Source organism: Schistocerca americana, chromosome 3 (genome assembly GCF_021461395.2).
Source record: "Schistocerca americana isolate TAMUIC-IGC-003095 chromosome 3, iqSchAmer2.1, whole genome shotgun sequence".
Lineage (NCBI taxonomy): Eukaryota > Metazoa > Arthropoda > Insecta > Orthoptera > Acrididae > Schistocerca > Schistocerca americana.
The window spans coordinates 225,397,020-226,550,452 of record NC_060121.1 but is presented as its reverse complement, the minus strand read 5'-3'; the positions used below and the strand labels follow the sequence as shown (position 1 = coordinate 226,550,452).

The following is a 1,153,433-nucleotide window of genomic DNA, read 5'->3' as shown; positions in this document are numbered from 1 at the left end:
TTCGCAGGTTCGAATCCTGCCTTGGGCATGGATGTGTGTGATGTCCTTAGGTTGGTTAGGTTTAAGTAGTTCTAAGTTCTAGGGTACTGATGACCTCAGATGTTAAGTCCCATAGTGCTCAGAGCCATTTGAACCATTTAACACATTTCGTCAATGGAGGATTTGCCATGGCGGGCTCATCAACTGGCCTACCAGAACACCCAACCTGACCCCATTAGACTTCTGTTTACGGGGTGGTTAAAATGGGATGTTTACGTTACGAAAGTGGACAGAAGTGAAGAACTTTCACTCGCAGCACTTACCTTGTTGCCCACATTAAATCCCACCGTGATGATGTTCGATTCGCAACACAACACACCGTCCAACGCATTGACGCGTGCATTAAAATGAGTGGAGGACATTTTTAGCACCTGTTGTAGGATGATCAGTCATCCGTATCACCATGATTCTGTCCACCAGAGCGCCTACAAAGCATTTCGGCAAGTTATATTCACAATCGCCTTCATAATCCTTCATGGATATGTGTACTCTTCAACCTGCTCCAGTTTTTTTACGATCTAAAATCTGACGAATGTTCATAAGACTTTATCGGTTTATTTTTAAATGTAGAGTGTAGTAACCACAACCAACAGCGGGAACGCCTTTGACTGCGGATCGGAGCTGCCAGGCGGGGATGCAGCCGGCGGTGGAGCACGCACCACCGGGTAAACACAGGACGAGTCGGACGACAGACCAACGACAACTGACAACAACCGACCACGACCGACTATGAGCGACGCAACGAGGAGGAGATAAACAACGGAGGCTTGTGGAAACCACAACACTAAACACCAAACGTAAATCCACTCGAAACCAGAGCCAGGCAAATGTGAACAACGAGCAACGACAAGAACGCAGTACCGCCGAGATAGAAACGAAACCCAGAGCGAGTACAGACTGGCTGGACTAGAGTTTTTTTTTTTTTTTACTTTATTGTTATTTTAAAACCTGTACAATTCAGGTAGGCTGGCAGCGGCACACTACGCCGCTCTTCAGCCATAGCGGTTTACAAGAGTATAAAACATGGTGAATGACAATGAACAGAGTGACGGGCAAAAGAGAGAGGTCACAGAGACATAAAAAACACGGAGTCGTTCACATGTGACGATAACAACACTGAAAACACGTTGGCACGGCGCACAAAACACTGGTGAGTCCGACGGCACAAGTGAACGTAGGAGTGGGACGGCGGACACCAAAAACACTATATGACGTCACACACACGAAGCACAAAAGGCGACGATCTCCGGCGCGCGAATGTTCACTATACGTGTGCGAGTCCGGGGACCTGCCAAGAGAGGAGGAGGAGGAGGAAGGGGAGTGGGAGAGCGAGAGGGGAGAGCAGAGATGCCACGGGCAGGGGAGATAGGGGGGAGGGAGGAAGGGGGAGAGGAAGCCCAGGGGAAGAGGGGGAAGGGAGGGGACAGGGAGATGGAAAAAGAAGGGAAGAGAAGAGAAGGGAGGGAGGGTGCCGAAAGGAAAGGACACGGGAAGTGGGGGGTGGGGCAGGGTCAAAGTTGATAGGAGGGGTAGATGGAGGGGACGAGGACATCATCAGGGAGAGGGAGCTGGCGGAAGCCACCTTGGGAGAGGGTATGGAGGGTGGAGAGATGGAGACCGGGTGGGACGTGCGAATACAGGCGCGGCAGCGGGCGGGGGTGGGAGAGGAGCGGGGAAACGAGCGGGTGAGGGGGATCAAGTTTACGTGAGGTGTACAGGATGCGTATCCTTTCAAGGAAAAGGAGGAGGTGGGGGAAGGGGATGAGATCATACAGGATCCGCGTGGGGGAGGGGAGACGGATGCGATAGGCAAGGCGGAGAGCATGGCGTTCAAGGATTTGGAGGGATTTATAGAAGGTAGGGGGGGCGGAGATCCAGGCTGGATGGGCGTAACAAAGGATAGGGCGGATGAGGGATTTATAGGTGTGGAGGATTGTGGAGGGGTCCAGACCCCACGTGCGGCCGGAAAGGAGCTTGAGGAGACGGAGTCGGGAACGTGCCTTGGCTTGGATTGTCTGGAGATGGGGAGTCCAGGAGAGGCGACGGTCGAGGGTGACGCCAAGGTACTTAAGGGTGGGAGTGAGGGCGATAGGACGGCCATAGACGGTGAGATAGAAATCAAGGAGGCGGAAGGAAGGGGTGGTTTTGCCTACAATGATCGCCTGGGTTTTGGAGGGATTGACCTTGAGCAACCACTGGTTGCACCAAGCGGTGAACCGGTCAAGATGGGATTGGAGAAGGCGTTGGGAGCGTTGCAGGGTGGGGGCAAGGGCAAGGAAGGCGGTGTCATCGGCAAACTGGAGGAGGTGGACAGGGGGCGACGGCGGCGGCATGTCCGCTGTGTACAAAAGGTACAGAAGGGGGGAGAGGACGGAGCCTTGGGGCACACCGGCGGAGGGGAAAAAGGTGTAGGAATCGGTGTTATGGATGGTGACATAGGAAGGACGGCGGGAGAGAAAGGAACCGATCAGACGGACGTAGTTAATGGGAAGGGCGAAGGTTTGGAGCTTGAAGAGGAGACCGGAATGCCAGACGCGGTCATAAGCGCGTTCGAGGTCAAGTGAGAGGAAGATGGCGGAGCGACGGGAATTAAGCTGTTCGGAAAGGAGATGAGTGAGGTGAAGGAGAAGATCGTCGGAAGAGAAGGATGGCCGAAAGCCACACTGGGTGACGGGAAGGAGGCGGTGCTGGCGGAGATGCTGGTGGATGCGGCGGGTGAGGATAGATTCTAGGACCTTGCTGAAGACCGAGGTAAGGCTGATGGGACGGTAGGAGGAGACGGCGGACGGCGGTTTGCCAGGTTTAAGGAACATGAGGATACGGGAGGTTTTCCACAGGTCGGGGTAGTAACCGGTGGACAGGACTACATTGTAGAGCCTGGCCAGGGTGGAGAGGAAAGAGACAGGAGCTTCACGAAGGTGACGGGAGGTGGCACGATCGTGACCAGGAGCGGTGTTGCGTTTTGTGCGGAGTGTATCAATGAGATCCTGTGTAGTGATAGGGGCATTGAGTTCCGTGTGTGTAATGTTGTCCAAGTACTGGAAGCCAGGAGCGAGGGGAGGGGAAGAGGTGTCAGTTCGATCGCGGATATCTGGGAAGAGGGAGCTGGACTAGAGCAGAGCGGGTCCCTGTATACGAAACCGGAGGGAGCGGCTATTGGCCGCTGTCTGCACGTGGCTTAGCGGTGGCGCCCTCGCTGCGCGAGAGCCGCTGCGCGGAATAGCCGCCGCGGAGGCGGAGCCCTCTATGGGTTGACCACGTTCATTTGTTCTGCCGCGTGTTCGACTTCCGCGGCCGAAGGTACTAGATACAGCACATCATAAATTATATTACATTCCTCCTGAATCACCGTGTTTAAGGGTTTAGTTTCCTTTCAACTGTCACTGATTCTGTATTTATGACGTAACAGGAAGTGGTAGCGCTGGGTTGAGACGTGGGTGATCATAACTTTAAAACTTCTATTTAACGACATGTCAAGGATTTTATATTACAACCACTCTCAAAAAAGCTTTAAGATTAGTACATTAAATCCAACAACAAGTGCCTGAATAACAACAGATATTCAGTAACAGACTAATGCCCTCTCAGTTAAGACAAAATTGTAGCACCATTACAATTAATTAAAATCCTCAGTCAGGCAACAGGCCCCAAAAATATCAACCATAATAGGAAAAACAAATACTATAATGAAATTACACTGGAGCAATCCTCGAAATGACGACAATTTAAAAACACGTACCAGATACAAAGATTAATTGACTGCACGCAGCTCAGAGCTCCAAATACAATTTTGCTGTATCAGTGACAACTTTCCAAAACACTTTGACACCTTTTACTCAAAACGACTGTTATGGTCAACAACATTTACAAGAATATGCAATGCTCATAACCCACTCAATGCAAAGGTATCTGCTCGAAATGTGCCAATGGTTTGATTCACATAGACATGCCTTCATCACCCAGCAGTTCATTGAGTACTGACCAGCTGCCCAAAATGATTACAAGTACTCAAAATTAGGGATAATCTATTACAAAAACGCTTAACAGTCACGCAATAATAAATAGTTAACCTTACACAGACTAAGAACCTACCGCGCGACTGCTACGGTCGCAGGTTCGAATCCTGCCTTGGGCATTGATGTATGTGATGTCCTTAGGTTAGTTAGGTTTAAGTAGTTCTAAGTTCTAGGGGACTGATGACCGCAGATGTTAAGTCCCATAGTGCTCAGAGCCATTTGAACTAAGAACCTATGTACACACCATTAACATTGTCTGATTTCTCCCATAAGCACGATACCCGTCATGTAATGCAGACAGTTAACAACAACTTGTACCAGAAATGAGGCAAATGCTGTATGTTAACACACTCGCACGGTTCAAGACGTTGACCCAGTTAATGCTTTCCAGGAACCGCAAAGAAGAGACTGCTCTATAGTAACAGCAACGGGCGTGTCTTTCTTCCATGGGTTGGACAGCTCACTCTTCTTTTTGGCCATTGACTAGACAACGGTTTGACCAGTTTCCTATCACATCTGTCCAGTTTGGCTGATCGATGGTAGTTTATTCTGCCCAATGTGTCCAGCTTGCCTCACATGTCGACTCCCACCGGCACTGCTGATGCGGCGATCTCACTAACAGCACCCTCATGCAATACGCTATTACTGCCGCAACTCTGTTCATGCGACATTTGAAACTCCCAAAGCTGAGTGGTGTCCTGTGACTCCACAGTATTCATCACGTTTTTCGATCGTTTACTGGACGCAATTTAGTTTTCGTCTTAGTCAGTACAGTGAACGTATCTACAGAGTGGAAGTATGGTCATAAATTACAGCCTTGTCCGGGATTCACAAATTTTGACAAAGTTTCATACTTAATTTCAACACATATTGTATCATCTGCTCTTAAGAAATATCCCACTGATTCAGTCTTTGATAATTTACAAAAAAAAAAGGTGTATGTTTATACTGCAGTCCCCACTACATTTTACCAGGATAGTGGGAAATTCAGAACTGAAATAGGAGAAAAATTTGTGCACTCCACATCAAGACATCTATCCTTGGTAGTCCTATAGAAAGTATTCAGATTAATAAACTAGATAAAAGACGTAATACGTATTAACTGGACGTGAGTCACCTTCATTCTGCTGTTGACTTTGTTCTGGTTCACTGTAGCGCAAATAAACTTTAACAATGAATGGCAAAAAGTAATAGGGCAGATTTGAAAGTAAACCTGAAATTGACATACAATAAGACTAAAACGTGTCACCATTACATCTAAAACAATTGGTACACATTGCCTATGAAGGCACAGAACCAATTGTTGGGCGTCTGTATTTACGGGAAGAAAAACAAATAGACAGCAGAGTAAAAGTAGCCTCAAACATATTTGGTAATCTAATTATGGTTTTAAAAAGTATGCCTCTGAGTTGCCAATACACAACGCATATAATCCGTACACAATACCAGCTTTTGCTTATGTACTAATACAAGAGCTATTCATGACCTTAGTTGTGGCCAGTGAGCAGTGTAGAGATGAATAATGGGCATTAATAGTTGGGTGTTTACTTAACTGATACAAGGGAAACAATGTAAAATCTAAATCTTGATAGCAGGATGGATATTTGAATAACCATATTTCAGAATGCAGGTCCAATGTGTTACCATCACACCATCTCGACTGACATATTATGAATGACCCATCCAATAACATGAATACTACCCACTGACATTTCAGCAAACTTAAGCAAATTCTGTATTATCTTCATCTGTTCTAGACTGTTGTCTTCACCGAGTCCAAGATATTGTACTATTGCTCGAATTTCACTTTCCGAAAACCATCAGCCACTGCAAAAGGTTTTAGAATACAGGCACAAACTTGAAGATTTTCCAAATCAGCACAATTATTGCTATTGAAGTTTATCATACAGTTGATGAGTGATGGCTACTCCAAGACAGCAGATGGTATAAATACAAGGGTAAAAATACTCTGAGGTGCTCTCAGTAAATAAATTTTCGAAGCAAAGTTTCGAATTTCTCCGAAACTAGAAGTTTACAGTCATTGTGTATTACCAGTTTTGGATTATGGCAATGAGTAATTGTTCTGTAAAATGAAAAACATAAAAATATTGAAGACTCTGAGCGACCAATGTTGTAAATTACTAAGAGAACCAGGAAACCGAACAAATTGGTTAGGAAACGGACCAGAATGGAATGTGTAGTTATGGGTAACACAGGCACCATTAACTATCTACAGCCCGACTACGGCGTAACGGTAATTTTGTTTAATTTTGTTTGTGGATCAGTGCATAGTCATGATTAAAATTCAGAGAACAACATTACGTAATTGAAAACCACTCAGTTTTATATAACTTAAGTGATCTAAGCAGTGCACATCAGGAAAATTCTCAGTAGCACTAAAGTTATCTGTTCCATATTTAATAGGTGTTTGGAATGACCCACCCCAGCTTCGCACAGGTGGCTGACTGTAGGAAGTTGGAATGAGGAAGTTCTTTGCTAGATTCCAAGAACTAAGACGATAATGCAATCTAAAGAAAGTAGGTGACATCATAAAATAATCATGAACAGCATGGACGCGTATCGCTGTAGACCACAATGTATGTAAAATGCTGGAGAACGCCTTTGTCGGCACTGAATGTTAAATGGCTGGATGTGATAGTGATCTAATAAATATTAGGTCCATAGACTATCGAAACAGTATGAGTAGAGCTTTGTTGGGTGTGGTGTATCCTTCCAGATATAATCTTAAAAAACAAAAAACAAAATACGCTAGCTACTAACCCATTCTTGACCCCTTTCCCTTTTCACCCCTCAGGAAGCTTCATTTTAGAACATGTTAGTAACCATTGTTCTAGAAAATGAAATTCCAATCACGTTCGGTAATAACTCTGTCGCGCAGACAAGCAGCTTTTTGGTACAGTGTAACAAATGAACAAATGAAGCTATCAAGCCAGACCTTCAATAGAGACAGCGGCCTGCAGCTGAGCCCAGCGTGGGATCCAGCCACCACAGAATTGAATGGAGCCCGGCGGACGAGGGGAAAGAACAATGCCTTGTACGACAATGGGTGAGGCACCAGCGACGTCACACTGGTAGTGCTGCCGCAAAATGACAGTGCTGCCACCAGCTGCAATCCACTGCACAGAATCTCAATTGAAAATTACCAACGAATATTCGGACAAAGACTCATGGAATTAGCTTCGCCTAACACTCTAGAGACACAGAGACATTTTATAAACGCGTTTCACTACAAGACATTCGCTCATAAAAGTAATATTAGAGTTGGGTGTCCTGCCGATGTCGAGCTTAGTCTCTCATGACAGAGTAAAATTTCAGGTTGGGCAAAGGCCTACAGAAGATCAATGATTGGTACAAGCATTGTCAGTTGACCATCCACTTAAACAACAGTAACGTAACATAAGTGCGTAGGCTTCCACGCCTAGAGTCAGTTGATATAAAAGTTTTCTATCATACCGCGTCATAATATAAAAAAACTGTTACTGGAAAAACCAACGTTCCATCCATGATTACAGTGGCCTTCTGGAGTCGCTTATGGCTGATCATTGCTGATCATTGAGATAGTCGTTTGGTCATAATTCTGAAAGAAACTGTTCGCATCCTAGAAAAGCTTGCCCCTGCAGATATATGCGACCTCGTTGAGCTATATTTGTCTCCAACATACTTCAAATGGCACGGGAAACACTACGAGCAGACAGGTGGCGTAGTAATGGGGTGTTCCTTATTCCCATTAGGAGCAGATATATTCATGAAGGTCTTTCAAGCGACAGCACTTTTTTTCATTCCACTGCCACACTATGCTAGTTCAGATCTGTGGACGATACGTTCGCTATATTCCCTCTTGGTGGAATGGAACTACATAGGTTTTATGAATATTTGAACAAAATGACCGAGAAGATACAGTTCATGCTTGAGATAGAGGAGAATAGCACTGTTCCATTCCTGGACGCAAAAAAATGCAGGACAATGGACAGCACACTAGAAAGCAGAGTACATCGAAAGCCTACACATATGGATATGTACCAAATCTAGCCACCATCCAGCGCAGAAGAACTCATTTATCCGTTCTTTGGCCATGCATGCATAGTTCCTAAGCGACATTCAAATCATAACACATGAGCTCAAAATGCTGCGCGCAACGTTTGTAGCTAATGCTACAAATATAAGTCGACCCAAAAAGCCATAGCATCAAACAAAAGGAAACCAGACAAGCAAGAAATCTTCAAACTGCAGCCAGAGCGCGTTTACCTTATGTGAAAAGTGTCACTGACCAGATTGGTAAACGCCTTTGGTCATTTGGTGTAGACACCACAGCAGCCGCCAAGATCAAGGTGTGCTAGGCCCCATGAAGGACAAGACAGATGTATTACACACTGCAGGCGTGTACAATGTGGAATGTTAGCGTGGAGAGTTATGCTGGCAGGCCAATAGCAACGCAACCAGTATAGTTTTTTACGCTATGACGCAATATGATACTCAGAAAACTTTAACATCAACAGTAGTAACTTATTTCACATACACTGATCAGCCTTCATTATGACCACCAGACCCGCTATCGATATAAACCCGTCCAGGAGATAGCAGCATAAATTGTCGAACAATGACTGTTAGTCACACAAATGCATTATGCATGTAGTATCAGTAAGCATGTTGTACATGTGTAGAATAGGGAATGCGAGTGATCTATCTGAGTTTGGCCAAGAGCAGATTGTGATGGCCCGGAGGATCACCACGAGCATTTCGGAAACTGCACGACTTGTCAGCTGTTCGAGGAGTGCTGTGGTCAGTTTCTCCACTATCGGGACTCAACGACTCTTCAACTAATTTCTAGCTGAATGTCACCCAAAGTGAACACAGTGTTCACACAAAATTCCTCTTTTGTCGTCGTACAGAGCATGATGCGCCCTGTTCTACACTTGCTGCTGGTTCAGAGGAGAGTCCAATACGTTTTCGCTCTTGTGTCTTTCGTAGCGAACTGTCCTCCCACCTGTGTCATCTTTTACTTCACGTCACGGCGTTCTTGGACCAATCGGAGCGTTCCTTTCATCTTGTGGAAACTACCTCTGCCAACCCCATAGGGCCTACCTTTAAACTGCATCGAAATATCGTCACTTTTACTCTTTCCCAGTTTATAACAGCCAAATGGACGTTTTGTGCCCACCACTAAAGCCTAAAAGTTACACATCACGAGTGAACCACGAGCATTTCATATGATCAACTGCGCTGCTGGTCTGTTTGTATCCATCTGGAAATTCTCCAATGCAGTTTTCTAAAGAATTTCTCCATTGCAAGCAGCGCTGCCCCCTCTAACTGCTCTCCTCAATGTATCACCCAGTGCATTCATTGTCCCTCTTGCCGCAGGTCACCAGCCCCTTTTGGAAGCATCCCGCTGTACTCGGGCCGTGACGGTGCAACTCGCATCTGCCCCCAAACTAAAACGTTTCCTCCAGCAGCTTTTTTCACCTTTTGCTCATTGACGTGCAGGATTTGGGTTCGGTGTATTAATACCATCGGCCGGCAGATGTGGCCGAGCGGTTCTAGGCGCTTCAGTATGGAACTGCGCGACCGCTACGGTCGCAGGTTCGAATCCTTCCTCGGGCATGGATGTGTGTGATGTCCTTAGGTTAGTTAGGTTTAAGTAGTTCTAAGTTCTAGGGGACTGATGACCTCAGATGTTGAGTCCCATAGTGCTCAGAGCCATTTGAACCATTTTGTTAATACCATCGAATCAAATGTCATCCCTTTGCATTACATACTGTACATTTTGATAGGCAAATCTGCTAATTTCTGCCGAAGTACGTCAGGTGACATTTTCATCTACTTGTTATGATGTATAATCTCTCATGTAAGGTGCGAAATTGATATTCATTCAAGCTGCCACCTTACACATTAATTTTAAAAATATCACTTGAAAATTTCTTTTGTCCATTTGGCTGAATTCCTTTGTCACTGGAATCTGGTACAGTGAAAACATTTCAGCAGGATTTTTATTCTGGGTCGGCTGGGGTGGCCGAGCGGTTCTAGGCGCTACAGTCTGGAACTGCGCGACCGCTACGGTCGCAGGTTCTAATCCTGCCTCGGGCATGGATGTGTGTAATGTCCTTAGGTTCGTTAGGTTTAAGTAGTTCTAAGTTCTAGGGGACTGATGACCTCAGAAGTTAAGTCCCATAGTGCTCAGAGCCATTTCAACCATTTGTATTCTGTGCTGAGCCTCCAGGCAGACATAGTGAGAATAGTAGCGGAAGAATATTTAATCTGGCTCAATATTTTGTATATTAATACTATGACAGATTGTTAGTAAAGACTTTGTGCACTATTAGCTTACCGTGACACATTAGTAGTTAAGATTTGTATAGCAACATTGTAACAGACTGTAAGCTGAATTTCTCGTAGAATGACTCCAACTTAAGGGAATGCTAATTTAAAGTATATAGTTAGAGCAAGTCATGTTGAGTAATTATTACAAAACAAAGCTGAAGAAATATACACTCCTGGAAATTGAAATAAGAACACCGTGAATTCATTGTCCCAGGAAGGGGAAACTTTATTGACACATTCCTGAGGTCAGATACATCACATGATCACACTGACAGAACCACAGGCACATAGACACAGGCAACAGAGCATGCACAATGTCGGCACTAGTACAGTGTATATCCACCTTTCGCAGCAATGCAGACTGCTATTCTCCCATGGAGACGATCGTAGAGATGCTGGATGTAGTCCTGTGGAACGGCTTGCCATGCCATTTCCACCTGGCGCCTCAGTTGGACCAGCGTTCGTGCTGGACGTGCAGACCGCGTGAGACGACGCTTCATCCAGTCCCAAACATGCTCAATGGGGGACAGATCCGGAGATCTTGCTGGCCAGGGTAGTTGACTTACACCTTCTAGAGCACGTTGGGTGGCACGGGATACATGCGGACGTGCATTGTCCTGTTGGAACAGCAAGTTCCCTTGCCGGTCTAGGAATGGTAGAACGATGGGTTCGATGACGGTTTGGATGTACCGTGCACTATTCAGTGTCCCCTCGACGATCACCAGTGGTGTACGGCCAGTGTAGGAGATCGCTCCCCACACCATGATGCCGGGAGTTGGCCCTGTGTGCCTCGGTCGTATGCAGTCCTGATTGTGCCGCTCACCTGCACGGCGCCAAACACGCATACGACCATCATTGGCACCAAGGCAGAAGCGACTCTCATCGCTGAAGACGACACGTCTCCATTCGTCCCTCCATTCACGCCTGTCGCGACACCACTGGAGGCGGGCTGCACGATGTTGGGGCGTGAGCGGAAGACGGCCTAACGGTGTGCGGGACCGTAGCCCAGCTTCATGAAGACGGTTGCGAATGGTCCTCGCCGATACCCCAGGAGCAACAGTGTCCCAAATTTGCTGGGAAGTGGAGGTGCGGTCCCCTACGGCACTGCGTAGGATCCTACGGTCTTGGCGTGCATCCGTGTGTCGCTGCGGTCCGGTCCCAGGTCGACGGGCACGTGCACCTTCCGCCGACCACTGGCGACAACATCGATGTACTGTGGAGACCTCACGCCCCACGTGTTGAGCAATTCGGCGGTACGTCCACCTGGCCTCCCGCATGCCCACTATACGCCCTCGCTCAAAGTCCGTCAACTGCACATACGGTTCACGTCCACGCTGTCGCGGCATGCTACCAGTGTTAAAGACTGCGATGGAGCTCCGTATGCCACGGCAAACTGGCTGACACTGACGGCGGCGGTGCACAAATGCTGCGCAGCTAGCGCCATTCGACGGCCAACACCGCGGTTCCTGGTGTGTCCGCTGTGCCGTGCGTGTGATCATTGCTTGTACAGCCCTCTCGCAGTGTCCGGAGCAAGTATGGTGGGTCTGACACACCGGTGTCAATATGTTCTTTTTTCCATTTCCAGGAGTGTATGTATGCTAATCGCTTTGTGATAAAATAGTGGCAGTTCCACACTTCTGTACTTCCAGCGTTAGTGATTATAGTTGAGAATACATAGTAGTAGAGTTATATAGTGTGACCCTCCTACGAGTCATTAGGCGCTTGTTCTTTCGTGTTTCATGAGGTATTGGAATTTCGTTTTTGCGTTGTGTAGCTACCCTCCGTCAAAGCAATTTTTGCTCCTCACTCTTTTATGTGACACCCAATGTTAACTATAATTGTCGGTTTGTTTCCCTTTACAAACCAAATTATTTTTAAAGCGAAATTTTACATGTTCATTCTATAAAAAAGTCGCAGTTCAGTCTAGCGCGACATTTATTTTATCCATATGAATTAACAGGGACAGTATGTAAGCGAATGTGGGAGGGTGGGGTTACTGTTCCGTCTGAGTTTGCTTCTTGGCTCTGAGCACTATAGGACTTAACATCTATGGTCATCAGTCCCCTAGAACTTAGAACTACTTAAACCTAACTAACCTAAGGACATCACACACCACCTAGTCATCACGAGGCAGAGAAAATCCCTGACCCCGCCGGGAATCGAACCCGGAAACCCGGGCGCGGGAAGCGAGAACGCTACCGCACGACCACGAGCGACGGACATTCGCTTCTTCCCTTGGAGTCTAAGAACAGCAGCTTGAGTATTGCTGTAATAAACGATAACTAACAAGGGAACAAAGGAGTGCCAACACCAACATTTAAGTTTTAGTCTGGTATAATCCACTGATGTATTCTTTAACACTTGCGCTACACAGAGCTGCACTGTTACACTCTTCACAAAATAACAAATATGTTGATACACTGATACATACAGTAACACTACACCACAGTACATTATCCAACACTACAATCCAGATGCGGCGTTCGTGGCAATGTAGGTAATCCAAGTTTCATTTACCGGCGCGGGTGAGATGCTCGCGGGCAGCTAATCATGTTCTCGCGATTGTTCTCGTGGGTTACGACTTCGCGAACCGCGGATTACGTCTCGTGAGGTACACGAATGATTACACAGCATCACACACTTTTATAGTCACAAAATTTACTTGTTCTCTTAGCTTGATTCCTTAACATCTTCACACCACTGTGGCGTTCGCTATTTTATTCAGTGGTTTGGTATTTAACTGATTTGTAGATGAAAATGATAATCTTATTTTATTAAATTGAGTAATTACTAAATAATTTTTCTCCCGGCTAAAGATTTGGTCAAGTTGCTAAAGAACTCCAAGTTAACGTCGTGTCAAAGTGTTGTCTGTAAGTTGTGTAAGTGTCACTAAATCACAGTTCATACAACAAATTCTATACAACTATTGATTATGATGGAAATAGTTATCTTCAGCAAAATGATCATTAAAACCACCGAATATCAGCTGCGCACAACACTGACGTATGTTACCTGAAACAATATTCTTCGCAACTCGTGCGTAATTAATTTCGGCTCCATACATCAGCTAGAAAAGTTTCTTATAAGGATCGTGCTGTGAGCACTGTTTTTAAAGAACCAATCTGATTCGAATCATTTTCATTAAAATGAGTTCGGGACCACCGGTGCACATTTATTTTTACACATTTGTATTACGTTCGGAATTTATGTCTGCGGAGTTACGTAATTTGAATTTGCCTCTGAGATAATTGTTAAGATGGCGGCCGACAATTGATAGAGACTTTCTGTTGTTAGACCAAATAAGTAAGTATTTGAAATGCTTACTAAACTCTATAAACTCTACTTTCGTATTGTGCAATATTTAGACTTCATCAAGCAAACATTTGATTTGTTTCTAAGGAAAACACAGACAAAAACGCGATACAAATCGCTATCAACAATGGCTGCGCTCGTTGCAGCGGAAAGAAATAATTAACACAGATAATGCTTACTGAGAGAGGAATTAAAGTTACAAATAATTATTCACTCATATATATAATAATAATGAACTCTATTTTCAAGTAATAATTAACAAATAATTAAATTTCTTAACAGACCTCAGTTTGATATGCGTCCGCAACATACAAAGCCAACCAACAAAAGGTAAAAAGAAAGGAAGACAAACGCAGATCATAAAAGGAATTTACAATTATCATTGTCTCTGTATGATACACATCGATATGTCCAATTACATCATAGAATATTATATAAATAATTAATATTTATCATCGTTTTCACTGTTTTTTCATACGTAGAAGACATAATGTTTGCTACGGTCGCAGGTTCGAATCCTGCCTCGGGCGTGGATGTGTGTGATGTTCTTAGGTTAGTTAGGTTTAAGCAGTTCTAAGTCCGAGGGGACTGATGACCATAGATGTTAAGTCCCATAGTGCTCAGAGCCTTTTGAACATAATGTTTATAACTGTTAGAGGCATAATTTCCTCTCGTCGCACTGTAGCCAAAAATTTATCACGTGGATGTTACACCACGCACACGGTCAAACACCACCACGTGACTCTCTCCCTCGTTCTGGCGCGAAAAACAAAAACAAAACAAGGGACCATAGCGATGTTATCACAATCGATATCAGTGCTACTCGATACATGCTTACAAGTACAACTCTAAGAAAAACCAATATTCCAGCAGCGACAGAAGTGTCCTGTCCCACACACAGCCCTACTGAGTCACCGCTGGATTGTTATTTATTCTTGGTGTTTTACTGTTCCTGTTAATACATACCGGTAACACGAATGTCAGACTAGACTAATTTGGGAACGCTGTATCGAATCAGCACGTAAAATTCCGATTTTAAAAATAACTTTGTTTGGAATGAAAAACAAACCGATGCTTTCTGTCAACCCTTGGCGTCTCATGAAAGACGTGGCAAGCAGTAATTATCTAGGCTGATTCCAGCTACACAGAGTAAAAACTACACTACTGGCCATTAAAATTGCTACACCACGACGATGACGTGCTACAGATGCGAAATTTAACCGACAGGAAGAAGATGCTGTGATATGGAATTGATTAACTTTTCAGAGCATTCACACAATGTGGCGCCGGTGGCGACACCTACAACGGGCTGACATGAGGAAAGTTTCCTACCGATTTCTCATACACAAATAGCAGTTGACCGGCGTTGCCTGGCGAAAAGTTGTTGTGATGCCTCGTGTAAGGAGGAGAAATGCGTACCATCACGTTTCCGACTTTGGTAAAGGTCGGATTGTAGGTTATCGCAATTGTGATTTATCGTATCGCGACATTGCTACTCGCGTTGGTCGAGATCCAATTAATGATAGCAGAATATGGAATCAGTGGGTGCAGGAGGGTAATACGGAACGCCGTGCTGGATCCCAACGGCCTCGTATCACTAGCAGTCGTGATGACAAGCATCTTATCCGCATGGCTGTAACGGATCGTGCAGCCACGTCTCGACCCCTGGGTCAACAGATGGGGACGTTTGCAAGACAACAACCATCTGCACGAACAGTTCGAGGACGTTTGCAGCAACAGGGACTATCGGCTCTGAGACCATGGCTGCGGTTACCCTTGACGCTGCATTACAGACAGGAGCGCCTGCGATGGTGTAGTCAACGACGAACCTGGGAGCACGAATGGCAAAACGCATTTTTTCGGATGAATCCAGGTTCTGTTCACTGCATCATGATGGTCTCATCCTTGTTTGGCGACATCACGATGAATGCACATTGGAAGCGTGTATTCGTCATCGCCATACTGGTGTATCACCCGGCGTGATGGTATGGGATGCCATTGGTTACACGTCTCGGTCACCTCTTGTTCGCATTGACGGCACTTTGAACAGTGGACGTTACATTTCAGATGTGTTACGACCCGTCGCTCTACCCTTCATTCGATCCCTGCGAAACCCTACATTTCAGTAGGATAATGCACGACCGCATGTTGCAGGTCCTGTACGGGCCTTTCTGTATACAGAAAATGTTCGACTGCTGCCCTGACCAGCACATTCTCCAGATCTCTCACCAACTGAAAACGTCTGGTCAATGGTGGCCGAGCAACTGGCTCGTCACAATACGCCTGTCACTACTCTTGATGAACTGTGGTATCATGTTGAAGCTGCATGGACAGCTGTACCTGTACACGCCATCCAAGATCTGTTTGACTCAATGCTCAGCCGCATCAAGACCGTTATTATGGCCAGAGGTGGTTGTCCTGGGTACTGATTTCTCAGGATCTAGCGTGAAAATGTAATCACATGTCAGTTCTAGTATAATATATTTGTCCAATGAATCCCCATTTATCATCTGCATTTTTTCTTGGTGTAGGAATTTTTCGGCCAGTTGTGTAAATTGCAAATATCTGCCTGAAACACCAGAGAAAATGCGCCTAAGGATTCTTCAGAGAGGCACCTGGCACATGTTAATTGTATTTGTATCTCAATGATTTTGTTTGTTTATTACTATGTTATAGGCAAAATACTTCATTAATGTCTTTGTTATTCTTTTCCTTGTGAAGAGACGCCCCATTCTGACATCAGAACCTTCGCTACAGTTGCCATAGTCACTGACACAGCCACCGCTACAGCTTACGCGACAGCAAGAAGATCCCGCCGTCCAATGTTGCAAACTCAGATATGAATTAAAAAATACATTACAAAAATTAAGTGATTTAATGACTTACGCATCATGTAGTACATCTTGTTCAAATGGTCACTTCTTGTTTAATTGTTATGAAGACACTACCGTTGCAGTAGTCTCCAAGACGACTGCGAAATGTAGCCGTTTAGCGTTTCATAGTAACAACATGTACACACTGAAGTACTGAGCCCTCATAAAAAGACTGAATCAGTTCTAGTGAGTGGCTAACACAACTAGTTAGTGACGCTTCAGAGTAAAAGTTCACATCTTTTATAACTTAATAGTGTGTAACATCACAATAGGTGTCTTTACATGACTAAAAATGAGTGCAAAAACAAATCTCCATACTACCTGACATATAATATTGAAAATTAAATCAATCTTTACGCAACTAATTAATCTCTGCTCTGACAACTGCATGCCTGTAAAAACAATATGGGTCGACACATAGCTTTTCAGTCTTACGAGCACGTCCTGTGTCCTGATTTCCATTTCTCACCCTTCCTGAAAGTGTGTAGTCAAGTGTGAATTAATTAAATGAATCGGTGAAAGGCAGAGAGCAGGAACAGGAGGGCTTGGCCAAAGATGAGTAAAGCAAAAACGTTTTTCGTAGGAGAGGTTGGTCAGGGGTCTCCCCCATCACCTCGGGTGGTTCGGACAGGGCTCCGCGAGACGGTTACAGAGAGTTGTTCGGAAGACAGGTAAGCGACCAGACGTTCCTTCCGAACATCTGCGTCGAACGAAGAACAAAACGGTATTTGAATGTGATAATTTTTTACCACAACAATTGAGTCTCCTAACTATTTTTAATTACTATTTAGGTTCTGGTTACAATTTTGGTTCAGTTAATCAGTGGCGTAATCAGATGATTTCCTTTAGTCGCGACCACGCGGTCCCTAGATTCAAATCGTAGGCCAAGCCTTAACAATTTCGGCTTGCCATATTATTTTGTTAGTGGTGGACTTTTAAATTATTAGTAAAATTGTATCGAGCGTACATTTGGCAAAGAATGAATCGATTTGATTCGAAGCGCTTCACGCAAAGGTATGCATACACCCAAAGTCCTGCTCGATGCCAACCACGAGGTACATACAACACTTCTTACAAAACTGCTATCAACATTTTGTTCGGCATGTGGGTTTAGTGCTTGTGAGTGTTTGTGTTTCGAAACTGAGCAGTGACCACGTGCTCTCCAGATTTCCCCACCCCACGGGACTCGCCAAATCAAGGTGAACGTGAGGATATAGGTTCTTTCATATAAATGTATCATGAATGTTTTGTCTATCTATTACATACAAAAGATTACTGTTATCATGGGAAATCTTAGAAAAAATAAGTATTTCATCATTTGAAGCTATTTACGTGCTCGTTTAATTCATCCCTTTTCAATACGTCTGAAAATAGTCACGTTTTTTCATTGATGATTATGCTACTAAAATACATAGTTCTTGGCACAAGTGTAGCTAACGGGACGTAGTTTTTTCTGACTGCCCCATAATAATTCATTGCGTTACCAGTTGCGACCATTATAAGCTTAATCTACAACTACATCTACATCTACATGATTACTCTACAATTCACATTTAAGTGCTTGGCAGAGGGTTCATCGAACCACAATCATACTATCTCCCTACCATTCCACTCCCGAACAGCGCGCGGGAAAAACCTTTCTGTTCGAGCTCTGATTTCTGTTATTTTATTTTGATGATTATTTCTACCTATGTAGGTTGGGCTCAAAAAAATATTTTCGCATTCGGAAGAGAAAGTTGGTGACTGAAATTTCGTAAATAGATCTCGCAGCGACGAAAAACGTCTTTGCATTAATGACTTCCATCCCAACTCGCGTATCATATCTGCCACACTCTCTCCCCTATTACGTGATAATACGAGTACAAAACGAGCTGCCCTTTTTTGCACCCTTTCGATGTCCTCCGTCAATCCCACCTGCTAAGGATCCCGCACCGCGCAACAATATTCTAACAGAGGACGAACGAGTGTAGTGTAAGCTGTCTCTTTAGTGGACTTGTCGTATCTTCTAAGTGTCCTGCCAATGAAACGCAACATTTGGCTCGCCTTTTCCACAATATTATCTATGTGATCTTTCCAACTGAAGTTGTTCGTAATTTTTACACCCAGGTACTTAGTTGAATTGACAGCCTTGCGAATTGTACTATTTATCGAGTAATCGAATTCCAACGGATTTCTTTTGGAACTCATGTGGATCACCTCACGCTTTCCTTTTTTTGGCGTCAACTGCCACCTGCCATACTATACAGCAATCTTTTCTAAATCGCTTTGCAACTGATACTGGTCTTCGGATGACCTTACTAGACGGTAAATTACAGTATCATCTGCGAACAACCTAAGAGAACTGCTCAGATTGTCAGCCAAGTCATCTATATTGATCAGGAACAGCAGAGGTCCAAGGACGCTTCCCTGGGGAACACCTGATATCATTTCAGTTTTACTCGATGATTTGCCGTCTATTACTACGAACTGCGACCTTCCTGACAGGAAATCACGAATCCAGTCGCACAACTGAGACGATAACCTGTAGGCCCGCAGCTTGATTAGAAGTCGCTTGTGAGGAACGGTGTCAAAAGCTTCCCGGAAATCTAGAAATACGGAATCAACTTGAGATCCCCTGTCGATAGCGGCCATTACTTCGTGCGAATAAAGAGCTAGCTGCGTTGCACAAGAACGATGTTTTCTGAAACCATGCTGATTACGTATCAATAGATCGTTCCCTTCGAGGTGATTCATAATGTTTGAATACAGTATATGCTCCAAAACCCTACTGCAGACCGACGTCAATGATATAGGTCTGTGGTTCGATGGATTACTTTTACTACCCTTCTTAAACTCTGGTGCGACCTGCGCAATTTTCCAATCTGTAGGTACAGATCTATCGGTGAGCGAGTGGTTGTATATGATTGCTAAGTAGGGAGCTATTGTATCAGCGTAGTCTGAAATGAACCTAATCGGTATACAATCTGGACCTGAAGACTCGCCCGTATCAAGCTCTTTGAGTTGCTTCGCAACCTCTAAGGTGTCTACTTCTAAGAAACTCATACTAGCAGCTATTCGTGTTTCAAATTCTGGAATATTCCATTCGTCTTCCCTGGTGAAGGAATTTCGGAAAACTGCGTTCAATAACTCCGCTTTAGCGCACAGTCTGTGAAGGGATTGTTCCCTAAAATTTAGATGGGCCTAAACCTCTTTTCAAACAACAGTGAACCTTTCGTTACGTTACAAGTGTATGTACAGTACTTAACTCTCATTTGTGAGCACAATCTGACTATGTATCAAAATCGTAATGAGGTTAGTTTAACTTCCCAGAAGTTCTAAGTACATTCACAACGCGATGAACTGCTGTGCGAGAGGCTGCCGTCGAACAAGCGTGGTGATTTGTCACCTGCTGGCGCTCCTCGTACTAGGTGGCAGGTCGTCGGCCCCGGAAGTAGGCCCACTGACTCTCCAGTTCAACTCCAGCTGACTTCTTTTTTAGGGATCCGCACATCAGCCGGTAAAAACGGAACCCTTATAGGATCACTTTACTGTCCGTCTGTCTACCTCTCTGTATTCCCGACTTTTCAAAACACATTTTCTTAAGAACAGCGAGACGTATCAAGTTGAAATCTGTATATCATGTTGAGGACTACGGTCCCATGGCGCTGAAAAACAGCAAAGCTTCTATGTCAATGCAATCAAAAGATATGGACATTTACGGCACACACTTTGATACTCCCAGACTCACTCATCAAAACCTATAGGGTATTTCCCGTTGACCTAGAGTCATCAACTTTGCCGCGAAGTAAGTTTTCACACTACAACCGAACAAAACGCTCTGAAAGTTTTTAATTTGTAACTAAAATAAAATAAATGTCGTCTGACTAGGGCCTCCCGTCGAGTAGACCGTTCGCCGGCTGCAAGTCTTTCGATTTGACGCCACTTCGGCGACTTGCGCGTCGGTGAGGTTGAAATGATGATGATTAGGACAACACAACATCCAGTCCCTGAGCGGAGAAAATCTCCGATCCAGCTGGGAATCCAATCCGGACTCTTAGGATTGGCTTTCTGTCAAAAAAAAAAAAAAAAAAAAAAATGGTTCAAATGGCTCTGATCACCATGGGACTTAACATCTATGGTCATCAGTCCCCTAGAACTTAGAACTACTTAAACCTAACTAACCTAAAGACATCACACAACACCCAGTCATCACGAGGCAGAGAAAATCCCTGACCCCGCCGGGATTCGAACCCGGGAACCCGGGCGTGGGAAGCGAGAACGCTACCGCGCGACCACGAGCTGCGGACGGCTTTCTATCACGCTGACCACTTTTTTATTCTAATGTATGTATATTAGTGGACCGGTGGGGGCTCGGAGGGCAAAGTGGGCAGGGTTCGAAACCCGAGGCCTGGACAAAGTGCCCCCCTCACCACCACCGAGCCTGTGGGGCATAGGGAAATGGGAGACACAGGACTCAACAGAAGTGGAGGGCGTTGTTGTTGTTTATTTACTTGCATTGTGTCTTTGTAATATTCTTAATTATCATGAAATTATGTGGAACACATGGGCGCCAGAGAAAAAAAAATACACTACTGGCCATTAAAATTGCTACACCATTAAGATGACGTGCTACAGACGCGAAATTTAACCGACAGGAAGAAGATGCTGTGATATGCAAATGATTAGCTTTTCAGAGCATTCACACAAGGTTGGCGCCGGTGGCGACACGTACAACGTGCTGACATGAGGAAACTTTCCAACCGATTTCTCATACATAAACAGCAGTTAACCGGCGTTACCTGCTGAAACGTTGTTGTGATGCCTCGTGTAAGGAGGAGAAAAGCGTACCTTCACATTTCCGACCTTGATATAGGTCGGATTGTAGCCTATCGCGATTGCGGTTTATCGTATCGCGACAGTGCTGCTGGTCAGCAGAATATGGAATCGGTGGGTTCAGGAGGGTAATACGGAACGCCGTGCTGGATCCCAACTGCCTCGTATCACTAGCAGTCGATATGATAGGCATCTTATCCGCATGGCTGTGACGGATCGTGCAGCCACGTCTCGATCCCTGAGTCAACATATGGGGACGTTTGCAAGACTACAACCATCTGCACGAACAGTTCGGCGACGTTTGCAGCAGCATAGACTATCAGCTCGGAGACCGTGGCTGCAGTTACCCTTGACACTGCATCACAGACAGGAGCGCCTGCAACGACGAACGTGGGTGCACGAGTGGCAAAACGTCATTTTTTCGGATGAATTCAGGTTCTGTTTACAGCATCATGATGGTCGCATCTGTGTTTGGCGACGTGGCGGTGAACGCACATTGGAAGCGTGTATTCGTCATCGCCATACTGGCGTATCACCCGGCGTGACGGTATGGGGTGCCATTGGTTACACGTCTCGGTCACCTCTTGTTCACATTGACACTTTGAACAGTGGAAGTTACATTTCAGATGAAAGTTACATTTCAGATGTGTTACGACCCGTGGCTCTATCCTTCATTCGATCCCTGCGAAACCCTACATTTCAGCAGGATAATGCACGACCGCATGTTTCAGGTCCTGTACGGGCCTTTCTGTACACAGAAAATGTTCGACTGCTGCCCTGGCCAGCACATTCTCCAGATCTCTCACCAATTGAAAACGTCTGGTCAACGGTGGCCGAGCAACTGTCTCGTCACAATACGCCAGTCACTACTCTTGATGAAATGTGGTATCGTGTTGAAGCTGCATGGGCAGCTGTACCTGTACACGCCATACAAGCTCTGTTTGACTTGACAGGCGTATCAAGGCCCTTATTACGGCCAGAGTTGGTTGTTCTGGATACTTATTTCTCAGGATCCATGAACCCAAATTGCGTGAAAATATAATCACATGTCAGTTATAGTATAATATATTTGTCCAATGAATACCCGTTTATACTCTGCATTTCTTCTTGGTGTAGTAATATTAATGGCCAGCAGTGTATACATTTTGGGTAAAGGAAAAGAAAAAAAGAAATAATTTCCGCGCAATCTGCGATGCGGTCTCCCATCCGGGGAGGTCAGAGGTAGAATCGATCATAGGTGGCCAAAACTCAGACACCATCAGGTGGGTGAGTGGAAGGGTGCAAGAGTGCCCTCTGGGACAAGCACCCCGCGACTTAGTGGACGTCTAAGAAAGACCCCTCGAAGATAGTTAGCAAATAATTTTCGGTAACGTGGCGTGTTTTCGAGAGCTGCATGAGCTGTACGTAAACAGGTCCAGAAGTCGAGGCGGGATTTAGAGCCACTCAGCTACCGGGGACGGACAATCTGTAACTATATCACACGATCTGTTTTTCATTTGTTATCTGACTGTTTGTCCGTCCGTCTGTTAAGAACCCATTTTCTCAGGAAGGGATAGACGATTCAAGTTGAAATTTATGACACATACTAACTTGGCGGTATAATAAACCGTAGCTTCTAAATTAATGCGATTAATAGATACGGCCATTTAGATCACATATTTTGATACTCCCAAACTCAGTCATCGAAATTTCATATGCGTCCCCTTAGAAAAATTATAAATGACTGTGCTTAAACTGACACAATATTTTTAGCGCAACGCAATCTGACTTTCAAAAATCCCTACAAAAGAATGGCCCTGACTAACAATAAGCTATATCTTTCATGAATCACTTACCTCACAAAAATCTTCGTTACTCAAACTACTGCAATATAGAGTGCGCCAATACTGCCAGCTGAATAAAAGATTCTAACTACTGAAGGCACTAACTACTGATAGGCATAGTTAGCAAATGAAAGATTTTGATGAAGAAAAAACAATGTATTTACCTTAATAGTGTTCAAAAGTCATAATATATATATCAGTTCATGACATCCAGTCTTACAAACTTTCTGTCTCTGATGGACACACGTCCAGATCATCCGGTCTCAAAACTCCGCCATCTCTCTCCCCACATCCACCACTGCTGGCGGCTCACCTCCAACTGCGCAACGCTACACGCTGTTAACAGCCAACTGCCCAACACTACAAGAGCAAATTCCAACAATGCAAACCAGCCACAGACTGCACACAGCACAGTCAGTGATTTTCATATAGAGCGCTACGTGGCGTTACCAACATAAAAACCTAAAACAGCCTACTTACACTACCCTTTGCTTCAGGAACATCGAATTTGACAATAAGCAACGATTTAGTGTACAAACAAAGGGAAACAATTCGAAAGTTATGAAATTGTAATTATATCAAGTGAAAAAAAATTTGTCATGAGTTATCTGATTCTCTGTCTCGCTTTCCATCTGTTAAGCCCCCTTTTCTCGGGAACTTTTACAAGTATCATGTTAAAATTTATGTCACATACTGAGGTCTATAGTCACTTGGGGAATGCTCTCAAAAGATAAAGACATTTATGTCGCATATTTTGATACTCCCAAACTTACCCATTAAAAGCTATAGGGTTCTTCCCCTTGGACTAGAATCACGAAATTTAACGAGAAGAAAGGTTTTACATCATAAGTAAATAAAAAAATCCGAAAATTGTTAATTTGTAATTAAATAACACGAAAAAAATATTTCTATTGTTATTTGTTATCCGACTTAAGACGTGAAATTAAAACATGCTCGACAGTCTTGTATTCCCTGGGACCGACATCTTGCTGATATCAGTGTCGACAACAGGCAAAAATCGTCGAGATACTAGTTTTACAGAATGGATGAACTGTCTATATACACAATTAAGTTTGTGCGGAACCCTTAGTGGGCGAGTCCTATTCGCACCTGGTCAATTATTTCAGTTATTATCTGCGAAGCCAAAACAGGCCATTCAGTTCACATTTTCATGGATAATAATACATGTATATGTTAATTATTTATTCCTGTTACTGAATAAAAAAAGCTAATACACTCCTGGAAATTGAAATAAGAACACCGTGAATTCATTGTCCCAGGAAGGGGAAACTTTATTGACACATTCCTGGGGTCAGATACATCACATGATCACACTGACAGAACCACAGGCACATAGACACAGGCAACAGAGCATGCACAATGTCGGCACTAGTACAGTGTATATCCACCTTTCGCAGCAATGCAGGCTGCTATTCTCCCATGGAGACGATCGTAGAGATGCTGGATGTAGTCCTGTGGAACGGCTTGCCATGCCATTTCCACCTGGCGCCTCAGTTGGACCAGCGTTCGTGCTGGACGTGCAGACCGCGTGAGACGACGCTTCATCCAGTCCCAAACATGCTCAATGGGGGACAGATCCGGAGATCTTGCTGGCCAGGGTAGTTGACTTACACCTTCTAGAGCACGTTAGGTGGCACGGGATACATGCGGACGTGCATTGTCCTGTTGGAACAGCAAGTTCCCTTGCCGGTCTAGGAATGGTAGAACGATGGGTTCGATGACGGTTTGGATGTACCGTGCACTATTCAGTGTCCCCTCGACGATCACCAGTGGTGTACGGCCAGTGTAGGAGATCGCTCCCCACACCATGATGCCGGGTGTTGGCTCTGTGTGCCTCGGTCGTATGCAGTCCTGATTGTGGCGCTCACCTGCACGGCGCCAAACACGCATACGACCATCATTGGCACCAAGGCAGAAGCGACTCTCATCGCTGAAGACGACACGTCTCCATTCGTCCCTCCATTCACGCCTGTCGCGACACCACTGAAGGCGGGCTGCACGATGTTGGGGCGTGAGCGGAAGACGGCCTAACGGTGTGCGGGACCGTAGCCCAGCTTCATGGAGACGGTTGCGAATGGTCCTCGCCGATACCCCAGGAGCAACAGTGTCCCTAATTTGCTGGGAAGTGGCGGTGCGGTCCCCTACGGCACTGCGTAGGATCCTACGGTCTTGGCGTGCATCCGTGCGTCGCTGCGGTCCGGTCCCAGGTCGACGGGCACGTGCACCTTCCGCCGACCACTGGCGACAACATCGATGTACTGTGGAGACCTCACGCCCCACGTGTTGAGCAATTCGGCGGTACGTCCACCCGGCCTCCCGCATGCCCACTATACGCCCTCGCTCAAAGTCGGTCAACTGCACATACGGTTCACGTCCACGCTGTCGCGGCATGCTACCAGTGTTAAAGACTGCGATGGAGCTCCGTATGCCACGGCAAACTGGCTGACACTGACGGCGGCGGTGCACAAATGCTGCGCAGCTAGCGCCATTCGACGGCCAACACCGCGGTTCCTGGTGTGTCCGCTGTGCCGTGCGTGTGATCATTGCTTGTACAGCCCTCTCGCAGTGTCCAGAGCAAGTATGGTGGGTCTGACACACCGGTGTAAATGTGTTCTTTTTTCCATTTCCAGGAGTGTACATAAAAATGCTAATATTACAACTACCTCTACCACTACAAACTCGCGATGTCTTTCTTGGCCTTCCTGATCACTGCGGCTGCAGTATCTTCCAAGATGCGCCAGGTTGACTCGCTTCTCAGTGATGCTTTGGGAGCCGACATCCTTAATGCCGGGCAGACATTAGCGGCCGCGTCTTCGTAGAGGGCACTGTCTCAGAGTGTGTGTTCTGGAGTTCTCATACTGCAGCAGGCTGAACAATCATTAATCTGTCTTGATTGTATATACATACGTAACATATGGGCCATTTTTAATCTGTCTAAGGTGTTAGACAGAAATTCGTATGTTCTCCTGCCTGTGGCCGAAGTGTCCCATTGATTTTGCCGCCATTGCAATATTCGATCTATATAAACTATTTCGTACTGGCCTCTGTTCCAAGCAGCCTTCGTACTTCCATCCGTTTGTCTTTCTTTAACGAATAAATGGCACCCCTTTTCCTAATTTCCAAGTCCAGTAGACATATTCCTAAGATTACTAACAATGCATCATTCAGTGTAGTGGAGTAGTAACATTCCTCGTTGAACCCTTCTCATTAAAGAGACTGGTTTCGCAAGCTGCAAACCATGTACGTAAACACTCGCATCATATCCTACAACTGAGCGCGCCGCGGTGGCCGATCGGCATTTTCAGTCCGGAACCGAGCGACTGCTACGGTCGCAGGTTCGAATCCTGCCTCGGACATGGTTGTGTGTGATGTCCTTAGGTTAGTTAGGTTTACGTAGTTCTAAGTTCTAGGGGACTGATGACCACAGATGTTAAGTCCCGTAGTGCTCAGAGCCATTTGAACCTACAACTGACGCTTATAAATGGGTGGTATAAAACCCCGTCCGAACAGACCTTGAAAGGTCCAACGGTTCCGATAGGCCGCCGTGTTATCCTCAGCCCACAGGCGTCACTGGATGCGGATATGGAAGGGCATATGGTCAGCACACCGCTCTCCCGGCCGTATGTCAGTTTACGAGACCGATATGGGTTGTATGCTCCGACTGTTTTCTAGAAAAGACGAAATTGCCTATTTGCACTGGTTATGTTTTGTTCATCACGTTTGCACCTCCTTTTCTCTCTGCATTCTCTACATGATTTGCAAATATACGACGTTGGCTCAGGAATACCGCTGGACATCTCGTTACTGCCCTTGTTTTAATCGTTAAATCATTTAATTTCATTTTAGGGTTTCTTGCTAGGTTACCTTTCACCAGGAGGTACGTAGTTTTCTGAGGTGCTCGTGGCAATTTGACACATCGACGCCATCCTTCAGGTTCATGAAGCACCACGTTACATTTGTCCTGCACAATTCTTCTGAAGTCATTGCTTACGAGCAGCACGTCATCTGCTACCTGCTCGCTTACGATACCCCTGGCATGTAACTCCTCTAGTATAGGCTCCAATACTACGTCCTCAAATTCTAAACCACACGCTGATCCCTGCGGACACCCTTTTATTATTCCCTTCGATATTTCCTGTCCTGGGCTTATCAAAAGGTCATCTCTCCGGGGGCAATAATCTCGTAGACAGTTGTCCAGTGCCTCTGGACACTCCAATTTCCTAAGACGACCAAAGAAAGACAGCGACCGCAGGTTATCGAAAGGGCCAGCAATATCGGTCATCATCGCTAGACCATACGTAGAATGAGTGTTTGTCGCTAGTGAAATCCCCTTATTAACTGCGTTCTCACTTGTCTCTTCTAAATTCGTACCGGTAAGGGCTCATTCCGTGCAGCAGTCTTTGGTCTTGTAATCTCTTGCATAATAGATTTTTAAATATCTTGCCAAGAACGTTCAAGAAACAAGTTTGTCTGTAGGGTTTGGGTAATACCAGATCCTTGTATTGTCTTTCAGCATTCTTCCACAGTGTAAAGACCCTTCCTTGGAAAAGGCGCTCGTTGTGCAGTTCACGCAAGTAAATATCTAATTGGCTACATAAGGCATGAATTATTTCGGCATAGATCCCATCAGCTCCTGGAAATTTTTACTTTTTTGGCCTTAAAATTGCTTGCCTAATTTCTTCTTTACGAAGGGATACACAATTTTATTATTTCTATAGTCTTCTCTTAACACTTATCGTAACCTACGCTGAACTTTTGTCTCACCTTCTTCTCTGTCATCAGGAACCTGCGTTTCCATTAGGACAGCTGATTGATCCCAACTTTCTTTTACCATCCCATCATTCCCTTCGGGCGTGTATGAGACTGTTGGTGATCGTATTTTGTATGGTGTACCATAGGGACGAATTCTAAGTTAATCTCCACGAATCGTTTCCATCGTTCCATTTTTGGTTTCTATAACTCTTCCATAAAATGTTGTTTATCACATTTGTATCTAATGTAGCCTTCGGACTCTTTCTTCTTGAGCCATGCTGTTGGTATAGCTTACGGGCTCTTCTGGATTCACATCTAAACTTCTGCAGCGCCTCTGTCCAGATGCAAGGTGCTTCTGTAGAAGAATCTCTCCTGACAGGTATCGACGCCTCCTTGCTCTGTCAGTTCTTCCGCTTTAATACCTACATCATCACCCAGAGATGGACTTCCTGGACACTGAAACATCCTTGTCAATTCTTTGCAATTAGCTTCCTTGATGTTATATTTCGGCCTTATGCGTACGTTTTCTGCAGTGTCTTAAATTTCCCTCCCAGCGATGATATAGTGCATGCTATTGTGACCACTCGAAGCCATCCAGCATCTCACATGGCGCGCCGCTGCCGTATTTGCTAGAGTCACGTTTCTACTTAACGTTCCTCCGACCCGCCTTTCGTGTTGGCGGATTGCGAGGTTTATTCAATACCTGTAGATTGACTTCAATAATAGTTGCCTTCCACTGTCATCAGTCAAGCGGCTATGCCACAACACTGCGTTCGCATTTGCATCATTGGAGTACACTGGAGGTTTAATTAGTTCCTACGTAACTAGTATACATTAGCTTTAGCCTATACTCGTCGGTCTCATCGCTTAATTGAAAATACATGGAAACCAGGATTCAACATTTCCACACACTTTATGAATTCTCAACAATACTGTGATACACTCCTGGAAATTGAAATAAGAACACCGTGAATTCATTGTCCCAGGAAGGGGAAACTTTATGGAGACGGTTGCGAATGGTCCTCGCCGATACCCCAGGAGCAACAGTGTCCCTAATTTGCTGGGAAGTGGCGGTGCGGTCCCCTACGGCACTGCGTAGGATCCTACGGTCTTGGCGTGCATCCGTGCGTCGCTGCGGTCCGGTCCCAGGTCGACGGGCACGTGCACCTTCCGCCGACCACTGGCGACAACATCGATGTACTGTGGAGACCTCAAGCCCCACGTGTTGAGCAATTCGGCGGTACGTCCACCCGGCCTCCCGCATGCTCACTATACGCCCTCGCTCAAAGTCCGTCAACTGCACATACGGTTCACGTCCACGCTGTCGCGGCATGCTACCAGTGTTAAAGACTGCGATGGAGCTCCGTATGCCACGGCAAACTGGCTGACACTGACGGCGGCGGTGCACAAATGCTGCGCAGCTAGCGCCATTCGACGGCCAACACCGCGGTTCCTGGTGTGTCCGCTGTGCCGTGCGTGTGATCATTGCTTGTACAGCCCTCTCGCAGTGTCCGGAGCAAGTATGGTGGGTCTGACACACCGGTGTCAATGTGTTCTTTTTTCCATTTCCAGGAGTGTATCTTTCTCATTCTGATAGCCTTCTTTAATACTGTTATTGCTGCCATAGCTCGTTGCCCGCAGGTGAGTATCTGGGTCGTTATTGGGATACTAGGAACCTTTCCTGTCTTAGTACACGGTTCTTGCAGAGCAAATTCACTTAACTTCTAACACTCCTCTAACCTCATGCAATACGATAGCACTTCTCCTGGCATTAAGCTGTGCTATTTTTTTTCTCCATTAGGGATGATGGGTATATTGTAAATAATCTGGCCCTTCCCGTCTGTCATTCCGCGTTATATTACCAAGGGTCATCAGAAAGCGCTTGTTTAACGTAACTTTGGTAAGTAATTCATTCCTTTTGGCAGAAAGCTGTTTCAAAAAGGACTCCAATTTTTCCACCGCAGTTGACTCTCCACTTCATTCTGCTCTCATCGAGTCGTGCAGTTCCCTAAATACCCGACAGGCGGAAGGATATTGAGCAACGCTCTAATTCAGCCCTCGCGACAGGTGCTGCGAAACAGTACGGCAAAGGGGAAGTCCTCTGTACACCCTAGTGGAACTACGGTGTCGTGCCGCTGCTTGACGCCTACTGCTCAGGCAACCCCTCTCGCTTTGCCGTGCCGCGTGGAGCCTCTGTTCCCCGTGGATACAGCACACACGTTGACCTGTTATCCACGTCACTTTTAACCAGCATAAAGAGTTTATACTCGACGAACACGTCGTTTGATGGAGCCGTGCTAATTATATGTCACTGATGGTGGGCTATATGCCCGAATACCGACCTGGCAAATATGTTGTTGTTGATGTTGTTGTTGTTGTTGTGGTCCTCAGTCCAGAGACTGGTTTGATGCAGCTCTCTATGTTATTCTATCCTGTGCAACATTCTTCATCTCCCAGTACCTACTGCAGCCTACATTCTTCTGAATCTGTTTAGTGTATTCATCTCTTGGCTTCTCTCTGCGATTTTTACCCTCCACAGGGCCCTCCAATACTAACTTGGTCATTCCTTGATGCAGAATATGCCCTACCAACCGATACCTTCTTCTAGTCAAGTTGTGCAACAAATTTCTCTTCTCTCCAATTCTATTCAATAAATCCTCATTAGTTATGTGATCTACCCATCTAATCTTCAGCATTCTTCTGTAGCACCACATTTCGAAAGCTTCTATTCTCTTCTTGTCTAAACTATTTATCGTCCATGTTTCACTTCCATACATGGCTACACTCCATACAAATACTTTCAGAAACGACTTCCTGACACTTAAATTTATACTCGATGTTAACAAATTTCTCTTCTTCAGAAATGTTTTCCTTGCCATTGCCAGTCTACATTTTATATCCTCTCTACTTCGACCATCATCACTTATTTTGCTCCCCAAATAGCAAAACTCCTTTACTACTTTAAGTGTCTCATTTCCTAATCTAATTCCCGCAGCATCACCCGATTTAATTCGACTACGTTCCATTATTCTCGTTTTGCTTTTGTTGGTATTCATCTTATATCCTCCTTTCAAGACCATGTCCATTACGTTCAACTGCTCTTCTAGGTCCTTTGCTGTCTCTCACAGAATTACAATGCCATCGGCGAACCTCAAAGTTTTTATTTCTTCTCCTTGGATTTTAATTCCTACTCCAAATTTTTCTTTTGTTTCCTTGTTTGCTTGCTCAATATACAGATTGAATAACATCGGGAAGAGGCTACAACCCTGTCTCAGTCCCTTCTCAACCACTGCTTCCCTTTCATGTCCCTCGACTCTTATAACTGCCCTCTGGTTTCTGGCAAATATATATTTTTGAAATGCAGCTCATGGTGTACGTCGAGATATCATTTACCAAATACACTGGTGTCCAAAATAAATACAACAAAAGAAAATTTTGCAAGGCTGCGTCTGTTTTGCAGCAAAACCATGTAAACAGGTGATAATAAAGTAGGAACAATGTGGAGAATACAGAATACAAACAACTGCAAGATGCTTAACGGTAGACAAAAATGTTCTTCGTTTCTTCCAACTTAACGGGTTTGCACACACATTCTGAGAACTGGATAATGTTCTCAGTATGGGGTGTGGCTATCTGTGGCAGCAATACAGGCCTGCCAATGACGGGGCATGCTGTAAATGATGTCATATGAAGCAGTAACGCCCATTCTTCCTGCACAGCCGCTCGCAATTTTGGAGAGTGGATGCTGACGTGATGCAACCCGTCTTCCTAATGCATCCCAAATATGCTCTATAGGATTCAAATCGGGCGAGCGAGCGGGCCACGCCATGCGCACGATATCTTCAGTTTCCAAGGAAGCATCAACCACCTGTGCTCTATGAGGTAGAGTATTATCGTCCATCCATACGAAGTCTTGGCCCACAGCACCTCGCGACAACCGCAAATGAGCTCCCAAGATCTCGCCACGATACCTGACAGCAATTAAACCTCGCCGATTCACCCGTACAATTTCATGAAGACGGGTTCGAGTGGTAAACATAATCTCTGCCCACATCATTAGGGATCCTCCCCGATCTCGGTCTCGTTGCCCAATGTTTTTATGCCGAAATCGTGTTCCACGTTCTCTCCAGATGCGAATCCATCGAGAATCACTCTTCATACTAAATCGGGACTCATCTGTGAAAAGAACATTGGCCCACTGTTCGACTGTCCAGGTGGCTTGTTGACGGCTCCACTCTAGACGTTCCCTTCTGTCAAGACGCGTCAGAGGTAGACATACAGCAGGTCTCCTACAATAAAGGCCACTCTGCTGAAGCCTTCCGCACACCGTTTGCCTCGATACAACACGTCCGGTTGATGCTGCGAGCTCACATGTCAGTTGCCCTGCAGTGCTAAGGCGGTACTGTCGTGCCCTTACAGCCAAGTAACGGTACTCTCTCCTGGAGTCACTCTTGGTCGGACATGCCTTGGTCTTCGGAACAAGGTTTCGGTCGCCATATCCGAGAAACAACAGAACGATTCCCATTAAGCCATTGGGCCTCATCAGTTTGCGCCTGTCCTGCTTCCTTTCTTGCTGTGGCCCTCTACCGCATATTGCACCGTCTGTGACAGTGTACACAGCGATTGTGGATGTGGGGCTACCCTACAACCACTATCTCGTTTCATAGGTACCCTGACGTCATCGCTGGTATGTTTGTCCATTGACCAGAATGCCATCTTCCGTGCGGAACGCGACCGTACGGATGTCTGGTTGACAGTTTATACGATTATTTCGTGAATTAGGACGGGGAAATAGCGGTTTGTTGATTTAATTTTGGACACCAGTGTACATTCAAAACGTTCAGGTATTAACATTTTTCTTAATGCGCATCGGAACATGGACTCCTGAAATTTTGACAGCGAGTCTCCAGCCGCTGCACGACATCTTCTTGTAGCGTACTTAAAATTCTATTGAATTAAAGCTACGGGGCACAGTTTGCAGACCGACAAACCATTCTCGATAACTAGTCGAACAAAGGTTTCATAATCGTCCTTCTTCCTTAGGATTCTCGCTATAAATCTGCCACTTGGCTTCCCTATTGCTAGATTTGTGTGAACGTTCCCCGTAAAATCGCAGCTCTGTGTCAACACCGAGTAATGTCGTAAATTAGATATATTCTTGCCTTTTAATAATTTACTGTTCCTGAATGTAATGTTCCAGTCGAAGTTAGACTTCACTGCACATTATTAATCGACGTCGCAATGATGTACAATTTCCCAGTTCCGTGTGAGCATTACAAACATCACTGTACTCAAAATTATGACCACTTTTCATCTTACTTTCACCTGAATACATTTCCACACTATAATGAGTATTCGTACTCTCAGCAGCCTATGCGATCGCTCCGTAACGTCACTGGCTTTCATAGGCTGACACAATGTATGTATTGGAAATTTCCGAGTGAACTACACATTGATAATATTTTTTATAGTTTCCGGTATATCTTGTTATTGCGTATTAAGCATTCGATATGTTGTTATTGCTCGATCAAGGTTTGTTGCCAGTTGATTAGCGCGATGAGAGGGCGGGGGGACGGGTGAGTGATTGTAAGTACACTCCACTTCAGGAGAGTGGCGAAAAAAATCAATGTATATGTCGCCGAACGCCACAGACTTCGCCACGATTTCTGTATCCAACCATGGTCTCCTTCCCCCATCCTGTAGCACCTCATAAAATTTCCGCATGTCATCGAACACGTGGAACACCATTGCTTCTCCAACTCTTCATTGTATAATCATTCTTGTGAACCCTGGCGTGCTGTCTTTCATATGACAGCACGTTTCATCTTCTATCCGCTTTCAAATTTTCCACTTGCTTTTATAGGCCAACTTTAGCCACTAATTCCTTCGAGAGTGAAAATTATCGCTGAAATTTAACCACCCTATCGATTGGAACTATCTTATTAGTCCTTCCAAAGCTGAGACGTCCAACCCACCAGACTAGAGTCCTAATTAGCTGACGCTCATACCACAATTATTTGACCTGTGCTTCATATACACCCCTCATTCCTTTTGTATCACATTCATACCCCCAACCCTCACATAAAGCTCCACAAGTTCCCCCATTCTTCTTGTCTGTACTGTTTCCCACCCACACAAGGATACGCTCCTGTCACATATTAAGAGAGAAGACTTCCAACCACTTGCAGCTTTATATCATTTCACTGAATTATAATTTAATTTCAAATTCTTTACTGCTTGCTCTATCGACAGGATGTCTAGCTAGTCCGAGCATATTACAGGATTCTTTTTATAAAACTTTATTGCGAATGTATCAATCGCATCTTTCAAACACTCTCCCAGCATAAGTTCCTATAGTGCCTATGTGCTGATACCCTACTGGCCGTTAAAATTGCTACACCAAGACGAAATGCAGATGATAAACGGTTATTCATTGGACAAATATATTATACTAGAACTGACATTTGACTACATTTGCACGCAATTTGGCTGCGTAGATCCCGAGAAATCAGTACCCACAACAACCACTTCTGCCGTAATAACGGCCTTGATACGCCTGGGCATTGAGTCAAACAGAGCTTGCATGGCGTGTAAAGGTACAGCTGCCTATGCAGCTTCAACACATACCACAGTTCATCAAGAGTAGTGATTGGCGTATTGTGACGAGCCAGTTGCTTGGCCACCATTGACCAGACGTTTTCAGTTGGTAAGATATCTGGAGAATGTGCTGGCCAGGGCAGCAGCCGAACATTTTCTGTATCCAGAAAGGCCCGTACAGGACCTGCAACATGCGGTCGTGCATTATCCTACTGAAATGTAGGGTTTCGCAGAGATCGAATGAAGGATAGAGGCACGGGTCGTAATACATCTGAAATGTAACGTCCACTGTTCAAAGTGCCGTCAATGCGAACAAGAGGTGACCGAGACGTGTAACCAATGGCACCCCATACCATCACACCGGGTGATACGCCAGTATGGCGATGACGAATACACGCTTCCAGTGTGCATTCACCGCGATGTCGCCAAACACGGATGCGACCATCATGATGCTGTAAACAGAACCTGGATTCATCCAAAAAAAATGACGTTTTGCCATTCGTGCACCCAGGTTCGTCGTTCAGTACACCATCGGTGTAGGGACAGAGCATCGAGTGACATTATACTGAATGCACTATCCTAATATTACCTCGAACAATTAAACAGAGAACCGACTCGTGGAGATAACATCTTGGACCTACTGATAACAAACAGACTGGAACTTTTCGACTCTGTAAGCGCAGAACAGGGAATCAGTGATCATAAGGCCGTTGCAACATCCCTGAATATGGAAGTTAATAGGAATATAAAAAAAGGGAGGAAGGTTTATCTGTTTAGAAAGAGTAATAAAAGGCAGATTTCAGACTACCTAACAGATCAAAACGAAAATTTCTGTTCCGACACTGACAATGTTGAGCGTTTATGAAAAAAGTTCAAGGCAATCGTAAAATGCGTTTTAGACAGGTACGTGCCGAGTAAAACTGTGAGGGACGGGAAAAACCCAGCGTGGCTCAACAACAAAGTTAGGAAACTACTGCGAGAGCAAAGAGAGCTTCACTCCAAGTTGAAACGCAGCCAAAACCTCTCAGACAAACAGAAGCTAAACGATGTCAAAGTTAGCGTAAGGAGGGCTATGCGTGAAGCGTTCAGTGAATTCGAAAGTAAAATTCTATGTACCGACTTGACAGAAAATCCTAGGAAGTTCTGGTCTTATGTTAAATCAGTAAGTGGCTCGAAACAGCATATCCAGACACTCCGGGATGATGATGGCATTGAAACAGAGGATGACACGCGTAAAGCTGAAATACTAAACACCTTTTTCCAAAGCTGTTTCACAGAGGAAGACCGCACTGCAGTTCCTTCTCTAAATCCTCGCACAAACGAAAAAATGGTTGACATCGAAATAAGTGTCCAAGGAATAGAAAAGAAACTGGAATCACTCAACAGAGAAAAGTCCACTGGACCTGACGGGATACCAATTCGATTCTACACAGAGTACGCGAAAGAACTTGCCCCCCTTTTAACAGCCGTGTACCGCAAGTCTCTAGAGGAACGGAAGGTTCCAAATGATTGGAAAAGAGCACAGGTAGTCCCAGTCTTCAAGAAGGGTCGTCGAGCAGATGCGCAAAACTATAGACCTATATCTCTGACGTCGATCTGTTGTAGAATTTTAGAACCTGTTTTTTGCTCGAGTATCATGTCGTTCTTGGGAACCGAGAATCTACTCTGTAGGAATCAACATGGATTCTGGAAACAGCGAGCGTGTGAGACCCAACTCGCTTTATTTGTTCATGAGACCCAGAAAATATTAGATACAGGCTCCCAGGTAGATGCTATTTTCCTTGACTTCCTGAAGGCGTTCGATACAGTTCCGCACTGTCGCCTGATAAACAAAGTAAGAGCCTACGGAATATCAGACCAGCTGTGTGGCTGAATTGAAGAGTTTTTAGCAAACAGAACACAGCATGTTGTTATCAATGGAGAGCCGTCTACAGACGTTAAAGTAACCTCTGGCGTGCTACAGGGGAGTGTTATGGGACCATTGCTTTTCACAATATATATAAATGACCTAGTAGATAGTGTCGGAAGTTCCATGCGGCTTTTCGCGGATGATGCTGTAATACACAATGAAGTTGCAGCATTAGAAAATTGTAGCGAAATGCAGGAAGATCTGCAGCGGATAGGTACTTGGTGCAGGGAGTGGCAACTGACCCTTAACATAGACAAATGTAATGTATTGCGAATACATAGAAAGAAGGATCCTTTATTGTATGATTATATGATAGTGGAACAAACACTGGTAGCAGTTACTTCTGTAAAATATCTGGGAGTATGCGTGCGGAACGATTTGGTAACGCGGGTACCGGGTTGAGATGCATTTGGAGAGTCCTTAGAAAATGTAGTCCATCAACATAGGAGGTGGCTCACAAACCAATCGTTCGACCTGTACTTGGGTATTGCTCATCAGTGTGGGATCCGTACCAGATCGGGTTGACGGAAGAGATAGAGAAGATTCAAAGAAGAGCGGCGCGTTTCGTCACAGGGTTATTTGGTAACCGTGATAGCGTCACGGAGATGTTTAGCAAACTCAAGTGGCAGAGTGCAAGAGAGGCGTTCTGCATCGCGGTGTAGCTTGCTCGCCAGGTTTCGAGAGGGTGCGTTTCTGGATGAGGTATCGAATATATTGCTCCCCCTACTTATACCTCCCGAGGAGATCATGAATGTAAAGTTAGAGAGATTCGAGCGCGCACGGAGGCTTTCAGACAGTCGTTCTTCCCGCGAACCATACGCGACTGGAACAGAAAAGGGAGGTAATGACAGTGGCACGTAAAGTGCCCTCCGCTTGCGGAGTATAAATGTAGATGTAGATCGCAGGCGGTCCTGTCTGTGATGCAGCGTTGATGGTAACCGCAGCCATGGTCTCCGAGCTGATCGTCCATGTCGCTGGAAACGTCGTCGAACTGTTCGTGAAGATGGTTGTTGTCTTGCAAACGCCCCCATCTGTTGACTCAGGGATCGAGACGTGGCTGCACGATCCGCTACAGCCATGCGGATAATTTGCCTGTCATCTCGACTGCTAGTGATACGAAGCCGTTGGGATCCTGCACGGCGTTCCGCATTATCCTCCTGAACCCACGGATTCCATATTCTGCTAACAGTCATTGGATCTCGACCAACTCAAGCAGCAATGTCGCGATACGATAAACCACCATCGCGATAGGCTACAATCCGACCTTTATCAAAGTCGGAAACATGATGGTACGCATTTCTCCTCCTTACACGAGGCATCACAACAACGTTCACCAGGCAACGCCGTCAACTGCCGTTTGTGTATGAGAAATCGGTTGGAAACTTTCCTCATGTCAGCACGTTGTAGGTGTCGCCACCGGCGCCAACCTTGTGTGAAGGCTCTGAAAAGCTGACCATTTACATATCACAGCATCTTCTTCCTGTCGGTTAAATTTCGCGTCTGTAGCACGTCATCTTCGTGGTGTAGCAATTTTAATGGCCATTAGTGTAGAACATATGTCATCAGCATCACACTACCCTTTCCTCCTTTGCTGAAAAAACCAGCTATATGCGCCACCCAGGCGGCCAATAGGAAACGTGAGAAATGAGGCCCTTGTGTAGATGCCGGCCACGTCTTGGAGGCCAAAGCACACTCTACACGCTCTGTTGTGTTCGAGCATCCTTACAAAGCAGTCGGGTTTGTGCTGTCTGCCTACGTCGCTCTTGGCATTTAGTTTTCTGCATAGCAGATGCCGTAGCTCACCCGTCTCTGACTCTTTTCATCAGGACCAATCACCAGATAAATCGAACGTGAAATGCCTCCTCTCATGTTTCATATCTCCTTCATTTCATTCGACTGCCTGTACATGGAGCTATACCCTGCTCCCATCCCACGCAAGCCCGTCTGTACCCTGTGTAGCATAATACACCAAGATTTAGCTCATTTCACTCTTTCATTTCAAAACTCCCTTCCGACACCCACACTCTCCCGTCACGACCAGTCTACACTTCTTACCCCTGGGCGTCTATAAACAGATTGAATAACATGGGAGACAACGCCGTCTCATTCCTTTCTCAACTATTCCCTCTTTCACGCTCTTCGAATCTAATAAATACAGTCGGGTTTGTGTACAATAATAGATAACATACCGCCATCCGTATTTTATCCTTGATAACTTCATAACTTCAAAATATGTACTGCAGTCAACATTTGAAGGGATAAAACTCAGCAAGTGAACAGCTATCTTGAACTTGTATATAAACCAGATTGCAGGAACAAGTGCCGATGCAGGGAGCAGAAGTTGAGAAGGGGTTGAGGCATATCTCATCACCTACATTGTTCAAGCTTTTCTTCGAGAAACCAGTAACGGAAAAATTTTAAATGGAATTTGTGTTCAAGGACAAGAATTGAAATATTTAACAGTTTAGGGGCGACATTTTAACTCTGTGAGAGAGCAAGGAACATGGAAGATCAGTTGAACGGAATGAATAGTGTCTTGAAAAGGGGTTAAAAGGTGATTACCAACAGAATTATCAACGAGGGAATGCTTCTTAATTTCAGGATCATACTGATAAACTCATGTTTCGTTACAAGCGACAACCTTTTGAAACAAAGTTTGGTTTGTCCTAAAGCAGAGTTCCATGTGATGTTGCATCTGAACATCTTGAAACAGCAGTGACGAAAACTTCGCCGCAATCCTTATGTTTCGTTCTTTTGACCTGTACCATAATTCATTCCTCTTATCCCCAAGGTGTTTCAGTGGTCTTTGACGGTATGCCTACGATTTTGTAGAATCCACCTCCCGTCTCCCTTTCAGATCATTTTCTGATATGATGCCAGTCGACGACAGCCCGCAACAGTCGTCAGACGTTCGCCCGTTTCCTAGCTCCTCATACCAGTCGCACTTCTGTATGTGACCTAAGTGTAGTTTCCATTAGCTTGCTTCAACATTTAGTGCGTTTCTAGAGAGTCTTTCCCAAGTTTAAAACAAAACTTCACACAGACGTTCTGTTCTTTCAGGTAAACCATCACAAAAACGCAAACACATGTCTACGTTTACCGAGCTGCCAATTACGTCTTCGGCATCCTTCATTCCCCAAAATACATTCGCCCATTAGAAGGATCTTTCAGCTACCTTTAACATAATCCTTTACTATATCAACGGAGTAGATTTTTAAGTTTATGATTCTACATTATCATTGTCTATCACGATGCTATTCAGCAGTATATCAACTATCATATATGGCATCAGTTAACTCACATACAAAAGACAATAATAGTTTACCCACACACTACTATAACTCGCCAACGACTGACTTTAAACAATTGATAGTAGTGACTGCCATATAGCCTTATGCGCTGAATACTCAGAAACGACTACCTTTCACAATACTGATAATAGGGTCTTGGTTATTCATCCGACCATAACTATGATAAACGTTGAATAAGATTTTGGAACCAGGTTGGAAGACAACAAGCATCTGCACGAACAGTTCGACGACGTTTGTAGCAGCATGGACTATCAGCTCGGAGACCATGGCTGCGTTTACCCTTGACGCTGCATCACAGACAGGAGCACCTGCGATGGTGTACTCAACAACGAACCTGGGTGCACGAATGGCAAAACGTCATTTTTTCGGATGACTCCAGGTTCTGTTTACAGCGTCATGATGGTCGCATCCGTGTTTGGCGACATCGCGGTGAACGCACATTGGAAGCGTGTATTCGTCATCGCCATACTGGCGTATCACCCGGCGGGATGGTATGGGGTGCCATTGGTTGCACGTCTCGGTCACCTCTTGTTCGCATTGACGGCACTTTGAACAGTGAATGTTACATTTCAAATACGTTACGACCCGTGCCTCTACCCTTCATTCTATCCCTGCGAAACCCTACATTTCAGCAAGATAATGCACGACTGTATATTGCAGGTCCTGTACGGGCCTTTCTGGATACAGAAAATGTTCGGCTGCTGCACTGGCCAGCACATTCTCCAGATATCTTACCAATTGAAAACGTCTGGTCAATGGTGGTCTAGCAACTGGCTCGTCACAATACGCCAGTCACTATTCTTGATGAACTGTGGTATCGTGTTGAAGCTGCATGGGCAGCTGTACTTGTACACGCCATGCAAGCTCTGTTTGACTCAATGCCCAGGCGTATCAAGACCGTTATTACGGCCAGAGGTGGTTGTTCTGGGTATTGATTTCTCAGGATCTACGCTCCCATATTGCGTGAAAATGTAATCACATGTCAGTTCTAGTATAATATATTTGTCCAATGAATACCCGTTTATCATCTGCATTTCTTATTGGTGTAGCAATTTTAATGGCCGTTAGTGTACTGCTATCAAACATAGGCCTTAATTTGAGGAATAAATTTCTGAGAATGTGCGTTTGGAGCTTTGTGGTAGTGAGTCGTGGACTATAGGAAAATCAGAAAGGAAGAGACTCCAAGTGTTTGGTATGTGCTGCTATAGAAATACATTGAAAATTAGGTAGACTGATAAAATATTGAATGAGGAAGTTCTCAGCGGAATCGGCGAAGAAACCAATGTAGGAAATACACTGACAAGAAAATGGGACAGGATACTAGGACATGTATGAAAACATTAGGGACTAACTTCCAAGCAACTATTTACGGTAAAAGCTGCAGGGAAGGAGATTGGAATACATCCAACAAATGATTGAGGAGAGATTGAGAAGTTGGCACAAGAGATTCCGTGCCGGGCCTCATCAACGAGTCAATAAATAAATAAATAATACTGAGTGACATTAATATCTGTGTTTGATGATTGCTAATCGCGGACTGACTGTAGCTTTGTACGCTACGCCTATTTTAAGAGACACGTGGACAGTTATCATAAAATGTTTCAAAAAAAGCTATTACAGTTTAGAGGACAATACAAAAGATAGGAAAAATATAGAATATATATATACACTAGGCAAAGACCCTGTCTTATTTAACAAATGGTTAAGTGCCCTCAAAAATGTCTAAATGGTAGTTCTATTTTATGTTGTGGAAGTACTGGCGCATACAGAGATTTAAAAGAGTGCCCCAGGAATGTTCAGGAAGGTCATATTTTCTAAGTGAAGTATTTCGTAAACTAATGTGTTATTGTAGGAAAATGAAACATGTTCTGAAACAGAACATTTGGTTTACAAGACTGTGACACAGGATATTCGAAAAAAGAACAGAAAAACATGAAATATTTAGGATGGCAACTATTTTGATTAGGTATGTGGTTTTTAAATACGCAGTTTTCAGAAAAGGTAAGATGTTCTTCAGAAAGACCGTAATGAAGGGTTTCACTTTAGATGTGTCAGTCTGAAGAGAAGCAATTACTAGAGGTGTCGAATTTTGGCAGTGCATGTGGTTTGATTTTGAGTATTTCTTTAACTGAAATATTTCCATCTGAGCTATTTACACAGTTGTTACCGACGGACTTTAATGTATACACTGAATAACGGTTTCAAAAACACATATTGGATAAAAGTTCGTAGATTTCACATGTGTAACATTAACTGCAACTGCCCCACTGAAAGCTGGGATGGATACCGGTTAATTGAAGAACTACCGCCCACTAGCGCTCCTCTGCTGCTTGTATTTGGTGAACGAATGATTTTAAACCGCATAGCAATTATCGGAGATCATCAGCTCTTTGCCTGACAGACGGGATTCAAATCCGGACAACAGTGCACCAATCAAATCCTGTAACATTCAGAACGAACACAGGACGGATTTGAAAAGAGACCAAAAAAAAAAAACAGAAGTAGCTGTAATAGACTTAAGATCTACAAATGACATCATCAACAGCAGAATGCTCATGAAAAACGTCTACAAAACATTTAAGGATCATTAGCCCAAAATATTATTGAACCTCTATTACGAAACAGCTAGTTTTATGTCGATGGCGTCGACGGAAGAACGGTCCCGACCTAGGCTGTGTCCTGCTCCCGCTTTTGTTTAATCTATACACAGATGAACAGCCAACATCAGATCATACCGCTCATTTCTTGCATGCCGATGGACTGTCTATGGGCGCACTAGGAAAGAGCTTTGAGGAAGTAGAGGGAAATGTGTGCTCCTCAAACCAAACCCCTCGAAGATACACTCCTGGAAATGGAAAAAAGAACACATTGACACCGGTGTGACAGACCCACCATACTTGCTCCGGACACTGCGAGAGGGCTGTACAAGCAATGATCACACGCACGGCACAGCGGACACACCAGGAACCGCGGTGTTGGCCGTCGAATGGCGCTAGCTGCGCAGCATTTCTGCACCGCCGCCGTCAGTGTCAGCCAGTTTGCCGTGGCATACGGAGCTCCATCGCAGTCTTTAGCACTGGTAGCATGCCGCGACAGCGTGGACGTGAACCGTATGTGCAGTTGACGGACTTTGAGCGAGGGCGTATAGTGGGCATGCGGGAGGCCGGGTGGACGTACCGCCGAATTGCTCAACACGTGGGGCGTGAGGTCTCCACAGTACATTGATGTTGTCGCCAGTGGTCGGCGGAAGGCGGAAGGTGCACGTGGGACCGGACCGCAGCGACGCACGGATGCACGCCAAGACCGTAGGATCCTACGCAGTGCCGTAGGGGACCGCACCGCCACTTCCCAGCAAATTAGGGACACTGTTGCTCCTGGGGTATCAGCGAGGACCATTCGCAACCGTCTCCATGAAGCTGGGCTACGGTCCCGCACACCGTTAGCCCGTCTTCCGCTCACGCCCCAACATCGTGCAGCCCGCCTCCAGTGGTGTCGCGACAGGCGTGAATGGAGGGACGAATGGAGACGTGTCGTCTTCAGCGATGAGAGTCGCTTCTGCCTTGGTGCCAATGATGGTCGTATGCGTGTTTGGCGCCGTGCAGGTGAGCGCCACAATCAGGACTGCATCCGACCGAGGCACATAGGGCCAACACCCGGCATCATGGTGTGGGGAGCGATCTCCTACACTGGCCGTACACCACTGGTGATCGTCGAGGGGACACTGAATAGTGCACGGTACATCCAAACCATCATCGAACCCATCGTTCTACCATTCCTAGACCGGCAAGGGAACTTGCTGTTCCAACAGGACAATGCACGTCCGCATGTATCCCGTGCCACCCAACGTGCTCTGGAAGGTGTAAGTCAACTACCCTGGCCAGCAAGATCTCCGGATCTGTCCCCCATTGAGCATGTTTGGGACTGGATGAAGCGTCGTCTCACGCGGTCTGCACGTCCAGCACGAACGCTGGTCCAACTGAGGCGCCAGGTGGAAATGGCATGGCAAGCCGTTCCACAGGACTACATCCAGCATCTCTACGATCGTCTTCATGGGAGAACAGCAGCCTGCATTGCTGCGAAAGGTGGATATACACTGTACTAGTGCCGACATTGTGCATGCTCTGTTGCCTGTGTCTATGTGCCTGTGGTTCTGTCAGTGTGATCATGTGATGTATCTGACCCCAGGAATGTGTCAATAAAGTTTCCCCTTCCTGGGACAATGAATTCACGGTGTTCTTATTTCAATTTCCAGGAGTGTATAAGTTAGCGCTTCGCACCTTCACTAAAAACAGGCAAACAGAAAGCTGAGCTTCACGTCGAATGGCAGCAACCTGGAACAAACAGGCAAACCAGTATACCTGGGTGTCGTGCTAGACACATCACTGACACGCAGGGTTTGGACAAAAACATGGACAAACAGCGAGAAATGCAGGCTTGAACGTAAAAGCAGATGCTAGCCAAACCTGCAGTTGGGGCTGTTTTATTTCACCACAAACGGCAGCTGTGCAATGGCCCCGATACGTTCCAAGTGTTACTCGTGATCAGGTCAGTGTACTGTGTAGTTGTGAGTGCATCATGTCGGAACTAACTGAATTCGAACGTGGGCAAATTGTTGGCTGGTGCTTACGTAACCAAGATAGCGAGCGTGTTTGGTGTTTCAAGCATACAGGGAAAGCGAGGAACGATGGCCGCTACGTACAATGAGGACGAAAATGTGTATTCAGACATCGTGGCTGACGGCCTTTGAAAAGTATTGTGTCGAAAAAATGTGGACAGCCACATCGTAGTATTCCAGTGTGCTCCATGGTCGGATTCCTGCCAAAGATTATGTGATTATTTTGCTGACCAGATTTATCGCATGGTACAATGTTTGTTCCCCATCCATTATGCTGTGTTTCAAGGCGACAGTGCCGCTGTTCACGTAGCTCTTATCGCCCAGGATTGGTTTTGTGAGCTCGGGGACGAACTGTCGGATCTCTACTATCCACCACATTCACCAAATCTCAATATCATTGAATGGTGTGAGATTCTCTTGAAAATCATACAATACGTGTATTTATCCATTCCGAGACGACAGGAATCAGTTTTGAATGCCAACAGATTTCCTAAACCTTATGGTGTATGGTAACGTATTTTTGTCCATCAGCTGCACGAATATCATTGCGAGAAGACATGCCAAAATGTTGACGACAGATCAGTAAATGAGAAGCCAGACCCAACTTTATTAAGAACGACTGCACAATCCCTTTTCTATGGCGGGAGATGCGTGCCCCATATAGTTCAGATTCGCACAAGCTTAAAAAACCCATACAAATCTAAATGTCAGAAGCAGGCTAACAACAGAATGTGTGAAAACATAACACCTGGGAAGTTAGAGAAAGGTGCACGATTCTCAGATCTTGAATGTTCAGAACAAAGACTTTCGATGAGCACCACCCGCTATACGGTGCTTCGTGTGGACCTATCAGACTTAAATTCAACAAGAGATTCCTCACTACTCAGCTAAATTAGCCGTGCCATACAAGAAGTGACCAGTGGCTGTACTTAAAGCTGAAAGATTTGGGGAACACTGAACGACATCAGAACTGGTGCAGCAGCAGTCAAAACAATTCTAATTAAATGGGGCCCCAAAAACGAAGCAGACAACAAATGCGACTGTGGTGAAACAAGCACATGGAACATCAACGAGGGCCGTTCAATAAGCAATGCCCCTCATTTTTTTAAAGCCGTTAGTATACACAGACAAACGTCCTTGTTGGTGCTTCACATTTGATGTTTGTTCTGTGCGTCGGTGTAGTTTCGAACCGTTCTGGCAGACGGCAGAGCCGTAGTACAGCTTCAAAATGGTGTCTACCTACGACTCACGTTACAAGCAGCGTGCTGTTATTGAATTATTGTGTGCACGAAAAGAAACCACGATGAACATCCATAAACGTTTGAGTGCTGTGTATCGCGATGCTGCAGTCGATAGGAGTACAGTCGAGCAGTGGGTAAAGAAAGTTACAGCCTCAGGAAATGCAGAAACATAGCTCCATGATCAGTCACACTCGGGACATCCTGTCACAGTCACTGCTCCAGACATGCTGAATCGTGCGGATGCCATTATTCGTGCCGACCGGCGCATCATAACCCGACAGTTGGCTCTGCAGTTGTCAGTCAGCATTGGAAGAGGTGCTCACGATGGGTTCCACGAATGCTCACAGCGGACAACAAGATCCAAAGAAAGGCCATTTCAGCTGAATTGTTGGAGGGTTTTGAGACCGACTGAGAGGCATTTCTGTCACGGATCGTCACGGGGGGGACGAAAGCTGGGTGCACCACTTTGCGCCGGAAACAAAGAGGCAGGCCAAGGAGTGGCATCGTTCTCATTCGCCACAAAAGAAGAAATTCAAGACAACCCCCTCTGCCGGAAAAGTCAAGGCGACAGTCTTCTGGGATTGTGATGGCGTCATTCTCATGGATGTGATGCCAAGAGGGTCAACCATCAATTCAGAGGCCTACGTAAAGACTCTGAATAAACACAAGAACCGTCTCTGACGTGTCCGATCGGACACGAATCCAGCAGAAATCTTGCTCCAACACGATAATGTACGCCCACACACAAGTCTGAGAACCCGGGAACAAGTCGCTAAATTTGTTTGAACATCACTGCCTCATCCACCCTACAGTCCAGACCTCTCACCCTCGGACTTCCATCTCTGTGGGCCACTTACAGATTCTCTACGGGGAACACACTTTGAAGATGACGAGAGTGTCAGTCATGCAGTTCAAACATGGCTACGCCTACAGGGCAAGAGCTTTTACCAGCAGGGGATACATGCTCTTCCACAACGTTGAGGTACAGCTGTAGAACGTGATGGAGACTACATAGAAAACTAGAACATGGACAAGACTTGTTGATGTATATTGTCATCAGATTCTGACTTAACAATAAATATGTGCTGATAAAAAAGATATGGTGCACTACTTATTGAACAACCCCCGTCCAACGTCCCAACTGGCCCACAAGACGTACGCTTCATCACGTTAGGCTTGACTCGTATGAAACATTGGACATGGCCAAATATTAGGTTGAAAAACGTTAAAAGAAATTTTCCGGCTACTAAAAGGTGGAGTAAATACATACAGAGCAGAAAACAGAAAAGAAAGAAATTATAGGGTAAAATAGGGATAGACAGCTATACGGAGGAGATGGCCAACAGCAGTGGTTCTCCAATTGCACGCTTTACAGCGCTGCCAGTCAGCTGACAATGAGTCTTTGTCGCGAGTGACACGTTGATGCCTCCCTTGATTCTTTATTTAAACAACAAAAAAGCATTTTTGTTTTTAATACACCTTAATATTATATATCATGTTAACATTTTTCCATTTTTCCGTGCGTTACACTGCGAGTAGCAACGGAATCTTACATTTCAGGTCTGTATAGGTCTAGCTGCATTCTGTCGTGTTGTTTGACTTTGCGTTCTCTGCCAATTTGGAGAGAGAGCTGTACCATCTCTCGGATAGTTAGCCACTCTGTAAAACTTTCTTTATTTTTTTAGCTTCGACGGGAATTCATTGTTCTTACAGATGCTAACTAAATACGTTGCCATAATTCGTTCTACTGAAGGCAGATGGAGAGAAGAAGACTTCACACAGCATTTAATAAGGTAAAAATGACAGTTATTCATTCAGAAAAGCTTCTGTAGAGTTTGATATTCGAACAAAAACCCTATACTGAAAAATAAAAACCTATTATGATTCGAAAACTGCAATGGGTCTAGGTTCCTATTTGGGTTTAGCCAATGAGAAGCGACTTGAATGATTTTCTATAATTTGCTCTATAAAACCTACTTGTAACAAGTATTTCAATTAAAACATGTTAAGGCTATTAGATACTCTTGTAATACGATTACCTGTTTGTTTTTAGGGTATTTTCCCAGCTGGATCCCTTGCTTGTCTGGCCATCTAACCTTGATACACGAGTAAATAAAATGTAAATGTCGTGTGACTAGGGCCTCCCGTCGGGTAGACCGTTTGCCGGGTGCAAGTCTTTCGATTTGACGCCACTTCGGCGACTTGTGCGTCGATGGAGGTGAAATGATGATGATTAGAACAACACAACATCCATTCCGTGAGCGGAGAAAATCTCTGACCCAGCGGGGGATCGAACGCGGCCCCTTAGGATTGACATTCTGTCGCTTTGACCACTCTTTTTTTTCGTTAATCTCATTTTGATCGTTTTAGTTCGTTGCATCTGCTCGGGGCGGACGTCGCAAGACAGCCGTTTCAGTTCGGAGTTGATCCATTAACTCATTTTTTAAAATTACAGAGGGCATCTAGCCCTCTGACCGAACACGCTGAGCTACCGTGCCGGCTCAGCTACCGGGGACGGACGATACACTGGTGAGAAGGCCAAGAGTTACATAATTCAAAAAAATCGTAATTAGTTTGAAATTTGGTCTAAATTTGTGAAGGACCTTATTTTGTGTTTCATGAAAATACACTGGCAGAAAAAGAATCGCAACACCAAGAACGAATTGTGCTACAGAAACGAAAGTTGTTAGGCGTGTTTTGACATCTGAAAGATGAAGTCTATTCAAATTACGCGCCAGTCCCAAAGGGCGCTAGTGGAGCCACTATGAGGAAGCAAATCAGGTTTGATTGAAATACACGCTGCATCCGTCGTGAGCGTTAGTCATCTTTCAGATCTACATCTACATCTACATGATTACTCTGCAATTCACATTTAAGTGCTTGGCAGAGGGTTCATCGAACCACAATCATACTATCTCCCTACCATTCCACTCCCGAACAGCGCGCGGGAAAAATGAACACCTAAAGCTTTCTTGTCGAGCTCTGATTTCTCTTATTTTATTTTGATGATCATTCCTACCTATGTAGGTTGGGCTCAATAAAATATTTTCGCATTCGGCAGAGAAAGTTGGTGACTGAAATTTCGTAAATAGATCTCGCCGCGACGAAAAACGTCTTTGCTTTAATGACTTCCATCCCAACTCGCGTATCATATCTGCGACACTCTCTCCCCTATTACGTGATAATGCGAGTACAAAACGGGCTGCCCTTTTTTGCACCCTTTCGATGTCCTCCGTCAATCCCACCTGCTAAGGATCCCGCACCGCGCAACAATATTCTAACAGAGGACGAACGAGTGTAGTGTAAGCTGTCTCTTTAGTGGACTTGTTGCATCTTCTAAGTGTCCTGCCAATGAAACGCAACCTTTGGCTCGTCTTCCCCACAATATTATCTATTTGGTCTTTCCAACTGAAGTTGTTCGTAATTTTTACACCCAGGTACTTAGTTGAATTGACAGCCTTGAGAATTGTACTATTTATCGAGTAATCGAATTCCATCGGATTTCTTTTGGAACTCATGTGGATCACCTCACACTTATCGTTATTTAGCGTCAACTGCCACCTGCCACACCATACAGCAATCTTTTCTAAATCGCTTTGCAACTGATATTGGTCTTCGGATGACCTTACTAGACGGTAAATTACAGCATCGTCTGCGGACAACCTAAGAGAACTGCTCAGATTGTCACCCAGGTCATTTATATAGATCAGGAACAGCAGAGGCCCCAGGACGCTTCCCTGGGGAACACCTGATATCACTTCAGTTTTACTCGATGATTTGCCGTCTATTACTACGAGCTGCGACCTTCCTGACAGAAAATCACGAATCCAGTCGCACAACTGAGACGATACCCCATAGGCCCGCAGCTTGATTAGGAGTCGCTTGTGAGGAACGGTGTCAAAAGCTTTCCGGAAATCTAGAAATACGGACTGGAAGTGGTGAGTTGACGTTAGTCGAGAATGCCTTTAAGAAGCCAGTATCAACATCTCACTGAGTTTGAACGAGGTCGTGTAATAGAGCCAGGTGAAGCTGGACGTTCCTTCTTCAGTGTTGCAGAAAGACTTGGCAGGAATGTAACCAATGAAAATGACTGTTGGCAGCGGTGGCCATGAGAATGTACGGTCACAAGAACACCGGGTTCCAGAGGGCCACGTAGCACTACGGAGAGGGAAGACCATCGTGTTCGGTGTATCTGTCGCATCGTACTGGATTTGCAGCAGCAATATGAGCAGCAGTCGGCACCACAGTGACATGACGACCTGTTACATATCTGTTATTTCGAGGACAGCTCCGAGTCAGACGCCTTGTAGCATGCATTCCACTGCCTCAAAGACACCTCCAGTGGTGTTAAGCGAGAGCGCGATGGAGGGCAGGGTGGAGGTCTGTCGTGTTTTCTGCTGAAAGCTGGTTCTGTCTCGGCGCCAGTGATGGCCGTGTGGTAGTCAGAAGGAGGGCAGTTGAGGGCGTGCAATCAACCTGTCTGTGCGCTAGACACACTGGATTGGGTTGGGCTGTTTTAGGGGAGGAGACCTAACAGGAAGGTCATCGGTCTCTTGGATTAGGGGAGGATGGGGAAGGAAGTCGGCCGTGCCCTTTCAAAGGAACCATCCCGGCATTTGCCTGGAGGGATTTAGGGAAATCACGGGAAACCTAAATCAGGATGGCTGGACACGGGACTGAACCGTCGTCCTCTCGAATGCTAGTCCAGTGTGCTAACCGCTGCGCCACCTCGCTCGGTAAAACACTGACCTACTCCTCGAGTTATGGTCTGGAATGCTATTTCGTATGACAGCAACAGCACTCTGGTGATTGTCCCACGCACCCTCACTACACATTTATACGTTATTCTGGCGAGTCATCCTGTTGTGCTGCCATTCATGAATAGCATTCCATGACCTGTTTTCCAACCCGATAACGCTCGCCCAGATATTGCTTTTGTAACCCAACAAGTGGTACAGAGTACTCGATCACCAGATCTGCCTCCAGTGGAGCACATATTGGCCATCATCAGACGTCCTCCAGCAGCATCCAGAACCAGCATTAACCGTTCCTGTATTTTGCGATCAAGTTCAACATGCGTATAGGCTAACTCTATCGCACAAACTGACATCCGGCACCTGTAAACACAATACATGCGCGTTTGCGTGCTTGCATTGAACATTCTGGGAGTTACACTGGTTATTAATGTAGCAACATTTTACATCTGCAATGGCTTATCTCGCGTTTACATTAATCTGTGATCTGGCAATGTTTATCATTTAAATATGTTACCTTGACAAAAGTATTCCCGAAACTTCATTAGCCTGCCTTATTTATTTTTTGTGTTGCAATTTTTTTCTGTCAGTGTGTGAAGCAGTACATGTAAAATTCACAGTATTTACTGTGTATGAGAGTTTGATATTGGCATCTCATAAAATCATGCTCACCTAATGCTGTTTTACCCTATGATATTCTCCTTAAGATTGGTGTTATTGCAGGTGCAGTCATTCTAATGGTTCAAATGGCTCTTAGCACTGTTGGACTTAACTTCTGAGGTCATCAGTCCCCTAGAACTTAGAACTACTTAAACCTAACTAACCTAAGGACATCACACAAGCCCATGCCCGGGGCAGGATTCTAACCTGCAACCGTAGTGGTCGCGCAGTTCCAAACTGTAGCGTCTAGAACCGCTCGGCCACACCGGCCGGCGCAGGTATTCTACCATGCCGTGTTTCACATGGAGATACGACGATGGAAACATCCACAGCAGCAGCTAATCAAACCATTCAAGTCGCAACCACTTGATACATTGCTTGAAGGTGGACGTATGGGGAGACAACTAGCGGTATTTCAGCATTTTCGAACCAATTTCAGCGAAGACTTCAATTTTCTCGAAGCTTTACACAAGGGTACTGGGATAACGATATCCACACAATCCACACACGCCCACAAACACACACACACACACACACACACACACACACACATATATATATATATATATATATACACTCCTGGAAATTGAAATAAGAACACCGTGAATTCATTGTCCCAGGAAGGGGAAACTTTATTGACACATTCCTGGGGTCAGATACATCACATGATCACACTGACAGAACCACAGGCACATAGACACAGGCAACAGAGCATGCACAATGTCGGCACTAGTACAGTGTATATCCACCTTTCGCAGCAATGCAGGCTGCTGTTCTCCCATGGAGACGATCGTAGAGATGCTGGATGTAGTCCTGTGGAACGGCTTGCCATGCCATTTCCACCTGGCGCCTCAGTTGGACCAGCGTTCGTGCTGGACGTGCAGACCGCGTGAGACGACGCTTCATCCAGTCCCAAACATGCTCAATGGGGGACAGATCCGGAGATCTTGCTGGCCAGGGTAGTTGACTTACACCTTCTAGAGCACGTTGGGTGGCACGGGATACATGCGGACGTGCATTGTCCTGTTGGAACAGCAAGTTCCCTTGCCGGTCTAGGAATGGTAGAACGATGGGTTCGATGACGGTTTGGATGTACCGTGCACTATTCAGTGTCCCCTCGACGATCACCAGTGGTGTACGGCCAGTGTAGGAGATCGCTCCCCACACCATGATGCCGGGTGTTGGCCCTATGTGCCTCGGTCGGATGCAGTCCTGATTGTGGCGCTCACCTGCACGGCGCCAAACACGCATACGACCATCATTGGCACCAAGGCAGAAGCGACTCTCATCGCTGAAGACGACACGTCTCCATTCGTCCCTCCATTCACGCCTGTCGCGACACCACTGGAGGCGGGCTGCACGATGTTGGGGCGTGAGCGGAAGACGGCCTAACGGTGTGCGGGACCGTAGCCCAGCTTCATGGAGACGGTTGCGAATGGTCCTCGCCGATACCCCGGGAGCAACAGTGTCCCTAATTTGCTGGGAAGTGGCGGTGCGGTCCCCTACGACACTGCGTAGGATCCTACGGTCTTGGCGTGCATCCGTGCGTCGCTGCGGTCCGGTCCCAGGTCGACGGGCACGTGCACCTTCCGCCGACCACTGGCGACAACATCGATGTACTGTGGAGACCTCACGCCCCACGTGTTGAGCAATTCGGCGGTACGTCCACCCGGCCTCCCGCATGCCCACTATACGCCCTCGCTCAAAGTCCGTCAACTGCACATACGGTTCACGTCCACGCTGTCGCGGCATGCTACCAGTGTTAAAGACTGCGATGGAGCTCCGTATGCCACGGCAAACTGGCTGACACTGACGGCGGCGGTGCACAAATGCTGCGCAGCTAGCGCCATTCGACGGCCAACACCGCGGTTCCTGGTGTGTCCGCTGTGCCGTGCGTGTGATCATTGCTTGTACAGCCCTCTCGCAGTGTCCGGAGCAAGTGTGGTGGGTCTGACACACCGGTGTCAATGTGTTCTTTTTTCCATTTCCAGGAGTGGAACTGTCTTGGAAACTCCATTGCACGACGAGAAAGTCACGGTATGGGTTGGATTTACCACATCTACCGTTATCGAGCCTTTTTTCTTCGACAAATGCGTGATTCTGGTTTTGTAACTGCTATCGCGACGGGTGAGAGGTATGCCGATATGTTACTGAATCGCATCATCCTCAGCCTGGCTGATAAAGACCTGCTGGAACGTACGATGTTTATGCAGGATGGCGCTCCAACCCATATTGCTAGACTCGTGAAAGATCTCTTGCGCGCGTCGTTTGGTGATGATCATGTGCTCAGCCGCCACTTTCGTCATGCTTGGCCTCCCAGGTCCCCAGACCTCAGTCCGTGCGATTGTTGTCTTTGGGGTTACCTGAAGTCGCAAGTGTATCGCGACCGACCGACATCTCTAGGGATGCTGAAAGACAACATCCGACGCCAGCGCCTCACCATAACTCCGGACATGCTTTACAGTGCTGTTCACAACATTATTCCTCGCCTACAGCTATTGTTGAGTAATGATGGTGGTCATATTCAGCATTTCCTTTGCTTTGTCTTACTTTGTTCTGCTAATTATTGCTATTCTCATCAGATGAAGCGCCATCTGTCGGACATTTTTTGAACTTTTGTATTTTTTTGGTTCTAATAAAACCCAATGTCATTCCAAGCATGTGTGTCAATTTGTACCTCTCTATCTACATTATTCCGTGATTTATTCAGTTTTCAAATTTATACTGACTTTTTGATCACCCGGTATATATATATATATATATATATATATATATATATATATATATATATATATATATATATATATATAATTACCATGCTTTGAACGCGGAATGGTAGTTGGAGCTAGAAGCATCACACATTCGATTTCGAAAATCGTTAGGGAGTTCAATATTCCGAGATCTGCAGTGTCAGGAGTACACCGAGAACACCAAATTTCACATTACCTCTCAGCACGGACAATGCAGTGGCAGACGGCCTTCAAATAACGGCCGAGAACAGCGGCGTTTGCGTTGAGTTCTCAGTGTTAACTGAGAAACAACAATGTGTGAAGTAATCGCAAGCTGAGGAGCAGACAGAGGTTCAGGACACTCTCTTGTCCTTGGGGTGGAAAACTGGCCCTGAGATGTGGCCTGTAACTGAAAAAGCGTCATTATGATCACTCCATTGGCAAAAGATTCCGGAATAGTCCCCCATTCGGATCTCCGGGAGTAGATTACCAAGGGAGAGCTGACCATGAGAAAAAGATTGAATAACCAACGTTCTAAGAGTCGGGGCGTGGAATGTCAGAAGCTTGAATGTGGTAGAGAAGCTAGAAATGCAAAGGCTCACTGTAGATATAGTACGGGTCAGTGAAGTGAAATGTAAAGAAGACATGGATTGTTGGTCCTTTGATGATGATGATTTTTGGTTTGTGGGGCGCTCAACTCCACGGTTATTAGCCCCCATACAAATTCCCAACCTTTGCTCAGTCCAATCTCGCCACTTTCATGAATGATGATGAAATGATGAGGACAACACAAACACCAAGTCGTCTCGATGCAGGTGAAAATCCCTGACCCCGCCGGGAATCGGGCCCGGGACCCCGTGCTCGGGAAGCGAGAACGCGACCGTGAGACCACGAGCTGCGGACTTTTTTTTTTTCGTAGTTGATCGTTGTGTTTGGTCGTTGCGGACGTCACATGACATCCGTTAAAGTTCGTTTGTTGATCCTTCCACTAAGTTTTTTTTTATTACAGAGGCCAACCAGCTCTCTGACCTAACACGCTGAGTTACCGAGCCGGCGCTGGTCATATGAGTATAAGGTAATAAATACCAACAGCAGCAGAAATTGGTATAACGGGAGTAGGATTCATTATAAATAGCAAGGTGCGCAGAGAGCAAGTTACTGTGAATAGTTCAGTGATAGGGTTGTTCTGATCAGAATCGACAGCAATCCAGCACCGACAACGATAGTTCAGATACACATGCCGACGTCGCAAGCTGAAGTATATGAGGATATTGAACAGGTAATACAGCACGTAAAAGCAGATGAAAATCGAATAATCATGGGGAACTGGAATGCAGTTGTAGGGAGAGCAGTAGAAGAAAAGAGAATGGAATAAGAGAGGAGAAAGATTAATTGAGTTCTGTAATAAATTTCAGCTAGCAATAGCGAATACTCTAGTAAAGAATCATAAGCGTAGGAGGTATCCTTGGAGAAGGCAGGGTCATACGGGAAGATTTCAGTTAGATTACATCATATACAGGCAGAGATTCCGAAATCAGATAGTGGATTGTAAGGCGTACCCAGGAGCAGATAGGCTCAGATCACAATGCAGTAGTGATGAAGAGTAGTCTGAAGTTTAAGAGATTAGACAGGAAGAAACAGTATGCAAAGAAGTGGGATACGGAAGTACTGAGGAATGACGAGACGCTCTTGAAGCTCTCTAAGGCTATAATTACAGCAATAAGGAATAGGTCATTAGGTAGTACAGTTGAAAAAGAGTGGACATCTCTAAAAAGAGCAGTCACAGAAGTTGGAAAGAAAAACAGAGGTACAAAGAAGTTAACTGCGAAGAAACCATGGGTAACAGAAGAAATACTTCAGTTGATCGATGAAAGAAGGAAGTAAAAAAATGTTCGGGGAAATTCAGGAATACAGAAATACAAATCGCTGAATAATCAAATAAACTGGAAGAGCAGGGAAGCTAAGATGAAATGGCTGCCTGAAAAATGTGAAGACACTGAAAAAGAAATGGTTGTCGGAAGGACCGATTCAGCATGTAGAAAAGTCAAAACGACCTTCGATGAAATTAAAAACAAGGGTGGAAACATTAAGAGTGTAACTGGAATTTCACTGTTAAACGCAGAAGAAAGAGCGGATAAGTGGAGGAACAAATGTCTGATGTGATAGAGGAAGAAACAGGAGTTGATTTAGAAGAGAAAGGGGATCCAGTATTAGAATCGGAATCTAAGAGAGCTATCAAATAAGGCAGAAAGAATAGATAATATTCCATCAGAGTTTCTAAAATCATTGGGGGAAGTGGCAAAAAAAAAGAAAAGTCTATTAAAGTTGGTGTGTAGGATGTATGAGTCTGGCGACATATCATCTGACTTTCAGAAAAATATCATCCACACAATTGCGAATACTACAAGAGCTGACAAGGGCGAGAGTTATCGCACAATCTGCTTAACAGCTCATGCATCCAAATTGCTGACAAGAATAATATACAGAAAGATGGAAAAGATAATTGAGGATGTGTTAGGTGACGATCAGTTTGGCTTCAGGGAAGGTGACGGCACCAGAGAGGCAATTCTGACGTTGCGGCTGATAATGGAAGCAAGACTTAAGAAAAATCAGGAAACGGTCATAGGATTTGTCGACCTGAAAAAAGTATTCGACAAAAAAAAGGTGCAAAATATTAGAAATCCTGAGAAAAATAGGCGTAAGCTATAGGGAGAGATGGGTAATATACAATAGGTACAAGAACCAAGAGGGAATAATACGAGTAGACGGCCAAGAACGAAGTGCTCGGATTAAAGAGTGTAAGACAAGGATACAATCTTTCGCCCCCACTGTTCAATCTGTATATCGAAGAAGCAATGATGGAAATAAAAGAAAGGTTCAGGAGTGGAATTAAAATTCAAGGTGAAAGGATACCTGTGATAAGATTCCCTCATTACATTGCTATCCTGAGCGTAAGTGAAAAAGAATTGAGTGATCTGCTGAATGAAATGAACAGTCTAATGAGCAATGAATATTGGGTGAGATTAAATCGAAGAAAGGCTGAAGTAATGAAAAGTATAAGAAATGAGAACAGTGAGAAACTTAATATCGGGGTTGATAGTCACGAAGTAGATGAAGTAAGGAATTCTGCCACCTAGGCAGCAAAATACCATATGACGGACGGAGCAAAGAGGACGTCAAAAGCAGACAAGCACTTGTAGTATTACTTTTTAATTAGTAGTATTTATTTTGCTTTTAAAATTATTTCCGACATTTACGGAGTCTGAGATTCCATATTACATCCTGTCTTATAGTTTCGTCTGTGTGTACTTATCGATGTATCTGTCTGTGTGTACTTATCGATGTATCTGCTGACGTACAACCTCTGTTTAATTTCGTTAGTCATTTTTATGTCTAATTCTTTTGTCTAGCGTCTGCTGGTTTTTGTTCTGTTCTGTTCCCGCTCTGATTAGGTACGGACGCATTGTCATGACTCTCTGTATGAATCTGTTAAAATGTGCCCTAAGTGCTTATAATATAGCCAAAGTTAGCTTTGCTATGATTTTTCTTTATAAGTTTCAACCCTCCATGTCACTTTGTTATTAATATTTTATGATTTATGTTTTTCAGATGATCACGGCTGGAAAAGAGGCGCCGACGACCCATTGTTAGTGGACGTATATGGCCGAACACTTCTCGTGTTCAGTCATTAATTACAAACCGCGTATACCGCTCCACGTCCCTGAGATCGACGTTCCGATCGTTTCATTTGCATCTTGCAGCAGTTTTCACGCGAGTGACGCAAAGAATGATTCGGCCCGTTTTCCACTAACAGTGACGTCGTTGTGCGACCTACACCAGTCGGACACAGTCCCCGCTTCGTTCAAATTATTGATGGTGGTCCATGTTTTATTTTCTTATTTTATACTAGCCGCTTCACGCCGAACTCGGCACGGAGCGTTGCAGTTTCATCGCGCTGCGCCGTCCGTATTGCGAACGACAATACGTGTGTGACCACCATCTAATGGCATTTTCCTCCTTCTTTATTAATTTGGAATACTTATTTCCATTTTTAGTCCCTTTAAGGACAGGAAACCTGTCATTCTGGCAAAAAGTGCATTCCTGGCAAACAGAAGTCTACTAGTATCTAACATAGGCCTTAATTTGAGGAACAAATGAGAATGTACCTTTGGAGTACAGCATTGTATGGTAGCGAAACATGGACTGTAGGGAAACCGGAACAGAAGAGAATCAAAGCATTTGAGATGTGGTATTAGAGACGAATGTTGAAAATTAGGTGGATTGATGACGTAAAGAGTGAGGACTTTCCACATCCCAGAGACTCCTCTCCAAGGGATCCATGGAATATGATAAATGTAATGTAATATATGGAAAACACTGATAGGAAGGAGGAATGGATGATACGTCATCTGTTAATACATCAGAGAATGACTTCCATGGTTCTAGAGGGAGCTGTAGAGGGCAAAAATTGTAGAGGAAGACAGAGATGGGAATACATCCAGAAATAATTGAGGACGTAGGTTGCAAGTGCTACTCTGAGATGAAGAGGTTGGCACAGGAATTCGTGGCGGGTCGCATCAAATCAGTCAGAAGAATACTGACACAACAAAAAATCGCTCAAATCAATGTAGGACTTACGATGAACGTATCCGTTACGATAGTGTGGGAAAATCTGGCGTTAATGGGCTGTGGCAGTACACAATCGAAGCGAGTGCCTATGCTAACAGAAGGTGTCGACTGCAGCACCTCTCTTGGGCGCGTGACCATATCGGTTGGACTTTAGGAGACTGGAAAACCGTGGCCTGGTCAGATAAGTCCCGATTTCATTCGGTAAGAGCTGATGTTAGTGTTCGAGAGTGAGCCAGTCCCCATGAAGCCATTGTCCCAAGTTGTCAACAAGGCACTGTACAAGCTCAGTGGCCCCATAATCATATGGGCTGTGTTTACATGAAATTGACTGGAGCGTCTGGGTCTTAAGCTACTAGGGGACGATTTTGCAGACATTCCAGGACTTAATTTTCCGAAACAACGATGGTATTTTTATGGATGACAATGCGCCATATCACTGGGCCACAGTTGTTCACAATTGGTCTGAAAAACGTTCTGGATAATTCGAGGGAGAGATCTGGCCACCGAGATCGCCCGATATGAATCCCATCGGACATTCGTGTGACATAACTGAGAGGTCAGTTCGTGGACAAAATACCGCACCGGCACCTTCCCAACACCGGCACCTTCCCAATTGTGGGCGGCTGTAGAGGCAACATTGCTCAATATTCTAGAATGAAATTTTCACCCTACAGCGGAGTGTGCGCTGATATGAAACTTCCTGGCAGATTAAAACTGTGTGCCGGACCGAGACTCGAACTCGGTACCTTTGCCTTTCGCGGGCAAGTGCTCTACCAACTGAGCTAAGCAAGCACGACTCACGCCCCGTCCTCACAGCTTTAATTCCGCCAGTACCTCGTCTCCTAGCTTCCAAACTTCACAGAAGCTCTCCTGTGAACCTGCAGAACTAGCACTCCTGGAAGAAAGCAAAGTAGGAGACGAGGTACTGGCGGAATTAAAGCTGTGAGGACGGGGCGTGAGTCGTTCTTGGATATCTCAGTTGGTAGAGCACTTGCCCGCGATAGGCAAAGGAACCGAGTTCGAGTCTCGGTCCGGCACACAGTTTTAATCTGCCAGGAAGTTTCGTTGTTCAATACTTCTGCCGGGCACTTCCAACGACTTGTTGAGTCTATGGCACGTCGAGCTGCTGCACTACACTAGTCAATAGGAGGTCCAACACGATATTAGGAGGTACTCCAAGACTTTGGTCACCTCGGTGTGGATACCACCTCGGACATTCGTAGCTGAGAGAGGCCAGCCGGCGCCGCTCGCTGGGCAGTTGTCGGCACCTGCTAGCGACCACCTGTGGGCGGCACTTGTGGCGCGGCCTCAGCGCCGGCGACCGCAGCAGCGCGCCGGCGGTTGGCAGCCGTCCAGCACCTCCGCCTCTGGCCTGGCCGCACTTGTTGAGCTTCCGCTGGCTGTATTAAGCGGGCGGACCTCGACGCCCGTCTCCATTATGACATGGCTCGCCGCGCCTGGCCCGCACTTGTTGCATCGCCTGCCAGTGCTTCCTCTCCGGTATTGGAAACACCTCTGGGTCGTCGAGCAGATGCGCAAAACTATAGACCTATGACGTCGATCTGTTGTAGAATTTTAGAACATGTTTTTTGCTCGCGTATCATGTCGTTCTTGGAAACCTAGAATCTACTCTGTAGGAATCAACATGGGTTCCGGAAACAGCGATCGTGTGAGACCCAACTCGCTTTATTTGTTCATGAGACCCAAAAAATATTAGATACGGGCTCCCAGGTAGATGCTGTTTACCTTGACTTCCGGAAGGCGTTCGATACAGTTCCGCACTGTCGCCTGATAAACAAAGTAATAGCCTACGGAATATCAGACCAGCTGTGTGGCTGGATTGAAGAGTTTTTAGCAAACAGAACACAGCATGTTGTTATCAATGGAGAGACGTCTACAGACGTTAAAGTAACCTCTGGCGTACCACAGGGGAGTGTTATGGGACCATTGCTTTTCACAATATATATAAATGACCTAGTAGATAGTGTCGGAAGTTCCATGCGGCTTTTCGCGGATGATGCTGTAGTATACAGAGAAGTTGCAGCATTAGAAAATTGTAGCGAAATGCAGGAAGATCTGCAGTGGATAGGCACTTGGTGCAGGGGTTGGCAACTGACCCTTAACATAGACAAATGAATGTATTGCGAATACATAGAAAGAAGGATCCTTTATTGTATGATTATATGATAGCGCAACAAACGCTGGTGGCAGTTACTTCTGTAAAATATCAGGGAGTATGCGTGCGGAACGATTTGAAGTGGAATGATCATATAAAATTAATTGTTGGTAAGGAGGGTACCAGGTTGAGATTCATTGGGAGAGTCCTTAGAAAATGTAGTACATCAACAAAGGAGGTGGCTTACAAAACACTCGTTCGACCTATACTTGAGTATTTCTCGTCAGTGTGGGATCCATACGAGATCGGGTTGACGGAGGAGATAGAGAAGATCCAAAGAAGAGCGGCGCGTTTCGTCACAGGGTTATTTGGTAACCGTGATAGCGTTACGGAGATGTTTAGCAAACTCAAGTGGCAGACTCTGCAAGAGAGGCGCTCTGCATCGCGGTGTAGCTTGCTCGCCAGGTTTCGAGAGGGTGCGTTTCTGGATGAGGTATCGAATATATTGCTCCCCCTACTTATACCTCCCGAGGAGATCACGAATGTAAAATTAGAGAGATTCGAGCGCGCACGGAGGCTTTCAGACAGTCGTTCTTCCCGCGAACCATACGCGACTGGAAGAGAAAAGGGAGGTAATGACAGTGGCACGTAAACTACCCTCCGCCACACACCGTTGGGTGGCTTGCGGAGTATAAATGTAGATGTAGATGCAGATGTAGATGTACTCCACACTGGCTCGTGTCTTACTGAAACACATATTCTCCTCTTTGGCTTGGTCGAGGACTTGAGTAAAACCGTGAGGCGTTGTGTCTCGTTGGAGCTGCAGTCAATGCAGAGTATCACCATCTAACATTCCGCGTGGTGTCTGTTTGTTCTAAGTCGTGTCTCCCTACCACTTTCGCGCAACGACGCTCTGAGCGTGTTTTTTAGGTAATTGACTAGTTTGAACCTGGGACCTGTTGCTGGTAAGGAGACGCCAGACCACACATGACATGTAGAGTTCAGAAGAGTTCAGTGAGACTAGCGATGATACAGGGTGTTACAAAAAGGTACTGCCAAACTTTCAGGAAACATTCCTCACACACAAATAAAGAAAAGATGTTATGTGGACATGTATCCGGAAACACTTAATTTCCATGTTAGAGCTCATTTTAGTTTCGTTCCTCCACCTACGCTCAATGGAGCACGTTACCATGATTTCATACGGGATACTCTACCTGTGCTGCAAGAACATGTGCCTTTACAAGTACGACACAACACGTGGTTCATGCACGATGGAGCTCCTGCACATTTCAGTCGAAGTGTTCGTACGCTTCTCAACAACAGATTCGGTGACCGATGGATTGGTAGAGGCGGACCAATTCTATGGCCTCCACGCTCTCCTGACCTCAACCATCTTGACTTTCATTTATGGGGGCATTTGAAAGCTCTTGTCTACACAACCCCGGTACCAAATGTAGAGACTCCTCGTGCTCGTATTGTGGACGGCTGTGATACAATACGCCATTCTCCAGGGCTGCATCAGCGCATCAGGGATTCCATGCGACGGAGGGTGGATGCATGTATCCTCGCTAACGGAGGACATTTTGAACATTTCCTGTAACAAAGTGTTTGTAGTCACGCTGGTACGTTCTGTTGCTGTGTGTTTCCATTCCATGATTAATGTGATTTGAAGAGAAGTAATAAAATGAGCTCTAACATGGAAAGTAAGCGTTTCCGGACACATGTCCACATAACATATTTTCTATCTTTGTGTGTGAGGAATTTTTCCTGAAAGTTTGGCCGTACCTTTTTGTAACACCCTGTATAATCAAATACTTAATGATTTCAGCGTAAGCTCCACTGCACTCCCTGTAAAAGAATCTTAATACTAATTAAATTTAGCGGAAGGAGTTCAAGGCTTTCTTATTTTTAGTTAGCTGGTAAAATAACGTCGAAAAAGTAGTTAAGTTTACCATTGGAATTTTTATTCTACTCACAAAACATTGTTTATAAATTGTACTATTGATAAAAGGAAATATTTTAATACAGGATGATAAAAACCAACTGTGTTCAACAAAAATGTGAACGAATATTCCCTGAATGGGTTTCCAAGTACTACGATGGATCTAAGGATGACCTATGCCATATCACATCTATAATCTAGATTTAAATTAAGTTTCATAAAAGAGAAAACTATCAAAAATGGTCTACAGTGACCCTCAGTTATCTTTAATTACTTATTTAACTTGTCGTAAATTACAGTGGCTGATGTGGGTTCTCAATAATTGTATAACAGAAAAATTATCGCGTTTTAGATTTTAACTTCTAGTAGCAAATGCGAACACCACGAAGTTTAATTGACGATCGACACTAGTATTACATAAAAAGGGGATGTAAGAGATGAGACTTCTGCAGTTCTGAGTGAAGCCTTATGGCGGCACCGCGTACGTTCATTCCTTGTCGGTGTTTAGGCAGCGTCAGGGGGCAGCGGGGGGAGCAGCTCCACGCACCTCGCCGTCTCGGAAGCAACTCTTTCTAACCTCTCCTTACTACAATTTACCGAAGTTGGTTTTTAAAAAAAAGGTATCTGGCTGTGTTTTCAACTGACCATGTTAACCTTAAGCTCCGCCTACAAAAATTCTGTCTATCCAATGAGAAACGTTGTACTTTTCGTGGTGGGGCAATGTCTTTAACGTTTGCAACGTAACAGAGACGCGTATAGTCTCACGCCAAAACTTTCAGCTGGTGTGGTCCTTTTAGTGTTATCGTAAGATCTATACTGTTCTTGTGGAGCACTCTATCTTTTAAGATGGGCTGGGGGGTGGTCCTGGCGGTCGGCTGGCCACGTGGGTGTCTGTCCCTTATCGTAGGGCCTCCTAGCCTACACGACTCTGCTCTCGGTTTCTGTTCTCGTTTCTTCCCTCGGAACTGCGTCTGTGGGAAGGTATGACATGCATTTAGGCGTTCTTGTGTTAGTCTGTGGTATTCCATTTGCTCACTCGTTGATCATATTACTTTGGTTAATTTAATGTCAGGATTTATTCGGAGCTATGTGACATACTGCCGGATTTGCTATCATATCAGGGTTTTCATGGAAGGTGTTGGATTTGCCTGACACCTTACAACCAGCCTTCGTTAAAAGCAGGGTGCCCCAAATATGCCACACAGGCGCGGTTTTTGAAAAGCAAAAGTATTAGTTAATGATAAATGTCGTGCAAACAGTGCTCCATAGATCTCAAGAGCACGATTTGGTTGCGAAGGAAGTCACAAAGCTGATGTATCCTCTCCTGAAGCAAGCTGGTCCATAAATGTTGTAAGTCGTCCTTGATACCATGCATACTGCCACTGCACCAGAGTTTCTAACAACCCTACCACAACAAAAGTCAAAAATTAATTGTGATTGTAGTGTTGCTCACGCTGCTAAATATTGCATTTTCGGGTAACAACAAAGTTATATTATGTGGCCGGTGTCAATAGAGCACAATTAATAAAGTCATTTCTTGAAATAATGGATAAACTAGGCACTCATCTTTTCGTGTTCGCCACGCTGATCTCGTTGTGAACTCATGGCTCAGCCGTCGAAAATCTAGGTAGTGATGATTCCAAGCTCGGATGTAAAGAGGCCTAGGTGTTATTCTGCGATATTCAAAAGTTTTATAGATGTGTGTCATAAACCATTCTTGAAGATTAAACTTTTGCAAGTTAGGACAATGGTGATGTAAAAAAGGAATCAGCACTCCGAATTTAAGTTACACTTCTTTTTTATTACTTTTGTCGCAATATCACGTAACTCGTTCCAAAACATCACTTCACAATATAAAACATACTTGAAAATATCTTCCTCACTGTTAAAGTTCACATTTCATAAACTGACTACAATTTGCGTCTTTTTAACATGACGACCAAAGCTTGGCTCTCTAATAACTGCTTACGCGCCCAAAAATCAGAGTTACAAGTACGTCAAAGATCATAGTGACAAAAGAAAGAATACACATAAGAATAATATCATTGCAATAGAAACATATCGATGTATCACAAATGAAATCAAATCTGAATGTTGCCACAGAAATATGTTAACTATTTTACAGAAGCACAGTAGAATATTGCTGGTATCGAGAGGTTGAGGTGAGGTGCCGTAATGGTTACGTAATTCAAGTACCATTACAAGTTGAAATCCAGTGATGTTCCCTTGGGGACTAATGTAAGTACCTCGCTGGTCATGGCAGTACCTCAGTCTCACACAGAGAGTCGATAGCGATGTGAACAATGTGTGGAGGAGCATTGTCCTGTTGAAAAATGGCACCGCAATATTGTCGCATAATATACTGGCAATGGAACGGAGTTGATGTTCAGACATGTTCTTTTGGGGACAAATCTAAGGAGCTTGAAGGCATCATACAGACAATTCATAGAGAAGTGTACCATGTATGGATGAGCATTGTCCAGTTGAAAAATGGCACCACGATACTGTCACTTGAGATACTGGCAAATGGAATGGAGTTGACGTCCGATCATATTCTTCTGGGGACAAACCTGTGGATCCTGACGGTCATGGGAGTACCTCAGCATCACACCAACAGTTCATGACAATTCATAAAGACGTGTACCCTGTGCGGACCAGCTATATCCTGTTGAAAAAAGAAACCTCGACGTTGTTGCATGACGTCTTATCATGTTCTTTTGATGACAAATCTCAATATCTCGCTCGTCTTGAGAGTGCATCAGCATCACACAGACAGTTCATAGATACCTGTACCATGTAAGGACGAGCATTGTTCTGTTGAAAAATGGCAGCAAAATTCTGTCTCCTAAGGTCGCCACCATACTCGCCGATGACGGCCCACCAGGATACTACAGAGCTGTGATTCATCGCTGAACACAATGTAGCGCCACTCATCAGCAGTCCACACTTCCCATTCACAGCAACTCTCCAGCCGTTTGTGTTGTTGTGTTGACAGCATCCTACACATTGGACAGTAAATCCTTAGTCTGACCACTGTCAGTCCCCAACCGGTGGAGTTTTATTACATATAATATTACTTCTTCTCGGATGATGAAGGTGTGAATAGGTTACGATGTGCTTTGTGCACAATATGGTGATCCCCCATTGTGGTTGTCAGACGTGCTCGACTGGAACGTTGACTACGAGTATGCCAATCGTTACGTCCCAACATCAGGCCACAATCGGATCCAAATGCCCCACAAATTTGGATACTGCACAATTGGACCAGCCGGCAGTATGGACACCTGAAATGAGGTTCCTTCAGACTCTTTCAGGTGCTGATAACGCTGTCTCTTATGAGTAAGCAGATCTCCGTGTCCTTCACAGTGATCACTCGCCATATGAAACTGTTCGCGCCCCTACTTGGCCTGGTAACAACACTAAACAAGAACAGCACTAGTGCGCCCTGATGGCCATTCTATGTGTCACAGAGAACTGATCATTTACATACGCACTTCTGGTGTGTACTTGTATGATGTTACACTGACAACCCATCACTTCTTCTTGGTCCTTCTTTTTTTTTGTCTTGCAGTCTAGTTTCTTTCAAAACGACATGATCATGCATGTGTGCTGAATCAAGCCACTGACATCATATACCACAAAGCACTCAGAAGAGTACAAAAATTCATATACATTGATGGTGCTATGAAATGAGTAAACCGTACATTAAGCATATGCATCATTATAATATTCCCAAAAAATTCATCCAATTTCACAAGAATATATACTCTGCACAAATAAACATAAAAACTTACACATAGCACTACAAAAACATACATGCACATACGACCTGGGGGGTACTTTTTTGCAATTACTTTAAGATAAACATACATCCAGGCGATTAGCACACTCATGCCATACTTCTACTACCATATTATCATGCGAAGCATGCAGCATCGAATTTCACCAAAGTTGTTGGAAGGTGAGACACATAGAGTCTTTTACACATTCACAGACAAAAAGTCACATACAAAATGTTGTGTTGTTGTAACCAAACTTTAATCAAACGCACATCCATAGTAGCAGGAAACGAATCCAGTGCCATAGGTTAATTCAGTACACAGTGGCAGTATATTCACCCTTGCAAAAAGATACACTGATGTTCAAAACTTAAAGACCAAAGTAACTTTTCCAAGACGTGTCGCTGCCAAGTAACATACCTCGATGAAACTTCGACCATAAGTACAGGGTGTTTACAAATGAATATCGGGGTTTTAACGCTTCATAACATTTATTGTATTAAACTTACAGTTATAAATAGTATGTCTCCGCAATATCCTTTCATTCAGGAGTGCTAGTTCTGCAAGGTTCGCAGGAGAGCTTCTGTGAAGTTTGGAAGGTAGGGGATGAGGTACTGGCATAAGTAAAGCTGTGAGGACAGGGCGTGAGTCGTGGTTGGGTACCTCAGATGGTAGAGCACATGTCCGTGATAGGCAAGGGTCCCGAGTTTCAAAATGGTTCAAATGGCTCTGAGCACTATGGGACTCAACTGCTGAGGTCATTAGTCCCCTAGAACTTAGAACTAGGTAAACCTAACTAATCTAAGGACATCACAAACACCCATGCCCGAGGCAGGATTCGAACCTGCGACCGTAGCGGTCTTGCGGTTCCAGACTGCAGCGCCTTTAACCGCACGGCCACATCGGCCGGCGGTCCCGAGTTTGGGTCTCGGTCTGGTACACAGTTTTAATCTGCCAGGAAGTTTCATGTGTTGCATAGCTTTCGTGATCGCGTGGAAATTTGAGAAGATTCAATATTGACGTGTGTTTGTGCTGTGCCATGTAAATTGTCCGGTGGACTGCTTCTGCGCATTTCGCGCCTTTATTTAGTTGAGAGAACATCGATTGTGGTGTGTGCAGGTGGAACACACGTTTGATGGTTGTCTCAAGATATAAGAATCACCTTAGTTGACTTTGTAAATTATAGGGATGATTTGGAATCTGTTACATCACCGACATCGGTATTCGCGAGTGGAAATATCAGTTTCATCTATTTTTTTCGAGTTTTCACATAAAGGTCTTCACAGAGGGATAAGTTTCTAGTTACTCAGTGGTATACAGTATGCCCCATCTCACAAAAGTTTAGGGTTTGTAGAGAAATAATTTGAGGTCTATATCTTTGGAATTCTGTTGTGTGAGTGATCGGTAAGGTACTGCTGTGTGCTTGACATCGAGAAGTACAGCGAAAATGGTATAATGTGATGGCAATCCATGCGAAAATAAATGTGTTCTTGTAATCCTAGTCTGGAGATGGGTGTAGAAAAGCAAGCATGCAAGCAGGTCCGGACCAGAAACAGTAACGCGTTTGTGCCGAGGGGGAACGAGCCTGAACTTGTAGAACAGTTCTGAGAGTGAGTTCGGTCGGCTAAAGGTGCTCTGGTCACCCATCGGGGGTGGATGACTGCCAACCTTGCAGGGAAATATCTAGTGCTGCCAGGAGTGTATATGGTGCTGACCGTCTTCGCGGTGTATGTACAAATGATGTAAAAGGACTGATTTTGTGTGGTGCAGGATACGAATTCTATGTTTCCTACATCAACACAGTATGTGGTGATATATTGCTGCATTGAAGATCTATTTCGCGCTCTAATATTCAACTCCTGTCCTCAGTGGGAGAGCAGTGTAATTGAGTAAGAGTATTTCTGTATTTGACGATCTGTAGGCCACTTTGCAGGGTTTAATTGTCGGTGCAATTTGGTGATCTGTACAAAATACTATCATAATGCTCTAAGTCATTCACAATACATCCTTTGTGATGACATGATGTAGGAGCGTCTACAAACTGATTCGAACAACATGGAGGCAAGGTATGTACGGAAAGTTCTGAGAAAGCAAGTGTTCAGAAACAAGTTGAAGTAGACAATCCATCTCTGGTGGGGGTACCGTCACTCATCCACCACTGTGGCATTAGGACATCTCCAGACCTGTAGCTGTAGGATACCGAAAATTCTGACCATTTTTTTCTTCTGTAAGTGCTTCGAATTCTGTTTGCGTAATTGTTCTGATTTCCCCCCGTCTGTGCTTAGAGAGTTCCAAACAACAAGAATGCTTTTATGATTAATGGTGTTTTCGCAAGTGCGCACAGGCTTTTAGCGTTGAGAACGTTTATAACGTTTCTGTGAGGTATATTGATAGCAGGACAAACATTTAGTGTGATGCGTCAGCCACGCTGAGTACGTGTGCATGGCTAGATGCAGCTCACATGTCCCGTTATGATTGCTAGGAACAATGCACCCTGTGCTATTCTGGAATGGATTTCTGCAGCGTCTGCGAGGGTGAGTTGCTTGGCAATTAGGTCTTTGCTGGACCGCAGGTAGAGAAAGGGATCACACCAGCAATGGTAAACACATGTGCTGCTAAGAGGCGTCTCGCGTATGGGACCGGCGTGAGCGCGCCTTGGAGTTCTGTGACATCCGTATAACACTCGAGGAACTCTAACTGTATTCCCGAAAATAGACCCAACTTTCACCTGCTTGCTGTAGGCAACAGCAGCGTGACAGCAATGGCTTGCACTGGCATGCGGGAGGCCGGTTGGACGTACCGCCGAATTGCTCAACACGTGGGGCGTGAGGTCTCCACAGTACATCGATGTTGTCGCCAGTGGTCGGCGGAAGGTGCACGTGCCCGTCGACCTGGGACCGGACCGCAGCGACGCACGGATGCACGCCAAGACCGTAGGATCCTACGCAGTGCCGTAGGCGACCGCACCGCCACTTCCCAGCAAATTAGGGACACTGTTGCTCCTGGGGTATCGGCGAGAACCATTCGCAACCGTCTCCATGAAGCTGGGCTACGGTCCCGCACACCGTTAGGCCGTCTTCCGCTCACGCCCCAACATCGTGCAGCCCGCCTCCAGTGGTGTCGCGACAGGCGTGAATGGAGGGACGAATGGAAACGTGTCGTCTTCAGCGATGAGAGTCGCTTCTGTCTTGGTGCCAATGATGGTCGTATGCGTGTTTGGCGCCGTGCAGGTGAGCGCCACAATCAGGACTGCATACGACCGAGGCACACAGGGCCAACACCCGGCATCATGGTGTGGGGAGCGATCTCCTACACTGGCCGTACACCACTGGTGATCGTCGAGGGGACACTGAATTGTGCACGGTACATCCAAACCGTCATCGAACCCATCGTTCTACCATTCCTAGACCGGCAAGGGAACTTGCTGTTCCAACAGGACAATGCACGTCCGCATGTATCCCGTGCCACCAAACGTGCTCTAGAAGATGTAAGTCAACTACCCTGGCCAGCAAGATCTCCGGATCTGTCCCCCATTGAGCATGTTTGGGACTGGATGAAGCGTCGTCTCACGCGGTCTGCACGTCCAGCACGAACGCTGGTCCAACTGAGGCGCCAGGTGGAAATGGCATGGCAAGCCGTTCCACAGGACTACATCCAGCATCTCTACGATCGTCTCCATGGGAGAATAGCAGCCTGCATTGCTGCAAAAGGTGGATATACACTGTACTAGTGCCGACATTGTGCATGCTCTGTTGCCTGTGTCTATGTGCCTGTGGTTCTGTCAGTGTGATCATGTGATGTATCTGACCCCAGGAATGTGTCAATAAAGTTTCCCCTTCCTGGGACAATGAATTCACGGTGTTCTTATTTCAATTTCCAGGAGTGTAGGTCTTCACTCCAATCCGGTCACATCAGCAACGGTGCCTAGTTGATCATGTATTTCGAGAGGAATTTCTCAGGTGTCAAGTATGAAAGGGATGCCGCTGCCTCATGCTTGAAGGACCCGAACGGGCACCTGTGCGTGGCTTGGCAGGTGACGGCCATGTCACTTCACGGAGACTGAAGGTGCATCCTGACTTCTGGAAGTGTGTGCAGTAGCCTCCTGTGTGGTTCAGTGGACAAGGGACAGCAGCGGTGTCTGTGCACATTGTTTGTGAGTCTGTTGCATTATTTTGCGAGCAGGTCTGTAGGCTGTGTTATATGTTATTTGGGTACGTTTGAAATGAAACTGATGACGTTTGCCATGTACATGCGCTAAACGGAGGATTGGGGGATATCAATGGTGTGGGATACACCTCTTGTACTTGTTGAAGGCGAGTGTCCTCTTCACCGATGAGGCTGCGTTTTCACTCGAGGGTGTGATGAACATTCATAACCTGCATAGATGAGCTGATGTGAACCCTCATACTACACGTACACATGCCTCACAACACAAATTTACCCATAACGTTTGGGCTGGCATCGTCGGAGGCTGTTTAATTGATGATCGCACGTATCTCGTGTTCCTGCGAGACATTCTTCCGGACATGCTGAATGATGTTCCCGTGTGCATCTGACGCCGCTTTCGATTTCAGCTCGTGAAGCCCCTGCACATTTCAGCAGACGAGTTTGGGCATATCTTTAGGCAACCTTTCCCGGCCACTGTAATGGTCGCAGTGGGCCCGTTGCATGGAATCCGATCTGTCCCCAACAGATTTTTTTTTCCTGTGGGGATATCTGAAGGGCTTGTGTGTGAAACATATATTACATCGCCGGAGGACCTAGTGTGCAGGATTTTTGCGGCAGCAGGATGTCTTCAAGATACACCAGGTATCTTTGTAAGAGGATGCACCGTTCAATGCAGCGTCAATGTCAGGCGTCTGGACAAAATTTTGAGCATCTCCTGTAGTGGGTGTCCGTTTGTAACACGTGATTAAAAAACTGAAACACCACTTAGGAGCTCCGGATGCCATTCGCGATCCCCGGTCTCTATGTGATTACTAATCCTTGTTCTATGCGCGATATGTCACAGCAGTTGGTAAACGTTTCTTTGAATCATCCTGTATATGAATACCATGGTTTCAAATGGCAAACCAACATTAAGCAAAGGGGGGGAAAGCTGTAAGTAGAAAGAATTTATAGAAGGGCAATACAATGCAAGCTTGCTTAAAGACAGTACTATGGAGCAGCAAGAGCAAGTAGATGAAGATGAGATGGGGCATAAGACTCTGCTAGAAGAAGAGCACTAAATGAGCTAAATCGGAAGAGGCAACTGGTGAAGACGACATTCCTCTTAAATATGGAGATGTATGGGAGAACATGCCATGTCAAAGCTCTTACACCTCGTATGATAGATATACGAAGCAGAAGAAATAAAAAATGGTTCAAATGGCTCTGAGTACTATGGGACTTAACTTCTGTGGTCATCAGTCCCCTAGAACTTAGAACTACTTAAACCTAACTAACCTAAGGACATCACACACATCCATGCCCGAAGCAGGATTCGAACCTGCGACCGTAGCGGTCACGCGGTTCCAGACTGAAGTGCCTTTAACCGCACGGCCACACGGGCCGGCTCAGAAGAAATACCTCAGACTTCAAGAAAAATGTAATAAATTCCGTTAAAAAGAAAGCAAATGCATTCAGGTGCCAGTATTACAGAACAATCAACTTAATAAGCCATGACTGCAGAATATTTACACGAATTGTTTACAGAACAACGGATAAGCTGGTATAAGCGAACCTCAGAGCAGGTCAGTTTGTGTTCCAGAGAAACTTTTAAACACACGAAGCAATATTTATCCTACGATTTATCTTAGAAGATATGCTGAAGAAAGGCAAACCAATGTTAATATCATTTATAGAGTCACAGATCGTTATTGATAATTTGACTGGATTACACAGTTTGGAAACTGGTAAGAACCAGGAAGAAAAATCAGGGAGAGAAAGATTATATGCAATTTCTGTAGAAACCATATGGAATTTATAAGAGTGGAAAGACATTAATTGGGGATAAGTAGTTGAGACGAGATGGACACGGAATTGTAGCTACTCCCACTGTCATTCATTGTGTATTGGACAAGCGGTAAGAGAAACCATGGAGAATTTAGGAAATAGAATTCTGTCAAAGAGTTAAGGGACGTGGAACATCAGTTGAACGTAGTGAATAGTGTCTTTTGAAGAGACTGAAAGTTCTTGTCCCTTTGTTAATGAAACCAACTTGTAGTAATACAAGACGAGCTAGTGCAATGGTCGCCGCTTTGACAAAATAATGATCAAATCCTACTTGTAGTTGGCCACTTTGTACGAGACACAATGAAGTGAAGGTTATATATATATTTTTTTATGCATCGCCTAACTAGTGCAAGCTGCAGGACAAGCTCAAGTATCTTGAAATTTAAATCAAGATTGAGATTAATAGTTACCTATTTTCTCTAATCACTGGTATAAATCGCAATGAAGATACCAACTCAAATCAAATTAACAAAATGTGTGGAAGACTGTACGAAGCAAGCACAACATGATCTGCTAATCTGAGCAGCTCTCGAAGTCAAAGTTCACGTTACAACACGAAGCCACAATACACTAATCAATACAAGTTGCGATACAAAGTAAGCAAGTAGTGAGCTCCACAGTATATCGATCGCGCTGCCTCAATTGTGACACTTACATTCTTCTAAACAGTTAGTGTGTCCCGATCAGCACCACACAGCAGCTGGAGATGGCTACCCTCTCTGCAACGCCCCAGAGCAGAATCTCCTGAATTTCACTTCACACCCCTAAGCTCTTTACTTTCAAAAAAACTCTACATCGAGGGAACGTCTCCATGCTACTGCCAATGTGACAGGCGACAGTTGTTATATTCGTGAAAAAACAGGAGAAAGCCCCTGTACCTTCCCTCCTTTTGTATACAAGACGTACATTTTTAAACACTAAGTTCGTACTGCGCCAAAGCAGTGTCTTTATGATTGGTCAACCTTACTTGCCAAGATCACTGAGCAGGTTGACGCAATATTGCTGGCTGAACCAAATTTTTAGAGTGAACTCACTCTTCCAAGCTGGACAGATTTTACCGTGGCATGGCTCTTTGAAGCACAATCAGAAAGCCAAAAATGTCACTGTCAATAATTCTCTGGGGGCTGCGGGTCAGTAACAGTATCCACTGCCTGTAGCGGCGTGCAGGCGCCTGCCTGCATTCAATAGCCGTGGAGCATGTCGCACCTGACTCCCAAAAAACCGCCTAGCAAAAAAAAAATTGATCTAATTCACAGATTGCCCTCTGCTGACAAAAAAGTGAGTGATTTGGTGTGGCGCTAACAGATGATACTTGTAATCGATGTTATTGGAAGTGGTCAAGATGAGTAGCAGGAAACTGTCCAGGAGGGGTAGTTTCGCTCCACGACAACGGCCCGGCTCATTCCGCACAGTACGCTGTCACAGGCGCTGCTTTTGGGGGATATTGAATTCAGCATCACCCATTGTAATGCCCTGGATGAAGAACCCGCTGCCTGGCGGGCATTTCCAGAACACCTGAGAGTTGATTTTCGGTGTGAAAAATTTCATGAACAGCCAAATTGCGTACTTCTACAACCAACATGCTGAAATCAGACACCAACAGCCGTAAATTTATAGAATAATTTTATTATGCTACCAGTTTCGGTCATCATTGGCACCATCTTCAAGCCCTATATGCGAAATGAGATAAGCTATCCAGTCGTTTGTGCTTACTAAAGAAACCACGATATTATCCGTTGGTTTCCGTAAATATTTTGTTGTTGTCGTTGGATGTCTGAAGTGTTTGCGTCTGCTGTGAAGATATCTACGGAGACCAGTTTCATATACTAGTTCCTTTAATAAGCACAAACTACTGAATGGATTACCTCGTTTCATGTATAGGGGCCATTGAGGCACCGAAACTGATAGCATAATAAAATTATTCCATAAATTTACGGCTGTTGAATATCTGATTTCCGTAAGTCATCGACCACCCGCAGTCCAAGTCTTCCATTACACAGGTATAACACGGAATCGCAGAAACTTCTACAACCAAGGCCTTCACTAAAACATCCATTACTGCCAAAAATGTGTTGCATCGAACAGTGGATATGCAGAATGGACCAAAAACATCACCAACTATCGTAGTCGCAGCTTGACTTTTTTCTATCTGATAATTAAAACTTTATTACACCTTGTAACATACTCTTTTGCTGAGCCTTATTAGTACACCAACTGCCTCCCGCTGTACGCCGTGCAGTGGTGTGCAGAACACGACGAAACCGTACGTTGATGAAATATTTGTGTGTTGTTAGTAGAGTTCTCTAGCCTCTAGTTGCGTATGCATTGCTATGTTCCGTATATTCCCCTGGCGCAATTTTCCTCGACCAGCTATTAAGTTTCGCATTCATCAATAAAAAAAATTCATTACAACCTCTGTTAGAATGTTTCGTGCTGAAATTCTTTAATCAAATGTTTTAGCGTCTGAGAATATAAACTGTAAGGACGGAAAAGTTTTCGTAACAACACTGGTACAAAGAACTGATGTGGAACGATAAAACCACAGATATCATATACCATCATGAAAGGATATTTCTATATGGATTTCTTTATTAAATATGCAGAGGTCCATCTGTGAGTCTGATGAACTCTTGTAATCATCTCCGCCGGCCAGTGTGGCCGAGTGTTTCTAGGCGCTTCAGTCTGGAACCGCACGACCGCTACGGTCGCAGGTTCGAATCCTGCCTCGGGCATGGATGTGTGTGATGTCCTTAGGATAGTTAGGTTTAAGTAGTTCTAAGTTCTAGGGGACTGATGACCTCGGATGTTAAGTCCCATAGCGCTCAGAGCCATTTGAACCATTTTTTTTGTAATCATCTCAAAGCTGGGCCATTTCAAACCTAAACATTCTCATGTGGCAGTTCGAGGAATTGCACACGAAATAAACGCCCTAGGTCTTTCAAATGTGAATACAGAAGAAATCTTCTTCTATTCGCTAATATTAACTACACAGTAATGACAATATTTCAACGAGGTGAGTTAATTATGATTCATGCCGAAATGCGTCTGCTGCAAGTAACGACTGAGTAACCGCTTATGTTATGCATTGTCATTGTGGAAGATTATGTCTTTGTGACGGGAAACGGCCTTACCGCAGTGGATACACCGGTTTCCGTGACATCACCAAAGTTAAGCGCTGTCGGGCGTGGTCGGCACTTGGATGGGTGACCATACAGGTCGCCATGCGCTGTTGCCACTTTTCGGGGTTCACTCAGCCTCGTGATGCCAATTGAGGAGCTATTCGACCGAATAGTAGCGGCTTCGGTCAAGAATACCATCATAACGACCGGGAGAGCGGTGTGCTGACCCCACGCCCCTCCTAACCGCATCCTCAGCTGAGGATGACACGGCGGTCGGATGGCCGCGGTAGGCCACTCGTGGCCTGACGACGGAGTGTTTTATATCTTTGTGACACGATTATTCTCCGGTTTGCTGAGTGTCTTCCATGTTACCGATATGGTACAAGCGATTATTTTTAATGATAAGGAAGTAATGGAAATGACACAGTAAAAGTAGAAAATGAGTTCTTTCATCATCTTTTGTTAGTATATTTTGGTGTGCTACCGAGTCAAACGCTTTTCAGAAGTCAAGAAATATTGCTTCTACTTGATTTCCTTGATCAACGGTTTTGAAGATGTCAAGTGAGAAAAGCGCAACTTGAATAACGCATAACCGACGTTTTCGGAAGACTCCATGCTGATTTGCAAGCAGGAGATCATTTTCTTCATGGTACCTCATCACGTTTTATCTTTGCACTGATGCAAGAGGTAAACTGAGGCTGTACACCTGTATGTTCCTTAATAAAGCAACATTTGAAAACGGAGTACAATATTTTTGCTTTTGTTTTGATGCCCTCAGTGTCAGTATCGTTTCATCAACGAGTGTCTGGGCGCTAAAATTACTATCACTGGCAGCATTACATATGACAAGAATTCCTTTGGGCTCTGTGGGAAATTCTACTATAGCTTCACGCATTGCCTTCTTGACAATAGAATGTGTTTCATCCTGTATCTCTCTACCTATGACCCTATGCTTTGTTATACACCTATTATACGAAAGACGTTGTTTCTTTAGAAGCTGCGTTACCTATTTTAACCCACCATTAATGAGTACCGTGTATCAGAGTCGTGATGGTCATGAGCGCAGTGAACCGTAGCAAACCCCTAAATGCTTGCTGTTCAACTTCTAGAGCTATATCTGCATCAACATACGTACTCCAGAAACGATCGTACAGTGCATGGCGAAGGGTGTCACGTACCACTACTAGTAATTTTCCTTCCTGTTCCACTCCCATAATAGCAAGGAAAAAACGACTGTTTATAAGCCTCCGTACGATTCCTAATTTCTTTCACCTTATCTCAGTGGTCGTTGTGCGATATGTACGTTGGTAGCAGTAGAATGGTTCTGCAGTCGGCCACAAATGCCGGTACTCTAAATTTCCGCGATAGTACATTGTGAAAAGAGCGTCGTCCTCCTCCAGCGATTCTCATTTGAGTTCAAGAACCATCTCCGTAATACTGAAACTACCTCTTTAATTACTTTTTTTATTAAACACGGACCTACAGAATTTTCCCTGACAATGACAACTCAGACTTGACCTATTCATTTATTATCCACAGTATACAAGCCCAACACAACTGACTGCTATACATTGACAACATGACTTCCAATAATTAACAAAAAGAATGGCCCTGAATTGCCAGAAATCCTAACAATAACACAAACACAAAAAATGTGAAATTAAAGAAATATGGAACTATCTCCAACTCTGTTAATAGCCTAAACTCATTTCAGTCACGAATCCCGATAGTGGAAACCCCATTCTTTTCCATAAGTCACATCATAGAAAATATTCATAACACAAACTATAGCAATTACAGCGAGTAGAAAAAACGACCAGCTAAATAATAACATTCTAACTACTATAACTAACTAGTAGGAGGCATATGGTTAGCAAAAAGAAACATTTTGTTGAAGAGCAAACAATGTATTTAGAATATTTTACCCTATGGATGTGACATCCAAAAATTATATAGTTAATAATTCCACTGCCCAAACACTATCAACAACAAGTTTGTTTGTGTGGCCATCCTCCGCAGCAAGCATAAAGATACTTGTTTTGTAAATAAAACTGCCTTTTCCTGCTGCTAGTTACTTTATTTATCCCATATGCATTTCGCCTTCTCCTGTTCTAACGCATCATCAGTGGGATCTTTAACGATACAGGTTTGTTAGTTTTAGATTATTAAACAGTTCACTTCGCAAGTTTTTTGTAAAAAAAAGTAATTACTTACGATTTGCTGATTTGCGTTTCCTCACATCTGGTCTGTTGGTCGCACTACCACTTTTATCACTGCCATATAATCACATCTTTGTGTTCTCGCCTTCCACACACTGTTCACCATGTTTCTCACAATGGTATATCGAGTGACAAAAGAACAATAGTCCACCACAAAAAAGAGTGAGAAACAAGGTGAACAGTGTGTGGAAGGAGAGAACACAAAGATGTGATTATATTGCAGTGATAAAAGTGGTAGTGCGACCTCCAGACCAGATGTGAGGAAACGCAAATCAGCAAATCGTAAGCAATTACTTTTTTTACAAAAAAAATTGCGAAGTGAACTGTTTAATAATCTAAAACTAACAAAACTGCATCGTTATTGATCCCACTGATGATGCCTTAGAACAGGAGAAGGCGAAACGTGTATGGGATAAATAAAGTAACTAGCAGCAGGAAAAGGCAGTTTTATTTACAAAACAAGTATTATCAACAACATTCATCATCATTCATTTCCTTACATATTTTCTAATAAACACATCATTTCATCTCACTTTACATCACGTGTCCTACCACCACAGAGTCTCCTCTAAGAAAATCATGTCCATACACTTCTCTATCCACTCGCTAACTGCGAGTCTGTCCAGCAACAGAATCTCTTGCCGAGGGCGCAGAGCGCTGTCAGCAACATTAACATAGTCTATAGCGCAGCCAACATCCAAACCGGCTACGTACATAGCCCCCCTGCTCCCCTCAAAAAATTTCACAAAGTGTTATGGGCAGTGGCCCAGACTAAGTTGCTAAAATTTTTATATTAACAATATCAAATAGAGCAGATCCACACGAAGGTTAAGTAATAAGCTGTTTTTCTCCTCACAGACCCTAAAGACAGTCCTAATAATTCATCAAAAGAGAAGTCTACGCCGGTTTTACGCACAAAGGCTGAGCAGAATATGAAAATGCACAAGTAAGTAGTGCAAAACTATGCAGTCTTGAAGAGGTAGTGTTGTTCTCCCCAGGAAAACATAGTGCTGACTCGACACGAAGTTTTGAAATGATATCGTAAGATTGCTACTGGGCCACAACAGAGCAACCCCGCAGCAGTATCAGTCGAAGTCTTGAAGAATATTGGTAGAATTGGTGGGTCACCACAGAGCAGACTCACTGTAGTATCAATAGAAGTCTTAAAGAATATTGGTAGTATTGGTGGGTCGCAACAGAGCAGACCCACTGTAGTCTTAGTAGAGATTATAATAGTAGCGGGCCAACAAAGGTGCAGACCCGCTGTAGTCCTTGTAGAGATGGCCAGCCGACTCTGTGGGTGCACTTTTTTTTTCAATGTCCTTACAACCAGCAATGCTGTTAACCAGTCCCTTGCAATTATGACATAAGCAAATAAATGAAAATATCAGTAGTAACATTAGCCAGACACATAAATATTATAAGAAAACATAACAGAACAAATAATGTCTGAACATCTTCCTAAAGTAAGGAACATGGTACGTAAACAGAGATTAAGTTTGCCGATTACAGTATTCCTCATAATAATGAATGCAACCTAGTATTGGAAGGAAAAAAATTCTATCAAATTTATCTTATCAGTTAAACACAAAGACACACAAGGGTACATATAAACACATTGGAATAACACAAAAGGAAAGGACAGGATCAGTTTTCAAGTGAAAATGTGTCAAAGTGTAAGTGTAAGTGTGACATTTGATACTGCAGTACTTGTGGTGTGCAATTTATACCTCTGTTTCATTTTTCTCTTTTCAATAATATACTTCATGCTCACACCTCCTTTACTTTCAACCAAAACTACTTCATTTCCAAACAAAACTTCATTTAATTCTCGCAGATCTTTCTTACTTCAACATTTGTTTCCACAAAAATCCTACCTAAGCATGCTATCTGCATTTACACTTTCAACCAGTGCTTATACTTCCATATTTTTCATACATCATCATTCGTTTCCGAGAAACTCCTACCTCCTACCTAAACCTGTTGTCACAATACCCTACTTATATTTTTTCATTTCCTCTTATGATTGTAAATTGTTCCTTATTATACAATACTCTTTGACCAGACCTTTTCCTTATAGCTGCTCAATGTATTTCTTACCAGCTCATCACAACTCTTTTTTTTATATAGCATATCCCCTCTTCAGCTAATTTAAATTTACTGAGCTTAGATACATAAACTAGAGAACGAAGCAATGCAGCAGCACAAAAAATTAACACAAACAACAACGACACATATGCAAATTGGCAAAGCAAGCAGCAGCATATGTAAATTAGCAAAGAAAATGCAACATTATAACTAATATAAGGCAATATGCAGCAAACAAGAAAAATAAATAGATGGTAAAACTAACTAAGCACAGTAATACAAAGTAAAATTCAGTAGGACAATGCCTGACAAATAGCAGCAGCAAATGCAATAACTTATACCTAAACATGACAAAGCACAAGCAGAAAAAAATAATACAGGAAAGACAGCAATGTAGGTAAGGGAAATGTGTGTAAGCTTACAATAGCACGTATGTATCTGTGACCATTAAAAGTATGCAAAGCGCCAGCTCAAGGAACAAGTTCTATATTATCTCCCATGTGAAATGCAATGGTTCTATGTCAAATCTTAACATTAAAGTGGTGCACCATAACAACTTAATCTACCAAAAAAATTACCTAATTCTCGAAAAGAAAATTACGTATACAGTTCCTGTTACGAGGCCCTTCTCCTTCTTATTGTTCTTTTTTAAGAATGTGGATCATAAAATTCTTATTTAATGTATCTGTTGACAGAATGTGTTCACATTAGCACATGTATTAAATTTTATTTTATAAAACCAATGCTGCAGCGCACCTAGAAACCAGGTATCAAATAAAATAAAAAAATATGTACAAATCACAGCATAAAAACGTCATTCAATAGCTATGTGGCATTTCATAAATCAGTAGAAATTCTGCCAACTCTTGTAGAGAGACACTTGTCATAATCAGGTGTGTAAATGTAAGAATATTTCCTATCAATTCATAAGCATTTCAGTAACTAGCACGAAGTTCAAACTCCAAAGTGTAATCATATATTTACAAGTAGTAGTTTAGGTCGTGTTTGTGGTGTTCTGCAAAGAAATGTCAATAGCGAGGTCAACGGCCTCTCTTTTCTACAGCTACGCCAGCACTAGCAGGAGTGCGGCGAGCTTCAGAGTGGTTGAAGCAGCACCAGTAAAGTTGAAAGGCAGGGGTATATTTCAAGGCGGCCAGTGCGCAGCCCTGCATATTTTCTTATGAACACATCATTTCATCTCACTTTGCATTGTGTGACCTACCAACACAGAGTCTCCACTAAGAAAATCATGTCCACACACTTCCCTATCCACTCGCTAACTGCTAGTCTGTCCAACCAGACAATCACTTGCCAAGTGCGCAGAGCGCTGTCAGCGATATTAACACAGCCTATAGCGCTGCCAATATACAAAGAGGCTACTTTCAATACTTGCGTGCTGATGAAACCTACCGGTGATAAAGCTACCAGCACACCTCTGAATTCCTTGAACCCGACCTGATGGGGATCCCAAACACTCGAGCAATACTCAAGACTGGGTAACACTACCGTTCTATGTACCGTCCCTTTATAGATGAACTACACTCTCTCAAAAGTCTGCCAAATAAAGCGATATCGAACGTTTGCCTTCCTTACTACCCTCCTGACGCTCATTCCATTTCATATCGTTTTGCAACGTTACGCCTACATATTTAATGGATGTGGCTGTGTCGAGTAGCACACTACAAATGCTGTATTCGATAGTTACAAGATTGTTTTTCCTATTCATCTGCATTTAAATTACATTTTTCTACATTTAGAGTAAGCTGCCATTCATCACACCAACTAGAAATTTTGTCTAAACCATCCAGAATCCTCCTACAGTCACTCAACGGCGACACATTCCGTACACCACAGCCACAGATTGCTGTTCACCCTGTACGTCAGATACTTCCTGTATGTAGAGGGTAAGAGCGGTCCTATCACACTTTTCTGGGCTACTCCTGACGATACTCCTGTCTCTGATGAACACTCGCACTCCAGGACAACGTACTGAGTTCTGTTTCTTAAAAACCCTTCGAGCCACTCACGTATCTGGGAACCTAATCCGTATGCTGGGACCTTCGTCAACAGTCTGCAGTGGGGCGCCATATCAAATGCTTGCCGGAAATCTATGCATATGGAATCTGCCTGTTGTCCTTCATCCAAGGTTTGTAGGATATCATGTGAAAAAGGAGCAAGCTCAGTTTCGTACGCGCGATGTTTTCTAAACCTGTGCTCATCTGTGGGCAGTAGCTTTTCTATCGCGAAGAAATTTATTGTATTCAAGCTCAGAATGTGATCAAGAAATCCACATTAAGTCGATGTTAAGGATACTGGTCCGCAAATCTGCGGGTCCGTTCTTTTACCTTTTTGATATGCAAGAGTCACCTCGTAATATTTCTGGCCTTACAGTCATCATGCTCAGCGACTAGAAAATCTTTTTAGAGCAGCTGAGAAGGTAGTAGTGGCAAGATGACGTAATGTGGTGCGAGGTACTGATGACAGATGGTTTGTTCGCTATGGGTATCGTGAGAAAGACCGCCTGAATTGTGGTTCTTCTTCGCGACAGGCTGCTGCATTAGGAAGTTGCGTGCCAAAATGATAATCTTCCGTTATTGATATTAGAAAAATTGAACAACGTATTTACTTGTATTTCAAATTAAAATATCTCTCAATAGCGTGCAATCGTTCCATTATTTCACAATTATTAATAACCAGCAGAACAATAAAAAATTGCTAAACGAAAAGGCATACGAAGCACGTTGATGATCTTCGGATAGCGCCTAATCTGGATGGCGGGCGAAGTGGTTCGGCTGTAAGATTCTCCAACCTGTGATTGTGGGGCCCACGAACAAACTGTTAAACATATTGTTAGAGACTGTCCTCAGAGGAAGTATCCTGGACCATATAGTTACTTTATTAATGATACTCCCTCTGCTGTTAGTTGGCTTCAATCATTAGATATGAACTATGATTAAATGTATCTGCCTTTATTAACTTGCAATTATATCAAAGTAGTCAGTAATATTAAGTTAGTCATTTTCACAATTTAAAAATGTGTATACAGTTTGTGCCAAAAATAAAAACTAAAGTTTATATAACTACTTAACTAGATATACATGTAAAATTAAACTTTATGTACTTGTCAATGTTTGCTGTTGTTGTCAAACGATAAATAAATAAAGACTTGGGACTGTCGATTGATTATTTTGTATATCGCCCTTTGCTTGTGACACATTTGTGTAATTGCCCAAATTGAGTATTGCATCTTTTCTTATGTCAATAAAACTCAATAATACAACTTATCTGATTGTTTGCCTAGCGAACCGAGTATGCAGGCTTCCTAGACACTACATCTTGATATAGGCATTTTTTTTTTCATTTTTGCGTTTTTAACGCGTTCCGGTTCTTTCGTATTCATTTACAGAAATACTTTTGTTGTGGTCTTCAGTCTGAAGACTGGTTTGATTCAGCCTCTTCATCCCTGAACAACTATTGCAACATAAAGCTTTCTGAATCTACTTTCTGTATTAAACTCTTGGCCTCCCAAAATGTTTTCACCCCCCCCCCCCCCCCCCACTTCCTCCAGTACTAAATTGATACAGACTCAGCCACAAACATAAAAACTGAAATTAAATTTATAATATTCTTACCACTCCTATCCCTAGGGGGTTTACCACCATTTCTTGCGTTCCTAACAAAATGGATTGTTATACAATCGCTTATAGGAAGCAACATAACAATCATTATAACAATTACATTTTTACAAACCACAATTATCTTTACGTCTCAATAGTGTGTCCTATCAACCGATCCCTTCTTTTGGTCAAGTTGTGCCACAAATTTCTTGTCTCCCCAATTCTTTTCAGTACTTCATCGTTGGTTGCGTGATCGATCTATCTAATCTTCAGCGTTCTTCTGTAGCACCACATTCCGAAAGCTTCTGTTCTCTATTTATCTAAATTCTTTATCGTTCATGTTTCACTTGTTACGGTGTAAAGCCAGCGCCGGCACGCCAGTCGGGAACGATAGAGAAGAGACGGCTGTGAGAAGAGGTCAACCAATCGCACACTGACCGACCTCCCTCCAGGACGACAGCTCGACAGCAGCGGCCCCTAGGAGAAGGCGACATAAGGTCGGGACACACATGTCCGGACCGTGTCCGTGCCGAGACACGTCCGAGTATCGGCCGTCACCCGGACAACGAAATCTATATATATAAAAGAAAGTCGGGTTTGTTACAACACTTATAACTCGAGATCTGCTGGACCAATTTTCATGGTTTTTGATTTGTTGGATTTGTCTCCGCCCCGAATAGCAGAATACATCTTAAAAATAATGAAAAATTGACGAATAAAAATTTTCATGGTTTTTGATTTGTTGGATTTGTCTCCGCCCCGAATAGCAGAATACATCTCAAAAATAATGAAAAATTGACGAATACTTGAAAAATGCGTTATTTTCCCTAAAAGTTCTTTAGTTTCGGAGCTGTCAAATTTTTTTGTCAAAATCTGTAAGTAATGATTGACATTTATGCATGCGTTCATAAACTATTTAAAATGGATGAATAAACTATTATGTGTATTTTTTAAAAAAAAAAAGATTGAAAAATATTACGCGTGCGTTCAGAAATGTGTAATGAATACTTAATCATTTCAATAAATGCTCATTTGTTTATTACATGTCAAACATTTGTTGTCCAATCCTGTCAAATACTGTAACAACTATTTATGTGTGCGTTCAGAAATTTATTTTGTGTAAAATGTCTCGAAAGTTCAGGTAGGTACTGTTATATTTGTTTGTTTTAGACATTAATTTGTGTAAATTATTTATTAAATTAATTAAAGATTTATTCTACAGGTTAACAAAAGTGTAAATGTATTTTCATAGGTTGTCTATGATTTTTCTTGATAAGCTATTGTCTATGTCTCGATTGTGGTTTTGTGCGAGTGCATATTCAGTATCTATATATATCTATAAAAGAATATAAAAGAAAGTCGTGTTAGTTACACTATTTATAACTCAAGAACGTGTGGACCGATTTGGCTGAAAATTGGTGGAGAGGTATCTTAGAACCAGGAGACGGACATAGGATACTTTTTATCCCGTTCGACCGCTATAAAACGTGGTATAACAAAAACGCATCTTTCATGGAATAACAAAAAGCAAATGCGGGCTAAACGTCACCATAAAACGTGGTATAACAAAAACACATCTGACATGGAATAGCAAAACGGAAATGGCAGCTAAACGTCTGTGGTTAAGTATCAGTATAGATCATCTATATATATAAAAGAAAGTCGTGTTAGTTACACTATTTATAACCCAAGAACGTCTGGACCGATTTGGCTGAAAATTGGTGGAGAGGTATCTTAGAACCAGGAGACGGACATAGGATACTTTTTATCCCGTTCGACCGCTATAAAACGTGGTATAACAAAAACGCATCTTTCATGGAATAACAAAAAGCAAATGCCGGCTAAACGTCACCATAAAACCTGGTATAACAAAAACACATCTGACATGGAATAGCAAAACGGAAATGACAGCTAAACGTCTGTGGTTAAGTATCAATATAGATCATTAATTAAAAATTTAAAGAAATAATTTGTATTTTCTTTGAATCACCATTAACAATGCCGCGAGCAAGACGATCGAATATTTCTCGACAAAGCCGTAATGCAAGAAGGATACAAAAAATTGCGAATGAAAGGACTGAAGAAGAACAACAAATTGGCCGTGAAGAGCGCCGCGTTAGTACGGCTCGACATCGTGCTTCTCAATCACAAGAGCAAAGTGAGGCAGCCCGTGAGACGGCTTGGTTGGCAATGCGAAATCGTCGAGCGAACAACAGAGATCAACATGTAGATAATTTTCGACGCACAAGAAGAGATTTATCACGTGATGATTTGAATCGATTTGCGTTATGCGTTTTGATAAGATTGCAGCACTGATTACTGCTTGCATCCTTGCGTTTGCATTGGGCCGATGGACGTTATTTGCGAGTATTGTGGCGCATTGAAGTTTCCGGGGAAACGCACGGATTGTGCTGCCTTAGTGGGAAAGTGAAACTGCCATTATTGACTCCGCCACCTGAGCCATTGCGTTCATTGCTTTGTGGCGAAACACCCGAATCACGTCTTTTTTTTTTTTTTTTTTTTTTTGCAAACACCCAAAAATACAATGGTTGTTTCCAAATGACCTCATTTGGGGCAGACAGTATCGAAGAACGAGGATTTAATCCGACATTCAAGGTATTTATTTATTTATTTTTGTACTTGCACAAAATGAAGTAGAAGAATAACTTACTATACTTATTCGTAAGTATTTGCTAACTCTAAAAAAAGTGTTTATAAATAAGTAATATTTTACTTTGTAGATACAAGGAGAGATTCACCATCGAATTCGATCATTGCTACCTCTCGAAGATGCACAGCATAAATTTTTACACATATACTTCATGGGCAACTTGGAAGAACAACTTGATCGACGTCAAGAGATCAATGCAGCAATGAAAAGAGCAACTCTTCAAGATTTGCAGCAACTACTTCATGAACATCATGCGTTGGTCAGGCAGTTCAGGGGTGCTTTAGAGCGCATGCCAAATAATGACTACAAAGTCGTGATCAGACCAGAGATTAAGGCGGAACAGAGTTCGCCGGGTCAGCTAGTACATCATTAAAACAAATGTAGCGGGCCCCACTTGACCGGGCCGTGCACGGGGAACGTCAACGGGCCGGGGCCGGACCGGGCGGGCTTCGCCGTGTTTAATTTTTCACGTGACGGGCACTGCCTGACGGTAGAATTGTCTTGTGAGCTGTGCAACTGCGCAAGACTGTTCTGTATACAAAACATGTATGTGGAACGACTAATAGAAGAAGTTCGTAAGTTTCCTGTTCTTTACCATCAGGGAACTGAAAACTACAGGAATATCGATTACAAAGACAGAGTTTGGAAGACAATTGCAACAGATCTACAAGCCAAACGTAAGATAAAAACTATACAAGTTTTAATATCCGAAAGATATTTATTTACTTTTTATTTTACAAACAGATGTTTGGTTTATGTCATCGTTCTATCACCAAAACTTCTTACTTATTTGTGTCCTGTGTACTTTTCTTCAACCTACCTTATAAAAAAAAAGAAAGAAAAAAAAAAAAGAGAGAAAAGAACAGCCAGCCGTTCTTTGGGTGAAACTGATACTCTGCAGAAAGTGTCGTTTTTTCTCAGTCTTGGTTCTAGTTTCTTTAAAAGTTCACAGAAGGCGTACTGCGTCATCCTAAAATATTCGTAAAACTTAGTCTCATCATCTATGGGATGAGAAAATGATGTTCGAAACTCTCCCTGTACTGGTCTTGTTTTCCAGGCACTCTGGATCCATAATTTTCTTCTTCTTGTTTGCCTTCGTTCTTTTTCCTCTTCGCCCAAAGCAAGTGCTATAAATCCTAATTCACTATTACGAAAATTAGTGAACATGTTTTACAGATTTCACAAACAGAAACACGGATCAAGGGGTCCGAGTCACTACAAGGAACAACAAAGACACGGACGTGCCCCGGACATGTGCGGCCCCTGCAGGAACGGACCGGAGCACAGCCGTCACTCGTCCGACGCTCGGCCCTGACAGCCCGGACGTGTGTGTCCCCATCTACAAGCGCCGTGCCCACTTCCATAGCAGCTTCAAAGTTAGCCACTTCGTTAGTCTATGCATCGTAGCCGCTATCCTCAGCAAACTCCATGTAGCACAGACTTCTGTTTGTCTGTTCTGAAGAAGACTGACTATTTTGTATGTCATCCCTTGCTTTCGACACATCTATCAAAGTTAAGTATTGTAATTCTCTTGTTGCAATCAAACTCATTAATACGAGTTGTTTAATGGTTTTTCTAGCGAATCGAGTATCAGAATTCCTAGACACAACATCACTTCCATACATGGCTAAACTCCAAACAAATACCTTCAGAAAATACTTTCTAACACCTAAATATATATTTGATGTTAACAAATTTCACTTCTTCAGAATACTTTTCTTGCCATTGCCAGTCTACATTTTATATCCTCGCTACTTCTAACATCATCATTGACTTTGTTGCACAAATAGCAAAACTCATCTACTACTTTGCCACATTTCCTGATATGATCCCCTTAGCACAACCTGACTTAATTCGACTACATCCTATTATCCTCCTTTTGCTTTTGTTGATGTTGAAGGGTCTGTGCATGAGCCTCTTCATGATGTTGCCACACCACACAGCTTAATTTGTTTGCCTCTGGCACCTCAATTGTTGGTGCAAATGGTCTATTGCCCTAGATGTAAAGAAGAAATGGGAAAAGACTGAGCAGCTGAGTGTGTCTGTGGTGGCCACAGTATACTACCCATATCTCGTTTTAACATTTCATTAGGTTATTGGTACTTGCCGGAGCCCCACACGCATTTTTGATACATTTAAGTACCATATTTCAATGTATCTATTCTTTCCTCCTCTTGTCCGATCAGTTGGATGTACGAATGAGAGTGTGCATGGATTTCAGAGTGTAGATCCGTGGGAGTTTAGTAGTCTGCCACTGTATCAGAACAGCCAACTCTAGGAAACACGTACCAGGTAGCAAAGAGGTTTCCGTTTGCGCTGGACGAACCACAATAGCGGTTCCTCTAGCCACTCTCTGGTCTGTTAAAGCAGGGACATGAGCGCGCTCCGTCTGTAAGTCAAAGTGGAGTTTCTTACTGGTCATGTTATGTAATACCAGTAAACATCAAATGCTTTAAAGAATCGAGCTCCCATCTATAAAACAGATTCAGAATTCTGATTATTCTAAAAATCAGTTAAGGGGTTAAATATTTGACGTCCGGCAAACAACCGAAGTAAAGTATAGAAAGGGTTTGAAATTATGTAGGAAGTCGCGAAGTGCTCTAGTCCTCAAATACTGGATGAATAAAGTCTAGGTATTTGCGCGCCAGTAATACATATACACAGTCTGCCGACCAGGGTGGACGAGCTGTTCTAAGCGCTACAGTCTGGAACCGCGCGACCGCTACGGTCGCAGGTTCCAATCCTGCCTCGGGCATGGATGTGTGTGATGTCCTCAGGTTAGTTAGGTTTAAGTAGTTCTAAGTTCTAGGGGACTGATGACCTCAGATGTTAAGTCCCGTAGTGCTCAGTGCCGTTTGAACCATTTGAGCCATCATTAAACTACGGTCTGTACAAAATTCTATTAGGCGGCTCCTTCCTTCATTGCTTTCAACCAGTGCATAGTCATCTGCAATATATCATTCTCTTCTTTTTCCTATTATCGAATTCCAGTTCCCCATCGCAATTAAATTTTCGTCTCCTTTAAGTACCCGAATAAATTCTTTTAACTCATCATACATATCTTGAATCTCTTCATCATCTGCGGGGCTAGATGGCATGTTAACTTGTACTACTGTAGTAGGAGTGGGCTTCGTGCCTATCTTCGCTATGATAATGAGTTCACTATGCTGTACATAGTAGCTTATTCACATTCCTATTTTCTTATTCATTATTAAGCCTACTCGTGCATTACCCCCATATGACCTTGTATTTACAACCCTTTATTCACCTTACATCTACATCTACATCTGCATCTACATGGTTACTCTGCCATTCACACTTAAGGGCCTAGCAGAGGGTTCATCGAACTATTTTGATACTAATTCTCTGACATTCCACTCTCGAATGGCGCGTGGGAAGAAGGAAGAACACCTAAATCTTTCCGTTCGAGCTCTGATTTCTCTTACTTTCTTATGATGATCATTTCTCCCTACGTAGGTGGGTGTCAACAAAATATTTTCGCATTCGGAAGAGAAAGTTGGTGATTGAAATTTCGTAAATAGATCTCGTCGCAAAGAAGACAGCCTTTCTTTCCGTGACTGCCACCCCAACTCGCGTATCAAATCAGTTACACTCTCACCCCTAATGCGCGATAACACAAAACGAGCTGCCCTTCTTTGCACTTTTTCGATGTCCTCCGTCAATCCTACCTTGTAAGGATCCCATACCGCGCAGCAATATTCCAGTAGAGGACGGACAAGTGTAATGTAGGCTGCCTCTTTAGTGGGTTTGTCGCGTCTTCTAAGTGTTCTGCCAACAAAGTGCAGCCTTCCCCACAATATTATCTATGCGGTCTTTCCAATTTAAGTTGCTCGTAATTGTAATTCTTAGGTATTTAGTCCAATTGACAGCCTTTAGATTTGTGCGATTTATCGTATACCAAAAGTTATCTGATTTCTTTTAGTACGCGTGTGGATGACCTCGCGCTTTTCTTTGTTTAATACCAATTGCCACTTTCGCACCATACAGAAATTCTCTCTAGATCATTTTGTAATTGGAATTGATCGTCTGATGATTTTACTAGACGGTAAATTACAGCGTCATTGCAAACAATCTAAGAGGTCTGCTCAGATTATCATCTCGATCATTTACGTAAATCAGGAACAGAGGGCCCATGACACTACCTTGCGGAACGCCAGATATCACTTCTGTTCTACTCAATGATTTACCATTTACCATCTATCACCACGAACTGTGACCTCTCTGAGAGGAATCACGAATCCAGTGACACAACTGAGACGATACTCCATATGCACGCAATTTGATTAATAGTCGCTTGTGAGGAACGGTATCAAAAGCTGGCTCTGAGCACTATGGGACTTAACATCTATGGTCATCAGTCCCCTAGAACTTAGAACTACTTAAACCTAACTAACCTAAGGACAGCACACAACACCCAGCCATCACGAGGCAGAGAAAATCCCTGACCCCGCCGGGAATCGAACCCGGGAACCCGGGCGTGGTACCAAAAGCCTTCTCGAAATCTAGGAATATGGAATCGATCTGAGATCCTCCTGCCACTGAACTTCACTAATTCCCACTATATCTAACTTCAACTTATCTATTTACCTTTTTAAATTTTGTAACCTACCTGTCCAATTAAGGGATCTAACATTCCACGCCCCGATCCACAAAATGCCAGTCTTATTTCTCCTGATGACGACATACTCCCGAGTAGTTGACGCCCGAAGAATCGAATGGGGTACTTTTTACCTCCGGAATATTTTACCCAAGAGAACGTCGTCATCATTTAACCACACAGTAGAGCTACATGTCCTCAGGAAAATCTGCGGCTGCAGTTTCTCCTTGTTTTCAGCCGTTCGCAGTACCAGCACATAGAGGCCGTATCGATTGATGTCACAAGGCCAGATCAGTCAAACATCCGAACTGTTGCCCCGGCAACTACTGAAAAGGCTGCTGCCCCTCTTCAGGAACCACATGTTTGTCTGGCCTGTCAACAGATACCCCTCCGTTGTGGTTGCACCTACGGTACGCCTACTGTACCGCTGAGGCACGCAAGCCACCCTGCCCAAGACATGGTGAATGGTTCAAGGACCTGAAATAGAAATATAGAAATATGTTCTACATAATTCGATGTTATTTAACATATTAGAGCGTGTTCTCTCACAAGGGAACCTCCCCATCGCACCCCCCTCAGATTTAGTTATAAGTTGGCACAGTGGATAGGCCTTGATAAACTGAACACAGATCAATTGAGAAAACAGGAAGAAGTTGTGTGGAACTGTGAAAAAATAAGCAAAATATACAAACTGAGTAGTCCATGGGTGACATAAGCAACATCATGGACGAAATGTGCTTAGAAGCGCCGTGGTCCCGTGGTAGTGTGAGCAGCTGCTGAACGAGAGATCCTTGGTTCAAGTCTTCCCTCGACTGAAAATTTTACTTTTTTATTTTTCCATAGTTATTATCTGTCCGTTCGTTCATTGACATCTCTGTTCACTGTAATAAGTTTAGTGTCTGTGTTTTGCGACCGCACTGCAAAACCGTGCGATTAGTAGACGAAAGGACGTGCCTCTCCAATGGGAACGGAAAACATTTGATCGTAAGGTCATAGGTCAACCGATTCCTCCACAGGAAAACACATCTGATATATTCTATACGACACTGGTGACGGCATGTGCGTCACATGACAGGAATATGTTGTCGACCCACCTAACTTGTACACTTGGCGAATGGGTAAAAAGATTCTTCTACCTTGCCCGATTTAGGTTTTCTTGTGGATGTGATAATCACTCCCAAAAAAGTGATGAAAACATAAGAATTTGTCACATAAACTGAAAATAAAAAATTAAAATCTACACTTGATGGAAGATTTGAACCTAGGACCTTTCGTTCCGCAGCTGCTCACGTTACGACGAGACCACGGCGCTCCTACATTACTATTGTCTTATTGTTGCTTATCATCCGTTGAACTACTCAGTTTGTATATTTCGTTTATTTTTTCACAGTTCTACACAACTTCTTCCTGTTTTCTCAATTGATCTGTGTTCAGTTTTTCAAGGCCTATCCACTGTGCCAACTTATAACTAAATCTGAGGGGGGTGCGATGGAGAGGTTCCCTTGTCAGAAACGAGTTTCTACTGTTTTGTGACTTCAGTCTGATTAAAAAACCAAAGATGAAACCTCTGCAAGTGAAACGACCATTAATGATATTTGTTTTCGAGCTTTTTACGAGTGCTTTGCTGTTTATTCCGAATATGTCGCAATTTCCGAGGGTGTGGCTAGGCAGGAGACAGATGAGAGTTTAAACTGTTGCGAGTGAAACAAGAAAAAACCATATGTTTAGTCTTGATTGTCAGAAATACTTCGCTGTTTATTCCGAATTTGTTGTGATTTTCGACGTTGTGGTTAGGCAGGGACCTAAAAGCACTGCTCAAACTTCTACATGTGACACGAGCAGCAGTGACATTTATATTCTTGCTGGTCGCTAATATTTAGCTGCGATCAAATATTTAACATTTTCGTAAATTCAGCGGTCGAAACAAAGATCGCAGCACATGGCGCTTGTAAACTTTGTGCAAACTAGGTAGTGGAGGTTAAGGTGTCCACTGGTGATACATCATGTCCTGTGTCTCGCTAAATGATCATTTAAAAACAAAATATACACTTAATTGTAGCAAGCAACACTATTCGCCAAAACAACTATTGGTACACTGACTGCAGCAAATTACAAAAAGGTTTTCAGTGAATCTTTAAAATACGTAAATGTTCCAGAACCAGATGCCAGCAACACCAGCACTCAATGATTGAAAATATAGACCAAGAGGTCGTGGATGTGTGCGATGTCTTTATGTTAGTTAGGTTTAAGTAGTTCTGAGTTCTAGGGGACTGATGACCTCAGAAGTTAAGTCCCATAGTGCTCAGAGCCATTTGAACCATTTTATGGACCAAGATTTATTTCTCTCCCGCTTCTTTTACAAAAATAACTGCAGTGACAAAATACACAGTTTCATTAATCATTCACTGACAGATTGTTCCCGTAATGTTTGACATGTCAACATTCTCCTTGCCTTCTGTCTGCTGCAGCGGCCGCAGAACACCAAAGATAAAAATGTTTCCGCCGGACCACACACAGCATCATCTGTAACGAAGTAATCCTATTGGCTCTCGCTACCCAGAACTGCTATTGGTTATTCAAGTTTCGCGCGGTGCTATTCCTAACGATAAGCGGGTCGGCCAGGAGAGCTCAGTGAGTTCGAACATGAACTAGTCGATGGAAGTCACATGAGTGACAAATCCATCAGGGACATTTCAACGCTTCCAAAACAGCACGAGTCGGTTGTTGACGATGTGAATGAAGTGGAAATGCGAAGTACGAACCGCAACTAAATCAGGAGCAGGTAGACCTCATGTAGTAGCGGACACGGACCGCCGAGCATCGTGGAGAGTGGTTGTGAAAGATCACATGAAATCAGCTGAAGGAATCACTCGTGAGTTACAAAGTGCCACCAGCAGTCCAGCTAGCACAATGACTGTGCGTAGGGAGCTAAGGGGAGTCGGAGGTGCCTATGCTGCCCATGTTAAAAATCACTAAGTTTGAGGAACATTTATGAATAAACTACCAAATAGAAAAATTTGAATTGTTTTTTACATATAGAGTGGTTTAGTATTGCAGTTATGACAGAGGGATTTTGGAGTATATTTTCTAGTTTCCTTCCAATTATTTTTTTTATTAATGACCCAATTTTTTTTACAAATAATTGCTTTATAATTAAACTGAAATGAAACTACTGAACATATTGCCAAATGGCTGCGTTACAATGTAAGTTTGACCACTAGGAGTGCTGTATAAAAATTTCATCTCTCTAGCTTGAGTGGATTTTGAGAAAATGTTCCTTATATTCGAAAAATTCTAATTTACGGGAAATGGCTATCAAAGTTTCTCAATACATTACTGCACTATAGGATGGATTATCAGGGTCATCTTCTTCATCCTCCAAAAGCTTCCTCTTCTGTCTTCTTTTCTGGCCTGTTGTTCCATCATACTTCATATGCCTTTCTCTTCTTTCTGCTCCTCTTATCCTTTCTCTGTCAATATTTCTTAGTGCTCGTACAGTGTTCACCCCAGCTGTAAATCCTAATGCCTTCAGAACTTCACACTTCACACTGTTCCCTTGGTTGTAGGTTGCTATTGCATCATAAATGCCAAAGTGCAGTGTTTTTATGCTTACAAACACCATTTTAGGAATCACTTTCCAAATCAAATTGTTTATGCTCTCATTAGGATTCTGCGTCTTTCTGGATAGACATTTGTGTAACAATTCTGGCTGTGCTAAGTCATGAAAAATTGGTTTTATTGCATTTATCACAGCTGCTGGCAAACCATGTTTGTGATCATAGTCCTTTTTTGCATTATATTTGCACCAGGAATCTTTTGGGCACAGGCTGTGTTGAGGGTATTCATTGGAAGAGGCAGTATGAAGGAACAATGCCCACACTGCTTTTCGCATGTCACTAACATTACTAGTACTTCGTTAATATCATCACTGCCACTAACATATTCACGAAATCTGTCACTTCCACCAGTCAGCTTCTTGCTAGAAGATGTCACAGGGCTATGGCTGGCCATGTGTTGCTTAGCAGAAGAACGCACTGTTTCAGTAATTGTAGTATCGCAACTTGGTATTAGTGTTAATTTTCTTTTCCCTACGTTCTTCCTCTTCTTATATACACGGTTACTAAAACGTGGCATCGTAACCAGAACAACGCTTTACACAAGAAGTATAATACTACCAACAACAGGCGCAACACTGAACTAATTCGAAACGGTAAACAGCAAAGAGACGATGTTCCGCGCTCTTAGCGCTTCATTTGTCACAGAAAACAATGTAGCCAATCCTTACACACTCGCTGTATGCGTAACATAAGGCGCTGTATGCGTAACAGGCCGAGAAAGTCCCAAGCAGTTCGCCAGGAAGTCACGAGAGGGTGTTAAATGCATTCAGCGGCCGCCCATTTCCTCTGCAGCCGTGGGGGGAAATGGTAATAACTCCACTTCTAGGGCGAGGAGAACAATAATTCAAAGTTTACATTAAAGAGGAATGTTCCAATTAATTTTCGGTAGCAAAAAAAAAAATCGTAACTTTTTGGATTTGACCACCTCCGGCTCCCCTTTAAAAAAATGGAGCACAAAGGTCAGCTCCTCATAAGCCACACATTTGGGGGTGCAGTCAATGCGGAGTGATGCTTGGGGTAGTGCAAAGTGCGACGCCACAGGATAATGGTTGACTGGATACGAGTGATTTAGAGAGATGAATTGCGCTAATCCTCCTGGCAATCTCGTGGTCGTGCGGTAGCGTTCTCGCTTCCCACGCCCGGGTTCCCGGGTTCGATTCCCGGCGGGGTCAGGGATTTTCTCTGCCTCGTGATGGCTAGGTGTTGTGTGCTGTCCTTAGGTTAGTTAGGTTTAAGTAGTTCTAAGTTCTAGGGGACTTATGACCACAGCAGTTGAGTCCCATAGTGCTCAGAGCCATTTGAACCATTTTGAACCCCTGGCAACCTGATGGAAGGGTTTGGGTTTGTCGAATGCTCGGAGAACCGTATCTGCCATCAAGTTTAGTGCCAACACAGAAGTACGGAGGAAGTGTTGTTACGGTGTGGGGACGTTTCTTGTGGTTAGGCTGTGGTGTCGTCATCGCGCTTGAGAAAACGTTAAATGCGGAACACATTTTACAGTGAAGGAACATTTCGCAAACGATGATCGTTTGTGTTAGTATGACAATGGACTTTGTCACAAACCGACATCCATGGAGCAGTGGCCTGTGTACAGTAACATTCCTGAAATGAACTGGCCTGCGCGCAGTCTCGACTTGAAAGCAATGGAACGGGAAGTATGTAGATTTTAGGCGGTCCCCTTGCTTGTTAATTAAGTTTTTCTGTGTACTAAGCTCACAAACCTTAAATTGCTGTAAAACCATCACTGGGCGAATAAATTTAAGTACCACTACTGCAGTCTGCTTCCTGTACAAACTGTTACCTGTATTACAAAATGGCTGACCCAGTTCATGACACCTCGGTCTTTGCAGGTTGCCTGTCTAGCAGCTTCCAGGGGCAACAAAAATAAGATTTTCGGTATTTCATACAATTATTGACCAAACCTAAAAACTGAAGGCACACCCATTATCTAGTCATTAAGAGGTATAATCTTGTGTTAACGGTTTAACACAGCTTAATCAGTATTACAGTTAGAGACTGTGTATATGGTTCAAATGGCTCTGAGCACTATGGGACTTAACTTTTGAGGTCATCAGTCGCCTAGAACTTAGAACTACTTAAACCTAACTGACCTTAGGACATCACACACATCCATGCCTTGGCAGGATTCGAACCTGCGACCGTAGCGGTCGCGCGGTTCCAGACTGTAGCGCCTAGAACAGCTCGTCCACCCTGGCCGGCAGACTGGCGCGCAAATACCTAGACTTTATTCATCCAGTATTTGAGGACTAGAGCACTTCGCGACTTCCTACATAATTTCAAACCCTTTCTATACTTTACTTCGGTTGTTTGCCGGACGTCAAATATTTAACCCCTTAACTGATTTTTAGAATAATCAGAATTCTGAATCTGTTTTATAGATGGGAGCTCGATTCTTTAAAGCATTTGATGTTTACTGGTATTACATAACATGACCAGTATGAAACTCCACTTTGACTTACAGACGGAGCGCGCTCATGCCCCTGCTTTAACAGACCAGAGAAGAGTAGCCGGCAGTCAGCTGAATTGCTGTGAATTACGGATGGGAAAAACCGATCGGCTAAAGCCGATATTGGTATTTTAGTTCTGAATAACCGTTAGTTTTCGGTATTAGTTTAATCTCGGTTGTAAGATGTGTTTTTATTTTTATTTTTTACTAATAACCGAGTTAAATAACCGACATATCAATTAGCCACAGAAGCAGTGCTAAAATTTTTCTTTTTAAATGAACCTTTCTTAAATAAGGAATAGTTTTTGTTCATATTATTGAGTTACTATAGAAAATGGAAAAAGCGATCACTTCTATCTTATTAACAATGCTGACAGAACTGAGCAACAAACACATGGCATAAGAACTAGTACAGCACTGCTGGGACAAGAATGTCCCTGTTGCCTTGTGTCATGGCTTAAGGCATATGTGTATGACTTGCCCCCAGGTGATCTAGAGCAGGGCTTCCCAACGTGTGGTCCGCGGACTCCCTAGGGGTCCGTCGGCTCTTTCTAGGGGGTGCGCGGCCACCTTTCACCAAATCGTGTAAAATAATGAATAAAATTATTGAATAAAAATGTGAAAATCAAATTCATCATTATTTTTTTCGTGTAAAAAACATGTGTACTTTTACTTCAGGTCGTATCCCCAAGCAGCCTTTGCGGTTCCTAAGAGAGAACGTATACACAGTTTAGTGCCGGAAAATGCGGCTTCTCTGATCGACTGTTTGACAAAAATACGGGGGTCGTTAGTGCGCTGGCTCACGGCGCTAGATGCGCTGAAACCTTTTACGCATGCGCGGAGCGAGCTTTGTCAACCAATCACAGTTCTCGCTGGCACGTATGCGGCCCCAGGCATCATTAAATGTTAAACTTGCCTTGTCAGTGCACTACCTGTTCCATAAGTCGATTTTTGACCAGTTTATTACTTCTAACATGGATCGGTGGCTGATGTCAGGATCACTGAAGAAGGCTGCAGTTTCTCAATCGCCTTCACAACAAGGGAAGTTTCCAGTTGAAATGAATGAGGAGGGAGGACGACCAAAGGAAGACTTTACATACATTTGAACATTTTTCTTCGGATTTCACGAAAAACCACACACACACACACACACACACACATACAACACACACACACACACACGACTGTTACGAAATATGCATGCTCCCTACACAACAGTAGCCAAATAGTGGAAGTGAAAAGACCATAAGCGACAGCTTGTCAACAGTGAACAGTTTGGACGTGACGTCGACTGCTCTTGGAGGAAGAAAGTTCCATCGTGTGAAATTTCAATTACCAAGTAATTTTAATCAGGCTATAGTGTGTTCAACAAAGGGAGTAAATCCACTAGTAAGTGTCTGGATACAGTGGGAATTCAAATTGGATCGTTAATTTCAAGTTGTTTTCATTAATCTCTGAACCAAAGACTATTGATACTTCGGGGGAGAGGGTGGGGGGGTCAGTGGGAACATGGCACCTGCATTAAGAAGCTTTCAGTTCCCATGGGCTTCGCTCTGAAATTTGAAGTTACTGTGCTCTTGACTGACTAGGGGTCCGCCATGGATTTTCGACTGAAAAAGGGGTCCGCCAGCTGAAAAGGTTGGGAAGCCCTGATCTAGAGGGTAGTTTCTCGCTGACGTTACACCGCACAATGGCACCAACCCTACTTTGGAAGTATTTTTAGGAAGTGGCGTAGCAGTGAAGTGCAGTGCTTCATTTGCTTTACAATATTGAGGATTTGTCTGCCACTTCTATGAAATAATAAGAGGAAGGAAATTATGGTAACAGTAATAAATTAAAAACTTATCAACAATTCATTCATAGTACACGATAAAAGTAGAAAGTAGCTGATCAGTTGCTTGTGTCTACATAACATGCCTTTATCTTTTTGCATCCCTTGAAAACGATCAAATTAACACGAAAAAGAGAGTTCTTCAATATCAGTTTTCAGTTTTTAGCACTGGCTATTTGTAATGACCAAATAGTGGTATGATCCCCCAACATGGTTGTTGAGGAGAGTTTCAAAAAATTTGGAATGAACAGGAAAATAATGGTGATTTTTTTCTATAGTATTCAAACGACTTCATCACCTTTTGAGAAAAGCAGCAAATGGTAGTCAGACTAAATTTCCTTTTGTTTGCCTATTTAATTCAATATTTTGATTCTATGTACCTTGAAAATGAGACAATCAAAATTTTCAATCTTTGTTCAGTTTTTTACCAGAAATAATAGGAATAAAAAGCCGAAAATCGGTTGTTTCAGAAATCAGTCATTTTGAGCACTTTTAACAGTCAGGTGGAATAAAACGATATAACCTAAAGCCGGTTCTTTCAGCGATAACCACTATTCCTGCTGTGAGTGCCTGCGCGGTCGCCCTAGCCGCAACCTGCCCTGCAAACTCTGGCGCTGAATCATCTGCGAGTAATGGCTGCGCCCAACTTGATCCTCGCCGGCGTCCCCACCGCCATTATCCGGCTGCTGCCGCCTTCCGGCCGATTTATTTTCTCAACTTGGCCTCCTAAACGCAGACTTATCGGCTCCCCGCGCGCGCTCTGCAGCAACAGCACCTTCGGCCCCAGACGCGTAGCGATCGCCTATGGCCGTAGGACAACAGCCTACTCTATTTGGCGATGGAAGATGTTTTTTTGACAGCTGGCAGAGCTGTTGCCAGCTTTCAGCCGCAAAGTGCAAAAGGCTGGTAACAAAAGAGCTTGTGCAACATCACTTGAGCCCTGCGTAGAATCACGTTCCCCTCCTGAGCGCTGGGCGAGTCCATCTCTTTTTTCCGATTGGGCGGCTGCCCCAGTTGACTGTCGACTGCCGACTTGCACACTTCGGGCGTTCTCGTTGCCATCTGTTTAGTATGAGGGGGTATCTAAAAGAAACAGAACTAATTTTTGGGTGGACAGAGCGTTTTTAGTTCCGCGTTTTGCCACAAGGACTACACGAGGCGAGCATTCCAGAACCATGTATCATCACAGAAGAAGTTCATGACTGCTTTCAGCACAGTTTATAGTGACAACTGTTTTGTGCGGTTGTCGTTTTTGTAATGGCTGATTTTCGTAAACAGTGTGCGCCGATGAAGTTCTGCTTTTTGCTCGGAAAAAGTAGAACAAAAACTCTTGAAATGTTAAAAAAATAGCGTACAAGCATGACACTAAGGGTAAAAACTCAAGTGTTTGAGTGGTTATCCAGTTACAAAAACGGTGGAATGTCAGCTGATGACAAACCTCGTACAGGTCGTCCTTCCACAGCCGAAACACATGAAAATATAGAAAACATTTGTGCAATCATCAACGAAGATCGACGACAGACCACTGAGCTGCCAGAAGTGACTTGGAGTTCAGTGCAGTGAATTGTGACAGAAGATTGGGGAATGAAAAGGGTAGCTGCCAGTTTGTGCCATGACTGAACAAAAGTAAGGTTGTACGGAAGCGTGCTATGCTTTGAAAAAGAGTCCCAAAATGATCCAAACTTTTTTCAAAAATTATAGCAGATGATTAAAACTTGGTGCTGTGCTTACGATCCTGAATCAAAGCAACAATCAAGCCAGTGGAAGACTAGTTTGCCTCACTCCAATAAAGCTCGTCACTTTTTTTTTTTTTTTTCGATGTAAGAGGAGTGTGTTCCACAGGGTCGGACTATCAACCAGGATTTCTGTTTCGAAGTTTTGAAAGCATTGTGCAACAGTGTGTGGAGCGGAAGCAGCTTGATTTTTAGCAATTGGGCGACTGATTTTTCCATCACGACAATGCCCCTGCTCACACAGCCCCTGCTCTTCACCTCCCATACTCACCTAACCTTGCCCTGGGCTACTTGTTGCTTGTTTCCTAGGATGAAAACAGGCATAAAAGGAAAGTTGATGCTGGTGAGGTGAAGAAAAGAATGAAAAGATATTGCTAAGCATCAGAAAAGATGAATTTCAACAATCCTTTAAAAAAATTAAATAAAATATTGGCTAGATTAGTGCAGATGTACAGTACTTTGAAGGGGATTGAAGTTTTGTGCTTGAAATGTGAATAAATAAGTCAGCAATACCATTGGACCACAGTCTCTGAGAACCATAGGTGGAGGGAAAGTTCTTCATAATCAGGCACATGTGATTATATGCAGTGCCATTATGTCAGAACAGACAAATGTGGCAGCAAAATTCTCATTAAGAAGTGTTCTTGACACCTTTACAGGGACCGCTGAGTATTCTCTAGTCTTCATTAATACATGGAAGTCACAGAAGAATGAGAAGAAAATGTTATATTCTACTCATATTGATGAGCAGGTTGTAAGGGGACTGACACATGATTTCCACGAAATATCTAATATTTTACATTGTCAGTATCTCAGTGAGCTGTGGTGTTTATCCCACATTGTGGGCCCTGATTTATTATATCATACCAAACTGAAACATTAAAAAGACCAAGAATAAAGTGCTTGAATTAAAAAGGGTGTAAAACATGGATGACAGTCTTTCACCCCTGCTGTTCAGTCCATATGCTGAAGAAGCAGATACGGAAAGAAAAGGAAGGTTCACGGGTCGGATTAAAATTCAAGATGAATGGATATCAACAATAAGATCTGCTGATGACATTTCTATCTTCGGTGAAAGTAAAGAAGAATTACAGGATCTGTTGAATGGAATGAACAGTCTAATGAGTACAAAATCTGGATTGAGAGTAAATTGGAGAAAGATGAAAGTAATAAGCAGTAGCAGAAATGAGAACAGCAAGAAACTTAGCATCATAATTGATGACCACGAACTAGATGAAGTTAAGGAGTTCTGCTACATAGGCTGCAAAGTAACACATGATGGACACAGAAAGGAGGACATAATAGCTCCGACATAAAGGGCATTCCTGGCCAAAAGGTGTCTATTAATGTTTAACATGGGTCTTAATCTGGGCAAGAAATTACTGAGAATGTACATTTGGCAACATTATGTGGCAATGAGACATGGACTGTGGGAAAATTGGAACAGAAGAGAACAGAAGCGTTTTGAGATATGGTGCTATGAAGAATGTTGAAAATTAGGTGGACTGATAAGGTAAGGAATGAGGAAGCTCTCCAGAGAAACAGCAGGGAAAGGAATAAACGGAATATACTTACAATAAGAAGGGACAGGATAGGACATCAGGGAACAACTTCGTGATACTACAGGGAGCTTTAGAGAATAAAAACCGTAGAGGAAGGCAGAGATTGGGATACATGTAGCAGATAATTGAGGATATAGGTTGCAAGTCCTACTCTGAGGTGAAAACGTTGGCACACGAGAGGGACTGGTGGCAATCCACATCAAACTGCATATGCTGATGTAGTTATGTGAGCCATTAGGAAAGATAGGTTACTCATTCCACAAATACCAGATGGTCATTCGATATGACATTGGATTGGGGGGAAAAGATAATACGCTGAACTGTCTTTGAATGACAACAGAGGCCAGGGAATACCATATCATATTTCGTGCCAAGATGGGTAACTTCTAATATTAATATTTAACGCTTAAATGATTAAGAAACGAATCTGACAATGCTGAAGACTTTACCCACACTGAAGTACACATAATCACAATTTCTGTTATTAAAAACCGACCTGCAAAGATCAACAATAGAATTAATTCCATATTATGATTTGTTGGCGGACTTAACTGACCAATCACAAAAGTGCACGCCGTGCGGGCAGGCGGTAAAGTTAGGTTAGCGCAACAAAGGCTAGTAGTAATGATGTCCAAATCATCAATACATATATCACGAGTGCACGTTTGTCTTAAGAAAATAACTTGAAGTTTTATTCTGAATAGTGCAGCGATTTGAACTGAAGAAACAAACAAACAGATACAGTGCATTGTTTTGTGAATGTTGCGGTAGTTGAAGAGTTATAATCAGATTTTTAGGCTCATTAATGAGTTCAGGTTGGCTCTCGCTTAGCGATGGTGGTGGAGATGCGTTTTCCTCACTTTGGTCAGAATTAATAAACGATATGGAATTCCAAGTAATGAGACTTCGTTGTACAGTTGTAGTAAACCCGAAAGCCACTATAAAATTCACTGTCTTTAATTTATATGCCAGGAGCCATGACCTATGGAGATGAAATTCAATGGGGACATCTTGTCAGCTTTAGAAAATATAGAAGGCAACCCTGCACCTGATTGTTAAGAGAAGACTCAAGCGCAGTTTGATAGAAATTACCTTTGTGGTTCATTTAACGTAGTCCTGCACATACAATCTACAAACTACAACTTTTATGGTTGGTGTGTCCAAAAAAAAGCAATGAATCACATCAGGAACCTACACTCATGCTCATAAATGAAGGATAATGCTGATAAATGGTGAAACAACGCTCTGGTGGGCGGTTTGCGGGTTTAAATCACCTCGGGGTGTGACCATGCGGTGCATTTGACCTGCGATCGTCGCACGATGTCGCTGGCAGCAGTCCACATACGCAGAGGTGTGTTGGTGCATGTCAGAGTACGGTGCAGCAGTGTGCAGACGTTTTCAGACGTACTAATGGTGACTGTGTGTTGAAAATGGCTCAAAGAACACATATTGATGACGTTATGAGGGGTAGAATACTAGAGAGACTGGAGGCTGGTCAAACACGGCAGGTCGTAGCATGGGCCCTCCGCGTGCCACAAAGTGTGATCTCAAGATTATGGCAACGATTCCAGCAGACAGGAAACGAGCCCAGGTGCTACAGTACGGGACGTCCACAGTGTACAACACCACAAGAACACCGATATCTCACCATCAGTGCCCGCAGACGGCCACGGAGTACTGCAGGTAGCCTTGCTGGGGACCTTATTGCAGTCACTAGAACAGTTGTCTCCAGATACGCAGTCTACAGACGACTGAGCAGACATGGTTTATTCGTCTGGAGACCTGCAAGGTGCATTCCACTGACCCCTGGTCACAGGAGAGCCTGTAAAGCCGGGTGTCAAGAACACAGTACATGGTCATTGGAACAGTGGTCCCAGGTTATGTTCACGGATGAGTCCAGGTATAATCTGAAGAGTGATTCTCGCCGGGTTTTCATCTGGCGTGAGCCAGGAACCAGATATTAACCCATTAATGTCCTTGAAAGGAACCTGTATGGAGGTCGTGGTTTGATGGTGTGGGGTGAGATTATGATTGTTGCACGTACACCCCTGCATGTCTTTTACAGAGGAACTGTAACAGGTCAGGTGTATCTGGACGTCATTTTGCATCAGTATGTCACCTTTTCATGAGTGCTGTGGGTCCAACCTTCCTACTGCTGATGATAACGCACCGCCCCACCGAGCTGCCATTGTGGAGCAGTACCTTGAAACAGAAGATACCAGGCAAACAGAGGCCTGCCTGCTCCCCCATCGAGCACGTCTGCGATGCTCTCGGTCGACGTATCGCTGCACGTCTTCAAACCCCAAGGACGCTTCAGGAGCTCCGACAGGCACTAGTGCAAGAATGGGACGCTACACCCCAGCAGCTGCTTGACCACCTGATCCAGAGTATGCTAACCCATTCTGCGGCCTGTGTACGTGTGCATGGTGATCATATCCCATATTGATGTAGGGGTACATGCGCAGGAAACAGTGGCGTTTTGTAGTACATGTGTTTCGGGACGGTTTTCTCAACTTCTCACCAATACCGTGGACTTACAGATCTGTGTCGTGTCTATTCCCTATGTGCCTGTGCTACTAGCGCCTGTTTTGTGTAGTGCCACGTTGTGTGGCACCACATTCTGCAATTATCCTTAATTTATGAGCATGAGTGTACTTTTATTTCTAAAGGGGAAATGCTACAAAGTGACGTCGTCCATTACAAAACATTTTTATGTCTTATACATTTTTTGAAATTTCCTGCTATCAGCACATGGCTCGACTTGCTTTGCGTTGGTTAATCCTTTATTTACATGACTGTATCTCTTTCAGTAGTCTAGTGAGAAACTATGGACTTTGAACGTCAACAGATGTAGATTACATGTCATAAAGATACACTCTTGGAAATGGAAAAAAGAACACATTGACACCGGTGTGTCAGACCCACCATACTTGCTCCGGACACTGCGAGAGGGCTGTACAAGCAATGATCACACGCACGGCACAGCGGACACACCAGGAACCGCGGTGTTGGCCGTCGAATGGCGCTAGCTGTGCAGCATTTGTGCACCGCCGCCGTCAGTGTCAGCCAGTTTGCCGTGGCATACGGAGCTCCATCGCAGTCTTTAACACTGGTAGCATGCCGCGACAGCGTGGACGTGAACCGTATGTGCAGTTGACGGACTTAGAGCGAGGGCGTATAGTGGGCATGCGGGAGGCCGGGTGGACGTACCGCCGAATTGCTCAACACGTGGGGCGTGAGGTCTCCACAGTACATCGATGTTGTCGCCAGTGGTCGGCGGAAGGTGCACGTGCCCGTCGACCTGGGACCGGAACGCAGCGACGCACGGATGCACGCCAAGACCGTAGGATCCTACGCAGTGCCGTAGGGGACCGCACCGCCACTTCCCAGCAAATTAGGGACACTGTTGCTCCTGGGGTATCGGCGAGGACCATTCGCAACCGTCTCCATGAAGCTGGGCTACAGTCCCGCACACCGTTAGGCCGTCTTCCGCTCACGCCCCAACATCGTGCAGCCCGCCTCCAGTGGTGTCGCGACAGGCGTGAATGGAGGGACGAATGGAGACGTGTCGTCTTCAGCGATGAGAGTCGCTTCTGCCTTGGTGCCAATGATGGTCGTATGCGTGTTTGGCGCCGTGCAGGTGAGCGCCACAATCAGGACTGCATACGACCGAGGCACACAGGGCCAACACCCGGCATCATGGTGTGGGGAGCGATCTCCTACACTGGCCTTACACCACTGGTGATCGTCGAGGGGACACTGAATAGTGCACGGTACATCCAAACCGTCATCGAACCCATCGTTCTACCATTCCTAGACCGGCAAGGGAACTTGCTGTTCCAACAGGACAATGCACGTCCGCATGTATCCCGTGCCACCCAACGTGCTCTAGAAGGTGTAAGTCAACTACCCTGGCCAGCAAGATCTCCGGATCTGTCCCCCAATGAGCATGTTTGGGACTGGATGAAGCGTCGTCTCACGCGGTCTGCACGTCCAGCACGAACGCTGGTCCAACTGAGGCGCCAGGTGGAAATGGCATGGCAAGCCGTTCCACAGGACTACATCCAGCATCTCTACGATCGTCTCCATGGGAGAATAGCAACCTGCATTGCTGCGGAAGGTGGATATACACTGTACTAGTGCCGACATTGTGCATGCTCTGTTGCCTGTGTCTATGTGCCTGTGGTTCTGTCAGTGTGATCATGTGATGTATCTGACCCCAGGAATGTGTCAATAAAGTTTCCCCTTTCTGGGACAATGAATTCACGGTGTTCTTATTTCAATTTCCAGGAGTGTATAATCTGTTAATATGATCGTTCGCAGGCTGGCAGTCTGCAGCTTACAAATTATGCAGGACGCTTGGGTATAGAATCCAGTTATCAAACTGCACCTTCCAAACTGCGCAGTGGCCGTTCACAGCAGACTGCCATCACTACAATGCCCTTACCCTACTGCGCCATCTGTGCAGGTACGGGCTAAGTTACTTTGTCCGCATTCTGCTTACTGACAGTCATAGTTGCCTGAATCTTTGTCAATACCAAAGCGTTGACATAGATCTGTAAACAGAATCGCATTACGTGATTAGTTGTGGTAGATGCACGAAGCCTATTTTCACTGTCATGAAACTTCTACGGCGAAAGCAGTGCAACCTGCTTAATGTGAACATCGAACTGAAGCTGTCTGAACTTGCCAGCCAACATTCCTGACATTTCGAGTCAATTACAATACGCCGTCTACAAAGTGTCACTAAAATGCGAAGAAAGTACTTTCCCATTCTGCACCCACATATGATTATTACATCAGACGTTAATTATTTGTGGAGAAAAGCACAATTAGCTGTTTCAAGAACTAGTGAAAAAAATTGTGACATTTAAATCGTATCATTTCAAAACTATGATGAGTTCCAGACATTCTCACTATATTAGAAAACTGATACCACTTTAATTTTACTTATGCTGTGCTCATTCATTACAATGCCACGAAAAACAGTGCCATGAGGTGCAGTAGAAATCGATAAATTACGTATTACATTAGCCACATATTTAATTACATTTCATTCATAAAATTACAGAGCAAAAGCTGCAGATAATGTAACGAAGTTGTCATCGTTCGATCGGATATGTTATTACTAATGATATTAATTTGCAGATGAACTACGCTACGAATCCTTAAGGAGAGACTGACATTACTATGTGCAAGAAGAAAGAAAGGAAGGAAGATTATGGTTCAACGCCCCGTCGACATCGAGATCATCAAAGACAGAGCACAAGCTCGAATTATTTCAAGAATGGGGAAGGAAACAGGTCGTGCCCTTTCGAAGGAACAATCCCGTCATTTGTCTGGAGTGATTTAGGGAAATCACGAAAACCTAAATCTGGATGGTCAGACGAGGATCTGAACCGTCGTCCTCCCGAATTTGAGTCGAGTGTGCTAACCACAGCGCATAATATATTTTGTTTCATGTTTGGTGTCTGAGATGATGTAATGCTTACTAGCGTACATGTTGCCACTCAGTGCATTGAGTACTTGCTGGAAACGTAACAACGTATTTCTCTCAACAGCCCGTAAAATATCGAATTTTAAAGAAGACATTCTACGTTCCTGGGTACTATACGAGGTGTGATTAAAAAAAAACTGTAATTCTTTTAAATTTCACGATCCTCATACATCTGGTTTTCAGATTGTTTTTTATCTTGTTTGTACACATGGTCCTGGCGTGTTTTTGCATTTTCAATTGTTTTGAATGTTTAGTTTATTTTTGACAGTAGAAAAAGTTACACTTGTCTTGGAGTGCTCGGAGAATTTTTACCTCCGAAAAACCTTATGCTATGGGACACGTTCACTTGAGCTTCCTCTGGGTGTGTGGTAGATAGCAAAGGCACCACAACATGTGTGGACTATGTGAGCGTTACTGCAGACCACCTGCATTCCTCCGCGTTCGACGACTTCCCTCATGGTGTTACCATCTTCCAGGACCATAACTACTGTGGCTTGATAACATCCTGCTGATGTCTTGACCTCCTGTTCGCCTTATCTGAACCCTACGTAACACATCTCAGACGCTATAGGACGGCAGCTCTGTGTCCACAAACTTCCAGACCATAATCTATGGAAATCGTGTGACTCTGCTGCCACATATCAAAAACCGATCAAGGACTTAGCGAATCCATGCATTGTAGAACCGCTGTTGTATTTCGTTCCATATGTGGACCAACACACTATAAGCAGGTGGTCAAACTGTTTTGGCCCTTAATCATATTTCCTGAAAATTAGGCAAGCAAGTGGTTTGTGTTTTGGTAGTTAGTTAGCTAGTTATTTAGTTAGTTAGTCATTAGTTGCGTGTTCCATGGATCATTTACACGATAAATCGCAAAGGTGGAACGAGTCATTTTACATTCACGTCGCAAATTAATTTGTAAATATGGTTACATGCTGAACATTTATAAGTATTTTAATATTATTATTATTATTAAATATGCAGATATGAGTTAGTAATCCCTACCCACCACCTTTTACACATTATAATAATAGCAATTCATCTACGGTGAAGAAGGAGTTCTCAAGGAGAAACTTTTTCAGTTCGTTTTCAAATTTTACTTTGCTGTCGGTCAGATATTTTATATCACTGGGGTAAAAGATCAAAAATTTTGATTGCAGCATTCTGCGCATATTTTTGCGCTGAAGACAGCCTTAAATGTAATTTTTTGCTTCTGGTGTTGTAATTACGTGATCATTATTCCTACTGAGCTGCCATGGACTATTTACAACAAACTTATGAAGGAATAAATACGCTCTAAGACAAAAAAGAAACGACGCAACACTTAGGAATTATCCAAATGGGACGGAAATACATAGATGTGATGTACATGTACAGACAAACAAATTGTTACAATATCAGGAAAATTTGGTGATTTATTCAACAGAAAGAGCTTCACATACTGAGCAAGTCAATAACGCGTTGGTCCACGTTTGGACCTAAAGTCTAGTTTACACGACGACACTAGGTTGCAGGCAACTGATCTAAGGGCCACTGCGCATGCGCGCCGCGCGTTTGCGCAACTCGTCGCTGAAACTAAGCAGTTTCGGCGTGTTCCAACTTTGGCGACACTAGTTGCATGAGTTTTGAGGTTTGAGGTTATGTGTGTTCTTTGAGTGTAGACAAACCAAAATATCAAGTGGGAAACGGAGAATAATGTTCACTTTTTGGATATCTATGCTTTGCATAGATGTTTGAGGGATTTCAGTGATGCTGATTACAAAAATAAGCAACATATTGCTGTTCCTGAGCCCATCACGTATGATCAGAACATACATAGTTTGACAATATCTGCGCTGCAGGGCAAAATTTATTAAATTAGGAGCACATATACAACTGAATTAAGAAAAATACAAGCAAATGTAATTCTAGCTGTGGAAATGCTCTTGTCTACAAGACTAAAATCCCATCATTCGAGTTGGCCAACTCTTTTTTTTTTTCAGGCAGTATTGTTGACAGGAGGTAAGGCTGCACAAATCAAGAAGCTACAGTTTTTATTCAATATTCATGTATTTAGAACGCTGCAGCAGTGCTCCCCATTCACATATGTTTGAATTTTGAAATATTGCCACTGTTGAGAGAGTAGTTTGCAAATCATTCTCTTCTTAATACAGCTTGCTTCGAATAATTACTTCTGTTAATGTTAATAATTATTACTGTTAATAATTATTGGTCATAATGAAAAAGGTTGGTCATCACCAACTAAATCCGCATCTTATAGCATTCCAAGTGTTCTCGATTGTAATGCATGCAATGTGGTATGTAATTTCAGTTCTGGTGACAGTATTTCACGCATTACAATACTTTTATTCCTTATCGCATAACTAACTCTATTTAGAAGAAATAGTAACACTTCTGGTGACATTCTAAGATAATTAAAAGAACTTCTTGGGTCTTCCATTACAAATTATTTCAACAAGGATGCTGAGCAACCGAGCTGATATCATTTCTTCATCTAGTCACGAAACGAAACACCTTTCCTATTGTTTCATTATGCAGCGATTCCAAGCAAGCTGCAGAAACTTTCATTTCAGACATGACTTAGGAACCCGCAAAACGACGAAACTGAAGTGTATACTGGTTTCGCCATGTCTACAGTCAAATACGAGGGTCACTCCAAAAGAAATGCACACTATTTTTTTAAATCCATCTGTTATTCTACATGTTTGAAAGTTTTACAGTGTGTAGATACATCCTTTAGGAACAATATTTTCATTTCTCCATATAATTTCCATCCCTCTCAACTGCCTTACACCATCTTGGAACCAGCGCCTGTATACCCGCACGGTAAAATTCTGGACCAACCTGTTGGAGCCACTGTTTGGCAGCGTGCACAAGGGAGTCATTATCTTCAAACCTTGTTCCACGAAGAGAGTCTTTCAGTTTCCCAAAGAGTTGATAGTCACATGGAGCCAGGTCAGGACTGTAAGGTGGGTGTTTCATTGTTGTCCATCCGAGTTTTGTGATCGCTTCCATGGTTTTTTGACTGACGTGTGGCCGTGCATTGTCGTGCAACAGCAAAACATCCTGCTTTTGCCGATGTGGTCGAACACAACTCAGTCGAGCTTCAAGTTTCTTCAGTGTCGTCACATATGCATCAGAATTTATGGTGGTTCCACTTGGCGTGATGTCCACAAGAAACAGTCCTTCAGGATCGAAAAACACCGTAGCCATAACTTTTCCGGCAGAAGGTGTGGTTTTGAATTTTTTTTCCTTGGATGAATTTGCATGATGCCACTCCATTGATTGCCTCTTCGTCTCTGGTGAAAAATGATGGAGCCATGTTTCATCACCTGTCACAATTCTTCCAAGAAATTCATCTCCACCATTCTTGTACTGTTCCAAAAGTTCGCTGCATACCGGTTTCCTTGTTTCTTTGTGAGCCACTGTCAATATCCTAGGAACCCACCTGGCACAAATCTTTTTTAACGCCAACGCTTTCAGTATTCTTTACAATTCGTTCACTGTGATGCGTCTGTCAGCAGTCACCAATTAGTTAACTCTCTGCACATTGTCTGGAGTGTGTGCAGTACGAGGCCTGCCACTGCGAGGACAATCTTCAATATTGCCGTGCCCACTTTCATCACGTAACCTACTTGCCCACCGACTAACTTTACTGCAATCGACAACAAAATCTCCATGCACCCTTTTCAACCTCTTGTGGATGTTTCCCACTGTCTCGTTTTCACAGCACAGGAATTCTATGACAGAACGTTTCTTCTGATGAACGTCAAGTGTAGCAGCCATCTTGAAGACATGTTGTGACGGCGCCACTCGCGGGAACAGGTTGAACTAAGATTTAAAACAAGCGGGAAGGATGTATCTACCCACTGCCACACATGCAGAATGAAAACTGTATTTTTACAAAAATAGTGTGCATTTCTTTTGGAGTGATCCACGTATGAAACAATTCAGGTGCAACTCATTCCACGCAACGAGTGGCGCAACCCAATATCATCATGTAAACTAGGCTTAATGCAAGCAGTTATTCGGCTTGGCGTTAATTTATAGAGATGTTGGATGTTCTCCTGTTGAACAGCGCGCCATATTCTGTCCTATTAGCTTCTTAGATCGTAAAAATCCTGAGCTGGTTGGAGGGCTCTATCCATAGTGCTCCAAACGATCTCAATTGAGGAGAGATCCAGCGACCTAGCTGGCCATGGTAGGTTTTGTCAAGCATGAAGACCATCAGTAGAAACTCTCGCCATGTGCCGGCGGCCATTATCTTGCTGAAATTAAAGCCCAGGATGGCTTGCGATGAAGGGCAACATAGCTGGGAGTGGAATATCGTCGACGTACCGCTGTGTTGTAAGTGTGCCACAGATGACAACCAAAGGTTCCCTGCGATGAAAAGAAATGACGCCCAAGGCTATCACTCCTCGTTGTCAGTCAGTATGGCGGGCGATGGTAAGATCGTTATCCCACCACCGTCCGGGGCGTCTCCAGACACGTCTTCAATGATCGTCGGGGATCACCTCGATACGGGTCTCATCACTGAAGACAGTTCTACTCCAGTCAATGAGATTCCGCTCCGAATGTGCCCGACTTTACGGAAGACAGGCTTGTTGTGATGATGATGACGGTGATGTTTGGTTTGTGGGGCACTCAACTGCGTGGTTATCAGCACCCGTTCAAATTCCCAACCTTTGCTCAGTCCAATCTCGACACTTTTATGAATGATGATGAAATGATGAGGACAACACAAACACCCTGTCATCTCGAGGTAGGTGAAAATCCCTGACCCCACTGGGAATCGAACCCGGGACCCCGTGCTCGGGAAGCGAGAACGTTACCGCGTGACCACGAGCTGCGGACCACGGGCTTGTTAGTATACAGAGGTCAATGATAGCTGGCCCAAGAGGCGCCGTGTGTTCGGCCCCCTTTCTGCGAGTCGCCTATTGATGGATGTTGTGGTCACCAAAGCACCAGTCGCTCGTCGGGTCGATGAGAACGATGAATCTGGGGCTCTCTGACGATTGCTCAGTCCTCACGTTCTGTCGTATGTCAGGGTGTACCGCTTCCTTCTTGCGCTTTGTTCGGCCATGGTAACGCCTTCCTGCCAACACCGTCGAAAAATGGCATCGTTCCTATTCAAATGTCGAGTGATTCGCTGATTACTCCAACCGGATTCTTTAACCCCAACAACGTATCCTCTCTCAAATGCTGCTATCTGCGTATATTGTTCATGCACCTGTCTGCGAGACGTACATACTGTCCAATTGAGTATGCGGAACGAAATTCGCAATGACTTTATGCTCTGATATCGACGTGGCCCCTGTCTACTATCCTTGCCAGCTACACAGTGAAACTGCTCTGCAGCGTCATACATTCGTCCTCGGCCGCCAAAGTTAAGAATTTTGCCATTTCCGTCGATACGTATATGAACCTGTAAGAAAAACAATTTGTGACCGATTTGCATAACACCTTCGTGGTGCGTCCTTTTTTTTTCATCAAAATGCCCAACTCCTCAAACAGTTGTCTACAAAATGATCGTGGGTGAACACCAAATATTATTGTTACAGTACATTTTTGAGCAAATAAGACTTTCTTTCTCAAAGATGAGTATCAAGAATCAAGAATTTTATTCACCATGGATCATTTTACAATGATATTGGCTTCGTCATACAGGATGTACTAGTACATAGAGAATAATAAAATAAACAAGTGTCAGTACAGTATAGAATACATTTCAAGCATGGCAGTGTACAAGTTTACACCAGGATAGCTTCTACAAGTTAATACAATAAGCTATACTGTAATCTAATATAATATACTATTGTACTGTTTATTGTATACACTATATAATTAAACACGATTAACCACAGAACACAATAATATGTTTAACTACACACAACTTTTAAATGCTAATATCCTCTTCAGGTATCTCAAAGAATTCTTTAATGCCATGCAATGGCTGATCTGACAGCCAGCTTTACCACTTAATTTTTAAAAAAATTATATCCATAGACTGAACATGAACTGGCAATTTATTGAACATTTTGAGTGGTTTTACTTTGTGGCAGTTTCCTGTTCTTGCTAATCTGTGGCGCGGTATGTCTAAATTACCCTTAGCCCTGGAGTTGTGTTCATGTACTTCCCCTCTGGCAATAAATTCTGAAATATTATTTTTAATATAGATTATAGACATATAGATGTATAAATTTGTAATTGTGAGTGTTCTGAGTCTGGAAAAAAGAAGTGACAGTGCTCCCTATGACCTCTTTTACATATTATGCATAAGACTTTTTTTTGTAATTTCAAGATGTTCTTGATGTGATGGGAGTGCCCCCATATAATCAGACCATATGAAACATGTGACTGGAATAGCCCAAAGTATGTCACCCTAAGGTACTCCAAGCTCACTACCTCCCTTAGTTTCAAGATAAGGTATGCCACCCGAGATATTTATGTGACTGGAGTAGCCCAAAGTATGTCACCCTAAGGTACTCCAAGCTCACTACCTCCCTTAGTTTCAAGATAACGTATGCTACCCGAGATATTTTTTCACATACGTGATTGACATGTTCCTCCCATTAGAGTTTAGAGTAACCTCAATTACCCCGAAACACCAATCCATATTCCAATACTGACTGAAGATAGACAAAGTACATCAACTTACTGATTTGTCAGTTGCCCCCCCCCCCCCCCCTCCCCCAAGATTTACAATGATTCTGAGTGCAAATGTGGATGAATTATGTTGTTCTAGAGTTTCAAAGTGTGCTTTTTGCACACTCCATTTATTAATTCCACACTGTGTGTTACACTTGTCATTGGTGTAGAAGCCCTAGATGTGCAGAACTGAATATGTTGTGTGATTTTTAAAATTGAGTGTGAGACCATTTGCCGAAAATTAGTCACCGATACTTGTTTATCATTTCTTCTATTGTTGTATGTATACCTGGACTGATTACAGTTTTCGTGCCCTCTGCAAAAAGAACTAATTCTGCTTGTGGTATATTACATATATCAGGAACATCTGATTCACAGGAATTTACGCCATACTGTAATTTCCTTCGAGTTGACTTCACACAAAATACCTGCGGCAGAAACAATGACCAAGAGTGTAAAGAGGAGTTGTTTATGAAACAGGGAGGCGTTGACAAAGCGAAACGCAAATTCGGGGATGGCAAAGGGAACACAGACCAAAATTTCGCCTCTTTCCAATGCACCTCTAACCTGTGACCACCAGATTAGTACCCTATTCATCCTAGTGAGCACAGCTAATTAGGCAGCTAATTCCAGTAGCTCCTGCTCAATATTTTGAGGCGTAATTAACAGCACTGCTACAGACCGTATCGGATGCATCAATATTACAAACTCCTAGGCGCTAATTAGTCGTCCCTGCGTGTATTCCCACAGTAATTTCAGCGCAGAGTTCCAAGTCCTTCTTTTGTCACCGCGTCACGAAAATTTTGTTTCGAAAATTTCAGACGGAGCCCCGTCGCCGAGTTGGTATTCGTATGTTCGAAGTTATTGCAGGAAAATGTTTCACGAGGCATATCTCCACTTCCGTAGTGCACAGTAACTCATGTAACGTTAGGAACACAGCTTCGTAATGTGTAGCCCCACTTCCACAGTGCGCCGTAATTCACGTAATGTTAAAGTCAAAAGACAAAACAAACATATTCCAATAAAGATGTATCCAGTGCCAGGAAGAATATAATATATGACTGATCTTCCCAGTTTCGGAAAACAGAATAACACAGATACATTCCTTCTGTCGTATATCATCAGTGATTTATTTAAACTCCAAATCTGACAATTTCCGGAATTTCTGGAATCTCACATTAAATTTGTCTAGGATAATGCGCAAGCGGGATTTGCGTTAGCGTATAGCGAGTCTTCGGTTTTAGTCTGTCACACTTAAGTCGATGACAAGTTTTCGTATGGTTTAAACATCTATAATCTGTTTTAATTACAATATGTAATGGATATTCGTCGGAAGCTGCATGTAAAAATGCTAAAAATTTCCTGCCAGGCAGCAATGCCTCGCTTTCTTAATAAGATAAGTTTTTCAGTTTGGTGAAGCTACAAAGAAAACATCTACAACGGATGAATTACTGTAATCTTCAGTAATTTTCAGCACTGTATTGTTTCTGCCGTATGTTGAACACTCAACTGAGTTTGTTCTTTTAACTCTTATTTGTTACACACATACCTGATTGCAGATTTTTGGAACACAAAGAGAGAGAAAGAGAAAAACAAGGAATGGAGGTTAGAGTTTCATATTCCGTCAATATTGAGCTTTTAGAGCCAGAGAGGACGCTCAGACCGGACCAAGATGGAAACGAAGATCCACTGCGTTATTCATTTCATATGATTAAAGAAAACTGCGAAAAATGTGAATGAGAATACCAAATAGGGATTTAGAATTAGATTTTTCCTACAGGAATTGACAAAAAAGATGTGACTAAAGAAAAGTAGAGTGAAAGGCTAGAAGTAGTGAGGCCTGACGTGTTATGGAAGCAGGATTGTACAAATAGAGGGGTGGGACTGTGGAAGAGACGAAACAATAGGGGATATGAGTAAAAGTTGGAGGGAGAAAAGAAAAAAGAGAAATGTGGGTGGATACAAAGAAGACTTGAGTGAAAGAGGAAAAGAGAGAGGTAGAACGATATGAAGACTTAGAAGATGGAAGAAATGAATAAAAGAGAGAAGGAAGGTACAATGGTATGAAAAGTGAAGAATTTAAGAACTGTGGCAATATTGGATGATGCAAAAGGCATTGGGGGAAGGACGGAAATAAAATACAGGGTACACAGCATGGCTTGCAAATGAATGTTTCTGGTTATAAGCTACCTGAATAGCTAATTGTCAGAAGCCTCCTGACTGCAAAAGCAGAATTCATCCTATCCCAGTGACTTCCATTGCGCCCTCTAGGCGTTTTAGAGTATATCTTTCAAAAGACAGAGCTGTATAATAAACAGTTACAGCTGAACCGACAGCTAGCAAAACAAAACACTGCAGCATGGACAATGGATTGAAAATTTTTGACAATAGAGCAAGTAGTGGTGTTTCTTTGCAAATTTGCATGACAATTAGTAATGTACTGTAAACAGGCCTACTTTCTCGGAAAGATACCAGTGTAATCAAGCAGATTTTAATATATCAATAGGAGAAAAACTGCTACTATTCCGTAAAACTAAGAAGGCAGCAGGCTTATTTATAAAGTAGCATCTTTCTAATTTAGTAAATTTATGTGGCACAAGCACGTATTGTATTAAGCAGTGTAACGTAAGTTTATTGTTAATGCAGCATACATAGCGATTTTCTTTCATTTGCTTGTCTTTTGGTAACATAAACCTTGTCTCATTCCACATCACTGAAAGTTTTGCTTCTTGATGGGATCTGCAGACATGATGAGTGAGTGAAAAATGGAGAAAAAAGTCTTGAGGGATGGATGGCTGAAGGGAAGCATAAAAGCATGGAAGGAGGGACAGAAGGAGGAAGAAAGAAACAGACAGGGCAGGGGAGTGATAGACAGAAGGAAAAGACGGGGAGACAGATGTAGGGGAAGAGGCAGGGCACGATGAGAATAGTTGAGAGGAAGGAAAAGTCAGAGTGAGAGGTTATAGAAGCAGACCAAGGGAAAGAAAGATGGCAGAGCGGTAGTGATAGAAGGAGGGAGATGACAGAGAGACAGGATTGCAGAGAACAGACAGGACAGAGAGGGAATAGTCAAAATAAGATGAAAGTCAGTCAATGGGACGGGGGGTAGTCAAAAGGAAGAGGGCACTATTTTGTGAGCGGTAGGAGGGAAATGAGAAGGAGAGAGAGGGGAAGAGGGAGGGATCAGAAAATGAAGAGAGCAGTTAAAGAAGGAGAAAGATGGATTAAGAGGCTAGAGGTAGGTAAGGGAGGAGTTGAGGAAGACTTGGGGGAGGGGGGGGGGTGATGGAGAAAGGTATGGCGGGGAACAGAATAGGCCACGTCATTTTCAAACATACCATTTGCCTTTAAACATAATCTTGATAACTAGATGAGGAATTGAATCTCACTCCACCTTGGTGTGAGTCCAGTGTACTAACCATTGCGCAACTGCTCTCATTGTAGAGACAGAGGCTGGACTATGGAAGAAGCAAAGCAGGTACATGAGAGACCAAATATAACAAGGGAAGAGTAGACAAGGGACTAAGGCAACAAGAGACATGTAAGTTGAAGAAACTGTTGTCATCAATGACACGAGTTATTCTAGGCAGGTGAACTATTAAAACATATGTTACTGGGATATATGGTTCATCAACATTATTCCCATGACACAGCTCGAGGCGTAGATATTGTGTGCTCTTCACCTGCCGGCTATGTGGCCGAGAGGTTCTAGGCGCTACAGTCTGGAACCGCGCAACTGCTACGGTCGCAGGTTCGAATCCTGCCTCGGGTATGGATCTGTGTGATGTCCTTATATTAGTTAGGTTTAAGTAGTTCTAAGTTCTAGGGGACTGATGACTATAGAAGTCCCATAGTGCTCGGAGCCATTTGAGTTCTTCACCTTTTACCTATTTAAAAAGACATTTTCACAGATTATTTCCTATCATTTCAGTTCTTTTCCTTCCATGTTTTACTTGATCTGGTCAATAAACCTTTTCTTCGCCCAGCACCTTGATCTTCCAGCTCTTTCTAGGTGCGTTATTTCAGAATGACCAAAGCACCTTATTCTATCTTCCCCAGAGATCTGTGTGAACGTTCTAATTGAACTTGGAATTCCTCATGACTCCATACCCTATAACTGCTTGCTTCATAGATCAGCTTGTAGTTTATCGACATCTTCGTTGGTTTATGAACATTTCTATAAGTTATATATGGCAAATGCTACAAAAATCTCTTATAGAAAGGTTCCAGCTTCTGACAATATTATGGTCATTAGAGGAGATCACTGGACAAAGGTAGGGAATGAACATGACATGGTTATTCAAAAGAACCGACCCAGCATTTGCCTTACGAAATTTAGGAAAACTACTGAAAACCAGACAGGGCTTTTAAATATTGTTCCTACTTAATATGAATCCAGTGTGCCACCACCACACCGACCTGTATGGTGCCTCTCTAAAGTGCTTGTTTGGATTTTAGAGGAATCTGTGAAGAAAATAGCCCTTCTTAATCATGGACCTTGCCGTTGGTGGGGTGGCTTGCGTGCCTCAGCCGTACAGACGGCAGTACCGCAGGAGCAACCACAACGGAGGGGTATCTGTTTAAAGACAGACAAATGTGTGATTCATGAAGAGGGGCAGCAGCCTTTTCAGCAGCAGCAGGTGTAACAGTCTGGGTGATTGACTCATCTGGCCTTGTAATATCAATCAAAACGCCCCTGACGTGCTGGTACAGCGAATGGCTCAATGGAAGGAAAACTACAGCCGTAATTTTTACCGAGGGCATGCAACTCCACTGTATGGTTAAATACGGGCAAAATATTCCGGAGATAAAACAGTTCCCGTTTCGGATCTCGGAATGGAGGAGACTACTCATGAGGATGTCGTCATCAGGAGAAACAAAACTGACTTTCTGCGGATCGTAGGGTGTAATATTAGAATCCTTAATCATGCAGGTAGGTTGGAAAATTTAAAAAGGAAAATGGACATGTCGAAGTTAGATATAGTGGGAATTAGTGAACCAAGAGGGACAGGACTTCTGTTCAAGTGAATACAGGGTTATAGATAGAAAATCAAATAGGGGTAACGCAAGAGTAGGTTTAATAATGAATAAGAGAATTGGAATGTGGGTAAACTATTAAGAACAGCATAGTCAACGCATTATTGTAGCCAATTTAGACACAAAGCTACACGCTCCACGATAGTATAAGTTTATACGTCAACTAGCTCTACGGATGACGAAAGGATTGAAGAAATATAGTATGAAATTAAAAAAATTATTCAGACGTTAAAGGGAGATGAAAATTTAATTGCGATGGGGGACTGGAATTCAATAGTAGGAAAATGAAGAGAAGGAAAAATAGTAGGTGAATGTAGACTAGGAGAGAAGAACGAAAGACGAAGCAGCCTGTAGAATTCTGCACAGAGCATAATTTAATCATGGCCAAGATTTGCTTTAAGAATCGTGATAGAAGGTTGTCTACGTGGAAGGTACCTGGACACACCGAGAGGCTTTAGGTTGATTATATAATGGTAAGACAGCGATTTCGGGTCAAGATTTTAAACTGTACGACATTTCCAGAGGCAGATGTTGGTTCTGACCACAACCTATTGGTTACGAACTGTGAATGGAAACTAAAGAAATTGCGGAAGTAGGAAATTAAGGAGATGAGATATGGATAAGTTGAAAGGACCAGAGGTTGTTGAGAGTTTTCAAAGGTAGCATTAAGCAACGATTGACTAGAACAGGGGAAAGGAGTACAGTAGAAGTCGAATGGGTAGTTTTGGGAGATGTAATAGTAATGGCAGCAGAGAATCAAGCAGGTAAAAAGATAAGGCCCAGTAGAAATTCTTGGATATCACAAATGAAATTAAATTTAATTGATGAAAGGAGAAAAATATAAAAATGTAGCAAATGAAGCAGGCGAGCGGGAATACAAACATTTAAAAAATGAGACTGACAGGAAGTGCAAAATAGCTAAGCAGGTATGGATAGGAGATAACAATAAGGATGTTGAAGCATATTTCACTCGGGGGAACGTAGATATCGCCTGCAGGAAAATTCATGGGGCCGTTGGAGAAGAGAGAAGCTGGGCTGGGCTGTTTTGAGGGAATAGACCAAACTGCGAGGTCATCGGTCTCATCGGTTTAGGGAAGGACGGGGAAGGAAGTCGGCCGTGCCCTTTCAAAGGAACCATCCCGGCATTTGCCTGGAGCGATTTAGGGAAATCAAGGAAAACCTAAATCAGGATAGAGAAGCACCTGTATGCATATCGAGAGCGCAGATGGAAAACCAGCTCTAAGCAAAGAAGGGAAAGCTAAAAGGAATATATAGAGGGTCTATACAAGGGAGATGAACTTGAAAGCAATGTTACAGAAATGGAAGAGGACGTATATGAATATGAGATGGGACATATGATGCTACGAGAAGAATTTGACAGAGCACTGAAAGACCTAAGTCGAAACAAGCCCTCGAGAGTAGACGACATTCCGTCAGAACAACTAATATCCTTGGGAGGGCCAGCCATAAGAAAACTCTTCCATCTGGTGCGCAAGATTTTGAGACAGGCGAAATACCATCAGACTTCAAGGAGAATATAATCATTGCAATTCCAAATGAAGCTGGTGCTGACAGATGTGAATATTACCGAACTATGAATTTAATAAGTCATGGTTGCAAAATACTAACACGAATTCATTAGAGAAGAATGGAAGAACTTGTAGAAGCCGACCTCGGGGAAGATCAGTTTGGATTCTGGAAAAATGCAGGTACATGCGAGGTAATATTGAGCCTACGTCCTCTCTTAGGTGATAGGTTAAGAAAAGGCAAATCTACTTTATAGCGTTTGTAGACTTGTAGAAAGCTTTTAATAATATTGACTGGAATACTCTCTTTGAAATTCTGAAGGAAGCAGGGGTAAAAAATAGGAAGCGAAAAGCCATTTGCAACTTGCACAGGAACCAAAGGATAGTCATAAGAATCTAGGGACATGAAAAGGAAGCGGTGGTTGAGAAGGGAGTGAGACAGGTTTGTAGCCTATCCCTGGTGTTATTCAATCCGTACATTGATCAAGCAGTACAGGAAACCAAAGAAAAAGTTTGGAGTCTGAGTTAATGTTTCCCAATGACATTGTCATTCTGTCAGAAAATTAAAGTACTTAGGAACAGTTGAACGGAATGGACACTGTCATGAAAGAAAGATACACGTTGAACATCAACAAAAGCTAAATAAGGATAATAGAATGTAGTCGAATTAAATCAGGTGATGATGAGGGAATCAGATTTAGAAACGAGACATTTGAAGTAGTAGAGGAATTTTATCATTGGGCCGAAATGGAGAGGCAGGAAAAGCGTTTCTCAAGAAAAGAAATTTTTTAACATGGAATATAGATTTAAGTTCTAGGAAACAGGGATCACCAGTTTAGTGTTAGATGGAAGTGGGCATTTGTGGGCATTCAGAAGATTGTAAGTTGCAGCTGTTATTCGGAGATGAAGCGGCTTGCACAGGATACAGCAACATGGAGAGCAGCATCAAACCTGTCTACGAACTGAAGGTCACAACAACAACAGCATGGTTACCCATGAGAATGTTTCGTGTGAGATTCAAAACCTGTGTCACTTACTTGTATTCTGCTAGATATTTCTGTTCGTGATTGGCTACCTCTTGTTATTACACTACAAAGGCAGTGATGTTAGCATACGTACTTCTTTCAATGAACTTGGGTCAACAGTATTTACACTTAGCTTGTCTTGAAATCAAAACATATAAATAAATCATTCCACGCACTCAGTTTTTGTTAAACTTCAGTTTCATTATTGCCTCGATATGACAATGACATCTGGTACGATAACATTTTTAACTTTAGTGAAGCTGAAATTTAGATCCCTTCATCGTAGCGACATCACCGTTTAGGATATGAAAAGTTAGTTTTGTACAACATTCTGAGCACAAGTTACAGGCAGGTACAGGCCAGATTGGAGTGAGGTACGCATACCAACAGTTGCAAAGTAGAATAGAGGCCACAGGGCTATCAAATTGCTGAAAGAGTATATGTAGCGGTTTTGCATGTGGCAAATCAGACAGAAGGGGCCCTCTGGACAACTTAGCGTGTTATGAGTACCTGAGGCGAAGCTGTGTGTATTGCAAAACCGAGGCGCACAGCGCGGGCTTCTAACGAGATTCATTCAAGTGTGGCAGCTCTCCTGGACGGCACCATCAGCTACATGCAGCAGCAGATGGGGCGCCAGCGCTCCAGTCCACAGTGGGTCGCTGGTTCGACCCTCTGAGGCCGACATGGGGTCTGTAGCCAGCCAGTGGTGGGCCACTCCACAGCTCACTACTGCGGGCAGTCGTTCTGGCTTCCAACACAAGCCTGAGGCATCCCGAGGCGAGGGCCGCAGATTCGGACGCTGGATCACGGGCGCTTGTTGTCACTACAATCTCAGCCACGCCGGCGAGAAGCACGCAGCTGGCTGCCTGCAGCTCACACCGAGTGGCGCTGAGTTGGCAGGGACGCAGATCACTGAGTCAACTGCCGGCATCCTGATGACGACGCAACTCCACTGCCATACAAGGTCGACACACAGCAGCGCGTGCACAGGTCGCTGAGGCAGCCATTCTGGGCCAAGCTGTTTTACAGACAGTGAAGTGGTGTCCTCAACATTGTGGGACCCGGTGATGCAGCTCGAGAGGAACGGGGGCACTATAGTTGGAAACAATAAATCACTTGGAAACCTCGGACGAGTCTTAATATGGTGCCTTCTACCTCTTCCCGCTACTTTTGGTGTTGCTGTTACATTTGGTGGCAGAAAAAATGGCTCTGAGCACTATGGGACTCAACATCTTAGGTCATCAGTCCCCTAGAACTTAGAACTACTTAAACTTAACTAACCGAAGGACATCACACAACACCCAGCCATCGCGAGGCAGAGAAAATCCCTGACCCCGCCGGGAATCGAACCCGGGAACCCGGGCGTGGGAAGCGAGAACGCTACCGCACGACCACGAGATGCGGGCTTTGGTGGCAGAAGTTGCCACTACATCATTATTTAATTTATCACAGTGACTACTGCAAAGTATTTTGTTGTGTGTTTTGTTGTGTTGTTATCATTCTTGTTTTTATTTGGGTTTTAGATGCTCACGTTTACTTTATTAGCACCCACAAATATTTTTTGTGGGTGAGTAAGCTTGAGTGCTAATAAAACTAAAGTAGTTGATGCTACCTCTTTCACTGCATCAAATGCACAAAACAGACACAGTCAGGTAAGACACAGAACGAGGAGTTACTACTGAGTGTCCAACGATTCAGGTACATAGAAGAACAAATTTATCAGGTCCAAGTCCGCGAAAGACAGGTACCATGTCAGCACACTACGAATGAGAAAGGGTGGTGGATGGTGTGTCAAGTACTCTTCAAAAGCCAAGCCACATTTCATGATGTGGACAGGGTCGTTGCTGTAGTCATAAGCACTCCAGTCATCCAGAGAAATGGTTATCCATTGCACCCTCTGGCCGCCAGGACTGCTGATGAACTAGAGCAGCGTCCAACCGCCACTCAGTCGACTACAGCACTGGATGAAGGTGAGCTGCATTTAAACTTATCACACAGTCGGACACAGTATCCTCCCCCATTTGGCCGGTTACTGGAGCATGCACCAGCCTGGACAGCACATGCTGCTTGAGGCGGCTGATCCGCTGCTGCTACCTGCTTCAATGTCACCTTCAGCAAGTTGCTAGGAATGGTCTTAACTCCATGGTGACAATGGACAGCCCCATTGCAGGCATTAGCACTGATTTCATGACCCATGTACCTGTTCACAGTCTGCAGAGTTGCTCCCAACTAGGATTGCATAGGCTTCAATCTCTGGCTGGCACTCAACATCAAGGGGATGGCAATGTATCGACAAGAGCTACAGAGGCTCCACCAAATGCTAGAGGGAAATAACATCATACATATCAAATCGGGAAGGCAGTGTCACTGTCATCCTGGCCCCTGATGATGGTGATGAGGTCTGGATGGCTGTGGCACATGCAAACCATCTCTAGGGAAAATCTTGTTCCGCTGTGACGTGATGTCTGCTGCTTCCAGAATGACAATATAAACTGAGCCGCCCTTATGGCTGCAGACAGCAGGCACCCAGCCAGGATGGCGACCTTAAGACCGAGCCCAGATGGGAGATGAGAGTGCTGCTGACAGGATGGCTAAGTTGGGCATCAGATGTTGCATAACTGTGGGCCGGAGAGGTGGATGATCATGAGTGGTTGGGGCCATGGAGGACATCCGTGGGACTCTGCTCCTCTGTGGAAGCAGATCTGTAGGTACTCAAAAGAAGAGTAAATTTGGCTTCTGTTGAGAGTCACCCATGGATTTGGACAATTATGGGTCAGATACCATCACAAATCGCTCAACAGTGGAGTCGTTATATGTAATAACTAAGTAGCAACACCTAACATAAAGTTACAGCAGATCTGCAGTCCTCTTGGTAATTTTGTCACTGCCTCTGTGGTGGCTGACGACAGGTTAACAACATGGAAAGTGCATCCACGCATATTAACTGCATTGTGCGGAGAAAAGGACCCACGAACTCCACGTGGATCACTTCCCACAGTTCGATGGACGCAGACCAAGGGACGATCTTCCAGGGCTGTTCCAAGCACGCAGTGTATTTGTGAACCATAGCTACAATATCGGTGGCCAGTAGACGTGTCGATCACGTGTCGGATCACACCCCAGCGGCCATGGTTATGCAAACCCATGACATGCTCGGTAAGGCTCTGAGAAATGACGACACAGTACTCATCATCATCAGTCACAAGCAAGATGACACTGTCGTTGGGGCAAAGGCATGACTCAGCTGGAAGTAACAATAAGCATAATCTTTTGTAGCTGTGTGATGAGGAAGAGAGTTTATGTGTAAAAGTATAATCACACTAAAAAGAAAAAAAAAGACCGCAACATAAAGGATTGGAGAAAAAAAATGTTCGTATTTTGTAGCAGATAGCTTTGCGATCGTACAGTTCGGGAAATATTATTCAAATGTCAAGAAAAATTTGTCAAAGAAACCCCTACCCGAAGAATAAACTCTTTTGCGAGTTCCCATAGGTTCAATTCCATGTGGAAGACGAAAACGTGTTTAGATCGGGGATAAATTTTGTTGTCATGTGACTGTGGAGGTCATGAAGAGGTCATGAACAAATCTTATATTTCCTGCCATGAGAACTGGGCGGGCCGTTATAGATGTTAATCGTGCAACAGAGGTTCTCTCGCTGCGCTATAATCGACAATGTAAGCGAGGCTGATTGTTGACACTGAAACACAATGACCGCGTTGGAACTACCAGGCCGTATTTGTAACTGGTTCTTTCGAAATGTATTTTCTTGTACGTTAAAAGCTATGAAAACTTCTTCTAGTTTTCTTCTGTGTTTCATGACCAAAGCAAAAATGGCTCTCCGGGCCCCACGGAACAGTCTCTCGGGCCGCGTTTGCTGATCACTGTTACGCACAATTTTCTCAAGTTTCATTGGAATAAAATACCATGCAGTCTACAAAATTCCTTGTAAATCGATAAAGGGCGTGCTTTACAATGTCTGTGTGGTATTCCGGCATTTAGAAAATTGTAGTAGACTAGGATATTCCCAAGGGTAGTAGGGATGGGCAGATGCTGACTGTATATACTAAAAAATGAAAAAGATATTATGTTCGGCAGCTGAACCCGCATCTCGCAACGTTACGCAGACAAACTTATTGTTTAAAGAAAGCCAGAAGATGTAATGGACATTTTACCAGTAGCAGCTGTACCTCAGAATCTTTCGTAGTGAGATCTGTAAGCTATTACGCTCTACGCCGCCATTCTCCTAGGAACTGAAAATGTCACGTTGTTCTGGGTTTTATAGGCTTAAATTAGCGCTACACCTTGAGTTCGCCGTTATTTTCCTACTTTTACCAGCCAGCGTCAGAAACCACTAAAAATGTGAATACAGAAAGTATTTTTCAGCATCTGAACCTTACCAACATGACAATAAAGTAATATGTACGGCTCTCAAACGAACTACACACTCTCAGTTGCGAATGTCATAGTCGCTTATAGTGCTACCTGTTAAAAATCGTAGCACTAATAGACTAATGCTGGTGATCAGTAAACAGTTTTTCTATGGTTCCAAGTTCCATTTTGTAAATAATAATTCCACTTCGTTTCTTACATCGGTTGCAGACCAACGCTGAATTAAAAAAATATGTGCGGTATCTCTGGAAAATTCTAGACTTTCCCTTCTTGAAAGATCTTAACAACACAATGCCTGATCTCTCTAAAAAAGTAAACAAATAAATCATAAAAGAACTAAAAGTTTTAATTCCAAGAAAAGAACAATATTGTATCCTTGTACGATAGTACTATCTATGTGTAAAGTTGTAAAGTAATACTCAAAAGAGAACAAGAATAGTCACTTTACGGCATGCATTACACGTTTTGATGCAAATGTTAATGCCCAAGATACGTTTAGTATCAAAGTAAAGAACCTGCAGATCAAAGTAATAGTCGTTTAGGTCCTTCAAATGACACAGAAAATGCATCGTACCTAAACTCTGCGTCGCTGATTAACTGCGTGAATTACACATGTGGACACAAATGGTTACTGTCAGAGATATGTCCAGTATCAAAGGGAAGAACCTGCAGATCTGCTTTATAGTCAGCTGGATTCCTGGACGTGCTAAAAACAAGAGAGGAAATGCTTCATAGCCAAACTCTGCATCGTAGTTTAAATACGTGCATTACGTTGTTTGGTTCAAGGCCGGCTCTGGAATGGAGCGAACCGTGCCACCGCCCAGGGAAGCAAATTTTTGAGTGAGATTCTGGCTCCGTCAACAAAGTCAAACATTCTACAGCGACGGTATCGTTGGGAGAAATGTGTTCGGCGCCAGGTTGATTATGTTCAGAAATAAATATGCTGACACGAAGAAAAAGATGAATAGTATATTAATCAAGTTGGTTTTATTTAAAAAGCTTTAAGAGTGTTCACATAAAAAATAGTGGCATTACCGGTATTTTTTCAGGATACCTTCGTAATAAATAAATAAAATTAAATGTCAGCATATGATGACCTAACAGTTCCTACTCAGCAATAAACACCTATAATAGTATCGCTGAGACAAACACTTTGTAATAAATAAATTAACAATAAGTAAAATATGTACTGTGTACGTTTGACTTCTGTTTCACCGACAGTGCCCGATACCTGCGTCGTATCCTAAGACGTATTCGCGTTAGAAAGTCGTACGAGTAAATGTGATACTGAAAATAAGACGTCATGGATGAATGTCTTACGTCTTTCTTCTGGAAAAGGTTGGCTTTGTCTGAGAACGCTTGTAGAGGAGAACGGGCGGGGGACGTTTGAAATTTTTGCACGAGGCGGAAAAATCCTTGGGACAGGCTCTGGGTTTGGACCAGAGGCGCCGACTTGAAAATATTTTTTTTAGGGGGGGGGGGGCAAGAATAATTTTATTAGGTACTACATTTGACAGATAACTTTGCGTTTCCATCTCCATGTTCGACACTCCAAACCAGTCCTATTTGCAGATGACACCAGCGTATTGATTGAAGGTGGAAATAGAAAGGCTCTTAAGCTGTATACTGAAGTCACAAATGAAAAGATTTCACAGTGGTTTGTGAGGAATCAGCTACTGATTAACCCTTTAAAAAAACGGAAAAACGCCACTGTACAAGTCCACACACAGCAAAACTAAAAATCCATTAAAACCAAATATTTCTTTGGAAAACCAAAAGATTAAGTGTCACTGAAACAAATTTTTTTGAAATGGAATTCCCATATCACATTCTTAAATTCTAAGCTATCTAAAATGACCTGTGCTATGAGAATTATATGGAACAACACAAGTGCTGAAGGAGAGAGGTGTATTGTGCACGCATACTTTCCCTTTTGAGTTATGACATCATATTCTTGGGAAATTCCCCTCACAGCGTAACAACTTTCAAGAAACAAAAAAAGATTGTAAGGATAATGAAAAATTCTAACAGCTGAAAATCATGCAAACTACGATTGGTTGGCGACTAGCCTCTACCCCTCGACTCGCTGAAACCTCAATCACAATGTCATTTCAGTCGGAGTATAGGTCAGTAGTGGTACAAAACAAATACATAAATAAAGTTGAACAAACATACCTTAATTTTTGATGGCAAATGTACTCCTCCTCAGATCATTCCTGCATATGAACTCGTCACAGATGGCATCAAGGTCGAGTTTCATCGATTCATCTCTATGGGCGTTGAGAAGGGTGATGGCATTAAGACGATCTTGCCTCATTATAGAGTGAAGATACGTTTTCACCTTCCACAGACAAGAAAACGATCGCTCAGCGGTGCAGGACGTTACCGGAATCGTCAGCACTACACGTATGAATTTCACTAGTTCAAGTACTAGGTCAAACAGGTGGTTTTCCTGTATTAGGTATTTCACTATATCATCCAACGAACTAATATTTGCAGAATCACTACTTTGGATAATCTCATGAAACATGCTTCGGTGGAGAAACAATCGTTCTTTGTCTATATCTGATTTGTAGAAAGATAAAATATCAAATGAATGTTTGTTATCACCAAGAAGAAATTGTTTTGATTTACAGACATGAATGATTGAGTTTTGAACCGTGATTCCAAGAAGGTGATGGATATATCCATTGTTTCATAATACAATCTTCTATATTTGTCACATACTTCAGTGAATGTTTCTACAGATGAATTGATGAAGTCATCGTATTTCTTAGGGACTTTTCTTCTACGGGGTAATTTTGGGGAATTAACATCCATATCTTGACATCCTGAAGTTACTTCACCCCAGAATGATTCTGTGGTGTCACCGCCAGACACCACACTTGCTAGGTGGTAGCCTTTAAATCGGCCGCGGTCCATTAGTATACGTCGGACCCGCGTGTCGCCACTATCAGTGATTGCAGACCGAGCGCCACCACACGGCAGGTCTAGAGAGACTTACTAGCACTCGCCCCAGTTGTACAGCCGACTTTGCTAGGAAAGGTTCACTGAGAATTACGCTCTCATTTGCCGAGACGATAGTTAGCATAGCCTTCAGCTAAGTCAATTGCTACGACCTAGCAAGGCGCCATTTATCCTTTGCTATGTATCTAATGAAGCATGTACAGTAACAAGACCAATGTTTACCAATTGTGGATTAAAGTTAAGTATTCCAGCAGCTACGTACTTTTCTTTATAGCATTCATTACGTATCCTGTTTCAGACCTCACGCCAGTCTGCGTGAGTTTAAGCGCGTGCCTTTCGGCTTCCTCTCATTGTGTCTAGGCTGTCTTGTCTAGACACAACAGATTCAAAATTGTTTCTCATAAATTTAATAGAAGTTACAAGAGTGGAAATCATCTTATTGGCCTCCTCTAAGTGTAGGGATTTCCACTGTAGTGCTATGTTTACGGTATCAATGTGACCAAACAGTTTTACCAAAACTGAAAAAGAAATCATATGTCTGTATATTAATCAAAAAGCCGTTTGCTTTGGCCCCAGTGTCTGAACTGTTATTTCTTGAATCATTTAGAAAAAATTCCTGAAGTTCTGTATAGTTGGACAATACTGAAGACATTGCCAAGTAACTTACGGCCCACCTTGTAGGACAGAGTGGTTTCAAATTTGTAGAGGCATCTGCCTTCAGGTGAGCAAAAAGATCTAACCTTTTAGGTGAATCTTTCACAAAATGTATTAAGTCCTTCATAACATTCAATGCATTTCGACATTCTGGAACTGCTTTCACAGTGTCTTGTAGTGTTAGACTTAAACACTGTGCAAGGCAGTGCACAAACATAGCTCTCTTATCCATTTCCATAAACTTGGCCTGGACACCATTATATAATCCGGCCATGTTAGCTGAACCGTCAAAGCACTGGCCCCTACAATTAGATGTAGGCGAGTCAAATCGTCTGAAAAATGTCGATAATGATATCAAACAGACCCTTAGCTGTGGTACTTTGTATTGTGTATAGCCCTCAAAAATATTCTTCTATCTCTAGCGAAGCATCAACGAATCTTATACAGATACTAAATTGCTCTTTGGTGGCTATGTCTGTTGTTTCGTCTGCTATTATTGCAAAATACTCTGCACTCTTGATATCCTCCAATAATTTTCTAAGAAGTGTATGACTTAAAATGGCCAAAATTTCGTTTTGCACATCATGGGATGTCCATTTGTAAGTTTCGCGCTGTAGCCATATTAAAAGTAGTTGGTTATCTTCACATCGAAAGCGTAATAAATCGTCGAAGTTACTTGTTTCATCAGTATGCTCACGTATTGCAAGCCCCTGCAATGCTAAATAACGGAGGGAAGATATGATTTTTAGTAAACAAGCTCGGTTTTTTTTCATTTGTGTCAGTTTTTCCGTGGAAATCTGACTACGTACATTGACATTCGATTTTAAGGATTCGAATTTCAGTACAGCTTGTCTGTGGCGGCCTGATGCTTCATGCGCTTTCAACTTTTCTACCCCTTTCTTCCAGGTCTAAAAATCAGTTTCCATGAAAGTTTTTTTCCATTTTGTGAGAAAACTGAAAACAATTTTCTTCAAACATTTGTCTGCAAATTTTGCAAAAAGTAACATCTTTCAGCTTGCTGTAATCGATCCATGCAAATTTCTGTTTCCAACAGGGCTGATAACAGCGTAGTTTTTTTTTGTGGGAACAGTGTTTTTTGTCACCGCCACAGTTCCGTCACTATCTGTGTCTTTGTTGTCACACACAGCACCACCATCGCTAACACTTGACACATTGTCAGATGTCTTCCTAATTATAAACTTGTCCATTTTAAACTGGACAGTAAGGGACGAAAGATTAACAACTGAACCGAGTCACAGTAAGACTAACTGACCACTGGCGATGTCCAGCTCCGGAATATTTACGTTCGCTGCCAACATTAGCTGCGGCCTGCGTAACAGTGCTGTTCGCCTAACAAGAAGTAGCCGTGTAACAATAGTGTTGATTATTGTCAAGGTCGGATCCGCGGGGGGAGGAACCATGCCATTGCCCAGGGCGGCAGATTTTTGGGGGCGGCAAATAAAAATGAATGAAGTGTTTATTCGGTGTCACTATTGCTCATTCGTTTATTTTACGAGCTGCCAGCAGGCTGCTGTGGGAGGAAGTGGATGGAGCTCGTCCTAGCAGCCAAAGCGCTGCGAGCTCATGGTGAGCTTTCGTTTCCCGCATACCTCCGTACAGTAAAAGTGTTCGAATAGTACAGATGCAGTGGACAAACCCTGTCACGACAGTTCGTCATATGCAGAGGTTGGAGGAGTAGCAGAAACGAATACGCAGTATCTCACAAAATCGGTATTTTTTTCCTACATAATCATTACATACTATTACGCAAAAATGCACGTGCATGTTTTAACAAATTTCCCAGTAAAGGATGAGGAAGGGGGAGAGAGCGATGAGAAATGCATGTTTCAATATTGGGAGGGAGGGGGGGGGGGGGGGAGGAGAACGATGGCCCTACATTTAACTATTGGGGTGGGGGGGGGGGGCACCTTGCCCACCCCCACCGCGTAAGTCGGGGCCACTGGTTTGGACATAAGTGTTTTTGTCAAAGATAAGTTCGTTATTAAAGGAAGGAATTTGTAGATCAACGTAATAGTCGGTCTAATATTTCAGCGAGCACAGAATTACACAGAAAATGCATCGTAGCTAACCTCAGCAGCGTAGTTTCGTTGCTTGTACCACGCGTTTGGATGCAGTGTTACTGTCAACGATACTTTCAGTATCAAAAGAAAGTACCTGCAGATCAATGTAAAAGTCAGTTTGATGCTTCAACGTGCTCAGAATGACGCAGAAACCAGCTAAACTCTGCTGGAGAGTGTTTCATTGTGGTTGCTTCAGTTATCGCTTTAACATCAGCTGTAAATTATGACACTCTTGACATCTACAGTTCAATTTTCAGGGTTACTTTAAGAGTTGTCAACTTTTTGGTGTGTTTGGTGTTAACCGTGCCCTCCGCTGGAGAATAACGACGACTAACAATGAGCCCGTTGCCGAGCAGCAGACACCACGAACCAGAAAGCATGCTCCTGAGTCCTCCTCACATCTACAGCGTCCGTGTTGTGGCCTTGCAGTACAGGTGAGATTTGCGGGAGCTTCGTTTCCTCACATACTGGGTGCGAACTCCCGGTAACTCTATCGCAATTATTTAGTTTCTCGTACTAATATTAAGCATCAACACTGAACGATAATGTGCTGATACTAAAAACATGAGTCGCTTCTCAACCCTTTCCGTTTCGCCAGTCTTTGCATGTATGTAAATCCGTACATTCTACAGACACAAAATGCTCGTATGTCCAGACATTCAGTTCGAATTGACGAATTTACGCCAGGGCCCAAATAGACCATAGTCAGAATTTATGTCAACATAAAAATATTTTTTATACAGGTGGAAGGATTTTAATGCTTGAGTCTGATCACTGATCGTCGAAATGTTGCCCTCTTGGCGAAAACTATGCCGTTACATTATGATAACGTGCAACTGCAGCTCCTCTTAAAACGGCAGAAACCATTCATAATGAGATAACGCTTCCAAGATTTTCGCTGGTCTATATTAAGTACTATATGTTCACCAAGCTACAGAATTTCAAGGACGCACTTAGGTTAGGTTAGGTAGACAGAAGTGGAGTGGAGGAAACGAAATAATTCCTGGAAACGAAATAATTCCTTACAGAATAACATGCAGACTATTGTACAACCTTCTTATATATCAGTAACATTTTAATGCTACCTTTTTATAATAAGTGGCCCTACCTGCTGGGTCCTTAACTGAGACAGTACTATTTGTATCGGATTTGTACAAATTATTCTTCTGTCATGTGGATAAATGTAAATAAACGCCACCCTGGTGGTTTTTGACATATAACCCAGAGCCATTTTCAATCACAATTCTGCTGTCCTGTGGATCCACTATAGATAGTAAATGTGGTTACTACCTACATACACATTTTACATAACAGTGGTTTTAAACATTAGCTGATAACATGAGGAAAGGAGAACGCCAATTAGTCATAATTTTACTTTCGCCTGAATAACCCAAAGCCATCAGGCATTTCCAGTCACAAGGAGAAAAGCAGTGAATGGTAAATGAGACTTTTTATTTCATGACGAATGGTTTTAAGATACACTTACTACTGGTAAACATCCATGACATGTGACTTTCTTTGAACTAATGCTGTATACATACGTCTCTGTGTGGTAGGATAGAATTCCAGTCTAGTTGTAAAGATTTTTTTTTCTTTTTAGCAAGGTAGTCCCCCTCCACCCTGGATGGTGACACCCCTGTCTGGTGGTTAAATAATTAGAGATTTTTATGGCCCATAGTACACTCCTGGAAATTGAAATAAGAACACCGTGAATTCATTGTCCCAGGAAGGGGAAACTTTATTGACACATTCCTGGGGTCAGATACATCACATGACCACACTGACAGAACCACAGGCACATAGACACAGGCAACAGAGCATGCACAATGTCGGCACTAGTACAGTGTATATCCACCTTTCGCAGCAATGCAGGCTGCTATTCTCCCATGGAGACGATCGTAGAGATGCTGGATGTAGTCCTGTGGAACGGCTTGCCATGCCATTTCCACCTGGCGCCTCAGTTGGACCAGCGTTCGTGCTGGACGTGCAGACCGCGTGAGACGACGCTTCATCCAGTCCCAAACATGCTCAATGGGGGACAGATCCGGAGATCTTGCTGGCCAGGGTAGTTGACTTACACCTTCTAGAGCACGTTGGGTGGCACGGGATACATGCGGACGTGCATTGTCCTGTTGGAACAGCAAGTTCCCTTGCCGGTCTAGGAATGGTAGAACGATGGGTTCGATGACGGTTTGGATGTACCGTGCACTATTCAGTGTCCCCTCGACGATCACCAGTGGTGTACGGCCAGTGTAGGAGATCGCTCCCCACACCATGATGCCGGGTGTTGGCCCTGTGTACCTCGGTCGTATGCAGTCCTGATTATGGCGCTCACTTGCACGGCGCCAAACACGCATACGACCATCATTGGCACCAAGGCAGAAGCGACTCTCATCGCTGAAGACGACACGTCTTCATTCGTCCCTCCATTCACGCCTGTCGCGACACCACTGGAGGCGGGCTGCACGATGTTGGGGCGTGAGCGGAAGACGGCCTAACGGTGTGCGGGACCGTAGCCCAGCTTCATGGAGACGGTTGCGAATGGTCCTCGCCGATACCCCAGGAGCAACAGTGTCCCTAATTTGCTGGGAAGTGGCGGTACGGTCCCCTACGGCACTGCGTAGGATCCTACGGTCTTGGCGTGCATCCGTGCGTCGCTGCGGTCCGGTCCCAGGTCGACGGGCACATGCACCTTCCGCCGACCACTGGCGACAACATCGATGTACTGTGGAGACCTCACGCCCCACGTGTTGAGCAATTCGGCGGTACGTCCACCCAGCCTCCCGCATGCCCACTATACGCCCTCGCTCAAAGTCCGTCAACTGCACATACGGTTCACGTCCACGCTGTCGCGGCATGCTACCAGTGTTAAAGACTGCGATGGAGCTCCGTATGCCACGGCAAACTGGCTGACACTGACGGCGGCGGTGCACAAATGCTGCGCAGCTAGCGCCATTCGACGGCCAACACCGCGGTTCCTGGTGTGTCCGCTGTGCCGTGCGTGTGATCATTGCTTGTACAGCCCTCTCGCAGTGTCCGGAGCAAGTATGGTGGGTCTGACACACCGGTGTCAATGTGTTCTTTTTTCCATTTCCAGGAGTGTATCTGAGCGCATGAAGCGTGTGTCAAACAGTCTTTTCTTGAACTCTGAGACCAATGGATCTTCTCCTTTGGAAACTTTAGTGTCCAAATGCTGAACTCATCATCCTCAGTTGAATGATTTGTACCTGCTCTATACGGTATTGGGTGATAAATAAGAAATCTGCCCTGCAGTGGAATGAGATGGTGCACAGCTCATCATAGATTCTTCAATGTTCTATTTCACCTAATTTCCAGTTCTTTTGTCATGTGTCACAGTCCTCATTAAGTATTCTTGTCACCAAATGGACCATATTAACATCCTAGGTAGGTGGCCGGGAGAGGAGCGAACCGTGCCTTCGCCCAGGGCGGCAGATTTTTGGGGGGCGGCAAATCCATCTTGCGTAAATGAAGGAATGTGAGAATAAATTGGAAATACAAATTATTCATAAAATCAAGGGTCTTATTGAAAATCATCTATGGTACAGAAACAGTGTGCTCCGATTTACGAAAGAAACGTTACCTCCAACAAAAATGGCTTAAAATGTATTGCACTGTAAACGTACCACTGACTGATGCTTTGATCTTGAAGACATATTCACAACAAAGAGACGAATGGGTGTGATATGTGAAAATAAGGCGTCATGTAAGAAATATATTGTGGGAAAAGTTGACTATGTCGAAAAGGGGGGGGGGGGGGCGCTTGGAATGTTCACGCAGGGCGGCAAAATCCCAGGAGCCGGTGCTGGTTTGTGTGGTGTTGTACCTGGTGATTGTCAATAGAATTTACAAAAATAAATGAAGAGTGTTTACGTTATCTAGTCCTTCTAGCGATCGCCATCAAATTCGGTGTCACTATTGCTCGTTAGTTTCTTTTACAAGCTGCCAGCAGGCTGCTCTGGGAGGAAGTGGAGCTCGTCCTAGCAGCTAAAGCACTGCGAGCTCATGGTGAGCTTTCGTTTCCCGCATACCTCCGTACAGTAAAAGTGTGCGAATAGTACAGATGCAGGGGACAAACCCTGTCACGACAGCTCGTCATATGCAGAGGTTCGAGGAGTAGCAGAAAGGAATACGAAACCGCTTGTAAAATCGGTATTTTTTTCCTACATAATCATTACATACCATTATACAAAAATGCACGTGCATGTTTTCACAAATTTCCCAGTAAAGGATGAGGAAGGGGGAGAGAGCGGTACCTTGCCCCCCACCCCCCTAAGTCGGCGCCACTGGTTTGGACATAAGTGTTATTGTCAAAGATAAGTTCGTTGTCAAAGGAAAGAATTTGTAATTCAACGTAATAATCGGTCTAATATTTCAGCGTGCTCAGAATTACACAGAAAATGCATCGTAGCTAACCTCAGCAGCGTAGTTTAGTTGCTTGTGCCACGCGTTTGGATGTAGTGTTACTGTCAACGACACTTTCAGTATCAAAAGAGAGTTCCTGCAGATCAATGTAAAAGTCAGTTGGATGCTTCAACGTGCTCAGAATGACGCAGAAACCAGCTAAACTCTGCTGGAGAGTGTTTCATTCTGGTTGCTTCAGTTATCGCTTTAACATCAGCTGTAAATGATGACACTCTTGACATCTGCAGTTCAATTTTCTGGGTAACTTTAAAAGAGTTGTCAACTTTTTGGGGTGTTTGGTGTTAACCGTGTCTGCCGCTGGAGAATAAAGACGACTAAACAATGAGTCCGTTGCCGAGTAGCAGACAACGCGAGACAAGGAAGCGTGCGCCTTTGTCCTCCGCACATCTACAGCGTCCGTGTCGTGGCTCTGTGGCGACTTGCAATACAGGTGAGATATTGCGGGAGCTTCGTTTCCTCACATACTGGGAGCAAACTCCCGGTAACTCCACAGCAGTTATTTAGTTTTTCGTACTAATATTAAGCATTAACACTGAACGATAATGAGCTGATACTGAAATCGTGAGTCGCTTCTCAATCCTTTCCGTTTCGCCAGTCTTTGCATATATGTAACTCCGTACATTCTACAGATACAAAATGGTCGTATGTCCAGACATTCAGTTCGAATTGACAAAATTACGGCACAGCCCAAATAGGCCGTAGTCATAATTTACGTCAACGTAAATTTTTTTTTTTTAAATTGAAGGATTTTAATGCTTGCCTCAGGTCACTGATCGTCGAAATGTTGTCCTTACGTTATGACAATGTGCAGCTGCAGCTCCTCTTAAAACGGCAGAAACCATTCATAATGAGATAACGCTTCCAAGATTTTCGCTGGTCAATATTAAGTACTATATGTTCGCCAAGCTACAGAATTTCAAAAACGCACTCACTCCGGGAGTGGAGTGGAGGAAACGAAATAATTCCGGTAATTTCCAAGAATGATTGCCTATCGAAGTCGAGGGGTCCAAACGATACATATCGAGCGTGCGATCGTAAATCGATCATGCGACTCTGGAGGTGGGCGTTATGAGCAAGGAGGTATATAAACTACGTAGAGTGGCTATCCGTGAGGTAACAGCGCTCCCAGCGGCAGCAAAAAGCAACACCGGCCTCCATTTTTTGAAACGTGTACATGTCAGTACATTTACATTTGGTGTATAGTACTGGCGTTGGAAAATCACTGTTTTCCGGTTGTAATTTGTTTTATATGTCTTATTGACCGATCGCGAATCATGCCCAGCGTATGTGCAGCGTACAATTGCGCTAATAGAAGTGGTAAAACAACTGGAATATCATATTTTAGGTAAGTATCTAAATGCGTGTTGTCTTGTGCATCATTTTCGTGTTTAAGCTGTATACAAAACGTAAATAAGCTACTGTATACACGTCTCTTTATTTTTAGATTTCCTCTGAAAAAGAAAGAGCTGTTAAGTCGGTGGGTAGCCAATATGAGGCGAGATAAGTGGCAGGCAACTCAATATAGCTACATATGCTCGTTTCACTTTGAAGATAAATACATGTATAGTACAAACGAGAAAAGCCGACTTCTGGCAAACGCAGTACCGACAATATTTACGTTTCCTGACCATCTGCAGAAAACAACTATAGTATAGAGACAACCAAGGAAACGGCTTGTCAGTGAAGAATCAGCTTCCTTATCAAATGAACCAGGTAAAATAGTTTTCCTGTTATTCATTTGCTATATGGGTAATGTGTGAATTTTACTATTAATCAATGTATGTTTAAAGAAAAATAAAGCTTAATGATAATACTTCATTTTTGTAGGTGAAAGAGTGAATCAGAATTATCATACAGATCATGAGGCACTACAGAAAAGGACCGAGAAGCTGAGGAAGCAAGCGAAACATGCGAGGCAAAATGTTTCAAGAAAGAAGAAACAAATTGTGACATATAAAACAGTGGTTGTAGGTCTAAATAAGAGACTTAAAGACTGTTCTTCTGAAGTGATAGGATGTGAAAAAAATAGTGATATTCTGAAGCACTTTTTGCAATGCAAAACAAATGTTAAATTCCTGAATATCCTAAAGAAATAAAACAGTTTGCCCTTACACTCAATTTTTACTTCTCCAAAGCTTATAATCATTTGAGGAAGTTTGTTAAATTACCCCATCCTCGAACACTCCGCAGGTGGTTAACTACAGTAATTGGAAGTCCTGGATTTACAGAAGAAAGCTTAAAAAATTAGCAGATGAGGTTCAACGTAGTTTAGGACCTATTTTAGCTGCACTTATGTTCAATGAGGTGGCTCTTAAAAAAAAAGTTAATATGGGATGGTAATAAGGTCTGAAGTTATGTTGACTTAGGGCAAGGATGTGAGGCAAGTGATGATAGCCAAATAGCGAAAGAGGCACTAGTGTTTATGGTCACTGGGATTAATAAGAGTTGGAAAATTCCTGTTGCCCATTGTTTTCTTAAGGATTTAACAGCAAATGTGAAACTTAATTTACTGCAGCAGTAACTCCGTAAATTGGAGGAAACTGATGGAAAACAGGTTTCATTGCAATAAAATGCATCAAAAATTGATTTTATACTGCTCCAAAAGGTGTATTCAAATTGTTAACAGTGGCAGAAAAGGGTTTCAGGGACTGTCAAACCTTAGTATGGAAGAAGAACTTCCTTCTGTAGTTGTGTGTGGAATTGTTCAGAATGTTGGGTGACAGACCGAATTTATTTACTCGATTTTGACCATCTAATGGTGCCAGCTGAACTTGGAGAAGAGTCACATTACTCTTTTCTAGTCAGGGTGCTGTTAAAATAGTATCTTAATTGTAGGTTACACCATTTGTGCAAAAACCAGGCCAATGGAAGAAAGAGGAAAACATATTCGGCAAATATATACAAACTTATATTGTTCAAGGGACAATGAAAGGTCCTGCCCTGTCAATTGATCGTTTTTCGACCTACTGAACTATTTAAAATTGTTTTTGACCTAATCTATATGGCACTGCAGCGAAATGAACTGCAACATTTCGAAATAAACTTTTCAATTAATCGATGTCAGAAGTGTGTTTCATTTCTTTTAGCCTTCATCACTATATGTTTTACAGTAGAGAAATCAGATTGTCAGTGCAGATTGGCTTTTTTTTATACCATGCGTAGTAAACAATAACAACATTCAGTATTAGCAGACGATGTGTAGGCTGCACCTTGACGTTACTAAGACATGGCGGCTCAGTTTTCAAGTTGCTTCAAAGATGGCGGTGCCATAGCCAGTCTATGTTGTTTATATAGGTCGTTGGTTATGAGTATACTTACGTGGGTCACTACTGTAACGACAAAAGAAAAGCGTTACAAAGATACTTGTCACTGCAAAGGAGAAGGAGCCGACTCGTCGTAGGCGTTGTCGTCATGTGAAAGTCCATTACGGTGGTCTGGATGGATAATTTGGATGAGTCGAACCATGTATTCTTCCTGAAACTCGTTCGTTTTCCGCAATGAAAGTGTAACGGTATTTCAGCATTGAAACTGTTCTTACGAAGTTTTACACACTTCGCACCAACACAGTCTACACAGTCCCTTCTTTCCTCGTCTGGTAGTACCCCATATTTGCGACAAACGTCGAACAATTTTCTTCGCTGGAGAAACATGGGATTAGACTCTTTCACATGAAAGAATCCGCCGAAGAAAGGTCAAGTACACCAGACATCCAACTCACTAACGACATAAATCGTCTGGGTTTCCCTAGCAACTCACGAATAATTCGCGCAGGCATGTAATTTAGAGCAACTAAGGGAACGATGCAAAACAGATAAAAATCACGATCACAGATAATTGATCAGAACGCCCACCAGCTGAGTCGCATGATCGATTTACGATAGTACGCTCGATATCTATCGTCTCGACTTTCGATAGGCAATCATTCTTGGAAATTACCATAATTCCTTACAGAATAACATGCAGACCACTGTACAACTTTTTTATTAATCAGTAATATTTTAATGCTACCTCTTTATAATAAGTGGCCCTGCCTGCTAAGTCCTTAACTGAGACAGTACAATTTGTATTGGAGTTGTACAAATTATTCTGCTGTCATGTGGGTACAATGTAAATAAACGCCACCCTGGTGGTTTTTGGCATTGGCTGGTAACACGAGGAAAAGAAAACACCAATTAATGTACAATTTTACTTTAAGCCTGAATAACCCTGAGCCACTTTCAATCAAAAGGAGAATTTTTGCATATTATTCTGCTGACCTGTGGATCCAATACAGAAAAATGTGATTACTACCTACATACACATCTTTCATTCCAGTGGTTTTTAACATTGGCTGATAACATGAGGAAAGGAGAACGCCAATTAAAGTTATAATTCTACTTTCAGCCTGAATAACCCAGAGTCATCAGGCGTTTCCACTCACAAGGAGAAACTCAGCGAATGGTAAATGAGATTTTTGATTGAATGACGAATGGCTCTAAGATATACTTACTACTGGTAAATATCCATGACATGTGACATTCCTTAAACTAATGCTGTATACATACGTCTCCATACCAGACAAAAGAAAGACTAACACTATCCTTTGCTCAACCTATCTTTGGCACAGAAAGGGATAAAATATGCTGCTATAAAAATTTTCGACAGATGAAATTAGGTGTCTGACAGACAGCAGGAATAACTTCAAAAATAAATTTAAATCATATCTCCTTGACAACTTCTTCTATACCGGTACCATAGATGAATTCTTGAATAGGAATAAATAAATCTATAAATATAGTATATGCATTTTGTGTCATTTAAGGGAATGGGGTAAATAATTGAAATATTAATCTTTAACTCTGTACTGTAATATATATATATATATATATATATATATATATATATATATATATATATATATATATATATATACAAAGATGATGTAACTTACCAAATGAAAGCGCTGGCATGTTAATAGACACACAAACATACACACAAAATTCAAGCTTTCGCAACCAACAGTTGCTTCATCAGGAAAGAGGGAAGGAGAGGGAAAGACGAAAGGATGTGGGTTTTAAGGGAGAGGGTAATATATCGCTTTCGTTTGGTAAGTTACATCATCTTTGTTTTTAGATATATTTTTCCCACGTGGAATGTTTATTAAAAAAATTTGTTTCATATGTGCATTTCTGGTGTACTTGACACGTTCCACATCATAACGGCTACCATACTGTGGGATTGATCAATGGAACATGCAACCAACTAACTAACATGTGGTAGGGTAGAATGCAAGTCTAGTTGAGAAGTTGTTTTTTTAGCAAGGTAGTCACCCTCCACCCTGGATGGGAACATCCCTGTCTGTTGATTAAACAATTAGCCATTTTTATGACCTTAGACAGTATCTGACTGCACGAAGCTTGTGTCAGACTGTCTTTTCTTGAACTCTGAGAACAATGGATCTTCTCCTTTTGAAACTTTAATGTCCAAATGCTTCAGTAAATAGAATCCATCATCCTCATTTGAATGATTTGTACCTGCTCTACACTGTATTGGGTGATAAGGAAGGAATCTGCCCTGCAGTGGAATGAGATGGTACACAGCTCATCATAGATTCTTCAATGTTCTATTTCACCTACTTTCCAGTTCTTTTGTCATGTGATACAACAATCCTCATTAAGCATTCTTGTTACCAAATAGGCCACGCTGACACCATCAATTTGTCTGATTTATAGCTCATTCCCAATATACTCCATCCCTCTGTATCATGGGATTATTTCTGCACCCTGGTCTTTCTTCTAAAATGAGTTAATATGTCACAGTAGTTCAATTCTATTTCCATTAAATTGCAGTTCAGTATACTGACACAGATGATAGTGTATGCAAATCTTTATAAATGAGTTTTTGCAAGGACTAGTTTAATTGTTGGTGAAAACAAACAATACAGATTTCAACAAAAGTATAAAACATGGAAAAATTTGCTAACTGCCATGCAGTTTGAAGTTGGGGGTCAGGCTGTGAACCATTTCTGGAAATTTGGAATTACTTGGTTTTCGATGCATCAGACAACTTCTGTTCTATTATGACCATAAATTTCCACAAAGTATGCTTACACACTTTAATTCATCACATCACCGTTGGTAGATGTTACTTATTTCAAAATGTAATAGACATGTTGGGAAGCTATTCAGCCACAAGCTATCAGGAAAGTATTGTAATCTAGCAATCATAGTTTCAACAGTCCTTAATAGAGATAATGGAGATGACAGGAAAGCAAGACCACTTGTGACATAGACCCCTGCTTGGAAAAAATACCTGTCAGTACCTGTTACTGAGTTGAAAGCCCACATGGATAATGGATTTCACATACATCTGAATTGTTATTTTATTAAGTTTATGCAACATAACTAAAGTTTCAGTTATAACTAATATTGGCAAATTTTACATGTTCAGCACTGAATTTTCAGTTTGCCACTTTTTACTTTGTTTCAACACCTGTGTAAAATAGTATGTCAGAAATTACTCCAGACCATCATAAACCATTAGTCATGGTCTCCAGTTTCACAATTAGTGGGAACATCACAAATTGTGACAGAAAAATTACCTTAAAAACAGGGAAGCTTTGCAAATTGTGTTAAAACAAATGGAAAACACTACAGACCATGAGAAACAAGATTACCAATTTAAACTATGAAAACTTTCCGTTAAAAATATATGTACATATAAATCTTCAAAATATTAAAATGGCCAACTTTAAATTCACACTTCACTCTTCAATGAAAATCCTGAAATTTACACATAAAAGAGAAATGTTCTCAAAACTTCATTGTAGAGGTGGGCAATTATGTACATCATGTCTACCACACTGAGTAAAGCTTTATGAGACATGTTTAGAAAAACTGAATTCTGCCCAAACAGGCCATGAAGGCCCAACAGAACCAACCTCAGCCCACAGGCATCACTACATGCAGATATGGAGCAGCATGTGGCCAGCACACCACTCTCCTGGCCATATGTCAGTTTACAAGACCAGGCCCACTACTTCTCAATCAAGTAGCTCCTCAGTTTGCCAGATTGCACCCCACTTGCCAACAGTGCTCGGCAGACCGGATGGTCACCCATCCAAGTGCTAGTCCAGTCCAACAGCGCTTAACTTCAGTGATCTGACAGGTACCATTGTTACCACTGCAGCAAGGCCATTGGCCATCAGACGTCTTTGGGAAATAAAAATTATTACCTTCCAGCTGTTTCATAATATGAATTCACAAAGATCTGTTTGACGCTCTTGTCTTCCTTGTCATTGCTTTGTGAAGTCTGGTGCCCAGGTCCCAGGTGAGTTTGAATGGAGGCAATTTTCAATGGTTTGGTTGAATTTCCACAGCTTACTTCCCTACTAACTACTGCAGAAGCAACGAGTTGTGGCGTAACATTGTCACACTTTAAGTTTGATACATGCAGCCCCTCAGTTTGGTCCTTGTGTATCTCAGCATGTGATAAAATTGCAATTGCTAGAACACAATTTACCAAAGTAACTGATGTATACTGTGGCAAATGTAAAAAAAAAAATCATGTTACAAATAGGAAGTAATGAATGGAATGACTGATAGATTAAACTCAAGCAGACTTGTTAACAAAGTCATTCAGTCTGAATATTCATGTGCATCATTTTAATGAAATGTTGCATTCAGAATGATATACATGGTTCCTTTCAAATATTTTGAGGAGGGGAAGGAGGGTGGAAGAGTTAATTTTTCTCTGCTTTAATGGAATATGCAGTTATTTCCTGCCCATATATAGTAATGTGTGTGATATGACTATTTTATTCTGCCCCAACAGATACACAGCAAATCTGCCAACAAGATAGTCATACAAAAATTCATTCATAAAAGTAAATATACTATCTGTTTCTGCTCAGTGCACAATGGTAATCATGTAGTTTGAATTACCACCTTGAAAAAGATCAAGCTGCAAATGTGAAGCCTTGTGATTGTGTTAGTTGTTTTCTGCATATTCAGCCTTGAATATAACACATTTTTCCCAACAATGGGTGGCTTGATAGAGCTCTTTGTTACAGAAGTCTATATTTTGGCTGTTCAAGAAACATTTCCCATGAATATCAGCTCTTCATCACTCTGGCAACGTCTTCCATGCAACAGATTCTTCATCTGAGGAAAAAGGAAGCAGGCAGTGGATACCCTATCAGGAGACAGTAGGGAGTGACGCAGATTTGATAGCCCAAAGAAGCAGCTTGTGTGACTGCTTCTGGTGCAGAATCTGTTGGGACACTGCAGTGGAGCAAAAACATCCCATTGGACAGTTTTTGCTTCATAGTGGTAGCCACCCATAATCTCATCAGGAGAATTTTGGTTGTTCATTTTTAAGTGGAAGAGGCATTCAGTTTCATTGCTGGGTTTGGACACTGATATAAAAATGAACACACCAAAAGTGGTCGTTCAAAATTGTGTGGTTTCATGACCACACTGTGGGTCACCAGCATTACTATTCGCAAACTGTGACAGCTTGTTCTAGGTTATTCTCTTGGGTGTTGCTATTCAGGTTTTGTTTCCTATTGATGTTCTTTTGTCTTCATGTTTCACTTCCACTCTGTTTGCCCTCTTGGATTTGCGCATGGCCAGCCATTATCCACTCACTACTTTTTCATTTCTTAGCGTATTGCTGAGAAACCATGTTGTGTCGCTCCCCCACTAGGATAGCACATTGTACAGTTAGCTGAACAACAAACACTGAAGATGCACTTGAGACCATTGTTTTACAGTGTGGAAAATAAACTAAATATACAAACTTTTCCAGATGGTTTTCTTGGATTGAACTGTTGTGATGAAATCATCAAGTTAGTTTACCCCCTGGGGAACGTTGGTCATTAGTTCCTCTGTATGGTATAATGTTCCTTGCCTCATATCCTTTCCAGTTTATTAGCTCTTATATCTTCTTATTGGATTTATTTCATCTTCTTGAAGATGGTGCTGCACATAATGGACACTATAAAATCTACATTAAAAGATTTATTACTGAAATAAAAAATTTTGAATTTATAGTTGTATAATTTCTTTAGTTGTGCATATAGCAATGTGTAGTATTAACATCTCATCAGAACATTTTGCTAATTGTCTTAAGATGTGTGTGAAATAAAATGAGGGTCCTTTCAATTTCTTATGTTTGATCTCATTGATGACAGCTGATGAAGATGAGAGCAGCAGCAAATTTGCCTGCTGAGAGAGAACATCCTCGACTGGAAAAATATTGTAACATGTCAATATAAATATTAACTTTGCTGTTCCTGGATCTTCAGATAATATAAATATAACAAAAATAGCCATTATTTCACACTGGATGACATAAGAACAGTTGTTTATTCTTAACTGTGACTTGACATTTTTGACAGTGACATAATTTTAAGACAGTTAAAATGCATACCAGAGATCAAGCACAAATGAGATTAACTGTCTTGTCATTATACCTCATCTTATGCAAAATGGCATACATCAAATACATGTAAACAAGTGGAGTGCTATACTGTGCTGTCTTCTGTGCAGAAGAAAGTGCAAGCTGCAATCCACTGCCTGATATGTGGCTTTGTTTATGACAGTGAGCAACATCAATATCTAGTTGAAACTGCACTTCCATATTTTGCATTGTTAATAAAGATATTAGTTCAATAATGGACATGAACTATGGTACATATTTCAGACTGCTAGTGTGACAAGAGACATGCCTTTTTCCTGGGATCAGTGTTAAACACAATGGGGCTTTTTAACTGGGTTTGTGGCAGCAAAAAAATGCTCCATTACTACCAGTATGCAGACAGCTGTTTCATGAATATGGACACAATCTACACATGAGTTAGCTGGCCTACAAAAAAAAAATTATGAATAATTGTAATTATAAGTATATCTTTCAATGAAGATTTTTTCATTTTTAATCATCAAGCCTGAACCTCTGTTTCTGGAGGCCTTGGCAGTTTGACAATAGCTGCAAGCTCTTCTGTATCCCTGTCTGCCAAATAAATAAAATACACCACAACAATCTCAGTTTCAGCAACACAAGTGAACAAGTAGACACTGACAGGAACGTTACATTAAGGATGTGTGATAGTCACTGAGACCTGCAAGGTCGTTGGCAGTAATCAGAAACCAACTGATTACTCATGGAGACACCAATCAGGAAATTAATATATCCCCCATGTGCACAAACATGCTTACTGCTTTGAACATGTTAAAATTCAGGCCAATTCCAATATCTGACATGGATTATGAATAAAAAAATAAAATAAAAAAAATAAAAAAAATATTAATAAACACCTAAAATAAAGGAAACATTTATTGGAAACTTAATTCATAGACTAATGATGTAATGTGTGCTGACATTTTGTAATAGAATGAATGCAAGAGATAGCAGCTACCCACTGTGAGGACAAGTTGATCGTTGTTTCCCTCATCCTCACATGATATGGCTCCCCCTCACTCTGTGGGCTGAGTGACAATGTGCTTTCTATCTTCCCCAATCTACCCCTGTCTTCTCCGTTGAGAATGGAACTGACCGTTCTGATAGCTAGAAATAGGTTTCAGAATTTTGTCTCCTGAAGATAGGTATTAGCCAGTCAGTTCATTCCTTTGAAGCTTGAATAGTTGCTATTTTTCAGTGCATATATTTAAAAGAATGAAGGGTTTATTTATAAATAAAATCTGGTATGAAGGTCTCTCACACTCTTTCAAAATCAAAACCAGCCAAGGCCTCACAAGAGAGGTTGTTTTGGTGTTTTTGTTGTGTTAAAACATTCTATTCTGTCACACCAAGATTAGCTACTATTTATTTTGCAATGAACTTGAATTAACTTCCTATACTTTGGTAATTTAGAAATACGTGTTATACTCACAGTTGCTAAATGAGGCCAAAGTAATTTTATAACAGGAAAGAAAAGTCTGCCCACAGATTACTACTGTTCAGGCACTTTCAGACATTTACAGCCTTTAGAGCCCTTGCCTTAATATCCTAGATGTGTGGAACCCAGGAAATAGTCTCAATGAGGATGGAGTTCATGTAATTTAATGATTTCTTCAAACCACAGACTGTGCCTCCCATTCTTAATTCATACTGATTAAAAATCTGACACATACATTTAAAACTGACATGTACAAAAGTGTTTGGGAAAAGTTTGAAATCCATGGCATTTCCACCATAGTTTAGGCTTTCTTAAAGTCATATGTAGTTGAAAAGTAGTTTAGCAGATTATAAGGTGAGCAAAAAACTGAAAAATCACTCATAAGTTGGGAACACTGGACAGTTCTCCTGGCTGTAGACACTACAGTGTTAAAAGAAACTGCAAAAAGTGTTAACACTTAAATACACCCTTGAGGGACGCCACTTTCCTGAATATGTTGCTGTGCAGGAGAATTGCTAAATGTAAACCTATGAGATTGTTTTGAAACCTAGTACCAAATTATAATGGAAAGCTCACCTCAGACACAATATTCACACTATAATGTAATTGGATAGATAAAAAAAAAATTACTTACCACGTGGCGGCACACACACACACACACACACACACACACACACACACACACACACACACAAAGGTTACCTTATGGAAGAGCCAGTGGCTCCTTCCAGCAGAAAAGTTGCACTTGCCACTGATTGGTGAGTAGATTTTTTTTATCTATCAAAATTTCATTATATTGACAAAAATTGATTATTTTCCTTACAATATTCACACTGTTGGATGGTATTATATTATCAAGTGTTATGATAGACCTTTTCAGTGTCAAAATTTTCCAACTCCTGAAGAATTACAGTATTGAGTGTACATTACAGTATTGAGTGTAGAGTGATACCACCTGAAAGGATGCTGGTGGTTATTGAAAAGCTTTCTGGATCTATGGTACGCACTGCATGAATGTGTCTCATTCACTTTCATGTCTTTCTTGTACAGCTGTTAACTACAATAACTACTTGGGTTACTGTTTGTTGTTGAAATCTTTGTACCAATGCCTCATGCTCAACAGTTCAGTTTATTTGTGTACGAAATATTGAAACCGGTTCTGTGAACACTACAGTGAATGTGCAGTCAGCCCAAGTCCTTTTAGGTGAGAGTCCAGTACACATTTGGGCCAGCCACAATCAGATACCTCTCCACTAGGTGTCAATTCACTGTGTCCATCAAATAAAATCTGGCATGAATCACTTCCTGAAGTTGTACTAAACTTAGAGCCTAGCCTTCCTGTTCGCAGGTTATACCTAATTGACCTCTTGTCCATGGATGTGTCCATCTCTAACTATCCTACACTTGTTGGTAGCTTGCAAATACTCTTGGTGCACCTCTGTTCTGAGGCTGCATTGTAACAGACAGATTCACTTATCATAGTACACGATATGTTGATCTAGTATACAACACAGTATAGTTCAATTCCATTATGTGCATATGTGTATGGTCATACATTTATTTTCAACTTTCATTGCTTACTATTAATGATTTAATGCATTACATAGAAATCACTTTAGCAGAATCTTTGTCTAATGTTTATAAAATGGTTTGTATAATTGTTTGTAACATAAACAGCTGTCTTTAGTACAAATTACAATGGAGGAATTTGTATAAAACAATATGAATTACAATAAGGAATTATCACAATTGGAGGCAAGTGAAATTACAATTCAATTGTGTATAAAATTATAATTTTATAATATTAATTGCTGAAAATACTCATGTTGTGATTGTTAGAACAAAAAGTGTTTGCATTTGATAAAACTAACCATAATATCTAAGTTTATGTTTTACCCTGTGCATAATATTATGCTTAAATACTTTTATACATGTCTTTTCTCTTTTTCAATTGCAAATTAATTAAAATTTTATACCTAATAATGCCTAAGACTGCTGACATTGTTATAATGATATATATGTAATGGCAGCTGTGATAGCAGTGAACCAGTGGTTACTTTATGGGAATGTGTGGTTGACAAATATTGTAGTGAATTTTTTCATGGAATTTTACAGAAGTATTGTATACGAAGAAGTAATATTTTGTTAAGATGCAGTTCAGAAAGTTTTTCATGAAGAAATTGTACAAGTGGTCTACATATGGAGTTGGATTTTGACTTCTTATTGGGAGAAAAATTTGTTACCCAGAATTATAAGTTTAGATGCCAGCACATTCCAACAGCAAAAACTCAAGAATTAATCAGCAGTCAGAAATGGGGTACAATTTTCAATGAATAGCTACACCAGCTAAATACAACTACGGTAATGAATATAGCACTATCAGCCCTAACAATCAGTAATAAGAATTGCAAATATGCTTCATTCACAATCTGAAGCACACAAAATCATCAAGCTGGAAAGCCTAGCTGAAAACAGAGGAAGGGCAGTAGTAACATATCTTTAAAAGAACCTGGGATCTACCTGGTCCAGGTGACAGTGCCTTGTAAGGGTCCCTTGCTGAGGTTATTGTGAGGACTGCAATGATCATCAAGGCAGTGTGGGACCAAGAGCTCCCTACATGTCATAATGAGTGGAAGTAGCAGCCCTCTCTGTTGGGTTCAATTAACAGCTGGAGTGGAAGCTTTGAGATGGCAACCCCATCATAACCCTTATACTGTGCAGCTCTCATGGAACACCAGAATTATTCATAAGAGAATCTAGCAAAGTGGCTGTATCAAAACATTTGTGAGCAGACAAAGGAAAATGACATCAAAATGGAATAAGAGATACCACTGAAATAATAACATGGAACATAAGAGGTGCACTAAGTTTTAAGGAGGCAGAATTCATTCAAATACTGTCAAAGACACTGGCCAACATCAGCATCATAACAGATACAGAGAGGTTCTAAGAATACAGGTCCTTCCACCATGATATAAAGCAGAGTTGAGTAAGAAAATGAAGCAACTGCAGGGGTAGCTTTAATAATTCATCCAAAACTGGAGAATAAAATAGATACATTTATATTAATGAAAGGATAATAATAGCTCATTTTAAGAGTGATTGGTGTTTACACTCTGAAAGAGGGTAGAGTTGGGAAAATGGATGTCTTCAACGAACAATTACAACAATTAACCAATGAGCACAATAAAAGAGACCATCTTTTTATAGTCAAAGATCTGAATGCTAGAACTAGCAAAACACCCGTCCAACATGTACAGGGACTACATGGAGAGACACACATAAAAATGTCAAAAAGCATAGTGACTTCCCTGCTTTTAACTACTTGTAGTTGAAAGGGGGAGGAGCAGAGAAGGTGAAAGACAGGCAGGTGCATTGACAGAGACATTATGCAATGAGGGTGAGAATAGGGAGGAGGTGGTAGGAATGAGGATGTAGAAACCACTGGGTGGAGGATGTGGGGACAGTAGGTTACCATATGTCTGGGATGGGATAATTGTGGGAGCAGAGAATGTGTCATAAGGATAACTCCCTTCTGCACAGCTCAGAAAAGCTGGTGGTGGATGGAAGAATCCAGATGACACAGGTTGTGAAGCAGCCATTGAAATCAAGCATGTTACATTCAGTTGCATGTTGTTCCACAGGGTGTCAACCATGCTCTTGGTCATAGTTTGGAGGTGGTCATTCATCCTGGTGGATAGTTGGTTAGTTCTCATACCGGTATATGAGGTACTTTTTTTTTTTTTTTTTTGTTGCTTACATGTTTTTTTTTATTCAGTATCTCCTTACAGTCCTTCAGTATAGTCTCCTCACTTTTCTATGATTGAATCCCCGTGTCCCAGAAGCTCTATTATTCCATCCAGGACACCACTTCTGTTCATCTATCAGGCAACAGTGGTAGAAAGCTCTTCCAGTGAAAGATAACTACATCCACACACAGATTTTATTTCCACTTTGGGAGCAAATCAAAGTCTGATGGACTCATGTCTGGACTGAGGGAGGATGCAACAACACTTCTCATCTGTATTCTTGCAGTTTTTAGGCTATAACACTGCCAATTTGCAGACAAGCATTGTCATGGAGAATGAGTGGTCTAGTTTGCACATTTTTGTGTGCTGGTTTTGCATGAAGTTATTATAACACACTGCTGTGAAACTTCTTCAACATAGAACTCTATCTCTTATGATGATTCCTTGATTCATCAGCAGAAATTGTCACTTGCTTAAGCTTTGATTGAGCGCATCTGAATATTTTTGGACATGGAGAATCTGAAGCTCCCCACTCATTGGACTGTGATTTCAACTATGGTTCAAAGTCATGTTTCATCAATAGCAACAATTCAACACAATAATCCTTGACCTTCATGATCAAGTCATTGTCTGAACAAGGTTGTAATGTCCAGGCATTTCTGCTCCTTTTCAGTAATAAAACAGTGTGGGACCCATCTTGTAGAAATTTTTCTCTTCTTGAAATCAATTGTCATAATATGGAATATCGATGTTTTGGGCATTCCCATGGCTTCAGAGAGTTTCTTACATGCCTCATTGCAATCTTCTTCAAGAGCATCTACCACAAGTTGCACACTTCATTCATCTATTGGCATTTTTGGCCTTCCTGGTCTTGAATTATCATCTATGCTCATACGACTACCACAAAAATGATTAACCCAACTTGAAACTGTGCTATGGTCCACTGTGAGCTCTCCATGAACTTCACTTAATGCACTGTAGATTTCTATCAGGTTTTTGCTATGTAAAGTTTCAATCTTGATGTACAATTTCTGGTCTTCAATAGTCACAATACTCAAGACCTCTGAAGGGTCCATTTTCACCTCTCATCAATTTTATGTTGCAGTACACAGCAAAAAAATAAAAACAAGTGCTTCTTCCCCAAACTCCAAACTACATCTGACATAATTTCCATTGTTATTGCATCAAATGATCCATAGTAATACTAATCAGTGCATTATTTATGAAATGTCCCTCTTAAAAATCTATGCAGTGATTACAGCAGAGCTGATATTTGAAATGGCTGCTGTCACAGGTTATCTGGCCTCTGCTGGGTAGGATAAGTCTTTGACTTATAGGAAGTGCTGGGTGGGTGGATTGGGCAGGTCTTGCACCTGGGTCTTCCGCAAGCATATGACCCCTGTGGCAAGGGGTTGAGATTGTAAGTGGCACAGGCATGGACTAGGATGTTGTATAGTTTAGATCGATGACAGAACACCACTTTAAGAGGGGTGGGAAGGATCTTGGGTAGGATGTCCCTCATTTCAGGTCATGATGACGGGAATCAAATCCCTGACGAAGGATGTGGTTCAGTTGGTTCTGTCTTGGATGGTATTGAGTGATGAAGGTGACACTGCTTTTTAGCTTGTTCCTGGACTTAGTGGGAGGATTGGTGGCATGTGGGGAAATGGTATGAGTGATCTGTTTGCGAACTAGTTCTGGGAGGGTAGTGCCTATCTGTGAACCCTTTGGCGACAACCTCAGCATACTGCACATGGGAGATCTTGTCACCGCAGACACGCCGACCCCAGGTGACCAGGCTGTGTGGGAGAGATTTTAGAATGGATGAGATAGAAACAGTCAAACTGCACGTAGTGTTGGTGGTTGATTGGTTTAATGTGGACACAGGTGTGGATGGAGCCATCAGAGAGGAGGAGGTCAACTGGGTTGAGGAGGGCCGGATGGAGCAGGCAGGAGAGAAGGTGTTGAGATTGTGAAGCAATGAGAATAGGGTGTCTTAGCTCTGAATCCAGATCATGAAAATGTCATCAATGAACCTGAACCCGACCAGGAGTTTGGGATTTTGTGAGGCTAGGGAGGTTTCCTCTAGATAGCCAATAAACAGATTGGCATAGCAGGCCGCCATGCAGGTCGCCAATGGCTTTCAAAGGAGTAGAAGTTGTGTGTTAGGATAAAATAAGTAAGGCATATGAGAAATGAGGTTGTAGGCTTGGAGTCTGAACGACGCTGGGAAAGCAAGAGACAAGACCTTGGGCATGAGGGATGTTGGTGTATAGGGAAGTGATGTCAACAGTGGCATGTAGGGTTTTAGGAGGTAAAGGAGAGTGGATGTTGGAGAATTGGTGAAGGAATTGGTTGTATGTTTCATGTGGGAGGCTAGATTTTGGGCAATTAATTGGAGGTGTTGGTTAATGAGGATCAAAATTCTTTCAGTTGGGGCAAAATAACCTGCTACAATGGAACATCCAGGGTTGTTGTGTTTCTGGATTTTAGGTAGCATGTAGAAATTGGATGTGTGAGGTGTCATAAAGGTGAGGAGGGAAATAAATTCAGGGGAGAGGTCCTAGGAATGGGCTAAAGCTTTAAACTGATATTGGTTCAGCGTGACTGTTTCATTCTGGTCCAAGCTGCCAGAGATGGCAGTCATGCGGCCTGAGGTGTGCTTGCTTGTGTGAATGTATATGTGTTTTCATTTCTGAAGAAGGCTTTGGCCAAATTCTGTATGTTTGATATTCTTTTCGTTGTGCCTGTCTGTAACTCAACATGTCCTCTTTATGATGAATAGCAATCTATCCTTTCCTAATATTGTTGACATTCCAACCTGGAATTCCCATTGTTTGATTTTGACAACACAGGGTGTTAGATAGGTATTATACATGTCTCCACCTCTATTCAACAGCTACATAGATAACCTATTCAGGGCTTGGAAACAAAATACCACCTATGCCTTAAAGACCAAGAGTGAGAATTCTTTTAATACTGTATTCTGCACAGATGATCAAATAATAATTCAAGAAAATGAAGATAATTTTCAAAGGGTCATTTATCACCTTAATTTACTGGCTTCTAAATATAACATTAAGTTGAGGTTGTGGTACTGATGGAAAATTGCCTATAAGACCTAAAGTTATAATAACATATAAACAAGCACCCCCTTTTAAATATCTCAATTGTGACACAGGATGAAATTTCAACAATGAAACTGATAACAAGGTTTTAAAATTTAACAGAATCTGTTGAACAGTTAGATATGTGTTACAAAATAAAGCCACAAAAGAGACACAGATCAAGTTTTACAAAGTCATGGCAGCACCTATAATGCTCTGTGGATCTGAAACCTGCAGTCTCTGCATTGATATTTATACACATAAGATTTCCTTTAAACCATATTTCAACAGACTCTGACTCATTTACTTTATGATGATTCAGAGTCCAAACTGCCATAGGCATAGTTGACAAAAAATATAAAGTACCATTGTCTCTGTTGAATACCTCATTAAGTTGAAATATGTGGTAAGCAATCACATCTCTACTATTAAAACTCTCCAGACCCAGTTTATTTTTACAATCACCACAATATACCACAGCTGCAGTAATCCAGCCATTACCAAGTTGAGCCACATCATACTTAGTAACTGTAAAATTCAGTACACATCCCACAAACAAAGATGAACTTTGCAAAACACCTTAGAAAGTTACAGTGGATGCTGTTTTCTCTGAAATATTATTAACATCTTTGTAATTTCTCCTAAAACATGGCATGCTCTGTGGGTCATTCAGCGCTGTTGCACACATAGCTGCTTGACGACTGATGCCATCCTTACAGAACATTACTTATATATCCTCCCACTTATTGCTTATCTTTAACCGCAACTTCCTGCCCCTGAAATGTATTAGGCTGGGGCTGTGCAACCAGAACTGCAGCAAATCTCTGACAGTAGACGAGTAAAACTATTGGATTACCACAGCTGTAGTATATTGCGGTGATTATAAATATAAGCTGGGTCTGGAGAGTTTTCATAGTAGAGATGTGATTGCTTATCACATGTTTAAAATTAATGAGGTGTTCATCAGAGGCAATGGCACTTTGTAAATTAATTTTTTATTTATTTATTTATTATTTTTTTCTATGTGTTGGGTCAATAGGAAAGTATGATAGTAGCAGAAAAGTTTGTGGGATAAATGTTGCATGTTGGTTTCTTGTTGCTAGGTGGGGTCACATCAAAGATGTGAAGGTCAACTTTGCTTTTTTAAATGGGATGCTATAGTTTGGGACTTATTTTCTGATAGTGGCTATTGAGACAAACCCAATGATGTTTACCAATTAGGTCTTTGAAGGTAAAAAGGTGGCATGAACGTCCATTTACAAAAGGTGTTAGAAGTGATGACCATAGGTATCAATGCAGTGCTGCAATCTTCTTATCATGGATTGAGTGGTATTCCTTATCACTTCGACACTTATTGACGCGTATGCTCTGACAGTTCTCTCTCATATATCATGCAAATAGTAAATATTCATCGAATACGGTGCATCCATCTAATGTGCCATTGACATGTAAACACCATTCAACGGTTTCGCAATACAACACTAATAGGAACAGTGGGGCTATTATTGTCAAATCAAGCAAATGTGAATGATGTATTCCTTCGAAGAACAAGTTGATATGCTACTCATTTACAGTGAATGCCAACGAAATTCAGTGAGAGCTAAAGACTTATATGCTGAAAGATATCCTCAACATACTCACACTACATGCCATACATTTAAATATGTGTATGATAAATTGAGAACAACTGTGTCTTTAAAACATTGGAAACATATCCAGCAAAGGAAAGTTACTTACAAGGAAATGGAAATTGGTACTCTTGCCACTGTGGTTTGAGATCCTTGTGTTAGTTCACATCAAATCACAAGGTAATATGGCATGAGGTAGAGTAGTGTTGTTCATGTTCTGCATCACCATAAATATCATCCTTACCGTATCAGTCTCCACCAAGAATTAACTGGTACGGATTGTATGCGTCACATTGAATTCTGACGATGGGCTCAACTTTAGATTCAGAGGGATGACACAATTATTAATTTTATTTTATTTACTGATGAGGCTACATTCACAAACCATGGAAATGATAATTTGCATAACATGCATTATTGGGCAACTGAAAATCCATGTTGGCTATGGCAAGCTGCACACCAAAAACTGTGGTTGGTGAATGTATGGTGTCAGATTCTGGAGGACAGAATTATAGGCTCCTATTTCACTGAAGCAAACATTAATGGTAACAAGTACACCATATTCATCCAAGGAACATTAGATCTGTTACTAGAAGAAATACCTTTAGGAACAAGGAACAGAATGTGATATCAACATGATGGGTGTCGCACATTTTCTGTTGATGGCTAGAAATGAGTTGCAGAGACAATTCCCAAATCGTTGGATTGGACATGGAGATGCGTCGTGGCCAGCTCGTTTGCCAGACTTGATCCCTCTGGATTTTTTCTTGTGGGAATTCGTGAAAGACATTGTGTATAAAGACTTTCCAACTGCAACTGAAGATATGCGAGAGAGAATTGTCAGAGTGTGTGCTTAGATGTGATAAGGAATACCACTCCATCCATGATAAGAAGATTGCAGCACTGCATTGATACCCAATGGTCATCACTTTGAACACCTTCTGTAAATGGACGTTCATGCCACCTTTTTGACCTTTGTTGACCTTCAAAGACCTTCCTGTTACACATCATTGAATTCATCTCAAAAGCCACTATCAGAAAATAAGTACTGGACTATAGAATCCCATTTAAAAAAACAAAGTTGTCCTACATATCTCTGTCGCCACCCGACCTTGCGACAGAAAACCAACATCATGTTATGGCCCCCACTGTTTTCCATGCAACACTTGTTCCACAAACTTTTCAGCTCCAATCATACTTTTGAAGTTATTCTTGGTGGCAATAGTTTTTATATCTACCAGGGTAAGTCAATTATTATCCACAAAGTAGTTATAAATTTTATTTAAATCAAATTGGAAACTTACAAGAACATCATTTTTTGTTATAGTCTCCTTGCATTTCAACACACTTGGTTCATCATTGTACAAGCTTCCTGATGCCCTCATAAAAGAAGGTTCTCGGTTGAGCTGCGAGTCAGGAATGCACCGCTTCTTTCACAGCTTCATCCGAGGCAAATCGACGGCCTCTAAATGCCTGTTTGGGTAGACCAAACAAGTGATAGTCAGAAGGGGCAAGATCAGGACTATACAGAGGATGATCCAGTACTTCAAATTTGAGTTTCTGTAGTGTTTCAGCAGTGCGGGCAGCAGTATGTGGACTGGCATTGTCGTGCAACAACACAACACCTTTTGACAGAAATCCTCAGCATTTATTTCAAATTGCAGGCTTCAGCCAGGCAGTAAGCATCTCACTGTAGTTTACAGTGTTTATTGTTGGGCATCTTTCCCCATAATGTTCCAGTACTGGACCTTGTGCATCCCAAAAAACTGTAAGCATCAGTTTTCCTGCGGACGGTTGGGTCTGGTATTTTTTCTTGCACAGCGAATTTGGATGCTTCCATTCCATACTCTGCCATTTACTCACCAGCTTGTAATGATGGATCCATGTTTCATCACCAACATAAAATGAAGAAGAAATTTTTCTTGGTGTTGTAGCTCTCTGTGTGAGGCACCCCTGCGCTGCTCTGTGAGGCGAATTATGCTTGGAAAATTAGCTCTGCAGTCAGCAGCAGACCCTAGTTTTACCTGTCCACTGCCAGAGATTTGCTGTATTTCCTGTTTTGCAACCACAGCTGAGTATATCTTGCAGGCAGGAAGTTGAAGTCATAGGTAAGCTGTAAAGGGCAGGCTATATAAGTAATGTATGTCTAGAGATGGCATCAGTTGTCAAGCAGTTGCACATGCAACAACATTCAGTGACTCATAGACCATGCTGTATTTTAGGAGGAGTAGATGCTCACATCTTACAGTTTAGCTGTGGGACAGGTTCTTTATTTCAATTGTGATAATACATAGCCAAATCACTGTTGTTATCGTTGTGGTCTTCAGTCCAGAGACTGGTTTGATACAGCTCTCCATGCTACTCTATCCTGTGCAAGCTGCTTCATCTCCCAGTACCTACTGCAACCCACATCCTTCTGAATCTGCTTAGTGTATTCATCTCTTGGTCTCCCTCTATGATTTTTACCCTCCACGCTGCCCTCCAATACTAAACTGGTGATCCCTTGATGCCTCAGAACATGTCCTACAAAACTGATCCCTTCTTCTAGTCAAGTTGTGCCACAAACTTCTCTTCTCCCCAATCCTATTCAATACCTCCTCATTAGTTATATGATCTACCCATCTAATCTTCAGCATTCTTCTGTAGCACCACATTTCGAAAGCTTCTATTCTCTTCTTGTCCAAACTAGTTATCGCCCATGTTTCATTTCCATACATGGCTACACTCCATACAAATACTTTCAGAAACGACTTCCTGACACTTAAATCTATACTTGATGTTAACAAATTTCTCTTCTTCAGAAACATTGTCCTTGCCATTGCCAGTCTACATTTGATATCCTCTCTACTTCGAGCATCATCAGTTATTTTGCTCCCTAAATAGCAAAACTCCTTTACTACTTTCAGTGTCTCATTTCCTAATCTAATTCCCTCAGCATCACCCAACTTAATTTGGCTACATTCCATTATCCTCGTTTTGCTTTTGTTGATATTCATCTTATACTCTCCTTTCATGACATTGTCCATTCTGTTCAACTGCTCTTCCAAGTCCTTTGCTGTCTCTGACAGAATTACAATGTCATCGGCGAACCTCAAAGTTTTTATTTCTTCTCCCTGGATATTAATACCTACTCCAAATTTTTCTTTTGTTTCCTTCACTGCTTGCTCAATATACAGATTGAATAACATCGGGGATAGGCTACAACCCTGTCTCACTCCCTTCCCAACCACTGTTTCCCTTTCATGCCCCTCGACTCTTATAACTGCCATCTGGTTTCTGTACAAATTGTAAATAGCCTTTCACTCCCTGTATTTTACCCCTGCCAACTTCAGAATTTGAAAGAGAGTATTCCAGTCAACATTGTCAAAAGCTTTCTCTAAGTCTACGAATGCTAGAAACGTAGGTTTCCCTTTCCTTAATCTAGCTTCTAAGATAAGTCGTAGGGTCAGTATTGCCTCACGTGTTCCAATATTTCTACGGAATCCAAACTGATCTTCCCCGAGGTCGGCTTCTACCAGTTTTTCCATTCGTCTGTAAAGAATTTTGCGTTAGTATTTTGTAGCTGTGACTTATTAAACTGATTGTTCGGTAATTTTCACATCTGTCAACACCTGCTTTCTTTGGGATTGGAATTATTACATTCTTCTTGAAGTCTGAGGGTATTTTGCCTGTCTCATATATCTTGCTCACCAGATGGTAGAGATTTGTCAGGACTGGCTCTCCCAATGCCGTCAGTGGTTCTAATGGAATGTTGTCTACTCCCGGGGCCTTGTTTCGATTCAGATCTTTCAGTGCTCTATCAAACTCTTCACGCAGTATCATATCTCCCATTTCATCTTCATCTACATCCTCTTCCATTTCCATAATATTGTCCTCAAGTACATCGCCTTTGTATAGACCCTCTATATACTCCTTCCACCTTTCTGCTTTCCCTTCTTTGCTTAGAACTGGGTTTCCATCTGAGCTCTTGATATTCATACAAGTGGTTCTCTAATCTCCAAAGGTCTCTTTAATTTTCCTGTAGGCAGTATCTATCTTACCCCTAGTGAGATAAGCCTCTACATCCTTACATTTGTCCTCTAGCCATGCCTGCTTAGCCATTTTGCACTTCCTGCCGATCTCATTTTTGAGACGTTTGTATTCCTTTTTGCCTGCTTCATTTACTGCATTTTTATATTTTCTGCTTTCATAATGCAAGACCATATAAACAGGTTCCAGGCTGTGGAAACAGGATTTTTCTGCGGTATTAAAGGCTGCATCAGAGAAGACTACTTCAGAAATGAACACATTACAAATGACTACAAGCTGATTCAGTGAACAAGAAAATAGATCTAAACAGAAGCAGATAATGGGACTAATAGACAGAATGCATGGAAGTAGACTCCCAAAACAAATTCTTGACTACATACCTATGGAAAATCCAGGATGGAATGTAACAATACCAGAGAAGGAAAGTTGCTACTCACCATATAGCGGAGATGCTGAGTCGCGATAGGCACAATAAAAAGATTCACACAATTAAAGCTTTTGGCCATTAAGGCCTTTGTCAGCAGTAGACACACATAAACATATGCACACAAACTCACATAAGCACAACTTGCACACACATCTGCAGTCTCAGAGAACTGAGACCACACTGCAGATGTGTGTGCAAGTTGCGTTTATCTGAGTGTGTGGGTGTGTGTATGTGTGTCTACTGCTGACAAAGGCCACAATGGCTGAAAGCTTTAATTGGGTGAATCTTTTTATTGTCCCTATCGCGACTCAGCATCTCTGCTATGTGGTGAGTAGCAACTTTCCTTGTCTGGTATTGTGACTACATACCTAGATGGACGAGGCAAAGGGGAAGATCATGGAAGAGATAGCTACACCTTGTTGACTAGAACAGGTGAATCACATAATCCATAAAGGCTGAATAAGAAGAAGATTAATTTATTCTCATGCCATGCATAAGAATGTTAAAAAGGTTGATACGAGTTTTTAATGTAGGGACAAACCTGATTCTGCCAGGGGAAAGAGGTGAAGCAGTGACAAAAATAGCCTTGGACTGCAGCAATGTAAATCTGTCACATTTGCACAGCAGTAACTGTAGCCAGAATCCAACCTGGCTCTTGACCTAATATCAGTGTCCACATGTAGGTGGTTGTGGTGGTATGGTTTCAATTGCTGGCATGGTTGTGATGTCAAGAGGTAGAGGAACATGCTTAATTGGCAGCAGTGGAAACATTTTGTCAGACTGCAGCTGGCCAGTGGGCAGTGAGTATTACACACCTATAAATCAAGTTAACACAGCTACAGGGTTAGTTAATGCAGCTGTGTTCTTCAGTTGGGCGTTCAAAGCATGAATCATTCATCTGCTACACCATTTGCCTGAGGGTGAAACAACTAGTAAATACCACAATACTCACAAAATACAGCGAATTCAACTGATATAGGTTGTGCAGGTCACAGTGGCCCATGCACAGTGACCAATTTCTATTCAAAGTGCTGGGCAAGTCCATTCACTTGTTCAGAAGCAGAAGGGGAGAGCGACAAGCGTTTGCCACCTTTCAGCTGGTCGGCAATGACAGAATCAATGCACATGCCCTGCAGTCTTTCTTGAACAATTTTACAGAACTATGTGGCAAAAAAAAAAAAAAAAAAAAAAAAAAAAAAAAAAAAAAAAACATTTTTGCTTTACTTGTAGCTGTATATTTCAGGTTCATTATGATGTGACCATCATTTTGTTAATGATCATAGTTAGTGTAAAATTTATGTGGAAGTAAGACACAGTGCAAAATTCAAAGAAGTTTACAATGAAAAATAGAGGTTGCTATGATTTTGCATTTGGTGTGTATTCCATAATATGCTGCTGCATATCAAATTTAGCTAACATATTCTTTTTTTTTTTTTTCAGGCTTGGGTGAAGGTCTGTATCTGTCACTGGTCTCAAGAAAATTAATATCCACAACATTCCTCATTTTTCATAAATGGTTTCGAATATCAAAATGGGATTTTTGCAAATGATAGCAGGCAAAGAGCAGAGTATTTTGCCATATTATTATTATGCAAAACTTTATTATCTATCATGTTATTCCACAGGCCATGGCTAAGCCATGTCTCCGCAATATCCTTTCTTTCAGGAGTGCTAGTTCTGCAAGGTTTGCAGAAGAGCTTCTGTTAAGTTTGGAAGGTAGGAGACAAGGTACTGGCAGAAGTAAAGCTTTGAGGACAGGGCGTGAGTCGTGCTTTGGTAGCTCAGTTGGTAGAGCACTTGCCTGCGAGAGGTAAAGGTCCCGAGTTCGAGTCTCGGTCCGGCACACAGTTTTAATCTGCCAGGAAGTTTCATATCAGCCCACACTCCGCTGCAGAGTGAAAATCTCATTCTGAACTATTGAGCAGCTGACTGCCAGATAAACCAAGGGGTTACCAACAGTGTCTCCTCAATGACTGTCCAGCAAACTTTGCTACATATGGGCCTCCACAGCAGGCACCTGGTTCATTCACCCATGCTGATTGCTGTTCATTGGTGATGAAGGCTGGAATTTGCAAACCAGAACTGCAACTGGACATACACTGAGTGATGACAGGTGGCCATTTCAAAAGAATCATGTTTTATGCTCCACCGGACAGATGGCCATTGGCATGTAAAGCGTGAAAAGTCTGAAAGCAAAGACCCTGCAATCAGGAGGTAGCATTATGGTCTGGGGAACATTTTTTTGGAATTCCCATTGGTGATCTTGTCATTAAGGGAGACACAATGGATCAAAACAAGTATACATCTATCCTTGGGGACCATGTCCTCCCGTACATTCAGTTTGTTTTTCCTCAGTACAATGGCATCCACCAACAGAACAATGCAATGTGTCACACAGCTATGCACTGTATGTGCGTGAGCTGTTTGCAGCATGCATCCTCAGCCTAGAAACCTAGTGCACTGGTCACAGCAGTAGAGTTGGCATGGCTCCACATCACCATTGATACCTAACAGAAGCTCATTGACTCTCTGCCTGCATGTTTCGCTGCAGTCCTCATTGTGAAAGGTGGTTATGCAGGTGGTCTCATTACTATGACTGGACAGTGTATGTGCCGGTGATCCATTTCAGTTTATTCTCATTTGGAGCAGCTTTTGACAAGGGTATAAAATGTAAATCTGGTAAGACAACAGACTCTTCAAAGGAGAAAATGTTGTTGCAGTGGGAGTTCATGAAGAAAAGATGTGTAGGATGAAGTTTAAGATTTAACTGACTGAAAATGATATTATCCAGATAAATATGGCTACTAAAACAGATCTTAAAATCTTGCATAAAAGATGTGTGCACCATAAGAGTTTGGACGGCAGGCAAACTAAATTTAAGAAAGAAGATACAAACTTATTTGAGGATTGCATTGTGGCCAAAATTCATCAGTTGCCTCTTGGCAAAAAGGACTCAAAGTCATCAAAGATAGATGACCTGATTCACAGTGATCTGTGTGGCTGAAGGTAATTCAGATGGGAATACATGGCACTTTCTTTTGTTAAAAGATGACTACTCCCATTGGCAAACTGTGTATTAAAATTTGCTGGCAGAGTGCTGGACCACGACTCAAACCTGGGATCTTTGCCTTTTGTGGGCAAGTGCTCTACCAACAAGCTACCGAAGCACAACTCACAACCTGTCCTCACAGAGTGACCTCAGCCAGTACCTCATCTCCTACATTCCAAACTTCACAGAAGCTCTCCTGCCTAATTTGCAGGAATAGCACTCCTGGAAAAAAGGATATAGCAGAGACATGGCTTAGTCACAGCCTGGAAATTATGTATTTCTTAAAACACAGTCTGAAGTGGACAAATACTTGGAATGGTTCATAAAAACCAGTGATAAATAAACTGAACATGGAATTAAAGTTATCAGAACTGACACTGGATTAGAATTCATTAATCAAGTAGTACTTGAAATAGTGCAGCATCAAGGGGTAATCCATCAGAAGCCAGCAGCCTACAGTTCCCAACAGAATGGTACAGCTGATCCTGAGAATAGAACTTTGGTGGAGGCTACAAGGACAATGCTCCATGTAACTAGAGGGCCACTGCTGGTTCTGGGTAGAAATTCTCTGACATCAGCTTTCCTGTAATTCTGAAATCATCATATGTGGACGGTTATATCAAGGCCATGACATCGTATCACTAATCACTACTCTGTAAAGGCCTCCAACAACCTATGCCACCTGCACACCTGCAGATCTGCCCACGAACCCCCTCCCCCCCCCCCCCCTCCCTCGCTCCGCAACCTCACACTGCCAAGCGTCATGGGATCACTCTAATTAATTTTCATGCAATGTTGTTTAAACAATTTACAGTGAATTTTGGTTCTTAAAATAAACAGTTTTCCACCATCACCTATCTTGGGTCTGCATTATGTAGACAAGCTGTGAGCTGGTGAGACCTGTGACTGTGGCATCATGAGAATAAAATGGTTCAAATGGCTCTGAGCACTATGGGACTTAACATCTGTGATCATCAGTCCCCTAGAACTTAGAACTACTTAAACCTAACTAACCTAAGGACATCACACACATCCATTCCCGAGGCAGGATTCGAACTTGCGACCGTAGCGGTCACACGGTTCCAGACTGTAGCGCCTAGAACCACACGGCCACACCGGCCAGCCATCATGAGAATAATTTACTTGTGTTTTACACACTAGTTTGACAATGAAGTATTACTGGCTACATTGACAAGAGCAGCATTGCACATTATTATAACTAACATGTATGATATCTGCTAACCACATCAAATACACTCATGCTCATAAATTAAGGATAATGCTGACACATGGTGAAACAACACTCTGGTGGGTGGTTTGCAGGTTTAAATCACCTCAGGGTATGACCATGCAGTGCATTTGACCTGCGGTTGTCACATGGTGGTGCTGGCAGCAGTCCACATACACAGAGGTGTGTTGGGGCATGGCAGAGTACGGTGCTGCGAGTAAGTGTGCAGACGTTTTTAGACACGCTAATGGTGACTGTGTGTTGAAAATGACTCAAAGAACACATATTTATGACGTTATGAGGCGTAGAATACTAGGGCATCTGGAGGCTGGTCAAACACAGGAGGTTGTAGCACGGGCTCTCCGTGTGCCACAAAGAATGATCTCAAGGTTATGGTAACAATTCCAGCACACAGGAAACGTGTCCAGGCACTACAGTACAGGATGTCCAGAGTGTACAACACCACGAGAAGACCGATATCTCACCATCAGTGCCCGCATATGGCCATGGAGTACTGAAGGTAGCCTTGCTCGGAACCTTACCGCTGGAATAGTTGTCTCCAGACACGCAGTCTACAGACAACTGAACAGAGATGGTTTATTCACCCGAAGACCTGCAAAGTGCACTCCACTGACTCCTGGTCACAGGAGAGCCCGTAAAGCCTGGTGTCAAGAACACAGTACATGGTCATTGGAACAGTGGTCCCAGGTTATGTTTACAGACGAGTCCAGGTATAGTCTGAACAGTGATTCTCACTGGGTTTTCATCTGGCATGAACCAGGAAGCAGATACCAACCCCTTAATGTCCTTGAAAGGAACCTGTATGGAGGTGGTGGTTTGATGGTGTGGGGTGGGATTATAATTGGTGCACGTACACCCCTGCATGTCTTTGATAGAGGAACTGTAACAGGTCAGGTGTATTGGGATGTCATTTTGCACCAGTATGTCCGCCTTTTCAGGGGTGCAGTGGGTCCCACCTTTCTCCTGATGGATGGTAATGCACAGCCCCACCGAGCTGCCATCATGGAGGAGTACCTTGAAACAGAAGATATCAGACGAATGGAGTGGCCTGCCTGTTCTCCAGACCTAAACCCCACCGAGCACATCTGGAATGCTCTCTGTCAATGTATTGCTGCATGTCTTCAAACCCCTACAACACTTCAGGAGCTCCAATAGGCACTGGTGTAAGAATGGGAGGCTATACCCCAGCAGCTGCTCCAGAGTATGCCAAACCATTGTGCGGCCTATGTTCGTGTGCATGGTGATCGTATCCTATATTGATGTCAGGGTACATGCACAGGAAACAGTGGTGTTTTGTAGCACATGTGTTTTGGGACGGTTTTCTCAATTTATCACCAATACCATGGATTTACAGATCTGTGTCATGTGTGTTCACAATGTGCCTATGCTATTAGTGCCAGTTTTGTGTAGTGCCACATAGTGTGGCACCACATTCTGCAACTATCCTTACTTTATGAGTATGAGTGTATATATGATCAGCCATCAAACCTTGAGCAGGTATGCTGTAATCTAGAGTACCCATCAGTTAGTCATTTGCTGGTGGCAACACTGCTGTTTGTGAGAGATTACTGGCACACTGGGTGTTCCTCTTTTGTTATCTCAGCTACTAGCTGCTGTATTTAGTTTTATTGTGTCACTTTCTATGTGCCTGTGTTTCCAAGAAACTCTTGTCAGAACACTACTGCTGTATAAAGCACCCTGTGTGTCTGGTCCTGTAAGTAAATACATATTTGATATGTACAACAAAACTGCATAGTTATTTATACCGGATCAGCAGTTTGAAAAAACTGATAAAACGCAATGAAATGACACCAGAAGAAATAGTCACAATTCTGCAGTAGTTGTTGATATGTTGGATAGGTCAGATCATGAACTGTGCATCAATGGCACTGGTGAATCAGATGAGGAGGAGGAGGAGGAAGTCATTCAGGAAAGAGAGCATAACAGTGATTCCAAAAGAGATGTCCTTTCTGAAGGTGAGAGTAGAGATTTGAGTGAAAGTGGAAATGTGGAGTTCTTTTATTGGCAGAGATAATGTCACAAAGTGGAATCAAACTGAAAACTTCAACTGGAGTAAAGTTTTAAATAATAATATAGTTAGTGTGTTTCCTGGTCCTAGAAGCAGTGCAGATTACCTCAGTAACAAAATTTCTGCTTTTCATTACAATAATAGACAACAATATGATAGATAATGTTGTCAATCAGACAAATTTATATGTACAAAAGAAAAGTGAATCACCACAGTATTCCCATGATAGAGATGTAAAGAAGACATCACAAGTTGAAATATAAACTTTAATGTGATGTTTGTATCTGATTGGAATAAAGAAAGACTCTACTGTACGTGAACTGTGGAACTAAGGAACAGGAATGCATGTTCTAAGAGCATGTATAAGTTGCAATAGATTTTTGTTTTTACTCCCAAGTATACAATTTGATGATCAGGACACAAAAGGTGAAAGAAGAAAAATAGACAAACTAGCTTCCATTCATCCTTCCTTGCAGCCATATGTTCTCAATTGCCTGAATTCTTACAAAGTGCGAACCAATGTGACTATTAATGAGAAACTGAAGGCTTTCTGAGAGTGCTACAGTTTTGTTAAGGACATTCCCAGTAGGCCTGCAAAATATGGAAACAATATCTTTGCCGTGTGTGACTCAAAAACATTTTCTACAAGCAACTTGAAACTATGCTCTGGAATACAAGAGGATGGCCCATGTCAGACCTCAAACAAGCCAAGCAATATGCTGCCACAGCTGATTCCTGACATTGAAGATAGCAATAGGAACATCACATTTGACAATTGGTATGCCATTTACCCTTTTGTGCCATCCCTTCTAAAAAAGGCAGCTCACTTGCATTGGTGCACTGAAGACAGACAAAATAGAAATTACCTGTTGAATTTCAGGCAAGTAAAAATTGAAAAGTTGGGCCTGAATGTTTTGGATTTCAAAAAGATGTCACTCTGACATCATACATACCAAAGAAAAGCAAATCTGTGATATTTTTATCCATGATGCGTGAACTACCAAAACTTGATAACATGAACAAGCCTGAAACAATAATGGATTACAACATGACAAAAGGGGGTTCTGACACAGTGGATCTATTATGTAATGCATACAACGTCTCGCGTGTAAAAAGACAATGGCAAGTGAGAGTCTTTTACTCTTTAAATGAATGAATCAGGAATAAAAGCACATATTTTGTATTCCTACAAAAAATGCAGGAATTATTTCCCCCCGGTGGCCAATGGTGTTACATTTGTGCACTGACATTCTCACCCTCTCAATAAATTGTGCTGGGCACCACCCGTAATTAATTTAGTGCTCACAACTGTCTGAATTATTTATCAATTACATGCTCTATTAATGAGCAGACTTAAACACCCCACAGCAGCTGTTCTGCAAGTTATTCATTAATTGAAGCCACAGGGAAGCAACTGGCTTGTCAGTAGAGTGGAGCACATTCTGAATACTTCTTTTTGTTATTTAATACAATTAAACAGTCTTGCACAGGGTCAAACACATGATCCATTCTGTGGCTGTATATCATAGCCTCCAGCCTGGTAACACATTGTTCTCTAGCCCAGAGAGATGTAAAAGTTTTTCATAGTCACATGCCTGGAAACCTTATAAAATGTATAAGGTGGTTAGCAATAACATTTTTCACTCCTGAGCTTGTGATTTGATGTATAAATTTGTTACAAAAATTTACTCTCCAATTGGACCTCATTATGTTAAACACTCAATTCCAACTGTCTTGTCACTGCCCAGTCACATTGCTATTTCCCTAGCAGTCTCCTTCATGCAGAAGCCATGGTTTGTTATTAAATAGTCACACATCTCTGTTTTACTAAAAAGTCCCAGAAAAACGTTCTGTTAATTGTGTGTGACTAGGGGATAGTCTACTTTAAAATAAAATGGTCAGCAACATTACTATAATTAGCCCTTTCACTACAGGTGGCTTCTGCAGAAGTCCACTATAATGGGGCCCTGCAGACAGTGGACTGCTGTACAAGTTAGATGGGAAACAGATGGACAGCTGTTGCAGTACAATCTACTAGGAACGTTTACTGTTTTGCTATGCTAAGCTGTTGTTGAAGCAATGTTCTTGGTGCTATGTAATGGGCTTCCTGTATATTTTTGTGCCACAGTGTATTGCCACTAGAAATTATGGGCATTCACTTAGCATTATGATACATACAAAGGATTCTGGGCATTCAGATAGCAGTGTGCTGTGAGTGGTGTACATTTGCTGTCTTTTCTTGGCCATAGATGTATTATTTTTGTGTAGATTTTTTTTATGAAAAGTGTTCTACTCTGCCAAAGAAGTTTTGAGGCTACTATCAAACAGTAATTTCGAGGTCATCAGAGAAAAGGAATCTGAGAATGATTCATTACCATGAACAAGTGCTTTGCCACAACAATTAATTGGGCAGTGTATGGCCGAGATGGTCAAGAACCACACACCAATCAGTTCAACAGTGTATGGCCGAGGTGTTCAAGAACCATCCCTTCGGGGATCCTGAATGGCCAGCCGAACCTCCCATTGTTAATTGGTTAATGACTGCATTCAAGTTCTGTATCTACCAGAAAAGTACTGGACATTTTTTTTTCTGTAAGCATATCACAAGAAATTATTCAGGTAGTGAAGGGAGACGAAAATTTAATAGCCATGGGTGACTGGAATTCGAGAGTAGGAAAAGGGAGAGAAGGAAATATAGTAGGTGAATATGGATTGGGTGTAAGAAATGAAAGAGGAATCCGTCTGGTAGAATGTTGCACAGAGCATAACTTAATCATAGCTACCACTTGGTTCAAGAATCATAAAAGAAGGTTGTATACATGGAAGAATCCTGGAGATACTAGAAGGTATCAGGTAAATTATATAATGGTAAGACAGAGATTTAGGAACCAGGTTTTAAATTGTAAGACATTTCCAGGGGCAGCTGTGGACTCTGACCACAATCTATTGGTTATGAACTGTAGATTAAATCTGAAGAAACTGCAAAAAGGTGGGAATTTAAGCAGATGGGATCTGGATAAACTGACTAAACCAGAGGTTGCACAGAGTTTCAGGGGAGAGCATAAGGGAACAATTGACAGGAATGCGTGAAAGAAAGTATAGTAGAAGAAGAATGGGTGGCTCTGAGGGATGAAGTAGTGAAGGCAGCAGAGGATCAAGTAACAGAAGAAATATTGAATTTAATTGATGAAAGGAGAAAATATAAAAATGCAGTAAATGAAGCAGGCAAAAAGGAATACAAATGTCTCACAAATGAGATTGACAGGAAGTGCAAAATGCCTAAGCAGGGATGGCTAGAGGACAAATGTAAGGATGTAGAGGCTTATCTCACTAGGGGTAAGATAGATACTGCCTACAGGAAAATTAAAGAGACCTTCGAGAGAAGAGAACCACTTGTATGAATATCAAGAGCTCAGATGAAAACCCAGTTCTAAGCAAAGCAGGGAAAGCAGAAAGGTGGAAGGAGTATATAGAGGGTCTATACAAGGGCAATTTACTTGAGGACGGTATTATGGAAATGGAAGAGGATGTAGATGAAGATGAAATGGGAGATATGATACTGCGTGAAGAGTTTGACAGAGCACTGAAAGCCCTGAGTCGAAACAAGGTCCCGGGAGTAGACAATGTTCCATTAGAACTACTGACATCCTTGGGAGAGCCAGTCCTGACAAAACTCTACCATCTGGTGAGCAAGATGTATGAGACAGGTGAAATACCCTCAGACTTCAAGAAGAATATAATAATTCCAATCCCAAAGAAAGCAGGTGTTGACAGATGTGAAAATTACCGAACTATCAGTTTAATAAGTCACAGATGCAAAATACTAACACAAATTCTTTACAGATGAATGGAAAAACTGGTAGAGCCGACCTCGGGGAAGATCAGTTTGGATTCCGTAGAAATATTGGAACACGTGAGGCAATACTGAACTTACAACTTATCTTAGAAGAAAGATTTAAGGAAAGGCAAACCTACGTTTCTAGCATTTGCAGACTCAGAGAAAGCTTTTGACAATGTTGACTGGAATACTCTCTTTCAAATTCTGAAGTTGGCAGGGGTAAAATACAGGGAGAGAAAGGCTATTTACAATTTGTACAGAAACCAGATATCGGTTATAAGAGTTGAGGGGCATGAAAGGGAAACAGTGGTTGGGAAGGGAGTGAGACAGGATTGTAGCCTCTCCCCGATGTTATTCAATCTGTATATTGAGCAAGCAGTGAAGGAAACAAAAGAAAAAATTTGGCGTAGTTATCAAAATCCATGGAGAAGAAATAAAAACTTTGAGGTTTGCCGATGACATTGTAATTCTGTCAGAGACAGCAAAGGACTTGGAAGAGCAGCTGAACGGAATGGACAGTGTCTTTAAAGGAGGATGTAAGATGAACATCAACAAAAGGAAAAGGAGGATAATGGAATGCAGTCGAACTAAGTCAGGTGATGCTGAGGGAATTAGATTAGGAAATGAGACACTTAAAGTAGTAAAGGAATTTTGCTATTTGGGGAGCAAAATAACTGATGATGGTTGAAGTAGAGAGGATACAAAATGTAGACTGGCAATGGCAAGGAAAGCATTTCTCAAGAAGAGAAATTTGTTAACATCAAATATAGATTTAAGTGCCAGGAAGTCGTTTCTGAAATTATTTGCCTGGAGTGTAGCCATGTATGGTTGGTTGGTTGGTTTGGGGAAGACCAGACAGCGTGGTCATCGGTCTCATCGGATTAGGGAAGGATGGGGAAGGAAGTCGGCCGTGCCCTTTCAGAGGAACCATCCCGGCATTTGCCTGGAGTGATTTAGGGAAATCACGGAAAACCTAAACCAGGATGGCCGGACGCGGGATTGAACCGTCGTCCTTCCGAATGCGAGTCCAGTGTCTAACCACTGCCATGTATGGAAGTAAAACATGGATGATAAATAGTTTGGACAAGAAGAGAATAGAAGCTTTCAAAATGTGGTGCTACAGAAGAATGCTGAAGATTAGATGGGTAGATCACATAACTAATGAGAAGGTATTGAATAGAATTGGGGAGAAGAGGAGTTTGTGGCACAACTTGACAAGAAGAAGGGACCAGTTGGTAGGACATGTTCTGAGGCATCAAGGGATCACAAATTTAGCATTGGAGGGTAGTGTGGAGGGTAAAAATCGTAGAGGGAGACCAAGAGATGAATACCTAAGCAGATTCACATGGATGTAGGATGCAGTAAGTATTGGGAGATGAAGAAGCTTGCACAGGATAGGGTAGCATGGAGAGTAGCATCAAACCAGTCTCAGGACTGAAGACCACAACAACTACAACATATCACAAGTATCGAGAGTGTGCAGCAAACATGTAATCATTGCCTTGGGTGTAAAATTCGCAGTTTGGTAGAATGCCAGATCTGGAAATTAGATGCAAAATTGGGAGTTTAATAGGATGCCAAATCCAGAAATTGGTAAACTAGCTGTATAATTGGTAAATTGATAGGATGCCAAGTCTGGAAATTAGTTGTAAAATTGGCAGTTTGGTAGGACGCCAAGTCTGGAAATTGGTAAACTAGATGTATAATCAGTAAATTGGTATGATACCAAATCCATAAATTGGTAAATGTGACAGTTTGGTGGGATGTCAAATTGGAAATTTGTAAGATTGACTGTAAAATAGACAATGGAGTAGGATGGCAAATCAGAAACTGCTAAAATTGGTGGGATATGTACTATAGTGAGAGGCAGAACTGAAAAAATGGTGAACTGTGATACTTCCACACTGCAGTGTGTGTGATGTCATACCATGTTTTACTAAAAATTGTGGTAAGCATTAAATTATGATACTTTGACATTATGGCATCTCCATTAATTCTACAAAAATGGCTGCTGAAACTGAAAATGGTAATCAATATTACCATAATGAATGGGTTTTATATCCAGCAGCAAAGTATTTGACACACAATCCACAAATGCTGAGGCTGTATAACGCATTTACATTAAATATTTGGGTGATTTGAATATGCATTAGCTATTGCATATCTCAGAGTGTTTGTTTGGCACAAGTATCATTTAGGCAGCTCAGATCCTTGCTGTCCCTACACACATGCATTTCTACTGAACTGGTGATTGCTAAAAGTATTGATTAGCTAGTTTTGCAAGCCCCAGCTTGTCAGGATGAACATTCTGTCTACTTCTATGAGTAAAACAGCGCCTAAGCCACTAAACAAATTGTGTTATATTAGTTCAGCAGAAAAAAACATATTTTTGCGCCACAATACTACCAATCAATGTTATTTTGTGGGTCTTAATAGTAGTATACAGAAAGTACAGTATTTTTTACCTGCTGTAATTGGATAACCTCTTTTGATGCTAGTCAATTGTCAGGATGAGCATTACTGCAAAGGGCATTTGATTCTAAAGCATTATGTCAGGGTGAAAAACACTAAATAAATTCTTCCTTGGCTCGGGTATGAGGTAGAATGAAACAGCATTTTTACATAAGATAACTTTTATTGAAAGATTTGTACAATGGTTTCCTTACTGGATTGTTCTTGCTGGGAGAGCGGCAGCTGTGTCTTTTGCGAAACCTTCTGCTGCATGAGTGGCGGCATCTGATTACGCCTGGCGGTGTGTAGCTCATGTTACTGTTTTGCCCAGTTGACTGGAGACGTGCATCGTGAGGTGGCCAGTTTAATTATTGAGAACGAAGTCGTGAATCGGATGGTGATACCTTGGATGTGGTGTCCCAGTGTTTCTCTTCTCTATGCGGCCACATGTGTCAGTGTTGTGTGTTGGCCAGCGGAGTGGCACAGCGGGGGAAGGCCAGTGTCCCGGACTCAAACAGCGGACTCCAGCTTGCCAGTCTCCAGCTGTCAGATCTTCATCACCAGCTCACAGGTGACTGCTGATGTGAGGCCGTCTCCTTCCCGTCCTCACGAGTCACCCAGGTACGTAAAAATCAGTCTTCATATACCTTCTAACTTCTGTCTTCTGGCGGCGAGGCTGCTGCTTGCTATTCCATTACACCAGTGGACTTGGTGCTCCTGTGTACGATGTAGTCTCTTCCTGCATGACAGTCTTCAGCACCGACTGAACTGTACTGGAACTGAACTCGAACCGAAACTGAACTGAAAACTACTGTTGGGCCCACTTCGTCTCGTGTATTTGCTTACTTCAGTTCACTGGAGGTGAACGACATCACGGTCATTGCCTCTTCTGTCACGTTGAAAAGCTTCTCGAAGAATCTTCTTAACGTCGATTATTGGCTCTTGGAATGTAGGTGAGGGCCTTTGCTCACATGTGACAACTGAGAAACACGTGAGCCGGTCGGGCAATGCCCTGATGGCTGAATCGACAGCTTCCGCTTACATGGGGAGGGCGATGGCTTCTCCTGAATGTGCTGACTTGCAAGTGCCAGCCGTTGCCACTGCTGCTCTGCCTGCTGTTTGACAGTGTGTAACTCTTCTAAACTAAACTAAGTTTTTCATTTATTTTCTAATTTCTACTTCACTTCACATTGATTTCACTAATTTATTTACCTATCTTAAGTACCACTCAACACTGCCTATAGTTTTAATTCCTTAACAAAGAAATTGAGACACTGTTGTATAAGAGGTACTATCACATCTTGCAGCATGTGGTTTATCTAGTTTCGTGTACTAAGCTTCAATTTGTGTCTACCATATTTACTCAACACATACAAAGAAAAAGATATTGTACTACAGCAGCACATGTGCACCAAAAGTGACATTAGCATGTCCACTCATCATGTGCTCTAGAAAGAAAGACAAACTTTTTCTATCCACCAAACAGTCAATGTATTGTCTTTAAGGACTAAAAAGCATAACTACTGCCTGTCTTTTACATCACTGCGTAGTTAAGTGGTACCTATAGTAAAAACGTTCCAATTGTCTGCAGAATGATTCACTGTATCATGTGACACTCCATACAAACACATAAGACGCACATTGTCCGTGTCATGATCACTTTGCCCATCAAAACTGCCAGCTAGGCTACCCATTCTAAATGGTCTTCAGAAGGCTAAGGAAAATGTCATTTTATAATTCTTTTTTTTCCATATGTTATATGAGTGTAGAATGCACATGTGTGGCTTAGTTACTTTTAGTGTGATCTACAAAAAAAAAAAGAAAATCAGAATGTTATGCTGGCTATGAATGCCATAAAGTGGCAGCATGGTAAATTAATATTGTCCTGTGGTTTCAGAATACTGGAGTAATGCACGTCCTGCTTCCATATATGTGTCAGCACCACATCTCAGCACATGCCTATAAATTAATGTAGAGAGTCTGTATGGCACCAGGGCATCATACAGATGGTCATATGTATAATGAAAGCATTTCTTGTGATACTGAATTCCTCCTGCCTGTCTCAACTCAATAGCTATGTAACAATCAGAGATGTCATAGCCTTGATTATGAACATCAGATACCATGTGTGGCTGGGCTGGAACATGTCCTGATGTTGTGTGCTATCATTACAATTTACCAACATGCAAGTTGTATAAACTATAAGTATCAGGATATTTATATGAAAACTAAATTTATTTTTTAAATCAGAAAGCCTTCAATTGGTGCCTTCTGAAACATAGTGCACTCCAATATCACTTGAGGTCAATGCATAGGTGCTGTTCATGGTTACACAACCTGCCGGCTTGGCTAGCACGAAGTTCCCACAGTACCCTACACATGGTTAGTATTCACTAAACAGCATATGTTTTTCAACCATATGTCTCTGTAAACAGCAAACTGACAGTGGTCGCTCACTCAAATCAAAAGCTGTGGCATCACAGCTCTGCGCACAGAGACATCGCATGCACACTGGCAGTTCAACTGTGTGATGCGAAGTACAGAATAGTAGTTTGTAGTATGATGTTGTGATGACACTGCACCCCTCTAACATCACAGTCCACATAAAACCTGAAGAATCTGTGACATGTGTGCAGAATTAGCTAATGTTTCAGTTTGATAGTTGTTTGAACATATGTACGTGTAAACACTGGAGTGGTTTACTGTCTTTGCTTATACCCCACATCTATTAGTCCTTCCAGATAAATGTCCCAGGCTGATAAATAAATCTCATATCTTATGTAAAGCTGACAATGAAAATCCAAAACATGGTATGCATTTGATAAATAATTGTAAATGTGATGTATAATCGTGGGTATTTCATGACTGCATACTCATGTTACCATAAAATGGTGAAATTGTAGCATATTTACAAGTGTAATTTATCTGATGTTGCATTAGAGTACCAAGCTAACACATCGAAAAGTGAGATGATGGTCATGTGACCAGCTTATAAGCTCCTACTAGGCAATGCATTAAGCCTGCTTGACGCATTGACACTTTTAGGTATGTACTATATGTCTTTGCCAGTAAGACAGCCACACCTCTCCTTTGCTAGCAGAGATGTACAGCTATTTTTTCCATTCTTATAGTTACTCTCCTGGAGACAATGACCCTAGATTTTATCCTTATTCTTAACACTAGTAAAGAAAACCATGGGGAAGGTGGTGCTTTTGTCAGCCTTAGTAACCAAAAATTATAAACATGTTTCCCAGTATCATCATATTACCTGGTCTTGACTCTAAAGCAAATATCCAAACCCAGTAACATAGCTGGTGAATAGATTTCCATATAGAAGAACTTAAAGGTCTACATAGAATTTCCACAACAAATAGTGAGTCATCAATTCACTCCAGCCATTAACAAGTGTTGCTTTAGAAACTGACAGTCCTGTGCAGCATGTACATCTCGTAATGAATTTGAAATGTAATTTGTTTGTAGAAAATAGACAATCATCCAGCAGAACAACATAGAATTTCGTTAAGAGATTTTCTACAGCACAGCTGTCTTCATCAATGTTTTGGTAGTTTGTGTAAACAATTACTGCATTAAATTAATTACAACTATAGGCATGCAGAGCACAGTTTTGTAACAATTATCAGCCCTGATTACCCAGAAAGTATGTACTTCTACACAAGTCAACCCTGAACTAGTATATATTTAATTCTCTTGAATGTGTTGCTTCAGATCCCTTATCAGTCCGTCGTAGAATTTATGTATGTGTGTGACAAACACAAAAAGCAAAATAATCAGAATGGTCGCTCTTTTTTGCTGAAGACAGTTATTTGAACTGGTAGGAAAATCCTCTTGGTGTAGACTAAGATGGTAACATTTATGGTCAGATATTTTTCCAGTTTTCTCTTTTAAATTTGGTTGTTCTTGCCATCTAATTTCACTGTTTTGTTTGTGTATGTGTGCTGTGAAGTGAATAGCCCCACAGAGCAGCTTTTCATTTTATGGAACATTCCACATTAGACTGTATTTAAATTTTTTACTCCAAATACACATTACTTGCAGGTCATATGTATTGGGAGAGAATATCACAGCATTCAGAATCCAAATACAGAGTATCTTAGAAATCACACTACACTAAAACATGTCAAGGTATGAGGATACAGCACATGCCACTGAGTTATTTTCTGCCTATATGTATATTCCAATGCATGTAAGCAGCAGTTTAGCAGATGAATGGATGCCCACCAGCTTATACCAAAATAGAATCTTATGGCTGGGAAGAGAATCCTATATAATGGCCAACAAGCAGTATTTACAATGAGCTCAACTGTACTCTGTGCCAGTCACTTCCATGTCATATCAATTAAAAAATAACTTACAGAACAGCTGCTGTGTGGTGTTTAGCAGTTTTATACAGTTTGTCTACTGGGCAATAGCCTCTAAGCATGATTAATGTGTTATATATATAAGATGATAAATAAAATGAGAAATGGAGGACATCATAGTTAAGAAATGAAAAACTGGAGTATATGGTCAAGACAACTGCCATAAAGGAAGAATATAAACTACAACTGAAAAAATGAGAAGCTAAAGTTTACACATTACTTTACACACAGGATAAGGAGAAATCTAGCTACAACTGGGCAATATAAGATATTAGTATTCACTGTAAATAGCAGCCATACATTGGAGTACTGGTTGAAAATATAGGAATGGGACAGCTCAAGAGATTAAAAAAAATCTGTTCACCTCTGCATCTGCTTAGAAAGGGTGGTTACATAGTATCTAAATGTGGCAGGCTGGATAATGTATGCCTAGTGTTTAATACCAATTCTTTGTGGAGTTTAATACCAATAGAATAACAGCTTTTAATGGTAATTTTTTTTGCAAAAATTCCCAAACTTAGAGTTCTACATGACTATACAATGTTGGAAGCAAAATTGCCCATGGCAACCTGCTGTCACATTCCAATGCAGGCCTCTCTGTATACCATAAAATCCCAATCATTCAATATGTAAATTGCTGTAAACATCTCATCTGAAAAATGTACTCTTTTCATACCCTCCATGCTCTGTGCTGCCAGACTGGAGTGTATGTAATGTGTTTAGTACAGATGCCGATGGTGTACCATGCCCAGGTCCACTTCCATGCCACAATGCATATGCTGTGGGAACAAAAATGTGACCACTCAATAAATGTGAATGCTGTGGTGTGATTCAGGTTCCTAGCTACATCTGTACCACGAAATACCATCGCATATTAATACTTTTTGCATGACTCAGCCTGTCAGGAAATGTCAATCTCAATATGGAAGCAGTCAGCCAGCTGTGTAAATGTGTTACACAGTCTCAATATTTGTGGACAGCTTATAGAAAATGCCCAGTACTTTGCTACTAGAAACAAAAGCCGTTAATTATGGTAATATTGGTTACCATTTTTAGGTCCAGTCACACACAATTTGCATAGATGCCTGACATCTTTGTAAAATTCACAGACTCACTGTAATGTCAGTATATCATACATTAATATTTGCCACCATTTTTGTGAAATATGCTACATAGTCACACTCACTGCAGTGTTTAAGTAGGCATTTTTTTCAGCTTTGTTTCTCACTACAACACATATGGAGGCTAGCAGTTCAGCAATCATTAATGCACAGCACTCAGATATCTTAATGTAAATGCACATATGCAGGAATGGGTGTATTGACATATCTGCCAACTCTCTCTTGGCTGTTACGTCTGCATTTTGGTGTATCCTGTCAATTTTACCAATTTCCAATTTGGCTTCCTATCAGTTTACCAATTATAAAGCCAGTTTACCAATTTCTGGATTTGGCATCCTATCAAACTGCCAATTTTACAGCTGAGGTGATGGACAAAGAAAAAAATTCTGGGGACATGTTTGCTGTAGAATCTCAATATTTGTGATGTCCTTGCAGAAAAAAATGCCCAGTACTTTGCTCCTAGATACAAAACTTGAATGCAGTCATTAATTATATTAATATTGCTGACCATTCTTTAAAAGGAGAATAGCACGAGGTCAGAAATACAATTAACACAAGATTTTTATTAAAATGGAGATTTTTGACTGTCTAATAACAAATCATGGCTTTTGCATGGAAGGAGACTGTGAGAGAATTAGCCATGTCATTGTGGTCAATGATAAGACAGTTGCAACCAACTGTTTAACAATGTTGAAGTCCAACTGCAGAGTAAAGACATAAAAGAAATTTATATGTCAAATCACAAGCTCAGGAGGGAATAAAGTTATTGGTAACCGCCTGTAATGAGAGAAAACTATAGGAGAACATAGAGCAAAGTCAGAGTCCAGCACTGCAACGAGGCTGCAGCAAGACAGCAGACACTGGTCATTGAACTGCACAATCAGCTCCTATGTTGTTGGACCACAAGTGCTGAAATCAGGTCACAAGCCACAGACATTGACCCCAGCTGCTGGCTGTTGTCCGTGCTTGATCAACACCCCTCAGCAGCAGCAAGACTTCCATGACACCATCCCAGGTGTCATGCCCTGAGCCAGTCTTTGAGAAGCCGCTCTGGCTCGAGTGACTCCTGCACCATCGACGATTATGCCAGACTGGTTCACTGTGGCTCGCAAATGCAGCCCTTCCACAAATTCAGTGCCAGGAACAAGCACTTAAACACTTTCCCAGTCAAGTATGTCACATTCGAGCACAGCGGGGCCACACATGACACCTACTGTGTGTCAGCCAGGAACCCTCGCTGTGAACTCTGTCACCACCAGTCCATGGAGGAGGGTCTTTGCCTGTCTGCCCTGCTCCTCACTGTCAGCCCAGACTTTGACTCTGGGTCCCGCTATCACCATGCTACTGGAGCAACATAATGTTCCACATTAGAGAAGACCTGGTGGCAGCCTGTGACTGCAGCGGAGCAGACATTGCATTGAACTGTATGAGTTGTTGCACCTTTACCAGGACCTGCCTCTACTGCTGTCCATATCCCCCATCTTCAACAGAGAACCCAGCCTGCACCCAGGCAGCATACCTCTATCACCATTGCACACTTATAGATTTCATAAAGTGTCCAGTCACACATCTATGGGGAAATTTTACATCTTTCTTAGGTAAATCCATGATATAACCAGTCTGGAGGCTACAAGTACAGTATATCTACAGAATGGATCATGTGTTTCACCCTGTGCAAGACTAAATGTTTTAAACACCAGCAAGCAGTATTTACAAAGTGCTTCACTCTACTCCATGCCAAATGCTTCCATGTTGTGCCAGTTAACAAATAACTTACAGAACAGCTGTCATGTGGCATTAAACTCTGCTTCTCACTACAGTATCCGATGGATAATTATATATTTGTGGCTGTTGTTACTGTATTTTCCTGTAGAGATACAATAACATTCAATGAGGCTCCTAGCAATGTAGCCAGTAACACTTAGCATTTAAACTTGTACATAAAATATGTGCAAGTTACTCTCGTGACATAACTATCATAGGCTTCACAAGCTATTCTCTACAATACAGCTGGCCCATGATTGTTGTTTTTATTAAGCACCACAATTCATGGTAAATTCCTTAAACAGAACCAGATGCAAATTAATTACAGTTTTCTTGTGACACATGATGGTGTGTAGTGGGGGGAGGGGAGGAGGAGGGAGGGGAGCATGGGGTGCGAGTGACTGGGTGGGGGTGGCCTTAACACGATAGTGACATGATGGTGTCATGGTCTTGGTGTAATTTTTTGGATGCAATGATGTCAGAACTCTAGGAATGGTGATGTTAACATCTGTGAATTTCTGCTCTAATACAGCAATGACCCTCTACTGTTAATGTTATCGGAATTGCTAATGGACCATAATTCATTAATCAATAGGTACATAAAATAATGCAGCATCATGGGGTAATACATCAAACATCAGTAGCTCAGAGTCCACATTAGAATGGTGCATGTGAACCTAGGAATAGAACTTTGGTGAAGACTGCAAGAACATGCTTCTCATAAGCAGGCTGCCAGAACGATTATGAGTTGTAGCCATAAACATGGCAACTTGTATTCTGTACAGAACAGGCACAAGCAGTGTTGAGAGAAAATCATCTCACAGATTATGGACTGGATTGAACTGTGATGAGACCAAACTCAGGATATTTGAAGAGATGTTTTACACAACATCCCGTAGGAGAGGCGGCAGAAATAGGATTACAGAACTGAAAAAGGTTTTCTGTTTGGATGTGATACAGAGGCGAAAGGATGCCATGTTTGGTTTCCTCATACAGATCAAGCTAGAACATATTGTGATGTTGTATACATGGTCAAATTATGCAAGGATTGACAAGCTGAGAAAATTGTCAAGAAAGAAGGTGAACCATTCCTAATGTCTGAAACTGCTGAGAGTGAACAGCCTATACAAGAAGAAAGCCTCAATCAGGCAGAAGAAGAGGAAATTAAATCACCTGAAGGGAAGTATCTAAGGACTCAAACAAGCATCTACATTGTCGAACAAAAGTTTACCAGCCTCATAGGTACAGTTCCAAATCCCTGCATTTTTGTAAATGACAAGGGTGAACTCTTCCAACAGTTCCCTAGCAGTTCCCATGGATGATGGGATGGTTGTATTGGAGTCTAGGGAAGTCATAAACTGTTTTGAACCATTTGGAGCAGGAATTTGATGTAACTATGAGCACTGCTACTGCTAGCAATTACCTTGGTTTGTAAATACAGCAGTGTCAAGATGGCTCTCTCTTCTTAAATCAAAAGGTGCATGTAAGGGCACTGCTGGAATGGTACAACATGGAGAATGCCAGTGCTGTGGAAATACCCGCTGATCATGGCTAAGAGTGCTCTGATTTCAGACACACTTTGAAAATTATCTGTGCTCAATATCATCAAGCTGTGAGAGCTTGCTTTATCTACCAGTGGCAGCCAGGTAACACATCACTTTTGCAGTGCACAATGCTAGTCATCGCCCTGAAAAACCAGAACAGACACACTGGAATGCAGTGAAGAGAATCTTAAAGCACCTAAGGAGAACTGTCTCTTACAGCTTATATTATCCAGGGAGTGGGAATATTTGTTTGTCTGTTTTTGTGACTCAGACAATGCAAGAGATATTTTTACTCAAAAATCAACCACTGGTTTTGTTGTTGAATTTGATGAAGCCACCAAAGCTTAGAACTCTCAGAGGCAGAAGACTTGTCAACAACAGAAGCAGAATATCTAGCTTCCCATCAAGCTGTAAAAGAAATCATGTGGAGCCAATTAATTTTGCAAAATATTATGAGACTAAAAGAAATAACTACCACCTTGTATGTTGACTGTCAAAGTGCCACCTGGCTGATCAATAGACCATAGCATCTTAAGTGAACAAAACACATAGATGTGAAGTATCATTTTGTATGGGAAAAATTCAACTCGGCAGCTTCAACCTGGAACCAGTCAACTCTGCAGATCAGCAAGCAGATAATCTCACTGACCCACTCACTAGAAGCAACTTCAATAAAGTATAAGATGATTACTTTCTGTTCTCAACACTGAAAATCTTAGAGACAAAAGACAGTGAATGTGTCAAACATTTATTAATTGAAGTGGGAGAGTTGTGATAATCATTTAAAATGTTTTGATTTGTTTACTTTCCTGATATTCATAAACAGTACCATACTTTCCATTTGTATTTAGTGCACTTTCCAGCTGCTTATACTGTGTTGCCATGTGGGACTGATGCACTAAACTCAGGAGTACAGAGACCACTTTCTCCCTGTAATGTGTGTGTGTACATGATGTATCACATTTTGGCATCTGTTTAGTGATCAAAACATTGTCATTTTCCTAAAGTGAGAATCAATGTTGTTTTAGTGTGTCTCTTTTATCGCCAGTTTACTATCTTTGATCTTCTCCTCTCTCTGATCCCTCCCTCTTCATTTTTGATCCTACTAATCCTCTAAGGGATGGGTCCCTGTCAATCTTGGGTCTGACTTACCTGCTGTCATTTCCAGTCTCCCCCAACCTAACACCTTTTCCTCCCTGAAAAAAGAACTAACAATTACAAAACCTAGGTGTAGTTTTTTCTACTTTTAAATTATCTACATACTACACTTCAAATCTACCTCCTTACGGTAAGTACTGTCTAAGCATTCTGTTTCCTCATAATTAATCCTCTCTACTAATCTAATTAAGATCCTGATTGAAAATCACATAGAGGCTGTGGGGCTGAATTTTATTTTAATACGTTGTCACATAGAGACTGTGAAGGCAGTTTTATTTTAATAGATTGTCACTCTCATGTCCAAGTCTGAGAACATAGTTGTCAATAAAGCATGTTTATTATGAATACCAACATAAAGGCAGAGCAGGACTGAAATAGTGAACAGAGAGTGCCACTATTTATACAAGCAACAAATATTCCTCAATATACAAACATAAGAAATTTCAAGAATCTTCCAGAAATGATAAATACTAAATGACAAATAATTGTTGATGGGTAGGTCTGAATTGGTGACCCATATCACACAAGCCAGTGATGCTAAAGCTGTCATTACACGGGGCATAAAAGCTGATGTGAACATGGACCTTTATAAGCTTTGTGGAGTCAGTTCCTTTTATTTCACATTGAGGAGCCATTGATGCACATGAAACATGAAATGATGTCATGATTCGTCAGTTTCTCCCAGTGTATTTCTTGCTCCAACAGCCCATGGGTGTACTGTCGGTCCATAGTGTCCAACAGGCACAATATTTAGGCGATCAGAGATGTCGTCATTGTCAGGTGCACTGACGAACTGAGTCCCTGAAAGACTCAGATATCCTGGTGAGTTTCGACATTGTTTCATTATTCACCAGGGTGCCTCTTCAAGAGTCAGTTGAGCTTGTTGCACAGAAATTTGACAAGAAGACGGCCGACATTTTCAGGGACGTTCTGACCTCCACATATTTTCTCTTTAATGGAAAATACTATGAACAAACAGAAGGAGCCAGAATGGGGAGCCCACTCTTGTCTGTGGTCGTGAATTACTATATGGAGTACTTTGAGGAGGAAGCTTTGGTGTCATCCAAATGGAAACCTACTTGTTTTCTCTGTTACGTGGATGACACATTCGTGACCTGGCCCCATGGAAAGGACAAGCTCCTCGACTTCCTTACAAACCTGAACTCCATACATCTGAACATCAAATCCACTATGGAGACTGAAGAAGAAGGAAGATTAACATTCCTGGATGTCATGGTCAAAAGAAGAGTGGATGGCACCCTGGGCCACAAAGTATACAGGAAGAAAATGCACACCGACCTGTATTTGCATGCGGAAATTTTTCACATGATATCTTGCAAACCATGGATGAAGGGTATCAGACAGACGCCTTATTCCTTGACTTCCGGAAAGCGTTTGACTCGGTGCCCCACTGCAGACTTCTAACTAAGGTATGAGCATATGGGATTGGTTCCCAAGTATGGAGTGGCTCGAAGACTTCTTAAGTACTAGAACCCAGTACGTTGTCCTCGATGGTGAGTGTTCATCAGAGGTAAGGGTATCATCTGGAGTGCCCCAGGGAAGTGTGGTAGGTCCGCTGTTGTATTCTATCTACATAAATGATCTTTTGGATAGGGTGGATAGCAATGTGCGTCTGTTTGCTGATGATGCTGTGGTGTACGGGAAGGTGTCATCGTTGAGTGACTGTAGGAGGATACAAGATGACTTGGACAGGATTTGTGATTGGTGTAAAGAATGGCAGCTAACTCTGAATATAGATAAGTGTAAATTAATGCACATGAATAGGGAAAAGAATCCTGTAATGTTTGAACACTCCATTAGTAGTGTAGCGCTTGACACAGTCACGTCGATTAAATATTTGGGCGTAACATTACAGAGCAATATGAGGTGGGACAAGCATGTAATGGCAGTTGTGGGGAAGGCGGATTGTCGTCTTCGGTTCATTGGTAGAATTTTGGGAAGATGTGGTTCATCTGTAAAGGAGACCGCTTATAAAACACTAATACGACCTATTCTTGAGTACTGCTCGAGCATTTGGGATCCCTATCAGGTCGGATTGAGGGAGGACGTACAAGCAATTCAGAAGCAGGCTCCTAGATTTGTTACTGGTAGGTTTGATCATCACGCGAGTGTTACGGAAATGCTTCAGGAACTGGGGTGGGAGTCTCTAGAGAAAAGGAGGCATCCTTTTCGTGAATAGCTACTGAGGAAATTTAGAGAACCAGCATTTGAGGCTGACTGCAGTACAATTTTACTGCCGCCAACTTACATTTCGCGGAAAGACCACAAAGATAACATAAGAGAGATTAGGGCTCGTACAGAGGCATATATGCAGTCATTTTTCCCTCGTTCTGTTTGGGAGTGGAACAGGGAGAGAAGATGCTAGTTGTGGTACGAGGTACCCTCCGCCATGCACCGTATAGTGGATTGCGGAGTTTGTATGTAGATGTAGTATGAAACTTTCCTGTTATCAAAAATTACAAGTTGAGTTTTATGGTACATTCAGGGTGATCCAGCTTTAATTGCAATTCTGTGTGACCTACAGCTACAATCATTACTGGCCATTAAAACTTACACCAGCAATGACAGCAAACAATGAAATTTTACTTAGTATGCACATACAGTTGTTACAGAACAGAATAGTAAGGGGTAGAAAGTAGTAAAAATAAATAAATTCATTAACATTGCCTCAGACAAATTTTAGCACAGACAGAGGCGGAAGCAGAAAGTGAACTATTATGTCGCAAGTGGGTCTGCCCAATAATGAATAAGCATTCAGCAGAAAAGAGGATGGAAAATGAAAGGAAGTGAAAGAAGCATATTTGTTAGCTCTTAAGGCATGTTGTAAGAAATTATATTTATTTCATAAGAGCACATAGCAAGGGGCTGACACAGGAGCTATAGTTGGAGTCACAAACTATGGCTGTCAAGTTTAGGCTTGTACTGCACACCTACATCATGCAATGAGCTTTCAGTAGTGTTCTGAGTGCTCTGCTCTGAATGCCGTAGCTAATGTCAGCATTAAGCATGATGATAGTGAATTGTTTAGGGAATTTCTGTTTCATTTGTTGCGAGCTGTCATCACTGATGGTGGTGGTAAGTGATAAATTCTGCATAAGCAAGCAAGAGGCATAATTTACAGGATGTATGTTTCCTTCAAGCGGGAAGTGTGCGCATGTGTGTATGGCAATAGTCACATGGAATTGTCAACAATGCATTCCCATCAGTACCTCGACACGCACGAACTGCCATCGTCCATGGAACAGGCTATAACAGCCAGTTGTGTGAATGTAGCAGAATAAGGAGAAAAAATTCAGCCATTACAAACTGATCTTTGCATTATAGCCTCACACTAGCTACCTTTAAATACTCCATCTCTTGTCATGAGTAAATCATTGCGATCAACGGCATTCACATTAACAGCACTTGATTCTGTGATTACAATACTGTAGTGAAACTATGTTATAGATGCTCTGGCAAAATCTATGAACTAGCTGCAGATGTACTCAAGATGACGGCCTTCATTTGATTAACTACATTGGAGAAACTGTCTTCCGATGACACCACATCACAGAGTGCTGTCAATACTGGGCTTCAATGCAGAAGCCAACAACAGGGCCACTCAGGGTCCACGTTTCCGTTCAACACTCAGATGTCTTTGGGTGCTGAAACCTACCAGACATAGGGAGATCAAATGACCACACAACTATCAACATCAGGTACAATGCCGATGGGTCATCAAGGATCATCACAGAATTCCAAGTGGGGCTGAATATACTCTGAATCTGACACGAGAACCACTTTGCACTGGCCAGCTGCCGCCCCTCTTGCCAGAGGGCTGCTGCGCCACCAGGATTGTTAATATCACCTCCTTGGTGTGCAACCATTGAGCTGGCTCAACGAGTGTCAGCTACAGTCTCCAGTACACAGCTGAATTAGCAACAGCCAAGGCTGCTGCAGAAGAAGGGCAACTTGTAAACATCGTGAATAAACATGACTCTAATAATGTTTGGAAGGAGTCTACTGGGGCACACTTGTATGTGGCACCAGAATATGATAATAATATTAGTGTAAACTAAAATGAAACTATTATAAACTATGTTCGTCTCTGATAGGCTTCATAATGCGGTTCGCTGATTGTGCACGACTGCACGACCACAGAGCCAAAGATAACACTTCTCGCCTGAGATTGTAGTGTTGGAGTAAGAGAGCGCTTGATGCACAGTAGTGGGTAGAGTTATGTGAGTGAGTAGTTTTTGTGGTGTACTTCGTGAAGCCTCCAAGTGTTAGATTAAAGTAGGAATTGCGAGAACTTGTAAGCAGAGGTCTACTCGCAAGTGTAGTAAAGATGTTAAATGTTTATGACTTTCGTTTTGCCAGGGCATTAGTAGTCTATACATGCGTTAGCTGATGATTTTTAAATGTTGAGTAACCCCAGGATGAATGTTGACTGATTTGATGAAAAGGCTATGTACCATGTGCTCCTGGGAATTTGAATTAATAAAAGGCTCATGGTTTAAATAAAGATTAATAATTACCAATAATAATAAAAATGTAAAACGACATTCTGTAGTCGCGTTGTTGATAAAATGTGGCAGAGAACCTGTATATAAAAACGTATATTCTTTGAAGCAAAGGACATTATTTAACACTTTACAGCACAATGTAATTGACCGATAATAATTGCGACTCTCTCCCTCTTGTGCTCTTGTCTGAATACAACGCTCGGTCGGCCATTGCCTACGTAAATGTAAACTATTGCAATAACTTTATGCTAAGTACACGTTATCTAGAGCAAAATTATTTTTACTTCAGTATTATAGTCTACCTCTCCTCCCAAAGCAAAACATTTTTATAAGTTTTCAGGAAGCTGAGCTGAGATCAGAAGCATTTTTGGCAGCCATTAAATGCCACAGCTAATAAAAAATTCCTTTACAGCTTTCTGCACAAGATACGGCTCCGAGTACGACATATACGTTCTCTGCAAATAAATTTCAAATATGGCATTAACAATTGCTTTAAATCATCAAGAAATTCAATCAGGACTACTGTTCAGTGCTTTCTTGAAGCAGCTTCTCGGCTGATGTTTTATTAATAGCTTTTGAAGAATTACAGAGAAAGAACACTAAGCAAAGAATTTTACTTATGGTGTCTCATTGCTAAGGCACGAACAGATTCATGTGATTGTGTAGCATTTGCTTCAAGTAAGACAGTTAAAATTAATTTAATACAGTCAGTGATTAGGCACTAGTATTTTATATTTGTGGTGCATATATGTGTATGTTTGTCTATATTTGCTGTATTGTGTATTTTTGGTGGGAATTTGTAAAGTATAGAACATGGGTAGACCACGTAAGAAAGACAAAGCTGAAGGTGAAGCATCATCCAAAGCCAAGATGATAGAGGATATGCAAGAAGGGAATCTCATCGAAGTAACTGAGGAAAATGACTTGGGGATCCAAAATTTGGAAACCTGCGTCATGTCAAGACAAAATGTTGTGGCTGGACCTAGTGCAGAAGTGCTGGAACAGCGGGACAGGCACTGATCGGCTGGCGCTTTAAACTAAGTCGAATTGGCCACGGCACCAGCTGATGTAATGTCACTGCCACGACAGACTAATGACTTCTTGACGTTATTGTTAGGCAGCATGACGTAAGGGAAAAAGCAAAGGAACGTGAGAAAGAGAGACAGAAGAAACGTGAGAGATAGACAAAAGGAACTTGAGTGGGAACGGAAAGAAAAGGATAGAAATGTCAAACTTCTCGAAAGATTCAATAAACTTTTAGATGACTGAGATCAAGCCATTATATTCATTTCAAGAGGGAAATGGATTATCTCAAAGAACAAATGGCGAACTTGATTATTCAATCAAAAGATCTGCCGAAAAAGGTCGGAGAATTGGACACGAAAGTAAACAGTCTCGACAACGCTCAGCAAAAGCTAGAGGCGAAGGTTAACACACTCACCACTATCGTGGATGAACTGACACAAAATATTGAGCAGAAAGTAGAGGGAGGGGTAAATGCCGCTATTCAAAGACTGAATACAGGTATTCAGCGCGGAAATCTTGAACTGAGCACGCAAATTCCTCCAGAGATGAACGAAATATCACAACGTATTGCAGCTCTGGAGAAAGAGATAAAAGGAAATAAGACAGTCTGTGAAACACGAGTTACGTGCACGGTAACGCACATATAGATGCTAGGCGGAACGAATCGTTGTACCGTGAGAATGCGAATATTGTCCTCGCGCTTATACAGGCCTTCTTGGTGAAGCAGAGGCAGGCGTCATGCCAACTGTTGTGCAAGTTAAGCACGAGGAGTGTCTAACAGATCGAAACATTCACAGAGGAGAGGAAATCCGCCCATCCTGTTATTTTCACAGAGAATCAAAAGATACAGTTTGTGGATTCATTTATAACCAGAGACGCTGCTCTCTGGGCTATTGAAGTTTCAGATACTTGTGAAACATATCCGGACTTTCAAAAACTTTTTTTTTCAAGGTTTTGGTCAGCCAGTATTCAAGAAAGCAAGTGTACAACCTCGAGCCTTACCAGGCACATCAGGGGAATTTGAGAAAATATTTTCAGAGATATGTCAACAAAACGAGGTAGTGGGATGAGCCGATGCCAGCACGAGATGTGCTACGCATACTAAAGAGCTGGCTTCCCATAGCTATCTGTGAAAAGCTTGTGCACGTGCAGACACAGACCTCAATCTCTTTATGGCAGCGATTGACTCGCTCGACAGGAAGACGCAAGGCAGAGTGAGTTCGGTAATGGAAGCCACAATAATGTTGTTGTTGTGGTCTTCAGTCCAGAGACTGGTTTGATGCAGCCACCCATGCTACTCATTTTGCACACACCTCTTCATGCCCAAGGAACTACTGCAACATACATCCTTCTGAATCTGCATAGTGTATTCATCTCTTGGTCTCCATCGACAATTCTTACCTGCCACACTGTCCTCCAATACTAAATTGGTGATCCCTTGATGCCTCAGAACATGCCCTAACAACCGATCCCTTCTTCTAGTCAAGCTGACCACAAATTCCTCTTATCCCCAATTATGTTCAGTACATCCTCATTAGTTATGTGATCTACCCATTTAATCTTCAGCATTCTTCTGTAGCACCATATTTCGAAAGCTTCTATTCTCTTCTTGTCTAAACTAGTTATCGTCCATGTTTCACTTCCATACTACACGCTATAGAAATACTTTCAGAAAAGACTTTCTGAGCCGTGTTGGGCTCATGTATGCTTTGGTTTAAACCTTGGTTCCTATTCTGTGTTATTGTGATTATGCTGTTGTTCACTCTCTACGTGAGAGGCAGCATCGGTGTGTATCGATATTCGCACCTTGTACTATCTTTGGTCTGGTGCTTAAAGCTTCCGGCTGTGCTGTGTGCGAGCAGTCGGTCGGTTGGCGTGAAGCAGCGAGGAAATCTACACGGGGCGTAGTTTGGCTGGGCCGGCCGGTGGTCTCTATGCAGTGTCAGAGTGTGTGGGGCTGTTCCCATTGCGCCGGTTGGGTGGCCGAGCAGTTCTAGGCGCTACAGTTTGGAACCGCGTGACCGCTATGGTCGCAGGTTCGAATCCTGCCTCGGGCATGGATGTGTGTGAGGTCCTTAGGTTAGTTAGGTCCTTAGGTTAGTTAGGTTTAAGTAGTTCTAAGTTCTAGGGGACTCATGACCTTAGAAGTTAAGTCCCATAGTGCTCAGAGCCATTTGAACCATTTTGCTCCCATTGCTACAAGGTCCGTTCCTCACCGATCCTGGACACGAAATTTGAGTTTGGATTTAATTTACCAGCAAGTCAAGACTTCACATTGTGCTGTTTGGTTCTCGTTGTTGGCTGTTGGGACATTCCCACAAGCAACAATGTGTGCGTTCAAATTGGCGAACGGTTAGGTCCGGTGGAGTCCAACTGTATTTGGTTATTTGCAATTGAAATGCACCAGCGGAATTTTCTGCCTTGTGGCCGTTAACGTTCCAGTTATCTGCTCTGGCTGTTGATGTAACTTTAGGCAGTGTCCTTTCCTCACCGTGTTATCGCTGTCCAGCATGGTGTGTAGTTTAACAGCTTAATGCATGCTTGGTTGTGGGCATCCATGCCTTTTACGTTTACATTTAACTCCCGGTTGTGTGCTGGTCGAGTGGAGCTCAAGTTTCCTTGTCGGTGGGTCCACTGACTGCCTGTTGGTGGGGTGGTCTTCGGATCGAGAATGGTTGGGGCAACTGCCTGACTCACCTAAGTGAATGTTAGTATTTCAAGTGCTGGCTGACCCCTGAAATTTCTGAGCGCCGTTAGCTGCACTGCCTTTTTTTATTTCCTGTTGTGTGTATTTGTATGGCTCATAGCTGATGGTTTTGATTTAAAGTTGAATTGTTTTTAGTGATGTTTTAAGTCATGAGCCTTCAGCCCCATTAAAATTAAAGTTCCTTGGTTTTCAAGTGTTAGATTGTTTGGGCCTTTAGCCTGATTAAAATATTGTTTAAGGATAAAGCCTTGGGTCTTCTGCCTACTAAAAATTATTTTAATTGTGTTTTAAGTCATGGGCTTTCAGCCATTTTAAAATTAAAGTTCCTTACTTGTCAGGTGTTAGATCGTTTGGAGCCTTCAGCCTAATTTAAGATAAGGCTTTGCTGTTTAAATTTATTTTACCTTGAGTTTTAAGTCATGGGGCCTTCAGCCGTTATTAAATTAAGGACCTTTGTCTTTCGAGCATCAGACTGTTTGGGGGCTTCAGCCTAATTGAAGATAAGGCCTCCTGCCTTGGATTTCTTTATTTAATTTTAACTTGAGTCTTAAATCATCGGCCTTCAGCCATCTTTAAATTAACCTTGTTGGTTTTCAAGTGTTAGATTTTTGGGCCTTCAGCCATATTATAGAACTTACTTAATGTGTGACCTTCTGCCTTCTAAATATTCTTTTTGGTGTCTGAATTTTTAGTTAATGGCTTTTAGCCGTTTTTTTAAATTAAAGTGATTGTGCCCTTAAGGCATAAGATAGTGTGGCGTCAGCCGATAACTAAGTTCAAGAATTTGTACTGCAATGTTTGGTCAAATAAATAAAGTTATATGTGTTCAAGTGTAACTGACAGCCGCTCATTTTGGCCCCTTTCCACAATTCCAACTACCTGTCCTGTACTGCAGGTTTAGCAGGGCGTCTAACTTTCTGATACTTAAATCTATACTCGATGTTAACAAATTTCTCTTCTTCATAAAAGCTTTTCTTGCCATTGCAGTCTACATCCTCTCTACTTCGACCATCATTAGTTATTTTGCTCCTCAAAAAGCAAAACTCATGTACAGTACTACTTTAAGTATCTCATTTCCTATTCTCATTCCCTTTGCATCACCTTATTTACTTCGACTATATTCCATTATCGTTATTTTGCTTTTGTTGATGTTCATCTTATATCCTCCTTTCAAGACACTGTCCATTCCGTTCAACCGCTCTTCTAGGTCCTTTGCTGTCTCTGACAGAATTACAATGTCATTGGGAAACCTAGAAGTTTTTATTTCTTCTCCATGGATTTTAATTCCTGCTCCAAATTTTCTTTTGTGCTCTTTACTTCTTGCTCAATATACAGTTTGAATAACATCAGGGATAGATTGCAACCCTGTCTCACTCCCTTTCCAACCTCTGCTTCCCCTTCATGTCCCTCGACTATTATAACTGCCATCTGGTTTCAGTACAAATTGTAAATAGCCTTTTGCTCCCTGTATTTGACCCTTGCCACCTTCAGAATTTGAAAGAGGTACTCCAGTTTACCTTCTCAAGAGCCTTCTCTAAGTCTACAAATGTTAGAAACATAGGTTTGCCTTTCCTTAATCTATCTTCTAAGATATGTCAGAGGGTCAATATTGCCTCACATGTTCCATCATTTCTACGGAATCCAAACTGTTCCTCCACGAGGTCGGCTTCTACCACATTTTTCATTTGTCTGTATTGAATTCGTGTTAGTATTTTGCAGTTCTGACTTATTGAACTGATCGTTCGGTAATTTTCACATCTATCAACATCTGATTTCTTTGGGATTGGAATTATTATATTCTTCTTGAAGTCTGAGGGTAATTCGCCTGTCTCATACATCTTGCTGACAAGATGGTAGACTTTTGTCAGGGCTGGCTCTCCCAAGGCTATCAGTACTTCTAATGGAATGCTGTCTACTCCTGGGGCCTTGTTTTGATTTAGGTCTAAATTTCGAATACCGCAATAACAACTGTTTTAAAAATATTAAGAAATTCATTCAGGACTACAGTTCAGTTATTTCTTGATGTTGCGTCTCCACCTATGTTTTATTAATAGCTTTTGTAGAATTAAAGAGAAAGAACACTAAGCAAAGAATTTGTTAACAGTTGGATACAATATTCACAATGTGACTACATGATAATTAATTTCTCATGCTTTTCATCTGTGAGAAGTCTCTGAGATAAAAATTCTGTTTGTAATATTCTTATGTATGTAGTTACATAGCATACATTTATACGCTTCACTCTGAATCACAAATAATAAAATAAAACCAATTAATAAAGCTAGATAGATATTTCCCTTTTGTAACGTTTCTAACATTTGTTAACACAATTTTATGTAATTTGATGATTCGTATTTATGCTTTTTTAGTGAGGTTACATGATACTTGCTCTATAAATCTTATTTTTTGTTAATCAGTTAGTGAAAAGGTTGTAATTTTTCTGAATAGTGTTATTTCAATTGTCAGAAGTTTTGAAAAGCCAAACTTATCTTGGAATATAATTCACTAAGAAAATCAGTGTTAGTAATTCACCACAATCAGTACCACCTCCCTGTCCAGGTCATATGTTTTGCAAAGATGTTGGATTTTTCTTAAATGTTTTCATTTATCAGTCAAAAAATTGTATTACAGTCAGCATTGCACACTGTTTAGCCTGTAGGTAGCATATTTATATTTTTTCATGAGAGGCCTGAGTATATCGTATTACACTGTTGGTGCTTTAGAGGTAAGACAATTTAACTTATTTTTTATGTGCCCAGGGACCAAAGTTATCGTTTTTGAAGAGGCCCAGGCGATTCAGTGCCTAAGGGGCTGAATGTATTTTGCAATGACTGTATTTCTTTATTGGTATTGGGAGTTGCATTGACCAATCAATTTGTATAAAGTTTTGCTAACAATGACACTGAGTAAGTACACCACTTGCAGTTACAGCACGCTACACAATAATTCCAAAATAGTCAGGTTCTGTTCTCTCAACCACTCTGTAGCGGTAATAGCAGTTAGATTTTTTTTTTTTTTTTGAGAAACGCACTTTACTAGTTCGTACAAAAATTTTTCACAGTTCATCGGCATTCTTATGTTCCACCTTGTTTCCCATTGATTTGATTGTTCAATATTTTTTGTCTTTGGCTTTGTACCCTGTATGTGATTTACGATGCCACGCAAAGGGGTTAAGGTTCTGGCACATAATCTGACAATTAAAGATTCAATTTATTATCATCAATTTTATCATATAGATGATATAGGAATTGTCATATAGAAAGAAAGAGAGAGAGAGAGAGAGAGCATGATTTATATTTTAAGCAATTACAGGAAATAGCGTTTTGTTAGTTACACTTTACATATTTTGTCTTCTTTTTACATGAAAGATGGGGAAAAAATTATAAAGTTTATCCAAAGAAAATCCATTAAGGGGAATAACATTTTCTTAATTACACTTTTATATTTTTCTTAATTGAACTTCACATATTTTGTATTCTATTTACATGCAAGTTGGAAAAAAACGAAGGATTATGCAGAAAGATCAAAAGATGAGCACTATCTGTTTAGATAGCAAAGAAATTCATCAATGTTATAGAAACTCTGACCTAATAGTAGCCTCTTTAATTCTTTTTTAAATATACATAAGTTTTGTATGCTTTTTATTTCTTTTGGTAAGGCACTGAACATAATTTTGGGTAGATGCATCACACTATTTTGATACAGGGATTTTGAATGTATGCTTCTATGGAAATCGTGCCTGTTTCTGGTCTGATAGTCGTGTACTTCACTGTTTAGAGAAGAGAATTCTTGATTTGACTTTAGGAAACATACTGATTCATAGATGAATAAACTAGGGTGGGTCAAAATTTTCAACTCCTTAAAGAGTTCTCTACATGGATCTCTGTAGGCAACACCCTGCAGAATACGAATAGCTCTCTTTTGGAGCTTAAAACAACTTTTTGCGAAACCTGTATTCCCCCAAAATATAATACCATATCTTACATTACTATGAATGTAAGAGTAGTAGGCACATAGTACTGTTTCAAAATTGCAGTTTTCTTTAAGTTTTGTTAATATATAACAGTATTTACTAAGTTTTTTATTCAATAGTTCAACATGTTTTTCCCATCTCAAGTTACTGTCCAGTACACCTAAAAATTTTGTAAAAGAAGTTTGGTCTATCTGACATTTCCTAATCTCTACTCTTTTGTTATTTTTTACTTTGTTCCTCATGTGCCCAAAGTTCATCCAATCGGTTTTTTGTCATTTATAATTAATTGTCCTTGAACCATTCAGCTGCCTCATTCATTGTTGAAGCTATTTTTTCTTGTAGGTCAGCTTCACTAACTCCTTTAAGGAAAAAAGGCTCGCATCATCTGCAAAAAGTACTGATTCTACTCTTGTTAGAAGAGCATATGACCTAGAACAGAACCCTGGGGTTCACCACAGTTGACTTTCATATATGTTGAGTAGTATTATGTGCCATTACGTATTATTACAATACTTTGATATCTGTTGCACAGGTACGATTGAAATCAGCTGTATGCTTTTCCACGTACTCCATAGCAATACAGTTTCTCTAGCAAAATGTAATGGCTGATGAGGTCAAATGCCTTGGATAGATCTAAAAATATTCCACAGTTTAAGTCCTCACTATCCATTGCAGTAGAAACCTGGTCCAAGAAGTGATATACAGCTGTTTCTGTTGACCTATTTTTCCTGAATCCATTCTGTGCATCGGTTAGAATTTTGCATTTGTTTAGGAAACTCAACAGTCTCTCACACATAATCCTCTCAATTACTTTAGCAAAACCTGAAAGTTGTGACAATGGTCTATAATTTTGTATGGTATATGGACAGTCTTTTTTATAATACAGTGGCTTTACTATTGATTTTTTAAGTGCAGAAGGGAATTCACCAGTTTTAAATGATGTATTAATAATATCAACTAGCTCAATTATTATTTTGTTTGCACTATATTTCGTGACTTATCAGGAATACCATCACATCCACAGGACATTTTATTTTTCAGCTTATTAATAGCATTTCTTACTTCTGAATGCATAACTGGGTACAAAAACATTGTTTTTTCATTTGCTGGAACTTTTGATTTACTACCTTTTGAGTTCCCAGGTTCTTGATAAGATTTTGAGCACTGTTAATGTAGTAGTCATTGAACGTATTGGCAACACATCGAGGGTCTTCAATAACTTTTCCTCCCTTTTTTGTGATAAGATTATCGTTTGTCACTTTGGATTTACTGATGTTATGGTTTATAATCTTCCAAACTGATTTGGTAATTAAATCATTGTTCAGTTTTTTGCTGCAATAATAAACTTTTTGTAGACTTTTCTGTAGTATCTAAGATATGGTTTTAAAGCTGCATTACACTTTGAATGCCAACCCAGATTTCTAAGAGTACCTGCAGATTTCTTAATTCCTGCAGTTAACCATGAATTAGATTTGAGAGCGATTTTTATTTTTTTGAGGGGGAAAGCGACATCAAAACAGTATTTATAATCAGAGAAACATGACTCATATTTAGAGTCTACCGTTTTGTTTGGGTCTCTGTCCCATTCAACATTATGCAACATGCTATGAAAATTCCAAAGGCTATTTTCATTAATATATCTTGTTTCTATATAGTTTCCACTGCCATGTTATTTTCCTAACCATATTTCTTCAATAAGAGCTTGATTGCCATGTGGTCAGAGAAACCAGTATCTGTAACTTCAACCTCATAACTACAGGTCTCTTTGTTAATAAACACCTAATCAATTGTTGTCTCACACCCATCTCCATACCTGGTAATATCAGTTACTGTAGCTTCTAAATTATATGAAGTGAAGAGATTTAGCAATTGATCCTTGTGTGCATTACTATTATTTCTAAAATTGACGTTGAAATCACCCAGTACAACTGTTGATTTTGACCTAAGTCTCTCAATTCATTCATTAGATCCTCAAGATTTTTAAAAAATAAACGAATATTCCCAGAAGGTGACCTATATGTACAGACAATTACCAAACCACAGTCAGTCAGTTCATATACACAGTATTCAAACTCTTTTTCTATACACTTTGCTTTGTTTAATCTTACTTCTTTAAAATTAAGATTGTCTCTAACATAAATACAAACACCTCTGCATCTATACTTTTTTCTGCAAAAACTGCTTATGATCTTAAATTTGGGAATGGGTGCTGCACATATTTGAGAGTTTTGTAACCATTGTTCACTGACACATACAACAGCTACTTGATTAAAACTGTCACTTAACAAAACTTCAAGTTCACCCAACTTATTACATAAACCTTGTACATTCTGATATAGGACTGAAAACTGATTATTAGACACACAGTTGAATAAATTATTACTTATCTTAACACTGCTTTCTTGTGTCTCTTTGACACTAAAAATCCTTGAGGTGATTTGGCTGCCTCACACTTCTTCTAATTGGTAACCCAAAAATTATTGCTGCTGTTGGTTCTGATGAAGTGGTTACAGAAGCTGGTTGTGGTGTTGGTTGGGCTTCTGGTGTTGTTGCTAAGACTGTTGTAGTAGCCCCTGGAGTACTCATTACTGATGCTGTAGATGAAGCTGATAGTGTTGTTTGTTGGGTACCTGCTGTTACTGGACTAATTGGTAGCCCATAAATTATTGCTGTTGCTGTCATTGTTACTGATTCTGCTGTTATGTTAAGACTGTTGGTGTGGTTCGTGGATTACTCATTGCTGGTTCTGTAGATGAATCTGGTTGCAGTGTTGGTTGAGCTTTTGCTGTTTGTGCTGTTATTGGGCTAGGTACTGCTGCTGATGTTGGATTGCCCACTATAGCAATGGTCTCTTTATTCTTTTTTTGTCTAGCAATTGTACAATTTTATGTCCAAGGAGTGACTTTCCTCTTGCTTGCAAATGCAAACCATGTTTAGTAAAGTCTTCTCGCTACAAGAAATCAACAGATAAGAAATGTGCGTTGAGGAATGCTTTACATTTTTTTTTTTTTTTTTTTTTGAACAGTCTGTTTGCCTTAGCAGTTTCTGCATTCACACAAGAACTTTCTATCAGGTCTATCAGGAATTCCAACGACAATTACTGATGCATTCCTGTTGCAACTCAGGGTTTCTTTCAAGTTATTTGTAGCTTTAATTAATTCATTTTTATATATGTCTTTGGCACCCCCAATTATTACAGTACATTGATTACAATCAGACGTTTTTGCATCTTTTATGTTTTTTGTTAGCTCAGCCATCGGTGCACCTGGCTTTATAGAAGAAGTAGCATTTATTCCGTATTCTGTACGTAAAGTTTCCTCTAGGCCACGTCCGCGACTGTCTGAATGTATATTAACTGTAAGTTTGGCACTTTGCGATTTTAGGCCTGTTGTTTTGTCTTTCTGCGCATGTTTGTTTATATTGTTTACACTTATTTCTGTACGTATTTCGTCGTCTAGAACACTGAATCGATTATATGTCTCTGTAGGCACTAACGTTTTTTCACATTGTTTATGATGCACAACCTTCATTGGCTTCTCGAACTCATGACCGATTTTGTTATTAAACGTGTTTGAAATACTTTTGACACTTTTCATGGCTTTTTTAAGTACATGTAAATACGGCTCACATATCTCCACATCACGTTGAAGAGAATGCAACACATTTTCGTTCATTTCAACGGCGTACATTTCTACTGCAGATTGACGGCGGCTACACGTACGTACTCCACATTCACAAAACGAGTTACGAAAATTTGTAACACCGAAGCACTCTGTGTGATATCACTTTTGAAAAGTGGAACATATCCTTTTTCCATTTTCAACTATTTCACTACACAATACACACTTTACCGACGCTGCAAAACTAATTTCCACAGAGCGATTCTTCAACACTTCTATACTCGCCGCCATTTTTGCTACACAGATACCGATACCGAAATGAACGATTTTTCCGATTATTGACAACAGTGTTGAAAATGATAGTAACCACTCTGCGGTGGAACAGTTGCAAAGCACCACAGAAAACGTGAATTCCGTTTCCTACAGTAATGTACAGTTTACTGGCAGCATGATTTCTCCTAATTTACCATCTGTCCAGACTGTCTATTTCAGTAGCTTAAATCATACACAACTACACAGAAACGGCTGATAACCGTTTTAAACAGGTACATACGGATATTAAGTCCAATGACAAACGTCTTTGCGATATAATTCAAGCTATAGCCAGGCAATATGCAGATAGCACCAAACCTTTGAGAGAAGACATTAATCCTTTAAGACATCAATGTAGTGAAATCTATAAAAAGCTTACAGATGAAATCCAATCAGCCGTCAGTAGTTCTAATGGAATGTTGTCTACTCCCGGGGCCTTGTTTCGACTCAGGTCTTTCAGTGCTCTGTCAAACTCTTCACGCAGTATCATAACTGCCATTGCATCTTCATCTACATCCTCTTCCATTTCCATAATATTGTCCTCAAGTACATCGCCCTTGTATAGACCCTCTATATACTCCTTTCACCTTTCTGCTTTCCCTTCTTTGCTTAGAACTGGGTTTTCATCTGAGCTCTTGATATTCATTCAAGTGGCTCTCTTTTCACCAAAGGTCTCTTTAATTATCCTGTGGGCTGTATCTATCTTACTCCTAGTGAGATAAGGCTCTACATCCTTACATTTGTCCTCTAGCCATGCTTGCTTAGCCATTTTGCACTTTTGCCGATCTCATTTTTGAGACATTTGTATTCCTTTTTGCCTGCTTCATTTACCGCGTTTAGTCAATGTATTAACCCTTTTCACACTGTTCACAAGCGAGATGGCTCACTTCGTCTTGTGTTGGATGCACGTCAGATCAACGAAATCATCATTACTGAAACCGATCGTCCACAAACGCTGGAAGAACTCTTGCAAAAATTTCACGGAACCTCAATCTATTCTACTTTGGACCTAAAATATGGATTTTGGCAAATTCAACTGCATCCTAATTGCAGAAAATGCACTGCTTTCTATGTTTCGGTAACTGTTACCAATTTTGTAAATTGCCTTCTGGTTTAACAATTAGCTCCACTGTATTCATACGTGCAATGAATACTATTCTTCCGAATGAATTAAAAGACAGAATCACCACATACATGGCCGACATTCTACTTGCAGATCCTTCTGGGTCGGAACATAATTCTGTTCTTCGCATGCTATAGCAAACTTTTCTTACAGAAGGTGTTACCGTGAACCTCAGTAAGTCTCATTTTGGCAAGACTTCCATTAAATTTTTAGATCACGTAGTTTCGGCAGACGGCATTACGCCCGATCCCGACAAACTACAAGCCATACGTGAAATTTTAATTCCGTTTACCAAAAAACAACTTTGTGGCTTCCTCGGTTTGATCAATTTTTTTCGCCAGTTCATACACCACTCAGCACTAGATACCCCTAGATTGTCTCATTTTAATGGTAAAACACTCTGGTCGTGGGATGACCAAGCACAGCCCGAGTTTCTCAATCGAAAAAATGCTTTAGGGCCTACATAACGCTCCACTTCTATCACATCCTCACCCGACAAAGAACTTCTTGATACCAACAGACAGCTCCAATACTGCTCTTGGTGTCCATGTACTTCAGGAAAAAGAGGAAAATGGTAACAACTGTTAAGAAAAACATCGCCTTTGCTACCCGAATCGTCACATCGGCTGAAAGAAATTATTCTATCACCAAACTCGAAACGTTATGTGTTGTTTGGGCTTTCACTAAGTTTCGTCACTTTACGTACGGCAGACACACAACAGTTTACACAGATCACAGAACTATTCAGTTTCTTTTATCAGCTAAATTCACACATGACAGACTTAGCCGTTTGAAACTTTATTTGCAGGAATTTGACTTTATGGTTGTCCACATCCCAGGAACCCAGAATACGATATCAGATGCACTTTCACTCGTACTGCGAGTAATCAGTATGAAATAGCCGCTAATTTCTGTCAAACTAATTCCTGCCTGCATGTAAACAGGTAGCTTTTGAAAATTTTATTTCAGCATCATCAAAAGACATTGCCAGAGAGCAGAGCAAAGACGACTTCTGGAAACCGACCAACCTTCTGTGGCGTGACACGAGCCGGACAACAATCGGAACTTGCTACACCGTGCACAATACTATTTTGTTTCGCCGCGCTCGCACTGACAGCGATAATTGGACTCTGCATACCTGAAGAACTTGCCAATAAATTAATCTAGTACACACACTTGAGTTACGCCCATTATAGTGCTCTCAAACGCTTTTTGGTCCTACGACAAAACTGTTCTTTCACAAGTATGGAAAATTGTATTCGATGAGTTGGGGTGACTTCCAAAATTTGCCATAAAGGTAAATCTTCTACAGTATCTCACATTGCCCCTCTGTACCCCATTGTATTCATGAAACTAAGTCATAAGGTAGCTGTTGAACTATTTAGATCCATTCCAAGAACAACTAAATGTTTCTGTTACATGTTTGTTGTTGTAGAGCTAACTTCGAAATTTGCATCTTTCACTTCACTACGAAAAGCCACTGCTAGAACTGTTTCTAATCCTTTTACTAAACTTTTTTGCCACATGTTGGATATGTTTAGGAGGTAATCTCCGACAACTGACCGAAATTTCCCGAGTGCGAGTCCAGTGTGGTAACCAGACTATTACTGTAAAACTGATTTTTTTTTTTTTTAGATGAGTGTTTCTGCATGACAAAAGAAAATATTGACGGTATTGCTATTTATGAACAGCATATACTATACACATAAACAGTACAAATATGTCCATCAGTAGGCCACCAACATCATGTACGCGATATTTTAGATTCGCAAGTCATTTCATAAAAAAGTAAACAAAATATGGTTCCGTCTTTGGAGCGTGTGTTTTGATACACAGATCACTAAGAGAATCAAGCTCTCTTTAATTTCTCTGCTTTCTTACCACCACAGCGTATTCGGTTCAGGTTTCAAACGTTTAGTGGTATCGCTGACAGGGATTCGGAGGGCATAGCATCTGGCGCGTTGGAGGCAGAAACGGGTATCAGGGATGTTTCAGCTCTTCCTTTTGCTATACGTTCGATCGACGAAGCACCAACGGGAACTCAGTCTTTTCCTTCAGGTTCGCTTTCAGCCGTTACCTCTGCTCCTTATTTCTGTATACCTTACGCAAAAATTTCAGCAAGTCACGCTGGTGTCCACGACTGCGAATGCTGATAGTCGCTCTCAATAGCGCCGTACTGCGCAACTGTATCGATATCCGAGTTTGATTTAGCTTTTCTCTGCAGCTTACATTCTGGAAAACCTCTTAAATCCGTTTCATCCGTTATCTTCTTTGGTGTAACATTCTCACAAATGCTTTCTATACTTGACAGCTGAGAGACACCTTTTTCACCATACAACCCCGATTCACTCCCTGATTGTAGTGAGTCTCTGTCTTCTCCTGTTTTTAAAGTATAAAGCTACAGGTGAGACACAAGAAAACGTTCAGTTGTTGCATGGGTAACACATTCTCATTCCTGGGATCATCTACCAAATGATTGTGACATTCTGAAACACAGATACTTTTTCACACTAAATTACGCTGAACGTACTCGCTCTAACGTAAGTAGTGGAAGATAATCTTATTTCTGACATGCCGTCATTATCAGTCACGCCATGAACTTTAAAAACAACTGATTGTGATGCAAGAGTTTCAGAATTTGACTTCATCTCTTTGGGTTCATTTGATTCCCCCGTTTAGTTTATGTGCCATTTCCCTGATCCAAACTCTTTTATTGGGGGATCTCGCTTCCTGAGCTTTCTGAAAACTAATGGTCAATTACCGGATCCTCTGCACATGAAATCGTACTGTGCCATCTTCTGAAAAAATTTCATCTACCCTACCTCACAGTCACTAATTTTGTCATCTAAGTCTTTCCCTCTTGTACTTTTTTAATTCTGAAGTTACCCTACAGGAGATGGTTCAGAGTCTTCTTTAATCCTTCTTTCTGTCATATATTTAATGTCGATGCTGTTCACCTTTTTATTCAGTACATCGTCTGGAACTTGTCTTAGTACACTATTTTCATAAATCCAAATGGCTTCAAAATTTTCTCATTCCATTATGGTTCCTCCATTTTTTCTCCACTTTCGCCGAAGGTCTCCAGAAACTGAAACACACAAAGCCCACCAGTACTTACTTTTTAAAAAATCGACGTGGGTCTCTACTGTCTCACTGATGGCGCTCACTAGAACCGCGCGGCCGCTACGGTCGCAGGTTCGAATCCTGCCTCGGGCATAGCTGTGTGTGATGTCCTTAGGTTAGTTAGGTTGAAGTACTATAAGTTCTAGGGGACTGATAACCTCAGATGTTAAGTCCCATAGTGCTCAGAGCCATTTGAACCAAGCCATTTGACGGCGCTCATTTCCGATTTCATAAGAGCCGTAATCACAACAGTCGATAAAATGACAGTACGTGTGGCTAGGTCGGGAGCCCAAGCCCATCTGTGGCATCTGGATCAAATCTTTATAGTTGACGCCACATCGCGATTTGCGTATCGATGAGGATGAAATGCTGTTGAAGACAAGACAACACTTAGTCCTCAAGCAGAGAAAATGTCTGACCCAGTCTGGAATCGAACCCGAACCTCTCGCATAGCTTTCCTCCGCGCTTATCGCCCAGCCATGGAAGCGAACGCGACAGTAGCTGAAGATAAGAAAGAAGAGTGGAACATAGCATGTATGGGTCCTTTCTTTTATTTTGAAGTTTGGTTTGTGGAAACCGAACTGTGATCCGATCTTTGCATCAAGAGAAAGTTAAAGTTTAATTAAACGTTGGTATCACGTGTAGGTACTTGATTAAAGGCCCCCAGGATGCTGTAAAATTAAGATTTATTAAAAAAACAAAAAATGAAACACCGAGCGACCAGAGAGTTGGCAAAGACGTTAATTATGAATGCGCGGCAGGTTCCGACAAATGAAAAAAAAAATTCAATTTTTGTAATGTTTTTTTTTCCACTCTCCCGTATGTGGAAGGATGATGAAGATGTGCGATTTTAGATATGAAGTATTACGAGCTCTATGTACCATATCTGTGCGTGAATAATATTTTATTGAGCAACTGTTTCAAGTTTTTTTTATTTATTGAAGTGAAGAGAAGAACGTATAAAGAGGATTTCCTTTATTACGACAAGCGTCGGTGTTCTCTGAGTCTGTCACCTGTAGCTCCAATTAAAATGTAACCGAAGCCCGATGGCCAAAAGATACAAATAAGTACAGAACATTTCAATAGCGCAATTGTGTTATATTCTACAAAAATGTGTCTTCATACCCATAGTCAATATTATTTAGTAATATTTAATTATTTATTCTTTTTTTTATAGAACTATAGACCTGTGTGCCAGGACTTTAGGGCACTGGTTGTGAGTAGTGTTTGTTAACTATTCTTATAGTAAGAAATTTTATGACATTGTTATGAATCATAAAAACTAATTGCCTGTATTTTCTGTTTGCATGAATCACGATTGGGAGCAAATAAAGAAAAAAGGCAAAAATTGAGGAGAAATTTTGGAAAGAAATAAGAATTAGACGTAGGTCACGTTAAATTTTCCATAGTAAGCTGTTTTGTGCGCCGCAGTAAAGGTAGGACGGCTACGCAAGTTGCTTACATGGTTACGCTTGGTAGCGCCTCTTTTGATGTAGATAGAGAAATTTTTCAGTGTGATGCATATTGTCAGTAAAACATAAAGAATTATGACACAATAGTTTGCACATCACAAAAGTCGTAAAGCAGGCTTTGACAACACGTGAATTGCATTTCTCATGAGTAATGGTTAGCATATGAAATTTTTAATATTTCTGTGAGAATTTTATTTTTTCCATATTCATACAACATGGCCGAAAAATATATTCCCATTGTTGATAACAATAGCGAAAATGAAAGCAGCCAAGATGGCGTAGAATTGCAAGATCGAACAATTTAAGTTCAGGCGCCATGCATCCCTACTGCAGAAAGTTTAAGTAGATCAGTGATGAGTGTCGCAGGAGTGACAAATGATAACGATGCTACACAGCAGAACAACCTTGACGACACAGTGTTTACAATTGATCAGACAATGTCATGCATCTCCCAGTGCGACATATCACTCATGAACAAAACATTGGAGAGTGATTAGAATATGAATTTTGATAACACGTTACAAACACTGCATGATCACAACACAAACATTAACTTGGAAAGTACAGCTGACAGCAACTACAGTGGTACAACTGAAGCACAAATATGGCAGTTACTAACATGACACACAATCTGAACACCATCACACAAGATGTGAATACAATGATACAAGAGCATTAATAAGTATTCAAGGATTTGCAAGACACGGTCTCACAAAAATTCGATGACTTAGCCAATGACTTTCGAACTGGAATCGACGAAAAATTAAATGATATCAAAACACAGGTAAAGCATGAATTGCTTTCTGAACTTAACGGCACCATTGCGGAGTTAAAATAGAAGGTAGATTCTTGTAACAACCATAATCATCTAGTAGAACAACAGATAAAGAAAATCACAGCCGCAAAAACAAACATTGAAGCCACACAAAACCAGTTGTGTTCGACAGTAAAAAAGGCAACCACTGTCGTTAACAAACTAAATAAAGACTACGAAGGTGTACCTCTAGCTGTAGAAGAGCTTACTTAAGGGTAAAACCATTAGTAGCTGACTCAGCATGTGCTAAGAAGGAGAGAGAGAATATTAATGAAAATATATCATTAGTCAAGCTGAAGCAGGTACATTACATAAGGGTAATACAATTGCAGAGAAGTTAGTAACAGTTTGTAAGTTGTACACAGATGTAGTAGAAAAGGCTATTCAGAGAAAAAAGAAAATGAAATAGTGAAAGAGGTAAACATTAAACTACAGGCCACAGAAAATAGGATCCGCAATCTTTTAGCAGAAAATATTACCAGATCTCGAAATATGCATATAAATAATACATAGGCTGTAAGTAGGCTGTTTAGGTTATTTTATTGGTAACGCCACCTCTAGGCTGTTTAGGTTATTTTATTGGTAACGCCACCTCTGTATGAAAATCACTGGCTGTGCTGTGTGCAGTCTGTGTCTGCTTTGCATTGTTGTAATACTCGCCGTTGTAGTGTTAGGCAGCTGGATGTGAACAGCGCAGAGCGTTGCGCAGTTGGAGGTGAGCCGCCAGCAGTGGTGGATGTGGGGAGAGAGATGGCGGAGTTTTGAAATTTGTCATGAACTGCTATATTTATATATGATGATATCAAGGTAAATACATTGTTTGTTCTCTATTAATATCTTTCATTTGCTAACTATCCCTATCAGTAGTTAGTGCCTTCCATAGTTTGAATCTTTTATTTAGCTGGCAGTAGTGGCGCTCGCTGTATTGCAGTAGCTTGAGCAGCGAAGATTTTTGTGAGGTAAGTGATTTGTGAAAGGTATAGTTTAATGTTAGTCAGGGCCATTCTTTTGTAGGGAATTTTGAAAGTCAGATTGCGTTGCGCTAAAAATATTGTGTGTCAGTTTAAGCACAGTCATGTATAATTGTTCAAAGGGGACGTTTCATATGTCGACCCTTAGCCGAGGATACCTCACTGGAATCTTCTGATTTTTTCTTGTAGTTTGTGTAATTGGTGTAGCTATTGTTTATTGATAGCGCGTAATCATAGAGAGAATTTCCTTTGTAGTTGTAGTTTTTCATTGTTGTACAGTAAAACAGTTGTGGCATGCATGTAGATTTGCACCAAGTATTTCGCAGCTGCGCTGGCAATTAAGTAGACATTATTTCCATTGCTATGTTATTTTATTTTGCTCTTCAAATTATGCTTTTCTGTGTTATCGTGTGAAATATTGTGACAATTATGGCGTGTGAAAAACGTAATACTAGGCTCCAAAGTAAACTGAGAAATGACAGTGAAGACGAAGGCAGTGTGTTAGCGCCGCCGAGTAATGAATTTACTAATGTTCAAAGTAGTAATTTGGTAACTGTGCATAGGGAAATGGAGCGGGCGTCAAATAATGGTGTAGACAGTGAAACAGATAGTGAACAGGGAAGCATTATCGATCGATCGGTCGGCAACAGCTCGCCTCAGGAATCCGAAATGACAGGACACAATTTTACAAATACTGTAGATTCAGGTTTTGGGTCCTCACCGTTTTCTCAAATAAGTCAAGACACATTTTCTGCTTGTCAAAATGTCAATGTTGCCGGTGCAAATTCACTGCCGAAAAGCACTGAGGAACATGTTTCAGACACCAGTGCATTGTTATTACAGTTAATGCAACAAATGGGACAAAAGCTACAAAAGTTAGACACAACACTCGAACAAAATCAGAAACTAATGGGACAAAATCTTAAAAAGTTAGACACAGTGGAACAAAATCTTAAAAAGTTAGACACAATGGAACAACACCAGAGACAAACACAGCAACAGTTAGACGCAATGGAACAAAATCTTCAAAAGTTAGACACCACACTTGAACAAACACGTGAAGATTTAACTACTGAGTTACATAACATTGAATCGAAATGTCAAAAAGTCTGTAATGACGTAAAAACACAAATTTGTGAGCATTTCCAACCTATTTTTTCGCGTCATGAAAATGCACTACAGAATCACGAAGCAGCCATAAAAGAACTGCAAACTATTGTTCATGAAAATCATGAGACCTTGCAAGCAAAATTTGACTCAGTTGCATCTACCGATACGGTTATGCAACTTGCAAAAACTCAGGAAAACTTAAAGGACACAGTAGATTCGATTTCAACACAAATGGACACTCTGAAACTTGGTTCAGAAAAACACACTGAGGAAATGTGTTCACTATCGGAGAAAGTAGCCGAACTTTCGGATCAGGTCACTAACTTATCTACAAAGGTAGATGATGAACTGAATGACACAAGACCTGTAGCCATCACTGACACAGAAGAGTATGAACAAATTAAGAAATTCAAACAAAATCAGAATCAAATTAATACGCAACACCAAAGAGAAATCCGGGAAGTACAAGATCAGCTGACTCAGGTAATACAAGAATTACGTATTTCAGAGGCCACTCGCGCTCCAATACGGGAAGAGGGACTTAGAAATACGGAACAACCACAAAATAATAACACAGGACACTTCGGAAATCATGAAAGAAATTGGCAATGTGCACCGAATTTTGAGATTGAACCGCCGACACGACGTAACAATGACCGATATGTGACTCGCCAACATGATGATTTTTACTATAAGCTGTTCATTACTACACGTAAATTCAAAACATTTAAGAATTCTGGCAACGACATTCATCCACAAGCATGGCTCCATCAATTCTCGCATTGTTTTCCTCCCAACTGGTCGTTAGAACACAGATTAGAATTTATGTGTGGCTACTTGGAGAATGAACCAGCTGTAAGAATGCGATTGGTAATTCACGATTGTCACAGTGAAGGAGAATTTTACCATACCTTCCTCTCAGCATATTGGTCTCAAGCCACACAAGACCGAGTAAAACATAGCATCATAATGATGAAACGTTTCGAACAATCTGAATTTTCCAGTCTTATGAAATATTTTGAAGACATGTTGCATAAGAATCAGTATCTTTCAAACCCATACAGCCCCTCAGAACTCATCCGCATTTGCTTAATCAAACTGCCTGAACATTTACGACATATTATTTTGGCAGGACGTTGCAAAGACGACATTGAAGCATTTCAGGGATTTTTACAAGAATTAGAAATTGACACTGACAATCGCGGAATGCGAAACCAGGAACATAACAATTACAGGTCACATCCGTCGCAATTCCGCGATGAAAGAAGTAATAACTTGACACGACAAGGCTATTCTCACAACACAAATCGTGACCAAAACAGACACCACCCGTATGACAACCGTTGGCAGAGTAGTAATAACTACAGGGAAAGATCACCTCTCCGTGGTAATGACTATCACAGAGACAATAAGAGAAACAGACAATATGGGAACCAAAATAAATACTATCAAGGGAGACAGAATAACTTTAGACGCAACGGACCAGCGCGCAGTTACGATTCAGGGAGAAATTCTCCACCATGTGCCCGACAAGAAAGAAACTATGGAATCTACCGACAAAACGACAGACCTGAATTCCATCAGAACTGGCGAGCTTCAAACAGAGCAGGGCCCTCTCGTCACGGTGAATTTGTAGAAGTTAGGTCTCCTAATCCCAATAACGGCGCGCGCCAACAAAGAGACAGACAATGACTCGGACAGCAGGCAGCCGCGTGCGCCCGCTGGCTCCGAGAAAAATAACATAAGACGCTAGCCTTGAGAAAAATTTTAGCATTCTTTACCGATGTATACAACATGATAATTGCTTTGAAGCTGAAACTCTGAGTACTTTGAAGAGTAAAAGATTGTACCACATTTCACATGTAAAACTGTTTATTGAAAGATAATCTGCTTTTTAACTTTGTCTTTGCCATAAAACTTTTCACTTCACATTTCTAGTATGCTTTGTCAGACTTAAGAAACTGTTAACATGCAACAATGTTTGAAGTTAAATATCCAGTCTAGAACCTAGGGAACATTTTTAAACAGAAATTACCACTGCATTGTTATTGTGAACAGACGACACAGAGTTATTGTGTGTGTGCATTCTTGCTTGTTAGTTGCACAATTATGTAACGACTATCAGGCTTACATACTTAGAACATATACTGGCACTGCTAATGAGATTTTAATGCAACATGTTGGTTTACTTGAAAAGACATTCTGAGTTTAAAGTACTTTCTGTGGAATTAATGATGACTTAGCATTTGGTTTCTTTGACAGCTACACGATTATATCATGACGCTACTAATGAGTGACAATCTACAATGTTGTTTTTGCGGTGTATCTGTTTTATATCCGCACAGTTTTTCTGAATTATTCTGGAAAGTAAAACATGTTTTAGTAGCAACTTTTGTGGTATAGCTACAATGAGACTGCCTTTTCCGTAGCACGATAATACGTTACAGCACAGTACTTTCCTCATCACGGCAATAAGCGTAATAACTAAGACATTTATACGCAAAGCATTTCACTTTTGTGTATTATGAGGTAAGTACATTGACTTCTGCAGAACTTAGCTTTCGGAGGACGATAACTACGACACTTCCACACAGATTATGTTGCAACAAGACGCACATTTAGCGCTACAGTACACGTATTTGAGTGATTAATTTTGTACTTAAAACATTTATTTTTAAAGATTTTTGAATTACAAAGAAAGTTTTCCGTGATACATTTCATTCCATTGCTGTAATCTGTAACACCTGAGGGTATAATTACATTAATCCTCAGGGGGGTACATGCTTACTTTGTGTACCATGTGTGTGGCAACCACAAGGAACCCTAGCTAATATGGTATTTGCTTATACAACTTTACACATCGGTACCATATTTCTCTAACACACAAATTACACAGCTATCTGATTATTTGACAGAGAAACAAACATTCTTTTTTACTACGTCAGTGACAGGTGTTTACGTAATTACACAGTTGGGTAACTTCACACTTACAAAATTGTATTTTGTCTGTACTTTGTAAACTGTTCATATTTTTACGGAACCATTGTGATATTATGAGAGCTTTGAATGATGTATTTGGTATGAGATCATGATTTTTAAAGTACATTTGAGGTAGATGACACTGTTATATTGATAAGATTTTGTTTCTACACATTTGCAACGCTAATTCTTGACCTGTGAAATATTTTTATGTGAGACTGTCACTGTAGCGGAAACTGCTGTCGTAAATATTTCCGTAAGAAAGTTAAGTGACCACCTGCACGTAATGTGTCGCGGGCACCCACCTGGGCGACAGCCGCCCAAAAAAAAGCCATTAGCTTTTCAGCGGCACAGGTAAAAAAAAAAGGGGAGGCCATTATCCTCGCTATTGATATTTCCTTGTTGAAAGCATACTGTGGAGCTCGTAATTTATGATATTTACTGAAATGCCTAATGAAATGACGAGAAATATTCTTACATCTGCAAACCTGATAATGACAAGTGTCTTTCTACGAGAGTTGAGAGCTACTGACTTACGAAATGCCACATACCTATTGAATGATGTTTTTATGCTTTGGTTTGCGTAATTGCTTATTTCATTTGACGTCTGTTTTCCAGCTGTGTTGCAGCATTGGTTTCATAAAATAAAATTAAATGCATTTGCTAATGTGAACACTTTCTGTCAACAGATTTATTAAATAATTATTTTCTGATCCACATTCTTCGAAAAAGGAGCTCTTGGAATGGAGAGAACAATAAGAAGGGACTAATACCAGTAACTGCATCTATAATTTTCTTTTCAAGTACTTGGTAATTTCTTTTTAGAATAATTTGTGGTGCACCACTTTAATTACATAGATATTAAGATGTGAATATACATTTCCCTTATCTGCATTGTTGTTTTTACTGTAATATTTTTTCTGCTTGAGCTATGTCATGTTTAGGTATAAGTTACTGCTGTTTGCCAGGCATAGTGTTACTGAATTTGACTTTGTGTTACTCTGCTAAGCCAGTTTACTACTGATTTATTTTCTTGTTGCTGCACATTGGCTCATATTAGTTGTAATGTTGCATTGCTTGGCAATTTAGATTTACTGTAGCTTGCTTTGCAATTTTCCATTTTTTTGGTCATTGCTGTTTGTGTTACTTATTTTGTGCTGCTGCATTGCCTCGTCCCTTAGTTTAGCATCTGAGCTCAGTAGATTTAAGTTAGCTTAAGAGGGGGTAGACTACATAAGAGAATGAGTTGCGATGAAATGCATTGAGAAGTCATACGAAGAAAGTACAGAAAGCAGGTATAGATAGGACTTTTTGGAAATAATGAAGAACGAAGGGAGATCTCCAAGAAGTAAAGAAAGTTTTGTTTGCAAAATACTGCAGTAAAAGAAACCCTGTCCTTTCCTTTTGTGTTATCCCACTATGTGTTTGTATACCCTTGTGTATTTGTTTTCTTCCTGTCTCTGTGTAGTTTCATAGAATTTTTTTCTCTTTTAATACTAAGTTACATTCACTATGTTGAGGAATACTGTTATCCTCAAATACAATTGGCATTAATAATGTGTTATTTACTTTGTAAAGATGTTTAGACATTATTTATTCTGTTTTGTGTTAATGCTCATGTGTGAAGTTGATGTTTCGAAAGTTATTCTGATCTTTTATGTATGTACTCATGTCATAATTCCTGTAACACTGACGTATATGTCTATTTCTATTCTTTTGTAATGCCTGTTTTACTACAAATGGTATCTGTATTATTATGTTCTTTAATGATGTATTTTGTACCTTTGTAATTGTATTTTCATGTTGTAAATTTATAAAATTGTAATTGACACCAGTTCATCTTATTATTAACTTGTAAGTTACATTTAACTGCACACGTTTCTGTTGGTCATAGTATATGGACAATATGTGAGAAGTAGGGACTGATAGTGTTTGCACGTGTGTTAATAATTCAGCAAGGGACTGGATAACAGCATTGCTGGTTCGAAGGACATTTCAAAAAAAAAATTTGTGAGTGCACAAGTGGTGGTTCATGGACTTGCTATATTCTCCGCAAGACTCTTCGATGGTGATTGTGCACCTGCACAGTCACAACAGATGGTTGCTGGCCGTCTCTACAAAGACTACAGTGCGTCTGCATCTTTGATGACTCACCAATACCATTATTTCTACAAGGACTGCAGTGGGTCTGCACTTCTGGTGGCCCACCAATACCACAATCTCTACCAGGACTCCAGTGGGTCTGCTCTGTGATGACCTACCCACCAATATTCTTCAAAACTTCGACTGACTCCGCTGTGGGTTTGCTCTGTTGTGGCCCATTACCTGTCTGCATGTCAAGAGTCAGCACTGTCTTTCCGTTGGAAGGACAACACTACTTCTTCAAGACGGCATGGAAATCCACTACTTCCATGTGCATTGTCTTTTACTGCTCAGACTTTGAGAAAAGAAACGGCAGTTTCACTGTGATGAATGATCAGGACTGTCTTTATAGACTGTGAGAAAATTTGGGCTTTTGACCAACATAATATCAATAAGTGTGTGCATTTGATTTCTTTGTTATTGTATCTATGAAAAATTTTTTCAAATCTGTATTGGCCACTGCCCAATCCTATTTGTAAAATTTTTTGTGGGGAGCATGGGGGCTATGTAAGTAGGCTGTTTAGGTTATTTTATTGGTAACGCCACCTCTAGGCTATTTAGGTTATTTTATTGGTAACGCCACCTCTGTATGAAAATCACTGGCTGTGCTGTGTGCAGTCTGTGTCTGCTTTGCATTGTTGTAATACTCGCTATTGTAGTGTTAGGCAGCTGGATGTGAACAGCGCGGAGCGTTGCGCAGTTGGAGGTGAGCCGCCAGCAGTGGTGGATGTGGGGAGAGAGATGGCGGAGTTTTGAAATTTGTCATGAACTGCTATATTTGTATATGATGATATCAAGGTAAATACATTGTTTGTTCTCTATTAATATCTTTCATTTGCTAACTATCCCTATCAGTAGTTAGTGCCTTCCATAGTTTGAATCTTTTATTTAGCTGGCAGTAGTGGCGCTCGCTGTATTGCAGTAGCTTGAGCAGCGAAGATTTTTGTGAGGTAAGTGATTTGTGAAAGGTATAGTTTAATGTTAGTCAGGGCCATTCTTTTGTAGGGAATTTTGAAAGTCAGATTGCGTTGCGCTAAAAATATTGTGTGTCAGTTTAAGCACAGTCATGTTCAAAGGGGACGTTTCAAGGCTACAGTGAACTGAGATGTAATAGTCCATTGAACCCCATTTAAAACACTTATTTTTCGATCCAATTTGAAGTAAACAGAAATCACTGATGTAAACAAAAAGTAGTGGTATAGGTAAACCTATACTTATAAAATTGTCACAATGAAACTGGTTACTGAATTACAATTGTATTGAAGTATATAGGTCCAGTAATTGGTAGGAATATTTAGGATTAATGTAATTAGGTGAAATCTGGAACAAATGATCGAGTGCAATAGTCAAAGTCATTTATTTGAAACTGAGATGGACTTGTGTTAAAACAATATCTAAATTAAAGTCTGTGGTATTTAAAGGAAAAACCAACTGAGAGAATCAAAATTAACTAGAAAATTAAATGTAATTAGCGAGAATGTTATAAGTGGTGTGTAAACATAGGCGTTTCTTTAGGTGTTTTGTCAATAATAAATAAAAGACTTCTTTTGCCACATTCAATGGGAAACTTGGAAACATATACATTGGTAGGAACATTTTCCGAACCTGTATCTTTTGAATTTAATGAAAATAGTAAAAATAATTTTAATACTTCATATTTTGAGCATTTGTACTCTCTTAAAATGTTATACATTTGAAAATTATGTGCTCTATAAGCACTAGTGCAACTGTTGAAATGAGTCATTAATTTTGAGGTAACAGTTTTAATTATAATGTTATTACAAACCCTTTATAACAATACTGAGGATTGTTCAGAATTGTATATAAAAGGGGCAGCCATGTTGCCACAGGACGTCAGTACCTTATGATCATTCGATGGAGTAAGGTGTACGTCAGTGTCTTATGAGATTCAGTGCAATAAGCACGTAATTACTTACGTGAGTACTTTATGTAAAGTCGTGCAGTAAGCATGTCAGACTTGGTAAATTGTATGGAATATGTAAGAAGACTGATCTATCATTACACCAGTGTACATAAAAAGGTTAAAAAACTAGGTGATATAATAAAAAGAAGTTCTGAAACATAATGTTCGATTTAGTCATTCCTGGAAAAAAAACACCATGTTACAGTGGACATACAGTATCTCAGTGACTGTTGCAGCAGCAGATCGCCAAAAATTGACGGATGAGTACACCCCATAATTATTATATGAATTTTCATATTTAATTTTTCAGTATTTGGTTTGACAATTCTTTTTGAGATGTACTGAAGTTGCATTATTAGCAAATAGTAGTAGAAATGAAAGAACCCAACAGCCGGGAAATTTCACAGAACGAACGACAGCCTGTTGGTATTTATCCACAAACTGTCACGAATCCCACAGCAGATACCAGTGACAGATGTAGAGGGCAAAATGTAAATATTCCCACAACTCCAATACCTGAACAAATACCAGCCGGAATTACAGGTAACTACAATAACCACCGAAATACGACCGAAAATGCCATGTGTCTATCTACCTTGCAGACGAAGGTTTGCTGAGACATCGACAGTTTCCTACTTTCACTACTGAAGGTAAAGGAATGAACCCAGTAGTATTTATCACTGCTTTTCATCATGTATTTCAACACAACGGGACAGAAGGACAGAAAATCAGATTTGTCATGGGATATGCACAAGTTGATGTGCTCTTATGGGCAAATGAAGTGGCCGAACGGTGCAGCGCTCATATCCAATTAGAACTAGCTTTCCTTGACAAATACTGGTCTGAGGCAGTGCAAGAAAGACTCAGATGCGAGATTTTCAACCCTGCACCATTCAATGGAAAATACGGTAATGTGCATGGATACTTTGAAAAATACTTGAACAAGACACACTACTGGACGAACCCAATATCACAGGTAGACGGATTAAAAATTTTGAAAAGTCGACCACCATCGCACAGTAGAGAACAAATAGTCACAACGCCGGAGCATGACACTGAATATTTTCTGTCAGTGCTTCATTCTATCGACTTAAGCTATGAGGAAAGACCTGTACCCAAAGGAGCGACAGAAAATCAGACACAATAACAACATAGTTATGTAAATCAGTCAGTAAAACATGATCTAAACACACAGCAAGGATGGTACACACACCAGCAAAATTACATACGAGAGGTAATAAGTACAGTAGCAGGAACGGAAAAAACAAGCGATTTAAAAGAAATTTTCAAAACATCAAGGGTAATTTCAACGCACTAGCAAATTACAATTCACCATCACAAGGCCATATGCCGAACATGAGCAGAAACAGTCAGCCACAGCAGTGGCCAACGTGTGGCAACAATGCCATCCATACCTTACACTGCACTGCAGCCGACCTTTGCGAACCAAAATAGCTGCACAGCAGCTAAGGACACAAACTGGCGAAGTACCCACACAGTGCAACTAACTATATTTCTCCAAGTAACGCCAGGATATTGACCTCTCAGGGAGTGGGGGCAAGGCAGAACTACAAACATGTTTTATAAGGTATGACAAACAAGGTGACATCAAGGATGATTTGTATCAGTTAGATATAACAGATAAAGTCAAGGAAGAACAAATACAAGCAATCATTAAGGTGAAAATATTTAACATTGACACACAGTTAATTTCACATACAGGTTAATTTTAGATACAGGTTCAACCTTGAAACTTCCCCTTTGAAAATTACGTTATTTGATTTTCAAACAGCTGAGCAAAACTGAACGTACTCAGACATTTCTCTCTCTACTCAGTCTGATCATCACTAAATTGACATACAATATTTTTTAGCACAACGCAATCTGACTTTCAATAATCCCTATAAAAGAATGGCCCTGACTAACAATAACCTATACCTTTCATGAATCACTTACCTCAAAAAAATCTTCGTTACTCGACTACTGCAATACAGTGACCGCCAATACTGCCAGCTAAATAAAAAATGCTAACTACTAAAGGCAGTAACTACTGATAGGCATAGTTAGCAAATGAAAGATTTTGATAGAGAACAAACAATGTATTTACTTTATTAGTGGTCAAAAGTCATAATATATATATGAGTTCATGACATCCAGTCTTACAAATTTCCTTTTTCTGACGGACACACGTTCAGATCTCTCAAAACTCTGGCATCTCTCTCCCCACATCCACCACCGCTGGCGGCTCACCTCCAATTGCCCAACGCTATGGGCTGTTCACATCTAACGGCCCAATACTACACAAGCAAATATTCCAGCAATGAGTCCAACCGGCTACAGACTGCACACAGTGCAGTCAGCAATTTTCATACAGAGCACTGCGTGGCATTACCAACATAAAAACCTAAACAGCCTACTTACAACGTAATATTAAATGCATTTTTTGTGAATTGAAGAAGAGACGCAAGTTCCAAACATTTCCTGTCGGAAATCGTAAGGTGGAAACTGCTACAGGCAGTAAGACTAGCCTTGTTAAACATCAGGCACTTAGTCCATTACAAACTGAACATTTTACAGTGAAGTGCAACTTTCTTATAATCGACAAACTTGGAGTTATTTGTCTTATTGGCATGGACATATTTAGAACATACAAAACGCAGATTGACATAGGTAATGGAAAATGCCACTTTTTTGTAAACGACCAGATCTTTCCTATTGATTTAGTCAGAACACCTGATGAAAGTAACAAAAACAAACCAGAATCAAATATATTGGTACAATATTCCTTTCCAGCTGTATATTTCACAAACAAATTTGATACTAAACAAGAAGCAAACACTGAGGTTAGTTACGAAATGGTAGAGTAGAAACTAAGTGAATCACGGATACTAAATGAGATGCAACAACAAGAACTTTCTAACTTGTTATTTAAGTATGCCAGTGTTTTCAGTGAGGAGGCAGGAGTAATCAAAGACTATGAATATAAATTTGAAGTCTGCCCACATGAAACATTTTGTGTAATGTCATATCCTATTCCATAGGCAAAACGAGAGCCAATATGGGAAGAGATCAATCATATGATTAAATGGGGAATTACACAACCTTCATTTTCACCCTATTGTAATCCAATATTACCAGTAAGCAAACCAGATGGTTCTTTAAGATTAGTTCTCGATGCTAGAAGTATCAATAAGATTATAGTACCAGTACACATAAGACCAGACAGCTTGGCTGAACAGCTTCTAAAGTTTTACAATAGAAAATATTTCAGTATATTCGATCTCAAGTTGTCCTACTGGCAAATAAAGCTCCACGAAGAAAATCGAAAATATACAGCATTTTTTGTGGTGGCACAAGTTACGAATTCCATGTTCTACCTTTCGGAATGAACATTAGTGCAGGAGTGGTTATGTTTGTATTGGACAAGGTTTTTAGGACCAGAATTGCTTAGCAAAGTCACTGTTTATGAAGACCACATGCTAATAGCCACACCCACTCGGTTAGGAAATATCAGGCTCATTGAACAGTTGCTTCAACGATTTGCAGATTTGATTAACAGTCAATTTAAAAAAGTCTAGATTTGGTGAGGAGCATCTCAAATTTTATGACATTTTGCGTCAGAAGAAGGTATACGACCTGATCCAAAGAAACTTGATGCCATACACAATTGTCCAGCTCCATGGAATAAAAAATAATTAAAGGCCATTTTAGGACTAGTTTCGTTTTTCCGTAAGTTCATGCCACAACAACTGATGAACAGTGATCCATTGCTCAATTTGTCACGAAAAAATAGGCTTTGGCTATGGGGTGATAAGTGTCAGGACTTTAATAACATTAAGTAGGCATTAGTCAATGCAAACATTCTTAGCCACCCTGACGTGTCCAAGGATTTTTGTCTATGCACAGATGCCTCATCTCAAGAGCTGCGGGCATGCTTATACCAGATGCAAGAGGAAGAAGGCAAGGAAATACTCAAGGTCATCAGTTTTGCTAGTCGCACATTATCAGAAGGTGAAAGAGCTTACTCTGAGTCAGAATTAGAAAGTTTAGCTGTAATATGGGCATTTAATAAGTTTGAATATTTTTTGTGGGGCAATGATACCAAATTTTATTGTGACCTTCAGTCACTGTCATTTCTACTAACATGTGAACTATTACACCGTCGATTAGATAGGTGGTGTCTATATTTACAAGAATTCAATTTCGAAATCATTTATACTGAAGGAAGTCAGACTGTCACTGAGGATGCCTTATCCAAGTTACCACAAGGTTTAGAGGAATTTGGTGAATTAACGGAGCAGGATGCAGAAATCAGAAAGTTATTAATGCAGGGTACAGCACAACAGTCTGATTACCATAAGTTTTGTAAGAAAATGAAAATTATACAACAGCAAGGTCGCAGATGGAGTAAAGTCATGCAAAACCTTAAGCCAGATGAAGGCGCAAAGGTAAATAAAGTGTATCAGGAGAGCAAGGGCGTTTGTTTCATAGGATACATGAAAAATCTGATCAATGGTGTGTGTGTATTGCCGGCCGCTGGTGGCCGAGCGGTTCTAGGCGCTTCAGTCTGGAACCGCGCGACCGCTACGATCGCAGGTTCGAATCCTGCCTCGGGCATGGATGTGTGTGATGTGCTTAGGTTAGTTAGGTTTAAGTAGTTCCAAGTTCTAGGGGACTGATGACCTCAGAAGTTAAGTCCCATAGTGCTCAGAGCCATTTGAACCATTTTGTGTGTGTATTCATGAAGATTATAGCGACGAATTTATAAGGCACACACATGAAGTATGGGGACAATATAGAGTAGGCAAATGTACTGAAAAATTGCAACACTTTGTTATTTTCCAAATTTGAGAAGGCGACTCCTACAGGTATTAAGAAAGTGTGCAATATGTCAAAAATCAAAACAGTCCAATGTGTCAAAATATACTGAGCTACACCCAATACCCACACAAAACCCTCTAGATATAGTAGCCCTGGACATAGCAGATCCATATCCAAGACGTAAAGGAGGAGTAAGATACATTGTAGCACTATATGATAATTTCTCGAAACAAATCAAAATGTATGCCATTAAAAATGCAACAGCCACAAATATCAGAAAAAAAATTGAAGGAGACTATTTGAGAAGAGGTGGTAAACCACAGGTACTACTAAATGACAATGCTTCATATTTCGTTGGACAAAAGTGGAAACAATTTATGATCTCATAGGGCTAAAACACTTATCAGTCAGCCTTTTTCACCCAGAACAAGCCCAGTAGAACGAGTCTTTAATGAATTTAAGTGCTTTGTTAGGACACACACACCTCACAAACGCACCCGATGGGTAGAATATGTAACACCTTTCATGCAATTGGTCAATAACCTTCCACATTCTTCAACAGGTTTCATACCTAATGAATTGATGTTCCAGACAAAACAACCTAATGAGTGGGAGTCACCCATATCAAAGGTACCCACTACAGAAATTACACTACAAGACAAAATCAAACAAGCCATAGTTATACTAGAAAACAAGGCCGAGTATAGAAGGAACAGTAATAACAAGAAACGAGTGCTGTTACAGAAACACCCTAAATCGACAATATTTGGCAAAGTGGATAAGAAGTGGCAATTACTTTATTCAGAACCATATGTAATTTACAAAATACCATATCCTGGGACATACAGGTTAGTTTATGAGAAAACAGGAAGAGACAAGGGTCTCCGCCCTTCACGAAGATATAAAACCCTTTATAGAATGACGAAGCGTGGTAACATTTTTTTATCACAAGATAATTGTTCATAGTGTACATAATTCTAAGTATAATTTTCTTAGGGAGTGTATTTCAAGATAAAGTAATGTGTATAGGCATAAGTAATTCTTTTGATTTGTACACGTAGGCATAAAAATTAAGAACAATGTGAAGTAACACACCACTTCATGTGAAGCGAAAGTATAGACTAAATTAGCTTATGGCTTAGCTGTTGCACGCTCAACAATATGCACTGACGTCAGTAACAGGAGAGGAGACATTCACATGTGCACATGTATGACAGACTGGCAGAAGGTGCAACCAAAATAGGAATGCAATATGTACCTAACTTAAGTACAAAGTAAACAGAAATACTACACAAATACATCTACCATATAAGAACTAAGGAACCTATTGTTATATGTACTCAGAGATTAATTAAATACTAAGCTATATACAACATATTTAGAACAAAAAGGAAACATTATGAAAAACTATAGGAGACGTGCAAGCTAAGAGCTAACAACAAAATACCCAAGAGATGTCAAATAATTTTCTTTGCAGAATAAATGATCATAAGGGGTAAGAGAATAAACGAATGTCTATGAATTTAAACAAAGTATGGAAATATCTACAGACATATGTAGTGACCAAATGTTTCAGTGGCCACCGAGCTATGAAATGCAATTAGTTTCAAGTTAAATTTAAGTTTTTTTTCTTTCAGCAACCACTGCATTTTCACAGCGTAGAATGAAGAGAATTATGTCGAGAGTAGCATGTACCAAATGAAGAAATGGGGCGCATCTTGAGTAAACAGTTTAGCTGTAAGGATATTTATACAAAGGTCATAAGGCAAATGAAAAATGAAATATGCATCATTGCAGTGTGTCTCCGTGAGAATTATCAGTACCTATTCGCTGCAAAGTATAAATAAACATTTAAGCATGAGATTTTACAAAAACCAGAGCCGTCCTCTGTGGCCGAATGGTTCTAGGCACTTCAGTCCGGAACTGCGCTGCTACTATGGTCGCAAGTTCGAATCCTGCCTCGGGCATGGATGTGTGTGATGTCCTTAGTTTAGTTAGGTTTAAGTAGTTCTAAGTCTAGGGGTCTGATGACCTCAGATGTTAAGTCCCATAGTGCTTAGAGATATTTTTTGAACAAAATAAAGCTGTGAGGACGGGGCTTGAGTCGTGCTTGGGTAGCTCAGTTGGTAGAGCACTTGCCCACGAAAGGCAAAGGTCCCAAGTTCGAGTCTCGGTCCGGCACACAGTTTTAATCTGCCAGGAAGTTTCATATCAGCGCACACTTCGTTGCAGAGTGAAACTCTCATTCTAAAAACCAGTTACTTTTTATCATGTCACATGAAAGTTTGAATAATGACATTTCCAGGTATCTTAGAAGGATAAGTCTATGATGGTTACAACTTCACATTTCACACTAAGCTTCATGTGAATTGAAGTACACAGCGCTAACACATGAAGAAACAACATGATACTACATGGGTGATTAGTCAGTACACTTCATTTCAATGAAACAAAAGTTCCTTTGCTGCTAGTCCATCATTGTATGAGTACCATTTCCTCATAAATCCTTAAACCAGTAGTTGAGTATTTCCCTTCTTCCCTCCCAAACAAATGAAGTGACGCCAATGGTAGTTAGGCCAGCAATGCGCAATGTTTCAGTCCTATTTTCAATGTTTTTCTCCTACCTAAGGAAGAAAAGAGCTCCCATAAGTGATACAAACCTATCTATAAATGAAACCTAAATTTATAATATGCTTGTATTCTGTCACAATAATGTGATATGTAATTAATTTGTACATGTGAAGTGAACGAATGGAAGTTGAAACTAACAAACAAACTGTAGTAACAGAACCCAGTTAATTAAAATTTTATGACGTTTTAAAACTTGAGAAATTTATGTTTCTAATATAAATGATGGGTTGAATGTCAGCCATATTTATAAGCTATCATGTTATGTACATTGTTGTAACACAATACTTGCATAAATTTTCATGGGAAACCAAGCTCTATATGAAGTAATGAACTTTAAAGGCAAGCAATTTATATAATGTTTTGGACAGCTAGGTGTGTCTTTCAACAAGTGGACAGTCAAGAGTGGTGACATGAACATGCACGTGCAACAAAATAACTCCTGAGTATCAAAGCTCACAATGCTTAACACATTGACACATGTACTATACTTACTCGAGCTGGTACTTACCTCATCGACGGATGCTGTTGGTCAGGGTTCTCTCTGTTGAAAATGCGAGTACGATGGGCAATAATGACTGCTGGGCCGTAAAAACGAAGATCTTCTGCCACAGCGTCGGATTTTAAATAATAAGCACACACCCACTTCACAGAGAATGAAGACAAACGCCACAGCAATTCTTCGATATGTAACACTCAGTTGAAAGTGTGATACTCAGTATGAAATCAATACTAAGAAAGCGAGTGCATGCACGTGTCATGGTAGCTTCTAGCATGTTGACTAGTGTCTAGCTCTTAGCCACCAAATCGTCCAGTGTGCCAGCGTGAAGCCCAGCAGCGAGAATGAAGCAAACTGAACATTATTGTTAGCGCCCTAAATTCAGATATGTAATGGACTGTCATATTATGTATATAGTTTTTTAATTTCTTGTAGAATTCTAACATATGTAGGATAAGCTGACATATCCATTCCATTAAATAAAAAAGGAAGCTGACAATAAAGGGCATCCACCCCTATTGGCAAATTTAAATACAAGCAAAAAAATTCAATTATGTCTCCATACCATGTCAATGTACAGTGTGGGGGCAACTGTGTAGGTACATGATGAAAGGCCTCCAGGATGGCGTAAAATTAAGATTTATTAAAAAACAAAAAATGAAACACTCAGTGACCAGAGAGATGACAAAGACGTTAATTATGAATGAATGGGAAGACGTGGACAAATGAAAGAAAAAAACCTTCAGTTTTTGTACAGTTTTTTTTAACTCTCTCGTATGTGGCAGGACGATGAAGATGTGCGCTGGCCGGAGTGGCCGAGCGGTTCTAGGCGCTACAGTCTGGAACCTCGCGACTGCTACGGTCGCAGTTTCGAATCCTGCCTCGGGCATGGATGTGTGTGATGTCCTTAGGTTAGTTAGGTTTAAGTAGTTCTAAGTTCTAGGGGACTGATGACCTCAGAAGTTAAGTCCCATAGTGCTCAGAGCCATCTGAACCATTTTTTTTATGAAGATGTGCGATTTTTGATATGAAGTATTGCAAGCTCTATGTATCATATGTGTGCATGAACAATATTATATTGAACAACAGTATCAAGCATTTTTTTTATTGAATGAAGAGAAGAACATATGGGGGGGGTTTCTTGATTACGACAAGCGCCAGTGTTGTCAGAGTCTGCCACCTGCAGCTACAATTAAAATGTAAGCGTAGTCTGATGGCCAAAAGATACAAATAAGCAAAGAACATTTTAATAATGCAATTGTATTATATTCTACAAAAATGTGTTTTCATAGCATAGTCAATAATATTTAGTAATATTTATTAATTAATTTATTCTTTTTTTTATTAGAATCAGCATTCACTGTAGCACACGACAGCCGTGGGCAGCTGAGTGCCCACTAACTTGTAGTTCACCATGGTAGGGACCCGGAGCGCAGTGTCTGAAAGTTTCTGTAGGCTTGGCACAAGGAAACGACAGGGAAGAACTAAATGTTAGATGCAGTATGGGGAGGCATATACCACTTAGTAACAAACAGGTGGACTCTTCTCAAGCCCTGAAACCAGGGAAAGAAATGGAGCACACCCAAAAAACACTTTTTCAATGAGTTAGCATTATTTACAAAAGTCCTCCAACAGAGTCTTCACAGGAGGAAATAGAGTATGACAAAATAATATCAAAAGTGTAAATATTAGTAAAGTAGCTAGTCTGAAGTCACAGGAGGCCAAAACGTTATAAATAGGAGTGACAGACCATCGTGTAGGGTCATGATAGATGTTGGCTGAGGCAGGACATGTGTCAAATGACAGGTCCATCTCAGTTGCGCAATAAGCTTTGAAAATATTTATTTCATGTTGACAAAATCTGAACACATAAAATCGTGCAGGCAGTGATTTCATTTGATGTTTGAAGTTATATTCTGATGATGACAATTCTACAAATATAGACACTGGTAATGTAACTAAACAAAGCTTATTTATTACATCGTCATTCACAGTAATGTTGCTTATTATACAGTTGTGTAGTTTCTCAGTCTTTGAAGTAGAAGGTGTTATTAATATGGACAGAATTAAGAGGGAAAAAGAGTAGTACCGAGTTTTCATTGCTGATATGTTCCCAATGCGTATACAGTATGGAGATGAAACAGTGTAGTTTCAGTACAGAGGTCAAAATTAAACCAATTGTAATCAATCTGAGTGGTTCAGTACCTCACGGTCCTAATGACACTCATGTAACTTAGAGGAGCAGTTGTCTTCAGATGTCAAGTCTGACAGACCAAAAGTTTTGATATTGCTAGGAATTGAGATGTTGAGTTCCTTGAAGTCCAAATTACAAAACGACAAGGCTATTCTCAGTTCTAGTTAGAAACGGAAATTACTAAGGTAAATTATTGTGTACAATAGAGATTAATAAGGTAATGTTCAATTTAGAAATGGAAATTAAGGAGGTACAGACTCATCTTTTACCAAATTTTCTAAACTGAAATTGGAGGTAGAGCAAGACATTGAAAAACTGTTTGCTGTATACGGAGTACAATTGGGTAATCATGTTCAGGTGCAACTGAAAACAATTGTTTTGGAGGTAGACTTGAAACTCAGTGTTGTGGGCAAAAGCTGTAAAACATGTGCAAGGGGCTCTGAGCTACAGATCATGAAAAGACTGGAAGGATATAAAGCCATCTATCACACTATTGTGGAGCAAGCTGAGCTAAAGCAAGGAATACATGACAAGTCTGTGCATAAAAAATTGACCAATATTAGTGACACTATCATGCACTATTAATGTACTAATTTTGATAATCGAGTGTCAAAGACAAATCAGGTACTTGACACTGACCGGAAAGGGTGCGAGTCATTTCAAAAGGAGCAGCTTGCTCCTAATCCTTTTGTTGGTGAGCAAGTTTCAAACTGAGTTACTTCAGTGGAAGCCGTCTCTCTTTGATGTTTCAAATTTAATTGTATTCTGCATCCAAAACTATTCATACAGAAAATTATGGGTGTGTTGCCAGTATTATGATTGGAACAGGACCAGATCTCTTTTGTAGTAGAACATTTAAATGGTGATGCAGATCGCTGGCAAATGACACTGCACATAGTTGTGAGAAATTGAAAGAGTTTTGTGACTTATTTGTCAAAAGATATTGGTCGTGAGTGGTAGTTGTTGGTAGATTTTTGGAGTGGTAATAAATATCAAACAGATCGTGGAATTTTGGAAGGTTTCTATGAACATTGGTGGTAGAGTATTACATATGTAGATACAGTGATGTCTACCAAATTATTGTTCTATATTGTTAGCGAATTGGTTGCAGCAACTAGAAAAATATGAGAATTACATTAGAATGTTGGAAAGGATGAAACAGTCACTTGGCAGCATAGTGGGAATAAGAATGTGCATCCAAGACAAGATGGCAATAGGCAGGTGCTTGGTCACAGTGCTAGGCAAAACTCATGCAATTGACGATGAAATGGGAACTGTTATGAGGGGTCAGAATATGGCAATCAACATGTTCCACACAACCCATGAAACTAAACAGTACCTAATTGTGGGATCAGCCAGGGACAGCTAGGTCTGAGGTACCAAAATTTAAAGAAAATTTTGCATGCAGAATCACCTGAGTGAGGACAGGAAGAGCAGAATGTGGTCTCCACCCAACTGACCTTGAGGGCATGCAGCAGGACCGCCTGGGCACAACCAGTCGACTGGTTGGCCAAGTAACACATCTGATAGTGAGTTCTAGCGACCTTGGTCAGGGTGGGGACACTGTTGTCCTTGGAGAGTGAAGGTAGTACAAATGAGCATTTCATAGCCATGTAATGAACAGGAACCTAAGACATTTGAAACAGAAGATAATAAATAACAAACCATTTAGTAGACAGTTATGGGAACTGTCGACTTCAAAACAAAATAAGAAGAGACCAATGTTGGGAAGTCTTCCAAAGTACAGATTAGGGTACTTGAATAAGGAAAGAAATTGTGCAAAAGTGTATCTCTAGGAAAGAAACAACATTATGTACAGGTTTGTATTTGATGAGGATTCTGAATATGACAATCCCTACAGGCTAAGTAATGAAAATGCATTGCTTTTAGACTCACAGGCCGAGTGGTGCAAAGCACAGTGCACTTATGAACTTCTGAACTTCATTCTAGGATGCTTCAAGGGTATCAGTGTTTGCTTTAAGAAAGAGTGAAACCCGAAAATTCACTGGTCAAGCCACATTTCGACCAAGAAGCTGTGATTAAAGATTTGTTATGGGAACTATAATTGATATTATTCCTGTTTCAATGATGATAGTAGGAGGTTTAGGGTGTGAGCTAGTGCATCTGAGGTTTCTGTAAATTCTTAAGAATATTGAAGTCTTTCACAGCAAAACAGACATGGTAGTTACGTCGGTATTGAGTGTTAAGATCTTTGGAGCAACCAGAAAATTTCTCAAAAGCTATAGGAAAAAATTAATCTCGCCTGTGCAGTTTAAGAATGTCATACTAGAGCATATATTTTAATTATTCCGCTGCTAAGTGTAAGTATGATTCTCCATGTTGACTTTATTAAATATTTACTGTTGTAAAATGACTTTTGATCATTGCTCTTTGAAAATCAATATAAAGGAGAAGTCTTTGGGGGTGCCTTTGGTAAAACAAAAGAGCAAAGTTATGGGAAGCTTAGAAGTTCAGTATTTATAAGAATTGGAGGGGGAGCAAGAGATTTCACTAATTAATGTACAGAGAGTTAGAATAGAGAGAAAGGAAGTTTCTGAAACCGATTAGGGATTAAGTAATCGAGAGAGTCAAAAATAAGATGATGTTGTCAGAAACACATAAGAAAACATTAAAAGAGTTCTTGTTATGGAATAGTGTTGTGTTTTCCAATTCTCCAGGAACTATAAAAGATTTTGAGTCTAGATTGACTATGATACCTCACAAGAAGTGTGCTACAAAGACTTACTCAAAGCTATGTGCTCAAACCGAAGCTGTACAGAAAGAGCTCAACTGAATAATACATTAGGGTGTTATCGAGTGGACCACCAGTGGATATATTAATCTGTTATTTGTGATCCCAAAAAACGATTGTAACCTACAACTTGTTTTAGATTGTCGAAAGTGAGGTAAGATAGTAGTGAGAGGAAAAGATGGATCATTTTCAGTCGATGAGTTGCTATAATGATTATTGGACACTGCTCTTATTGTCACTGGACATTACCTGTGGATATTGGAAACTCAGGCTGGTCTCTGAATCGAGAAGGAAGACCACACTTTTGCATGATGGATTGTTCTATCAATTCTGTGTAGTGCCTTTCAGTTTAAACATACATGTTTGTGCATTTACTAAACAATACACAAGCTACTGGGCCCTGAACTTACGGTTTCATTACCCGTTCAATGATGTTCTGTGTGAGTAGGTGACAAAGGAAGCTGATAACCCAATGACAGTACTGATTCCATAAAATCCTTCTGTTCACATTTGACACAAGAAAAGAGGATGTGATTTAAAACAGTGCTTGTCTTGGGGTTACACTCACATGCAGGTGAACTGTAAATGTTAATTCTCTATTAACGAAATGGGAAGGAAGTATGGCTGATCCAAAGACAAGTTATGGTTATGTCATGAAAAGGTTTAATTGAGCCGTCTTGTACCATGGTATGGAGATAACCTGCGATTGTAGCATTGGTTAATAATGACCTTTCTGTTGTTTAAATTCATTCCATTTCTCTTTCCATTAGAGTAGAGCATCTTTACATCAAGCATATAATCTGTATGTGATATTTTGTAGTCAAGAATATTACCTGTCCATATTGCTTGTTTAGCTAAGATGTTCACTTTCTGATTGTACTTTATACTCACATGAGAATGTACACATGGAAGATAAATAATCTGGTCTTTCTTATGACAGTGATAAATTTCCTTAATCACATCCAGAATATATAAGTTAGTTGGTTTATTCCAATTCCAATGCTCAATGTTTTTGAGGATGCTCTGGGAGTCCACTACAATTAAAAATCCTTGAGAGTTAAATTGAAAATATAAATTCAAGAGTCTATAAAACTGCCACTGCTAACAAACTTACCAGTGGTTACACTAGTTCCATCAAATCACTGAAGTTAAACACCGTCAGGACTGGCTGGCACCTAGATTGGTCACCTTCAGCGTCTGCCAAGCGTTTTTGCCAAGCTGGATGCACTCAGCCCATGTGAGAGCAACTGAGGAGCTACTTGATTGTGTAGTGGCTCCCCCGGTCATGGAAACTGACACCAGCTGGGAGAGTGGTGTGCTGAACAAATGCCTCTTGCTATCTGCATCCAAATGCGCCTATCAGTCGAGGATGGCATGGTGGTCAGTCAGTACCCTTAGACTGTCCAAGGACTGTGCAGACAGAGAAAAAATTGCCACCGCCTCCATGGTAAGTATAGAATCTGTTCTAGGTAATTACCAATTTTCCAGACTTGAAGCTGGGAACAAATATAAGCACATCCAGTATATTCCTCTTGCACAGTTTTAAATTCATCAAGATAAGGATAAGAAAAATCTGGCCACTTTTCTGGAATGTAGGAGTGAAAATGTGTACTACTAGTGGCTGATGCAGCGAAAGAGACTCTTTAGGGCAGAATCAGTAACACTGATTCAGCTGCACAGGGAGTGGGTTAAAGACGAATACAAGATTGAGGCATTTCATATGAAAGCAGAACAAACCTAACAAGAACATTCGGTAGTCAAATGTAATTCCATACCTTATTAGCAATGGAATGAAAAACTTTTCTAAGTGTGAGCACACAAGCGTCATTGAATATAATGCCTCTGGCAGCTGGTGTGAAGCACATTAAAAGCATTTGACATGTGAAAATCACCTAAGTTGCACTGCAGTGTAGTGTCACCTCTGTCTGCTACAAGTTCATCGAATGTATTTTCCTAAGTGATAGTAATAATGTACTAGTACTTGAAAGCTGACTGCATCTTGATCATGCTAAACCACTGGTAGTAAACTGGAAAATTTAATGTCTGAAGTGATAGGATACCGTGTGTTGAAACTAGAGCAGTTGGCTAGATTTTTAATTCGCCTGTCAGAAGCTTTCATAATACAGTGACCACTACCTTTACTTTTATGGAAATGGCTGTCCTTAATGCAGTGCCTTGAATGTAAATTTTATTGCAAGCATTTGTCGCTGAATGTTAATGGGCATTTCCTCTGTCTCCACTAATAGGTGTTGATTGCATAGTTCCAAGGGAGGTATAAAAGGTTCTGAACTGTTGAGTGTCTCAGGCTGTTGTGCATTCTTTAGCAGCATGCGGTGCCCATCCAGATAGCTGAATACCATAATTATAACATTAATTATACTGTTATTATTAATTATAATTGTATTAATTAATTAATCCCATAAATCTTCTAATTTTAAATAAACAACAGTAAATCAAGGGACAGGCTCATCTCAATAACTCTTACGATTGGTTATATTTGAAATTAATAGATTAAATACTGAAATCACAAATGGTAACAGTTTAAACTGAAAGAAAAAATACTGAGATCGTTAGACCTAATATCAGTTGATATTAATATGAATAAACTTCTATAGAAAATAACTAGTTTCTGGCTTTTATCTCTGACTTGACACATTACAATATCTGCAAGATCAACAGAATCGAAATTCATTTCTTCTCATCTGAGAAGAAGTGCTAACCACCTCCTCAAAGATAGGTTTCTTCTTTCTGAGTTCTTCTAATGGGGGAAACTTCGATTGAAAGATGAGACACTAGAATTTGAGAGTAGCTTTTGATAATCTTCACAGCTGAGAACGACCTTTTTACTAAAGACATACTCGCAGAAATTGTGTACAGTAATGTGTGAAATTATTATTAACAAGGCTTATAATTTTGTAGGGTGTACTCATCCATTTACTGCTGCTGCCACAAGCTCATGTTGTCGACTGCAACTTGGTTTTTACATCATGCATGATCAATACAAATATTATGTTTCAGAACCTTTATTCTAAATAAAGTCATAATTATACTGACATGCTAACAACACTGACATACATCTTACTTAAGCAATTACGTGCTTCTTGCAGAATATCTTCTAAGACACTGTTCTCGCGTGTCAACATGGCTGCCCATTTATATATAAATCTGAACAATCCTCGGTATTGTTATAAAGGTTTTTTAATAAAATTACAGTTAAAACTATTGCCTTAAAATTAATGACATATTTCAACAGCTGCTCTGGCTCTAATAGAGCAAATATATTTATCGATTTTTAAGTATTTAACATTTTAGGAGTGTGTCAATACTCAAATATGAAATATTAAAAATACTTTTACTATTTTTATAAAATTCAAGAGATACATGGTTCTGAAAATGTTCCTACCAATGTATATGTTTCCAAGTCTCCCACTGAATGTGCCAAAATAGGTCTTTTATTTATTATTGACAAAATACCTATGTTGACACACCACTTATCACATTTTCACTAATTACATATTAATTTTCTAGACAAATTTGATTCTCACAGTTCGTTTTTTCATTTAAATACCACAGACTTTAATTTACATACTGTTTTAACACAAATCCCTCTCAGTTTTAAAGAAATGACTTTGACCAATGTACTCTATCATTCGTTCCAGATCTAACCTAATTACATTAATCCTAAATACTCCGGCCAATTACAGGACTTATGTACTTCAATACAATTATAACTAATAAACAGTTCTATGGTATCAATTTTATAAGTAAAGGTTTATCGATACCAATGCCTTTTGTTTACATCAGTGATTCCTGTTTATTTCAAATTGGATCGAAAAATACGTGTTTTAATTGGGTTTCAATGGACTGTTACATCTCAAATGGCACTAGCATATTAAACTGTGCTCAGTAGTTTTTCAGTTCCACTCATGGTTTTATTTCTAAATTCTTCATTCTACAGTCAGCTCATATTTCAATTAAATGATGTCGAAGAAGTTTCCATACACATCTACGGGGCTTTTGAACCTACTATCAGAGAAATGGTTAGAGTTTTCTGCATAATTTTCATATGACAATAATTTTAAAAATTTCAACTGAGAATAATCTTTAAATAATGAATCGAAATGGGGATCAAACACTTTGCAGGAGATTCATTTATAGTTGATATTTTTTCTCTTCGAATGTCCTCCTAACTGAGACATGGTTTCTTGGAAAATTCGTTCACTGTCATTCTGTAGTGCGGCTGAGGAGTGGTAAGTTTCTTTTGATTTTTTGTTCATAGTAAAAAATCAAAATATCACATGCTTGGCTCTGCAGGACGTCGTACACCACATCATAGAAGGTAAATATTTCGTCGAATGTGTTCAAGAAAAAAAGAAATTCGAAAGCCCTTAACTTGTGCTAAAATAACTGAATCAGTTTCCTGTGGATGTTCTAGCATGGCACTAAACACATTACAAAGTTTAGTTCTGTTCCTGCACACAGCGTTGTTCAATCTTGAAGAGTAATTCCATTGTGTTGGACAGAAATGTGAAAGACAATGTTGAAAAATGTATCCAAAAATCATTATGTTTAGAAGACCTTGAAAAATCAGAGCTGAAAGTGTATCAAGCAGAGTAAAAAATATTTTAGAGTCTGGTATTTGGTTGGTGCTTTGAGACAAAACGAAGTTTAGAACATAGACATAACTGTAAAAAATATGGCTTAAGGATATGTGACTGGTGAATGCTTGAGCCCCATTCAGTCTCCCACCGTAGTCACCGCACTGTCAAACTTTTGTGACATAAACTTTTCATTACATCCCAGTTTTGATGAGAAGTCCCGGATGAGTTCTCCAATAGCCTGTGCGTGTGTGTCACTATTTATATTACATAACACCAAGAAGCTTTCCTCTATTTCTCATTCATATGCATAACACAGGACGATAGAAGACTGTGTTATATTTGCCACATTTAAGGTTTTGTCAACCATGAAAGCTACAAAAGGAGCATCCACAATGTCCCACTTTACAGTTGATAAAACAGTTGAATCTATAGCTTGTATTAGATCATTTTGAATTCGACTAGAAATTTCTTTAAACTCAGAGAAATGTTTCTACATGCGCCATCAAACGAGGATCATACTCTGCAGTTTACTTCAACAATTCCACATAATTTCACTGATTAACAGAACTTGACGTTTCAATGTGTCATCGATAAGGCAACTCTTGTTTTCACAGAAAACGCACTGCATTAATAAGCGATTTAAGGACGTCCATGATCTGCTTGTCTTTTGACTGTGTAGAGATATTTTCCCCCAACGCAGTTATAGCTATGGACGTTGTAGATGGTTAACAGGTAGTGTGTGCTTGGTTATCGCTAAATGTGTCAACCCAGTTTTGGTCCAACCAGCATTTCTATCCTTTCCAAGCAACAGTCAACATCAGCAAAACACCACGTTTAAGTCAGCGTTACTTGGTGCAAATACTAGATCAAAAACCTCTAGTGATTTATTGGTCTTTTGGACCAAATTCAATAGTTCTGGTGTTGGTCGTCTATTTTTAACTATCTCCTCTTCTGAGAAAGCATGTACACAAAACGGGTTAGACAAAAGCTCTTCTAAAATACATGTAGACATAGATCTGTATTATATTACTACATACTATCTGGCACCCTGGTACCTCAACATACTTTCACACGGATTCGGCAAACTCGCAAACCGAGCAGTGTGTTACTATTATTGGTACATTCCATTACTCTCTATTATGTGCCCATGTTGCTTGTGATCAAAAATCAAGCACGCGGACCGTTGGCCATGGAGCAATGGAGGTATGCACTCGACTCTCTCGCCACTGTACTCTAGACACATGGCTCGCCTCACAATACTCTGCCAGGAATGTAATGTAAAGACAGTGTTAGTTCTGTTTCTTTCGAAGACATGTAAGGGTTTTTTATTTAGATACCGTTGAATGAATGTGTGCTTATAATTAGGTAATACATTGTATTATTAAAGTTATTGTCACCGTTGCCGCCTGTGAATGCACGCTATGGGTGTCCTTCCTTGTACATTATGTGATTAAATGTTGCCAGTAAAGAGAACATATTTAGCCCTTTCGAACCTAACGGGATATATATTTCCCACAAGAAGTTCCAAGTAGACTGTTGGGATAAATGCGTCCCAATTTAACAATGAATTTGCACATTACAGTCTTTTAAACTTCCCTCCTTGTGCCTGGAGTGTTGGCAGCACTTGTGAAACTGTCATGGCGGCATAGTTGTGAATAAATCACATGTTCATGGTGACATTTGCATCGTTTCTTGAAGAAAATAATTGCAATAGAGCTACGAAAACGTGAGTGTCATATATAAGTATTATCTACAGATTTTGAAAGTTTATCATGTGAAAAAAAAAAAACAGAAATAGTGTGTTTGCGACTTGGGATGTATATGTCCCAGTAGTTCTTTTTCTTGGGACATCATTGTCTCACCAGTTCTCTATATAACACACTCTAATAGTTTCTATATTCTTTACCGTTTCAGAAACACTGACACAGGACTGAATCGCCGGCCGGAGTGGCCAAGTGGTTCTAGGCGCTTCAGTCTGGAACCGCGCGACTGTTACAGTCGCAGGTTCGAATCCTGCCTTGGGCATGGCTGTGTGTGATATCCTTAGGTTTCAGTAGTTCTAAGTTCTAGGGGATTGATGACCTCAGAAGTTAAGTCCCATAGTGCTCAGAGCCATTTGAACAGGATTGAATCAAGGGTGGCTTCCAATATGGATAAACGTATCTTGCAGTTGCTTGATGAAGACAATGATGACTGTGTTGATGATCCTGACTTCTCTTGCAGTTCTAAATCAGATGATAGCAGTGCTTCTAACACGAGTGATTCTGATGACAGTGACCAAGACAACAATGAGGTTTCGTACGTCGGAGATTCAACTGACAATGTAGTGTTGTGGTCAAAGGTAGATGCAATGTTCAGACCTCTAAAGACTATGCCAAACATGGTAATTCCAGCTGTATTAGCAAAATTGGATAGGAGTGCTTCAGAACTAGACGTCTTTGAGAAAATATTTTCCCCCAGTCTTTTTATATTTATCTCTCAGTGTACGAATCAGAGACTAAAATTGATAAAGAAAACCACAGTCCGGAGCACAGATCCTGGAGAAATTAGGTTGGTTCTTGGTGTTATGCTCGTAATGTGTTACAGTAGAGTGCCCTCATTTTCGGACTATTGGTCACACATTACTTCAATGGGAAATGTTGCTATAAAAAGAGCAATTTACAGAGATAGGTGCAAAGTGTTACTTTCTACACTGTACTTCAATTTCCCTGATAAACCAGACACAGCTGATAAGCTTTACTACCTAGAGCCAATAGACGCTTGTCTGAAAAACACTTTTCAGAAAGCGAGGTCGGAAAATACAGCACAAAGCATTGACGAGTCTATGATAAAGTTCAAAGGAAGGTCAGCCTTGAAACAATACCTTCCTATGAAGCCAGTGAAGCGTGGAATAAAGATATGGATGAGGAGCGATTCTGTAACAGGCTACACATATGGCTTCAACATATATTTTGGAAAGGATGCAAATAATATGGATGGCACATTGGGTGAACGTGTAGTTCTGCAGCTCTCAAAAACAATTAGAGACACTAATGTAATGTTGTCATTTGATATATTTTTTACATCAATTTGTTTGATGGATACCTTGCTGTTTGCAGCTGTTGATACATGTATGGCTAACAGGAAAAATGTGCCAAAGTCAACAAAAAAACTTGCTCGGGGGGAATGTGAGTTCCTTTGCAATTCTTCTGGTACGTTGTGGTGTAAATGGCAGGACACTGAAGAAGTAATGTTGGTCAGTAACTGTCGTTCTAATGATGTGTGTACAGTGAACAAAAAAGCAAAAGATGAATCTAAATTGGTTGCAGAGTGTCCAGTGGCACTGAAAACTTATAACGACCTTATGGGTGGCGTGGACTTGGCTGATCAGATGAGTAAACTGTATGATTTGGACAGAAAATCTGATAAAGGGTGGAAGAAAGCGTTCTACAAACTGTTGCTAACTAGTGCTGTAAATGCCTGGATTTTAAAAAAGAAAATTCAACACAAAACAGTGCAACTAAAACATTTTCTAGTCAACCTAACAGAGCAGATGATTGCCAAGGGACAAAAGACTGCCAAGGTACAGTGGAAATCCTCAACTGGGCGCCCTTCTAAGAGAGCAAGAGGTATGCAGAATGTAGGGCTGCTACACCTCCCTGAAGAAGGACCTACAAGAAGAAGGTGTGTTTTGTGTTGCAGCAACAACAAGGAAACGCTAACAAAAACTATCTGCAGAATGTGCCAGCATCCATCATGCAAAAAGTGCTTTGCAACGTATCATATGTAATTATAATAAATCAGACATGTGTCATTCTTTGATAGTGAATGTGTTCTAAAAGTTGTTACTAACTAGTGTAATAAAAAACTGCTTGTATACATCTTGTTTTCTATACATATTTTAGTAACCGCTATTGCTGTTGGGTACTGGTGGGGCGACGTTTGTCCCACTCGGTAAGCCTAGTGGGACACCGGTGTCCCACTCAATACGACTACTGGGACATCAGTGTCCCAGGGCCTTATCGCAGGAAGTGAATTCAGAATTGACAAAAATGTATTCGTAATATTATCAATACTAATAAAACACTATATGGTCAAAAGAAGAAGTTTCTATATAAAATTTAAAAAATCCGTCTTGAAAGGGTTAAACTGCAACATATAAAAATATATTTTTCAAACTAGTTGTGTATGCGAAACGTTACTTACGTTTAATGTTTTATTTGTTCTAACAAAAAGTTAACAGGAATAAGTTGAAACTATCAACGGTCTTAAGACATAAAGTATATCGAACATATATCAGTGGTCGCAATACATCTGTTTTTCGGCTGAATATCGAAGTTCTTTCATATACATGGGCAAAATAATGCAAATAAATACATACTTGAAGTCCAATGTTAGGTCATCATGTATCGATCATTGGTCGAATGTAAATCGATTTAGAAAAGGAAAAAGGCAACTTAGCGAGAACATTTTGAAAGCTGTTGTGGTGCCATCGTGTTTGTGACAAGTGCTTGTGTGTTGTTTTCTGCGCTGTGTTTACATTTCGGTGGTGATAGCGGAATTTGAAACTTCCTATCTCAGTCATTAGGTTTCACTGACAAGGGAAGAGGTGATATACTCAACTGTAATTTATGTCTGATACGCAGTTTGTGTGTCTCATTAAATTATTTCTTGAATAGCTTATATTACTATTGTTGCGGACGTATGAAAAGATATTTCTATAAACCCCCAAATATCATTTGTCTGTTTTCTTCAAGTATTCACGTACTTCTCAGTACGTCAATACAACACCCTTGTCGGCATCGTATGACAAATTGTGAGCGTCCACTGAAAGTGCGTTCAAACTGCAAGTTTGCAGTTGAATTCCGGTTTGATTTAGCATTGAGTTCAGACAGTTTTGAGGTGTATTGAGCCCACTAATATTTCGTGGCTTTTATTTTATGCCTAATAATGAGCACACTGGTTTTGTCAACAATTGACTTATACTGATGACAGAATATTGTACTCTGCCTTACGGAAGAAAAGAAGAGTACGCCGTAGGCAGAAAGAACGTACGAGGAGGCAATTGATTCAGATCAGTTATACGTTTACTCAGTTTGTGGCGAGGTGAACAAAAATGTAAATACGTTGGGCGCGGGATATATCAACTCCGCTGCAGCACATAGTGCATTTTGCACAAGGAAAAGAAAACTATGCAAGTTAGAGGTATCATGAAGTGTAGCTACTGAAAAATATAGACTTATACTTTTAGGGACATATATTCATATGTGAAATAGTGGTTTATGGTGAACTGTTCTTTGAAAAGGTGTGTTGCTGATAAATTACGAATGAATGATACAGTATGAAAATTTTCTCTGGTGAAAGGGAAACTACAAATGTGTGTTAGCAGGAGAGGGCTAGAAGTAGGAGTAGCTTTATTCATCCGTGGATATCTTTTTACAAGGATATCGGACGTGTCAAAGTATTTACAAGTTTAAACAAATTTAAGATGAGCTAATTCGTATACACACGTTTACGGACTTCTAGTTAGACATAATCATTAGATTTACTCCTGGTAGACAATAGTTTTTTTTACAAACTACTTATTATATAATGTAATGCCACACCATTCACTCATATCTCGCTACACACACACACACACACACACACACACACACACACACACACAGAGGTGATCTCTGGGCCATTTTCTGTACCGCAACTTCCCAGTTGCTATCCTGAAAAATTGACTCAGCATCCCTCCATAATGAGTGAGATGTTGCACTCAGAAAGGGGAAGAGGTGTTAGTATTGTGCTATGCATAGCTTGGGAATGAGTATTTCTAGAAAGGAAAAAAACAAAGTGAAGGTGTTATGTTGGATGTTTTATGATCATTATTATTATTTATTTGTGCAACAATTTTTATTAATCCCTACTCTGTTTTATCTAAGTAATCCTTCAATGTAGATTTTAAGAAAGGAGAAGACACAGAACAGGCAAACTGTTAAAATACATATAAAACTTACTTGACACTTCAAACTTGCTGGTGAAGGTCAGATGGAAGGTCAGCTGTCTACTAAACTTACAAATGAAATACAGCTGGGTGAGCAAAGGAGCTCATATGACATGAGGAAGATGCAAATTAATGACGATATTATTTATAAACTGGAGGTTACAGTATGAAACTTCCATTTCAGGAAGTGGAAACTATTTCTAAAAGTATTAACGTACGAAGTTTAGAAGACGGTTATATTTTAAGATTACATCAGTTTTAAGTTACTAGTGAAATTCTGGATAATAGAGATTAGCACTCCACCACCAGGGTCGCTACTGAAATTTTGAGAGTGAGTATTTAGAGAACTGTTGACCATTGTATCCGCATGTATATCATGAAATCTCATTCTGACAAAATCAGAGAAATTACAGCTTATATGGAGTCTTACCAACAGTCATCATTCTAATAGTGATACCAGAGGTACACTGTGCTACTTGTGAAGAAACGTTGTAAATATGTGACACAGGTATTGTTGGCCATGGCATGTAGAGCAGGTAATGTAAGTTCTAATCTTAAAATGTTTGCATATGACACTGTCACATTGAGTAGCCTAATTATTGTCTGAGGAAAGTCTGCGCAAATTTTAGTTGGGTGCAGAGACTGACAAATAAAGATATGTTATAAGTTACAAACTCCATGAAGCCTAACCATCTAGTGGATTTGAGAAACAAGGTTAATGAGGCACATATAGAGTAGGATAGATCATTTGTGGTCGTGTGAAGTGGAATATTGATGTAGAACGTATTGTAATGAAGATATTTCTTGCATAAGACTTGTTCATCAATTGTATACAAGGAATGTTAATATGTTTCCCTTGTGGGAGAGTGTGACTGTAAAGTGCTGGAATATCTCAGCCAACACATATTCAAAGTAAGACATCTAACATCTCATGGAAATTTAGTTAGAAAGTTCTGAGAACAGGTCTTCTGAATTGGTTGTCTGAATTATATATCGGACAGGACTGTAGATACTGCAAAGATTAAATTTAAACATATAATGCCTGGAACTAGAATAAGCCCTAATGTTGTTGTTGCTGTTGTGGTATTCAGTCCAGAGACTGATTTGATTCGGCTCTCCATACTACCCCACCCCGTGCACACTTCTTCATCTCCAAGTAACTTCTGCAACCTACATCCTTCTGAATCTGCTTAGTGTATTCATCTCTTGGTCTCTCTCAGCAATTTTTACCCTCCACGCTTCCCTCCAATACTAGTTTGGTGATCCCTTGATGCCTCAGAATGTGTCCTACTAACTGATCCCTTCTTCTAGTCAAGTTGTGCCACAAATTCCTCTTCTCCCCAGTTCTCTTCAGTATCTCCTCATTAGTTATGTGATCTACCCATCTAATCTTCAGCATTCTTCTGCAGCACCACATTTCGAAAACTTACACTCTCTTCTTGTCCAAACTATTTATCATCCATGTTTCACTTCCACACATGGCTACACTGCATACAAATATTTTAGGAAAGGACTTCCTGATACGTAAATCTACACTCGATGTTAACAAATTTCTCTTTTACAGAAATGCTTTCCTTGCTATAGCCAGTCTACATTTTATATCTTCTCTACTACGACTGTCATCAGTTATTTTGCTGCCCAAATAACAAAACTCATCTACTACTTCAAGTGTCTCAGTTCCTAATATAATTCCCTCGGCATCACATAACTTAATTAGACGTTTCATTATCCTTGTTTTGCTTTTGTTGATGTTCGTCTTATATTCTCCTTTCAAGACAGTGTCCATTCCGTTCAACTGCTCTCCCAGATCCTTTGGTGTCTCTGACAGAATTCCAATGCCATCGGCAAACCTCAGAGTTTTTATTTCTTCTCCGTGGATTTTTATTCCTGCTTGAAATTTTTCCTTTTTTTTTTTTTCCTTGCTGAATGTACAGATTGAATAACATCGGGGATAGGCTACAACCCTGTCTTACTCCCTTCTCAATCACTGCTTCTCTTTCATACCCCTTGACTCGTATAACAGCCATCTTGCTTCAGTAGAAATTGTAAATAGCCTTTTGCTCCCTGTATTTTATCCCTGCCACCTTCAGAATTTGAATGAGAGTATTCCAATCAACATTGTCAAAACCTTGTTTTAAGTTTACAAATGCTAGGAATGTAGGTTTGCCTTTCCTTAATCTTTCTTCTAAGATAAGTCTTAGGGTCAGTATTGCCTCATGTCTTCCTACATTTCTGCGGAATCCAAACTGATCTTCCCCATGTTTGGCTTCTAGCAGTTTTACATTCGTCTGTAAAGATTTCATGGTACTATTTTACAACCATGACTTATTAAACTGATAGTTCGGTAATTTTCACATCTGTCAACACCTGCTTTCTTTGGGATTGGAATTATTATATTCTTCTTGAAGTCTGAGGGTATTTCACCTGTCTCATACATCTTGCTCACCAGATGGTAGAATTTTGCCATGGCTGGCTTTCCCAGGATTACCAGTAGTTCTAATGGAATGTTGTCTACTCCCGGGAACTTTTTCTTACTTAGGTCTGTTAGTGCTCTGTCAAATTCTTCTCACAGTACCGTACCTCCCATTTCATCGTCATCTACATCCTCTTCCGTTTCCATAAAATTGCCCTCAAGTACATTGCCCATGTATAGACCCTCTATACACTCCTCCCACCTTTCTGATTTCCCTTCTTTGCTTACGACCGGTTTTCCATCTGAGCTCTTGATATTCATACAGGTGATTCTTTCTTCTCCAAAGGTCTCTTTAGTTTTCTTGTAGGCAGTATCTATTTTACCCTTAATGATACATGCCTCTACATCTTTACATTTGTCCTCTAGCCGTCCCTACTTAGCCATTTTGCACTTCCTGTTGATCTCATTTTGGAGACGTTTGTATTCCTTTTTACCTGCTTCATTTACTTCCATTTTATATTTTCTCCTTTCATCAATTAAATCCAGTATCTCCTCTGTTATCCAAGGATTTCTACTAGCCCCAATATATTGTACAAAATGTACCTACTGTCAAATGACTTCTAGTGACTTACAGAATATAGTTAGGCCTATGGATGTCTTTATGTTCTCCTTCAAAAGTAACCAACAATCCACTCCTTTAAAGGAAGAGAAAAGTAATTCTTATTTGCCATCTACTAAACCACAGTTCTTGGTCATTTTGGCTCCTCATTTTCTGTCCCTCGTTTTGTAGTTAACATTTCTATATTCAGAGGATGTATATGAGCTCAAATTTCTTCATTTAATTTGTTATTGCCATTTAAGCTCAAGTTTTGTTTGCGTGCCAGTAATAATGTTCTATTATTGACCAGGCAATAACTCCCTCTCTTGGAATGTTTTATCCTCATTGCTTGGAGTTCACAAACATGCCTTGTGAATATGTTGCTGACATTTTAGAAGAAAACATTGCTTGCTTACTTGCTCACTCTACAGTGCCCAGTGGCACATGTATTATAAATGTCAGTTGGTTATAGCTGAGTACAGATTAGTGAATCTGGATTAAGAAGCTAGATCTGGTTAGTGCAGGCTTTTCTATGGTAGCTGCAAGCTCTGTACAATACTTCAGCTATGAGTATTGTGTGCAGTGGTAAACATTTTATACTAAAGGTTGTGGAGTCCTGTTATTGTTGGCAGGATTGCAAAGACCCTAGTAATATTTATTTAATTTTATGTCATTGTTGACATCTTTAGTCCAATGTTGGTTTGATGCAGCTCACCATACTAGTCTATTCTGTGCAAACCTGTTCATCTCTGCGTAATTGCTCGACTCTATATCTGATTGAACCTTATTACAACTGAATGAAATGGCACAGTGGTTAGCACACTTGACTTGCATTTAGAAGAATGACAGTTCAAACCCTCATTCATCCAACCTGATTTAGGTTTTCCATGATTTCCCTAACTCGCTTTGGGCAAATGCTGGGATGGTTCCTTTGGAAGGGCACAGGTGACTTCCTTCCCCCTTCTTCCCTAATATGATGGGACCGGTGACCTTGCTTTTTGGTCCCCTCTCCCAAATCAGCCAGCCAACCGACCTGATTTCTGTATGCAAGCCTTGGTCTCCCTCTACAATTTTAACTGCCTCTCACCCTCACATTAGCTTACATTGCCAAAATGACAATTTCTTGAAGCCTCAGGGTGCGTCTTACACAATCAATCCCTTCTTTTAATTAAGTTGTGTCATAAAATTTCTTGGACTCTCATTCGGGAGGACGACGGTTCAATCCCGAGTCCGGCCATCCTGATTTAGGTTTTCCGTGATTTCCCTAAATCACTCCAGGCAAACGCCGGGATGGTTCCTCTGAAAGGGCACGGCCGACTTCCTTCCGCATCCTTCGCTAATCCGATGAGACCGATGACCACGCTGTCTGGTCTCTTTCCCCAACCAACCAACCAACCATAAATTTCTTTTCTTCTCAGCTTGCTCCAGTACCTCCTTATTTGTAATTTCAAGTGCCCATCTAATATTTCGCATTCTTGTATACTCCATCTTTCAAAATCTCATTTTGTCTGAATTGCCAGTTGACCGTATTTTGCTTCCGTACAGGGCTACCATCCTGTCAGAAAAGACTTCCTAACTCATAAATTTATATTATATGTTAACAAATTTCTCATTTTCAGAAATGATTTTCTTGCTGTTGCCAGCCTGAATTTTATATTTCCCTACTTCGGGCATAATCAGCCAATTTGCTGCCCAAATAATAAAACTCAACTACTTTTAAGGTCTAACTTCCTAGTCTAATCCCTCATCTCTGCCCTAATTAGTTAGAGTGCATTCCATTACACTTATTTCACTTTTGTTGATGTTTTTCTTATAACCTCTTTTCAAGACACTATCCATTCCATTCAACTGCTCTTCCAATTCCATTGCAATCTCTGACAGAATTACTATCCATCAGCAAACTTCAGAGTTTTTATTTCTTCTGCCTGAGCTTAAAATCATTTTCCAAATTTGTCATTGGTTTCCTTCATAGCTTGCCCAGTGCACATACAGAATAACATTGTGAATAGGCTACAACCTTGTCTCACTCCATTCCTGACTATGGCTTCCCTTTCATGTACATCAACTGTTAAAACTGCAGTCTGGTTTCTGTATAAGTTGTAAATAACTATTTTGGTCCCGCATTTTATCCTTGTCAGCTTCAAAATTTCAGAGTGTAATCCAGTCAAAATAGTCAAAATCTTTCTCTAAGTCTGCAAATATTATAAACATAGGTGTAACGTTCTTCAATCTACCTTCTAAGTTGTTGGATCAGTTTTGCACTGCGTGTTCATACATTTCTCCATAAACCAAACTGATCTTCCTGTACCAGTTTTTATGTTCTTTAGTAAATAATTCATGCCAACATTTTGCAAAGCCATGGCGTATTAAACTGTTGGCTCAGAAGTATTGACACATCAGCACTTGTTATTAATTAAATTATTAATTAATTAATTAAATTTATTAAATTATTCCTCATTATTAATTAAAATTATTACATTCTTTTTGAAGCCTGAGGGTACTTCACATGTCTCATTTATCTTGTCATTGCTGGCACTCAACAGGATCTCAGTAATTGTGAGGGAAAGCTGTCTACTGCAGGGGCATTGTTTCCTTGTAGCTCATTCAGTGCTCTCCTACCTCATCTTTACTTACTTCATCTCTTTCTGTAATATTGTTCACAAGTTGGTTCCCCTTAAATAGATCCTCTATGTATTCCTTCCCCGTTTGACCTTTCCCTTCTGTACGTGGTACTGGCTTGCAATGTGAGATATTCATATCCATACAGTTGCTTCTCTTTTTCTCCAAAGGATCTTTTTATACTCCTGTGGGCAGCATGTATTACCCCTAGTCATGGATGCTTCTACAGCCTTGCATTTGTCCTCTACCCATTGCTGCTTAGCCACTCATGTTTTAGACATTTATATTCACTTTTGCCTATTTCTTTGCTTTATTTTTATACTTTATTCTTTCATTAATTAAATCCAGTAGCCTATCTCCTGAGTTATACAGGGATTAATAATAGACCTTGTTTTTTTACCTGTGTGATCCTCTGCTGCCCTCTCTACTTTGTCTCCCAGTGATAGCCATTTGTTTTCTATTGTTTACCCCTGTTCCAATCCAAAGTTGCCTCCCAATAACCTCTGCTTACTTCAATTTACCCAAGCCCCTTCTCCTTAATTACCTATATTTTTGCAGTTTCTTCAGTTTTTAGTGTGCATTCTTAACCAATATCAGAGTCCACATCATACCCTGGAAATGCCTTACAGTTTAAAATCTGGTTTTGAAATCTCTGGCTTGCTACTACGTAACCAGTCTGAAACCTTTAGTGTCCCTAGGTTCCTTCTACATATACAGTCTTCTAACGTGATTCTTAAAACAAGTGTTAGTGATGATTAATTTATGCTATGTGTGAAACTGTACCAGACGGCTTAGTCTTTCAGTCCTTTCCCCTAGTCCATGTTTTTCTACTATTTTTCCTTTCATTCCTTTTCCAGCTAACGAGTTTCTGTCACCCATAACAATTAAATTTTTACCTTATTCCCACTCCATGGTGTATCTGGCACAGTGACCATGGGTAGTATTATGATAAACGCAAAATGATACTTTTCGTGAAATGTTCTGCCATTCTGGGGCATCATAAGAAAATTTTCAGTCATTCATATCTTTGGGAGCTGTTGTGTACACATTAAATCCTGATGTGCCTAAGGTACATACAACTTTCTTCACAGATGTGACAGATGAAAATGTTGCAGCATTTTAAAATTTTCTGATAGTGCTCCAGATGGGCGAAACACATTAATAAAAGTATTGTTTTCCCCTCCTACCATGACTTTTCTTTTGAAATAATCTCTTTGTCATCTGCAGAACTAATTGGAATTTGAATTTCTATTACTGTGATAGGTGTTGGTTTCAAGGCTATCTTGGCTATGATAATACGGTCATAGTAGTTTACCCACATTTCTATTTTCTTATTTATTATTAGGCCTACTCATGCGCTACCCTCTCTAATTTTCTGTTGATAACCCAGTATTGGATCCACTCTGTCTTCCATATAAACTCACATTTCTCTGTCATGTCATCAGACCGTTCCTCTCCCTTGTAGAGGCCTTCAGTGTACTTTTCCACATGTCCACTCTCTCCCCTTTACTTAACAGTGGAATTTATCTTGCACCCTTATCTTGACATTGTTACTTTTAATTTCACTCCCCCCAGGGGGCCCACAACTCTCTTGTGGATACGTGCATGGCGAGCACGGAACCCTGAGCTAGTGCGGCTCTTTTTCCTTTCCCGGCTGCATACCTTCCTTTCCCACATCCTTCCCCATCCTCCCCCCCCCCCCCCATCCCCCCACCTCCACCTCTTCCCTACCCCTTCTCCCTCCTTGGGAGTATGTTTCGTGCCTACTTCCAGAGATGGATGCTTGTAACTGTAATACATAGTCTCTCTTCTTTGCTCTGTATGCTGGAAAGTCTCTGTCCTCCCTTTGTCCTTCTCTTTTCCCTGCCTCTTCTCTTTACCCTCTTCTCTGCTGCGGTATTTGAGACCTCTTTTCTTTTCTTTGTTCCTCCCTTTCTCCTTCTTTCCTCCCTGTGAGAGTCTGAAGGTCGACCCACGCGTAGCCGGTGATGGGGTAACGCGTAATTCCCCGCCCCATGTAGACAGGTATGACATGTACATACCCCCTGTAATGGCCAGGCTCAGGGAGGGGTGATTAACCAAGCTGGTACCTTCTGAATGTGTCGATTTGTTCTTCCATCCGTTTCTCAGAAGGTGTGATCTGATGTGTGAGGCCCCCACGAGGAAGGAGCATGCCACCGGAGATGCCGGTAATCATGGGGGGATACTTTTGCTATGGTTTCCTCTACGTCTACAATTTCTGCTCACGAGCGAAAGTTAGATAAGTGTTGACCATGGGAAGTTCTTCTATCAGTGCCACAGTTCCTTGTTGTTTCTCGGTTGGACGGAGTTCAAGACTTCTCCACAGTCAACCCTTTCATTATTCAGAAAGGTGTCGACGCAATTACAAGTCCTGTAAAGCCTTGTTCCCGATTACAAAATGGAACCTTGTTGTTAGAAACAGTCAGTGCCCTCAGAGCACAAAAATTTCTGCGAACTCCACTGCTACACACCTTCTCTGTCTGGGTGGAAGCGCACCTCAATTTAAATTCATCACGTGGGCTGGTTTATAAACGCTCACTTGATGGATCGTCCAACGAGGAAATTCAAAACTACCTGTCTGACCAGGCCGTTATGGCTGTACATCGAGTCATGAAAAGGGTTGACAAGGACTTCGTACCAACGTGTAAGGGCGACCATTCTGCTTCCTCTAGAGATTGCCCCATTTTCAAAGATGAACAACTTATTCAGGAAATCAGAGTGAAGGAAAAGGTGTCTACATTTGCTGCTCATAAGTTATTCGCCAGTCGAAAGCCCACTGTGCCCCCAGCAGGTAAATATAGCACTGTCCTTGTGTCTTCTCGGTCTACTAAGGAGACAGCCATGAAGACTTGTGATCTCACCTTTAGTGCCACGGTCGTCAGATCGGCCAGTGCATAGGTCACCCATTCAGCCTCCCCACTATCATCTGCTCACTCTACAGCTCACGCTTCATCGGCTCCTGCTAAATCATGAGCCCCAAAATCAGACACCCGGACTTCCAAAAAAGAGCCTACTCGCGAAATTTTTTACGGATCCCGACTTCACAACCATTGATTCCTCCCTCATCTCAATGTCCTATTTCCAGGAATGCTCTTAAGAAACAAAGTTCCTCTCCTCCGCCACAGCGTGTCTCATCTAACTGCCCTCGGCCATCTTCTGTGTCGCCAAGGCGCCTTGCTGGCAGCTGATCAACCGCCGATTGCTGGTAGCAGGAGCTGCCCCCGAACAACCTATGGATCAGGATCTTCTGCCCTTGGCTGAATGCCGTTCCACGCCGTCGGCCGCCAGCTCTCAGCAGTCGTTGAGTTGAGAGCAACCGTGGTAAGATTCATCCCTTTTCTGTCCACCCTATGTCAATTATCCACTGGAATATCCATGACATTAGAGCCAATAGGGATGAATTGTCAATCCTCGTATGATCCTACACCCTGGTCATCTTCTCTCTTCAAGAAACAAAGCTGCGACCCCACAATCGCTTTGTTTTCCCTCATTTCCAGTCAGTCCGGTTTGATCTCCCCTCTGTTGATGGCACTCCGGCACACGGGGGTCTTAAGATTCTTCTCCATGATACTGTCCATTATCACCCAATCCCCTTAAACAGTTCCTTCCAAGCTGTCGCTGTCCGTCTTTCCCTTTCTGGGTACACCTTCACTCTTTGTACCGTATACATTCCATCGTCCACACTGATGGCAAGAGCTGATCTCCTTCATCTCCTTGGTCAGCTCCTGCCCCCTTCTTTGCTGGTTGTGGACTTCAATGCCCACTACCTGCTTTGGGGATCTCCGCATCCTTGTCCGCAAGGCTCTCTATTGATTGACCTCTTCCACCAAGTGGATCTCGTTTGGCTCAACACTGGGGAACCTACATTTTTGTCTGCCTCCACGACAAATTTCTCTCATTTGGACCTTTTGGTTGGAACTGTTCAGTCAGCTCGGCGCTTTGAATGGTTTGCTCTTGCTGATACACACTTGAGTGACTATTTTCCATGTGTCCTTCGACTGCAGCCACAACTGCCATCTATGTGCCCGAGAAGCTGGAAGTTTGCCCAAGCCGATTGGACACTTTTCTCCTCTCTAGCGACATTCGATGACCATCACTTTCTTAGTGTCAATGATCAGGTCACTTATGTTACAGAAGTTTTTCTTACAGCCGCGGAACGTTCAATACCTCGCACCTCTGATTTGCCCCGACGCCCCCCAATTCCTTAGTGGAACGAGGCGTGCCGTGACGCAGTACGCGAGCGGAGACATGTTCTTCACTTTTTCCGCCACCATCCTACTTTGACCAACTGTATCTGCTATAAGCAGTTATGTGCACGATGCTGTCGCGTCATCTATGATAGCAAGAAGGCAAGTGGGGACTTCTTTACTAGCTCTTTTAACACCTTCACTCCCTCCTCAGAAGTTTGGAGTAAAATTCAACGGTTATCTGGTACGTCTAGTTTCTCCCCGATCTCTGGGCTCACTGTCATGCATGATACCTTAGTGGACCCAGCAGCAATTTCTAACTCATTGGGTCAACACTTTGCTGAGCTTTTGAGCTCTTCAAATTATCCGCCAGCCTTTCTTCTGAATAAACGTGCAGCGGAAGTGCGACCTCTTGCTTTCTCCTCTCAAAATAGTGAAAGCTATAATACTGTTTTCTCCATGCGGGAACTCCAACGTGCACTCTCTTCTTCTCACTCTTCTGCCCCAGGACCAGATGGTGTCCACGTCCAAATGTTGCTGTATTTATCATACAATAGTCTGCGTTACCTCCTTCGCCTTTGTAATCGAATTTGGACCGAAAGAACATTTCCCAGAAGATGAAGGGGAGCTATTGTCGTTGCTGTTCCGAAACCTGGAAATGACAAACATCTCCCCTCTAGCTATTGCCTCATATCTCTCACGAGTTGTGTATGTAAGGTTTTGGATTGTGTGGTGAATTGCCGTTTAGCCTGGTGGTTGGAGTCCCGAAGCCTTTTAACACCTGCCCAATGCGGTTTCTGAAAGCATCGTAGTGCAGTTGACCATCTTGTTGCTCTCTCCACTTATATGAACAATTTTCTCAGGAAATGCCAAGTGGTAGCAATATTTTTTGATCTGGAGAGAGCATACGATACCTGTTGGAGTACAGGCTCCCTCTGCACACTGTTCTCTTGGGGCTTTCGAGGTCGGCTACCCCTTTTTATTTGTCAATTTATGACAGAGTGTACATTTAAAGTTCGGGTGAACACTACCCTCTCCCGTAGTGTCTCCCAAGAAAATGGGGTGCTCCAGGGCTCCATGCTAAGTGTTGTACCTGTTTGCCATCGCCATAAATACAATTTTGGAGTGTCTCCTTCCCGATGTCTTGGGCTCCCTCTTTGTCGACGATTTTGCGATCTGCTACAGCTCTCAAAGGATCGGCCTTCTTGACAGACGTCTTCAAAGATGTCTCCATCGCCTCCACTCTTGGAGCATCGAAACCGACTTCTGCTTTTCTCCCAGTAAGACCATCTGTGTAAATTTTTGCCATCGTATGGAGTTTCTTCTGCCTTCCCTACATCTAGGCCCTGTTGACCTCCCGTATGCGGACGTCGGTAAATTCTTGGGACTTACGTTTGACAGAAAACTATGCTGGTCCTCCCATGTTTCCTATCTTTTGGCTCGCTGTCTGCGGTCTGTCAACACCCTCCATGTTCTGAATGGTACCTTCTGGGGAGCGGACCGAGTGGTCCTTCTCCGCCTATATCGTGCCTTAGTGTGCTCGAAATTGGACTATGGAAGCATAGTTTACTCCTCTGCTCGGCCGTCTATTCTTCAGTGTCTCAACCCTGTTCACCACCGTGGATTGCGTTTAGTGCCCGGAGCTTTTTACACCAGCCCCGTGGAAAGCCTTTATGCTGACTGCTAAACCTCCGCTGCCCAATCGGTGAGCTGTTCTGAGTCGTTATGCTAGCCAGCTGTCTTCCATGCCTGCTAATTCGGCCCATGACCTCTTTTTCGACGCCAACTTGGATTTAGGGTATTTAGGCCACCCTTACTCTCTACTACCACCGGGAGTCCGCTTCCGTCAACTGATATGTTCTCTTTCCTTCCACTTTCCTAAAATTTCCTTCACAACTGGGGTACAGCACCACCTTGGCTTCGCTCCCAGACCTGCCTGCTCTGTGATCTTTTGTCAGCTTCCCAAGGATGGTACTCCTTCTCTCGTTTATCATCGGCCATTTGCTGCTCTATGTGCACAAATGATGGATGCCACATTTATTTACACTGACGGCTCAAAAACATCATTTTGTGTTGGGAGTGCCCATATTGTTGGCGACACCCCTAATAGGTGTCAGCTTCCCGACCAGTGTTCGCTTTGTACTGCGGAGCCTTACACTGTTCTCCAGGCTGTCCAATACATCCATCACTATTTGCGGATACAGTATATGGTTGGATTCGCTCAGCTTTCTCCTCAGCCTTCAAGCTCTTTACCCTGTCCACCCTCTACTCCACCGGATTCAGGACTGCTTCCACTTGCTCCCCTTGGGGGGTGTGTCTGTGGTATTCCACTGGATCCCAGGACACGTTGGTATCTGTGGAAACCAGGCAGCTGATATAGCAGCCAAGGCTGCAGTCTCTCTTCCTCAGCCTGCTGTTCACATGGTTCCCTTCGCCGATCTACAGAGAGTTTTATGTCGTCATGTTGCTCTTTGTGTCACGTACATTGGCCTACCCTTCCCGATAATAAATTGTGGGATGTGAAAACTGTTCCCTGTGCTTGGACCTCTTCCTCTCGAACTCATCATCGGGACGAGGTAATTTTATCTAGACTCCGGATAGCGCACTGTCTTTTTAGCCATTGACATAAGAAGTGGCCATTCTCCCCTGCTTTGTCCCCACTGCTCTCAACTGTGGATGGTGAGACACGTTTTACTTCAGTGCCCCTATTTTACTCTGCTACGCTCTTGTTTACCGCTGTCGCCTGATATGTCTTCCATTTTAGCAGATGACAAGCACTCAGCCGATCGCATCCTCGAGTTTATCGGTGTCAGTGAGATGACGTCGGTCATTTGAAGTTCTTTTTGGGGAAAACAACCCCTCCTTCTATAGTGGTTTTCTAAGCTTTCCTGCTGTTTTTTATTTTCCCCACTTTTTGAGTTTCGCTCCCATTGCTGCTGGTTTCCAATTCGTCTTTTTTTTTTTTTTTTTTTTTTTTTTTAAAAAAAGACCTCCCTTAAGCCACAGAAAGGGCACTAATGACCATAACAGTTTTGCGCCCTAAAAACCATAACAAAAAAAAATATTAATTTCACTGAAAAGTGTTTTGAATTTTCTGTGTGCTAAATCAGCTATGGTGCCCATTAGTTTAGGCCTAATTAAAGTTATTAGGTGCTTTATGCATAACTGTCAACAGTAGATATGGGTAGGGATTATGAATGTTCAAGGAACTTGATGACAAAGCTAGCTGCCCTCCTTACCAGCTGAAAACTGTGTAGACTATTCAGTTGACTTCATACAATGTAGAAAATTTCACTCAGTTGGCTTTATGTGATGTAGAACATTGCACTGATGATGGAGTGGCAGGGTAGTTCCGTATTGTACGAGGGTCACTCCAAAAGATGTGCACACTATTATTTTTAAAATCCATCTTTTATTCTACATGTTTGAAAGTTTTACAGTGTGTAGATACATCCTTTAGGAACAATATTTTCATTTCTCCACATAATTTCCATCCCTCTCAACTGCCATACGCCATCTTGGAAACAGTGCCTGTATACCCGCACGGTAAAATTCTGGACTAACCTGTTGTAGCCACTGTTTGGCAGAGTGCACAAGGGAATCATCATCTTCAAACCTTGTTCCACGAAGAGAGTCTTTCAGTTTCCCAAAGAGTTGATAGTCACATGGAGCCAGGTTAGGACTGTACGGTGGGTGTTTCAGTGTTGTCCATCCGAGTTTTGTGATCGCTTCCATGGTTTTTTGACTTGACATGTGGCCTTACATTGTTTTGCAACAGCAAAACATCCTGCCCACCGACTAACTGTACTGCGATCGACAACAGCATCTCCATACACCTTTTTCAGCCTCTTGTGGATGTTTCCCACCGTCTTGTTTTCACAGCACAGGAATTCTATGACAGCACATTGCTTCTGACGAACGTCAAGTGTTGCAGCCATCTTGAAGACATGCTGTGACAGCGCCACTCACGGGAACAGGTTGAGCTAAGTTTGAAAACAAGCAGGAAGGCTTTATCTACACACTGTAAAACTTTCACACATACAGAATGAAAACTGTATTGTTACTAAAATAGTGTGCATTTCTTTTGGAGTGACCCTCGTAGCAGATGTGTTGCTGAGCTTGTCATGTTCCTCTGTTGCTCTTGTTGACATTGGAGTAGTCACTCTGACTGCTTGATGGTGCTTGTGCATTCAGAAGTGAAACTCCTTGAAAAGAAAAGAGAATTATTAACAGTGCTTTCTGTTGATGTGGGGGTTGAATTCCTTTTACACATGAACAAATAATAAATGGAACAAGTCACAAAACCTTCAGAGCAAGCAAGCATATGTTGTTTGCTTTTCTGTTCACAAGAGAAATGAGTACAAACATATGTCACATGATACTCAAACATGAGGTTCTTTTTTAGTAAAACTGTGAACTCTTCTGTTCCTTCCATAGTCTTTTCAATTGACCAGTCCTCTGGAATTGAGGTGAAAATGTGAATTTTTTTTTCTTGCCACTTGGACTTACTCAACTTGCCCTTCATTTCTTTGAGCAGCTGGATGGTTTCTACAAACAGTTACGACATTATTTAAGTGATGGGAAATCCAGGATGGAATAATGACAAAATTATGAAAAGGACAGATTGCTACTCACTATATAATGTAGATGTTGAGTCACTGACAAGCACAACAAAAAAAGACTGCCAAACAAGTAAGCTTTTGGCCAAAACACTGTCTTCTGGTGTAGACAACACACACACACACACACACACACACACACGCACACACACACACACACACACACACACACAGAGAGAGAGAGAGAGAGAGAGAGAGAGAGAGAGAGAGAGAGAGAACTTGAACACTTATGGCCACTCTGTGGCTACCGGAGCCTGACTAGTCTTTTTGTTGTGACTGTGTATTGCTTGCATTATGTCACTTCATTTCCTTAGGATCAAGTACAAAAACTGTTGCAACTTTCTTAAAAATTGTGTCATTGACCAGACGCATTTTTTGCTTTTGTAGCCATTTTTATATCTCAAACCAATTTTTTGAAATTTCATATTCCAACAACTGATAAACTTGGTATTGAAATCTTCAGAAATATTGCTCCCGTCAGCTTCATGTGGTTGATAAGGAATTAACAACTGTGGATAAATCTTTCCTGCATGATCATCAAGTTTTTGGTCTGATTTTTATATCAGACCTCTTCATACATTTTAGCTGAGCAGCCATTTCGAAGGCATTTTATCAGGCATTTTCACATTGTTATGATTCCTTTTGTCAAATGGGTAATAACTTGGTATTTGTAAAAATTCATGCTAGTATAAGGGTAGTGCTTCAAGATGAAATAAAATCTTAGTCCAACCATAAACCATTATGCTGATCAAGCAACTGTTCTTCTAAAGAACATTCTTTTACATTTTTAGGCTTCTACAAACTTTATTACAGTTAGCATACAGAATAGTTTAACGTTTTTAAAGCTGCACAAATTTTATTACTCTTCTTTCGCCTCCAAAATACAGATTCTGTGTTGATGCCACTATGACAAGTTTAAAATTACAGCTTTGCATGGCATTAACTTTTCTTCCATACAGAACTCATTTTTCAACGTAATTCAGTACAACAGCGAATCCATGAGGCAACAATGTTTTATACAAATTTAGTAAAAGGAACAGGGAACAGAAATTTTGTTTGTCATTAAATTAACAATCAGAGTTTTAATATATGGATAAAATCCCAAATTTAATCCAAATTTTTATTCCATAACCAAAGTGCTCTTTTCAGTAGTGTAAAGGATTGTGAAGCCCATAGTGTCAGCTTCAAGGCACTTCCTTTCAAATGCAGACCAAAAATTGCATTCTACATATTTTTAGTGACTTTAGAGGTTGATAATGTAATGATTACATACACAGGATCTATCTATAAATTTTTACACATGCAGGCAGACAATGCACTTGATCGTGTGATCAGTGCCTTTTACTCGCTCCCTCTTCCTTGTTAAAATTTGGAGAAAATTTGTCGTACATAGTTTTTCAGAAAGGTTGAAGAGGGGCATTGCTTTCCTTCACTTAATTTACTTCCATATTCTGTACAGTTTGGCAAGTTGTTTCTTGCTTCTCTGTGTGGTTTTCTTTTCCTGTTTTGTCCATAGTAGTGTTGGTTGGCCTGTTGTTCTTCTGGTTCTTTCTTTCTCCTGTTATTGTGCTGCATGTCTCCTTTCATTTCTTCTTTCCCTTGTGTAATTATTTTAGTGGGAACAAGGGACCGATGGCCTCGCAGTTTGGTCCCCCCTCCCTCTTTTTAAACCAACCAGTGCTTAATAGTACCTAAAACTGAAAAACTAGATGGCTTGGTAACATGAAATTTCATGCTCTATAACTTTGATAACTTGACATTTTTCATTTGAAGTAGTTATTTTTGAGATACAGGTGTTGGAGCCAACTTTTTAGCTAAATTGATAAAAATGAACGAATTTTGACAACTGATTGTGGACAAACGGGTGCACCAATTTTTAGATTTAAATAAGTCTTTCGACACAAAATTTAATGGTTTTTCATTTTGGTAACAGTAACATTTTCAGTAGAATGTATAATTTGAGTAATAGGTGAAACCTGAAAAAAGAGCCAAAACGTCTTGGATTTTTGGCCACAAAAAGTTGCCTCGAGGGTTTTGGTGGTGAAACACTTGGATTCAACATACTGTCAATTATACATAAATAAAAAAACAAAATCTTCTACCCCATTTTTTGCAAGCAGAGGGCTTTTTTTGTGACACCACTACTGGACTGTAGTGCCTGTCTGTGAAGGCTCTCATGAGACCTAGAGCATACTGGACAGTAGAGTTCTTCTCACTGCAGATAAGCTGTCCACATATGACTAGGCTGTATGGGAGGGGTTTCGTGTTGTGAAAGGGATGGTGGCAGTCGAAGTGCAGGTACATTATACATAAATAAAAAAACAAAATCTTCTACCCCATTTTTTGCAAGCAGAGGGCTTTTTTTGTGACACCACTACTGGACTGTAGTGCCTGTCTGTGAAGGCTCTCATGAGACCTTGAGCATACTGGACAGTAGAGTTCTTCTCACTGCAGATAAGCTGTCCACATATGACTAGGCTGTATGGGAGGGGTTTCGTGTTGTGAAAGGGATGGTAGCAGTCGAAGTGCAGGTACTGTTGGTGGTTAGTGGGTTTAATGTGGACTGAAGTTTGAACACAGCCATCAGAGGTGGAGGTCTTATGTTCAAGATGGTGGTACATTGGGTTGAAGAATTCTAAATTATTTACATTTTGCCAAAACTTTCCTATTATTATTTTATCATTATCTAGCTTGGCACCCACTACTTCGCTCGCGTAGACTGTATGGTCGGCATAGGTTTTGTTTGTTTTCTTTAATCACATTTGTATGTTGTTACAACTGTTACTTGTGTGTACATCTACATGGTGTGTAGACAGTGTATAGTCAACACACAAAGCTCCAGACAGGGTCTTAAAATTTAATAAAGCAATTCTTCCCATGAGATTTGTACATTTTTTAAATATAGTTCAATTTATGTATTCTTACGCACATTGTTCATGTACAAATTGATAGTATACACTCCTGGAAATTGAAATAAGAACACCGTGAATTCATTGTCCCAGGAAGGGGAAACTTTATTGACACATTCCTGGGGTCAGATACACCACATGATCACACTGACAGAACCACAGGCACATAGACACAGGCAACAGAGCATGCACAATGTCGGCACTAGTACAGTGTAGATCCACCTTTCGCAGCAATGCAGGCTGCTATTCTCCCATGGAGACGATCGTAGAGATGCTGGATGTAGTCCTGTGGAACGGCTTGCCATGCCATTTCCACCTGGCGCCTCAGTTGGACCAGCATTCGTGCTGGACGTGCAGACTGCGTGAGACGACACTTCATCCAGTCCCAAACATGCTCAATGGGGGACAGATCTGGAGATCTTGCTGGCCAGGGTAGTTGACTTACACCTTCTAGAGCACGTTGGGTGGCACGGGATACATGCGGACGTGCATTGTCCTGTTGGAACAGCAAGTTCCCTTGCCGGTCTATGAATGGTAGAACGATGGGTTCGATGACGGTTTGGATGTACCGTGCACTATTCAGTGTCCCCTCGACGATCACCAGTGGTGTACTGCCAGTGTAGGAGATCGCTCCCCACACCATGATGCCGGGTGTTGGCCCTGTGTGCCTCGGTCGTATGCAGTCCTGATTGTGGCGCTCACCTGCACGGCGCCAAACACGCATACGACCATCATTGGCACCAAGGCAGAAGCGACTCTCATCGCTGAAGACGACACGTCTCCATTCGTCCCTCCATTCACGCCTGTCGCGACAGCACTGGAGGCGGGCTGCACGATGTTGGGGCGTGAGCGGAAGACGGCCTAACGGTGTGCGGGACCGTAGCCCAGCTTCATGGAGACGGTTGCGAATGGTCCTCGCCGATACCCCAGGAGCAACAGTGTCCCTAATTTGCTGGGAAGTGGCGGTGCGGTCCCCTACGGCACTGCGTAGGATCCTACGGTCTTGGCGTGCATCCGTGCGTCGCTGCGGTCCGGTCCCAGGTCGACGGGCATGTGCACCTTCCGCCGACCACTGGCGACAACATCGATGTACTGTGGAGACCTCACGCCCCACGTGTTGAGCAATTCGGCGGTACGTCCACCCGGCCTCCCGCATGCCCACTATACGCCCTCGTTCAAAGTCCGTCAACTGCACATACGGTTCACGTCCACGCTGTCGCGGCATGCTACCAGTGTTAAAGACTGCGATGGAGCTCCGTATGCCATGGCAAACTGGCTGACACTGACGGCGGCGGTGCACAAATGCTGCGCAGCTAGCGCCATTTGACGGCCAACACCGCGGTTCCTGGTGTGTCCGCTGTGCCGTGCATGTGATCATTGCTTGTACAGCCCTCTCGCAGTGTCCGGAGCGAGTATGGTGGGTCTGACACACCGGTGTCAATGTGTTCTTTTTTCCATTTCCAGGAGTGTAGAAACAGTGTCTCCTTTCATTTCCAATAGGTATTCCTATACATGGATTCACATTTTAACATGGTATCTATTTTGTCATCAGTAATGATTAGTTTGTGAAGTAATTATAACTAAAATAATCAGACAATTGAAGCTCCATGTTGAAATATCAATAATGTAGACTGAAAAGGTAGATTGCTACTTACTGTAAAGAAGACATGTAAGTCACAGACAGGCACAATTAAAAGACATATAAGCAAAGCTTTTGGCCACAGCTTTCATCAGCGAAACAGAAACAGAGAAACACATACCATTCATACACACAAGCAAGCACACTTCACAGACACATGACTCCGGCATGGCATTCTGGCCAGAGTTGGTGGGCGTGTGTGCACATGTGTGTGTGTGTGTGTGTGTGTGTGTGTGTGTGTGTGTGTGTGAGAGAGAGAGAGAGAGAGAGAGAGAGAGAGAGAGAGAGAGAGAGAGAGAGAGTTGTGCTTGCTTGTTTGTATGAATGGTGTGTGTTTTTCTTTGACTGATGAAGGCTGTGGCTGAAAGCTTTGTGTAAGTGTCTTTTAATAGCACCCGTTTGCAACTCAATGTGTCTTCTTTACGGTAAGTAGTAATCTGTATTTTCCGACATTGTTGTTAACAAAAATAATTTTAGAAAAGTACATTAGGCCTACTGAAAAATTAACGTATTGAAGTTCTGTTTCTTTTTCTGTGGAATTCTGACAAAATTGATTTCTCAAGGTGACTGTTAAATAGCTTTCTTTGATTTAGGTCACAAATTTCTACACCTTCTAAACTTTTCACACTAATTAGGGCCGTAGAAGCATGGTATTTTCCAAATTTGCTTGTGACCAAACAGCATTTTTGGCAGCCGGCGTTAGAAGTTTTTGTTAGTCCTGCCTTTTGAGTTCTTGTGATGGTATTTTTGTATATACTTTTAATTCTGTAACACATATTTCTCTGTTTATAACTATGAAATCAAATACCAGTCATCATATATGAGCTTTAAAAATGCTTTAGTAGTTGTTTAATATTGATTTATTTGGAAAAAAAGAAAACTTACTTCCACGTGGGAAAAATATATCTAAAAACAAAGATGATGTAACTTACCAAACGAAAGCGTTGGTACGTTGATAGAGACAATAACAAACACAAACACACACACAAAATTCAAGCTTTCGCAACCCACGGTTGCTTCATCAGGAAAGAGGGAAGGAGAGGGAAAGACGAAAGGATGTGGGTTTTAAGAGAGAGGGTAAGGAGTCATTCCAATCCTGGGAGCGGAAAGACTTAACTTAGGGGGGAAAAAAGGGACAGGTATACACTCGTGTGCACCTTCCGGGTTACAGGACTGGAGTAGGTGGTGATAGGAGGGTGCATGGGACAGGTTTTACACCGGGGGCGGTTACAAGGGTAGGAGCCAGAGGGTAGGGAAGGTGGTTTGGGGGTTTCATAGGGATGAACCAAGAGGTTACAAAGGTTAGGTGGACGGCAGAAAGACACTCTTGGTGGAGTGGGGAGGATTTCATGAAGGATGGATCTCATTTCAGGGCAGGATTTGAGGAAATCGTATCCCTGCTGGAGAGCCACATTCAGAGTCTGATCCAGTCCCGGAAAGTATCCTGTCACAAGTGGAGCACTTTTGGAGTTCTTCTGTGGGAGGTTCTGGGTTTGAGGGGATGAAGAAGTGGCTCTGGTTATTTGCTTCTGTACCAGGTCGGGAGGGTAGTTGCGGGATGCGTAAGCTGTTTTCAGGTTGTTGGTATAATGGTTCAGGGATTCAGGACTGGAGCAGATTCGTTTGCCATGAAGACCTAAGCTGTAGGGAAGGGACCGTTTGATATGGAATGGGTGGCAGCTGTCATAATGGAGGTACTGTTGCTTGTTGGTGGGTTTGATGTGGACGGATGTGTGAAGCTGGCCATTGAACAGATAGAGGTCAACATCGAGGAAAGTGTCATGGGATTTGGAGACTTTGCCTTTACAAATGTCTGCTTGTGTCTGTACATGTGCGGATGGGTATGTGTGTGTGTGTGTGTGTGTGTGTGTGTGTGTGTGTGTGTGTGTGTGTGTGTGTATACCTGTCCTTTTTCCCCCCCCCCCAAGGTAAGTCTTTCCGCTCCCGGGATTGGAATGACTCCTTACCCTCTGGGTTGGGTTGGGTTGGGTTGCGAAAGCTTGAAATTTTGTGTGTATGTTTGTGTGTTTTTTTTATTGTGCCTATCTACCAGCGCTTGCCATGTGGTGGCCACAGTTTGGCGGTGCCCATTCATTCTGGTGGACAGGTGATTGATAGTCATACCAATACAAAAAGCTGAGCAGTGATTACAGCAGAGCTGATATTCGATATACTGCTTTCACAGGTGGCCCGACATTTGATGGTGTAGGATAATCCTGTGACAGGACTGGAATAGGAAGTGCTGGATGGGTGGATTGGGCAGGTCTGGCACCTGTGTCTTCCACAGGGATGTGATCCCTGTGACAAGGGATTGGGATTAGGAGCCACACAGGGATGGAGTAGGATGTTGTGCAAGTTAGATGGGCAATGGAACACTGTTTTAGGAGGTGCCAGTAGAAGCTTGGGTAGGATGTCCCTAATTTCGGGGCATGATGCTAGAGAATCAAAGCAGTTGTAAAGGAAGCGGTTCAGTTGTTCCAGTTCATGGTGGTTTTGGGTGATGAAGGGAGCACTCCTTTGTAATTGGTTTTTAGAAGTGGTGGGAAGATTGCAGGCGTGTGGGGATATGACAGGGGAAATCTGTTCGCTGACTAGGTCTGTGGGACAGTGCTTATCTGTGAAGACCTTTGTGATACCTTCAACGTACTGGAGAGGGTCTGTGGGACAGTGCCTATCTGTGAAGACCTTTGTGATACCTTCAACGTACTGGAGAGGGGAAACCATGTCACTGCAGATATGCCATTCTGAGGTGGCCAGGCTGTACGGGATGGATGGCAGCTGTCGAAATGCAGGTATGCTTTGTGGCTAGTGGGTTTAATGTGGACAGAGGTGATGCTGGAGCTATTAGAAAGGAGGAGCTCAATGTCCAAGAAGGTGGCACACCGGATTGAGGAGGTCCAAGTGAAGTGGATGGGAGAGTAGGTATTGAGATTGAGAAACGATTTTCCAATCTATACTTTCCATTGTTTAAGTTTCTATCCTTAGTGGTTGGACTGGGCAATGATGAGTCAATGAATCAGTCAGGACATTTCGGTTTATATATAGAGGCTATTATTGTGATCATCATTTGACTGTCTTGTTGATTACCAATGTCTCCCTAACTGAAGAAATTCCCCTTGCAACAGTGTTAATTTCAGAAATATTAATTTTGAATTATCAAAAGCTCTTTAGTTAGCTTCAAGTCAGTGACATTTTGCACTTCTGCCATTGTATGTGATTGTTATTTTATGTCAATGAACGTATTGTATTTCTGATTGGCTGCTGTTGGTATTGTAAGTGTTTCAAACTAATGCATATGTAAAACTGAAACCATACGTTTTATCCTCAAAGACTGTGTCTGTATTATATTTTCATAGATAGTCTCTAAATATTATTCTTAAGTATTTATTTTCTATCTTTTAACTGGGTGGAATTGAATCATGTTGCAGGTGTATATACAGATATGCCTAAGATATCTTCAGGAAGCAGTTCTGATGAAGACACAGAAAATGATTCTGACACAGAAAATTCAGGAGACGGAAATGGATCAAAGAGGGGTCAGTTCTTATTGATTTAAAGTATATACTTGAGAGCATTGATAACTTTCCTAATTTGTTACTGCTGATGGCAGAATGTGGTGTTACATGGTAAAAAATTGTATTTAGTGTTCATCTTATTGGAAATGATGCAATATCCTCCACTTGAAAGTGGAGAGGCAGTTGCTGTATCAGAATTTTATAAAGTCTTTGCAATGCTACTCAGTATAGTACCTAAGAACCTTGACAACATTCTGCTGGAAAAGCCACAAAGAGCATGCTTTCCCAATTGCTGAGATGTTTTGTCCTATTTGATACAATTAGCTAGTGCTGTGTGCCAAGCAGAAGCTTAGTGACATTTATGTCAGTGATACAAATGTTTTCACTCAGTCTCTGGGCTTGAGTAATTCCATGTATTTACTTTTTCAGCCTTTTCGGTTATTCATGAACCATGAATAGGATTACCAACATTTCTAGAGAAAAATAATGTATCTTATTTCAAGGAGAGGTGAATAAAAAGTTTATTTCTAAAAATGAAGTGTTTTCAAAATGTATGTGTTTATTTACTTAACGAGTTTTTCATACTTCTGGCATTAAATATGGATTTTTTGGCTGGTTATAAAAAGTTTAATAAATGGTGCTACTTTATAAATTTATTTTTAATTAAATGAAAATTGCATTTTTATTTAAATTTATTGAAGTTCTGTCTCCCTCTTACCATTGGATTGCACCCATTGTCAATAATTTCCATTCAGTAAATGTTGAGGTGACACAAAGAGAACGCATATAAGATAACAACTTTTTATATTGTTTGGGTACTTAATCAATAAGATAAAGTTTTGTAAATTCTTTAGCAATTTAATCAGTTGCTTTTTAAGCATATACTGCCAGATGTTGAAAGTATTCTTTCATGAGAAATATTTGTCATTTTTCATCAATTTCTTTGAATTTCTTCAATTAAATATAGTGTTACAATATGAATCATCATTACAGAGTGGATGTCACATTGACTTTATCTTGAGAACACTTTTTATTCGGTCATATGATTTCTTTCATTCCCACACCTCTGTGCTTTCAGCAGTTTGATTGTGACACAAAGTTCAATATTAAGCGAATGTCAGCTCATAAACATGAATGAAAAAGTGAGCTAATAGCACTTACAAGAATTCAAAAAAAGCGATTATTGGGATGACAATAACAGTGATGACTGGTGATAACACAATGCAGCTGACAGTAATGATTTATCACTACCAAAACAATTTAATGTTTTGCTTGGAACTGAAAGTGCCAGAGATCGGGAAGCTCCAGTTATCATTTTTAGCTGTCCAAAGAGGTGCAAACATGGTTACAGACAGTTTACATTGATAGCTAGAGATAGACTTCACTGTCAAACTTCAGCATGAATGTGTGAATGTAACTAGTACTTCTTCATGCTCATGAAATATTGTATGTGTTTCTTTCAAAAGGCTATAAAATATGAACAGATACGTGTGCATATGTATGCTTTCTATGTATGTAGGTGGTAAAATAATTTTTTGTTCAGTGTATTTACCATCCACACAAATTATTGTCTGAGTAAACGTTAATGTTAAGATTCTAATGATTTTTCAGTAAAAGGAAATGTAGATAGCCACTAAAATTTGGCAGTGTTCTTTTCTTCATGTACCCCTAAGGGAACTTTTATTCTCAACTTCATACAACCAATGATACCATTTTAAATGACGAAAAGGAGAGTTAATCTATCTGATACATAATTAAATGAACATATATAATGCTTATTTTAACAGTACATGTAAAAACAAAAATAACATTAAATATACATTTTGAATAATAAAACACCCACCCCATCAGTTCTGTGTCCAAAACCATGAATCTGATAGAAAGTACACAAATTGTCTGAAAGACCCAGAATGATCTTTCTATTCAAAATGAAGGTAAAAAATTGTGTGTGTGTGTGTGTGTGTGTGTGTGTTCCCAAATAAGTATATAATATAAAGTCTTATCTTTGTCATTAAACTGTGAGTGTTCAAGCAGGACATGGATAGAGAAATACTCGAGGGGGGGGGGGGGGGGGAGGAGGTTGCAGAAAAAGTTCATCGTACAGTGTGCATGCCCCAGGTAGGATGGGCTTGTGTCCGTGGCGCACAACTTGATTATCACTCTACGCTGGCATGAAAATTTTAACAGTGAATGGGAATTCTGTTCACTTTAGCACCAAATGGTTTTACTTTGAGGACCCTCACGACTTTTTGAGTGGAAAGCTTAAACAAATCTGGCAATAATGCATGTCTTACAACTTTTCTAATTTTACCTTTATTTTGTTTTCACTAATCTTAGAGTTGGTGTATGTTTAACACGTAGACTGTCACAAGGCCACCACTGGCCACAGCAGAGCCTTCTTTCTGATACCATGGCCTAGTGTGGCCTGGAAGTGAGATATCCATTACTATCTTTTCTATTTTTTTCATATAAGTGTGTAGATTTCAAGATTTTAATAGTTTCTTCCAGCAAATGCTGTCAAATGCCTTGTCTAGATAAATTAAGGCTGTGTAAGTATACCTAGTTAAGCCCAACCTCCTTTCCTTGTCATCAAGCTACGATGGTATGTCTTGACACTGTTTTTGGTCTAAAACCACACTGATACTCTACAATTTTAGTCCTATTTCACATTTTATTTTATTTATTACAGATGGGACCTGTTCTAGTTGTTCCATAATTTGAGCAGTCTACCCTGTCCTCTTTTCCTGATGAGTATTATCTTACTTTTTTACTGAATCATGTTGAAGAGACTCAGATCATAACTGTTTACGATTTTGAAAAGTTCATCTTTCATTTTTTGTCTTTCCAGTTTTGTCAGAAGTCAGCTGGCAACTCGCCTTGGGCTTGGAGCTCTTTGGTCTCATTTCTTACATTGGTGCTTCAGATTCTGTCGTCGTAATTGGAAGACCTGATTGATATACTTTAATTTCTCTTTCTTCTATTTATTCTGTCTCTAGAGGAGTGTCTTTTCTTGGATATTCTTCAAAATGTTCCTGTCATCTGTTGGCTATTTCATCTATATTCAGAAATAGGTTTTCCTTTTTATCTCTTGCCACAGATAATTTTTCCTTGTTGTGAATTGTAATTTATCTTTCTCTGTGTTTTACCTGTCATTCCATTTCCATTTTCATATTTGTTGCTGTGTCTTAACATGTATCATTCATCCACAGTTCCCTAGCCCTTCTGCATTTTTGTTTAATGGTGTTCATGACACTGTATCTTTCTTGACCTTCTACTGTGATTCTTTTTCTGAATTTCTCTTTGTCATTGTTGAGATTCAAATTTTACCACTATGTAATTGGTGTCTATCAATGTCGTTATGCACGTATTCTTCAAGTCAGTTGTTTGTAGTTTTGTTATCCTCCAAGCATTGAGTTATGAAAAAGTTGTTCTGTAATTACATTTGTGTATATTGTCAAAATGAATTCCAACAGGTTATGGTCCCAAGCTATGGAATCAGGAAAAGCAACATTTTCCAATTAGATGAAAACTTAAATTCATAAGCTTAAAAGTGCAGAAATTATAAAGTTCGTTAACACGATGAATATGGTGCATATGACTGCTGCGTGTGGAGTTCAAGTAGAAACACTGCCATGTGATAATTTCAATGCATGGAGAATATAAATTGAAGCTTTATCACCAAAAATGACACTTGGGGGATACATGTCTAGAGACATACTGCAACCTGCAGTGTCAGATGAAGGCAAAGTGCTCGCTGTTGCAAGGTGTACACAAAGCATAGCTAGTGGCTGACAGAAAAGCAAAAACAGACTTGATTTTATCCATTAGTCCTACTGAACTGAAGCAAATGAAGATGTGCTACGTCATGTCAGGTATGGCTTAAACTTGAATTAATCGTTGCATCCAAAGGACTTGCTCACAAAGCCATGCTGCTCAAATGCCTTGTGCTTTACAAAATGCATGATGTGATACATCACCATAACAAATTCTTTGATGCTGTAAATATGTAACAGGCAACGGATGTCAGCATAAGTGGTGATCTGCTGTCAATAATGCTGCTCATCAGTCTTCCAGATGTCTGCGACAATTTTAGATGTGCTATTGAATCGCAGGGTAACCTACCAGATGTTGTAATGCTAAAGGTAAAAATGTTGGAAGAGCACAACATAAGGATTCAGAAAGACATTGAAAGTGTTAGTACTTCTGTGTTTGTTAAACCGGGTAAATGTTTCATGAACAAGCAGAAAAGTACTGTGACTCCAATGTTTTCTGGTGCATAGACAATAAAAGAACACTTTCTCCATGCCAAAACTTGGAATCAATTTCATTTCAGTGGCAGAAGTTGTGGATAACTACCACACAGTGATATTTGAGAAACCTCATAGAAGGGAACTCAAATTTCTGGAGTTAATCCACTCTGATGAGTGTGGGCCAGTGAGAGAAACTGCTCAAGGTTGTGTGAAATTTTGTGCACTTTATGGATGACTGCAGCAGATGGTGTCAGGTTTATTTCCTTTGACATAAGGGAGTTGTTGTTGACAAATTTGCTAAACTGAAAAACCTAGCTGGCGTTCTGACTGCTCATAAAATTAAATTCTTTCAGTCAGACAACAGTAAGGATTACTGCAATGAAAGAATGGACTCAATCCTCAGAATGGCAGGAATTCAGTGATGTCTAACAGCACCATACACACAACAGCAGAAAGGTGTTGCTGAATGAAAGAACATTTGTTGGTTACAGTGTCTCGTTGCATGTTACCCGAATCAGGAGTGCCATCATCATTTTAGCCAAAGCCATCAACACGGCTACTTACATCTAAAATCATTGCTTAACTAAAGCACTGTCTGATGGAATGCCATATAGAAGTGGCTGAAGAGAAAATGTGCCATATCTGATCTTCGTACGTTTGGTCAAAAGGTTGTCATCCTATATAAATTTCCAAACAAAGGAAAGTTTGATCCTAAAGGCAAAGAAAGAATTTTTCTAGTCCATCCCAACTGTTCAAAATCCCATCATGTGTGTATACCAAGAGATCGCAGGATTCTCATGTCAGGAGATGTGAAGTTCATTGAACCTGACAGTTTTGAGCCACGGATCATCACCAAGTAGGAGACATCAGCATGAATTCTGTGGTAGGAGATTTCAGTGGTGATTCAAACAATGAGCCAAAGCCATTGTAAGATGATGAAACATTGTACAGCTTTGAAGAAGACAGGCTTCCAGTCACTACAAGCCAATGATTCAATCCTGATGGTGACTTATCATGTAATGAAATCAATAATTCTTGAACATATGATGAATCTACATCTGTGCCAGGTGTGGGTTCATCAGATGTTTCAATTCATGATACTAACTTCATTTCAAATTTAACAGAGGTCAGTGTCAATGATGCATTACATACTCCACATCGGCAAGAATGGTTTGAGGCTATATATGATGAGATCAGGTCAGTAGTGAAAAAATGATAGCTGGAAATGAAACATACCAACAATTGAAATAGTAATTGAGTGTAGGAATAAATACAGTTATGGCTCTTTTCAGAGAAGAAAAGCAAGAATAGTTACACGATGATTCAACCAGCAGCACGGAGTAGTAGACTTTGTGGAAACATTCTCTCCAGTTTTAAGATTCGAATCTCTCATGGCTGTGCCCAACAAATTTGATTTGCATGTGTCACAGCTGGACTGCTGGACTCACAGGTTGAATTTGTATAGAAAATGAAAGACATGGAGAAAGATAATCATCTACTCAAGAAGGCAAGTGACATGCCACAGACTTTGAAATCTGATGATAAAGTGTGTGAACTTAGAAAAGCCTTTTATGGATTGTGCCATGCTGGTCAACAGTGGCATGCCAAGTTGAATGCGGCCCTAAAGTTATGTCCACATGATACCTCTTTTGTCACGCCCAATCACAGACACACGGGAATAAAATGGCATGCAAGAAAATTTGTGAAAAGAATGCATGTACGCGTGGACGTTCTCATGTCCACGTGTTGCCTCATTGTGCAAACAGTCTGCTATGAATTCCCTTCTTTGCTTGGGAGTTTTTGTTGCATTTATTATGATGAAAAGGTGACAGAAAAAGAAAACACAAAAACAGCTGTGGGTAAAGAAGTAACAAAATAACAGAGCTACAAGAAATATGAAGTGATGACAAAGTTTTGTCTGCAAATTTCAAAGGAGATCACAGTGAGATTTTAGATTTTCTGCTTGGGAAACTGCAGTGATTAGGCTGGCATTAAAATTTCATTAGCTAGTAAATGGTGACTTACATACCAGTGTGAACTATGTATTCCTCATTTCAAAACAAAAGGTGTAAGTGATTATTCCTGAAACTGGGAAATATTGCATGGAGGTTCTTGGTTGTTATATGAAGGTTAATTAACTCTCAATGCATCATTTGTATTTTATTTGGTTACATAACTTTAACTGTGAGAAATGAAATGTAGATTAACATCCTTGCACTTGAGAGATTTGGGAATTTCATAGATGCCAGAATCAACTAGATTGAAGGTTGTATTTTCTATTCTGTATTTTTTGCTTCATCGGCGTACTTAATTTCAAGTTTTAGTAGTTTCTTGAGAAGCTAAACACACCCCGTCACTCCTGTGGTCAGCTGTCAGGCTCCTCAGTTATTGTGCCATAGCATGAATATTCGTCCACAGTTTTCATATAGGCCCACACTTTACACAAATTTTTGGCTTATTCTTCTCAGTTTTTCTATTTCTGAACTTACTGTGTCTTATTCTTTGCAAAAATATCTTTGGGGACCTTTTATACAATACTTGATGCTCAGGGTAACATATCGCAAATTTTTATTCAAATAATTTTCAGAAGGAGCACTGCATACAACTTTCTTCTTTGTCTGTAAACATATATAAACTTAAGCGTTCTTCAGGGCAACAGATCTCAAATTTTTGTTCAGATAATCTTCAGAAGGGACACTGCATACAACTTTCTTCTTTGTCTGTAATTATCTATAAACTTAATCGTTCTTTCTTTGGAGTCAACAGACATTATTGAACGTAATTCGCTTCACAGCATAACCTTAACTCATTACACAATCAAACGTTCATGGGCCTGAGCTACCTGTCGTCTACTAAAAAGTGCAAAGACGAGTAGCAATGCACCTTATACACATTTCTAGGAAATTTGCTTGTACAGATACACATGCTTAGTTGCACTGTTGGAAATTTACATGCGTGTGCAAAGTTGAACGCAAAAAAGGCATCGTGTGGACGCACCTTAACATTGATTGTATTGCAACACACCAATGCAGATCCATGCAGCTTTATAGACAGTGTAGGAAAAGCAACAATCTTCCTACTCATTTATGTAGATAACATTATAATCACTTCAGCAGATCCAGAAGTACAAAACAAATCAAGGACGAGTTGTCTACCAGATTTGATATCAAGGATCTTCGTGCCATAAGTAGCTATCCATGTATCAAAGTAAATCAGTCTGTTGACCAATGTAAATCAGTCTGTTGACCAATGTAAATTAGTCTGTTGACCAATGTAAATCAGTCTGTTGACCAATGTAAATCAGTCTGTTGACCAATGTAAATCAGTCTGTTGACCAATGTAAATCAGTCTGTTGACCAATGTAAATCAGTCTGTTGACCAATGTAAATCAGTCTGTTGACCAATGTAAATCAGTCTGTTGACAAAATTACATATAAAGTGGCTATATCAAAGAAGCTTTACACCAGAATGGATGACTGAAAGCCTGTGAGGACACCATTCACAAGTGGCAGCAAGTTGAATGGTACAGCTCAGAGTACAGAAGACGGTACTTGATATCAATTCAGTGAACCGGTTGGAGCATGGATGTACATCGCCGTTAGTACTCGACCTGTCATACGCTATGCAGTCAGTAAGCTAAACCTGTATAACAACAGCCATACTTTTATTCAATGGCAGGTGGCTATAATTGAATCCTTAGATACCACTAAGATACCATAAACAAGAAACTGACCTACATCTTCAGTTTCGCAAATGCTAATTTGAGTGAGTACACGGGCCTCTCTGAAACAGATGAAGCAATTCACCTGTCAGCATTCATGAAGGAGCTGGGTACTGGAAAATTGTCAGATATTGTCCTGTTCAATGACAGTCTGTCAGCTGGAGAGTTAGCACAAACCCATTTTTTCTCTCAAAGACGTAGCACATTCATGTGAATGGTACATCATACGTCAGGCTCTACAAGAATATCCTGTGCAAATGGAATATCAGTTTACAGAAGATTATGACAGCAGATGCGATGATTAAGGCTCTTCTTGCATCAAAACATGAGAAATGTGTTGGATGTGAAATTGAGTCCTAGAACCACGAACTTAAGACCCAATCCTTAATTTATAACTGTTTGTAAAAATTCTGGGGGCATGTTGAGATTCAGATTTTACTGACATCTGATATCTTTGGTGACAATATGTGTTGCTGCACACATGTTCTTGAAGTCAATTGTTAGTTGTTCTGTGTTGTTCTCCATACAGTGAGTTACAGAGTAAGCTGTTCTGTAATTATGTGTCATACCTGTACTGTCAGACAACATCCCAACAATTATTATCCATGTTTTTTTGTGTCCATTTTTCTCAGTATTTTGTCTGCTGTTTTTGTTATAACATTTTCCATTTTATTCCACAATGTTTAAGTACCGTAATACTACTAATGATTAGGTATTCACTGTCGGTACATACATTGTGAGATCAATGAGTAATGTGAATTTTTTAATTTTGTGGGCTTTATACATCCCATTTTCAAAACTTTTTTAATCTTTTTGATACACGTGTTCCTCATGTGTGTTTTGATTTTCAGCTGCTTTGAGTATTTAGTTTATTGTTGATAGTAGGAAACTTTGCACTTGTTTTCGAGTGCTTGGCGAATTTTTACTTATGAAAAAGATGGGTCAAAGAATTTGCATTAAATTTTGCTTGAAAATGGGATAAAGTGCAGCATTGCATTCAAAATGTTGACTGTGGCTTCTGGTGAATCTACTACAAGTAAGGTAAGAGTTTACGAGTAGTATAAACATTTCAAAGAGGGTCAAGAAGATGTTGAAGATAATGACCTTCCTGGACACCCTAGTTCATAAATTACTGACGGTAGTGTGGAAGAACTAAAGAAAATGCTTCTGTAAAATCACTAAAATGCCATCAGAGAGGTTGCTGATGATGTCGCACATCCTTTTGCTTGTGCCAAGCAATTTTTTCAGGTGTTTAGCTATGAAACGTGGAGCAACAAAGTTTGTTCAAAAATTGTTGAATTTTGACCTAAAACATCATCACGTAGACATCGATCAGGAATTTCTGAATGAAATCAACAGCAGTCTGGAACTTCTAAACAAGTTTATGATATGTGACGAAACATGGGTTGACAGATATTACATAAAATTCAGGTTCCCCTCATCCCAATGAAAACTGCCTGAAGATCCAAGACAGAAAAAAAATCAACAAGTTTGATCACATGTAAGGTTTTTGTCACTGTTTTCTCCAATTACATTGGTATAGTGCTGCATTAGTTCCTGCCTTGTGGTCCTAATGTCAGTAAGAAATACTACCTGGAAGTTACATGCTGTTCGCGTGAAGCAGTCTTAAGGAAACAACCAGAATTGTGCAAAACCACTCATGGAAATTGCATCACGATAATGCTCCCGCTCACACCTCAGTGCTTGTTTATGATTTTTTTGCAAAAAACAAAACTTATGTTGCCTCAGCCACCACATTCACTGGACATGGCCCCCTGTGACATCTTTTTATTTCTGAGGCTGAAGAGAATGATGAAAAGGATGTTTTTTGCCACCATTGATGATGAGATAAAAACAGAATCACTGACAATGGCTTCTGTCTGTTCTTGGATTGCTCTTCACTCAGTTTTCCTTCTGTACCTCCTTCCTTTATGGATTATGAAGGTTGTGGTTGTTATTCCCACGTTTGTTCCTCACAAAGCTCAAGTAGATGCAGTCTTCTTTTATTAGTGTTTCCTATTCCATCCCGTCAAGATCACCCCTCACTATGACACTGCAATCTCCTGTTGTGATTATATTACACTTGTCACTTTTTGCTCTTCTCGTCTGTGTTGTTGTTCATTTTTTAAATCTCGTCTTCACGATATTGGTAGACACAACGAAGATTCATCTTTCTAGAAAGAAAGACATTTACTTACTTCCAAAAGCTTTCACTCACATTTTTTATCAATATCTGTGTTCAGTAAATGTACCTTTTGTGTACAGTATCACAATCATTCTTGTTTGACACCTGTTTTTCATTTTGATGCCATAATAGGTCAGCCTCCAGGCTCCAAAACACAGTTACTCTCTGGCTGATGGGCTTTGCATTTATCTCAACATAATTACACTTATTTATATTAGCTCTGTACACTTCAACTTGTTTACTGCATGTGTTGATTAATTAAATAGGTAATACTAAAGTTACCGTATTTACTCGAATCTAAGCCGCACCTGAAAAATGAGACTCAAAATCAAGGAAAAAAAATTTCCCGAATCTAAGCCGCACCTGAAATTTGAGACTCGAAATTCAAGGGGAGAGAAAAGTTTTAGGCCGCATCTCCAAATCGAAACAAAGTTGGTCCATTGTAATATGAGACACAATTTAGGTTGAATGAATGACTATACAGTTACAGTAGTTTGGTTCGAGTTGTAACCTTAGCAGTTAAGCTTTACCAGGTAGCCATTGCTATGAATCAGGCGCTCCGTCCGTATTTATATGGGTAATGTTCCTTTTTCACATGCTTCGTCTAGTTTGAATTGATTGCTTATTTTTCTTTGATCTGATAAGCACCGTTTTCTTTGTTATAGGTGTTTACGCCACTCTAAGCTGAAAATGCATTACTGTACTGCGTCACGCATTGTTTATCGCATTCTGATTGTGCATGTTTACCGCCTGTCGCCGCTCGCGGCGTGGCTTGCTTTTGTGCGCGCTACCGCGGCTTAAAAAAAAAAGAGAGAGGCATCGTCTCATTAGCGAAACAATGGCAAGAGACTGCTATTTGTTGTTACTTACACTGCTGCTTTCTTTGATGATGATCAACAAGAACCAAATAATATACTGCGTATGATAGAAGATGCTCTGAACGAGAGTTTAGCGAAAATTTTTCTCCGTTTGAAAATCTTTGCAGGCGTCTCTTTAGTGCATTACATTATGCACAGAAATTAGAGTCATCTTAGATTTAAAAATCTAGTCAATTGCTGTGCTTCATTTATGACTGTATCACTATTAGGCATAAGAATAATACGAATATAAACATAACATGATATGTATATTCTTCCTCGTTTGCTGTTGTCTCACTCTAGTTTCGTAGTTTATTGGGCAGACACGATTTAAATGAGATAGCAGCAAACATGAAACAATACATGGCAAAATGTTTATATTCGTATTATTCTTATGGTGAAGAGAATACTGCATGTGATTCACAATTCATAGAAGTTCCTATTTATTTATTTTATTTCAGAACGTAGAGTTGGCCATATTGACAAACATCCCAAACAGTCTTGCCAATCAGATTTTCGTAGTACATTGAAATGCTGCTACATTCGAAGATGAACAATACGGAATTTGTATTTACTTCGTTGGATAATGTATGAAAATGAAAATGCAGTGGTCGAAACTCGGGGTGGAGAACAAGAACTCGTCTTCCACCCTTTTTTTAAATTTATTTACTGACGCAGAGGATTTGGTGCCAATATTTATCTTTGTGCCTACAAAGCATGCCTGTGTAGCGCTACATATATTTGACGGCAGAAGTTAGTTGTGGCGGCACCCACCAACATCTTTCAGAACTTCCGCTTGCTTTGCACTCGGTTCTAAGCCGCAGGCGGTTTTTTGGATTACAAAAACCGGAAAAAAAGTGCGGCCTAGATTCGAGTAAATAGGGTAACTAGCTCTGTATTTGAGCATTCCACAGATAACTCATACAAACACATCATCAAAGTTTATGTGCATGCTTTTAGGCTGTGGTATCCAGTTCCCCTGAATACTTTTAATGCTAAGAATATGATGTTGACTAGATTATGATCCAATTTGAGCAGCATCATTTTCTCAGCCACACAAGTAAACATTTTATATTCTAGCTGAAATGCACATATCCATTCAACAGATCACACCCAGAAGATATAAGGAGGCATGGAGGATGTTCTACAGCAATCAGTGTCCCTTGGACTTGTCACGGTGTGAAATGACACAGTGGTTAACGTAACTTACATTTGAGAAGAGTGGAGCTGAAACCCTCATCTAGCCAACCATATTTGCTGCTGTTTTCCTAAATCCTCATGGTGAATGCCAAAGTAATTCCAATGAAAATACCATTGCTAGTTTCCTTTCTTGTCTTGGCCTTTGTATTCTTTTTCTAAAGATATCGTCATCGATGGGATATCAAAATCTAATCTTCCTCCACTGGTTACTATCCAGTGGTAAGACACTGGATGATGTTTGGGGGGGACGATGATTCAAATCCCCGTCGAATGATTCAGATTTAAGTTTTCTGCGTTTTCTCTGCAACACTTAAGGCGGATGGTGCGGTAGTTCCTTTGGATGGGCACAGCCAATTTTTTCCCCCATCCTTGCCCTATTCGAGCTTGTGTTCTGTCTATTGATCTTGTTATCAGAGGGATATTAAACCTTTTCTTCCTTTGTCATATGGTTTCTTCCTTCTCTGAACTTTATGCTAATTGTACACTTTTGGGGTGTACCATGACAATATCCATTCCTATTTTGCTAAACACATTTGTCTGCTTTTTGAGTTTTTCAAAATCAGAAACCAGTGGCCCCCTCCTGCCCATAATAGATCCTAAAGTTCTGCATTTGTCAATGTAGTCTGTGAAACAGACAGTTGATGTTGACAATTCAAGAAAGCAGATGGCAGTGTTACTTTACATGGCTTACAGCAACATGCAACTACACACATTCTGTAGCAGCAAAAATGAAAGCCTTGACAACATACAGCTCACATTTGTACATGTGAATGTATTTACAGTTATTTATTGTAATATACAAACTTAATAAATTGAAAATAGGTGTTTAATATCTAATATGCTAAAATATTGTGAAGTTATTTGTTATACATCATAATAGAAATGGAAACTATTTTCACAAATCATTGAACATTTGCAGTTTTTGGTTTCATTGTGACATATTTGCATTGTTAATTCATTCCACAATGAGTGGCAGAATAATTTATCACTATATTAACCCTTTTGCGGTCAGCTGATTTGGAGTGGTGTTTGCTAAAAAGTCATGCATATTTATACCGTTATGCTACATTCTATTTAAATTGTCATATATCACACAGTATTCACTTTAAAAATATGAAAAAATTACCACTTATCCATAAAAGTATGTAGAATATTATGTCTTACACAGATTATCATAATGTTTCAAAGGAATTTGATTGACAGTCCAAATTTTTTTTTTAATATTATAAACTTGATTTTGATTCCATATATCCAACACTGTGCTTCAATTTAAGAAGGCTAACTACGTAGAATGCAATAACAGAATGTAAATGTGTACTGCAAAACACGAAGTCAATAAACAAACGATGAAAAAGCGGAATATTCGAACACTATTTCACCAAAACGATGCTCAGTTGTTGATAGCTATAGACCTACACATAGCTTGAGGCAAAGAGCATCCGTAATCAGCACACCAACACCATCTAGTGCCCGATTCTGTAAGCTAAACAAGACGAAGCAGAGTACCGACGAAACGGCACCCTGACAGTGATAGCGTCAGTAGGGGGTGACGATAAATCAGTACATTGACATTCATAGGGTTAACAATTATAATCTGAAGAAAGTGTTCACAATGTGGTGATAGACTGATGGCAAGCTCCTCCCTCCCAAATTTCCGAGCGTGAGAAAACACTACTCACATTACTGTCAGAATCTGTTTTAGAATAGTCTTCTTCAGCACTTCTTGAATTGTCACTGCTGCCTTCCAACTGTATCATTAAATTTTTTTCGTATTAACAATCTTCCACAATGCTGAGTGTAAATGAATTTTGTGACAAGTAATCAGTGAGATTTCTAAATTGTGTATGAAAGTCGGTGATGGTCAGTGACCAGGAGTTGCTTTACCAGTGACCACAACAGTACCCGAGGAATGGGCCCACTACCAATATTGCTGTTGTGGCAGCAGCAGCTGCTGCTGTTATCTGCTGTTATCTGCTGTCTTTCTACTGCCAGAGCCCTGTTACTCTGAGCTGTTGACTTCACAAATTTCCACTGTTTTCTTGATTACAGATTCCAGTACTTGAACAAACATCATTGTGTTGTCAGACAATATTTTTTGTCCATATGTGAGGCATATGGCAATGAATTGTGTAGGAAAAAATGCCAATAGTCACCATGGCTCGAGTACATGTTGTAGTATAAGACCCACTATAACTATCTGGGAAAGTCAGTTCAGAGGTCTGAGGAACACAAGGATACATCATCATCTTTATGGTCTTGCATAATAAAGGACTGGAAATAATGGTAGAAAAGTTTTAGCAGAATATAAATAATTAAGGAATAAAGGTAACAACTCTCCTAGTTATAATAGAGGTCTTGAAACACACACACACACACACACACACACACCTCTATATGGCCACATTGTTAGGGATGAAAGGAGGGAGGGAGTGAGAGGAAGGATCGGGGACATGCTGCTGATGGCTGGGATGGAGAGGCTCCAGGTGCGCAGAACAGGGATGTGGCCCCAGTGAGCCAGTTCCAGCAGCAGGCAAGGGGGAGTTGTGCGCATAGTTTGACGATGAGGTGGTGTGGATTAGGAGCAGTGATAGAACAGATGAAGGAAGGCAGTGGGTAGAGGGTGTTGGTGAAAAATGAGTGAGGTTAGGCCCTTCTCCCCAGGGGCTCACGGTTCTTTCAGGAGTTAGTGCATGGCACACACAGGGCCGTGAACTATTGCAGCCAGTGCTTCCTTCCCTGGCTGCGTTTCCTTCACTCTGTCCTCCCTCCCTCTCCTCGCTCCTTCCCTGTTGCCCCCTCCTTGGCATTCTGATTCATGTCGACATGGCTATCCACCTGGTTTCCTGTATTGGTTGCAGTTTTGTTCCTTTTGCCTGGTCTTTCATCCTTTTTTGGCGTTCAGATCCCTGCTTGAGGTTTGACCTCCACTTCAAAATTTCCTGTTTTTAGTGTGAGCCATTTGGGGGAAAACTCCCTCGCTAGCATCTACGGAGTAGGTTCCTCCCCCCCCCCCCCCCCCCCTCCTCCTTCCTTTTCGTCTCCCTTCCCCACTGTACCCCCCTTCCACCTTGCTAGGTCTCCAGCACGTGTAGCTAGTCCGTGTGGTGGGGCTGTAATGTACCCATATGGCTGAGCCCCCTGACAACACAGGGGTCACACTACTGATACCTGTGCTGTTCCCTCACCATGTATGACAATGAGTAGTTTCTTATCTTCTTGGAGCATCGGAACTCCCAGCAACAGCTGCTGCACCAGACTGCCCTTGCTATGGTGCCAGCTGGGTGGCGCTCATGGGAAGAGCTCCTGCTGAGATTGGGTGGTATCAGGGCAGGTGCTTGGCTCATGAAGCATATCAAGCTGCAAAAATCTGCCCAATCTCAAATGGCTGTCTCTTTGAATGGTGAAGGACCAATGAATGCTGCTTCCCATGACCTGGCAACTTTCGCTTCCCTGGCTACACCATGGGAGGAGGGCCAGGCTCACCATCCTGGGATAAACACTTTCCCCATTACCTCATCTGTACTAAGACAGATGGGGACACATTCAGCACCAGAAAGCCATTGTTTTTTGTGGAGAATATCAAGGACAAGTTTTGTGAAGTGGAGTCTTAGTAAGATGCGGTCGGCCTCCCTGTTGATCAGAGCTTCTTCTGCTACCCAGTCCACAGCTCTTCATGTCTGTGATTGTCTTGGCAATGTCCCAGTGTCTATTACATCTCACCAATCTTGAATATGGTCCAGGGAGTGATTTTTCGTAGGGACCTCGTCCTGCAAACAGATGAGGAACTCTGGGCTAACCTTGAGCAGCGTGGCGTTTGTTTTGTTTGATGTGTGCAGAAGGATCGCAGAGAGAACCACACCGATGCTGGCACCTTCATTCTATCTTTTGAGGGGGGTACCCTCCCGAAGAATATCAAGGTTGTGAGTTACAGATGCGATGTGAAGCCCTATGTCCCTCCACCTATGTGGTGCTTTTGGTGCTTGCGTTTTGGACATATGTCTCTCCGCTGTACAGCGGACCTTTTGTGTGGTGACTGTGGCCACCCACTCCATGAGGGAAGCCCCTGTGTTCTGCCACCTGTGTGTGTCAACTGTGCTGACCGCCACCCCCCTAATGCTAGAGTGCCCGGCTTACAAGAGAGAAAAGAAAGTCCAAGAATACAAGTCCCTGGATCGCTTGTCTTATGCTGAGTCTCACCAAAAATACGAGAGACTCCATCCAGTGTCACTATCTTCAACTTTGGCCTTTGTTACTTCATTTCCTCCTCGTACCTTTTCCTTACTGTAGTCCCTTTCCCCTTGCCCCCCCCCCTCCTCCTCCCTCTTCCTTACCCTAGTCCCTTTCCCCTCCCCCTCCCCCTCCCCTGCCCCTGCAGTCCCACGACCTCCTGTCAGGGAGCTGCTCTCCCTCTCCAGCCAATGAAGTGCCCCCCTTCTTCGGCACCTGTCAATGGTAGGGGTCCTTCCAGGACCTCTCTCCCTGGCATCTCTAAGGCTAGAAGACTCTTACCACTACTCAGTCACGAGATGAACCATCTGTGCACCCCAAGGTCACCCACTCTCTTTTGGTTCCAGATCTTGCAGATGCCTGTACTCCCCCTATGCCCTACCCCCCTCCACCTCTGAAAGAGAAGAAGAAAAAAACAACATAAATCCCCCAGAGGTGCCATCTCCCCCCTCACAACCTGACATATTACTTATGGATGTCACCCCATCCTTGTCAGTGATGGCTACTGACCAAGTGACCTGACCTCCTCCTCAGCTTTTTTATGTCTAACCTGGACTCTCACCACACATTCTCCAATGGAATTGCTACAGATACTATTGTCACCTACTGGAAATCCAATGTCTTGTTTCCTCCTTTTTTGCATTCTGTTTTGTTCTTCAAGAAATGCATTTCCGTGATGACCACTCTGAGATGGTGAGTGAGAAAACGCTTTTTTTCTGGTCAAACTGATGTGGAATGACCCTCCTGTGAGTCACATTTGATATGGATCTGACACTCTAGAGCAATATTATAAGATGGGATGCACAAGTGTTTTTGTAAGCAGTCTGCAAAGGAGACACTGCTGTTTGTCAGTATCCTACTATTGAACTGAAGTCAGCCTCTAACTTTATCTGTGAATGAGCTATATAATCATTCCAGTTTATACCTTTCCCATTTATTATCCCTAGGTATCTGTGAATTGGCTGATTCCAATTTTGACTTATTTTGTAGTCATAACATACCGCTTTTCTTCATTGTACAAGTGCACAATTGTACATTTCTGTCTGTTTAAAACAAGGTTCCAATTACAAGTTTTATCATGATCTGACTGGACATTTGGGCTGATTTTTACAGTTTGTACTTCATTATAGAGAACTGAAATGTATCATCTGTAAAATATATGAGGTTGCTGTTAATATCTTCTGCAAGGTTATTAATATACAACATGAACAGCAAGGTCCCAATACACTTCCCTGGGATACACCTGAAGTTACTATTACTTCTGTCATTGACTCTGTACAAGATAACATGCTGCATCCTCTGTACTAAAAAATTCAGAATACACTCACAAATTTTGTTTGATACCCAAGATGATACTACTTTTGTTAACAACAATGTAATGAAAAGGGTATATTGCTACTCACCATATAGAAGAGATGTTGAATCACAGACAGGCACAACAATAGCAGTCTTTTTGTTGTCTGTCTGTGACTCAACATCTCCTCTACATGATGAGTGGCAATCTGTCCTTTTCATAATATTGTTTTATTCCTTCCTGGATTTTCCGTACTTTTGTTAATAACCTTTGATGTCGAGTCTGGTAAAATGATTTCTGAAAGCCAAGAGATACTCCCTCCACCTCATTGCTTTGATCTATGGATTTCATGATATAGTGAAACCTCCTTTTTACACTTTTCAGAGTGCTGACCCAAAAAAGTGTAAAATGCAGGAAAGTATAGGAAACACAAAAACTGTATATTTTAAAACTGTAGATTTTACACCTATTGTTCTCTGTCTATGAAGACTGCCAACATTAGTTTTTTAACTAATATTTTGTTAACAAGTTTTATTTACTGTAAAGGCTCACATTAGAACAAAAATATTTTTTTAATGTAGTTCCGTGAAAAACTTCTGTGTCCGTTTTTTATTTGCACCATTGGACATGATCAGAATGAAGAAGGAAACGTGCATTTGTGTGTGTTAGAACTCAGCTTCTGCCTTTGTTATGATCACAAAGGCAGTGTCTGAGTGATAACACATACAGATGCTTGCACAGATTGATAAAATTAGTAGAAATAGCTAACCTTAAACACGGCTCCAGGGATTGATGGAATCCCTGTCAGATTCTATACAGAATTTTCAACTGGGTAAGTTTGGATTTTAACCGTAATATACTATAGATCCCTCAAACAGTGGTTGGAAGAAAATGCAAATCATTTCCATCTACAAGAAACAGAAGTGATCCACAAAGTAACCACACACTCTCATTCATGAGTGTCGGTTGTAGAGTCTGAGTATCGCTCATCTTTGCAGTGTTGTGGGAAATAAACCGAGGCAATACATCTGTATCTTCTTTAGTGAAGGAACATTATCAAACACATTTAAGCATTTCTGCTTTTGCTTACTACTCTGTTTTGTTTCCTGTGTCATCCATGAGTGCCTGGATACTAACTTTGATGCCACTGACAGTATTTACATATAATCAGAATTGCTTCAGTTTTTGTATAAGAGCTTTCAATAAGATTCTGACATGGGATTCATTGATTGAAGGCTTCACATATTGCCCGTTTGACATTTTTCTTTCAATATCACTTCATCAATTGCCCAACGTTTTGTTTCACACAGAGGATTCAATAATAATTGTTTCTTTAGCAGCCCCCCCCCCCCCCCCCAAAAAAAATCATGAACTGTTCTATTAGATACATATCTATGTATGGAGTGCTGGGTCAGTTATCTTCTTAAATTTGTGCCACAGTTTTCCTACATGCTCCTGGTGCAAAAATAAATGTTTTGTGTTCCTTTTCAAGATATGATGTGACTGCCTCTTTATCTAACTTAATGGCCGTGTAAATCTTGGTTTGGTTTGATACCCATTGTATATTAGTAATCATCATTGCTACAACTGTGACATAGCCATGGATACCAGTTTTAATGTGGACTCCTCACAGAGGTGGAGTGTCTTTGTCGTAATTATTTTAATAGATTATCAAGATGCTTGGGCTAAACTATTATTCAAGCTAGTTTTCAGAGATATTTAGTTGCAGACAAGCACACCAAAAAGACTGCTAAACAAGTAAGCTTTCAACCAAAAAGCCTTCTGAATTGCGTGCGCGCGCGCACACGCGCGTGCACTCACACACACTCACACACACTCACACACACACACACACACACACACACACACACACACACACACACACACACGAATGCAACTCTCACACATGTCATTCTTGTCATTATTCCATCTTGGATTTGTTTGATTTACTTTTCAGGGAAATCATTTAGTGTTATTTCACAGGGTGGCTTCTCACACCGGCCATTTACAAAACTAATTATCCCAATCAGTTGTTCTATGTCTCCTCCAATAACCAGCAGTAATTGAGGAACACGTGTATTAGTCAGTTGAAGGTTCTTTAAAGTTTTTTGTTACATTTGGGAATGAGCTTGGTTGTTGATAGAAAGATTAGCTATAAGTTTCTGCCCACCGTTGCTACTGAGTCTTGCACAAACATTCTTGCTTGCAGTTTCACTTTGTCTCTTGGTGAATTTGAGTTTCTAGCTTACAATACACCATCTCTGTTTTTCTCATTAACCTGTTCTTTAGATATACAGTTTAGATTCACCCAAAAAATCTCACTGCTGTCAACTTCTGGTTTTATTCAGCTTTCTGAAACGAGTTATAAGGGCTCCACTCTGTTTTAAAGAGGGCTTCAGACTCTGGGACATTATTGCATTTGCTTCGGCAGTTGATCATTGGGATTTTAATTAATCATTGGGGAGAAGGGATCATTTATTTAGGTCTGCTAAAGCTATCCATTTCCATATTGGATGGAGAGTTGCCTAAGTTAAGAAAACCTTGCGTGCACTCTGCACATAGTCAGCCACCTGCATAACAACATCTGATGTGTACAGCAGCTCTGCAGACATATTTAGGGGCCCTGCATTTCTTTGTGAGTCATGTCGAGACAGTCACATCCTAGCTTGTCACAGAACCTTCAGAGTGTCTGGTTCAAGCCTTTTACTTGCCTCAGAAAAGAGGGTTCTGATCAGTTGTGGAATGCTTCTGATTTTGAACTTGAGCAAGGCTGATCTTTCTACCTTCTTAGCCAGTCACTAAAAGTGTGACCTTGGACATCCCGATGGAAAGTATTATTTGCTCTAATGTGCACCAGAATCTGTAGTTGGTTTCTTCCAGTTATTTCAAAAACTGCCTCAACAAGCTGAACGAGGGATACACTGGGAGTACACTAGGTGATCCTTCCAATCCCTTGCTCCCATTTGTGTAAGAGGTACTATTATTTGCCATACATTTTGTTATAACTGCGACAGGAACGGTCGCGGGGTTGCTGCTATTGAAAATGCGGGTGGGACCAAATGGGAGCGGCGTGCGAACAAACAAGACGGATGAACAGAAATGGAAGGACAAGCACAACGACAGACAACCAAGAATGACACAAAGATCAACAACAAAGTATTAAGCCAACAGGGTCACACGAGATAACCTCACAAAATCAAAACAACATCTACTCGTAAATGGAAAGTAAGCGCACACAACGTAAACACAATGTATGTTAGTGAGATATCAATCGACTCAACGTGAATACCAGACTGCCTCGCTGAGTGAGAGGCAGCCACCTAAATACACGACAGGGTGTGTCGCTATTGGCTGCTGGGACTACGTGCTCCACAGTGGCGCCCTCACATTAGGCTCGGGGTCAGGAGGCGCGCACAGCCACGGCTTACGGCGCGACTGCTGCAGAGACCTCTAGTGGTCATCAAGTTCCATGCTGTCTGGTGCGGATTCGAAACCCATGACGCTCAGTACCAGACATTTGAACTGAATAATGGTAACAAATCACCACCCTTTCCTCTGCAAGTGTTCAGTGAAGTAATACAGTAACAGTCTCAGTGCTTTCTGTAACTTGTGTTTGTAATCATAGTGCAATTCCATGTCTAAAAGGCAACAGAGTTCGTCTTTATTTACTATTTTCTTCCAAATTTTGGCATTATAATGGGTAGGGAGTGTGCTTGCTATATGCAGGTGTAGGAAGAACTGGCAGCAGTTTACAAACAGCTAGAGACTCTCTTGGACACAGTCAACTGTCTGTATGCTGTTGACTCGCAGCATAGTAGTGGTGAAGAAACTGGTGCATTGTATGGGACACCTTAAATGTCTCTTAAGTTTCTGATGAGCTCTGCTACCAAGGCACCTTTCATTCTACCTGAGTAGGGAAGCCAGACTCATCTCAGGGTGAGTGGCACTTTGTAACTTCTTTGTGTTGCTCGTGGTGGAGGTTGGATGTGAGGAATGGCCACCTGCCCTTGCCCTTTCACCTACAAGTAGTTGCCCCTTCAGCATGGTCAGGCAGGTTACATGGGAGGTGGGGGTTTGGCAGTTACTGTGAGCCTAAATATTAGGTGTATTACAGGGTATGCCTGCCGGGAGCCTCATCTGAGATGTAGTGGAAGCCCTGCCTGTGACTATTGAGGGTGCACGTTGTAGCAGTCTTCTAGTTCCGACTCATGTCAGCCCCCGTGACTCCTGTTGCTTGGATTCTAAGACTGTCCTCAGTTCTTACAGGTGCTTGGGAGAATTGATGAAAACTGCTGGCCTTGCTCACTGGCTGCAAGCAGAGATTACAATTTACAGTACTGTAGATAGAGCTGATTGGCGCCCTGTGGTTTGGAGTGATATGAAAGGTGTCAACCAGAGGCTCCATTGATTCTGTGACAGTGTTGGCTGCAGGTTTGCGGACTTGTGTTGTGTGGGTGGTGAATTATAGGATTATCTGGGATGGATCAGGGGTGCAGTACGTAGTGGAAGCAGCTACTCAGGTAGCAGAGTAGATATGGAGTGTACAAGATTTTTTTTTAGGGTAGGCAATAGTCTGAGGTCCTGTGATGAATATTCACCACTCAGTACACAGAGAGCAAAATCTGATTGCTAACAAAATAGAGGCTATATATGGTTTGAGTCTTTCCTGGCATATATATGCTGCTTCCATAGTTTTCGGGTACACTGCCAGTTTGAATCGTCAGAGGTTCAATGCTTGGCTCCAGCAGTACACCTGCGAGCCTTGGAAGTAAAATAAAGGTACTTGGTTTTAATAGGAAATTATTGAAGTATTGATAACAAAGTCTCCGAATTTACTGCCTTCCAGAAAGCTGTCATGCTCAATTTATACTCTGAGAAATGACTGAAACCTGAAGTATGAAGCTCTGAAACATTCGATGAAGTGTGGAATGTATATTGAAAAGACATGTTAGACATAACGGGAAGAGGAGAATTAATTGCAGTCAACAGAAATGTGTTTGCCAAGGTCGAAATTGAATCTGAGTGCCAAGTTACCTGGACAGGAATAACTGGCCTAGGTGAATTCAGTTTATTCATTGGATGTTTTACCATCCATCTGAGTCCGCTGTAGCAGTTGTACAATCATTCAAAGAAAGTCTACACCCAGTAGCATGGAAATACCCTCGCCATACAATATTAGTTGGAGGAAACTTTAATCTACCGAATATAGATTGGAACATCTATGGATTTGTTGCAGGTTGTACAGACAGATAGTCATGCAAAAAAGTTCTGAAAGCTTTCTCTGAAAGCTGTCTTGAACAACTGTTGCCTTAACCCAGACGTTTGCTGGAAGTCAACATCTTAAACTTCGTGGTACGGTGGATGGCAGTAATACTCTTGAGTTCTCATTGATTTCTTTCTCCCCTGCACTAGGTTACAAGACTTACCACTGACACACCACTTGAATCAAGCGGATGGGCTGTACTTGAGATACCTTTGGTATATCTGATATATGATGTTTGGTAGTTCGCTCGGCACACCCATTTGAAGCAGCTTCCACTAAATTGACAGCATTCAGAGCAATTTACAGCTGCTTACAAACAGCCGCTAACTTATCCCATGCCAGAGAACAACATTCATAGTGCTGCTGGAATCTGATGGGTTCAGTGTTCAAGTGAACACTAAACAAATAAGTCTAAATTAGCCATGCTGATTCTGGTTTACTTTCAGGATCTTCTTCTTCTTCTTCTTCTGTTGCTTCAGGGTTAGGCCTAGAGCCTGTTCCAATCTCACCATCTGTTCCTCTGTCTTCCCACACTTTTTTTTTTTTTTTTTTTTTTTTTTTTTTCCTCATGGCTAGATTACAAAGCCTTTGTGGTGGCATATGAAATACACGTTCCCTCCATTTTTCTTTGTTTTAGAGTGCCTTTCGGGTTATTGGTTGCATCCCTAATACGTAGCTTGGTAGTTCATTTCTAATTTGCTCTTTCCTGTTGCACCCTTTCACAGATCTTAGAAATTTCATTTATGATGCCTCTTAGTTTCCATAAATCATTGTTTCTCAGCATCCAACATTCTGCCCTATGTAATAGAGTGGGAACTGCCATGACTTTATTAAATTTCAGTTGTGTGTCTGTTTCCTTGTTTTACCCTTAAGTGCTCTCCTTATTGTGCTACATGTCCACTGGTAAGGTTTTTTTTCCCCATATCTTGAACATACATGTCACATCATCTATGAGTATATAAAAAATGATATGTCCTGACTGACTCATCATCGTGTAGCCCAAACTACAAAGGATAGAAATTTGAAGAGGGTGCTGATCTTGTATTGTGGGCGTTGTTTAAGAAGAGATTTTTCAAAATTCCACTTCTTAAGAGGGTGAAAAAGAGAATGACTCTCTTTGAAAAATGTTGCTATTGGAGCAATTTTGAAGCTAGAACTATGAAAATTGGTTCTCAGTTTGTCGGCCAGAAATAAAGAATTATGTCAGTGTTTTTAGAAATGTAATCCCCATAGGGTCAAACAGTTGATTTTTAAAAAATAAATCAATATTAAATAACTACCAAAGCAGTTTTAAAGCGACATCTATCAAAATTTGTTTTTGGATTCTTGCTTAGAAATAAAAAATACGTATGTCAGTGTTTTTGGAAATTTAACCCCGAAGGGGGTGAAATAGAACCTGACTGATTCATTGACTCATTGTAACTGCTAAGGATAGGACTAAGGATAGGAACTTGAAATTTGGAAAGGGCAGTGTTCTCATACTGTAGGGACAATTTAAGAAGGGATTTATTGAAATTCCACATCTAAGGGGTGAAATGAGGAATGAAAGTTTTTTTTAAAAAAATATTTCACTGTTAAAGCAGTTAAGAAGCTCAAAAATTGGTATTTGGTTTTACACTTTTTGCACAGTGTGTTGATTTACACATGAGCAATAGACATAGCAACATCAAAATTTGATTAAATAAAAACAAAATTGTGCAGACCATACAGTCAATGTGAGCCAGCAGTGGGTACCAAGCTAGTTCTGAATATTTGAATTGGCTACCTGTCCTATCAGTTTATTATCAAGAACTATTTTTGTTCAATCTGTGTGAATGTCTATAAAGGCCATGGTACATTGTGCAAGTAGTTTTCGTTGTGTTGTCAATGTTGCTTATGTATTATTGACAATGTAATGGAAACCACTTGCAGCATGTGCCTTTAGTCAGATGATGACCACCGCCTGATCAAAATGAGTTACGACATTATGAAATTGTCATGTGATTGTGCTATGAAAAATACAAGAACATAGTTAGTTGATGACTTAGTCCCCAAACCAGCATATATTTTCCTCGAAAGATTAACTATGTAACATCAGTTGATTCCACGCAGAATAGTGAAAATCGTGGTGCACCAACAAAACACATCTTACCTAAATGGCAAAGTAATCTGTTTATTGTATGACAGGATGCTCTCTCTTCAACACAGCTGTTATTTCTCATTCAATTGCACAAGTATAAAGGAATCTGAATCACTTGTGTAGTTGATACTTGTCCAAGAGGAGGTGGTTGTAGGAATCAGTATTTAGGCCTACCAACCAACACTCAGAATATTTTTGATGTGATAGTATGTAATCAGTCAGTAGGTCACTAACTTGCTTGGTGATCTTTGCTTTATCTTTCTCCTATTTGTTGGCCTACTTTAAGGAATGAATCAGAGATGGCAGAAATTCATTTAGTAGATGTCGCTTCAGAAACACATTCTTATTCTTGTGCCACAGTTATGTGCAATTTTCATAAAATTTGGATGAATGTAATTTCATTGCAGCTGCCTATGCAGTTTTTCAACAAGACATTTGTAGTTGTCTATAGGCACATTTGTTTTGCTGTCTTTTTCTTTTCTGAAATTTTTGAGGCTGTAATAACTGATCTTAAATTTTATGTGCTTCACAGGGAAAAGCGCAATCAAACTTCGGCTATCTCTAACAGAAGAGGAAGTAAAATACCGCAAAAAGAATTTTGACAGTAAGTACCATTGTGGATGGTGGTGGTGGTGGTGGTGGTGGTAGCAGTAGTAGTAGTAGTAGTAGTAGTAGTAGTAGTATGTGGTTATTGTTGTCCTATTCTAAATGCATATCATTACTTTGTAAATGCTACCAGTGATATGAAATTCTGTGCAAGTGAAAAACATCACCCAAAGTGATTGAAAGCAAATAATGGGCATATGTAGCCAGAATTAAAATTTTAGGTGTGCGTGATGATTAGGTATGACTCAAAGGCTAAGTGGATAAGTATCATTCTACAAATCCAAATAACTTGGTTTCAAATCTGAGCCATTCTTTGGATTTTTTTTTCCGACAGTTATCACTTTTCTCACCTCCGTCAATGATTCGTTAATATAAAAAATGCCAAGTTACTGTGCAGTGTGGAGCCCACATTACACTGCAGGTCTCGATAGAGGTGACTCGGTAAAACAGTCAGAGGTTGGAGGAAGGCAAGGGCATATCACTTGCCATAGTACAACTGGTTCAAATCAATCTTTGGCTTGAGGACAACTTTACATTTTACTTAATTGCAACTAACATGAGATGAATGTTGTCCCTAGCAAATAGTTGCATCTTGTCTTCACTACCACAGTTAGTAAGGCCTCCACAGTTGTCAAATTGAATGTTTTTAAGACACTGTTATTGGTATTGGAAAAAAAAGGAACCCTTACAGCCTTTATCTATGAATGCAATGGGACAGTTTCTTTCTAAGAAGTGGTTCAATGTAAGCAACAACAGTCAGTCACAGTTTATATGCACTTTTTCCCCAATATGATTCATGAAATTTATGCTATGCTGGGACATGGATCCTGATTTCTTGACTTAACAATAATAGCAGCCGCCTTAACCTTTAGGCTGTCTGAGCTCACCTCCAGACCTGACACAAACTTTCATTGTCACTGGTATTTCTACCTCTGATTTCCAAACAACTAGAATTTCCCCCACTGAGTACATGGAAAAAGCACTGCTGAGGGAACAGGTTTTGTGAAGAACGATTGATTACCTTGCCACAAGGGATATATAGCAACTGAACTTTATAATGTAAAAATCTAATGCCACACACCTAATTCATGTATCTACACCTGTGTATCTACACTATCTGCTGACATAAGGACGATTACAATGATCTGCAGGTGCCATCTTGTGTATCCCAACTTCCCATTTGCTTGCCTGATAAATTGAATGAGCATCTCTCTATAATGGGTGAGATGTCGAGCTCAAAAATAGAAGTGATGATAGTATTATCCAGTGCAAAGCTTTGGCGTAAGGTCTTCCACAAAAAAAGGAAATATGAAAATGTGTTGTGAATAGACAGAGGAGTCTTACTATTACAGAGTTGTGATTTGCTCAGAAAACTTGGAAAATTTGGAATTCTCAGGGAAAATTAATTTACAGGGTAAGTTGGGGAAGTCTGAATGACTTGAGGAATTTGGAGAGAAACTGGGAGGAGTTGACCTGACTGTTAGCAGAAAGAAATGTGCTGAGTCATTTTGTTGCAAATCAACGTGAGATTCTGCTTCAAAAACATTCATTTATGGAGTTGTACAAAGTGCTTTGATTTGTTGTGTTGTTTTGTTGCTCAATCATGGCTACCTCTGGTGTGCCCAGGGATTCAACGTCATTGCCTGTTGGTTCTCGGGTTCCAAGTCCATTTCCTGTGGCATGATTGAGAGTGTGGTAGAATTCAAACATATGCGAGAATGTACCGCTCTTATGTGGGAAATGGGTCTGGAATCTGAGAGACCATGAGCCATATTTGAACATACATCTTTTCAAGCTACAGCTCTTTTTTACTAATTTTTGTGCAAAATTAAGTTGTTGACTTTTTTGCAGTGTCATGCTTTAAATAAAAAATGACTATAGTGAGGAGACAATCTTGGTTGAAACATGTCATTGCTGTCATAGTTTATTAAAATTATCTTCCAGTAACAACAGTCTGAAGCCCATGAAGTTTATTGAATTTATCTTCCAAGTAACAACAGTGTGAAGCCCATCCTTGTGATGATTTCGCATGTAACTGAGGTTATTGCACAGTGGCACTGAATGGAGATGAATAATGGTAAAGATGTGGAGTTTGCAGGGGTGGCAATAGCTGTTTATAAATTAAAAATTTTATAAAATAATTGAAAAGCCACGATCTCTTCAATATCGTTTACTAGATGACCGGTTTCAGCATGCTGAAGGTGCCATCATCAGATCTGTGAAGGTATAACATAACAGGTTTGAGGGAGGGCTTACACAAGCTAACTATATACATTACAATTATTACAGAACCACATACCTGAAATGTGGATTAACATTTATAAAACTATATGGACATCATGGCACATGAGGCAGACCATCTGATAAAAATCATTGACACAACCAATAAAAAATAATAAAAAAACTGCACTCCTGGTTGTTCTTTCCATAAAATATAAAACTGAAGTCACCAGATGAAACTACCACTGCTCGCCTAACACCGGTCGGCATCATCACCGCCCTATTCCATGCAGGCTTACCTGCTGTGATTCTAGCGGTTCACAACTGGCCACCAGATAGCGGTGTCTAAGCAGTACACACACACAGTCTCACGGTATAACCACTCATTACTATTAAAACACAACTTTACTATAACTGCTTGTCACATACCCATGAAAAGCCCACATTTGCACATTCATTTCCTGTACGTACTGTAATCACTATAAAGTATGTCAATTACAGAGTAAAACATCTGAGGCACAGACATTATCCATTAGCACCTTACAAAACTACATATTATAATTTACATTTATTCATATAAGGATATCAGGAATATGCACGCAGGAAGCTGTTCATAACATGACTTAGGTACAATGTGACGAGCGATTAAAACCTGTGTGCTGGGCTTTACCTATCTTGGCACTATGGTCTTAGGTATTGTAAGCGCTAAAAAAGAACGTATTAACTTGCTATAAAGTCTCTCACCATCTATACATTCATTATGAGCAAGGTACGAATCAACTACGAAAACCTGCATAGGCACATGGAATTAAGGAATGCCAGGTCAGAAGCAAACCAAAGGGCACAGGAACAGGGGGGAAAGTGACATGCGGACCAAGATGCACGGTGATTCTACGTACGCTCCCATCGGCATGGCACTTGTTTCGTCCATGGGCCTCACCGAATGGGGAATAATGAAAAACCATAATACTACTATACCGAAAACCCAAGCGTTCTGGCTTCATACACAAATATGTCTGTAAAATATAAAAATAAATAAAATAAGAATGTAACGAAGGAACGCTTGGCGGGCAATGGCAATTATCGAGTAAAGTTTTACTGGCTGAGCTGGCCAACTACACTTCAAACCTTATAACAAGTATTTACTTTACCAAGGTAGACCCTAGGTGGAGTCACTGTGCATCTTGGTCTGCATGTCATTTTCCCCCCTGTTCCTGAGCCCTTCGGTTTGCTCCTGACCTGGCATTCCTTAATTCCATGTGCCTATGCAAGTTTTCGTAGTTGATTCATACCTTGCTCATAACGATTGTATAGGTGGTGAGAGACTTTATAGCAAGTTAATATGTTCTTTTTTAGCGCTTACAATACCTAAGACCACAGTGCCTAGACAGGTAAAGCCCAGCATACAGGTTATAATCGCTCGTCACATTTTGCCGAAGTTGTGTTATGAACAGCTTTTTGTGTGCATATGCCTGACGTACTTATATGAATAAAGGTAAACTATAATATGTAGTTTTGTAAGGTGCTAATGGGTAATGTCTGTGCCTCAGATGCTTTTACTTTGTAATTGATGTAGTGTATAGTGATTATAGTATGTACAGGAAATGTATGTGCAAATGTGGGCTTTGCGTGGGTATGTGACAAGCAGATATAGTAAAGTTGTGTTTTAGTAGTAATGAGTGGTTATACTGTAGGGCTGTGTGTGCGCTGCTTGGACACCGCTATCTGGTGGCCAGTTGTGAACTGCTAGAATCACAGCAGGTAAGCCTGTGTGGAATAGGGCATTGGTGATGCTGACCAGTGTTAGGCAAGCAATGGTAGTTCTGGTGACTTCAGTTTTATATTTTATGGAAAGAACGACCATGGGAGCAGTTTTTTATTATTTTTTATTGGTTGTGACAGTGATTTTTATCACATGGTTTGCCTCATGTGCCATGATGTCAATATGGTTTTATAAATGTTAATCCACATTTTAGGTATGTGGTTCTGTAATAATTGTAATGTATATAGTTAACTCATGTAAGCCCTCCCTCAAACCTGCTATGTTATACCTTCAGAGTGCTGAAAACGGTCATCTAGTAAATGATATTGAAGTGATTGTGGCTTTTCAATTATTTTAAAAACAGAGTGATCGCCCCACGACACACCATGTATTCGCTGTAAAAATTTTATGAAGTTGTAAATAATCCCCCCCCCCCCCCCCCCTTATGAAGTTGTAAATAATCCCCCCCCCCCCCCCCCCCCCACACACACACACACACACTTTTTCTGCGATGTCATTAGTTTTGTCAGTCAGACTGAGAAAGCCCTACAGAAGAATTAGGAGCAGTCTCCAAATTATTTGGACAAATATAGCCCACGTGCCTCTATTTGCCATTGTGGCTGCATGTTTTCAATTGCTTACTCTATAATTTTGGTACTAGGATGTATTTCAGTTTGAAAATTGTGTATGGCATTTTATTTGCCACTGTTCAGAAAGATATGAGTGTGTTGTTGGCATGAATATTCTGTTTTCTTCTACTGTAGAACTACCAGACTTATTCACCAGGAAATTTGTAGTTGGCAGCTTTACCTTCACTTCATTTGATAGTGTAGCAAGAAACAAATTATGTCTTTTCAGAATTGGTTAGTTTCTAATATGAACTGCGCAGATATTTTGAAACAATTACTACTAGTCCAGAATGCCAGCAGCTGAATGATTGAATAATGTAGAGTGTTTTTATAGCATGAGTTTTCATGGTATAATTAAAACCTATAATGAAACATTTTGAATTATCTGCAGTAACAGTTTTACAACATATTCAGATTGAAAATTATTTCTTGAACAGCAAAATATGTCTTGAATAACATTAAAATTTCCAGTTGCATACCTATTCTTTTCAATCATAGCTGAACTGGGAATAATCACTAGTAAATCATGGGACCAGGCAAAAAAATTGCTTGAAAATGTTTTGGGCATGCAAGCAGATTGATTGATCATTATAGAAGTATTTTTGACAGCATAACATGCTGTCATCATGATGTTATGCCTGCTGACTGACATCCTGGATCAGTGAGTGTGATATACAGTGATGAAAACAAAAATTGCAACACCAAGAAGCAGTTGTGCAATATAAACAAAGTTGATAGGTGTGTTTCTACATCTGAAAGATGCTGTGTATTCAGATTTAGCACCAGTTGCATAATAGTGATGCTAATAAGGCCACTATGAGGATACAAATCAGGTTTGATTTAAATACGTGCTACATATAATGGGTGTGAGACTGGACTTAGTGCAGCTATTAATCAAGAATGCCTGTGAGGCGACAGACGTCATTGTCAGCACCTTACTGAGTTTGATCGAGGTCATGTAATGAGGCTACGAGAAGCTGGATGTTGCTTCTGTGATGCTGCAGAAAGATTTGCCGGGAAGTAGCCACTACATAATTGCTGGCAGTGTGGTCACGAGAATGTACGGTTGCAAGAAGACCGATCTCCAGATGGCCATATGGCGCTACCAAAAGGGAAGGCAATCTTGTTTGCCGTATGGCTCTGTTGCACTGTACTGTATCTGCAGCAGCAATTCGAGCAACAGTTGGCACCACAGTGACACAACAAACTGTTACAAATTAGATACTTCCAACAGCAGGTCCCAGCTAGATGCCATGTAGTGTGCATTCCACTGAACCCAAACCACCACCATTTGCACCTTCAGTCATGTCATGTGAGGTATCATTGGAAGGTACGATCGAGGTCTTTTGTGTTTTCTGATGAAAGCTGGTTCTGCCTCGGTGCCAGTGATGGGCGTGTGTTGACTGGAAGCAAGTCAGTTGTGGACCTGCACCCAACTTGTCCAGATGCTATACACACTGGACTGAAAACTGGAGTTATGGTCTGGGATGCGATTTTGTTATGACCTCAGTATCTTTGCTATATGGTGAGTAGCAAATTTTCTTTTCGTAATATGATTTGACCTATTGTGCTGCCATTTGTGAACAGTATTCCAGGGGTGTTTCCAAACAGGATAACGCTCACCAACATACCATTGTTGTAACCCAAAGTTAGATCAGTTATTAGCAGTAATGTATCAGCATTTCAAATCTGCAATACTTATCTCGCACTTGCATTGACATGTGATCTTGCAATGTTAATCACTTAAATATGCTACCTAGACAAATGTATTTCTGAAATTTTATTACTCTAAATTAATTAATTGTTGTTGTTGCAAATTTTTTCCCTTCAGTAAATGTACCAGGCATCTCCCCTCCTCCAATGCTTTTATGGAATGTGCACTATGCCAGCGTGGTGGGGTCTCGTGCTTGGGAATTGAGTGGCGGACCTCAATCTGCGCTTCACTCAGTGTTCAGTTTCTGCTGCATTTGGAGCATTTTCAGTGCTGTAGCCTGCACTTGACTAAGTTGAAATCCATCGTCCTTGTTGATGAATCTCTCATATAGCTGGATTTAGACAGCCTCCTTGTGTACAGTCCCAATAGCGGGATGTGTTTTGAAGAATTTTTGTATCTTCGTATTTCATTTTGTGGTTGCTTTCAAGGCAGTGTTTAGAAACTGCTGATTTTGTTGACTGTTGGAGGTCATTGTGTCGTTTATGTTCTGTGCACCTTTCTTCAATTTGTGAATGGTTTGTCCAGCATATGCATTCTCACACTCACATTGTACGTAATTCACTCCAGATTTCTGGTGTCCCAGGTCGTCTTTTACTGTCTCTAAAAAGGAATTTTGTCTTTGCTGGTGAGCGGTACATGCATTTGATATTTTTTATGGTAAAACACTATCAGTTTTTTGAGATGTCTTGTCCAAATTTGGAATGTAGGCTATCTTTTTCGGTTGGTGTAGTCTTTTGCCTGAAGGTGCACTGATTTTGTCAGTTGCTATAGCCGTTTTTCTGGAACATGTCCTTCAGGTGGTCCAGTTTAGGTTTCAAGCTTTGTTCATCAGAGATCACACAATCTCTGTGGACCTGCGTGTTTAGCGCTCCTTCCCTTTATGATGGGTGGTGTCAACTAGAGGCGTGAAGATTCTGGTCCATGTAGGTTTTCTTCTGATAGACGCTGTGTCCCGTTGTTCCATTTCGTTTTCTCCATACCAGAACATCCTGATATGGCAGCTGACAATTTTGCTCTTCCTCCATTGTGAACTGAATTTAGTTGTGGATAGAGATTAAGTGTTGCAAAAAAAAATGTAGTTCGTCTTTCCTGTGAGACTGAATGGCGAACATATCATCAACATAACTGTAAAAGACTATCAGTTTTAGTGGTGCTGTGTCTTGTCCTCAAAATCTTACATGTACATATTGACCGCCACAGGTGACAGAGGACTACTGTAGGCATGCCGTCAGTCTGTTTACAGTAATGTCCATGAAAAAGAAAATACATAGACATAAGCACAAAATTGAAAAGTTTGATGAATGGGGGCCAAATTTTTTTTTTCAGTGAGTTCCAGTGACTCCTTGAGCAGGACACAGCATCTGTCAGAAGAAAACCCAGTACCTTCACAGCTCCAGCTGCCATCACTTGTCACATACGGAAGGAGTCCTGAACCATCTCAGGAAACTGTTCCAGAAAAACAGTTAGTGACTCCCAGATTGATTTGACACATCTTCACCCAATCCACGATGAAGACCATCTATTGCAGTTCTCCATGGACCTATCTCGCTGAGCGGCATCTTCAGCAATGTCTTGATCGTCTTTACTCCTGGAGCTTTCACTTTTCCACTGACAAAACCATCTGTATGAATTTCTGGTGATGCAAGTGGTTTCCTCCACCATTTTTACATCTCGGGCCTGTTGCCCTTTCATTAGTTGAAACTACAAAATTCCTGTGGCTCATGCTCGATAGGGAACTCTCTTGGTCCTTCCACGTGTCTTACCTGGCAGTTTCTGTATGCGGCTCCTCAATGTCCTACGTATCCTCAATGGTATTTCCTGGGGTGCTAATCGACCCACCCTCCTCCGTTTGTACCGATCTCTTGTCCATTCGAAACTCGACTACAGGTGCTTTGTGTATGCATCTGCACGCCCGTCCTTCTTAAGCTGTGTCAACACTATCCACCATCATGGCATCTATTTGGCCATGGGCGCCTTTTACACTAGCCCTGTTGAGAGTCTGTATGCTGAAGCTGCTGAACTGCCGCTCTCCTACTGCTGTGACTTTCTCCTCAGCAGGTATGCCTGCTGTTTGTCTGCCATGGGTGGCCACCCATCCTATGCCTCCTCCTTTGATGATTCCTTTGATCGTCGGTATAGGGTGTGTCCCTCTTCTCTGTTACCTCCTGGAGTCCGCTTTCGGCACTTACTACGGCAGCTTAACTTCACCTGCAACTTTCCCGATGGGTATGAACCCTTCACCACTTTGGCTTCATGAAGCGGCCCATGTTAACCTTGGCCTTATTTGCTTCCTAAGGACACTACTCCAGCCTCAGTCTATTGCCTTCAGTTTCATGACCTTTGCATGGAACTTCGTGATAGTACCTTTGTTTACACCGATGGCTCTCGGACTGACCATGGGATTGGGTGTGCAATCGTCATTGGCACCCGTGTCTCTTTTATATCGGCTCCCGGCACACTGATCAGCATTTACAGCTGAGCTCTTCACTTTGTATCAGGCCAAGGAGTACATCCAATGACACAGCATTTTTAATTGTGTCCTCTGTTCAGACTCACTCAGTGCCCTTCAGAGTTTGTGTGTGTTGTACACTGTCCATCCCTTAGTGCACTGGGTCCAGGAAAACTGTCACTTGCTCACTCTTGGTTGAGCCAGGGGGCGGGGGTTCCTGGTCATGTCGGACTGCCAGGAAACGAGGCTGCTGACACTGCTGCCAAGGCTGCAGACCTCATACCTCAACCTGCGAATTCCTACATTCCCTCCGATGATCTCTGTGTTGACATCTGTTAGCAGGTGGTGTCCCTTTTGCATCGCCAATTGTCCTTGTTTCACGGGTATAAGCTCCGGCTTATTAAGCCTCCCCAGTGTCTTAGATGACCTCCTCTTGACCATCCCACCGGGAGGAGGTCATTTTTACTAGGCTGCATATTGAGCACTGCCTTTTTAGCCATCGTCATTTGATAAGTGGTGCTACCCCACCACTTTGTACACATTGCACCCAAGTTTTAACTGTCCACCACTTCCTGACAGACTGTCCAGTTTTTAACTGTTTACGTTCCTGCTTGGGTTTGCTGTCTGAGTTACGGCTGTTTTAGCAAATGACGCGCAGGCTGTTGACAGTGTTTTACTTTCTGTTCGCCTAAGCAGTATGGCGAAGGCCATTTAATTTTTAGGTTTGGACCTCCGTTTCTGTCTCTTTTTAACCCTTTTTCACATGCCTGTTTTTTAGCTGTTTTCTATTATGTCAATTGTCTTCGTGTTCTATAGTTTTTACTTGGGTGCATATGACCCCAGTTGGTTTTTTGCGCCCCAAAGCAAAGCAAAACAAAACAAACAAACTTGATGAAGACTGAAATAGATAGCCTACATTCCATACGGAGGCAACATATCTGGAAAAACTGATAGACTTTTATGACAACAAATTATCAAATGTGTGTACCACCTGCCAGAAAAGGCCAAATCCCTTTTAGGGGCAGTAAAAGATATTCTGGGACTTCTGAAATCTTAAGTGTATTACATACCAAGTGAGTGTGGGAATGTGTATTTCGGATAAACCAGTCACACAATTAAAGACAGACACATGGGGTACAAGTGGCACACCGGCCCCCAGTAGCCGACAAACTAGTAATTGCTGAACGTTGTCTTGAAAATGAAATATGAAGATACAAAAATTCTGCAAAACATGTCCCACTATTGGGGCTGTGTCTGCAAGGGGGGTATCGAAATCCAGCTACATGAGTACCTCATCAACAAGGACAATAGATTTCAACCTAGTGAAGCAAGGGTTCTGGCGATATAAATTCTCCAAATACAGAGGAAACGGATCACCGAGCACTACAAAGATGGAGTGCAAACTGAGAACTGCCGCTAGATTCTTGAGTGTGAGCTTCCCCCACTATCACAGCCAGCACATCCCATGATCCTCAACAGAGTCAGTGGAGGAGGGAGATGATCAGTATGTGTATCGCACCCACTTGTCCAGGATGTCAGCCGGCTGGAGTAACCTGACGATGACGGCACATTATGCCGTTGAAAATTCCTTCTCCGACAATCAATCAATATGGCTGCATGTCTGAGAGACTTTCAAACAGCATGTTTTCCAGAAAACTTATGAACACACAACTCAAAAATATTATTTGCAGCTATGAAAGCTAGTAAAATAAAACTTATCCTCATGTACAATAAAAATTGATACAGGGAAATTTGGAATTTCACACTGGAAAAACTTGGAAATTGCAGGGAAATCTGTAAATAATGCAGTCATCACTGTTTATTGTTTACTAATGTTATATATATATTACCGAACCCCTGTTCTGTGTTATCTAAATAACTCTTCACAGTATGGAATGCATTGCTTAACAGATACTTGTTAACTGCCTCTCTAGAACAGTTTACTTTAGAAATATCTTTGATCTCCTTTAGCAGTTTATATTAAAACTTCATCTCTAAGCAGAAACCATTAAACCCTGATTCTTTAAAGATTCGAACTCTCATGTGTAAAAGAGCTTCAAATATTTTATTGCTTTACGAATGAGTTAATGTGTTAAATAGTTGTCTTTACCCACGTAAGCGAGAAAAACTTAATAAAAGATTTGAAATTATGATTCTGTGTTGGAAGCCACCAAGTACTCTCATTATGAAACCTGAGTGTATACAAGCAGGGTAATTTGTTGGCGTCAACTAAAAAGGACTTGCAATATGGCTCCCAGCCACCAGTGCCATACGATTACACACTGTTCATCATTTTAAGCAAAACTAGTTTTCCACTCATCTCAATGTTTATGACATCAGGTATCCAGAACTATATGTTGCACAGTGATACAACTTTGCAGTTACATTCAGTGATATATGTAGATACTGTCTGCTAAGTGGTTGTAAATAGAGGTAGTAGTAAAGATGTAATAAATTAGAAAGTCATGCCTGGTGTTGAAGTTTGGCTGAATGGACAGTGGAATATAGTAAGCGATGAACTTTTTCCTTTCATAATTTTTTTGTGTGTGTGTGTGTGTGTGTGTGTGTGTGTGTGTGTGTGTGTGTGTGTGTGTGTAAGGGGGGGGGGGGGGGTTGTGTCAGTGGGTAGTAGCTCCATAAACATTTGAAATTGTCTATAGAATTTTGATTACTAAGTGCTCTCATTCTCAATGTCTTATAGTGTTGAAAATTTAATGTTAAGATTACACCTCTTAATGAGTAGATTAGGACAGCATTTTAAATTTTTAAATTTCGTTCATAATTACTCAAAATATTGAAAATTGAATTTTTGTACCCTCTATACTGCAACTGGAACTGGACTCCGAGATAGCATTTTATAATAATATAGATGCTGTATTAAATTTTATGGTTATTCTTTGTTGATAAATGTATGTTCATCTAGATCTTGTGCAATGGTCATGGATGGACCTGTTTTTACAGTAATTATCAAGGTTGGTTTTGGTGTCTGTAACTTATAGGGTGAAGGGATTCACATAGTATAGTTAAAATCTTCAATTCTTGGAACAGAACTATACAGTGATCCTGTTTACTAACTTTTGTTGTTGTTATTAGAGTCCTTTTGCACAGTTTATGAACTGTGTTCTTATGTTTTGCATTTGTTCCCCAAAAAGAATTCCATAGCTATGGCCTGAATGTACCATATTGATGCGGATCTAATAATCACATTTTGTTACCATATATAGTATTCAAAATTGGGATGCGCATAAGATTCGTTGGTGCATTACATTCAAGTGCAAACTTGAATCTGTCATTCACAGGCAACATAATAGAAATTTACATATTGTTCCTTATTTACATATTGTACACGCGATGAAGCGTAGTCCATCATCTGTTACTGGTAGTGAAACACCAGCAGTCTCTAAACGTTCACGAGCTCAATTCGATGCACAGAACTACAACCCCAAATCGTTCCCCTCCATGGCCACACCATGTGAGGAATGTCAAGCTAAGGATGACAGCGGATCTTATTTGCCCCGGTACCATGTATGTTCAAGAGCTGATGGGGAATCTTTCATGGCGATGAAGCCTCAGTTTTTTTGTTGAGCATTTAGAGGACACGTTTGGGGAGATGGAGGTATTGTCCAAAATGAGATCTGTGTCAGGCTTGATCATAATGGCATCCTCTGCCCAGTCACAGACTTACTCACTTGTGACAAGCTAGGGGATGTTTCTGTAACCATCACACCCCATAAGCGCTTAAACATGGTCCAGGGTATCATATTTCACAGTGACCTTCTTTTGCAGTCTGTTGATGAGCTGTGCACCAAATTAGAGTGGCGAGGCTTACATTTTGTCCGGCATGTCCACCTGGGTCCGAGGGTGATATATTGCCCGAGAAGGACAAGGTGGTGGTCTACTGCTGTGATGTAAAGCCCTATATCCCTCCCCCGATGCAGTGCTTTAAGTGCTGGAAGTTCGGCCATATGTCTTCCCCCTGTACTTCCAGCACCACATGTTGAGATTGCGGACGCCCATCACATCCCAATACTCCATGTGCGCTGCCTCCCTTCTGTGTCAACTGCGGAGAGCACCATTCGCCTTGCTCGCCAGACTGCAGGATTCTCAGAAAAAAAGGAATATCATAGAGTACAAGACCCTGGACCAACTGACCTACATTGAGGCTAAGAGAAAATTCGAAGGCTTGTATCCTGTACATATGACATTGTCTTAAGCCTCTGCTACAACATTTCTGGCACCATCAGCTCCGCCAAACCCAGTCACCTCTCAGAGCCGGAAGACTACACCTGCCCCTTGATGGTGGGGTTCATTTTCCTTGCTGGTGCTCCCGCACCACCGACTTCAGGAGCAGCCCCCCCCCCCCCCCCCTCCCCCCCCGCCCAACCACCAAGGATGTCTGTCCCCACTTTTAAGCTGGAGAAGCATAAGTCTTCTTCGGGTTCTCTCACTAGGAAGGGGTCCCTTGGGTCACTCCCTTCACAGTTTTCTGATTATGGAAAAGATGACACCCACCAGTGGCTGAAGAGCTCAAAAGCAGCTGGTCATAGGGCTTCACTCTCATCCTGAGTCCCGGAGACTGAGCTAGTGAAGTCCTCCCAGCCAGGGAAACCCAAGGAGCAGCGAGAGAAATTAAAAAAGAAGACCCCTAAGACCAAGGAAATTGCAGTGGCACCCACATCACCACTTCCTACAAGCTCTGTGTCTGAGGATGGGGTGGAGATTCTGGCATCCACTGAGGCCCTAGATCTCGTGAGACCCTCAGCCACAATGGATATAGGCTGCTCAGGCAAAAATTTGGTGGTAGCAGGTGACTCTAAGGTGTAAACTATCTCATTGAATGTTCCATGCCTTCGTAGTCTCATGATGATGTCATCCTCCAGTGGAATTGCGGCAGTTTTTTCCACTGCCTGGCTGAGCTACAACAACTGTTAAGCTTTACACCTGCTATCTGCACTGCCCTCCAGGAATCCTGGTTCCTGGCAATGCAGACCCCTGCCCTCCGCACTTATGAGGGATATTACAGGAACCGTAGCGCCCATAATCAAGTGTCAGGTGGAGTTTGTGTTTATGTCCTAAACCCAGTCTGTAGTGACACTGTGCCCCCCTTCAAACCCTTCTTGAAGCTGTGGCTGTCGGAATAAGGATGGCACAGGAAATAACTGTCTGTAATGTATATCTTCCTCCAGATGGTGCAGTACCCCTGAATGTATTAGCTGCACTGATTGATCAACTCCCTAAACCTTTCCTACTTTTGAGAGATTTTAATGCCCATAACCTCTTGTGGGGTAGCACCATGCTTACTGGCCGAGGCAGAGATGTCAAAACTTTACTGTTTCCGTTCGACCTCTGCCTCTTAAATACTTGGACCACCACACATTTCAGTGTAGCTCATAGTAGTTACTCGGCCATTGATTTATCAATTTGCAGTCCAGGACTTCTCCCACCTATCCACTGGAGAGTGCATGACAACCTGTGTGGTAGTGACCATTTCCCCATCTTCCTGTCACTGCCCCGGCATCAGGCCCACCGACGCCTGCCCAGATTGGCTTTAAACAAGGCAGACAAGGAAACTTTGACCTCTGCTGTTACTGTTGAATCTGCCCCACATGCTAACATTGATGTCATGGTTGAGCAGGTGACTACAACAATTGTTTCTGCAGCAGAAAACACTATCCCTCGCTCTTTAGGGTGCCCTCGGTGTAAGGCACTCCCTTGGTGGTCGCCAGAAGTCGCTGAAGCAATTAAGGAGCATCGGTGACCTCTACAGCGGCATAAGCAGCACCCTTCCCTGGAGCACCTCATAGCCTTTAAACGGCTCCCTACCCGCGTTGGCCAACTTATCAAACGACAGAAGCAGGAGTGTTGGGAGAGATACGTCTCGACCATTGGGTGCCATACGTCATCTTCCCAAGTCTGGGCAAAAATCAAATGTGTTTTTGGGTACCCAACCCCAACAGGTGTGCCCAGTGTTACCAAAAATGGCATGTTATCTATCGATGCAAATGCGATTGCCGAGCACTTTGCCGAGGACTTTTGCTTGAGCCTCTGCATCGGAGAATTACCCCTGAGCCTTTCGCCCTCTCAAACGGTGTCTGGAAGGAAAAGTCCCTGCTCATTCACTACACATCACAGTGAATCCTATAACGCCACATTTACAGAGTGGGAGCTCCTCAGTGCCCTTCCACATTCCCCCGACACAGCTCCTGGTACTGATTGGATCAGCCAGATGATGAAACATCTATCTGACTACGAGCGACATATCCTCATCATCTTCAACCGGATCTGGTGTGATGACGTCTTTCCATCGCAATGGTGGGAGAGCACCACCATTCCGGTGCTCAAACTCAGTAAAAATCCGCTTGATGTGGATAGCTATCGGCCCATCAGCCTCACCAACGTTCTTTGTAAGTTGCTGGAACATATGGTGTGTCGGCAGTTGGGTTGAGTCCTGGAGTCACATGGCCTACTGGCTCCATGTCAGGGCAACTTCCTCCAGGGTCGCTCTACCACTGATAATCTTGTGTCCCTCAAGTCTGCCATCCAAACAGCCTTTTCCAGATGCCGACACGTGGTTGCCGTCTTTTTTGACTTATGTAAAGCATACAACATGACCTGGAGACATCATATCTTTGCCACTTTCTATGAGTGGGGTCTCCGGGACCTACTCCCGATTTTTATCCAAAACTTTCTGTCACTCTGTACTTCCCGTGTCCAAGTTGGTGCCTCCCATGGTTCCATCCATATCCAGGAGAATGGAGTCCCACAGGGCTCTGTATTGAGTGTGTCTCTATTTTAGTGGCCATTGATGGTCTAGCAGCAACTGTCGGGCCCTACGTCTCATTTTCTCTGTATGCAGATGACTTCTGCATTTTTTACTGCTGCTCCAGTACAGGTGTTGCTGAGCGGTGCCTACAGGGAGCCATCCACAAGGCGCAGTCATGGACTCTAGCCCACAGCTTCCAGTTTTCAGCTGCAAAGTCGTGTGTCATGCACTTGTGTTGGTGCCGTACCATTCATCTGGACCCACAACTTTACCTTCATGACGATCCACTCACTGTAGTGGAGACATATTGATTCGTAGGACTGGTTTTTGATGCTTGATTGACGTAGCTTCCTCATCTTCGTCAGCTTAAGCGGAATTGCTGACAGCACCTCAATGCCCTCCGTTGCCTGAGCAACACCAATCGGGGTGCAGATCGTGCTACGCTGCTGCAGCTCTACAGAGCCCTTGTCCAATCCCGAATTGACTGTGGGAGTGTGGTTTATAGTTCGGCAGCACCTTCAGCATTGCATTTACTCGACCCTGTGCACCACTGCAGGGTTCGACTAGCGACAGGAGCTTTTATGATAATTCCGGTGACCAGTGTACTGGTGGAGGCTGGGGTCATTCCATTGCAGATCAGACGTGCACTACTGCTCGGCAGTTATGCTGCACACATTCGTAGTTCTCCCGAGCATCCAAATTACTATCTCCTTTACCCACCCATGGCAGCCCATCTCCTGCATTGGCGGCCAAGGTCGGGGCTAACGATTGTGGTTCACGCGCAGTCCCTTCTCTCCGAACTGGTGTCCTTCCCTTTACCACCTCTACTTGCGGTCCATTCACGTATGCCTCCATGATGTACACGTAAGCCACAGCTTCGTCTTGACCTTTTGCATGGCCCTAAGGACTCTGTTAACCCCGCCGCTCTCCGCTGTCACTTCCTCTCGATTCTTGACATGTTCCGGGGCTCTGAAGTGGTTTACACCGACGGCTCGATGACTGATGGTCACGTAGGCTTTGCGTTTGTTCATGGAGGACATATTGAACAGCACTCCTTGCCAGATGGCTGCAGTGTTTTCACCGCAGAGCTGGCAGCCATATCTCGCGCTCTTGAGCACATCCGCTCATGACCTGATGCGTCATTTCTCCTTTGTACTAACTCGTTGTGCAGGGTTTTCAGGCTTTGGGAGATGGAATGGCATAACGGTATGCACAACAAGCTGCATGTCATTAAATAGACGACGAATGTGTGAAAGTCTTCCATACGGTCCTCTTGCATGGGATCTGTTGTCCTCTGACGGCTCCGCTTTGGCCATACATGGCTAGCGCATGGTTACCTTCTTCATTGTGATGACCCACCTCTGTGTCACTGTGGCATCCACCTCTTGCTGGACTGCCCACTTCAGCCACTCTTCAGCGGACTCTTAACTTTCCCAGCTCCCTAGCTTCGATGTTGGGTGACGATGCCTCAGCAGCAGCTTTAGTTTTACGTTTTATTCATGAGAATGGGTTTTATACTTCGATGTAGGTTTTAGCACATGTCTTTTGTCCCCGTGTCCACCACGCTAGTGCTTTTAGGGTGAAGTTCTAATGTGTTTAGGAGTGGCTGGCTTTTTCTTTTTATTCTTGTTGTCGGCCAGCCACTGTAATCTGCTTTCATGTTTTACTCTCTTCTGTTTCTAGGGTCTCTCTGTTGTTCTCTTGTCCTCTTTGTGATAATCTCCGATCATGGAAAACTTTTTCAGCCGAGACTAGTATCAGACGTAATTTCATACTGCAGAATTACCCACAGAATGACAATGGCCAACAACCATTAGATGAACAGTCTCACAGAATGCTTTAACAAGATTTTGTCAGATTTTCTTCATCATCAGGATCAAAGAAGCACAACAGCTGACTTGCGTACAGTCCATAGACACTCAGGAGGAGGAGGGGGAGGAGGAGGAGGAGTAGTGCTGTAACACCCACCAGCAGCCAATGAGATACAGCTTGGGAAACATGATATTGATTCTTACACCTGTGCAGAAAGTAGGATTATCAGAAAATATAAACACTACCTTGGGGAATATTGTATCCTTCATCGTGTATTGGATGTCACATATAGAGTCAAGGATTATCTCCATTCATAAAGGAGACAAAAGCTCAGAGACATTGTCCATGCACTCCATATGAAGCCCTATTACACTCCTGAGGCACAGATGATGAGGACTTCTCAATCAAGGAAATTGAGAGCCCACTTGATAATCACAAAGATTTGATTGGAGGTCTGCCTTAGATGCACATCATACTAAAGAGAATGTGACAACATGATCTGAACGTGAGAGCCCTCCGTCACTGCCACGAACAGGACCAATGATCAAATATAGATTACGATGGTGTAGTCGACTCTAGTGAGAAGTTATGAAACAACGGATCACTATTTCTCCCAGGAGAGACAGTAATGCCACAAGCTGTGCTGCATGCAATGTGGAGTATCGGTTAGTGTTGTTGCCTGGCATGCTGCGGATCACTAGACTAAAGCTGATTGACAGAAAATATTTGCTGTATTTACCATTTGTAGAAGGCTCTCGAAATTTCTCATGTTTGTGAAATTGTGATGTTCAAGAAATCCAAGAATAGTAGGCTGGAGAACACCAGGCATCTTATTGCTACGAATAATGTAAACCTTGTCAGTTTACATCCAGGTTTCTCTGTATCTGTGAAAAGTGTTATGTTTTGAGCAGAAATTGCACAACCAGTATGTCAAAACAGCTCCTCACAACTGACTCAAAAATATGATGATGGCAGTTGAAGCACAACCAGCTGTTATTTAATAATTATTCTAGATTTTTATACGAATCATTTAGTTGACAAGTATTGCTGGCTGCTGTATCACAACAAAGTACTTGAATTTATCAATTATATACCCCACTTCTCCGCTATTTGGTAAACACAATGGTTTGCTCCTCTGGAGATGCTGGTACTCCAGAGATTTCTTATTGCCTTGAAAAGTTACTGTTGTTGTCAGTCTATCAATCTTTTCAACACCTGTGAGTGCAGGGAATAACTTTCCATCCTAGTCAAACATCAATTCTTTGCAGTTTTTAAGGTTAAATTTATGCCTTTTTTGTATACCTAACTTCTCTTAAAATTTTTGTAAGGTCTTAAATATAAGTATGATGTATTTCCAATTTTCAGTTGTGCCCAAAAACTTCTGCAGCAGTTATTAATAAGTAAACTCCGTTTCCATCACTGGTCTTGCATAAACAACAATTTCAGATAGACTGGAATTAAAGTAGTGCAAGATACCTCTGCTCGCTGGAATTCTTGACACTGCTGTGGTTATTGCTGTTTCTGATTTTTGCAGAAAAACGACAGACATTGTTTCACAGTTACCAGCATAACTGATTATGCGCTGGTTGTTGTTGACTCATCTATTTTGATGCACCATGGTGATGAATGGCAAACCGTTGTTCCATTTCTTCATAAGTCCATTTTCTGTTTAAGTTTGCATTGGAGTGGACTTCAGCGATCTTTCTTCCATGTGTTTTAGCCATGAAGGCCAGTCATCCTTTTTGGTGTTGAAACATCATAAAATTCACATTATCTATTTTCTTCAGCTGTTCCAAAGCATCTTAATGACATATTACAGAAATTGTTCATTATTTCTGTAGAAAAACATTTTTCCTTGTCTGCAGATCCAGTGTAATGTTTCCCTAACCCTTTTAATTCATAAGAGAGTTTGAATTGTGTACCACCATCTTGGTAAATTCCTGAAATAGAAATATCTGCTTTTTGCCAACAAATGTAAATGTTTTGAATCACCACTGCTCCATTTTACTTCTTTGTAAGCTATATCACTTTTAGATTGTTAAAGAAAAGTGTAAAATTTGCTGGTTGAGGGATAGTTTGTCTCAGATGTTTGATTAGAAACTTGCCTGACAAAAAAGTTTCCTTAATGTGTGCAATGAGCTGGAAAAAAGGAAAAAAACTAATGCCATTTTTATCATCCTTGAGAAAGCGAGTTACAAAAGTCCCTTCGCACCATTAGCACACATTGTTGGAAAAAAAGAGTTAAAAAATCATATGCGAAAGAAAACTTCGTATTTGCTTACAAATTAAGTAAACCAAGCACATAATGTCATAAAAATATGGATATTATAAAAGAAATCAGTGTGGTGATGGTGGTGGTGGTGGTGGTGGTGATTTCTAAGTTTACCTAATAATACACACACCAAAAAAGTTTTGCATCACCCCGGTTCCCAGAACTCCTGGACATAGACGTTGACTGTGGGTATTATATCACAGACACAATCCCTTTGACTGTTCAGAGATGTCACTAAACCTGCCCAAAGATGTAAAAAACTATGAATGAACAGCACCTATTAGATGGACGTGGTCCAACAGCCGATCAGTTCCAGTCATTCCACCAGGAAAGAGGTACATGGCTCTTGTTGTCTGTAGTTCAACCATGCCTAGACAGTCAATACCGCGGTTCGATCGCATCCACATTGTTACTTTGTGACAGGAAGGGCTCTCACCAAGGGAAATGTCTAGGCATCTCGAAGTGAATCAAAGCGGTGTTGTTCGGACATGGAGGAGTTACAGAGAGACATGCCTTGCTCAGGCCGCTTAAGGGCTACTACTGCAGTGGATGACTGATACCTGCAGATTATGGCTCAGAGGAACCCCGAAAGCAATGCCACCATGTTGAACAATGCTTTTCGTGCAGCCATAGGACGTCGTGTTATGACTCAAACTGTGCGCAATAGGCTGCATGATGCGCAAATTCATTCCCGACGTTAGTGGCGAGGTCTGTCTTTGGAACCACGACATCATGCAGCACGGTACAGATGGGCCCAACAACATGTTGAATGGACCACTCAGGATTGGCATCACATCTTCTTCGCCGATGAGTGTCACATATGCCTTCAACCAGACAACCTACATACGCCATTGGTGATCTTGGAAGGCACCATAATGGCTGTGCGATACGTGAATGCCATCCTCCGACCGATAGTGCAACCATATCGACAGCATATTGGTGCGGCATGCGTTGTCATGGATGACAGTTCACACCTCTATCGTGCACATCTTGTGAATGACTTCCTTCAGGATAATATGACATCGCTCGACTAGAGTGACCAGCATGTTCTCCAGACATGAACCCTATCAAATACGCCGGGGATAGATTGAAAAGGTCTGTTTATGGATGACATGACCCATGATCTACACCAAATCGCCGTTGAGGAGTGGGACAATCTGGACCAATAGTGCCTTGATGATAATATGCCACACCAAATACAGGCATGCATCAGTGCAAGAGAATGTGGTACTGGGTATTAGAAGTACCAGTGTGTACAGCAATCTGGATCACCACCTCTGAAGGTCTCGCTGTATGGTGGTACAACATGCAGTGTGTGGTTTTTGTAAGCAATAAAAAGGGCAGCAATGACATTTATGTTGATCTCTTGTTCCAATTTTCTGTACAGGTTCCGTAGTTCTTGGAACCGAGGTTATGCAAAACTTTTTTGATGTTTTTATTTACTAAACTTAATTGTAATGTAAACCATTCAGTGTTTTTTCATATTTATTTAACAGTAGCAAATCACAAGCTACATGTGACAATTAAAGTAATGAAAACTTGTTATAATTTATATTGCTAGTGTATACAAGTGATTGAAGCGAAAATTTCAGAATTTCATGGACATTGAGGGACCCTTTACAGTTGTTTTGTTGTGCTAAACAATTTCACAGACTAGACTTTTTGTTGATGAGGGAGCGGGAGCCAAACTTGTGGAAAGTTGAAAAATAAGCACCATGGAATATTGTTGATTGAAGTTGCGCAGTGACCAATAAGCAATTGTGGTAGAGGTCACAAATATTGTATCACTGCCATAATTAAGAGCTTGTAATGCACACTGATTGTAAATTTCCCCTTTCAGAAACATGGGAAACTTAATGTTTAAAAACTCCCTTTTGTTCATCAAAGCCACCCAAAGCCTCACTCCAGTTTGTTTGTTTTGTTGTCTGCCAGGTCATTGTCCTCAACTGCACTAATTACAAGAACTCAGTGGGTTCTACGTTTTCTTCATTAATTGTTTTACAATTGTTCTACCATCTGTTTTTAAAGTTTTCCTCCCTTCATGCCAGTACCTATTTATTTAAATAACATCATTAGTCTTAAAGTAAATCCGAACCACAAAACTGCAAAGGTGGAGAATGACAATGTATGTTGTTTTGTATCTTTCTATTATGTTTACTAATAGAGATAATTTACTAACAGTCAGTTTATTTGTTATTGTTTTATAGGTATAGAAGAACTTTTGAGCAAACAAGTAAGATGTACCTCTTGTGCAAAGGAACTGCGTAGCCGCATTGTGAATGGCAGTGAAGTTCTGTCACATCCAGTGTTGGACGTTCTCTTGTGCAAAGTAATGAACTGACTCCTGAAACTATAGCTTACATTATGTTTCACAGTTTTGCAAAATCAAAATATTGCCTTAGTTTTTGTGGATTAATGACGTGTGTTTTCTTAGTTATTGTCAGCTATGTTATGTTAGATGCAATGGAAAGGAGATAAGATTTGGTATCTGAACCATGGTTTTATTATAGTTGTGTGCTGCTCGACCATCCAGAATATATTTGCATTTATTTATGTTATTAGTGATATCTGTAGCACCCTTTATGTTTATGGACCAATTAGTCTTATGTACTGTAAGCAGCACATACTGATCCAGATGTAAACATGGTGTCATAACATTAAAATACGTTACATATTTTATTGAATGAAATGTGACTTGCAGTGATTTTCGTATCAAAGCTTGCTTTGCTTGGTGTGAGAGAACTGATTGAAGCAGCAACTCGGATGGTCTGCTGAACAAGATAACTGATACATTTCCAGAATGAGATTTTTCACTCTGCAGCGGAGTGTGAGCTGATATGAAACTTCCTGGCAGATTAAAACTGTGTGCCGGACTGAGACTCAAACATGGGACCATTGCCGCTTGCGGGCAAGTGCTCTACCATCTGAGCTATCCAAGTACGACTCATGACCCACCCTCACAGCTTCAATTTTGCCAGTACCTCATCTCCTACTTTCCAAACCTCAGAGAAGCTCTTCTGCGAATCTTGCAGAACTAGCACTCCTGGAAGAAAGGGTATTGCGGAGACGTGGCTTAGGCCGGTATTACACTATCAAATTTCTTTGTTCAATATCTTTGTTCACTATCTTTGTCAAAGATATTTGATGGTGCAATAGGGACTTTGTCAAATGTCGTCCAATATTTGATCAAATCTAGGGCCTCGCTGTAGATTTGATCAAAGAAATCGCTTGTCTTCTGTTCACTGCAATGTGACATGTTACCACATGGAGCGCTAGCATCGCTGCAGCGTTCTGTCGTCTGTAGTGTTTTTATAAACATTGATGGTAAATAGAATTGGTGTATGCCGACAACTATAAAATTAATAGAGATGTATGAAGCGGATGAGGCGCTTTACAACGTGAGGCACTATGAATACAAAAACAGATTAAAAAGATTGGAGACCTGACCTGACCTGACCTAACCTAACATAACCCTCTCCTGTAGCAAGGAATCGGAGTGTTACAGTGAGCCTGTCTTCTGAAGATGTAGCAGTTCTTAAGTGAATATTATGCTTTGTGATATGAGGATACACTCCACTGAGCACATACAGAAATGTATGCTCATCCATTCTTAAGTAATTGATGTATGACGTCTTCCACTGTAAGCTCACATAACAAGTTATGCTGAATGCTTTTATCGTGTCATCGTAAAACCCACGGCTTCACCCAGATTAGATTAGTTTTTCGTTCCATAGATCTGTGCTGAGGAGATCCTCGTGGATGTGGAACATGTAAATTTTTTAAAATCTGAAATAACAATACTAATAGTATGAATAAATACATCATTTGTTTCTTTTAAAAATTTCGTCAATGAAGTAGAAGGAGTTGGCCACTAGTAAGTCTTTCAGGCTCCTTTAAAAATGATCTTTATTTGTAACTAAATTTTTTATGTTTGCCAAATTATTGAAGGTGAGTGTTCCTCAGTCGTGGACCCCTTTTTGAACTGAAGTAAGTGCTTTTAAGTCCTTGTGCAGATCATTTTTGTTCCTGGTATTGTATGTATGAACTGAGTTGTTTGTTGGAAAAAGAGATATATTATTTACGACAAATTTCATTAAGGAGTAAATATACTGAGAGGCAGTAGTTAGTATACCCAGTTCTTTGAAGAGGTTTCTGCAGGACGTCCGTGAATTTACTCCACAAATAATACGTATTGCACGCTTTTGGACTCTGAAAACTTTTGTTTGACTTGATGATTTACCCCAAAATATTATCCCATATGACACTATGGAATGAAAGTAGGCAAAGTATGCAAGCTTTTTCATTTTTATGTTGCCTGTGTCTGCGAACACTCGAATTGCAAATACAGATTTGTTAAGGCGTTTCTGCAGTTTTGTGGTGTGCTCCTCCCAACTGAATTTATTATCAAGTTGTAATCCCAGGAATTTAAGACTGTCAACCTCGTATGTATAGTTCCTTTTTTCCCCCCCACTTCTTTTCCATATTTGCACACAATGCAATTGCGGTACGGGCAACTGCTGCCGTTAATAACAAGTTGTTGTCAGCCATCTTGAACTTTGACGAAAAATTTGATGACAGTGTAATACCCCTTCTAGCGCTACATCAAAGATCTTTGTCAAATATATTTGACGGAATATTTGATCACATCTCTGATCAAATCTTTGACAAAGAAATTGGATAGTGTAATACCGGCCTTAGCCACAACATGGAGGATGTTTCCAGAATGAGATTTTCATTCTGCAGCGGTGTGTGCACTGATATGAAACTTCCTGCCAGATTTAACTGATAACATTGCATATTTGTATTTTTCAGTCTTTTAAGTTAGCATTTATTGCTCAAGGGTGAAATGTTCATCACATACTGTGCATTTTTGCTCTGGTAGATGCTATTATGACTGTATCTACAATGTCGCCCATAGTGAGCTAATGAATTGTGTATAAATTATGGACACATCTCACTTATGGATGAATGTATCTACAGGCACTGTAGATAGGTAATACGTGTCATTTGCCAAAAAGTGTCCTCCTCTTCCAATTTGTCAGCAGAAATCAGGATAAGTTGAGGCCAAGAGACTGGTGAGAACCAGTCATATTTTCTACGACAAAGTTGTGGCTTCAGTATTTGGAAGATCTGATGATTAGAAGAAGGAACCACATCATTCACAATCAATGTTATACAGTGAGGAAAGGTACACACTGTGACTTTGAGATGAGTCGGTAGTATAAAGGTGGATGTGTCAGCATAGGAAATTTGTTTGTAACTACAGTTAATGGAATTATGTATGTGACAGGTGTGTTGCAGAGCATTCAATGAACTACCACTGATTTGAAAGCAGTGCTATGATGTCCTTCCTCATTGTCTTAACCAATTTCATACTCCCCACTTATTGTGTCATCCTTGAGAGGGAGCCATACATATTGGTGTGGCAGATGAGTGTGGGAAATGGGATGACTGAATCTTATACCATCGTCTTTATGAGTCGCTTAGATGTTGGAGATGTGTAGCCTAGAGTGTATGAGTTCATTGATTCCATAATTTTGATGATATCTTTACCATATAGACACATGGTGCTACTGATAAGCTTGATTTAGTGGAATATCATTTTTACTGCCCAGGCTCACCTGGTCCTTTTCTAATTCACATGTTATGTTGGTTAATGTTGATATTTGTGCTGATGAAAGTAGTCTTTCCATTTGTTAAAATTCGCTAGCAAAAGAACAGTACTTGCACTTTGACTTGTCTCCATGTTCAGGTGAAACACCTGTTCCTTGCAGCTCCTGTGCACCTCCTCGGCCTATTTCCTTACCATGTGATCCTTGTCAAAGTAAACTGCTAAACTGGTTCTGTGTACTCTCCTACCACAACCTACATCACTTGCATCAAGTGTAGGATCTACTTTATTTCAAAGACATACTTCTTGTGAGACAACCCATGTTAAAAATATCAGTAGCTAGGCAACAGTTAGTCTGCTTTGTAAGTTGGTGCAATAACCCTTTGTTGTCAACATGGATGAACTGACACACAGAGGGTTTACTTGGGTAATGTGTAAGAACCTGTCAGTAGACTAATTCTGTGTTACATTATAATGATTATTTCAGTGCCTGTTTCACCATATGAGCAATTGGAGCTCTGGCTCACAGGTATAACATTCTCAGCTAAAAAACTGTAGACTCATTTTGATGGATGGTCTTCTTTACAACCTGTGCCAAGGCCACTACTTAAACTGATTTTCTTGTTCTATTGTCTTCCTTGGATCCCCTCAGTGATTTTTCCAATTGTTTTAACCCCTTATTCACTTATGAATTTAGCTTTTTTTTCTACTTTTCACTTACTTTTTTCCCTAATTGTCTCATTCTTATGTTTTCTCATCTCTGTTGCAGCCCACTCCTTTCCTTTCTTTGATTTGTGTTTCTTCCAGTGTTTACCTTGTATTACCAGTCTTTCTTTTGCTTATGTGTAGCATTTTGTCTGTCAACTTGGCCCTCCTGGTTTGTCAGATTTTCGAATATCTCCTACTACTGATATCTCAAACTTATTTTTATTTTTCATTATCCTACTGTGGTGCATACTTTCTGATTTCCTACCTTTTTTTTTCAGAGCCTTTTGTCTCTCTTTTTGGATTAAGATCTATTGAGAATACAGGGTGTCCCAGGAGGAATGGTTGGTATTGAGGGTTATGACAGGAACGATCATCCGAAGCAAGAAAGTGTAGAAACATGGGCTCTAAAATGCTTACCTTAAGAGGTATGAACACTCCTTCATCTTTGATGCTGTGAAACAAGTCTCTTCTTCTGCATTTTTTTGCTTTCCATGTTTTGGGAAAAAGTGGTATGGAGCAAAATGAGAGAAAAATATCCACTGAATATGGGGTCTAAAGTGCATACCTGTAGAGCTGTGAGCACGTGTTTCGTGTTCGCTACTGTGAAACACATCTCTTCTACTGAACAAGTGCTCATAGCTCTTAAGCTATGCACTTTAGAGCCCATGTTAACTGGACATTTTTTCCTTGTTTTATATAGTTCACATTACCTCCTCCCACAATATGGAAAACGAAGAGATTGCAGTATAATAGATGTGTTTCACAGTATTGAAGATGAAGAAGTGCTCATAGCTCTTAGGTATGCATTTTAGAGATCATGTTTACTAGACTTTTTTGCTTTGAATGGTCATTCCTGACATATCCGTGAAAACGGATCATCCCTCTAGGACACTCTGTACATAGCTTCTTCCGAAAATGTTTGTTGCTATCAGTTAGTGAGCTATGTATAAGATCTTTTTTTGCCTTTCTGTGGTTATAGTTTTGCATTTTATGTATTTCTACTCATGGATATAAAAAATGTACCTTCTGTTGCCAGAACATATATAGATTTGTTTTAAAAGTTAAGAACTGAATTGTGTAATCTAGTGACACATAAGTAGCCATTTATCACTAATATGTATCACATTAGATTTTATTTGTGATTTAATTCAGAAAACAAAAAACTATGTTTAACATTTACATTAGCCAGTGTTACTTCCGTTACTGCAATGAGCTATTTATTGTAATAAACTCATACATTCTGATAATCAGCTTTATCAACATATCAGTTTTAGATGTTTTAAAGACATTGATCTCACAATATTTTACTCACAATATGTTAATATATATATATATATTTTTTTTGTAGGACTGTTACAGATTTTATGGAAATGGTGATTTTTCCGTTGATGATGATGGTACTGACAAATACTGTCGTTGGTGTGGCCAAGGTGGTACTCTCTATTGTTGTGCTGAATGCACTTGTGCCTTTTGCAAGGTAAAAGGATTTAGCAATCAAGCTTGTAGTAATGTGGTCTTTGACTGTAGTGGAACTACAGTAGTTGTTAAGCTTGTAAGAATATTTTAATGATTACAGAAAAACTGCTTTTTTTAGAATGAAAGATAGCTAATTAGCAAAAAGTAAAAAGCAAGGAGAAGTGTCCTTTTCTGCCATGGTATCATTGTATACATGAATGAACGTGAAAATGAAGGGTAGTATATACCAAGTTGTTAGAGCAGTGCTTTTCTTCACTGTTTTTCACCTCTCCCGCCTCTCAATTTATATTTCTTTGTGAGTATAAGATTTTAATCGAGCCTCGTAAAATTGTGGAATTTTAAAAATGACATTCATGGAAATATGTTCTTCAAAACAGATAGGTGAATGGAAAAGACATGGTGTAAAAACAGGTAAAATTTTGAAAGTGAATGACAAATCAGTGAAATACTTGTCTCTTAGATACATGAATGCACCCAGAGCACATTTAGGCTGGATTCCTTACCTCAGAGACAGATCTTATTTAATGTGTACACTGTTGAACCCTATTGCATCACCTTATAACTGGCTACAGAAAAGTAAATCCTCAGTCAGTTGACATTCATTTGTGCTATTCAGTGATAAACATCCAAGTTATTGATGATGCATATATATTTGGCGAGTGATGCCACATAGCTGATACAAATTAGAAAAAAATCATTTTTCAAACTCACCAAAAACAGCCGATGAAATAAATCTTTGTTAACTATATTGATAATTAATAAAGATTTATTTCATCAGCAGCTCTTTGCAATTTTGGAATATAACTTTTTTCTAATTTTTTGCTAATGTCGTCGTCCAATCTTCTATTAGGTTGGTTCTGTGACCTTTTTGTGTTTGTTGGAATGCAACCTACCTCGCCCCTTTTATCGTCCATTCACTTAGTTCCTTCTGTTTTCTGTTCAATTTCATTACCATGACAGTTAAGTCTTCGCTCCAGTTTGTTGCATAATTCATTTGCTGTGTATACGTCCACTAATAATTTCTGACTTGCACTTATTCATAGCTCACTGAGCAAACATCAGTTTTTAAATAATTTTCACATTAAAGGTCCCTGTACCACTATCGTAAGAGAAAACTTGATACATATATTGGTTGTAAACTTCTTGTTTGATGTTTGAGGTGCATTGTACTCTTTATTTTGGAAAATCTGTATAGCTCACCAGAAACACTTCATGTCATTTTTACTTTTCTGTTTATTTCTTTACCTACCTGCCTGCCTAGTCATTGTCTTTAATTGCCCAAATCACAAAAACTCTGTTAACTAATCAAAATATCCACGGGTATGCTGCCGGTCTATAGTGTCCAACGGGCACAATATTTCGGCGATCATACATGTCGCCATCATCAGGTGAACTGACGGACTGAGCTCCTGTGAACGTGCCGGCACGGAGATCCGTACGCTATGGCTGCTCAGAGGGAACTGTGTTCAGTCGTGGCGGCGGCCGATTTAAATACCCTCCGCCCGTGGCGCGCTCCCTCCGCCGTCCGCGCCCCGCGCCACGGTCGCGCAGTGGAACAGATTGGGACGGCATCTGAGATGACGTCGGTGTGATGGCTCTGTCCGCCATGGCCATCACAACTATACATTTGCTCGATTTACTCTTGATTAACCCAATCGCTGGTTCCCAAGCCTTGCTAAGATTATAGCCACAGTCACGGTTTATGAGGTCGTCATTGGTGCGAATTTCGATGGCCTCTCTAACAACGCTGCCCCAGTATTTCGACGCCTGTACCAGAATCCTCGTGCGGTCATACTCCATGGCGTGATTTTCCGACAAACAATGTTCAGCGACCGCCGACTTGCTCGGATACATAAGTCGAGTGTGCCTCTGGTGTTCACGGCATCGATCCTCGACGGTACGCATCGTCTGACCAATATACGACTTGCCACATTGACACGGAATCTGGTACACGCCGGCCTTCCTCAAACCCACTCTCGGGGAAAATCGCCCGCATTCTGAAGAAACACCGGGTCGGATCTGTGTTTTATCCTCCAAATAAAACTCGTGCACTGGTGGGGAGTGCCAAAGATGACCTGGGTTTGGTCAGACGATGCGTACCGTCGAGGATCGATGCCGTGAACACCAGAGGCACACCCGACTGATGTATCCGAGCAAGTCGGCGGTCACTGAACATTGTTTGTTGGAAAATCACGCCATGGAGTATGACCGCACGAGGATTCTGGTACAGGCGTCGAAATACTGGGGCAGCGTTGTTAGAGAGGCCATCGAAATTCGCACCAATGACGACCTCATAAACCGTGACTGTGGCTATAATCTTAGCAAGGCTTGGGAACCAGCGATCGGGTTAATCAAGAGTAAATCGAGCAAATGTATAGTTGTGACGGCCATGGCGGACAGAGCCATCACACCGACGTCATCTCAGACGCCGTCGCAATCTGTTCCACTGCGCGACCGTGGCGCGGGGCGCGGACGGCGGAGGGAGCGCGCCGCGGGCGGAGGGTATTTAAATCGGCCGCCGCCACGACTGAACCCAGTTCCCTCTGAGCAGCCATAGCGTACGGATCTCCGTGCCGGCACGTTCACAGGAGCTCAGTCCGTCAGTTCACCTGATGATGGCGACATGTATGATCGCCGAAATATTGTGCCCGTTGGACACTATAGACCGGCAGCATACCCGTGGATATTTTGATTATCAAATACGCCGGGAGAAACTCAAGAATCACACTCTGTTAACTAGTTATACGACTTCACTGTTAATTGGTAGAAGTTTCTTCTCCATTGTATTTATTATTTATGACTTTAGTCTTATTAAAATAGATTTTCAGGCCCTCTTTCAAATGCAGACTATAAACTTCTTTCATTTGTTGTTGACATTCACCTGCCCTAGAGAAGAATTTTACAGCCTTATCAGAAAAACAGATGTGGTTCAGGTGTGTTCCATTAACATGCATTCCTTCTTCATTTTTTCTATTTCAAGGATATAAAAAGTCTCCTAGAACTGCTGAAAAAATGTTTGAGTGATTTCCATTGAAAGTACAAATTATTGTAACCAATCACAACGTATTATTACAGGGCGTGGGAGGGAACATCCTTATTTGAAATGCACACCACACAGTGATCATTACTCATTGTTGTATGGGATTGAGTGCATTTGGAAGGGGGCAACTTGCTTTTTCCAAAGGCCATTCGGTCATTGCAACCGTGCATGCATTCATGTAACAGTTCAATATTGTGCCTGCAGGTCATCTCCCTGATAAAAAATTGATTGTTATGTGGGTGGACATGTTTATGTATACTGATAGTGTGGGGGAAAAGAAACCAGAACATTCAAGAATCACCAGGTTGCTAAAAATGTCAAGAAAGTAAGGCTGGCCAGTTTAAACTCCCCCAAGCGATCATCAGGCAAATGTGCAGCTGCTCTTGCAATTTATGATTGTGCAGTGAGACAATTTCTTCATGAAGACTTGAAATTTCATCTATAAAAACTGGCAATGGTGCACACACTTAATCCATGCAATTTTGTTCCATGTAAAAAATGCATGTGAAGCCTTAATCAAAAGCCTGCTTCGTGATGCCCTTGTGTTCTTCACTGACGAGGCTTATTTTCATTTGGTAGGATGTGTGAGTAAACAAAACATCAGATTTTGCTCCCTGCAACTTTTTCTTACGGGGCTGTTATAAATCCTTGGTGTATACCAATTGTCCACAGACTGCAGGTGAGCTGTGGAACAATATTTGTACTGCTATATAGACAGAGAAATGCTGGACAAAGTGGACTGAAACTTCTGATTTGAACTCTCCAAATGTATTAAGCAGAAAGAACACCTTCAAGATATCATTATCAAAACCTAATGAAATATAGCTTTAAACCAACCTCTTTGTAAAGAAAAGAAGATTAAATTGATATCTCTAATATTGTCACTTTTATGACATTTTTCTTTAAAATAAAGAAGTTCCTGCACCGTACGCCATATTTTGACTACGTATTTTGGAGGGTTACATCTTTCATTAGGTGGGTTTATGTCAATTAACAAGTCTTAGATATATTGTATGTAAAACTTTTGGGTGACCTGTGACACTGTCTTACAGTAGTCACAGGATCCTTTACCGATCATGTTTATATTACATATATTACGTATCAGTCTTTTCAGAGTGTATGTGATATAGATTCAATACATGTGTGAATCAATGTGCTGTTCATATGTATGTAAGTATAAGGCTATAAGAACAATTAATTCAGTGCATATGCTGTACGTTACAAACATTCTATGTTCCAGGCATGTATCAAGCGCAATTTGAAGCGATCGATTCTTAAGGATATAGAATCAGAGGACTGGAAGTGTTTTGTTTGTTATGGAAAGCCTTTGTGGGATCTCAGAGCAATTTGTTGGGCATCAAAGAAATATTCAGAACAAGCACGTAGGTAAGTGCCCCGATTTTGTCCTGAAGCTTATTAGGCAAGAAATGTTTTATCATATAGTCATATCAATCGTAAGTGTGACTTCAATATTATTTTAAAAGTAGATTGAACCTCCTTTGAAAAGCAGTTTTTGTGGCGCAGTGGTAAGACACTGGACTCATTAAAAAGGACAGTGGTTCAAATACAATCTTTCTGTCCAGATTTATGTTTTCTGTGCTTACTCTAAACTTTTTAAGGTGAATTTTCAGATGTTCTTTTTTTTTCCAAGGGGTAAGACCACTTTCCATACCTATTTTTTCACCTTCCATCTTGTGTTCTATCTATGATGAGCTCACTGTCATTGATAGGCATTTGAACCTTCATCACCTTGTTTCATATTATTAGATAATGGACGACATTTTACCTTGAGAGACACTGTACATACTAAGAAACATTTCTTCATACGTATGTACCAATAGAAATGGTTATCGAGGACTTGATGCTGGTGTGTTTACAAAGCTGACATACATAGTGGACATCATAAAGATAAAGATCCTGCAATAGAATAAATATTTCTGGTAACAGTTTGCTGACTGGTTTATCATTAAACTTGTGTTAAATGTTATCTCATTGCAGAATTCAGATAGTGTGTTCTTGTGCCTTAACATGTCAACAATATGATTCTTTGAACAGGAGTATTTTATTTAAAATAATGTTTGCAAATAAACTTTTATAATTTACCTTTGTTTATCATGATGCATGAAAAAACTACAAAATACGCTTTATCATAAAGTATTGATGTGTTGTGTTAACATGTGTGTATTCTTGTGTGTGGTCTTTTCAAAAGTTAGGTATGGCTTTATTTAATTCAGTTTTCTTCTTTATTCAACTAGGGAGCAGAGACTGAAAAATCAGAGAGCTTTAGAGAAATTGAAGGAAAGGCGGATGAATCATGTACCAAGAAGGGTGGGTATAGCAGCTAAACTTCTAACAATTTTCTTTTCTCACGACACAGTCAAATATATATGCAAGTACTGTGAACTGTTGAAAGCAAGGGGAAATGACACCTGTTACTTTTCCCGAGGGCATTGCAGCTCTACCCTGTGTTTAAATGATGATGATGGCACTTTCTTGGGAAAATAGTCCACCATTTGGATCTCCAGGCAGGAACTGCAAGAACTATTTAGGAGAATTTCTTCATCAGGAAAATCAAAACTGACTTTGCAAAGTAGACATGTGGAATGTTAAATTTCTTAATTATGTTGGTGGGCTAGAGAATTTGAAAAAAGAAATGGATAGGTTGAAGTTAGATATAGTGGGAATTATTGAAGTGTTTTGGCAGACAGAACGGGACTTTATCAGGTGAGTACATGGTTATAATTAGAAGAGCAAATAGGGGTAATGCAGGAGTAGGTCCAGTAAAGAATAAGAAAATAGCAGTGAAGGTGAGGTTGTATGAACAGCGCATTATTGTAGCTAAGATAGACATGAAGCCAACACTCGTGACGGTACTAAAAGCTTAGCTTACTGTTTTTACCAAAGTATAAGATGACCCTTAATAGAAGATGAAAAAAAAGAGGCTCCTTCAGAAAAATACATTTTTAACATATTCTGACTATAGACTGTTTTATTGCCATTAAGTATCTGCCTAAAACATTAGCATTATACCTGTTTTAAACTTAGTCATTTATTGATTGTCTACATTTTGATAATACAACAAGAAATAATATAGACAAAAAGAAATGGTTTACATTAATTTTTATCTTCACCACCTTTTCTGCATACTAACTCTGTTGTCTGTTGTATAACTATTTTTAATTGGCAACATCATCCTAATAGCACTGCTGTTCAAGTTATATCTTTGTTGTGTGTGTGTGTGTGTGTGTGTGTGTGTGTGTGTGTGTGTGTGTGTTTTTGTGTGTGTTGTGTGTGTTTCCCCATCTTGAATACGTATCGGATTTCACTTCTATACTGACATGAGAATATTAGAGTATTTTTTGCTTCCAAGTATATCATCTGTGTGCTGCTCTCTCATTTGCTGCATAGAACCCACAGGTGACACATTCCCTTTCGCTCCTCATGGTGAGTGTTGACAACATTGTTGCAGGATTTCTTCCATCTCATGCAGAAATGTATACCATTGTTGTGTATTTATCTAATTTTAATGTCGATTCAAAGGGATTCAGTTACACTGCAGTTTACATGTGGTAGATGGTCATAAAAATCCAAAGTACATGGTATAGATTTCCGTGGTTGGCAGCACAATGTAATGTGCTGCCCACTTACTACTCTCCTCCCCACAGTCATCCTAGTTCTCAGACAAGCTGGTAACACTGTTCCCTCTCCAACTCTTCTGTAATGCTGTGCTTGAGCAACCATGAAACACAGACTGTGGTATCTTCTAGTTCGCATGTCATATGTAACAACAACAACAACAACAACCACCAATACATAAGTGAAAGCTTCCAATTGCGATTTAGTGAAATTCTCGAACTTTCGCTCATCCTGCTATCTAGTGACATCTGTTGGTACTATTTCCATGATGTGTCTTGCTGCTTTAATTTACCTTCATGATAACAATTATGGTCAGTTTAATATGATTTACCTATTTTGTTTTGTAGACATTTGAGTCAGGATTAATTTTTGTTTTTTGTTTTTTGTTTTTTTGTTTCATCTGAATGTAACCATCTTATTCCAAAGCTGATAAAAAGGTGGCAACATTTCTACCCAGTATTCTAATACGTGAACAGCAACAGAATTTCACAGTTGCAACCCACTTGGTAAATCATTACATTTCTCTTTATAAAATAAAATATTGACGTGCATTCAGAATAAACTAATGTTTTCTGAAGGACAACATGTTTGTCTTTCAGTGTTAACTTTCCTTAAACAACGCCAAAAGTGTTTGTATACAATATCCATACATATATGAGAATTTTTACTGTAAACCTGTTCAAATACAACAAGAGTTTCTAAGGTGATAGCGTTAAATTCTTTGTCTTTCTGTGTTTCACAAAATTGTCCAGTTTTAAGCAGAGCAGTAGATTGATAGGATGGCTAGTTCATAGTTTCTCACATATCCCTTGCGCTAGCACCACGCGAGACAAATGTCACGTGATTGTTTCAGCACTTTGGTTTATCGTGAAATATCATATCTGTTCAAGTGCAAGTATTGTTTGCCCTACCCACCCTTCCAAATTCTTCTAAATAAATGTGCACATGACCTCAATAACTCAAGCTTCATCTCCAAATATAAGACAACACCTACATCAATATTTTAAACAATGTAAAACCATCAACCTGAGCTGCAGTAGTTTAATACGCAAATATAAGGTGGCTACATAGTTTTCGAATGATGAATTAGGGATAAAACGTCATCTTCTAGTTGAGTAAATTCAATATATGCCAACAAGCTTCACAGGTGAATTATTCACATAATTAAGGGAGAAGAAAATGTAATTTTGATGGGGAATGGAATTCGATAGTAGGAGAAAGAAAAATAGTAGAATATTGACTGGGAAAAAGGAATGAAAGAGGAAGATAGCTGGTGGAATTTTCCACAAAGCATAATGTAATAATGCTAATACTTGATTTAAGAAGTGTGAAAGAAGCTTGTATACATGGAAGAGACCTGATTTCAGACCGATTATATAATGATATGATAAGACAGAGATTTCAGAATCAGATTGTAAACTGTAAGGCATTCAAGGGGCAGATGTGGACTTTGATCATGACATATTGTTTATGAACTGCAGACTAAAAGTGACAAAACTGCAGATATGTTGGAAATAAAGTTGGTGCGACATGTATAAATTGAAGGAAGCAGAGGCTGTTGAGACTGTCAGAGGGAGCATTAGGCACTGTTGAACTAAAACAAGGGTAAGGAACACAATAGGAAAGAAGTGGGTAACTTTGGTAGATGAAATAGGAAAGGCAACAGAGGATCACATAGCTAAAAAGACAAGGCCAAGTACAAATCCATGAATAACTCTGGAGATGCTGAATTTAATTGACAAAAGGAGGTATAAAATTCCAGCAAATGAAGCAAACGGAAGGGAATACAGAAGTCTAAAAATTGAGTTTTACAGGAGGTGCAAACTGGCATAGCAAGAATGGCAAGATGAGAAATGCAAGGCTATATAATCAGGTTTGACTGTGAGAAAGACAGATGCAGCGTATTGGAAAATTAGAAGCGTTTGAAGAAATGAGAAGCAGCAATGTAAATGATAAAGGCTTAGATGGCAAGCCAGTACCAAGGGGAAAAGGGAAGGAATATGTAGAAATTGTATATAAGCAAAACAAACTTGAAGGTAATATTGTTGAGAAAGAAGTGGAAGTAAAAGCTCACAAGATGAGAGATATGATATTGCGAGAATTCAACACAGTTCTGAAAGACATAAGCTGAAGCAAGTTCCATGACGTACATGACGAGCGCTTGTATGTAGCACACCGCGCCTTGTACACATCCACCACAACACTCGTGGGCTACAGCTCTAAGTTACGACACCTAAAGATGGGCTTATAAGAGTCTGAAACCGGCCATGTGATAATAAAAGAACTTTACAACTGTAGCGGTATTTTCAACCTCTGGCACTCATTCTTAGTTGCTGGGCTATGACTGTGGCAGCTGTGGGTAGCTGTTCGGCGACTGATGATATGCTACAGCTGTGACATCTGGCTGAGTGAAGCTGTGCGGCCACTTTTATGTGCGTACAGCAGAAGAATATTGCATCTGTGAACTATTTGGCGGATGCAGCAAGTAGTCCTTGGTGTCATCATCCTTTGTGGCGGCAGATATAACTGTCACCATATGTAGTGGACTGCAACTGTTGCCATATGTAGTGGACCATTTTTAAGTCTTGTGGCGGAAGCATAATAAGGTACCTGTTACGTGCTCTATCTGTGTGACGACTGATCAGAACTTTGTGGTGTCACAATAGAGACTGGTGTGACATGTAGCACCCTGTGAAGGCCTAGCTGTGTACTATAAATAACAGTGGACACAGCAGACAACAACAACATTACTTCATCATTACTCTTTAGTTAATCACCATTCATCCATAATTCCACTTTTAATTATTATGAAGTTGCCTGTTTAATCCACGCATTAGTACTGATTCTCATTCACAAACCCTACAAATCTACAGATACCACATTATATTTCGTCTTGTCAGTGACCAAACTTGCAGTTATCATGTAAATTACTTATATTTCTGTGTAAGTACATTCCCACGTGACTCAGTCAATACAAACCATTACGCACATGATTTTACAAGTCTCAACTGCATGGACCACCGTTCACAATCAATCTAACTTTCCATTGACACACAAATGAACAAGCTTCCGATTACCGTATTTACTCGAATCTAAGCCGCACCTGAAATTTGAGACTCGAAATTCAAGGGGAGAGAAAAAAAGTGCATCTTAGATTCGAGTAAATACGGTATGCTTCAAAGATGAACCAAACCCTGATGAACAAACTGCACTGCACACAGAAGTTAAACACAGTAAAACAAATAACTGTGCAGAATCTTCATGAGATGTTTGTAATAAAGAAACTAGACTAAAAATTACGTAAAATGACAAGGCAATAACATGCCATATGCATACAAGACCTTGCACAAGAACACACAAGAACTGAACAATAGACGATGACTGCACAAAGGACACAACAGAGCAAGAAGCCACACATAAAACAAAACACTTATACTCGCTTTACAATAATGAAACGGTTAAAAAAAACAGGTCTTCAAATAGGACACAGAAAAAACTTCAAACACAGGAAGTAATCACTTATTGATTCAACAAATCACGCATATACAAACTTCCATGCAACTCTTTTCAGTTAGTCTACATAGGGAAAACATGTGGAAACTTTAAAATGAGATATTCAGAGCACCCCAGACCTCTAAAAGGTAACAGCTCCCATAGTACATTTGCTGACCAATTAATAGCCCAGAACCACCATCCTACTAAAGTAGAAACAGATTTATAAATACTAAAATCCAGCCACACCCTATACCACAAATTTAAACAGAAAGATGATTCCACATACAGAAACAAGCAGAGAGAAACTAAACAAAGTTCAAATTTGGTGTGAAACTGATATGAAAACATCAGCGAGCACTAGACAAACAGCAACAACATAAATGTTGAAAAAGTATAACTTACAAATGGAGTTCCTCAGAAATAGGTGTTGGAAATCTATATGTATTTCCATGACAGAGCAGCATGCAGATGAAGACTGATGCTTCGAAAATAACTGTAAGTAACTACAAGCTATAGCTGCAAAATATATTCTTGCAACAAATTTATGTTCATAGATAGATTCATTAGGTCAGTAACCAACCTCACACCTCACGATAACATCATTTAGTTGCATGTGGTAAGCTACCGGTATACAGTAATGTAAAAAGGCTCCTATAGAACCCAGTGATGTAGAAAAATAAGGTAATAACTTGAACAGACATAAACTGTTTGTAAGCCTAATTTTGTTAGAATAATTATTACCTAAAAATGTTTGCATTTTACATAACTCAATAAAAATACCCACTGATGAGCCCACAAAGATGCTGAAATGTTTGGGCATTTATAAACAGTTGTTTGCATAATAGGCAGACCTGACTTCCCATAGTTCAACCTGAAAACATGGCTACTGCTAGTGCTTCAAAGCATGACATCATCATAATCCTCAACACTTCAACTCAATTACATAAGTGCACCATCATGAACATAATAAATATCTGTATTTCAATTTTATCACTAGTGAATTTTTATCATTACTACTTCATCGAGATTGTGGCAAGAGCGTACCTCACTGCTTCCCCCTCAATATATTCAAAACATTATGTGATCTGACTTTACACAAAACATTCTTCTTCTTCTTCCAGTGGTTAACAATTAAAGGCTGCATGAGATAATTAGTGAAAACTCTTCTACATGACATACGTTATCTCGTGTAGCTCATTATCTCCAACACAAAGATCAACAACACTTCTGTTCTTCAGTATGGCTGATCTTTAACCACTGACTGTAGAAACGAGAAATCTGACTTCACATTTTCCCAATAACTAATTTGACATACATACCATTTTTTCCAGCACAGCATTATTGTTAGCATGATTTAGTGCCAATCTACTCCAAAACAGAATGATAGTACAAATATTATGTCAACTGAACTAGAAACATAATGGTTAAGAAAACATAATGTATTTTCAGTTCCAGAAACTGAAAAAAAAGTTTAATGCGATAATCAAAAATGTATTCAGGTCTCAATAATATGAGGTCACCTCCAAATGATAAAAATTTATTTCCTTACCATAACTACCAATCAGACAAAGGATGAAAGGAATGGATAGAAATAACAAGCTGCGACATTGTCGCGAATAAAGCAGTGACCCATGTATACAACCCGTCTATGGTCACAAACTTTTTGTTAACAGATAACCGCTTTCGGTCTATAATGACCATCATCAGATCTGCAGCAAAAATGGGAAAACATAAATACACTCACAGATTGTCTACAGCTTAAAAACAATACATTGACCACAATGAAAAGTACTACTGACAAATATATGCAGTTGTGCGCTTTAAGGATGAAGAGGCATACCTGTTTTATAAAAAACAAAGTCTCAATGTACTGCAGCCATAGTGGCATAGTCAAATGTGCTATGGCTATGGCTGCAGTACATTGAGACTTTGTTTTTTATAAAACAGGTATGCCTCTTCATCCTTAAAGCGCACAACTGCATATATTTGTCAGTAGTACTTTTCATTGTGGTCAATGTATTGTTTTTAAGCTGTAGACAATCTGTGAGTGTATTTATGTTTTCCCATTTTTGCTGCAGATCTGATGACGGTCGTTATAGACCGAAACCAGTAATCTGTTAACAAAAAGTTTGTGACCATAGACATAAATTAAAGGAAACTTATTAGATAGAAATAACTTTGACAGATGAACAGGAAAGATGATGAAAAAAAGATAACAGTTCAGACAATGAAAATGAGGAACAGTGCTACTTGGTTTGAGGCCCAGTCTCGCACTTAAATCAACTGTCAGATTAAATCTGTGCAACTTTTTGATAGTAGCAAACATATTATAGTTTCACGTACTTCATTAACTCTTTTCTTAAATTTATTTGATAGGTCAAATTTGCGAATTTTCTCACCAGGCCCAAGCACTCCAAATGAATCACTACCATCCAATTACCACAGTACCATTAGGTTATTTTCAATTAATTTTAAACAGTTTACAGAATTTAAACAGTCTTCATCAAACTGGTTCCTTACATGCAATAGATATAGAATAACTTTCTGCTTTTATTGTTGAGATTCCATTTACTTTTGACAACTCAAAATACATCTCCATCACTTTCCTCTGACAAAAAAGTATCTTTTTGATTTCGTGTGAACTGATAGACCATGCACCCCCAAACAAGGAGTCCAAACGATGTTCAGTCAATATGTCTGATCAAATTTCCAATATTTGACACTCTAAAAATATTTCTGTGGGTAGGTAATTTATGCATTCAACTGAAAACTTAAAAATTCCACATGCATATGGAAAATTTATATACGAACGTTGGTCAACTTTTCTTTTTGTAATGCTTTCGGCCTCTTTGTAGTCTACTACTGAATTTATACAGATTTTTAGTGAGATAGCAATTTTCTCGAAATAACAAGTTTGTTGCAGTATATGCAAATGAAATATATATTGTACTTACATTATTGGATGGTGTTTTCTATGATTGTCGATTATAGGCATTCGTTAATTACCTGGATTTTTTGCTATTCTGCATAAATCAGTTTCAACATCTGATTAAGCAATTCTTCTATTTATTCACAATTTAATCTACACACAACATTTGAAGACGGCATTAATGTGTACTATGTCTTGCAGCTCTGCTTACTCTGCCACATTTTGTACTGCTAGCCTCACTACAAATGTAGTACAACAATCTCTCCCACCAAAAACTCTTGATGCAGCAGCAGTGCCAATAATTTTCATTTTTAGTTTCTGTTGTATAATTGGTATTATAACATGCATTTATAGAAATTCATTTTGTAACATTTTATTGTACATTGCAATTAGGGAGTTAATTAAAAAGTTTCCAACAGCTGGTTTTTGTAATATGAGAGTATCACATGCTTAATCATCATTTATGCAATCTTTACTACCAAAGTAAATCTGTAATGATTTATCTGTATTTTGCCTACAAAAGTGCTAACTTGAGCTTATCAGTACTGTGCTGAAACTTAAACTGAAGAGACCAGTACCCACTAAAATGAACTCTCACATCTTAAACATATTACTACGAAAATGAGGAAAGTGCCAGATTTTGTAACATTTTGTGAAACTCACCAGTTCTGCATTATTTGTTGTGTTACCGTTTACTCAAAATTTTCCTATCCCTAGTAATACCAAGCAACAGTCCTTTAATTTTGGGAATGGCTGGACTAACATTGCTATCTGAAAAGCCGGCCGTTGTGGCCAAGCGGTTCTAGGTGCTTCAGTCCGGAATCATGCTGCTGATACGGTTGCAGGTTCGAATCCTGCCTTGGGCATGGATGTGTGTGATGTCCTTAGGTTAGTTAGGTTTAAGTAGTTCTAAGTTCTAGGGAACTGATGACCTCAGATGTTAAGTCCCATAGTGCTCAGAGCCATTTGAATTACTTTGAGCTATCTGAAAATATAAATTTCATCCATGTACAGCAAAAATTAATTTGAAACAACAAGCTATAGGTTTAGACGCAATGCAAAGTAATGTGATTGCTGTGATGCATAACCTCATGATTGTATTCACCCTAGCTGCAGCAACAGGGGATAGAAGATAGAACAGTGTTGCTGCCCATGAGGGAGTTCTGCTGTGCTGGAGTCTCTCATAGTCATCATCTTATGTGGGCTCAAAAACAGAATACTGGCAGCTCTTAAAGTTGGTCCTTATGCTATCTTACCACCTTAAATATGTGAGTCATGAAGTTTTGCAGCCTTGTCTTTCTTATATTTTGATAAAAATATGGTTTGCTGTGTGTGGGTCATAGACACACTTCTTGCCATGTTAGGACATTCCTTGATGATTTCAGCTGTAATCCCCAGCCAGTGTGTAATGCCTAGCAAGAGCCTTCAACATGGACATCGCACGATGGCTGTGGAAAAGCAGTGTTAGCACCCTGATATTAAAAATTCATTTGCCCTTTCATACCATGACATCAGCTCATTACGATGACTGTAATTTGATCTGTACTTGAGACGACATACCCTAACTTAATCCAGGTGAAAAAAGCTCAGAAAATTGATCACACAAACCATTCAAGGCCAGAGTTGTGTAAGATACCACATAGGTTTGTTCGGTGATTGAGAATTCGAAAGCATTTTATGAGTCTAAACCAAAGATATTTTTTGAAATGGGATTACTAAGAATTATAATGTACAGACTATAGTTTTATATGAAACCCTGTTTGGAAATTGTTCCTCAGCAGAAATATGTTGGCTGCTTCAATTAAGTAAACAGGTGCATTCAAAGGCAAACTTACATGAACACACAGGATGTGATTAAAAAGTTTCAAGACTTAACTGAGAACTAGAAATTTATTGGACATTTAAGTGCAGCGGACTAAAAATTCTTCAAAATAGGATCCTTCAGCATCAACACAGCACTGCCAGCGTGTATTCCACTGTTCGTAGCCCTTCTGGGAAGGCCTCAGGCGTCATGCTGTCAAGGGCTTTTGTCGAAGACTGCTGGATGGCACCAATGGAGTCAAATTGCTTCCCTTTTAGGCCTGTCTTGATTCGGGGAAAGAGGAAAAAGTCACTTGGAGCCAAGTTGGGGCTGTAGGGTGGCTGCGGCAGTGTTGTCACGTTGAATTTGACCAAAACTTCGGCGGCGGTGCACGACGTGTAAGCGGGCGCGTTGCCATGGTGGAGAATCCAATCGTCCTTGACCGCTGAGCAGACGTGGTTAACTCGGTCTCTCAAGCAGCAGAGCACTCCAGCGTGAAAGTCACCTGTGACACTCTTGTACATGAGCAACAAACTCCTTGTGAATCACTCCATTACCATGCTGTGAGGAAGCAGTGTGCCATTCTGAGCTTTTGGCCAACAGGGCCTTCGTCGGAGATAGATAGCGCGTGCGCTCGCACACACACACACACACACACACACACACACACACACACACACACACACGTATATAACTGCGCACTCTCTGGCTGCTGAGGCCACACTGCGAGCAGCTGCACGTGATGGGACACGCAACCAGGTGGTGGGGGTGGGAGGAGGCTGGGATGGGGAGGGGAAAGGATAGCAAGTTAGGAGTAAGGGATGGTAAAGTGCAGCTTGTGGGAACATACAGAGATGGGATGGAGAGAGGGTAGGGCAGCTAGGTGCAGATGGGAGGTTAGATTGGGGTGGGGGTGGGGGGAGCAGCTAGTAGAAAAGAGAGAAGTAAAAAGATTGTGGGTGTGTTGATGGAATGGAAGACTGCGGAGTGCTGGTATGGGAAGAGGGAAGGGACTAGAGGGTAAGAATAAAGACTAACAAAGATTAAGGCTGGGAGTGTTCTGGAATGTAGAATATATTGCAGGGACAGTTCCCATCTGCGCAACTCAGAAAAGCTGGTGTTGGTGGGAAGGATCCAGATAGTATAGGCTGTGAAGCAGTCATTGAAATGAAGACTGTCGCGTTGGGCAGTGTGCTCAGCAATGGGGTGGTCCAGCTGTTTTTTGGCCACAGTTTGTTGGTGGCCATTCATCCGGACAGACAGCTAGTTAGTTGTCATGCCCACATAGAATGCACCACAATGGTTTTAGCTTAGCTTGTAGATCATATGACTGATTTCACAGGTTGTTCTGCCTTTTTTGGGATAGGTTATGCTTGTGACCAGATTGGAGTAGGTGGTGCCTTTGATGGGATAGGTGACGCTTGTGACTGGACTGGAGTAGGTGGTGGTGGGAGGATGTATGGGACAGGTCTTGCATCTAGATTTATTACAGGGATATGGGCCATGAGGCAAGAGGTTGGGAGCAGGAGCTGTGTAGGGATGGCCAAGGATATTGTGTAGGTTCGAAGGGCCGCGGAATACTACTGTGGGAGGTGTGGGAGGGACGTTCCTCATTTCAGTGCACAACGAAAGGTAGTCTAAATCCTGGCAGAGAATGTGATTCACTTGCTACAGACCTGGGTGATACTAAGTCACGAGGGGAAAGCTGAAGGTGGACTTTGTGAGGTTGTGGGTAACTGGAGACAAAGGCATGGGAGATCTGTTTTCATGCAAGGTTGGTAGGGTAATTAAGGTCTGTGAAGGCCTCAGTGAGACCCTCGGTGTATCTCGAGAGGGACTGCTCATCACTGCAGATGCAACGGCCATGGGTGGCTAGGCTGTATGATGATTTCACTTCTTGGCATGGAATGGGTGACAGCTGTCGAAGTTGGCATGAAATGGGTGGCAACTGACAAAGTAGAGATATTTCTGCTGGTTGTAGATTTGATGTGGACTGAGTTACTGATGTAGTCATCTTTGAGGTGAAGGTCAACACTGAGGAAGGTGCCTTGTTGGGTTGAGTAGGACCAGGTCAAGCGAATGGGGGAGAAGGTGTTCATGTTCTGGAGGAATGTGGGTAGGTTGTGCTCACCCTCGATCCAGATCATGAAGATGTCATCAGTGAATCTGAAGCAGGTGAGGGGTTTGGAATTCTAGATGTTTAGGAAGGATTCCTCTAGAAGGCACAGGATGGTGCCATGCTAGTGCCCTTAGCCGTAATCCGGATTCGTTTGTAGGTAATTCTTCCCACCACCATCTACTCCAGTCTGGTCACAAGTATCACCTATCCCATCAAAGGCAGGACTACCTGTGAAACCAGCCATGTGAACTACAAGCTAAGCTGCAACCACTGTGCTGCATTCTACGTGGGCATGGTAAGCAACAAGCTGTCTGCGTGCATGAATGGCCACTGACAAACTATAGCCAGGAAACAACTGGACCACCCCATTACTGATCATGCTGCCCAACATGACAGTCTTCATTTCAGTGACTGCTTCACAGCCTGTGCCATCTGGATCCGTCCCACCAACACCAGCTTTTTTGAATTGTGCAGGTGGGAAATCTCCGTGCAATATATATCCTATGTTCCCATACCCCTCGTGTCCTCAACCTTCATTATTCTTTGTCCTTTCCCTCTAGCGCTTCAGTTTCCATTCTAGCACTACACAGTCCTCTACTCCAACACCACACCCACAGTCTTTTTACTTACCTCTTTTCCCAATAATTACCCCCACCTCCATCTAACCTCCTAACTGCACCTAGCTGCCCTACTCTCTCCCCACCTCATCCCTGTATGCTCCCACAAGCAGCACTTTACCATCCCCCAGCATTAGCCTGCTAACCCTCTCCCTCCCCTCCCCACCCCAGCCTCCATGTTACCCCCACCATACGGTTGCGTCTCCCATCATGCGCAGCTGCTCGCATTGTGGCCTCAGCAGCTAGAGACTACAGTCGTGTGTGTCTGTTTCGTTAGCATGAGTGTGTGTGTGTGTGTGTGTGTGTGTGTGTGTGTGTGTGTGTGTGTGTGTGTTATATCTCTGACGAAGGCCTTAATGGCCGAAAGCACAATTTTTTACCAGTCTTTTTGTTGTATCTGTCTGTGATTAATCATCTCCACTATATGCTGAGTAGCAACTATCCTTTTCATAATATTGTTACATTCCATCCTGGATTGTCCATTGTTGACTCACCATGGTACACAAAACAGGTCAGAACACTGTTGCAGAAGTAATAAAACCAGTATGCCAAATTTAAGAGAACACAAAATCCCAGAGATTAACAAACAAAATTTAACTCTGTCTTGAAATCCTGAGAATGTCTCGTCATAAGTGAAGTACACCAGTGTCAAGTCACAATCAATACCTTCATGTGCGATGGCGAAGGTAATGTTACCAGTGACAGTGCCACTACAGCAGAGTGACTAAATACAGTTTCCGTAATTCCATCACCAAATAAGACAAAGTAAGTATTCCAGAATTTGAATCAGGAACTGCTGCCAACGTGAGTAACTTAGAAGTAGATATCCTTGATGTAGCAAAGCAGCTTAAATCACTTAAAGAAGGTGCATCCTCCAGTCCAGACAGCACACCACTTTGATTTCTTTCAGAGTATGCTGATGTAATAGCTCTGTACTTAACAGTCATGAACAATTGCTTGCTCAGTGAAAAATCCATACCGAAACACTGGAGAGTTGCACAGTACCCAAGAAAGGAAGTAGGTGTAATCCAATGAATTATAGATCCATGTCACTCATGTCATTTTGTGGTCCAGTTGTGGAACATTTCCTGTGTTGAGACATGATGATTTACATCAAGGAAAACAATCCGGTAACACACAGTCAGCGCAGATTCAGAAAATATCGTTATTGTGAACCACAACCAGCTCTTTATTTTTACAGATCAATGAGTGCTATTGAAGGTGGATTTCAAATTGGTTCAATATTTCTAGATTTCCAAAAGACTTATGATACCATTCCTTACAAATGGCTTATAATAATCAAGTTGCATACCTCAAGTATCATCCCAGCTGTGTGACTGAATTCATGATTTCCTCTGAGAAGTACCACAGTTCATAGTAATTGACAGAAAGTCATGAAACAGAAGTGATATCTGGGGTATTCAAGGAAGTGTTACAGGTCATTTGTTGTTTATAATGTATATAAACAATTTAGGAGACAGTCTGAGCAGCCATCTTAAATTATTTTCAACTGTTGCTGTCATTTACCATTTAGTGCAGCCATCAGAAGATCAAAACCAATTGCTAAATGATTTATACAATATACCTGTAGGGTGCAAAAAGTGGCAATAGACCCTAAATAATGAAATATGTGAGGTCGTCCACATGAGTATTAAAAGGGATCCCTTAAATTTCAGTTACATGATCAGTCACACAAATCTAAAAGTTGTCTGTTCAACTAAATACTTAGGGACTACAATTGTGGATAGTTGAATTGGAACGATTATGTAGATAATGTTATGGACAAGGCAAACCAAAGAATGTGTTTTATTGGCAGAACACTTGGAAGATTCAACAGGTCTACTAAAGAGACTGTGCTTGTCCACCCTCTGCTAGAGGAGTGGGTTGACGGAGGACATCAAAATTTTTTTAAGAAAGGCAGCTGTTTATGTATTATCGCAAAATAGGTGAGAAAATGTCACAGATATGATGTGTGAGTTGCTGTGTCAATTATTAAAGAAAAGACATTTTTCATTGCTGCAAGGTCTTTTCATGAAATTTCAATCTCTAACGTTCTGCTCAGAATGTGAAAATACACTCCTGGAAATTGAAATAAGAACACCGTGAATTCATTGTCCCAGGAAGGGGAAACTTTATTGACACATTCCTGGGATCAGATACATCACATGATCACACTGACAGAACCACAGGCACATAGACACAGGCAACAGAGCATGCACAATGTCGGCACTAGTACAGTGTATATCCACCTTTCGCAGCAATGCAGGCTGCTATTCTCCCATGGAGACGATCGTAGAGATGCTGGATGTAGTCCTGTGGAACGGCTTGCCATGCCATTTCCACCTGGCGCCTCAGTTGGACCAGCGTTCGTGCTGGACGTGCAGACCGTGTGAGACGACGCTTCATCCAGTCCCAAACATGCTCAATGGGGGACAGATCCGGAGATCTTGCTGGCCAGGGTAGTTGACTTACACCTTCTAGAGCACGTTGGGTGGCACGGGATACATGCGGACGTGCATTGTCCTGTTGGAACAGCAAGTTCCCTTGCCGGTCTAGGAATGGTAGAACGATGGGTTCGATGACGGTTTGGATGTACCGTGCACTATTCAGTGTCCCCTCGACGATCACCAGTGGTGTACGGCCAGTGTAGGAGATCGCTCCCCACACCATGATGCCGGGTGTTGGCCCTGTGTGCCTCGGTCGTATGCAGTCCTGATTGTGGCGCTCACCTGCACGGCGCCAAACACGCATACGACCATCATTGGCACCAAGGCAGAAGCGACTCTCATCGCTGAAGACGACACGTCTCCATTCGTCCCTCCATTCACGCCTGTCGCGACACCACTGGAGGCGGGCTGCACGATGTTGGGGCGTGAGCGGAAGACGGCCTAACGGTGTGCGGGACCGTAGCCCAGCTTCATGGAGACGGTTGCGAATGGTCCTCGCCGATACCCCAGGAGCAACAGTGTCCCTAATTTGCTGGGAAGTGGCGGTGCGGTCCCCTACGGCACTGCGTAGGATCCTACGGTCTTGGCGTGCATCCGTGCGTTGCTGCGGTCCGGTCCCAGGTCGACGGGCACGTGCACCTTCCGCCGACCACTGGCGACAACATCGATGTACTGTGGAGACCTCACGCCCCACGTGTTGAGCAATTTGGCGGTACGTCCACCCGGCCTCCCGCATGCCCACTATACGCCCTCGCTCAAAGTCCGTCAACTGCACATACGGTTCACGTCCACGCTGTCGCGGCATGCTACCAGTGTTAAAGACTGCGATGGAGCTCCGTATGCCACGGCAAACTGGCTGACACTGACGGCGGCGGTGCACAAATGCTGCGCAGCTAGCGCCATTCGACGGCCAACACCGCGGTTCCTGGTGTGTCCGCTGTGCCGTGTGTGTGATCATTGCTTGTACAGCCCTCTAGCAGTGTCCGGAGCAAGTATGGTGGGTCTGACACACCGGTGTCAATGTGTTCTTTTTTCCATTTCCAGGAGTGTACTTTGTTGATACCCACCTACATAGGAAGAAATGATCATTTTAATACCATTTTTCCTGCACACTACTAGAGAATGGAACGGTAGAAAAGTAGTGTCATATTGATTTGATGAACTCTCTGCCAGGTACGTAAGTGTGAATTGCAGAGTAGTCATGTAGATATACACAGACTTCGAGAAGGTGGCCTCCTTGATCTTTATTTAGGTGGAGCAAGTTGAAAATCCCAACCAGCCATCCAGATTTAGGCTGTCTGTTGTTTCCCTAAATCAATCAAAATAATGAAATGGTTCCTAATGGTAATGATGGAATGGATCTTTAGGAAACAACACAGCTGAATTCCTTCCCTATCCTTCCTCAGTTTGACCTTTTTCTCTGTTTATAAAGTCTTCATCATTAAACCTTAACTTTCTTCATGTGTGTATGTTTGCTTGCGTGCATGCACAGCATCCAGTTGAAGCAGTTTCAGTCAGAGCTGTGAAGTAATACACCACAGCTGCCACCTGCTACCATATGCTTTCCAGACAGAATCATCATCATCATCATCATCATCATTTAAGACTGATTATGCCTTTCAGCGTTCAGTCTGGAGCATAGCCCCCCTTATAAAATTCCTCCATGATCCCCTATTCAGTGCTAACATTGGTGCCTCTTCTGATGTAAACCTATTACTTCAAAATCATTCTTAACCGAATCCAGGTACCTTCTCCTTGGTCTGCCCCGACTCCTCCTACCCTCTACTGCTGAACCCATGAGTCTCTTGGGTAACCTTGCTTCTCCCATGCGTGTAACATGACCCCACCATCTAAGCCTGTTTGCCCTGACTGCTACATCTATAGAGTTCATTCCCAGTTTTTCTTTGATTTCCTCGTTGTGGACACCCTCGTGCCATTGTTCCCATCTACTAGTACCTGCAATCATCCTAGCTACTTTCATATCCGTAACCTCAACCTTATTGATAAGGTAACCTGAATCCACCCAGCTTTCGCTCCCATACAACAAAGTTGGTCGAAAGATTGAACGGTGCACAGGTAACTTAGTCTTGGTACTGACTTCCTTCTTGCAGAAGAGAGTAGATCGTAGCTGAGCGCTCACTGCATTAGCCTTGCTACACCTCGCTTCCAGTTCTTTCACTATGTTGCCATCCTGTGAGAATATGCATCCTAAGTACTTGAAACCGTCCACCTGTTCTAACTTTGTTCCTCCTATTTGGCACTCAATCCGTTTATATTTCTTTCCCACTGACATTACTTTCGTTTTGGAGATGCTAATCTTCATACCATAGTCCTTACATTTCTGATCTAGCTCTGAAATATTACTCTGCAAACTTTCAATCGAATCTGCCATCACAACTAAGTCATCCGCATATGCAAGACTGCTTATTTTGTGTTCACATATCTTAATCTCACCCAGCCAGTCTATTGTTTTCAACATATGATCCATAAATAATATGAACAACAGTGGAGACAGGTTGCAGCCTTGTCTTACCCCTGAAACTTCTCTGAACCATGAACTCAGTTTACCGTCAACTCTAACTGCTGCCTGACTATCCATGTAAAGACCTTTAATTGCTTGCAAAAGTTTGCCTCCTATTCCATAATCTCGTAGAACAGACAATAACTTCCTCCTAGGAACCCGGTCATATGCCTTTTCTAGATCTATAAAGCATAGATACAATTCCCTGTTCCACTCATAACACTTCTCCATTATTTGTCGTAAGCTAAAGATCTGGTCCTGACAACCTCTAAGAGGCCTAAACCCACACTGATTTTCATCCAATTGCTCCTCAACTAATACTCGCACTTTCCTTTCAACAATACCTGAGAAGATTTTACCCACAACGCTGATTAAAGAGATACCTCTGTAGTTGTTACAATCTTTTCTGTTTCCATGTTTAAAGATTGGTGTGATTACTGCTTTTGTCCAGTCTGATGGAACCTGCCCCGACTCCCAGGCCATTTCAATTATCCTGTGTAGCCATTTAAGACCTGACATTCCACTGTACTTGATGAGTTCCGACTTAATTTCATCCACCCCAGCTGCTTTATTGCACTGCAATCTATTGACCATTTTCTCCACTTCCTCAAACGTGATCCTATTTCCATCATCATTCCTATCCCATTCTACCTCGAAATCTGAAACATTACTGATCGTATTTTCACCTACATTGAGCAACTCTTCAAAATATTCCCTCCATCTGCCCAAGGCATCCACAGGATTCACCAGCAGTTTTCCTGACCTGTCCAAAATACTTGTCATTTCCTTCTTATCTCCCTTTCGAAGACTGCTAATTACACTCCAGAATGGTTTTCCAGCAGCTTGACCCAATGTCTCCAACCTGTTTCCAAAGTCTTCCCAAGATTTCTTCTTGGATGCTGCAATTATCTGTTTGGCTTTGTTTCTTTCTTCAACATAACTTTCTCTGTCTACCTGAGTTCTAGTATGTAGCCATTTTTTATACGCCTTCTTTTTCCTTTTACAGGCTGCCTTGACTGTGTCATTCCACCAAGCTGTTTGCTTCCTCCTACTTTTACACACTACTGTTCCAAGACATTCTTTAGCCACTTCTAGTACTGTGTCCCTGTACCTTGTCCATTCCTTTTCCAATGACTGTAATTGACTACATTCAGCTAACTGGTACCTTTCTGAGATCGCTGTTATGTACTTGTGCCTGATTTCCTTATCCTGAAGTTTCTCCACTCTTATCCTCCTACGTATGGACCTGACCTCCTGCACTTTCGGCCTCGCAATCCCAATTTCACTGCAGATTAAATAATGATCAGTGTCATCAAAGAATCCCCTGAATACACGTGTGTCCCTCACAGCCTTCCTGAATTCCTGATCTGTTATTATATAGTCAATGACAGATCTGGTTCCCCTGCTTTCCCAAGTATACCGGTGAATGTTCTTATGTTTAAAAAAGGAGTTTGTGATTACTAAGCCCATACTGGCACAGAAATCCAAGAGTTGCTGCCCGTTCCTGTTGGCCTCCATATCCTCTCCAAATTTACCCATAACCTTTTCATACCCTTCTGTTCGATTTCCAATCCTGGCGTTAAAATCACCCATGAGCAGAACACTGTCCTTGTCCTTTACTCTAACAACTACATCACTGAGTGCCTCATAAAAACTATCCATCTTATCTTGATCAGTCCCTTCACAATGCGAATATACTGATACAATCCTAATTTTCTTGCTAGACACTGTCAAATCTATCCACATCAGTTGTTCGTTTACATACCTTATTGCAACTACGCTGGGTTCCATTTCTTTCCTGATGTAAAGCCCTACACCCCATTGTGCTATTCCTGCTTTGACTCCTGAAAAGTAGACCTTGTATTCTCCCACTTCTTCTTCTTTCTCACCCCTTACCCAAATGTCACTAACAGCTAAAACGTCCAGCCCCATCTTACTTGCAGCCTCTGCCAGCTCTACCTTCTTCCAAGAGTAGCCCCCATGAAAATAAAAAAATTGTGTAATCAATATTCATTTAAAACAAAAAATGACACTTGCTACACACTATTGCATTCTTAAACAGTCTAAAATCCGGGATGATACATAACAATGTTATGAAAAGGATAATTGCTACTTACCATATAGCGGAGGTTATACAGTCGAATATAGTGTTACATCAATTATATCTTTAATGTTTAAAGGAATTTGGTTCGTTTACAGCAGGCATAACTCTGTAAAACTGTTATAGTTTTTGTTGTGCAGATGAAGAATTGGACCCACCAGGTTAGCTGAGAGCACTAATGGACTGCTTCCTGGACTCTGGTAGGCGCGCTGGTCCCAGATCGAATCTGCCTGGCAGATTAACAACGCAGGCTGATGTGCCGGCCAGCCTGGATGTGATTTTTAGGCGGTTTCCCACATCCCCCTAAGTGAATACTGGGCTGGTCCCCACATCCCGCCTCAGTTACAGACTTGCAGACATCTTACCACATTTGCACTATTCCATTTATTACACTAGACACAGACAGCTGGGGTACACTAACTCTGTCCCGTGGAGGGGGGGGGGGGGGGGGGGGGGTTTACGGGGTGGTGGCAGCAAGGGCATCTGGCCACCCCTTAACATTAACATTGCCAAATCTGTACCTAACCACACCGCCCCTACGCAACCACGGTATAAAGGTGCAAGCGATAGATAGATAGCAATAGAGTTGTGCAAATGAAGACTTGGATGACACCTTCTGTATAGAGAATTTTATATTAAAATGGTTCCAGATCTGACAAATAATATTTGTAAATGATAAAATATGATTATGAAAAGAGCAACTATAACAGAATTTTCCAAAAAATTCAAACACAGGTATTGAAATTAGATATGAATTCACACACACACACACACACACACACACACACATACACACGCACACACAAAGACTGTGATGAACATTGGAAAAATGAGAATTTTTTAATAAAATTCATTGAGTAAAAGTTGCAATAAAAATTATTGTTAAACATTTATTGGGTAACAATATTCCACTTTTAAGATGATCAGTTGTTGAAGTGTTCTCTCTCTCTCTCTCTCTCTCTCTCTCTCTCTCTCTCTCTCTCTCTCTCTCTCTCTCTTTATTCCGTGTGAATTGGTTCCACCTGAAATCATCCTCAAGAGTCTGTAGTTGCCTATGCATCTTACATGTAATTCTACACATCCTTAGCTTTCAATGTGCAATACTTGGCCCTTATGGGTTCCTTAAGTTGAGACTTTCAAAATTTTGCAATGAGACACAAAAGGATTTCTCAGTTTGATTGATTAATGTTGGGCTTCCAGTTATTCAAATAAGTCATCGTCTACATTTTATGTATAAAATGAACGTAGCCAAGAAGCACACCATTAAGGATATAAAAGCTTTTGGCTGCTTCACTAAATAGTTAAACTATGTCTTTGATAGTTTGTGCACTATTTAAGTAGTTCAAATGGCACAAGATTTTATGAATTTTGATACAATACTCATTGCACTAGGTGCTCTCATTTCTCCAAGAAATTTCATAACTACAAGAAATGTTTAGATTCAGGCATAATTATTTGGCATTGGATGATCCTTTCCCTCTAGCATACATATAATTGTGCTCTTCTGCTATCTAGAATTTTGAGGTAGTAAATGGCTACTCTATGAATATTTGGGCTCTGTAGTCCCTGCCTCCCCTCCTCAGTCAAAGATGTTTCATGTGATTTCATGTTAAGTGTTTTGAACTGACTGAAGCATGTTGATCTTTTGTTTGATTTATTGTTCTTTTTACAGAAAACTTCAATACGTCCTCATAATATGAGAACTAAAACAGATGCAACAGAAGTTATAGACATTGATTCAGGATCAGATGACAGTACCACAGCATCCAGGAAGTTACTGTGTTCTTCTGAAAATAAAAAAAGAACATTATTTCCCGAAAATGACAAAAAAACTGGTACCAAATCTGACAATGAAGGTGAGGATATATGTGAAACAGACAACCATGAATACAAAGGAAAACGTAAGACACCTGACAAATCGGATTGCGAAAATAACATAAAAGTGGGAAGAGGGAGAAGATCTTCGGATGAGGACAATGACATTTCCCAAGAATCTTATGCCTTAGATAGAGAAAACACTAGAGAAATCTGTAGATTGCTTGCTGAACAGCTGAAAGACTTTGTAAGCACTGGGGAAATAATATCGGATCAGGCAAAGAAAATACTCAAGAGAAAAGTAAATAAGAAAAATTTTAAAGAACTGTTAGATGTAGATAAAACTGTAGAAAAAATACAACTGCTTGCAGAACTTTCAGTCAAAAATCTTGAGAAAGCTAAAACTAATACAAGAACTTTATACAGTCAGTGGAGGAAGGACTTGGCGATTAAAAACAGAAACAAGCATGCTCAGGATAAGACAAGAAAATTTCATGTAAATGCTGACTGCCAGATATTGGTCGATAAACCTTCAGCTTGCTCTAAAACTACACTTTCAGAAAAGGAAATTGGCAGTCCAAAACCTGTCCACAGTGACCACGAAGGATCTGATAGAGAACAGTGCTCTCCGTTGATGCCAAACATGTTGCTGGGTACAAGCACACCTTGCAAAGAAGGTAAAATGGAAGCAGAAGAAGACCAAAACAACACTGTAGTATGTCAGTCAGATGAAACAGCATTAAAAACTGTAAATGATTCTGTCTTGCAATCAAATGACAACAAAATATCACCACAGAAATCAGACTGTGATGAACAGAAAAGTAAATATGAGGATGAGAGTGCTATTACAGTTGAAAATGAACGTGGAAACCTTTTTGAGAAAAATTTAAGTGCCATTTCACAAATGGCTACTGAAATACTCGATTTAGAGGCCGTCACAAATCCTCATCAGAAAGACAATATGGATTGCTGTGTGAATTCCGATGAGTCAACTGAAATGCTTGATTTAGAGGCTGACACGAAACTCCATGAAGACAGTACTATAGATAATTGCCAGCCTGATTTGTTTGATGTAGAATTGCAAACTACGGAGAAGACCAGTAGTGATAAAATTGACACTATGGGTTATGACGTCCAGGAACAGTTAAGCACTGAGTTGATTGACACAATGGAAAGGATCCTTGTTAAGGTAGAGGAAAACATCAGTCGCCCTGATATGTTTGTGAACACTGATGGCAAGCTGCAGAGTAGTCCTCTGCGTGATTCTCATGTAGATGCTGTAGAATCAGACAAAGAAAATAAATTTTCAAGTATTGCATTAAAATCAAAAGAAAAGTTACTAGAGGTTAGTTCTGAAGACAACTCAGAAAGTGATAGCACAAACCATTCTGATGAAGAAGCACAAAGGAAAAAAAGAAAGAAGCGCAAAAGATTATCATTGAGGAATCATCCTAGTAATTCAAAAGTGCCTGCAGATAAAAATACATTGAAGAAAAAGAAACATGGTCTTCGAGGTCTTCCATCTTGTAGTGATAGTGACTCAGAGAGTTCTTTGGATAGTGCAAAGATAGATAAATATGGTCAACAAGAAAAGTTTGATATGAAATATTTAGCTCAGTTTAATGATGAAAAACTGAGAAGTGGCTGTTACGTAAAACTTGAAAGGCTGGCCTCTTTTTCAAATGTTGAGAACAACTGTGATATGGACAATGGGCCAGATATAGAAAAAAGTAATAAAAGCAGGAACATTATTAGGTAACTAGTTCTGTTTTTTTTTTCTTTTTTAGAAATTTGTCAGTTGCTCTTCAACATTTCTAATATATTATTTTTCTTCTCATAATGCAATTAGCGGAAGTGATGCAGAATCTATGGATGATAATGAAGAGGAACGTGAAATACGAAGGTATGTACAAATCTGCACTAACATATACTGCATGAAGAATAACATATTAAATCAATCAGAAATGTGATACAGTGATCTTTCAATCCTGAATTCCTCAAACGTCACCATTAAAATCTTGTGACATATCATTTATGACTGTTGATGTCACTTTTTAAACTGTTTATGTTCACCACGTATAGATTGAATTCTACCAAAGCATCAGCATGTAACTATCTGATGCAGTAGTCGTTTGTCTACTGTTTTTGTTTTGAACGGCCAGTGTCGGTTGGTCACAGTCAGTGTGCTCCCTGCCGCCGTTGGATAAGCAGCTGAGCAGCAAGTCGTATACTCCTAGCTCACTCGTTTGTTACATAGTTTAATTCTTAATTTCTTTGCGTGTTTTTGGTACTTGCATTGTTTAATTCATAAATTTCGGGCGTATTATAGTATTTGAGAGTTGTAGCATCGCGTTTTAGTACCTGAATAGTGTAAATTCGCGTAGTCATTTGTCTACTGTTTTTGTTTTGAACGGCCAGTGTCGGTTGGTCACAGTCAGTGTGCTCCCTGCCGCCGTTGGATAAGCAGCTGAGCAGCAAGTCGTATACTCCTAGCTCATTCATTTGTTACATAGTTTAATTCTTAATTTCTTTGCATGTTTTTGGTACTTGCATTGTTTAATTCATAAATTTCGGGCGTATTATAGTATTTGAGAGTGTAGCATCGCATTTTAGTGCCTGAATAGTGTAATTGCGCTTAGTCTCCTTCCGCCGCCGAGCAGTGTCAGCAGTGCGCAAGTAGCAGCATTACTGCATTTACTAGGCAGTCTTGTATTTTAATAACCGTTTAAATTTTGTCGATTTGTTTGCGCTCTCTGTAGATTAGTTCAGACGTTCTTTGCAAAACAGTTTTTAGCATGGATAGGGACTGCAACTGCTGTGTTCGGATGCAGGCTGAGTTGGCATCCCTTCGCTCCCAGCTTCAGGCAGTGTTGGCTTCGGTCACACAGCTTGAGGCTGCTGCCAATGGGCATCACTGTGGGGGTCCGGATGGGGGTTTGTCGGGGACGGCCAGCTCGTCCCACGCATCCCCTGATCGGACTACGACTGTGGTTGCCCGGGATACTGTCCGCATTGAGGCTGATCCCTCACCTGTGGTAGAGTGGGAGGTCGTTTCAAGGTGTGGCAGGGGGCGAAAGACATTCCGGAGGGCTGAACGGAAAGCCTCTCCAGTTTGTCTGACGAACCGGTTTCAGGCTCTGTCTCAGGCTGATACTGATCTTCGGCCTGACATGGCTGCTTGTCCTGTTCCAGAGGTTGCCCCTCAGTCTGCAAGATCCGGGCAGTTGCAGAGGGTGGGCTTACTGGTAGTTGGGAGCTCCAACGTCAGGCGCGTAATGGGGCCCCTTAGGGAAATGGCAGCAAGAGAGGGGAAGAAAACCAATGTGCACTCTGTGTGCATACCGGGGGGAGTCATTCCAGATGTGGAAAGGGTCCTTCCGGATGCCATGAAGGGTACAGGGTGCACCCATCTGCGGGTGGTCGTTCATGTCGGCACCAATGTTGTGTGTCGCTATGGATCGGAGGAAATCCTCTCTGGCTTCCGGCGGCTATCTGATTTGGTGAAGACTGCCAGTCTCGCTAGCGGGATGAAAGCAGAGCTCACCATCTGCAGCATCGTCGACAGGACTGACTGCGGACCCTTGGTACAGAGCCGAGTGGAGTGTCTGAATCAGAGGCTGAGACGGTTCTGCGACCGTGTGGGCTGCAGATTCCTCGACTTGCGCCATAGGGTGGTGGGGTTTCGGGTTCCACTGGATAGGTCAGGAGTCCACTACACGCAACAAGCGGCTACACGGGTAGCAGGGGTTGTGTGGCGTGGGCTGGGCGGTTATTTAGGTTAGAATTGCCTTGGGCAAGTACAGAAAGGGCAACAGCCTCAACGGGTGCGGGGCAAAGTCAGGACATACGGGGACCAAGCAGCAATCGGTATTGTAATTGTCAACTGTCGAAGCTGCGTTGGTAAAGTACCGGAACTTCAAGCGCTGATAGAAAGCACCGAAGCTGAAATCGTTATAGGTACAGAAAGCTGGCTTAAGCCAGAGATAAATTCTGCCGAAATTTTTACAAAGGTACAGACGGTGTTTAGAAAGGATAGATTGCATGCAACCGGTGGTGGAGTGTTCGTCGCTGTTAGTAGTAGTTTATCCTGTAGTGAAGTAGAAGTGGATAGTTCCTGTGAATTATTATGGGTGGAGGTTACACTAAACAACCGAACTAGGTTAATAATTGGCTCCTTTTACCGACCTCCCGACTCAGCAGCATTAGTGGCAGAACAACTGAGAGAAAATTTGGAATACATTTCACATAAATTTTCTCAGCATGTTATAGTCTTAGGTGGAGATTTCAATTTACCAGATATAGACTGGGACACTCAGATGTTTAGGACGGGTGGTAGGGACAGAGCATCGAGTGACATTATACTGAGTGCACTATCCGAAAATTACTTCGAGCAATTAAACAGAGAACCGACTCGTGGAGATAACATCTTGGACCTACTGATAACAAACAGACCCGAACTTTTCGACTCTGTATGTACAGAACAGGGAATCAGTGATCATAAGGCCGTTGCAGCATCCCTGAATATGGAAGTTAATAGGAATATAAAAAAAGGGAGGAAGGTTTATCTGTTTAGCAAGAGTAATAGAAGGCAGATTTCAGACTACCTAACAGATCAAAACGAAAATTTCTGTTCCGACACTGACAATGTTGAGTGTTTATGGAAAAAGTTCAAGGCAATCGTAAAATGCGTTTTAGACAGGTACGTGCCGAGTAAAACTGTGAGGGACGGGAAAAACCCACCGTGGTACCACAACAAAGTTAGGAAACTACTGCGAAAGCAAAGAGAGCTGCACTGCAAGTTTAAACGCAGCCAAAACCTCTCAGACAAACAGAAGCTAAACGATGTCAAAGTTAGCACAAGGAGGGCTATGCGTGAAGCGTTCATTGAATTCAAAAGTAAAATTCTATGTACCGACTTGACAGAAAATCCTAGGAAGTTCTGGTCTTACGTTAAATCAGTAAGTGGCTCGAAACAGCATATCCAGACACTACGGGATGATGATGGCATTGAAACAGAGGATGACACGCGTAAAGCTGAAATACTAAACACCTTTTTCCAAAGCTGTTTCACAGAGGAAGGCCGCACTGCAGTTCCTTCTCTAAATCCTCGCACAAACGAAAAAATGGCTGACATCGAAATAAGTGTCCAAGGAATAAAAAAGCAACTGGAATCACTCAATAGAGGAAAGTCCACTGGACCTGACGGAATACCAATTCGATTCTACACAGAGTACGCGAAAGAACTTGCCCCCCTTCTAACAGCCGTGTACCGCAAGTCTCTAGAGGAACGGAGGGTTCCAAATGATTGGAAAAGAGCACAGATAGTCCCAGTCTTCAAGAAGGGTCATCGAGCAGATGCGCAAAACTATAGACCTATATCTCTTACGTCGATCTCTTGTAGAATTTTAGAACATGTTTTTTGCTCGCGTATCATGTCATTTCTGGAAACCCAGAATCTACTATGTAGGAATCAACATGGATTCCGGAAACAGCGATCGTGTGAGACCCAACTCGCCTTATTTGTTCATGAGACCCAGAAAATATTAGATACAGGCTCCCAGGTAGATGCTATTTTTCTTGACTTCCGGAAGGCGTTCGATACAGTTCCGCACTGTCGCCTGATAAACAAAGTAAGAGCCTACGGAATATCAGACCAGCTGTGTGGCTGGATTGAAGAGTTTTTAGCAAACAGAACACAGCATGTTGTTATCAATGGAGAGACGTCTACAGACGTTAAAGTAACCTCTGGCGTGCCACAGGGGAGTGTTATGGGACCATTGCTTTTCACAATATATATAAATGACGTAGTAGATAGCGTCGGAAGTTCCATGCGGCTTTTCGCGGATGATGCTGTAGTATACAGAGAAGTTGCAGCATTAGAAAATTGTAGCGAAATGCAGGAAGATCTGCAGCGGATAGGCACTTGGTGCAGGGTGTGGCAACTGACCCTTAACATAGACAAATGTAATGTATTGCGAATACATAGAAAGAAGGATCCTTTATTGTATGATTATATGATAGCGGAACAAACACTGGTAGCAGTTACGTCTGTAAAATATCTGGGAGTATGCGTGCGGAACGATTTGAAGTGGAATGATCATATAAAATTAATTGTTGGTAAGGCGGGTACCAGGTTGAGATTCATTGGGAGAGTGCTTAGAAAATGTAGTCCATCAACAAAGGAGGTGGCTTACAAAACACTCGTTCGACCTATACTTGAGTATTGCTCATCAGTGTGGGATCCGTACCACGTCGGGTTGACGGAGGAGATAGAGAAGATCCAAAGAAGAGCAGCGCGTTTCGTCGCCGGGTTATTTGGTAACCGTGATAGCGTTACGGAGATGTTTAATAAACTCAAGTGGCAGACTCTGCAAGAGAGGCGCTCTGCATCGCGGTGTAGCTTGCTCGCCAGGTTTCGAGAGGGTGCGTTTCTGGATGAGGTATCGAATGTATTGCTTCCCCCTACTTATACCTCCCGAAGAGATCACGAATGTAAAATTAGAGAGATTAGAGCGCGCATGGAGGCTTTCAGACAGTCGTTCTTCCCGCGAACCATACGCGACTGGAACAGGAAAGGGAGGTAATGACAGTGGCACGTAAAGTGCCCTCCGCCACACACCGTTGGGTGGCTTGCGGAGTATCAATGTAGATGTAGATGTAGATGTAGATGACACTTGATTGAAAGACACAGAATGCAACCTTAAAGGTAAAACATCAGTCTTATAATAGGCTACTTTCCTATGTTTACAATACAGTTTGGACTGTCATTATTCTGATTGATTATAGCATTTACAGTCAACATTCTCACAAAATGTCTGTTGTTTTTATGTAATTAAAACTTAAAAATCATTAAATATCAAGATCTGGTCACATGTTCGACAACGCTCTGTTACTGGCTGATTCTCCGGTGACATCAAAGGCTAGGAGTAAGACGAAGCTATACGTGTGTTATAAGAGCGTTATCCAAAATTATGAAGTTTTTACATACTTTTACTACAAACAATTTATCTATTTAGTGATGGAAAATGCAACTACAACTTTTAAGTAACAATATAAAGGATTTTTGTGAATGCAGATAGTGGAAGCCTTGCGGAAGTTTATGCGCCACCCATTTAGAGTGGCAATATGTGCAGTGACAGACATTCTTTTCTCTGCTCCCTGCATCATTAAACTCATTCAAAACTAAGGAATTGTAGAACTTTTGCAAATGGGTGCATATATTACATCTAGATTGTCGACTGTCAGGCATGAGCTATGGTCCAAAGCACAACAAAATTATTCTTGGCAAAACTTAATGCTGATATCCTATGTAGAAGGCACTCACCAGAGATACTGCACACGTCCTTTCTTCTGTGGCGCAGTGGATAACGCATTCAAATGCGTTGAAAGAGATCACATGTTTGAATCCTGGAAGGGTCATAAATTTTAAAAAGTTTTACATGAAATATGAAAATAGTATTAGCAAGAACTGTTTGTAACAGTTTTTTGACTGTGGGATGTATTATATATAGCTTCACATTAGTCTTAGTCTGAGAAACAGACAACAGAGGATAAATGCGTTTACCTTGCAAACAAACAAGTCACTTTTTTGGATAGCATTGCTACTGAAGATATCATCATACCTCCACAGTACAATGATATGTGGGACAGTGGAGTTGTACAGAAAGTTATAAAGCATGTACAACACGCAGGTAACACAAACATATAGGCTGTGATATTTTTGAGTGTAAACCAACATTAGCGTCTGAAGCAGACCTACTTCATCTTTATGTACCGATAAGATGATGAAACAGTGAAAATTAAACAGTAAGGATAATACGCAGACATTGTGAAGATAAAAACATTGTTTCTAATAAAGTAAAAAGTGTGTGGTCACATTAACAAGAAAATATCTTTTTGAAAGTGACATGTGTGAACAATGTTGCAAATGTAAGCAGCAAGGAAGACATGATATTATTCTATTTCTGATCAGTGTGGTGAAGTTTTGTAAATGTGATTTGATTTTCGTATGGGAGGACTGTCGAGTCATTTTACAGATAAGTTAAAATGTTCATTCTGTTTAGATTTGAAGCAGCGTTCTATGGACATCCTCTTATAAATCTCGACAGTTTACCGCTGTAACAGTGGAGCTGCCAAATACTTGAGGTGTAGTTAGGTAAAATGACACTTCGAGTTTAATTTTGTTGAATGACACTATCCTTTGTTGTAACAGTGGGAGAGCATATCTTGGAGATAAATTAATGTTAATATCACAGTGAAACACATTTTTAATTAAGCTAGTGAACTTGTGCCTCGATGTGGAGGCAATTTGCCGATACAGTGCAACTACATTTTACGCATCTTCTCAGTCTCTGGAACAATTGAAAACAACTTTTCAGGAGTTTTTGTACAATATGGTAAGACACACCTTTTGTAACCCATTTTCCAAACCATAAATTCCAAAACAAGCAATCACTGTGAATTAGCAATATGACGGTAGGAGATAGCACTATGATGGCAGGAGCAGTGAGCTAGCCAGTGATGTCACAGGCATCACATGACTCAAATGGAGCGTTTCAGCGGACATTTAATTATTTGAATTTCATTTCCATTTTTATAAAAGAATACTGAAATTCAAGAGGGGAAAAGCATGTTAGATCATAAAATGACATAATTAATCATTTACGACAGTTTCCAGAAAACAGTCAAATACCTCATTCTGTTTGCAGTTTACTATTAACATAGCTTAATGAAATTTTTACCCTCATGACAAATTTTATAGTGGCTGATCAGTTGATGAAAAATCTAGGGTGGAATACTATTATGTATGTTAGGAGATACAATTTCTCACCAATTAGGAGAGGTCTTAACACCAGAGAAGTGTGAAAGAGAAGGATGGTAATGAAGAAAAGGGTTGGTGCATAAATATAACAGATGGAGTGTGAGAGTAGCAGGGTATCAAGGAGAGCGAAATGCAGTGAGACGAAGAGAGGAGCTACAGACAGTTAGTGGTAGAGAGACTGATAAATATTGAACCCAGAGGAATGTGAGAATGTAAGATATATTGAGTGATTTGTCACCTGCACAATTCAGAGTACCTAATGGGGTTGAGAAACATGTTTTCTAATTGGATGGTCCAATGGGGCAAACTCATTCACTGACAGTAGGCAGTTTATTCATGGTCAGCTGGAAGTAGACTGTTATGCAGTGTTTGTAGCATAGCTGGTAGATTATGTGGTTGCTTAGATTCGTGCAGATGGGGAAAATAATACTAGTGATAGGTCTGCAATAGTATAGTTGTGTGAATATAAAGACATGTCTTCACAGGGATATGGACCATATGGCAATAGGCTGGGAAGAAAGATCAGCATAAGAATGGACAAAGATGTGTGTATGTTCGGAATGCAGGGGAATAGCACTCTAGCAATGGTATTGGGGAGGATATACCTCATTTTAGAGCTTCACTCAGTGCTGATGGAGAATGTCATTCAGTTTTCCACATCATGGATTGTCATTCAGTGGTCGAAATCATGGATGGAACTGAGCGATGATGGGAGCTCTTCTTTATTGCTGCTTAGTATGTGACCAAGGAATATTTAGTCTATACAGAGATAAGCACGGGTTGTCTGTTCTTAGACAAAGTTGTGAAAATAGTGTCACTTTCTAAAGCCTGTAGAATGGCTTTCAGTTTACTGGTGAAGGAACAGCTTGTCACTGCAGATGTGCTTTGAAGGTGACCAGCTTACAAGGAGGTATATTTAGTGCAGAATGATTGGCAGGTATTGGAAGTGTTAGAATTGCTGATGACCACCAGTTTTTATTAGTCATTGTCCTCAACCTCCTTAACTACTCTTACACTGCATTGTCCACCTTCCCCCTCTACTATTCTCTCAGTGGTTCCCCTTGCAGAACCATGTTTTCCCTCCTGCCTCCACCATGTTTACCTATATCTAACCTCACCATGTTCTACATCCATCCTAACCATGTTTTACCACCTCCTCCCCACCTTATCACTCTTCCGTGTTCTCAGCATCCTCTATGTCACATGCCAGGTTACTGCTCACTCCAGTTGGCTGTCAACCCTACAAGACACCATTTGTGGACGAAAATGAATACAAAACACACATTTCAGGATGCTGACATTTCAGCATGTAAGACATACTTTTCTACTACAGGAACATAAAATCACTTGAGAATGGACTAAAAGGCTGAAACTAGTTGTGAACAAATAAAATTAATACAGCAAAAGTGGAAAATGTCATCATCTTTTAATAAATTCTCTGCGGTGGTAACAACTATGAAGGAGAAAAAAATTAATACTGATTGGATTTGAAATGATGACCTGCAGCACACCAGCAGGGATGCAAACTGGTATTCCATATTTGCGTGCAGCACAGCTCATGACATTGTTCCCTTTTCTGGAGAAACAGTAACCCACTGTTTCATCAGAAGTTCTCATTGGAGCTGACTACAGCATCTTAGTTATTGATCTTATCAGTGATTCTCTGTATGGTAGCATCGGAGAATCCCACATTTGGTTCATGCTGTCTCATCCCCTTCATTATGATGAGCGTTGAGAGCAACCTCTCCCATCAAGCTGTGTGTTCATTGAGTGGGCCTTCAGTTTTCTCGAATAAAAAGCCCCAGCTTTGATCTGTGCCTCTGGACTGTTTTATAGCTTCATACAGAGGAGCTTTGTACTTTGTTGTCTTTTTCAACAGTCATAATCCTCCATTTCATATGTCACCCCTGAAAAGCGTAAAAGCGTTACCAGAAGTCTGGGGCTGTATCTTAATGGCTGGTGCAGGGTGTTAAACTGCCCTCAGTCCTTCTCCTGGACATCTAGGGACTTTATGTAAGTCAGTTCCTTTGTGTCTTCAATCCTGGTGATGAAGAGTTTCACATAGTCATCCTGAGTATCATTTGGCTGAAATGGGGATAGTGTATCCATTGTTGTTTTGGTGTCACATCCAGGTAGCAGACAGAATGGCGTGCAGCCTGTAGGAAGTCGCTTCATTGTCTTGTATGTGAATGTCATGACATGCAGTATTGTATCCAAACCTCTGTTTGATACACTGTTTTGCGTCGACATACATTGAGAGTGGATCTGCCAATGCCATATTAAAGTGCTCTCTGACATCATTTGTCAACAGGTGGTAGGCAGTCGACATTTTGTGGGTGATGTCGCAATGTGAAATTACCTCCTGGTACTAGTCTCAATTGGAAAACTTTTTCACAATCAGAGATCATCAAATGGAGTACTCTGTTCCTCAAAATGAAGTCTTCTAGCAGGAACCTTACAATTTTCTTAGCTTTGGCAGTTGGCACAACTTTTGTCATGGCATGATTAGCATTTTTCATCTTCGTGACGTGAACTTACCCAAGTGGTTGATTCTGATCTGGTCGAATGGCTCTGCACAACTGATAATATAGCTGTTGTGGAAGTAATTATGGCACTTGTTCTGTCACTGGCATTCCTGAGCGGCTCACATAGTGTCTAACACATTGGCACAGACCTGGTCAGTGATGCCTGCATCAGATTCTGTCTGGTGCCTTCACGAACCCCAGGTGACCAGATGTTGGAGCATCATGGGAATACTTTAGGTTAGTTTAACCCAGATAGTCCTGAATTATTTTTTTTTCAAAATTGATTTATATCTTATCTACATTCATTTACAAGGTTGTAAGGAAGAAAGTAAAAACAATTTTGAGTATTTATTTTTATTTGGTATTTCCAAAAATGGGCGTCCTTCCAGAAGGACGTCAGGACAATAAGGGAACATGTTTTTAAAGTATGTGACATTGCACAATGAACTTGTTTTGGTTTTTATACTTTCAAATAAACATAAATAAATTTGAATTATGGGCTAAAACAGCTAATAAATACAAAAACAAAGAAAATACCCTATACACATATTTTATGCACTAGTATGATAAGACAAAAAGCAACAAACATGTAGTGGTTCGTCATATTTTACGCACATAGTAGTAGTTTTTTTGTGGCCATTTCGACATTTCGGCTGCTTCTTCTCTTTTTGTTATCTCGACCATTGGTAATTCAGCAACATAATGTTTTCTTCCATCAAACCTAGAATCTAGTTTTGCCCTCTTACTAGGACGTCCTCTGCTGGTAGTGACTCTTTTGTTACTTTCAAGATTTGCAGTGAAAATGCGACGACGAAATGTCAGATGATCTATGGGTTCTTCGTTGTGCTTGTAAAGATCCCAGGCATTTTGCTCTGCAATGTCTATAAAATGTGCAATGATCGGGAAATACCACTTTTTCCATTTTATGGAGCATCCATATAGGGATACATTTTGGTCAGCTCGATCTACGCCTCCCATATGAGTATTGTAGGAGTGTAATAAGTTAGGTTGAAGCATGCTAATCCTTTTCTTTTGTTCACTGGAACGTCTTGGTACAGAGCGTAGTGGTTGGACTCTATCGAAGTTGGTGGCTATAGTAACAACACTGTTGTCATTCCAACGTACAATGGAAATCCCGGATGCTGAGTCAGAACAAATTTAATATGATCCTCTATTTTCTTTTATCATTTTATCTACAGATGATAGAGTATAATTCTTAACTCTGTTTCCTCTTATTGTTCCTGTTGCTTCCACGCCCCTCTCTTTTAGGTCATGTAGCGCAGTAGCATTGAGCTGACTTGCTGGTAATTTATCTACACTTGGATTTTCTTCAGCACTCGAATCTTCATCTGTTACGTCATCAGTTGAATTTAGAGGAGGTGTAATATTACATTCACACCAGTATTAGGTATTTCCTCATCTTTTGATTCTAACATGTCCAAAAGTTCAATAAGTGTACATCGCTTTCTGTGAATACAAAATGACAACATATTATCCTGACGTCCTTCTGGAAGGACGGTTGAAAACATTATTGAATTACAACTGACAAAAACTTTCAATCATAATATGAACCCATAAATAATATAGGTTAATTCTTTAAGATATTATACGACAAGTTTCAGAATTATTGACGCAATATGAAAGAAAATATACATACCCATCGATGATAAGGTCAGTCAGTTCGTCCAAGGTAAAATCGGCCCTATTTTCAAGACACAGTTTATCACTCACTATGAACGACAACGTCAAATTGACTGTCGCAGTGCGCAAATGACACTGCCTACTTCACATAACAATGTGCCACAGTCCGTTGGAAAATGCGTTATTCGCAAAAATAAATAATTTCAACAGTGAGTTGCGTCGTCCTTCCAAAAGGACGTCAGGGTTATCTGGGTTAATGTAGATGACCTTGGATGACAAGCTACCCATCAGGACAATATTTCCTTTTATATAATGCTCCATCTGTTAATTGCAATTCCCCATTAGCTGGTTCCTCCTCTGTCAAGATTTCTGTAGTTTTTAGCAGTGGCGGACCTTCCCTCAAGTTAGCAACAGTGTCATTTAATGCAATGACAACTCAAATTTCATCCATGCTGCTGTATTACATGAAGGGTTCCTTGAAAGGCAGTTAGCTTCCTTGTATTTGCATCAGGCTTTTGTGTACTGCTGTGGGGCGATACTCTTGAAACCTCAGGGGGCCATCTCTCTAGTCAACTTGACCGTTTCTTCATGACAGTCAGCCAGCATAGGGAATGATGGACTTTCACAATGGTGAATCATTTGCAAAATAAATATGGATGGAACTTGTTAATGGCCCAAACAACTCTAAGGATAGTAGAGTAATTCATCTTAGACTGGGAGAGTACATAGGAAGCATGTGTGATCACTTTTTAGGACATTACTGAATTTGCGCTAGATCTGCACTCATCCTATAACTGCGGGTTTGGTATTCTCATCGTACAACACTAGGACTGGAAAAGATGTTTCTTGCACTATATTCCAGGAAAGTTTGGCATCTTCTAGTACTTCTTGCAAGGGTCATGCTTTGATACAGAAATCTGTTACAAATTGCTGGGTTCTCACAGCACTAGTGTGCTGAAGAGTCAGAAAAGCTGTCATAGACGTTGAATAACTTACAGTTCATTGGTCAAGCCTGATAATAACAGTAAAGATTTATCAACTAGTACCAGAAAACTCGCATAACGTATTTCACATTTCAAACATATGGTGATTTTTCATATTAACTTAGAAGTACCAAACCACTTGTAACTGGAAATAAACATTAAATGCTAATTAAATTATGAAAAGTCGTATAGATTTATGTTGGTAGGATTTTTGAATTATTGCATACAAAATTAAAAAAAAAATCTTTAAAAATAAAATTCTAGATGTCTCAGTCGTTTGACTGAGCTAAAATTTTTACAGAGGGTTTTTTTTTTTTTTAAATAAATTCAGGGATGGGAGCTAAACTTTTAGAAAGTTGAAAATTAGGACCTTCTCAGTGCTGATATTAATTGGTCTTTTTGTCATGTATGATGATGATATCAATTGTTGTTATAACAATTGTTTAGCATCATTATTACAGTTTGATACATTTAATATCCTTTCATGCATATCTTAGATACTGTAAGTTCAGAAAAAAGTATAGGTATGATGGAAAAAAATGTTTATATGGAATCTGCATAGCTTTATTGCAGAGGACATGCTGTTATCTTCCCCAAACATCCAGATTACTGACATGCCCAACCAGTTGTTGGGCAATGAAATCCATGCTGCCTTATAGTTCGGCAATCTTTTATATTCACAAAGCATTGTCTAAGTAGCAAAACGTGTTAAATATGAGAAAAAAACCATGGAGCAAACAAAGAGTGAACCTCAAATCTTTGAATTTGCAAACCAAACCATACTGAGAGTGTCCTAAAAAAATGGCACAAATGCAATCTCAGTGGAAAGTTGCTTTTTCTATGCACTTAACTGTATTGACTTAAGAGTTGCATTGCATTCAAGTTGCTAATAAATTAAATTCTAATTATTGCAGACTTCCTACATCATTTATTTTGGTCAGCACTGATTTTTATAACTTTTTACAGACTGCTTTCCTTGAAGTCCATAAAAAAGAAATCATTAAATTTCAAAGCTGACTTAAGTGACGCTGACAGTGATGGTTCTAGAGGCAGTAGTAATAAAAAGGTAAAGAATACCAAAAGTGACAAAAAGCTCGATGAAGAGCAGACTGAATCACTGTTAAGTGTACACAAGAAAGTCATGGATGGTGGTAAGTATTTGTTGTAATATACATCTTTTAAAAATATGTTTTGTAATTTTAAATCATATTTAGTTACATCACACTAAGAAATTTCAAACTTATTCTAGTCATTAGGCTGAATATAAGATGTAGTTTTGTATTAGACTATTTAGTCAATTTTATGTGTGCTGTCCAATGTCTACCAGGTTTTTTATATGTAAGATTAAACCCTAATTACTCATCAAGTTTATGACTTTCTAAGTTTTGAACAACAAATTCTGATATTTATATTCCATTGTTATCTTGAGTGTAAGGTATCTCTATGCTTTCCTCTGCCACTTCTGTTCGTTTTTTTCTTTATGTTATTTGCTAACTTCAAAGAAATCAGAGCTATCATACTATATGCTCCCCCTACTTCCCTGTTAACAGTCTTCCTTTCCACCTTCCCTAATACCCTTACCACTTGTCTTCTTTACCAACTGCTAATAATGTCCCTAACATTTCATCTTTTATTCATCTCGTTCAACTATACAGCAAAAAAATATTAAAATAAAGCACCTAGTGTATTTGTAACTTACTTGTAAGTCGTAATTATTCAAATCGGTTCTACTATTCATTGATTTTAATAAGTATTGATTGATTTTAATAAGTATTGGTTCCAAAAGTTGGTGTGGCAAAGTTTCTTTGGGCTCTTCATAGCATTAGGGGATGATTAACTAAGTGCCATTGCACATGGCAGATGTTGAGTTCAATGTCATATTGTCAAAACGTACACTTGAATGTTAATACCAAGGAAATTGTAATGAGATTTTAACAAAGGTTAAATGGTTGCAGTATCTGAAAAGGATGCAAAGTTTTTCCTAGAGATGTAATCAGGGACTTTATTGGTGTATCTGGGCTAAATGAAACAGTTTGTAAAGTCACAGGCCCACCATTTAATCAAGTGAGACTTAAAGGAGAAGAAGAAAAAATGGCTGATAAAATATCCACAATTTCATATATTTATGTAAAGTGGTTGCTTTACGGTTAAAGAACCTGATGGCTGCAAATGGTCTAAATCTAAATTTTAAGAAATGTACCAGAGTATCTGCAATTATTTCAGTATGTGTGGATAATATTGTAAGAAGTTATAATACAGTGCAACAGAAAAATTTATTCGAACTGTGGGAGTACTAGAGAAGGCGTTCTTTTTGCAATCTTATAAACATTAAATCCTGATTGCACCATCAAAGATGTTGGATCTTCACTCAAGAAAATGTGGAGATTTTTATTCAAAAATGAGCCTACTACATAGCCAGTCAACAAATAGACTTCAAGATGTGACAGCTAAAATAACTTCACAACTGAATTCATGAGCATGTTCCACGAATACAGCAGTACATAGTAAATCTCATAAAAGTAGATTATGAGTGACAGAAGGAATTGGAGCATTGTTCATTTAGAAGAAGAAACTGCACTTGGAGAAAAAAGTTAAGTGAAATCCAGTGTTTCTTATTTCTGTAAAAAAAAGTTTTAAAAAATTGACATACTAGTTAAACTAGGGAAGTGTACTGCAAAATATATATTCATTTCAAATGTGAAAAGGGAAAAAAAAAGAGTTTGATCTGTTGTAAGATTTGATGTTGGCAATGAAATTAAGTGATAATGTTCCTCTAAACCTTTGACTTATGGTAGAGCTGTTACAGATCTCAGTGCTGTAAGTGAATCCTTCAGTGACGTCACAGATATTGTGGGTGACTGCTCACCACCAAATACAAGTCTCCTTATGATAAAGGGTAATTGCCCAAGTTGTAAGTTTTACTGTGTATCTTAACTCTAGTGTGATAAATCATAATGTACCAAACAGTTTTGAACTCAGTAGGGTAAAACGAGGTTCCCTCTTGATGTAAGTAATGCAGTGAAAGTAGTTAATACACAAATCTGTCATGAAAGACGTAGTGATCATAATGAAAAATAGTCTATCATAATATTGCACATTTTCTTTCCCTCATACAGTCATCAACCAGTCTTTTGATGAGAACAGTTTCCCCTGATAGACTAAAACATGCTGAAGTACTACCAATTAATAAAAATAGTAAAAAAAAGATAATTTGTGATACTGTATTATCTATGTCTTTGTTATAGATTTACTCAAAATGTTTGTGTAAGAGCTGCATGTGGTAAGGTAGAATGGTATAATTCATCTCACAGCGTTATTCCACATAATTAGCAGATAGAAAAGGACATATTTATTTATACACAAATATGACTGTTGCCAAGATGATGGACATGACATTTTTATATTAATTAATTAAATTATATCTCTAATATACAATAATTTACTTAAACTAAATTTATCCTTTTCCTGTTGTCCATTATATTTGGTGTTTTGCTGCTGTTAGACCAAGTATTTAAATTTGCTAACACTTTCTGGAAAAAAACTGAGCATATCTCCTATTAATTTTGTACCAATGCTCTTTCCTTCCCTGATACACTCTGTCAGTGACCGGACTTTGCCTCATATTTTCCCATGCATCTTCACCCACATATGCTTGGCATATCTTGTTTGTATGGGACTTTCCAGTTATAATTTATTAATCATTTGTGGGACACTAGTTGTTAATCTATAGTCTCCCATTATGTACCTTGCTGAAACTGGGGCACCTTTTTTTTTAAAGAATAAAAAATCTGCTTCGGTTGCCTGTAAATTCTTATTTATTGCTTGACTGGATTTGAAACCTAGAGTTTGATCTTCAGGTGCCACCAAATAATTATGCAAACATTAGTACATGACTGTTTGACGAGTCAATGATGGGTTGACACCCATGCCAAACAAACATTTGGGAGCATAGAACCAGCAACGGCAGCGCCCACATCGACAGCATTACCAGCACGTGCTATTGAGGTGGGCACCTAGGCTGCCATGTGTTTGTTTGATGTGGGTGTGACGCCCATGACTTACTGGCCTGACTGCCCCACATTTGTGTGTCCATAAGTGCTTTGCATGCCTTTATGGCTTCTTATATACTCAAAACATGCTTCTCTACCTCTTTTGATAACCCACCCTCATAGAATCAGCTTTTCCAGGAAACATTTTTTGCTTCTGTCTTAACATTATTTAACTCCTCCTCTGTGGCTCCCAGACCGATCTTGCTATCTCCTTGATCTTATTCCTCTGCTTTCTCATGTTTATTTTTTAATTCTCCTGTTCTGGTATAATAAACTGGTTCAGATGATAGCATTACAACTTTTTGTGAAACATACTTTGCTTCACATACTAATACAATCTGCACTAGTTCTGACCACAGTGTGTTAACATCATTTGCTGTATTTAACCATTGATTGAAAATCTCAGCTAAAAACTTTTATATTCCTCCACATTTTCTTTGCGATATACGATAACTGTTCTCCCTATGCTTTTCGTGTGCCTTATACTCTCTAACCACACTTCACTTATCTAAATCTACAATTGCATACATACTCTGAAAGCTTCCATATGGTACATAGTAGAGGGTACCCTGTACCACTACTAGTTGTTACCTTTCCTGTTCCACTTGCAGATAGAGTGAGGGGAATTTGACTGTGTATATGCCTCTGTATGAGCCCTAATTTCTCATATCTTATCTTAGTGGTCCTTACACAAAATGAGAGGTGGCAGCAGTGGAATCATTCTGCAGTCAGCTTTAAATGCCGGTTCTACCAACAGATAGAGGGAGTTGCCATGGGTTCCCCCTTTGGTGCCATGTATCACAAACTTGTACAAGGAACACTTTAAAGAAACATCTCTTGAAGTGGTGCGCCTGAATCGAAAGGTGTTCTACCCCTACATGGATGACACATTCGTGATTTGGGGGCATGGCAATGAAAATCTACAAGAATTTCTTAACTACCTCAACAGCATACATGACAATATTAAATTCACCACAGAGATGGAAGAAAACACATGCCAACTTTTCGCTGACAACTTGATAAAGGAGAAGACTGACTTCATGTTAGGTCATTTAGTTTACAGGAAGAAGAGAGACACCCACCTGTACCTTAACACCAATAGCTGCCACTATCCAGGTCAACACAAATCCGTGCTCACCATATTGGTGTACAGAGCACGAGACATATGTGACAATGAGAGTCTACCTTTCAAACTGCAACACTTGAGAAAAACATTTTGTGGGACTTTTATTCTGAGACACAGACGAGGTGCGCTTTCCAACCAAGCAAGAAGAAGAGAGAGAACATATGTGAAGAAGACACTAAGAACTTTGCATTTCTTCTGTAATGCTCAGCCACCAGTGGCAACAAGGATTGCCAGTATATTAGAAAAGAGCAACATTAAAACTATCTTTCACTCATTGGGCAAAATCAAGAAGATGCTGGGCTCAGTGAAGGATATGCTAGGAATACAGACACCTTGAGTCTGCAGCATCAGCTGCCAGTGTGACAAACAATACATTGGCCAGACACAGCAGCATATATTGCAGCGCTGCTCAGAACACATAAGGAGAAATCTGCTGTTGCAGAAGAGTGTCTCAGTGAAAACCGTAAGTTTGATTTGGAACAAACAAAGCTGCTGTGCGGGGTGAACAGGTTCTGGGATTTGATCTTTAAAGAGGCTGTGGAGATGAGGCCATGCTAACACTGTCAACTAAGATAGCTGCCACCACCCATGCCTCCCCCGCCAACACCGGCCGCAATACACCTCGTAGCACAGGCTGCGGCCCTTCTTCTGGAGGCACGCGATTGGCACTACTGATGCAGAGGATCCTGCATCCTGTGACTGTAAAAATCCAGAGAGGACATGAACCTGATACTTCGCCTGAAGATGACAGGTAGGAAACTTGTTGGAATGTTGGCGCAGTATGATGCCTTGACTGGTCTGATAACCCAAGAAGACTTCATCATCTAGATTCACCAAGAAGATCTACATATGCATATAGAACCGACACTTGTGTTCAGACTAAAACAAATGAGCAACTACTGTGCTATAGAGTGAATGAATTTACACTTGCAAAATGAGAGATTAAACTGCTCCCTTTATGCCATATATCACCAGGCTTTATAAGGAAAAGATTCAGTAAATTTTTTACAATTTGATTTCAGCCATGTGAGTGCACTTTTCCTCGCAGTGCATTCCTGGCATGTTTAGATCTCCCCCAGTAATTACACTTCTGTCCTTTTCAGTGAGGTTGCCACAGTCCAACAATTTTTCAAATATAATGTCATCCCATTTCCTTCCCTGTATATTCCCCTCTTACAACTGGTGATCTGTACGCCTTGGATTTCATTGACATTATTGCAGAAAGACTGTTGACATTAATACGATTTGTGTACTGCAATAAATACCCCACCACTGCTCGTACCTTCTCTGTCTGTCCTGAATCCATGGCATCCTCTAGAAAAACTTCCTATTCCAGTATTCTATTTCAGCCAGTATTCTACATGTATCACATCAGACTCAGTTCCCTCAACTAATTTACTGAATTCTGTTTGTTTCCTGGCTGTGCTCCTGCAGTTTGACATGAGGCATGTTAGTGACATGCCCTTTCGTTTGAGTTAATATTCTGACTCCTTTAATTTTAACCCTGGTTCCACATACGCATTTAAATGATCACTCCTTTTGCTAAACGTTAGTGTCCCTTATTTTTTATAATTTCACTAGTGTTATTAAAAAATTTACTACAATTTTAGAGCCCAATATATTCAAGTGTAGGCCATCCTGTGGCTGAAACTTAATGTTGATGAACATATTTATGTCCAAGAACATTACACTCAAAGTAGCATACTGATATGCATCTACATCTTGACTCTGTAAGCCAATTTCTGGTGTGTGAAGGAGTAATTTGTGTAACATTATGATTCATGGCCCCTCTTTTTCCTGTTCCACTCGAGAATGTTTCATGGGAAGAACAATTCTTGATAAGTCTTTGTGTGAGCTTGAACCTGTCTAATTTTAGATTTGTGATCTTTTTGCAAGATATACGCAGGAGGAAATAATATGTTGGTTGACTCTTTTATGAATGTATGATCTTGGAAATTGAACAGTAAATCACATTTACATCTATATTATGCAAGCCACTGTGAAGTGCAGGGTACTTCCCATTGTAACAGTTACTATGGCTACTTCCTTTTCCACTCACACATGGATTGCGGGAAGAATAATTGTTTACACACCTCTGCGTGCACTTACCGTATTTACTCGAATCTAAGCCGCACTTTTTTCCCGGTTTTGTAATCCAAAAAACCGCCTGCGGCTTAGAATCGAGTGCAAAGCAAGCGGAAGTTCTGAAAAATGTTGAAATGCGCCGCCACAACTAACTTCTGCCATCGAATATACGTAGCGCTACACAGGTATGCTTTGTAGGCACAAAGATAAATACTGGCGCCAAAACCTCTGCGTGTTTTAAAAAAAAAAAAGGGTTGAAGACGAGCTTTTCTTCTCCGCCTCGAGTTTTGACCACTGCATTTTCATACATTATCCAACGAAGTAAATACAAATTCCGTATTGTTCATCTTCGAATGTAGCAGCATTTCAACGTACTACGAAAATCCGACTGGCAAGACTGTTTGGGATGTTTGTCAATATGGCCAACTCCACGTTCTGAATTTTTTCCTACCTGTGAGAAGAGATGGTTGCTAATAGGAACTTGATGAATTGTGAATCACATGCAGTATTCTCTTCACCATAAGAATAATACGAATATAAACATTTTGCCATGTATTCTTTCGTGTTTGCTGCTATCTAATTTAAATCCTGTCTGCCTAATAAACTACGAAACTAGAGTGAGACAACAGTAAACGCGGAAGAGTATACGTATCGTGTCATGTTTATATTCGTATTATTCTTATGTCTAATAGTGATACAGTCAGAAGTGAAGCACGGCAACTGACTAGATTTTTAAATCTAAGATGACTCTAATTTCTGTGCAGAATGTAATGTACTAAAGAGACGCCAGCAAAGATTTTCAAACGGAGAAAAATTTTCGCTACACTCTCGTTCAGAACATCATTTATCATACGCAGTCTATTATTTGGTTCTTGCTTCTTGCTTATCATTATCAAAGAAAGCAGTGGTGTAAGTAACAAAAAATAGCAGTCTCTTGCCATTGTTTCGCTAATGAGACGATTCCTCTTTTTTTCTAAGCTGCGGTTGCACGCACAAAAGCAAGCTGTAAACACGCACTATCAGAATGCGACTAACAAGCATGACACAGTTCAGTAATGCATTTTCAGCTTAGAGTGACGTAAACACCTATAACAAAGAAAACGACACTTATGAGATCAAAGCAAAATAAGCAAACGATTTAAACCAGACAAAGCACGTGCAAAAGGAAGGGTACCCGTATAAATACGGACGGAGCGCCTGGCGCATAGCAATAGCTACCTGGTAAAGCTTAACTGCTAAGCTTACGACTCGAACCAAACTACTGTAGCTGTATCGTCATTCATTCGACCTAAATTGTGTCTTATATTACAATGGACCAACTTTGTTTCGATTTGGAGCTGCGGCCTAAAACTTTTCCCTCCCCTTGAATTTCGAGTCTCAAATTTCAGGTGCGGCTTAGATTCGGGAAATTTTTTTTCCTTGATTTCGAGTCTCATTTTTCAGGTGCGGCTTAGATTCGAGTGCGGCTTAGATTCGAGTAAATATGGTAGTCAAATTTTGTCATTTTGATCCCTATGAGTGCAATACATAGGAGATGAGTGATTTTCCTAGACTCATCATTTAAAACTGGTTCTTGAAACTTCTCAAGTAGGCTCTCTCAGGACAGTGTGCATCTATCTTCGAGCATCTATCAGTTTAGTTTCTTCTGCATCTCCATGATAATCCCCTGTGGGGTCAAACAAACCTGTGGTCACTCGTACTGCCCTTTTCTGCATACGTTTAATATCCCCTGAGTGTCCTGTTTGATATGGGTCCCATACAGAGTAATATTCTGGTCTGCGTTACAAGTGTGTTTTGTTAGCAATCTCCTTTGTACACTGATTATATTTCTTTAATATTTTACCCGTGAACCAAAGTCTGCCACCTACTTTATCTGCAGCTGAGCATATGTGATCATCCTGTTTCGTATTCGTACAAATTGTTCCACTCAGATATTTGTACGAGTTGATCAATTCCAATTGTGACTTGTTGATATTGTAGCCATAGGATACTACGTATTTTTCATTTTGTGAAGTGCACAATTTTACATTTCTGAACACGCCAATCTTTGCAGCACTTTGAAATGATATCTTATTGAGACCCCACTGAATATTTGTGCAGATCTTTTCAGACAGTACTTAATTACAGACAATTACATTATCTACAATAAAGTATGAGATTGCTATTACTATAGCCTGTGAGGTCATTATTATACAACATGAATAGCAAGGATCTCAACACCTGATGTTACTTACACATCTGTCATTGATTCTCCGTCTGAGATAACATGCTGTGTCCTCCCTAGCAAGAAATCCTCAGTCCACTCACAAAATTGGCTTGATACATCACATGACTAGACTTTAAATAATAAGCATAGGTGTGGTGCAGAAAACCTTTCTTGCAGCATCTGCCACTACAGTTGACTGAGCATCTCCTTGACACTTTTGCATGTACTAAACGTACTTGCTAAAGGAACCTGTCAGTAAACACTTTGCGTTTCTTTGGATATTATCTAATTTCTCAATCAATCCTACCTTGTATGGATGACAGACTAATGAGCAGTATTAATGTCTTGGTCGAACAAATGTTCTGTCAGCTGCCTGTTTTGTGAGGATCCTTCCATACCTGCAATTACTTTTATGTGGTCACTCCATTGTAAATTGCTCCATATGCCTACTTCTATAGATTCTATGGATGTGACTCCTTCCAAGGATTTGTTCTACAATTGTGTAATCGTATAATAAATGGTTTTTCTGCTTATTTATGCATGATACTTTATTTATGTTAAGGGCCAATTACCAATCACTGCAGTAAACACTGATTACACCCAGATCTTCTTCCATTAAAAAATTCTGGTGTTGCTACTTCTCTGTGTACAAAAGGATCATTCACGAAATGTCACTGTATGTATATAGTAAAGGTCATGTAACACTCTCTTAGGATATACACAAAGTTACATTCATGGTTGAAGGCTTCACTTTGATGAGAAGATATGGTGTATTCTCTTTGCTAGAAACTCTTCAATCCAATCACACAGTTGGTGTGATGTTCTGTGTGCTCGTAGTTTTTCATTAGGTGACAGAACTGCATCAAATACCTTCTGGAAGCCTAAGAACACTTTATCAACCTGGGGGTGCTTGTATTTACTGTTTTGTGAGTCTGAAACACACAAATTTATCCTGTATAGACAGTTGCCACTCACTATTCTGTGATGCACAGTTCCACTTATCACAATCTTAGATCTATGGAAAATTCCAAAGTAGTTCCTTGTTTGAAACTTCCTGACAGAGTAAAACTGTGCGTTAGACCGAGACTCGAATTTGGGACCTTTTCCTTTTGCGGGCAAGGTCTCGAATTCAAGTCTCAGTCTGGCACACAGTTTTAATCTTCCAGGAATTTTCATATCAGCACACACTCTGCTGCAGATTGAAACTTTCATTCTAGTTCCTTGCTTCATTAAGCAGCTCATTTTCACTGTAGTGTCATTGAGAATGTGTGTCCTCATATGAATAAGGCACAATCAGGTAAAAATGAGACAGGTAGGGAAAAAAGTAAGTAAACTGTTTATTATTTCAGAAGCAGTTACCATAAATGTTAAAACATTTAACTCAACACGAGACAAAACAGTTGTGCGTTCATGGAAAAATGTTTGTGGTTGCATAGGCAACCATGATTGTACCCCAAGTGTGCCCATCTTCGGCAGAAGCAAGTCAGTGGCCACAAATGTCTTTCCCCATGGCTCCAAATTGCATGGGGAGAGCGCAGGACTGTATGGAGAATGTGTAAGGGCTTCCCAGTGAAACTTCTGCAGCATAATTGAAGCAACCTCGGCAACACGGGCAGGTATTATCTGAAACAGAAAGATGCCATCCGCTAACATTCCTTACACACAAATTTTTGCAAAGTGGCCACGTACTGCTGTGTGTTAATTGTCGCGCCATGTTGTAGAAAGTCAGTGAGCAGTGAATGTTTACAGTCATTAAAAAAAAAAACCACTCTCAAAAAATACGTTTTGCACTTTTAAGTTTAATATTTTGATCCAAGCATCGTCCCATGTGGGGCTGCTAAAAATTGAGAGAGAGAGAGAAGTTAACAGCAGCTATCCTTTCTAAAATGGTATAATTTCATTATTGCTGGGTATAAGCCTCTTCCTTTTGGCATCAGGTTTTGCATGTCCCACAACCACACCTCAAAATTAGCTTGCGAAATTATAATTACTTATTATATAAAATATGAAAACCAATCTTTCTTTTAGTAGCCTAATATTGTTAAAGAATATAGAGTTACCTATTTATTTTATATTGTATTTGTACATAATTACATACGAACTTAGTTTCGTGCATAAATCTAATTTATGAGGCCTGTTCCTTGCAGTGGTTTGATGATAGCATATTAACTCAAACTTCATTAAACCCTGAACACAAGTTGCGCAGTGTGCAGTATGTGGCACACGAGACATGGCCAGGTGTGGGAACTTGAACAGGCAGTCACGTGAGGGCAAGCATCACTGATGGTTGTGCCTACATTGCGAATTGTTTGGACTATATTAATTAAGTGATAACATATTGTTGTTTTGATATTTGACTACATTGCCTATGTAGCTTACTTGTATCTGAGTTTCATACTTTATCATTTTTAGATGTATTCAGTTTTTATTTTATTTACTAAGTGGTACTCCAATGTGATGAGGCTTGGATCAAAATATTACTTCTTATATTAAACTTAAAGGGGCAATACATACTATTTTGTTAGTTTTTAGAGGTCTTCGTGTCATTTTTCAGTTTTTAATTTAAGTTTTATTTTATGCTTTTTAAATTTTATACTTTACTAGTGGACGTGGTATGATCGAAGCACTATCCCCACGTTCTCACAAGCACTTTCTGAGACAAAACACAAAATTATGATGTGGAATATTTTTCATGTATGCGATTTACGTGTTTCTTTTTTCTTTTTTTAATTCACACATATATTCATTGACAGACGTTTTAAGTATATATTTAGCTAATTTAGGTAACGTTAATAAGCAGTTGCGATAATTTTAAGTAAAGTCGGAAGAAAGTGGGCTTCCTTTGCATTGTCTTGCAATAGGTTGCCTAAACTATTGGGTAAAATCATTTTATTTAGTACTGAACTGTAGACCTCAGAAAGAAGTACAAAAAAGTTTGCAAGAACATATGTTTATCTGTTAAACAGTTTCACAGTCTCCCTTTTCTGCTGAAATGATTGACTTCAAAAGACAAAAATCATCTTTGTTGGTCAACCATAAAAGATACTGTTGTGGTGGAATAAAAGTGTCCTACCACTGCATTCAGCAACAAAACAGTAACAGAGTAACAACACTTTGATTGTCTTTTTAAATAACTCCAAAGACAATTCAGTCGCGTCATAAAAATGAAATGAATGAAATAAATAAAGAATCTCTTCTCCATCTGTTTATTTCTAAAGACTCACCCCCTCTAAAATTAACCACATGTATCATTTCGAATGTAGTATCTTCTTCCAATGATGGCTCTGTTAACAAGTCTGCTTGATTCTTATCTGTCAAAATGTATTGAATGTCAGTCATTTCACCCATTACTTTGTCCCTACCTGGACTGCAACAGATGGTGAAAAGTCTTGGAGAAAACCCTGCTGTTTTGGAGGTATGGAAACTGTTCTTTACACCAGATATTCTAGACGAAATCATTTGATGGACAAATCTGAAAATATCTAAGCTTAGAGCACAGTATACCAATGAGCACTTATCCTATCTACAAGATGTTGATGTCATTGAACTGAAGGCTCTAATTGTTCTGTTAGTGTAGTCAGCCATTTTCATGTCGGGGAATTAGTCTGTTTAGAGCTTGTTTGCAACTGATGGAACAGGCAGAGATGTTTTCAGATGCACTGTTAGCAGTGAAAGATTTCTGTTTTTATTGTCTGCAGTACAATTTGACAATCCAGATGATCGGGTGGAAAGAAAGAAAATAGACAAATCAGCAGTAATTTCACAAATCTTTTTGCGTTTCACTGAAAACAGTCAACTTTGCTACTCTGTAGGTGCAACAGTATTTGTCAGTGAAATGCTTGTTCCTTTTTGTGGAAAGTGTGGGTTTAAAGAATGTACATGCCAAACAAACTGGTAGAGTATGGCCTGAAAGTTCAGTGTTTGACTGACGCTTGTACAAATTACTTGTACAATGCATAAATTTATTCTGGAAAAGGCAGCGACGGTCACACCCTTCCGAGCCATGAGAAAGGTCACAGTGTTTCCACACAGGCTGTTCTTCAATTGGTGAAACCCAATGAAAATGGAAGGAGAAATGTTACAGGTGACAACTGGTACTCATCAGTAGAACTAGTCAATGAATTTTCAAGAAAAGGTCTTACATACGTTGGTATGCTGAAAAAGAACAAAAGGGGAGATCCCACAGAACTTCTTACCTAATAAGAAAAATTGTGTGAAGACATCTGTTTATGGTTTTACAGAAGACATGACTCTGGTTTCCTTCGTGCTCAAGAAGTTCAAAGCTGCAATACTGATTTCTTCTGTGCACCATTCAGTAAACAATGATCTTGAATCAGGAAAACCTGAGATCATCCTGTTTTATAACACAAGAAAAGGTGGTGTGGACTGTCTCGACCAAAGGTGTGCAGCTTATTTGTCAAGTCGACAGACAAGGAGAGTTGAGTGACAAGAGAGTTGAGTGACACTATCAGAAGAATACTTCACTTACAAGATGAGCTACAGACACCAAAAGAAGATTTCGAAAATTGAAAAACGTGTGTCTTTTGCCCTCCTCGTCTGAAGAGGAAAAGAAGATATCCGTGTCAACAGTGTGGTGTTTTGATTTGTTTGAAGTGTTCCAGGAAGGTCTGTGTGAAGTGTTTGCAGGTGGAAATTGACTAAAGTATGATTCAGTGGCACATGAGAACACATATTTAGTTTTTACTTGTAGTTTTAGAAGTAAAATGTGACAAAGTTTCTCCATTCGTAGACTTATGGACTCAAATATTTGCTCTACATTGCAAAGATGAGTCGTAAACTGAAAGTTGACTTCGCACATGCACACAAGCTATCGTCAGCCATGTTGGATTTTTCCACCTAGTTAAAGTGCCAATTTTGGAATATAATCCCTCTGATGAAAATCTGTGTGTGAGATGAGAGCTAACTGTTTGCTGTTATTTTTGTATCTCATAAAATAAGAATATACTCAAAATTTTACTTTGTTTTGTCGAAGTGTTTAAAATACTGCATTGTTTAAAAATATCAAATTTCTACAAAGAGCACCTCTAAGAAGTGCAATGAACGACAGGAGGTCAAGAAACTATAAATATTCAGCAGAATTCTGGTTTGATATATAAAATAAAAAAATGCGGTCTGGGAGACCCCTCCATAGTAATTGTGTTCCTGTGAATGACCGTAGTAGTTAAGGGTTAATATGCTATGCAGATCTGAACTCTTCACATCACACTGATCAATATGCCAATTTGTCTCAGTACTGGCTGTTATCAGTAGATGAATCATTTTGAAATTTGGAACAGGAGCATACATTTTGTTATAACCTACACCTTCAATTTGACTAAATCCCATTGCAACTAGATGAGCTGCTTCTCACCAGCTATCTTCTTTTTAAATACACATTAGTTATTTACAGGAATTACACCAGATGGCAGCTCAACCAATTTCCAAGTGTCATAATTCTTCAAGAAGCTAATTTCTTCATTCATTGTGAGTATCCACTCTGCTGCCTCCTTAGAATGAACTGTTCATGATGTGATAACGGTTCATCATTGTTCGTTCCTCACATGACGTTTATTTATGCTTTTTCGGCATAAGCCTTTTCTCTGAAACCTGTTTTTTCTTTTGTTATACCCTTTCTTGGCCTGCATCTACTTCATGAAGTTTCAGGATGTTCCAGAAGTTCCTGATTACCTTCAGTTTCTTACAAATTTTCCTCCTGATCTGAGAAACCATAAAATTCCTCTTTAGTGTTAGTCTTCTCTTTCACTTCGTATTTCATCTTCAGTTCTTGGAAATGATAATACTTCATTATACAGTCCAATAGATTCTTTAGATTTATAGATGAGCATTTGTCATTCAAAAATGATTTGAATATACAGTTCCTAGTTTCCGCAACCTGTCTTGCTTCTAGCATCCAGACCCCGTATCCACTGCCATACAGAGAATATGCTATAAGAACACCGTTTTAGAATGACTTTTTGTTGGGATATGTGAACGAAAACTTCGCATGGTATCAGATGTAAATGTCTCGCGCTAGGCTTTCTACCTGTCCACAATTCAAAAGGCATTTTTTCATTGTAGTGGTCATTTGTAACAGGATTTCTTACATATGCAGCAGTGAATATCTGCCCAGACCTAGAATTCTTCGGTAAATTACTTCCTAGCAACTGTGACCTTACCATATCCAATATTGTGATGCTGAGGCATTCAGCTACACCTTTTTGGTGTGGTGTGTATGCCACTGTTTTTTCTTGCCAAATTCCTTCAATTCACAAAACCGCAACCATTTATGAGAACAGAATTCTAGGCTGTCTGTGCGAAATCTCTTCAAGTGTTTTCTGGTTTGTTTTTCCATTTGAATCTTCCATTTCTTGAATTCTTCACATACTTTATCCATATTTTTTGTAATAAACGGACAAATATGTATCTGCGTGCATCATCCCTGATAACCATTAAATATGTATTGCCTCCAAAACTTGGAACGTCAGTTGGTCCCATGAGATCACTATGAACAAGTTCTAAAGTGGTTGTTCGTTCCTTCAAATCTTGTGATACAATTTTCAGAAGCGGTCTTTGTGCTTATTTACTTGCCAAACAGCCATCCCAGGACGGCTTCCTTTCTTATCAAGTTGTTTATGCAAGCGTACTGAAGTGTATCATTTGACAATGCCCTAAGTCTAATGATTTTGTGTTACATTCGTTATTTCTCAGTACGTTTATTGATCTGTCAGTTGCACATGGTTTCGTATTTATGTAATATAAACGACCTTTCTGCTGAGTTTTAATGAGCAGTCTTCCAGATTCATCGTAGATCTAGCAGCCTTCTTTATTGAAAATAACCTTTCTATTTTTTTCAGTGGCCTACCTCACAGACAAGATTGCATGGTCGATCTCAGGCACACATAGTGTGTTTTCAGCTACGAATTCCTTAGCCCAACCTTCATTGGTAATTATCTTTACCCTTACTGTACCTTTGCTTATGATTTCTGTTTTTGTGCCTTTATGATTTGAGCTAAAATATTTTTATCAACAGCTGAAAAATAATTTTCATTTGGAGCCATAACATAAGTTGCCCTGGAATTGGTATTAGCCTTAAAGGACATTCAGAATATTTATCTTCATTACATTCACAATGTCTAGCACCTTCAGCAAGCCTTTTAATTGTAGCACACTTACAATCATTATCTGGCAATTTGCACAAACCTGTAACTACTGCATCCCATTCTTCTGGAAGTCTACACAGGATAGTCAATGCTCAATATTTGCCAGTCCTAGATAATTTTCCATAGATTCAAAATTCTTCATTTTTAGTAAATATAACTTTTGTATCAATATAATGGAAGGAAACATTCCACGTGGGAAAAATTATATATAAAAACAAAGATGAGGTGACTTACCGAACAAAAGCGCTGGCAGGTCGATAGACACACAAACAAACACAAACACACACACAAAATTCAAGCTTTCGCAACAAACTGTTGCCTCATCAGGAAAGAGGTAAGGAGAGGGGAAGACGAAAGGAAGTGGGTTTTAAAACCCACTTCCTTTCGTCTTCCCCTCTCCTTACCTCTTTCCTGATGAGGCAACAGTTTGTTGCGAAAGCTTGAATTTTGTGTGTGTGTTTGTGTTTGTTTGTGTGTCTATCGACCTGCCAGCGCTTTTGTTCGGTAAGTCACCTCATCTTTGTTTTTATATATAACTTTTGTATCAGTTGCACAGTGCAAAATTTGCTATCCCTTGGGGCGTATAAATTTGAAACTCTTCTCATACTGTTTTTGGATGTGTCAAATTTCATATATGTTTTTGCTGCTTGTCACATATAGAAAGGACAACTTTGTCTAGGGCTGTACCTTGTCATGTTATATAAACCTTTTTATTGACAGCTGATGCACCATCCCCAGGTTCCATCTCACCAGGCTTAATTGTAGTCCACAAATCAGAAGCTAACAGAATTAATTTCGTCTGATATGACCAGGAAGCACAATTCACTCCACTTAGTTTCTCAATAGTGTGTCTGTTCTCTGTATTTCCTTTTATATCACCACTCGTTTTACTGTTGTTTTCTTTCCTGTGAGATTACAAGTACAGCTTGGCATCAGTTAACATTTTCCAAATACGTCACACAAAAATAATCAGTCAGTACTGCCAAATATTTCATCTTCGCCACGCGAATGAGTTTTAGATAGGCTAACACAGTTTTCTCTTTTCTTCACTGCAAGACTGGGCCCATCACCATTGTAGAAATGAAATGAAACTGTCGTATGACACACGTTAAATATATTGAGAGAAAAACTGCATACACAGTCAAAACTAATAGAGCAACACTATAACAACACTGTGATTGTCTTTTTAAATAACATAGAAGATAATCCAGTCATGCCATAAAAATGGAATAAATAAACTCTTCTCGAACTTAACAGATAAACATATGTTCTTGCAGACTTTTATTTAGATCTTTTTGAACTCTACTACAATCAGGTGCCACATTAACTTGATGTAGCTCTTGTGTATTACAGAGCATATATCAAGAGAGCGCTCTGGAGGAAACCATTTTTACTTAATTTAGCTGATGAAATTTAAATATCAGAACAGACTTTCATGGAATGTAGCTAAGAACTACTCCCAATTAAACCAGATTTCAAATAAAAAACAAAAGAAAGAAACAACTGCATTAAAATCGGCACTTTTGTATGGGAGCTACGATGCCACGGACAGATACGCAGATACACATGTTAAACTTATAACACTTCTCTGTGTTGGGGGTTAAAAAGACCATCATGACTTTCCCAGAGCTGACATGCCTGTTGTTACTACACTGCAGAAGTTTCACTGAGAACCCCTTAGTCATCCTCAGTACTGATCTCTCCCTCTGTGTTTTCCATATTTTTAGTGTCATGAAGGAAGACATTTGTCACCTTTGATTTGCGTTGGATGAAGAGGTTGCATGCCTGGATACAATCATAGATCTGTAGGCAACTGCAAACATTTTTCCATGAAGGCATTGACTGTCCTGTGTCACAGTGGGATAAATGTATTAACAGTTACGGTGATTACTTTTGAAATAATAAACAGTTTACTTACTTTTTTTTCCATCTGTCTTGTTTTCATTTGACTGCCCTTTATATTAAGACACTTTTATACTTTTTGTTGTGTTGTTGGATTATCTCCTGCTGAGTTTTGTTCGGCATTGAGAGCGTTTTTCAGGTAACTATTTATTTGATGTGTTCTGATCCCAGGATGAACATCTTTTTTACAGCTTCAGTCTGTGATGTTTGCCAAAAGACAATCGCCAAGTAACATACTAACTTGTTGATTTTGCATGTTTTGTATCATTTTTCACTTTCTTTAGAACGTTTTGTTGAGTATTTCTCGCAGTGTGCATAGTATTTTGATAACTTTTTTCTAGGGTATATTGACTTGCACACTGAACTGCTTCAGCATATTTCACTTGTATACTTACTTGTTTGTTGATGTTGAAGGTTTTGATTTGTTTTTAACTTCGTTTAGGGAATTACCATAGTTGTTGTATTAACTCATTTTGCATAATATTTTATTCCTGACTTCCTGGTTATGATCACTTTCACATGGAGCACGTTCAGAATTAAATCGCTTTCCACTCGAAAGTTTCATACAATATTTTGTTCAGCAAGAGCTATTGGTGTGAAATATTTGTAGTAATTGTCACTGACTCTATAAAATTCCTAACTGAACTATATTACTGTCCTGAGGTTGCTTTATGATGTGTAAAGGAGCATAGGAGAGACGCAGCAAACAAGACCAAGATTACGTGGTTTTCCCACCTTCATAACAGTTCTTTCACAAGTATTGATTTGCGAAATGGGTAGTACTACATAACTGTTTTGGACTCCCCTACACCCAGCTGCAGCTACAGGAGGAAAAACTACTGCAGTTTAATTCGGAAGACTGATAAAAGGCAATTTCATAAGGCACTGTACTTTGTAGTATCAAAGCATTGCTAGGATGCATGCATAATGAATTATTGTTAGGCAGATTTTCCAATTGGACACTGATCTGAAGATGGAAACAGGCATGAGAGAAACTACAATTTTGAATACTCCATTGAGACCATGGCTGGAAAGAGAATACACTTTACTGAAAGAGTTCTTTAGTGATGCAGGGTACCACAAACCATTAAGTTGGAGGAGTCTTTGAGTGTGGATGTGGAAAGGATACTTTTTTATACCTGTTGTAACACGTGGAGGTCACAGTGGTAAATTTTTTGCTGTGAAAAATTATATTAACTAGTTTAATAGAAAAGAATCATGTGACAGCAGACCAAGAGGTGCTCATTTATCTGTACTCCAATCTCGGCCAGTCTTAAATGTAGAACTGTTTCAAAAATCAATGCATTGTCTGACGATCTGAAAGTAAAACTGCAATTGTTGTTTCAGAAATTTTTTTGTCACTACTTTTCCTCAGATATTTGTGTGACATGTTTGAGCTAGCTGAGGAACTATAGTATGTATGATTAGGTAAAGGATGCTAATGGAAAATTCATCTAATAAAGTGCCATCACCAATGTACAACAAACTATAAAGTGAAGGAGATACTTGTGCTTTTACTAAGGTACATATGGTATGTCCCATCACATATGGTTGTCAGGAGAGAATAAAAACGTTGCTATGTTGACACTGTGCCTGCATGTTGTTTACAAATTTACCCAAATGTCTTCATCAGTGGTCACTCTTCCATGTCACTCTTCTAGAGGCAAAATGTTAAGTTTGTCAGTACACTCACATGAAAGTAAAAGTGATGACTTACCCCAATTTTCAGAACTGTAATCTCCTTCCTTGGGGCAGGATATAAAGAACACATTTTCTAACTGTGTCTGCAGTATGTTCAACAACTGTCATGTACCACACCATAACATTTATCATGAATATGGTGCACAGAACATCCAACTAATATATTTCGATTGTAGTTTTCCACATACCTCTGAAAAATTATAAGATATGTGTTGCATAAATGAGGTTCTGTAGGTGCTACTGAACTTTACAAAACAGCACCTTAGCAGCCACCACCCAGGGTTCTCTTGCTAGTTTTGTGAGTACATACTTGGCTACCATGGGTCACCAGCCCTTGAAGCACTACTTCCTCTTCTTTGCTGAAAGTCTGTCTTTCTCCTATTTTATTATTTATTTCCTCTGTACCGTTCCATTGGATGGACTTGTTGGTGCCGATTCTTCTAGGATTTGGTTTGTGTTTTGGACACATGTTTTATTGCCTTCCAGTCTTCTACAACTTTTCATTATTAATTGTATGGCCCTCTTGTTAGGTTTGACTTGCTGCTTCTTTTCTATATTTTGCACAAAAACAGATTGCACAGGGAAGGTCGCCCACCTTGGCGTATATTCCACCTTCTGTGCCCTTCTCTCTTTGCATCCATTTTTCTTGCAACGGTACTACACCCAGATCGCACTGTTGGTACCTGAGCTGGAAACTACCCATGCAAGTATGTGCCCATCACAACTGGGGCACAGGGCTACGGGCAACAGTTTACTGACCAAGTAACCATTGCTGTGGCTGGGTGGTGCCTTTGGGGGAGAGCCCCCAGTTGGAGAGGGTGATACTTGGGTGGAAGATTTGCACATGAAGCGAATTAAAGTTTCTTCTGCTGGTGGCTACATGGCCCCAGCAGTGTCTTCTGCAGCTAAGACACATTACAGTGCGAAAAGTTATGACCCCAAAACTGTTTCCTTCCCTGACTATGACATGGAAGGAACTTAAGGCTCAGAGACAAGATGAGAAATAGTCCCCCCAGTACTTGATTTTTTTGCTGGGTGGACAGGGGTTCCTTTTTGACTACAAAGCTGTTGTTGTTTGTTGGAAACTTGGAGGAGGACGGGTTTGGGGAAGTGGCAGCGATTTCAAAAATGAAAGGTGCTGCATTCTGCTTAAAACAGCCTGCCCTGCTCAGTCACGGGTACTGCACACCTCGACAAGCTGAATGTCATTCCTGTGGCTATATCCGCTCATAAAAGTCTGATTATGGTACAAGGTATCATTTTCCACCAAGATCTCCTTTTACAGACTGATGACAGACGTGCTGATTTGGAGCAACTAGCTGTGCATTTTGTCCATTGTGTCCGGCATGGACTAAAAGACAACAGAGTTGATGCTGGAGCCTTCATCTTGGCCTTTAAAGGTGACTCGTTGCCTGAGAAGGTCAAGGTGATAGCATATTGCTGTGATGTCAGATCATATATTTATCCTCCTATGCAGTGTTACAAATGCATGCAATTGGACACATCATCATGTTGCGATGCCAGCCTCATCTGTAAGCATTGTGGTTGTCAACTGCACATGATAGCCCCTTGTGCCTTTGCCCCCATATCTGTCAACTGCAGGGAGCACCATTCCCCCTGTTCACCATACTGCTCCATTTCCAAATGAGAAAAGAGGATCCAGGCATACAACCGTCTCACATATCAAGAGGCCAAGAAGAAAAATGACTATCTACATCCGACATGTATGATGATGAGACGTGCTACTGTTACAGCAACGTCATCCTCTTTAGCAACTATGCCTCCACCTTCTTCTACGTCTGGCCCCCAGGGTCGCGAAGGTACCCTGCGCCCTAGTGGTTGGGAGTCCTCCTATTACTTCTCCCACATCCTCTTTGGGAGTGTCGACCCCTATCCATCAGGGCTGTCAGTCCCCAACCCCCGGCCAGAAAAGCAGTACCTCCCTCTGGCAACCCTTACCCGAAAGGGGTCACACAGGATGCTCGCTTCCCAAGACTCTCTTGACCTGCAACTGGATGCCACCCAGTGGCTGAAGGAGCTACACGTCTTAGGACTTTGCGTTCCTTCTCTGTCCCAGAATCTGAGGGAGATAAGCCATTGCAGAAGTCTAAAACATCTGAGGACAAGTAGTAGTCCTCCAAAAAGAGGGAGATTCTGGTGGCCCACCTGATGCCAGACCCCGCATGTTCCGTCTCTGTATCAGAGGCAGCCTTCCTGGTGGCACCTATGGTCCTGTACTTACTACCCCATGCACCCCGATTCGGAAAAATTGTGTATTGAAGATGTATCTTTGCAACCAGTGGCTGCAGGTGGGCTTGAGACCTTACCTGCGCCCTTGGTCCCTTCACACACCTATAGGATACTGATAGTGTGCTCCTCCAGTGGATCTGTAGTGGTTTTTTCTGCCAGTTGACTGAGGTATGACTTTTTTGTGTTTTTCCCCTGTTATTTGCATTGCCATCCATGAAACTTGTTTTCCAGCAGTATGGATCCCTATCCTCTGTAACTATAGGGGCTATTTTAAGAATTACACTGACTGTGAATGAGCATCAGGTACTGTTTGCATTTATGTCCTGGACTCTGTCAACAGCAAACCCATGCAACTCAATATTACTTTGGAGGCTATGGCAGTCCGTGTGAGTACACCTCTGGAATTTAACATCTTTAATGTGTATCTCATTCCCGATGACGAAGTGTCCCAGAACAAGTTTCCACTCCCCCAGCTCCCCCACCACACTTCGTAATAGAGGGTAACTTCACTACCTGCAAGGCGTTACGAGGTGGAACTATGACCACTGGTCACGGTAAAGCTGTTGAAAACTTGCTTGCAGAGCTTAGTGTTTTTCTCTTGAATGCTGGTGTTCCCACACACTTTAGCGTGCCATGTGGGCTTTATTTGGCCATTGATCTTTCCATTTGTACCTCAGGTCTTCTCCTGTCCTTCCTTTGGAGAGTCTGTGATGACCTGTCAAACAGAGAACATTTTCGGGTAATTTTGTGTTGTGTACTGACAAGACAGCCAGTCCACAGTGACGGGTAACCGAAAGGCACGCGCTATAAGCTCACGCAAGATGGCGTGAGGTCTGAAACAGGATACGTAATGAATGCTATAAAGAAAAGTACGTAGCTTCTGGAATACTTAACTTTAATCCATCATTTGAATACATCGTTCTGGACGGTACGTTCAAGACTATAAACTGTTAATGACGCCTTTCTAGGTCGTAGCCATTGACTTAGCTGAAGGCTATTCTAACTATATTCTCTGCAAATGAGAAAGGCTTCGTCAGTGTAGTCGCTAGCAAGTCGTCCGTACAACTGGGGCGAGTGCTAGTATGTCTCTTGAGACCTGCCGTGTGGTGGCGCTCGGTCTGCGATTACTGGCAGTGGCGACACGCGGGTCCAACATGTACTAATGGACTGCGGCCGATTTAAAGCTACCACCTAGCAAGTGTGGTGTCTGGCAGTGACACCACATTCCTCCCCCGCAAATCGGCGAACGGTCGTGTTATAAGGCTTCCGCCTGCCGTGGGGAGGACCCCATGTTGGCGTATGCGATGAGGTGGGGAGCCTAACAACAGGCGAGGCTGTGCCACCCGCACCCGGCCATTCGGTCCGAGGGGAGCTAGGAAACGCCTGAAAACCTAGTCCAGGTTGCACGCCAACATGCGGTGTATGCGCCCGTAAAGATACAGGAGGGGCATAAGGGTCGACCTCCATCGCGTCGGGGTACCCGACGCGCGAAGACGCCATGTGGTCCGGAGCGGACAAGAGTTCCGTGGCGGAGGACTGCTGGTCACGGGAAGCGATCGGCGGCGCGTGACCCAGGGAGGCGCTTGGCGGCTGCAGCGACGCGTCCACTGTGGGCGGCGTCGGCGGGAGAACAGGCGGCGGCGGCACGTCGCCATGGGGAAGGCAGCGTCGGTATCGAGCTGGAATGGTATTACGTTGCCATTAATGTCCAAGTCTACAAAAAGTTTATTGTCCTGCTGACGACAAGAGCGACTGTCTCGTGCAACGTGAACAGATACTGGTACAGTAGCACTTGCTAATTGACGTGATTTCCGGCGACGTCGACGCACACTTTTCGTGGGACGCACACAGTCACTGTTAGAGAGAGTGGCACTGGGCGGAGTGGAATTAACTACATGAATGTCCATGGGCGAAGGTTCACGAGCCTGAGTATTCTTGGTTCGATTCCGGCGTGAAGCAAAGGGCCTGGAATCGTTGTGAGTGTCCGATCTGAGCTTTTTCTGGCAAACACAAGTTTTGTTTGTCCCTTGTATGTAGCAAGAAGGCTGCACTGTCCTAACACAGGGATAGGCTGTCCTGATTAACTAGTGAGCTTAACATTTGCGGCACGCAACGGAGGAGTGCCCAGTTGGTTGTACGTGACTTTATTGATCAATGAAACTGCAGCTCCACTTCATCGCTTACGCCGTAAAGGTGTTCCGTTTGTCTGGACGACGGAATGCGAACGCGCCTTTCGCCAGTTGAAATCAGCGTTGCTTTCTCATACTTGCCTTACGCCATTCGATCCCCAGAAACCCCTTTTGTTGATGGTAGATGCATCGGATTTCAGGATCGGAGCTGTGCTTGCGCACAAAGATGGATCGCATGATCGCCCTATTGCCTTTGCGTCCAAATTGCTCTCGTCTGCGCAAAGAAATTATTCACAGATCGAGAAAGAAGCTTTGGCTCTCGTGTTTGGTGTTACAAAGTTTCACGATTTCTTGTATGGTCGTCACTTTACCATCATCACAGACCACAAACCTTTGACATCGCTTTTTCATCCGACCAAGCCTGTACCTCCACGTACAGCGCAGAAATTCATTCGCTGGTCTATTTTCCTCTCGCAGTACCGCTACGATATCTTGTATCGGTCCACTGCTAAGCACGGAAACGCCGATGCGTTGTCCCGTTTGCCTGTTGCTGAGGATAGAGCATTCGATTCTTCCGAACTTGGTTGCATGTTCATTTATGCGGAAACCGATGACATGGTCGAATCGTTTCAGATCGATTTTCGTCGTGTAGCTACAGCCACAGCTGCTGACCCTGTCCTTGCTACCGTTTTGCGTTTTGTTGCTACGCAATGGCCCTTGTCAAAGTCACGGATGGAGGATCCGTTAGTTCGCCAATATATTTTTTTTTTTTTTTTTTTTTTTTTTTTTTTTTTTTTTTTTTTTTTTTTTTTTTTTTTTTTTTTTTTTTTTCTCACAAGGAGAGACTTTTTGTACGACGTGGTGTTTTGCTGTTGCGTTCTGATAATGATCAGTCCAGAGTCGTGGTCCCACATTCGTTACAGTCCTCTGTCTTACGGCTTCTGCACCAAGGACATTGGGGTATAGTGCGAACGAAACAACTTGCTCGTCAGCACTGTACTTGGTTCGGAATCGATGCTGCGATTACGAATATGTGCTCTTCTTGCATGGCGTGTGCCGAACAATACTCCGCACCACCACGGAAATTCTTTGCATGGCCAAAAGCCACTTCCCCTTGGCATCGCTTGCACATCGATTTTGCTAATCCAATGTGCTTTGCACGCGTGGGTTCGGATCCCATCCTCGTCGCCAAAAATGTTGTGGAGTGACAAGACCGCCAGTCCACAGTGACGGGTAACCGAAAGGCACGCGCTATAAGCTCACGCAGGATGGCGTGAGGTCTGAAACAGGATACGTAATGAATGCTATAAAGAAAAGTACGTAGCTTCTGGAATACTTAACTTTAATCCATCATTTGAATACATTGTTCTGGACGGTACGTTCAAGACTATAAACTGTTAATGGCACCTTGCTAGGTCGTAGCCATTGACTTAGCTGAAGGCTATTCTAACTATATTCTCTGCAAATGAGAAAGGCTTCGTCAGTGTAGTCGCTAGCAAGTCGTCCGTACAACTGGGGCGAGTGCTAGTACGTCTCTTGAGACCTGCCGTGTGGTGGCGCTCGGTCTGCGATTACTGGCAGTGGGGACACGCGGGTCCGACATGTACTAATGGACCGCGGCCGATTTAAAGCTACCACCTAGCAAGTGTGGTGTCTGGCGGTGACACCACATTTTGACCCTTACTCTGTATCACTAACCTTTGTGTCCACCCAGATAGGTTCGCTCCAAAGGTGATTTGGATGCTTTCACTACTGCCATTGCCTTTAGCACCCTGCGACATCGAGGTATCGATGTGGTTGTCCAGAGCACAACTGCAGCCATTCTATTGACAGCTGACTCAGCAGTCCCCCTGCCATTGGGATCCCTTTGTTGGGAGACAATACCTTGGTGGATCACAGAGATTGCTGTGGCCATTAGAGATCACACACAGCTCTCCAATCCTTAAGTGACATCTTTCAATGGAGCACCTCATTGCCTTAAACAGTGCCGCACTCAGGTCTGCCACCTCATAAAACAACAGGAACAAGAATGCTGGGAGCAGTATGTTGCTGCCATTGGACCATGTACCCTCCTTCATTGGTCTGGTGAAGATTTGCTGCTTCTATGGACACCTTTACCCTGTGGGTACCTGGTACACTATGTGATCAAAAGTATTCGGACACCCCCAAAAACATATGTTTTTCATATAAGGTGCATTGTGCTGCCACCTACTCCCAGGTACTCCTTATCAGTGACCTCAATAGTCATTAGACATTGTGAGAGAGCAGAATGGGATGCTCCACGGAACTCACGGACAACGAACGTGGTCAGGTGATTGGGTGTCACTTGTGTCGTATGTCTGTACACGAGATTTCCACACTCCTAAACATCCCTAGGTCCACTGTTTCCGATGCGATAGTGAAGTGGAAATGTGAAGGGGCATGTACAGCACACAAGCGTACTGGGTGACATAGTCTGTTGACTGACAGAGATCACTGACATTAAAGAGGGTTGTTATGTGTAATTATCAGACATCTATCCAGACCATCACACAGCAATTCCAAACTGCATCAGGATCCACTGCAAGTACTGTGACAGTTAGGTGGGAGGTGAGAAAACTTGGATTTCATGGGCAAGTGGCTGCTCATAAGCCACACATCGTGCCGGTAAATGCCAAACAATGCCTTGCTTGGTGTAAGGAGCGTAAACATTGGATGACTGAACATTGGAAAAACGTTGTGTGGTGTGGCGAATTGTGGTACCCCAATGTGGTGATCTGATGGCAGGATGTGGGTATGGCGAATGCCTGGTGAGCATCATCTGCCTGCGTGTGTGATGCCAACAGTAAAATTTCGGGGTAGGGATGTTATGTTGTGGTCATGTTTTTCATGGAGGTGACTTGCACCCCTTGTTCTGCGTGGCACTATCACAGCACAGACCTACGTTGATGTTTTAAGCACCTTCTTGCTTCCCACTGTTGAAGAGCAATTCAGGAATGGTAATTGCATCTTTCAACATGATTGAGCATCTGTTCATAATGCACGGCTTGTGGCGGAGTGGTTACACGACAATAACATTCCTGTAATGGACTGACCTGCACAGAGTCCTGACCTGAGTCCTATAGAACACTTGGGATGTTTTGGAATGCCGACTTTGTGCCGAACGTCACCAACCGACATCGATACCTCTCCTCAGTGCAGCACTCCGTGAAGAATGGGCTGCCATTCCCCTAGAAACCTTCCAGCATCTGACTGAACGTGTGCCTGCGAGAGTGGAAGCTGTCATCAAGGCTAAGGGTGGGCCAACACCATATTGAATTCCAGCATTACTGATGGAGGGCGCCATGGTCTTGTAAGTCATTTTCATGCAGGTGTCCGGATACTTTTGATCACATAGTGTATGTATATCACTGTTCTTCTCAAATTGTGAAGATGAATTACGGTGAATTTCATTAGCAAAAATAAGTATTGTGATGGCGCAGTTAAAGTGCCTAGCTCCTTGAGGAAGTGCCTACATGACGTCCATGGATGATGCGCTCTTTTGTACTATCAATACTTTTTTTTTAAGTGATGAGTTACCTCAGAAAATTTTTTCGTACAAAATTATTGAGTGGAAATATGCAAAATATGTCAAAAGGTTGATTAGCTTATTTACAAGATTAACAGTTATAGAAAGAGCAAAAGTAGTTGAACTTAATTCATTTGAGAAGCGCAGCGATGTACTTCTTCCAGTCCAGGTTTTGATCAGTATGTGCACCCAGAAATTTGGTTATTTTGTGCTACTTACTGGTTCCTGCTCATGTGCTACATAAATTGTTGGAGTGTCTCTTTGTCGTACAGAACTGAATGTAGTTTGTTTTTTGCAGAATTTAGGCAGAGTTTATTTTTAGAGGACCACTTAATGATTCTGTGGAAAATATCGTTTATAACTCTTTTGTTGCTTTCTCATTAATGGGATTTGTTGCAACACTAGCATCATTTGCAAAAAGTACCAAATGTTAAGTGGAAGATCATTCGCATACATAAGGAATAGGAGTGAACCCAAAATTGAACTCTGTGGGGCTCCCTTTGTGATCCCCCCTCCCCCGTCACTAAAATTTTCTACCTTTACGACATTGTCTGAATTATACAGCACAACCTTTCACATTCTGTTGTCAAGTATAATTAAAACCAGCTGTGTGTAAAGCCATAAGTTCCATAAAACTTGAGTTTTTTCTAAGAGTACTATGATATACACAATCAAAAGCCTTGGAGAGATCACAAAAAATACCAACTGCCTGCATTATTAATCATTTCTCTTGCACACTCATGACGGAAATTAGATCCTTTTCTTTCGAAGGATCATATAAATATGAATTCTTGTCAGTAATTCTGAAAGAACTCTTTGCAGTGGTGATATTCACTAACAACAAAATTTCTTCTAAAAAAAAATGTCACTGTGTACCCTATTTTGTGCCGTATTTGACCAATACTATCTCAGAAAGTATTCGACCAATACTATCTCAGAAAAGAAGTGATAAATTCATTGTAAGTTTTATAAGGAGGACCAATTCTCATTCCCTAAGACAGTGTTTCACTTCCTAATCTACTAATAATGCACCCAGTTTTCTTTCTGCCATCCCATAATTTAGGCATATTCTCAGATTGTTTTCTGAGTGGAATGGGATACATGCAATCCCGTGTAGAAAATTGATGGAACTTGCACATCCGCAGAAAACTGTCGTCAACTGCAACACAATTGGTTATCTCAGTTCAATTCTTTCCATGCAAATACTGTGCCTCTAGTCTTCCCTTGATGCTGTTTTCAACTTGAGCACTACATTCACTTAATTCCTGCTTACTAACATAGACATTTTTAGTTACAGATGTTTTCAATTTCTTTGACTTTTGTAACTATTTCATTTGTATTGTTATGATGCTGAGTCTTGACTGTATCTATTTCACAACTATTTTCAACTAGTTTTTTGTCTATTTCTCCAGTTTCTGATTCACAGTCTGTAATTTTGTTTTGGTAAAGTCTAGCAATGTTGTTCAATTTAGTTGCTACCTCCTCAACATTAGCTGTTAATTTGATTTAGTTGCTACTTCCTCAACATTAGCTGTTATTTCACTAATCTGATCATTATGCTCTTGAATTTTATTCTCTGTTCGTGACAGCTCTCCTTCTGTTATCTCCAGTGGCTCATTTAGCTGATCAGTTTTAGTGTTTGTATTTTTATTTTCCTTTATAAACATATTATTTTAGACGCCAGTTATTTCAGACTTATTTTTAAACAATTAAACCTTAAATTCTTTTTTAACTCCTTATTAGATTTGGTCAGCTGATTGATTCGCTTGTCAATTTTCTCCATTTACTTCATCATTGTCTTCATCGACCATATTATCAATCTGAGTAACACTCTTGACTAACAACTTGTTCCCCCTTTACCTAGCAACACTTTTCTCATAGGCTATATTATGAGATTCACTCAATGGTAGTAAATTATTATTGTCTTTATTAATTAATTCATTTATATTTTCCTCAATATTAACAACATCTGCTTGAGTGGTGATCTCATCATCTGTATTGTCATTAAAAATATCCATCTTGCACCATGAATAATTCATGAAACACAAAATTTACTTATCCTAAAATTACAAGATGAAATCGCCTGAAATTAACAACAAAAGTTCCCTTCTTTAATAATTTTGTAAGTACAACTTTTAGAGCAAAGTCTGGCACGGAATCCACACTGTTGTGCAACCTGCGACGTGCATGGAGCTATCAACCCGGACAGACACACCTAAGTCGCCAGTACCGTGTTGACCTCGGCGTGGGAAGTACCGCTCATGGCCCGCCACAGTCTGTTAAAGCCGCCAACGTGCAGCTCATACCGCCAATCAGTTTTAGCTGGCCGCACCTCCCCAGTTGCTTGTTCTGTGTCTGCCACAGCCAATTCGAAGGTGGATAAATGTCATGGCAATAACCATCCACTCATTGTTCATTAAATCCGGCATGTCCACAGTTTAAAAGCAATGTTTTCCCCTAACATCCATTTTTCGTCATAAATAATATCATGCCTTTTCAATAGGTACATGGGAATATTTACATTCACTTTTCACAATGTCATAATCCACAACAAAATTCAAATACACTGTTCTCTTCAAATATGCACTCTGACAAGTGCCTTTCGGAGCAGTCCTGTGAACAGCAACCTCTTCGAAGCTGGTTACCCTTCCTTAAAGATAAGGCACCAGCGACTGCTGGTCAACTATGCAATACACTTTCACCATTTCATTGTGAATCCGAACTACCATGTCTTGTTTCCTGGTTGTTGGCTGCTTGAGGGATTGGAGGGGAGTCCCGTCACTTGCTCCAACCGAATGGGCCCATGGCTGCTGTAGCTAGATGGTCCCAGTGTGGCTTCTGTGTAACGCTATCACAACAGACAGGAATGAATGTTTGAAATATCGCCTACCACAATATGTACATGGGGCACACAGTGGTGCTACGTGTGATTTACAGATGAAAGTCTAGTGTGTCCGCCCACTACTATTCGTAACTGAATTGTGGCAAACTTGCTTACCTCTCGTAGATGCTAATGCTTGTGTCATAAACAGTGCATAATAATGTGACAAGTGGGTTGGTTTAAATGCTAAGCATAATCAAAATTGTAAAATGTTAGGGTGCCAACTAATTTTATTTTGTCTGACAGTAATTAAAATTTATAAGTTGCTGATAAACTGAGTAATATTGAAATTATTTTTAGCAAGTTCTTAGTGCAAATAAAGTCATCAGCATGGTCGGAGCTGTATATTAATATTTAAACAGTAAATATAAATAATGAAAGATTTGCTCCTTGGTGCTCACAAGGTAACCTCCCCATTGCACCCCCCTCATATTTAGTTATAAGTTGGCACAGTGGATAGGCCTTGAAAAACTGAAAACAGATCAATCGAGAAAACAGGAAGAAGTTGTGTGGAACTATGAAAAAAATAAGCAAAATATACAAACTGAGTAGTCCATGTGCAAGATATGCAACATCAAGGATAGTGTGAGCTCAGGAGCACTGTGGTCCCGTGGTTAGCGTGAGCAGCTGCAGAACGAGAGGTCCTTGGTTCAAGTCTTCCCTCGAGTGAAACGTTTACTTTCTTTATTTTCACAAATTTATGATCTGTCCGTTCGTTCATTTACGTCTGTGTTCCACTGTAATAAGTTTAGTGTCCGTGTTTTCCGACCGCACCGCAAAACCGTGCGATTAGTAGATGGAAGGACGTGCCTCTCCAATGGGAACAAAAAACATTTGATCTCAAGGTCATAGGTCAACCGATTCTTCCACAGGAAAACACGTCTGATATTTTCTATATGACACTGGTGACTGCATGTGCATCACATGACAGGAATATGTTGTCGACCCACCTAACTTGTACACTTGGCAAATGGGTAAAAAGATTCTTCTACCTTGCCCGATTTAGGTTTTCTTGTGGATGTGATAATCACTCCCAAAAAGTGATGAAAACATAAGAGTTTGTCACATAAATTGCAACAAATGAATGCAGCAGTTTCACAGTCGCACAGTTTTCCCTGTGCTTTGTCAAAACATATGTTTTTAACGTTTTCAAATTTTTCTGTGTGTAGACATTCAACTCCTGCATATGTCCAAGCAAATCTTAACATGTCCTGGAATTTTGGAGAGCGAAGTTGATTATGTGTGCGTGCCTGAACTTTGATAATTGACACACAATCACATAAACAATACTGCTCTGTGTACCTGTGCAGCTTTGCAAAATCATAGAATCTTTTCACAAAGTATTTCACTTGCCGAAAACCAAACACATCTAATGGTTGCACAAGAGGTGTAAAACCTGGAGGAATGGTAATCATGTCTACTCCCACACTAAAATTGTAAAATGCCTGATCCTTCTGTCCTGTATAGCTGTCAAGGAGTAAGGCAAAATCTTTGTCTGTGTAAGGAACAATCACACGTTCATTAAAGTCTTTCACTAGTCTTTTCTCCATTTTTCCTGATGCACTGCAATTCACAATGACATTCGGTGTTTGTGCAAGTACCCTACTCACCTGTTGCTGAACTTGCGGTCCAAATACAAACATAAATAAAATGTAGGTAAAAGAACTCCTGCTTTGAACTATGTGAAGTGGCATGCAGCTGGTCTGCAGTACATTCCGTGTCGCCTTCCCCAACGAACGATAATGTGCGGGTCGATTTCATTTCATAGTTAAAAGCGGACTGATCTGAGTTGATAATATATGCGTCTTCATACTGTTGGAATCTGACGTTAGTTTCTGTAACAAACGTTTTGGAACACACTAAAAGTTCTTCCAGTTTATTCATGTAGTTCTTGCTTACATATTTCGTAATCTTCCTGCTCGTAATTCTGTATTTTCTTTGAACGTGACAAGCCAATGAGATGAAGCCTTGAAGTCCAGGTCGATTTGTTTAGCGTACTGCAATCCCCAAATCTGTAGGTCTGTATCATGCACTGCACGTAATTCATTTCTGGCTTTAATAAATTGTCGGTATACATGGTTTTCTAGTTCACTGAACTTCTGTCTTCGGGTTCCACCTTGTTCCACGGCTTCTTTGCGATATTTAATTGTGCTTTTTTTCCTCCATCCCATTAAATTTCTGAAATTTATTTGTCACTTCACTCCATAATCTATATTTGCATTTTTTAATTGGTTTGGACAGTAATCTGTATTGGAGCATTTCCTTCATGTAACCCAAAGAAATACCATCAGATTGAAGTCGCAGTATTTCCTCTTCGTGTTCTTCGTATGGATCGTCAACAATCTCATCATCTGGTACATACAGCCCGCAGAAATCAGCAAGGTATCGGCATCACCACACATACTGTTCATCGACAAATGTAGGAAATAATCATACAAATGTTCGACAGTTGTTCGATCCCTTAAGGAACTTTCCATTTCCTTACAGTTCGGAAAATATTCATTGACCTTGTTATTGAAGTCGCGAGCTATATTTGCTGGATTCATATTGCCCACGGAATACATCTCACGTATTTAATGCACGCTTGTCCAAAGTAGCGAACAGTCAACTGCCAGCCAGGGAGCCTTGTTAGCAGGAATACTCTCTCTTCCGTGCGCTGTAGTCGACTGACATCGTGTCTTTCGATGTTTGTTTAGGTGTAGTGTCCCCATACTATGGCGCAGTTACCTTGCATCGGACGGACGGACAGATAATAATTGTCTGAAAATAAAAAATTAAACTTTTCACTCGAGGGAAGACTTGAACCAAGGACCTCTCATTCCGCAGCTGCTCACGCTAACCATGGGACCACGGCGCTCCTGAGCTCACACTATCCTTGATGTTGCCTATCTTGCGCATGGACTACTCAGTTTGTATATTTTGCTTATTTTTTTCATAGCTCCACACAACTTCTTACTGTTTTCTCGATTGATCTGTGTTCAGTTTTTCAAGGCCTATCCACTGTGCCAACTTATAACTAAATCTGAGGGAGGTGCGATGGGGAGGTTCCCTTGTCAGCTTAGTGCACGATTCTCACTATCTCTCTCTGGTCTAGTCCGATGCAGTTCTTGCTCACTAGGCTGTTCTCACGCTATGTAATGATCTGGCACATCATTCGATGAGTCTGCTTTGTGAACCTACCTATTCACTAGCCTCCTGTAACAAAATATTGGTATTCTGTGCATTAAGACTTAGCAACAAAATGTAATAAACGTGGGCAAGGATGTGGCATGAACAACACACCTGCTCTTCCCATCTTTTTATTACTTCTTGTTCTTTTACATCTGTCGTTGGTTGACAGACACATCGTCACTTTCCTTACCTTGTTCATGTAGCCAGTTTTTTTTTTTTTTTTTAGTGGAGGGTGCAGGAGTGATGTTCGGATACAGAGGGTGTGCCTCCGATTGTTCTGGGGATCTCCAGCTCCTTTATGTGTGGACAGGGTGTATACGGCCCAGGAGATCCGGGAAAAACCCGGGAATTTTTTCATCTGGGACAAATCCGGGAAAAACCCGGGAATTTTTTAGAATTCCAGGATTTTTCATTGTTTTTGATTTTAGTTAAAGTTTTGTAGGTTTGACGTGTAAGATCTGATATGCTGACAAATAACTTTAGTCCACTACTGCTGAATAATACTGCAGCAGTGAAACGTAAATCAGAGAATAACACCAAAATAAAAGTTTAGTTGCATAGAAAATGGGTAATTTACTCAATGCACAGACCAGAGTGCCGACACCGAAAAGTGTCAAAGGCTTTAGGTCGAAGATTATGCAGTACGTCCGTAACAACTAATGTGCATTCGATGTGCGTGACGTCACAATTGTTTACATTTCTAACAGATCACCAGAAAATATTACAAATAGTGGCTTGAGATGCGTTACTTTCAAAGTAAATTTCCACGCAAGATGATTTATGTTATGTGTGAGAATGTGCAGTGAGTTTCTTAAATCACAGGGCGTTATAACTCTCATTCAAAACGTAACACTTTGAGGATCAGCCATTTGAAAAATGTCGGGCCCAGAAGATAAGTCATTTATGCCACTATTTAAAATTTTACCGGCACATTTGTATTTGATATGACTTAACGTGTAGCACACGCTAAAAAAAGACCGAGCTTCAAGTTAGTTTTCATATTTAATGTTGTTCTTTCATAGATAAAAAATTATACAATCGATGGCAAAAAGTGTAATTGACCTTCAAAAAAATGTGCATAATGTGTTACTGAGCAATGTCACAAATCTCTTCATGCCAGAACACTTCTACTTTTCTACGCAACTGATAATCATTTTGGCACGATTTTAATTGCCAAATTAGAGCCTGTTAGTAGGCCTACGGACTTCCTATTATTGTAGGACTAATAACAGTGGATGCCAATAGACGATGCAATTCTCGTTTGTACATACACTTTGCTGAGTTGAGCGAGCTCGGCCTATCTTCGTAACGCACGCGTCGCGGTCTGTCTTTCTCGTAGGCCTCGTGCTCTGAATAACTGAGGTCATTCGCTAGCGAGATCATGTGACATGAGCTATGACTGGCTGACAAAAGTGCATCACTCAACGCAATCTCTATTTTAGAGTTTCGGAAGCTAGCGTGCTGTAATTTGTGGAATTTGTGTATATACTTTCGCAATACGAAAGTAAACTCTGTGCATATTGTCTCGTATCAAACAACTTTCGAAATGCATTGTTTTTCCTGGATTTCGTTTCCTAAAGTGCTGGGACGTCCTCTGCCGGTATAAGACCTTTACGATTCAAAGGCTCCGAGGGAAAGTATACTGTTACTTAACACGGATGTATTTTCACCCGCTTTATACTTAATTTCATCCGGGAGAAATTTTTTCTTGTCCACGTCGACACCCTGTGTTGCCGCATTAGTGGACAGTGATCGACGCCATATGATTCGTGAGCTCACCCACGAAACCGGATTAGCGCATACGAGTGTGCTTCGCATCCTGAAGGAACGCCTGGCCATACGAAAAATTGCATCACGATGGGTTCTGCATGACTTGACAGAAATGCAGAAATGGATGCATTACGACACTGCTCAGACGCATTTGGAGCGCTATGAGTGCGAAGGAGAGGCTTTCTTACGCCGTATCGTAACACTGTATGAGACATGGGCTACATCTTACGAGCCAAAACTGAAATGCCAATCCAATGAATCGCATCATTATGGGTCTCCGTGAAAGTCGAAACTGTGTCAGAGTCCCAGTATGATGAAAGTTATGGTGATTCTCGTGTACGACTGTGATTGTGTTATCCTAATGCATTATGTTCCCCCACAGTAGACCGTCATTGCACAGTATTGCTGTTCATTTTTGGAGCCTCACCTGCATTCAGCTTTGCGAAAGAAGCGGCGACACTTTCTGCGCAACCGACCCACCATTTTTGCACGACAGTGCCCAGGCGCATACAGCACAAGCTGGGGCTGCTCTGTTCGGTCGATGGGAGTTGGAAGTACTGTACCACCCACAATACTCCCCGGACTTAAGTCCTTGTGACTTTGATTTGATTCCGAAGATGAAGGAACCACTTCGTGGCATTCGCTTCAGAACTGTTCCAGACAGTCAACATGCAGTAGACTGCTCCATTCGCACCATCAACAGAACAGACTCTGCTAATGGTATACTACTCCTTCCACATCGCTGGCAACAGGTTCTACACAACGCTGGTGACTGCTTTGAAGGACAGTAACAGGTGCAAACGTGCAACTCTTTTGTAATTCTTGTGAATAAATAGTTGCCACTATTTAAGTTCCAACCCTCTCGTAATAGAAAATTAATGCTACCTTTAGCCAACATTATATTATCCACTTCATTTCTGATCCAGTGGTGAATATTCCTCTACAAAGCATAGGAACCCCACCTGTGGTGATTCAATTTGTCATAATTGTAATGATACTAGGATCCAACATTTGATACTGTACAGCAGCAAAGACAGGCCTATTATTCGTAAAATTTAATTTTTTTTAATGTCTGATGTGATGTTCCATGGGTATGTCTGAACCTGGCCAATTTTAGCTCCCAAGTCATGTGACTTGGAAAATTCAAAATTACTCTCTAGATATTTAAATTCTCTTTATTTGTTCAGTTATTTGTCCGTCTATAGCACTTCTGGCTCTTATGGGTTCCAATCCTTGAAATTTCACCACTTTTGCTTTATCTGTCATTCTCGTTCCATATTTAGTGGCAATTTGACTCAACTGTTTACTGTAATTTGAATCTTTTCTTCAGATTCACCTGTTGCAATCTGATCTTCAGCAAACAGCAGCACCATGAAATTGTAATTATCACATCTTAATGCATTGTTATGAATGATATTGTGAAAATAAACGTTGAAAATTGTGAGGAACAGTGGGCAGTCTTGTCTAACTCTCTGATTAATATTGATAGATTTTGTCCCATTCCTTACAATGTTGTTGTTGTTGTTGTTGTTGTTGTTGTGGTTGTGGTCTTCAGTCCTGACACTGGTTAGATGCAGCTCTCCAGGCTACTCTATCCTGTGCAAGCTTCTTCATCTCCTAGTAACTACTGCAACCTACATCTTTCTGAATCTGCTTAGTGTATTCAACTCTTGGTCTCCCTCTATGATTTTTACCCTCCACGCTGCCCTCCAGTACTAAATTTGTGATCCATTGATGCCTCAGAACATGTTCTACCAACTGATCCCTTCTTCTAGTCAAGTTGTGCCACAAACTCCCCTTCTCCCCAATTCTATTCAATACCTCCTCATTAGTTATGTGATCTATCCATCAAATCTTCAGCATTCTTCTGTAGCACCACATTTCGAAAGCTTCTATTCTCTCCTTTTCCAAACTATTTATAGTCCACGTTTCACTTCCATACATGGCTACGCTCCATACAAATACTTTCGGAAACGACTTCCTGACACTTAAATCTATACTCGTTGTTAACAAATTTCTCTTCTTCAGAAACGCTTTCCTTGCCATTGCCAGTCTACATTTTATATCTTCTCTACTTCGACCATCATCGGTTATTTGGCTCCCCAAATAGCAAAACTCCTTTACTACTTTAAGTGTCTCATTTCCTAATCTAATTCCCTCAGCATCACCCGACTTAATTCGACTACATTCCATTATTCTCGTTTTGCCTTTGTTGATGTTCATCTTATATCCTCCTTTCAAGACACTATCCATTCCGTTCAACTGCGCTTCTAAGTCCTTTGCTGTCTCTGACAGAACTACAATGTCATCGGCGAACCTCAAAGTTTTTATTTCTTCTCCATGGATTTTAATACCTACTCTGAATTAACCGAGCGGGGTGGCGGGTGGCACAGTGGTTAGACACTGGACTCGCATTCGGGAGGACGACGGTTCAATCCCGCGTCCGGCCATCCTGATTTAGGTTTTCCGTGATTTCCCTAAATCACTCCAGGCAAATGCCGGGATGGTTCCTCTGAAAGGGCACGGCCGACTTCCTTCCCAATCCTTCCCTAATCCGATGAGACCGATGACCACGCTGTCTGGTCTCCTTCCCCAAACCAACCAACCAACCTACTCTGAATTTTTCTTTTGTTTCCTTCACTGCTTGCTCAATATAGAGATTGAATAACATCAGGGAGAGGCTACAACCTTGTCTCACTCCATTCCCAACCACTGCTTCCCTTTCGTATCCCTTACAATATGGATCCTTATTTTGTTATTTTTGTATAATGACTGAATTGCCGAAATCAGATGTGTTGGAAGTGTCATTTCTTTAACGATCCCAGTAGCATTTTCGGTGTTACCTTGTCAAACGCTTTTTCATGATCAGTAAAAATGTAATGAGTTGATAGTCAGAATTCTCTTCTTTTCTCAGTTGCTTGCGCCAAAGTGAAAACACAAATACAGTTTGATCTACCTTTTCTAAAACCATGTTATAGCTTTTAACATTGTGCTTACACTGTTGGTATTAATCTTTTATTCATAATTTTAGTATGCAGTTCGTTACAGGAGTTTAACAGACTTATTCCTCATTAGTTTGTGCAATTTGATTTCTCTCTCTCCCTTGTTCCTAATGTTACAACGGCTAATTTCTGTAACAGTATTCCAGTCTCCATTTATGTTGTTACTTGATGGTTTCATTTGCCATTTCTCGTTTAGTCTCTTTTGATATGACAGTTTGGTGTGCCATATAAGTTCTTACACCTGACTGGGAGTTGATGCATGGTTTTTCCCATTTTAAAAAAAAAAAAAAAAAACCACGTTATATTGTTTCTTATTTACAAGTGATGTGATGATACACCCAAGCTTCTGTAGAGTCTTTTGTCTTTTTTCCACTCTCGTGTACGGCCGTTAGAGAACTCTAGGCATTTTTGGAAGTCTATTTTGCAGCCCAAAAGTGTGTTATTCTGTCTCTTGCGGCCTGTTTTCTCTCTTCTGTACAACTGCTGTTTTGCTATTGCTCATCATGGAAATCCTTAAAGTTATTGCTTAGTGATCTCTAACCGATCACAGTTGGAGAAATCTTTCTGATTCACTTCAGTGCTCTTGAGGTCCTTCCTTACTTCCTTCAGCTATTTATCAAAGACTATGTGTGCTGTTCAATACATTAAACATCTACTTCATAAGTGGGGTTGCATCCATCCTGAACAGATGTCCATTCAGTGACCATTTCATTATTGACTTCGTCAGGCACTCATTATCCCGTTATAATTCTTCTCTTCCTCGAACTCTATACTATCCTCTTGCAAAGGCTCTTGCACTAAAATTTCTTGTCTTCTCTCAGTCAACCTTTCCTGTCATTCTCAGCCAGTAAATAGTGTACAGACACTTGGTTTTGATCATTGTGTTGTAGTGCCTGAATGAAGCTTTCCTTTGAAAGCATTCACAATCTTCTCTCGCTTTCTATTGTTGGCTTCTTTTTTACTAACTGTCACATGCGCTATCTCACCAAGATATCTGAAACTGTCATTTTTCTATCTGTTGCTAGGTGACGAGGTGCTGTTTGGATGTTGGTTGTGTACTTGTTTTTTTGACAGGACCACCAAGTCATTGGTGTAAGCAAGGCAGTTGACTGCAATAACTGTTCTTTGAGCCTCCAGTGTGAACTTTGTTCACTAGCCTTTTCCTGACTCATTCTTTTTCTCATTTTCAGAAGACCACCTCTAACACACAACTGAAAACAACTGGGGACTGTCCATCACTCTGTCGCAATCCAGTTTTAATTAAAGACTCTTTGGAGAGTTCTCCCATAAATTATACCTTTGAATGTGTCTGTGTTAGAGTTTTCTTAATAATTTCCTCTGTTTTAGAGTCCACTCCAAATTCTATCAAGATGTCTTTTATTCTTACCCATATCTTTTTATTTGCAAGAATGTAGTCTGTTATTGAACCTGTACCTTGAGCTGCCCATGTAAATTTATGGATTAGATTAGATTAATACTAGTTCCATGGATCATGAATACAATATTTCATAATGATGTGGAACGAGTCAAATTTTCCAATACATGACATAATTAAGTTAATTTAACAACATACTTAAGTTAATATAACAACTTTTTTATTTTTTTGTGTTTTTTATTTTTTTTATTTTTATTTTTTTATAATTTTTTTTTCTTAATTTATATCTAAAAATTCCTCTATGGAGTAGAAGGAGTTGTCATTCAGAAATTCTTTTAATTTCTTCTTAAATACTTGTTGGTTATCTGTCAGACTTTTGATACTATTTGGTAAGTGACCAAAGACTTTAGTGCCAGTATAATTCACCCCTTTCTGTGCCAAAGTTAGATTTAATATTGAATAGTGAAGATCATCCTTTCGCCTAGTATTGTAGTTATGCACACTGCTGTTACTTTTGAATTGGGTTTGGTTGTTAATAACAAATTTCGTAAGAGAGTATATATACTGAGAAGCTACTGTGAATATCCCTAGATCCTTAAATAAATGTCTGCAGGATGATCTTGGGTGGACTCCAGCTATTATTCTGATTACACGCTTTTGTGCAGTAAATACTTTATTCCTCAGTGATGAATTACCCCAAAATATGATGCCATATGAAAGCAATCCCCCCATGAACCATGGACCTTGCCGTTGGTGGGGAGGCTTGCGTGCCTCAGCTATACAGATGGCCGTACCGTAGGTGCAACCACAACGGAGGGGTATCTGTTGAGAGGCCAGACAAACATGTGGTTCCTGGAGAGGGACAGCAGCCTTTTCAGTAGTTGCAGGGGCAACAGTCTGGATGATTGACTGATCTGGCCTTGTAACAATAACCAAAACAGCCGTGCTGTGCTGGTACTGCGAACGGCTGAAAGCAAGGGGAAACTACAGCCGTAATTTTTCCTGAGGACATGCACCTTTACTGTATGATTAAATGATGATGGCATCCTCTTGGTTAAAATATTCCGGAGGCAAAATAGTCCCCCATTCGGATCTCCGGGCGGGGACTACTCAGGAGGACGTCATTATCAGGAGAAAGAAAACTGGTGTTCTACGGATCGGAGCGTGGAATGTCAGATCCCTTAATCGGGCAGGTAGGTTAGAAAATTTAAAAAGGGAAATGGATAGGTTAAAGTTAGATATAGTGGGAATTAGTGAAGTTCGGTGGCAGGAGGAACAAGACTTCTGGTCAGGTGATTACAGGGTTATAAATACAAAATCAAATAGGGATAATGCAGGAGTAGGTTTAATAATGAATAAAAAAATAGGAGTGCGGGTTAGCTACTACAAACAGCATAGTGAATGCATTATTGTGGCCAAGATAGACACAAAGCCCATGCCTACTACAGTAGTACAAGTTTATATGCCAACTAGCTCTGCAGATGATGAAGAAATAGATGAAATCTATGACGAGATAAAAGAAATTATTCAAGTAGTGAAGGGAGACAAAAATTTAATAGTCATGGGTGACTGGAATTTGTCAGTAGGAAAAGGGAGAGAAGGAATCATACTAGGTGAATATGGATTGGGGGGAAGGAATGAAAGAGGAAGCCGCCTTGTAGAATTTTGCACAGAGCATAACTTAATCATAGCTAACACTTGGTTCAAGAATCATAAAAGAAGGTTGTATACCTGGAAGAATCCTGGAGATACTAAAAGGTATCAGATAGATTATATAATGGTAAGACAGAGATTTAGGAACCAGGTTTTAAATTGTAAGACATTTCCTGTGGCAGATGTGGATTCTGACCACAATCTATTGGTTATGAACTGCAGATTGAAACTGAAGAAACTGCAAAAAGGTGGGAATTTAATGAGATGGGACCTGTATAAACTGAAAGAACCAGAGGTTGTAGAGAGTTTCAGGGAGAGCATAAGGGAACAATTGACAGGAATGGGGGAAAGAAATACAGTAGAAGAAGAATGGGTAGCTCTGAGGGATGAAGTAGTGAAGGCAGCAGACGATCAAGTAGGTAAAAAGATGAGGGCTAATAGAAATCCTTGGGTAACAGAAGAAATATTGAATTTAATTGATGAAAGGAGAAAATATAAAAATGCAGTAAATGAAGGAGGCAAAAAGGAATACAAACGTCTCAAAAATGATATCGACAGGAAGTGCAAAATGGCTAAGCAGGGATGGTTAGACGGCAAATGTAAGGATGTAGAGGCTTGTCTCACTAGGGGTAAGATAGATACTGCCTACAGGAAAATTAAAGAGACCTTTGGAGAGAAGAGAACCACTTGTATGAATATCAAGAGCTCAGATGGCAACCCAGTTCAAAGCAAAGAAGGGAAGGCAGAAAGGTGGAAGGAGTATATAGAGGGTCTATACAAGGGCGATGTACTTGAGGACAATATTATGGAAATGGAAGAGGATGTAGATGAAGACGGAATGGGAGATAAGATACTGCGTGAAGAGTTTGACAGAGCACTGAAAGACCTGAGTCGAAACAAGGCCCCGGGAGTAGACAACATTCCGTTAGAACTACTGATGGCCTCGGGAGAGCCAGTCATGACAAAACTCTACCATCTGGTGAGTACGATGTATGAGACAGGCGAAATACCCTCAGACTTCAAGAAGAATATAACAACTCCAATCCCAAAGAAAGCAGGTGTTGACAGATGTGAAAATTACTGAACTATCAGTTTAATAAGTCACAGCTGCAAAATACTAACGCGAATTCTTTACAGACGAATGGAAAAACTGGTAGAAGTGGACCTCGGGGAAGATCAGTTTGGATTCCGTAGAAATGTTGGAACACGTGAGGCAATACTGACTCTACGACTTATTTTAGAAGCTAGATTAAGAAAAGGCAAACCTACGTTTCTAGCATTTGTAGACTTAGAGAAAGCTTTTGACAATGTTGACTGGAATACTCTCTTTCAAATTCTGAAGGTGGCAGGGGTAAAATACAGGGAGCGAAAGGCTATTTACAATTTGTACAGAAACCAGATGGCAGTTATAAGAGTCGAGGGGCATGAAAGGGAAGCAGTGGTTGGGAAAGGAGTGAGACAGGGTTGTAGCCTCTCCCCGATGTTATTCAATCTGTATATTGAGCAAGCAGTAAAGGAAACAAAAGAAAAATTCGGAGTAGGTATTAAAATTCATGGAGAAGAAGTAAAAACTTTGAGGTTCGCCGACGACATTGTAATTCTGTCAGAGACAGCAAAGGACTTGGAAGAGCAGTTGAACGGAATGGACAGTGTCTTGAAAGGAAGATATAAGATGAACATCAACAAAAGCAAAACGAGGATAATGTAATGTAGTTGAATTAAGTCGGGTGATGCTGAGGGAATTAGATTAGGAAATGAGACACTTAAAGTAGTAAAGGAGTTTTGCTATTTAGGGAGTAAAATAACTGATGATGGTCGAAGTAGAGAGGATATAAAATGTAGACTGGCAATGGCAAGGAAAGCGTTTCTGAAGAAGAGAAATTTGTTAACATCGAGTATAGATTTAAGTGTCAGGAAGTCGTTTCTGAAAGTATTTGTATGGAGTGTAGCCATGTATGGAAGTGAAACATGGACAATAACTAGTTTGGACAAGAAGAGAATAGAAGCTTTCGAAATGTGGTGCTACAGAAGAATGCTGAAGATAAGGTAGGTAGATCACGTAACTAATGAGGAGGTATTGAATAGGATTGGGGAGAAGAGAAGTTTGTGGCACAACTTGACTAGAAGAAGGGATCGGTTGGTAGGACATGTTTTGAGGGATCAAGGGATCACAAATTTAGCATTGGAGGGCAGCGTGGATGGTAAAAATCGTAGAGGGAGACCAAGAGATGAATACACTAAGCAGATTCAGAAGGATGTAGGTTGCAGTAGGTACTGGGAGATGAAGAAGCTTGCACAGGATAGAGTAGCATGGAGAGCTGCATCAAACCAGTCTCAGGACTGAAGATCGCAACAACAAAAATGAAAGCAATGAGTGAAAATAGGCGTAGTAAGCTACTTTACTAAGATGTTTATCACCAAAATTTGCAATGACCCTTATTGCATAAGTAGCTGAACTCAAACGTTTCAGCAGATCATCAATGTGTTTCTTCCAATTTAATCTCTCATCAATGGACACACCTAAAAATTTGGAATATTCTACCTTAGTTATATGCTTCTGATTAAGGTCTATATTTAATAATGGCATCATACCATTCACTGTACGGAACTGTATGTACTGTGGTGTTTAAAAAAAAGTGTTTGTTATTCTTTTTGACTATGTCTGGCAAACTCTGTTAGCTTCTTTCCATAATTATATAGTTTATTTTTACCCTTTGTACATAGTAGGTCTTTAATAGGTCTTTTACCCATTCAAGCATTTAAATCTTCCACGAGTAGTATATAATGATTTTTATTTATTTTTATGATAGTGTTTCATAACAGGTCATAAAATTCATTAGTATTTTGAGCTCTCCCTTATTTCACTGCATATAGAAACAGTACAGAGACATGGCCTCCTTATGGATGATGTGAGTAAATGCCTTACTATTGTAACTCATTATCATTCCATATCTGCGGGCAATTCTAGTTCTTCAAGCCTCTCTCTTTGTATTTTCCAAAAAATTTCTGTTTGTATGGCAGTTATTTCATTCATTGCAGTTGATGGTAATATCAAGGGGAAGGTCAGAGATGAAAACAAATTGTTATTAGGAGACGAAGCCATCCTACCTGTTCACCTTAAAGATGAATTGCTGTAACTGTGTGAAAAAAATGTGTGTTCAAAAACTGGTTTGACATCTGTATTGCGTATGTTGTTTTGTGAGCCTATTCACTGCTCAGCATTTTGTCCTTAAGGTGAGTAGGTTGTCTACCTTCTTAATAATTGTTTGCTCCATTTAATGTTTAATTTTTATTGCATTTGTGCATATTACCCTTGTGATACTCTGTCCTTATGATATTATCTTTCTTCCTCCTTTCAACAATGCAACAAGGTGATGCAAAAATTTATAGAATGGAAAGGTAACCTTATGAGAGTGGCTGATACGCTTCTAATCCAGCCTGTGAGCTGACAGCAAGTTTTTGGAGTAATAGTTACAACTGTATTGTACTACTCTTCCTTTAATGTATAATGTGATGCCCATATTCCTGTTTTAGTTGTTTTGTACTTCTCTTGTTTAGATACGAGTACTGATTCTGATACTGCTGGAGAAGACTATTGCCCAGTTTCTGAGGGACAGCCAGTGAAACCTGGAAAACAAGATGATAAAGTTACTGGGAATCATGATGAAATTGCCAAGCAGTTGTTATTGCACGACTCCAGTGATTCAGGTGAAAACACTTTTCTTGTTTCAATATTGGATGTTAATTTTGATTACTTATGAAGTCATAGTAATTATGATAATATTAGATTATCTGTTGCATCACTTCTTATAATGCAGTACATGAAAACATAAAATTTGAGAAAGTGAGTAAATGACATGCAGTGAATGTAATTTTTTAATTGTAATTTACTAACTTTCTTTCTACTGTTAAATAACTTTTTCTTGACAATAAACATGGGGCGACTTGGCTGGAAAACCTGGAAAATTGAGAATACTCAGGAAAATAGAATTTAATGAAAAAATTGGGTAATTCAGGAAGACTCAGGGGAATTCCGAGGGATTTAAGTGAGAGCTGAACTACTCGTTGATGGAAGGAAATTTTCTGAGTAATTTTCTTGCAGATAATTTGATCATGCTTTGGAAACAATTGGTTTTGGAATAGAATAAGGAAAAGTGAAGTAGTGCATTGAGTTGTTGCAATCTTTGTTGTCACCTCTACTGTGTTTGCCATCTTGAGGAATCTTCATTATCAGCTGTTGGTTCTCAGGCTCCAGGTCGGTTTCCCATTGCATGATTGTGAGTGCAATGGAGCGTTAACTAGCATAGAAGAACTTGTGACATCAGTGTGAATTCGTCATTCGCACAAAAGCAAATATGGATTTTTTAAAATTAAAAACATGTGTAAATATGAATACATATTTGCATTCTGAATCAGCATTTGATATTCAGGCTTTGGTTCTTGTTTTACTAATTTTAATTCAAAGTACCACTTTGCCAACTTTCTTGCTGATTTGTGATTCAAGTCAACAATGACCATAGTGTGAAAAGTGTACAATTTGAAACATGATGTATCATTTCTATCAAAGTCTGCTGATATTAAGTTGTAGTGAAAACAATTTGAAGTGAAGTGCATTCGTATGAAGTGGAACACTTGTAGGAAGTGGGAGTGTTAAACTGATTGATTACCATGCAGAATGACCTGTTAACACACATTATTTTAATATAAAAAATTCTGAAAGCCAACCTCTGACAATTTCACACCACAGCACAATATTCATCCATAATTTACACTTCCTGCATCAAGGTATCTTCCAACGGGATGTGAAAACATTTGTGGACAACGATCCAATGATGTTACACCATGGAATTCCATGTTCCCTTACATTGCACAGCGTGAAATGAAGAACTCACCATGTCAGATTTCTGCCTTGTGAAGAGGAATGTTGCCTGTGAGATTCAGTGTCAGTTTTATGTCACAAGGAGAACTTAGGTGATGCCATATTTTATTAGTTGTATGGAGCTGAAATCTGTATTTGGTGTTTTTTATATTGTAGCATACATAGTATCAGTACAAACTGTTTCAAAGTACCAGCACATTGAGGAGCTCCAAAAATGCATCTTTTTGCCATGTTAAAATTAAATGCTGGGAAACACAGGCTTTTTGTATTTGATGTTTGTTGTTATAACTTGTGTGCTATGGGAGTATGCTGTTTCAATGCCACTGCACAATGATGATTTATCAAAACCATGTTGTTTTTTGTACAGTTTGTCAATGCTAAATGTCAAATATAGACATATTTGTTACAGCCTTTATAGACATTTGTATATTTTTTTTAAATTTTATTTTATTTATTTTCTAATGTAAAATATGCCTATCTCTTGGTTCTGTGCACTGTCTCATGTTTGTATCTTGCTAGCATGAATGAAATTACAAAATGAATCTCGATATTGAAGTTAATATGGTGAAATATGTTAATTTAGAGGAATGATAGTCAATACAACATTGAGAATATGGGTATTATGCTTGCGGAAACTGATATTATACGATGTACTGTTAACTAGATTCAGTTTAAAAATGGAAAGTGATGGAGAGTCAATTGAGTTAACAAATAACCTCTGCTAGCGTGTATCTTAGATTGTTGTGTACCATATAAGTGTTTCTCTACCAGCAGTCCACTGTTCAAACCATTGACAAGTTTAGAATCATCTTTGAGATTTTCTATGCCCCTTCTTCAACAAACATAATAACCACAACTATTTTATGCGTGTCCATTTTCGAAAACAGACTGTGTGATTTGTTCCCCAGATGCAGCCAGCTGCTGCTGGTTTACACTGTGGTCATGAGTCACAATGAGGAGCACTTTCTGTGAGACTTAGTAAGTCGTTTAAGAGTATGCAGCAACCACCATGGATGCTCTAATACCTTCCGCCGCGGAAGTCGAACACGCGCCAGAACAAATGAACGTGGTCAGTTCATAGAGGGCTCTGCCTCCGCGGCGGCTATTCCGCGCAGCGAGGGCGCCACCACTACGCCACACGCCACATGCAGACAGTGGCCAATAGCCGCTCTCTCCGGTTTCGTATATAGGGACCCGCTCTGCTATAGTCCAGTCAGTCTGGTACTCGCTCTGGATTTCATTTCTGTCTCGGTGGTACTGCGTTCTGGTCGTTGCTCATTGTTGACATTTGCCTGGCTCTGGTTTCGAGTGGATCTACTGTTGGTGTTTGGTGTTGTGGTTTCCACAAGCCTCCGTTGTTTATCTGTTCCTTGTTGTGTCGGTCATAGTCGGTTGTTGTCAGTTGTTGTCAGTCTGTCTTCCGACTCGTCCTGTGTTTACCCAGTGGTGCGTGCTCCACCGCCGGCGGCTTCCCCGCCTGGCGGCTCCGATCCGCCGCCCAAGGTGTTCCCGCAGTTGGTTTTGGTTACTACAGATACCATGTCTGGTGTACTTTGCTGTGAGAAATGAGTCCTTTGTGAGGACAGCTTTGCAGTTTTCATTAATACAAACAGCAAATTGTCACATTCAGTGAATGGTCTTGACACTGACCTTATACATGACATGGTACAGCACTTAGTATTCTGTGGTACTGGCTAAGTGAATATTTTCAAGAATTAAGGATCTCTGTCGTGAAATACAAACAATAAAATACTTGAAAACAATCTTTACAGCTCATTTGAGTGAATGCTTAAAAATACCCTACTCCTATTGTGATTTTACCTCGTGGGTATTCTGCTGAGTAGTAGACTCTACTACCAGCATTCCATATGATCAAACCAATTGAGACTTCACCTGATGTTGCTCATTCCTTAAGTAATTAGGCTATGCATGGCTCTGTTTAAAAATAATAGCTTGATGTCAAGCCACACATGTTTACTTTCATGCCCAGCTGCTATCCCACGGCAAATAATAACCTGAAGATGTGATCCTGCAGTCAAATGCCTTAGTTAGAATTTTGCAGTAATAAATGCCTTAGTTAGAATTTTGCAGTAATAAATGCCTTAGTTAGAATTTTGCAGTAATAAAATAATCAAACATATTAAATAAAAGATAAATGAATAATTAAAAAAAGATTCTATTCTGATATCTGTAATTAATTAAGATGACAGAGAAGTATATTGAATAATGTTTATTCAAGAAAGTAAAACTCAGACAGAAAGTGGCCCTATGATAACTATGTATAATATGGACAGAAATAATCGTATTGAATGCTGTAAAGTTGCATTGAGAGCTTTACAAGAATAGTAGCTGAATCTCATAACTACATTGTCATCCAATATGCATGACAAGCTAAGTCCATTTCTTGATAACAATACACGAAATATTTGCCAGCTCAAATAATTTGGAGTTCAGTGTTGATGATTTACACAGTAACACACAAGAGCTAACAAACCAAAACTCATGCTCTGTCTTTTCTCAATTCCGTAATGCAAGCAGAAAATTAAAAGTTTTGCTCTGGGGTGCATATAGACCCCGTGATATTTAAGAGTCCCTTCAGAAGTTAGAGTAGTGAATTGGCTGTTCACCTCCCAGAATCAATCACCTACAGGATCAAATAACATAAATTCCCAGAGGAGGTCTGCCCTCTTCAAGAAGACAACATGAAATCCCAGCCTTCTTCAAGATCTAATGTAAAAGTGATCAGAATCACTCCCTTGAGTGTGCCACTTGAAAGTGTTCATCTCCACTTGACTTCAGAAGTATTCCACCACTGTCCACAGCTCATGGTCTAGTGGCTAGCGTTGCTGCATCTGGATCACTGGGTCCCAGGTTTGATTCCCAGCTGGGTCGGGATTTTCTCTGTCCAGGGATTGGGTGTTTGTGATGTACTCATTATTTCATCATCATTTGTGAAAGTGGCGAGACTGGACTGTGTAAAGATTGGGAATTTGTACAGGCACTGATAACCATGCAGTTGAGCACCCCACAAACCAAGTATCATCATCATCATATTCCAGTACTGTTTGCTTCTCCATTAGCTGAAGGCCATTCCCACCAAAAACACACCATTCTTAAGTTCTACAGACATGGTTTTGATGCAACTTGACCACTTTCCACATTAAACTAATCAATTACACCACTATTTAAATAAAGAAATGTTATAAACATTCAGTCACTCTCAGATCATTTACAATAAATAGAAATAAAGGTTTGTTGACACATAAATAAGCTAGCATTCTAGTGTATGTGCACTCATGTTAAATGACAATAAATTGTCATTAAATGCGTTTAAAACAGTTGTTTATGTCTGCTTGATACAACTCTTTTGGTACCCTTTCCGATGGTGGTGTCAGCTAATACATGTGATCGACCACTTCTTAAATTATATTGGTTTTTTAATGTCAATTGTAATCATATTTATTTAAAGTTACTGGCCAAATAGTGCATGTTCCTACACAAGTATGATAATGTATGAGATATTCATGTTGCATCCAATTGGTGTGTTATTGTGGAGGGTGCAATGTTCTTACATACATGTACATAATTAAAATGATATAAAAAACATAGTATATCAATGAATAAAATAGAGACAGGTGAATGGCTTTCAGGAATGATAGTTATAGTGCAATGTTATCATCTGGAATATTGTTTGTTGAAATGTCATGAAGCGTTTAAAAGTTGGTAACTCTAAAGTTCATTGTGAAAATATTTAGTCACTGTAGATTTTAACTTGTTGAAAATAATATTGTTTCATTCGATGCCTCTATTTTTCTGAGATTGCAGATGTATTCAGATTTGCTCTATTATGTAATTGTGATTTATTATGCAGTGGAAAATCCAGGATGGAACATAACAGTATTACGAAAAGGATAGTTGCTACTCACCCTATAGTGGAGATACTATGTCGCAGATAGGCACAACAAAAGTCTAAAAGTCTATCAGAAAGTGAGCTTCTGGCAAAACAAGGCCTTCTTCAGAAATGGACAACATACACACGCACATGTGCAAACACAACTCACACACAAATGACCACAGTTGCTGGCCTCGTCTGGCCTCAGCAGCCGGAGACTGTGGTCGAGTGTGTGTGTGTGTGTGTGTGTGTGTGTGTGTGTGTGTGTGTGTGTTTTTCTGACGAAGGCCTTGTGGGCCAAAAGCTAACTTTCTGATAGTCTTTTTGTTGTCCCTATTTGCGACTCTGTATCTCTGCTGTAAGGGGAGTAGCAACTATCCTTTTCATAATATTGTGATTTATTATAGAGTTTATGAGAGATACAAGAAGCGATATTCCAGACTGTCTCACACTCCACCCTTTCTGGCACTTTTCCTGCACAAAGGCCATGTGGGCAGCTGTCGTTGAAGTTCCCAGTTTTGGGATTTTTCTGTTTCCGGCTACCTGAGTCTGTATTTGCTCCGGTTGGCCCAGCCATGTTCAGGGTCCTGGAGCCCCCTGCTAGCATCCATCTGAACAAACAATTTTATCATACCTCATACCAGTTCTGGGCAGCTGAATAACTCGCCCACATATACTTGGTGTTACACTTTGCAGCACAGTTTGCATAGTTCTGCCAGAGTAAGGTATGCCTGTCTAAATATTAAGTATGGCAGAGTCAGGGAAAACTAAGCCAAGGCCTGAGACCTGTCCTAGGCAGCTGACTTTGTGGTCCTGAGCTCTCACCCACTGTCACCGTCTTTCTCTCACAGCTAATGCCAACCACTACTGTTCCTAGCAGCAGTCAGTTTCTGCCAAGTTGCAATGATTGGAACTCTTGCACTGACTGGGCCGACAGCATGTTATGTATTACCAAATACAATAATTTCATACACCTGAAGATGAGATTTTAAAATCTCAAAACTGGTCGTGGTTTGAATAAATAAGAGTACAAATGAAGTGGATCTCTCCAAATTGATTAGCAGAGATCATCAGTTTCTGAAATGGTCTTGGGGCTGTTTTAAGACCCATGGGCATCCATTTATATTTGTAATGTCTGTACAATGTACTGAAGGCTGTCTTTTCTCGATATTCTTTGTCTAATAAGATCTGCTTGTACAATATTATGAAAAATTGCTGCTCACCATATAATGGAGATGCTGAGTCACAGATAGGCACAACAAAAAGACTCTCGCATTCCATTCTGGATTTTCCATTGTTTGAAGATCTGCTTATAGCCTTTTGCTATCAAGGGCTGAGAGCTATTTTGCCTTTCCTAGACTGTCAATTATTTCATCTGTCCTCTGCAATGAATAAACTGAATTTAGGGAGATTTCATTTGGTCAACTATGGTCAGCAACTATACACCATTTTCACTTTTCACTGGCATCCACCTGTTTTGGAATCATCATCAGCAGAAAATTCCATCTTCTTTCACTTGGCAGCATAATATTCTTCAACATTTTTACTATTTTCTTTTGCAGCAGGTCCTTCAGTGGTTGTGGTATTTTGTAGGGTCATGAAAAAGTCACCCCATCTTTTACAGTTTGATCTCATGCCTGATGCTTTCTGTATAAAATATCTCATTTTCTGGCAAATGAAAATGATCACTACACATGGTGCATAGCTTAGTAATTGCTGCTTCCCATCCAGATTTAAATAACACAGATATTTTCTTTCAGCGTACTTGTTCATAATTTTGCTGTTGCTTTTTCTTAGTGACATGGCACTCACTGAACGATTTGTGCTTCATTACTGCTGTGGGAATTCTAATGATACACACTCATTTTTAGTGTTCAGTACACTTACGATAGCCCCCATCATTCTGTTTTCCTCTGTTCTCAACTTGCGCTCTTGTTACTCTCAAGGCGCTCCCCCCCCCCCCCCCCCCACCCCCCCCACCCCTCCTCTGTTAGCCTTTTTTTCAACTTGCTCATGTCTCTTGCTATCACTTTTTAATTTCTATTTGACAATTCCTTCTGCCTGCATCTTCTGTAGGATGACAGTTTGCTTCCTGCCCCTACTAGCCTTTGGATTTCTACATGTTTCGCTTTGCATGTTAGCTTGTTTTGAAAGAACTGACTTGTTTGCTGTTCATGCACTCTGTGGAAACTGCACTCTTGCTCCACTTTCATTTTGATTGGTTCTCCATGGATACACAGACTCTCAACACTTTTTAATTCTTGCCATAGAACAACAGCTTCCTATCCCTACCTTCATATTTCTATGCATGTTTCACCCCTTTCCTGTGTATGTACTATATGGAGCTCATTCTCTTGCTCCATCTCTATTTTAATCCATTCTCTTTGGATCCACATACTTTTTCTGGCATAATTTATTACAACTCGATTTTCATTAAAGAAATCTTTGTCCACCAGCTCATCAAATGGAAGATATACATAGTTCCTATTACACAGAAGCAATCCCTCACTATCCTTCACGATCTGAGGGTTATGTTTCCCTGTCTTTCCAGCCATACTAGCAAGTTTCCAAATTTTAATACTATCTGCCTGACTATGCCTTCTGCTATGTTTCAGGCTACTTCTTCCACTAGTCTTATTTGTGCCACACTATCAACAAGAAATTTCACGCTATTCTTTGCTCCTTCCTGGGCACTCCAATTCTACAGATTCATTTCTTTTTTCATAGTTGACTGTCAATATTTTTCCAATTAAGACATAACCTCACTATACAAAGGCTGACCTACTGCATGTGAAACACTTCAGGGACTTCTTCTCATTTCACAGTGCCGCACTATCGCTTTGACCACTTATTTTTTTCTTTTGTGAGGCTGTCGTGCTTTCCTCTGTCAAAATGACATATATTGCTGCTGCTGACTACAACTGTTCACAATGTGCACCCAATTTTGTCTTTATCCTATTGTCATAAATCCCTTGAATAGACTCAGCTCTGCTTAGCGTCTAGATGAGCACAAGACTGTCTTCTAACTCTGACTCTCACATTGTATCTGTAATGGCTTCTCTAATGTGTTGCTGCATTGTGTCCAGCCATGAACCCTGCTGCATTATACTTTCTCCATGTTCCTGCTGATTCACAAAGATTTTGCATGCATAGTTACCTAGTTCATTCGTTGGTATAATGTTCTAGGAAGATGGCATGCAGTCTCACCAGGTGACACTTAGGTCTTTCGACTAGTAACTTGCTTCACACTGAACCAGCTGTCTGGGTTTTCACAAATTTCAACAAAGTGTCATGCTGTTCTGGATTTAGGAGTTCAAAAACAGTATTACAGTTGTTGAGAAAATCATTTGGAATATTCTTAGTCCCATTGAATGATTGCAGTATTAACTTGAGTGCTTAAGACAAAACAGCTAACTGGCCTACTGGGTGACTTTTGCTTCTCAGTACCATCTCATGCAATACAACCTCCATTACGTGACATACCTGCTAAGGTGTTTCACTCACTTCATGAAGTCTTGCTGCTGTGTGTCCTCTGGAACAGAGCATTGTCCGTGTATTCACACCACCATCCGCTGCTGCTGCTGGATCACCTCTGTTCATTGTCTGCACCCTCACACAGCTATCTGCTATTACTGCTGTTCTTGTACTGCCTCTGATTGCCTTCTGAGACGTAACTGCCTTAACATCCATGTGCCAACCATCTGCAGCTGCTTCTTCTTCTCTTCCTCCTCCTCCTCTCCAATTCTGTCAGCCCTTCTGCTGGCCCGCATACCGATTGTTCAGCTAAAAAAACAGGATTTTTGGAATCATTCCATCTTTTTGCTTGATGTCACACTGAGTGGATTTGATATTACAAAAGGAAGGGTGAGCTATTTCAATAATTCATAGCACATACTTGCTGCATAGTAAAACTGCAAATGACCCTTACTAATCCATGACAAACCCCTGAACACCTAGTACCGTAAAATCAATATCAAGCGAGCGATCTAGACATAGGTTATATGTGGGAAGTTCCATCTCTTAACATTTTGTGGCATTGGCTAACTGAATATTTTGAGATATCATGGAGTTTGGTCAAGGAAATGTGAACAAATGAGGACAATACTTTACAGATTACCTAATCAAATGCTTGACAGTACACTATTCCTCTCCTGTATATTCTAAAAAGGTCCCTTGGAGTAATGTACACATGGCTAAGTGCTGAGTGCAGCACTCTTTAAGTCCAGACTTGAAACCTATTCTATATGGGGTCCATCTGGGATGACTGTTCACAGCTAATGAACGGTCTTTGCAACCTTACATCCCTTGTGTCTGCCACATTTCCTATGCCATGTCATGTAAGCGTGTCTGGTCACACCCAGAGGCAACATCTCATGTAAGGTCATGCGTTACATCTGGCGGGCATCCTTCATGCGGCATTCCATTTGTATTCAGCAAGTTGCTCTGGCTTCTGCCCGTGCTTGCATGCATTGCTTTGCCACTTGTGCAACAAAATGACAATAATTTCTTTCACTCCTTGGTAATACAGTTGCTTCTATGAATGTTCATCTACAGCTTATAGACCACAAGTTGCATATTGTGCTCCATCACTGTAACATAATTAGAATACACGAGTGAATAATTTGGCTCATGTGAAAAACAGATCAAATTTGCATCGGGCTAAGATAGTATTAATTATAATACGTATACATGACATCCTCTTATATGGGCTTTTAAATTAAATTTTTTATTGGCTCATTTAAGGTATTGAACAACTGTTAAAATTACATTAACATTTAATTTAAAAAGGCAATACTCTATTCCCAGAGGCAAAAACTTACACGGGCACACTAGTTCAAAATGGTAACTTAAAAAGAAAATTAGTGTGCCCAGCACAGTGTATATTTCAAAATCCTGAAATGGTAACATCTGATACACAATCTTACTTTTAAAAAAAATAAAAAAAAAGCATCTCCCTTAAATTGAGAGCTTTCTGTGTGGTCTATTAATATTCAGTACCCACACCTATGAATAAAGATTTTGTAAGATTAAAATCAAAGAATGGAAAATCCAGGATGGAGTATAAAAATATTATGAAAAGGAAAATTGCTACTTTTCATATAGTGGAGATGCTGAGCTGCAGATAGGCACAACAAAAAGACTGTCACAAACAAAGCTTTCGGCCATGTAGGCCTTCATCAACAATAGACGTAGAAGCACACGCACATGCACACACGCATGTGCACACACGAAAATGCAACTCACACGCACAACTGCAGTCTCAGGCAACTGAAACCACACTCAAAATATGATTCACATAGTTAGTAGCAGGCGTATCCCATTTAAGCAGTATAATTAACACATCTGCTTACAAATGACCATGTACCACACATTGCATATACTGGCTGCGGTAATAGGTAATAAATGCAGCACAAACCAACAGCTTTTTTTAAAAAAGAGTCTATGGCACAGCTGTTGGACTTGAAATAGAAACATTAACGTATGGTAACTTTGAACTGGTACGTGAATAATTAACTGGCGTGGTGCCCGCCTGAAAGCTTTGCTCTAAACCAACTCTTGCACAGTGAAATACAGTCAGGGGTGCCGACTTATAAAAAATATTAGGGGGGCTCAAACTGGCGGTCTTGCCCCAGGAAATTTTCTAAATTTTAGATGAAAAATAGTGAGTTTTTAAGTTCTTTTTAAGCATTTTAGAGTCATATGATCAACATTAGAACCCCGAAAACTGGACTCTCGATAACTCGACACTCTGGGGAACTCGACAAGCCTGACACATTTTTTGGCTTTGAAAAAAGAAACCAACACAGTATTTTCGTAAAAAGCTACTTTAATTTACAGTAATAATCATGCTTATAGACTATTACAGAGCAGTGAATATATAGCTCTGAAAAGACTGAAATTATATTTAAATGAATCCTAAACTATCATTAAAAGAATAAAACATAAAATATTGCTGTTGTACAGTAATAGCACTTTGATTAGTAAGTGAAATAGCTAATTTAAGCTTACATAAGGCTCAGGGTTCATTAAGTAAAAAAAATATCTCAATGTTAATGCTTTAATACAGTTCATAAAGTTAGTACAGTACGCCAAATACTTTCAGTCAAAAAGTATGTAAATAGCAGGTTTTAATTGGGTCTTACACCTTAAAAATATTTAAGTATTTGAAAATAAGTAGTACAGTACTACAGTAATATAGTAATACAGTACTAAACTAGTACTAATATTTTGAAACTGAAAATTTAACATTATGTATGTATATAATTCTCTATTTTATAAAGATTTTTTAATATTGCCCTAAATGCCATTATTAGGGCTAGAGTGTCTTTAGAAAGGTGCAAATGTCGACCATCTGACTGGATTACTGAATATGAAGTCGTTGATGACTGGTCGGATATCCAATTCATCCAAAACATCTCGGTGGGCATGCAGGGCAGCCAAGTTGTTCAGTTGCTTCTGTCTCATTGTTGATCAGAGATATGACTTCAGACGTCTAAGGGCACTAAATGACCGTTCTCTGTTGCTATCGTGATTGGAACTACTTGGAGAAGCTTAATGCACTTCACTACTTCACTTAACATTTCTCCAACTGCAGACTGTTGTTTTATGTACCTTCTTACATCACGCATGTTTTTTAAGATGAGTTGTTTTTTATTAGCGATGTCAGCTAACATATTCAAGTGTAGGCGCAGTTTCTCAATGTCTAGGTCATTTTTGAAAAACTTGATTTTTCCAAATTTGATTAACCTCTGTTTACTAAAAGTAGGCACTCTTGTTCAGCTGCAAGGACGTATGTGAGTCCAGTTAAAGCAAACCACTCAGTAATGCAAGATTGCACCATTTCACAAACTTCAATGTAAATAGCTTTGTAGTATTCCTTTGGGGTTTTGAAAGTGTGTAGTGAGCTGGCTTTGTTTTTTCACGCTTCTTTGGTATACTTCGATTTTGAGGAAGCGAAGGATCATCAACTTGTGAAGGTTTTTCTTTTAAACACAATTCCTAAAAGTTTTCAAAACTATCATGCCTTCCATTCAACCAAGCCCTCATATGTTTTTTCCAGATCAGCAACACTTAGATGAGGGCATTGAATATTTTCATTGACATCCTCCCAGTTCATTACCTGGCAATAAACACGTAAAAAGAAATAAGTCATGAATTGTAGCATTGATTCAAGGTAGCCTGCACATTGGTAACCTGCCTCTGTTTTGTTCTCTGCAGAAAATGTTTCAAAAAACTCTTTAAGTTTTTCAATATTCTCGAGATACTAGAAGCTCACATTGTCCATCGAGTTGGGCAAAGGGGTCGTAGACCAGCTTGGTCGTTGGTACTCTCACAGCATATACTTCTGAAAAGTCCCATCCTATTAAACTGCCAAGTATAAACTGTGAGAAGTGCAGTGCACATAATGTGCTAGTGGTTGTATATCCAAAATAACTCCTTTAAACGTACTTCTCATATTCGTGGTACCATCGTAGCACTGTCCTCTTTAAGTTGTTCATTGAGCAAAAACGTCTTTTAAAATACTAAACAGAGTGTGTGTTTCAGTGTTGGGGGCCTCGTATAAGCAAATAAAGTCTTCATTGATGATTAAGGAATCATCGACAGTACGAATACAACATGACACTTGTTCATGAACTGAAGAATCACTTGTTTTGTCAACCATAATAGAAAAATGTTCAGTCTTCTTGATTGAAGCCAATACCTTTCTCAACACAGACTTTTCTAGTAGATCAATGATCTTGTTTTCAATATCGTGGGATGTCCACTTATACCCCGAACACCCTGACCAATCTTTAAACTCAGGTATATCATTCTTGCGGAGTCTCAACAATTGAAAAAAAAAAATTGAGTTTACATCTTCATGCCCTCTAATTGCTAGTCCTTGTCAGCATAGAAATTGCACGGTATTAAAAATTGTCTCAAGAGCAAATGTGAGTGGTTCCTGAAGAGGGGCAGCAGCCTTTTCAGTAGTTGCAGGGGCAACAGTCTGGGAAACTACAGCCGTAATTGGAGAAGAAATAAAAACTTTGAGGTTTGCCGGTGACATTGTAATTCTGTCAGAGACAGCAAAGGACCTGGAAGAGCTGTTGAACGGAATGGACAGTGTCTTGAAAGGAGGATGTAAGATGAACATCAACAAAAGCAAAACGAGGATAATGGAATGTAGTCGAATTAAGTCGGGTGATGCTGAGGGAGTTAGATTAGGAAATGAGACACTTAAAGTAGTAAAGGAGTTTTGCTATTTGGGGAGCAAAAAAACTGATGATGGCCGAAGTAGAGAGGATATAAAATGTTGACTGGCAATGGCAAGGAAAGCGTTTCTGAAGAAGAGAAGTTTGTTAATATCGAGTATAGATTTAAGTGTCAAGAAGTCGTTTCTGAAAGTATTTGTATGGAGTGTAGCCATGTATGGAAGTGAAACATGGACAATAAATAGTTTGGACAAGAAGAGAATAGAAGCTTTTGAAATGTGGTGCTACAGAAGAATGTTGAAGATTTGATGGATAGATCACATAACTAATGAGGAGGTATTGAATAGAATTGAGGAGAGGAGGAGTTTGTGGGACATCTTGACAAGAAGAAGGGACCGGTTGGTAGGACATGTTCTGAGACATCAAGGAATCACCAGTTTAGTGTTGGAGGGCAGTGAGGAGGGTAAAAATCGAGACCAAGATATGAGTGCACTAAGCAGATCCACAAGGTTGTAGGTTGCAGTAGGTACTGGGAGATGAAGAAACCTTCACAGGATAGAGTAGCATGGAGAGCTGCATCAAACCAGTCTCTGGACTAAGACCACAACAGCAACAGTATAACTAATAATTTTCTTACATTATTGGGGGACTCTGCCCCCCCCCCCCCCCCCTCCCCAAGAAAAAGGGGGTGGGGGTGGGGGTTTGGACCTCCTCAGGAAACATGGAGTCCGCGTTTGTGAATACAGTCCATTGTAAACCAAACCATGGACCTACTTGACAGGTCAGAACAAATGATAGTATCCGAAAGTGTTGGTAGGGTGTTCCTTAAAAGCAATTCATAAAGCTCATACCAAATTATATGCCACTGTACGTTGTGGCTAGACTCCAGTGCCAAGTTACTGCAATCTTCCATAGTAGTTTTTCCACAGTCGCAAGTTCAGATACTTGACATGAGGAAACAGCCCAATACACAGTCTTACAACTAACAAGTACATAGGTAGTATGCAAAATAGAACCAATCTTTGCCAACCAGAAAGTTGTTGAGTGACATTCATGTTCCTTCTCAGTAATTCATTTTCTATTGAACAGATGCACCAAGATTTTGTTGACAACAGCCCAGTCTAATACATCTACAGCCCACTGTGCTATACACGAGTTGCCAGATGCCTGATGATAAAGATCACGTACAAGTACTGAAACAACCAGTTTGACATATTAGGCATGACACTTCAATATACTACCCATTGTCCATTGTAGTACAGTGACACTCTTAGTGTTTTCATGTACTAGCTACTTGCCAAACTGTGTTCCTTCTTCATAAGAAGAATGTTCCTGTTCGGATGACAACACAAGACAACTTGGCCTTGTACTCTGCCTACATCCTCAGCTTCAGCACAGAGGGCACCACCAGCCTCAGAACCAAGGATCAGCTTTACGATGCTCAATTGAACCGTGCCAATTGAGACTTAAACGATGAAGTCTTTTAGAAATGCAGCTGGTGATAAAGAGTGTGCTCTCATAAACTTCAGGCTATTGCACAGTCACATGACATGGTGATGGATGATTGTAACCATGAAATTTTTAGGGATGGAAGGAGTCTAAAATTTTTTCTCAGTTGTTGGAGTGAATTGCTGCATTGTCTTATCATCTCTAGATGTCCTGTGATGGCCAAACTCAGCACTTTTTTATTGAAATTGTGTGCAGTTGTGCCAAACAATAAACTGTTTTCAAAACAAGCATTTGAACAATCACTCTCTTTTTAAGTATGCGTTCTTCACAAAATGAATAGGAAGAAGTCTTTGATATGAGACTAGAAATAGCTGTCAAATGACATGACTGTGTAGAATTAGTAGCTCAACAAGCTACCTTCTGGGAAATTAGTCTCCACCCTGATGTATCGCTAGATGGGCTGGCCAATAAATACTATCAGACATCTACAAAAAGGTAACACATTAATAAGTTTATTTACGATTTGTACACTCAATAATGGAAGTACATATAACTTTGAAGCATTGTGAGCCTTTCGGTGGTGCGGAGTTACAAGCAATCAGAGTAGTGTTCTTGATAGAAAGGAATTGTCTTAAATGCTGATACACTCTGATAAGGCTCTGACACATAGCAAAGTTTAGTAACATCATACTACGCCTGTGTATTGTCCTCAGTACAATCTTCTGTGCTGATGTTGATAAGTGTGTAAGTTCACTGAAGTCTCTGGGGGAGGGGGAAGCACTGAGTGCGGCTGTGTAAAAAGGCGTACTGACCAGTCAGGAGTCGAGAGCAGTGAGGTCCTGTGAATTTAGCATCCTCTAGTGGTGCCTGTGCATGGCCTTCTGCATCGGTGAAGGCAAGCAATGGAAAAGCGAGATAACCTGGCGACATGCTGGCAGGAGGTTTAAAAGTGCCATCTCCAGTGTAGCTTCGAGCGGTGCACTGGGTCTGGTCAACAAAGATGCCATTGATACCGCTCACCCCATCGAACAGCCCCCTAAGATCTTTTTCGTGGCTACATGGTTTATTCCTTTCTGTTGAGTAGACAGACCGCATTGTAAATAGTGTGCTCAGTTTTATTCCTCTTGTCATATTTATGAACAGAATTATCATTTTCAAATTATGAATAGTTCAACTGACAAATTAGACGAAGGAAATGTTGTTAACATGTCCAGATACTTAACTGTTGACAACAAAATGTATATCATTTAATGCTAATTACGTTTTTTTGTGCAGTGAATACTCTGTCAAAGTGCAAAATTATCCCAATGTTTTTTATGTAATATGAGTGAATTGAAATACATGAAGTAAACTACTCTCACACTTTGATCACTGAAATCAATAATCAGATGCAAAGTAAAAGGAACTCACTTGAATGATAGTTGCAACATGTATGTTAGTAAATATAATGTTCCCAATCTTTAACTATGTCAAACATTATCAAAAATATTATTCTAATTTGACATGGTATGAGAACCCTCCCCATTTTCATCTGAATGGCACAACAGCAAAAACACTCATTTATTTTTTGTCACTGGCTTTGAAGATAACATACCAATAATTTGAGTTTCACTGAACTTAAAAAGCACCTTGGATGTACATTTTCAGATTCATCTGTTCCTTTACACCAACAGTGTCAAAGCCCCAAATCTGTTGACAAGAAAAAGGAAGTTGTGGAAGAGAGCAGTCCTAAGGAATGTGTAAAAACTGAAGAAAATGATGGACAACAAGAAGAAACAGATATGGAAGAAAACATAAAGGAAAAAAATTGTAAGTTGTCCTGTTAGGAAGAAATTGTAGATTTTTGTATTTAACAAGTTTCTTGTAGTGGCCATTTTTGTAGCAGCTGCATATGAATTGCAGTATTCAGTGAGTGTCAGATTGACAACTAAATGTGGATGTCAGATTTTGATATCATGCCTGTCATGTGGGTTTGCAACATGAGGGAAAGCTATTTAGCTTACAAATGATTTATTTACTGATCTGACATTCACTGAAGATGCCTTCTAAATAAGGGAAAACACATCTGGGTGCACAAGTTACATAAAAAGCTTAACTTGCATCATGCAAAAGGTGTTTTTATTTAAAACTACACCATTTTATATTTTTATTTGTTTATTTTGTTATTAGAAAGTGATTTGTTATTTTGATATGAGGATATTATTGCTTGAATTTGTGTTGATTCAGCCCCAGAACCAGTGAAAAAGGACCATCAGGATGATGAAAAAGAAATACCAGAAGGAGGAGGAGGAGGAGGAGGAGGAGGAGGGAAAAATAAAAAGGAAGGTTGTGAAGGGGGAGAACTATCAGTGAAAATTGATGAAGATAAATGTGAAAACCAGAACAAAGAAAACAAGCCTGAAAGTGAGGAGGAGTCTGATAATACAGCAGAAGAAGTTGAAGCAAAAATGCACTCCAAAGCAGAGGAGGAGCTTAATAAAAGTACAGACTGTAAAGAGAGCAAAGAAGAAGATAAAAAATCTACTGAAGAAACGAAGGTGGGAGCTACTTGAAAGTCCTTAGAAGCATGTTATATGTTAAATTTTAATTTTATCATTTTTACGACCTTAATTTTACTGCTGGTGTAAAATATACATGAGATCACCAGTTGGTATATACTTACAGAGATTCAGAATCATAGGGGAACAATTATAAAATCACAAGGAAAATACTAAAAGTTCGAAAGTCAAAAAGGGCATCTTCAGTAATAAGAAATAGTGTATGTAGCTGTACAGATGTACTTCTCAGTTCCGTTCATGTACTACAGTTTCTTGTTTGTGGAGGTCTTTCTTTTATCATATCCCCTTTATCTTAATAAGTTGATTCCCAACAAAAGACCAAAATATCATTTATCATCATGGGACAAATTTAAATACATGCCAGATGGGATAGGAATTTAAGACGTAGAAGTATTTGTCAAGCATAAAACATCTTTTACTAAGTGACGAAGGGATTAATAAGGTATAAATAATTTCTTTTCCTCTTTTACTTGTCAGCTTAAGACCTTTATTTTACAGCTGCATATATACTTTCAGAAGTCTCCCTCCTCTCATGCTGCACCACATTTCTTCACCCTCAGTGCTCTTTATTTTTAACATATTTACCCTCCTGTGTACTTTCTCATACTCCCTCCCTTTTCAAACACTTTCTCCTGTTCTCTCCAGTTTTCTTCTCCACATTCCCTCAACTTCTCCTCATTCCCTCAACTTCTCCTCATCAGTCTCCTTGTCCTTCAACCTATCCATCTCTCTCTATTTATTGAAGTGCTGGTGCCCACTGAGCCATTGTGTTTCTCTCCTCTCTTTATCCCTTACATTTTATGCAGCATTTTTAAATTCAGGAGTGTGGTCAGATGCAATGAAATCAGGGATAAATAAGTGCTTATTGTGCACTGCACCTATTGCAAGGAAGTCTACATACTTATTTTGTTGGAAGTATTGCTGTAGTGGAATCCAGAGAAAGTTTACTAAAGCTCAGTACCACAGCAGCTCAACCACCTTCTAGATTATCCTCATAAGATAAATGATGTTGTGCTTCCACATTGTTCGGGCGTTGACAGCTGAAACTACACTAACTGAGCTAGTTGTGATAAAGGTATTGTTTTGTCCAAGTAGCTTGACAGCTGGAGAGCTTGCAAGATGACCACTGCCTCTGCATTGAACACTGACATCTTCTGAGAGAGGGAGGGAGCATGACCACTCTGCTAGGAGATTAGGACAAAGGGAGGTGCTACCCTAGAATAGTTGATCTGTTACTTTTAAACCATCTGCAAAAATTGTAATCACATCTATCAACTGTATTTGCATAGTTAACTTTCTATTTTGCTAATAATTCATTTTTCATTTATGAGAAGCAGATATATGTATCACAAAATGTGAATTTTGAAGTGTTGAGTAGCCTTTGATGTGGGCAGTAAGAAAGTGTTCTTGTTATGTAGCAGTTACTATTCAGAATAAATTCAGAAAAATTCATAGTTAATTGGAAGATGTAGCTTAGTTAAATTTCTGAACAACAGGTTGCTCCAGGGATTAGATTATCTCCAACATAAATTTATTCAGCTTATGCAGAGCCAACTTTGATCCTAGAGCAGAAACACAGTCAGTGTTGAACGCATCACTGTGATAAAGGTCCTGACAGAGTGGTATTGTATTTTGTGTAATTTTATAGTGCTAAATTGATTCTCCTGTGGTAGAAGTTTGTGTTTTAATCCAATTGAGGTCACTCCAGTGATGGATGCAGGGTGGACATTGTGGTGGGGTGAGTGCCCCATGTAGTCCCAGGCCAAAGAGATGCGTAATGTTAATCACGTCTTCTAGCCTTGGAAGCAGATGTCTGACATAGACATACCACATCAGTCATAAGTCTTAGAAAATCCCAGAAATCATTATCTGTTAGGCCAAAGCATGCATATCAACACTTCTTTGTAGCTATCCTCTGTCATCAACTTTTTCTCGTGTACATCATGCCATATAAAGACTAGTCTGTGAAAAATGGCAGGTGTTTCACTACACTGACTACTTTCTAGTCTATCTCCACAAATAAGCCAAAATACTTAAAAAAAAAAAACTGTAACAGTATAAGAATTGGCTGCATCAGTCTATGAACACCCTTCATAACACTCATATAATTTCCATTCCTAAAATTTGTGATGTTGTGTAGGCTCCTCAAGACCAAGGCCATTAACATCCACATACTGCAGGGAATTTGGTAGTGGACTATTAGCAGTAGAACAGGAGCATAACAACAAAAACAATGCTTAATGTTGGCTGATGGTACCACCAACAAGTTAGATATTCCTCCTCCATGACTTTTTTTTCATGACTTTTTCACGCACATGAACGCCCCCCCCCCCCCCCCCCCCACCACACACACACACACACACACACACACACACACACACACATATTGTTGGCTGCGCACAAAATGCCATGATTGCAATTTAGCAAGTGGACTGGGGTGGGAGTTGTGTCAGATAGTGTGGGTAGAGGGAGAGGGAGATGGCACACAGGAGTGGGGGGATAGGTAGCTAGCGGCTTGGAAGGAGGCAACTGGTTTGCTTACTAGGAATGCAGGAGGGAGGGTGACAGGTGTACGGACTAGGCATGTGATATATGGTAGATGGAGCCAATATGTGAATTGGGAGGAGGTGATAGGGCAGAGGGAGGGGAAACTGTTGGATGGAGGATGTGGGGATAGTGGGTTGATGGAGACTGATGTCAGGAGGGTTATGGGAGTGAAGGTTTTGCAAGGATAATTGCTGTTTGCATAGTTCAGAAAAAGTGATGGTGGAGGGAAGAATCCAGATGGCCCAGGTTATGAAGCAGCCATTGAAATCGGGCATGCTGTGCTCAGCTGCGTGTTATGCCACTGGATGGTCAGGATTGTTTTTGGCCACATTTTGATGTTGGTCATTAAATCTGGTGGACAGCTGCTTGGTTGTCATTCCAAAGGTATGCAATGATTGCAGTAAAGTTAGTAATGATGTGGCAGCTTCTTTAGATGGCCCTACCTCTGATGGGATAGGATGATGCTGTGACCTGATTGGTTAGGAAGTGCTTGGTGGTTGCATTGAGCTGGTCTTTTGCCTGGAGCTTCCACCGGGGCATGATCTCCTGGCAAGAGTTTTGTAGTGGGAGTGGTATGGGGATGAACTAAATCATGTAGCTTGGGTGTGCGATGGAGTACCACTTTAGGAGTGGTGGGTAGGATCTTTGGTAGGATATGCTTCATTTCAGGACATGACAATCGATAATCAAAGTTCTGGCAAAGCGTGTGGTTCAGTTGTTCTAGTCCAGTGTGATATTCGTTGACAGGAAGTCACTCCATTGTAGCTGTTTCTTGGGGGTGATTGGAGGGTTAGGGTTGTGTGAACATATGGCAATTGAAATCAGAAATCAGTCTTGCAGACTACGTTTGAGGGGCAATACCTATCTGTGATGGCTCTCTTGAGTGTACAAGGCAAAGGACTTCTCATTACTTCATATACGCTGTCCACAGTAGACAAGGCTTTATGGAAGGGATTTTTTGTTGTGGAATGGATGACAGCTGTCAAAGTGCATGTATAAAGAAATTAATTAACAGGCAAAAATGAGAAAAAGGAACCATTCACCCCTCCTCGATGAGTAATGCATGGCTCATACAAATGTAACTGAGGAAAAAAAGTTTGTTTTATAAATGAATAGTGTTTTCCATAGTTTCAGTGACGAAATATGTAATGGACAGCATTGTTATGAGCTGCAGGAAATCATAGAAGTTGGATAATTTTTCTCTGAAGTAAATTGTCTTGAGTCCTTTTAGATTCCTTTGTTTTCTTTCTTTACTTGTAGGTCTGGTCGTGTTATTTGATACAGAAAAAAGATTTTATTCTGAGATAATTTATATACACTATGTTCTTAGGACCATGGTCATTTTCATGCATATTTCATTTACCATAATTTTGAATTTCCTGAGATCCTTTTCAGTTTTGTAAAATAAGATTTCTGTTTTCATAAAAATCTTAATATTTGAGTTACTTGTATCACAGTTTATTAATTCCCATTACAAACAGTTTCTGCCATCAACTTTAAAGCAGTGATTGTTCTGTCTTTTGGCTGCCAGATCTGTACCACAAATTTGATCTAAGGGGATACTGCCAGTTCATGATGTCCAAAGAGCACAATGTTTTAGCAGTCAGACATGTCGCCATCATTAGGTGTGCGGGTTTGCTGACGAACTCAGCTCCTTGGAGGAGGGTGAGTGGGGGGGAGGGGGGGGGGGGTGGTTCGCGGGGCTGATTCACATTCCCTTTCCCCATGGGCTGTTCCCTCTGTGCCGGGCCGAGGGTGGGTGTCAGCGGCCCAGGATGCAACCACATTGGTGTCTTTTGTAGGATTTTCGTAGTTGCTCTATCCACCCTGGCTGCCAAATCATTGTGTTTGCTGAGTGTCTCCTTAATTAGATCCAGTGCTGGTTCCCCAACCTTGCTGAGATTATAGCCACTGTCCCATTGATAGTATAAATTGAATTTCGGAGGATCCTCTAGTGGCCCTATCCCAGTATTTCAAAGTCTGTGCTGAAATCCCACTATTTGGCAGGCAAAAATGTCTTTAATTCCTTTGAGTTTTGACAGTCTTATCAACTGGGACTGTGGCTGTATCTCAGCAAGGCCAGGGAACCAGTACTGGGTATAATTAAGAAGACACTCAGCAAACACAAGTATCTGGCAACCAGGGCAGGCAGACTGACTATGACAGTGCTACCACAGATACTGATGCAATCGCCCCCATGACTGCAAAGGGAACGATTCGCTGGGGAGGTGGGGGAAGATATAATGCTCCCATTTGACACTATGAACTGGGCAGTAGACTCGTGGACTTCTCAGTCAACAAATACACTGGGAGAAATTGCAGAATCACTGTACGTTAATTTTCTTTGCAGCGCATTACAAAGTTGGTTTACAAATTAGTATTGCCATGGATATCTTGATAAAGCAGTGGCTATCTCCTCATTGTCATTGGCCATCTGCTACAGCAGAACTAACTCTCTCTCTCTCTCTCTCTCTCTCTCTCTCTCTCTCTCTCTCTCTCTCACACACACACACACACACACACACACACACACCATTACCATGTCAAGTCTGCCTAGTTTAAATTCAGTCAAAGTTTATCTTGTACACAAACCAGTTATTGCCACTATCACACTGAAGCTCCTTTCCACTAAACACATGGATGGCAGCTAACTGCTACTCTAGCCTTTGATGAAATTCTCCTATGTTTACTGCAGTCAAAGGTTATCTTTCATACCAAATATTGTGACAGTCACACCACCACATCAAAGCTCCTATCCTGTAAGTTGGTAGATGACAGCTGAATGCTCTTTTGACCTGTGATGAAATTCTCCTGGGTCTACTAAAAATGGATTGAGTGCTGACATTGTAATTTCAATGGTGCATACATCATTGATTGAAGTCCTTATTGTGTAGGTGCAGCTTCATTGTAAATGTTTGTCTTATGCTTTGAGATTCATTGGTACTCATTTTGTCTCCATGGAGCTTTGTCTTGAGCTCATTGAATTTCTGAAATAAATCAGCAAGATAATCAGTGTGGGAACTTCGTAGTTCAATTGCATCATGATATATGTAGGAGAAGGCACTTGAATTCATTATCTTTTTCTTGACTGCATCTCCCAAAAAGACAATCATTCCAACAGTGTACTTCTGTTTCGTTAACAGTATTAATTTCATAGTTTAGGGGGTTTGTCATGGTTTAGGCGGTTAAGAAATCTTTAATAAAAATTAACAACAATGAGGTGCATATATAGATTAGTTAATGGATTACCACAATGTCAGGATTTTATCTAAACAATGAATTCACCATATTGACCAACTACAAGTGCAGCTCCCTCAGTTTACTAAGCCTGTGTTGTTGATTTTTTTCGCACTTTTAAAAACATTCTACTTCCCTGTTTTTATAAGAACCTTTCATGTTGATGAAGGAAAAATTTTCTCCATTACGTCTACAACTACATGTACATCCATACTCTGCAAGCCACCTGACGGTGTGTGGCGGGGGTACCTTGAGACTCTATCAACATTAATGAACCAAACAGATGGTAGCGGCCATGAGTAGCTGTTGATTCATCGGTTTACTCTATAAATCCTGTTTTCTCCAAGCCATGGAAAAATCCTTCTTCAGTATCGAAAGCTGTGTTGTGTGTTATTCTGGAAAGTGCGTCACTGCTCAAAGGATTGACTTCATCCTAACACATGTGTCAGGCTCCAGCATTATATTGACACCTTTTTAAGTGCAGATTGTACAAATGTTCCTCCTATTATTAATGAGATGTTATTGGAAGCAATAAGGCATTGTCTGTGCTTAGAGTAGGTTCTTAGAATAAGTTGCCTACATTGTTGTGTTCCTCAACCTTAGATTTTAGAATTTGTGTAGTGGCATTGTCTTCCCCAGTCTCTCGGAAAGCGGTTTTTCCAAGGCGAAATCTGGAAGGCTTATAGTTTCATAAGAAAGCGTCTTTTCTCAAATAACGCTCAATAATAGCTGTCTATTTGTTGGTGAGATAATGTATCACTATTTGTTTTATAAATTGAAATACCTTTTTCTTGCTGAGCTTATATTTAATTTTCAAATGCATTTTACCTTTTACATTAAGGCATCTTCAGTTGATTTAATAGCTACTCATTTTTCCAGCCTGTTAAATTCGCTGAAGATCGCTGTATGTAACAGCTGAAATATGTCTGGAACATAAATAAATTTAGTTTTCAGCAAGAAAAAGTTGTTTCAATTTATGTAATAAATCTTTATATACTTGCTTCAGACAGTGGTCGTTCCAACAAAACTTGCAATGTATCAGTATTTCACATATTGATTCTGATATTTGTGGCAATGCTTCCAAGATGCACTGATTATGTTGCTGCTGAAACTAATATGGACATACCATACCACAACATAATTACAGCTAGAACAGTCTCACAGTACCCTACAGAGTGGGCCCCTCTGATTTTCCTCATACTTTACAGCATTTGAGGGTCAGTGCCCGGACATAAGTTTCGTATAACAATACGATACATTTCTCGAAAGATAATATAAAATGAATATGTAAATAAAAGTGTTAAGTATAAAGCTTTAGTGCATTATTAATGGATTTGGTTGTAGCTCAGCGCATAGTGTAATCAGATTATAATTATAAAGCCACTTGTTCAAATCTCACTAGTGCCATACCTATCTTTGTTTTTTAAATTTCATATTTATTAACCAATGGAAATGTGAATTAACAAATACAGTAATCATATTTTTTAAATATTTTAGTTTTTGAGTACTGCTCATTTGAAAATAACACAGTTCTATGCCTAGGTAGGAATACCAGCAATGTAGGAAAAAACAGATTGCTAGTTACCATAAAGAAGACACATGAAGTTGCAGACAGGCACGGTTTAAAGACAGTCACATATAGCTTTCGGCCATAGCCTTTATCAGTCACACACACACACACACACACACACACACACACACACACACACACACACAAAGAAAGCACACCTCTTGCACAAATGCCCTCCAAATACAGTATCAGGGGCCTGAAATGCTGGAGTTAATAGTCATGCGTGCATGAGGTGTGCTAGTGTGTGTGTGTGTGTGTGTGTGTGTGTGTGTGTGTGTGTGTGTGTGTGTTCGTTTTTACTGACGAAGGCTATGGCCGAAAGCTATATGTGAGTGTCTTTTAATTGTGCCTGTCTGCAACTTGACGTGTCTTCTTTACTTTTATTTAAGAAAGTATGATTCCATATTTGTTAATTATCATCTCCATTTTTTAATAGATATGGAATTTCTTAAAAAGTATACTGCTAGCGAGATATGAACAGGCAACGTTTTGACTGTACCCTGTTTGTGCTACATGGTAATGTACTGACAAATTAATTAATAATGTACTGATGTTTTCTTTATTTTATATATTTGTTTATTTATTTACTGTATGTTAGACATAACACTTTTCTGAAACCTACCAATCTTCAAAGGTGATTTTTTTGAGTTTTTGTATCTGTTGCATCATACTGCTTTCGGAAATTGAAATTCGGGAACTGACCAAAATCATGAAAAAAATCAAAGAGGACCACTCCATGAAGTCCCCTTGTCCATGATGCCACTTTGATGAAACCAAATGGGTGGTCCACTTCGGGTCAGTTTGAGGAGCTCGTTTGTCACAGCTTTACCTGAATATGAGCTCCCTCATTTTGTGTGCACATTTGGAAGTTAACGTATTTGTTGCTTCATAAAGTGTTTAAAAGAATTTTTCTTTTTATGTGTCTTTATAGTTGTTTTGATGTCATCTTTAAACATTTTGGTAATCGAAGTATCACTTTAATCAATGGGTTTGGATTTGGCTATTATGTATTATCGTATCTATATTTAGAAAATTAAATTCACATACATCTTCGTCTATTTTATTACTGAAAGCAGAATCCACAGTTCTCACGCAGAATGCCCTGCTCCCCTCACCTCCAAGTTTCTTTTGGCTACAGTTGCCCTTGCCACCCATTTTCGTTCCACCTTACCTCGAGGAGTGCAGACTGTTAAAGTCTGGATTGAGTACCATTATGCTAAAAGATTAAGCTGTATAGCTGTACTGTAGCAACCTCAATGATACTGCATTGTCGTGATTTGTATTGTTTTGGTATATCATAAAAGATGGAACAACAACAGTATCAATTGGGATAGATTGCTTCTCGTCACATAGAAGAGGCATCAAGCGCCAGATAGGCACATTTATAAGTAGACTGTTGGATATTATTTGTTGTGCAGTGTTGCAGCGTGTAATAATCTGTGGTTTGCTGCTGTTAGCAGCTTGTGTTTACTTAAACATACAATATAATGAGAAGCAGTGATTAGTAGATGGAGGTATTTATAACACTGTGAGCTATTAATGTCCAATTTGGGACATTAGCGAAGCAGCATTAATATATCTGTAATTTCTACTGCATTAGAAGAGTCTAAGGCAGCTGTAATATGTAAATTATAGATTATTGTGATGTCTTTATGTCAGAAAAATACTGTAGTGCAATTAGAAACTGAATATACGGTTATAGTATCAAATCCTGGATGTTCTAGGAAAATAAATCAAAGAGCACGTGGCGAAATGACAAATTGTTGAGAGCAAAACTTTCAGAAACTGATACCAGTGATGAAGAAAGGAAGTGGAATGCAAGAAAAAAGAAGAAAGAGGCAGATGACTCATCTGACAGGTAGCTATGCTGAAACCATGGAAGTTGCTCAGCTTCAGTCTTAGATAGCATGAATCATTTTTTATGAAAAATAATTCTTATTGTATGTTTTTGTCTTACTGTTACCTATCTATGATACTTTTTGTCTACTAGCTTCACTACTTTATGACTGTTATACATTAGCGAAGCAGCATTAATATATCTGTAATTTTTACTGCATTAGAAGAGTCTAAGGCAGCTGCAATATGTATTTGTTATGAATGATACATAGGAAAAAATCATATTCAATGAACTACATATATTTCAAATTTCAAGCACACATTGAACAAATTTTTGTTAATGATCAAAGTGTCATGAAGTAGTAATAAATGAAGAAGTATGTTAATGTCTACACTTAATTAAGAAAAGTGAGAACCTTATGGTTTTGGGTTCAATGTAGAAACTGCTGTTACTAAGTAGCAGTTTCCTAAACGGGTTCAGAACAAAATTTCAAAGCAGTTTACAACGTTTGTAATGTGTAGTAAGTGATTAAAATTAATTGAATGTTGATTGATTCCTTTTATGTAAGCACAACATCTAATGTTAGTGTAGGTTTTATGCACCTTTTCACCTTATGAGCGGCAGTTATACAAATACTGTAAGATTCAACTTTTTCTTTGTGTCATAAACAATAGATCATCAGAGTGTTAGATCCTCTCTCTTTCCTTCTAGGGAATCTATATACAATGAATACTCCAGTTTCTTTATCTCTAGAATTTTCTATGCCAAAATAAAGTCAAATTCTCCCAGTAAATAAATTTTCAGCTGTTTAATGTTTATTTCACAAAACATCCTTTTGAAAGATAACTCACAAGTGGAGGCCATGTCATCGGGATTACGTATTTACTTCAAACTTTTTACACCTAGGCCATTAAAACAACATAATGTGTTAGTAGCAAGGTGTACTACTCAGGAAATTCTGAGAAAATTGCAAGAGAAGTTTTAAGCATCTGTTATGTAATGTGTTCTCATGCTGCCACTTTGTGAGTAGATTTTTTTATCTTTCCAGTTACATTATATTGTCAAAAATTGATTATTTTCATTGTTATATTATGTAATTGATGTATTTGTGCAAATGTGCTGGCCATAAGAAGTCACTGTGCTCAAATGATTCGGGTATATGCTTGTGGACGAGACATCTGTTCGTGTCCCACTAACACTTATTTTTTAATCTATATTTTTTTCATCGCTGGTCACATTATTTAAATTAGATGACATTTGACAGGTAACATAATGAAAAAAAAGCCTCATAGATTTTCTTGAAGTTGTAGTGAATTCCAGATGTTGTTTGATATTTTTAATTAAACTTTCAAGGATGAGTGACAGGCTTGGAAAGACCGAGTCAGACTTCGATAAATAATTATGTGAATGACGTTACTCACAATCAGTAGTATAGTGAGTAACAATATGCTAGACCAGAAGTGTAATGTGCAGTTACTCATCAGGTGTGCTCTCAGTATCACACATTGCAAGATGGTATTTGTCATACAGATGCGGAAAACATAGATCGAAACGGCATCTACTACAGCTTTCCCGCATTTACATGGAATGTTCAGAGTTTCTAAGGGAAAGTACTCCTCAATCAAATTTTGAAAAATATCTATTTCTTATGATAGTTTGGATGCAAACCATGAGTAACGCAATATTTTGGCAAATATAGGTGCTGACAATTAGTGATGTACCATGGATGGAGTTGTGTAGCATCTTCATCCAAAGCAATTTCTCGTTCGTTGTCACTGTTGTGACTTGATAAGACAGCCAAGCCACTAGGAGGTGAAGCCGAAAGGCACGCGTTTAAGCTCACGCAGGCTGGCGTGAGGTCTGGAACAGCTAAAGGATTTGAGTCTAGCAAATAAAGTACGTAGCTGTTGGAATACTTAACTTTAATCCATAATTGGTGAACATCGGTCTGACGGTACATGCATCACAAGATTAATAGCAATTGATAATGGCGCCTTGCTAGGTCGTAGCAAATGATGTAGCTGAAGGCTATGCTAACTATCGTCTCGGCAAATGAGAGCATAATTTGTCAGTGAACCATCGCTAGCAAAGTTGGCTGTACAACTGGGGCGAGTGCTAGGACGTCTCTCTAGACCTGCCGTGTGGCGGCGCTCGGTCTGCAATCACTGAGAGTGGCGACACGCGGGTCCGACGTATACTAACGGACCGCGGCCGATTTAAAGGCTACCACCTAGCAAGTGTGGTGTCTGGCGGTGACACCACGGTCACTCACAAGGGAACCTCCCCATCGCACCCCCCTCAGATTTAGTTATAAGTTGGCACAGTGGATAGGCCTTGAAAAACTGAACACAGATCACTCGAGAAAACAGGAAGAAGTTGTGTGGAACTAAGAAAAAAATAAGCATAATATACAAACTGAGTAGTCCATTTGCAAGATAGGCAGCATCAAGGATAGTGTGAACCCAGGAGCGCCGTGGGCCCGTGGTTAGCGTGAGCAGCTGTGGAACGAGAGGTCCTTGGTTCAAGTTCCCCCCATAGTGAAAATTTTAACTTTTTATTTTCAGACAATTATCAAAGTTCAGGCACTCACATGAAATCAACTTCGCTCTCCAAAATTCCAGGACATGTTCAGATTTGCTTGGACATATGCAGGATTTGACGGTCTACACACGGAAAAATTTGAAAACATTAAAAACATATGTTTTGACAGAGCACAGGGACAACTGAGCGACTGTGAAACTGTTGCATTCATTTGTTGTAGTTTATGTGACAAACTCTTAAGTTTTCATCACTTTTTTGGGAGTGATTATCACATCCACAAGAAAACCTAAATAGGGCAAGGTAGAAGAATCTTTGTACCCATTCGCCAAGTGTACAAGTTAGGTGGGTCGACAACATATTCCTGTCATGTGATGCACATGCCGTCACCAGTGTCATATAGAATATATCAGACATGTTTTCCTGTGGAGGAATCGGTTGACCTATGACCTTGCAAACAAATGTTTTCGGTTCCCATTGGAGAGGCACGTCCTTTCGTCTACTAATCGCACGGTTTTGCGGTGCTGTTGCAAAACACACACACTAAACTTATTATAGTGAACAGAGACGTCAATGAACGAACGGACAGATCATAACTTTGCAAAAATAAAGAAAGTAAAATTTTCACTCGAGGGAAGACTTGAACCAAGAACCTTTAGTTCCGCAGCTGCGCACGCTAACCACGGGACCACGGCGATCCTGTGCTCATAGTATCCTTGATGTTGCATATCTTGCGGATGGACTAGTCAGTTTGTATATTTTACTTATTTTTTTCATAGTTCCATACAACTTCTTCCTGTTTTCTCGACTGATCTGTGTTCAGTGTTCCAAGGCCTATCCACTGTGCCAACTTATAACTAAATCTGAGGGGGGTGCGATGAGGAAGTTCCCTTGTCAGAAATGAAAAGTTCAAAAGGTGCTTGATAACGTCTTTTACTTGCCAATAGATATAAATGTTGAATGATTGGCAAATCGGAGTATGACTTTAACTGTGCAAGTTGGAAAACTAAGGAACCACGACTCTGGTTAAAAACAAACTGTAGATCTGTGTGGTAAGTTTCCTAGACTTCAAATGAGTTACAACAATATTTGGAAAGCCTGTCATTAATTTCTCAACAGTTTGTTCAACTTTTGGTCGAAACTTTCCTGTGGCCTCTTGCAAACATGAAAGCACTCGTGGTAATAATTCACCAGACATCAGCATCATCATATTGTGCTGTGTATGAGTGTGTTACCTTGTTCATATTGTGCCTTTTAACAAACACAATTTTAGAATTTCTTTCAGTGAGAGTTCTGTTGTATGTTGACTGGTACTGGCAACCTGTCTAGTCTGTATTGATCACAAATTTTTTGTTGAAATTGGGGATAAGTACCTTCCTCTCCAGTTGAAAGTTTCTTGAGGCTTCCATTGTTTCTTTCAAAGTAACGGATTCCCTGTTACCTTTCGTCATCTTGTTGTGCTGAATTCTGCGCTCGTTTCAATTTTTTAGTCCATCAAAGGGATGCTTTGAAGATGAAGTCCTCGGATTGAAATCGGCCTGCAGCAGCCAAAGCACACTGCTGCAAAATCCTTGTTGTTAGCTGAAACACAAAATCAAATTTGCATATCATTGTCATAACCTGTTGTTAAAATACAGTTGAAGATTAAAAAAAAAAAAAAAAATATAGACGAAAAGTTGACAGAAATGTAACTTACTTGCTAATGATTTTTGAGAGACTCCACAAATTGGTCATTGGTCCACGAATCAATTAGTGCATATTTATTGAGTGCTGGTCCTCCACTTTTTATGTTTTCTTCCAGTCCCCTGAAATGGTCCTTTCCTTTTAAACTTTGAGGCCCTTTTTTGGGGGAGGTTTGTAGATTCCATGTGGACTGTTCTTTTGCCAGCGTTACTACTTTTATTTTTATCTCCAAAGGAGTGTATTCGGCTTTGGCCTCCTTTTTGGCTAGTTCAAAATCCTCATTGTTGGAAATGTCAGACTGAATGAGTTCTTCGTCAGTAGTAAGTCTCTTTTCTCCTAACATTTTGACAATAGAATGGTAAAGTACTTTTTCAATTGCCATTGCATCTACAGAAATCATTGATGATTGCTCTGTATCAATAAGATCCAATTCTTGAAGAAGATTTTCACGGTACACGAATGCATCTTTTAATAGACAGTTTTGTAACTGTGTTATGCACTGACTCGACATTACATTCATTATCTGAAGTAGTTGAAGAACAAGGAATCACCTTCGTTTTTGTAGTACAAGTGTAAATTCTGTGATATTCAAAAAATTTGCACCTACACTACTCACACTTGCTACATTAGCAATGTCTCACCGTTACGTAGGTTAACTGCCAAATGGGACCTGCCTCCATGTCTGCAGCTGGAAGCATCGATGTGCAAAGTAGTTTAGGGTATCTTACCAGATTGCATACATAAGTGACTTGCACATCATGACAGGCAAATATTTTCATGAAAAATCTTTGCATTTTGTTCACTTGTCGATAGTTATAAATAGTTTTGTTGTAATAATTAAATTTAATTAAAAATAGTGGCTCTCAGATAACCTGAAGTTCACTAAAACTTCATGCAAATACAGTTTTTTGTATTGTATTACTTCACAAGTGTCATTTAAGTTAAATTATAAGACCAGTGATGAAAAAATAGATTAATAATTAAGTTTGTAAGTTTGAGTGGGAGTTGAATCGTTGCCTGATACACATCTGTCTAATGAAGCTCCAGATACATAAGCCACATAATAAATGCGTAAAACTTCTCTTGTGACTTTTTTGGAATTGCCAGAGTAGTGCACCTTACTACTTGCACATTGTGTAGTTTCAATGGCCTACTAAAGGTGTGCAAAGATTGAAGCAAATCTGTGGTCCCATCATGGCCTTCTCTTGTCAGTGTAGTGTCAAGATCAACTTCCAGCAGTCTGCACCAGACTTTAGAGAGCTTCAGCCATGTGAACAAGGTTTAAAAGTCCTGAGCCTTTCAGGGTGTGTGGGGGAGTTAACTTGTCTACCGCCAATTTTTGGTTGGTGAATTTTGACCAATGATTGTCTTGTAAGTGATTTCCCTCCATGCACTGAGATTCTGGAAAGAGTGCAAAACACTTAGCAGTGCCTGCACTAGTCGCTTCATTGAATTCTATACATTTTTAGCCTCAGATTATTGCCTTGCATGGGCACTGTGGATAATGGCATTAATCTTGTATTTGGGTGGAGTCTGATCTCCATTTAGTTATCCTCATTAGGGTATTCCATTATTTCCTTCTCAGTTATTGTTGTATCCAAGGACATATCTAAACAACACATTTTTGGCAAAATATTAAACCCTAAAAACTGGTTTTTGAACATTTCTTTTATTGTGGAGTAGGTAGAAATTGAAAAGCAAATGGGAGTCAGTGTTCCAAAAATTGTGTATTTTTTTCATATATAAAAACAAAAGATGATGTAACTTACTAAATGAAAGCGTTGGTATGTTGATAGAGACACTAACAAACACATACACACATACAAAATTCAAGCTTTTGCAACCCACGGTTGCTTCATCAGGAAAGAGGGAAGGAGAGGGAAAGACGAAAGGATGTGCGTTTTAAGGGAGAGGTAAGGAGTCATTCCAATCCCGGGAGCAGAAAGACTTGCCTTAGGGGGATAAAGGGACAGGTATACACTCGCGCGCGCGCGCACACACACACACACACACACACACACACACACACACACACACACACACACACATACACAAGCATCATCTTTGTGGGAAAAATATATCTAAAAACAAAGATTCTGTAACTTACCAAACGAAAAGGTTGGTATGTTGATAGAGACACTAACAAACGCACAAAATTCAAGCTTTCGCTACCCACGGTTGGTCCATCAGGAAAAACGGATGGAGAGGGAAAGATGAAAGGATGTGGGTTTTAAGGGAGAGGGTAAGGAGTCATTCCAATCCCGGGAGTGGAAAGACTTACCTTAGGGGGGAAAAGGGACAGATATACACTCTCGCGCGCGCACACACACACACACACACACACACATCCATCCGCACATATACAAACACAAGCAGACATATGTAAAGGCAAAGAGTTTGGGCATAAATGTCAGTCGAGGCGGAAGAACAGAGGCAAAGATGTTGTTGAATGACAGATGAGGTACGAGCGGCGGCAACTTGAAATTAGCAGAGGTTGAGGCCTGGTGGGTAACGGGAAGAGAGGATATATTGAAGGGCAAGTTCCCATCTCCGGAGTTCTGATAGGTTGGTGTTAGTGGGAAGTATCCAGATAACCTGGACAGTGTAACACTGTGCCAAGATGTGCTGGCCATGCACCAAGGCATGTTTAGCCACAGGGTGATCCTCATTACCAACAAACACTGTCTGCCTGTGTCCATTCATGTGAATGGACAGTTTGTTGCTGGTCATTCCCACATAGAAAGCTTCACAGTGTAGGCAGGTCAGTTGGTAAATCACGTGGGTGCTATCACACGTGGCTCTGCCTTTGATCGTGTACACCTTCCGGGTTACAGGACTGGAGTAGGTGGAGGTAGGACAGTGCATGGGACAGGTTTTACATCGGGGGCAGTTACAAGGGTAGGAGTCAGAGGCAGGGAAGGTGGTTTGGGGATTTCATAGGGATGAACCAAGAGGTTACGAGGGTTAGGTGGACGGCGGAAAGACACTCTTGGTGGAGTGGGGAGGATTTCATGAAGGATGGATCTCATTTCAGGGCAGGATTTGAAGAAGTCATATCCCTGTTGGAGAGCCACATTCAGAGTCTGATCCAGTCCCGGGAAGTATCCTGTCACAAGTGGGGCACTTTAGGGTTCTTCTGTGGGAGGTTCTGGGTTTGAGGGGATGAGGAAGTGGCTCTGGTTATTTGATTCTGTACCAGGTCTGGAGTGTAGTTGCGGGATGCGAAAGCTGTTTTCAGGTTGTTGGTGTAATGGTTCAGGGATTCAGGACTGGAGCAGATTCGTTTGCCACGAAGACCTAGGCTGTAGGGCAGGGACCGTTTGATATGGAATGGGTGGCAGCTGTCATAATGGAGGTACTGTTGCTTATTGGTGGGTTTGACGTGGACGGATGTGTGAAGCTGGCCATTGGACAGATGGAGGTCAACGTCAAGGAAAGTGGCATGGGATTTGGAGTAGGACCAGGTGAATCTGATGGAACCAAAGGAGTTGAGGTTGCAGAGGAAATTCTGGAGTTCTTCTTCACTGTGAGCCCAGATCATGAAGATGTCATCAATAAATCTGTACCAAACTTTGGGTTGGCAGGCCTGGGGAACCAAGAAGGCTTCCTCTAAGCGACCCATGAATAGGTTGGCATACGAGGGGGCCATCCTGGTACCCATGGCTGTTCCCTTTAATTGTTGGTATGTCTGGCCTTCGAAAGTGAAGAAGTTGTGAGTCAGGATGAAGCTGGCTAAGGTAATGAGGAAAGAGGTTTTGGGTAGGGTGTCAGGTGATCGGCGTGAAAGGAAGTGCTCCATCGTAGCGAGGCCCAGGATGTGCGGAGTATTTGTGTATAAGGAAGTGGCATCAATGGTTACAAGGATGGTTTCCGGGGGTAACAGATTGGGTAAGGATTCCAGGCGTTCAAGAAAGTGGTTGGTGTCTTTGATGAAGGATGGGAGACTGCGTGTAATGGGTTGAAGGTGTTGATCTATGTAGGCAGAGATACGTTCTGTGGGGGCTTGGTAACCAGCTACAATGGGGTGGCCGGGATGATTGGGTTTGTGAATTTTAGGAAGTAGGTAGAAGGTAGGGGTGCGGGGTGTCGGTGGGGTCAGGAGGTTGATGGAGTCAGGTGAAAGGTTTTGTAGGGGGCCTAAGGTTCTGAGGATTCCTTGACGCTCTGCCTGGACATCAGGAATACTGACACAAGCAGACATATGTAAATCCCTCTCAGTCTACCTCTTCGTCTCCGTCTACCTCTCCATCTCCCTCTCGCTCTAAATTTCCACCTTTTATTAAATGCCACTGACATTAAATCTTCACAAACAAAGAATTTTATAATGGCACAAGATTACAAATTATTGATGTAAATGACCACACATAACACTACTGCTTTAAAAGGTCATATGAACAAACTAAGTCAGTAGTTGAAGTTGACACTAACTGAAATGAATGTGGGATATATACCGATGTAAAAAATTAAATTTCTTTTCATATCTAAGTCCTCAGAATACCCGCCTGTCAACTTTCCTCCTTGCTTTTATGGAATCTATATCAATACACCACAAGCCACCTGGTGGTGTGTGGCAGAGAGTACTTCTGTTACCAGAAACTGATCCCTCCTTCCCTGATCCCTTGCGAATGGCGCAAGGGAAGATTGATTGTTGGTAAACCTCTGTAATAGTTGTAAATTCTCAAATTTTCTTATTGTGGTCATTTCACGAGGTGTATGTGGGAAGAAGAAATATGTTGTCCAACTGTTCCCAGAAAATACTCTCTCGAAATTTCCATAATAAACTTCTTTGTGATGCAGAGTGCCCCTCTTGTAGCATCTGCCATTTGAGTTTGTTGAACTTCTCTTAACTCTTAGCACCGACTAAATGTTCCCACGATGAAACCCATTGTTCTTATGGTAAATTTAGCATGATTATTATACAGCTCCAAGCTAGAGCTCAAGTTGGTCCATTAAAGCTAAAATATTGTCCAGTGTCACTAAGTTTCACTCAGCATTACATGAACAATAATAATCACCAGCTATCTAGCATACATGAGACCCTTAGAAGCCAGGGGTATAAATAACAAAATGTTAGTTTTAAGGAAATGGTGTTCAAAGTTGAGACAGTCCAGAAAATTCCATGTTCTATGAGCTGCATGATGTGGAAGTATCTGATAAAATTTATGATACACTGGTGACACAGAGGAAAGTAGAGTCTTTAGGTCTCTGTACTTCAGATGTTTTAGCTTAGGGTTTTCATTATTTGTTTGTAGAGCAGGGAAGACACTGATACTTTCGCCACAACAGTGTGCTTCTTTGTTGTTAATATTTTGAAAATCTTCCAGTCATTCATCGACTAATTCTTTGTAAAACAATATGAAGGGTGACTTCTTTTTATTATGCAACTATTGCATTTTTCTCAAACCTTTCACTGACTGAGTCTTCGAGATAATCATCGAGTCCACTTACAAGGGAACCTCTCAATCGCACCCCCCTCAGATTTAGTTATAAGTTGGCACAGTGGATAGGCCTTGAAAAACTGAACACAGATCAATCGAGAAAACAGGAAGAAGTTCTGTGGAACTACGAAAAAATAAGAAAAATATATAAACTGAGTAGTCCATGTGAAGATAGGCAACATCAAGGATAGCGTGAGCTCAGGAGCGCCGTGGTCCCGTGGTTAGTGTGAGCAGCTGTGGAACGAGAGGTCCTTGGTTCAAGTCTTCCCTCGAGTGAAAAGTTTTTCTTAATTTTCCCAAAGTTAATGATATGTCTGTTCGTTCATTGACGTCTGTGTTCACTGTAATAAGTTTAGTGTCCGTGTTTTGTGAACGCACCGCAAAACGGTGCGATTAGTAGACGAAAGGACGTGCCTCTCCAATGGGAACAAAAAACATTTGATCGCAAGGTCATAGGTCAACCGATTCCTCCACAAGAAAACACGTCTTATAGATTCTATATGACACTGGTGACGCCATGTGTGTCACATGACAGGAATATGTTGTCAACCCACCTAACTTGTACACTTGGCAAATGGGTAAAAAGATTCTTCTACCTTGCCGGATTTAGGTTTTCATGTGGATGTGATAATCACTCCCAAAAAAGTGATGAAAACATAAGAGTTTTTCACATAAACTGCAACAAATGAAACCAACAGTTTCACAGTCGCACAGTTTTCCCTGTGCTCTGTCAAAACATATATTTTTAACGCTTTCAAATTTTTCCATGTGTACACCGTCAAATCCTGCATATGTCCAAGCAAATCTGAACAGGTCCTGGAATTTTGGAGAGCGAAGTCGATTATGTGTGAGTGCCTGAACTTTGATAATTGTCTGAAAATAAAAAATTAAACTTTTCGCTCGAGGGAAGACTTTAACCAAGGACCTCTCGTTCCGCAGCCGCTCACGCTAACCACGGGACCACTGTGCTCCTAAGCTTACATAATCCTTGATGTTGCCTATCTTTGCATGGACTACTCAGTTTGTATATTTTTCTTATTTTTTCATAGTTCCACACAACTTCTTCCTGTTTTCTCGATTGATCTGTGTTCAGTTTTTGAAGTACTATCCACTGTGCCAACTTATAACTAAATCTGAGGGGGGTGCGATGGAGAGGTTCCCTTGTTAGTGTGATGAAATTATTGTCTGTCATATCGACTGGCTTACATTTACAGCAGGCCTTGGAAATGAGTAATGCCCACTCATCAGATACAAAAACCCAAGGATTTTTCCTGGCAACCTTCTCAATAATTCCAAAATTTTGGCCACATCTGTGTATTTTGGGTAATGTAATGCCAGGACATGGGGGCAATCTACTTACGTAGTGTAAAAGACAGGAAGCAATTTCTTGGTTTCCACAACTGGCTTGACTCTCATACCACATATGCATTGTTGCAACTCTGGTGGCTAAATTGTGTGTACAAAAATTGGAGGCCCATAGTTGTCTTGCAAAATATGCTCTGCTGCAAGAAAGAACTGGCATAGGAAGTGGCTTCTGTATGTAAACACATTTTGCTGTTTGCGAACTGTCATATTTTAAACATTCTTTTGCTAGCTGCCTGTGCCTTAAGGGGAGCCGGAACGATCCCTCTCCTCCATCTTAATTTTAGCAAATAGAAGGAACATTTTTTCTAAAACCATTAAACATATTGCTGTGAAATTTGGACTACATGATCAGTGAATATCTCTCTACAAAGTTATAATGCCATGTTAAGAAATACTTATTGGTTTTTGTTTTACAATTTATTTAAATAGATGCTTATTTTAATCTCTAAAATTTTTCACTTTTTCTTCTATAACTCTTGAATTATACAATATTTTTTTTACAGTTTGTTATAAAAATGAAGGAAAAGAAGTAACCAATATTATGTATAAATTTCATTGATATAATGTTAGCAGTTTTTGCGAAAATGTTTCTCAAAGATGAAAATTTTAAAGTTACAGGAAATGGCTTCCAAAGTTTTTTAATACATTCCTGCCCCATATGATGGATTATCAGCATCCTCTTCTTTTTCCAGTGTTAGTGTCCTTTTCACTGGTCTTTTCTTCCCTTTTGCTGCATGTTGTAGGCTTTTGTCTCTTCTTCCTGTACCTCTTAGTCTTTTTTCGTCAATGAGGTGCATTGTGGAAATGGTATTGTGTCCTGGTTGGAAACCTAAACGTTTCAGCACATAACATTTGATAATGTTTCCCTCATTGTATGTTGCCCTGCATCGTACACTCCAAAATGCAATGTTTTTATCTGTACAAACACTCTTTTGGGAATCCTAATCCAAATTAAATTATTTACACTTTTATTTGTATTTTGTGTTTTCCCATGTAAACACTTTTCCAATAAACTTGGCTGTTATAAATCTCTGAATATGGGCTTAATTACATCAGTTATAGCATTTGGCAAACTGTTTTTATGAGCATATTCCTTTCCTGATTGGTACTTACGCCATGAGTCATCACCTGTGGGGGCACAGTGCATGTTGTGGGTGAGTCAAGAATTCGGACTTACAGTATGTCTCCTCAAGCTACGTTCTTCCAGTTCATAATACAGTACATTTATTTACAAGCAGCTGTATTTTTCAATACTCTTTCAGGTTTAAATTGAAAGACGGCATTTCTAGTTCCTTAAGTGTGCTCTGTTTCCTCTCGTGTCACTTCAGTTTATATAATCTGTGACCAAACTGTAGATATAACTGAAAATAAACAACTGTTAATTAAAAAATAAGAAAAGGAAGTACCCAGTGCAACAAAATTAAGGGTCATTTTTTTAAACCCCATCAATTTTTTTGTCATTGCAATACAGAACTTCAAAATTTGAACCGACAGTGCCTAAAACTTTCTTCTGTAATTGTGCAGAAGAATGGTACCCTGCGATGTCACCCTTGAGCTTGGCAATGCTTCAAACAGCAGATTATCAACATGTACAAATAACATGTCAGAGCTCAGAAACTCCTGTGAGATGTAAGGTGGGTCAATGAAGTCACATTGGCACCAATTTTACCACAGTCCTGCCTAATGAGACTATTAATGTGTCAGACCATGGGAAGGTTGTTACGCCTCCCCTCACCCACATCTCTCCCTTCTTTTCACTTCTATGTGTTGTAGGTCAGGATTGTGACATGAGGCATTGATATCATTTGGTTTTCTTAAGGGTGGCTGAGGAAAACATTTTGGACACACTACTGCTCAGAATCTACATGAAGGAGGTGTCATAAAGGCCATGAATAAAATCATCCCTACCTTGGTTTCACACATTTTATGGTCAGAAATGACAGTTGGCAGTGATGATGTGCAACAGGACAACCTCCAACCAACACCCCCCCCCCCCCCCCCCTTCTTGGGCAATTCAATGGGGTTGCAGCCATGTGATGTCCTTACAGAAAGGTTGAATCATATGGGAGGGTGTCAGCAATGTTCAGAGTTGCCTAGAACATCGTCCTGTTGCATTCTGCACTGAAAACTGTCATTTTCGACTGCAAAATGTGTAAAACTGAACACCCCAAGGTAAAAGGTGGTTCCTTTCACACCCTTTATGACACCTGCCAAGGTCATTTTATGTCAGTTCGGAGTAATGGTTTGTCTGAAATGTTTTCTTCATCCATTCACAAGAAAACCACTTGCTATCGATGTTGAGTATTACGGTTCTGGCCTCAGTCACTGAGGTTTCAAGAAAAGGAGTGAGATGGGGTCTGGCGACCTTCCCGTGGTGAGATATGTCTGTGGTGGCATTGTGCAGAAATGTTGTGTAGTTTGGTGCACATGAAAACATTAACCCACCTTACACCTGACATAAACATATGACCTCTAGCATTTTTATTTTTATCTATCTTCCATCCCCACTACCCCTCCCCCCTCCCATCCCTCCCCCCTCCTCCATATGTCAACAGCTTGCTGTTTGAAGCATCACCGCATCCGAGGGTGATGTCACAGGGTGCCACACTTTTTGCACGATTACAGAGAAAGGTTCAAGCCAAATTTTGAACTGCAGTGTCACAGTGGGGGTAAATGGCAGGGCTTCAAAAAAGTGACACCTTAATTTTGCGTTCATTGTATCTTGCCACACCACGTGTAAGTAACTATCACACTCATCACAATCTTGTACTTAATCTGTAACAGACAGTCCTAAGAGGTTGCTTGCAGATCCTTTCAATATATTGCTTTGCCAGTATGTAGAATTAAAGTCAAAATAAAATACCTACCGGTGAGACTATAACATCTGCATGTATTATAGTAAAACTTGCTCAGATCAGCACTTGTATAATTCGGAAATCTGCCCAAACCTTACAAGTATTTCAGTCCCAACACATTCAGTGCTCTTTTATATGCTGATTTTTTGTATAAAGGGGAACGTGCCTAACACGGAAACAGAAAGAAAATCATAGAACATACTTAATAATTCATTGTATAAGGTGGAAAAGAGCCTATAAAGTACTACTGTATTACAGTTCATTAGTTTTTCACAACTCTACAAGGACATTACTTAACTCCTCTGTTAAGCAGCGCAAAACCAAGAAGAGGTCCAGTGCAGTGCGGCGTTGCTGGTGTAGACCTAAAACAGAGCTGCTCTGTGCAACAATGAATAAGTTACACGCAGTGTCGGTACAGTATATAAAAAGAAGCGGTTCGTTCGTCAGCACTCTGTTTGTCGGCTTTCTCATTTTCCTCATTATTGATGCACTCCAGCACGTACCGGAACATTTTTGCACATCTACCAACACACTGCTGCAATGTGCACAGTGAAAGAAGTGGGTATTGTTCTGTTAAACAGTGGTTTTACCCAGCAAGGTCATTATTTTCTGCTAGTTTCAGTTGACTAGTACATTTTCAGAGACGCAGTAACGTGATGTCAAACAAATGGTATGTGTCATTAACACGTAATGAAAAGATTAATGTAATCAAAGCGAGTGAGAAAGACACTCTTTATGTGCGAAATTATGTTGTGTTTCACATGCGGTAAAACACAAATTTATGAGACTTTAAGAAACAAGGATAAGATTCGGGATGAATGGATAATAGGGAACAGGCAGATGAAAAGTAAGGTGAAGACGACTGGAAATGAAGAAATTAACAAAATAGTATGGGAATGGTTTGTAAGTTCACTGGCAAAATGCTTAACTTTATCTGGGCCCATGTTGGAGAGTGAGGCTTTGAAAGTCACTAACAGGCATGGAATTACAGAGTTTAGGGCATCCACAGGATGGCTGCATGGTTTAAAAGCTAGGCACCACATTGTGTGGAATTAAGTGTGTGGGGAAGCTAAGGATGTGCAGGAAAGTGTAGCAACAGAATGGAAGACGATGCTGTCCAACTTAATTGTGAATTATTACCCAAAAGACATGTTCAATGCCGATGAAACAGGACTGTTTTATTGCGCGCTCTCCTCAAAGTCGCTTGCAATTCGAAGTGAAAAGTGCACCAGTGGAAAATTGTTGAAGGAAAGACTTGCTGTACTGCTGTGTGGAAACATGTTAGGTGAAATGGAGAAGCCACTGGTGATTGAAAAAGCAGAAAAACCACGTTGTTTCAAAAACACAGGCGTCAGTAAGTTTCCAGTCACATGGTGAAGCAATAAGAAGTTGTGGATGGTAAGTGAGCTTATGGAAGAATTGCTGTGCTGTTTCAATGCCAAAATGAAAAAAAGAAAATCATCAAGTTCTCCATTTCCTAGACAATGCAACCTGCTATCCAAAAGGAACATTATCAAAATGTGAAATTGGCTTTGTTCCTTCCAGGTTCAACTAGCCTCACAAACCCATGGACTAGGGGGTTATTTACACATTCAAGTGTCATTATAGGCGTTTACTGATGCAATCTCTTATTCTTAGTGTTGAAGAAGCCGAAAGTGTGTTTGCTCTTGCACGGTCAGTGTCTGTCATGGGTGCAATAAATTGGATTGGCTTGGCAGTAAAGGAAACAAAACCCACAGCTGTCACCAAGTGCTTCAACAAAGTGGGGTTTGTGAGTCAAGAACAAGATGCTTCCGTGGCCACAAAGTTCAAGAAAATGCAGCAGCAATTGCTGAATTAATGAAAATGCGAAACATCTCATTTAGTGCAGATGATTACATTCGAAGCGATGACTTTCTTTCTACTCGCTCAACTTTCTCTTCAGCAACAGATTTAATAGAAATCCACAACACAGAGGATGATGAAGAAGAAACACAGGAAGAAGAAGAGGAGCAAAATGATGTCTCTAGAAAAACTAATATGCCTGAAGAAGCCATTGCATGCGTAAACAATGTTATGCAATTTGCAGCACACACAAATTCTCCCAGCTTGTTGGAACTATCGTATAGCGCAAAAAATTGCCCAGAAAAAACAATTTTGAAAAGGAAATTAAAACAAGTTTCCTTCCTTGATATGTGGCAAAAAAGTGAAATGCAAAGCTAATAAACGTGGGAATAATATGTGTATACATACAGTAATAAACAAATTTAAAGTTCGAGTAAAAATATAGAAATGCTGTGTTATTTAACAGTTAGTGTAATAGACCAGTCTTCTATTGTCCGATATACAATAAATGAACATCTACTATTGTGGAGTGAAGGTACCTAAATACAGCATACGCATAATTAAAAATTTTTACTGTATTTTTGTGCTTGATACCTGACAAATGTCACGTAGCCCAGTGAGTTTTGTGTAATCCAGAAATTTGTGCAATTTGGAAAATTATTTTAGTCACAGATGATTCCGTTTTGAGCAAGTTTCACTGTATGTCGAGTCTGTTCCCCATTGATAGTTTCATCGCTAGAATTTATTTCCAGATCTCCCCCCCCCCCCCCCCCCCCCCCTCCCCAATGCTCTTGCCGCCCCCCCCCCCCCCCTTTCCCTGTTCCATGCAGCCAGCAACTTATTACTTATTACAAAAGCAGCACATCTGCTGAGTAAAACATCATAATAATCTGATTAAGCAATATATATGTATATAGCAATGTTTTTTGATAGTACGTGGGTTGCTACAGAAGCTCTCCATGGCAATATACTTAATTATATATGCAGGTTACACTGCCTTTTAAATGTTTGTAATAATTATGATGGTTGCTGTCATTCCTAATGTGTGGGGCGGTGGTGGTAGTAAATTGGTGTTCCATTTAGCTAAGTCACCTGTTCAAAGCAACTAGCTGATCACGTTTTAAATCAACCTCTGATGGTGAGTTGTGTGAATACATTGGGGAGTCTGTTGATGTCAATCCTGAGGAGGAGACTGCTGAAGTTTCTATGTGGAAAGCACATTGTTATGATGGATATTAGGTCCCATGTACCTACCACACATCCATTCCATTAACTCCAGTCTTCTGGGAAGAGCACACTGCAGAGTATTACCAGCCTCTGTGCTATCGTATTTCTTTCCACTCTCTTTCCCACATGCCGCATGCCCTCACTTTAAATGTATACAAATAGGGGATAAGGAAGTAAAACACACTTGACAGTCTTTTCAGTAATGTACACCCAGCATCATGGAAAATTTGCTTGTGGTTGTTGACCACTTTTGCCTCAAACTACTGAAACTGCCACTAGCGAGTGATTGTGGCTTCCACAGGAAGAACTTGTGGCTTCCATAGGAAGAACGTGCATACCAAATGTTAACTGCAGTCAACCTCACAAATAAAGATGTCTACCTCAAAAGGTGTGTGTGAAATTGTACACAACTTCAGTATTCAGCAGTAGAAAGTCAATTTCCAAATGTATAGAATATCCGCTAGATATCCACAGTCGAGCCCAGTTGTCCATAAAAATTTTTGCTGTAAAAGTCTCTGTTCATTCTTGCTTCCTTCAAATGTTCAAGTTGCTAACCTAAACCAGTTACATCATCTTCTTCTGTGGTGCTAGTTATTATTGAATTTAGTTTCTGCTTGCAGATGATTGTGCAGATAGCTTGAATACTGTTATCTTGTCTTGTCTTAAATTAGTGCCAGAGGCCTATTTGTGACAAGTCATGTATTTTCCAGCATGTATGGGTAAATTTGATGAAGTCTGTTGAACATGCTAAAGTGCGCGTCATTTACGATGGCGGACGAGTTTAGGTTCGTTCTGCGCATCTGAAGTCACAAAACACAGTCAGCCAATGAACAGAGAACGATGTTGCCAGAGCTCGACTGCAGTGCAGAGCATGGACGAGTGTCTTCAGTTTTAGAAACGTTCAGTCGTAAATAAAGTAATTGAACAAAAGCAATGTCTTGATAGCAGACTTTGTTTTACAGAAAGTTTGGAAAAAGCATTCTTTATACCAATTGCTTCGTATTCTATTAATTAATTAAACCAAACAAGCAATAAGCCTCCTGATTCAGGCGATATCACGGAAAGGTGTTTGTATCATTTTCACTAACCGCTTTTTCGCAATAAAGAACAGCGGTAATTGTTTATTACCTATTGTACTTCGACGAAACGTGTTTAATTCATAGTCGTACCAACAGTGTTTGTCGGTATTTTGCATGATATTTTAAAGTCTTCCGGGAGTTCTCGTGAATGACGAGATGCGTTTGCGTAATGGTTAAAGTGAGTGGCTCCTAAGCGAAAGGTTCTGAGTTCAAACCTTGTTCGGTTATTAAATTTTCTTTATTTAAAAACGATATCGAAGTGTCTTACTTCATGAATTTTATTCGTTTGAATGTATTTTTTTGAAATTTCTAGTAGCAACTAAAATTGACCATACAGAAAGTATACGCTATGGACTTTTACCTCTGCAAACTCTTCAAAATTTCATGCTATGATTTACTACATCTAATGCTGCACAATAACTGCGTTGAACATCGAAACAAAATTAACTCATTTATGGGGGAAGGTATCAGTCAAGAAGATGTGTAAAAATCAAATTTTTGGGCCAAATAGTTTTTGTGAAATCGAATGATAAAGTGTGACAAAGCAGTCGAAACACCATGTGTCTGCACAGGCGAGCAGTGCAATGATGACAAAATCACGCACAGCGCGGAATGCAAGGAGCACGTCTCTGTAGCAGCGAAAGGGTTAATGCGGCCGTGGTGGCTTTACTTCATAAACTGCGCGCTCCCCCCCTAAACATAAGTTTGCGAACTATACAATGGCGCTGCTTCTCTTGGCGCATACAACTGGCAACCCAGCAATGTCCCGCGTCTGGGCGGGCATGCGCAAACTGCCAAGATAAAAGAATTGAACTATAGTAACATGTTTCAGACCAGTATTTTCACATACTGTAGTAACAATGTGTGAATTTAGCAGTACATTTGTTCTTAATAAAGTGACAGGTGACAATGATTCTCATCTTTCCAACTTATATTTTTTGCCTATTCTCCAGGTATTGTTTCACCACAGCTAATTTCTTCAGCTCTGTTTTCTGTGGCTTGTATGTATGGCTTAATAACAATGTTTTAAACCACTCTAGATCTGGAGAATTATACAGTCCTATTAAAGACAGTGCATTTAGTATGCCAGGTATGTGCGATATTCCTTGGGAGCACAGTAGTAGCACAAACTGTTTTTATACTGTCACTGAGAACATGCACTAAAAAGTGAGCTGTGCAGCACAATTAGCTGAAGGCATGATATACTCTGGAGAATGGGCACAAACTACAAGTAAAAGAGACAGGAATATAAACCACCTGTGTTAGGATTTGATTATAGAAGAGGCTGCACAGATTTGATAGCCGTTCAGTAATTTTAAGAAGTCGTTGGAGCTATGTATTTGGTGTGACACGGGGAACAACTGTGAACATCATGTTAAAAGTTGTAATAGTACTTGACTTACTACATTGTGTTCATGGTTAAACATTTTTAATGACCAGCAGTGCTGTATTGTAACAAGAACCCACTTACTAAAACTGTAAATTTATAGAGAGACAGTTGGCTGGCCAGCACTAAAGTATTTCTAGGTTTCATAAATGCTTGTTCCTTACTCTGGAAGGAAAGAGAGAGAGAGCTTTTGGAAGATCGAGAAAGAGTTGCTGCAGGTCACTCAGACCCTGATAGAGTAGGGCCCACCTTTTTCGTCAATGGGGTAGTTAAAGCAGGGAATGAAATAAGACTTTCTGTGGATTTTGCTGTGCTACAACCACCATTCTCATGCATCATATATGGTAGACAGATTCCTTCAAATGCTGTTAAATCATGTGATTCTTTTAGTTATTCTATGCATGTATGAAATGCAATGAAATGTGTGTGGTTTTTTTCTTTTTTACAAAGTTGTGAAAGTAGCTTGAAACGCTATTTAATGTGAAACTTGGATATGTATGATAAAAAGTTAGTGCTATGTCCTTTATGTATTCATGTGGTGGTCTTCGTAGACTGAACTATTATGACAAAGTAGGAAAAAAATCACTCCTATTGTGGTGGAAAACTTGTTAAACATTGTGTTAGCAAATTTTTATTATTTATTCTTAAATGTAACTGTGTTTTATGTGGTTTATTTGTATGAAAACCACTTTGCTTTGCGTTGTAGCCCATCTGGCGCAACTCCGTTGATCCAAAGGTAAGACATCATGTTTCTTTCAGAGTCATGCATGAATGTAGTAAATGCTGCGAGGGCTGGCTTCCTTTCTCCTGCTTAGTAAATATTCATATTTGTGTATTTTTTGATTTTATTGTAATCGCTTGGGATACATAAATGTTAAGATTGATAATAGGGGTCTGTGATCTCAAATACTTTTCCTTTCCACTTCCCATGTAGTTTGCTGGCTTTTTTTTTCATCTGAGAATAACAAACAGAAGATTTTTCTAAATTTGAAATATAGGGTTTACTGCTAAGTTTCAGAACAGTGGTAACAGATTTTGCACATTAAAATGACTGGTAAGTGGGAAAATTTTCTGTAGGAAAAAGCAATACTGATCAGGTGTTTGTTGTGATACGAGAAAGAATAACTGTGAGATGATGATAAATTTATTTTGGCAATCATTGCACAATTATGTAAACTGAAAATAAATAATAGAACAGATCTGAAGAGAGATCCAGAGTGATCCAGATTGTGGGAACAGTAGTCAGCGTAAATGTAGCAGTTTTAATTAAAACTTCATTAGTCTTCTTAGTGAATATAGAACTAAATTACACTAGAGACTATGGTATGGGCATGTGTAGCAGGTGGTCGGCTGATTCAAAGCCGTACTGACTGTTAATCAACCTTCACTGTTTCAAAAATATGAAAATGTTGTACAGAGATCACTTACCAGCTACAAAATTTCTTGACACATTTTGAGGTATAAACCTCACTGTCGGGCTAGAATGGCAATACACCCAGTGGTATTAAAGTTGTTTTGTAGAGTCTTGGTGTGTGCTGTGGTTTTATTTTGGAGAAAGTGGAGGATCATCAAACAGGAGCTGTTCACATTCACATTAGGTGATACCAAATAGTGTGTAATAAAAACTAGACAGCAAAACAGAAAATGGAAAATTGAGTTTGAAAAGATAAACCAAATTCAATGAAATCAGTTGATTAATTTAACATAAGGATTATGTTAAATGATAATCACTGAGAAAAGGACTGGCAAATAATATGGTATTTGTGGTCCATCATGATGCAAATATGTTCTTTACACTCAAATTAGTCGTGTCAATAATTTTGTCTTTATCAGTGGGCTTTTAGAAAGACATATTTTGTTATATACATATAGGAAATGAGTTAATGTAAAATCTCAATGTAACTAGTTGAATACTGATGTCGTTCAGTACTTTATATTTTTTTGCATTAAGGCAAATTCAGAGATCCAATATTGTCCTGTAGACAAGGACCTATCAGGAGAAGAGCTAGTAAATTCTATAACTGTTGAGTGGTGTTAATGCAATAAGAAAGAAAAGTCAGTGAAATGAAGAGAAGTAAAGAAAACCGATGAAAATAGGGAACAAGCAAATGAAAATATACACATGACTAGTAAAATGTAGATACAACCATAGATTATGTTGTGCCAGTATCCAGATTGTTTGTATGGAGCATAAAAAGAGGAAAAAGGCGATAAAAACATGAAAGGAAATTTTGTGCAGTTGGCATGCCCAAATTTCAGAAAGATGAGGAATACTACCAAGAGTGAGTATGTTAGGTAGAAAAGAAATGCAGAGCATATTACTAAGTCATATTCAGTATGCCTGCAACATTCTCTGTGTTCCGAAAGTGATGCGTGCTGGTGAGGCTACTCTTTACTGCTTCATTGCAAATTGTGTTCAGAAGAAATGCAGAGTATATTACTAAGTCATGTTCAGTATGTGTGCAACATTCTCTGTGTTCTGAAAGAGATGCATGCTGGTGAAGGCTACTCTTTACTGCTTCATTGCAAATTGTGTTCAACACCACAAACAAGCATATTTAAATATGCTCTTTAAGCTTAATTTATCCTTTGTCTTTTCAGCACTGTAGCTTACCCCAATGCTGCCAATATACCCAGGGCCGGTTTAAGGCACAAGCGACACAAGCCGTCACTTGGTGCACCAATCTGAGAAGGGTCCAGAGGTGCCACGCCTGTAAGATTTCTGTAGAGAATTTATCTGAATTAGTAGTGGTCATTTGGAGTGCCAGTCTGAGAGGAACACTCCAGTGCAAGATTTGTTTACAGAGGGGGAGGGTGGTGCCAAATAAGCTGTTTGTGTGGAAAAATGTTCTCGAACCGGCCTTGCATGTACCTTCCATTATCTCCTGTTCGTTGTTTGCCTCAATTTCATTTTCCCCACAGCCTTTTAATCTCTTAATATACTTGTTTTTTACTCACATATGCATAGATCCACAGTTGACGCATTGTCACTCCTTTCTACTACCTTAGCAAACATCTTACAGTCATCTCCTGTACTTTTCCTCTTCTTATTGTGTATAAAGAATTTTGTGATTATGTTTGCCTCTACATAATACATCTTCATTTTAACTTTCATTTGTTCTTAATAATTTTAATATTGATATTTTTCCAGTCTGCAGTAATTTATTTCTCGTAGCTGCTAATAACTGTATTACATGTGCTCTAATGAGAAATTCATTCAGGGTGATGCTTATTTCCAATAATCTCTCCAGTTGATTTTCTGTAATGAATGTGTATTTTTCCTCAATGTATGTAACTTTAATGATATCTTAGAATATTTTGTATTTGTACGGTCTTATTGACACATAAAAGCAAGGTGAAAATTTCTACCTGGCATTGAAAGATTTTCAACAATGCAATGCTCTGAAACTCTCTCCCCTGTAGCTTCATGTACTATGTCCAGTGCTTTCCCAATGATTTGATTAATTCCCTAAAATGTAGTTCTGGAAGAACAGTATAATATCCACCTACTATTAACACACTGCAGGCTGACACTCGGGTGGCTGATGGGAGTGATCGTAAAGGGTTCTGCAATTTATGCCACTCCCATTAGTCAACTCACAGTGAATTAGCTAGGACTGTATGAATAGTACGGTCGCCCTACCTTTTTCACAGGACTTCATTACAGTCGTGTTTCTTTGGATGTAAGCTTAGTTGAAAGTCAGAGAGTGCCAATAAGCTGAATAAGGTGGATGTTACAACAATCTGCACAATGGTCTTTCCATGACCAAAGCATCCCTATCAACTGATGAATTGCATTGAATGACATGGATTGCATTTGTTAGTTATTGTTTTGCTCTTTGCAAGGTAATCAATGTGGAAAATCCCTTTCGTATCCCAGAAAACATTAACAATAATCCTTTTGATAGAGTGAATTGACTTAGCGATGTTAGGATTCTAAGAATTCAACTGATTTCATGATTAGCATCTTTTTTACTGTGGGTGGACATGGGCATATGTTCTGTTGTAGAAATGAAGTAGTGATTTGCCAAGATATTTGCTTTGTGGTAAGCATTCGATAAATTTAACCAAATCTTGCTCATAGTAAGTTCCCCATGTAACGAGCACCATACTCTTTCGTGATGTGTATGTGGCGTCAAGTATTTTATTCATCCTTAGTCACCACATAGTCCATTATGATATTGTGCACTTTTGTAGTATTTTCATTTGTGAGAGCAGTGTTGAGTTTTCAGACATGTTGACCTTCTTGCATCATCTTCATCCACATCATGTTCAAATTCAACTACCCATTTCCCATTTATTGATAATGAAATAAGCCTTCCCCATCTTACTCATGGTATTTATAATTTGTGCCAACTTTGGTTGAATTTTCATTTCAGAATGCCATGGTAACATGTTATTCCATTTTATCCATTTGAATGAAAACACACAAGTACTTTTCAAGAGCTGGGCATACAAAGCTCTTCTGCGGTGAAAATTGACACTTGATTTAACCTATTGTGTTTGCTAAAAAGAGAGAGAGAGAGAGAGAGAGAGAGAGAGAGAGAGAGAGAGAGGAGAAGAAGAAGAAGAAGAAGAAGAAGAAGAAGTTGATTGGTGTCAGTGCCATGAGTGCAGCAGGCTAAGAAATTTTCCTCATGCGTATTGACCTGATGACAACATACTGATGTGGGCACTAAATTACTCAAAAATTTAAACTCAACCTTACTGATTAGAGAATAGAGAGATTAATTTCTGTTCATATATTGCTGATATTTAAAAAATCTTAGAAAATCTGATGTATACAAAAGGCATAAAAGTAGAAAATAACAGATTTTGAACTTTTTACTTTCTTTTCTCTCTCTTTCTCTAGTAAGAAGTCTTTTTGTTAAGACACAAATGCCTACAAAAGTTGTGACACCTAGATAGATTTGTGCAAATGAATCCAAACTCAAATTATGTGTAGAACACTGTACAATAATAAATGATTAAAAGTACAGAGAGATAGTGAATATTTAGTTCGAGCAATCCTCTTTTATATCAAAATTACACTTAGCTCAATCAGTGAAAAAGCATAAAACATATTGATAATGTGAAAGGAAGTGCCACTGTGCATCATTGATGTGAAGACTATGAATCAGCATGTGACAGATTGAACAAAGCAAAGTGGTAGGTCTCATCCCATCGGTTTGCCAAGCTTTGGCATTGCAGCTTGCACAAGGCATGCTGCTGCAAGAGTGGCAGCTTTGGGGAACCAGTGGATAGGGGAGGGCCTTAGTAGTAGCAAGTGGGTAGAAAAAAACACAATGTGATCATAGTGTGGGATGATAGCAATTTATTTTCATTGCCGTAACTGACCACATGTTTCGTCCATACTATTAGTTCAATGATAACTGTATGGGGTGGGGCCCCTCTATATCAGTGGTTCAATGCTGTCCACTACTGCTTGCACTGGGATCATGCATCCCGCTGCATCAGATTCTATAAACCATGTCCATTGGAATCATTGATGAATATGTGAATGTCATTGCTGGTGTGCTTAGTAGCAAACTGTGGTCTTTTCAGATGAGTCCTTTTTCAGTGTGTCATAGTGATAGTCCAAGGGGAACAATTTTTAGGTGTCTTTCCTTAATGGAATACTATTAACTTTTAACTTATTTTCATTTCCTCTTATCGTTGTACAACTCCTGCATTCAGCTCTGGACATATTTCAAGTCTCTGTCTTCACTTGAGCATCCATCCCTCCCACCCAATATGTTACCAGTACTTGAAATTAATATCTCTCAGTATATGTAACAAATATATATTTTTTTTGTATAAGAATCACCTACACTAATGACTTCAGCTCAATCCTCATTTACTGAGTTGAAACGAGGATATGTTCCTTACAGTGGCCACATATATGTAACATGTTGCGGAATTGACGATCTGGCAGCATGCACTGTTGAGCAGCACAGCGTGCAAATCCCAAATGTGATATTTTGGGGCTTTATGTGATATAACAGCAATTCAAAACATTCTGAGCATTAAATACTGGACCAGGAAAGTTTTAGAGCCCCTAAGCACTCCCTCTTTTTCATGCAACTCAGCATGCCTTATTTTGGCAAGTCAATGCTCATCCCCTTGTCCTCCAGGGGCATATCTAGGCCATATTTGCTACTATAACTTTCAAAGGCTCTGATTTCAGTACATGATGGAGCTTTGTGTTATACTAACTATTCAAAGTTATGAAATAGTGTAATCCTAATCTGTGCTGTAAAGTACATTTCAGTTGTATGTACCCTTGGTGTTGCAAATTTCACCAACCTTAGTAGTTAATTCTCACCTTGTTCTTATTGTTTTGAAAGACAACTCTGCCTGTTATACTTCTTCCATCAATCTCTTTCTCTGGTAAAATTATCCAAGTCAACACAAGATGCTGACAAAAAGAGGCAAAGCAGAAAAGTCAAATGAGAGGAATAGCAACACATTCTGTAGATAACTAACTGTAAATTTCATAAATCCAGTAACCCGGTTTGACAGATCTTAGTAGATACCCATTTTCCCCATGTGCCATATAAAAACTTGGCATAAGAACTTTCTTGGAATGTGTTAACTATTCTGTGTCAAAAGCAAGGCAGTAGAATGTACTAAGCTCAGGCCAGTTTCTATTGACATATGTGTGGCATATTTTTGGCAATGCCTCGAGCCCAGTTGCTTGAAGCTGATAATTTATGAAACTCAGGAACTACACTGACTGACAAAAAAAGTTAAGCACCGTGAAGGGGAAGAGGAGATTAAACTTCGTGTTGAGTGAGTGTGTGGTGGTATTTCAGCAATTAATTTTTTTCTTTTCAAATTTACAAAGTACTTGATAGTATGATCCCACTTATTAGTGTAATATTGTACTCCCTTGTGACCTGAACCATCCTGATTTGATTGGGAAAGGTGTCATAAAGCTATTGTATCCTCTTCTGAAGCAGTTCACCCACAACTGTTGTTACTGGTCATTGATATTGTGGCATTAGCACCTAGCTGACGTCGAGCTGGTCTCATACAAGTTCTAGCAGGGACAGACTTGGCTATCTTGCTGGCCACGGAAGTAACTCAACATCATGCAGACAGTTCATAGGCAAACACCATGTGTTATTGAGCATTGCCCTGTTGAAAAATGGTGCTACGATACTGGTGCATTAGAGATACCACATGGGGAAATAGTATGTCAACGATATACCATTGTGCCACCAGATTTTCTTCAATAACCACCGTATATGACCTGAAGTCATACCTGATGCCTCCCCACACCATGACACCAGCAAGTAACATCACTGTGCCTCTCCATAACATCAAAAGAATGGGACATGTCACCAGATCACCAGTGTACCTGCCGACCGTGGTCATTTGGAGTAATGCAGAACTGTGATCAGCTGCTGAACGCTGTGATGCCATTCATCAACAATTTGGGCTTTCCAGTTACAGCCCCACTCCAAATACAGCAGTTTGTGTTGTGTTAGCAGCAGCGTATGCAAGGGATGGTAATTCTGTACACCAGCTGTTGTTAGTCTCTGACCAATGGTCAAGACAGCACAGAATGTTTCAGGGAGTCCATTGCTTGTTCCCAGATGACAGCTGCAGATGTGAAAGGGTTATGATGTGCTTGGTGCAGAATACAGTGATCCTTCCCTGTGGTGGTCAGACATGGTCAGCTGTAACCTTGACAGTGTGTTCACCTGTCCTCAAGTTCCTATACAGTCAAACATTGGGCCGCTGTCCAATCAGAATGCCCCACAAATCTGGACATTGCACGATTGAAACAGCCAGTCAAATGGAGACCCACAAGGAGGGCTCTTCTAAACTTGGGTGCTGATAAAGCTACCTCACATGAGTATGTAGCACCTCTGTGTCCTTCAGAGTGATCATTCATCATCTAACACTGTCCATGCCTCTTATATAATGAACTAGTCCTGAGAACAACACTAAACATTAACATCACGAATACGACTGGCAGAAAATCTGTTAAACCGTGACAGCGGCTACCAGCTGGACAGTGCATGGAATCCCATCATCTCCACGATTTGCTCAAATCGAAGACGACAGAGTGCGTCGACGGCCGTGGCAAACAGCAACGCAGAGAGCGACTGAGTTCTGCTATTCCACTAGCGAGGGCGCTGCCGGCAGGCAGTGTGGTTCAACTATCAAGTTTTCGGCGCATGGGCAGAATACTTACAGTACGCTATATATTGCGGAACAGAGGACGTTTTCGCCAGTCTGCGACAGCTCACCTGAAGATGACTGGCAGGTGCCCAGTTGAAATATCGTGCGAAGTATTGAACGACGACCGGCTGCAAGCCCGAAATTTGTTTGAACAGTCAATTCGCCGGAAAAATTTTAAAATTCACATCACGAATGTATTTTGGTAGCTGCCCTATCTGTCACACACATCTGCAACTGTAGTGATTTACATACCTGCCAATGGTATATGTATGCACAAAGTTACATTGACAGCTGACCGTGACATTAGTTGCTTCACTTTCTTTGTCAGGCAGGATGCCACACACAGGAGTAAAATGAAACAAAAACTGTGTTAATGAGAACTTTCATCCAGATTATCTGAAATATTTGTATTAAAATATTGGAAGTTGTGCAATGAGAACAGTGTTCTCTCTCTCTCTCTCTCTCTCTCTCTCTCTCTCTCTCTCTCGTGTGTGTGTGTGTGTGTGTGTGTGTGTGTGTGTGTGTGTGTGTGTGTGATTTTCTTCAAGTTTTCACCCTTTTTTTGTGGTTAGAAATATTTGATAATTGTATGATATTGATATTTTTGATATGAAACATACAACAGAATTTTCAATGAAAAACATGAAGCTGCATTTTAGTTGAATTAGAACATTTATTTGTTTTGTGTCATATTACAGGAAGAAGAAACGAAAGCGTATTGTGGACTCAGATTCTTGTTCAGATATCAAATCGGGCAGTGAGAGCAGTGATTTAGAAGCTCTGTTTGGTACTAAAAGGAAACGCAAACACAAGTCAGAATCCAGTGACATAGACAGTAGTAGCAGCTCCCCTTCAAGCATTGAACTGTGAGTTTCTTTCCCGTTTCGCTTGTTTAGTTAACAGTGTCATTGCTGATTATGTTGATGCTGATACTGTACTGTATTTATACTTCTACTAATACTATTAATACAGGGTGTTTATAAATGAATATCGGGATTTTAACACTTTATAATATTTATAATATTAAACTTACAGTTATAAATGATATGTCCAATGGAAGAACAACTCAAACGGTTTTACCAAGAACCTTATAAATGTTCAATGTGAGCACCATTTGTCACACGGCAAACATCAAGTCTATAGCTGAGTTCATCCCAAACGTTGATAAGTGTGTCTTCAGTGATTGTAGGAACAGCTGCTTCAATCTGGTTTCTTAATTCAGGAGGTAGTGGAGACACATACACATTATCCTTGATGAAGCCCTAAAGGAAAAAATCGCATGGCATTAGGACGTGTGAGCACGGAGGCCATGCAAAGCAAGCCGTGTCATTGGACCCCTTGTGGCCTATCCAGCTCGTGGGTACAGTGAAGTTCAACCAATCGCGTACTTTGCTAAGCCAGTGAGGTGGCGCACCATCGTGCTGGAAAATGAAGTTCCAACTGAGGGAAGAGCCATTGCTCTAGTGTATCAAGGTAACAAGTGCCAGTTACAGTAGGTTCACCAGAAAAGAAAGGCCCATAAACTTTCTGTCGGGATACGGCACAAAAAACAGTCACTTTAGGGGAATCTCGTTGCATTTGTACCACCTCCTGAGGATTTTCTGAGCCCCACATGCGCACATTGTGAGTGGTGAAACGTCAATTCATCACTGAAGACAACATGATCCAGAAAATCTTCATCGTCATGTAGCAACACTTTGTTCCTGAAGTTGCCACGTAATCCATGGTCTGCCGACTTTAGAGCCTGTAATAACTGTAAACGGTAAGAACATAGTTGTAAGCGTTTTCTTAAAACTTTCCAAATAGTCGACACAGAAACTTGTAATTCACGACTAGCCTTCCAGACTGATTTCTTTGGGCTATGAGTAGTCGACTCTCTCACTCGCTCAACAGTCTCTTCACTAACTCTTGGTCGTCCTGTGCTCTTCCCTTTACAAAGGCAGCCAGTATCTTCAAATTGATGATACCATCTGCGAATGTTATCATCATTTGGAGGATCACAACCGAACTTCAGCCGGAATGCATGTTGCACAGTAACTACAGATTCTATCTTCGCAAACTGCAAAACACAAAACGCTTTCTGTTCACTAGTCGCCATCTTCGCTACTACCGCTGTGTAGCGGACTGTGGCGGAAACATTGCATGCTGCGCATGCGCACTGGTGCCAAACGCAACTGTTTGATGAGTTGCTCTTTCATTTGACATATCATTTATAATTGGAAGTTTAAGGTAATAAATATTATAAAGTGTTAAAACACTAAGATTTACAAACACCCTGTGTTACTGCTGCTGCTGCTGCTAAAAGAGATTCTTTGTGTGCACAGTCTGTCACAGTAGAGTTGGGTCTATTACTAATTACTCTCTGTCAACATAAGAATATTTTCCTGATGATTTTCAGCATAACTGTGGATTGGTGACAATACTACAAAAGCGTAACTGTGTACCAGTAGTAAAGAATCAAGCAGGTTTATCAGATCACAAGCATAAAATATTACTCTGTTGTTTAGTACATGGAAGGAGAGAGTGGGAATAGTTCGTGAACTTGAATTGTCTGCTGCATCAGAAAATGCTCTGGCACGTGTAAGATAGGAGGCATGTTTCAGGCAGATATGAAAGGTGCCTTACTTGCTGTTGTAATAATGTTTTCTAGTAGCCATGTGAGGAACAAAAGAGCTTGTGCAACAATTCTGTAGCTGTGGATAAAATTCTAGGAGACAGCACAGTGAACTGTACACAGTAAGTTAACAGTATAGAGTAACCAATGTTTTGTTTAATAAATTCCCTACATTTAAAGACTTAACCATGTTTCTACGATTGGTAGGCAGCATTATTTGTAGTGTGTGCTTTATACTTACAGTGATGCGTGTACTATTTACTGTAAGAAATAATAATATGATCAGACTTAAAATAATGTAGTATATTGCTACTTTATAACTGATGACTTTCTGAAGTGTTACAAACTGAAAACATTATTACTGAAATTTTTGTGTTGTGAAATGGTATTTCAGTAGAATGAGAACTTGACAGTAAAAATAAAATAATATGATAATAATAATAATAATAGTAATAATAATAATAATAATGAAAAACATAGTTTTAATTTTTGTTATGATATGGATCTTTTGCATTGATTACATTGTGGGGAAAGCATTGTGGATGAAGCAGTCTTTACATACAAGGTATCGTATAAAGGATGTTCGTTTAACAACAAAAACAATCAGTTAATGACAAATATATTTAACTGGTTAGATAAAAAACCTACTCCCTAAGTGGCGGCAGAAAACACACAAAAGGCGGTTGTAATTGACAAACTTTCAGAGCCAGTGGCTCCTTCTTCAGGCAGAAGGGTTGAAGGGGAAGTTAGAGAAGTGAAGGAAAAGAAGTGGAGAGGTGTAGTAAAAGGGGTAGATTTCGGGAAAGTAACCCAGAACCGCGGGTCAGGGGAGACTTACCATACAGGATGAGAAGGAAAGACTGATCGTTAGGGACTGCATCGGACGAGATTTGAAAAACAGAGAGCTTAACGGTGGTAGACAGGGTAATATGGAGACAGAGATTACTGCTTAACATTTTAGTTTTTGGCCAAAAAGGCCTTTTTCACACACACACACACACACACACACACACACACACACACACACACACACACACACACACCGCATGACCATTTCTGGCTTGCTGCAGTTAGAGACGGTGGTCATGTCTCTTTGTGTGTGTGTGTGTGTGTGTGTGTGTGTGTGTGTGTGTGTGTGTGTGTGTTTTCCACTTCAGAAGAAGACCTTTTGGCAGAAAGGTAAAATGTGTAGCATCCTTTTTGTTGTGGCTGTCTGCAACACAACGTCTCCTCTATATAGTGTGAAACCATCTATCCTTTACATAATATTATAATAGTAGCCTGCAGAATCACACCACCACCACATCTACATCTAAATCTACATTTATACTTCGCAAGCCACCCAACGGTGTGTGGCAGAGGGCACTTTACGTGCCACTGTCATTACCTCCCTTTCCTGTTCCAGTCGCATATGGTTCGCGGGAAGAACGGCTGCTGGAAAGCCTCCGTGCATGCTCAAATCCCTCTAATTTTACATTCGTGATCTCCTCGGGAGGTATAAGTAGGGGGAAGCAATATATTCCATACCTCATCCAGAAACGCACCCTCTCGAAACCTGGATAGCAAGCTACACTGCGATGCAGAGCGTCTCTCTTGCAGAGTCTGCCACTTGAGTTTGCTAAACATCTCCGTAACGCTATCACGCTTACCAAATAACCCTATGACGAAATGTGCCCCTCTTCTTTGGATCTTCTCTATCTCCTCCGTCAACGTGATCTGGTACAGATCCCACACTGATGAGCAATACTCAAGTATAGGTTGAACAAGTGTTTTGTAAGCCACCTCCTTTGTTGATGGACTACATTTTCTAAGGGTCCTTCTTTCTATGTATTCACAATACATTACATTTGTCTATGTTAAGGGTCAGTTGCCACTCCCTGCACCAAGCGCCCATTCGCTGCAGATCTTCCTGGATTTCGCTACAATTTTCTAATGCTGCAACTTCTCTATATACTACAGCATCATCCGCGAAAAGCCGCATGGAACTTCCGACACCATCTACTAGGTCATTTATATATATTGTGAAAAGCAGTGGTCCCATAACACTCCTCTGTGGCACGCCAGAGGTTACTTTAACGTCTGTAGACGTCTCTGCATTGAGAACAACATGCTGTGTTCTGTTTGCTAAAAACTCTTCACTCCAGCCACACAGCTGGTCTGATATTCCATAGGCTCTTACTTTGTTTATCAGGCGACAGTGCGGAACTGTATCGAACGCCTTCCAGAAGTCAAGGAAAATAGCATCTACCTGGGAGTCTGTATCTAATATTTTCTGGGTCTCATGAACAAATAAAGCGAGGTGGGTCTCACACAATCGCTGTTTCCAGAATCCATGTTGATTCCTACAGAGTAGATTCTGGGTTTCCAGAAATGACATGATATGCGAGCAAAAAACATGTTCTAAAATTCTACAACAGATCGACGTCAGAGATATAGGTCTATAGTTTTGCGCATCTGCTCGACGACCCTTCTTGAAGACTGGGACTACCTGTGCTCTTTTCCAATCATTTGGAACCTTCCGTTCCTCTAGAGACTTGCGGTACACGGCCATTAGAAGGGGGGCAAGTTCTTTCGCATACTCTGTGTAGAATCGAATTGGTATCCCATCTGGTCCAGTGGACTTTCCTCTGTTGAGTGATTCCAGTTGCTTTTCTATTCCTTGGACACTTATTTCGATGTCAACCATTTTTTCGTTTGTGCGAGGATTTAGAGAAGGAACTGCAGTGTGGTCTTCCTCTGTGAAACAGCTTTGGAAAAAGGTGTTTAGTATTTCAGCTTTGTGTGTCATCCTCTGTTTCAGTGCCATCAACATCCCAGTGTGTCTGGATATGCTGTTTTGAGCCACTTACTGTTTTAACGTAAGACCAGACCTTCCTAGGATTTTCTGTCAAGCCGGTACATAGAATTTTACTTTCAAATTCACTGAACGCTTCATGCATGGCCCTCCTTACGCTAACTTTGACATCGTTTAGCTTCTGTTTGTCTGAGAGGTTTTGGCTGTGTTTAAACTTGCAGTGAGCCTCTCTTTGCTTTCGCAGTAGTTTCCTAACTTTGTTGTTGAACCACGGTGGGTTTTTCGCGTCCTTCACAGTTTTACTCGGCATGTACCTGTCTAAAACGCATTTTGCGATTGCCTTGAACTTTTTCCATAAACTCTCAGCATTGTCAGTGTTGGAACAGAAATTTTCGTTTTGATGTGTTAGATGGTCTGAAATCTGCCTTCTATTACTCTTGCTAAACAGATAAATCTTCCTCCCTTTTTTTATATTCCTATTTACTTCCATATTCAGGGATGCTGCAGTGGCCTTAAGATCACTGATTCCCTGTTCTGCGCTTACAGAGTCGAAAAGTTTGGGTCTGTTTGTTATCAGTAAGTCCAAGATGTTACCTCCATGAGTCGGGTCTCAGTTTAATTGCTCGAGGTAATTTTCGGATAGTGCACTCAGTATAATGTCACTCGGTGCTCTGTCCCTACCACCTGTCCTAAACATCTGAGTGTCCCAGTCTATATCTGGTAAATTGAAATCTCCACCTAAGACTATAACATGCTGAGAAAATTTATGTGAAATGTATTCCAGATTTTCTCTCAGTTGTTCTGCCACTAATGCTGCTGAGTCGGGAGGTCGGTAAAAGGAGCCAATTATTAACCTAGCTTGGTTGTTGAGTGTAACCTCCACCCATAACAATTCACAGGAACTATCCACTTCTACTTCAATGCAGGATAAACTACTATTAACAGCGACAAACACGCCACCACCGGTTACATACAATCTATCCTTTCTAAACACCGTCTGTACCTTTGTAAAAATTTCGGCAGAATTTATCTCTTTCCGTACCTATAACGATTTCAGCTTCGGTGCTTTCTATCAGCGCTTGAAGTTCCGGTACTTTACCAATGCAGCTTCGACAGTTTACAATTACAATACCGATTGCTGCTTGGTCCCTGCGTGTCCTGACTTTGCCCTGCACCCTTTGAGGTTGTTGCCCTTTCTGTACTTGCCCGAGGTCATCTAACCTAAAAAACCACCCAGTCCACGCCACACAACCCCGGCTACCTGTGTAGCCGCCTGCTGCGTGTAGTGGACTCCTGACCTATCCAGCGGAACCCGAAACCCCACCACCCTATGGTGCAAGTCAAGGGTGCCAAACTGTAACAGGTCAACGAAAGCTGTGGACAAACTGACATTAAACCTTAGCAGTTATGGTTTATCAGGATAGGTTTGAGTTTTCTCTTGGGCATGGTAAGCTCCGTCGATGGTTTGGGAGACAGGTTTGATATGTGGGAAAGTGGTAGACAGACCAGTGGTAAACATATACATATCCCTCTTTCATTCAGTCATTTAATTTGACTCCTCCTTAAACATGAACAAGTCTTTATTGTTCCACCCAGCTAGTACAGTTATTAAAATGCATTTTTTTCTTCATGTAATATTCCACACTGAGCAGCAGGCATAGTGATGGCCAGTGATGTAGACAGGCAAGCTGTGTACCCTGTGGAGAGTTGACACAGCGAGCTGACTCGGTGATGGTGTGGACACCACAAGTGGTTCAGCTGTGTTGCAGAGCAGGCAGTGAGTTTACATCTACATCTACATGGATACTTTGCAAATCACATTTAAGTGCCTGGCAGAGGATTCATCGAACCACCTTCACAATTCTCTATTATTCCAATCTCATACAGTGCGCAGAAAGAACGAACACCCATATCTCTCCAATGATCTCTGTTTCCCTTATTTTATCATGGTGATCATTTCTTCCTATGTTGTTGGTGTCAACAAAATATTTTCACATTCGGAGGAGAAAGTTGGTGACTGGAATTGCTTGAGAAGATTGCGCTACAACAAAAGTCTTTGTTTTAATGATGATCACCCCAAATCGTGTATCACTTCAGTGACACCCTCTCCCCTATTTCGTGATAATACAAAACATGCTGCCCTTCTTTGAACGTTTTTGATGTACTCTATCTATCCTATCTGGTAAGGATCCCACACCAAGCAGCAGTATTCTAAAAGAGGACGGATAAGCATAGTGTAGGCAGTCTCCTTAGAAGGTCTAATACATTTTCTAAGTGTCCTGCCTTCTCCACAACATTTTATATCTGTTTCTTCCAATTTAATGTTCGTAGTTGTAATTGTTAGGTATTTAGTTGAATTTATGGTCTTTAGATTTGACTGATTTATTGTGTAACCAAAGTTTAACGGATTCCTTTTACAACTCATGTGGATGACCTCACACTTTTTGTTATTTAGGGTCAATTGCCAATTTTTGCACCATACAGATACATTATGTGATCAAAAACATCCGGACATCCCCCAAAAACACACTTTTTCATATTAGGTGCATTGTGCTGCCAGGTACTCCATATCAGAGAGCTCAGTACTTCTTAGAGATCGTGAGAGAGCGGACTGGGGTGCTCCGCAGAACGGATTTGGGACGTGGTCAGGTGATTGGGTGTTACACGTCAGTATGCGAGATTTACACACTCTTAAACATCCCTATGTCCACTGTTTCCAATGTGATAGTGAAGTGGAAACGTGAATCGATACGTACAGCACAAAAGCCTACAAGCCGAACTAGTCTGTTGACTAACAGAGACCACCGACAGTTGAAGAGGGTTGTAATGTGTAATAGGTAGACATCTATCCAGACCATTGCGCAGGAATTCCGAACTGCATCAGGGTGCGCTGAAGGTACTATGACCGCTATGCTGGAGGTGAGAAAACTTGGATTTCATGGTTGAGTGGCTGTTCATTAGCCACACATCATGCCAGTAAATGCCAAACGACACCTCGCTTGGTGTAAGGACTGTAAACATTGGACGATTGAACAGTGGAAAAATATTGTGTGGAGTGACGAATCATGGTATGCAATGTGGCGATCTGATGGCAGGATGTGGGTATAGCGAATGCCCAGTGAGTGTCATCTGTCAGCATGTGTAGTGCCAACAGTAAAATTTGAGAACGGTGGTGTTATGGTGTGGTCATGTTTTTTGTGGAGGGGTCTTACACACCTTGTTGTTTTGTGTGGCACTGTCACAGCACAGGCCTACATTGATGTTTTAAGCACCTTCTGGCTTCTTGCTGTTGAAGAGCAATTCAGGAATGGTAATTGCATCTTTCAACACAATCAAGCAGCTATTCATAATGCACGGCCTGTGGCGGAGTGGTTACATGACAATAACATCCCTGTCATGGACTGACCTGCACAGAGTCCTGATCTGAATCCTATAGAACAGCTTTGGGATGTTTGGGAATGCCGACTTCGTGCCAGGCCTCACTGACCGACCTCGATACCTCTCCTCAGTGCAGCACTCCATGAAGAATGGGCTGTCATTCCCCAAGAAACCTTCCAGCACCTGAGTGAACATATGCCTGCGAGAATGGAAGCTGTCATCCAGGCCAAAGGGTGGGCCAACACAATATTGAATTCCAGCATTACCGATGTAGGGTGCTACGATCTTGTAAGTCATTTTCAGCCAGGTGTTCGGATACTTTTGATCACGTAATGTATCTTTTCTAAATCGTTTTGCAATTTGTTTTGATCTTCAGCTATCTTTATTAGTTGATAAACAACCTAAGATGTCTGCTCAGATTGTCTTCCAAATTGTTTATATAAATAAGAAACAGCAAAGGGCCTGTAACACTACATTGGGGAACGCTTGATAACCTTCCACCAACTACTATGAACTGTGACCTCTCTGACAGGAAATCACGAATCCATTCACATAACTGAGATGATATTCCATAAGCACGCAATTTCGCTACAAGCCGCTTGTGTGGTACAGTGTCAAAAGTCTTCCAGAAATCCAGAAATGAATCTGAAATCCCTTGTTAATAGCAGTCAGTGCTTCATGTGAGTAAAAGCTGGTTGTGTTTCACAAGAATGATGTTTCCTAAATCTGTGTTAACTGTACATCAATAGACCATTTTCTTCAAAGTTTTTCATAATGTTCTAACACAATATATGTTTAAAAATCCTGCTGCATACTGTTGTTAATTATATGTGCCTGTAATGTAGTGGATTACTCCTACTACCTTTCTTGAATATTGGTGTGACCTGTGCAACTGTCCAGTCTTTGGATACGAATCTTTCATCGAGCAAGTGGTTGTATGTGATTGTTAAATATGGAGCATACTCTGAAAGGAACCTAATTGATATACAGTCTGGACCATAAGACTTGCTTTTATTAAGTGATTTAAGTTGCTTCACTACTCCGAGGATATTACTTCTGCATTACTCGTGTTGGCAGCTGTTCTTGATTGGAATTCTGGAATATTTACATCGTCTTCTTTTGTGAAGGCATTTCGTAAGCTGTGTTTAGTAACTCTGCTTTGGCAGCTCTGTCTTCGGTAGTATCTCCGTTTCTGTCGTGCAGAGAAGGCATCAGTTGTGTCTTGCCACTAGCATGCTTCACATATGACCAGAATCTCTTTGGATTTTGTGGCAGGTTTAGAGAGAAAGTTTCATTTTGAAAACTATTATAAGAATCTCACATTGAAGTCCACACTAAATTTCGAGCTTCTGTAAAAGATAGCCAATCTTGAGGATTTTGCGTCTGTTTAAATTTGGCATGTTTGTTTCGTTGTTTCTGCAACAGAAACAGGTCAGAACTGACCTGTTTTGTGTACCAAGGAGGATCAGCTCCACCGTTTGTTAATGTACTTGGTATAAATCTCTCAATTGTTGCTGATACTATTTCTTGTATTTTTAATTTGGAAGGAGTGGAGATTGTCCCTCAGAAAGGCATCAAGTTAATTTTTATCTGCTTTTTTGAATAGGAATACTTTTCATTTATTTTTGGAGGGTTTAGGGGTTACAATATACAGTATTACTATGACAACCCTGTGTTCACTAATCCCTGTATCCGTTTTGATGCTCATTATCAACTCCGTTGCTAAGAGGTCAAGTGTGTTTTCGCGTGGGCTCATGAACTAACTGCTCAAAATAATTTTCAGAAAATGCGTTTAGCACAATTTCGGATGATGTTTTATGCATACCTCCGGAATTAAACATGTATTTTCACCAGCATATCGATGGTAAATTAAAGTCACCACCAACTATGATCGTATGAGTCTGGTACATGTTTGAAATCAACTCAAGTTTTCTTTGAACCTTTCAACAATTGCATCATCTGAATTGGGAGGTCGGTAAAAGGATCCAGTTATTATTTTATTCCGGTTGCCAAGAATGACCTCTGCCCATACTAACTCACAGGAACTATCTACTTCAATTTCACAACAAGATAAACGCCATGATCAACCGTGTTTAGCCTATCCTTTCAGAACACGGTTAGTTTCTACACAAAAATTTTGGCTGAGCTTATGTCTGGCTTTCAATGTTGTCATGTTGGTTGCCTTGCGGAAGATCATGGTGCTGCCCAGACTGTGACTCCAAACTGCTGGCTGGACTTTGGTGATGGCAGCTGGAGCAATGGCAACTGCCCGGACTGGACAGACAGACAGAGCTCCCTTGTTTGTAGTTCAGTGGTGGCAGAATTGTTGTGACTGTGCAGACAAACACAGACTGGGTGTTACTTACTGCCCAGTCTGCCAAAACAGGATGGGCTGGTATGGCCGTGGGACAGCTGTGGAAGACGTGATGTTATTGTGTCACACCGAAGCCTCTCTTTGTGACCATATTTGATAAGGTATAGGTGTCTTCCTGAAGGCAGCTGGGTGCTGCAACTGACAATAGGTCACTTGCAGTAACCATTCTGATGTGTCTGGGCACATGGGATGATGTAACACCTTATTCAGCCAGGCAATGGCCAGTGCAATGTGTTCCATGCCCAGCAACTTCTGCTCCAACCTATTTTCTGAGTCTTGGGTTCATACTATATTGTTGTTATTCCATCCTTGACTTTCCATTGTTTCTTGCTGTTGTATGATTTCATACGCAAACAAGTAAATACATAATATCTGATAAGTAGGAAATAGTGTTCTGTCATAGTGATAAGAATATAAAAGGGGCATAGAGGAAATTTAGCTATTTATTGTCTATATAGTTCATGTGTATCAACTGCTCCTAACTTGGGGTTGAGGAATGTTTCACAAACCAAGATAATTGAGATATTCTACTTTCATCTTTATGGATAATATGGAAGGAATGCGAAGAAAAGAGTTAAGTTGCACGAATGAAGGTATCCTGTCAGATGCTGTCCAATGAATCTTGGCACTCGAGTAAATGGACAAACTAAATATAACTGGTGACCAAAAAGTTTCTGTTTGAAGGCTGTACATTCCAGAATCTGTATGCCGGTCAAGCAAAATCACTGTGAGCAATCGTCTCACTAGGCTGAATATACCCATTTGCTAAAAACACAGTGTCTTGCTGTTTGAAGAAGTCCATAACTATTTGCTGCACATCCTTATCTGACAGGAATCATTGATCTTTCAAGGCATTTTATAAGGGGCTGAAGGCATGATAATCACATGGGGAGAGATCAGGACTTAAAGGACGGCTGCTCAAGTGTCTCGCACTTGAGTTGTTGTAACGGATGAGGCTGGCCACCCGGATCAACTGGCATCTTGTGACGAATCGCAACCAGCACAGAATTTGGTGCATCATTCCACAATGGTGGTTTTTAACAGACATACTGTCCCATTTACAATGTCATTCTGTAATTCTTGTCTATCAGTGTTAATCCTTTGCTAGCCAAGAAAAGAATAACAACACATTCGACGTGCTTTGATACATTTGGTAATAACGTCACCATAATTCACATTTCTGCGTTTACCACACACACATCAGAAAGACATGAATGCCTATATTTTGTGCTTGTATACCTGCAGCACAGTCATGCTGTGTTGTCTATATGCTGCAGCAATGCACTCAAATGGAAACTTTTTGATAGCTCTTATAGGTATTTTTGCAGCTGTTGCACATAATTCACGTATTAACTCTAGAAGAGTTGCGAGTCCCTCTGAAATAAATGAGTCTAGTGTTGTTCTCATATTTGGCATGAACAGACTGCATCTGTATATTTTTATGCTTTATAAGCAGGCTGCTTTGCTCAGTAGGCTGCTCTTTGCCAGTGAAACTACATTTACAAATCATGGAATGCTGATATTTAGAAGTATGTGTTATTACATTTCTGAGAATCCATGCAGGTTAAATTTGGGCAGTAGTGGAGTGTGAACATTCAGTGCGGCATTATTGAAGACATTGTAATTAGTATTCACTTGGAAGAAATGTTAATGGATAACAGATCACATAATTTCTTACCAAAGCAGTACTGGCTGCCTTAAAGAAAGTAGCACTTGAAAAGTATAGTATCACATACATCTTTACATCTCATTTATTCATTATTTCATATATGTGGTACCAGTCCAGTGAATGCTCAACTTATTACTCCCTTGTGGCTAGGAAAATCCTCATCCAACTTTGATCCGTAGGTAAGATGTAATGGCATTATCATTGGGCCTGCATGTTCACTTTGTCACCACTAGCCTTTCTTCTCTGGACTGAGCTGCAAGATGAAGCCTGTGCACAAGTTCCAGTGGCTGGAGAGGATTTAAATCATTGCATTGTTGCAACAGTAAAGAAGGAATGCTTCAATCTCTCCAGAACGTCTAGGACATCTGATTGCAGTAGTAGACATGGGGATTTCAAACACTTGATGACATAAATGGAATTTTATGGAAGTATTTATGACCATTTTTATTTAGATTTCCTTTTTGTAACTGATGCTGTTTTATGAATCCATTTCATTAAGAATTTGAGAGAAACACACACAACTATTACCGTACTTACTTGGTGATCTTTCTTAGATATTACGTAAGTTGCCTTCCAGTAATTGTGACAGTCCAACCAAATATTTCCAAGTGTGATTTAACATCAATTTTATATTAAACCTTTTGCAACTATTTCCAATTTATAATTACACTCTCTTAAATGTAGGTCAGGATAGCTATCAGTTTGACATTCGAAACAGATAAAGCTAAGGTTCAGTGACAATGTTATGAAAAGGATAGATCGCTACTCACCATACAGTGGAGATTTTGAGTCACAGAACGGCACAATAAAAGGAGTGCTAAGCAAGTAAACTTTTCAATTAACACACACACACACACACACACACACACACACACACACACAATCACTGTTTCTGTCTGTTGAGGCTATACACCAAGCAACAGTGCATGATAGGAGAAGCATTCTGGGTGGTGGGGGCATAGAGGAGGCTGGGGGGGGAGGGAGAGGGATAATGGGGAAGGGATGGGGGACAGTAATGTGCTGTTTGTGGAAACATACAAGTGTGAGGTGGGGAAACAGTAGGGCAGCTAGGTGCAGTCGAGTGGTTAAACAGAGTGTGTGTGTGTGTGTGGGGGGGGGGGGGGGGAGGGGGGGGGGGGTGTCAGAAAAGCAGAGAATTAAAAAGACTGTGGGTGCATAGGTGGAATAGAAGGCTGTATGTTACTGGAGTGGGAACAGGAGAGGGGATAGTTCAGTGAAGGACAGGGACCACAACAGGTTGAGGCCAGGAGGGTTACAGGAACATAGGATATGTTGTAGGGAGTGTTCTCACCTGCGCAATTAAGAAAAGTTGGTGTTGGAAGGAAGAATCCAGATGCCACGAAGAATCCATATGGCAGAGGCTGTCAAACAGTCAAGGAAATGAATGTTGTGTTGGCAGTGTGCTCAGCAACGCAATGGCCACAGTTTTGTTGGTGGTCATTCATGCGGACGGACAGCTTGTTGGTTGTCATGCCCATGCAGTACACAACACAATGGATGTAGCTTAGTGTGTAGATCACATGACTGGTTTCACAGGTGACCATCTCTGATGGCATAGGTGATGCTTGTGATTGGACTGGAGTAGGTGGTGGTGGGAGGCTGTATGGAACAGGTCTTCCATCTAGGTATTACAGGTATGTGAGCCATGAGGCGAGGGGTTTGGAGCAGGAATAGAGTAGGGATGGACGAGGATGTTGTAAGGCTTCAGTGGGCAGCAGAATATTGTGGTGTGTGTGTGTGGGGGGGGGGGGGCGGCTTAGAAAGGATAGTTGGTAGGACATTCCTCATTTTGGAGCATGATGAGAGGTAGTTGAGACTCGGATGGAGAATGTGATTCAGTTGCTTTAGTCCTGGGTGGTAATGAGTCAATAGAGGAATGCTCCTCTGTAGCCGAATGCCGAGGCTGTGGGATATGGTGGGTGACTGGAGAGATAAGGCATGGGAGATCTGTTTCTGTATGAGGGTGGGAGACTTTACATAGCCTAGCCACCTGTGACCGTCACATCTGTAGTAATGAGCAGTCCCTCATGAATTATACGAAGGATCTCACTGAGTATTCAACCAGTCGCCAAGCCTGCACAATATCCTGGTACATCCTTACTCAATACCTGCTCTCAACCCCTTGCCTCATTGCTCACATCCATGTAATATAACTATGTGCAAGACATGTTCCATACATCCTCCCACCACCACCACCACCACCACCACCACCACCACTTATTCCTGTCCAGTTACGAGCATCACCTATCTCAGGGCTACCAGTCGTGTGATCTACAAGCTAAGCTTCAATCACTGCACTGCATTCTACGTGGGCATGACAACCAACAAGGTGTCTGTCCGCATGAATGGTCGCCAACGAGCTGTGGGCAAGAAACAGCTGAACCACCCAGTTGCTGTGCAGTCTTCTATTCCACCCATGCGTTCACAGTCTTGTCACTTCTCTCTCGCCCCCCACCACTCTCCATCTAACCTCCCAACTGAACCTAACTGCCCTTCTTCGCTGCTTTACCCCCTCCCCACCTCATGCCTGTATACTTCCACAAGCAGCACTTTACTGCCCCCCCCCCCCCCCCCCCCCCCGCCGCACCCAGTTATCCTTACCCCTCCACGTCCCAGCTTCCTCCTTACCCCCCAACACCCAGATTGCATCTCCCATCATGCGCTGTTGCTTGCACTCTGGCCTTGGCAGCCAGAGACAGTGGTTGTGTGTGTGAATTGTGTTTGCATGAATGTGTTGTGCATATGTTGTCTAATTCAGAAGAAGGCCATGTTGCCGAAAGCTTAGTGTGTAGTAGTCTTTTTGTTGTGCCTTTCTGTGAGTCATCATCTCCATTATATGGTGAGTAGCAATGTATCCTTTTCATAATATCATCATTATTCCAGCCTAGATTTTCTGTTGTTTAAATACAAGGTTCAGAATTGTGTGTATGTATATACTTTTGAGATTTTAGAGAGTGGAAATAAAATTGAATTTGTGATTCTGAGTGAATGATACTAGAGGAGAAATTACTAGAATTAAGTTTTTAAATCTGAATTTGATATTCATATCTCTGTAACTAATTTGGCTATGATAAGCACGTTTATTGAGGAGTTTCTTAGTATTTTTCTAGGTGACAAGAGAGTCAAAATGTCTTAAATTGTTTTGAAAATTTGAGGTAAGCAGCTTAGTTGAATCATTTTGCGTATTAAAAGTAGTGGAAAAATGATTTAGTTTTATGCAAAGAGTAAGACTGCTTTCATATCAAATGTTTAATATAATTCTTTCTGCATTTAGGAAGAAGAAGCCAAAGCGCAGAAGAGTAGTAGTAGCATCAACTGGCAGTTCAGGAAGTGATACTGATGATTTAAATAGTACACAGAAGGTTAGTATGTACCATTGCCTTAACAACAGGGAATCATTAAGATATTTTTGCATTTTCTTTAACTTTTAACATAAAAGTTTTCTAAGTATGGTACCGCATCATATGTAAAAAAACTAACTGGAAAACCAGCATTTTGACCAGAACTACAGTGGTCTTCTTCTGGGTCATCTGGTTGAGTAGACCCAGAAGAAGGCCATGTACCCATGTTCAAAACGTTACTTCCTCCAGTATAGGTTTTTACGTTATGATGCAGTACCATACTCAGCAAACATTCATGTCAACTGACTCTGGCTGTGAAATCCTGCACACTTCTTTTACTATGTTTCTAGCAAAGTCTTGAAACACTATGATAATAAAATGGAAATTTCAGGTAAGAACACAGGGTGATTTGTACACTAGAGGCGTGGAATATAGCGTATAAAATTTTGGTATTGGAACTAAATTATATCAATTTACCCGGTGGTAAAATTGATCTTCATACACAACCAAACCCATCTGAATGTGTTCTGTCAAATTGTAGGATACAGTCTGTAACTGCCATTAAATTTTGTAGAACTATAAATTGTGCTCAGTTTATTTTTGTGTGTGTTACTTCTTAATACAGCTGCCAAGAAAATCTGTTCTTACATCTTTGAGTACTGATATGACTGTTAAGATAGAACCAGGTACATCTACATCTTCATCATACTCTGCAAGCCACCTAATGGTCTGTGGCAGAGGGTACTTTCAGTACCACTATCTGATCCCTCCAACCCTGTTCCACTTGCAAATAGTGCGTGGGAAGAATGGTTGTTGGTAAGCCTCCATTCAGGCAAGTAATCATTCCAAAGGTGAACATTTGAGCTTCACCACAGCCTCAGCTTAACATAAAGTTTTGTCACCTACAGCAGAGTATTTATCATAAGAAAGGAAGAATAAAACTGTAGTGTGTAACACGAAGGAGAGGATTAATAAATAACTGGAAAACTTGCCTTACTGGTCCCAAGTTAAACATCATTTCATGTTGCCAACAATATAGCCACTAAACAGAAAAACTGGGATGCAAAGTACAAAAGTCTAGGTGTGTGTGTGGGTGGTGGTGGTGGTGGTGGTGGTGGTGGTGGTGGGAGGGGGGGGGAGGAGGAGGAGGAGGAGGAGGAGGAGACCCCACTCAGACTTGCTATTTGAGAGTTGTGGAATTTTGCAATGCACACATTTAGTCTAAATAGCAATTTGCAATATACAGAAATAAATAAACTGACATTGAGAAAGTATTTATTATTAAAGTGGTGATGAATATTGAGAGGTTATAAGCAATGGTAACTGAAATATGAAACAAATAAGAACTAGGCTAGTGAAATGGTAAAATTAAGATTGGAAATTTGAAAGTGCAGGAGATGAAGAAACTTTGCAAATAATTTAAAAATGTATCTGTGAATAACTTTTTAAAATAGCTACTAACAAATTTCCTCTCAAAGTACCACATACTTTTAATGGTAGACCCTGGAACAACAGTAGATCATGTGCCACAACTAATAGTATTTTTACTCACATATTTTTATTTTATGGGATGAGATGGATGGCACTGCAGTTGGTTTAGGGACTGAGAGACCAGCATAAATGTCACTATCATCTGGAAAGTGCCACAACAACCCTCTTCCCTTCTTCTCTCTGCTGTTCCCCATTTCTGCATCTCTTCCCTTCTTCTCTCTGCTGTTCCCCATTTCTGCATCTCTTCCCTCGATTGCTCTGTATTTCATTTCATTGTTCCACTCTCAGCACTTCTCTCTACCTCCCACTTCCCCATCCAGTCAGGTACTTCATCCAACTTTTTCAGTTGAGTGCATGTCTTGTTTTTCAATCCTGTGCATGTTGTTTCCACCTGTAACCATGATTGACTGGGTACTGTCTATGATGTATCATTTATTAGTTATTATTATGCAAGCTGATTTCGGAATATTGTATTGCACTTTATTGTGTTATATGTAACAGTTCCATTATTTTATTTCATTATGCTTTTTTCGCCCTGTGTCTGTGATTTTAGATAACATTGTTCTTTGTACAACTCATGTCCAGTTGCCTATTTTGGATTATATTTTTGAAGACAATCTTTTCCATTCATTGTAATTTTTTGGAATTTTTTAAAACAGATACAAGTAGACTTAATCTTTTTTGTCTCTTACATCCTACATAAGTGAGGCTGGATTCTAGTCCATGATAGCAGTATATTTGATGTGCACTTGATCCAGTGGACATTAACTAGCCTGGGGATATCATCCAATTTACTGAATTTAATAACATATTTCATGTGGTGGCGATACATATAGACTAGAGCCATAACACATTGTTTCATTTAAGAGGAGTTATAACATGAAACACTTCTTTCATACACACATCGTGTACAGTTTGTATCACTTTGATTGTTTAAATAAGCTTCATTTTTATCTTGTTTATAAAATTGTTGGGTTTTATGGAAATCTGTAATTTTTCTCACTGTACTGATTTTTCTTTTACTTTTCCTTGAAAACCTACAGTCGGAGGGGACACCAGGGAAAGGACGCAAAAATATCAGGCGTGTATTGAAGGATGAAAATGTAGCAGAAGCCACCAAACGGGCAGCACGGGAAGAAGAAGAGCGAAAAAAGAGAATAGCTGAGAAGCAGAAAATGGTATGTATTTTAACTAATCATTTCCAGTTTTATTGGGCTCATCATTATTACCTTCTACAGTTTCCAGCCCCTGGCTGTGTCTGTTTAGGACATAATGTTCCAGTCTTTTCCTCTCTTCATCACACATTTCTTCACTCCAGTGATCCATCTGTCTCTATTTTTGTCTAGGTTTCTTGCCGTTCATTGTCATTTTGTGGACCTGTCTCGGTATCCTGCCAACTCTCATTCTTTTAATGTGCCCATACCATCTATTCTATTTTTAAAAGTGTATTTTTCATTCATTATTTGTTAGAAATGTACAATTTTCTGTTTAGCTTGACATTTCACCTCAGACAGCATTGTTGCTTAGTTGTGAAATAGGGGACAAAAATGAATCATATTCTGGGTTATGATGTGATAGCTTGTTTTTTTTTTCTACAGTGTTATTTTATTAACTGTGCTTTTGAAATACATACGTGTTATGTCCACAGTCAGTCCTTTTTCAGAACTTAAACAAGCCTTAAGCTGACACACATCATATGTAGAGTTCCTTCATTTTGACAACGAGCCAAATATAGTTGATAGACTGAGGTAATAAGCTAGACCATGTAAGCAGTGTAAAGCAGAAAGCCACATGCACTAGCACGTACACAATGTGATCAAAAGTATCCGGACACCTGGCTGAAAATAACTTAAAAGATCGTGGCACCCTACATCGGTAATGCTGGAATTCAATATGGTGTTGGCCCACCCTTAACCTTTATGACAGCTTCCACTCTCGCAGGCATATGTTCAGTCAGATGCTGGAAGGTTTTTGGTGAATGGCAGCCAGTTGTTCATGGAGTGCTACACTAGGGAGAGGTATTGATGTCGGTCGGTGAGGCCTGGCATGAAGTCAGCACTCCAAAACGTCCCAGTGGTGTTCTATAGGATTCAGGTCAGGACTCCGTGCAGGTCAGGCCATTACAGGGATGTTGCTGTCATGTAACCACGCTGCCACAGGGCATGCATTATGAACAGGTGCTCGATCGTGTTGAAAGATGCAATAGCCATCCCTGAATTGCTCTTCAACAGTGGGAAGCAAGAAGGTGCTTGAAACATCAATGTTGGCCTGTGCTGTGATAGTGCCACACTGAACAACAAGGGGTGCAAGCCCTCTCCATGAAAAACATGACCACTCCATAACACAACCGCCTCTGAATTTTACTATTGGCACTACACACGCCGGCAGATGACGTTCACTGGGCATTCTTCATTCCCACATCCTGCCATCGGATTGCCACATTGTGTACTGTGATTCGTCACTCCACACAATGTTTTTCCACTGTTCAGTCATCCAATGTTTACACTCCTTACACCAAGCGAGGCGTTGTTTGGCACTTACCGATGTGATGTGTGGCTTATGAGTAGCCGCTTGACCATGAAATCCGAGTTTTCTCACCTCCCGCCTAACTGTCGTAGTACTTGCAGTGGATCCTGATGCAGTTTGGAATTTCTGTGTGATGGTCTGATTATGACCCCCTTCAACTCCTGGTGGTCTCTGGCAGTCAGCAGATGAGGTCAGCCTGTACACTTTTGTGCTGTATGTGTCTATACATGTTTCCACTTCAGTATCACATCAGAAACAGTGGACCTAGAGATGTTTAGGAGTGTGGAAATCTCGCATACAAACTTACTACGCAAGTGACAGCCAATCACCTGATCTTGTTCGAAGTCCGTGAGTTCTGCGGAGCACCCTATTCTGCTCTCTCATGATGTCTAATAACTACTGAGACTGCTGATGGGGAGTACCTGGCAATAGGTGGCAGCACGATGCATCTAATATAAAAAACTTATGTTTTTGGGGTTGTCCGGATACTTTTGATCACATAGTGTATGAATAAACGCGATAATGATTGATAAGATGTCATATTAGGAAACTTACGTATCCTTGCATGTGGTGCTATAAACAAGGAAAACAATCTATGATCGCAAGAAAATCATTTTTTTAAGTGCATTGTTCCTAGTCGGGGGACTCAAACAAGGATATAGAGGAATATGCAGATTATAACAGGTTCCATAAAGGTTTATGCTTATTCTTTTTGCTACCCCTTAGGAAGAGACACTGGTGAATACGTATTTTCACAGTAGAAGAAATTAATTTTCTGTCTTTTACTCGTACATTATTGGTGACCACACATGATGACATCATTATGTAACTGGAGCAGTGTGCAAAACAGTTATAATGTTTTTAAAATTTGTTGCGAATTTTGACGTGTGGCTGGCTGGGTTGGGACATGATGCCATTGCCCAGGTAACACCAATGGTGAGCCGGCTTTCCCTACCACACTGCCAGTGGTTGGGCTGGTAAAGTGCCCCTGTTGCCAAACCATGAGTAAACAGTACCACGTGGTGTCACATCATAGATCATCAACTTTTGTCACCTCTCGTAGTAAAGTTGTATTTTCTGGCGTTGAAGTGTTCTGTGGTCCTCAGGTATTGTGAACAAGTGTTTTGTACTGGCGTTGCCCTAATGACAACAGTGCAGTACATCTGAATACGAGATTTGCAATAAAAGTGTCGTCCAAGAATAATTCCACCGGCTGGGAAGATAATGTTCTGCTGTGAAACATTCCTCTGAATTTGACAGTAGTAATGGACAAAACACCATACCACTCTGTTGTTATGCATAAAGCTCCAACAATGCAGTGGACGGAAGTGGATATTTTGCTCAGGGTACAAAGAAATGTTCCATGAGATAAAGTTTAACCTAGTATGTATAAAGATGAAGTTAATGGAACTTTTAGTATTGTACAAGCCAAAACATCACTTGAACTGGCAAACGGTAAAGGACATAGTTTAATTAGTCTTCATCTGTATCATGCTCATTCAAATCCTACAGAGTATATGGACCTAGGTGAAAAGTAATGTGTCAATAAACAGCAAGAAGTTTATGCTCACTGAAATTGAAATGCTGATAAAAGGAGCTATTGTAAATGTTGCATGGTGGGCTGGTCTTGAGTTGTCAGTCATAATACCAAGAAGGTAGTTGAGGAGACATTGATTCATGAAGGACTGTGAAAAGTTTTGAGGAATATGTAACTTCTCATGTTAAAACACAGCAGAGTTTAGAAATATTCATCTCACTAACATTGTAACACAGTTAAAATTGTGACATGATCCTGAAATAGTGTATTATTAAACTAACAACTGAGTGCAAGTCAGTTCAGTATTTTATGAAACAGCAAATTCTCGGTATAAAAGTAAATGTGTAACTTCTTTACTATTGTTACAAAACACCCAGTAGTTCTCGTTTCACCATGGCCCTCAATAATTACATTATTTATTTGAAAATCTCTGTAGTCATTTGAATATTGCTGTAGATATGGAAATTCTACATATTAATCATGTGGCAAAACAGCCTTGTAATTGTTATCATTTGCCATAATCTTGTTTCGACATCTCAAAACGTTTATGAGATACGAGGAATTTATAAATATTTCATTCTAGTTTTTTCGCTGATGCACGAGTCTGTGCCAGAGTGCTCTAAGTACAGTGCATTTTCTCAAGATTGGAAACAGCGATACCCTGGCAAGTTTAAAGAGTAATTCAATATATTATCTACATTTAATACACACAACATGTAACCTAACACGGATCAAACACAAATTCGTGGCGAGACCTATTTTTCACCTCAAACTAAGAATGTCTTGTACTAATTTACCTACTAACAAAATATTGCAATAGCTATCACCGTTAATGAAATTATAGGTGGTTCGTCATGAAGCTGATGACTTAAACTACAGGATGTGAGAGAATGAGACTTTTTTTATTACTGAATAGTTTCTTTAAAATCGTTTGAGAAAGATTGCAGATCAGCCAGCTTGCTGTTCACGCAGTCAAGCGACCCTGCCACGATCCACGTGTGGTCGGCTGCTGATGCGCGCTATACATGCTGGCAACAACACTTACCTCCACTCGCTCTGTGCTGAACTGTCAAAAGTCGCAGCATATTTTAACCGCACTATAGTTGCATATAGACTTGAAAAACGCAAAATTGAGGAAAATGCAAAATCAAGCAAATGTTAAAACCCCCAAAATATGAGCAAAAACATATCTACTTCCCATACATGATTAAAAATCTCAATCCTCTCCAATACTTTGTGTAAAATCTGTCTGAAGGAAATTAAGTGTACAGTACAATGTTTGTACAATAATTTGTGGTAATGATTTCATCAGTTCTTAAGAAATCACAGGTGTGTAACAGCAAGTAAAAACTCAAAAAAAGATTGAAATTGGTATCTGGACACAAGGTAATTGAGCTATTTTCTGACATGGTTTGAGCACAAATTATAAGCCAAAACATGTGTTTTTGAGAGAGCTTTCCTTTGTGCTCTCCCAATAAAAAGCAAAAATGGATTATATGTTGAATTAAACCAAAAACATCACACCAGCTAAGTGGTTAAACCATAAGCGGAAATGCAGATATCTGCTTAATGACAAAGTTTGTCACCATTGCTGTTATTGTTTAATCATTTTCTTGCAAACCGCACTTCATATGCTCACCACTGTTAAAATGTTATTTTAAGCTTGATGAGAGAAACAAAGACATGAAAAAATGAGTTTTCATCCCCAATTGACATTACAAGCTTATTAGAAGTCAGCTCAGTGCATTTCTGTAAACTGTGTAAAATTTAAATTTGAAAGAAAACTCAAGTGCTACAGATTTGCTTTGAGCCCTCTATAACTGCTGCCAGTTTTTACGATCTATAATGTGTGGTGGGTGTGGGGGCAAAGTATATACATGAGTACTGTATGTAGTTGTTGCAACTGTATCATGTCAGATTTGAACACGAAAGTCTTTACAACGTGCTATCACAAAATCCTTGTTCTATTTCCGAATGACATCTATGTTATAGCACATCATCTACATGAAAAGAATATTTTCAGCACTTCACAAAATGCTTTCTCCCCTACATGCCCTCTGGTTGTGGAAGGACCATCCCCCTCACCACACATCCAGGAAGCGAGCTCATTTTATTTGTGTTAGTGTGGTGTGCTGGCTGCACCGCCTATTGGTTGACTTAACAAGTCACCAACCAATAGGAATTCGTTAGCCAGAAATGGGCAATGTTTCCTTGATTATGACTGATCATATTCTTCAAGACTCAGTGTTTGAATTTGAAAGATGTGCTGTTGATATTGTTGATGAATACAGTACATCGGAAATACATGCAGAAAGATGAGACTGAGCTAAAAGTGGCACAAGAGAAGGTGGTGCCTAGGCCCCTTCACCATATAATGGCTTGGTCCGAAACACTTTGTGTCATCTGTCTTGTTTTTCTATTAATGCTGCAATCTAGCAGCAGTCGTATCATAATAGCGCCGTCACGCAAAATGTTGTAAGTGGTGTTGACAACAGCACTTGTGGATTACATTAGCATTTTCTCTCTCACGTCTCCCATCTCCACAACGGCCTAAAATATTAACTCAGCCGTCACCCATTTTGCGAACAAGTTAAACCTTACTAGGAAGAAGTGTAAAGTCAGGGAATTTTTAACGTTGATCTTATGGGTTTTTTACAGGGGCTATGAATTTATGGTGTAGAATCACGAAAAATTTAAAATCGGAGAACGTGAAATCGAAGTTCCACTATATTGTATTTAGTACTTGGCTGTGAGAAGACTCCTCCAATGTTGACTCAAGTGATATCCCTCTTATCCTGATTTAGGTTTTCCGTGATTTCCCTAAATCGCTCCAGGCAAATGCCGGGATGGTTCCTTTCAAAGGGCACGGCCGACTTCCTTCCCCGTCCTTCCCTAATCCGATGAGACCGATGACCTCGCTGTCTGGTCTCTTTCCCCAAACCAACCAACCAACCTCTTATCCTGGGGATTGAGTGACCTGCCTCTTCTTTTTAACATTTTCCAGCCTATTTCTCTCTCCTGCCCAAGGAGGGACTGAATAGTTCTGAAAGTTAAGATATTGCCTACCTGCAGTACTAAATATTTTGCCCCCTGAAGGTAAGTATTTGCCAGCAGTACTGTCTCATGATTTTACAGCTTTTTCAAATGCATTCTGCTTTACATTCAGTAAGTAATACATATTATTTTTTTTTAAATTGCAGTACAATGAACTTTTCAAGACTGACCAAGGAAACGTAGAGAAACTGGATAAGCTTGTGTTGGATTTTGATCAAGAAACAAAAGAAGAAGTGGTAACAGTACACAAGGATATTGTGACAAAATTAAAACCCCATCAGGTAATATTATTTTGTTAAGATTTTTAGTGGTACGTAATACATAATGCTGCAGTGTTATAGTTTACATTCTGCTGTCCTAGACCATTTCAGGCAGTGTTCGAGGGAAAGTCAGAAAGTAAAGCAAATTTTTAAAAAAGAAACTTGTTATTGGGAAACATTTCAGTACGTAATGTCATTCAACCTGTGTGCACTTTGTCTGTCACTTGATAAGCTGCTTAGCTCTGCCATGGAAGAAGCTTTGTGACATTGTGCACATCCACTCTAGCACTGCCTCAGCAGTCTTGTCATCCAACAAAAACTAGGATGTTTGCATGTGCTCCTTTATCTAGACGAAAAGATGAAAATCACTTTCAGCCAGGTCAAGGCTATATGGTGGGTGCTCCAGAAGCTCAGAATAAAGATTTTTTCCCCCCATCTCCATGGAAGAGAGACAGTTTTCTGCAGTAAAATCACACCTTTTTAAAGCTTGCTTCTCCATTTTGAATTTGGGTTTCGCATGTGTCAGTAGGACACCTTTAGGAGTGTAATGAATCTGCTGTGTACATTTTCTGTGCCCAAACACTGTCACATCAACTTTCCTACAGAACATATCATCTTGATTCAATTTATATATTAGTACAGATCGTGTACCTAAAGGTTTATCAATTGGTATAGATGCACTGACAGAGTTAGGATATGACTACACAGTGTTCAAGAACATTAAAGTCTTGTAGGTGGAGATATGTCTAGGTGAAATTTTTTGCATTGTGATTATACCAGCAGTGTTTTCCAGCAATGGTAAGCCAATTCTGACCTTCATGTATGCCATACAAAGTCTAACTTGAATCCATGATGAACAGCAGGTTCACAAAATATTTGCTTATACATAGCTGTTGACTTAGCAATGTTATAGCCAGTTTCAACACCATATCTTTAAGATGACAGAAATGAAGCAGAAAGGGTGAATTTATACAGATGAAACTGTCTGGGGACTATAACTTTACTCTGGCTAGGAAGAATATTACCTTAACCCTAAAGAAATGAGGCTTCTATGAAGGAATTATTTCTCATTAAATATTAGCATGGTTGTTTTTCATCATTGAGTCATTTCCTTACATTGTGATAATTTCAGCAAAATTGATCAACTTGTTGGCTGTGGAATAACACGTTCTTGCGTTCCACTGTAAGTCAAAACAGGTTGAGCTCTGGGACAGCCTCATGAAAAATGATGTATAAATATTTTGAGCTGTATAAAGAACTTGTATGGACCCAGATGGACCCTATTTTGAAGGCAATCACTAGTAAGCGAATATCCTTGCACTTTGCAGCATGAGACTTATTTTGTTTGTATCAACTCTGACACATGACTATGTCCTGTCCAGTCTCAAGAACAAATTTGCAATAAACTACTTGTCCACTGCTACAGTGTTTATTGATTTTGATGAGACATTTGGACACAGCTTTTTAAAAAAGTCCTTACACTAGTATACCACAACAGATAGTTAAATCAATGGAAGGAGTAAAGGTACACACACATCATATAGTAGAAGAATTAGCAGTTGCAAGGCCATAACAAGATAGAAATCAGTGCATAGACTTTATTGGCCAGATGCAGTGTGAATTAATCCTTTTGCTTGTTAGGCTGCTACTTTATGAAACGCTGAAATAACTATAAAGCTGATGTTTCCTCTTTAGGGTGACTATATGGCCGGGTCTCGAGATGGACTTACGTATCGATACTGTCATATTTTGGTTAACAGATAGCATTCAACATCATATTTTGGTATGCCATTGGGCAGTACGAAGACAAGGTGCCTGTGGAGAGGTGGCTATACAGTAGGCTATTGCCTGTGTTACTCTAACAGATGATTGGTCAGCAACAACATTGGCAGCTTGTGTCCAGTTGTTGCACTTCCCTGCAGCGGGACATAGATGTCATGTTGGAGTTCTCTTGTTGCTGCTTGTTTGTCCTGTGGAACTGCAGGCCGGCATGTACTGTTTTGTCAAGTTGATTCAAAGGTTCACTGCAAATACCCAAACAACCATTTATTTATGTCTCAGTAAGATATAAGATTCTCTTAGAGTTGTAATCCTGTTGCTGACAGATTGTGATATGTTTTTACTTACAATTAGTGTAGTATGAACATCCCAAACATTGTTCGATTATCTCTGAAAAGATCCCAGCAACACTCATGTGTTGATTGTGCCTCATAAGATTCTGGATGCCAACAATGTAGTCAGAAGTTACTCACTGTATGAGACAACTTTGTGAGCTTTGGTTTTTACATTATCTTTCACTTTGGAGAATGTTTTGGCACATCCATTCATTTGGGTCTTTAACACATCATTAGGTACACTAGATCCACTGTGCGTCTCTGTAGAAGGTGTATTAATGGTTTTGGTTGAAGGTAGGGCACAAAGGTAACCTTTATGTGGGTATTCAATGCTCAAAGGATCATATGTTGTGAGAAAGTGCAGTGGCATATCTCAGTTGTAAGTATTTAAAGCTAAAAAGAGATATTCGATGGTTATTGGGGACAAAGGACTTACAGTGGTTAATTTCACCCTGTAAGGGTAGAAACTTAAATGAAATTAATGCAAGATAAGCTGTGATGAATTAAATTGTGAGTATTATTGACTGTGGATTGGGTAAAATCGATTATGACAGACCACTGTTCACGCATCTACTGTGACTTTTACATTAGGTTATTAACCTATAGATGACAAAAAAATGGGATAAGGCAGTTGAAATGCAGTGTGTAAGAACAGCTTCCGCATAATGGACATGTGCTAAGATTAGTTCATTTACAAGGTGTCTTGAAGATTTATTTGAATAAAAACTTAAAAGATCATATCTGTAGGTAACTGTCACTAATAATTGTTATTAAAAGATCACTAGTGGCTTCATGGACTTCATTATATTTTTTATGTTTGTACTGATAATTTTTATAGATACTGGGATAATTTAATTGGCATTGTAATATTTGTGTGTTCCATATAAAAAAACCATGATGCACAATTGAAGATCATTGCAATTAACATCAGCATGGTACACATCTGAGTGAATCAGATATATCTCTGACAGTTGTGCATTGCCTCGCATAATATATGATTAAAACAAGATCATGTCTTTAGTTGTTTCATTTCTGTGATTTTATCATAAAAGGGGGAATATGTATTCACATGTTGGACAACTTCATCACTTGGGATTCTGGATTCCTAATCAATGCAGCACTATCTTGTGCTTTCTACCATCAGATCACAACAAGCAAACGCAGATTTCTGACAGCATGTCTATTGCAATATAGGGAAATACATGACAGCCAATTTTGACATCTCTGTCAACAGCACTAGTGTTCCTGCTGATAGGATGTAATTCTAGGCGGGAGTTATCAACACATTATTTTCTCTAAGGTGGTAGCAACACTATTGTGATTGTGGACTTTAAATTTGACCTCCGTAAGAATACCCCTGCAGTCTAGACAATGGCTGTTGCTACTTGCTGGCAGTCCCCAGCAGCAATTCTAGGAAGTTGTGAGGCAGCTGTCTCAATGAAATCTTGCAGGATTTACACAAGGTGTTCAGACAGCAGGCCTAATAACTGTGTATTCAACTTTATAAATGTGATTAAAGGCTGTTTTGGGCAGGCAAATAAATTTATTTTGTATCTATATTTGTTTTATGAGACCATTTATTGTGGTTATTACATGAAACTTACTGTGTCCTTATTGTACCTTTTGTTTGGCTGAAGTTATGGAAACTCTTTGTCCTGTCACATTTTCATGTCTTATCAGTTTCCTCAAAAGCTTAACAGTTAGACCGACAGAGATAAATATGGTGCAATATAAAGACATATGTTCTTGGTGTGGTGATCATCTTTATTTTACACTGTATAATGTAATAACCCTTTTCTCTCATTAATATATTATGCACACTACATCATTATTTGTGTCAGACTTTTAACTGTTCACTTTGTAATTCGATATAGGTCAAAGGTGTGAAGTTCATGTGGGATACCTGCTTCGAGTCAGTCGAGCAAATAAAAGAGAGTAAAGGAACTGGTTGCATCTTGGCTCATTGCATGGGACTTGGAAAGAGTTTACAGGTAACCGTACAGTTTTTTTCCCCCCCCTCTCCTGCTGAAAAATATTTTGTTACTTTACTATCTGTCACGAGATGTTAAGTGTCTGATATCTTCCTGCCCACTCCCACCTATCTTCAGTTACAGTTAGAATTGTATTTAGTAATAGTTCATAGATAAAGATCCGCTTGGCCGTTATTGTACTTTGTGTGATACTACTTGACAGCGGATATGAATAAAAGTAGAGCTTGTGACAATTTGATGGAATTGTGTGGTAATTCGACAGAATTGTGAATGTCACAGTTACAAGAAAGACATGCTAAATGTAAGATAAACAGAACAGGAGAAGAAAGATAAACATGTGTCACAGCCACCAAAGTACTTTAAAATACATGTAGCACTTCGTATAAATCTTCATTAAAGGAAAAACCATTGTGACTGCAAAATTATGTAGCAGTTTCAAGTTGTGTGGCAGTTCACCTTTCGTCACTTGTTTTCTTGTATTCATTTTCTTCCTATTTTTCTGAAGCACTCTGCTTAACCCGTTAAGTGGGTAGCTTGCATGCGTGCGCCTCTTCCGCAGTGGGTAATATGCACCAGCACGCCCACGCGCGGTAGTGCTGCCTACTGTTCTCGTGCATAAAAGTTTTCCTTCAGGTTTTCGCTGTTGAATTTAAATTGATGTTCGGTGGAAAGGAACAAAATATATTGGAGAAGTTAACAAAACTGTGTTTTCACAATACCACAAGTTGTTTTCAGTGTGAAACATTTTAAAAGAAGGTGCTGCACACAAGGAAACTCCGCATTCCGCACACCAGTATGAAGTCTCTTTGCGAAGGCCTTTTCTCGTGCACACCACACACCTCCTTGTTAGTCTTTTCTTTGTTGTGGGCGGCAGAAGGTCTAGAAAATGCCTGGGTGTAAGGCGTGTTGCTTTCGGTGTTCTAGGTGGACGTCCTACTGATATCCCTTTTTGGTGGTGAATATTTGGTCAACTGTTCGCCAAGACTAATCATGAAGCACATTCTACTTTGTTCGCCACTATACTTCTTGTACAGTACGTATGCATTGAAGCATGCAATGTCCAATAAGTGGCGGAAAAGCTTCTGATAGTATTTTTTCAGCCTGCTCCTGGCCGTCTGGTAGCTTTTAACTGAGAATCGCACCTATCCACACACCCCATATTCTTCAACATGTGGCTTTTGTACTATTCCCTTCTTCGCGTTTACATTTAAAAATGTATCATCATAAGGTGTTGACCATAACAACATCTCTTTTGTCTTCCCATTTCAGTACCATCTTTTTGCTTCTGTGCCCTGTTATGTACTCCCCTTTCTTCAGTTTTTACGAAGTCAGGGAACCCCTTCCAGTCTTGCCGTATTGTGCCGACATCATCAGTGTTATTGCTGGTTAGTTTGCCCACCAAATCTGGACTGGTGTACCGGTTGTCAAGATAAATGCAGTTTCCTTTCCCGAGTAGATCGTGTGCAAGCTCCAAAACAATTCGAGAGGTTATTTTTTCATCTGACAGCAAAGGACCAGGAAGAACAGTTGAACGGAATGGACAGTATCTTGAGAGGAGGATATAAGATGAACATCCACAAAAGTAAAACGGATAATGGAATGTAGTCGAATTAAGTTGGGTGATGCTGAGGGAATTAGATTAGGAAATGAGACGCTTAAAGTAGTAAATGAGTTTTGCTATTTGGGGAGCAAAATAACTGATGGTGGTGAAAGTAGAGAGGATATAAAACGCAGACTGGCAGTGGCAAGGAAAGCGTTTCTGAAGAAGAGAAATTTGTTAACATCGAGTATGGATTTCAGTGTCCGGAAGTCGTTTCTGAAAGTATTTGTATGAAGTGTATGGAAGTGAAACGTGGACGATAAATGGATTAGACAAGAAGAGAATAGAAGCTTTCGAAGTGTGGTGCTACAGAAGAATGCTGAAGATTAGATGGGTAGATCACATAACTAATGAGGAGGTACTGAATAGAATTGGAGAGAAGAGAAATTTGTGGCACAACTTGACTAGAAGAAGGGATTGGTTGGTAGGGCATATTCTGAGGCATCAAGGGATCACCAATTTGGTATTGGAGGGTAAAAATCGTAGAGGGAGACCAAGAGATGAATACACTAAACAGATTCAGAAGGATGTAGGTTGCAGTAGGTACTGGGAGATGATGAAGCTTGCACAGGATAGAGTAGCGTGGAGAGCTGCATCAAACCAGTCTCTGGACTGAAGACCACAACAACAACACTGGCTACCATAATTAGTGTCCTTGCCAGTATAAACAATAAAGTCTCATACATACCCGGAGCTGCTTTCACAGAGTTTGTCCAATTTGATGCCATATCTGCTATGCTTTGATGGAATATATTGCCTCCATCCAAGCTGTCCTTTCCAGGGCAACAATGGTTCATCAAAGGTGATGTTCCTTTCTGGCACGTATACTGATCTGAATTTACGCCGCAGATTCTCCATAATGGGGTGAATTGTGATCAGTTTTCCACTGATAGTGCCTAGTGGGTCATGCGAGGTATTGTCAGCAAAGTGGAGGAATTTCAGTTAAAGATGAAACCTCTTATCACTCATCAGTTTCCTGAAGAAATATGTTTCAACTGATTCTCTCTTTGAAAAGTACATCTTGTGGTCTGGTTTGTAAAGAATTCCTTGAAGTATAAGCATTCCAATAAGTGCTTTTACCTTGTCATGTGTAGTATCCTGCCAACTGCGAACCCTGGAGCATGGTGCTAAATTGGGATGAGAAGCTAGGAACTGTTCTGCATATAAGTTCGTCTGTTCAGCTATTATTGTGCACAAAGCATCATCCACAAAACACACAAAACAACTCATCACATCATATTGTTTTAGAGCCACAACTGTACCACTACTACCACCCTACAAATATTGATTACAAACTGAACTAGCACGCACAAATGCCTTAGGTACCACCTGCTGCAGTAGTGTTTCGTCATCAGATGTTTCTGAATTGAAGTCACTTTCACTAGCCTCAACATGCATATCTTGAAAACTTTCATAACTGTCAGTGGAGTTATCATCACTTTCTAAACGCAACTGCTCAATCTCCGCATCTGATAAACAGTTTCTTTTCGCTATTGCAAAAGATCACTCACTAACATGGCGGTAAACACAGACAAAAAAAGATGCGCTGTTGGAGCTGCTTCACTGGACGTATACTGTCGACATGGTCTCTAGTGGACAATGTTATAACTGGCCTAGAACACGCTGTGTTGCCTGACAAGAGCTGCCATCTAGTGGATGAAGCTCAACTAATACCACACTGTCAACGGCAGGCTGATAACTTGTCATTCTCACTGGCTACTAGCCACAGAACCCAGTGGACAGATATATCGGAACCCACTGTGAATTATCAGAGTGTGGATGGATATATCCATCATGCCCACTTAAAGGGTTAATTAACTATCTCTTAGCGAATCAGGAGTCCAGAAATACTCTAATTTTGACAAAATATATTTTTTCATTATTGAAGAGAATAATACCATGAAATATCCTCTAGTGTCAGAATTTAGTGTTCAACTCCTTCAGTTGCACACCTACTCCAGAGATATCTATTACTGTGTTCCATATGGATGATCACATGATGATCTGCCTGCATTAATGATTTTTCAAACACGAAATTTAACTTCAGCTTTCCTTTTGCTTTGTTCTACTGCTCCAACAGACAATTCAGTGACTGAATGGATAGAAGCCTTCGACACATTCAGCGATTTTATATAGGATCAGTATTTTCTTGGGTTCTCAGAATGACCACTTGCTAAGGTATGTAGCAAGTTAATATTCTATATTTTGTAAAAGGTGATCTACACCTGCACGCATCAGATTTTGTCTACAATTTTAGGCAGGATGATGATGCTCGCACCATGTGCTATGATGCTCACATTAGCACTGGCTTAGGCTGGCTTATATGCCAGGGTCTGGCATTATTTTGTCAGAGGTCATATTTGAGAACCAGTGCCCTCTCAGCAGAAGTGCCGTGGCAGTCGATAGTAATGTTGCACCAGCTACTCAGTTTCCATGAGAGTGTCAAATGGTACCAATACATCTCTTTTTGAGAATAGCATTGGTGAGAAGCAGATAATGTCTTGGAGGCATATGCAATAGGGCGCTCGGTGCCATCAGGGTACTAAAGGGAGAGGAGTGCACCAATACTATGGGGGTCATTTCCATTTCTACTATTAGAGGTGAACCAGGGGTGCACATCATTAAACATAGTGCCCACTTCAGGCAATATTTTAAATCCTGGAATGGTTGGTCACATCAAGGTGACCATTCGATATGTGTACCTTGGCATCATAGCTGGTTCAGTGGGTGAGAAGGTCCCAATAGGTTTGCAGTAAATTGGCCTTAATACTTGATTATGCCAAAGATACTTGTCAGTCTTTGACCCCCTTTTTTTTGGGTGGGGGGGGGGGGGCATTTTATTGATTGTCATAATATAAGCCCTCATTTGTTCCATTTCATTTGCTGAATTTAAACCCTAAATATGTCAAGAAAAGTTGCATGGAAGAACACTTGCGCATCTTGATTTTAAGTCCTCTTGTTCGTCTCTGGAACAAAAGCTCAAGGTTGTGAAGGTGATTCTCTGGTGTTGCATCTGTGGCAAAATATTGTCAGGGGATGCAGAGTTGGGAATTCCCTGTAGTAGTTGATCTATAAAACACTGAAATATGGGGTAGGGTCTGAAGGGATCCCAAAAGGTAACATTTGTAACAGTAAAGGCATATGGTACGTAAGTTTGTGGTGCTCCATCCAATGGGATTTGAAAATATCCTGTTGCACAGCAAGCTACACTGCCGATATAAAACCCCATAATACATGCAATGAGTTATAGCTTCACTGCGACAGATAGTCTTGTGTGAACCAGTCTCACCTCCAGCCATGCTGAGTTGCTTCACTACAGTCCAAACAACAAAATATTACACAATTATTATAAATTCCAGCTTCGTCATATAAGAGATGGGGTAGAACTTGGTACAACATTTTGTTATGTCAATAGCTAAAAAAGCTAGCGTAGCTAGCTGAAATTAACAAAGTTCAGCCTCCTATCTACAGTACTCTTAGATATGCACAAAATCACACAAAACACAGATTGTAGAATATCTATGAACAAGTAACTTCCTGACAAGTTCAAACATGATAAAACATCTGTGATTACTGGTTTCGACAAAACTAAAGTCGCCATCATCGGTTGGACACATACAGGTCCTAAGATCCGATGATGACAGCTTTAGTTTCGCCGAAACTGGTAATCATGGAATAAAAAGAATTCCTGTGATCTTGGCTACCAGTTTATTGTTTTCAAGCATCTAGATCACTCCCACATGAGCAGAATGTGCTCCCTACAAAAAAGTTAAAAAATATTGGATAAAAGTTTGTGAAGAAGTTTAACTATGTATCTAGCCTTTTAACAACAATGCAACAAATAGTTTTTACATTCAGTTTTACATAATAATTTTTATCTTTATTGACACTATGGTTTATGTTAAACAATGCCAATTTCATGAGAAGGAAAGTTGCTACTCACCATATAGCAGAGATGGTGAGTCACAGATAGGCTTAACAAAAAAATCTGTCACAATTAAAGCTTTCAGCCATTAAGGCCTACATCTACGTGGACACACAAACGTGTGTGTGTGTGTGTGTGTGTGTGTGTGTGTGTGTGTGTGTGTGTGTGTGTGTGTGTGTATTGTTGACAAAGGTCGTAATGGCCGAAAGCTTTAATTGTGAGAGTATTTTTGTTGTGTCTTTCTACAACTGAGCATCTCTGCTATTTGGTGAGTAGCAACTTCCCTTCTCATAATATTGTTACATTCCATCTTGTATTTTCCATTGTTTGAATAATGCCAACATAGTGAACGAAGGAATAAGTGTGGCATGTGTATGATATGCAGATGTTTGCAAATGTAAGTTCCAGAATTTATAAGAGAGTGGCAGTGTGGATCTGTACTGTGTATATGAGTCATGTACATCGGGGAAATTATGACTTGTAAGAGACCAGTACTGTGGAGGCAAACGTATTTCAGCAATTCAGATGCTTAAAGAGGGAGGGGATTCACTTGCATTTATTTGTTTGTATGAAACATAGTATTTAGTAATACATGGGAGGGTGTAGATCAAAATTGAGAGCTGATTGGTTACATGGGGATTCAGCCAATCAGAAGAGCGTGATTTTGCAAGTGCTAGGTCTGTGAGTAAAATTGTGATTGTGAGCCTGGAGGACTCACTGCTCAGCTGCTATGACAGTGGGACGTGTTTCACCAAGCTCTGTAAAATTGTATTAATTTTGAGTTAAGTGATAACTCAACTTACCAGAAAGTGTTAAAGTACAAGTGGAAATGATGATTGTGCAAATTCTGGATCTTTTCTATGCAAACTGTGAAATTATTTTGAATAGCTAAATTCTGTGTGGCGTGCTGTGCAATTGTAACTGAGAACTTATTGTCCAAAGGGAACATTTGCAAAGTGTAGTGCAAGCATTCGAACTATATAAAATCCTTGTGTATTTTCAGGATAAGGACAGATTGGAAACCTTAAACTGGCTATGTAAGAGTCATTATGTTGTACGTGTCGAAGTCACATTGCAAACTGTATACAGCTAGATCTGGAACTTTAAATCTTTTTGCACCCTATGAACACATTTAGTGGAGCTAAGTTTGCTTACAGCCTTTTTAGCCAAGTACTTCGTATGTGGTTCCAGAGTAGGTGAGCATCTACAAAAGAATTCAGCAAAGGTGAGTGAACGTTCGTATGTAGGGGAACAAACCACATCATTGCAATGCTTCTGCAATGTCAGTTTTACTGAATAAAGTGCAAAGAGTTTATTTGGGTTTCAGTAGATGATAAATTTCTGCTTGAGGCGGTGCATTGGTCGTTTCCTTGAAATTGCCATGAAGTCTCAAGGTACCATTGGGTTTGCATACTGTTACTAAAGGAGTGGCCAGCTCTGTTTTGAGGAAATTATTAAGAACCAAAAGCCATGCAGGCTTTGAAAAAACACAGAGTTGCCATCACTTTATGGCTTCAAAATCAATTTTCTTCTGTAGGCCAGGGTAAAAAATTTGAGCATATTTATCACAGACAGTTTTTAAGATGGCACAAGACCCTTTGAATTGCGTGATGTGCATTGTCTTGTGAACTGTAAAAGCAAAACAGAGGAAAGAGTCTGTCCCAAAATGTCCACTTTGGGGTCAGCTACCACCAAAAAATTTACTCTATGAATGATTTTGTTACCCAAAAGTTGGTTATGATGCAAAAGCTGTGGTGTCTAAAAGTAACTTCACAGGGTGTTTGTCAATGAACACAGCCAACTGCATTTTAAGAAATTGGAAATTGACATTTCTGTAGATTGCTCACTCTCTTGCTTCGCTTTCATAGGTTTGGGTGTGTATCAAGTGAGACTTCTAAAACATACCTCTTTTAACTGTCGCATTTAGGCACACCTGTGGCAAGTTGTGTGCTGAGGTGGCCATGCACTGTATGTATTGTGAAGGAAACAAAATTTACAGCTGTGCAACGGTGCCTATGCTGATGTGGGCCCTAACAGCTTTTTAGAGGGCTTCCCTGACCACAGAGAAGGTGGGGCCCCACCAAAGATGGTGTGACATCCCCCAAGACTAGTGCCAGAGTGCCAACATCAGCTAAAAGATAACACAATATGTACACCAAATAATTGAGATACATGTGATGTTGAAACTCTTGTAGGGCATTCTGTGGTGCTGAGTTACATTCTACATTGATGTATTTTCTGTGCATGGATGGATCGAGATTATGACTCAGACAGGATGAGGGCATTGTGGAGCATCAGGATTTGTTGAAAAGACAAAGCCAGAAGTGTTTAGATCACTGACTGGAGTTTATTGCTCAATCTCCTACTACTAAGGGATACAAGAAAATAAACACTATGGCTTGACAGGAGACTGCCACAGTCTGATGGTCATACTACCTGGAAAGAGTAGCAGTAGAACATGCCTGGTTGAGATGTGAGCTGGTGGACAAGAATGTTACTCTGTGATACAGACATGCTCTCGCCAGTCCGTTCCCTGTCCCCCCACGTGAACATTCCCAGCCACCTGATTGACTGGCAGGAGGTACTTTGGACACATCCCTCTGTTAGCAGTGCTTTGCAGTAGCATCCCCTGTCAGCAGTATCCACTGTGGGTGTAATGTTTGTGTGGGCTGAGCATGAGTAGGTGTGGTATCTAGAAACATCTGGTATTCACTGGCCCAAGTTCAGCAATAGCTCGACTGCAAGATGTTGCTGACTATATCAGAAATCCAAAGGAAGAAATAAAATTAAAAAAATTTGAAGTCCAGTAACTCAGTCTGACTGCTCACCATGCTGACACCCTCCCCCTTCCGGTTGATGGCAAGTGTTGAATGACTTCCTTGGAAAGATTATGCGACATTTGACAGTGGTTTTAATCTATGGAAGGATGCTTTTTAAAATTGAAAAACCTTTGAAATGACACAAGGGCCAAAGCTTTCGGCTGTAGAATTTAAGAAAATGTATTTACAATGAGTCATATTCAGGTTGGTCACATTACCAAACAGAGAAGAGAGAAAGAGGAGCTTTTTCGAATTGTGCTGATGCGGTGCGATCGGAGTGAAGGTGACACCAGGCGTGGCAGCAGTGGACAGAGCCTCTGAGCATAGCACAGGGCTGCTGAGGGGCATGAGTCAGACAGTGGCTAGACTGGCTCACTGGCAACGACTGTAGTCGGAATCAACCAGGAGGGTTGGCAAGTACAGTGATCAGGTCTCATCGTTTTTTTTTGTATAATTCATTGAACATTATTGACCAATCACTACCCCTTGTATGGAAGATAACCTAGTTGGAAACTGACCAAGCACAAAGTGCTCTATGTATTGTTACATTTTCATCGTTCTTTGGTTGATACGTTCCTATAGTATAAGGAATTCAAATATTTCATTTAAGGAAAACAACCATTGATGGTGAGTACTTGAGCTCTTAACATTAACCAAGGAGGAAGGGCAATGCCTGGAATATACCATACACCAAAGTGCCCTAACCATGTTATTCACCTGACGGCTGCTGCTCAGATACTGTTGGCTGTATTGACTTAAAGAGCTTACACTAACCTTGGGTATAAAGAACCCGTACAACAAGACAGACAATGAGCAGAGTTGACGAAACAGTTGTAGCACTAGAAATAATTGTCGTGTGTAGATAGTCTTTAGTATTCCACTCAAGAATTCATTTAGCAGCATGGTCAAGAGTAATCTGATCTCGTTCTTGAACCAATAAATCATTGATAGATTGCAACAGATGAGTCGTCTTGTTGTTCGGCAATGCAGGTAGGCTGTCAGGATGGCACAACACAAGGGTAGGAGAGGAGCTGCAGGCAGGTACAATAGAAAAGATGTGAAACATGTGTTAAGTGCTTATGTTAACTGGGCAGGTAGTTTGAAAGTGGGTGTGGCTATGTCATAGGAGGAACTGTTCAATAGAAGTCCACTCCCCCCCCCCCCCCCCCCCCCCCCCCCAAGTCCAATTGACCTAATAGGTATGAGATAAAAACATATGCCTGTAATAAAGTAAAACCAGTGCAATAGACTGTGGTACAGAGTATAGCAAACTTTGCTTGACAGGGACGAACCAGGTTTGTGTATCACAGCAAGAGTAAGATGACAAGGGGGTCCCTTAGTTTCCTCCAAAAATGATGTGATTTCACAGTCCCTTCCCTAGTGCTAAGTGATATGGTAAAATACATGTGATAATTGGTATGGATCCAAAATTGAAAAGCATTAAGCAGCATTGCTAAGTGTGTTCGATGATCTTTACTTACAACTAAATATCTTTTGTTTCTCAGATAATTTGTTTCTGGGTAGGTTCCCAAGCAACTGGAATGGGTGAAGATGGTAATACTTGAATTTGCAATTAGCACAAGTGATAGGAAATGATATCTGCACATTCAACATATCTAGGGACCATGACAGTTGCACCTTGGCGGCTGCATAGAAATATGACTGAGTTGATTCCCATATGGGGTAAATCATTTGCATGGGTGGTGATGAATGGACTGAAATTTTTGTAACACTTACAGAAAAGTTTTGGCAGGCAATCAATTAGGACTGAGTCTTTGTTGCAGACCTGACTGAATGATAGTATGCAGAGTGTTGATGTGTAGCTGTGTTGCATGCGAATTATGCAACAAACTCTGTAATGCCTTGGTTACTTGTAAACTGGCAGTTAGGTTTGAAAATTCCCTGCACATACTTACTAATCCAAGTTGTACTGAATTCTTAAATTCTTCATACTGCTGTACTAGCTAGGTGGTTACATTATGAGTTAGTAGCAGTCAGGATGTTATCTTTAGTATGTGTGTCATGCATACAAGAATTGTATTATTTTGAGAAGCAAAGGATATAGCCTGGCAGAGGGCTTTATTCCAGTATCCACATCAGCCTCATCCAATGTGACAATTACTGTTTTTAGCACAGTGCCACATACATTACACCAGGCTGACTTGGTGCTTTGTAGTTGTTCTTGGGTAGTGACAAGCATCTGTTTTGGATCCCATAGAGTATGAAACGTTTCACTGTTTACAGATTTTAAGAGTGGTTCACAATCTATTAAGCAACTGGCAATCTGCTGCAATGCTACTTCTTCTTCCCTCAGTATGGTTAAATCCTTGTCAGCCATTATTATAACTTGTTGAGGAGAGTATAGCAAATTGTCTAATCATTCAGGTATTATACCAGGCGATAAAAGGTCTGATATGGTGGAGTACACACAGTACTAACAAACAGAGCAAACACAATATAGCACCTCCTTTTAACTGCTGATGATGATAGACAGAGAGACAACAGCTTGTGAGCATGATTATCAGCAACGTACAGTGTGTCAGTGGTGTCACTAGCTAACACAAGTCCAACTACCTAGAATGCATTAACACATTGTGTCACAATAGGGCAGACAAATCCCCTCATAGTTTCATGATCAGTAATTGATAAACTGTCATAAAGGTATGTTCCTCACAAGCTAGTTGGCAGTAGATACAAAGCTGGTAGTTAGCTGTGGGTTGGTGAATGAACTAATAAAGTAAAGGTGCTCCACAGGGTGCTGAGAGGGTACATGAATGAACTTGAGTAGTTACTGGATATGTGCAAGTCAAACAATGTCCATAATGTGATGGCAAACTAACTCAGCCCCACAAAAGGGGTAGAAGAGGCAGAAGGCAATGCTTTGTCTTGAATGCTTGCAAATCACTAAAGTCAGCACTCATGTGAAGACTGGCCTAACAAGACATGTCATGCAGAAAGATAGACGCAGGTGCAGCATTGTTCCTCGCGCAGTTTACTGAAGGAAACTTAATAACCACTCCGTGAGGAATGTCACTATTGACCCAGAAAACAGGGAATGGTTTCAACAATAGGCACATATGAATATGGAAAGAGGAGTTCAGATTTGGTCCTCAAAGTTGAGAAGTAAGAAAGTGAAAAAAATAGAATCAGAGTGTTGGATCCAAATAAGGAAAGTAGACAAAATCCCTTCTCAACCTCCTACCCCAGGACACCCTCCCTGCCAGGTTCTTCATCAGGATGCAGGAGGACACAGAGTGGTCGACATTCCCTACAGAATGGTAAAGTCCCAACTTCATCTTAACAGGCCCCAAAAGGTGAGTCCAACACCCTGCTACAGTATGAATTTAGGGAGTAAACAATAGCACTGTGTTAATTGTGTGTGTGACTTGTAATGTCTGCAATTTCCACACTACTCCTACACAAACCCACCCGCAATAGAATCATTAAATGTGGATTTTAAAAAAGATTACCTAATTCACGTCGTTCAGAGTAAGAAACAGTGCTTGACTGGGCTTCCAGTCTGAAATTATATTGTTTAAATGTCTTTATCATTTCTATGTTGTATTGTCCTTTCTCTTTTCCCGTAGTTGACTCTACTAGAAATAATGCATTTGGATGAGAAACTCCCTCAACTCTGTAGGGTCCAACATACAAAAAAATTTACTGGTCTCTCTCTTAATATTGAGCTCATGTGATCATTGATTAACACTAAGTCTCCAATATTAAACTGTGGTACTTGTGATTGCGGTTTACAAAAGAATGGAGTTTCGTCCTTGATCTTAAAACTGCATGTGTAATTGTCCAGTACTCCAGGCTTATGTGGAAATACTGTCATATACTTCAGTAATATTTTATGCAGATCAGCTTTTTGTAAGTTGTTCAATAATTCAGACTCATAAGTGTTATCTTTGATTTGTTCTTGTAGTTCACATTGATTGTACTCTCTAAGTTTATAACAGTAATACAGTTGCTATTGAGTCGATGTTATCTCTGTATTACCACTAGTGTTTTCTTTAAATGGCAATATGTTTAATTTGTCTCTACAATTATATGTTAAACGTTGTGTGGAGAAATGAAGGATTACTCTGTATCTCATCAGCCAATCCATCCCCAATGGCTGTTGCAGATTCACATTAAGCACTACCAAACAGGTCAGAATAACTGTAAAATTATTCAATGTTATTGGTAGTCATACTTCGTGTTTAATCTGTCTCGCTTTAGCTCTGTAAATCCTACTACATATATGGCAGTTACAGGAAGTATCAGATAAACTTTTTTTCTGTCTTAAAAAAAATCAAATAATGAATCTGACATGATGAAAATTTCATTTCCCGAATCTACGTTTACATTTACTTTACAGTTGTTTTCCGAACCTACAACTATGGTTTTTTTAAATTTTGGTACATCTCTGTTGCTCATCTTCCATTAGTAACCAATTTTGTAATGGTGTGATTCTACTAAAAGCTATAAATTTTTCCTATATGGGCTTACATTCCATTTCATACGTCCTGAATCATGACCTTTTGACCAGAACCTTGATTTTTCCATCCCTAAAATTGTTTGGGTTGATGTAAAGTGTTGTACAATTGTAGCCTCTTCTTCCTTGTTATTATTATTATTATTATTATTATACAAATTTGGCCGTTAAAGACCGTGAAAACAGTTACTTCTTGCGCTTCTGGGAAGTCTTCTTTCTCTCAGTCCACACTTCTTTCATTCTTGCGCTGAAGGCGGCTTTTCTCTCTTCAGACCATTTAGTTCCACAAGTCTTCTTAATTTTCACACCGAAACCCATGAATGAATTCAGTTTTCCTTATTATTATTATTATTATTATTAAACGTTTGTGTGTGTGCATTTCTTAAGTCATGTTTTGTTGTTGTAGTTTTTGTTTCGACTTTCTTCCTGGATATTCAGTCACTTGGCAGTAATTTACTGCTTGTTTCTTTCGTGACATTTATTTAAACTTATTACTTTCATGACCCATGTCTTACTGATTTGGACTATTCTTTTCATTGTTCATGGTATCTAGATTTTCCACAAATGATAACAATTTGTTTACAGTAGCCCGACCTCAGTACAAATTATTTTTAAGTACATAATAGAGTAGCCGTCTCACAAATACTTTAGCTAAATGAACTTCATCCAGTGGGTTGTCTGAATATTTAGATCGTGTTAAAGACCACTCATTATACTTTTTAAAACTTCGGCAAAAACTGTTGTAGTGCTTTGGGTCAAGAAATGCTTAAGTTAATTTTTCTTGTTTCTTTTGTGCCAGTATTTATATCTAAATTTCTCTTGAAAATTCTACCATGAAGTAAGTTCTTCTGAGTGAGCATTCGCCCACTCAGCAGTATCCCCTACTAGATAACTTAATGCAAAATCTATTCTCCAAGAATACTCCCATTTTTGTAGTAAAGATCTCAAAAAAGCTCGTAAGAAGTATGTTTGGAGTACATCAAGTTTAAATCTTGGGCAATGCTTGTATAGGTTCATGCTACTACCTATTTGTAGTTCTTCTAATAAAGTATTTGTGTCTAAAGATTTATCTCTACACTAACTTTTGTGATTTTTTTTTTTTTTTTGTCTCGTTTTATCCAACTCATCCCACAATCATTTAAATTCATTATTTGGAGGAGTTACGTCATTCCCAGAAAACTGTACACTAGTTATATTTCATGCACTCTCCTCCAAACCCGCAAAGATATCATGTGATGAAATGGAATCTCCATTCCCGCTCCTTTGCTGTAAAACTTCAGTACGATTTTGCACATCTGAGATCTGATCCTTTTTCAAGTTTACACTCCTGTACTGCAAATTCTCGTCGCAAACTATCTACATCAGTATGAATTTCCCTAATATGTTCTTGAATTTTGTTACGCATAAGGTCACATTGTTAAAGCATTTCAGTATGAATTTTGTTTTTAAAACATTTAATTTATGGTCTAGTGTTTTCACTAAACTCTCCTCCAAATGCTAAAGTTTCTCATCAACTGAAGCAAATCTGTCATTATTACTGTTAAGTACCTCCTCGACGGATGACTGTGTTTTCTTATTAATCTCTTTAAATTGGTTTTGTATCATGTTATTGTTTTTGTCATTAAGAGTTTGTATCTGCTTAGTAAATTAATTGAATTTTTCCAAAATTATTTCTAAATTAATTTCTCCTGACATTGTCACCTTTCTTGTGATGATAGGCATAAACAAATATTTTATTTCTTGTCTCAACATGCTTGTTGCCTATATTGATATTTTTAATTTTAAAATTAATTGTATTCTGCCCTTGTCTTATTATATCATTCACAACATGTACAACTTTTTAAATTGGTCACAAGAAGTGCACTTTTAACTTTATACTATGGTGCTAGCAGACTGCACATCAACTGCTAGTTGGTTATGGCTGTATGCTGCCGATGTGATGTGTGTGGTTTGCAATCTGCAGACGACTGTGTGCTGCTGACAAACTGCATGTAGGCTGCAGTGTGCCGATGACTGCATGTGCACTGCAATCTTTTGCGACTGCTTGTAGGTTGCGTACTGTCGTTGTGTGAAAACTGGTTTGTTTATCCCCAGTAGAGATCTTTGTTTTTCACTCAATTTTATTATTTGTTTCTGACTGAGTTTGATGTCTATACTGTATAGAACGTCTTGTTGTTTTATTCCCGTTTCCCGTGGCGACCCATTTTCTCCTTGGTGCTTTCTTCAAAATTTTCTTATCTGTCTTTCAGCTGCTAAGGTCATCACGTGAATCATTTGAGGTTGGCTTGGGCTTTGTGGTTGTTTGTCACACTACACCTTGTGCAACAAACACTTAAATAAGTTGCCACCTAACAATTACGATACATTTATTATCTTTAATATTTTGCGTTTTTAGATTTCATGGAACTCTTTCTTTCGCACCTCCCACTCCATGGAACTACTGTCTCAACCTCAGCAAGTAGGGTCGCCTGACTGCTACCCACTTCTGTACTATCACTGGATTATTAGCACTGGCATCAGATCCTATGATTCAAACACCTCCCAACAGTGGGGTGCCCACCACTTAATTGACTACTCTGTCATATACATTTTTTCGCTAGCATGTGTATTTAAGGACGTGACACCTCTCGTTCTAGGCACACAACGTATCACTGTGGTGGTCCATAGCTGTACCTAAACAAATAAAAGCAGGCGCTTTTCAATGAGTGGGTTGACCAAGAATGACTGGTGAGTCATAGTGTGGACTGAGCTAGCTGTTGTGTTGATTTCTTATATGAAGTTTAAAGTTACAAAATTTTTCTAATAAACCAGGAAAAATTCTTCCATTCAACCAGGAGAGAAATGGTGGAGGCTACTTGATGGTCCACTTATTAGTAAGGAATACAGAAATGACCGTCCAATGAGTTGCACATGCAGATTTTGTATGGTGTCATTACAGCTGTATAAGTATGAGGCTGTGGCGCTGTGCACCTCTTATCAGAGCAGAGATATGTGCAGCTATTAGTTGCAACTCAACAGTGCCTCATGTTGCATCCACACCAAGCAATCCATAACTGTGGTCCACTGACTCCAAACTGCTCAACCACAAGAAAAATTTTTATGATCACATAAATATAATCTTGGTCACCAAGAGTTACAATGGCTTGCAGTAACATGTGAAAACTTGTTACCACATTCTCAAGCACAGTTGTGCATAAATGTATGAAACCAATAGTTGATAAACTTAAGGAAGCAATAATTAGTGGTAACTGTGTCCTCACGGTAGGGTGTATGGAGATGTCCTTCTGCATTTTCAGGCTCAGTGACCTGATATCTGGATTGGAATGCAAAAATGTGTACTGCTCACCTAGCGGAATTATTCCAATCAAAGCCCTGAATGTGTAACGTGAGAATGACCAATAGACAACATTTCTTATTTTGCATGGCAAATTTCTCTTTAAATCAACAATATTAACTGAAAATTTACAAGATGACATTCAATTGCAAGTTCTGTATTGGCTCCATACAATGTGCAAATACAGGCAGGATTCAAATGCAACCATAAATTTTATCCAAGAGGTCTTGTGTGGCATCTACATGTCCACACAAAATCCAGAGGTTAGCCTACCTTCACACATAACAGACACAGTCGCAAAAGCTCATGTAAGATAGTGGCTAGCTTTGCTAGTGTAAGGAACTCTTACTAAATTCCTGCTGTGGTTGATGGATAATGCATACCAAACCTGCAGGATTGTCAGTAGCTTAGTGCTTTAGCAGGGGTTGACAAAGTTAACACCGTTGCCGTGAGACCGTAGAGGCTATGTTCTACGTAGCCACAGGCTTAACCAAAGTGAAGTTGTCTGTCACAAAACAAATTAATGGAATAAAGCTGCATTTTGAAAAACACATTTGTGTTCCTAGTTGAGCTCCTCACAGTGGTTTGTAACAGGGTTGAAAATCTTAATAGCAATAGGGTGAATAAGATTTAGTCGTGCCACTATATAATTTTCGCCAGAGAATTAGTATGTTCCCTCAGTTGTAAAGCAAATAGTGGCTACAGCTATTTATGTAGCTCTCAGTGAACATCATAGAGCTAGGGACATAATCAGTATGAACAATCCGGGGATGGCCGTCAAAGTGATTTAATTAGCAAGTAGGTACCAGCTTCAAACATTATGTAGAGAGTGGCATATATTAGGAAGTGCGGCAGTGTTTCCTTCGAAAATTCTTATCCTTACAGTATGTCCTTTCACTTTGTTAATCTTTATTGCATTTGTAAATGTGATTGAAAGGCATTCATATTCCAAACGGGTCATTGCTAAAGAAATTGAACACAATTTAAACTGAGAGCGTTACCCAAAGGTTACCTTTCAGTTTCGTCAGGTCCTGGGCCTCAACCACAAGGCAGAGCAAGTTGACAGAGCACACTATCTGGCGTGCTCTGGTTGGCAGGGCTATTACTGGTGGTCACACCTTAAAATTAATGGTGCCAACAAACTGGTCAAAATCTATGTGGTCCAAGTTGTCATATCAGTCTGGGTAACCCACATACTGTCACACTTGCAGCGTATTGTATTTTATGACAGAACAGTATCAAATTGTTCTACAGGATGTACCACTGGTGTCGCTATTGTGTGGTGTGTCTCACCATTAAACACTCTACTCTTCATCACTAGTGAAGACAAAATTTACTTTGTTTTATTCTTAACTTACAAAAAAAGTATCATTCGTCAACAGATTTGTTGCCAAACAGTAATAAATTTGGCTTGTTAAATATGTAAAAGCGTGAACATTACTAGATGGTTGTAACATGGATTGTTCATGACTTGTAAGAGGTCAACGTAACTTTCAAATAATGTGTCATAACCTGCTTCTCAATCAGTTCAAACAATTTCATTCTTTCTGTGTGATTTTGAAACAGACAGCATTAATGGTGAAACTGTACCAAACAGTACTATATTGTTGTAAAGTATAGTCTACATTTAATTGTGTCATTAACTTTCTAAGAACGGACAGTATAACTGGATTGTAAAATGACTTCCAGTACACTGTATGGGTGAGAAACACACATGAAAGTTTAGTTTTATATTACTTTAGAGTGATTACACGTTTAACAGGTACAGGGTGGAGTAGAGGAAACGCATGTTTTTTGAACCACTAGTACGTGGCAGGCTGCCCATACAATGCAGTTTCAGTCACTATGGAGTGTTGGAGCTTAGAGCATTGTGTGTTCGTTGTCGAGCAGTACTTTAGAAACAATGATTCCGTAGTCACAGTGCAACGTCTTTTCCTTCAAAATTTTACTAGAGTTCGACGTGTCGAAGTGCAGTGCCTGATCGAAATACTGTACTCTGATGGGTTGCAGCATTTAGAAGTACTGGATCTGTGATGAAAAAGAAACCAATTGGTCTTCCCCATTCAGTTCGTACTCTGGAAAATGTAGACCTAGTGAGAATAGCAGTTCTTGCTAGTCCGAAACAATCGGCTAGACGACAGGCTGTAGCGTTGGGTATGTCGCGTTGTTTGCTTCACCGCATCTTACGTGATGGTCTTAAGTTTCACCTGTACAAAATAATGATCATCCAGCAGCTTAGTGAATGTGATTTTGTGCAGCGTGGAGAGTTTTGTTGCATAATGGATGAAATTTTTACAGAAGATGCAGATGCTACGGTCTTCATAAGTGATGAAGCACATTTTCATGTAGACGGTTACGTCAATGTTCGAAATTGTCGGTGTTGGGTGCCGGGGAACCCACATGAATTACATCAAAAACCTCTCCAAAGTTTAAAAGTAATAGTGTGGCGCTGCATTTCAAAGATGAGGATTGTTGGACCCAATTTTTTTTTTTAAGAGGTAGGAACTGCAGTTACTGTGACATCAGCACACTACGTTAAAATGTTAAACAACTTTCTCTGTCCAGAACTTGAAAGGCGTCAAGTGAACATAAGAGAAATATGGTCCCAGCAGGACAGTGCCACAGCTCACATGGCAAGAGCATCCATGGAAGTGGTTTGACAAAGTTCCCAGGACATGTTATTTCGAGATATGGTGGTGTTTACTGGCCCCCTCGCTCACCCGATTTGTCGATATGTGACTTCTTTTTGTGGGGATATTTAAAATCAAAAGTCTACATGAACAGGCCTTGCACAATTGATGACCTGAAGAACTACATTTGTCAGGAAATTGAATCCGTGTCGAATGAAATGTTGGAGAGAGACATGCATAACTTTCGGGAGAGGATCCAAATTTCTATCCAGCAAGAAGGACGTCATCTGCAAGACATTATTTTCGAACCTAATTAAAGTATGTATATTTCAAAACTGCATTAAAAAATCCATCACTTAATGCTTGTTTTTATTATTTTTATCAAACCGTGTCCCAGTCATCCAGTAGTGAAAAACGTGTTTCCTCTGCTCCACCCTGTGCTTCACTGGTCTATCACACAGAAAGAAACAGTAAATTCTCTGTTTGTTTCTTTAGTTTTTGTTCATATGTATACATTTACATGAGCTGTAACAAAACTATGTTTTCTGTTATACAAAAGCACTTGAGAGGCACATGTACCCTTAAGTTGACTTTCCTCTCTTAAGATTGTTCAAAAAACTGGCACAACAGATATTCTCCTATCCCAATGTTATGCTCTGTATCTTTCAGTAGTTAAATGCTCATTACACTCGGTCTTCAGTAGTGTAAATGGTCTTTGGAAACCTACCTTGCAGGATGTGCAGATCTTTACCTAGTGTAACTGGAACTATTCAGCACCTAGTATATTACAAGGTGTACAACTTTGCTTCCACTGTTTGCTGATAGGTGGCGACAACGGTAAGTAGCAGTCGGAAGAAACAGATTGCAGATGTCAGGCAGTTAGCTTGGACCTCGGTCAACATAACCTCATTCAAACATTAGTCAATTTGTGTCTGCATCATACAGTTGTTCTTGATTGAAAATGTCAGTTACGAGCCTAATTCTCATCATTTGTGGGAGGTGTTACTGTTGTGATTCAATATGAAGAAAACAGCGTCTGAGTCTCATCGAATGCTCTCAAGTACGTAAGGTAAGGACGCAATTAGTGAAAGAACATGTCGTGAGTGGTTTCAACGCTTCAAGAAAAGTGATTTTAACGTCACAGACTGGTATAGTGGTGGAAGAGAGAATGTTTTCGAAGATGCAGAATTGGAGACATTATAGAGTGAAGACTCGTGTCAAACTCAAGAAGAACTGGCACGATTAGTGGGAGTGACACAACAAGCCATTTCAAAACGTCTCAAGGCTATGAGCATGATTCAGAAAGAAGAAACTTGGGTCCTGTGTGAGCTGAAACCAAGAGACGTTGAACGACGTTTGTGTGTTTGTGAACAGTTGTTTCAGAGGCATAAACGGAAGGTATTTCTACATCACATTGTGACCGGGGATGAAAAATGGGTTCATTACGACAACCCTAAATACAAAAAATCGTGGGATATCCCGGCCATGCTTCCAAATCGACGGCCAAACTACATACTCACAGCTCCAAGATCATGCTCTGCATTTGGTGGGGCCAGCATGGCATCGTGTATTATGAGGTGTTATTGAATGCAATTAATGCATTTGAGCGAAGTATTAAAAGACAAATGGCTGCAATACAGCGAGAGGCACGATAAAGTGATTTTGCAGCACGACATCGCTCAACCCCACATTGCAAAAGAGGTCAAAACTTACTTGGAAACGTTAAAATGGGAAGTCCTATTCAACCCGCTGTATTCTCCAGACATTGCTCCCTCTGACTATCACCTGTTTAGATCAATGGTGCATGGCCTGGCTGGGCAACACTTCTGATCTCATGAAGTAGTCACAAATTGGACCGATTCGTGGATCAGTTCAAAAGATGAACAATTTTTTCGGCGTGGCGTTCGTACACTGAGAAAGTAGTGGCCAGCGATGGAAAATACTTTGAATGATACATGTGTAACCAATTTGTTTCATTAAAGCCTCAAATGTTGGGAAAAAATGGCAGAAGCAAAGTTGTACACCTTGTACTTCAGTGTGTTCCCCCTTTTAACACTGCTATGCATTTACTGGTTATTTTTAAACTTATGTTAGTGTGCTGATGACGATGATGATGATGATGATGATGATGATGATGATGATGATGATTGGTCTGTGGAGCACTCAATTGCACGTTATCAGCGCCCGTACAAATTCCCAACCATTGCTCAGCCCAATTTCGCCACTTTCATGAATGTTGATGAAACGATGAGGACAACACAAACACCCAGTCATCTCGAGGCAGGGGAAAAATTATGTTAGTGTGGTCTGGTAGGACATTCATTTTCTTTCCTCATCTGAACAGTATCGGTGTAATACAACTGAAATAACTCTTACTACTTGGCTGCCTATTGTGTAAACAATTACTTTTGCTTCAAATATAATTTACAATATCAGTTGCCATTGCTTTAGTTACTGACTCTTAACTCTATGACTTACAATACAGCACTGCACGCTTATGTACTATATGGCAGCGCAAGTAGCTTCCTATGAAGCAAAACCACAAAAGCAATTAACTTCAACTGAAACTGATCCTACCAACCTAACACACTTTCTCTGTGAATAAAAAAAGTCAAACACAAAGTGATTAACTAAATCACAAAAATAACAACTGCAAAACATGATCACTGCTCATCATATCTACAAATAAATTATTTTTCAAAATGTCCACAAACCTGACAAGGTACATATGTTCTCTATGGACAAAACAAAATTAATCCCTTGATCTTGGGGTGTAAGAGTGCTTGTTCCTTAAAGCATACCTTGGGCATGGTGGCAATAAATTGTCTTTTTTACTCCTCACTTTTCTTTACCAGGGTTGCCACAGGTTATGGAAATCAGGGGATGTCCGGAAATTTCGAATGTCAGGGAAATCAGGGATATTTGAAAAGGACACTGGAAAAATCTTGTTTTCGTCTCAGTAGATGAAATGGTTTGTTTACTGAGATGTCGTTCATCATCACTGACTGGTTGCAACTGAGTATGTGCACTGCATCACTACTCCCTCATTCTTACTGCTTCTCCCCTTTCTACCACTCCCCTCAGCTTGCAGTCAGCTTTGCCACCAGCTCTTACCGCTAGCCTAGCAGCTGCCGAGGAGACGCAGGCATGTGTGAGGAGTGGTGTGTTTGGATCTGATTCTCAGAGACTGTTGACACAGCGGCTGGAGACAGCAGTCACATGTTCATGAGTCGTGTCTGAGTGATTGTGTTAATGTGTGTGTACTCGTTTTCTGACAAAGGCTATGGCCAAAAATTTAGTTTTGAGAGTTTGATTGTCTTTTTATGTGCCTGTCTGATGAGTTGCTACCTATCCCCATTAGTATTAATTCTCAGAGTATTTGTGTAAGTTACCTGTTGCAGGGGTTGATCACCTTGGTCTCATTTCATCAACATGGTGTCTGGCCACACAAGTAGACTTCCATTTTGGGCCAAAACCTCAGGCCATTTCTGTGGGTGTCCCTAACAGATTGGGCCTGCCGATCTGAAGTGGATCATTTCCCACTAATGTGCAGGCCTGCCCGTCGGATCTAGTCTCACTGATCTGCCTCCAAGCCAGTTCTGTTTGTGTGTGGCATAATGCGATGGATTTTTGTGGTTTACCCATACACACAGAACTGCAGTGCTCCTCAGTAGGCCAGAGGCCATGGCAAGGGATTTGAGAAATTGCGGCCTTCTCAGTGCAAGTACACTGTACAGTATGGCGTTTTATATACATTTTATTTATTCTAGTATATTTTGGCACTTGAAAAGTACTTTATATATTAGAAAGTATGGTCGATAAGAAGAAGAAAAGTGTGGCAGTTGCTGACAGTTTGTATGCTATGTACTCATATATTTCTTGAAAGAAAAATTGCACAATACCTGTAAAGTAATAGACATAGCACAGTGGGTAATAACCAACAATAACAAACATAGTAGAACCAACATTTTATTGGCAGTCACCTATTGTGTTTGTTTATACAACTCAATCAGTGAAGGTATTTTAAATCTGTCTTGTGACTCCAACGAAATGCATATTTTTGCCACCAAATGTGTTTAGTGTTGCTGAAATAAAATAACATAAGTGGTCTTAATGAAACATGTATACCGTTTGTCTGGCTTTCTCCATCTAAAAACAGTTCATTACAAAAGATGTTGACATTAGTACTTAAGATTTTTGCTCACATGTTTAGAAATACAGAAGCCCTTACATTTTTTTGTCAACTTATATCTTTACTTACTCTTGAGATCTCAAAACTTGTCAGGGAAAAGTGTTAAAACTTGTCTAGAGATCGGGGAAATATTAGGGAATTTCATTTGGGGAAACATGTGGCAACCTTGCCTTACTCTAGTGAAGCACATTTGGAGGAGGATTTGGCAGTATCGTAGGGGCAGCACAGCTGGGCCAGTTTACAACTTTAACTGATCGAAGTGTACTCTAAGGCATGATCAGACAATTCTACCTCTACAATCACAAAAGAAGTTCCTCCTATGACAGGAAATGGGTCCTTGTACTGAGGTGTGAAATTCTTTGTCTTTCCTTTCTTGACCACGGGATTTTGAAGCAGAACAAGGTCTTCAGGTTTGTACTGCGGAAGTGAAGCCCACTTGTCGCTAAGTCATTGTTTCTTCTAAGTAGTATTGAAATCATTTTGTTTAACCTTCACTTCAGCCATATCAACACTGGATGGTAACTTATCGTGTTTGAATGGAGACACCATGATTCTTCCGTAAACTGCCTCACAGGTCATACACCCATTTGAGTCATCTATACAACTGTTGTATGCTGATGCTACATAAGCAGTGTACCAGGCCCTATCTGAGTGTGATATGTTGACTTAGTAGGACAGCATTTGAACAATTGTCTTATGGACACATTTGATATGACATTTCAAGTGAAAAGTTGTGGTTTGTCATTTTTTGATTCATAGTAATTTGCATACATGTATGAACAGGACAGACATGAAATTAGTTCCTTCATCGGTCGAGGTAGTGTCAGGACTTCCATATGGCAGAATTAAAGGAGTGGCAAAGGCACATGGAACAGTGTCTGCAGTCATGTCCACAAGAGGTAGTAGAATTTGGCTTCTGGAATAGTGTTCAGTGATGGATAAGCTGTATTTATTGTTTTGTTTGCTTTGTGGGAATGGGCCAGTGATATCCAAAGGGACAATTTGTGGTTTTTTGTGTGTGTGTGTGTGTGTGTGTGTGTGTGTGTGTGTGTGTGTGTGTGTGTAAGGGGGGGGGGGGGGTTGCCCTGTAAACATAATAAAGACAATTCTGTATATATTTCTGAACATCGGTCTGTCAAATATTCCACCAGAAGCGGGAAGCTGTCCCAGCATTTGTGGCACAATGTCCATTATGGCATGCTTGGAAACTGTCTTGACACTGTGCTATTATGCACTGTTGCAACTTTTTAGGCATTGCTACTCGTTACCCAGAGGTGTCACATGATATAAGATACCGCTTTCTGTGACGAAATATGGGAAGGAAGCGTACTAGTGGCTTTCTAAATCTCGCCTTTGCTGCTTTTAATTTTTGTGTTGAAGCATTGCCAGTCTGAACAAGCCTAACATTACAGCTTAGTGCATCAGTGCTCTAGTGTAAAAGGTCTGGATTTTGGCATACATCATAGTCGTATTCTGATAATTTCAGTGCCCATTGAGTTAAGCGACTACTGCTGTCCTTTAAGCTCAACAACCACACAATGGCAGCATGTCAATGACCACAGTGAATTTTCACTCATACTGAACTAGTTACCTCCAAAATCAAAGGCTAAAAACTCTTTTTTCTGTAGTGTTATAATTTTTCACTGCTGGTTCCATCTGCATGGAAGCATAACCTGTAAATCTTTGTTCACCTTCATATTCCTGACTGAGGACAGCTTCAATAGCATAATCCAAGGTGTCAGTGGAAAGAATAAGAGGTTTCTCAAAACCTGCATAGATCAGCAAAGGCGAACTTGTCTAAACATCCTTAATTTTTCCCACAGCTGCTTCACACTCCTCTGTTCATTCAAACAGAACAGCTTTCTTCGACAATTTTGTTAACATTTTAGCTACCATAAGATAATCCTCCACAGAAAGGTGGTAATAATTGGCAATACCAAGGAAAGATTGCAACTCTATAATGTTAGTGGGAAGTATAAAATTCTCAACTACTCTATCTGCAGTAATAATGTGTTCCTAATAATGAACCTGTGATTTTGTGAAAGAACATTTCTCTGTTTTGAAGTTTAAACGTGCACTTTATGAACCTGAGGACACACTTTTTTAATCTCTCTACGTGTTCCTCAATTGTTCTTCAAAACATTATATCATCTAAGTATGCAATACACATAATGGGTTTCAGACCTCCAAACAGTAGGTCAGCGAATCGTTGGAAAGTGGTAGGTGCATTCCTTTGACCAAAGGGCATGCGTAAAAACTCATAGAGGGTGGGAGGAACCAAATAAGCAGTCTTTGGTCTATGTTGTGGTGCGATCAGAATTTGGTGGTAACCAGAGTTCCTGTCAAGGGTGGTAAAATACCTAAAATTCTCTTATCTGTCCAATGTTTCATCGATATGGGGTAAAGGGTAAGTATCAGGGGTCATGCCCTTATTTACTGCTCACTTGTCGATGCACAGATGATAGGTTTTCCCCCTATTGATTGACTTTTTAGGTACACGATCATTGGTGATGACCATGGGCTTTGTAGAAGGTTACATTATCCCTGCAGCCACCTGTTGTTCAGTGGTATCCTCAACAATGGATTGTAGGTGAAATAGTAGTCTGTATGGTTTCTTTGCAAACAATCTAGTGTTTTCTGTGGGAAATTCATTCTGTACGAGGTCAGTTGCTGGCAAATACTGCCATTCCTCGAATAATCATGCATATTCCTCCAGAACTGGATACAAATGACTCAGGCGAGTTGGTAACTTCTGATGCAACTGATTTCTAAGTAAGGGTTCGGTGGCAGCGGCAGCAGCAGAGCCTGCCCCTCCTTTGTTTCCCCACTCCGTTGTCTCATTTTCCAGAGTATTCTGCTGTGAATACCTTTGCCTCTGATTGTACGGGCAGCTGTCGTTTGTGTGTCGTATCATATGACATTTTGCACAACACAGTGCACAGCAGTGCTCATCTGTATAGTTAAGTTATCTGCACCATTGGCATTCAAAAAGACATTGTACGCCTCTTTGTTCCCCACAGGGGTTGAAACGAATTGACCTACTTCGTGCAACAGAATCAATCTCATGGCTTCTTGTAATGATGTGGGGAAAGCCATTTTAACTTCAGTCCCAATCTGCAGGTTTATTCCGCAAATAAATATATCAATAACTTTTGTCTCGGCCTCTTCAGTTAGTACCTCAGTACACAGTGCATCTTTTCCCAGTGCATATGTACTACAGTATACGGTTTGTGTCTGATCTGTGAAAGTCTCAAAATCTCCACCATTCTTCTGGCATAAAGTGGACAAAAGGTCCCTGAAATACTAATATTTTCTTGTCAGAGTAGTACTCTGCTAATTCCTTTGCCAGTTCATCAAATGTATACTTAGCAGGATGTTGTTGTGAGGAGGAGCAAGAGCGTACTACATCTCAGAAATTTTGCAGGAATGTGGTAACATTCTGGCCAAGTTCTGAGAAGGATGAAGCAAAAGAGACTGCAGGAAGGGTGCTGACAACATTCGGTATGTAAGTTGCTGTATCCACAGCAGAAGGCCTAGAAGTGCTAGTCGTAGTTTGACTTGATGCCTGCTTAGTTTTCTTTTCGTCTTGATGTGATAGATCAGTTACCTATTCCTGCACATGTAACTTTTGCAGAATTAATGTGCTCTTGAAGTAGAGCCGCATTATCTACCTGGACATTTCCAGCAGCAGCTGCGTCCTGCCATCTGTGAGAGTGTTTATCAGGCATGGTTATAAATTCTACGGCCACAATTTGTAAAGACAGGAAGACTTTAATAAGAGAGAAAAGGTCCCCATGTGTAAATGAACATTAAAACCTAACAGTGACAGGCTCCAGTGATGGTAGCTTGCAGAAAGATGGCAGCAAAGAGTAAGCACGCGTGGCAGTCAGACTTAATTTAACTTTTCCGTCGTCAGTTGAAGTAGCATGAAGACAGCAATGTTGGTGGGGTCTGCAGCATGGTGTGGTGCATCAGCGGCAATGAGATGGTGACATTGGCATTTGCATGGACTCAAAGCGATATGGCAGCGAGTCTTGGTCGGACGTGCAGCAGTGAGGCAGACGGTTAATGCCAGACTGCCACCTGTGTTGATGTTTAGACAGTGTGGCAGCAAGGTGGCCCATAGAGCACACCCATGTGGCAAAAAGTCCAGTCCAATCCAATGTAGGCATGTTACAGGCGAACAATGTAAGGCCAGCTCTCCCATAGAATTAATATGCGGCAACTATCCACAAAGGAGTGGGCCAATAACCGTGGCCGAATGGTGCGCTCTGATCCTGTGGCTGACACCATTTGTGCACAGATGGACCAACGCCAGGACTTAGGAAGGGTATGCAGATCCAGGAGTGTCAGGGAATTTATTGAAAAGACAAAACCAGAAGTGTTTTAGATCACTGAGTGGAGTTTATTGTTCCATCTCCTGCTATTAAGGGATACAGGAAAATACAAACTGCAGTGTGGCAGGTGCAGCCACATATTACCCAGAAAGAGTAGCAGGAGAACACATCTGGTACGGGCAAGAACGCTACCCAGTGGTACCACCATGCTCTCGACATCGTGCTCTGCATCTCCCACATGACAGTTTCCAGCCCTCTGATTGATGCATCCCTCTGTCAGCAACACTTTGCAACAGCATCGCCTGTCAGCAGTATCCAATGTGGGAATGCTGTTCATGTGGGCTGAATGTGGGTAAATGCATTATGTAGAAATGTCCAGTATTGCTCCAACCTAGGTCCAACCATAGCTTGAGTGTAGGATGCAGTGGACTATGCCAGACTTCCAAAGGAATAAATGAAATAAAACATTTTTAAATTCCACGAAACCTTTCAATAACTTTTTTCACTCAGTCTGAATGCTCACCACACACATTTCCTCAGTGCACTTTTCTATACTGAAGTTGATAAGTTTGTAAGTTAGTTAAAATCTGGGGTGATGTTCTGAATGAAGCTGCTTAAAAAGATGCTCCAGTCAGAGTCAGAGGCAGTGAGGTCACAAGAGCTTGACCTCTGGCGGTGTGGTTGCACGGTGACCGCCGTCGGGGACAGCAAGCAAAAGAGTCGTCTCCCATGTAGCTGTCAGTGGCACACCAAGTGTGGTGGATGAAGAACCCATTGATACGATGCCCCCCCCCCCCCCCCCCAAAAAAAGGATGTGTAGATAAAACACCATTTTTTTGTGTGTGTAATTCTCATTATGTTCAATAAAGAATTGCTGAAGAAAAAAAAATGTGGTGCTTTACTTTCGGGGCAACCCTCGTACAACCCTGCCCACAAGAAAAAAGAAAGAGCTTCATGATTCCCCTGACATTTGTATGAAGCCAGATTTACTCAAGCTGCAATCAGTACTCTGTCCATTCCGTTTCTGTTGCATCAAAAGAGCAGCGAGGCTGGAGAAGGCAGCATCTGGCCACTGGCATTCTGTGCTTTAGTCATTGTCATTTGATGTGAATGTTGTGCTTCAGTCAGTCTTCCAATAGGTGTGAGCAAGTAGGTGAGAGCAAATAGGTGATTTGTTGGCTCTGAAACAGAAAAAGAGCAATGATTGATTGATTTTTCTTAGAAGTTGCCATTGCATACACAAATAGTTCCAGATGAAAATTATGAAAGTTTAACTGATTGTCTACCACTGCCAGGGCAGAAAAAACCAGACTCACTTCAATAGGCCAAAAAAAATTAAACATGTCACCAGTAGGTGGATAAACCAAACATGTCGCCAACAGATGTCTGCTGTATTGGTAATTGAAGTGGTCAGTAAAAAGATAATGCATTAATACAATTGTTTAAAATATGTACGCTTAATAATTGAGATATACATAACTTTGAAGACCTGTAGATATCTCTGCGGTGCGAAATTATATGCAGTGAGAGCAATGTTCTTGACAGTCTCAAATAGTCCTGTATGCTGATACTATCGGATAGGACAGTAACACATAGTAATGTTTAGTTGTGTTGCGCCACGTATTTCCCTAACTGCCATCTTTCACTACTAATGTTGATAAGTGTATACACTAAGGAGACAAAAGTCATGAAATAGTGATACGCACATGCATAAATGGTGTTAGTATTGTGTACATAGGGTATAAGAAAGAACTGCATTGGCAGAGCAGTCATTTGTTGTCAGATGATTCATGAGAAAAACTTTCCGACATGATTACGGCCACACAATGGGAATTAACAGACTTGGAACACGGAATGGTAATTCGAGCTAGACGGATCGGACATTCCATGTGAGTTATCTTCAGGGAATTCAGTATTTTGAGATACACAATGTTAAAAGTGTGCTGAGAATAGGAAATTTTAGACATTACCTTTTACCACAGACAGCACAGTGGCTGACCACCTTCACTTACTGACCGAGAGCAGCAGCTTTTGTGTAGAGTTGTTAGTGCTGACAGACAAGCAACACTGTGACATATAACTGCAGAAATGAATGTGGGATGTACGATGAATGTATCCATTAGGACAGTGTGTTGAAATTGTTGCTGATTGGGCTATGGCAGCAGATGACCGAATTGAGTGCCTTTGCTAATAGCATGCCATTGCTGCAGTGCCTCTCCTGGGCCCATGACCTTATCGGTTGGACCCTAAATTGCCTGGGAAACAGAGGCCTGGTCAGACGAGCCCCAATTTCAGTTGGTAGCTGATTGTAGGATTCAAGTGTAGCACATACCCAATGAAGCCTTGGAACCAATTTGTTAACAACACACTGTGCAAGCTGGTGATGGTTCCATAATGATGCAGGCTGCATTTACATGGTACGGACTGTGTCCTTTGGTACAGCTGAACTCATCATTAACTGGAAATGATTATGTTCGGCTACTTGAAGACTATTTGCAGCTATTCATGGACTTAATGTCCCCAAACAGTGATGTCATGTCACCAGACAACAACTGCTTGTGATTGGTTTGAAGAATATTGAGTTGCTGCACTACACAAGGCAAAAGGAGGTCCAACATGACACTGTGAGGTATCCCATGACTTTTGTCACCTCAGCGTAAATTCACTGAAGTATGGGCTCAAATTCTGAGCGAGGCTGCTTAAAAAGATGCGATGACCAGTTAGAGTTGCAGGCAGTGAGGTCGTGAGAATTCAGTATCCTCTGATGGCATGTATGTGTGGCGCCTTCCCATTGGAGACAGGGAGAAATTTAAGAGCGAGATTGCTGGGCGGCACTTAGCAGGGAGTTTTGAAGTGTCATCTCTCGCATAGCTGTGAGCATCACATGCAGTCAATGAAATCGCTATTGATACCACAAATACATCATTGGTGATGGGTCATTAAACCACAATCTTCCTTATTTAAACATAAGTGTCAGCTGTTCAAGATAGGTACTTATACATTCATCTTTTGCTGTTCCTCCCTCTATTCACATCACAACCATCATGTTCCCTCCACCTACCTCGCCAAGACCACTATTCAACTTCCTCGTTCAACTGGAAGAGGAAGTAACCATGTACGTGAGAGCTTCTCGATCTTTGCTCTCTGATGTGTGACTTTTCCACAAGCTGAGCTACTAATCAGCCTTGTCAGCATACCTTCTGTACTCAGTGAGTAGTGATCTACCTGTGTGTAGATATTTATATTCTGTCTTGGATTTTAAATTTTAAATTGCAATATATAATTAATACTGTCTCCCTCTTCCATTCACACCCGTGTGTGTGTGTGTGTGTGTGTGTGTGTGTGTGTGTGTGTGTGTGTGTGTGTGTTTTATTGAGATTTGATTTTGTTGAAGATTTAGCACTTCTTCCAGGATAGAAACATTTGAATTTCATATGAAATTGATATTTTTGGGGTTCACACATTCATTCCTGGTGGGTAATGGCATGGCAACCGGAATAGCATCTGGCAACCATTTAAACTAGCCATGCGACATCCATTTCACAAACTCTCCAACCGTACACCGATGCAGGACAAAAGCACAAGCAGAAAAAGGAGATATGGAACACACAACAGAGGGGCAAATGTATTGTGAAGTTTTAACTCTCATTTTTCTCATTTCTCTCATTTTTCTACATTTATTACTATGAGCAGTGTTTCAAATAAGTCATACAACAGGTTGGTTTTATTCAGGATTCCAACACATCATATTGTTCCCCAGTCTGTTTGCTACAAAACCCTATTATTTCAACATAACCTCCATTAAATGTAATGACATTACACCACCTTACTGGGAGGGTCTGTATGCCCACTTGGTACCACTCTCCTGGTTGACCTCAAAATCAAAATCTTGCTGCATAATATAACGTCCCCATCATCCACATATTGTTTCCTGCGGAATGCTTCCTTCATTGGGCCAAACAGATTGAAGTCAGAAGGTGTGAAATCCAGGCTATAGGGTGGATGAGGAAGAACAGTCCAATGAAATTTTGTGGGTCCGTGCCTTGTCATGGAGAAGGAGAAGTTTGTTTGCATTTGTGGCAATGAACACATTGAAGCTGTTTCATCAATTTCCTGAGGGCAGCACAATACAGTTCAGAGTTGACCATTGCACCATGGAGGGTAGCACAATACATTTCAGAATTGACCATTGCACCATGGAGTGGACATTGTACAGAATAATCCCGTGGAGTGTAAAGGCTGCCATTTTGAAGGTTACGTATAGTGCTGCAGACATAACACCCCTTGTACAATCCAAGGAAATAGAAGCCTCCAATAATCTCCACTGACTTTAGCAGCTGAGGGTGTGACTTTGAACTTTTCTTCCAAGGAGGTGGTGTGGCGCCACTCCATGGATTGCTGTTTTGCTTCTGGTTCAAAGTAATGAACCCATGTTTTGTCGCCTGTGATTATGTTCGACAAAAAATTGTCCCAATCACCATCACAGTGTGCAAGCAGTTCCGCATTGCTCTTTATGGTCTTCTCTTAGCTGGCAAGGAACCCTGCGGGCACATCCCTTCAAGTATCCTCTGGTGAATTAGTATGTCACCGCTACTAGCTGAGAGGTCCAGTTGTGCAGGGAAGTGTTTGACTGTGAACCATTGATCACTTTGAATGAGAGTATCCAAACAGTCTGACATTGCAGGGGTCACAGCTGTGTGCAGTCAGCTGGCACATGGGAGATCAGACATGTATGCATGAACTTGTTGAAGTAATGACAGACTAACCATATGTAAGTTCACTGCCAGGTCTCCATAGACATTCTGCAGGGGCCTACAAATGTCTGCAATGCTCTGGTTTTCCTCCATAAGAAACTCAATGACTGCTCCCTGCTTGGAGTTACGGACACCATTTTGAAGACTACATATAGTCCTGCAGGCATAACACCCTTCGTACGATCCGAGAAAATAGAACCCTCTAATAATACAAAATAAAACGCTTTAGTAGCGCAAAGTAAAGAGTCAATCAGTATCATTCTATATTACCAACTGCTTCACTCTGCTGTGTTATTAGTGATGACAGAATAGATGAGAGATTGTTGGCTGCTAACATAATAAATTCAGTTGATGTAAAACTGGTGTGCATCATGTCCAGTAAGTAACAGTGTGAGATTTTTGTAATCATTATCATAAGTAATTTTATGTCCTGTATTCTGACTTCTCTGTAGCACCAGATTAGATACAAATATGCAATTTGCGGCTGAATGAAAACTTACATAAAAATTTTGGTTGCTGAGGTTAACAAGGGGTCATCACATGAAGGTTGGTAGTTAAGGTCATGCACAGATTTGAGTGAGATGAGAAGAGATTCAGTGGCACCAACTTGGCTGTATATGGTAAGGCTGGTGGCTAGCAAATTTTGTTGTCCTGCCAACCACGAAAATCCATCCCCTGTAACTTGCTCTTCTCTTTTTATCAACTTTTTAAACTCCAATTCACCTCCACCTATAAGATGTCAGAACTGAGCTTGCTTTACAAATGGAGAAATACTCAACAATAGCATGCATTTTTATGGGTGACAAATTAATTCTAACACCAATATATTCCAACAGAACACTCAAAATGTGGCAGAGTAGGTGACATGCAAGATTCAACAATGGCATTAGAGCAGCTATTGCTTGACAACACTGTTGATTTTTGAATTTGGCAACAAATTATGAAGTGCATTGTTAACTCAGGTTGTTCAGATTTCTACTGATTCAGCACTAGGGAGCCGAGAGGATAGCATACTGTTGTCATTCAGTTTGCTTAGTGCTGTAAGGACAGTAGATAATAGCAATTGATAATGGATGTAATTCACAGTCGTAATTGTTGTTAAACATAATCCTAAGAGTTTGCAGTTCACAGTTTGCTCATGCAGAGAGTATGTCAGTAATTTTAAGATAATGGTTACTCATGGAGCAGAGACCACAAATAACTGTGCTGCAGGAAGAAAATTTGATGTTACCGAAGCGAATATACATGTGAGGTGGCATCAAAAAGTAATGAAAATTATTGTTTTTCTTAAAGTATCTTTATTTATTCCACATCAGCTTTATCCCCTTCAAAGTAATCCCCCCCCCCCAGATACAACACACTTGTGCCAGCACTTTTTCCAGTCTTGGATGCATTTTTGGGACTAATTTTTCGTTATGGTGTTCAGCTTCTTCAGGAATTATGTTTTTATTTTAACAGTGGTGCCAAAATGATGCCCTTTCGTGATTGTCTTCAGTCTCGGGAATAGAAAACAGTCACGGGGCCATTTCTGGCAAGTATGGTGGCTGGAGCAACATTATGTTGTTGTGTCCTTCTTCTTCTTCTTTTCTTTTCTTTTCCCTTCCAAAAACTACAAAAAGCATTGAGATGTGAGCAGGAACATTATTGCAGTGCAATTTCCATGAGTTGTTTTGCAATAATTCTGGTCATTTTCTTCAGATTGCTTCATGCAAACAGCACATAACTTCCAGGCAGTATTCTTTATTGACCATAAGGCAGAAACTAGTGATGCACTGCCCTTTATAATCTAAGAAAACAGTGTGAAGAACCTGTCCATGTGATTTAACTTGTGAAATTTTTTTCAGTCTTGGCTCTTCAGTCAGTTTCCATTGGGACAATTTTCCCTTGGGTTTGATGTTGTATCTGTATACCTATGTTTTCTCCTCTGTTGTAACCTTCTATAGAAGTTCCAGATCATTGTCGATTTCTTTCAGCAATTCCTAAACAATGTCTACACGACTTCGCTTGTGGTCGAAATTCAACAATTTCGGAACAAACCTCATTGCAGAAGGTTTTCTGCTCAAAACATATGAGAAAACTGATTGACATGAGCCAGAAGAATGCCGGCATCATCAGCAACCTCTCTGATGGTGATTTGTTGATTTTCCAGATGCATTTTTCTTTTCTTCTTCTACATTCTCATCAGTTACTGATGTGCTAGGGCGTCCAGGGTGGTCATTGGCTTGAACGTCTTCTCAACCCTCCTTGAAACATTTATACAACTCATAAACTCTTGTGCTACTCACAATAGATTCGGCAAAAGCCACAATCAACATTTTGAATGCTGTACCGCACTTCATTCCATTTTTCAAGCAAAATTTAATGCAAATTCTTTGATCCGCCTTTTTTGAAAGTAAAAATTTGAAAACTTGAAGATGTGTAATGTTAGGTGCATGGGATTGCCAGAGTTGCATACCACACTTTCAGGAGACCAAATCAGGGAAGGTTTTGTGAATTTGCAGCAGGTTGATCAGTATGTGTGAGAGAAATGCATTTTAGACTTCCTGATTGCTTAAGAAACCATTCAAATGAAGGCACTGTAGATAAAAGAGCAATTTTCATAGAATTCAAATTAAGTACAAGGGGGTGCACAACAGTGATGAAAAGATAGGGATTTACATTATGAAGCAAAATGACAGTAGCGCAGCAGCTTCACTCAGCATTTGAGAAAAACATCTTGAACATCAGCATCATATAATTTGTCTAAGAAAATACCACAGTTGTTTACAGTACAGTAAATACTGTTAACTTGTAAGACAAATCTTAAGATACTGTATATCAGTGAAACAGTGTGTCAATTTGATTTGGAATAGGTTAAAAATAAAAATTTTTGAAGGTGCCTCGTCGAAAAAGGGCTCATTTTATATATTAAGGATTGCCTTTTAGTCAGGTAAATTCGGTTGCTTGCCTTGTCATGTTAGTGTTACAGCATACCAAAGCCTGAATGAGTAGACTCAATGTATTGTCTCTGCACTAATTTTTGGTCTTGCACTTTCAGGTTGTTGCTTTGGTGCACACAGTTTTGTGTAACTCTGCTACTTCTGTGAAGACAGTTCTCATCATATGCCCATACAGCACAATCAAGAACTGGGTGAATGAGTTTCAGATTTGGCTAAAGGATCTGCCTGATAGTGATGAGATAGAAGTGTACGAACTTACCAAGTAAGTACATTATTTTCTGAAATATTATTTGTTATTTTGTTATTTGTTATTTTCTTCAAATGTCCATTGTAGCTACATTGATTAACATAGAACTGTTGTCACTTTGATTAACTGGAGCTACTATTGCATTTTTCAGTTAGTTTTGACCTCCAGGCCATTAAATGCTCAATTATTTATTACAACAGTAGTCATGTTGTGACCTTGTGAACCTAGGTGCCAAAACTAGTCATGAAAATAAGTGTTTTTATAGAAGTGAACCTGTCATTCAGTCAAATATCAGTATTTACTTTACTGGATCATGTGGGCTAGACCGATGCTATGATATAAGACCAAAAAGTAGGTATTTCAGAATTCATAAACATAGTTTCTCATGCCCTCTTTTGTTTTGTATTGTTCATTGCACTAGTCATTGTGATAACACTTATAAATTCAACATCAGTAGTAATAATCTGGAACATCAGTGTCAATGCTAAACTTTTCTGTTCTTTCAAAACACTGTTAATAACATTTGAATGTGAGAGATTGTGACAGAGAAGAAAAGATTGAAAGAGGGATATGATTTTTTTAAAGAAAGACAAGGTAAACTTCCTCCTGTGTAATTGTCCTTTGAGTTTTTGGTAGATTATTTTCAAGTCAGGTTCTTCATATGGAAAGTATTCAAAAATGTGTGTGTTTTAGCTCAGGGAGAAAATATTTGTGAACCATTTGTGTTAAAGAGATAAAAAAATCTTAGAAGTCAGGAGCAATAAGCATGTATGAGTGATGAGGTCTTCTTGCAATTTACATGAGTTGAGTTCAAATCCTGTATTAGTGCCCACTGAGATAAGACAAATAGTCCTGAGTTATATGTGAGATCATGTCCATGAGTTCATTGTTTTAGCCAAGATTAAGGTTATTGGTTTTAAAATAATACATTCATGGACCCTGAGCAATAGTCATATCATGAACTAAAAAGGAGAAAACTAATGGACATCAGATTGTTCTGAATTGTGGGACATGTGGTGTTCTATAAATGACAACTTGTTTGGAGACTGAGAAAGGTATATGTAAGAATATACATATATTCTGAAAGCATCAGTCATGTGGATCTGTGCTTTCTCTTTTGCATCCATTGAACGCAGGTGCCTGTATGTTAAGTGGCCCAAGTTGATGCCCTTTCTTGTCAAGTCTTTTATACTGTTCTGCACTGCCACTGAGAAAACAAAGTGCATACCTGAAAACTATCACCAAATTAGGTATGTTATTATACAGAAGTTATCTAAATAAAAATAACTCAATGTATTGTGCTCATTGGAAAAACATTATCAGAAACAAAGCAGGCTTGTGATCCTGCAGGCAAGGTTGATTGAACGGATATCATGAATTGTACCTATAAATGAGATTTTAAATGATGTGGGAAGCTCAGTGGTGTCGATTTTGAATGTCACAAGAGTGATGTAGTTCTGCAAGACCTGGAGTTGGTTATCACTTAGTACAAAAAGTGACAGTTGTCATTCATCATAACCAAATGTAATGTCATTAATAGTTGTGAAAAACCTAAATATTGCTTGATTCCTGAATCAACATGGAATCACTGCAATCGGTCACAGTTGTAAAATATTTTGGGGTATACATTCAGAGTGACATAAGTGGAATGACCACAAACCCTGGTTGTGATGAACATAAATGACGGACTTAGATTCCTTTTGTAATACTAATGACGTATAATCCATGATGGAATGTAACAGTATTATGAAAGGGATAGCTGCTGCTCACCACGTAGTGGAGATGCTGAGTTACTGACAGGCACGACAAAAAGTCTGTTGGAAAGTGAGCATTTGGCCAACAAGGCCTTTGTCGACAACACACACACACACGTGAGCGCATGCACGCGCGCTTACGCAACTCACAAACACATGACCACAGTCTATGGCAGCTGAGGCATTTGCATGTGCCGTGTGTGTGTGTGTGTGTGTGTGTGTGTGTGTGTGTGTGTGTTATTTTCAACAAAGTCCTTTTTGGCCAAATGCTCACTTTCCGACCTCTTTTTGCTGTGCCTATCTGTGACTCAGCATCTCTGCTATATGATGAGTAGCAGCCATTCTTTTTGTAATGAAGTGTAATTCATTCATAAAGAGGACTGTGTACAGAACTCTCATCTGACCAGTTCTCGAATATAGTTCATCTTTCTGACACACATTATAATGTGATTGTGTTGTACTAGCTGCCTCCGTAACTGGCTGTGATCGTATTAGGTGGAGAGGCAATTAAATTCCTCCAGATTCTAATAGTTAATCAAATACCAATGGAGATAAGAACTGACAGTCTGTATCCTTGCTAAATAAATTTGTTAAATACAAATTGTGTGTACAAAGGAGGAGGTACTTATTGCATATGAATTAGTCTACTTGAAGCACATTAAGTAATAAAACAATGTGCACACTTGCTGACACACACAGACACACACACACACACACACACACACACACACACACACACACACATCTCATGCACATTGCAGGCTGCTCTGGCCCGACTGCAACTATTGCGTTGTGTGATGTGTGTGTGTTATCTTTATGTTGTTTATCAATCTAACCTTTTCATAACTGTTGATGCGGTAAGTAATAATCTTGTTGCCTGTTCAACATTGATATTGTTTCAAAACCTATTTTTCTTTTGTCACCAAGTGAGGTGGTGCAGTGGTTAGCACACTGACTCACATTTGTGAGGATGACTGTTGAAATTGCTGGCCTGTGTGGCCGTGCGGTTCTAGGCGCTTCAGTCTGGAACCGCGTGACTGCTACGGTCGCGGGTTCGAATCCTGCCTCAGGCATGGATGTGTGTGATGTCCTTAGGTTGGTTAGGTTTAATTAGTTCTAAGTTCTAGGCGACTGATGACCTCAGAAGTTAAGTCGCATAGTGCTCAGAGCCATTTGACTGTTGAAATCCATGTCCGGACATCCAGATTTAAGTTTTCCATTTCCCTGAATTGGTACAGGCAAATGCTGGGGTGGTCCCTTTGACAAGGCATGGCCAATTTCCTACTTCATTCATGAAACTTTCTGAGAATGTGCTCCATCTCTAATGACGTTGCTGTCAAAAAGATGTTAAACCCTAAGCTTCCTTTTGTCATACCGATATTGGTAAATGTATTTAAAATTTAATTTACTGAATTAGAGAAGACTTTGCTTTTACAGACTTTTGTTGATGAGCAACCACTTAGTCATAGTTTTATTTACTTTAATATCAGCTCCATACTGTGTCCTTAAATCCAGATATCTTTGGTGTAGTCTTGTCACACCACAGACATTGTTTGTTTTGTTTACGTTGTAGCTATGGCATTATTTTGTGCAATTACTTTTTCTATCACTGGCCCTTGGTAAAATGTAAGGATAGGAATGTAAATAGTGAACCAAATGCTCACTGGCCATCAAGAATTAGTTGATAATTCATACACAATTGCATTTTTATTTTATTGATTTATTTATTTATTTTTTGTCTATTCAGTTAGTCTGTTATGTGTATTAAGTAATTAGCCAGAATAAGTTAATTAAAAATAAGTTTTATTTCCTAACTTACAGCTACAAGAAAAATTATGAGCGCATGTACCAGTTAAAAAAGTGGCATGAAGAAGGTGGTGTAATGGTGATGGGGTATGAAATGTATCGAAATCTGGCTGGAAATGAGAAGCTAAAAGCACGAAAACAGATGAAAGAGAACTTTCACAATATCCTTGTTGACCCAGGTAAGAGCAACACCCAACAGTGAATTGATAAACAGTTTTTTTCAACCATACATAAATTTTAATTTACGGCCTGGAAAAACTGCGAGTTTACTTTATTGGCTTGAAACACAGACAGCTATTGATAAGACCTGATAAGCCGAAACATTATGACCACTCCCCACCATGAGAAAAATGCTACGTGGTGGTGTTGCAGGACATGACGTGGTAAGGAAAGTATATATGTGGAACTGAACCAAATGAGGTATCATTGTAGCAACAATACGCAAGCAACTTCAACAAAGGGCACATTTTTGTGGCTTACTTTCCTTTGTGCAATGAATACTTTTTGACTAAGTGAGAAGCTTGCCCCAAATATTTTTGTGATTGACAACAGTGAATGGAGAAAGCAAAATATGTTATATTAATGATTTCGCAATTGTATGTGACATGTCATTTGGGGAGGGGGGGGGGGGGGGGGGACAAACAAAACTGCCATTATAAAAGACAGTGTTTGTATTGCATGTTTACTAAGGGCACCTACTCATCTTACATTAGGTCATTGAATTGATCTTTCTTTCTTTCTTCTTCGTTTTTTAAAATCTTGGATTCTTGTAGAGAACTTCATCAGTCAACTGATCATTTGTTCACTTGGCTGCATTTGTCTACCGAAGTGGTGTATCAGCAATCTGGATCATACAGTCTGAATGTGGAAAATTAACTTTTTCTACTATACGTCAATGTTATTAGAACCTAGACTAGTAAAACTTAAATGTTGTTTCGTTTGCCTATGTTAGAATACAAGTGTTTGAATTTGACAATCATTGAGAGAGATTTGTTGTTTTAGGTTGGTGGGGTGTGGGCTTGTTTAAATTAAGTTCTGCTTTCTATTGTGGCTTTCTTATTTGAGATCTGGATTACAATTTCACCAAGGTATTTGAACTTATTTATATTTTTGAACGGATGGTGAAAATGAAGGGGGTGGAATAAAAGTAAGTAAACTGCTTATTATTTCAAAAATAAATGCCATAACTGGTAATACATTTTCCCCACTGTGAGACAAGAAGGTCAATGCCTTCATGAAAAAATGTTTGCGGTTGACTACGGAAACATGATTATACAAATGGTGCAACTGTTTGTTTGAAGCATATCAGAAGCCACTAACGTCTTTTTTTAGGGCTCGAAAAATATGGAAATTGCATAAGGAGAAATTGGGATTGTATGGAGGATGCATATGGGCTTGCCAGTAAAACACGTGCAGTGTAGTTGATGCTACTGGGAACAAGCATCTAGACTGCCTCTTATAGATGTCAGAAAATTAACATATGTTGCATTTTCCATTCATTGTTTTCATATGCAAAATGTAGTATTGTTGCTTATCGATGGTACCAGAGCCAGCGCCTCAAAGATTCCAGGGGGCATCATGAGCGACACTTTGAACAACTCCTCTGTGAGGATTCTCCAGGCCATCTGCCATTGAAGACCACCAGGATGTTGTTACAAGTGGTGGGCGCCTGGACAACAGTCTGCTAGTTCATGATTACTTCTAGTCACTAGCTGGTGCTGAATTTACACCGAAATGTTCATAGTTAGCTCTAATGGTAAACTTTTAGTTCACATAGGTGCATGCCATGTCAGGTTTCTGCTTATAGCTTGCAATGGCTGCCACAAGTTGTCACCAGTGTAGCAGTTCTTTTGCATAAGTTGAGTACAATATATTTATTTAAAGGGTACTTGTGTGAACTAATATTTTGGTCGTGTGTCCAGATTCCTATAACGACAGATCACTTTGGCCACCTTCCACCCATTTACCAGTAGCAACAAGGAAATAACATTTGGCTCCTAGTGACATATCAGCTGCTGATTCGCAACATAACACTAAAATATTTTGGGGGAACTTCTCACATAAATTAGTCAAGAAGTATTCTTTGCTCAAATAAAAGTAATTATTGCATTATTTGTTGAGGCAACTCATGTACATTTTGTAAGCATCTGTTTTTAACCAGTTAGAAGTATCAACTAATACTTCACAACAGCTATAAAAAACTTTTCGGAAGTCCACCCACAGAATAAAACATGTGGCGTCTGTACTAGTGTTTCTGAATGCAGATTAAAGTTGCTTCTTCAAGTTACCTTCCATTAGGAATGTGGGTGCACTCAACGAGTGTGGTATGACTTTCAAATTATAGAGCGCAGCAATCAGTTGTCCTTTTCTTGCAGGTTTTATTCGGCAAATCTAGATTTTGGCTTATGCCTAGCCATTATCAATGCTAAAAAAATACAAGAAGTACACAGTCAAGCGATAATATGAGAAGTTACAAATCGTGGCATAACCTATATGGCTTATACATTACATTACATACCACCATTTCATAGTATCAATGCATGTTCTATTACGTCAGCCCCCATATTCTTCTTGCTTCTGTCACAGTTCATTCAAGACACATTGGTTGGCTGTATGGTGCCCTCTATATGAACTAAGTAATGTATAGCACTCAGGGAAAGCAGCTATGGTCTCTAGTAAAAAACTTCAAATTTATGTTGGAATAACACAAAATAAAACACAAGTAAAATTATTTACATTTCTGACTGACTGTTACCACATTTAAGTACAATGTGACAGTGACTTTTGGAACCTAAAATAACTTAGGATGTATACTGTAGATACAAAGAACATATTTCATGCTCCTGAAGTGTATGAAATTGATTGCCCAGACTGTCGGGTGTGGTACGTTGGCCAAACGGAAAGGAGGCTGGAAATTAGCTTTGGGGAGGACGTCATGTTGGGTAGAAAAGATAACACAGAGAAATCAAGTATGGCTGCTTGTTTACTTACAACAAAACATAAATTACTGACTTTGACACCTGTTGCGTGGCTGCTGCATAAGTGTCAGAAGGGCAGCTTCCTCAACCTGCTAGAAGAGCTGGAGATCTTTTGTTATTGCAAAAATGTCAACTGCAACCTGAGTAATGATCAGATCATTATGAAAAATGGACTGTTCTGGGAATTGTTTTAAAACTTCTTATTGGGAAGCAGTGAATGGCCTGACCCCGGGGGGTACGAAGTAGCTCCTGTTGTCTTGCCAATATGTAGCAGCCATTAACATAATGCCGTATGAGCACAGTGGTTATAACATTGAACCTACAGAAATTTCTACTTGGTATGTTAGTTTAGATGTATGTAAATTGTTAAAAACAGCAACTGGGTATATTGGTTTTATTGTATTTATAATTAAAATCTATTTGAAATGGCACAGAATTGGCGCCGTCTATGAACTATTCAGTAAATAAGAGGTACAACATACCCATCACAATGATTAAATAAAGAGAAAAATAGTAAAAAAGATAAAAACATTTAAATCAAATGAGTTGTAAATAGCCGCAGTGTACAGCATGTGCCTTCTTGTGTTTTGTAAATATTTTTTAAAAGTTTTACCAGTATGATGTTACATATGTGTTTTAAAGAATAACAAAGCAATTGACTCACAAGGAGTGAATCCAGATCTTTATATTTTCTATGTTTACTGTTAAATGTGCTAATAGTCAGACAGCAGTGTAAATAATATTACTTGAGTGTTATATAAGATGAAGTTCATATAGAGGGCGCCATACAGCTAACTGTTGTGTTCTCTGCAAAGCCTGTATTCATTATACAGTAGTCTTGAACGAACTGTGACAGAAAACCGAAGAACAGGCGGCTGATGTACTAGAACATGCATTGATACTGTGCGTAACTTTTCATACTATCACCTGACTATGTACTTCTTGTATTTTTTTAGCATTGATAATGGCTGAGGCACTAGCTGAAATCTATATTTGCCAAATAAAACTTGCATGATAAGGATGACTGATTGCTGTGCTCTGTCATTTGAAAGTTTCTTCTGTCTCACAGTTTCTTCTGTATTGTAGAAAAATTGTTGAATACTAGGTGCAGAAGTATGAAACTGGAATTTCCCTATAGATGATGCTAGCCGCTAGTGTAGGGTCCGCGGAACCGTGTCTGCAGTGCCATCTGCTACCTGTAATGGCTTACGAAGGATGTCGGCACACAGCTACCCAAGTTTCATACATCAGTATATGTTTCAAACCCCTAAACATGTTGAGTTTCGTGCCTACGAACTACAATTTGTGGACAGCATTGGTTTTCTGTTATCATTTGAAGAAAACTGCTGCAGAATTGCATTGAATGCTTGTCAAAGTATTTGGCGAACATGGTGTTGCAAAAGCACAGTGTTTTGAGTGGTTAAAAAAATTAAAAAATGGTTATTTTTGTGTAAGAAACGACGAGCGTGAGAAACCACCGAAAAAGTTCGAAGACAACAAATTGCAAGCCTTATTGGATGAAAATGATACTCAAACTCAACAGGAGCTTGCAGAACAATTGAATGTGATGCAGAAAGCCATTTGTCTTCAGTTGAAAGCTATGGATGAAGAAAGTGGGAAAATGAGTTCCACACGAACTGAATGAGAGTAAATCGAAAGATCACTTGTGAAACACTGCTCCCCAGATACAAAAGAAATTAGTTTCACCATTTAAGTGCCAGGTGATGAAAAACAGATATGTTTTGAGAATCCTAATCATTGTCAATCCTGGGTAAACCCAGGCAAACCATCAACATCTACTGCAAGACTTTGGAAAGAAGACAATGCTCTGGGTTTTGTGGGATCAGAAGGGTGTCATCTGTTATAAGCTGCTAAAACCTGGTGAAATCATTAACACTGATCGCTACCAACAGTAATGATCGATTTAAATTGAACATTGTGTGAGAAATGACCGGAATATGGAAAAAGGCAACACAAAGTCATATTGCTCCATGATACTGTCCCGTCACACAGACCAAAACGGATCAGGGAAATGATTGGTGCATTCATATGGAAAGTACTAGGGCATGCAGCTTATTCTCCAGGCTTGGCTACATATGATTATCATCTATTTGCGTCACTGGGACACACTCTCACTGAACAACACTTCAATTTGTACGAAAATGGCTCACTGACTGGATCGCTTCTAAAGAAGAACTGTTGTTTTGGTATGGAATTCATATCCTGCTGGAGAGGTGGAAGAAATGTATAAATAACAATGGAGATTATTTTGAATAAAATATTGTTTATTAATTTCAAATGACAGACACGTAATTATTGCAATCAAATTCTGGTTTCGTACTTCTGCGCCTGGTAAAAATGAGTAGTCGGTGATAAATGTGTAAAAGACCAACATATAGCTATATAAAATATTTATGAGAAGTTTGTGTAACTTTCATTCATTTGAATAATGCAGGAGTAAAGGAGACCACTCAGCAAATAGCAAAAGCTTTGAGCTGTCGACAAGCACATACAAGTTCTGATGATTCTTTTGTTTACATTCTGTAGTTTATCTGTTGTCGATTTGGTTCTCCACTTACTATTGGAAAATTAAAACCAAGAACAACTATTTCAGTGAGGTCCAGGATGATTTAGAAGACTTAATTATAAGAGTGCAACAAATTGGAAACGGAGAGGAAAAGACAATTCTGAGAAATAGAGACATGAGGCTTATATTAAAAACCAATAATGGAAACGCCAGGTTGTAATATCAACAACATTAGGAAAAGGATAGATTGCTGCTCACTGTAAAGGTGACATTTTGTGCTTGTCTACAACTCAGCATTTCATCTTTATATTGAGTAGCAATGTATCCTTTTGCTAATATTTTTTATGCTAAAAATATTTAAACAAAAACAGTAGACCAGTGGCAGACGGTTATCACGTGCTAATGTGCTACAGCACATTGTAAATATCACGCTAAAATTATGCCATTTCTCTTCGAATGCAAGCTGGAAATCACATTGAAATTATGCCATTTCTCTTCAAAAGCAAGCTGGAAGTCGCACTAAAATTTCGCTATATCTCTTTGAATGCAGTGCTGGCATGCAGTTAAAACTGGATGAAATATGTTTTGTAGCATTCTCTGCACAATAACTAGAAACCAGTGTTGAGTGCTGAAATGATGGTCAGCTGCAATACAACGAACTCAGAGAGGAGATGCGACAAACTGTTTCCTACTATGCATGCTCTGATGATGTCACCCCTTCTAGCACTATTAGTGCCACATTGCTCACAGCACCAGGTCATATTATGGGAGATCTTTGAGGAGCAGTTGATGTAATGGCTCCATGCCTGATGGTCAAGTGCACTTCGCAATTCGTTGGCTTGGGTTTGATTCCTGTTGCTACTGTACAACCCCCCCCCCCCCCCCCCCCCCCACCTCCTTCCCCCTACCCATGTGCAATTATAAAATTTAAATATATTTGACCAATTCAATTTGTATATGTAAAATTAAAATATTGAATTTAGTTATGATTACTACCTTTTTAAGTCAAACAGCAGTAGGTTACCACATTGTAGCATATTCATTGTAGCACACTGATAAGAGTTTTGCAGGAGCTGCCACTGCAGTACGCCACAGAAAGGGCAGTTAGGTCATCAAAAAATGAAAAAGTTTTCAGAGAAATAGAGGAAGGTGAAATCCAAATCTCTACTTGCAAGACTTAATTGTATGTCGACTGATTCTAGTGCTCCAATATGGGCATAGCGCATAGACTTTGTAAATAAATAATACTATTGTATTTTGCATGTATACAATATTTCACAGAACATTTAAAATACACTTGTGTCAAGTACCATTACTAATAAATAGCATATGTTGTTGTTGTTGTGGTCTTCAGTCCAGAGACTGGTTTGATGCAGTTCTCCATGCTAATCTATCTTGTGCAAGGTTCTTCATCTCCCAGTACCTACTGCAACCTACATCCTTCTGAATCTGTTTAGTGTATTCATCGCTTGGTCTCCCTCTGCGATTTTTACCCTCCACGCTGCCCTCCAATACTAAATTGTTGATCCCTTGTTGCCTCAGAATATGCCCTACCAGCTGATCCCTTCTTCTAGTCAAGTTGTGCTACAAATTTCTCTTCTCTCCAATTCTATTCAATACCTCCTCATTAGTTATGTGATCTACCCATCTAATCTTCAGCATTCTTCTGTAGCACCACATTTCGAAAGATTCTGTTCTCTTCTTGTCTAAACTACGAGGTGCATTCAAGTTCTAAGGCCTCCGATTTTTTTTCTCTGGACTGGAAAGAGATAGAAACATGTGCATTGTTTTAAAATGAGGCCTCGTTCATTGTCAATACGTCCCAGAGATGGCAGCACCGTACGGCAGATGGAATTTTACTTTCAGCAGCAAGAATGAGAACTGTTTTAAATACTTAAAATGGCGACGTTTTCCTTACTTGAACAGCGTGCAATCATTCGTTTGCTGAATTTGCGTGGTGTGAAACCAATTGAAATTCATCGACAGTTGAAGGAGACGTGTGGTGATGGAGTTATGGATGTGTCAAAAGTGCGTTCGTGGGTGTGACAGTTTAATGAAGGCAGAACATCATGTGACAACAAACCGAAACAACCTCGGGCTCGCACAAGCCGGTCTGACGACATGATCGAGGAAGTGGAGAGAATTGTTTTGTGGGATCGCCGAATGACTGTTGAACAGATCGCCTCCAGAGTTGGCATTTCTGTAGGTTCTGTGCACACAATCCTGCATGACGACCTGAAAATGCGAAAAGTGTCATCCAGGTGGGTGCCACGAATGCTGACGGACGACCACATGGCTGCCCATGTGGCATGATGCCAAGCAATGTTGATGCGCAACGACAGCATGAATGGCACTTTCTTTTCGTCTGTTGTGGCAATGGATGAGACGTGGATGCCATTTTTCAATCCAGAAACAAAGTGCCAGTCAGCTCAACGGAAGCACACAGATTTACCGCCAACAAAAAATTTTCGGGTAACCTCCAGTGCTGAAAAAATGATGGTGTCCATGTTCTGGGACAGTGAGGGCGTAATCCTTACCCATTGCGTTCCAAAGGGCACTACGGTAACAGGTGCATCCTACGAAAATGTTTTGAAGAACAAATTCCTTCCTGCACTGCAGCAAAAACGTCCGGGAAGGGCTGCGTGTGTGCTGTTTCACCAAGACAATGCACCCGCACATCGAGCTAACGTTACGCAACAGTTTCTTCGTGATAACAACTTTGAAGTGATTCCTCATGCTCCCTACTCACCTGACCTGGCTCCTAGTGACTTTGGGCTTTTTCCAACAATGAAAGACACTCTCCGTGGCCGAACAATCACCAGCCGTGCTGCTATTGCCTCAGCGATTTTCCAGTGGTCAAAACAGACTCCTAAAGAAGCCTTCGCCGCTGCCATGGAATCATGGCGTCAGTATTGTGAAAAATGTGTACGTCTGCAGGGCGATTACGTCGAGAAGTAACGCCAGTTTCATCGATTTCGGGTGAGTAGTTAATTAGAAAAAAAATCGGAGGCCTTAGAACTTGAATGCACCTCGTATTTATCGTCCACATTTCACCTCCATACATGGCTACACTCCATACAAATATTTTCAGAAACGACTTCCGGACACTGAAATCTATACTCGATGTTAACAAATTTCTCTTCTTCAGAAACGCTTTTCTTGCTATTGGCAGTCTACTTTTTATATCCTCTCTACTTCAACCATCATCAGTTATTTTGCTCCCCAAATAGCAATACTCATTTACTACTTTAAGTGTCTCATTTCCTAATCTAATTCCCACAGCATCAACTGATTTAATTTGACTACATTCCATTATTCTTGTTTTGCTTTTGTTAATGTTCATCTTATATCCTCCTTTCAAGACACTATCCATTCTGTTCAACTGCTCTTCCAGGTCTTTTGCTGTCTCTGACAGAATTACAATATCACCGGCGAACCTCAAAGTTTTTATTTCTTCTTCGTGGATTTTAATTCCTATTCCAAATTTTTCTTTTGTTTTCTTTACTGCTTGCTCAATATACAGATTGAATAACATTGAGGAGAGGCTACAACCCTGTCTCACTCCCTTCCCAACCACTGCTTCCCTTTCATGCCCCTCGTCTCTTATAACTGCCATCTGGTTTCTGTACAAATTGTAAATAGCCTTTCGTTCCCTGTATTTTACCCCTGCCACCTTCAGAATTTGAGAGAGAGTATTCCAGTCAACATTGTCAAAAGCTTTCTCTAAGTCTACAAATGCTAGAAATGTAGGTTTGCCTTTCTGTAATCTATCTTCTAAGATAAGTCATAGGGTCAGTATTGCCTCACGTGTTCCAACATTTCTATGGAATCCAAACTGATCTTCCCCGAGGTCGGCTTCTACTAGTTTTTCCATTTGTCTGCAAAGAATTCGCATTAGTATTTTGCAGTTGTGACTTATTAAACTGTAGTTCGGTAATTTGCACATCTGTCAACACCTGCTTTCTTTGTTATTGGAATTATTGTATTCTTCTTGAAGTCTGATGGTATTTCGCCTTGCTCGCCAGATGGTAGAGTTTTGTCAAGACTGGCTCTCCCAAGGCGGTCAGTAGTTCTAATGGAATGTTGTCTACTCCCGGGGTCTTGTTTCGACTTAGGTCTTTCAGTGCTCTGTCAAACTCTTCATGCAGTATCTTATCTCCCATTTCATCTTCATCTACATCCTCTTCCATTTCCATAATATTGTCCTCAAGTACATCGCCCTTGTATAGACCCTCTATATACTCCTTCCACCTTTCTGCTTTCCCTTCTTTGCTTAGAACTGGGTTTCCATCTGAGCTCTTGATATTCATACAAATGGTTCTTTTTTCTCCAAAGGTCTCTTTATTTTTCCTGTAGGCAGTATCTATCTTACCCCTAGTGAAGTAAGCCTCTACATCCTTAAATTTGTCCTCTAGCCTTCCCTGCTTAGCCATTTTGCACTTCCTGTCAATCTCATTTTTGAGACGTATTCCTTTTTGCCTGCTTCATTTACTTCCATTTTATATTTTCTCTTTTCATCAATTAAATTCAATATCTCTTCTGTTACCCAAGGATTTCTATTAGCCCTCGTCTTTTTACCTACTTGATCCTCTGCTACCTTCACTATTTTGTCTCTCAAAGTTACCCATTCTTCTTCTACCATATTTCTTTCCCCCATTCTTGTCAATCGTTCCCTAATTCTCTCCCTGACTCCCTCTCTACAACCTCCAGTTGTTTCAGTTTATCCAGGTGCCATCTCCTCAAATTCCCACCTTTTTGCAGTTTCTTCAGTTTTAATCTACAGTTCATAACCAGTAGATTGTGGTCACAGTCCACATCTGCCCCTGGAAAAGTCTTACAATGTAAAACCTGGTTCCCGAATCTGTCTTACCATTATATAATCTATCTGAAACCTGTCAGTATCTCCATGCTTCTTCCATGTATACAACCTTATTTTATGATTCTTGAACCAAGTGTTAGCTATGATTAAGTTATGCTCTGTGCAAAATTCTAGCAGGCGGCTTACTCTTTCATTTCTTCCCCCCAATCCATATTCACCTACTACGTTTTCTTCTCTCCCTTTTCCTACTATCGTATTCCATTCACCCATGACTATTAAATTTTCGTCTCCCTTCACTATCTGAATAATTTCTTTTATCATCTTACATTTCATCAATCTCTTCGTCATCTGCGGAGCTAGTTGGCATATAAACCTGTACTACTGTGGTAGGCGTGGGCTTCGTATCTATCTTGGCCACAATAATGCGTTCCCTATGCTGTTTGTCGTAGCTTACCCACATTCCTATTTTCCTATTCATTATTAAACCTACTCCTGCATTACCCCCATTTGATTTTGTATTTATAACCTTGTATTCACCTTACCAGAAGTCTTGTTCCTCCTGCCACCAAACTTCACTACGTCACACTATATCTAACTTTAACCTATCCATTTCCCTTTTTAATTTTTCTAACCTACCTGCCCGATTAAGGGAGCTGACATTCCACGCTCTGATCCGTAGAATGCCAGTTTTCTTTCTTCTGACACCAACATCCTCCTGAGTAGTCCCCACCTGGAGGTCCGAATGGGGGACTATTTTACCTCCAGAATATTTTACCCAAGAGGACGCCATCATTATTTAACCATAGAGTAAAGCTGCATGCTCTCGGGAAAATAGCGGAGCTTCTTTAGAGTTGCACAGTAGGCATCTGAGTTGATTGTCGTTCCTCGTGGCATAAAGTCCACTAGCAAAACACCGTGCCGGTCCCAGAACACAGTTGCCATAATCTTGGGTTTTGACAGCGTCTGTTTGGCTTTGACCTTGACGGGTGCGGTTGTGTGTCGGCATTCCATCGATTGTCGCTTGCTTTCGGGAGTGATAGGGGATACCCATGTTTCATCCCCAGTGACAATTTGACTCAACATATCATCCCCTTCTTCCTCATAACGAATCATAAAGTCCAATGAAGTGGCAAATCTCTTCCCTTTGTGGTCCTCTGTGAGGAGTCTGGGTACCCACCGAGAACACAGTTTCTTAAAGTTTAGGTTTTCAGACACAATTAAAAAACCGATCTTGAAACTTGTGGAAATTCCAAAGAAAGAGTGGAAATTGTGAATCTTCTGTCCTCACGAATCTGTTTTGACTGCAACCACCAAATCATCAGTGATCACAGAGGGCCGGCCTGAGCATTCTTCGTCATGGACGTTTTGACGGACATTTTTAAATTCTCTAACCCATTGACGCACTTTACCTTCACTCAGTGCATTCAAGCCATAGACTTCTGTTAACTGACGATGAATTTCTGCAGCTGATAGGCTTCTTGCGGTCAAAAAACGTATCACTGACCGTATCTCACACGCGGCGGGCGATTCAATAATCGTAAACATTATAAAGTAGCACAGCGATGCGTACACATCAGCTAAAGAGCTGCAACTTGCATCAGTGTGAGCGGGAAGGATGCCGCCAAGTGGCGCGGTGGCTTGTTGCGGCGTCCACGCGAACTACGGGACTATACGCGCGAACGGCCCTTACTTAAAAAACAACCCTCGTAATAATTACATCATGTCGTCAACAATTCCTGTTATGTTTGTAAGTACTCATCAATCATGATTTCTTCTACACTATAATATTATAATGTATGGAAAAGCCTGGAGGTTACCTCATTCTAGTAGTGGATACCAGGTTTATTGTGATGATGACCACAAAGGATAGATATAGGAATTACTAAGTTATTGTACAGTCATGGGAAACTGTAATCTGTAATTATTACATTATTTGATGAGTTCATGCATGTGTATTTTGTAAACATCTGTTTAAGTAGTTAGGACTATATACCACAACCTCATAGTAAATTTATTAGCTCATATATTTGCAGTGAATGTAATTACATCATAGATAGCACTGAAATACACAGCTATAAAATGCCTTGACTGTTCAATCCCAGAATAAAAGCCGGATAGTTTGTAATAGTGTTTCTAAATGCAAATTAAAGTTTCTTCTCCTTAACAGTTTATTAATTACTGTAGCAAAATTGTTAAATAGAAATAAATAGTCAGGTATAAATGTGTAAAAGACTAATATTTAGCCATATAAAAATATTTTTGAGATTCATTTAAATAATTTACATGAAATGCACTCTCTCTCTCTCTCTCTCTCTCTCTCTCTCTCTCTCTCTCTCTCTCTCTCTCTCTCTCTCTCTCTTCCATGCAAGGGTTGCAGTTCAGCATGTCATGTAAACTAGACTGGCATGAGGGTTGTGTTGGATTGGTTGAGTAGAGGAAGAAAGAGGTGGGAAGCAGGAACAGGGGTTTGGAATGGATAGTTAGTAGGTAGGGAGACAGCAGCTGTGCTGGCAAGAGATGTAGCAAGAGGAGATGGCAGGTGCACAGGCTAGGCATTTAATCTAAATCTGCATACATACTCTGCAAGCCACCATATGGTGCATGGCAGAGGGTACCGTGTACCAGTAATAGTCATTTCCTTTCCTGTTCTACTCACCAATAAAGTGAGGGAAAAATGACTGTCTATATCTCCCTGTCTGTATAAGCCCCAATTTCTATTATCTTACCCCTCAGAACCCCATGTGAAATGTTCATTGGCAACAGTAGAATTGTTCTGCAATCATCTTTGAATACCGGTTCTCTAAATTATCTCAGCAGTATTCCTTAAAAAGAATGCTGTGTTACCCTAAGGGAATCCCGTTTTAGAGTTCTGAAAGCATGTCCATCAAAGCATCACTTGTACGTTGATTGATCCCCTACCAGTAACAAATCTAACTCCTCTCCTTTGAAATGCTTCAGTGTCTTCCTTTAATCCAACCTAGTGGGGATCCCAAACACTAGGGCAGTACTCAGAATAGGTCAAAATAGTGTTCTATAGGCAGTCTCCTTTACAAGTGATCCAGTTCCTGAAATTCTCCCAATAATCTGAAGTTGATTGCTCAGTCGACCATTCACCTTCCTTACTACAGTCCTTACATCCTTGTTTCATTTCATATTGCTTTGCAGTGTTATACCCAGACATTTAATCAAAGTGATTGTGTCAAGCAGCACTTTATAAATACTGTACTCTAACATTACAGGATTGATTTTGGCACTCATCTACATTAACTTACATTTTTCTACATTTAGTGCTAGCTACCATTCATCACACCAACTAGAAATTTTGTCCGAGTCGGTTTGTATCTTCTTACAGTTACGCAACAATGACACCTTCCCACTGAGGGTTTTTTAATCAATATATTGCGAGATGCCAAGTTTTTACTTGTTCTATGCTATAACAGTTACCTTCTTTGCCAAATTTTCCAGTCACTGTCTTGTTTTCTCGTGATGTGGTCCTTCTATGCAATGCCATTTACGTGACCATTGATGGCCTTAAGAGAGCTTCTACATTTAAACAATTTACTATGAAATTACAAAACATGGTTTCCATAATTCTTGTATATTCAAATAAGTTCTCAACTCACAACAACTGATAATTAACAAAACTTTTCAGACATGTTCATACATGATGCTACAGTGCTTGACCAAAACCATAAGTTCATACTTAACTCAAGATAGCAGAGCATAGAGTCTGTATAACAACGCTAATTTTCTTTGGTGCCCGACCATTGTCGTCAGGCTCCCTTTCTTCTTTGGAGTCCACCGTACCCGCAAAGCACAATTGCAAAGTGCAGGTGACCCCTCAGTCGCCATTCCAAATTGCACATCCATCATCACTTTCTGTACTGTGTCCGCATTTTTCTTTCTCATGTCTGCACATAAATTCCGTCAAAGCTGAGCACAGTAGATACACTCACTCAAGTGAGATGTGTTGCTATGCTTTATACCAACATGTACCATTACACTGTACACCACAGGATCATTAGCAAATAGCTGCAGATTGCTGTACACTCTGTACGTCAGATCATTTACGTGTATAGACAATAATAGCAGTCCTATCAGAGTTACCTGGGGCACTCCTGACGATGCCCTTGTCTCTGATGAATTTTTGCCATCAAGATCAACATATTGGGTTCTATCACTTAAGAAGTCTTCAGGGTACTCACATGTCGGGGAACCTACTGTGTATGCTTGCCTGCAGGGGGCACCGTGTCAAATGCTTTTGAGAAAGCACCAGTACCAAGGTCAGTGATGTGTAATGTATGATGAAGATGACATGGAAGTGTGCACAGTGAAGATGATGTGGAGTCATGGATTTGGTGGGGTTGACAGGACAGGGGAAGGGGAAACTGTTGGGTAGAGATCGTGGGACGTTGGGTTAGTGGATATTGAGGCCAGGAGGATTAAGGGAGCGAAGGGTGTGTTGCATGGATTGTGACACTATAACTGAACTCGGGTATGTAGTGCCACTGGGTGGACAGTTTTGTCGTCTGTCAGTTTTATGGTGGCCATTCGTTCTGGTGGACACCAGGTTGGGTGTTGTGCCGACATTAAAAGTTGTGCAATGATTACAGCAGAGTTCTTGTATGACATGGCTGCTTCCACAGTTGACCCTGCCTCTGACGGGATAGGATAAGCCTTGTGAAAGGACTGGAGTAGGAAGAACTGGATGGGTGGATTAGGCAGGTCTTGCACCTAGGTCTTCCACAGGCTATGACTCCGGTGGCAAGGAGCTGGGAATAAGATTGGCATAGAGATGGAGCAGGATGTTGTGTGGGTTGGGTGGGTAATGATATATAATTTTAGGAGGGGTGGGAAGGATCTTGGGTTGGGTGTCCCTCACTTTAGGGTGTGATGACAGATAATCAAAGACCTGGCAAAGGATATGGTTCAGTTGCTCCAGTGTAGGGTGATAACAGATGACAAGGATGTCACTCCTTTGCAGCCAATTCTTGGGTGTGTACAGGGTTTATACGACCCGGGACAACTGGGAGATTCGGGAAAAACCCGGGAATTTTTTTACCCAGGAAAAACCCGGGAATTTTTTAGAATTCCGGGAAGTTTTCAATGATTTAGTTTTCAGTTAAATTTTTGTAACTTTGACTGGTAAGAACCAATACTCTAACGAAGAATATTACTGTATCTCGCTCCTGCAAAATAATATTGCAGCAATGAAACACGAATGAGAGAAAAAAACTTGAATATAAAACTTAAGTCTAGGGTTACTTTCAAAGTAAATTTCTTATTTCGCGAGATGAACTCTGTGCTCGAATGTCCGATGAATTTCTAAAATCACAGAGCGTTTGACTCTCATTCTAAAATCAGATGTTTGAGGATTACGATTTAGAATATTTTCGAGATCAAAGGATCAGACATTTATGTCGTTGTTAAAAATTTTACTGACACATTTGTGTGATCTATCTAAAAGTGTAACTCGCACAAAAAGGATAAACTTTGTGTGTGACAGCATAGCTTCTCTTGCAGCTTATTAATCTTAGAGACCTATATTATACGTGAAAGCCTTTTCTTGTAGCAACACTATGTATATTAATTACCTTTTCCTATTTGTGTGTTTGCGCTTCTTAACAGTGATGTTGCTATTGGCTGTGACTACATCACATGTCCTATGCTCTGAATATCCGCAGTCATCGGCTGGCGAGATCACTTGCATGAGCTACGACTGGCTTACAAAAGCGCATCGGAATCTTGATTTCAATCCTTTGGAAAGTAACATGCGGTGTTCGGTGGAATTCGAATTTATACTTCCATAATATGAAAATATGCAGTATACATGTTGCTGCACATCAGACATCTTTCCAAAACGTGTTTTTTCCCCTGAGTTTCATTTTTTAAACTGTTGGGAATTTCTAGGCCGGTGTATAAAACCACTACCATTGAAAGGATTGATAAGTTTAACAGCTCCGAGGAAAAGTATACTGTTACTTAACACGGAAAAAATGTATTTTCATCCGGGAGAAAGTGTATTTTTAACCGGGAAATCTGGGAATTTTTTTGTCCACATATACACCCTGGTGGAGGAAGGATTAGGGGTGTGCTATGATATGGCATGAGAAATCTGTTTGCAGACTAGGTTTGGGAGGGTAATGAATTTCTGTGAAGACCCTCATGAGATCTTCAGTGTAGTGGGCAAGGCAGTTTCCTTCAGTGTAGACACGCTGTCCACAGGTGTCCAGGCTGTATAGCCAAACTGTGACCGAGAACAAGTGGCGCAACATACTGCTGAACCTAACATCCCTAAGTTCAGTGGCTGCTGTGCAACAAGTGCAATCTGGGTCCTTTCCTCCAGCATCAGCTTTTCTGAACTACACAGATAGGAGTTATCCTTCCAGCACATCCTTCACTCCTGTAGTTCTCCTGGAATCAATACCCACCATCTCTCAGCATCCAGGTGCTCTACTCAGCAGTCTCCCCTCGATCTGTTCTGTCGCCCACTCTCAATCCGTGCCTCAATATCATCACCATGCGGTGCACCTCGCCAGTTCCGGTACCTGTGTATTACATATCTAACCCGTGCACCAGCCACAGCTTCCACCCCACCCAAACACAGCCTCCACCTCACCGAAATGCAAACACAGCCTCCACCCCACCGTAGTCCACCTGCCAAACTGCAGTCATGGCATTGTGTGTCTAGTTGCTGTTTGGTGAGTGATCTTCTTTACTCCTAAATTATTTACATTCTGCCAGAATTTTTCATACTGTATTTCATTCACACTCAGGTGAGAAATTCCAAATCCATATGTTTGTCAAGAATATGACTGATAGGAAACATTTATCAAGAGTATGACTTATAGGAAACTTACCTATTTAAATGACTATATTTGCTGGGTGAGTATATAGGGGATCATAATTGACTAATTTCAAAGGCTAATATAACTGAGTTTCACTTCCATGTGAACAACATTTAAATTTTGTAAAGAATGATTGACACAAAACTTTTGTAATAGTACTACTGCTCTGAAAATATGATTAACTGTCAGCAAGATATGTATAAAAAAAGGAGTTGTCAAGTGAAAATCATTTTAAAAAAGTATTTTTGTGGGTTAATGGTTACCTTCAACCCCTTTTTATGGTTACCTTCAGTCTTTCAATTGACTACTTTTAGAAGGAGCACTGTTAAAAAAGTTTCAATTTTTTTTAAATGATTGTTAATCTTTTAGAAATGTATTTTGATTGTCGTTCAAGTTTTGACTCATTTATTATAATTCTTCACTTTTGTGGTTCTAATAAAAACTGCCACATGTTGCCTGATAATTTTCCCTTTCTTTGTAATCACATCATTATTGTGAATAGTTGATAAATGCACATCTTTTGTGTCCTTGCATTTTATTACATCTACATCTACATCCATACTCCGCAAGCCACCTGACGGTGTGTGGTGGAGGGTACCCTGAGTACCTCTATTGGTTCTCCCTTCTATTCCAGTCTCGTATTGTTCGTGGAAAGAAGGATTGTCGGTATGCTTCTGTGTGGGCTCTAATCTCTCTGATTTTATCCTCATGGTCTCTTCGCGAGATATACGTAGGAGGGAGCAATATACTGCTTGACTCTTCGGTGAGGGTATGTTCTCGAAACTTAAACAAAAGCCCGTACCGAGCTACTGAGCGTCTCTCCTGCAGAGTCTTCCACTGGAGTTTATCTATCATCTCCGTAATGCTTTCGCGATTAATAAATGATCCTGTAACAAAGCGCGCTGTTCTCCGTTGGATCTCCTCTATCTCTTCTATCAACCCTATCTGGTATGGATCCCACACTGCTGAGCAGTATTCAAGCAGTGGGCGAACAAGCGTACTGTAACCTACTTCCTTTGTTTTCGGATTGCATTTCCTTAGGATTCTTCCAATGAATCTCAGTCTGGCATCTGCTTTACCGACGATCAACTTTATATGATCATTCCATTTTAAATCACTCCTAATGCGTACTCCCAGATAATTTATGGAATTACCTGCTTCCAGTTGCTGACCTGCTATTTTGTAGCTAAATGATAAGGGATCTATCTTTCTATGTATTCGCAGCACATTACACTTGTCTAAATTGAGATTCAATTGCCATTCCCTGCACCATGCGTCAATTTGCTCATTAGAAACACTTTTCCTCATCTGCAGGCAGCCATATCTCCATTACACTGTTTGGACAACTTCAGTGTTCCACATGTATCCATTATTGTTTTGATTAGAAGATCTGCAAGCAGAAGTAGAGGAAATGTGTGTTGTCAAGTAATTCACTTTGTTGAGAAGTTGTGTTATGAGAGATATGACCAGTTGAGAATTATATACTGGAAGATTCTCAAACTCTCAATCCTGCTGATAGATTGTAGATGGCCAGTCATAGCTATGTTTTGTTTCGTAGAGCATGTACAGGTATGTACCAAATCATGCCTTTTTTGGCACAATTGGTACCAAACAAAGGCAATCCTTGTACAATAATCTCCCTGCCAAACACTTAAAAATTTTGGAAGTTATGTTCTAGATACTGCTACATCCACCAGATTATACACTTTTTTTGAATTAGAAAGATTTCCTGGTTTAAACTAGAGGTTGCCAGAAAAATGCAAATAATTCTGGATTTTCTGACACTTTTTTTAGGATATGGTTTGCCAAAAAAGACACTTGAAATAGAATCTTTGTATGACTAGTGCATTTCAATTTTTGGTTAATGTACCACTAAGAATATCGCAACACCAAAAAACATATGTAGTTCTTCTAGTAACAAAAAGAGAAAGACATTATCATCACCACTCTAATCTGCATATCTGATAGTCTCACCGAAAATATTTTCAGAAATGCTCAAACATTCCTGTCGCAGATTAGGGAGAAGTAGGGTGTGACAGTGAATGGAAATCACAGAGATGAAGGTATTCTTTCCTTACAGTAAGCATCATAGCACAAACTGACATCATCTAATGTTGATCAAAATCTCAAAATCAATCTCTGTTAACTATAGAACGACAAACACATTGACTAATCAATACCAGACTGAGTAACAGAGATGTCAGAATCGCTGTCCCAATCCTTCTGGAAAAATTCCAGTGCATTGTTTTCAACCACTTCCACAGGCTGTCACACCCCAGCGTCAACACCACTGTGTCACTCATTTCTGCAAGTTTCATCTGACCAGGACTATAGAAAGACTGCTGTCAATAGGCATGCACCTGAACTGCATGCCAGCATACCAAAGTAGGGAGGCACACTCATGCACCCGTTGGTGCCTTCCGCGACATGAACACCACATTGCAGTTGTCCATGTGGACATTGAAGGCTTGCTCTCTATGTCCCAAGGCAAGTGTTGTCTGCCGACAGTGATGGACTGCTTCACTCACAGGCCAGAGGAGACACCCATAGTGGACACTACCACCATCGTCAACATCTGGATGGCATGGTTCAGCTGCCCCAGTCACGTCACTATGGACTGTGGCTGCCAGGTTGACTGCACACTGTCCACACATGTTGCTTCAGTTTGTGGTAACCAGCTACCACCCATTGTCTATCGGCATGGTTGAGCAGCTCCATTGAACACTGAAAGCCTTCCTAACTTAGCCACAGTGCTGCCTGTATGGAAACACTCCCGCTGCTGCTGCTGCTGCTGCTTGTCCTGTGAGTGAAACCAATAGAAGATGCTTCAGCCGCAACCCAGACAGAACATCTGCGCACCCACATAGCCCACCTCCGAACACAGTCACAGACCCAGCATGACACCAGCAAAGTATTTGTACATCCCAATCTACAGCACTGTACACATGTCATACTACGCAGTGACGTGCTACAGCTGCCACTTCAGTCACCTTACTCAGGGCTACACTGTGTGATCACCTGCAGTGAGACAGTACTTGACATCAAGTGCAACAGCAAGCCAACAAAGCCACCAGTCCTCTGAATCAATGCTGTTTGCTTCTTGACCATTCTGGCTGCCGTTCACTTCTTTGGTACAGCAGAAGACGTGTCAACACATGACATTTCTCCCACCACCAGTCAGACATAGCCACACCAGTGGCCGCTAATGACGCATGCATACCACCAGCTGTCATCACCCCTAAAAGTGTGCCTCAGCCCCACCGTGCCATGCTAACTGGAACAGCCACAGCCTGCTCAGCTACCCAGGCCACACCTACCTCAGGCACCCGGGCCAGCCCCACTACAGCTGCCAGGAGACGACATGACGCATTCTGGCAGGTGTGTCCATTTCAAATGCCCATCTTGCGTATTAACAATGCCCTAGCTGCCTCCTGCTATAAAAATGTCTCCAGTGGACCGCATCTTCAACATATCTTCTCCAATCTAACTTCAGGCACCAACTCCCATGTAACAGGCTGCTTATCCGTCACAGCTCCTGGACTCGCGTTCACATGCTTGTGGATCTTCCATGTAGGGCATTGAAGGAAGATTAATTTCCATTACCATTTTTTGTGTTCTTACCCATCAAGCTCCGGACTGCCGGGCTTGTGCGTTGGAGTTCTGTGAACTGCATTTAAGTTACAACGACACTGTACTCGCATGAGGGTAGACACTTTGCATAATCTCTGTGCCTCTGCTATCTTGGGTTCGACATTGCATCAAATCCCATGACATGATTTCGTGACCGAGTGTGTCTTTGAACTCTTAATAATGCAACTCATTAACACATTTTGTGTCCTTCCAAACAATGTGCAGCCATGAACACTTTGTCATTACCTTTTATTATTAGTGTCTTTTTTTTCTGCATGACTCAAAGCCTTGAGGCCAGCTACTTGTTGCTATCGGCAGCCAGTGCTACCTACCATTGCTGTCACTGGCCAGCAGCGTGAGGACATGCCCACTGTGCACCCAGCTGATCCCGCATGCTGACCTCAAGCGCCTCTGCCCAATCATCACTGACCATCGAGCCACCATTGCACTTGTGCTGACATCATGATGATGCTTGTAAATCTCAAACATCTGTCACACAAGTCAGGCACAACCTGAACACCAGTGCTTCGTTGAAGCTCCTGAGCTCTGCTTCCCAAGAGGGGAGCTATGTGGCAGTTGTGCCACAGAAATGCGTACAAGGACCAGAGGTTCTTTCTGCTAGCAAAAGTTAGCTGCATCGGGGAACTGCCAATGTTCACACTTGCTGACAGGCAAAATTCTGTCAAAGAGTTTGGTGCACATGGACATAGGTCAGCAAAAAGCAACAAGCAGAGTCTATTGCTGCAAGCTACAGACTACTTGGGTCAAGCTCAATGCGAGCTCACTGCCAATGCTTATGGAAGTTTTTTTGATGCTCTCCATTCATTTTCACTTCCATTTTGTTGCATCTGTGAAGAAAACACTGCCAACAATTATCAAGAAAGTTTGTTTCATTCCAAACATGCATTTATTGTTCTCCCACAATCACGTGATCGTAGATGCAATGGCACTGAGGAGTGTATGCCTTCCAGGACAGTGTTAGAGTGGAACACCATTAGGGCAACCACCACCTAATAGACATTGCACTCAGAATATATTTCGTCTAGTATTGGTTTATTGTTTTGTGTTGAATAAATATATTTTCAGCAAACGTGTACTGTATGAACTCCTGCCACCAGTCCTGTGACAATAAAGCCGACTCATTGCAGGTCCAGTATGTAAGCGATGATACTCAGTTGTTTCTGATCGTTTAGACAGCAATCACAGACTTGCAGTCTTTGTGCATTTCCTGACATTTCAGCAAAGAAAGTACTGGTACTGTCAGCTTGGGGTGATCATGTTGGGATGAATCAGTAGCTCGCTAAATTGTATAGAAATTGATGCAGGCGACCTACACACACTAAATGCGATACTAACACAAAATGCATCCTAAATAATGCTTCATACATTGGTAAAAAAGAGATACACACACACACTCTCCACTTCCGTTCTCCCCTTGCCCACTTCACCTTTCACAATCCCTCACCACAATCAAAATGCAGTACTAAAACAACAAAACCATACAAGTAGGTGTGTGTGTGTGTGTGTGTGTGTGTGTGTGTGTGTGTGTGTGTGTGTTTGTGTGTGTGTCTGCACTCTGTAGCTTTGTAAAAGAATTCATCCAAAAGGTCTTGTTCATATCCCTTTCAGTGATTCACTGCCGCTAATGTACATTGGTACCTTTACCCCTGAAATTACTTACATACTATCAGTACTTTCCATTACCATTTTTGTGTTTGTTTGTTGATGCTCACCACTTAACATTTTAATCTATGGAGTCAGAGGTTATCATTATTCTTTCCATTGCTTTTATACCACCTAGGAATTCCAGCATTGAACTAAACTTTTGAAATATTTTTCAATGAAGTTTAATTTTTCTTCTCTGATGATTGTTGCAGTAATACATAAAATCATATTGTTTTTCCAAAGTTTAGTTGAAATACCATCTCTTCCAAGCTGTACTTCTCACCTTTGATATATTTTCATTGTAACTGTTCTCACTTGGTCTGAGAAGCCACTCCTTGGGTGACTTTTTGCCACACATTAGTTTCTATTCTGTTGAAAGTTTGTGTAATAGCCAATAAATAATGATCTGTGTCAATGTGTCTAAGTTTTTCCTTATCTTGACATTCATGACCCCACTTCAGTTCCTACTGTTCTTGCAACATGATTAAAGCAAGATTAATGTATGGTGGATTAAGATGAATCCATTGTTTTATCCCCCCTCCCCCCCCCCTTTCCCACATCTTCCTTCTCCTCCTCCTCCTCCTCCTCCTCCTTTTTCTTGGGAATGCTCTGAAATAAGTAGAAATGAGTGTTAGGCTTAATTATTTACAAAAGATGATTAATGATTTCTATACTGTTAGTTATTTTATGCACTGTATAATCCCCTACAATCATTTGGTATTTGTTTCTTTATTGAGGCTGCTTGAGTTCTCAACCAGAATTTTCACATTTCTTGAGGGACTTTCCAATGTTTCATTTTTAGAAGCAGTCTACTTCCTGCTTGTTATTTTTGTTATCCTAGTTTAAATGGGCAGTAGTGATATTGATCTGAATGGGAAGAGTGAAAATGTGTGTAATGGCGAGTTCAGTTCACTGACTGACAGGCAAAACAGGAAATTTTGTCTCCTAAAATTAGAACTGAAGCTGTACGCCTCAAGAGTACTTTCCCACAGGGCTTGAATCCCAGGTCTTAATGACAGAAAATACTAAATAACTTATGTTTTTTCCTGCTACAGCTAACATCTACTCTTTAGCAACAGTATTGTTAGGTGTACTGTTGTGAATTTTATTTTAAGTTCGGTTTTCTAATATTTATTGAAAATTTTAAAATAGGAATAGCATAAAAAGAACTTGTGTGAAGTTGCTTATTGTAATTTTTAATAGCCTTATTGGATCTACCAATCTCAGAAATTGTCAAAAGGGTAACAAAAGCTTTCAAAACATTAGTGAGAATTGCTGGTCAGTACTATCTTCAGAATGTGAAATGTTTAATATTGCCAATAGACACACATAAAATTAATAGTTTCAAAATCTAGGATACTGTCATCACTTTCATACAAATCTGTTACAGTACAGGAGATAAATACCTGCCAGCAAATTTGTTGAATAATTTATTTGTTTTCTTGGTTACATTTTCCTTTGATAAAGATGGCAAAAACTTTTTCTATACAGATTGTTTGTTCTGTATTCATGATCTTATAGTTTCATTATCGCAGTTTGTGATTATTGTGGCACATAAAGCATTATAAACTTTTTCTACAGGTCCTGATCTAATAGTGTGTGATGAAGGCCACCTGTTGAAAAATGAGAATTCAGCCATTTCCAAAGCTCTACGGAAAATTAGAACGCTACGGCGCATTGTCTTGACGGGAACCCCATTACAAAACAATCTTAATGAGTGTAAGTTCCAGTGAAATGCAGTAAATAAGTTGAAAAATGTAGATTACTCTGTTACAGATCTTGCTAAAGAAAAGGTTTGGTGTACATGTGGTTCCATTAATAATTTGTTGTGTCCGTTTATGCTTAAAATTTCTTTCCCCAACTTCATATATTGTTACTTGGATCACCATTCAATAGTGAGACCTGTTCTGTCAGTGTGGCAAAACATTCTCAGCTTGCTACAGATACAGCATTGATATAATGAAATATTTTGTATGTTTATATATACACAGTTTAATGAAGTAATTCAAGTGGCAGTTTGAACTACAAAAAGTCTTTTGTATATGACTTCAGAAAGTAGTTGTGTTAGGGGAATTTTCTCTAATATAGTAATTGCTATGAACAATTTATTTTCAGTGAACTGAAATATCTTCATAAGATTTTCTTGGTCTTTACACCATGTCATTTTGAATAAAATTTGCCGGCTGGAGTGGCCGAGTGGTTCTAGGTGCTAAAGTCTGGAACCGCGCGACTTCTACGGTCACAGGTTCGAATCCTGCCTTGGGCATGGATGTGTGTGATGTCCTTAGGTTAGTTAGGTTTAAGTAGTTCTGAGTTCTAGGGGACTGATGATCTCAGAAGTTAAATCCCATAGTGCTCAGAGCCATTTTTGAATAAAATTTTGAGCTTTCAGCAGCTGTCTCTGCCATTGTCATCTGGAATAAAAACTGCTGACTACTGGGGCTGGCATGGTGTTGCCCTTATGCAAGCATAAAAAATTTTTTTCATCACCCCTGTTCCCAGAACTCCCGAAGATAGACTTTGACTGAGAATATTGTATCACAGACACAGTCCCTTTGACTGTTCAGAGATGTCACTAACCTACCCAAAGATATGAACAACCATGCATGAGCAGCACCTATTAGACAGAGGGGTCCGACAGCTGATCAGTTCCAGTCATTCCACCAGGAAGTAGGTACACGGCCAGTGTTGTTTGCAGTTCAACCATGCCTAGACGGTCAATACTGCGGTTCGATCGCATCCACATTGTTACTTTGTGCCAGGAAGGGCTCTCAGCAAGGGAAGTGTCCAGGCATCTCAGAGTGAACCAAAGCGATGTTGTTCGGACATGAGGAGATACAGAGAGACAGGAACAGTTGATGACATGCTTCACTCAGGCTGCCCGTGGGCTACTACTGCAGTGGATGACCGCTACCTACAGATTATGGCTCAGAGGAACTCTGACAGCAATGCAACCATGTCGAATAATGCTTTTCATGCAGCACAGAATGTCGTGTTACGACTCAAAATGTGTTTAATAGACTGCATGTTGCGCAACTTCACTCCTGATGTCCATGACAAGGTCCGCACTTGCATGCAACCACGACACCCTGCAGTACAGATGGGCCTAACATCATGCTGACTCAACCGCTCAGAATCGGCATCACGTTCTTTTCACCGATATCTTCAAACAGACAATTGTCGGAGACGTGTTTGGAGGCAACCTGGTCAGGCTGAATGCCTTAGACACACTGTCCAGCGAGTGTAGCAAGGTGGAGGTTCCCTGCTGTTTTGGGGTGGGATTATTTTGGGCCGACGTACACTGCTGGAGGACATAGAAGGCACCGTAATGGCTGTACGATACATGAATGCCATCCTTTGACTGATAGTGCAAACTTATTGACAGCATATTTGTGAGGTATTTGCCTTCATGGATGACAATTTGCACCCCCATAGCGCACATCTTGTGAATGACTTCCTTCAGGATAATGACATCGCTGGACTAGAGTGGCTAGTATGTTCTCCAGACATGAACCCTGTTGAACATGCCTGCGATAGATTGAAAAGGGCTGTTTATGGACTATGTGACCCACCAACCACTCTGAGGGATCTATGCTGAATCACCATTGAGGAGAGGGACAGTCTGGACCAACAGTACCTTGGTGAAATTGTGGATAGTGTGCCACAGTTGTGCAGTAGTCTGGACCACCACCTCGGAAGGTCTCGCTGTATGGTGATATAACCTGCAATGTGTGGTTTTCATGAGCAATAAAAAGGGCGGAAAGGATGTTTATGTTGGTCTCTATTCCAATTTTCTGTACAGGTTCCGGAACTCTCTGAACCGAGGTGATGCGAAACTTTTTTTTTGATGTGTGTATAAGCATGATAGTAGCATCTGCAACCTACCAAGCAGAGCCAAAGTGATTCATGCCCTGGGAGACGAATTGTGCAACCATGGTCTGCCATAGGACTGAGCGACATCAAGTGGTGCAAGAGGCCAATGCCACATTTGAATATGTCCTTCCTACATTCCTAAAAGCATGAAGCATCTGTCTTTGTACCCCCAGTCTCAGAATTGCTGCAGGTTATTCTAATGTCATCTGCCTCTTTCATAATGGGGTCCCAACAAAGGTACAAAAGTGAAGTCCTCAACTTTCCAAATTGCATCTTGTGTCCTTTCTCAACCCAGTGTTCAGCCATGATTTACTTCTCAAGCTCCCTTTGGTTGATGTGCTGTGTGCTCAGAACAGTGCTTATCTGCAGTGCAAATCATTTGGCCTATATAGATGCTGCTGCATTCAGAGGCAGTGCAGAGGGGTGCATCGTAACTCGGCTGATGGCCTTTGTAGTCTGGTCCCTTCAACCCACACAATCCAATCCGCATCATATCTTGTATCTGAGACATTGAGCAGAAGCAAAGCTGGAAGGTTGGAAAAGCAGTTTCAAATGTGGTACTGCTCCCTTTATTGACATGGTGTCACTTGGTTCTACGGCACACTGGAGTTGCCCAACTCACCATCCTGTACATGTGTCGTGTAAACCCTTTAAAGGGATGGTACAGATACTGCTGTCATGTTTATATAAGGACAGCATCATGCCATCCATGACACTTTATAGCTTTTGCTTCTTATAACAGTGCTGGAGACAGACACCGAAAGCTCGAGAACTGTATTAAGGTGTGTTGCTGTGAAAGACTCCGAGAGGTGAAATATCATTCTTTCATAAACATATTTGTTTTGGCCAGTTTATTTTCATTATATATAGAGTTGGTGCAAGTCTATAAAGAGTCTGCTCCGTCTGTTTAAACAGCTACTAAGTAAGTGGCTGCATTGTAATGTTGCTATACCTCACTCATAGAGAAACTAGAATTCTACGGCATCAAAGAAAACAGCCTCAGACTATTAAAAGCTTATCTCAACAACCGTAAACAGGTAGTTTGTGTTGGTAAAGAAATGTCAAACATAGAAAATGTTAAAGTAGGTGTGCCTCAGGGATCTGTACTGGGGCCCTTCCTGTTTCTGATAATGATCAATGACCTCCCCTCGTTTATTAGATCCACCACTGTATTGTATGCAGATGATACGACTTTTCTCCATAGCAGTAACAGACTTAATGATCTTAAAACCTGTGCTGAAAATACACTCACTCATGCAGCATATTGGTTCAGAGCAAATAGTTTCCTGCTAAATGAAAATAAAACTCAGCAGATAATCTTCACTCTAAGAGACAAGCCACTATCTGGTGACCCTAGTTCTGTTAAATTCCTGGGAGTTTATTTAGACGAAAAGTTATCCTGGGGCCAACATGTAAACTATATTAGTAGTAAACTATCTAGAGTAATTTATTTATTAAGACAACTCAGAAATTGTGTACCTGAAACATACATCAGATCATCTTATTTTGCATTTTTCCAGAGTATAATATCCTATGGCATTATCTTGTGGGGTAACTGTAGTCATATACATGACATCCTATTATTGCAGAAGAAAGCCATTAGGATAATTACAAATTCTTCACATAAGGCTCACTGCAAACCCTTATTTACTAAACAAAAAATTATGACTGTAATAAACCTCTATATATACAATGTCTTAATCTTTACGAAGAAGAACCTACAAGATGTGAAACGTAGAGAAAATGTACATTGTTACAACACAAGAAGCATCAAACACATATACACGCCTTACCACAGACTATCAAAATCATTAAATAGCTATGAAGTCACAGGGCACAAGCTATTTAATAAGCTGCCACATGCCATACAGGATCTTCCTGAACATACATTCAAAGAAAGACTGCATGAATGGTTTATTGCCCACCCATTCTATGATATCAATGAATTCTTCAACTGTAAAATGCAGTAATCCAACAGATGACCCACTGTACATTTATTGTAATATAAGCTAAAATATTTCAGCAGTCAATACCTTATCACACTGTATTATAAATTGTAACTTCATTTGACGTTGTCAATTGCTGTAAAGGCCTAAAGACAATAAAATCTTTATTATTATTATTATTATTATTATTATTATTGTGGTTGAAGGACATCACAGAATAGCAGCCATGAATGAAAGCTCAGAGATTTTAGATGATCAGTGAGTTAATGTCATTCGAGTGAACATGTTTGTTGACGACTGTATTCAGCTGGCATGTTGGTAGCTGGTGAAGCGAAGGCCACACAACAGACAAATCTAGCACTGAATGAACCCTATTGGCAACTTTCAGTAACTTATGTCAAATGAGCTGCAAGCAGAAATCTTTAACTCATGTGTGCAAGCATGACATGGATGAGATTGCTGGAACTGGTAATCTTGTTGTGTGTGATTTGATGTCACTTCCCTGCATAGCAGAGGTATCCAACATGGATGATTGCACTTGGTCCGAGGTCAGATTTACTCATGGCATTGTGTTTATTGGTTGCTGTACAGTTGATGATAGATCCAAAACTTCCATCCCTTTGTGGAGGTGCTGAATCTTGCTGCCAACGACCTGTAACAGGGTCTGTGCATCCTCTGTGACAGTCATAGTACACAGAAGGTACTTGTTCAGAGTGGACCCACCCATATGTCAATGCTACTCATTATATAGGCTAAATTAATAACCACATATAATGATGATTACTTTTTATTCAGATACCCGCTAGAAATGTCAGACGAGAAGAACAAGAAATTAGGGAAAGAACAGACAACATAGAACAGCCAACACTTTCTCAGAACAAATGTAAAACTATCCTGACAGATTGTTTATTTCCGCAAATGACACTCACAACTAAAAAGTTATAAAATAAGGTGTTAGATGTAAAGGTGCAGAGTTGTATATAGTTGTTATTTTTAGTTGCATTTGTCAAGGTATGATACATCATCAACATGGGCTTGCGAGAAGAAATGTACTCTGTTCAAATTACAGTTTGGACTTAATATATTATTTGCTTGATTTTTAAAATGTGGCATAGCTTTTCCTATGTACATACAAGTTTCAGATAAAAGGAAACCTGAACAGTCTTATAAGACATCATAATAAAGGAAAGAAGGTAAGGAAGAGGTAAATTGATATTTGAACATCAAAACCACTTCTTTGTGGCACTCAAGTGCAAGGTGCAGGTCAAGTTTATTGCTGAAAGAAAGGAGTTAATACTTCAGAAGAGACTAATGTATACCACAAAAAGTAATGAAGGCAAGTAATATTAAACTAAAATTGATAAGGGAACATTATTCAAAGAAAGGAGGGAAAAAACTTGTTTTACTTTGATAATTATTGTAAAATTGTGCTTTTACTTGGATAATTATTGTGAAATTGTGCTGTCACCCCTGGCAGCCAAATAAATAACTGATTGAAGAAAGGAAGTGTGTATGTTAAACTACATGCTAAAAAGTAGTTATTATGAAAACATTTGTCGCTGATAGTGTGCAGTCGAAAGTCACACCATTACATCTGGCGAAGATTTTTGAAGATGATAAAATGGAAAAATGATGACTGACTCTACTGACAGACAGTGACTAATTGTGATGGGTGATCAGTGACAAAGCTGTTATTTACAGTGCAAGAGACACATGCAATTCCTTTGATACATATCAAATGAGAGAACGGATAGAACAAACCAACATTAACTTATAGACAAATGTCAATTTAGATGCAACTAATATGTATGAAGATAACTTAACAAAATCAATAAGTTGGGAAACATATTATTGAGTCACACCAAGAATAGTCTCAGAATTTAAAAAAAAAAAAAAAAAAATAAACAACCTAGAATTAAGTTTCATATTAGCACACACTCTGCTGCAGAGTGAGAATTTCATTCTATGAATGATTTGATCGAACAAGTAATTGTTGATAAGAGTGAATCATCTATTAGTGCACCTCATTTGTCTGTTGACATCAAGAAAACACAAGCAAAATTTTTAACATTAAAGGCGCAAAGTCATTTATACTCTACTGTATGCAAGGGATCTGGGAAAGACTATTTAAATTTGGTTCACAGATACAGCATGAATGGTGGGAGAAATATGTACATGGCTTTTATAAACAACATAAAATTAATTGGGATAACTTTTGTTGTCATGTAACACTTGATACTGATATGTTTAAAACGATTGATGCTGATAGACAAATATGTTATCTTGGGTTTAACAGTAAAAAGAGGGAAAGAGTCACTAATGAAAGAAGAGCTACGTTAGTTCCTGTTGGAAACTATATGGGTTTGATCTAGATGTGAAATTGAGAGGGAGATTTTACAAAATGTAAAAGTAGGGTTGCATTTCGGATTGTAATTGTAATGGCAAAGATACAATAGGATGTATTTGTGAAGAGAATCAAAGGCCATCAGATAGGTTGATGTGCTCCATCAAGAAGCTCATGTTCCTTGTGAATTTTTTGTTGACATCTACATGGTCCCAAGTCATTTGTTGTATTTTTGTATTTTATTTCCTATACAACAATCCTACCCTTATACCATTCTTTCTACCTGTGGGTTGTTTCTTTCACTATCAGTTTCTATGTTGACTGGTAAGTACAGTCATGAAGAATTATTATATGTGCATTTGAAGACTATTTATTATTAATAGCTAAAAGTAGAGGCATATTTGCCCAAGGCATTGACTCTGAGGAAAACTGCTCGTTAAATTATGTAGTTTTATTTTCAACAATCCTGATAGTTTCATGGTAGTAGAGTATTCTTTTTCAGTTTACGTTGCTTTAGTGTGTGTGTTTACGATAGCAGTGTCACAATGACAAGGGGAAGAGTCAGCAGGATAGTTGTCCATTGAATTAAGTGATGATGTACTAACATAACCAGTAAAATAACAGTTATAATGTGCTTACACGACTATTAGAACAATATATGTACTATGCTAATGCAATTTTATAATGAGTCATTTACTGAGAAGGTGTGCTTGGTATTTTCAAGGTAGGAGTGATAGTACCTCAAATAAAAACAGTGTGATGTACCAAAATAAGTGTAGTATGGTAGGAGATGAGATAGATACACAAAGGAAGGAAGATCAACACCTGAGGTGACATGAGCTACAGGATAGTTTGGAGAATATTATGTGCAGGGACACTATCTCTGATGAGAAAAAGAGAAAAGTTGTTATGAAAGATGAAAAGATGTATCTGAGGAATGAAGTGTGCATAGTGTAAAGTAATTTTAATTGTAATGAAATATTTAATTTTCTGAAACTTAACTCCAATGTTATACAGAACAAAAAGCAGCTTGAGTTCTACAATATTAGGGAAGTTAATTAAAGGGGAAAATATTAAGAATATGCAAGGCATTTGAAATTACACAGTAGATTAATTTGATTTGGTTTAATCAGGGGGACCTAACAACAGTGGTCTTCGCTACCTGTCGCCCACACTGAAACTAATTTATTGTGCAGTTTCTGTCCCTGTCATTCTAGTAATTCTAGTAAAGTCAACCAATATCCTTGAGGAATCAGGAAGAGGCTATTTATTTTATATTTTGTGTTATCGCTTTCAGGGTGACCAATCTAGTCAGTTACACAAAAGGTTTATACAAGTTGTAGTTATTCACATGCAATTCGTTTCAGTAACAAATCAACAAGACAGTTCAGTAGTGTAGTGGTTATACAAGGATTATAATAATTTAATATTATGTAGTGCTTTTTTGTTCTTCTATCTGCCCGATACTTCTTTATTCTTTCAGATATTTTCTTCCTTTCTTTGTGTGAGATCCTGTAGTCCTTTTATTGATCTTCATATGTAGTCTTGTTTGTGTGTCTCGCAGTTTTCTCGTTTTCTCTGTATTGTTTTTTGGATCATCAACTTTAATTTTGAGTTCTCTCACATTTTTAATAATTCCTGTGATCCATTTAATGTTGCTCTTACTATTACACAATTTTTCTAGTATTACCTTTCCAATTTTGTTTTCTGGTTTTCTCACCAGATGCCCAAAGGATGAAATACATTTCTTTCTTGTTGTGCACATTGTTGGTTTTATTTTCTTGTATACTGTTTCATTTGAAGCTATTCTCCCATGTCTGTTTACTTGATGTTGTTTATTTATGCATGCCCTAATCATTCTTCTTTCCATCTTTAGTATTTTGTTAATCTCTGCTGAATTAGTTTTTTGAAGCTGCATTTTTGTTGTATGTGTTTTTGGTAATTTGCTTTGTTCAGTTTTTTAATCCATTTTGCCATTTTGATTTCTTGCTTATTTTGTATGTTAAGATTTCACCTAAATATTTAAACTCGTCAACAGTTTTGATTTCCTGTTCTATAGTAATTTTGTTAGCAATTGGTAGATCAGTTAGCATAATCTCTGTTTTTTCAATTGATATTCTAAGGCCAATTTTTATGCTGTTTCTTGTAGTGATTTAACTTGTTGTCAGGTTTCTTGACCATTGCTGGCTAGCAGAACGAAATAATCAGCAAATCCCAAGCAGTTTAGACATACACTCCTGGAAATTGAAATAAGAACACCGTGAATTCATTGTCCCAGGAAGGGGAAACTTTATTGACACATTCCTGGGGTCAGATACATCACATGATCACACTGACAGAACCACAGGCACATAGACACAGCCAACAGAGCATGCACAATGTCGGCACTAGTACAGTGTATATCCACCTTTCGCAGCAATGGAGGCTGCTATTCTCCCATGGAGACGATCGTAGAGATGCTGGATGTAGTCCTGTGGAACGGCTTGCCATGCCATTTCCACCTGGCGCCTCAGTTGGACCAGCGCTCGTGCTGGACGTGCAGACCGCGTGAGACGACGCTTCATCCAGTCCCAAACATGCTCAATGGGGGACAGATCTGGAGATCTTGCTGGCCAGGGTAGTTGACTTACACCTTCTAGAGCATGTTGGGTGGCACGGGATACATGCGGACGTGCATTGTCCTGTTGGAACAGCAAGTTCCCTTGCCGGTCTAGGAATGGTAGAACGATGGGTTCGATGACGGTTTGGATGTACCGTGCACTATTCAGTGTCCCCTCGACGATCACCAGTGGTGTACGGCCAGTGTAGGAGATCGCTCCCCACACCATGATGCCGGGTGTTGGCCCTGTGTGCCTCGGTCGTATGCAGTCCTGATTGTGGCGCTCACCTGCACGGCGCCAAACACGCATACGACTATCATTGGCACCAAGGCAGAAGCGACTCTCATCGCTGAAGACGACACGTCTCCATTCGTCCCTCCATTCACGCCTGTCGCGACACCACTGGAGGCGGGCTGCACGATGTTCGGGCGTGAGCAAGACGACCTAACGGTGTGCGGGACCGTAGCCCAGCTTCATGGAGACAGTTGCGAATGGTCCTCGCCGATACCCCAGGAGCAACAGTGTCCCTAATTTGCTGGGAAGTGGCGGTGCGGTCCCCTACGGCACTGCGTAGGATCCTACGGTCTTGGCGTGCATCCGTGCGTCGCTGCGGTCCGGTCCCAGGTCGACGGGCACGTGCACCTTCCGCCGACCACTGGCGACAACATCGATGTACTGTGGAGACCTCACGCCCCACGTGTTGAGCAATTCGGCGGTACGTCCACCCGGCCTCCCGCATGCCCACTATACGCCCTCGCTCAAAGTCCGTCAACTGCACATACGGTTCACGTCCACGCTGTCGCGGCATGCTACCAGTGTTAAAGACTGCGATGGAGCTCCGTATGCCACGGCAAACTGGCTGACACTGACGGCGGCGGTGCACAAATGCTGCACAGCTAGCGCCATTCGACGGCCAACACCGCGGTTCCTGGTGTGTCCGCTGTGCCGTGCGTGTGATCATTGCTTGTACAGCCCTCTCGCAGTGTCCGGAGCAAGTATGGTGGGTCTGACACACCGGTGTCAATGTGTTCTTTTTTCCATTTCCAGGAGTGTATATCTTTTTAGCACTTCCAGTTCTTACATTTTTTGTATTATTCTTGTACCATTCCCTCATTATGTATACCAGTGCACAGGTGAACAGTAATGGTTATAGACAGTCACCTGGTCTTACGCCTGTTTTTATGAGGAATGATTCAGAAATTTCTCCTCTAAATTTAACTTTCGATTTGGTGGTGGTTAGAGCAAATCCTGTTAGTTTAATTAGTTTTGGATGGAGGCCCAGATTCCGTAAGATATTTAATACTGAAGGTCTCTAGAGACAGTCATATGCCTTCTTAAAATCTCCAAATATTACTGCCAGAGATTTGTTCCATTTCCTGCAGTATGTCATAATCAATTTTGAAGTAATGATATGCTCTGCATAACATCCCCATGCATGATGTTAAACCTACTTAGTACCCCCCTAACTCCTGTTCCAGTTGTTCCTTGGTTCTGCAATATAGGATCTTGGACAAAATCTCTGGGAGAGAGAGTCCTCTATAGATATCATTTTCCAAATTGCTTGATGACAGCTATGATCCAGTGTTTTGGGAATTGTTCTGTTCTCCAAATTTTTCTTAGAGCCTTGTGTAAGTAGGTCTTGACAGTGTCACTCAAATATTTGCACATCCAAAAAAAACCTATCTTCCCGAGTTGCCTTATATTGTTCTATGGGACTCTTCATTATGTTGTTGCACCAGTGCCACTGTGGTAGTCATGGGGTGCAGCAACTGTAATAATAACAGAAGAAACCGTGTTGGTTGCACAAGATAGATTTATTTAATCTTCATGTGTGACACATTTTGCCTTTCTTAGGCATCATCAGACAATCGATAAAAGTCTTGCTAATCATAATCAAGGTGTCAAACATAATTAAGAGTCCCACAGAACCATATAAGGCATCTCGAGAAGATCGGGTTTCTTTCAGAATGTGCAAATATTTGAGTGACACAGTCAAGACCTACTTACACAAGGCTCTAACAAAAATTTGGAGAACAGAACAATACCCAAAACACTGGACCACAGCTGTCATCTACCCTCTACACAAGGAAATGGATAAAAGCAATTTGGATAATGGTATCTATAGAGGACTCTCTCTTGCAGATTCCACATACAAGTTTTTATCAGAGATCCTGTATGTATGGAAGAATCAAAGAACAACTAGAACAGGTGTTGTTTTTTGTGGTAATTACCTTCAATAGAGATTATTATATCGTTATGAATCCTCTTCTTATTCTCATAATGCTTTGTGTGAATTTTTTTCTGTTAATTTTTGTGATATGTCTAAGTTTTATTAATTGTTTTAAAAGTAGAGTTGCAGTTCTTGGTGATATTACTTCAAAATCAGTTATTGAATCTATAGCTTTTGTATTCACTATAAAGCCTGATACAAATTGAGTAAATTGCTTCATAGCTCTGTCCTGGTTTCCCATTATGAATTCTACATCCTTGTGACTAGAATGGGTCATCTGTTGTGTTTCTCACTTCTTGGAGCCTCGCTATTAAAACTTTATGATTATCATCCAGTTTTGTTTTGTTTAATAATATGAAAATAATAAAACTGTGTTGTTCTAGATCCCACTGAAGGTGCCTTAGAATAAAAAAAAGGCGATATGCATCTGGGAAAAATAAATTAAGTTGCAGCAAGAAAAGGCAGCTTTATTTACAAACAAATATTTCTGTACTTGCTGTGGAGGATGGCCATGCAAACAAACTAGTTATTATTAACCTTATCTGGAGGAAGCTCAGATTTATGACTGTGGTTGTTAACCACAGGAGACTAATTCCTAGGTTTTTGTCAGACGCAATCTCCTTGGGTGTTAGTGATCCAATTATGTTGTATGATATACCCTCTAGTGCTTCGCATTTGAAGATTAAATGCAGTCCAGTTTCATTAATGACAGCACATAGTCTGCACTTGGGGGCATCTTTCTGTATATCCGTCATCTGCAGGTATTTCTAAAGTTCCCATTGCCAGTCACTGCACCTACATTGAGTGTAATCTGCTGCTTGTTGAAGATTGCAGTACTTCTCTTAAAACATTATTAGTTTACCACCGCCACCCTTTCTTTTCAAAAGAGTCTAATATTCTACTTGTTGTTGCCTGACCCAGCTATGTAGTTTAGATTTTGCTGTCGCCTTAGTGATGGTTAGGACAAGTTGCAGTCCAACAAAGTCATTGCCACTGCCCTTGCCAACCTATCATCTTGTTCATTACCACTAACATCTGAGTAAACAGTGGCCCATAGCAGATTCACCCTGGTGCTTTCCTGTGGCCTCACAAGATTCATGGCCTTCTGCAACATCGTTTGATCTCCTCACAGGGTCTGATTGAGATTTCAGAGCTGCCTAGTTATCTGAATGAATGTAGATTCTACAGTCCTTTTAGCACCTGCGTAGATTCTCCTCTGCACACTGTCCCAAAGCAAATACTCCATCTAGAATACCACAGCCAGTTTGTCTAGAGAGATTGTGTTTTCTCATCTAGGATGTGCTCCGTATACCCCAGTGCCAGAACCTTCATCTGGTTTCGACCTGTCAGTAAATCAGACTATGTCTTCTGAATGGTATAAAAGTTCTTTCTTACACTGCCCCCTACTTCCCATTGTTACACTGAAAGGTTTTTTGAAGCAGATGTATAGTCAGCCAGCATTTCCCCAAACATCTCTATATTTGCCACAATACTTATGTAAAGTCACCATTTACTTTCAACTATTAATTACTCATGTAACTGTTCCAATTAGATCACAATTACACAGGTAACTTACAGAAGCGCTTCTACAATTAGGTCACATTGGGGTAACCAATGTTCCATATTAACTTAACTCTATTGTATTAAAACAATCACAGTGGCATCAGGAACGCTATTGTATGTTTCAGCTGAGCTATAGTATCCATTTATAGCAAATAGAACCATTGTGTTACTAGTTGTGATATACTGTAAACATGCAATTTACTCGCTTTTGATGAAACTACTGATCTGCATAGTATGAAGGAGATCATACAGTATGGACAAAATAAAACTGGCCCAGAAAATATTTACAGTAAGACTGATGTGTCTTTGGTTCTTGTTTATGAACATTATAGAGGCCGCTGAAAGTAGCCACAGTTTTGCACGGTTCTTCCCCTAAGTTTTGCGTTGAAGGCTTTGTTGGACACTTTGCCAAAACACTTCCAGTCTCAAACACTTGCACAACAGTTCTGCATACATTTTTCGTGAGTCATGCGTCACAGAACACTTGAATTTTCCGTTATGGGCAGTATCCCTGTTCAGTAACAATGGTCAGTTCAGTGTCAGTCTTTTGTTTATTTTCTGGGCCAGTTTTACTTTGCTCACCCCATACAATGGCTCAGTCTGTTACATAACTTTTATTGAATTTTTTATAAAATGTCAGATACTTCATATGTCCTCTTGATAAATAGCTTGTGTTACTGTGTTTAATGTTTTCCTTTCTTGATGCAGAATTGAAATTGGAGAATATATTTGGATCAATTATAAACTGTTTTTGAATTCTTTTGAAGGAAAGTATCCTGAGGCATAAGATACTTAAGTATGACACACATGTGTTTCGAATAATTTCTTTTTCAGCGCACCTTCCTCCCCCCCTGCCCATCTCCCCTCCCCCTCCCCCCACTATAGGCTTATGTAACAAATGCTGTTTCTAATCTAATTAAACATGTGTATTCAGTTTTTTATTTTTTCAGTAACTTATTTATTATGAAAGTAACTGTGTGTTTGTCTTCTTGTAGATCACTGCATGGTCCAGTTTGTCAAACCTAATTTGCTTGGCAGTAAGAAAGAATTCGATAATAGATTCGTGAATCCAATTCGTAATGGACAGTATGTAGATTCCACATTACATGATGTTAAAGTTATGAAGCGGCGTGCACATGTCCTGCATAAAATGCTGGAAAGCTCCGTTCAGGTAAAAGTTTTTTTCTCTGATATCTCATTTCTTTCATAATTGAAGTTAGTACTTGTTGTCATAAGAAATCAGTGAGCAGATTTTTCTGTGCTATTTTTGTTATAAACATTGAGTATGAGGAGGTGGGATATGAAAAATGTCATTATAGTAAGTTCTTTTAATCGTCACTTAATAAGGGAATGGTCAACAGAACATGGTGCAAAATAATCGTATTTTAACTTCAGACAGTCCTTCGGGAATTAAGGAGGAGAATAAAGTCAGCTCTATGGAGAATGAGATGAAGAAATTACTTTGACCTCGTTGATTGTTCATGTGGAGCAATCAGTTTCATTGACTCATAGAAAATATAATTTTGGGGCAATGGAGAGGGGGGGTGTTATGCTACTATTTGCAACTGTCTTTAGATAATGACTGTCGAAATTCTTTAATTTTGAACCAAGTAGCATAAATGAGTGACATATAAGACATATAACAAAAACTGTGACATTGGGGTACAGGAAAGGAAACATACAAAGAAAAGGGTGCATTATGTAGGCATAGAAGTAGTGTTAATAGCATGTAAGCTGTGCACAGATTCATCTTTTGTAAGGAAACAAAATGAAAAAGCAAGGAGGTTAAAAAAAAGCACACTTAAAAATTAAGTGGTGTGAGTTAATAATTTCTACGCACCACTCTTTACACATCACAAAAATAAAAAATCTTCTACGATGTAGGAGAAATTTTTCAGCTTGTTTCCAAATTTAATTTTGCTGTTCAAATGGTTCAAATGGCTCTGAGCACTATGGGACTCAACATCTGAGGTCATCAGTCTCCTAGAACTTAGAGCTACTTAAACATAACTAACCTAAGGACATCACACACATCCATGCCCGAGGCAGGATTTGAACCTGCGACCGCAGCAGTCACGCAGTTATGGACTGAAGTGCCTAGAACCGCACGGCCACCGCGGCCAGCTTTTGCTGTCAGAAAGTCATTTTGTGTATTAGGTAGGTGATCGCAAATTTTAGTGGCAGCATTGTGCACCACTTTTTGATCGGATTAGATTAGATGTACTTTTCTTTCCAATAGATCCATTGTGAGGAGATCCACCAGTACGTAGAATGTCAGAAAATATAAATACACAATACTTGGGTCAGCCCCCTGCCACGCTCCAGTGAGATGCCCCCCCCCCCCCCCCCCCAAAAAAAAAGTGTTGTTTAAGCAATCACAAACAAGTGCTCGGCCTATTCTGTAATTTGTATTTCTGTTGTGCAGTCAATGCATTGAGTACTACACATTACCTGTACTTCATTGTGTCTTAAGTATTATCTTTCACAACTTGTGTTAGTTCTTGCTATAGCAAACCTGTCAGCCAGTGAGGGTGACATTTTCTCCACGTGTTAGTGTCAGTGCTCAGTCACTTGAGAAACATCTCAATGGAAGAAATACTCCAACATCATTTTCCAGCAGCAAGCTTTCACGGAACAACAGAAAACTCACATCACTAGTCTCAATCAAGTGGCATCTGCGTGTTTGCAGCAGATTTCTCTCCCATTAGAGCATATGTTGAATGGGGAGAAGTTTGGTACTCATACGAGACATGGTTATGCCAAGACTTCCAGGTTGACATGGGCTATGCAAACTTGTGTAGGGCTTTCCTTCTTTCTTTCCAGGCTTTCACTGTGCATTTGTTTATTGTGGTGCAACTAACATCTCTGCAAACACTGGCCAGCTTATCATTTGACAAAATGTGCAAGCTTCTCTCAACCTGTTACTGTGACAGAATGCGTGCCATTGTGACGCATGTAGAATTTTATCATTGCCAGAAACGCTCAAACCATTCTTACGATCCCTCGGCTGCAGAATTACAGGGGTTGAGCCATTATAAATTTGTCACTAGTACCCATCACGAATCCTACGCTGAACACATGGTGTGTATTTTTGTTATTCGTCTGGTCTCAGATAGGGAAGTCTGCGAAACAACACTTCAGTTTGAGAATCCAACGTTTATGTATGTTCGTGGATGTGCTCGATATAGCACAGTCCTTTGAAGTGTAATGGACCGCAGTTGATCAGTTTGCTGCGTGGGGGAAGATATCGGAGGTTGCTCAGTCAGCCCCTGTTAGGTATGCTGCCAGTGTTCAGGATGACCATGAAACCATTGCAGCAGTACAACCTTGAACTCAACGTCATGTGGGACAGCGTCGGTTATGGCCACAGCAGCAACAAGCCACCTCACAACAGTGGCCACATGCCTCCCTTCTGTCTTGTCCATACTGCTTTGTCCAGCAAGAACATGCTGCATACAAGTGTTGAAAGAAAGGCCACTTTGCGTTGGAGTGTCACTCCTCTTCAGGTGTGGCAGACACAGTAGTACATAAACTGCATCTCTACGATGACTGTCTCCTTGAACAAATTATTTATTGATTTGTGTGTGTTTAATAACCCACTAAAAATGCAAGTGGACACAGGACTTTCAGTGACTTTTGTAAATGCACAAACATATATGGACTTGGCTCCCCTCCCCTCACACAGATTTCACAGAATTTGGTCAGCTACAGTAAATAGCAGATTCTGATACGAGGTCAGTTCACTGCTCCTGTCTCTTACAAATCTTTTGTTCACTCTCTCACCTTCCTTGTTGTGGGTCATTCCCATACTACAGACCTATTCAGGTTAGATTCGTTTAAAGCTTTTGGTTTCTCCATTGTCAATGAGGTAAATTTAGTGTCAGATCCCGTGAGTTTTTATTTCTGTTTTGCCCTGGGCTCAGCTGTGCTACCAATTTTTTTCAAGCCTACATTACCTCGATAGAGTCCAACCACGCTCGTTTTTTTCGGGTACAACAGGTGCCTGTCACTTTGCTTGACTGTTACGGCCGAATTAGACTGATGTTGCTCGATATCATTTGGCCTATTTCTTCCAGTGAATGGGCTTCACCACTGTTCATCATTAAGAAGTCAACAGGTAAGCTTCGCCTCTGTGGCAGCTTCAGTGTCACTGTTAAGATATGTACCCTTTGCCCCACCCTGATGAGTTGCTCACAAAATTATCAGGTGGCTACTACTTTTCCAAAATCTATTTGACAGAAATGTACCTTCAGCTCCCCATGGGTGAGGCCACTAGGTGTCTTCTCTTTGTTTTGTACAACTTTCAGTCTATACCAATAACAATGCTTGCCTTTTGATGTCACTGCATGCCCACAATTTTTCAGTGTTTTTCAGAACAGCTGACAGTCTCTGTGCTGGCTGTAACAATTACCTTGACGATATTGTTGTTTTGGGTTCTTACACTGAAGACCGCCTGGGCAATCTCTGAGCATTGTTTTCTGTTTTGCAGTCTGTGGGTCTCAAGTACAGTCTTGCCAAGTCTCAATTTTTTCAACCGTCAATTGGGTACCTAGGTTTGAAGTTTCTTGCACAGGGATCATACTGTTGTTTCTCCATGTTGACACAATTGCGGCTTTACCACGAGCGACCTCCCTCAGGAACTCCAGGTGTTTCTAGGTAAAGTTGCATACTACCATAAGTAGTGCATACTACCATAAGTTTTTACCTAATGCACTCACTGTTGCACTGCCCCTGCATGCACTTATGCATAAAAATGTGTGTCTCTTTGTCTTTATGGTCCCCAACTTGTGACTGAGCATTTGTTTTGGCTAAATCTAAGCTTCATTCTGCCCTGTGTCTGGCCACCTTTCAGCTAGGTGAGCATCTTGTGTTGGCTGTAGATGCCTCCCTGCACAGCATTGGTGCACAAATATGTGAATGGGTCTGAAAGACCCATTGCTTACGCTTCTAAGACTTAAACTCTCCCTCAGCAGCAGTATTTGCAAATTGAAAAGGAGGCGTTAGAGACTGTGTTCACCTTCAAGAAATTTCATGTCTTCTTGTATGGTTCTAAGTTCCATTTAAACACGAATCACAGGCCATTGGTTGCTCTTTTCAACCCTTTGGCTTCCATGCTGGGGAAGGTAGAACATCGTTTGCAGTAGTGGGCTCCCTTCCTCTTCCTTTATAGTTATCAGATTCATTACCATCCGACGGTGCAACACACCAACCCCGGTGCCTTATCTTGCCTTTCAAACGGTCCGGACCTGGCATTTGATCAGGATGAATTGTTTGTTTCTATTAGGTATTCAGAACCAGAACATGGTCAATAGTTTTCCCATCACTAATGCCACGATAGCAACAGCCATCGCCATGGATCCTGTACTTAATCAGGTCTCCTCTTTCACGCGGCATAGTTGGCTGGAAGAACCCCCGGCCTGTGCCTTGGATCTGTTGCATAATTGCTTCTCCCTCCAGCACCGCCATGCTGTGTTTGATGGAGTTATTTTGTTAGCTACTGAGGATACTACACCATAGGGTTGTGATTTCTGCTTATTTATACTGTAATGTACTGAAGCTTCTGCATGTCGGTCATTGGGGGACCACTCGCACCAGAGCTTTGACCCACCAGCATGTGTATTGGCAGGGCATAGATGGGGACATTACACAGCTTATCACTGCTTCCACTCAATGTGTTCGGCAACAGGTGGCTTCATGGGCGTCTTTTTGCCCTTGGCTGATGCCACAGCACCTGTGGGGATGTCTTCATTTTGATTTTGCTGGACCCTTCCTAAATCAGTATTGGCTCATTGTAGTGGACACCTATTCCAATTTTCCCCATGTGACACGTTGTCCGTCCACATCTGCGGTGGCCACTGTTTTGGCCCTGTCTAAGATTTTTGCAACTTAGGGACTTCCGTATACAGTGGTTACCGATAACAGTCCCCAGTTTGTTTCTTGACAATTTACACCTTTTTGTCAGGCTAGTGGTGTGTGCCATCTCACAGGCGCCCTGTTTCATCCTCACTCTAACGGTGAGGCCAAATGCATGGTTCGGATGTTTAAAACTCAGATGTGAAAGTATGTATCTGGCAGGTCCACTGAAGCTGCTTTCAATCGTTTTTTGAACTTGTACCATTTCACGCTGGTGGGCAACGAACCCAGTGGAGCTGCTACATGGACACCAACCATGGACCCTCCTTCACCTGCTGCATCCTATGCCGTGTCCACCAGCATCGCCAGCTCCATGATAGTTCCTGCCGGGTGCACCTTTCTGGGTCATGTTTTCGACCACTGGCCGAACTTGGTTCCTGCTGTCACCAGGCATCACCAGAGCCTGTGCCTGTTCAGAATCCGCACTCCTGACAGGCAAATATCTGTCACTTTGACCAGCTGCGGCCACACACTGTGGGGTCTGTTCCTGAGGGTCCACCGCCTCCCCTGCCATCGCCAATGCCTGTTCCACTGTCACAGATGGTCCAGTTCACACGACGGGGGGGTTGTTGCCTGGCAGATCACTGTCTGGGGTTCCTACCTCCATCCCCACTCCTTGACTGCTGTCACCAGTGCAGCCCACACTGCACTTGATGCCACAACTGTCACCTCCTCCGCTGCTGGTTCCTCTGCGGCCATTGTCTCTGGTGCCCCGGCTGATGCCTCCAGTGCCAAATGCTGACCTCAACAAGGACATCGCTATGGAGATGCCACCCCCGGCTTATGGCGTCTCATGAGAGAAGCACGCCAACCTGCCCATCATCAGTTCTGGCCCTGCTTCCCCGTGACTGCACACCATATGCTGCAGCAGCCACAATTGTCAGACAATGAAATGGATGTCAGTGCCATCATTGTTTTTCGTTACTTATAATTTCAGTGCCTTGTGCAATCAGTGCTTTATCTTCCTAGTGCTTTTATTCTGTACCATACATTTTTTTTCTGCACCATGCATTTTTTTTTTCTGTCCCATGTATTTTTCCGTGCCTAGTGTTTTTCTGTGTGTATGTGGTTTTCCCACTCCCTAGAATGGAGGAGTCATTTCAGAGATTGCATGTCTGTACGGTTCACAGGCCCTTATAGAGGCCACCTGGGTCAGCACACTGCAGCAAGCTTCCAAAGAAACGAAATTATTTAAGTTATTGCAAATGAGTGCTAGATCTATTTCATAACCGGTATTACTGTTGTCCAGTCAATGTGTCGAGTTCTATGTGCAACCTGTACCTCATTTTATCTTACGTGTGCTGTACAAAGCGCTACGATGGTTGCCCAGAAAGTAATGCACCACTTTCTCCTGAATGAGTGCGCCAAGTTTCCGTCAGTTCTGACAGAATCTCAGCTGCAGGACAGGTTCGAAATGGCATCCATAGGTGATGTACATTACAAGCAATGTGCTGTCATTGAATTCCTCGCTGCAGAGAAACTGTGGGGAATATTCACAGATGCTTGTGGAAAGTCTATGGAACATCTGCTGTTGACAGAAGTACAGTTAGTCACTGGGCAAGGAGGGTGAGGTCATCAGAAGCTGGTTCGGCGGAGTTCCACAATTCGTAGCACTTGGGGAGACCATCCATGGTTGTCATACCTGACATGTTGCAGCAAACTGATGTTGTGATTTGCGAGGACAGATGCATTACAACTCGGCAGTTGGCGCTGCGTCTGTCAATCGGCAAAGGAAGTGCACACAGTGAAGCACTGGTTCCGCCACCAGAACAAGGATTGGTACCGACACGCCCTTGTTTCGTGCTGAAGGAAGGCCATAGAATAGGATGAAGATTACATGGAAACATAGGGTGTGTAGATAAATCACCTTTCTTTCATGTGTATAATTCTCATTATGTTCAATAAAGAAGTGTTGAAGAAAAAAAACTATTGAGCATAATTTCTGGGCAACCCTTATATGTACCATAAATCGTATTTGTTCTTGCTACAGAAATCACATTATTGCCCTGAAATACAGCTCAGTTGGTTCTGCTAAGAAATTCAACAATGAAGCAATGGGAGTTGGCCTCCAATAAATCTTTTAGTCTCCTTTTAAACTGAATTTTATTACTAGTTAAACTTTTTATGGTTTCTGGCAAGTTATTGACATGTGTTATCTTGAATAATGGACACCTCTCTGGACTAAAATAAATAACTTTAAATCCTTGTGAAGATTATTGTTATATTTAGTACTGATCTGAGCTGTTAGTTTCAGAAAGATATATAATTTTAATGCCAAATTCTATTAAGGAGTAAATATATTGGGTAGCAATAGCTAGTATAACAGCCCTCTGCAGGATGTTGTCTGACAATTTTCGGATTGCAAATATTGATTTGCATAGGCACTCCAGCAATTCCGTAGTATGCTTTTCCGAGCTGAATTTATCATCAACTTCTTCCATCTATTTGTCATCATATTTTAGGAATATACTGACGGGAAACTTCTTACAAGTTCTTAACTTCATATAGTTGTATAGATGAAGAAAATCTACTCACCAAGTGGTGGCAGGAGAACACACCCATAAAAGGTATCACAGTATGCTAGCTTTCAGAGCCAGTGGCTTCTGCTTCTGGCAGAAAGGTTGAAAGGGAAGGGAGATGAGTGAAGGAAAAGCGATACAGTTCAAAAAAGTCGCAAAACCCCCAGGTCAGACGAGACTTTTTGGATGTGATGAGAAGGAAAGATTTATTGTTAGATACTGTACTGGATGAGATTTGAAAACCTGAGAGCTTAGCGTAAAATCTCCCCTGACCTCAGGGGTTTTGGGTGACTTTTTTCAACTCTACCCCTTTTGCTAAACCTCACCCATCCTCCTGCACCCCTTTTCGTTCCCCTTCAGCTGTTCTGCCAGAAAAGGAGGCACTGACTCCGAAAGCTAATACTGTAATACCTTTACTTGCATATTCTCCTCTGCTTGGTGAGTAGATTTTTTTTATCTATCGAATTGCATTATATTGTAAAAATTGATTATTTTCATTGATATAACTTCATATAGTGTTTTTCCCCAAAAATTGTTAACAGAGAATTGGGTAGGAACCAATTATTAATCTCCATTAAAATTTCATTAACTGATCTTTCTATTACTATACTTGATTTGCTACTTGATGCACTGTTTGTATCAGCTGCAAATAAAACAAACTTAGCGTCTGGTAATGTTGGAGATGAACCGTCATTGATATACACTAGAAAAAAATAAGAGCACTAAGATGGAACCTAGTGGGACACCACATGTTAGTAGTTTGCAGTTAGATGATGCATGATAGCTTAACACATCTCTTTTCTGTTGACACCCTTTGTTTCCTGTCAGAGATATAGAATTTGAACCATTTGGGAGCTTTTCACAGTACACCATGATATTTTAACATACTTGAACGGATATCATGATTTACACACTCATATACCTTTGACAGATCACAGAATATGCCAGCAGTCTGTAATTTAATATCTTTTGAATTAACTATGTTCTCATTGTATGTGCAAATAGCTTCCTCAGTTTCAGAACCATTGAGACATCCTAACAGTGACTTTGACAATATACTGTATTATTTCTTCTCAGCTGGTTAAGAAGCCAGTTGGATATTACCTTTTCCAAAATTTTCCAGAATGTTAGAAACAGTGAAATCGGATGAAAATTTGATGGTATTTCTTTCTCTCCTTTCTTAAACAAAATACATGAATAGCTTTATATTTTACGAAAATCAAAAGCACACTCTTTAATTAACTTCATTGATATTTTGTTATAACCATAGAATTTTGATTTTAAACTTCTGGTAGTGGACATTGCTTATACTGGTGTAGTAAGGATCATATAAATCTTGCTGAAGTTCTTTGCAACAACTGGTCTAAGATATTCCATGGCAGCATCTAATGAACTTGACAACTCCATCTTTTCTGTAACAGTTATGAAACAAAATGCTGTCAGAAAGTTTTGCAACACTGCATATATCTGTTTAGATTGTTTCATTTATTCTTAATGCTATCTGCTCCTCTTCAGACGTGATTCTCCCAGTCTTCTCCTTGTGATTGTTTTCTCGTAATGCATTTGCTTTGATGTCTGTATTAATAACTTAATTACTGTGCAGTATGCCTTGTTTGAGCTATAGCATCAACACCAGAGATGTTGAGCTGTTTCTGATTACAGATACAGTATCCTTTTTGTTTTGCAAGAGATCTTTACTCCTTGAGTAATCTATGGTTTCTTTGATCTAATCTGGGTTTTACTAAAAACAACATTAATATAGGGTAATGAATGTCAATTTTTTCTTCTGGTATTGTAATTGTGTGAATCACTGTTTCTTTTGAACTACTGCAGATTATTTACAATGAACTTTATGGGGGAATAAATATGGTAGAAGCAGTAATCAAAGTGCCCATGTCCGTAAAGGGATGTTTACCAGATGAACACACATTATTCTTGCATCTTTCTTAAAGATGAGTTACACCAGAACAGTGTTTCATATGCCATTATCAAATGAAAATACATCAACTTACTAGTTTGTCTCTCCCCAAGATTTGCAGTGATTCAAAGTGTAAATGTGGCTTGACTATGTTGTTTCAGGAGTTTAAAAATGTGTTTTTCTCAGTTTAAATCCTTATGAATGTGGACACCTAAATTGTTGAAGTTTGCACCCTAGTTATTAATCCCTCACTAACTGTTACAGTTCTCATTGGCTTAGTACCCCTACATGTGCAAAACTGAACATATTGTGCCTTTTTGAAATTGAGAGTGATACCATTTATAGAAAACCACTCAATAATACGTCCAAGAAAATCGTTTACCATTTCATCTGTTGTTATGCCTATGTTTGAATTGATTAAAATAGTAGTGTCATCTACAAAAGGGAACCAGTTCTCCTTGTTGTATATTAGACAGAAGGTCATTTTCACATATGAGAAACAATAGTTGACCTGCAGTTGAGCTTTGCAGAACCGCATTAAAATTGGTTGGATATACCACGACTTCCATAAAACCTCACTTTATCTAGCAGAATACTGTATGATTCCCAGAGTCAGGTACCTTAGATAGGTCACAGAAAATACCGACAGTTGCTATTTTGCTATTTAATGCTTGTAAAATTGGATGTGTGAATGCTAAATGGCATATTTAGTTGGGCAACTCTTCTGCAATCCAAACTGTGATTGATAGGGGTTATCAGGAGAAACAAAAGTGGCATTCTATGGATCAGAGCGTGCAATGTCAGAGCCCTTAATCGGGCAGGTAGGTTAGAAAATTAAAAAAGGGAAATGGATAGGTTAAAGTTAGAAATAGAGGGAATTAGTGAAGTTCGGCGGCAAGAGGAATAGGACTCCTGGTCAGATGAATATAGGGTTATCAATCCAAAAATCAAATAAGAAGTAGGTTTAATAATAAATAACAAAATAGGAATGTTTGTAAGCTACTATGAACGGCATAGTGAATGAATTATTATAGCCAAGATAGACACGAATCTCACACCCACCACAGTAGTAAAAGTTTATATGCCAGCTAGTTCCACAGATGAGGAGGGGCTTGAGAAAATGTTTGATGAGATAAAATAAATTATTCAGATAGTTAATTGATCCAAAAATTTAATAATTATGGGGGATTGGAATTCAATAGTGGGAAAAGAAAGAGAAGGAAAAGTAGTAGGTGAATATGGACTGGGGGGAAGGAATGAAAGAGGAAGCTGCCTAGTAGTTTTTGCACAGAGCAGAATTTAATCATAGCTAACACTTGATTTAAGAATCATAAAAGAAGGTTGTATACATGGAAGAAGCCTGGAGATACTGACTGGTTTCAGATAGATTATATAATGGTAAGACAGAGATTTCAGAACCAAGTATTAAATCGTAAGACATTTCCACTGGCTGATGTTTACTCTGACCACTGCATATTAAAACTGAAGAAAATGCAAAAAGGCAGGAATTTAAGGAGATGGGACCTGGATAAACTGAAAGAACCAGAGGTTGTAGAGAGTTTCAGAGGGAGCATTTTGGAATGACTAACAAGAACAGGGGAAAGGAATACAGTAGAAGAAGAATGGGTAGCTTTAAGAGATGAAATAGTGAAAGTAGCAGAGGGCTAAGTAGGTAAAAAAGATGAGGGCCAGTAGAAATCTTTGGGTAACAGAAGAGATATTGAATTTAATCTGTGAGAGGAGATAATATAAAAATGTAATAGATGAGACAGGTGAAAGAGAATAAAAAATTTTTAAAAAATGAGATCGACATGAAGTGCAAAACAGCTAAGCAGGAATGGTGAGAGCACAGGATGCAGAAGCCTACATCACTAGTGGTAAGATGATGCATATAGGATAATTAAAGAGACCTTTGGAGAAACGAGAACCACTAACTAGTATGAATATCAAGAAATCAGATGGAAAACCAGTCGTAAGCAAAGAATGGAAAGCAGAGAGATGGTTAGATTAGATTAGATTAGATTAGATTAATACTAGATTATTAGAAGATTAATACTAGTTCCATGGATCATGAATACGATATTTCGTAATGATGTGGAACGAGTCGAATTTTCCAATACATGACATAATTAGGTTAATTTAACAACATACTTAAGTTAATATAACAACTTTATTTTTTTGTGTTTTTTTGTTTTTATTTATTTTTTATTTTTTTTATTTTTTTAAATTTTATATATATATATATATATATATATATATATATATATATATATATATTTTTTTTTTTTTTTTCTTCTTAATTTATATCTAAAAATTCCTCTATGGAGTGGAAGGAGTTGTCATTCAGAAATTCTTTTAATTTCTTCTTAAATACTTGTTGGTTATCTGTCAGACTTTTGATACTATTTGGTAAGTGACCAAAGACTTTAGTGCCAGTATAATTCACCCCTTTCTGTGCCAAAGTTAGATTTAATCTTGAATAGTGAAGATCGTCCTTTCTCCTAGTATTGTAGTTATGCACACTGCTATTACTTTTGAATTGGGTTTGGTTGTTAATAACAAATTTCATAAGAGAGTATATATACTGAGAAGCTACTGTGAATATCCCTAGATCCTTAAATAAATGTCTGCAGGATGATCTTGGGTGGACTCCAGCTATTATTCTGATTACACGCTTTTGTGCAATAAATACTTTATTCCTCAGTGATGAATTACCCCAAAATATGATGCCATATGAAAGCAATGAGTGAAAATAGGCGTAGTAAGCTAATTTACTAAGATGTTTATCACCAAAATTTGCAATGACCCTTATTGCATAAGTAGCTGAACTCAAACGTTTCAGCAGATCATCAATGTGTTTCTTCCAATTTAATCTCTCATCAATGGACATACCTAAAAATTTGGAATATTCTACCTTAGCTATATGCTTCTGATTAAGGTATATATTTATTAATGGCGTCATACCATTCACTGTACGGAACTGTATGTACTGTGTCTTATCAAAATTCAGTGAGAGTCCGTTTACAAGGAACCACTTAGTAATTTTCTGAAAGACAGTATTGACAATTTCCTCAGTTAATTCTTGTTTCTCAGGTGTGATTGCTATACTTGCATCATCAGCGAAGAGAACTAACTTTGCCTCTTCATGAATATAGAATGGCAAGTCATTAATATATAATAAGAACAACAAAGGACCCAAGACTGACCCTTGTGGAACCCCATTCTTGATAGTTCCCCAGTTTGAGGAATGTGCTGATCTTTGCATGTTACGAGAACTACTTATTTCAACTTTCTGCACTCTTCCAGTTAGGTACGAATTAAACCATTTGTGCACTGTCCTACTCATGCCACAATACTTGAGCTTGTCTAGCAGAATTTCATGATTTACACAATCAAAAGCCTTTGAGAGATCACAAAAAATCCCAATGGGTGGTGTTCAGTTATTCAGATCATTCAAAATTTGACTGGTGAAAGCATATATGGCATTTTCTGTTGAAAAACCTTTCTGGAAACCAAACTGACATTTTATCATGGAAGAAGTATATAGAGGGCCTGTACAAGGGAGATGTACTTGGGGCAATATTATGGAAAGAGAAGAGGACATAGATGAAGATGAGAAGGGAGATATGATACTGCATGAAGAATTTGACAAAGAACTGAGACTTAAGTTGAGGCAAGGTCCCAGCAGTAGACTAACATTCCGTTAGAGCTACTGATAGCCTTGGAAGAGTGAGCCATGACAGAACTCTTCCATTTGGTGAACAAGATGTAAGAGACAGGCGAAATACCCTTGGACTTCAAGAAGAATATATTAATCCCAAGTCCAAAGAAATCAGGTACTGACAGGTTTGAAAATTACCGAACTATCAGTTTAATAAGTCACGGCAGCAAATCCTTTACAGAAGAATGGAAAAACTGGTAGTAGCTGACCTTGGGGAAGATCAGTTTGGATTCCAGAGTAATGTAGGAATACACGAGGCAATACTCTCCCTACAACTTCTCATAGAAGATAGATTAAGGAAAGACAAACCTTCGTTAATAGCATTTGTAGACTTAGATAAAGTTTTTGACAATGTTGACTGGAATACTTTCTTTCAAATTGTAAATTTGGCAGGGGAAAGCACACAAAGAAAAGGCTATTTACAATTTCTACAGAAACCAGATGAGAATGATAAGAGTCAAGGGGCACGAATGGGAGGAAATGGTTGAGAAGGGAACGAGACAGGTTTGTAACCTATCCCAGTGTTATTCAATCTATACATTGAACAAACAGTAAAGGGAAAAAAAAGAAGAATTTGGAGTAGGGATTAAAGACCAGGGAGAAGAAATAAAAACTTTTCCGGTGACATTGTAATTCTGTCAGTGACAGCAAAGGACCCGGAAGAGCAGTTGAACACAATGGACAGAGTCTTCAAAGGACGATATGAGATTAACACCAACAAAAGCAAAGTGAGAATAATGAAATGTAGTAGAATTAAATCAGGCGATCCTGAGGGAATTAAATTAAGAAATCAGACTGGTAAAGTAGTAGATGAGTTTTGCTATTTGGGAAGCAAAATAACTGATGATTGTCGAAGTAGGGAGGATATAAAATATAGATTGCTAATGGCGAAAAGCGTTTCTGAAGAAGAGAAATTTGTTAACATTGGGTATAGATTTAAGTGACAGGAAGTCCTTCCTGAAAGTATTTGTATGGAGTGTAGCTCTGTATGGAAGTGAAACATGGACAATAAACAGTTTAGACAGGAAGAGAATAGAAGCTTTCGAAATGTGGTGATGCAGAAGAATGCTGAAGATAAGATATGTAGATCACGGACTAGTGAGGAGGTACTGAATAGAATTGGGGAAAAGAGAAATTTGTGGCACTCCTTGACTAAAAGAAGGGATCGGTTCGTAGGACTGATACTGAGGCATCAAGGGATCATCAATTTAATACTGGAGGGAAGTGTGGAGGGTAAAAATCGTAGAGGGAGACCAAAAGGTGAATACAGTTAGCAGATCAGAGAGATAGGTTGTAGTAGTTACTTTGAGATGCAGAGGGTAGAGTAGCATGGAGAGCTGCATCAAACCAGTCTGAGGACTGAAGACCACAACAACAATAACAACAACAACAACAACATTATTGTTGTTCAGGTAGGATACTATTCTGAGTCATGATCTTCTCAAAAATTTTGGTGAATGATGTCAGTAGTGAAACAGGTCAGGAGTTACTGACATCTCTCATATCACCTTTCTTCTAGAGGAGCTTGACAACGGCATATTTCAGTCTCTCTGGAAAAATGCTGAGAGCTAGTGATGCATTACATGTTTCAGAAGAGACAGCACTCATTAAACAGGAACAGGTTTTTAGCACTGTGTTGAATGCCATCAAATACAGATGCACTTTCATTTTTTAGAGAATATATAATTTTCTCAATTTTAGAAGAAGAGTGTGAGACATCCATATGATTGATTTTTCTCTTCAACTGTTTGTCCCAATATTTTCTACTGCATGTAAGAATGGATTATTAAACATATCTGCCACCTGTGAGTGGTCATTTATAGCCCTTCCGTGTAATTCAATAGTGATGTTATCTTGTTCTGTTGTGTTTTACCCTGTCTCTCATTTCACTACAAAATTCAGTAATTTTCGGTAGTTTTTGTGGTGTGCAAAACTGCTGCAGGATCCATAGTTGTTCTTGCCAACAGACATATTTCTCTTCGCCTTTCACAAGATATCTTAATCCCTGTATTAATCCATGGTTTTTTACATGGCTGTTTAATGTCCTTTCTGATTGGCTCACACAGAAGCTATTTTCAGATATGACATTTATTTATCACTTAATAGATTAAATTTTATGTAAGCATTTGGTTCGCTATAAATTTCATCCCATCTCATGTATTGTAAACTATTCTAAAAACAAATAATTTTAAGTCCAGAATGGAATAACAATAATATTATGAAAAGGATAGATTTCTACACTCTGCATAGAGAAGGTGTTAAATTGCAGACAGGTAAAAAAAAAGGGGGGGGGGGGGGGGGTAAACAGTTAAGTTTTCTGACAAAAAAGTCTTTCTTTGGAAGTAGGAAACTGCAGAAGTTCACACAACAGAACTCGCATGCACATGCTCTGTCTCGGGCCACAATGGCCAGACATTATGACCCTCTTAGGGAAAATGGGCATTACTATTCAGAGTGGCATCAGGTTTTTTGGTTTCTTATTTTGCATTTTTGTTTTTCTTGTCTTGTAAATAATTACAATATTTGCATTCAAATACGCTTTTCCAAAAGAGAATACATTGGCTTTGCAGTATTCACATTAGAATATCTTTTTGGAAGAGAAGTCAATGCCTTTACTGTCTTGATATTACAATATTTTCGTTTGAACTTAAATAATGTTAGAGAGACAGGGCAGATGTGGTCAAAATATACTGGTACATATATGTATTTTGATCTGCAGTCAGATGCGCTGTGTTGAAGGCATCAGAAGATGTTCAGCAAATGGTGCTGAAAAAAATGCCAGTATTTACTAGTTGATACATGCTTCAGATGCTCAGCTTCGCTCCAGCCCATTACACCATTTGTATAGTCTCAAAAAGTAATGTTTCTTGAAAATTAAATTTCACAATATAGCGGTACCTGTTAGAAAATGAGTATTACTTAATATTTTCTGCATTGTATTTCTAATTAAGACATTTTATTATTCGTTTTAAGTCTCAGTTCATCATTAGGCAACTGTTCAGATTATATATTACATTAATGTACTGAGCATGACTAATATTTCATGATGACTATAATGTGGTATTTTATGGGATATTGCTGCTGCTTCAGTCGTTGTAATCACAACAGCAGTTCTGCCAGTACCTCATCTCCTACCTTCTAAACTTCACAGAAGCTCTTCTGCGAACCTTGCAGAACAAGCACTCCTGCAAGAAAGGATATTGTTGAGAAATGGCTTAGCCACAGCCTGAGGGATGTTTCCAGGAGATTTTCACTCTTCAGCGGAGTATGCGCTGATACGAAACTTCCTGACAGATTAAAACTGTGTGCCAGATTGATACTTGAAATCGGGGACCTTTGCCTTTAGCAGGCAAGTGCTCTACCAACTGAGCTACCAGCACAACTTCAATTCTGCCAGTTCCTCATCTGCCACCTTCCAAAATTCACAGAATCTCTTCTGCAAATCTTGCAGAACTAGCACTCCTGGAAGAAATGATATTGCAGAGACATGGCTTAGCCGCAATCTGGGGGATGTTTCCAGAATGAGATTTTCACTCAGCAGTAGAGTGTGTGCTGATATGAAACTTTCTGGCAGATTAAAACTGTGTGCTGGACCAAGACGCGAACTCAGGACCTTTGCCTTTCGTGGGCAAGTGCTTTACTGACGGAGTTATCCAAGCACGACTCTCACAGTTTTAATGTGCCAGGAAGTTTTGCTATGATTTATGTTTATCCCTCTATCAGATAATGAATTATTTCACAATACGTAAATGAATTATTTCACAATACGTATTTTGATGCTGTTACATTATCAGCAGCGGGTTTCTTCTCAATTTACTTAATACAAAAAATAATATTGTGTAAACAAATTAATGCAAGTGGTATAATACTCATCAGTCGCACTTTCATTTTGTACAAAACACATGTTAGCTGTACATTTGGTTGCTAGTATTGCTTTCTGCATTGTATAGTGCTGGCAGTATTTAAATACAGTGTTCTATCTGCAAATAATGATGTTTTTATCTTATACATACTTTCTGTGAAGCAAAAATTGGCCTCATTTTGTATTTACCAATATTTAAGCTATTATTTGCACTATGCAGATTATGGTTATTTTATTGCTGCTTATGCTGAACTGCTGTTACAACTTTATTAACTTTCTTTGAGAAATCTGGTTTTTGGAATTGTTTTTGGAAGTATGACCTTGTGAATGAAACAATGTTTCACTTTATCTGAAATTTGTAATATTTGCAAACGTAGAACAACAATTTTATTTTTTGCTCCAACTTTCATTTGTTCACATTATGGCAACTCTAAACTGTTCTGTATACAGTATTTTACTCAAGACAGAAATCCCCAAACATATTTACAATTTAAGCAAACACAAGTGTAGTAGTAATATTGTCACAAGTATAGTTAGATTTTTGAGTAGAGAAGGGGGGAAAAAAGAAAGAAAACCCCTGAAGATAAATGGTAGAATTTTATTTGTTTCACTGATGGACAAACTTCCATGTCCCATACACCAGTTTGAATAAAAGTTAACGCATGTGCGTTGTAGTCTAATAGTTGGCACACACATTTTCCGAGTCAATTTTGTTTTCAACCTTTGATGCCTAAGCTCCACCCATATGGTATCCATCATAGCACTTTACATGCTCACAAAATGACTGAAACATAGATATATGCTGAGGTTCCCAGGTCGAGGCACTTTTGCATCTGTCATATAAACCTATAGATGACCGTTTTATTATTTTTTAATTTTTTTACTTGGAAGAAATACTCTGTGATATTATTTTGAATCATTTGAATGTGGCTTACATTAGAGAGATCTTAAGATAAATGTTCTGCTATTAGAGATATGCATTTTAAATATCCGATATGTTGTGATCTTGTGCTGTAATTGTCAGAACACAGTCATTACTGTTGCTGATGTCTCATAAATATTGCACGCTTGGGGATGACAAAGATGAGGGGGTGTTGGCTTAGCTAGTTCTCGCTGATATACAGAGTGTTTCAAAATACTTCTACAAACTTCGGGGGCACAGTCCTTTCACCAAAACAAGAAAAAAATTAATATACACATATATCTGAAAACCCTTCATTTTTGAGTTATTAATGAAAGTTTACAATTTAGGTGATTGAAGCTCAACAGTTCTTAAACTCATAACAAATGCTTTAAATAACCTCCTCTTGCTTCTAAATACATTGTCACTTGTCAAATCATGAACTGTTACAACCTTTCAAATAGTCCCTGACAGTTTGGAGTGGTTGTGCATGCTTCTGTGACACATCGGTGAAGATTTTTTTCCATTTGGGTGCTCTGCTGTGTATACCAGTTGTGTAAGGTGTCCCAAGAGATGGTTAGGAGAACATGCAGGCCTTGGAACTGGTCTTGCTCTGCCTACGCATTTCTCATAGTAGATACAAAACAGTGCGTCTCGAACATTGAGATTAAATTGTGATGGAGCTCCTTTATGGATAAACCACATGTTTCTTCTTATTTTCAGGGGCACATCTTCTAGTAGACGTTGGAGGGTATTCTGATAAGAGTCCCTGTAGACAGCATCTATAAGATGGGAGAACGTATGGCCCTACCAGTCACCTACAGTTCCAACCCACATATTAATCTTAAACTGATGCTGCTGTCTAGCCTATACTACAGCATGGGGATTGCAGTTGGCCCATATGTGTTTGTTGTGGATATTTTTTATCCATCTCTTCCAAACATTGCCTCATCTGTAAAGAAAACTGAAGAGACAAACAACAGAGTGACAGTTTGTGCAGCCTGCCGTGGGTGATCGGCACGCATAAGGCCCTGCACATGTTGAAGTTGAAATGGATACAATAGTTGCTTCTGATGTATCCTCCATGCAGAACATGGTGATGTACCACATGCTAGGCCCACTTGTCCTGCACTGATAGCTGGCTCTTCTTTGACAACCCATAGAAGCTGCTCTTCCTAGTCAGTCATACAGGAAACATGTAATCTTCCTCAATCAATAGCCTGCGGTGCTGTGGATCCTGTCTTGGCAATGTAATGGAACATAGCACCAAAGGTTGCATCACTTGACTGTCTTCAGTTTAGGGATGCCATCTAATATATCCATGCAGCATTGTGTCCATTACCAGTCACGCAGCCGTACATAAAAATTATGTACTGCCTGCACATTAAATGAATATCCTGCCATATTAGAATGGAGCACTTTTGGTTAATGCACTACCTGTATTACAAGTACACTATGGACACATTGAAGACAGACGAATGACGAATGTAAATAGAGCTCTCTGGCAACGCAACGCTGTCTAGGATACAATAATTCAAACGGTGCATAGATAAGTGAAATTGTTGGGCTGTACCTAGAAAGCCATTGAACGTCAGTTTGTATTAATAACTCGCAAGTGGAGGATTTTCAGACATATGTTTAAATGGACTTTTTTCCTTGTTTTGGTATAAGAAACCTGTCCCCAAAGTGTTTAAAAGATTTTTGAAACACAATGTTTTGTTTTTAGTTAGCTGTGTTAAAAAAAAAATGAATATTTTCCTCAATACAGTTGTTAGTTTGGAAACTACAATGCTTTATTAGACAAGTCCTATTATAGGCAGCACTCAGTTGCTCCTTCCTTCAACCTTTGCGCTAAATTAACCAGCCAATTGTTGGGGGACTCCAAACTACAGAATTATGTAGCATTTCTCACATTAATAAATCATTGCCAGGCGTGAAATTAGTGATAAGTGGCAGAAAAAATCATAGGGGTGGCTGTGGATCAAAATCTGGATTGTTGTCTGGCCTTTAACCATGGATCCATTGAGCTAGTTTTATGTGTTACGAATATTTGTTGCGTATTTGTTACAGAACTTAGATTCTGATAGAGAATAGTCAGTCATTGTGTCTTTTATAGAAATTTTCTTATTTGGTTACTGTGTACATATGCTAATAGAATTTCAATTTTGTTGCAGAGATTTGATTATGGTGTTCTGACACCATTTCTGCCACCAAAACATGAATATGTCATTTCTGTTCGTCTGTCTGAGACACAGGTAAAACTATACCGTTATTATTTGGACAACTTTAGTGCAGCAAGTGAACTAAATGAACCTACACGTGGCAAGGGTGCCAAACTCTTTGCAGATTTTCAAGCACTTCAGCGAATATGGACTCATCCACGTGTAATACGTATGGATGCCGACAAAAAGGAGAAAGATGAAGAAAAGAAGGTACTGTTTTATGGGACCATTATGTTTTTATCTAATAATAACTGATTAGAATGAGTTTCTAATATAATGCTAGATTGGTGATATATGCACACACAATGCTTGACAAAAAAAGTGAATGACACAGAGGAAGTGGGGAGGGGGGGTGAGACAAAATCAGACAGGTTGAGAGGGCATGTGACGTTATTGTGGTGATTACAGTATAATGTCAGATTTCCATAGAACATCAGTAAGAGCCCACTTATCAGTATGACCCAGTGTGTGGTCCTTGGCAATGAGTGTTGATCAGAGATAAGGGTATCATCAGGAGTGCCCCAGGGAAGTGTGATAGGACCCTCTTCCACCCCTCCCCCCTTTTCCTCTTCCCTCCCTCCCTCTATATACCTAACTCACTTGATGGACAGGGTGATCAGCATTTTATGGCTGTTTGCTGTGGTGTACCAGAAGGTGTCTTCATTGAGTGATTATAGGACTGTACAAGATGATTTAGACAAAATTTCTTGTTGGTGTGATGAATGGCAGATTGCTGTAGATGCACAAACATGTAAGTTGATATGGATGAGTAGGAAAAGTGGTCCTGTAACATTCAAATACAGTGTTGGTAGGGTTCAACTTGACACAGTCACTTCGATTAATTATTTAGGCATAATGTTGCAAAGCAATATGAAAAGGAAAGGGTACATTACACTGGTAGTAAGGAAAGCATATCTACATCTACATGGATACTCCGCAAATCACATTTAAGTGCCTGGCAGAGGGTTCATCGAACCACCTTCGCAATTCTCTATTATTCCAATCTCGTATAGCGCGTGGGAAGAATGAACACCTATATTTTTCTGTACGAGCTCTGATTTCCCTTATTTTATCTTTGTGATCGTTCCTCCCTATGTAAGTCGGTGTCAACAAAATATTTTGGCATTCGGAGGACAAAGTTGGTGATTGGAATTTCGTGAGAAGATTCCGTCGCAACGAAAAACGCCTTTCTTTTAATGATGTCCATCCCAAATCCTGTATCATTTCTGTGACACTCTCTCCTATATTTCGCGATAATGCAAAACATGCTGCCTTTCTTTGAACTTTTTTGATGTGCTCAGTCAGTCCTATCTGGTAAGGATCGCACACCACGCAACAGTATTCTAAAAGAGGATGGACAAGCGTAGTGTAGGCAGTCTCCTTAGTAGGTCTGTTACATTTTCTAAGTGTCCTGCCAATGAAACGCAGTCTTTGGTTAGCCTTCCCCAGCCCAACTTCAGATCGAAAATGCAGGAGCTTGTGAAACCACACCACATAGTCACATGAGCTGAGTGCAGGGGATGTTCCTGCACAACATATGGCTGAGCAGAACCCCATAAGCAACAGTTCTGTGCATTCACAGTACTGTGCAGAGTAATATGTGCCTCATCCGCCCAAAGAATATTCCCCAGTCACTAGCCATCCATTTCCATGCGTGCCAAAAAACAAAGGGTGAAGTCATGGCACTGTAGCCTATCTTGGGGCATCATTTGGTGCATGTTCTGAATCTTGTAGGGATACCATTGTGAAACTCATTGCAAAATCATTTGAACTGTTGACCAGAGGAGAGACAGTTCCCATGACACAGAATGAGCAGTAACTGCAGAATTTAAGGCATGTGCTGGATGGTCGGCTATAGCAACAGCCCTGTGAAGGGGCTGCCTACCTCTTCCTGGTGTACCACACAATTCACCTGTTTCTTCAAATTTCTTTATTATATTTTTTAGCCCATTTATTGGCATGGGACCTCTTCACAGCTGTTACTGTCAGTGATATTCCTGAATTGCTGCCGTTCTGATAAAACAACTTTAGCAGCAGTGCATGATCTTTCCTCTTGAGAACCATTGTGTTTCATAAAAAACTTCAAGCATTTTAACCTTTCAGACCAACAATCACTTCACGAAAGAAATCAATATGTGTCACCAAACAACAAACAGTGTACCGACATCAAAGCAGGAAACATTTCAAATTCTGACTGCTTACAGTGCCATATTTTCACCTGGTGGCAGAAAGAGGAACCATTATTATTTTCAGCATACTCCTTGAGCACACTGATTAATGAACATACTTATGATGGTTCAGCATACTGCAACATATACAGCCTGCTATGTGGCACTTAGAACACTATCAGTTTAATTATAATTACCCGGTATCAATTAGAATAACGCTTATAAGTAATAAATATCTTAGTGTCTTTATTCACCATGTACCCTGTTGGCTGTAGCCCCCTGACAACACAGGGATCGCTCTACTGATGCCTGCGCCGTTAGCTCCCCACGTATGCCAAGGAATAGATGCCCATCTCCCTGGGGCATCGGGACTCCCAGCAATGGTCATCCTGCCACGTGGCCTTTGCTGTGGCTGGGTGGCGCCCGTGGGGAGGGCCCTTGGTCGGAATAGGTGGCATCAGGGTGGATGACACGCAGTGAAGCGTGGCACATCTTCTCTTGCTAGTGGCCAGCCACCAGCAGTCTCTAAGCGTTCGAGAGCTCATTTTAAAGGTAACGTTTATGACCCCAAATCGTTCCCCTCCCTGGCCACACCATGGGAGGAACGAAAGGCAATGAATGAAAGTGAGACGTATTCATCCAGGTATCTTGTCTGTACCAGAGCTGATGGGGAATCCTTTATATCTGTGAAGCCTCAGTTCTTTGTAGAGCATTTAGAGGACAAGTTTGGGGAGGTGGAGGGCTTGTCCAAAATGCGGTCCGGTTCGGTATTGATAAAAACGGCATCCTCTGCCCAGTCATGGGTCTTGCTCGCTTGTAATAAGCTGGGGGATGTCTCCGTTACTATCACGCCCCATAAAAGTTTGAATATGGTCCAGGGCATTATTTTCCACAGGGATCTCCTTTTACAGTCCGATGACGAGCTGCGCGCCAACTTAGAGTGACGAGGTGTCCATTTCGTCAGGCGCGTCCACCAGGGTCCGAGGGATCGTCAAGTTGCCATCGGTGCCTTCATCTTGGCCTTCGAGGATGACACATTACCTGAGAAGGTCAAGGTGATGGTGTAGTGTTGTGATGTCAAGCCATATATCCCTCCCCCAATGCGGTGTTTCAAGTGTTGGAACTTCGGCCATATGTCTTCACGCTGTGCTTCCAGCCTCGTATCTCGCAATTGTGATCAACCATCCCATCCTGATATTCCCTGTGCCCCGTCTCCCATCTGTGTCAACTGCGGAGAGCCCATCCGCCTTGCTCGCCGGACTGTCCGATTCTGCAGAAGGAAAGGAAAATAATGGAAATGAAGACCCTGGACCGACTGACGTACACTGAGGCTAAGCGGAAATATGATCGGCTTCATCCAGTGCGTATGGCATATTCTTATGCCGCAACTGTCACTCCTGCTACAGTTCCATCAGCTCCAGTCAGCTCTCAAGAGTCGAAGGACCACACCTGCCCCCTTGATGGTAGGGGGCACTAAACTCCCTGTTGCTCCTGCTCCATCTACTTCAGGAGCAACGCCCCCCCCCAACCATCGGGGACATCAGCTCCCCTTCCCAGCCGGAGAGCTCTTGCCAGGAAGGGGTCCCTTGGGGACCTCCCTTCGCAAGTTCCGACCGGTACACAAGTGGACACCCGCAAGTGGCTCAAACAACCACCAGTCCCTGGTCGTAGGGCCTCACGGTCGTCGTCTATCCCTGAGACTGACCCAGTGAAGCTCTCCCAGCCTGAACCACTGAAGGCACAGTGAGATAAGCCGAAAAAGAAAAAGGTACCCAAGAAGCCCGACATTGCAGTGGCACCCGTCCCAGCGCTTCCTACAAGCTCAGTGTCTGAGGACGAGCTCAAGATTCTGGCGTGTGCTGAAGACCTGGATCTCGCTGGTCCCTCAGACGCCATGGATGTCACTTGCGCGGGTACTGAATCGGTGGCAGCAAGTGAACAAGCGGTGTAAATTGCCTTCCCAGTCCCTTCACACCTTTCTCAGCCATGGACAATATCATCCTCCAGTGGAACTGCAGCGGTTTCTTCCACCATCTAGCTGAGCTCCGACATCTTATCAGCCTTCGCCCTTTCTTCTGCATTGCTCTTCAGGAAACTTGGTTTCCAGCAATGCGAAACCCCGCCCTCCGTGGCTATCGGGGTTATTATAAGAACCGGTCAGCTTATGAAAGGGTGTCTGGTGGCGTCTGCATGTATGTTTAACTCTCTTCACAGCGAGTCTGTCCCTCTACAAACAGCTTTAGAGGCTGTCGCTGTTCGGGTCTGCAGTCTTTACCTTCCACCGGATGGTGATGTCCCACAGCATGTCCTCGCTGCACTGATAGCCCAATTGCCGCCACCTTTCTTGTTACTGGGTGACTTCAATGCCCATAATTCTCTGTGGGGTGGGTCAGTGGCAACAGGTCGAGGCACCACAATTGAGCATTTATTGGCACAGCTCGATCTTTCGATTTTAAATGATGGTGCCGTCACTCACTTCAGCGTGGCGCATGGCACGTACTCCGCCATCGACCTTTCGATCTGCAGCCCTAGCCTCTTACCTTCTGTCCAATGGAGAGTGCATGACGACCTGTGTGGTAGTGACCACTTTCCGATCTTACTGTCACTGCCACAGCATCACTCTTCTGGGCGCCCTAGCAGATGGGCTATGAATAAGGCTGACTGGGACTTGTTCTCCTCCATTGCCGCTATTGAGCCTCTCTCTAATGACGCCATGGATGCGGTGGTTCGGCCGCGGTGGTCTCGCGGTTCTAGGCGCTCAGTCCGGAACCGCGTGACTGCTACGGTCGCAGGTTCGGGCATGGATGTGTGTGATGTCCTTAGGATAGTTAGGTTTAAGTAGTTCTAAGTTCTGGGGGACTGATGACCGCAGCTGTTAAGTCCCATAGTGCTCAGAGCCATTTGAACCATTTTGATGCGGTGGTTCACTCGGTCACCACCAGCATCGTTACTGCCGCAGAATCTTCCATTCCCCGTTCTTCTGGGTCCCCTCGGAGGAGGACTGTGCCTTGGTGGTCGCCTGAGATCGCTGAGGCGATTAAAGATCGCTGGCGGGCGCTACAGCGTCACAAGCGACATCCCTCCATTGAACACTTCATCACCTTCATATGGCTGCGTGCGCGGGCCCGCCGCCTTATCCGCCAACGCAAGCAGGAGTGCTGGGAGCGGTATGTGTCCACCATCGGCCACCATGTCTCTCCATCGCAGGTATGGGCCAAGATCCGACGCCTCTATGGCTATCGGATCCCTGTCAGCATCCCTGCGCTCTCACTGAATGGAGCAGTTTGTACAGACTCCGACGAAATTGCCAACAGCTTGGCAGAGCATTTTGCTCTGAGTTCCACTTCTTCCAATTACCCACTGGCCTTCCACTCCATTAAAGAGCGGATGGAACATCGGCGCCTTTCTTTTCGCACCCACCATCCTGAATCCTACAATGTTCCATTCAGTGAGTGGGAATTTCACAGTGCCCTCGCCGCTTGTCCTGATACCACTCCTGGGCCAGATGGCATCCACTGTCAGATGCTGAAACACCTTTCAGTGGACTGCCAGCGACGGCTCCTCGACCTTTACAACCGTATTTGGGTCGAGGGTGAGTTTCCGTCGCAATGGCGGGAAAGTATTGTTATCCTCATTCTGAAACCAGGCAAGAACCCTTTGGAGGTGGACAGCTACCGTCCCATTAGCCTCACCAACGTTCTTTGCAAGTTGCTTGAACGGATGGTGAGCCGGCAGTTGAATTGGGTACTGGAGTCTCGGGGCCTTCTGGCTCCGTCTCAGGGTGGGTTCCATTAAGGCCGCTCCGCCGCCGACAATCTGGTGAGCCTGGAGTCGGCCATCCGTACTGCCTTTGCCCACCATCAGCACCTGGTTGCTGTCTTTTTCGACATGCGGAAGGTGTAGGATACGACATGGCATCATTACATCCTTTCTATGCTTCATGGATGGGGTCTTCGGGGCCCTCTGCCGATCTTTATCCGAAATTTTCTGTCGTATCGTACCTTCCGCGTGCAAGTCGCAGCCTCCCATAGTTCCTACCGAGTCCAGGAGAACGGGGTACCACAGGGATCTGTCCTCAGTGTCTGCCTGTTTTTAATTGCATTAAACGGGCTCGCTGCAGCGGTGGGAAATTCTGTCTCCGCTTCCCTGTATGCTGACGACTTCTGCCTTTACTATAACTCTACTGGCATTGCAGCTGCTGAATGTCAGCTACAGGGCGCTATCTGTAATGCGCAGTCTTGGGCTGTCGCTCATGGGTTCCAGTTTTCGGCAGCCAAGACCTGCGTTATGCACTTCTGCCGGCGACGCACTGTTCACCCGGAGCCGCGGCTTTATCTTGACGGCGAACTTCTTGCTGTGGTGGAGTCACATAGGTTTTTGGGGGTGGTTTTTGATGCCTGATTGACTTGGCTGCCTCATATTTGGCAGCTTAAACAGATGTGTTGGCGGCATCTAAATGCTCTGCGATGCTTGAGCCACACCCGCTGGGGCACCAACCGATCTACCCTGTTACGGCTCTACCAGGCGTTAATCCAGTCCCGTCTGGATTATGGTAGCCTGGCTTATGGCTCAGCATCCCCATCTGCGTTGCGGGTGCTGGATCCAATCCTCCACAGCGGGATACGCCTTGCCGCTGGTGCTTTCCGTACCAGCCCTGTGGACAGCATACTAGTGGAGGCAGGTGTCCCTCCACTGCAGTTACGGCACCAACGTTTGCTGGCCGCTTATGCTGCCCATGTTTTCAGCTTGTCCGGGCATCCTAACTATCGGCTACTATTCCCACAGTCGCACGTCTGTCTTCCAGAACGTCTGCCCAGGGCTGGATGTACGATTGTGGTCCGCATCCAAGAGCTTCTCTCCGGGCTTGGGGCTTTACCTCTTCTGCCTCCTTTCCGGGCACCTCTGCGTACACCACCGTGCTGTGTGCCTCGCCCTCGCCTTCAGCTGGAATTGGCACAGGGCCCAAAGGACTCAGTCCCTCCAGAGGCCTTCCACAGCCGCTTTCTTTTCATCCTCGCAATGTATCAGGGCTCTGGCGTTGTTTACACCGACGGCTCGATGGTTGCTGGTCGTGTCAGTTATGCGCTAACTCTAGGGGACCATTCCGAACAACGTTCATTGCCGGCTGGCTGCAGCGTTTACACTGCTGAGATGGTCACCATCTTTCGTACCCTAGAGTATATCCACTCCTGCTCAGGTGAGTCCTTCGTGATCTGTAGCGATTCCCTGAGCAGTTTACGAGCTCTCGACCAGTGTTTCCCTCGTTCTCATCTGGTTATGACTATCCAGGAGTCCCTGCATACTCTTGCCCATTGCGGCTGCTCTGTGGTCTTTGTGTGGACCTCAGGCCATGTTGGGATACCCAGCAATGAAAATGTTGACCGCCTGGCGAAAGAGGCCACCAGTTCACCATCTCTGGACATTGGCCTCCCAGAGACTGATTTGAGGGCAGTCTTACGCCGCAAAGTTATCTTGCTTTGGGACGCTGAATGGCGCGGTGTGACCACCCCTAACAAACTCCGTGCCGTCAAGGAGACGACGACTGTGTGGCGCTCTTCCTTGTGAGCCTCTGGCAAGGAGTCTGTTGCCCTCTGCTGACTACGCATTGGGCACACTCGGCTGACGCACGGCCACTTATTGCGGCCTGAGGACGCACCTCTATGTCGCTGCGGCTCGGCATTGATGGTGGTCCACATTTTGTTGGACTGTCCACTTTTAGCTGTGCTCAGGCAGACGTTTGCGCTGCCTGTCACGCTCCCTGCCCTTTTAATAGATGACTCTGCCATGGTGGAATTAGTTTTGCGTTTTATTTGGGCAGGTTTTTTTATCATTTAATCTGAGTGTTTATGTTTTTTAGTGCTGATTCTGGCTTTTGGCCTCCGATTTTAAACTGAGTTTTTAATGTGTCTCTTGGTGGTTGGCTTCTCCCCTTTTTTCCTATGGTCGGTCAACCACCGTCACACTCTGTGTGATTTTAATTCGTTTTGTCTGGTCTTTGTCTAAGTTTTTCTTGTCCTGTTTCGTCTGTCATCTTTTCTTCGTTAGTTTTTATTGTCTGTGGGTGTTTTTCGTATTTGGAAAAAGGGACCAATGACCGTAGCAGTCTGGTCCCTTTAATCCCTCAAACCAACCAACGTCCAGGATTTCCCATTGTTTGATTAGTGTCTACACTAGTAGTCAGATTTCCCTGACGCACACAGGAATTGATGCTCAATTTCTTCTCTGCATATTGATTATCATTTATGTATTTTTCGTAGTCAGGCTTACGATCGTCATATATTTGAATACTCTTGCTAGGACGTACAAATTCTTTATTTAAATGCTACTTCAAATTGACTAAGTGTCTTAAACTTTGTTTTGCATTTGGAACTCTAATCTACTGTTTGCTGTTGTAAATGTTTAAGAGTAAAATTAATTGCCATGGTGTCTGCCCAACCCATAGGTAACTTTTCCTTATGTTGCTTGAAAAAAATGCCATGGGTGTACAGCACCCTCTGGTTTGAACTTCAGAACTTCGTTATGGTGTACTACAATATCATCTAAAGTACTGGTGATAGTGCCAATATGCTCCACATTCTTTTGTACTTTTAGTTCCACAAATTACTGTAGTCAGTCTTCCAAGGAGTGAAAGCATTTGTGTCCCTTCTTACGTTAATCAATTATCTACCATATTCTAACGCATCTACTCAATTTCATGTGTCTATGATTTGATTGTTTATGCTTTCAAAAAATATCTCGCGCATGCCTCCTGCGAGACCCACATTCTCACCTTGTATGTCCACACACTACATTCGTAGTGTCCCACCCCAACACACACATTACTCGAACTGCCAATTAGCAAATGTGCATGCAAACACACAAATGCTTTAGCTCCAGAAAGGAATAGTCCAAATGCTAATCCAGTTATTATTCATCTGTATGTGCCTTTTGACAACTCAGCCCCTCTATTAATTGATCAGTTTTTTATTTACGGCTTAAATTGTGTAAACTTTTGTAGACGCAATTTCAGAAGCGGGTAAACACATTTCTAAAGTTTTACATTATATTGAAATGGCTGTTTAGAAAAGTGTCATTAAAAAATAGCACATGACATGGTCTCTTAGACCTACAAAAATATGTGCAACTATTAGTCCAGGTCACCTAAGACTAATTGCTGAAATAAATGAACTGACAAAGGAAGTACTCATCCAGTGAACTACCAATTTTACTCATCTTTTGTGTGGTTGCAGTATATATTTAAATGCAAAAAATGCCCTCCAGTACGATTTTCTTCTCAATCGTTTTTGAAAAATCAAGGTTCAAGATTGTATGAGTCTGTTTGAATACCTTGGGAGAGTGCCAGTCTCCCAGCAACAACTTTATTGTAAGTATCAGCAGGCTAGAAATCCGCCCGTACTCTGTCGGAGTCCCCACCCCCCTCTTTTAATCTCATGAAATATTTCGTCACTGCACTTCTTCAGAAATAAACTATGATAATAATAATGAGAATAATATTAGTATATTCATAATAGAGTATAATCAAGGTATAACAAGGAATCTTCATGAAATTGAGCCATGTGCGGCTCGCGTTGATGCCGCTCATAGCTTGGCATCTTGTAATATCTGTAGGGGCGTCTCATTTTCTTAGTGTGTTCACTGGCGCCACTACGCTTGCTCGCCTTTTCTGTCCGTGAATGGCCACAACAGATCTTATCGATAGTGCATACTGTGGTACCATCTTTGGAGCAGCCTGTAGTATTTCTGGGTTGTTGTGTGTCCACGGAGTTGAATTGGGATGGAGCAGCAGTGAGGTCCGGACAGCCAGTACTCGCCGACCGCTGGTGAAACTCATGCGCTGTTCGACGGAAGCCCGTAGTCATGAGAGTGCATGACCACGTCGAGGACCGGATTCAGCGAGTTTTAGTTGAATGGACCATGGTATTTGTGTAGTGCAATTTTCACCCCTGTGTGTGTGTGTGTGTGTGTGTGTGTGTGTGTGTGTGTGTGTGTGTGTGTGTCCGTGTGTGTGTCCGTGTCCGCCTGTTGGGAAATGCCCTTATGGCAATAAGTTGTCAGTCGACGATTTATACTGGGATCTTTCTCGTGCCTGACTTGAGTGGGGACGACCGTTGGTTGGTCGTTCAGTTGGTCATCGCAGCAGACAATGTCCATTTGGTCTTCCGACCGCTTCTGGCTTCTCTGTGTTTGTGTCGACTTGTAATTCATCCGTGTTGTTTCACAGTGACTGGTTTTAGTATTGTGAGTTGCTAGTGGAATTGTTTTCCCAGATCCGTGTGTATCTTGTGGTTTTGAATGAGCCGTTATTTTAATGCTGTGTGCGTACTGGATTTGGAGAGAGTTGCAAACGGACATCAGTTCGGATTCAGACGGAGCAGCGAGGAGGTCCGCAGTGCGAGGGGCAGGCCAGGACCGCTGGCGGCATGCGGGCACTGTCGGATCGAGGGGCTGTAGCCATCGACCGAACCCAGGGCGTTTCAAGTTGAGTGAACCTTGTCCAGTAGTGAAACCTCCACTGTTTGAGATCTTGCTGCTGTTTGTGTATTGCTGCTCCCAGGGTTGGTGAGACTAACTGCAACAAGTGGAGTCTTTTAGGTTGGCGGAAGCTATTAGCCTCCTTCTACTGTTTGATGTTAGTTTGGATTTAGTGGTGTTATTGCTGAAGTGCATCCAGTGGTATCTTACTGCCTAGTGGCCGCTAACACCCCAGTTACCTGCCCTGGAGGTTAGCGTATATTGTGGCAGCGTACTTTCCTCGTCTTGCCAATGCTGCCCGGCATGGGTTTAATTTGTCAGCTTCCTTGATTGGGTTATGGATAATTCTTTTCCTTGCCTATCTGGGTTATAGTGGTTCCTTTTGCCTTTGGGTGTCTTAAACACCGGATTCTGGAGATGCAGTGCTGTCTGTCATTCCGCTCTTGCCTGAATTATTTCATCGTTGTACTTGTTATCTGAGGTTAGGTGATTTTGCTAAGAAGGTCGATCACCGTTTAAACCGTCTCTAGTTTGAGGTGCCCTCCTTAGGTGAACATTACTCTTGGCTGGCTGTCTCACCACTTACACAGCTGTAGTCACCTTCCTCAGGTTGATCCAGGGAGCACTGTCTGTGAAACACTCTGTCTTACTTGGTCAAGTTGTCACGATTGTTTAAAATGTACCATAATGTTTTAACGTGTAACTGCATTCCTCACTTGTAATTCAGGCCTTCAGCTGTTGTGTATTCTAACATTGTTTGTGGTTTTCAGCCGACAAATAGTTTTCAGTTCTGTCTTGATAAAGTCTTCAGCCGTCACTATAACTTGTTACAGTTTATTAAGATTGCTTAAAAAGGGTTTAGTATTTTTAAAATGTAATTGTCCACTTTATTGGTAATTCAGGCCTCCAGCCGTTGTGTATTCTGAAATTGCTTGTGACCTTCAGCCAACAAATAATTTTAACTTCCCTTAATCAGGCCTTCAGCCGTTGATTGTGTGTAACATTGCTTGTGGCCTTCAGCTGACAAATAATTTGCATTCCTTCTTAATAAGGCCTTCAGCCGTTATTATTACAGTTCCTTGATTGTTTAAGAAGAAAATATCTTAGTATTTGTTAATGTGTAACTGCCATCCTCACTTGTGATTCAGGCCTTCAGCTGTTGAGTATTCTGAAGTTGCGTGTGGCCACCAGCCGACAAAAATTTGGAGTTCCTTCTTAGTAAGGCCTTCAGCTGTCAGTGTAGTAATTTTTTTAAAATGATTTTTGAGGGTGTTTTTATATATATATATATATATATATATATATATATATATATATATATATATATATATATATATATATAAAAAAAAAAATCAAAGATGAGGTGACTTACCGAACGAAAGCGCTGGCAGGTCGATAGACACACAAACATACACACAAAATTCAAGCTTTCGCAACAAACTGTTGCCTCGTCAGGAAAGAGGGAAGGAGAGGGGAAGACGAAAGGAAGTGGGTTTTAAGGGAGAGGGTAAGGAGTCATTCCAATCCCGGGAGCGGAAAGACTTACCTTAGGGGGAAAAAAGGACAGGTATACACTTGCACACACGCATATATCCATCCACACATACAGACACAAGCAGACATATTTAAAGACCTTTAAATATGTCTGCTTGTGTCTGTTTGTGTGGATGGATATATGCGTGTGTGCGAGTGTATACCTGTCCTTTTTTCCCCCTAAGGTAAGTCTTTCCGCTCCCGGGATTGGAATGACTCCTTACCCTCTCCCTTAAAACCCACTTCCTTTCGTCTTCCCCTCTCCTTCCCTCTTTCCTGATGAGGCAACAGTTTGTTGCGAAAGCTTGAATTTTGTGTGTATGTTTGTGTGTCTATCGACCTGCCAGCGCTTTCGTTCGGTAAGTCACCTCATCTTTGATTTTATATATAATTTTTCCCACGTGGAATGTTTCCTTCTATTATTTTTATATATATATATATATATATATATATATATATATATATATAATAGAGGGAAACATTCCACGTGGGAAAAATATATCTAAAAAGAAAGATGATGAAACTTACCAAACAAAAGCGCTGGCAGGTCGATAGACACACAAACAAACACAAACATACACACAAAATTCTAGCTTTCGCAACCAATGGTTGCCTCGTCAGGAAAGAGGGAAGGAGAAGGAAAGACAAAAGGATATGGGTTTTAAGGGAGAGGGTAAGGAGTCATTCCAATCCCGGGAGCGGAAAGACTTACCTTAGGGGGAAAAAAGGACAGGTATACACTCGCGCACACACACATATCCATCCACACATACACAGACACAAGCAGACACAAGCAGACAGCAGAAATGTCTGCTTGTGTCTGTGTATGTGTGGATGGATATGTGTGTGTGCGCGAGTGTATACCTGTCCTTTTTTCCCCCTAAGGTAAGTCTTTCCGCTCCCGGGATTGGAATGACTCCTTACCCTCTCCCTTAAAACCCATATCCTTTTGTCTTTCCTTCTCCTTCCCTCTTTCCTGACGAGGCAACCATTGGTTGCGAAAGCTAGAATTTTGTGTGTATGTTTGTGTTTGTTTGTGTGTCTATCGACCTGCCAGCGCTTTTGTTTGGTAAGTTTCATCATCTTTCTTTTTAGATATATATATATATATATATATATATATATATATATATATATATATATATATATATAAAAAATGGTATGTGTTTTCTGTGCAACCAACAGTAACTGATTAGGCCCTGTTCACACCTTTCCCTGCTTTCCCTAAGTCCCACGTCTCAGAAATGATTGTTAATTTATTGCTACATTCCAGTCAATATCGCAAATGATGATGGTGTTTTTGGTTCTTCTCCCAGGACTGTAATTCCTGTTCCAAATGTTTCTTTGGTTTTCTTTTCTGCTTGCTTAATGTACAGATTGAATAACATCAGGATATGCTACAACCCTACCTCACTCCCTTCTCAGCCACTGCTTCCATTTCATGCTCCTTGACTCCTGTCTGTAACTGCTGTCTGATTTTGGTACAATAGCCTTTTGGTCAAAAGCATTTCTCTAAATCTACAAATGCTATATACATAGGTTTGCCTTTCCTGAACGTACCTTGTAAGATTAGTCATAGGATCGTATTGCTAAGATAAGCTATAGAGTCATATTGTCTCATTTGTTCCTACATTTTTCCAGAGCAATGTTTTCCATTCTTCTGTAAACAATCTGTATTAATATTTTGCAACCACGGCTTATTAAACTGATAGTTCAGTAACATTCACACTTGTCAGCACCTGCTTTCTTTGGAATTACACTTTTCCTGAAGTCTGAGGGTATTTGATCTCTCTCGTACATCTTGCAGGCCAAATGAAAGAGTTTTGCTATGGTTGGCTCTTCCCAGGCTGCCAGTTGTTCTGACGGAATGTTGACCCCCCCCCTGGGGCCTTGTTTCGAGCTAGGCCTTTAAGTGCTTTGTCAAATTCTTCTCGCAGCATCATATCTCCTATATCATCTTCATCTATGTTTCCTTCCATTTCTGTAGTACTGCATCCTAGTTCATATCCCTTGTATAGATTCTCTACATACTCCTTCCATCTTTCATCTTCCCCTTCTCTGCCTAAAACTGGTCTTCCATCTGAACTCTTGATAGTTCTATAGCTGCTTCTCTTTTCTCAAAAGGTCTCTTCAGTTTTCCTATAGGCAGTACCTATCTTTCCCCTAGTGAAATTCTATCTTTCCCCTAATGAGATTTACTTCTAAATGCTTACATTTGTCCTCTAGAATTCCTGCTGAGTCATTTTGCCCTTCCTGTGAGCCTTATTTTTTTGACATTTGTATTCTCTTTTGCGTGCTTCATTTGCTATATGTTTATATTTTTTTCTTTCATCAGTTAAATTTAGTATCTCGTGTGTTACACAAGGATTTGTACTGGGTGTTGTCTTTTTACCTATTTGATCTTCTGCTGTCTTCAACATTTCATCTCACAGAAATACCCATTTGCCGTCTACTGTTTTCCTTTCCCCTGTTTTAGTCAATTGTTGCCCAATGCTCCCTCTGCAACTCTCAAGAACCTCTGAAAATACACTGTAATTGAACAGATAAAGAAGTCTACTCATAAAGCAGCGGCAGGGGTACACACATATAAAGGTATTTAAGTTTGCAAGCTTTTAGAGCCAGTTGCTCTTTCTTCTCGGTTGAAAGAGAGGTGAAGGAAAAGGATTGGTGAGGTATAGGAAGAGGGATAATGTTTGCAAATGTCACCCAGAACTGTAGATCAGGGGACACTTAATGGGCAGGATGAGAAGAAAAGACTGATTGTTGGGGACTACATCTGAATAACCTCTTGATTCTTTCAGCTTATCCAGGTCTCATCATCTGAATTTCCTACCTTTCTGCAATTTCTTTAGTTTTAATGTACAGTTCATAACCGACAAATTGTGGTCAGAGTCCACACCGGCCTATGGAAATGTCTTACAATTTAAAATCTGGTTCCTAAATCTATGTCTTACCATTACATAATCAATCTGAAACCTTCCAGTGTCTCCAGGTCCCTTTCACATACACAACCTTCTTTTATGATTCTTAAACCATGTGTTACCGATGATTAACTTATGTTATGTACCACAGTGGTTATTGTTGCTTTTATTATTATTATTTCCGTCACTTTCTCAGACGTTCAGTCCGGTTAAAAATGGAGTGACACGGACCTTGATCAAGCGTCACTTCCTTTTAACTCTGCGGTATGTGTTATATTGCATTTAGGAACTTTCGGGTAATTGAACATGTATCAATAATTTCGGATTTCTGTAGTTGTATATATATGTTTGGATGTAGCTGTATTGCATTGACGTACTGGTGGATATTGTGTGGTATGACTCCTGTAGTTGATAGTCTAATTGGTATGATGTCAACTTCATCCTGATGCCACATGTCTTTGACTTCCTCAGCCAGTTGGATGTATTTTTCAATTTTTTCTCCTGTTTTCTTTTGTATATTTGTTGTATTGGGTATGGATATTTCGATTAGTTGTGTTAATTTCTTCTTTTTATTGGTGAGTATGATGTCAGGTTTGTTATGTGGCGTTGTTTTATCTGTTTTAATGGTTCTGTTCCAGTATAATTTGTATTCATCATTCTCCAGTGCATTTTGTGGTGTATACTTGTATGTAGGAACGTGTTGTTTTAAAAGTTTATGTTGTAAGGCAAGCTGCTGATGTATTATTTTTGTGACATTGTCATGTCTTCTGGGGTATTCTGTATTTGCTAGTATTGTACATCCGCTTGTGATGTGATCTACTGTTTCTATTTGTTGTTTACAAAGTCTGCATTTATCCGTTGTGGTATTGGGATCTTTAATAATATGCTTGCTGTAATACCTGGTGTTTATTGTTTGATCCTGTATTGCAATCATGAATCCTTCTGTCTCACTGTATATATTGCCTTTTCTTAGCCATGTGTTGGATGCGTCTTGATCGATGTGTGGCTGTGTTAGATGATACGGGTGCTTGCCATGAAGTGTTTTCTTTTTCCAATTTACTTTCTTCGTATCTGTTGATGTTATGTGATCTAAAGGGTTGTAGAAGTGGTTATGAAATTGCAGTGGTGTAGCCGATGTATTTATATGAGTGATTGCCTTGTGTATTTTGCTAGTTTCTGCTCGTTCTAGAAAGAATTTTCTTAAATTGTCTACCTGTCCATAATGTAGGTTTTTTATGTCGATAAATCCCCTTCCTCCTTTCTTTCTGCTTAATGTGAATCTTTCTGTTGCTGAATGTATGTGATGTATTCTATATTTGTGGCATTGTGATCGTGTAAGTGTATCGAGTGCTTCTAGGTCTGTGTTACTCCATTTCACTACTCCAAATGAGTAGGTCAATATTGGTATGGCGTAAGTATTTATAGCTTTTGTCTTGTTTCTTGCTGTCAATTCTGTTTTCAGTATTTTTGTTAGTCTTTGTCTATATTTTTCTTTTAGTTCTTCTTTAATATTTGTATTATCTATTCCTATTTTTTGTCTGTATCCTAGATATTTATAGGCATCCGTTTTTTCCATCACTTCTATGCAGTCGCTGTGGTTATCCAATACGTAATCTTCTTGTTTAGTGTGTTTTCCCTTGACTATGCTATTTTTCTTACATTTGTCTGTTCCAAAAGCCATACTTATATCATTGCTGAATCCTTCTGTTATCTTTAGTAATTGGTTGAGTTGTTGATTTGTTGCTGCCAGTAGTTTTAGATCATCCATGTATAGCAAATGTGTGATTTTGTGTGGGTGTGTTCCAGTAATATTGTATCCATAATTTGTATTTTTTAGCATGTTGGATAGTGGGTTCAGAGCAAGGCAGAACCAGGAAGGACTTTATGAGTCTCCTTGGTATATTCCACGCTTAATCTGTATTGGCTGTGATGTGATATTATTTGAATTTGTTTGAATATTAAGTGTGGTTTTCCAATTTTTCATTACTATGTTTAGGAACTGTATCAATTTAGGATCTACTTTGTATATTTCCAATATTTGTAGTAACCATGAGTGGGGTACACTATCAAAAGCTTTTTGGTAATCAATGTATGCGTAGTGTAGCGACCTTTGTTTAGTTTTAGCTTGATATGTCACCTCTGCATCTATTATCAGTTGCTCTTTACATCCTCGTGCTCCTTTGCAACAGCCTTTTTGTTCTTCATTTATAATTTTGTTCTGTGTTGTATGTGTCATTAATTTCTGTTTAATGACTGAAGTTAATATTTTGTATATTGTTGGTAGGCATGTTATGGGGCGATATTTTGCTGGGTTTGCTGTGTCTGCTTGATCTTTAGGTTTCAGATAAGTAATTCCTTGTGTAAGTGTATCAGGGTCTGTGTATGGGTCTGCAATGTAACTGTTAAATAATTTATTCAATATAATGGAAGGAAACTTCCACGTGGGAAAAATTATATATAAAAACAAAGATGAGGTGACTTACCGAACAAAAGCGCTGGCAGGTCGATAGACACACAAACAAACACAAACATACACACAAAATTCAAGCTTTCGCAACAAACTGTTGCCTCATCAGGAAAGAGGGAAGGAGAGGGGAAGACGAAAGGAAGTGGGTTTTAAGGGAGAGGGTAAGGAGTCATTCCAATCCCGGGAACGGAAAGACTTACCTTAGGGGGAAAAAAGGACAGGTATACACTCGCACACACGCACATATCCATCCACACATACAGACACAAGCAGACATATTTAAAGACCTTTAAATATGTCTGCTTGTGTCTGTGTGTGTGGATGGATATGTGCGTGTGTGCGAGTGTATACCTGTCCTTTTTTCCCCCTAAGGTAAGTCTTTCCGCTCCCGGGATTGGAATGACTCCTTACCCTCTCCCTTAAAACCCACTTCCTTTCGTCTTCCCCTCTCCTTCCCTCTTTCCTGATGAGGCAACAGTTTGTTGCGAAAGCTTGAATTTTGTGTGTATGTTTGTGTTTGTTTGTGTGTGTATCGACCTGCCAGCGCTTTTGTTCGGTAAGTCACCTCATCTTTGTTTTTATGTTAAATAATTTAGTTAGATGTGAATGTGTTGAGGTGAACTTCTTTAACCAGAAATTTGCTATTTTATCATTTCCAGGGGCTTTCCAATTGTGAGTAGAATTAATTGCTTGGGTGACTTCATGTTGCAAAATTATCACTTCAGGCATTTGTGGTATTATCTTGTATGTGTCTGTTTCTGCTTGTATCCACCGTGCATGCCTGTTATGTTGTACCGGGTTTGACCATATGTTGCTCCAGAAGTGTTCCATGTCTGTTATGTTTGGTGGATTGTTTATTTTAATGTGTGTGTTATCTATTGTCTGGTAAAATTTCTTTTGGTTTGTGTTGAATGTTTGGTTTTATTTCCTTCTATTTTCACTTTTTTTTGTATCTTCTGAGTCGTTTGGCTAATGCTTGTAATTTCTGCTTCTTTTCGTCTAATTGCTCTGTTGCTTCTTGTTGTGAGATTTTACCTAACCTTTTTCGTTTTTTTTTTTCCGAGATTTCATTTCTTATAAATTGTGTTAGCTGTCCGATGTCTTTTCTCAGTTTTTCTATTTTGATCTGTAGCCTGTGTTACCATGCTGGTTTTGTGGGTTTCTTCTGTGTGTTGGTTGGTTCTGATCTCTGCCTAGTGTGTATATTTAGTGTAGTGAGTGCTCCTATATAAACCAGTAGTTGTAACTCTTCTATAGTTGTGTTTTCATTTATTTTGTTGTGTATGATTGTGTTGATAGTTTTTATTGTTGTTTCGACTTGTGGGTTATTTGGTGGTCTATGCAAGAATGGTCTAATGTCTGTATTTGTGTCTTTGTATTCTATATATGTTAGCTGAAATTTTTCTTCTATATCTAACATCTGTGTCACTTCGTGTTCTATTTGTGCTTGTTCTGGTGGCTGTCTTAAGATTTCGTTTTCCTCTGATTGTTTAATTGGTGCGTGTTGTTCTTTGTTTGTTTGCTCTGGGATGTTTGAGTCCATTACTGTATTTTCTTCTTCTTCTTCTTCTTCTTCTTCTTATTATTATTATTTGTTTGTTTGTTTGTTTGTTTGTTTCTGAAGAGACATGATCTGTTGTAGCAGAAGAAGTGTTTTGGAGAAGATTAGGAAAAATAAGAAAGAAAATGACAAGGTTCGAACACACTATAAACAGACATAAAATATACAGCAGGTTCCTTAATAAAGGAACATCTAGCAATAAAATTTTTTTGTTTCGTTTACAACCCACCTTAGTTCTCAACACAGTCTACGTTGCGGGATATACACCGAGTCCATTGATGCTCCAGTGTTTTCTTCCCATCGGCAAAATAGGTTCTGTCAGACTCCGCAAAATACTCATTGACTGCAATTATCACCTCCTCATTTGATGAAAATTTCTTCCCAGGAAGCAAAAGTTTCAAGTCAGGGAACAGAAAAAAGTCAGTTGGGACTAAGTCTGGTGAATACCATATTTACTCGAATCTAAGCTGCACTTTTATCCCAGTTTTTGTAATCCAAAAATCCGCCTGTGGCTAAGAATCGAGTACAAAGTAAGCGAAGTTCTGAAAAATGTTGGTAGGTGCCACCAAAACTAACTTCTGCCGTCGAACATATGTAGTGCTACACAGGCATGCTTTGCAGGCACAAAGATAAATACTGGTGCCAAAACCTCTGCATCAGTAAATAAATTACAAGAAATGGTAGAAGAATGTAAACATTATGCCATGTATTCTTTCGTGTTTGCTATATCTCATTTAAATCCTGTCTGCCTAATAAACTACGAAACTAGAGTGAGACAACAGCAAACGCGGAAGATTCATGTTTATATTCGTATTATTCTTATGCTGACTAGTGATACAATCAGAAATGAAGCACGGCAACTGACTAGATTTTTAAATCTAAGATGATACTAATTCCTGTGCAGAATGTAATGTACTAAAGAGGCGTCTGCAAATATTTTCAAACAGAGAAAATTTTTCGCTAAACTCTCGTTCAGAACATCTTCTATCATATGCAGTCTATGATTTGGTTCTTCTTGATCATTATGAGAGAAAGCAGCAGTGTAAGTAACAACAAATAGTAGTCTCTTGTCATTGTTTCATTTATGAGAGAATTCCTCTTTTTTTTTTTTTTTTTCGTAAACACTCATTATCAGAAAGTGACAAACAATGCACGACACAGTACAATAATGCATTTTAAGTTTAGAGTGATGTAAACACTTATAACAAAGAGAACGGCACTTATCACATCAAAGCAAAATAAGCATTCGGCTCAAACCAGACGAAGCACGTGAAAAAGGAAGGGTACCCGTACAAATATGGATGGAGCGCCTGACACATAGCAATGGCTACTTGGTGAACCTCAACTGTTAAGCTTACGACTCGAACCAAACTGCTGTAGCTGTATCTTCATCCATTCAACCTGAATTGTGTCTCGTGTTGCAATGGACCAACTTTGTTTCGATTTGGAGGTGCGGTCTTAAACTTTTCTCTCCCCTTGAATTTCAAGTCTCAAATTTCAGGTGCCACTTAGATTAGGGAAAAATTTTTTTCCTTGATTTCGAGTCTCATTTTTCAAGTGTGTCTTAGATTCGAGTAAATACGGTAGAGTGGGTGAAGAATCAATTCAAATCCCAGTTCATGCACCTTTGCCATTGTTATAGCCAATGTGTGGAATGGTGGATTATCCTGATGGAAAAGCACTTTTTGTATGTGAACATTGGTCTCTTTTTTTTTTTTTGAGTCAACACAAGTTTCAAAAAATCCAGCAACAAAAAGTAATAAGGGACAAAAAGTACTAGGGTTCGGTTGCTGGCCTGTCTTTTCCCAAATAATCTATGGCTATTATTCCGTGGAAATTCTAATGGTCTTTGCCTTCTTTGTTGCACTTTCACCAGCCTTTGTCCATTGTTTTGACTGCCGTTTTGACTCTGTAGTAGGGGTGCCTTATCTAGCTGGGAGGTGGGACCTCCTCGGGACACTCTGAGGTGTAGAAATGAAGAAAAAATTTATTTAATTTAATTGCTTTTTATGTAGAACACAATTACCTGGAACTTGTGGCAAAAAAGTAAGTGGTACACCATATTTTTTGGAATATTTCACCTGTTTCAGAAAGTCTTATCTTACGTATTAATAAAACTCCATGCAAGTAATTTTGTAGTTAAACAACTGGGCCAGCAGTGAAAATACTCTTTCCACAGTCGCATTGTGTCCAAGAATAGAAAACAAATACTTGTGTCATTTTAGCAGTTGGCATTTGTGTTCAGGATGCTCATTTTCCTTAAGAAAGTAAATTGACCTTTCTTCCATTCTTCTGAGTCACACTTAGTTTCTAAAAAGCTTTTCAGGAACGTATATTGCTGAAAGCAATTGTCCCTTGAAATATTCACACCTTTTGTTGTCAGGTATGTAATAGTGTTTTCAATCATCACCAAATCTGGAGTTTCAGGTAGCATAATCCAATCAAATACTTGATATTTATTAAAAGAAATAGCCCTTTTCTATAAGGAATCAAATGCTTTGCTATGGCATAGAAAGCCATTCTTTCTTCCTCAAGTTTCGATATCAGATTAATTATTTCTTGGTTAGGGCTCTCAATTTTAAATTTGTTAAAATTCATCTTGGCTTGCATGCCAATAAAATTGAGTCTTCCTTTCTCAGTGATGCTTGTATAAGTAAATATAAACTAAAGACACCACCAATGACACAGTTATCCATGCTAATCTTTGACCATTGGAAATAAGATAGGATTTCTTGTTGTAGTCTTCAAGGAAGCAATTCACTGTTACTTCCCTCCAGTCTTTGTGGATGAAATGTGCAGCTGTATAATGTGAATGACCTCAGTGATTACTTGTGTTGTTATGTGTTATCATGATTAAAACCATTGCCCTTCGTATCTATCAAATAACATGTATGATTGGTTGTTATAGTCTATACCAAGTTTTAAAAAAAGCAGAAAGTAGAACTAAGTGGATAGTGCACTTTGGTTCTCAAAAACCATTGACAGTGCAGAAATACATGAATGCACTATTACTAAGCTCACATATGGGCCTGAACACAGTAGTAAGTCGTTCAGTTGTTTTTAGTCAGAGTGATTGAGTTCTTTTCCAATTTTCCTGTGTTCCCCTAAATTGTTCAAGGTAAATGCCTCCTTGGTTCCTTCCTAAAAGGAGTGTCTGATTTCTCTTCCCAACTTTCTCCGTTTTTCACTCATCTCTAGTAACCTCATTAGTATCTTAAAATTTAAATTCCCCCCCCCCCCTCCCCCTCCGCCTTTTATCCTCCACTTAAATGCACAGTGACTGATCGAGGTGGCACAGTGGTTAGCACGATGGCTCAAATCCGTGCCCAGTCAACCTGATTTAGGTTGTCTGTGATTTCCTTGAATCACCCCAGACAAATGCCAGGACAGTTTCTTTGAAAGGGCACAGTCGATTTCCTTCCCCATCCTTCGCTCATCTGATGGGACCGATGATCTCTCTGTGTGGTCCCATCCCTCACATCTGCCAACAAATCAATTCACAGTGTTAAAAGTAGGAAAGAAATATGAAAACATAAGCACCAGTCACAGTCAACAATCACCTCTTGTCCAATGCATGTTTTTTGTAATGTTCATTAAATTATAAACATCTGACAAAACTGCTGTTATAAATTAATAGGCACATAAAGCATTTAACCATTGTAAACTGTTTCCTCATCCCTGTTGTTGTGGAAATACTGAAAAGTGTTTTCTGTAAATCTGTATTCTCAAATTGTTATTACATGTTTAAAATTAGGTAGCACATCACTCTGATACTGAATCCACTAGGACCTACAATTTTAGTTCTAGTACTGACTTGGGTTTACTTTGTTTCTTGAAACTAAAACTCCAGAGGAATACATATTTATTTATTTAAAAAATTCCAGCAAATGATGGCATCTGATTCTGAAGGATCTCTGAAAGACTTCGTGGTAGATGACTCGACAACTGACAGTGATGAAACATCAAATGATAGCGGCAATGAAAAAGATGACGATAAAAAAGATTCAAGTGGTAAGTGTAATCCACAATATTTTTTGTAGCAAAGTGAGCACTGTTGCAGCCCAAAAATAGAAATAAGTTATGTGATCCTGGAAAGTCCTGTGTTGTATACAAATAATGGAATGTGTAATGTTAACCTTTCACCATATAACTGAGGATGATCATCAGTGATTCAGAACATTAAACATTTGATCAGTGAAAGCATATTGAGCACTTTTGTTGAAAAGCCTTTCTGAAAACCAAATTGACATTTTGTCAGTACTTCATTTTAACAAGTATGTGAAGCTATGCTTGAGTACATTAATTTTTCAAGAATTTTGGATAAAGCTGTCAGAAGTGTGATTGGGCAGTAGTTGTTAGCATCAGACCTATCCCCTTTTTTATGCAATGTTTTAACAATAGCATATTTCAGTCTACCCGGAAAAGTGCCCTGTTTGAGTGAGCTACTACATATGTGGCTGAGAATCCTACTTGTGAGAAGAAGCTTTTAGTACTCTGCTGGAAATGCCATCAATTTTGTGTGAGCTTTTACTTGTGAATGAATTTATTATTTCCCTAATTTCAGTAGGAGAGATGGGTTGAATTTCAATTTTATCAAATTGCATGGTTGTTGCTTCTTCCATATACGGACATGCATTTTCTAATGAACAGCTGGATCCTATTTTCTCTACAACACTTAAAAAATTATCATTAAAAATTTTTTCCACTTCTGATTTTTTGTTAACTAACTTTTCATTGAGTTTCATGTAAATGCAGTCTTCCAGTGGTCTTGGTTGCCCTGTTCCCTTTTTAAGAATATTCCAAATTGCTTTAATTTTGTTATCAGAGGTGCTAATCTCAGACATAATGCACATACTTCTGGACTTTTTATTAACTTTTCTTATTAAAGTGCAGCTGTTTTTGTAATGTTTGACTGTTTCTGGACCATTACTCCTTCTAGCTATAAAATACTGTTCCCTTTTCTGTTTGTAAGATATTTTTATCCCTTTAGTAAGCCATGGCTTTTTAGATGGTTTCTTACAATTATGTTTCAGTGTTTTCTGAAGGAAACTGTTTTCAAATATACTCACAAAGGTATCACGAAATAGATTAAATTTTTAATTAGCATCAGCTCAGTCTGTCTAATTATTGCAAGCTCTGCCTAAAATTTGCGATTGTTAAATTGTTATTTGACTGCACCATTTTGGAGGACTGTTTTGCATTACTGTATGTAGCTGCGTCATATATTGTAACTAGCTGCACATCATGGTCAGGCAGACCATTCTTAGCAGGGAAAGTTTTTATTTGTGTGCTGCTTTCCTATACTACCAGAGTACAAAAATCAATACCTGACATCCAATTGAAAGAACCAAATAATACTTCAAGGTCAAGCTCTCTATCAGACTCGTTCAGAAAATCTATATTGAAATCCTCACGAACAATAATTTGCTTCCCTCTGTTTCACATATAGCACAACAAAGAATCCTAGTTTTTCAAAAATAGCTGAAAATGTCCCAGTAGAGACATATACACAGCTATATAAAAGTACCATTATATTGTTAAAAACCATTCAAAAGTGAAGATCACACAAATATTTTTTATTCAAGACAGTACGTTTCAATACCCTTAGCTGTCAACTTCAGGTCTCAAACATTTTACGCGAAAGAACTTGCCCCCCTTCTAACAGCAGTGTACCGCAAGTCTCTAGAGGAACAGAAGGTTTCAAATGATTGGAGAAGAGCACAGGTAGTCCCAGTTTTCAAGAAGGGTCGTCGAGCAGATGCGCAAAACTATAGGCCTATATCTCTGACATCGATCTGTTGTAGAATTTTAGAACATGTTTTCTGCTCGTGTATCATGTCATTTCTGGAAACCCAGAATCTACTCTGTAGGAATCAACATGGACTCTGGAAACAGCGATCGTGAGAGACCCAACTCGCTTTATTTGTCATGAGACCCAGAAAATATTAGATAAAGGCTCCCAGGTAGATGCCGTTTTCCTTGACTTTTGGAAGGCGTTCGATACAGTTCCGCACTGTCGCCTGATAAACAAAGTAAGAACCTACGGAATATCAGACCAGCTGTTTGGTTGGATTGAAGAGTTTTTAGCAAACAGAACACAGAATACTCAATGGAGAGATGTCTACAGATGTTAAAGTAACCTCTGGCGTGCCACAGGGGAGTGTTATGGGACCATTGCTTTTCACAATATATATAAATGACATAGTAGATAGTGTCAGAGGTTCTATGCGGCTTTTCGCGGATGATGCCATAGTATACAGAGAAGTTGCAGCATCAGAAAATTGTAGCGAAATGCAGGAAGATCTGCAGCGGATAGGCACTTGGTGCTGGGAGTGGCAACATAGACAAATGTAATGTATTTCGAATACATAGAAAGAAGGATCCTTCATTGTATGATCATATGACAGCGGAACAAACACTGGTAGCAGTTACTTCTGTAAAATACCTGGGAGTATGCGTACGGAACGATTTGAAGTGGAATGATTATATAAAATTAATTTTTGGTAAGGCAGGTGCCCGGTTGCGATTCTTTGGGAGAGTCCTTAGAAAATGTAGTCCATCAACAAAGGAGGTGGCTTACAAAACACTGGTTTGACCTATACTTGAGCATTACTCATCAGTGTGGGATCCATACCAGGTCGGGTTGACAGAGGAGATAGAGAAGATCCAAAGAAGAGCGGCACGTTTCTTCACAGGGTTATTTGGTAAGCAAGATAGCATTACAGAGATGTTTAGCAAACTCAAGTGGCAGACTCTGCAAGAGAGGCGCTCTGCATCGCGGTGTAGCTTGCTGTCCAGGTTTCAAGTGGGTGCGTTTCTGGATGAGGTATCGAATGTATTGCTTCCCCCTACTTGTACCTCCTGAGGAGATCACAAATGTAAAATTAGAGAGATTCGCGTGCACAGACGCTTTCTGGCAGTCGTTCTTCCCGCGAACCATATGCGACTGGAACAGAAAAGGGAGGTAATGACAGTGGCACGTAAAGTGCCCTCCACCACACATTGTTGGGTGGCTTGCGGAATATAAATGTAGATGTAGATGTAGATGTTTAAAAAAATGTCGTAAACCATGTTCATTTTACCCTGACCTCACGCTCAAGATGTCAAATGGATTAAACTCAGCACATTATAAACATTTGTCATCACTAAAATATTAAAAATCACACACCATCTTGTCCAAAAGGTCATGTCCATATACATACTCTCACAGATGCTTGTTATGTGATACACATACATACACAGTTGTGTGTACACACATGTGTATCATGTAACAACCATCAGTGAGCGGTATGTATATGGACATTGCCTTTTGGACAAGATGCTGTCTAATTTTAAATATTTTACCGATTTTTATAATGTGCTGAGTTTTATCCACTTGTTATCTTGTGCATGAGGTCAGTGTAAAATGAATATGGTTTACTACAAAAAAATGTTTAAGACCTGAAGATGATCGCTAAGACTGTTGAAACCAGTTGTCTTGAATAGTTTAAATTCGTGAGTTCAGGAGCTCTAAGCATCTTCATGAACAGAATGCAGATATTTAGCCATTTTCTGCTCCCAGTAATGGCATTATGCTGCAAAGCACTATTTCCTGCCAGGACTTTCATGTGTTTATTTTCATCACATGCCAGAAGACAACAGTCACTATAGGAAAATCATTGGCCTTTAGGGCAGCATCGTTAGTCTTGATCAGGTCCATCATCCTTAGTTTGAACAAAAGCACCTGGATACCGAAAACTGGCTCTGGCAGCCACATTAGCGATGATGGTTTTGCAAGGATAGGAAATTATGTGCTACAGAGCCATTGAGTCGTGAGGGAAATCCATCAATCAAAAATATTGAAATGGCTCACGGATCAGTCGAATCGCAGAAGTGATCTGCAGTGGGTTTCAACACATTGTTTCTAATAAAGCAACACTGTTGTTCAAAAGATTTGACTTTAGTGAAGAGTTTCTTAATAGAGATACTTCACAGTGGCATGAAAATGAAGATTTACTCAGTTCTCAACACCTACTTAATAAACTGAAAGTTGGAAATGAACTGAGTGAGAGAGGTGTTAGGCTTGTAGAGGACCACTGTAACTCTTTTCATTTGGTGTATCTCCATTTCATTGAATTCTTCTGTAGTATCCAGTTTTTTGTATGCCACTTTAGGCTGTTTGGACTTATAACTGACTGTCTTTACAACTGGCCAAAAATAACAGTCAAAAAAGATTTTGATAGAGGCTATTTCAATGCTGAAATTCTTAGACAAAAACATTTGCACTCTTTTTAGGCAGTCGTTTTCGTACCCAGTAGATTATTTATGACTACTTACTGCCATTTGTTAATAGAGTTGCAACTTATTTTGCTAGCAGACAGGTATCTTCCTTTTCCAGCACTTAACGTCACATGGACTTTACATGACTGTTTGTGTTTACTCTCACTTTCTAAAATCATGTTGTGGTGAAAATTTATCACACAATATGTTTAACTTGGGACTCCAGTTCCAGATGCGTAACACTCTGTAGAAACTAACATAGACGAAGATTATTTTTATACATAAGCCTTAACATTTTTCTGATAATGAAATTATTAAGATAATTGAAAAAGAAAATAAAAACAAGGATCAGAAGTCATTGGAGTAGTGGGAACAGTTTGTGAATGACAAGTCATTATTTGTGTTCATAAGCCTTAACATTTTTCAGATAATGACATTATTGAGATTACTGAAAAAGAAAATGAAGAGGAGGAACAGAAGTCATCGGAATGGTGGGAACAGTTTGTGACTGAGGAAGAAATGGATGATATAAAATCCAGTGGAAAATTAATGCTCTTGTTCTATATCTTGCAAGAATGTGAGAAAATAGGTGACAAAGTGTAAGTTTGTATATTTATTATTATAAAGGTTAAAAATGTGTTAAGATGTACATGTTTATGCCCATTGTACATAGACAAATGGGCAATTTATGACCACTGGAATGAGTTATGGTAACAATTCACCACATAGAGATGTAGTTGAGCTGTCAAGTTCTACACACACAATGTAAACATCTGATAAAGTGGTATACCACCAACCACCCTACCTATGCAGTACACTACTGCATCCCTAACACACACTTTCTCATGAACCTATCTCCTGCTGACCATTCCCCTGTAGATCTATCCTCTACACTCACCACCACCACCACCACCTCCAGTCACTAGCATTTCCTGTCTGGCTAAGGGTAGGACTGTGTCTGTTAAGAGCTTTTTGATCTACCATTGTGCTGCAACTACTGTGCAGAATTCTAGTTTGATAGCTATTTGTATACACCAAACAGTGAATACTGCAAACTTGCCTGCTCATTTGCTGAATATACTACACACAGTCACATCAACAGCAGTTTCAGTATGTGTGCCATTATGAACCCCCCACCCCTTTTCCTTTCATTTCGTGCTCTAATTACTCTGAAGTGAGCTGGTGGAAACTGTCCCTCCAGCACATCCTCTATTCCTTCAGTCTCTGTTGCCCATAAAACTCATCCTCAGCCACAATCTTTCTATTCCCTTACCTGTTTCCCATTCCCTCTTTGTAACTTTTTCCTTTACTATCATTTCCCATATGTTTCTATCCTATAATACCTTGTTAATATAGTAGCTCCTTCCATCTGTCTTTTTTTTCTCCCCTCCCATGTTCCTGCCCCCTCTATGTTTTATCATTCTCTACCCAATCAGTTTTGTAATTTTTGCCAGGAATGATACACATTTTATTCCCCCATTACTTTCCTACCTTACTTTCCTTTAGGCAGGTACCACAGTCATACAAAATTTCTGAAATCACAGCATTTCTGCCATTGACTGTAATTATTGTTTATTTGCACCATCAACTAATTTCTGCTATTATGCTTTTTTCAAGGGTAGTTGACATGCATGAGGAAAGACTACCAAACTGCCTGGTCGACAGTATATAGTGGGCAGATATAGAATGTATGACAAGTATTCAAGTGTACAATTGTTATAAAAACAGTTTAAAAGTTGCAGAGAGATGAGATCATTGCCCACTGCAAGTCAAAAGCAAAATTATAATTGTCTTGGCACTGGAAATTGTCAAACCTGTGACAACACATGTAAGTGAGTACATGTCGAGGCATTATTCTCATTCATTTCAACACAGAAACTCTTTGTGTTGACTGGCACTGGGCAGTGTTATCGCTTCTGCCACTACTTTTAATCTGTTTGTATACCAATTGTACTCATTACTACTTGTCACAAGATTTTTGTTTGCCCACCACATGTTGGTGGTTGGACAGCTTGCTGAGTTTTTGTTGTGCACAGCTACTACAACTTGAAAGAAGAGTAATAGATGAAATCAGCCAAGAGGGGAAATAAAGATTATAGCTGGTAGTGGAAATGTCATTTTAGGACTGTACTATATTCGCCATGTGCTACATTTCCTCCCCCCTTCCAGCTGTCCCAATCTTTCTGTCACCTAATGTAAATAGTAAATAAATCTTAGATGATTACGTGGCAGAACAAATGTTGAAACATTAGATGTACTTTGTATAGAGAGAATATGTCTTTATGATGTGAGTGAGATTCAGAGAAAAGGAGCTATTCTCAGTTATGATGATGAAAAATTAAAATTTAAATGAATTTTTTTATTTAAAAAGTTAATCGATATAACTAAAATTGAATGATGTAACTGTTGTGACTCACCGATCTTTCAAAGTGCCGCCACGCAGTTACGCGTGTCATCTACATGCGGCGCTGTCTGCCAGCCATGCAGCAGCAGTGCCCCCTAAGCAGCCAGCCAGCCAGCGGCCACTAGACTTGGACTCAGTTATGATTTGACTGTTAAAGTGTACACACGTCTTATTCTGTTTGCTTGATTTGTGACTTTCATGTATTGCGTCTTCCTTGGAATATATTCGTTCAACTTGAAGTTATTACAATTGGCGACGAGGTAGTGATTTTTCTTTTCCATCGTTGACCCACATGTTTCCATGGCTACTTTAGAGCAACTATTGCAAGGTCTCATAGAACAGCAAACGCTTTTCACAAATGCGTTTGTATTCCCAGTTACAGTATTGCCGCAAAGCCTTATTTTAAAGTTTTGCTTGTTAACAAAGCCTGACCTTGAAGTTGGCCTCATTGCTTGTGATTTGATCATCACAAAGGCCTGGGTTGTTTTATTTGCCGTGTACTGCAATCCAATGTGTCAAATTGTAGCACATGCTTACGTGTACCCACGTTGCATGTGCCAGCGGGAGTGGGGCATGGTGTGTGAGATTGTAATGAAGTGAAATACATGCTGTGTGCCCACATAGCTATCATTGTTTTTCTATAACACTTTCACGGCAACAGCGGGTTGTTAACCAATCCAAAACACCATCCCAACTGAGTATTGATATCAGAGTCAATGACAAAGGATTGTTATCCCCTTCGGACCACTCCCATTTTCTAATCCACAATGTAACATTCTATTTCCAGGGTATCCCAATCACCCACTTCAAGGCCACACATTATAACATTAAAGGACTGATAAAAAGATGATACTCAGATGAATCACAATAGATTAATATATTGTACACAGAATGTTCAACAGAATCTCTCGTTTCTTGCCACCCTTGCTGGACAACTCCTGCCAGTGATGTAAGGAATCTTCACTGAAGCTTCCACATGCATACCAGTACATCTGTTCATTTCTTGTCCCAACAACACTGTAATGATTTGCTTCAGAACTCCCGCCCCCTCTCCCTCCTGCCACCCTCTCCCACATATCCCCACCCCCACTCCACTCTACCCCACTCCATCCTCCTCTACCTCTAACCTCTGATGAGCACATATCCACAAATTGATTCCTGTCAGTAATTGCCACATGTAAGAGAATAGCTTTGAAATGCATCTATTTTTGTAAAACTTCTTTACTGCATAAGAAAAGCTTGTAATCTTGTCCTTACCTGATCTTTTTACTCCAGAGCATACTGAAACAGCATGCTTGTTTCTATAATGTTTTTGCTCCTATTTTACTTTTGCGTATTTGCTACAGGGTACTGAAAAGGTGCTGCAAGTACTCACCATGAGGATTAGTTTGGTGTAATTTGTGACTCAAGTGTTTGGAGACATCTCGTATACTTCAGATTGAAACAAAACTCCTACTGTTAAATAGGAGAGAATTCCTGTCTTACATAGCACACAGTTTTTCTGCCCATACTAGTTTCAGCACTTTTTTTACTGACTTCAGTGAGTTTTTCTGTATTATTTTGCCTCAGAATTATTGTGTTGGAGTTCACATAAAACTTGGGTGAATGCTATTTCCTACAAAGGAATGATAATACAGGGTTACGCAAAACATATTTTTGTCTGCCGAGTGAAATATTTTAACTGAGTTTATATAATTTGAGGTTACTGATTACAAATATGCAGTCAGAAGTTGTCCATTTTGTTAGTACATTTCACGACATATACTTACAAATGATTATGATTTTTATAAGATTCAGCAGCTCACTATTAAATAGAACTAACATTTCTTCAGGCAAGAATATTAAATTGTGATTATTAATAGTGTTAGTAATGATGTTTTAATAGACACTTAAAATTAATTTTAAAAAAAATAGAAAAAAGGTCAAATGTTTTGTGAAGCAATGTCTCTAAAAGTAAGAAATGAAATACATTAGAGGAACATTTGATATGCCTTTGAGTGGTGCATGAAATCATGTATGGCAGCTGAGGTGCTCACACATTAGTGACGTAAAAAAAAAAAAAAAACAACTCTGGTATTCCGTAAAATTCTGAGTTAAACATTGAACTTTAAATTATCAGTTGGTTCCTCATTTACTGTAAATCAATGGCTCTCAAATTTTTTTCCTCTGCCCGTCCCCCATTAGCAAAAATAGTATCAACCCCCAGTCCATTTTATTAATAAAAATAGCCCTTTTATTTTCTTTACCTTATTCTTTGTTTTGCCAAATTCTATTTATAAGTATTTCACACAACAGAAATCAAAACTACACAAGTTATTTTAAATTATGAAATTATTTGTATTTTTAATTCAGCATGCAAGAATTCCAAGAGCAGTCAAAATTTAAATTACGAAGTTCAGTGTGAGGCAGAAATTTGTTTGCTTACATTTAGCTTTGAGTGGTAGTTCAACTTCATATCTGCCAAAGCTGAAAAGCTAGTCTCGCACAATATGTTGTCACAAAATGAATATGGATCTTCAGTGCATTTTGGTTCAACGTTGGTAATTCCTAGCTGAGGTCCATGAGCATTTTTAATGTATTTTTAATTTGATTAAATTTATTAATGTCAGTGCAGAAATACTTTTCGGGGAGAACTTTAGTGTCGCAAGGTGATTAAGTAAGCAGGTTTTTATCTCCATTGGGGGTATTGTATTATCTATGTCCTCTAACAGAGACACTAGAGTAGGGAACATACCTAATATGCCAATTTCCATATGTTTTTGCCACAGCTCTAATTTCCTTAGAACTGCCTTTTCTTTTTCATTCCAAGATGCAGTAGTACAGTTACCTGATTACCTTGAAGTGGAGTGTTAAGAATATTTACGTTCTCAAAAATATCAGTGAGACATGCCATTTTCAATAGAAAATATCCATTGCTGAAACAGTCTTCTTTAGAGTGACTTTTCTTCATTAAGAAACAGAATACTACATTCCTCAGTTCAAACATTCTTTTCAATACATCAGCTGTGAAAGATTAGATTAGATTCAGTTTTCAATCTAGTGACCCAAAAAATGATGTGATTCTCATGGGTGTGGAACATACCACATCAAACTTTTGCATATAATACTCACTACCCTGATCATTTGTCAGGAGATTGTCAAATTAGGTGAATACAATTCAGCTAATATTTACAGAATTAATATGCTGTCAGAATGAAACATTGTTATGCACTATTAATAAATTTATCATACACAAAATACCTGATCTTGACTGTTGTGACCAAGAGCTGTTGAAATTAACATATTCACATAAGCTGGCCTAACAGTGTCTGTTAAGATATTCATCTGTGGAGTAGAAGGAGTTGCCCATTAAAAAAGTCTTTCAAACTCTGTTTAAATCGTGCTTTATCTGAAACCTAGTTTTTAATGGTTGCTGACAATTTATTGAAAATGTGTGTTCCTGAATATTGGACCCCTTTTTGGACCAAGGTAAGCAATTTTAGATCTTGTAAATTATTCTTATTCTTGGTATCGATACAATGTATTGAGCTATTGGTTGGAAATAGAGATGTACATGTATTACTTGCAACAAATTTCATTAAGGAATAAGTATACTGAGGAGTAGTGGTTAGAATACAAAGTTCCTTGAAAAGGTTTCCACATGATGTTCTTGAATTTACACCACAAATGATTCTTAATACACACTTTTGCACTCTAGAAACTTTTACTCAGTTTGATGAGTTACCCCAAAATATGATCACATATTGTGACATAATACAGTATAACCTTGTTAGCGCAAACTCACATAAGACGAACTCACGGTAAACGCGAAAAAAATATTGGTCCCGCCAAGAATACATTATTTCTTATGGTATGTTTTATCGGTTAACACGAATTTCGGTTAAGGTGAATTACGAACTCTGTTTCAGTTCCTAATGTAATTAAATTTCACTGTAACATAAACTTCCGACCTTGCAGTATTCTAAAGCATAAATGTTTCTGAAATGAATGTAGGAAATGTAGCTACAAAGCTAATTATACTTACTTGTTGACTCATTTTTAACATATTGTAGGACAGTAGCCGCGATTATCACCTCAACAATCATGTATGCTGTACATTGTAAGACATTCAATAATTTGTGCAGAAGCATTTAGGAATGTACTCAGTGCCAGATTTGACAGGTGTTCTGTTAGTCATAACCTTATCGAGTTGGAATACTGAATAAAAACTACAGTTACAACCAGTACCGTAGCACGCGAAAATGGCAAAGAGGAAACAGACAGCTCTAAATGTACAGTTAAAGCTTAAGATTCTAGATGAAGTGGACCATGGTACCAAGAAAACAGCAATTGCAGAGCAGTTTGGAATACCTAAATCTACTTTATCCACGATTATTAAGAATCAAGAACAAATTATTAATGGTGCGGGATCAGGTTCTGGAAACAAAGCTAAACAACTTCATACCACCATGTATCAAGACATCGAGATGTTACTGCTAGAATGGTTCAGTCATATGCGTGCATCTAACATATCTTTAACTGGCCCTGTGATTCAATCAAAAACAAATGATATTGCTAAAGATATGGGCATCAAAGACTTCCGTTGTTCTGCTGGTTTGTTGTATCGGTTCCAAAAGAGACATTCAATTTCACCTGTACAAATTTGTAGTGAAGCAAATAAAGTTGATGAAGAAAGTGCAAACAACTGGTTGCATGAATTCAACCTAGTGAGGGAAAAGTATGCCTCGTGTGATGTGTTTAACATGGATGAAACTGGATTTTTCTACAATCTTTTTCCAAATCGCACCCAGGAGATAAAAGGTGATAAGTGTCACGATGGAGCATGAAGCTAACAACGTGTGACTGTTGTACTGTGCTGTAATGCTGACGGCAGTGAGAAGTTTCGTCCCTGGGTTATCAGTAAATCCGAGAAACCATGTTGTTTTAAAAACATAAATATGGACACTTTACCTTGCATCTACTCTCACCACAAGAAAGCTTGGATCGATGGCACATCATTTTGCAAGTGGCTTCTTCGTTTCAACAGTTGAATGGTTGCTCTAAATAGACATGCTCTTCTTACATTGGACAGATGTACTGCCCATAACGTTCATGACCTGAACCTGTCCAACATAAAGGTTCAGTTTTTTCCACCCAATGCCACAAGCCACCTTCAGCCTTTGGACCAAGGCATAATCTCTCTCATAAAGAGAGCTTATCATAAGCGACTTGTAAGAGCTGCAATTCGTGCTGCTGAAAACAATAGTGCAACCCCAAATTGGAATCTGCTTGACACAATAATTGCCATCACAACAGCCTGGAATTCAGTATCGCCACATCATATAGAGAAGTGCTTTAACAGAGGTTGGAGACATAACAACACTGAAGATGTCCACGAGTTAGAAGATGCCACTTCACCTGATGAATGGACAGTTCTGCAGGACGTTGCTAACCTTGGGATTAGCTTAGAAGAATTCATTAGTGTAGACGCCGGCGTTGCCGTATGTGCTTCTGTGGAATCGGATGTGCCAAAAGCTGTGAAAGACGTGCAAGAAGGACCATCAGAAGAAAGTGAAGAGGAAGAGAATACAGATACCATTCCACCTACCAGTCAGGAGATGTTGACAGCTTTGGACTGTTTAGAGCGGTTCACTTCAACATCTGACGTCACTGCTGGGTTTACGGACGCTATCATTACAATTGGTTGTGAAATTACAAAATATTATCGTTCCCATGAACGTCAGTGAACCATGACTGAATTTTTTCCAAGAAAGTAACCTATATAATTCGTGAGTACTTGGATTTTACAATCACTGTATAGTGTTATAAGTCTACAATAACGTGATTGATAGTGTAGTGTATTATACATTAGTGTACTGCTGTACCTGTATACTTATTAAAATCTGTGTTTTTCACTTAACACGAACTCCTGATTTTTTTGGTTCCTTCGGATTCGTGTTAATGAAGTTTTACTGTAGAATGAAAGTAAGCAAAGTATGCAAGTTCTTTTAATATTTATATCTCCTACATCTGTCATCATTCACACTGCACATACAGACTTGCTTAGGTGCTTAAGCAATTCTGTGGTATGGCCTTCCCAACTGAATTTATTATCGGGACATAATCCCAGAAATTGAACACTGTCAGCCTCTTTGATCTGCATGATGTCATATGTTACATACATGGTGGAAGGAAATGTCTTACAGGTTCTGAACTGCGCATAGTAGGTCTTTTCAAAGTTTAATGACACTGAATTAGCTTTAAACCTGTTATGTCGGTGAAAATTTGATTGGCAGCTATTACTAAATCTATACTTGACTTGCTATTTATTGTAATGTTTGTATCATCTGCAAGCAAAACACACTTAGTATCTGGTGATGTAGCAAAAGAGGAGTCATTAATGTACACAAGGAAAAGCAATGGATCCAAGATGGAACCTTGAGGAACACCACATTTTGTTAATTCTCAATCGGATGAAGATTGACTGCTTACTGCACAGGTATTTTGCAATCACACCCTTTGTTTCCTGTTAGTTAGATAAGACTCAAACCATTCCGCAGCTCTGCCGGTGTCGCCGTAATATTCTAATTTACTTAAGAGGATGGTTTGGTTCAAACAGTCAAAGGCTTTTGACAGGTCACACAAAATGCCCGCCCCACCCCGGGGGTTTGGCGCTCACAGGGCCCCAGCCCTCGCAGCACCGCTTCTCTTTCTGTGCTGTACGTCTCCTCTTCTCCTGTCCTTTTCCCTTCTCTTGGGGAGATGTCTCGTGCCTCCATGGGCTCTTGAAGCTCATTTGCGTTGGTGTGCTTGTTGGAGTATTCTCTCTTGTCCTGCTCTTTCCCTGCACCGCCCTTTCCCTGCACCGCCCTTTCCCTGCACCGCCCTTTCCCTGCACCGCCCTTTCCCTGCACCGCCCTTTCCTTCCTTGTTCTGCTCTCTTTTTCCTCTGCTGTGGCATTTGAGGCCATTCTTTCTTTCTTCCTTTCCCTCTTATCATTTCTTCTTCTTCCTGTGTGTGCCTGACAGCCACCCACACGTTTGACGCATAGCAGGAGACTGGGTAACGGGTTTTTCCCAGTCACCGGTTGGCATGTAGGGCCCGCATGTACCCCCTGGTACTGGCCAGGCCCAGGGAGGGGCGATTGCCTGAGCTGTTACGTTCCTCCTCTGCCGATTGGTCCCTCCATCTGTCGTTCAGGAGGTGTGACCTAAGGTGAGGACAACCACCTAAGGCGGAGGGCTCCCCTTTGGAGGGCCCCTGGCTGGAAGGAGCATGCCATTGGAGACACTGGCAGTCATGGGGAACTTCTTCCCAATGACTGATTTTCCTTCTCTTTCTCCGAGTGTTTCACATAAAAGAAAGTGGAGTGAGGCTCCTGCCTCAATGTCTCTTCCTGTTGCACCTCAATATCTAGTAGTCTCACGTTTAGACGAAAACCAGAATTTGGCTACTGTTAACCCCTTTGTCATACAGAAAGGCGTGGATGGCATCACCGGCCCTGTGAAGTCATGCTCTCGTCTTTGCAATAGAACTCTGCTTTTGGAAATTGATAGTGCTCTCCAGGCCCAGAAACTACTCAAGGCCCAAATCCTCCATGAATATCCTATAAAAGTGGAGGCTCACAGGACACTTAACTCGCCCCGCTGTGTTATCTACACCCGGCTGCTGGGTGGTCTGACAGAGGAAAAAATAACTAGTTATCTATCGGATCAGGGTGTTACTGCTGTTCATCAAGTTACGAAGAAGGAAGCTGCCGATTTGGTGCCCACTCGCACATTGTTCCTGACTTTCGATTGGTTAACAGTTCTTACTAAGATAAAGACAAGCTATGAAGTCATCTCTGTTGCGCCCTTACATTCCCAATCTGTTGAGGTGTTATAAATGCCACCAGTTCAATCATACCAGCACATCATGTAAAAACACAGCCAAATGTGTCACTTGTAGCATGGATGCACACGAGGGCACCTGTCCACCTCCTTCCCCCTACTGTGTCAATTGTAGTGGGTAATATGCTGCTTCTTCTCGTTCTTGTCCCGTCTATCAAGATGAGCGGGCTCTTTAGGAGATAAGGGTGAAGGAAAAGGTATTTTTTCCTGTTGCCCGGAAACTGTTGGCAAGCCGTAAACCGAATATCCCTTTGTCTGTGTAGCCTCTCCCTGTCCCACAATAAACATGGCTATGCAAACTTGTGACTTACAGTTCAGTTTGATGATCTCAAAGTCGCCTCGCCTTAAAGCTGACACTCCGTCTCCCGTTTCCCGGGCTGTAGATTCTGCTACATGCTCTTCGCCCTCACCGGCGAAGACGATTACAACGCAGCCAGCAGACTGTCAATTTAAAAAGGATTTCTTGCATACATCGAGTTCACAGCCATCTGGCTCTTCTGCAAATCGCCAAAAGTCAAAACAATCAAAGGCAGACAGTCTTCCCCCTCTCCGACTCATCGGCCCTTTTCAACTGACCGACACCGGGGAAGCTCCATTCCTCCTGCTGAGTTGATGGACAAAGATCCTCCACCTGTGGATTCCAGTAGCTGTCCTCCCTCAACGGCTCGCCCTAAGCGGCCATCGAGGTGAGTGTTTCTTATTCATTCTCCGGTGTTCCTAAATTTTATGGCCCTTTCACAATGGAATATCAATGGCCTTTGGTCTAACAGGGTGGACCTCCAGCTGCTCCTGCGATCGCGATGTCCACTTGTAGTCTGTCGCCAAGAGACCAAGCTACGTCCTCAAGACCATTTTGCTCTTTCCCGTTTTACTTCGCTACGGATGGACCTTCCCCTTACGGTGGCGATTCCTGCTCATGGTGGGTCATGCTGCTTCTACAAGATGATGTTTGTCATTGTCGTATCCTCTTGCACACCCTCCTGCTAGCAGTTGCAGCCCATGTGTTCCTTTCCCAATTTACCTTTTCCCTCTGCACCATTTATATCCCTTCATCTTCTGCTGTCACTAGGGCGGACCTGATGCAGCTTGTTGCTCAGCTTCCTCCACCCTTTCTGCTCCTTGGTGACATCAATCCCCATCATCTTCTTTGGGGCTCGCCTGTTGCCTGCCCGAGAGGTTCTCTTTTGGCGGATCTTCTTAATCATCTTAATCTTTTGTGCCTTAACACCGGCAAAGCCACATTTCTCTCTGATTCCACACACACTTATTCCCACTTAGACTTCTCGATCTGCTCTGCCCAGCTCGCTCGTCATCTAGAGTGGTGTGCTCTTTCCGATACTTACTCGAGTGACCACTTCCCTTGTATGACTCATCTGTACAGTCATACTCCGCCACAGCGGCCCGCTCATTGGAAATTCTCTCTTGCCGACTGTAGGCTCTATTTCTCCATTGCAGTCTTTGATGAACAGCCGTTTCCCAGCTGTGATGATCAGGTTGAGCACCCCATGGACGTTATTCTCTCGGCTGCCGAATCCTGTATCCTTCGTACTACTATTTCTCCCCGTGGGGTCCTGGTCCCTTGGTGGATTGTGGAGTGTAGTGATGCGATTTGTGCCCGATGACATGCACTTCGTGTCTTTCACCATCATTTTATGTTAACGAACTGCGTCTGCTACAAGCAACTCCGTGTGCAGTGCCGTTGCACTATCAAGGAAAGCAAGAAAGCGTGCTGAGTTTCCTTCACCAGCTCGTTCAATTTTACTCTGTCCTCCCTCATTTAGGGCAGCCTGCGCTGGCTTTCCAGGACTACCGCCCACACCCCGATCCCAGGACTGACTGTGGCAGGAAATGTCATAGTCGACCTTGTAGATGTTTCCAACACTTTGAGCCAGTACTTTGCGGAGGTTTCAAGCACCACCCACTACCATGCTGCCTTCCTTCCTCGGAAACAGGTGGAGGCGGCTCGTGCAATCTCTTTTCTCTCTTTGAATCGAGAATGCTACAGTACTCGTTTTACTATGAAGGAGCTCGAGCGTGCACTCTCCTCATCCAGGTATTCTGCTCCTTGGCCCAATACAATCCATGTCCTCATGCTGCAGAACCTTCCTCCGCATGATCAGTGGTCGACTAGTGTGATGGCTGGAGTCACACCATCTTCACACTAATGCTCAGTGTGGGTTCAGAAAGCTCCACTCAGCGGTTGATCATCTCGTCACCCTGTCGATGTTCATCATGAATAATTTTCTGCAGAAGTGTCAAACAGTGGCCGTGTTCTTTGATCTGGAGAAAGCCTATGATACCTGTTGGTGGACGAGCATTCTACATACTATGCACACATAGGCCTTCGCGGTCGTTTTCCCACTTTCATCTGGTATTTTTCACCAGACCGAATTTTCTGGGTACGTGTGGGTTCCTCCTTATCCCACACCTTTTCACAGGAGAACGGAATGCCTCAGGGCTCCGTCCTGAGTGCCATCCTCTTCACCATAACCATCAACCCAATTATGGACTGCCTTCCAGCTGGTATTTCCGACTCTCTTTTCATTGACAACTTTGCTATTTATTGCAGTTCCCAGTGGACGTGTCTCCTGCAACACTGTCTTCAACGTTGTCTGAAGCACCTCTATCCTTGAAGTGTCACAAATGGTTTCCACTTTTCTGCTACCAATTCAGTTTGCATCAACTTCTGGTGGTACAAAGTGTTTCTTCCTTCGTCCTTACGACTGGGCCAAAATGCTCTCCCGTTCATGGATGCAATGAAGTTCTTAGGGCTTACGTTCGATAGGAAACTCAGTTGATCTCCCCACGTGTCCTACCCTCCTGCGGGTTCAGGGGTAAGAATAGGCCCGCGGTATTCCTGCCTGTCGTAAGAGGCGACTAAAAGGAGTCTCAAACGTTTCGGCCTTCTGTGATGGTCCCCTCTTGGGTTTGACCTCCTTTTTTCCAAATTTCCGTTGTTAGTGCGTGCCATTTGGGGAAGGACGCCTTACGTGGTGTTTTTCTATTGGCCCATCATGCACCACCATCTTGCATGTTACCTATTGTCGTGTGGCAGGATTTACACCCAACGTCTTCTGGGTTGCCTCCTTCTCGTCTTGTGCGCAATCCCCCTCTTAGCGCCCCGACAACTGTGGACCCTTTCAACACCTAAAATCCAGCACGGTTGCCAGTCCGTTGTGGTGGGGTCGTCATGTACCCTCTTGGTGGTAGCCCCCTGACCACGCAGGGATCGCACTACAGATGCCAGAGCTGTTTCCTCCCTATGCATGCCAAGGAGTATGTGCCCATCTTGTCCGGGGCACGGGGACTCCGGGCAACGGGTTATCGGCCAGGTACCCGTTGCTTTGGCTGCGTGGCACCCTTGGGGAGAGCCCTCGTTCGAAGTAGGTGGCATCTGGGCGGATGTGGTGCAATGAAGCGCAATAAATCACACCAAGCTGGTGGTCGCACAGCCACCAGCGTCTCTAAGCGAGGCAGAGTTGGCTTCGATGCTGCGCAATATGACCCTCAGTCATTCCCCTCGTTGGCTGCGCCATGGGAAGGACGCAGATCTAGTGCCAAGCGGGAGCCTTACGTACCGCAATACCTTGTCTGCAGCAGGACTGATGGTGACTCCTTTATTACGACGAAGCCTCTGTTTTTTGTGGAACACCTGGAGGATAAGTTTGGGGAAGTGGCGGGGTTGTCTAAAATGAGGAATGGGTCCATCCTCCTCAAGACGTCCTCCCCAGCCCAGTCACGAGCGTTGCTCTTGTGTGATAAGCTGGATGACATCCCTGTTACCGTCACTCCCCACAGTAGCTTAAATATGGTCCAGGGGATTATTTACCATCGTGACCTCTTGTTACAATCCGATGACGAGCTGAGAGCCGACTTGGAACGACGTGGTGTACGTTTTGTCTGTCGTGTACATAGAGGACCCAAGACTAACAGGGTGGCCACCGGTACCTTTATCTTGGCCTTCGAGGGTGATGTCTTGCCCGAGAAGGTCAAGGTAATGGTTTACCGTTGTGACGTCAAGCCATACATCCCTCCCCCGATGCGGTGCTTCCAGTGCTGGAAGTTTGGGCATATGTCCTCCCGTTGCCCATCCAGCGCTACATGTCGCGATTGCGGACGCCCCTCTCATCCCGATTCTACATGTGCGCCTCCACCTGTATGTGTCAACTGTGGGGAGCACCACTCTCCATGCTTGCCGGATTGCCCCGTTCTTCATAAGGAGCGGAAGATAATGCAATTTAAGACCCTGGACTGGCTTACTTATCGAGAGGCAAAACTGAAATATGAAAGGTTGTATCCTGCTTCCATTCGAACAACTTATGCTGCAGCCACGTTATCGTCGCCCACGCGAGCGACGGTTGTCGCCTCATCTGTGTCGCCTTCGGTGGGCCCTCGGGGCCGTGCATCTCTGTTTGCCCCCCTCGTGTCTGAGGGCAAGCCTTCCTCTGTTGCCCCCTTAGCGGTTGGGGGCAAACCCTCTTCTGTCGCTCCCCCCACGCTTACTTCGGGGGTGACATCTCCTCCAAAACCGGGGGGCTCGATCCCTCCCCCTCCTCCTCCACCGGCATTGCCTCCGCCGGTTCCTCTCTCGCGGAAGGGGTCCCTCGGGGCTCTCCCTTCCTCCGTTTCTTCTCCTACCCAGCCGGATGTCAGCCAGTGGCTGAAGGTTCCGCCACCTGCTGGTCGTAGGGCTTCTGCGTCATCGTCAGCGTCCGACGCTCCTTCAGAGAAGCTCTCCCAGCCCTCTCACCCTAAGGGCCGATGTGAGAAGAAGGAACGGAATGTGTCCAAGAAGGACGACGTTCCTGAGGTTTCAGTACTGCCTGCTGTACATAGTCCTGGCTCCGGGGATGAGGTGGAGATGCTCGCCTCTGCCGCGGATCTCACCCTCACGGAACCCTTGGGGGCCTTTCCTATGGACACAGCTGACTCTCCCCCGGTGGCGGCAGTTGGCTATGAGGCGCCGTCTGCCTCTTAGTCGCATTCACGCCCTCCTAGTCCCTTCCTGCTTCCATTCTCCTGTGGAACTGCGGCAGTTATTTCCACCACCTGCCTGAGCTCCGGATACTTCTGCGTGTTTCCCCTGTTCTCTGCATTGCTCTGCAGGAAACTTGGTTTCCAGCAATGCGGACCCCCGCCCTTCGCGGTTATCGGGGATACTATAAGAACCGTGCTGCCTGTCAACGAGCGTCAGGTGGGGTTTGCCTCTTTGTTCACCACTCTGTCTGTAGCTCGCCAGTACCCCTTCTGACGCCTTTAGAGGCAGTCGCTGCCAGGGTTAAGCTCTCACCGGCTATTACAGTTTGCTCTGTTTACATTCCTACGGATGGGGAGCTCCCCCGACATGTCTTGGCTGCGCTGCTGGCTCAACTCCCGCCACCATTGCTGCTTCTGGGCGATTTCAATGCCCACAACCCTCTATGGGGTGGGACTGTCTCTGATGACCGAGATCGTACCGTGGAGCATTTGTTGGCTCAGCTCGACCTTAGCCTCTTGAACACCGGTGCTCCTACGCATTTCAGTGTGGCCCACGGCTCATTCTCGGCCATCGATCTCTCTCTTTGCAGCCCCGGACTTGTCCCATCCCTCCACTGGAGAGTGCATCCTGACCTGTGTGGTAGTGACCATTTTCCCATCTATTTGTCACTGCCCCAGTGTCATTCTTCTGGGCGCCTGCCCCGCTGGGCTCTCCACAAGGCTGACTGGCCGGCTTTTACTTCCGCTGCAACCATTGAGTCTCCCCCACAGGGTGACATTGACGAGGTGGTCCGTGTCTTAACCACGTCAATCATTTCGGCGGCCGAGGCTGCCATTCCCCGCTCTCCTGGACTCCCTCGGAGGAAGGCTCTCCCCTGGTGGTCGCTGGAGATTGCCGAGGCTATTCACGACCGTAGGCGGGCTCTCCAGCGTCATAGGCGGCACCCGTCTGTAGAGATCCTCATCGCCTTTAAGAGGCTCCGTGCCTTGGCCCGTCGCCTTATCGCACGGCGTAAGCAGGAGTGCTGGGAGAGGTATGTCTCATCCTTGGGCTCCCGTGTCTCCCCCTCGCTTGTGTGGTCCCGGATCCGGCGGATTTATGGATACCAGACCCCTATGGGTGTCCCTGGGATCTCCTTGGACGGCGCTGTCTGCACGGACGCTGCCGCCATTGCTGAACACCTTGCTGCGGACTTTGCTAAGAGCTCTGCGACTGCAACTTATCCCCCCGCCTTTCGCTCTCTCAAGGTGCGAGCCGAGCAGACGCCGTTATCATTCCACATGCGTCGTTCTGAAAAATACAATGCTCCTTTCAGCGAGAGGGAATTCCTCGCTGCCCTCGCAGATTGCCCTGATACAGCACCAGGACTAGACTGCATCCACGCGCAGATGCTGAAGCATCTCTCCAGCGACTGCCAGACACACATCCTCACCATCTTTAACCGCATTTGGAGTGAGGGCATGTTCCCATCGCAATGGCGAGAGGGTCTTATTGTCCCCATCTTGAAGCCCGGTGCGGACCCACTGGTGGTGGACAGCTATCGTCCCATTACCCTCACCAACGTTTTGTGCAAATTGCTCGAACGTATGGTGGGGCGGCGTTTGTGTTGGGTCCTTGAGTCGCGCGGTCTCCTCGCTCCATCCCAGGGTGGCTTCCGTCGGGGCCGGTCTGCAGTGGACAATTTGGTGCGGCTGGAATCTGCTATCCGTACAGCCTTTGCCTGATGTCAGCATCTCGTTGCTGTATTTTTTGATCTGCGGAAGGCGTATGACATCACATGGAGGCATCACATCCTTGCTACGTTGCATGAGTGGGGTCTTCATGGTCAGCTCCCGGCTTTTCTTCAAACCTTTTTATTGTGCCGCTCTTTCCGGGTGCAAGTGGGTGCCGCCTCTAGTTCATCTTATATACAGGAAAATGGGGTCCCGCAGGGCTCGGTGTTGAGCGTCTCCTTATTTCTAGTGGCCATCAATGGTCTGGCTGCAGCCGTGGGGTCGTCGGTGTCTCCTTCTTTGTATGCCGACGCCTTCTGCATCTCATTTAGCTCCACGACTACGGGAGTCGCTGAACGCAGGCTGCAAGTAGCCGTTCGCAACGCAGCATCATGGGCTCTGACTCATGGTTTTCAGTTCTCTGCCACCAAGACTCGAGTTATGCACTTCTGCAGGCGTCGGACGGTCCACCCACATCCTGAACTTTACCTCGACGGCCACCTGCTTGACGTGGTGGACACTTGCCACTTCTTAGGACTCGTCTTTGATGCCCGGCTCACATGGGTTCCTCATATTACTCAGCTGAAGCAAAAGTGCTGGTGGCACTTCAACGCACCCCGCTGCCTGAGCCACACCTCTTGGGGTGCGGATCGCTGCACGCTGTTGCGATTATACAGAGCCTTTGTGCAGTCCAGGGTTGATTATGGGAGCCTGGCCTATGGGTCTGCATCACCCTCAGTGTTGAAGTTGTTAGACCCCATACACCACTGTGGGGTTCGGCTTGCAACTGGCGCTTTTCGTACGAACCCCGTGGATAGTCTACTGGTGGAGGCCGGGGTTCCCTCGCTGCAGATTCGCCGCCATCGACTGCTCGCTGACTATGCAGTCCACGTACATTGCTCGACGGGCCATCCCAATCGTCGCCTGCTTTTCCCTGCCATGGTCCTCCATCTGCCCGAACGGTGGCCTCGGTCTGGGCTTTCCATAGCTGTCCGCGTCCAGTCCCTGCTGTCAGAACTGGGGCCATTCCCTCTTCTGCCTCCCTTCCGGGTCCGTGCACCTACGCCTCCCTGGTGTTTGCCCCGGCCGTCCGTCCGTCTGGACTTGGCACAGGGACCCAAGGACTCGGTTCCGCCTGTGGCCCTCCATCGCCGTTTTCTTGCGCTCCTCGCCTCCTTTTCGGGCTGTGAGACTGTCTACACTAATGGTTCCCTGGTTGATGGTCGCACTCCCTGCGCTTTTGCTCACGCTGCCCATGTTGAACAGCGCTCCTTGCCAGCTGGCTGCAGTATTTTTACTGCAGAGCTGGTGGCCATATTGCGCGCTCTTGAGCATATGCGTTCCTGCTCAGGTACGTCCATCGTCATCTGCAGTGACTCCCTGAGCGGCCTCCAGGCCATCGACCGCTGCTATACCTCTTCTCCTCTGGTGTCCTCTATTCAGGAGTCTGTTTTCGCCATTACCCGCTCTGGTCGTTCGGTGGTCTTTATTTGGACGCCAGGTCACGTTGGCATCCCGGGGAACGAACGTGTTGACAGGCTGGCCAAAGGGGCGATCGACGCCCCAGCTTTGGAGATCTGCCTCACGGCTCGCGATCAGCAGCTGGTGTTGCGCCATAAGGTACTTGGGATGTGGACTGCTGAGTGGCGTGGCATGACATCCCCGAATAAACTGCGGGCTGTCAAGGAGACGACCGATGTGTGGCGCTCCTCCCTGCGGGCTTCTCGCAGGGACTCTGTCATCCTGTGTCGGCTGCGCAGCGGCCATACCTACCTGACGCACGGTCATCTTTTACGTCAGGAGGGTCCCCCCCTGTGTCGGTGTGGGTCCCGGCTGACGGTCGCCCACATTTTGTTGGAGTGTCCCCGACTGCGCACCCTCCGGCAGTCTTTTAATCTCCCAGGCACTTTGCCTTTGATTTTATGTGATGATGCCTCCATGGCTGATGACGTTTCAAATTTTATCCGTGGTAGTCCTTTTTATGGTTCCATTTAGGGAGGTCCTGCACCTTTTCCTGTCTGTGTCTTTTGTCCTCGCGTCTCTCAATATTTGTTGCTGTTTTGGTGTGTCGTCGGATGGTTGACTCTTTCCCTTTTTTTGTTCTCATGGTCATTCAGTCAGTCTCCGGCCATCTTCTTTTCTTCTGTTTCTTTCTGTCTGGTGTTCATCTGTACCTTTCGTGTCTGTAGTGTTCGTTGCCGCATTTGTGTTATTTTAGGGCCTGGGGGGAGTCTCCTTCCCCTTGGGGTTTTACCTGCTTCGTGAATTTATGTCTCGCCTGTTTTTGGAATGGGGGACTGATGACCTTAGCTGTTTAGTCCCCCTTAAACATCCCAACAACCACCACCACCACCACCACCACGTGTCCTACCTGGCTCCACCCAGTCCCTCAATGTCCTTTGTGTATTGAGTGGTACCTCTTGGGGAGCTGACCGGACTGCCCTCCTCCGTCTTTACCGATCTCTTGTCCGCTCCAAGTTGGATTGTGGATGCATTGTCTACTCCTCTGCACAGCCATCTATCTTTCACGGTCTAAATACAATCCACCATTTGGGGATCCATCTCGCCGCTGGTGCCTTCCATACTAGACCCTTTGAGAGTCTATACCCAGAAGCTGGTGAACTATCACTGTCATACCAGTGTGACATCCTACTCAATAAGTGTGCCTGTCGGCTTTCTTCCATGCCAGGCTACCCGACCTTCGACCCTTTTTTTGATGACATTCTTGACCACCAATACGAGATGTACGTCTTCTCTCATCACCTGCTTCAGCAGCTGCAGTTCACGCATCCTGCCACTTTTCGAATGGGTGAGATCCCTTCACCACCTTGGCTTCAGGCACAGGTTTGTGTTTATTTTGACCTCAGCTTGTTCCCGAAGGATTCAGCTCCCGAGATGACCTATCACTGCAAATTTCTCGAACTTCGCTCACAACTTGCTGATAGCATATTTTTGTACACTGATGGTTCCAAGTCCGCCCACGGTGTTGGCTGTGCTTTTGTCATCAGGGATGATAAGTTTCAATACCGATTTCTTGACCAGTGCACAATTTTTACAGCAGAGCTTTTTGCCCTCTATCAGGCTGTTCACTACGTCTGGAGGCACCAGCTCACTCGCTGTGTGATCTGCTCTGACTGCCTCAGTGCCCTTCAGAGTCTGGATGATCCCAATCGAGTCCACCCCATCGTTCGATGGATCCAGGATTGCCTCCATTTGTTCGCGGATGGGGGAGCCCAAGTGATGTTCATGTGCGTTCCTGGCCTTGTTGGTGTGCCTGGGAATGGTTAGGTTAGGTTAGTGTTGTTTAACGTCCCGTCGACAACGAGGTCATTAGAGACGGAGCGTGAGCTCGGGTTAGGGAAGGATGGGGAAGGAAATCGGCCGTGCCCTTTGAAAGGAACCATCCCGGCATTTGCCTGAAACGATGTAGGGAAATCACGGAAAACCTAAATCAGGATGGCTGGAGACGGGATTGAACCGTCGTCCTCCCGAATGCGAGTCCAGTGTGCTAACCACTGCGCCACCTCGCTCGGTGTGCCTGGGAATGATGCTGCTGATGCTGCAGTCAAGGCCGCAGTCCATCTTGGTCGACCCACCTCTTACTCTGTTCCCTCACAAGATATTCGTAATTTTCTCTATCGGCATATCGTGTCACTTTGGCATGACCATTGGTGCTCCCAACATGGGAGCAAACTCAGAAGTGAAACCTCTCCAAACAGCCTGGTCGACTTCCTCCCAACCATCTTGCCGTGAGGAAGTAATGTTTGCTCGGTTGCGAATAGGGCATTGCCACTTTAGTCACCGCCACTTGTTGCGTGGCGACCCTGCACCCAGCTGTCCTTTCTGTAGCCAGCCATTAACAGTCAGACATTTTCTGATCCTCTGCCCCTATTTAGCCACTTACGTCTCAGGGTCGGGCTGCCACTTGCTTTGCCGGACATTTTAGCGGATGACGTGCAAGCTGTGGCTCGCATTTTAAGTTTTTTAAAAAGCAGTAATATGACAAAAGAGATTTAATTTCTACCTGGTGACTCCGGTGTCTTGTTGACGTCTTTTAGATACTCTTCCGTAACGTCTTAATGTTTTAGATTTGTTTCTTCTTCCTTTCTGTATTGGACCGCGAAACAATTTTTTTCCCCTCGTGGTCCCTGCATTCTATGGTTGTATACTGGATGCTTATGACCTTAGATGTTTTGCGCCCTAAAACACCACAAAAAAAAAAAAAAAAAAAAAAAAAAAAAAATGTCAGTGGCCTCTAATTTATTATCTAATGAATTAAGTACATTCTCACTGTAAGTGTGAATAGCTTTCTCTATATCGGAACCGTTAAGAAATCCAAACTGTGACTTGGACAATGTACTATTTGCAGTCAGATGCTTAAGGAGATGCTTGAACAAAACCTTTTCATATATTTTTGAGAAAGCTGGCAAAAGTGAAATTGGTCAATAGTTTGATGGTATCTCTTTATCCCTCTTCTTGTAAAGAGGCTTAACTTCAGCATATTTTCCGCTGATACGAGACTGATTACACAAATAACTTAAGATAGAATTCAGCTAGCATGCACACCCTTTGATTAACTTCGTTGATATGTTATCATATCCACTAGAATACTTAGATTTTACGTATTTTATGATGAATGCTACTTCTTTGGGAGACGTGAGTGTAATTTCCATTTTACTGAAGTTATTTTTAAAGACTGGTCTCAGATACTCCATTGCACTGTTCACCATTCCTGATAACCCCAGGCTGTCAGTAACAGAAATGGAGTACTTGTTTAAGAGGTTTGCAACACTACATGCACTTGTTACCAAAGTCTCATTTATTTTTAGAGCTATCTGTTCCTCATCGTTTTTGGCCCCACCTGTCTCTGTCTTCACTACATCCCATACAGCTTTTATTTTGTTGCCTGGTGTACTTACCTTTTTCTCATAATAAAGCTACTTCGATTTCTTGATTACTTGCTTCAATATTTTGCGGTATTCTTTGTAATGCATTACAATGCTAATATCAGAGCTGTTCCTAGATAGTAGATTCAGTCTCCTTTTTTTCCCCACATGATATCTTTATTCCTTGTGTAATCCATGGTTTATTTTTTGACTTCTATGTGATTTGAGCTACCTTTAGGGGAAAACAATTTGCAAAAGTGAAGGTAACTTTATTAATGAATGCGTTATATTTTCCATTTGACTAAGAAGTATTGCAAACATCTATCCAGTTCATTTCTTTGAGCAATTTTGTGAATTTCTCAATTTTTTACTTATTTATTGCCCTCCTATACTCAGGTTTAATAGATTTTTTTTTAATCCTGATACGTTTCAGCATTTAACACAAGGTGCTGCATGATGTGATCAGATAGCCCATTTACTATTGGTTTTGTGATATGACTTTTTTTCGTTAGATTTGTTTACAAAGATATTATCAGTAGTAGTCTCAGAGCATTTACATATCCTAGTTGCAAAGTTCACAGTAGGGACTAAATTGAATGATTGTGTCGCTGATTGCAATAATCGTTCACTGACAGAGCTTTTCAATAAACCCACATTAAAATCACCAGCAGCCACTATTTCCTTCTTTTTTACTGTGAGATGGGACAAGAGAACTTCCAGATTTTTTATAAAGAGGTTGAAATTATTTGAAGGTGATCTGTATATACCTACTGTTATAAAGGACATACCATGAAATACTAGTTCTGTTGCACAAGCTTCTAAGTGCAAAATTTATTAATAGCAATATTCTTGAAATCAAAACAGTTTCTGACAAATGTGGCAACTCCTCCTTTCTCCATGTTTTCTTTAAAAAAAGTAAGAAGCTAACTTGAATACTGCAACATTTAACATTTCTATACCAGTAGTCACATGGTGTTCAAAGAGGCAGATTATGTCAACTGGTTTGCGCAACTAATTCTACAACACAAATATGTAACTCATTAAGCTTATCCCTTAGCCCTCAGATATTCCAATGCAATAAGAATAGCCAGTTTTGTGCACTGGCTGATTGACAACTGGATGAACCTAATTTTCCTGTCAATATTTGTGTATCTCTAGTTTCAGTCAGAGGCCATCTGCATGAATTGTCTACATTCAAATTTCCATCCTGACTGCCTGTTTTATCAATGTGAATGTCGTTTTTGGCCTGTCTCTGAACATCTTTTGTTTCTGCCCTCCCTATCCTAAAATACTGCTGTTCTGTCACTTGTAACCACTGGTACTTTACCACTTGTGACAGTGCCCCCCCCCCCCCCCCCAAGTTATTTGCTATTAGCCCAGACAGTTTTATCTTCCCTTTCCTGTTGAGGTGAAGGCCATGCCTAATATAGTTCCATCTGTTGATAGAGTCAACAGGAACCACACCGATATGAGACCCCATACCTGATCCAAGCAGCAATTCCATCTCTAAATTAACTCTCCTAACAGAATTATTTAAATGAGGCCAGTCATGGTGCCTCAGAACAGACACAAGCCCAACACCAGTCTGTCTCGTTGCTGAAGCTATCTTTTCCAGGTCAGTCTCAGTTGAATAATTAGGGTTCCTATCTATGCTGTTGCCCGCCCCACTCACTATAGCCATCGAGCATTACTAAAAAAGAGCAATTGAATTTTTTCTGCACCCCTCTCTTCACATAGCACTTCAAAAAGCCTTGGATTTATAGATCTTGCGTTACTAATATTAAGTTTCTATAACCGTTTGTAGCACTTCATGAAGGTGTGGAATAAGTTCTTTAGTGACCATAGCCTCCCGACGTATGATGCAGTGAATCTATACTGCATCAGGACCAACAGCTTTAACTTCCACTTCCAATCCACCATTAATTCTAGACACTGAGCAAACCCCATCTGTTCTTACTCCACTGCACCTATTTTGATTATGAAAGTATTGATCAAGTCAAAGAGGCTTTGAGCTGTAGCTGATTTCAGTATTGTCTCACAGAAAAGCAATTGCTCTTGAATGTTAAACTTACAAACTAAATGGACATTAGCAATCAGTGAGCTTAGTCCACTTGAAATGCAAAACAGTTGTTATGCATTTATCAATTAACTGCTCGAGCAAATCACTTCTTCTGTACACTGTGTCATTTGAGATAGGAATAATTTTCAACTGTTGAGCAAATGAGTCACCAGACATTGTTGATAATGTGTCAATTACTGCTGGTAAATCCGAAATTTCTGCAACTGCAAGCTGTTTTTTGATTTAGCAATTCCTTGAAAAATCTGGTAAGAGGCTAAAAGGGCCTTAGAAGTAATATTCATCATTTTAGCAAACTTCTTGTGGACAGACAATAAAAAACTGAGTTTTATGACGAAAAGTCCTGTTGGTTTTCCTGTTAATGTGGGATGTTTGTTTTCAAGATGTGTCTTTATCTTGTTAGGCTTCATGCTATCAGTAGCTAAAATGATTAAACAAATTACAGACTGCAGGTGTCTTCACCATTGATTTTAGTTTTTGTGAAGCAATACTGTAGGGAAGTGTCGAAATACATGACCCAAAGCTTGCACTGTGTGCAATAGTTACAGGTACAGTCACAGTGCAGCCAACAACTGGTGATTTCACAGTGCAACCAATAACTGGCTATTCTGCCAGTCCGATGTCTGACATTGCCCAGCTTGCCCCATCTTTTCAAACAACACTAAAAATTTGACTGCAGTGCCGTTATTGGCGACTGAGTGAAATTCAAACTAGAATAATGGCATCCTCATCTTTTTTTACTAAGAATATTTTTAAGTACATCACCCACCCCCCAAGCATGCCATTTGCCCACCATCCATACACACCGCAGCATGTCATTCGCCCACCACCCAACCCCACCCCCTGGAGGTCATGTGTCACAGTTTTAGAGAGACTGCTGTATGTAGTTTCAAGTGTCATCCAAAAGTATATCAAATGTTTCTCCAATCTGTTTTATTTCTTACCGTTAGATATTTCACAGAACATTTGACTTTCCCCCACCCACAGATTGCTTTCAAGTAAATATCCCCCCCTCCCGCAACTAGACCTCATGCTGGTCAAATTGATACACCTCTGTCCATTTCCCGCACTTCTTTCGACTATGAATCCTTTGCTAGGGAATCTCATTTTTATTCTGTTCAAACATTTGACCAAATATACAGAAAATTAAAAATCGCTAATTATGCTAGTTATAAAGCAACTTAATTTCTTTAATTTTGTGAAGCAGCTGGACTCTAGGATATCAGACTGCAAGCGCCAACGGTAGTCTGGTAGAATGTCGTGCTCCACAGGCCTGATGTGTTTGTTCTGTAGTCTCTATATCTGGGTAGAAGGGCTACTCGTCACGCACAGTGCCAGTATTTGAAGGCCAGGCATTTAAAATACTAGCTTTCAATTAAAAACTGAAGGAAATATCAATTAGACATCATCAAAGCAAGAACCATCTGTATCTCGAATCTCAAGAAACTGCTTCATTATGCATAACTTGATATTCAGTGGGGCTATTTTATTGCAATCAAGAAGAGGCTTAATATGCTTTCCGCCAACTTGTAATGTCTGCCTGGCAGTGCATTCCCTTCTTATCCAGTGTTAACTATCTTGTCCCATAGGCACATGCAACATGGATACTTTATGTACCCTCCTTGTTGACCTAGCAAAATTGAGATTACCTTTTTGTTTCTACAAACAGCTCAGTCGTGATCAGTGTATTTTATGTTACGGAGGATTATTTTCATTGTTTTGAGGTTTCCTTATTATCGCTTAGTACCCAATAGGAATAGGTGCTTTTGTGTTGCCATTATTTAACAGTTCACACTTAAATATTCTCTTGAATGTGTCAATGAACAGTCTTTATTCCTCTTTGAAGTATGTGCAGTCTGTAACTTCAATCCATGATGGAATGCACCAGTCATTCATCCTCTCAAAATATATTTTCCAGGCTCTTCCCCCCCCCCCCCCCCTTTCTTTTCTAGCACTTGCAATTGCAACCCACATCACCAATTATTTGCTGTATGTATTCCAATCTGTGTCTTCCCCAACAATTTTTACCCTCTACAGCTCCCTCTACTACTATGGAAGTTATTCCATAACGTCTTAACAGATATCTTACCATCCTGTCCCTTCTTCTTTTCAGTGTTTCCCATATACTCCTTTCTTTGCCAATACTGTGAATCACCTCTTCGTTCTTTATGTTATCAGTCCACATAATTTTCAACATTCTTCTGTTGCACCACATCCCAACTGCTTCAGTTCAGATCTGTTTCAGTTTTCCCACAGTCAGTGTTCCACTATCATACAATGCTGTGTTCCAAATGTACATTCTTAGAAATTTCTTCCTCAAATTACAGCAATGTTTGGCACTATTGGATTTCTCTTGACCAGGAATGCCCTTTTTACTGGTGCTAGTATGCATTTTATGTCTTCATCTGCTTCGTGGTTACCAAACGTGATGTTAAGTTTCTCGCTGCTCTCATTTCTGCTACTTCTTGTCACTTTCATCTTTGTTTGATTTACTGTGAATCCATATTCTGTACTCATTAGACTGTTCATTCCATCCAGCAGATCGTGAAGTATTTCTTCACTTTCGCTGAGGATAGCAGTGTTATCAGTGAATCTTATCACTGATATCCTTTCACCTTGAATTTTAATTCGACTCTAGAACCTTTCTCTTATTTCCATCATTGCTTCTTCAGTGTATAGACTGAACATTATGAGTGAAAAATTACATCCCTGTCTTATACCCTTTTTAATTTGAGCACTTCTTCCTTGGTCATCCACTCTTATTACTCGCTCTTGGCTCTTATACATATTGTATATCACCTGTCTTTTGCTATAGCTTACCCCTATTTTTTCTCAGGATTTCAAACATTTTGCACCATTTTACATTGTTGAACACTTTTTCCAGGTCAATGACTCGTATGAATGGGCCTTGTTTTTTCTTTAGCCTTGCTTCCATTATCAACCACAATGTCAGAACTGCCTTTACCTTTCCTAAAGCCAAACTGATTCTCATCTAATACATCCTCAGTGTTGACTGGAATACTCTCTTTCAAATTCTGAAGGTGGCAGGGGTAAATACAGGGAGCGAAAGGCTATTTACAATTCGTACAGAAACCAGGTGCCAGTTATAAGAGTCGAGGGGCATGAAAGGGAAGCAGTGTTTGGGAAGGGGGTGAGACAGGGTTGTAGCCTATGCCCGATGTTATTCAATCTGTATATTGAGCAAGCAGTAAATGACACAAAAGAAAAGTTCGGAGTAGGTATTAAAATCCATGGAGAAGAAATAAAAACTTTGAGGTTCGCCGATGACATTGTAATTCTGTCAGAGACAGCAAAGGACTTGGAAGAGCAGTTGAACGGAATGGATAGTGTCTTGAAAGGAGGATATAAGATGAACATCAACAAAAACAAAACAAGGATAATGGAATGTAGTCGAATTAAGTCGGGTGATGCTGAGGGAGTTAGATTAGGAAATGAGACACTTAAAATAGTAAAGGAGTTTTGCTATTTGGGGAGCAAAATAACTGATGATGGTCGATGTAGAGAGGATACAAAATGTAGACTGGCAATGGCAAGGAAAGCGTTTCTGAAGAAGAGAAATTTGTTAACATTGAGTATAGATTTAAGTGTCAGGAAGTCGCTTCTGAAAGTGTTTGTATGGAGTGTGGCCATGTATGGAAGTGAAACGTGGACGATAAATAGTTTAGACAAGAAGAGAATAGAAGCTTTCGAAATGTGGTGCTACAGAAGAATGCTGAGGATTAGATGGGTAGATCACATAATTAATGAGGAGAGATTGAATAGAATTTGGGAGAAGAGGAGTTTGTGGCACAACTTGACAAGAAGAAGGGATCGGTTGGTAGGACATGTTCTGAGGCATCAATGGATCACCAATTTAGTGCTGGAGGGCAGCATGGAGGGTAAAAATCGTAGAGGGAGACCAAGAGATGAATACACTAAGCAGATTCAGAAGGATGTAGGCTGCAGTAGATACTGGGAGATGAAGAAGCTTGCACAGGATAGAGTAGCATGGAGATCTGCATCAAACCAGTCTCAGGACTGAGGACCACAACAACAACATCCTCAATTTTCTTTTCCATTCTTCTGTACATTATTCTTGTCAGCAATTGGGATGAATGATCCATTATGCTGATTGTGTGGTTAATGTCGCATTTGTCAGCATTTGCAATCTTCCGAATTGTGTGGATGATGTTTTCCGAAATTCAAATGGTATATCACCAGTCTCGTATGTTCTACAGACCAGTGTGAATAGTCATTTTGTTGCCACTTCCCCCAGTGATTTTAGAAATTTTGATGGAACGGTATCTATCACTTCTGCCTTATTCAATCTTAAGTCTTCAAGAGCTCTTTTAAATTCTGACTCTAATACTGGATCCCCTATCTCCTCTATCGACTCCTGTTTCTTCCTCTATTATGTCATCAGACACATCTTCCCCTCATAGAGGCCTTGAGTGTACTCTTTCCACCTATCAGCTGCCTACTCTATATTTAACAGTGAAATTCCCCTTTCACTCTTAGTGTTACAATCCTTGCTTTTAATTTCATTGAATATTGTTAATGACTTTCCTATATGCTGAGTCAGTCCTTCTGACAATCATATCTTTTTGGATTCTGACAATCATTTCTTTTTCAATTTTGTTGTGTTCTGCCTATTCGTCAAATATGGGGTTCCTAGAAAACCTGATTTTTCGCTAGACAACAATGCAAGCAAATTGTATTAATGCGTTTTTATTACAGGAAGTAAATGACAATACTTAACTTTGAGAATTTACAGTGATGTGTTGCAAGCAAAGGGCAAGAGACAAAATATGAATTTGCTTCAGTATAGACAATTTGTAATACTAGAGAAGTGATACTGCTCCTAAGTCCTTTCTGTCTAAGTGCCTATTCTTGATGCCACTGTCAAAGTAGTCTTTAACTGGTCCATGGCCAGGCGGCACGGTGCTTATGTCCTCTTCGTGTCGAGGTCACAGTCATCGGGTTGTCTGACTTTTACGTCGGAACAGATTTCTTCAAGTTTTTCATGCGACCATTTTACCTTAGCTTCCATGAAGTTCCTATTTATTTAATTCCTAAATGATTTGTATTTCTGTATTCCTGAATTTACATGAACATTTTTGTATTTCCTTCTTTCATTGATCAACTGAAGTATTTCTTCTGTTACCCATGGTTTCTTTGCAGCTACCTTCTTTGTACCTATATTTATCTTTCTAAGTTCCATGATTTCTCTTTTCAGAGATCTGTACTGCCTACTGAGCTACTCCTTATCATACTGGTGATGAGACGTGGGTGTATAGATATGATGTTGAGACCAAGGTTTAGCCTTCACATTGGGTCTGGGAAGGTTCTCCAAGATAAAAAAAAAAACTCATCAGCTCACGTCAAATGTCAAAATGATGCTGATAGTTTTCTTTGACTTTGAAGGATTAGTTCATCTTGAATTTGTGCCACAGGGACAAACTGTTAATCGATAGTACTATAGGGACGTGTTGCGATGCCTGTGAGAAAATATGAGAAGGAAGTGACCTAAAACGTAGTGAGACAATTCATGGCCCTTGCATCACAATAACTCATCTGCATATTCATCCCTGTTGCTGCATGACTATTGCACAAGAAACAAAATCACTGTGCTGCCTCATCCTCCATACTCTCCAGATCTGGCGACTCCATTTTTTTTTTTTTTTTTTTTTTTTTTATTTATTTCAAAAGTTGAAAATCCTATTGGAAGAATGAAGATTTGCAATGATAGATGAGATAAAAGAAAATTTGCAAATGGCACTTCACCCAATCCAGCAAGAGGCACACCAAGTCTGCTTCCGGAAGTGGAAATGGCTTTGGGAGCAGTGTATAAATTGTGGAGGAGAATACTTTTAAGAAGACCACGCACAATAAGTAAAAGATAAGCATAGAAAAATTTTGTGGACAAGGTTAGAGGATTTTTTGAGTAGACCTCATATATCAGCTCCTGGGTATGCCTTGCAATCCAGTATCTGATTTCAGAATCTCTCCCTGACTATGATGTAATCTAACTGAAATCTTCCCTTATCTCCTGCCTTCTCCTAGTATGCCTCCTCTTGCAATTCTTCAAAAGAGTATTCACTATTACTACCTGAAATTTATTTTAACTCAATTAGACTTTCTCCTCTCTCTTTCCTGCTACCAAGACTGTATGATCCCATAACCCTTTCTTCAACTCCTTCCCTTACAGCCACATTCTAGTCCCCTATGAGTAATAGATTTTCATCTCCCTTTACATACTGAATTACCCGTTTAATATCCTAATATATTTTCCCTGTCTCTTCATCCTCTGCTTGCGGCGTCAGCATGTATATCTGAATGATCATTGTCAGTTTTGGTTTGCTGTTGATTCTGATGATACCCCCATCACTGCACTATTCACAGTAACTCACTCTCTGCCCTACATTCCTATTCATATTGAATCCTACTCCCATTATACCATTTTCTGCTGCTGTTGTTGTTACCCTATATTCATCTGAACAGAAATCCTTGTCTTCTTTCCATTTCACTTCCCAGACCCCAACAATATCTAGTTTGAGCCTTAGCATTTCTTTTTACAGATTTTCTAGCTACCCTACCACGTTCAAACTTCTGGCATTCCTTGCACTTCTCCCACTTGGCTGTCCCTGCCGAAGATCCAAATGGGGGACTAGTCCGGAATCTTTTGCTAATGGAGAGAGCATCATGACACATTTTCAATTAAAGGCCATGTGTCCTGTGGATACACGTTATGGTTTCCATTGTCCTCTGCATCCTCATGCCATTGATCATTGCTGATTCTTCCGCCTTTTAGGGGCAATTTCCCACCCCAAGGGCAAGAGGGTGACCTGAACCTCTGTCCGGTCCTCTGCCCTCTTTGATAAGGCCATTGGCAGAACAAGGGTGACTTCTCATGGCAGAAATCTTGGGCTGCCATTAGTGATGATTTTTATTCAAAATTTAAGCTATATCGTGGTTTGAACCCGGGACCAAGGACATTTTGATTAGTAATCAAAGACACTATCCCTGATGTATGATAGTTATACTGGGGTTCCTTTAATCAGGATATTAATAATTTTGAAGATGTGTTTTGAGAATTGACAAGTTCCATTAATTCTCCTTGAGTAGATGACTCATGCAGAATATGCTTGTCAGTTAACAGAAAGTGACAGTAATCACTACCTAATTTTGTTGGGATGCTAGATTTGTTGCTGGAACAAGAAGTTGAAAATTCTATGTAAATAGAAATAGGAATATCATCACTGTGTTACAGATATTAAAACCAAATTAAGATATTTAATGTAATGTTGTGAATTTTTTCAAAGCCTGTCATATCAAGCAAATAAAAGTAGCAGTCTTACACACGATTTTGCTATTCCCACTACACCATTGGAACTCTTAACACAGAGGCGTTTTCTCTGCCCTTTAGTCCGCTGTCAGAGGGTTTTCAACACAAGCTCATCACACTTTATGCAGTACCCAAGCAATTGTCCTGGACACTGAGTTTAACCCCAGAATATTCGTAATAGGCTCCGGCTATGAAGTCCAATACATTTGTCCACTGTGTTATTTTTAAACCACCACAAATGCAAATGTAGCAAAATATGAGTGGGACATTTAAACACTTTTTATGAGTAGTAGCCATTTTTCATAAGAATCTGTAACAAATAAAACTAGCATTAAGTCAACCCTTCTTCCTGAAGTAGGAGGCACTGGCTCCAAATGCTTGCCACCAGCCACAGCAGTCTTTTATGTGTGTGCTCTGCCACTGCTTGTTGAGTAGGTTTTTTACTTTGAGTATTGTTATGCAATATATAGTAATTATGCAAAACACATTCTGTTTGTGTGTGTGTGTGTGTGTGTGTGTGTGTGTGTGTGTGTTTTGGTGTTTTGTTTATTTTCGACAAAGGCCTTGTTGGCCGAAAGCTCACTTTCCGACAGTCTTTTTATTGTGCCTATGTGCTACTCAGCATCTCTGCTATATGGTGAGTAGCAACTATCCTTTTCAAAATATTGTTACATCTCATCCTGGATTTCCCATTGTTTGGTATGGTAATTATAGGCAAACAATACTGCACATATTGTACAGCATTTCATGTCTTCGAGAGTCGTAAGTCTTCCCTTGAGGACCATATGTGTCAGTTTTTCCCACAGATTAAAGTCCAGAGACGTTAAGTGGGCTGGCCAACTAATGTTTCCCAAGTGGTCTATCCAACAATCTCCACACATTCATTGAAGATGGACTATAATCCTATGTGCAGCATAGCTGGAACATCTGCTGTATTTGTACCGCACAGACTGCCCTATATCCAGTGGGACATTTTCTGATAACTGTGGCAGTATACCTGTTTAGAACTGTAGAAACTTGTGGAATTGTTGCTATGTAAAGATCAGTCAATGAAACAGGGACCAGTGATGCTGTTGGTGAAAAGCCTTTAGCATAAGTTGACAGACCATTGTCATTGTTTAATTGCTTGTCTCAGAGGGTGGGATTTTCAGGTGCGTAGTATTGCATATTGCAAAGACTGGTTTGCAACTGGTATGTAAACAATACTTCATCCATAAACAGAATCTTGAATAATAATGCTGTCTCAATTTCAGTTTTTGTAGACGTTGTACAAATAAGTATAATTGATACTGAAATTAAATGAAGCTGTTGATGGAGAGAAATTTGGGAAGGGTGAAATATATTGGAATGTACAATTAGGAGAACAATCTTTTGACTGATTCCACTCGCACATTCAAGTTACCTTGTAGTGATGTGTGGGTTGTATGCTACCAATGCTAAAATTTTAGTTGCATTCCTCTCATTAGTTGCTGCTACTTTTCATTGGTATATTTTGTTGTTCACACATCAGTTTCCTGAAATATTTTTCTAATATTTGTGAGGATTTAACATGATCAGGATACCTTTCAGCATACAATTGCACTGCTGTTCTAACTGTTTGATAGTCTTCACTGTAAACAAAAACTATATCTGCTTTTTGAGTCTCATCTGCATTGTGAAAGTCTGAACAGCCTCATGAGCAAGTCATCTGGTCACAAGAATGGAACTCAGACTGGTGGGTTTCAAACAAACGGATAAACACATGAACCATACCCGATTCAGGTGTTTGCTATATTTGGCACAGCAGGGTGAATGTTTGTGAAAGTTCGTTTCCTGGTAGTGGAACAGTGGTTTGTGGTACTGTTGTCTTGTTACTGTTTGATCATGTCCCACACATGTTAAGTCACTAAAGTCTTCTTCAAAATCTCATTTCTTTGCCACAGAAAAAAGTATATAGCTACAACTTTAAACAGTTATCAGTTATAAACATTAAAAATTACTTGTGTATGTCAGAAAATTTGCCAAATTGTTTGCTTCAACTTAGTAAAACTCACACCTCAATATATTTACTCATTCTGGGTGTATTTGGGAGATGACCATCTTGGCTGGCTCACCTTGTGACACATTCTATTCACGTGAGCCATGGAATGTTGTACACCCAAGCCATGTTAAAAATTAGGCCAATAATACGAATTTGAAAAATAAAGACTGTTATACAGTTAGAAAAATAAGACAGTTATATTATGTCTTAATTATACAGTATTTAGGAGTGGAGGAGGCTGAATTTGGGAATGCCTATGTCTTTCATTTTTGTGTTGTCAGTTTAGTTTGCTACTTCTTTTATTGTGGCAAAATTTTGGAATTAAATATTTATGAAAACTTGAAGTGGAAGAAGCATAGTGCTAAGATGCTACTTTTGCTCTTCATGTAATTGCCAGTCTTGGAAACAAATGAATCGACCTCCTAGCATATTTTGCTACTTCCACTCCATCACATCTTGCAGAATAATTTTGTGGTGCAACTCATCGCTTACAAAAAAATTATAGAATGCATAAAAGCTCCCAATAAAAGTAATAGGTAGTGTTTACCAGCAGTTATTGTGTACCAATCTCTTCCAAGAGTTGGGCATTTCAATTGCACCTTCACAGTTTATATTTGCTAATGAAATTAATTCATCAAAATAATCCATCACAAACTGAAAAGAATAGTGATTTCCGTACCTACAACACTTGAAAAAAAATTTCTTTATTACCCATTATTGAAGCTGTAGGTAACTCAGAAGAGAGTTGAATTGTAAGAAATGAAACAAAGTATCTGTCTGTATATGTAGTAACTGAATGGTACTATTAATTTAGCCCGAACATTCGCTGCAGCAGAAAAATGTAGTTCCTTAAAAGTGGCTGATGTTTGATAGGGTGGCACTATAACAGAAATGTTGCAGCATAGTAGTAAATAACCAATAATGTTTATTAAGAGTATGTTAAAATGATATTTAAATGTGGTAAAGTTTCATGTCAGGCACATGATGTCCTAAATCTAATACAATGAAATCCAAATAACTTGGCTACTTGTTGGCAGTCTATAATAATACTACTCTGGCAGGTTGTAATCAGGCAAGCACTCTGTTAATGGATGTTTCTTTTGTATGCTGTTCTGCAGCAAAACTGGTAGCAACATGTAGCAGCTCTGGTGGACTAGCATTACAGTGTATTCCATGCTCTTTTAATGGACCTTGTTCTCCGTAAATTGTGATTGCTAAGTCAGAGGGTAGTCTTCATAGTATTGTACTGGGCTTACTGCAGGCACTTTACTAAACTGTGCAACTGCTGGTTTGTGAGTGTTTGGATATCCACTGCACACCATCTTTTTGTGTCTGTCAATGGAAGGATTTCCTTGTCCACTAGTGCAAGACCGAAACAATGTAGTGTAGTCCGCAGTTGACAGCACTCCCTGTGGCAGCTGTTCATACTATTGGCAGACATATACTAAGTGTTGAAGGAAGTGGTGCAGAAACAGGAAGGGGTCTGGGTTTATGAGTGCCATCTGGAGGCTGCTGTCTGGAAATCAGAGATGCCAGGCAAGTGGTTTTGTCATGTGTGGTGACTGCCTCTTGTGGTTTATGTTGTGTACCTCTAGCTTGGCAAAAAACAAGTGGGGACTAATGACTGACACAGATTATTTGGTGTCTCCTATAGAACGGATGGCTTTTTGTCACTCTTGAGTGATGCAGAAAAACGGTCTTTCTAAGAAACTGTGCTGGTTCCGATATTATGTAACATGTAGACCAATGATCAGCCACGCAATGCTGCTAACCATTCCTTCATCTACATGGAAGAAAGAGATGTTGCTGCTCAAGGAGTGACAGTTGAAGAAGTAGAATCAAACGTAACAGGTTCTCTGAAGAGATTAATATCTACTATGATGACACCCCTTGAAACCCAGTCTGGGTAAAACTCAAGTATATGCATTCCATCTATAAAATAATGAGGTAAGAAGAAAGCTGAACATCACCAGGAAAGGACACATTTGAAGTTGCTGTCTTTACCTTTAGTATGTTGGGCTAAAATTTGATAATATCTTAACTTACAAATAAGTCTATTCAGATACCAGACAGAAGGTATGCACCAGAAACAGTCTCATCCACAAACTGACAAACACACTATGGGGAGCGCGGTACAGTGTCCTCTGCACATCCACACTTGCTGTCTGTTTCTCTGCTGCAGAGTATCCCATTCCAGTCTGGAGCACATGCTAATGAGATTGTTGTGACTCTTCATGAAACTGGCCGCATAGTCACAGGGTGCTTAACACCAAATCCAGTCAGTAAGATCTTTCCACTCATGGGAGTAGCACCTCCAGATGTAAGAAGACATAGCAGCAGAGTTTGAAAAGAAGAAGCAAGAAAAAGCTCCAAGACATCCATTGTTCCGAACTCATGCTTATCCATTACAGCTGAAATCTGTTACTAGTCCTCCTTACAACAACGCTAATTGCAACTTCATCAGAAGCCCACTGAACTGAACTGTGGGGAGCAAAGTCCCCTGGAGCAATATGGACAGCAAAAGAGAAGCTACTATCAGGCTGCAATCTCCAACACTGGACTGAGAAGATCCTCAACAGATTGAGAACAAGGGTGACATGGAAGACTTGTTTGCAGCAAATGATTATGGTGGTCTGGTTGCTGAACGATGGTCTCACAGAGTGTGAAATTCTCTCAATCATCAATTTTAGTTTTTAGGATTATATTGTGTTTTAGTGGGTTTCTCCCCCCCCCCCCCCCCCCTCCCTCCCTCAAATAATTAAATAAATGATTAGGACTGAAAAACAATACTTTCGGTAATGTTAAAACTAATCATGTCCACATCATTTTGATGAATGTTTAACTATTGGAGAGTGATGTGAATTCATTTACTTCATTATTTTTTTTTTTTTATTTTTTTTTTTTTTTATTTTATTCTCTGGGCTACTGATTTTTGTACATTATTGTACTCTTCTACTGCTAGTTTTAAGAATTCTTAAATTGGTTTCTTTTTTATTGAATAATGATCCTGTGCTGTTATTAGTTATTAACGCTCTGAGATGTTCTATGTAATTGATTCCAAAAATCCTACGTATTTGGCTCACATGCACAGATTAGCATCAACTGCAAATTAATTAGCAGATGCTAGATTGCCTGCATGTATCAATGTTAATGGCTTGGCTGGTTAGTTAGTTCTGTATTGTGTTGTTAGTTCTGTATGCTGTGTCAAGTCCCTGTCATTTTTGTATGTCATTTATTCATCATTGTATGGCATTGTATGCCTTTTTTTAAATCTTATATACTGTTTTTCTGTCATAGTCATTCTTGAGTGCTATTTGCTTATAATGTTTAGTTCCTCTATGTAGTTATGTTGGTTCATTTCTATTCTGTCTTACTGTACAAGTTTTCACTATCTTGATTTTTACAGTCTGTATAATTTTGAATACTGAATGTAGGCAGCTCAGAAATATTATATTGTGTTCTTACTGTGGAAAAGGCTTACTGTTTCCTTTCTTCATCTTATTTTATAATGTGTCAAATTTGTGGATGATAGCAGATACTAACATTGTAAGCACTTCAGTTGTGGCTTTTTGACTTCCGAGTTGCTTATTTTCTGCTTCACATGTCTTCTAAATGAGGAGTATTTGCTTATTTTCTGTTTTTCATTGCGTAGACTACCACTACCCTCCATAATAAAATGTGTGATTTTTTTTATCTGCCTGCTGATAAATATTATCTCACATACCATCTGCAGCTGCACAAGCCCAAATGTGTCGTCACACAAAGAGTGTTGCAAGTGTTTCCCCATTTCAGGATTATGAAGTATTTGATATTGCAGTCAAAAATTATATGTTGTTAGATGCTTTGATCTGTGGATGCGTAGCAAATACTTTCCCGATAAATGCTTATTTTGTTGTTCTCTTCTTACAGGCTTGTATTTAGTCAGTCGCTGCTAACATTAGACCTGATTGAATATTTTCTGGCAAAAGTAGATGAAGCTACTCAGAAAAACAGTGATAGCAACGGAAGTCAAGAAAGTTTTACGGGCTCGTGGTCACCTGGTCTTGATTACTTTAGGTTGGATGGATCAACATCAGCTGAAAACCGAAGTATATGGTGCAAGAGCTTCAATAAGGAGAGTAATTACAGGTGATATTACATAGCATGCTAGATAGAGCTCTGTATTTGTGTGCGAGAGAGAGAGAGAGAGAGAGAGAGAGAGAGAGGGGGGGGGGGTTGTAGATTTACAGATTTACTTTTGGATTACTTAGTTCACATTTGGCCACAGAAATTCTGAAGAATACATACACTCCAGCTGCCTAGGTGAGATCACAAAAACAAAAATTGTTGAAGAAAAATCTATATCATAATTTAAGGCACTAAGGGAAAAATTTGTAAGGCAGTTGTATGAGTATTCAGTATCCCATATGACAAACAGGAAATAATCAACTTTTGTGCATGATGGTTTCTACAGTTGCTCATTAAAACCCATCTATCAGAATGTTTCAATACAGTGTTTGACAATTTGTAATCATTGCTTACAAGACTATTTTACCTGTTTATTATATCTCAGTAATGCACCAGAGTGGAAATAGCAGTCAAAACAAAGGACGAAGGATGGCAACAGTTTGCCAGAGTAGGTGAAGAGCGTTTTGTCAGCTACTAAGGTAGCAGCCACTGTATGTCGGGTTTTGTATAGATATTAATATTTTATTATAAGAAAGATCACAGACTTCCTTGGGATACACATTATTGATGCTGATTATTCATACAACATACATGATTTAGTTTGGAATATACATACCATCACTTAGAAAACTAATCACCTATGTATCAGTTCAGTGAAAAGGACCGATTACTACTCTTTGCGAACAGGAACAGTGAAAAAGAATGCTAAAAATATTTCAGCTTTAAGACTAAGTTGTTCTTGCGAAATAGAAAACACACACATAGATGACGACAACAACAGCAACTCACACATGTGGCCACTCTCCCGGGGCACAAAAATCCATCCTGGCATTTCCATTGTTCAGTTTAGTGGAAAGCGTCCATACATGGATAGCTGATAACCACTGTGATATTGACATGGCACTTTACCACATAGGTAAAATATTTCTCAGTAATGCAGTTTGTAATGGTAGACATGAAACCGAAACTGAGCACGGAGCTTACCAACCAAAACTGTCCTGAAGCAGTTTATAATATAATGACATAATAAAACATATTGCTGCTGTGTGCCTCCAAGATGCCATGATCAGCAACATTGGACAAATGAAAAATATTGAGAATAAGAATAAAAATAAGAAATATCAAAAGTTTTGATTTTACAAATAGAGAGCAAATGAATAGCTGTTTGGCCACGTATAGGAGATTTGACCGAACATTGTCCCACAGCATGTCGTAACGAGTTCCCAGTATCATGTGTCATAACAAATAGGTCTGAAGGAATCCTCAGAGGTCAGACCAGGTGATTACACTGATAGGGTAGGTGTTTGTCTGTAGATATGATGATTCATACATTAAGTAGGGAACTACTGATCAAATATTCAGTTTAATTAAACTTGTTTGGGATGTGTGAATGTTTTGTGTAACATAGTTTTAAAAAACTGTTTAAGTTAATGGGAAATACCTAGCCCACATTAAACCCAGTGAAATATAATTGTGTGTCTAACAGGTACTAGAGGCATAGTTCATATCAGTTCAGGCAGGCTAGGAAAATAATCTTACCTTCATAGTCTCGGATGTTATTGAATTTAGCATATGTTAAAATGAAGGACTAAGTAAGGAACACGTATTTTTTGTTTTCTCCAAAAAAAAATTTCTGCTCAGAGACACAGCCTCCAAAGGTGACACTGCGCATATCATTTTGGAGGTGCAGATTTGTGTTGCACCCCAAATTTCTTTGGTATAGTTGAGTTTTAATGAGTGAAGTTAAGATCGCTCATTTTTAGCATATAAAATTCCTTACAATGTTTGTTGATCGTTGTTATGGCTAATGTTTTTATGAAGTTTATGGGATAAAAAATCTGTATGCATGTTCCAGTTGAGATCGTCCTGTGTTGTCAGTCTCAAGGGTTTCATACAGTTTTCATTTTTAACAATATCATTTTTGATGAATAATTTCATATCAAACATACCATGATTAATCTAGTTCCAGTACTTTTATCACAACCATTGACTTACAAGCTAACTTATCAACACGAGATATTAAGATATATTAAAAAGTTGGATGCAAATTCAATTAAAGTAATGTGTTTATTTGCATCCCATTGTTAGCCTTTTTACATACTGATGAGGTTTTCAATATTGTCATGATGTGTGATTCTTTTTGTCATATATTTTTTCTTTTTGTTGTTGACAAAATTATTTTTAACTTCCATCTGTACCAGAACTGCAGGATTGTCAGTAATGGTGATCTCAAGAACTGATGTGTTCTGAGTCATGTTAGTTACAGTGTTGTAGATTCTTGATCTGCTGTTACTAACCTCTAGTGGATTAATTTGTCAGGACATTTAAATTAAACTGTTATTAACATTAATTTTTTCAGCTTGGAGCCAGTAGACAACATGTCAATGTTTATATCTCCAGTATATATTTTGTTAACCCAAGCATTTTATTGCAATGTTTATAGTGTATTTCAACAACCAGGTCATTAAGAATTTCAAAGGAACTGTCTATGCTTCCACAAGGAGGTCTATATAGACATGTAACAAATTCTGTTTTCCTCACTTGTAGTTAATTGCTGAAAGTTCTATAATAATCTCTACACTAAATTACATTATAGGTGCTACCTCTTGCAGCAGTAGTTTCTCTGTCGTGATGAAGGCAGAGCGGACAATCACAAAGAGTGGCTGACATATGCCAGTTAGCTTATTTGTTAGATAATATTATCCTGTGAGTAAAACGTGAGCATTGTCAGTCACTGAAATGATATCAAGGTTGTAATGTTCAATGCCTCAATAGTTTTTTTTTAAATTATTTTCAATGTAAGTTTGGAATTCTAGACAGTGGTTGAGGGTGTCAGTCTGACACATCCTCCATTATACCTTTCAAATTTCCCTGTTCATTGTGATGATCACTACAAGCATTTATGTTCTGGGCATTCTACATCTACATCTACATATATACAACACAAGCCACCCAACAGTGTGTGGCGGAGGGCACTTTATGTGCCACTGTCATTACCTCCCTTTCCTGTTCCAGTCGCGTATGATTCACGGGAAGAACGACTGCCGGAAAGCCTCCATGCGTGCTCGAATCTCTTTAATTTTACATTCATGATGTCTTCGGGAGGTATAAGTAAGGGGAAGCAATATATTCGATACCTCATCTAGAAACACGCCCTCTCGAAACCTGGACAGCAAGCTACACTGCGATGCAGAGCACCTCTCTTGCAGAGTGTGCCACTTGAGTTTGCTAAACATCTCTGTAATGCTGTCACGCTTACCAAATAACCCTGTGAAGAAACGTGCCGCTCTTCTTTGGATCTTCTCTTATCTCCTCTGTCAACCTGATTTGGTATGGATCCCACACTGATGAGCAATACTCAGGTATAGGTCGAACGAGTGTTTTGTTAGCCACCTCCGTTGTTGATGGACTACATTTTCTAAGGACTCTCCCAATGAATCTCAACCTGGTACCCGCCTTACCAACAATTAATTTTATATGATCATTCCACTTCAAATCGTTCCGCACGCATACTCCCAGATATTTTACAGAAGTAACTGCTACCAGTGTTTGTTCCGCTATCATATAATCATACAATAAAGGATCCTTCTTTCTATGTATTCGCAATACATTACATTTGTCTATGTTGAGGGTCAGTTGCCACTCCCTGCACCAAGTGCCTATCCTCTGCAGATCTTCCCGCATTTCGCTGCAATTTTCTAATGCTGCAAATTCTCTGTATACTACAGCATCATCCGCGAAAAGCCGCATGGAACTTCCGACACTATCTACTAGGTCATTTATATATATTGTGAAAAGTAATGGTCCTATAACACTCCATTGTGGCACGCCAGAGGTTACTTTAACGTCTGTAGACGTCTCTCTATTGAGAACAACATGCTGTGTTCTGTTTGCTAAAAACTCTTCAATCCAGCCACACAGCTGGTCTGATATTCCGTAGGCTCTTACTTTGTTTATCAGGCGACAGTGTGGAACTGTATCGAACATCTTCTGGAAGTCAAGGAAAATGGCATCTACCTGGGAGCCTGTATCTAATATTTTCTGAGTCTCATGAACAAATAAAGTGAGTTGGGTCTCACACGATTGCTGTTTCCGGAATCCATGTTCATTCCTACAGAGTAGATTCTGGGTTTCCAGAAATGACATGATATGCGAGCAAAAAACCTGTTCTAAAATTCTACAACAGATTGACGTCAGAGATACAGGTCTATAGTTTTGCGCATCTGCTCGACGACCCTTCTTGAAGACTGGGACTACCTGTGCTCTTTTCCGATCATTTGGAACCTTCCGTTCCTCTAGAGATTTGCGGTACACGGCTGTTAGAAGGGGGGGCAAGTTCTTCGCGAACTCTGTGTAGAATCGAATTGGTATCCCGTCTGGTCCAGTGAACTTTCCTCTGTTGAGTGATTTCAGTTGCTTTTCTGTTCCCTGGACACTTATTTCGATGTCAGCCATTTTTTCATTTGTGCGAGGATTTAGAGAAGGAACTGCAGTGCGGTCTTCCTCTGTGAAACAGCTTTGGAAAAAGGTGTTTAGTATTTCAGCTTTACGCGTGTCATCCTCTGTTTCAATGCCATCATCATCCCGGAATGTCTGGATATGCTGTTTTGAGCCACTTACTGATTTAACGTAAGACCGGAACTTCCTAGGATTTTCTGTCAAGTCGGTACATACAATTTTACTTTCGAATTCACTGAACGCTTCACGCATTGCCCTCCTTATGCTAACTTCGATATCGTTTAGCTTCTGTTTATCTGAAAGGTTTTGGCTGCGTTTAAACTTCTAGTGAAGCTCTCTTTGCTTTCATAGTAGTTTCCTAAATTGGTTGTTGAACCACGGTGGGTTTTTTGCGTCCCTCACAGTTTTACTCGGCACCTACCTGTCTAAAACGCATTTTACGATTGTCTTGAACTTTTTCCATAAACACTCAACATTGTCAGTGTCGGAACAGAAATGGCTATGATAATCTCTTGTCTATGGCTACGAGAATCTCTTCAGAAATTTTGAAAATTAGGTGTGTTAATGTCTTATGCTGTTTTGGTTTGTTGCAGAATTGTTTCTTTTGTCTTTGTTACAAATTTTATCTATATTAAGTGTGATGTGCTCATGTGCATTGTGCATGAAGACAGCTATGGCAGTGTGTGTTTGGGTGTCTGTGGGGTTGATGTGTGTCAAATGGTTTTCCATTACGTGTGTCTGTGCACCACACATCATTCTGCTATCACCTGATTGTTTTGTACAGACATTAATGTGAAGTACAGTTTGCTATTCACATGTGTATGATGTTAATTTTGATATAGGAGGTGATACCACTTTTCATGTCATTGATATAAAACTACACCATGTGTTGTAATTTATTTATTATTGTTGTATATTTGTTATTAATAAAATAAATAACTGCTCTGTGTGTCTGGCATCACTCAACTTTCTGACTGAGCATTGATGTATCAGCTTTTTTATGTTGCTATACTTCCCAGTAGCAGTAGTTGCCCATGCTCTTTTTCCAAGGTAATAATTATATTGAGGAGCAAAACCTAAAACTTTGACAACACTACATGTCTTGCTGTTTGAGAATTAAAGTGGATGTATTATCTTATACTTCTGTTTTTTTCTTATACATAAAAACATCTTGAAATTATAAATAAATTAGCCTCTGACTACAAAGAGAATTTTGAATTACCTTATTTCATTATTGATTTTGGGACTACGAGCTCCATGTGCAAGTGCACTTTGTATCTATGCATCTAAACGATGTTGATTGTCACTTTCTTGCTTGCTATCATCACAGCTTTCTGTTGTCACTGATAAACAGTATGTGCAACAAACCCGAGTCTACAGCACCTTACAAAATCGATACCTCATCAGATTTAAGCAGTACAGATGCATAAAGGTGCAAATGAACATGGGGCTGGTAGCTCCAAAATCAATAGTACAGTAAAGGAATTAAAAACTGTTTGAACCAGAGGCTAATTTATTTATAATTTCAATTCATTACATGACTGTGTTTCCTCGTTCCTTCACTATTGGACGTCGAAATATATAAACAGACATCTAATTCTTCTGATTACTTACTTATGTCAGTCCTTGACATATTCCTTTCCATTACTCAATGCCAGAAATAGGAAATTTTTTATCAGAAAGTTTGATCTCTGTAAGTCTTACAAGCAAATCACAATAAAGTTTTCTCAATTACATAAATTCACTTTATCTCATAGAATAATTGTATTTACTATGATTTCTTCAGCAAACTGATGTGGAAAACTTTTTATTTTCTGCATAGAGCTCGTTTGTTCCTGATTTCAACAAGGGCTGGAGGCCTGGGCATCAATTTAGTGGCTGCAAATCGTGTTGTTCTCTTTGATGCCTCTTGGAACCCGTCTCATGATGTGCAGAGTATTTTCAGGATTTACAGATTTGGTCAGAAGAAACCATGTTATGTTTACCGGTTTCTGGCTCAGGTAGTAATTTCTTATTAATTATTATTTTAAATTCTTTTGTTGACTTGTGTGTGCATGTTTGTGTGTGCATGTTTATTTAATAGGATGGCTTTTACCTAAAGCTCATTTTATGAAACATAAAATTTTGCTGCTACAATGCTCTAATCCTCTTATAATCAACATAAACTTTGTGTATAATTTCTGTTCAATCAAACAACTGCTTGGCAAGCCCCAAAATCCTTGAAGTTGGAAAACAGCACACATATTAATTAATTCCAGTATTTCTATTTGAAAATAAATTTACGGGACCCCATGAAGACTACCTCAGCACTTTTTGACAACATTTTGAGTCAAATAATCCAAAAAAGAAAAAAAAAGAAAAGGTTTCATTGTTCCCTGAAAAATATAAAAATTTTAAGAAAAATTTTGTTCACGTTAACAATGCATAAAATGTTTAAGAAATACATGTTTTTATGCACAATTACTATTGAACCTAATACATAATGTGAATTGAGAAATTATCATGTAACTTCCATGACAAATAATTAAAAACTCTTTCCATTTATTAACGGGTGTATCCTCACCAGCAAAGATAATCAGTGTCCATATCACTTGGCACTATTGTTCCGCAATCTGTTTTTCACAGCTGTGTGTCATTCAGTGAGCCAACGCTGTGTCTGATTGTTCAGACTCTGTAAAGGCCACACCAGTACTAAGGTTTTCGATAGTCCACCCGTACATGGCATATATCGCTGCTGAGTAATATTTCTCTTTCTGAAACTAAAGCAGAAATATATGATAATGGAAAAGAAAGTTAGATTTCAGTGTCCATACTGCTATAATGATGTTATCTGTCTGTGTTTGGACAGAAATTCATATTAAATGAAACATTGATTTCTTATTAAAATTGAGTCTGACAAAATATTTTTGCTAATAAATAATTAAAACTACATTACTTTTTCTTTCCTGGCAACTCTGGTTTTTGAAATACTTTTCAAGTCTGTCGACGAAGTTAATACAAAATATTCGTAATAGACTCGTGAAAGTTCATTTCACATTCTCTTATAACACGCCATTGTCAGCTCTAGAAGTTCTGAGAAAAAATTCTTCATTCTTTCGAAGAGACCGTCATTAACTTTTAATGTCTCTGGATTTAGTGCTGTATGAAGCATCTGTTGTCCAAGCAGTAGAGCTGCACTCTGTTGGCAAATATGGTAACTGTCGCTTTATTTCATATAAGACGTCACAGATCTCATTTCACCTCATGTTGCCCAATTGGAAACAAAAAAATAAAGAAAAAAGCTTTAGTATCTTATTTAGTCTTTGCACATATATTTGTCACTCATTTCCAGGGAAAAATGAAGGACAACAAAACTTTGACTTAATGTATGTGAGGGCGGCGTGTGACCTGACATTGCCTCACTCCAGGAGTGAATTACTGAGTATATGTTTTCATTACTCTATTAAATATATGAATTTGACCTCTTTTATATGTTTATCATTTATTCAGTTTACTTTCAGACTGATTAGTTCTCTTATTAGCATTGTTAGTTTTCCTTGTAATATGGATTTGTAATACGGGTTTGATGGCTTTAAATTACTTCAAGATGAAACAAATGATTTTACATCAGACCCTGTGAAATTGTCCGCTAAACATTACATTGAAATATATTTATATACATTCTTTCACTTTACAAAATCTAATTGTGTCTGTACTCATACGGTCTAATGAATTATTTCAAGTCACTGTATCAAAGGCAAGAAGAGTCCCTCCCACTTGCAGCACACTTTAATAATCACAAAATAGACTGTGCAGCTTTGTTTGAAATCTGTAGCTATTATGTCAAGAAATGCTTTTAGTATCGCATGTGCCCAAGGGAAACTCAGCAATTTTGCAGCGCTATTCTTGCATTAGTTGTATTTGTACACATAATACTTTGTAGTAGCACTGTATGATGTTAATTCCCATATTATTCACCATTCCTTGGACTATAGATCATAATATTAACCTTTCTTTTAAAACATCTGTTGTTACCTCTTATGTTTCGTGAATCATGATCACTGCATGACCAAACACATCGTTCCTCGGCATACCTCCTCTTTGTTCATCTAAGATTTTGTCACTTATCTGTTTACTCCATTCATCCAGCAACTTTGTCTCAACTAATCCTACTACCTTCATTTGTGTCCTTGTTTCATCCATATCAAGTTCATTGAACTATTGTGCCACGTCTCTTATATCTACTCCTTGCACCACCTTGACTACCTTATCCCTCTACTCCATTTGCTTTCTCAAATCATGGATTTTATGTAAGCCTATGGTTTGTCCTGATGCTGGTTCACCTGTAAATGTAACCTTCTTAAGTTTTCCTTCTTATATTAGACCTGTTTGCTGACTGCTCTATAATATATTAATTTTGTATTCTTTCAACTAGTCCACTCCTAACAAAATCTGCACACTTGTCTGGTACTATGTACACTGGATGCAGGAACTTTATACCCTCTGTGGAAAATCTCACTGTAGCCACTTCCATCTTTTTGCTTTGATTTCCCATTACAGTGGAACTTTGATTTTACGTTATCTGATTTTTACATTTTTCACAATTCTACACCATAAATTCATAGCCCCTGTGAAAAACTCATAAGATCAACGCTAAAAATCCCCCAATTTTACGTTTCTTCCTAGTTACATTTACCTCAATTCTACATTCTTACTTAATGTCTCACTTGACTTCATCCCTCTGTTGACATTTGATGTGCCCTAACGACTTATAAGTGGTGGAAAAGACAGACGGTTCGCACTGAGGGTGGCAGTGGTGGTGGTGAAGATAAGGGAATAGTTTAGGTCATTGATGAGAGGGGAGATGTGAGACAGAAGTGGTGATGTAATCCATGAGCAGCGGTGCCTGCACAATTTGCAACGTTTACCTTCACTGAGCAATAATGGTGCAACTACCACTAGGTTGTGGCAGCAGTGGAAAAGCAGCACAGTCGATGCAAAGTGTTCCAGACGGAACCAATATTTGATGAACGGGCCCAGCCACCACCTTTTCTTGTGCCACTTATAACTCATTCTCATCTTTTGTCATGTATTTCCAATGTACTGTGTTCAGCAACAATATCAGTCTTCTACCTTTTGATATTCAAATACTAAGTCTCGATGAATATGCTCAGTCAGGATCAAGGCCACTTCCAGCTAGTGAGCTCTTATTGGCTGGCAACTTTTATGTTACCCGACAGCCAGCACATCCACCACTCCACACTAACACATGTAAAATGAGCTCGTATAACTGATGTGTGGAGAGGGGGAGTGGCCCCTCAATGACGGGAATGCAGGTAGGGGTGGAAGCATTTTGTTAAGTGCGGAAAATACACTTTTTGTGCAGATCATGTGCTATGACAGAGACGACAGATGGAAATAGAACAGGGTTTTGTGATAGCACATTTAAAGACTTTAGTGTTCAAATCTGACATGACAGTTGTAACAACTACAGACACTGCTCATGTACTATATACTTTGCAGCACACACTGTAGATCATAAAGATAGACAGTGCTGATAGAAGGTATGAAGCGAAACTGTAATGCCTGAGCTTTGCTTTTAAATGTACATTTTATGCCGTGTACAGAAATTAACTGAGCCAACTTCTAATAAGCTTGTAATGTCAGTTGGAGAAATAAACTCATTTCTTCATGTGTCTGTTTCTCTCAAGAGAAGGAAAACGCACACCCCACATGTTAGATTCTGACACCCACCGTACTTCACAGTTTTCAGTTTAATTCTCCATGTTTATCAATTTTTACTTTGTTCTGGGTGAGTCCCAAGGAAAGATCACTTGTCGTTGCAGATGCAATGACCGTGCAATGCAGTGATGAGCAGTCCCTAGTGAAATATACCGAGGGTCTCACAGAGGCCTTCACAGACCATAATTATGCTCCAAACCTTATACAAAAATAAGACTCCCGTGCCTTATTTTTCCAGTCTCCAACCATCTTCTGAAGTCCCACTATCCGGTCACAGAGGAGCATTCCCCTCGAAACTTGGTACCACCCAGTAATGGAGCACCAAATTAGATTCTCCACCATGGTTTCGACTACCTCTCATTGCGCCCTGAAATGAGAAATGTCTGGCTCACTATCCTTCCCACCCCTCCCACAGTGGTATTCTGCCGTCCACTGAACCTACACAATATACTCGTCCATCCCTACACAACCCCTGCTCCTAACCTCTTACCTCATGGCTCACATCTCTGTAATAGTCCTAGATGCAAGACATGTCCCGTACATTATCTCACTACAACGTACTCCAGTCCATTCACAAACATCACCTATCCCATCAAAGGCAGGGCTACCTGTGAAACCAGTCATGTGATCTACAAACTAAGCTGCAACCACTATGCTGCATCATACGTGGGCATGACAACCAACAAGCTGTCTGTCCACATGAATGGCCACCAACAAACTGTGAACATGACATCTTTCATTTCAATGACTGCTTAAAACACTTTGCCATAAGGATCCTTCCCATCAACAACAGCTTTTCCGAATTGTGCAGGATGGAACTCTCCCTCCAATATATTCTATGTTTCCCATAAACCTCCTGGCCTCAATCTTCGTTATTCATTGTTCTTACCTACCCAGCCTATTCCCTGTTCCCATTGCAGCACTACACAGCCCTCATTCCACCACTCCCCCACCTCATCCCTGTGCGCTCCACACCAGCACTTCACTGTCCCCCACCTCTACCGTGCTATCCCTCCCCTTCCCTGTCCCATCATGCACTGCTGCTGCTTGCAGTGTGGCTCCAGCTGCCAGAGGCTGCAGTCGTGTGTGTGTGTGTGTGTGTGTGTGTGTGTGTGTGTGTGTGGTGTCTATTTTTGTCAAAGGCCTTGTTGGCCGAAAGCTTATTTGTGATAGTCTTTTTATTGTGCCTATCTGCGATTCAGCGTCTCCGCTATATAGTGAGTAGCAACTTTTCTTTTCACACTATTGTTACATTTCATTCTGGATTTTCCATTGTATGATAACTGCTGGTTAATATTTCCTTTTTCAAGTTAGTGCACTAAGCAAGAATATGTGGTACTAGAAAAGAAAGTTAGATTTCAGTTTCCATACTTCTATAATAACATTATCTACCAGTGTCTGGACAGAAATTAATATTAAAAAAAAACATTTGTTGCATATTAAAATTGATTCTGGGCATAAAATATTTTTGCTAGTAAAATAATGAAAACTACATTACTTTTCTCTTTCCTGGCAATTCTGTTTCTAAAATACTTTTCAAGAGCCTCTAGAATTCTTGGAAAAAATTCTTTGTGTGTGCAATTCTTTCGAAGAGTATGCCATTAAAGTTTAATGTTTTTGGATCCAGTGTTGCATGAAGATTTATTGTGTAAGCAGGTCTGTTAACAAGTATGGTAACTGCTTAATTTTGTATCAGAGTTGAGTGTATTAGAATCAAAAAGAAAGGAAATGAACTTTAGAATCTTATTTACTTGTCACATGTACAATTGCTTCCCATTTCCAGGAAAAAATGAAAGAGAATGAAAATTTTTACATAATATTTATGTATGTTGTGGCAAAATACGACCTGACAACATTGAACATTCTTCCTAAGAAAGAATTAGGCAATTGTCAGGATTTTTTTGAGATCTCCATGATTTGTTAAACAAAATGTTTCTCAATATCAAATTTTGTGCAATGTTTATTGTAAACTTGATGAATTTGGTACCGCTTTCTACACACAATTAGTACAAGGGTAACTCAATTATTATCTGCAATTTAGTTATATTTTTGTTTATTTTGGTAGTACTGTCGTTTTACGTTGATGACGCATGCTTTGTTTATTTGTTGTTATACCTTTGCAATTTTCAAGCCGCTTGATTAGTTTCGTTATCACTGCCATGCTGTTAATCATGGCTGCTCCACTGTCTATTTGCACCAATGAAGATACAACGTTCAGTGATCCATTTTTTGTGGTCGGAAGGCGTATCGGGCTGAAATTCATCGAAGACTTTCGGTACAGTGTTTTGCCACAATAGAGTGTTTAAGAAAGGATTGAAAAATTCTGAAATGGTCGCACAAGTGTTACGCATGATGAAGGAGCCGGATGAGTATTTACCACCACAAATGAAGAAACTATTGAGTGTTCACATGAAATGATTCTCTTAGACAATTAACTGTTGACAAAGTGGCACATCGTCTGCAAATCAGTCATGGTTCTGCCTAAGAAATCATCCGTAACATACTTGCGTTTCATGAAATTTGTGCAAGATGGGTCCCAAAACAACTCATATAGTTGCATAGACAAATGTGCTTGGACATCTGCAAAAAACATTTGGATCGCTGTGGTAATGAAGGGGACAACTACTTAGACAGGATTATATTACTGGTGACGAAACATGGATCCATCATTATGAGCCGGAGAATGAACGGCAGAGTATGGAATGGAAACATCAAAATTCACTGTGCAAGTTCAAGACCAAACCATGTGCAGGAAAACTGATGCTTACGATTTTTTGGGATGCACAAGGTTCAGTACTGGAACGTTATGGGGAAAGGGGCACAACAATAAACAGTGTACATTACAGTGAGATGCTTACTTCCAGGCTAAAGCCTGCAATTCGAAGCAAACGCTGAGAATTGCTGTCAAAAGGTGTTGTCTTGTTGCACGACAATGCCCATCTGCATACTGCTGCCCACACTGCTGAAACGCTCCAGAAACTCAAATTTGAAGTACTTTATCATCCGCCTTATAGTCCCGATCTTGCCCCTTTTGACTATCACTTGTTTGGTCCACTCAAACAGGCATTAAGGGGCCATCGATTCGCCTCGGACGAAGTAGTGAAAGAAGCTGTGCATTCCTGTCTTGCAGCTCAACTGAGAACCTTCTTTTATGAGGGCATCAGTAAGCTTGTGCAACGATGGACCAATTGCATTGAAACACAAGGAGACTATGTCGAAAAATGATATCCTTGTAAGTTTCCTATTTCATTTCAATAAAATTTTATAACTGCTTTGCGGATAATAATTGATTTTCTTGTGTATTCTAAAATATTCCAATTCCACTTTTGTAACTAGGGCTAGCCTTCTAGGTTGAAGGACCTTTGTCGAGGAAACTGGTAGCACAATAGAATATTTCAGATTTCCATTCTACTGTAGAGGAACATTTCTTCACGAGAATTTTATGGCACTTTTAGTATAATATTACTGTCAGAGCTACATGCTGTACTTCATTGTACAGGGTTGCTGCTAACAACAATCATTTGTGTACTGATCAACTTAATGTGCTTTCATTAATTTCCTTTGCTTTTATTCTTTAGGGGACCATGGAAGAAAAAATTTATGACAGGCAAGTGACAAAATTGTCTCTGTCTTGTCGTGTTGTTGACGAACAGCAAATTGAACGGCATTACAATATGGCAGATCTTCAGGAGATGTATATGTTTGACCCTGAGCAAGTGAGCAAACGTCCCACACCTTTGTTACCAAAGGTAAGTGTTCCTTATGTGCTTATGATTTTCATAGAAGTGAAATCTCAGAACTGTACTGTAGGGCACAGAAAGAACATACCCAGGTCAAATGCAATTGCTGTTAATGAACTGTGAACAATAACTCAGAACATTTCTAATTATATTTATATGAGAGACAGTCAAATGAAAATGTTTCATTACATGTTATGAAACAATAGCAACCAAAAGTCTTTCCTCACGATACAAACTTGAACTGACCTGCCTCCCCTTTTTCCAACATTTTCATCAGTGACAGACATCAAAGAATTCAGTGCCCTCCAGGCTGTCATGCTACAGTTTACAGAGCTTTTTTAGCTGTACAACAACAAACAATATTATTTTGGCATCACTTTCTGACAGATAGTACATAAGCCAAGTATGGAACATGCATGTTGTTCGTAAGTGTTCTTGTTGGAACACACACGATAAATAAGAAATACATTCATAACAGAATTACAGAGAAATAAAATTGAATTGACCTTAAGCATTACTTCTGGCCCACATCAAGAATTGCTAAGTGGGAAGGAATCATATGAGATGTGTCACCCACATTTTAGGAGGTGAGGATTACTACAATTGATTTTTTATACTGTTCATTATCGTGATGGAAGGTTAGAAGCAAAATAAGTTTTGAAGTATCATGAAGTGTAGAAAGTCAACAACCACAGTAAATGGTTTTATTTTTCTAACTCAATTATCCTTTCCCCTTTTGAGCTCACCAGGAAGAGAAATAGTGAGATGTCGCAAATTTCAATAATTCTCTCAGTATAAAGGTCTGAGGGAGGGAGGTTCAGAGTAGAACTGGAATAGAATGCAGTAATGACTCATGCATGAAATACCAACAATTCAGCTTTGCTGTATGATGTCAAACCTTTAGTTATCTGTCCAAAAAAATGATTCACAATGAAAATTAAATATATAAATACTTTAACAACTTTAAAAATTTCAATTACAGTAAATATCCATGTGGCTCTAATTAACTTCATACAAGGTATTTGTTACATGACATTGCATATTAGATGCAAAAATACCCATCACTTGTTTTCATGTTTGTTTAAACTGATGGCTTTACACTGTTTGAGTGAGGACATTGTGGGGCATTTATGTACACCATCTCTCTGCAATTGAATCATTTATTGCTGCCTCTTTAGATCATGGAAGCTATTTTTACTGGATGGTGCAATGAATGAAGACTACCCACAAAACTGAAGTTTACTTCTCAACAGTGCTATTCACATGTGAACATACACCATAAAAATCTTCATTAGTGATTCACCAATTTCACTGAGTTTAACACATCCCTTTTTGCATATTTGACTGCATTCCTCACATTGCAGGATTGATTAACAGGTTTTTCTGTTTGAATTAGTTGCTACTGAGGATAAAACTATTGTTGTTTATCAATTGTTTTGTTTTACATAGAATGAAACAAAACGTGTCATTGTGTTGTTACAATTATGCCTTAAAATGTTCATTGTAAGAGTATGTTATGCAGGCATTAGTAATAACTGTTGCAATCATTAATTCAATTTAACAAACTGTTTCTGTCATATCTGTATATTACTTAAAACAGGACCGACTGCTGGCTGAGTTACTGAAAGAACATGAATACTGGGTTATAACATATCACGAACATGATTCATTACTACAAAACAAAGAAGAGGAGGAGTTAAATGAGGAAGAAAGGAAAGCAGCTTGGGAAGAATATGAAAATGAGAAGCAGGGGAAAGTTCCTCCACGTAAGTATATTATGGTTTTATATAGATGGCTACTGAAAGCATATACTTCTGTATCACACTTGCCTTGACTGTCTGCATTAAAACTGAATACAGAGCTAGGGAAAAGTGAGTGGCTCCCCCCTGCCCCTTTCCAGGAAGTAAAAGAGGTCACAAGCAACCAGATCGTGGAGTACTGTGTATATTGCTGCTGTTATTGTTGTCTTTAGTTCAACCCCACAAGAGACTCGTGACTCTTTACGAGTATACGCATAGTGAGTGTCGGCACTCCCAAGCCAAGGCAGTACTTCCTCTTTTCCTGTGCTGCAAATTTACTCTCTGATTATATCTTTTGTCAGACTTATTTTCAAGGGCAGTTTCCATCCTATCTCACTGCTAGGTCGTCATTTATGTCTTTTCCCCCTTTGTCCCCTTTTATGTTGTACTATATAATTTGGTTAACTTGTGTTCTGTCTCCACGTCTGGGTTAGATCTCCATATTTTCAGTATTCTTTTTCAGAATGTGTGGGCCATTCAGGGAAGGTGACACAAAACCCAACACGGTAGCCAGTGCAAGTCAGGAGTTACCAGATACCTGTACAGTGGCAGCACCCCTGACCACTCAGGAAACACACTATCGATGTGCGAGCTGTCACATTCCTGTGCATCCTGAGGAGTAGGTACCTTCCCATTTGCGGGCACAAGGAAACCGGGCACTGGCCGTCACACCAGGTGGTCTGTCCTCTGGCTGGGTGGCACCCATGGGGAGAGCTCTCATTTGGAGTAGGTAGAATCATAGCAGATATTTGGCATCAAAAATCAACCAGTTATCAGCCAGTGGCTGTGAGGCTCCAACTGGCTCTTAAGACAGACTGCAGTTCAGTGCACTGGGACCTTAAATGCAGACAGATGAAGAACTATGTGAACACGTGCCTTTTTATATATATATATATATATATATATATATATATATATATATATATATATATATATATATATATATATATATATATATATATATATATAATGGAAGGAAACATTCCACGTGGGAAAAATTATATATAAAAACAAAGATGAGGTGACTTACTGAACAAAAGCGCTGTCAGGTCGATAGACACACAAACATACACACAAAATTCAAGCTTTCGCAACAAACTGTTGCCTCATCAGGACCTGCCAGCACTTTCATTTGGTAAGTCACATCATCTTTGTTTTTTTTCTTATGTATCAGCCACTGGCTGATAACTGGTTGATTTTTGATGCCAAATATCTGCTATGATTCTACCTATTCCAAATGAGAGCTCTCCCCATGGGTGCCACCCAGCCAGAGCACAGGCCTCTGGCTCCTACCCTTGTAACCACCCCCGGTGTAAAACCTGTCCCATGCACCCTCCCACCACCACCCACTCCAGTCCTGTAACCCGGAAGGTGTACACGGTCAAAGGCAGAGCCACGTGTGAAAGCACCCACGTGATATATATATATATACACACACACACACAAAATTCAAGCTTTCGCAACAAACTGTTGCCTCATCAGGAAAGAGGGAAGGAGAGGGGAAGACGAAAGGAAGTGGGTTTTAAGGGAGAGGGTAAGGAGTCATTCCAATCCCGGGAGCGGAAAGACTTACCTTAGGGGGAAAAAAGGACAGGTAGACACTCGCACACACGCACATATCCATCCACACATACAGACACAAGCAGACATATTTAAAGACAAAGAGTTTGGGCAGAGATGTCAGTCGAGGGAGAAGTGTAGAGGCAAAGAAGTTGTTGAAAGACAGGTGAGGTATGAGTGGCGGAAACTTGAAATTAGCGGAGATTGAGGCCTGGCGAATGACGAGAAGAGAGGATATACTGAAGGGCAAGTTCCCATCTCCGGAGTTCGGATAGGTTGGTGTTGGTGGGAAGTATCCAGATAACCCGGACGGTGTAACACTGTGCCAAGATGTGCTGGCTGTGCACCAAGGCATGTTTAGCCACAGGGTGATCCTCATTACCAACAAACACTGTCTGCCTGTGTCCATTCATGCGAATGGACAGTTTGTTGCTGGTCATTCCCACATAGAATGCATCACAGTGTAGGCAGGTCAGTTGGTAAATCTCGTGGGTGCTTTCACACGTGGCTCTGCCTTTGATCGTGTACACCTTCCGGGTTACAGGACTGGAGTAGGTGGTGGTGGGAGGGTGCATGGGACAGGTTTTGCATCGGGGGCGGTTACAAGGATAGGAGCCAGAGGGTAGGGAAGGTGGTTTGGGGATTTCATAGGGATGAACTAACAGGTTACGAAGGTTAGGTGGACGGCGGAAAGACACTCTTGGCGGAGTGGGGAGGATTTCATGAAGGATGGATCTCATTTCAGGGCAGGATTTGAGGAAGTCGTATCCCTGCTGGAGAGCCACATTCAGAGTCTGGTCCAGTCCCGGAAAGTATCCTGTCACAAGTGGGGCACTTTTGTGTTTTTTCTGTGGGGGATTCTGGGTTTGAGGGGACGAGGAAGTGGCTCTGGTTATTTGCTTCTGTACCAGGTCGGGAGGGTAGTTGCGGGATGCGAAAGCTGTTTTCAGGTTGTTGGTGTACTGATTCAGGGATTCCGGACTGGAGCAGATTCGTTTGCCACGAAGACCTAGGCTGTAGGGAAGGGACCGTTTGATGTGGAATGGGTGGCAGCTGTCATAATGGAGGTACTGTTGCTTGTTGGTGGGTTTGATGTGGACGGACGTGTGAAGTTGGCCCTGCCCGGAACAGTTCCGTCCTCCGTCACAGCGGGACCCACCTCCTCTTCCTCAAAATCACCCTCTCCAAACCTTCCAGGAATTTCTGACTTCCAGCCTTGCATCTCAATCCTTCTTAAAAAACCTTAATCCTACACCCAACATCACCACTGCTGAAGCCCAGGCTATCCGTGATCTGAAGGCTGACCGATCCATCGTCATTCTTCCGGCGGACAAGGGTTCCACAACCGTGGTACTTGATCGTCGGGAGTATATGGCTGAGGGACTGCGTCAGCTTTCAGACAACACCACATACAAAGTTTGCCAAGGTAACCCCATTCCCGATGTCCAGGCGGAGCTTCAAGGAATCCTCAGAACCTTAGGCCCCCTGCAAAACCTTTCACCTGACTCCATCAACCTCCTGACCCCACCGACACCCCGCACCCCTACCTTCTACCTTCTTCCTAAAATCCACAAACCCAATCATCCCGGCCGCCCCATTGTAGCTGGTTACCAAGCCCCCACAGAACGTATCTCTGCCTACGTAGATCAACACCTTCAACCCATTACATGCAGTCTCCCATCCTTCATCAAGGACACCAACCACTTTCTTGAACGCCTGGAATCCTTACCCAATCTGTTACCCCCGGAAACCATCCTTGTAACCATTGATGCCACGTCCTTATACACAAATATTCCGCACGTCCAGGGCCTCGCTGCGATGGAGCATTTCCTTTCACGCCGATCACCTACCACCCTACCTAAAACCTCTTTCCTCATTACCTTAGCCAGCTTCATCCTGACCCACAACTTCTTCACTTTTGAAGGCCAGACATATCAACAATTAAAGGGAACAGCCATGGGTACCAGGATGGCCCCCTCGTATGCCAACCTATTCATGGGTCGCTTAGAGGAAGCCTTCTTGGTTACCCAAGTCTGCCAACCCAAAGTTTGGTACAGATTTATTGATGACATCTTTATGATCTGGACTCACAGTGAAGAAGAACTCCAGAATTTCCTCTCCAACCTCAACTCCTTTGGTTCCATCAGATTCACCTGGTCCTATTCCAAATCCCATGCCACTTTCCTTGACGTTGACCTCCACCTGTCCAATGGCCAACTTCACACGTCCGTCCACATCAAACCCACCAACAAGCAACAGTACCTCCATTATGACAGCTGCCACCCATTCCACATCAAACGGTCCCTTCCCTACAGCCTAGGTCTTCGTGGCAAACGAATCTGCTCCAGTCCGGAATCCCTGAATCAGTACACCAACAACCTGAAAACAGCTTTCGCATCCCGCAACTACCCTCCCGACCTGGTACAGAAGCAAATAACCAGAGCCACTTCCTCGTCCCCTCAAACCCAGAATCCCCCACAGAAAAAACACAAAAGTGCCCCACTTGTGACAGGATACTTTCCGGGACTGGACCAGACTCTGAATGTGGCTCTCCAGCAGGGATACGACTTCCTCAAATCCTGCCCTGAAATGAGATCCATCCTTCATGAAATCCTCCCCACTCCGCCAAGAGTGTCTTTCCGCCGTCCACCTAACCTTCGTAACCTGTTAGTTCATCCCTATGAAATCCCCAAACCACCTTCCCTACCCTCTGTCTCCTATCCTTGTAACCGCCCCCGATGCAAAACCTGTCCCATGCACCCTCCCACCACCACCTACTCCAGTCCTGTAACCCGGAAGGTGTACACGATCAAAGGCAGAGCCACGTGTGAAAGCACCCACGTGATTTACCAACTGACCTGCCTACACTGTGATGCATTCTATGTGGGAATGACCAGCAACAAACTGTCCATTCGCATGAATGGACACAGGCAGACAGTGTTTGTTGGTAATGAGGATCACCCTGTGGCTAAACATGCCTTGGTGCACAGCCAGCACATCTTGGCACAGTGTTACACCGTCCGGGTTATCTGGATACTTCCCACCAACACCAACCTATCCGAACTCCGGAGATGGGAACTTGCCCTTCAGTATATCCTCTCTTCTCGTCATCCGCCAGGCCTCAATCTCCGCTAATTTCAAGTTTCCGCCACTCATACCTCACCTGTCTTTCAACAACTTCTTTGCCTCTACACTTCTCCCTCGACTGACATCTCTGCCCAAACTCTTTGTCTTTAAATATGTCTGCTTGTGTCTGTATGTGTGGATGGATATGTGCGTGTGTGCGAGTGTCTACCTGTCCTTTTTTCCCCCTAAGGTAAGTCTTTCCGCTCCCGGGATTGGAATGACTCCTTACCCTCTCCCTTAAAACCCACTTCCTTTCGTCTTCCCCTCTCCTTCCCTCTTTCCTGATGAGGCAACAGTTTGTTGCAAAAGCTTGAATTTTGTGTGTAAGTTTGTGTTTGTTTGTGTGTCTGTCGACCTGCCAGCACTTTCATTTGGTAAGTCACCAGTGAGCTAGAAGTTGTAGTGTCAAAATTGCATGTGAAGTTATATGTTGTGGCTCTGTTGGTAACGCCAAGTGCTGATTACGTCAGCATTTCCCCTCACACGTCTCTGCCCACCACAGAGACCAATTTTGTCATTTAGATTTTTGTTCATTATTATCTGCAGCTGCTTTTGAAGAACACCAATATGAAGACGTAGCACATGATTTGCTATTTCTTCTCATTGGGAATCTTGTTATTCCATTTTCACAACCACCAATCAGTGCAATCGGACCTATTCTCTGTGCCACCTATACTTGCTTCACACAGTCAAAAGAAGAGTTAACATAATGAAAGCTCAAAAAGTAGTGAGAGTCCTTCACACAGTAAAAGTAAAAAAAGCCTACTAGACGACAAAGTTGACACCACTTCATTCATTCTTGCTGTTGAGAGGGATTAGCTTCCAGAGAAGGTCACAATCATTGCTTTAACGCTGCATTGTATGGCTATATCCCCCCTCCATAATGTGCTGATTTATTTGCCAGTGCTTCAGACATACGTCTTCTCAGCATACATCTGATGCGATATGTGGAGACTTGCTGACACTTCAAGAAAATTCACCATGTGTGCTATCATCAATCAGTGTCAATTGTGGGAACACCACCTTTCACAATCACTGAAGTGTGTTACCCTAGTGAAGGAGCACAAAATCCAGGAACTGAAGGTCATAGATTGCCCCTCAAATATTGAAGCTTGGAAAAATATGCTCATGTATATACAGGTTCAGTGATATCAACTTATGCCACTTATGTGGCCAGATACTTGGCAGCACTTGTGTATACATTGACTTTCAGTAGTCTGAAAGGTGAAATCAATTCTGCATATATAATTGTTAGTTTTCTTGAAATAATTTTTAACAGTTGTGGATAACAATTAACTGTTATAATTGAGCACAGATATATGATATGATCAAATCCTGAGGTTCTACCCAACTAATTGCTTTTAAATATTTTGTATTTCACAAATTAGTTAACAATGCTACCTTCATTACATGTGACATGGAGTATTTTGGCACTTCGTACAGTGTTGGTAGCCCCATGCGACACCCGAGTGATATAGGGATGTCTGCTGATGAACTCCATCTGCCACAGGCCACCCAAGTAGTAGTAGTAGTAGTAGTAGTTGTTGTTGTTGTTGTTGTTGTTGTTGTGGTCTTCAGTCCTGAGACTGGTTTGATGCAGCTCTCCATGCTACCCTATCCTGTGCAAGTTTCTTCATCTCCCAGTGCCTACTGCAACCTACATCCTTCTGAATCTGCTTAGTGTCTTCATCTCTTTGTCTCCCTCTACGATTTTTACCCTCCACACTGCCCTCCAATTCTAAATTGGTGATCCCTTGATGCCTCAGAACATGTCCTACCAACCGGTCCCTTCTTCTCGTCAAGTTGTGCCACAAACTCCTCTTCTCCCCAATTCGATTCAATACTTCCTGATTAGTTATGTAATCTACCCATCTAATCTCCAGCATTCTTCTGTAGCACCACATTTCTAAAGCTTCTATTCTCTTCTTGTCCAAACTATTTATCGTCCACGTTTCACTTCCATACATGGCTACACGGCTTACAAATACTTTCAGAAACGACTTCCTGACACTTAAATCTATACTTAATGTTAACAAATTTCTCTTCTTCAGAAACGCTTTCCTTACCATTGCCAGTCTACATTTTATATCTTCTCTACTTCGACCATCATCAGTTATTTTGCTCCCCAAGAATTATTATATTCTTCTTGAAGTCTGAGGGTACTTCGCCTGTCTCATACATCTTGCTCACCAGATGGTAGAGTTTTCTCAGGACTGGCTCTCCCAAGGCCGTCAGTAGTTCTAATGGAATGTTGTCTACTCCCGGGGCCTTGTTTCGACTCAGGTCTTTCAGTGCTGTGTCAAACTCTTCACGCAGTATCGTATCTCCCATTTCATCTTCATCTACATTCTCTTCCATTTCTGCAATATTGTCCTCAAGTACATCACCCTTGTATAGACCCTCTATGTACTCCTTCCACCTTTCTGCTTTCCCTTCTTTGGTTAGGACTGGGTTTCCATCTAAGCTCTTGGTATTCATACAGGTGGTTCTCTTTTCTCCAAAGGTCTCTTTAATTTTCCTGTAGGCAGTATCTATCTTACCCATAGTGAGATAAGCATCTACATCTTTACATTTGTTCTCTAGCCATCCCTGCTTAGCCATTTTGCACTTCCTGTCATTCTCGTTTTTGAGACGCTTGTATTCCTTTTTAACTGCTTCATTTACTGTGTTTTTATGTTTCCTCCTTTCATCAATTAAATTCAATATTTCTTCTGTTACCCAAGATTTTCTACTAGCCCTCATCTTTTTACCTACTTTATCCTCTGCTGCCTTCACTGCCCTCAGAGCTACCCATCCTTCTTCTACTGTACTTCTTTCCCCCACTGCTGTCAGTTGTTCATTTATGCTCTCCCTGAAACTCTGTACAACCTCTGGTTTAGTCAGTTTATCCAGGTCCCATCTCCTTAAATTCCCACCTTTTTGCAGTTTCTTGAATTTTAATCTGCAGTTCATAACCAATAGATTGTGGTCAGAGTCCACATCTGCCCCTGGAAATGTCTTACAATTTAAAACCTGGTTCCTAAATCTCTGTCTTACCATTATATAATCTATCTGACACCTTTTAGTGTCTCCGGGATTCTTTCATGTATACAACCTTCTTTTATGATTCTTGAACCAAGTGTTAGCTATGATTAAGGTATGCTCTGTGCAAAATTCTAACAGACAGCTTCCTCTTTCATTTCTTACCCCCAATCCATATTCACCTACTATGTTTCCTTCTCTCCCTTTTCCTACACTCGAATTCCAGTCACCCATGACTATTAAATTTTCGTCTCCCTTCACTATCTGAATAATTTCTTTTATGTCATCATACATTTCATCATATTGAATAGGATTGGGGAGAAAAGAAGTTTGTGGCACAACTTGACCAGAAGAAGGGATCGGTTGGTAGGACATGTTCTGAGGCATCAAGGGATCACCAATTTAGTATTGGAGGGCAGCGTGGAGGGTAAAAATCGTAGGGGGAGACCAAGAGATGAATACACTAAGCAGATTCAGAAGGATGTAGGTTGCAGTAGGTACTGGAAGATGAAGAAGCTTGCACAGGATAGAGTAGCATGGAGAGCTGCATCAAACCAGTCTCAGGACTGAAGACCACAACAACAACAACAACAACAACATTTCATCAATTTCTTCGTCATCTGCAGAGCTAGTTGGCATATAAGCTTGTACTACTGTAGTAGGCGTGGGCTTCGTGTCTATCTTGTCCACAATAATGCGTTCACTATGCTGTTTGTAGTAGCTTACCCGCACTCCTATTTTTTTATTCATTATTAAACCTACTCCTGCATTACCCCTATTTGATTTTGTATTTATAACCCTGTATTCACCTGACAAAAAGTCTTGTTCCTCCTGCCACCGAACTTCACGATTTCCCACTATATTTAACTTTAACCTATCCATTTCCCTTTTTAAATTTTTTAACCTACCTGCTCGATTAAGGGATCTGACATTCCATGCTCCGATCCGTAGAACGCCAGTTTTCTTTCTCCTGATAACAACGTCCTCTTGAGTAGTCCCCGCCCGGAGATCCGAATGGGGTACTATTTTACCTCCGGAATGTTTTTCCCAGGAGGACGCCATCATCATTTAACCATACAGTAAAGCTGCATGCCCTCGGGAAAAATTACGGCTGTAGTTTCCCCTTGCTTTCAGCCGTTCACAGTGCCAGCATAGCAAGGCCGTTTTGGTTATTGTTACAAGGCCAGATCAGTCAATCATCCAGACTGTTGCCCCTGCAACTACTGAAAAGGCTGCTGCCCCTCTTCAGGAACCACACGTTTGTCTGGCGTCTCAACAGATACCCCTCCATTGTGGTTGCACCTACGGTACGACCATCTGTATCACTGAGGCACACAAGCCTACCCACCAGCGGCAAGGTCCATGGTTCATGGGGAGAAGTAGTACCTTAAACAAATAATAAGATTTGAAACAAACATTTGAACATATACAGGATATCATGTACATCAAATAATGTCTTCCTTTACTATTTGATTATCATAAAAATTATAGTAAAGTTAGTTTCAGACATGCTTGCTCACTTGCAGATGATGAGGGTACAGAAAATTTTGTGCCTCTAATGTAAATGGAAAAAAAACTCTTCAATGTAATTCAACCAAATTTTGTACCCTCACACATGCATCCCATGTAAGTGAATAAACATGTGTCTATTTGCTGAATAATCTAATTCAAATATGAAACATTGCAAGAAGAATCTTTCTTTTTAATTATACAACAAATACTTGAACATAAATTGTGTTACCTTTCCTTCTCATTAATTAATTATTAACCTACTCAAAACATTCATACCATTCCTAGTTTGCTTTTGAAATCTACTTGTCTATGAATTATAACAGGTAAGTATAGCAATTTTTTGTATCATTATTCTCTTTATTATTGTCCTCATTTTTCTTTCAAAGTTATAAGACCATATGGACTCGATTTTCTTTTTGTTACGATTGAAGCTCAAAGATACCAAATGTATTTAGATTCTACTTTAAGGGACCTGTCACATCTTTGATTGTAGTGGACCACAATCTTCTATTTACTATAACATAATGTTCTATTGATCTTCTAATGACAGTACCATAAGGTATTTAGGTAAGCCACTTGTTTTACAGTATTATGTAAAATAGTTAATTAATATATGATGCCTAAAAATGTAAGTTCCTTTTGGTATAAAACCATAAAATGTCTTTACTGGAATCGAATTGAATATTGCTTCAAATTAAGTGCACATGGAGCCCACTCATGTTCATTAGGTATGACAAAATAAGAATAAGCTTGACTATCTGTATGATAATTTAATCAGGATGGAATAATGGCAGTATTATGAAAAGGGCAGTTACTATTACCATGTAGTGGAGATCCTAAGTTGAAGATCGGCATAATAAAAGGACATCAAACAAAGGTTTCTGCCAAAACACACACACACACACACACACACACACACATGACAACAGTCTCTCTCTCTCTCTCTCTCTCTCTCTCTCTCTCTCTCTCTCTCTCTCTCTCTCTCTCTCCCCCCCCCCCCCCACCCCCACCCCCACCCCCCCCTCTGTGTGTGCGCGTGTGTGTGTGTGTGTGTGTGTGTGTGGGGGGGTGCGCGCGCGCACACACGTACATATTGGCTGATACTGATGAAGGCCTGTTCAGCCTAAAGCTTCGTTTGAAAGTCTTTTTGTTGTGCCTATCTGCGATTCAGCATCGCCACTATACAGGGTGATTCAAAAAGAATACCACAACTTTAGGAATTTAAAACTCTGCAACGACAAAAGGCAGAGCTAAGCACTATCTGTCGGCGAATTAAGGGAGCTATAAAGTTTCATTTAGTTGTGCATTTGTTCGCTTGAGGCGCTGTTGACTAGGCGTCAGCGTCAGTTGATGCTAAGATGGCGACCGCTCAACAGAAAGCTTTTTGTGTTATTGAGTACGGCAGAAGAGAATCGACGACAGTTGTTCAGCGTGCATTTCGAACAAAGTATGGTGTTAAACCTCCTGATAGGTGGTGTATTAAACGTTGGTATAAACAGTTTACAGAGAATGGGTGTTTGTGCAAAGGGAAAAGTTCTGGACGGCCGAGAACGAGTGATGAAAATGTAGCACGCATCCAGCAAGCATTTGTTCGCAGCCCAGGAAAATCGACTCGCAGAGCTAGCAGAGAGCTGCAAATTCCACAATCAACTGTATGGAGAGTCCTACGAAAAAGGTTATGAAACCTTATCGTCTGGAATTGGTTCAAGCACTGTCTGCAGCTGATAAGATTAAAAGAATCGATTTCTGTGATTTTATCCTTGCTCAAATGGAAACAGATGAATCTTTTGTTTCAAAGATTGTGTTTAGTGATGAAGCAACTTTCCACACTAACGGGAAAGTCAACCGTCACAATGTCTGTATATGGGGCACTGAGAATCTGCGGGAAACAACTCAATATGAACGTGACTCGCCTAAGGTGAACGTTTTCTGTGCCATTTCAGCCAATAAAGTTTTTGGTCCCTTTTTCTTCGAAGGTGCTACTGTAACTGGACTACAGTATCTGGAGATGTTAGAGAATTGGCTGTTCCCTCAGCTCGAACAAGAAGCACAACAATTCATATTTCAGCAGGATGGAGCGCCACCACATTGGCACTTACCTGTCCGTAACTACCTGAACGTCAACTACCCGAGGCGATGGATCGGCCGCCAGGCAGCCCGTGACAGAGCACTTCATCACTGGCCTCCAAGAAGCCCTGATCTTACCCCCCTGCGATTTTTTCTGCCACCATTGATGATTTGAAACGAGAAATAACAGCAGCTATCCAGACTGTTACACCTGATATGCTACAGAGAGTGTGGAACGAGTTGGAGTATCGGGTTGATATTGCTCGTGTGTCTGGAGGGGGCCATATTGAACATCTCTGAACTTGTTTTTGAGTGAAAAAAAACCTTTTTAAATACTCTTTGTAATGATGTATAACAGAAGGTTATATTATGTTTCTTTCATTAAATACACATTTTTAAAGTTGTGGTATTCTTTTTGAATCACCCTGTATGGTGAGTAACAACTATCCTTTTCATGATATTGTAAGATAGTTAAGTTAATCACCCTTAGAAAATTACTCCCAATATTACAAATTCCCTTTACACAAAACTCGTACAATTTTGATGTAGAGAACAGTACAGTCTCTTACTGGATCTCCTTGTTTAATAAATCAGTCCAGCAAAATCTCATCATAAAAGTGAACAAAATCATGTAGCCATAACCTTAATCTAGAAACTCATAAGGCAACTGACACAGTTGTTAAACTAGAGCAGTAACCTTAATCTAGAAACCTACCTGTGGATCGACATGTTCATTAAATTAGAGCATATCTCTCATTGGGACTGATTTTCAGAATAGCACTTGCAACGTACGTCCTCAATTATTCACTGGAGGTATTCCAATCTCTGTCTACCTCTACAGTTTATGCCCTCTACGTCTCCCTCTAGTACCATGGAAGTCATTCCATGATGTCATAACAGGTGTCCTATTATTCTGGCCCTTCTCCATGTCTGTGTTTTCCACATATTCTTTTCGTCCCCAGTTCTGCACAGAACTACCTCATTCCTTATCTTATCAGTCCACCTAATTTTCACCATTCGTCTGTAGCACCACATGTCAAATGCTTTGATTTTTTTCCCGCAGTCCATGTTTCACTACCATATAATGCTGTGCCCCAAATGCACAGTCTCAAAAATTTCTTCCTCAGATTAAGGCCCTAGTAGATTTCTCTTGGCCCGGAGTGCCCTTTTTGCAGCGCTAGTCTGCTTTTGACGTCTCCTTGCTCCATCCATCATTGGTAATTTTACTGCTTGGGTTGTAGAATTCTTCAACTTCATCTACTTTGTGACCATCAATCCTGTTTCCAGAATGAGATTTTCACTCTGCAGCGGAGTGAAAATCTCATTTTGGAAACATTTCCCAGGCTGTGGCTAAGCCATGTTTCCGCAATATTCTTTCTTTCAGGAGTGCTAGTTCTGCAAGGTTCGTGGGAGAGCTTCTGTAAAGTTTGGAAGGTAGGAGGCGAGGTACTGGCGGAAGTAAAGCTGTGAGGACGGGGCGTGAGTCGTGCTTGGGTAACTCAGTTGGTAGAGCACTTGCCCGCAAAAGGCAAAGGTCCTGAGTTCAAGTCTCGGTCCGGCACACAGTCTTAATCTGCCAGGAAGTTTCATCAATCCTGTTGTTAAGTTTCTCTCCGATCTCATTTCTGCTACTTCTCATTACTGTGTCTTTCTTTGATTTACTCTCAATCTATATTCTGCACTGATTACACAGTTCATTTCATTCAACATATCATGTAATTCTTCTTTCTTCTTCACTTTCACTGTGGATAGCAGTGTTATCAGCAAATCTTATTATTGATATTCTTTCACCCTGAATTTTAATTCCACTCGTGAACCATTTTTATTATTTCCGTTATTGCTTCTTCAACGTACAGATCGAACAGGAGGGGTGAAAGACTACATCCCTGTCTTACACCCTTTTTAATCCGAGCTCTTTGTTCTTGGTTGTCCACTCTCATTATTTCCTCTTGGCTCTTGTACATATTTATATTACCCACCCCTCCCTATAGCATAGTCCTATTTCCCTCAGAATTTTGAACATTTTGGACCATTTTACATTGTCAAACACTTTTTCCAGGTCGACATATCCTACAAACGTATCTTGATTTTTCTTTAGTCTTGCTTCCGTTATCAACCCCAATGTCAGAATTGCCTCCCTGGGGCCTTTACCTTTTGTAAACCCAAACTGATCATCACCTAACACATCCTCAATTTTCTTTTCCATTCTTCTGTATATTATTCTCATCACCATCTTGGATGATTGAGCTGTTAAGCAGATTGTGTGATAAATCTCGTACTTGTCAGCTCTTACAGTCTTCGGAATTGTGTGGATGATATTTTTCCGGAAGTCAGATGGTATGTCGCCAGACTCATATGTTCTGCACACTAACTTGAATAGTCATTTTGTTGGCACTTCCCCCAGTGATTTTAGCAGTTCTGGTGGAATGTTGTCCATCCCTTCTACCTTACTTGATCTTAAGTCCTCCAAACCTCTCTTAAATTCAGATTCTAATACTGGTTCTCCTATCTCTTCTAAATCGGCTCATGTTTCTTCTCCTGTCACATCAGACACATCTTCCCCCTCTTAGAGGCCTTCACTGTACTCTCTCCACCTATCCGCTCTCTCCTCTGCATCTAACAGTGTAATTTCCATTGCACTCTTAATGTTGCCACTCTTACTTTTCATTTCACCAAAGGTTATTTTGACTTTCCTGTACACTGAGTAAGTCCTTCCAACAATTGTACCTTTTTCAATTTCTTCATGTTTTTCATGCAGCCGTTTTGTCATAGCTTGCCTGCACTTCTTATTTATTTCAACCCTCAGCAACCTGTATTTCTTTATTCCTGAATTTCCCTGAACATTTTTGTACTTCCGTCTTTTATTGATCAACTGAAGTATTTCTTTTGTTATCTATTGTTCCTTTGCAGTTTCCTTCTTTGTGCTTTGTTTTTCTTTCCAATTTTTGTGATTGCCCATTTTAGAGATGTCCAGTTTTTTCAACTGTGCTCCCTACTGAGCTATTCCTTATTGTTGTATCTACAGCCTTAGAGAACTTCAAGCGTATCTCATCATTCCTTAGTACCTCTGTATCCCATTTCTTTGCATATTGATTCTTGTTGACTAATCCCTTAAACTTCAGCCTACTCGCCATCACTACTACATTGTGATCTGAGTCCACATCTGCTCCTGGGTACGCCTTACAATCCAGTATCTGGTTTCATAATCTTTGTGTGACCCTGATGTACTCTAACTGAAATCTTCCCATATCACCCAGACTTTTCCAAGTACACCACCTTCTCTTGTGATTCATGAATAGTGTGTTAAGTATTACTTGCTGAAATTTATCACAGAACTCAATTAGTCTTTCTCCTCTTTCTTTCCTTGTCCCAAGCCCATGTTCTCCTGTAATCTTTTCTTCTACTCCTTCCCTTACAACCGCATTACAGTTCTGCACGACTATTAGATGTTCATCTCCCTTTACACACTGTATTACCCTTTCAATATCCCTATATACTTTCTCTGTCTCATCATCATCAGCTTGCAATGTTGGTTCGTGTACCTGAACTGTTGTTGTCAGTGTTGGTTTGCTGTCGATTCTGATAAGAACAACACTGTCACTAAACTGTTTACAGTAACACACTCTCTGCCCTACCTTCATATTCATAATTAATTGTGCTCCCATTTTATCATTTTCTGCTGCTGTTGATATTACCCTATACTCATCTGACCAGAAATCCTTGTCTTCTTTCCATTTCACTTCACTGACCCTTCTATATCTAGATTGAGGTTTTGCATTTCCCTTTGCAGATTTTGTAGCTTCCCTACCATGTTCAAGCTTCTGAAATTCCACGCGCCGACTTGTATAACGTTATCCTTTTATTGGTTATTCAGTCTTTTTCTGATGGTCACCTTCCATTTGGCAGTCTCCTCTCAGTAATCCGAATGAGGGATTATTCCAGAATATTTTGCCAATGGAGAGATCATCATGACCATTTTTCAATTACAGGCCACATGTCCTGTGGATACATGTTGTGTGTCTTTAATGCAGTAGTTTCCATTGCCTTCTGCATCCTCATATGATTGATCTTTGCTTATTCTTCTGCCTTCAGGGGAAATGTCCTACCCCAAGGACAAGTGTGAGCTGAACCTCTGTCTGCTCCTCCACCCTCTTTGCCGGGGCATTGGCTGAATGAGGTTTACTTCTTATGCCAGAAGTCTTCGGCCACAAATGCTGATTATTAATCAAAGTTTTAGCGGTGGCGTGTTTCAAACCCGGGACCAGGGATGTTTTGATTATTAATCAAAGACACTCCCCCTAGACCACATGTCTCCTATATGTGCTAAATTTCAACAACAAAATTGATGCTTCCCTCCCATCTCTCCCCCTTTTTTCTGATAAACTCACCCCCCTCCCCCACCTCACCCCCCTTTTTCTCTGTTTGTCGGAACTGTACTGACCCTAAGAAAGCATCTGGAGGAGTCTGTACATTGGTTTGCACAGGTGTTGCTAGTGAGTGGATTCTGATCCATTCCACGTTGGAAGCAGTAACAATGCGAGTACAGATGACTCCAGTGATCACCATTTGTAATGATAATTAAATCAAGACCCTATGCTGTCGACAGGCATTGATATACATCCACGGGGACAGTTGAAAATGTGTGCCCCGACTGGGACTCAAACCCAGGATCTCCTACTTACATAGCAGATGCTCTATCCATCTGAACCACTGAGGGCCCAGAGGATAGTGTGACTGTAGGGATTTATCCCATGCACACTCCCCGTGAGACCCACATTCCCAACTTAATGTCCACACACTACATTTGTAGTGCCCCTGCCCATACGGTGTGATTTTAATTCCTTTTTCCTGGTCTGTCTGTGTCTTTCTTGTCCTGTGTCATCTTTTGTCATCTCCATTGTTTGTTTTTATTCTTTGAAGGTGTTTAAAGTTGGTGGAAAAAGGGACCGATGGCCCTAGTAGTCTGGTCCCTTCGATCCCACAAACCAACCAATCCCTGGTGCGGGACAAGCTCTGTATGTAGTCTACTGGAACACACAAGTTCAACAACTGCCCTCCTCCTTTGTGGCGGTATATCTCTCAGTGCATTAATTCTTACTAAACACCCTGACTGGGGACTGCTTCAGACTCGACGCAAAATACTGCTTCAGGCTCTTGATTTGATTTATAATCAGATGATCTACTATCTGTGTGTTGCTCAAAGACACCCATCTCCTCAGGGTCTTCAATCGTATTTCGCTAGGACATGTTTCCTCTTCTTAATGGCGAAATAGTATCACTGTCCCATCCTTAAAACAGATAGAAAAGTGAATGCCCATCACCAGCTGCCAAACTTTTAGCCATACCAATACTCTCTGCTAGCTTTTTCAGAGTGTGGTAGCCCAGTGATTATGAAGGGTTTCAAATCCAGGATCCTCTTGTTCTCCTATCAGTGCGGTTCCTGGGAGGTATGATCCACAATTGCCCATGTGGTTAGGTCAGAAAGACCAGTGTAAAGGGCTTTTTCTAAACACCAACATTCATTGCAGCCTTCCTTGACCTATATAAGACATATGACATTGCTTAGTGCCATCACACTTTACTTACCCTCCATGACTCAGGCTTTCGGTGCTGCTTACCGATTTTCATTCATCGGTTTTTATCCCACTGGTTGCATCGGGTTGGAATTGGTACAGCACTCAGCTGCTCATAGGTCCAAGAGAAGGGTGTCCTACATGGCTCCGTACTGAGTGTTACACTATTCCTCATAGCCATCAATGGGCTAGTGACCTCTGTTGCACCACAAGTCACCCACATACTGGTGTGTTGACACTTATGCATTTGGTGTAGCTCGCAGTCTGTAGCCTTGATGGAACATCAGCTCTGAGGTTCCAATCAAAGGGCCTCAACTAGGATGCTTTCCCATGGCTTTCAATTCTCTCCAATAAATATGTGAGTCATGCATTTGTACTTTTGTGTCACAGTCCATCCCTGAACCAGAACTCTTCATGGGTACCCATCACTTGGACGTTGTTGCACAGTCCTAATTTTTGCCACTCATCTTCAATAAAAAGCTGGTACGGCTGCCCCAAATGTGTCACCTAGACAACAGTTGCATGCAAAATTTAACACTCTGCTTCCTTGCTTGTACCTCTAGGGATGTGATATCACTACTCTCCTACATATTTACCAGGCACTAGTCTTGTCCCGATTGGACCACAGCTGGCAGGTTTATATCTCAGGGCACCTTCAAGTTTGGGACTGATGACCTCAGATGTTAAGTCCCATAGTTCTCAGAGCCATTCGAGCACCTTCAGGTTTGAAATTATTGGACTCCATCCATAATCTTGGAATAAGCCTGGCCATTGGTAACTTCCAGACTAGTCCCATAGATAGAGTCCTTGCAGAAATGGGGAACGTCCCTATTCAGTTGTTGTGATACCCACTCTTGCTCACTTATGTAATCACCACCTGACAGTTTCCTAATCATCCAGCGTATCATGTGCAAGGCCCATTGACACACTGACACCTGCCCTCTAGTGGGATTATCAGTTACAGTGCAGCTGTAGGCCCTCTGCTGGGATCTCTGCGTAACTTCTTGCCCATGTTTTCCCATGCAGACCTCTTTGCTTAGTACACAGACCACGAATTAGGACTGATCTATTTCAAGAATCTAAAGTTTCAGTCATCCCCATGACATGTTGTCTTCTGTATGTCTCAGTTCTTCAAGAGCATGAGGGTGCTACTATAATTTTCACCAACAGCTCTAAAACCATGGATAAGCGGGATATGCTTTTCAAACTCCCTCGTGTTTGGAACAACATTTATTGCTGGCAGCATGTAGTGTTTTATGGCAGAGCTGATAGTTGTTAACAGAGCCCTACATTTTATTCAACAGGCCTCCCTTGACTGCATTTTAATTTGTATTGGCTCATTGAGCAGCCTCTAGGTTATTGATCAGTGTTGCTCTTTTACTCTTGTTACCCTGTGATATCTACCATTTATGAGTTTCCTATGACTTGAGTCATGCTGTCTGATAAGCTGCCTCTCTCTGGATCCCAAGTCATATGGGTATCTCAGAGAATGAAATGGCTGACCCAGAGAAGCGATTATTCATCCAACACTCACTATGGTGATAACCTCTTCTCACTCAGAGATGAAGCAACTTATAGTGAGTACTGCCTCCTTTAATAAAGTCTGTGCTGTCAAGTAGACTATTGCTGCATGGTGGTAGAGAAGACAGGGTAGTTTGGATTGGGGCGTCTCATGCCCCATGCTGGTTCTTGGTCAACCCTACCTCCTTTGCCAGCTGTCTTGGTCATTCCTCTTATATTCTGTTATAATTTTTGTTAGATGTGGTTAGCATCTTTTTCCTGCAATGTCCTTTTTCTGTTGTACCGTTAGCACTTGAATGAATAGTGAGTGCTTTTTTCACTTTAACACTTTGTCTGTATGGATGGGAATGACGGGGTGCTGTGGAAGCAATGGCCACTGCCATGTGCAGAGTCCCATGGTACACTCACCTGGCCCCACCCATCTGTTGACCTGATTATTTCTCTCACCTTCTTGTATTATTGTCGTGCAAACCTCTTGGCTAACAGGGATTCTTTACACTGTAACTGTCTTCAGCCTTAATTGGGTTGACAGTGATCAGATGCCAGTGGAGTTTCCTCACAAGTGAGACCTGGGAGAGCACTCATCTGCTCTGAGCTACGTACTGGACCAATCCATATACTTTAACTCTTCCTTAAATTATTTCTTGGCTCTGACATCAATATTGCTCTTAGTGTCCTTATTTTACCGCGCCTACATTAAAAAAAAGACGAATCACTAAGGAGTTACACAAATTGGTCACAAATTGATTTTCATACAAGTGTTGACAGAAAATGCAAAATTGTAAACTTTGGCACCCAGTGAATGAAAGCAGGACACTGCAGTGTAATTTCACCATGTGGCGGGCCAAGGATAGTGTATTGAGGACATGTCGATACCAGGGCATACAGTCATTGCTAATTTCATTTGGAGTACTTAGTTCGGCAGTAACTGTACCTTGTAGACAGGTGAATGAACAACATCCATATGTGCCAGCATTTGAGAGAGGATGTGCAGTCAGGCTCAAAGAAGCTGGTTGGAGTAATCACTCGACATTTAGATAGAAGTGATGGTGATATTCAATGAGTTGGAAGGATTGGGTGAATCTTGGCCAGACGCAGCATCAAGAAGGCAGCGGATGACCTAGAGAGACAATAGAACTTGAGGACTGAGCAGTCATCAGAGAGGCATTCAAGGCACCAGATTCATCAACATCATCAATCCAATTTGCAACTGGTGCTTCAGTGACCACAAGGACGATTAATAGGCGGCTCATACAAAGGGGGCTGAGCTCACGGTACCCCTTGTGCCAACTACCATTGACATCTGTACATCAACAAGCCAATTTCAGTGATGTTGGGCACATGCGGCCTGGAGTTTCAGTCACTGGAATAGAATTGTCTTCCATGATGAGTCCCACTTCGAACTGTGTCCTGATGACCAGCAAAAACATGCCTGCTGACACCCTGTACAGCTGTGGTATACCAACCTAACTGTCACCCATCATATGGCTCGACGACCAGCAACAATTTTCTGGGGGTACCATTTCATTTCATAGCAGACCTCGTTTGGTTGTCATGTGAAGCATCCTTTCAGCACAGCAGTATGTTAATGTTGTTCTACGCCCCATTTTGTTGCTATTCATGACAAGCTGTCCTGGCCTACATTTCAGCAAGATAATGCCCACCCGTACACAGTGAGAGTTTCTGCTGCTTGTCTTCGTGCTTGCCAAATTCTACCTTGGCCTGAATCTCTCTCCAATTGAGAACGTTTGGAGCATTATGGGCAGGGCCCTCCAACCATCCCCCCTGCGGGTCCGGGGTAAGAATAGGCCCGAGGTATTCCTGCCTGTCGTAAGAGGCGACTAAAAGGAGTTTCAACCGTTTCGGCCTTCCATGTAATGGTCCCCCTTGGGGTTTGACCTCCATTTTTCAAAATTCTACAGAAGTACGAGCCTTTTGGGGAAGGACACCTTACATGGTGTACCACTGGTCCTAAGTGCACTAAGACCTTGGCACTCAGCATTGTAACGGCGTTGTAACCATACCCACTATTCCTCAAACTGGGCCTAAACGCCTGATGGGTTGTCCAAGTTACGCCCATAGTGCATCTCCATCTGCACAAGCGATCATGATGGACTTTCCATGGCACCAGAAATCCAGCACGGTAGCCAGCCCGTTGTGGTGGGGTCGTCATGTACCCTCTAGGTTGTAGCCCCCTGACAACACAGGGATCGTACTGCCGATACCTGAGCTGCACCCTCCCCACGTCGGCCAAGGAGTAGATGCCCGTCTCCTTGGGGCATCAGGACTCCCGGCAATGGTCATCCTGCCAGGTGGCCCTTGCTGCGGCTGGGTGGCGCCCGTGGGGAGAGCCCCTGGTCGGAGTGGGTGGTATCGGGGCGGACGTTTCGCAGATGAAACGTCAACATGTATCAGGTCGCTCTGCGGCCGAGTCTTTCAAAAGAAAAGGTACCGTTTCTAGTTCTGGTGCTCCTGCCCTTTCCCCCTTGGCCACTCCATGGGAGGAGGGACAGGCCCGCCGGCTTGGGGCGAAGTACTTCCCCCGCTATTTGGTCTGTTCTCGAACCGATGGGGGGACGTTCGCCACCTCCAAGCCCATGTTCTTTGTTCAGCACATTGAGGACGTCTTCGGGGAAATCGAGGCTCTCAGCAAGATGCGTTCAGGGTCTGTTCTTATCAAGACCACCTCCGCCACACAGTCGGCGGCGCTGCAGGCGTGCGACCGCCTAGGGGACATCCCAGTGTCCATTGTCCCACATCTGGCACTAAATAGGACGCAGGGGGTTATTTTTCATCGTGACCTCCTGCTACAATCTGATGAGGAGCTCAGGGCCAACCTGGAGCGCCGAGGCATGCATTTCGTCCGGCGAGTCCAGCGCTGCCCCAAAGACCGTCGCATCGACACCGGGGCCTTTATCCTCGCCTTCGAGGGGGACGTTCTCCCGGAGAAGGTAAAGGTGATGTGCTACCGGTGTGACGTGCGACCTTACGTCCCGCCTCCTATGCGCTGTTTTAGGTGTTTGCGCTTTGGGCACATGTCGTCACGGTGTGAGGCTGAGCCCCTTTGTGGCGATTGTGGACGTCCTCTTCGTGAGGAACATACATGTACCCCACCACCTCGGTGCGTTAATTGTCCTGGCGTCCATTCGCCTAGATCCTCAGACTGCCCCGCATATCAGAAGGAGAAGAAAATACAAGAAATCAAAACTTTGGATCGGCTCTCTTATTCTGAGGCCAGGAAGAAGTACGACCGCCTCCATCCCGTGCCGTTAACCACTTCGTTTGCCTCAGTTGTGTCCACTCCTTCCGCAGTATCCTCACCCCTATCCTGTCCCCCCTCCGCCTCCTCCGCCCATCAGGGGGCTCTGCCTCCGCCTCCCAAATCCCTCCCTTCCAAATCCTCCTCCCCTGTGGCCCCCACCCCCTCTGCCCCAGGGGCCACTCTTCCTCCTCCTCCTCCCCCCACGCCACCTGAGAAGCGATCCTCTTCTCAGGCGTCCATCGGGGAAACGTTCCGGACCCCAGCTTCCGAGGTCTGGCGTTCCAAAACGGACCCCGCGCGTGAGGACCTTCTTCGGGTCCAGCCCACCATCCCTGTGCCTCCTCGGCCTTCCAAGAAGGCCTCCAAGAAGAAGTCTCTATCCCCCTCTCCACCCCGGTGCGTTTCGTCTGACGCTCCACCCGTGAGTCGCTGCTCCCGGCCGTCCTCAGTTTCGCCGGGACGCTCTGCTGCCAGGCGCTCCGCCGGCCTTTCGTCGGCAAATGATGCGGCCCGTCCTACACAACCAGGGACAGCGGCCACAGCTGGCGACGAGTCGATGGAACCGGATCCGCCTCCCGTCGGTTGTAGCGTAGTTCCCTCGCAACCTGGCCCTCCGCGGCCATCGAGGTGACCAGCTCTTCCCCCGTCTCATTCCCCCAACCTTTTGACTAGCGATGGCGTTGTTTCATTGGAACATAAGAGGTATTCAATCTAATCGGGAGGAATTACAACTGCTCCTCCGCCTGCACTGTCCGCTTGTCCTTGGTCTCCAGGAAACCAAGTTGCGCCTGACTGATCGTATTGCCTTTACCCACTATACCTCGGAGCGGTATGACCTCACCCCTGTGGACGGTATCCCAGCTCATGGTGGGGTCATGTTGCTCGTTCGGGACGATGTTTATTACCATCCCATCCCATTGACCACCCCACTCCAAGCAATAGCTGTCCGCATTACTCTTTCTGCTTTCACTTTTTCAGTTTGTACCATATACACTCCACCGTCATCTGCTGTTAGTCGGGCTGACATGATGCACCTGATCGTTCAGCTTCCCCCGCCGTTTTTATTGTTTGGCGACTTCAATGCCCATCATCCCCTTTGGGGCTCTCCTGCGTCCTGTCCAAGAGGCTCACTCTCGGCGGATGTCTTCAACCATCTCAATCTTGTCTGCCTCAATACCGGCGCCCCAACTTTCCTCTCGGACTCTACTCATACCTACTCCCACTTGGACCTCTCGATCTGTTCTACCACTCTTGCCCGTCGGTTCGAGTGGTATGTCCTTTCTGACACCTATTCGAGCGACCACTTCCCCTGTGTCGTTCGTCTCCTGCACCACACCCCATCCCCACGTCCTTCGAGCTGGAACATACTGAAAGCTGACTGGGGACTTTACTCCTCCCTGGCGACCTTTCCGGACCACGATTTTCCCAGTTGTGACAGTCAGGTCGAATACCTCACGGCTGTTATCATCAATGCTGCCGAACGTTCCATTCCTCGTACTACTTCTTCTTCACGTCGCGTTTCCGTCCCCTGGTGGAACGAGGCTTGTAGGGACGCTATCCGTGCTTGACGACGTGCTTTACACACCTTTCGCCGCCATCCTAAGTTGGCGAATTGTATTGAATACAAACGACTCCGAGCGCAATGCCGTAGAGTCATCAAAGACAGCAAAAAAGCTTGTTGGGCCTCTTTCACCAGCTCCTTTAACAGTTTTACTCCCTCTTCTGTCGTTTGGGGTGGCCTGTGCCGGCTGTCGGGCATTAAGGCCCACTCCTCGGTACCTGGCCTGACCTCAGGTAATGAGGTCCTTGTTGATCCTGTGGCTGTCTCCAACGCCTTCGGCCGCTTTTTCGCGGAGGTTTCAAGCTCTGCCCATTACCATCCTGCATTCCTTCCCAGGAAAGAGGCAGAAGAGGCTCGGCGACCTTCCTTCCACTCGCTGAATCTGGAAACTTATAATGCCCCCTTTACTATGCGGGAACTCGAACGTGTGCTTGCACTGTCCCGGTCCTCTGCTCCGGGGCCAGATGCCATTCACGTTCAGATGCTGGCACACCTTTCTCCGGCGGGCAAAAGCTTCCTTCTTCGTACCTACAATCGCGTCTGGACCGAAGGTCAAGTCCCCTTGCGTTGGCGTGACTCCGTTGTTGTTCCTATACCCAAACCCGGGAAGGATAGACACCTTCCTTCTAGTTACCGCCCCATTTCTCTTACAAGCTGTGTCTGTAAGGTGATGGAGCTCATGGTTAATGCTCGGTTAGTCTGGATTCTTGAATCTCGACGACTACTTACTAATGTCCAATGCGGCTTTCGTCGCCGCCGCTCCGCTGTTGACCACCTTGTGACCTTGTCGACATTCATCATGAACAACTTTTTGCGAAGGCGCCAAACGGTAGCCGTGTTCTTCGACTTGGAGAAGGCTTATGATACCTGTTGGAGAGGAGGTATCCTCCGCACTATGCACAGGTGGGGCCTACGCGGTCGCCTGCCCCTTTTTATTGATTCCTTTTTAACGGATCGAAAGTTTAGGGTACGTGTGGGTTCCGTATTGTCTGACGTCTTCCTCCAGGAGAACGGAGTACCTCAGGGCTCCGTCTTGAGCGTAGCCCTTTTTGCCATCGCGATCAATCCAATTATGGATTGCATTCCACCTAATGTCTCAGGCTCTCTCTTTGTCGATGACTTCGCGATCTACTGCAGTGCCCAGAGAACGTGCCTCCTGGAGCGCTGCCTTCAGCGTTGTCTAGACAGCCTCTACTCATGGAGCGTGGCAAATGGCTTCCGGTTCTCTGAAGAGAAGACAGTTTGTATCAACTTTTGGCGATATAAAGCGTTCCTTCCGCCATCCTTACATCTCGGTCCCGTTGTTCTCCCATTCGTGGACACAACTAAGTTTCTAGGGCTCACGTTGGACAGGAAACTGTGTTGGTCTCCACATGTCTCTTATTTGGCGGCCCGTTGTACACATTCCCTTAATGTCCTCAGAGTTCTTAGCGGTTCATCTTGGGGAGCAGATCGCACTGTCCTGCTTCGCTTGTATCGATCCATAGTCCGATCGAAGCTGGATTATGGGAGCTTCGTCTACTCGTCCGCTCGGCCGTCCCTCTTACGCCGGCTCAACTCCATCCACCATCGGGGGATACGTCTTGCGACCGGAGCCTTCTACACTAGTCCTGTGGAGAGTCTTTATGCTGAAGCTGCCGAGTTACCATTGACCTACCGGCGCGACGTACTGCTGTGTCGGTATGCCTGCCGGCTGTTGGCTATGCCCGACCACCCGTCTTACGAGTCCTTCTTCGCCGATTCTCTCGACCGTCAGTACGGGTTGTATGTGTCTGCCCTGCTGCCCCCCCGGAGTCCGCTTCCGTCGCCTGCTTCGACAATTGGATTTTGCCCTCCCTACCACCTTCAGAGAGGGTGAGAGCCCGACACCACCTTGGCTCCAGGCTCCGGTTCCTATTTATCTCGATCTCAGCTCACTCCCGAATGAGGGTACTCCGGCTGCAGTGTATTGCTCACGGTTTGTCGAACTTCGTGCTCGACTTGCAGGTCACACCTTTATTTACACCGATGGCTCCAAAACTGACGATGGTGTCGGCTGTGCCTTTGTCGTCGGGGCCGCCACCTTTAAATACCAGCTCCTCGACCAATGTTCCAGCTTTACGGCCGAGCTTTTTGCTCTCCATCAGGCCGTTCAGTATGCCCGCCGTCACCGCCATTCATCGTATGTACTCTGCTCTGACTCACTCAGTGCTCTTCAGAGCATTGGAGCTCCCTATCCGGTCCATCCCTTGATTCAACGGATACAGCAGTCCCTCCATTCTTTTGCTGATAATTGTGGTTCTGTCAGCTTTCTCTGGGTTCCCGGACATGTAGGAGTGCCTGGGAATGAGGCTGCGGATGCTGCAGCCAAGGCTGCAGTCCTCCTGCCTCGGCCAGCCTCCCATTGTGTCCCGTCATCTGACATTCGTGGGGATGTATGTAAGAGGCTTGTGTCGTCGTGGTGGGATGCTTGGTCATCCCTCCAAGGAAACAAGCTCCGGGCAGTAAAACCGCTCCCAACTGCTTGGACAACATCCTCCCGACCATCTCGGCGCGAGGAGGTCCTTCTGACCAGGTTGCGGATTGGGCATTGCCGGTTTAGCCACCGCTACCTGCTCTCCGGTGACCCAGCCCCGCAGTGCCCTTGTGGTCAGGCATTAACAGTGTGCCATGTTTTATTGTCGTGTCCCCGTTTTAGTCAATTTCATGTTATCCTGTCCCTGCCATCTACTTTACCGGATGTTTTAGCTGATGACGCTCGAGCAGCTGCTCGTATTCTGCGTTTTATAACTTTGACTGGTTTGTCCAAAGTCATCTAACCTCTTTACTTCTTTTATCTTCATCTTTGTCAGGTCCTTCTGGTGTCCCCCCATCCCCTTGAGTTTTAGCAGATTCCATGTGCTCTAACACCAGTGACTGGGCGCTAATGACCTCAGCAGTTGAGCGCCCTTAAACCCTACCGAAATTTTGATGATCTAATGTGCCAGTTGAATAGAATTTGACACGGTAGCCCTCAGGAGAACATCTGAGAACTCTAATCAGTGCCAAGTCAAATAACTGCTTGCATAACAGTCAGAGGTGTACCAACACATTAATTTGTGAAGATCTTTCTCTTGAATAAATCATCCCTTTTTTCTGAAACTTTGTTCACCTATTTGTCGTACATGTACATCACATGTACCGACTTATGCCCCATTCGGACAATTTCTTTGTGGTTCATCAGTGTGGTTTTTTTTTTACCCCCCCCCCCCCCCCCCTCCCAAATTAACACAAGATTAACTAACCTATTGACTGACGGGCTGTTGACTGCAATGTTTATTCCCTTAATCCCAACCAATCAACCTTTCCAGTTGTGTGTGTAGAACAGTCAGGGCATTTTGCATATCATACACTTTTGTCTTCTGGTTCATGTAGGTCACTTGCAACAGCAGACTTGTTGCAGTTCTTCAATAGAAGACTTGTCACATGTTAATTACCTGTTGTGTAGGCATTATGTCTCGTGCAAAGTACTGTTCCTATCTGTGCAGAGTAGAAGCTTCAGTAAGTAGACTATATTTTGTAAGCCCCAGTTTTCTTACTTGTACTGTCTTTGCCCACTATATGCAGTGGTCTTTGCCCTTTCTTCAATTTTTCGTTCAAAAATGGTTTTGATGTAACATTTCTTGAAAGCTCTTCAGCTTAACATGAATGATATTCTCTGGTGTGGGATGTCCTTTCAATTTTTAGTTTCTTTTGCATCAGCTTGAAAGTTTCAGTGTTTATTATTTACTCATTGTAGCAGGTATTTTTTTTCTGCAGTGTAGCAGTGATTTTAGATTTTTGCTCAATAACAACAGAATTTTTAGAAAATGAAACAAAATGATATGAATGTTTGTGTTGCATTATTGGCCTGGAGATCCCATTGATTTGTTCAGCCACATAGTGCATAGGCAGTCAGCCATGTTGAACTATGGAGGGTGACTTTTAGAAAATAATTTCCTTCTACTTGAAATACTCATTTCCCAGTGATGCTGCTGTCAGCTCTTATTCTATTTTGGTATTTATAATTCAATACACAGTGGCAAAACTACAAACACAACCCTCTGTTTCCTCTATGACGTAATATTGTCACGTAGAGGAAGGTGAAAGTAGACGAATGACGAACACTAACTCTATTTAACGCAGGTTTATTCAGCACTTGCACATACCAGAGTGCGGAGCGAACTGCCTCCGGCCAGTACACATACAGTATATATACAGCTACAGAACATTCTAGTACAATGATTCTTGCCATTTGTGGATACTTCTAGAAGGTACTCGAACTGAATATAGAAATTAAAATTTTACAGTTCAGGGGAGTTTTCAACTCACGACCGTCCAAGCAACAGTCTAGTATCATAATCACTACACTATGGCGACTGTGCTATTCTGCTTCTTCTGCGACAATATATGTAAATAACCTCCCTCCTACACAGGAAATTTCCTCATTATTTGATTTGAAAGCTGTACAAATTGCAGTATTTCCCACTGACAGTATCAATTTAACTTTGCACACTTACCGAGGTATAAAATTAGTTATATTACTTAAAATTTTATCATTGTGACTGATTTGTACATTGTAATGTATGAAATGTCTCCTATCTGGAAATAAATGTTGTGTTTTCCATGTTCAGCGGCATTTGCCTTCATGAACCAAAACATGGGAATGCACCAGGGATCGGTGGGACAGCTTCAAATACCAACTCAACTGTTACGTGATATGCTACGGAGAGAGGTTAGTAAGCATCATATTTAGAATTGAATAAGTGTGTTGTGTCTGTGGATCTGCAGTAAAATTACCATATTACTTAACTTTTTCTCAACTGAACACATGGAATTCAAATCAGATAGTTGCACCATATTTTCTAACTATTCAGACCACACCAAAGTGCTCAGTCATTTAGGAAGAAGCAAGTGATGGGTACCAATATTGGAAACAAGTTATCCAGAATTTCTGTCAGTACGTAATATGCCCTACTTAAATTGAAAGTAGCACTCAGATGTAGTATACAGAACGTAAGTTCTGCAAGGTCAGTAAACTTTATTAAGTGGTAAAAATGTGGGCTTTTAATAAGGGCAGGTATATAAAAGAGAAGTACTGTTGCGCCGTAGAAAAATATACTGAGTGAATGTAAAAATTTTCAAAGTTTCCTCAGTCAGCACCTAGCCAAGCCAAGACAGGATCGAGCACAGCGCCACATGACATATAGACAGGAAAGCCAGTTCTGAAAATAATATGGCACAAAACCCCAGACCATTGACATACATTGTTTGAGTGAGATGTCTGAATCACTAATTTAGTCATATTACCTCACTGTGAAGGTAACACAATGTCATTCTGGCAGCACAGGAGGGTGCTGTAACAACACATACATCTTACACAAGAACGCCTTTCGGCCCCCTGGCATTGCAGGAAGCGCCAGTGAGGTGTGGTGAAGATAACTGACAGACCCGGATAACAAGGTCACATTTGATCATCCTCGCCAAGATATAATGTTATTACCTCTGACAGATGGCTGTAAATACTCAGGCTCCCGAGCCATTCTGAATTCCAGTTGCAGTGAGCCAGCTTCCCTACCACAGCTCTCACATGCTCGTTCCATTCCATATCGCTTTGTGGCGTTCTGCCCATATGTTTAAACGACTTGACTGTCAAGCAGGACACCACTGACACTGCATATGAACAGTACAGAATTTTCTCAGGTTCTCTGTCAGATCTTTTACTAAGGTATAATGGTGGTGGTTGTATCCTTCGTGCATGGATCTTTTCACAGACGCATGATTCTCTACTAAGCTTTGCTTATTGTCATTTGCGTGTTCTCTTCTGAACTAAGAATGCTGCAGCCTCTGTTTCATCAGTATCCTCTGAATTTCGTTATTAAACCACGGTGAGTTTTTTCCAGCATTTATCCACTTTCTAGGCACATAACTCTCCAGACCACGATTTACATCTCCTTAAACTTTCCCTATAACTCCTCTATTTCGATCTCAACTGGAACAAAATGATGTCCGTTCACTGTCTAAGTTAGATGCTAACAACTGCTTATCTGCTCTGTTTTGTAGAAACACTCTCCTAGCCTTCTTGACGGATTTATTAATTTTGTAACCGTAGTTGCTATAATGACATTGTGATCGCTAATCCTCATTTCTATAGCGACACTGTTGATAAGGTCCGGCCTAGTCAAAGGAGATGATGACATCATAAACATTGAGATGTGTGAAAAACTTGTTTTGCTTACAATGAGTGTCTATTACTCAGACTTTATTCATCCAGTATTTCATAATGGGAGTACTTACCGACTTCCAACAAACTTACAGCATAATTTCAAACCTTTGCTAAACTTTTTCTCACTTATATGCTAAACACCAAGTATTTAACACATTAACTCATTTGTAAAGCAATGAGAGTTTTGAAGCTGATTTGTATATGAGAGTTCGATTCTTTAGAGGATCGGGGGTGTACTGGTCACTTGTAGAATACAAAATGTGTACGACATGACAGGATTGCAAAACAAGGTGATGGATAGGTTTATGAGATGGGTCTTTCATGTGGCTAATTATCCCTGATAACCTCTCATCAATAGTTAGTGATGCTGATTCTAATCTGCAATTTGGGTACAAGGACAAAGTTTTATACATGAGTCATTCATTACCTAATGTTTATTGAACTCAAAAAATTATTCCTACTATGAAATACAGAAAAGTCCTCTTCTTGTAATAATGTCATATGCTGTCACTTTTTGTGTCTGTTTCTCTACTATTTTTTATTTAATTGTTGTTATGATTATTCTTTTCACTAACAGATCATTTTTCTTATTATTGCTATATTCATCTGAACAATGTTGCTATTGTTGACAAATTATGCACAGCAATTTATAAACTATTAATTTTCAGTTTGTAATCATATTACATGATTTCAGTACATTTTACCGATAAAAGATTTTCTTTTCTCCTTTAGAATCCACAGTCAACAGAGATACAGATAAGTGAGAGGCTCAATACGGTGATTTCCAACATATCATCACTAATCGCAAATAACCAGATGGTTGGAGGGACTGAGTATGAGGTAACTGTGCTTTTCTAATGTTACTTGAAGAAACTGGTAATCTGTGATACATTGACGATTATATTCTATTTATATTTGACATCAAATGGTTAGAATTCTGCAATTGCCAGTTGCTAAATACGTGCTATTAACTTTATTTCCAGTCCAGTTGGTTTACTGATTAAAACTGTCTGTACCAGTTTTGAAAATCACGGTCATCATAATATTAATAAAGGAAATAAGTACCTGGAATGAGTCTGGAGTTGTTATGGACCTCGTAAAAATAATTCTGTCTAGATCACATAATGAATTATTTATTATATTGTCTTGTAATATGATTTGGCTACTGCCATTATCAGAACCAGACTAAAACTTCCAAAACAAAGTTCAGTGTCAGTCTGCTGAAAAACCTGTGCCAAATAGTGTGTGCCCCCCTTCGGCATAGATTGTACTGCAAAATGAATCTGAACTTTGTTTCAAAAGTCCTAAGTTTGGATAATAGTGTTAGATAATAGTGTTCATTGTAAGATGACTCAAGGAAAAGTACTTTGTTTTTATCAAAGTGGCCATGAAAATCTTTGTTATGAAGATATATAACTGTAGTGTTTTGATAGTGACTGAGATGTTCTTACACTGCTTGCGCAAAATTTGTGACATATTTTGCACCATTTACACCTGTTGTGGTGTTTCATATTTAACAACTCATTATCAGTGATATTTTAGACTAGTTGCAAGAATGTGACTCAACTGGTTTGCTGGTTTGTGTGTTCTTTTTCTGTTGTTATGAAATTATTTTTCTTAAATTTCAGGGCTATTTGAAACTGTTGCAACAACAATACATTCAAGATCAGATGAGAAAAGAATCTCAGTTTGTTTCTAATGAATTATACTTGAATGCTGGGCATCCAGTTCAGCCTCTGTATTCAAACTATTTTGTGAAGAAAGCTGTAAACCCCATTCAGAGGACATATATGAGAAATGAAGTAGCAGGAGCACCTTCAACTAGTAAAACACTGCCAATGATAAAGGTATATTTATGTACATTTACGTTTATTATACATGTTGTGCTTATGGTGGACAGAGTAACATGGGATATGTGTATTAGGGTGGTTCTTATCTTATGAATTTCGTATTTCTTGGTGCACATTCTCTAGTTTTTTCCTAAATACATACTTTTTTGCAACTGTAGTTGAGGAACCAATGCTGCAATGTGTAAGAAGTTGCATCATGTTGCTACATGTTTGTTTACTACTGCTAATGCGTATGTTCGATTGCCGTCATCCTATCCACCATTTACATCGTGGCGAGTAGTTTAAGATGTAATTGCACAGTTGTTTATTTAATTGATGAAGTTGAGCACTAGATCCGTGGATGTAAACTGCTATCGAATTGACAGGTTTTGGTCGGTCTCATTTTATGACGCACAAATTGAAGTTGGTTATCTGTGAAGGTGCTAGTTTAGTTGTGCTTGAATATGTATATTTTGGGAGAAGCCAGGATTCCTACAAGAGCTAGACCTCGTTGTACAAAAAGCTTATTGACTTTTATTCAGAGTAGCGCAGTCTGCACAAAAAAAAGTTGTTACAGAAAGACAAACACTCACAAAGGACGAGAGTGTAAGTTGTGTGCAAATCTAGGTAGGCTCCTTGATGTAGCCCATGCTAATGCTTTGAGCAAGACAAAAATAGAAGAGGATTTTTTTTTTATCACACCAAAGAGAGCCTAGCCATCGATGTCATCTTGAACATGTTGACTGGAAGTTGACGGCAAAACAGAAAAGGGTGAGGATTAGAGTCACAAAAGACGAATCAAGAAAGGTGAAGGGTGATAAAAGCTCACAATTTTTGGAAACTACTACTGATTTGTCTGAAGAAACTGTTGAAGTTAGTGATTATAATGGTAGTTCCACTTTTTCAAAACTCTCCACGATTTCAGTTTCTTGTAGTTGTACAACTACAGATGAAAATAAGGTAAATCAAAAAAGGAAAACAAATGTGGAAGATGGTGTTTAATGTCATCAAAACTAGCCACCATTTTAGTCAGGTGTTAGTTAAGTCAGAAGGATGGTGTGTTTGTCCTCGAGGCTACATCTGCAGTCGTGGGACATAATGTTGATGAATTAGCACTTGGTCATAATTCAGTTCAAAGATATTGAGAGCAGTTCAGAAAGAAACATGCAGAACATATGAAATATTTGTTTAAAGAAAGAGTCTAAGTTCTGTGACAGTTGATTGGGACAGTAAGGCAGTACCAGCATTCAATATCAGGGAACTGAAAGACTCCCAATCACTATAGCGTATGGAAATTGGTAACAGTTAATTGGTGTACCTGCATTACCAAATTTTAGTGGGAAAGATAATCACAGGCAGTTTGGAATGCTGTAAAAGTTTGGCAACTGGATGAGAAAGTTCATCTAAGACAGGTCATTTCGTTGGAGCTGTTTTTTTGCTGGAACAATTAAAAAGAAGATGCTGCTATTTGTTGCTGTTGTCATCACGTTTGAGCTAGTGTTACAGAGTGTGTTCAAAAATGAATTGCCCCAGGTGGCAGTTTGTTGTGATGTAGCATTTCTCAAAAAATTTAGACGAAAGTGGAATGGCAAATCATGAAGAGGCTTTCAAAGATGTCAAAGTTGATGAAGCACTTAACTTCTTCCAGAAACAACTAAAATAACAGCAACTGAAAAATTATTTCCATGACATTGAATTGTGCAATGTATTTCTAGGGACAGTTGTGGACTACAAATAGGACTGTCTGGAGCTTTGCATCATGCAAGGTGCAATGCCAAAGGAAGTTATTCATTGAAGATGGTCCTCTTTCATTGCCATCTATCCTCACTGTTAGTGAATTGGTTGGCCTGAAGAACATTTGTTTGTTTGTGTTAAAAGTATATATAAAATGGTGCTGTTCTACCTGTTGCAGTTACGAAATTTAGCACGTTTTGCATAGGCTATTCAAAATGTTTACCAACAGATTGTACTTTGAGTCTCTTTGTTACTTCATATAAGGAAACGAATGAGTTCATTCCAGTCAATAGTTTGGATATGTTGAAGAAATACAGCGTTGTTTATTTCAAACACTTTCTACCTTAGTGACAAAGAAGGAGGAGATGGGGGGGGGGGGGTGTATAGCAGAGATGTTGAGTTGGAGACATGCATGATGAAAAGGCTGCTAAACAGGTAAGCTTTTGAGCAGAAGGCCTTCTTCCAAAATCTAGGAAACACACACACACACACACACACACACACACACACATTCATGAAAACACAGCTCTCTCACACGACCACTGTCCCTGGCTGTCAAGGCCAGACTGCAAGCTGCTGCACATTGTGGAAGAAGCAATGTGGCATTATCAGCCAGAGACAGTGGTCATATGTGTGTGAGCTTGTGTGTGTGTGTGTGTGTGTGTGTGTGGTGTCTATTTCGGAAGAAGGCATTCTGGCTGAAAGCTTAGGTGTTTAGCAGTCTTCTTCTTCTTCTTCTTCTTCTTCTTTTGTCCTGTCTGGCCCTCAACATCTCCGTTACATGGTGAGAAGCAATCTATCCTTTTCATAATATTGCCAAAAGACTTACATAATAATACTTAAGTTTCTGCCATTTAATTATATTTAAACATATTTCCAAAATATAATTGATTTATTTTAGTTGTTTATGCCAACAGAAAATTGCTCACAATTTGTTTAGTATTTTAAGTCTTATGTAGATATTTGTGTCTGTTGCAGCAGAGGTTAATATTAATTAATTGTAATGAAAAAAAAAGAGGGCATGCACTCAGATCAATTGATATTTTTATGTAATCACCATACAAGGACCACCCTAATGTATATGTGTGATACTATTAATTCACTAATTTAAATGGTGACAGTGGAAAAATAGAAGAGAGTATTTTTCAACAGAGAGCTGGTCACATAAGCCAGTGATCATGCCTGTTATTATTCCTGGTATCTTCTGTTGTACGTTTTGGCCCATTTCAACATTTATTCTGTATTTTAAATTTGGTTGCTTATTTATACTTAAATTATCTTACTTGAGTGAAAATAATTAACTTGTACAAGGGCTGTCTGTAAAGTAACCTCCATTTTTATGTACAGTGGGAAGTAGTAGGGGAACACAAATTTTCATACTGACTCGCACAGAGTACTTAGAGCTAAAATAACTAAATGGGACATTGCCTCTTGTCACTTACTATAGTCAGTCACCATGAGTGTTCCAGTTGAACATCTCACCGAACGTGAAATTGTTACGTGGTTTTTGGGAAGTGCTTTCATTTTTTATTAAGAAACAAAACATTTCAGGAAAATATTGACACCATAAACGGAGCATTACAATTACAGGGGTTTAAAAGTGCTTTGTAATAGTTGGTATCAGTATTAATACAATTGCTTTGCCTTAGACAAGATTAGTAACTACTTGTCCTGAAATCTGTAGAGCAAATAAAAAAGAATAGTTTTCTTAAAATCAGTAATCACAACACAATTAAATATCCTTTTATCCCTCTTGTGTTCTGCTACAAATGGGGAACATTTAGGAGAATGAGTTGTGGTCAGCTGTTGCACAGCTGAAAATATGACACAGTTAACGATAGTTGTATTTGAAAAGAAATTATTTGTTGATGTCACTGTTGTAAATCCTCATTGAATATTTTAAATTTATTAAAATGATCTAACAATTACTAGTTGACTGTTGATTCATTCTTACATTTGGGAGGGAAGAGGTAAAAAAGAGAAGAATCTTGGACATAGTCTTCCTCAAAGAAACGGGCAGAAGTATTTTAAGTAAAAATCAAGAAAATAAGTAATTTATGTATGAAATTGTTATCAGCAAGTCTTTTCCTACATTATTAGCAAGTTACCTCTTTAAACAACCTCCATTACCTGTAAGTAGTACCCAACTATACCTTCACCTTTAAGAAACTCTCTAAGAATATGTAGCAGAAAATCAATTTGTGTTCCTTCTGTTCTATGCTTTTGCTATTCATCGGGAGGATTTCACAGAATGTGAGTATCGCAATTTGTACAGTCCAGTTGTAGAAAATCTGCATTCAATATCAATAGACAGAATATCCTTGAAAGTACAGGTCACCCCAAAATTGCATGCAGTTTCCAGCCAATTGGATAATTAGTCACACTCACTTCACAATAACTGATGACATGTATCTAATATGTTGAACAGAGTATTATGAATTAAGCCAACCATTATTTCAAGGAAGTGTTGAGCAGTAGATGACTACCTTAATTAGAAACTGAATATTGTATCTCAGTTTGCAAATGTGCATTTCCTCTCTCCTTCGTGCATGAAGAGACACACACACACACACACACACACACACACACACACACACACACACAGCATGCAAGTAATTTTGCTGACATTGCGATCTATCTTAGGAGAATTGTAATGTGTGTGTGTGTGTGTGTGTGTGTGTGTGTGTGTGTGTGTGTGTGTTTGTGTGGTTTTTTTGAACGTATGAGATCAATAGCATATTGTGCCGATCAGCGTGAACATTTCACTGTTTTTGAAATCTCCACCGATGATTTTCCTTGCTCATGCAAAAGCTTTATCTGCACTCATTTTTCTAAACTAAGTTTATTTCTTTTAGACATAATGCAGAAGTATCACCATTGTCACAAATTTAAACAGGAAAAAACCATTAGGTTAGTGATATGTGTACACAATGAGCAAATGTAGCGAACTGGTTAGTACACAGAAAAACACTCAAATAACAAATTTTATTACACCAGATGTTTTATGGTAGCTTTGAGTTGGATCACCATTTTTGGCCTTTTTCGATGCTGACAAATTACTTTTTAAACCAAAGGGCGTATTTACTGTTATGTAAATCTCACACATGCAAAATTTCTAGGGTGCTCAATACTTTTGACCAAGGGTGTGTGAGCCATGCTTTTGTGGATGTGCTGTATAGAGGAATGTCATACACAGACAACACAGCTTCACCAATAGTTTGTTAGAGCAATGCCCTGATATGCTCTTGTCAACATCACCAGGTAAACATCAGCCACTGCAGGCTCAATTTAACAGCATGCAACCCAGTATGCTGTAATAAACAGTCCAAAACCCACAAATGCAGTGGGCATGTGAACTGCACCACTGGTAGGATGAATGCAGTGGTGTTGGAAGAGTACCATTTCCAGCCAGTGGTGGTTTCATACATGCTAAACCCCAGGGGGCTCACAATTCTGTTAGGACTACATGCTTGGCTACCATGGGCCCCCTGCTTTCATGGCACTATGTCCCTTTCCAAGGTGCAGGCCTATACTTTCACTACTCTTTCTCCCTCTGCCTTTCCGTCAGATGGTTTTCCTGGTGGAGACCCCACTTGGAGCCAGTACATGATTTCGGACACTAGTTTTCCATTTCACTTCCAGCACTCTGCACACCTTTTCACTAATATATACACACTCCCCATTGTTGGGTTTAACCTGCCGCCACTTTTCCAAATTATTCAGAAGTACGGATAATGCGGGGAAGGTCACCCAGTGTGGTGTATGTTTCAGCTTGGTGCCTTTTCCACCTTACAAGGGAGACTCCCCATCACACTTCCCTCAGATTTAGTGGTACAATGGCCCAATGGATAGCCCATCAAAAACTGAACACAGATCAAGCATGAAAACAAGAAGAATGTGTACTGAACTGTGAAAAAAGACACAAAATAGAAACAGTGAATGGTTCACGTTTAAGATGCGCAACATTGAGCAAGAACTACGGCATCGTGCTTGTGTAGTCACAGTGTTGAACATCAATGTGGGAGATCCATGTTCAAACCGTCTTCGTGCCCCATTTCTTTCTTCCACAAAATTGTATTCCATCTGTAGTCTTGGCAGTTGTCCTACTATACATTGTTACAGAATATGAGTCATGTGGTAAGAATATATTACCACCGCAAGTAAATGTGATGAATAGTGAGAGCAGGCAATATGCCTCATAGTCCCATCACAGAAATGAAAACAACAAATAAATGGGTGTGAACTGTGTTGCAACAAAGGGAATTCAACAGTCAGAACTTCCAAAATGGAAAGCAAGAGGTGTAATACAGTAGTGTCTCGATTATCCGACCTAAACCGGCCACGGCAAGGTTGGATATGCGGGAAGGTCGGATAACACGGAAAATAATACAAAAAAAAAAAAAAAAAATCACAAAAATTAAACTAAAATAGGCCAGATGAGTTAAACATTTAATACAATACAAATCAAATTAGACTGAATATATATTTACTGTGTGAAGAAGTTAGTAATTGTCTTTTGTTTGCCTGCTGTTTGCCGTTTTTTTGTCGCTAAATCACGTAGTCTCTTAAGAAGTGAAACCTCGATAGACGATGTTTCCTCCAATTGCTCTACATATTTTAAAGCAGTTTCTAAGGCCTTGTGTCCTTCGTTGTGAGAAATCTTGGGTGCACTTTCCTCCACTACATCTGCTTCTTCATCTTCTTCTTTTTCGTTTATCATGTTGACTGTTTCTTCATCTTGGACAATCCATTCATTTATGTCATCTTCTATGGCATCAGCACAGCTTCAAAATTTGCTGAAAGCTTTTCACCACAGACATTAAGTTGCCGAATTACGTATCTTTTCTACCATCTATCGAGCCAGCCTACACTAGTAGTGAAATCAGGTTCACCTTCGTTTAGTTCGTCATGAAACTTTAAGGCTTTGTCCTGCAAAATAGGTCCAGACATGGGTACACATTTATCTCTATGTTGAGTAAACCATAGGAACAAAGCTTCACTTACTTTTTCATAATCACATTTTTTCATGCTTTTTTGATCTTCCAAAACAGCCGAGGTTGCTCGCTGTGAACACCACTTCACAATCTCATTGCAGTTCCTTTTCCAGTCTCCAACTGATGTTTTCCGACTTTATAATCTTGCGCCACTTTTAATAAAGTTTAACCATTGTCTATTCTTTTTAAAGCTTTAAGTTTTTCTTCCATTGAAACGACCACCTTAAGTTTTTCTTCCATTGAAACGGCTACCTTTTTCCATTTTGAAGCCATCACCACAAATTTTTAAAATAAACAAAGTGCAACACGTTCACTCCACTACAGATCTAAGTTAGCAGTAAGGAGTAGCAGACAGCGGCAATGAATTGAGTATCAACAAACAACACATTAGTCACTGGCCTGTCGTCGGCTGGTGCATGGCCGGTGCCGTGAAAGTGTCAGATAACACAGAAGGTCGGATAACCGAAGATTGGATAATCGAGACTCTACTGTATGTGGTACTTCTGTAGAAACAAATAGGAGGTACCTACATCCAGAAGTCCCTACATTATATGTTCTTCTTGTGAACGGATGTTACACCACAATGTAGACACAAATTTGAATACAGAAAACCGACACATTAATGACCGGATGGACAGTTCATAATTTTGCAGGGGAGGAGGCAGGGCATGAGGGAGATTTAAACCCACATCTCCCCTTCACTGTCCAACACCGTGACCATGACATCATGGTCATTCTAAGTTGCTTGATGGAGGTGTTGATCTTGGATTGTTCACTGTTTCTATTTTGTTTCTTTTTTCTGCAGGGTATCTGAGCTGAGCGGCAATTTCGACGGGAGGGGGCAAATTCATATTCTTGAGGGGAAAAAACCTTGTTTCACAAAGCACCTCGCATTCAGCGCATGTCAGCCTATCGATTAGTCATATGATTTTGAAACACACCCCTGCTGGTTTTTGGACATTTTTGAACACATTCTAAGTTGATCTCTGAATGAATTATAAGTTGATTTCTGAATGCGTGCATAGTGTACATTGATATCTCTACAGGGGAATCCTCGTCGCATCTAGAAATGAGCTTTTCTGCAGACAAAATTGGACGGGGCTTTATGAGCTGAGCCAAATAAAGGCGAACTGGTGAATGCCAACTGATGTTTTAGTTTATGTGGTTGATTTGGTTTACAAATGTTCAGCATTGTCATAATTACTAGCGAAATCCATAGTTTCGGACTACCAGAGTGGAAATAGACAACTAACAGGAATAACAGGTAAAAAAGATTATGTATTATCTTCTCGACGTATCCAAGAAAGTGACGTTCTGACAGAAAATTTTTGGCCAGATCGCTACACTAGACAGGGCCAGTTGTAGTCCCCGGCTAGCAGCTGCTTCATTTCCATTCTGGGAGTAGCGCGGAAAACACATTGTACGAATACGTAATAATGCCTAACTGGAGGAGAATAATCGCTGGATAACTAAACCGGTGATTGTGGCAGGGCTAGTAAAGGTAACTGGAGAATGAGTTTTGACAGTGGTAGGAATAGTTACAGAATTAGTGATGACAAGATTGTTAGAATGAGGAAGGAGAAGAAATGAGGACATCACACAAATTATACAAGAATATGACAGTTCCAAATTTATACAAAGTTTCGTTCTACCACTTTTCGGTTTCATGCGTGAGATACTGGAGCGTATGAATGAAATGTGAAACTATTTCCTAACACAAAGATTTTTGATTGTAGTAGGCCAAATAGGTATTTCGTATTGCTACTTCATGAATTATATTGTTGTACTATAAAAATGATTAGTATTGCCAAAACAGTCTTGCTTATTTGGTGTGTGTTACAATTGCTGCAATATTATAAAGGCCTATTCCGTTTTGTTCAGCACACAGTGACAAAATAGACGTAATCAGATCGAGAAACCACACCAGTCTTGGGTATTATTTGCATTGACAGCTTTTTCACTATTAGACAACGACATTTCGATTTTTCATGTAGCAAAATGTTTGAAGAACTTTGATGAAGTAATAGTTCTTTTGCTGAAAGGAAAGCATGCCATGCAGACCTGTAGCAAGATTAGAGATAAAAATCGCTAGGACCTAAGGACTGAATAAATGTGTACTGCCGTGCCTGTCTCTTATCTTTATTGGTTTTAGGTATCCTATATTTAATTTTATGTCACACTGAAAGCAGGTTATTAGCTAATAGGCAATAAGGAGTCCAGATTTTCTGAAGAGTTCTTGTTCTCCTGTTACAAATAATCCAATCCAGAATTAATACGTCAAAGATCCGCCTCAGTTGCGAAGAGTTACTGGTCTTTACTCAGGTTTCAGCTAGAGTAATCTAGCCTTCTTCAGAAGCATAAAATAAACTAATAGATGCCAGAATAAGGCACGGTCAAACGTAAAAAGCTGAAGTCCCGTGGTACCACGTCAAGCTATGTTACTTAGCTGAGGAACAACCTCGGCCTCACTTCATGGAAAGCGGTCAGTTAGCCGTGGATGCAGCATTGGAACTAACTGTGGCACCACGGATATGTACTGTGCAAGACGGCAGATCACGCGCATGCGTGCACATAAAGTCAAAAATGTCTACTATTGGCTGTCTTTATGTTATGTACTGGGAAATTACCCATAATGTTAAACCATAAATTTGTGAGAGAACAAGGCGCTAAGTACATAGAATCCCTATGAGCATTAACTACACACCGAGACCTTATTAACTGACAAGAAAATTTATTTAGATGTTAAGTTCATCTTGTTAGATTAAAAACCCCTAATGATCACCGCTAAGTTGTATGGTTCTGCATGATCTCATGTGGGGGACGAACAAGGTTATATGCCCCTAACACGAGAACTTCTCAGGGTTAGGAGAAGGTGGAAATAAAATAATTTCCATTATACATGGAGTAATATGTTGATTTGTTAACGCGAAATTTGACTAACATTGTGTTATGGCACTACATTACTACACATTTATGATTGACTGGGTGTGTAAAGTATAGGTCATCATTTATGACTTTATGCACAGGTGGTCAACATTGTGTTTAGGAAACCTATAGTAACTTAACCAAAATACACAAACTGTGAATATAATGTGTACAACTGTCCACTACATGTAGTCACAAGGGTGACGTGGAATAAAACTCTTAAGGGAAGAGGTTAATTATTAGTTAGTAGTGGGTTCAAGAACCCAATGCATTTAAATAGGTTATGCCGCCCTAATTGCCGATACGCACACTCTAGTGTAATCAGATATTACCTATTTAGGAAATTGCCTATAAGGCTATTAACTATTTAGGATGAGGATTATTGTGAGTGTGGTGGAATTCTCACATAGATTACCAAGAAATATGGACCTAATATTTAAAGTAGGATGTCTCAGGGTGTACCAAGTCACTGCCACCACATTCATATACTGTTGACTGACAAAGGTCAAGCTAATAATATGAACATGAGCTGTATTCTTCTCTTTTGAATGGGAACATAAATTAGGGATATGGTCTAATAGTGAGCGAAGTAAAAATGTCTCACGTAGGTTAATAGCATAATTCAGAACCTAATATTTACATTAGGGTGTGACTGGGTGTACAATGCCCTTGTCATCACACTTACGCGCTATTGACAGACATAGGTCAAGCATTTACAAAAGTAGGGTGTGACTACGCATACAATGGCCCTGTCATCACACTTAGGTACTATTGAACAACATAGGTCAAGCATTTACAAAATATAGTCTTCTACCTAACCTTTGATAGGAATAATATCTCAGAGGTTGCACTGTATACTGCGTGACTACGTGGGTAACGCATTAGTTTTTATAATAATAATAATAATAATAATAATAATAATAATAAAAAAACACCAGGACAGTATGCCACTTGTATGGATGGCAATTTTTGGTGGGTTGGTAACGTGAAGTTTCACATGAACATTAAGATGTACTCATCAGCTTTATGCACCCACGCGGTCATGCTTGTTCCTTCCACTGGTCGACTGCTAAAGATACCTGCTAGATTCGTGAGCAACATATCTTCATGACTTTAGAAACCCCATCAACATCATCACCAGGAAGGCAACACAGTTATCCACAATCTGTTATTGACAAAATTGTAGAAGTGCTTAACAAAAAATGGAACTGACTCTTTAGTAATGTTGTTCTGCAAATTTGCTGTGTTTTGTACTACAGTTGCTTTTATGTCATGTTAAAGTAATGTTTGAAACTGACTTATACACTCAGATAAAAATAATTAATTATGAGACTTAATGAGCAAAATATTTGACTTTTCACTCTTCTCGAAGTGCTAAAATATAACTTTTGAAACTTATTCTTACTCGTCAAACTGAAAGATCCAGAAATTAAACAAGCTTTCTTTAAAAGCTTAATGCGTGCTTTTTTCAGCTGTGGCAAGAAAAAGAGGATTGAAGAAGATACAGTTGTGATATTGCCCCCCCCAAAAATCCTAAAATTTGCAAGTAGAAAATTTTGGGCATATCTTTTCATCCTGGCATCCAGTGCTAATTAAATTTGATTGATATATAGACATCATAGGTAGGAATAGCCATCTGAAGTTTTGGCGTGATTGGCTCACACAAAAAGTAGCAGTGGTTGGTGAAACTATGGCTCTCAGAACAGCGCAACGAATTTTTTAGCCACTTTAGGAATGGCCAAATCCCTCATTTTTGCCATGGTGTGATTCAGCATAAAAAGTTGTCTATGTATATTAAAGCAAATGACCAAATGTTTGGTAGAACTTTTAAAAAAGCCTAGCAAAGTTGGCACATTTGTACCTTCGTACATGATGAGGAGGTGAGTAGCCTCTCTTTAAAATCCCCTAAGAATTCAACCACTGAAGATACTTAACTGAAATTTGGTATATAACCTTCAAAGACCGTGTAAATCCTTCACATAAATTTCATTAGATTTGGAGATGGTTGAGTGGGGAACCCTGGTCCTCTTGATGTGGAATGACCCATGTACAAAAACAGTGTAGCCAATTACGGAACCCATGGCACAATTGGAGTATCAGAGGTCACCAGCAATGTGGTGGAAATGTCAGTAGAGGTGGTTTTTGTCAACGGTAAGGTAATAGGGATAATGGTAGAGGTAGTCTAGGGAGTGGGAATGGTCTGTTAAAAGTAGAAAGAAGCCGCAAGGCAACTGACCAGAGTTCCCAGTAGTAATATGTTCTGTCAGAACGAATGTAGAGGCTGAATGTGCCACACTGAGTGTTGTGGATGGAAGAGAGTATAAAGTATTGTTGGACACAGGAGCATACGTGTCAGTAGCCTCGAGAGAATTAGTGGGTAGGAGGCAGTGGAATCCACCACCTTATGATGTATGTGGAGTAGGGGATAAAGATATATGACCATTGGGGTCAGCAGTGGTGAGATTTTCAGTTGGGACACCCAAGTTTAGGCAGTGTGTGGAAATGGTGTCTCATGTAAGCAAGGGGTACAGCTCAAGCCTAGGTTTAGATTTTCTGCATCAACGTCATGCCATAATTGATCTTCAGTGATGTTTAATGGAACTGAGAGGGAAGACATTCCAGCTAGGAGAAACTGTTGTCGGTGCTAATCTGCCATGAGGAGTGCTGAGTATAAAAGACAGTCCAGTTAAACCGCAAGCAATAGCCTTAAGGCTTGATTTGCGTGCTTGTATGTAGAAAGGCACTGGAAAATAGCTATGGGTGAATGTGGAACTGAACTTAGCAGTAGGTGTGATATGTGTAATAGAACTGTTGCAGGGTAGTGAAGTATTAGACACAGCATGTTGTTTTGTTATATTATACACATTCAGGAAAGGGATAGAGGAAAAGTGGTATCTGTCAGTGTGGATAATTTTGGTGCTGAAGATGTAATGTTGAAGAGAACGTTATTAGCTGCGCTAGAGATTACAGATGAGGGAGATTGCCACACAGGAGGTGTGACCTATAAGGGGGCACAGGATGCTGCTACGACTGCATTTCGTGAGAAGTTGAAGCATTTGGAAGGAACAGAAAGAGCACAGTTGGAGGACCTGTTGCTGGACTCCAGGATCTTTTTTTTCCGAGAGGCCTATTGCCTGCCATGCCAGGAACACGACACAGGATTTGAACAGGAATTGAAGCACCGGTATACGAAAGACCATATAGAACACCATAGTCATTGCAAGCAGTTGTAGAAGAGTTCTTAGCACAACAGTTAGCTGATGATAGAATAATAGAAGAAAATAATAGTGTCTGAGGGGGAGGATTGTAATTGTACCTGCCCAATTATCGCTATTTGAATAGCAAGATTACAAAATATGCATTCCCTATTCCAAACATCATGGAGATCATAGATAACTTCGGCAAAAGCAAATTCCCCCTGCGGGTCCAGGAGTTAGAATAGGCTTGAGGTATCCCCACCTGTTGTAAGAGGTGACTAAAAGGAGTCTCACACTTTTTGGCGCTATAAGTTTAGGTCCCATTTTATGGTTTGACCTGCCACTTCCCTAATTCTACAGAAGTGCGGGCCATATGGGGAAGGATGCCTTAACGTTGTGCATGAGCTATCCATAGTGCATTTAGATTCGATCTCTTGAACCTCTTGTCATGGCTTTGCATCTCCACCTGCAATTCAACTATTTAGGCGAGGACACTTTCCAGGGTATGTCACCTTCTTCCATTGTCTCCTGTCCTCTTTCACCCCCATAACAATATTGGATTTCTCTCTCACCCAATATCCAGCATGCCAGGTGGCCTAGGCTGTGACTGGGTGGCACACATGAGGAGAGCCTCTGATCGGAGTGGGTGGCATCAGGGCAGATGACCCACAATGAAGCAGACTAAGTCAACTCTTGCTGGTGACCGTACTGCACCAGCAGTCTCTAAGAAGGGCAAGATCAAGTACAATGCTGACAGATATGAGAGGAATGTAGGGCTACAGAAAGAAGAGAGCCATATTTGCCTCAGTATTTAATCTGTAGCAGAATGGACGGGGACTCCTTTCTACCTACGAAGACTCAGTTTTTTGTTGAACATCTTGAGGATAAGTTTGGGAAAGTGACAGCGCTGTCCAATATGAGAAGCGGTGCAGTCTTCATTCAGACAGCATCCTCAGCCCAATCCTGGGCATTAGTCGCTTGTGACCGGCTGGATGGCACCAGCTTATAAAAAGATGGAAACAGGAATGTTGGGAGAGGTACATCTCGACCATTGGGTGCCATATGTCACCTTCCCAAGTCTGGACGAAGTTCAGACGTGTTTTTGGGTACCAGACCCTGACAGGTGTCACTGGCATTAACATCAGTGGTGTTTTGTCTACCAATGCAAACACAGTTGCAAAGCACTTTGATGAGCACTGTGCTTGAGCCTCCACATCAAAGAATTATCCCCCAGCATTTTGCACCCTCAAATGGCAGATGGAGAGGAAAGCCATCTCATTCACTGAACGTCACAGTGAACCCTTTAATGTTCCATTTACAGAGTGGGGGCTCCTCAGCGTCGTTGCACATTGCCCTGACACAGCTTTTGGACCAGATCAGATCCACAGTCAGATGATTAAACATCTCTTGTCCAACTACAAGCAACGTCTCCTCGTCATCTTCAACCGGATCTTTCCATCACAATGGCGAGAGAGCACCATCATGCCAGTGCTCAAACCCGGCAAATACCCACTTGATGCAGATGGCTATCGGCCCATCAGCCTCACCAACATTTTTTGTAACCTGTTAGAATGTATGGTAAGTCGGCTTTTGTGTTGCGTCCTGGAGTCACGTGGCCTACTGGCTCCAGGCCAGGACGGTTTCCGCCAGGGTCGCTCTACCACTGATAATCTAGTTTCCCACGAGTTTGCCATCAGAACAGCCTTTTCCAGATGCCAGCACCTGCTTGTCATCTTTTTTGATTTGCAAAAATCTTGTGACACGACCTGGCGACATCATACCCTTGCCACATTTTATGGATGGGGTCTCCAGGTCCCGTTCCCAATTTTTATCCATAATTTCCTATCGCTCCTTACTTTCTGTGTCCAAAGTGATACCTCCCATAGTTCCCCCCCCCATATCCAGAAGAATGGGTCCTGCAGGGCTCTGTACTGAGTGTATCTCTATTTTTAGTGGCCATTAATGGTGTAAGAGCAGCTGTCGGGCCGTACGTCTCACCTTCTCTGTATGCAGACGACTTTTGCATTTCGTACTGCTCCTCCAGTACTGGTGTTGCTGAGCGGTGCCTACAGGGAGCCATTCACAAGGTGCAGTTATGAGCTCTAGCCCACGGCTTCCATTTTTCAGCCGCAAAATCGTGTGTCGTGCACTTCTGTCAGCATCGTACTGCTTATCCGGATACAGAACTTTACCTTAATGAAGATCCACTCACTGTAGCGAAGAAATAACAATTCTTAGGACTGGTTTTCGATGTCCGATTGTCTTGGCTTCCTCACCTTCATCAGCTTAAGGTGCCTGAGCAACACCAACTTGGGTGCAGATCGCTCTACGCTGCTGCAGCTCTACAGAGCCCTTGTTCAATCCTGCCATAACTATGGCAGCCTGGTTTATGGTTCGGTGGCACCCTCAGTGTTGTGTTTACTTGAGCTAGTGCACCAGTGTGGTGTTCGACTGTCAGCGAGAGCTTTTAGGACGAGTCCGGTGACGAGCATCCTGGTGGAGGCTGGAGTCCCACCATTGAAGGTCAGGTGTGCATAACTTCTTGCTAGTTACATTGCACACATTCGTAGTTCTCCTGAGCATCCAAATTATCCTTTTCCCACCCACGGCAGTTCATCTCCCCCATCGGAGGCCCAGGTCAGAGCTTATGATTGCAGTTCGCATCTGATCTCTTCTGTCTGAAGTGGAGTCCTTGCCTTTACTAACTATACTTGAGGTCCATTCACATGCACCTCCATGGTGTACACCTAGGCCGAAGCTTCTCCTCGACCTTTCACATGGTTCTAAAGACTCATTTAACCCTACGGCTTTCTGCTGTCACTGCCTCTGGATTCTTGACATGTACTAGGACCATGAAGTGGTTTAACCTGCGGCTTGATGGCTGATGGTCATTTGGCTTCGCATTTGTTCATGGAGGACATATTGAACAACACTCCTTGCCAAATGGCTGCAGTGTTTTCACTGCAGAGCTGGCAGCCATTTCTGATGCTCTTGAGCGAATCCACTCATGCCCTGGCGAGTTGTTTCTTCTCTGTAATGACTCCTTGAGCAACCTACAAGCTATCGGCCTTCCCATCCTTTGGTAGCGACCATCCAGGAGTCCATCTATTCCCTGGAAAGGTCTAACCATTCCGTGGTGTTTGTGTGGACCCCAGGCCACGTTGGAATCCCAGGAAATGAACTTGCTGACAGGCTGGCCAAACAGGCTACACAGAAACCGCTTGTGGAGATTGGAATCCCCGTAACTGACATGTGATCATTATTATGTTGCAAGTTTTTTCAGCTTTGGGAGACTGAATGGCATACTCTCAGTACACATAACAAACTGCGTGCCATTAAGGAGACTACGAATGTGTGGAAGTCCTCCATGCAGGCCTATCGCAGGGACTCTATGGTTCTCTGCCGGCTCTGCATTGGCCATTCGTGGCTAACACATGGCCACCTCCTCTGTCGTGAGAACCCACCTCGGTGTCACTGTGGCTCGCATATGACTGTCGTCCACATCTTGCTAGACTGCCCACTTTTAGCCCCCCTGCGGCAGACTTTTAACCTTACCAGCACCCTACCTTCGGTGTTGGGCGACAATGCCTCAACAGCAGATTTAGTTTTATGTTGTATTCGTGAGGTGGATTTTTACCATACCATCTAAGGGTGGGCATTTTGCCTTCTCTCCGAGGTCACCACCCTCCCTCCATTTTAACTCTGTCGCACTTTCTTTGAATTATTTGTCTTGGTGGTTGTCTTTTCCCTACATGTGTTCATCTCGCCTTGTCTTTTTGGGGTGGACATTTTGATGTGTCTTTTTTATTATTGTGATCAGCCAACCCAGACCATCTTCTCTATGGTTTTAATACCCTCTTCTACTTTTCCTTGTGGTGTATGTTTTCCCCGTTTCTTGTTCATTCCATTCATTTTGTTTTTAGGTGTGTTTCCCCATTCCTTTACTCTCTCAAACGTAATTTGGGTGTTTTTGTACCTTGAGCGTTGTTTGTGTCCAGAAAAAAGGACTAATGACCCTGTAGTTCGGTCCCTTTATACACCAAGCCCACCAGCAAAAAGCAAATATTTCTCAATGTTGGACTGAAAGAGCAGATACCATTAGTTAGAAGTGGCTCCTGACGGTAGACAAAACAACTTTTTAGCAAATGGGGGACACTACCAGTGTAAGAGGATGCCATTTGAGTTGAAAAATGTGTCAGTGACATTCCAATGGTTGCTGGACGAAGTACTGAGAGTACTGAAACTACGCCAGTGCTTAGTATATCTTGATTACATGATCATCCATTCAAAGGATGTGCAGGTACATAGACAATGTCTCAAAGAAGTATTCAGCAGATTAAGAGAAATATGTCTCCCACTCAGTGCCAAAAACTATCACTTTGTGCTGAAGAAAGTTAACTATTTAGGCCATGTAAAGGGATTTGCAGATTTGCAGTACCTCCTACACAATTGTTGAAGAAAAGGATTAAGTTTGTGTGGTTGCAGGAATGTCAGAGAGCATTTGACGAGTTAAAGAAAGTGTTACCATCCAGTCCAGTTCTGGTGTTTCCAGACTTTCAGAAAGAATTTGTATTATCAAAGTGGTGCATCAAACTATATCCTTAGCTGTGTTTTGAGCCTGTAGATTGGTGGTCAAGAACATCCTGTTGCCTTTGCAAGACAATTGAATGCTGCAGAAAGAAATTACTCTACAATGGAAAGAGAGAGAGATGTATAGTCTAGTATACAGGATAACATACTTTCAATGTTATTTGTATGGGAGGAAGTCCAAGGTGATAACAGACCATACAGCTTTAAAGTGGTTACTAGGATTGAAGGACCCTTCTAGTAAATTAACTAGATGGGCAGTGAAGCTCAGTGAATTTGAGTACATAGTAGAACACAAGACAGGAAGGAAACATGGAAACGTGATGGGCTAAACAGAAAGATAGCTGTAATACAAACACTGGGTCACTATCGTGCAGAACAGCAGGGCCACAGAACGCCAACAAAGAATTTAGTACACATGGAGATTACTGTGCAGAGATACCAAATCAGGGCCACGAGCGGTGGTCCATATATGTCGAAGGAGAAGATGAAGGTTTTAAAATGGCACCAGTGCCTGCCCCAAGTAATTGAAACTATCCAGAATGAGATTTTCACTCTGCAGTGGAGTGTGCACTGATGTGAAATGCGCTGATGTGAAACTTCCTGGCAGATTAAAAGTGTGTGCCAGACTGAGACTCGAACTCAGGACCTTTGCCTTTCGCAGGTAAGTGCTCTACCATCTGAGCTACCCAAGCACGACTCACGCCCCGTCCTCACAGCTTTGCTTCTGCCAGTACCTCGTCTCCTACCTTCCAAACTTCACAGAAGCTTTCCTGCGAACCTTGCACAACTAGCACTCCTGAAAGAAAGGATATTGCGGAGACATGGCTTAGCCACAGCCTGGAGGATGTTTCCAGAATGAGATTTTCACTCTGCAGCGGAGTGTGCGCTGATTTGAAACTTCCTGGCAGATTAAAACTGTGTGCCGGATCGAGACTCGAACTCGGGACCTTTGCCTTTCGCGGGCAAGTGCTCTACCGTCTGAGCTACCCAAGCACGACTCACGCCCTGTCCTCACAGCAATATACTATCACAGTGCAACAGAGGGAGTAGTAACATTTTACTACTTTAGTGCTGCGAGGCTGTAGTAACAGGTAGTGTGCAATTATACATATCGGTAAAAATAACAGTAGCTGTGAAACACAATGTATTTTGGTGTTACACAGTGCACACTTACCTGGTGAAGCTAGCAGCAGTTGGGAATTTTATGCAAGTGAGGGAAAAAAGTAGTGTTCCTTCTAGCAGAACACAGGGATCAGCGCGTGGAGATGAGTGCGGGTGAGCTCCAGAAATGTCAGAATGGGATGGTCACCATACGCTGAACTCACGAGGTTATAGTGAGTAGGGACACATGCATCCTGCAATTATTTAAGGGAAAAATGGGAGAACATCATTGCCCAAAGGAGGTGATTGAACCAAAACCTTATTTTTGGGGAGGAGGTCCCCACTGGGTCTATTCAGTGTACGTGACACTATGGTGGTAGCTGGTTGTCATGATCAAGGGAAACTCACCAGGATAAAATATTTAGTTTTGAGACAGTGTACTGCTAACTAACGGGACTAGGTGTGATGTAGTAGCATTTCATTTACAAGTGACCATCGCTGGAGTTACTCTACTTAGTGTGACACAGCCAGAGCTGTACTGGCCAGATGAACCACTGCAGATCTTATTCAAACAGAATCTTACCTTTCTTAACGATGCTTGGGAGCTAGGTCTGGACCACTCCTTAAACCAAATGATAGCAGCCGAAGAAGGGCAGATAATTGTGGAATAAATGCTACAGCATGTAGAGCAGTATCAGAATAGGAGAAGTCAAGTAACAATGACTTAAAGTGTCACAATTCCTAGCACATGGTGATTCTTCAAATGTGACTTATTTGATGTAGTACTAATGTATTAGTTTGGAATAGATAAGTTGTGGTAACTATACAGATAAAGAGTATAGTTGTAATCAAAGTAGAGTACTTGGGTGAAGTAAGACCCGTGGGACCAGATCTTCTCCGAGTAGGAAGGCAGTGTAATGGCAGTACCCAGTATTTTTAGGCAAAAGAATTCAATCGTAGGTGACTGAAAGTAGCATGGAGGCCAGTGCGGAGTATTGCAGTAGTAGTGCTGGCTGTCAGCCATGCTATGTCGACATGTTGGGCACAATAACAGATTGGAATTTTTCTTGAACTGTTCCGATTGTAATAATATCTCATCCAACCTCAGTCTTTTATGCTGTTTTAAACTAACGAATATCATGAAGAAAATTTCCTCAGAAAAGCCACATCTATCTGTGCAGTTTGGCAAAGAAAAAAGTAGCAATGCACATCTATGGTTAGAAATAAAATATTTAAAAAAAATAGTTTCAGGATATCAGCTTCTCCTGTAACGCATAACTGTAACACTGTGCCATTTACTTTTGCACATACATAATTTATGGTATTGTTTTTCATGTTTGACTCATTCTTTCTCTGTCTAGGTTAAAGATTTTGGGCAGATGCGTGCCATCAGTCCAACCATAATGCAAGTTGCACAACCAAAAACATATGGAGGTAAGATTATACTTGTTCCAAACCATATTAATATTTGAATAATGAAATACAACTATAAATAATGGTAGACAATTTATTTTACTTTCATCCCTTGACCATTGTCTTATAGTAATACTGAAAACAAAAAAAATGTCACAAATAGACTGTTATTACGACACTTATGAGACATGCGAATCACAATTTACCTACTTACAGAAATTTAGAGGGATAAATAGTATTCACTACACATTGTTTTACAATCACTTATATGATGCTGTAGTCACAAATTTTTGTGCTGTATTAGAAGGGAGTGCCATGAACAACATACTAAAGATCCCAACTGGTGGGATGTGAGTGTGTGGGGTGGGAATTAAAGGTCACATTTTTATATTTTTTTCGAATGACATGAAAAATGTGGCTTCTAGCAAAAATGATTCCCAGTACAAAATTAAGCTACAATAAATTCCTATAAAAAAGGCCCTATTCATTTTTTTCTATGGGACTAATAATTTGTGCATTGCAGGGGATGGAAAATCACAGATTATTAAAATGAAATCAAACAACCGAAACTCCAGTATTCAGTGGAACAATATTAGAGAAGAAAAGTTGCTATTCACCATATAGTGGAGATGCTGAGTCATGATAGGCACAACAAAAAGATTCACACAGTTATAGCTTTCAACCATTAAGGCCTTTGTCAGCAAATGACACACACACACACACACACACACACACACACACACACACACACACACACAAATGCAACTTGCACACACGTCTGCAGTCTCAGATAACTGAAACCACACTGTGAGCAGCAGCACCAGTGCATGATGGGAGTGGTGACTGGGTGGGGGTAAGGAGGAGGCTGGGGCGGGGAGGAGGAGGAATAGTATGGTGCGGGTGGTGGGCAGAGAAAGTGCTGCAGTTTAGACGGACATTGAGGATGGAGGGATGGCTAAGTAGCGGAAAGGAGAGAAATAAAAACAAAGTAAAAGACTGTGTGTGGTGGTGAAATGACGGTTGCTGGAATGGGAACAGGGAGAGGGTTAGATGGGTGAGGACAGTGACTAACGACAGTTGAGGGCGGGAGGGTTATGGGAACATAGGATTATTGTAGAGAAAGTTCCCACCTGCGCAATTCAGAAAATCTGGTGTTGGTGAGAAGGATCCATATGGCACAGGCTGTAAAGCAGTCATTGTGATGAGGGCTATCATGTTTGGCAGCTTGTTCACTAACAGGGTGGCCCACTTGTTTTTTGGCCACTGTTTGTCGGTAGCCATTCATGCTGATAGACAGCTTGTTGATAGGATGCAGCACAGTGGTTGCAGCTTAGTTTGTAAATCATACGACTGGTTTCACAGGTAGCCCTGCCTTTGATGGGATAGGTGATGTCAGTGACCGGACTGGGGAGGTGGTGATAGAGGGATGTATGGGACAGGTCTTGCATCTAGATGGCCCATGAATAGGTTGGCATAGGATGGTGCCATGCGGACCAACACCTTCAACCTATTACCTGGAACCTATACTCATATATAAAAGATACCAACCATTTCCTCCACCGACTCTCCACAGTTCCTGTCCCTTTACCACACGGTGCCCTGCTCGTCACTATTGATGCCACCTCCCTGTACACTACATTCCTAATGCCCATGGGCTTACTGCTGTTGAACACCACCTTTCCAGATGCCCTATGGATTCCAAACCAACAACCTCCTTCCTACTCACCAGGACCAACTATATCCTCACCCACAATTACTTCTCCTTTGAAGGCATTACCTACAAACAAATCTGGGGTACAGCTATGGGTACCCACATGGCGCCATCCTATGCCAACCTATTCATGGCCCGTCTAGAGGAGTCTTTCCTAAAAACCCAGAATCCTAAATCCCTCACCTGGTTCAGATTCATTGATGACATCTTTGCTATGTGGATTGAAGGTGAGGACATCCTATCCCCATTCCTCCAGAACCTCAACAACTTCTCCCCCATTTGCTTCACCTGGTCCTACTCAACCCAACAAGCCATCTTCCTAAATGTTGACCTCCACCTCAGAGATGGCTAAATCAGTACCTCCATCCATATCAAACCTACTAACCACCAGCAATACCTCCACTTCGACAGCTGCCACCCATTCCATACCAAGAAGTCTCTTCCATACAGCCTAGCCACCCGTGGTCGTTGCATCTGCAGTGACGAGCAGTCCCTCTCAAAATATACCGAGGGTCTCACTGAAGCCTTCACTAACTGTAATTATCCTCTCAACCTTGAACAAATTTCCTATGCCTTATCTTTCCAGTCTCATGCCACCTCCCTAAGTCCCAGAGTGCCAGAGGAACATTCTCCTCTTAACTCAGTACCATCTAGGACTGGAGCAGCTGAATTAGATTCTCCGCCAGGGTGTTGATTACCTCTCATTGTTCCCTGAAATGAGAAATGTCCTGCCCACTATCCTTCCCACCCCTCCTACAATGGTATTCCGCCGTCCACCAAACCTACACAATATACTTGTCCATCCTTACACAACCCCTGCTCCCAATCCCTTACCTCATGGCTCATACCCCTGTAATATATCTAGAGGTCAAGACCTGTCCCATACATCCTCCTACCACCACCTACTCCAGTCTAGTCCCTAACGTCACCTATCCCATCAAAGACAGGGCTACCTGTGACACCAGTCATGTGATTTACAAGCTAAGCTGCAACCATTGTGCTGCATTCTATGTAGGCATGACGACCATCAAGCTGTCTGTTAGCATGAATGGCCACCGACAAGCTGTGCCAGAAAACAAGTGGGCCACCCTGTTGCTGAACACGCTGCCAAACATGATGTCCCTCATCTCAATGACTGCTTCACAGCCTGTTCCATATGGATGCTTCCCACCAACACCAGCTTTTCTGAATTGCGTAGGTGGGAACTTTCCCTGCAATACATGCTATGTTCCCGTAACCCTCCTGGCCTCAACTTTCGTTAGTCACTGTCCTCACCCATCTAACCCTCTCCCTGTTCCCATAACAGCACTACACAACCATCATTTCACCGCCACACCCAGTCTTTTACTTTGTTTTTATTTCTCTCCTTTCCACTACTTAGCCCCCCCCCCCCCACCTTCTCTCCTGCCCTCCGTCTAAACTGCAGCACTTTTTCTGTCCACCACCCCCACCATACTATCATACTATCCCTCCTCCTCCCTGTCGCAGCCTCCACCTTATCCTCACCCAGTCGCCACTTCCATCATGCACTGGTGCTGCTGCTCGCAGTGCGGTTTCAGTTATCTGAGACTGCAGACATGTGTGCAACTTGTGTGTGTGTGTGTGTGTGTGTGTGTGTGTGTGTGTGTGTTGCTGACAAAGGCCTCAATGGCCGAAAGCTCTAATTGTGTGAATCTTTTCGTTGTGCTTATCATGACTCGGCATCTCTGCTAGATGGTGAGTAGCAACTTTCCTTCTCTAATATTATTAAAATGGTGTTTTAATGGTATTAATTATTGTTTATTGTCAAATGAAGTGGGTTAAGAACAAATACTAAATATGTGTGCCACATCTAAGTGCAGTAGAATAATGTTAAGGGATAAATTGTGTTAAGGGGATGTGACAGGCAGGGAAGAGAGAGGATAGAGGAGGCCAGATGTGTGATTAAATACATGGTGAATGGTGCCAGATTGTGGTCATACATTTCCCTCCTTCGTAGGTCTGTAAGCTGAAGTGTGAGCAGACAATTTTCTGCTCGCTCCCTCCACTGTCTCTCAAGTAGTAACTGTGGGATGTTTCACAAAGTTATATTTGACCCTTCCACAGTTCACCATATGAGTCACTGCCTACACAGTTCGCAGATATGCTGGGGGGTCTTCATTTTATACTGTGTTAATACTACATAGAATACAAATATTATTTACTAATAATAGTAAGGTAAGAACACATTTGGCTATATTCTACGTAAATCTCTGCACACTGTTCTACACTGCTGGAAGGAAAACTAATCTTAAGTCTTCATTTATGGCAGTTGTAGCATTCTTCTGGGAAAGATATTAGGAAGAACTCTGCACTAACACCTGGGAAAAACGACTTCACCCAACACATGTGGTGCTTGCTTTTCAGTTTATGGACAGACTTCACCTTCCCATATCTTGTATAGTTGTCTTATGTGAGTAGAGAAAGTAACTTCACTGAGCTTATGATTATATAGTTATTTACAGTTTATTAAGAGAATATGTATTTGTAGTTGTTAAGTGAACCATGTAAACCATGTAAAAATGTTCAACAGCTCGAGGTGTCAGCTCTCTACCACACTGAAGTGCCTGGCTGAAGTGTAATGTGCTGTCAGTACATATTGGACAACATTGATTTCATTGTCTCCAGTACCAAAGGCTCGACTACGTTTCACAGCTTGAGGGTTATCAAATGCTTCATCTCAGCCTCAGCTCTCCCAACGTCTTAACTAAGAGGCTCAGCAGCTCAAATTATCAACTGCAGCAGAGGTACTTCACCTAGGTGTTATGGAACTTCAGATATTTGAACATAAGTCAAGCAAAGCACGTAGCAGATTATTATTCTAGACCTGAATATGATCATTCCCTTTCCATCAAACATATTCACACCCAGTGTGGGTGTGTGGTAAGTAGCTCTACGCAGTACAGCCCACTGTACAAGTACCAGCAATTCCTGAATGGCTGAGATTTATGCATCCTACCAGTAACACAATCAATGGTAAGAGAGGTGCAGTAACTTTCTGGACATTATTATTTCACCACTAAGTGACTTCAACAGTTACATGGCTTTGCATTATGCTGTCAACAATAGACAGCAACAAGGTGCCGCATTTACCATTCCAGTGCCTTGCTCACCAACAGTACTTTAGGTCATTGACACATCATACTTACAAATTAAATACTTCTCAATCATTTTTATAAGAACATATTTTACATAAAGGCTCGCTTAACAACTGTGAATAAATACTCACTTAATAAACTGAAAATAACTCCACTCTTCAAACACAAGCTCAGTGAAGTTATTTTGTTTACTCACATAAGAGACCTATGCATGAAATGCTGGGGAGGTGTAGTCTGTAAACTGAAAAGTGAGCAGCACTCATAGTGGGTGAAGTTGCCTCTTCCAGAGGAATGCTTCAACTGATTTTCAGGATGACTAAGAGTCAGTTTCCCCTCTAGCAATATAGAACATTGTGCAGAGATTTATGTAGAATCTGTCCATATGCATTTCTTGCATTAGTAATAGTATCTCATATCTTGATTTCATGTAGTACTGACACACTTTGTGGAGAACAAAGAAATCCCAGTAAACAATTTGTCCTTTATCATAGTTACTGCACTTAAGTGTGATACACACATTTAATATTTATTGTTAACCTACTTCCCTGCAAAGTGGAAGCTATTAGTCCTAGAGAGAAAATGAATGGGACATTTTTTTGTAGGAAATTTAATGTACTTTAATTCTGTAAAAGGAAACATTTCTGATAGAACCCATGATTTTTAAGTTATTCAACAAAAGCTTAAAAAAGGGACCCTTAAACAGCCCTCTCACCCCATGGTCACATCCCACCAGTTGGGAATTTCAGTATGTTGTTTGTGGCCCACTCCTACCACTGAAAAAAAATATATTTCCCCTATTCAACCATTTTTTATCATTGTTGACCAGGCTAATGTATATTTTTTCAAGGATAACAGTATTATGAAAAAGATAGTTGCTCCTCACCATACAGTGGAGATGGTAAGTTGCAGGTAGGCACAACAAAAAGGCAAGGAAACTGAGCTTTCGGCCATCAAGGCCTTTGTCGAAAACACACACACACACACACACACACACACACACACACACACATACACATGACCACAGTCTGTGGGAGCTGAAGCCAGGCAGGATAGGTGAAACAAAGGTATGGTCAACGTAGATAAACAAAACGTTCAACTGATATTTTTTGAAATTATATTCTTGATTTTCATGTATACTTACATTTAATTTTATTCATGCACATGTCAAATAACATAAATACTTAATAAGTAGTGATAATACATGGAGTTATTTTAGAAAACAGGAAAAATATTTCTTAAACTCTACTCTTTTTGTTCAAGATCCGTAATATTTTTGTACTTTCTTTGCTCGGAGGTTCATGGCCTGGTGTAAGCGTGCAACATAATTGCTTTGTGTACATGCAATGACAGACACCATCAATGGTTGTAATTCATTAAATTTATTCCCATGAGTCTGCTTTGTTGGCGAATATCTAAGAGATCTTATTGTTTCATAATTTTAACAATATGTATGTGGTTTGGAACTTAAATAGGGCAACAACCAATACAGAAGAGTTACATGTTTGCACTTGTTACGGAGCAGTTTAAAGTTATGGTGATTCTCATGTACAACTGTGTTGATGTTATCATAATGCATTACATTCCTCCACGGCAGACTGCCAATGCACAGTATTACTGTTCGTTTTTGGAGCATCACCTGTGACCAGCTTCATGAAAGAAGCGGTGACACTTTCTGCACATCCCACCCATCATTTTGCACAACAATGCGCGTTTGCATACAGCGCAAGCTGTGGCTGCTCTGTTCAGGGGACGGGGAAACTGTACCATCTACAATACTCCTTGGGCTTAAGTCCTTGTGACTTTGATTTGATTTTGAAGATGAAGGAATCACTTCGTAACATTCACTTCAGAACTGTTCCAGAGATTCGACAGGCAGTAGACCGCTCCATTCGCAGCATCAACAGAACAGGCTCTGCTAACAGTATACTATGCCTTCCACATCGCTGGCAACGGGTTCTACACAACGCTGGTGACTAATTTGAAGGACAGTAACAAGCACAAATATGTAACTCTTTTGTATCGGTCGTGAATAAATAGTTGACACTATTTAAGTTCCAACCTTTGTGTATCTGTATGTAATACCAACAAAGTTTTCTGTAAAATTTATGATGAATGTTGACCCCATAACCTTCTATTTTGTCATTGTCATCGTCTTTAGGAGTATGTCCATGTTTTACATGAATGTTTCATCCACACTTTTGACATGTATGAGCACTGCTGGCTTCTGTCAAGCAGATGCAGCAGGTATCAGGAAAAGAAAGATTTTCGGTAACCAAAGAAATGGAGACTCTTCGATAGCCATGGCTTCATCACTGTTTTGGTTTCCTCCATCATGGATTGCATTCTCATATATGTCTTCTGCTCAGAGCTGTGCCTCGTGCATTGGTTCATCTCTTCTTTCTTTTTGCTGTTGTGTTGTTTTTTCAAGACCTTTCTCAGTCTCTACATCGTGTAAAACATCAGCAGGCAGGGATGACACCGAGCGACCTACTCTACCTTTGCAGCCGAACAGAGCTTCGAATGGTGACCTGGTAAACCCAGAATAAAAAGCTTTGTTTTTCATGAGCTGGATGAACTGCAAACTGTTACTCCTGCAGCTAGTTGTTTTCTTCTTATATCCAAGCACACAGCATATTCTCAATGCCCTGGTTTACTCTGTCAATGCTCTCCTGACTTTGTAAGTGGCACAACTTACCATGACTGATATTCAAGGAGGGCCAATAATCCTTTAAGCCTAGTTTACACGACGACACTAGGTTGCAGGCAACTATGCTACCAGCCACTGCGCATGCGCGCCTTGCGTTTGAGCAACTCGGTGAAACTAAACACTTTCGGTGTTTTCCAACTTCGGCAACACTAGTTGCATGAGTTTTGAGGTTATGAGTGTTGATAGAGTGCAGACAAACTGAAATATGAAATGGGGAATGGAGGATAATGTTCGCTTTTTGGATATCTATGCTTTCCATAGGTGTTTGTGTGATTTCAGTTATTGCTGCTCCTGATACCTTCATGTGCGATCAGAACATAGATGGTTTGACAGTATCTGAGCTCCAAGGCAAAATTTATTGGGTTAGGAGTACATACACAACTGAAATAAGAAAAATACAAGTCAGTAATTCTACATGTGGCAATGCTCTCGTCTACAAGACTAAAATCCCATCTTTTGAGTTGGTCAACTCTTTGTTAAAGAATATTGTTGACAGGAGAGGATGCTACACAAATCAAGAAGCTGCATTCTTTATTCAATATTCATCTATTTAAAATGTCGCAGCAGTGATCCCCATTCACACATGTTAGAATTTTGAAATAATGTCACTGTACAGATCTGATTTTAAGAGAGTAGTTTGCACACCATTCTCTTCTTAATGTGGCCTGCTTTGAATAATTATTGCTGTTAATGTTAACAATTATTACTGTTAATATTAATAATTATTGATGTTAGTGAAAAAGCATCGTCACCAACTAAAACCACATCTTATAACATTCCGAGTGTTCTCGATGATAATGCACACAATATGGTATGTAATTTCAGTTCTGGCAACAGTGCTTCATGTATTACAGTATCTTTACTCCTTATCACATAATTAACTCTACTTAGAAGAAATGTGAACACTTCTGGTGACATTCTAAGATAATTGAAAGAACTTCTTGGGTCTTCCGTTATAAATTATTTCCGCAAGGATGCTGAGTAACATCAGTCATGAATCTAAACACATTTCTTATTTTTTTTTCTTATGTACCGATTCCACCCAACTAGATTTAACTCCACCACAACTCGTGCGACTTGCAGCTGCCAAAACTTTCATTTCAGACGCGACACAGAGACCTTCAAAACGACGAAACTGAAGTGTATACTGGTGGTGTCATGTCTACAGTCAAACATGGAACCATTTGCTTGCAACTCATTCCTCCCAATGAGTGGCGCAACCCTCTGTCGTCATGTAAATTTGGCTTTAGGCTCCTTACCACATTTTATGCAAATTCCCTGCATTTATTCTACTGTAGAGTCATTGGAGCAGCAAGCAACATAAATATGTTGATGAGGTTGCAGTCTACTTCTTCCACTCTGTTTGATTTCAGATCCCTGAGAACTACAAACTTAGTGAGATGAGATGATCTTGGTAGACCATTATAAATGTGTACTTTCTATCAGGATGGGACTAAAAATCAATGCGTTTGAAAAAAAAAAAACATTGGCTTGACCACAACACCTCTTTCAAAACAACTTTTTTCTTCTACTGGCTAGGCTCACGGAGTAGAATGCACAGCTCAGTATCATGAAGGGTAGTGTTCTTACAGGTGGGTGAACGTTCTTTCAACATCCTGTTCCACCCACAGTGACCAATAGCCAGATGGGCCTTATGTGACATAAAATTGAATAGTACTCATAGCTTCTGTAACGGGATAGACCAACATAGTCTAGTTCTCAATCGTCACTATGTCACAGTGTTTCTTAGCAGCCAGTAGTCCTGTGGCTCCTTCTTCATGGTTGTCTTAGCCTTTTTCACGTTATAAACTAACTTTTGGTAACTGGTTTTGGTCCAGAAAACACAATTTTTAGCAGCATTGGCTCTTACTTAGGATATTTCATTATAGAACTATTGTTGTGTGTTCAGCATGGTGTGATTACTGTCTTGGCACTACACTCCCTTGTGACATGACAATACAAGAACAGGGGGAAAAGATGACAGGAGAGCATCTGTGGAACTTCAGCTGAATGCTATACACTGGAGACCCATTATGGTGATATCCACAGCATGATGATTGAATGTCGTACTACAGTACAATGTTTTCACAGCCATTAAAACAAAGACCCAAATGCCACTGCAAACAGTGGTGGCGGGAAAAAATGGCTGGATTAGACATATGTACTTTCCCAGCTGACTATCCAGTAAAGTATCCAATGCCAAGGCAACGTAAAGTATCTATTTTTCATCCTTTTATGTTCAATTTTAGGCATTCTATAGAACACTGGGTTTCACATAAAGCTGGTTTATATCAATGACCTATAATCTCAAAATTACCAGATTCCAAGTTTGTTTTGTTTGCTTATGATACAAACATTGCAATAACTGGCAAATCAAGTATAATCTAACAAAGCTCAGTTAGTAAAATTTTCATGGATGTTAATAAATGATTCCTAGCCAGTTTGTGTTACTAAACTTTGAAAAAATGCACGGTATACAGTTTAGAAGTTGTACGATATTTGACCTTCATGTACGTCTAAAAAATTACGACAGTCACATATCCCTAGAATATGATGACAGCCATATAGAAGAAGTTGAGAGTGTTCAATTCTTGGGATTACAATATGAGAATAAATTCAACTATGGTGATCATACCACAGAACTTTGAAGCTCTTAATCAAATCTCTATTTGCAGTATGGATGTTGTCAGAGATAGGTGATGTAAAATAAAAAAAGGCCACCACACTTTGCTTACTTTGATTCCATAATGTCATATGGGATCATTTTTGAGGTAACTCATCAAGCCAGGCCAAAGTTTTCCAAGTCGAAAATGTGTAATACAAGTTGCTTGTGGTGTGAACTCAACAACATCCAGCAGGGACCTGCTTAAGCAACTAGGGTTACTAACTACCACTTCCCAGTATGTAAGAGGTGTTCAAAAAATTTCTGTTTGAAGGCTGTACAGTCCACAATTGGTCTGCCAATGAGGTAAAATCCCCATGAGCATTTAGGTAATCATCTCACCGATGCACCAAGTTGAAGATACCCATTCGGTAAAACATTGTGTCCTCCTGTATGGTAAAGCCCGTAACCACCTGCTACAAAATCTTCATCCAACAGGAACCATTGACTCTTCAAGGCTTTGTTTAAGGGACCAAAAGTGTGGTAATTGACTTGGAAGGGATCAGGACTGTAGGGCGGGTGCTTGAGTGTGTCCCTCTTGAGTTGGTGTAACTTTGCATCATGACGTTTGCGATATGGTGAGTGCTTTGTTATAAACAGCATGGAACTTAGCGCACCACTCCACAACTATGGTTTTCAGCAGACATGCTACCCATACACATTCTACATTCTATGACGGATGTCTACTGGTGTTTGCCATTTGGCAGACAAGAAAAGAATAACAGCATGTTGGTCCTGTTTGGATGCATTCGGTAATAATATGCCACAGTTCACGTTTCCGCATTTACCGTGTGCACATCAGAAGGATGCAAATGCCCCACTAACCCTTGCCTACATTTCGGTGCTTGCATAACTGCATCAGAATCAGGCTACATTGCATATACTCTGTAGCAACACCCTCAAATGGGAACTTTTTTTATCACCCCTTACATTTATTCCTTAATTTAATTTGTCATTAAAAATTTCTCTCTTCTACAAACCTACATCACAGTACATGGAATCAATACTGTAAATAAGACTAATCTTCACAAAGATTTAAAGTTGCGTATTATGGTCCAGAAAGGTGTCCATTATGCTGGATCACACATTTTCAATAACTTTCCAGCAGCCATAAAAAATTTAACTAGTAATAAAGTTCAGTTTATGAGCAGCCTGAAGGCTTTGCTGGTGCCCAACTCTTACTCCATTGATGAATTTCTTGGCAGAACTGATTGATGTTTCTGTGTTATCAACAATATCTAATAATGCGAGTATTACATGAATCTGACGTCTGTAAAAATTCAGTGTGGTAATGTGATCAGTGTATATAAACGTTGTAAAATCAGTTTTCTGTGTGATGATGCACGGCTACAATAGCCTTAGAATTATTATAAGCACTCAGTGTATTGAAGATTTACATGTTTTGTGACATCCATGAGCAACATTTCACTGGAGACCTGTGGAAGGTAAACATTCCTTGCATATTCATGTTTTCTGACATGTTCTGCCTCCTGGTGGATTTTCTCACTACAGATATATTGGAACAAAAAGTACATTTAATGTAATATAATCATCTAACAGAGTTACAAGCAACTCCTGAGTAAAGCCTGTCCTTTGAATTAGGTATAGTTCTTTCTTTCTACAGATCTTTCAAATTCTCTACAGTTCTTTCTTCCTAGCAAAAGTTACTATAAAAGCAAAATTTATCCATACCCCGTACTTGCTTTTGATTAATTCTACCTTTGTTAGTTTTAGGGTAAATAAGACTCAGAGTAATACAGAAATGTGTTTAAAAAGGAGATAAATTTTGTATCTGCACTACCTGCTTTTAAAATCTCCTTCCAACATTCTTTCCATAATTTACTTCTAAAAATTGTGATTAAGCTATTTTTTATGATTCTGTGATATAAAACTTTACTCCTATGTTCTAGACCCAGCTAGTCAGCATATTTTATTGTCAATATTTGACCACCATTGCCAGATACTGCTTTTACATCTAAATTATTGAAGGTAGTAGGATGTGAGTTTAATTTAACTCATCAGGCTCTTTGGACTTTGATAGCCTAAGCTACTTGGTCACATAATGAATAACTACCTACTTAATTGAAAACTGATAAAAAATAATAATAAAAATTTAAACAGTAGAAATGTTCGCTGGCTGCAGTGGCCAAGCGGTGCTAGGCGCTTCTGTCCAGAACCGCACGACTGCTACGGTTGCAGGTTCGAATCCTGCCTCGGGCATGGATGTGTGTGATGTCCTTAGGTTAGTAAGGTTTAAGTAGTTCTAAGTTCCTCCGATATTAAGCCCCATAGTGCTCAGAGACATTTGAACCTATAAATGTTCGTTTGTCCTGTATGCATTTGTACACCACTCAAGCAACTGTAATGAAACTGTGATGAGCTTCTGTCCCTTCACTCACAAAGATCCCTGAATTATATTTATATGCAGACCTACACGGGATGAATGAAAGAATTTTTGTTATCTGGACAATCATCTTTGGAGCATCATGTCCTTTTAAAGACATGCTGCTGGATGTAATCTTTTGAATGGCAAAAGAGAGAATTACCATGTACAGACACTTTAATTCGGTTGGTTCAAGTCACACCACATCAGATTGCTCAAGACATCTCAGCAGAAATACCAGATGCCTACACTGGTCCAGACTTACTTTAATTTATCACCATAAACATGATTCATGGTTCAGGTGGCTTATTTAACAACAGTTCACCATGCTGATTGGAAATGCAAAAGACAATTTCCAAGATACTTTCCAAGACTTACCACTGAAATGACAGATATCCACTGTATTGTCAACAGTGAACTGACGATGGCAGTGAATCTATCACTTTAAAAGTACAAAACAATGATATTGGAGTGAATAATCATTGGGCTGTACTGTATTCACCATTACTCTTGAAAACATACAAAGCACATATTAGTGTTGAGAATCACAATTCGGTGAAATTGATTGAGTAGATTTGAAAATATGTGAGTGAAGGAAGCTATCTGGCAGTTTTGAAGTAGGAATTGCAACAGCATCCGTCAGTAAGATCAACCAATAACAACTGGGATGCTACGTTATTAGCATCAGTGGAGCGGTATAACATAGTTTATCATTTCCAATCCATGAAGAACTTCCAACAGTTGTTCTCTTGGCAGTGGACCTTGAAAATGGACAGCACATGTACTTCACAACAGAAAATGCTAATGCAAGAGCATGGACGTCACTGCCAACAATGTTAACTGCATTTTTCTCATTGTGCAGGAATTATATGTTTGCTAATACACTACGTAACTCTGAAGTGTCAACGTACTATGCATGGACTGCATCATTGAACAACTCAAAGTCACAAACAAGGTAAAGGATTTGTGGGATGTCCCAATTTATATTTGACCAACATATTAGGCCATTTGCACAGTATTCACCTGAAATGGTACAGAATCCTTTCACATTTACTTGCAATTACTGTTAATCAGTGTATGTTAGCCAACGTCCTTCTAATAATTGAGAGCAGTAAATTGTTAGGTATGTGCCACTTATTGTGAAGCTTTCCAAGAGTTAAATCTTCTTGAAAATGTGCACATTGGGAGACTTCACTTGCTGATACATTGAATACTGCTCAATCAGAGCAAATACAGCCATCATTTGCAGTTGCATTGACAGTGTGCTTCCCATCCGATCCAAAAAATATGTGGGAAAAATAGAAAGACTACATGAGTGAAAATATCCTACATGGTTTCTGTGGTACAAATCAGAATCTGAACTTTTGAGCACACACAGATCATTATATAATGAGGCTTTGTTTGTGATTGAGGACATGTGCATGGAATATCTAACAAAACACTGGTACACTTGTGAATGACTGTGCTGAATAACTCTCCAAATGACCTTTTTGATTGTGATTTACAATGAGAAACACACTTTGATGTCAATGAATTGGGTACACTTATTCAAACATATCTTCCAAAGAATGCATATCATATGACAGAATTATGCATGCAATTATAGGCCAAAGTGGCCGACTGTTTTTTCTAAATGTGCCCAGAGGCACACTCCAAACTTTTATCTTTTCATTTATTTTTTTAACCATATGATCACAAAAAAAATATTGCACTGACACCCACATCATCTGGAATTGCAGCATCTCTTTTGAATGGTGGCGAAATAGAGGATGTAGCACTGAAATTGCTGTCGAAGATGCAAATCATTGAGAAACCAACTTGTAACAGGTTGCAGTATTCCTAATCATGTCAACTCATTGATGGGTGATATACTATGTTGCACAAAAATACGTTGGAAGAGCTTCGTCGTACATTCAAAGATTTAAGAGTAAATGAACAACTCTTTGGTGTTGAGGGAACTCTGATGACCCAACAGTATGTCATGGACATCCCATGTCTTCAGGTGCTCTGTCTTATGGACATTATCAGGATGCCAATTTTCATCAGGACGGTGCTCTTCCACATATGGCATGTGTGTCTATGAATTGTGTGAATAATGCTGAGTTATTCACATGGGGCCAGCAAGATCCTCATATCTGTCCCAGATAAAATGTTTAGGACCAACTCTGTCCCAGTGCTAGTATCCAGGATATCAAGGACTACTTACAGCATTTGTGGACCAGCCTGTCTCAGAAGAGGATACAATTTTTTTATGAAAGGACTTCCAACTGAATTAGTGCTTACATTCAGGCCTGAGGGTGGTGCAATGTCATACTGATACATAGGCTCATACTGCCATGATCTTTGTAAAGTTCACTCCATATTGTTGTTTTTGAAATAACACCACATACCCTCTCAACCTGTGAAGTTTCATTTTGTATCTTTCTCTGCTTCTGCATGCTTCCCTTTTTCGTCAGGCAGTGTAATTATTTATTTTATTTTATCTTTTTATTGATACTTGTCATATAGAAAAATGTTTTGTAACTATTTCCTAAAGAGTATTTTATTTGTGATTCTGATGATGGTACTTGTTACCAAAAGTTGTAATCATTTTGCAAAGTAAAAGTACAACTGTAGATTTAAGTAAATAAAAAAATATTCTTATTGGGTTTGTCGTTCTTCCAAGCAACAGAGTGCATAGAATACGCTTTGAAATCTTGTGCGGTAAGCTTTCTTTGATCCCTGTTTCTACTGCACATGTTTCAGATTGAAAAAATTCCTTTATTTACTTATTTTAATACTAATTGCCTACCTTAAAAAAGGTGCAGGCAGTAAATATTCTACTTTCAATGGAGACAATTTTTCTTTCTTATTGAGATGAAGACAATGAATCATAAAATCCCACAAGCCAAACCATTTTACCCCTTAAATGACAGGAGGAGTCAGTCCTACTCTGTGTTAACCTGACTCTTAGAGCTATTAAATTGGGACTGCTTACAATACCTCAAAACCAAAACAAACTCAACAGCTTTACTGTTCATTGCTGAAGGTATTGTTAATCAAGACATTATTGATTCTGTCGCCCTAATCCATGTATTATTTCCTGCCTGGCACCTTATCACAATATGATTCTTTTCTTGAAAATTCTTTCATAAAGAACCTTTATCCTCTACCACTTGGCTAAGACAATTACTTTTCTTGAAGAAGTATGGAATTCAGCACTATTTTCTTAATTATTTCTGCTCACACCTCTTCCCTGACTAGTACATAACTACAGATCTTTTGTCCTCTTTCCTACTGCCTCTAACATCAGTGGTTTTCACATGCTAAAATTTAATTTAATCTAATAATTTCTTCTAACAAGTAAAATATTTGACACTGTTGCTGCCACTACATGACAAGTTTCAAGCATTCGTCTTTGCTTCCATTTAATCTTGAAAGCAATTTGCAAAGACATTGATTGAGACCAGACTAAGATATGAAATATATTACACACTGTTAAAAACAGTGTAAGTCTCCAAGTATCCAGTGTTTATAGTAAGCCCTGGTAATGTGGCAGCATGTAAATAATCTAAATGATTCGCTCTGTCACTGAGTGTTGTTTTTGAGCAGATGCAACAGGAGCTTGAGAAGTCAGTCATGGCTGAACATTGCTTGGAGAGTAGGCAAAAGATAAAATTTGAAAAGATGAATGTCTTGGCTCATGCATCATCTTTTGAGGACTCCATTATTAAGAAGGTGGCCAAGATTAGAATAAACTGCAACAATTTCAACCAAGATCAGGAGTACACATTTAATGAGCTACAGGGCAGATTTTAAACACCAAGCAGAAATTAGTATGAGTGCTTGATACTTATAGGGAGTGGGAGCTGCAGTTTCAGACCTGAGTCCAGCCCCTTGCAGCATCTGATATCACTGAATCCCATGACATTTCACAGCTGTCAAGAGTTTACCGACTCGCCTTCTCATGTAATGTCATTTCGTCCCATCTCTGTAAGGTTCCAGACACTGCTACAGCACCTATGTTAGCAGAACTCTGCCCATGTTTCCTTCTGATGACTATGACAGAGACAGGTGTCAGATTGAGAATTTATTTGAAGTGCTGTGACTTGGAAATGGAAAAGGTTTTTCAGCATTCTACATAGACTTTACTCTGAGCATATCATCTATTTGGAAGGATGGTCACTGATAAAGTGTGGCCAAGGCCAACTAGACACCACGTTTCAAGGCCTGCTGCACTCTGTAAGGTAGTTTACTTCACCAGGTTTTCTCAGTTACATAGGTGCAAACTCAACCCAGTTTCACTGGTCCCATTCTGTGATAGTCTCTGTATCTTCTCACTTACCTTCTCCCTTTTGTACCTGTCACATTCCACCTGCTTTCAGGCTGCTACCTGTATCTTTAATTTCCCCTCACACCCTTCCTGTCTGTCTTCTACTCCAGACCAGTTCACTCCCTGAAACATTATCTCTCTCTCTCCCCCCCCCCTCCCCCCCCCCCCCCCCCCCCATACTCTAAAACCTATTACAGTTTTATTTTTTGAGGGTCAATAACAATTTGTTTATTAAACTACTAACAGAGGTGCATTTGTATTTGAAATTTATCTTACTTTTTTTTCAGAATATTTTGCTTGTGCACACATTTCATGAGGATGTTCTTCCTCAACTTCTTTTGTTGCCCTCACTTTGAAACTAGATAATTTTCAGATACTGTACACATTTAAATATTGTACAGTTCTAATAGACACATAGCCATAACTAGAATTAATGAAGTATTTGTATGGTAACTGCAGATAGCATGACTTCACAAATAAAACACGATGTGGTGTCTGATGATAAAATCTCTATGTATAGAATACAGATTTAAGAGAGAGAGAAAATGAAATACTTATGACTTCTTCAAAATTATTGGTAGTTAGCACTGAAATACTTGTGCAGAGAATAAAGTGAAGCCAAACATATGACATAAAGTGATCTTACCTCTCTACTGCATCTGCACTGTGGATACTGTTTGGTGTTGAGAATTTCCTGTTGGCTGTCAATTGTAGTAACAGAAGTCTTATAGAATTTCCCATTCCTAAAAGTTTGCTTAGACAAATTAATCTGCTTCTTACCCAGCTGCTGAATTGAAAATCGAAACCTTTTAAACCAAAACAAAGTGAGTTATGTTATTACATTCAGTTTCAGTAGATACTCAACTAATGGTGTTGAACTTTCATTGCAGGTAGAAATCTGGGTCTTCAGATGGAAAACACTGTATCTTCACTGCCACAGCAACACACACCTAGTGATGACAGTATTGAAATTATTGATTAGTTGTTTTAAACTAAGATGAATGTGTGTACTTCTATTTGTGTACAAAACTTTTTGTTATACAGTAACTATTATTTATCTGAATTTAGTTTGTACATAAAGGTATAATTTTTTTACATGTGTTTTAAAAAAATTATTTATGGATTAAATGTGGCTTCTTATGTATTGTTCAGTTATTGATACACTAGGTCATGAAATTTGACTCTGTAATAACAGTGTGTGAAGTATTCGTTGTTTCTCTTGAGAATCACATTTGTTATAGTGTTGCACAAGAATTGCTGTATGGTCGTTTTCTTTGGGTGATGAGAAAATTTGACACACTAAAACAGTCATTGCATTCCTATTCCCCATTGAATGTACAATATTGGGTGTACATATGTATTGGTTATCTGAAGTACATGAGAAAATGTGTAATTTTGTTTGTGTGTGTATAAATTTATTGGCTATATGAAATAAATTAGAAAATGTGTAATTTTGTTTTTGTAAGTGAGAAACTATCTGTAATATTGGTAAGTTCAGTTTTAATAAATTATTCACAATGTTGTGAATGTGTATGTACCGTGGAGTGAACATTTTATTATGTATACACACCTAGAGGCTGGTAGAGAGTCAGTAAGTGAGAAGAAGGAAGTTAAAGAACAGTACAGATACTGTGTTTTCAAACAGTAATCCAAATAGGTTACTCTCAGAGTATGCTGGTATAATAGCCCTATACTTGACAGTCATGTACAACTGCTCACTCAATGATGGGTCAGCACCTAAACAATGGAAAGTTGCACAGGTCACACCAATACTTCAGAAAGCAAATAGGAGTAATAATCAGAATTACAGTCTCATATCACTGATGTCCCCCCCAAGAACCATGGACCTTGCCATTGGTGGGGAGGCTTGCGTGCCTCAGCGATACAGATATGATACTGTGTGAAGAGTTTGACAGAGCACTGAAAGACCGTAGTCGAAACAAGGCCCCGGAAGTAGACAACATTCCATTAGGACTACTGACGGCCTTGGGAGAGCCAGTCCTGACAAAACTCTACCATCTGGTGAGCAAGATGTATGAAACAGGCGAAATACCCTCAAACTTCAAGAAGAATATAATAATTCCAATCCCAAAGAAAGCAGGTGCTGACAGATGTGAAAATTACCGAACTTCTTTACAGACGAATGGAAAAACTGGTAGAAGCCGACCTCGGGGAAGATCAGTTTGGTTTCCGTAGAAATATTGGAACACGTGAGGCAATACTGACCCTACGACTTATCTTAGAAGCTAGATTAAGGAAAGGCAAACCTACGTTTCTAGCATTTGTAGACTTAGAAAAAGCTTTTGACAATGTTGGCTGGAATACTCTCTTTCAAATTCTGAAGGTGGCAGGGGTAAAATACAGGGAGCGAAAAACTATTTACAATTTGTACAGAAACCAGATGGCAGTTATAAGAGTTGAGGGGCACGAAATGGAAGCAGTGGCTGGGAAGGGATGAGACAGGGCTGTAGCCTATCCCCGATGTTATTCAATCTGTATATTGAGCAAGCAGTAAAGGAAACAAAAGAAAAATTCGGAGTAGGTATTAAAATCCATGGAGAAGAAATAAAAACTTTGAGGTTCGCCGATGACATTGTAATTCTGTCAGAGACAGCAAAGGATTTAGAAGAGCAGTTGAACGGAATGGATAGTGTCTTGAAAGGAGGATATAAGTTGAACATCAACAAAAGCAAAACGAGGATAATGGAATGTAGTCGAATTAAGTCGGGTGATGTTGAGGGAATCAGATTAGGAAATGAGACACTTAAAGTAGTAAAGGAGTTTTGCTATTTGGGGAGCAAAATAACTGATGATGGTCGAAGTAGAGAGGATATAAAATGTAAACTGGCAATGGCAAGGAAAGCGTTTCTGAAGAAGAGAAATTTGTTAACATCGAGTATAGATTTAAGTGTCAGGAAGTCGTTTCTGAAAGTATTTGTGTGGAGTGTAGCCATGTATGGAAGTGAAAAATGGACGATAACTAGTTTGGTCAAGAAGAGAATAGAAGCTTTCAAAATGTGGTGCTACAGAAGAATGCTGAAGGTAAGATGGGTAGATCATATAACTAATGAGGAGGTATTGAATAGGATTGGGGAGAAGAGAAGTTTGTGGCACAACTTGACTAGAAGAAGGGATCGGTTGGTAGGACATGTTCTGAGGCATAAAGGGATCACCAATTTAGTATTGGGAGGGCAGCGTGGAGGGTAAAAATCGTAGAGGGAGACCAAGAGATGAATACGCTAAGCAGATTCAGAAGGATGTAGGTTGCAGTAGGTACTGGGAGATGAAGAAGCTTGCACAGGATAGAGTAGCATGGAGAGCTGCATCAAACCAGTCTCAGGACTGAAGACCACAACAACAACATCACTGATGTTGATTGGAGTAGTAGTATTTTGGAACATATACAGGATGACTCAAAAAGAAAGAGCAGATGTCAGTTGTTTATTAAAGACATACTATGAAAGATAGAAACACATTGCACATGTCTCTTGGATAGAGGAGGGTTCAGAGTTTTATGTTGACACAGACACTATAACATACACTTAACAGGAGCACCATGCATTGCTCGAGAAACATCAAAACAGTTGTCCATTTCAATCCACAAACAAACCAACAGGTCCCTGTTATTAAATTGACAGCTTCAACAATTCAATTTCTCAGCTCTCTGAAGACCAGCTGTCATAGGTGGCAAAGACTCTTGTCTTTTATATACAGTACAACTACAGAAAAAACCACAAGGTGTGAGGTCTGGTGCCGTGGGAGGCCAAAGCAGTGAAAAAGATCTTGACAACCTCTTCCAATACAATTGGTGTTGGTAAGAAAGTATTGCTTCTCAAGAATACATGAAAATGAAATCATTGGAATCTTTGTGAAGCTGGAGAAACAACCAATTTTGCAGCATGTCCAGATATGACATTTCTGTCACAGTTTCCTCCACAAAAAAAGAAGGGTCCATAAACTTTTGAAGAGAAAAGGCAGAAAACACATTCAGTGTCGGTGCATTTCTTTCACGTATAATGACAATACCAGGATTTTGTGACCTCCAAATCCTTACATTATGGTGCTTTGCTTTACCCCTTTAGATCAAACACTGATTTGTCAAAAAAGGTGAGTCATTCAGAAAAAAGTATCCTGACATATTGTGGAAAATTGAAATGCAAAATTTGTACCTTCTGTTATGGTTGCCAGGGCGCAATTGCTGCAGTATTTGCAATTTGTAAGACTTTATATGCAGGCGCTGTTTCAGAACATGCCACACTGTTTGAGGAAATCAAAGTTCTTGACCTGCCTATCTTTTGGACTTCTGAGGGGTCTGTGTGAACGCATCTCGGATACACGCGACATTTTCATCAGACTTATGTGGTCAACCAGTTCTTTTCCCTTTCCGTAGTGAACTAGTTTACAAGAATTTTGTATGCCAGTCATAAATATGATTTGTAGAAGCGGCTTCGTACTGAATGGATGGCAGAATGCACATTGCACAGTGCAGTTGAAGAATGGATTGCCTTTGCGCAAATTCCAACACACAAAATTCTCTTGTAGTGTAGTTGACATGTTTCGACAAACAAACAGCAGCACAGCTGTGTCAAAATTGTAAACCATACACTTTCCAATGACGTGCAATGTTTTTCTATCTTTTATAGTTTGTCTGTGATAAACAGTGGAAATCTATTCTTTCTTTTTGATTCGTCCTGTACTGTGTTTGAATATCATGAATTACCTCGAAGAAAATGATTTATTAACACACAGTCAGCATAAATTCAGAAAATATTGTTCTTGTCAACCACAACTAGCTTCTAATTTACAGAAAGTAATCGGTAGGGCCTGGATTTTAATGATCCAGAAAACGCCAAGACGCGTGCATTTATGACCTAAAATGATATTAAAAAATACAGTATGACTATATACAAGTCATTCGTGTTGATTTTTTTATACACCCTGTCATACAAAATTCACTTCTGAACAAACTGTGGGTATAGTGCTTATTTTTTTGCTGTTTGAAAGTAACTGTCACATATTTTTGAAATGTGTGCATGTGCCTGAAAAAATCACAAAGTACACTTAAAACAGTAACACATATCCATACAGTTAAACCGTGCTCTTAACTACTACACACGACTTTAAAATAATCCAAAGTATTTAACATGTGGTGCATTTTCAGGATTTCAGTTGTCAAAGAACTATGGGTGTTGCTGAGGATAATTTTGTAACTGGAAAAGCTCTTCTCCACATCACAGGATGTTGCAGGAGCCTGTTTGAAGGCAGTGATGTCACTGAACACCAGCTTTGGGTCATTGTCTTCAAATGTTGTATTTGTAGAAAGACTAACACTAATTTTGCACATTGTAGAATGTCCAGAATTCCACTGGAGAACACTTTGCAATTTTTTGATCACTTTGTCAGCCACATGATCCTGAACTCAATGCAATTCATTCTGCACATGTCACACAATAGCTAGGACAACACATAGTTGAGGACCAGCAGCTTCCAGTCATGTGAAGGCTTTTGATATCACTTGAAAATTGGCATTGATATATACGAAGTTTCCAGACAAGCTGTCTGTTGAGACCTCTTTCATAGTTTTGATAGCACTTGATACATCACTATCAAGCTCACAAAAGATTGTCTTTATTTTGTTGTAATAAAACATTACCCACAGTTAAAATCCTCATATCGTCCATGCAGTCTGGCAGCGAGCATGGTGTTTGTTGTCAGCTTGCATGGATGATATGAGGATTTTAACTTTGCGCTTTTTATCATTTGTTTGCATTTTACCACATGTGTGCATTTTATCGACTGGATCTTTATCAAAACATGTATACAAACGCTAATAAATCAATCAAGAAGGCTAGGAATGTGTTTCTGCTAGATAGAGCAGGTGAGCAGTTATTAACATCTCACTTAGACAGTGAACTGGCTTTACTTAGTTCCAGTAAGACAGATGTAGCGGATTTATAGGCAAAGTTTAAGCAGATTGTAAATTGTGGTCTGGAGAGTTATGTGCGTAGTAAGTGGATAACAAATGGAAAAGACTCACCACAGTTTACTAACAAAATTTGGCAGGTGCTGAGGAAGCAGAGGCTGTTGCACTCTCAGCTCAAAAGAGAATGCATAAGTCGTGACAGGTGGAGGTTAGTAGAGATTCATACATCTGTGAAAAGGTCTATGCATGAAGCATACAGCAACTACAAATGTCAAACCTTAGCAAAAGATCTGGCTGCGAACCTGAGAAAATTCTTATTGTACGTAAAATTGCTAAGTGGGAATAAGGCTTCCTTCCAGTCCCTTGTTGATCAGTAGGGTGTGACAGTTGAAGATAGCAAAACAAAAGCTGAACTTTTAATTTCATGTTCTATAAATCGTTCACACAGGAGAATCAACAAACATACAGTCATTTGACCATTGGACAGACTCCTGTGTGAATGACATAGTAATAAGCATAATTGGCATTGAGAAACAACTGAAGGATTTGAAAACAAATGGAATCCCAGTTCGATTTTACAGAGAGTACTCTATGGTATTGGCCCCTTACCTAGCTTCCATTTATCATGAATCTCTCGGCGAGCACAAAGTCCCAAGTGACTGGAAAAAAGTGCAGGTGACTCCAGTGAGAAACTTATGCCCATAAATGAACAAGTTTTCAGAAAGCATCGCTCATGTGAAACTCAGAAACTCAGCTTGCCTTTTCTCACATAATATACTGAGAACTATAGATGAAGGGCAGCAGGCAGATTGCATTTTTGTACATTTTCAGAAAGCACTTGACACAGTGCCCCATTGCAGGCTGTTAATGAAGGTACGGGCATATGGAATAAGTTCACAGATATATGAGCGGCTTGAAGACTTCTTAAATAATAGAACCCAGTACATTGTCCTCGACTGTGTGTTCATCAGAGACAAGGGTATCAACAAGAGTGGCCCAGGGAGATGTGATAGGACTACTGTTGTTCTCTATATACAGAATCGTTTGGCAGACAGCGTGGGCAGCAATCTGTTGTTGTTTGCTGATGATGCTGTGGTTTACAATAAGGTGTCAAAGTTGAGTGACTGTGGGAAGATAAAAGATGACTTAGACAAAATTTCCAGTTGGTGCGATGAATGGCAGATAGCCCCAACTGTGGAAAAAAAGTACAGTAATGCGGATGATTAGGAAGAACAAACCTGTAATGTTCCGATACAGTATTACTAGTGTCCTGCTTGACACAGTCAAGTCATTTAAATATCTGGGCGTAACGTTGCAAAGTGATATGAGCATGTGAGAACTGTGGCAGGGAGGGCAAATGGTCAACTTTGGTTTATCGGGACAATCTGAGGAAAGAGTGGTTCACCTGTATTGAGTAATGTTCAAGTGTTTGGGATCTATACCAGGTCAGATTGGAGGAAGACATTGAAGCAATTTAGAGGCAGGATGCTAGATTTGTTATCAGTAGGTTCTAACAACATTTAAGTGTTACAGTGATGTTTTGGGAACTCAAATGAGAATCCCTGGCATGAAAGTGACATTCTTTTGGAGAAATATTGCTGAGAAAATGTAGAGGACTGGCATTTGAAGTTGACTGCTGAACAATTCTACTGCTGCAAATATACATTGTGCATAAAGGCGACGAAGATAAGACATGCTCATACGGAGGCATACAGACAACTGTTTTTCCCTCATTCTGTTTGTGAGTGGAATGGGAAAGAAAATGACTAGTAGTGGTAATGGGTACCATCCACCACACTCCGTATGGTGGCTTGCTGAGTATCTATGTAGATGTAGATGTACAAGGGGTAGTGGTTTTTAATGCTGTGACTTCATGTACTGTAAGTGGCAATTTTATACCAAGGTCCAGAAGATGATGGCAGCATATGACTATTGAAACTGGTCATCTGAGAGCAATAAATGTGTCTGCACTGTGATTTTGGTGTATTAAGTGTGTTCATTGTCAACAGAAAATTAATTTCTCTACATTGGGGTAATTTGAACACATGTCTTCTGCAACTTTGTATAACATGAGTGCAAGGCATGTGACGTACACAAAATTGGGATAGAGAATCTGAAGCTCCTTAGTAGCTGCTTAAGCCATGTATGAAGCAGTGTCTTTTGCTAGCAGCAATAGTTGTCTCTGTTTACACCACACAGCCATAGCAGCTTCGTAGAGTTGTCAAACAAAATGGCAGTTGTCACATTCTGTGTTCTTCGAGAGAATTCCACACGTTAAGAGGGACAATTCTCCAGGCCCATCAACTTTTAGAGTAACATTGGCAACATATGCCTAGCCGCATGAGAGGTTTCACCTTTGGACACCCAGACCTTTTAGTCAGCAACACTAATCTGTATTTTGTTGAGCACCTCATTCTAGCACACATATGACTAGTTCTTTTTCAGTGTAGATTCATCTGGACCTGGAAGTGTTGTATACTTGCCAAGAACTATATGAACTGTGGATTCTTCAGCTTCTCCAATGGGTGTTGTACGAGACCAACATCTCAAACAAGTCTTTGTAGAATGATTGCACAGTTGAAGATGGACATGTCCGCTCAAATAACAGCATTTGTCTGCTGTCATTTTATGCACTTTGCTTTATGCAGCTGCTGTATTTAGTGGTATTATAGTGGTATTATAGTGGTATTATCACACTTTGTTCCCATAAGAACTGGTGTCTCCTTGCAGCAGTTCTTGCAAGGGATGTGTCTTTGTACAGAAGCACTTTATGAACTTCCCAAAGTACAAGCACATTCCAAGAAAAAGTTTTATATAAAAGTTGGCAAGTAATCACAAAATCTGTGAGTGCTCTTATTTTCTCTGTATTGGGAGGGACTCCATTGACATTCAATAGATGCTCCAAAATTTTCCTTTGTTGTGCAGCAATGGAGCACTTTTCCAGATTCAGGCCTGTGGTCTGAACACACTTCAACACAGTTGTTAGGTCTCTGTTGATCCATTGTGGATATGGGATAGCTTCTGGTCAAATATTTATCAAAAACTGCCAAGCAGCAGTATGTTTTCAGAACTTATTTTATTTAGACGACCAGTTTTGGTATCTCATTAATACCATCATCAGGCCCCTATGCACTCCACATATTGTCAATCAGATACATTGATACTTGCATAACTGCAGCCATCAATATCTGGATTCTCTGAATTCAGTTTTGGAGTGTGTATCAAAAACATCATCAACACAAATCAAATGAAAATTAAATCATTGTTATCATAAGTCCAAATATTATGTTAGTCCTTTTTTCATAATAACAGTATTATTTCCCATTCAATAAGGGATTCAAATTAGCTTGTGCAGACTTAAGAAGGGAAAGAAAAATATCATTTAATCCTTTCACTGCCCACAGTATTGAGGCACGGGCACAAGAATGGTTATATTTCATTGCTGGGGAAGGGAAAAAATTCACTAAATTAAAATTTTTGTTTATCACAAAGATTTAGTGAGATAGGCGGATGTTCTCCTTTATGACAAACATTATATTTTTCCATCTAAAGGTCAACATAATACACTCAGGGGATTAATTAATTTCTGTCTCCCCCATTCAGCAAGCCAGCAAGAAAACGCTGAGAACAAAAACCACAGACATTCAGACTTTATCTTTGATTTATACAACAGATTAGTTTTGAGTTGAGAACAAGTCCTTTGTTGTGTTTTTTCTTAATCATATTCAGGGTGTCCCATTTATCTTGACCACCCAAATAACTGTTTGTCCAGATGCAAATTACAAAATGTTTCAAGCAAATGTTCTTTAGCCATCAGGGGTACATCAATCAGCGTGATTGCCTTTGTTGTAGCTTTTTTTTTACAATGGTATGAATAGAATTATGTCTTTTCTAAATGGCAGCCTGTATTTTTTATTCGGTAATTCATTTTCTCTCCTAAAGACCTATTCAAAAATGTATCACAGTGTACCATTCACTGAAACACAACATTATTAATTACATAACACAACATTGATATTGATGCTCTTAGCGCTTGGTGCAGGTACTCTGGGTAATGGAACACATCCACATTCTGACGTTGACAGAGGACAAATGTAAACATAAGTAGAATGCACATCTGTCATTCTGTCAACCATTGTCACTTGAAGAGTTGTGTGAGCAGAATGTACACCAACGAAGAAAAGATAGAAATGCTACTCATCTGTGGGGAATGTAAGTTAGCAGAACAGTAATTGCAATACTGTTTTCTTATATACAGGTACATTTATTACAGTAGTTTAGTACATTTAAATACTGTTGTGTATAGTAGGCGTACAGTAAAGGCTGTCCTTCCTACAAACTACATCGACAAAACTGTTCCTTTATTGTTGTTGTTGAAGGTAGGTGAAATGCTAAGCAGGGAGCGGAATTGAACAGAGAGAGATATCCTGACAAGAACCCACCTTCCAAATGGATGTTTTCTCGTCTTGTTGCGATGCTTCAGGAAATGGGAAGTCTCAACACATGACAACACAATTGTTGTAGCACTTGCACAGACGAAGCTGCCGAAGTTACTGTTCTTGCTTCCGTTGCTATGAATCCACATGTGAGCACATGGCAGCTTGAACATGAGACTGCCATTTCTAAAACCAGTGTACGTCGTATTTGTACATGCATTGGTTCCATCCTTAGCATCTACACCTACATCAAAAATTGCATGGGAATGATTTCCAGAATCGTGTACAGTTCTGTCAGCGGAAACAGCAGCAAATCCTCGCCAACCCGAACTTCTCCAAAGTTCTATTTACCGATAAATGTTCCTTCTCAAACAAAGGACTGAAAAATACAAGAAACATGCATTATTGGTCCAGCGATAGACCCCGATGGCTTAGACAGGTGGAACATCAGCATCAATGGAGAGTTAACGTCTGGTATGGGATGCTTGGTACTGCAATTATTGGCCCTTATTTCATCAATGGTAGTGTAAACGGCACAGTGTATGCCAACTTCCTCAGAAGAATTCTTCCTCCTCTTCTGGATGAAGTGCCACTAAGAACCAGAATGCTTATGTGGTATCAACATGATGGATGTCCAAACACATAATGCCTTGTGTGCATGCTGTGTTCTGAATTGAAGGTATTCTGCCAGATGGATTGGTCCAGGAGGAACAGTTACTTGGCCTGCTAGGTATCCTGATTTAAATCCTCTGTACTTTTTTCTTTGGGGATGCATTAAAGACGTTGTCTATAGTGACATTCCAACAACTCCAGAGGACATGCAAGAACATATCATGCTTGCTTGTAATTCTCTTCAGTAGGCAACACTGGAAGCAGTAAATAATTCTTTCATTCAAAGAGTGCACCAATGTATCAGTGTCCAGGGTCATCAATTTGAGCATCTTCGAATGTTCTTATCCTGGGCAGTGGTACTAGAGAGTCAAATTCATTTTTCTGTTATGTTTTTACTTGGTTTTCATTTGTTTTCTGATAACTCCAGTAAGTGGACGAGTTTGTGACCCTGGGCTCAAAGTCAATGTTGTGTTATGTAATTAATAACATTGTATTTCAGTGCATGGTACACTGTGATACATCTTTGAATAGGTCTTTAGGAGAGGAAATGAATTACTGAACAAGAAATACAGGGTGCCACTTGCATGAATATCAAGAGCTCAGATGGAAACCCAGTTCTACGCAAAGAAGGGAAAGCAGAAAGGTGGAAGGAGTATATAGAGGGTCTAAACAAGGGCGATGTACTTGAGGACAATATTATGGAAATGGAAGAGGATGTAGATGAAGATGAAATGGGAGATAAGATACTGCATGAAGAGTTTGACAGAGCACTGAAAGACCTAAGTCGAAACAAGACCCCGGGAGTAGACAACATTCCATTAGAACTACTGACGGCCTTGGGAGAGCCAGTCTTGACAAAACTCTACCATCTGGCGAGCAAGATGTATGAGACAGGCGAAATACCATCAGACTTCAAGAAGAATATAATTATTCCAATCCCAAAGAAAGTAGGTGTTGACAGATGTGAAAATTAGTGAACTATCAGTTTAATAAGTCACAGCTGCAAAATACTAATGTGAATTCTTTACAGACGAATGGAAAAACTGGTAGAAGTCGACCTCGGGGAAGATCAGTTTGGATTCCATAGAAATGTTGGAACACGTGAGGCAATACTGACCTTACAACTTATCTTAGAAGAAAGATTAAGGAAAGGCAAACCTACATTTCTAGCATTTGTAGACTTAGAGAAAGCTTTTGACAATGTTGACTGGAATACTCTCTTTCAAATTTTGAAGGTGGCAGGGGTAAAATACAGGGAGCGAAAGGCTATTTACAATTTGTACAGAAACCAGATGGCAGTTATAAGAGTTGAGGGGCATGAAAGGGAAGTAGTGGTTGGGAAGGGGATGAGACAGGGTTGTAGCCTCTCCCCGATGTTATTCAATCTTTATATTGAGCAAGCAGTAAAGGAAACAAAAGAAAAGTTCGGAGTAGGTATTAAAATCCATGGAGAAGAAATAAAAACTTTGAGGTTCGCCGATGACATTGTAATTCTGTCAGAGACAGCAAAGGACTTGGAAGAGCAGTTGAACGGAATGGACAGTGTCTTGAAAGGAGGATATAAGATGAACATCAACAAAAGCAAAACGAGGATAATGGAATGTAGTCGAATTAAGTCGGGTGATGCTGAGGGAATTAGATTAGGAAATGAGACACTTAAAGTAGTAAAGGAGTTTTGCTATTTGGGGAGCAAAATAACTGATGATGGTCGAAGTAGAGAGGATATAAAATGTGGACTGGCAATGGCAAGGAAAGTGTTTCTGAAGAAGAGAAATTTGTTAACATTGAGTATAGATTTAAGTGTCAGGAAGTTGTTTCTGAAAGTATTTGTATGGGGTGTAGCCATGTATGGAAGTGAAACATGGATGATAAATAGTTTAGACAAGAAGAGAATAGAAGCTTTCGAAATGTGGTGCTATGGAAGAATGCTGAAGATTAGATGGGTAGATCACATAACTAACGAGGAGGTATTGAATAGGATTGGGGAGAAGAGGAGTTTGTGGCACAACTAGACTAGAAGAAAGGATCGGTTGGTAGGACATGTTTTGAGGCATCAAGGGATCACCAATTTAGTACTGGAGGGCAGCGTGCAGGGTAAAAATCGTAGAGGGAGACCAAGAGATGAATACACTAAGCAGATTTAGAAGGATGCAGGCTGCAGTAGGTACTGGGAGATGAAGAAGCTTGCACAGCATAGAGTAGCATGGAGAGCTGCATCAAACCAGTCTCAGGACTGAAGATCACAACAACAACAACAACAACATTTAAAAAAGTCATACTACCATTCATATCTTTGTAAAAAAACAAAGCTACAATTAAGGCAATCATGCTGATTGATGTCCCCCTGATGGCTAAAGAACATTTGCTGGAAACATTTTGTAATTTGCATCTGGACAAACAGTTATTCAGGGTGGTCAAGATAAATGGGACACTCTGTATATTGCTTCTGTATGCGTATACAGAAGCAAGGGTTTCATCATGCAAAGTTTTCAGCTGACACTACATATTCTTATTTGTACAAGATTTATGTTGGTTGTATCACCATTGTAAATATGGTTTCCTCTAATTGTAAAGTTTTTGTGTTCACTTAACATGAGAGCATGAATTATTTAATTTCCATGGCAGGTTTTTTTCATCAGAAATGAAGACCATCCAGGAAAGGTTACTGGAACTGGAACTGTGGGCAAGATACCTTGAGGCCTCTCAGGGTAGGATACCAGGAGATTGTGAGGGTCTCCTCACTTCATGGATTACATGAAAAGATACACATACTTGAGTTAGACTGGTTGCACACAAAAAACACAAATGTGTGCAGGAAGCAAAGTTCACACTAATATCCACCTGATTTTCTTCTCCAGTTGATGCTAATCAGTATTGTTTTACATTGATCTTCTTTAGAAGTTCTTGTGAATTTAATGCACACACCAAAAAACGTTTTGTATCACCCCAGTTCCCAGAACTCCTGAAGATAGATGTTGACTGTTAATATAGTATCACAGACACAGTCTGTTTGAATGTCCAGATATGTCACTAAACTCACCCAAAGATGTAAACAACCACGCATGAGCAGCGCCTATTAGACAGAGGCGACCAACTGCCGATCAGTTCCAGTCATTCCACCAGGAAGGAGGTACGCGGCTAGTGTTGCCTGTAGTACAACCATGATGGTCAATACCGCGGTTTGATCATGTCCGCATTGTTACTTTGTGCCAGGAAGAGTTCTCCAGTCGTCTCGGAGTGAACCAAAGCAATGTTGTTTGGACATGGAGGAGATACTGAGAGACAGAAACTGTCGATGACATGCTGTCCAAGGGCTACTACTGCAGTGGATGACCGCTATCTATGGATTATGGCTTGGAGGAATCCTGACAGCAATGCTACCATGTTGAATAATGCTTTTTGTGCAGCCACAGGACGTCATGTTATGACTCAAACTGTGCGCAATAGGCAGCATGACGTGCAACTTCACTCCCAGTGTCCATGATGAGGTCCATCTTTGCAACAATGACATCGTGCAGTGCACTACAGATGGGTCCAACAACATGCCAAATGGATCACTCAGGATTGGCATCATGTTCTCTTCACCAGTGAGTGTCGCATATGTCTTCAACCAGACAATCATCGGAGACGCGTTTGGAGGCAACCCGTACAGGCTGAATGCCTTAGGCACACTGTCCATTGAGTGCAATAAGGTGGAGGTTCCCTACTGTTTTGGGGTGGCATTATGTGGGGCCGACATATGCCACTGGTGGTCATGGAAGGCGCCATAACGGCTGCACAATACGTGAATGCTATCCTTCAACCGATAGTGCAACCATATTGGCAGCATGTTGGCGAGGCATTCATCTTCATGGATGACAATTCGCGTCCCTGTCATGCACGTCTTGTGAATGTCTTTCTTTAGGATAACAACATCGCTCAACTAGAGTGGCCAGCACGTTCTCCAGACATGCTGGGATAGACTGAAAAGAGCAGTTTATGGACGATGTGACCCACCAACCACTCTGAGGGATCTACGCCGAAACGTCATCGAGGAATGGGACAATCTGGACCAACATTGCCTTGATGAACTTGTGGATAGTATGCCATGACGAATAGTGGCATGCATCAATGCAAGAGGACATGCTACAGGGTATTAGAGGTACCAGTGTGTACAGAAATCTGAACCACCACCTCTGAAGGTCTCGCTGTATGGCTGTACAACATGCAATGTGTAGTTTTGATGAGCAATAAAAAGAGTGGAAATGATGTTTATGTTGATCTCTATTCCTATTTTCTGTACAGGTTCCAGAACTCTTGGATCCAAGGTGATGCAAAACTTTTTTGATGTGTGTATGAGGCCATAATTTTATTCCCACAACTATGATAACTTTAATCTTAATATAAATTGTTTCTTGGAAACTCATGAGCTATTTTTTTTAAATTGACTTTACTTACTTATGATCAATCTGAAAACAGTCAGTCACAGGCTCAGCATAGTGTGTCTGTGTGTCATTTGGCAGATGGTAAACACCTTTTATATGAGTGTGAAACATCAAGAATGCTGGCATTTGCACCACAATGCTGACAATAGTCAAGTCCAAAGCCCAACATCATGCCATTGCAGCCTTGGTTGTATCATGCTTTCATTCCAACCAGTACATAAGTATCCAGTGGTGATGTGTATAACATTCTGGATGTGTCTGTGTGTTCAGCGATCAGACTACCTTGGGTGCAATCAACAGGAGGAAGTGAAGCTCCTGTGTGGTGAACTCACTCAGTGTCCTTCTCCGCAACATTCCAGTATTGATAAGTGGAACATACCTTCATTGTCAGTTTTCAAAAGGCAACACATTTATTTCATATCACTTTCTAACACTGTTTCACACTACTTTCATTTTCACTAACAGTTTTCAGTGCACACTACACAGCTATTTAATGAACTGCATCAATTAAGTTTATTTTCTCCTTGCCTTTATAGTATTTTATACAGAGTCTGGCCTCAGTGATGAGTGTTTTAATTACAGGCTAATCAGATCATGGTATTGCTGTATTTGTATAGTATTTTATACAATGTTTAAATTACAAGCTAGTCAGAAATTCACCTAGTGATTTTAGATTATGGCACAATTATTTACATATTTCTTTTTCTTGTTTGCTGAGAACGTACAATTATTTGGGAAGGAATACTTCATGTCAATGATTTGATATGGGAACACATGGTAACATACTTGGAATACTGATTAATCATATAGGGCAGGGTAATGTCACTCATTCATTTGCTGACATTTAATTCAATAGCTTTCAATTACAAAAAAAATAATATGACAGAGGCAGCAATTCATGCAGATATTAGTCTCACCCAATGGAGAAAGATTAAAGACTTTATCATGAAATTATCAGGGAAAATCTGTGTATTTGAAACCCACATTTGTAATTCTGCAGTATCCCTTGTTTAAATATTCATCTATTGAACACAACTGTAAAACATTAATTGACATCATTTTAACTGGCTGCAACCAGCACACATTTCAATGTCATAATACTTCCTCCTTTCCTTTTGTTTTTTTATACACTAGGATAAGAAATGATAAACTTGAACCATTACAATTCAGATGCTTTGTTATTCACCTAACTACTTAGAAATGTACAGGGTGATTCAGCAGACCCTACTGGTGTGTTTTATCCAGGCCACAGTGTTATATCTGGCCTTCACAAACCATACATGAGATTTCTGTATTCTTTTGCTTGCCACGTGCAAACAATTAGTCCCACAGAAAAAAAATGAACAGGACTTTTTTGTAGGAAATTTAATGTTCCATAAACTGTGGTGGATGGGGAGACGAGGGTGAATAGGGACAAAAACTGAGAAAATTTAATTAAATGAAACTTCTTGTTTGTGTTTTCATTTAAAATATTGGGACCAGTGCAGTTAAGATGGCCATTCTGTTGTCTACAGGACGATTTGGCACCAAAATCATGTTTTTGTTTTCATCATGTTAGTAGACATTTTAATCTGATGGTAATTGGCAGTTGCTCATGGAATGTTCATAAGGAAAGCAAAAAAAATATTTGAAATTTCTATGTTAGCCCTACAACATCATGTGAAGCAATCAAGAGACACCCCTGCTGGAAATATTGAGTTCAAGAAGAAAGGTGTTCAGACTTCTCTTCCTAATCATCTTGAACAAGAACTTATTGAATGCCTTATAACTTGTGCAGATTGGGGCTATCCTTTAAGTGCCTTTGACTTGTGTTGCTTCACAAAATATCACTTGGACAGAGAGGCAAGAATGTGGCTAATTCAAAGACAACATGTATGGGTTTGAATGGGCACTTGGCTTCCTGACTAGACACAAAACTAAACTCAATGCATTTGTCAAAATATTAAAAGGAGTCGAGCACAAGTGATCCCTGCAATTATCATCACTTTCTCCAATGAGCTGACAGCATCACTAGAGGACACTGGAGGCAGTGTAACACCACGTCTGATGATAAACTATGATGAGTGTGCACTCTATGATGACCCAGACCAACATGAACTTATTCTTAAAAGAGGGTGTAAGAACCCTGAGAGGGTATTCCAGTGTATCTGTCATGTTTACAGCATCTGCTTCTGGGATGTTGCTGCCCCCTTATGTAATCTACAAATCAGCATATATGTATGACTTGTGGACTGAAGGTGGCTCTCCAAGGTGCCTTCTATAACTGCAGTAAGTCTGGCTGGATGGATGGAAATTGCTTTCTTGACTTTTTATAGAGAGTTATATATAGTACCTTAATGTCATCGATTTGAGGGGAGGAAGATCGTGATAGGTGACAGTTTAAGTTCTCCAACAGTTGTCTGGCTATGTGAGGAACATAATGCCTCATTTGTATTCGTTCCTGCATATTCAATGTATTTGACACAACCTTTTAGGTGTTGCCCTATTCCAGTCACTGATGATGAACTGGAAAAAAGTTCTTGAAAATCCAAAGCAAATGTCAAAAGCAGAACATTCTATAAAAAGTATATCCTTCTCTTATGAAGAAAACATAAAATTTAATGGAAGAAGCATTGAAAGACAACATCCATTCTGGTTTTCAAAAAGCAGGTATATATTCTCTTAACTGAGAAGAAAGTACTTGGCAACTCGCAATTGAACGTGAAGAAAATGAGGGAAATGCTGCCCTAGCCACTGCAATAGACAGTCAGATTGAATTCTTAAAAGTAATGCATTATGAGGTTGATGAAGCAAAGCAGACAATATGTTAGAGAAAGTAGAGAAAGAGACTGAATGTCCCAGCTGGTAACAGTGTTACTCTAGTGGACTTTCACAAAACCAATGTAGATGATCCAGAACAGTTATCTTATGCTGAAGAAGAAACTATTCCAGATGTCCTAAACTCTTCTGCATAAGATGCACAAAATGGTGACGCAGCCACTCCAGATGATGATATAAACAATTTAAAGGAAGGAGACTGAGTTAAGATCAAGTTTTCTTATGATAAGTGTATGAAGGTATTCACTGGAACGGTTCTTCAAGTTGATAAGCAAAAGGGACAATACAATGGAATGTTTCTTTGTCACTTGAGCAACTGGTTGTATGTGTTTATTTTTCCTAATGTGCCCAATGATTGTGTTTTCTCGAAAGCTGATGTTCTGTGCAAAGAGGATATTACACCTTCAAGCCAAACCCATTTCTGTAATGACTGATTTTGTTAATCAATTTGCTAATTTTATGTTACCCCTGATTTGTATAATTGAAATCGTATTGTAGAAATTATAGTTGTGTGTTTAAAATAATTAAAAGTTCATTTGTACCAACATATTTGTATAGTAAATATCATCAAATCTTTTTTAAAATATAAATTATGTCCCTATAGACACAAAACAGTCTGTATTCAATCCAGTTTATGGTACTATAGTTAAATTTTGTATTGCTGTATGTTTTCACTGAAGGTCACAGTTTTCGAGATAGTCAAGGAAAAGTATGGAAGTGACCTTGAAACACACCTCCATGTCCTCACTCAGCCCCCACCAGTCAGGATTTTATAGTATGTTGTTTGTGTCACTCCTTCCTAACACTGTACGAAAATTTCCAACTGCATAAAATATTTCTGGTATTTGACCTTTCTTGGTCTCTATTGATTGGGCTATTACACCACAAGCATAGTAAGCTATTTTGTTTACATTATTAATTCCAACATGCCCATGAGGATAATGAAAGTAAAACAACTTTTGTAAATGTTATACTAAAACTATGTTCACAATTCAATCCAAATTTAACCGTTACAAGCATAGTAGTTTCATAGACAGAAAGTCTGATGAAAAAAAATTACAACAATGTAATTGTATATTTTGTTCTGTTGAAATTGACAAAACTGTTAGCTAAAATTTATATAAATGTCAGTTTTCCAATTTGTAAGTGCTCAACTAAGCCAGTGGTGTAATTACTTTAGTCAACAAAGACCAAAAAAGGTTGAATGTGAGAAATAATTTGTTCAGTCATAAATTTTTGTACAGCTGTAGGAGGAAGTGACATAAACAACATTCTAGGAAAACTGACCAAAGGGGGTTGAGTGTGGGAGTGGGGTTGCATTTGAAGATCACTTTTGTACATTTTTCTTGAACATAAATGAGAAATAAGACCTATAGTGAAAATGTATCCCAGTACAAAATTTAACTGCATTCAATTTCCTGCAAAAAGGTCCTGTTCATTTTTTCTGTAGGACTAACAATTTGCACGTAGTGAGCCACAGAATGTGAAAATCTCGCACATAATCTCTGAAGGCCAGAATAACATTACAGATCACATAAAGCAACATCGGTAGGGACATACTTATTAACTACTATTTGCAACTTTATATGTTAAGTCAGTCATCCAGTAAACTAGTTATTTTACCAGATTGGTACAAAATTATGATTTTCATTAATATATTTTCTTTTGTAGTTTCTATTTCTACCTCACAGTTCCACTCTACAAAATAGAGCATAATTTATTTTCATTGACAACAAAAATCAGATTCTACCACATTTTTATTATACTACTTCCTCTGTTAACACTTATATAACGCCATCGTAGTTAGTTATGGCCTTACCAATTTAAGTTATAAGACAAATTACTAAATACTGCTCATTATACACCAATGAGCCAAAACTTTATGACCACTGCCCTCTATGAGGTCGAATGCCATCAGGTAGCATTGTGGGCTTGTGACACAGCATGTAAGAGGAAGAGAGATGAGTGGGCAGTTATTATAGTGAAGATCCAGGACACAAATGTGGAAATCCACGTATATAATTGGTTTAGACATGGAGCGCATTGTTGTGGCACTGTGGCTGGAAACGAGCATCCCTGAAATGGCAAAGCTGGTTGCCTATGGGCATACTATTGTCGTGAGCATCTATGGATATTGGAGTGGAGTTGTGAGTGGGCCATATGGTATTGGATACACACCTCATCACAAAACATGGAGGTCCTTCACTGTGTAATCCGAGATAGGCAGTGTGCTGTCACATATCTGATGACAGAGTAAAATGCTGGTGCAGGCACAAGTATTTAAGAGCACAGCACTTAAAGGCCGTTGTCGAACATGGAGCTTCAAATCACATGACCCCTACATGTTCTAGTGTTGACCCAATGACACTGTCAGTTATGAATGCAGTGGGCATTGTGTCACTGAGTTTTCACCATGGATCAATAGAAATGTGTCACCTGCTCAATGAATTGCATTTCGTGGTACACCAGGTCCATTGTTGGGTCCTTACATGCTGTCATCCAGGCGAATGGCTGCATGAAAGACGCACCGTGCCACAGATGTAAGCTGGTGATAGCAGAATTATGGTATGGGGTACATTTATTTGGGCTTCCATGGGATCTGTGATGGTAATTCAAGGCATCATGACAGCAGTGAACTACATGAAAATTATTGTGAACCACCTTCACTGCTTCATGCTTGAAGTTTCCCCCTGCTATGATGACATTTTCCAGCAGGATAAATGTCCATGTTGCAAGATCAGAATTGTGCTACAGTGGTTTGAGGGGCATTATAGGGTACTCACATTGATGTCTTGGCCAGAAAATGTGCCTGATCTGTACCAATTGAAACACATGTCAGACATCAAGTGCATGGCCAAAACCACCATCTCGTAATTTGTGGTAATTCCGTGACCTATGCATAGACATCTGGCGCCACATACTTGTGGATCCTGTCAAAGATTGTACAATCCATGCCAAGCAGAATCTCTATCGTATTGTGTTTGAAAAGTGGAACAACATGCTATTATACAGGTGGTCATAATGTTTTGGCTCATCTGTGTAAGTACCTTCACGTCTTACATCTTCTTGTGTGAAGAGATCACCTCTACATTAAAAAGAAATTACCATATGATTCATCAGGTTCTAGTTCACCAGTCAGATTACTTCCACTAGACATCAATTATTACTTTGTTGTGATCACAAGGTTAAAAGGTACATTGCTTCACATCATACTTGAGGAACACTTATTTTACTATGGTTGTAAATAGTCAATACTTAAAGGTTTTTCATCCAAAGCTTATTAGCAACAGCAGCTATTTTGTTTCAATAGTTAGTAGTTATGCTTCCACTTCCTTGAGAGATCATTGTAACACTGTTTACTTAACCAGAATTCTGAGAATGCTATTATTTAGTTTTCAGATAAGGTAGATAAATACATATTTAATTTTATGTGATCCAGCATCTGTCTTATTAATTATGTACCTCATAAAAATCTTATAAACTTCTTTACTTATCGTCACCAGAATATCATGCCTTACAGAAGCTCGATTTATTCATTCCTTCATATTCCCATAATCCTATCCAAACTGTACTTAATTATTTATTATGGATGTTTCAGCTGACTCAAATCCTCATAAATAAGCTTGATGTAACAATAGTCATTGTATTACATTTCTTCACTTACCATAACAAGTGCATCTATATAGATGAACAGCAGCTGGTCACTAATGTAGCCTAGTTAGATACAGAATAACAACATTAATACAGAAAGACAGGACTATAGCCCCTCAGGTGTAAGGTAGGATTTCACTTGTTCCATGAAAGCAGAGTAATTTTTGCTTCAGCTACTGTCTTAAAGTATCTAGAGGCACCCAGCCATGTGACTATCAGTATACTACATAAAGAATAATGTTTATTAAGCCTTGTGTTGTCCTTCCACACCCATTAATTATTTTTATATGCTAGTGAAAGTATTTGTGGGAATACGGTCCTGTGATCTTGTTTGTTGGGGGTATTAAAAGTTAACTTCCCTCATGGGGAATTCATATTATTCAGAAAGGACCAGCGTAAATTTGTTGCCATTTCTTGTTTTTCTTTAATAGTAATGAGAGTTTATAATGAGTCTTAGGTAATACTAATTCCCCAATGGAGTAATTATGTGTTCTCTGTAACTTTCTGTCTTAGTATGCTTTTCTTAAATTTACAGGCTCAGTAACTGAGGTTAACATTTGTTTTTCTTTCTGAGTAGTAGCCATCTGTGTGTGTTATGTAGAAAAGAGGGGAAGATTATTTACTATTTGCTCAAATACTCCCAAGAATTCTACCAATTTGGTTTGTTTACTAGCTGCATACATGCTCATAAATATGTTGCATTCACTATGGAATTTGCTTGAGGATTGAATTTTGAGATTAATATTTGTTGAATTTGTTGACTTTGCAGAAATTTGATCTCTGTTTTTGAAAGTAAAATATGATGTGTTGCCTGTCAGTACTGTGGTGGGCTTACCCACTGTGGAAATACAGACATTCACTATCTGTTTAATTACTGGTCTAGCAGCAATCGATTTCACTGCGTATAATTTAACATATATAGGAAACATATCATATGTGCCAACTATATGTGTGGCTCCCCTTTGAGCAGAGGGAAAAGCTCGTGATAGGTCAACACAGACAATTTTTAAAGGTTTTGTGGGTATGATTGGGTGTAGTTTCTGTTTACAACTTTGATTTGATGATTTAGCCTTTTGGCAAACTAAATAATAATAATAATAATAATAATAATAATAATAATAATAGCTTTATTCAACATTGAATGGTACACTGCACATGTACAAAGAAACAGTAATGATTACAGTTATTTGTACAATACACAAGACACATTCTTCTGAATACTAGACTATTTTTAGTATTTGGTAAACAAACCATAACTTATTTGGAAAGTAATTGTACAGGTCAAGTTTCTTACAATATTTCTTCACTATATAGTATTCCCACGCATAGTTCGTATGCCACATGAGAGCATTCTGAAAAACAACAGGTGTACGAACACACTACACATCAGTGAGAACATTTCTCTTATAAAATAACAACTCACCAAGAAGTTTATAGTGTACTTCAGTATTATTTCCTTGAGTGAGGAATAATATTACCCTTTACCACCAGAGGTTACTACCTTGCAAATTCTTTCACATTTTTGTGCATATCAAAACAGTATTGCCTGTTGTTAGTGTCCTTCATTAACATATTTTTAAATTCAGAGGTTTGTTTCACAAGGTCCTCAAATTCAGGCAGACCTTGCGGAAGTTGTGACAGAGCATTGGCTATAACATTGTATTTCCCTTTTACATGCATTATTTCAAAATCATATGAACTGCAAGAACGTGGCCCAGCATACCAGACAATTGTACAACAATTTGCAGTACAACTAGAAACTTAACGCTTGGTGATCACAATAGCCCTTCGCATATTGCCGAATAGATAATAGTTAAACTTTTTAAATTTCCATATTACAGCCAAGGTTTCTAATTTCATAGCCAAATATCCACATTCAAATTCTGATAAAGTATAACTAGCTAAACTGATTAGCCTAATCTCACTTTTACCTTCCTCATCAGAAATTTGGAAAAGGCACGCCCCCAGTACTGAAAATAAAGCATCGAAGGCAAAGCAAAAATGTTTTGTTATGTGTGGATGATGTAATATCCCAGAATGTGTTAAAGCATATTTTATAGCTTCAAAATCTTCTTGATAATTATTTGCCCAATACCACTTCTCATTTACCTTTTGCAAGCTCAACAAGGGAATACTGTTTAACAGTTGATGAGAAACAAAATACCTAAAGAATGAGCATAATCTCCTGAAAGCTTTTAACTGTCTCTTGGTTTCTATAGCACGCATTTACCAGGCTCTTGGGTTATCCAAAAAATTTAATTTCACCCCTAACAAATTTAGATTTTGATAGGTTGGCAGCGACACCTGCAGACAAAAACTTCTGCAGTGTCTGTTCTAACAGTTCTAGGTGTTCCTGGAAGCTGGACACGGCTGTGAGAATGTCATCAACATAAAGTGTAATTTTATTTAATAAATCAGGTCCAAGTACAGTATCAAGTGCCGTAATGAAAACTCTGGAACTGATATTTAGACCGAAAGGTGACATGCAATATTGATAAGATCTCTCAGCAAACATAAAGGCTGCATTTTTTTCTGGATCCCTTGGAAAGTGGTATCTGCCAGAATGACAGCCTGAGATCAATACTGGATGGAAAGTTGACTCCAGTTGCTGTTCCAGGTTTATGGGACACAGTCATATAGGTATAACAACTTAATTGACTACTCCAACATCCAACACTAGGCATACCTTCTTGTCTGGTTTAGCTACTGCTAGTAATGGGCTAAAATTTACACCTGCATCTACACTCTGCAAACCACTATAAAGTGCATGGCAAAGGGTACATCAATTGTACCAATTACAAGGGTTTCTTTCCACTCCATTCATGTACAGAGCACAGGAAGACTGTTTGAATGCCTCTGAGTGTGCAGTAATTATTCTAATCTTATCCTCATGTTCTTATGTGAGCAATATGCAGGGGGTTGTAGTACATTCCCAGAGTGATCATTTAAAGCTGGTTCTTGAAACTTTGGTAGTAGACTTTCCTGGTATAGTTTACATCTATCTTCAAGAGTCTACCAGTTCAGTTCCTTCAGTATCTCCATGACACTTTCCCATGGGTCAAGCAAACCTGTGGCCATTCATGCTGCCCTTTTCTGTGTAAGTTCCATATCCCCTACTAGTCCTGTTTGGGTTGGGTTGTTTTGGGGAAGGAGACCAGACAGCGAGGTCATTGGTCTCATCAGATTAGGGAAGGACGGGGAAGGAAGTCGGCCGTGCCCTTTGAAAGGAACCATCCCGGCATTTGCCTGGGGCGATTTAGGGAAATCACGGAAAACCTAAATCAGGATGGCCGGACGCGGGATTGAACCGTCTACCTCCCGAATGCGAGTCCAGTGTTTAACAACTGCGCAGTCCTGTTTGGCACAGGACCCACACTCGTGACCAGTATTCTAGAACTGGTCACATGAGTGATTCATAAGCAATCTCATTTGTGGACTGATTGTATTTCCCAGTATTCTACCAAATTTGACCATCTACTTTATACATGACTGAGCCTACATTATCATTCCATTTCATACCCCTCCAAAGTGTTACACCTAGACATTTGTATAAGTTGGCCATTTCCAACAGTGACTCATTCATATTAAAGTCATAGGATACTATGTTTTTACATTTTGTGAAATGCACAATTTTACATTTTTGAACATTTAAAGCAAGCTACCAATCTTTCAACCACTTTGAAATCTTATCAAGATCCAACTGAATATTTATGCAGCTTGTTTCAGATAGCACTTCACCATAGATAGCTGTATCACCTGCTAAAAGTCTGAGGTTACTCTTAGTATTGTCTGTAATGTCATTAATATACAATATGAACAGAACAGTCCCAACACACTTCCATGGGGCACACCCGAAGCTACTCCTACATCCAAGATATCATGCTGCAGTCTTCCTACCAAAAAGTCCTCAATCCTGTCACAAATTTCACTTTATACCGCATATGATCATACTTCTGATAACAAGTGTAGGTGTGGTACTGAGTCAAATGCTTTTTGGAAATGAAGAAATACTGCATCTAGCTGATTACCTTGATACAAAGCTTTCAGTATGTCATCTGATAAAAGTTTCACATGATCTATGTTTTTGAAATCCATGCTAGTTGGCATGGAGGACGTCATTCAGTTCGAGATACCTCATTACATTTGAGCTCAGAATGTGTTCTAAGAGTCTACAACAAATCAGTGTCAAGGACATTAGACAATAGTTTTGTGGATCACCTCTGCTACCCTTTTTGTAGATGGGTGTGACCTGTGCCTTTTTCCAGTAACTGGGCACTATTTGTGTTTGAGGGATCTATGGTAGATTTTAGTGAGAAGAGGAGCAAACTCAGCCACAAATTCAGTTTAGAATCTGACAGAGATTCCATCAAGCCCTATAGGTTTGTCCAATTTTATTCATTTCAACTGTTTCTCAACACAAATGACACTAATACTTATTTTGCTCATCTTTCCAGTGGTACAAAGATTGAATTGGGGCAATCGTCCTGGGTTTTCCTTTGTAAAGGGAAATTTGAAAACCAAGTTAAGCATTTTAGCTTTTACTTTGCTGCCTTCAATTTCAATTCCTGTCTCATTCAACAATTTTCTGCTCTGGTAGGCATTGAAGGCATTACACATTGCTTTCCTGACAGTCAAATGTGTTACATTCAGCATGGCTCTGTGTATAGCCCTATGCTTTTCCTTGCACATATTATACAGTTATCTCTGTTACTTTACAAATTTCTTTACAGTGACTATATACCATGGGGATCCCTCCCATTATGAGCTGTTCTACTGGCACATACCTATACAGTGCATGGTCAATTATTCTTTTAAATTTGAGCCATAGATCCTCTTCACACTCCTGCCTGTGCTGAAAGTTTCAAGTTCCTCATTGAGATATGACACTACTGATTTTTCATCTAGTTTACTGAACATATATATCTTTCTACTAGGGTTAATTGTCTTATTTACTTTGGTAATCATTGTTGAAACAACTGTGTCATGGTCACTGATAACAGTTTCAAAGTGGACATCCTCAGAAAGGTCATGTCTGTTTCTTGCCATTAGATCCAATATATTTCCATCATGAGTGAGGTTCCAAACTATCTTTTGTATGTAGTTTTCAAAGAAGGCATGTAGTAATGTTTCATATCATGACCATCACTAACAAAACTGTAATTTTCCCTGTTGATTTTGGATGATTGAAGTCTCTACCAGTGACTGATGTGTGATTGGGGAACTGGTGTACAAGTGAACTGAGGTTTTCTCTATAGTTTTTGGTTACATCAGAAGGTGAGTCTGGTGCATGATAGGATCTAGTAATCATTTTATGCCCCCCACCACTGATACTAGTCCTGCCCAAACAATCTCACATGCAGCTTCAATTTCTATCTTGTAGGATTTGAGGTTCTTGTCTATTGTGACAAGTACACCACCTCCATTTCCTATTTGCCTATCCTTTCAATATACAACTAAACTTTCCCCAATAATTTCACTGCTATTTATTTCAGGTTTCAACAATCTTTCTGTACCTAGTATTAAGTGAGCTTCACTGCTTTTCATGAATGCTTCAAACTCTGGCACTTTGTTGCAAATTCTTCGGTGTTTAACCATTAGAGTTTTTAATACTCTACCTGTGGGAAATATTTCTTTTGATCTTACACTGATATTTCTGTGTTTCCTACAGCTATTGTCATCTGGATTGGATGGAGAATCACCTACTCTAAAAGACCCTTGTGTGAACTCCACACACAGTCAGCTACCTGAGTAGCAGCCTCTGATATGTAATGCATGTGATAGATCTTATTTTGGTTTAACCGTAATGAATATGTAACTTAATATGTATCAGAACACTGTGCAGGCAAAGATGTGACACAAAATTTCCACACCAAAAAGAGAAATGTATGAAAAGAAAGATTTCTTTCAGTTTTAAATTGCTCATCCCGAAAATGATACCTGGATACAGCATAACCTGCAATCTTCAGACATAATGGTGACAGTGTATTAACTATTTTTTTTCCTTTGTTACATGAAACAAATAATATTGACAAGAGAAAGAGAGGAAGGATCATGAAAGTAGGACATGTATGGATGGAGAATAAAGTTTGTATGGAAACTGCTAGAAGAAATTGTGAACCCCATCAAGGAGGTAGAAAAATTCTAATTTACAGTTTGCATGACTGCACTTGGTAGCAACTCACTTGTCTCTAATAGTAGTAGTACCTCACCTCTCCCATGCTAAAAAAAATTGGAGCATTTTAAGTTGTAGTAAACTAACGTATCAAAAATAATTTTTTGGCTGATAATTTTAGTAAGTGTAAATGCAACAACAATGAGTTGCTGTGTATTTTCTCAACATATCACAGGATAATTTAGAAAATTTTCTCAGAGTTCTTAAGAAAGAGATATTAATTTTAAAATTTCGAAATTAGTAAATCACAAGGACAGAAATGGTCACAGCAGATAAAACCATTGTTGACAATTCAGTAATTAATGTACAAGCACAAAATCTAGTCACAGCTAATGTGACAACAAAAGATAGTGAGTGTGAACATGTCAGTGAGTCAGACGAGAACTCTGAGTATTATTTAAGCTCAACTATAATTGAGGATAGCAATATTGTGATTAATAATATGACTTTACTTACAATAGATGAAATAAATTCACAAATATCACCAGGAATCATTTTTTCACTGCACCTTTCACAAGTGAAAGGTGCAGTATTGCAGATTTTAGTAGATCTAAAATTTCTGCATCAATTAAAATGAATCAGATATGGCTCAGTAGGTGTTCAAAATGATACCCTTACATTCATACAACTTATGTGAGGGATGATGAAAACTCTTAATGATTTTACGAATAAATAAACACAAAAATTAAATGAATAAACACAAAACTTTAATGATGAAACACCGAAATTTAATAATTTAACACAAGGTCGAAGGTTTTAGGAGTCATGTGACACAAAAATCTGAGGAACTTTCAAAAGAACAAATGCAAAAATTTGATGACTTTGTAAAACGTTGTGCACTGATCTGCAAATGATTTAACATGTAAATTGTCCAAAATGGAAAAAGAATTAAAAGTGTAGTTATTCACAGATCTGTCATAGAAAGAAGGTAAGCTAGGTAAAAAGGCATTGACTGTTGATAAGGCACAGGAGGAAATGGCAGGTAAGCTGAAAAATGTGTGCAACACACAGATTAAAATGCAGGGGACTCAATCACAAATCAATAAAAGTTAGAGGAGATGCAAGATACTATTACTGAGTTGCAAATTATAAGTAAATATTTGCCTGAGAAAGTACAGGAACTGCTGTAGAACTGAATAATTTAGATCTCGGCAGTAAGTTTGTAAAGAAAACTCTGAAAAGAATTAATAAGGATGTAAAGAACTTAATGGAGAAAGCTGAATCAGGATTACTAGATAAGGGTACAACACCAGACAGTAAGAAGTACACAGCCGTTATATGTGGGGGCAGAAGCTATAAATTTTGTATCTTGCTTTTCAGCTTAAATATGAGTGCAGATGTCCTCATTTCCATGTTAGACAAAGTTTTATGTTCAGAACTACTTAATACAGTCACTGTCTATGTGGATGAATTGCTACTAGCAATGACTATATGGGAAAACCTTTTGCAACTTTTGGGACAAGTACTAGACCAATTCTCAGAACACGCTGTTACAGCAAATTTAAAGAAGTCTGGATTTGGGAAGGAAAAGATCAAATTCCTTGGACACATCATGTCACCACAAGATATTTTGCCAGATCCAGGGAAACTAGATGCAATCAGACATTTTCCCCTGCCTCAAAACAAAAAAACAACTCAAAACTTATCTAAACTCAGTGTCTTTCTTTAGAATATTTATTCCTGGCCAGTTGTTGAACAGTGATGCCCTGATAAAATTGTTATGGAGGAAAAACCCATGGATATTGACCAATTAATGTCAGACCAACTTTGAAAACATAAAAGAAGCTTTACTCAATGCAGATATATTGCATCAACCAGACATGTCACAAGAGTTTTGTTTAGGCACTGATTCATCTTCATGGGGTCTGTAGCATGCCTATTCCAAATCACCAAGATAAAAAATGGTTCAAATGGCTCTGAGCACTATTGTACTTAACATCTGAGGTCATCAGTCCCCTAGAACTTAGAACTACTAAACCTAACTAACCTAAGGACATCACACACATCCATCCCCGAGGCAGGATTTGAACCTGCGACCGTATCGGTCGCCCGGTTCCAGACTGATGCGCCTAGAACCGCTTGGCCACTGTGGCTGGCTCACTAAGACAGATGGATAACAAACACCCAAGATAAATAGTTTTACAAGCATAACTCTTACTGGATGGGAGTGATCATATTCAGTAAAAGAGCTCAAAGCTCTCTCTATAGTGTGGGCTTTTAAGAAATTTAAATTTAGTGGAGAAAACACACAAAGTTGACTGTGACCGTGAAGTGCTTTCTTTGCTCTTGACATGCAAGTTGCTGCACCAAAGAATAACCAGGTGGTGTCTTTACTTGCAGGAATTCAGTTTTGAGGCAGTGTACATCAAAGGTAAACAAAACATAATTGTTGATACCTTGTTGAAGCTACCCCAGAGGTTAAGTGAAATTTTAGGGCTCATCGAACAAAATTCTGAAATCTGCATCCTACTTATGCAAGACAAAACACACCAACCATATTATGTAAAAATGCACAATAGCCTGAAGCAATTGCAAGAAGAAGATCCACACCAGAAACAGGTAAGACTCAAACTATGTGAAGGAAATTATGATAATAACTTAGAAAATTTCTATACTGTTTATAAATGAGTACTGTCTCTAGGATGTCCATCTAACCATGAACGGTAGTGTGCATGTTTACCTGAAAAGTTTGTAAATGACTTAATTATTAACATTCACAACATATGGGGTCATTATGGTGTTTCTAAATACACTGATAAGATAAACATGTACTACTACTTCCCAACATGCAGCTCTGATTGCTCCCGATCAGCTGCCTACAATTGGTACAAGTTATGATGAATTTGTTATGTGGCTGAACACCAGTGGGCCCAAGGGATCAGAGCACGTCACATCAGTTCTGACTTCCGGCTAGGTGACAGGTACAAGCAAGTGCAGTTGCAGGGACAATGAGCACATTGCTGGAAATGAGTAAACTTCAGAGCTGGGAATTTGGATAGCTGGTGCTCACATTGTCTTTGTGCAGAATATGTTCCAGGAAATGGCACTCACTCTTAAAGATGGCCAAGTTACAACTCTCTGACTTTTGACAGTAAAAAGTACCAAAGCAAATCCAATTACATCAGTAATTTCAGATAAATGGGGCACATTCAATGACGCTCCCACCCCTGGTAGCCGAGTGGTCAGCGCGACAGAATGTTAATCTGAAGGGCCTGGGTTCGATTCCCAGCTGGGTCGGAGATTTCTCCGCTCAGGGACTGGGTGTTGGGTTGTCCTAATCATCATCATTTCATCCCCATCGGTGTGCAAGAAAGTGGTGTCAAATTGAAAGACTTGCACCCAGCAAACGGTCTACCCGACAGGAGGCCCTAGTCACACGACATTTACATCCAATGACACAACAATATTTCAGTATCTTCAAACTAATGAAGTTAATACTGCACAGTGTATAAACAGTTACACAATGAACCTCTGAATTAACAACTTTTAAATGCTTTGTGTGATTTCAACAGATGTTATCTCAGATGATAGCATTGCACTGTAGTTATTATCCCTGAAAGCTACATATCTATATGTATTTTATTTATTGATTTACAAGGTCTTTTACATCTTTTTAATTATGCAAATGTATTTCAGAAGCTACATATCGGTGTGTATTTTATTTATTGATTTATGATGTCTTTTACATCTTTTTCATTATGCAAATGTTTGTCAGAACATTGTATTCTCCGCATTTACACAGCACATGAATGCAGTATGAATACCTCATGTTTTGTTTTATTTGTGTTTTTATTTAATGAATAGTTTACTCCTGTGCCAATAACCTTATCTCAATGCTGACTACAAGTGCTATTAAAAATTTGTGCTTATTTAAAAGTGGTCGATTGCACGTGTTAGTGGACACTACAACTGAAAGAGTGCCAGAAGACTCTTCTGTCAAGCAGGCATAAATTATAGTTTAAGCAGTTTTTAGTAACAATATGTTGTTACTTAACATAAGCATGTTTTTACAAGAATGTTGGCTTACTTATTAATGAATGAAACTTTATTAATAAATACTGAGAATAATCTGGATCTAAATGAATGTTTATGATATTTCTTTATTTAAATATTGTTGTAATATATTACATTAGTCCAAGAAGTGGTCACACTTAGTCAAATCATGTCTTTAGAGCTCAAGAATGATATATTTTTGGTTGGGTTGTCCTTTGGACAATGAGAGCTGCACAGTGATGGAACACTGCCAGTTGGAGATGGGGACTTTCCGAATGACAAGCTCAAGGGAGCAATTCTGGACATTTTTCGATGAGTTCTGCAAGAAGGAAGACCTATCCAGAGTATCATATGTGATTCAATTGTACAGGTGATAGTTTCTGGCCAGTGAATGGCTGCTATCATACTTTATCTACTGAAGGGACTTAATATTTTGAGAGGTTTGAATGTGCTCCAGAGTAGGACTCTAACTTTTGCCACTTTAGGAACTGAGTATAGATAGAATAAGAGTTACTGTTCCTTGTGTCGTGCATGTCAAATTTTTGAATAATCATATTGAACTCTGAACTGTTTTGAGCTGGTGAATAGTTTGTGTATTGTGATTAAGAAATAGATGTAGTTTTGCATATTTTTTATGCCTGTTTGGATTGGGGAGTTAGCTATCATTCTAGTAATGCAATAACTGTAACTTTGCTATTGTCTGTATTGTAATTACTTAAATACTATAGGACCACTTCCAATTTATTTGAGATGACCTTTGTTGAATAAACATTATTCATCATAATTCTCTGTCACCTAAATCAATTACAGATGTTAGAATATAATACTTGTTATTAAATCATTCATGTAACTTTCTTTCATTTTCTATTTCTGTGTATTTTATTAGGCCGAAATTCTAGCCAATGCATAGACTATTTGACTGCAGGATCACAGATACAGCAAATTAGCTGTGGGGCATGAAAACAGACATGCAAGGCTCAGCCCTATGGCTACATTGAGCTATCTTTATAAACAGAGTGGTGGATAGCCCAAATACCTGTTGTTGTTCTGGTCTTCATTCCAGAGACTAGTTAGATGCAGCTCTCCATGCTACTCTATCCTGTGCAAGCTTCTTCATCTCCAAGTACCTACTGCAACCTACATCCTTCTGAATCTGCATAGTGTATTCATCTCTTGGTCTCTCTCTTCAATTTTTACCCTCCACACTGCCCTCCAATACTAAATTGGTGATCCCTTGATGCCTTAGAACATGTCCTATCAACCGATCCCTTCTTCTAGTTAAGTTGTGCCACAAATTCCTCTTCCCTCAATTCTGTTCAGTACCTCCTTATTACTTACGCGATCTTCAGCATTCTTCTATAGCACCACATTTTGAAAGCTTCTATTCTCTTCTTGTCTAAACTATTGACCTCCCATGTTTTGCTTCCATACAGGGCTACACTCCTTACAAATACTTTCAGAAAAGACTTCCTGACATTTAAATCTACACTTGATGTTAACAAATTTCTCTTCCTCAGAAATGTCTTCCTTGCCATTGCCAGTCTACATTTTATATCTTCTCTACCTTGACCATCATCAGTTATTTTTCTCCCCAAATAGCACTTTAAGTGTCTCATTTCTTAATCTAATTCCCACAGGGTCACCTGATTTAATTTGACTACTTTCCATCATACATTCTGTTGGTGTTTGTTGTAACCTTGAGTGGAACAGTCGTGAGGTTGCCAACAACGGAAGTACAGCGGAACCAAAAGGGAGTGGCTCGTGAACAAACAATATGAATGGGGAAGGATAGACCCAAACAATGACAGACGACCGAGCAAGACCTAATGAACAACAACTCGCAAATAGCAATGGGATCACAAGCGAAACCTGACAAATCGACAATGTCCACTCATACATAGAAACCAAGTAAACACATTGTCTGTAAGCGAGATGTTGATAGGCTAACGCAAATATCAGACTGCCTGCTGAGTGAGAGGCAGGTGCTTAAATACCTGATAGAGTATGTTGCTATTGGTTGCTGGGACCACGTGCTCCACCGTGGTGCACTCACACTATACACGGGCCAAGAGCACATGCACAGCCACATCTTACGGCGCAATGGCTGGAGAGACCTTTAGTGATAATCGAAGTCCATGTCTTCTGGTGTGGATTCGAAACCCGCAGTGCTCAGTACCAGAGTGTTCATCTTATATCCTCCTTTCAAGACACTGTTCATTCCGCTCAACTGCTCTTCCAGGTCCTTTGCTGTCTCTGACAGAATTACAATGTCATCGGCAAACCTCAAAGTTTTTATTTCTTCTCCATGGATTGTAATACCTACTCCTAATTTTTCTTTTGTTTCCTTCACTGCTCGCTCAATATACACATTGAATAACATCAGGGAGAGGCTACAACCCTGTCTCTCTCCCTTCCCAACCACTGCTTCCCTTTCATTCCCCTTGACTCATAACTGCCATCTGGTTTCTGTACAAATTGTAAATAGCCTTTTGCTCCTCATATTTCACCCCTGCCATCTTCAGAATTCGAAAAAGAGTATTCCAGTCGACATTGTCAAAAACTTTCTCTAAGTGTACAAATACTAGAAACATAGGTTTGCATTTCCTTAATCTATCTTCAAAGATAAGTCGTAGGGTCAGTATTGCCTCACATGTTCCTAGATTTCTCCAGAATCCAAATCGATATTCCCCGAGGTCGGCTTCTACCAGATTTTCCATTTATCTGCAAAGAATTTGAGTTAGTATTTTGTAGCAGTGACTTTTTGAACTGATAGTTTGGTAATTTTCACACCTGTCAACACCTTCTTTCTTTGGGATTGGAAGTATTATATTCTTCTTGAAGTCTGAAGGTTTTTCATATGTCTCATACATCTTGCTTACCAGATGGAAAAGTTTTGTCATGACTGGCTCTCCCAAGGCTATCAGTAGTTCTACTGGAATGTTGTATATTCCTGGGGCCTTGTTTTGTCTCGAGTCTTTCAGTGTTCTGTCAAACTCTTCACACAATATCATATCTCCCATTTCATCTTCATCTATGCCATCATCCATTTCCATAACATTGCCCTCAATTACATCACCCTTTTGTAAACCCTCTACATACTCCTTCCAGGTTTCTGCTTTCCCTTCTTTGCTTAGAACTGGTTTTACATCTGAGCTCTTGTCTCTAAAGGTCTCTTTAATTTTCCTGTAGGCAGTATCTGTGTTACCTCTAGTGAGATAAGCCTCTATATCCTTACACATGTCCTCTAGCCATCCCTGCTTAGCCATTTTGCACTTCCTGTCAATCTCATTTTTGAGATGTTTGTATTCCTTTTTGCCTGCTTCATTTACTACATTTTTATATTTTCTCCTTTCATCAATTAAATTCAATATTTCTTCTGTTACCCAAGGATTTCCACTAGCCCTCTTCTTTTTACCTACTTGATCCTCTGCTGCCTTCACTACTTCATCCCTCAGAGCTACCCATTTTGCTTCTACTGTATTTCTTTCCCCCATTCCTGTCAATTGTTCCCTTATGCTCTCCCTGAAACTCTGTACAACCTCTGGTTCTTTCAGTTTATCCAGGTCCCATCTCCTTAAATTCCCACCTTTTTGCAGTTTCTTCAGTTTTAATCTACAGTTCATAACCAATAGATTGTGGTCAGACTCAGAAATGTCTTACAACTTAAAACCTGGTTCCTAAATCTCTGTCTTACCATTATATAATCTGTCTCATACCTTCTAGTATCTCCAGGCTTCTTCCATACAACCTACTTTTATGATTCTTGAATCAAGTGTTAGCTAGGATTAAGTTATACTCTGTGCAAAATTCTACCAGGTAGCTTCCTTTTTCTTTTCTTACCCCCAATCCATATTCACCTAAGTTAACATTGAGTTTTTTTTATGGGGAATGGTGCAAGGACACATCCCAGTAGTGAAATGGAAGAAACTTTAAGTGGGTGGTACCAAAAGAAATGGACCACACCACAGTTTGAATAATTACTTATGTATAAATATGTGTATGGCTCTGACTGTGTGAATTTTATGCGTGAATGTTAAGAAGTTATTGTACAAAAAAATGTGAAATGAAGTTGAGGTCCTATACTACCAAAGGATAGAAAAAGGGGGTCAGACCATACATTGAAGAGTGGAAGTAACAGTATGAATGCTGAATACAAGTGTTCAAAAGATAATTACACATGATCACAACTTATCTGAATGTTCTCCCATGAACATTTCTTTTGACACAACTTTTGTAGCAAAGTATTTACATATATACACATTATAGTAAACAGGAGCTGTATCCCACAGTGAAAAGTACAAACTGAGTACACTTCAGTCATTACAGGTACTTTTAAGCAAATGTCATTAATAAAGTTGTATCACACAATCATGTTAGAATTTTATGTACAGTGCTGCAAACACTGAGTAAATAGTTTGTCACAAGACACAAAGAAGCATTCACAGAGAATTTGGTCAATAATTATGTAATGTGTAAATGATGGATTTCAGTAGGAAATGATAAATGCTTCTTTCAGTTCCTTAGCGTAACTCCCTGTAGATTCATAGACCACCAGGTACAATTGAGAGAGTATGGCTAAGTTTAGTTATGCTTGCTTGTGTTGGAAACACAAGAACGGAGTTCTCTGTTTCTTTCGTTAGCAATCTGGAATTACGATCACTTGAGTTAAAGGAGATGATGGTAGTAGTTCATGCATATCACCAGATTGCTTATATGTATATTGTTTTTTCAGTCCTTACGTGTAACATGTTTTACAAATATCATGCAAACAAATATTATATGATGAGTTAAAAAGTTCAAGGGAGTACTACGTTATCATAAATATCATAAACATAAAAGAGTTATCAATTATGAGAATTAATATGAAATAACTTGTCATGGAAATGCTGCATTATGAATTTTGAAGGCGAAAATGACTTTTAAAATGTTATTCCTTTATGTTTAAATATTGTTATGCAAACATCGAAAATGATGTGACAAATTCATGTGTAAACTTTTATATAGGTACAATGTATTAGACCTCGTGTGTCAGCTTATATTAAAATGACATTTATGTGTAGTATTAGTGACATTGGACACCAAACTTTTTTAAAAAGGAGGAATTAAAGCAAGTAATTTATGGACTTGCCTGGAATATGGTGAGCTCTCAATGTGTTGCTGATAATACAGGATGGCCTTTTGGAGACTGAAATACATAATAGATGGTGTGGTCTACATAACTATGATCAGAATTTTATGGCTTCTCCATTACAGCATCAAATGTTTTAACCAAACACACATCAATGTACACTTATCCTATGGACATGGAGGAATGCATGGTAAACACTGTGCTGTGTTACAATATATTTATTCACAATCAGTTTTGATCATTGATCATCTTCACAATGGAAAAATATTGTGAAAACTTCACATGTTAGACATGCTACTTAACCAGAAAAGATGCCATAGCTGTCTTGCAAACATCAGAAAAAGATACTTCACACCATAACACCAGAAAACATTGAAAAATAAAATCATATAACAGCAGTAAGTGCATAGCACTGTTGCTCAGACACAGACACAAACACAGTCCCTTTGACTATTCAGAGATGTCACTAAACCTGGCCAAAGATGTAAGCAACCATGCATGAGCAGCACCTATTAGACAAGGGGATCCGACAGCCAATCACTTCCAGTCATTCCAGCAGGTAGGAGGTACACGGCTCATGTTGCCTGTAGTCCAACCATGCCTAGATGGTCAATACCGTGGTTCAATCATGTCCGCATTGTTAATTTCTGCCAGGAAGGGCTCTCAACATGGGACGTGTCCAGGCATCTCGGAGTGACCCAAAGTGATGTTGCTTGGACATGGAGGAGATACGGAGAGACAGGAACTGTCAATGAGATGCCTCACTCAGGCCACCCAAGAGCTGCTACTGCAGTGGATGACCGCTACCTACTGATTATGGCTTGCAGGAACCCTGACAGCAACACTATCATGTTGAGTAATGCTTTTCGTGAGGGCCACAGGACGTTGTGTTATGACTCACACTGTGCGCAATAGGCAGCATGATGTGCAACTTCACTTCTGACGTCCATGGCAAGGTCCATCTTTGCAAACATGACACCATGCAGAGTGGTACAGATGGGTCCAACAACATGCCAAATGGACCGCTCAGGATTGGCATCACGTTCTCTTCACCGACGAGTGTCGCATATGCCTTGAACCAGACTATTGTCAGAGACGTATTTAGAGGCAAACCAGTCAGGCTGAATGTCTTATACACACTGTCCAGAGAGTGCAGTAAGGTGGAGGTTTCCTGCTGATTTGGGGTGGCATTATGTGGGGCTGACGTACGCCGCTGATGATAATGGAAGATGCAGTAACAGCTGTACGATATGTGAATGACATCTTCCGACCGATAGTGCACCATATCAGCAGTATATTGGCAAGGCATTCATCTTCATCAATGACAATTTGTACCCCCATCATGCACATCTTGTGAATGACTTCCTTCAGGATAATGACATTGCTCAACTAGAATGGCCAGTATCTTCTCCAGACATGAACACTGTTGAACATGCCTGATACAGATTGAAAAGGGCTGTTTATGGACAGCCACTCTGAGGGACCCACCAACTATTCTGAGGGATCTGCACCAAATTGCCTTTAGGAGTGGGACAATCTGGACCAACAGTGCCTTCATGAACTTGTGGATAGTATGCCACGACGAATACAGGCATGCATCAATGCAAGAGGACGTGCTACTGGTTGTTAGAGATACCAGTGTGTAAAGCAATCTGGACTACCAGACTACTACTTAATACAGTAGGTGAATTTGCTATTTGTGCAACAAAATAATTGATGTGATTCTTCAGTTTCTCCCAACGTATTTGTTGCTCGAACAGTCCATGGGTATACTGCTGGTTCATAGTGTCCAACGGGCACAGTATTTCGGTGATCAGACATGTCACCATCATCAGGTGCACTGACGAACTGAGCTCCTGAGGGTGGGTGGCTGATTTAAATCCCCTCCCCCCGCGGGCCGCTTTCTTCGCCGCCGGCGGTCGCGAAGACATGGGCATCGGACTCTGTTGTAGCGTTGATGTGCTTGCTACGTCCGCCCTGGTCACCAGTTCATACTTTTTGCTGGGAGTCTTCTTAATTACATTCAATGCCAGGTCCCAAGCCTTGGTGAGATTGTAGTTGCAATCTCGGTTGACAAGATCTTCCCTGGTGCGAATTTCGATAGCCTCCCTTATAACGCTGTCCCAATATTTAGAGGTCTGAGCTAGGATCTTGGTATGCTCATAATCCATCTCGTGTTTCTCGGACAAACAGTGCTCTGCTACCGCTGACTTATTTGGATATTTCAGTCGAGTGTGCCTTTGATGTTCTCGGTAATGATCTTCAATGGTGCATACTGTTTGTCCGATATAAGTCTTCCCACAATCACAGGAAATTTGGTATATGCCGGCCTTCCTCGAACTGAGGTCATCTTTCACACTTCCCAGTAATGCCCGTGTTTTATTGGGCGGGCAAAAGACGGTTTTAACTCAGTTTTTCTTTAATATATGGCCAATTTTCCCTTATAGTGTGCCATTGTACAGAATAAAGGCAGTGGCTACCTCTTCTTCTGTGACTTCATCCGTCTCCACAGGTTGTGCTGTGGTGGTGGGAGGGAGAGCACGTCTAATCTGCCCATTCCAAGTACCCGTTTTTTCGGAACATGGTTTGAGGTGTTCCAATTCTTGGGGCAGATTCTCTGCGTCTGAGATGCTGCGTGCCCTGTGTACTAGTGTTTTTAGTACTCCATTCCTCTGAGAAGGGTGGTGGCAGCTGTCTGTATGCAGGTACAGGCCAGTGTGCAATTTCGCTGACACTGACCTGTACCTGCATGCAGACACATTTTCCTTACTATTCCAAGAATAGGACTTCAGCAGCATGTAATAATGCCTGTCTGGGTTCACCACTGTGGTTATCACATATCGTTGGGTGGTAATAACATGGTTTAAATGTCATTTATAGATTTATTTAGCACTGAAATAAGCAAGAACAACATGGCAGTACAGTAGTGGCACACCGAGAGAGCATAGAACAAAGGTAGAACAAAGATGCTAGATTCCAAAGATATGGCACTTCACGCCAGAGGTGCCACAGTGGGATAACTGAACCAGTGATTCTGGCAGCGTTAATGACGTTAACCAAAGAATAAGTTTTGGCAATGGCCGCAATAGTTACAGAGTTAGTGATGACAAGATTGTTTGTTAGAAAGAGGAAGGAGAAGAAATTGGGCCATCACTCAAATTACATGGAAGAATATGACAATTCCAAATTTATATAAAAATTTCATACTACTACTACTTTTCAATCTCATGCTTGTGAAACTGGGACATATGAACAAAATGAGAAACTATTTCTTAACATAAAACGTTTTGCTCATATGAGACCTAACAGGCATTTCATATTGGTCCTTCATTAATTATATTCTGTCAAGTCATTTATGTAAATGAGGTAGATAAAAATGACCATTTGTGCAAAAACAGTCTCTCTTATTTGGCATGTGTTACAACTGCTGTGATATTAGAAAGGTCTATTTCATTTTATTCAGCATACAGTGACAGAATAGACATGGGAAAATTGAGAAACCAAACCAGTCTTGGGTACTATTTGTATCAACAGCATTTTCAATATTAGGCAGTGAAATTTTGGTTTTTTATGTAGCAAAACATTTGACAAACTTTGATGACATAATAGATTTTTTCATGGAAAGGAAAGCATACCATGTTAACCTGTAGGAAGATTAGAGAGAAAAACATACTAGGACATAAAGATTGAAGAAATGAGTATTGTCTTGCTCATCTCTTGTCCTTACTGGTATTATATTTAATTTTATGTCACACAAAAGAGAAAGTTATTAACTAATAGGTAATAAAGAGTGCAAATTTTCTGAAGAGCTCTTAGTCTCTCAGTGACAAATAACCCCACCCAGTTCTAATTGAGAGTTTCTTTTAACAGGGGTAGGATGTCAAACTGAATTCCACAGAGTAAAATACAGAGACATGCAATAGAAGAATGCTGTGTGAAGAGGCATGGCACTGCTCTTTGGCACGCTTAAGATCAAATAACATGTCTTACATTTTCTCGAACATATATGTTTTATAAATCAAACTCTTCAGAAAGATGTGCACTACAAAATGAACATATTTTACAAGAATCTTTTTTTTTTTTAAATTTTTGACATCTTAACTCAAACACTCGATGAGGAGGGGGGAGAGGGGCAGCAGCACTACCAAGTTTTTGCCTCAGGTAGGAAGTATCGTAGATCTGGGCCTGGGTTGCAGTAGTTACTCAGAGATGAAAAGGCTTGCACAGGACAGAGTAGCATGGAGAGCTGCATCAAACCAGTTTTCGGACTGAGGACCACAACAACAAGAACAACAAACAGTTCCCAAAAATTAATATTAATTATATTGTGCATATTCGGCTATGCTTAGTTTTGCTGTTGATGTGTTATTAGCTTTTCACTTAATTAATATGAGTGGGAATCTGCTGGTAACAAACTTTAAAGAACCAGAAAGGTCCTAGCTGTTATGATTCAAATGTTTGATGTGACCAAAATCAAGTCCAAATCCAAAAACAGGATTGGCAATGAAGCACTGAAAGCATGTTTATTACAAACACCAACAACTCATAAAGGAACTGAACTCCTGGACAGAGAGTGCTGTTATTTATACAAATATAAAAAATTCCTGAATATACTAATGTTATAGGCATAAGAAATTTTGAGAACATTTCAGATATGATAAATACTAAATAAGAAATTGTTGCTCTGTGGTTGGGTCTGAAACGAAGACCTGCAGCATGCCAACTAGCTATGCCAATCGCTAAGCCACACTGCATGCAGCTCAGCTCCCAGGAACAGTCAATACTGTGCATGGAATCCACGCTTCCCCCTGCATCAATAATATGCCTTTCCAATTCAACATCATTCTGAGCTGTGCTTTCTTTCTACAAATTTTGAAACTGGAACTTTAACTGTGGATATTCTGTATATTCATATACTTCAAATATTTAAAAAATAATACTCTACAATCATCGAATTTATATTAGAGTATCATGTGAAAATAGGATTTTTGCTAACAATGTTTCCCTTTCACACCCACACACATACAGATGCACGTAGTCTTCGTATATCCAAATCTTTTAGAGTAGTGCATAAAAATTAGAAGTAGCTTAAATTAAAAATATGTGGCCTATATCTGTCTTTGACATTTATTTTATATAGTATGTCTGTCCTAATGTTTATTAAAGTATTGCATACAAATCTGAAGTAAACTGGTTAATAACTTTTTGACATTTTTGGTATCAACATTAAACTATGACTTACTTGTCTTCATATATGTGAAGTATTGCCAGGTTTAGTAGACAGTAATAATGCAGAAAAAGTAAATGCTTGACAACCCATCACATGTTGCGGAGGGCACTGATAACCTCACTGTTGAGCACCCATAAGCTCCAAAAGTGCACGTGCGCCCACACACACACACACACACACACACACACACACACACACACAAATGGTATTAATTCTATTTTTGATGGGGAAAATATTGATATGATATGCAGTTATTTATAAGTTAAAACATAACAGTCAGTGGAAACTTAACCAATACTGATTCAAAGCTTGGATCCAAAAGGAAGGTGGGAAATATGACCTTTATTCAACACATCTAATCTCATATCATGCATCTGTTGGCTGGCATACTGTTTCTGTGTCAGGTAGATATCTCTCTCACTGATGATTTCACACCATATGACACCTCACCATGTGGCAATTGCCCAAGTTAATGAGTTAAATGCAATGAACATTAGAAATTGGCCTCATGAATTTGGAAGGGGTCTTGCATCTCATGAATATGAGCCCTCAATAACTAACTCAGTCATTCACTTAAACAACATTTTTATGTTGTTAATTGTAGTAATTACAAATAGAATACTTTTAATATGTCGTAGAAAAGGATATTATGTATATTACTAGAAAACAGCTACTTTGAGAAAAGCCACTGCTCTTCCCCTTAAAAGGAGAAGTCCCCAGTAGTTTAATAGTTTAATGGTTAAGGCACTAACCTCATATGGTAAAGGTTGTTAGTTCAGATCTTGTCAGGTGCAATGAAATATTTTTATTTTTAAATCTTTATCAAAACTGCTTTGTTCAATTTTTTCAATTAATTGTTTACCCTGTAGTTTCTTTTGTTTACATTTCTTTGTCATATCATTTTAATAAAGGTTTTAACTTTAGCTGCTCTTATTTTTTCCTTCCTCTCATTTCTTTTGCACTTGGACTCTTTGTGTATGTGAATTTAATCATTTTTGTTTATCTGTCATAATGTTTAAACATTTGCAAATGCCGATCTGTCAGTTAAAAAATGAAAGATGAAATAATACATATTGACTGCACAATCATGTCAAGAATGTATTTTTGTTGCAAGATGTACATCTTTTTGGATGGCAATCATCATACAAACATTTGAAACATAAATTCTTATTGCGCTACAAACAAAACATTGTGGATTAAACAAATGCAGCAATTATAAGTACAACAAAATTCAAGCAATATGATAAATAGAAGTAATGAATGCAATAACATGGACAAAAATGTAAAATGACAAAATGGAATCAATTCAATCAAAATTGATACATAACAATAATCAAAAACACATGAACAAGGATTCCAAGTGGAAAAAAACTGATAGCAAGAAAAATCAGAGCAAATGATCTATTAAATATGATGACTAATATGATGTGACAAAGGAACAGAATATTACAAAAACTGTGTGGAAGTAGCGTATTATGCATGACATGAATAATCCCTGCATTTGTAATATATTCAGTTATAATATTTTGAATATGGTTGCATACAGCAGTGTTACAGAACAGCAGGTGTAATAGACAGCCAACCAGTTTTCATATAACCTTTATTATTGTTTCAATGGATCTAAACCCATCTTCCTCAGAGGGACAAACAAACTTCACATTATCAATCAGCCAGTAAAGCTATCTCCACATGATGTGTTGGCAATGGTCTGTATGTCCATATGTAAAAGTTAAGGTCCCTAGAACAATGGGCTTGTCAAATCAGTAAAACCAATCTCTTAAAATATCAAACCATACTCTCCACTCTCCCTCAGTCAGCATGTAACCATTAACATGGTCTGGTATTTTAAGAGATTGGTTTTACTGATATTATAAGCCCTTTATTCTAGGGGCCTTAACTTTAACATTTGGTCATACAGATCATTGCCGACACATGTCATATGGAGATAGCTTTACTGACTAATTGCTGATGTGAAGTTTTTTTTTGTCCTTCTGAGGAAGATAAGTTTAAATGCATTGAAACCATGGTCGGCTGTCTATTACACCTGATATTCAGTTACTGAATTTACATACCGGTACTATTCTTACTACACCCTTCTATAGAATAAATACTGGTTGGCCTTAATCGATTGTCCCAGAAGATTATCCCATAAAACAGCCTTTACTGTAAATATGTTAATTATGCTAGCAATCTTGTCTGTGCCATTACTGGTCAGCTTGGGGCACTGTCCCTCAACTGATGGTGGAGGAGGAAGGGTAGGAGTAACAACCTTGTAAAGAACTTAGGTCCATCATGCTCTGAATGGTAGCAACCAGTAAGGGCCACTACCTAGGGTTACAGGTGGGAAGACCAGCCAATAGTAGAAGAGGAATTTGATTTCTCAAGGACAGAGACAGCAGAAGAGCCACCAAAATGTATCAGGTAGTGGCTGAACACATATTAGGGGTGGCTACGGAAGGTGTATTTTTCCCCATGTCCCCAGCCTGAACTCATCATCTGGGGCTAACAACATCAATCATATAATTTTACAGAAATGAGCTGTCACAACAATCATTAATTTTACCTCATGGAATGAATCACACAATTTAATTGAGATTGCCCCAGACAGACAATCCCCTGTTGACCAAGGTCCACACAAGCAGGCATCTGGATTCTGTGGGACCTGCCAAAAACTGCATAAGGGAAAAGTCTGAGCTCTCAAGAATCTTGAAAAAGATCAAAATAAAAATGATTTTCAGAATGCAGGCCTTAAATGTAAAGACAAAATCAGCTACCAGAGTGGGAAAGGAAAGACACCTACATTGTTTGGTACAAGATTCATACTAGACGGGAGGTATAAAGATGGTAGAACTGAAGTGATGAGTAGATCAGAAAAGATATCATTGCTAACAATCTGAGCAGGGAATAAAATATATACAGTAGTAAATGGACATGCACCTACTGATGAAAAGAACAGGAAAAGCAAAAAAGTAGTAAACACTTTCTGGGAGAGCTAGGTGCCAAACTGAAAAGCATTCCACAAATACAAATAAAGATACCTGTAGGCAGTTCTAACGCAAAGACTGGAAGGGAGAACCAATGTAGGGAATAGTAAGAGAGTACTCAACACACCAGAAGACATACAATAATAGGAGAAGGTTAACTGAACAGTGTCAAGAACACATAATGAGACTGATGAATACACATCAGGGCCAAATTGAGTAAGGAAAAGACATGCGCAAGCCCATGCAACTGCCTTGGAAAATTTCAAGTTGATCACATAGCAATCAGTTTGACAAACACTAAAGAGATAAAGGACATCATGGTCAGAATCACTGTCTTACAGAAGTCAAATGCCATTGGATTCCAAAGTGGGGTAGACAACCACAGATGAATAAAGCAGCTGGAAGGATGAAGGTAGACAGAAACAAATTAAGCCACCATTGCTCCAAACACAGGGAAGGAACTGAAACATACTGTGAATGAGAAGACATGATGCTGAACATGGGGAAGCGGGCTGAGCTATGGGAAAAGGAAGGAACAAGAAAAAAACACTACTGGTGGAACAAGGGCTGTTAGGAAACAGTATAGAATTACAAGAAAGCCTGGAAAGACTGGAGCAAGAAGGACTCTGATAAATGAGAGGAATAAGAAAAGAAGCAAGCGGAGCAATAGATGGACCATAAGACAAATCATGAAGCAGGACAGGATGAGATTAAGAACGACTTTAGGAAAAACAAAAATAGAAATTTTTTGGGGAAATTCAAGGGGCAGACAACTGTTTATAAAAAGTAAGAAAGGGTAACTGGTCATTAGTGTGAAAGAAAACTGTAGCACACTTGCATGACCTGGTAAAGTATAACCTACATAAACATGAGCTGGAATTGGAGAGAGACACAGAAGTGAGAGAGTCATGCCTTCCACCAGGGATGAGGTTGCACAGACCATAACCAATCTGCAGAATAATAAGGCAACTGGAGAAAATGGGATAGCAGCCAAGAAGATAAAGTGGGGTGGCAAAAAGGTGACAAACAATTTGATTAAGGCAGCGGGAGACAATGGCCATGAATGTGTGAGTTGTGCTTGTGTGAATGTGTGTTTTCTACTTTAGTAAGAGACTCTTTGGCTGAAATCTCAAATATATAGTATTCTTTTTGGTGTGCCTGTCTGCAATCAATGTCTCCTCTGTATATTGAGAAGCAATCCATTCTTTTCATAATATTGTCATTTGGCCAAAGTTGTTGTCATTGTTGCCTTCAGTCCTGAGACTGGTTTGATGCAGCTCTATCCTGTGCAAGCTTCTTCATCTCCCAGTACTTACTGCAACCTACATCCTTCTGAATCTGCTTAGTGTATACATCTCTTGGTCTCCCTTTATGATTTTTACCCTCCACGGTGCACTCCAATGCTAAATTTGTGATCCCATGATGCCTCAGAACATGTCCTACCAACCGGTCCCTTCTTCTTGTCAAGTTGTGCCACAAACTTCTCTTCTCCCCAATCCTATTCAATACTTCCTCATTAGTTATGTGATCTACCTATCTAATTTTCAGCATTCTTCTGTAGCACCACATTTCGAAAGCTTCTATTCTCTTCTTGTCCAAACTATTTATCATCCATGTTTCACTTCCATACATGGCTACACTCCATACAAATACTTTCAGAAACGACTTCCTTACACTTAAATCTATACTCGATGTTAACAAATTTCTCTTCTTCAGAAACGCTTTCCTTGCCATTGCCGGTCTACATTTTTTATCTTCTCTACTTCGACCATCATCAGATATTTTGCTCCCCAAATAGCAAAACTCATTTACCACTTTAAGTGTCTCATTTCCTAATCTAATTCCCTCAGCATCACCTGACTTAATTCGACTACATTCCATTATCCTCATTTTGCTTTTGCGGATGTTCATCTTAAATCCTCCTTTCAAGACACTGTCCATTCCGTTCAACTGCTCTTCCAAGTCCTTTGCTGTCTCTGACAGAATTACAATGTCATCAGAGTTTTTATTTCTTCTCCAGGGATTTTAATACCTACTCCAAATTTTTCTTTTGTTTCCTTTACTGCTTGCTCAATATACAGATTGAATAACATTGGGGCGAGGCTACAACCCTGTCTCACACCCTTCCCAACCACTGCTTCCCTTTCATGCCCCTCAACTCTTATAACTGCCATCTTGTTTCTGTACAAATTGTAAATAGCCTTTTGCTTCCTGTATTTTACCCCTGCCACCTTTAGAATTTGAAAGAGTGTATTCCAGTCAACATTGTCAAAAGCTTTCTCTAAGTCTACAAATGCTAGAAATGTAGGTTTGCCTTTCTTTAATCTTTCTTCTAAGGTATGTCATAAGGTCAGTATTGCCACATGTGTTCCAACATTTCTATGGAATCCAAACTGATCTTCCCCGATGTCAGCTGCTACTAGTTTTTCCATTCTTCTGTAATGAATTTGCATTAGTATTTTGCAGCTGTGACTTATTAAACTGACAGTTTGGTAATGACCAAAGTTATCTGCCAATTTGGAGGACAAAGTTCCCAGAAGGATGGAAGAATGTAATCATAGTGCCAGTACAAAATAAGGTGGCCAAGAGGTGCACAAACAACTACAGAGGGACATTGCTACTAAAGATTTGCTGAGAGGTGCTGTTGAAACTCCTCCTCAAGAGATTAGAAGAACAGACAGAAAGTACAGTTGGAGACTATCAGGAAAGGAAGGAAAGAGGGTGCACAGAACATGACTTTATATTGAAACCCCTGATAAAGTGTAGGTCCTTAAAGAATGAAAAGACAATAGTAACCTTTGGGGGCTTCACAAAGCCGTTGACTCCATTGACACATAGACTCTTAGAAGAATCCTGAAGAACAAAGGACTAGACAGCACTGCACAAGAGCTAATAATAAAAATTCTGAGACATTTAAAGGCAAGGGTTGTATTCAGAGGGGCAGTATGAGAAAAGTTTTAGATCAAGATCAGTATCAAACAGGGAGACGGATTGTCACCCATTTTGTTCAACATAGAGCTGGACAAAGTGGTCAGACAGCTGAGAGAATAAATGAGAAAATGGGAATGCCAAAGACACACATGATGAACAAAAAGGACAATAGGGCTCAAAGTGGACTACCTAGCCTTCACGGAAGATATAATGATAGTAAGTAATATGGAACAAGATGCAAAGACACAGTCTAAGGAAAATATTCTGATGTGGGGATTGAGGATTGCCTACAACAAGACAAAGGTATTGAACATCAATGGGGATTGGAAAATGCTAGAAGGCACTGTACAAAGGGCAGACAAATTTAAATACCTGGTGAAAGCAACAGGAGCTGTGAGGGAATAATAGAGCAGATGGAGAAGGTGAGGTCAACCTTCTCTGTAACTAGAGATATATACAACAAATGGAATATACTGTATCTACAGATGCAAAGATCGGACACTACAAGTCAACAGTGAGGAATGTGATACTATATGTGGCTGACAGCACAACACTAGGAAAGAATTGTGCAGAACAACTAGAGAAAGAAGAGAGAAAATGACAGAGGAAAGTACTAGACCCTAAAAGAGGATGTGAGGGATGGATATGAAGACCTATGGAAGGACCATGTAGTGACATGCAGCAGACAACAGCAACATCAGGTGGATAGCTAATTTGTTCAATGAGCTATCAACAGGGTTCATGCACTGGTTGCCATGATCAGTTTCTCCTTGCTGCAGTGTAAAGTTCTGTGACTACTGATTTCTGTGTATTGATTCTTACTTGGTTACCAAACAGACTTGACAGTACTCAGTTTAAGTTAACTAATTAGACAATTGTTTCTGTGGCAATTGATCTAATTGTTTTACATTTGAAGTGCTTGATCGTTCTAAATAAAACACTGTCTCAAGATACTACATTAGGTTTCATATTTGCCCTTGCTGTATTAGTACTCAGCACACATAGTAAGTTTGCGATTCTAGCAACTGTGACAGTGGTGACCCTGACATGATACAGCAAGAGGAAATAAAGTCAATAATACAGAACAATAATGCCAAATTTTCAAGAAAGAGGAAATTGCAAAATGGAAGGCATGCCCATGGTATCCAGATTTGCAATTTGCTCACAAAATCCAATGTTATGGTTTGTGCAGGTCGAGGCAAGTTTTCTCTGCACTGGAGTGGCTATGGACTCCTTCAAATTCACGCTGGTGGTCAGCCAATTAGATTATCATTACATAGCACACACAATAACCTCACCTCCAGATATGGAGACAAACACAAGGCTCAAGGCTGAGTTAATTCATAGAGCGACAGCTTCATCAGAGAAACAGGTGAGACAGGTACTGACACAGGAGGACGTTGTAGATAAAAAACCATCCCAGTACATTCACCATGTACAAAGCAAAGGCAACGTGTACACGGTACCAGATACATTGGTATGCACATTATGGAGCAGTTACATGGCAGCACAGATAAAAGCCATTATAGCTTTCCACATGGAAATGTCATTAGACATTGTACTGGACCTGGCAGGAAGGATGTAGGATGCAATTGTGCTGACTTCCTGCACTGCAGCCCTAACAGCAGGTCAAAGCACACCAGTAATGATGCAGGTAGATTATGACAGCCTCATAAACAACAAGGCTGATGTGCTGAGTGAACAGGTCAGTGAAGTACTCTCTGTCGAGCATGCTAGGGGTGCTTCCATAAATGGTTGAGTAGCCATTCCTACACAAACTTCGCAGCAGCAAACAACACCATCCTGTCAGTCACTTGCTGATACCACTGGAAGCTAGAAGATCAGTCACACCACTGCATTTTGCTGTGCTCTTTCCTCAGTCAAAAACAACAGTCTGAAGTAGACACAACCGATTGTCAGTCGCTGTCTCTGTGTTTCTTCATAACAGACTGTAAGACAAGATAAAAATTTTTAGTGGGCACTGGTTCTGATCTATATATTTTGGCACAAAGCCTATTACACAATTATAGTTCACTGGCCTTGTTACGTCTTTCTGTGTCTAACAACTCAACCATCATGACTTTTGGAATGCAACAAATGGAATTACATCTGGGACTACTACTGTAGTGGATGTGACAAAGCTGATAATTGAGGTTGACTTTTTAGTATATTTTTCCCTACTGCCAGATGTGGCCAATGCACACCTCATTGACAGCATCGTCAGCCTTTCTGCTGACAGTTTGCAATGCAGCACAACATTTCATGATGCCAAGCTGATTGGCTCAGCTAATGGAGCAGTCCCAGTTGTCACGTGTCCTCCAGGCACCCCAAAAGAGGTATGTCACAGCACCATACATTACCACAAGACCACCAATTTCATGCAGTCCAAAATGCCTAGCTCCAGACTGTTATGCTGTTGCAAAGGCTTAATTTAATTCCCTGTCAAATGAAGCCATCATCTGCCATTTAGCAGCTCATGCTCATTGCCTCTACAGTTGATCCTAAAGAAGAGTGACATATGTGGCGATTAACATGCCCTTAATGCTAGGACAATACCAGATCGTTACCTCATATTGCTGTTCAGAAACTATAACTAAAATTACGTACTCAACAGCATTTAGCATGTTAGATTGAGCAAAAGCCTGTACTCAGTTGCCTATAGCTGAGAAAGAATTGCCAAAGATGTTTATCATTACAACATTTGGCCTCTTCTAAAGCCAATTCATGATGTTTGGATCAAGAAATGGCGCCTAGACATAGCAAAGATGAGTAGATTCAGTGCTACGGAGGTTGTTGTATTGTTTTTCACATCTTGGCGAAATTCTCATTTTTTCAGCAATAGCAGAGGAACATGAATACCACTTACTCAAGGTTCTTAGATGCCTAGACAAATACGGTGTTGTGTTGAACACTGTGAAATGTATTTTTGAGCAGACAGAGGTCACCTTCTTGGGCCATCCTATATCACCAGTGAGATGGTTGCCATTACCAGAAGAAGTCAAAGTCATATTAAATATCCCATGGCCAGAGACCACTAAAGAACTGTGAAGATTCTTAGAATTCTCAATTTTTATTGGTGCCACCTACCTCATTCAGAAGAACTTCAGGAGCCTCTTGCTCGAGCAATGCCTAGTCCTAAAGTTAACGGCAGAATACCATTACACTGGACAGACACAATAAATGCTGATTTTGAATCAGTTAAACAAAAAGTAGCAAATGCAGCACATTTGGCATTAGAGGCACCTCTGGCACTTGTAGTGGATGCCAGTCAAACTGAAATTGTCATTGCATTACAACAATATGTAGATGATCCCTCACAGCCCCCCCCCCACATGCGACTCACATAAAATCACAACAAAAATGGAGCACATATGACTGTTAGTTACTTGTTGCTTATGAGTCCATAAAATATTTTTGTACACAATTGGAGGCAAGGGAACTTGCAGTTTAAACAGACCATAAACCCCTCTCTCTATGCATGTCAACAAAATAATGAAAAATGGATGCCAAGACAGTATAATCAATTGTAGTTAATCACACAATTTAGCACTGATGTGCAACATATATCAGTAATCAGTAACATAGTGATGGACTGCCTTTCTTGTGTGAGCATTATCACAAAGGCAATAGACCTCATGCAGCTAGCCAAGGCACAAGAACCTGACTGGAAGCTACAGGGGTTTTTAACACATCTGGTTTTCAACTGAGACTTACTGACAATCCAGTCATGAATGAAAAACTAATTGTGAGTTTCCAAATGCATTTTGTAAATGTGCTTTCGAAAACTTCCACAACCTATGCCACCCCTGGGCTTGCCCATGTCCACAATGCCAGCACAGCAAGATTTCTTGCCTTACCTACAGCCTAGTGGGATATTTTCAAGACTCAACAATATGTTTTGCACATGTTCACATTGATGTGTTAGACCCATTACCTCTTCAGACAGACAACAGTATCTTTTGACAGCAATTGACCATTTTACTCCATGGCCAGAGGCCATCCCACTGCACAAATTTCACTCGAGACACTGGCCACTGCCTTTGTGTCACACTGGGTATCCTGCTTTGGTTGGTCACTTCACTTTACAACAGACTGCGGGTGTCAGTTTGAGTATGAACTAGATGACCAGCTGAGCACATTTTGCAGCTTGATGTACTATAAAATAACAAGCTAGTACCCTGCAAGTAATGGTATAGTTGACTGAAACTCTTTGCTGGGTGAGCTATCATTTGGAGAAGCTCTTTGGCTACCCGGTGAATTCATCAACCCCTACCCAATCACAACAGATATCTCAAATGAATTAAATTTCATTACTCACTTAAGAGAACAAATGTCACAAATCTGGCCATGTCAAGCATCATGTTGTGAAATTCCACAAACCTTTGTGCATCGAAAGTTGTAATCCTGTACACATGTGATGTTGTGCATGGATGGGGTGAAATCTGCGTTGATGTCTGCATATACTGGTCCACATTGTATCCTTTGCTCAGCTGGGAGAACATTAGACATTCTCATGAGTGGAAAGCCTAACACTGTCTCAATAGATAGAATGAATCGCTTTAAATCTGCAAGAAATGTCACAACCAAATGCTCAATTCAACCAGTCGTAGCCTATGCCTGAAGTTCAACAACCTCCATCAAAACCATTGCTAGCTCAATCACAATGCCATAAACGTTCTGAGCAGTGATACAGTTCCTGGATGAAGCTTCTGACAGAAGTCAAGAAGACACTTCATTTTCCATGTGTGTAGCAACACACAACAGCCCACAGCGATGTCAGGTCGACAACTGATTCACTCAATGAGCAGTCAACAGGGTGCATGCACTGGCTGCCCGATGCACTGTGATCAGTTTCTCTTTATCGCAGTGTGGAGTTCTGTGACTATTAATTTCTGTGCATTAATACCGATTTGGTTAATGAACAAACTTGACAGTACTTGCTTCATATTAACTAATTGTGCAACAGTTTCTCTGTGATTTAATGTAACTGTTCTGTGTAAGAAGTGCACAATTGTTCTGAATGAAATGCTGTCTCAAGATACTGCATTAGGCTTCATATTTTCTCTCACTGTATCAGAACTTAGCATATGTATTAAGGTCACAAGTCTAACAGCAGACTAAGGATAATAGGATAAATCAGACGAAATACAGCAAGGTTTGCAGACATGTATTCTGTGTGAATTTGGATAAAATGATGAAAACAGTATGGGAAATAACACAGAGGACAAGAGGAAAGACAAGAACTAAGTGATTGTTGAACTAGAGAAGGATTGGTCAGAATTGTGACTCAAGGTAGAAGGAAAGGGAAATCGAAAAAGTGGTACACACCAACCAGTAAGCAACAGATTAATGACATAGGATACAGGCAAAAGACAGAGTGTGACCAGTGAAGCAAACAAGAGAAGAGGGTATTGAATATCTTGGAAGAAGAGCGGGAAAGAAAAAGAGGCAGGATGGAGAGGTTGTGGAAGAGAAGAAAATGCAATCAGTGAATGTGTTTTCCTTAACATACAGAGGCCATAACACAAGAAGAAGAAGAAGAAGAAGAAGAAGAAGAAAAATCTTGCCTACAAGTCAATAAAGTGAGACACACTGATATATGCCCAAATAAATAAATAAATAAATGAAGCAACTTTTCCACATGCTGATGCCACCTCACTTTGTTATTCATTTTTATTTGTTTGGAATTACTCAGTGATAAGCTGTTCATGGCAAAATGGCTAAACAGGGATGTCTACAGGACAAATGTAAGGATGTAGAGGCACATATCACTAAGGGTAAGATAGATACTGCCTAAAGGAAAATTAAAGAGACCTTTGGAGAAAAGAGGACAACTTGCATGAATATCAAGAGCACAGATGGAAACCCAGTACTAAGCAAAGAAGGGAAAGCAGAAAGGTGGAAGGAGTATATAGAGGGTCTATACAAGAGCAATGTACTTGAGGGCAATATTATGGAAATGGAAGAGGATGTAGATGAAGATGAAATGGGAGATATGATACTATGTGAAGAGTTTGACAGAGCACTGGAAGACCTAAGTCGAAACAAAGCCCCGGGAGTAGACAACATTCCATTAGAACTACTGACAGCCTTGGGAGAGCCAGTCCTGACAAAACTCTACCATCTGGTGAGCAAAATGTATGAGAGAGGTGAAATACCCTCAGACTTCAAGAAGAATATAATAATTCCAATCCCAAAGAAGGCAGGTGTTGACAGATGTGAAAAGTACCAAACTATCAGTTTAATAAGCCACGGATGTAAAATACTAACACAAATTCTTTACAGATGAATGGAAAAACTGGTAGAAGTTGACTTCGAGGAAGATCAGTTTGGATTCTGCAGAAATGTTGGAACACATGAGGCAATACTGACCCTATGACTTATTTTAGAAAATAGATTAAGGAAAGGCAAACCTACGTTTCTAGCATTTGTAGATTTAGAGAAAGCTTTTGATAATGTTGACTGCAATACTCTCTTTCAAATTCTGAAGATGGCAGAGGTAAAATACAGGGAGCGAAAGGCTATTTACAATTTGTACAGAAACCAGATGGCAGTTATAAGAGTTGAGGGGCACGAAATGGAAGCAGTGGCTGGGAAGGGATGAGACAGGGCTGTAGCCTATCCCCGATGTTATTCAATCTGTATATTGAGCAAGCAGTAAAGGAAACCAAAGAAAAAATTTGGAGTAGGTATTAAAATCCATGGAGAAGAAACAAAAACTTTGAGGTTTGCCAATGACATTGTAATACTGTAAGAGACAGCAAAGGACTTGGAAGAGCAGTTGAAAGGAATAGACAGTGTCTTGAAAGGAAGACATAAGATGAACATCAACAAAAGCAAAATGAGGATAATGTAATGTAGTCAAATTAAATCGGATGATGCTGCTGGAATTAGATTAGGAAATGAGACACTTAAAGTAGTAAATGAGTTTTGCTATTTGGGGAGCAAAATAACTGATGGTGGTGAAAGTAGAGAGGGTATAAAATGTAGACTGGCAATGGCATGGAAAGCGTTTCTGAAGAAGAGAAATTTGTTAACATCGAGTTTAGATTTAAATGTCAGTAAGTTGTTTCTGAAAGTATTTGTATGGAGTGTAGCCATGTATGGAAGTGAAACATTGACGATAAATAGTTTAGACAAGAAGAGAATATAAGCTTTCGAAATGTAGTGCTACAGAAGAATGCTGAAGATTAGATGGTTAGATCACATAACTAATGAGGAGGTATTGAATAGAATTGGAGATAAGAGAAATTTGTGGCACAACTTGGCTAGAAGAAGGAATCAGTTGGTAGGGCATATTCTGAGGCATCAAGAGATCACCAATTTAGTATTGGAGGGCAGCGTGGAGGGTAAAAATCATAGAGGGAGACCAAGAGATGAATACACTAAGCAGATTCAGAAGGATGTAGTTTGCAGTAGGTACTGGGAGATGAAGAAGCTTGCACAGAATAGAATAGCATGGAAAGCTGCATCAAACCAGTCTCTGGACTGGAGACCACCACAACAACAACAAGCTGTTCATTGTCAACTAGTTCTAAGCCTGTTCCATTATCCTAGAATTGAAGTAGGGTGAGTACTGAATGCTTCAGGACACTATATTTAATGTTTCTCCACTCTCAATTTAGTTTTATTTGTGTGGTATCATTTATTAATGATGTCCTCAGTCTCTTGTTGTCAAGATCTGATTGTATTCATGGAAGGGAAATGCCTTTCACATCAAAATTTTTTAGCTACCCCAGAAGAGTTTCATGGATGCCTCACATCAGCCAGAGAAAATGCCTGCAACAGGGTAATTTACTTCTATCAGAAGTGAGTTTGTCAGGGAGGTCTTTTTACACTGCCTGATAAAAAGAATAAAACACCTGTATGGAAAGTCCTGAGACTGGTTTGATGCAGCTCTCCATGCTACTCTATCCTGTGCAAGCTCCTTCATCTCCCAGTACCTACTGCAACCTACATCCTTCTGAATCTGGTTAGTGTATCCATCTCTTGGTCTCCCTCTACAATTTTTACCATCCATGCTCCCCTCCAATGCTAAATTTGTGATCCCTTGATGCCTCAGAACATGTCCTACCAAACAATCCCTTCTTCTAGTCAAGTTGTGCCACAAACTTCTCTTCTCCCCAATCCTACTCAATACCTCCTCATTAGTTATGTGATCTACCCACCTAATCTTCAACATTCTTCTGTAGCACCATGTTTCAAAACCTTCTATTCACTTCTTGTCCAAACTATTTATCATCCATGTTTCACTTCCATACATGGCTATACTCCATACAAATACTTTCAGAAACGACTACCTGACACTTAAATCTAGACTCAATGATAACAAAATTCTCTTCTTCAGAAATGCTTTCCTTGCCATGCCAGTCTACTTTTTATATCCTCTCTACTTCGACCATCATCAGTTATTTTGCTCCCCAAATAGCGAATCTCCTTTACTACTTTAAGTGTCTCATTTCCTAATCTAATTCCCTCAGCATCACCTGACTTAATTCAACTACATTCCATTATCCTCGTTTTGATTTTGTTGATGTTCATCTTATATCCTCCTTTCAAGACACTGTCCATGCCGTTCAACTGCTCTTCCAAGTCCTTTGCCGTCTCTGACAGAATCACAATGTCATCGGCAAACCTCAAAGTTTTTATTTCTTCTCCCTGGATTTTAATACCTACTCCATATTTTTCTTTTGTTTCCTTTACTGTTTCCTCAATATACAGATTGAATAACATCATGGACAGGCTACAACCCTGTCTCACTCCCTTCCCAACCACTGCTTCCCTTTCATGCCCCTCGCCTCTTATAACTGCCATCTTGTTTCTGTACAAATTGTAAATAGCCTTTCGCTCCCTGTACTTTACCCCTGCCACCTTTAAAATTTGAAAGAGAGTATTATAGTCAACATTGTCAAAAGCTTTCTCTAAGTCTACAAATGCTAGAAATGTAGGTTTGCCTTTCCTTAATCTTTCTTCTAAGATAAGTCGTAGGGTCAGTATTGCCTCACGTGTTCCAACATTTCTATGGAATCCAAACTGATCTTCCCTGAGGTCAGCTTCTACAAGTTTTTCCATTCGTCTGTAAAGAATTCGCGTTCGTATTTTGCAGCCGTGATTTATTAAACTGATAGTTCGGTAATTTTCACATCTGTCAACACCTGCTTTCTTTGGGATTGGAATTATTATATTCTTCTTGAAATCGGAGGGTATATCGCCTGTCTCATAACTCTTGCTCATCAGATGGTAGATTTTTGTCAGGACTGGCTCCCCCAAGGCTGTCAGTAGTTCTAATGGAATGTTGTCTACTCCCAGGGTCTTGATCCCCTTAGGTCTTTCAGTGCTCTGTCAAACTCTTCACGCAGTATCATATCTCCCATTCAATCTTCATCTACATCCTCATCCATTTCCATACTATTGTCCTCAAGTACATCGCCCTTGTTTAGACCCTCTATATACTCCTTCCACCTTTCTGCTTTCCGTTCTTTGTTTAGAACTGGGTTTCCATCTGAGCTCTTGATATTCATACAAGTGGCTCTCTTTTCTCCAAAGGTCTATTTAATTTTCCTGTAGGCAGTATCTATCTTACCCCTAGCAAGATAAGCCTCTACATCCTTACATTTGTCCTCTAGCCATGCCTGCTTAGCCATTTCGCACTTCCTGTCAATCTCATTTTTGAGACGTTTGTATTCCTTTTTGCATGCTTCATTTATTTCCATTTTATATTTTCTCCTTTCATCAATTAAATTCAATATTTCTTCTGTTACCCAAGGATTTCTACTAGCCCTCGTCTTTTTACCTACTTGATCCGCTGCTGCCTTCACTACTTCATCCCTCAGAGCTACCCATTCTTCTTCTACTGTATTTCTTTCCCCCATTCCTGTCAATTCTTCCCTTATGCTCTCCCTGAAACTCTGTACAACCTCTGGTTCTTTCAGTTTATCCATGTCCCATCTCCTTAAATTCCCACCTTTTTGCAGTTTCTTCAGTTTTAATCTACAGTTCATAACAAATATATTGTGGTCAGAGTCCACATCTGCTCCTGGAAATGTCTTACAATTTAAAACTTCCAGAATGAGATTTTCACTCTGCAGCGGAGTGTGCGCTGATATGAAACTTCCTGGCAGATTAAAACTGTGTGCCCGACCGAGACTCGAACTCGGGACCTTTGCCTTTCGCGGGCAAGTGCTCTACCAACTGAGCTACCAAAGCACGACTCACGCCCGGTACTCACAGCTTTACTTCTGCCAGTACCTCGTCTCCTACCTTCCAAACTTTACAGAAGCTCTCCTGCGAACCTTGCAGAACTAGCACTCCTGAAAGAAAGGATATTGCGGAGACATGGCTTAGCCACAGCCTGGGGGATGTTTCCAGAATGAGATTTTCACTCTGCAGCGGAGTGTGCGCTGATATGAAACTTCCTGGCAGATTAAAACTGTGTGCCCGACCGAGACTCGAACTCGGGACCTTTGCCTTTCGCGGGCAAGTGCTCTACCAACTGAGCTACCGAAGCACGACTCACGCCCGGTACTCACAGCTTTACTTCTGCCAGTACCTCATCTCCTACCTTCCAAACTTTACAGAAGCTCTCCTGCGAACCTTGCAGAACTAGCACTCCTGAAAGAAAGGATATTGCGGAGACATGGCTTAGCCACAGCCTGGGGGATGTTTCCAGAATGAGATTTTCACTCTGCAGCGGAGTGTGCGCTGATATGAAACTTCCTGGCAGATTAAAACTGTGTGCCCGACCGAGACTCGAACTCGGGACCTTTGCCTTTCGCGGACAAGTGCTCTACCAACTGAGCTACCGAAGCACGACTCACGCCCGGTACTCACAGCTTTACTTCTGCCAGTACCTCATCTCCTACCTTCCAAACTTTACAGAAGCTCTCCTGCGAACCTTGCAGAACTAGCACTCCTGAAAGAAAGGATATTGCGGAGACATGGCTTAGCCACAGCCTGGGGGGTGTTTCCAGAATGAGATTTTCATTCTGCAGCGGAGTGTGCGCTGATATGAAACTTCCTGGCAGATTAAAACTGTGTGCCCGACCGAGACTCGAACTCGGGACCTTTGCCTTTCGCGGGCAAGTGGTAGAGCACTTGCCCGCGAAAGGCAAAGGTCCCGAGTTCGAGTCTCGGTCGGGCACACAGTTTTAATCTGCCAGGAAGTTTCATATCAGCGCACACTCTGCTGCAGAGTGAAAATCTCATTCTGGAAACATCCCCCAGGCTGTGGCTAAGCCATGTCTCCGCAATATCCTTTCTTTCAGGAGTGCTAGTTCTGCAAGGTTCGCAGGAGAGCTTCTGTAAAGTTTGGAAGGTAGGAGATGAGGTACTGGCAGAAGTAAAGCTGTGAGTACCGGGCGTGAGTCGTGCTTCGGTAGCTCAGTTGGTAGAGCACTTGCCCGCGAAAGGCAAAGGTCCCGAGTTCGAGTCTCGGTCGGGCACACAGTTTTAATCTGCCAGGAAGTTTCATATCAGCGCACACTCCGCTGCAGAGTGAAAATCTCATTCTGGAAACATCCCCCAGGCTGTGGCTAAGCCATGTCTCCGCAATATCCTTTCTTTCAGGAGTGCTAGTTCTGCAAGGTTCGCAGGAGAGCTTCTGTAAAGTTTGGAAGGTAGGAGACGAGGTACTGGCAGAAGTAAAGCTGTGAGTACCGGGCGTGAGTCGTGCTTCGGTAGCTCAGTTGGTAGAGCACTTGCCCGCGAAAGGCAAAGGTCCCGAGTTCGAGTCTCGGTCGGGCACACAGTTTTAATCTGCCAGGAAGTTTCATATCAGCGCACACTCCGCTGCAGAGTGAAAATCTCATTCTGGAAACATCCCCCAGGCTGTGGCTAAGCCATGTCTCCGCAATATCCTTTCTTTCAGGAGTGCTAGTTCTGCAAGGTTCGCAGGAGAGCTTCTGTAAAGTTTGGAAGGTAGGAGACGAGGTACTGGCAGAAGTAAAGCTGTGAGTACCGGGCGTGAGTCGTGCTTCGGTAGCTCAGTTGGTAGAGCACTTGCCCACAAAAGGCAAAGGTCCCGAGTTCGAGTCTCGGTCGGGCACACAGTTTTAATCTGCCAGGAAGTTTCATATCAGCGCACACTCCGCTGCAGAGTGAAAATCTCATTCTGGAAACATCCCCCAGGCTGTGGCTAAGCCATGTCTCCGCAATATCCTTTCTTTCAGGAGTGCTAGTTCTGCAAGGTTCGCAGGAGAGCTTCTGTAAAGTTTGGAAGGTAGGAGACGAGGTACTGGCAGAAGTAAAGCTGTGAGTACCGGGCGTGAGTCGTGCTTCGGTAGCTCAGTTGGTAGAGCACTTGCCCGCGAAAGGCAAAGGTCCCGAATTCGAGTCTCGGTCGGGCACACAGTTTTAATCTGCCAGGAAGTTTCAATTTAAAACTTGGTTCATAAATCTCTGTCTTACCATTATATAATCTATCTGATACCTTTTAGTATCTCCAGGATTCTTCCATGTATACAAACTTCTTTTATGAATCTAGAACCAAGTGTTAGCTATGATTAAATTATGCTCTGTGCAAAATTCTACCAGACAGCTTCCTCTTTCATTTCTTCCCCCCAATCCATATTCACCTACAATGTTTCCTTCTCTCCCTTTTCCTATGCTCGAATTCCAGTCACCCATGACTATTAAATTTTCGTCTCCCTTCACTACCTGAATAATTTCTTTCATCTCATCATACATTTCTTCAATTTCTTTGTCATCTGCAGAGCTAGTTGGCATATAAACTTGTACTACTGTAGTAGGCATGGGCTTCGTGTCTATCTTGGCCACAATAAGCCACAATAATACATTCACTATGCTGTTTGTAGTAGCTTACCTGCACTCCTATTTTTTAATTCATTATTAAACCTACTCCTGCATTACCCCTATTTGATTTTGTATTTATAGCCCTGTATTCACCTGACCAGATGTCTTGTTCCTCCTGCCACCGAACTTCACTAATTCCCACTATATCTAACTTTAACATATCCATTTCCCTTTTTAAATTTCCTAACCTACCTGCCCGATTAAGGGATCTGACATTCCATGCTCCGATCCGTAGAACGCCAGTTTTCTTTCTCCTGATAATGACATCCTCTTGAGTAGTCCCCGCCCGGAGATTCAAATGGGGGACTATTTTACCTCCAGAATATTTTACCCAAGAGGACGCCATCATCACTTAACCATACAGTAAAGCTGCATGCCCTCAGGAAAAATTACAGCTGTAGTTTCCCCTTGCTTTCAGCCGTTCGCAGTACCAGCACAGCAAGGCCGTTTTGGTTAGTGTTACAAGGCCAGATCAGTCAATCATCCAGACTGTTGCCCCTGCAACTACTGAAAAGGCTGCTGCCTCTATTCAGGAACCATACATTTGTCTGGCCTCTCAACAGATACCCCTCCGTTGTGGTTGCACCTACGGTACGGCTATCTGTATCGTTGAGGCACGTAAGCCTCCCCACCAACGGCAAGGTCCATGGTTCATGGGGCGGATATCCCAGCCAACTGCTTATTTAATTCTAATTATCTCATAGAAAAGTGACTCATTGTGGAATGGTGTTGCTATCTCAGAATCTCGGTCATTTGCTTGAATGGATCGTAAAATATTTCTCACCTAGCATCTTTATTTTATATTACTACTGCTCATTTGGATGTATGACAGCCATACTTGTCACTATGTTAGCTCAAGCAACAATTAAGAAATGGCTGTTGGCCCACATTTGTAAAACAACAATGGAACAGTGTAAGACAATGTTATTTGTGTGATACAATATTGCAGTGCCTCTGCATCAAACCAGTCTCAGAACTGAAGACCACAACAACAACATGTTACTCTGAATTAAAATGATTAATGGAAAATCTCATAAAAAGATGTGAAACAAATACTAACAAAGAGATAGAGGGGCTGGCCAGTACTTACCTCAGCTCAGTACAGCCGATAGATACACAAAAAACAGATCCAAAAATTTACGTTCCTAGCTTTCGGAACAAATGTTCCTTCATCAGGGAGGAGAGAGGGGAAAGAAAGGGAAGAAGGGAAAGTAGATTCAGTTACTCACAACCCAGGTTATGAAGCAACAGGGAAAGGAAAACAGGGAGGGTAGCAAGGATGAAGGCATGGTTGTCTGAGGGAAGCCAAAGATATTCTACTGTAAGTACTGTGCCAGCTTCAAACCAAAGAGGATGCATACAGAAGTAAAGAGGTATGTAGTATAAAGATAAACACAACTATGTAGGATGAAAAGATGTGTGAATGGCTAAAGAGGAAAGGGAAAGAGGAGAAGACTGAAGAGTAAATGGGAGTGAAGTGGTTTAACGTAGGTTCAGTCCAGGGGGATGGCGGGATGAAAGGATGTGTTGGAGTGCAAGTTCCCATCTCCGCAGTTCAGAGGGACTGGTGTTGGGTGGGAGAAGCCAAATGGCACGTACAGTGTAGCAGGTTCCTAGGTCCCTAGAATTACGCTGGAGGGCATGCTCCGCTACTGGGTATTGGACATCTCCTAGGCGGACAGTTCGTCTGTGTCCGTTCATGTGCTAAGCCAGTTTAGTTGTTGTCATACCAATGTAAAAGGCTGTGCAGTGCAGGCATGTCAATTGATAAATGACATGTGTAGTTTCACATGTGGCCCTGCCTTGAATTGTGTATGTTTTACCAGTAGCGGGGCTGGAGTAGGTGGTTGTGGGGGGATGCATGGGGCAGGTTTTGCAGCGGGATCGGTTACAGGGGTAAGAACCGCTGGGTAGAGAAGGTAGTCTGGGAATATTGTAGGGTTTAACAAGGATGTTACGGAGATTATGGGGGCGACGAAAGGCAACTCTGGGTGGTGTGGGGAGAATTTTGTCAAGGGATGATCTCATTTCAGGGGTTGACTTGAGAAAATCATATCCCTGGCGGAGTAATTTGTTGATGTTTTCGAGGCCAGGATAATATTGGGTGATAAGGGGGATGCTTCTGTGTGGTCTGGGGATAGGAACATTGTTGTTGGAGGGGGAGGAATGTATTACTCGGGAGATCTGTTTGTGAACAAGGTCTGCAGGATAGTTGCGGGAGAGGAAAGCACTGGTTAGGTTATTGGTGTAATTGTTGAGGGATTCGTCACTGGAGCAGATACGTTTGCCACGAATACCTAGGCTATAGGGAAGGGAGCGTTTGATGTGGAATGGATGGCAGCTATCAAAGTGAAGGTACTGTTGTTTGTTTGTGGGTTTGATATGGACAGAGGTGTGGATGTGAGCTTCAACAAGACGAAGGTCAACATCCAGGAAGGTGGCTTGGGTTTTGGAGAAGGACCAGGTGGAATTCAGATTCGAAAAGGAGTTGACGTTATGGAGGAAATTAAGGAGTGTTTCTTCACCATGAGTACAGACCACAAAGATGTCATCTATAAACCTATACCAGGCCAGGGGAAGCAGCTGTTGGGTCTTCAGGAAAGCCTCCTCCATGCGGCCCATGAAGAGGTTGGCTTAGGACGGAGCCATCCTGGTTCCCATGGCCGTTCCCCTGATTTGCTTGTAGGTCTGGCCTTCAAAAGTGAAGTAATTATGGGTGAGGATGAAGTTGGTAAGTGCGATAAGGAACGAGGTTTTTGGAAGATCTTCGGGTGGGCGTTGGGAGAGGTAGTGCTCAAGGGCAGAGAGACCATGGGTATGTGGGACGTTTGTGTAAAGGGATGTAGCATCTATGGTGACAAGAAAGGTTTCAGGTGGGAGAGGAGTGGGAATGGATTTGTGGCGTTCTAGGAAGTGGTTTGTGTCTTTGATGTAGGATGGGAGTCTGCGGGTGATAGGTTGGAGGTGTTGGTCTACCAGAGCTGAGATACGTTCTGTTGGGGCTTTGAAGCCTGCCACAATGGGACGGCCAGGATGGTTCTCTTTGTGGATTTTGGGTAATAGGTAGAAGGTAGGGGTACATGGCTCAGGTGGAGTGAGTAAGTCTATGGAAGCCGTTGTGAGGCCTTGTGAGGGACCTTGGATTTTTAGGATTTTCTGCAGCTCAGTCTGGATGGAGGGAATGGGATCCTGGGTAACAGCTTTGTAGGTTGAGGTGTCAGATAGTTGACGCAGTCCTTCTGCCACATACTCCACATGGTCAAGTACGACAGTTGTGGAGCCTTTATCCGCTGGGAGGATGACAATAGAGCGGTCTATTTTCAGCTCCTTAATGGCACGGGATTCAGCTGGGGTGATGTTGGGGGTTGTCGGGTTGTTCTTCAAGAAGGACTGGGAGGCAACACTGGATGTGAGGAGTTCCTGAAATGTCTGCAAGGGATGGTTTTGGGGGAGGGGAGGAGGATCCCTTTGAGAAGGCGGTCGGAACTGTTCTAGACAGGGTTCAACACTGGATCTAGTATTTGGGGGCTGTGTTTGGGTAGTGAAGTGATATTTCCAGTTGAGGTTCCGGGTGAATGAGAGGAGATCTTTAACCGGGGCAGTGTGGTTGAATTTAGGCGTGGGGCTAAAGGTTAAGCCTTTTGATAGAACAGATGTCTCTGGAGGAGAGAGGGATCTGGATGAGAGGTTTAGAACTGAATTGGGACTGGTGATATGTGGCATTTGACTGTGGTTATAGTTGAGATTTGGTCTGTGTGGGGTATGTGCTGGGATGGGGAGATTGAGTAGGGTGGCTAGGCTAGGTTTGTTGGCTATGAGGGGGGTTTGTTGAAGGTTCTGTTGTGGTTGGTGTTTGTGAGGGATAGGGAGAGGGACCCCACTTCTTAGGTGTTGCACTAGCACAGTGGATAGTTTTTTCAGGTGGTGTGTGGCATGGAACTCAAGTTTGCAGCTGGCTTCTAGGATGATGTTCCTGAGTGTGTTCTCCAAGGAAGGGTTTGAGAGGTGAAGGACTTTGAAGAGAGATAGGAGCTGTTGGGAGTGGTGGTTACATGAAGTAGTGTAGAGATTCAGGACAAGTTGGGTAAGGGCTAAGGATTGAAGGTTCTGGAAGTCCAGGAGAGACTGGTGGAAGGAGGAATTGCACCCAGAGATGGGAACTTTTAAGGCAAGTCCTTTAGGGGTAATTCCAAAGGTTAAGCAGGACCGGAGGAAAAGTATGTGGGACTGCAGTTTGGCTACGGTGAATGCATGTTTCCGGAATGAATGTAAATAATGTGGTATAGGATTAGGGCACATAGTGGGTAACTGGTGGGTAGGGAAATTAAATAACTTAAGTTGAAATAGTAATCATAAGAAGGAATAAAACACGGAGGGAAGGACGAGAAAGAAAGAAATTGTGTTGGTAATGTTCAATACCAAAGGAAGACCTCTAAATAAGAAAAATACGGAAAAAGTTGACCAGATCAAGCAAGTATGTCCAGATTAGGGGAAAAGAACACACATTGCTCAAAAACAGAGATAGCGAGTGGCGAAAAAAAGATCGCGCGTGCCGCAAAAGAGATCGCGCGTGCCGCAAAAGAGATCACGAGTGCCGCAAAAGAGATCGCGCGTGGCGCAGAAATGTCCCAAAAAAATTATCCTGTGGCAGAGAAAGATACCCAATGGCACAAAAATATTGCCAGCAACACAAAATCGACGGAAATGGATGATACTGGTAGGTGTGGAAGAGATTGTTGGCAGTGATTGTTGACTGGAAAACAGCGAATAACGAACGTTAAAACTATGGAATGTTAAATAAATAAATCAATAAACAAAAAAAAAGAGAATTGGACTATAAACGGAACAAGATAATAGGAGGAAGATGAAACTAGCACAGTTGGTGACGAAAATATTTATTCATGTATATATAAAACACTGAAGAAGAGAAAGTGTTAAGATGACAGATGTAAGTGATAGCTAACAAAAGGGACAAAACAATGAAGGATGTGGACCATATAGGTGATCTAAATGATTAATGGAAAATCTCATATAAAGATGTGAAACAAATACTAACAAAGAGATAGAGGGGCTGGCCAGTACTTACCTCAGCTCAGTACAGCCGATAGATACACAAAAAACAGATCCAAAAATTTACGTTCCTAGCTTTCGGAACAAATGTTCCTTCATCAGGGAGGAGAGAGGGGAAAGAAAGGGAAGAAGGGAAAGTAGATTCAGTTACTCACAACCCAGGTTATGAAGCAACAGGGAAAGGAAAACAGGGAGGGTAGCAAAGATGGAGGCATGGTTGTCAGAGGGAAGCCAAAGATATTCTACTGTAAGTACTGTGCCAGCTTCAAACCAAAGAGGATGCATACAGAAGTAAAGAGGTATGTAGTATAAAGATAAACACAACTATGTAGGATGAAAAGATGTGTGAATGGCTAAAGAGGAAAGGGAAAGAGGAGAAGACTGAAGAGTAAATGGGAGTGAAGTGGTTTAACGTAGGTTCAGTCCAGGGGGATGGCGGAATGAAAGGATGTGTTGGAGTGCAAGTTCCCATCTCCGCAGTTCAGAGGGACTGGTGTTGGGTGGGAGAAGCCAAATGGCACATACAGTGTAGCAGGTTCCTAGGACCCTAGAATTACGCTGGAGGGCATGCTCCGCTACTGGGTATTGGACATCTCCTAGGCGGACAGTTCGTCTGTGTCCGTTCATGCGCTCAGCCAGTTTAGTTGTTGTCATACCGATGTAAAAGGCTGTGCAGTGCAGGCATGTCAGTTGATAAATGACATGTGTAGTTTCACATGTGGCCCTGCCTTGAATTGTGTATGTTTTACCAGTAGCAGGGCTGGAGTAGGTGGTTGTGGGGGGATGCATGGGGCAGGTTTTGCAGCGGGATCGGTTACAGGGGTAGGAACTGCTGGGTAGAGAAGGTAGTCTGGGAATATTGTAGGGTTTAACAAGGATGTTACGGAGGTTAGGGGGGCGACGAAAGGCAACTCTGGGTGGTGTGGGGAGAATTTTGTCAAGGGATGATCTCATTTCAGGGGTTGACTTGAGAAAGTCATATCCCTGGCGGAGTAATTTGTTGATGTTTTCGAGGCCAGGATAATATTGGGTGATAAGGGGGATGCTTCTGTGTGGTCTGGGGATAGGAACATTGTTGTTGGAGGGGGAGGAATGTGTTACTCGGGAGATCTGTTTGTGGACAAGGTCTGCAGGATAGTTGCGGGAGAGGAAAGCACTGGTTAGGTTATTGGTGTAATTGTTGAGGGATTCGTCACTGGAGCAGATACGTTTGTCACGAATACCTAGGCTATAGGGAAGGGAGCGTTTGATGTGGAATGGATGGCAGCTATCAAAGTGAAGGTACTGTTGTTTGTTTGTGGGTTTGATATGGACAGAGGTGTGGATGTGAGCTTCAACAAGACGAAGGTCAACATCCAGGAAGGTGGCTTGGGTTTTGGAGAAGGACCAGGTGAAATTCAGATTCGAAAAGGAGTTGACGTTATGGAGGAAATTAAGGAGTGTTTCTTCACCATGAGTACAGACCACAAAGATGTCATCTATAAACCTATACCAGGCCAGGGGAAGCAGCTGTTGGGTCTTCAGGAAAGCCTCCTCCATGCGGCCCATGAAGAGGTTGGCATAGGACGGAGCCATCCTGGTTCCCATGGCCGTTCCCTGAGCCACGTACCCCTACCTTCTACCTCTTACCCTTGACAAAATTCTCCCCACACCACCCAGAGTTGCCTTTCATCACCCCCCCTAACCTCCGTAACATCCTTGTTAAACCCTACAATATTCCCAGACTACCTTCTCAACCCTGCGGTTCCTACCCCTGTAACCGACCCCGCTGGAAAACCTGCCCCATGCATCCCCCCACAACCACCTACTCCAGCCCCACTACTGGTAAAACATACACAATTCAAGGCAGGGCCACATGTGAAACTACACATGTCATTTATACTATATACCTCTTTACTTCTGTATGCATCCTCTTTGGTTTGAAGCTGGCACAGTACTTACAGTAGAATATCTTTGGCTTCCCTCTGACAACCATGCCTCCATCCTTGCTACCCTCCCTGTTTTCCTTTCCCTGTTGCTTCATAACCTGGGTTGTGAGTAACTGAATCTACTTTCCCTTCTTCCCTTTCTTTCCCCTCTCTCCTCCCTGATGAAGGAACATTTGTTCTGAAAGCTAGGAACGTAAATTTTTGGTTCTGTTTTTTGTGTATCTATCGGCTGCACTGAGCTGAGGTAAGTACTGGCCAGCCCCTCTATCTCTTTGTTAGTATTTGTCATTCTGAATTATAATGTAATGTTCCTTCGGGCAAAAGCCATCATGAAATACATGAAACGTATTCACAGTTGGGAATTCGGACTACCATCAGCTCTATAATGGAATGACAACAATGAAAATTTGTTCCAGACAAGGACAAGTGGAATTTTGTGTCTGTCCATGAGTTGTGCCTGGATAGCCAAATGATAAGGCAGTCAAATCCTGGTCTGAGTCTCGGTCCACCACAAATTTTCATTGTTGTCATTCCATCATACAGCTGAAGATAGTCCATATTCGCAACAGCGAAAACATTTCATGAATGATATTTGTGGTTGGTGCACTTTATACAAAGCCATGCCTGTTCTATAGTTAAGTAAGAATGTTGACAGCCCAGCAGCAAAAGGCAATAGAAACACAGCTGCCGCATCCACCCTCCCAATAGTTTGATGAGCAACATGAGACTTTGGAGGAATACATAACACAGCTACATCAACATTTCAAAACCCAATAACATGTGAATCATGATGTGAATTTTTCTTTTCATGTGTAGGAGTGTTAATTTTCCAGGTGCTAGTGCAATTATTTCCCCTCAGTAAGCCCCAAACACAGTACTATGAGGTAATAACAGCAAAACTAGTTGAATTTTTTGTTAGATACATGTTGCTTCTGTGTGGTACAATTTGTTTTTGCATACATCATCATAATGATCTGTCTTATAAAGAACAAATAGCTGAATTGCAGGGAAATGACTAGGAATTGTAAATTTCTAGCTGTGCTGTGTGGTATAAATTTTTTTTGCATCCAACATCATAATGATCTGTCTTATAAAGAATGGATAGCAGAATTACAGGGGAATGACTAGGAACTATAAATTCAGTTGCATCTGTGACAAATCTTACCAGCATGAAATGCATTGTGAGTGCTTTCAGAACAGAGACTGAGGGCTAAAATTTTGAAGCATCATAACCCCAGCCTCAGTGACATGCTTAAAGTTATTGATTCACATGAAGCATATAACTTACCAGAGCAGGATTTCAATCTTCAGGCTATTGCTTCACTTGAGACAAACAGCTCATACCCTGGGCCTACTCCCCACAACTCTGCATGGTGTAGTCATTTCTGTAAACACAGACAGCATTTGCCATGCCGACACAATACTAATTCATCTGCTTCAGCTGATTACAAAGTGAAGTCATGTATGAAATGCTATGTCACCTATGATCAGAAGCATTGCTTCTTCAGACATGTTGAATGCAACTTTTGTCATTGCAAGGGACATACAAAGCCAGTCTGCCTACAAAAGAGAGGAAAGCCCCCCCCCCCCCCCTTTCCGGTTTCATGCAGGAATCATTCAAATCTGGAACATATGGAAATCAATACAATTTCATGTATGGATTCTTCTCCTCCTCCAACTCATAGTTTAGAAAAATGGAGACAGAAAATGCACACAAGTGAATATGAAGTGAATTTCGCAAAATTCAAATATGCCCTCCCAACCTCAAAGAGCATACAATTGCTCTTCTGCGCACACAACAGCAGAAAATAGTTTTCCATAACATGACATGAATAACTGTAGGTTACATTGCAACTTTGCAACCAGTCAATGCTTTTCCAATCGAATACCAGAGCTTCTGTCATATTGCGCAGCCTGGGTACGTATGAACAAATAGATACCATAATCACCTTTGCAAAAATCAAGTCTGCATCTCACTGCCTACAATTGCAACAGCATTTCAGTTCTTGGAACATGGCACTTAACTGATACATACAAACACATGAGTACAGAACTGCCTTTTACAATAATTCGCTCAGGCCTAAGTCCAAATTTTTTAAGCGTGGATGCTTTTGATTCCTTCATATTAGACATTCATGATGATGTGCATGCCACTGATGCAAAATTTTTCTATTCCAATATTCAAAAATTGCGTGCCAAATATAAACATTTGATTGATGGTACTTTAGAATCTGCCAAAGATTTTCAGGCTCAGATTACACTGAAATCTAACGTACAACCCAAATTCTGTCATATGCATCTGATGCCGCACATTACACAAAGACATTGCAGCAGATATACACAGACTAGAAATTATTGGAGTTTTGAAATCTGTTTTAGTGAGTCAGAGGGCATCAACCTTAATCACTGTTCAAGATTCATCTTTGTGCTGACTTCAGAGGCATGGTTAATTTGCAGACAATGTTTGATTCCTTCCAGATGATGTTAGTTGAGGAAATTTTGAATTGCCTCACAGGACTCACAGGACAATTCTTTTCACAAATTGGTCTTGCAGAGGCCTATCTTTAGTTACCATTGGATGAAGAAACAAAGGTAATACGTATTATGAATATTCATGCTGGATTGTTTCAGTATTTACACCTGTGTTTCAGAAGTGCTTCCACGCCTGTGTTGTTTCAAAGATTTCTCATACAAGTGACATCAAAGGTGTTTTCTTACTTTAATTATCTTAATGACATTATCATCTATGGACAGACACTATAACAACACCTTCAAAATTAGGGCTGTCTTTTTCAAGTTTTAACTGAGGAAGGCATAAAATTTAATTTGCAGAAATGTTCTTTTTTCAACACCATAATGGAGTGCTTAGGACATACTGTATCATCGTTACCAATGGCATTTGTCCTTTGACTAAACATTTCCAAGCAATCCAGAGAGTGCCATCTTGTAAGAATGTACATGAACTGCAAGCTGTTCTCAGAAAATTGACTTATGATATAAAGTTATTCCTAATGTGGCCCAAATCACCATGCCTCTGCACTGCCTCAGGCATAAAATTGTTTCATTTCAGTGAAAAGGGGAATGTGGTCAACTCTTTCAAAGTCGGAAAAACACATAGCTTCATCAACCTTGCCTCACGCAGTACAATATGCTTAAATCACATGTGCTGGTGGTAGATTCCTCATGACATGCCATCAGGACAGTTTTATCCCACAAAATTGGTAAAGCAGGATATCCCATCACATTTGCTTCCAAAACTTTGAACGGTGCACATAGTAATTATAGTCAGCTGATGGAAGAAGCCCGAGAAATGTCACAAAATTCAGTCATTACCTATATAGCAGAAAGTTTTTTCTGACCATGGGCCATAAGCTATTGACTGTACTGTTTCATCTGACAAAACCAGTTTCAGACCACACAGTGCAAAAGTTCCAATGTTGGTCACTATTCTTGTCAAATTATTGGTATGAAATTCTGTATCACCTGACAGTGCAACACACAAACACCGACAAGTTGTCTTATTTACTCATAAGCACAGATTTGGCCTTTGATGCATCACAAGCTTTCTGCTTACATGTTAATTCTTCTGATTTGCAGGCACTGGATTCTTTTCCATTTGATTCATGATGGGTTGCATGAGCAATGGAGCATGATCAATTGCTGACCAGTCACTACAATTGCTAAAATGTTACATGTGCAATGGTTGACTGTACTCTCAGAACTATATTTCCAGCACCTTAGTGTGAAGACATTTTGCCCAACACAACAATTTCTCTCTTCCAAATGATGTGATCTGGCTTCACTCACCCAATGAGTTTTAAACCCCATCTCATTGCAACTGCAAGTGTTAAGTCTTTTACATAGAGGTCATTAGGGGCAGTTCACACTAAGTAATTAGTGCACCAAAATTGTACGTGGCTTGATATAAATAGTCAGATTGAACATGTGATGACACATTGCCATGAATGAGCAGACAATAAGTCTGCTACATGCTGAAAATTCTTCCCTGCCTGCAATCTGACAGTCCATGGGAATGCCTCCACACAGACTTTGCTGGTCCCGTTGGCAAACACATTGGCTGATCATCATCAATGCCTACTGTTAATACCCTTTCATTATTCCAATGTATTCAGCAGCTGCTGCCAGCACTATCAAGGTGCTCACTTCTGTATTTTCTCTTGGAGGTTTGCCAAAAACTTCTCTTCAAAGGAGTTCTCCCGATTTTGCCAACAAAGTGGAATACACCATGTCAGGACTGCAATGTTCTTACTGCAGTCAAAAGGCGAGGCTTAACATTTTGTTTGGACTTTGAAGATGCAAATGTCATATTTTCATGCATCACAATCTTGTGGAAATGCTTTACTGATGTTCTTGAATTCCTATTGCAACTTGCCTGCTCTTGACATTTCAATGGCAGAATATTTGCATGGGTAATGCTGCCAGACCTTGTTGTATTTGCTTCACCCTCATATCTCTGATACAGCCTTGAAATTTGCCATGAAGTTTCACCCTAATGATAGAGTCTATTATCATGTGTACAACAAGCTGCAGTTATGGGAATCTGGCATTGTTGTTCTCCAATCAGCTGGCAGAGTGCAATATTATATTTGTGGCAGCACAGTCACGCATCAGTGCAATCAAAACTAGCTATGGCTCAGTGATTTCAATGATCCTGCTGTAGATGTAACTGTTTCAGATTTCCTCATGGCAAACCCAACCTCTGCCCACTGTGACGCATCCTCTTACACAGCCTGCTGTGCAGGTTCTCCCACTCGTGGCCGCTATACTAATGGAAATCAATGTCTGCCCACCTTTTCCGCCGTATACATCAACATTGCAGGTCCCCTCCACATGGACATCAACACTGTCACCATCAGCCAGTCACAGGCACCCAGAACTGCAGAACTCCCAGTCCTCATGTCTGTGCTGTTGGTTTTTCTGGGGCACTTTCCCAGGCACTTGCAAGGTGTAATGTCAGGACGTGGTCGGTTTGCTTTTCCCCCAGTCGTGCAACCAACCTCTTCTCTATCCATGGCATAGGCCTCACCAAGTAATCTTCATTGCCCACCAGACCTTCATAGTTAGGGGGAAGGAGGGGGTGTGGTATCAACCATGCCAACTGACCGCACTTTGAAACACACGCACTGCTACTTACTGCCGCACTTCGCTCAACCTCCAACATGGCCAAGGGGTCCTGCTTCAACATTGTTAAACCACCACAGTAATAACATGTGAGGAAACCCCCAGTCCAAGGTACAGTGGCAGATGCATTTAAATTATGAAAATTGCTTCTCTCTGGCTCCCTTATTGCTTGTTCTTGTTTTGGCTGTTCAGTGTTCTCATGTATTTGTTGGGTAGGGCTTATGGACTTCATAATTATCATTCATAACAGAAGAGAAGTATTTGTGTTAACAAGGAACTTGTACAGTCAACTGCTACCAGAGAGATATGTATTCATACTTTTCTTAATCTTATCAGTATTCGAATAAAAGATAATTGTCTGCAGTTGTGTTAATAGTGCATTGTACTCCATGCTACCATCAACCAATTCAGATCCCCCAGGTGCATAAGATGGGATATAATAGTTGCTATTGCCTATTTCAGTCTTTCAGGAGCTACACCTTGACTTAGTGGGGGGTACTACCAAGTAAGCAAAAAATTTCACTGCTTTTTTATTTGTAAAATAGAAGCACAGAAATGTTGATGTTTTACAGTATCACAGTACTGCAGAACATCCAAATTATTGTGGTTTTATTTTACAAATACAAAGTTTTTCTACCAATCAGAGACAAAGGAATGAATTAACATTCACTAGTTTCATTGAAATACCATCACAGCCAGAATAGTTACAATAATGCACTCAGTGATCTGTCTTCACAGTTGAGTGGATGCAATGGATGCCTGCTGGTGAAGTAGCCAAAGCTTATCTAACTATACCTGATGGATCTGCTTTCAATGTTCCTTTTTTTAGCTACTGTTAGGAAGAGTTAACTGAACTGAGAATCCAGTGATTTGAATCTATTATCATATATCTCATAGCTACTGCTTTTTGAGAGAGGGATATCATTTGCGTGACTAAGTTCATTCTGTCATTCCTAATAATGCTCCAAACTGTCTTTACTCTGTTGTTGGAATTTTTAATTTTTTTGTTGGTTGCACTTACCTTTTGGTTTTTGAAAGTCTGGTGAAGAATTTTGAGAGGGAAATGATACAACACTGCCTTATTTCTCCTATTTTCACTAATGTCTTATCAATCGATGTCATGTGACTAGGGCCTCCCATCGGGTAGACCATTTGCCAGGTGCAAGTCTTTCGATTTGACACCACTTTGGTGACTTGAACATAGATGGGGATGAAATGATGATGATTAGGACAACACAACGCCCAGTCCCTGAGTGGAGGAAATCTCTGACCCAGCCAGGAATCGAACCCAGGCCCTTACAATTGACATACTGTCATGCTGACTGCTCAGTTACTGGGGACGGACCACTAATGTCTTATAGCATCATATGATGGGACAGTTCATAATGCCAATGACCTGCTTTTGTGCCTCGTAAGTCTCCCTGGTGTTCACATTCAACAACCTTCTTCAGCTAATTTACAGGTTCATCCACATTATATATTGACTTAATATCACTACACAGTCAAGGTCATCTGTTTCATTCATTGCTTTAAATGTATGATTATCAGCATCCATTTAGTAACTTTAACAGTTAATACATCATAGATCAGCACTTCACATAATCCATGAGTGGCATAGCTGAGTTTCTCAAGCAGTAAAACCAACCAGCTGAAAAACGCCCCTGCCAGGGCACAAAAAAGCTGAGTATGCTTTAAAAGACTGTGACAGACAAATGGGGAATCAGCTGCCTCAATTCTCAGTCCACCTTCCTCACCAAAGTTTTGGCACGTGAACATGTTCACGCTCTTTTAACACAGAACATTCTAAATCCTTTCACCCATTCTCTTTCTGTAGTGAAGCTTTCATACTCAGCATCACCTTCTCACTGTCATTGCCTGTATATGTCTTGCTCCCACTGTCTTCTTTTTTCCTTGGCACTAGCTCCTGTCTACCTTTGCTTCTATCATTGCCTGCACCCCTTCCTCTCACTTTTCCTTACAATTGTCTCCTTTTCTGGCACTTTAACTGGCCTTCTGTTCCACTGTCATTGGCTTTCATTGGTACATATGGGTACAGGGGATGGGGGAAAGTGGGAAAATTTTTTCATGTTAAAGTTCACCACTCTGGAGGGTTTCAGACCCCAGGCCTATGCATGGTATCCACTCATCTTTCTTTTTCATTTCCACTGTCTCCTCTCTTTTGTTCCCACTGCTACTACCTCCATTCATCTCTCTTTCTCTTTTACTGCTACTGTCTTTCACTGACCATCACTATCTCTTCTCTCTTTGGCCCCCACTGCTATTGTCTTCACCCATCTCGCTTTCTATTTCACTGCCACAATCACTGTCTCCTCTCCTCTCTACTACCATTGTCTCTCTGCTTCTCTCTATCAGCACAAAAAGTACAAATATTTTTGCATGTCAAAATTTATGGTGAGGAAGGTGGAATGAGGTTTGAGGCAGCTGGTTCCCCACTTTTCCATCACAGACTTTTAAAGACGTGCATATTCTTCTTTCTTGTGCTCTAAAACTAGCATTTTTCAGCTGGTTTGCTCCTTTTGCCTGTTACAGCAGGGTGTGCTGCTTATACCAAAGAATTATGTAGGCTAGTAAAGTTTTGTGGTTTATTTATATATTTCAACACATTTACATACTTTAACATATACCCGCTAGTTATAATTAAAATGCAGCTATTCACAGAGGTCTAGTGTAGGCTGTAATTACTGTATGGTAGGAAAATTTGGTGGATATACTAATGCAGTAATGTAGAAACAATTTACATTTGAAAACAGTTACATATCTGGCATTGTGAATGCAAGAAAAATGTATAGGAATGTTTCCATATGTGATGGGTTAGGAATAGGCCACATGCAGAAAAGGTCAAACAAGTGAGTAAAGCATAATGCTGATTTTATTATTAACCACCCCTTATGCAATTTGTTCAGTATGAGCACTGTAGACATCAACAAGTTGCTGCGTCTGTAAAACAATATGATCAACTATTGCTCATGGCACTTCTGGTGGAATTTGAGCAACATGTTCCTGCATACTGGCCTTCAGATCAGGTGTAGAGACCAAACATATCCCAGGTAAATGCATTCTTTTAGATATCACCAGAGCCAAACGTCACATGGATTCAGATTACATGATGGAACACTGAATTTAGCAGATCTTTCACTGGGTGAGTAACAAGAGGTGGTACTCCATCTTGCAAGAAAACTTTAGTTTTCACACAGCTGTGCTCTTCAAAAACAAGGATCACATGCTTTATGTGGAGGTCTCAATATTGTGCAGATGTCTTAGTACACCTGACAGGCTCTCTGGGTGTATTCTCTCCAAAGAAGAATGGACCAAGAATAAAGCTGCTTGTGAATCCACACCACACAGTTACATACAGTGAGTGTTATGTTTCTTCAGGCACAATACACAGTTTAACAGTACTCAAACTTTAGCAGTGCTGTGTATTCACTGTAGCTTGTAGTGTAAAATGTGCGGCCACATGTCATCAAATTCGATCCGTGCCAGAAAAACAAAGGACAAATTCAGAATGTTGCTGCAGAACATGAGGTTTCAGTTGCTGCACTGTCTGGTTCTGTACTGTCTGTATGGGTACAAGTCTAAAACAGATTGCAATACTTTCTGTACTGTTAACCATGGGATAGACAATTCTCATGACAGCAAACTCATCAATAACTTCCACCAGCATAGAACACCTCCCTATTCAGGTGCCACACCAAGCTCATCTCAGTTTTCAAATTTCATTTTCAACTTTAAACCATTTAATGACACCAGGCCTCTCACCTTTCTGCTGGTGCTACTCTCTTAATGCAGCACTATAATTGCTGCCATTCACATAAAACAGTTTCACTAATGTGCACAGTCTCTCTTCTCAATATCCATACTGTTGAGTCACATTACACCTTGTTGAATGACAGCATGCATACTGTATCATGCCTTCATACAAATTGTGTACAGTGCCAGATTTACACCTGGTGGCCAAAATTGGAATAAGATTTTTCCAGAGTAAATCAGTAAATCAGTTCCACATTAATTCATTAGCTCATCAACCAAGTTTCACTGCCACACAATAATGACAGCCCATACTGGACCTTTGTGAGTAGCTGAACTTTAATTATAACTATCCACTATAAACAACAAATAAGTACATATAATATAAGGTTAACATAAAACTGTCTCCCATCCAGTACAAGTTCACTTTACACTAATTTACATAGAAATGTACAATATTTTTAGGCTACACCTACAGTATACCAAAAAATGTTGCACTGTTTGATTTGCAGGTACAAAGAATTTTGTACAAGAAAATAATTTTTTGGTAAGTTGCTTATGCTGCAGGTGGCACCATCAAATAATTTCCATGTCAAGACAGCCTGCATATATGTGAAGTGCCTATTTTTCAAAGACAATATGTTATGAAGTTTTATTGGTGAAAAAATGGCAACTAAAAATAATACTGTAGTTCAGTGACAGAGCCAGTTTGGTACTGTCTTGAGTGCAATTAATCAATTGCGGTCATCTCTGTGCATTATTACATGCCAACATGGATTGCAGTGCCTGCCTACATGGCATGGTGGTGGTGCTATAAAGACATTATTCTGTGTGACCAATGGCTAAGGGCTCACTCTCTCTGTCTCAATTGGGCAGTGAGTCATATACCGAAGCCCCAGTGGCTCAAGAATAATATCCTGTTTGTCAGCATATACTTTTAAATCAAATTTCTACAAGATACACAGTGATGATTTTGATTTGAGTCACCACAAGCCTATCAGATGTAGTGGTAAAGTTAAGCAGACTGCTACCTTCAGAGGGTTAATCTGTTCTAACTACAGTACATATACATGTATCCAGCATCATTTGGTGATTTATATGATATGACTGAGGTCTAGTGGAGCAAAACAAGTTCTGGTCAGCATGCAGTGGACTCAGCTCTGTATGAAGCTCTTTGACGCCATTTACAATCTGCAGCATTTTCACCTTGATGATTGGGACAGGTTTTGGAACTAATTTAAGCATGTTGGAGAAGTCAGTCAGATGCACTCATAAAGATGAGCAATGCATGTGTGTAATGCATTGGCATATTACCAGTACAACTAAAGGTGAATTCTTTAGCTGAGCCAGATTCTGCAAGGTACAATTGTTTTAAGTTTTTTAATTTTTTTAAAATCATCAGTCACATACCATGATTTCTCTTGCAAGTGGTTATAAGGAATTACAGTTTTATGTAAACAGTACAATGCACAGTTTCTAGTCTTCATGCTACCTGTTTCACTCTGTATTGTGGTAAAGAAAGACGAAAATATTTATAAAACACTTCTGTAGACTAAACTATATGCATTAGCTGACCAGTTAAAGTTTTACTACCCATATTATAAATGCATTTAACATTTCTGCAACAGAACTAGAATGGTTTTAATACTTTAATGTTTTAAGCTATTGACTTAAGCTGTAAGGATAGTCATTCACTGATTAGAGGAGATACATTAAAGCAAAATCACTTTTATGCTTCAGGGATCACAGTGATTAATTTAGTATCAGTATTACTTTTGCTCCATGTTCACTTGCATTAACAAGTTGTATCTTGTGTCTATTTTACAGTGTACACTTTTCTCTGTTCTCGTTGCATTATCAAACTGTATTCAACCATTTGAACAGTTGTGTCCACGAGCAGAGGCAAGAACTGAACTGGGTTATGAACTGCTACAATTAAAGTCTTTCATAATTGTTACATTTAATATTGTGCAAGAATTCAAATTAACATCTTCCCTGTTATGCTTATTAATTTCAAGTTTTCAAGACAGCTTGGTCAAGTTGGTTCAACTTTCATAAATAATCTTTGCTATTACTTGTAGTATTTGCTAAATTAAAATTTAAGATAAAGGTTTATGATTTTTTTAATTAAATTTTTCTGTGGCCTGGCACCCTCCACCCACCTAAACCCTCACTAGCAGTTTCAGATGATAGATGCAGAGTGTGATTGTGTGAATTAAGCAGCACCAGAAAAGATGGTAACAATAAGTTGTGTTGTACACTGAACTGACAATCTTTCATTGCACTTGTGTACTGCTTAAGTTTAGGGTTTCAGACTCAGTTTTAGCAGAACTACAGCAATTCATAGATGTGTCAGAACACCATAAAACAGCTTTTATTAACAAAAGATTCTAATCTCAATTCTTTCAAGTGCTTCCAAATTTTTATCAAATTCAAATGAAAAACGCTCCATGGTCTTGATGGAGCTTCAGTGGTCTGCACTTCACTTGATATTCAACCTAATGAGCAAGAACAGATGCCATCACATGAAATGTATACATCTTGGAGTCAGCTCTGAAGCATGCTCATGAGATGAGTGTGGTAGCTGATCACTTGTAGTCAAGGATGACTCTCCAGTAGTTTTGGGGTCTCAGAGAATCCATGCCTTGAACCATTTCCTACTTGCTATTTGGTATGTGTCTCCAATTTGGCTACTCATGAGTGAAAAAAGAATATTTGCAGCTGTCTCAAAGAATCTCTTCATCCTTTGAAGACACACACTAACAAATATTCTCTCCTATTAATGCATGTAGCTGTGGAACTTAATACTGGTGTCTGTTTTAATAAGCCACTGACTTTCACCCACAGACGTATGTTAAAAGAGGCATAACTTGTTTACTTCAACAAAACAAGATTCATTCTCTTCTAGCCTTGCTGCAAGTGAATTATGAGTTTATCAGAAGAGTTACAGAAAGCTAAATTATTAAACATTTATCTTGCAACTGTGCTCAAAGCCTGCAATTAGCTATATTTGGAAACCGAAGGTTTATATTAAAATTTTAACAAACTAGACGATCATAGCTATATCAAACAAGTTTGTTAATAAATTAGTCATTTTTATCATTCTGGTATTTATTCATCATCAAAAATGAATGACAAACTGTCAAAATATTAGATAACAGTTGCTTTGGCATAAGTAAGAAATATATGAGCTTCACATTTCAATCTCAACTACATCTGTTATGACATAAGATGTGCTCTTTATTAACGAAAGAACAAACTCATAAAATGAAATAAGAGTTGTGTGTGCTCGACCTACAATTTGATAAAATAAGGAAAAAAGTGTGTGGTATGATACTTTGGTTAGATGTAGCTTTCTTTTCCTTCTCGTTTTTCATTCAGTGGCAAGATTATGTCTCCAGCCAGCATGGAGCTGTGCACTCAAAATGTGCACTAGATCATGGAGCTGCGGTCTGTCGGCCAAGTTTAGGTCTTCCAGTGGGTCTATTGTGTGATCATACAGTTCTCTTGCAACAACTTTTGTCCAGTCAGGTTGGAAAATTTGCTTCTGAAAATACACCCATTCAGTGTAGCGATGTGTGTGTGTCCTGAGCGAATAACCCATATATTCTATTTGAGAAAGATGGGGTTTGTCACTGTTTGGTTTTAGTGTTGGATACATTCCTGGACGAGGATACTGACTAAATGCTGCTTTCTTCCTTGTTGTGAACTGCCCCTGGAACACAGTTCAAATTAAACTTAGACATTGCACAACATCAAAATCCAATCAGAAAATGTAAATATGAAATCACTTTCATTTTTATGACATGTAGCAAAGTAGTTCCAATGATCATTATTGAAGTGTAACAACAAATCATATTAAAACAGAATTTTACCACTCAGTTTTTTCAGATTCTTGATTATGATATTTTTTGTTTTAAATAATATGTCTGCAGTTTGAAAACACTTCTGTTTGTAATCAACGATTTTCTGTGTAATTAGTTATGTTTTTTTCCCTCCCTAGAGAATGCATTCATCACTCCAGTTGACTATATATAAAACTGGATTGGAGCTCTGGTGTCTGTTCATTAACAATTCATTCAACATTTTTCATTTTAACACTTCATAGTTATCAGGCAAGCTGTTAGATATGGCTACTGGTGCAACATGACCACATCTAGGCAAACATTTCTATCATTAACATGGTATTAGTGTTGTGCTGTCTTGTGCACTACAGGTAGGAAAATCAACAACACAACCTAGATTAAAAGTGTTTAATCCATATTGTTTCTATTTGAGAGTCTAGTATTCTTATTGAACACCTTATTACCAAGATCAGATTTTGTTACATAGATAACCAGTTTCAGCCAGTTCAGTCCACTTCAGATCCATAATACCAGAACTTGAAAAATATTAGACAAAACAGAGTTTTACCTGTTTTCATTAGTGGGACAGCCATGTAACTGGTCACCATGTCATTCGGAGTGGCATGTTATATTCCTTATGGTCATTATCTCAAAGAAAGGGTAAGATTATAATACACATGGGATTTTGCAACTTTTTTGTTGCAAGTTCTGTGATTATGGATCTTAAGATGCCCATAAAGTGTTTTTAATGTCTGCTTGTGTCTGTGAATGTGCAGATGGATATGTGTGTGTGTGCGAGTGTATACCTGTCCTTTTTTCCCCCTAAGGTAAGTCTTTCCACTCCCGGGATTGGAATGACTCCTTACCCTCTCCCTTAAAACCCACATAATTTTGTCTTTCCCTCTCCTTCCCTCTTTCCTGATGAAGCAACCATTTGTTGCAAAAGCTTGAATTTTGTGTGTATGTTTGTGTTTGTTTGTGTGTCTATCAACTTGCCAGCACTTTCATTTGGTAAGTCACATCATCTTTGTTTTTAGATATATTTTTCCCACGTGGAATGTCTCAAAAAACAAAGATGATGTGAGTTACCAAACAAAAGAGCTGGCAGGTCGAAGGACACACAAACAAACACAAACATACACACAAAATTCAAGCTTTCACAACAAACTGTTGCCTCATCAGGAAAGAGGGAAGGAGAGGGAAAGACGAAAGGATGTGGGTTTTAAGGAAGAGGGTAAGGAGTCATTCCAATCCTGGGAGCAGAAAGACTTACCTTAGGGGGAAAAAAGGACGGGTATACACTCGCACACACACACATATCCATCCACACATATACAGACACAAGCAGACATATTGGTCTTTAAATATGTCTGCTTGTGGACTCTTTGCCTCTACAAATGTCTGCTTGTGTCTGTGTATGTGTGGATGGATATGTGTGTGTGTGTGTGTGTGTGTGCGCGCGAGTGTATACCTGTCCTTTTTTCCCCCTAAGGTAAGTCTTTCCACTCCCGGGATTGGAATGACTCCTTACCCTCTCCCTTAAAACCCACATCCTTTTGTCTTTCCCTCTCCTTCCCTCTTTCCTGACGAAGCAACCGTTTGTTGCGAAAGCTTGAATTTTGTGTGTATGTTTGTGGTTGTTTGTGTGTCTATCGACCTGTCAGCGCTTTTGTTTGGTAAGTCTCATCATCTTTGTTTTTAGATATATTTTTCCCATGTGGAATGTTTCCCTCTATTATATTCATATGTGTGTGTGTGTGTGTGTGTGTGTGTGTGTGTGTGTGTGTGTGTGTGTGTTTTTGAAAATTTCCCGTTGGGGATCTAAAATGATCAAAACTAACTTTTTACTACCCTCATGACTGACATAGATTGTATTTTCTTGATTGGATACTTCTTTCATAACACTGATTTAAGCACCAGAGATTGCTGTGGAACTCCTCGTGTAATTGGGTAAATGTAAATCTGCACTTTCAGTGTAGTTTGGTAAAGCACACTGTGTATTAAACCATGAATGGAGCAGTGCAATTTGCGTATACTGTCCACCATCATTTAAGGCTTGGACTGAGAATGCATTGTCATTTGTTGCAATGTTCATGTCAGCTAGCAAAGTTGCCCATGTAGGGTGTACACCACAGTGACATTGTTCAACTTTTTATTGCTGTCATAAGATAGAAAACAATAAAGATCTCCTTTATAAATCCTCACCTGTAGGAACACCAGCTGATGACTGGCACCTACAACATATTATGACTTGGATGTGTCCAAGGAGAATGCAACACAACTGTGCACCACCATTTTGAAGGCAACTGACAGTTCTGTCGACTCAGACAGTACATAACCACCCCCACACAATCAATTTGACCATCAGGCATGTATTATGAAATACAATATAAAACTCTCACCACTGGATCATGGGATAGAGATGTGCAAGGGAACAGCTGGAATAGATATTTGATCAATGGCATCAGGTTCTCTTCATTGGTGAGTGCATTGTTTGATACCTGGTGATCAATGTAGAAGATGGGAAGATGGCCTGTTACCAATTCATATCTCAAGCATGGAGGAGGCAGGTTGACCAGTCATGTTTTTGGCCAGTATTGTATAAGAATGTCAGATATCTGTTATCACTATTTTAGGTGATTTGAAGGCTGTTCAGTTTTGGTTCAGTTTCTTACAGTCAATTGTCTAGCTCTCAAATCAACATGAAATCTTTGAAGATTATAATGAATTAGCAAACTGTGTCCATCTCATGACAACCTTATTCCATGTGGCAGGAACCAACCAAAGTGAATGGCCTATTGTATCTGCTGATATGAACACAACTGAGCATGCTTGAGACCATTTTAAACGTGAACTGTATCATCGCAGGAAGCTTCCTGACACATTGGACGACCTCAGGAGGGCTGCCTTCGAAAAATAGTATACCTTGATCATCTTGTGGGCAGCACATCACAGAAGAGCCAAGCATGTTACAATACACGGGGTGTAGCAACAGGGTATCAAATGTTAGCCAACAGCAGATTTTAATTACGCAGGTGTACAAAGCTATGCACTTTTGAACAGACTGCTATTGTCTTGGTTAATGTTTTATTTTTACTTCCCAGTAATTTTACTTTTTAGTTTCAGAAAGCTTGATCCCCTTTAATCTAAGCCCACATGCATTGGTAAATGATTTTTTTTTTTTTTTTAGCACAGTAGCAGTTAATATGCATTTTCTTCAGGATTTTGAGTTAAGCAGAAATTACTGCTTTTAGTAGAAGTGAACCAAAATTATTTTAGTATGCATCAAAATCCCCTACAAAAATATGTTTCTAATATTGTCTTTGGTTAACATTTTATTAAACATTGAATCTAAACCCACATGCATCTGAAGACATCAAAGAGGTCCAAAACATTTTTATAAGTCATTAATATAATGTAAGAATTATAATTTATTTTTTGCATCAGTTAATATGTATTATCTTCCAGTTCTTGAGTTAAGCAGAAATTACTGCATTTAGTATATGTTAACTAAACTTTTTTTACTATTATGACAATCCCCTACAAAAATATATTGCTAATATTGTCTGTGGTTAACATTTTGTTAAACATTAGGGCAGACACAGTACAACACTTTTGTTTTGACTTCCTAGTTGTGTAAGCAAATGAAACATTATGTTTGTTTTTAAGTCTTCTAACATTTTGATGCACCATGGTAGGCTTATTAAAAGGAGGTTTTTCTTGTATAACACCATATTTATCTTAACTTGTTTTAAAATAGTCTATCTAAATGAGGAAGAATTAGGCTACAAAAATTGTACTATTGATTTGTATCTTGTCAAAATATCAGCCTATTATAAAGACTGACAGCTATTCTTTACACTACTCTCATTGTAAAGAAATATAAAGTTGTGCACATCACAAAATGTAGTAATGTTTTACTGCACAATTGATTAATCAGAACCAGAATCATTAACACCATACAAATTCTTGGGAAGATCAATGTGCATGAAGATATTAAATGGAATAATTACAGAAACTAAGTTGTAAGTTAAGCAAATGGCAAACTTCAGTACATTGATAGGATAATGCGAATCTGCAGTTTGTCCACATAACAGATGGATTATAAAACACTTACACAGCTAATACTGGAATATCACTTATTTTCACTCCACTATGTGCTATTGCATCATATTTAGGGCTAATATGCAGATTCGTAAACAGGAAAGGTCAGTTCACAAACTTTATGGTATTCTAACTCTGCCATCTATGTACATTTGCCCTTGCAGGAATTGTTCAAAAGGAACTGCAGCGTCCACTAATTAAACACTAGGTTGAAAACTATTAGCACTGTCTAAACCATTTTACAGAAAGATGTGCATTACTCTCTAGCCACCATCGAAAGGCTTCTGGCAGGACTGAAACATGCAAGTGATTAACTTCAGATATTCAAATTTAAGCTGCAAAGAAGCCTTCTGTCCCACTCCTTTTAGTTTTCACATCTGTCTCTTATGACCTAATTTCAACAGGTTGTTATCTCTGCTGGCCGCTGTGGCCAAGCGGTTCTAGGCGCTTCCGTCCGGAACTGCACGACTGCTACGGTCGCAGGTTCGAATCCTGCCTCGGGCATGGATGTGTGTGATGTCCTTAGGTTAGTTAGGTTTAAGTAGTTCTAAGTTCTACGGGACTGATGACCTCAGATGTTAAGTCCCATTGAGGTCAGAGCCATTTTGTTATCTCTGATCTTCCTTTTATTTTATATAGGTGCTCCAGACAGAAGTTTAGGTAACAACAGGCACCACGTGAATTAATGGTTTATAGCACATGAGAAATCTCAATTAGAAAGTGCATTAAGATCTTACAGAGACTACAAAGATAAGAATGGAGAAATAACAGCTTGTACTAAGACACACGACCAACCATTCCTTCACACTCCATCTTCAGCTGGAAAAAGGAAGAATCCTCAATATATGGTACTACAGAAATTTCCTTCTGTCACACTCTTTCTAGTGATTCATGAAGTATAAACATAAACATATATGAAGCTGTAACCAAAAATAATTGTGATTCCAGTAGTCGACTTGACTTCATCAAGAGTATTCATTGACTGTTTCATTTTTGGTGCCTCTCAAATAGAGTTTCTCAGCACTGTTTCCACTTACACTGATAGCATTTATTGTACTGCTCATAATGGAAAGACTAAAGGTAACGAAGTTGAGGCTCAGTGTGAGTGATCAAAGCCAAGTGCTGCAGCACAGAAGTCAACTGTGAGGAACTGTGTCAATTGGAGTTGGTGAGATCAACAAGAACAGAGAGGTAAGCTAGGGATGGAGGAAAGGTAGACTGATGGCTGGGAGGGAGAGGCCACAGGAGAATGGGATAGGAAAGAGAGAGAGAGAGAGAGAGAGAGAGAGAGAGAGAGGGGGTGGAGGATGGGGGGTGGAGGGGTGGGGGGGTGGGGGGAGGGGCAGATAGAACAGAGTAAGAGGAGGGGGGAGATCATAGAGAGAAAAATACCATAGTACATGTTAAATGAGTAAAGTGGGAGACTTGGGACAGGGGTGGAGATGGTTGTGAGACAGAGGTTAACCAGTACTGAGGGCAGTAGGGTAAAGACAGTGTCCATTTACATAATTTGGAGAAGCTGGTGTTTGGGGAGGATTCACGTGGCACAGGGTGTTTGAAATTGAGTTTGCTGTGCTCGTACATTCCTCCACTGGGTGGTCAACTTTGTTATAAGCCAGGGTTTGGCAGTGGCTGTGAAGAAATTACAGGGCATTAGGAGTAGGTGTTGCAAAAGGAGGAATCATGATATTTCACAGACTGTGCGGATATTAAAATATAACTTTGTGGGAGGTAGGAAGGATGCTCTAAATTTTAAGGCAGGGCAAAAGGAAGGCAGACCTTGTTGAGGACATGTTCAATTTGTTCAAGTCTGTGATAATATTGGATGATGAAGGGAAAGAGTCAAGTGCAATACATGTCCTTGCACCTACCCAACACAAACTATTCCAATTTCTTTATACAACTACTGTGGTGTAACTTTTGTTCAGCCTTCTGTGTGAGGAAGGCCAGCAGAAACATTTAGCTCATGGCTGAAACTGCTGCAAGGATAGCTCTGCTGACGTTAGCACTGGTCACATTTCTTGAAAAACTCTTCAAGTTCTAGCAGAATAGTATACTATGGGTAGATTTGTTAGAGACCCTACTGCCATACGCAAGTTGCTAGGCATCAGCATTCTGGACTGTATGAAAGAATATTGGGATTAGTGGATTGCCAAAGCTCAGGTAATGGAATCAGGTGATGGGACTTTCCCAGTTACTTCTGAGCCCATGTCACTCTAAAAGTTCAACTAAATAGCAAATACAATCATTTCTATGTAGGCACAATAAATTATACAACTTTAGTACACAAAGAAGGTTAATTAAAGCCAAATGTGATACACTAAAACTATCACATGTGTGCTGAAGAAAGAAAGAAAGAAACACAAAATGGAAATAAAATTGAATCGTATTTTCTTACAAAGGAACAGAGCAGGATGAAAAATGAGGAGTAGGTTTTACTGTAAAAAAGGCTATTGAAAACAATTTTACAGACATCAAAGAGAACTAAGACAGAATGGCAAGAACTTGAAGAATAAACAAAAAATATTCCTGGGAAATCTTTCAATTATATATAGACATATAATTGCATGATAATGTGCAGGTAGAAGGCCCATATGAAGTGTTATGGAAATTGATAAATGCAAAGCACAAGAGGGAAGACCTTGCAATCTACTACTGTCCTGTCATTAGAATATGAAATGCACTCCACTAAAAATAATGTACCAAAATGTGTACATCTCAGATGCTACAAACAGACAGATTCTCCCTCTGGAATGAAAAGCCATATGTAAGAGGCCTACATCCTATACAGATATGGTGAGTGGGAATTCATTTTGCCTGTGTGACCAGAATGAGGAACACCGCAGATGAATAGCTGTTTTCGCAGCTCGCAGTTGTTGTCCTTTGCCTCAAGCCACTCTGCCTCCCATTGATGCATAACCTTCTAGCATAACAGTGAATTCACTGCCTGTAAGGGGATGGCATGTTGTCTAAATCTGTCTCCCCTGTCTGGGTCCTCTGTCAGCTTATCCATTTCCCTTTATTCTTGTGTGCCCAGGCACTGTGTAGAATGATACCAACTCTCTGTGCTGTCAAAGCAAGAGAAGAATAATATCAGATATGTTCTGTATAATTTTCTTCTGCTGGATGCACTTGTTGCAGAACATGTAGAGCATTAAGGGAATCAGAGCTAATGAGAAACATCTTCCCTTGGCTGCATGTCATGTGTTTCAGTGCCTTCAGAACCAAATGCAACTCAGCATGACACACTACTGTAAATACACTTGGAAGACAGATCCTAATGGCACTAGCAAGGAAAATACTGAGCAACCAAAAGACTCCTCCTGTTTTGGTCCATCTGAATGCCCAGTCTTAAAATTGTGGTGCTCATCTAAAATATTATTACATAAATTTATAAAAACTAGATTAGAAGTGCAGTCTTTTCTTAAATTAGTCAATTTTAAAATAGTTTTGGACCTTTGCATAAGCAAGGGGGTGATTTACTACATCCTTAGTGTAAAATGGTGATATTTGCCACACTCACACCTAAAAGATGGCTCTTTGCTCAGTTCCCAAATGATCTCATTGCTCTTGGATGACTATTGAAAATGTGCACCAAGAGTGGGCAAGCAGTAGCATGGTATGCAGATGCTTTTAGTATTGAATATATTTTGTATACTTTTCACACAACTAGGAGTTGAAATTTTATATGAAGTGGTTTTGAGTAGATTTGGTAAAGAGATTTGGCTTGTGTCTTGTTCTAAACAATCCTGTGAGCAATCTAATTACCTCATGATGGACTGCATCCATTACCTTCAGGTATCATTGTCTCATTGACACATGCACTGAGCATACATAACCAGACTAGGCCAAAACAAAAGTTCTATAAAACCTGAGCAAGCAAACTTCCTTGGCTTCCCATATCCTGTGTGCAGTTCATTTCATCATACCAAGAGCTTTGAGTGATCAATTTCCTAAGCCCCCAAATGTGGTAGCCATTAAGTTTCTAACCAAAAGTTTCTAATTAAAATTTAAAATGGTGTTCCTCAAGTTTAGTTCAGGTACGTAAAGGCACAAAATCCTAAAACTGTATTCTAGTGACCCTTCCTCCAACCTGTTAATAGTTGTTGGCAGTTGGTGATTACTTACTGCAAGACTAAAGGAGTTGCTAAAACCTGAAAAGGTCTCCACAAATAAAGAACACTGAATTAGGCTTTTTATTGCATATTCTAATGCAACAGACAAAGATTCACCAACTATACTACATGATATTTCTGATAATGAAATGTCATGATACACAAAACTAACATAGAACATGATACACTTGCATATTTCATTTTTGATAGTTAATCTTTCGGTTCTTTTACTGCCTCATAGTATTGCATTGGTACTATTCAATTACGTTCATTTTCCTGTAATTTTTCTTTTATTTATACTCATTATTCTATAAACAAAATAGTTGACTAATATGGAGTATGTAATATGGGAATAGGTAAAACATTGTATTGTTAATGTTACATAATTCATGTAAATTTCATATAAAGATGTCAAATTCCGAACAGTTGTATTTACAGATAAGGTGATTATATTAATTAGTATTCCAGTTCTTGTGGGAAAGTGTTGAAGCCCAAAGTAAATAAGATAAAATGTTGAATTAAGGGGAGTGAAAGGTAAATGTAGAAGGTTTTGTAATTTTGTCAAAAAAGGCAAATGATGATAAAAGGTCATCATTTTAATTACATTCCCCTTAATTTTCAAGTAAATTTTAACATGAAACAACTTACAGTAAAATTTTAACTGTGATGTAAGTTCTAACAAGAAGTAAATACAATTCTGACTGTCAAGATGCTGTGTAAGTGACCACAACTTAAGTGTCACTCAGTCTTGTTCACTATTTAGTTCATTCTTGGCTCAAAGTTGTCAGTATTAGGGCAATATTTTGTTTGTCACAGTTTTTATGAATAAATGAGGAAAATTAAAAACTACTGTGTGCTGAACTTTTGTTTCAAAAAGTAAAAATACGAGCAAAAATATAGTGGAATCCAAAAATAAACAACCCTAGCATTTCTGCAACAAATAAAAATGGTGTGTTAATCTGATCAACAACCACAAACACCTCCACTTGACAAGTTAAATGTTAATGTACTCCAAAAACTACTACTTATTACCTGGAATAACTTGTTTCCAATATTAACTATAATGCAAGAAATAAATCAAATTTTAAGATTAATTACATCATATATGTGAGCAGAAACATTTCAGGGTGTAATGCTGTCAACAGCTATTAAAAACAGTGTCACATTCAAAATGCTACCTTGATGGACACCTGCCTCTTGTATAAAATAATCTGATATGGTATCTCTGACTCAATATCTAAAATAGTGTAAGGAGAGGAATGACCATACAACATTTTGGAGATGTTACTGGAAGCTCCATTTATGGAGCTGGGCAACGATGTTGTGACTCTAAATGCTCCATCGCCAAGAAAGATACATTCAAGAGTTGCTTATTTATTTATTTATTTATCTACAAATTCCATAGATCCTGTTATGTGTATGATGCTAGGATGTAGAACAAATTGAGTAATATATGTTCACAGACCATGGTATCAATTAGTTTACAAGAGCAGAACTAGACATAAATTACATAAGACTTGCAAAAATAATAATGAACTAAAATAAAGTCATAGGAATAATACATTATGCAAAGTTTATCACATTGCAAAAGCCTATTTGTCACAGTAAGTATATGGTTACAAATAGGAACAAAAAGAACATAAACAAACAACAGTAAATATAAATACATACAAAGACTACTTTTCTCTGTTGAAGTATTCATCAAGTGAGTAAAACGTTTTCTCGATTAAATATGTCTTTAGATTGTTTTTGAATGATGTAATGTTACTACATAGACTTTTTATATAGCTCGGTAATAAGTTAAATATTTTGACACTGGAGTAATGCACTCCTTTCTGTACCCGAGTTAAACTTTTTAGTTCAAAGTGGAGGTCAGCCTTCTTTCTTGTATTGTGATAATGGAAGCTTTCATTGGTTTCATAGTGGGCAGGATTGTCAACCAAGAAACTCATTAGGGAAAAAATATACTGGCAGGTTGTGGAAAGTATTCCAAGTTTTTCAAAGAGCGTATGGCAGGAGGTTCTCAGGGGTACTCTGCACATTATACGGACTACTTTTTTCTGCATGAAGAACATTTTTTTAGATGAGGGTGAATTGCCCCAGAAGATGATTCCATAACACATAATGGAGTGGAAGTATGCAAAGTATGTGGACTTCGTGACATTTATGTCTCCAAATTGTGAGATTGTCCTAATGGCAAAAATTGCTGAGGACAGCCTTTTTACAGTCTCGAGGACATGGTGGTCCCAGTTGAGCCTACTGTCTATGTGGAGGCCTAAGAATTTGGTGCAGTGTACCCTTTCTATCTGATTATTGTTATTTAAAACAGTAATCTCCTGGGGGAGTTTGTGGTCAAGGCTGAAATGGATATCATTTGTTTTGCTCAGGTTTACTGTGAGCGAGTTCACTTGGAACCAGGTTAATAGTACTGTAAGTAATTTGTTGGCATCAACCTCTATATCAGTGAGCTGTTTGTTACTAATCAAAATGCTGGTGTCATCAGCAAACATGGTGAACTTGCATGTATTGCATGAAAAAGGTAGGTCATTTATGTATATCAGAAACAGCAACGGACCAAGGATGGATCCCTGGGGTACTCCACGGAGTACAGTGCTCCAGTCTGACTCTACTACCTCTCCCTCTTTATTGCTCCCATTGAGAATTACCTTCTGCTTCCTGTTTTGGAGGTAGGATTTTAGCCAGCTTCCCAGTGCCCCAGTGATCCCATAGTGGCGTGCTTTGTTGAGGAGTATTTTGTGGTCCACACAGTCGAAGGCTGCCTTCATTTTATTATTTAGGGATTCCAGTATATCATTTGTGAAAGAAAATATGACCTCAGTTGTGGGCATACTTTTCCGGAAACTGAACTGTCTATCACTTATTATGCCAAAGTTTTCTAGGTGCCTTACAATTATGGAGTGCAGTAGTTTCTCAAGGAATTTAGCAAAAGTGGACAGGAGGGAGATTGGACGATAGTTTGAGACTTGCATTGTGTCTCCCTTTTTGTGGAGAGGCTTCACTATAGCAAGTTTCATGCCCTCTGGGAAAACACCCTGGTACATAGAGGCATTACATATATGAGCTAATACTTTGCTTAATTGGTCAGAGCAGGTTTTTAGCAGCTTACTGGAGATATTATCTACACCAGATGATCCCTTACATTTTAATGAGGCAATGGTTTTTTTAATCTCATATCTGGTTATGGGGGATATCCTTATCTCACTCACTGGAATGGGAAAACTGTGCTTCAGTAGATCCATGGCACTTTCTAAGGATCCACTGCAACCTATTTGCTCTGCAGCACTTATGAAGTAGTCATTGAATGCATTCGCAATAGTCTCTTGGTTGCTTACAGTATTGTCATCAATGTTTAGTACAATGTCTACTGGTTTACTGGCACTGTTTGTACCAGTCTCGCCCCTTATTATGTCCCAGATTGCTTTAATTTTATTACTGGATTGGTTGATTATGGATCTAAAATATGCACTTTTTGAAAGTTTGATTACCTTACTCAAAGTTTTACAATACTTTTTATAATTATTTATTTGACTGGGGTTTCCTGATTCTTTTGCTCTTATGTACAAGATTCTTTTTTGTTTGCAAGATGTCCTAATCCCATTTGTTATCCATGGTTTTTTTGTGTTTTCTTTTGGTACATTCCTATAAACTTTTTTTAAGAAGGAGGTTTCAAATATTGATGCAATTTCTTTACTAAACAGGTTATACTTGGAATTTACATCTGTTTCGGAATATATGTGACTCCAATTTACATTATGGAGGCATGATATGAATGTTTTGATTGTTAGTATATTTATGGGCCTGAATACCTTCCACTTTGGCTCAGTTTTATTCTGACAAACATTTATATTTTTGATGGTAAGTCATTGACCATCATGGTCAGGAAGACCATTTATTATTTTACTAACACTGATACTGCCCAATTTCTCTTGGTCTACAAAAATGTTGTCAATTAGTGTGCTTGAATATGAAGTTACTCTGGTGGGAAAATTGACCACTGGCAGAAGGTTGTAAGTGTACATTGGATTTTCTAGGTCTGTCTTCCCACTACTATGTGTTAGAAAGTTGATGTTGAAATCTCCAAGTAGTACAACATCTCTTTTATAGTTGAATAAGTGCAGTAAAAGCAAATCAAGCTGCTTCAAAAAGAGGTCAAGATTTCCTGAAGCTGCTCTATAAATTGCCACAATTAATAGGGTGGAATTACTTACAGAAATTTCGATGCCACATGATTCAAAATGTTGCTCTAAACAAAAATTTTGAACATACATTTCTTTGCAATTGATACTGTTCTTAACAAAAATTGCAACACCACCACCTTTTCTTTGGTTTCTGCAGTATGAAGACATCAGGTTGTAGTCAGGTATTACCAGCCTTTCCATCCCTGAGCAGGCATGATGCTCAGTGAAGCATAGTACATGGGCATGATCTATGCTTCCATTGTCTTGCACATTGACTGAGAGTTTGTTTAGTTTATTAAACAGGCATCTAATATTTTGGTGGAAGATTGCAAGTTGATCCGTTTCAGAGGCTGTTACAGGGTTTTGCCTAAAAAATTATTCTTAACTGTCGAGTTCACGAATGCACTCTTGTCCTGTTTTTTTGAAAACCATTTATCTATTGTAGTTTGTTTATACGAAGTGCATCTTGTAGAGTTGAGTTGTTCTGTCATTGCTGCTTTTAAGAGAATACCTAATGCTCTCTTTCCTGCCCGGTTTAGGTGCATACCATGTTTTGTAAACAACTCTCTTCTAAAACTGCTTACATCTACAACACAACTGTTATTAAAGTGATTGCAAGTCTTTGTCAATTTATAGTTTGTTTGTGAGATAGCTTCGTTGACACATGACTGTGGTTCCAAGTCATGTCTTTTCGGGATGTTTACAACAAATAACTTGGAGCGATTTAGCGCTGAGAAATTCTTTTCCAGCGTTTGTATCACATCGTGGCCTTCATTACAGGCTACACTGTTTGCACCACCAATTATTATCACATAGTCGTTTTTAATGTTCTCAGGATCACAACCTGATAATACTTCCTCGATTTTTGCACCAGGTTTCACTATTCCACACACTTCAGCGTTGCTAAGATTGTTTTTTATGATATCTGCTAAGCCTCTACCATGACTGTCCGCAAAAATGTGTACACGTTTGATAGATTTATTTGGAGCAGAAAGTTTGTAGTTGTCAGAACTCGAACGTTCATTTGGTCAAGATATAGGCTTTGGGTTATCAAATGAAACTTCCTTGTGATAACTTTCACTTTTAGAGACTTTAACACACGTTTTTTGTTTTGATTCTGCGCCAGTCACTGATACACTGTCACTAGGAGCAAATTTATTTACATCCACCAAGTTTTTGTCACTTCCTGTTTGTGAAGTATTAGTGCCCGGTGATCTGCTTTTGTTACTGATTTTCTTCCATTCCGTCAATTTATCCATTTTATCTTGTTGGAGTAAAAGCACGTTTACCTTCGTTCGTAGTTGTACGTTTTCGAGCTTCAGGCTGTGATTTTCTCTTCTTAGACCATCAATAACGAAATGTAAACTTGAAATGCGTTCACTAAATTTCGAGAATTCACTTTTATACTTTACACATGCTACAAGGCTTATGTAGAGAAGCTTACTGCGAAATAATCTCCAGCAGATTAAGGTTATCAATGGAAGAGTGGTACCCCCTGAACCCACTCTGAAAGCAACTAATGAGCTGTTTGTATTCTACAGTCCTTTAAGGTCTTTCACACACAGCTGGTGAGAGCAGCACTATAATAGCTACTAGGACACATCCAGTCTTTTCCTGTATTAAGGAATGGGACTGAAATACCAAGTGGTTATAATTAAAGGGCAGCAACTCACTGAGATCTAGTGTGGGCTGTAATTGTCTTATGGCAATGAAATGTGTTTGGCATTCTAGTGCATTAATGTGGAACCAATTTATGCTGGAAAAAAATTAGTTCCTATTTTGGCCACCAGGTGCAAATCTGGAACTGTGAACGCAAGGAAGACGTATAGAAATGTTTTCATATGTAATGTATTAGGAACAGTACATGGGCAGAAAAGGTCAAATAAGTGAGAAAGGCATAATGTTGATTTTATTACTAACCCCCACTTACACAGTTTGTTCATTATGAGCACTATAGACATCAGTGAGATACTGTACAGCATTGTATTTTCACCTGTTGGCCAAATTTGTACCTAATTTTTCTCCAATGTAAATCAGTTCTGCATTAATACATTAGCATAGCTACCAAGTTTCACTGCCATATGGTAATACAGCCCACACTGGACCTCAACAAGTAACCGCACTTCAATTATAACCATCCATTAGCTTGCTTCGATGAGCTGGAGAACTGGCCTCTTCCCATACTTTTATTTTTATTTTTATTTTAAGACAAAGAAAGAAAAGAGAGGAGTATTTCCCTAGAATTACTGGTAATGTGACAGAATGGGCTGTAATAGATTTTGGTAAGATCTAGAACTTGGTCATTTGCTACAGACAATGCTGAACCCAGCTCCCACATAGAGACAAGATAGTTATAAACTTCATCATTAATAGAACCTGAGTCCTAATTGTCACTCTCAACTGTTACTTAGTAGCACTGGAAAGTGGGATGGGAACCTGCCTGGTGTTGCCAGTGATATGAGTGAAATCCTTTGATGTGATCCCCACAATGTCCCTCCTGCTGATCATGAGGCTCCCATTCTTCATTATGGTATTAATAAGGCACCTAGCTAAAAAAATCCTCATAATGACTTCTGCTGGATAAGGAGAATGGTTAATGGAGTTCCAGAAATGATGCCAGAATTTAGTTTTCTTCTTTTACCCTCCTCAGTCAAAAGGCTACAAGGCTCTCACTAGAGGGCCTGGACTTGGACTTCTAAAGAGCTACTTGCGTGTCCCTGATTGCAGATAGTCTTTTCAGCCATCCTGAAAACTGGTGTAGATGCATCAGCAGCAAGATACACTCAATGCTGAATGCTGTCTCAACATTCTAACCCAGCCAGTTGGCTGCAGAGAATCCAGTTTGATTTGCTGAGCACTCATGTTGGCAGCTTTCTATCAGGCACTGCTCAGTTCAGCAGATGTATCCAGATGACTAAGTGGTCATTCATGTGCTGATCTTGACCATTTTCCACTGAGCAATGTGTGCATGAGTCGGAGAACATAATTATGAACTGATGACAGAGAATTACCCTGAAGCAGTGCTGATATAGGTGCTTTGCCCAATATGCAGAAGACCAAGATCTATCAACAAAAGGCATTTCATATCTCAGCTTTGGGCAGGTAATAGAGGAGCCATGTAGCATATGCCATCCCACAAAGAAGAAATGGGTGGGGAAGCTATATCATAAGGCTGTGGAGAGGTGCATTACCTATAGCATCATTAATAACAGGAAAAGACTATGTCTCCTCCTTTGATTCTGCATATGAATGATGGCAATAATTGCTTGCAAGTTGGTGTTAAAGTGGTGAAATGAGTTGTGGTAATTGCTACTTATAATGATGGCAACACCAACTCTCTCCACTGAGGTCATCCTTTCTGTGAATCTTATAACTTCTTAAAGTATGGAGTGACAGTTTCTTGTAAATGGGTGTCTTAAAGATAAGGACACAAGGGGTCCTCCCTGTTGTAGGTGTGTTAATTCCTCTATATTGTCAAATTTTAACCAGAATTAAGTCCAAATCTGAAAGCAGAGCAATCAATGCAGTACAACAGTTAGTACTTAAATTATGTTTAGTAGTTTTAGTTTTGGTTATGTTATGTTCCATAGATCATTTTCCCAATTATTTTATCGATATGATGTGGAACAAGTCACATTACAAGATATATATACGCACATGAATACTGCTAATATTAATATTACTGAAATTTTTAGTTCCACACATGCAACTACATTTAGAGGTACCTTCTTTTTGTTTACCATTTCTGAAACAGAAACTCATCCATGGAGTAGAAGGAATTGTCCAAAAGAAATGATTTTAAGCTAGATTTAAAACTTGATCTGCTATCTGCCAGGCACTTTATGTTGTTGGGCAAATGATCAAAGATTTTTGTTGCTGAATAATGTACACCTTTTTGAGCAACTGACAGCTTCAATAATGTATAGGAAAGGTCATTTTTCCCCTATAGTGTTGTAAGTATGAACATCACTGTTCTTTGTGAATTGAGATGGATTATTTGTAATGAATTTCACTAGCGAATATATGTACTCTGATGGTGCAGTTAAAATACCTAACTCCTTGAAAAGGTGCCTGTGTGACGTCCTTGGGTGAACACCACTAATTATTCTCACTGCTCTCTTTTGTGCAATCAATACTTTATGTCTAAGTGGTGAGTTACCCCACAAAACTATTCCATAAGATATTACTGAGTGGAAATATGCAAAGTATGTTAGGAGGCTGATCTGTTTATTACCAAGACTAGTGATTATACAAAGAGCGAAAGAAGCTGAACTTAGTTGTTTGAGAAGCTCAGTAATATGCTTCTTCCAGTTCAAGTTGTCATCAATGTGAACACCCAAAAATTTGGAGAAATCTACCCTCTTAACTGAGCCCTGTTCATATGCTACATCAATTGTTGGTATGACTCTATTTGGTGTACAGAACTGGATATAGTGAGTTTTTTTCAAAATTAAGGGAGAGTCCATTTTCTGAGAACCACTTAATAATTCTTTTAAAGACATTCTTAACAATATCTTCAGCTGCTTTTTCTGGAATGGGATTTATTATAACACTTGTGTCATCTGCAAAAAGTACTAGTTCAGCTTGCTGAACACTAAGTGGGAGGTCATTCACATGAATAAGGAACAGCAGAGGACCTAAAATTGAATCCTGTGGGACTCCCTTTGTGACAACTCCCCATTAACTAGAATTTATCACCCTCCCAACATTATTTGTGCAATTCAGCACAACTTTTTGCTTTCTGTTCATTAAGTATGATTCAAACCAGTGGTGTGTATAGCCTTCAATTACATAAAACCTGAGCTTTTCTACGAGTGTGACATGATCCACACAGTCAAATTCCATGGAGAGATCACAAAAAATACCAACTGGCAGTGATTTGTTATTTATGGCTTGTACTATTTGATGGGTAAATGTGTAGATAGCATTCTCAGTCAAGTAACCCTTCCAGAATCCGAACTGTGACATTCTGAGTAAATTATTTTCACTTAAATGTGAGACTACTCTTGAATACATAACTTTTTCAAATATTTTAGAAAATTAAGTCAGCAATGAGATTAGTCTGTAATTATTTAAGTCACTCTTGTCCCCTTTATTATCAAGAGGTTGACAATTGCATATTTCAATCTGTTTGGAAAAATTCCCTGTGCCAGAGAAGCATTACATTTATCGCCAGGGACTCCACTTATTAAATTAGATCAACACTTCAAAATTCTGTTAGAGACTCCATCAACACCACATAAGCTCTTGTTTTTCAGTATATTTATAATTCCCTTAATTTCAGTGGGGGATGTTGGTGCCATTTCTAAAGGCCTAAAGTCCTGGGAAATGACATTTTTAACATATTTTTCAGCTGAACCCTTTAACCCTACTTTTGCTGCTACATTCAGAAAGTGAGTGTTAAAAATACTAGCAACTTGTGAATTATCACTCAGAACATCATCATTTAGCTTTATTGCTATGGTATGCTGTCCACTGTCAGGTTGCCCCGTCTCCCGTTTGACAATATTCCACATAGTTTTAATCTTATTATCCGCATTATTAATTTCTGTCAGAACGCATAAGCTTCTCGACTTCTTAATGACTTTCCTTAAAATATTACAGTATCTTTTGTAGTAAGCAAGTAACATTGGATCCTGACTTATTCTGGCCTGTCCATATATTTCCCTCTTCCTCTTACAAGATATCTTATTTCCCTTAGTAATTCATTGCTTACTTGACTTTGTAATGGCTTTTTTGGATAACATTTCAGGAAAGCAACTCTCAAATATTGAGACAAATTTATGGTGGAATAAATTGAATTTGACATCAGCATCATTTCTTGTGTATACTTCATCCCATTGTACCTCTTCTAGGCTGCACTTAAATCTCTGTATCCTGTTCACATTAATAAGCCTCCCTGCCTTGTATGAACCTGCCTGACTCCTGTAAGGTGCTATATGTGTTATTTCCATTAACTGTGCAGCATGATCAGATAGCCCATTAACAACTGGGTACACATTAATTGTTTCTGCCTGAGCACTATCTATGAAAATGTTATCGACAAGTGGCCTACTATCCTGCTGCGCACGAGTTGGAAAATTTACAACAGATACTAGATTGAAACAACCAAACAAAGATTCTAGCTCCATTTTCCCTACCTGTATCTTTTAAGAAATCTACATTAAAATCACCACAAACCACTAACTGCTTCTTTTTGTCTGACAGGTAGCTCAATAATGACTCAAGATTTTTCATGAATAGCTGAAAGTTACCTTGAGGTGATCTGTAGATTGTTACAATTACTATAGAAGTACGAGGGCTATCCACAAAGTACATTACGTTTTGGAATTAAAAATAAATAAAGTATTGGAAATTTTTTTTATTATATGCAGATGAAAGCCACACTTAAATACTACTTTTCTACATAGTTGCCATTTAAATTAAGGCACTTATCGTAGCGATGGACGAGCTTGGAAATTCCTTCGTCGTAAAATTCGGCCACCTGTGCCTTCAACCACGTAGTTACCTCTTCTTGAAGCTGTGCATCGTCATCAAAACGCTGCATAGCCAACTGCTTCTTCATTGCTGGGAATAAGTGGAAGTCGCTCGGTGCCAGGTCGGGACTGTACGGCGGATAAGGAAACAACTCCCACTTAAAAGATTCGAGAACTTCACGAGTGGCATTTGCCGTGTGGGCCCGGGCATTGTCGTGAATCAGCAAGATCTTTGAGCCCAACTTTCCCCTGCGCTTGTTTTGTATTGCTCTTCTGAGGTTGTGCAGAGTTTGGCAATACCTTTGAGAGTTTATTGTAGTGCCTCTTTCCAGGAAATCCACAAAAATCACACCTTTTCTGTCCCAAAAAACAGTCGCCATCACCTTCCTTGCCGACATTGTCTGCATGCATTTCTTGGGTTTTTGGGGGGAATTTGTGTGCCCCCACTGCATTGTCTCACAGTTCACATGCTTAACCCATGTTTCATCACCAGTAACGATGCGATCGAGTAATGAGTCGCCATCTTTCTTGTAAGCGTCCAAAAACGTTAACGCTGCAGCCATTTGCTGATTTTTGTGAATCTCTGTCAAGATTTTTGGTATCCATCTTGCACAAAACTTGTGGTAACCAAGCTTTTCGGTAATGATTTTGGGCAATAAACTTCGTGAAATTTGTGGAAAATTCATAGAGAGTTCCGTTATTGTGAAATTAAGGTTTTCACGGACCACGGCATCGACTTTTTCGACAAGTTCGGCAGTCACTATGCTGGGTCTTCCACTTTGCTCTTTGTTGTGAACACTAGTATGGCCATTTTTAAATTTTATGACCCATTGATGCACTCCACCTTCAGCGATTATGTTGTCCCCATACACTTCACAAAGCTGCCGATAGATTTCTATCGGTGTACAGTTTTTTGCAGTCAGAAACCTTATTACAGCATGCACTTCACACTTTGCAGCATTTTCAATTAACGCTGACATTTCAAACTGTCACAGTAACTCAACGGAGTACAGCACGAACCTCTCACTAGCACGGCAGGATGTCGACTGAGCGGCGGAATGCCATGACACCAAGATGGCCGTGCTAGCCTCGCCCCTAACGGACACAAACGAAAACGTAATGTACTTTGTGGATAGCCCTCGTATATTGCAGTAGCATCTCACAAGCATATGCTTCAAGGATCTGATCTACACAAAAACTATTTGTTTCAATATTTCTGACTTTGCATCCAGCTTTTATATAAGTAGCAACTCCTCCTTTTTCCAAGTTGACTCTATATGAATAAGATGCTAATCTGCAATGCCTTAAATTTAACTTCTCCATCCCTGCAGTTACATGGTGTTCAGAGAGACACAAAACAATCTATACTTTCAGAATTTACCCCATTTTCTAAGCACACAAGAAGCTCATCTATTTGATTTCTCAGTCCTCTAATGTTCTGATGAAACACACAAATTTTATTTCTTTGGTTACTGCTGCAGAGATTATGGCATTGTTCTGTTTTAATCTCTTTCAATACTCTCTGTCTGTAACCTGACTCTAACCTAAAAAATGTGTCCCTCTGACTCCAGTAATCACAGGTATTTTGTCTTGTGTGCATGTGGCCCCCCTTACATTTTCTGCAAGAAGATCAACTAATCTATCCTTCCCCCTCCTATTCAGGTGCAGGCCATGACTAGTGTAACCCCACCTCCCAATTGCATCAACAGGCACAGCACAGATAAGAGATTTAGTTTCTGTTAACAGTAACCCCCCCCCCCCCCCCCCCCAGCTCTCTGTTAAGATGGTTGGCAGCCGTATTAACCCACAGCTGATCATGGCGCTGCAAAACATCCACAAACCCCACACGAGTGTTGTGAGCTGTTGCTGCACCTATTACATCCAGGTCACACTCCTGCTCCTCCTACTATAAGAGCAGGGTACTTGCCATAAAAATCTTTGCACAAGGCCCCTAGGTTTTCTGTAACCTGGCTAAGCTTAGCACTAGATTTCACAATAACACCGTTATACCTCCAGAGTAGAACTGAACTACTGGATAGAGAGTGCTGCTATTTATACAATCATCAAATATTCTAGGACATACAGACACTGCCAACATAAGAAATTACAAGAACCTTCCAGAAATAATAGATACTAAATAAAAATAGTTGCTGGTAATTGGGTTTGACCTGCCAACCCACAGTATGCCAGCCAATGATGCGAACTGCAATGCTACACTGCATGCAACACAATTCATTTCTCCCAGTTCTGGAGAAAATGTTACCCGCTGTTTTAGAAGTTATCATTGGAACTGATTACTGCATCCTGGATCTAGAACTTGTCAATTGCCCACTGTATGGCAGCACTGGAGGACTTTTGCATTCTGGTTGTGTTGACACATCATTTCACTATGGCATTATCATTGAGTGGGTCTTCAGTTTCTTTGAACAGGAAGCTTTTCGCATCAATCTGTGCCTCAGTACTGAAGTAGGACTTTATACAGAGGACATGGACAGCCTCTCTGTGCTTTTCTCTTCTAGATGAAGAGTTATGAACCTCGACTTAGTATGTGACGTCCAATAAGTGACAAATGATGTGCCACCACCCAGAGTAGAGCTTTATTAACTGTTCCAATAGGCCCATTTTCTGAACAGGCATAAAAATCCATACCTAGTCCCCCAGGTTATATACCACTGGCCTGTGCATGGTGTTGCAACACTCTCACTCTTTCTCCTGGGTGGCCAGGGTCTGTCTGTGAAACAACAGCTTTGCTTCTTTGGTTCTGGCGACAAGGTGTTTCAATGTAGACATCTTGAGTATTGCCTGGTTGAAACAGAAACTGCGTACCTATTGTCATTTCAGCCTCATGAATGTGAGCAAAAAGAAAGGTGTGAAAGCTGTAATGTCTTGCTTTGCCGCATTGATGTGAATGTCATGTCAGATAGTAAAGTATTCCAGTCTTTCTGTTTGACATCAACATATGTCAAAAGCATCTTATAAAAGTGTTCTGTGAGGCCATTCATCTGTGGCTGGTAGGCAATTGTCATCCTATTGGTGGTATCCCAATATGAAATTACCTCTGATACTAGTCCCGACTGGAAAAATTTTCGACAATCTGAGATAATCACAAAGGGTGCTCTGTGCTTCAAATCGATGTCTTCTACAAGGCATCTTGCAAATTACAGGAGCTTCTGCAGTCAGCACAGCTAAGTGGCAGTGTTGTGGGTGAAGTAATAAGTGCAGACTATCCATCAATTGCTGCTTGTTAACTTCATGAAATACCCCAAGAACTCGATTCCAATTCAGTGGAATGGCACTGTTGGTGGTGGAATTGGTACCACATACCCTGGAGGTAAATGTGGCATATGCTCCCGTTACTGACATTCCTTACAGTGACTCATGTACTCTCTAATGGAAAGATAGAGACTTGGCAGTGATACCTGCATCCGATTCTCACTAGAGTCTTCATGAATCCCAGGTGACCAGATGTTGGAGTGTCATGGAAAAACTTCATGTTAACTGGCCACAGGTGATCTTGGATAACAATCAAAATTTCTACCCCCACTAGATAATGGTTACTCGTACACAATATTCTGTTTATTAATTGGAATTCATGTTTGGTTGGTTCCTCATTCTTCAAGGATTTATGGTTTTCAGTGATGCTGGATCTTCCCTCCAATTAGCATTACTGTCATATAATGCAACAATGACTCATATTTTTATCCATGCAATTGTGTACCATCACAGGATTCCTTGAAAGGCAATAGGCATCATTATTATTTGCATCCATTTTTGTATACCACTATTACATATTACTCCTGAAGGCTCAGTGTCCATCTCACCATTCAACCAGACAGATCCTTCAGGCTAGTCAGCCAGCATAAAGAATGATGATCTGTCAGAATGGTGGTTTGCCAAATAAATACAGCAAGAACTTGTTGATGGTCCAAGCAACTGCAAGGCACTCTTTCTCAGTTACAGTATAATTCCTCTCAGATTAGGAGAGTACTTTGGAAACATAAGCATCACATTTTCAGCATGTTCCTGATTTTGTACTAGAATTGGATCTATCCATTTACCACTAACATCAGTGTCAAGTTCTGTCTCAGCAATCTTGTCATACAAGAAGATGTTATAGTTTCTTTAAGGATAAAGAAAGATCTTCCTTGCACCTTGTTTCAGGAAAGTATGGAGTCTCCCTGCAGTAGTTCTTCCAAGGGAAGTGATTTGATATAAAAGTCATTTATGAAACACCAGTAGTCAAACACATTCAGAGGAAACTTCTCACATCACAAATGTGCCAAGGAGTCAAAAATTGCTCTTATTTTCTCTGTATCTGGACGGATTGCATCTCCATTTATTAGATGTCCCATGAGTCTTATTACTTGGACAGTGAAGAGGCACTTTTTGAGATTCTGATGGAGGCTTATGGTTTGAACACACTCAACACATTGTCAGGTAGCTTAAATGTACCTCAAGTGTCTTTGAAAAATAACATCATTATCCAGACAATGAAGTCCATTTGTATGTCAAAGCAAGTTGCACATCATATGTTCAAAGGTGCTTGGAGCTGTTAATAGTCTAAACACCAGAACTATGAACTCATAGAGGCCTTCAGAAACTGTGAAGCTCTTTTGCGAGTCATTCTTGCCAGTAGCCTATATTTTGGAAATATTTTACTCCTTTCATCAGTTTATGTTGCATAGACATTCCTTTTTGTGAAGTTCAATCATTGTTATCAATGCTGTAGTGCCATGTGCCATCCTTATCATTCACAAGCACCACAGGAGGTGACCAAGGACTCTCTGTAAGTTCAATGATGTCATCTTGCAGCATCTCATCCACTTCTTCCTGGATTATCAGTCACCGAACTGGTGGAACCCTACATAAGTGCTGGGTAATTGGTGGATGATCACCATGTTTGTATGTTGTTTTACCTAGGACTGCTTGGTCAGTCTTTTCTCCACTCTGGATTTGAAAGCATCTAAAAACTGACACAGAGCAGATAACATTCAGCAACTTTGTTCCTCAGCCAGGTCAGAGCCTGTTGGCAGTTCATTAGTAGCATCCTCCTGTGTGTCTGTAGTGATAATGGAGCATGATTTTTCATCAACAGCACATATTTGAATTAATTTCTTGAGCTTCTATCATTCTCATAGACAAAAATGAGACTCAAATGTATCAAGGAAAATTTAATTATATCAGATATATAGACCACCTGTTACGTCCAATGCTGGGGTGCTATTCCAATACCGGAGAGCCTTGGCAATAGCAACAATCTGAGGAATGGAAAGTAATACATGAATTTAAGTGGGTTGACGGGAAGGTATTGGACTAGGGTGCCCATGCAGTTGTGTTAGCTATCTGCTGTGGTGGCTAATACACCTGCCTAGTAAGCAAGGAGACCTGGGTTCATCCCCCTGCTGTGGCACAAATTTTAATTCATTTCTTGAGCTTCTATTATTACCATAGAAAAAGAATACACTGAATCAGCCAGTGCCTGGACAGGTTGGCTGTCAATATGACATCAATGAGATTTCCTTGCATCTTGGTAATTGTCATCCATGGAGGATTTTCATCTGTGGTAGCCTCACCCCCATAAATGGTTGCCTCACTTTGTTTTCCTGCCTTCAGTGGTTAGGTGAGTGGCTGATATCTTTGTACGGTGATGGGGAATATTTATGGCATGGTGGAGAGAGACTTCATCCATGGTACAGCAGTGGGCTTCATCCCAAAGGTCAACTATAATCATTTGCAGTTGACTGGCATGAGTAGAACTGGTGTGATGGCTGACATCTTGTGACATAGTAGTTGTTGAAAACTTGTCTCCTTTCTATGGAGTTGGGTACATTGTGTGAAAGGCATCCATAGTGAAATCATATTGACTTGTTGTGCTCTGTCCTCCAAATTTCTGGTCTTCTGTGCTTGACAAAGCACTATGCTTGACAAAGGAGTAAAGGAGTTGTTGTACCTGCTTTGGTTGGATGCTGCAATGTCATTTTACTGCTGCACTGTATCATCTGAGCTGTTTGACTGGATTTGTGATTTTCTGTCAGAAAGGTAGTAAAAAAAAATGGAAATGTCGTGTGGCTAGGGCCTCCCGTCGGGTAGACAGTTCGCCTGGTGCAGGTCTTTCGATTTGACGCCACTTCGGCGACCTGCGTGTCGATGGGGATGAAATGATGATGATTAGGACAACACAACACCCAGTCCCTGAGCGGAGAAAATTTCCGACCCAGCCGGGAATCGAACCCGGGCCCTTTGGATTGACAGTCTGTCACGCTGACCACTCAGCTACCGGGGCGGACAGAAAGGTAGTAATTGAGGCAAAGTCATCAAATAAAAAAGAAATGATATTTGGAGTTCCCCAAGGAAGTTTTATACGCTGTCTGCTATTTCTAATCTATATAAATTATTTAGGTGACAATATGAACAACCCTCTTAGATTGTTTGCTGATGATGCTGTCATTTATCATCTAATAAAGCCATCAGAAGATCCAAACCAACTGCAAAATGATTTAGACAAGCTATCTACAAGGTTCAAAAAGTAGCAATTGACTCTAAATAATACAAAGTGTGAGCTTATTCTCATGAGTACTAATAGGAAACCATTAAATGTCAGTTACACAATAAATCACATAAATCTAAAGGCTCTCAGTTCAGCTAAATGCCTAGGAATAGCAATTATGAACAACTTTGATTGGAATGATCACACAGGCAATGTTGCAGGGAAGGCAGACCAAAGACTGTGTTTTATTGGCATGACACTTCAAGGATGCAACATGTCCACTAAAGAGGCTGCTTACACTACGCTTGCTTGTCCTCTGCTAGCGGGTTCCTGTGCAATATGAGATCCTTACCAGATGGGAGTTATAGAGGACACTGAAGAAGGGCAACTCATTTTGTACTCTTGTGATATAAGAGAGGCAGCACCATGGATATGATACATGAATTGGGGTGGCAATGATTAAAACAGAGGTGGTTTTTGATACAGTAAGATGTTATCATGAAATTTTAGCCTACAACTTTGTTGACACCCACTTATATAGAGAGAAAAAAACCATCATAATAAAATAAGAGAAAGCAGGGCTTGCATGGAAAGATTTAAGTGTTTGATTTTCCCATGCACTGTTTGAGAATGCAGTGGTAGAGAAATAATGTGAAAGGTGTTTAATGAACCCTCTGCCAGGCTCTTAAGTGTGAACTGCAGACTAATCATGACCCATAGATGAAATCCGAGCTAGCCGAGTCCATTCCTTCTGGTGCAGTCAACTGGCAGAGGAGGTCGGTGCTAAGAACCAATACTACTTCTTGATTCCTGTCATATTAGAATTCACAGTGTGACATAGGGCCAAAACATTTTGCATTTAGGACTGTGTTGTTTCTGCATGATGTTGTGTCTTCTGCTTGCTGCTGATTGTCAACAAATGTTTTCTTTAGTTTGGCTTGGAGTTCCTCAAAACTACTGAGCTTCTCTTCTTTTACCTCAAACCAGTGCTGGACAACTATATCATGTCATCTCAACTGTTGTACTTGGTAACTTGGCTGAACTGTTTCAGAATCTTGTCGGATCCTGACCAGCATCTCCAGGCAACAATGGTGGATGCCTGATGTCCAAATGACTTGTTGCTATTTTGGAATCCATTGGTTTCCTGAATGTACAGAACTAGGGAATGATGTAAATCTTGTATTCCAGTTTATGTACATGTAGGCAACAGTTTTTACAGTGTCTCAATGTCTAATTGGAGCCGTGGTGATGTAGTTGTTTTCCTGTGGCCAGTGTTTCCACTGCCACAACATAACAAGAATTGAGTCCAAATCTGAAAAGTGGGTCTTCATTGATGTATAACACTTAGCACTTGAAAACACATATATTACCAATATCAACATACTGCCATAACAGAACTAAACTCCTGGATGGAGAGTGCTGCCATTTAGACAAACACAGAATATTTTAGAATATACAAATATCACAAACATAAGAAATTCTGAGACCCTTCTAGAAATGACAGAGCCTAAATAAAAAATAATTGCTGCTGTTCAAGCTTGAACTGGCAACTCACAGCACACCAGCCAGAAAATCTAATCACTACATCACACTTCATATGGAAGAGTTTGTGATAATATTAATCCAACTGTAGTGTGGGAGCCATTTTGGTGGTGAGGTTTTTCTTTGTCTTTTGACTACATTGCACTACAGTGATTGGACGTTAGGATGAAAGGATTGTTGGTTCCTTTATAAATGTAAATGCCACTCACATATTAGGCCTGTTCTGACTGGCTGACTGCTGTCTACAGTGCAGTACAATGACCAATCTATGATTTTGGGACACATGATCAGCATGTCATCAGTCCTTACAGACATTATTGCCATTAGATGAATCCTGATAAGGGTGCTACCTCTTTATTCAAACAGCTTGTCATTTGTCATCAGGAGACTGTGTGGGCCCCATTCCAAACCTCCCTACCTCAGAACAATCCAAGGAGGTTTTGGGAATCAAAACTGGGTCCTTCTGCACAGCAGGCAGTGATTCTAACCATCTGGCTACAGATGAGGTCTTGATTCCATTGACACTGCTGAAAGAACAACATCTGATATGTAAGCATTGTGTGATGGTTTCAGGTGAGTTCTTCTGGTTCTGTGACACTTTTCAGGTTTTTGTTTCAGCTTTGAAATAGGCAGTTCACCTGTTTGAGATGCTGTGGCTTGGTTTTCCATATTTCTCTGTGTGGAAGATGTAGTGGTCTTTAATTTATTGCTGTCTTGTGCTTTTGCAGATAATTTGATATACATGGCCATTTTTACCATAGATGTTTCTTGGCAGGAGCATTAATGTTGTTCCAGTAGAGAGCTTCCTTGTCTCTAAATTATTAGTCACAGCAACAAATGGCACTACAAATACTGGCCTGACAGGTTGTTTCACTTCAGCATATGGGATTAAATTTGTGACACCCTGACACCAGACAGCAAGATACCCATTGTAGTTCATGCAGATCAGTGATGATGAACGTGGGGTAACAGGTTTGTAAGGTGTGTGACCTTAACAGTTTACAGTGGTGTGCTCCTAGTGTTGGCTTATGCAATAACTCATAGGATTTGGCATACAAGGTCTCACCTTAAGAAGAGTAAATGTAGCTTTGAAATAGTCTGGTAAGACTGGTATTTTGAATGTGAATATAAACCTAGCTGTTTCCTCATGCTTACAATTCACCTACTTCAATATGTTTCATATTTTAACAACACATTTTTCTTCTCATTCATCTTCAACTCTTTGATCTCCAATCCCATTAAGTCTCTGCATGACATAATTCCCTTGCTGAAGTTCAATTTGTTGAGAAGCTCTGTAGATACTGTGTTTGTAATAGAGTGTCTTGTAGGGCAGTAGATAGTTCTAAGAGAAGTGCTACATATCTAAACTGCTTCACAGATTTAAAAGCTCCTGCAGTACACTTAAATACATGTGATTCTCACACAAAAATTAAAAAAAAAATACTCACTAAAATAACAAATGACTGTGTATATTAATACTATGAAAGAGTATTTATTAGTAACATCAGTGTGTAATATCATTTCAAATTGATATAAAATAATGAAACAGTATCAGATTTTCTTACCTTCCAACCTGCTTTGTAGATAAGGGGAGCAAGGCTCACACCTTCGGTACAGAGTGTAGGTTGTCTTTCTGTGTCAGGACATTGCTGCAGAAGGTCACCAGCTTCCGACAATTCCACAAGTGTTGGAAATATGTCCACTAGTTCCACAATGGCATTACTGATGCTTGGGTGTACACTGCTGCTTGGTACTTCATTTGTTTTCACATAATCAGGAACATCAGTGATACCAGGAACATGAATAATTAATGGAACTCGTACTGATACTTCAAAGTTACTGTATTTTGACCATTCCCCATGTTCTCCAAGAGACCATCCTAAATACCAATTAGAAGCACACTATAAATATACAAAATAATTTAAAGAAATTTAAAGAAATCACTTGCTAATTTAACAGTGAAAACATTATATGGAATGTAAGTAAGAGCTAATGAAAGTACACTGATGTTTGTGAAAATTGCCACACCAATGAGACTACATTGGCCTTCTGTGAACTTTACATCAGTTCATGACAATACAAAAACAATTAGACACTTGTTTATAAATAATTAACGTTAAAGAAATAAATGTAAACTCTGTCTTTGAGATTCTGGTATGGTATGAGGTTTCCATATGCTACAACCACAGCCTCTAAACATTGTGGCATTGGTTCAAAAGATTCTGTTACTTGGGAATCTCCCTCCACAAATGTTTTGCTCAAGAACACAAAACATCAGGTGTGGTTGCTGAAGAACTATGAAGAAAAAATAATGCACCAGTCATGATCTTTGGCTGAATGTGCAGGTTAAGGGAGCAATGGTATGCGCTGACCTTCAAAAAGACTTTGTACATTCTTTTTCATATTAAGCCAGGCGTTCCTTTGCAGATAGACAGCATGTGGAGTTGCCTGAATGAAAGTCTGTACCTTGGGCTCTGCAGTGTTCATATCATAGTATTTATTGTTCAGATTTCTCTCAGTAGGTAACACTCAAGATCAATGGTGTCACTCATCAACACTTCAGGTCTGTTGACTTTGTTGGACAACAACACAAGCAACCAGATTGCAATAACCATAGAAGTATCTAACTCATTTGCAGCCATTGTTATAGGGCAGTTTGAAGTGGGACTCATTTGAAAAACCTACATCATGCCACGTGGCAAACCACTTATGATGTTTTCATACCCACAGCAGGCTGCTGCATTTGTAACTTCTTGTCAATGGAAGCTGAAACAACAATGTGTGTACCTCCAGTCCGAAGTCATTTAGAAAGCACTGAACCATCAACGCATACTGGTTTACACTAGTGGAAGTGTTCCAACACCGAACCAACACTGTTCACAAAGCTTTACGGCCTGTTACAGCCATACAGAAGAGATAGTGGCCACTCCAAACGGTGGTCTCATTGTGTACTCCACTACCCACTTGGTGCTGCACATAACCTTCTTCTAACCATTGTTTCCACACCTCTCTCTCTCTCTCTCTCTCTCTCTCTCTCTCTCTCTTTACTGCCATAGCAACATTCTCAGTATGAGCCATCAGAATGTACATCAACAGAATGCAAAAGAGGGATTCTATCATTCCCATATATTACAGACATTCTAAAAGAAGAAATGAAAGATGAGAGGGCTCAAGAATACATGACTGATGTACAAAATATGATGAAAAATGTTACACAGGAACTACTAAAAATTGACACTTTCAATCTCACATTTAATAGCACAACACTCCCAGAGCACATTAGAGCAGCAGAGTATGTAAAATGAAAACTATTGAAGGGATTGTAATGTCATAGCCTATGGAAGAAGATGCAGTCCTTATAAGAGTGCTAGGGACACAGACTCACTCAGTGTCTGGGGAACAAGGAAGCACATCCATCTGATGGCAGAGCAAGCACATTTGCAGATCAACCATCCACTGCACTCAGTCATACTGAAAACAGAGAAATGCAGGATTCAAAAGGATAGCAAAGGTGTGTAGTGAATGTCCTATCAATGGAAGGAATACAGGGAATGGACAGTAATTGAAGAATAGCACAAGAACACAGAAGGTACCAAAGACCCACTGAAATTCCAATGCACAATGTGTCATTGTAACCTGTTGCTCTTCCACAAAGTGAGCATCCACTTGCTAAGCAATGCTGGAATTACAAATAATGCGTCACTGCTAACAATGTCTGTCCTTCCTTGAATCGCTGGTGCAACACCTTGATCCTTGCAATGGACGTGTCATGCTCTTCATACACTTGTCCCATTCTTTGATGAATTTCTGTTGTCTGCACATCTTTGCTCTTCTTTTAAAGCCTCCACTGTTCTGTTTTCAGCATTACTGAGTATAGTGGATGGTTGTTTTGCACATGCTTACTCTGTTCTCATGTGGTTGTGTGCCTATGTCCATCAAGTGGCGAGTTTGGGGCCTCAGTGCTCCTATAGGGGCTAAAACTTCTTTCATAGACAAATGCATTATGATCCCTTCAACAGTTTTCATTTTACATCCTCTGGCACATTTCTTTTTGAATGGCCCTAGTATTAATGTGAATATGAATGAGTAACTTCAACCTAAGACTACATGCTCATAGATGTGATCATAATTCATCTGTGCCTGCCTTCCTTCTTCATTGACTTCAGTTCTATTAGACCAATTATGAAGATCAGGTGCGTCTGCTTTCTTATCCACAATTCATCATAAACTGCTTTACAGAAGCTTTAATTCACAATTATATGAAAATCAAACAATAGAAAATCTGGAAAGAAATGACAACAATGTAAAAAGGATAGTTTGTTAACAGAACCGGAACCAGATATTAAATTGTAAGACATTCCCAGGGGCAGATGTGGACTATGACCACAATTTATTGGCTATGAGCTGTAGATTAAAAATGAAGAAGTTACATAAAGGTAAGATTTAAGGAGATGGGACCTGGATAAGTGAAAGAACCAGAGGTTGTTGATAGTTTCAGAGGGAGCATTAGGCAATGATTGACAACAACAGGGGAAAGGAATACAGCAGAAGATGAATGGGTAGCTCTGAGAGATTAAACAGTGAAGGCAGCAGATCCTCAAATAGGTAAACAGACAAGGTCTGGTAGAAGTCCTTCGATAACACAGGAAATATTGAATTTAATTGATGAAAGGAGAAAATATAAAAATCATAAATAAAGCAGGCAAAAAGGAATACAAACATCTAAAGAGAGAGAGAGAGAGAGAGAGAGAGAGAGAGATTGACAGGAAGTGCAAAATGGCTAAGTAGGAATGGCTAGAGGACAACTATAAAGATTTAGAAACATATATCACTGGGAGAAAGATGGATAACACCTACAGTAAAATTAAAGAGGCCTTTGTAGAACAGAGAAGCAGCTGTATGAATAAGCTCAGATGGATGACCAGTCCTAATCAAAGAAAGGGACATTGAAAGGTGTAAGGAGTATATAGAGGGTCTGTACAAGGGAAATTTACTTGAAGGTGGGAGATGTGATACTGCAAGATGGATTTGACAGAGCATTGCATACTCCATCACAACTAATGATAGCAATGGGAGAGGCAGCCATGACAGAACTCTTCCATCTGGTGTGCAAATGTAAGAGGAAGGTGATATACATTCAGACTTGAAGAAGAATACTATAATTTCCATTCCAAAGAAAGCAGGTGCTAAAAAGTGTGAATTGTAGTAACCAAGTAACACGCAAAACCAATCCAAGTAACAAAAATGTGGCTTTACTCATAAACCTTTGATTAATAATGGAAATAGCCTCTCATGACTTCACACATAACAAGACAAAACAATCATACAGGAGGTGCAGCATAAGCGATACCCAGAACAACTGATGTGAGCAGTACAAACTAAAAGAACATAGTGAGAGTGAGTCAGTGCTGCTCCACAAGTATATAGGTGTGAGTCGCCGGTAGACGGCACAGCAGAGACCATGCCATATGCACATTTCCTACAGGTGGCCTCTAGTGGCTGGCCCACACTGATACAGTTGGCAGTTGATGTAAGTACACATGCACGGTGACACTCCACTTGATGCACTTACACTTACACACACTAGTAGCAGGATACAGCATGAATATTACCAAACTATCAGTATAATAAGCCATAGTTGCAAAATACTAACATGAATTCTTTACAGAAGAAAGCAAAAACTGGTAGAAGCCAACCTCGGGAAAGATCAGTTTGGATTCCATAAGAATGTAAGAACACATAAGGCAATACTGACCCTATGATCTTTCTTAGAAGATAGCTTATGGAAAAGCAAACTTACATTTATAGCATCTGTGGACTTAGAGAAAGCTTTTGACATTGTTAACTAGAATACTCTCTTTAGAATTCTGAAGGAAGTAGGGGTAAAATACAAGGAACAAAAGGCTGTTTACAACTTGTACAGAAACCAGATGGTAGCTATGAGTCAAGTGGGCATGAAAGGGAAGCAGTGGTTGAGAAGAGAGATAGGCAGAGTTGTAGACTATTCCTGATGTTATTCAAACTCTACATTGGTCTAGCAGTAAAGGACACCAAAGAAAAATTTGGAGTAGGTATTAAAGTCCAGAGAGAAGAAATAAAAACTTTGAGGTTTGCTGATGACATTGTAATTCTGACAGAAACAACAAAGGACTTAGAAGAACAGTTGAAAGTAATAGACCGGTATTGAAAGGAGGGTGTCAGAAGAGCATCAACAAAAGCAAAACAAGGATAATTGAATGTAGTCGAATTAAAACAGGCAATGCTGAAGGAACTGGATTAGGAATTGAGGCACTTAAAGTAGTAGATGAGTTTTGTTATAAGGGGAGCAAAATAACTGATGATGGTCAAAGTAGAGGCAATGCTGAAGGAACTGGATTAGGAATTGAGACACTTAAAGTAGTAGATGAGTTTTGTTATAAGGGGAGCAAAATAACTGATGATGGTCAAAGTAGAGGGGATATAAAATGTAGACTGGCAGTATCAAGAAAAACATTTCTGAAGAAGAGAAATTTGTTAATGTTGATTATAGTTTTAAATGTTCATAAGTCTTTTCTGAAAGTATTTGTATTGAGTGTAGCAATGTATGGAAGTGAAGCGTGGACAATAAACAGTTTATACAAAAAGAGAATGGAAGCTTTTGAAGTGTGGAGCTACAGAAGAATGCTGAAGATTAGATGGGCAGATCACATAACTAGTGAAGAAATACTACACAGGATTGGGGAGAAAAGAAAATTGTGGCACAACCTGACTAGAAGATGGGATCGGTTGACAGGACACAATCTGAGACATCAAGGGACCACCAATTTAGTGTTGGAGGAAAGTGTGGGGAGCTCAAAATTATAGGAAGAGGTCAAGAAATGAACACAGTAAGCAGATTCAGAAGGATGTAGGCTGCAGCAGTTATTCAGAGATGAAGAGTTTTGCACAGGATAGAGCAGTTTGGTAGCTTGGAGAGCTGCATCAAACCAGTCTTTGGACTGATGACAACAACAACAACAAGAGTTTGCTACTCACCACACTGAGGAGGTGTTCATTGGCAGACAGACACATTGAAAACATGCCTCTGTTGTGGGGCAGAATGAGGAGTGAGAGGAGAAGAGGGAGGGCTTGCAGGGCAGGGTGAAGGAAGATGCTAGTTCTGCCTGTGGGAGTGTGTAGGAACATGATGGGGACAATATAGTAGGCTACTAGGTGCAACAAACGGATGCTGTGCTTGGTGGGGCAACAGAGAGTACCACACAGGTGAGTTAATGATGGAGAAGGGATGTGTAGGACTGGAGAGGAAGCAGGTAAGGCAATAGGCAGGTAGAGGAAGGGCAGCCAAGGAGGTTTTGGTTTTTTCAATGTGCCTGCCCACCACTCGGTACCTTCTCTCTGTGATGAGTGGTTATCCATCTTTTTCATATAACTGTTAGTACCTGAAACTCTATAGATACTTTGTCATATGCAGTATTAATATAAATGTGATTGAGAAATTACTATTCAAGGTTAGGTACTACCGTATTTGTGAAAAAAAAGGTATAAAATACAGAGAAGATAAACACCAAACTGTCTTTAGTGTCCTCTGAATTTTATTAATTAAAATATGAGATTTTTGTTCCCATACCTCTATTCTGGATGAAATTAAATGTTTATAGCATTTAAATCCCAAAACAGAGAGAAGGGTTACTGGTACTGAATTTAATGACATTTACTATGAAATATATGTAAGAATGTTATATGGGGTGATTCTGTGGTGCTGCTACAAACTTTCAGGGATGATGTGTGAAGGATAAATGTATCAATTTGAGGTAAGGGACCCTAGTTAGGAAATGACCAAGATGAAAATTATATGCAAAAATTGTCCTGATACTTTTAACAGTGGAACACACATCTTGGTACTCTTGCTACTAAGATTGTAAGTTGGGCAACTTCCAGATGTGGTAGCAACGACAAAAACAAGACAAAAAGTCTAGTAAATGTGAGCTCTAAAATGCATACCTCAAGTGCTAGTTCAACTTCAATGCTGTGAAACACATCTCGCAATCTCTTTGGTTTCCAAATTTTTGGAGGAGGTAGTATGGACCAAAACAAAAAAAAAAAAAAAAATCTGGTAAATATGGGCTCCACAACGCATATCTTAGGAACTATGGGCATGTGTTCAGTGGAAGATATGTGCTTCACCATAGTGAACATGAACAAGCACTCATAGGTCTCAAGGTTTGCATTCCAGAGCCAATATTGACTGGACATTTTTTTCTTGTTTTGGTTCATACTACCTCCTCCAAAACTATTGTAACCAAAGAACTTGCAGTAGAAGAGATGTGTCTCATAGTATTAAAGATGAAAAAATGCTCATCGCTCTTGAGGTATGCATTTTAGTTGACTTGTTTCTTTGCTTTGGTCCATACTACTGCCCCTGAAAGTTGCCTACCCTACAATCTTAGCAGCAACAGTGGTACATATATTCCTGTGTCATAGATATTAGAATGACTTTGGTTATGACTTTCGACTCAGTCTTTTCCAGACCAGGGTCCCTCATATCACACTGTTACATTTACCCTTCTCCATCATCCACGAAAGTCTGTAACATCATCACAGAATCACCCTGTATATGGCATATTCCCCTAGGCACTCAGCTGCCTGGAGTTATACTGCTTATTGGGAACTGGATGTCTCAACCAACAGTGTCCCATTTCTCAACAACTCAACACACTTTAAGCTGCCAGTAATGCTCTTTGGTCTTCACAATGTACAAGTGTAGCTATAGTAGAGGAAGTACTGTATGATGTCCATTGCTTCTGTCATTGAAGACAATACCTGAAATGAAAGAGGGAGATGGTGACATTAGATGTTGGAATCCATGTACTTGGACTCTGACAATAACCATCAATAAAGCAGCTGAACTCATGAGTGTGTCAGGGAGATGCACAAACACTGTGAATGTAGTATCATACAGTAAGTGAGGTAATACTCAGGATGCTTGTGCAATTTTTATTTACTTTTTTACTTTTCATTTCATTCGACTCTGTTAAGTTATCCATATCCTTCAGCTCCCGCAATAATATGCAGCTGCTCTACAAAACTAAAAGCAATCTACCTGATTGAAAGAAGGTTGTAAACACTAACATAAGAGCTAACAGGAAAACAAACATTAAGACATTTTTAATTAATTTACAGACAATGTTTAATAAATCTCTTAATGAAGAACCTTTATCTACTGCTTGATACAAAATATTTGCATAACTTTGGAAATATGAGAGATTACTATCAGTTGTCTACATAACAGTATTGGAAAATTTAAAACCTATTTAATTATTATGTTTTTTAGTGGTAATCAGAATTTACATCCCAAGTCTAGGGTCTCTGATGAAAAAGAATGAAATAAAGTTTATGTCGCAGTTAACTAACAAGTGTAATTATATTTACCATGATCTCCTGTGAGTACGATAATTGTATTGTTTTTCCAATCATGGGAGTTAAGTTCTTTCAGCAACTGTCCAATAAGGTCATCAATATATGACGTTGCTGCATAGTAACTCTGCCGTATTAATTTTGATGTCTCATCTGTAAAATGTGAAGTCGTGTTCAGCTGTTACTTTTGACATATACAAAAACCAGAACACTGAAGTAACTAACTATACATTTCATTAGCTTTTGTTTAGAACTTATTGTGTTTTTTTAATTATTCATGCTTTTCTAATGTTAATTATTAACATGCATGTATGAAATCAAAAGAACAATGTTTAAAGGCTGTAAAAGAGGATGAGAACTTAAAGTTTATTACATTGGCAACAGTTGGTTCATTATTATTATTATTATTATTATTATTATTATTATTATTATTATTATCAAGACATTAAACTGAAGTGAAGCTTTCTTGCAACTGTTTTCATAGATATGATCACAGGATTTCATTTCATCCCTCGATATATCTAGTTCAGTCTTTTTGTGAAAAACTGTAGTGTCTCAGGCCAGCAATTTAAGACTTTTCAGTAAACTGTTCCACTACATAGTGAAAATGTAGAGCCGCAGACAGGCTCAACAAAAAGACTGCTAAACAAGTAAGCATTTGGCCAAAAAGCCTTCTTCTGAACTAGACAAAACACACACACACACACACACACACACACAGATATGCAAATGCAGCTCTCACACACATCCACTGTCTGTGGTTGTCGAGGCCAGACCTGGTCTGGCCTTGGCAGCCTGGCAGCCAGAGACAATGGTCAAATGTGTGTGTGTGTGTGTGTGTGTGTGTGTGTGTGTGTGTGTGTGTGTGTGTGTGTGTGCGCGCGCGCGCGCGTGCACGCGTGTATCAAGTTGTCTCTGCTGTACATATACCGTGATGCTGGATATCTGAAAGTGATCCAAAAACTTATTTCAAATCCAAACATTACATTTCTGGGAAATGTATTAAATTCTCTAGAAAACTTAGATACCTGGTTTGATTTAAATGGGTTAAAATTAAACATGGAAAAGACTCAGTTAATGCAATTTAAAACAAAACAAGCAAAATTAAATGATATTCAGGTCAGTCACAGAAACCAGGATTTGCAGGAAGGTGGGTGTGTGAAATTCCTAGGAATGCAACTAGATAAAAATCTATCATGGGGGTCACAAATACAGTACCTTTCAAATAAATTAAATAGCCTAGCATATGCAATGAAAATATTGTACAATGCTACCAGTATGGGCATAAGAAAAGTAGTATATCACAGTTACTTTGAGTCAGTAACAAGGTATGGTATTGTATTTTGAGGTACCTCAAACAATATGTGTCAAATACTAAAACTTCAGAAAGCCACCATTAGAAATATGTACAATGTAGGGCGAAGAAAATCATGACGTCCACTCTTAAAAAATCTGAGTATACTAAGTGTTCCTTCACTATACATATATGAGCTGATTATCTTTGTACATAGTAACCCTGATTTATTAGTAGCAAATCATTTTCAACATGATTACAACACCAGAAATCAAAATAACTTTACACTGCCTATGCACCGTTTAAAACTTTATGCTCAAACTCCACATTATATGGGTATGAAAATTTATAACAAATTGAAAGGAAGAGAATTTCTCAGCATAAATTTAGAAACACTGAAGAAATCCTTATATGAGAAACTAGTTCAGAAATGTTACTATTCAGTAGAAGAAATCATAAATGATAATGTTAAAAGTTTGCTACTTTCGAAGAAAAATTATTAACTGCTTAATTAAGTAATTATTCAGTACTGTATATTACTGATATTATAAGGAAAATTGTAAAACAGTTTTTGTGTTTTGACGAGTCTCCTGTACTTTTAAGTCAATGGCTTGAAATCGTATATAATGAGACAATAAACTTCTACATCTACTTCTATATTGGAATTCACTTATTCATTCACACATTGTGTTTCAGAAATCACATAATAAAGGAGACACTTCAGGAATGTGGAACATATTATATTTTAACAGGTGGAAGGAACACTTTCTGGCTAATTTTGTGAAGCATAACAAAAATTTAAGACTAGTGCTCAATTACTCACATTGATAATAATGGCAATTTCATCTTGATAACTTTACATATGTTATATTAGGAGAAAAAGAGCTAATATGAAAAAAAAATCCTCTACTCCTTCTCCTACACTATTCAGCTGTTATTTAATCTAATGCTCCAAACAAAACATTTAGTTAGAACATACTGCTATCAGATGTCTATATAACTTATGTTGATGAGTCTAAGTATAATGATGAATTGTTCTGCCTCCACCCTTTTTTGGGGGGGTTTTCTATTTTCTGCCTGATGTTCACCAACAACCTGTTATAGATGTTTTCAGCACAGTATAAAACTGTGTTCAAAACCCTACAAAGGAGTGCAAGAGATAAAAATTCTATATGAAAATGTACAGGGTGTCCCAGAAATGTTGCAACAAACTTTGAGGGATTGTAGAGGGTGCACAACTCAAGAATAGGAACCCAGGTATGGAAACATCATCTAACAACACTACAGAGCACCGAAGTTATAGACACTGGTGCTTGCCATTAGGCCATCTCTTTGGCAGCACACACGACTTTGTATGCTGATGAACATAGGCAGAATGCCTCACAGTGTTATTTGTTATTTTGTTACCATGACTGATTGGCATGGTCGCCAGTGGAGAAGATGGAGCTAGCTGCTGCATAGAAAGGCCTTGTCTTCTATGAATGTGATTCTCTGTTGACTTGTTGGATGATAGTTCCAGACCCAGATTCCCATCTGCAGGTTATTTTTTCCTTGAACCCTATAAAATCTCCAATGTGTTTTGGTCTTCTACAGGAGAAGAATAAACTGCAGACGGAAACCCGTGTCTGAAACATCAAAAAATAACAAGTTACAATGACAACAAAGAAAAGTCAGACAGCGTAGAAAAGAGACAAAAGAGTAGTTCTTATTATTTCTAATATGTACCATGCTGCAAACATCATCCAACAAACAAACAGAGCTTTGCATTCACAGGAGACATTTCCTGTATATACAGCAGCTAGTTCCATATTCTCCAACGGCAATTCCGGCAATCAGTCATGATCACTGAATAACAAACTATATTGCGAAATGTTCTGCATATGATCCCTCAGCACGCAGTCACATTTGCAGATATATGGATGGCCTAATGGCAGGCACCAGTATCATTGGGTGATGTTTCCTATCCTCAATTTGTTCCTCAAGACATCCTCTACAATCCCTTGAAGTTTGTCACAACATTACTGGAACACTCTTCTCATAAAAATGGTGTATTGCCAGTATTTGTTTAAGGTGGTTCACTGACATATATCATTTTAATTTTTCTCATGGAATGACTATTAACAAACGTCACTAAGCGATTTAGAACTTAAAAACCTAAATAATATGAATGAATCACAATGAAATGTTTTTATAAACAAACTCTCATATGATCTAACAAGGGAATGGTCCATCCTGACATGTTGAAACCTGCCCTGAAATTTTTCTGCAGGAAGAATAAAATGAAGAAAACGCTCTGTAAAAATTTTAGCTGCTAATTCACATTACAAGTATTTTTAAAACAAAATCTTGAAGTTACTCATTTTTATGGCATGAAGAACCACTGATAACAGTGGTTTGTACAGCCCTTCCCATCTAGCATGTGATCACTTGTGTAGTACTAACATCCAGAAATTAAAGAACCTAAACTACACAAAAACAAGGTTTTGAATAATGGGCAGTTCGTATCAACAAACTAATTATCACATATGTAATTCTTTCAAAGGCGACAAGCACAGGAATATAAATCAAGGCAGTGCTTGATGTTACATTACAGATGACTTCCACCAGTCATAACTTTAATTTATTGAAATGCAATATTGCTTACACATACACCATTTTATAACAGTTTCTGCAGCACAGTTGTTATGACTATTTTTAATAGTGCATATTATTTTAGTAACAATAAAACATTTACAAAATTGTTAAGGCTTTCGTGGCCACTTGTTGACAAACTGCCTATTGGCTTCTGTCTCGGGTTCTTCGGCTGAGAGAAAAATCATTAGATGAACGTCGGTCGAAGAACCCGAGACAGAAGCCAATAGGCAGTTTGTCAATAAAACATTTCCTTGTTTATTGTTTGTAGTTGTTATGATAAGGTGAAGTGTCTTTATAATGACAGAATCAACCATTTTTCTTACACCAGCAATACCTGACAAAAGAAAAATTAATGCTATCATGCATGCTATCCAGCATGTCATAGTTATTACTGGTTTTATTCAGACTGCATTGTTGTGGAGTAAGAAATGGTTGTTGGCCTGATTATTGTGCTGCATAGTGAATATACTTAAAACAATTCATAAAATGTGCCAGTGCAAATTGACAATGCACAAATACTGAAATTTAAAAATACCATTCTCCTGATAAACTTCAAGTGACACAGAGCGACTGTGAATTATATAGTTAGGTTCGGTTAGGTTAGGTTAGGTGGGCTGCCAGAGTGATGCACGTCATCAACAGTTCCTGTCTCTCTGGATCTCCTCCATGTCTGAACAACACAACTTTTGTTCACTCTGAGACGTCAGGACACTTCCCTTGTTGACAGCCCTTCCTGGCACAAAGTAATGTTGTGGATGTGATCAAACTGTGCTATTGACCATCTAGGCATGGATGAACTACAGACAACACGAGCTATGTACCTCCTTCCTGGTGGAATGGCTGGAACCGATCGGCTGTCGGACCCCTCCATCTAATAGGTGCTGCTCATGCATGCTTGTTTACATCTTTGGGTGGGTTTAGTGACATCTCTGAACAGTCAAAGGGACAGTGTCTGTGAATCAATATCCACAATCAACAGCTGTCTTCAGGAGTTCTGGGAATTGGGGCGATGCAAAACTTTTTTTGATGTTTATGTTTAGATGCATTATACCCAAAAACTGGTTTGATGTATTTATAACATGCTTAAGATTCATTTATGAACACAACCCATTCTGAGCACAAGCAAAATGATCCTTCAGCTCCAGCACAAAATTTACTGACAACTGTAAAATGTTGTACAGTATTAGAGAATGTGCATGTATTGATGCATTTGCTGGTATCATTTTGTGGTAAATTCAGATTCAAAATGTACTTATACATTCCGAAAAATCTATGCCAGTATGGCTTAAAAATCATGTGCCTCACTGTTGCTCACACTAGTTATCTGTTTAATGTTTATATTTGCACAAAAAGGGATTCAGATGGATAAAATCTAAGTTCAATAGAAAAAAAAAATTAAAAAAACTCAGGCTGTGATTAGACCAGTTAAACCAATTGAACATATTAACCACAGTATTAATGCAGACAGCTGGATTAGCTCAACTGCATTAGCACCATATCTCAAATGGACCAATGTGTAAGAGAATGTTGAAAAAAGAAGTAAAAGAGAAATTATGAAAGAATTCTATTGATAGGAAGTCCAAAATGGCAAAGCAGAGCTGGCTAGAGGACAAATGTAAGGCTGTAGAGGCATACATCACTAGGGGTAAGATAGATACTGCCTACAGGAAAATTAAATAGACCTTTAGAGAAAAGAGAACCACTTGTATGAATATCAATAGCTCGGATGGAAAACGAGTTCTAAGCAAAAAAGGGAAAGCAGAATGGTGGAAGGAGTATACAGATGATCTATACAAGGGCAATGCACTTGAGGGCAATAGTATGGAAGTGGAAGAGGATGTAGGTGAAGATGAAATGGGAGATATGATGCCGTGTGAAGAATTTGACAAAGCACTGAAAGACCTAAGTCGAAACAAGGCCCTGGGAGTAGACAATATTCCATTAGAACTACTGACAGCTTTGGGAGAACCAGCCCTGACAAAACTCTATCATCTAGTGAGCAAGACGTGCAAGACAGGCAAAATACTCTCAGACTTCAAGAAGAATATAATAATTCCAATTCCAAACAAAGCAGATGTTGACAGGTGTGAAAATTATTGAACTATTAGTTTAATAAGTCATGGCTGCAAAATACTAACACGAATTCTTTACAGATGAATGGAAAAACTGGTAGAAGCCAACCTCTGGAACAATCAGTTTGGATTCCATAGAAATGTTGGAGGCAATACTGCTCCTATGACTTATCTTAAATGATAGATTAAGGAAAGGTAAACCTACGTTTTTAGCACTTGTAGACTTAGAGAAGGCTTTTGACAATGTTGATTGGAGTACTCTCTTTCAAATTCTGAAGGTGGCAGGGGTAAAATACAGGTAGCAAAAGGCTATATACAGTTTGTACAGAAACCAGATTGCAGTTATAAGAGTGGATGTGAAAGGGAAGCAATGGTTGGGAAGAGAGTGAGACAGGGTTGTAGCCTATCCCTGATGTTATTCAATCTGTAAATTGAGCAAGCTGTAAGGAAACAAAAGAAAAATCTGGAGTAGGAATATAATCCATGGAGAACAAATAAAAACTTTGAGGTTTGTCAATGACAATGTAATTCTGTCAGACACAGCAAAGGACCTGGAAGCACAGCTGAATGGAATGGACAGTGGCTTGAAAGGAGGGTATAAAATCAACAAAAGAAAAATGTGGACAATGGAATGTAGTCAAATTAAATCAAGTGATACCAAGAGAATTAGATTAGGAAATGAGATATTTGAAGTAGTAGATGAGTTTTGCTATTTGGGGAGCAAAATAACTGATGATGGTAAAAGTAGGGAGGATATAAAATGTAGACTGGCTATGGCAAGGAAAACGTTTCTGAAGAAGAGAAATTTGTTAACATCGAGTATAGACTTATGTGTCAGGAAATGTTTTCTGAAAGTATTTGTGTGGAGTGTAGTCATGTACGGAAGTGAAACATGGACGATAAATAGTTTAGACAAGAAATGAATAGAAGCTTTCAGAATGTGATGCTACAGAAGAATGCTGAAGATTAGATGGGTAGAGCAAGTAACAAATGAGGAAGTACTGAATAGAATTGAGGAGAAGAGGAATTTGTGGCACAACTTGACTAGAAGAAGGAATTGGTTCGTAGGACATGTTCTGAGGCATCAAGGGATCACCAATTTAGTACTGGAGGGCAGCGTGGAGGCTAAAAATTGTATAGGCAGGTGAAGAAATGAATTTACTAAGCAGATTTAGAAGGATGTAGGTTGCAGTTGTTACATCGAGATGAAGAAACTTGCACAGGATAGAGTAGCACGGAGAGCTGCATCAAACCAATCTGAATTGAAGACCACAACAAAAACAACATAAAAAACACTCAGGCATCATGTGAAAGTTTATGATATTTGTGAATCCTGCTACAGCAAGTAAGGGGAAAAGATAGAGATTACTCATATATCTGGAGTTGTTTCACATCTTATGGAAATCTACTTGAACAAAGGATATTTGCTTGGAGCCGTGTCTTGTAGAGCTACAAGACTGCCACTTGCTTGGATATGTTATTTGGGGCCTAAGGTTAATGAGCTCGTAATCTACAACTATCTTGTCATTATTGCTGCTGTACTCTCTCCAAATTACCATAGAAATAAACATAAATGAAAAGAGAGTAACACTTACTGAGCCTTGACTCTAATGAACATCTCAGACAAACAACACGAGAAGAATAATTTTTAAGAATAACATACAGCAGGTTCAAACAATGCTCTGCTCTTGCAGCAAGGAATAAGCACGTGAGACAGTACTCCAAGCAGGTGCGCAAACCTCCTTGATGGTACTGGTGATCAGCTGATCACACCTTTTGATTGCCCGATCTCCCCTGGACGCCCCATCAGCCCACTGCACAGAAGTGGAGCACCATCAGTGTCCACAAGACTTGATACTGCTGAGGAATCTTGCAGGAAAGTGGACATGCTGAGCAGAGCACATTTGGCAGGTGGCTGTGGCAATGGTGAGGCAGGAGATGGGTGGTTGCCCGTAGAAGGCAATGGAGGCGGTTGACTGGGCAGGGATGCATCGATGGGGTCTTCAAACACAAGGGCGGGTTTAACCTGGTCAGTTGTGACAGTGTTGTGTTTACCATTGACTAGAATGTCTAGAGTTCTGTCATTGCAGGCAAGGACACAGTGGAGTATTTGGTGGTGTAAGGACTGATTTAATTCCACTGCAAGTAGCATGACATGAACACTGTTTGATAATCCTTCGTGCATGAATGATGGAGGGACATTGTCCATGCCATTACGCTGGCTGATTGGATGTATGTGGTGTACTCTCTGAGTTGTGCTATAAATTCTGGTTGGTACAGAGTTTTCTTTGATGAAGCACTTGAATCAATAAATTCTCCTGGTAGGCACAATGTCTCACCATATACTAGCTCTACTGGCGCTGTGTCCAGGTACTGCTTGTGGGCTGAGTAAAACAAGGGGTAAGGCTGTAGTCCACTTAGTGTCATAGCAAATGAGCACTGCCTTGAGGGAGCAGTGCCGGTGCTCTGACATTAAAATGCTGGTTGGGCAATAGCGTGTAGTGAGGTGGTGGGTAGTGCCAGAAAATTTGCTCATCTGTGTAAAGAGCTTTGATTTCAACTGGTATCTCCTGTCAGTAGTGATATGTAACGGGCAGCCAAATCGAGTGACACACTGCGACATGAACGCCACTGCCAGTTTCTCAACAGAGGTGCTGTCAACCAGAATTTTTTCAGGCCATCATCTGAATCTATCCATGATCGTCAGTAAATAGTGTTGTCCATCTGACAGTGGCAGAGGTCCCACGACATCTACATGAATATTGGCGAATCTTTCAGTTGTTTGTGGGAAGTTTCTTTTGGGCTCATGTATGTGGCAAGCAATCTTACTTTGTTGATAAGCCATGCATTTGTGGGCCCACTGCTGACTATCTTTTTGTTCTCCATACCAAACATAGTGGGGGCAACAAGTTTTGCTGATGCTCTGGTGTTTGGGTGTCAGAGGTCATACAGACCATGGAAGACATGCTTGCGTAGACCTGCTAGCACGCTGGCATGTATGGGCCTGTGTTCCCATTGGAAATGTCACAGTACAGACAAGCAGCTGCTCCAGGTACATTCATGAGTTCAAGTTGTAGTCCAGTCTCTGTGCCTTCAAGAAGGTTATGTAGCTCTTGATCAGATTGCTGCAAGTTACACAGACATAAGAGATCAATGGTGTTCATGACAGCACTAGCCCAAGATGAACAGTCAGACACCACATTATTTAGCCCTGAGAATGAAGTATGTACTCAAGGTGGTTAAGTTGTAATGACAAGCATTTATCTTTGTTTTGACTGAAGGTGCTCATGAGAGGCTTGTTGTTTGTGAATATCGTGAAGATTCGTGCTTCTGACTGTGTATGGAAGTATTTCAGCATTATATAAATGGCCAACAATTCCCAATCATATGAGTTCCACCTTTGTTGTGCTGGCATTAGTGTGCCTGAAGAGAAGGCTTGCATCTGCCATGTCTTGTTGACATACTGTTGAAGTGCTGCACTGAGTGCACACTGACTAGCACCCACCACCAGTGCCCGGGGCGCATCTTTCACAGGGTTTGCAAGAAGTGTAGTCTTCTTGGCTGCCTCAAACACATCAATCATTGGCCACAACCATTGAAACAATGCCTTGCCTTTCACCTTGGGGCCAGCCAATGTGGCTGTTAGTGGTTCTTGCAATTCAGCAGCTCGCAGTAAGTGGCAACAGTGAAAACTGAGCATGCTGCAGAACCTGCATAGTTCCTTCGTTGTAACTGGATGTGGAATGTTGAATACCACCTCAACCTTCTCAGGTAAGGTTCATAATCCCTCTGATGAAGTTACATGTCCAAGGAAGGTATCCTTGTTTTGGCAAACACACCCTATGACAAGTTCAGTATGATACCACGGACAGTAAGGCATTTGAAAACTTGAACAAAATGCTGTTTATGGGCTTCTTCAGTCTCCCAAAAAGTGAGATTGTCATCCAGATGAGCGAAGCAGTATGGTAAACTTTGTAGCATTGAAACAATGAATCGCTGCCATGTCTGTGTGGCATTTCTGAAGCCAAAGGTGATGAATAAACTCTCAAATAATCCAAAAGACATGATTACTGCTGTAATCAGAATGTCTTTTTCAGCAACAGGGTTTTGCGTATGTGCCTTAGGGCAGTCAAGTACACTGACGACCTGTTTCCCACTTAAGGCATTATTGTAATCCTTCAAGTGCAGTACTGATTAATGGCCCAGAATGGTTCTGGCATTCAAAGTGTGGTAGTTTCCACATGGCTGCCATGCATTGTTCTTTTTGGGGAGCAGGTGCAGAGCTGATGGTCTTCTGCTGCCTGGATAAGCTTGACGATGCAGCTGATGGTGTAACGTTGATAACCAACCCTCATCAGCCCAGTGACAGCATCTCGGAAGCAGGCACTGGTGACATCCACTAGCAGGTGGTAGTGGGCCAGGACATCTGCTCCAATTATCAGTTCCACCACGTCGGTGACATCAAAATTCCACATTATTGCACAAAGTGGTCCTAGATCCAGCTCCAAATGTTGTATGCCATACATTTGAATGATTGACTTGATGGCTGCTGACAGCTTGAAGGTAGTGGATGGGTGGTACTCATGCATCTTGTCGTATGGCAGAATACTTAAGTCACAGCCCATACCAATCAAAAAATTTCTGTCTGACTTGCAGTCTGTCAGAATTGGCGGGTGGAGGCACAAGTAGGGGCATCGACTTCTGCTTGATGCTTGAGGTTCATGTACTCGCATGGCAGGTTCCACTTGTGAGCTTGGTCGCCAAACTGCTGATGGTACCAGCGTATGTTGTCATTGCGATGAGAAGTGTGGGATGTGGAACTGCTCTGTGAGCGCACCGGTATCTACTTTTAGTGTTATGATCAGTGAGAAGTTCATTCAGTTGTTTACCCAGGGTGTCAGTCTTTTTTAACAAGTCATCATTCAGCTGGTGTTCAAGTACCATCTCCTTTCTTGACAATCTATCACAGTCAGGTTTTGTCTCTGCTGAAGCACTGCCGCAAATAACTGCTGAGTTGGAACTGAACATCTCAAACCATTCCAGTTTGAGAAGTGATTGCTGCTTGTGCCGGTATTCTGCTGATCTATAATGAGCATAAAAAACGTGTCCAGCACTATGTGACTGTCGACCTTGCACCACGAGTGGCATAGGTACTGTAAAGGTTTCTTGTCTCCTAAGTCTTCCTGTGTTAATATGTGTCATGCTCTCTCATTTGAGAGGTAGACACTCAGCACATGAGTTCTGACTTCAACTGCAAGTATGCATTTGTTGCTAGCAGGGTCATTATAATGTCCTGCATCCACACCATGAATCAATGATCAAGTTGGCTGACCGCAAGCATGAATTTTGATGAGTCCATTGTTATTTCTGAACACAAGAAACTTGCCTCAACTTGCACAAACCTGAGTGCAGGATTGGTTGGCCAATACGGCGGAAGCTGCTCAACTATTCTGGACATGATGTGCAAGTCATTATCTGTCATTTTATAGATGCAAGATGATATCTTGTGTCAAAAACTGTATTCCTTGACCTATGTATCACATTAGGGTCATCGCTGAAGCTGTGTCTTGTAGGGCTATAACACTGACACTTGCATATATTACATGGGAACTAAAGTTAATGAACTTATAATCTACAACTACCTTTTGTTATCACTGCTGTACTATCACCAAATTACCATAGAAATAAACATAAATGAAAAGAGAGTACATTTATTGAGTCACGATTGTAATGAACATCTTGACTCTAACACAAACAACAGGAGAAGAATAATTTTTAAATATAACATACAGCAAGTTCAGAAAACGCTCTGCTCTTGCAGCAAAGAATAAGTGCACAAGGCAACGCACTAAGCAGTCAGCGCGCTAACCACCTTGACGTTATTGGTGATCAGCTGACTGCACCCGCTGAGTGCATGATCTCCATTTGTTGCCACATGCTCTATAAGGACCTTTTTTTTGTAATTCCTGCAGCCCCCATAAACCAGTTGTTTACTTATAATCCTATATGTGTGTGGAATATTACTTAACAAAAAATAGTTAGTTACAATGACAACAAAGAAAAGTCAGACAGCATAGAAAAAGAGACAAAAGAGTAGTTCTTATTATTCCTAATATGTACCATGCTACAATAGCCAATGTTTGTAACCAGAACAGCAGAGTTACCTTGAAACCTAATATAGTTAGAAAGTACATTAATGAGTTTTCTGGTGGTGATCAGTTTCATCAACGTCTTCCCTGCAATTCAGATTTGCAAAAGTTTGTTAGAGGGCCAAAAAATTTGCAAATTATCATGAAAATACATCCATAACAATGCACGTCTTTTTTTCATTCAAGTAACTGAAATGTGTCATTATACGTTTCAAGCACTGACAGACAATAAGATGCCAGAAAAGAAAGCAGAAACTAGAAGTTATGGCAGACTTTATTATTTAGAGGTGTGATGTAACAAGCAGGTCACCAATTGTTCTATAAGATATATCTGATTACAAAATATCACAGTACACACAACTTATGTAGATGGTGAAACACCCGTCTACCTGATTTCTCATAAGTTATCTTTCTTTCAGTCACTACAGTAGTATTGCAAAGGTACTATCAATTGTGACAATTCCTTATAATTTTTTTTTAATTGGTTTGTCCTAGTGAAGATCACATGAAATAACTTATGGCTTCTTTCTTCTTTCCTTTGTTTCTTTCCAATAGTATTTCATTTTGTCTTTATGTTGTTATCTTTTTTCTTCTGTCCATATTGTGCCTGTCTTTTTATTTGTTTTCTCCTGGAAGTCTATGATGTAGTGCTCACCATGATCAGTGGAATGGAGATCTGCATCATGTACTCATCTCCCAACAGTTTGCTGCATTACAGAACATGCCTGTTGTCTGGGCTCCAAGGTCATTCTCAGGTCGTTATAGTGACTGGCAGAGAAATTTGAGAAGACCTGCCTCACACGAGGAGTTTCAATGAAGCTCACAATTTGCAGCATTGTCCCCAAAATTGACCATGGCCCTTTGGTTCTGAGTTGAAAGTTCTATGACAAACTAGGCTGCAACTTCCTAGACTTTTGCCATAGGGTTGAGAACTGTAGGGTCCCACTAAATGGGTCACATGTGCACTACAAACCAGAGGCTGCTATCCAGGTACTGATGGTGTGTGGGGTGCGCACAAAAGATTTTTAAATTAGGAAATTCTCCATCTAATGTAGATAACTACAGCTGTAGGAAACCCAGAAGTACCAGTGTAAGATCAAAAGAAATGCCTCCCACAGGTGAGAGTATCAAAATCCTAATGATTAACTGCTGAAGCAATTGCAACAAAATGCCAGAGTTCAAAGTGCCCATGAAAAGCAATGATGCTCACATAACACTAGCTATAAGAAAATGGTTGAGAACTGAAATTAATGACAGTGAAATTTTTGGGAAAAATTTAAGTGTATATCAAAAGGACAGGGAAATGGGAAATGGAGGTGCTATATTTGTCAAGTAGACAAGAAACTCAAATCCACTGAGATAGAAATTGAAGCTGTGTGTGAGATTGTTTGGGCAAGACTCAGTGTCATGGGTGGGCATAAAATGATAATTGGATCCTTCTATTGCCCACCAGACTCATCCTCTGATGTAACTCAAAATGTCAGTTCACTCATACATAAGTTCTCCAATTGTACTGCAACCATCGATTGAAACGTCAATCATCCAATAATAAATTGGAATAATTACAGTTTTGTTAGTGGTGGGTGTGAAAAATATCCTGTAAAACATTATTAAATGCCTTCTTGGAAAACTATCTAGAACAGATAGTTCGAAACACCACTCATGATGGAAGTATATTGGACCTAATGACAACAAATAGACCTGACCTCTTTGAGCATGTCCACATCAAAACTGGTACCAGTAACCATTAAGCAGTTGTGCCAACAATGGTTACTAAAGTAGGCTACAAAGGACAAATGAAACAAGCAGAAAGATATATACACTGAAAGCCAAAGAAAGTGGTACACTTGCTAGTATTTTGTAGGGCCCCTGCGAGTATGCAGAAGTACTATAACATGATGTGGCATGGGCTCAACTAATATCTGAAGTAGTGCTAGAGGGAATTGACACCATGAATCCTGCAGGCCTACCCATAAATCCATAAAAGTACAATCGGGTGGAGATCTCTTCTGAACAGCACATTGCAAGGCACCCCAGATATGTTCAATAATGTTCATGTCTGGGGAGCCTGGTGGCCAGCAGAAGTGTTTAAACTCATAAGAGTATTCCTGGAGCCACTCTGTAGCAATTCAGGAAGTGTGGGGTGTCACATTGTCTTGCTGTAATTGCCCAAGTCTGTCGGAATGCACAATGGACATGAATGGATGCAGGTGATCAGACAGGATGCTTACGTATGCATCATCTGTCAGAGTCATGTCTAGACATAGCAGGAGTTTCATATTAGTCAACTGCACATGCTCCATACCATTACAGAGCCTCCACCAGCTTGAACAGTTCCCTGTGGACATGAAGGATCCATGGATTCATGAGATTGTCTCCATACCTGTACACATCCAGCCACCTGATACAATTTGAAATGAGACTTATCTGAGAAGGCAACATGTTTCCAGACACCAACAGTCCAATGTCAGTGTTGATGAGCCCAGGAAAGGTGTTAAGCTTTGTGTCGTGCAGTCGTCAGGGATATACGACTGGGCCTTCGGCTCCAAAAGCCCATATCGATAATGTTTCATTGAATGGTTTGCATGCTGACTCTTGTTGATGGCCCAGCATTGAAATCTGCAGCAATTTGCAGAAGGGTTGCACTTCTGTTATGCTGAATGATTCTCTTCAGTCATCATTGGTCTTGTCAGAGATTTGATGTTTTACTGGATTCCTGATACTCACGGTACAGTTGTGAAATGGCCATATGGGAAAATCCCTATTTCCTCACTACCTTGGAGATGCTGTGTCCCATCACTCATTCACTGACTATAACACCACATTCTAACTCATTTAAATCTTGATAACCTGGCATTATAGCAGCAGTAACTGATCTAAGAACTGCACCAGACACTTGTTGTCTTATAAAGGTGTTGTAACTGCAGTGTCGAATTCTGCTTGTTTACACATCTCTGTGTTTGAATATGCATGCCTATACCAGTTTTTTTGGTGCTTCAGTGTATATTCAGTAAACTAGATAAAAAATTGATAGTGTCATATCTCAATGAGGAACTTCAAACTTTCAGCACAGGGCAGGAGCATGTAGAGGGACTATGGCTCAAGTTTAAAAGAATAATTGACCAAAACACACTGGATATGTATATACACAGTAGAAACTTCATAATGGAAGGGAACCTCCATGGGATACAGTCACTGTAAAGAAACTTCTAAAGAAACAGAGATTACTGCATATTAGGTGTAAAACAAAGCAGAGGGCTGTAGCTAGAGAGATGCTGAATGAAAGTCATTTGGCTGTCAACAGAGCAATGCATAAAGCCTCGAATGACTACTGTAGCAGAATATTGTCAAATGATCTTTCACAAAACCTGAAGAAATTCTAGTTCTATGTAAAGGCTGTTAATGGCACCAAAGTTGGAGTCCAGTCTCTAACAAATGAGACAGGAACTGAAATTGAAGGTTGCAAAGCAAAACCTGAAATGATTAACCCAATTTTCAAATGTTCCTTTACAAAGGATAATGCAGGAGAATTGGCCCAATGTCATCCTTGTACCACTGAAACAAAGAGCAAAATAAGTATTAGTGTCAGTACCGTTGAGAAACAGCTGAAATCATTAAAACTAAATAAAGCTCCAGGGCCCAATGGAATCCCCAGCAGATTCTACACTGAAAGTGCAGCTGAGTTAGCTGCACTTCTAACTACAATCTATTGTAGATACCTTGAACAAAAAACCATGCCCAGTTCTTGGAAAAAAGCACAGGTCACGCCTATCTACAATAAGGGTAGTATAAGTGCTCTACAAAACTACCGTCCAGTATTGCAGACATTGATTTGTTGTAGAATCTCAGAACGTATTCTGAGCTCAAACATAATGAGATATTTTGAACAGAATGACCTCCATGAAAACCAGCATGGATTCAAAAAACATCGATCATGTGGAACCCAACTCAAATGTTTCTCACATGACACAGTGAAAGTTTTGGATCACAGTAGTAAGGTAGATACAGTATTTCTTGATTTCCAAACAGCATTTGACTCAATATAATATATATGTTTAGTGTAAAAAGTACAATCATAGGGGTATTAAGTGAAATTTTATGACTGGATTGAGGACTTTTTGGTAGGGAGGACACAGCTTGTTATCTCAGATGGAGAGTCACCATCAGATGTAGAAATAGCTTTGGGTGTGCCACAGGGAAGTACATTGGGATCCTTGCTGTTCATAATGTATATTAATGATCTTGCAGACAATATTAATAACAACCTAAGAATTTTTCTAGATTATGCAGTATCTATAATGAAGTAATGCCAAAGAAGCTGCATAAATATTCAGTGAGATCTTGATAAAATTTCATAGACTGACACTTTATTTGGAATGTTCAGAAATGTAAAATTTTGCACTTCACAAAACGAAAAAATGTAGTATCCTATGATGATAATATCAATGAGTCACTGTTGAAATCAGCCATCTCATACAAATACCGGGGTGTAACACTTTGTAGGGATATGAAATGGAATTGATTGATTGATTGTTACATGGATTAATAAAGATATCAATCAATTTACATTGTGTGGATTTTGTCAGCAAAATCATATACAATACAATATACCTACAATTTACACACATTTTTGAGGTATCTTACATTACTTTTATATCCTTATGTAATTTGTAATTTTTTTATAGTACAGTACAATTCTGGATTTCATATTATAATTATTTCCTCATGTATTAGAATGCAGGCTACTTTAATCACACTACATGTTTTAACTCAGATAGTCCGTTACTGTGTAATAACTTTTATTTAATAAAAAATTTTTTAGTTTTGTTTTGAACTGTCCAAATGTGTCAATATCTTTTATTTTTTGGGATAATTTATTATATAATTTAACGGCATTGTACAACAAGCTCTGCTGAGTTTTAACGTTATTTTTCCTCTCTAGATGCAGATTGTATTGGTTTCTAGTTTCATAGCTGTGTACTAAAGAATTTTCATATAGCAGTCAACATTTTTTTTTACATACATAATACTTTGAAAAATGTATTCACAGGGGACAGTTAGGATTTCCAATTTTTGGAAATGTTCAAGGCAGTGAGCCCTACTGCCACTCTTGGTTATTATACGAATTGCTCTTTTCTGTAATTTGAAAACTATTTGAATATTTTTACTGTTGACTCCCCAACGTTTAACTTAGAGCAGTTATAGTGTGGTTTTTTGCAGACATAGAAGTTAACAGCATTTGTTTTTTTTTTTTTTTAATTTAGTGTTAGTTTATTATTGGATGTCCACTCACGTACACTGTTTAGTGTTTGTTCGGCTTTTTCTTTCAGTGCATCTGGTGATTTGTCACTGATTAGAACATTTGAGTCATCTGCAAACAATATTGTTTGTCCGTGCTTGATGCTCTGTGGGAAGTCATTTATGTAAATGAGGAATAGTATCGGGCCAAGGACACTACCCTGTGGGACACCTATATTTACATAATTTGGGTCTGAAGTATACTTTACAATATAGTTTGAGAAACTTGAAATATGTGAGATTTCAGTTATCTGTCTTCTATTTTTTAGATATGACTGGAACCACTTTTTCACAAATCCCCTTATTCCCAGTTCATCTAACTTATTTAGCAATATGTTGTGGTCTACTGTATCAAATGCTTTAGTTAGATCAAGAAATATACCTGTTGTGTAGTTCGCTTTATCTAATGCTTCTAGAATGTGTTTTGTGAGGTGTGCTGTTGCTGATTCTGTGCTTTTCCCTCATCGAAATCCAAACTGGTCAACAGACAGTAAGTTGTATTTATTTAAATAATTCATTAGCCTATCTTTCATAATAGTGTCTAATATTTTTGCAAAGCATGATAGTAGAGAAATTGGCCTATAATTTTCAATTTTTCCTGCATCACCTTTTTTGAAAAGAGGTAGTAGTTTAGCATATTTTAAATAGTCTGGAAAGTAGCCCTGCTCGAAAGATTGATTTATATCATCACCTAAAGGAGGATATATATTGCCAAATCAGTTTATCTCCACTGCAGCAGTTCCAGCACTGTGTACTGTCTTATTGTGGCAGGGCCATCCCTCTCCTTGGAGACTGTTACTGGCAGCTAAGTACAAAAACAATAAATGTGTACTAACATCCTTTTTTGTGCACTCTGCTCTAGTGCTAAAATTTTTGTGCAGACACTTTTACCAGTTTCGGGTTCAAAGTATGGGCCAAGTCAATTGGGTGCCAGACATCTGGATCCCCTGTGCACTTCATGCAAGGAGAATTCTGAACAGATGATCAAGTCGCACATAACTTTATGGCTAACATTTCTTCAAAGCCTTCTGCAGTGCCTAAATTTTGTTGGCTCACTCACTTCTATTTGTGGTTCATGAGGCTATTCAGGTGTAACTGCACAGCTACAGGATCAAGGCGTTATTTCCCTGGGTGGGACCAAAGTATTATGTCGCTGGTCTCCACCAGTCACTAGTAGCTGCCTACTAAATGAGTTGTTACTTACCTTTGGTCATTTTAAGATCACCATTAATTTGCTGTCTAATGTTAATCTCTATCCATTGCCTCACCTGGAGAAGTTGTTGACTAAACTATTATTTGAAGATAGATTTACAGGATGTTGTGCTCACTGTAAAGATCTGTTCAAAACACTGGGGATTTTAACTGCTCCATGTGAATACATTTATCAGTCAGTTGTACACATCAAAAATACTTTGGTAATTACAGCACAACCAGCTCTGTCCATGACCATGCAACAAGAGATAGACTCAATTTACATTTACCAAGAAAAAATAAACATAAAACTCAAAACCGCATTTTATACTAAGGAATAAAACTGTACAATAAATTACCAAAAGAGTTTAAAGAAATTGCAAAAATATACATATTTAAAAAGGCAGCTAAAAAGTATTGTTATGCAGTACCTTTTATGCACTGAAGGATTACTTAGCTAAAACAGAGTATGGGTTTGATAAAAAAATGTTATACAAATAAATAATAATAATGATTATAAAATATCCAACATCCCACATAACTCCTTCACTTTATGTTTTTTCCTTCTTTTTTTCCTTTCCAGAAATACTTACCCCCAAGCTATGGATAGCACAATACTAACACCTCTTCCTCTTTCTGATCTCAACATCTCACTCATTATGGAGAGATGCTGACTCAGTTTTTCAGGATAGCAAATTGGTAGTTGTGGTACAGAAAATGGCCCAGAGATCACCAGTGTGTGTGTGTGTGTGTGTGTGTGTGTGTGTGTGTGTGTGTGTGTGTGTGTGTATATAGTGTGTGAAGTGTTATGAAACAATGTGTGTATAGTGTGTGCAGTGACTGACAATAAGATGTGAGTGAACAGTGTAGCATTACATTATTTAATAAGTTATTTGTAAAAGAAGTATTATATACCAGGAGTAAATCTAATCATCGTCTCCAACTAGAAGTCTGTAAATATATGTGTGTATGAACTAGCTTATTTTAAATTGATCTAAATTTATAAGTACTTTTGATGTGTCCTATATCCTTGTAAAAAGATATCTACGGATGAATAAAGCTACTACTACTACTACTACTACTACTACTACTTGTCAGCTGGAAAAGTGTGGTTTCTTTCCTCCCAGCATCAGATACCTTGTACTTGGTTCCATATCCCCACTACTGTACAGTGCTGATAGCATTTCATAGATGTTGCAGCTCAGGAGTGAAGAGTGCTACCAGTGGTGCAAAAGGTGGATTACTTGGGCTTTGCCACTGACAGCAAGGGGCTAAGCAGGCTGTCATGGAAAACTACACTGCATGTGTATTAACAAATCATTCCTAGCCTCCATATGGATATTGAACCTGTTATGGACGTGGAATTTCTGGTTACCATTATTGGCATTTCTTCTTGGGTCACCTCACAATGAGCTTTGTTTTGTTTATGGATTATGTATTCATAGCAGGGGTGGACACAAAACTTTGCAGTCAATGTGCTAAGTGCAACGTACACTATGTGATCAAAAGTATCCAGACACCCCCAAAAACATACATTTTTCATGTTAGGTGCATTGCGCTGCCACCTACTGTCAGGTACTCCACATCAGCAACCTCAGTAGTCATTAAACGTTGTGAGAAAGCAGAACGGGAAGCTCCACGGAACTCACAGACTTCGAATATGGTCAGGTGATTGGTTGCCACTTGTGTCATACATTTACACATGAGATTTCCATGCTCCTAAACATCCCTAGGTCCACTGTTTCTGATGTGATAGTGAAGTGGACACATGAAGAGACATGTACAGCACAAATGCATACAGACGGACCTCGTCTGTTGACTGACAGACAGCAGACAGTTGAAGAGGGTCATAATGTGTAACAGTCAGACATCTATCCAGACCATCACACCGGAATTCCAAACTGCATCAGGATTCACTGCAAGTACTATGACAGTTAGGCAGGAGGTGAGAATACTTGAATTTCATGGTTGAGCGGCTGCTCATATGCCAAATATCGCGCTGGCAAATGCCAAACAATGCCTCACTTGGTGTAAGGAGCATAAACATTGGACAACTGGACAGTGGAAAAACTTGTGGAGTGACAAATCATGGTACACAATGTGGCAATCTGATGGCAAGGTGTAGGTATGGTGAATGCCCAGTGCACATCATCTGCCAGCGTATGTAGTGCCAACAGTAAAATTCAAAGGTGATGGTGTTATGGCGTGATCATGTTTTCCATGGACGGGGCTTGCACCCCTTGTTGTTTTGCATGGCACTATCACAGCACAGGCCTACATTGATGTTTTAAACTCCTTCTTGCTTCCCACTGTTGAAGAGCAATTCAAGGATGGAAACTGCATCTTTCAACACAAGCAAGCACTTATTCATAACGCATGGCCTGTGTCAGAGTGGTTACACAACAATAACATCCCTGTAATGGACTGGCCTGCACAGAGTCCTAACCTGAATCCTATAGAACACCTTTGGGATGTTTTGGAATGCCGACTTCATGCCAGGCCTCACTGACCAACATCGATACCTCCACTCAGTGCAGCACTCTGGGCTAAGGGTGGGCCAAAACCAAATTGAATTCCGGAATTACCAATGAAGGGCACCATGAACTTGTACATCATTTTCAGCCAGGTGTCCACATACTTTTGATTACATAGTGTATCTTGAAATGTCACTTGAGACAACCAAGGTTCACTTACTGTACTGTAATATACATCTGATTACTATACATCATGATACACTGTAATTTTGCTACGTAAAAACAAGTGCATGTCCAAGTTTCAACCTACAATAATTATTTTATAATAACATTAAATATAACAATTAATCCACAAAAGGAAATGTTTTAATAGAATTCTATGAAATGATTTAATTAATTGTCCATTGTGTAAACAATGTTCATGTTACTAGACCTCAGTATGATTTGGAAAGCCATGTTTGTATAAAATGATAAAGATTTAGCATTAGATTTGCCATTGTCATGGGGAGCTGAAATACGGGGTATCCACAAAGTTCTGTCATCATATAAAAATTCATAACTTTGGAACTATTACCGACAGAGAATTGTGCTTTGTTATAAAACATTTAGCAGATCTCAAAGTTTTCTCTTTTGTCTTTTATTGCAGATTTGACTTGAAATACATCAATTTCAGAAACTTTAAAGGGAAAGGCTGTGGTAAAGACATTTGAAGTGGAGGTCCACTTGTGTCTCAGGTGTATGTTGACAGAGCACAAGCTGTGCAGCCTCCGGAAGTCAGTCTGTTGTGCATCGCATTAATTACAGGAGGCAAGATCAACTGTCAATAAAGTGTTACAAAAGTATTTACATCTATGTGTATGAAGTCTAAATGATACACTGCAGCCGAACAATTATCCCCTGTGGTACGCATTCGTGTGTTGCATACTGACGTCTATAGATGCAGACATGACTGCCTGAAAAATGGCCTGTTTCCAGTGACACTTATTGACATGTGAACTGCCACAACATTTGGATTTGGGGCTTCAAAAATGAAAATACCTATGATAGCTTGGAGCTTAATGTTTGGTGTGCACAGAATGATAGGCCCAGTTGTATTTGCATCAAACAACACAATGGAAAATATTTACCTGGAGATGTTCGAACAGATTCTGCTACCACAGATTGAAAAGCTGCTGCCATCCATCATCTTCCAGCATGTTGGTTCATGCTTACATTGGAGTATGAACATGCAGGATGTACTGAATGACACATTTCCTGAGAAGTGGTCCATGATGGGCCCAACGTGTGCCATGCCATTAGACTTCTTTTTCTTTTTATGTGTTTACTTCAAGCATTACACATGCTCATCACCAGTCAATGAGATTGCTACCCTGTGTGCACTAACCAATGAAGCAATCAAAACTGTTTATGCTGCAATACTGACCTTCACATGGGCAGATCTCAAATATCATCTCGATGTTCTACAAGTGACAAGTGGGGGCCCACTCTGAAATTCTGACATTACAGAAAAAATCATTTTACAACAAATCACAATGCTCTGTCTCTAATAATTAACAAGTTATGATATTTTGAAAAGATGGCTGACTTTATGGACACCCTGTACTAATTTATTTTTAGTGAAAATTTTGATATTTCAATATTAATTGTAAAATAGACTCTTTTATGAACCTATATGTTATACAATAATAGCTTTCCAAATCATACTGAACTCTAGTAATGTGAACACCTATTCTGCCCTTTTATGCAATGTTCCCTTTTCCTTTGCAGCATTCCTGCCACAATGAAACCTTGCTCCATCTTTCTGCAGCAGTTTAGAAAAGTATCCCTTTCCCTGACTAAAACCCAGTCCCAAAGCCTGTTCCACAAATGCTGCCTAAACCATGGAATTCCCCCAAACAGCCCACTTGTGAAGATTTCTTTCTCTGGATCCCGCTCCTCCTTTTGCAATGACCTTCACCTTTTCATGTTCTGCCAATCCCCAGCCCTGAAAAACCTGGTACTGCAAAAACACATCTTCATGGCACAGGCATCCTAGAACCACCACTGTTTCCTCCTCAAGATTCTACTACTCTGCAATCTCTACTCCATACATCACATCTCTGAAACTGAATCCCTTGCCTTCTAGTACCTGGAGGAACATTCCAAACACAACCTCCGTAAATTATCCTACTGCTGCCTCGGGGCACCACTATCCAACCTCTATCGTACCGAAAGTGTTCCTCTTTGTCCACCCCTCACAGCAGCTAAACCCCTCCTAGCTGACCTTTTAAACTTGCCACATCCTCCAAAACTCCCTACCAACCCTCCACCAAACCGAGAACCAAAACATTCCCGTAACACTGTTGTTAACCTTCCCACGAAAACCTTCAGCTCCAGAGAAGTTTCAGTCCTATCCAAAGGCTCCACCTTTAGCCCTACACTCAAATTTAACAATGCTGGACTTGTCAAAGACCTACTCTCCTTCTCCTGATCACTGCAATGGAAGCACTTCTTGGCCACCAATCCCTCCAACCAAAACCACCCTAATTCCACTGAACCCTGCCTCTTCCAGTTCACACCACCATCCAACCATGCTCCTCCACCACTCCCACCCAACCACTTGCTGATCACCTCCCAGAAATTTCTTACCTCCAACTTAACCTCACCATCCTTCCCCATGTCCCTTACTCAGAAAACCAGCCTTTCAATAGAAGAAAGTACAGCCATACGCAACCTCAAAACAAATCCTGGCCTAATCAGCATACCTGCAGAAAAAGGTTCCACTATTGTGATGAATCACATTGACTACCTGGAAGAAGGTCTCTGGCAATTTTCTGACTCCCCCACCTATAAACTTTGCCAGAGTGAACCCACCCCAGAAGTCCAACAAAACTTCAATCCCTGCTGAAGGCCTTAGGCCCTTCCCAGAACTTCTCCCCTGAATCCATTTCCCTCCTCACCCCTATGACACCCTTTACAATCTCAACACAATATCTCCCATCCACTCCTCATAGTCCTCCTCAACCCAGTGTGCCATTTTCCTAGATGCTGACCACTTCCTCTCTGATGGCTCCATCCACACCTCTGTTCACATTAAATCCATGAACCACCAACAGTACTTACATTTTGACATCTATCATCCTTTTCACACCACAAAATCCCTTCCATATAGATTGGCTACCTTGGGACAGTGTATCTGCAGTGACAAAAACGCCTTTGCTCAGTATGCTGAGGTTATCACCAAGGCCGTCACAGACAGGTGCTATCTCGCAGATCTAGTCCACAAACAGATCTCCCGTGCCATTTCCCCTCACAAGCCCAATCCTCTGCAAAAACCAGCCAAAAAGGAGTGCCCCTTCATCACCTGTACCGCCCCAGACTGGAACAACTGAACTACATCCTTCACCAGGATTTTCATTACCTATTGTCATGCCCTGAAATGTGGGACATCCTACCTGAATACTTCCCATCCCTCCTAAAGTGATGTTCTGCCACCCACCCAACCTCCACAACATCCTAGTCCATCTGTATGACACTCCCAATCACAACCCCTTGCCACAATGATCATATCCCTGTGGAAGACCCAGGTGCAAAACCTGCTCAACCCCCCCAGAACTTCCTATTCTAGTTGTATCATAGGTTTATCCTACCCCATCAGGGTCAGGCCGCCTGTGAAAGCAACCATGCTATTTACCAGCTCTGCTGCAATCATTGCACAGATTTTCATATTGGTATGACTACCAACCAGCTGCCCACCAGGATGAATGGCCACTGCCAAACTCTGGCAAGTGCAAAGTAGACCAGCCTATGGCACAACATGCAGCTGAACATAAAGCACTTGATTTTAATGGCTGCTTCACTACACGAGCCATCAGGATCCTTCCCACCACAACCAGAATTTCTGAACTGCACAGATGGGAGTTATCCTTACAACACATTCTCCACTCCCATAATTATCCTGGCCTCAACCTACAGTAACCCTACACCCTCCACTCAACAGTTTCCACGCCCTATGTCCTATCATCTCCTCTCCATTCTCATCTCCCACTCTGTTTATTTATAGCCATCTGTCAATGCATCCACCTGTCTTTCCCCACTCTTCTCATTTTTTGTTCCTTTTTTTCCCCATCTTCCTGCCCCACAACCTCCTGACACTGCACCTGTTGGAGTCTAGTCCCTGCACACTTCACCAGACAGCATTCACCTTTCTCCTCGCTTGTACACTACTATCCCTTCCCCTTTCCGTTCCTCATCCCCTCCAGATTGCTGCTTGCATCTCACATGATGTTGCTGGCCTGAGATGCTGGAGATGGTGGTCATGTGTGCGTTAGGTGTGCTTGCTTGCTTGCCTGTGTGTGTGTGTGTGTGTGTGTGTGTGTGTGTGTGTGTGAGTGTGTGTGTGTGTGTGTGTGTGTGTGTGTTTTTTTTTACTGTTGAAGGCTGTAGCTGAAAGCTACATGTGAGTGTCTTTTAATTGTGCCTGTCTGCAACTTGATGTGTCTTCTTCATGGTAAGTAGCAATCTATTTTTTCCTACAGTGTTTATTTTATTAAATGGTGCATATAAAGGTTTTGCAACTGATAAAACAGCTAATTGAAAACATATTTTCATTTTCTGTTGATCTTAATGCTATATGTGGAATTATTTGCATCAATATTTTCTGATTGTAGTTAACATGAAATAATAATTGTAATAATACAAAAAATATGATGCACTGTAAAAATTTTACGTAAGGGCTGGTGTTAGGCCAAAGTAGCTAGTGAGTGAATTAGCTAGTCGTTAGTGGTTACAAGAGAGTGATTGTTGGAAATAGTAGTTATGTAATGAAGATGTTGTAAGTGGAAAAACTGCTGTGTAAGCAGTCATGCATAGCACACAGCAGTAACTACAGAGGTCATCATCAGCCAGGCAGTCTCAAAGGTCCAATCATAGATGGTGGTCATAAACAGGAACTTAATTATGCTTCAGAATGTCCGCTCCACCTGCTTATAGTAATGACAGCCACCACAGAAGGCACTGACACAAGACAGTACTTTCTGCAGCTACCAATTAGATTACAAATGGACATACTTCCGCCATTTGTGGATAAACGCACATGCATAGGTATAATTTGCCAGCTCATCACCAGCAAAAGTCGTCGTAACAATACCACAGTCACCTCCAGCTGATTGTGATCATCACTTGCCATTGTTCTAGACATAATTAAAGCCAGCTGCTATTAAATAATGATAGAAAGTAACTGTCAAGCATCACAGTGTTGTTCAGATACTTGATCCTGAACTAGCAGCCCAGATTGTACTTTTACATACTAGCTAGTTCTCTTTCACTGTGTTAGGTTAGGTTAGGTTAGACTTCAACTACAGAGGCATGCAGCATACATAATCCAAAGTTGAATATTTCACTGTAAATTATTTTAATAAATTTTTACCATTGAATTGTCCAACTTATCTATGTTCTAGTTATATCACCCTATGATCAGTCCAGTTGCCAGTGTGCAGGCAAGCTTCCATTATGCAGTTTCTGCAGTAGGGGGTTCACTTCCTCCTACCTTGCTTGTGTGGTACCATACTTGTTTTGGTGAATACAACAGAAACCATAAATAAATTAATATTGTTGCAAGATTTGGTTGTGAGAAGATTACTTAAAACTAAGTGAAACCCATACTAATGCCTAATGAATTGTTTTCTGTCCCAAAACATGTTTTATCATTTGCAACTGAACTGATATATAGTAGCAGAATGTGTTAATGATGTGCAATGTGTGAGATGAGATATACAGTTAACTTACTCTACATTTATAAATACACTCCTGGAAATTGAAATAAGAACACCGTGAATTCATTGTCCCAGGAAGGGGAAACTTTATTGACACATTCCTGGGGTCAGATACATCACATGATCACACTGACAGAACCACAGGCACATAGACACAGGCAACAGAGCATGCACAATGTTGGCACTAGTACAGTGTATATCCACCTTTCGCAGCAATGCAGGCTGATATTCTCCCATGGAGACGATCATAGAGATGCTGGATGTAGTCCTGTGGAACGGCTTGCCATGCCATTTCCACCTGGCGCCTCAGTTGGACCAGCGTTCGTGCTGGACGTGCAGACCGCGTGAGACGACGCTTCATCCAGTCCCAAACATGCTCAATGGGGGACAGATCTGGAGATCTTGCTGGCCAGGGTAGTTGACTTACACCTTCTAGAGCACGTTGGGTGGCACGGGATACATGCGGACGTGCATTGTCCTGTTGGAACAGCAAGTTCCCTTGCCGGTCTAGGAATGGTAGAACGATGGGTTCGATGACGGTTTGGATGTACCATGCACTATTCAGTGTCCCCTCGACGATCACCAGTGGTGTACGGCCAGTGTAGGAGATTGCTCCCCACACCATGATGCCGGGTGTTGGCCTTGTGTGCCTCGGTTGTATGCAGTCCTGATTGTGGCGCTCACCTGCACGGCACCAAACACGCATACGACCATCATTGGCACCAAGGCAGAAGCGACTCTCATCGCTGAAGACGACACGTCTCCATTCGTCCCTCCATTCACGCCTGTCGCGACACCACTGGAGGAGAGCTGCACGATGTTGGGGCGTGAGCGGAAGACGGCCTAACGGTGTGCAGGACCGTAGCCCAGCTTCATGGAGACGGTTGCGAATGGTCCTCGCCGATACCCCAGGAGCAACAGTGTCCCTAATTTGCTGGGAAGTGGCGGTGCGGTCCCCTACGGCACTGCGTAGGATCCTACGGTCTTGGTGTGCATCCGTGCGTCGCTGCGGTCCGGTCCCAGGTCAACGGGCACGTGCACCTTCCGCCGACCACTGGCGACAACATCGATGTACTGTGGAGACCTCACGCCCCACGTGTTGAGCAATTCGGCGGTACGTCCACCCAGCCTCCCGCATGCCCACTATACGCCCTCGCTCAAAGTCCGTCAACTGCACATACGGTTCACGTCCATGCTGTCGCGGCATGCTACCAGTGTTAAAGACTGCGATGGAGCTCCGTATGCCATGGCAAACTGGCTGACACTGATGGCGGCGGTGCACAAATGCTGCGCAGCTAGCGCCATTCGACGGCCAACACCACGGTTCCTGGTGTGTCCGCTGTGCCGTGCGTGTGATCATTGCTTGTACAGCCCTCTCGCAGTGTCCGGAGCAAGTATGGTGGGTCTGACACACCGGTGTCAATGTGTTCTTTTTTCCATTTCCAGGAGTGTAGAATCATTGTGCCCTATAACTTGAAATTACAAATAGAAATGTAAGTAATACATTTGCATAATCACACATGTTCTAATAAATCCCAAATAAACATGCAGTGGTATCACTGAACATAATGCCCTTCAACCGGCTGTAAATGTAAATACAAGATATTAGTTGAAAAGAAAGCATAGAGAAATTTTCCATATACTGAATAATGTATGAAAACTAGCTTGATGTTATTACCTGACAAGAAGAAACATCAAGGTACCTTTGCATGTGCTCTATATATATAATTGATTTGATTTCTAGTAATTCTGGATTAAAGGAGTTCTGTGGCTGTGTTATCACTTTGGTATCAGAAGTATGTCAATCTTCTTTGGCAAAATATTCTGAAGGTAGAATAGTCTCCCATTTGGATCCTTGGGCAGGTACTACTCAGGAAGATATATTGTCATCAGGAAAAACAAAATGGGCACTCTACATGTCAGAGTGTGGAGTGTTAGATCATTTAATCTGGTAAGGAGACAAGAGAATTTAAAAAGGTAAATCGTTAGGTTGAAGTTAGATATAGTAGAGACTGTTGAACTGTGATGGCACTTAGAACACAACTTGTGATCTGGTGATTAAATCTACATCTACATCGATATTCCACAAGCCACAATACAGTGCATGGCAGAGGGTACCCTGTACCACTACTAGTCACTTCCTTTCCTGTTCAACTCACAAATAGAGCGAGGGGAAAATGACTCTCTATATGCCTCTTTATGAGCCCTGATTCCTCTTATCTTATGTTTGTGGTCCTCAAACACAATGTACTTTGGCAGCTGTAGAACTGTTCTGCAATCAGCTTCAAATGCCAGTTTTCTAAATTTTCTCAAAAGCATTCCTCAAAAAGAATCTCACTTTCCCTCCGGGGACTCCCATTTGAGCCCGGAAGCACCTATGTAACAAATGTTCTTCAGATCTACTGGTAACAAATCTAGCAGCTTGCTTCTAAATTACTTTGCTGCCTTCTTTCAATCTGACCTGGTAAAGATCACAAATACTGGAGCAGTACCCAAGAATACGTCACACCAATGTCCTATATGTAGTCCCCTTTACAGATGAAACACACTTTCCTTAAATTCTCCCAATAAACCAAAGTCAACCATTAGCCTTCCCTTCCACAGTCCTCACATGCTCATTCCATTTTACATTGCTTGCTTTGCAGCATTACACCCAGATATCTAAATGACACTACTAATGCTGCATCCAAACATTGCGGGTTTGTTTTTCCTAAACATCCTCATTAACTTATATTCTTCTACAATTAGAGCTGGATGCCATTCATCACACCAACTAGAAATTTTGTCTATATCATCCTATATCCTGCTACACTCATTCAACTTTGACTCCTCACAGTACAGCACAACATCATTATCAAACAACCACAGATTGATGCTCAAACTGTCCACCAAATCATTTACATATATAGAGAACAACAGTGGTCCTACCAAACTTCCCTGGGGCACTCTTGATGATACCCTTGTCTCTGATGAATACCTGCAGTCAAGAACAACATACTGGATTCTATTACTTAGTAAGTCTCCAAGCTAGTCACACCTTCATTAAAAGCCTGCAATGGGGCACCATGTCAAATGCTTTCTGGAAATCTAGAAATATGGAATCTGCCTCTTGCCTTTCATCCACACTTCACAATATACCATGTGTGAGGAAAGGGCAAGAGCTGAGATTCATACAATGGATGTTTTCTAAAACCATGCTGATTCATGGACATAAGTTTCTTGGTATCAAGAAAAATTATTATATTCGGACAGAGAATATATTCAAGGATTCCGCAGCAAACGAAAGTTAAGGATATTGGTCTGCAATTTTTTGGGTCTGTTCCTTTACCCTTCTCATGTACAGGAGTCACCTGTGCTTTTCTCCAGTTGATTGAGACTGTGTGAGAGATTTATAATAAATGCAAACTAGGTAAGGGGACAGTGCCACAGAGTACTCTTTGTACAACCAAAATGGGATTCCATCTGGAGCTGGTGACTTATCTGTTTCAGTGGTTCCTCTACACTAGGGATGCTTATTACTATGTCATCCATAAGAGAGTCTGTTTGATGTTCAAATGATGTTTGTTTGTATGATTCTCCTGTGTGACCAATTTCTTGAACACGAAATTTAAAACTTCGGCTTTCGTTTTGCTGTCTTCAACTGCCACACTGGCTTGATCAACATGGGAGCCTTAGAACCACTTAGTGATTTTACATAGAATCAGAATTTTCTAGGCTTCTCTGCCAGATTTTTTACTAAGGTATGACAGTGGCAACTGTTGTACACTTCATGCATGGATCTTTTCACAGATGCAAAGATCTCTGCTAAACTTTGCATGTCATTATTTGTGTGTTGCCTTTCGAAGTGAGAGTGCAGCAGGCTTTTTTTCCTCAGAATTTTCTGAATGTCATTGTTAAAACATGGTGGGCCTTTTCGATCCTTAATCCATTTAGTAGGCACATGACTCTCCATACCATGATCTACAATCTGCTTAAACTTCACCCATTATTCCTCTATGTCCATTTTACTAGGAATAAGTGATGTCAATTCAATGTCTAAACTGTGGTAATCCTTTTCCATCCTTAATCCACTTAGTAGGCACATAGCTATTCAGACCACAATTTAAAATCTGCTTAAACTTTGCCCATAATTTCTCTATGCCCATCTTACTGGAACTAAGCAATGTCAGTTCACTGTCTAAGTGAGATACTAGCAACTGCGTATCTGCTCTGTCTAGCAGAAACACTTTCCTAGCATTTTCAACTGATTTATTAACTTTTGTAGTCATATTGCGATAATGACATCATGTTTGCTAATCCCCACTTCTATAATGACATTGTCAATAAGGTCTGGCCTAATTGTAGCTACAAGGTGTAAGACATTTCTATTGCATGTTGGCTGCCAAACTATCTGCTAAAGATAGTTTTCAGAAAATGTGTTTAAAAGAATTTCACATGACGGTCTGTTTGCACCTCCCCGCAATAAATCCACAGACATCCCAGTCTATACTCAGTAGATTCAAGTTGCCTCCAACTAGTAAATGTAAGACCTGGGTATTTACGCATCACTGACCACAGACATTCTTCAAATTACTCTAGAACTGTCACGCCAGAATGGAGTAGCCGATAAAAACATCCAACAATTAACTTGGTTTCAGCTACATCTAATATACATTACCAGATAACATCACTGTCACACTCAACTATGATGTCAGTAGGGAGTGCAATGAACACTCCCCCTCCAATGGCCTCTAATCTGTCTTTCTGATACATGTTCCATGACTTCCTAAATATCTTAGAGCTTTCCACTTTGGGTTTAAGTCAGCTCTTGTTCCCAAGAATGATTTGACTGTGAGAACTCTCCTGGAGGGCAGGAAACTTGGGAACTTTGTTACAAATACTTTTACAATTTTCTGAAAAAATTTTGACAGTTGAAGTGTCTTCACTCTGAACATAGTCTGACTTCCCTTGCTGCATATCAACTAGTGAGTGTTCATTAGTGTAATTCAGGAGTAGGTCAAATAATAACTAAGAAAGCAGAATTTGAGTAAGCTACTATGTACAGCAAAGGAAATGCATTATGATAGCCAAGATAGACATGAAGTCATCAAGGTTATATTTCAGCTGGCTCCACAGATGGAGAAGAGACAGAAAGAATGTAAAATGAGATAAAAGAAATTATTCAGATGCTTATTGAAGACAAAAATTTAATTGTGACACAGAACTAGAATTTGATAGTAGTAAAAGGAAGAGAAGGAAAAATAGTACGAGAATATGGACTGGAGGAATGGAATAAAAGATGAAGCCACCTGGTAGAATTTTGCACAGAGCAGAATTTAATCATTGCTAACACTTGGTTTAATGAACCTGAAAGAAGGTTGTACATTTGGGAGAGAGCTGGAGATGCTGGAAGGCTTTACATTGGTAATATAAAGGTAAAGCAGAGATTTTGGAACAAGCAAGATTTTAAACTGTAAGACATTTCCAGGAGCAGGTGTAGACTCTGACCATAATTTATTGCTTATGAACTGTAGACTAAAACTGAAAAAATTGTGAAACAGTAGGTGATTAAGGAGATGGGACCTTGATAACATGAAAAAAAACAGAGATTATTGAAAGGTTCGAGATGAAATTATGAAGGTGGTAGAGGACCAAATGGGTAAAAAGAAAAGGTCCAGTAGAAACATGTGGATAACACAAGAGATGTTGAATGTAATTTTTTTTTAAAAAAAAGAAAATATAAAAATGCAACAAATGAAGCAGGAAAAATGGGATACAGTTATCTTAAAAAAATAGACTGGCAGAAAATGCAAAATGGCTAAGCAGTAATGGCTAGAGGGCAAATGCAGGTCTATAGAAGCTTGTATAACTAGGTGAAAGATAAATTTCACATATAGAAAGATTTAAGAGACCTCTGGAGAAACGAAAAGCAACTGTATGAGTATCAAGAGCTCAGATGACAAGCAAGTTCCAAGCAATGAATGGAAAGCTGCAATGTGCTAGTAATCTACAGAGGACATTTGCAATGGAAAGGAAGTTGAAGATAGTGTTATAGAAAGGGAAGGACAAGCAGATTAAGATGAGATGGGATGGGAGCAATGACTGACAGTATCAACTGAGAATTTGACAGAGCATTAAAAGACCTAAGTCATAGCAAAACACTTGGGACTAGACATAATTCCTAGAATTATTGCGATCCTTGGAAAAGCCAGCAATGACAAAATTATTCCATCTGCTGTGCAAGATATATGAGACAGGCAAAATACCTTCTTCAAGAACGAAGTAATAATTACAGTTCCAAAGAAAGCAAGTACTGATAAGAGTGAATATTACCAAACTATCACCTTAATTAGTCATGGTTGCAAAATACAGACACAATTATTTACAAAATTTGTAAAGCCAACCTTGCAGAAGGTCAATTTAGGTTCCACAAAAATGTAGGAACATGCAAGGCATTACTGACCCTATTAGTTTCCTTAGAAGTTAAGTTTAAGAAAGGCAAACCTATGTTTCTAGCATTTGTAGGCTTAGAGAAAGCTTTTGAGAATGTTGGCTGGAATACACTCTTTGAAATTCTAAAGGCAGCACAAATAAAATACAGGGAGTGAAAGATTGCATAGAGCTCACACAGAAATGAGACAGCAGTTAAAGAGTCAAAGGATAAAAGAAAGCAGTGACTGAGAAGGGAGTGAGACAGGGATGCAGCCTACACCTGATGTTTTTCGATCTGTACATTCAGCAAGTGATAAAGGAAACAAGGATAAATTTGGAAGAGCAATTAAAATTCAGGGAGAAGAAATCAAAACTTCAAGTTGTAGAGTACCAGAATAAAGATCAGATTGGCAATATGAACAGATCACTAACACTTTCCATCTTGTAATTCATTATACATGTTTACAATGAATTTATGCAGCAATAATATTTTGCTTATCCATCTATAATTAACTGGAGCATGTTTTTTAGACACTTCCTCATACAATAAGCAAACATAATTTTTTTCTGATGTTAGTTGTCCTATTACTTCATCTGGGGTACATAAAACTGATCAAAATGATAATGTATATGAAATTAATAACCAGTTTTCTTTTTAAACTTCTGTTAAAAATGTTAGTTGCAAGATGCTATTCGACAAATTTAAAAAAAATTGTATTTACACATTTATACGTGGAAATTCATTATACAAGATTGAGCTTTCACCCTGTTGACTACAGCCATACAGTTTATTTCATCAAATATGAATTATTTAAAGTAAAAGTAATGAAGTTCAAAAAGTAAATAAAGGATGTTATGTAAGTTATACTCTAAATAAAAAGTTCTACAAGTAATTTTCACGTATTGAATTAGAAAAATCATATCATCCTCTTGGTATTTCAAATGCTTTATGTTGTTAAAAAAGGCATTTTTTCAAAAGTTTTTGATCTTTCAAAGTTAAGCTTTCTGGAAGGATTATTTCTCTAATTTTCTTGTACAAGAAAATACACTGATGAACCAAAACATTATGACCACTGCCCACCATGAGTTTGAATGCTTCCTGGTGGTGTTGCAGGCATGTGACATAGTAAGGAAAGAATGTAAGTGGAAGAGAGATGAATGAGCAATTTTTATAGCAAAGACATGGGTTGCAAACTTGGAAATCCACTGATACGAGGAGTTTTGACAAAGGTCATGTTGTTGTGGCCTTGTAGCTGAAAATGAGAATCTCTGAAATGGTAAAGCTGGTCAGCTTTTTGTGTACTATTGTTGTGAATACCTATGGAGAGTGGTTGAAGGATGGTGAAATAATGAGTAGTAGATGTCCACATCTCATCACAAAATCTAGTGGTCAGAGGATCCTCTCTGTGTAATCGAGGATAAGCACCAATCTGTGGCAGATCTGACAAAAGAGTACAATGCTGGTACAGTGTTTCACAGCACACTGTTCAAGGGCCATTATTGAACATTAAGCTCCACATCAAATGACCCCTCCACATTCCTGTGTTGACCCAATGACATCATCAGTTATAATTTCAGTGGGGCACAGCATCACAGAGTTTTCACTGTGAATCAGTAGAAATGTGTTACCTGTTGAATGAATCGAATTTCTAGTTACACCAGATTGATGGTTGGGACCTTACATGACATCATCTAGGTGAATGGCTGCTTGAAATGTGTACCCGCCACAGATGCAGGCCGGTGAGAGCAGAATTATGCTATGGAGTACATTGAGTTGGGCTTCTATGGGACCTATGACAGAATTCAAAGACACCATGACAGTAATGAACTATGTGAACATTATTGTGGATCACCTGCATCCCTCTATGAATGAAGAGTTCTCTGATGGCAGTTCTCTGCAGGCAGTTCTCTGTTGCACTTCTTTAGCTCAGTTACATGTCCCAGTTCTGTTTTGCAAGTGCATGCTTTTGTTATCAAAAAAACTTTTTCATTATAAAGTTAATTCAGCAATATTGTACATTTAAAAACTGCAAAATATCAACAGTTGTGTTTTTAATTACCTTGCTATGTTTGTTTTGTAATGGAAACTATTTTTGTGGGGTTATATGAGGAGATTTTGGAAAAGCCTGAACATTAAGTTATGAGAACAGAACAACTATTGTTTCATTCATACTTGACAACAACTCACGATCTGCTAAATAATGAGCCTAATCTATTAATGTATTCAATTAAATCTGAGAATAAAATAAAGTTTATATATTTACTTACTGGAACGACACTGTTACAATATAAGTACCATTGTGAATTTCTTCGCATATTTTAATATACTGAAAGTAACATTTCATGGAAATGTGCAAGTGTTTCAACAACTGTCAGTGTAATTCTTTCAAAGGCAGCAATGGACTTCGAAGAGCAGAGAATGGATTGGATACTGTTATGAAAAGGTGTTATAAGATATCAACCAAAGTAAAACAAGGATAATGGAATGTAGTCACATTAAATCAGGCACTGCTGCAGGGATTAAATTATGAAATGAGGCACTGCTGTTTGGACAATAAACTAACTGATGATGGCTGAAGTAGAGAGGATATAAAATGCAGACTGTCTATGGCAAGAAAAGCATTTCTGAAAAACAGGAATTTGTTGACATTGGATATAAATTTAACCGTTAGGAAGTCTTTTCTAGAGAAATATTCAGACAAGAAGAGAAAAGAGGCTTTTGAACTGTAGTGCTAAAGAAGAATGTTGAATATTAGATGGGTAGCTCAAGTAATTAATGAGGAGGTACTGAATAGTATTGGGGAGAGAAGAAAGTTATAAGAAAACTTGACTAAAAGAAGGAACTGGCTGACAGGATACATTCTGAGGCATCAAGGAACTGTTTATATGGTATTGGAGGAAAGTGTTCTAGAAATATTCTAGGTGTTTGTTGAGGCAGACCAAGAAATGAATACAGTAAACAGATCCAAACAGATGTAGGTTGCAGTAGTTACTTGCAGATGATGACACCTGTACAGAACAGACTAGTGTGGAGAGCTGTGGAGAGTGGAGAGCTGTGGAGAGTGGAGAGCTGTGGAGAGTGGAGAGCTGTGGAGAGTGGAGGGCTGTGGAGAGTGGAGGGCTGTGGAGAGCTACATCAAACCAATCTTCAGACTGATGACCTCAAAACAACAATAACAACAGTGTTAAAAATGTTGTTTTTATGTGGGTAATACAACACTCAGATACGTTATGTAGCTTCATTTCTTGTAATATAAGTGTCTGAATATAACTATGTGCATATAACATCATTTTATGTATGGTTCAAAAAGACATTCACTGTGGTGGCTGAAGAGCGAAGCAGATTAGATAGAAGTTAAAACATGGTATACAACATTGAACCATTATTCACTTGTTTTCGGTCATTACAATCTCAGCCCAAGCATACAGTGTTGCATACACTAGTGTACATGGTATACAACATTGAACCATTATTCACTTGTTTTCGGTCATTACAATCTCAGCCCAAGCATACAGTGTTGCATACACTAGTGTTATGATCATCATTCTGTGTGGTCCTCACTGTGGTGAGTTTTGCTTAATGTTTCATGAGCAATTACTGCTCTTGGAGTTATTCAAGCTCTGCCATAGCTGGTCCCAAGCCCGGTTGAGAAAGGAGGAGGGGGAGGAGTAACACCTCATTAAAAAACCTTGGTTCACCTGCCCCGGGTGATAGAACCTCATGAAGGTCTCTTGCCAGGGATACGGTGAAGACCTCAATTGCAGTGAAGGTAGAGAAGATGGACTTTGGTACGGTGGAGCTGGTGGAAGAGGCACCTTTTCTCTTTGGGTACAAAAAGAGTATAAGTAGTGACTGAACCCCAGAGGGGTGGCTACAGACAGCATCTGACTCATGGTGAGCAGCTGACTTTAGGCTGGGTATCCTACTGCCTATGTGGAGAGTAATGGAAAACTACCACCTTACATTCCCAAGCAGTACACGGTATGTCTCTCCATGTGAAAGATTCCGGGGCTAAAACTTCCCCTCATTCAAATCTCCAGGATTGAGAGTAGACGTATTTGAAAGGAAGAAAGGGGCAGTGAAGGAAGGAAAGATAAGGATTGGAACATGGAATGTGAGGACACTACTGCAAGCAGCTAAGCTAGAGAATGCAAAACAGGAGATAAAAATGAACAGATTAGATGCCCTTGGTTTGTGTGAAGTGAGATGGGGAGAGAATGGGGAGAGAATGGGGAGATAGGAAGTGGAGTGGTGAAAACGGAGTAGGAATACTGATAGGGCAAAAGTTGAAAAATAAGGTAATGAAGGTACAATATATTGATGGAAGATTGACAATGATACTTCTGAAGGGTAGTTCAAAAGATTTGGTATTAATACAGGTATATATGCCAACCAGCCAGCATAGAGATGAGGAAGTGGATGAATATCTTCACTTATATATATAGACCTATATCTCTGACGTCAATCTGTTGTAGAATTTTAGAACATGTTTTCTGCTCGCGTATCATGTCGTTTCTGGAAACCCAGAATCTACTCTGTAGGAATCAACATGGATTCCGGAAACAGCGATTGTGTGAGATCCAGCTCGCTTTATTTGTTCATGAGACCCAGAAAATATTAGATACAGGCTCCCAGGTAGACGCAATTTTCCTTGACTTCTGGAAGGTGTTCGATACAGTTCCGTACTGTCGCCTGATAAACAAAGTAAGAGCCTACAGAATATCAGAACAGCTGTGTGGCTGGATTGAAGAGTTTTTAGCAAACAGAACACAGCATGTTGTTCTCAATGAAGAGACGTCTACAGACTTTAAAGTAACCTCTGGCGTGCCACAGGGGAATGTTATGGAAACATTGCTTGCACAATATATATAAATGACCTAGTAGATAGTGACAGAAGTTCCATGTGGCTTTTCGCGGATGATCCTGTAGTATACAGAGAAGTTGCAGCATTAGAAAATTGTAGTGAAATGCAGGAAGATCTGCAGCAGATAGGCACTTGGTGCAGGGAGTGGCAACTGACCCTCAACATAGACAAATGTAATGTATTGTGAATAAATGGAAAGAAGGATCCTTTATTGTATGATTATATGATAACGGAACAAACACTCATAACAGTTACTTCTGTAAAATATCTGGGACTTTGCGTGCAGAACGATCTGAAGTGGAAAGATCATATAAAATTAATTCTTGGTAAGGCAGGTGCCAGGTTGAGATTCATTGGGAGAGTCCTTAGAAAATGTAGTCCATCAACAAAGGAGGTGGCTTACAAAACACTCATTCGACCTATACTTGAGTATTGCTCATGAGTGTGGGATCCGTACCAGATCGGGTTGACGGAGGAGATAGAAAATATCCAAAGAAGAGCGGCGCATTTCGTTACAGGGTTATTTGGTAAGTGTGATAGCGTTACGGAGATGTTTAGCAAACTCAAGTGGCAAACTCTGCAAAAGAGGCGCTCTGCATCGTGGTGTAGCTCGCTGTCCAGGTTTCGAGAGGGTGCATTTCTGGATGAGGTATCGAATATATTGCTTCCCCCTACTTATACCTCCCGAGGAGATCACGAATGTAAAATTAGAGAGATTCGAGCGCACACGGAGGCTTTCCAGCAGTCGTTCTTCCCACGAACCATACGCAACTGGAACAGCAGCATGTAAAGTGCCCTCTGCCACACACCGTTGGGTGGCTTGCAGAGTATAAATGTAGATGTAGATGTAGATGTAGAATATTATGATAAATACAAGAACTCATTGAGAAAGAAAATAGAAATGCCTGCGTTGTCATGATGGGGGACTGGAATGCAGTTGTGGGTGAAGGAAGAGATGAAGATGCAGTAGGAAAATTTGGATTAGGAATAAGAAATCAGAGAGGTGAATGACTAATTAGTTTCTGTAAATAAAATTCATTAGCAGTGGGTAACACATTATTTGAACACCACAAATGAGACAATACACATGGATATCAAATTTGAATAGGGAAAGATATCAGTTGGACTACATCCTGATACAAAAAGGTTTAGGAACTGTTTGAAGAATGCTAAAGCTTATCCAGGAGTGTTTATAAATCCAGACCACAACCTAGTAATGGGAGAAATACAAGTGAAGTTGAAAAAAGTCTGTAGAGGTAAAACAAAGGAAAGACTAAACATAGAAAGACTCAAAGAGGTAGGAAAGGCATCAGATTTGGAGAACCTATTTATGGAAAAATGGCAAAGACATAGTGTTGATGAAAGTGTTAATGACAAATGGATAAAAATGAGGGAAGGACTCATGGACTCTGTCAGAGAAGTACTAGGAATTAGAGTATCCCAAAGCACCAGGAAAGAATAGACAACAGAAGACTTGTTGAAAAAGATGGAAGAGCGGAGAAAGTGGAAAAGTGTAGAAACTGAAGAAGGCAAAAAGAGGTACAGGAAACTGAATAATGAATTAAGAAGAGAAACTGAAGAAACAAGAGAAAAATGGATGAAACAGAAATGCGACAAAATAGAGAAAATGGAGAAAGAGGGAAAGTATGAAATGATTTATAGACTGGCTAGTGAGATAGTTTTTGAATGTAAAAGAAAGAGGAATAACATGGAAATAGAAAGAGTGGATGGTACTCTAGCAGAAGAACCACAGGAGGTTTTGAACAGATGACAATAATATATTGAATGTCTGTATAAGGGGGATGAAATGCAAAGCGAAATTAAGGTTGAAGAGGAGTAATATGTGCCAGAAGATGGAAAGGGATTTACCATCTTGGAAGTAGAAGTAGAAAAGGCACTGAAGGAGATGAAGAATAGGAAGGCATGTGGAATTGATGATCTGCCAGCAGAACTGTTGAAGAGTCTGGGAAACAAGGCATAAAAAGAAATAGTCTACCTCTGTAACGAGATATATGACAAAGGGGAATGGCCTGAGGACTTCCTTGCAACAGTTATGATACCAATAGAGGAAAAGAGAAACACTAAAAAATGTGAAGAGCACCGGACCATCAGTCTAATTTCTCATGCAGCTAAAGTCTTGCTGAGAGTGTTGAATAGAAGGCTATATGGCAAGCTGGATAGAGGGATTTTAGAGGAGCAGTTCAGATTTAGAAGAGGAACGGCAAAAGAGATGCTATTGGCCTGTTAAGAACTACAGGGTAAAGATATGTGGAAAAAGATAGAGAAATCTTTGCTGTTTTTATAGATTTAGAAAAGGCTATTGACAGAGTTCAGTGGAACGAGCTGATGGATATTTTGGAGGGAAAAGGAGTAGACTGGAAAGAGAGAAGATTGATACAGAATCTATATTTATACCAGAAAGTAAGGATAAGGATTGGAAATGAAATGTCAGAAGGAGGTAGCATTGGTCAAGGTGGTAGACAAGGTTGTTGCCTTTCCCCACTGTCATTTAACATTTACCTTGAAGAGATTATTGCAAAAGGCTTAGATGGGAAAAGAGGAATATGTATTGGTGGAAAGAGAATAGAATGTATAAGATTTGCTGATGACATGGTATTAGTGGCAGAAAGTAAGTGGACAGTGAATAACATGCTGAAAGATCTGGATGAAGCTTGTGTGGAATATGGGATGCAAATAAACACAGCAAAAAAAAGTATGGTCATCAGTATAAGATGAAGACTGTCCAGTATTAAAATAGGACAATCTATGATTAGCCAAGTAAGTGGACTTAAAAATCTTGGAAGCACAATAACTGAAGACTTGAGATGTCACCAGGAGGTGAAAACTCAAATTGCCATAGCGTAGGAGGCATTTGACAGAAAGAGGAGACTCTTATGTGGCAAATTAGATAAAGGACTAAAGAAAAGACTTGGCAAATGTTTTGTCTGGAGTGTGGCACTATATGAAGTAGAAACATGGATGCTGAGATGAGAGGATGAAAAAAGGTTAGAAGCATTTGATATGTGGATGTGGAGGAGAATGGACAGAATATGCTGGATGGAAAGAGTGAGTAATGAAAGAGTATTGGAAAGGGTTGGTGAGAGATGATGCCTGCTGAAGGTTGTAAGAGAAAGGGAAAAGAACTGGTTGGCACATTCATTGAGAAGGGAATGCTTGCTAGCAGATATTTTGGAAGGATTGGTTTGTGTGAGAAGACTAAGAGGATACAAGATGATAGATGACATAAAGGGAAGAGGAAATTATGCAGTCCTGAAGAGGATGGCAGAAGACCAGACAGCCTGGAGAACTGCCATGTGAAAACCTGCCTTTTGGCAGAACACTGATGATGATGATGATGATTATGATGATGATGATGATGATGATGATGAGTTAGATTAACCAGCCATTAACTTCTATATACAAAAGCAGGCAATAGAATAAACTCATTGCTGTCAGCTAAGAAAGATACTCTAAGTTAGTAGTGATCAGAAAGCTGTCAGTGCCAGTCACGGTCCTGCAGTTTGTATCAGTTCAGCTAGCCTAAGCTACTGCGACAAGTGCCTTCGTGGAGTGGACATGTAGGATGCACAGTGGCTTTCCTAGACAGAAAGCTCAGTTATATAATATGATTATATGGCAGTGATCCAAGAGCAAATAAATAACTCCAACAGGAGATTAAAAATTTGCACTGATGTTATGCAATTACAGACAATTTTGTGACTTCTGTGTTACTTCACTGTAGGCTGTAACAACAATCAAAGACAATTACTCATTGGTATTCATGAATACAAAGTCCCTGTATGAAACTAAGTAAGTTTACACATAAATACCAGTGCACAAATACCAGACAATCATGTGAAATAAGTATTAGGATAGGCGAACAGACAAATTAAATTTGTTGGACGGGTTCTGGAAAAAGTTGAATGCATCTGTATAGGAAGTCATACACAGGACATTAGTGTGACTAATTCTACAGTATTGTTCAAGTATTTGGAGACCTTATCAAATAGTCATGACAACAGACATTGAATGAACATATTCAGCAGTGTGCTACTAGGATTTTAACAGATTGGTATAGCCCATACAAAACATTAATAGATGTGCCTGGGAAACTTAGATGGGAGTAACTGGAAGAAAGACAACATAGTGTTAGCGAAACACTTTTTAATAAAATTAGATAATCTGTATTCAAAGAAAACTGTGCACCATCTTGTATCTCATGAAGGGACAATTAATATAATAGAGATTACCTCACATACAGAGCCATATAGATAGCCATTTTTCCCCAAATACTTTAACAGAACAGGAGAGTAAATGGATAATACTGGTACAAAGTACCCTTTGCCATGGTTTTACAGTGGCTTCCAGACTATATATGTAGATATAAATATAGATTTGTCCTTTTACCTTTCTGTAGGTTACCATGTTGTTTAAAAATCTGGAACTGAGTATGGCAGTTCATATGCTTAGGTAAAACATACATATAAAATACCTCTCAAGTGATCCTGCTTCTTAAAAATAACTCGTTATAAGAAGTCAGATGTTTATGACTTCAAGTTGACACAAGAGCTTACTCTAATGTATAACCAGACACTGTCACTTATGGAAGTGGTAGATTTATTGATAGCATTTACTTCATTAAAATTCATTCCACATAACCCTTTTCGAGTGAAGAATTGTGGGACATTCCAGAGGGATGTATGAGTATAAATAGTTTATATTCTGTCAGAGAAATAAGTGTACCTCTTTGTTACATTTTACAGAATAAAAACATCTGGGAATAAAGTTGTACCTGGCATTGGTCCAAAGGGGAAAGAAACGTTAAGAGATGCTATGTCATCCCTCCTTCTAATGTCTGTCCATGGATTCCATGCTACTGTTGGCAGTGTAGGTGTTCTCATGTGATTTACAGGAACTTTTATAGATGCTAGTGGATGATAACCTTGAACAGAAGAATGGAAGATGTAAAATCATTGATTATAGTTCACAAAATACATAAATAAATAAGCGACTAAATGAAATAATGAATGTTTTATGGCCAATAAATGCTATATGGTAATTAATATAATGGAAGGAAACATTCCACGTGGGAAAAATTATATATAAAAACAAAGATGAGGTGACTTACCGAACAAAAGCGCTGGCAGGTCGATAGACACACAAACAAACACAAACATACACACAAAATTCAAGCTTTCGCAACAAACTGTTGCCTCATCAGGAAAGAGGGAAGGAGAGGGGAAGACGAAAGGAAGTGGGTTTTAAGGGAGAGGGTAAGGAGTCATTCCAATCCCGGGAGCGGAAAGACTTACCTTAGGGGGAAAAAAGGACAGGTATACACTCGCACACACGCACATATCCATCCACACATACAGACACAAGCAGACATATTTGTGGATGGATATGTGCGTGTGTGTGAGTGTATACCTGTCCTTTTTTCCCCCTAAGGTAAGTCTTTCCGCTCCCGGGATTGGAATGACTCCTTACCCTCTCCCTTAAAACCCACTTCCTTTCGTCTTCCCCTCTCCTTCCCTCTTTCCTGATGAGGCAACAGTTTGTTGCGAAAGCTCGAATTTTGTGTGTATGTTTGTGTTTGTTTGTGGGTCTATCGACCTACCAGCGCTTTTGTTCGGTAAGTCACCTCATCTTTGTTTCTATATGGTAATTACATGTATATCAATCATACATCTTATACATAACCTTATGGGGAAGAGTATACAATGTAATTTCATACTCTGATGTAATGTTTGTTAAGAACTAAACTGCAGAGACAAGACAAATTTAAATTCTTCCAGGTTTAAAATAAAATAACAGGTGTATTATTAACAATTCCTTTTATGAAATTTGTAATTATAAATGACAGAGAGAACAGATTCAACACGATCCTTTTCTAAGATGAAGCTAGAAATTGGGAATCCATAACAGTTCAATTCAAAATAATAAAAAAAACCTTATTAGTCACTCATTCTACAAATTATCTGAATAACTGTATAGTGTAACTGAAGAGGTAACAGCTTTTTTCAGAGTAGCAGCTTTTGCTCTTATTTACTTGACTACATTTAGCTGGCATAAGAATGAACAGAGTGGTACCTTGCAGGCATATAGGCCCTTCCACTAAGGTGGCGTAAGACCTCACACTGGATGGAGATTATGTTAAAAAGTGAGGTGTTACAGCAACTGAGTTGGGAACATTGTGGTGTATTGGAATCCTGAATAAAACCAACCTACTTTCTGAAAAAAAAAAAGTGTTTTATTACTTATTGAATGCCCCTCGTTGTTTTGTGATGCCCTCGTTTGTATATATTCAACATCAACATGTTTGTCCTCTTTTGTATTCTTTGTTACAATTTTCTTCACTAGGTCATGGAAGATGGTTCCATAGGTATACAGATTTGCAGGTGCCATGTCTATCAAAAACTGCAATTTTATTGCATGCTCCATTAAAAATAATTGACGATTATGAAATTGAGAAGCTTCTGCTGTTACAACTGATCCTGAGCCATGTTTCACTTTTTCCACATCACAATGCAAGTGACATTATCAACTTCTGCAATGAAATTTTTATGCTATTGAAAAGCATTTAATTTCCTTGGTAAATTACTATTTCTGCTTGTTCTGTTGTTTGGCTGAATCATTTTGCCTGTAGTGCTGCAATTTATACAATTTCAACCAACTGGTTTTGAACTATCTTCTGGATGTGTGTTTTTGTGGACATTGCTGCAGTGCTTGTGGAGAGACAAAGTCTGACTATGCAATTTGTGGTATGTGTCAGTGCATCCGAGTCCCACGTACACAGAATCAAAATTTTATATACATCTGCTGGGAAATGTGAGAACAATTTGTTGCACAGGATGTCAGTATAAATGGCTTTTGCTGCTAGTGCCCGTTTGCAATGAAGCAACTATAGCATGCTACATCCAAGTTCCACTGCTCTTAAGCGTTTCACAAATCTTTTGATGTGTGATTGTAATAACTGATTGACTAATGTATGCACTGTATTTATCTTTGAGTGGTGATGAAGTTAGTATGTATTGCAGCTCTGCAGTTATGCCTTTGTTAAGAGCAGTAACGACATATAAGATACTATATTTTGTTTCAACTGCCATGATGCAAGCAAGAACAACTTGTTTACCTGATTTCATGAATCAGAAACAGAAATAAATGCATTGCTGATTGTAGGCGAGTGAGTGTTATTGACAGGGGATATCAAATTGATAAAATATTTTTAGATATCCACAAGGCTTCCAACACCATTCCTCAGAAATGACTTCTACTCAAATTGCATGCCTATGGAGTATCACCTCAGTTGCATGACTAGATTCACAGATTTCTGCCAGAAAGGTAGTACATAGTAATTCATGGAAAATCGTCAAGTAAAACAGAAATGATATCTGATGTTCCCCAAGGGTGTTTTATAGGCCCTCTGCTGTTCCTGATCTACATAAACACTCTAGAAGACTATCTGAGTGGCCCTTTTACATTATTTGCAGATGATGCTTTCATTTATCATCTTGCAAAAACATCAGATGACAAAACAAATTGTAAAATGATTTAGACAAGACATCTGTATTGTGCAAAAAGTGCCAGTTGACCCTAAGCAATGAAAAGTGTGAAGTCTTCCACAGGAATACAAAAGGAATCCACTAAACTCTGATTACACAATAAATCAGACAAAACTAAAGACTGTTAACTCAACTAAATTATGAATAACTTAAACTGCAATGATCACATAGATAATGTTGTGGGGAAAGTAAACCAAAGACAGTACTTTATTGGCAGAATTCTTAGATGACACAACAGGTTGTAGTGTTTCGAGAATTTCTGCATAAATTCTAGAACCACTCTGCCTTCTACCATCTCGAACACATGATATTTTAAATATAAGTGTGAGAGAGCCTATCTACTGTGCGTCGCCTGTCTGTGTGTGCAGGTCTGAAGTGTGTAGTAAGAAGAGTGTAGACATGGTGGTAAAAACGGCACCGACAAGTGTTTGCTGATCACGCCACAGAAGTTTAATGAAAGAACATAGCAGACTCAAGGAACTTCTATGTTGTTCCATGCTGTTTTATAGCTCTGACTATTGTAGTGAAACAAAGAATAACAGTTGAAATATTGTTGATTTATTCTCGGGTTGGGCTTGGAGAGGATACAACATGTACTGAGATTCAGGATGAGAATGGACTTAGTTTTTTTAAGCCAACTTTTTCTTATGTGTAAATGAACTTTGTTTCTAACCTTTGGATATGTGAGGAGACCTACTTGAGAGTGTTTTTTTATGTGGAGAATGAGATTTGTAAAAGTTTGATGTTTAAATATACATTGTTAAGTGAAGCAAAAGAAACTGTGTATGTCTGCTTATTTTTATAAGTAGAAAGATTCTTGAGAAATTCCAGTTCCTAGCAAATACACTTCAGAGAAGAAGAGAAAAGGAGGTTGCAGCAGCAAGCTAACCAGCAAGGAAAGTCGGCTGACAATTTCAAGTAAGTCGTATCATTGAAGAAGTGGCAGTTTACACACATACTTCACCACTTTAAGTCATCCAAAGCATTAGAACTTGGCAACCTGTGTGAAAGGACAGAAGAAAACAGTAATTTTGAGGTGAAAATGAGATAAGAAGATATTATGTGTTGCCGTAGCAACTGAGAATAACAAGATGAGAGAATAATAAGGGAAAGATGTAAGGAAGTCATAATGTTAAAAGACCAGAGAGAAGATCTTGACGTATTGGACTAAGAAGAGATATACCGAGAACAATTCAACTACAAAGATCTGGTGTGGGGAGAATACAGCTCTCACACGCATCGTGCAGATGCAGACAGGGAAACCACCCTACATCCAACGCCACCGGCACCAACTTCTGTTCACCTGTGCTGACCTGCCGCCACATCTGCCCACCTATGCAGCGAGAATTCTATGCTGGGTGAGCGTGAAATAAAAACTTTATTACTCTAGTAAGAAGAGTTACAAAATACTGTGGGGTAAACTTTTACTGTTGTAATTGGTATAATTGAAATTAGTATTAAATGCTCACAAGAGCCAAAGACTATAGAAGTATGGACAGTATACAAGTTAGAGAGACATCAGAACCAGCCATGGCTATGAGAATTACTAAAGAAGGGCCTGACTGGTCTGAGTTAGTAAATCTAATCAAAGCTCAGAATCTTAAGTTAGACTTAGTAAATGCTCAATTAAATGAAGCTTTAAATGCTCAGAGTCTGCAGTGAAATGCTAAATTACATGCTCAGAGTACAACTTTAAATGATAAATTAGTGCTCAGAGTACAACTTTAAATACTAAATTGGACGTTCAGAATGAAACTTCAGGTTTGTTAAGTGTCAAGGTAGATTCACAAAGTAAAGAATTTAGTAATCTATGCGAAGGTGGGAGATTTGAAGACTGAATTTGACACTTTAAATAATAAAGTAGAGAAATTTAAGATAGATTTAAAGAATGAATTAACTAGTTCCCTGCACATTCATGTAAATACACTACTGGCCATTAAAATTGCTACACCACGAAGATGACGTGCTACAGACATAAAATTTAACCGACAGGAAGAAGATGCTGTGATATGTAAATGATTAGCTTTTCAGAGCATTCATGCAAGGTTGGCACCAGTGGCGACACCTACAACGTGCTGACGTGAGGAAAGTTTCCAACTGATTTCTCATACACAAACAGCAGTTGACCGGCGTTGCCTGGTGAAACATTGTTGTGAGGCCTCGTGTAAGGAGGAGAAATGCGTACTATCATGTTTCTGACTTTGATAAAGGTCAGATTGTAGCTATCGCGATTGCAGTTTATAGTATTGCGACATTGCTGCTCGCGTTGGTCGAGATCCAATGACTGTTAGCAGAATATGGAATCGGTGGGTTCAGGAGGGTAATATGGAATGCCATGCTGGATCCCAACGGCCTTGTATTACTAGCAGTGGAGATGACAGGCATCTTATCTGCATGGCTGTAATGGATCGTGCAGCCATGTCTCGATCCCTGAGTCAACAGATGGGGACGTTTGCAAGACAACAACCATCTGCACGAACAGTTCAACGACGTTTGCAGCAGCATGGACTATCAGTTCGGAGACCATGGCTGCGGTTACCCTTGATGCTGCATCACAGACAGGAGCACCTGCGATGGTGTACTCAATGAAGAAACATCATTTTTTTTTTGTGAATCCATGTTCTGTTTATGGCATCATGATGGTGGCATCCATGTTTGGTGACATCATGGTGAACGCACATTGGAAGCGTGTATTCGTCACTGTCATACTGGCGTATCACCCAGCGTAATGGTATGGGGTGCCATTGGTTACACGTCTCAGTCACCTCTTGTTCCCATTGACAGCACTTTGAACAGTGGACATTACATTTCAGATGTGTTATGACCCGTGGCTCTCCCTTCATTCGATCCCTGGGAAACCCTACATTTCAGCAGGATAATGCACGGCCACATGTTGCAGGTCCTGTACGGGCCTTTCTGGATACGGAAAATGTTCGACTGCTGCCCTGGCAAGCACATTCTCCAGATCTTTCACCAATTCAAAACGTCTGGTCAAGGGTGGCCGGGCAACTGGCTCATCACAATACACCAGTTACTACTCTTGATGAACTGTTGTACCGTGTTGAAGCTGCGTGGGCAGCTGTACCTGTACACACCATCCAAGCTCTGTTTGACTCAATGCCCATGCGTATCAAGGCCGTTATTACGGCCAGAGGTGGTTGTTCTGGGTACTGATTTCTCAGGATCTATGCACCCAAATTGCGTGAAAATGTAATCACATGTCAGTTCTAGTATAATATATTTGTCCAATGAATACCCGTTTATCATCTGCATTTCTTCTTGGTGTAGAAATTTTAATGGCCAGTAGTGTAAAATGTTCAATGACCTTAGTGGTAAACAGAATGATAATTTCCAAGAGTTATCAAAAAAGTTAGAATTTGAGATTGAGGACAGATGCAATAACGTAGAATCAGAAATCAATGAAAAATCAGGATCTTTCAAAAAGGTGTGTAATGTTAAATTTAATGCTGTAAAGCAGGGGCCGAAAGTGTAGATAAGCAGAGCGAGTTAATGCCTGTCATTCAATCGCAAATTACAGGTGTAAGTACACAAGTGGATAATGTAGAAAGAAGCTTTAAAGAGAAAATAGCAAACTCTGATATCGTAACTGTAAGTAGTTTGGAGTCAGTGTCGTCGTAACTGCCATCTGCTTCACGTATGCTGTGCAGCAAGCTACGTTAATTTAAGTATTAACTGTATTTTTATTACTTGTCACTTCATCTTCTGTGTATTTTTGCTTTTAGGAAGCTTTAATTGTTGAGTGCTAATAATAGTGTTCCATAGATTTTGTGTTAGTTTGGATACAGTCAGAGAGAGTCCCTTTAGTCAGCCATAGTGCCAGTAGTGTCAGTGTTGTCGTAACTGCCGTCTGCTTCACGTCTGCTGTGCAGCGAGCTACGTTAATTTAAGTATTAACTGTATTTTTATTACTTGTCGCTTCTTCTTCCGTGTGTTTTTGCTTTTAGGAAGCTTTAATGGTCGAGTGCTAATAATAGTGTTCCATAGATTTTGTGTTAGTTTGGATACAGTCAGAGAGAGTCCCTTTAGTCAACCATAGTGCCAGTAGTGCTAGTGTTTGTTTTCAATACAGTTCAGAGACAGGTAGTGCTATTTTCATTGTTTTCTACAAGAAGTGTCTAGCAACCACAGTTTAGTCAACAATCAGCCACCTTTAGTGAATTAGCAGTCTAGTTAAAAGTTGATTAACTCTCTACAGCAAATTGATTTCTTAGGACGGATAGGATGTGTGACTGCTGTGTACAGACGCAGGAGGAGCTGGTCACTGTTTGTGAACAGCTGAACGTGTTGATGGCCGCAGTCAGCCATCTTCAGGCTGCTGCCTCGGAGTGTAGCGGCAGTGGGGAGTCTGGTGCGTCGCATGGTACACCCCAGGTGCTACATGCTTCACCCACTGTCCCTGCTGTCAAGACATCTTCGCGGGTACCGGGCGCAGTTGGGCCACCCTCTCCCCAAGGGGAGTGGCGGGTTCAGCGGCGTTTGCGGCGCATGAGGCAGAGGGTCAATGTGGAGGCTGGCCGTGTGGCATCGCCCGCTCTGCCTGTGAGTGGACATGTGGCCGCCCCTTCAGCAAGGTCTGAGCAGGCACACGGGGGGAGGGGTTTATTAGTTATTGGGAGCTCCAACGTTAGGCGGGTGATGGAGCCCCTTAGGGAAATAGCGGAAAGGTTGGGGAAGAAGGCCAGTGTTCACTTGCTGGGGGGTCTCATCCGAGATGTGGAGGAGGCCCTGCCAGCGGTGATAGAGAGCACTGGGTGCACCCGACTGCAAATTGTTGCTCATGTCGGCACCAATGACTCCTGCCGTCTGGGTTCAGAGGTCATCCTCAGTTCGTACAGGCGGTTGGCTGAAGTTTGGAGCCGAGTAGAAGGCTTAAACCAGAGGCTCAGAGACATCTGCGTTCCTAGCAAACATGCTTCGGAGATGAAGAGAAAAGGAGGTTGCAGCAGCAAGCTAACCAGCAAGGAAAGTCGACTGACAATCTCAAGGAAGTCATATCATTGAAGAAGTGGTACTTTACACACATACATCACCACTGTAAAAAGTCGTCCAAAGCGTTAGAAGGTCATCCAAAGAGACTCCCTGCACTATGCAAGTCTGTCCTCTTCTGGAGGACTGCTGTGTGGTATGGGCTCTACATCAGATACAATTGATAGGGGGCACTGAAAAAGCTCAAAGAAAGGCAGCTCATTTTTTGTTATAGTGAAATGAGGGAGAATGTGCCATAGATAGGATACATGAATTGGGATGGTAATCATTAAACAAAGCCACTTCTCATTGTGGCATGATCTTCTCTTAAAAAATTAAATTGCCAACTTCCTCGTTCAAATGTGAAAAAATTTTGTTGATATCCATCTGCAAAAAGAGTAATGATCATGTCAGTAAGATAAGAGAAGCCAGAGCTTGCACAGAAAGATTTAAGTATTCACGCTGTTCGAGAGGGGAATGGTAGAGAAGTAGCTTAAAGGTAGTTTGATGAACCCTCTGTCAGATGCTTAATTGTGAATATCAGAATAATCATACAGTACACAGAGTCACATCATGCTGTTGTGAGACACCATGGCTCCATGATGTTTTATATGAGAATTTGTCTGAGGGTTGTATTTACTTCATGTAGCCCAAAAAAGAAATTTTGAATGAGTTAGTTTTAATTCACATGGCAATCAAGTTGTTAAATAACACATTGTCTGACATATTGTGTATGTCACTAAGTACCCCTTCACTTGATCAGCTGACAAAAGAAACTACAATTGACAAATCACTTCACAAAATATTGAATTATAAAAGAACAGAACATAACCGATTATAATTAAGAGGATTCCACTAAGAAGCATGTTACAAAACATCAATTGCATCTGCTGCTGGCTGCCGATGTCTCATGTAACCTCTCTCCTTTGCCATGTGTCATCTGCTTCGAGTCATATAGGCTGCTAAGTAAGAGCAAGATTGGCATTCCACAACCCAATAGAGAGAACCTTTGTCCTTCATGCAATCCCCATAAAGTATTAGTTTATTTTGAATTCTTGACCGAGATACATCAGAAGAGATATGAGTGCAGCTTACACATCACATTTATCAAAGATGTTTGATACCAACTTCTGTATGTTGGTTTATCAACAAAATGATATTTGAATCCAGCAAGAGGACAATGATCTGAAGCACTGTGTCAGCCTTTTGCAGTGATTGGAAAAAAAAGAAAGGTGTGCAGGTACTAGATTGGTCCTCATAGTCACCTGACACTAATGGTATTGAAAATGTATGGTCTTATATCAAAAAGAAGTTGCAAGGGGAAAATATCTTCACTCTGAAACCACTGTCAATGCAAATTTGAAGCATATGGAAGCTTATCCCAAGTGCGTACAGGGAAAACTTGGTTTCAAGCATGCCATGGAGGTGCCAAGCAATTATTGACACTGCGGGTGACTGGACGCATTACTAATTGTAATTGCATTTTTCTTTTGTCCATATATGATGTATGTATTATGGTTTAGTTTGTTGTCAAATACATTTTTCTGCTGATCAACCTGACCATGATATTACTTAACAGAATGTATGGGTTATGGTGTTTGCTAACTGCTATGTCATGAAGAAGTTGAAACAGTGTAGTATAAATTGCCAACTGATGTTACTGTAGTAGAGCATGACTACTGCACACTCTGCTGTCTTGTTTTCAAAATATTTGTGTTATAGGCTGAGCTTGTACTAGATGAAGTTGTAGTGCATTCAAAATATGTCTAGTTACTTGCAACATGGATATTTGGGTTAAAATGTTCCTGAAAAACGTTTTAAATTCCTTTTGTTGTGTATCTTCTTGAAATTTAATATTTGTTGTCATATGTCATCAGATAATGTTTAAGGGCATGTTTGTCTTGTTGTTGTATTGTCTGACAGCAGTGTGTTTATTTATGTTGTCACAAAAAATACAATATTATTTCTTCTTTGCAGATAATAATAAGTATTTAAAAATTGTTTTCAGTCCAAATTTGCACCATTGAATATATTCTTGATTTAATAATTAAATGTTTATATTACTTGTATATATTGTTGTTTCTTATGTGGTGCAAATATTGGATATACATAATTCACAACATATATTTACAGTTTTTCAATTTAAATATCAGTTAATCTATTAATTAATTCAGGTGTTTTTCAAAGTTTAATCTTTCTTTGTATTTTTCACTGAAAGTTATTATAAAGTCTGTAGTTTATTTTATTTTGTGTAGTTGCCTAACTTTGTCTACTGTATGAAAGCTCTCACATAGGTGGTGATGTATTCTGCTCTTAGTAATTTATATCCATGTTCCACATGGCAATAGAGAAGACTATTTAATCTTGGGTGAATCAGTTGCAAATAAATTATTCTTCAAGAAATCCTGCAATGTGACTGAAGACCAGATGAAAGTAATATTTTATTCATTTTCTGATCGCTTCTTCTTCCTTAGTTTTTTGTATCCAGTGTCCTCATAGTAGAATCATGTTTCACCTGACGGTACCATATGAGGGAGTTCATGCCAACCAAAATGTTGTAAATTTTTCACCAAAAATCTTCTTAGTTAATTTCTTCTCATATTTTAATCTTCAACCCAAAATTCTTCCAATCAAGATTTGTATCTTAACTCCACAGTTGCCACATGAGTATGTTTGTGATGAAGTAAATGTAGCAAATTCTTCATTCTACTATGTATTAAATTCCAGTATCAGAATTCTTCATAGTTATTTGCACCTTGTATCTTGAGTTTCAATTTGATTCATATTTGTATCCAACTACAGGATCACTAAATGTGAGGTTCACTGGGTGGCAAAGCCATAAAATATTTTTGGAGTAACTTTAATTTTTATATATTAACCACTAATATTCTTTTTCATTCATTTTGTAAATAAAAGCCATCTTCCTTGCTCCAATGTAATTTATCTGTTCCAGACACCTTTTGCCTTATACTTTAAGGCATCTTCAGTGGACTCTTGAATGATACAGTTTTGTTTTGATATGTGATATTTGTAGATTATAAAACAGTTCACATCTTTTTTTAAGTCCACAAATATCTTTTATCAAAACAAAACTGGATCATTATAGATTCCACTGAAGATGCCTTAAAGTAAAAATGGTATTTGAAATATCTTTCAGCTGATTTCTGAAAAAGATTCCCCACTTGCAAGCTGGGCCTGCAGCTGTATGGCACACCACAGAAGTCACAACATGGCAGCACCAGTAGAGGCCTCCACTTTCGAATGTGTGAGCAGCCTCTCCACAGTTCACTCTATCGGCCAGCCAATAGCTTACAGAGTCGGGCCCAGCCAGCCCCACTCTCAGTCACATGTTCACTTTCAACCAACATGCCTTGGACTAATAGAGCAGCCACTTCGTGGCAAGTTTTTTCTGTACCAATATTCTTGAAGTAATAAAATATTGGGTTCATTATTATATGTGTGTTCTTGTAGTCAGCACAATTATATGAACTTGTGCAAAGGGGGGCTTTCAGTATGAATATGTCAATAAGACTGAATGAGTTGTAGATACTTTACAAATATTTTTTATATAATTCTATTGTTGGATATTCTTCATTGGTGAATCTTCTTGCTGCCTGTTCTGAGGTGCCCCTTCAGCATCTGTACAGTGCTGGAAGCTCCATGATGTACTTTCTGTGATGTAAAGAAGTCTGCTGGTGAAATCCAAATGATACCTATTGCTCAAACAGATAACAATACAACATGAACAAATAACATACAGTATCATATTCAGAAAAAATATGGACATGTGTGCTGTTTGAAACATTTCCCTTTAACCTACTATTAACAAACTATATGATTACTCAAAGATGATGTAACTTACCAAACGAAAGCATTGGTATGTTGATAGACACACAAACAAACACAAACACACACACAAAATTCAAGCTTTCACAACCGACGGCTGCTTCATCGGGAAAGAGGGAAGGAGAGGGAAAGACGAAAAGATGTGGGTTTTAAGGGAGAGGGTAAGGAGTCATTCCAATCCCAGGAGCGGAAATACTTACCTTGGGGGGAAAAAAGGACAGATATACACTCGCACACACACACATATCCATCCGCACATATACAGACACAAGGTCAAGCTGCTTGTGTCTGTATATGTGCGGATGGATATGTGTGTGTGTGCGAGTGTATACCCGTCCTTTTTTCCCCCTAAGGTAAGTCTTTCCGCTCCTGGGATTGGAATGACTCCTTACCCTCTCCCTTAAAACCCACATCCTTTCGTCTTTCCCTCTCCTTCCCTCTTTCCCGATGAAGCAACCATTGGTTGCGAAAGCTTGAATTTTGTGTGTGTGTTTGTGTTTGTTTGTGTGTCTATCAACACACCTACGCTTTCGTTTGGTAAGTTACATCATCTTTGTTTTTAGATATATTTTTCCCGCGTGGAATGTTTCCCTCTATTATATTTATATGATTACTCATTTATACACTATGACAAAGGTACAGAAAACTTTATATCTCTTACTCTTGAGGGAAATCCTCAGATTTAACAATTCAATGTTCTGTGCCCTCGCGACTGCCCCCCCCCCCCCCCCTTTTGCCTTTTTTTCTTGTTTTGCAGTACATCCCAACAATATATTATGTAAATAAAGTCCTCTTATTTTATACATGTTCGAATGCTCTTTGATGCTTGAGTACTACTGTTAGAGACAACAAGACCAAATATTTATATAAATGTTCCTAAGCAACTAACATGCAATTCAAGCAGAAGAGATATGAATAAAATTACGTACAAGCATACCTAAATATTCTCGTGGAAATTTTAAGGGAATGTGAGGTTTATGGAAACCAACAGCCAATAAAAATGGCTCCTCTCTCTTCTCACGCAGAAATTTTTTTGCTGCTTCAAGTGACTGTAAATCTGGCAATGATTTTCCTGGCTGTAGTTCAACAGAGACAGGGCAAATTAAATTTCTCCCCGGCTGCCCTGAAGTACCATGGCAAACGGGGCTATCTCGATACTGTTCTGTTGGTGGGTGGAAAGGTTCTTCAGACCAGCTATATGGCTGATCATCACTGTAGTTAGACGAAATACCTTTCAGAAAAACAAACAATATTTCAATTAGACAATAACTTCAAATAAATGTAGTTTACAGGTTCACATAAAGGTTTCCGTTTGTTGCTACGTTTGAAGAAGCTTTTGCAAAATAATAACATTCATCAGATAGCTGACAACAAAAATACATGGTACCATCACATAACAATATGTATCAACAAGAAATTTTTTAAATACTGCAAAGATCATACATTAAAAATACATTTGTGGCTTTCTGCTCTCAAGATTTCGTCCAGTGCAGAAGTGACAAAGACTCAGCATTCATTCAAACCGTAAAATAATCTTGACTTTTGTTTAGTTCTGAAATGATATTTGTACTCACAAAGTTCAAGTGGTGTTGATCTATTCCATTGGTATCAGCTCTTGCAAATTTTACACAGCTTGTTTCTTAATTAACTGCCATTCCTAGCATATTATTGATTTATTAATTACTTCTTAATTAAGTAATTCATTCATATATCACATTGTATACCTACCTAATTAAAGATAAATGTTGAGGTATGTGGAACAAATTGAGGTATAGATTAACAGAGAGTGTTAGTTGCCAGAAGCTACTTCTGTAGTCTTGAATAACACTCAACTATCACATATTTAACATCCTATATTTGTGCTTCAAATGGTTATAAATTACTACAATGCAGTTAACAGAAAAAATCTTACTTCGAAAATGTATGTGACTTTCTTTGTAGGATTAAACAGGTGTTGTTTACACAGCTTGTTTCTTAATTAACTGCCATTCCTAGCATATTATTGATTTATTAATTAATTAATTATGTAATTAATTGGCCTGTTGATGCAACACACTCATCCTCAACTTCTTTACGTTCAACAATTCACACATTTCCTTCATTAAATCTGACATGAAGTTGGTCCCTTGGTCAGTAATTACTGTCTCCGGTACACCAAACTTCAAAATCCAGTTGTTTACTAATACTTGCGTGACCATTGCTGCCTATTGATTTGGCATAGCCACCATCTCCACATACCTTGAAAAGTGGTCTATTATTGTCAGAATGAATCTGTTTCCTGATGGTGTTCGTCTGAAAGGTCCTAAGACATCAATCCCCAGCACAGAGAATGGAAATGGGACTTCGACAATTGTTGTAGCTGTATCTGTTTCTGGCTCAAATCTGTTCTCTGCACACATGGTATACAATTTTTGATATACTGATCCACATCTACTTTCTTACCTCTCCACCAATACCTCCCGCCACTCTTCTACTCGTTGCTCGACACCCTCCATGACCAGATAACACGTGATCATGTGCTTCCTTTAAAACCTCATCCCTCAACTTTGCTGGCTCCACTACCCTTGACCCTAACTTCATTTCCTGCACAGAAGACCATTGTACATATTAAATTGTGGCTGTGTCTGATACAATTTACAATCATTGTTCGCATCCTGTAATTCTTGCCATACTGCTAGGTCATAACCTATGACTTCTACTTTTGCCACCTTCCTACTTAGTGCACCTGCATTACCGTGCTTCTTCCCAGGCTTGTGCACCACCTCGTAGTCAAATTCACTAAGCCTCACAGCCCATCTAGCGAGTCTAGTGGATGGATCCTTCAACCCCAACAACCACTTCAATGTAGCATGATCTGTAACTACCCAAAATCTTCTCCCATATAAATAACATTTAAAATATGTGATTCCATAGATTACTCTAAGCATCTCCCTCCATTTCCCTCTCAGTTGTTGAGTGATTCCTCTCTGCTGCATTCAACTACCTAGATGCATAGGCTACAGGATGTTCTTTCCCCATCAATTTCCTGACTAAGAACACACCCAAATGATTGATTTGATGCATCGCATGCTAGTATAAAGTCCTTTTCAAAATCTTGAAACACAAGAACCAGACTTGATGTTAACACTTCTTTCAGTTTGTCAAATGCTTTACAACACTCTTCTGTCCACTCAAATTTCACACCCATCCGTAACATGTGCGTCAACAGCTGTGTTAAATCTACAAAACCCTTCACGAACTTTCGATAGAAATTGCAAATTCTGATGAATGACTGCATTTCCTTAACTGCTTTCGGCTCCCGAAAATCCCTTACAGTCTGTACCAACCTCATATCTGTTCGCACTCCATCCTTACCGATAATATGACCGAAATATTTTACTTCTTCTAATGCAAAATGACACTTCTCCAGTCTCAAAGTCAAACAAGCTGCTCTTAACCTCATAAAGACTTTACTTAACCACTGTCTATGTTGTACTACTTGAAAAATAGACCAGACACTGCCATGGTTTCAAACCCCTCAAGACACTGTCTAGCAACTCCTGAAACATTGCCGGAGCATTTTTCAAACCAAATGGCATTATAATGTACTGGTAATGGCCTCCAGGAGTAGAGAAAGCAGTTTTTGGATGATCCGCTGGAGCGAACTCTAACTGATGATAACCACTTGTCCAATCCATTGTAGAAAAGTACTGGCACTGTCCTAAGTGATCCAAGGTCTCCGATATGTTTGGAATAGGGTATGCATCCATTACTGTCTTATTATTGAGGTATCGGTAGTCACAACAGAACCTGTATTTCTTAGTTCCATCCATAGATTTCTTAGGCACAACGACAATGCCTGCTCCCCAGCAACTATTGCTATGCTCTATAATACCATCTGCAAGCTGCTGATCAATGAAATCCTCCACAATTGGCTGAAAATACCTCAGTATTCTCTATGGCTTATGGTAAACAGGCGCTTCATTCCCTGTTGGTATCCTATGTTGAACTAATGGAGTTGCTCGTAACGGCCCTTGTGGAAAAAACAAATCCTTAAATTCCCACAATAATTCTTCCATATGCTCTCTTTCTCCTCCTTTCAAATGTTCAATTTTGTCATGCAATGCAGTTCTATCGGCAGTTAGTGGTTGATAGTTTTGCCTACCACTCGAACACCAGTCTTTGTCATCTGGCACATCCATATTTGCTACTAAAACTCCCTTCCTCAAATTTGCATCTACAGCACTAAAATTATCCACATTCGTGGGAACTACTCACCTGCCATTCCCCTCCTGTATGCATACAACACTATGTTTCACAAAACAACCCAATGGACCCAAAACTTCATTACCCTCCAATGGTTCAATAACACATACTGTACCCACAGGTAGATTTGACCTGACACTTACCCAAAGCAACTTCCTGGTGCCACTAGACACACACTCATGCAAATTAAGCCTTAATGCTAATGTACGCAGTTCAATTGGTTTGTTCATTACGTTGAATGCCCCTTGTGACAGCTCTGCATTGACAACATTTTCCCCTAGCTGCAATAACATTCCACCAAGTTTGTTGTCCAAAGTCAATTTTGACATGATGTTGATGCAAGAAATCTACTCCTAGAATCATGTCGTAGCCCTTGCTTACCCACAGTACTACCTCCATGCATGCATTAAATCAGACTTTCTTTATTCGAAAGTCAACTGTCACAGACACCAAAGGCGTGACCTCCATATCCCCCACTCCACGCAACGTATAACATGGTGGGTCTAGCTTCCTTTGTCCCATTATATTCCTAGTAGCCACTGACACTTGGCCCCTGTGTCCAACAAAATCTTAAATTATTTAGTTCCTATGGATCCTACCACTGAACATTCCACCTCTGCATGTGTATTCATAGCATTGAAATTAAATGGGAGCTCCCTTAGGTGGGTCTTGGGCCCCCTCTGCCATTTAATGCTTGTCCACCTCTCCATCCTCCCTGCTGCCGATTTCCACTCCTCCTTTATTCCTCAGTGACTGGGACACTGCCTTTGCACATGTCCCGTACAACCACACTTAAAACATTTTACACCCGCTGTAAACACTGTTTGCCTCTTGCGTACCCCTGTTGCCACGTCTATTTTCTCGCATTGAATTGCCAGCTGAATGGCTGAATACAAATCTTTCGGAGTCCCTTCACACACTTTCCATGACATATGCACTGGTAGCCCTCTCAAAAATACAAGTGCCCTTTGCTCAGCCTCTTGCAACAGAATGCTATTCGCTTCATTGCTCTGACCCAACTCGTAAGTATACTAATTAATTTCCCTTATCCTGTCCGCAAATTTCTCCATCATCTTCCCCTGTCTCTTTGACATTGTACTTAACCTCTCTCTCAAGTACTGAGCGCTATTCTGTCTTTTGTAGCTTTGTAAAAGTCCTTCCTTTAACTGCTTTAACTATCCTGCCTTCCTTAAGGCCTTAGAATACCTTATATATGTTTTCACTTCACCCGTTAATCTAATCTTAGCTATATGTAACAACTGCTCATCAGACCAACCATTCATCACCGCAGAGGTCTCCAAATCCTCCACAAACAGATGCCTAACCAGAAAATGGAATAATCAAACTCGCAGCAGCTGGATCAATCTCCTGCACCCTAGGCAACAACAACTGATCAGATGCGGTTTCCCACTCACTTCTAGATGTTAATTCATTTCTCAAATGCGTATTGTCTGCTGTCAATTGTGCTACTTTTTCCAACAAAATCCGTACCACTCCTGGTTACAACACGCTTCACGTCCATGACTCTGCCGTTGTGTTGCTTTCGTTCCCAGTTAGTCCCGAAACAAAACATTTAAGTACAAGAATAACCTGACTCCTCACACCTCAGTATCATCATGCTTGGTAACATCATACTCAACCCAACACAAAAGTAATTAACTGTAACAAAAAAAATGTTATTGCCCCAAAGAGAATTATTCTGACAAAAAAAAGAAAAAAAAGTATGTCTACACAAAACATCTAAAATGGCATGCCATGAGCCATACTCAAAAACACAAAAAAAGGTAAGAAAACGTCCAATACTCAAAAGAAAACTGGTCAAAACTCACCACATCTTGTGAATGTAATACAGGTGGTGGGCTCGAACATCGTACTGTACAGATGACGTCCGCTATTCTGACACCAAATGTAGTGGCAACTTCTACCACTGAATGTGACAGCAACACCAAATGTAGTGGGAAGAGGTAGAAGGCACCATATTAAGACTTGTCCGAGCTTTCTGATTTATTGTTTCCAACTACAGTGCCCCCATTCCTCTCAATCTGTGTCACTGGGTCCTGCAATGCTGAGGACACCACTTCGCTGTCTGCGAAAGGGCTTGGCACAGAATGGCTGCCTCAGCGACCTGTGCACGTACTGTTGTGTGTCGGCCTAGTATGGCAGCAGAGTTGTGGCATCATCAGGACGCCGGGAGTTGACTCAGCAGCTTGCGTCCCTGCCAACTCAGCACCGCTTGGCATGAGCTGCAGGTGGCCAGCTGCATGCTTCTCGCCGGTGTGGCTAAGATCGCGGCGACAACAAGTGCCCATGATCCAGAGTCCGAATCTCGGCTGGGGATGCCTCTGGCGTATGTTGGAAGCTAGGATGACTGCCCACAGTAGCGAGCCATGGAGTGGCCCGCCGCTGGCTGGCTACGGACCCTGCGTCGGCCTCAGAGGGTCAAACCAGCGACCCGCTGTGGACTGGAACGCTGGCGTGTCATCTGCTGCTGTGTGTAGCTGGTGGTGTGACATGCCCAGCCATCCAGGAGAGGTGCCACACTTGAATCAATCTCATTAGAAACCTGCACCTATTTACATGTGCCACTGTTTTGCCATATGCGCCGCTTCGCATCACGTACTCATAACACACTAGGTTGGCCAGTGGGCCCCTTCTACCTGTGATTTGCAAAATGCAAAACTGCTACATATACTCTTTCAGCAATTTGATGGCCCTGTGGCCTCTAAACTACTTCACAACTGTTGGTATGTGTAACTCACTGCAATATGGCCTGCACCTGGCTGTAACTTGGGCTCAGAATATTGCACTAAACAAACTTTCCCTAGCCTAAATGGTGGTGCTACTACAGTATGTTCGTCACTATAAAGCTATATTAAAAAAAAGTGTGAAGGCAGCCAAACAAATGGCAAGCAATAAGTTCATTATACAACATAAAAGTAAAACAAAAGCAGTGTAGTCTGTTGTCAAATCAGAGTTAGGTGTTAGAGTTAGTAGTAATGAAATGTCTTGGGTTAAAGTAAATGATAGCTTTATCGTAAACCCAGCTCAAATATCAGAGTGTTTAAATGAATTCTTCATAAATCTGGCAAAGTCAGATGTAGATGTAACAGAGTATTAGAATAAAGTAACTCCCTTAGGAATCCACCAAGAAGCTGAGTATCTTATGGATTTAAAAAAAGGCATAATAAAGGATGTAGAAAATATTATATCATCATAAAAAATAAAAGCTATGCTGGGTGGGATGGGATACCCACTAAAGTGATTAAAACAGTTTGTGGCATAATAGCGCCTCCCCTAACTAAAATATTCAACCAGTCTTTTGATCAGGGATGCTTTCCCAATGTTTTTAAGTATGCCGAAGTTAGACCTCTGTTCAAGAAAGGGTCGAGGAAAGACATGGGAAACTATCAGCCCATTTCTATTCTTCTAGTCCTGTCAAAAGTGTTAGAAAAAGTAGCAGCAATGTGGATCAAGAAGTTTATTGTAAAAAATGATATTATTATAAGTAACGAATCTGGATTTCAACCAGGAAAAAGAACTATGGATGCAGTGAATAACTTTATTGAAAAGATAGGCAAACCATTGCATCAGAGGAGTAAAATTACAGGTATCTTCTGTGATTTCATGAAAGCATTTGACTTCGTGAACCATGACTTGCTTATCTACAAATTAGACAAATATGAGATTAAGGACAATGGACTAAATAGGCTAACTTCATACTTACACAAGAGAAAATGAAGAGTAACTATCACCTCAGATATAGTGAACTATTATTCTAAATGGATTACAGCATCACAAGGTGTGCCTCAAGGTTCCATTTTGGGACCAATCCTGTTCTTATCTAAGTAAATGACTTACCCATAAACACAAATTCTCCATCAGTTCTGATTGCAGACGATACTTCTGTTTTTAACTGAAGATGACAATGCAGAAAAAAATCCGAGCTCCATCGTAAGCACACTGGATACCTCAGAAAACTGGTTCCAATTCAATGGGTTGAAACTCAACATTGCAAAAAACCATACAGTTCATTTCAAAACCAAACATCTGAAATGTGTGGAACTTAAAATACAAAATAACAATCAATGCATGAAAGACTGGGACTAAATGTGGACAAGAACTTAAGCTGGAATACACATACTGACTTCCTATCAAACATACTAACCAGTTTTGTATTTTCAACACAACTACTAGCAAATTCCACTTACTTGAGTACAAGAAAAATCACTTATCACAATTATTTTGAATCTATCATTAGATATGAGATAATTTTCTGGGGAAGTTCGAGTAGTGTATCTAAATTGTCCGATACATGTGTACTGCACAGTGAACAGAGTCTTGTCACCCGTTATTTCAGAAATTGCAAATCCTAACTGTTACTTCCATATAAATTTTTGAAATTATAATTTTTCTACACAGCAGACAAAAATTATTTGATGAGAATCATTTTAACCATACATATAACACAAAAATTAAAATAATTTTATGCTACCCACACACCAGTTGAAATTATATGCACAGACTCCACAATACATGAGGATGACAATACCCAAGTTAATGGGCAAAAACACATTTAATATGAAGCCAGAAACTTTAAAAATGAGGCTACAGCAGATTCTGTGGGAGAAATGCTGCTATTCAATAGAAGAATCCATAGAGGATGAAATGATCATTTGAGCAAGGGACAATTAAGTGTTAGATTTTATTGTGATGTACTGTCATTTAGTAGACTATTTTGAAGGCAAATTACAGAAAAGAGAATTTAAAAAAAACTAACTGTGCACTCAGCCTTGTGAGGCCAATTGAGGAGCTACTCAACTGATTAGCAGGAGTTCCAAGGTCAATAAACCTGACAATGACCAAGAGAGTAGTGTGTTGACAAGATGCCCTTCTATACTGCATCTGATGATGCCATTAGCCGAGGATGACATGGCAGTCAGTTGAGCCAAATTGGCCTGTTAGGACTGGAAGGAGAACTTTATTTACTTCTTAGTCTGTTATCTGCTACTATTTACTTATGATTCTGTTGTACACTACCATCTCGGAAAAAAAAGTTGAGAACATGGAAAGGAGGGATATCAGTCTATACTTCTATACTTAGAGGTCAGCTGCTTATCTCCACTTCAGTATATTGGTTTTGCTACTGGATACTTCAGTCTTTCAGGAAATACATCATGACATCAATTAGTTACAATGGTGGGACTACCAAGTCAGCACAAGGTTTTAGTATTTTGGATGATACAACACCATAGCCAGAAGAGTTATTACTCTTTAGTGGCATAAAGATTTTTCTGATCTCTCTAAACAGGTGAGTTCAAAACTGATGTCCGGTGGTGGAATACGCATTACCTGTCTAAGAAAGTATATTGGACATGCATGTGAGGCGTTGGTTTTTGTCCCCATGCTTTCAGCTACTGTTGGGAAGAATTCATTACATGTAGTAGCTACTGATTTGAATTTCATATCTTCTCTCTTGCTCGCTGCTATCATCTGGGATGTTCAGTATCATTTGCCTTACTGAGTTTATTTGTTTCATGTCTCATAATCCTCCAAGCTGTCCTTGCTTTGTTCAAGTAATTTTGAACTCTTTGTGCACAATACATGATTTTTGCTATTTTATCGACGTGCTGAGAAATTTTGTCATATTGCTTTAGTACACTCTTAAGTAATGGTTAGAGGTAGTCCTTTGCATTAAAAAAGAGCTCTCTCTTCCCAGTACAAGACATTTTGGTGTCAGGTATTAAAACCCTTTTTCTCACCTTCTGCTGTAAATTTATCTGACCTGCTGTAAGAGTAATTGGATTCATAATGTTAAAAGAATAATTCAATTTCTCACATACTGCATGGCCTTGGTAAGCTTCTTTCCATTTTTCATGTTGTAAATTCTCTGTGAAGAGTTCAATTGAGTCAGCATTCACAATTCCGTGAAATTTTACTTTTTTTTCTTAATTAAACTTGATTGATGGGGATGCAGTATCACCACCATTTGACTATCATGGTCAGATAAATCATTCATCATGTGGCTTACATCTATTTTATTAAAGAAGCTGGATTCAAAAATAATCAGTTACTGTTGCACTATGTCCTCCTGTTCCTGTTAGAAATATTACTCTGGGGCTCAATCCACAGCTGGCCTCGGTGTTCTTAATCAGAACTATCTGAGATGAAATCTATATTTAAATCTCCACATATAATCAGTTACTTCTGCTAAGTTTTATTAGTACTCCTCTAATTGTTTAATGATGTTTAAAACATCTCCTGCTGGGAACCTATAGGGGGCAGGGCTGTTTCTCAGCCTGTTACTAAAGTATGGCACACAAATAGCTGTTCAATGCAGTATTCATTGAGGTATAAGGCCTAAGGACTTTGGAGTAAACAGCCACTCTCTTTTTTCCGCATCTTACATCTACAAGGTGCCTCTACTCAATTTCTGTAACTTCCACGTTACTATTTTGTTATGAAAAATACTTCTGTAGAAATACCTTTAGCCTTTTTGGTATCCTGCCTCTGAAATGAGAGCACTGTTTTTCTTATTGAAAAAGCTTTATATGTTTTTAATGGAGAAGTCCAAAATATATTATGATCATTAACTTTTGTACTGTCCAAGCTTCCAGTTTTTTTCTCCAGTTATTATTCCAACTGTGTCCATAGTTATTTGGCAGCTCCATCTTTTAGTACGATTTACCTTAAAATAGACCTACACAAAATTTTGAAAATCAAAGGGAATGGACAGTCTTATGCTTATACTAAATGCTTTTGGAAATTAGTTGTGCAAGTTACCTCTTACCAGACGTGTTGCCGTGTATGTTGAGCTCTGGGCAGCAGGAGCGAGAGGGGTGCGGCAAGGGGGTATGGGGGATGGGGGGAGGGGGGGGGGGGCAAGAGGTGTCGGAGAGGGGCAGGGTTGTAAAGGGGATGACTCATGAAGATCTGTATTTAAATGTCCAGTGGAACACTTCATCCAGAACTTGTCACGTCACTCAGAGAGTGGCACAATCTTAATATTTGTGTGAGCTGAATTCTCAGCAATGTGCCTAACATCATCTCGAATGGCACAGTTGAGGTTATGGTCCAAACTGTTCTCAGCACTCCCAGTAACCACTACATGATTTTCTTTACCAAGGTATTTCCCCTGAGAGCTTAAGTCACAGCAGGGACTTCTGTATTGGTTCATACACACCCCTTTCATGACTACTTCCTAGCAGAAGCACCTTCTTGGTCTTTATATGGCATTTAAGAATTCTACCTCAAGAAAAAGACTAAAAATGACTTCTGTGTGTCTATGCCATATAACTTTCAACATGAGACTATATTTTGCTCGCAGTGAAATTACAAAAATGACTAACATTATAAGTTTAATGCACTGCTTTTCGTTACCTTTCAACAACAGTTCTATCTGAAGCAAGGAGAATGATTTCCTACACATACAGCCCAGTTCCAGTTTGTGGAAGAAGTCTTATTGGTTATTTATAGTGGTGAACAACACAACTTATTAACTCGTGCATGATGTTTTATTAGTAATCTCTGTCTTGAATAAAACCTGAGAGCTTAAAGGTGGGTTTTAAGCTCTTAGGTTTTCAAATCTCATCCAGTGCAGTCCCCAACAATCAGTCTTTGCTTTTCATCTCATATGGTAAGTCTCCCCTGACCTGCAATTCTGAGTGACTTTCCCAAAATCTACCCTTTTTCTTAGACCTCTCCAGTCCTTTTCCTTCATCCCTCTTCCTTCCCCCTGAAGAAGAAGCCACTGGCTCCAAAAGCTTGTCAATCATGACAATCTTTTATGTGTGTGTTCTGTCACCGCTTGGTGAGAAGATTTTTTATCTATCCAATTAAATAATGATTATTTATAGTGACTGATTACTTCTCCTCTTTCAGTTTTTTTATATTCTCTGATTATGCTAAACTTCTGGATAGTAGCTTACAAATTCATATTATTGTACTCGTGTTAATAATTTGAAGTTACAAAATTGTTTGGCAGCCAAATGAGTACTTTCAGCTTACAACTAGCACAAACCGCATACTCATTAAATAACTCTATGTAGACAAAACATGACAGCTATCTACTGTTTGGTGTTATTTTTTTCCTTGTTTTTTCACTTTTATAACTGTTATAATTTTTTAAGCAATACAATCAGTAATATCATAAGTTTCATTTAAATCTGGCACTGCATATTCTCCAGTCATTTAGTAACAGAAAGTCCTGGAAGAATGTAAATAATTTAGGAGCACACAGGAGGGACCCACACCCCACCCCAAAGCCACACACACACAGTAAATATATAATCAACACTGACATTTTTATATTTATCATTCATTCAAAATAAAATTCCTTTAACTCAGTCAACCATTTTAAGCATATTTTCCATTATGCTTCATTACATACCATTTGTATCATCAAAAAACAATCAAATATCTTTCCTCCCAATAAAAATCTGAAACAAATTAATTTCTCTTTTCTTTTTTCACTTTTTTTCTATATTTTCATTGTTGACAAATGCCAAGGAATTCAGTGCTCCTCCCAACCCCTTGCTACATGGGTCGCACCCATGTGGAAGAGCCAGGTACAAGAACTGTCGAATGTATCCACCCTGCACATCCCAAACCATTCTAGCTACAAGCAAGTACTATTGCATCAGAGGCAAGGCCACCTATGAAAGCAGTCATATATATCAGCTGCAGTTTTAAATGAATGCCCACCACCAGACTGTGGCCAAGAGCCGAATTGACCACCCAGTGGAGCAACATACTACTCAGCACAAAATGCTTGATTTACATGGCTACTTCACAGTCATGCCTTCTGGATCACCACCCCCCTTGCCCCCCAACACCAGTTTCTCTGAATTTCATACATAGGAGCTGTCCCTGCGATACGTCCTTCATTCCCATAATCTTCCTGGTCTCAGTCTCTACTAGCCGCTGCCCCATAACTCTTAATTTCACTCATCCTGCAGCTACATCATCTTCCCTATTCTTTACATTCCTCTGTTCTGTGACCCTTTCCAATACACAGCTCTATGTCATAATATCTGTGTGCTTGACAAACTCACTGTTATCAGTGATTGTGCTACGTTCATTTCCTGTGCACCTACTGCAGCCACCCTTCCCCTTCAGCCTCCTTCTGTATCCCACTCCCTCCCTCCCTCCCAGTTCATCCAGCACAACCCCTCACTCCGTGTGTTCAGCTGGTGAAATGTAGCTGTCTTGATGAGTGTATGTGAACTCTAGCTCAAAAAAGGATTCATCATAAAGCTAGAAAGTTTGTGGTCTTATTGCTGTTTCTCTCATTGACTCAATGCATCTACTATGTGCAAGCAGCCACCTTGTTTAAGGAATATTTTATTGAAAACTACGGGCTGAAAAACTTTCATTCTCCCCAGTCAAGTGTTGCTATCTAGCCAAGTGACTGCTCCCATGGCTAACAATCTGTAGCCAGACCATGCTGCAGGCCAAGCATAGTTCTCACAGTTGAGGACTCCTGATGAGAGATGCCATGCAAATGCTATCAGGCAATAGGAAGTGTGAGCAAATGAAATGTGGGTTCCTGGTAGACAGGAGCAGTGTGGTGGGTCCAGAACAGATGCTTTCTCTGTGACTGTCTCCTGACCTAACAACACACAATCTCCCTGCATTCTCCTCATCCACTTAGCTTTAATGGCCATTGCACTTTCCCTATGTGCACTCTGTGTAACATGAAGGAGAACTAAATTTGAATACTGTTTAACAGAATTATCTGTTCTCAAAACAAATATCCCCTCTGGGTGCCTCTTCCTTTGCCTTCACTGTCGCTTCCTATTTATGTGGCGTCAGTTCATTGGGGTATGAGAAAGATACTGCCCCCTATGAGTGGCTTGTAAACACCCATACACAGAGCTGGAGTGCTGCCACACTGGGTTGCTGCTGTCTTCATTCTACATAGAGTTCCAGTTGGCTGCGGGCCCTACCACCATTGCTGCCTAGCGGGTCCTTTTCAGCTGGCCTCCTGCAGTTGCCACCACATAGTCCATTGCTGAGCCACCTCCTGCTACTGCCCTGAGGGTCCAAGTCTACATCTACATAAACAGTCTGCAATGGTGGAGGGCACCCTGTACCACTGCTTGTCATTTCCTTTCCTGTTCCACTCAAATAGAGCGAAGGAAAAATGACTGTTTATATGCACCCATATGAGCTCTAATTTCTAGTAACTTATCTTTGTTTTCCTTATGCACAATCTATGTAGGTGGCAGTAGAATTGTTTGGGAGACAGCTTCAAATGAAGATTTTCTAAATTTTGTCAATAGCATTCCTCAAAAAGAATGTCACCTTCCCTCCAAGGATTCCTGTTTGTGTTCCCCAAGCAACTCTGTTAACACTTACTTGTTGTTTGAACTTACCAGTGATGAACCTAGCAGCCTGCCTCTGAACTGCTTTGACATCTTCCTTCAATCTGACCTGGTACAGATCCCAAACACTTGAGCAGTATTCAAGAACAGGGTGCACCAGCATCCGATATGCAGCTTCCTTTACAGGTGAACTACTCTTCCCTAAAATTCTCCCAGTAAACTGAAGTTGACCATATGCCTTCCCTGCCACAGTTCTCACATGCTCATTTCATCTCAAATTGCTGTGCAATGTTATGCCCAGATATTTAAAAGACTTGACTATGTCAAGCAGGACACTAGTAATACTGTATCCAAACATTATATGTCTCATCTTCCTACGCATCCACATCAACTTACATTTTTTCCGCATGAGGGCTAGCTGCCATTCATTACACTAACCGGAAATATTGTCTAAGTTGTCTTGTATCTCCCTACAGCCACTCAACTTCAACACCTTACTGTACACCATGGCATCATCCGCAGACAACAGCAGATTGCTGCTCACCCTGTATGCCAAGTCATTTATGTATATAGAGAAAAACAGTGGTCCTATCACACTTCTCTGGGGCACTCCTGATGATACCCTTGTCTCTGATGAACGCTTGTTGTTGAGGACAATGTACTTGGTTCTATTATTTAAGAAGTCTTCCAGCCACTGACATATCTGTGAACTTATTCCATATGCTCGTACCTTCGTTAACAGCCAGCTATGGGCACTATGTCAAATGCTTTCCGGAAATGTAGAAATATGAAATCTGCCTGTTGCCCCCCACCCATAGTTCTCAGTATATCATGTTAGAAAAGGGCAAGCTGACATTTGCACAAGCAATCCTTTCTAAAACCATGCTGATTCATAGACATAAGCTTCTCAGTTTCAAGAAAGTTTATTATATTTGAACTGAAAATATGTTCAAGAATTCTGTAGAAAACCGAAGTTAGGGAGACTGGTCTGTAATTTTGTGAGTCTGTTCTTTTACCCTTCTTATACAAGGGCAGATGAAATATAAATGGATTTTTTTTTTTTTTTTTTTTTTTATTTAAATTCATTTATTGAAAAACTCAAGGCAATTGTAATTTATTTTTCCACATAGTCTCCTGCTTTGGAAATGCATTTGTCCCAGCATATGGGCAGCTTTTTGATACCCTCATCATAAAAAAAACTGGGTAGTGTCACCAGCCAGTTGTGCACGAAGTCTTCCACACTCTCGTCATCTTCAAATTGTCGCCCTCCTAGAGCTTCTTTAAGTGGTCCAAATAAATGGAAATCACAGGGGAATTAGTCTGGGCTGTAAGGAGAATGATCAAGTGTAGTCCAGTGCATTTCCTGTAGCTTGGAGGCAGTCAGAGCTGCAGTATGGGGTCGGGCATTGTCGTGGAGGAAGATGACCTGTAGAATCGATTGGTCTCATCTTTTGCAGTGATATGCAACACTAGCTTTGTTCAACAGTTTGCAGCATTGATTGTGTATCACTCATGCAAAAAATCAATCAGAAAAATGCCTCACTTATTGGAAGAAACGGTTGAAAGAACCTTGCCAGCTGACAGTCGAGTCTTAGTTTTTAATGGTGCTGACTCCCCTTTCCTCTGCCACTCCTTACTGGCTTGTTTGGATTCTGGAGTGGAGTGGTGAACCCTTGTTTCATCACAGGTGACGATAGGACTCAAAAATGCATCACCTTCTTCTGCAAACCTTGCTGTAAGCCTCTGACAGACCTCCAAACATCTCAGCTTCAGATTTTTGGTCAAGAGTTTAGGTACCTATCTGGAACACACTTTACAGAACTGTAGATCATTTGTGATGATTGCTTGACAGCTCCTATAACTCGTTCTGACTTTTTGTGCAATTTCTGATACTATTTCCTGTCAATCATCATTAATAATGTCTTTAACCACACGAATGTTTTTGTCTGTAATGCTGAACCAAGGATGGCAATCGTGTTTTCTGATTTTCCACACGTTCTTGTCCTTCCTTGAACTTTTTATGCCAGGCAAACACACATGTCCTTGATAATGTTTTATCATCAAACTGTGCCACCAACCTCTGGGAAATTTCCACCACTGTAACTCCTACACACGCAAGATATTTGATAATTATGCGTTGCACAATGGAGGGGTGCACCTGTTGCTCAGACATCATGGGCGTTACTGACGAAACGGCGGGTAATATCTAACAGCATGCTTTCCTCATTTCTAATGGTCCTGCCTAAGCTTCACGCACAGCTCTTTTCACAGACACCCAAATCTCTAATAACCTTCGCTTGTCATCATTTGTGCTTTTTCTTTTGAACCAAGAGTGCAATATCCTCTGCTTCCTCAGATCTTCCGAATTTTGTTATTGGTGTCAGCACTGGGGGAGCATCTTTGCCTTATCATCACAATTACCACACTGTCTCTCCAAGGGTCATGGGTTCTTCACCATGTTGCACCACATATAATGCGTCACCAGCCCTGCCTCTTCAGTCTCCTGTTGTTGATCTGCCAATGGAGAACTATGAGAACATTGCAGCTGGGAAGGATAGGGAACTGCTCTCTTAAAAGTGTTGTTTTCCGAGGACATGTTTTCTCTGCTTTGTTTTTTTTTTTTTATTGTTAACCATTATGTTTCGGTCCCTTTGCTTGTACCAATGTCTCAGATGCACTCCCAGCAAAAGTGTGGGGATGAAGGTGATAGTAATGACTCCATTAGGACCATGTGGGATAAACTGGATAATCTCACCCTTAAGAATATGGAGATGGAGGGGAGATTTGAGCAGGTGTGGACACAGTCAACTTGTGTCAAAGTCAGATTTGAATGTTTAGGCTACCCTTGAGGGGTCTAAGGAAGTTGAAGCCAGTACAGCTCCCCCACAGCTTACTACTGTGGACAGCTGTCATGCAGTTACATTCATTCCTTCGTTTTTGAGGAAACTCAGAGAAAATGTATCTGCTTTTTTGACAAAATGCCTGCAATGTTGGCCACATTTGTTCATGGCCAGACAGTCTCCTGTTGAAGTCAGTGCATCTGAAGTTATCAGGATGCACATACCTAAGTAGAATCAGTAGATGCATTGAGAACACAGAGAGGTTTGAAATTCTGGCAAGGGGTCTAACAGAGAGGTATTCAGATAAGAAGGGTATAAGTTATTACATACTAAGCTGTCTACCCTCAGATGAAGGTAAGGAGGAGATTTTGAGGTCTTTGCCAATAGGATCTGTATGATCTCATACGGTACTTACATCCTGGGAAGAAATGCGACATGTGATGATCTCTTGCTCAAAGTGGCAAAAGTGCAAGTATTTGGTCTTACTTTTTCCTTACATGAAGAAACTAGGAGATTTGTTTCAGCTCCAGTACATAATAATGACCCTTATAGTGTGTTTACAAATTATGCAAGTTGCAGATACTGTAGGTAGTTGAATCATACTGTTAACAGATATCAGCTTACTTACTGTCCTCAAAAAAAAAAAAAAAATAAACTCCACCCAAACAGGCCACGAAGGCCTGCCAGCACATGATCCGACATGAACCAGTGTAACCACTGTGGCAAGGCCATTGGCTACTTACTGTCTTAACTGCCCTCAGTCAAAAGGTAGAGCAAACTGTGGCTATGATGGATTTCAGAATTACACAGGTAGTGGGAGAATTAATCATGGAAATGAATGGGGGCAGGTGCAGCCAGCCCTCCCCGTAGCAACAACAAACTATTAACCTCATCAACTTTTTTGAGGTGGCAAATGTGATTGTGTATGGCACTACGTGTGGGGGGAAAAGTGAGGATTTTAATTGATTCATATGTCCAAGAAAGTTTGAAATTTGAAGCACTGGGAAAGAAAGGACTTGATTTTCATGTCATCCTGGGGAATGACTTTCTGTGCCATTATCAGAGTATCATCAACTATCTAATGCAATCTGTTCAATTCAGTGAAGCAATTTCTCATTTTGGTAGCAATAGGATTGAACAGGTATGTCACACATTGGGGAAGGGGCTCATTTCCCAAAATTCTGATGAACTGTGTAGCTGTGTGTTATAAGCCATTGCCCCTGTAATAATACATTATGATAATGGAAGAGTTCTCTGGATGACAGCCAAAGTCTGAGATCCAAGTGGAATAATTTTTCAGGTTGACCCGCTCACCAAGGATGACTGCAGACTGTCAGACTGCCATGACCAGGAACCCACATAAACACCACAGTGGCTCCATCAAGAGTGAGAAAGTGACAGTTTTCCTGGACCCACAGCACTGAGGGATGGGCAGTGTACAGTGCACAGAGGCTATGAAGGACTCAGAGAGAGTCTGAGCAGATGACACAACTGAAACGCCTGTGTAACCGGATGTACTCCATGGCCCGATAAAGGGTGAAGAGCTCTGCTGTAAATACTGAACAGTGGTCTGGAAGCCAATATTGAAAAATGTCAGTGCCAATGACAAAGCCACATCCAACACCACTGTCAATGTGAGAGCCATCAGTGTACACAAAGGTACTATTGTGAAGTTCCATGTGAAGATTGTGAAACTGAAGGTGATAGAGAAAGGCTGGAGTAGTGTCCTTAGAAAGCAAATGAAGTTCCAAAGTGGACACGGGCCACCACACAAGGCCAAGGTGGTGAAGGGTTCACACCCACTGGGAAAGTTGCAGGGAGCGAGAAGTTAAGCTGTCTGAGCAAGAGACGAAAGCAAACTCCAGCACGTAACAGAGAAGAGGGGTGATAGGCATAGGATGGGTGGCCACCCATGGTACACAAATGGCTTGCATACCTGCTGAGGAGAAAGTCACAGTGGTAGTTCAGCAGCTTCTGCACACAAACACTCAACCGGGCCACCGTAAAAGGTTCCAGTGGCCAAACGGATGCCACGATGGTGGATAGTATTGAGACAGCGTAAGAGGGACGGATAATCAGATGCATAAACAAAACACCAATAGTCTAGTTTTGAACAGAAAAGGGATCGGTACAAACGGAGGAGGGTGGTTCGATCTGCACCCCAGGAAGTACCACTGAGGACACACAGGACATTGAGGAACCATGTACAGCAGTCTGCTAGGTAAGACATGTGGGATGACCAAGAGTGTTTCCTATCAAGCATGTTCCCCAGGAATTTCGTAGTTTCAATAAATGGAAATGCAACAGGCCCAAGATGTAAAGATGGTGGGAGAAACCAATTGTGCCACCAGAAATTCATACAAACGGATTTGCCATTGGAAAAATGAAAGTCATTATTGATGCTCCATGGGTAATGATGATCAAGGCATTGTTAAAGATGCCACTGAATGAGGCAGATCCATGGAGAACTGCAATAGATGGCAAAATCATCAAGAAAAAGGCAGCCGGAGATGCCCGCCGGGAGATAGGCGATTTTTTTTTAATAGGGTTAATGGCGATAGGAAAGAGGATGATGCTCAGGACAGAACCCTGAGGCACACCATTTTCCTGGATAAAGGTGTCCAAGAAGGCAGAACCCATATGGATCTTGAAAACTTGGTCTGTAAAAAATTCCTCAAGGAAACAGGGCAGGCAGCCACATAAGCCCCACGTTTAGAGACTACCGAGGATACCAGTCCTACAGCAGGTGTCATAGTCTTTCTCCAAATCAAAAAACACATCCACAGTCTGGGATTTCCACAGAAAACCTTTCATGACATGGGTGGACAAATTGACGAGATGGTCAATTGCAGAATGACACGCTTGAAATCCACACTCTGCAGCGGTTAGTAAATCGTGAGACTCAAGCCACCATAAGAGCCAAGCATGAATCATATATTCCATTACCTTGCAAACACAACTGGTGAGAGAGATGGGGTGGTAGCTAGAAGAAAGGTGTTTGTCCTTACCAGGCTTAGGTATGGGTATGACAGTGGCTTCACACCAGCATCTGGGAAACATGCCCTCTGCCCAGATGTGGTTGTACATATTAAGCTTGCCCGCAGGAGAACGGTGTTGCAACATCTGAATGTGAACAGTGTCTGGCCATGGGGCAGAGGATCAGGATGAAGTGAGAGCACGATCTAGCTCCCTCATAATAAAGGTAGCATTGTAGCATTCACGATTCTGAGAAGAGAAGGATATTGCCTCAGCCTCATCCACTCATTTCCAATGGAAGAAGGCTGGGTGATAGTGGGAAGAGCTCGAAATTTCCGCAAAATAGCAACCCAAGGTGTTGGAGACAGCAATAGGGTCCACGATGACACTGTCTGCTACTGCCAGGCTGGAAATTGGGGACTGGATCTTGGTCCCAGAGAGCTGTCGAAAATTGGCCCACAGGACAGAGGAGGGAGTGGAACTGTTAAAAGAACTAGTAAATGAAATCCAGCTAGCTTTTTTACCATCCCAAATGGCATGACAACACTGTTCACGCATCTGTTTATAATGAACATAGGTTTAATTCGTAGGATGATGGTTAAAAATGCGGAGAGCACATCTCCACACTGTAAGGATAACGTTTGTAAGATAGTCCACCTAGTCATCACAACTGGGGAAATCGTGTTTGTTGAAGGTTGCCAGGAAGGACTAAAGCCGCCACTCGGCCTTAGTGAGCTGCCATTTGGGTGTGCACACATATAGGGTAGGAGTCAGCAAATGGATAGTCTGGTACCGAGCGCCGCGGGTTTCGAATCCGTGCCAGACGGCATGGAACTCGATAACCACTAGAGGTCTCTGCAGCAGTCGCACCATGTGTCATGACTGTGCGCTCCTGGCCTCGAGTTTAATGTGAGGGTGCCACTGTGGAGCATGTGGTCCCAGTGGCCAATAGCGACATACCCTGTTGTGCATTTAGGCGGCTGTCTCTCACTCAGTGAGGCAGTCTGGTATTCACATTGAGTCTGTTGATATCTCACTAACAGACATTGTATTTATGTTGCTTGTGCTTACTTCCTGTTTACAAGTGGACGTAGTTTTGATTTTGTGAGGTTATCTCTTGTGACCCCATTGCTTAATACTTTGTTGTTGATCTTGGTGGTTTGCTTGGTTGTCCATCATCGTGCTTGTCCTTCCATTCCCGTTCGTCTGTTTTGTTTGTTTGTAGGCCACTCCCGTTCGGTCCCAGCGCGCTTTCGTTAGCAGCAACCCCACGACCATTCCTGTTGTGGTTACAACAGATAGCACCCAGGAAATGGTCACTCAAGTAGGTTTCAGAAAGAACGGACCACTTGAGCAAGCTGGGCAGTGCAGAAGGATAGATCCAAATGGGAACAGGTGTACGAGGAGGCAGATAGGAATGTAGGTGCTCCTGTGTTAAGGTAGAAGAGGTTAAGTTAAGAAAATCAGCCAAGAGGACACCTCTCTGACAGGTTCTGGGAGAACCCCAAAGGGGATGGTGTGCATTAAAGTCACCAAGCAGCAGAAATGGGTGAGGTAGCTGCCCAACACGCTGGAGGAAACCTGCCCTGGTGACATAGGTCAAAACAGACCGGGAAGAAATGAGAAAGCTCAAAGCGGTCATGAGGATGCAATTTTGTTTTTATGAAGGCAGAGTACAAGGAGATGCTTCAATTCTAAAAACAGCCATAAATCCTCTTTGTTGGGTCGAAGGCCATGAATGTTCCATTGAAGGAGAGCCATGATGAGGAAGAAATGAAGGGTGTCATCTTGGCGGCTGCTGAGTGCCAGCCTTCGAAAACACTCTGCTACAAGGCACAGAGGCAGGAGGATCCTGCTCCATGAGGTCTACAGAAGCATCGGCTTTCTTGTGCTGCTGGTCTGTGGAGTACAATGCAGAAAAATGGTTGGTGGCGCACACTGGCAGCATGGAGGCTGGCTGGGCGAAGGTATCACGTGATGACACCATTGAAGAGGCTCTTCGAGTCAGTGAAGGAGAAGACCGTTTGTCCGTGTTGGACTTCTTTGAGCCTTTCTGGTAAGCAGAGGAAGACTCAGGTATTGGTTGGCTGGAGGGACATATGAAGTCTTCACGGGAGTACCCCTTCTGCCCTTTCCGGTCTGCCAATTGTGTAGCAGGTGACTCTACCCCTTCAGGCGAGAGTTTGATGGCTCGTTGCACAGCCGGTTGAGGGGACAGTGATGCTACCTTGACACGGGGTGATTTCATAGCCTCAGAGCTGAATTTGAGAATGCATGTCTGCATAGGCACGTCCTTCATGGTGCGAGATGTAGCAAGAGCAGTACTATAAGTGCCAGGTGGTAGAAGCAGGGTTTGCAACTAGCCGATAACTTGCGAATGACTGGGTAAGGAACTTTTTCTTTTACCCGGATCTCCTGGACAGGCCATTGATTGAGATAGGGACAATCTCGAGAGGAGGCTGCATGGTCGCTATTGCAGCTGATACAGTGGGGAGAAGGAGGCAGACGATCGCCCTCGTGCACATCCTTACCACAGGTTAAACATTTGGCCAAGTGTCAACAAGACATTAGAGCGTGGTTGAAATGATGTCGCTGGTAGCAGTGCACTGGGGTTGGAATGTACGGTTGGACTGTGATAACTTCATAGCCTGATTTGAACTTGAATAGAAGACTCACTCTATCAAAGGCGAGAAAAAGAGTTCGTATGGGCACTAAGGAGGAACCTACTTTTTTTATTACCCAATGGAAGGCAATGAGATCCTGATCAGAGGGGTATGTCTGGATTTTGACCTCAGTCAGACTGTCAAGCAGCCTAGTGTAAATAACACCACGGGAAGAAGTTGGAGTTCTACAGACCTCAACATGAACAAGATAGCCATGGAGAAGCAAAGGGGCATGCAGTTGTTGTGCTTGAGAATCAGAAGTAGTCTCCAAAAATAAAGTGCAATTCTGCAAACGAGAGCGGGATTTCATAGGGCCGGCAATTGCATCAACACATTTCTGAATAATAAACGGATTTAACATTATGAAGGACTGGCTGTCTTCAGTATGTGAAACCACAAGGAACCATGGTGCAGCTGGAAGCGTCTTTGAATTGAAATCCCCCACGATTTCCAGCATCTTCAATGGCGCGCTCCTTCCAACTGGGGCCCCCCTTCTCAAGGGGGCGCATCTGCCATAGAAGATTGTTCACCCCTATCGAACACCTCCCTGGCGCCTCAGATTGCCAACCCTGAGCTCCTACAGCTGCAAAACTACATAAATATGAGTCTCAACCTGCAATCATGCACAGTACCATATGCCCACGAACCCAGCTGGTGCGATGTCCGCACCTAGGCTTCCCACTGGAGCGTGTCCCTCTGTACTTTCCCCCGAATGTCTGCAACGTGATGTTCAAGCACTTGTATGGTCTGACCCACCCTAGTATCCATGCAATTGCATATTGCCTGACTGCCATAGTCCTCCACGTGTATACCCACAAGTTTTCTGTTCTTATATTTGCTATGTGTGGAACAGCTGTGCATAATTTTTTACATTTATGATTCATCACATGCCACTCACTGAAATCTGCATTTCTGTGAGGCTACTGTGAGCTATAGGAATTTTTACTGTCCCATGTTAATTTTTATGTAACTGTGTCCAGTTCCAATAAAGGAATGAAAAATCAAGAGTACTTCTGTGTCCTGTTTGCTCCCCATTTTTTTTCTTTTTCTTTTTTTTGTGGCAACACCCGAACATACTATGTACTTTAGAGATATGTTCCCATGTGAACAAGGTTAGTGAATAAAGAATTTACAGTGTTTTAGTCCTGCAATGGTCTACCCTCTTTATTTAGACAACCCCATTGACAGTGAAATTAGTTATTGATTTTTGTGCCCTTTTCTATTGTAGCTGCAAGATAGCGTTTGTAGGATACCCATTCTTGTCACATCTACTTAACTTTTCATTACAAGCTTCCACTGTTAAACCATAGTGTTAATGTACATCCTCATCTGTCTATTCCCTCCTTGTGAACTCCTGTGTCCACCTCAGTGATGGGCATGCAACCCTACAGTACACATGCAATAATCTGTGTTGCAAAAACTGATATGGGATGGCCATGGGATTGTGCTTTCCAATCCCATTAAAAAATTATCTTGAAATTATTTACAAAAGCCTTCCACGTGTTAGGTTGCATTATTGATTTCTTCCCCTTTAGTATGAGTTAGCACAGGTTGTCAAGTTGTAATGCAGTGCCCAGATTCAGGCTTAGAGTTCCCTTTCTTTTCAGCCAGTAGTATTCCATGATGTATGCAGTTCAGTTTTCTTGAGCCAACTCTAGATCTCCTGAGAAATATGATCCAATGCTGACGTGTTGCTTATAGGTGTCTACACCACCATACTGAAAGCTTCATAAACACTGTTACATGGATAGCCAAGAGGTGTGGTGTAGGCAAAAGGAGAGGGAAGGGGCAGCAGTGGGCAGCTGTGACAGACGGATACTTCTCGATGGCCCTGACCCCTGAAGAAAGTCGAACTGGTGGTGAACCTGTTGTGCTGCCCCTAATATGCTGCCCATCAACATCAATAATAAAACAAGATTTAAGAGTATGCTTTGAATGTGAGAGAAAATAAAGAGGATAGTGCGTTTGAAAGAAGGGAAATAAAGTAGTAGCATTAAATTTTTTCTTGTGTTTCCAATTTGTGCATTCCATTTGTTTTGTGTATTCCATTTGTTTTGTGTATTAACAGAACTAGTTTTAGATTTATCTGGTACACCACAAAGATCCTGGATATGTCAGATTAATGATAAAGAATTTGCAGAACAACTGGTTTAAAAATTTGTCTAGTACAGTGGAAGAAGATGTGTTGGATAAGCTTATAGTTTCAACAGTAACATTAATATGAGAAATACTTCTGAAATTAGTACACAGTAAGGAATTATGATATAATTCCAAATACTTAAATTTATGTAGAATGTTGTTTTAGTTTATTGATTTTCAAAACTGTATTAGCTTCAAAACCAGTTGGATGTTATGGGATTCGGCCATGACATTTCCGAACATAGTATTACACAAACCTTTAATTTGAATGAAAGTAGAAATTACTGTGTGATAGGCCATAAAACACGCAACATGAAATATGGAATCTATTGATGCAACCTGCATCTAAGTGCAATGTTTGGTTGTGCTATGTAATTTTCAATTGAGCGAAACAGCACTATTCAGGGTGGAGAAAAGCAGCTATGTTTGGAAATCATTACACAAGAAGATTAGGAATTGTCATATGAGGTGCGTGACCACTAAAGTAGGCAGAAAGTATGTCATGGACAAGGGCAAAAGTGGCATCTTGAATGTTCTAGAAAGTTGGTGTAGGGACAATTCTGACAAAACTAATGAGACATAGTTTGGGGAAAGAGAGAGACATCTTGGATGCAGCAGAATGAGCACACCCATATCTCTGTATTGAGGGATACTAAATAGCCTGTCAGTAAAAATACTGTATTGATATGAAATATATACCCAAAAATTCTCACAACAGTTGCTCACTGCTGGTTTTTTTATCTCCTATTGGTGTTGCTAGTTCATAGAGTGGAGAGTCAATTACTCAGAAGGTAGCTCCTATAAAGGTTCCTTGAATTCTGGTATGACACACATATCTCTGTGATTTATACTTATGTATGCCAAATTAACAGGAAGACAGAGGGGCTCAACAATACAGTCTGTTTCTACTTGATGAATTTGATACTCATATGCTGGCCATCAATCTCTTCCCTGGGTAATAATTTCATTCAAAGTGTATATACATGTCAGCAGCACGAGCACAACATCAGAACATTTACAGTGTAAGGGAGGAAGCTGAGTGTTGCAGACTGCAGCATTGTTGAAAGTGTGACTGGTTGAACTAAACAGGTGGGTTTGCTTAAGATGCATTCAGATTGCCCATAGCTCAGCCAGCCGCCATTGTGGAGGGTTCTTTTGTTGTGTTTTGTACTTCTTATATAACTTGTAAAAATTGGTGAAAAATTAAGAGATGAGTGAATAAGTTACAGAGTACACATCAACACTCTGAACATAAGACAACGAAACAAAGTCTGAATTTAATTTCCTTATGTTTCCAGTCATGTCAAGTGATTGTGCATCCGCAAGATTCATTGTCAAGTGGTTACTTTTGCCATGTGGTTGCTGCTCTCATCCTTATAAAACCATTGTACTAACCATGACATTACCAGTGCTCAGTCCACCACTATAAGAGGTAGCCAACGTGGCTGGAGGTCCAAAAGATCAGCTATAGTGCTATGAGACCATGCATTCATTCAGAATAAAATCTAGATGAGAACACTATTTGTGTCTGTATTGTTATTGTGTAAATCACAGTTCAGCTAAAACTGTTATTTATTATTAGCAATGAAAACCACTAGGGAGGAAATATACTGAGAAGTGTGAGTAAGAATTCAAAGATTCTTCAGGACACCACTGGATAATGCGCAGTTATATAACTTTATACAATATCCTTATTGATCTCTTCGGCTGAATAAGTGCTCTATTTGCTTTAAGTGAGCTGCCCAGAAGATAATTCCATAAGTCAACAAAGTGTGAAAATATGTCAACATACTTGTCTTTAAATCAACACAATGAGTGATACTTCTGGGGGCAAAACATGCTAAACTAAGCTTCTTGATTAATTATTTACCTGTTACCTCAAATTTATGAATATAATAGAGGGAAACATTCCACGTGGGAAAAATATTTCTAAAAACAAAGATGATGAGACTTACCAAACAAAAGCGCTAGCAGGTCGATAGACTTGTGTGTATGTTTGTGTGTCTATCGACCTGCCAGCGCTTTTGTTTGGTAAGTCTCATCATCTTTGTTTTTAGATATATTTTACCTCAAATTTAGTATGTTGTGTAATTGAACCCTGAGCAGTTTTATAAACACTGCTTCATTTAGTGTATGTATCATTAACATCGTAAATTGCTTGAAACTCCATAGAAGGTCTATGAGTTTTTATGAGATTAAGACTTTAAACTCTTTACTGGGAGCCAATTGTAAGTCTATAGCTACCTTAAGCCACTACTGGCTATGATTTTTTCTTACTTTGTATATTTTTCTACAAACTTCTCAATGGTTTGACAGTGATGATGTTATTTTTAAATAACAAATTTTATCGCAGTATACAGTTCCCTATAAATTTCACTCTAGTTAATCTAACGTAAATGGCCTCAGCTGCCAGAGACTGCGATGTGTGTGTGTGTGTGTGTGTGTGTGTGTGTGTGTAAGTAAGCTCACTTTCCGAGTCTTCTTGCTGTGCCAAAAGCAACTTAGCATCTCCGCTATATGGTTAGAAGCAACTATCCTTTTCATAATATCGTTACTTGAACAATAGTTTGGTCTGGAGTCATTAATTACCCTGACTGATTGCCATAGAGTTGGCGCAGTGCTATAATACAATATGCTGACTGTGTGTGCATTCATTGCCAGATAAAAATTTATTTGATCAATATGAACTTCATTGAAGAACACATTATTAGTCAGGGTGCTGATGTATTGCATAATGAAAGGTAAACTGCTGGAATAAAATGGTAGAGTTCAAATAATGTTAGATATTTTGTCAGACTCCTTTGGCAAGCATACCTTAAAACTTCCACATCAGACCTTGTTTTGATCAGATATATATCCTAAGAACAGTCAAGATGAGTTGTATAGAGCTCAAAGTTTCCAAGTGATGACCTGTATGCAGTTACAATTATAAATGAAATATTTATCATTGTTGGCTCAGAACCACATGCTTGATATATGGAAAGTTTTCAGACATGTGTAAACTTGTAGGCTTATGATTTTTCTGTTGCTATGTGCTACTCTATCACATTCTTCCCAATTGTCTTCATGTAGATCAATTTTTACTTAAGTTTAGGTATATATGGTCGTTTACTGTCATTCAGTAATGGGGAATTTAAGGTAGTTGCAAAACATCGTAACCACAGCAATTTGTACATATTACTGAACCTTCCCAGTCTTTATGTGATCCACAATTCGGGGAAAAAGAATTGTGTCAACACACCTTTTTTTTTTTTTTTTTTTCGGTTCCAGCAGATGACAATGTTCATGCATGTAATGCGAAGTACTGGTACTTCGCACTTTGAGAATACCTTCACAAGTCAAGCTAATTCTGAATTTGTGGCGAAAAAATTGAAAGAAAAACAAAAAAAAACACGGTAGACAGAAGTAGTAACTAAAACATACCGAGCTGTTTCAGTTTAATCTGTGAAACGACATGTACTAAACTGCAGTGCATTTAATATTTATCATAAATATGCCCACTAATGCAACTAGGCTAGGCGAAAATTACGACTTATGATAACTGAAGAAAACTTCACAAGCAAAGATCGCTAAAAAATAATTTTATTGCATGACCAAATTTGACAGGGTTACACTGTCACCATCGATCGAATGTTATACTTCAAAATTTTTACAACATATTTAAAGAGTAAGACCTTACGATGTCTCTGTTGAAATCGGTCATAAAACAAAATACTTTTTAAGCGGTCTTAGCTTGTGAAGTTTTCAATTATCATAGACTGCAGATCGCCCGCAGACTGACAATGTCAAGAATGTAATATATTCCAAGGTATTGCTGATTATTATAACTGCTAGTCTTCAATTAAAAAAGAAAAATAATTAATATGATTGCGCCATGTTTTCCATTCATATCAATATTTTAAGACTCATCAAATGTCTTCTACCTGGATGAAAGATTTTTCCGATTGACATCGTATGATAACCATTTTGTTTGAAATACTGGGGTAATGTCGTAAAATTGCCAGCCGTCTCTCGCCAGTAGCTGTAGAAATCATACAACCGAATACTGTCGGGGCGTCTGCTGGTCAGAAATGAATTTCGACTTGGAGCGCACAGCGCTTGCTAGGAACAGAAAATAATGAAACAGAATCAGGACGGTTAATTATTTGATTTTAGGCTTTTGGTAAAATTAATACCTGGGCAAAGGCATGTTTGAATACGACGCTCTTTTTTGCAAGTGCGTTAATGTGGGGTGTGTGAGCATTTACATCATTATAGCAACCAAGTGCGGGACGTAAATCGTCAACAACTATGAACAGTATATTCTTCTTGACTGCTCTGCCGGTACTATTGACGATGACGAGAAAAAGCAGACACCTAACTACGGACAACATGTCTACTACACAAAGCTACTTTCGCTTGTGCTTTGTTTACTCATATCAGCTGATTTGCAGTAGCCAAGAGAAGTTATGCAACCAAAGTTATTTATGTTGTCGGACGAACAGCACTTTTTTCGCCCTCAGATCTATTTCGTGTAATAAATTGTTTTATTTTTTAACGTTACATGCATTAAAAAATGTTAATTGGTTTGTTGTGTGACAAAACTAAAAAAGTTTGTCAGCATTCGCAATGGCCTTGACGTCATAGTTTACTACAGCTGTCAGGACTGACGCAGTGGAGTGGAATGTAGCTTTATGGAAGTTGTCAAAATACAACAGATGTAGGTGAAAATGTTAGTATCTTGTGTACGCACTTTTAATATCGGGCAAAACTGTTGCACTACTAAAAAACTGAAAGATGCACTTTGTGTGTTTGCGTTGACAAGGGTACCATTAAGGCTTTGTTGTAGGACAGTACCTTTTGTTATGCGTCCAAATGCATTCCAAGAAGAATTCACACACACAAAAGAAATAGCAAACAAATTAATCGTACAACGTTATGAAGTATCAACATTTGTTTTTGGATGGCGGAATTGCATTTAAAATCGTTTGTGCATTTTCAGTTGTACAATGTCTGCTGAATCTCCTCGTAAATCCGTAAACCCAGCTGGAAATGTCGTCTTGCCACAGCCAGTTAGCGACAGATCCATAATTGAAAGCGTCGCAGGATTCATCAATGAAGTTGTACCACAGGTGAAAATATGTAAAGCATATTGTGGCAAGACATAGCTCTTCAGAATTTGTGGTTTAAGTATACTAACTTTTGTATTTCCCATAGAGTTATTCAAGTTTGCCCCTGACTGAGGCAAGAGAAGTCATTACATGGGCGCGATTTGAAAATGCAGATATAAATGATCCAGCTTTGTATCCAGATTCGTCTGATGACAGAAATGGTACTCCACCACTGCTTCTTATATTGGGCTATGGCAATGGCATCCAGGTTAGTTTAAACCCAATCAAATAACATATCTTGAAATATCTATTTTTGTTGTTTGAGAGTTGTCATTACTTGGACAGTTTATATATCGTGTAGAACAGGGCCTATACAAACTATTTTATTTTGCCTCTGTTTTTGTAAAACCTTTACAATTACATTGTCCTTGTTCCATATAATGTATCCATTTTCAGTATGTTTTCCAAAAGGGAGGAAAAAATCTCAAATTTCAAACTCAGGTTTTTCTGCTCACTTATGTAGACAGATAGCTACATTGACTCTATTTGTAATTTTCTTTCATAGATCCATAATGGGGTAATGTTCAAGGGTATAAAATGTCATAGAAACAAAAGTGCATTATAAATATTTACAAAAGTGAACATTTCCACTGTTGTCACACCTGGAAATATCTCAAAACTTACATCATATCAGAATATTAAATGTTACGCAATAGATGTAAAATAAGTTTGTATCAATGTGATTATAATACCTTTACTATCACTCTTCTCAGCTGCCTTCCTCCAGTTAGGTTGGTCAGCTGTGTTTTCACATACTGTACGGTGAATTACAAATGATATTTATTGGTCAATGATTGACACTTTCATGACACGTGGTTGTAAATTTTTATTGTGGAATATTAGCAGACAATGAATTTGCTAAAGAAACAGAATAAATGTGCTAGTGTTCTCATAATATTGGTTTTGTTTGAAATTTTTATATGATTAAGTAGTACTTATTAGTTAATATCTTCTTTAGTGTTAAATTTTAATTGTACAAGGATTTATATACATTGCTTCCATAAAACTCCTTAGTTGCAACTACCCTATTGTGTGCTATTATTGTTCTGTGTTTTGTCTGTCTCAGAATGTTTACTGTTTTGATTTACATTATAGGCTCGGTAGTGTCTGAACTTCAGGTTGGGTATGTACTTGTTAGGGGTACTTTGTACCATATCTTTAAGAGAGGTGAATCTGTAATACAGAGTCTCAGTGTCATCTGAACAGCTTCTTGTTTAGGAAAAAAATTGTCAATCTTTGGAAAATTTTGATGTGCTGATTTTTTTTTTTTTTTTTCCCTCTAATTTGCATGCAGTGGTAACTAGAATATTGAACTACAAATCTTTCAGTTTTTAAGTTGGTTAGTACATTTAGCCATGAATCAATGCAGTATATTTATCAGAGAGAGAACAATCTTAAATTATGTGTAACTTTTTGTCAAGAATGATAAATACTTTGGAATGTTACACTCATTTTAACCAATGAATTTTTGAATGAGTGTACAAAACTGTAGAATTGGATGTCAGTAGTTAAAACTTTGTGAAATTACATTTGGTAAGCCTTTTAATGTATATTCAAAATTTCAACAAAATCTGAGATGGTAAGGAAGGGACACTAGACCAGTTGACACTGAATGGACCAGTAGGAATGTGAATGAACTACTACAAACAGCACAGTGCAACCACTATCAAAGCCACAGTGAATATAAAGGCAAGACTTGAGTAGTATAAATATGCAGAATAACAGGAACAAACATACAAAGCAAACAAGTCCACTAAACATAAGCTCTAAAATGTATGCCTTGAGGACTATGAGCACTTCTTCATCTTTTGTGCTATGAAACAAATCTCTTGCTTTCCATATTTTGAGAGGTGGTGCTGTGGATCAAAGCAGGGGGGGGGGGGGGGGGGAGACATCTCTTCTACTGAGCAAGTGCTCATAGCTCTTAAGGTATGTATTTTAGAGATCATGTTTACTAGACTTTTTTGCATCAAATGAGCATTCCTGTTATTACTCATATATTTAATTAACCTGATCTGATTAGGGTCATCAGACCCTCTCTTACACCGAACCAGGGTTTCACACATGCAGTTCCTTTTCATAATATCACAATTTCTAGGAAACAACAATTTTAATATGACACATAATACTGCAATGATTTGAGTGTCTGTAGAGATAATGTGAGTAAATAACACTGGCTATGAACTAATAAAGTTAATACTGCCAGTGTGTCTACTATTGTTGCTGCTACCACTAATACTGGTGGTGGTGGTGGTGGTGGTGGTAACAATAATAGTGGCAGGTATAAAAAGAATTTATGGGCCAAGATAGGTGTTTCCTGATACAATGAGTTCTGGGGAAAAGAAATTTAAGGACACTGCAGCAGCTAAGAATACTGGAGAATGAGGAATTCTAGCTGCAGAGAAGAATTACGGGGGCAATGAGTGCCTACAGGGACAGTAGTAATCATTATTGTTGCTTCAGTAGACAGTCATTAACTGTCTTTTGAAGTTGGAGATATTCAATTCAAGAATGAATGAATGATTCAATCAATCTAATATAATATGGGCAGTTATTGCAGTACCTGCTACTGAGAAGGACTTCGAGAAGTGGCTGAAAGATGGAGTTGGACAAAAAGAATTTTGATCTCTTGGGAATGGGTGTTTGGGCTATGTTGTTCAGAGGACAGGCAACAGAGAAGACAGAGGCTATGGAAATCTCTGTGCTTGTCTGTATACAGCCAGGATAGCTGTGTGTATAATGGTTAAATATGATCGAAGAGTCAAACATTACAGATATATTGAACACAAGCATTCACTGTGAGCTTTCTTGAGAAAAACTTTGCTGGATAACATCACTATGATCCATAGTTGTAAGTCTAAGTTTTTGTACAAGTTTGTTTTTCAGGTCGAGAAGGAAGATCTTTTTATATTTTTGTAGATGCTGATGCCTTCTTGCGCGTTGAAGTTATGTGCTCAGTCCCGTTTAGGTTCTAATGTATTATTACTCCTAGATCCTTTGCTTATGGGATTCTCGATAACTGCCTTCAGGTTGATTTGTTTTGCTTTCAGATATGACTGGGGGTTTGTGGGGAGGGGGGGGGTCATCAGAATACATGTATTATTTGTAATAGGACAGAAGTACTATGAAAAAGAGTATAGGACCTCATACTGAAACCTGAGGGACACTGATACTGTCCGCCTCTATTGTGACTTTATGGTGCGGGACGTGATGTATTACTGGTGAGATGTCAGGTATGAACGAAACCATTGCACAGCAGTTGCCAAGAAATTTAGGCTGCTAAGTTTGGAAAGTAAAATGTCAAAGTTGACTGCATCAAAGTCTTTGCTGAACTCTAAGAAGCACATGATAGTCTCATTTTGTGCATCCGTAGCTAGCTTCAGATCATGTGTTACCTTTATTATGGCAGATGTTGTACTGCAACATTACGGAAGACTGAATGGTATTTGTCTAGTAGGTCAGTAATCAGAGGGTGCTATGGCAGTGTCCTGTTTGAGTAGCGTCTTATTAAGTGTCTGTTTCCAAGCCTCGGGGAAAACATTTGGGGTTTAGGAATGGTTAAAGATATCTGGTATAGTGGGCAGTAGCGGATGAATAATAATCTTCTCATTTGGACTGCAATACCATTGTGTCCAGTAGATGCTGATCTGATATGCATGATAGTTTTTTTTATGCAGTTGCAGGTAGCATACTTAAGATAGAATTTTCCATGGCTGCAGTCGTTTACCCCCATGAAGTAATTGTATGAGTCTCTGTTTCATTTGCGGTTCAATTGTGGTTCTGCATAATGTGAAATACAGGTTCAGTTCTTTGCCTGGGACAATGGAATCAGCTGCAGCTTTTACTTGCCTACACCAAGGCCACACAATTTTTTCCATAGGATGGCTGTCAGTTTCAGTTGTCCATTAATGTATGGGTGTGCTTGAGTTTAGCATTTCTCACGGCTCGAATGACTGTTCAGCTTCTGCTTCTAAGCAGTATGATTTTGATGCATAGGGAGGGGTTTGGATGCTCGACGTGCAGCATCTGAGATTCATGTGACCTCTTAGTTCTACAATTTGCCAAGATGCTGCTTTCCTTCTTATTTTTTCAGTCTCTAGGGGAGCATATTCATCATATAGTTGAGTAAGTTCATTAGTAAATCCATGAAGTTTTTCATTCATATCTGAGAAGGGAACAGAATATGACTCCCAAACTATTTCTTGCACCTCAGTTGCAAGTTCAGATAAATTAATGTGTTTGAAGTCTCCGTATGTATTCAGTTGTAGTTTCTTTCTGGGACATTCTAGTGTGTATGTCATGAAGTGTCTGGTGGAATTTTAGGTAGAGCATATTTTTATAATTGTTAACACTTCATTTAAGACTAATCAAAGTAAGATGTTTAAGTGAAAGAGACCTGTAGACAATGACACATATTAGACAGATTATGTAATGGTAAGACAGAGTTTTTGAAACCGGATTTTAAATTTTAAAATGTTCCAGGAACAGGTGAGGATATTGATTATAGTTTATTCGTTGTGTAGAATAAAACTGAAGAAATTGCAGAAAAAATGGAAAATTACAGAGATGGTACCTGGGATTAGACAATATGTCTATGGAGGGTTTTCCTTACAAAACACTTGTGCAACCCATTTCAGTATCATCTGTGTAGGACCCACACCAAGTAGGTCTAACAGGAAATATGAAATATGTACTAATGTAAGATGAGTAGCATGAATGGTCACGTTTGTTTAATCCTACCAGGGAAAACATCATGGAAATACTGAAAATCATTAACTGGTAGGCACTTCAATATAATTGTCAACTATTCTGTGAAAGCTTGCTTACAAAATTTTGAGATCCATATGAAGTGAGAAATCATGGTACCCTACGTATTACTCTGGTAGGGACAATGTAGATATGATTAGATTAATTGCAACACACACAGTGGTATTGAGGCCGTAATCCTTCCCGCACTCCATATGTGACTATAACAGGAAGAAACCCTAATATATGGTATAATGGATAGTACCGACTGCCATTCACTTGACAGTGGTTTGCAGTTTGTGGATATGGAAGTAGAAGAAAACCACAGTATACATACACATGTGTCACTTTCATTCGACTAAGTGTGTAGGTTGGTGTCCAGTTGTCACCACAAATGCACACATCATTGCAGCTCGTGTAGAGTTCTGTCATTGTCATAAACAGCCATACAGTCCTACTGAGCTTGGTTGGCCGATTTCCATGGCCTCCGTTCCAAAAGTCAGTTTGTTACTGATGTTCAACATTTTTCCTATGCTGATTCTACGGTCTCTGATGACAGTTGGCTGCTGACAAGGAAGCATGTCAATATGCACTACAGTGTATGAATCTATCTTTGGCTGAAGTGTTAAATGTTGCTCAAACTTTCAAGGTAACACATGCAGCAGGTGTTCAGACTGAGGGTTGGTGTGATATCACCACAGAGGCTCCTGTCCCTGATCGTCGTGCGTTAGTTAGTTCTCTACAGGAGGACAGCGTGGTATGGGTTCAAACTCAGTCTCTGTTCCACACTGGACAGTGATGTGCTCAACAACAACAACAACAACAACAACAATATGAACCACCACCACAGCAGCAGCAGTGCTCTGCCCTCCCGTATTGCCCATGATACTTTGTCCAACATGACAGGGCCACGCACCCGAAGTGCTGGGTGACTTGCAACAACTGTAGGAAAAAACGACATATAGCATATGTGTGTCATTCCCAGCCTCCTGATGCAGACATGGACATTGATGTCAATTGTGTGTCTGCAGTGCTCACGACTCATAACAAACTGAAGTGTGATTGATGGGACAAAGTGGCCAGACTTCATGTGGACACGGGTGCAGCCGTGACTTTACTGAACTCACAAACTTATGTGGATTTGGGTTCTCTGTAATTATTTCTGGTTCTCAACAACAGCAGCATATTTAAATTTTAGGGCAATTTACTGCTTCCACTACGTATGAAGCTGTGGGTCAATTCTTAACTCTTTTGGCTGGCACCACAAATTTGTTTGGTGTGGATACTTTCAGTGCATTTTGTTTTTCCATTTTGGATACAACCAGGTCCTTTACCAGCAGTTAGATTCCTAGTGTTCTGAGTTCTCATCTCTTTTCTTGTGATCAGGTGAAAGCAGAATTGTACAGGCTGACATTGTTGTGGTTCATACAACCTATTACGTCGAGTGAGTGGTCAACCACCTTGTGGTTGTAAAAAAAATCAACTAGTCAACTTCACTCCTGTGGTGCCTTTTAAGTTTCAATTAACACTCAATTTATCATTGACATCTACCCTTTGCCCTGCCCACATGAGTTATTGGCTAAACTTGTTGGCAGCCAGTTTTTCTCCAAAATTGAGTTATGTGAAACCTGCATTTAGGGTTAGGGTTTCTCGAAATGGTGTTAAGCCTTTATGTGTTCATTTTGACATGGTCACAGCTCTGCCTTACCCTACAATAACTGGAAGAATTTTGCGTAAAACTGCTTACTACAACAAATTTATTCTGGGTGCAGCCACATTAACTCATCCTCTCTATGAGTTGGTTCACAAGAAGGTCTCTTTTCAGTGGACGCCGGCCTGCAAATGTGCATTCATGCTTTTGAAATCTAAATTACATTCTGCTCCTTGTTTGGCTATTTTCAATCCTAGCCTGTCAATTGTGGCCTCAGGGCTGGTCTTGCACATTGCTATGAGGATGGTTCCATATGTCTAGTACCTTATACATTTATTTATTTATTTATTTCGAGTCAAAAACATTACAACAATATTTACAATATATACAATATAACAAATCAGGTCAAATCATAAAAGAACAAACTAAACGGTATTAGCCCAAAATTGTGCAACGGCAGCAGCATTGTCTGAAACATCAACAAGCTCTTGTGTGGAACATGATACAGGACATCTAGGACAGTTAATTAAATGTTTGGTTGTCTGTTCTTCTCCGCAGTCACACAAGGTGGAAGATTCCTTCATGAAGCCCCATTTAAACAGATTGTCCTTAGTTCGTCCGACGCCACTCCTGAGCCGATTTAGAGACTTCCACACTGTCCAGACTTGATTTCCACCAGGAGGAAGGGTCTCAGAAGGAGTCATCCAATCGTTACTGTCAGATTTTGCTGTCCACTGAGATAGTCTGGCTGCTCCAGTCCGACCGGTGAGGGGTGTAGTAGTTCTCATGAAGCTCCTCCTAGATTTGAGTCTACTAATTGGTAGCTGGTATCCATGTAGCAGGTGATCGGTGTTATGATCTGCTTTATGTCTCTCAAGTTTGGCTGCGACTTCACGCCTTATGTCTGGAGGAGCAATACCTGCTAGTTTATGGAGTTTATCAATAGGTGTAGCTTTGAGGCATCCCGTTACTGTCCTGCAGGTTTCGTTCAGGGCCACATCAACCTGCTTTGCATGAGATGACTTGTACCATACAGGACATGCGTATTCAGCTGCGGAATAACACAAGGCCAAGGCTGATGTTCTTAGTAGTTTGGGATCTGCACCCCAAACGCTGCCAGTGAGCTTCCGCAGGATGTTGTTACGAGCAGCAACTTTCTGCTTGGTGTTAGTGCAGTGTTTTCTGTAGGTCAACGTTCGATCTAAGGTGACACCCAGATATTTGGGGTAGAAACAATGTTCAAGCTCTTGATCTTCCCAAAACACTGTAAGTTTTCTATAGGCCTCTCGATTGCGTAGGTGGAAAGCACAAACTTGAGTTTTAGCAGGGTTCGGTCTTAAGTTATTGACTCTGTAGTACTCAGATAGGTCCTTGAGAGCAACAGTAAGCTGGTTTTCTACTGTGTCAAAATCTCTGGCTTGTGTGACTAAGGCAAGATCATCTGCATAGATGAAACTCTTTGTAAGAGAAGGTTGAGGCTGGTCATTTGTAAATATGTTGAACAATATGGGGGAAAGGACACTACCCTGAGGCAAGCCATTCCTTTGACTTCTCCATCTACTCTTTCTTCCTTGGAACTCCACATAGAATCGCCGGTTTTCCAAAAGTGTCTGCACAGTTCTGGTGAAATTAATGTCTCTAGTGATGTAGTAGACTTTGTGCAATAATTGTCGATGTTGAATGGTGTCATATGCTGCTGTGAGATCCACGAAGACAGCCCCGGAAATGTATCCTTTTTCATATCCCTCTTCAATATGTTCAGTCAGATTAAGGACTTGTGCTGTACAATTCTTTCCAGGTCGGAAACCTGCTTGTTGAGGTATGAGTTGTTTTTCAACAATGGGAGTGAGTCTATTTAGCAACATTCTTTCATAGATTTTATACAAATGGCAAAGGAGCGAAATCGGTCGGTAGTTCTTGGGATCAGCTGCACCCTTTCCAGGTTTTAGTAAGGGAATAACTTTAGTTTTCCTCCAGATGGCAGGGATCTGTTTCCGCTTCAGACAACCATTATAGAATTGCAGAAGCCATCTTTCCGTGATGGGACCAAAATGTTTAATTTGCTCAATCATTAGGTCGTCTAGACCAGGCGCTTTACCATTTTTGCATTTCTGAATTGCGGTTCTGAGTTCTTGTAAGATGAAGTCATTTGATATATGGTTGTTTTCACGTTCAGGTTCTCTTTTGAGTTTTGTTCTATCTTTAGGACAATTGACCCTTCCATTCTGAACTAGATGATGAGCAATTTGATCTGGTGCAATGTTTGCATGGCCATGATTGTGGACAGGGTCGTTGTTCAGGCGTCGCAGCAACTGCCAGGCTTTCTGACTGCTTTTAGACATATCAAGGTTCTCGAGTAGCTCTATCCATCGTTCTTTTTTGGATTTGGCTAAGGCTGAGGATAAATTTTGGCCAGCAGTTAAGGTTTCAATGCTGTAAGGATTATCATTGAAAAGTTGGATATAGTTATGTAGATGCTTCACGGATTCTTCTGTCAAGCCAGGTATGTAGTTAACTCGACAGCCTCTGGGAGTTGAGAGTCTTGAGCATCTTTTCACGGCTTCTACAAACTCATCATAGTTGGAAACTGAGGGTTCTATGCGTGAAACTTCTGAGTCAAGGAGATCAGCAAACTTCTGCCAGTCTGCTTTCTTGAAATTGTATCGCCTTCGGAATGATGTGATTCTAGGAGTAATGGCTGCAAACACTTGGCAGCCTATGGGGCGGTGTTGAGTATTTGGTATCGGATTTAGAACAGTTTTTCTGCATTGGTGAGCTATGTTCTCGCTAACAAAAATTAAGTCGGGGTTATACCCACGTTTCCAACGCCCACTGTTAAAAGATGGTGGGAGTTTATTATCATGGACAAGATTAAGATGGTTGGTATCAGCCCAAGTCAAAACTGCTTCACCATTACTGTCGTCCTCAGCATAACCCCAAACACTGCTATGACTATTGAAATCTCCAACAATAAAGTGAGCTTGTTGATTGGTGTAGTTGTCTGTAGGTGAAAATTGGAAATCTGCTCCTGGGGGTTTGTAAATTGACGACACAATACAACCATTCAGTTCTACAGACAGTATTTCAATATTGTTGAATTCTGTAAGTGAGGTAGAGAGAACAGCTATATCGTTCCTCACAAAGATAGCACTGCCATATTGTCTATGGGGTCGCTCAACTGCCAGTTTCATCCCAAGGATTTTTGGTCTTCTCATGGTGTCATCTCGATGGGTTTCTTGTATACATAAAATATCACACCTAGGTTCCTTGGCAATATGTTGCAGGAGTTCTTCTTTGGCAACAGACAATCCTTCTATGTTGATTGATACAATCACAAGGTGAGGTCTTGATAAAGACCTTTGGTTTCCATTCATAGTGAAACCTATAATGCAATGCTTTTGGAATGCTGACGTTCAGTTCAGTACTGGAGAATCTAGTCCAGTACCTATGCAGGGGCACCACGTGCAGGAGTCAGCTTCACCCCCACCTTATACATCAAAAACACTCAATTCTGCTCAGCAACCCTACTTCCAAGTTGAAAAGAAGCACTTGCTATCATCTATGCCCTCAAAAAGTTTCATGTGTTCTTGAATGGGTCTAAGTTCCACCTTATTACTGACCACATGCCTTTGGTTTCATTGTTTAATCTTTCTGCTTCATTGCCTGATAAAGCAGCACATCACTTCCAGCATTGAACCGTGTTTCTGATTTGCTACAACTATGAAATATATTTTCAGCCTATTGCATAACAAACCTTGGCTGATGCACTCTCCTGGCTTCCAGTGGAGCTGGATCCCACTTTTGACCATGACAAAATTCATTGTTTCAGTTACATTTTGAGGTGCAATGCACAGTTGAAAGGTACTTATCATGGGCTCCTGGATCGCAACTGCTGTCACTGCTGATCCAGTTCTGCATCAAATTGTTTACCTGGTTCAGCACGGCTGGCTACACAGGCCTCCGGAGAGGGCTTCTGATTATTTGCGTAACTATTTTGCCCTCCTTCACCACATTTGATTGTGGCGTTCTCTCAGCTACTGGCAGGCTGTTGCCCAGGGTTGTGATTCAGGCCGCCCTATGGTAGGATGTTAGGATGTACTTCAGCTCCTAGATCAGTGATGCTTGGGGTGGAGGCTCATGTTCCAACTCATTGGCCTCTTGACATGTCTTTTGGCCCGGTAATAATGATGATATTGTGCACCTTGTCACGGCCTGCTCCAGTGTGCTATCCAAGAGGCGGTGCTATGCGCGATGTTCTCTCCATGGCCCACATTGCATTTCCCATGGGAATGCATCCATGTTGTTGTCACTGGACCCTCCCTAAATTATTTCTGGTTGTCTGCTATTGATACTTTCTCTAAATTTCCATACTTTATCTACTGACCTTCAATGTCAACTGCAGCTAAGATTCAGGTCCTTTCCAAATTTTTTTCTATTGAAGGTTTGCGTTACATATTTCTTTTGGATAATGGTCTATTGTTTGTCTCTCAGACATTCCATGAGTCCTGTGCTCATCAAGGCATCCCACTCTCAATCGGTGAGGCGAAACATCTAATTTACATATTCATGGTTCAAATGAAGAAGTTGTTGCAGACTCCTCCATGGACAATGCCTTGACACACTTCTTGATTTCCTAAAGATTTATGCTGATGAGGGATTGGAATCAAGCCTGGATGCTCCATGGTCACCAGCTACGCACCCTACTGTATCTGCTCATGTGACCCCACCTACATCCATTGGTGTGGCCCTCATCAGAGTTCACTCCTGGCTCTGCAATATGGGCATGGGGATTTGACCTCTGATCATATTGGATTCTGGCCACAGTTCACAGCTGCCGCAGCAATCGCCTCTGTATGGTGCACACCAGTGAGAGGCTGGTGGTGTGCCACCATTACCAGCTCTGTCCTCAAGCCATGATGAGGGCTATGGGTCTGCTGCTGCCAAGTTCGCCTTCTTCCTCAGTGCCAGTCCAGGCCTCACAGGGTGTCACTGCTGGGAGTGGCACAGACCTGCCCTCCTTGTGGATGTTTCTGCCTCATGCCTCTCCTGGGTCTGGCCCCTCTGTCGCCTGTCACCTGTTGCTGACCCTTACAATGATTGATTCTTCACCAGCACTGACAATTCTGCCACTGACAGGGCCATCACTGTTGAGTCCTTCAACTTTGGCATTGCCTGCACCCGTGCATGAGTGGCCAGTGCCCTCAACCCTGGTGCAGTTCCAACGTGTCGAGGATTCGGATTTCGAGATGCTACAGGCACCCTTTTCATCGGTTTTCTCTTATGATACTTCACTGGGAAAGACCGCCTTGTGTTTCCATGGACACCCCTTCTTACCAGTTCCAACTTGGACTCTCCTTCTGCTGCCACTGTCTTTGCTTGCAGCACCAACTGCAGAGGCCATGGATGTATTAACAATTGCCCTGCCACTCACTTAGAAGGAGCACCCTTTTCCCAAGGGGTGCAGCACTATAATCCTGTACATAATACCCTGATATGCGCCACTCTTCAGATAGCTGACCTACAGCATATGTGCAGGCCTGCCAGCAGAAATGGCCTGCAGTGGGCCACATGACTATTGCACATGGCGCGAGGTCCACCCTGGCATCTGCTAGAGCTCCTCTCTTTATAAGCACAATGAGGCAGACACATGCTTTCAGATTGTGTTCTTACTATTTGGTTGCATCAACTTCTATGTTTGTTGTTCATTTGTGGAAGGATAAACTTTGGTTAATAGTGGCCGCACTGTTATTTGTTTCTGGTGCTAGGACATAACTCACTATCAAAAATTTTGCATTCTGTAAGAATTTCTTGGCAAAATTGCTATGAGGATTGTACTATGTTTTGTTAAAGTTAATAATTGGTGTTTATAGATTTGATCTAATCTTGTTTAAAATCATATTGTGAGCATAAGTATCCAAATTCACATGAAGTCTTATGCTCCATCAGAGAAGATTTATTATATAAACAATTATCATTTATAAAAACACTCTGTCACTCAACATATATATTTTTGCCTGGCGTCAACAGGCAAATTAGAGGGAGAATTGTAACCAAATACTTTTAAACATCACCAAATTTTCCATCTGTCAGCAATTGCAGTGACAAAATCTTTGTGCAAGGTATTCTTCTACATATCCCAATCTGTCAGATAAGTGAGTCAGACTATAGGATCACATTTTCACACAGTTAAAAGTTATTTCCTAAATATTACATTCATCTGTGAACAGAACAACACTATATGATGGCTAGTCCTCAAAGTTGATGTTTTATCGTAACCACTATACGTTTTCAGTTTTAGATATTTTATGGCAGATGTTAACATCTTCTAATGTGGTGAAGATCATATTCATGTTAATGAAGTTAATTATTAAGGCTAGTTATCAGTGATAGACATGGAATGATTTTAACTAGCTTAGTTAAACTGCAAACATCTGTTACCAATGTGTCATTTATGCTTAAAGCTATCTGCTTATTCCCATCCATTGTTTGACCAGTTTCCTCCTCTATATTAATTTTTTTGTCTAATGTTACCATCATTTTCTCACAATACATTTGCTTCGATGTGTGGATTATTTTCCTCAGTATTATGCAGTATGACTTGTAACAAGCTATAATACCAATTCAGTTCATTACTGACTGACAAATACATTACGCATTTTGCCTTACAACTAATTTTTTTGGTGGTATTCACATTTTTTGGTGGACATAGGTCTAATCTGACTTGTTTTTTGTATAAGGGAGTGAGACAGGATTGTAGCCTATCCCCAGTGTTGTACAGTCTGGATGTTGAGCGGGCTGTGAAGAAACTGAAGAGAAATTTGGAAAGTGTATTAAGTTCAGGGATAATAAATTAAAGCTTTAAGGTGTGCAATGACAGAGACAGCAAAAAATTTGAAAGAGCAATTGAATTCAGTATGCACTGTTTTGAAAAGAGGTTATAAGATGAACATCAACAAGAGTAAAATAAAGGTAATGGAATGTAGTGAATTGAATCAGGTGATGTGTCGGGTCTGGTGATCTAGTGGTAAAGTGAATGCTTGGAAATTGAAAGATTGTGGGATCGAATCCCTTTGGGACCACAGATTTTACAATATGCCTCTTAGCGTAGCGTTCACCTCTCAGCGAAGTGGATGTTCACCATAAATGACATGTGGTTCAATTCTGCATTAAACTATTGGTCCCATTTTCCCTGTGAGATAATTAAGGTAGGCCAAAGTGGTGTTCGGTTGAAAGACTTGCTCCAGGCTGTTGAGCTACATGAAATTATTACTCTCAGGTGGTGATGTGGGGGCAATGTTAAGGATTGTCTTGTTAATAACTAAGTGTCATATGAAAATTAATCTAGGGATAGGACCCCTTTTGGTCACATCTCATGACAGGCAGAAGTTACCACAGTTTTTATACTAGCTCTCGTCTAATAAGTAGTTGTGGGTTAGGCTTGTACCACAGAAAACAAAAGAGTACTACAAAGGCTGGGGCTCCCTGTTCACCAATCATGTACTGACCAAACAAAAGTGGGTCCCATTAGGTGTTCATTGGAAGAATCTTAAGGAAATATATATTTCACCCAAACAAAAAGTGAATTATAGGACGCTCATTTGATTCTTTAGTACTGCTCTTTAGTCTGAGACCTTTACCAGATTGGTTTAATATATCACATAGAGAAGATCCAGAATGCACATTTAGTCAAGTGCAAGTGCAAGAGCATTATGGAGGAACTCAACAAAACTCAGTGGCAGATGCTACAAGAAAGGCATTATTATGCATCATAAAGAAGTTTACTGTTGAAATTCTAAGAATGTACATTTTTGATTTGATTTTTGAACACAACCAAGGTAGAATCTTCATACATGTCAGGGGCCTGAAGATGGCATTGTAAAATACTGAAACTGGTTGCCAAATACAGTAAGGTTGGAAACTAGATGGCTGGAAGGTGTTTACATAATGAGATTTTCACTCTGCAGTAGTGTGTGCACTGATGTGAAACTTCCTGGCAGATTAAAACTGTGTGCCGGACCGAGACTCAAACTCGAAACCTTTGCCTTTCACGGGTAAGTGCTCTACCAACTGAGCTACCCAAGCATGGCTCATGACCTATCCTCACAGCTTCAGTTCTGCCGGTACCAAAGATAGAAGAGGAGGTACTGGCAGAATTGAAGCTGTGAGGATGGGTAATGAGTTGTGGGTCAGTAGCTCAGTTGCTAGAGCACTTTCCTGCGAAAGGCAAAGGTCTCGAGTTCGAGTTTCAGTCCAGCACACTGTTTTAATCTATCAGGAAGTTTCTGGAAGGTGTTTAATGTGACATCCTTTACTAAACAGCCGCGTCCTGCAACCATCTCTAAAAAGATGGACATACAGAGAGATAAAGTAAATGTCAGCAGAAAACATATGAAATCATTTAATAAATTCATTGCAGCTGCAGACCCTATTGCAATGAGGATTACAGAAAAACTTTAGCTTGAATTATGAGCAACGGACCTGTGGAATCAAAGTTTGAAAATCTGGAATAAACACAGGTAGGCAATCACTACCCTTAACAGACAAAGGTTCATCAATGTGATGACCAAGGTCTGGCATATTTCTCTCCAAGCCTTTTGGAAATAAGCAGTTGTACTAAAGAGGCAGTCGTTCTGTGCCAACTACATATAGGCCACACCAGACTGACCCATAAATTCTACTTAATAGGGAGACCCAACACAGTGCAGCTGTGGTAACTCTTTAATGGTAGCACGTATTCTCACCAAGTTTACACCTCTGCCTAGTGTTAAATAAGCCATACATCCCAAATATTTCCCTACCCTGGTACTTGTAAGTGATGGGACAGCAGCTAAACAACTCATATTATTCATAAACTTGCAGATATTATCACAGAATTTAATGCCTTTCACAAATTAACGTCAGTTCTGGGGTGGACATGGAGGGATTGCCTCTCACTATGATATGTGCTCTAGGGGACTTCCAGCTGTATTCTGCCCCTGCACAGTCATATACTACAAACTTTTTTTTTTTTTTTTTTTTACCAGTTTGAGTGATTAACCCATTTAGTTCCTACAAGTCTTTATTTTCTTACCCCATATAAGACAAATCTAGACAAAAACTGTACTTAGTATGTACTTCATTGACGTCAGTTATGGCAAGTGAGGAAGATGCAACTCTTGCCACAGATATTTCTCCTGGGGTTCTCCAGCTAGTGCCACTTCTGCCCCAGTATCCCCCCTTTTTTCCCTTTATTAGCTCCCCATAACCTGCTAACATTTTTAGTTACTTTGGTTTTGTTTCCCTTTTAACTACCTCATTTAAAAGTACTCTCCACAAATTTTAGCCCTGAGGACTGCGTCAACAGTGCCAGGAGCTGATCATTTTTCTTTTCTCGTTTCGCATCAACGTTTTATGTGAACTTCCTGACAATCTCCTTAGTCCCTTTAAACTGATGATCATTGTCACCATGTACGAGAAAGTTAGTGAAACAACTCAAGACTTCTTAAAAGGCTTCTGCAAGATGTATGGTTATCTGTTTTATACAGTATTCTCTGTTTTCACTTCTCTTGAATAAACACCATATTTAATTTGTGTCCACTACCCCAGAAAGTATATCCATAAGACACCAGGGAGTGAATAATATGCAAACAAGCCAATACTCTTGTGTCAGGTCATCCCAGTATTTGGAAGTGCCACCATGTCTGCCAGAGTTTCGGTTTCAAACAAGATGACAAGATCTCTCTCTCTCTCTCTCTCTCTCTCTCTCTCTCTCTCTCTCTCTCTCTCTCTCTCACAAGGGGACTGGTCAGTGAAAACCAAGGGAAACATTGAAAAAAAATTGTGAGTTTTCTAAACAGTGTAACTCAAAGAATAAGACTTGTAAGCCCAAATAATGCTTACCATCTTTTAAGACATCTTTTGGGAACATTTTTATGTATGAAACACAGCTTTAGCTCTCACAATTTTACTCAAAAGACAAAAAAAGTAGAAGTTTTATGTTTTTCCTGTAAATTCTTTACACTATTGTCTTTAAAGGAAACTATCGAAAACATAGTGCTGTCATAAATTGTGGTACAAAAATTTTTTAGTATGATTATCAAAAATTTTGTAAATGAATTCAGGGTTTTTCTTAAAGAAAAAGAATTTTATTTTCAAAGTTACGTCACAAGAGTAGTCTGCTTTTTAATTAAGCATGTTTTAAGACATCATATAAAATTTCAGCCAAATTTTTAGCCAAAGTGTACCAGCACGTGAAATAATTTAGCATTCAAGAAATTAAAGTTAAAACTTGCTTTTTCTATTAAATTTGCATGGTACTAATGTATCTCAGGTACATACTAATCTTGTTTACTATGTTGCTCTTCCTCCTTTCTCTTTTTCACACTTCTTCTTTTTATTCTTGCTTCTTTGGTGGCTTCCAATACTGATTTTTCTGTTTCAAATAGTCTCCTTCAATCAGTGGCTATTAGAGCTTATTATGCAACAGCCTCCCCCAAGATCATTATGGACTGTCCGATACCACCTTTTTTATATGCATCTGTGTATTTATTGTACGGTTCAGTGTTTCTTAGAGCCTTTTATATGTATTTTTATATTTATCGTTCAGTTCAGTTACCCCAAAAACCTATTCATCTTTGTAAATACATACAAAATATTCTGGAATGACATACATTCTCATGATAATTGATTGTTGTCATTAACAAAAATATGTACATATGCCAAATTAAATATGAGATCATGAAATTGAAGTAATAAATGTTTAGCAACAAGTGTTAAGAGGCTGTGGAAATGTTGGCATAAATAACTAATGCCCCTAATTACCATAATACCAATTTGTAAATTCGCTAACACAAAAACCTCATTGTGATTCAAATGAAAGTAACAATCATTATCCAGTGATGTAGTTTCATTCGTTATTCATTTTTATGTAATTCATTGTAATTAATGATGCTTGTAAATTATGCAGATAATTACCTCTTGTTAATTACACCACCCAAATTTATGAAATTCCGGTATTTGAGAAAACATGTGTATTTAATTTATGTAATCTGGCGAAGCACATGTGTATACTTTGAACAAATGTTAGCAGTAAAATCCATACAGTCACTAATTATGAAATTAAAGTAAAATCAAAATAATTGTTGAAAGCAGATGGTGAATTAATTTTCACACATAAAACCAAGATGATGATAAAAATATTATGTTATTTGATATTATTTTTTATAACCTGTACAAATGTAACAGCAGTTAGTTTAGATGAAATTGTTTTTAATTGTAAATTACATTTTGTAATAAATTAACAATGGTAGCAATTGTTAAAATTGTATTTAAAGGGATGCTGCGTGAGGAGTCAGTTAAGTTTTGTTTACTTCAGGAATCAGTGGAGTTCAGTTCGGTTTAGCTCAGTTTCATCAGTTGTTTTTAACTTATGTCAGTTCTGTCGATCAGCTGATGTCAATAAATAATTTGTCAAGCTTGAAATTTTCTTGATGTTCTCATTATTCGCAGCATCCACAACATTGATGAACCACAGGCCAACGCAAATTAAGGAGTAACGTTTAAAGATCATTACAAGCTCTATGGATATTTAGTTCACTAGGCATTCCCATCAGTTCCATAAAATTAAGCATTGACACTGCACCATGATTGAAATGTAGAACAGCATCTAGCACACCTATTTTCAAAGTATTTAGTTCTACTAGAACAGTTTTTGGTATCTGTTCCCATATACAATTGCTGAAACTTTCATTTGGATTTTGAGTCCTAACATGTAAACATTTCTCTGATAATCTTGTGTCACTAAGAGCCCTATATATAGGTTTTATAACTTCCGTTATAACAAATGGCAAAGAATGTTTATGGTTGTGGGTTTCACCTTGAGCAACAACCCTCTGGTAGCCACACCATGAATCACTGACAGGTGGGCAGTGTGAATGACATGTGTTGTCAGCTGTGGAGGATTTATAAAAGTAGGTAGCTCATACGGCATTTTTCATTCCCTCAAAGTCATTTTTATTTTGTCTATGGCTTGTCCATACTAATACTGCAACCTGTCTGTTTCTTCGTCTGTAAGCTGGCCACATCCACTCATGCACTTACCATCAGCTAATTTCTTTCCCTTCAAATTTCTCTTCAAGTTCCTCAGTCCTGTACATAACCTTTTCTGGGTATGTCCAACTAATTCCATTTTTTCAATTTTTGTTTCAGTATAAGGTTTGTATTCACAAACTTTTTGGTACCCTTTCAACTCTCCATCTCCTAGCTAAGATGTATACATCACACCATATTTCTCCTCTGACCTGTGAAATATCTTCGCAACACCTTCAGATTCCATCCCTTCACTGTAACCACTAAAATTAATCACACATTTATGATTTCCGTTCCCCTAGTGTATCCATGACAGTACTTGGGAAAAATATATCTAAAAACAAAGATGATGTGACTTACCAAACGAAAGCGCTGGCAGGTCGATAGACCAACAAACAAACACAAACATACACACAAAATTCAAGCTTTCGCAACCAACGGTTGCTTCATCAGGAAAGAGGGAAGGAGAGGGAAAGACGAGAGGATGTGGGTTTTAAGGGAGAGGGTAAGGAGTCATTCCAATCCCGGGAGCGGAAAGACTTACCTTAGGGGGAAAAAAGGACAGGTATACACTCGTGCACACACACCCATATCCAATCGCGCACACACAGACACTAGCAGACATGTAGGGGACTATGGCCCCTTCGTTGCCAGGATGCATCCAGGGCTGCAGGCATACATATATTGCTGTCATTCATGTCTACACTTTCCTGAAAAGCACTTTTCATACTATCATTTGCTACTTCTTCTAAAGACTGTAGAATAATTTTATTGTACCTACCATACCTTGTAGGGGGAGGTAAGTCCATAAGAGCACAGGAATTTTGTGCACTTCTGTGCCCTTTGCCTATACACCTCATAGCATAAGCAAGTTTAATATTTGTGTTATACACACTCTGTTTAGTAATGCCACAAGTTTAACCACATTTGCTTAAGCCACAAAAATTACTAACAGTTCTTAATTTTGATGCACAACTTCTTCTAGCACATATCTCCTCAACTACCTTCTCACCACTATTGCCACATTCCTTATACTGCAAAGCTTTATTTATTAGTTCAGATAGAGCAGAGAGTTCAACAATAACTCAACCTGAATCAATAGTTGGCATCTCTATATTATCAGCATTAATACTGTCAAGCCCATTGCCCAAATATTTCAGTTTTAGCTTCAAACCACTTGGAGTAGTTGAAGTTGGTTCAAGTGTTATATTATGCTGTATTTCAGAGTTAATCTGTTTGGTGAACCGATTTCCATAAAATTTATTTTGTTTAACATTGGCCTTCTTACTTCTTCCCATTGCCTTTAAGTGGAATAAGAAATTCATGCACACAATAAGAAAAACATGCATACAATTACTTCGCTGTTAACAAAATATTTGCACCAAAACAACTGCAAACAGTGACTAAACTCTCTGTGGAAACAAAAGATAAGCAACTTAAAGCTTTTGCTGGTTAGCCAACTTCAGGGACTAAAAAGTCATAAAAATGAAACGAATGAGAGCAAAACTTTATTTTTAACAGCATTGATTGTGTACCATGGGGATGTCATGGTGGTGTGCAGCCACTTTTAAATTCCTCTAATCTGTCATCCATTTTCCTGGTAGTAAACTTTTTCTCGTTCAGAAAACTACAGAGAATTTTTTAAGACAAAAATTAAAAAATCAATTTTTTGACAGTTATTCACGCACAAGTCCTTTTAAAAAAATAATGTTTCAAATTGTTTTTGCCATATTCTTGGAGTGATTTACTTTTTGAGCTGAGTGCACATGTTTCGCTTTTTTGATAACGGATTGGAGAGTTCTACATTACTGATGCAATAGAATTTCAAATTTTGACAACAGCTTGTCCTCTAAATCAAGTAGCACTCCCTCTTCCTAACACAAGATACGTTGATCCAAATAGTTCTCAATCCCATGCACTTGCTTCTGTTCAATTATAAGTTCATTTGTTGTACAGAATAAGACGACTGATGTGCCTTAGAAATGTGTTAGACAAAGCTAAATTTTTCATCTGCAGTTTAGTGCTTTGTGTTACAACACTTCCCTGCTGTGACCTGTAGCTAACTGGGCAGTCAACATTTGGCCATCGTGGTCAGATAAACCATTGACCTTTGGTTTGACAACTAAACCATTGCAAGTCATTAGATCTAAAAACAAATTGTCATTGACTGTTGCACTGTGACCTTGAAGCCATATTTGACAATTTAATGTAACAATCACCACTAGGCATCTTCAAAGAGTACTATCTGACATAAAATCATTAAAATAATCGTCAATGCTGATTACCCAGGTAAGTCTACATAGCCATATAAAGCTGCTAGCTGCCTTATTAATTTCAATAAATCTCACTTACTTTTCAGTACAGAACTTTATTATTATTATTAATTGATTTTGACTAAAGTGGAACAGCTAATTTATAACATCATATCCCTTTCCTCCCCCCCCCTTTTTTTTCTTCCCAATACTTATACATTGTTGCTCTCTGTTCTTCTTTCCTTCCTTCTGTCCATGTCCCTCCTCTCTTCTTTTGTGTTTCCTTCTGGAAACCTTTGATGTTTCATACCATTTTCTGGAATCCATGTCTGTTTTCTATGTCTTTGTCTTTTATGAATAACTACAGTAGATCTTTTTTAACTGCTATAAACTACTAAATTTGGGTTTTTAGATTTTCATCAAAGATTTGAATATTTTTTATCAGTTTCTTGCTGCCCCCTCTTTTTAAGTGGCCATAAAATGTAATCCTCCCCTTTCTCATTGTATCTTTTACTTCTCAGGTTTTTCATGTACCTCCATGTTGTTGCTTTTTAATTTCCACATTCCATCCTCATACTTTGGCCCCAAAATTATTTGAACTATTCCTCATTCTTTCTTTCCAAATTGTTTAACCATTTGGCTGTTTGTATGGTGAGTCACGCTGAGTCGTAAAGTTACCACATTTTTATCACCACCTTGTAATGTCCCAGTTTTGTAATAATAGGTGAGAATTTTTTATGTTTTTATTTTATTAATGGAGAAAATGCTGATTTAAATTTTTGATTGTGGTGAATCAGTTATCAATAAAATATGATTGCATTGCAGTATAGGATGCAAGTATTATATATAAAGTAACAGTATTACTATTTTAATTCTTCAGTGTATGTCGTCAAAATGTACACATCCTTTAGTGACTTACACAATCCCATCATCAAAATGTACACATCCTTTAGCGGCTTATACAATCCACCACATCTCAACAACCTTTAGTATACTGTCGATCCACATAAAGTAAATCAATAAATAATTAACAAATGTCAGTTTATTGTGTAACATGTTTAAATGACAACGTGCATATTTTGCTAGCAGATAGCATCATATGTTTGCTTACATAGAGGCTGTGAGACTTTGCTTGGCAGCCACTGCAGGATGATAGTTATACTGCATAGCTTAAGTGTCCATAAGTAACTTGTGGTTGTCCGGTGTTTGTAGGATAAATCACTGTTCATGGAAGAAATGCTCATGAAATACGTCCCATGTATGAATGCAACTGTTTATCTGCTGTGGCTAATTGTATCCAGGAGTTTACCAAGGGAAGGCAAAGTATGAGAGATGAGGAACATCCTGTTCAACCTGCGTTAATGGCAACTAAAACTGCTGAGCAGTGTATGGAAAAGATCATTCGTATGACTGCTGTGTGATGATCAGTTGAATTTTCCTCAAGTTTTTGCCCAATGGGTGCCCCATGTGTTGACTGGGGAGCACAAAACCGAAAGAAATGGTCTCTCTTTGCAGCACCTCATTTCGTACTCTGAGGAAGGAGATTCATGGCACGAATTGTTACAGGGGATGAGCCTTGGGTTCACCACTTTCAACCTGAAACCATGCAATCAGCTCTGGAATGGAAACATTCCACTTCCTCAACAACAACAAAAAGCCATTACATTAGACAACAAGGTTATGTTCACTGTGTTTTGGAACATGCAAAGAGTCATACTGATGAAATTCCAGCTTCACCATGAGACTGCAAATGTCGCATTGTATTGCACCAGTCTGTGGGAACTCTAACGGGGTCTTCACTGCAAACACCATGGCCTCCAGACAAATAGAGTGATTCTTCTGGATGACACTGCTTGCCCTCACACAGCAAGACAAACACAGGAGCTGCTACAAACATTTCATTGGGAACACTTGTAACTTCCGCCCTACAGTCTTGACTTAGCCCCCATGACTTTCATCTGTTCAGGCCTCTAAAATCTCATTTGGGTGTCCGTGATTTTGAAAATGATGATGCTGTAGCTGAAGAAATTGCATGTTGGCTGTGATAGCAACAGAAAGACTTCTTTGCTGCCAGCTGTTAAGGACATGTAAAGAGATGGGATAAGTGTCTAATGTACAGGGTGAATATGTAAATTTGTGGAAGTTGGGACATGCCGAATCCTGTTTTCTGACTTTTCTATTGCCTTATCCTTGTATTACAAGATGTCTGATGGTAAATACTAGGAGAGGCAGAAAAATAAACACATGGATCAAGGAATGGACTGGAATAGGAAGACACAATTACAACTATAATGAAAATGAAATCTGGGTTGGTAGACTTGTAGCCAGGTGAATCAGTGGTTGTTGGATGAAGCAAGTTCTATGCTGTATCTGAAGAACTGAGAAAAGACCAAGATAATTACCTGATGGAAGATAGGTACAATAAGTGGCAACAACATACTTGTTTATAGCTGAAGATCGTAATGTGTTGGAAAAGATTAGAGAAGGCCTTTATGTAGCAATGGATGTCAAATTCCTGATAATGATGATAGTGCATTACAGAAGTGTCTTTTGAGGAACTGTAATGCCAATTGGTGTGAATAATTGCATTGGACAAAAGAGATTAGATGACTGTGGAGAGGGTGCAGGAAGGGAGGGGAAAGATCTATAGGGAGAAGTGGCAGCAGAAGAGGATAGGTATGTCGGGCAAAGAAAATTTGCTTGCCAAATGTGCAACTAAAGTGAGGGACAGAGAGAAATTTGAGATGGTCTAGCGCTGGGGAAGGGGTGGGGGGATGAGCTGGATAAGGGGTGGAAATGGGAAGTGGTAGGTGGACAGCAGAGACTAGCAGATATTGAAGCCAGAAGGATTACAAGACTGAAGGAGGCTTTGATTTCCCTATCTTTTATCATGAGCTTACTTCTGAGCTTCTTCTCACATCATTTCATGCTCTTCCCTCTCCCTTTACCCCATATTTTTTGCTGCTTCTCACTGGAGTTATATTTCAACACAGACGCACCCTCCTTCACACTGTTTTGTCAGTGGTCTGAATTTATTGTACCTACTTACAGCCCTTTTTGCTCTCCATCTACAGTGTTAAAGGCCTCCTCCTCCTCCCCCTCCCCCCCCCCCCCCCCCACCCCAACACCCTGCCCAAATCTCTTTTTTGTGGACAGCATATAATTACCCCTGTTTGTCCCTGTGTGACTTCTTTGTAGCCTCATTGCTTCTTTTGGTGCTTCTTGCTTATAACATAAAAGACTTCATGTAGATATAGATTGTAATTTTTTATGTTACAATTTTTAAATAGAGGTGTCTGCTGTATAGAATAAGAACAATTTTTTGTTATCCCTGCGGCTGTGAGGTTTTTCTCATTGTTATCCTCAGCCCAAAGACTGTTCTTATGCAGCTGTCCATGCTATTGTATCCTCTAAAGCCTCTTCATCTCTCTGTGGCTGCTGCAGCCTTCATCCATCTGAACCAGCTTAGTGTTATCAAGTAGGGGTCACCCTCTAGAATTTTTACTCTCATGTATCCCTCCTTTACTGATTTCATGGTTCCTTGATGCCTCAGGGCTGTCCTGTCAACTGATGCCTTCTTTTAATCAAGCTATCCCATAAATTTCTTTTTTACCCAATTTTGTTCAGTTACTCTTCATTAGTTACCTAATCTGACCATCTAATCTTAAACAGTCTCGTATAACTCCACATTTCAAAAGCTTCTATTCTCTTCTTGACTGAAGTGCGTATTGTTGAACTTCACTTCTGTAGAAGGCTACACCATTGTCAAATACCTTCAGAAAAGGCTTTCTAAGGTTTAAATTGATATTTGACATTAACAAATGTATCGTTTTCAGAAGTACTTTTCTTGCTACAGCCTGGCTGCATTTTATAGCCTCCTTATTTAGATCATCATCAGTTGATTTTGCTGCCCTGATAACCAGAATCACTTGATTTAATTTGAGTGCATTAAATTATCCTTGTTGTGCTTTTGTTGGAAGGAGACTCATCAGAGAATAAAAGCAGTTTATGGTGATTGTGTTGATGTGAGGACTGTGTGTCGTTGGGCAAGTCAGTATAAAGATGTGGAGGCGGGAACATCTGACCTGCGTGACAAACAGGGAGTTGTACACCCTGTGACAGGAACCACTGAGATCCACAATCAAAATTCTGACAGATTGTTTCAGGACAATCATTGTTTCACTCAGAGAGAAATTGCAAGCACTATCGGCATTTCACAAGAACGTGTGGGTCACATTATTGCTTTGCTTGGCTATCAGAAGATCTGTGCACGGTGGGTACCCCGGATGCTGACTCCTGAAATGAAAGTGCACAGACTTGAAATTTGCCAGGAACTCCTCTCGTGTTACGAGAATGAAGGTAACGCCCTTCCATACAGCCCAGATTTAGCACCGTCTGATTTCCATCTGTTCCCAGGGATGAAAGACGGTCTGTGGGGACATTATTTCTGATGAAGACATTGAGAGAACTCTGATACTGTGGTTGTGGAAACAGTGTGTTGACTTCTTCCATGGTGGCTTCAGAAAACTTGTTCATCATTGGCAGAAATGTATCCAATTGGCTGGTAATTATGTGAAAAAGTGAATATTGGTAATTAAAGATCACATTCTAAGGATTATTTCTGCATTTGATTTACTGAAATATTCCCATCCAAACCCAATTAGTGAAGATGGAGGCACTACTTTTCATTCAACATTTGTAGCTAGTGATCATATTTTAACTGTATTACGTAAATATGATCTAGGCATTAAAAGATTTTGTAAAATGTTTTTTGAAATTGCAACAAATTACATAATGATCAGTTTCTCCCTGATGTCAGGCATTATCAAACTTCTACAATATGTCATAGGATCATTATTGCTCTGTGGTGTTCCCAGGACCCGAATTGATCTTCCCTGAGGTCGGCTTCTACCAGTTTTTCCATTCTTCTGCAAATAATTCATGTCGATATTTTGCAACTGTGGATTTTTAAATTGGTTGTCAAAGACTAATCACATTTGTCAGCACCTCTCATCTTTGGAATTGTAATTACAATAATCTTCTTGTAGTCTTAGGGTACTTCAGCTATCTCATATACCTTGCATTGCAGGTGGAATAGTTTTGTTGTGACTTTTTGTCTGAAGGATCTCAATATCTGCGAGGAAATGTCATCTAATTCATGGCCTTGCTTCAGCTTAGGTCTATCAGTGCTCTGTTCACAGTATGGTATTTTGCATCTCATTTTCATCTATGTCCTCATCCCTTTCCATAATATCACTGTAAACTTTATTCCCTTGTTCCTACCACCTTTCAATCCTCCCTTCTTTGCTTATAACTGCCATGCCATCTGAACTGTGGAGGTTTGTACAACACTTCCTCTCTTCTTGAAAAGTTTCTTTAATTTTCTTGTAACTGAGACATTTGTTTTCCATGGTCAGGCATGAGATTACACACAAATCTGAAGAAAAGTGGCAGTATTTTCAGAGCATCAGTATGTATGTTGCAATGCTCTATTATGTATATCATTTCATAAAATTACGCAGCAAGGCACATTTTATTTTGTGGTTTTCTTGGCACATTTCTGTTATTTGTTCCGAAATTGATTTTATGTGATAATATTTGTTTTCTGTTATGGTAGCATAACAAACTTACATTTATATAAGGCTCTTTTGTGTATTCAGCTTTTTGATGCCAGTTCCTTCCCTTGCTCTTCTCTTGATGGGTAGTGCACCAGCTCTAAATTAGCAAGACATAAAATCTTAACTGCGACTTCATCCTATTCTTATAACCAGTCACGATTTCCCAAGCTCTTTGATACTGAAAGCTGTTGAATAATGCAAGCAAGAGGGCTGAAATCTCCTACAAAGAAGGATCTCAATAACTATGAAGAAATGTCATTTACTCCATGGGCTTGTTTCAGCCTTACCTATAACAGCCCATGTTGAAAGTTGATGAATTCCTCAGTATGTCCAGTCAGCAACCAGAATGTGTCCTTGGGACTTTTTCTGCATCATCTCGTTTAGGATCTGTGGAAGGATCATTAGCATACGAGTTCTTTTGTAAATATGTATTATGTATTTTTGTTTTTATGCCATGTTCTGCATTTCAAGGATCTCCTCACAATGAGTGTACAGAACAAATATTGAGTATAATCCGATTATTCATGTATTACATGTTACAGGTGATACCACTGAGCCTACGACATGTTTCTTGCATCATGTCTAGTTGGTTTAAACAATATTATGTACTTTTTACTATTAGTGTCAATTCTTATTGTTGATCCCTTTTTAGGTCTGGGCTATTCCAGCAAGTGGGGAAGCCATGGAAGTGCTGTCATGGCGTCAAGGTGTTGTTCGCACGCTTCGTATATTACCGACACCACAAGACTCTGACCAGTTTTCTCATAAAAGACCTCTAATAGCATTATGTGACAGTGCTGGACCTGGTCCTCATTTTTGTTCTTTAAGTTTTATCTCATTGCGCTTTGGAGACCAGGTAAGGCACAGCAACAATCAGTTGCTTTGTGAATATTCACACATGTTTGTACTGGAATTAAAAAATTTAACTCTGTAAGATTGCTCAGTATGAAATTATTGGACTTGTAGTCAGTGTAACAATAGCTTGAGCACTAATTTACTTTTATGTGTTTTTCTAAATTATCATGTTTAAACAATAGAGTGTTTTAGTATCAAAATTATGAGAAGGAAAGTTGCTACTCACTATATAGTGGAGATGCTGAGTCACAGATAGGCACAACAAAAAGACACTCACAGTTAAAGCTTTCAGCCATTAAGGCCTTTATCAACAGTAGACATGCACTCACACAAACACAACTCACACACATGACTGCAGTCTCAGTCTCAGGCAACTGAAACTGGTCTCAGTCGTGTGTGTATGTGTGTGTGTGTGTGTGTGTGTGTGTGTGTCTATTGTTGATGAAGGCCTTAATGGCCGAAAGCTTTAACTGAGAGAGTCTTTTTGTTGTGCCTATATGTGACTCAGCATCTCCACTATATGGTGAGTAGCAACTTTCCTTCTCTTAATATTGTTACATTCCATCCTGGATTTTCCACTGTTTGAATGTTTTAGTATTTAAGACCTGTATTTCTGTGCCTTTTTCTCTTGTGATTTCAGTGCTTTTTATAGAGCATTAAAAGTTTACAAGAGAGAAAGTATAATATTTTTTAGATATAAATGTACACTGGTTATTGAATTAGCATAGTAGCTCTAATATTAAAAAGTTTTCTTTTCTTTTTTAACTCAGAACGCTTGGGTGTAATATTCACTAAATAATTGATTTCATCCATGGATGAAGTTACAATTCCAAATATTGGGAATGCTACACAAAGCTATCAGTTTCAAACTACATATTTTTCCAGTCTTCAGAGTGACATTCAACAACACTGTTCACTTTGAAACCAGTTCCATGCCACACACTCCACAATTGTTTTTACTACCCTTGACATTAAAGCTTGTCCTACAAATTTCATAGAAGTCTTCTTTGGCCTGATCACTGCTAGGCTTTCATTAACTGGGACCAATAGTCAAGACAATGTGAGGGACAGCCTACCCAAGATTCTGTTATCCACTCAACCTACACAACATCCTAGTCCATCCCTATGCCACTCCCACTGCCCAGTCTCTTGCCTGAGAGATCATTACCCTATGACAGACCCAACTGCAAGATCTACCCAATCCACTCATCTAGCACTTGCTACTCCAGTCCTGCGACAGACTTATCCTACCCCATCAGAGGCAGGGCCACCTAAGAAAGCAGCCATGTCATATACCGGCTCTTCTGCAATCTCTGCACATTTTGTTGTGTTGTTACTAGATGAAAGAGACCACTTCACATGGCTGTTATTTTCATTTGTTTTTTGAGAACATTTCAGATCACTCAAGGACTTTGAGAACATGGTAAAAATGAACACTCAGAAAATCGTAAGAAATATTGTCACATTTTCAAAAATAGTAACCAGTACTCATAACTCCACAGAAGTATTCAACAACCCCAATTTGAAATAAAGTACTCTGAAGATCACCTTTTTATAGAACACCGAGAACATTTCAAAACATTCAAGAACATTAAAAAAATTCAGGAACTTTCTAGTAGATTCTAAAATCTAGAACATTCTAGAATATTTTAGAACATTTAAAAACATTTGTTAACATTCCAAAATATTTATAAAAGCTCGACAACATAGATAAATCTTGAAATTTTTCACTTGGAATATACATTGATGCAAAAGAGACTGAAGATATCCTGGTGACCACCACAGTGTGATAGGGACCACTTTGAACACTCACATATCTCCAGAAACATGTTGCACAACCACTATAGTCACAACAGGGGAACCAAGGGTAGTGTGTGTGTGTGTTTGCACACACGCTCATATTCTCAATAAAGATTTCATTTAGTGAAAGACAACTTTGCTTTGTCCTCACTATATTTCATAATTAATTAACTTATTCTATCACATTACTTGCTTATGAACTACATTTGTCATCTTTTTATTTGGTAATTAAATATATGATTTTTTTCGGTTTCCCATTCCTAGAGCAAGTTACATGTAACTGACCATGGGAAAAGCATGATTCTTTCGGATTAGTACCACAACATCTTAACGTTTTTTTTTTTTTTTTTTTTTTTTTTTTTTTTTTGTAGTGACACTAAATGCATATCTGACTGGAAATCGCTGTCTTTTGAACTGAAATGGCAGTTCTATAAATATGAGTGGAATCCTTAGAATAAATGTTGTTTTTCCTTTGTCTCTTTCTGATATTATTTTTGCTTTGGTTATATATTTCAATAACTGTTCATGACCATTTCTTGTTTTGAGTTTTTAAATTAATATTGACAACTACTTCATTTTGTACTGCTAAAATGGCATTTTCAAATAACCAACTTGAGTAATTTTGGACAGTGTTAAGAAAAACTATATCTGTTAATTCATTTGGGCTTTTGGGCTGTTGACAGTATTACATAAATCATTTATAAGCTGAATTTGGGTAGTTACATAATCAGTTGGGTGAGTGCCTTCACTATTTTGTCAGAGTTTTTCAACAAAATGTGTCACTACTTGAACTCTTATATTTGTCCTTAATTGCACTTTCTTCACTCAAGACCAAGGAAATGACTTCTCAAAACAGGTAGTGATTTCACCTGCTGGAGTTGATTTTAGAATAACTGGAAGCATTCTCCAATCTCCTGGAAAATTCTATAAAATTTTATAACATTCTGCAACATTCTAGAAAGAACATTCTCTCCTGTCTCAGCCACTTTGACACTTGAATCCTAGCTTCTTCACCATCTTTTCTTAAGAAGCCCATTGGTGCAATAGCCTCATTTGTCATTTAATCCTATAACTAACACCTGCAGTCCCCCCCCCCCCCCCCCCCCAACACACACACACTCACTCAAAAAACCCTTCTTCGTGGATGGGGGATGGAGGGTTACCACATTGTGTAGCATCCATGGGGCTGCAAAATTTGCTTGTGAAATTTTGATAGCATGCACACACACTCACCATATGTCTGTCTGTATATAACAACAAACCAAATGTTCACCAGAACGAATGTCCACTGCCAAACTGTGACGAAGAACAAAGATGTACACCAAGTGGCACAACATGCAGCTAAACACAACATGCTCAATTTCAGTGACTGCTTCACAACCCAGGCCATCTGAATACTTCTATCCACCACCAGCTTTTCAGAACTACACAGGTGGGAGTTATCCTTGCAACAAATCATTTACTCCCGTAACCATCTTGGCCTCAGTCTCTCCCCTAAGGGGACTCACAATTCTTTTGTGAGTATGTGCTTGGCTACCATGGGCCCAGCCTTTGCAGCATTACACCCTTTCTGTGCTGTATGCTTATACTTCCACATCCCTTTCTCCCTCTGCCTCTTCATCAGGTGGTTTTCTTGGTGCCAACCGTGCTTGGACCTGGTTTGTGACTGAGCCTTGAGTTCCCATTTCTGGCACATTCTACAACTTTTCATCAAATAGACATGTAGTCCTGATTGTTTGCCACCAATTTTCAAAATTCTCCAGAACTGCGTATGTGCAGGAAAGGTCACCTAGTGCGGTGTGTGCTCCATGTTTGTGCCTTTCCATCTGTGCACCCTTTACAGTAACACACCCAAAACCCAGCATGGTCACCATCCCATTGTAGGGAGAGGGTGGGGGTGTGTGCGCAGGGATCATACTGTTGATGCCTGAGCTGCAAACTCTCCATGCAAGCCAAGAAGTATGTGCTCATTGTGACTGGGGCACGGGGACTATGAGCAATGGATTACTGGTGAGGTAGCTGATGCTAAGGCTGGGTGATGCCCATGGGGAGAGGCCCTGTTTGGAGCAGTCTGTATAAAAGGACAGTCCACTTTCAATGCAAAGAGATATGATCCTAAAATGTTCCCTTCTGTGGCTGTGCCATGGGAGGAACTTAGGACTAAGTGATAAGTAGAGCAATACTCCCCACAATACTTGGTTTGTACAAGGACTGATGGTGAATCCTTCTTGGCCACAAAGCCCTTGATCTTTGTGGAGAATTTAGAAGGAAAGTTTGGGTGGGGAAGTGACAGCCATCTCTAAAATGAAAATGGGTCAGTTCTGATCAAAACAGCATCCCCTGCCCAGTGGAGGGTGCTGCCCACTTGTAACAAGCTGGATGACATATGACATACCAGTGACTGTCACCCCCTCCCCCCCCCCCCCCCCCACCCTCCCCCACACCCTCCCCCACACCCCAACAGTCTAAATTTAGTTCAGGGTATCTCCTTCCGCAGAGACCTGCTCTTACAATCTATTGATGAGCTATGTGCCAACTTGAAGAGACAGGTTGTACACTTAGTCCATCATGTACATAAGAGACCAAAGGACAATAGGGTTGCTACCGATGCCTTCATCGTGGGCTTTGAGGCTGATTCATTGCCTGTGTAGGCCAAGGTGATGATATACTGATGCGATGTGAAACCATATGTTGTCGTCCCTCCTCCCCACTGTCGTTGTGGCTCCCATTTGACAGTGGTTCACATTTTGATGGACTGTCCCAACCTAGCCACCCTACGACGGACTCTTTAATCTCCCTGACTCACTGACCCTGTTGCTAGGAGACAATTCCCCAGTGGCAGACTTAGTTTTACATTTTGTTTGTGACATGGGCTTTTATCACTCTTTATAAGGAGGCTTGCTTAACGTTATCCACCCATTGAGGGGTTGGCAGAACATTGTCTAGCCTGCAGCTTTCTGGACTAGGTGGTCCAGCCTGGTCCTCACCCTACCTGCTGTTTCACTCTTCTCCCTCCCCCCACCCCCCTCCCGACCTCTCGCATGGTCTGTTAGACTTGTTCGTCTTTTGTCTCTCTATGCTTCTCTTGCCGAATTCATTTATTCAAAGAAAATTATACATACAGTATCATGTACTTTGCTGTACATGTTACATAACTAATTCTTTTTTACTAGGAAGGTATCTATAGTCATTTGTTTCTGTCAATGCTTCATCAGTTGGTGAAAATGTGATACAGGATTATTGTCGAATAAATTTGTAGCATGTGTAGCCACTGGTTTATTGGGGTGATGATTTTTAGCGTATGATACAACCAATTCCCATGCCTTGAGCATTTCTCTTTTGGTGCCAGAAGATTGCTTCTTTGCTGTTACCTCCTCCTCCTCCCCCTCCTCCTCTTCCCCCTCTGAAGAACTTCTCAATTTCCTCCTATGAAACACATTGCAACTCCATAAGCTCTTCATTGGTCATTTCTTGGCTGTGATCTTCTACAAGCTCATTGATATCATTGTTATCCACTTCTAGTCCCATGCTCTTGGCCAAAGACACAGTCTCGTTGACTGCAGTCTCCACAGGTACTGCCTCAAATGCCTCGGAATCGCATTCAACAATGCCTTTCAGCCAAAGCTTCTGCCAAGGAGAAGTGAGAGTTCTCTCGGTAACCCCCTCTGACCCCTTTTCAATCATCTTCATGCAGGCAATAATGTTGAATAGATATTTCCAAAACTGTCTGAGAGTGAGATTTGTAGCTTCAGTCAACTCAAAGCAATGCTCAAAGAGTGGTTTAGTCTAGACATTCTTGAAGTTAGAAATAATCTGCTGGTCCGTAGGCTGGAGCAACAGAGTGGTTTTGGGAGGCAGAAACTGGATGCTGATGCATTGAACTTCTACAAGGGGGTGGTCTTGTAGGCCTGGTGAACAGGCAGGAGCGTTGTCTGTAACAAGCAAGACATAGAGTGGCAGATTCATTTCAAGCAAATATTTTTTCGCCCCCTCAAGGCCAAAACACTTCATTGATCCAATCATAAAAAAGATCACGTGTCACTGAAGCCTTGCTGTTGGATCTCCACATCACATTTAACATGCTCATCTGGACTTTATACTTCGTGAAGGTTCGTGGAGTTTCTGAATGGTGAACAAGCAGCAGTTTAATTTTCAAATCGCCACTTGCATTAGCACAGAATAGCAGTGTGAGTTAGTCTTTCATTGGCTTATGACTGGCTAATGCATTCTCCTCTGCTGTTATAAAGGTAAACTTTGGCATCTTTTTCCAGAACAGACCCATCTCATCACAATTAAAAACGTGTTGTGGCAGATAACCCTCAGAATCTACAAGCATCTTGTAGCTCCTGACGAAATTATCTGCTGCCTTTGTGTCAGAGCTGGGTGCTTCACTGTGCCTCGCAATGCTGTGGATGCCAGTTCTTCTCTTAAAGTTCTCAAGCTACCCACAGCTTCCGTTACACACTTCTTTGGCCACTGATGATCCTGGCTTCTTCTTAACAAGGTCAGCAAAAATCATTCACTCCTCACAAATGATGTTCTCGTTAATAGTGTCACCTTGCAATTGCTTTTCATTTATCCATATAAGGAGCAACATTTCGACATTGTATAGAATACAAAACTGTTGTTTAGATACTCATTGTCACTCACTTTGGAGCATCTATCTCCTTAATCTTGTCCTTGTTCTTGAGGAGAATGCAAATAGTTGATGGAGATCGATTCTATGTGTGTGCTAAATCATAAACGCTTACACCATGTTCACGTTTTTCAAAGATTTTACGTTTCATATCCAAGGTCATTTTCTTTTTTGTATGGTCATCTTCTTGTGGCTTTATCTTCGGGGACATTTCTGCGAAGGTTATTAAAATTTGCACATAAAAAAACACTGTATGAACACAAGTTTATAAAAATGTGTTATCACAAGTTGCACGAAGATGGTAACAGAGAGAGTGCTAAACCTAAACTGCTGTACGTATTAAAGACATTGTTCATATGCAGCTGCCGACAATGAACAAACGGTTGGTGATGTCACGTTAAATCATTGTTATTTGTTATGCGAAACATTGCACATTAAGCAAGTCTTTTTTTATAATTAGTTTTGCTCCTTATGTGAATTGCATCTTATGGGAGGTGCTTGTTAAGTGAGGTTCCACTGTATTTATGACACATTTTGTGGACAGTGTTCACATATATTTGAAAATGACACATATTTCAGGATATATAGCGTTGTAAACAATGAGATGCATGATAAACTGCTGTATTATGTATAATGCTTAAATTTGTTGTTACTAACCAGATGGACCAGTTTGGATGAAGTTTGGTAAGGAGATAGCTTGAACCTAAGGAAGAACATAGGCTACCTAAGAAAGTGTTTAGTTGCTGTTGTTGTTGTGGTCTTCAGTCCAGAAACTGGTGTGATGCAACTCTCCATGCTACTCTATCCTGTGCAAACTTCATTTCCGTGTAACTACTGCAACCTACATCCTTCTGAATCTGCTTATTGTATTTGTCCCTTAGTCTCCCTCTACAATTTTTACCCTCCACACTGTCCTCCAGTACTAAATTATTGATCCCTTGATGCCTGGGAACATGTTGTACCAATCAGTGTCTTCTTCTAGTCAAGTTGTGCCACAAGTTCCTCTTCTCCACAGTTCTGTTCAGTACCTCCTCATTAGTTACATGATCTGCCCATCTAATCTTGCTGGCACGGTAGCTCAGCGTGTTCGGTCAGAGAGCCGGCTGGCCTCTGTAATAAAAAAACTGAGTGGAACGATCACCCACCAAACTTGAACAGGATGTCTTGCGACGTCCGCAAAGACCAAACTCAACGATAAAAAAAAAAAAATCTCTACAGCATCCTTCTGTAGCACTACATTTCAAACACATCTATTCTCTTCTTGTCTAAACTATTTAATCCACGTTTCACTTCCATACATGACTACACTCCATACAAATACATTCAGAAAAGACTTCCTGACACTTGAATCTATACTCAATGTTAACAAGTTTCTCTTCTTCAGAAACACTTTCCTTGCCATTGCCAGTCTACATTTTGTATCCTCTCTATTTCTACCATCATCAGTTGTTTTGCCCCACAAATAGCAAAACTCATCTACTACTTCAAGTGTCTCATTTCCTAATCTAATTCCCTCAGTATCACCTGATTTGTTCGACTACATTCCATTGTCCTCATTTTGCTTTTGTTGATGTTCATCTGATATCCTCCTTTCAAGACACTGTCCGTTCCATTCAACTGCTCTTTGAAGTCCTTTGCTGTCTCTGACATGATTACAATATCATCGGTAAACCTCAAAGTTTTTATTTCTTCTCAATGGATTTGAATTCCTATTCAAAATTTTTCTTTTGTTTCCTTTACTGCTTGCTCAATATACAGACTGAATAACATCGGGGATATGCTACAACCCTGCCTCGCTCCCTTCCCAACCACTGCTTCCCTTTAATGTCCCTCAACTCTTATAACTGCCATATGGTTTCTGTACAAATTGTAAATAGCCTTTTTCTCCCTGTATTTTACCCCTGCCACCTTCAGAGTTTGAAAAAGAGTATTCCAGTCCACATTGTCAAAAGCTTTCACTAAGTCTACAAATGCTAGAAATGCAAGTTTGCCTTTCCTTAATCTGTCTTCTAAAATAATTCATAGGGGCAACATTTTTACAGAATCTTAACTGATCTTCCCCAAGATCAGATTCTACAACTTTTTCCATTTGTCAGTAAAGAATTTGTATTGGTATTTTGCAGCCTTGACTTATTAAACTGATAATTCGGTAATTTTTGCACTTGTCAACACCTGCTTCCTTTGGGATTGGAGTTACTATATTCCTCTTGAATTGTGAGGGTACTTCACCTGTCTCATACATTTTGGTCACCAGATGGGCAAGTTTTGCCACGGCCGGCTCTCCCAAGGCTATCAGTAGTTCTAATGGAATGTTGTCTACTCTCAGGGCCTTGTTTTGACTTAGGTCGTTCAGTGCTCTGCCAAACTCTTCACTCAGTATCATATTTCCCATTTCATCTTCATCTACATCCTCTTCCATTTCCATAATATTGTCCTCAAGTACAATGCTCATGTATAGACCCTCTATATACTCCTTCCACCTTTCTGCTTTCCCTTATTTGCTTAGAACTGGTTTTCCATCTGAGCTCTTGATATTCATACTGGTGATTATTTTTTCTCCAAAAGTCTCTTTAATTTTCCTGTAGGCAGTATTTATCTTACCTCTAGTGATATATGCCTCTACATCCTTACATTCGTCCTCTAACCATCCCTGCTTAGCCATTTTCACTTCCTGTCAATCTCATTTTTGAGATGTTTGTATTCCTTTTCGCCTGCTTCGTTTACTGCATTTTTATATTTTCTCCTTTCATCAATTAAATTCAGTATCTCTTCTGGTACCAAGGATTTCTACTAGCTCTTATATTTTTGCGTACTTGATCCTCTGCTGCTTTCACTACTTCATCTCTCAAATCTGTCCATTCATCTTCTACTGTATTTCCTTCCTTCATTCTTGTCAGTCATTCCCTAAAGCTCTCTCTGAAACACTCTACAACCTCTGGTTCTTTCAGTTTATCCAAGTCCCATCTTCTTAAATTCCCACCTTTTTGCAGTTTCTTCAGATTTAATCTACAGTTTATAACCAATAAATTGTCAGAGTCCACTTCTGCCCCCGGAAATGTCTTACAATTTAAAGTCTGGTTCCTAAACCTCTGCCTTACCATTATATAATCTGTCTGAAACCTTCCAGTGTCTTGAGGCCTCTGTCACATATACAACTTTCTTTCATGATTCTTGAACCAAGTGTTAGCTACGATTAAGTTATTCTCTGTGCAAAATTCTACCAGGCAGCTTCCTCTTTCATTCCTTACCCCATTCCATATTCACCTACTACTTTCCCTTCTTTTCCTTTTCCTGCTATTGAATTCCAGTCCCCCATAACTATTAAATTTTCATCTCCCTTCACCATCTGGATAATTTCTTTTATCCCATCATACATTTCTTCAATCTCTTCATCTGCAGAGCTATTGCCATACAAACCTTTACTACTGTGGTAGGCATGGGCTTCGTGTCTACCTTGGGTACAATAATGGGTTCACTATGCTGTTCATTGTAGCTTACCCGCACTCCTATTTTTTTTATTCAGTATTAAACCTACTCCAGCATTATCCCTATTTGATTTTATATTTATAACCCTGTATTCACCTGACCAGAAGTCTCGTTCCTCCTGCCATTGAACTTCACTAATTCCCACTATATCTAGTTTTAACCTATCCATTTCCCTTTTTAAATTTTCTAACCTACCTGCCTGATAAAGCAATCTGAAATTCTACTCTCCAATCTGTAGAACACCAGTTTTGTTTCTCTTGATGACGACGTCCTCCTGTGTAGTCCCTGCCCAGAGATCCAAATGGCAGACTATTTTATCTCCGGAGTATTTTACACAAGAAAACACCATCATCATTTAACCATACAGTAAAACCGCATGCTGTTGGGAAAAATTATGGCTGTAGTTTGCCTTTGCTTTCAGCTGTTCACAGTACCAGCACAGCGAGGCTGTTTTGGTTAATGTTACAATGCCAGATCAATGAATCATCCAGACTGTTGCCCCTGCAACTATTAAAAAGGCTGTTGTCCCTGTTCAGGAAGCACATGTTTGTCTGGCCTTGCAACAGATACCCCTCCATTGTGGTTGCACCTACAGTATGGCTATCTGCATCGCTGAGGCACGCAAGCCTCCCCACCCATGGCAAGGTCTGTGATTCATGTGGGGGGATGGGGTGGTGGGGGAGGGGGGTGTGGTATAAGGTACTTATTGATTTGAAGAATAATGTACATGTTGGATAATGTATAGCTACTATGCATGCTATCCAGTATTTGAGATTGAGAGCACGTAGTGACTAGCAACAAACTAGACATAATTTCAAACATTTAAAAAACTTTTTCTCACAACTACCACAAAATGATGAAAGAGGAAAAGTCCATCATTTACTGGAGTTGTAAAACTTTCACATTAGGCATGCCATCATGACGTTTAGATTTATGGCTTTTTTGCTGCTAACTCTATTCAAAACACATTCAGCAGACAGCATCCACATATGCTGCTGAATGTACCTACAAAATTCTATCATTGTGCAACACATAGTTCAGAAGTTATGAGGGAAGGACACAGTAAACATAGGGGGTGGGGGGGGGGGAGGCGGAGGAAGAAGAGGAAGAGGAGGAAGAGGAAATGGATGGATAAATAGAAGAAAAGGTGGATGCACAGAGGAAAGAGGAGGATATGTACAGAGAGAGAGAGAGAGAGAGAGAGAGAGAGAGAGAGGAGCAGCAGCGGATGGACAGAGAGAGGGGAAAGGAGAGGTGGACTAAGAGAATTGAAATAAACACATACCAGGGCAATGCCAGGTATTCAGCTAGTGTAGGAATATGTGGGGCAATATTGATCCTGTAGCTGATCTTGGCAGATGGATTGAATAAAGGCAAACCAATGTTTATAGCATTTGTTGATTTAGATAAAGTCTTTGACAGTGTTGGCCACAATACACTCTTGGAAATTCTGAAGGCAGCAAGGATAAAATATGGAGAGTGAATGGTTATGTAAAACTTGTACTGAAACTAGATTACAGTTGTAAGAATCAAAGGACTGGAAAGGCAAGAAGGGACTGAGACCAGGTTGCAGTCCGTCTCAGATGTTACTCAAGCTGTACAGTGAACAGGCAGTAATGTAAACCAAAGAGAAATTAGAAAGCAAAATGTAAGTTCAGGGATAAGAAGTAAAAACCTTGAGGTTTGCTAATGAGATTGTAATTCTATCGTAGATAGTACAGGAATTAAAAGAAAGCTAAATGGAATGGATAGTGTCGTAAATGAATGTTGTTACAGGAACATCAACAAAAGTAAAATAAGGACAGTATGATGTAGTGGATTGAAATCAGGTGGTGCCAAGAGAATTAGGTTAAGAAACGAGACTCTGCAAGTAGTTGATGAGTTTTGCTGTTTGGCAAGTAAAATAACTGACAATGGCCAAATTAGAGAGGATATAAATTACATATTAGCAATAGCAAGAAAAACATTTCCGAAAATAAGAAAAACGTATTACTGAAAACAAATTTAAGTATTAGGAAGTCTTCCCTGAAGATATTTATCTGGAGTGTCAGAAGTGAAACATGTGCAATGAAAAGTGCTGCTGCTCAAGAATACTGAAGGTTAGATGGATAGATTGAATAAGTGGTGAAGAGGTATTTTGGGGAGAAAAGAATTTTATGCCACAACCTGGTTAAAACAATTGATAATGCATATCCTGATTCATAAAAGAATGTCTGTTTGAAATTGGGTTGTTTCGAAAATCAGCCTTATGCAAACACAATTTGTTTATTTTTGTATTTACCCAGACATGTTTCGACACCTATGTGTCATCTTCTGTAGGTCAAATTTTTATTTCTTGAAATTACATCACTAAATTAACTGTGTTATTATGCACTATTTTTTGTGCTCTTTTTTATCGTTATTTTGACAGCATGTCATCTGCAAAATTTTTTTGTCCTGTTGCATGTCTGGTTGGTGTCTCGATCAATGGTTATTCAGTGTACTGCTTCCACACAATTTTGCAGATGACATGCTTCAAAAAAATGTCGAAAAAGAGTACACAAAAAGACGGTGTATAATAACGCAGTTAATTTAGCGATGTAATTTTACAAAATAAAAATTTGACCCACGGAAGATGACACACAGGTGTTGAAACGTGTCTGGGTAAATACAAAAATAAACAAATTGTATTTGCATAAGGCTGATTTTCAAAACAACTCAATTTTTAATTGCAAATGCGGAAGAACAACAAGAGGAGCTTCAAACCTTAGTAAAATGATTATCTCATTTTCTGTTTGGTAATGGAGGAAAGTGTGTGGGGTAAAAAGTGTGTGAACAGTAGTATATTGTACAGAAATGGACTAATAATTATATTTCTTTGAATGAATAATAATGTTGACACACTAAAACTAGTGATCATTGACAGGCTACTTAAATTACCGTAAAACCTTCCACTGAGTAGTGACATTTCTGTATCAGGGTATCATGTAGCTCTTTTTCAATAAACCTAGCTTCATATTCAGAATATAATTGTCTTTTAATGTGCTGAGAATTTTAAATTTCATGTATTGGAGATTTTGAGCATATAACAAACAGGAAACATTAAATTATCTTTATATATTGGGATGGGTTTTTAAATAATGGGTGAAATTATTCCCTTGGATGTGCCCTATGTGCTTCATTGTGTAATGTAACAAGAAGTTAATTAATATTGCAATATACTCGAGCGACACTTTTAGGAACGTTTCAGAATACTCTATAGTGCTCCATACAATTGACTATGAACCTCCTTCAAAGTAGAGCATGGGATGTAGAGCAGTGTACAGACAAATGGAGAGAGAAATATTGGGTAAAGTTCTTATAGGGTCACCTTACTCAAATTGGAATGACATTCTAGAGTGGATTTCCTGTAGAATAATGTTGCACGTTAGTTATATCCTGCATATGCTGGCCTTATTCTAACAGTCTAACACAGAGAGTTATAGATGTCTGTAAGGGTATCATTCTCTGTGTGGGTCCATGAATTGTTTTTATGAACTATACCTCAATGTCGGCACATTATTTGTGACTGTATCATTGCTCTTGTGAAGAAAAGGAATTTCTTGGCTTTGGAGACTGTGTTACAATGATAGCATTGCTTTGCGAGGGAGATAATGGTATTGTGAAGCTGGAGAATCTGGTAGGGCTGTGGGAAACAGACTTTGAGGCACGTTGCAACACTGGTCCTGTACAATACGAGGGCGGTTCAGAAAGTAACCTCCGATTGGTCACAGTGCGGGTTGTGGGGGGAGTAGCGACGCCATCTGTGCGTTCACGCACTCAACAGGTCAGTCGGCATCAAGCCGTGGTCGAGTGAACGTCGTACCTGCGCTAGTTTAGTTTTTGTGGCAGTTTGAAATGTGTGCTGCAATAGAAAACCCCGCCAAATGTGAAGTGCGTGCTGTCATAAGGTTTTTTACAGCCAAAGGTTATTCTGCAGCAGCTATTCATCGTGAGCTTTGTGCCGTGTACGGACCAAGAGTTATTAGTGAAGGAGCTGTCCGTGAATGGGTACGTTTATTTAAAAGTGGACGAGAAAACGTTCATGATGAAGAGAGGAGTGGTAGACCATCATTGGTGACTGACGAACTCGTTCAGACAGTTGATGCAAAAGTTCGTGAAAATCGACGTTTCTCAATGTCGGAGTTGTCTACTGGTTTTCCACAGATTTCTAAGACTCTCTTGTACGAGATAGTGACAGCAAGATTGGGTTACCGTAAGTTCTGTGCACGATGGGTGCCCAAAATTCTTACCGACCACCACAAAACTCAAAGAATGGCCTCTGCATGAGGACGAAGGAGAACCATTGTTTAACAGAATCGTGACCGGTGACGAAACCTGGATTAAGTACGTGAACCCTGAGACAAAAGAACAATCAAAGATGTGGGTACATTCAAATTCACCTACCAAGCCAAGAAAAGCCTCGCAAGATTTTTCTGCCAGAAAACTGATGGCAACGGTGTTTTGGGATGCCAAAGGGGTGTTGTTGGTTGAATTCATGGAACGTGGTACGACCATTAATCAAGACGTGTACTGTGAAACAATAAAAAAGTTACGACGGGCTATACAGAACAAACGCCATGGTATGCTGACTTCCGGTATCGTTTTTTTGCACGATAACACCCCCCCCCCCCCCCCCCCCCCCCCCCCCCTATGAACCATGGACCTTGCCGTTGGTGGGGAGGCTTGCGTGCCTCTGCGATACAGATAGCCGTACCGTAGGTACAACCACAACGGAGGGGTATCTGTTGAGAGGCCAGACAAACGTGTGGTTCCTGAAGAGGGGCAGCAGCCTTTTCAGTAGTTGCAAGGGCAACAGTCTGGATGATTGACTGATCTGGCCTTGTAACAATAACCAAAACGGCCTTGCTGTGCTGGTACTGCGAACGGCTGAAAGCAAGGGGAAACTACGGCCGTAATTTTTCCCGAGGGCATGCAGCTTTACTGTATGATTAAATGATGATGGCATCCTCTTGGGTAAAATATTCCAGAGGTAAAATAGTCCCCCATTCGGATCTCCGGGCGGGGACTACTCAAGAGGATGTCGTTATCAGTAGAAAGAAAACAGGCGTTCTACAGATCGGAGCGTGGAATGTCAGATCCCTTAATCGGGCAGGTAGGTTAGAAAATTTAAAAAGGGAAATGGATAGGTTAATGTTAGATATTGTGGGAATTAGTGAAGTTCGGTGGCAGGAGGAACAAGACTTCTGGTCAGGTGACTACAGGGTTATAAACACAAAGTCAAATAGGGGTAAAGCAGGAGTAGGTTTAATAATGAATAGGAAAATAGGAATTCGGGTAAGCTACTACAAACAGCATAGTGAACGCATTATTGTGGCCAAGATAGATACGAAGCCCACACCTACTACAGTAGTACAAGTTTATATGCCAACTAGCTCTGCAGATGACGAAGAAATTGAAGAAATGTATGATGAAATAAAAGAAATTATTCAGATAGTGAAGGGAGACGAAAATTTAATAGTCATGGGTGACTGGAATTCGAGTGTAGGAAAAGGGAGAGAAGGAAACATAGTAGGCGAATATGGATTGGGGCTAAGAAATGAAAGAGGAAGCCGCCTGATAGAATTTTGCACAGAGCACAACTTAATCATAGCTAACACTTGGTTTAAGAATCATGATAGAAGGTTGTATACATGGAAAAACCCTGGAGATACTAAAAGGTATAAGATAGATTATATAATGGTAAGATAGAGATTTAGGAACCAGGTTTTAAATTGTAAGACATTTCCAGGGGCAGATGTGGACTCTGACCACAATGTATTGGTCATGACCTGTAGATTAAAACTGAAGAAACTGCAAAAAGGTGGGAATTTAAGGAGATGGGACCTGGATAAACTGAAAGAACCAGAGGTTGTACAGAGTTTCAGGGAGAGCATAAGGGAACAATTGAAAGGAATGGGGGAAAGAAATACAGTAGAAGAAGAATGGGTAGCTCTGAGGGATGAAGTAGTGAAGGCAGCAGACGATCAAGTAGGTAAAAAGAAGAGGGTTAGTAGAAATCCTTGGGTAACAGAAGAAATGCTGAATTTAATTGATGAAAGGAGAAAATATAAAAATGCAGTAAATGAAGCAGGCAAAAAGGAATACAAACTTCTCAAAAATGAGATCGACAGGAAGTGCAAAATGGCTAAGCAGGGATGGCTAGAGGACAAATGTAAAGATGTAGAGGCTTCTCTCACTAGGGGTAAGATAGATACTGCCTACAGGAAAATTAAAGAGACCTTTGGAGATAAGAGAACCACATGTATGAACATCAAGAGCTCAGATGGAAACCCAGTTCTAAGCAAAGAAGGGAAAGCAGAAAGGTGGAAGGAGTATATAGAGGGTCTATACAAGGGCGATGCACTTGAGGACAATATTATGGAAATGGAAGAGGATGCAGATGAAGATGAAATGGGAGATACGATACTGCGTGAAGAGTTTGACAGAGCACTGAAGGACCTGAGTCGAAACAAGGCCCCCGGAGTAGACAACATTCCATTGGAACTACTGACGGCCTTGGGAGAGCCAGTCCTGACAAAACTCTACCATCTGGTGAGCAAGATGTATGAAACAGGCGAAATACCCTCAGACTTCAAGAAGAATATAATAATTCCAATCCCAAAGAAAGCAGGTGTTGACAGTTGTGAAAATTACCGAACAATCAGTTTAATAAGCCACAGCTGCAAAGTACTAACACGAATTCTTTACAGACGAATGGAAAAACTAGTAGAAGCTGACCTCGGGGAAGATCAGTTTGGATTCCGTAGAAATACTGGAACACGTGAGGCAATACTGACCTTACGACTTATCTTAGAAGAAAGATTAAGGAAAGGCAAACCTACGTTTCTAGCATTTGTAGACTTAGAGAAAGCTTTTGACAATGTTGACTGGAATACTCTCTTTCAAATTCTAAAGGTGGCAGGGGTAAAATACAGGGAGCGAAAGGCTATTTACAACTTGTACAGAAACCAGATGGCAGTTATAAGAGTTGAGGGACATGAAAGGGAAGCAGTGGTTGGGAAGGGAGTAAGACAGGGTTGTAGCCTCTCCCTGATGTTATTCAATCTCTATATTGAGCAAGCAGTAAAGGAAACAAAAGAAAAATTTGGAGTAGGTATTAAAATCCATGGAGAAGAAATAAAAACTTTGAGGTTCGCCGATGACATTGTAATTCTGTCAGAGACAGCAAAGGACTTGGAAGAGCAGTTGAGCGGAATGGACAGTGTCTTGAAAGGAGAATATAAGATGAACATCAACAAAAGCAAAACGAGGATAATGGAATGTAGTCAAATTAAGTCGGATGATGCTGAGGGAATTAGATTAGGAAATGAGACACTTAAAGTAGTAAAGGAGTTTTGCTATTTGGGGAGCAAAATAACTGATGATGGACGAAGTAGAGAGGATATAAAATGTAGACTGGCAATGGAAAGGAAAGTGTTTCTGAAGAAGAGAAATTTGTTAACAACGAGTATAGGTTTAAGTGTCAGGAAATTATTTCTGAAAGTATTTGTATGGAGTGTAGCCATGTATGGAAGTGAAACATGGACGGTAAATAGTTTGGACAAGAAGAGAATAGAAGCTTTTGAAATGTGGTGCTATAGAAGAATGCTGAAGATTAGATGGGTAGATCACATAACTAATGAGGAAGTATTGAATAGGATTGGGGAGAAGAGAAGTTTGTGGCACAACTTGACCAGAAGAAGGGATCGGTTGGTAGGACGTGTTCTGAGGCATCAAGGGATCACCAATTTAGTATTTGAGGGCAGCGTGGAGGCTAAAAATCATAGGGGGAGACCAAGAGATGAATACACTAAGCAGATTCAGAAGGATGTGGGTTGCAGTAGGTACTGGGAGATGAAGAAGCTTGCACAGGATAGAGTAGCATGGAGAGCTGCATCAAACCAGTCTCAGGACTGAAGACCACAACAACAACAACAACGCCCGTCCTCACTCTGCTCGCAGAACAACGGCCCTTCTTGAGTCCTTCAAGTGGGACGTTATCAACCATCCACCTTAGAGCCCAGACCTGGCGCCAAGTGATTATCACCTCTTCATGCATTTGAAGAAATGGCTCGGGTCACAGCGGTTTGAGGACGACGAAGAGCTCAAAGATGCGGTCACAGGCTGGCTCCAGGCACAAGCGGGTGATTTTTATGCAGAAGGAATTTCAAAGCTTGTGAAGAGATACGATAAGTGCCTCAATCGCTATGGAGACTATGTAGAAAAATAGTGCAAAGATGTAGTTGTAAGATGTATATATTAAAATATTTTTATTTAACTTGGTGTATTTTTTTAAATCAACTGGAGGTTACTTTCTGAACGGCCCTTGTAAAATGACCAAAATGTTATTCCAAAGTTTTACTTCAAACACACTGCTGGTGAAACATGGAACAAAAATTTTATAGGTCAGTGGATTTGGTGTTCTACACTGGTTTGAGGGCCTGAGCTTCAATAGAAACTTGTGGCATGAAAGGAAAGACTCCACGATGTACGTTGATTCTGCTGTCTACTGTTTGGCACAGACAGTGTCAGTCATAGTGGCAAAAAGTTTTATTTACTGATGAACTGAGTTTTTCCTCTGCAAACAACAGTTTGCTTAGAGTTCTACAGGTTGCAAGGTTTCCTCTTTACCAAGTATATACTTGGTAATGTCATCACCTACTTTGCACACGTCTGTGTGGGGCTGGATTTCTGTGGCAGAGGAGAGTACCCTGTACCATTACTAGTCATTTCCTTTTCTGTTCCACTTGCAAGTAGAGCAAGGGAAAAATGACTGTCAATATGCCCCCATATGAGCCCTAACTTCTTGAATCTTATTTTTGTGGTCCTTATGCACTATGTATGTTGTTGGCAGTAGAATAGTTCGGCAGTCGGCGTCAAATGCCGGTGAATTGCCTCGATGTCATCCATCAGTCCAATCTGGTATGGATCCCAAACACTTGAGCAGTACTCAAGAGTGAGTCACACCAGCATTCTATATGCGATATCCTTTAAAGTGAACCACTCTAAAATCCTCCCAATAAACCCAAGTCAACCATTTGTCTTCTCCATCACAGTTCTCACATGCTCGTCCTATTTCATATCGCTTTGCAACATTACGCCCAGATATTTCAATGACTTGCTGTGTCAAGCAGGGCACTAGTAATACTGCAACCAAACATTAAAGGTTTGTTCTTCTTACTCGTCTGCATTAACTTACATTTTTCCACATTTAGAGTTCGTTGCTATTCATGACATTAGACATTTTATCTAAGTTGTTTTGTATCTTCCTACAATCACTCAGCTTGGACACCCTGCCATACACAACAGCATCAGCAGTAAACTACCACAGATTATGAATGCTGTGCAGGATATATGGTCAACTTGATGTTGCCCAGTATACCCATATTATGAGTAATACCATGATCCCATTACAGCTATATGCTGAAGGAGTAATCTCATTCTAGTAGGACTAATATACAGAGCACACAGTGGTAGCATAGTGATGGTTGGTAAAACAGAAATCTTATTACCACTCTTGATTGGCCCCATTCTGCACACCAGACCTCAATGGCATGAAGAAATATGGATGTAAATGAAATAGATGATGTGAGATAACTGACCTTACCTTGCATTAAGAATGTAATATGATCTTTGGAATGTCACATTAACTGTTGTGGAGGACTTCACAGAAAATGAGATGGTTATTGTCCACTTATTATTAAAGTAAAGGCATTTGGATGGGATATTACTTGGAGAAAAAAAAAACCACATGCTGTTCTACATTTAGGGCCCAAAACTTCTTAATAATAACTGCAATCTCACTGCTTTCCTAATTTCCTATTCTCTACATGTTCAAATTATTAAAGCAGCAACAACAAATAAATTCACGCTGGGAAGATTTAAACCGTCCGTAGCTACACACAATGGCATTCCATCCTTCTAATAAACCTATTGAACTATTTATACATTATGTTGATTTTTACAGTTATTGGTTCATTGATTGTCACTGTTGAGCTTTACTGTACATACAGTTGTGTAATGGGCTCCTATGTAATTTGGCAGAAAGCTCAAATTTTAGCACCCTTTGTATAGTCAAGTCCACAAACACATGCCATTGGCATCATTTCAGTAGTGTTAATATCTCAAGAAAATATACAGACATGGAGATATTGTGTTCAACAACTAAGTTTTATAGCTAACAAATGAATTTCATAGTCTATATGTCGTGCTAATGAAAAAATTTATATCTTCCTTGCTGTGGCTAGGTGGGGGGCGAATGCTTAGAACGTAGAAATAAAATTAATGTTGGGCGCAAGCAGTTGAGGTTTCTCATCATATTTTGTTTAGATATTTTAGTGCCTAATCAAATATTTCATTCCACAATAACAGATGACAGGAGGTTTTTAGTAAAGGTCCTAAATTGTTGTTGTTGTTGTTGTTGTTGTTGTTGTTGTAGTCTTCAGTCCTGAGACTGGTTTGATGCAGCTCTCCATGCTACTCTATCCTGTGCAAGCTTCTTCATCTCCCAGTACTTACTGCAACCCACATCCTTCTGAATCTGCTTAGTGTATTCATCTCTTGGTCTCCCTCTACGATTTTTACCCTCCACGCTGCCCTCCAATGCTAAATTTGTGATCCCTTGATGCCTCAGAACATGTCCTACTAACCGGTCCCTTCTTTTTGTCAAGTTGTGCCACATATTGCTCTTCTCTCCAATTCTATTCAATACTTCGTCATTAGCTATGTGATCTACCCATCTAATCTTCAGCATTCTTCTGTAGCACCACATTTCGAAAGCTTCTATTCTCTTCTTGTCCAAACTATTTATCGTCCATGTTTCACTTCCATACACGACTACACTCCATACAAATACTTTCAGAAACAACTTCCTGACACTTAAATCAATACTCGATGTTAACAAATTTCCCTTCTTCAGAAACACTTTCCTTGCCATTGTCAGTCTACATTTTATATCCTCTCTACTTCGACCATCATGTTATTTTGCTCCCCAAATAGCAAAACTCCTTTATCACTTAAAGTGTCTCATTTCCTAATCTAATTCCCTCAGCATCACCCGACTTAATTCGACTACATTCCATTATCCTCGTTTTGCGTTTGTTGATGTTCATCTTATATTCTCCTTTCAAGACACTGTCCATCCCGCTCAACTGCTCTTCCAAGTCCTTTGCTGTCTCTGACAGAATTACAATGTCATCGGCGAACCTCAAAGTTTTTATTTCTTCTCCATGGATTTTAATACCTACTCCAAATTTTTCTTTTGTTTCCTTTACTGCTTGCTCAATATACAGATTGAATAACATCGGGAAAGGCTACAACCGTGTCTCACTCCCTTCCCAACCACTGCTTCCCATTCATGTCCCTCGACTCTTATAACTGCCATCTGGTTTCTGTACAAATTGTAAATAGCCTTTTGCTCCCTGTATTTTACCCCTGCCACCTTTAGAATTTGAAAGAGAGTATTCCAGTCAACATTGTCAAAAGCTTTCTCAAAGTCTACAAATGCTAGAAATGTAGTTTTGCCTTTTCTTAATCTAGCTTCTAAAATAAGTCGTAGGGTCAGTATTGCCTCACGTGTTCCCATATTTCTACGGAATCCAAATTGATCTTCCATGAGGTGGGCTTCAACAAGTTTTTCCAATTGTCTGTAAAGAATTCGCATTAGTATTTTGCAGCCGTGACTTATTAAACTGATAGTTCGGTAATTTTTGCATCTGTCAACGCCTGCTTTCTTTGTTATTGGAATTATTATATTCTTCTTGAAGTCTGAGGGTATTTTGACTGTCTCATACATTTTGCTCACCAGATGGTAGAGTTTTGTCAGGACTGGCTCTCCCAAGGCTGTCGGTAGTTCTAATCAAATGTTGTCTACTGCCGGGGCCTTGTTTCGACTCAGGTCTTTCAGTGCTCTATCAAACTCTTCACGCAGTATCATATCTCCCATTTCATCTTCATCTACATCCTTTTCCATTTCTATAACATTGCCCTCAAGTACATCGGCCTTGTATAGACCCTCTATATACTCCTTCCACCTTTCTGCTTTCCCTTCTTTGCTTAGAACTGGGTTTCCATTTGAGCTCTTGATATTCGTACAAGTGGTTCTCTTTTCTCCAAAGGTCTCTTTAATTTTCCTGTAGGCAATATCTATCTTACCCCTAGTGAGATAAGCCTCTACATCCTTACATTTGTCCTCTAGCCATCCCTGCTTAGCCATTTAGCACTTCCTGTCGATCTCATTTTTGAGATGTTTGTATTCCTTTTTGCCTGCTTCATTTACTGCATTTTTATATTTTCTCCTTTCATCAATTAAGTTCAATATTTCTTCTGTCACCCAAGGAGTTCTACTAGCCCTCGTCTTTTTACCTACTTGATCCTCTGCTGCCTTCACTCTTTCATCCCTCAGAGCTACCCATTCTTTTTCTACAGTACTTCTTTCCCCCATTCCTGTCAATTGTTCCCTTATGCTCTCCCTGAAACTCTGTACAACCTCTGGTTTAGTCAGTTTATCCAGTTCCCATTTACTTAAATTACCACCTTTTTGCAGTTTCTTCAGTTTTAATCTACAGTTCATAACCAATAGATTGTGGTCAGAGTCCACATCTATCCCTGGAAATGTCTTACAATTTAAAACCTGGTTCCTAAATCTCAGTCTTACCATTATATAATCTATCTCATACCTTTTAGTATCTCCAGGGTTTTTCCATGTATACAACCATCTTTCATGATTCTTGAACCAAGTGTTAGCTATGATTAAGTTATGCTCTGCGCAAAATTCTACCAGGCGGCTTCCTCTTTAATTTCTTAGCCCCAATCCATATTCACCTACTATGTTTCCTTCTCTCCCTTTTCCTACTGTCGAATTCCAGTCACCCATGACTATTAAATTTTCGTCTCCCTTCACTATCTGAATAATTTCTTTTATCTCATCATACATTTCTTCAATTTCTTCAGCATCTGCAGAGCTAGTTGGCATATAAACTTGTACTACTGTAGTAGGCGTGGGCTTCGTGTCTATTTTGGCCACAATAATGCGTTCACTATGCTGTTTGTAGTAGCTTACCCGCATTCCTATTTTCCTATTCATTATTAAACCTACTCCTACATTACACCTATTCGATTTTGTATTTTTAACCCTGTATTCTAAACTGACTAAACCATAGGTTGTACAGAGTTTCAGGGACAGCATAAGGGAACAATTGACAGGAATGGGGGAAAGAAATACAGTAGAAGACGAATGGGTAGCTCTGAGGGATGAAGTAGTGAAGGCAGCAGAGGATCAAGTAGGTAAAAAGACGAGGGCTAGTAGAACTCCTTGGGTGACAGAAGAAATATTGAACTTAATTGATGAAAGGAGAAAATATAAAAATGCAGAAAATGAAGCAGGCAAAAAGGAATACAGACGTCTCAAAAATGAGATTGACAAGAAGTGCAAAATGGCTAAGCAGGAATAGCTAGAGGACAAATGTAAGGATGTAGAGAATTATCTCACTAGGGGTAAGATAGATACTGCCCACAGGAAAATTAAAGAGACCTTTGGAGAAAAGAGAACCACTTGTATGAATATCAAGCGCTCAGATGGAAACCCAGTTCTAAGCAAAGAAGGGAAAGCAGGAAGGTGGAAGGAGTATATAGAGGGTTTATACAAGGCCGCTGTACTTGAGGACAATATTATGGAAATGGAAGAGGATGTAGATGAAGATGAAATGGGAGATAAGATACTGCGTGAAGAGTTTGACAGAGCACTGAAAGACCTGAGTCAAAACAAGGCCCCGAGAGTAGACAACATTCCATTAGAACTACTGACGGCCTTGGGAGAGCCAGTCCTGACAAAACTCTACCATTTGGTGAGCAAGATGTAAGAGACAGGCGAAATACCCTCAGACTTCAAGAAGAATATAACAATTCCAATCCCAAAGAAAGCAGGTGTTCACAGATGTGAAAATTACCGAACTATCAGTTTAATAAGCCGCAGCTGCAAAATACTAATGCAAATTATTTACAGCCGAATGGAAAAACTGGTAGAAGCCGACCTGGGGGACGATCAGTTTGGATTTCGTAGAAATGTTGGAACACGTGAGGCAATACTGATCTTATGACTTATCTTAGAAGAAAGATTAAGGTAAGGCAAACCTACGTTTCTAGCATTTTTAGACTTAGAGAAAGCTTTTGACAATGTTGACTGGAATACTCTCTTTCAAATTCTAAAGGTGGCAGGGGTAAAATACAGGGAGCAAAAGGCTATTTACAATTTGTACAGAAACCAGATGGCAGTTATAAGAGTTGAGGGGCATGAAAGGGAAGTAGTGGTTTGGAAGGGAGTGAGACAGGGTTGTAGCCTCTCCCCGATGTTATTCAATCTGTATATTGAGCAAGCAGTAAAGGAAACCAAAGAAAAATTCAGAGTAGGTATTAAAATCCATGGAGAAGAAATAAAAACTTTGAGGTTCGTCGATGACATTGTAATTCTGTCAGAGACAACAAAGGACTTGGAAAACCAGTTGAACAGATTGGACAGTGTCTTGAAATGAGGATATAAGATGAACATCAACAGAAGTAAAATGAGGATAATGGAATGTAGTCGAATTAAGTCGGGTGATGCTGAGGGAATTAGATTAGGAAATGAGACATTTAAAGTAGTAAAGGAGTTTTGCTATTTGGGGAGCAAAATAACTGATGATGATCGAAGTAGAGAGGATATAAAATGTAGACTGGCAATGGCAAGGAAAGCGTTTCTGAAGAAGAGGAATCTTTTAATATCGAGTATAGATTTAAGTGTCAGGAAGTTGTTCATGAAAGTATTTGTATGGAGTGTAGCCATGTATGGAAGTCAAACATGGACAATAAATAGTTTGGACAAGAAGAGAATAGAAGCCTTCGAAATGTGGTGCTACAGAAGAATGTTGAAGATTAGGTGGGTAGATCACGTAACTAATTAGGAGGTATTGAATAGGATTGGGGAGAAGAGAAGTTTGTGGCACAACTTGGCTAGAAGAATGGATCTGTTGGTAGGACATGTCCTGAGGCATCAAGGGATCACAAATTCAGCATTGGAGGGCAGCGTGGAGGGTAAAAATCTTAGAGGGAGGCCAAGAGATGAATACACTTCGCAGATTCAGAAGGATGTAGGTTGCAGTAGGTACTGGGAGATGAAGGAGCTTGCACAGGATAGGTTAGCATGGAGAGCTGCATCAAACCAGTCTCAGGACTGAAGATCACAACAACAACAACAACAACCCTGTATTCACCTGACCAGAAGTCTTGTTCCTCCTGCCACTGGACTTCACTAATTCCCACTATATCTAACTTTAACCTATCCATTTCCCTTTTTTAATTTTCTAACCTACCTGGCCGATTAAGGGATCTGACATTCCACGCTCCGATCCGTAGAACGCCAGATTTCTTTCTCCTGATAACGACTTCCTCCTGAGTAGTCCCCGCCCGGAGATCCGAATGGGGGACTATTTTACCTCTGGAATATTTTACCCAAGAGGACGCCATCATCATTTATCCATACAGTAAAGCTGCATGCCCTCGGGAAAAATTACGGCCGTAGTTTCCCCTTGCTTTCAGCCGTTCACAGTACCAGCACAGCAAGGCCGTTTTGTTTAGTGTTACAAGGCCAGATCAGTCAATCATCCAGACTGTTGCCCCTGCAACTACTAAAAAGGCTGCTGCCCCTCTTCAGGAACCATACGTTTGTCTGGCCTCTCAACAAATACCCCTCCGTTATGGTTGCACCTAAGGTACGGCTATCTGTATCGCTGAGGCACGCAAGCCTCCCCAGCAACGGCAAGGTCTATGGTTCATTTATTACGGACTGCAAAAAGAATATTTTGATGTTCTTTATCACATTTGAAAGCCATGATTTCTGTTTTCTGTATGTACCGATAGGCAAAATTATTGTCTTAGTGAAAGTAAGTTTGTTGCTTTAAATTACTTTATAATCAAAATAAGTTTTCATATGAATTTATATGATGTTTTGTTTCTTTTGTGTTTTGTAACGAATATATTATGCACTGGAGTAATTATTTTTATTTCATTGTGTTTCTGTTGCAGGTTAAAAGTATCAAATTCAAAAATCCAGTGAGTGATGTTCTAGCAAATCGACGGTCTGTGGTTGTTACATTTCCAGAACGTGTGGCTGTGTTTGATGCAGCCACACTTGAGGATCGGCTGACTGTCACTACATGCTACCCGTGTCCTGGTCCTAATCCAAATCCAGTGGCACTGGGCCCCCGTTGGCTGGCATATGCTTCTCGACGCCTGTTACCTGCACGTCGATCTTCTGGCGGCAGTGAGGGTGACGGTGTACAGTCCTACACTGCTGCTGTTCTTCATGCAGCAAAATCTTTAGGCAAAGGCTTACGTGGCTTGGGAGAAACTGTCGCCAGCAGCCTGAGTGCACAACAACGCGGTGGGGCAGGTGCTGTCGGCGTCCTAACTGCACCTTCCTCTACTACTGTTGAGAGTGGTCTCCAGCCAGGAATTGTCACAATAATTGATATACAGGTTCAAAACAGTTTGGTTTTTAATACACTTGTTAAAGTAAATGTTGATTTATTGGAGTGTACTGCAGTATTCAAGTTGATTCTTTCAGTTTCTGAAGACTGAAATATGAGGGGCTTTCAATAAGTAATGCAATACGTTTTTTCTTGGCCAGTTTCAGTTGAAAAAATGTGGCATTTGTTGTGGGGCATTGTGAAATCTTCCTGCTTCAATCCATGTAATTTCATGAACTTTTCATTGGTGGCAATGCTATATGTAGCCTTCAAAATAGCGTCTGTAGCAGAGGTGCGCATTCCAAGCTGTGATTACTGGTTGTGAGCTGTGCCTGGCTGGCCCGTTTGGTAAGAACATTGCCCACAAAAGGCAAGGTTCTGGGTTCGAGTCCCGGTCTAGTACACAGTTTTAAGCTTCATTTCTATTGCTTTTCTTGTATGAAATATCCCCTTCAGGCATGTCTAATCCCTCAAAGACATAAAAAATTATATGATCTAATCAAGCTTTTTTTATATTTTTCTAACACATATCTTTTCTGTATCTTCTTACTTACATTGTTGCATTCACCCATTAAACACTGTGGAAATCTTGTTGGCACAGGGAGCAGCGAGAGGCTGTGATCGGGAGAGAAGCAACTCTGAGGAAGGTTCTACGGAGAACATGGTTGCCCATTTTACTGCTCATAGTGAACCTGTTGTGGCTTTGGCATTTGACTCTTCTGGTATGCTGCTACTGACTGCCGACCGTCGTGGCCATGACTTCCATCTGTTTAGAATACAGCCTCATCCTTGTGGATCATCACTTGCAGCTGTACACCATCTCTACACTTTGCATCGTGGGGATACCACTGCTAAGGTAAAATAATATTGTACACTTTTCTTCTTCACCATATATCGCAGTATATTATTTTGTGGTACAGGTAACATGGTTTTAATTTTAAAATTAACTGCAAACATATTCATTTTAGGGAGCAAAACAAAATAAGAATCTTTGTTAAAAACAGAAAAAATCAGAATGAGGTCAAAAGATCAAAGAGTAAATATATACAAGTGTTTGTTATAAGGTGGATAATAAAATGAAACTAATATATAATTACTCCCCTCTTAATGTTAACAGTATGTAGGATTGAACCACATTGGTGCGTGGCTCTGTTTTGTTATCTGTTGGCATTGGTTGCAGCAATCCCTGATCATGGCATGTTGCTTTTGCCCATGTTCTGTTTAAGATTATTCTTTCTGACGACTGCCTTGTCAGTCATGGTAAAAATGTAATGCATTTAATTTCCAATAAATCTCTAAAAGTTTTGAAAAATGTTATTTGAACTGTCTTGCTTGCTCAGTGGCTATGTGCAACAGTACTCCGAGATATACAGTCCATCTTTGTATGAAAGTCTTTGAAATGGTGATTACCATGGCATTTGGCATTAGGAAAATTTCTGATTAGTGTGGGTAGCAGCCTGTTTAAACCATAAAGAGTTCCTTCTGATAGTGGCATTGGACACACTTATGTCCACATGCATTTAGTGAAAACACTGGTTGAATGGTGCAACAGGGTGTGTACGCTCTGGGACAAATGGGAAAACTGGGAAAAACTCAGGAGTTTTTCATCCAAGAGAAATCCAGGATAAACCTGGGACATTTTTAGATTCCCAGAAATTTTTCATTGCTTTAATTTTCAGTTAAATTTTTGTAATTTTGATTAGTAAGAACTGATACTCTAACAAAGTATTTTTCTGTAGCCCTCTACTACAGAACAATACCACAGCAGTAAAATAGAACCCAGAGAATAATATCAAAATAAAACTTAAGTTGCAACGAAAATGTGCCATTTACAACAACAAAACACAGTAAACACACAAGCATCCACCGATAGCAAAATGTTTCAAAGACTGTTCAGTACTACGTAACAACAAACCGCTTGCAATGCATCTTTCTTGTGGCTATTGTTTCGATGAATGTGATGTCACAGCTGTTTACATGTCTAATAGGTCACAGGAAAATATTTGCAAATGGTGATTTGAGAAGTGTTATTTTCAAAGTAAATTTCCTTTTACAAAAGATGAATTATGTTATGTGTGAGAATGTGTGATGAATTCCTTAAATCACAGAGCGTTAATCTTTCATTCAAAACTTAACATTGAGGACCAGCCACCTAGAAAAATTTCTGGCCCAGAAGACCAGCCATTTATACCATTATTTAAAATTTTACTGGCACACATGTATCTATCTGATGTACCTAAGAGGGTAACACTCGCTAAGAAAGACCAGGTTTCACATTCAGTTTTTCAGATGTATTTTAGTTCTTTCAGTTTCATGTGTAATTGGCTTTTCTACAGAAAAGTTGAAGTACTTGACAGAACATATATTCAGCCAGGTAACCCATGAATGTGTGTTACACAGCAGTGAAATTTATAAGCATGCTTGTCAGAAGTATTCAGCTGCTGCAATTTATGCTGTATGCTTAGGATCCTTCCTAACTACACCCTCAGAAAAAACAGCAAAAGAATTTTTGGTGACCAATATTGTATGTGAAAGATTAGATTTCTTGTAGCAACACTGTATGTATGTTAATTTAAACCATTAACTTCTTCTATTTGTGTGTTTGCACTACTTAACAATATTGGCTGATTACATCCCGCTTCCTGTGCCCAGAATATCTGCTGTCATTGGCTGGTGAGTTTTACAGCTCTGAAGGAAAGTGTATTGTCATTTAACATGGAAAAATGTGCTTTCATTAGTGGTACATTGTATTTTCATCTGGAAAGAAGTGTATTTACACCAAAGAAAAAGTGTATTTTTGAGTGGGAAATCCATGAGAAATCTGGGAATCTTTTTCTTGTCTGTGCAAAGAAACCTCAGGGCATTTTCATAAGACATGTAATTTTCCTATGCTGACAACAGGGCATTGACTAAAAGCATTGTTCCTCTCACTCTTAGGTGAGAAAGATTGGAGCAAAGCAGTGGACACACCATCTAACTTCTTCTATTACTCTGTTTCTAAATTACTACAATACAACACTACCATGGCATCGGGTGTAACGAATTGATGAAGCTAAGTTTGGGTGGAGGCACCAGAAGAGACTCAACTCCTAGTGAATTATGTGCGACAAAAATATTAATTCTGTATATGCAGCATGGATGATGCAATTTACAAAGTATTTCTCAGCAGATCAGTGGATCACTCTAGGGAAACCAGCGTTTGACTCTGTTAGCAGAGCATACATATTCGTATTATGAAGCAAAACAAAACAATCTTTTCTCAAACCAAATAGAAAACCAGAATAGTTTCATATAAAATGTGTTTGTTATGAATTAGATAATGATATAAAACTCACAGAGAATTCCCAAATCTTTGCCAGCTTTCTAACACTTCTATCTGTAAACTTTTGGGTTTAATTTTCACCGCATCTGTGCATTTTAAAAACTGCTTGTGTCTCCTGGGTCTTCCCTAATGGTGAGTGTGTTAAGGAATTTAACCGAACAAGGTCGGTTACAGATGTGTTGAACGTGGGGTTACTGAGCAGGAGACTGTAAGCTCAGTACATTTTTCTGCAACCTTCAACCATATGGAATGGTGGCGGAACATTGTGTCACACAGAGTGGAATTGTTAGCTTAATTGTGCAGGTTATGAGGATGATATGAATGTTAGGGGGGGAAAAACCTTTACTTGGTGTGTGACACATGACAGTGGGGTCTACAACTGCTGAGGAGATGAAATAATCTGTAGCTGGTGACCTCTGTTGCAACTGCCACAATCCAGTTTATGAGACTTACCTAGGGAAGAAGGGCTCTCTGGGTGGATACTCACTTCTCTAGCTGCTCATGTAATACCAATGGAGCCAACAAATTCTGTAAAAAACATTCCCAATGGATGTAGTGAGTCACTGATGAACACCTACTCCCAGACAACATAGAGATCTTGGATGGCTAGCCTATCAGATCTTATATATCCCCTTAAATCACTGTGTAGCATCTTTGCATAGGTGAGAGCAATATGGATGAAAGTTGTGCTATACTTTTGTTGATATGTAGCAAATTAATCTGAGAACATAAACATTTGCAAATGGATTAGTTTCCATATAAAAGACAAATGAGTAATTTCCTTAACCCCTTAGTTTATTACCACTTCGAGCACATAAGTTAACAAAACTTTAAGCATGCCCTCATGTTACTATGTGAAATATACTTGATGTTAGTTTCTTTCTCTGTAATAATGTTCAAATGCTTATGCCCCTTGTAATAGCAGCTAATACTATATGGCGGAGCTTATTACAAAAGCATGTAGTTCAATGAGCTGGTGTCATCTTCATCATTGCAAAGAGGAAGACATTGAACATCCAAAGAGCCAAATCACATTATTACTTCACTACAGAAGAACAAAAGACTTGGAAATGGTATCCTCCACATTTAGACATCAATGTCTTAGCTGGCAGAAAGTCTTTGTAAATAAGAAAACACTATTTGCTTAACCACAGCAAAGGTGGCATATCCTGTCTTGTTGTTGTTGTTGTTGTTGTTGTTCATCTTCATCTTCAATATGAAGAGTGGTTTGATGCAAGTCCCCATACTAATCTATCCTGTCCAAGACTTTTCATCACTTAATAATTACTGCAACCAACATCCATTTAAACCTGCTTGCTATATTCATCCTTTGATCTAAGTCTACAATTTTTATCCCTCCCCCTCCATTACGATATTGACAATTCCTTAATGCCTCAGTATGTGTCCTATTAACCAATATCTTCTTTCAGTCAAACTGTGCCTTAAATTTCTTTTTGCCCCAATTTAGTTCAGTATCTTGTCATTAGTTTCTCTATCTGTCCGACTAATCTTCACCATTCCTCTGTATCATCACATTTCAAAAGCTTCTATTCTCTTCTTGTCTGAATTGCTTATTGACCTTGTTTTAACTTTTGGTGATGTTCATCCTATAATTTCTGTTCAAGAGACTATTCATATTGTTCGCTGCTTTGTTGACTCTGACAGAATTAAAATATCATCGACAAAGCTGAAAATTTTTATTTCTTCTCCCTGAACTTTAATTTGCTTCCCAATTTTCTCTTTGGTTTCCTTTATTGCTTGCTCAGTGTACAGATTGAATAGGTTACAACCTTGTCTCATGTCTCACTCCTTTCTCAACCACTATTTCCCTTTCGTGTGCTCCAGCTCTTATAACTGCAGTCTGGCAAGTTGCAAACAACCTTTTATCTCCTGTATTTTATCCCTGTTACCTTCAGAATTTCGGAGAGTTTAATCCAGTTAACATTATTAATAGCTTCCTCAAAATCCACAGTTGCTACAAATGCAAGTTTACCTTTCTTTAACCATCACGTAAGGTAAGATTTTGGATCAGTATTGCCTCCCTTGTTGCTGCGTGTACCAGTTTTGTCATTCTTCTCTAAATAATTTGTGTCAGCATTTTACAGTGATACACTGATAGTTCAGTAATAATCACACCCTTTAAGATCTGCTTAATTGGAATTGTTACAGTCTTCTTGAAGTATGAGTGAGTGCATTTCATCTGTTTCATATGTGTTTCGACTTAGGTCTTTCAGTGCTCTCTCAATTGCTGCTTGCAGTATTGTATTTCCCATGTCACCTCCATCTACTTGCCCTTCCCTTTCTACTATTTTGTCTTCAGTTTCACTTCCCTTTTATAATCCCTGTGTATGCTGTGATGTTATTTCAGTTCATGTAAGTGAGCTTCAAAACCAGTCATGTGCAGAGGGTGTAACAGAAATGAGGAATATCATGAAAAAGAAAAATAGTGATATTGGGAAAAAAAGAAAAAAAAAAAACAATATTTAGTGTAGCTTTTGATTCACCAGTTTTGTTGGAATGTATCAAGATGGATTCCTCCAGATTAAGGAGTGGTCATATGTTCCAAATACTATTGCCTTGTTTGGTGTCAACTTATGGGGCGTACTCCATGCATTTGTAATGGTTGTGCAAGTTGCTATAAATGTGGTGGAGGAGACCATGAAGCAGAATTGTTCGCTACCATCAGACATCGTGAATGCTTGTGAGATCTTGTTACTTTGTGCTATTAATGCGCTCTGTTTCTTGAAGAAGAAGAAGAAGAAGAAGAAGAAGAAGAAAAGTTCAAGGAAATCAATATGTTGAAATGGATGTATTTAGTTCCAGTGGAAAGAAAAGTATACCAAAACCGATATTTCCTCTCAGATTCAGGCAAATAATCCCAGCATTATTTGCTGCACCTGCATCTGCACGCGCACGTTTACACGCACGCACGCACACATTCCATAAGCTTTGACAAAGATACAAGTTGAATGTCTGACTGCAGCTGGTAATTGAGTTTCCATTGAAAAGCTTTCCACCCTTATGAATCAGTCCTTAGTATTATTTTTTTTGTATTCTACCTTGGTATGTTAATGACACCAAATACTTCCTCCATTGCCTTCCCACAGTTCCTATTCTCTTACTATTAGTTTCTGTGTTTATCATTACGTGAATCACATTATGCAAATTTGCCTACATTTAATTTTGACATTTTCTTGTATGATAACTGTACTGGGTGTTCATGCTGATACAGTATTTAATTAAATATATTGGAGTGAGCATAATCTATACATGAAAAAGTATAAAAGACAAGGAAGTACTGTACTATAGATTTATTATTAATATGTGGAATAATGTTGGAGCCAATGGATGTGTTGCTTCCATTACACAGGTACAAGACATAGCTTTTGCAACTGACAGCCGATGGGTGGCAGTTAGCACACATCGTGGCACAACTCACGTTTTTCCCATCACACCCTATGGTGGACCTGTTGGAACACGCACACATGCTACTCCCCATGTCGTTAATAGACTGTCACGTTTCCACCGCAGTGCAGGATTGACAGGTGATGCGACAGCGACAGGGCGTAACAGCCCTGTGCCTGAAGCCGTTGCCTCGCCTCCACCGCCTAGTGTGCCATATAGAAATCCTCGATTGCCTCCGTATCCTCATCCTACTACAGTGCAACCTTTGGCACAGGTTAGTAGCCATTCAGCAATTCTTTTATTTTACATTTATTTGTAACTGAATTAACAATAGAGAAGTGATGTGATGTTCATTGATTTTGAAGTGATCTTGCTAAAAGAATTTCTTGTTAATGTTATTTCAATCTTTATACTGTTAAATTATGAGGTGGGGCAGTGATTCTTATAAATTAAGCATATACTTTTCTTCATTAAGCATTATGTCTTGCATACTCAGATTTCAGCTGCCACCATTTTTTTATTACAGTTAAAAATTGGACTTTCATTGTATAAAGTAATTACTAAGCTTGCCTTTATTCTAAAAGAAAAAGTTTGCTTTCCTCATCTGTATATTGTCAGGACAAGTTACTGTTAATCTTATGAAGAAACATTTATATAACATTTTATATCATTGGTTCGTGCAGAACAGTCTCTTGTACGTACAAGTTGTTAACCAGTTGCAGGTTTTCGTATTTACTTATATCCAGTATTGTTGAGTTTATTTCCCTGAAACATAATTAAATGTTTTTCATATTTGTGATGCATTCTTGTTAGTATTGCCTAGTGATGAGATACTGAAGCCACCTATTTTCTGAAACACTGTAGCCAATTGTTTGTATTTACTTCTCTCCATCACTCTGCAGTGTTTACTAGTTTATCTGATGCTCAAGTGAATACTACAAAGTAATGAGAGTGTACATGGAAATAAAACAATAATTTCTTGTTTATTCCAAATTCTTCCTGCTAGGCATACCTTCATACTTTTATTTAGTCTACTGCTGAGATGCTTGGTGATTAATTAAATATGAAACCTGTGCTTAAGGAAAATAATTTTTAAAAAGTGCTTTTGTATTAAAAATTTGCAGAAATGTGCATGTATAGAAATAAGGTAACAAAACCTGAAAACCTTTCATTTGAACACATTTTTAACTATTTTATGTATGTTATCCTAAAACAGACACTATGTTTTGAATTAGATTTTCATAACAGCTAGATCTGTACCAAAGCCCAAATCATATTTTCTGAGAATCCAGTACAGTGCATTGTGATGTCAATGAATGAATTCAGAATTCAGGGTCACTATAAGGCTATAAATTTAGGCTTATTAATGATAAAACAGATCCTGTGTTAATATATCTTTGCTATACTACTTTTTGGATGTAATTGCAAGCATTGACTTTACCAAATAAATGAAATAGAAAGAATTCACTGTGTTCATTAGGAATACCTCATTTTATTCTAAATCATTCACCGCTTAATGAAAAAGTGTTATACCCCTAACGCTGATCTACATTGGTATACTTTGCTGAACCATGTAAAGTATTATCTTTTTGTATTGTAGGAATACTGAATTGACCAAACTGATCGATTTTAAGTAGACAGAATTATTGGCCAATACTTACCGTGTGGAAGTGAAATTTCTAAAACTGCCACTTAGGGACATTTAAATACTTTAAGGTTACCCCTTCATTCTTAACTGATCACAACTGTCAAACTATAATACATATTATATTTTTCATTTTTAGAAATTAAAAAGTACAATGAATCTATGTAAGTATAATTGAATTCACACTTTCCTGCTAAATAAATTGGTATCTTCAATTTGGCAGTATCTCATTTAGTTTTTTGGTAATAGACTAATAACTGATTTTGTGACGTAACAGTTAACATTGTTCAACAAAAATATAAATGAATATCATTGTAAAATAAAGAACAATCACCTTCAATCACAAATCATGATTTTATTTCAATGTACAATGCATTTTGAGCCCAGGGAGGTCATTTTCAGGTGTTTTGACAGTCTACATCAACTTTTTTCAAATTTTGGTTATGTCTGGTCATGGTAGGAATACATTGGTGTATTACAAAGTGGTACATTGTGAATTACAAAACTAAGATAAATAAAAAAAATTACTTACTGTTTCAAGGAGTGGATAGATGGTTTTGAAGTGCAGTAATATCAGATGCGATTATGTACATGTATATGCCGTCCATTCTATAGCAGATTTGTAAACACAAGTCAATTAATGTCAAATGCAAAAATGCTACATTTTTGTAGGTACAGAGTTGTTATTATTTCAAAGTAGATACAAAGCTTTTATATTATTAAATATACATAGATTTCATTTATAAAACAAATATTTGTGAATATTTCAAATGTGATTGTGTGTTATCAAATGGTTGCACTATTAAATATGTGTTTCTTTAGGAAATTAAACTTTTAAAATTACCAACAAAACTGTGGCTGCCAAATTCTGTTTGTTCATTCAACATGTTTTCAGAAAATTTTTCATTTAACACATTTCCTAATTGTTCTAGTAGATCAAGGTTTTTACCTTGGTTTTCTGTGGGGAGGATAGTTAGGCTGTTGTGGAGTCTGTGTCTGTTAAGGTACATGTTGTTAGCTATTGTGGATGTGTCAAAACTGGAAACCATGGTGAAAATCTTGATCTTCTAGAACAACTTGAAATAATTCTATAAAAAGAGAGAATTTCTGAAAACATGTTGAATGAACAAATGGAACTTAGAAGCTATAGTCTTTTCAGCAATTTTAAAAGTTTATTTGCCTTGAAGGAACAAATATTTAATAATGCAATTTGATAATATGCTGGGTGGTACCAGAAATATCCGAGAATTTCATTGTACCGATCAAACCAAAAGCAGTGCAACATTCTGAAGCTAGATGTCTTGAGGTACATGCCTTAGCACTGTGGCACAAAGTTGCACTGTCTTTGGCTTATGCAATTATGAGTTTAGTAGTGCATGTCAGGATGTGTTCAAGTGCTTCTGTGAGTTGTGAAATGCATAATGTGAAGGAGCAGTGGATTTGCATCAAATTCTGTTTCAACTTGAATAAAACTGCAGCTGAAAACCATTGGAAGCAAGGCCAAGAATCTATGGAAGATGAAAAACATTCTGGTCAACCATCAACATGCGCAACACTGGAAACAATCACTAAAGTGTGTTATTTGATTCATGAAGACCAAAAGCAGACAATTCAAGATGTTTGTAACAGACTTGGGCTGCCGTACATTGCATATCAACAAATTCTAGTTGATGAACTGAACAAGAGACGAATTACAGAGAAGTTTGTCCCTTACTTTTTCAGCACCGACCAACAAAACCTCACGATTCAGACGTGCACTGAGCTGCAACAAAGAGTTCCGGAGATTCATTACCCAGAGTCATAACAGGTGATGAATCTAGGATCTATTGGTATGACCCTGAAACAAACCGGTGATCATCACAGTAGAAAACACCATCTTCTGCTAAAAGAAGTTTGACAAGTTTGCAGCAACATAAAAAACAATGCTGATCATCATCTTCTTCATCATCATTATCGTTGTCATCTTCTTCTTCTTCTTCTTCTTCTTTTGTATTTGGGAAATAGTGCATAAGGAGTTTGTTCCACATGGTTAGACCGTCAATGGGCAGTTCTACTGCAAGGTTTTGAGGCGACTGAGGGAAAATGTTCAGTACAAATGGCCAAAGGTGTGGAAAAAGAAAGAGCATTATGTGCACCATGACAATACACAGTTCACTCATTGTGAAGGAATTCTTGACCAAAAACAACCTGGCAATGGTCCCCCACCATCCCTATTCACAAGACCTAGTCCCATCCAACTTCTACCTGTTCCCAAAGATGAAAATCACACTGAAAGGGCAACGTTTTGACTCAGTTGAAGACATCCAAGTGGAATTGCAATGGGTGTTGAACACGCTTTGCCCTGCGGACTTCCAGGAGTGCTTCCAAAAATGGGAACAATGCCTGAGGTGGACTTTGAAGGTGATGGAGGACATTAGGATGTAAGTATTGTTTTCTGATTTTTTTTTCAGTGAAATTCTCAGATATTTTGGGTAGCACATTGTACAGTCACATTTAACATATTCACAAATATTTGTTTTATAAATGACATCCATGTGTAATTAATAATATAACAGTTTTGTACTTTCTTTGAAATAACAACACCTGTGTATCTGTAGAAATGTAGGATCTTTACATCTGAAATTTGTTGATTTGTGCTTATAAATGTGCTGCAGAGTAGAAAGTGTACATGTATGTACATAAACGTGTCTACTCATATTGTACTTAAAAACCATGTACCTGCTTTTGGAAACAGTAAGTTATTTTTCTATTTGTATTAGGTTGTGTAAACTTAAATTTGCAATGTGCCCTTTTGTAATATAACAATGTAGTGTTAGAAGGATCAGAGTTAACCTAAATTTGGAAAAAAATTGATGTGGACTGTCAAAGAACCTGAAGGTGAGTCCATGGTTCAGAATGTATCGTGCATTTAAATACAATCACAGTTTGTGACTGAAGGCAGTTGCTCTTTTATTTTATAAGAGTAATACAGTAATGGAAGAAACAATGGCAGCAATGGATAAAATTAAATAAAAGAAATATTATTTAAAAATATAAATGTTACATTGTCATTAAGAGATTTTAAGTGGGCTTTCATATAGCAGTGCCACAATTAAAGTATGAAGCACCATTTACAGATGTCAATCAGTTAGCTTATTTATCTAAAAGCATGGAAAAATATTATTACAGTACAGATATCTTACAATAGTGTCTTATCCTATACATCAGAAATACTAATCTTTCCTCACATTGATTTGCTCTTTATTGAATTTGGATTTATGATGCATGAAAATCAATGTAGTCTTTTACCTGTAGTACTGAACAGCTTCACCCCTTCCCCCATGAACCATAGACCTTTGGACCTTGCTGAGGTGGGGGTGACTTGAGTGCCTTAATGTTACAGGTATTGTACCAAAGGTGCACTCACAGTGGAGGGGTATCTGTAAGGGGGCCACACAAACACATGGTTCCTGAAGAGGGGCAGCAGCCTTTTCAGTAGTTGCAGGGGCAACAGTCTGGATGACTGAATTATCCAGCCTAGTAACATTAGCCAACATGGCTTTGATGTGTTGGTACTACAAATGGCTGCAAATAAGGGAAAACTACAGTTGTTATTTTTTCCAAGGATATGCAGCTCTTCGGTATGGTTAAATGATGATGGCATCCTCTTGGGCAAAATATTCCAGTGATAAAATAATCCCCCATTGGATCTCCAGGCAGGGACTAGTCACGAGGATATCATCATCAGAAAACCAAAACTGCCATTCTTCCAGTTGGAGTGTGGAATGAGTGTGGAATGTTAGCGTCCTTAATTGTATAGGGAAGTTAGAAAGTTGTTGTTGTTGTTGTTGTTGTTGTTGTTGTTGTGGTCTTCAGTCCTGAGACTGGTTTGATGCAGCTCTCCATGTTACCCTATCCTGTGCAAGCTTCTTCATCTCCCAGTACTTACTGCAACCCACATCCTTCTGAATCTGCGAAGTGTATTCATCTCTTGGTCTCCCTCTACGATTTTTACCCTCCACGCTGCCCTCCAATGCTAAATTTGTGATCCCTTGATGCCTCAGAACATGTCCTACTAACCGGTCCCTTCTTTTTGTCAAGTTGTGCCACATACTCCTCTTCTCTCCAATTCTATTCAATACTTCATCATTAGCTATGTGATCTACCCATCTAATCTTCAGCATTCTTCTGTAGCACCACATTTCGAAAGCTTCTGTTCTCTTCTTGTCCAAACTATTTATCGTCCATGTTTCACTTCCATACATGGCTACACTCCATACAAATACTTTCAGAAACGACTTCCTGACACTTAAATCAATACTCGATGTTAACAAATTTCTCTTCTTCAGAAACACTTTCCTTGCCATTGCCAGTCTACATTTTATATCCTCTCTACTTCAACCATCATGTTATTTTGCTCCCCAAATAGCAAAACTCCTTTATCACTTCAAGTGTCTCATTTCCTAATCTAATTCCCTCAGCATCACCCGACTTAATTCGACTACATTCCATTATCCTCGTTTTGCTTTTGTTGATGTTCATCTTATATCCTCCTTTCAAGACATTGTCCATTCCGTTCAACTGCTCTTCCAAGTCCTTTGCTGTCTCTGATAGAATTACAATGTCGTCGGCAAACCTCAAATTTTTTATTTCTTCTCCATGGATTTTAATACCTACTCCAAATTTTTCTTTTGTTTCCTTTAGTGCTTGCTCAATATACAGATTGAATAACATCGGGGAGAGGCTACAACCCTGTCTCACTCCCTTCCCAACCACTGCTTCCCTTTCATGCCCCTCAACTCTTATAACTGCCATCTGGTTTCTGTACAAATTGTAAATAGCCTTTTGCTCCCTGTATTTTACCCCTGCCACCTTTAGAATTTGAAAGAGAGTATTCCAGTCAATATTGTCAAAAGCTTTCTCTAAGTCTACAAATGCTAGAAATGTAGTTTTGCCTTTTCTTAATCTAGCTTCTAAAATAAGTCGTAGGGTCAGTATTGCCTCACGTGTTCCCATATTTCTACGGAATCCAAATTGATCTTCCATGAGGTGGGCTTCAACAAGTTTTTCCAATTGTCTGTAAAGAATTCGCATTAGTATTTTGCAGCCGTGACTTATTAAACTGATAGTTCGGTAATTTTCACATCTGTGAACGCCTGCTTTCTTTGGGATTGGAATTATTATATTCTTCTTGAAGTCTGAGAGTATTTTGCCTGTCTCATACATTTTGCTCACCAGATGGTAGAGTTTTGTCAGGACTGGCTCTCCCAAGGCTGTCGGTAGTTCTAATCTAATGTTGTCTACTGCCGGGGCCTTGTTTCGACTCAGGTCTTTCAGTGCTCCATCAAACTCTTCACACAGTATCATATCTCCCATTTCATCTTCATCTACATCCTTTACCACTTCTATAACATTGCCCTCAAGTACATCGGCCTTGTATAGACCCTCTATATACTCCTTCCACCTTTCTGCTTTCCCTTCTTTGTTTAGAACTGGGTTTCCATCTGAGCTCTTGATATTCATACAAGTGGTTCTCTTTTCTCCAAAGGTCTCTTTAATTTTCCTGTGGGCAGTATCTATCTTACCCCTAGTGAGATAATTCTCTACATCCTTACATTTGTCCTTTAGCCATCCCTGCTTAGCCATTTTGCACTTCTTGTCAATCTCATTTTTGAGACGTCTGTATTCCTTTTTGCCTGCTTAATTCTCTGCATTTTTATATTTTCTCCTTTCATCAATTAAGTTCAATATTTCTTCTGTCACCCAAGGAGTTCTACTAGCCCTCGTCTTTTTACCGACTTGATCCTCTGCTGCCTTCACTACTTAATCCCTCAGAGTTACCCATTCTTCTTCTACTGTACTTCTTTCCCCCATTCCTGTCAATTGTTCATCCCTTATGCTCTCCCTGAAACTCTGTACAACCTCTGGTTCTTTCAGTTTATCCAGATCCTATCTCCTTAAATTCCCACCTTTTTGCAGTTTCTTCAGTTTCAGTCTACAGTTCATAACCAATAGATTGTGGTCAGAGTCCACATCTGCTCCTGGAAATGTCTTACAATTTAAAACCTGGTTCCTAAATCTCTGTCTTACCATTATATAATCTATCTGGTACCTTCTAGTATCTCTAGGATTCTTCCATGTATACAACCTTCTTTCATGATTCTTGAACTAAGTGTTAGCTATGATTAAGTTATGCTGTGTGCAAAACTCTACAAGGCGGCTTCCTCTTCCATTTCTTAGCCCCAATCCATATTCACCTACTATGTTTCCTTCTCTCCCTTTTCCTACTCTCGAATTCCAGTCACCCATGACTATTAAATTTTCGTCTCCCTTCACTACCTGAATAATTTCTTTTGTCTCATCATACATTTCTTCAATTTCTTCATCATCTGCAGAGCTAGTTGGCATATAAACTTGTACTACTGTAGTAGGCGTGGGCTTCGTGTCTATTTTGGCCACAATAATGCGTTCACTATGCTTTTTGTAGTAGCTTACCCGCACTCATATTTTTTTATTCATTATTAAACCTACTCCTGCATTTCCCCTATTTGATTTTGTGTTTATAACCCTGCATTCACCTGACCAAAAGTCTTGTTCCTCCTGCCACTGAACTTCACTAATTCCCACTATATGTAACTTTAACCTATCCATTTCCCTTTTTTAATTTTCTAATCTACCTGCCCGGTTAAAGGATCTGACATTCCACGCTCCGATCCGTAGAACGCCAGTTTTCTTTTTCCTGATAACGACGTCCTGTTGAGTAGCCCCCCCCCCCCCCCCCCCCGGATATCCGAATGGGTGACTATTTTACCCAAGAGGACGCCATCATCATTTATCCATACAGTAAAGCTGAATGCCCTCGGGAAAAATTACGGCCGTAGTTTCCCCTTGCTTTCAGCCGTTCGCAGTACCAGCACAGCAAGGCCGTTTTGGTTAATGTTGCAAGGCCAGGTCAGTCAATCATCCAGACTGTTGCGCCTGCAACTACTGAAAAGGCTGCTGCCCCTCTTCGTGAACCATACGTTTATCTGACCTCTCAACAAATATCCCTCCATTGTGGTTGCACCTTCGGCACGGCCATCTGTATCACTGAGGCACGCTAGCCTCTCCACCAACGGCAAGGTCCATGGTTCATGGGGATCTACCAAGGGAAATAAATAGGCCAAATTTTGATCTAGAGGGAATTAGTTAAATGTAGTGACAGGAAGAACACGACTTTTGGTTGTGTTAGCCCAGGGTCATAAATACAAAATCATAAAGGGGTAATGCAGGAGTAGGTCTAGTAATAATAAAAAAAATAAAAAAATAAATAATTAAAAAAAAAAGGCAAAACTGCAGGTAAGCTACTATGAACAGCACAGTATAAGCGTAGGATGAAGAGATAGTAGGAAAAGGAAGAGAAGGAAAAGTAGGGGAATATGGATTGTGAGGAGGGAGAATTTTGCACGGAGTATAATTTAATCATCTTCAACACCTGGATTAAGACTCATGTAAGAAGGTTGTATACGTAGAAGAGACATGGGGACACTGGAAGGTTTCAGACTGATTACATAATGGCAAATCAGAGTTTTCAAAACCAGATTTTAAACTGCAAGACATTTTTTGCAGGGGCAGATATGGACTTGGACCACAATTTATTGGTCACTTACTGTAGATTAAAATGCGATAAATTACAAAAAAATAGGAAATTAAGAAGATGGAACCTGATTATATTGAAAGAGCCTGAGATTATTGAGAGTTGCAGAGGGAGCATATTGCAACATTTGACCGAATCAGCAGAAAGAAAGACTGTAGATGAAATGGTGAAGGCAGAAGATGATCAAATAGGCAAAATGATGAGGCATACTAAAAATCTTAGATAACACAGGAGATACTGAATTTAATTGATGAGAGGAGAAAATACGGAAAGCCAGCTAATGAAACAGGCAAAAGGGAATACAGATATGTAAAAAGTTAGATTGGCAGAAAGTTCAAATGTATATGAGTCAAATGCAAGATTATAGAATCATGTGTGACTAGAAGAAAGACAGGTACCTCCTAAATCAAGATTAAAGAGACCTTCGTAGAAAAGAGAAGGAAATGTATGAATATCAAAAGCTCACCTGGTAAGCTATCTGAGCTAAGCCAGTACTAAATAAAGAAGGGGAAGCATAAGTAGTGGATGTTCTGCTTCAAAAAAATCAATCTGTGCTCCAAGACAGTATTGAAGACAATACTGTAGAAAGAGAAGGGGAAGTAGATGAGGATCAAATGTGTGATATGATACAATGAGCAGATACTGAAAGACCTAAGTCAAATCAGGGCTCCTGGAGTAGATGACATTCCATCAGAGTAACTGAGATTCATGCAAGCTATTCTACATGGTGTGTAAGATATATGAGACACCAGGAAGAATGTAAAAATTCCAAAAGCAGTTGTTGACGGGAATGACTATTACTGAACTTCTAGTTAGTAAGTCATGGTTACAAACTACTCACATGAACTGTTCACAGAAGAACGGAAAAACTGGTGGAAGGTTTCTGGAGAAACATAGGAATACCCTGAGACAGTACTAACACTATGACTTACCTTAGAAATAAATTAAAGAAAGATAAATGTACATTTATAGCACATGTAGACTTAGATAAAATAATACCCTCAGACTTCAAGAAGAGAGTAATAATTCCAGTTCCAAAGAAGGCAGATGCTGACATGTTTCTAAGCCACTGAACCATTAGTTTAATAAGTCATGGTTGTGGAAGACTTATAGAAACCAAACACAGGGAATAGCAGTTTGGGTTCTGGAGAAATGCAGGAACTCTTGAAGCAATAATGACCCTACGACTTATCTTAGTGGATAGAATGAAAAATAAAAATGCAGTTGGGTGTGTGTGTGTGTGTGTGTGTGTGTGTGTGTGTGTGTGTGTGTGTGTGTGTTTGTGTGTTATCTATTTTTGGCGAAGGCCATACTGGCCCAAAGCTTGTGACAGGCTTTTTGTTGTGCCTATCTGCGACTCAGCGTCTCCGCCATATGATGAGTAGCAGCATCGCTTTTCATGATATTGTTACATTCCATTCTGGATTCTCCATTGTTTGAAAAGACAAACCTAGGTTTATAAAATTTGTAGATTTAGAGAATGCTGTTGACAATGTTACTTGGAATATACATTCTTTGAAATTCTGAAGGTAGCAGGGGTAAAATACACGAGCAAAAGTTTATATACAGCTTGTACAAAAACCATAGTACAGTTCTAAGTAAGAGATAAAGGACATGAAAAGCAAACAACAGTTAAGAACAGAGAGAGATGGGACTGTAGCTTATCCCTAATATTATTCAGTTTGTGCACTGAGCGAGCAGTAAAGAAAATGAAGTAATTTGGAAAAGCAATTAAAGTTTAGTAAGAAGAAATAAAAACTTTGAGATTTGGCAGTGACAGCATTATTCTGTCAGAGACAGCAAATGACTTGGAAGAGCACTTGAGTGGAAAGGACAGTGTCTTGAAAAGAAATTTGAAATGAGTGTAAACTAAAGTAAAATCAGGGTAATGGAATGTAGTTGAATTAAATCAGGTGACTGTGGGGATTAGTTTAGGAAATGAGACACTAAAAGTAGTTGATGAGTTTTGCTGTTTGGTTGGAAAAATAACTGATAATGTCCAAAATATAGTGGATATAAAATGCAGACAGGCTACAGCAAACAAATCATTTCTGACAAAGAGGAATTTGTTAACATTGATTATAAATACAAGTGTTAGGAACTCTTTTCTCAAGGTGTTTGTCCTCACTTGGAAATCAAATGTGGATGATAAGCAATTCAGAAAAGAAGAGAATAAAAGCTTTTGAAATGTGATGCTATAGAAAAATGTCGAAAATCAGATGGGTATTCCGTGAAGTTTCCGGATTGCAGCTGGACGACTTTGAATTTTTGCCACGATATTCTGGCTGACAACCATTCAGCTACCTTTCGATGAGTGTTCTGCACAGAGAGAAACGCTCACCTGAAGATGGGTGAATGGTTGGCAGCTGAAATTTCATGGCAAGGAGTTGACATCACTCTGCAGCAATTTCAAAACTTAATTGAATACTCTTTACAGTGGCAAAATTTCAAGAATGGTGTCCAGCCAGTTCCTGGCTACCGGCATATGGTAATAAGTCTGATTTTTTTTTTTCCTCCAGCAGGTCAAGATAGGGTCATTTGTTCCCTCTGTTTTTTTACGGGATCTGCACTTTGGGTCTTCTGGTGGTTTCACGCTTCTGGCTTTGATGATGATAGTTCTGATTTCCTATTCCTTTGCAACAAAAATCAGTCCTTCAGTATCCTTTGTTATGGTTCCATTGCTCATTCGTGACCAGGTCTTTCCTTTATCTGTTTTGCCTTCGATCTTCTCAAAAAATTGCCCACACAGTGTTTTATTCCACAAACTGACTGCCTGGCATTGGATAGTAGCTTCCTGATATTGATTCTTGGTTTGCTGCACTTTCAGAAGCTTTGTGTTGTTGGCTTCAACGAGTGCTGATTCTTGGCTCTCTTTCACATATTCTCCCAATGTATGCTCCTCTTTTTCCACTGTCTGCTCCACTTGCAAGAGTCCTCTACCACCTGTACAAGTACAAACTGTCAATCACATTTAGAAGGCGAAGTGCATGGTGAATTGTCATGGGCATTTTTGTTTTTCTCAGATTATCCAACTTAACTTGTGTTCAGTTCATGATACCTGCAGTGTATCTGATTAGAGGTATTGATTGCCTTGATGGTATTGCTGCCATTCAATTTACTTTTCAAAATTTTCCAGGCCCTCTGGGTGTACCCTTTCCTGATCACACCTTTTACAGGCCCATGCATAATGATGTCTAACTGCAAATGGACTAGGTGTCGTTAGGCTTTGTGACACTTTATAGCTTGTCTTTTTAACATTTCAATGCGTTGACTTTCTGAGACTTTGCCGTTCTTTAGTGGCGGTGCAGTATACTTGTCTGAGCCAAATTCCAAAGTGATTTCATTGTAGAATATTTGGAGTGTATCTGTCAAGAGACTTGATTTCAGTTTAAGATTTTCCATACAGTTCTAGGTTGTTTATGTGCAGCAGATGGGTTATTTTCTGAGAATTTATCATTTTATGATGGCTCAGGTTTGTTTTATTTTAAATAGTTGACAGTAGCATCAGGATGATGATGAAAAGTAGTGGGAACGACTCCCCCTGGGAAACGCCTCTCAAGGTGTCAGCTAGTTGGTAACTTTCTTTTCTGACAAATACTTCTGTCTTCCAGGGCTCAAACACATCTCCTGTGAATTTGCTGATGTTTTTACTGTCCCCGGTGGTTTCCAGGCACTTTGAGTCAACTGTGTGGCAGTGAGTCGAAAGCTTTCTCATACTTAAATCCAGTTTGTGAGTAGATTTGTTTTCCAGCTTTTGCAATTCTTTTTAATCCTTTTATCATTCAGGAGCTGGTCATTTGTGCCCCTGCTTTCTTACATGTCACCTTCTTATTCTGCTCGTATGACATCATATTCTTCCAGAAAATCCTGAATTCTATCAGCTTATGATGCCTGTCGGCAACTTGAACACAGTGTACAAACCTATTGTTGGCCTGTAATTTCTGGGTGTCTCCCCTTACCTTGGTCCTTCTGTATAACTGTGTTTTTCCAGTTGTGAGCCATTGACTGATGCTTCCTGTCTACAAAGTTGCATCAAACAGTTTGCCCATTTTATATGCAGAGCAGTCAGGCATTTAATCCAGAAGCTGTGCAGTTGATCTTTGCCAGGAGATGTCCAGTTCTTGACTTCCTTCATTCTTTTTGTGACAGTTTCAGGATTTACCTCCAGCTGTTGCAGTCTGTTCTTAAAAAAATTTAACTTCAAAGTTCCTTATCCACCCAACAGTTTTGTTATAGTCTTTTTCATTTTTCCAGAAATCTTTACATAACTGGACTGCTGCTTCTTGCTCTGGTTTTTGAACTTGACCTGTCATTGGGGCTCTGAGTGCCCTTAGACAGTGAGTTTGTGTGAGAGAGAGTTGCACTTTTGTGAATGTGTGTGTGTTTTCTACTGCAGAAGGAGGACTTTGTACAAAAACTTTTACATTTTAACAGTCTTTTTCATTGTGCTTGTCTGCAACTCAACACTTCCTCTATACTGTGAGCAGCAATCTGCTATTTCAGTATCATTGTTATTCCATTCTGGACTTTTCATTGCCTGTTACTGCTGTATTGTAGAAAAGCTGGTTAATTTCATTGATTTCTGTTATTTCGACTGTTGCAAGGACGTCATTAATGCGGAGCCAGTTGTTTTCTGCAGACTATATTCTAAGTTTGGAGCTACCTCCTTTCTGCATTAGATGCCACTTGGCCCACAGTTTTTCTAATTTTTCTTTGACTCTAAGATGTCTGTAGTGCCAGAGTAGGTTGTTTACTCATGTTTCATCAATTTTCCAAATTTCTTCAAGTTCCACACCAATGAACACCTGATTTCTGATGATAAGTTATCTTGGATAAGCTACTCGTAGTACTGTTATCTTCAAAAAAGTCTGAATATTCAAGCTTCCAGAGCTGATACATTCACTTTTAGTAGCCATGTTTTTGAGGTTCCAGGGATATAGTAGCATTTCATGACTTTGTGGATCTCTGGCATTGTGTGTTTCTGCCACTTCTTAGTTTTTTTGTTTAGTTCCTGTAACCCACTTGTTAATTGATGCCTAGTATCCTTGGCAACAACCATTGCCCTTTTTACCCTTGTCAACAACTGAGCTTCTATAGCTTCCTTTCTAATTTGTTGCTCCATTGTGTTAATTTGGCTGGGTGCACTTAATCCTGGAAATTGGAAATTTGTGGTAAGGCCTATGGAACCAAACTGCTGAGGCCATTGGACACACCCGAGGGAGGACTCGAACTACCGATGGGGGGAGCCGTGCAAAACGAGACAAGACACATCAGACCGCATGACTACCCTGAATGGCACACTTAATCCTGCTTCTTAGCTCTCCAGAATGGTTGAACCTGCTAGTAGTTTGTGGCACAGCTGGCACTGCTCTCAGCTTCACTGGAGCACTCAAGCTCCACCACAACATCAAGGCAGTACCCATTTGGAAGGGGGGGATTATTAGTATTGTTGTTGTTGTTGTTGTTGTTGTTATCATCCTGTAAGAATGCTAGAGGATCAAGCAACACAGTTATCTTTTGACTGGTACTTGATATTTGTATTAATAGTGTGTATTCAGGTTTGTAATATGTCTGTATTCCTCCAAGAACTAATGGAATATTCCATGAACTTGATATTTAAATAATTATTAATAAAATGAATCACATATGAAAACTGTAGGTACGGCAGCCATCAGGGCTCCACCCATCATCTGCACCTGCTTCTCCATTGCCAATTGGACCACAGCAGACGCAGCACCACCAACAACACCAACAGCAAGGTTATGGCCGGAATCCGTTGGTACGCCGCACCCACTCGGCGAGTTCTGACGATGGGATACCTCTCAGAGTAGCAGCTTGCTTTGCACCCCCGAGAGCATGGCTTGCTGCTTCTCCCACTGGAGCTCGTGAAAATCCTGGGAAGGCCAACAAACGAGCCGTAGATTCCCTGTTTGTCATGGCCTGTCATGGCAGCCTTGTTGAGTACAGTTTAGAACCAAGACATGCATCAGGTGTGTATTGTACATTAATGTTGACTGTTAAATTTGTGTGCTTCTACATTTCACAGAGTGATAACATTATTATTAAAATTAATGTATTACATGTCGCGTTAGCTGCTGAATTTAATAAGCAGTTATAAGTTGTGTACTGTCGATACCATGTCCCAAAATATGTGCAAATGTTCAATTTACACATAAACAAGGAAGTCTTTATTAAGGGAATTAATATTTGCAGTGAACAGTGTCATGGTGGAGCTGCCTCATATTTATTTGCTACTTGTTTCACGGATTATTTGTTTTTGTGACCTATGTTTCAAGTTATTAGACTGCTGTCTGACAAAGACATTGTTGAGCATAACGGTACAAACACAAACAGTGAAGAATTCACAATCAGGCAGTAAATTATTGTTAATACTAAATATACAAAATAATCCATTTGTATTTAGTACTTCCTGACCTCCAGTATTTCAAACAATTATAGTTCCTACCATTGTGCCAATATTACTGTATTTCTACATCTACTACATAACTGTGTCGCATTTCCAGACAATGCTGTGCATAGCTAGCATCTGTTTTCTGCAGTTTTCAGCTTCTGTGGTGTTCTTACAGTCTCATGCAAACTGTTCTACACCTACTTGTTTTTCCCATGTAGTATGAGCCACAATTTTACAGCAGATCCTATAAGTCCATTTAAGTTCATTGAGGACTGCTTGTCTTTGCATTTAAACAGATTTTTGCTTACTGTGCCTATAGTGTATTAGATCACTTACTGTTTCTTTTTCTTCAGAATATTACCAGTTTTGGTAGACAATCTACGAACAAATGGTAATACATTGTAATATTGTGCCCTGCCCCCGACGTTGTAACATACTATTTTCCTTTCCTATCGAAATATCAAGAGTTAAAGATATAATTTAACCACTGAGTCAAGTCAATGAACTGCACTGCAAGTCAGTGTATATATATGCCTAGGGTAATGAGAGCGGTGTAGCATTATCATCTGTATTTTGTTCTTATAAGAATGCGCGCTTGTCTTTTTTTTCTGTTCTTTAGTCGCGAGCCTTTCTGACAGCATCTTACTCTGTCAGACTCTTATTTCCTTCCACTTTGTTAAAATGAACTGAAATTGTATTCTTGTTAGGAATTTGTTTAATTGTGCCATCATTATCGCCAATTGCGATTACTGATGTGACTTTACTATGAATACTTTTTTCTCTTGCTCCAGAGTCAGGCTAAGATTATTGGAATTTTTACATATTTGACTGGAATACAGTAAAAATTCTTTGTTATGTCAAAAACTTTGAGATTAATGCATGAGATGTCAGATGTCTGTATACAAAGCTCCTTTCGTTAAATAATAATTGTTTAATTTACCATTTCTACTTTCATTATATAGTAATGATCATCAATCCCCAATTTATAAATGTTATAGATTTTGCTTCACTACATTTTTTCTTATGTTGCCAATGTGATACTCATGAAATTAATCTCAGTTTTGGACATAACGAAGAATTTTTGCTGTATTCCGGCAAAATACGTAAAAATTACAATAATCTTAGCCCAACCCTGGAGCGAAAGGAAAAAAGTATTCATGGTAAAGTCATATCAGTAATCGCAGTTGGCGATAATAATGACACAATTAAACAAATTCCTCCTAACAGGAATACTATTTCAGTTCAGAACATGGGGTTCTGGGTGACTTTTCTGAACTCTACCCCTTTTCCTAAATATCTCCAGTCATTTTCCTTCACCCTCCTTCCTTTTTGTTCAACTCTTCTGGCCCTGAAAGCTTGCATAAGCAAAACCTTTTTTTTTATAAGTGTGTTCTCTTGCCACCGCTTTGGTGAGTAGATTATTTATCTATTCAATTACAGTGCTCAGATTAAGTTTTTTTTGCAGTTTCCCTGACTTTTGTTGCAGCATATCTTGATTCATTCCACATCTGTGAAGGTTCTACTTCTTGAGAGGATCTAAGAAACACGATGAATGAATGAACATGAACATGATTATGATGGGTCAAGCCCACACGGGGCACTAAGGGTGATGCCATTGGTGCTGTCTTGTGAGAAAAGCCAATGCCACAAGAAACTGGACTGCCTCACACTCAGCTGTAGAGTGAAAAGTTCATTATGGAAACATGAAAACATCCCCGCCCCCTCGCCCCCCCCCCCCCCCCCTCCCTCTCAGGCTGTAGCTATACAATATCCTTTCGTCCTGGGAGTGCTGGTCCTGAAAGTTTTGCAGGAGAACTTCTGTGAAGTTTGTATGGTACAAGGTGAGTTTCTGCTGGAAACAAAACTGTTAGGATAGATTGTAAGTCGTGTTTAGGTAGCTCAGTCAGCAGAGCACTTGCCCACAGAAGGTGAAGACCTCAGGTTTGAGTCCCAGTCTGGCACACAGTTTAAATATGCCAGGAAGTTTCATGCCTCCATATGTTTCACATCTGGATCAATTTTCAGAACTATATCATCCCTCCCTAAGCAATTGGTGAATTTGGCAAGAATCTTCCATGCTTGTGGTATGTTGGAGGAAGGAGAGCCAATAGAATTGTCTGTCATCAAGCAGATCCAAACTGCTGTGAGATCATACTGTATGCTGAATGTGCATGTTCTTGGTGTCAGTCGGTGGTATCTTAGTTTTTGCACCGTTGACAAAGTTGTGGGTGGTAGGCCAGTCTGGTGGCAGCTGAGCAGGTGGGGACTGTGAGGGTGATGATCACATTGGTCATAATGTTGCCCATGTCTGAGGCTGCAGTTGTCACTGCCTAATGTCGGCTGCTGCGCTCCTGATGATTGGCATGGCAGTTGTTACTGTGGAGGTTGTCAGTTGGTGTTTTTCATTGTGTGAAGCAGAACTTAGCATGTTGTTCTGTTATGTCTGTGACTGGAAAATCATCAAGTACATGAATCAGTGTTAACAAAAACAAATTCCCCGAGCTAACTGATGCATCTCCATAAATGATGATTGGTCAGCTTATTTGAAATAGTGTGTAGTAGAGGCATCTCACTGGGGAGTCTGCATTACTGCCCCGCCATCTGCAGGAAAGGAATCCTCATTATTTCCTCCCTTCCTCCCCCCCCCCCCCACCCCTTTATTTAACTATTATTTTCACCTTTTGCTTGGTATTAATTATTATGACTACTGTTTAACTTCTCCAGCATTCCTTCTTATCTTTCTTGAGTTAAGAGGTAATATCCATTGTTTTATGTTGTCTTACTCATAGCAATATAACTCTGCAATTGACATTCAGTACATTATTTTTCCATTTCTTACACTTATGTGCCATCATACAGCCTTTTGTTTTGTACTGTAATCATACACACATCAGAATGGAACATATACTCTTTTGTTACACATCCCTATTTCATGATAACAGCCAATATTGGATACATAGTTGGTAGATATCATATCTTCCAGAATTTTGCTTACTGTCCTCTCTTTTAATGTTCCACATTTGTGTTTCTAAATCAGATAGCTTCTTGTTGCATGTAATAAAAAGTGTAAAAGGATATCACACCTAAAACATGTAATATACATTCAGAGTTGCTTATTTGATGTGCCTTTTTCATTCTGCAGCAGTTCCCAAAGAGAAGGTTTGTGATGACACACCAATAGAACTGAGCGTCCACGCAAAAGCTCAGTGGGTGCTCCTACGCTCAACTTTATCTGCTGAGCTGTCTCCTCCACTACTATCTGACAATCCACTACTGGCACTTCCTGAACGCCCAGCTCCTCACCATAGTAGTGACGATGAGACAGATGCTGATGAACGCTGGTTGTCACAGGTTGAAATTGTAACTCATGCTGGACCCCATCGTCGTCTCTGGATGGGTCCACAGTTCACCTTCAAGACATATAATGGTACACCAGGGTTAGTATGCTTCCTTTTTAAATACATATGTAAAATTCATAACTGTGCATTGTGTATATATTCAAATGCATATGTTTATAATAGAGGGAAACATTCCACGTGGGAAAAATATATCTAAAAACACAGATGATGTGACTTACCGAACGAAAGTGCTGGCAGGTCGATAGACACACAAACAAACACAAACATACACATGAAATTCAAGCTGTCGCAACAAACTGTTGCCTCATCAGGAAAGAGGGAAGGAGAGGGAAAGACAAAAGGATGTGGGTTTTGAGGGAGAGGGTAAGGAGTCATTCCAATCCCGGGAGTGGAAAGACTTACCTTAGGGGGAAAAAAGGATAGGTATACACTCGCACACACACACATATCCATCCGCACATACACAGACACAAGCAGACATTTGTAAAGGCAAAGAGTTTGCGCAGAGATGTCAGTCGAGGCGGAAGTACAGAGGCAAAGATGTTGTTGAAAGACAGGTGAGGTATGAGCGGCGGAAAATTGAAATTAGCAGAGATTGAGGCCTGGCGGATAACGAGAAGCGAGGATATACTGAAGGGCAAGTTCCCATCTCCGGAGTTCTGACAGGTTGGTGTTAGTGGGAAGTATCCAGATAACCCGGACGGTGTAACACTGTGCCAAGATGCGCTGGCCGTGCACCAAGGCATGTTTAGCCACAGGGTGATCCTCATTACCAACAAACACTGTCTGCCTGTGTCCATTCATGTGAATGGACAGTTTGTTGCTGGTCATTCCCACATAGAAAGCTTCACAGTGTAGGCAGGTCAGTTGGTAAATCACGTGGGTGCTTTCACACGTGGCTCTGTCTTTGATTGTGTACACCTTCCAGGTTACAGGACTGGAGTAGGTGGTGGTGGGAGGGTGCATGGGACAGGTAATCCCATTCCTGATGTCCAGGCGGAGCTTCAAGGAATCCTCAGAACCTTAGGCCCCCTACAAAACCTTTCACCTGACTCCATCAACCTCCTGACCCCACCAACACCCCGCACCCCTACCTTCTACCTTCTTCCTAAAATTCACAAACCCAATCATCCCGGCCGTCCCATTGTAGCTGGCTACCAAGCCCCCACAGAACGTATCTCTGCCTACGTAGATCAACGCCTTCAACCCATTACATGCAGTCTCCCATCCTTCATCAAAGACACCAACCACTTTCTCGAACGCCTGGAATCCCTACCCAGTCTGTTACCCCCGGAAACCATCCTTGTAACCATTGATGCCACTTCCTTATACGTAAATATTCCGCACGTCCAGGGCCTCGCTGCGATGGAGCACTTCCTTTCACGCCGATCACCTGCCACCCTACCAAAAACCTCTTTTCTCATTACCTTAGCCACCTTCATCCTGACCCACAACTTCTTCACTTTCGAAGGCCAGACATACCAACAATTAAAGGGAACAGCCATGGGCACCAGGATGGCCCCCTCGTACGCGTACGCCAACCTATTCATGGGTCGCTTAGGGGAAGCCTTCTTGGTTACCCAGGCCTGCCAACCCAAAGTTTGGTACAGATTTATTGATGAAATCTTCATGATCTGGACTCACAGTGAAGAAGAACTCCAGCATTTCCTCTCCAACCTCAACTCCTTTGGTTTCATCAGATTCACCTGGTCCTACTCCAAATCCCATGCCACTTTCCTTGACGTTGACCTCCACCTGTCCAATGGCCAGCTTCACACGTCCGTCCACATCAAACCCACCAACAAGCAACAGTACCTCCATTATGACAGCTGCCACCCATTCCACATCAAACGGTCCCTTCCCTACAGCCTATGTCTTCGTGGCAAACGAATCTGCTCCAGTCTGGAATCCCTGAACCATTACACCAACAACCTGAAAACAGCTTTCACATCCCGCAACTACCCTCCCGACCTGGTACAGAAGCAAATAACCAGAGCCATTTCCTTATCTCCTCAAACCCAGAACCTCCCACAGAAGAACCCCAAAAGTGCCCCACTTGTGACAGGATACTTTCTGGGACTGGATCAGACTCTGAATGTGGCTCTCCAGCAGGGATACGACTTCCTCAAATCCTGCCCTGAAACGAGATCCATCCTTCATGAAATCCTCCCCACTCCACCAAGAGTGTCTTTCCACCGTCCACCTAACCCTCGTAACCTCTTAGTTCATCCCTATGAAATCCCCAAACCACCTTCCCTACCCTCTGGCTCCTACCCTTGTAACCACCCCCGGTGTAAAACTTGTCCCATGCACCCTCCCACCACCACCTACTCCAGTCCTGTAACCCGGAAGGTGTACACGATCAAAGGCAGAGCCACGTGTGAAAGCACCCACGTGATTTACCAACTAACCTGCCTACACTGTGAAGCTTTCTATGTGGGAATGACCAGCAACAAACTGTCCATTCGCATGAATGGACACAGGCGGACAGTGTTTGTTGGTAATGAGGATCACCCTGTGGCTAAACATGCCTTGGTGCACGGCCAGCACATCTTGGCACAGTGTTACACCGTCCGGGTTATGTGGATACTTCCCACTAACACCAACCTATCAGAACTCCGGAGATGGGAACTTGCCCTTCAGTATATCCTCTCTTCTCGTTATCCGCCAGGCCTCAATCTCCGCTAATTTCAATTTGCCGCCGCTCATACCTCACCTGTCTTTCAACAACATCTTTGCCTCTGTACTTCCGCCTCGACTGACATCTCTGCGCAAACTCTTTGCCTTTACAAATGTCTGCTTGTGTCTGTGTATGTGCGGATGGATATGTGTGTGTGTGCGAGTGTATACCTGTCCTTTTTTCCCCCTAAGGTAAGTCTTTCTGCTCCCAGGATTGGAATGACTCCTTACCCTCTCCCTTAAAACCCACATCCTTTTGTCTTTCCCTCTCCTTCCCTCTTTCCTGATGAGGCAACAGTTTTTTGCGAAAGCTTGAATTTCATGTGTATGTTTGTGTTTGTTTGTGTGTCTATTGACCTGCCAGCACTTTCGTTCGGTAGGTCAAATCATCTGTATTTTTAGATACAAATGCATATGTTCATATTTATAAATATTACACCACTAAAATTAGTTAACAAATAAATAAAAAAAATCATCAAATGAAATAAACATAAAAAATGTGACCTGTAAGGTGTGTGTGTGTGTGTGTGTGTGTGTGTGTGTGTGTGTGTGTGTGTGTCTTGCGGAGTGGGGGAGGGGGGGGGAGGGAGAGAGAGAGAGAGAGAGGAGGGAGGGAGAGAGAGAGAGAGAGAGAGAGAGAGAGAGAGAGAGAGAGAGAGAGAGAGAGAGAGAGAGAAGAGAGAGAGACCAACCGTGCACATGCGAATAAATAAATATGAGAAATACTGGACATTACAACCCGGATATTGACAAAGTGGTTGTAGCGGATGGAAAAGGGATGTCTGCATACAACCAGAAGGCTGAGAGTGTTCCCTGAAATACACTGTGGTTAATCAATCAAATACAGTTATGACAGAGTGTGATGTCTTTCTTTACATACAAGGCATTATAAATATACAGTCATGAAGATGGCCTCTACGTGATGCTTTATATTCAGTCATAATGTGTACAGTAGACCAAGTTTCAAGAATTCATGAAGTCTATTCAGCTGCATGGTTTAGTATCCAGTGTTGTTATGCTGGCATTGGGCCAAACATTTTATCATAATTATCAGAATATTCTTTAAGTTGTAAGAAAAGCTAATCTTACAGTATTTCCAGGTATCTTTTGTGATACTGCAAAGAGTGAATAAATTAGTATATGAAGTATGTCCAAAGTATATTATCAATTACAACTGTTGTGGGTACAAGGTCGCTGAGATTGGACTGTTGATCAATGGAAGTGCATCACCTGGTCAGATGAATCAGGTTACTTGTTACACCAGGTTGATGGACATTTCCAGATAATCTGACATCCATGCCAACAGCAGCATGAAGTGTGCATTGCAATACAGACACAGGCAAGTGGGGGCAGGAATTCACTTCGGGGAACATTCACCTAGGCTTTGACACTAATGTTATTGTGGACCAACAGCATTAATTTGTGCTTGATGTCTTCCTCAGAGGTGATGGTTTCTTTCAGCAGGATAATTTTCTATGTCAAAAAAACTAATTTTCTATATCAAAAAAACCAGAATCATGCTTTAGAGATTTGAGGAGTATGATGGTGAGCTAAAGTTACTGTCTTGGCCACAAAATTTGACCAATCTAAATCTAACAGATCAGATTTTAGATGCTGTCGGGCAGTGCTCCGCACCCACAAACCACCATCTAGTAATTTACAGAAGTTGCATGACCAGTCCATAGACAACAGGTGCCATGTACACCCTGAAACCTACCAAGGACATGTCAAATCCATGCCACACTGAATTGCTGATGTACAGTAAAACCCCCTTTTTACACTTTTCAACAGGCTGACCCAAAAAAGTGTAAAATGGAGAAAAGTGTAAAATACAGGTAAGCTTAGGAAACACAACAAGCAAAATGAGTAAACTACTCTTTCTGTCACTTCTTCATGTTGTTCAACATATGTTAAAAACAGTAGTTAGGATTAGTGCATTTCACACGGAAGTAACAATGATTCGTGAAAGCCCATTGTAGAGACAGTCTACTTCAAAAGCAGTGTTTATTTGTATAAATTACCATGAAGTTAAATTAAAGCTGTCATAATACAACACAATGACCAGAAGGAAGGTGGCTACTATAATCACTATCATTATGGCAGTGACTCAGCATACTTTCCCACCCTTCCGAAAACTGCAAACTTATAATACAGGTGGCCATCACCCAGCATACTGACAGTGAAAATCTTGCTTACTGCACTAACGCTACATTACATGATAAATAACTTGGCATATTGTCTGCGTTTTCTCCTTTGTTCCAAGGCTGATTTTGTGTGGGAATATGGTGCACTTTTTGCATCAATCTGTATGGAAACCAATGTTAAAGGTTGTGATAATGTCACAGAAAACGTAAAATGTCAGAAATGTTATCACACAGAATGATTAATGATGGGAAAACATTGTATTGAGAGAATAGAACTTCTGCTGGGACCAACAAAGCTGAATGTAAAAAGTGGGAAAAGTAAAATGTGGGAACGTAAAAATGGGGTTTTTCTCTATTGTGTTCGAAAAGTGAACCAGCATGCTGTTAAGCAGTTGATCATAATATTTTGGCCCACCAGTATATTTCCGTGATGTAAAACAGCTTCATCAGACACACTAGTTGTTGTTGATTGCCTGTACAGCAGTACAGGTTGCTCTGGTGAATATTGTGGGATTTATATTATCCTGTGGAAGATCAAAGAACTATATGCTTAACTAGTGTCACTGACTTCTAAATGTTATATTCTACTTCCTACACAAACCAATTGCATCATTTATGACCAATCTGTTCATATAACTGAGCAATGTCTTAAAATAGCTGACTAGTTGTTTGAGGAAAGGCAATTTCTCAAATAGTCTGTGTGACGAGTGATTTTTACTTTTACTTACATACTCATGGAAGGTCTCCTGTGGACACGAGATTAAGTGGATGGCTATTCCTTGTAATCCTTCACAAAATCTGCATGATGTCTGCACTTCTTGTGTGGTATCCTTAATACGATATTTGTACATGTACTACAATTCATATGACTGCAGTACTATGCTGCATACTCCTGCTTATTTTTTATGCTCACTAATAATGCTATAATTGTAATCTTACGGAGAAGAGCACTACCTGCCTGAAACTTATATAGAAATAAAATTTCTTCGTTGCTGATTTTTTAACAAAATAAGTTTTTCAATAAAATCAGCAATCCAGAAAATCCTGTGATTGTGGGAACATGAGTATTTTGAACCTGCTATTCTATTATTAGTACAAACCATTGCTTACTGTGTGAATGGCATTTAAATTGTGGGTGGAGGGGTCCTTGTAGTCCAAGTACATACAATACTTATCCCTAAATTGACACCTGTCAAACCATATAAACCTTTATAAAGATTTCCATGGCATTGCTTTGTTTAATGTAAAAAAGAATCCCTTTCCACAAACAATTTCACATTGAAATACCACTTCCCAAAAACATTCTTCACATAAACCAAATGGTGGCATTTACAGTGCTTTTTGAACTGACAGATTTCCATCAGCACACACCACTGTATACATTCATCTGTAAGCAGATAGCATGTGCCAGTTTTTAAAAGTGAATTATCTTATACAGACTTTCAGTTGAATTATTTCACAAAATTTTATATGTAACAATGTTTGGAACATGTAACAAACCAACCAAACAAATAACAGTGTGGTATACTGCATTTCATTGTTCTGCAAATAATTTTTTCAGTGTTCCATGGCCTATTAATGTTTCTTCCCATGTACTAAATGAGATGAATTAGAGCATTTTTTATCTATTGAACTAATGTTGTCTAGGAGTGTGATTTTGTTCTAAGAGAACTGATAAATAATTCTGCTTTCTTGGAATGGATGTCTTCGACACTTGATAATCATAGTAGCAGCATCCTCCTCCCGCATCTATCAGTGACTGGGCTCCCTTTAGGGAACATTTCCCAGAAATCTGGAGACCAACTTCTTTCTAGTCTTGACGTGTGTATTCTCAACCCCTACCCACTTTAGTGCTGCACATGCCACATTTCTGGCTATTGACTTTGCCATCTCTTTCCCCTCTCTCATGGCTTCATTAAAATGGTTGCTATATGATGGTACTTGTGACAGTGATCATATTTTGGTGGTCCTGTCATTCCTTGCCACTGCTGACATACCAATAGCCATGCTGGGCTCTTCTCCCATCACCTTCATCCCTTCTCTGGCAGATTGTATTAGCAAGATAGTTGGAGGTGTCTCCAGCACAATTGCCTTCGCTACTGGAAATGCTATCTACCTTTCTGTGGGCTCCCTACACTAGCAGCTGGTAGCATGGTGGACCAAAGACTTTGCTACGACTATTCAGAACTGTCAAAGGCCCTTCAGCGCCTCAAGTGACATCTTTCACAGATTCGTCCTGTGCAAATGCTCACTAGATAATTAAAAACGGTGAGAAGGAATTCTGGGAACACTACATATCCTCCTTGGAAACACATCTCCCTTCATCCAAGGTGTGAGGGCAAGCTACTAGGCTGCCAAAAATCAACAGCTGTTCCAGGTCTTCTTTTTCATGGTAGTACTTCTGCAGGTGTGTCAGTTCCAGCAGAACACCTCACAACCCACTTTGCAACAGTGTCAGCATTCTTTTCTTACCTGGCTTCTTTTCAAATGCATAAAAAACAAGGTCCAGACCCTCTCCACCCCCACCCCCCCTTCCCCTTGCCGTAACACTGAATTATATAATGAACTTTTCACTGAATCAGAACTGCTTGAGATTTTCAGTTCATCATATGATATGACTCAGGCCCTGATCTGATTCATAATTACATGATTCAATATCTGAATGTGACTCATGTACTCAAACTACTCATGGACTTGAACTGTATTTGGCTAGAAGATATTTTCCATTTGCAATGGAAGGATAATGTCGGGCAAAAACCCGATGTCCATTGGCAACTGGCAACTGATTAACCTCAACAACATGCTCTCAAAACAGCTTGAAAGTATCTCAGACTGATCACCATGCTAGGCTATAAAATCACAGGACCTGTTATCCCACTATCATTGTAGTTTCTGTCAGGGATGACCCACAGCTGCCCATCTGGTTAGTTTATAAACAATAACTCAGCAGGCTTTTACAAATTGACAGTCTCTCATTGCAATCTTTTTCAAGCTATATAAGGCATATGACACTGTGTGGCACCATCAAAATTTACTTGCTCTCTTAACAAGTGAAAATTCTGGTTAAGTTAAATTTTTCAGGAATAGGTTGAATGCAAGGCATGTCATGATAATAAAATAGTTCAGTGTGCCATCCTCCTGCGTGCTATCACCTCACTGTTGAGGTACGGAACCATGTGTAGATGGGAATAAGAGTGCCTATAAGTGACAGACAATAAGCTGTGTCTAATAAAGTCAATAGCTCAGGTATTGTGTACCTCCTTGCAGCCACATAGACGGAATGAGCTCATTCTCAATTGTCTTCACATGGAACGCAGATCTATATGCATGGCTTCTTGCTCCGGTGAGTGGACCCTCCAATGTATAGTGCTTGTGGTGTACAGATCATAGTATGCCACATTTTAGCTGGCTGTGTTTTGTATTCAGACAAATTTGCACTCTATTTTAATTGACAATGTCACAAATGTGATACAGCTTTTAAGGTTCTGTGAAATCTCTGATTCATTCCCTAACTTTTTGGGGAATAGTTTTTAATGTTGGCCTGCTCAGCCATGTTTCTTGTAAAAGCTCAGCCAGCCACATATTCCTGTGTAATTATTTTAGCATTCCTTTTTTATCATTTTTTAACTGACAGTTTTAGGAAATCTGACTGTATTTACACTATCTTAAAGCATGAGAGAGAGTTTGATTCTGCAGTTGATCATGAAGGATTTGTGAAAAGAGTGAGTGTCATTATGTAAGACTTACTCTTCCTCATTGTCTATATGAGGTCTATTAAAAAAATTCTGGAACATTCATAATTTAGCAATAGTGGTATGTTGGGGCAAAATGCAGTTGGCCTCCCAGCACATACCTGTGTTTAATGTGTAACTGCCAGAAGTTTCATTGTTGTATGTCTGTCAGTTATTGTTCAGCACTGTATTGAGCGGAATGTTGTGTCGCACAGTTTGCGAATTTTGAAATGGTAGAGATAGAAGGAGCAACATGTCTGCATTAAATTTTGCATTAAATTCAAGAAAACCTTTACAGAGACAAACGAAACGCTTTTCGGAAGCCTATAGTGATGAGTTCTTAAGCCATACTCTGTGTTATGAATGGTTCATATGGTTTAAAGATGGCCGGATGGAAGTGAAAAAAGATCCTTGTTCAGGATGCCCATCGACATCTACTGACGATGCTCATGTCGGGAACATCAACGAAATTTGGCATGCCAGTTGAAGACTGAACATCCGAGAGAGTGCAGAAGAATGTAACATTTCAGTTGAATCATATCATGAAATCCTGACATAGGATCTTGGAATGCAGCTTGTTGCTTTCAGATCTGTGAAGAGCTTTTGGATCTTGCAAATGAGAACAAGATGTTTCTTAGAGAAGCACAACTGGTGATTAGATGGGGTTCTATCGCTATGATGTTGAGACCAAGGTTCAGTCTTCACAATGAGTCAGGAAAATTTCTCCAACACCAGAAGAAGCTCGTCGGGTGAAATGTCATTGCCATGCTGATAATTTTCTTTGACTTTGAAGGATTAGTTCTTCATGAATTCATGCCACAGGAACAAACTGTTAATCGCTAGTACTGTTGGGACATGCTGTGACACCTGCAAGAAAATGTGAGAAGGAAACGGCTTAAAATGTAACAAGACAATTCATGGCTCTTGCGTCACAATAAGCACCCACACACTCATCTCTGTTGTTGCATAGCTATTGCACAAAAAACAAAATCACTGTACTGCCTGCCTCATCCTCCGTACTCTCCAGACCTGGCTCGTGCAGACTTTTTTTTTTCCAAAGTCGAAAAGCATGTTGAAAGGACAAAGATTTCCAATAATAGATGAGATAGAAGAAAATTTGCTGACAGCGCTTCACACAATCCAGACTGCTTCCAGAAGTGGAAATGGCATTGGGAGCGCTGTATCAATTGTGGAGGAGAGTATTTCAAAGGAGACTGTGCACAAATGTAAAAGGCTATTGTAGTAAAGGGTTTTGGACAAAGTTCTGGAATTTTTTGAACAGATCTTGTACACCATTGAATATACGTGCAGATGTATATCACTTTATGAAACATGGAATGTGATGTCATAAACATCAAGGTGCATGGAAAACTAGCTCTTGTTTCAAACATTTTAGACATTTTAAGCACATTCATTTCTATTAATTTTTGAAAGCACATTGATTACGTCACCGACCCTCCATCACTAGGGCTTTCAAGGCTCCCTGCCAATTTTAATTTGCCAGTTTTTATCCCATTGATAATTTTGGCTTAGAGTTTATGCATATGTCAAGTCCCCAGGTGTTCAAGAGAAGTGTCCGTCAGAGCTCTGTGCTGAATACTACACTCTTCCTTACCACAGTTGGACCAGTGATTACCCTCATACTGTATGTCGATGACTTTTGCATTTGGTATGGTTCGTAACCTGTAGCCTTGGATGAATACCAGCTCCTTTCCCATGGCATCCAAATTTCTCCCTCAAAAATGTGAGTCATGCATATATGTCATTGTGCCATGGTACATTCTGACACAAATGCCTACTTGGTAACACAGTAAATCAAAATTGTGCGATCCCAATCTTTGGGACTATTCTTTGATAAGATACTGTCTTGACTGCCCATATTCATCAAATTAAGATTAGCTGCAGGCAAAAACATAACACTCTCTCCTTCCTCTCTCACACTTCTTGAAGTGTGGCTCATGCTACTCTACTTTGTATTTACCAGGACATGATCTTGTCCTGACCAGACTGGGGTTTTCAGGTTTATATCTCAGCAGCACCTTCAGCTTTGAAATTATTGGGCCCAGTACATCATCATGGAGTAAGACTGGTCACTAGTGCCTAACTGACTAGTCCTGTAACTGTCTTGTCACAGAAGGCACTAAAGACTTTCCTGTCATGCACCTGCATCACCAACTACCATTCTGAGGTGAATACATCTTTTTCCCTCAAATCACTGAAGTTTAGCACCATCGGTTGGATCGGTGACCGTCCAGGTATTCTGCGTGCTGCCGACATTTTCCTCTTCGACTTTACGGTAGAGTGATGGTGGATAGGAGTCCCTGATCACCAGTCTTTGTGCCAGATGCCCTGGATTCAATTTCAAACCTGTCCGCAGTGTCTCATGAAGTGAGGGCATGCCACGTTGTTAATGGTGATCCATCCGTCAAATGGGGACATTAAGCTCAGCAGCCCCTTTAGTGCTCCTTGAGAGGAGTAGGCTCTATGCATCACAGTCAACTACACTTAACAGGTATACTTAACATACATTGCTTTCATACCTTACAAAGGAAAGTCGCCTATGGTCTCCCAGCCATTCAGGCCTTATGAGGGTTTTACTTTTACCATGTCATCATCATCATCATCATCATCATCATTATTATTGTCATCATCGTCATCATCATCCTCATGAAAGCAGGGATCTTACCTCTTCTGTTCTGATGGTACCAAGTCTTGCTTACTTATGGAAACAACATATGGCAATTTCCTAATCATATGACTTACTGAATTATTTTTTTCATATGGGAGGTGTTGACCCCCTGACACAACCGTCAGGGTGTTCAACAACCTCAGCTGGACCTCTACCTACCTCTTTAGAATTTGCTCCCCATGTATTCCCAACTACACCTCCTTGGTTAGTACCTAGACCATGAATTAGGACCAATCTATTTCAAGGGCCTAAAGTTTCAGTTGTCCCCATGATTTTTTATCATCTGTGTGTCTCAATTTTTCAGGAGTATTAGGGTGCTACTGTCATTTATACTGTTGGTGGCAAAACTATGGATAGGGCAGGCTATGCTTTTACATCTCACGCCAGTCAGGAACAACATATGTTATGGGGAACATGCAATGTTTTTACGGTGCAACTGATACATCTTAACAGATCTCTACATTTTATTAAAAGATCTCCCTTGACTGCATTGTAATTTTTAGTGACTCAATGAGAAGTCTCTAGATTTGATCAATGTTACTCTTGTCACCCTGTGATATCTACTATTCATGGTCTTCTGTCTGACCTCAGTCATATTAGCTGCTCAATTGGTTTTCTTTGGGTCACAAGTCAAGGGGGTATCCCAGGGCATGAACTGACTTAGGTCTTTTTTTAATTACGTTTAGTTATGGTATGCCCTTTTTTTCTGCCACAATATTTTACTTTTTGAAAGTGCTCTTTTGTGTAGCTCTCCAGTAAAGGCAAATCCTTAAGGTTTGTTTACCCTTGGTACTAGCTTATGACAAAAGAACAGTTGAACTGGTTTTTAAGCTTCTTCTGAGAGAGTGGGTTCTATTTCCATTTTAGCACATCGACTGTAACAGATTGGATGTGGGATGTTTGTGGAATAGACACATGCCCCGGCCCCCCACTTCCCTCCCCTTCCTGCGACATGCATTTGACTCTGCCCATCCGCCTGTCAACGTAATTATTTCTCTCAACCTATTTTACTATTATCAGTCCTATTGGTGTTCACAACATTTTTTGCCTTTTCACTTTTATTGTTATGGATCTCCTCTCCACCTGGCTAGAAGGAATTATTTATTCCATTACTCTCTTACCTATGCATCAGATGGCTGGAGGTTGGACATAGGGAAGGCACCTCTGCCTGCAAATGAGCTCTGGTTAGCCCTCATGTGCTCTCTGACAAGCAGACTGTACCGAGCCATACACTTTCACCTTGCATTCGATTACTTCATATCTGTGGTATCAATATTCCTTTCAGTGTTTTCATTGTACCACTCTTACATCACAATTTGCTCAATTTCTGGCTGATGTCACATGTTCCAGATGGACTAATCCTTGAACAAGGGATTGATGACCTCGCTGCTTTGTCCCTTAACCTCCCAAACCATCGCCTGCTTCATTTGAAAGTTCATAGCGAATTTCATATCCTATTCTTTTCCAATGTGAGCTTGTGCTCTATCTCCAACCACCACAATTTTGGTTGGACATTAAACTGTTTATCCTCTACTTCTGCATATATGGAATTATTTAAAATATAATGACACATCTAAACAAGTAAACTTTCATCCAAAGGGCATTCTTCTGAAATAGGCAAAACACACACACACACACACACACACACACACACAGTTTCTCTGACCACCGAGGTTAGGCTGCGAGCAACAGTGCACGATGCCTGCACCATCTGGATCCTTCCTATCAATTCCAGGTTTTCTAAATTGTGCAGGTAGGAACTCCTTCTGAAATATGTCCTACGTTCCAGTAACACCCCTGGCCACAACCATCGTTAGTCACTGTCCTTCACCAATCTGTCCCCTTCCATGTTCCCATTCCACCAACACACCAGCTGTCTTTTTGCTTCTCTCCTTTTCTGTTCCCTTCACCTCCCCGCCCTCTGTCTAACCTCCCATCTGCACCTAGCTGCCCTACTTTTTCTCCAACATGTCCGTGTCTGCTACCAAAAGCAACACTGCATCATCATCCCCCTCCCCCCCCCCCCCCCCTACACTGCTTTCCTGTTCCCCTCCCAGTCCAGCCTCCTCCTTACCCCCATCACGCAGATTGCTTCTCCCATCATACACTGTTGCTCACAATCTGGCCTCAGCAGCCTGAGACAGTGGTCATGTGCGTCTGAGTTGTGTGTGTGTGTGTGTGTGTGTGTGTGTGTGTGTGTGTGGTTGGTAGTGTTGTATTGTCTATTTTAGAAGGACTTTTGTCTGCAAACTTATTTGTGTAGCAGTTTTTTCGTTTTGCTTGTTGCGACTCAGCATCTTCACTATACGGTTAGTAGCGATCTATCCATTTCGTAATATTCTTATTATTCCATCCTGGATTTTGCATTGTTTTATTTAAAATATAATTTACTTTTGAGAAAAACTTGTTTTTTTTAGCCCATATCTGCGAATGGTAAATGTCACCCATCAAATGTGGTGTGTACAATGGCCACTTAGAAATTTGGTCATTCCCTTCTCCCAATGACTGCACTCCTCTTTGAAGTACAGCATTCACATAGTATTGTTAACAGTGCTAAGAGAAAAATGATAATCAATGGAAAGCTTGGAGAGCATCCCCAACCCTTAAGTGAGCCTAATGTCAGTGTTGTCACAACTATATACAACGAGTAATGTTCCCTCACAGCTAGCTAAGGAACAAGGTGATGACTATCACTGTGGAAGACAGAGCACAGTATGATGTATTGGGGTGCCATGCGAATTGAGTCCCACACTGTGACGTACTGAGGTACTGGTTGACAGATTGTGTGATTTGAGGCAGCTCGGTCATTGGTGGCGACCTATATACACACTGCTCAGGGTGCGTTATTGGTGCATGGCAAGTGCGCTGGCAAAGGCGTGCGCCAGCAGATTTCCCCCCCCCCCCCCCTCCCCCGCCCCCCCCGAAAAGCCGCATCGTTGTTTTGTACTGGAGATGTGAACAACAGTGGGGAGGGGAGGGGGGGGGGGGCAGGAAACTGGAAGCTGGTCATCGAGATGACCTGGGAGCCATAGATGTAGAGGACGGCATACCCTGCCATCTGGCTTGCACGAGAGCAGAGGAACGTCCTCCCAAAAACACTGCCTAGGATATATGTCCAGTCCTGAGGGTGTTTCCTGGAGTGATGACGATGGCGGGTCCATGTCCATCGGGTTGGAAAGTGGCGATGGCTGAAGTGAGGGTGCAACGTCCATTGGCTTATCTTGAGGTGCCTTGGTGGCACAAGTGGATGCCTGCGAAGCCTGCCTTGTTGTGTGAGGCCATGAATCTGGGGGAAGAAAAGCAGCAGAATCACGGGGCAAATGACAAACACGAATTTGATTCTGGTGATGGTGCTACAAACCATCGGGACCTGCAGTTAGATGCGTATAATGTGCCAATGCATTTCTGGATCTCGCCTCACTCCCAGCATTAATGTTCTCCAAACATCCTGTAAAGAATAAGGATCATGCAGTGCAAAGTGATACTTGTGAAGTATTGGCAGCACTGGATGCTCCAGTGGATGGAGCAAATGAAGCAGCATCCAACGGCAGCTGCAAAGCAGAAGTTCCGCCGGTGATGATCCGTCTTGTGGATGGGAGTGCTAGGAAGCAAGAAAGAGTTGCAGTGCCTGTTCCTGTGTGTGGGTGATGTGAAGCTTGGCCATCTGTTGTTTAAGTGTGGACAAAGCTCTCTGCTTCTCCTGTGGACTTTGGGGTGAAATGGAGCACTTGCTAGATGACAAATGCCATTTCGTTCCCAAAACTGTCCAAAGTCATCTTATGTGGACTGAGGACCGTTGTCTGTAACAATGACTTCGGGCAATCCTTCAATGGAAAAAATTGAGGACGACACTTGAATGGTACTATGTGAGATGGTAGAATTCATAGGCACTGAAAATTGGAACTCGGTAAAAGAATCTACCACCATGAGCCAAAAAGTGTTCCAAAATGGGCCTGCAAAGTCTATGTGCACTCATTGCCATGGGGATTGAGTCTTAAGCCAAGCTGAGAATGTCTGTGGAGGAGCTGATTGGTTGTCCATGCATGCACGGCAACGTGGCGTCATCTCTTCAGTGTAGGCTTTCATGCCAGCCAAGTACAGTGCTGGCGCGCTAACTGTTTAGTGTAAGCAGTTCCCCAATGTCCTTGGTGAAGAAGTTGTAACACATCTATTTGCAAGACTATGGGAATGAGCACATGTGATTGGCCACTGTCAGATTGTTCTAAGATCACACCTTGTTATGCTGAAAGGTTATGCCAACAAGCAAAGTATCTGTGCACTACTTGAATACTGTTCAGTGAGTGAGGTCAAAATGTGCAAATGTTATGCAACAAAGTCTTCAGATCAGGGTCCACTTCTGTGACCTGTGCATTTTTTCTGTAATTCAATGTAAAAGATTGCAGCAATTGAAAGTCCCGTGTGTTGATCTGGCAACAAGATGTGTCAAAGGAATCAAAATCATAGTCGGGCCCGATCAGAAGGCAAGAAAGGGTGTCAGCATTGCCATGATGTACCGTGGGTCTGTACACAATTTTGTACTGATACTGAGATAGGAGCAAAGCCAAATGTTGCAAGTTTTTATCAGTATGTGTGTGAACCAGCTTTGACGTATCAAACAAGGACTGCAAAGGCTTGTGATCTGTCACTAAATAGAACTTGCGACCATACAGATAGATATGGAATTTTGTCAACCACATACAACAGCAAGAGCTTCTTTTTCAATTTGTGAATAATTGCATTGAGTTTGAGTTAACAACTTTGAGGCAAAAGCGATAGATCTGTCTTTACAACAGTTCTGTGCAAAAGAACAACGCTGATTCCGTAAGAGGAAGCATCTACTTGCAAAATCACTGCTTTGGTAGGATAAAAATGTACTAAACATCTGTCACTGAGCAGGGCATTTCTGAGTTTCTGAAATGCGGCACGACATTCTTTGGTCCCCATGGAGGGCATGTGTTTCCGACGCAAGCGATGCAGTGGAGCCGCGATCAGTGAAGCGTTTGGAATGAAACAAATGTAATATGTCAACTTGCCTAGCACTGACTGCTGTTCAGATAAGTTACAGATTGCAAGCAAATGAGATCAGAGGGGGTGCGCACCCTGAATGTTTATCACGTGATATAAGTTCTGTGCTTCTCTCTGAAAAAAGTCACACTTTCCGAGACGACACTTGAGTCCTGCATCTGACAACACTCAAAAAAAGAGTCCACAAATTGGCAATGTGTTCCTCTGGTGTACCACCTGAGATGACAATATAGTCAAGGTAATTCGAACAGAAGGGCACTTGAGCAGTCAGCTGTTCCAAGTAATGTTGGAAAATGGCAGGTGTGGAGGCACTGCCAAAGGGCAAATACTTGATCAGGTCTAAGTGTGTATTAACAACAAACACTTTCTGTGATTTTTCATCTAGTGGTATTTGCAAATAAGAATCATGCATATCTACCTCAGGGAAGCAACAGACTGCACCGAGCGTGTCCATAAGTACCTCAGGGCGAAACAGTGGATAAGTGTCGATTGATGTCTGTGGATTTGATTGTAGGAAGTCAACACAAATGCGAATGTGACCAGAAGGCTTGGGTATCAAAACCAATGGACTTGCCCACCGATTAGCATGTATTGGAGCAATCACACCATTGTCTTGCAATTCTTTTAATTCACAGGCTACTTTGTCTCATAAAGCAATGGGAATGGTTTGAGCCTGGAGAAACTTAGGCTGTGCATTGTCTTTCAGGGTAATGTGTGGTACAGAATTATTAGCTTTTCCAAATCCATGAGAAAAAAGGTCAAGAAATTCCTTAAGCAAATTAGCTACACTGTCTTTTGGATTAAAGCAGTCACTGAAAGTACATTTTCTTGGATGCTAAGGCCAAACAAGTCAAATGAATCTAAGCCAAAAATATTTTCAGTCTCTCTTGATTCCAACACAGTAAATTTCGCTGGCCTAGTGTGAGATTTGTAAGTGGTAGACAAACTACACTGTCCAAGAACTGGGATTTCGTGTCTGTCATATGTAGTGAGATGCATGTAAGATTTTGGCAGTCATGGTGAGCCTAACTGTTCATACATGGCATGATTAAGCAAAGTTATAGGAGCACCTGTGTCCGATTGAAAATCAACCCAATGGCCAGCAATTTGTAGTGTTACAAATAGTTTGTTGGAATGGCATCGCACTGCACTGAACCGAGGTGAGGGCATAACCTTACTTGAAGTACTGCTAGAACCTGTACTCGGCTTTCAAAACACCACATTGATAGAATGTGTATGAGGCCCCTTATTGTGAGAGCAGGCAGAATTGGCGTTCTTTTGCCATTGCAAGCAAACTGCCTGGATGTAGCCTTTCTTTCCACATTAGTAACATATCACATAGGCAGTCTTGCCACTTATGACAAACAAAACAATGAGGGCAAGACTTCACTAGATTTACAGGCATGGTTACTTGTTTACTAGGCTGTCTGTGCGTCTGCATGCGCACCTGTTGTGGTGGCTTATTAGGGCGGTCGCGGGCAAGAGGCAACTTGACCCAACAAATTGGGACCTGATCAAATTTATTGGCAGCTATGACACCAGAATGGAATTGTTGTAATATTTACAACATTTGATGGAGCCAAGGATCTGAGTACTTGAGAATCTGATATCTAATTTTGCTATGAGGGACGTTGTATGTGATCACATCACGGATCATCATGTCAGTATAAAAGTTGCCACAACTACACTTGAATTTACACTTCATAGTGAGACCTTATAAGTCAGTATACCACTGATGGTACATCTGTTCTGGCTTTTTCTTAAGGTGAAAGAATTGAAATATGGCTGCCGCGATCGGAGCCTGCTGTTCAGAATACTGACTTAGTGCACCTACTACTTCATCATAGGAGAGTGTGTTGGGAGATGGCATAGGGAAGAGTTTTTGAAGTGAGCAAAAGACAAGGGTTCCCACGACGGACAGGAAATAATGGATTTCACAGTATCTTGAATTCGATGGACTTGACAGTGGGCCTGGAACTGGGTGAGATATTCGAGCCATTCTTCTTCTTTTTCATCAAAGTTCCAAAACAGTGAAATATTTGTTGGATTGGTTGGTTGGTCAGCTGGGCAGCTGAATCAGCTAGTGCGGCAAGCAATTGCTGTACAGTAGACAGCAATGTGGTGATTTGCTGGATCTTAAACTGAAAAATCTGATTTAGTTACAGAGCAGGAGAGTCTGCAGCTGAGGCACAGGGGCAGGGGATGGAGGGGGGAGGGTAGCCATGCTAACAAATTACAGCAAAATATGAAAAGACAAATATAAAAGCAATGTGCAAAGCCTCTGAAAAGAGAAAGAGATAAGTTCTGCAGCTCCCCTCAGGTAAAACGTGCACCAACAAGAACAAATCAGCAAATAGAATCACTGGATTATAGGTTGATGCCCAGTTTCCTCTCTCTACAGCACAAAAGCACGTGGTGTTAAAATACACTTTATTACAGAAAACAAATGAGTACTTAACTTCTTGAATCTTGTCCGTGTCCATATCACAACTATATACAATGACTAACGTTTCTCATAACTAGCTAAGATGCAAGGCAACAACTATCACTGTGGAAGACTAGAGCACAGTGCGATTTATTGGGGTGCAATGCGAATTGAGTCCTGGTGCAATGTACTGAGATACTGGTTGAGAGATTGACCAATTGAGATGGCTCAGTCGATGGCAGGGGGTGTTATTGAAGCATTGCCTGCGGGCATGTCATGTCTTCTCTTGTCATAGGCACACTTAGTTCAGCGCCTGCTATGCAGTGTTACCTAGTGCCAACCGGTGTGCTTGAACGGCAAACTCCAGCACAGTTAGCTACTACACTCAGAAAACGTTGTTACTCCATCCTAAACCTTGCTTTTCTTAGATTAGAGCTAACAGATCTGTCAGCTCCAGTCTGGTGGACAAAGTGAAACTACTAGCTAACCTAAGGGCCTTATTGAAATTCTGCTATATGCTTGCCATCTTGGCCTGGTAACAGCTGAGAGCAAATCCCCACAGTGTGGCCATGTCTGCCCTTTTTTCTATGGGAATTTCAGTCTTCCAGCTGCTGTATAGTTTTCTAACCAGAATATTCAATCAGCCAGCTGGAAATGTTGCCTAAACCCAAACTACTTGCCTCACAATACAGCAGGAAACGATGGAAAATATGTTAAACCAAGTGAACGCTGCAGGTGAGGTAGGTCAGATTGATACTCCTTGCAATGTTAGGTATTCCAGCTGTCCTGTTGTTTGTCAAACTGCTTTTGCAGCTGATCTAGCTGCTGCTGCCATTACATTTCCAGCAACTCTAATCTATGTTCTAGCGCATAATACATATGGAGCACAATCCTCATTATCCATATCACGTCACTGACCTTGTAACATATGTATTATGTATAAGGTTGTCAGCGACAATGAGACAGTACTCAGCAACACTGAGTCTATAACAAATACCAAGCCAAAGTCAGTGTAAGCCAGTGAGTAAAAGTCAAATAGTAACCAAAGCAAGACCAGGTACAATAGGAGGGTCATTACCATTTGACTATTGATGAAAAACTAGAGGCTTCAGGCAGACAAAGTGGCTACATCTTGCTGTGGCACAATCTTTATAGGATCTAGTGGAGCAGAGGCTTCTGGTAGCCTTTGCTAGTGAGAAGTGTATGTGCTTAATGCACTGAAATGCTAATATTATCCGTGGACTCCATACTGATATTTACTGCTTGACAAGGACATAAAAGCGACTGCTGTGTTCTGATGCGGGCTGAGTTGGTATCCCTTTGCTCCCAGCTTCAGGCAGTGTTGGCTTCAGTCACACAGCTTGAGGCTGTTGGCAATGAACATCACTGCGGGAGTCCGGACGGGGGTTTGTCGGGGACGGCCAGCTTGCCCCATGCATCCCCTGATCGGACTACGTCTGTGGCTGCCCGGGATACTGCCCACATTGAGGCTGACCCCTCACCCCTGGTAGAGTGGGAGCCCGTCCCGAGGTGTGGCAAGGGGCGAAAGACATTCCGGAGTGCTGAACGGAAGGCCTCTCCAGTTTGTCTGACAAACCGGTTTCAGGCTCTGTCTCCGGCTGATACTGATCTTCGGCCAGACATGGCTGCTTGTCCTGTTCCAAAGGTTGCCTCTCAGTCTGCAAGATCCGGGCGGTCGCAGAGAGTGGGCTTACTGGTAGTTGGGAGCTCCAACGTCAGGTGCGTAATGGGGCCCCTTAGAGATATGGCAGCAATGGAGGGGAAGAAAACCGATGTGCACTCTGTATGCATACCGGGGGGAGTCATTCCAGATGTGGAAAGGGTACTTCCGGATGCCATGAAGAGTACAGACTGCACCCATCTGCAGGTGGTCGCTCATGTCGGCACCAATTATGTGTGTCGCTATGGATCTAAGGAAATCCTCTCTGGCTTCCGGCGGCTATCTTATTTGGTGAAGACTGCCAGTCTCACTAGCGGGGTGAAAGCAGAGCTCACCATCTGCAGCCTTGACTACAGGACTGACTGCAGACCTTTCGTACCGATCCGAGTGGAGGGTCTGAATCAGAGGCTGAGACGGTTCTGCGACCGTGTGGGCTGCAGATTCCTTGGCTTGCGCCATAGGTTGGTGGGGTTTCAGGTTCCGCTGGATAGGTCAGGAGTCCACTACACACAGCAGGCGGCTACATGGGTAGCAGGGGTTGTTTGGCATGGACTGGGCAGTTTTTTAGGTTAGATGGCCTCGGGCAAGTACAGAAAGGGCAACAGCCTCAGAGTGTGTGGGGCAAAGTCAGGACATGTGGGGACCAAGCAGGAATCGGTATTGTAATTGTAAACTGTCGAAGCTGTGTTGGTAAAGTACCGGAACTTCAAATGCTGATAGAAAGCACCAAAGTTGAAATCGTTATAGGTACGGAAAGCTGGCTTAAGCCAGAGATAAATTCTGCCAAAATTTTTACTAAGGCGCAGACGGTGTTTAGAAAGGATAGATTGCATGCAACTGGTGGTGGCATGTTTGTTGCTGTTAGTAGTAGTTCATCCTGTACTAAAATAGAAGTGGATAGTTCCTGTGAATTATTATGGGTGGATGTTATACCCAATGTAGTGTTGGCTCAAGAGCGCTGCAACCGCCGGGCACCTCCCTGGGTCACGCGCCGCCGATCGCTTCCCGTGACCAGCTGTCCTCCGACATGGAACTCTTGCCCGCTCCGGACCAGATGTTGTCTTCGCCCGTCGGGTGCCCCGACGCAATGGAGGTCGACCCTTCGGCCCCTCCTGTCTCTTTACGGGCGCATACACTGCATGTTGATGTGCACCCTGGACTAGGTTTTCAGGCGTTTCCTAGCTCCCCTCGGACCAAATGGCCGGGTGCGGGTGGCACAGCCTCGCCTGTTGTTAGGCTCCCCACCTCGTCGCATACGTCAACATGGGGTCCTCCCCAGGCGGGCGGAAGCCTTATAACACAACCGTACGCCGATTTGCGGGGGAGGAATGTGGTGTCACCGCCAGACACCACATTTGCTAGGTGGTAGCCTTTAAATCGGCCGCGGTCCATTAGTATACGTCGGACCCGCGTGTCACCACTGTCAGTGATAGCAGACCGAGCGCCCCCACACGGCAGGTCTAGAGAGACGTACTGGCACTCGCACCAGTTGTACAGCCGACGTTCATAGCAATGGTTCACTGACAAATACGCTCTCATTTGCCGAGACGCTAGTTAGCATAGCCTTCAGCTACATTTGCTACGACCTAGCAAGGTGCCGTATTCAATTGATATTTATTATGTGAAGCATGTATCATCAAGAGAGATGTTCTACAATTATGGATTAAAGTTAAGTATTACAAGAATTTCGTAGTTTATTGCAATTCTCAACACATTGTCCTGTTCCAGACCTCACGCCGGTCTGCGTGTATTTAGATGCGTGCATTTCGGCCTCCTGTAGCGACACGGTGTTGGCTCTTGAGCCAACACTACACCCAACATCCAAGCTAGGTTAATAATTGGCTCCTTTTACTGACCTCCCGACTCAATAGCATTAGTGGCAGAACAACTGAGAGAAAATCTGGAATACATTTCACATAAATTTCCTCAGCATGTTATACTCTTAGCTGGAGATTTCAATTTACCAGATATAGACTGGGACACTCAGATGTTTAGGGTGGGTGGTAGGGACGGAGCATCGAGTGACATTATACTGAGTGCACTATCCGAAAATTACCTCGAGCAATTAAACAGAGAACCAACTCGTGGAGATAACATCTTGGACCTACTGATAAAAAAAACAGACCCAAACTTTTCGACTCTCTAAGTGCAGAACAGGGAATCAGTGATCATAAGGCTGTTGCAGCATCCCTGAATATGGAAGTAAATAGGAATATAAAAAAATGGGTGAAGGTTTATCTGTTTAGCAAGAGTAATAAGAGGCAGATTTCAGACTACCTTACAGATCAAAATGAAAATTTCTGTTCCGACACTGGCAATGTTGAGTGTTTATGGAAAAAGTTCAAGGCAATCATAAAATGCGTTTTAGACAGGTACGTGCTGAGTAAAACTGTGAGGGACAGGAAAAACCCACCGTGGTTCAATGACAAAGTTAGGAAACTACTACGAAAGCAAAGAGAGCTGCACTGCAAATTTAAACGCAGCCAAAACCTCTCAGACAAACAGAAGCTAAACGATGTCAAAGTTAGCGTAAGGAGGGCTATGCATGAAGCGTTCAGTGAATTTGAAAGTAAAATTCTATGTACCAACTTGACAGAAAATCCTAGGAAGTTCTGGTCTTACATTAAATCAGTAAGTGGATTGAAACAGCATATCCAGACACTCTGGGATGATAATGATAGTGAAACAGAGGATGACATGCGTAAAGCTGAAGTACTAAACACCTTTTTCCAAAGCTGTTTCACAGAGGAAGACCACACTGCAGTTCCTTCTCTAAATTCTTGCACGAATGAAAACATGGCTGACATCGAAATAAGTGTCCAAGGAATAGAAAAGCAACTGAAATCACTCAACAGAGGAAAGTCCACCGGACCTGACGGGATACCAATTCGATTCTACACAGGGTACGCGAAAGAACTTGCCCCCCGTTTTAACAGCCATGTACCGGAAGTCTCTAGAGGAATGGAAGGTTCCAAATGATTGGAAAAGAGCACAGGTAGTTCCAATTTTCAAGAAGGGTCGTCGAGTAGATGCGCAAAACTATAGGCCTATATCTCTGACATCCATCTGTTGTAGAATTTTAGAACATGTTTTTTGCTCGCGTATCATGTCATTTCTGGAAACCCAGAATCTACTCTGTAGGAATCAACATGGATTCTGGAAACAGCGATCGTGTGAGACCGAACTTGCTTTATTTGTTCATGAGGCCCAGAAAATATTAGATACAGGCTCTCAGGTAGATGCCATTTTCCTTGACTTTCGGAAGTCGTTAGATACAGTTCCGCACTGTCACCTGATAAACAAAGTAAGAGCCTACGGAATATCAGACCAGCTGTGTGGCTGAATTGAAGAATTTTTAGCAAACAGAACACGGCATGTTGTTCTCAATGGAGAGACATCTACGTATGTTAAAGTAACCTCTGGCGTGCCACAGGGGAGTGTTATGGGACCATTGCTTTTCACAATATATATAAATGACCTAGTAGATAGTGTCGGAAGTTCCATGCGGCTTTTCGTGGATGAAGCTGTAGTATACAGAAAAGTTGCAGCATTAGAAAATTGCAGCAAAATGCAGGAAGATCTGCAGTGGATAGGTACTTGGTGCAGGGAGTGGCAACTGACCCTTAACATAGATAAATGTAATGTATTGTGAATACATAGAAAGAAGGATCCTTTATTGTATGATTATATGATAGCGGAACAAACACTGGTAGCAGTTACTTCTGTAAAATATCTCGGAGTATGCATACGGAACGATTTGAAGTGGAATGATCATATAAAATTAATTGTTGGTAAGGCGGGTGCCAGGTTGAGATTCATTGGGAGAGTCCTTAGAAAATGTAGTCCATCAACAAAGGAGGTGGCTTACAATACTTGAGTATTGCTCATCAGTGTGGGATCCGTACCAGGTCGGGTTGATGGAGGAGATAGAGAAGATCCAAAGAAGTGCGGCACGTTTCGTCACAGGGTTATTTAGTAAGCATGATAGCGTTACAGAGATGTTCAGCAAACTCAAGTGGCAGATTCTGCAAGAGAGGCGCTCTTCATCACGGTGTAGCTTGCTGTCCAGGTTTCGAGAGGGTGCGTTCCTGGATGAGGTATCGAATATATTGCTTCCTCCTACTTATACCTCCCAAGGAGATCATGAATGTAAAATTTGAGAGATTCGAGCGTGCACAGAGGCTTTCCAGCAGTCGTTCTTCCCGCAAACCATACGCGACTGGAACAGGAATGGGAGGTAATGACAGTGGCACGTAAAGTGCCCTCCGCCACACACCATTGGGTGGCTTGCAGAGTGTAAATGTAGGTGTAGAAAAGAAATGTTATATGCATACTGAATTCCTGACTCTAGAACGTTACTAAAACAGTACATATTTATAAGGTTGAGGGAGCAAATGAAGAGCAGGCACATTCTGCTTGCTTCACATATAAGAAAGCAATCTCCACATTTGAACATCTTCAGCTACTGTGTCTTCGCTGACCCAAAATCTTGGGAGACTTCCCTTCTTAATTCCTAAAGAGAGTTTTTGGTTTTGAAAGTCAGTTTCTTCTTCCCCTAGTTTATTTATACTTTTGAACAATATTTAATTTGAAACAATCTGTCTTTTTGACATGGATGGAACAAATGTAGAATGATAAACATGGTTGAAAAGATTCAGTTTCAGTATGGTATGATTGCAACATGTAACTTAAGCAACTGTCTTGGAAGAATTCATAACACACAGCTGTGTGATGATATATTTTTTTGTGGTTGGTTTCAGTCTTATAAGGAAACATCACTGACTTGACCTCATATTTTAGGAGAAAAACACGCACTAGAAAGGTATCAGCCCCAGCGTATGATCCCTCCAAACAATTTGGGCCATAATTCTGACAATATGCAGTTATGACCTGCCGAAAATTCAGTTTTTAAACATCCATGTGACAGTTTTTAAACATGCATGTGCGCAGGTTGTCACTTACTCCATCCCAATACAGGAGCTTAATGGCCGAGCACAAAGTACTATAAAGTAGAGTGAGTAAGAGATTTGTGGAATAGTATTTTGACATTGGCAACATGCTTTTGTTGTTGTGTCAAAATGAGCAGTTTCTAACCTGTATTTGATGCCAGAGGTCGTTTTGCTTTGAACATTTTGATGTTGCAGTTCACAAATGCTGTGAAAATGGGTGAAATGAATGAGTGTGTCATTAAAGAAGTTGTGTAGCATTAAGTAATTATTAATATTGCTGTTATGCGTTATTTTCTTTGGTCATTAAAGTTAGCACTGTTACCGGGAAGTACCTTTGCAGGAGGTGCTCTGTTCTTTAGTGTGATTGGCATGACTGAATTGTAAAGAAAAGATGATTAGTTTCATTCCATAATACTTCTCCAGTTGCTTAGGTTTATTCATTTTGATTTTGAGGCAAATATAAAGGTGCAGAATAACATTAATACATGAACATTTTTAGAATATAATGGATCATATACATGTGTGAGGTTGACATATTATGTACTAGTCATATTGCATAGTACTTTTCACATAGAATGTGTTCTCAAACAAGATTTCAAAACATGTTAGGTAGATGTGTTCACCTTTCCCCTCCTCTTCCCCTGGCTGCAACATTCTGGAATAACAGGGCTCTGGTTGTCATGTTGCTGTACAGTATTTCTCACTGAGGCTTTAGGCAAATGCAGTGGGGTGGAGCAATTGACAAATAACCAATGCATGTGAAAGTTTAAAAGTTGCACTTTCAGAAGGCCATAACTGTGTTCTGTCCGTACTTTTGGCCAAATTTTTGCATGGGATCAATTGCTGGGGCTGATGTCTTGCAATTGTCCTTTGTTCTCCTTTAAATATGAGGTCAAGTTGGGGATGTTCCCTTCTTAGGCTGTCATAACACCTTGTAAGCAAGAAAAAAAATTAGAAAACATTTCAAACTATTTAAATGTTTGATGGAAGTCACTGAGTGTTCTCATTATCAGACACTGGATGAGTACAGAGTGTGTAATTTGTGCTCCATATTAAACAAAAGCTAGTTTTGCATGGACTGCTTTGAATCACTCTCCTTCAGAATTGATGCACTGCTCCCAACACTGTTTCCACTTCCAGAAGCAGTCTTGGTATGTCTTTTGCTGGATCGCATGCAGCACCATCTGCGAATTTTCTTCTATCTCGTCTATCATCGCAAATCTTTATCCTTTCAATACCTCAACATCATAACCATAGACCCTCGTCTCATCACCAATTATGATTCTCTTAAGGAACACCTCGTTCTCATTTGTGTGATCGAGAAGCTCTTCACAGATTACGAGGCAATGATTGTTCTGGTCTTGAATTGCAAGCCATGGGACAAACTTGGCAGCAACATAATGCATTCCAAGATACTGTGTCAGGATTTCATGACATGATCCAACTGAAATGTTATATTCTTCTGCAATCTCTCAGTCAGGCAGTTCTTGATTGGCACATGCAATTTCATTTCGTTCCTGACTTTAGCATCATTGGTAGACACTGAATAGCATCGTGGACAAGGGTCATCTTTAACTTCTGTCCGGCCATTTTTAAATTGTGTAAACCATTTCTAGCACCTAGTATGGCTTAAACATTCATCACCATGCTTCCTGCTTCATTTGGTGTGTGTATGTAAAGGTTTTCTTGAGTGTCACACAAAATTTTATGCAGACATGTTGCTCTTTCTAACTCTGCTGTCTTGAAATTCGCAAACTGTATGATACAATGTTCTACTCAATACAGCACTGGGCAATAACTAACAGACATACAACAGTGAAACTTCCATTAGTTACACATTAAACACAGGGGTGTACTAGGATGCCAACCACATTTTGCCCCAACGCACCATTGGAATGAAATTACGAATATTTTGGAATTTTTTGAATAGACCTCATATGTGGACTCTGCAAAATGTGTTGCAAATAAAGATAATAGTAAAGGAGTAATAAAGTGGAATATTATGCTTGATGCACCAGTTTTTCTGCTTGAACAGCAAAAATGTAGTACACAATAAACTTTTTTCCTTTCATCATTTGGTGGGGAGTGTTTTGAAAATGTTTGATATTACTCATAGAGTTTGTTGGAAGTCACTAGGTGCTCTCATTCTCCAATACTGGCTCAATAAAGATTACAGTTCTTAATGAGCAGATTATGGGAACAGTGTAAGTTTCTAAATTCGGTTAGCAACTGTATGTAATACTGAAAATCAAAGTTTTGGTGCTTCTGGAAGATGTTAGATGTGCAACCTGCAACTGGCACTGGGTGACTGGTGTCTAAGGTTAGCCATTTAATTACATAGATTCCATAACCCATTGTATATTGTATTTTATTGGTCCTGTTGTCTGTGGAAGCATCTTATGCGTAAGAAATTGGACAAGTCAGTTTATAAGTATACAGGTGAAAGTGATTTCTGTGCATACTTACTTAAAATTAAAATAATACACTTAATATGTTAAGTATTTACATAGCACACTTCATAAATTAAAATATTCTTCAGTTGAGTGAAAGCAGTGATGTTGTAAATATGACTTTAAAGGTTTCCCAAAGATTTTGACCTCAGTAATTGATTTTATGTTATCAGGAAGTTTGTTATTAAGTTTAACTCCGATGTGGAAAGTGCAGTTTTGGCACAAGGATTGTTGATTTAAGTCATAAGTAAGTTTTTGTTTTGTATGGTAAAGTAATCATGTTCTTTTCTTTTCTTTTCCTTTCTTTCCTTTCCTTTCCTTTTCAATCTGCAGTCCTTACTCAATACATTTATTTTATAAAATATAAGAGTTTCCTCAATGGAGGTACATGTTAAAGGAGGAATACCAGAGATCTTAAATAGAGGTTTACATGAGTCTCGAAGTTTGCATCCAAACCTGATTCTAATAGCCCTGTTTTGTAGTCTGAAAGTGCTGATAGCTGATTTAGATTTCCCCAGAAACTGACCCATAGTTAAGGTGAGAATGAAAGAAGGCATGATATGCATTCATTACTATTTCCTCACTACAACAGGTTTGGTTAGCAAAGGAGGTAGCATGTTTTGCTCTATTTTTGCATTAAGGTATTCAATTTGTTTATTCCACTTTATATTGCTTTGCGGCCATATTCCTAATAAATTGGTTTCCGTACTGTTACCAGTTGGTTCATCATTGATAAAGATAAAATATCATTGTTTGGAGCATTGTGGAATTTTAGTGCAATAGATTGTTTACTATTTATTACAAGGTGATTGTTCTATGCCCAGATGCTAAGTCTTTTGCAACAGTGTTTACTGATTGCTGTAATTCTTCTTTACTTTCCCCTTGTAGAAGAATTGTTGTGTCACCTGCAAATATGATAGTATTATGTGCATTCACATTTAAGTTTAGATCATTTATGTTCAGAAGTAAAAGAAAGGGTTTCATTATTGATTCTTGGGGTACACCATATTTAATTGCTTTATAGTCTGAAAAGTGTTGAAAGATAGTTTTTTAAGTTGATCTTTGTGCACTTGATGCGTGCTGCTTGCTTACGATTGTGCAGGAAGAAACTGATCTAGTTGTTGGACAGACTTCGAATACTGTATTTTTCAAACCTTGACAGCAAATCTTATGATCCAACATGTCCAATGCTTTTGATTGGTCAATAAATGCTCCTGTTGATTCCTGTATCTTTTCTCCTGAGCTCGTAAACTCCTTGATGTTGCCTATCTTCGCGTGGACTACTCAGTTTGTATATTTTACTAATTTTTTTTATAGTTCCACACAACTTCTTCCTCTTTTCTCGATTGATCTGTGTTCAGTTTTTGAAGGCCTATCCACTGTACCAACTTATAACTAAATCTGAGGGGGGTGTGATGGGGAGGTTCCCTTGTTAGTACGTAACTGATGCACTCATAAATGGCAGTTGCTGTTGGTCTCTTGATTATTAGCACTTCAGTCATGTAGAAGAAGTCAGTTTATGGAATAGAATGTACATGTTTTGTTTGTGTATTTGGATGCATAATAATTATTTACATATTACGAAATAGTAGTGTGGCTTAAATATAACAGAAAGAAACATATTCATCCTTGATATTATTCAAGTTACTAATGAAATGTCTTAAGTTTTATGGCAAGGTAAATGTCTTTGTCTTCTATAGTATACATAGTACTAATCTTTAATTTAAAAAATTGTCTGCAGGAGGATCTGATGGTAAAGATTTCAGCTTAGAAGTAAAATTGGCTTTGTTATCTGTCATACGTATTATATATGTGGCAAATGATCAGAGGTTAATTTGGCTGCATATTGAACATCTTCTGAGACACTGAAGAGTAATTAGATTAATTTGTGGCTCTAGAATTACAACTGTGTCCATCACTACTTTTTCTGTTGATTTTTTAATTTTTTTTTGATTATAAATTTACATATTGTGAAAGTTTGTTTTGAAAAGACACCTACAAGATAAATTTGTCTCAGTGTTCTTCTAGTCAAGTTGTGCCACAAACTTCTCTTCTCCCCAATCCTATTCAATACCTCCTCATTAGTTATATGATCTACCCATCTAATCTTCAGCATTCTTCTGTAGCACCACATTTCGAAAGCTTCTATTCTCTTCTTGTCCAAACTAGTTATCGCCCATGTTTTACTTCCATACATGGCTACACTCCATACAATTACTTTCAGAAACAACTTCCTGGCACTTAAATCTATACTCGATGTTAACAAATTTCTCTTCTTCAGAAACACTTTCCTTGCCATTGCCAGTCTACATTTTATATCCTCTCTACTTCGACCATCATCAGTTATTTTGCTCCCTAAATAGCAAAACTCCTTTACTACTTCAAGTGTCTCATTTCCTAATCTAATTCCCCCAGCATCACCCGACTTAATTTGATTACATTCCATTATCCTCATTTTGCTTTTGTTAATGTCCATCTTATATTCTCCTTTCAAGACACTGTCCATTCCATGCAACTGCTCTTCCAAGTCCTTCGCTGTCCCTGACAGAATTACAGTGTCATCGGCAAATCTCAAAGTCTTTATTTATTCTCCGTCTATTTTAATACCTACTCCGAATTTTTCTTTTGTTTCCTTTATTGCTACAACCCTGTCTCACTCCCTTCCCAACCACTGCTTCCCTTTCATGTCCCTCGACTCTTATAACTGCCATCTGGTTTCTGTACAAATTGTAAATAGCCTTTCACTCCCTGTATTTTACCCCTTCTACCTTCAGAATTTGAAAGAGAGTATTCCATCCAACATTGTGAAAAGCTTTCTCTAAGTCTACAAATGCTAGAAACATAGGTTTGGCTTTCGTTAATCTAGCTTCTAAGATAAGTCGTAGGGTCTGTATTGCCTCACGTGTTCCAATATTTCTACAGAATCCAAACTGATCTTCCCCGAGGTCGGCTTCTACCAGTTTTTCTATTTCTCTGTAAAGAATTCGCGTTAGTATTTTGCATCTGTGACATATTAAACTGATTGTTCGGTAATTTTCACATCTGTCAACACCTGCTTTCTTTGGCATTGGAATTATTATGTTCTTCTTGAAGTCTGAGGGTATTTCGCCTGTCTCATACATCTTGCTCACCAGTTTTGTCATGACTGGCTCTCCCAAGGCCGTCAGTAGTTCTAATGGAATGTTGTCTACTCCTAGGGACTTGTTTTGGCTTAGATCTTTCAGTGCTCTGTCAAACTCTTCACGAAGTATCATGTTTCCCATTTCATCTTCATCTGCATCCTCTTCCATTTTCATATTGTCCTCAAGTACATCACCCTTGTATAGACCCTCTGTATACTTCTTCCACCTTTCTGCTTTCCCTTCTTTGCTTCGAACTGGGTTTCCATCTCAGCTCTTGGTGGTTCTCTTTTCTCCAAAAGTCTCTTTAATTTTTCTGTAGGCAGTATCTATCTTATCCGTAGTGAGATAAGCGTCTACATCTTTACATTTGTTCTCTAGCCATCCCAGCTTAGTCGTTTTGCACTTCCTGTCGATGTCATTTTTGAGATGCTTGTATTCCTTTTTGCCTGCTTCATTTATTGCATTTTTATATTTTTCTCCTTTCATCAATTAAATTCAATATTTCTTCTGTTACCCAAGGGTTTCTACTAGCTCTCGTCTTTTTTCCTATTTGATCCTCTGCTGCCTTCACTATTTCATCCCTCAAATCTACCCATTCTTCTTCTACTGTATTTCTTTCCCCCATTCTTGTCAATTGTTCCCTTATGCTCTCCCTGAAACTCTGTACAACCTCTGGTTCTTTCAGTTTATCTCCTTAAATTCCCACCTTTTTGCAGTTTCTTCAGTTTTAATCTACAATTCATAACCAATAGATTGTGGTCAGAGTCCACATCTGCCCCTGGAAATGTCTTTCAATTTAAAATCTGGTTCCTAAATCTATGTCTTACCATTATATAACCTATCTGAAACCTGTCAGTGTGTTGCATGTGTACTGTTTTTTGCATTTTGCAATTTTTCCATTTGATAAAGGCCACATATCTAAAATTGCAGTATTGGTTAGCGCAAGTAAATGATTTTACAGTCAAAAGTTGATCATGATATCACATACATTAAATAAATTAGCATCTTATTTTAAACTTACTGTATTATGCCTACCGATATCATTCCCTGATTATGATTAAGCCTTAAGTATTATACTAGTTTGTTCATCACTTGTATAATTCTTACTTTTATCAAACCTGTTTAATTCGATTCTTGTTGTTGTTGTTGTTGTTGTGGTCTTCAGTCCAGAGACCGGTTTGATGCAGTCTCCATGCTACTCTATCCTGTGCAATGTTCTTCATCTCCCAGTACCTACTGCAACCTACATGCTTCTGTATCTGCTTAGTGTATTCATCTCTTGGTCTCCCTCTACGATTTTTACCCTCTACACTGCCCTCCAATACAAAACTGGTGATCCCTTGATGCCTCAGAATATGTCCTACCAAGCGATCCCTTCTTGTAGTCAAGTTGTGCCACAAATTCCTCTTCTCCCCAGTTCTATTCAATACCTCCTCATTAGTTATGTGATCTACCCATTTAATCTTCAACATTCTTCTGTAGCACCACATTTCAAAAGCTTCTATTCTCTTCTTGTCTAAACTATTTACTCCCGGTTTCACTTTCTTACATGGCTACACTCCATACAAATACTTTCAGAAACGACTCCCTGACACTTAAATCTATACTCGATGTTAACAAATTTCTCTTCTTCAAAAATGCTTTTCTTGCCATTGCCAGTCTACATTTTATATCCTCTCTACTCCGACCATCATGTCAAGAAAAGAGTAATAGTTTCTTTGAACAATTTTAATCAACATTTTTGGAACAATGATTAAAAATTTTTAAAAAACTTTTCTTTTTATAATTCAGTCTTGATCACACCACGTATGCTACAAGAACATAGGTGACCGGTTGCGGTCATATTACCTGACCGTCATTAGACCTGTAATTAAACTTAGAAAGTAATAGAAACCTTACTTGATTGACAATAAGATATGACAAAATGTTTATAAGGATAAAATACAATAAGACTTGTTATACCCATGGCATCCTTCGCAGATGATAGGTGGAGCACTCTTCTGAACTGCTGTGGTGTCAACTGGTGCCAGCAAGAGATGGGCATGCGCTTAAATATGAAGATGCTCCACCTACCTCTTCTCCCTCTACCTCACGTCAACCAGTCAGTGTAAAACGGGTTCACATAATCGTCAAAATGTAGAAAAGCAAAGTACAATAATAACATGCAAATAGTTATGTATAAAATATCTCTTTACAACCATGGAACTACTTAAATATTGTATAAAATGTCAATTAAAAGCTTAAAATAACTGTACAGATTATGTATACTCAGTGTGCCCTCTATGGGCTAAGGCTGTACTACCACAATGGTTTCAAAGTCAGCGATGTTGTGAAGGTCTTTGGCATTGCGGCATCATATCGATATGTGAGTTGTGACTCGACTGCAAGTATACACCTATGCTAGAGTCAGTCTGTCTGTCTTATATTAACTTTATTTGGCACTGGAGATATATGTAATAATGGAATGATCAGCTGCAGAGTGGTATGATATTACATACATTTTTTAAAATGTCATAAAACTGATTTATTAAAAATGGAGTTATATTTCATAATATTATTATTGTACTTTGTTTTTCTACGTTTTGACGATTATGTGAACCCGTTTTACACTGATTGGTTGACATGAGGTAGAGGGAGAAGAGGTAGGTGGAGCTTCTTCGTATTTAAGAGTATGCCCGTCACTTGCTGGCACCAGTTGACATCACAGCAGCTGAGAAGAGTGCTCCACATACCATCTTCGAAGGAATCCATGGGTATAACAGGTCTTATTGTATTTTATCCTTATAAGCATTTTGTCATTTTTTATCGTCAGTCTAGTAAGGTTCCTATTACTTTCTAAATTAAATTACAGGTCTGATTATGGTCATGTGAAATGACCGAAACCGGTCACCTATGTTCTTGTAGCATACGTGGTGTGATCAAGACTGAATTTTAAAAAGAAAAATTTATTAATAGTTTCTTTATTTTGTTGTTTTGAATCATACTTAGGAAAATAAGTCCCTGAGTCTGTTATGGCTCTGTTCAGTGCTTGGTGTTTTAGTGGATGAGTACTGTAATCATATGAAAGTTCCTGAGAAATTAAAACCGTGAACTGGGCTGGGACTTAAACCTGGGATCTATATGTTTTGTGGGCTATACTGTCTGTGTTATCAAAGCCAAAATCATGACCCACCAAATTCCCCACAATATCCTTTCTTCCAGGAGTGCCAGTCCTCAAAATTATGCAGAACAACTTCTGAGTGGTTTTGTAGGTAGGAGAAAAGATACTGGTCAAAGTAAAGTTGTGAGGTCGGGTTGTAAGTTGTGCTTCGATAGCTCAGTTGATAGAGCACTTTCTAATGAAAAGTAATGGTCACAGGTTTGAGTCACGATCTCCTCACAGTTTTAAGCTGACAGGAAGCTTCAAATCAGCACACACTCCACTGCAGAGGGAAAATTGCTCCTGGAAGTGTAGTCATCCCTCGTGCAGTTTATAAACCACATTGGGGCTATCTTTTGATAGAGGAGTGATGTAAAGAAAGTGTAGAATCACTACTTGTTCCATCTTCCAAGACATGCTCATTATTGCTCTGTGTATTTCTTCAGTTTGAACTGTAATTACTAAGATGCCACTATGTGTATAATATAGAATTATCTTCAAAGGAGCAAAGTCTTTGGGTTATTATTTGTAGACAAATAAAATTTTTACTTTTTTAAAAATTTTATTTTATTTGCAAGAGATCAAGTATGAATCACGTGCATTATCCATGTAGTGTAATATGTAAAGTAAATAGGTAGGTTAGCAGATAAAATCACAAACCTAAGTTTCCCTTTTTTTGCTTTAGCACTCCCCTCTCTTTACTGGAGGCAGAAGCTGTGGATATAGGCAATGGAACTGGATCACGACCAGCACGATCCAATCCAATGAACATGCCCATTTCAACTGGAGGAACTCGACCTATAGTACCAGTGTTAATTGAATCAGGATCAAGTAGTATGTCTATTATTCCTAATTTTTTATCTAACTTTGTAAAGTAGCTATTATTCCTTTAGACATGTTGTGTAACATGTACTATATTACATCACTCTGCCTGACACTGACACTTGTCAGAAAGAAAATAATAATAATAAAAATAATATAATAAATGAAATGAAAAGTGTTGGTTTTTCTATTTTACTATAATCAGTGACTAGACTATGGTATTTAACTGCCATCACTGTGCAATAAAGAATAAACATAATAATGTCCTTGGAATGAAACTTTTCATTTGGTTTTTATGGATCGCTTGAAATAACTTGAGACATAACTGATATTCTGTTCTCGGAATTGTACGTTTTTTGAAAATATAAAAGACATGAGCTACTTATTTTTTTGTTCCTCTAGGCAGGGATAAAATTTACTTTCCCATCTTACAGTTTTAAATTAAAATAAGCTGAATGTCACACATGAGACTATTGCTTACAGTTTTTTCTTATGTTTTGTGTATCTTATAGTGTTAATGTGAGGATGATGATACTGGCTCATTGTGCGTACTTTAACTTCTATAAAGACTTTGATTTTTGGGTAATACAAATAAAGTAAATCATCTATTTTTTTCCACGTTAGTGAGCAATAAGAATGATACATAATGTTTACAAACACAATATTCACAGGAAATTCTATATACTGTTCTTAAGGTCGTGAACAAGTTTTCTGCAGCAAGGAATAAGGAACTAGTGTAAATTCAAAAGAAAGTTAAACTTACCTTATAAGCCAATCACAAAGATACCTGCCCAATTAGCTGCATATGTTAGCATGGTGTTTCAGGGATTCCTGCAGGTTTACTGCTCCCTGACTGAATCCTCCCGGCAGTTTAACATTGAAGGCTAGTGTTCCCGGCAGACTGTATGTGGTTTGTCACATCTGACAAGGTGAATACTGGGCTAGTATCCAAGACCCACCTCAGTTACACAATTCTCAAGCATTTAGAAATTGTCCACACATTTCCATATGGGTAACACTACACACAAACAGCTGGTGTGCATATGTTCCCCCAAGGGCAGTAATGGGCTGGTGACATGAAGTGTTCCTGGCCAACCCTTCAGTTAACCTTGCAAATTCTGGTGTAACCATGCCGACCTGCATAGATGTGAGACAAAAGCAAACGAGAGGAGGGGGGCCTGGAAAAGCAAAGCAAATCACAAAAATAATACAGAATCAAGTTAGCAAATAGATGGGTTTCCTGCTTATTTATTTCCATTTATTATGTGTTTAAGCACAAATATAATATAATAATTTAATGATAATTAATTGTTAATATTGTGTACTGAATTAGTTCCTGACATCTACTTGTCTTGTCAGTGTACTCACTCACGTTTTTCAGAATTCACCTTCATGATGGAATCTATTGAAATATGTGGATTTTTGTTCAACTTTTTAATTTTTTCTGCAATTCCAGTGTGATAAAGCTCCTCTGTAGTTTAGTGTAATACTTAGTAAAGTGCAGCCTGACCTTTTTTTAATAAACTGGTTATAAATGAAAGAATGAGTTACTAGGAGACTATGAAATTTTGCTGAATTATTGCTTGTTTCTCTTCATCATAGTTTGTTCAGTTGTTTTATTCTTTTCTTGGACAAACAAAGGTTGATGCTTCCAGTAAATTTATTTTTGTACGATGTTTGATTCGAGTTCCCGTTTTCTTATGTGTATAACATATAATTTACAAAACATTTTAGATGTAACAGAAAATAAAAAATATACTATAATTTCATATCTATTTATGGATTTCTGAAAAGTTGCATAGGCTTATGTATTCAGCCAGACAAAAACTTAAAAAATATATACATAAATATATATTAATGTACAGTCTATAAATTATTTAAAATTCAAGTAAAACATCTGTACCTGTTACATTTATACTCCACTCAACAAGCTATCATATATAGTGTCAGCATTAATGCTTCCACCCCTCCCACCTCCATCCTCACCAGTATTTTTCCATTTCATTCATTGATGGTACAAAGATAAAAAGTTGGTAGAGCATCTTTAGATATACCTTTAATTTTCTGTATTATTGCTGTTTACCAAAATGTGGAAGAAGTCTTTCAGTGCGTGTGTGTGACAATTTATTCTATCATTTCATACTACTGTTCTTATATGGTGGAAAGTTGTGAGTTATAACTGCAACATCTTGAAGTATTCTATAATGTTGTGAAATAAGTTTTCTTACCTGAAGTTGTTACTACTGATATAATTAACTTGAAATTTTAACTCAGTCACTGTATTGCAGGTAGTTATGAGCAGTCACCAAGATTAATGGAAGTGTATGGTGGAGATGGTGTGGATTCAGATGGTTCTGCAGGTCCTGGTGAAATACAATTAAGAGAAGATCTAGCAGATGCCATGATGGAAAGCCCTGGAGTAGCTATTCGAGACACAGGTAATTTTCAACTTAATTTAATATAATGTATCTTAAGTAAATAGACTGGTGTAGGCTAGTTCTGTAGCACCTGTTGCTGTTCAAGAATTTTTATTTTTAATTTTTAAATTAAGTTGTTTCTTGGAATCATTCTGGATTCAGTAGACTATTGTTGTAGTGTTTATTGAAGTAACTGCCTTCTTTGGTAAATGGCATTACTGAGCAAGAACTAGCCAGAGACAGGTTTACTAAATGTCAAGTGTTCCAAATTTCTACAGTCATGTGCATCATGTAATTAAAATAGATTCAGAAATGTATTCTGTTATTGTTTTGTAATGCGTAGTACAACTAAATAGTTTAGTCATTATAAATTTTCTAGATTGAAAATTGTGTTTTCCATTATTAACAACAATTTAGAAACACCTGCCTCTGGCTTTTTCTTTGTTCAAAGGAAGAAGAATGGTCGTTGGAAACAGAAGCAGCCCCATAGGCAAGAGATGTTCAATTCCCGTCGAAAAAATTGTGAACCCTGTGGGAACAGTTATAACAGTGTCCGTGCCTTCGGATGAGGAAGGAACCACCATGGTGTCATATAAATCAGTGAGGAACGTGAATAACAGTGGCTCTGAGGAAGAAAATATCATGCATTGGCCAACAATAGTGAAGCCTAATGTTCATGAAGTAGGCGCTTGCATTAATGATGCAGTTGTTGCTGTGGGTAATATGACTACGGACAGGGTTAACTGCAAGAAAAGTAAACAAGAGAATCTTTCATGTGCATCTACTGAGAAAAATTGTTTGCAAATGAGAGTACATCTGTCTGATAAAACATGTTTGGAAAATGAATTGTTGATGAGAGATGTGGTTAAGTCAACAAATAACAAAAAATCAAAGTTGAAACAAGAATCTACAAAACAAGAAAGAAACCTTATAGCTGGTAGTCAAAAAAAGGAAAAAAATCACAAGCGAATAAACTTAGATAGTATCACAGAAAGACAAATGAACACTGATAGCATGGATTTTAATATGAAATCAAAGAAAAATTGTGTGATGGATTCTCATACTACATCAAAATATTGTAATGAAGAATGTAGTCAAACTATTGAGATGTTGGAAGTTACAGATACTGACAGTCCTGCCTTGGAGAATGTAAAAACAAACATTGTTGCTAAAAAAGAAAATGAGACCTCTGATGCAAGGAAAAAAAATTCAGAGACAACTCAAAATAGACAGGCAACTGAAGAAGTTAATGATTCATATCTTGCACCTGTAAAGCAAGAAGATATTTTGGTACATAGCAGTAAAGAGGAATATTTTTGTAACTTAAAATCACAGATACAGCTTGAAAACAAGTCCACACTTCCAAGTTTAGATTTAAGAAATTCAAGTTTTGGTGATATTCACAGTTCTGTTTCTACATTCAAAACAGAATTCAGCAGCAGTGTTGGGCCTTCTGCTGCCAAAGTAGGTTCTCGTAAAAGCCAGACTGATTCCACAAAGACAGAAACTGAGTCTCAGGTGTTAAATCTGGAGGACAGAAATATTTCAACTAATAAAACTGTGGAAGTTCCTTCTCCAAAGTTATGGAGCAAAATTGTAGCTACACCTCCCAAAGATAAGCAATACTGTCAGCCAGGTAAATCAGATAGTTCAGGCTCGTCTACAAAATTAGAAAACAGTGACAGCACTACAGGGGAAGCAGTTTCTTTAAAAGCAGAAAAATGTGATTTCACAAATAGTTCACCACCACCTCAAAAGAGTTGGTCCCCAGTTTCTAATGTCAAAGAAATAAATACTGAAATTCTAACTCCAGATGGAATTACACAGAAGCAACTGGTATCCAATAACTCACACTTTGAAGATATTTCTGATCATACCTTCAAGAAGAAAGTTGTCACAACTTCTTTATCTCTTATTGACACTTCAGAATCTATAGATGATAGTATCACACTAAGAGATGATTACAATGATTGTGTAAAAGAGCCATCAGGGCTGGTCCCAGATAATTTGGAAAAAACACTCTTTCCCCATAAGATTGATTCCCAGGTTGAATCAGTGTCAGAGAGTGTAATTTTTAATGACGATGAAGTGGGAAGTGATACTGGAAATACTTCTTCACAGTCAATAAAGAAAAGTCGCCGGTCTAAGAAAAAGAGAAGATAACTGAAGGAAAAGTAATAATGAAAAATTCTATTATAGTGTCTGACTTCGATCTTGAGGTTGTGAAAGCTAAACTTGCAGTTAGCCAAATCTGAACTGAGATTACATTAGTCAGATAAGTACAGTGCCTAGGCAATAATGTCAGTTTAGTTGATAGATTTTTATTATTATTTATTTGTTGCTATGTACTTGCAAGTGCTTGTACATTAAACAATGATATATTATGTGGCTGTTCACTTGACAAAGAATGTGTGAGTTTATTCATGATGACTGTTGTATCTAATACAATACTCATTTGTAAAATAATTGTTTTTGCAGACAATGCAGAGTAGTTAGTCACTATATTTATTTTAATGTAGAAATATGTTTCACTATCACTCATTGCAGTATTATTGCCATATTTATTTACAGGCAGCTCTATGAAATATTTACTTTAAAAGTAACGTCTTGTTTGACATCTTGACAAAAAAAATTATTTTTATTCGAGCTTCACTAAGTGAACTTTAATAATGTTACTTTTACTTTGCTGAATTTGATTTCATTAGTTGAATCAGTTTGTTGGATTTTATTCCATATTTGTGATATTACATTATTGTTATGTGCTAGTATATAATGGATTTAGGAAATTTATTACTGTACAACAAGAAGATTCTGATATCTAAATCTCTCTGTCTATGTGACAAACCAACAAAATCTGTGATCATGTAAGTTCATGATATTCAGTAAGAGAAGTATGCATGTGTGTGTGCTCTTAAACTGTTATCTTGTATAAGATGTGTTCATTGTATCATCTATGATATAAGTGGTGAATCTTATTTTCTTTGTCGTCTTAAACATGCCCATAGTCAGTAAGAGATTAATTTAGTTTGGAACCTACAGGATAATGCCTAAAATTTCTACTTGCACTCTGAGCAAGTCATCCAAAAGTTTTGTGTGCCAAAATTTTTTATTCCTGAGTAATATACATGAGAGAGATTCAAGCACATTTGGTAAGCACTGAAACTTGTGATACATGACAGGAAATGGAGAAAATAATATCATGAGGAAACATAGTTGTAGCAGTTTCATAATTACATAATTGTGTACTATTGTAATACTGACATGCAGCAGTATAGAGGGTACAAAATTTTTGTACTCTTCACTGGAGTATGTGCTGTGTGACAAGTCCCGACTGCTGAATTAGCTATCAGGATTTTGATGTACATATGTTGCCTGTGGGCAGTTCTTTTCCAAACAATTCAGTCAAGTTTGCCTCATGGGTAGTGCAAGCTTCTCGTTTTTATAGTGAAAGCTCCAACTTTTAGATTGTACATGTGGCTGTTTAGATGGTCCATGAAAGACGGTGTTCAAGTTTGAGTCCCAGGCTGGACACAATTTTCTTGCAACTGTGTAACAAGATGTTATTGATGTACAGAAATTTATGAAAGCATGAACTGATGGGTCAGAAATAAATTTTATCATTGCTGTAGTCTGTCACAAGAATCTCATTAATATTACAGTACAAAAACATATTTTTATAGGTCCCCATATTTCAACAGATAAAAGAATTTTTGAAGTGTGTGGACAGTTTTCACTTCTGGACATATTTCTTGATGTATATTTAGAGTCATTCATATTCTTAGTGGCTGGAACATGCACAATTATTGTGTGAAATGCTCTCTAATGTGCAATGCAAAAGACATTGTTGAAGTTCTGGTTTTAGTATTTCTTATATATTCATTCTTCGATGAATGAGTGAAGCTACAGCACCAAAAATTAGCTAAAATTGCACTAGTTTCTAGGATATTCTGCCCATGAGCAGAACTGGATGAACTATGCTTATGATATCATTTTCATTATCTTCAACTTAGATAAACATCTTTTGCATCTCTCTCCATATCTCACTGGGATGTTGCTGGTTTAAAACCACCTAATTAAACTTTGCCTTTTTATTTTTGGAAAAAAATAAAGAGCAGTTAGTTTTTGCCTATAGTCTTTTATAGGGAACTGGAACCTACAGTAAGTAGGAAATCAAGTAATTATAAAATCAAAAGCCTGTCTGCAACTGTGTGGCCCCAAACGTAATGAACACATTTGAGAATTCTTATTACAGGGTCAGATTTTTTTCCTAAACTAATAATAATGTTTACCAAAATAAACTAAACAAGATTAAAAAGGAGAAAATGGTAAAAATGTAAGGTAAAATATCACAGAAAGTACAAATGAATGTTAAAAGTAGAACAGCAGAAAATGGGAGCCTGTGAAGTGTAGGAAATGCAACCAAAAGGAAATAAATAGTAATAATAATAATAACAGTAACACTAGATAGAAGTAGTGCTGAGCTGCAAACAGGCTTGTAGAAACAGCTGACGAACAGCTACTCTTGGACAAAGTCAGTTTAGAGTGGTAGAATGCAGCTCTGGCAGTCATCAGTGGTTGTGTGTGTGTGTGTGTGTGTGTGTGTGTGTGTGTGTGTGTGTGAGAGAGAGAGAGAGAGAGAGAGAGAGAGAGAGAGAGAGAGAGAGAGAGAGCACTATGAAGGATGTTGTCCAGAAGCTTAGCTGTTAGTCACCCTTTTCGGCATCTCAGTCTGCCGCTCATTGCGCCTTCTATTTGGTGTGTAATGATGTATATTAACATGCGTAACTTTATTCCAGCGAAACAAACTAACATATAGTTGTACTGCTGGTTGCTGGTGTCCAAATGGCACAATGCTTCAGCGATTGATCGTGTCACTATCATCAGGTGCACCGATGAACTTACTTCCTGGTAACTTGAGGGCAGTGGGAGGGGAAAGGATCAAGCATACTCATGTCACCACCACCATCCACCCCTCCCACTCATTGTTTCATCTGTTGTCCCCTACAAGAGGTGCACTGATATATCAACTCCTGTAGTATGTAGCATTTCATAGTGCTGGTACACTGGCTTGCTTCTGGGACCAGTTGGCACACAGAGCAATGGGCAGGCACCCTGAGCCACCAAGTAGTCATTTCATCAGCATGCCTGATGATGACAACAGAGTTGCTCATAAAAGTATTGTGCCCTTTGTACACTTAACAACCAGCAGAACACCCATATATTATTTCAATATAAAGTCCACTGGGAGAAGCTGAACAATCACATATTCCAGCCTTGATTTTCCAGTGATTGAATATTAAAATTATTAGAGTGTAGGTGTATGTTCTGTGTGAGATATCAAAAGTATTGGAAGATCCAGATAACACCAGAGAACAGAGTCAATATGTTACATAAAACATTTAGGCATTAATAACATACATACAGTTGCAGAGTTAGTTGGAGAAACAGGCAACCATCCATGCATTAAAGTTCAAATGCGTCCTGTAGGCAAGTTTTTTTTGGGACGAAAGCAATTAAAATTGCCCTGTTTTAATGTTTAACATGATATGTCAAAACACAGCATATTCCTGGGAAATTCACAGTTAACAGTAGTAGCATAGAAAAAAATGTAGCCAAATAAACAATTTTGTGCATATCTCATTAGTTTTTTGTAACAGTAGATTTTTCAATATTATGCACTGTCTTAAGTTATAAAAATTCTTTATTTTTATTTGCTGTGGATTGACAAAACAATAATGTCGGTTCTTACACAGTATCTTTATTGACCAGTCACAGTTAAACTAGTTTTACACATTGCTGTTACTGTTTCTGAAATAAAATGTCTTCGTGAAATAGCCAGTACTGAAAATCAGTCAATTACATTCTTTCATACCACAGGCATTCACATAAATTCTTCAAAGTTTGTGGTAGATATGTGTAGTGAAGTAAAAGTAGGGTTTGAATCATTCCAGTCTTAACAGCCCTGGTAGTAGATAAAAAAGATGATGATTGTGTCATAAAAAATCATCCGCTTCTTCCAACCAGTTTCCATCAGCTCAAATAAATACCTGTTTACTGTCTTTTTATTCAGTCCCTTCTCTTATTCACCAGTATTTCTAGTATCAAGGAGACCCAACCAGAAGATATCTGGAATGGGTGCAACGATCACTCTATCAGACCCTTGTAAGCAGCTGACCTCACGTTTTCATAGATATGTGTAGCATAGTTCCCAGTAAAACACTTCCTTCCTCATTCTGAGTTTTGTGCAAACAATTCAATTTATATCTGGATTATTGTTGTTGAATCATCACACATTCAGGGGATAAATGAGACAAAAATGAGGGTAAGGCTGTAAATACTGAAACTTTATTCAAGTAATGAATTAATAATTAATTATTAAAATATTATAAAAAATGATGGCATAATTTTATGATGTTTTCTAGGTAACTGACTTTCAAGCCACTTTTATGTGTCTATAATATTATGAAAAGGATAGATTGCTACTCACTGTAAAGATCACAGGTAGAGATGCAGACAGATTCAACAAAAAGACTGTTACATAGTTAGTTTTTGAACAAAGCCTTCTTCAGAAAAGAAAACACCCACATCAGACCAGTCCAAGATGCCAGAAATGGCAGTCGTGTGTGTGTGTGTGTGTGTGTGTGTGTGTGTGTGTGTGTGTGTGTGTGTGTGTGTGTGTGTGTGTGTCCTTTTCTGAAGAAGGCTTTGGTGGAAAGCTAAATGTCGAACAGTCTTTTTGTTGTGCCCGTGTGTTGTCTTGATGATGAGTTAGTAGCAATCGGTTCATTTCCTGATATTGTTGATAATCCAATGTGGAGTTTCCATGGTTTTACTTTTACATCTCTGTTGTCCAGTGAGAAGATGTACCTTTATTTTAATTGTTATTCAAAGGAGAAATGACTGGATGGCATAATTCAGGTTCCAAAACTAATGTGGCTAACTGTGCTTCTTATTTTTAAGCCAATAGCAAGAAATCTTTCAATAACTGACTTTAGTATTTTAGTTATTTGTAGTTTAAATTGTCTCAGTGTGGTATTCACTATTTTCTGGTGTGTTTTGCATGAGCTATTGCCAGTCCCTGAGACATCACTTATTTTTTCTTCTGTATAACACTTATTTGTCTGTAGTGGAGTCCACTAATAGTAGGCACTCACATAGCCATGTCTTACCAATTATTTTAATTAAGTCTGTAGCAGATGCCATCTCTGATTCTGCAATTGTCAGCTATCTTAAGGGAGAAAAGCCATTTGAGGAAGATCTCTTAATCATACAGACTTGGTCTGTGTCTATTTTTTGAAGTGCTTGAATATTTTGCTTCTGAGACTAATATGGGGAGCCAGCATAACATTTGTTTAGACCAATGTGAAAGATTAGCTAAAAACTCCTGTTAAGTTGGCTGTGTTACTAGACCAACAATGGCTAATCTGGCATGTTAGTTCATTCTTACCTGATTCGCCTCCATGTCTGTTATGCAAAGCATTGCAGGACTTGTAAGCATAACATCTATTGCAGAAAATTTAGTTCTGTTTCTATGTTCATAGCGAAACATAAAAAATATGTTAGCAGTGTTTTTATGAACTACTTACAATGTGGGTCCAAGGCTTCTATAAATTTTTAAATGATATCATTTTTGCTTTTAGCTATAACTGCTTTATTGTGCTACAGCAGTTTCAACTTTTTTGCCATTTTCAAGCCTCTACAAAGACATATCCAGCATTTTGTTATTTCTTTGTAGATGCTTGAAAATAGAACAAAACCTAAAATTGTAATAATGCAACAAAACAGTTAAGCTAGAACAAAAAAATGATGTAATTTAAAGAACAATGTTTTTGTGCAAGAGAAACATTTACTTAACTGATAAGTAAATAGATGTACAGGGACAGAATAACAAGGTGTCTAGTTGTTGCAGGAAACAATTAGTAACTCCAAACCCTGGATCACAAATAACAGAAGAATCAGAAAATTACTGCAAAGTAACGATGGATTAACACCTAACACTCAAATTTCAGAGTTCTACTACTAGTAGAGTTGGGTAAATTCATATGCTAAGAACCCTGTGTGATACTCAGCCACACCATTAGGAGAAATTCATTTCCTTGCCTACACAAACTTGAAATTTAGCCTACGAATCATACAAGTTTAAATTGGAAGGGGGTATGTTGTCAAACCCTACCAACCCAAGAATTTTTTTACAGTGATAGGATTTAAGTGGACTATATTTTGTTTAATCAGTATCACATCATTTTACATATTACACTGAATTACAGAGCAGACACTAATAATAATGAGCTGTTGATTAGCAATAGCTCAAAGATAGCATCTAAACTCAGCTGAAATTAAAAGTCAAAATAGAAACATAAATATCTGCAGAAAAAAGTGAGAAAACTGTGAGATGCAAGAAAAAGTTATAATCTTGAGAGGAAGGACAAACACTGGCACAGATACAGATATAGAATGATGATGAATGAAACAAAATAGAAAATAGTTGGAAAATAGGCAATGGAAGAATTGGAGAAATGATGGAAAAAGGGCTTAGAGTAAATGAAAATCAAGAAACCGGCAAGAGCCACGTAAATTATGCAGAGCTAATTCCAATCTGTAGTGTTTTGTAGTAATGGTTTTATGAAGGTAATTCCCATTGGTCAAACAAGAATGTATGGTCTTAATAATTTGTTTGTTAACAAGCAACACTGGAAGTACTAGATTCTAGCTTGTATTACTTCTAGTGTTCTAAAATTTGAATCATGATCAGTACTTTTTTGATTTAGCACTTACTGCCTCATCTGATCTGTGAGTTTGGAGTGCAGTAGCACAGTTGCTAAGACACTGGACTATACTCAGAAGGCATGGGACTAAAAAATCACTATGCAGGTGTAGGGTGTCCACAGTTTTCTTAAATCAATTAAGGCAAATATCCAGACAATGAAATGTACAAAACTGGTTTCCCACCCCATTCTTGTCCTATCTGTGCTTGTAACTCATCTCTAATGACCTCATTGATGACAGGACATTAAATTGCAATCTGCATGAAGCACAGAAAAAATGTGAAAACTGGGAATGAAACTGTATTTAACTTTTTGTGTTTGTCAGCGGTGCAACACTTGTTACTGTTTTGGCAGCTAATGAGCAGTTTTAAATTTCTCTCTGAATGTACACACTCCATGCTCAATCAATCAGTATCCTGTTCAAAGTGATGAATCAGAGTTTCACCTATGGAGACTATTCTTTTCAAGAAAAACATTAACATTACCCCACTTCCCATGAACTTTCACATATCCTTCTGACACAAATCATTAAACACTATTCCTCATAATAATAAATTCATATGCGTACTTGCCATTTCATCATTCATTACCTATTGAGCCATCAGAATCGTAGAATAGTTGTGTTGACATGTTGAATATGCCACCTCATAGTGACACACACACACACACACACACACACACACACACACACACACACACACACACACACACACATTAACAGTGGCTTTTACCTAGCTTTTTGGGTAACATTTCATCTGTGTCATCACTGTTAATTCACGAGGTAATGTAAACTGTGGTCATGAAGTAATATTAAGTTGGACATCCCTTAAAGAGATGGCATGAAGAATTCTGAGGCAGAACAGTTTGATAGCCTAATCCTTGAAGAAGATAATGATGATGATGGTGAAGTGATATTTGAGAAATGAATAATGTAGCCAGCCTTCATGGACATTGAATGGTCTTCATAAATAAAATATCGTACTTTATTTTTAATGATGTGTTTCCGGGTGTTCTACCAAGTTTTTTTACGTTTTATGCAAACCACTTCAATGACCAACCCATCCGTCTTCTTCATGTGCTGTTATTGTACTTGCTGCTTGGATTTCATTCAGACTTTGAACTATTGTTGGACTCACACCACTATTTATAGTGGTGTTTGATTTCTGGCACCCACTGTGCAGTATGATACTCTTCTGTCTCTCAGGGCTCTCAGTGATATTCTGTGAAGCACAAATTCTCTCAGTGTTTTCCAGCTCTTGTGAATGTGATAACCAGTGAAATCTTAATAAAATTAGTGCCAGACTCCAAGCATTGTATAAATTGAAACCTCCATATCTGTTTATTTGTTTTCTGAAATATTTATTTCCACAGACTCCTTGATTATGCTGTCTCAGAAACTTGGCATTAGTGTCATTATGCTGCTCTTATCATATTCTATTTCATGATGATATTGAAGTCACTGTTCAGCGACAGTTGATTTACTTGGTTGTCTAGTCAGGTGTGTTGCAGATGTTCCCCATATCTCTCCTTGACTGTTCTTAAAAACTGTATTGTATTTCATACAATTCGGGATGGGCTTGTAATTTGAATGCTTGGTTGTGTGAAAGTGCCATGAAGCTAGTGTGTGTGTGTGTGTGTGTGTGTGTGTGTGTGTGTGTGTGTGAGGGTCAGGGTGCATGTGCATAGGCTTGCATATGCTCGTGTGGATGTAAAACAGAATTTTCTGAGTTACCACACTTTCATCAAATTGAAATCCACCAGTTCTCATAAATTTTGAAAGCTAAGATAATACATAAGCTACATTAAATTGTGCATGGATATGTTTTCCTGATCTGACTTTTATGGCTTGTATACTGCTCTGACAATATATAAATACTTTTTTTATGATTTTGAGGTTCATTCTCTGGGCTGCCTGTTTCTGTGAAACTAATAACTTATCTGAGGATTTGGCACAATTTTTTCATGCATTATATTTTATGTTTAGATGAGAAATAATCTGTGCTGTAGTCTTAGAAAATGCAGTTTTTAAATTATTTTTTAACATGTTTTAATTCTCTCTCTCTCTCTCACTCTCTCTCACTCTCTCACTGCTTTTCTATTTCTCTCTTTTTCCTGCCCTCAATTTCTTGATAATGCTAGTCTTGTTGGTGCTAAGGAATTTTGTTCCAAACTGCATACTTATGACAAATAATTTTTTAACCTTTATTGTTTAATGTTACTTTTTTTGAGACCTCGATGTTGTAAGTGTCTTGAAACTGTTATACATTTTAAAAATAAGTGCTTGAATGACTTTTATTATTTTCTGTGAGTTCTGTAATATTTTCAGATGAATTTTATTTTACTGGAAGATTTCTGTGCAATTGATTTTTGTAGTTAGTATTCCTATTCATCTACAATAAATGTTTGACGAAGTAATGAGGTATAATTTTTCTTCCCTCAGTTGTGTTCACCTTTATAAATGTCATGTTGATATTTTTTTGTAACGTAGTGTATCACTTCAGGTAGTATTTCTAAGAAAAATGGAAGAACTGAGAGTTTATCTGGTTCAAGAAACATCCAGGAACTTCCGAAAAAATGAAACAAACGTAAGATTTTGTTCTGTATATTCCCACTAGTGTCAAGTATGTATTTCTGCCGTGTTCCTCATAATTCACCTATAGCTTCTCTTTTATCTTTTGGAGAAATTGTATGCACTTCTTATTTCCCTCATTTTCTCTCAGTTTGCAACAGTGCATTGTCTTAAAACGTTTTCCCCTTGGCCAATATTTTTTACCTCTCAACGGAAGATGATGAAATAAAATAGTGTAAATGAGAAACATAAGGTTAACTTCAACGTTTGGAAACAATGAAAAGTTTTCTGCTGTTGCTCTGTAAAAAATCAGGCAGCCTATTTGGTTGTAGTTATCACTTAGTTTGTAAATCAGAAAGATATAAATTGCTAATTATGCTTCAGTACCTGTAACAGGTATAATTACGACGTTCTCACTGTGGTAAAACTCTCTCTACACTGCTTTTTTATGTGTGATAATAATAGTAATCTCCCCCCCCCCCTCCCCCCCCCCCCCTGCCAATGAACCATGGGCCTTCTTTCAAATTCTAAAAGTGGCAGAGGTAAAATACAGGGAGTGAAAGGCTATTTACAATTTGTACAGAAACAAGACGGCAGTTATAAGAGTCGAGGGGCATGAAAGGGAAGCAGCAGTTGGAAAGGGAGTGAAACAGGGTTGTAGCCTCTCCCCGATGTTATTCAATCTGTATATTGAGTAAGCACTAAAGGAAACAAAAGAAAAATTCAGAGTAGGTATTAAAATCCATGGAGAAGAAATAAAACTTTAAGGTTCGCCGATGACATTGTACGAGGGCAGTTCAATAAGTAATGCAACACATTTTTTTTCTCGGCCAATTTTCGTTGAAAAAACCGGAAATTTCTTGTGGAATATTTTCAAACATTCCCGCTTCGTCTCGTATAGTTTCATTGACTTCCGACAGGTGGCAGCGCTGTACGGAGCTGTTAAAATGGCGTCTGTAACTGATGTGCGTTGCAAACAACGGGCAGTGATCGAGTTTCTTTTGGCGGAAAACCCTGGGCATCTCAGATATTCATAGGCGCTTGCAGAATGTCTACGGTGATCTGGCAGTGGACAAAAGCACGGTGAGTCGTTGGGCAAAGCGTGTGTCATCATCGCCGCAAGGTCAAGCAAGACTGTCTGATCTCCCGCGTGCGGGCCGGCCGTGCACAGCTGTGACCCCTGCAATGGCGGAGCGTGCGAACACATTCGTTCGAGATGATCAACGGATCACCATCAAACAACTCAGTGCTCAACTTGACATCTCTGTTGGTAGTGCTGTCACAATTGTTACCAGTTGGGATATTCAAAGGTTTGTTCCCGCTGGGTCCCTCGTTGTCTAACCGAACACCATAAAGAGCAAAGGAGAACCATCTGTGCGGAATTGCTTGCTCGTCATGTGGCTGAGGGTGACAATTTCTTGTCAAAGATTGTTACAGGCGATGAAACATGGGTTCATCACTTCGAACCTGAAACAAAACGGCAATCAATGGAGTGGCACCACACCCACTCCCCTACCAAGAAAAAGTTTAAAGCCATACCCTCAGCCGGTAAAGTCATGGTTACAGTCTTCTGGGATGCTGAAGGGGTTATTCTGTTCGATGTCCTTCCCCATGGTCAAACGATCAACTCTGAAGTGTATTGTGCTACTCTTCAGAAATTGAAGAAACATCTTCAGCGTGTTCGTAGGCACAAAAATCTGAACGAACTTCTCCTTCTTCATCACAACGCAAGACCTCACACAAGTCTTCGCACCCAAGAGGAGCTCACAAAACTTCAGTGGACTGTTCTTCCTCACGCACCCTACAGCCCCGATCTTGCACCGTCGGATTTTCATATGTTTGGCCCAATGTAGGACGCAATCCGTGGGAGGCACTACGCGGATGATGATGAAGTTATTGATGCAGTACGACGTTGGCTCCGACATCGACCAGTGGAATGGTACCGTGCAGGCATACAGGCCCTCATTTCAAGGTGGCGTAAGGCCGTAGCATTGAATGGAGATTACGTTGAAAAATAGTGTTGTGTAGCTAAAAGATTGGGGAATAACCTGGTGTATTTCAATGCTGAATAAAACAACCTCTGTTTCAGAAAAAAAAGTGTTGCATTACTTATTGAACTGCCCTCGTAATTCTGTCAGAGACAGCAAAGGACTTGGAAGAGCAGTTGAATGGAATGGACAGTGTCTTGTAAGGAGGATATAAGATGAACATCAACAAAAGCAAAACGAGGATAATGGAATGTAGTCGAGTTAACTCTGGTGATGCTGAGGGAATTAGATTAGGAAATGAGACACTTAAAGTAGTAAAGGAGTTTTGCTATTTGGGGAGCAAAATAACTGATGATGGTCGAAGTAGAGAGGATATAAAATGTAGACTGGCAATGGCAAGGAAAGTGTTTCTGAAGAAGAGAAATTTGTTAACATCGAGTATAGATTTAAGTGTCAGGAAGTTGTTTATGAAAATATTTGTATGGAGTGTAGCCATGTATGGAGGTAAAACATGGACGATAACTGGTTTGGACAAGAAGAGAATAGAAGCTTTCAAAATGTGGTGCTACAGAAGAATGCTGAAGATTAGATGGGTAGATCACATAACTAATGAGGAGGTTTTGAATAGAATTGGGGAGAAGAGGAGTTTGTGGCACAACTTGACAAGAAGAAGGGACCGGTTGGTAGGACATGTTCTGATGCATCAAGGGATCACAAAATTAGCATTGGAGGGCAGCGTGGAGGGTAAAAATCGTAGAGGGAGACCAAGAGATGAATACACTAAGCAGATTCAGAAGGATGTAGGTTGCAGTAAGTACTGGGAGATGAAGAAGCTTGCACAGGATAGAGTAGCATGGAGAACTGCATCAAACCAGTCTCAGGACTGAAGACCACAACAACAACAACAATAACAATAATAATATAGATTTTATTGTCTTTAAGCCATTACAGCAATTGACAACATCAGATGGAGATACAATTTGCAATAGGGTGACAAAGTATTGACTACTGAAATATTTTAGCTTATTTTACAATACATGTACAGTGGGTCATCTATTGGATTACTGCATTTTACAATTCAAGAATTCATTGATGTCATAGAATGGGTGGGCAATTAACCATACATGCAATCTTTCTTTGAATGTATGTTCAGGAAGATCCTGTATAACATATGGGAGCTTATTAAATAGTTTGTACCCTGTGACTTCATAGCTATTTATTGATTTTGATCATCTGTGGTAAGGTGTGTGTATGTGTTTGATGCTTCTTGTATTGTAACAGTGTAAATTTTCTCTACATTTCACATCTTGTAGGTTCTTCTTCATATAGATTAAGACATTGTATACATAGAGGTTTATTACTGTCATAATTTTTTTTTCTGTAAATAAGGGTTTGCAGTGAGCCTTATATGAAGAATTTGAAATTATCCTAATGGCTTTCTTCTGCAATAATATGATGTATATGGCTACAATTACCCCACAAGATAATACCATAGGATATTATACTTTGGAAAAATGCAAAAAAGATGATCTGACGTATGTTTCGGGTACACAGTTTCTGAGTTGTCTTAATAAATAAATTACTCTAGATAGCTTACTACTAATATAGTTTATATGTTGGCCCCAGGATAACTTTTCCTCTAAATAAACTCCCAGGAATTTAACAGAACTAGGGTCATCAGATAGTGGCTTGTCTCTTAGAGTGAAGATTATCTGCTGAGTTTTATTTTCATTTAGCAAGAAGCCATTTGCTCTGAATCAATATGCTGTGTGAGTGAGTGTGTTTTAGCACAGGTTTTTAGATCTTTAAGATAGTTACTGCTATGTAGAAAAGTTGTACCATCTGCATACAATACAGTGGTGGATCTAATAAACAAGGGGAGGTCGTTGATCATTATCAGAAACAGTAAGGGGCCCAGTACAGATCCCTGTGGCACACTACTTTAACATTTTCTATGTTTGACATTTCCTTACCAACACAAACTACCTGTTTACAGTTATTGATACAAGCTTTTAATAGCGTCAGACTGTTTTGTTTGATGCTGTAGAATTCTAGTTTCTCTGGTAGCGATGTGTGCTCAACACAGTCGAAGGCCTTGTTTAGCTAGGTCACAGAATGAGACCTGAGCAAAGCCTTTGGCCTCAAAAACTTTGAGGATGTAACTGACTACTGTGTCAATTTCATCAATGGTTGGCAGACTCTTCCTAAACCCATATTGTGTAACATTAATTATTCTTAGGCTCTCAAAGTAAGATGATAATTGTTGGTACATGATGCATTCTGTTACCTTTGCAGGTACTATTGAAATAGGCCTATAACGAGATGGAGAGTCTTTATCTCCCTTTTTATATACTGGGGTGATCTTAGAGAGTTTTAATTCATCAGGAAAATATCCCTCAAGTTAGCACTTGTTTATGCAATGGATTAAAGGGTACAGAATGCAATTCACACTTTTTTTAGCAGGTTGCATGATATGTCATACATATCTAAGCTATCAGATGATTTCAGTTGTTTTATGACCCCTTGTACAAATCTAGGCGATACTTTGGAGAAGGTTAGCGTGCTTGTGTTTAGTGACTGTCTACTCCAAATTTGAGAGAGTAACTCTGATGGACTAATGTCTGGTTTGATAATTGTATCTCCTATTTCTTTCACTGAATTAATAAAAAACTCATTGAGTGTTTGAGGTGGGTTATTAATTTTGTCTTTTTTAGTATCTGTGGTAGCACTATTAATTATTTTCCAAGCATTTTTACATTTATTGGTGGAATATGTATGCTGTTGGCATTGTAGGTTTTTTTGGCTAGCAGGATTCCTTTTTTGTATTCATTCCTACATTCCACATAGGCAGATTTGGCATAGTCAGACTTCATACTATTATATATGTTGTACAGTAACAAAACTTGTTTCATTAGATCTGGCAGCTGTTTAGTGTACCACATATTTTGTCTCTTTTGAGATCTGGATGTGTGGCTGCTGTCCGTGATTTTGATTTTCTTTATGAATTAAATAGGATGAAGAATGCATTAAAAATCTATGAAATATTATTTTGGCTGGCAGGTCATTACTTGATGTGTAATGTCCATTGACACTACAATGGCCAAACCAGTCTCTGTCCACAAGGGAATTACGAAATGTGTTAATTTTATCCTCAGTTTCGGGTCTGGTAATAACAACTGTTGGGACATATACTGATATGGATCGATGACTGATATGGATCGATGACTGATATGGATCGATGACTGATATGGATCGATGACTGATATGGATCGATGACTGATATGGATCGATGACTGATATGGATCGATGACTGATATGGATCGATGACTGATATGGATCGATGACTGATATGGATCGATGACTGATATGGATCGATGACTGATGTGGATTGATGACCTGCAGCCGTTTAGAATGAAATTACAGTTATATTAATACCTTCAGCTGCTGATGGACCTTGGTATATATCAACGGGACAGGTGAAAATGTGTGCCCCGACCGTGACTCAAACCTGGGATCTCCTGCTTACATGGTAGATGCTCTATCCATCTGAACCACCAAGGGCAGAGAGGATAGTGTGACTGCAGGGACTGTCCAACGCATGCCTCCCGTGAGACCCACATTCTCACTTTGTATGCCCACACACTACATTCGTAGTGTCCCAACCCAACACACTCATTACTCGTGGAAGACATTCTTACCAAGTCCTGTAAGAGTTCAGGGAATATGTGTGCATCCGCACAGAAGAAGAAGAAGAAGAAGAAGAAGAAGAAGGTCATGGATTTCTATTGTCACTAGGTTTCACACGACCAAGCCTTTTTGACCTAGTAAACATTTGTTGCCTTGTTGTTTCTGCCTTTATATCCATTTCAGAGCACTCGTTTATTGTAGGTAGGACACTGAAACTGCTTTTATTGCTGCGGTTCATTCTATTCACAGTATTTATCACCTATTTGTTACTTTCTTCTGTGATCGTGCTAGTCCTATGTTCCCAGTTCTGTGTTTTACTTGCTTTGGCGAGCAGGATATTACACGCCTTTTTCAGTTCGGCATTTTGTTTTTCTAAATGCGCAATGTCCCGCCTTAGTACATCTACAATTAATTGCAGACTTGATACACGTTCACTATTTCGGTGTTATAACTTATGCAGGTTCCGTTTTTCACTGCACAACTATAAATTTTGTTCTCTTTCTCCTTATAAACGACTGCACTGGATGCCATCTTGATGTACCATTATCATTGTTCTCCCATAAAAATGGATTAAATGTCCTGTTGTACTGGTCCAGTATTGGTAGAACTGTAATGATTTGACATAATGCCTATAATATCTTAATAGATTTTCGTAGCACTCAATATAGCTAACAAAGTATAAAATGTGTAAGTTAATGCTGGTGGAAATATGAAGTGGATGAGTATTACAGTGTTGATCTTGTAATCGAAAGGAGCTAAATGAACAAATGGACCTTTTTAAGAAAATTGCTGATTTATATCAATATTCTTACCAGAACTCATCTATTGCACTATTAAAGTGATTTTACTGTCTACAGTATCAGACACCAGTAAGGAAAAATGAAGGCGTATTCCTTTGTTAGAAGACAGTGGAGGACAATGATCTTACGTAGTTCTGAGAAATATAGAATGCTTGTATGTATAAATGGAAAGTGAATTAAAATAATTATCTTCTGACAGAGGCTTTTCAAAAGTAGTTGGTAGAAGAGGAAAAACTTACGTTGTACTTCTAAACTCCAAGAGTGCTTTAAATAGAGTATAGGAAAACAAGCACATGTCGTAAGCAAAATAGAACATAAAGTGTGAAGGCAGATTTGCAGCATTGTACAAAATCAGTTCCAGACTGATTGGTAGAAAAAAAATCTTCCATTGCTGAGAGATGACAGAAACTAGGGGCAAATACTGATTACAGTAAAATAGCTTTTTATTCATTGTGCATCGAGCAAGTTGAATGAACAAGAAATATAGCTGAGACAGTAAGTTACATTAGCATGTAGTGTCGAAAATTATGTCTCTAAAGTAATGCAAAAATTATGGGAATTAACAATTACAGTACTGCACCAATAAAAAAGGGGCTCTATATGGACTAGCCCTCTTCAATTTTCTTCATACTTACAGTATTTGAGAATCAGTGCTTAGACATATATTTCCCGAAGCACTATGATATGATAACAAAAATGAAGAAGAAAGCACCTTGAGCATTAAAAAAAAGTTTTTTTGGGATTAGAAGATTCCAAGTGCTGTTAACAATAAACATTTCAAGTGCTTCAAAGAAATCTCCGGTAGGTGAATGAGTAGTGTAGAAGTCTAGTAATGGAGAAGTAGCTAGTTCCATTCTCACCAACAGTAACTTATTTGTTTAAATAATATATGTACTATCAAGTGGAAATGTTAATTAGCAAATACTGAAGCATAATTTTTAATAAAAATAACATATTTTCATTTTTGTGCCAAATTTGAGTTTTGGAAATAATTTTTAATATGCGGATAGTTGGGGATAACACCTGTTTTAAGACATTTTTTATCAAATTTAATTTTTGCAATGTTTCTGACTAGTTTATTGTGAATACTCATATTTTCATGCAAATAATAATTTAAAGTAAAGTGGGAATTATTTGAAACGTAATTATTTTTCTTAAATAACAATAATGGAAATTACAGGATGGAGCAATACATAATATAAGGAAAAGGCATCCACTCACCTATAATGGACTGATGTGTGGAGCATAGAAACTCTTTACAGGAAACAGTATTCACACTATCTTTTGTGTTCTTGGTGTTTTTCTAGTAGAAATACACACATAGAGACGTGCAACCACACAGACATGCAAATGCACATTTCTTGGCCAGGGTGACACTGAATACTGATTACCGATCATTGAAAACAGTTGCCTGGGCTGATGGAGATGGTGGGCAGTAGGAAAGGACGTAATGAGGCGGTGGTGGGAAATAAGCAAGTCTATTGACAAGTAACTCATGGTAACAAGGTGAAAGAAGTACAGAGGATGTAAGGCAAGACAGATATACACTGAAGCACCAATGAAACTAGTATAGGCATGCGTATTCAAATACAGAGATATGTAAAGAGGCAGAATATGGTGCTGTGGTCGGCAAAGCCTATATAAGACAACAAGGGTCTGCCACAGTTGTTAGATCGATTACTGTTGCTAAATGGCAAGTTATCAAGATTTAAGTGAGTTTGAATGTGGTGTTATAGTTGGCGTACAAGTGATGAGGCACAGTATCTCCGAGATAGCGGAGAAGTGATGATTTTCCCATATGACCATTTCATGAGTGTACCGTGAATATCAGGAATCCCATAAAACACCAGATCTCCGATATCGCAGTGGCCAGTAAAATATTCTACAAGAACAAGACCAATGACGACTGAAGAGAATCATTCATGACAGAATTGCTGCAGGTTTCAGTGCTGGGCCATCAACAAGTGTCAGCATGTGAACCATTTAACAAAATATCATCTATATGGGCTTTCAGAGCCGAAGTCCCACTCTTGTATCCTTGATGACTGCACAACACAAAGCTTTACGCCTCGCCTGGGCCTGTCAACACCAACATTGGACTGTTACTGGCTGGAAACATGTTGCCTGGTCAGATGAGTCTCATTTCAAACTGTATCGAGCAGATGGACGCGTACAGGTGTGCATACAACCTCATCAATCCATGGACCCTGCATGTCAGCAGGGGCTGTTCGAGCTGATGGAGGCTCTGTAATGGTGTGGGGCGTGTGCAGTTCGAGTGATGTGGGACCCCAGATACATCTAGATACTACTGTGCCAGGTGTCACATACATAAGCATCCCGTCTGATCACGTCCATTCATTCACGTCCATTGTGCATACCGATGGACTTGCACAGTTTCAGCAGGACATGCGAAACCCCACATGTCCGGAATTGCTACAGAGTGGCTCCAGGAACACTCGTCTGAGTTTAAACACTTCCGCTGGCTGCCAAACTCCCCAGACATGAACAATATTGAGCATATCTGGGATGCCTTGCAATGTGCTGTTCAGAAGAGATCTCCACCCCCCTCATACTCTTATGGATTTATCGACAGCACTGCAGGATTCATGGTGTCAGTTCCCTCCAGCACTTCTTCAGACATTAGTAGAGTCCATTTTGTGGCACTTCTGCATGATCGCAGGGGCCCTATTTGGTATTAGGTGGGTTACCAGACTGTGCGGCTGGTCCCGGCGGAGGCTCGAGTCCTCCCTCGGGCATGGGTGTCTGTGTTTGTCCTTAGGATAATTTAGGTTAAGTAGTGTGCAAGCTTAGGGACTGATAACCTTAGCAGTTAAGTCCCATAAGCTTTCACACATATTTGAACATAGGTATACCAGTTTCTGTGGCTCTTCAGTATAGAAAGAGGGAAAGGGAGGAATTGGAAGAAAAGAGGTGGATATGAAGAGAGAGACAGGAAGGGGAAAGAAATAAGGGGAGGGTGGAAAAAGGGGGTGATATATATATAAAACAAAGATGATGTGACTTACCAAATGAAGCGCTGGCAGGTCGATAGACACACAAACTAACACAAACAAACACACAAAATTCAAGCTTTCGCAACAAACTGTTTCCTCATCAGGAAAGAGGGAAGGAGAGGGAAAGACGAAAGGATGTGGGTTTTAAGGAAGAGGGTAAGGAGTCATTCCAATCCCAGGAGCGGAAAGACTTACCTTAGGGGGGAAAAAAGGACAGGTATACACTCGCACACACGCACATATCCATCCACACATACAGACACAAGCAGACATTTCAAACTGTATCGAGCAGATGGACGCGTACAGGTGTGCATACAACCTCGTCAATCCATGGACCCTGCATGTCAGCAGGGGCTGTTCGAGCTGGTGTCTGCTTGTGTCTGTATGTGTGGATGGATATGTGCGTGTGTGCGAGTGTATACCTGTCCTTTTTTCCCCCTAAGGTAAGTCTTTCCGCTCCCGGGATTGGAATGACTCCTTACCCTCTCCCTTAAAACCCACTTCCTTTCGTCTTCCCCTCTCCTTCCCTCTTTCCTAATGAGGCAACAGTTTGTTGCAAAAGCTTGAATTTTGTGTGTATGTTTGTGTTTGTTTGTGTGTCTGTCGACCTGCCAGCACTTCCATTTGGTAAGTCACATCATCTTTGTTTTTAGATATATTTTTCCTACGTGGAATGTTTCCCTCTATTACACACACACACACACACACACACACACACACACACACATGATGTGACTTACCAAACAAAAGCGCTGGCAGGTCGATAGACACACAAACATACACACAAAATTCAAGCTTTCGCATACCAACAATTAAAGGGAACAGCCATGGGTACCAGGATGGCCCCCTCGTACGCCAACCTATTCATGGGTCCATACACACAAAATTATAGCTTTCGCAACCAATGGTTGCTTCATCAGGAAAGAGGGAAGGAGAGGGAAAGACAAAAGGATGTGGGTTTTAAGGGAGAGGGTAAGGAGTCATTCCAATCCCAGGAGCGGAAAAACTTACCGTAGGGGGGAAAAAAAGGACAGGTATACACTCGCACTGTGTATGTGTGGTTGGATATGGGTGTGTGTGCGAGTGTATACCTGTCCTTTTTTCCACCTAAGGTAAGTCTTTCCGCTCCCAGGATTGGAATGACTCCTTACCCTCTCCCTTAAAACCCACATCCTTTCGTCTTTCCCTCTCCTTCCCTCATTCCTGATGAAGCAACCGTTGGTTGTGAAAGCTATAATTTTGTGTGTATGATTGTGTTTGTTTGAGTGTCTATCGACCTGCCAGCGCTTTCGTATGGTAAGTCACATCATCTTACCCACATGAGGAAGAGGAGGAGGGGAGGAAGAAGGATAAGAAAAAGGCAGTGCACAGTCTGGATGGGAAAGGAGAAGACAGAAGGGAAATGGTAAGGTGAGGCTTTGGGAACGGGTTAGCCAGAGGTTTAGGTGAGGGGGATTGTGAGAGCACAGGATACACTGGAGAGACAGTTCCCACCTGCATGCTTCAGAGAAACTTGTGTTGGAAGTGAGTATCCAAATGGTCCTCTTAATGAGTGGCTGTTGAAACCATTTGTGTTGCGGTGTGCAACATGAGTGACAACTGGATGGTCAAGCTGGCAGTTTGTCACAGTTTGATGGTGGCCATTCGTGTGAGTAGACAGTTAATTACTTGCAATGCCCACATAGAATGCTGTACATTAATTTCAGCATAGCTGATATATAACATGGCTGATTCCATACATGGCTCTGCCTTTTATTGGATATGAAATGCCTATCACTGGACTGTGGCAGAAGGTGGTGGGTGGGTGTATGTATGTATGGGTGTATGGGACAGGCCTTGCACCTGGGACGGTCACTAGGGAATGACTCATGGGATGCGTGATTGGGAGCAGGATTGGAATAGGGATGGAGGTCAAACCTCTATAGTTGAGTGGTTATTTTTTATTAAAAATTATGATTCAACATTTGCTAGTTAGTATTTTCATTTGATAAAACACAGGCAAAGAGGGCATTCCTCACTAAATGAATCTGCTTGTATTGAACATAGGCCCCAATATGAGGAAGAAATTTCTGGGGATGTATGTCTGAAGTACAACATTGTATGGAAATGAATCAAGGACTGTTGAGGAAATGGATAAGAAGATAATTGAAGCATTTGAGATGTGGTGTTATAGAAGGATGCCGAAAATTAAGTGGACTAATAAAAAAAATGGGGTGATTCTATGCATAATCGATGAGAAAAGTAATACTAAGAAAACTCAGACTAGAAGAAGGGACATGTTTTGTGACATCATGAAATAGCTTCCATGCTACCAGAGGCAACCACGGAGGACAAAAACTAAAGATGAAGAGACATATCAAAAATGTCAATTAAATAATCGCAAACATTAGTTATAAAATCTACTCCATGATGAAGAGGTTGGCACAAGAAAGAATGTTGAGATGGTCTGCATCAAGCTGTCAGAATACTGATGAGCAAATGGAACAAAAAAAAAAAAAATTAATGCAGAAATGTTTATTAGGAGATTTCCATGCAGTCAGTCCTCCTAGGTAGCTCTAGGCAAATGGTGAAGTGGTGACCCACCTACAGTGATCGTCAGGCTCAACTCTTCAAAACAGAGCCACCTGAGAAGCAGGGCTCCTACAACTGTCTCCTTGCTCAAGGAAGAATGGCCCATTTGCGAGACTTGTGCTGACACTATTTAGGACATGGTCAGCTTTCCTCAGTGATATCAAGGTGGTTGTGTATAGCTGTTACAACTACAGCTTGGTTGAATCTGGTGATCTGAGCTTTCAGGATATGAAATGTGTCCTCATTTTTTATTTACTTTGTCTCCAGGTTCCATATCTGTAAAGAAAGTACATTTTTACATAAATGCAACATAGAAATATATTGGTTACAAGTTAACTCTGGGGTATGACTGAACATTGTGCCTTGTATTTGGGCAGTGCAATAGTCACTGTAGATGAGTAGCTATGATTGGTTGTCAGTGTAGGTGAACTTGTGCTCAAAGTGAGAAGGTGAAGTTTCTGGATGCTAGCTGTAGTCACACATGCTCACGAGGTAGGAGATGGTGCAGGAAATAGTTCTAATCTCAAAGTATTTTGGTGTGTGACTAAAAAATTGCATACCCTGTTGTAAGGGCAATTACAACTGCAGCACAGGAAGAGATAGCAAGTGTGGTGCCATAGCAAAGAGCCAAGCACATACTCAGGATATGTGCTGGGGATGGGGGGAGGGGTGGGGGTGAAGGGGGGGGGGGAGTGGGGGGGGGGGATGTGGCACTTCAAATCATTTTGCAGCAAAAGGCAGAAAAGCTTTGAGATATCATGAGAAATTGCTTTGGGTACACTTCCTACATGCCAGTATCTGTTACCATTTCTGGCTTTCCTCAAAATGATACTGAATTTGAATGTCTCCCTGTGTGGCAGAGCATAATGTGAGTTGTGTTTGCAAAGATCAGATTTTCCCACCTCTTTTTCTTTTGTTTGGTTAAGGGGGAGGGCATGGGGTGATACATAGTACAGCTGTTCTCCCATCTCCCACTCATTGGGTATGCCCTCCTCTGTTATCTCTCACAATACTGATGTTCTGTGCTGATGCGGTCTTTTTGTGATACAGTCAGCTTATAAGCTGAGTGGAGAGAAGTCTGCAGTAGAGTTTAGCTAGGTAATGTTTTGTATTGAGATGATTTGGTGAGGGAAGTCAAGTAGAAAGATTAGAGATATAGAAAGGTTCAGTATGGAGGTACCTGTGGCAGTAGCAATTAATCAAATAGTTGGCCAAGAGATTTCACACTGCTTCTGTAGCCCAGTATTTCCAGTGGCATCCATATAGTGTGCTATGGTATGGTTTGTGTTCCTTGTGAGCATAATGTGTGTGAATTAAGAGTGTGAAACCACATATGGAGTCACAATGTTAGTCTTGCAAGACTTGCTGTCTTTTGGTTTAGGGCCTGTAGGTTACAAGGGTGAGCATGATTCGGGGTTTCTTCAAAGGGCTGGATCTGGAACATACTCACAGAGATGGCTCTTGTGAACAGATGGAATTTAATGTTTACAAGGGAAGTTCTTTTTATGAAATGGTGAAGCCTTTAAACTTTGGAATTGTGTCTTCCCCTTTGCTATATATGAATTATTTAATAATACCCATGGGTTGGTGTCATATTGCAGAGGGACTACTTTCCAATTAAGTACAGCCACTTGCCACTCCATACCTTTGATATTGTTTTAAAACTATTTCCAGATAAATTTCAGCCACTTCACAAATGCAGGAAACATCAGTTTGTGGTGGGGGTTGTTCCAGTATGTATGGAGTTAGCAAATTGTCTGTGCAAAACTGCATCAGTGTTTGAATTTTACATTGTGACCATGTATGGAAGAAGCTTCTCTCATTCGTGCCTGTTTTCCACGTAATGGTTCAACATTATCCCAGTTGCCAAGTGTGTGTGTTCTATCCGTCCAGTGCCTGTGAGATGCATGGCACTGTCACAGATTTTCCATATATTCATAAAGCTGTACAGCTGACCTATCAACTCTGATATAAAGTGGGCACCCTTATCTGTGATAAGAATTCTAGTTGTGCTAAAAATTAAGTAATTACAGTGTCCTCATTGCTTGCATCGCAGTATTGGGTAACTGATCTGGAATATCTGTCATAGCCAAGTACAAAGAAACACAGTCTATGATGGTCAGTCATATTTATTTTGTGCCAGAATCTTGCCAAAAATACCATACATGTCTGAGCTGACCAGCCTCCAGTAATTTTCTCAGTGATGCTTGTAGCTGATTGCACTCTGTTTGCCAAGGGTATTGTATGCAGTCTCCAATATGCTGGGCTATGTCACGACTGTGCTATTGTTGGCAATCTGTCCCACATGCCCCATCATCATTCAGTAATGAGCTTGCCTGAGCACCTTCTTACACAAGCTGACTGGCACTACAATTTGCTCGTTTGCCATTGTCTTGACAATACAGAATTCTGTTGTCCAAAACAGTCTACCTCCAGAATGTTTACTGCTGGCAATCTGTGTCATAGTTCTGGTTGCTATTCCATTCTTTGCATGTAATTCTAATTTGTTTGTTTGCACAGACACTGTGACTCAGTTCATCTGCATTCCTGTGGGCCTTAAGAGATCAATGTATAGAAGTTGCATAATCGCATTGCCAGTCATGTTAGGTGGTTGCTGAGATAGCACAGGCCAAGTGTCCATTTAAGAGCAGTGTGGTCTGAACCATTTTGAAACAACACCTGTAGAGTTATCAGTGGAAATATGTTGTGCTGCATTTTAGAGCAGCAAACATCTTTCTGAAATGGTGTGATTTCTCTTGGTTTGTTTTAACTGCCAGGATACATTGGGTACCATATGTTATTCTCTTCCGCCACCTCTTAGCATACGCTCCAGTGCATAAGACCTTGTGCTCCACAGAAGATTAATGTGTTTTGGTAGTTGAGATATATCAGGTGCTTTACATCAGAAGATTCATGTTATAATTCCCAACCCCCGCCCCCCATGCCCTCTTCAGCAGGTGTGTCATTTGTTTTGTGAACTATATGAAACTGGCCAAAAATCTTTGGTAATAATTGAACAGGCCAAAGAAGAACTGCAATTCCTTTTCTGTTTGGGGATGGGGATCTTCGCACTGCTTCGAGTAGCTGAGGGTCTAGTCAGATTAACTACTGGCTGATAAAATGCCCTAGGTACCAGACTTCATTTAGTGCAAGGTTTCATTTCACTAAGCTCATTGTCAGATGCGCATCTGTAAGGTGCTCTAGTACTTTTGCAAATGGGTGATATGTTCCCCAATATTTCTAGAAAACGCTATTACATCATCCAGTTACACCACACATGTACTAGGGTTCAATCTGTGGAAATGTAGTGGGTGCCTTCCTCAACCCAAAAGGAATTCTGGATATTGGTAATGCCACGAAGGGACACTGAAAGTGGTTTTAGGTTAGTGTTCTAGTGCTACGTCTACTGATGGTATCCATAATGATGCAGTATTGACACTGCTGCAGGTTTTCTAAGATCTCCATTATGTTGGGGAGAGGCTACACATGACCTGTTGTGTGATGGCTTGAGTGATGGTAATCACAGTAGAACCAATAAGTTCCAGATGTTTTTGCACCATTTTTAGTTAGCAGTGCTATTGGTGAAGCCCATAGACTGCTTTCCTCTGTGATACTGATGATTGATGCTGTTCTCCACCACTAGTTTAAAGTTGACTGTAAGTCAATACAGCATCTGATAAACAGGCAGTGCATTCCCAGTCAGTATACAGTGCTGCATAATTGGAATTCCAAATTCAACAGCTCAGCACATTCTGTTAACATCTCCACAAATTGTTCTCTCTCCATTTCCTGTAAATGCATTGTTTTTGGTATAGTGAAGTGTCATGGGCAGATTTCCCAGTGGCATTTCCTCCTCTTCTAGTCCATCCATTTCCTTTGTCTCCATAATGGCCAGTATAGTACTACATGATAACTTTACTTCCTAAAGAGCCAAGATTCTGTTTGTATGGCATAGGACATGCTTGGTTACATGAAACATGTGCTCTTGCCCAGTTTCTCATTCTCTTGTAGGAGCTCTACAACAAATAATACGTTTAGTGGCAGTCCGATTCCTGCAGACATCCAAAGTATCATCCCCATTACCTGTAGAATCGTTTCTGGGGAGTCGATCTTCAGGAACCGTGCATGCAGTTTAATTGGTTTCCCAGTGCCTTTGGAAATGTTTTTTAACAGTGTAGAACTCAGCTGTAGTGACTAGATGAAATTCCTGTCTATCCCATGAAACAAGATATCATATTAATCAACTATGCCCTGATTTGGTACAAGGAAATCTAGAGAACTACTTTTTCTCCATGCCAGTAATGTATTCCTAAGTCTACCAATACAGAACCCATTGTACTCATTTTACTGCCATTCTCTCCACTTTTCTCACACCCAGCTAGGTCCCATGACTGTTTATAGATACCTGTGATTCTTTAGTGAATGAAAATATGCACACCTTCCTCAGTGGTCAAACAACGTTCTGCCACTTTCACTTTGTATTGTTTGATAGCGGTTGTATTCTCTTGAAGTGCTGCCCAGTTGGCAGAGTGCCTCCCTCCCAATCCTCCCTCTGAACATGTCCCATTTATCCACACCTATAGCATGCCATTCCAGTATGGAAAATATTTCACCTTTAACAAGGCAGTGTGGCAGAATCAGCCTCTACCAAAGCTGTGGTGGTCACTACAGCTTCTTTTAATGATTATAGGACTTCTGCCCTACTTTGTGTGATATATCCACTAGTAGCTCTCTCAGAAATGCATATACTTCACATTGTGGATAATGGCCTCATTCACACTTTTGTTATTTGTTTGTTCAAAGATCATGGCATTTACTTTTATTCTACTTACCTATTTTATGAACTCCCCAAAACTGTCACTGTTGTTCTGCTATTATTTTCAACTGTTTCCTATATTACTGCCTTCCCTCCCAAAGTACATAAATGGTGCCTGCCTCCCTCAAGTTCTCATAATGTCCTGCTAATCGGTTTATGACTTTGCTATTCATAACATATCTTTCTCACTCAATGTTCCCAAAGCTGCTGCTACCTTTGAAAACATTGCAGCATATTGATAGGACTTTCTGGAAAGTGGTATAACCACTTTAATGCTTCTACAATTCAATGGTAAGGCTTGCAGAACCGATCTCTTTAGAACTTCCATCTTTTTGTAAAGCTAAATTATTACTAGGCATGTGTACTACTTTATTAGTGAATGCTGTACCATGTCATGGGTACTAAACCACTCTGTTGCAGCACCTGCTGTCATTATTAGTAATTGTTTCTAATGTATCTAAGACCACAGAAAATACAATACATAAGCACAAACACTGTGCTGCGATATTTACTTGTGCTATGTTGCATATACTGTTGGCAATGTTTGCAGAAGCTTTGGATTTGACAGCTGATCTCACTTCGTAAGTCAGATTATAATGATCCAGCTTGCTGCAGATGCAGTCAGTGTAGCCAACTGACCTCAATTGAGTGTGTGGCAGCTGTGTGACGGATCAGTAGAGCACTGGTGTAGGGCATGGTGCCAGCAGACAGAGCCTGACAATCAGAGCACAGGTAGACCAAATCAATTTGTTTATTGATAGACATATATGCGTCAGGAGGCATAGTTCGTCCACTTGTCTCTCATAGGCAGAGCCATGTGAACAGTGGGGCAGCGGTGCATTTAGAGAGATTCTAATGTCTCAGTTCATCAAGCTGGAGCTGCCCCAGAAAACGGGCTATCATGATTTGGCCAGAGCGGAAGAATCTATTTATCAGCTGTGTGCTGGCTTCAGTTGTGATGTGGCCAGTTTTCCATGGTGGCACTGGAAAGTAAAGTAAAGTCAAGTCATATGGCATAATTGGCCTGGCCCCGAGGGTCAGTTCAGCCACATGAACTGTAAGGTGTTTTCTATACTCAGGCACCTTTCCCTTGCAAAGCATGCACCTTGTGTGGTTAAGTGGAACTGTTCTCTCTCTCTCTCTCTCTCTCTCTCTCTCTCTCTCTCTCTCTCTCTCTCTCTCTCTCCCCCCCCCCCCCCCCTCTCTCTCTCTCTCTCTCTCTCTCTCTCTCTCTCTCTCTCTCTCTCTCTGTGTGTGTGTGTGTGTGTGTGTGTGTGTGTGTGTGTGTGCGCTGAGCTTAATGTCCCACTCCAACAGAGGACATTGGTGCAAAGACTACTGATCAGGACTTTGATTTCACACCGCTACCCCTATCCCCCCCCCCCTCCCCCCTCCCTCCAGAGGTCTCAGGTCTTTCAGGAAAAGTTATCTCCATAAGGACACCGCTACGGTGTGGCTAATGGCTGTATAGTACTTTAGTAGAGCTGTCCATGATGTTTCCTTTGTTGATGCTGCTGAGTCTGCGTTGTCCATGTGGCTTCTTGTTGTCTAGGCGATGATTCCTTTGCTGCTCTGGGTCCAAGAAAAGGTGTGGGTTTTTTAATTATTACTGGACTATAGAAAAATGACGCAGTATTCCACGGTTTCTTTGTATCAAAAACACATTTATTGCCAAAACTATATACACAATTACACTCAACCGCGGCCAACACTCAAGTGGCCGAAAACCCGTTGTAGACCAAAGATCACGGTCATAAGCTATAAAGAACATACAATTCCAATATCGATTATAGATCGCAACACCTAACTTAGTATTATCTTAAGCAAAAGCTTTTTTTTTAACATGACTTTAGTGTGTAATATAACAAAATGATGTCTATTTGTCAGTTCCATTACAATAGCCCCCCAAGAATTTTGTAAGTATGAAAATGCGAACCAAATTCTGACACCAGAATAATGGAACTGCCAAGAATATGATTTTAAATAAATTAAAATTTTTAATAGGACTGTTTCCTTTGAATAATGCTAACACTGAAATTGTTATACTAAGTAAAGGAAAACATACAATTTTTAACCTTAGAGTAAATGAAATATAAAAGAAGATTCACAATTTTCACTTAAAAGAGTCCATAATGTTGTAGCACTTCACATGAAACCATTGAAAGACTGTAACTTTTAACTGCAGGCTTGTTTTATTTACTTTTGTTGTCCATTTTTCACACTACTCACAGTCTGTCCCACATTGTCCATCTGCACATAGGTGACTTCCGTTAAAGGGTCTGATTTCTGCTTGTCCTGCAGTGCGTCTGTTTCCAAAGCTTAGCTGTTTGTATCACTTCATTGACTATAATGCCATGTTATCTAAAAATCACATACAGAGATCACCTTTGGCTACATAATGTTTATAGGTAAGTACATGGTTAGGATACATAGTTAACCTTTTGGTAATGTTTATCTAGTGGGAGAAGTTTACAGTATCTGTCTGAGTAATACTACACAGATATGAACTGGTCCAAAAAAGATCCTTTAAATAATAATAAATTCAATAAACATGTAGTACAAATGCATTAACATATTGGGTGTAAAATGTCTTATCACAAAGACATTACTCCAAGGATAAAAAAATTAAATTGTTTTCAAAAGTAGAGTTACAGGCAGTTTGTTACAAGGGTTCATATTCACAGTAAAAGTGCAAAGGTAGAATCATGGATGAAATTTTAGGAATGGTATGTATTTATCAAAATTAAAAAATATTGCTGCCTTTGCATTTGCAGTGGTTGAGAGAGAAATATACAGTAATTCATGTGGTTTACTGAAAATGATTGTCTCCTTGTAGAGTTGGACATTTCAAGCACTTAAGTGTGTAGTAATTAGGACTCTGCCTTTAAGAGTAAAAAATTTAAAGAACTTAATTGTTGCAAGACAGATTTAGTGCTGATTAGTGGCTTGCATTTTAAATGACGTCTCAACAAGTGTGGTGTGTGAGTTACACAAACTAAAATTACACAAATTATCAAACATCAATCAAATTGCATAAACATACAGAAATATCAAAAACTAACATGGCTAGCATATTACACAGAAAATTCATTGCAAACACTTCATACAGTGAATACATATTAAACAAGTAATAAACATTTTCAAGGGCACAAAACTGTATCAAAATCAGACAATTTTTTATATACAAAATTTCTAGTGAAAAACTTTTGTTTGCGTCACCTTTTAACTTTCTCAGACTAGTGTTATCCATTTTGTTTATACAATTTCAATGAAACAATGTTCCTTAGCCCGAGAACTTTCCTGGATTTAGGATACACCAACCGGTATGCATTTGGGTGTGGATGCTCTACAATCTCGAATGGACCCATGTATATATCAAAGAATTTCTTTATTTCAGAAGTTAGAATTTTTGATTTCTCATGTGATTTTACTAAAACATAATCTCCAACTTTAAACTTGGATGCTTTGATCTTACCATCATGTCGTCTTTTTCTCATTTCCCCCTGTTTTATCATGGTTTCTTTGACTATGGCTTCACATTCATGCATAGTCATCATTGTGCATGGTGGAAATTATACAAGTTCAGTGATAATGTTGTCTGGTTTTAGATGAAACATAATTTCATGAGGTGAAAATCCTGTGGAAGTGTGCTGCAAGCTATTCATAACATCTTCAAAGTCTTGTACATGGTCATACCATGTAGGAGGTTTATGACTGCAATATGTATGACATAAACGACCAATCTCGCACATATACCTCTCAGCTGGGTTTGACGACAGATTATATACAGATATTTGAACATGTTTGATTCCTGATTTATCAACAAAGGCTTTCCAAACTTTAGACAAAAACTGAGGACCGTTATCCGACAAGATTGCTTTTGGTTTCCCCACGTCTAAGAAATAGTCTTTTTCAACTTCTGTAACTATCTGTGTGAGCTCATCAAAGGTTTTATTCAAATGTACACGTTTCTTCAATTGATTTTTACAAAACTGTTTCATAGTCCCCTGTGTTTCTCTATAATTTGGTCCATTCAGGAACTCGCTCTTTATCCTGGCTTGTTCAGTTTCAGACCAGAACCGTTTTAAGAACTCAATTTCAAATTCTGCATAAGACATTTCAATAGAAAAATTTTGATTGGCCCATGATAAAGATTCCCTCTCCAAAATTTTTTTAACAAACTTAATTTTGAAACTTTCACTCATATTGGGGAAAAAAATTGTCTCTACAACTCTGCAGAAAGTCAACAGGATGCAAACTACACTCATTAGAAAAGTTTTTAACTGGAATATTGGATAATAAGGTACATGTGTTCATAGAAAAATTTTTGCTAGCTACATCATTGCTAAATATTTCAAACTTCTGGTTTAACTCTGATGCTGTACTTTTTAGTTCACTAACATTTGTCTTAGTTTCAATATCGTGGAGTTTTACTGTGTTACTGACTGTTTCCATTTTATCATTCACAACATTTAGTTTCGAATCTACTCTACTTTCAAGATCTACCGCCATAGCTTTTACATTTACACAAACTGTATCTATTTGACTATTAACATTAACAAAACACTTTGCATTTTTCTCTCTGTCAGTGACCAGTTCATTTTTTACAGACTGAATTTTGTTACTTCTCCCACATTAGATTCTACCGCCAAAATCTTTGTTTCTGCTTTGCTAAGTTTCTTGTCTATCTTTGATATATCGCTGTGAAGTATATTACCCCAAAGTAAGACATTATCAATTTTTTTGTTCATTGCTCCCTCTAGACGCGACACTTTCTGATTTATAACCCGAAAACCATCCGCGACCCTCTGACTCATGTTTTGCAATTGTTCTTCATTAGCTCGTTAGCGGGCTGCAACAGTCTGATTTAAAGCTAACGATTTTTCCATCATTTGTAACAGTGATTTAATGTCCGACGTCTCACGTTCTGATGAATTAAGACTCTGATCCGCTTCTTTGACTGACTCATCTTCCGTTTTTATTGGCATGTCTACGTCCCCAAAGACTAACAAATTTTCACAATCCTGCTCGGATTCAGCACCACTTTCCTCTTTCACAATGGTCATTTTCGTGAAATTTCACACACAAAATAATAAAAAGGAATAAACAGCACTAAACAAATGTACTTATCTTTTCAGTCTGGGACCTCACTCGTGTGGTTAGTCCATTTTACTGTTTCGTTTCGTCTCTCTTTACTTCCATGTATAGCACTTCTTCGTAGGACATGGTCATTAGACTCCTGCAAAACAGATTTCGTCAATCCATTACATATAAATGTCTTAATCCCGGCAAAGAGCCCCCAGTTGTCATGAACCCGCTCTACTGTGCAGGAAAAGTTATCTCCATAAGGACACCGTTACGGTGTGGCTAATGGCTGTATAGTACTTTAGTAGAGCTGTCCATGATGTCTCCTTTGTTGATGCTGCTGAGTCTGCGTTGTCCATGTGGCTTCTCGTTGCCTAGGCGATGATTCCTTTGCTGCTCTGGGTCCAAGAAAAGGTGCGGGTTTTTTAATTATTACTGGACTATCGAAAAATGACGCAGTATTCCATGGTTTCTTTGTATCAAAAACACATTTATTGCCAAAACTATATACACAGCTACACTCAACCACGGCCAACACTCAAGTGGCCGAAAACCCGTTGTAGACCAAAGATCACAGTCATAAGCTACAAAGAACATACAATTCCAATATCGATTATAGATTGCAACACCTAACTTAGTATTATCTTAGGCAAAAGCTTTTTTTTTTTTTTTTTTTTTTTTTTTTTTTTTTTTTTTTTTTTTTTTTTTTTTTTTTTTTTTAACACGACTTTAGTGTGTAATATAACAAAATGATGTCTATTTGTCAGTTCCATAACAGCGTACACTGGACCCTGAGCTATTGCAGCCGATTCTTCCTTCCCTGGCTGTATTTCCTTCACCCTGCCCTCCCTCTCTATCCTCATTCCTTCCCCATTCCCCTCTCTCGGTTTTCCGATTTATATCAACCTGACTATCTACCTGGTTCCCTGTATGGCTTGCAATTTTGTTCCTTCTGCCTGTTCTTTCATCTTTTTTGGCATTTAGGTCCCCACTTGAGGTTTGACCTCCACTTCTGAATTTTCTGTTTTTAGTGTGAGCCAGTTGGGGAAGAACTCCCTCCCTAGCACATACTGTGTGGATTCCTCTCCCCCCTTCCTCTTCCTTCCCCTCTTAAGTCCCCACTGTAGCCCCCCTCCACCCTGCTAAGTTAACAGCATGTGTAGCCAGTCTGTGTGGTGGGGCTGTTGCGTACCCATCCGGCTGAGCCCCCCAACAACACAGGAATCGCACTACAGATACCTGAGCTGTTCCCTCCCCATGTATGCCAAGGAGTGGTTGCTTGTCTTCTTGGGGCATCAGAACTCCCGGCTATGGCCGCTGTGCCAGGTGGCCCTTGCTGTGACTGGGTGGCGCCCATGGGGGGAGCCCCTGATCAGAGTGGTTGGTATCAGGCTGAATGCTTAGTGCTTGAAGTGTATCAAGGTGCAAAAATCTGACAGCCATCTCTTCGAATGGTGAAGGATCATTGAATGCTGCTTTGTGTGACCTGGCAGCTTTCCCTTCCCTGGCTACACCATGAGAGGAGAGCCATGCTTTTCATCTTGGGATGAAACACTTTCCCCGCTACCTCATCTGTACTAGGATGGATGCGGACACATTCACCATCACAAAGCCATTGTTTTTTGTGGAAAATATCTAGGGCAATTTTGATGAAGTGGAATCTCTCAGTAAGATGCGGTCGGGCTCCCTGTTGATCAAAGCATCTTGTGCCACCCAATCTGCAGCTCTTTGTGCTTGTGATCATCTCGGCAATGTCACAGTGTCTGTTACCCAACTCCAATCTCTGACTATGGTCCCAGAAGTCATTTTTCATAGGGATCTCATCCTGAAAACTGATGAGGAACTGCAGGCTAGTCTGGAGCGACACAGTGTTGATTTTGTTCGACGTGTGCTGAAGGATCACAAAGAAAGCTGCACCAACACTGGCACTGTCATTCTGGCTTTTGAGGGGAATACCCTCCCAGAGGAGGTCAAGATTATGTTTTACAGACGTGACACGAAGCCGTATGTCCCGCCATCCACTGACATGCTTTTGGTGCTTACATTTTGGGCATACGTCTTCCCACTGTACTGCGGATCCCCTATGTGGTGATTATGGACACCCACACCATGAGATAAGTCCCTGTGTGTGGCAATTGTCATGACTGCCACACCCCTTGAACGCTGGATTGCCCAGCTTACAAGAGAGAAAAAAATATCTAAGAGTACAAGTCCCAGGATTGCCTTTCTTATGCTGAGACTCGCCAGAAATATGAGAGACTCCATCCAGTGTCACTTTTTTCAACTTTCCTCTCTGTTACATCCTTTTGCCCCTCTTACTTCTTCCTTACCCTCGTCCCGTCCCCATCTCCCATCCCTCTCCCCCTCCTGTGCAATCCCAACGACCTTCCGTCTGGGAGCCGCTCCCCTTCTCCGGCCAAAGAAGTGTTCTCCTTTTTTGGCACCTGCCCGTGATGGAGCTCCGCTCCAGAACACCTCTTCCTGGCATCTCTCAGGCTGGTAGCCTTCTACCACAACTCAGCATGAGACACACAATCTGTACGCAACGCAACATTGCCTGCTCTCTTTCAGTTACAGATCTTCCACATGCCTGTATTCCCCCTGTGCCCTGCCCTCCTCCAAAGAGAAGAAGAAGAAACTTAAGTCCCAAGACAAGCCTTCCCACGGGGCCCCTGGAGGTGCCATCTCCCCCCTCGCAATCTGAGTCTGATGTCCTATTTGTGGATGTCGCCCCACCTGTGTCGGTGACGGCCACTGCCCGAGTGACATGACCTCCTCTTGACTTCTTTATGTCTAACCTGGACTCTCGCCACATCATTATCCAGTGGAACTGCAACAGATACTATTGTCACCTACCTGAAATACATCATCTTGTTTCCTCGTATTCTGCATTTTGTCTTTCTCTTCAGGAAATACACTTCCGTGATGACCACTCACCAACATTTCATGGTATCGGGTTCTGTCAGAACTGTGCTGGCCCCACGGTAGTATCTTGCAGGGTCTGCACTTTGGTTCACTCCGATGTCATAAATAATGACCGGATCCCCCATTGTACCAACCTGGGAGCAATAGTGGTTAGACTGCAAACGACTCCGGCAATCACCATTTGCAATATCTACTTCCCTCCAGGTGGGCCACTTCCTTATGTTGAACTGTCTGTCTTCACAAGCAACTCCTGCCCCCATTTCTCCTCCTTGGAGGCTTCAATGCCCACCACCCACAGTGGGGGAGTGCCACTTCAAAGGGTAGGGGGTCTCCTAATTAACCAACTTATTACAGACTTCTTTGTGTCAATGATGGTTCTCCTACCCACTTCGCTGCGGCTCTTGGCACCTTTACTGCTATTGATCTCACGACTCACGATCTCTTCCCCTGCTCCCATAGCTTCCTTACATTGGTCATCCCATGATGATCTTTGTGATAGTGACCACTTTCCAGTGATTCTATTGTTCCCCTGCCGCTGTCAGGCCCCCACACTGGGCATTCTTAACAACCAGTTTGCCTTTATATATGTCTGCTGTGCACTTCGACACCTACCTCTTGAACTGCATTGATGTGGTTTTGCAAGAAGTCTTTACCGCTGTTCTTCATGCTGCTGGAACTGCTGTCTCACTGTCCAGGACCGCTGACGGGTGCTGCAGAGATTTAAACGACACGCTTCACAGACCAACCTCTTCACTTTTAAGTGTCTCCATGCTAAGGCTTGTTACCTTATTAAGCAGAGTAAAAAGGAATTTCTGGGAGCAGTATGTTTCCTCCCTGGAGACATATGCCTCTTCACCACAGGTTTGGTCCAAGCTCCATAGACTTCGGGTTCACCAGTGACAATCAGCTGTCCAGGGTCTTAACCTCCAAGGTGCCCAGTGCACTGGTCCATTGGTTCTTGCAGAACACCTTGCGACAAACTTTGCAACGATGTCAGCGTCCTCTTCCTATCCTGCTACCTTTCTCCGGCAGAAATGTCATGTTGAACAGACCCTCCTCTGTTTCAAGCTGCACCGTTCTGAACCCTATAATGAACCCTTCACTGAATGGGAATTCTTGCAGGCTCATACCTCTTCATGAGACATGGCCTGAGGACTGGATCCCATCCACAACTGGATGATCCAACACTTGGATGTTCCCCAGAGGCAACATCTCCTCAGGGTCTTCAGTGGCATTTGGCTCACAAGAGCTATCCCGTTCCAATGGTGAGACAGTATAGTTATCCCAATACTTGAGCCCAGGAAGAACCCAACATCTCTCGATGGCTACCACCCAATTAGCCTCACGAATGTACTTTGTGAACTGCACGAGAGGATGGTTCGCTTCAGATTATGTTGGGTACTCGAATCTCGGGGCCTTTTGTACCTGTATCAGTGTGACTTCCAGAAAGGATGACTTCCAACTGACCATGTACTCATATTGGAAACAGCAATCTGAAAGGCTTTTACTAACCACTGGGACCTTTTCACGGTCTTCTTTGACCTATATAAGGCATATGACATGGCTTGGTGCCATCACATTTTAGTTAACCTCCATGACTGGGACTTCTGTGGTCTCCTTCCAATTTTTGTCTGTGAGTTTTCATCTCGCTGGATCTTCTGGGTTCGTACTGGGACTTCATTCAGCGCCCCTTGGATACAGGAGAACAGTATCCCACAGGGTTCTGTGTTAAGTGTCACACTTTTCCTCATAGCCATCAATAGGCTTGTAACCTCTGCTTTTGTGCCTGTGGTTACCCTGGCATTGTACATCGATGATTTTTGCATCTGGTGGAGCTCGTGCTCAGTAACACTTGTTGAGTGCCAGCTCCAAGGTGCCATCTGACGGGCCTCTACATCGTCCATCTCCTGTGTCTTCCAGTTTTCTCCATCCAAAATGCAGGTTATACATATTTGTCACTGACCCACAGTACATCCTGATCCAGAACTTTATTTAGGTGACCGGGCTTGTTTTTGATAAAAACCTGACATAGTTGCCTCATATTCACCACCTAAAGACTTCATGCGTGCGTAAGCTTAATGATCTCTGCCTGCTGACCCACACATCTTGGGGTGCAGACCGTACCACTCTTCTCCATCTTTACCATGCTTTGGCGTTATCTAGACTAGATTATGGTAGTCAGGTTTATTGCTCAGGGGCTCCTTCCCCTCTACAAATTATTGACGCTATATGCCGTTGTGGGGTGCATTTGGTTATGGGTGCCTTTTTCACTAGTCCCGTTGATGGTCTTCTCACAGAAGCTGGGAGTCCCCCTCTACAAATATGATGGAACCAACTCCTGGTTTCTTATGCAATCGCCATTCGCCAATTCCCTGACCATCCCGTGTACCCTGTCCTCTTTGCAAACAAGGGATGTCTCCTTCCTGACAACCACCCACAGGTCGGATTGCCAGTTGATATGTGTCCTACTTCCCTCTGTTGGGATCTCCATCGCCACTCACTGGAATGTGCCCCATGTATTTCCTCCCTCACCACCTCCCGGCCTCCCCTTGGATGGTGCCTAGACCACAGATTGGGACCGACCTCTTCCAGGGTCGTAAGGTCTCTTGCCACCTCTGTTTTTCTGGCGTCGTGCACGTGTCATACTTGCAGATTTCCGGGATGTCACCATCTTCTACACTGATGGTCCTAAGACAATAGATAGGGTGGGATAATTTATTGCTGGGATCATGTAGTGTGTTGCAGCAGAGCTTCTAGTGATTCACAGAGCTCTCAATTTTTTTCTCAGGCCTCCTTCCACAGTGTTTTAATTTATAATGACTCAATGAACAGCCTGCAGGTTATCAACTGATGCTTCTTTTGTCGCCTTTTGGTCCCTGCTATCCATGACCTTCTCCCTGCCCTTGGTCGTGCTGCCTGCTCAGTTGTCTTTCTCTGGGTGCCAAGTCATGAAGGCTTCTCAGGGAATGAACTAGCTGACCATTTGGCTAGAGATGCAGACACTTGCCTCTCATTCCCAATTATGATTCCAGCTGCAGATATGCAGATCTCCATCAAATCTCTCTTTGCCTAAAAGTGGAATGACACCTGGTGTTTATGCCGTCAATGCATCGGTCATACCAGTCTCACCAATTGTTTCCTCCTGTGTAATCAACCATCTCCACAATGTGCTTTTGGAGCCAGATGAATGGTATTCCATGTATTGGTGGACTGTCCCCTTCTTTTGGCCCTTCATGCTAAGTATAGTCTTCCAGATTCCTTAATTTCAATATTAGCAGATGATTCACAGATGGTTGATCTGGTCCTCAGTTTCCTGCATAAAAGTGGTTTTTATTTCCAGATATAAGGTTTTACTCTATTCCTGGAGATAAGGTTTTGCTTTACTCCTAGAGCAGGGGCATGGTGGTTGTGGTTGGGATCTCTCTTCATGTGCTTTCAGTCTGGGACAAGACCACTCCCCTTGGAAAGGCAGCTCTTTTTTTCCAGATCTTATATTTGATCTCAACTTTTATGCCTTTCACTGTGTGTGTGTGTGTGTGTGTGTGTGTGTGTGTGTGTGTATGTGTGTGTGTGTGTGTTTTAACTTCATTATTTTATAATTTGACCGCCCTGACTGGATCTGTCCACTTTTAGTGGACCCTCTTTCTTCTGCGAGTAACTTCAGAATTGCAAGACTGATGACCTCACTATTTGGTCTCATAAACTCTCAATTAATCAACCAGTCAATTGTCTCCTCTACCATGGAGGCAAACAGAAAACTGTCAGTAGCACACAGCACACCCAGACAGTCACCCACCCAAGTACTGGCCATGCCTGGTGCTGCTTAACTTTGGTGACCTGACGGGTATGCACCCATGGGGTGGCCTGTGTCAGGTAATACCAGTGAGGTCGCATATTGGGTCCCTGTCAGATACTAAACCAAATTAGTAGCTGAGTTAGCTCCAATTTTAACAGTGATATATACCCCAGAGCTCTACAATAATGTGTCTTGTGATTGGAAAACAGCACTAGTCACATCTGTCTGCATGAATTAGAAAAGAAATGATCCACAAAACTACCGAGCTGTCTAAGTGATGTCTGTCTATTGTAGAATTCTAGAATACATTCTGAGCTCAAGCATAATGAGGTGTCTCAAACAGAATGACCTCCTCCATGCTAGCCAGCATGGGATCCAATAATATGTGTCGTGCAAAACCCAACTTTCATTTTTCTGACTTGACATTATGAAAGCTGTGAACCGAGGCAGTTAGTTATGTGATGTGTTTCTTGATTTCCAAAAGACATTTGACTTGTTACCACACCAATATTTAATAACAAAAGTATGATTAGGTGGGGTATCAGACAAAATATGTGACTGTGTAACACATTATTTGGGTTGGGTATAACACATTATCTGGGTTGGAGAGAGACTATCAGATGTAGGAGTAACTTCAGGCATACCGAGGGAATTGTGTCGGGACCCTTGTTGTTCATGTTGTATATTAATGACCTGGAAGACAATATTAACAGCAAACTCAGGCTTTTTGTGGATGATGTAGCTATCTAAAATGCAATATTATCTGAAAAAAGTTGTAGAAATATTCAGTCATATCTTGATAAGATTTTGAAGTAATGCTCTTTAAATGTACAGAAACGTAAAATTATGTCCTTAAAAAAACATATCTTCTGATTACAATGTCAGTGATTCATTGATTCGTATTTAAAATCACTCAACACATACAAATACTGAGATGTAACAATTTTTAGGGGTATGAAATTGAGTAATAACATAGATTCAGTTGCATGTAATACAGGTGGCAGACAGACTTTAGTTCATTGGTAAGATACTGGGAACATGAACAGTTTACAAAGGGAACTGCTTACAAATCACTTTTGCATACCATTTTGAATTTTGTCCAAGTGTGTGTGACCCATACTGAGAGGACCAACAGGAGATATTGACTGCGTACAAAGAAGGGCAACAGAAATGGTCAAAGGTTTTTTGACTTGTGAGAGACTGTCATAGAAATTATGAAAAGCCTGACTAGGCATATGCTTGAAGATAGAGACCAATTATTCCATGAAAGCCTACTTACATTGATTCAGGAGTCAGTATTAAGTGAAGATTCTAGAGATATTGTTCACTACCTATGTACAATGAGGTGACAAAAGTTTTGAGATACCTCTTAACATCACTTTGGATCTCCTTTTGCCTGACGTAGTGCTGTGACTTGATGTGGTATGGACACAAGAAGTTGTTGGAAGTCCCCAGCAGAAATATTGAGCTATGCTGCCTTTGTAACTGTCCATAATTGCAAAAGTGTTGCTGGTGCAGGATTTTGTGGACAAACCGATGCCCCATAAATGTTCAAGGGGACTCATGTAGGGTGATCTGCGTGGCAAATTCATTCGCTTGAATTGCCCAGAATTCAAAACAGTCACAAACAGTTGTAGGCTGTTGATATGGCACATTGTCATCCATAAAAATTGCATCGTTGTTTGGCAAAATGAAGTTTATGAATGGCTGCAAAGGATCTCCAAGATGTTCAGTTGGACCAGAGAACCTGGTCCATTCTATGTAAAGATAGCCCACACCATTATGGAGTGCAGAAAGAATGAATGCTTAAATGCCGTTGTGCATGCTGTAATTAGTCTAACCTTATCTTCTTGGTCCCTGTGGGACAGTACACTGAGGTGACAAAGGTCATGAGATAACGATGTTCACATACAGATGGTAGTAGTATCATGTACACAGCTTGCACAGTGCCTTGTTGGCAACTTGGACCCATGGCTTCACGGGGTTTGTGTCACACTCAGATTCTACCATCAGCTCTTACCAACTGAAATTGGGCCTCCTCTAACCAGACCACAGTTTTCCAGTTGTCTGTGGTCCAGCTGATGTGGTCGCGACACCAGGAGAGAGCTGCAGGCAATGTCATGCTGCATTCACATCGTCATCTGCTGCCATAGCCCATTAACGATAAATTTCAATGCACTGTCCTTATGGACACATTTTTCATATTTCCAACATTGATTGCTGTGGTTACTACATGCAGTGTTGCTTGTCTGTTTGCACTGACAATTCTATGCAAATGCTGCTGCTCTTGGCCATTAAGTGAAGGCCGTCGGCCACTGCGTTGACGCTGGTGAGAGGTAATGCCTGAAATTTGGTATCCTTGGCACACTCTTGGCACTGTGATTCTCAGAGTATTGGATTCCCTAATAATTTCTGAAATGGAATGCCCCATGCATCTAGCTCAAACTACCATTCTGCATTCAAAGACTGTTAATTTCTGCCGTGCAGCCAAACAGCCGTAATCACGTCAAAAGCCTTTCATGAATCGCCTTAGTAAAAATGACAGCTCCGCCAATGCTTTACCCTTTTATATCTTGTGTAAGCAATACTACCATCATCTGTATATGTGCATATCGCTATCCCATGACTTTTGTCACCATAGTGTATCATCCCATAAGGACCAAGAAGACAAGATTATCCTAATTACAGCATGCACAGAGAGACATTTAAGCGTACATTCTCCCTGCACTCCACATGCAATTGGAACAATGGGAAACCCTAATATGTAACCTCTCTCATGCAATTCACAATGGTTCCTAGATTATTTGTGCAGACACTGACGATATAGATGCAGGTGGCATGAAGTATGGTTGGCGTGGATGCAGCTGGTCCTGGTTTGGTGGTGTGACTTGTAGGCTGTGAAGGGTTATTACAACATTGGCTGGCCCCTGGCATAGTCCTGTAGTGGGACTAACATCTTCATGGAAAAGTAATAGTAGTTATTAATTGCTAGGCATTGTTATTGCTCTACAGACAATAAGTAATGCAATTAAAAATTGACATGTAGTAGACTGACAAATATACAAAGTAAAATAAATTTTGTAATTATTTGGTTGGTAGGGATCATCCAAATTGTGTATAATCTCCTATTATTGACAGATAGAAGGAAAGTTTCCACAGAAAATAATGTTTAATAAAAAAATTGTACATATTATTCAGAACCAAATCATCAGAGAACCACTTTAGACTTTAACAACATCAAACAGTCCTCATACTTGCTACAGTATTGTTATTGTGAATATGAAGGACATTATTGCACTGGAGGTACAGTGACAACAATGTCAGTTACATAAGAGATATTATCACAGCTTTAATACTTAAAAAAAAAACGACAAGAAGGTACACAAAATGAAATCTAAAGAAGCATGCAACAAAATACTGTGTTACATCAAATGAAAATTAAAGATGGAGTCTAATGTTTATATCAATACACACTGTTCCTCCAAAAGATGTTTCAGAGTTGAAAGATCATCCTTAAATTATGTCTCATCTCCTCATGTTGTTTTATTTATTAATCTGTTTCTTAACAATAATGTTGCTACTGAATAATGTCCTAACACTTTTAACAGATTTTATTTAACTGCTGTATGTTTAATAAAGAGTTTAAAATGGAAATAAATGGGAAGTTAACCTATAGAGAGAGGGGGAGGGGGGCAGGGGGAAGGAGAGGTAGAGACAGAGAGAAAATGATAACAACTTCTACCACCCATATTCTTAAGAACAGAGAAGGCCTTGTGCCAACGCCCACACATGGTGCATCATCCCAACTACCCCTCCCTACCCCAAAACCAATGCCCCACCTGTCCCACCCCACCACATACACATACACACACATTATGCTTAGTTCAGTCATATTCCAAAACCAATCCCCCACCTGTCCCACCCCACCACATACACATACACACACATTATACTTAGTTCAGTCAGATTCCATGTATACCTGTACAGTAACCACCTATACAAACTTTTAAACAATTCCTTGCAGTGAACTAATTTTTGTAATTCTTTTTGAAAGCTAGAAAATGATTTCTTCGTTCTCTTGCTGGATGTCTTAATTTAGAATTTGTGTGTGTGAACGTATCTATTGAGATTCTTGATTAAGTTTCCTTGGCAGATAGAATATTCCATTGTTTTTTGGGCCTGCATCTGAGTCATCAACATTTCCTCTTTCAATATTTTTATTGTGAACCTTACATCCATATTCAAGCATAGTTGCCGACTAATATTTGAGTGTACAAGCATGCCTATTTATATGCTGATAACAGACATATTTGGGCACTTGGAACCCAGTCACCAGCTTACCTTGAAGATAGCTCTAAGGGTCAACCAAAATATCACAAGAAGTGTTGATTTGTGGATGCATGCCCACAATATGATTAAATAAACATGTATGTCTGTAGAAGGTATGATTTAGTAGACACTGATCTGAGAACAAAACAGTGAGCACTTTCCCTCGTGCTGGCTGTTTTGAGTGTGTAGCCAACTTTAGTTGCAAGACTGCAGTTTTTCTTAGAAAGTTACATCATATTTGCAGTTAATGCAGTTTTCCTTTGTACTCCTACTTACCATAGCTATGTCTCATTTTCTCTCCATCGTGAATTTTGTAGTTATGGTATCCTTTGTGCTAAAGATTACTTTCTAATATACAGCAAAATGTAAATTTAACTTGACTTTTCTACTAGGTTGCCTTGTTTTTTAGTCATCAATGTATCTTGCTGCTATTACCAAAGAGAGTTGTATCTTCAAGTACACACTTTCAGCAGTTACTCATAGATGGATATATTAAATTAATTTTGGCCCCAGTGTGATCCTTTGAGGAAGTGTCATGTTCTAGCATTTTGTATTTGATAGGTGTTTCACTGACAGTTGAACTTTACCACAGGTCCATGATATTTGCCCTCATCTTACCATATTTATTAGGTGTAATAGAAACCACTTAGTTGCCCTTCTTATTCATCACGTATTTCATGATGTTTTGTGGTGAGCTGTGACACAGAATTGATGTTCTTTAAAATATAGTTTGTATCCAAATATTCACACTGAATCATGCAAGCACAACTCTCTCTTTAAAAAGAAAAGAACTACTGTATCAGATCTTGTATTTCTGATTTTATGAAATCAAACAGTGATTCACTAATATGAATACAGAAAAATGATTAAACTATTTCTCATGACTGTTTTTGTTGTTTTTATGAATGACTGCTGAACAGAAAGTGGTTTGCAATTTTTTGCATCTGTTTTGATTTGGGCACAATACTTGTGCACTTCGAATACCCATGAAAGTCTCCAACACCAAGCAGTTAACCTACAATCTCTGTAAAAAAAAGGGTCCACAAGCAGAAATTGCAATCAAAAGATGATGAAGAAAACTACTATTAACAGAATAAAGCAACACAAGAAGAAACGATGACAAAACCATCAACTCCTGGAACTAGAAATTATTTGTTCTGTAAAAAGATAGGAAATAATTAGAAGAATGGTTAGTTTAAACATCATGTTTGTGCTGGGATCATTAGGAACAGAGTACAGTTTCAAGTTAGACAAGTATGGGGAAGGAAGTCAGCCACAGCTTTGTTTAATGGGCCATTCCATCATTCACCTTATAAGTTTATTGCCCTTAACTGTGATAGTGAAAGTTCATTTTAATACTACTGTGAATTTATACTTGTCCTTGCATGCTAACTGAAATTACTCCTTCTGACCAAGAATCTGGTTTGTTATCGATTTGAACAGTTATATCCAGAATCTTTTCCAATGTGGTAAACGGTAGACTGTCTTGTAGTCACTCACTCCATGTCCAGCATTCTGAATAGACTTATGTACTCTTGGTGATAAAATCTTCAATAAGCTCCTGTCTAACATGAAACAACAATTGCTACCGATTCAAAAGAAAATTCAAACAAACCTCATTAGACACATTTCCTTGTTGGTTTGAGTGGTTGGATTCAGGAACTAAAAGGTTCTTGTAGCCATATGGCAATTAGCAATGTTTTTTTATAAAGCTGTATGACAGATAATAATATACTATAAATAGATGAAGTGTGGTGGATGTGGTTTTAGTATGATGTGTTCCACTCCATGTGCGATCTGTCATCAGGTTGATATAAGTGCCCATTTTTGTCTTATAGATATCTTGCAGTCACCTTTCTTGAAGTTATTCACTGTTCTGGACCTGTTATTCAGTGATGCTAGACCTTGTCATCAAACTTCTTCACATTTTGCAGTGGGTGGGTGCTGAAGGAAAGCTACAATATAATCAAGCTAATAAAATGACATCATCACTTTTGCAATAACTCTTCAGTATCATAATCATAATGTTTCCACTATACAGCTTCATTTACAATTGAGGGTGGAACAGATTTCTCTTAAATAATGGCTCAACATTGATCACAATAGGTATTCATGTATTTATTTCACATTAGGAAATGGTAGTTTTTATATCTTCTTCTACTGTCCTGACAATGCCATCACCTGCACCCTGTGCTTGGTGACTTCCAAGGTACTGCCGAGCCGAAGCATAAGAGCCTCTCCACAACAGGTGGAGATGCTCACTCGCTGTTGCACTTTGTTGATGTTCTGAGTTGGTACCTTTTACACTAAATCCACACTGAACAACTACCTAAACAAAGTATCCAGTTTCCATGAATATCTTTTGTTGGTTTGAGTGGTTAGAAGTGGAACATGTTATTCTGCAGAATTGACATGTTACACCACATAAGATTTAGCATTTATTCAGGGTGTTACAAAAAGGTATGGCCAAACTTTCAGGAAACATTCCTCACACACAAATAAAGAAAAGATGTTACGTGGACATGTGTCCGGAAACGCTTAATTTCCATGTTCGAGCTCATTTTAGTCTCGTCAGTATGTACTGTACTTCCTCGATTCACCGCCAGTTGGCCCAATTGAAGGAAGGGAATGTTGACTTCGATGCTTGTGTTGAGATGTGGCTCATTGCTCTACAGTACTAACATCAAGCACATCAGTACGTAGCATCAACAGGTTAGTGTTCATCACGAACGTGGCTTTGCAGTCAGTGCAATGTTTACAAATGCAGAGTTGGCAGATGCCCATTTGATGTAGCCGTGGCGCGGTACGTTTGTATCGAGACAGATTTCCAGAACGAAGGTGCCCCGACAGGAAGATGTTCGAAGCAATTGATCGGCGTCTTAGGGAGCACGGAACATTCCAGCCTATGACTCACAACTGGGGAAGACCTAGAATGACGAGGACACCTGCAATGGACGAGGCAATTCTTCGTGCAGTTGACGATAATCCTAATGTCAGCATCAGAGCAGTTGCTGCTGTACAAGGTAACATTGACCACGTCACTGCATGGAGAGTGCTACGGGAGAACCATGTACAGCATATGCAGGCACTATCAGCAGCTGATTGGCCTCCACAGGTACACTTCTGCGAATGGTTCATCCAACAATGTGTCAATCCTCATTTCAGTGCAAATGTTCTCTTTACGGATGAGGCTTCATTCCAACGTGATCAAATTGTAAATTTTCACAATCAACATGTGTGGGCTGACGAGAATCCGCATGCAATTGTGCAATCACGTCATCAACACAGATTTTCTGTGAACATTTGGGCAGGCATTGTTGGTGATAGCTTGATTGGCCCCCATGTTCTTCCACCTATGCTCAATCGAGCACGTTACCATGATTTCATATGGGATACTCTACCTGTGCTGCTAGAACATGTGCCTTTACAAGTACGACACAACATGTGGTTCACGCACGATGGAGCTCCTGCACATTTCAATCGAAGTGTTCGTACGCTTCTCAACAACAGATTCGGTGACCGATGGATTGGTAGAAGCGGACCAATTCCATGGCCTCCACGCTCTCCTGACCTCAACCCTCTTGACTTTCATTTATGGGGGCATTTGAAAGCTCTTGTCTACGCAACCCTGATACCAAATGTAGAGACTCTTCGTGCTCGTATTGTGGACGGCTGTGATACAATACGCCATTCTCCAGGGCTGTATCAGCGCATCAGGGATTCCATGCGACAGAGGGTGGATGCATGTATCCTCGCTAACGGAGGACATTTTGAACATTTCCTGTAACAAAGTGTTTGAAGTCACGCTGGTACGTTCTGTTGCTGTGTGTTTCCATTCCATGATTAATGTGATTTGAAGAGAAGTAATAAAATGAGCTGTAACATGGAAAGTAAGCGTTTCCGGACACATGTCCACATAACATATTTTCTTTCTTTGTGTGTGAGCAATGTTTCCTGAAAGTTTGGCCATACCTTTTTGTAACACCCTGTAGATGTAAAAAAAATTTTCCTTCGAAAAAACCATCGTAATCAAGCAAATATTAAGGTACTATTAGCAAATAAATAGCAACTATTTAGTAGAACTAAAGAAGCAGCAGCTTTTTTCAAAGTAACAGCTTCTTTACTGATTTTCTTGACTAAATTTATATGGTGTAAGTGCAAATAGCATTTAGCAGTACAGAGAGAGTTTATTGTTAATGCAGTATACAGATTAAATTTCAATGTTATCTTTATCTTACATTAATGTGTACCTTGACTCATTCCATATTCTGTAACGTTCTCCTTCTTGATGGGATCTGTGGATGAAGATGAATGAATGAATAAATACAGCTGACAGTTTACAGCATTGTCATTCATTCAGTAATATCTTGATTAGAGTAGTCTGTCTTGGAGTATACGATGCAACAGCTCAGCTGGTGCTCCGGCCATTGTGACCCTGGATTACTACAGCAAATAACTTCTTTTCTGGATAACTACAAATTTTTGTTGGTATTCGTATCTTGTAATTTTGATTTATTGTTGGTATCTCTTCATCATCACTTCCTGTGTTTGATAAGCACTTATTTTATAATATTTTGCAGCTGACTTACTTCTAATATTCATATACTCATATGGATATTCTTGTATTAAAAATACCTACACTCCTGGAAATGGAAAAAAGAACACATTGACACCGGTGTGTCAGACCCACCATACTTGCTCCGGACACTGCGAGAGGGCTGTACAAGCAATGATCACACGCACGGCACAGCGGACACACCAGGAACCGCAGTGTTGGCCGTCGAATGGCGCTAGCTGCGCAGCATTTGTGCACCGCCGCCGTCAGTGTCAGCCAGTTTGCCGTGGCATACGGAGCTCCATCGCAGTCTTTAACACTGGTAGCATGCCGCGACAGCATGGACGTGAACCGTATGTGCAGTTGACGGACTTTGAGCGAGGGCGTATAGTGGGCATGCGGGAGGCCGGGTGGATGTACCGCCGAATTGCTCAACACGTGGGGCGTGAGGTCTCCACAGTACATCGATGTTGTCGCCAGTGGTCGGCGGAAGGTGCACGTGCCTGTCGACCTGGGACTGGACCGCAGCGACGCACGGATGCACGCCAAGACCGTAGGATCCTACGCAGTGCCATAGGGGACCGCACCGCCACTTCCCAGCAAATTAGGGACACTGTTGCTCCTGGGGTATCGGCGAGGACCATTCGCAACCGTCTCCATGAAGCTGGGCTACGGTCCCGCACACTGTTAGGCCGTCTTCCGCTCACGCCCCAACATCGTGCAGCCCGCCTCCAGTGGTGTCGCGACAGGCGTGAATGGAGGGACGAATGGAGACATGTCGTCTTCAGCGATGAGAGTCGCTTCTGCCTTGGTGCCAATGATGGTCGTATGCGTGTTTGGCGCCGTGCAGGTGAGCGCCACAATCAGGACTGCATACGACCGAGGCACACAGTGCCAACACCCGGCATCATGGTGTGGGGAGCGATCTCCTACACTGGCCGTATACCACTGGTGGTCGTCGAGGGGACACTGAATAGTGCACGGTACATCCAAACCGTCATCGAACCCATCGTTCTACCATTCCTAGACTGGCAAGGGAACTTGCTGTTCCAACAGGACAATGCACGTCCGCATGTATCCCGTGCCACCCAATGTGCTCTAGAAGGTGTAAGTCAACTACCCTGGCCAGCAAGATCTCCGGATCTGTCCCCCATTGAGCATGTTTGGGACTGGATGAAGCATCGTCTCACGCGGTCTGCACGTCCAGCACGAACGCTGGTCCAACTGAGGCGCCAGGTGGAAATGGCATGGCAAGCCGTTCCACAGGACTACATCCAGCATGTCTACGATCGTCTCCATGGGAGAATAGCAGCCTGCATTGCTGCGAAAGGTGGATATACACTGTACTAGTGCCGACATTGTGCATGCTCTGTTGCCTGTGTCTATGTGCCTGTGGTTCTGTCAGTGTGATCATGTGATGTATCTGACCCCAGGAATGTGTCAATAAAGTTTCCCCTTCCTGGGACAATGAATTCACGGTGTTCTTATTTCAATTTCCAGGAGTGTATTTTATTAGCCATGCTGTATCACAAGAATAAATGATTTGTGGAAACCACAAAAAACATAAATCAGGATGATCAAATGGATATTTAAATCCCAGTTTTCCAGAATGTGTGTTTGCTGTCTTGACAGCTGTACTTCCTTGCTCAGCAGAAAGCATGGAAGGAAACTGAACTCTGTAGACATTAAGTATAACCTGCCAAAGACCACAGATCAAGGAGCTATGAATGTGAAATACTTTTTATAATATTTAAGAGACTGAGATGATTTTCTGGTACCTATGAATCTTCGATTGTTTCCTTTATTTGTTTCTACATACATGAGGTGCGACAATAAAGTAATGAGACTGATGTGAAAAAAATGTTGCTTACCGTTTTAGTCACGTTTAGTGTTGTCTCCTTCAAAGTAGTTCCCTTCTGATGGTACACACTTTTTCCAGCATATCTGCCCTTGATGGTAACATTTCTGGAACTCATCTTCTGTAATATCCTCCAAGGCCCTCGTCACAGCTTTTTGGACATCTTGTGTTGTTTGAAAATGGTGCCCCCTTGACCGCCGTTTTGACTCGTGGAAATAGAAAAAAAGTCGCACAGAGAAATATCAGGTGAATAAGGTGGCTGTGGTAGTACTGAAATTTGTTTTGAGGTTAAAAATTGCTGTACTGACAGAGCAGTATGGGATGGCGCATTATTGTGATGCAGAATCCAATTATCAGCAACGTTGGCACGGACACGAAGAACTCTTTTACAAAGTCTTTCTAAAATTTATTTGCAGTAATATTAGTTAACTGCTTGTCCAGGAGGCACCCACTCTTTATGAACAATTCCCTTGGAATCAAAGCACACAAGCATGCATTTCACGTTTGACTTTGACATCCGAGCCTTTTTTGGTCTGGGTGATCCCTTTGAGCACCATTACGAACTTTGGCGTTTTGTCTCTGGATCATACTGAAAAAACCAACTTTCATCACCAGTGATAACATAGCTCAACAATTCTGGATTGATTTCCGTTTGCTCTAACAGATCGGCTGCCACATGTTTCTGTGTTTCTTGCTGTTGTGGTGTGAGATTTTTGGGAACCATTTTTACACAAATCTTTCTCACACCAAGATCTTCAGTTATTATTAGAGGAACCATTTCTCGATTGATGTTCAGTTCTTCTGCAATCATTTTCATGGATAATCTTCAATCAGATTGTATGAGTTCACGCACCCTGGCCAAGTTGGCATCCATTCGTGAGGTTGATAGTCGTCTACTGTGGTCTTCATCTTCAACATTCGTTCTACCTTCACTGAACATTTTATGCCAATGAAAAACTTGAGCTCTTGACATAACCACCTCTCCAAAAGCTTTCTGAAGCTTACTGTAAGTTGTCATCACATTTTCACCCAATTTAATGCAAAAAGAAATGGCATATCGTTGCGCAATATTATGCGGTTCCATTTCCATGACGAGAGACACAAACACGTGTTAACTTATTATAGAACATCTCACGACTGAGCAGTTTCATCAATGTGCTGCTTGGACTAGAAGCATCTTATAGACCAAGGTCAAAGATATTGTGCCTATGCAAGCCTGCAGGGTTGCCACATCTTGCAAAGAAAATCAATCTCATTACTTTATTGTCTTAGCTTGTACAGTAGTTTCTGCAAACCACCGTAAAGTTCATGACAGATGTTACTTCAAACCATTATTAATCACTTTTTTTTCTATTCTATGAAGGGTGATCAGAAACTAAATTTACAAGGCTGATATTACCATAGTTTTGTCTGTTATAGAGAAATTATTAGTGTGCAGTAATTCTGATATATGCGGTTGACTACTGTTCAGTGTTTAAGATGCCCGCAACCCACAGTACAAGTTGCAGATAAACACAAATGAAGACTCATTTGGAAAACTGACCTCGTGAAGAAATCAACTCAGTTACTCAATTTATATTTGCAATACATGTAATCATAGCTTAAATTCACAGGCTGCTGGTAGAGCAGAGAGACCATAATTTCTCATCATCACATTGCAAAATGTTCTCAAACATTTGTGGCCAGTAGAGAAAATGTCACTGATAAGGATCACATCGGTCAGTCCAACACAGCATCAGCAGATCTGAACACAGCTCATGTGGAGGAGTTGTTTCAGGGCAACAGGAAGATCACATGATGGCATGTGATGGGAGAATTGGATATGTCATTCAGAACTGTTTGTCATGTGTTCTGCAAAATCTGACCAACTGACACAAGGAGAAGCACGTGGGGGCAAGTCCAACTTTTACAATGGTTCTTCACAGAAGGGAACAGTTTTTTTCACAGCCTTGTCAAGGGTAATGAATCATGAATCCACCAGAACACCCCCAGCAGTAAGTGATCTTTGGGGGGTGGAAACACTCCTCCAAAGACAAAGAAGTCGGAGGTGCCCCTGCCAGGAAGGTGATGCCACAATGTTTTGGGACAGCGCAGGTGTCATACTTGTGAGTGTTTGGAAAGAGGGAAGGTAGTGACATGATTGCATGAAGCAATCGGGCGGAAACGGCCAGTACTTCTCACAAAGGGAGTCATCTTCCTTCACACCGACATGTGACCTTTTACAGTCAAGAAGACCACCATGCTGTTGAAGGTGCTGCTGTTGTGCTGTTGAAGCTGTTTTGCTGGGACATCATTCCTCCCTACAGCCTAGACCTCACCCCAGATAACTTTCACCTTTTTCCTCTGTTGAAGGATCACACAGGAGGCCAACGATATGTGTCAGATGAGGTGGTGAAACACTTCGTGACAACATGTTGAACAGGCAAGGACAGGATTTTTACCAGGAGGGCACATTCAAACTCATCCTATGAAGTGACAGGCACCTAAACCCATATGGATACTGTGTCCAAAAATAACCTAATGTATGTACGATCAGTTGTTATGTCAGTTGTTTGAAGTAAAATGTACAGTTTTCACTGCAGGCTTTGTAACCTTATGTTTTCAGCACCCCTCATATGTATGCATGAAATGAAGGAAAGAATAGTTATCTGTGTGCATCTCTACATGCCCTAATTGCAGTTAACTCTCTGATATCTCAGGTTTTCTCTCTGATATCTCAGGTTTTCTCAACATGATTGTTAAATAGTGTACTTCTAGACGTAGATCCAAGTTATTGTTTGCATTTTATGCACAACATTTTAGTGACTCAGTCATCTTCTTCAGGTGCTGTGCATGGCACTGTTGTGTAGACTCCATCCTTGAACTCCACAACAGTGTAACATGCAGCATCTGAAAAAGACAGGTGAGTTGGTTGTCAAAATATTGTATATAAAATGGAAACAACTACTCAGAGATGAACAGGCAGAAGTACGCCATTATTGTCTTAACTTTGTACCCATGATCCTATTATTAGGTATATGACTGTAGGAGGAAGGCAATGGCAGACCACCTCCGCCAGGACCTTGCCTAATGCAGTGGTGTGGGTCTCCCACATCGTTCCCTATACTCTGTCAAGGGGTATGGGACTTCATCATCGTCATGACTGAGGCAATAGAACTGTTGGACAGTATACCTTGAATAGCAGTTCTCTGAGCAGGATTTCACTTGATCAACATTCACTTTCTTATGCACATTTGCATTTACATTCATATAGTACATCTGTTACACTTTTGTATGCAGCCTGCTTAACCTGGTACCCTCCTAGCAGTGTGCCTCATATGTTCTCCACCTTTATAAGGACTGTGAATATTGGGGCACTATACTAGATAAGTCGCAGTAGAGTCTTGTGCGCAGTTCTTTTAAAGATGCACTACACTTTGCCAGGATTCTCATACTCAATCTAACTCCACCAATCACCTTTCCTATTATTAATTTCATTTTAGTTCATTTCATAATATCATTCATAGAAAAATGATTTACCACTAGTACTATGACCAGATTCTGTCGGGTTATTTAACCTGCCATTTAACACAGCACCAGTAAATACTGTCTCAAGTCATTTTGCATTTCCTTACAATAACTTATGTATGAAACTCTCCTGTCTATGTGTGTAGCAGTGTCATCAGAGACCAGTCTGATAATGATATTTACAATATGTGATTAGTCTTTTTATGAATACTGAGAAAATTTGCAGTCATATTGAGCTACTCAGCAAATGAAGTTCTTTACATAAGACTGAAGCCCACAGTAATTATATATAGACACACACACACACACACACACACACACACACACACACACACACACCACAAGGCACTGAGGAAAATGTAGTAAAGCTGAAAGTGAAAAAATACCATCAGTAGATGTGCATATAAAAAAATTAAAGATTTTTTGTATTGGAAAACTTAATAATATAACTTCTTATTAAGTTTTCCAATACAAAAAAATCTTTAATTTTTTTATACGCACATCTATTGATGGTATTTTTTCACTTTCAGCTTTAGTCAGTGATTTACATTTTCCTCAGTGCCTCGTGTTGTATGTCTGTCTGTAGAATAATTTTCCGTGCTTTCACCAAATTTGTAGAACTGCCCCAAGTGGTGAAAGTGGTAGACCTTTACAATATATTTTTATGAAAATACAGATAGAAAAGATTTTTATTGAGAAATTGTTGGCAGACACAAGCCCAAACAGTCACACAAAGGGTTTTCTTCATCTAAGTATTGAAACAACATGGTTGTAAGAAAAGGGACTAACTAGGAGTTAAGTGGCAAAATCATCAAGATCCTGAAATTCACATCAGGGCAGTATAAGAAGAAATAAACTATGTAATTTTAGCAACAGATGATATTCAAGAATGTGAGCAGTTACTAAGAATTAAGGTGTCATTGAGTAAAAAAATAAGAACCAATACCACTGAAAATAAACATGTGGCTGTGGAAAACAGGGCAGCAGCAAAGATAAAGGAGAGGAGACACTTAACGGGAAGATGTATCAAAGGCAAGAGTAGCTTCAAAACACAGAATATAAATGAGAAAGGAAAATTAGATAAAACTAATAGAGGGTAGGAGAAAAAGAGGACAACCTAGAAAATGAGAGGAGCCATTAACATAACATGTGTGTGGGGCGGTAGGAACTAAATTTGGTGGGAACCTAGCTCATGCTGCAGAGTAAGTTATCATCTGAGATACTAGTGTTTGATGAAAGTGATTTAGCCTCATGATGCAGCACACTCCAGATTCCAATGTTGCAGAGCATATTGTGTGATAGAATTTAGTCTGCTACCAATATAAATATTCTGTTTGTGTCCATCCAGTCTCACCAATAGCTTAGAGGTATGAGGCTAACATAGCAAACTAAACAGTGATTACTAATCAGTTGCTATTCAACATGATTGTGTCATATTCTGAAAATTCTCTTGTGTTTTCTTACTGTGGCTACTTTTCCTTCTGCTATTTGCAGATTCTTTCCCACTTGTCATACCTGTGCTTCTATTATCCATCTGCCATTTCACCCTCGATTAGTCAAGTGCTTCCACTTCTGAATTTCAAGTTCTTGTTTGTTTCAAGTAATTTGTTGTTGAATTCTCCCACATTGTCTTGTTGGACACTGACTGCATCTCTCCTGTTAAATTTTCTATGTATGTTTATGAAAATAAGGAATTTTAAATTTTGGTGTAGGGCTGAAAAGACAGATTTATTTGTTGTTGTTGTATTTAGTCCAAAGGCTGGATTGATGCAGCTCTCCACAATAGTCTATGATGTGCAAGCCTCTTCATGCATGAATAATTACTGCAACCCAAATCAATTTAAATCTGCTTACCATATTCATCCCTTGGTCTCCCTACATAATTTTTACACTCCACACTTCCCTTGAATTACTTGAAGCTTCAGAATAAGTCACTGTCAGTCATGTTGTGCCATCAATTTCATTTTTCCTCAGTCCATTTAAGTACCTCTTTATTAATTACCTAAGCTGCCCATCTAATCTTCTGCATTCTTCTGTAGTACCAGTTTTCAGATACTTCCTGCCCTTCATTTCTGAATTGCGTGTCATCCACATTTCATTCTGTATGAAACTACACTCCAGACACACAACTTCAGAAAAGACTTCTTAAAAGTTAATGTTATGTTAGATGTTTAAAAAATTCCTCTTTTTCAGAAATACTTTCTATGCTGTAGCCAGTCCACTTTTTGTATCCTCTCTACATTGGCCATCATTAGCTTTGTTGCCACTTAAATAGCAAAACTCATCTACTGCTTTTAGTATTTAATTTCCTAATCCAATTCCTCAGCATCACTAGATTTGATTTGTATATATTCCATTGCTCTTGTTTTACTTTTCTTTAAATTTATCTTATAACCTCTTTTCAAGACACTAAGCCATTCAGTTCAACTGGTCTCCAAAGTACTATGCTGTCTTTGATGGAATTACAGGGTCATCGGAAAATCTCTTTTCTGTAGACTATTATTCCATTTCTCACTTTCTCCTTGCTTTCCTTTATTACTTGCTCAGTGCACACATTTAATAACATCAGGGATAGGTTGCAACCCAGTCTCACTCCCTTCTCAATGTCTGCAACCCTTTCAAGTCCTTCGACTCTTACAACAGCTGTCTGGTTTCTGTATAAGTTGTAAATAAACTTTCACTTCCTGTATTTTATCCCTGCTATTTTTAGAATTTCAAAGAGTATTCCATACATCACTGTCACAAGTTTTCTCTACATATGCAAAAGCTGCAAACATGGGTTTGCCTTTCCTCTCTTCTAAGCAAGTCAAAGGGTCAGCATGGTATTGCATGTTCCTACAGTTCTCCAGAACCCAAACTAATCTTCCCCCATGTCAGCCTGTACCAGTTTTCTATTCTTAGGATGCATGGTATTTTTTATGATACAAAACACCAATTGTAAACAATGCTTCTTTCTAATATTTTGTCCTGCTGCCAAACATTTTCAGCATTGTATTTGGTAATTTGCTCTGACAGTGGCTATTTATGAGACAGTTGTTGTTTACCACTAGCTTGTATATGCTTGTTATCTTTATTATGGGGAGGAAGTCACAAAAAAATAGAACAGGGAGACAGCCGGGTAGAGGGTGTGAGTGCATTGAGGCCAGGATGATTACAAGAGTGAAGGATATGTTGCAAGGATAACTCCTTAGTTAAGAAAAGCTATGCTGGCGCTGGCTGTGAAGCAGCCATTGAATTCGAGCACAATCTACTTCACAGCGTTTTCTGCCAGTGGGTGGTCAACCGTACTCTTTGAAACAGTTTGTCGACAGCCATTCATTCTGGTAGACAGCTGGTTGGTAGTCATGCCACATAAAATGTTGTGCAGGAATTTCAGCAGAGCAGTTACATGAGATGGCTGCTGTCGCACATGGCCCTGCCTGTGACAGGACAAGTCTTGGTATATGAATGGTATATAATATGAATATGAATGTATATAATAATTTGTTTCCCAGTTGTAACTACATATGGAATAAATAGTAATATAGATAGTAAAGTAGTATATTACAAACTGAACCATACAAAGATAGAAACTTCTCACGGGATTTACCAGACACTGCATTACATGTATTAGAGATTAGCTTATAAAATCATTTTCATGATCTTCAAGATCTTCAGTTACTGAGTAGCAACATTTATGAATTAAAAGTGCTCTAAGTTCTAATTTAAAATTTAATAACCCTTTAAGTCTGAAATGTACTGAGACAATGCATTGCAGAGCCTAATACCCAAAAAACTTTATGCTTCTTGTGTCGAGATCATTGGTATTCCTTGTGTTATAGTTGTGACAGTCAGAATTTGTGTGGAGATTGTTTAGATTTGCTTTGGTTAAGAGTACATTTTCAATATATAGAGTAATGGTAGAGTAAGTGTTCCTAATTTCCTGAAAAAAGGTCTGCAGTGAGCTTTTATAGGACTATTTGAACAGCCTGTTTTCGTAAGATAAAAATTTCTTTTAATTTAAGAATAAGAATAAGAATCTTTATTAGCCGTTCAGTATTTTCTTATACAATGGGCTTCATCAATAAGTTCAATTACAGTATAAAGATGGTTATACTCTCATAACAGTGTACGTATAAATCATATGAATGTTAGTGTAGTACAATAACACACATTTGGAATTTTGTATAGTGTTAATTTCACAATAAAAAAGAAAACATTATACAAATTTATATTAAGCAGGCCGTATTCATGTTGTTGACACGATGTCATTATCCTAAGATATTGATACCAATATAGAGCACTCAAAATAGGTCTATGCCTATGTGTTAGATATTGTTTTTCCAAATTTAGGTCCTACTACAGGCAGAGGTACCTTTCTCTATGTTAAAACAGCAAATCTTCTGTATTACAATCTTTATATTCATCAACTGAGTAAAATGTTTTACCTTTGAGCCATTGACCCAAATTTATTTTTAGATACTGTTTGTACAATTTTAGGGAACATATTAAACAGTTTGAGGCCTATATATTTATAACTGTTATGTATCTTGGACAATCTAGACTATGGCAGATCAATTGTGGGATTTCGTGTTGTATTATGGGTGTGGACAGATGACCGAAGGGGATATTGAGCTATGTTTTCTTTTACATGTAATAAGCAACAATAGATGTACAAACAAGGAACTGTCATTATGTTAAGTTTTTTGAAATGGTCACTGCATGTATCCTTAGGAGATAAACCCACTATACATCGAAGAGCTTTTTTTTTTGCCATCTAAAAATTGATACTGAATTGGGATAATTTCCCCAGAGCAGAATAACATATGAAAGATGGGGGTGGATATAAGCAAAACATGAATACAGCAGTAAGTTTTGGCTGACATTATTCCTAAGCTTATAAAGTAGGAACATAGCACGTGCTAGTTTAGAACAGACATATGTGATATGTTTATCCCAGCTAAGTTTCTGGTCAGTCATCATTCCTAACATGTGAATTTTAAAATTTTCCCGGCGAATTGACTGTTCAAACAAATTTCGGGCTTGCAGCCGGTCATTGTTTATACTTTGCACGATATTTCAACTGTGCACCTGCCAGTCATCTTCAGTTGAGCCATCGCAGCCTGGCGAAAATGTCCTCTGTCCCGCAATATATAGCGTACTGTAATTATTCTGCACATGTGTCGAAAACTTGATAGATGAACCACACTGCCTGCCGGCAGCGCCCTCATTGGTGGAATAGCAGACCCCCCCCACGATATCTTGTAAATTGGGGCCTTTCGTAGTAACAGATTGTCCTTAACGGATCCCACAAGGTCCGCAATCTTCGATGGTGGGCGGAAAACCACTTTTACCTGAAATTTTCGGAGGATTCTTGCTATTTTAAATGAAGTGTTGCCAACGAAAGGAAGAAAAGCTAAATATTGTTCCGGCATGTTCTCCTCTTTATTCACTTCCTGCTTCTTAGTTTTAACTGTTAGTGCCCTGTTAATCTGTCAGATGGAATACCCATTTTTGCTGAATACTGTCTTTAGGTGGGCGAGTTCTTGAGGTAAGCTATCTAGATCTGAGACAATATGAGCTCTATGAACAAGTGTTTTAAGCAAACTCATAGTTTGCGATGGGTGATGGCAACTTGATGTTTGCAGGTACAAATCAGTATGAGTGGGTTTCCGGTAAACTGAATGCCCTAGAGAACCATCGTTCTTCCTTCAAACCAGGAAATCCAAGAAAGGCAAACAACCATCTTTCTCTATTTCCATGGTGAACCGGATGTTGATATGAATGGAGTTGAGGTGATGTAGAAACTCCATTAATTTATCTTCTCCATGAGGCCACACTATGAAAGTGTCATCCACATACCACCAAAAAATTGTTGGTTTCAGGGTAGCTGATTCAAGCGCTCTCTCTTCAAAATCCTCCATAAAAAGGTTGGCCACCAAAGGAGACAGGGGGCTACCCATGGCGACACCGTCAGTCTGTTCAAAATATTCTTGATTAAACATAAAATAAGTTGAGGTCAAACCACACGCACCGTGAAAGAACGCTGCACTGAACATAAACGTTATACCCGCCTTTTGCAGCCAAGCAAGTCTGCTATTGATGGACATTGTATTTCTACTGGACATTCAATGGAATATGAGAAAACAATGATTTTGTCCACAGCAACGTTTTTCTGGGACTCCATTATTAAAGAATCTGTAGAAATACGACTGGCAGAAAATCTGTTAAACCATGACAGCGGCTACCAGCTGGACAGTGCATGGAATCCCATTATCTCCATGATTTTCTCAAATCGAAGACGACAGAGTGCGTTGACGGCCGTGGCAAACAGCAATGCAGAGGGCGACTGAGTTCCGCTATTCTACCAGCGAGGGCGCTGCCAGCGGGCAGTGTGGTTCATCTATCAAGTTTTCAACATATGCGCAGAATAGTTACAGTATGCTATATATTGCGGAATGGAGGACGTTTTCGCCACTCTGCGACGGCTCACCTGAAGATGACTGGCAGGTGCCCAATTGAAATATCGAGCAAAGGATTGAACGACGACCGGCTGCAAGCCCGAAATTTGTTTGAACAATCATTCATAACAGTTTAACATACTTATTTTCTTTGTCTGATACCTTCAAATTAAAGAATATTTCCTCAGTTTTTGTTTCATTTATGTATAGGGAGTTTGCACTAAACCCATGAACCGATTTTTCAAATATTATATTATTTTTTTCTTGTACAGATTCAAGAGTCTGTCCTGAATTGATAAAAGTTGTATCGTCCGGATAGAGAACTGTTTTACAGGGTAAATACTGTGGCATATCATTAACATACACTACAAACAGGAAGGGCCCAAGCATGGAGCCCTGTGGCACACCTCTTTTTATTGTTTGTGGGTTTGACAGCTGCCCATTTACACTAACAAATTGTACTCTTCCTTAAGTAGGATCCTAATAATTTCAGGGTGTCCTCTTCCGTGCCGCAGTGTCTAAATTTCATGATCAAAGTACTATGAGATACAGTGTCAAATGCTTTACTTAGGTCTAGGAGCCATCATATATATCACTAACAATATTTCCAACCGCTTTAATTGTGGTCAGTCCAGACCTGAATTCATACTGTGAGTTACTTAACGAGTTACTCCTCTCAAAATAGTGATTCATTTGTTGGTGGGCACAGTCTTCGATTATTTTAGATGTTATTGGGATTAATGAGATAGGGCAATAGTTACTTGGATTTGATTTATGTCCTTTCTTAAATATAGGAATAGTTACTGCTATTTTCAAACAGTCAGGGAAAATCCCTTGCTGTAATATACGGTTAATGAGAGTGGTTAGAGGAGACAGAAGATCACTTAATATCTTCTTTATTACAAAGTTTGACAGACCATAGAAGTCCTCTGCTCTGGAACTACTTGGTTTGTCTAATGCTTTGCTAACATCATTTTCAGTTACTGTTGCCCAGCAGAATTTATGAACTGTGGTTAGCACACTGGACTCGCATTCGGGAGGACGACGGTTCAATCCCGTCTCAGGCCATCCTGATTTAGGTTTTCCGTGATTTCCCTGAATCGTTTCAGGCGAATGCTGAGATGGTTCCTTTGAAAGGGCACGGCCGATTTCCTTCCCAATCCTTCCCTAACCCGAGCTTGCGCTCTGTCTCTACTGACCTCGTTGTCGACGGGATGTTAAACACTAACCACCACCACCACCACCACCATAATCCTGATGCTGTTGAGGTATGGTGTGAACCAATTATTTAGTCTCTGTGGTTTATGAGCTTGGTTATTATTCTGTTTTTTCACTAATCTGGGACAACACTCGTCAAGTATTCTTGCAATTTCCTCTATAAATAATTTGCTTGTGTTATTCACACACACATCTTTGTATAAGATGTCATTCCAGTTAACTGACCTTAATTTAGTTCTAAACTCTCTTATGTTGCATTCGTTCATAGGTCGAACAGTTTTGTGTTGTTCATCTGGAATGCTGACTGGGACTGTAATCCATAGGCCATCATGATCAGCTGGGCCTAACTTGACTACTGCAATTTCAACTTTATTTTCATGGATATTACCTATTATATTGTCTAAACATGCATTATATCTAGTAGGCTTATCATTTAGACAATAGCAATCAAAACCTCTTAAGCTATCCAAGAATTCCAATATGATATGACTCTGTTCCCTGATATCCATATTAATATCACCAAAAATTAAGATTCTTTGGTATTTAGGCTTAGTTAGTAAGACTAACAGTTTTTCTTTAAATTTACTATAAGTTCATATTCACTAGAAGATGGTGTGCGATATACAGCTGCAACAATAGTATTATATTTAGGTACATGTACAACTGCAGCCTCAAAGGTGGTGTCTATACACAGGTCTGTGACATCCATAGTAAAGTATTGTAGATTTAGTCCATTATTAATATTTATTGCAACACCCCCATGTCCAATTGTTGATCTGCAGTAACTACTAGCTAAGGAGTAACCAAATGGAATATTGAGGTCAATTTCTGATGAATATAGCCAGTGCTCATTTACACTAAGTATTCCACAGTTGGAAGTTTCTAACCAGTACTGCAATTTTCCCAACTTCTTTCTTAAAGACTGTATATTAATATGTAAAAACAGAAGACTATTTTTGCTAACCCTGGGCAGTGAAGAAGAGGGTTCAGATTGTCTTCTTAAGGGCACTTCTACATAGCTGATATCTTGAGTTGTTTGTATGTCTACTGCTGGTAGCAAGGCCCCATTTTGACAACGTTTGGATACATCTAGTTTTCTGGGCTCAGAGTGAATGAATTGAAGACTATTTTGATCCTGCTGGAACATATCTGTTAATATTTTGCCAGACAGACCAGCAGGCTTTACAGGTTTCCCTGGTCCAGCAGTTTTGGTAATCAGTTCCGAGATTAATGAATTAGGTTTTGAGCTCACCCAGAATGATAATCCATAAATCATTATAATCCCTGAATCATTTTACCAAACTGTGTGTAATTTGTTTTCTTTGCATTCAGTGTAAGTGTATTTCCACTGAACCAAGTCTCAATATTTTTTAGGATTTTATCAGTTGTGGAATGTAATGACTTTTTAAAGTCACTCACTGTTATACTTGTGTTATTGGCATGTAATGCAGTTTTGGATGTATCATGTTGTAACTGTAAGTAATTCACATGTATAAGAAAGAGTAGTGGCCCTAAGATTCTGCCCTGGGGTACTCCAAAAGGAATTTCTTTTGCTTTTGAAACTAACCTTATTCTTTTATTTAAACTAACAGTGGTGAGCTCTACAATATGAGACCAATTTTTGAGATATGCCTGAAACCACATTTTAGCTCTTCTCCTAATACCTAGTGCTTCCAGCTTATCGAGAAGAATTTCATGGCAGATGATACTGAAAATTTCAGACAGATTTAAATTGATTCCTGCTACACTTTGGCTTTCCTCCAACTTTTTAATTATTTCTTAGGTGTAGTTTATGATGTTCTTTGCTCTGTTTTGCAAAAAAAAAAAAAAATCATGTTGATTACTATTCCAAAGTACATTGTTGTTTAGGTAAATAGTGATACTTGATTTTTTTCAGTTTCTCTAATGTTTTGGAGAAAACAGCAAAAAATGATATTTAATGGTACTTTTCTATTTTATGTCTGTCTCCATTTTTGAGTAGTGGTCTCACTTTTGAGACCTTAAGCTCTGAGGAAATACAGCTTCACTAAAGGATAAATTTGCAGCAAGTGCCACAAGTTTTGCAGTCTGCCAGCCTTATGTGCACATTCCATTTCATATCACTTTGCAGCATTATACCTGGATATTTACTTCATGTTACTGCATCAATCAGAACACTACTAATACTATACTCAAATAATATAGTATAATTTTTCCTACTCGTCTGCATTAACTTGCATTTTTCTACATTAGAGCAACCTGCTAACCATCACATCACATAGAAATTCTGTCTAAGCCATCCTATATTCTCCTTCAGTCACTCATTACTGATACTTTCCCATACACTACAGCAGCTTACAGTCACAGATTATTAGTCACCCTATTTGTCAGATTGTTTATGTATATAGAGAACAAGAGTGACGATATCACACTTCCCTTGGGCCCTGCTGACAATATCCTTGTCTCTGATGAAATCATACTTTCCAGGACAATGTACTGGCCCTTTACTTTGAGGAAGTTGTATGTGAGCAGAACAAAGAAGTAGTGAGTTCAAAATGTGTACTGAATATGTCTCAAGATACAGAAAAGGTGAATGAAGTAACAGTGGGCCAATAGCCAAGTTTATTGTGCGAGAGTGCTAATAATGAGCTGCAGTAATAATCAGTTTATCAGATGTGAGAGATGGATTTGGAAGAAATTGCAAAATGCACATGGAACTAAACAAGGGGGTGGGGGGATAGCATAAAAATAAAGAGGGCTAGAAAGAATAAAGGATGTAAACAGGAGAGGGGAGGAAAGAATGTTGTAGAACAGAAATGGAAATGATTGTATGGCATTGTTGGCCGGGAGGCCCCATTCCGGGGAGTTCGGGCTCCGTATTGCAAGTCCTTTTTAGTTGACGCCACTTCGGCCACTTGCAAGTCAATAATGATGAAAATGATGATGACCCTGGCCCCCTGTGTGGTAGGTGGTAATGCTACTGCTACGCTATGGAGACAGACTGTAGAACAGAATTAAGAAACTAAGGGAAGTGTTAATTTGATAAATTCATAGTTTAATTTGAAAATGGGCTGTTTCTACCAAAAACAAGAAAATTATTTTTTCTGTAGTTTGTGGACTATTAGGAATTGTTTGAACTGTTTGGAAAATGAACCATTTATTTTACTGTGATATTATTCAGTACATATCCTTCACAAGCACATGTTAATCGATATCCACCTTTACCAACTAAAAATGATTGCATTTTCCCCGAAAACATGTTTCATCTAATCATATCAGGAATCTTTAGTTATTAATACAATACTTGTTGTCACCCAGCCCTGCAGCCAGGCAACTAGCGCGAGTTTTGGTGTTCTCGTAAAGATAAGTGATTTTAGATTATAAAACATATAGTTTAGTACTGATTACATGGTGAATAGGTATATTAGTGTGCCTTTATGTGTACCATTAAAGATTTCATTCTTATTTATGTAATATAGCCGAAATCGCGAAAAGATCGTACAGTCGTATTTTCTGTTTACATTTTGCTGCAGCAAATGTATAGAATTTCATTTAGTTGTTCTTTGCTCTCTCCAGCAATTTAGCTTGGATGCTGTAGTAGCATGGGAATAGGGGAATAGGGGAAGTAAATGAGACTCATCAGTGGTTTTGTAGGATTTGTAGTAGAGATAGGAAGATACTAGAACAGGAGGGGAAAATTGCCGCCCTTCAGTCTGAGTTAGACAAAGCCAGGGGAGATCTTGACAGGATTTATTATTAATATTATTGTTATTGTTATTATTATTTCTTTCCTTTCTCAGACGTTATGTCTGGTTAAAAATGGAAAGTGACGTGGACCTTGATCAAGCATGACTTCCTTTTAACTGTACAGTATATGTTACATTGCATTTAGGAACTTTCAGGTAATTGAACATATATCAATAATTACAGATTTCTGTAGTTGTATATATACATCTTTGTTTTTAGATATATTTTTCCCACGTGGAATGTTTCACCTTCTGTGTGTGTGTGTGTGTGTGTGTGTGTGTGTGTGTGTGTGTGTGTGTGTGTGTGTGTGTGTGTGTATATATATAACTTCTGCACAATTTCACTGCAGTAATGTGTTCATTGTAAATAAGTATTATAGTAGTTGTATGACACGTTTATTACCTTATAAGTAAATAAAAAACTTTTATTTTAAATTCAGTGCATTAGTATTTGTAAAATGACTCTTTCATATAGTGTTCATTAAAAAAATGACGATCATTCCACTTGGGACCTGAGGAATGGTACATTAGCTTATTTGTTTTAGTTGTAAATATTTGTCATGTATCGTTGTTTTTGTGACATGTTCTACATCCTGGAGGACCTACTCACTACAGATCAAATGGAATGAAAGTAAATCTAATCTAATATAATCCCCCAACTCTGCAAAATAAATCTTCATGCCTCACTGATTTGATGACAGTTTGTCTTTTCTATGTGCATGTATTTCTATTCTCACAAATACAATAATTTTAACTTAATGGACCCTGCTAAACAAGTCATGTCATATAGTTCTGTCCATTATTTAACCCAAACATAGTTTATTTTAGTATCCACTGCATGTTTCACATACAAATTCTCAAAGTACAAATGTGTGCTGTTGTATGTTTGTGTGGAATTAAACTGAAATTTCTTGCTTAGTTTCTCAGATAATTTGTACAATTATTTGTGAGTGTTTATTGGTAACACGGTGGAAAAGCTGCTCACAGACCATAATACTTTAGTCTGAATTGTAGGTAATAACCAGGCTGTGCTCTAGAATTGCTAATTCTTTATCTTGTTGCACCAACTCATTCCACCACACCATTGCAGGGTAATTTCTGGTTTACACACAAATCAGGAACAAAGAATGCAATACAAGTCCTTCAAGTGTATGCCTAGGAGCTCTTTGATTTCCTTGCCTAATTCTATGATGATCTTTACAAAGAATTATTATTTATCATGGACCAATGGCCTTGCTGCAATGGTAAAACTGGTTCCCATCAGATCACCAAGGTCCACTCAGCCTTTGTGAGGTAAACTGTGGAGCTACACTCTCTCTCTCTCTCTCTCTCTCTCTCTCTCTCTCTCTCTCTCTCTCTCTCTCTCTCTCTCATATATATATATAGGGAAACATTCCACGTGAGAAAATATATCTAAAAACATGATCACTTTACTTTTAGCCACTTCCCACAGGTTTTAACGTCATTATTTCTTCGTCAGACAATTGTTAGCCTCATTTTCACAGTCTGCCAACACAAAACCACTCCTTTTAATACATTTACACGCAGTTTTTTTGATGTTTTCCCGAATTGCTCCACCCTTTAACGTGTTTTGGTGGCAACACAACCACCTAACCTTTGTGTACATCGTTGTCTACCAACCCAAGTTCACCACAGGACATAGCCCAGCTTTAACCAACACTTTTTCGCCTTTTTTCACACCAGATCTCCAGTTGCTTTCTAGTTCACATTTATCTCTCCCCATATATTTTTATTTTCATTTTCATTTTAGCCTCATGTTACACTTTCCACCTTCTAATACCATGTCACCCTCACAACATCCCCACAAAGACCCCATTAAGTTTTATTTACATTCCTTCCACAAACATGCCTTCGCCCTAGCCAGATTACACGCCCATATTTTATTTTCTCAGGCTTGACTGACATTTGGCATTACCCCCAAAGGCCTCACACTTATAGTTCCCATCTCTGGCTGTAACCCTTCTTTCCATCAGTCCCTATACCAGTTCCAAACTGAACAATCCATTGCCCTCACCCACCTAATCCTTCATAAAAGTCCTCAATCTTGTCTGCTTGTGTCTGTGTATGTGCGGATGGATATGTGTGTGTGTGTGCGAGTGTACACCCGTCCTTTTTTCCCCATAAGGTAAGTCTTTCCGCTCCCAGGATTGGAATGACTCCTTACCCTCTCCCTTAAAACCCACATCCTTTCGTCTTTCCCTCTCCTTCCCTCTTTCCTGACGAAGCAACCATTGGTTGCGAAAGCTAGAATTTTGTGTGTATGTTTGTGTTTGTTTGTGTGTCTATCGACCTGCCAGCGCTTTTGTTTGGTAAGTCTCATCATCTTTGTTTTTAGATATATTTTTCCCACGTGGAATGTTTCCCTCTATTATATTATATATTTTTTTTTTTGCATGTGTAGTTAGTAATATGCCAATCTCTCAAGGTATCTTGATTGTTCCAGGTGGAAGTCAATCTCTTGCCAGCTGTGAAGATCTAAGTTCGAGCAGCTTCAGTTCAGCAAGCAGAGCATCTCTTGATGCTCGCTGTTCTCCATCTCCATCATGTGGAGGAGAAACTGCTCTTGTCTTCCCTGGAGATTCTAGTGGCTCTGTATAATCTCTGTTTATTGCTTATACATTGCTTTTACAAACCATTCTCTATTAGCAAGAATTGTGGTTAAAGGTCAATCAACAAAAGGCACAAAAAAAAACATTCCTTCTTTTTGCTCCATAGTTAGCTATTAGTCACAGGTATACCAAAGGGACTTATTACCTTCTTTTCAAGAAATTATGAGTGGAGACCTAAGGAAAATTGTATTTCATGCAGAATTATCTGTTAGTGGAAATGTTTTAAATGTTTAGCTAACCAAAGAGACTTGTGCTTCTTTGCAAGGAATCATAAATGTAAAAGGACATAAATACAAATCGTGCAAAATCATTTGCCATTGAAATTTGTTTTTACATGCCATGTATCTTTTCAGAAGGCTGTTTGATATGTTTGACACATTATCCTGTTGATAACTTACAACGCAAACCTGCCAGATCTTATCAAGGTGAATAAAGTATTTTACTTTTGAAATAAGTAAAGAAACACAATAATGAAATATCTCAAGACAATTCGATAATACTCATCTGTGTTCTTCTTGCTTTTTATAAGGAAAAGGTGTTACAAAGATGTTGTAACATGAAAGTTAATGAAGACATTACGAAACTTTGTTTCTGCCATTAATGGAAGTGGTGGTAATTATCGCTTTTCAGCACCACCAAGTGGAGACAAAATTATAAATTTATAATTGATATATTCATAAACAACAAAAGTAGGAACTCACTGACTGACATCATCATTCACGTCTAGACCTCAGTCATCTTTCATGTCTAGACCCACTGCATGAAAGAAAAAATGATAATGTTCTTCCAGAGTATATCTGACAAGACTATCAGACATTTCCACAATTCATCCACATTAATTTGTTCATCAAATGTGCCTGTCTTTTATGTATTCATTTTCCATCTTGAATATCAGATCAATGTCCTTCCCTGATAGCAATTTTCATTGCATCCTATATTTTGAGCGTTGCAGCTTGACTTTTTATTCCTGTATTTTATATAAAAGTTACTTTGTTAATTAGGGCAGTAGAGTAACTAATTTCACAACTCTGTATTTCTTGTGTAATTACATTCATATGAACAAAAACATTATTTACTCTCTAACAGCTCTTTGTTAGTAATGACTATTTCTGTACACTAACACTTCTTCAGATATTATGTCTGCTGCTAAGAGATGACTGAGATGTCTTATCTGATGATTTTGGCTTAAGTGGTGGTGAGTGGATAACTGAGTGGAGAAAGTTTATGATTTGGTTACTCACAATAGAAGTGTTGTGACACATTAGTGGTCGAAGAGAGTCAAAACTAATTGAACATATCTACAGTGTGCATTCACAAACCAGGAGAGATGAAATATATAAACAACAAAACATGAAATAAAAAAATTAAAAGTAAGAGTCATAGATGAGTGTGAAATACTTCTCTAACAGAGCAATAGCAATCTCCTCAGGCACCAGTTTATGCAAAATTCTTTAGTGTATCGTACATTTAGTCCAATTTGCTGTTATTTTTTGTAGTTAATCATTATACATTGCTGTTTCTTTTTTTTCATTTTTTCACTATTATTTTCACACTTACGTGTACTGGTTCTTCTTTTATTTATTTTGATTTTAGTTTATGATGCTCTTCTCCTGTATTTTAGTTCATGTTTCTGTATTCTTTTTGCATTCCTTTTCCCTCTTCTTAACTAGTTTCTCTTGGTTTCATGGGGGGTAGACTGTGCCAACTAGTTTATCTACATTCTCTGTAGCTTTCTTCTGTATTGTCCCATATGAAGCACAGGGTTTTAAGTTTTTTTTTTCAGGCTGGTTTTTTCCTGTCACATTCACAGCTTTGGAAAATATTGCTAAAATTTAAATCTCACATAACTATTTATTTTATGAACAACAACTTCTGAAAGATACAGTGGCATGCATTGTAAATATAAAAGCTTGCCCATAAAATGGTTTCCATTTTAGAATTCTAACTGATCAAAAATTTTGTTGTCACTCGTGAAACAAATACAGATTTCATGCAAAGGAGCTTGTGTCAGTAAAATATTTCTGCATATTGTCATGCAGTAAACTATCAACAGTCTTAGCAGAAGTTGGTCTTTGATGACAAAATTGTTAAAATATCTAGGAATGCATGCATATATACATGTTGAAATTGGTCATATTTTAGCTCCTAGTGTTTTGTGAGAATTATGAAATAAGTGCCATTGATTGAAGTAGTTGCATAACAGTGGTCTGATCAAAGTAAAGTTGCCCTGCACCACTGTGAAGTAACTGTGGATGTTGTTCATTTTTAAGATGTTTCGTATTGCAATAACAAAAATGATATTTCATTCATTATTTGTTTCTTGTAAGACACTGGCATTAATAATGTCTTCATTCCATATAATATTCCAGACTAAAAATATTACTGATTTGTGGAAACTGTAGTTCCTGATGACTGATTATGTTTCCTTTAGGATTTAATAACAGATGTTTAGTCTTGTGAAACAAGTTTCGTTTACTCTGTAAGCATTTTTGAATGACTGAAGATATTAAGCAGATATTATATGTTTTTCATGTTAAATAAATTCACGATTAAAATAAAAAATGAGGAATATATTGTAAATTAAAGTGTACATCACATATACAAGTGCTGTGGACTGATAGTTCTTAGAATTTTTTAGTCATTTGACCTATCAGACTGTTTGCTGTGTTATTAATTTTTAACTTGTAATATATTTATCATAAGATTTTTGCATTGTATATAATTCCTCAGTTAGTTTGAAACCATTGCTACCTGTCAGTTTTGGGTAGAATCTTTATTACATTTATCAACATATCACAGAATTTGTTAAATGTAGAAAATGGGTAATTTAAATGAATATTATGTTTGCCAACAGCAATGAAAAATTAAGGCATGTGAACACATTGTGGAAGTTGCAGGTAGGTTTGTATCAAGCTGATTAATGGAACCTATGTACGCCAAAATTTAATTTTTAAATGGTTTATAAACATGTAATCTAAAGTGGAACAATATTTTTGATATATAAAAATGTTTTTAAAAACCTTTTTGTACATTAGAATGATTTTTGTCTTATATTGCACCAAAATACAAAATGTGATTTGCCATATTTTGTATTATATCACTTGATTTAAATTTTGTTTCACAGTTTAGCAGACAAACAATTCTTTAGCAGATGGAATTAGTTTGTCCAGTGTGGTACATGAAATAGCAGAAGTTTGAAATTATAGAATGTTTTGTACTCATAGTACAAACACATCTGTTTCAGAACTTTTGAATTAAGATATGTATAGACAGACTGTCAGCAGAGGCCTAGACCACAAGGAGAGCAGTACGGTGTCAAGTCACTACTCTAGAGTAACTCTTACTGGCATGCTCATGGCTATTACAAATTTCACAAGTTTAACTAAAGTTGATTGAAATTAAAGTAAACAACAGAAGTGTTTACATATATTTTAACATTTTACAGCCATGGATTTGTAATGTTTTTCACCTGTTTATGTGATTTTTGTTGTTGCTTAGTTAGTGTTTATTGATATTATTAGTAACTGAAACAGATGCACTGTCTGAAGTGTTCCATGAGAGTAACCTCTCTTAATTAATTGATTTTTAGTTGTGATGATGTTTCTTGGCCCTTTTTTTGTGTCTTTATTCATGCTCTGTCAGTGGAGGATGTTTGCTATTAATATGTTGAAGTTGAATATAGTAAGAAAGTTCCAATTAAATAATATAGGACTAAAGGAGACCACTTACTGAAAAGCAGAAAGCAGAAGTGTGTGGTGTGTGTGTGTGAGGGGGGGGGGGGGGGGGGGGGGGTGGTTCAATGTTTCTGCTGTTCGGTGAGTGGTCTCATTTACCTCTGAATTATTTATCTGTCAAAGGTGAGACATTCTTCGCACAGAATAAAGTGGAATTTTCGATTCCCATCACTTGCATTAGATGTTTGAATGAAACTGTTATTTATTCACTGTGCAGTCAAAAGATTTTTCCTATCTTGGCTGGATGTCCTGTTCTGCATGTCTACTGATGATTTCTTTTTTTTTAAATGGGAAATCTAAGGCTGTGAGTGAAATAGATGAGTGAAATTGTACTGAGCATAAACGTAGTGTATCCATCAATTGATTCACACCATTAAATTTACCATAAAATTAAATTGCACCATGGTGTATGCCCCATAATAAAATATGTAATGTCTCTTTAGTGCCCACTTTTTTTACAAGTTTTCAGACTACATTTGATCCAGCATAATTAGTAGCATGTGTCCCAAGTGATAAAGAATTATTTTATAGCCCTGATTATCAGTTTTTAATGCCTATCAACTTCATCCCTTGGCTTACTGGATATCCACTCCTGGCTCACCCATTTTGCAAAAAAAATTTTTGTATATACAGGATATTTCAGTTTTTTATTGTTATTATTATTATTATTATTATTATTAATGATACAAAAACAGCTACAAAGGAAGCAAATGAGATCACTACACTGGATTTCATGATGTATCAACAGATAATGCACACAGATCTCAGACTTGTGGTTATTATAGTTGGCAGATGGATATTTTATCACTGTCAATGCTAATACTGAGATCTTTTGCCCCTGTATCTAGTGTGGCAAGAACCCCTGGCATCACTTTTGCTAGTTCATGCCTGAACCATTAAAGTTTGATTTTCAGGTCTCAGTATCTTGTAACATTTTCCAGCTGTTTTTCATGAAGTCTGATGTATGTCAACAATCCACACTGTATTTTCTTTCCTTGATTGTAATGTCTGGCATATTAATCTGAAATCAGGACTCCCATAGTCATCTGGATTGTTCATTTTCATCCCTTTCTTCTGGCTTATGATCCCATCAGTCCCTTGCCAATGAGATATGCCCCAATGTTGTGATTTCATTTGTAGTATGTATGTGTAAACATTCATATCAGGATGTTGTTGATTCTTTCATCAGATTCTTTGCAAAGTCTGCTTATTTCTCAGTTCTGGCTTTGATAGCATTTGTTCTGATAGGTTACACATGGGTTGCCAGAATCAGCTCTTCTGTTGCCTTTTTCAGGGTTCCATTGGTCTGCCATAGCCAGATCTTTCCCTTCTTTACTTTGTTTTTGATCTTCTAAAACTGTGTATACAACACGTCATTGCACAAGTTGTTCATCTGCATTTGCAGACCTGTTTTCTAGTAGGCATTCTTGTTGCACTTTCCAGATATTGGCTTCCATCAGAGCACTTTCCTCACTTAGACTGCTATCTGCTTAACTTGCAGAAGTCCTCTGATACATACACAATGGACTCTCTCTCTCAAATAAACTGCTTAGCCAGCTATGGGCAATATAGATTGCCTTGCAGTTTGTATCAGATTTAATGTCTTCATCATTGAAGGGACATTAAAACTAATTTTCTTGTTGAAAACAAGCATTGAACAAAGATTAGATGCCCAAAACTCACTAAATTGCTGTTAGGACATGCTGCTTAAACAATATTTTTATGTGCTCGCATTCCACTTATGCTCATGAAATGACCTCCTTTACATGCTGCGATAAAACTCTAACCATACCCTGTTTATTTTTTCATGAGGCCCATAAAAATTTTTTTAAAAAAAACACCTAATGATCAGTTTTGAGTGCCTTCAATTTTAACCAAAGATTTGACTTTAGATACATAAAGATCTCACTTATCACAGAATATAATTTACCTGAAAACTTATTCTGTAGTTTTGTATCTGCAAAACCAAAGATATTAATAGCACTCTCAAAATAATTAATGAAATATAATGTGAAAGTAAACCACTTTCACCTATCTCGGCAAACGTATAAAAGAACATTCATTATTGCAAGAGGAACAGCAAGTAGTTGGTGGTACAATGAGGAAAATGTCAGCTGGTGGGAAGGGCCACAATAATACAATTAATATAGCTAGAAAGTCAGTTGTTGCATGTGTCATAGTGAGGCCCATAAATCTAGACATCATTTGCCAACTTTTCATAATCTCTTATTATTTAAAGCTTTAATAACAATCCTTGTAATACATTTTGAGACAGCTGTCAGGATAAGAATGCTTTTGAATAAATTTTTGTATGTTAACACATTGTATAGCTGTAATGTGTGGGATGGTCTAGAGGAGGCTTTATCTAGCAGTTGAGATCTGATAGCTAATAATAATAATAATAATAATAATAATAATAATAATAATAATAAAGTGGTGGTGGTGGTGGTGGTGGTGACGATGATATTACATGTTATCTAAGTGAAATATCAATTTCCAAAAATTAAAAAGAAATTGAAAGATTACTTATTAACAGTTGGTACAAGAGAGGAAAAAATGTTTGAAGGTGGATAGTTAGCTTCCGGTTTGTGAATAGTAAAGAACCTGAGTAATTGATGTAGATGAAACAAAAAAAAATACTTTCTACATTGATCAATATGTCCCAACTGGAGGAACATCATAATCAGACAGTCTTTCTCACCCATAATGGAACAGATGGACACTCCATTGCGAAGGTATCAATGAAAAGAAGCCTGTCAAAAATGTAAAGTAATGAACTGCTAATTTCCCAGTTTCTGAATGATCCTTCTGTGCTTTGGATACCCAATGTGACTTACTGAAGCCTCTGTACCTACTCACTTTCCTTATAACCTTATGAAGTGCTTATGTTTATTTAATAATGTGGGATGTTTATTCATTTATTTTCGTGTGGCTTCATTAGTTCCACCATCTCAACAAACACACCTTCCTATATCTGAGAGAGTTTTTTGGTTAATCTTCTTGTATTTTCTGTGTATTACATAGTTTGATTTCATAATTTACATTTTTCAATTGTAATTAACTGTTAAAAGATGCTTGTAGCTATGTTCATATCACCATTTTGGCAACTTCTTATATTTTCCTCTTCTGAGTCATCTATAAACCATTCTCTGGAGTTTCACTGAATTTTAAATGAGAGGCAGAGGTGTTTAACATAAAACTTTCACATTCTCATGGTGCAGTTTAATTGTAGTTTTAAGTTAGCTAGCAGAGATTTAATATGTCCAACACAACTATTTTGAGCCTTTCTCCCCTTTTATTACCATGTATTCAAAAATGTAACATTCCACAGCTTTAAAGCAGATTTGTTTTAAATAAAATGGGCATATACATCAGTATTTGGTGGTATATTTGTAAGATACTAATAAAATTCAACTACTTACAAAAGGTGAAAAAGAAAAGACATTGAAGCTAGAGAGGGTAGACTATCATCATGATGTATAGTTCCTATTCCATCAATTACTAATCCAACTACTTCATCAGGAACTTCATGATATTCTGCAGAAAAATGTCATTGAGGTATTGTTGCCCTATGGCACGAGTTACTAATCCAACTACTTCATCAATAACTTCACTTTTTTCTGCAGAAAAAGTTCACGTTCTTTGTACAAACCCTCCAGTCTACTGTATGTTTCACTAAATCCTATCTGAAACTTAAAACATCAACAGTTTTGATCTCTTTATCATGATCCCCTCCTCCTCCCCTTTTTTCCTCCCTGTCATTCTTGCATTACTTTCAGAAACGTCTGTTCCAGTGAAATGTTGCACCAGAGAAGTGACATGAGTGAAATATTGTGTGACTGCAACAACCTCTTTCAGGTGATTTGTCACAATACATTGCATTGTGTATTTTTTGTCTCTCAATACTTCTGTAAGATACACATTGCTCCTTTGTTGTTAGAACTTTGACTTGCAGGAAATGCAGAATGAATAGTGATTTTGGTTTTTACTATCTCAGGTCCAATGTTGCACTTGGATACAGACTCCTCTGTGATGCACAATATCAACAGCAAAGAGTACTCTCAGAAGCACTGTTTTGGCTTTTTCTTTCAGTTGTGTACTGTATTTTGTGTTCGTAGTTTCCCATAACACATTCCTTTTATTTCGCTTATTAAGTCATTAGTAATACTTTTAAAGTTAATAACAGCCATCATAAACAAATGTTTTGAGTTTTGTAAACAATTGGATCATTGTTGCATTATACTCAATATATTTAGTATGTTCCATCACTCTGTTATTCCATTCTTCCTTTGGCTATAAGTTTCAGTCAAAGATTCATTACCCTCTTTACTGTATGGCTGCCTGCAACATAATAATCTTCCATTTGCTTGATGAATGCAACCATTTTGATTACTTTACAGTTTTTGTTTTTTATTGCCATGGTACAATCTATAACATAACACCTCTAATACTTAAACCAACTTTTATGTCCTTGTGTTCTCAGTTAATATTAATTTCAAATGTGATCAGCAAATGAGACACTGCCACAGATTTTAAAAATATAATCATAGTGTTTTGTGGAGTAAATGGCTAAAAAAGATCTTGATTTATAATCTAAGATCAGATTCTCCTAAATCTTTGTAATATGTTACAACTTCATAACAGCTGTAATTACTGCTTCATCTAGCGATGACACATTTACATTCAACTGAAATAGTTGGTTTTATAGAAGATATTTATTTTTATTTTCTGATTAACAATATTGAATTGTAAGTTTTCTCTGAGGCTGTAATAGAATTCTCAATTTGCATTTTTATTGATAAACAGGCTTGGTAAATAGTGTATTGTTTAACATTCCATAGAGTTTCATTTTCAGTGTGTTATGTATGTGGTTATATCAATAACTTATCAAGGCAGCAAGAGTTTGTTATATTCTTTAGTTTTAATGATTAATCTTTCATTGCATGATTTTTTTTACAGTAAGACTAATATAAATTTCTGAAAAAACAGAAGAACATTATTCTGTAGCTTGTCTGATTCAGTGTGCACCAATCTTGTGTGCTTGATTCCTGAAAGTTTTGTTAAGATTTCATAAATATTTTTGTTTGAGTGCAATAGAAGGGTTCTACATTATGAGGAACATATAGGCTTCAGTAATTGGTTGTCAGTGGTATTTTTATTTCCCACAATGTTTCAACAAAAAATTTTGACAATCACTTTACACTGATAAGAAACCATAAAAGAACTAGAATAATTTGCATGCAGCTGTTCTGCAATTTATCATGGTAGATGTTACTGGGAATCTATAGAGTGCCTACTGATGAAGTCTCCTCTTGTGAGTTTATTATTGACCATTGGTTTTGTTAAATTTCTCAGCATATCAGAGTTTATTTAGATTAAATAATCATGACATAATTGTATCAAAAGCAGACTTCACCTGAGAAAACTATAAAATTACAGTTGTGACATAGTTTTGATAAAGCAGGAGAGTCTCTTCATTACATGCAAGAAATATAAATTACTTTTCCATCAGGCACAATATTAAATACCAATAGCTGCATAAATGGAGTTAAAATGTCAGTGGGAACATAGTGCTTACTTTCCATGTTTGAACAAAGAATCTGTTCCTTCCTTGTTCATTGTGGAGTGTCCTTTACATACATGGTTGTGAATCAGTACACACACATCAGATGGACAACTTTATTTTCAGCGAGATTTTTGTTGATACCATTGGAGGCAGTCAAGTAAAAAATTGAGGAAAGCCAAATCATAGTGAGCAGTTGCGAAAAGGAGGGGTTGGAGGATATGAGTTATGATTATCTGCAGTTCATTAGATGCTAATGGCGTACTTAAAGACTCTTCACGATACAACTTTTTAACAGCTTAATCATGGGTTTGGGAAAAGAATGCTATGTTTAAGTGCTCCACCACATTTTGAAATTAGTTAGTTCAAAAATAAAAAGTTATGAGGATGTCAGTGTTTTATTCAGCTAAAGCAGTGTCATGTATGCCAGTGGCTGGTGGTACATATTTGCTGTGTCGTTAAAACTAGGTAGCTTTCATTTTAAAAATTACTAAAATTGTCACATTTACTTTTCAGAAATTCAGACTGAAGCATTTCTTACATTCCTAAGCAACAAATGAGTTCATTACTATCAAACATTTCCCTCCATTTTTAAAATGTGTCTGACTAAGCGGACTGATTCACTAACAGAGAGGAAATATGAGATGACTCAAAGTCTTTGGCCTGTTTCTCTTCTTTTTCTTCTTCTTCTTCTTCTTATAATTATCATTATCATTATCATCATCATCATCATTTACAATTATTAAATTTGTCTTCAGAGAAAACTTTAGAACACCTGAGATTGATATACAAGCTTGTGACGTGAATGTCAGCAAAGAAAAGAAATCTTTGTCACTAGTAGTAGTTCTTCTAGAGGTAAGGTTTTTGGAGGGTATGTTGCAAAACTTTTCATTGTTATTCAGGCATACTATTATTACTGCTTATTAAATATTGATGATACGAATTCGTTTCTGTATTGTATTTCTCAAAAGAATTGTTTGATAGAAAATGCTGTATGCTGTAAGTATCTCTGCTACTGTCAGCATGGTCACAGCTGTCACTTTTATGATATGCAGTTACTAATATTTGAAGCTTATGTTCCTTACTCAGTGTGTGCGTGCTCAAACATTCATGATGCACACTATTCTCCCTTCGCTCCCACCCACCCACAAACATATTTAAAATTTCCTGCAATAATTAAATAAAATACTGCATACATGGTCAGCTTTCATAGCATAGATCATATGCTTTGCAGGTGTGTGTGTGTGTGTGTGTGTGTGTGTGTGTGTGTGTGTGTGTGTACATGCGCATGCTCGCATGCATCCCCCCTCCCACGGTTGTTGTTTGTACTAAGAAAACTGAATATGTGTGCAGTTATTTTATTAAATTATTGGAGAAATTTTTAAACATATTTTACATTTTTTGTAATTATAATAATAAGCTTAATCATCATTAATATCACTAATATCAATGTGTAAATAATGTGGATGGTTTCTCATAGTAACAAAGTGTTTGACTGGGGATCAGGGTTTATTGGACATAAACTAGAATCAAACCTGTAAGAAACCTTAACCCTAATATTACTTTTTTGGAATGTGCACACATCAGGAAATGACATAGTACTGAAACTATTTTAGAGGTAAAATACTGATAGTTTACTTATATTACAATGGTAAAATTACCAAACACGCTTATAAATGATAAAAATTCTTTTGATCATGTTAAGACCTCAGATCTCCCTGTCAGAAGTACCGTATGAGCTTTACTGTCTTTCAGTATCTATGTTATATATTCTAAATAGCTGGTTGATAAAAACAGTTTTGATTGTAATCTGTAAGCTTAAAATTCACATTTAAGTACCTTTAATAAAGAATTACTAGAGCATAATGTGCAAATGGAATTATTTTCTACAGCCATGTTGAGTGTGTGTAGTGTTGGTAATGTGATAGGGAGACAGATATTTCTGCCATGAATGTCTTTCATTACCATACATCACGTCCTTTTCTTTATTAATTTCTTTAGAAAAAAATTTATAGGTTTGTTTTTATTATGCTGGGGGTGGTACTTGTAGCTGATCATTTTATTTTGTGGGTGAATGACAATAGATGTATCACAATACATGTACCATATCTGCATCAAATATTTTAGATTTGCTCTCTAAACATTTGCCTTTGTTAGCTAATAGCGGAAAATGCCCATGAATTCTATGATTGTTTATGGATAAATGTCTGCAGTACTATACTTAAAATGTTAGTATCTCTGTTTTCCAGGAAATGATTGGATGCATGTGAACTGGCTTCCATGTTTTTGTTGATCTCTTTACATAAAATAATTATACGTAATTATTGCTTAAGTCCTCATGTAATATGAAAAGGCTTTAGTGTTCTTCTTTTTCATGGTATTGGAAAGAAAACAGTCTGTGAAACTGTACCTGTTTAAACAAGATTCAGTAAAAGAAAAATGCTTCAAGTAGAATCTTTCTGTAAGAGAAAGAAACATTTTCTAATAAGACTTCAGTAATCATTAAAGATGTAAATACTTACATGAATTATTCATAGAATTATGTCTTTCTTTTTTTAGCTTTTGTGCTTATTTTAAAATCCACATTCTTTCAAACTGAACATTTATAAATAAAGTGATATTTTAAGAACAAAATATGTATTGCTTGAATGTAACAAAGTATGAAGAGCTCACTTTGGTAGTAAATATTGCATATCTTGTCTAGTTGTTTCGAGTGCATTGCAAGGTACAAAGACTGTGTGATTATTATGAACGGTTGTGTTTATGTGTGTGTGTGTGTGTGTGTGTGTGTGCACAAGCGTGCGCACATGCATATGTGTGCAGACATGCCTCCTCAGTCGTAGAAGTCGTAGATGTGTACAGGCATGTTTGTGAACAAATGCGGACATGTGAGTGACTGAGAAAGAAAGAGAATTGTATGTATCATTATACACTGATTTCAGTATATACTATTTTTTAATATCTGTAGTACTTGTGAACGAATTTTATGATTTTATACCCAATAGATAAATTTGATACAAGTGAAGTGTTGGAAATGAGAAAAATGAGATAGTTTGCTAGAATATTTTTCCCCTCTCTTGTATATTTTGCTATAAATGTAAGCTCTGTATTGCATTAGAAGCATATTTAATAAAGATTCTTATATGACAATAAATTTTAATTTCATTGTGACCTTTTTTAGCCTTTTTAAGCAATTCTATTTGTCAAATTGAAGGTTATATTTCACTTTGTCACATCTCAATCACAATAAAACAGTACAGCAGGTGGTGTTAATTGAGAGGTTCTGGCCTCATTAACATGGACAGAATGTAAATACTTTTCCCCAAGAATGACTTAGTGTGTGTGTAAACCCTTACTCAGAACCTCATAGTTAATGTTACAGATGAGCCTGTGGGGTTTCATAAAACTACATTTCCATGTTTTATTTAATACATGTTTACTTAGAATGGACAGCCATTGCTTGGTTACTGTTTTTTTTCTTTTTATCCACTTCTTCACACACTTATATTTGAATACATTCTCCATATCCATGTAGGCTTTTGAGAAAGATGTACACATACATCAATATCACACATTTGCACAACCCCCCCCCCCAGTGGCGTGTGAGTGCCAGTTGAGGGAGGGGGGAAGGGGATGGGGTGTTAAGCATCACATTCTTTCGTGTTTCTCATGAATAACTCGAAAACCTAGTCTCCTAGCAAAAATCTTTCCCACTTTCCCAGTACAAAATTAAACACTATTAAATTTTCTACAAAAAAAGGTCCTATTCATATTTTCCTCTAGGATTATATTTTCTGCACTGCAGGAGATGTAAAAAGTCAGAGATTATTGAAAATAGTGGTTTAATGGTATAAAATTAAATGGAGTGGTTTAAAGACAAATACTAAATGTGTATACCACATGTAATCCCCATAGACCCATATTAAGCGATAAATTGTGTTCCAGGGGTGTGCCGTAGACCCATATTAAGGAATACATTGTGTTCCAGGGGTGTAACAGGGTGGAGGGGACTGGGTATGAAGGGTGGAAGCATGAAGGGAAGTAGGTCACCAAATTGTGGTCATGTAGTTCCCGCCTTCATAGATCTGCAAAATGAAGAATGAACAGAAAATTCACACTCACTCTATCCCACTACCTCACAAGAAGCAATCACAGGGTGTTTCACAAAGGTACACCGACATTCCTTAGTGTGCTGTAGGAATCACTGGCAACATAGTGCGCAGCATGTCTGGGGAGTCTTCATTTTCCTCAAAGAGTGTTAACACTAAATGGAATAGTAATTCAAGAAATGTATATGGACAAAATGTACGCAAACCTCTGTGCACTATTCTACAATGCTGGAGGAGAAATTGATTCTTATTCGTTTCGTGCTGCAGCAGCAATGTTCTTCCAAGAAAGACAACTTCCCCCACCATGAAAGCTCTTGATTTTCACCCTGTAGTTGCTTCTTGTGACATAGTGGGATATAGAGAGCAAGAAATCACCTACACAATACAATTTGTAGATTTATGAAAGAGGGAAGTGCATGACCACAATCCAGTGACTTACCTTGTCTCACACGTATTCCTTCCACCCTTCTCCCCTTCCTCCACACTGTTACAGCCCCAGAAAACAATTTAAACAATTTAACCATTAATACAACTCTACTGCTCTTAGACATGGCACACACATTTAATATTTGTTGTTAACACACATTATTTGACAGTAAACTAATTTTATAGCATTAAAACACTATTTTTATTAATTGTGATTTTCCATCCCCTGTAACACAGGAACTATTTTCCTAGAGTGAAAAATTTTCTAGGAAATTTAATGTTGTTTAAGTTTGCACTGTGAAACATTTTCACTGGAAGTTGCAGTATTGGAGCTTACACAAGCAACACATAAAAAAAGTTACCTTTTACGGCAAACCCCCCCCCCCCCCCCCCCACACACACACACAGCCTCACACTCACACCCCACCAGTTGGGATTTTTAGTATGTTGTTTATGACACACCCTGGGCAAAACTTTGTGGCTATATAATGTTTTGCCCTAATTTTACTTCATTGACAGGACTATCATAACTGTAAGACAACCAGATATCCATCATGTTGTGCAAACTGCACTGAAGTGTATGGTAGAGGACATTCCATTGTACCAGTTACAAGGACTTCTTCATGTTCCATTGCTTTATGGAACCTAAAAAGAATGGTGGGCTTAAATTCCTCTGTGCACTCTGTAATTGGTTTAATATTGTCTTTAAGATTCACGTGGGAGTAATACATAGTGGCTGTTGTATATTCCTAAATTCTTAACTTAAAGCTGGTTCTTGAAAATATCGAAATGAACCTAAAGAGGATAGTTTTCATTCTCCTTCAAGCATCTGACTGTTCAGTTAATTCAGCATAAATATAGTGTTGTCCCATGGATCAAACAAATCTGCAGTCATTTGTACTGCCATTCTCTGTATACATTCAGTATTCACTGTCAGTCCTGGTACAGGTCCCACACACTTGAATAGTATTCTAGAATGGGTTGTGTTTGTGTTTTAGAAGCAGTCTCTTTGTAGCCTGACTGCATTTTCCTAGTGTTCTTGCACTGAACCAGTCTGCCACTCCCTTTAACTGTTACTGAGCCTATGTGATTACTCCATTCCAAATCCCTACAAACTTTCACACTCAGGTATTTGCGTGAGCTGATCAATTCCAGTAGTGACTCACTGATATTATAGTAACAGAACACTGTTTTTTTATTTATTTATTTTAATGGACAGTTGAATGCTTTTGAACATTTAAAGCAAGTCTGAGAATCTCTGCACCATTTTAAAATTTTATCACGATCTGCAGCTTTTTACAAACAGTACATCGCTACTGGTAACTGCAGCATATGCAAAAAGTCTGAGTCTACAATGAATGTTGTCTGCTGTTTCATTAATACCAACATGACCAACAAGGGCCCCAACACACTTCCCTGGGGCACACCTGAAATTACTTCTACATCTGTCAATGATTGGCTTGTGTATGCAACATGCAGATATTTTTCATTAATACTTACCATTAATACATGAATGATATACAGGATCAATAGTATTCTTACGTCCCACACTTAATAATTGCTCTTAAAACTTTGTAAGTAGGATTTCTAGGGGTTTTTCATCACTAGTCTCATTATTTTATTTATATCAAATTTGAGAGGTTACATAACGAAAAAAAAAACCACATGCATTTTATGAAGTTGTATTGAATTTCATATGTTATTTGACTTTTTACTATTTGTAATTAAATTTTCAAGGACAAGGGACAGGCTTGGAAAGCCCAAGTCAAACCTCAATAAATAATTATGAGAATGAAGTTATTCACAGTCAGAATGTTATTTGTCGTACAGACATGGAAAATGTGAATTGAAACTTCACGCACATACACTTTTTTCATTATATTACCTCTCAAATGTCATATAAATAAAATAATGAGACCAGGGATATAGATTACAAAATTAATGTTTGCAGGATTCGAACGAACCATCACCTCATCCATGACCCTCTTGCCAGTAGTGAACGCTAACCACTTGACAATGAAGACTTCTTAGGCCAGTTCCTTTGCATTGATAAATCTGCAGTCATTTGTACTGCCATTCTCTGTATACATTCAATATTCACTGTCAGTTCTGGTACAGGTCCCACACACTTGAATAGTATTCAAGCATTTACATAATATATGCATAAAACTTCTCTTGCGATTTTCTCAGAATTGCCAGAGTAGTCATCTTACTACTTAACATTATGTGGTTTTAATGTTATAATAAAGGTGTACAAAGATTGAAGTAAATCCGTGATCCCAATTTTGTGGGCTCCCCTTGTTGGATTTTACATAGATAAGTGTAATTGATATAGGTCAATAGTTCTGTGGATCAGTTCTTCTACCCTTGTAGATGGGTTTAATCTTTGCTTTCTTCCAAGCACTATCAACAGTTCGTTTTTCAAGGACTATGTGGTATATTATGGCTAAAATAGGGGCTAACTCAGGCATGAACTTTGTATAGAATCTGATACGGATTCCATCAGTTCCTGAAAATCAGCTGCTTCTCAACACTTCTGATAGTAACATTGAAATCACTCATCTTTTCAGTGGTGCAAAAATAAACTAGGGCAATTCTGCTGTATGCTCATTTTTATAGGAACATTTGAAAGTGGAGTTCATCATTTCTGCTTTTACTTTGTTACCCTCAATTGTTTACCACTAATATTGGTGACTCTGATGTCCTTTACATATGACTAGATTTTCGTTCCGTTTTGTAAGGGATCTTTAGATAAGACTCTAGTGTTGTGGTTGTTGAAGACTCCATTCTTTGCTCTTCTGATAGCCAAATATATTTTATTTTGCACATATCTGTAGCCCTACACTTTGTTTTACATATATTATGCAGTAGTCTCCATTTCTTTAGAAGTTTCTTTGTGGAGGTTATATACTATGGAGAGCTGCCACCTCATGAACTGTTCTACATTCACAAGTATCCAAGACTACAGGTCAACTGTATTTCTGAACTTGAACTATAGTTCCTGTTCATGCTCATTCCCAGAGCTAAAGTTTTTTTTAGTTGTTCCCTGAGAAACGCCACTACTGCCTGTATCTAGTCTAGTAAACATATAAATATCTAGGAAAGTTCTGGCAGAATGTGAATATTTAGGAGTAAAGGAGACCTTTCACCAAATAGAGGTGTCAAGTAAGTCATCGAGAGGCACACAAAAAAGAGAAAAAAACTTAGCCAGCTTTCGAAAGAAACCCTTTGATGAGCTAGAGTACAAATAATGTGTGTGTGAATGATCTCACTTACTCCTAAATACCTACTAAGTGAACATTGTTTTAGTTGTCATTCTTCATCTAGTAATTATTGTTACAACAACTGCCTCAAGTCTGCTGATACCAGTGGCAATCTGGATATCCTTAAAGAGGTCAGGTCTGTTTGTTGCTATTACCTCTAATATGTTTTTGCCATGAGTTACCTGTTGCAAGTATTTCTCAGAGAAAGCAGTTAGTCTTGTTTTGCACTATGTCTTATTATGCATGCCACTTATGAAACTTCTAACTATCCCAATCAGTTTTTGAATGATTAAAGTATCCTCCATTGATGAGCACACACACCAGCTAACTGAGTTTTTCTTTAAAATTTTCAGTTACCATAACAAACAATGGAAATATTAAGACTTCTTATTGTACTTGCTTTACAAAATTTTATTTCATCTACACACATCAAAAAACGTTTTGCATCACCTCGGTTCTGAGAGTTCCAGAACTTGTACAGAAAATTGGAATTGAGATCAACATAAATATAATTTCCACCCTTTTTATTGGTCATGAAAACCACACATTGCATGTTGTACCACCATACAGCAAGACCTTCAGAGGTGGTGGTCCAGATTGCTAATAACCAGTAGCACGTCTTCTTGTATTGATGCATGCCTGTATTCGCCATGGCATACTATCCATAAGTTAATCAAGGCACTCTTGGTCCAGATTGTCCCACTCCTCAACGGCTATTCAGCGTAGATCCCTCAGAGTGGTTGGTGAGTCACGTCGTCCATAAACAGTCCTTTTCAATCAATCCCAGGCATGTTCGATAGGGTTCATGTCTGGAGAACATGCTGGCCACTTTAGTCAAGCGATGTCATTATCCTGAAGGAAGTCATTCACAAGATGTGCATGATGGTGGTGCAAATTGTTGTCCATGAAGACAAATGCCTCGCCAATAATGTTTGCACTATCAGTCGGAGGATGGCATTCATGTATCGTACAGCCGTTACGGCGCCTTCCATGACCACCAGTGGCATACATCAGCCCCATTCACTCCAAAACAGCAGGGAACCTCCAACTTGCTGTAGTCGCTGGACAGTGTGTCTAAGGCGTTCAGCCTGACCGGGTTGCCTCTAAATGTGTCTCAGACGATTGTCTGGTTGAAGACATATGCGACACTCATCAGTGAAGAGAACATGATACCAATTCTGAGCGATCCATTCGGCATGTTGCTGATCCCATCTGTATCATACTGCATGGTGATGTGGTTGCAAACATGGATCTTCCCATGGATGTCAGGAGTGAAGTTGCACATCATGCAGCCTACTGTGCACAATTTGAGTCATAACACAACATCCTGAGGCTGCAAGAAAAGCATTATCCAACATGGTGGCATTGCTGTCAGGGTTCCTCCAAGCTATAATCCATAGGTAGCACTCGTCCACTGTGGTAGTAGCCCTTTGGTGGCCTGAGTGAGGCATGTCATTGACAGTTCCTGTCTCTCTGTATCTCCTCCACGTCCAAACAACATTGCTGTGGCTCACTCCGAGACACCTGGACACTTCCCTTGTTGAGAGCCCTTCCTGGCACAAAGTGACAATGCGGACATGATCGAACTGTGGTATTGGCCATCTAGGCATGGTTGAACTACAGATAACATGAGCCATGTACCTCCTGCCTGGTGGAATGACTGGAACTGATCAGCTGTCGGCTCCCCTCCATCTAATAGGTGCTGCTCATGCATGGTTGTTTATATCTTTAGGCGGGTTTAGTGACATCTCTGAACAGTCAAAGGGACTGTGTCTGTGATACAGTATCCACAGCCAATGTCTATCTTTAGGAATTCTGGGAACTGGGGTGACGCAAGCCTTTTTTGAAGTGTGTATGAAAGAAGTGTTTGTTTAAATTTGCACAAAGGATAAACTAATTTCATTAAACTATAGAGGAATTACAGTGCAGGATCTAAGTCTTGAGTATATATGTCACAATAATACTGTTATAAATCTGCTGTAAATATCTACAACACTCATGTCTGATTGACCTTTAGGCTAGTATTAATCAATATTTTTAATTATATTATAATCTTTCGAATTGGAATGTCTATGTGCATGTGACATTTACTATTTTTGACTAGAGTAGTCATTCCACCAACTAATCACACAAGTTTGTAAGTTTTGTAGAAGTTGTAATTCTTGTTCCTTAATTTTTGATGAGGCTGTGGATAAGTCTCAGTCATGAGGGCCGTGACCACCCTATGGAATGTAGATAATTTTTTAATTTGTGTTTCTGCTGGGAGAAGATGTTCGTCTTCAATTTTAGCCTGGATTATTTGCTGTTTTCAAGGAGTTCATTTTGTGATTTGGTTTGAGATTTTTTTGCTGAAGTTAGATGTTAATGTGTTAGTAGTGAAAAGAATAGCCTTCCCAATAAGCAGGGTGTTATCCACCACAGTTTGTGCACTTACATGAGTTGCCTTTTTTCCTGCAGCCACCTTAGGCAGTCTTTTTATGCATGCCAAGACCTCTTGCAGCTAAATTATTGTGTTGATTCATTTGTTCTATTTATAGCTCCCCACCTTGATTTTAAGGTAGATAGGATTTGTTATTGTGTATATAGGCTGTGACTTTTTGGAGTTGGTTTGAAAGATTATTGATATGCCATGATGTTGCACCTGCAAGACCAACAACACATCATACATCCCAGCACTGGTGGTTGCCCACTTGCCACAAAGCCACTTTTTGCTGAAAAATAGATTTCCCAGATTTTCATTAGGCAGCTCTAGCAGTGCCTCCAGAGGCTGTGGGAACCTATTTGCTTCATCAACACATGTGACTGATAATAGATCCCAAGATAACCTTCTGCCAGACTGTATTAAGGCCACTCCATTACCATCCATTGACAGTTGACTCTGAGTCAGGATTCCAGTTCAGACATCCAGCCCACTCTGAAACCACCATCTCTGCCACTATGAATAATGCCCTGGCTTGCTGTGTTGCTGCTGACTGATCTGTCTTCATTGCTGTGTATGTCTGAAAACTTGGCTCAAATTATTCTTGTAGAACATGGACTGTAGACTGTTCCAAGAGAAATTTAACTCCATGCATTGATGGAAGAACTAAATGTTTAGTTGAACTTTGCTTCAAGACAGTCTCAATGAGACCTAGCATATTCCTTTTGTATTATGACCTTCACTTATTGACATTCACTTGTCAGTTTTGTATCATTGTTTGTTGGAGTAGACAAACAGTGTTTATTGGTTTTGTTAATGAACTTTTTGAAAAATATTTGACATTGTTTGTGTTGCCTATGGCGGATGCTTCAACTATAAATGAGGGTATCCTCAGTCATGGTCTGTCGTTCATCAGTTCTTGGTCATTTTCTGATTGATTTTTTCCTGCTTTTGTGAGCTGGTGCTTGACTATAATTGGGAGCATTATGAGTAGAAAGTTTATATTATTTCAGCAATGATGAACTCAAAATGACTGCTTTTCTCATTTTCTTGTTGTTATTGTTGTTGTTGTTGTTGTTAGAGAAATGAAACTCCAGTTTTCCTATAATCACTCTAGTTTCTGAAGTATGTAATGTTGTTGTTGTTGTTGTTGTTAGAGGAATGAAACTCCAGTTTTCCTGTAATCACTCTACTTTCTGAAGCACGTAATATACAATACAGGACAACTATTATTTGAGATTACAGTAACCAGAGTTTGGCACTACCAGGATACAGTGGTAGACTGGCTGAGGCTGTCGATGGTGAGTTGTCAGAAACCATTGAAATCAACAAAAGTGACGTATCAACAACAAAGACAACATGACAGAATGACAAGTCTGCAGAGTGAACCAAATTGAAAGATTACATGTAGCAATATCAGAAACCAAGAAACACTGAGCACAATGAACAATACGAAAGTGCATTGGAACAAGAGTGAGATCTGGGCCCTGCATTGCTAGCCTTAGATCTTTGCCATGGGTATCTATAGCCCAGCATTTCGGGCATGACCCAAGCTGTGTTTGGGCGGCAACAACAGTGTTCACAAATATAAGGAGTGTCACTAGGTCCATGCATTCTGTTGGGCTTTCGAACTCATCAGGCTGGGATACCAGAGAGATGATTGTCAATTTATGCAGCATTTACTACAACATTTGACTTATAAGTTTAATATAACCTCAGTTTCACAAGCTTATATTAGGAGCATCCTATGTTGAATTCACTTTTTTTATTATCACTATGTAGAGTGTCATACACTATGTGATCAAAGGTATCCGGACACCTGGCTGAAAATGACTTACAAGTTTGTGGCACCCTCCATCAGTAATGCTGGAATTCAATATGGTGTTGGCCCACCCTTAGCCTTGATGACAACTTACACTCTCACAGGCACATGTTCAATCAGGTGCTGGAAGGTTTCTTGGGGAATGGCAGCCTATTCTTCATAGTGTGCTGCACTGAGGACAGGTATTGATGCCGGTCGGTGAAGCCTGGCACAAAGTCAGCGTTCTAAAACATCCCAAAGATGTTCTATAGGATTCAGGTTAGGACACTGTTCAGGGAAGTCCATTACAGTGGTGTTATTGTTGTGTAACAACTCTGCCACAGGCCACACATTACGAACAGGTGCTCGATCATGTTGAAAGATGCAATCGCCATCACTGAATCACTCTTCAACGGTGGGAACCAAGAAGTTGGGTAAAACGTCAGTGCAGTGTAGGCCTGTGCTGTGATAGTACCACACAAAACAACAAGGGGTGCAAGACCCCTCCAAGAAAAACATGACCACAACATAACACAACGACCTCCAAATTTTACTGTTGGCATTACACACACTGGCAGATGACGTTCACCGGGCATTCGCCATACTCACACCCTGCCATCAGATCACCACATTGTGTACCACGATTCTTCACTCCACCCAACATTTTTCCACTGTTCAATTGTCCAATGTTTATGCTCCTTAAACCAAGCGAGGTGTCGTTTGGCATTTACCGGCATGATGTGTGGGTTATCAACAGCCGCTCGACCATGAAATCCAAGTTTTCTCACCTCCTGCCTAACTGTCATAGTACTTGCAGTGGATCCTGATGCAGTTTGGAATTCCTGTGTGATGGTCTGCACAGATGTGTGCCTGTTACACATTATGTCGCTCTTCAACTGTCGGCAGTTTCTGTCAGTCAACAGATGAGGTCGGCCCATACGCTTTCGTGCTGTAAATGTCCCTTCATGTTTCCACATCAGAAACAGTGGACCTAGGGATGTTTAGGAGTGTGGAAATCTCACGTACAGACGTATGACACAAGTGACACCCAATCACCTGACGACGTTCGAATTCCACGAGTTCCGCGGAGTGCCCCATTCGGCTCTCTCACAATGTCTAATGACTACTGAGGTCACTGATACGGAGTACTTGGCAGTAGGTGGCATCACAATGCACCTAATATGAAAAACATATGTTCTTGGGGGTCTGGATACTTTTGATCACACAATTGGTGTAAGTAGCCTAAACTAAAAACTCTGTCCAAACAGGCCAGGAAGTCCCAATTGTACCGAATGGCTGCTGTGTCATCCTCAACCCACAAGCATCACTGGGTGTGGATATGTAGGGGCATGTGGTCAGCACACACTCTCCTGGCCGTACATCAGTTTACAAGACCGGAGCCACTACTTATCAATCAGGTAGCTCCTCAGTTTGCCTCACAAGGGCTGAATGCACCCCACTTGCCAACAGAGCTTGGTAGACAGGATGGTCACACATCCAAGTGTCCAGACTGACAGTGCTTAACTACGGTGACCTAATGGGAACCGGTGTTACCACTGCAGCAAGGCTGTTGGCCTGTCATATGTAGAGTGTCATTCATATCTGTTGCACACCAGTATCTTCATACATACTCTACAAACCACTGATAAATGTGTGGCAAAGGCTGAATCACATTGTGCCAGATATTAGGGTTTCTTCTCATTTCATACAGTGTACCAGGAAGGAGGATTGCTAAATGCCCCTGTGGCTGCTATAATTACTGTAATTTATTTATTTATTTATTTATTTATTTTGTGGCCCCTGCAGAGAAATTCATAGGTTGCTGTGTATATTTGTACATTTTTTACTTCATACTTATACCTGAAACATTGTAAGAAGGCTTTTGGGATATGCAGTAGAACTCTCATTGCTTTGAGGTAAAATAAATTTGTACACTATGACTAAAATTGTTGATTTTGTTTGACTGTTGTTACAGCATACAGTAAACTGTATGTTTAGTTGCTGAGAATTTTTCCAGGTTGAATGGGATTGAAGAGTTCCATGGACCACGGCCATACAATCTGGAAAAATTCTCAGCAGCTGAAACATCTGGTCGTGAAACCCTTGATTTTATGTTTATTTATTGTACTAAGAATAATTTGTAGCTAATGTATTAAAAAACAAAATCTTCCAGTGACAATTAATAAAGAATTACATTGTCATACATGCAATACATACATTGTTGTGTTTGTGGTGCCTGTCATTCAGTGCAGCCTACATCAGTCTGCATCGTAACCTTAATGCATACACTGCTTTGTCAATGTTTGTCCCATCTTCAGTGTCTTTTATTTTGTTTTCTTTTGTGCATGTTTGAATTTACTGTGCAGAATACGTTTTAGAAAAGGAAATACATAGTCTTATCATTGGCAGAAAAAATAAAAGTCCTTGAACAATTAGGCAAATGTGTGAGTGGTAAGCAGTTGGCTGAATGTTTAGCTTGGGAACATCAACAGTTTCAGACATAAAGTAAAATGGGTATTCACTTTGATACTTTTTGTCTGTCCTTAAGAATGAAGATGAGAGTTCATTGAGAAAAGTGATGAAAACAACAGAAAGCAAAGAGCTTGAAGAGGACGTATGTAAGTGGTTCTTGCAGAAGCAAGCACTGGGAAGCCCTCTTTGAGGGGTGACTGCAAAAAAGCAAAACTTTTAGCTGAGAAAATAGACAGTTTGTCTTTATTTAAAGTGAGAAGTGGCTGGCTATGGAATTACAAGGCAGGCCACAGTATTCATGAGTTGGATTTAAGTGGTGAAAAACTATCAGCAGTCCTAAAAGCAGCAGAAAATTTTATTAAAAAATTCAAAATTGAAGCAGAACTGTATAACCCTGAATTTTTATACAGCTCAGATGAGATAGGCCTTATTTGGAAAGCCTTGCCTGAAACAATTTTAGCTTCTAAAACAGAAACTAGTGCTCCAGGGCATAACGTTACCAAAGACCATATTACCATGCTGAACTGTGCCTACTCTATGGGAAACAACGAATTGCGCCTTCTGTTAATAGGAAAACTGAAAAAAACACAGCTTTTCAGAAATTAAAGAAAAAAAATCCCATCTGTTACAAGAATCAACCAAAGGCCTGGATAAGTGCTACTTTTTTATGAATAGTACAATTCAGTTTTCGTACCTGAATTAAACAATACCAAAAGGCAATGGGGAAGGAGAGCACTAAGGTCATGTTAATTCTGGACAGTGCACACACCACCTTACAAAAAGCTTTCTTGATAGAGAAGATGGACATTTCAAAATCCTATACCTGCCACCAAACACAATGAGTTTGTGGCAGCTGGTGAACCAATCAGTTGTCAGAACTATGAAACAACATCACAGAAGACAACTGTTGAGGAAGCATTTGATAGAAGATGGAAATGAAGAAGGCATTGTGTCTCATCACCAAAAAGTGAATTTAAAAGACTGGTCTTATGTGGAGGCGAAAGTATGAAATTTGGTGAAGACTGACACATTAAGAAGCGCGTGAGATAAATTGAAGGGAATTTCAACCAAAGATGAGGTACAGAAAGATGAAGGTGAGAGGAAGAAGTGTGAAAAGGGAGAAAGAGAAAGAGAAGTGGCAGAGGACAAAATGTCACTGCTGCACAGAGTGGGCGTGCGTTTTGAGGCACCATATCATAGATTGCGCAGCCCCTCCCGCTGGAGGTTTGAGTCCTCCCTCAGGCATGGGAGTGTGTGTTGTTCTAGCATAAGTTAGTTTAAGTAGTGTGTAAGTCTAGGGACCAATGACATTAGCAGTTTGGTTCCTTAGGATTTCACTCATTCGAAGTGTCACTTGACGTCACAAGTAATTTTTATTATTATTATTTCCTGGATTTTCTGACTGCAGTGCAGAGGATGTAGGAGAGTGGTGTGCTTGTGAGACTTTGGATCCTGTATTTTAAATTCTCAGTGATGATAAAATCATTCAGAATGTAAGAGAAGGAGCTGATGGCCATGCCAATAACATTGTCACTGATCCAGACACTGGACCATCAGCTAGTAAGCTGTTTGTGTATCTTGACACTGCACTAATACAGATGGAGTGGCAGCCTGAGTGACCATATACAGCTGCTCACTATCAAGCAGAGGTGAGACTCGACTGCACAAAAATGATTGAAGACAGAAAAACAACTGACTCTGACATGTTCAAGAACTGATATTGTATGTAAAATTTAAATAACATTGTTTTGTAGCAATTAAATTAATATTACAGTAGTATGTATACACAAATTTAGTTTTTCTCTTCTTTTTAAAGAAAGGATCTATTTTCATGATTTATCCTATTATGCAGATATATTATTATCCATGTCAGGTCTTATCTTATGTCATTTGGATGATTGGATTTCTGCTGCATTTGACATCTGTCTATAAGTATCTGATTAATGATTTTCAACATTTCTGTGTTGCTTTCCTAGGGGTCAAATAAACCTGTGAGCATTCTAGTTTCCTTTCTCTGTATGTATCAATATCTCATGTTAGTTCTGTTTGGCATGGGTCCCTCATGTTTGCAAAACTGTATTTGATGGGAGTGTTCTGTAAGCAGTCTCATCTGTAGAGTGACCGCATATTTTCAGTTTCCTGCCAATAAACTGAAGTTGGTGACCTCCTTTACCTATATTCAGCCTACATGATCATCACATTTCATATTTTCAGATACACACTTGTATGAGCTGACTGATTACAATTACTACTCATTGATATTTTAATCATAGATTACTATATTTTTCAATTTTGAGAAGAGCATAATTTCACATTTCTGAACATTTGCGGTAAGTTACCTATTTTTGCACTGCTTTGTTATCAACATTTGACTGGACATTTGCGCTACATTTTCAGATAATATTTCAATATTACTGTGTATTATCTCCAAAAAGTGTGAGGTTACTATTAATATTGCCTGTCAGGCCATTTACATACAACGTGAAAAACAAGGCTCCCAGTAGTAACCAAGCAATACATGAAACTGATCCAAGTAACACAAATATGACTTTATTCATAAACCTCTGAACAACAACAGAAATAAGCCTCTTACAACTTCACATGTAACAAGACAAAAGAATCATGCAGAAGGAGCCACATAAGTGATACACAGAACTCTGATTGACTGGTGCAAACTAAAAAAATATAATGGGAGTGGGTTAGTTCTGCTCTAAGCATATATGGGCACGAGTCACTGGTAGGTGACAAGGCAGAGACCAACCCATCTGCATGCTTCCTAAAGGTGGCCTCTAGTGGCCAGCCCGCACTGATACAGTTTGTAATGGGATACCCTCCTCTAATGTCAATTATTTTTTATAGAAATAACCGATACCATTTATACCATCGATTCTTGTACAGGCGATCATTATCTCAGGTGTTTAACTGAATGAACTTCATATGATTTTGTATATGATGTGTTATGTTTCAGGCTAAAATATGTAAAAATAAATCAAGTTTGTAGTACTCTGTATGTACAGTTAAAATTATTCTTCTTTTATAAATATTTGAAATTACAAAATTTCTGGTATTGTTAAAATTCTTATTATTTAATTGCACAATCTGACGATAATTATGAAATTTATTTCTGGACTCATGTATAAAATAATGATATAACTTAGTGATGATTCTTCTTTCGCCGAGAAAATTTGTAAACTATTTGGAATATTGTGAGTACTGCAAAATGTAGTAGTAGTGGGAATGCCTCTGATGGAAGTAGACGTTTCTCTAAGTTTGTCAACAACAATGTATTTTTTGAAAGTGGAAATTGTAAAAATGGTGTGATATTTAATAATGTGACAAAGAATAAAATTCAAGAAATATACAGGCAAATCTTCATCAATTGTTCAGTTCAACAACAACCCACGTTGTGTACAAAAATGTACCCCTAGACACAAGAATAGGAGCCAACAACAAGAAGAGAAGATGAAGAGAAGTAAAAAAGTTTTTCTTTTGTATATCTTACACCTCTAAAAGCTTTTGAAAATAACGAAGCGACTAAGAGAATTTTAATAGTGATGTGTGGAAGGGTAAGATTACAAGTTGGCAGTTGATTTAAGCATACATGGATGGTGGAACTACTTGGTGCAATCACACTCACATGCACTAGTAGCAGGATACAGCACATATCTCCCTCATGTAAAGAGGGCACCCAGTTGACAGAGGAGACACCAGTGGCCCGAAAGACACACATCCATTGGATCAGGGTGGTGGCATGGTGGCAGTCAGCGCTGGCAGGGGCTGCAGGATGATGTGCCAGGCAGGCACTAGAGCATAGGGCCAGAATGCATGAAACACTAGCATGCCCGAGGGGGTAGGCCCATGTGGCACCTGAGGACAGCACTGAGGAGGAGGGTGCCATAGCCCTCTCTGTGTTATCATCAGCAGGTAGGTCCCAGTGTGGATGATACAGGTCTGGATGCACTGGGTATAATGGCTAAGGGATAGCGAGAGAGCCGGTGGAGATGCCGCAACCAGAACAGCAGGCTGTGGCAATGGACCCGAGACTTGAGATGGATCGGTGCCGGCACCCGGTGCCCAGCACTGGAAAGCTGGAACCTCAGGACCCTGCATGTGGAGGAGGCAGCCAATGGGATGGGAGCACCTCCACAGTGTAATAAAACTGGTTATGAAGAGGTAAACGTACTAAGCAATCTTGGATTAGATGTAATGACCGATACCATATTGAAGAAAAAAAAAATCCAGTACTACATAGCTCTGGGACAATATTGAATGTCAACGTTTATAAACACTTAATGCGATTACAACAATGGTTATGGACTTCTCAAACAAGATAAACAATTATTTGTATTTAACTTATGAACTGTATGTTCCAAAGATGATTTTGTATAAATAGATTGATGTATGATAGTAAATTTGTTTGCGGTATATCTTTGTTTTTTAGTGTAGTTGGTTGTACACATTTGAAATGCGAATATGGAGAACAAGTTGTCTGTGTTTTTTTTTTTTTTATTTGTACTGTAAAGTGAAATAACTGAAAATTTATGTGTAATTCGCCAGAAAGTTGAAGAATTGTCTGATGAAGTAGTTGATCGAAATTTTGTTAACAATGTTGGTACCATGTTTTGCAACATTCCAATAAAACACTTTTCAGGTGAAGGTAGTTTACATCCTATAAATCTTCTGCAGCATTGCAGAGAGAATTTTGTGTCTAATATGACTGTATTACGTAAATCAAGTCTCTTAAGAAGTTTCTGGAAAGTGAAGCATTATGTTGGAAAAATCAGTATACTAATGATGACACAACCTATGCCGACTTTTAGAAAGAATTTTTAGGTAGATTTTGGTTAGACTTGGAAAAAATGAGGGAAATACAACTACAATAGACACACACATTTTGAAAGAGGTAGTAACCAAAATTAACATAGTAATAATAACAACACAAGGGAACATAGTAATCACAATGGTAGCAATTATCATCAGAAGGAAATAAGACAGAATAGACACACACACACACACACACACACACACACACACACACACACACACCAAATTGCAGAAACAAAATGTTTGCTGTCATATATAATAAACTATGTAGTTTTAGTTTTTCATACATTTTTGTTCAAACAATCTAAATATGGTAACTTATTATTTTTGCTTGTGCTGTGGTGTTTTTCTACTGGTTGTAAATAAGTTATTATTTGTATTTTATTATGTTCTTTCATGAGAAGTAATTAGCTTCTTTTTACAGTGTTATTTGTCAATTTTTAGAGTAATATTTTAACTAACTAATTATTTGAAAAGCTGACGCTTTAAGTGCAAGTCTCAATCAGTTCCCAAGCAATTATTCAGTTCTTAATATAACTAATTTTTGGGGATGGTGTGTGGTTAGCATCACACCATTCCTTGCAAAATAACTGCAATTCCTTGTGATGTATATAATTTACTTGTGTTTACTATGATACATTTTTTTATGTTTAATATTATTTTGTATGTGTATTTAACTTTCATGTTAGCTCATTGAATCAGTGTACCTTATAAAAGAGCAAAAGAAGTATTTTAAATGTAACAGTGACAAATAGTTAATGAACAGCACATTAGTGCAGATTTCAGTGTTGTTGGCAGTTTTGGCATAATTACTGGCCAATATTTTTTTTTTTTACATAAGTAACTAAATAATTCAGTTGTCAAGAAAAGATGTAATAATGAGGTAGTTGTTTCATCCTGTATTATAATTAGAAAGGCTTGAAAAGCAATTTTTCATATGCTATTGTATAATCTATTATGTGATATGAAACTAATGAATGCAAAATGTTTGTAACAATAAGAGACCAAAGAACAAAACAAGTGATAAAATTGATAATGTTGAACATGGACTAGGTAGGGGTCTGCTGACTTTGATAGACACACCACGTGGCGAGTGGTGCCTTCCCTAGCTGGGTGTATCCATTATTAGTTTCTGGTGCACTCTACTTGAACTCTTTCCTATCCGGGTTCTGTTCCCACTGTACTCTTCAATTCTTTTTACTCTTTTCTATCCAAGGTCCATCCTACTTTCTGTCACCTCAACTTCTGTGGATGAAATGATATGACGGTTCTACACTTAAAACACCTGCCATTTTGGGCACAAAAAGGAAAAATTATTGCAAAATAGGGCAAGAAATAATTTTTGTTGTAGCATATTTTTATATGCTGAGGATTAAATGTTCTGTATGAAAGGTAAATTTGGAAGTAAGACATAGTAAAATGTTGTTACAAAAACATTTCATTTGATTTACGGAAAAGAGGAATCACTTCCAAGCTAAGTATATTAATTTTGTCCTGTGGTCTGAAGTATTTGGCTATATTTTCTTTAAAGCACTTCAAATAACTCTATATGGACTAAGACTTTTTCTTTTGGTCATAGGACATTACCAGTCAATGATATTTCATGTACAGAAGACAGATTTATAAATGTTGGTATACTGACGTTTTCATGAAGTACTATTTCTACTGTCATACCAATATGATAAAATCACTGTTATTTGTACCATCTTTTGCTTATCTTATATATATTATATGATATTTTGTAATAATTTGAGAGCTACAGAATAGGTAAAAGGTCAGACTTTGAAAATGTTTTGAAAATTTTAGAAGAAAAGAATTTTGTAAAGTGAATTTTGCTCTTAATCTCATTTGAATGAAGCATTGATCCTAAGATAGTCGAAATGCTATATATGATGTAATGGAGAACTGATGAATATTGATTTGTTACACTCCAAATTATATCATGTAATGGAGAACTGATGAATATTGATTTGTTACACTCCAAAACTTGTTGGCATAACTATTTTTATTATTTTGCATCAAAATTTTTCTCGCATTTTATGCTTTTGAAATTTTGGGGCCAGTTGCATAAAACTGGTTATGATGAGACAAGTATACTAACTGATCTTGGATCATGTGAAATGACCGATACTGTATTGAAGACAAAGAAACCGAAAACCCACAGCATGTATACCACTGATGTATATATGTGAAGTCCCATGCTTTTTGACAGAGCGTAGGGGAATGAGACCCGCTCAGCCATACTAGGCAAGGTCCTAATGGAGGTGGTTTGCCATTGCCTTCCTCCAACTGTAAAGGGGATAAATGATGATGATGAAGATGACACAACAACACCCAGTCATCTCGGGGCAGGTGAAAATCCCTGACCCCCCCGGGAATCAAACCCAGGACCCCACGCTCGAGAAGCAAGAACTCTACCGTGAGACCACGAACTGCAGACTCCACTACTATATAGCTATGCAAAAATGTTGAAATGTCAACTTTTATAAACACTTAATGTACAGGGTGACAATTATTGAACTACATGAAATAAAATCGTCATAACTTTTGAACAGTTTGCATTAGGATGTTCAGACTACACGCTTGGCTGTGGGAATGATGGGAGTTAGTATGCACACGCTCACACAACTAGCTGTTGTCAGCCATTTGCAAGTGAAAATGTCATGGTACAGGGCAAAATTGTAATATTTGGGGGACTGATAATCCACATTTTGCAAACAAGAAGTCACTTCACCCTCAACAAGTGACTGTGTGGTGTGATTTGTCTAGTCACGGAATAATCGGTGTGGTATTCCTTGATGGCACGGGGGCTGCCAAATGGTACGTGACAGTTTTGGGAGATGATTTCACCCACATTATCCAAGGTGACCCTGATATCTACAGGATGTGGTTCATGCAAGATGGACTCGACCTGAGTGTTTGATGTCCTGATGTCCTGGAGGAGCAGTCTCGAGACTGCATTCTGACTCTTGGGTACCCAGAGGCCACTGCCATGGGCCCTGATTGACTGCCATATTCTCCACATCTGAACACATGCAACTCTTTTTTTGTGGTGCTATATTAAAAACAAGGTGTACAGGAATAACTCCAAAATCATTGCTGAGTTGAATACAGTCATTCAGGAAGTCATCAACAGCATCCATGTTTCAATACATTAGTTGGTCATTGAGAATTTTGCTATTTGTCTGCTCTACATCATCTCCAATGACGGCAGGGATATCAAACATGTCATAACCTAAATCTGAATATCTGTAGTGACATTTACATGTCAAATAAAGTGTGTGCACACCACAGTTTGTAACTAATTTGCATTTTTTTCATATAGTTCAATAATTGTCACCCTGTAATTACAACAATGATTATGGTCTTCTCAAAAAAGACAAACAATTATTTGTATTTTATTTATGAAATGCATGTTCAAAAGATGATTTTACAGAAATAGATCAATATATGACGATAATTTCTTTGCTACATGTCGCTAGAGGTAAATCTTCATTTTTTAGTGCAGTTGGCTCTACGACTTTGAAGTGTGAGGATGGAGAACAAGTTATGTGTGTTTTAGCAGTTAGTTTTGTGAAATGAAATTATTGAAAATAATTGTGTGTTTTGCCAGAAAATCCACCAGTTTTCACATAATTTTTGTAGAAGCAACCCAATCATCCTCTAGATGATAGTGGCAATTTATCTGGCCACCCCTGTTGAACAAACTGAACCACCTGGCAGAGAACCAGTTTTGCAGCAACAGCAGCTGCTGTGTATGATCTTGTAATTGGGAAACTCTCAACCATACCCTGCATTTCAGTATCAAGAAGGAAGGAAAGCCATTCCTCATGATCAAAGTTGGGATCAGGATTCACATGAAGGCAGGACAAGGTGTCTGCATTGGCATATTAGTCATAGGTTAAAAATGGATTTAATAATTGTAATGAGACAAGACAGGAGCAAACATTGTAGGTGATGTGCTGCCTTGTCAGGTAAGGAAATGTAGGTGAAACTTAGAGCAATAAAAAAAGAATGAAATTTATGGAGAGCATAGACTAAGGCGAGAGAATCTTTTTCCACCTAAAAGTAACACTGCTGGGCTGGAGTGAGAGATTTAGAAGCGAAAGCAACAGGCTGTTCAGAGCTGTCAGCATATCAGTGTGCTAGGATGGTGCTGAGGCCCTACTGTGATCGATCCATTGCCAAAACTATATCCTGGTCCAGAGAGGACATAGTTATACATGAAGCCAAGAATAGTTTAGAGTTAAACACTTGAAAAGCACGTTTGCAATCCAGGCTGCAGCAACAAGGCACATTCTTGCATCACAAGGCATGCAACAGATGGCCCAAGTGGCCACTACTGGCAGGAATTTATGGAAGAAGGTTATCTTCCCTAAGAAGGCCTGAAGTTTCTTCGTAGATGAGGGGTGAGACATAACAGCAAAGATGTGGTTTGGCAGAGGGTGAACCCCAACCCGCAAGACCTTGATACACCTTAGGTGGGATCCACAAGAGGAATACGGCTTTGCACAAATTTGAGTCTGTCACACCAAAAGCCAGAAAATGCTGTCTGAGGCTTTTTTCATAAGCTTCCCATACTCGGCTGAATCAACATATGGAGGAAAAGTGGGTGAGCAGATCAGTGGAGTGGTACTCTGTCTGTTAATGAAAGCTGACAAAGTGATCGCTGTTGAAGTAAGCTGTTCAATCAGGGTCAGTGGCACAGTGTCCATAATGACTAAACCTGATGAAAACCCACTTAAAGACTGGACACATGGGAAATGTCCCATACTCATCGCCAGTTGTGTAGTTACCGAGTAATACATCAAACCAATCCAAGTAACCCAAATATGGCTTTATTCATGAACCTCTGAACATAATGAAAGTAAACCTCTCGAGACTCCACATGTAACAAGAAAAAATAACCTGACAAAAGATGCAACATAAGAGATACATAGAACACTGGATGTGAGTAGCTCAAACTAAAGGAACATAATGAGGGTGAGTCAGCACTGCTCTGCACATATAGAGCTGTGAGTCACCAGTAGATGGCATGGCAGAGATTGTGCCATCTGCATGCTTCCTACAGGTGGCCTCTAGTGGCTGGCACATACTGGTACATTTGGCAGTTGATTTAAATACACATGTGGTGACACTACACTCAGCACATTCATACTCACATGTGATAGTAGCTGGATACAGCAAATTCTCTATAGGATCTGAGAGGGATTCTGTCAGAGTCTGGAGCCTTCATTTAATTTTGGTGATCGAAGTTGTTTCCTAACACCATTTACTCAAAAATTTGTATCACACAGCAAGCTAGCCAGTCTGTGTTGACGCCTCAAAAATCTTGTACATCTTTTACCATCACTATCCTTCTGATGATTATTAAGCGTTTTAAATAGTTAATAATGACTCAGTTCAACACTGCTAAGTTTGTTTTCCATTTCATTAACATTTATTATTCTTAAACACTTGACTGTCAGCTTGCAAGCACTAACTTAGACACACATTATAATGCAGGTCGGCAGTGCATATGGGCTCTAAATTGCCTGTTGAAGATTAGCAAGTGGCCATCCACAACATAACAACTAGATGAATATCTTATGTTTCATGGTAACAATGATTATAACTAAATATTTGGCTAGTAAACTGAATGTATGAACATTCTGACTGACATGGAAGTTTACACAATGATTCCTGGGCACAGACACACTAAGATGTAAGTTTACATAATAATTACTTATTGCAGACTGACTTTGAACCTGATCAACATGGTAATTTCACTCTTTGAATGCTAGCTGTCGACTGTCTCTGCCTTTTCATTCTTCCTTTGTAAAGAAATATCTGTAAATGGAATTCAGCATTTTCATTGCTACCCCCCATTTCAATTCCTGTGTCATCTGTGAGTGACTGGACAGTAAATTTGGTGCCACTGATAGTGTTTAAATATGGCTAGAATTTCCACTGGTTTTGTGAGAGATCATCATATAAGATTTTGCTGTGGTAGCTACTGATGGCCTCATCAAAATGTGTTTCATTCAGCATCTCCCTCTTTATAGCCCTAAGCTTTGTCTTACAGCTGGTGCACAGTAACTGCTCTTTAGAGGTTTCCTTACAGTGAATGTGGATGGTCTGCCCCATTGTAAACTATTCTATGCAGTGCTTCATCAACTTTTCTTCTAAACCTGAGTCACAAGTTGTTATGAATGCTCATACACAAAACTAAATGTTTTGATTTCCTCCTTGAGATACGACACTACTGCATCTTTATCAAGCATGCTGAAGATGTAAAGGTTTCTACTTCCTTTATCTGCCCTTAGTAATATGTTAATCATTGTTGCTACAACTGCCCTGTGATCACTGATATCAGCTTCAATGAGGAAATCCTTGAAGATGTCAGGTCTGTTTGTTCCTATTAGTGGGTTTCTGAACTATCTATTCTAGGTGGTTTTCAGACAGTATTTCATATTATTTCACAGACTTTTTTGTTATGGCCTCCACTTACAAAACTGTAATTATTCCAATTGAGTGTTAAATGGTTTAAGTCTCCTCTGATGGTGGCAGTGTGATAGGGAACCATGTGTATCAGTGAAATTAGATTCTCTTTAAAGTTTTAGGTTAGATCTGTGGGTGAGTATGAATGTCAATGAAATGCCTAAATTGTAAGTTTATTTCCATTTTGATACTGGGTCTTGCCCAAGCAATCTATATGCAGCTTCAATGTCTATCTGCTACAATCAAGACATGACATAGATTTTCCATTAGCTCTGTCTGCACACAGAATGACCCTGAAAATCTCACTGCTCTCTATTTTGGTTTTTAGCCTGCTTTCTGTACCTAGTATTATGTGTGCTTCGCTGCTTTTCAGAGATGTTTCAAACTCTGGGACTTTGTTATATATGCTTTGGCAGCTGACCACTGGAATTTTAATAGTCTCATCTGTGGTTAACATTTATTTTGGACTTACACTATTATCTGGACTATGGAAAGATGTCTAATTTAAAAATACCTTTTTTTACCTCCATCACAGTCAACTACTGTGGGGACACATTAGTTCTGAGGAGAATATTGCAAGTTGTAAGCTTAATTGAAATTTCATGAGCAAAGATGATCATCTCCACCTTCTCTGCCAGTTGCTGGAAAGATCCACTGATGACCTTCAAATGCAGATGACAGGCACGTTCCAATGTGGCACTCAGTATCTGCACTATATGGTAAGTACCAACTTTCCTTCTCATAATATTGTAACTGTAATGTTTGCATTCTGTTCCTTCAAAAACTGGTGGAATATACCTTTCAGCTTTAATGAGATCATCAGGTAGTCATACTGAGTGCTCAAGGTGATCCTTCACATCCCTTGCTGCAGTTTTCCTAAGTGAAAGCTGTATGCTAGTCTTCTGTTCTTTCAGTTTTACAAGTTTATAGTCCTAGGGGTATTTTTATTAAGAATGGTGAGTCAATCAGCAATTTCTGGGTACTATTATCTCAAGAGGTATTTACACTGCTATCAACAGAGATACAGTGTGCAAGATTTGTTATGTCTAGCTCACAAGCTGGGAGATGTGTATCTGTGAGTACAGTATGTTTGAGACTTGTTCATCACCTGTCAGATAGTTATTGTCAGTGACCAGTTGATTTATCTGTTGATAGTTGTAGAACTGTCTTTTTGATTAAATATTTTGGTAATGAGGACAAAATTTTTTAGGCTTCCATTGTCCCATCCTGGCCATCACAGTGATCTACTGGCATGGAATGAAAACAAACACAACCAAGAAGAACACCAGATGCACTTGGGTGGCACTGTTAGGGTTTTGATCAGGTCTAGTCCCTTAAACTTTTGCTACTTGGGAGGGTCTGCATGTAAAATGAGTAGTCACAGGACAGAGAAACTTTGTGGAAAGAGTTGTATGGAGGAAAAGAAATAGCAAATATACCAGTGAAAGAAACACTTTTAATTTCGACAGGAGACGGTAACATTGTTAATTGCATTCCATGTTTACATTCCAGTTTACAAAAGTTGCTCATTGTGACAACCATCTGTATCCATCACAGCCTGGAATCACACTTGATATAGCTCTATTGCTGCCTGAAGCATCTCAGGTGGGATGTTGGCTACCTCCCTCACTATGCTCATTTTCAACCTCCATCATGTGTTAGTGTCCTGTTGATAAATCCTGTCTTCAGGTAACCCCACAGCCAGAAATTACATTGGTTCAAAACTGATGATCTTTGTGGCATTATAGTTAGGAACAATTGGCCAGTGGTTTGATTTTCTCCGAATATGATACAGAGTGACCATGTGACCTCACAAGCAATGTGAGGTGGTGCCCCATTGTGCATTGAAACAGTTAAGTCCAAAGGATCTCTCTCCCAAAGTGCAAGGCTCACACAATTGCCAAGCAGTAGTGTGTGCAGTTCATACTGCTTTTCCTTGGCCCTTGAGATCCAAAATCTTCCTACATAGCCATAACAGTACCAGCACCTAACATAAGTCATGACACTAACACTACTAACAATATAACTCCTGCAACAGACTGTCTGAACATCATTACTTTAAAGTACTGTACAGTAAACTATTTAGTTTCCTGTCTACATTGGCTCAAGTAGCAAAAGTTTTATTACAAACACCCAGTACATGGATTACCATGCTGTATAATGAACACCAACATTGAAATTTTCTGAGGCTACAGTGCACCCAACATAAAGCAATTTGCAATAAAGTTGTCAGTGGACTCGACTTTGATTTACAGATGTTCAGATTGACACAAAAAAAGAAAAGTTATATGTAAGTTCCAAAATAACAATGAGAGATAGTGTTCTATCTTTCTAATGGAATTCTATCTAATAGCAAAATTTCAAGCTTGCTTCTATCCTTTGCATCAGTCTTAAAAACTCTTTTTGCATCTAATAGTAGTGAGACTGATTGATAAATCATAATAAAACTTGTAATTTCTTGCATTTGTAATGTGATCCAAACAATGTGACTCAAAAGTTTAGTGCCTAAAAACCATTATTATTATTATTAACATGTACACAATGCTGTAAAGAATGTAGTGGGTGTATGTGACAGTTTCTGATGAATGAAGATCGTGTTCTGTCATTTAAGGACTATAAATATCATATCAATAGACACTGTAAGAGCTGATGGAGAGATTATGGGTGCAGAATGGCTGAATTATTCACCAAAAAATGGAAACAAAATCAACACAGTCCACCATTATTCAGATCAAAATAAGTAAAATATACGGGTAATTGAAGTACTCTAAAATGGAGATTGAGCAAGGTGATGCAGTGGTTAGCACACTGGACTTGCATTTGGGAAGATGATGGTTCAAACCCATGTCTGACCGTCCTGAGTTAGGTTTTCCATGATTTCCCTAAATCACTTCAGGCATGTACCAGGATGGTTCCTTTGAAGGGGCATGGCCTACTTCCTGCCCCATCCCCACCTAACGTGATGGGACTGATGACTTTCCTGTTTGGTCCCCTC

General features: G+C 40.2%; 3 protein-coding genes and 1 non-coding gene across 5 annotated transcripts; 3 read left to right on the top strand and 1 right to left on the bottom strand.

The window, feature by feature from the left end:
• Window positions 1-236,222: 236,222 nt before the first annotated feature.
• On the top strand, window positions 236,223-729,856 carry LOC124605988 (transcriptional regulator ATRX homolog). Its single transcript, XM_047137952.1, has 37 exons — window positions 236,223-236,376; window positions 260,193-260,300; window positions 285,928-285,999; window positions 307,830-307,951; window positions 313,290-313,418; window positions 317,698-317,843; window positions 318,713-318,785; window positions 339,796-341,693; window positions 341,788-341,841; window positions 354,875-355,059; window positions 399,474-399,623; window positions 415,975-416,136; window positions 416,554-416,864; window positions 425,964-426,097; window positions 446,179-446,208; window positions 454,343-454,510; window positions 469,769-469,856; window positions 472,370-472,504; window positions 478,590-478,724; window positions 482,692-482,808; window positions 517,914-518,077; window positions 521,638-521,801; window positions 545,671-545,808; window positions 559,641-559,816; window positions 579,654-579,911; window positions 602,708-602,834; window positions 607,510-607,681; window positions 644,283-644,501; window positions 650,821-650,998; window positions 658,298-658,468; window positions 660,060-660,225; window positions 688,093-688,193; window positions 690,417-690,524; window positions 691,313-691,531; window positions 695,498-695,500; window positions 711,416-711,488; window positions 729,249-729,856. The coding sequence occupies exons 2-37, from the start codon at window positions 260,207-260,209 to the stop codon at window positions 729,338-729,340; spliced, it is 6,732 nt and encodes a 2,243-aa protein (XP_046993908.1). The 5' UTR covers window positions 236,223-236,376; window positions 260,193-260,206; the 3' UTR covers window positions 729,341-729,856.
• Window positions 729,857-788,628: 58,772 nt separating this feature from the next.
• On the top strand, window positions 788,629-788,703 carry Trnal-caa. Its single transcript has one exon. It is a non-coding gene; the product is annotated as a tRNA-Leu (tRNA).
• A 19,816-nt stretch (window positions 788,704-808,519) lies between these two features.
• LOC124605638 (iduronate 2-sulfatase) lies at window positions 808,520-929,645 on the bottom strand. Its single transcript, XM_047137457.1, has 7 exons — window positions 929,434-929,645; window positions 929,182-929,359; window positions 901,011-901,304; window positions 888,472-888,621; window positions 845,554-845,691; window positions 837,711-838,024; window positions 808,520-809,092 (listed from the first exon to the last, which is right to left on the bottom strand). The coding sequence occupies exons 1-7, from the start codon at window positions 929,629-929,631 to the stop codon at window positions 808,751-808,753; spliced, it is 1,614 nt and encodes a 537-aa protein (XP_046993413.1). The 5' UTR covers window positions 929,632-929,645; the 3' UTR covers window positions 808,520-808,750.
• Window positions 929,646-929,789: 144 nt separating this feature from the next.
• LOC124605637 (breast carcinoma-amplified sequence 3 homolog) lies at window positions 929,790-1,049,700 on the top strand. Of its 2 annotated transcripts, none has more exons than XM_047137456.1 (12): window positions 929,790-929,969; window positions 930,240-930,369; window positions 930,455-930,616; window positions 957,394-957,597; window positions 983,596-984,048; window positions 984,640-984,894; window positions 990,731-991,039; window positions 1,005,685-1,006,015; window positions 1,009,580-1,009,874; window positions 1,044,516-1,044,664; window positions 1,046,941-1,047,090; window positions 1,047,521-1,049,700. In XM_047137456.1, exons 2-12 carry the CDS (start codon window positions 930,247-930,249, stop codon window positions 1,049,230-1,049,232), a joined length of 4,143 nt encoding a protein of 1,380 aa, XP_046993412.1. In that variant the 5' UTR covers window positions 929,790-929,969; window positions 930,240-930,246; the 3' UTR covers window positions 1,049,233-1,049,700. The 2 variants fall into 2 exon arrangements, with proteins under 2 accessions (XP_046993412.1, XP_046993411.1); XM_047137455.1 differs by having other exon boundaries at window positions 929,910-929,957.
• Window positions 1,049,701-1,153,433: the final 103,733 nt, after the last annotated feature.

Bases quoted from the DNA above. Each gene is read 5' to 3' on its own strand.
- LOC124605638 (XM_047137457.1), bottom strand. From the start codon at position 929,631: ATGTTGTCCGTAGTTAGGTGTCTGCTTTTTCTCGTCATCGTCAATAGT. The intron at 901,305-929,181 runs GTAGAAGACATT...TTTTTCTGAAAG, and splicing joins CGGAAAAATCTTTCATCCAG to GTATTTCGTCTAACTACAGT. The intron at 845,692-888,471 runs GTACAACTTTAT...CACATTTTACAG, and splicing joins CCCCTTTGGACCAATGCCAG to ATGAGACATCAAAATTAATA.
- LOC124605637 (XM_047137455.1), top strand. From the start codon at position 929,932: ATGGAAGTTGTCAAAATACAACAGAT. The intron at 1,006,016-1,009,579 runs GTGTGTATTGTA...TTCATTCTGCAG, and splicing joins AGAACCAAGACATGCATCAG to CAGTTCCCAAAGAGAAGGTT. The intron at 1,047,091-1,047,520 runs GTAATTTTCAAC...CTTTGTTCAAAG, and splicing joins AGTAGCTATTCGAGACACAG to GAAGAAGAATGGTCGTTGGA.
- LOC124605988 (XM_047137952.1), top strand. From the start codon at position 260,207: ATGCCTAAGATATCTTCAGGAAGCAGTTCTGATGAAGACACAGAAAAT. The intron at 518,078-521,637 runs GTAAGTACATTA...CCTAACTTACAG, and splicing joins GAAGTGTACGAACTTACCAA to CTACAAGAAAAATTATGAGC. The intron at 559,817-579,653 runs GTAAAAGTTTTT...ATTTTGTTGCAG, and splicing joins TGCTGGAAAGCTCCGTTCAG to AGATTTGATTATGGTGTTCT.